Raw genomic sequence first — 819,278 nt, forward strand, 5'->3', positions numbered from 1 at the left:
CGAGTTGATGATGTTGCGATGGGGGGAGGATCGGGTGCCGCGAGACGGATCTCAAACGTGCACAAGGAGGTCGGGATAGTACTGGTGATGGACGATTAAACCGCCAGCTTGAGTAGTAGCAATCGTCAGGCTTTGCTGACGAAGGCAAGGGGCGATTGCGGGGGTTGCAAGGAGAGGACGAGTTGGGGCGGAGGCGAGCGACGAGATGGTGAAGGCTGTCGGACGCGGTGGTAGCTTGTCACAGACGAACTGGTGAAGAGGAGAGGCGGGTAGAGTAGAGGTGGAGCGGTTGGGGAGAGTGCTGGACTGGGTCGCGAGCACTGTTGTTTTGAATGGTTTCAGACATGACGAGATTGCGACAGCGATAAAGAAAACTTTGTTAGCGACAAGCTCACTCCGAGGATCGACATGACGAGGAGGAGGCAGCTCTATCCCTCCGACAACGGCGGAATGGAATTCGGCGAGTGGCAAGAATGGGTGCGAAGGTCACCGAAACAGTGAGAAGCGGCGGGTAGATGGTAGAGGTGGGTACGACGCCGCAGCGAGGTCAAATGGAGTGGAGCAGGCAGACAGGCAGGCAGGCAGCCAAGTTGGCTTGCCGACGGCTGCCAGACGACTGTGGACAATCTCGGAGGATGTCGTCGGTGCTCTGGCCACAGACTACGACTCCAGGTCTGGCCCCACTCTGTAGAGTTGGGCATACCTATCTCGGCCGTCCACCCTAGGGGAGCGCCCGCGTACGGAGTGCATGCCACCTGGCAGGCGCCGTACTCCTGTCGCAATGTCGCTATGCACGACAGCTCCATCCGCGGATGAGAGCATGACGTTGCAGAGATGACAGAGAGATGGAGTGCGATGGAGTGCCACTGGCGGCCGGCGGGGCGGTGCAGTGGTGGGTTGGGTTGGGTGGGGAGATTGGGTTGGGTGATTGTGGGAAGGCTGGCTGGGCTGGCTGGTTGGGTGGTTGGTTGGGTGGTGGGCCGCCTGCCTCCGTCGCAAGCGGCCGAGCGGCACCTTCTCGATCACGCGACTTGCACTCCGCCGCCTCGGGGAGCGGCCGCAGTACATGGCCCGCCTGCATACGGGCGGACGCTGTACGCTGCCGTCGGCCGTCGCCATGCAGGTTTTTGACGACTTGGGAGCTTATCGCGCCGACGAAGAGCAGCGAGATAGTACTTGGTCGCAGTGCTGGAAGCACTGCTCCCTAAGCCCCCGGCCTTTTCGCCCATTTGTCACGGTCCCTCCCCCCTTCCTTCCCCCATCGCACTTCCATAATCGCCGCGCCCGCCTTGCCTCGTCGCCGTCGCCGACACTCTGTCGAGTCAACACTTACGAGCAAGCGGGATCCGGGGTACCAGCTAGGAGGTCGGGCGTAGAGAGTAGTGCGGGGAGTGGGGGCCAGTGAGCTGGACAGAGAGATGTTGTGAAGAGGCAAGAACGAAAAAGGGCTTGCGCTCGATGGGTAGTGGGTGGGTGAGGGGGGTGAGGGTGGGTGTGTGTGCGTGCACTGGCGGGCGGGCGGGCGGGGGCGGGGAGGGCAGCGAGCGGGGGGGAAGGTATCTGCCAGCCAAGCACCTTACCTCCTTGGCTGGGCTGGCTGGGGCTGGGCTGGGCTGGCGGCTCACTAGTGAGCGAGCAGCAGAGCGCGATGCGTCGACCTGCAGGGGGCTGCCGAACGAGCGCCGAGCAATACCGCGAGAGCGTCGAGGGGGGGAAGGAAGCGCAAAAGCCAGGCGGAGTTGCGGCGGCGGCGCTGGGGTGGGGGGAAGGCGCGGCGACCAAGCGTCCCTCTCGGTGCGCCAGCGAGTGAAGATCGTGCCAGACTGCGGCGGCGGGCGGCGGCGCGGGCCAGGCTGCAGGCACCAGGAGCGCCGCACAGAGATGCTCCCTGGCGTAGGGGCTTTGGCTGACGCGGCGACCCTTCCGAGACGGGGGTGGCCTCTGCTCTTCCGCCTCGGGCCTCGTCATTCGAAATTCCTATTTTTACAACACTAACGCCCGAGAAGCCACTGCCCCTCAACTTTCTGGGGAGATGCGGCACGAGAGCAGCGGAGGCAGAGAGGGGTGGGGGGGGAGCCAAGGGGGAAGTGGCAGAGGAACAGGTGCCTGCCACCCCTTTGGCCCCTGATCAAGGCCCCTAATGTCAGGGCTTGGGGGGAGAGGAACGGAGGTAAATTCCACCCATGACGAGCGCCAGCTCATCCGCTTTCTTCGGACATGGGCGGGCCAACAGAGGAGGAGCAAGTAGCTGGCTTGGTGACTGCCATGACAAGACCCGGGCAGGCACAATGCACGCTCGCAAGCTTGTCATTGCCAGGTCAGATGACTCGACGTCGTGCTCTTGGCTGACTGCCGCGCCCACTCGGCATGCCTTTCTGCCACAACTCTGCCCTTGGCCACGTAGCTCAGCACTGCCACTTTGGGCAAAGAATACCCCTCGGGTCAAGCAATGTCGGGCCCAAGTGTACGGCACCACTGCGTACTCTCTCCCTCCTCATCTCTTGCTTTCCCGCCCTTCCCCGCGTAAAGCATGGGGTAAACCAGTGGCATGACGCAACCCACAGCCTCCTAGGCCCTCCCTTTGTAGCTAACGTGCACACGAAACCTGGGGAAAGGTGTGGTAAACAACCAGTAAACACAACTCTATTGTCACTGGCTGCATCGGAGAGACCTCGGCCTTGGCTCTCGCCGTCCATTTCCGCTCTCCCCGCCCTATCGGATTCTCCACGTTCATGCATGTCACTGCCGCCGCACTTTTGTGGGGAAAGGGGGGTGTTGCCGCCGGAAGTTCTCCAAGGAACAACCCGCGCTACTGCGCGCGTCGCCTGCCCACATCACATCAAGGCCCCCATCTTGACGTTCTTCCGCACCGCAGCAGACGAGCCCTCGTTGAACTTGTAGACGACCCGGAATTTCTTGACGGGGGGCTGCTTTAGTGTGGCTGCGGGGGAGGCGTTGGTTATCAGCTACACACACCCCAATTTGATATCCGAGGCCCACTCACGCTCTTCGCCAGCTGGCGCGTCCACTATCTTTGGGGGCGCCTTGATACGCCCAAAGAAATCGGTGGCCTGTGCTGCAGGCGCCTCGTCCTTCTTGGCTGGCTGGCCCGTCTTGGCCGCGGTATACTGCTCGGCCAGGAACTGTGCCGTGCTCACCCCCTTGCCATCCTCCCCTGCGCTACCCTGCCCACGTCGACGCGCAATCTCTGCGTCCATCTGACGCGTTGTTGTCAGTTTCGGCGCTATCGTCCGACCACGACGGCGTTCCGGCGACTTACTGCCTGTGATACAAGCTGCCGCACAGCGAATCGTGACGCTGCAATGTCGCCGGCGCGTTTTCCGTCATAGTGCACGAATACGTCGATTGCGCTAGTACGAATTAGCAATGTGAACCCGTGAATTTACAGTTATGAATAGGAACGGGATAGGACAGGCACACGACTTCACTCACGGCTCCAGGCGCATCATGGGCTGCCCATCCTCCTGCTTTTCCTGCCAGAAACGCAAGCCTAGCGGGATCATAAGCTCGACAAGACGCGCGAGGATGGCGCGTTCGGCCGGCTTCACGATGTTCGCATTCACCTGTGGCACGTCATGTTAGTGGCTCATTCGCAACCCGCGTGCTTGTCACGGCATACCGGCTTGAGTGGGGGCGAAATGATACGCATGAGCAGCGGAATTAGCTCAGTGAGCGTCGTCGTCGACGAGAACAACGACCTGAGCACGGGTGGAATCGCGGATTTGAGACTGAGCGTAACCTCCTCATTGGCCAATCGAGCCTGATAAGACTGAACGTGGGTCAGATTGCTCTGATACCGCGATAAAGCCCTCACCTCATAATCCGCCTTTGGCCATTCCGTCGGCCGAGAGGCATTGCCAGGCGCCGCAAAGTGAGAGTGCCACGGTACTATCGCGTAGGGGAGATACGCCATGAGCTCAAACTCCATGTTCTCTGCGACTTTGCCCGAGAGCCGGTCATAGTATGCAACCCAGTCGTGCAGACGGCAGATGTTGCGGAAGCTCGGGTCCAGGGGCTTGAGATTGGGGTAGTGCTCAAAGCAGCCCTGGACGAGCCTGTCGTACTCGCCACATGCCTGGACCATGAATGCCAGGCGGTCTGCATAGCGGCCGTCGTCGATCGCACCGATGACTTTGCGGCGCTGTTTGGCGGCCAGCGGAATGAAGAGGCTATTCCAAGCCGTGTTCAACGTTGTACCAGAGTCCTTGGTCCCCACAGACGACGCCTTGATTGCCTCTGTTGTGACCACTGAGGAGCGCGATTTGATAAACTGGACGCGTCAGGTTACTACCCGCATTTGCGTTTCACAAACCTGTAGCGTGTTCAGACAGCTTCGTACGTCGCCGGCCGTGAGCTCCACGAGCGAGTTCAGGACCTGGAGATCCGCGGACAAGCGCTCCCGGCCACAAATGTCCTGCAGGCGAGCAACTAGTACCTGCGCCTGAGGTTTGCGGAATCGCACAACCCGCGCAAACGGACGCAGGGGCCGCAGGGAAGGCGCGTACAGGTCGTTACAGATGCAGATGATGGGACGCCGGAGGGGCTTGGCCGGAATGTTGGCTAGCACGCGTTAGCTTGTTTGGTGTGGCGGCGTAATCCCTATCTAGGCTACTTGCCTTTGGGTCGTGCGGGCACATCCTGGATCAACTTGATAAGGCTGCGCACAAAGCTCTGAGGAGGTGTTAGCACGCCACAGCCACCGGGTCGGATCTTGCATCCACTAGTGGGAAGTACGCACGGCGTCACCACCACCACTGGCGCCATCAATCTCGTCAATCACCACACAGGTAGGACGACCTTCGGCGCCCAATCCTGTGCCCGCATCAATGGCGTTCTTGATACGCGTTGTCACGGTTGCAGCGTTGCGGTCGTCTGAGGCGTTGATTTCCAATGTCCTGTACCCAGCATGGCGTGCAACAATGTGCGCCAAGGTAGTCTTGCCGTATCCTGGGGGCCCAGACAGCAACAGGATCTGTAAACAAGTCAGATGTGTTGACTTTTCTGAACATATCACTTACCCGGTCCCGCGGACGTCCTAGGGGGTCGACCTAGCGCAGAGTTAGCCGGCGGAGCCAGTGCACCTTCGGCACACTCACTGCATAGCCGTCCTCATCCTCGGCTTTGCGCTTCTTCGGCGGCACACGCTTGAACACACACTTGTCCCACTCTTTGAGCCAGATCATGACCTCACGGTGGACACGCTGCGCGTCAGCTTACGGCCGTTTTGCTCACTACCCACCTCCTCGCCCAGTAGGTCTGCAAACTTTGTCGGGCGATATTTGTCGACCCACATCGTCGTCGCAGGCGCCTTGCCCTTGGTGCCTGGAGCTGATCGGTCTTGTTCGGTCTGGAAAGATCGCTCGAGTCTCCTGTCAGCTCGCCGTCTTGACGGTAAAGCTCACTGAATGGCAGCCTTCCTCGACTTGATCTCGTCCACTTCCTTCATGAGATGGTGCAGCGGCGTAGTGAGGAGGTCAAACGACTGCTTGGCTCGGGCGTGGGCCTGAGTAGGTGTCAGACGCGCATGGGAGCTTCACCTACCATGTCAACGGGGGCTCGCGGCCGGTTCCTCCTGCGGAACTGCACCATCCTTCCAGAGGCCGTCTCAGCCTCCAGTGGGCGGAGCAGCCTTCCAGTACTGTCGTACACGAGCTCGGGGACGTCGATGACCGGAGGTGGGGGCGTGAGCTCGACACGGGAGGCTGGAGTCAGCAAGGACAAAGGTCTCACAACTTACTGGACGCCAGGGGTTCGAATCCAAAGATACCCGACGGCTCGAACATGCGCGAGCTTGACGTGCTGCTCTCCTGTGTCTCCTCATCGGCCTGGGTCGCAGCGAGGATGGCCGCACGCCGGCGCTTTGCCGCTTCGTCGCGCAGGCGCTTCTCATCGGCGTCGGCCGCGATCTTGAGCACGTCGCGTCGCACCCTCTCCTCATCGTCCACCTCCATCATTGCCTGCACCTCATCCTCGAAGTCAGAGGGCTCCTCGTCGAGGTCGGGCGGGGGCGAGTACGCGATGGGCGACGGCGGTGCGCGCCCGAGCGGAGAGCGCTGAGCTGGCGCCGGCGGGGGCGGGGATGACGGACCCGCCTCGAACCCGAACAGCAGGTCGGTGGGCTCAAAGAGAGGCCCTGCTGCGTCGGCCATGGTGCTTGATTGTTGTGCTTTGTGCAGAGGAGGTCGAAGAGAACACGCCACCCAACAAATGTCGAAACGCGTCGCGTCGGATTTTGGTCCCGCTCGACGCGTGGTGGACCCTGGTGGAGGTCGTCCAGTGGCGGTGATGAAGAGCCTGTTGTTCGACAGACGGAAAGGCTGTGGGCTCGTGAATGAATGCATTGAGCGCGATGAAGAGGAGGAGGAGGCTAGATCATAGGATGGGGAAAGAGGCTGAGCATGTACTTTGCAAGTTGAAGGGTGTGCAAGGATGCAGCCAGACAGTCGAGTCGCCCCGTGTCGCCGATCATTGTGGCCGATGGTCAAACCCCAACCTCCTCGCCTTCCTCGTCTTCCTCGACACTCTCCCGCCTTCTCCCTTCTGTCTCCTCCCGCTCCCCCACGACCCAAACTTAAGCTCTTGCCTCCTGCATCCACCGCACCAGCCACCGATGCCGCGTAGGTGTCGCGAACGCTGTAGAGCCTAACCTACCCAGCCCGCGCAAAGGCCTCGGCGCCGAAACGCAGCACCAAGCGTGCGGCCGACTCGTCCCCCACTTCCAAGAAGAAGAACCGCGCCCCTTCCCTCTCCCTGGGCAGCGTGTACGGTGACTACACCCTAGCGGCGGAAAGCGCTCCACGCTCCAAGGGTGCAGAGGAGGAGGAACACCTGTCTGACACGGAGGTGGACGACGACGCGTCCGCCGATGATCTGTAGGTGGGCAATTCTTTCCGGTCTTACCTGCGCAGGATTCCCCAGTCGCTCGACTTTGCGCCCAAGCCTCGGGCAAAGGCGAAGCCGAAGAAGGGTAAGTGGGATCAGTCTCCGGTGCTGACGGCAGCGCCCAAGAAGAAGGCCAATGCCGTACCATCCGACGTTCCCTCTGACCCGCGCGACCACGCCCACAAGACAATCAAGGGCCTGTGTGGCACCATCAGGTCTGACATGAAGAAGGTCGACGCGACGCAGAAGTCTTAGTAAGGTGCTTGCTCTTGTCACTGGCTTACCTTGCGCAGCCTAGCTAAGATCGATACAATCCTCAAGGGCATCACGTCCGACCCGCTGCCGACCGATGGGCTGATCAAGCTGTTCGAGACGCGTGCCGTGGGTCTTCATGAATGTCAGTTTCTCACCCACCAGGTCATGTTCCAGCAGCTCAACGGCATCCTCAACAATGAGGAGGCGGCGGAGCGCTCCGCTGCTGTCGAGACGGCTCTCTCCAACGCATACACCTACTGTGAGTCTAAGCGGAAGCACGTCTAACTGCCACAAGTCACCGTCGACCGCCCGGCAGCCACCCAGAGGGCGCGTGCGGACCTGCAACATGCCGTGGACGCAGCCATACGGGACGCCGGCAACAAGGCTGAGGTGGGTCCGCTTCGAAGTAAACGGCTTACCCGTCAGGTGCGCAGGGACGCTTTCAACATGATCGCGAGTCTCTCCTCTGCCATCGACTGTGCCATACCCCGCCCTGCTTGAATCACGCCGGCAGGGCAGCTGACCTGCTGCGCGTGCCGCGGCGCCGGCGGGCGTCGAAAGGACAGGGTGTGGTGGCGCGGTGTCTCGGCGCACGCCTTGTGCCTGCCCAGCCGCGCAGCACCCCCTGTGATTGTGACAAGACAATGCGCATATGGCGATACGATGGGTGATGATGCATAGTGTACAATGATGCGTGCACGTGCGAGTGCGCGGCTAGAACTCGTACAGGTCTGGGCGGTCGTGCCGGATCTCGACACGCGGCGCGCCGTGGCTGTGACCATGGGCACCGTGGGCGTGGGCGTGCCCATGGGCGTGCCCATGCGCATGTCCATGAGACGGTGGCGCCTCCTCAGGCTCCTCACCGAATCGCACCTTGGCGCGCACCTTCTTCGGTTTTGCCGGTGCAGCCTGTGCAGGCTGTGGCTCGGAGACAACCGAGAGCGGCTCGGGCTCCGGCGCGGCCTCGACCTCGACGCCGACCTTTGCCTGTGCCCGCTCCGGCCTGACGACCCCGCTAACCGGCTCGGTGCGGCGCTCGCTCGACCCGCCCTCAATGCCCAAGTGCACAGTCTCCACGACGAAGCGCTTGCGCTTGAGCCTGAATCCCAGATTATTCTCGCCCGCCCCGCCCGAGCCAGCGCCGCCGCCGACGCCGAGCAGCGTCGAGTGGCGCGTCGTCGGCGCGAGGAGGTGGTGCGTCGTCGGGAACGAGTGGAGCGTGAGCAGGCCGTGCGCGGGCGCGAAGACCGGCGCGAGGGTCGGGTCGGTGCCGAAGCCCGCGAGGGTGAGGCAGGCGTCCGACGCCCACGCCAGGCTCGTCACCCACTCGCTTGACGAGCCACCGTCTGGCGGCACCGCGCTGAGCCGAGGGGGGAGGGTCACGACGGCGGCGGCCGCTCGGGGCCGCAGCAGCGCGCGCAGGGAGACGAGGAAGCGCGTGATGTCTACGCCGGTGACCCGGCCCCACTCGATCCCGCCGAGGTCGGGCACAGCGACGCGGGTCACGCCGTCGAACGGCGTGTCGAGCGTCTTTGCGAGGGCGACGATCGACGCGGTGACATCCGCCCCGAGGTCGACGTACACGATCTGCCCCTTTGCCTCGAGGTGGGCCCTCACGTCCGCGGGGATGGTGGTATTCGCCGCGAGGTTGCTGCTTCCTGCCCGTTAGCCCAAGCCCGCGCAAGCCACGCACCAACAGTCGTCTGGAACTTGGCCATGCGGTCGTAGCGCCACGCGATGCGCGTGCGCCCGTCGTCGGCCCCGCCCTCCGTCTCCGACTCGGACCCGGCGTCGTCCCGCCCCTCGACCCAGGGGAGGCCGTCGACGAACGCGCGCGCGTCCCCGCGCTCGGCGAGCACGACGAGCCGCTGCCGCGAGACGGCGCCCTGCGCGCCCACGTGCCGCGCCACGAGGCGCGCCCACGCCGTGTGCGGGTCCGGCGAGAGGAGGGTGAGCACGTTGCCGAGTGGCAGGCCGCCGCCGAGCAGGTCGTCGAGGCTGCCGATGCCGGTTGGGAGGAGGCGCAGCCCGGGGGCGGAGGGGCTCGGCCGCGTGCCTTCAAGGTTGGGCGCGGCTGCTGTCGGGGCAGCGGCGCTGCTGCCTGCTGCTGGCGCGCGTTGCGCCGGGACGCGGCGCGTGAAGGACGGCATGGTGGTGTGGGTGGATGCAGTGGTCGATGCGATGGTCAACTTTCGATGCACGTGATTTCAGTGACGACGGCCCGACGGTGGTGGTGGGCTGCCGGCGGACCAATCTGGTTCCGTGACTGGCGGAGATGGAGGCAACTCCGGGCTGTTGTGCAAGATTTCTGTGCGACGGAGGCTCGGGTGGGAGGAAGATGACCTTGACGTCGACTGCCGTTGCTTCAACCCACCACCCCACCGCCGCAATGGGTAAAGCTCAGTACAAGAAAAAGGCCACGGCGCGCCGCCACAACCCGATCCGCGTGCCCGACTCGCACCTCGGCGGCGGCAAGGCCGACGGCAAGGCCAACCCCGAGAAGGAGAAGCAGATGTTGCCCGTGCTGCAGAAGGTGAGGCGAGGGTGCGGCGAGCGGCGGTAGTCGGGCTAGCCCAGCTGCTCGCTGCCAGAGCCCTAGTCGACACTGCTGACACCCGCAGCTCCGCTCGCCAGAGTACGCGGACCGCACGTGGGCGTGCGCGGCCATCTGCAACCTCGTCGCCGGGGACGCGGCGACGCGCCGCCTCTTCCAGGGGCGCAACGTTGTGGGCGAGCTGATCGAGCGCCTGTCCGACTCGGTCGACGAGGTGGTCGTCGAGGCGTCGGGCGCGCTGCGCAACCTCGCCATTGACGGCGGGCACGAGCTCGTGTCCGAGATGTACAACAAGGGCATCATGCCCCATCTCACCGTGCTCATGGGCAAGATTGGCGGCACGGTGGACGAGGTGCTCGCAGCCGACGTGCAGGCCGAGGACCTGTCGGACGAGGACATTCAGCGGAGGAAGCACATCCTCGCGCTGGCTGAGAACGTCACGATCCTCGTGTGGCTCCTCGCCGAGGCCAACCACAAGACGCTGGCTGCGATCAACGCCGTTGCCGGCGGCGTCGCCGAGCTGCTCGTCAAGATCCTGCGCGGCCGTGAGAAGCTCAGCCTTGGCGTGGCGCTCGCTGCTGGTGGGTTTTACTAGTTCGATGGGTTGTAGCTGACTCGCCCAGCCCAGGCGCTCTACTCCCTGACACAGGACAACAGGCCGTTCACAAACGCGCTCCTCCACACGCCCGACGCGCTGCCTACGCTCGTCGCTCTCGCCAAGGCGGACCACGCCGCGCTCGAGGCCGAGCTCAAGGCCAAGGCCGCCAAGGCGAAGGGCAAGAAGAAGGCCGCGCCCGAGGCCGAGGACGAGGAGGTCGGTGACGGACGGCTGCTCCTCACCCGCGTGCTCGTCGCCGGCACGCTGAGGAACATTGTCGACGCCGGCTCGCGTACCGACGAGAGCGTGGGCATTGCCGCGCTCACCAACGAGGTCATCCTCCCCCTCGTCAACTCGCTGCTCGACGTCAACCTCGCCAACGTCGTCACGCGCGTCGGCGAGCTCGTCGCCGCCATGCCTGCCGAGGAGCTGCCTGTCGCCGGCAAGGACTTGCAGAACGACCACCGGTCACCCGCCGAGCTCAAGCTCGAGCGCCTGGAGCGCATGCTCACGACGGTCAGCGCCGCGCTCGAGGTGCTGACGGGTATCTGCGCGGGCTTGGAGGATGCCGCCGAGGAGGAGGAGATGGCTGAGGGTGGGTGTATGGTACTGGCTGTCGCTGACCCACCAGATGCTGGCGAGGAGGACCTCGAGATGGAGGATGCGGCCGAGGACGAGGCGCTTATCGCCATGGGCCGTGACGCACCCGGCGTGGCTGCTGCCGCTCCCACCGTCAAGACGAGCGCCACGCTGCCGACGTTACTCGGCGCGCTGCGCCTGCCCGAGCGCTTGAGCGCGCTCGCCCAGCTCACGCCCCTGTCCTTCCCCCCGACCGGCGCCGAGCCGTCCCTGCACCCCCCGACGACGGCCGCCCTCTCAACACTGCACCTGCGTGCGCTCGAGGCGCTCAACAACCTGCTGCTCACGGCCGCCGCCTCGCTTGCGGGCGGTGCCGACCCCGCTATCGCTGCTCTTGTCCCCGCCGCGGGCGTGTGGGGGACCGTGTTCGGCATCATCGCCTCGGCCGGCGAGGACGCCGCGGCGCTCACCGCCCGCGGACAAGAGATGCGCCTCGAGATCCTCGAGGCGGCGCTCGGCTGCGCGTGGGGCGTGTCCAAGGTCTCTGCGGCCCAGCTGTCTCCCCAGGCTGTGCAGGTCCAGATGCTCATGGACGTTCTTCCCGCACTGCGGTCCGACGCCGCGCGCACGCGCACGCTCGACACGCTCGCCGCGCTCGCCTCGCGCCCCGGTGTTACGGTCGACGAGAACCGCGCCATCGGCCAGTGGGTGCTCGGCCTCCTCCCCTCTGCGAGTGACGAGATCCTCGTCGCCGTACTCAACGCCATCATCGACATCTACGCCGACGAGGGCCGCGACTACGACCGGCCAGTGTTTGTCGCTGGCGGCTTCCTCGACGTGCTCGCGTCGTCGGTCGCGCGTGTGCGCTCCGACGTGCGCAAGATTGACCGCCGCAAGCAGCCCGAGCTGCGCTCGCGCGCAGAGGAGGCGTACGAGAACCTCACGGCGTTTGTAAAGTACCGCCGGAGCCTGCGCCTGTGAGTGGAGTGAGGAGAGATCATAGATTTGGGCTTGTGTCTATACCATGCATGTGATGATAGTGATGGATGAGGGGTAGGGGTAGTGTCCGGTTTTACTTTTTCTTTCCGCCCTTGCGCTTGCGCGTCTTGGGCGTCTCCTCGCTGCTCTCCATCCAGCTGTCGTCGACGGGCGCCTCAGGCTTTGCCTCGTCCTCGGTGGCCTCGGCCTCGGCGGCGGCGGCAGCGGCTGCGGCCGTCTTCTCGCGGCGGGCGAGCATGGCGACCTCGGAGGGCGCCTCGATCGTCTCGTCGCGCTCGTCGTCGTCGCGCTCCTCCTCGCGCCACGACCACAGGAGGCCGATCTCGCCGCGGACGAGCGCGAGCAGCGCCGGGCCGAGGGTGCACGCCGGCGAGAGGTACAGGAGCGCGGGCTGGGCCTTTCCGCTGACGCTCATGGCGTAGATTGTGGCGACGAGGCCCGCGATCCAGCTGAGGAGCGCGGTGAAGAAGTAGGGCTTGGGGAACGACGAGTGGCGCGTCACGTCCTTGTCCTTGTGCTTGGCTGCGTAGCGCGCCAGGTCGAAGCGCAGGCAGAGGGCGATGAGCAGGCCGGGGATGACGACGTCGCCGAGGCCGAGCATGGCGAAGCTTGTGCCGCTCGCGTCCTTTGGCGCGACGAGCTTGATGGGGCCCTCGATGCCCTTTGCGACCGTCACCATGACGGGGGTGTAGAAGACCTGTTGTGTGAGTTGGGAGAGGAGAGGGCTAACTCACCCAGAACACGTCGTAGGCTAGCAGGACGCCGAGGAGGAGGAAGGCCGTCGGGAACCCGTCGAGCTTGAGCAGCGCGAGCGCCGCCGTCGCGAGGCACAGCGCCAGCGCGTTGCTCAGCACCCAGGGCCGGCCGAGCGGCACGTACGCGACGGGCACGGTGAGGCTGATGGGCGCGATGAGGGCCGAGTGGGCGCGGACGGGGAGGTGGAAGATTTCTGGCCGTCAGCACGCCGCCAGCGCTGCAAACTCACGCTTGATGCCGTTCGAGATGCGCACATGGTACACGGGGACGGAGCGCTTGAACGCGCGCAGGAACCAGCCGACGATGGACGTGAGCGTCGTGTGGACGGCAAAGATGCCCGTGAGTGAGACTGCGGCGGGGTCAGCGGCCGGCGATGACGGCTCACTCACAGTAGACGCCAAATGCCAGGTCGATCCACTTCTTGTCGACATACTTGAGGATGAAGAAGAGGCCGAGGAGCGCCGCGCTCCCGAGGATGGGGAAGAGGAGCGAGTCGCCGAGCCCGAGCGTCTCGTCGTCCTCGTCGTCATCGTCGTCGTCCTCCTCGTCGAGGCCGAGCAGGCGGTCGCGTGACGCGCGGGCCTTCTTGTTCCTGCGGCGCGTGGCGAGCGGCGTCTGGGTGCGTTAGCACGCGATCGCGCCGGCAGCCAGAGCGGCGACCGCTGGCCACTGGCGTGAGCCGGAAGCTGGCGCCAACCCACCCGCAGGCTCTTGAAGCTGCCCAGGACGATGGGCACGAGCGCCTGGGTCCCGATAAGGACAAAGGCGGAAATCTGGTCTCCCATGGTTTGGATGTGGTGTCTAGGCTGTGGAAGTTGGATTGTGGAGGGGCAGAGCCAAGAGCGACGCCGAGCGCGGGCGGAGAGTGCCGACGTGGCCGCTTGTGGCGCTTTGACACTGCGCGGCTGACTTTTTCGCCGTCGCCGTCTCTGGCCGTCTCGCCATCCGCCATCCGCGACGCTACTATCCAACTTTCGAACTAGCGACTGGGGTGCTGGGGATAATACCCGCCCATGCCGTCACCGTCGTCACCGCCGAGTCATGTGCCCATGCTTAACGGGCGACGGCAGCGTCCATCCTGGGCTGGTGCATGCCAGTCGATGGACCAGCCGCACGCCAAAGCCGCCCCGCGCTATGTGGTAAACTATCTATTGTCTTGTCGGGGTGTCACGCCCCGCAGCGTCGGTCCACTCGGCTGCTCCCGAACAGCCTAAGCAACCTGCGACACGCACTTCCCCAACGAAGAAACCCACGCCGCGTCCAAGACACGGCGCACGGCCCGTCGCCCTTAGATGCGCAGATGCTAGCGGCGGGTTTTGGTATTGCTGCGCCGCCGGCGGTGTGGGCAGCTGACCTGGTGTGCACGCTACTGCGGCTACTGTGGACTGGTTGGTTGCGGGGCCAGCTGTTGTCAAAGGAGACGGACGAGCGAGTGGATCAGTGTGCAGCTGGCTGCTGGGTCCGATCAGTGAGGCCACCTCGTCATCCGACTCTGTCCGAGACAAGGCAAGGCGAGGGGGTGTGGGCGAGTCCGAGACAGCGAGCGCGGTGGTGGTGGTGCATACGCCGAGGCGCAGGTACATGCCACAGGCACGCCGGCGCGCGCGGCTACGTGCCGGTGTTTGTTCCTCAGCCACGGTGTGGCGAGCGGCACGTAGCGCAACAGGTAGCACGGTATCAGCGACGACGACAAGAGCCAAAAAAGGTGGTACGATTGATTGATGGGGTGAGTAGCGTGACGCTGGGCTGCGTACGGCATTCCTTTGGTCGCGGCACGCAGCCAGTGGACGGGCCGGCGGCGATGATGCCTGCTAAGAGGTCATGATCGCCTGCAGCTCGACGGTCGTGAGGGAATCTGTTGGCTCGCTCGCTCGCATTGTTCCCCACGAGGAGGGCGTGGGCGGGCGCGAGGGTGAGCGAGTGCGAGGTGCTTGCGTGAGAACGGCCAGGCCTGGACAATAGATGTGCTTCGGGGGGAGGGAGGCGAGGCGAGGCGCACGGGGGCGAGTGGGCGAGTGCAGTGCAGATGTGCCACGACGACGGCGACTGACGACGAGGTGGGCCAGCAAGCAAACAGCCAGAGATAACGCTCGGTCCGGCCGATCGCCACGGCACGATGCTCAGCTGACCTCGCCGCTGTACCGCTCGCTGTCAGAGTCCCGCTCGCTCGCTCGCTCGCTCGCTCGCTGCTAGCCCGTCGACTGTACGCCCGACTAGGGTCCCCGAATCCGACTAAGGCTCCCCAACGAATCGGGCCATGGGGACAATGGGTAACGGCAGCGGCGGCAGCGGCAGCGAGCAGCGAGCAGTGACGAGCAAGACGACCAAGTACAAAAGGTGACTCGGCACGAGTCATCACTCCCCCCCAAGGCCGCCGGGCCAACAGTGCAAGACGTCGAAATCCCGCAGAACAGAGCACGAGCGACGCACGACCCGTCGACCTCAGCTCGACCAGCGAGCCCGTGCTCACCGCCCCCGTCCGCCCGCCTGCCATCGCGCCCAACACGCCAAACACACGCAACTGCACATCATCCATCGCACGCATTATATATCCTACTCTACCCTCCCCCACGCTCGTTAAAACGCGCCGCCCGCCGCCGCGCCACACAATCGCTAGACATGGGCTGGCTCGATTGCCTCTGCGGCCTGTGGCGTCGTGACGACGTGAGTGTGTGGGGCGGTGAGGGCGGGTAGCGCCGAGGGGTGGGGCGGGGTGGGGCGTGGTGGCGCCGGCGCCGGCGGCGAGATGGCGATGTGCGTCGGGCGGCGCCGAGGCCGAAGCCGAAGCCGAGGCCGCCACCTGCCCGCCGGTGGCCATCGCCGTCGCCACCGCTGGCGCACCCATCACCTGCCGAGATAAGCAAATCTTCGCCGGCCAGCCCCGGCCCGCTCGCCCCCAGCCCACCCACCCCCTTCTGTGCCTCTCCCCCCTGCTCGCCGCTCGCCGCTAACCCGCGCAGCCAGAAACCGCCCCCCTTTTCCCCCCACCAACGACGGTGCTGACCGCGCCGCCGCGCGCACACCCGCGCCCCATCGCCACCCTCTTCTCCCTGTTCCCCTCCTCCCCCCGGGCGCCGCAGGAGCCGCCCACAACCGAGCTGAGCACGACGGCGACCGCGCCCCCGCTGCTCGCGTACACCTTCCCCTCGGCCACTCTCCGAGACTCGACCCACGAGGCCAAGCACGAGGCCGACGAGCGGCGGGGGACCATCTCGCGCGCGTACGGGAGCCGCATGTGCCTCATCGGCGCGCCGAGCCCGCCCGCCACCCCGACTGTGCTCGAACTCCCGAGGGAGGAGGGGCCGCACCCGTGGTTCCACGCCGCGCCGACCTCGCATAGGCGCAACAGGAGCCTCGAGCTGCCGGCCCAGCTGGCGATGAGCGTCGCGGAGCACGGGCTGCCCGGCACGCTGGCGCCGATCGTGGCTGCTGCCAAAGCGCGGAGGGGGAGCTACGAGGACGTCGTGGGGATCGTGATTACGCCCGAGACGCCGCTCACGCCCCGCCGCCGGCCGCCGCCCCTCCCGCTCCGCCCGCACGCGAGCACCGTCGGCCTGTGCGACTCGCCGACTGAGTCGGCCGCGAGCGGGACGCCGACGCCGAGCCTCGCTGACTCTGGGTCTATGCGGCGCGGGCGCGCGGCAAAGCGCCACAGCAGCGGCGACGACGCGCTCGGCGTCGTGTACAAGGACCTCGGGCTCAAGGGCCTGCCCTCGCCGCTTGGGGCGCGCCAGCCGCGCCGCGCTACGTCCAAGAGCCGCCTCCGTAAGCGCGCCAGGGCAGACACCGTGTCGTAGTCGGCTCGAGTCGTATCGCGGCTACCTCGCCCGCGCTGGCCGGCCGCCCCCCTCCCCCCCTGTCTCCTCAACCCAAGTGGCACCCCTGTTGATTGTACCACCACGCTCTGGCATCGGCACCACGCACCACGCCGCCACGACCCACCCCTCTGTCACGCCACTCACGCCCCGCCCATGCCGCCCACGCCACGCCCACCCAGCCCCAGCAGCAATGTTGTTGATAGATCTAGATCCCAAAACACCCATCATCACAGCTGGGAGAACCTGTGCACTGATAGAGTGCCATTGTCGTATCGCTGGACGAACTTCATGACTGTAGACGCTCCAAGACGTAACTGTATTGATGCATGCTCTCGCTGTGAGACGGAGGGGTGCGCGTGGGACACGGCGTGGTGTACAATGGTATTATCAGGGCTCGAGGCCAGTGCGCCGTGGCTGACCAAATGGTTTCAGAGTTTCCGACGCGGCGAGTTGCGCCAGGTGCGCCAGGCGTCGTATCGAGTCACGTCGAGCACATGGTGTCGAGGCACATGGCGTCGAGGCACGTCGAGCACATGACGCATCATCGACTCGCGACTATCGCCGACGAGGGCGACGAACAGGCTGCGAGTCCTCTTCATCCTCCTCGTCCTCCTCGTCCACTCCAATCGAGTCCGGAATGATGGTTTCCGTCCCCTGCATGTCAGCTTCTCTCCCGCAGTCGCGCACCTACCCCCTCAGGCTGCGTCTCAGGCACCCTGCTCCTGCGCTGTGACCGGTGCTGTACGTCAGCCTCATCGGACCATACCACCCACATTGGACTCCTCCTCCTCCGACTCGTCGTCCCTGCCCCTGCGCTGCCCTCGCCCCCGCGCCTGCGTCTGTGTCGGCTCCTCAGACTCTTCGCCGAGCCCGTCCTCCTCCTCCGACTCGAGCTCGTCCTCCTCCTCTTCGTCCTCGTCGTGCCGGTGGCCATTTCCGTTGGCAGACTGCCGTGGGCGCTTCTTCTTCCGCCGCCCAACGTTGACATAGTCGTCCTCGACACGCGACACGCCCTTCTCGCCCACATACGACGGCGGATACCGCGTAAACGGCTTCTGGCACGAGCGGCATGCACCGCGGTCGCCGCGATTCAGCTGGTTGTAGCAGTACTCGTGGTAGTGTGCTTGGCCTGAGCGTGTCAGTGGCTGCTTCCCGGTGCTGCCCGCAGCTACTCACACTCATCATAGCCGCAGACCATGCCCTGGGCGTCAGCTCCGCTCACACCACAAACCTACCGCCAAGATGATCTTCTCGCACATGGCGCACGTCTGGATGAATTCCTCGATCTCGGCCTCACTCTTGAGGTACGAGTCGAGCTCGAGAATGCCACGCGTGGCGATCGAGTAGCGGCCCCGCCTGACGTCAGCTAACCCTCCAACACTGACCCACTTTGACTTGGCCAGCCACCCGCGGCTGGTCAACGCGCCGAGCAGCTCCTGCGCCTGCGAGTTGGTAATCGTCGCCGTCTTGAGCTCGCGGACAAGCCTGACCGCCGCGGCCGAGCCGATACTGTTGTGTGGGTACGACTGGACGATGGCCTTGACCACGAGGCGGAAGAAGGCCACCTCTAGCGTCGTGAGGTCGGTCGCGTGGGTGCCGACGGCGTCGGGTGCGGTGTTGCACTGGCGGGTCAGAATGCCAGCAAACAGGCCCGGGAACCCACAAGAACGATCCACCACCGGCCCTGGGGCGTCTCGTCGCGCCCGCGCTTGACCACCATATCGACGTCCTCGAGGAGCGTGCTCACCTCCGCGAGGAAGCTCTTCAAGCCTTCCGCGTTCGCGCGGTGAGCTGGACGGAAGTCGCGGTCGTTGACTGGAAGGTCAGCTGGAATCATACGGGCGTTCGGCAGCGGACTCACGAACGACGGCGCCGACGGCGCGCTTGTACATCTCGAGCGCGACGTCTTCAGTCATTGCGCGCCGCGAGAGCAGCGACTGGATGTAGACCCTATGCAGGTCGGTTGGTACCGGACGCTCTCGTCCTACCATCTTGTGTAGTCTGGCGAGGTTGAAGAGGGAGAGGAAAGTGTTGGACAAACAACAACAATAACAATGTTGGGTCGTTGAACGCGTCAGATTCAAGTCGCGCCGCTCCTGCCTTCCCTCGCCACGTGGTTTCAGGCACCAGCCCTCCACTTGCGGAACCAAACCTGTCCTCGAGATTTCTGCATCACCGACGAGCTCGAAGTGCAGCGAGCAGCTACCCACTTGTACACAAACCGATACATCTCGCTGCAGACCACTTGCTACAGCTCGCTCACGACGACATGAGCGCAGACGCGGTTACTCGCCGCCTGCACATCGGCGGTCTCACGCCGTCCATCACCCCAGACCACCTCCGCGACCGCTTCAGGTCGTTCGGCACCGTCACCGACGTCGAGCAGCTCGGGCTGGACGCGCTTGGTGGGTGGCACGCAGCCTCGATCGATCCAAAGTATGCTGATTGTCCAGGCCAACCCCGACCATTCGCGTTCCTCACCATCGAGACGACACCGGCTCAGCTCCGGAAATGTGAGCTGAAGGAGCCTTGTCGGGAAGCTGACAACCAGGTCTCAACATCATGTCGGGAGCCACTTGGCGCGGGACACAGCTGCGCCTGGCCGAGGCCAAGCCCAAGTGGGATGCAAAGTGGGTCCTTCTTTTTATGGGAGGATAACATAGCTGATATAACCAGACTCGCGAACGAGCGCAAGCCCAACCCCGACCTCGAGGCCAAGCGCCAGGCCAAGCGCCTCCGCCGCTCGGCCGCGACAGTGGGCGCCAAGCTGGCGCAGGACATGCGTCTGGTCACCGAGTCGTCCAAGACCAAGTCGCAGTTCTGGGTCACCGACAGCGCGGGCCACCTGGTCCGGCCGATCGCAACACGGCCTTCGCACCCTCTCCCGTCCGTCCCGGGCTCCAAGCCGCGCGACGTGAGGGTTGGGCCTGCGCGCGCGCCGAGGCGCGTGATCGACCCGCGGCGATGGGGTCCTGTTCATGTCTCCGGTGCGGAGCTCGATGGCGAGGTCGTCCCTGGTGCCCTTGCTGCCGAGTGGGAGTTCGAGGAGGCCGACGACGCCGAAGCGGACGAGGACGGTCGCGTTCTCCTCGGCTCTTGGAGGAGCGGGGAGCAGGCTCTCGACGTGAGGGTCAAGCGACCGCTCGAGGATGACGACGTGTGGACCGAAGATGAAGACGGCAGCGAGCTGTTCCCTCTTCGCGAGGAGTTCGCTCGGGACGACAGCCCCCTCTTCCCAAGCCATGAGGAGAGGGAGGACTCGCCGCTCTTCCCTCAGCGCGAGGACGGATCGCAGTCGCCAATGTTCCCTGCCCGCGAGCGCTCAAGCTCGCCTCTGTTCCCCAAGCGCGATGGCACTGGAGACGAGGAGGAGTCTGTGGCCGCCGCCTCCTCGCCCCTGTTCCCAGCTCGCACCGTCGACGACGAATCGGCCTCAACATCTTCGCGCTCATCTCGCTCCACTACCCCTTCGCTCTCCCCTCTTCGTGCGGCTGAAGAAGTCGTCCTGGAAGCCCGCGCCCGGGTAGAAGAAGAAGCCGAGGCGGTTGACGCGGAAACCCGCGCCTCACGATCCCCTACACCGCCTCTCTCGCCCCTCCGCGCAGCCGAGGAGGTCGTCGAGGAAGCTCGCGCTCAAGTCAAGGCCCAGGCGGTCGTGGTCCCAGACCAGGTCCGTGCTGCTGCTGCGGCAGAACGCCAGGGCGCGCTATCGGTACTCACGTCGCTTGTGGGTGACGCGGAAGAGCCTGCAGCTCGCGGGCAGAACGAGTGGGGCGGATACGCGGAATCCGACTCGGACGACGGCGATTACTCGACGCTCAAGAAGCGCGAGTTCGAGGACGACGAGGACGAGCCGATCGAGGTTGCCCGCGCCGCTGGTGCCCCATCGCCTGAGACGCCGGCGTTTGCGCGGTTCACCGAGGGCCCGGGGTTCGACATGGAGGTGGACGACGTGGAGGAGGCGCCGGTGGCCGCTGTCGAGCTCGCGCCGGTCGACGCGGAGGAGGTCGAGGGGCCGAGTGAGAGCTCTGGATCAGAGTCCTCGTCCGACTCGAGCTCGGATAGCGGCAGCGACTCGAGCAGCGAGGGTGGTAGCAAGGGCGGCAAGGAGGACGAGAGTGGGTCGTCTAGCTCGGAGAGCTCGGACGAGTCGTCATCAGATTCGAGCGAGGAGTCGTCTGACTCCGAGTCCGGCGGCGAGGGAGACGGCAAGGACGACGACGAGAAGGACAAGAAGGGCGCGAAGGAAGAGGGGAAGAAGGCCGAGGAGAGCTCGAGCGACGATGACGACGACGACGACAGCTCGGACTCGTCGGACTCTGACTCGGAGTCTGACTCGGACTCGAGCTCGGACTCGGACTCTAGCTCGGATTCTTCGGATGACTCGTCTGATGAGTCTGACTCCGACTCCGACTCTGAGGATGAGAACACCCCTGCTGCCCCGGCCCAAGCCACGGCGCTCAAGAGCATGTTCGCGCCGGCGGCCAAGACGTCGTCATTCTCGCTCCTCGGCGCGCTCGGCGCCGACATCGACATCGACGAGACGGTCGAGGTGCAGCAGCACAGCCGGTCGACACAGGCCAACGAGCTCGAGTTCCTGACGACGGCGCCAAAGTCGACCTTCGACGCCGACCCCGAGATCCCGCTGTTCTTCCCGGTGACGGGGCGGCACGCGCCCGCGCGCAAGGGTGAGGCGCGAAGTGTGCTGGACCCGGAGCCGGAGGAGGAGGCTGAGGAGGAGGCCGAGGAAGAGCAGGAGGGGTACGGCGGCTACGGCAGCTATGGCCGTGCGGCGCCCGCCGCGCCCGCGCCTGCCAAGAAGGCCGCCACGAAGCGCGGGTTCTGGGCCGGCGAGACGGACGCGGACATGAAGAAGCGGTGGGAGGCGCGGCGGCTCGAGCTGACGCGCGGGTGGAAGCGCAAGCACCGCGAGGCGATCAAGCATCGGCGGAGGAGGGGGGAGACGACGCGGAGTAGTAGCCAGCATATGCATGTACATCATCCACGGGTAGCAGACGGCCAAGCGGCTGCGGCTTTGAATTTCGCGTGAACCTCCACTCCACCAGAACGACCATTTCAGCGCTCCTCGACAACATTTGTTCGACATCTTGTCAACCCACCAACCCACCATGACGCTCCTCTCACCGCACCTCGACTTTTCCAGCGCCTCAAAGCACGACGCGCCGAGCGCGCTCCCGCCCCCCGGATCACACCTAGTGCTCAGCGACACGCTGACCGCGCCCTCGACTTTCGCGGTGCACCACCTGGCCGGCGCCGCTGCCGCCTCCAACATCCCCGTACGTCCCGCCCGTGGGGCACGCTGACAGAAGGTGCTCTGGGTCGACCTGCGGCTCGAGGGCAAGTCATCGTGGGACGCGATCTCGCGCAAGCTCGGTGCCGGCCCTCCCATCGCCCATATCCAGCCGAGCCCGCTTCCCCCTGCGCTCGGAAGCCCCTCGCTCTTCCCCTCCGGCCCGTCCCTCCGGCCGACCTACGACGCCATCGCCGCCGCGCTAGCGCCCGGAGCGCTCGTCCTGCTAGACGGGCTAAGCCACCTCCTCTACGCGGGCTTCACCCCGCCCCAGGTCGACGGCCTCGTGCGCGCCGTCCTCGCCCTCGCAAGGGGCCGGGGCGCGCGCCTCGTGAGCACGCTCCACGCCGACCAGCTGCCGCGCACCGATTCCGAGAGCTCGGGCGGGGGCGCGAGCGACGAGCTGCTGGCCCGCGTGTTGAGGGGCGCGGGCGGGTGGTGGCGCGTTGCCGGGCTCGCTACGGGCCGCTCGGGCGACGTCAGTGGTGAGATTAGCGCGTGTGCGCTGCAGGAGGGCGGGTGGCCCAGCGTGCCGAGGGCGAGGTGTCTCCAGTACCGCCTTGAGGCGGGGGGCGTCAAGGTGTTTGCAAAGGGCACTGGGCGGGGCTTCCTGTAGCGGGCTACGAGCATGCTTCACAAGACTTCGTGCCCGCCCACGCTCGCCCGCCCACGCCCCCGCGACACCGCGACACCGCGACACCTCGCTGCGCTCGGCGCCGCCGCACCACTGTACATTACATACACATCGCATGGCATATCTATAACCCAAAGGATAGTGCTGGCTGTAACAGCCGTAAGAAGAGTAGATACATCGCTGTCGCACCTCCGCCCCTACGCCGCTGGGCCCCAGATCAACTGCGACACGGCCGCCGACACGGGCAGCTGCGCATCCGGCGCAGCGCACGAGTAGTCCCACCGCAGGTTGTACGCGTGGAAAATCGCCCGGTAGTGCAGCCCAATGGCAATAACGATCCCAAAGTGCCAGATCTGGTGGCTCGCCCCCCACCGGTCAAACTTGCCCGGCCAGATGCACTCGGGCCAGTGGAACGCGTACGCCAGCAGGCCCAGGACGTAGGCCAGCACCGACGTGCCAAACGGTGATGTAAACGCCGCAGCGCGCTCAAAGCCCTCGTAGTAGAAGAGCTGGGCCAGTGGCGTGAACATGGACACGGCGAGCGTGAGGAAGAAGGTGATGCGCCACGGCTTGTTCTTGCGCTGGTTGAACCACTTCTGGAACGGCAGGTACGACCCCAGCGCGCCAAAGCCAATGTTGACAAGCGTGTAGGCCACCACCGTCTTGGGGTAGCAGTAGTAGGCGTTGTAGACCACCGTGTTGAAGCTCATGGCAATGAGCCACGAAATGCCAATGTAGTCGACGCAGGCGCCCCACTCGAACCACCGCTTGGAAGCACACCCGCTCAGCATGTGCCAGCCGGCCGACGACGACATGCACGACGTCGCCGCGAGCAGGTACGTGATGAGCATGGTCGTGTCGAGCCACTGCGCGTCAGGCAGCGGTGAGCGCCACAGGATGAGCGGAATCGCAATCGACATGATGAACACGGTCGGGATCGAGTGCGAGTGGATGTTGACCGTCTCGTTGTGGATCTGGAACGCCGACTTGAGCAGCGGGATGGGACCCGACTTGCCCAGGGGAATGAAGCGGCTGGAGCGGTTAGTCATGCCGCGACACCAGCCTGCCTCGACTCGACTCACTATCCCGTGTGGATGTACTGATTATTTCTCCACCAGAAGGGCAAATCATCAAAAGTGATAAGCTTCTTTCCGTCGTGACTCCGCACAAGCGCCTCGGCAACGGTCGGGCCCTCGTCGTGGAACGAAAGCACGCTCGCAAGCTCGTCCTTCTCGTCCTCGTCCTGAGACTCCAAGCTCGACTCGACGACCTGTGCGCCGGCGTCGCCCTCGTCGTCGACCACCTTGGACACCTCGTCGGCGACTGGCCGCATCCAGTCCTGGATAAACGAGGGCAGTGGTGGCAGGTCCATGGCGCCCAGGCTGCGTGCGCGGATGGCGCGCGTGCGCCGGGCAATGGCCTGCGCGGGGCCCGGCGTCCTGTTCGGGAATAAGTACGCTGGCTCGACAAACTCGTCCTCGTCATCCGAGTGGAGTGCTCTCTCGTCGAACGAGAACGTCTTTGCGTGAGCGCGGCGCGGGTACGCATGTGGCTGCTGCTGTCGGGGGCGCTGGGGCGTCGTGTCGGTCGCCCCGGCGTCGGCGTCATCTCCACCTTCTTCCCATCCGAGCGTCTCCCATCCTGCCCAGTCGTCTGGAGGCAGGAGGGTGTGAACGAGGTCGATAACGCGCTTGCGCGCTCCCTGCACCGCGCGCGAGCCGGCACGGCTCGACGCACTGAGCGGATCAGGCCACGCGCCTGGCTCGCCAAGGCCCAAGTCGACGGTCCTCAAACGGCCTGGCAGACCCCGGATCCATTCGCGTTGCGAGGAAAGCGACGAGCCGAGGGCAAAGCCCGGGGCCGAGTTGGCGTACGAGGCAATCTCGGCGCGCAGGCTGGACAGGTAGTCGAGCATGCGGACGTTGGCGTCGTCCTCTCCATTGCTGCTGCCGCTTAGCGCCGGCGAACGTGCGTGGTACTGTCGGCGTCGGAGTTCAAACTCGCTGTGCCTTGGAGTGCGCAATGCTGTACTTTCACCATAGGTGAAGTAGTCGTCTGGGCTGCTGGTAGCATGGTCGTGCTCGTGCTCGTCGGTTTCATCTTCAGACGACGGGGGAGGTGATCCGGCGCTGCCAGAGTCGGGGCCGGCGCTGTACTCGCCAGCCAGCTTGTCACGCAGGGCGTTCTCCACTTCGCCAAGATATGTCAAAACGGCGCTGCGGAGGCCGGAAACAGACGGGAGGGACAGCGAAGGGAGGTAGGATGATGGGTCGCCAATGTCGGGGTGCGACAGCCTGCGGCGCCACGACGACGGCGATGCCTGGGCTGGGGATGTGGTCGACATTGGAGCCGGGGGAAGGTGTGGGTGGAGCTGGCCGAGCAGTTGGTCGGTGGGCTAGTGATGGTCGTGAATTATAAGAAAGTGCTGGTGCCTGGGTGTTTTTGAATGCCGTGAGGGGGAAGGTCCGAGGGAGCGAGCGGCGGTGATGAGGTCGTGCAAGAGAGAGGGTAAGAGGGTGAGAGAGGAGCGTAGAGGAGTAGTTGAGAGAGAGAGAGAGAGTCGGTCGGAGCAAGAGACGGCGAGTTCAAGTAAGGTAATCGGGGGACCGAGAGCCCAAAGAGACTTGGGCCATGGCTAGGCCACAAGCCGCCGCCGCCGCCGTCGCGCCCGCCGTCCGCCCGCCCAGGAGCCAGCCAGCCAAGATTTCAGGGGGTCGACCCTTGGCAAGTTTGTGGAATGAGCCGAGCCGTCACAAGTTGCAACTAGCCGTAACAGTGCGTCACTTCCTACAACCAGCATAGCGTTGGATCGCGCTGCATCGCGCAACAATGGCATTTGCACGTGTGCATGAGAAAAGAGCAACAGCACATACTCTGCACGCTGCACGCCCTAGTGATGGGAAAGAGACGGTAGACGGCGACGAGCAGAGAGCCGTCGCCGCCCCCACCCCACAGCAGCAGCTACTCGCCGAAATGCCCCGCCCCGGTCGGTATCAACAAATCTGCTCCGCCCCGCCCGCACGTGCCTGCTCGACTTTGGGGGGCACAATCAGGCCCATCGCGCCCGTCGTCGTCGCACGCGCAGGCCACGCCGCGGCTTGCGGTAATCGCAGTATGCGCACATGCACACGTCGCCGTCGTCACAAGGTCTGCATGACGCGGCGCGGCGCGCGTCGGGACATCGGCAAAATCAATGTTGCATGCATGAGAGAGGCCACATGACCAGGCGGCGCAAGGCCGCGACGCGATGCATGTATGTCGGCAGCACCAGTGGCGCGCGCCTGGGGCGCGGGCTGGCGGGCGGCGGTCCGTGTGTCAATCAATCAGTCTCGTCCCATCCATCAACTCGTGTAATAATTGGCACGCACCAAGGCTGGCACAACGATCGCGCACTCGGAAAAGCGGAACTGCATGCAGCACAAGGCAAGGGCTGTGACGGTGACCGATCTGTGCGCGTCTTGGTCTCATGCAGATCGGGCGCGGAGGCCATCTCGACGTCGGCGCGACGGCGGCGATGGCCGGATCGGCGCCGACAGTCCTCTCACTCTCTGTTGAAATTGTACCTGATTGCCCGGGAAATGTGAAAATCGCGACGCCTTCTTAGTTCAGTGGCTAGAATTTTCCACTAGTATGGACATGCTATGGAAAGGTCACCCGTTCGATTCGGGTAGAAGGCAATGGTTGACACACCTTTTGGCTCCGAAAGGTGCCTCTGGCGGCGAGACTAGGCACCCGCCGCCGTGCAGATCAGCTTTGAGGAGGGGGAAAGAGGCGGAGGATGCATGGCACCGGGTTGCTGTCCTCGTCGTGTACCCTGCACTCTGGCTACCCGCCATGTACCAAGACGGGCCTGCACGTTGGAGACCCATGGTCGGTGGCACTCCACGGCCATACGCCCTCGATCTCCTTCCTGTCCCCCAGCTCCTCCCACCACTCCTCGATCGTGAGCATTCGCAGTGCAGACCGAATCTCCCTGCTGTAGTTCAGGTAGGGTGGCAGGCAAATGGCCGTGGTAAGCGCGCAGTACACGGTGTCGATCGTGGGCGGGTCAGCGGCACGTTCGAGGCCGACAATCGTGACCGACAGCCGGGTGGTGTCGTGCCACCTCGTAACGGCCCGTCCCGCCGCCTTGTACACCAACCACTGGTTCATCATCTCGCCCCGTGGAAGCCAGAAGACGAACACGACTTCGCGGAGGCTGTCCCAGTCGAGGTTGTACGCTTCGACCTCACGGTAACTTGGGATCGGGTCTGCGGCCCACGTGTCGTCGAGGTCGATGTGGAGCACGTACCGTGTCGCGCCCGACGTCACATAGGTGCGGATCACGTCCCGGAGATCCAAGGACGGGGTGCAGGGTGGGTGGCCGGGCACGCGCACAAAGTCGACGAGTGTGTGTGCCTCGGGCAGCTGTCCTACGAAGTCGGTGTATGCGCCGTTCATGCGCCGGACGGTGGGGGTAGAGTAGAGGCGGTTCCTGCACTCGGTGCGCTTGGTGAACGGTAAGGTGCCTGGCGTGATGATGTCGACGACGCGGACGCCCTCGAGGTATGCGTCGTCGGGGAGCTGGGCCCCCGAGGGGTCGGTGAGGAAGAAGGGCGAGTGCTTGCTCTGCGACTCCTTGAGCTCGAGCTGGGCGTGCAAGGGCAGCCGGGCGCGGAACGCGCGCGACGTCGAGCGGAGCGCCACCAGCGCCCCGACCGGCGCGTACTCGATGATCAGGTCGATGATGGAGGGGTACGCCGTGCGGTCGATGGTCGCGGGCATGGTGGCGAGTGATGGGAATGGTCAAGAGTCAAGATGGATGCGGTGCGGGCAGCCGTTTCAAGATGCCCGCGCGCCGCGTTCACGGGTGGTCTCGTGGATGACGTACATGATGTCGGCGCGCTTGGCAATGTGCCGCGCGAGGTCATGGGGCGGGGGTTACTTGACGAGATGGGTCGCCGGGCTAAGCGCTGAGCGCGGTGCGCAGGCGAGGCGATCTGCGGAAGAAAGAGGGTCGGCCAAGGATGTGGTGCACCGATACAATCAATGGATCGGCGAGTGCCAACTGCCACCAAAATCACGTCCACCCAGCACCACCCAGCACCCACCCCCTCCGACCGCCATTCTCCACCACCACACCCTCCCATGCACCCCGCGCGGGCCAAAAGAGAGCTGACCACTGACAGGATCGAACTGCCGACCTTTGCATCACTGATAACCAATCGAGTTATTAGTACAATGCTCTAACCAGCTGAGCTAAGCGGCCTGTTGCTGATTGGTGTCTGCCGTCGGGTGGCGGCGGGTTTGAGGGCAAGCCGGAGGCCAGCCCTGGATCCGCCACTTTGCAGCTCGGCCGAGCACGATGCAGACAGAGTGCAGGTATGCATATGCGAGTGTAGAGTCTGTCTGTCGCTACGAGGCCGCGGCCGTCGCGCCGCGCCACCTGCCGAGGGCGCGGGTTGAGAGCTTGCGGAGCAGGCCGGCGGGCCTGAGCTTTTGCACTTCGGCCGGGGGGGCTGGCTCCCAGTCGTCGCGCTCGACGGCTGCGGGCTCGGGCTTGGGCTCGGAGCCGCGCCGCGCCAGCTCGCGCCGTTCCAGCTCGACGAGGAAGTGCCGCGCTCTCCGTGCCGCTGCGGGGTCTACGCCCTGCCGCACCCTCCCTAAGCCTTCATGCTGGGCCCAGCGCGCCTCCGCTTCTTTGAGCCACGCGCGCAGGGTGCCCGGGGGGCGGCGGGCCTCCCCAAACGCATCTTGCACGAGCCACACGCGCGCGCCGTCGAGCTCGTGCACCCCTGCCCCGAGGAGCAGGTTGAGGCGGAGGTACTTCCTCCCCCTTGGTATGGCCTCTGCGAGCTCGGGGTGCCCGCGGGCCGCTAGGGCGGCGCAGAGCGCCTCCTCGAGCGGAGAGAGCGCGTTGGACGACGCGAGCAGGAAGCGCGGGGAGACCGCCTCGGCCAGGGGGGCAGTGTACGCCAGCTCCCAGTCGATCACGCCGGCGATCGAGCCGTCCCCCCGCACGAGGATATGGTCGCCCCGGTCGTCGCCGTGCGTGAGGAACGTTGGGCCCTCCTCGCCCATCTCGGCGCAGCGCTCCACCAGCCCCCTCAGCTCCAGGTGGAGGACGTACGTCCCCACTGCGTCTGGGGAGGCCCAGCCGCGCTCTATCGCTTGCAGGACGTGGTCAATCTGGGCGAGGTACCGCTCCCGCGCGGTGCGGAACGGGCCGCGCGGCGCGTCGAAGAAGACGGGGCGCACCGTCGTCCCCGCTGGCCCGGAGAGCGGGCCCACCCCACCAGCGGGAGAGAGGAGGCTCCCGATGCGCGTGAAGCGGCGGCCCGCGAGCCGGACGTACACGCCCGCGAGGTCGTGTATCAGGCGGGCGAACTGCGCCGGCGTAAACGCCGCGGGGTGGTCGTGCACTGGCCTCCCTTCGACGGGCTGCACGAAGAAGAGGAGCTCGGTGCCTCCCGTCAGCGGGGGGGAGGGGGCCGGCGCACCTATCTGCTCTGGGACGAGGGCGCGCGGCGCGAGCCCCGGCGCGAGGGAGGAAAGCAACCCAAGCGTGGCCACCTCGTTGGCCATGAGCCGCTCGTGCAGGCCGCGCGGGCCGAACGACTGGAGCTTGACGCGCGCGTACCACCGCGTATTGGAGAGAGATACCGGCACGAGGAGGTTGAAGCCGCCCCTCCAGCGCGGGGCGGGGAGCACGCGCGCCGCCGGGGAAAGCGAGCGTGCGGCGAGGGAGACGGCGTCGGACGCGACGATGCGTGCCGCTGCCTGGGGTCAGCCGAGTCGCGGGTCCACCCACCTCGTCGCGCGCGGCCGAGCGCTCCGCCCTGCTCGGCGGCTCGTGCCCCGCCCAGCCGGAGCAGTCGGCAGCCCCAGAGCCCCGGTCGGCCGCACCGCGCTGGCTGCACGGCGCTGTCATGGTGATGTTGCAGTGACGAGCTAATCCGAGCTGCTCGCCGATCGGGTCAGCACCCGGCCGGGGTGGGGTGCGGGGTAGCTGCTCGCTACTTATTGTGACGAGTGCGAGTGGCGTGTGGCGCCAGCCACTGGCTTCTCGCCCGATCTGGCCACGGCGGCGGCGGTGGCGGCGTCGTCGGGGCCGAGGTCCGACGGCGAGTGACGAGTGACGGGCGGCGAGGTGCGGCGCTCGCCGACTGGTGTTGGGATTGCGTGTGTGGCGCTCGTGTGGTGCAACAAGTGCGAACGTAGTGGGCGTAGTGGGGGTAGTGCCAATAGTGCTATCCGTGTGCGGCAGTCGGTGTCAACAGAGGCGCATGGCCTGCCCCGGTCAGCACAGGCCACCAGTTTCCGACTGATAGGCGCGGTGCTGGTGGCTCCACCGTGTAGGTCGCCAAGGTCCTAGTGTATTTAAAGCTGAGACATCACCGGGTGTGGAGCCCATTGAGTGTGGTCGATGTCTGACACATCGGAACTGCGGTTGGGCGCGGCATACCCGTCGGCGTAGCCTTGCTCGCCACATTTATCGGCCTTGGCTCGCAACCCTCGTTTGCTCATGTTCCCGCCTCATCTGCTGCAGCCCGCAGCGTTGCTTGTTCAGCTGTGAGCCCACCGGGGACAGACCTAGCCTCCAGCCACACACACCGCGCCACCTCGCGCCGCCTACACCACCACCACACGACAATACCTTGCATACAAACCTTCATCCTACTACACCATCTTAAAGCTTGGCAGTGGCGCCCAGGAGCTGGCCACCGTCGACAACAACGGCAGTGCCCGTGCAGTGAGCACCGGCACGGCTCGAGAGGAAGACGGCCAGGCCGCCAATGTCCTCGGGGGTACCAACACGGCCGGTAGGCTGGTTCCTGAGGAGCTCGTCGCCAGCGTTCTCGATACCAAAGCTCGTCATGCGCGAGGGGAAGACACCGGGGAGGATGGCGTTGACGTTGACGTGGCGCTTGGTGAAGCTCGAGGCGAGGACCTTGGTCAGGTGGAGCGAGGCGGCCTTGGAAGGCTGGTACGAGTACGTGCCCTCGCCGTTGGCCGAGAGCGCACCCTCAGCCGAGGGTGACAGCGCGGCGATCGACGCAACGTTGATGACGACGGCGGGGTTGATGTTGGTCTTGCTCTTCTCGAGCAGGGGGAGGAGCGCGACCGTGAGGTAGAACTGCGACTTGACGTTGAGGGCAAACGTCTTGTCCCATCCGTTGGCCTCGGGGAAGTCGACGAGGGGCGCGCCCCACGAGAGACCCGAGTTGTTGACGAGGATGTCGAGGTTGGACTCGCGCGCCTTGATGGCGTCGGCGAGCGCGTCGCAGCCGGCCTTGGAGCCAACGTCGGCCTGGACGGCGATGGCCTTGCCGCCCGTCTTGGCTCCGGCCTTGGTGAGCTGCGCAGCGACACGCTCCAGGTCGGCGAGCTTGCGCGAGGCAATGTACACCTTTGCGCCGTTCTGGACGTAGGCCGCGGCAATCATCTTGCCGATGCCGGTCGCGCCGCCGGTGACGAGGGCGATCTTGCCCTTGAGGCTGAAGAGGGCCTCGAGGCCGAGCTCGGGCATAATCTCGGGGGCGGCGTCCTTGGGCATTGTGGTGTGCTGCGTTGGTTTTGTGGTTGGGGAAGGGGTATGGGAGTGGAGAGGTTGAGCCTTTTAAAGTGGGATCAAGTGCGGACTTGTGGGGCTCGTCGACGAGATGGTGCGTGCCGGGCCGGCTATGCGCCTGGACCAGCGGCACCGACGGGGTACCGCCGGTAATAGACGAGTCACCGGCCGCCGCGGGCGCAAGTCCGCATCGTAATCTATTCTAATGGACCACGTGGTTGTTTGATTACAACTGATCAGTCGCCGGATTACAACTTGCTGGCAGTGACGTTTGTCAGACAAGATGACTACAGGACATCTCCATCGGTTGCTCCTCAGCTGTGCGATAACCATCCACCTCGGCCAACCTCGCCTCACCCGACTCTGACTCATCTGACAGCATCGGCAAATAAGGCTCACAATGTTCATCAAGTCGTCATCAAGTCGGAAGCAGTATCAAGTCTATGTACGGCGGCTGGGTCGCAACGGTGGTCCAGCCACCTGTCACTCCGAGCGCACTCTATCCGAGTCTCTATGGTCCACAACGGTCATCTATTAACAGATCTCTTGGTTTACTTTGGGGTCGGCGTTTACTGATCAGCTGATCACGTTGGTACCGGATACGCGCAGCGCTCGAGGCTGCCGCTGAAGCCGCCACCACCGCCGCCCTTGTGGTCGTCGTCGCACTTCGGTCCCGGCTTCTTCACGTCGGGTCCCTTGGGCTTAGGCAGGGCTTTCGTCTTCCGCTTGGCCTTCTTCGAAGGGCCGGGGCCGTCCTCGTCCTCGCTATCGGGCTCGGCGCTGCGCTTGCGGGTGCGGGCACTGCTGGGGCCAGGCGCGGCGTGGCCAGGAGCGTTGTTGTCGGCGACGGCGGTGGCCTCGGTCTGGGACGTGCCAGCGGCGGGAGCAGCTGTGGAGGCAGCCTCTGTCTCGGTAGGGGCAGAGTCGACCGTCGCAGTGCCAGAGGGCCCGGCCTCAGCGTTGGCTCCTGTGTCGGCGTCGGCGTCAGTGTCGACTGCCGCAGTACCAGAGGGCCCGGCCTCAGCGTTGGCTCCTGCGCCGGCGTCGTCGTCGGTATCGTCGTCGGCTGTCGCCTTCGCCTTGCCCTTGCCCTTGCCCTTGCCCTTACCGTTCGGCGCGGCCTTCTTCTTGGTGGCGGCCTTCTTGGTCGCCTTCTTGGCAGCCTCCTCGACCTTGCCCTCGTCGGCGTCGGTCGACGCCTTGGCCTTGCCCTTGCCCTTGGGGTCGGTCTTGGGCTTGGGCTTGGGCTTCGCGGCGGTGGAGGGGCCAGCGGCAGTCGAGGGGCCGGCGGTGGAGGGGCCAGCCTCGGGGTCGGCAGGCGCAGCCGAGGGCTGTCGACCGCGAAGGCGGGCGGAGGTGCGCTGCGTGACGCCTTGTGCAGCTTGGGCCGGCTCAGTCGCGGGCGGCGCTGCGGGCTCGGCCGGTGCCGCCGAGGCGGAGCGCGAACGAGTCACGCGGCTGGTGGGGGCAGGCGTAGCGGTGCCGCGACCACGACCGCGGCCACGGCCTCGGCCACCGCGAGCACCACGGGCTGCCGGCGCGGGTAGCGCAGCGACAGTGTCCTGCGCTTCGGCGGCGTCAGAGGCGGTGTGCGGCTCGGGCTCGGGCTCGGGCTGCGGCTCGGGCTTGAGGTCGTCGCCGTCGTCCTCGGCCGCTGGCGCCGTCGTGGTGCCGGGTCCGCCCGATGGGTCGGGCGCGCTGCCAGCAACGGCCTTGCCCTTGCCCTTACCCTTACCCTTGCCCTTGAGGTCGAGCGTAGCGGCGGAGGTGCTGGCGGTGGTGCTGGGGCTGGCCACGGCGCTGGGCGGCGCGCCGTTGGGCTCGGTGGCGTACGCATCTGGGACGCGGCGCTCCTCCGCAGGCGCAGGCGGGACGGCGCTCTGGGCGAGGCGCGACGGGCCGGTTCGCTGGCGGGTCGGGCGTGACGGGCCGGCGACGGGCTGGGGAGCAGGCTGGGTCGGCTGAGTGCGCGTGCGGACCGCGCTGCGGAGCTGGCGCGGCGCCGGCTCAGCGACCGGCGTCGCGGAGCGCGAGCGCGAGGCCTCGCGGTCAAAGCCGGTGCTGTTCGTCCGGTGGCCGGGGCGGGAGAAGAACGAGCGCGGGGCCGGGCTGTCGGGTGGCGGCGTGCTCACCGGCGGCGTCGGCGTGCCGACGCGCGCGGCGCTCGTCGCCGTCGCCGGGGGCCGCCTGCCGAACGGCGGCGCGGGCTGGAACACGGGCTGCGTGCGCACGGCGTAGCCCGTGTCGAGGCGCGCTGGGCCGGCCGTGTACTGTGGGTTCGTTGGGGCCGCTGGGGCCGCTGGCTGGCTAGAGCCGGCGTTGCGGTTGGAGGGCACATAGGCACCCCAGTACGACCCGCGGCGCGCCGGGGCGGGGGGAGCGGCTGCGGGGGTGGACGGCACAGCTGGGACTGGGGTCTGCGGCGCGGGCGTGGGGCGAGGCGCGACTGGCGGCTGCTGAGCTGGCATGGAGCGGGGCGCGACTGATGGCTGCTGAGGCGGCGAAGGGCGAGGTGCGAGTGGCGTCTGCTGAGCTGGCACGGGGGGAGGCGCGACTGGCGGCTGCGGAGTTGGCGCGGGAGGTGCGACCGGCGGCGGCTGAGCTGGCGTGGGGCCAGGTGCGACTGGCGCCTGCTGAGATGTCGCGGGAGGTGCGGCCGGCGGCGGACGCGCTGGTGTGGCTGCCGGCTGCACGGCGCGAATCACCGTCGGCTGGCGAGCGGCGACAGGCAGTGGCGCGGGCGCCGTGGCGCGAGCGACCGCCTCGGCGGGGGGAGCGGGCTGAGCGGGAGAGGATGGCGGGCTCGTGAGCGGGGTCGGGCCGGGCGCGGGGTGGTCGACCGGCGGCGTGAGCGGAATCGGGAAGCCGACCGGCGCGTCGTCGTCGCCCGCCTCGCTCTCGCTGCTGTCGGGCGTGGGCTCGTCGCCACCGTGGCCGCCGTCGCCGCCGTCACCGCGGTCGTCATCGCCGTCAGGGTCGTCGCCGCCGGGGGCGCCAGTGTGGTCTCCGGCGCCGTCGTTACCCTCGTCCTCGTCGGCGTGGTCGCCGCCGCCAGCGTTGCCATCAGCGTCTCTGTCATGCTCGTGGTCGTCGGCCTCGTCGTCGTGCCCACGGCCGTCGCCATCCTCCTCCTTGTTCTCATCCTCGGGCGCCTCCTCGGCCTCCTCCATGATAACGTCCCCATCGGCGTCGACAGGGCCAGGAGGAGCGGATGAATGCCGAGGACCACGCCGGCGATGACCGCGAAGGCTGGGGTGGTGGTCGGGGTTCTGGTGGAAGAAGGGGTGGAAGACGTGTTGAACACCCGTGGCAGGCACTTGCGATCGTGCTGACGTCCGCTCGCGCGAGGGCTCGGGGTACGGCGCGACTACTGCCGGCGCCGAGCCGGCGCGGGTCGAGCGACGCACAGCAGAACTGCCACCGCGGGTTGGGCCTTCGCGCTCTGACTGGCCAGGCTGGACCACCGTCGCCGAGGGCACGCGGCGGCCGGGCGCGGGGCGCGCGCCGGGCTCGCGCACGTCGCGCCCGGTGAGGCGCGTGCCGCTGAGCATGTTCATGCTGCCGGCCGTGACGGTGCGCGGGGGCGCGCGCTCCTGCTCGCGGTGCAGGCGCTCGAGGTTTCCTCGCGTGAGGGCGTTCTCGGGGGGTCGGTAGCTCCCGTCCTCCTGGCGGAGACGCAGCGTCTCGTTCCAGAACGAGCGGCGGGGAGTGGGTGGCGCGCCCTCAGGCTGGACGTAGTACCTCGTGGCGGAGGCGCGGCCGCGCGTGGCCTCGGGGTTGCCCTGCTGGATGCCGTCGTTGCGGGCGGCGGCGGCGCGGTCGATGCCCTCGACGGTGGCGATGCGGCGCTGCTCGCCCTCAGAGCGGTCGGTCACTGGTGAGCCAGCCTGGTCGGTCCATGTGATCGACACGTTGTATTCGGGCGCGCGGTCCTCGATGCCGGGGTACAGCGCCTCGTCACGATGGGTGTGCAGCTCGTGCGGGACCATGAACTGGTTGGTGGCCTCGCGCGGGAGGGAGGGGCCGGCGCGAGGCTCCTCGTTGGGCCGCTCGCCGGCGGCGCGGCCCTTGCCCTTGTCGCGAACAACGGCGATGGCGCCTCCGCCGCGGCTGGGGCCGTCGTCACCGTCCTCATCGTCATCGTCGCTGCCGGTGCCGTCGTCGAAGGCGGGAGGAGGCGGCGCGCCGCCCCCGCTCGGTGGCAAACCCGTGGGTGGAGGGGCCGGTTCGTCATCCTCATCGGCGTCCCAGGCGGGGGGAAGGGGGACGTTATCGTGCGAAGACTCGCGCAGAGGAGATCTCGAGGCGGGGGGCTCGTCGTCGTCCTCCTCGGCCTCCTGCGCGGTGGCGCCGCCGTTGTTGTCGCCGTTGCCATTGTCGCTGCTTTCACCGCTGCCCTCGCTCCCGCTAGGGTTGGGTACGACAGGCGGCTGGGGTGGTTGTGAGGCAGGGCGGGGAGGCACGGGGCGGAAGGGTGACGGAGCGAAGCCAGGCAGGCTAAGCAGCGCCTTGTCGAAGTCGCTGGCGCCGGGTAGTGGGACGTTGGGGGCTGGCGGCTCGGGGCTCAGCGCACGGCCTGGCCTGCCCTCGGCTTTAGCTTTAAGGTGGGAGAGCAGATCGTCGCGCTGGAAGTCGTTGGCCAGGAGAACCTCCAGCGCCTTGGTCCTCTCCTCGGCATAGTTCTCGGACTTGAAAAGCTCAGCAAGGCGATTATCGTGTGACCGGTGTGGCTCCGCGAGCTCGTCAAACCAGTCGCCAAGATTCGTCGGCAGCTCGTCATCGATGTCGAAGGCGCGCATGAGGCCGCAAATGTCCTCAACGCATAGTGTGCTGAAGCAACGGCCGATCACGTCGTTGAGCCGCTGGAACTTGCGGGCGTCGGACCTCACGGCGTCGGCGATGTCATGTCGGTTTCTGGCCTTGAACTTGTCAAGGAGCGCCTCCTCTGCCTCGGACAGTTCGTTGCGGCCTTGAAGGTACCTTCGCTCATCACGAAGAACGAGTGGCGCACACGCCTGTCCCAGAGGAGCGGTGAAAGCGCTGGAGTTGGTTAGCTGGGTGCCACTCTAAGCGGGAGAACACTCACTACTGCCACTCAGCCACCCCCTTCAGGCTGTTGCCCTCGACGAGGAACTGGTTGTCCGTAGCCATGACGAAAAACTCCCCCGAGGCTTCCATCGACTTGTCGTCCTCAATCCACTCGCCTATCTTCAGGTTCATGAGATAGTTGGCGGCCTGGAAGAAGGAGAACTGCTCGTTTTTCTCGGGGCCCTCGATACTCCGGTTAAGGTCCCCGAGGAGGCGGAGGTAGAATTCCTTGGGGGACTTGGCGGCGCTGGTCAGATCGTGCTCGAAAGAGCCCCAGAGTAGAGGCTTTTGGAGGATGTGGATGGCCGGGCCGAGGTTAGGGTCCAACTTGAATGGGATAGAGTCGGAGGGAGGAGCGCTTGGGGAGGAAGCCGCAGTGCCAACCGGAGGGCTGGGGACGAAACTGCCGATGCCATTGTACGACACGCTGACCAGGTCGATAAAGTACTGGGCCAGTGCGGGGACAACACCCATCGTCCGGGGGTCGTCGGGAACCAGGGGCGTCCCCTCCTTGCGCTCCAGGAAGAAGAAGAAGTTTGTGTCTATCGGTCAGCGGGGTCAAGCGGGGCGGGGTGTCACTCACCAAACTTCTCCGGGACCTGGGTCACGCGCGGAACGAGGGCGCCCACCCCCGTTCCGCACAGCTGGCCGAGGACCGCCACCTCGTTCATGGCGATGAGGGCACCCATCTCCTTGGGGTGCCTCATGCTCTTCTGGAGGCGGGCCACATAGTGGCGGTCGATACCAACCCACTCAACATCGATGTCGATGTTGTCGCCGTCCTGGCGCCACTCCTGGAACGCGGTTTCGCCGAAACCGGACGGGTTGGGGGGGAGGGACACACGGAACTGGAGGGTGTTCGGCCCCGGGATCGGCGAGATGGCGGCGCCGGCTGCCACGATGAACGGGACCGCCTTCCTGACAATGCTAAGGTGCTGGAGTGATAGTTAGGTGGCTGAATATCAAAACTGCTTTCAACTTACTTTGTCAACACCCGCGAAGCCGGCCATATGGCGGAGGTGCTCCACATTCTGTGGCAACGTGTCAGAGCGTGAAACGCAGTGGAGAGCGTGCAACTCACAGCGGCTAGTGAAGCACAAGGGTGGACGTGTGAGCGGCTGTGGCCGACACACAGGCACTTGTCGCAAAGCGGGCACTGTGCGACGAGGTTGTCGCCCTCCCAGAGGGGCTCGTCGCAAGTCTCGGGGTCGATGCTGTCGCCGGTGTGCTGACACGTTCCGAAGGCGAGAGTGTCCGGGAGGCGAAGGGGGCGCAGTCTGACACCCGTAGGTGGGGACTGGGAGTTGGGTGGGGTCGGGGCTTGGGGGTTCATGGTCGGGTCGGTGGGCTACTAACCCGACCAAGGTGGTAGTTGGGAAGAGATTTTGGAAGGGGGTTGGGCCAAAGGCTGGGGTGAGCGGTCTGTCAAGGAATAGAAAGGCCTCGTGGTGAGTCCCACTCTAGCGTTAAGTACTCCTGGTCGCCTGCCCATGCTGATTGTGGGAGTTGGTCGCAACAATGAGTGGTGACTCGTGTGCAGGTGGGAGAAGTCGAGTTGATAGTTGTTGTTTGGCTCGCACCGCTGGGTGAGTGCCATTGTCTCAACAATGAGGTCAGTGGTGGTGCGCCGTACAGCGTGCACAGACAAAGCCTGCCGCCACGAGGCGCCACCAGGTTGCGGTGGCTTGAGTCGCGCTGCAGCAAGCCCTGGTGCGGGTGAGAATCCGATCCGCATGGTGTGTTCTTCGTAGCTCGCTGCACTCTGCATCATGGAATGTGTTCGGGGTGAGGATTACAAGGCTGAGATGTGTACAAAGGAGCCAGTGGAAGTGTAGACAACGGAGGCCGAGGAGCAGTAAAGGATGGAGAGAAAAGAAGCATGTCAGGGATTACAGTTTGGAACCAAACAACGACCAGCGTCGAAGCTGTACACAATCAGCTCATTCGGCTTGCGTACTCGCACCCGCTCCCTCGCACTCACGCTCGAGCAAAAGCACCGCCACATTCTCTGATGCGTCTGTGCATGGCTCTGGCATTGGCTGCCGTCGCTCCCCAGCCTAGTGGTCGCCTGCATAGCCCGAGGTGCTGCTGGCGGACGACTCCGACGTGATGTCAGAGGGCGAGTAGCTGCTGCTCCCGTCGTCGGTGTAGTCGTACGGGTTGCGGTCGGTATGGTATCCGTACCCGTACTCCTCGTTGGCCCAGTCGGCGGCGCTGGTAGCGTGGAGCGGATCCTCGCGCTCGGCAGTCGGTGTGAGCTCGCCTGCGCTGTCCACATCGGCGTCGTAGGTCGTCGTGGTGGGGGAATGCTCGCCCGAGCTGGGCGCGTCCTGGTCGCTGTCGTCCTCAGGTAAGTTGGCGGTGGGCTCGCGGTGCTCCTCTGGTAGTAGGACCCAGGCGCCGTATGGGGTCACCAGTGCTTCGTCCTCAGTCGCCGAGGTGGTGAAGGCGCTGTCGTACTGATCGGACTCAGTGTCGTCCGTCGACTCATCCGACATGGGGGAGCCAGGAGCTGGGCCTGCCCACTGGTAGTCCACCCAGCCGGGGGCGGCACCCTGGTGGTACTGGGTGGTGGTTCTGCGAGTCAGCACGGCACTGCTGTTGAACGCACTCCTCGTGGCTGTGGTTGTTGTAGCTCATTGGTGCTGGTGCTGCAAGCAAGTGTACTTTTCCAAGACAGTGTTAAGTGTCCCAGAGGGCTAGGTGCACGGTAGCTCTCCTCCCCGTACTCTTGGGAGGATGCCCCAGGGGCGGCGGGCGACAAGTCTTCATTCAACCTGTGCACCCAATCCTACACATGGACCCCTACAGTTCTGTCCTCCCTCCCAATCCGTGTGTTTACCGCCAACGCCAACAGGTACGGCGTCTCCCTGTGCGTGTGTGTTTGTGGTGTGTGCGCATCCTGGTGCCCGAGGACGACTACACGTTGTGGCGCAGCCACCGGCATCCACCCTGGTTTATGGCGCTTGCACCAACTCTACACAGCAATCGTCCACTTGTGAGGTGTTCTCCACTTCCAGACGGCAACACTCACGTTGCCTTGAGGGGATATAGATGGTAATACCGACCCCCAGTCCCTTAGCCTCATTTTGCGGATTTTTTCAATTGTGGCGTTGTCGTAGGCCACACCCCACTCCTCTCCGTCCCATCGAGCCGTAACAATCGGGGCATATGAAATCAAAGCGACTACTAAAGGTCACCGGCAAAACAGCGAAAGACATAGGGCCAGCATCTATCACGATCTCTACAAATGTCATCTACTCTACAAGATGCTGGAAGCTGGAAATACATATGGATCAAATTGGTTCTCTAAGCGCCTTGCTGGAGGAGATTAGTCCCACTCTGAACTTCTAAAGTAAGCGCGGCGTGCTTCGCCATCCACTGCTCTAAGGTCCAGGCGGACGTGTCTACACGCGAGAAGTGTGGCGCTGCTGCAGCCTCACCAGTCGTGTCGCTGATTGAGTCGTCGACAACCGCGGTGCCTGGAACACCAGCAGGGCGCCTCTGGAAGACGTTCAAGACGAATTGTTCGGCCGAAAGGGGTGACACCCCGTCATCGTCGTCATCGATCCACGCAATATGTTCAGGTCGGACAGGTAAGGGCTCCAGCAAAGCACCAGCTTCTGTCCCGATAACTGCAGGCGGGGGTGGGGCGTTAACGTCGTCGGCGGAGAAGTCGGCGGAGAACGCGATGAAGTCCTTGAGGTCGAAGCTCTGCTCGTCCTGAGCGACCGCCCCTTCAGCCTCTGCCTCGACGACCGGGGCCGGGACAGAGGCTGGCGGTGCAGGTTCTTGATTAGAGAACTCCAAGCCTGCGATGTCGAAAACCTCCCCGTTCTGAGCGAACGAGTTTTCAGCCTCAGAATCGACGGCCGGTGGATGGGCTGGACCTTCAGCTTCTTGGCGGAGGTACTCCTCAAATTCCGCCCAGTTGAGGTTTAAGTCAAAGCTCTCCATGAGCATCTGCTCTTCCTGAACAAGCGGCAGACCGTGCTGCGAGGGGGAAGCTGCGATTGCTGAAGGCTCCAAAGTAACGCTGACCTGGTTGACCTCCGGCTGTGGCGGGGTTTGGTACGCCGAAGTGCCCGGAGTTGGAGCTGTCGATGTCTGTGGGGTAGGTGAGGCGTTGTAGCGGCGGGGTGAAGGAGCGTGGACATGATAGACCTGTGGTGCAGGCGCCAGTTGGTGGTGAGGGAAAGGCTGAGGCCGCTGGACAGTGACTTGAGCGGCAGGGATGTATTGTGGCGGCGAAGAGGCTTGGGGCGCTGGGGCTCGAGGGGCTAATGTGGGAATCGGATAGGGCGAAGATGGGTGAGGTAGTCTGACTTGAGGTGGGTGAGGTGTGGACACTTGAGGTGTGCCGGCCTGAGGTGAATATGAAAGTTGAGGCATGCTGGCCTGGGGTGCGTATGAAACTCGCGGCTGGGTCGCCTGATGCGTGTGCGCTTGAGGACCGTACAAGTGATTTGGGTACCCGTTCTGTGGAAGCCCTTGCGGCGGGTATCCTTGCTGCGGGTATCCTTGCGGCGAGTATCCTTGCGGCCGGATGGTGTTCGGGATCGGAGGGGTCGCCACCGGTGTGGCAACCGCTCGGGGGGTCGGGGGAATGACCTGCTGAGCGTGTCGAGGCTGAGAGTGAGAGGTTCCCGGGGCCACGGGTACTGCCGATGGAGCATGGGGCACAGAGGACCCTGGGGTGCTCGACTCGGGCCTCTCATAAGGCTTCGAAGTCCGGCTCGCTTGCTTTGTCGGCTTGGCTGGGGCGCGAGTGGCAGCCTTCGGTTGCGGCTTGGGCTTGGGCGGCTGCGCGGGTCGTCGGGAGACGTTTTTGCTTGCTGCCTCCACGCGTCCCAGCTGCTCTTGCATGCGCTTCCTCAAAGCGCCCATCTCTAAGGCCTCATCTTCAGGCTTCCGCCTCATAGCCTGGTTCCACTGGGCAGCAGTGTACCCTCGAGCAGTAAAGTTCGGGACCGGTGGGAGTTCAAACCAGTTCACTTCATCTTCGCTATCCTCGCTGTCAGGCTCCTCGGCAGGCACATTTGAGGCGGGCCGCGGGATTTCACGCTGCAAAGCCACACTGGGGTAGTCTTGAGCACCAGAAGTCGAGGGTGGAGGAGTGCTGGCTGCGGGGGAAGAACGCACTCCCATTGCCTGCTCCAACTCAGCACGGCTGTTAAACCTTCGTGGGTCTGACAGAGGGGGAAGCACTTCCCTAGCTGTCCCCCTGTGTTGGATGTTGGGAGGTTGCTGAACTGCAGGACGAGGAACCCCAGCTCCCATCGGAGGCCCTGTGTGTCCTCGAGCGGACGGCATGGGGAGCGGTTGCGACTGTTGTGTTGCCTGAGCGACGGGTGGTTGAACGGCCTGAGGGCGTGGCTGTGGGCCAGCATAGCTCGCTTGTGGTGATGGAGTGGAGGCGAGGATGTGATGCGGCTGGGCAATCGATGCACGGCCCAGGGATTGATGCTGCCGCTTTATTTGCTCGCGCTTCCGCGCTGCCTGTTCACGGTTCCACTCCTCCTGTTGACGCTTCCCCGCCTCCAGATTTTGCATGAGGAGCGCAGCTTCGGAGGTCTTACCCATTGGGGTCAACTGGTAGGCTGGTGTATGCTGAGGGTGCACCACTTTCTGTTGCTGGACATGGTTCAACACTGCAGTCTGCTTCAGCTGAGGTTGCGCTGGAGGGTGCCGCTGTTGACCGCTTGGCCCGACGATCTGCTGCGGCCAGGCTGGGGGCGGAGGCTGGTACGCCTGGGTTGGGGGCATCTGGGGTTGGGCATGGGTTCCTTGCCCCCATGAGGAAGGTGCGGCCATCACCTGTTGCGAGTGGAGCCCGTGGCCCTGCTGGGCTAGGTTCCCAGGCTGAAGGTTGGGAGACGGCTGCATCCGAGTCTTGGGGTCGAGCGACTGAATCGGCGTGGGTGGCTGAAGGCGAACCGTCGGGTACGCTTGAGGGGTCGACTGCCCCGCATGCGCCTGGTGAACAGGGATAGGGGAGATGCCTTGCTGGACCTGCCCAACGGCGGGGTTGGAGGGATATGCTGGTTGGCGAGCGAGGGGGTGAATGGTGTTGCCCATTCGCGGCGTCGACACTTGTGGTGGGGTGGAAACCGCCGGAGGTCGTGTTCCCCACAATCGTTCTTCCGCCATCGTCATTGCAGCAGCGTAGTCGACTGCAGGTGGATGAACTTGACGCTGCGATATGTTAGCTAGTGAGGCTTTAAACCGACATACCACTTGGGGAGTGAGAGAAGGAGTTTGTGTAGGAGCGTGGGGCCCAGGTTGGGTGATGGCCGCGGATGTGTCGAGACGCGCAACCTTTGAAGCGGGCTCGGGGAGCTCTGCCTCCCTTGAAGTCCTCTTACTCAGTTCAACTGTTTCCTTGCCCTCAGTTGGCAATGGGACTGGGAGAGCTGCAGGAGAGAGGGAAAGAGGCGTCGAAGGGCCGGGTGATGGAATCGACGCCGATGTTGATGGGGACTTCCAACCGCCCAGGCGCGAGCCCACACCTAACGATCCAGCCCACCAATTTTTGGGAGAGCCAGGTGTTTCTGCTTCGGGTTGAACGACAGGGACTTGGGGCGAGGTTGAGAGATCGGCTGGTGTAACGGCGGGGGCGGCAGTCGACGAGGTCGGGGCCGATGAGAAGTCGTTCGGGGTAGGTGTCGCACTCTGTGTCACAGGCAGTGACTGTGTGCTGCCGAATGGGTGGACGGGCGGTCCTTGTGGCTGTTGGAGAAGGGCTTCTGGGGCTTCCGGGTAGGTTGGAAGTTGAGATGGTTGAGCGGACAAGGTCTGAGTTGATGCAGGTGATTGAACCCCAATGGTGTTTGGAGCAAGTGGCAAAGATATGTTTGGTTCAAATCCCATATCGAGTGGACTGGTGGCAAGTGATGAAGCTTGAGGATCCGGGGGCAAGGTCATCCCAGCCTGCTCAAATGCCTCGCCCATCTGGAGAAGGAAGAGATCGTAATCCTCACTGGTGACAGGTTCCTTGAGCGTCTCCACCTGCTGCTCGCGGGTGTGGGGGGCATGTTGAGTAGATGGAGTTGAGGTGCTCAATGGGGGTAAGCCGGTTAACCCCAGTTGGCCGGGGAATGGCGAAGGACTGCTCATGGCTGAGGGAGTGTGAGGTAGTAGGCGATACAGGTGGATGGGTCGAAGAGGAGAGGAGAAGGACTGTTGAGGCCGTATGTAAGACCACAAGATGGTGAAGTGCGCTGATAGTATTGCAAGAGACGAAGTTGTGTTGAGGAAGAGAGTTGAGGTGTGGGCCTCACAACAATGATGACCCGTTGTGAAACGCCATCAATGTGCCACTCTATTATGTCCCTGGTGATGCACTCTTCACCGCTTCTCTGGTCGGCAGCAAAGGATGCCAAACGTTTCAAAGGACAAGACGCGGAGAATAAGTGTACGGCAGCAGTGCTGACACAATGCATTCAGGCCCCAAAACGTATCCTTGTCCTTCTGAAATCACTACGAGCAAAGCCGCCGTCTACTTAGGGTACGGCAGGGTGACGTCGAGAGGCTTGTTGAGGTACCACGACAGGTCTTCACCGCGAACCTCGCGCATGGTGACCCCGTTACCGAGGTATGAGTACCGGTTGCCGTCGTACTCGATCTCCATGTCCTCGTAGCGTGGCTCTGAGACCATCTGGATGAAATGGATGCGCGATCCGGGGTGGAGCGCGATAAGGTCGCCGTCAATCGTGCCGCCCTTGAACCACGAGGAGCACTTGGAGCTCCAGACGGTTGTCTTGAGCTGCTCGTTGCGGTGGATGTTGAACTCCTTGACGGCCGCGACAGTCGGCGCGATGGACCGGATGGGCTCGACCTGCATCTTGTTCATGACCTTGAGCATGTACTGGGACATGACCTCGATGATGGGGAGAACTGATCCATGAGCCACCGGAGCAGATGGGCCGAGGTAGGCTGGCGTGTCAGCTTGGGTTGGGGGCTCGGTGACTTACTGAAGTAGTTGGGGTGGTTGTCGACCATGATGGACATGTACGACTCTGCCGGGCCCTTGGACCAGCGCTCTGCGAGATCGGCGCCATTGCGGCCAACGAAGGGGAAGCGTGGCTTGAGGGAGACGTCGAAGCCAGTCGCGCAGACAATGGCGTCGACGGCGTGCTCGACGCCATCGGCAGTCACGATGCCGTTGGCGGTGACTCGCTCGATGCGCGTCGACACAACGTCGACGTTGTCGGACACGAGCGCCTCGAGGAATCCGTTGCCGGGGGTAGGACGGCGGCACCCGACTGCAAAATCTGGGATGAGAAGCTCTCGAAGCTCGGGCTTGGACGCAAGCTTGGTCGCCATCTCGGCGGTGCAGACCTCCCTTGCTGCGGCCTGCTCGGCCGACCCCTTCTGCATCTGGAACAGCGTGAGCACTGATGCGTTCAAACTGCAAACACCTACTATCTTGAAGCGCGAGTTCAGGCTGTCCTCGATACCCTTCCGGTAGGAGAGGTACTCCTCCGGGTCCTCCTCGAACTTGGCCTGGGATTGTCAGCTGCCGCGCAAAGTCACCACCAACCTTCTGCTCGTCGGTGTAGTTGAAGTTGGACCCGTTAGGCCCCGCAAACTGGGCGCCGTACGACGGCGTGATCCACGCTGGGGATCGGATGAAGCACTTCATCTGCCCGACGATGGGCTGCAGGCTCGGAATGATCTGCACGGCGGTTGATCCGACGCCAATGACAGCGATGGTCTTTCCCTTAAAGTCGTACGTCTGGTCCCACTTGGCCGAGTGGACAAGGTGGCCCTTGAAGTCGTGCAGGCCGTCGATAGACGGCCACTTCCACTTGCTGGAGAGGTCAGCATGTGGGCAGCATCGTCCAACTCACTTGAGCACGCCGTTGCCGTTGACGAGGAAGTCGGCGCGGTCGTCGAACTCGACTCCGTCGGGCCCGCGCACGCTGACGACCCACTCCGCCGCGTCCTGGTCCCATCTGGCCGCAACCACCTCGTGCCCAACCTTGAAGTCGCCCCGCAGGTCGTGCTGGTCAACACACCAGTTCATGTAGTCGTAGATGTCCTCCGACTTGGAGTAGAAGCTCGGCCACCGGGAGTACGGCGCCCAGCTGTACTGGTACGAGTGGGACGGGATGTCGCACGCGCAGCCGGGGTACCTGTTCTCGAGCCAGGTGCCACCCAGCTCCGTGTTGCGCTCGTACGCGACGTGTGTGTAGTCGCTCATGTGAGTCTTGAGCTGGAACGCCATGTTGATACCAGACGCGCCGCCGCCGATGGTGATGATCTTGATGTGCCGCTTTGTCCCGAGCGGAACGTCGCGGTAGGCGTAGCTCGCGTCGCCATTGCTGCGGTTACCGTTCGTTGGGATCGTCATGCTGGATATCGGTGTGAGTGGTGCCGGGCTCGGCGGGCAACATCGTCCCAGGTTATATATGCAGCCATGAGTGTCGGTAATGCAACGGTTATGGAGACCCCGATGTGGGGTTAGTGGGTCACAAGGAGCAAGTGGGCTTGGCAAAGTCGACCGTCGGGCACGCAGGATGCGGGGTTCGGTGTCGTGCCGCCGGCTCGTTTGACATCAGCGCCATCGACATCAGCAGCCACCCAATACCGTTGCTTATCTAACACTGGCAGTCAGGCAAACGCGTCTCCGCAGGCACTCCGGCGCACTGGAACGATACGTGTACTGCTCTGAACGCCGGGATCTCGGGCTCGGGATGCCTATCTCTCTCGGAACATTGACACTATCTCTTTGTGGGATCCCTTGATGCCCACCAGGTGGTGCGGTTATGTAAAAGCCGATGTAAGGTGCAGCGCATCATGATCTGTGAGTGACGGCAGTGCAGGCGACGACGAGGACGTGAGCGAGTCAGCAGAACGGGGTTGAGACGCGAACGCGCTCGGTGTTGATCTTTGTCTTGGTTGCCAGCCTCATGTCATACCCAGCCTCCTCAATTGATCACATGCTGTCTCCCATTGTGCCCCCAAGCCGTAACGCGTGCATGCAGAAGCGTTGCCATTGGCAGTGCGCGTTTCATTCACCTTTAAAATTTTCCACCGATCCGAACCAACAACAAAAGGGTCGACCGTCTGGTCAACCTCGTTACTTCTCCGCCAGGGAGTCGAACCCTGCTCTACCGCGATGCTATCTCTCAATGAGAGGCGGTTATACTAACCGATATACTAGCGAAGAGGACGTCTCTTGCGGCGCAGACTCGTTGGAGAGCGTTCGTGCGGCGCAGAGGCCTCCTTGGGAAGGAGGCGCTTCCTCCCTGACGAGGGCAGGGCCAAGGCGGCGGCTCCTTCTTCTTGCCTTTTGTCCTGTCGCCAACACTCACGTGAACGCGCCAGCTTGACGCTCACCGAGCTCTCAAACGAGTCGCCGGTACGCTGATCGGCTCACCGGCGTACGTGCTCATGGCCGCCTTCCTCGTCCACTCGACGGGTGGCGAGAGAACGACGGTTCCCCATTGCTCTTCAACAGCCCTTCCTCCTCGCCGCGGCTTCCCGCTTCACTACCAACAAATATACATGGCTGTGCAGCCATGCGCAGCCAACACGTGCATGTCACTCCCTACTCGAGCTAGGAGACGGACAGCCTGTGCGCAGCGGGATGAAAGCGCAGGTCTTCCTCCCCCCTGGTCCTCGGGTTGCTGCAATCCACTTGCTCGTCCGACAACCCGCTCACATGGGCGGCATTTGGGCCTCTCCGAGGCTAATTTAAGCTTGCCTGAGAGGCTCCCTGACACCCAACGCCGACCCATACGCTCGCCGGGTTACTCCCCCACCCCGTCCTGTGCGAGCTGGCATCGGCTCATGAGGGTTAGAGGGTCAGCCGAGCAAAAAATAGCAGCCTCAGGAACGCGTGATAACATCCGCCTGAAAATGACCCGGTCCTCGCACTCAAGTTTAGAACTTTTGCAGAAACGTGCGCGCTTCGAGAGCATCGTCGAGCGATACACAGCACTTGTAGGTCCGAGGTGCACCGACATCGGACATGGCGCTTATGCACAGTCGGTGTTCAACGTCGTGTCGGGCTCCACAGCAGCGTGGGGGTCGGTCGTCCGACCAGGCACATGTCTTACTTAGGCGCCGGCGAGCCGCCGTGATCCACCCGCAGCCATCGTATCGTCAGCTAACCTCCTAGCATGGCAGTGGAGGTCTCGTCTACCGCGGAGACACACGTTTGATCTCATGACCGGCCAGGCGGGTTCTGCACGCTATCGGGGACCGCGGTGGGCATCGCTTGACTCCCGGGGCGGTGACTGCGCCTGGTTACCGCTCGTCGCCGTTGCTACGCGTCGAACGTGGTTGACGCGGGACAATGTCTCATGTGAGCAGTTGTGCGAAAAACGCGCTGGGTCCAGCACCACGACAAGATATAAGGCCTTGGACGATGAGTGTTGATGAGCCCAAAAAAAACCACTTTGTGGACCACCGGCCATGACCGCCACCACCGTGCCCGAGTACTCGCCCGACACCGAGAAGGACGTCACCTTCGCCCAGGGCTCCGCCGGCAGTGATGTCGCCGCCGAGCCCGAGCTGCACTCCGAGGAGCTGGAGTACAAGGGTGAGCTGCGGGTCACGTGGCCAAGCTGACAGCCAGCCAAGGCGTCCGACTACTTCACCCTCATGGCGTCGGGCTTCGCGCTCGTCTCGGACGGATACCAGAACAACCTGGCTACCGTCTTCAACGCCGTCTTCAAGATCCTCTACCCGGCCATCTACACGTCGGTCGTCTCGACGCGCGTGTCCAACTCGCTGCTCGTCGGCGAGGTCCTCGGCCAGGTGGTCGTCGGCCTCATCTGCGACCGCATCGGCCGCAAGACCGCCATGGTCGGCACCACGCTCCTCATCGTCCTCGGCGGAATCCTCTCCACTGCGGCCACTGCGCCCACGCCCGAGGGCATGTTCTGGATGCTGACCGTCGCCCGCGGAACCGTCGGTGTCGGTGTCGGCGGCGAGTACCCCGCCTGCTCGACCTCGGCGTCCGAGGCGGCCAACGAGAAGTTTGGCCGCGACCGCGGAAAGGTCTTCATCCTCGTTACCAAGTGAGTGGGCGTGCCTGGTCAGGAAAACTTACGCCGCAGCCTCATGCTGTCGATCGGCGGCCCCATTGTCATCTCGCTTTTCCTCCTCATCATCAACGCCGCGGGCTACAAGGGCACAAAATCCGCCAGCGACATCCACAAGCTCCAGTACACCTGGCGCATCCTCATGGGCCTAGGCATTCTGATTCCTCTCAGCGTCTTCTGGTTTAGGTACGCATGGAGCTGCAGCTGCTGCTTGGAGGTGCTTGGAGGTCGCTGATCGTCAGACTCCGCATGATGAACCCCAAGATCTACCGCCGCAACGCTATCCGCCGCAACCCTCCCTACGGCCTCATCGTCAAGCGCTACTGGAAGACGCTCCTAGGTACCGCGGGCACCTGGTTCCTGTACGACTTTGTCACTTTCCCGAACGGCATCTTCTCGTCGACCATCATCGCCTCGGTCATCCCCGGAGCCGGCCTCATCCGCACCATGGAGTGGACGCTCCTCCTCTCGGTTCTCTCGCTCCCGGGCGTGTTCCTCGGCGCCTGGGTCGTCAAGTACACGGGCCGCCGCAACCTCCTCATGATGGGCTTCTCCGGCTACATTGTCTTTGGTCTCATCGTCGGCCTCTCGTACGACAAGATCACCAAGGTGGTCCCCGCCTTCATCATCATGTACGCGCTCATGCAGAGCTCGGGCAACTTTGGCCCCGGCAACATGGAGGGCACTATCAGCGCCGAGTCGTACCCTACTTCGATCCGCGGCACCTGCTACGGCTTCTCGGCTGCCATTGGCAAGACTGGCGCGGCCATCGGAACCCAGGTCTTCACGCCTATCCAGAGCAAGCTCGGCAAGCGCTACACCTTCATCATCGCGGCCTGCTGCGGTGTTGCTGGTGTGCTCCTCGCCTTCTTCTTCGTCGAGGATAAGGGCAAGGACAAGCTCGAGAAGGAGGACGAGCTCTGGCGCCAGTACCTCGTCGACAACGGCTACGGTGATATCCAGATGGGTGACGGCTCGGAGGAGCACTCGGCCAAGGCGAACGCCGATGTCGAGAAGCTCGAGTTTGAGAAGTAGATGGCTTTTGGGGGCTTAGGGGCCTAGGGGTCGATGCATTGGTTTATTCTTTGGCAGGGAAGGCTGGCGCGCGGTCAACCAGAAGTGCCACTTGCTTCTGCCACACAATGGCAGAAAGGCGAAGGAGTGTCAGCGTGGCGCCTGGGCGTGGCTCTACGGCACCCTGCCTTCCCTCCGAAATGGACGAGACAACGGAGAGGTACGCCGGACATGGACGAGGGGACGGATAAGTACGCCCTCCCACAACCAGCTCGTCCTCGGGGGCGACGGCCCTCCAAGCCACCAGGACGCGGCAACTCGCCATCCGCCACACGCTCCCCGCCACCACACCTGCACCCCAACCCCCCATGCATCCCACCCACTGCATGTGCACAGCACCCCACTCTGCCGGCGGGCCACGTGCATGCACAGCCGCCCGCTGCCCCGCGACCACCCGCCCCGTGCAGTGCGCGAGCCCCCGGCCCGAGCGCACGCGCGACCACTACTCGATATCTCAGCACCCCAAACTCGCTCCACCACAATGTGCATCCCCCTATCGCACATCCTCAGGCGCATCCTGTGTCTTGGGGCGGGTGGCGACCGCGACGACAACGACAACGAAGACGCCGCCCCGCCGCCACCGCCACTCGCCGCCACGCTGCCGCCCGAAGCGCTCGTGCGCTCGCTGCTCGCCGAGCGCGCGACCGTCGCGGCCGCGCTGCCGCCCGAAGCGCTGGTCCTGTCCCTTCTGGCCGAGCGGCGGGGGATGCGCCTCCCGCCCGAGGCGCTCGTCGCCTCCCTCCTCAGCCAGCCACGTGCCGACGACCGCCAGCCGATGCCGATCCGTCCCCCGCCCCACTCGGTGCAGAGCCAGCGCGCGCCCGCCGCCTTCCGCCTCCTCTGGGTCCGGTACGGCGAGGCGACGCCGGCGTGGACGGGGCGCTAGGAGGCGCTGCTCTACGCCGGCCCCGTGCGGTCGGAATCACCGAAGCACCTCGCATGTGACGGAAGGAGCTCCACAAGAATGCTGTCGCTCTGTGTGCTCTTCGGCGTCCAAACACCCGGAGGGAGCGACTGTCGGCCGCCCCATGCAGAAGGAAGCTACTCACCCCCACTGTAGGGGGACAATCTGGGGAAGAAGGCAAGCTACATAAGCCGTCGGTGTTGGGTCGGCACCCTCCCCAGCTCAACAACAATGGCCAACTGCAACGCCCGCTCTCCCACCGCCAGCAAGCACACCCAGTGAGTGGTGCCCACGGCGGCATGCTCACGCCCAGCACCGCCCCTGCCAACTTCAACGACCCGGCCTGCAACTGGCCCAACTGCGCCTCGCCGGGCACCAAGGAGGAGAACATCCCCGGCACGTGGTGCGACGGGCGTGAGTGAGGCCGCTGGGGTAGCTCACAGCAGACATGGAGCTCATCAAGGACGACATCTTCCCCTGGGCGTTCCCCTAATCTTGTCTTTGTTGTCGGCGCCACGCCCCGGCTGTATCTCGTGGGCGCATGTATTATCGTGACAGCTTGGTCAGAGCGGGCGAAGGAGGCTGAGCGAAGCGCACCCTACGTGCCGTACCGGCAGCTGCTCCTGCTCCTCCCGACTGCCGCGCGGACTGCTGTTATTATCGGACCTCATGTCGTCAGTTTGCCCCGTTGTTGTGATCACCGCTCGCCACCATGACAATCCGCGGGGCCGTCCGCGGCGCCAAGCTCAAGTTCCAAGCGCTCCTCCTCGGCCTGTTCGGGCGGCGTGTCGACATCGACCCCCCGCCAACACCGCTGTGCGTTGCGCAACTCGCTGCGGCTGACACCAGCCTCCTCGAAGAACGCGAATGGGACACTGGACAGGTGGTCGTCACGTGTGCCGAGTCGCGCTGCACGGCGCGCGTGCACCCCTGGCAGCAGTACTGCCCTGCTCGTGGGTGCTGCTATGGTTGGTGTGTGCTGACAACAGACGCGGATTGGGCCCACACATGACCTGTGTGGGGAGGGGCGCCTGCGTCGTCGGTGTTGTACACTTTCCATGTACCATTCCCCATTGTGATTCAGACTTGCGTCAGACTCGAGTGCACACTCCGGTCGACATCCGAGCTTGCTTCTCGCGCACCGACTGACGGCCGGGTACTGCCACAGCTTATGCCGACAACACCTTGACATATGTCTTTTGAATACAACCACGTCTAAATCTGGTACCTAAAGTCCTCGGCGTGCTCGAGCACGACGGTGCCACGGTCTGCGCGCCTGTTCTGGAACTTGAACCACAGGACGAGGCCGGCGCAGAAGGCGATGACGACAATGTGCATCGCGACGGTGAGCCACACGCCGGTGGGGTAGCCGGGGGCGTCCTTCTCGTAGAAGGCGACCGAGGAGATGATGCCACCGACACCGCCCCAGGCGACGATGAGGGCCGAGGTGAAGCCGCGCTTGCTCTGGGCGCGGATGGACGCCTGCGCCCAACCGATGGACAGGGACACGTTGGTGTTGACGCCGCCGTTGGCGAGGAAGACGCCGACGTAGCGCGCCGCCTTCTGGCTGGTGGGCAGCTGCGAGTACATGAGGGTGCCGGTGATGACGCAGAGGCAGTTGGCGACGATCATGATGGCGCGCATGTTCTTGACGCGGTCCGAGATCCACGCCGAGGTGAAGGACGGCACAATGAGCCAGAGGTAGGGCGGCGCCATGAGCAGCTGTGAGAGGACGTTGCTGAAGCCGATTGACGCGAGGATGCGCGGGAGGAAGTAGGCGAGCGAGTACATGCCCATGGCGGATGTGCAGAACATGAAGGCGAAGATCCAGAGCTTGAGATCCATCATGTACTGGGCAAACTTGTGCAGCGTCATGTTGTCGGCCACGGCGTCGCCACGGTCACGGTTGATGCGGGTGTGGATAAAGTCCTTCTGCTCCTCGTTGAGGAACGTCGCACGGTCCGGGAAGTCGACGAGGAACAGGACGGCCACGACTCCGACGGCGACAGTGATGATCTGGGCGCGTGAGCTTGGGCAGGGTCGGTCGCGGCGGCGTACTCACGCCATACATGATGAAGATCCAGCGCCAGCCCGACTTGCCGTGCATGCCGTGCATCTGGGAGATGCCGAACGAGAGGGTCGCACCGAGGCCAGAGAAGACCATGGACGACGTGTAGAAGAAGGCGAGGCGCGTCGCGATCTGCTTGCGGGGGTACCATGTCGACTGTGGCGTGAGTGATGCGCCGCCAAGGGCCACTTACGATGAGGTACGCGGCACCGGGGTAGAGACAGGCCTCAAAGGCGCCGAGCATGACGCGCAGGCCCATGAGCTCCTTCCAGTTGTTGACAAAGCCCATGCCGAGCTCGACGAGGCCCCAGGCGATGCAAGCAAAACCGAGCCACCAGCGCGCGCCGAACCTGCGCAGGCCGAGCTGCGAGGGAATCTCGAGCAGGATGTACGGGATGAAGAACATGAGCGTGATCATGCCGTAGCGGTTGTTGCCCTCCTTGAGCTTGAGGTCGGTCTGCATCGCCTCCTTGTTGGCCGCGCGCGCCTGGCCCAGGTTGGACCGGTCGCACAGGGACACAAAGTACATTGCGCTCAGAATGGGGATGAGGCGCAGGTCGACCTTGCGGATCGTCTTCTTGACAAACACGGGGTCGTAGCCCTCGTCAATGTCGTCATACTTGCCGATCACGTCGACGTCGGACCCCTTCTTCTTGATGTCGTTGTACCCGTCGTCGCTGCGCCCCGAGGTGGTGGGGTAGACACCGGCCGACTCGATCTGGCGCTCTTCGTTCTTCTCGGCCATGTTGCTGTCTGTGGAGAGGGGTGCGGGCGTTGCGGGGCCGAGAGGGTCCAGCAAGCAGCGTCTTATACGTTCCCTCAACGCTTGTGGGGTTCCGTCTCCCAACATGTGGGGGCGGACGCACAGCTGCCTGGTTACCAGCCGCCACGTTTGCGAGCCACATTGGTGCCAAGCGCTCGGCACTTCCCTCGCCTCGACCATCCAGCGGATCTTGACCGTGGCATCACGCGGAGGCCCCACAATTGGCCCGAGTCGCTTCGGGGTACGTGAATTGCAACCGGGCCGACATGTGGAGGCGGGGGTGTCGCGCAAGTAGAACGACGCCCGTGTCGCGCCGCGCTCCCGCTACTCCCACACCATATCCGCGGATGTACACTTGAAAGCCGAATGCGGCGCCGCGCCGCTTGGCACCGACCGCTGTTTCGCCAGCCAACGCCGCCCTCCGCACCCGCCGCAGCCCAATAGCCTTCCGATCCGGCCGTCGGCGCCTGCGAGCGCCCTGGGCATGTGCCTCGGATTGGTGTCCACGTTCTGGGCAGGTGGGCGGGAGTGTTGGGCCTCGCGAATCTCGGCGCCGCCGCGCCCGCCCGCGGCTCGGCTACACGCCGTTCGATATCCGAGCCTCTCACAGCGCGGGGTGCAGGCAGGGCTTGGCGAGGACGTGTGGGGTTGGAGTCAGCGAGCGTCAGTGGAGGCCTGCCGACCGGCTGTGGGGGTTCGAGGTCCCCACACATCAGCTAGCGCCGTGAGTAGTGTGGTGGAGGGATCTGCATACCCCGCAACCCACTCTGAAATCAGCGCCAAATCAGCGGTCCGTCCCCGTGTCATCGGGGTGTGGAGCAGATACTGGCGCATGGTTGATGGAGTTTGAGGTGGATGAAACGCGAAAGCCGTGGATGCCAAGCGTTGAGGGGGTTAGAGCGGAAGTTTCGGAAGTTGGGCGGTGGGCAGGGCGGGGGTCGCGCGAGGCGGTTACCATGATGGCGCCGTTGCTTCTCATTCGTGTAGCGAGCTTGTGCCGTGCTTGTGGACAACACAAGAAAGACCGAGGATTCGGCTCAAGAAAGTGGGCCCCACAGCTCGGCGCAACTCACCTCGCTCGCCAGTGTCCACGCCGCCGCTCTGCCACATTGTCGCTCCCACCGCGCGCCCACACCCCCCACAACCCTCAAGAAAACACCAAGGCCACTTAGCTCAGCTGGTTAGAGCGCATGCTTAACACTCGAAAAGCGTTACGCATGAGGTCGGCGGTTCGATCCCGCCAGAGGTCAGTGTCATCAACACGTTTGCGCGTTTAGCTCAGTGGCAGAGCGTTGGCCTTCGGTTAGTCCTGGAGAACCAACGGTCGTAGGTTCGACCCCTGCAACGCGCTGTTTTTGGGCCGGGGGACGTGGGTGGGGGTGATATGCGGGCCGCGAGGAGGGCGTCGAAGGTGTGGACGCGTTGACGCGTTGATCGGCCCGTGATTGGCGCCGCTCCCTTGGCTGGCCAGTTGAGCCAGGCATGCCCTCGACTGGGCTCCTTGCGATCTGCATCGCCAGGCAGTCCATCGAATCCTTGCTAGCTATCTGACGCGCCGCACAATGTGAGACGCGCTGTGCAGTGCTGTGGCAAGGCAGCGTGTAGTTCCGCCCAGCCACCCATCACCGTCACCGCCACGCCCACAGATCGACAGCCCACGTGGAAATACTCCCGCCCACACACCCGCAATTGTCGACGCGCGACTTTGTGCGGAACCCAACAAGCGCGATGTCGTTTCGCCCCATCTCTAGACGACCAACATGACCCGTGCGTGTGTGCCGTGACGCGGCTGACGGCAGGCGGCGACCAGCGCGAGCGCGACCGCGCCAAGAACATGGCCAAGCTGTGCGTTTTTGTGCTTGGTGGAGCTGACGGCAGCAACGCGGGCAAGAAGAAGCAGTCTGGCGACCCGAACGCGAGGCGCGAGGCGTGAGTCGCCGCTTGGGATGGGGTGGGGCGAAGCTGACGAGGTAGCGACGCCAAGGCGCTGCAGGAGAAGTGAGTAACCGCTTTGCTCTGGGAGGAAGTGCTGACCCCGCAGGATTGCTGTGAGTTGCCCAACAGCGACCGGACACGCCAGCTCACTCTACAGGCCAAGAAGGCGGCCGCTGAGGGCGGCGGAGACGCCGCTACAAAGGGCGGAGCGAAGAAGAAGTAGACGGCGGCCCTTGCCGGCCTTGCCGGCCTTGCCGCCCGCCGACGCGCCGTTTAGCATCAGCACGCGCCGGCTAGCCCCGCCCACGTTGCGGCATCACGCGTGGACGCCCCGCACCCACGCCACCATGCCGCCACGCCCCGCGACAACAATGTAATGCATAGATGCCATGACATGATAACGGGGAAGGAAGAGTGTGTGTGAGGCAAGGTACTGTAAAGTGGCTCGGTAGCGAGCCCCGTGGCACCAAATGAGTGTGCGCCACGGCTTTTCGGCGCCGCGCCGTCAAGTCGTCGTCGTCGTCGTCGCCGCGTCGTCGTGTTGTACAAAGATCGCCCCGCCTAAGCGTCGCCGCCGAGCGCCTGGATCTCGGACCGCACGCTCGCCTCGGTCTCAATCTTCTGCAGCTGCGTCTTCTCCAGAACCTCGCCCTTGGCAACACGGGCCTTGAGATCGTCAATGGCCTTGAGCTGGGGGTGTGAGCTAGAGCCATCGTGGTTGTAGCTCACCTTCTTGGTCAGGTTGCGGATCTTCTTCGTGTTGGCGTCGTCGTCGCCAGCAGCCGCCTCAGCAGTCACCTCGAGCTTGGCAATGGCAGCGGCAGGCACATCCTCGGCAGCAGCATCCTGGCCCTTCTTGTTCTTGCTCCTGGTGCGCTTCTTCTTCTCGCCCTTGTCGGCGGCCGCTCCGGGAGGAGCACCGGGGATGCCACCGCCGGGAACGTAGCGCTGCGAAGGCTTGCCGCCCTTGAACATGGGCGTTGACGCGCCAGACGAGGGGGCAGAGTCGTCGTCGCGGCGGAGGTAGGCGTCCGAGGCCGCGTTTCCGCGAGCACCAGGAGGGCGGTAGGCACCGGCGGGCCGGGCAGCGACTGCAAGGTAAGCTTTTGCCCACTCCGACGTCCTCGTGCACTCACCACCGTTCTCCTCCTTGTCCGACTTGAACTGCGCGACGCTAGCGTTCGCCTCGGGGGCCTTGGGCACGACAGCGGGGAAGACCGGCGTGTCCTCGACCTTGCCGGGGCGGAAGCTGGCCTGGTACAGGTCGTCCTGGGGATGGATGTGCAGGAGCTGGCCACCGGCCCACCAGATCTTGACACCGTTGTCCACACGCAGACGGGGAGAGAGCGTGGCCGTGAGGATGTAGCGACCACATGGCGACCACTCGCAGTGCGACGAGTTGGACGCCGTGAACTCGGCCACCTTTTTCCGCGTGCTGACCTCCCAGATGTCGATACCGCCCGCGAGGTTGCCGAAGCCTGCCGAGAGGAGCAGGCGGCCCTGGGGCTGGTAGAGGACAAAGTTGCGGGGGTTGCTGCCCCACAGGTGAATCGGCTTGGCCTTGAGGTCGTACGTCTGCGTCCTGGCGGGCATGTCTGGAGAGTTAGCTGTTGCGAGTGTGACGCTTGCCAACTCACAGCCGTAGCAGACGGTAAACTCGCGCGAGTTGGGGTTCCAGTTGAAGTCGTAGATGGGGCCCTCCTTGTCGAGGTCGACGAGGCCGTCAAACTTGCCGTCCAGACCGACGAGGTAGAGGTTGGTCTCGCCGTAGTACGACTTGCCAGTGTTGTCGACGTCGGTGTGGGTGAGGAACAAGGCCTGGCGGGTAAGCGCGATCCACCCTGCCACAACTACCCACCATAGTACCGGCGTTGTTCCACTTGACGTTGAGCTTGTCGGCCTTGTAGAACGCCTTCCTCGACATGGTCACGGGGAAGTCGCGGTTCTCGGTCTGGGTAGCCTCGCCGTTGGCGGCCTGAGCCTTGCCGAGGAGCGCCGAGAGGGGGTAGAGCGCGAGGCTAGCCGGCGCGCCCTTCTTCTCGCCAAACCACACGGCGACAGCCGGCTCCTGGTACGGCCGGATCGGCTTGCTGCTCGTCGTTCCCTCGGGCAGGGCAGAGGGGTCCGAGATGAACACGTTCTTGATCTGGCCGTCACCCTTGATGCGCGTCACGGGGCGGGCCGCGAGCGGCGGGGTGAAGACGAGCAGGTCCGACGCCGTCGGGCGGAGCAGGTGGGCCTCGTCGGCGGTAATGGTCGGCACCCTGGTCGATTAGCGACACTTTATCGATCGGCGAGCACCGCCGCGCCGCCCAGACCATCCCATCTCGCCCTTTGACTCACCAGTCGTCACCCGTCTTCCAGTACCAGCCGCCGACGTTCTCTCCAGTCGCAACGTCCCACGCCTTGACATTCTTGTGCACGTCCGTGTCGCTCTTGACGGGGCGCTCGAACGTGAACAGCCAGCTCGACTTGGGCGAGAAGCTGACATAGACGACGCCTGCCTGCTCGATGGTGCGGGGAGCCGTGGTCGCCTCGTCGGCGGCCGACAAGAGCTGGACCCTGCGGGGTGAGTTGGGCGCCATTCAGAAGCATGCAGCAACTCACGACTCGGCAGAGGCATAGGCAAACCACTGTCCGTCGGGCGAGTAGGCGAATGCCCTGGTCGCGGCCGTGTCGCTGTTGATGTTAGCTCTGGCTCGAGCTGTGCTCCTCTCCACTCGGTTCCACTCACGCAGGGATGCGGCCCGTCACGTCCCAGCTCGGGCTGTCGGCGATGCCGGTTACTTTTTGCGCGCGGACTGGGGTGTTTGTGAGTCCTTTGCTCGTTCTGCTGCTGTGCGGCACGACGCGGGCCCGAGTCTACTCACAGGCGTACTGAGCAGAAGCCATTTTGGTGGTCGTGGGTGTGTGGCTCGGCGTTTAAAAGGTAGCTCGAGTGTTGCGCTGTGCTTGCAGAAAGTTTGTGCAAAGAAGTCTCGTCTGTGCACCGAGTTAACGGTTCGAGAGCGAGGGGGTAGAGAGGATGATGCCGACTGGCGTGAAGGAGGAGGAGGAAGGAAGGTGATGGCAGTTGTCGATCTCGATCACTTGGAGTGCAGCGGAGGGCTGGGCTGCAGGTCTGGCGCGCGACAGCGACGCCACGCCACGCGCCGCCAACCCAACATTTACTGATACCAACAAAGTCCACATCATTCGTGCTGACTTTTTCATCAATCCTCGATGACGCAGTACAACGCCGTGGCACTGAAAATTTCGACGCGTCTGGGCCAACTGCCAGTGACGACGAACACTCGACTTTCAAATTGAAATTAGAAATACGTGACGGCGATTTTGTAATTGACAGTGACGGTCGTCATTTGTCGGCTCGCTACTGCGTCTGACGGAAATGAGGCCGACGATTATTTGGGAGACCCCGCATAGACTCGGGCACCCGGCAGAGCCACAGCCAGCTCCGCCCAGCCCAGCGACGCCGCCGCCTGCACCACCACCACTGGAATTCTTTTCTACAAACCCCTCTCCACTTTCACCCACACCAAACCACCCCACTCTCTATCAGGCGACGCCGACCACCTCGGTGTGTGATCATCACCCACTTGCGCTTGCGCATCACCCCCTACTACCCACAACCACCACTCATCAACCGGCGAATCCGCGTGTCACGAGCTCGCTCCCAGCCCATCGCACACCTACCTACGCCCCGAACCGGACCCAATCACCACTGCCGAAATGCACCAGAAGGGCAACTCGATCCGTCTCCTCACGGGTGCGCATGACAGCCCAAGAACAAGAACTGGTTTCTGACCACGAGCGCAGGCAACGCCCACCCCAAGCTCGCCGAGGCCGTCGCTGCACGGTGAGTCGTCGTGCAACCCACCCACCACGGCCAAGACGGGCGATGGGAGGCAAGCCAGGCAGAATCGCGTCGAAACGGCGCTAGGAGCCGTCTTGACCGCGTTCCCCGATGGCGAGATGCCAAGTCGAGTGCACAAACGTGTGCTCGACGCGCTCGTCGCTGTCGTGCTCTTGTTCCCAGCCGCCGTCGTGGATGCTGGATGCAAACCTGGCAAAAGCATCAGTCGCTGACGCTCGGTTCCCCTCACGCGATGTGCATCCCGACATTACATTGGCTCGCTTGATCGCGTCTCAAAATAATCCATCCGCACGTCAAACTCCCACTCGACACTCACAGCCTCGGCATCCCGCTCACGCCGTGCCATGTGTCCAAGTTCTTGTCGCTCGAGACGAGCGTCCAGATCCACCAGTCGGTCCGTGACGAGGATGTCTTCATTCTCCAGAGCCCCTCGCCCCCCGATATCAACGACCACATCATGGAGCTGTTGATTCTCATCTCGGGTGAGTGTGATGGATTTGGGGGCGCAGAGCATAGCAAATCCAGCCGCCGGAGGTATGCACTGGCAGCTCCGACCAGCCTTATCGCACTGGGAAGGCCCGGCAACCGCCCACCCTTGGGTGTTGGAGCTACCGCTGGCAGGCCCATCCCAGCCTGCAACAATTACCTGGCCACCGCTAACTCGCGCAGCGTGCAAGACTGCCTCGGCCAAGCGTATCACCGCCGTGATCCCCTGCTACCCCTATGCCCGCCAGGACAAGAAGGACAAGTCGCGCGCTCCCATCACCGCCAAGTGAGCTGATCAGTACCAATCGGCTGAGGCCCAGCTAACCGCCCAGGCTCGTCGCCAACCTCCTTGCTGTCGCTGGCGCCGACCACGTTATCACGATGGACCTCCACGCCTCGCAGATCCAGGGCTTCTTCGACATCCCCGTCGACAACCTCTTCTCCGAGCCCAGCATGGTGCGCTACATCAAGCAGGAGATTCCCGACTGGCGCAACGCCATCATCGTCTCGCCCGATGCCGGTGGTGCCAAGCGCGCCACGGCCCTCGCCGACCAGCTCAACCTCGACTTTGCGCTGATCAACCGTAAGCGCAAGCGCGACGTGGCAAACACGTCGGTCCCCACTGTCCCTCCCACCCCCACGGGTTCGGACAATGGCAGCCACAACGGCGACGTTGAGGACGAGCACGACCACCAGCACGACGTGATGGAGCTGCTTGTCGGTGACGTCAAGGGCCGTGTTGCCATTCTCATCGACGACATGATCGACACTGGCCACACTGTCCGCCTCGCGTCGCAGGTCCTCACGCAGCACGGCGCTACCTCCGTCTACGCCGTCGTCTGCCACGGCCTCTTGTCCGAGACGACAATGGAGCAGATGAGGCAAGTGCCCCTCAAGAAGCTCATTGTCACAAACTCGATCGACCAGACCGACAGGCTAGCTGTCTCTGACGGTCTCATGGACATTGTCGACATTGCGCCCGTCATTGCAGAGTCGATCCGCAGGACTCACAACGGCGAGTCCATCTCGGCCCTCTTCAAGCCCGACTTCAACTAGGGCAAGACAATGGGCTTGTACCACCGAACCAACAAAACACAACATTCAACAAGAAGCGGTGGCCCCGCTGTGTACCATTTGTAAAGCCTGTTCTTTTGACGCTAAACCAATGCATTGCAATGGAGGAAGCTGGGTGTGTGCGAGATGATGTACATGGGATGGGGAGGATACAGTCTGATCGTAGTGAGGAGGGTGTGCTTGGCGCGACGTCGCTCACTTGCTGATGTCGAGGTCGTCCCAGTTCTCGGCTGTGTGGGTTAGATACAACTGGGAGACAGAAACCCACGAACGCCCAGCTGAGTCCGAAGTTCAGACTCGCTCTCGCCGCTCATTGAGCGCAGGTAGGACACGAGGAGCGAAACATTGTCTGAGTGGGTTAGCCACGAGTTTGGTTCGTCACCCACCAGTCCAGCGCTGCGAGGCAGCCTTGGCGACGTCGATGGCCTTCTTCTTGCGCTCGTACATGATGGGATCGGCGGCGCCGAACGCAGCGAGCTCGACCTTGAGGGAAGCCGACGTGGCCTGCACCTCGGCGAGAGAGGCGAGGAGCTTGCGGCGCTCGGCCTGGCGGGTCAGTACTGCGAGGGGGAAGCGACCCACAGTGTCCTCACGGCCCTTCTCGGCCGCCTTGAGCGCGACCTTGGCTTCCTTGATCTTGGCCTTGAGCGCCTCGGACTCGCTGGCGGCCTTGTCGAGCTGTGCTTGTTTCTCCTTGGTCAGGAGGGCTGGGTCAGTTACCCACCGCTGCACCAGCCGCGCTGGGGAAGGACCAGTAGTCTGGGGTGAGCTTGGGAACTTGAACCATGAGCAAGCTCACAGTTACTCGTGCCACTGGAGTACGTCAGCTCAGTCCTGGGTACCCAAGGGAGCTCACATCTTGTCAAAGATCACGAGGCTGTCGGAGACGAGCTCGTCGAGGATCTCCTTGACGCTCTGCTGGACTGGATGTGAGCTGGCACCCTTTGCTTCGGAAGCTCACCAATGCCCTTCTGCTCTGGGTGGGTTAGCTCCTTCGCGCCTTAGGGACCCACTCGGCGCATTCTTCTCGAGCTCCTTGAGGGTGTAGAACTCGGCCTGAGGTCAGCGTGCGCCGCCGGCCGTCGACCTGCAGATTCGTGGAAGAGCTCGAGCACTGCGTGGGTGAGCGCGCCCCACCACAGCGGACACCCACTCTTGGTCTTCTTCTCCTCGCGGCTGAGGCCTCGCTTGGACATGGTGGTGAGGGTGTGAGGGTGAGTGGGTCAGAGGGAGTCAATGGAGAGAGTAGGTGCGGGCAGAGTTAGATGGCAGGCGGATGGTGATGTGATGATGAGAGAGAGAGAGAGAGAGAGAGAGAGAGAGAGAGAGTGAGTGAGGGAAGGTGGTGCAGGCAGAGTTGAATGAGACGGAGGTGGGAGGGGGGAAGAGAAGTCGCGTCAACCATTCCACTGGGAGGGAAGACGGGGAAGACGAGGAAGACAAGGAAGGCGAGGAAGACGAGGAAGGTGGTCCGTGCGCGGCAACTCGAGATGGCGGCTCGCGGTCTTGGCAGCAGCGGTGAACATGCGCCGCCGGGCGTGCATGCGCGGCTGTGATTCTCATGGAGCATTACAGGTCGACGAGAGTCATGCTCCATCGTGCAGTGGGAGCGACGGGCGACCTCGTCGACTTGGACGACACGACCGAGCAACAAGTCATACGCGACAATGTTGACAAAGACGGGCTCCTCGGTTGTAGCCCGACCCAAATGACGCCAGGCACGGGTGATTATCCAGCACGTATTGCTTGCTCATCCCCGCGGCGCGCGGCGGCCAAAAGCCCTAAGAGAAAGAGTTGCATCATCGCGGCCATCACCCTCCCTCCACTTTTGCCTTTCTCCAACTCTCTTCCACCCACCACACCACCATGTCGCTCCCCGCCTGGCCGCCCAAGACGAGCGACGCGCAGCTCGCGTCGCTGCTCAACGAAGCATCAACCTACGCCCTCGCCCACGGCTTCACGCTCCTCCCGCCGCACCCCGCGTCCGGGGCGCCGCCTGCCCCGACGCACGCCATCGCCGCGCCGCTCTCGCTCTTCCCTACGCCGTTCCCGCGCGCCGAGTACACGCGCGCACGGGGGATCCAGCGCCTGTACAATGCGCTGTATGCGCGCATCGCGCTCGACTGGGCGTTCCTCGACGGCATCTTTGAGGAGGTGGCCAAGGTCGACGAGTTCCAGAAGGAGCTGTGGACGCGCTGGCGTGCTGTGAGGGAGGAGCTGCAGCGTGTGCAGGTGGGTACTCTGCAACTCAAAAGCTGACCCGCCAGCCTCTCCAGCTTGGCATCTTCCGCTCCGACTACCTGCTCCACGCGACGGGCAAGGAGACGGCGATCAAGCAGGTCGAGTTCAACACGATCGCGTCGTCGTTCGGCGCCCTGTCGCAGAAGGCGGGCGAGCTACACCGCTACCTCGCTGCGTCTGGCTCGTTCTTCGACGCTGCGCCGGAGCTCGCCGACGCGACCGCGTACCCCGACAACAAGAGCCTGGGGAACATTGCCGCTGGTCTTGCCGACGCATGGAAGGCGTACGGCAACCCGAACGCCATTGTGCTCGTCGTGACGCAGGACGGCGAGCGCAACATCTTTGACCAGCGGGCACTGCAGTACGAGCTCCAGGCGACGCACGGCATCAAGTCGATCAGGCACACGTTTGCCGAGCTCGACGTGCTGGCCAAGCACGGCGGCGACAAGCAGGCCCTGCTCGTCCCCAACCCGCTCACACCTAACGAGGCGCCCGCCGAGGTGGCGGTCATCTACTACCGTGCGGCTTACACCCCCAACGACTACACGACCGGCAAGGAGTGGGACACGCGCGTGTTCCTCGAGCGCTCGGCGGCGATTAAGTGCCCTTCGCTTGCGCTGCAGCTGGCGGGTGCCAAGAAGGTGCAGCAGATCCTCGCCGCGCCCGGGCAGCTCGAGGAGTTCCTGTTGAACCCTTCGCGACCTGATGTCGGCTTCGGCACCGGCGCAGGGACTCTGAAGCAGGCCGACATCGACGCACTGCGCGAGACGTTCACCGGGCTGTGGCCGCTCGACGACAGCGAGCTGGGCAAGGAGGCGCAGCAGCTGGCCAAGTCGCACCCCGAGCGCTTTGTGCTCAAGCCACAGCGCGAGGGCGGCGGCAACAACATCTACCGCGGCGACATCCCGCCGTACCTCGCCAATCTGGACGCCGAGAGCCGGCCAGGAGAGGCGCCCAAGCGCGAGGGCTACATCCTGATGGAGCTGATCACGCCGCCCGAGGATGTACACAACTGGCTGGTGCGCGGAGGCGAGGGCAAGCCGCGCCTGGCGGATGTCGTGTCCGAGCTGGGCGTGTACGGTGTGGCGCTGTTCGGCGACGCCAAGACCGTGGTGAACAAGGAGGCGGGGACGCTGCTGCGGACCAAGGGGCGCGAGAGTGACGAGGGTGGCGTGGCGATTGGTGGGTGCCGGAACGAGGTCGACACTAACCCACGCAGGAATCAGCTCGATCGACTCGCCGCTGCTGGTGTGATAGACATAGACAAGGGCATGGCATGCATGGGTGAAGTGAGCGTGTGGGTCGTCTACTGGTCTATAGTCTATGTGGGGGCTGCGGAGCGGTGGGCGCCAAGGCGGATCTTGCTAATGTCGTTCGGCATGTCGTGTCGAGCCATCAAGGCTTCGTCGCCACCACGCGCTTCATGAACACGCTCCCCACGCCGTCCTTGTAGCTCCCAAACGCAGGGCAGAACTCGTACCCCTCCGACGCGTAAAGCCTGCGCGCAGGCGTGAAAGCGTCCTCGACCCCCGTCTCGAGCCAGAGCGCGCGCGCGCCGCGTTCCCTCGCGGCAACCTCAAGAGAGCGCACGAGCGCGCGTCCTACCCCCCGGCCGCGCGCAGCAAGGGTCGTGCGCAAGCTCTTGACCTCGCAATCGCCCCCCGGGAGCCCCTTGAGCGCGACCATGCCGAGCAGGTCCTCGCCGTCCCACGCCGTGTAGAGGGCCACTCCGTCGCTGGCGAGCGCGGCCGCGTCGAACGCGTGCACGTTGGCCGGGTCGTCGGTGACCGCGTGCATGTCGGCCAGGTGCTCGCGGATGAGGGCGAGGACGCGCGGGTCGGTTAGGGGGTCGCGCTGGATTCGGAGGGGGGCCGCGGGGGCGGGGGAGGAGGCGTGCGAGGGGGCCGGGTCGAGCGTCATTGTGTCGTGGGGAGGGCTCGAGGGGGAGGGGGTGGGGGAAGAGAGGAGGAGGGGGGAGGGAGAAGAGAGGAGAGGGGGAGAGGAGCTGGGATGGTGGAGCCGAGTCGTGAGTCGAGCCGAGTCGACAAATATCGACGCCGCGGCGCAAATACTCGACATCGCAGATTCAGGCGCACGCCAATGCCGATCTCGCGGAGCTCCGGTGTTACGTAACGGTGCCGACCTCGTGGCGAGCGCGGGCATGATGATGGGGAGCGGGAGCGGGGCGCGCCGCAGCGCGTGCGAGATGCATGCAGCATGCGAGGATGGATGCTGTGGGCCGCGGTCTGTCCTGTGGGTGATGCTCTGAGATGGACACCACAGCACAGGCCCCAGCCTGGAGCCAAACAGTGGCGACTGGCCAGACGAGGCAGCGGCGCAGGCCGCAGTGGCGGGCATGTGCGCTCTGCATCTGCCTCTACAGCCAGATCCCAGCTATCCCAGAGGCCAGAGACACTTGGTCGTGTGAGGTATGCCTGGGCGATCAGTTCCCACTCGTCGACCTGCGAGCCACTGTTAGGCCGCCCTGCTCACCTCGTGTGGATCTGTGGGCGGCTCGTGGGACAGGTGCTGTTCGTGGTGGGCGCGAGCCGTGCTAGCCGTGCTTGTTTGCACGCGTATCGTGGTTCCAGCTAGAGCCAAGTGGGCAGCACGAGTGATCGAGAGCCCAGAGTGCTCTGTCTCGGCATATCTCGTGTCTTGATGTCTCACAGGTCGCACCTGCCTCAAGCAGCGACCCGTTCCCCAATGGAGTGCTTGGCGGATTGACACACTCAGATCCAGTCTGTTGGCTACACGTCTGCAAGAAGCGACCCCGTGCCCGCCACACTTCCCCCCCTCGCCCCGTACCAAGTAACTGTCCTTGCATAACACAAATTACGGTACCGTGACACTAGAGTACCCAAACATGAATGACGACCTCAGTGTTTCTAGAGGCACGCGGTGGCGCGAATATAGAGCGCAGTTGCGGCGTGAGCGCGATGGAGGGAAGAATGCGAGGAAGAGGAGGGGCATGAAGCAGCATTAGGGGGGTCGGGAGGGAGAGATCTACGCCTCGATCGACAGCGTGCGGTAGCAAGCGCCGTTCTCGAGCGTGTAGCCACTCATGCAGCGCAGCACGGCGCATTCGCCGCGGAAGCATCCCACAGCGTGGCGGTCGACACCCTCAATCGCGGTGCAGCTGAGGCGGGTTAGTCAATCCAGAGTGCCAAAGGCGCATTCAACTCACTCAATGCCAATGGTTCCAGTGCCGTTGATACGGTAGTGGCCGTACTTGCATCCGCCGCACGACTCGAGCTCGTGGGCGACGTTGAGGCACTCGTAGCCGTCGGTGATATCAGGCGAGACGTTGCAGGCGGCACGTCCAGGAGGGCAGTAGGGGTTGGCGGCCATGAGCTGCTGGTGGTTCCTCCTGTCCTGGATCACACGACGACGGGCCTGGCCGGTAGCCGACAGCGGGTGGCTGAAGAGGTAGGGGTTGCTAGAAGTGCAAGTGGCTCCCTGGCTCATGGTCGGGAGGTTGTTGAGACACTTGCACGTCCAGATGCCAAGAAGACCAGTGAGCAGAGTGCCCGGAGTGGCCAGAACGTGGAGGTAGTTGGCACAGAAGGAGAAGCAATCCTGCAAGCTGCCCGACAGGGTCTGCGGGTTGGAAACGTCGGCGGGGTTGAGGGTCACAGTTCCGCCGTTGTTGCAGCCGGCGTTGACAAACGTCGTCTGAAGGTCGTACATCTGCAAGGTCAGTACACCAAGCAGCGCCAGAGAGGTCAAGGCGATTGAGGGGACATGAGGGGGAGGAAACAGGAGACTGGGTGTAGGGAAGACCCGAGACGGCGGCGAGGGAAGACAAGCCGGAGGCGACCACGAAGACTTACGTGGAATTGACCCAGTCCAGAGCAAGTAGTCTGACTGCCGACGGTTGGGCTCAAGCCGAGGGACGTAATATGAAGGGCGGAACAGAAGCAGTTTGGCTGAAGAGGGAAGGGGGTGGTAGAGTAGAAGGCGTAGAGATTGTTTTGGCCAAAGCAGTAGTTCTGGAGAACGGTCAGTGCCGAGCACGGGGTAGAGCAAGAGTCAACGCACCCGACAAAGCCCAGCGTTGGCGACATTGGTGAAGAGGCTGAACGAGAGCGAAGCACTGAGGAGGTAGCAACCAACAAAGGTCGAACTCTGGGCCAGGGCGATGCTGGCGGCAGAGAGTGCCGCGGTGATGAATAGGAGGGGGCTTCTCATGGCGAGCGGGTGATGCCAGGTGACTGGAGTAGGGGGACGACGGAGAGAAGGAGAGGAGAAGGGTGGGTACTAGTGCACAGGTGAAGAGAGGATGGGTGAAAGGAATGGACAGGTAAAGGTGATGAAGAGAAGACAAGGTCGAGATGAGATGGCCTACTTATGGGGGAAGAGGGTACATAGAGGACGGGTGAGTAAGACGAGTAGAGGCGGGAGCATAAGGAAGGCGAGGAAGACACAACAAGGCAACAAACACACAGCGAGCGAGTGGGCGCGGGCGGTGGGCACGGCGCGGCGGCGGCGCCGGCGGATAAGCAGAGGAAGACGAGACGAGGCAAGACGAGGAAGGAAGACAGAGGGGCGCAACAGACCAAGGCCGCGGCCGGCGGGGTGGAGGTCTGTGCGTCAGTGTCAGTCGCCAACAACAACCCTGGACTGCAAGCTCGACGCATTTGCTCTTGGGTGTTTACACGATTGACCTGATTGTGTCCATGTGCCTCGCCTTGTATCAGTCTGTTCACAAGGTACGCAGGTAGGTAGGCAGGCAGCAAGACCGAGGCATGCATCGTTCGGAGGTCCACCGACAGCCTGGTGCAGCGCTGCATCACAAGCGCCACATCCAGCAGCTCGACTCTTGAACACGCGCCGCACACTGCCCCCGCGCGGCCCCAGATCCAATCAGTTTGATTTTGCGTCAGTCATTCAAGGAGCGCCCGACATGGCACCGCGTACCGCAGGGTCCCGGAACACTGGTACGCTCGGCGCAGTGAACCCAAAACCGGCGTCAGGGACCACATGTCCATTCCGACTCTGGACGACCCAGCCGGATTCATGGTGATACAAATAGAAGGGGAACGAGAACGACTTGTCCGTGCCTGCCCTGGCCGCCCGGGGACGTGCATCCAGAGATAAGCAGACCGGGCATTAGGCTAGTCCGGATCAATTGGGTGGCGGCGCCACCGCGAGTGCGTCATACCTCGACGTCGATTATCGAGTATGGGCGAGGCGCCTGGACCACACCCTCGGATCTATACATGACAAGGAACGCAAGGCCGCGGGGGTGGGCAGATGCGGCTGGCTTGGGTCGAGGGACTGACCCTCGCTCACGCGTGTCACTCACTGCCTGGCCCATGTGCCCCAGCCCCAGACCTGGAACAGCCATTCACTCTCGTTACGGTGATTGCAACCCCGTTGTATTCAGAGACATACGTATGTGCCCAACCCAGTGCCTATAGATGCATCACGGATCTACACAGCAGCATGCACGCATTCAGCCCAGCCAATTCAGTTGGACGGGTGACGGGTTGTCGTCGAGAGGCCCAGCTATTCGCCCCTCCTCTAGCTCGGGGATTTGGGTTGTTTGTAGAACACGACGTTGTCGCGGACAGACCTGCTGTCGATCTTTCCTGGCCGCATCTGCCTCACCCAATGAGTGAGCGGCTTGGGTGTGTCAGCGCGCCCATGACCCACCGGGTCGCGGGGTGGCATAGCTTTCGGAGCAAGCCTGTGCCTCGGCTGCACGCCTCGGCAAGCCATATCCGACAAGACTAAGAACATTCCAAACACTTTCAAATTCGGTAGTATCGCGCATACAGTAGCTCGAGCGGATGCGCCACAGGCGTCCCATTCCGCCGCAGGAAGCCAGGATGTTGGCGTTCGTCCACATAGTAGACACCGCAAGCCTTACGCTCCTGGCTGTGTATCCATATTGCTGGGCGAGCCCGCGCAGTAGAGGGCCGGGTCTGCAATCCCGCACGCGGCGGAAGTTCCCACCCAAGCCTTTGCTTTTCAGGGCATTTCCCCGCCACATGCGCAGCATGCCTTGGAGATCAATGTTGGCTTGCTCGTAGGATGGGTGCCCCCCGCGAGGCGCATTCCGGCAGCTCATCGGGGATCGGTCGCCGCAGCGTGTATACTGTCCGTCGGTATTCCGTTGCGCGATCAGCATACACTGGTTAGCACTGAGCTGCATGCAGGCTGCAGGCTACCAACGCCACGCGGGACACCCTGCACACCCAATCAACAAGCATCGGGGTATGGTTTCTTATTCTATGGCCAAGGCACGATTCGGCGCAAAGCCTTGTGCAGGAACGATACCAGCAGACGGCTGGATTCGCGTGCTGAATCTCGCAACCCGACGTGGGCGAGTTGGACTTGTGCAGACCCGAAGCAGTTTGTGGTTGTTGTGGCGTGAGGAACCGCACCTAGAGTTGAACCCAGAATCACAGGGCCGACTCGCCACAGGCATCTCAAACACCGATACCGCCGGTGACTCACATCTATTGAGTCGCCTCGAAACTGAGTTGGTCGTGCATCAGGCCGCTCGACAAGACACACATATGTATCGGTGTTTGTGAGACGCCAAGCCGTACTGGCCTTTAATTGTCCTCACATCATCGTGTGTACAACACAACACAACGAGCATGAACACAATCGCCGAGCCGAACAGTGCAACAATAAAGACGGGCAAACCCAAACAAAGAGGGCCACGCCCCCGCGCAACTGTGAAGCGCATAGGCTCGTGGCCCTCAAAACAGACCTTGGCACAACAACGCGCTCAGGACTTCCCAGCGCCGCCGACATAACCAGTTACGCCCCGCAGCACCCATACACCAAGGGCTTCGCAGTGATCTCCTGTGTGGCGACGACCCAACAGCCGCCGCGGCCCGAAGTAAAACATATCGAGCTGTCTCAGGTACCAACCACTGGCATGGCCACAGACTCGGCAGGTAGGCGCGAATGCCAGGCGGCCCTGCGCCGTCCCTCCGAAGTGGTCGGAGACGCAGTCGGGTGGGCACGCCGAAGTGCCACTGCCCGTGCCCACGGCGCCGCGGTGGTTCACTGTCTGCTCGCGTGGTAGCTGCCGGAGAAACTTCGGACCTGGGCACTCATTGTGGGGCGTCTCGTGGCGAGGTTGCTAGCGGCGGTGGGAGGAGTGGCTTGCCGGTCGCCACGTCAGCGGCAGAGGTGGAAGGACAAATGCAAGCGGTGATGGCGCGCGATTGAGACCGACCTGAAGGGGCTGACAGGAGATAGCGAACAGCTGCCAGGTGTTTCGAGGGAGGCCCGGAGGAGCGAACATCTCCGTGTGAGCTCCTCTGGACCCACAACCACCTGACTCCCATTCCCTGAGAGAGAGCTAGCACCCATCGACTACTCCCTCGCGCTCTCCTCACTCTCGCGCTCACCCTCACGTTCTCCTCACAGGCCACAATGAAACTCCTGCTCATGAGGTGTATTGTAGCATCATACATAGTTGCGTCGGCTCATATCTGAATTTGATTTGGCGAGATCTGAGCGATAGACGAAGTCATCATATCTAGCTCCAGCACTGCGGACCTTATGGGTGGATTGGGATCTGGGATCTGGCTCGGCGTTCTCCGCTACTTCAGCGCTCGACTCCCGCGGCTCCGGGAACCAGCAGATCACGTGGTGCATACCATTGTGCAGCGGGCCGCTCTGGACTGGGGGATGGTGGTATGTATCATGCTCTCGACTACAGCGTAAATGCCTCCGGGGGCCAATGGGCTCGTTCGGACGCCGGCCTGGCTGTGGGTTGGCTCTGGCTCGTGTCCACCTCCTGTTGGGATGGGGGAGCGTAGGACATCTCGAAAAGGAAGAGAGGTTTATGAATTAGAAGATCGCCCTACTTCGTTTGTTCTGCGCCGCTCCTGGGGCGGCAATGCTCCGACAATCTTGTCGGGGAGACGAGCGATGGTAACAATCCTGTCGATTTCGTCGGAAACCCCTGTCGTCCAGGAGCGAGACAGTATCTCTGCCACAGAGGGCCTCAGGTCTGTTGTAGGTAGGTAGTTGTGCTTGGGCCGGCCAAAGTGGTGGAGCTGGAATCTGCCCGGGACACCGCCACCACACCGCGTCACAGCATGCCTCAATCCCCCACCCTTCACGACGTCAGTACTGTACATATGCCTCGTGATTGCATATTCTAGACTGGTAGGGGGATGTATGATAGATGTACAGATGGCTGCGGGTGTCAGTGGGAGGGTCTCCAAAAGCAATGCAGTGGGTGCAGTCGGCTCACATAGATACGTGCTCAGTTCTCTCCACAACTGGAGGTTGGGGCCGTGCGGGCGTGGATGTGCGTGGCGCACGGCGGTTCTCAGCCAGCTGTGACAGCGTCAGCAGAGGCACCCTCTCAAGCACACACCTGTCGGGAACCTCCGGAGCTGCACCCGCCCCCTCAGCCGTCACTTCTTCCCCTTCCTATTCTTCCCCTGCACGACATTCCAACGGCCAGTCGCGCCGACCCATGGCTCGTGTTCCGTGTCGTCGTGGGTTTCCGGCTCGATTCTGCAAGCCAAGCCCTGTTGCGCATGTCATGGAGCTCGGCCTTGGAATAGACCCAGGAGGTGCGGGCGTCGCCGACCTTGCAGAGGGCTTCGTGGAACTGGCAGGCTCGGCGGGCGCGGGAGATGGTCATGTTGTCTGACAGGCGTTGATTCCGAGTGGTGGGGTTGGGGGTGATTTCTTGTGCGTGGCGGCTGTGAGCGCGGTTGAGGGTGTTGCGGCTGAGAGAGAAGCCGACGAGCGAGGGGTGGCAGTTATCCACACGCAGCGGCACCCCGGGGCTAGAAGATGATGAGCGCGAAGAGGGGAAAAGGGACGGCGGGCGTGACAGAATCCAATAAGACCGCCACATCTGCCTGTCAGTCCCACGGCCTTCCGTATCCTTGTACCACGCGAGTGCATGCACTGGTGAACCGGAGCGCTCTGGACTGGTAGAGGGACAATGAAATACATCAGGTAGATACAAATGTCTGCGGGCTCCAGAGTGGCCCAAGCGTGGTCGGGAGAGGTCCACCTAATGGCGTCCTTCAAACCTGCACACGAGGATTGGTCACAGTCACTCGCCGGCGCACTGAGAAAGGTCAGCGAAAGAGTACTGCGAAGTACATACCATAGGCTGCCCGCTCCAGCTGCCCCCACTCCCTCGGCCCTCACTTCTTGTTCTTGCCCCTGACGACCTGCGCCCATGACTTGGTCGCCACAAGAGTGTTATGCTGGGCCGAGGTGGTGGTTCCAGGATGAGCCGTCTTCAACCACTCCTTGACGCGCATGATAGATAGCTCAGCCTTGGTGTACTCCCAAGACTTCGTGGCGTCCTCGACCTGACGGAGCTTCTCGTAGAACTGCTCGGCGGGAGAGAGAAACATGGTTGGGTGGTACAGGTGTGGCTTGGGTTCGTCGTGCTGTGGTTGAAAGTCGGAGTAGTCGCCTGCGAGGGCGAGGTTGGAGAGTTGGTGGTTGGAAGAGACGACGAGCGAGGGGGAAATATGTGCATGTTTATTCAGCGAAGGGGTCGCCCAAGGGACAAAACAGAATCTGACGAGGTGATGAAGGCAACGGCGGGGGCGACAAAATCCATCACCCAGACGACAAAAGGGACTGGGTATGTGATCGCCATCTACCGTGCTGAGGTTGGGGACAGTGGTTGATAGGTATGCAGCGGTGGCGTCGTGGACCTGCCCTCGACGGGCCCACCACGGCGCGGCACAACTGTGTCAGTACCTCTCGCCGCCGGCGTCAGTGTGTATGTGCGGGTGGTTCGAGTGGTCTAGGCTAGGTGAAGCTCTAATGATACATGAATTATATGCAGTACTGAGGACAATGCTTAAATGCCTGCGGGTGTCAGCGTTACGGATGAGTGGGTGGAACGGCTCCACATGCTCAGCCTACTCTTCTTCACACTTGGGGGCGTGCAGCAGCTCGCGGGCAGGCTGTGGAAATGTTAGTGAAAGGCCCACTCTGACGAGACTGTGTACGTACCTGGGCTGGTGACCAGCTCCTGGGGCTACACTCGCTCCCTCAACTCTCACTCCTCCCACATCACAGACGCTGGAGCCTCCCACGGCCTGTGCTCGTTGTCTTCCGGCGGCACCTTGCTCCGCCAGTCACAGATCCCGTTTATGAACTGTTCGGTGTCTGTGACAAACCAGGATTGAGGCGTGCGGCCGTCCGGGACCTGGTCCAGGAGCGCCTTGAACTCGGCGGTATTGAGAGGAGGCTGAGAGACATTCGAGGTTGAGGGGGACATTTTGGGAAGTGGTGCTGTTTGGGAAGGATTCGTGGTTGGGAGTTGTGTTGTTGGAATTGAGGATGGTTGGGCGGGTGAGGTGAGAAGTTGCAGTTGAGAGAAGCGACGAACGAAGGGGGCGGTATTTATCCACACGCAGTGTCACCCCTGGGGCGAGAGTTTGACAAAGTGAAAGGAGACCGGGTGGGCGTGACAGAATCAGTCCAGCCAGGAGATGAAAGGGACTGTGGGCGGGGTTGTGGCTGTCCTCAATGCCGCCACCACACACACACCAAACTGACTGCCGCCTAGTCCCGCGGCCTCAGCCGCGTCAGTCGAGTGCAGATACAGGCGGATGATAGTGCTCCGAAGTGAGGAAGGAACTCTGATGCATGGTTGAGCTATGGACAACTTCCTACAGGTGCCAACGTTGGCAGTGCCGACGGAGCAGCTCCACGTACTCCGTGCGTCTACTGTACGGCGGGGCCAGGTGGGGGAGCAGAGAAGCTCGCGGGCAAGCTGTGGAAACGTCAACGATTGTCCACTCCGAAGCACCCCAGGCTGGTGAAATCCCGGAGCTTCACTCACCAGTGCTATCGTCCCTTACTGCTTGGCCTTCCCCTTCGGCGTCTTCCACCACCCCTTCGGGACCACCCAGGGTGTGTGCTCGGCGTTGCCCGGCTCCACCCTCTTGAGCCACTTCGTGACGCGGATGGTTCGCAGTTCGTCGTCGGTATGTGTCCAGGACTTGCGAGTGTCGTACTTCTGTCGGAGGACCTCGTAGAAGTCGTATGGGGTGGATGCGTAGGTGACGTTGTCTGCGGTAGTGGGGAACATTTTGGTGTCGGATAGGTGACTTGGTTGAAGTGTTGGGTAGAGGCTGTGGGGTTGACTTGAGGTGAGGCCGAGGAACTGGAGTTGAGAGAAATGGCCAGTGAGGGGGGAAGTATTTGTTCGTCAACTGAGCGGCACCACTGGAGTCAGAATCGGACGAGGTGTCGAAGGCGAGGACGGGCGTGACAGAAGCCAACGAGGCGGTGAAGGGGACTGATTGTTTGCTCACGTCCGCCCCGCGGGCGTCGTCGTCGCTGCCTCACCAACCCATTCTCGCATCCAAACAAGCCACCACACTAACAACACACACGTACTCTCCTCTGTGGCTTGCTGACATTTTGACGAGACAGCGAAGGCAAGCACTTCCACCCGTTGCCATCACTGGGGGGAGTATATGTATCCTGGCCTCCTCCCATTCTATCTTCTCTTTCCCATCCCTCCTCACCAGCACAACACACCCCTACCGACTCCTCTTCCAACATGCAGTTCCTCCACCAGTACGAGGACGAGGACTGGGTAGTCCTCGAGGAGGACTGGATCGTTCTCGACCCCAAGGTAAGTGGCGCCACAATCGCCACTTCTCGTGCTGACACTTGCAGGTGACCCCCGCTGGAACGACCCGTCTCAACAGCGGCAAGGCCTCCGCCAACAGTGGCCGCAGTGCTGGCAGCGGTGGGTCTGTACCCTCGACCAACCTCGCCCCCACCCAGTTCGAGCAGGTCCACATGGCCATGGTCGAGGCCATGGAGGACGAGATTCACACCGGGTCCTCGACCGGCCAGACCCTCGCCACTCGCCGTGGCATCACTATCAACCCTTTCCAGTACAAGACCAGCAACAACAACGGTCACAACGGTGCGATCACTGCACACAAGGCCTCCATCAATGTGGTCGACGCGGTGGTCGCCGGTCCCGTCAACAAGTCGCACCCCGTTGTCGCCCGCGGCATGTCGAGCATCGACTCAGCCCACCCCAAGCCTCACAAGGCGACGCCGCCTCGCTTCCTCAAGCTAGTCAACTCAATCAAGCACCTTCACCAGGTGTCTACCTCGACTCCTGCCCAGCTTGCCACTACTCCCACCCAGACGCCGACTCCAGTCCACGACCACACTCACCCCGACTTCGCGCTTCCCTCCTGGATTGACGGCCCGCCCACCACCCCCAGTGGCTGTGGTTGCCCTCAGTGCCACCTCCTGCCTCCCGGGATGTCTCCTACCCAGCAGGTCCACGACTACACCCAAGTCGAAAAGAAGGGTCCGTCTTGTTTCGGCGACCTGCCGCCTCATCCCGTCACCAAGGACTGCCATTGCATGGACTGCGTGCTCGTATGGCCACCTCCCGTTTTCATCTCCCGCTCCGCCTCTACCCATCGTCCTGGGGCAGACTTCACGATCAACATGTCCGGGTTCCATGCCCCCTCCTCGTCTGCCCAGTCTCCGCACAACTGCACCAACAGCTGCATCGCAGCCGGCTGTATGAGCAAGGCCGGTTCACCGATCCAAGCGACCGTGGAGGCGACCCACTCCTCCCTCGACGAGGTGTTCCAGGCCATCGGCATCTACTCGGCTTCGGACACCGCTTTTGGTGAGACGACGACCGCAGCCGCGCCGTCGACTGCCGCCAAGGAGAGCTACAAGGTTTTGTCCGAGACCCCAGAGTCTCGCAGCCTCCTCAAGTTCCTCTCGTCGCTTCTGTCAGGCAACCTGGATGAGGACTTGGTCGGCATGGGTGCCGGCCGCCATGGCCAGCCTGTCTCCTCGGTGTACCAGCTGTTCTCCAGCAAGGGCAAGACTGAGGCTGAGGACCAGTCGAAGGCCGGCAGCTCCACCAAGCAGACGACGAACGCCGCGCCCCAGTCTGTCGCTGTGATGAACGGCGACCAGTTGGTGTCCGAGACTGCCGAGTCTCACGGCCTCCCGACGTTTGCCTCGGGTGGATCGTTCGCGGACGCCGTCGAGGACTTCCTCAGCGGGTGCCGTGGCCTCCACGGCGAGCACATCACCTTTATGCACAAGAAGATCCTCCTCGCCCAGGGAAAGACGAGCGCCAAGCTCTAGTCCAAAGTGGCCGACCGCGACCAGCAGTGAAGTAAAGTGAGTGCCGAGCTTGGAGTTGAGTTGACCGCCACAGCCAAGTCAATGTGAGGGCAGCTTTGGTGGCGATGGGGCCGTGTAATCCGATTGCGTTGTGGTGCCTCGTGAATCGTCCGTTGTTTTGTCTCCAAGCTTTCGATACCGTGATGACTTGTACATATGCATTCTAGTTGTTTTCTGATTGATCGGGTTGACAAGAAGGGTCTGGCATTCGCGCAGTGGTCGGCGACTGAGGCGGACGAAGCGCGTGTCAGAGCCGTATGGGGAGTGTCTAAAGCGATCAGCAATGGGCTAGAAAGGTATTGTCTGCTTGTAGCAGCAATACAGTGGGTGAGTGGCAATTGAGACCTCGTATCGCAGTCAAGTACCGGTAGGTATGTAGCAGTGGTGCAGAGACGAGCCAACATGGCAGCCGCTGTCAAAACTGCCCCCGCGGTGCGAGGCCAACCTGGCACCACGACCCATCCATGCATCCCCTTGCCATCCAGCCTACCCAGAAGCGCTCCCCATATTTTTGGTGACGTTTTGGGGCGTCTACCCTTCATGGGAGTGTGCGGATTGTCGGTGGAGGAGGGGATGGCAGGCGCATTTTGTGTGCAACGAGGTCTTGGCACATCATCACCTGCCCCATCTGCGCGAATCCTCGCCGCACTGGCCTCGCGCACACTGCAGTGCTTGATACGCACGGAGGCACCAAACGAGTGAGAAGCGCTGGGAGTGGGCCCTGTGGAGGCCCAATACCAGCGAGTGGTCGCCCAACCTCTCGTTGACTCTTCACCCATCCCACCTGCCATTACCACCGCCCCTTCCACCCATCCCTTCACACTCCTCTCTCAACCAGTTCCACCACCCCGACCATACTAACCAGCATGGTCAACCTCAAGGAACTGTTCGGCGTCAAGAACACCCTCCGCCGCAAGGCGAAGGGTGGCGAGTCTCCTGCGGTTGAGGTCGTGGTGAGTGGGTGCGCGTCGACAGCGCTGACAGGATAGGCGAGCTCCAGCACTGCTGTCCAGCCTCGGTGGACGCACCTGGACCCGCTCAAGATGACCAGATCACCGAGCTCCTCACCCCGCCCACTCTCACTCCTCGTCACCTCCCACGCCTCGTGCACACCGCGCGCATGATCGAAGGTTCCAAGGACACAAGCACCGCCCCAGAGCCCGTCGTGAGTCCAACATTCCCACCCCTGTCACCCCCAGCTCTTCAACACCCCACCCTACCCGCACACACGCCACTTGAACCATCCCTGACCACACGACAGTACCTCCGAGCGGTCAAAATCACCTGGGACGCCTCCCCCAGCAGTGACGACCGCGCTCTCACCCCCAACACCCTGGGCGAGCTGAAGAACCTCGACCGCCCCTTCGTCGGCCCCCTCCATGCCGCTCTCACCGCCAACGCCTCGACTTACGAGGACATGGGGCTCCTCGCTGGTCCTGCCGAGCCCGCGATGACTGTCTTCGTCAGCGACGTCGTCCTGGGCAAGTTTCTCGCGCAAGGCCGCATCTGGTCGGCTTTCCAGGCGACTGGGAAGGTCCGAGACCACCGAGGTCGACGGGTTCGGCGCTCCCTTATCGCCAAGTTTGCCCTAGGCGAGAGCATCTTCTCGGGGCATGAACTGGCGCAGGAGGCAGGCGTATACCTCGGCGCGGCGCACGGTCTCCAGGGGTCGTTGGTACCGAGGCACCACGGAGTTTACTCCGCCGAGCAGGCGCACGTCTCCGGCGGTACATCCCGCATCTTCTGCGTCCTCATTGACGACGCGGGAGTCGACATGGGAGACAGGAAGGGTAAGGGGAGGGCAGACGGCTCGCGCGGTCCGGGAAGTCTTGCCTCGCGACTGTTCTTCCCAGGCGGCGAGAACTTCTCGCCGTCCGAGACACGTGGCATTCTGCACACTCGAGGCAGCCAACAGTATGAGGGACATGAAGGCGACCGAAACGCAAGCCAGACTGCCAAAGTGAGTGGACAGTGTTGCGGAAGGAGCTAGTCACTGACAAGGAACAGGGTCATGATCCTCAAGCGCTACCGGGCACTGCACGCGGCGGGCATCGTCCACAACGCCCCCAGCCCGAAGCACTGGCTGATGCCTCCTGGAGGCCCTGACCGCCTCCGGCTCATCGGCTTTGGGCGGGCTGACGTCCGACCGGACAGCGTGAGTGGGAGCGAGCACGCCGTCCAGGAATGGACGTACCATGCCATGCAGGAGCGGGCAACGGTCTGCGAGCTGGTCGGGCTTCCCTACGTCAAGAGTAAGCGTTGGCCAGATGTCTGTATCTTGCTAACGCTTCCAGCCTACGCGTGGGGCGGTGAGCTCGAGGAACTTGTGACCACCGCGCGGCGCTGGGTCCGACAGCATTCGGACCGGTGGAACACCAACCTCCCAGAGGCGTGGGACATGGCGCCGGCGCCCAAGCTGCCGGACCTGGACAAGCTCGGTGCCGACGGCGCGGCCGAGTGGGAGCGAGTGGTGCAGGCGCCACTTTTGCTCGGGCAGCTGTTCCGCACGTGGAAGAGCGGGGGCGAGGACGGCGCGCCGTGCTCGCAGCAGTGAAACCCGTACGCGGAGAGTGAGTCGAGTGAGCGAGGTCCCAGCTGACGTCAGACTTCTGCAAACGTCCCGCCGCGGCCGTCGAGGAGTACCGCGAGGTCCTCAGGGACTGCCCCGAGTGGCGCCGGCTCGACTTTGAGGACTGGTTGGTCGGGCCCGCGCTGGAGGGCGGTGACGAGGAGTAGTGGGCTGTGTCGGTGGGGGAAAATTTTGACATGACGGGCTGTTGTATGTACTACTGTATTTTGTATCATTAGTTCGTGTTGTCTCATCTATGTATGTACAGTACAATAGTGGTGTTGGTCTCGTACCATTGACGGGAGTGGCGGTGCTTGGAGAAAATGGCAAAAATTGTCAACGACAGGCCGAGCCTGCATGGGCCCAGCGGGCATGTCACGACCGTCTTCCCCCACGCATCATCCAAAACGCATCAACGACGCGTCGGTGGAGGCAGAGTCAGGCGACGCGCGCCGCGCGGAAATGGCGACACACCCCGCGGCGCGTCGCGACGCGGACGCGTCGCGTCGAGGAAGCAATCACTCGCCACTCGCACGAGGCGTCACGGGGCCTCGAGGCCGCATCCACACCGCCCCCATCACCTCTCGAGCACAAAAAAGATGAGCGAGAGACTCTGCCGACAGGACTCGAACCTGTACTCCTTTCGGACATGCATTAGAAGTGCATCGCGTCTACCGATTTCGCCACGGCAGATGTTTTTCGCTTGGTGTCTGGGGCGTGCGCCCGGCGGTCATGCCCTGCCCGCGCGTGTGGTCGCGCACATACACGCCTATGCATGCGTGAAAAATGGCAACGTGCATGGTGGGTAGGCGTGCGTCGTTGGGACTGTTTGAAGGGTGCATGGCGCTTGTGGGCGGCGGTTGACGAGGTTGGTGGGCGGCATGCACCTCGACCTCTGGGCCGACGGGCTGCACCTCTCACCACCCACTACCAGCGGCCATGCAGCTCATGAGCTCGATGCATAGACCGCATAAATTGTACTGCAAGAGGGTTGACTGTGCACCATCGTGTCGACTCATGTGTGAGCTGCAGCACGTTGAGTGACGACCGACCCCACCCGATTCTCGTCCCACACCACATCTCACCCCCGCTGCTACGTCTTCCCCCCTCGTCGCCGCAACTCTACATATTTTATTAGTCCTAATCGCGTGCATAATATGCATTGCAGTCATTGCAGCACTGGAACGAATGTAACCGACAGCAACGACCGGCACCAGACCCCGCTCGCCAGGCACTCCACGTCGCTGCTCGACCACGTCGACGCGTGCGTGGTGCGCCGCCGGCGAGTAGAGAACTGCTGCAGCGGGTATCAGTGCAGAGGGAGAGAAAATGAGGTGGTATTGGCCGGAGGACGGTGCGAGACCGCGTCATGGCCGCCGCCGCGCGCCCCCTCCCATGGGCGAGCAAAGAAATCTACTGTGGCGGAATCGGTAGACGCGATGCACTTCTAATGCATGTCCGAAAGGAGTACAGGTTCGAGTCCTGTCAGTAGAGTATCGAGCCCATCTTTTTCCTGTTCTCAGAGGTGATGGGGGGCCGTGTGGTGTGGGATGAGGCTTCGAGGCCCCGTGACGCCTCGTTGCGAGCAAGAAGCCATCCACACGCCGGTGGTGGGGGTCCGTTTCCCTTGCGCCGGCGCTGTCGGCCGTCACACGCGGCTGTCACATGCGGCCGGCGTGCTCCGCTGTCTTGCGGCATGGGGTGCATTAGGCGTGCAAGACCCCAAATGGGACGAAGCTCAGTGCTGCCGAACCCGCGACGCCGACAGCGAGCTCAGCGACAGTTTCCGCCTCCCACCCCGCGTCCAAACAAACTACAATACGATTCATGCAATGCTACAACAGGCAAGGACAAGCACAATCCACCTCACTTGGCGGTGCTCCAGCGCGCCGGCAGCGCCTTGACGACAGTAGGGCGCGTCGGCGCGAGCGGCTTGGCGACGGTAGTGCGTGCCGGCGCGAGCGCGGCCTTGAGCCCGGTGGCGACCGGGGCCTTGGCGACCACGACGGCCGGGGCGACCTTGGGCGGCGTCGCCACGGGGGTCGCCACCTCGTCCTCGTCGTCCTCGGTGTCGACGTCCATCAGCTCGTCGCCGGTGGGGTTGTCTGCCGTCAGCTGGGTTTGGGGGCGCACGCACGCTCCGCGCAGAAGCCGGTGCCAAAGTGCCAGCGGCAGGGGCAGGGCTTGGGCTTGGTCGTCGGCTTAGTGGTGGGGCCGGGCTTGGTGAGGCCGGGCTTGGTGGTGGCGGCGGGCTTGGACATGGTGGTTTGGGGATGCTGGTGATGGTTCTGGTCGCCGGGCTGATATGGACGCTGGCGGGGCGAGGGGGTGCCGTCGTGCGGTGGCGCTGTGCGTCGTTGGACAATGGTGGTGGGGTGAGTGTTGTGGCTGTTGTGCAGGTGGCACTCGGTGCATTGTCCTCCTGTGGCACAATCCACATCAGCCATATTGTTCCACCGCACGATAGTGAACCGCACAATGCGCCGACGTATGTGCGCGCCTAAGCGGTGGTATGACAATCTGCGAGGCGCACTCCTGGCGAGGGCATGCCAGTGGGAATCACATGGCGCCGTGGCAGCACTTGCGACACGCGTCCTACCCTCGCGGCTGTCATTGCGCTGGCTTCCACCCTTCACCCTTCACAAGCACTCACTCCCCAGCAAGTAGATCCCACAGACACACACAAGCGAGGTATCCACCACCCCTTTCACCCTCTGGAACGAGCACGCGCCACCACCCCTGCGCCACAGAAGCGCGCCCCCGTCGATCCGGCGTCACCTCACGTTCCTCGCTCCAGCGCGGCAGGTTACTCAAAAGCACTCACCTCGACCGACTGACGCGTCTGACCCCACCCACTCACCCAGCCCACACCACACCATGTCCTGGGACCCTCGCGACCGCCCGCACACGGTCGTCCTCGCCGCCACGCGCGCCTCGCCTCCGCCTTACCCCTCCCTCCTGGCCGAGGGCGGCGCCGCGCCCGCTGACCAGAGCAACACCGCGGCCATCGCTGCTCCCGCGGCTGCTGCCCACACCAAGCAGGCTCAGGCTGCCGAGGGAAGCCCGGACCCGCGCGCCGAGGTCAAGCCGTACCCATATCCCGGGCTCCTGCCGCCGCGCGCGGTACGTCGCCCGCCGCCTCGCTGCTAACCACCCCAGGTGTAGCCTCGCAGCTGAGACCCCGCTCCCACCGCTCTAGCCCACCCTACCCCGTACCAATGCACATCCACATGCAACCTGAACCAGTGCTACAGCTCCTCTAGCTCCTCTACGCCTCCTCCCTCAGCGCCTTGCGCAGCGCCTCAATCTTGGAGAACATGGCGCCGCAGCACCCGCCCACCACGACCCCGCCCCACGTCTTGCCGTCTCCCGCCTGCTCCGCCGCGCGCGCGATACGCAGCAGGCGCGCGGCCCACTCTGGCGGGCTCTGCCCGGGCTGGCGGATCCACTTGCGGTTCTCAAAGTCGAGGATGTCGCCCCCGTCGGGGTAGATGACGAGCCACGGCGCCGGGCCGGCGTGCTGTGCCACCGCCGCCGTGTATTCCGGCACGAGGGTCTCGAGCTCGGCCGGCGCGGTGCAGTTGATGCCGAGGGCGTCGGGGCGCGCGCCGTCGCCCTCCAGCGCGGCGGCGACCAGCTCGGCGACGCTCACCCGGCCCCCGTCGCCGTTCTGCTGCGGGTGCTGGCGGTTGGGGAAGGCGCTGGCGATCCAGAAGCGCGGGCGGCGCGCCGAAACCGGCAGCTCGGCGTACAGCGCGGCCACGGCCCGCCGGATGCCGCGATACTCTGAGATGGTGGGCACCGTCTCGAAGGCGAGGTCCTCGATCGAGTCCCACGTCCTGTCGGCAGCGTACAACCTCAGTCTGTCGAGGTGCCACTGGGCGAGCGCCGCGACGTGCCCCTCGAGCTCGGCGCCCGAAGAATAGTTGGTGTTGTCCCCGCCCTCGGTGTAGGCGCGCGGCCCAAACGGAGGCGGGTAGAAGCCGCGGTACTCCTCCCCGCCGGGCAGCGTCGCGCCGTACGCGCCGAGGCTGAGCGCGACGGCCGACTTGCCCCTCGCCTCGGTGGCTGCCAGCTGCACCGCCGTGCCCAGCAGGGCGGGGTGCGACTCGGGCGCGTAGCCCGCGCGCGTGAGCGACTCGGTTGACAGCTGGTAGCTTGTTGTCAGCTGGGCCGGGGGGGTGCACTCACGTGGCCGTAGAGATGATGTCGGCGCCCGCCTCGACAAAGCCCTTGTGCGCGGCCGCGATCGCGCTCGGGTCGCGCGTGATCAGCTCGCTGCCCCACATCGGGCCTGAGCAGTCGTGGCCCAGCTCCTCGAGCGTCGCGCCCTTTCGTCAGCCCGCCGCCCTGCCCCGTACACGCACCATGCCTCCGTCGAGCACTAGAATGGTCATTGTGAAGAGTGTTGGCAAAGACAAGCGAGTGGGCAGGGTCGGTCAGCTGCTGTTTCCACTTATAACACCCTCGGCTCGGCAATGAACTGGCTGTAACAACAAATCTCATCGGCTCAACTTTTGGCCCCGCCGTTTTCTGCGTCATCCGCTTACGGCGACTGCTTGACTCAAACCAAAGACAGCTCGCGAGAAGTCGACTCGACAGCTCGCGCCTGCGCCAGAATACCAGATGCATCAGTCAGCAGTCCAGGCCATGCAAGCCATCTACATCTCAAACACCTCGACCCAGCTCGTCTTCTGCGTCTCGGTGCCCTGCAGCCGCAGGTCGAGGATCCGTCGCGCCTCCGTCTCCCAATCCGCCTCCATCCAGTTCCGCATACGCTCGTCAAACGCCGGCTGCAGCATGCGCTCGTACACGTACGGCTCGATGGGCGTGACCATGGCCTTCTTGATGGCCTCGACCATGCCAGTGTAGTTGAACTCGAGGACGTTGTAGACGAGTCTGCCGTCAGTGGCGTTCGTGGCAACTGAACTCACGGTGGCTGCTCAGTCCGGAGCGTGTCGTGCTGCGAGTCGGACCACGTATTTGGGTCGTCCTCGGTGCCAGGTGGGGTCATCATGAGCTTGAACTGTGTGGCGTCAGAGTCGGCGACTGAGCAAGCGCGGGACCAAACGTACAGGACTCAGGAATGGCACACCTCTAGCGAGTGCACGATACGGGCTTGGGCTCGCTGTCGGGTGCCCGATGCCAAGCAGCAGACGCGCCTGTCGCAGTTCGTGGTCAAACTCCTTGGGGCCGAGCTTGGGCAGGTTCCTAATGCCCTCGGGGATGGGCAGCGGGCCCTCCTTCTTCTGATCCTCCTCATTTCTCTCGTCAAAGAACGAGCCGACCATCTCAAACTTGGGGATGGTCTTGCGGATCTCGTCCAGAGCCCGCTTGTAGTAGTCGAGGCCCCATGCCTGGTGCGCGCGAGGGTAGAAGAACGTCTGGTGCTTCCCGAGAACGTAGGCGCGCATCGGGCGGTCCTCGAAAGGAATGTAGTCCTTGTCCTTTTCGATCGAGTAGCCGAGGTACGTGAAGTCTGGGCGAGTCAGCACCAGCCGTCGATGGAACCCGGTCTCGTCTCACTCCTGAAGTTGTGCTCCTTGTCCCTCCACTCTGGCTCGCAAGTGACCACCCAAGGGTTACCGACGACAGTGCCGCCGTCAGTCTGGTAGTAGTGGAACCGGAAGTGCTGCAGGTCAGCGCACGCGCCCAGGTGCGGTAGCTCACCTTCCAGTGCGGGATGCCCCATGGCCTGTCCTTGGTCTTGGCCCAGTCCTTGAACTTCTGCTCGTGTTCCTCCTCCATAGACACGACATGCCTGATGAGGTCGGGGAACTGGCGGTAGATGTGGTAGGTGTATTCTGCGGGCGTCAGCTGCTGGGCACGAGGGAATGCAGAAGACAGCTCACCCCAGTCGTCGTCTGCGAAGAGCACAGTGTACCCCTGTCTCTCGAGCGACTGCGTCTGTTTACATTAGTCTAAGTCGCCGAGCACAGACGCGATCGGCGTACCATTCCAACACACCTGCACTGTCAGCCATGTTGACACCACAGCGCAACAGCGCGCAGCTCACCAAGTGCCTTCTCCGCCCTTGTAGTTGCCGAACATAGCCATCTTGCAGTACCACACATTGAAGATGACAATCTGGGCGTGTGAGTATGGGAGCGGGGCGTGGTAGCGGCTGTGATCGACGGCGACCGTCGCCAGCGACTCACCTTTGCAGCGTTGGGATGGCAGTCTCCGCGGGCCATGCAGGCGGTGATCGAGCGGAGCTTGGCGTCATTGTACCACATCCAGCCCTTCTTGTCCTCGGTGATCTCGTCGTGCGGGTGGGGGACGTAGGCGAGGTCGTGGTACGCGCCCGACGCGGGGAGGAGCGAGTTTGACGAGACGCGCGAGCCGGGGTCGGGCAGGTTGCGGAGGCCGCTGCCGCCAGTGATGCTGACGCCCGACTGGTGGGCGATGAAGAGGAGACCCGAGAGGAAGACGAAGACGGCGAGCAATGGCGGGACGTAGCGTCGCAAGCCGACTTGCTTGCCGAGCGGCGTGTAGTGGTAGGCCATGGCGTGCAGGAGACGCGTCGCGCGCACGAGGTGGAATGGAAGGAAGAGGATGAATATGAGCTGCAAGTCGGGTGTCAGTGTGCCATCGACTTGGAGCTGCTTGCTGCTTGCTCACTGTTGCCCGGATGGGCGGGACGACCCTGTGCCGTATCCACGCCACAATGATCAACCGCTATGCTGCCTGCCGAGGTAAGAGGGCCGCGACGACGAGGGATGGGAGGGTGAGAGACGGCTGTCGCTCCCCTGGCTTGCAGAGGGCCTGAACAATGAGAATGGGAACTCGACAGTGGGCAAGAGGTAGAGGATCGAGATGAGCAGCACAGCGGCGTGAGTGGGCCTAAAAGGGCAAACAAGCGCGACTCCCTTAGCAAAAGTTGTAATGCGGCCAGTCGAGAAAGCTAATCGAATTAGGATTTTCTGGGCAGTTTGATTACAAGCCACCCACCCAAAGTCTAAATGGATTACTATTTCAAGTTCCTGAGATCCTGAACGCGGGAAGGAAAAAAGTCTCGGCGCACAAAGGCACGGCGGCCGCGGCGACGCGAAGCGGCACTAGCGCCGCTGACGTAACAGGCGCAGCCTGGCTGTAATTCTTTCCCATTGTCTCTGTGCCCGCCAAGAATGCAATCAGTCTTAGAGGGGGAAGTGCGGGGTACACAGTGGACGCGCCGAGCTGAGGAATGGATGAGGGGAGAACAACTGCAGTTGGCAGAGGCACAAGTGCTCAGTGGACACGGCTGCTTGTTCTGTGTGCAGCAGCGTCGGCGCTCGGTGACAGCCTGTCGGCCAAACCCGACGCGCTGATCATCTCGGCGCGTGCGGGGCGCACCGCACGCGCCTCGGGGAGGTCCGAACGCGTCGCGGCGGGGGCTGGTGACGAGTGGCGAGGTCGAATGGCAATGGGCCAAGGAGGTGGTAGGACGGACTCGGTGATGGTGAGTGCAGGCAAGTATGCACCGGTATCTGGCCTACGCCTTTTCCGCAGCCACGCCACTCGCTGCATCACCGGCGCGCGGGGTCGGCTGGCCGGTCGAGTCGGGCGCCACGGACGCACCGTCACGACTCTGGAACGGTGAGCAAGCGTATCGCGACTTCTGCGCGACATGGGGAAGAACGCTGTCGACAGCAACAGCACGCCCGTTATAGAATCGCTCGACCCACCTCTAACGGCGCACTGTGCCCGCAGGTGGTGTCGACACTAACGACGATATCCTCGTCTACGAAGCGTGCAGCAGCCCACGCGCTCGAGAAGCCGAGACCACCGCTCCGCCCTCTTGGCCCAGTGCGAAGCGAGCCTCGGCGCCGGCGAGGCAATCACATGCAGCGCCAAGTCGCTGGCACGGCTCTGGCCGAGGCAGTTTGTAAGCCAGCACGCAGGGCCAAGGCGCCACTCGGGTGTATTTGGCATTTGCTCGCATAACTCCAGGCGCGATATCCGCGCTGCTCCTGGCCCGTGGCGCGTTGAGCTGCTGGGTGGGCCAGACTGGCCGGGGGGGAAGAGAATCGACGTCGCCCAAGGCAGGTGCTTATAGAATGAAATCTGCCAGCGCCTCGGTTCGCTCGCCAATCGCCCAGTCGGTCGCCGACGCCGAGGTGACCGCGCCCTGTGCAATCAATGGCGTCAGAGCGAGAGATAACGCGTGTGCGTGATGGCGACGCCTCGGCTTGTCTCGGCTGCGAATGGCAATGGTGGGGTCGGGCATGCAGGCGGCAGTACGATGGCGTGTGGCACATGGGGCGGGGCGAGGCGAGTGGCCTTGGCCACAACCACTGCCTCAGAGTCAGCTCCTCGCACAGACACGAGCGCGAGGTACAAGAACGCTGTGTCATCTTTGGTGTGTCTGTACCTCCCACCATGACCACCAGGCTAGACGGCAAGATCGCACTAGTACGTCCGCGACTCAAGTCAAGCTGACGCCAGGTCACCGGGGGCAGCAACGGCATGTAAGCTGGCTCTGGGGGACGAGGCTGACGCCAAGCGGGCGCGCGACCGTCGACACGCTGGCGCGGTACGGCGCGCGCGTGCTCTCCATCGACATGGACAGCCCGACCAAAGCGGACCCCCTGCCAGACGGCGTGCTCTTCGTGCGCGGGAGCGTGACCGAGCCGAGCGTGTGGACGCGCGCCTTCTCCACCGCCAAGCTGACGTGGGGCGCGCACCCGAGTATCCTGGTAAACGCGGCTAGCGTGCACCGCGGCGCGGCGCTTGCCGAGGTCGCAAGGCGGGACTGGGACGTTGTCTTCGCCGTGAACGTGCACGCCGTGTTCCATGGTGCGTGGGCCCCAAGGGCGGGCTGACGCGCAGGCATGCAAGTGTTTATCAAGTACCTCCTCAGCGAGAACCGCCACGGGACCATCATCAACATCTCGGACGTGGGTGTGCTAGTGGAGCAGGCTGACAGCAGATCGCCGGGTCACAGCCCATGCTCCAGGGCGTCGCGTACGAGGTGTCCAAGGCAGCCGTGTCGCAGCTCACGCGGTCCGCGGCGCTCGAGTACGCGCATCGCGGGGTGCGCGTGAATGCCATTGCGCCGGGGGGTGTCATTGCCGGTGGGTGGCGCGTGAGCCTCTCTCTCTCTCCCAGCTGAGCTCTCCCTCTTCCCAGTCTCGCCCAAGTCGTCCGCCTTCGACCCGCTCGAGCCAGACGCAGCACAAGACGTCCTCTCCATCCTCGACCAGACGACGTTCAACCGCTGGGGCTCGCCAGACGAGGTCGCCCACGCAGTTCTGTACCTCGTCGTAAGTGGCCCCTTGGGCAAAAGCTCACGCCCAGTCGGACGAGGCAGCGGGCATCACGGGCCAGGTGCTGTGCCACGGGGGGCAGCAGCAGCCCCTGGGGCTCGTGTAGATTTGGTTTTGGGTTATTGTATGTGACGGGTCTACCAATCACGGCGACTGTGTGGCGGGCTGTGCGTGGGGTGTGGCGCCAGTCGTCTTGGCTGTATCGTGCTTGCTGCGCGCGGCTCCCCCGATGCCCGAGGCGTGGCACGGTTCTGGCAAGGGCTTGGGAGGAAATCTCTCGACGGAGGAGTGGAGAGGAGTGGTGAGGAGTGGCGAGGAGCGGCAGTCGACCAGTGCCGCGCGTGAGGTTTATGACTAACACAGTCCGCTCTCCTTCTGCAGCGTACACCTGCCGCGCCGCACCCACGCTTGCTGCAAACTCCCCAAACCAACAATTCATCTATACTACACGACCAGCGGGCAGTTGTCTGAGTGCGATTCGCAGCAGTGGCGAGTCAGTCAGCCGTCGTGACTAAGGCCAGGAGTGGCAGTCGAGTGGCTGTTTTGCTTTGTTGTTTTACAAATTCCGCGACACCCTCGCACCAGTGTACGCTGGGACCGTCAGCTGACTGTCTCATCCCAAGCCAAGACGTACCATACGAGTATCTCCCCGGAACAGGCGGCGCGACGTCGAACCCGAACCCCAGCCTCCCCGTGCCCTCAGCAGAAGGCTCGACCACCATCCCCCACTTATCGCCCGGGCCAGCGACACCGATCCCACTGAGAATCCAAGGCCGGCGGTCGCCGAACGAGCGCACGCCGTCGGCGCTCCAGCTCCCGAGCGCGTGCAGCGCCACCGCGGTGCCGGCCACACGCGCGAGGAGCAGCGTGCCGGCCGCCACGGCGAACCCCGGCGCGATGCTCAGCGAGGCCCCGGCCGCGCCGAAAGCGTTGGCCACGACCCACGCCTCGAGCGCGGCCAGAGCCGCGAGGTAGGCCTGGTGCGGGCGCACCCTCGGCCCCTCGACCACCGTGTGCGCCGCCACCTCGCCGCCGAAGCGCCGCGCCCACAGGTTCTCCCACCACGAGCGCATGAGCAGCACCTCGAGCGTCTGCTGCGCCGCCTCGAGGAGGAGGAAGACGCCGGTGAGCGCTGCGAGCCAGGACAGCGTCCCGGGCGCAGGGGGGAGCGGGAGGCGGAGGGCCTTGCCGGGGGCTTGGGCGCAGTCGAACGCGCCGTGCCAGCACAGCCCGAGCGCCGCGGCCGTCGCGAAGAGCCCGACGGCGCCGAGCGAGAGGACGGCGGCGGCGGCGACGAGCCAGGAGTTGGCGCGTGCGACGCCCCACCGCTGCCCCTCGGGGACGGGGTACGCGAACGTCGCGACCAGTGCCTGCTGGCGCACGCGCTGGACGGGGTGCGTGCCGAGCTGGTCGAGCAGCGTGGTCCAGCTGACGCGGCGCAGCGCGGCGACCGTGAGCGCGAGGGACGTGGCGAGCGCGCCGAGCGAGGCGGCGTGGAACGCCATCGCGAGGGGCACGTACTCCGGGCGCGGGGCGGCACCGCTGCTCGGAGCGAGCGCCATGCTGCCAGAGGCGAGGGCGAGCGCGGAGAGGAGAGCGAGCGCGGCCGAGGCCCCGCCGATCGCGAGGGTGCACTGCTCGAGGTTGTCCCTCGCCGTCGCGGCGCGGCGGGCTCGAAGCGCGTACCCGCGCTTCGCGGCCCACGCGAGCGCTGCGGTCGGGAGGACGAACACGGCCGAGTAGGGCACGCGGTGTGGTGCGGCCGGCGCGCCACGCACGAGGAGGAGCACGCTGGCGCCGAGGTACCCGGCGCTGAGGGCGACGGCGGCCCACGCGGCTGCGAGGGCGGCGGCGCCCTTGCCTTTACGCCGGCCTAGGCTTGTGGCCGCCGGCGGCGGTGACTCGCGGTAAGGCTCGAGAAGAGCGCGGCTGCTGGCCGCGGCGCTCTGAAAGGAATTGCGCGAGAGAAACGACCCGGCCGGGCTGCCGCGCCGCCGCGAGCCCGGCATCGCGCCGAGGTCGTACGACTTGCGCTTGAACCCCGCGGCGGTGAAGTCTGCGTCGGGCTCGGCGGCGAGGAGCGGCGAGGGTGGTGTCGGGAGGGGCGTGAGCTCGGAGAGCTCGTATCCCTCCGTTGGGGGGTGCGCGGGCGGGAGGGGGATGTACTGCTGCATCGGGGCGGTGGGAGCGGTGGAGTACGGGGGCAGCGGGGGGAGAGGGGAGGGGGGGTAGGTTGGGGTGTAGGTTGGAGTCACAGGGTGGGAAGCCGAGGGGTATGCCGGGGAGGAGGGGTAGGCTGGAGACGAGGGGTAGGATGGCGACGAGGGGTAAGACGGCGACGAGGGGTAGGACGGCGACGTGGAGTACGTCGAGGACGACGGGGCGCTAGACCGCGGCGTGGAGAAGTAGTCAGATGCCTGGGCCGAGTACGCCGACGAGTACGCCGAGGGCGAGTGCCACGGCGGGAAGGTGGAGCACGGCGACGAGGGGTAGGAGCCCGTGGCGTAGCTCTCTGCGTAGTCGCTCGGCGTCGACGGGGGGGACCAGCACTCGTCGTCGTACCCCGGGGGCGGGACCTCGTCGATGCGCTCGAGCTCGGGGCAGAACTTGAGGGAGGCGGCGCGTCGCTTGCGCCGGGGCTTGGGGGCGTGGTAGGCGGGCACGTCGGGGGCCGAGTAGGACGGCGGGGGGACGCAGTGCGCGCAGGGGCACGTGGGGTGGTACGACGGGGCGGTGACGAGCTCGCGCTTGAGGTCGGCGAGGGTCATGGTGCGGCTTGTTGCCTTGGGTGTTGCCTTGGGTGAGGGGTCAGTCCGGGAGGGGGTCAGTCACCGCGTCCTTATATCTCTGTCAGTTTACACATGCCCGCCTGGCACCACACCGGGGAGAACGGAGGCTGGTCATCGTCGATCAGTGCAGAGCGGGCGCGAGGGCTGCCGACGGCGCGGGAATGGCGGCGGCTCATCGACTCGTCTTGCCTCCGAAAGATCTGGGATCTAATGATCTGCGAGGCATGGACAGCGGCGCTACGGGCACTAGTTTGGAGCGTTGCTGCGAGCTTGCCAGCGCTGAGACAGGCCAGCGCGAGGAACGCGAGGAACCCGGTGACGGCGCGGCGGGGTGGGCTATTGGCGTCGACGGCAGCGGGCATGAGCTGCCGCGCAGCTGGCGGGCCGTCGGCGGGCCGTCGTGCCCATCCCAAGCATGCTCTAGTGGAGACAAGTGTGAAACAACCTACCGCTGTGATGGGCATGCAGGAGACCAGCTGACCGCGGTCACCAAGGAATGGCCGGTAATCTCGCGTTGTCGTTTGGCCCCTCGCCTTGCCCCTGTGGCGCCGTGTTTCCCGGAAGCGACGCTCCGCCGCACCTACGGTATTTACGGAGCGACAAGGCCAGCGTTCCCACCCCCGCTCCGCTGGTACTTAAGCCGCCCGTTGCCCTGCCCGTCGTGGCATGAGTCTATCGACAGGATGCATGACGCTTGTCGACGAGCTGGTCGTGTGCGTGCATGCACGGTGGCGGGCTTGGCGGCGTTGGGTTGTACCACTGCCGTGGAGCCGTCCGATTATCTTGGACTTGTTTGCCCACACTGCCAACATCACGGCACGACGAGCAGGTATGCCCCCGTCCGCGTTACCAGGCAGGCATGCTTCACAGCAGTGCGCGGTATGGCCATTGGCTCTGCGTACGGCGCTCTCGACTCGGTCGGCGCGTTCCCGAACCAGATCCAGCTGGCGGAACCTCCGTTCAGCCAAATACCAGGCTGCCGGCTGCCTCGGTAGACGCAGCCAGTGGCAGCCGCAACACTCGGCAAGCCGGCGCTACAACACAAGACGCATCGGCACAAGCGCGCGATGCGCCGGCTCGCGCCCGCCTACCCGCCGTCTTGCTTTCAAAGCACTGGCAGCAACGCACGCGGGGCGTCACCTGATAACGATTTAGGCAGCCGGCGCAGGACGGACTGATGCCGAGTTCTGGCAGAACTGTCCAGTGCTATTTGAGTGCGAGGGTGCCACTGAGTGAGTAGCAAGCCCCCGCGCAAACCGTCGACGAGCACTCCCAGCAAGCATAGACGTCTAGCATAACCCAGCGACGATGCCCACGGCCTCGACACCTACAGCGACAGCACCAGCGAGCCCCGCCGCCCAAGCAAAGCGCAAGCGCCACACGCGCACCGCGACAGGCTGCCGCGCCTGCCGCCTCGCGCGCGTCAAGTGCCCCGAGGGCGCGGTGACTCGTTCTGGCGCCAAAGCAGCGTGCCGGCGCTGCACGGAGAACGGCGCCGCGTGCCTCTACCCCGCGCGCGAGCTCGGCGGGCGCACGCCGCGCAAGGGCATGCGCGAGCGCGACGCGGCGTGGGAGGCGGCCGCCGGTGTGGCGGATGGCGACGGCGCGCCGGTGCCCAAGCGCGTGCGGCTGGACGAGCGGGGTACGACCGCACCGCGAGCGCCCCTCGCGAAAGACACCGACGCCGACGTGTACGCGCTGCCCCTCGTCGAAAGAGGCTGCGTCGATAGCCTGTGCGCCCCGGAGCGGCACAACCCGATCTGGACGCTCTTCGCCCTCTTCGCCCTCTTCGCCCGCGCCGTGCCTATGGCAGACGAGCGCGCACGACGCCTGCACCACGGCCTCCGTCAGCTCGCGTACGCCGCGAACGTTGACGCCGACGAGTTGCGGTGCGAAGAGGCAGCCCGGGCCCGCCGACGCGCGGACGCCGAGCTTGCGCGGGCTAGCCTGGCGAAGGCGACCGAGGACCAGGACCTGTGCGTTGTGTCGTCTGTTCTGCTCTGACACGCAGGACGGAGCTGTTGGTGCGATTCATGGCCGACCGGGTTCCGGGCGGCGCACTCGACCCGGGGGACACGCCGCCGGCCCTCAGCGCCATGCTGCGCTACGCAACACTGCAGAGTGCGATCGCGCGCCGCGCGTCCCCGGCAGACCACGATGCGCCCTGTGCTGAGCGCTTCCCCTTCCTGCCCGTCCTTGCCGCCCTCCTCGCCCGCGCCGACGCGCTGGCGGCGGACAAGGCGGCGCATGTCCCGCAAACACGCGCGTGCTCGCTCGTTGATGAGCTGAGCGAGGCGCCGGACGCGCACGCGGCCGGCCAGCGCGCCGAGTAGTCTGCTTCGTTGCAAAGCTCGCCGTCGGCCCTGCACCGCCGTCGCCCTCCTCTCCGAAGTGCTCAAGACGCACCTCTCCAACCAGCACAACAACAAGAGCTAAAAGCGTAGGGCCACGTCGTGGCTCATGGCAGCGGCGAGCGTCGGCCGCAAGTAGCCACGGTTGCTAGCAGCTGGCACGTTCGTCCCACTCCCACCGCCACTTCAAACCCGCCGCCTCGTGCTCGGTGGATTTCTGCCCCGCGCGCGGAAAAGCAGCGCGCTGGACTCCACGAACTCCACTGCGCTGCGTGCGCGCCTCCGCTCTTCCTCCGTGGCATGTGTCCCGGGGCCCGGCGGGATGGGCCCATTCGGCGCCCGCTAGGCGCTTCCCACCGGCTCCGCAGCTAGCTCACCTCGGTCGCTGCCACTGTCGTGCTTCTTATCGGCGCTGGCGTATGCGTATGCGTCGTTGACGACGTGGCGAGTGGCGAGGGCTTTGCGTTATCGAGGACGTGGCGGCATGGTGGAAGGAGCATGGTGAGACACTGCTTGTCCCCCCGTCTCGCCACTCGTTCCTCCGCGGCGAGTGGCGACTTCTCCTGCACGCTCCAGACTCCCGCGCCACTCCACACGTTCCCACCCCATCCCTCCTGGTATACACCATTGCATGAACAAATTACTACGATGAACAACTACAGATGCGGGCGGTGGCGCGGCCAGGCGTCGACACCAGATGCTAGTCGGTTTTGCTTTACTTCTTCCTGCTTGCTCGCTCGCTCGCACGCCTAGTGGTCGATCCTCCTGACGACCAGGGGCATCTTGTACGAGTTCTCGCCCTTCATGCCGACGACGTGTGGCCGGGTGACGGCGATGGGGAGGTGGGCGGCAATCTCGGGCGATGATGGCAGCTCCTCGAACTCGTAGTGGCGGAGGACTGAGAAGATGGTGTGCTTGAACTCGGCCATGGAGAAGCGGAAGCCGATGCAGTTGCGCAGGCCGCCGATGAACGAGAGAATGTTGCCGTACGAGCTGACAATCTTCTCGGCGGGCAGGCCGTTGACGTCGTAGCGGTCGGGGTTGAACTCGTGCGCGTCCTCGCCCCAGATGCGCTTGTCGCGGTTGACAGTCTGGATGGGAATGAGGATCATGGTGCCCTTGGACACGAGGATGCTGTCGAGCTTGGTGCCGTCGGTACCCTCGATCGGGCGGGACACGGGCATGACGAGGTCCTCGAGCGGCTCGCGCACGACGAGGGGGACGGGGGCAGCGAGGCGCATGAGCTCGTGGGTAAACTTCTCTAGGTAGGGCAGGGCGTGGAGCGAGTCCGAGTCGGGCTCGTCGGTACCGAGCGAGTTGAGCTCGTCGCGGAGCTTCTGCTGCACCTTGGGGTTCTTTGCGAGGTGGTACCAGGCCCAGCTGAGGGCGCCGCCGGTCGTGCCAGTGCCAGCGAGGAAGGCGGTCGAGAACTGGTTGAGCGCCTCGGTCGAGGTCAGCTTGAGGTCCTCACGCAGCTGGGGGTCGTTGCCGGCCGAGTGGGCGAGGAGCGAGATGACATCCTTGCCCTCAAAGTCGCCGATCTCGCTCTGCTCCTTCTGCTTCTTCTCGACGAGCTCCTTGCCGTACTTCCAGGTGGCGAGCTTGGCCGCGTTTCCAGTCCTCCATCCGGGGGTGTGGATCTTGTCCATCCAAGGCAGCGTCTCCCACAGCTCGGCGAGGGCGCGGTCCAGGTCGTTGATGGCGACGTACGACGCATTGCGGAGGGCAGGAATGATGGGCTGGTCGGGGTTGTTGACAAAGTCAAACTCGAAACCAAACATGGCCGACGCCACAGTGTCGGCGGCGGAGCGCTCAGACAGGGCGAGCATGTCAAGTCCAATGCCGTTCTTCTCGTCCCTGAACTTGAGGTTGTCCTCAAGAAGGATGCACTCGTCGTTGACGGTGCCGTCCAAGATGCCGTCCAGCCTGCTCTTGAAGTTTTCGGCATGGCGGTGGAAGACGGGGCCGAGCTCGCGAATGTGGCCGGGGGAGAAGGCAGGGTTGAGGGCGCGGCGCTGGCGGCGGTGGTCGGCACCGTCGTTGGTCACGAGGCCGTCGCCGACAAAGCGCTTGAGCGCGAGCATCTGGCCCTTGGGCTTTGTGAAGAGCTTGACGTTCTGGAGGATAAAGTTGATGGCTCCAGGGTCGACCGTGGTGAGGCGCTCCACACCCATGATGCCGGCCCACTTGTGGGTCGAGCCGTACTCCTGCACCCACTGCTCGAACATGATCAGACTCTTCTGGAAGATGAGGTCGAGGAGGTTGCCAGCGATCCACGTCTTGGGGCGGGGGCCGGGAATGTTCTTGTAGACCGACTTGTGCTTGCGGTAAACGGCGAGGATGACGAAGGGCGAGATGAGCGCAAAGATGCCCAGCGCGACGAGCGACACGAGGACATTGGTCGTGTAGGCCGAGTAGCCAGTGTATGGGAACTCGATGATGCGCGGGACAGACACCGTCCCCAGGATGGGGAGGGCGAGGGTGACGAGCGAGTTGGTCATTGGTGTGTTGGTGGGCGCGGGCTACTTGGTGAGTGGGGCTTGCGCTGGGGGGCCATAGATCTTGGGTTGCAGGCTTTATAACCTGGAGCTTGGAGCTCGGTGGCGCCAGAGGTTGTCGGCCGGGGGGCCTCACTGTCGACGCGAGGGGCGAGGGGCGGGCCTCGTACGTGGCCTCGGTCTGGTCTGCTCTACAGGCCAGAGGGGGGGAGGGCGCGGCGCAACACGCCAGCGTTGGCTCGGTCGGTTAGAATGCGTTAGGTGTTAGCTTTGGAGACGTAGAGAGAGACGAGTGCAGCAGGCCGCCGTAGCATTCAAGGTGGTTGGCTGTGAGTCGCATTAGTGTCAAACATTGGTCGTCGTCGTTGGCCGGGCTCCGGGCTTGGGCCTGGTTCCCTCTGCCCTCGCCACCCACCAGCCCAGCCGCCACCACGACTTAGCCGGGCATGCCCTGCTCGGTCGGTGGGATTCTCGGTCTCACGTCAAGGCGGGCGGGTTCCCGCGTCATGATGCAGCATGCTGCAGCAGCTGCAAATGGCAACATGCCAGCCTTGCCCAGCTGCCCCGCGACGCCACCCCCGTGGGCATGCACCACCCCGCCTGGGCGCCCTCGCGACCAACCAGCGGGGCGTGTCTCGCGCTATCTGTCAGTTGGGGTGGGCACTGGCCGAGGAGCGCAGCGCAGCACAGGCCAGATCAGAGACGAGACAGCTGACGACGCGTCTGGCGAGACGTGCTGGCAGGTGGCGTGTTGTGTACGAGCACGGAATGCAGCTGCGGCCCCCGGGGGGGTGGATGCATGCATGCGATTGCGATGACGAGGAGGCTGAGGTCGTAGAGTGGTGGTTGTTGGTTGTTGGAACCTCGGCCGTGGTTCCCACCCTCCCTTCCACCCCCTTCCGCTTCGATCCCTGCCGTCATGCCACGGGCATGTGCCTCTCGTTTCGTGTTCTGTGCCCGGCCGCGCAGAGCTTGACCCGCCGGCCTTGGCTTGACTTGGCTCCACTCGGGCAGGCAGGCACGACCACTACCACTCTCAAACGATAAACGATGGCGGGACTGCAACTATTCTACTGCCAGCAACAAACACGACGACTTGGCCTTGCCCTGCGCTACAGACCAACACCGAGGACATGACCAAGCGAGAGCGAGCCCCCGGCCCCGCTCGGGTTCCGCCGCGAGGTAGCGCCGCGGGGGACGCGACGCGCAACCGAGTGGTGAGACATCTGTCCATGTCCATGCGTGCGCATGCGTGCGCTTCTAGTAAGACAACTGGGGCTATATAGTGGGTGTATGTGCAGTGCGATGTAATGTATGAGATGAGACATTGTGTTTACAGGCCGGGGGTCATGGGAGGGGGTGGGCGGCTGGTTACCGGGGTGACCGAGGGAGCGGTCAATACAACTCGAGACAAATCTGGCTTCGACCTGGGCTGCAGTCAGTATCTGCACCGCACCGCGGCCACGAGCTCGCCGCATAGAAGCAACTCACAAGACGCGGGGTGGATTGGTGCTAGCCCGACGCGGCATCTGGCCGCCGGCTCTGGGCCACCGAGGCCCCTGAGGCAGGTGGCACGCTCGCCGGTCCGGCGACATAGACCTTGCCGACGCCCGGGCGCTGGCTGATGCGGACGCGCTGCGGGCGGTGGCGCGCCTCGTGCCGCGACGCGACGGCGATGGCGACTATGGCCATGAAGACGAGGAACAGGAGGCGCATGGCGGGTGGGGAGGGGTGGGGTGGTGCGGCGACGCGGCGACTTTGTGCGTGATTTTTTTTGGGCCACTGGGACTAGCCGCGGTGGATGCAGTTGGTGCAGTTGGTGCTGGTTGGTGCAAGGCTCCTGTCTGATGTCGACCTCGCTGCAGCTTGGCTGCTGCTGTACTTGATGCTGTGCTCGAGCTGGGGGCTGCCCCACCCCCACCCCTTGCATTCCATCTTATACCGCAGTACCGGCCGACGCTCGCTCATCGCATCACTCACTGCTCACCATCCCCGCGCGGCCCTCACCCCCTCCCCCCTCTCCGCGCGCAATCAATGACGCACACGCGCTGGAATAGCACCCCACCCCCGCGCATTGCGCTCATTGCATGCTCCCGCGCCGCGCGCTACATTTCGCCAAGACGAAGAACCGCACGATGACGAGCGTGCATCATGCGGCAGCGACGTGGGCCCGGCATTCTGCGTCGGGCGGTGGGGTGCGGTCTTGTGGTGCCGAGCACACGTCGCCCCTGCCACATTCTGCCACTGCCCCGCGTTGCTGCCACTGATAGCCGCCCACTGCCTCTGCCTCCTCGGATCTATCTTCGGCGCACCACCTCGGATGCAGCCTAACTGCGGCGCGCATGCGTAGCCTCGAACCACGAGGGCATGCCGGCGCGTGGGGCGGCCAGCAAGATCTCTCGGCGCGACGCAATGTCGGCACCATGACCGTCATCTGCCCTCTTTCGCGCTCGCTACTCCAATCACAGCTGATTCCAGCCGCGTCGGCAGTGCTCGATCCCTCTTGGGTCGGGCCCTCCCCTCGTTCCTGCCCCACCCACCCATTTGCGAGCGAGCCAAGGCACTTGCCGTATCAGTTCGGATGCAACACTTCCGCTAGACGACGGCTCCCACGATGTTAGGATACCCAACGCTGCGACAAGGTACAAATGACCTATGGGGCGTTACATGCACATGAAACGATATGCTATAAGCAGACTGTTCTAGTTTCGTCCTTGAGGCTGCTTGCCGCGCCTTGCGGATGGGGATAAAGTTGGCTGGGCAGTTCTCACGGTAAACGTAAAAATGACCGACTTCACCATCCACCTGCGGCTCTTCCGACCGACATCCAGCGCAGCGCGGAGAACTGGAACCATGCCCCAAGCAGGACAAAGCAGTGGAAGATTTGGTGCGATGATCCCACGTAGTCAAACTTGCCGGGAGCGAGCCGCTCTGGAATGCGGCCAGCGCTGGGAAAGTCAGTGGGTGATGACGCTCGAGTTGAACCAAGAAAAGCTCACTACAGGAGCGCGCCAAGAATGTAGCTGGCCCCGCCGGCAACAATGTAGCTGACGCCCATCTTCTCGCGGGCGTAGTCGAGGCCCTTGGTAATCAAGACGTGGGCGACAGGGAAGACTGCCGAGAGGCCGAGGGCGATGAAGGTGAGGGTGCGGTGCCAGCGGTGACCCTTGTGGTGAGGGGAGAGGACAATCTGGTTCTGGTAAGCTACAGCCGCCGGAATCGGTGCCTCGCCCCCAACTCACGTAGCCCGAGGTTATGCCGGCCGTGAGGATGGCAGCTAATGCAATTAGTCAAGCTCGGCAGCACAACTGGAATGCCCTGGACCACGTACACATGTAGAATACCTGGAGTCCAAGACTGCCATGGAACCCGTAGTACATTCCAGGAAGAATGGACCCGACGATGAGGACGGCTATGCCAATCTCGACCTACGTCAGTCGTGTTCCTCGCGGGTTTCGGGCTACACCGAGCCGTGTTTGTGTTTGGAGCGCCTTGATTAACACTCACGTAGTCGCCCGAATGGGCAAGAGCGCATACTTCGCGGTTGCAGCACTGGACCGTGTGGAACCAGCTGCTGAGGCCAAGACAAGTGACCGCGCACACACAGTAGCAAGCGATGCCGAGCTTGTCAGCCACCGTTGCCACAGGGGCGCCACCAGCGACGGTCGGGAAGGCCCCAAGCGAGGGGAAATGCGTCGAGAGGAGATGGTACGGGAGAAGGAATGCGAAGAACGCCGCGCCAATCGAGTGGGTGTGGATGTTGACCGTCTCGTTGTGAACGTCTGCGTTTGATGTCAGCTCTGCCCACATCACACCACTTACACCCAATCGCGCTCCACAGACACGAGCGAATGCTCCTCAGCTGAGGGCGGTATCCCCTCGTGACCCACTCATTGTCCGTCTGCCACGGGACGAGGCGCAGGCTCTCGGCATAGGTGAGGAGCTTGGGCTTCCTGTGCCACGGGTGTGAGAGGGCGTGCGCTGGCGTGCGGTCGTGCTTGGGCACGAGCGGCTTGGTCTCTCCGTCGGGCATGGCGGGCGAGGGCGAGGCGGTGGAGAAGGCGGTGCTCGAGGTCCAAGCGGTCGACGAGGAGCGGGACGTGAGCTGGCTGCTGCTTTCCGGCGATGTCCTGGACGAGGTGACGGTGACGACAATGTCTTCCTCCGAGTCGGTGTCGCTGTCGTCGGAGCGCAGACGGGCGACGGCACGGGCAGTGATCCTGGTAACGGTGTGGGACTGGGACGAGCGCGAATGGGAAGAGGTGGTGGGGGACGTGGGGGAGAGGGAACGGTCGCCAGCCATCGCTTTAAGGCCTGGGTGTCGTCGCGGACTATCGGGCGAGTAACCGTGTTTTGTTTTGGTTCAAGGCTCCACGTCAGTGCGTGGATGGCGTGGGGGGTGGGGCGTTGCCGCTATCTAAGGTGGGGCTTGGGCGTGGGCGTGGGCGTGCTGCTCCTGTCGCTGTAGCCGAGCCGAGAGTGGGGAGAGAAAAGACGGACGAGTCGAGTCGAGAGAGGTGCAAAAGTCGCGTCGTCGTCTGTGGTGGACACGAATCGGGCAGACGCATGGATCGAGGATGGGTGGGAAGGTGGAGGGGAGGGGCCCCGGCGGCCGGACGCCACGTGAAGCTGACGCAACCGTTTACGTAACTCGCACCACTCAAAGGGAAGGGAAAATTTCTGAAAATGTGAAAAATCAGCTCGTATAGTGTAGGTGGTTATCACTGGTCGTTGTGGTTCACTGGATGTGATTCACACTGCTTCCGACCCGACCGCTGTTCGACTCAGCGTGCGAGCACGAATTTTTGGCTTCTGCGGGCGTGCAGTGAGGATGCAGACGAGGTGGTTGGTTGCTGGGCTTTCCTCCTGTCCACCAAGTCTTGCCATCTGACCCGAACGACTGAAGGCGACCTCACCGGCACCACCGCCTTCCAAGCCTCCCTGTGGCCTCCTCTAGCCGATAGATGTAGCGAGCATATGATGCATGCGCTCCATCTGCACCACTGCAACCGTCACCGCCGGCACCCACACCCAGGGCCTCCGTCTAGCACTGACACCCGGACACTTCCGTGTTGCACTGACCGTACCCGCCCGTGCGGTCGCGAACAGCACGGCCGCAATGTCCGCCGAGTCCACACCCCCGAAAGGCCCTCCCAGCGGCCGCTCGTCCGGCCCGGTTGCAGCTCACCCGGACGCCACACGCCACCGCCACCAGCGCCCCTCAGCCAGCTCGAGCTGAAGAAGCCGCTCAAGATGGACCGGGCATCGTCGTCCCCCCTTGTTCTCCACTCACGATGACTGCGCGGCTCGCGGGAAAGATTGCGCTCGTGCGTGCCTCCCGCCTCTGAGCTGACCCCAGATCACAGGCAGCAGCAGCGGCATCGGGCGGGCGACGGTCGCCGCCTTCCTCGAGAACGGCGCGCGCGTGCTCGCCGTCGACGTCAACGCGCCGAAAGACGGCGCGGGCTACCCCCGCTCGGACGACATCGAGTTTGTGCAGGGCAGCGTGACGTGAGTGCTTTGGGGGGCTAGCTGACGACAGCGACCAGCATACCTGGACGCGGGCGTTCTCGACCGCCAAAGCCAACTGGGGCGCGCACCCGAACGTGCTCGTCAACAACGCGGGGATCGCACGCAGCACGCCGCTGATCGACATTACGCCGGAAGAGCTCGACCTCGTGCTTGGCATCAACCTCCGCGCGCCGCTGCAGGGTGGGTCGTGTGCCCAGAGCGTCACTCACACGCAGGCATGCAGCTGTTCATCAAGACGCTGCTCGCTGAGAAGAGGGCCGGCTCCATCGTCAACGTCGCGAGCGTGGCTGGCCTCCGCGCGTTCCCAGGGCTCGGGACGTATGGCCTCTCCAAGGCCGCCATCGCGCAGCTCACGCGCACCGCCGCGACGGAGTACGGGCCCCACGGTATCCGCGTCAACGCGATCGCGCCGGGCGCGACGCACACCGCCATGACGAAGGGCACGGTCGACCAGCGCGACGCGCCGCTGCTCGCGCACACGAGCCTCAAGCGCTGGGCCGAGCCAAAGGAGATGGCCAGCAGCATCGTGTACCTTGCTGTGAGTGGGGGAGCGGGCGGCGCTGACGGTGCCGCAGTCCGACGAGGCATCGTACGTTACCGGCCATGTGCTGGTCAACGACGGCGGCCTGATGATCAACTAGGATATGTAGGGACGATGCAGTTGGCGTCTTGCTCCGACCGTGGTGGTCTTGGCTTGTGGCGTTTGGCGGGCTGGCTGGTTGCCGGGCCGAGCCGGGTCGCGTGCGCGTGCCGGGCTGCATGTGCCGGCCTTTATGTATGCCGCGGGGGGCATGGGAGGCGGCATGCTCTGTTGCTACTCGCTGCAAACTATCCCACCATGCCCCGCCTCGAAGGAAAGATCGCGCTCGTCACCGGCGCCGCGAGCGGCATGTGCGTCCCCCCCTGGCCGAGCTCACACCCAGCGGCCGCGCCGTTGTCGCCGCGTTCCTCAAGCACGGCGCCAAGGTCGTCACGATCGACCTGCACACGCCCGAGGTGCCGGAGGATGCGTTTCCTCTCACCACGGATCTGGAGCATGTCGAGGGCGATGTGAGGTGGGTGGGAGAGAGGGGAGGGTCGGGTGCGCCGCTGAGCTGCCACCCAGAGACCCGCACACCTGGGCCATAGCCTTCTCGACCGCCAAGGCCAACTACGGCGCGCACCCCAACATCCTAGTCAACAACGCCGGCGTGCTCCGGAACCACAGCCTGGCCGACATGAGCGAGGACGACTGGGACGTCGTGTTCGGCACCAACTTTGTGTCGGCGCTCAAGGGTGCGTAGGGTGGTTGCGAGGGCTGACGCGTAGGCTCGCAGCAGTTCATCAGATACCTGCTCGACGAGGGGCGGCCTGGCGCGATCGTGAACGTGTCGAGTGTGAGGATGGCCAACAACAAAGCTGACGCCAGATCGCGGGCGAGCGCGTGTTCCCAAACGCCACGGCGTACAACATCTCCAAGGCGGCGCTGTCGCACCTCACCCGCGTCGCCGCGGCCGAGTACGCCGACAAGGGTATCCGCGTCAACGCTGTCGCGCCGGGCAACACTGTCACGGGTGGGTTTGGCGTGTTGCTCCGCTGATAAAAGGCATGACCCGCACCACGACGTACGCCAACGCCGAGGCCGCGTCAAAGCTCATGGCGCACACGCCCATCAAGCGCTGGGCGACGGCGGACGAGGTGGCGAGCAGCATCGTGTACCTCGCGTCTGATGATGCGTCGTATGTCACGGGCGCGGTGTTGCCGGTCGACGGGGGGTATGTGGACGTGTAGGGATGTGTGGGTAGAGGGTGCAGCGTTGGTTCGGCGCCGCCAGGATTGCTGGCCAGAGACGGACATGCCACTTACCGCATGCCGCGTCCGCATGCGATCTGCAGCAATGACCTCAGATGCGAGGACTCTGTGGCCGAGCAGAGACATACAAGTACGGAGCACGGCCTGGCATGCATCTGTCAACTAGATCTCCACCACCCCTCACATCGGCACCACCACCGTTGAGGATGGCAGAGGTAGTAGCACCACGAGCCAGCCTTGAAGGCAGGTTGCCATCGTGGGTGTGTCACAGCCACGGCAGCTGACCTCAGGTCTCGAGACGTGTGCGTGGCTGGAGCGGCAGGCTCGCAGCAGCGATAAGCGACGACCAGCACCCCGCGCTCGAGGGGCTCGTCCCGCTCTCCGCGGTCAAGCGGCGGGTCCTCCCGCAGGAGGTCGCGCAGGCCGCCGTGTTCCTCGCACTGAGTCGCAGCACTGGCAGCCCCGACGCCACAGTCGGACGACGCATCGTACATTACCGGCCAGATCCTCTTCGTCGACGGCGGCGTCAGCTAGCAATGCGGGGCTCGGCACTCGGCATGACGGGCGTGGGGTGACGAGCGGGGCAGGGAGTGGCGGTATGCAGCCGGTATGCCCAGCCGCTGTAGATGCTGCCCGTCGGGCTTTGCCACTCGCTTCGACGTCCAGGTGACAGGTGACTGCTGACGCCGCGATGATATCGTACATGCCGGCGGCTCGGTCTTGGCACCGCCGGCTCGTCCACCAACCCCACACCCCCACCCCTCTCCCAGCCGTTATAAGCGGCGCGGTGCCCCCCTTCGCCCGGCAACGCACAATGGCACCCCGGCTCAAGGACAAGATCGCCATCGTCACCGGCGCCACGTCGGGCATGTGAGCGGGCAGCGAGGGCAGCAAGCAGCTGACGCCAGCGGCAAGGCCACGGTCGAGCTCTTCGTGGAGGAGGGCGCGCGCGTCGTCGCGCTCGACGTCAACGGGCCGGTGGAGCCGCTCCCCACGGGCGTGCACTTCATCCAAGGTTCCGTCGCGTGCGTCCCGCGTCAAGCCCAGCTGACCGCAGCGACGGCGCGCTCTGGACCCAGGCGATAGCCGACGCCCAGCGCCTCTGGGGCACTTGCCCCGACGTCCTCGTCAACGCGGCGGGCGTGTCGACCGGCGCGCTGCTCCACGAGCTGACAGACGACGACTTCGACTACGTCTTCGGCATCAACTTTCGCGCTCCGATGCGCGGCATGCAGGCGGTCATCCGCGCGCTCCTGGCCGAGGGGCGGTCCGGCGCCATCGTCAACGTCTCGAGCGTGGGTACTCGGGGGGAGGCACGCTGACCCCAGGTACTGGGCCACGTCGCGCTTCCCACTAAGACAGCTTACGGCGTGGCCAAGGGCGCGCTGTCGCACCTCACGGCGATCGCGGCCAAGGAGTACGGCGCGAGTGGGATCCGGGTCAACGCCGTGGCGCCGGCCATGGTCCGCACTGGTGGGTTGGGGGCTGGGCCGGCTGACACCAGGCATGACGGCGCCGCCGGATGTGACGGCGCGCCTCGACACGCTCGTCGAGCGCACGAGCCTCAAGCGGTGGGGCGAGCCGCGTGAGATTGCCCAGAGCATCCTCTTCCTCGCGGTGGGTTGCGGCTGTGGCGGCGCTGACGGCAGTCGGACGACGCGAGCCTCGTCACGGGTACCGTGCTCATGGCCGACGCGGGGTACACTACGTAGGCGGGCAGGTGTTGGGGAGAAGATGTCGGGGGAAGAAGCGGTATGCATGCGCGAGCTGGCGTTTATCCTTGTGAAGGGACGGGGCGCGGGCCGGGTGCCCGGTACCAGCCCGACGGGCACGGCCGTGGCTGTGGAGGTGTGGTGTGGCTCACGTCCTGCATTTAAGACGGCAGGCCGGTCGCAGGCCAGAAGACACCCACCCGCACACTCTCACCCCCACAATGGCAGGCAGGCTCGCAGGCAAGATCGCACTCGTGAGCCGCCCCCTCCCGGGCCCACTGACGGCAGATCACGGGCGGCAGCAGCGGCATGTGAGCCCCGTCTTGGGCGGCACTGACCACAGCGGGCGCGCCACGGTCGACCTGTTCGCCAAGCACGGCGCGCGCGTCGTCTCGCTCGACGTAGCCGCGCCGGCTGCGCCACCCCCCGGCCCCTTCGTACAAGGCAGCGTGGCGTACGTACCCCTCCGCCCCCTCCCGCTGCACGGCTGACGCCGACGGCAGCACCGACGACGCCTGGGCGCGGGCGTTCGCCGCCGCGAAGGACGCGTACGGCGCCAGCCCCGACCTGCTCGTCAACGTCGCGGCCGTGCTGCAGAACGAGCCGCTGCTCGAGGTCTCAGAGGCCGAGTTTGCGCGCGTCATGGCCGTCAACGTCGGCGGCCCGTTGAAGGGTGCGTGCCGCGTCGGGACACGCTAATGGCAGGCATGCAGGCCTTCGCGCGGGCTCTTATCCGCGAGAAGCGGCCCGGCGCCGTCGTAAACGTCTCGAGCGTGCGTCTTGCCATGGGGCTCGCTGACCCCAGGTGGCCGCACACCGCGTGGTGCGCGACTCGCCCATCTACTGCGCGTCTAAGGCGGCCCTGTCGCACCTCTCGCGCCTCGCCGCGGCCGAGTTCGGGCCGCACGGCATCCGCGTCAACGTCGTGGCGCCGGGCGCGACGCTCACTGGTAGGCTGCCGGGGGGAGGCGAGCTGACGCCCAGGCATGACGAAAGACGCGAGCATCACGGCCGACACGGCGCCCCTCATCGCCGCGCAGATTGCGCTCGGGCGCATCGCACTCCCCGAGGACGTGGCGGAGTCGATCGTGTACCTCGCTGTGAGTGGCCCGCGGGGCGGGGGGCGCGCTGACGCCAGAGCGACGAGGCGGGGTACGTCACCGGCTCGGTGCTGGTCAACGACGGAGGGTTCACGCTCAACTAGGGGGCGGGGCAGGCCCTCGAGGGCATCCACGAGCAGGGGGGGGAGGCGCGGAGGCGTGGCGGCGCCACGCGCCCCGTCGATGATGCAGTGCCCGTTGACGTCGAGGCATGCCGAAGCATGGCTGATACGTTGATGCGTGATGAATCGATGAATGCAGTTGCAGTTGCAATGTTGACCTGCGACCGGCGGGCTCGCGTCATGCCGTCTCTGGTCTCTCCGCACGGCCCCGCGCAGTCGGAACCTACTTAACCGACGACCCGACACCCGACGTCACTTCCGACCCTCCATCCCATCAACAACACGCATCACATCAACCACCAACAAGATGGCAGCGGCAGGCAGACTGGCGGGCAAGATCGCCGTGGTAAGCCCCCCGCCCCCTTGCACCGCTGACCCCAGATCACGGGCAGCAGCAGCGGAATGTAAGCCCCTATCCCCGCCAAGCTCACACCCAGCGGCCGCGCGACGGTCGACGCGTTCGTCAAGCACGGCGCCAAGGTCGTCGCCGTCGACGTCAACCCACCCTCCGGGCCCGGCGCGGCCCCGTTCCCCGAGCACAGTGTCGAGTTTCTGCGCGGCAGCGTGACGTGAGCGCCCTCCCAGCCGAGCTGACCCCAGCTCGGACGATATCTGGCGCCGCGCCTTCTCTACCGCCAAGGCAAACTACGGGTCCAACCCCAACGTGCTGATCAACGCCGCCGGCGTCCTCCCGACCGGCAGCGTGCTCGACCTCTCCGACGAGGACCTGGACCGCGTCCTGGCCGTCAACCTCAAGGCGCCGCTGCACGGTGGGTGTGGCCGGGGGCCAGCTGACAAGAAGGCATGCAAAAGTTCATCCGGGCGCTCCTGGACGAGAAGCGCACGGGCGCAATCGTCAACGTCACGAGTGTAAGCCCGAGCTCGGAGCACGCTGACGCCATCCAGATCGCGGGCGAGCGCGTCTTCCCGCACACGCCGGCGTACGACGTGTCCAAGGCCGCGCTGTCGCACCTCACGCGCGCGACGGCCGCCGAGGTCGGCGACAAGGGCATCCGCGTCAACGCCGTCGCGCCGGGCGTGACGCGCACGGGTGGGTGGAGCTGGGGAAGAGGTAGGCTGACGGCCGAGGCATGACCCGCGACTCGCTCAACGCCGAGGCGCTGGCCCGCCTCGCGCCGCACACGGCGCTCAAGCGCGTCGGCGAGCCCGACGAGATCGCAAACGCCATCGTGTACCTCGCCGTGAGTGCCGTGTCGGGCCTGCTGACCCGCAACAGTCGGACGAAGCGTCGTACGTCACCGGCCATGTGCTGGTCAACGACGGCGGGTACATCATTCAGTAGGAAGCATGCATGGGCACGGGTGGTGCAAGGCCAGGCGGACGAGAACGGGGACGGCCCATTACGAACTGCCGCCGAAATCGTAATCTGGGTATACTATGAGGTAGTTGTGCCGACCCCGGGGGGTATATCACCCATTATACTAACCCAGGTCCGTGGGGTCTGGGACTTGGGTCTCACCCACCAAAACGGACACCAAGCTGCCATTTCTCCTGTTTTTCTATACGAGGATGCCGTTAGAGGGCGCAAGGAGGAGGAGGCAGCCCTGTGGGTCTTGACCAGAGTGCATTTCGGCCTCTAACGCTTCCTTTTCGTCGTCCTCCGCCTGCTCACTGCTCGCAGGACTGCCGCATGTTCATAAGGAACGAACCCGGTTGCATTGACATCTCTTCGCTAGTATATCGGTTAGTATAACCGCCTCTCATTAGAGAGTTTCAATCGCGGTAGAGCAGGGTTCGACTCCCTGGCGGAGAAAATTCTTTTGCAGTGGCTCGTCCTCTTTTTGCAGTGTCGATCACCGTCTGATGGCTGCAGATGGTGTGGTTTCTGGACTAAACTCTCCGCAGCTCGACACTTCTCCTGCCCAACCATAAACCTAGAAGACGAGCCCGCGTCGCGCCGCCGCTGCCCGGGCACCGCATTTGCAGTGCGTGCAAGTGAGTCGCGGACTTTACGCCTGAGACCTGAGGGAGCGTCCAGACATCATGTGCACAACACTGTACCTTAAACCTTGCAGCACGACCTTCTGCCAACACGCTAATCTCGACGCCACGCAGATCGGCTGCCGCGTTCTGGCGCCAAGCATCCCCTCAAACTCGCCTTGCCTTGAGCCTTGAAGAGTCTTGCTCCAGGCGATGCAGAGAGGGATACAGGGCGACTCGTTGATGCAGCACGCGGTGACCCGCAGACCGCGGCCCGCCGGCGTCGACGTGCCTGCGTTTCATCCTCTTCCCGTTTGACCGTTTGACCGTCTGCTTGTCGCCACACCGCCGCACGCGCGCTGCACCCACTCCGAGGGCCGGTTCCTCGAGGGCGAGGCGACCATCGGCCCCTCCCCTTCGCTCCAGGCCATGCGGAGACGCCAGGGGGCAAACCTCCCTCGCCGCCGAGATGAACGCGCGGGGACGAGCGGCGTCGGTGGTATCTGAACGCGCCGCATCTCACCTCCATCACATCGCCGACTCACCCACCCCGGCATGATCCTCGACGCGTTCCCCCTCGCGCTCGTCGCACTCGCCGCGCCCCTCGCGAGCGCCGGCACGCTCGCGCTCGCCAACAGGGGACCAGTGCCGCCCGGGAACACGACAACCGGCAAGCCCTTCACCGAGAACGGGCTGGGAACACCGGGCGTGCTGTTCAACTGGACCTTCCCCTCGTACAGTCCTCAAGTATGGTTCCAAAGAGGCCCACTGCCAATCTACGAGACCACCTACGCGTGGCTCGACTACGACGCATCGCTGATCGCGCTCAACATCACTGCGGATCAAATATCCCGCGTCTGGGTCACGATGGAAATTCCGGGCACCCACATGTGGGCATTCGGCTCGGTCACACAGAGCACTGCACCAGGGGCGCTGGCGCCAGGCGTTGGGATGGGACCCGAGTTTAAGATACCCACCCCGCGTATCGACCTGGCTGGCCCCACGCTGGTGGAGATGGAGTGGCCCGACTTCGGTTCGAGGCACATCAATCTGGTCCTGGTCCCGGGAGGGGCGCTCAACTTGACGAGCTTTGTGTGGACGATGGGGGCCCTGACAGACGACAGCGTGTGGGTTAGGAAACGGGGGCAGCGCACTGACAGACAGCAAGACGATCGACGATGTGCCCAAAACGACGGTCCCGTTTGTGCGCGACGGCGCGGCCAACAAAGACATTGGGTTTCGCCTCAGCAGGGGCACGACGAGCCCGAGGACGACGGTCCCGGGCCTAGCCGACACGCCACACCTCTTCCTCTCCACCTCAGCGGAAATGTACATCCCGTTGCCGGCCAATTCGACGTTTGTGGTGCTGAACGGCTCGATCGGCCCCGACACGGACGAGGTGATTATGGCGTTCACCCCTCCCGCGATGGCCTTTCCAAGATGGACCGATCCAGGCAACTGGCGCCGGTACAACTGCACCCGACCGTTTACGGCCAACGTCGACCTCATCGTGTGGCCGCTTGACCCGACGATCAAGTACGAGTTTTACCTGAAGCTTTCCGAGCAGAGCGCGGGCTTGCGGCTGTACAGTTTGACGACGTGGGGCATGTCCAAGTGAGTGTTGATGAGCGGGCATCGGCGAGCTGGTGGTCGGGCTAACCGGCAGGAATGGGACAGAGGGGGAGGGCGGTGTCTCTGGCGGCGACAATGGCGGCAGTAGCAGCGACGCTGGTAGCGGCAGCCCTAGCAGCAGTCCTAGCGTCAGCAGCCCCAAAACATCGAATGCTGGGTCAATCGCAGGCGGTGTTGTGAGTACTGCCCGTGACCCAACCCGTGGCCCAACTGACAACAACAGGTTGGCGGTGTCGTCGGTGTTGCCCTCCTCGGTGCGCTCTTCTGGTGGCTCTGGCGGAGGAAGTCAAAGGCGCAAGGAAAGCCGTCGAAGCGCGCCGACCTCGTTGAGCTCGCAAGCAAGCCGAGCAGCACCGTGAGCCTGAGCGAGGCGTCGCATGCAACGCACCGCGTCGGACAACCCCTCCCGGCGGCAGACCGGCCCACCCTCACGCCCTTCACCGACTTTGCTCTGTCGCCCTTGCGGTACGACGGCGCGAGTGCCGCCCGCCCTGGTCCGCACGAGGAGGACACGGCGTCCTCGTTCAGCGCGACTCTCCCCGCCTCCACGCCAAGAGGGCGTTTCGGGCTGAGCCTCCGCACGGACGACATTGCCGAGCGGCCGCAATCGCTCGGCTCGGCCGTGCCAAAGTCGGCGCTCACGTCGGCGCCCCACACACCCTTCGGCGACGACGCCGCCGGCCAGCCCGAGGTCGACGCCGGCCCGCTCCCCGCCCGCCCGCCTCCGACTTACAACCCGAACTGGACGAGCTCGAATCAGTCGCCGTCGACTCGGACGACGCCCACAGACTCCACAGGCAACACGTTGGCGTATGACAGCATGAAGCTGGCCATCTTACTCGAGAGGCAGGAGGAGGAGGAGCGCAGGAGCCGCGACGGACGTGACAGATAGTCGATGTTGATCCGCTGGGATGATGGATATTGTTGCTGTTTTGATCCTGCCAAGCGATCTGGAGACGGGCAGTTTGCCCTTGCTGCGCTGCACGTGTGCGAGGCAACGCCGCCGAGTCGCTGAATGTCCTGCACAGGAATCATGTTAATGGCCGTTAGGCGTGGCGTAGTGGGCGCCACCTTGCTTATTTGGACAAGAGCAATTGAGCACTGGCGGTGAGAAGCGATGCCACCCTGTGTGATGCCTGATGCCTGCCGTCGTCCAACTCGGATTCACCGCCGACACGGACGTTCCAAGATCTTGGGCTTGGGCTATTGCTGTCTCAACCGCCGCCTCGATGCTGTCGCGCCCTGACGCGCCGACGCGTCCTGAAACCTTGTAGACATTGTGCTCGATGTTGGTCCACTGGAACCCTGCCTGGCGGCGTCGTGAATGAATGCAGACCCCACTCAGGCGAGCACTGATGCTTGTCTTGGATCTGGGGCTACTTGCCATTCGCGTCGTCTCGTGAGCTGCTGGGGCGAGCTGGTCGCGATCGTCGCAAGCTTGTGGAGCGAGACGAAGGGCATTCCGCCCCACCCTTAGCTAGGTTGCCTGTTGTTTGCCCACTGCATGGCGCAGGCTGGCGTCGACGAGCGCAGGGAGCAGGTGTGGGGGATGCAGGCGAGTGAGGGATGCTGAGGATGCAAGAAGCGCCAGGTGGCGTCAAGGACGGCGACTGTTGTTTGTGTCGGGGGTGAATGCGGAGAGCCAGCGAGAGAAGAGGGCGACGCGAGGGAAGGCAGATCATGCACTCGACTTGCTTGGTGGATCCGACACGTCCATCACCTCACCGTCACTCTTCTCGTCGCTGTCGCCGCTGTCGTTGTCGACGCCGTCGTGTGCACCCAGCCCACTCTCCCCTCGTCAAGGTTAACCTCTGCCCGCGTCGCCCCTCACGGCCGCCGCCGCCGCCTCCATCACCACCTGGCCATCGACCCCTCTCGTGTCACCCTCTCAACGTTGAGGTCGGCTCTGCCCTGCTCCTCCTCTTTGTCGACGTCACGCTCGGCACGACAAGAGAGAGTGCATACTCCTCGAGATCTCGACGCGCAAGGGGAAGCGAGGAGCAACAGTTGCAAGCTCCACAAGGCGCAGTAGCCAACGGTCTCAACAAGCTCTCGAGGCCGCACCACCGCAAGCTCATCCCGAGCCATTCACTTAAGCAAGTACAGGCAACGCGACGCGCTGCTCATCATCGCCACCGCTCTTGACGTTGTCACCAAACTCGATCTCGACGCGTGCGTGCACAGTTGTGCAGTGACGGCACGGCAACACTCGGACATTACCTTCCTCCACCCACCCCACGGCCGATTTCGACGCGCCCCGCGCCCCCTGCCGCTGTAATGTCGACACCGTATGGCGTGCGCGCCCAAGCAGTACGCACCACCTCGTCTTCGACAACCTCGACCGCCTACTCTGGCACTTACGCGTCGTCGCGCGCGAGCTCCACGACTGTGCCCTCGACGGTGCCTTCCAGTCGGACGTCACCGAGGCGTGCACAGCCCGAGGCCCTGCCCCCGAGAAAGAGCAGTGCAACTTCGTCTGCGGCGGCGGGCCTCGCGTCGGCCTCGCGCTCCAACAACAATGACCAGCAAGATGATCTCGACAAGTGGGGCTATCTTTACTCGTTGCGCGTAGCGTGAGTGACTTGTGACTGGGTTGCGTATCCCTCTATTCGATTATATCCGGCATTCGGTAGAGTAGCCCGCAAGTGGGGGGCCTCTCACCGACTGGAGCGACGACGACGACACCGACGACATCAACAACGCACTCCTCCTCCCCCGCGCACCTCATGCCTCGCACCCCATGACCAAAATTGCTGACCCCCCTTAACAGTGCGCTGATGCAACGGCTCGCATCGCCTCCCCCATCTCCCCACATCGCACCATCGCCACAGTCACCGGATCACAGACTCAGCAGCGCGCCTGCAGGCTCCCGCATGACGTTCAACTCTGTCCGCTCCGCCGCCTCGGTCGGCGACGACCAATCCATCATGAGCAAGGAGGCGACACTCAAGAAGCGCAAGTCGCTCGGCCTGCGCCTGGGCAAGAGAGATGCCGACCTCAAGTTCCCCAAGGAGTTCCTCATGGAGTTCTGGGGTGTCCTCGCTGCCGAGGGTGGCGACACTGGATGGATTCAGGCAGTCCGTGGCTTCCTCGCGCTTGTCAAGAAGCATGGCTACAAGACTGGTGCCGGAGCCAACATGCGCGAAGTTGGCACGTTCCTTGACAGTGCGTGGTGACGAGGGTCTCGAGCGCGCCGCTGACTTGTGCAGCCTTCTCCACCTGCCTTCCGCCACCGGGCCCACACTCGGCCCCTTTCCACTCGCACGAGCTGCACCTCCTGACGCTGCTCTACAACTCGCTCCCGACGTCTCAGTACTTCAGCGGCAACCTCTCGGAGAAGGAGCGCGACCTCCTGTTCAGGCTCCGATCCGAGATCCAGAGCCAAATGAAAGACCCCGAGCCAGTCGACCCCTCGAGCTTCACGCCGACTCTCATGAAGAATGGTCTGAATGCGAAGACAAACGGTCTGGGATTGGCCGGGTTGGGCACCCCAGGTGTGGGGACACCGGGCGACGGCTCTGCTTCGATCAAGCGCAAGCCAAGCCCAGCGTGGCCGGGCGGCACGCCAGCCGGCACACCAGGTGCCCCTCCCCCGCTCGGGTCCATGGTCGAGACAGTTGGCTCAATCTGGGGTATTCACCGCGAAGTGCTCGAGCGCGACACGGCGGAAACCAAGGGCGATGGCAAGCTCGAAAAGGCAAGTCATTCGTGCACGGACGTGGCTGACAATAGCTCTACCTCACCGACCTCAAGGCCCGGCTCACCGCCCTCTCGCGCATGCCTCATCTCACTCCTGCCCAAAAGGCGCGGCACATCTCACTCTCGTCCAACTTGAGTGGCCTCCTCGCGTCGTTCCCCGAGCTCGCCGCCCCGGCGTCCCCTGGCGCCATGGGCAAGCAGGAGCCTGGTGCCGACTACTTCACGCCTCCGCGCAAGAATGCCGTGTTTGCACGCATGTCGCGCCGTGCGTCTGAAGCAACGTCAGAATCGTCAAGCCGAAAATCAAACGAGCTCCTTGTCCACTGCATGGAGGTGTGGGACGTCGATAACCCGGCGGAGAAGGAGCGCGAGGTGGAGAATCTCGTGGCGCTCTGGACTCGGAGCCTGGCTACACCAGCCGAGCTTGAGCACGGTCAAGCTCTCATCTCTGTTGTTGCCGACTACTGCGACACTGTGCCATCGGACCCCCTCACGGGGGTGCTCGCCAAGCTCCACACGACCCTGCTCGCTGAGCTGTCTTCCGCTCTCGGTGGCATCTTCCCGACGACATCGATGCCTCCTCCGGCACCACTCCCCTCGATTCTTCCTCTCCTGGCGTCCGCGCCCGAGCACTTCATCCGCGCCCCCAAGTCACACGAGGCGCTCGAGAACGCCAGCAACGAGCTCATCGGCGCAGCTGTTGGCGAGTATGTCGCTGCTGCGTCGGAGATGATGGGTGGTGTGCATGCTGCCCAGGTCGGACAGTGCACCGGCGCCAGCGGCAAGGATGCCGTCGTCGAGGGCTTCGAGCGCGTTGCTCTGTGGATCGAGAAGGAGATCAAGAACGTGCTCAAGGTCTGGGGCAAGGGCCTCGACCCGTACTTCAACCCTGCTGGCCTCATTCTCAGCAAACAGCTCCCCCTGTTCCTGGCTGAGCTCCAAGTGTTGGAGACGGCCGGTCGCGCGGCTTCGGACGTGTTCGTCTTGTACGAGGTCACCGACCGTCTGCTGCGCCTCTGGGATGATCTCTGCCCTGGGTGAGTCTGCCGCTCCTGGGCTTCAACTGACGGACAGTGCCGATCACCACTTCGACATCGACCATTTCTTCGAGCCCCACGTACTTACGTGGCTGCGCGAGACCGAAGTCAACGAGACGCACCAGTGGGTCTCGCGCGCGGTCGGGATGGACCAGTGGATCCCGGAGGGCGAAGGGCGTTACTCGCAGAGCGTTACAGACTTGTTCGAGCTCATCCGAGGCTCGTCTGGCGTCATTCTGAACGATCTCCCTCTGAGCGACTACAAGCGTGCCGTGTACCTTATCGACTTGTCCAAGGTAGGCTGCGTATGCCATACGTAACTGACGCACCAGACTGCCGGCGCCGCGCTTACCGAGTATGCGGCAGCTGTCCAGGCGCTCTTCTCTGTCGAGGTTGCTCCACCGAACCCTGTATCCAAGGAATCAAGCGTGCCCCAGACACAATCTGCAAGTAAAGCGAGCACCTGGCTTGCCAAGGGAAGGCATGCCGTGCAGAAGCTTGACCGCCAGATTGACCGCGGTCTGGACCGCAAGAAGGCAGACGCGTACATCATTCCAGGCTCGGTGGGTTGTGGCAGTTTAGACCCTGAAACACGACATGCTCATACCACCCAGGCTTGTGTCAAACTCACCGACATCAAGGCGGCACGTGCCCTCCTCGAGGATCTTGCATTCACTTTGGAGGCGGACGAGACCTCGCGTATCGTCAAGGAGAAGGGTCTCAAGGGCGTCAACGCGCCCCCTGTGCGACACCGGTTCGTCATTACCGTCATCCGCGGCCAGAACCTCCTCACAAAGTCGTCTGCCAAGGCTGCCGATGCGTTTGTGTGCATCGTGGACAAGGACAGCGGCGAGCGCCTGTTCAAGTCACGCACTGTGCTCGAGGCCGAGGACCCCAAATGGGAGCAGAGCTTTGAGCTGTCTGTTGGCGCTCGCAAGAATCTAGAGCTCGTCGCCTACGACCGCCAGTTTGTCGGCAAGCACGACGCCATTGGTAGCAGGGTGTTCAAGCTCGACCCAGAGGTGTTTTCCGACCTCCCCGAGCGCGATGTTGTCCTGCCGCTTTCCCCCCGTGGTGTGGTGCGGCTGCGCATCAGTATGGACGCGGGCGAGAAGCACGACGTCAACTACCACCTTTCGTCTGCTGCGCGTGCTCTGGACCGCACCGCCGACGACATGACACACGAGATTGTGGATCGCATGGGCGCCTTCCTTTCCGAGCAGCTGTCGGTCACCACTCTCAGGTGTGTCACTGCACCGCTGAGGGACAAGCGGGCGCGCAAGTATGCGCTCGACGAGAGCGACATTACCCAGTCGCTCGCTCCAGTGTACGACTACCTCGACGAGAACTTTACCGTCTTTACGCGCAACTTTACCAAGGAGACGCGCCTGCAGGTCATGCTGTCGATCTGGCGGCGCATCATTGATATCCTCGTCTCGCTGCTCATCCCTCCGCTTGCGTCCAAGGAGTCGACTCGCACACCGCTTGGCCCGTCCGAGGTCGACATTGTGTTCAAGTGGCTCACCGAGCTCAAGGCTTTCTTCAACGCGGACGAGGGTGGCGTCGAGCATGGCATCCCGCTGTCCAAGCTCCAATCCGAGTCGTACAAGGACATTGTCATGGTGGGGCAGTACCTCGACCTGCCTACGCCGCAGCTGAAGGAGCGTGCTGCCACTGCCGTCAAGGCGGCGTCGTCGATCGTGGGCAGCCCCGTGACGACGATGCGCAACCTCAACCTGAGCACCAACGGGCCGTCATATTCGTCGGCCCGCAGCCGCATCGACGACGACAACCATCGCATGGCCGAGGGCCTGCTTCGTATCGTGCGGATGCGCCCCGACACGGGCGTCTTCCTCGAGCAGCAGGTGGCAACGCTCATCAAGGGACGGGTGGAGCGCCAGGCCGGGGTTCTGTAAATGGACACTACACGGATACGACGACACACGCGATAGAGGGGTAGGGGAAGAAGAAGAGGAAGAGGAAGCAGCAGCAGTCACCATCTTGTAATAGTATCCATGTGACGTTATGGACGCTGCGTATGGGGCATGTCGCGTCAATCTCTGCCATTCTTTGACCGGTGGCCGCGATCCCTCTCGTCGCGATCGCGCTCGCGGCCACGGCGATCCCGATCGCGGTCGCGGTCGCGGTGATCCCTCGCGTAATCTCTGCCGCTGCCGTCGCGCTCACGCCCACGCGCCAGCGCTTCGCGCTCCACGCGCCGATCCGCCGTCCGGGCCGGCGCGAATGCTATCTCTCGCCGTCCGCCCTTCCCGCGGTCCTGGCGCGCGCGCACCGCGTCGGCCATGGCGTTCTGCTGGGCCAGCAGCGCCTGCGGCCCGTGCAGGGGTATCTCGTCGGCGATGTGCCGGCGCGTGAGCCACCCGGCTGCGGGGAACGCCGTCGCGGTTTCGTCGAGCTCGACAAACTCTACCTGGCGAGCGTCAGCGAGCCATCCCATCCCAGCTTCGAGCACCACGCACCAGCTTGGCATAGATGTGCGGGTTGGCAAAGCTGCTCGACTGGAGCAGGCTGGTGTTGATGTGCTGCCCCCCGCGCTTGAGCTGGAGGAACTGGGCGACTTTGGCCTGGGCGTCAGCGGCGTCGGCGGGGAGCCAACCCACGCTGAGCGCGGAGCTCGGGGGACCAGCAGGCGGCGGGATGCCCCAGTCCTCGCCGTGGGCTGCGGGGCGGGTCGCGAGCCGGAACGCATCGGCGTCGCTCAGGTGCTCGAGCTCGCGTCGCCGAGGGGCCGGGGACGCCGGCCGCGACGTGGGCGGCGGCGAGCCGCGCGACGGCGCGCGCGAGGGTGCCTCTGAGCGCGGGTGGCTTGAGACGTAGGGCACTGGCGCGTGAGCTGGAGTCCATAGAGGGCAGCTCACCGGTCTTGCGCGGGCGCTGGGGCGTTGCAGGCGGGGCGAGGAAGGCGGCGGCGACGGCGGCGGCGGGCAGAGCCAGAGACAGCGATTCCAGGATGCTCGCGCGCGCACAGCGGCTAACTCACGGATGGGCCCGCGGAGGGCGTGGCCGGCGGGGAGGGGGAGTCGTCGGCGTAGTGCGCGAGGCCTGGTCGGGGTCAGCGGTGTGCGCGTCGGCTCGGCGCACCTTGCATTGTCGTGGTGGATGTCAACAGTGTCGAGATGAGATGAGATAAATGCAGTCAGTCCTAATCACCATTAGGCCGGCGCTGCGAATTACCCCCGCGCCTAAGCGGCGGCTAGAGCCGCCAGCCGCGCCGAGCCGACAGTGGAGGTGCCTGTTTTGCCTGAAACTCCTGACGTGCTCGAGTGCAAAGTCGGAATTCCAGAGGCGGGGGGCAGCGGCGGCGGCGAGAGCAGCGATAACGACGACAATCGCGACACTTGCCATCGCCCACCCCCCCGCACCATGGCAGACGAGTTCCCCCTCCCCATCCCGCCGAGCAAGAACCGCAACGACCTCGCGATCGAGCTGCTGTCCGGCTCGGTCGGCGGCGCGGCGCAGGTGATCGTCGGGCAGCCGCTCGACACGCTCAAGACGCGCGCGCAGACGGCGCCCAAGGGCCAGTTTAAGAACACGCTCGACATCTTCAAGGTGACGGTGCGGAATGAGGGCTTTTTGGCGCTCTACAAGGGTGGGTAGCCCCCCTGGCTCTTATTCTTGCTTGTGCTGACCGCCCGCTCCCCAGGCATGGCATCCCCCCTCCTCGGCGTGGCCGCCGTCAACTCGCTCCTCTTCAGCGCGTACGGCGCCGCGCGCCGCCTCGTCAGCCCGTACCCCGACCTCACGGTCGCCCAGACCGCGCTGGCAGGCAGCATGGCGGGGGCGGCGAATGCCATCCTCGCGAGCCCGGTGAGTTGGGCGGGACTCACCTCGCAGCTCGCGAGCTGACACGCCGCGCGCTCGCGCTCACGCAGGTCGAAATGTTCAAGATCCGCATGCAGGGCCAGTACGGCGGCGCCGGAGACAAGAAGCTCAGCGCTGTCGTGCGCGACATGTGGCGCGAGTACGGGCTGCGCGATGGTATTATGCGCGGGTACTGGGTGAGTCGTGGTTGGGGAGGACGTCGGCACGCGACCCCTCACCCCTCGGCGGCAGGCCCCTCGCCGCTGCGCGGCGCGCTCGCTGACGCTCGCGTGCCCGCCAGATCACATTCGTCCGCGAGATCCCAGCCTACGCAGGCTTCTACACCGGCTACGAGACGACCAAGCGCTTCTGGATCAAGCAGCAGGGCACGACCGACCTGCCCATCTGGGCCCTCCTGTCCTCTGGCGCCGTCGGCGGTCTCGGCTACTGGCTCGCATGCTACCCTCTCGACATTGCCAAGAGCCGCGTGCAGCTCGCGGCCGCCCCGCCCAGCCGTGGCGGCTGGCTGACGGGCGGGTACATTACGCGCGAGATCGGCGCCATCGTGCGCGAGGGCGGGACAAAGGCGCTCTTCCGCGGCCTCGGGCCCTCGCTCGTCCGTGCCGTCCCCGCTGCGGCGTCGACCTTTGTCGCGTTCGAGCTTACCCGCGGTACGTTGGCCCTCGCGCGCCCCGCTGACAGCAGACTACATCCACGAGCACGACCTCCTCTAGCGCGACGCGCTGCCACCCTAGATTGCATAGTAGAATGCAGACTAATGATCATGCCGGCGGCTAGAGCGGCCACGACCTGGGGTGTCAGCTGAAACCCGTGGCAATCGGCTCAACTCACACTGTCTGCGTCAGGTTCTGGTGCACAGCCTTGACCTGGGTGTACGCCTCGAGGCCGTACGTGCCGAGCTCACGCCCGATGCCCGACTGCTTGAAGCCGCCGAACGGCACGCCCGCGTGGATGTAGTTGTACTGGTTGATCCAGACGGTGCCGGCGTCGAGCGCGCGCGCGACGCGCGTCGCCTGCCGCCCGTCGTTGGTGAACACGGCCGCCGCGAGACCAAACGTCGTGTCGTTGGCCAGGGCGAGCGCGTGTGCCTCGTCCGTAAACTTGGACACGACGACGACGGGCCCGAAGATCTCCTCCTTGACGACCTTCATGCCCTCGTGCGTGTCGGCGAGAATCGTCGGCTCGACCCAGAACCCGCCGTTCGAGTGTGGCCACTTGCGGCCACCTGTGACCACGCTCGCACCCTCGTCACGCCCAGACTGGATGTAGGACAGCACCTTATCGCGCTGACCAGCAGAGATGAGCGGGCCGAAGGATGTGTCCTCGGCCGACGGCTGCCCAATCGCACATGCCTCGGCACGCTTCTTCAGCGCGGCAATGTATGCGTTGTAGACACCCTCTTGCACATAGACCTGGGTGGTTAGTGGGCTGGTCGCGACCACATAGGCACCCACCCTCGAGCTCGCGCAGCAGTCCTGGCCAGAGTTGAACCAGATGCCCACGGCTGTCCAGTCTGCCGCCTCCTCCACGTCCGCGCTGTCAAACACCAGCAGCGGGGATTTACCGCCAAGCTCCAGCGTCACCTTCTTGAGGTTGGACTCGGCCGCAGCGATGGAGATGCGTCGGCCCGTGGCCACCGAGCCCGTGAACGCGACCTGGAGTGTGAGCAGGCTGACTCGCTCGCATTATTGCTGCAGCCCACCTTGTCAATGTCTGGGTGCCGCGCGATCGCCTCGCCCGTCGTCGCGCCGAGCCCAGGGACCGTGTTCAGCACACCCGCCGGCAGGCCGGCCTCCTTCGCGAGGTCCGACATCGCCAGGGCAGTCAACGGCGTCAGCTCGGACGGCTTCATGACGACGGTGCACCCTGCCGCGAGCGCCGGCGCGACCTTCCACGCCCACATGAGCAGCGGGTAGTTCCATGGAATGCTGGTGGGTCAGCTAAGCGACAGCGGCAGCAACCCACATCTGGCCGCACACGCCGATGGGCTGGTGAAGTGTGTAGCACAACTTCTCGCCGCCAAAGCTGTCGATCGTCTGCCCGTGGATCTTGTCGGCCAGGCCAGCGTAGTACCGGAGGCATGCGACAGCGTCGGCGACATCGGTCGTGCTGCTGTCAGTGATGCACGGTGGCCTTCCTCACCGAGCCATGCGGATTCCCTTGCCCGAGTTGAGACTGGCGGGTCAGCGACGGCATGATTCGGAGACCCACCTCTCGAGGGCGGCAATGAGCTCGGCGTCACGTTCGAGCAGGTCGGCCAGCTTTGAGATGACTGAATGGATGAGCTCAGGACCCGTCAGGCCACCCACCGCCAGCACGCTCGACTCCCGAGACATTCGTGCCCCACGTCGAGCGGAACGACGCCCGAGCCGCCCGCACGGCGGCGTCGACATCAGCGGCACTCGCGTGCGCGACGTTGACGAGGTGCTCGCCTGTTGCGGGGTTGACCGTCGCGAATGCCTCTGCTGCTGACGGGGCGACCCACTCGTTGTTGCTGCGGTGTGAGCTGAGAGGGAGCTGGAGGCAGCTCACATGAAGAGGCCCGTGGGCACGGTGGTCTCGCCGAGGGAAGGCAGGTTCAGCTTTGCGTGCGTCGCGGCTGGGGCCGTGGCCAGCCCTCGGCGGAGCAGCGCCTGCCCGAGGGGCAGTCGTCTTGGCCAGCGCATTTGCTGTCGAGGGATAGGAAAGTTGATGAGGTCGGGAGGGAGGGAGGACAAGGAGGAAGTCGATTAGAGCTCACTGGGGACCCCGCGACGCGCGACCGACGGACGGACAATCGACCACGAGCCTGCCTGACTCTGGATTGGACGATTTCTGCCTAAACAGTGTCTTGTCTCGCCCAGCTTGTTGATAATGGGCGAGCCAAGAGGTGCACGAGCACGAGGTTGCTCGCTATCACCTCTCTAGGCCCCACATCTTGTTACCCGCAAGCCGGTCGGGATAGGGAATATACCGTGTGGAGTTGTGGAGCGATCCGAGAGGATGGTCATGATCGAGGAACAAGCCTACCTCGTCATCACTGTCGTCGTTGTCATCACCACCCGTCGATCTCGCCAAGACAATGTCCCAAGTCCAAACAACCTCGGCAGTGTAATGTGTGCATGGTCATTGCAGAAGGAATAAAAAAGTAGAGACCATGTTGCTCTTGTTGCTGCTGTTGCTGTTGCATGCACAGTTTTGCGGCTTGCCGACGTTTGCAAGCCACAGACTGGATTTTGTAGATTCGACCAGAGCCTTGTCGACCATCCAAGGCCGCCTTTGCCGCCTTCGCCTTCCCCCCGCCATTTGACCGTTCGTCACTCATCCTTCTCCTTCCACCGAAAAAAAAACACACATCCTCGCTCTTCACTCCGTTTCATCTCCTCTACACTCTCCGCATCCACCACACAGCCTCGCAGAGGGCACCATGCGCCTCTAACCCCCGCCTCCGGTGCACGACTACAGCCCGTCACGGTGCTTGGCAAGCCAGGCAACCCCCGACGACTCTCGGCAAACTAGCTCCCCTCATTCCTCGGAGCGACGCCGCGGCTCGCCGCCCTTGTCTCAAATTAGGCCTCGAGTCAGCATCCAGCCAGGCATCTAACACAATGTCGGCGATGCTCTCGCGCAAACGCTCGTCGCGCGCATGTGATGTGAGTGTGGTGCCCATGCAGGTCATGCTTGAAGCCGGTGTGCGATGCAGAGCTGACGAGATGCGCAGGGCTGCAAGCTGTGGGTCGTCGTAAACCACCTTCCCCCGCCCTCTACTGACCAGATCCCAGTCGGCGCATGAAGTGCGAAGACATCACAGTGTCGCCGACGTCGGGTGCCCCGACATGCAAGCTCTGCAGAGACAATCGCGTCGAGTGCACGTTTGAGACGCCGGTGCGCAAGCGGTGAGTCATTGCTCTGGGGGATTGGTGATCAATTGCCAGCCTCCGTCTACGCCAGTGTCACAGCCCCACAAACTGACCCACACCAGCGGCCCAGCGCCAGGCTTCCGACGACGTGCGGGATCCACATCCAACGACTCGCCGGACGAGTCCAAGGCCGGCAGCACCCCGGCGCCGACCTCCGGCGGGCACCACCAGCTCCGATCCGACCAGCCGGAGAGCTCTCGGATGGCAGCTAACCGGGCCACCCCGCCCGTCTCACAGCATCACAACCCACGGCCAAAGGCCAACCCGGAGACGGGGCCCGTCATGCGAGTGCGCCTCCTGGGCCTCCCTCCCATCTTGATCGACGAGCTGCTTGCCATCTACTTCACCCACGTTCATGTAAGCCACCGACGCCGCGTATGGAGGGAAGTCAGCTGACTCTTGCAGAATGTGTGGCCACTCATTTACAAGCCCATGTTCAACCCGCACACGGCATCGGCCCCGCTCCTCCTCGCCATGCTCGCCATCTCGGCGTGTGTTGCCACTCCGCCCCTCGGCCCGAAGGACGGCGTCGATGCAAACAAGCTGTTCAAAATGGCCGAAACGGCACTCCCGGCAAACGAGTCGCGCCTGGATCTCATCCAAGCGCTGCTGCTCCTATCGCTCCGCCAGACTGGCTGCGGCGACAAGCGGTCAGCATTTGCGTATGCTGGAAGGGCGAGCTGCATGTGCCTCAACCTCGGCCTCAACCTCGCACCCAACAAGAACACCGACAAGTCGGAAGTGGAGCTGAGGTCGAGGGTGTACTGGTCGACATACCTGCTCGACAAGGTTTCCGCCGAGGAGACGGGCCGAACGTACCTCCTGCCTTACCGCCGCTCGTCAATGCCACTACCAGCAGTGAGCGAAGTCGACGAGTTTGAAGCCTGGCCGCCACAACCTCTCTCGTCAGCACCTCTGCCCCGCTCGGTCCGCCATGTCCTGCCAAGACGCGGACACATCATGTCGTATTTTGTGTGGACGTGTCGACTGGCCATGGTGGTCGAGGACATTCTCGACTTGGACATTGCGGGACCGCCGGTTTCAAACGCTTGGGACGAGCAGTTTGCCACCAAGATGGGTGCTGGCCCGCCGACTGACCTGTTCACCCGGGCAGAACAGATCGCAGAGCAACTTGACCAGTGGCGACGCCACATGCCAGCGATTCTGGAAGTCGACCTCGCCCCAAATGTATCTCCTCTCCCACATCATGTGGTTGGCTTGGCGGTGAGTGCAACCAGTGGGGATACAGCTAACCCTCTCAGTGGTTCAACACGACCCAGATCCTTCTCTACTCGCGGTTCATACAGCGCCGGAACGCCGGGACCCCTCCCCAAGGACCTCGGCCGCCAGAATCTCTTGTCGCCCGTGCGCATGCCATCTGCTCGCAGGCAGCCGAGGCGACTGTCGACTTGCTGGCGCATTTGGACCAGCACAAGCTGCTCGGCCAGGTCAGCGCTGACATCATCCATTTGCTTAGCTTGATCACATTGTTTGAAGGTATGTCGGAACCGCGTATTAGTAGCGTGTGCTGACCATCAGCCTATGACGCGACCGATCCCGATGAGGCACTGGCACACCGCGCCAAAGTCAACTTTGCCCAGTGCTGCATTTGGCTCCGAGACATTTCCTCGTCATGGTCGGCGGCTTCCGCACACAAGGTCTTTTTCGAAGGGCGTGAGTACCGCGGGCGAGCTGGGAGAGTGGCTCCTGACAGCCTCAGTGATCCAAGGAGGACTGAAGCTGCTTTCGCACGACTCGAGTGCTGGAAAGCACGCGTCCACGCCGCAGGAGGACGAGCCGGTGGCCGACTCGCCATCCATCCCCGACGGACTCCGCGCGATCGGTGGGCGGCTGGCATCGTCCTCGGACGCTGCGATGCCGCTTGCGCCCCCAGCACCGTTCGGGATGGGAGCCCCGATGCCGGGCCCGAGTGGTCCGAGTGCTCTGTTCCAGCTTCCCCAGTTTTACTGGAACCAGTTGTCAACGAGCCAACTCCCGCTCGCCGGCGACGCCAACACCGGGTTCAGCACATCCGGCAGCGACGTTACGGGTGGATGGGATTTTGGGACCGGTCGCGCGGGCGAGGGCACGCCATCCGGTGGAGGCGGTACGGCCGACCTCGAGTTTGCGCCTCATAGCGTCGAGTGGGGCAGTCTTCCGCCGGACAACGGTTTCATCGGTCCTGCAACGGAGCAGCAGTGGGGCGCCGGGGTTGACCAGAGCGGGGTCATGGGTGCGGGCATGGTGAACCCGACGTACATGGGCGTGGGGCCAACGACTCAGCCCCCGAACCAGGCGGACATTTACCAGCAGCTGATGACCTACATGGTGGAGGCGGCCAAGGGCAATTAATAGGGCTGGCTCGGGTCGGAGCGGCGCGGTGCCCCAGCGGGGTGCTTGTCTCCGTGGAGCTGGCCCAGGCATAGGCGTGTACTAGTAGTGCTGGAGATGCATAATACGAGCGCGGCGGCGTGGACCTAGGGCGGTGGGTGGGCTGGTGGGGAATGGATTGTCATTGACGGCGCGCTATGTCCGGACGGGCGGCGGACGCAAATGATGCACCCACCCCAGCGCTCGGCGCCGGGTGCTGCTCTCGTCGGCGCCGCCACAACGCCTGTGCACGTCCACTTGAGAAACACAATATCGCGACGTCGGGGCGATCCGGAGAGGGTATACTGCGTTCGCGGTCCCGGTCGGCCCGCGGGCGTGACGAGCGCGGGCGGGAGGGTGGTGAAACGGGCTGTGGCGGCGGGTTGGTGGGGGTCAAGTGAGACATGGCGGGTGGATCCGGCGGCGCGCATCTCCTTGATCAGGTTTGCATCGGTACAACTACTACATGCCAAATGCGTGGATCGCGTCGGCTGAGCACGGCGGTTAGCCCCCCGCCCCGGCGTGCAACCTACCGTGCGTGCGCAGCGCTGCCATCTCGCCCGGCGGGCGGCGGCTCCCGTCCTCGCGCCAGCCGGCGAGGCCCTCATACCGCAGCGGCGGGGGCGGCGGCGCCGCACACCGGGGCTGGGCGACTGCCTCGTGCGCGCGCCACGTCCCCCCCTCGTTGGCGAGGAGCACCGAGTTGCGCGACCTGTGCTTGTTAGCGTGGCCACGCGCCGACCCACTCCATCGCCACGTCGTGGTCGTGAAAGTTCCACGGGCTGAGGAGGAGGTAGCTCGTCGCGACGTTGGTCAGCGTGTTGGGCGCGTCCTCGGCCCGCGGGATGTGGTGCGTGCCGAGGTTGGCCCAGACGACCAGGTCTGCCTGGTGCAGCGACTCGTTGTTGAAGAACTGGCGTTAGCTGGCAGAGTGGGGTTGGCGCACCTTGTAGAAGTTGACGGGCGGCGCGCCGGGCAGGTTGCCGTTCCACATGCTGCTGCTGCTCGGCTCGTCGTCGCTCTGCCTGCTGACGGCGAGGTGGTGCTTTGCCCAATTCACGCTGTGCTCCGTGCGCTTAGCGTGCACGTTCGCGAGGCGGCAGAGCGGGCCGGGATGGAGCTGGTATCCCCGCGGGTTGCCCCACGCGTTGTGCGCGTCCTCGTTGGTGACGACGTACGCGCCCTCCATGTTGGGAGGGAACTCGAGCACGCTCTCCTCGGCGACGCGCTGCCGCACGAGCTTGCTCTGCACCACCGGCCCCCAGCCGTCGACGCCGAACCACGCGTCGTCGCGCTCCTCGCTCTCGAGGCGCACCCGCATAAAGCTGTTGTTCACCCCCGCGACGTCAAAGTCAATCTTGTAGTTGATGACATGGTCGTGCAGGCTGCCCATGTTGCCCTCGCGTATCTGGTGCCCGTACGCTCCCTGCGCCGCGTCCCAGCTCCCGCTCTGTAAGTATCCCGACGCGCTGACCCGGATCTCGAGGCTGCCGTCCAGCTGGAACGTGTAGTCGAAGATGTAGTCGTAGTTCCCCACCGTCGAGATGGAGCGCACGACCAGCTCGTAGCCCTTGACGGCGCCGAACTCGGCCTCGCCCCGCCCCGTGTGGCGCGAGAGGGGCCGCTCAGCAACCCGCTCGTACACGCATATCGCGTTGCGCCGCAGCGTCGACCCGCCCTCGTGCACCGTCGCGTTGAGCAACGTCGCGTGCTCGGGGCAGTCGTACCCCGCCATCACTTCGCGCACGTTGCCGCCCATGCCGAAGGCGCGGTCGAGCCACACCGTCGACGCCTGGTGCGGGTCGCTGCCAGAGTACTGCGCCATGGCCTCCTGCGGCGCCAGCTCGTAGATGACGCGCTCGCCCCGGAAGCGCAGGTCCCACAGGTGCAGGCCCATGTCGCGCTCGAAGCCGAGGTAGAACGCCCAGCCCATCCACGTGATGTAGTCCTGCGCTGTGTCGACGCGGTACCGCCGCCCGTCGGGGAGCACTTGCCTCGGGCCGGCCCGGTCGTCGAGGTCGCGCGGCTTGCCCCGCACGCGGCGCGAAGCCCAGTCGGACGCGTCCCACTCGCCGCGGCGGAGCTCGCCGGCGTCGTACGCGGCCCGCAGGGCCCCGTAGCTCCGGTACAGCTTGCCGGCCGTGACGAACGCCATGGCGTGGTACAGGCTCGCGTCGGTACCGCTCATGTCGACGAGGGCGTAGAAGTCGACGCTGCGGATCCAGCTGCCGGGCGCGTTGTGCTTGAGCTGTATCCACGTGCGGCGCCAGGCCCCGTCGTAAGACAGCGGCATCTGCGCCGAGATGGTCAGCGAGCCGTCAAACGCGCTCATGTTGAAGAGGGTGCGCGTGATGTCGTCGATCGGGCTCATGATGCGGGTTATCATCTCGGTCAGCACGGGGAACTTGAAGGTCGAGCGCGCGTTGAGCGGCACGCCGGCGTGGTATATCGCGCTGGGGTGAGCGAGGCGCGCACACGACTCACGTGTTCGGCACGATCCTCGTGTGGGGGGACAGGGGCAGCGGACCAACGAGGTAGTCGACGACCTTCTCCGCCGGCCCGTGGTTGATCACGGCCTGGCGTCAGCGCCGGCGTCCCCGCGGCCAACGTACCCTGGCGTACCGCGCCGGCAGCTCCCCTCCAGCGAGGTAGGCCAGCGCGTCGGCCTTGCGCGGGTGGTAGGCCTCGACGAGGTGGATGAAGTTGTCCGAGTCGGCGGCGGCGTCGGCGTCGGTGAGGTTGAGGCCGCGCGCCGGGTCGTGCAGCCACGCGCGGAGGGCGACGGCGTCGCCGAGGTCGAGGTTACGCCAGATGTCTAGGCTCAGCGCCGTCCCGCGCGCGACTTACTCTTGCGCGGCGCGGTGATGCTCGGCTCGTCCCACGCGGCGCAGATGGGCGGCTGGGGCGCGTCGGGCGCCGAGGAGGACCGGTAGGCCCACCCCGCGAGCGCGAGGATCGCGAGCGCGCCGGCGGCGAGCGCCGTGGCCCAGCGCCTGCGGGCTGGCGGGTGGGGCGAGCGGGCATAGCCCTCCCCCTTGAGCAGCGGCTCTTCGGCCTCGTTCATGCTGTGAGTGAGATGGTTGCAGAAGCGTGGAAAGGGGGGGTCGATATCGCGCATCTCGCTCGGCCGATGACGTCTTGGGGCGTCGGCCATTGCCGAGTGGGTGCCGAGGCACAACCTCGGCTCGGCGTGCCCCTCTCTACATCCCCAGTCTTCGATGTAGCGGCGCAAACCGAGGCATGCACGCGACCGCAGACCCGCCCGCCTCTCAGCGATAGGCATGCCCCGCGCGCGATAAGGCCTATCGCACCGCCTATCGCCCAGTCTCGCCCAGTAGCCCGGCGCTAGATCAAGACCCCGAGACGACCTCATACCCCGCCAGCGAGCGTCGCACTGCCCCCCAAAGTCGTGGGCAGCTAGAACAACTCTGCTCGGCCTCAGCTGTGCGGACTGGGCCGTGGCTGCGGGCTGGTTTGCCGGCCCATTCCCCGCCGCCGAAGCTCTTAAGCTCGCGGGGGGCATCTATCCCGGGCAGCCCCCCCCCCCCACCGCAGTAGCAGGCTACGCGCACCCCCAATCGTCTGGCACGAACGAACGCCCACCCGCGACATCGCAATGAAGCTCCTCCTCCTCGCTCTCGCCCTCGCCGGCGCCACGCAGGCCGCTGGCGCCCCGATCGGACGGCGCGCCGACGCCCCCGCCACCCCCGCCCCCATCATGTGGCCCGCCTTCGTGGGCCCGGTGCACTTCGTCCCGGCGCAGGACGGCCTCTCTGCCCCGGAGGCCGGGAAGGCCATCGACAAGAACGGCGGGCACGGGCGACACGGGCACAAGGGCAAGCACCACCGCCGCGACTGAGCGGACTGCCCGACGACCGTCCACTTGTAGCTGCTGGCAGCATGCACGTCGGAGAATCTCTGAGCACGGGCTCCACCCCCCCCCCCCCCTCGCGCATCAGCTCGGGCCGGGGAGTAACTTGCTGGCTCGGTGGCGGCCCGGGCCAGATGTGGCGGCGCACAGCCCGCACCACTGACCTCTTTGAGTGCAGCCGTCAACGAGCAAGGATGATGGGGCAGCGAGCTCACCATCTCACTCACTACGCTCTGTCCACCACGCTCACCCCCCCACCACGCTCGTTACCCACCCTCCTTAGCATGCGGCTGTACCTCCTCGCGCTCGCGCTCGCCCTCCTCGCGACCGTCCTCGCCGCGCCCGCACAGGCGCGCTTCTCCCCCCCACTCCCCGCCTTTTCCCGTCGCCCCCTCCCGGTAGAAGCGTACGAGCCCGACCTCGTGTCGGCGACATGGGCGCCGAACACGCGCTTCGGGCCACACGCCGTCGTGTGGCACGGCGCCCGGCAGTACGTCGCGCGGCGCGAGCATATCAGCGATCTCGAGGTTAGTGTCGCGCAGGGAGCCGCTGACGCCAGTTCGACCTCCGCCTGTGGGCCGAGAAGCCGAGCGACGAGGTGGAGGAGGAGGCGTTCGTCCGCCCGCTGAGGGGTGTTGCTGCCCCTCGCCAGCTCGTGATGGCCGATGATCGCGAAGAGGAGCTCCTCGCCGACCCAGCCGCCGCGCGTGACGCCAAGCACGCTGCCCCGCCCCGCGCCGGCTGGGCCGACTGGCACACGCTGCGCCGGTGGTTCGTGTACCGTCGCGGTGTGGTCTCGGGGTAGCGCCGAGAGACAAGATGCCACACCAGCACTTATAATACGGCGGCTATGCACTGGACAATTTGGCGGGAGCGGCGCCGTGCTGGCGCCAGTGACCGACGGAAGGCGGCCGGGCCGGCGTGCGACGCATTCCGTAGGCGACGACGCGAGCGAGCAGTGGCACTAGTCACTTTGAGACATATCCCAGGCCGCTCGCCGCTCGCTTGCCAAGTCCTGCCACACGCGATGCACGCTGCCCATCGCGAAACTGGCGTCTTGGCATCTTGGCACAAAGTGTCCAAACACCGCGCCGAGCACGTTGCAGCAAACGTTGCGCATTTGCGTCGCACGGACAAACCGCCGCCGCAGCCCGCACAGAGACTGTACCAGGCTGGTGGGACACTCCCCGCGTTCCGCGGGCCTGCTTCCTTCTGCCGGCGCGCTGGCAGCACGCTGAGCGTGATAAGGCTGCGTCACACAGACCCACATTCCGCCAGTGCAGTGGGCCGGCTGACAAGCGCACTGGTGGCACTTGGCACGTTTGTCCCGCCCGCCTCGCGACGACGAGCTCGCGACAACGAGCACGCACTCGCGATCATGATATGTAGCTGCCGCGTCGCCCAACTCACCCCGTAGCACAATGTTCCTCTTACCTCTCCTCGTCGTCGCGGCGCAGGCGGCGGCAGCGCCAGCCCGGCGCGCATACACCGACCTCAAGCCGCTGCCCTCTACCACGGCCGAGCCGGAGCCGACCCACTCGGACGCGCACGCCCTGTCCGACAAGAACATCGAGACGTACACCATCATCGCGTGCAGCGTCGTGAGTGGCCCCGTGAGGGCTCAGCTAACGCCCAGGCCGGCGGCCTGCTCATCGTCCTCGCAATCGCGCTGTGCTTCGTCTACCGCTACTACCACCCGCAGCACCTGCGCGCGCGGGCGCCCTACGCCTCCCACCAGCCGCGGGAGAGCGACGCCGACAAGGCGAGCGTCAAGAGCGGCGTCACCGAGCCGCTGTCGGCGCCTGTCGCTCGTGAGTCGGCCGGGGGGAGGACAAGGGGGCAGGGGGCTGGGGGGAGCGGCAGCGCCAGCGCAAACGCACACGCTTACCCGCCCCGAGACGACAACACCGACTACAGCGCCTACCACACCGACTATGCCGGGTACTATGCCCACGTCGACGGCCCCGGGCACGACAGCGTCACCCCGCCGCCCAAGGTCCGCCGCGTGCTCGGCATCGAGCCGTGGAAGCCGTAGCTGGGTATTGTGGGTAGGGAGGGATATGGAGGGGTTAGGAAGGGCGCGGCGACCAGTTGGTTATGCCATCGCTGTGGGTTAGATTGCGCTAGCTTCTGGCTAGTAGAGTTGTATAAAGAGTCACGTAGCATCAGTGCTGGGACGATGGAGAGGGTGCCGAGATCTCATGGAACGAGTGGCGTCGAGATCGAGATTGCGAGTCCCGCCGCCACCGCCGCCACCGGCCACACTGTCGCCCTGAGCACCGGCGCCCTGGCCCCGCGCTCGCACCCTCGCACCCTCGCATCTCCTCTCTCCGAGGGCAAAAAGCTACGATCTCGCGCTCGCTTGCTGCTTCAGGTCCGACTGGGAATCGAACCCAGATTACAAGAATCAGAATCTTGTGTACTAACCGTTATACGATCAGACCGTGTCCCCGGGGTGACTCGATTGGATATGAGCCGAGACGCAGGGGCCGCGGCCGGGCCGAGCGACTGATACGGCAGGGCACGCTCGCCGCTGTATGCTCTACGCCGCGTTGCACCTGTTCCGACGATAAACCCATGCGCGTCGCGTCTCCTGGCGACGAAGAGGGGCAGGTGGATGACGATGACGTCGAAGCCGACGAGGCATCGCCACTTTAGTGAGACATTGAGACATTGTTTCAGTTGATCCTCGTTCATGTGCGTTTGAACACGTCCACGTGATGGATATGCAGCGGCGAGGTGTGGAGCGGCAGCCGGAGCTGTGAGCTGCAGCTGCGAGCTACTGCGAGGTGGCCATGCCAATGGTGCGCCGACGCGACACCGACCCCGGCGACGACACAGCATGACGCCGACGCCGCCGCCGTCACGGTGGAGCGAGGGGAGTGAGCCGTCACGCCGAAGCCGTTCTGCGCCGCACGCACACTGATCCACACCGATCAGCAGGAGCGTGCGTGTGTTCTTGCGCCGGCGCCGCCACGCCGCTTCTGCCAACAAAACATCCTTTGAACCCCAGCACGATCGCTCAACGTTTGCTGCGCTCGTGGTGCGACGCACATCGAGCAAGCACAACATGCTGCGCTGCTCGCACCCTCCTCGTCCTCGTCTGACGCGCCCAACGACGAGGGCGAGCATGCACCGCCCCGCACCCCGCTGGACAATACTTAACCCCCCGCCGCCGCCGCGTCGCTATCTCATCACCTCTCCACCTCCCTCAGTCACTTCTCCTCAGCAGTACTGGCTACTGTCCCCTTCCCACCGCTACACTCCTTAGTTTCCTATCAAGTTTACACCATGACCCCCGCGCACACCCTCGCCCTCCTCGCCGCGCTCGCGCTCTCGGCGGCCGCCCCGCACCACCTCGAGGCGCGTCAGGACGCGTCTGTCACGCAGGCGATCACTGCCGCGCCGTACGCCAGCGACGACGCGTGGGCGCAGTACGAGGCCGCGGCCGCCAACAGCACCAGCGCTGGCGCTGGCTATGAGGGTTCGGTCAACTCGACCTCGGCTGGCGACTACGGCACCCTCCCGTGGTGCGACGACGACGACGAGGGGAGCGCCGGCTCGAACTCGACCGACGACGACTGCGACGACGACGAGCCCGAGTACGAGGACTGCGAGGAGGACGCCGGCGGCAACTACACGGCTCCCCTTCTCCCCAGCCCCACCCCCAACGCCACGGTCAAGACGCCCGACTACGCCAACGTCAACTGGACTGCGTTTGCCGCGCTCGACTTTGCCTCGATCGACTGGGCCACGTTCGACTGGGCCAGCGTGTACAACACTGGCACTCTCGGCACCCGCAGCGTCCACATTAAGAAGCACAACGGCGGCGCCCATGGCAGCGACTACGGCAACGTGACTGCCCCGGCGTACGGCAATGCCACGGGTGCTCCCGGCGGTCATGGCCACGGCAAGGGCAAGGGCAAGAGCCGCACCGGCCGCAAGGGCAACAAGACCAGCAAGGGCAACAAGACCAGCAAGGGCGACAAGTGTAAGTGAGACCCACCGACCCCGCTGACATCACAGCCAAGCACCCGAAGCAGAACTCGCACTGCGCCGGCCAGAACGCCACGTCCCCGCTCCCAGTCAGCGCTGGTGCCGCTTCGGCCGCCGCGTCGGGCTCGTCGGCGCCCTCGTCGCAGCCAGCTCTTGGCATCGCGTCGTCGAGCGAGCCAGCCGCCTCCGGTGCCTCTGCCCCCGCCTCGGCCTCGGTCTCAGAGTCCGCCGCGGCCGCCCCCAGCGCCAGCCCCACCCCCGGTGCCTACTATGCGTGAGAGCGGGCCCAGGCTGCGCTCCCAGCTGCGCACTGCACTGCGCACCGTCTCCAGGCGGGGTGAGCTTGTCCCCCGCACGACTCTGCAACCTTCGTAACTCGTTCCCGTCTGGCACGGAAGCGCCATGCATCAGTCTTCTGTTCATTATACCGTGCCTGCCGAGCGAATCCCGTTTACGACATACACGACTGGGGCTGGACAATGACGCAGGCGACGAGCTCAACTTACGCGATAATCTGCGGTTTCAAGCTCCCGCCCGCGTGGCTGATTATGAAACTGGCTCAATCTGGCTCGAACAGGCTCGAAACGGCTGCGCGGGGGGTGCTGCGATGTGCTCCTCATTCCAGTGGTAAGGTCATCCGCCGTTCCCGCTCGCTCCAGCCGTCGTGCACGTTTCTCACTGACGGCCGGCTGCGGCTGCGCTGCTCGTAAGTTACGCTGTGACCGACAATCACCTACTCGATATGTCAAGTGCGGCCGTCGCCCCGTCGCCCCGCCGCCCCGCAGCCGCCGACATGGTCGTTTAGAGCCCGCTGCCGAGAGGCCTGCGCACGGGAGGGTGGTGTGGCTAACGGAGATCTTGGCCCAGTCATCATCGACGACTGCGGCATGCTCGTGGCGACCTCTGGGCACGGTATAAAAGCTGGCCTTGTTCTCACGTCTCTGACCCAGCCCAAGCCCAAGCCACAATGAAGCTGCAGACCACGCTCGCGCTCGTCACCCTCCTGGCCGTCAACGCCGCCCCCCTCCCGCAAGAGGGCGAGGGCGACGCCGCCGCCGCCGGCGGCAGTGCCCCTCCTCCCCCCGTCGTCAAGACCGTAACCTACACTTACACCCGCCCGACGTGGGTGCGCCCGTCCTTCAGCCCCCCTCCGCCGCCCGTGACCTCGGTCTACACGACCACGTTCCGCGAGTGCAACTGGGCGCAAAACAAGGTCGACGACAAGACGACCGAGCACAAGTGGGTGTGCAAGGACGTCGTGCGGCCGCACACTGTCGTCGTCGGCGGGTGGGGGTGGGGCGGGTGGGGCGGGTGGTGGCCGTGGTCGTGGCACACGAAGAGTAGCGCGCCTAAGCCCGCCCCGACCCCCGCCGCCGACGCGCCGAAGGACGCCCCGCCCGCCGCTGTGACTAGCAGCGCCCCGGCGGACGTCGGCGGTGAGGGCAACAGCGGCGAGGACGGCGCCGACGGGGCCGACGCGGCGCAGGAGCCCGCCGCGGCTGAGGCGAGCCCGTCGCCCGCTGAGGCGTCGTCCACCGCGGCGGCGGAAGCGTCGTCCACGCCCGCTGCTGAGCCAGCTGCCGACCCGGCCGCGGACCCCAGCAACGCCGGTGACAACAACGGCAACAGCGGCGACAACAGCGGCGACAACAGCGCCGACAACAGCGCCGACAACAGCGCCGACAACAGCGCCGACAACAGCGCCGACAACAGCAGCTCGGGCAGCGACTCCGCCCCCGACCCGGCCGCCGACCCCAGCAGCAGCGGTGACAACGCCGCGTCCTCCGACTCGTCGTCGTCGGGCGACGCTCCCGACCCGGCGGCCGACCCGTCCGCCTAAGCGCCGAAACAATAGAAGGACAGTCCGTAGCCCCCGTAGTCGATGTACACGCTCGTTGTTGCCCAAAGTACATGCTTACAAGTCCTCCCTGTCGCCTAGCCCCCGACCCAGAACCCGCCGTTTCCCAGCCACTCGGCCCACGCGCTCGCCTGCGCGCGCACCCCGCCGTCCCGCCGCGCGGTACTCATAACCCGCGCGACGGCCGCGAAGCGCGCCCCGTCGGCGGCGTGCTCGAGCGCGCGGGCCGCCTGCGCGCGCGGCAGCCCAGCCGAGAGATGCAGGATGTGCAGCTGGAGCTCGCGGGGGAGGCGGGTGATGTGCGCTGGCGCCGCGGCGCCTCCCGGCCTGCCCCTCAATACGACACGCGCCGCGACGAGCAGGCGGAGCACCTCGCGCCGCAGCGCCTCGGTGCCCTCGGCATTGTCCTCGAGGTAGCGCACAAAGTTTGTGCGCGTTATGCGTGCGCCGAGCCGGCTCCCGACGTGGCACAGGCACGGCCCGGGCCAGAGGAAGCGCGGGACGTGCCGGTCCTCATGGCACACGCGGCGGAGCGCGCCGTTGGCCTCGCGCAGGCCCCGCACATCGTGCTGCAGGAGCGAGCTGAACGCGTACCCCTCGAGCGCGAGGTACTCTATGCTCTGTGCGGGTGGGGTCATGAGGAACGAGTGCAGCCCGAACACGGCCGCGAGGGAGAGGTTGACGTGCAGCTGGAGCACGCGCGTATCGAGGGGCAGGTGGGCGAGCAGGGCCGAGAGCAGCGCGTCGGCCGGCTCGGGAGGGGCCTGGCTGTACACCTTGAGGCTGGCGACGCGGCAGCTACGCAGGGCGGCGAGGACGGGTGTGAGTTCGCCTGGCTGGGCTGTCAGCGGCCGCCAGTAGCGGGGCTCACGCTCGTCCAGTCGATGGCCGCCTCGACGCTCGCCCGCGCCGGCACCCAGTTCGACGATCGGTCCCAAATGTGCCCTGTGTCGCCGAGCGCGTCCCACAGCGGCGCGAGGTCGTCGTCCTCGCCTGCTGGGGGGAGCCCGCGCCCCGCCCACTCGAGCCCGCGGATCGGCGCCGTCACCGAGAGGTAGAGGTGGTACACTGGGGCGTGAGCGCCTGCTCCAGCCCGCTGGGCGCGGCCGCGGCCATGGTCACGGCCGCGCCACCACACCTACCGTGCGTGGACGACGCGCTGTCCCCGTCGCTGTCGCTGTCGTCGGCGCTGGCCATTGTGTCATTCTCTGCGAGATGGTTGACGAGTTGAGGGTTTGCGTGCCGCCGCGATCAATCCCCATCCAAAGGAAAGCCAAGGTCTCGCTTAGCTGGCTGGCTGGCCAACCTCCACTTTGCCCACCAACCCACTCGCCTTGGCAGATACAATACATATAGCACAACATGCACAACAATACACACTCTAGGCCTACTTTGGCGCGCCTCCCTCCCACCAGAACCCGCCGTTCGCAAGCCACTCGTCGCGTGCAGATTCCAGCTTGCGCGGGCCCTCGGCCGCCGCCTCGGTGAAAATCCGCGCCATCGTGCCCAGCGAGTCGCGGTCGCTCGCGTGCTTGTTGATCTTGAAGAACTGCGCCTCGGAGAGCGTAGGCTCGGGGCTGTGCGACGCAAACCATGCAATGTTCTGCAGCACCTCGACCGGGAGGTCCATGATCGGGCAGTGGGACGATGCCGGCCGCGCGTGGTACAGGATGCGCGCGGTCACGAGCGACGACAGCGCGCCGCGGCGCACCTTTTCTGTCAGGTGCTTGTTGCGGTCGAGCACCTCGTTGAAAGCCCGCGTCTGCCGCGCGACCATGCAGTGCTCCTGCTTGCGGAAGAGGCGCTGCGCACACGTGCAGTTGACGGGCGGGTAGTCTTCGAAGCCGCACGAGCGGTCGCACACCACCTTGAGTGTCACGTTGCCTTCGCGCAGCGCCTGGATAATGGCGCTGCCGTGCGCTAGTGGCGAGCGGTTGGCCGTCGGCACGATGAGGTACTCGAGCCCGTGGGAGCGTGGCGAGCGCAGAAAGTCGACCAGGTGGGGGACCACCTCGTATGGGATGTAGTGGCCCGTGAAGTCGAGCACGCGGAGTTGTGGCACTGCAAGCCGGTCGAACAGCGACTCGAGGGCCCGTCTGGACGGGTTGATAAGGATGCGGTCGATGCGCGATGCGTTGAGCCGCTCCATGATAACTTCAAAGTCATCGACCTGGGGGTTAGCGACGCTCGCAAGCTAGCCACTCACGCTGCTCCATCCCGCCGTGAAGATGCGGATGGGCGGGCCGGGGTGCCAGAACTCCTTCTCGCCCTCGTCGGCGAGCAGGCGTGCAGACTCGAGCGCGAGCAGCTTGAGCGGCGCGACGGGGTCGGGGTCGCGTTGTGGCTCCTTGCCTACGCCGCGCTTGCTCCACTGAAATTTGTCGGTCTGGCGCGTTAGGCACAGGTTGAAACAGTCCTCTGGTGGCATTAGCCTTGGTGATGATCTGATCACTCACGCTGACACCGGACTGGGATCGGGCCTCTTGTGGCAGCCATGGTCGTGTGCGGGGGTTGGGTCGGTCTAGAATGGATCAGGTTGGGGGGTGTTCTGTGTATGCGCTTGACGTCTGCCTCGCATTCTTGACTTTATTGCTTGCTCCAACCCACCTTAATTGAACCCCCGGAGTCGTTGCGACCGAGCGACGTCACACCGAGAGGAGCGCGCACGATAAGGTGCCAACAGGCGCCATTCACGGCCAACGCGCGGAACGGCCCGAGTCGCGCGAATCGGCGTCTGGATACCCCGATCACACGTATCCCTCGCACTGCATACTCTGCCTACTCTCCCTCCTCGTGCGCATGCCATGCACGATTGTGCTGCCTTGCGTATCGTGTCGACTCGATGCACTGACCTCGACTCGACGACCGGCCGCAGCGGTCAGTCCGACGGCATTGCAATGCGAGGGGGGACACGTTTGGAAAGTGAGTGGAGCACGCGCCACAGGGCCCAAGCGAAGTCGCAGCTCCACCAAGCCCACCAAGATAAGCCGTCAGCACCGCGCAGGACCTAGACCGGCCGAGCACGCGACGCAGGTCAGCTGCCAGCCGCGAGATTGTCCGTCAGAAAACAGTGCTGGGTGACGTCAGGGTAATCGCCGGCGGCGGCCGGAGGGACCAAACAAAGGTGGATGGTGATCGTCCGTCGCGCCCGGTCGCGCCTGGCGCGCCTGGTCACCCCCCCAGGCTCACACGTGGAGGGCGTTGGGAGGCGCCGTGGACTTTGAACGGGCGATGCATGCTACTACTTCACAATGCGAACTAAGCAGTGTCAATCAACGTGCACCACTCGAACGGAGCAACTCACTGGTTGTTTGGCCGTGTTTCGTGCGACTTCTCCTTGAATGCCTCCACATTTGTCTCTTGTCCCTACTGTGAGTCGCCGCCGGCAAGCTTGCGCCTCTTGGCCTGGTGAGTCTCGGCCGGGGGAACACCGCGGTCCCACCAGAGCTTGCCGTTGTGCATCCACTCGTCCATGGTCACCGCGAATTCCGGACTGTGGCCATCATACCCCGGGGTCGCCCGCGACTGGGACCGGAACGCGTCGCGGTCACGGACACAGTTGAGGAGACCGCGCCACTGCTCGGGCGTGAGGTCATCGGGCGCGGCCGTGGTGAGCTCAAGGATGCGCTCGATGATTTCGGCGGGGAGTTTGGTCAGGAGGCTGTCGGATGGCTGTGCGACCTTGGGTGGCGCTCGGGTCGCCACCCACTGTCGATCATCCCACAGCCCGGCGGACCAACGCCAGTTCCACTTCCACTGCATCGCCACCTTCTTGTTGGTAGCGTAAAGGAGAACACGCGCCGGAACCAGGACGTCGGCCACCACCTTCTGGACGCGACCGTGGAGCTTCTTGTTCCTCTCCAAGACCTGATCGAGGCGACGAACAATCCGAGTGCGGCCCTGCGAGTGGTTGATCGTCTTCCAACAGCGGCAGTTGTCGCCGTGCGCCGGAATCGTTTTGTGGCTCCGCGGCCATGAGTAGACAGTGCGGTCGATGGGGTGCTTGTCATCGAGGAACTCGCAAAAGACGGTGAGCGAGGTGTTTGAGGCTTCAAGCGCCTCGACGACCTCTTGGAGGTAGTGCCCGGGGATGTACGAGGCACGGCCATTGCCTCCGTCCGTCTGGATCACATGGAGGCCGTTGGAGCGCTGGCTGCGGAGGAAGTCCACCAGCGCCCACTTGTCGAGATCACCGCGCACACGAATGGTGTGCGCGCCTGGAGGGTGGCCCCCAACGGTGAACTCTTCAAGCCAGTACCGGAGTAGAGCTGTGTTGCGGTCGGACAGGTGCGACCGGTATCGAGGAACGTGGCGCGAGACTTGGATTGTGAATGCCTTGATCAGCTGCCGGTCGAGGAAGTCTGGAAAAGTGTTGATGAAGTCTCTCTATGGACGTCAGTCGAATCAAGGCAGAGATCACGTACCTCCTTCAAGTTGTGGGACACCTCGAATACCTCGCGGCCATGCACAGACTTGGCCTCCTCGAGTCCAAACGTACTGCCATCGGAGAACGACACAATGTTGTCTTCCTCCTTGACGAATTCCTGGGGTGGCCAGAGCAGCTTGACGTTGGAGTACTCTATGGTGAGCTTGACGGCGACTGGGGCGTGAGCGTCATGTACACCAGCGGTGCTCACTCTTGCCGAGTATCGACGTGTCCTGCCGCAGCATGGTGAAAGGAATGCTTGTGTCTAGCTGGCGCTGGGTGGAGGGAGCGCGATGTACGTGGGTGAGGTGAGGGAAGGTGGATGACCTGAGGCAAGGTGATGAGGTGAGTAGCGGTGAGTGGAGGACTCGAGTGAGCCACAGAGAGAGCAGAGAGGACGACGATCTTGATGATGACGAGAAAGAGAGTCGAGGAGGTATGTAGAAGACGTTGTCACTCTGGAACGGTGGTGGCGACGACGAGCTTGATCGTGATGGTGAATGGAGAGGAAGAGGAAGAGGGAGGCGAAGGGAAGGCGAGATGATGCCTGCCTGCCTGCCCTCGCGCCAGTCTGGCCGTGGTCAAAGACGGCGCAGGAGAGCTGCCCGCGGGAGCATAAGGAAGACGAGGAAGGTGGAGGAAGACGAGGAAGACGACGAAGACAGGACGACGGCGCGTCGCGTCAACTCGCCAAATGACATCACACTGATCACCGACAAAAACAAATCACTCGCCCCGCTTGCTCTTTCCCCCATTCCTCTTCTTCACTTGCCCCTCACCAACCTCGTCGAGCGGCACACTCCTCTCCCACCAGGATCCCCCATTCCCAAGCCAACCCTCCATGGCGCTCGAAACGCTCGTCCCCGCAAGCTCTTCATCGACGACGCCCGCGCGTTGAAACTCGTACGGCACCCAGCGTGTTTCTCCAGCTTGCCCCATTGCCACTGGGTCAGAATGTCGGCGCGAGCAGACACCCAAGGTCGACGACAGCAGCTCGAGCGGGAGATCCACAATGGTCACTAATTATGTGAGACCGGCAAGCTTGGCGTTCATCAGCACCCGTACCGCGGGCAGCACGTCCCAGCACAAGCCATCGCGCGAGCCCCCGCCCTATACAGCACAATAACTGCACACTTCACATCCGATGCTTTGCTAATGACAACTTGCAACCCAAACCCACGCGCTAAACTAGGCCGCATCACGCTCGACGCGGGAAGCGACGCGCGAGGGGGCAGCCGACGCCCTGCGCGACTCAGCGTCCTCCTCCCTACGCACGATGGACACGAGTGGACCGGCGTAGTGCTTGCGCGCGTTGGCGAAGTACCACCCCGCGGCGATGACGGCAAATGCGACGAACACGACCGAGGCATAGTTTGTCGTCTCGGCCGTGACGGGGATGGCCGTGGCTGGGGTGAGCGGGACCCTTGGGCTACAACTTACGCATGCTGAAGAGGACGATGGAGAACGTGATCCACACCACAGCGATGATGTTGACCGTGTACCCGAGGGTATTGCCGAGCGGGTATGCCGCGCGCTTCATGTGCTCGCGGCGGGTGAGGAGCGAGCAGAGGATGGGGAAAGCGTACGAGCAGCCGAGGCAGATGGTCGCCACGCCCGTGAAGGCGTTGAAGGCGGCCGACGAGCCTAAGTACAGCAATCCGAGGAGACCGCACACGACGGTCGAGAGCGCCAGTGACCAGACAGGGACGCCACGGCGCGTGTTGACACGCTTCCACCACTGGGAGCCGGGGATGCCGCCGTCGCGGGAGAAAGCCCATGTCGCGCGCGAGGCAGTCGTCAGCGAGCCGACTGACGCGAACGCCCAGATGCCGAGCACGAGTGACAGCAGGCCCATGGCGGCCGGGGCGGAGTGAGTCACCATCTTGAAGAGGAGGGGCATGGGCTGGCCGGAAGGTACGGCGAGGAGGGCCTCAATGTCGAGGGGGAGAACGACGGCGATGGGGATCTCGGGTAAGCGGGGCCACTAGGCGGGGGGCTCACGAGCAAGACGATGCCAGTGACGAAGGCCGCGGCGACCGACAGCACCATGGCGCGCGGCACCTCGCGCTCGGGGTTGTGCACCTCCTCGCACAGGGCCGAGACTGTTCCGTACCCCGTGAGGACGTAGGCTGCGGAAAGGAGGCCGACGAAGAAGGACCATCCGTCTGGCCAGCCCGAGTTGTTTGCAAACTCGGAGAAGACAAACTTGCCCGAGTGGTAGTGGTCTGACTTTGCGAGCAGGGTGACGATGATGCTGGGGTGAGTGGGGACCCGGCTTGCAGCTCACATGATGGTCGACGTGCCAGTCCAGTAGAGCACGAACGTGTTAAGGCGGTCAATGTAGCTGTGGTCAGCGGTGCGCGAGGCCTGACCCACTCATTGCCGTAGAGGTTGATAACGAACTCGACGGCCAGTGCCGCCCAGTACACGAGCAGCGTCTGCCACGCAGTCGGGACGTAGTCCTCGTGGAAGAGGGTCACGGCGGCGAGCACGAGCTGGCTGCCGCCGAACGCGATCGAGCCGGCCAGCCTGGGATCAGCGCCGCGCGGCTGGGCACTCACGTCCAGTTGGACACGACTGCAAACCACCCGGTGAGGTAGGACGCGAAGCGGGAGAACTTGGGGGGCGAGAGCATGGCCGACCAGTCTGGGGTGAGCGGCGGCCGGGGCCATCACTCACAGTACACGCCGCCCGAGGTCGGGTAGACTGAGCAGCTGGCGGTCAGGTCAGCCGGTTGGTCGTGCGTTGGTCGTGCGCCACACCGCCACTCACATCTCTGCCAGGCTGCTGGCCATGCACATGGACACGCCGGAGACGAATGTCCACTGTGCGTGTGAGCGGGCATTCCGATCGCATCTGAAACAAACGGCGGCCGGCCGATAGCGCACAGAGGCTAGCCATCACACCATCCGCAGCTCATATCTTGACAAACTCACGCCATACACCATGGTCACGGGCCCGCCGCAGGTGAGGAACGTGCCGAGCATGAGGCTCACGCCGAGCGGCACGGCCATGATGGCAAAGCTGAGGCCCAGCACGCCAATCATGGTCATGTTGCGCTTCACCTCCTGCTGGTATCCCAGCTCTGCGAGCTTTGCCGCCTCGCCCTGGTCCTGGTACTGCTCGGTGATCTCGCGCACATGGGCGGTGTAGGCCGCCTTCTCGGTATTGCTGGGGGTAAAGCTGCCACCGTACGGCACGGCGGCGGGCTCGACGTTCGTGACGCTCGGTTGCTTGTCGGACATGGTGGTGGGGGGGGGGGAAGGGATGTGTCGAAGGGTCGAGAGTGGGGGTCCACTCGTCTCCCTTTTATCATCTTCCCTCGTCCTGTTCGCAGGGGCCAGGGCAGCCGGCGTTCAGACAGCAGTGCAGAGGGCAGGGGTCGAAGTGCCTCCCCAGCGCCTCTGTTTGGCTGGCTGCCTGACCTGGCTATCACGCTGCGCGCTGTTCGCGCGCTCGGGATACGGATACTGCCAGCCCCAGCGCAGCAGCTGACTCAGAGGAACGCGGGCAGGTTAGTGCCCGTCGCGCGCGGTGCGGTGCGGTCGGTCGCTCGTGCCGGTCGCGACGGTCGCGCCATTTGCGACACCTTGGCAAGACCCAAGAGCCTTGATTAGACGCCCCAGCCAGCTATCGGTCGGCACCGATTCCGGTCTCCGCTCCCTCCGCTCCCTCCCCCACCCACTCGCGACGCCACGCCGCAGGCAGCAGCCACGCTCGCCTGTGGCCTCGCTTGCCTGGGTCCGAGACAGAGGCCGAGAGAGGCCGAGGTATAGACGATGGCGGGGTGGCGGCCTAGCCGAGCTTGGCGACGTTTTATCCGTCCTTGCGAGCTGAGCGATTACACCAGGCACGGGCTGGTCGAAACATGTCGTTTATCGCGGCGAGCAGCTTGTTGCCGGCGGCGAGTGACGTCGTGTTGGTATGCGCGCGCGTGCCGTGGGGTTGGCGGAATGCGTGAGATATGCCGTGGCCGACACTGCGTGGGATGTGCCCTGGCCGGCAGTGCGCCGCCGGCAGCTAACGGGTAGATCTCGCTCTCGTCGCCTTGCTGCTCGCTTGTCGGGCCTACTGCTTGCCATCTGGCGACGTTATCACGGGTGTATGCTCGTGGCAGTGCCAGCCTCGTCGATCGACGCAGGCCGCCGTGCGGAATCCGGGGGCAACATTCCACCCGAGGACGCGCCACGCGCCACGGCTGGCCGTCGTCTGTTCCGGTGCCCCATGGGTGGTGAGCGTCTCTCCATTGTTCTCCCCGCCCCTCGACGCCCGCTCCACATGCAATGCAGTGCCCTAGTCAGTGTACAACAGTATTATGCCAGTCCCCCGCCCTACCCCACAGTGAGCTCGAACACCTCGCTGCCAATCTCGTCCTCGTACTGCCCCGGAGACCAGATGCGCAAGTGCTCGAGCGGGAGGTTGTGGTGCTCTCTCAGTTTTGCGTCCCGCCGCGCCGTGTCGAGCTCGTGCTCTAGCTCGAGCCAGAACGGCGGTTCGCCCCGCTCGCAGGTGTCAATGGCGTCGAGGTATGATTCTTGGCACTGCCGTCAGCCCTCCCCCGTCCCAGCTACCCACCAGCTCGGTCACCTGGTCCACGAGCTCGGTCTCGATCGTGCGCGTCGGGTCGAGCCGCGCCAGCCCGAGCACGGTCACGACCGTCTCGGCACACAGGCGCGTCACGATGCCGTCGTACAGCCAGTGCGCGAGCACCCGCCGCCACGCGCGGTAGTACTCGCCCTGCACCGTCGTCAGCCCGCCCGGCGCGTACCCCGGGCGGAGGTTGAGCACGAGGTGGCCGAGCGCGGCGTCGACGTGCGGCGCGACCTGCGCGGCGAGCATGCGCGCGAGCCACGGCGCGTCGTGCGAGTAGGCCAGGTTGAGCGCCAGCCCCGTCGTGCCGGCCGGCACGTTATAGCTCGCCACGTTGGCCGCGCGCTCGTACACTACTCTCTCGGACGAAGGGAACACGGCGACGGGGACATGCCGCTGCCGCATGGAGGGGAACGCGACGTGGTCGTCTCCCGGGTCGATGCAGAAGTGGAGCACCTGCGAGACGACTGCGGCCGTCAGCTATGCGCCAAGGCCGGCGCCGGGCAGAAGCGGCCTGGGCAATCGTGGCAGCCGACAGCTGCCCCGAGACGCGCCGCCCCCCACTCACTCGGCGTAACCGTCACCCGCGCCGCCTGCCCCCACTCTGCGTCGTCGAGCTCGGGCGCGCGCGCGACGTCGACCCGCGCCCACCGCTGCGTGTACGTGTCGACCAGGTCGTCGTCGGTGAAGCGGTACGTGCGTGCGGGCGGCGGCGGCGCCGAGCTCGTGAATGTCCGCGGCGCGGTGGCCGAAAACGCTCGTGAGGGCGCCGTCGTTGGCCTGGCCGAAATCTTTGGGGGGTAGCGGCAGCACAGCGCGCCCGAGCGCAGCGATGCCGCCGGCCGTGGGGCCGTCCTCGTGCGAGCGGACACGAGCCTGGCGGCAGCGGGGGTGGGGAGCCGCATGTCGTCGTCGGTCGTCGTCGTCGCTGGCGCTAGCGCTGGCTGTCGTCTGGCGCACTCTGGCCGGAGGGAGAGAGCAAAAGCAACAGCAACAGCAAAAGCAAGACCAAGACTGCTCGCGACGTGTCGGGATGCATAGCATAGCTCGTGGTGCAAAGAGTGCTGTAGTAGAGCCGACTTTCGGCTTTGTTGTGGCCCTTGTTCCGCCCCGCGCAAGATTCCCCGTGGGCAGCAAGGGCAAGGCGTGGGGGCCGGCCCGGTGGCGGCTTGGCTTGTTGGCGAATGACGGGCGGGTTTGACATAAGCAGGCTGCGCTACGCGGCGCCAAAAGGATAATTGTATTCGACATTGACATGATTCGAACATGCGCTCCCGAAGGAAGTTGATTTCGAGTCAACCGCGTTAACCACTCCGCCACAATGCCTTGTACAAACGTTACCAAGCCTGGCTCGTCATGAGCGTGCGCTCCCCGGCAACAACCGCAGCCATTGCCGCCAGTCGGAGACGCCCGAGCCGCATGACGAGATCGAGCCGAGCCGAGTCCCCTGGGGGCTCTCGACGTTGCTCTTCCATGACAACTCGCGCGCCGCGGGTCCTCGGTCTCCTCCTCAACCCCCGCCGCAACATGTCCAAGTCAGCCGCAGCGCGCTCCTTCCTCCCCGTGCTGGACGAGGACCGGCCGTTCCTGCGCAAGCCGGTTGCCGACCCGCCAGTCCCCCGCCCCTCGTCGAGGCAAGTGCCTCCCCCCTGCCCCGCTCACGCCCAGCGTCATGCTTCTCTCACCCAGCAACCAGCTGCTGCTCCTGCACCGGGTGAACACGTCGTCGGCCTTTGCGTCGGCGCACGTCTTTCCCGGCGGCACGCTGTCCGAGTTCCACGAGAGCGTGCCGGGGGTAAACGACGCAGACAGGCACACGGACAGCAGGGCGTACCGCCTGGCCGCGGTGCGCGAGACTTTCGAGGAGAGCGGCATCCTGCTCGCCAAGCGGCGGGGCGAGGCCGCGCTCGTCGAGCTGACCCCCGCCGAGCGGACGGCAGGGAGAAAGGCGATCCATGGGGACAAGGTTAAGTTCCTCGACTTTCTCGCCGGCATCGGTGCCGAGCCCGACCTCGGTGCGTCGGCCCTGCTATCGCACCCTGGCTGACCGCCCCCAGACAACCTCATCCCCCTCACGCGCTGGATAACCCCGCCCAACGCGCCAAAGCGCTTCTCGGCCCAGATGTACCTGTACCTCCTCTCTGCCGACGCCGACGCGGCGCACGACGGCGGCCTCGAGCACACGGACGCCGAGTGGGCCCCAGTCGGGGAGTGGTACGAGCGGGCGAAGCGCGGCGACATTATAGTGTACGAGCCGCAGGCGTTCCTCCTCGCGCTGCTGGCCGACTTCTTCCCCGGGCCAGGCGTGCTCGCCACGACGAGCGAGAGCGGGGGGAGCGCCGAGGCGCAACGGCGACGCCTGCTCGACTTTATCCGCGCCGTCCCGACCGGGCCCGGCGACGACGCCACCAGCAAAATCCCCTGGGCAGACAAGGTCATCTGCTCGTACGTCCTCCCCGTGCGCAGGGAGGACGGGTACCTCGTCATCGGGCTCGAGGAGGCCGGCCCCGAGTTGGAGGGGCAGGGCCGGGGCGGGGACGGCGCAAGGGTGGTGCTGGTCAAGTCTGAGGCCGGGGGGCCGCGCGGCGCAGAGGTGAGGCTGCGGCGCGATGTCGTCGGCGAGCCGTCCAAGCTGTAGCGGGTGGCCAGTGCAAGCTGTAGAGTCGTGGGCTACCTCCAAGCTGGCGTCATTATGCATACAACGGTGATGGTACAGGTGTGCCTCCTACTTCTCCTGGATCTCAAGCGCAAACTGCTCCGGCCCAACCCTGCTGCAGTACTCCTCGCTGCTAAGGAACGCGAGGTTGTTCCACGGCGCGAAGGCCGCCTCGTGCGCGCTGCGCTCTTCCGCCGTGTCGGGCCCCGCTGCGCCGCCCTCGCGCATACGCGCCGCGCGCGTCGGCAGGTCCTGGCACTCGTACGCTTCCGAGCACTACCGTCAGCGTCGTCCCCCAGGCCAACGCACCCAGCGCCACACTTCGCGCCTGATACTCTCGCACACGCTCGCCTCGCCAGCCGCGCCCAGCTCGGCGTCGACGAGCGTGTACCGCACCGTCCTGAGGTGCGCCGCCATGCCGCTCGTGAGCGCGCGCACCAGGTCCCACTGCCACTCGGCCGCATCTCTCTCCCTCCGTGGCGCGGCGCCGTCCAAAGAGAAGAGGAGCACGAGCTCCTCCACGGTGGAGGGGAGGCGGAAGTTGGCGAGGTACGCCATCCAGCTGCGCGCGGGGTCGAAGCGCAGGTTCAAGACCACCTTCGCCACGCCCTCGGGGAGCGGGTACTCCATCGGCGTGTGCCGCGCGCTCTGGTCCCCCGCGGGGGTGTAGGCCAGCATCTTGGTCGGGCGGAGCGTGGCCAGCGGGGCGGCGTACGCTGGCCCGGCGGGGCGGGTCACGACTAGAGTCAGCGGCGCCAGTAGCGCACACGTACACGGCGTCATGGTGATCTTGGCGGCGTGCGCTTCGGGCCGGTGGTACTTCTTCGGCGCGGTCTCGACGACGATGCGCGTCACGAGCGACTGGTACGCGAGCACCGTGCCGGCCGCGTGGGATGCGGGGCGGTGCGGGGTCGTGCGGGGTAGCTGGAGGTGGGTGGGGAGCGCGGCGCGGCGCGGCGCGGCGCCGAGGAGCGCGAGGAGCGGGGTGCGAGCGAGTGCTGGCCTTGGTGTCATTGTCGTGCTGGTCGAGAGAGCAGAGGGAGTGGCCAAGAGGGAGTGGCCAGAGTCGAGTGGGAAGGACGCGCCGTCGCGTGCGTGCAGCATTGTTGTGACGGACCTGTCGGGTAAAGCGTGCCGGACTCGGATCGGTCGGTCGCGGGTGGCGGGTGGCGGGTGGCGCGCAGCGCGCGGTCGGAACTGGGACGTGACGACACGGACACCTCTTGGCAGCGTCAGTGCGACGAGTGGGGCGACATCATGCTCCAGCATCGGGGGTGAGGTGCTCCGTTGTGCTCCGGCGGGGAAGTGGGGCGGCAGCTGGGGCGACGGCTCTGGATGGTCCGCGGCGGCGGCTCTGACTCTGGCGCTCTGCTCATCGGTGGGCCAGATGCAATCCAAGTACAGTCTACGGCGTATAGACCGTACAAAGCCGCTACACGGTGCTCTGAGGTTCGTCCAACAACGCGCCCGCCCGCCCCGGCGACAGGTCCTACCTAGTCCTCGCCCCCCTCGATGGCCCACTGCCGGGGCCCAACCGCCCGCCGGTACACGTCCCGCTCGACAAACACCATGTCCGATACAGCCTGGAACAGCACATCGGGGTCCACATCGTAATCCTCGGCCCACGCCCACGAGGTCTCAAGGAAGTAGCGGCGCACTTTCTCGTGCACCGCGGCACGGAATGCTGCCTCCACACCCTCACCGCTTGTCGGCACGCGGCCCCACTCGGCGTCGACGCTCTCGAGCCCGACGATCGTGAGCTTGATTGCTGCGGGATCGGGCTGAAGAGTTTCGAGCCACCACCCCCGGTCCCACCATTTCCTCCACCACGCCTCCAGTATCCACGCGGCCATGCCCGCCAGCCAAGCGGGCTCCGGGACGAACACCTCGTCGTCCTCCCGGTCGATGGGAGGGGGCTCGGCCCAAGCCCCCGCCCGGGAGAGGATGACGGTGAAGTCCTCGAGTGATTCCAGGAGGTCCCCGTACGTGTAGGACTCATCTCGCCAGTCTAGTGCGTCGTTGAAACGGACGTGCAGGACTATCCGGCGGAGGCCGGGCGGCACGATCTCGTCGAGCTGGATCCTGCCCATGCGCGGCGTGCAGACCGGAAGGAAGGGGGCTAGTGTGTTGACGTCGGTCAGGGCTATGAGCGTGTCTGTCGGGGGGAGGTAGGGGGAATGGTAATTGTTCAGTTCGCTTGCGTCGCAGGAAAGGAGACGGATCGTGTCGAGTCTGGTCGTGGTCTCGGCGAATTCGAGGACCATATAGTTGTCCAACGGCAGTTGGGCAGTGAGCGTGCGCGTGTGTCGCATGAGCGCCTTCATCCGTTCGATGACGGCGCCCTTGACATTGATGCTGCGCCGCGTGTAGGCCGCCAGCACGACCATGTCATCATACACGTAGTGCTCCATGTAACGAACGTCCACCTCGAGGTGGGAGAAGAGCAGCGCTGAGATGTATGTGTTTGCGCGTCTGCAGATGAGGCGAAGCGTTAAGAGGGTCGCATGATCGGTGTACGAGGCGACGGCCTCGAAGATGTGGGGGTATGCGTCATAGTCGAGAATTGTTGTTGATGTTGTTGGTGTTGTGGTTGTGGTGGTGGGAGAGTCATTGTCGAGACGTTGAAAGACCAGGGCAAGGTGGAGGGAACGCCGCTCGGCGTGCCGTGGCCGCTGCCCTCGTTTCGTCAGCTCGGCGCGGCGCGGCAGGCCTTACCCTCTGCTCTATCGCAACGTAGACACAGCGTACGGCGTAGTGGCCATGCAATGATTCTACTGGTACAAGCCGCGACACACTGCCCCGAGGCTCATCGGACGCCGCGCCAGGTCGAGTGGAGCGACGCACCGTTGCCCACCGCCCGGTCCTACTCCCCCATCTCGAGGGCCCACTGCCGCGGCCCAACTGATCTCCGATACACGTCCCGCTTGACGAGTTTGATATGCGCCACGGACTGGAGCACCACGAGGCGATGTTTCTCCCACTGCTCAGTCGACTCGCTCGTCCCCGACCACACGTCCCCGAGGGCCACCCGCCCTTCCATCAACGCCTGCGTCATCCGCCGCCCCCCCTCCGACTCATTAGCCTGCTCCTGCTCCTGGAGAAGCCACTTGTACACGCGCTCCGCCACGTCGGCGCGTAGCGCGGTCGCTAGGCTCGTCCCCTTGGGCGCCACACCGCACCACGCGGCATGGGCGTCCTCGAACCCGACGATCGTGAGCTTGCGTGGGCCCTTAGACGCCAGGCCTTCGGCCCACAGCAACTCGACCAGCTTCGAGACCATGTCCGGTAGCCAGTCGGCGGCGCGGCGGTCCGTAGGCCTTTGGTGCGGCTGGGGCTGGGGCTGGCCGTCGGGGGCAGTGGGCGGGGGTTCCATCCGCTCTGCGCGGGAGAGGATGACGGTGACGTCCTGGACCCCGTCTACCTTGGGGGCAGACATGTAAGAATTGTCTCGCCACTGAAACTCCTCGTTGAATCGGACGTGGAGGACGAACCGGCGCACGCCAGTGGGAAGGCGGAGGCCAGTGTTGAAGTTCATGACTAGGGGCGCCACGGAACGCAGTCCTGGTTCGAGGTAGGGGGCGAGGGTATTGACATCGGTGAACCCGATGAACGTGCTGGCTCCGGGAAGAGTTGTGGGCGCGCGCTGGTCGACAGAGCCCGGGCCGAGTTCCGGGGCGAGGAGAATAGTGTCCAGCGTCGACGTGGTGACGGAGAAGTCGAAGCTCTTGAGGGGGGATGCGATGGTGAGCGTGCGCGCGTACCGCAGCAGCGCGTTCATCCGCTCGACGACGGCCCCCCTGACGCCGATGAATCCCTTGGTGTACGCTGAGCGAACGGCGAGGCGGTGGCCTGCGGCGTCGGCGTCGAACACGTATAGGTGGGAGAAGAGCAGCGATGAGATGTCCGCATGCGCGCGTCGACACGTCAGCCGGAGCTGCAAGAGCGTCGCGTGCTCGGCGTACGAGGCGACAGTCTCGAAGATGTGCGGGTAGGCGTCATAGTCGAGCGCCGTGGTGGTTGAGGGAGAAGGCATTGTGAAAGTGCGCGCGATGGGTTGCGCGAAGTTGAAAGTGGTGAGTGGTGCCAGTGGTGACGGGAGAGGCGCGTTTCGGCGGGGTAGGGTGGCTACGGTTGGCCTCGTCAGCGAGGCACGGCCTCTCTCACCCTCTGCTCTGTCACACCCGCGCACCAGACGCGATACATACATGGCGTTCGCACAACAAGACGATGCTTCTACGTTGCGACACGGCGCGCTCGCTCTGGGGCCAAGGGACGACCCATTACCCCGCCGCCTGATCCTACTCGCCGGCCTCGAGGGCCCACTGCCGAGGCGCAACTTCCCTCCGGTACGCATCCCGCCTGACAAAGGTAATGTCCCACACGGCCTGCAGCACAGCGTTGCGATACTCCTTCCACGGCTCGTACGAGTCGACCCACTGCCTCTCCTCGACGACGAACTGCTGCAACCGCCGCTCCTCGACGAGCCAGTCGTTCACGCGCTTCATGACAGCGGTGCGCAGCGCCGTCTCTACACTTGCCCCGTTCAGTACCACGCCACACCGCTTGGCATTGACGCCTTCGAGCCCAACGATCGTAAACTTGCGTGGGGTCTCGGACGGCGGCACGTCCTCGGGCCACAGCCACCGGATGAGCACCGACACCATGTCTGGTAGCCAGGCGGGACTCTCTCGGAACGGCAGCTCACTCGCTGGGGTGTTGGCGACCGCTCCTGACGGCGATGGGTCGCTGCGTGTTCACCGAGAAAACGACGAGGTACGAGCCTAAGGACACATCGCGATCGCCGCCCGGGTCCAGGTAGAGCCCCCATGAGTCGTAGCGGAGCTCAGCTTTACCGTCGTGGAGCTCTATGTGGCCGTAGAGCAGCGACGTGATGTACGCATCTGCGCGCCTGCCCAGCAGTCGGAGCTTCAAGCGCGTCGCATGGTCGGCGTGCGAAACGACAGCCTCGAAGAGTTGGGGGTACGCATTGTAGTCGAGCGTTGTGCTGGGCGAAGGCATTGTTGTGATGCCAAGAACCACGCGCTTTGGAAGGAAGGCTTGGATGACGCACTGGTGCTGGCGGCCCGAAGGAAGGTCGAGGTACGGCTGCCGCCGGCGGCCTCGGGCGCGCGGGACCGCCGTTGTGTTGCTCTGCCATGTCGCGCTGATGGCGACGGCACCCCCGTCGCCGTCGCCGTCGCTGTCACCATCAACAGAGTGGGCTGGGTGCAATGCCGAGCCCCCGGCGCCTTGCTGATCATTGCAGGGTGACGCCATTTGGGTTGCCCGTCAATCTCCGCCCCGTCTCGGCGACCTTCCCTGGCTGCGTGCGGCGTCAGCGGCGTCGGCGGCGTCGGCCTCGCCCTGCACCTTCCCTGCGCAATTCATCGCCGGTGCGCCGTCGTCGTCGAGGACAATAAACTGTGGGCACGCACACGAGTGTTTGCAGCTCGGCGCGTCGATGCCGGCAGGGCCAGTCACTGGGCGTCCAACCGGGCAGTCTCCATGACCCGGTGTGTTTGCTCGCGTTTTCCTCCTCGTTGGATGCAGGGATGCTCAGGATGCGCCGCCCCGAGAACAATGCCGAGAGGTGCGCCGCGCGCGTCGCCGTCGTCGCCGCCGTGTCCCGTGTCCGCTCCGCTGTGCCTCTTGTGCTTGTAGGGGTTTATGGAGATCCCGCCTGGCTGTCGCGGGACGCGTCAAATTCACGACCGGCCGCCTTCCCTTGCGGCATTCTACTCTGTCTGAGTTGGGTTGACTCCAGGCACCTCACCCACCCCACGCAGTCTGCCGGTTTTTCTATCCCTTGGCGTCGTGCGTCGCGCGGATGTGGGTGGCCTCAAAGCCGCCTAAGCCAGATCTCGTCGACCTAGCTAGCAAGCAATCTCCATCGTCAACTGTACAATCCCCAACTCACTCATCTCGTTCCCAGTCACTGCTGGCTCACGCACAATGCTGCCCTCGGCGCGGTCCCACCAGCGGCTCGGCGTCGCGGCCCTCGTCTTCGCATCGCTCATCTTCCTCTACACGTACCGCGCAAACCTCGACCCCTACGTGCCCGACGCGTTCCGAGAGCCAGGCAACTACCGGCCCCAGTCGAGCTGGAAGCCCGGCGCCGTCAACCGCACCGCGCCTAGCAGATACGCATGGCGTGAGGGCTGGTTCAAGACAAAGCTCCCCGAGTCGCAGCTCGCCCTCCTCGACCGCCTTGCCTACCACCCTCAGGAGAGCTGGCGCGACGACACGACAGACTACAAATGGGTCGTGAACGCGCGGTTGACCCAGCTCGCCGCCTGTCTCGCGAGCGGGAGGTGTCACAAGAACGCTGACAAGGTGGGTAAGGTGTGGGGGGAGGCAGAGCGGTGGAGCAGGGCGTGCACCGGCTCTTGGCAGCGAGTGGGACCACGCCAAGCGTGCTGCGCGAGGGCTGTGACGAGGTGATGGAGTCTCCTAGCCTCGGCGTCTTGCCGCCCTCGCTCACGATCTCTGACCACCGCTAACACACCCAGATCATCGTATTCAACCACAACTATTGCTACTGGGGGTTCGGGAACAAGGACCCGATCCCTGGCGGCGAGGAGGTGTACTGCAAGGCCATGCGCGAGTCGTTTGAGCGGAGCGGGTTTACGGTGTTGAACGCAGGGCCGGAGGACTTTTGTGAGTGGATTGGGTGGTTGTCCCTGGTGCAAGTGCTGAGCCTCCAGACTTCCTGCAAGAGATCTACGACCGTGTCGGCGAGAACATCGTGCTCATCCTCACGGGCAACCCGGACAACCCGCAGCCCAAGTTTGGCAAGCTCGACAACGTGATCAAGACGGCTCAGAGGCCACGGGGCATCCCCGCATGGAAGGTGAGCGCGGTGGGAGCGGGTCCTCGTTCGTAAGCTGACACGTCCAGCTGTTCTACTTCACGTTCTGGGCAGATGGCGTCGAGACGCCCACCGGCCCATTCTCGTGGTGTATGCTCGCAGAGTCTGGTGTACCGAGGAACGTCACGGTGTCATTGTCGCGCGGCAAGGCGATCGTGCACACCGAGTTCGACGACCTGAAAGTGTGGACCACGGACGGGGACATGCCTGGTGAGTGCGACGTGCGGCCAGCCCGGATTCCGCTGACGGCTCAGGCGCCCCTGCGCGCGTCGGATGGCCGGCGGCCCGCGAGGGCACGTACGTCGGCTTCGGCGACGGTGTGCCGACCGACTGGGAGGTTGTGCCGTGGGAGAAGCGCCCGAACCGGGTGTACATCCTCGCCAAGACGGCGCGATACTTCAAGGACTCGTGGTTCCCGCTCGAGTACTTTGAGCGCGCGTACGCCGAGCTCAAGGGCGAGTTCCCCGGGCTCGAGTTTGTCGGCGGCTGGTTGACGACTGGAGCGGACGCGTACGACAAGGTGCCCAAGTTCTTCAAGAACCTCGGCCCGTTGAAGCCGGATGCGTTTGACGAGCAGCTCAAGCTCGCCAAGGTGCTGGTGGGGATTGGAAACCCCAAGACGAGCCCGACGCCGTACCGCTCGCTCGCGATGGCCGTGCCGTTCTTGAATCCTGTAAGTGTAGCGCGAGGGGCATATCCCTTCCTGTACCTCCACCCTTGACTCCCTTGCTAACCAGCCGCAGCACCAGATCCACCAGCACAACGCCGCCCTGTGGGTCCCGCAGCACGACACGATGCAGGCCGTGCCCCCGCCCTACGTCTACAACGTCGACGTCAAGGTCTACGCCGAGTTTGTCAACGCCCTCCGCAAGGCTCTGAAAACGCCGATCGAGGAAACCCGCTTCGCGCGCAACCAGCCAGATGTCTACGACAAGCGCCTGAGCGACTTTGCGCTGCGCGACTGGGGTGCCGAGGCCAAGCACGCGCAGAAGCACGGGCTCGGAGTGAAGAAGACGTTTGTCTACTAGGGACGGGACAATGGCCTGCATGATACGCGGCACCAGGCGCCGCAGAGAAGTCTAGATCTGTATTCTGATAATGTTACATTAGAGTGGGTGGTTCCAGGCCGGGCTGTCCGGGCGGGCTATCGCTCGAGCGGGCCAGTGTACCACAGTCGCCCGCTGCGCAGCCAGTCGTCACGGAGGGTGCGCGCCTCTGCGGCGTCCTCTGCGCGGCCAATCACTCCCGCGACGTGCGCCCACTCGTCTTTGCGCCCCGCGTGCTGGAGGAGCAGGTCAAACTGGTCAGCGGCGAGCACGTCGTCGTCGGCGCAGAAGCTCAGGATGCGGCGGAGCACCGGCTCCGGCAGGCGCAGCAGCGTGCTGGGGTGGCAGCGCGTGCAAGTGCGGCACGGGCAGGGCGCCTCCCCGCGGAAGACGATGCGCGCGGGCACGAGCACGCGGAACACGGCGCGGCGGACGCGGCGCGCTAGCGCGTCATTCCGGCGCAGGCTCTCGATGATGGAGCGGTGCGACGTGTTGCCTGGCGTCAGCCCACCCTTGCTCCCCACGCACCGAGGTCCAACTCGCCCACGTGGCTGAGGGTGCGGTGCGCGCGCACCGCGCCCGCGACGCAGAGGTACAGGTACTCCCTGTCCCCTGGCAGGACGCGGGGCAGCGCGACGCTCTGCAGGCCAGGGGTGCGGGTGCGCAGCCAGCGCGCAAAGTGCGGTATGCTGTCGCGCGGGAGGTCGAGGTCGAGGTCGATGGCCGAGCTGGGGGTGCAGAGCGAGGCGAAGAGGTGCTCGAGGGTCAGGGGGTCGCCGGCGCGCAGGGAGAGCTTGAGGCGGGGCGTGTGGCATGTGTTCAGGCGGACCATGATGGCGTCGACGTCTTCGACCTGGCGGGTTAGCGAGCGCAGCGAGCGGCGGGGAGCCGAAGCGGGGTGGAAGGGCCGGGGGACAAGCCACGTACCGCCCGCAGCCGCGCGCTGAACTGATACCCCGTGTTGTAGTAATTCCGCTCGGTGACAAACCCGTCGAGCAGGCTGCGCGCGAGGGGACGCAGCGGCGCGAGAGGGTTGGTGTCGGCCCCCTCAGGCGCGCCGAGCCACGGCAGGCGCGCGCCCCCTGCCGGCGTCTTGATGCCCAGTATCGGGTCTGGGTTGTCAGCGCTACAGCGGGCCAGGACCTACGGGCACTGGGGAGGACCATGTCTTTTGCTCCGCAGAGGGAGGATGGGCGGTTGAGCAAAGTCCTTGGCGGCATGTGCAACGACGCTCGGTGGCGTCGTCTTGGGCTGGGTGGGTGGAGGCGGGGCCCCTGGTGCTGGGTGGCGAGCGGGGGCGGCGGCGTGGTGAGCCGGCGAGCTGGCGCCGTCGGCGTGCGCGGTGTCGGGGGTAGCGTGCATGTGGGGAGGAGGCCGGGGTAGGACACGATGCATGCACCGCGGGGTGGAGTCTCGGGGTGCCGCGGCGCGGCGCCTAAAGGACGGCGGCGGCGGTGCACGCGCCAGACAACACCGCTGCTCACCGCCACCGCCATTGCCATTGTCCTCGGCCTGGCCTACGCGCAGTCGGCGGCGACGACAACGACGGGGACGGCATTGATCTTCCTCCTCGTCTTCCTCTTCCGCCCATATCCCTCGCGCCGCTCTCCAGCTGAGCGCGGCTCGCCGACACCCCCACCCCACCACACCCGCGCACACACGCGCGTCTCTGTGCGTCCTCGTCCTCCGCATCCAGCGGCTTCTCTCCCTTCCTCGTCACTCTTCCTCGCCCCCAGCCCACCTACTACCCCTCCCACGACACCCCACCATACCGTTCACCTACGTCTCCGCCCTCGCCGTCGCCAAGCGCACCAGCGCCAGCACCAGCACCAGCATGGACAAGCCGCGCATCCCGCCGCCGTGTGAGTTGCGCCGCGCGGGCGCCGTGCGTGCCGCTCGCGGCGCTGACTCCGACTCTCACTGCGCCCTCCGGCCCCCGTCGCCCTCGTCGCCCCCGCCCCCGCCTACGACTCCGACCTCGCCCGCCCCGCCGCCGCGCGTAGACCGCGATCTCCGTATCGCCGCGTTCGGGCGCGTGCCCGCCCTCGAGTGGCCGCCGGTGCGTACGCCGCCGCCGACGCGCAGCCCGCTGCTTCCCCTCGTCCCCCTTGCCGCCCGCCTCGGGGGGCTCGTCAGCGCCGTGCCCGAAGACCAGGGCTTCTTCAGCTTTAATGCCGCGCTGCAGGGCGTGAGTGGCCTGGAGGGCTCGGCTCGTGCTGACCGCCCAGCTCGCTGATATCCCCGCCATACTGCACGCGCTCGCCACCTGCCCCGTCGTCCAGGTCAGCCTGACCTTCATCGCACAGGACGTGCCCGCGACACAGCTGCTCTTTGACGAGCTAGAGCTTCCCGTCGGTCTCAGCTACCTCGACCTGAGTGCGCTCAACCTCCCGCGCGCCGCCATCCCCAACTTTGCCGCCTTCCTCCGCCGCTCGTACGCGTCGGGCGTCGAGCACATCATGATCCCCAAGACGGCGTTTGTGGACCGCGCGGCGCTGTTCGCAGCAATCTCGTCCGTCGTCGAATCCCACCCCACGCTCCACCACATCAGTAGGTGGCCAACGTGGAGGGTTACTAACGCCAGACCTCCCGGGCCTGGTTGTGCCATCCCAGCGTAACCGGGCCGCAAAGGCCGCGGTGCGCGCCGAGTTCCGGGGGCTCCTCAACGCCGCGCGCGTCCTCAGTCACATCCGCTGCGACTGCACGATCTGCGCGCGTTCGCATGCGCTCGAGTTTGGCCGCCCCCACGCCAAGCGCCTTCCCCCGCGCGCCGTGCGCCGCATCCTCGAGTTTGCAGCCGACGACTTCACCCCTGCGATGGTGGGCAAGATCTGCGACCTTGTGGAGAAGAAGACCGACTTGGCGCTCGTGTCGGCCACACTGGGGTCATATCGCGATATCGGATACCGCACGCGCGCAGATGCCACCGACGAGTGGATACGCAACGGGGGGTTCTATGTGGCCGGGGTGCGGAGGGAGGCGGCGTGAGCGGCGTGAGCAGGAGGAGGGAGTAGTGAACAACGTCATGGGGCCGTGGTCACAGCATGCAGTGGTTTGTAGCGTGCTGCGGGGTGTGTAGAGTCAGTCTCCTGGCCACTCTGCGAGTCGGTCATGCAGAGGTGAGCGACATTAAGCAACTGACAAGCATCGAGTAGTGTTGTGGTGAGCCCGCCCACCCCACGCGCCGAGATCCGAACACCGAGTATCAGTTGACCCGGCCGGGGCCCGCATTCGGCAAACACCTTAAGACACAGCCGACCATCACCCGCGCCTGATGACCACTAGCCCTCTCGACTGCTCATGCTCCAGCTCGTCGCGCGCAGGCTAGGCCAGCCGAGCTTGTCGTCTTCGTCGCCTCTCTACCTCTTCTCAGCACGCAGCATGTCGTCCAAGCCAGCAAAGCCAGCAGGGGCCAGGAAGCCGCCGCCCGAGGCGCGGCCCTCGTCGTCGTGAGTCGCTGCCCCAGCTGCCCCATCGGCCATGCCCGTCTTAAGCGCGCTAACAACGCCAGCATCATGCTCGTCTCGCCGACCAACCAGCTCCTCCTCCTGCAGCGGGTGCGCACGTCCTCTTCCTTCGCGTCGGCGCACGTCTTCCCCGGCGGCAACCTGTCCGAGTTCCACGAGGGCGTGCCGGCCGTCGGCACGCCCGGGCGGCACGTCGACGGCGAGGCGTACCGCCTCGGCGCGATCCGCGAGACGTTTGAGGAGAGCGGCATCCTGCTCGCCCACGGCAAAGGCGGCGCCAAGGGCCAGCTCCTGTCCATCACTGAGGCGCAGCGCGACGAGGGACGCGGGCTGGTGCACGGCGACAAGAAGCGGTTCACCGACTGGCTCGACACGGTCGGCGGCGTGGCCGACGTCGGTGAGTGGGCCTCAGGCGACGCCGCGGACCCCAGCCGTCGCAGCGGGCCCCAGCCGACGCAGCTCACACCACAGACGGCCTCATCCCCTTCACGCGCTGGATCACGCCGGTGCAGGTGCCCAAGCGCTTCACGACGCAGATGTACGTCTACTTCCTGCCGCTCTCGACCTCGGTGGCTTCCAAGGAGATTGTGCACACGCCGACGCACGACGGCGGGCAGGAGCACACCGAGGCCATCTTCGCCGACGCCGGGACGTGGATCGCCGCCGCGCAAAAGGGCGAGGTCATCCTCTTCCCGCCGCAGCTCTACCTCCTCCAACTGCTGTCCGACCACCTCGGCCCGAACCACGGGAGCGACTACGCCGCGCAGCGCGCCGCCCTCGTCGCCTTCCTCAACAAGGTGCCCACCGGCCCGTCAGGGCACGCGCTCGGCCGCATCCCCTGGGCCGACAAGTGCATCTCGCCGGTCGGCCTGCCCATCACGCGCGCAGACGGCCGCGCGACCCTCAACCTCGAGCAGCCGGGCCTCGAGCTCAAGGGCACCGACCGCGGCGGGGACCACGACCGCGTCGTGCTCGTCAGCCGGCTCACGGGCGGGCCGGGCACGCCGGGCCCGACGAACGTCGAGGTGCGGTGGAGGGACGAGGCGCTCAAGGAGGGCGTGAGGGCCGAGGGCAAGCTGTAGCGGCGTGCATTAGGCTCGGTAGACAAGCGTGCGAGCATGCACCAGGTAGTGTTGGCAGCGAGAGCATGTATGCGTTGTAGGTGGATGGCCGGGCGGCCGCGTCTTATCACGTCAGTGAGCCGGGCGAGTGGTGCAAATCGGCCGTCGATCGCCAAGCCCCACCGTCACCCGATATCTTGGTGATTACTCGAGCTTTCCAACCTCGCAACCACCCACTCCGCCATCCACCCCCCTCCCCACACCCACATGACCACGTTCAACATCCGCGAGCTCTCATCCCACACATCACCATGAGGCCCGACGAGATTGCGCGCCGCAAGGCGGTCCAGGCTGAGCTGGACAAGCAGCGTGGGTGCAGGCCTCGTGACCGTTGTTGACAGCAGCCCACGGCCTCTTCATATCCGTCGTGCCCCGCGCCCCGAGGCTCGAGTGGCTCGGCGGCGCCGACGCGCAGGGCAAGCAGTCCCTCGCACCCCTGCTGGAGCATTGGACGCTCCACCCCGACCCCCCGGCGACCGTCACGCCGGACTGGGCGCCCGCGCTGGCGCCGGTTAAGCTTATCGGGCAGTGGCATACAGTGAGTTGGCGCGGCGTCGCGCCTTGTTTTCCCGGGCTGGGACTAGCTGGGAGTGAGACTCCGCCTGCCCCTCCCCACCCCGCTCGCTCGCTGACGCTCGCTCCCTCGCGCCCAGCTCGCCGACCTCGAAGCCCTCCTCGCGGCCATCCCCCTCGCCCCCCTCACCTCGCTCAAGATCCAGTACTGCGACCAGCCGCACGTCGTCCTCCCGCGCTTCCTCTCCCTCCTCCAGCCCAACACGCTCCGCCTCCTCGAGCTCGAGCTCCACCTCCCGCCCAAGGCCGTCCCCGCGCTCCTGACCTACCTCTCGTCCCCGCGCTCCGCCGGGCTCGAGTACCTCCTGCTCACCAGCATGGAGTACATGTACGTGCTCGACGCCGGCGTCGGCAAGGATCCCGACGTGTGCAAGCAGGACGCGTGGGCCGCCGGGTGGGTCAAGTCGTCTGGCGCGCCGGGCATCAAGGCCCTGCTCGCGGCCAACACTTCGCTCCGGGCCATCTGCCGCAACCAGTGCGGCAAGCCAAAGCACCCGTTCCCGCCGGCGTGTACCTGCGCCGCACAGCGCTACTTTGGCCCCCGGCCCGACCCGGGGAGGTGGCACGCGCACGACGAGCTCTGGGCCGGCCTGGAGAGGAACGCCGAGTACGGGCGGCGAGCGCGGAGCGCGGCCCTGCGAGCGCTCGGCGTCGCGAGGGTGCTGGTTTCGGCCGTGAGGGAGGAGGAAAACCAAGCCGATGGCGACGGTGCAGCCCCGCGGGGAACCAAACATCTCCTCGACCTCCCCCGCGAAGTCCTGTGCCACATTGTGCGCTTTGCGTCGGGCGACCCCGTGGCGCTGAGCTCGGGCCAGGTGAACCGGCTGATGAAATACGCCGAGGACCGCGGCGCGTTGCGGCGCGTGGCCGAGGTCGTGGGCGAGGCGGAAGAGGGGAGCGACGGCGTGGAGGGGAGAGTGCGAGATGCGTGGCTGTCCGCTGGTGGCTTCTTGTGGGACGGCCCGCCAGAGCCACCCACCGCCACCGTGAGCACGCCAGGACAGTGACTGACTGAGACGGCTTCGCACCCGGCACACTCGCCGCTTGTACTCGTAGCTCGTGGATGGATTGTCACGCTCGCTCACGACCGCCTCGGTGCTAGCTAGCGGCGCGAGGTCGCCGTGACAAGGTGGCGCCAAGCTCACTCACTCACCGCCGCGCAGCACACCGCTCACAACATACGTCACAACAAGCTCGGCCTCGCTCACCGGCTACTGGCAGCTCACCACGCACGAGCCTTGCCCCACGCCACTCCAGCCCCAGTGGCCCCAGCCCCGCTGCTGTCCCCTGTCCCCAAATCGTGCGATCCATCGCCCAGCACTCCTCAACTTTGGCGATGCGGCGAGCTCGAGGAGGTGTGCGCGGCCTCTCGGCGTCAGCGTCACCGCTAACAACGACGTCGGTGCGCGCGACGGCCGGCTCGAGCGCGAGCCCGCGCTCCCCGCGCTCTCCTCGCAGCCTGCCTCCCCCGTCAACACACTCGACCCCGCACGACGACCACCCGGCGGGATACCTCCAGCTCTCGTTCGCCACAGCCCGCCCTGGACTGGGGTGGGACGACGACGACGACGAGAACGAGAACCTGCTGGCCCCGCTCATCGCCTTCGCCCAGGTGTACCGGCACGCGCTGCGCGAGGTCGACGTCGGCGGCGTGCTCGGCCACGAGGGCCAGCGCGTGCCGTGCTTCACTGTGACGTGGTATGATGTGAGTCGTCGGCCAGGGCGGGCTCACCCCAGCCAGTAGAGTTCCACAACCTCGTCGCGGCCATCAAGGCGGCGCGGATCACGGGCCTGACTGTGCGGCAGGCGGACACGCCCGCGTCGGTGGCGCAGCTCGTCGACCACCTCGATACGCCGCTCATGGCGCTCGACATCCAGGACGTCGGCGACGACGGCGGTGGCCTCGAGGCGCTGTATACCTCGCTCGCGCGGTTCCTCTCCACGCCGCGCTCGGCGGCGCTGCACACGCTCGCCTTCTGCCCCCGCCCCCACTTCCCCGTCAGCGACCTGCTGCACGCGCTCACGCCGGCCGTCGACGCGCGCAATGGCGCGCTCCGCGTCATCTGCCTGCGCGGGTGTCTGGCCACAGCAGCGCGGTGTACCTGCCTCGCCCTCCTGGCCGCCGAGAGCCCGGTCGGCGAAGTGGCCGAGGACTACGACCGCCTCGAGGGGCTGCTGCGCCGCAACGAGCGGCGCACGGCACGCGTCCACCGCGCCGCGCTGCAGGTCCTCCTCGCGGCGCGCGTCGTGCTCACCGCGCGCGCGGCGCCCGACGCACCCCCACCACTGCCGGGAATGACCCCGCTCATGTGCCTGCCCGAACGGGTCGCGAGCCACATCCTCATGCACGTCATGGTGCCGGCGCTGCTCGACGCGCTGTGGTGGTACCAGATTGACGCGGGCGTGCGCGCGTCCCCGTTCCGCGTCCTCTCGCTGCCTCCGGAGGTGCTGTGCCGCGTCCTCGCGCTCGTGGCTGACGAGCCGGCACTCCTCTCGCCAGAGCAGGTGCGCCGCATCTGCCGGTACGTGCTGAATGCGCGCGCTACGGCGGGGGTGGCCGCCGCGCTCGCTGAGGGCCCGGAGGAGAGAGTGCGCGCAGAGTGGCTGGTGCGTGGCGGCATGTGGTGGGGCGCGGGGTGTGAGTAGGCGGCTGCGGCTGGGCGGGTGGCCCTCTGTTGTATGTACCATGTGATGCCATGTACCATGTGTGAGTGACCGGTGAGTGCAGCGAGCTGCGTCAGTGTCAGTGTTTGGGTCAATGTCGAGTGTTGTGGTGCGACCAAGCCGCACTGTGCGCATTGTGTGCGACAACAACAACCAACTCTGCGCCCTTGGCCACTGCCGCATCATTCTCCCTCTTCCTCATTCTCTCTCTTCCTCACTCTCTCCTCATCCTCCTCCCACTCGCACCACCCGCCCAACCATGCCCTACCTCACCCTCGTCCTCTCGACCGTCATCGGCGGGCTCGAGTGGTCGCCACCACCAGCACCGGCACCGGCACCGGAGCCGCCGACCCCGCCTCCACCTTCCTCGCCCGGCACGAGCTCCTCGCTCTCGCGCGTCTTCTTCGACCCGGCGACCGAGGACAACCCGCTCGCGCCGGTCCTCTCACTCCCAGAGCACAACGAGGACATCTCGGTGGTCGTCCACCGCCCAGAGAGGGTGCGCGGGCTCGGGGGGCTCGCGCACCCCTTCGTCACTATCGAGTGGGACAAGGTGAGCCGTACCCACCCGCCCACGCTGATGGCAGCCAGACGACCGGCGCCAGGTCTACGCTGCCCTCAACGCCTCGCTCATCGCCGGCATGGTCCTCGCCGACTTTGACGCCGCCGAGACCCTCTTCGACTTGCTCGACGCGCTGGCCATCCCCACCCTCCAGTACTTGGACGCGCAGATCCGGACCGACGAGCTCGCGCTCATTCTGCCGGACGAGGAAGACGGCGCGTTCACCTTTGCGTGCAAGCTCCTCAGGTATCTCTGCTCGGGGCGCGCGACGCTGCGCACGCTCGTCGTCGGGCCGTGCCCTCAGCTTAGAGTAGAGCGCGTCGTTCATGGCAGCATGCAACAAAAGTGTCGCTGTCGATCATTGCTTCGCGTGGCATGACGTCACGCCGCTCATCCCCGTCCCCGTGACCTTTGTTATGATTCGGAAATCCGGCTCGACCGGTGCCGGAATGCATCGAGGTGGTTATCTGGAATTTTTGTCCGCGCGACGAGGTCACTTCAGTCACGAGGGCGACCTCGCATTCTGATGTTGCTCACTCACCGACAATGGCCGAGACAGGTGAGTATGGCGAGGAGGCAGGGCAGCGCTGACTGCAGAATCCATCACACTCGCGCTCGTGCCCGCGCTCCCCGGCCTCGAGTGGCACGACGGCGCGCTTGCCACCGACCCGCTCGGCGCGGTGCGGGCCCTCCCGGACGCGCTCGCCGCCGAGCAGAAGCCGGCGCGCGTCGCAGGCCACGGCGCGGCGCTGTTCCCGGCCTTCACCCTCTCGTGGGCCACTGTGCGTCGTCACCTCGGAACACGACTAACCCCGCAGCCTGACGACCTCGCCACCGTCGCCGCGGCGCTGAACACCACCCGCGCCTCAGCGCTGGCCATCACCTCCGCCTCGCCGGCCGCCCTCGCAGCCCTCCTCCCCCACATCCACCTCGCCCACCTCCAGACCCTCGAGTTCCGCACCCTCGCGGCCCCGAGCGCGGCCTACGTCGACTTCCCGTACCCCGCCCTCCTGGCCCCCAAGGACGCGGGGATCCCGATCGCGCCGCTCGCCGCGCTGCTGGGGTCGTCGCGCGCGCGCGCGCTCGCCCACGTCGTCCTCCGGCCCACAGTGCCTAACATGCTCGCGAGCCAGAAGCGCGTCGCGGCCGAGTTCCGCGCGCAGCTGCTCGCGGCGCTGCCGGAGGGGCACGGCGTCGACGGGGTGTGTGTGGGCGTGTGTGCGCTCCGCTCAGCCGACGCATGGGACGACCTCTCGGCGTGCAAGTGCCACGATGGGGCGGGCGGCGGTCTGCGGAAGAGAAGGCACGCGTCGGCGGCCAGAGTGCACGCCGCGTCGGCCGCGCTCCTCCACGCAGAACGGGACGACCCGGCCCGGGCGTGCCCGCTCCTCGAGGTCCCGTACGAGGTGCTCGAGATGGTCCTGGGGTTCGCCGCGCAGGACGACGTGCTCGACTGCAGGCAGGTGCGCAGTGTGACGAGGCAGGCTGCGTGTCGAGATACGCTGCGGCGCACGCTCGCTGCGTTTGCGCAGCACGCCGACGCCGGCTTGGGGCGGGCGCGGGTGATGAACGAGTGGTGCGTCAACGGCGGGTTGTAGGTTGTTTCGTTCGTTGTTCAGTTGTACCGTCTGATTGTATGCCATGTTGCGGTCGTGGGGCTGTCTGTTGCATGCTGTTCGCTGCGGCGTTCTGGTGCATGCATAGCGCAGCATGCGCAAGAGAACACCTCCTGCCCGCTCAAGACCTCGCCACGTGCCGCTCGGGTATTTGGTTCCGACGCCCCGCCCCGCTCGACGTCACATCTCGCACAGCGTCTCTCCTCGCTCAACCACACCAACCATGGACGAGGCTGAGAGTGAGTCCCCGCGCGTACGCCGCTGACGGTAGCCACCAAGACGCTCTTCCTCGGCGTCGTGCCCCAGGCGCCAGAGGTGCAGTGGGGAGGCGACTACGCCGGCCTCGCGCCGCTCACGCCCCTGCTCACGCCCCTCCCCTCCATCTTCGTAGAGGACACGGACGCCGCCTCGCCCCTCGCCCAGCCGTTCATCACGCTCTCTGGCGACTGGAAGACCGTATGTCCCCCCGCAAGCCTCCACTGACGCCAGGCGGACGACCTCGACGCGCTCGCCCGCGCTCTCTCGCAAACCCCGCTCGCCGGGCTCCGCTTCCAGGCCTGCAGCGGCGTGCACGCCGTCCTCGCGTACCTCTTCACCAGCGAGCACTTTGCCCCGCCGCCCGGCCTGCTGCTGCTAGAGCTCGACCTCCACCTCCCGCAGTACGTGCTCGACGCGCTCTTCACCTTCGTCGCGTCCCCACGCTGCGCGCTCGAGCACCTCATCCTCAACATCGGCGCGCTCGACATGCCGCGCCTCGCCGCCGCCATCGAGGGGGGCAACACTTCCATCCGGACCGTGTGCGCGCACGGCGGGCTGCTGGGCGACGTCGACGTCAGTGGGGGCTCCCGGCCCAAGTGCACCTGCGCGACGGATTGGTTCGAGAGGAAGATCGAGAACGAGATGGCCGGGCCCAGCCACCTCGTAGGCATGACGCGCCTCGAGCGCGTGCTCGCGCGCAACGCGTACCTCTCGCTGCGGGTGGTCCGGCCCGCCGCGCTAGCGACCCTCGTCGCGGCCCGTGTCCTCCTCCACGCCGGGCCGGCGCACGACGGCAAGGGGAAAGCGAAGGCCGGCCCCACGTCGCTGCTCGACCTGCCGCGCGAGCTCGTGACCGAGATCGCGGGGCTCGTCCCGCCGCCGGACGCGTTGAGCGACGCCCAGCTCAGGCGCCTCCTCCACGCGGCAGAGGGGCGGGGCGGCGCGCTCGCGGGCTACGGGAGCTCGCGCGCAAAGCACGAGTACCTCGCCGCCGGGGGGATGCGGTGGGACCGCGGCGTGCCCGCGGCCAACGCGCTCGCGCGCGCCGTCGACCTCGGGCCGCGCGACCGCCGCGCCATTGCGATCGGGCTGCGCGCCGCTGACTTGGCGTCAGTCGCCGGCGGGTTCGCGGGCGTCGGCGCGCCCGCGTACGATCCGTACGTCGCCCTGCTGGAGGACTATGCTGGTGGCGCGGGCGACAGCTGGGACGACCTCCCGCTCGAGGCGCAGCTCGGCGCGGTTATCGACCAGTTTGTCGAGCCGCCCGCGGGCGACTGGGGCGACGACTGGAATACTGGTGCTGGTGCTGGTGCCGGCGCCGGTGCCGTGGGCGTGTGAGATGCATGGATTGCTGGCGGCGGCGTGGGCGACACTACCCCTGACTCTGCGTACTCACTGCCGCGTCTCGGCAACACCTCTCAACGCCATCCCCACGCACCACGCCACACCTCGCAAGAAATGGTACTCGTCCCGAAAGAGCTACAAGCTGCGGTACGGAAGAACGTGAACGAATGGTGGTGGTAAAGAACGGCGCTGCGTGCCTGCACGCAGATAGAATGATGAGATTGATCTACATCTACGGGTGGCGGCTGCGGCGGAGCTGCCTCTTGGGGCGGCACCTGCCGGGCACGGCCTTGGTCGGCACGACAGAGGGCGTGCCGGCGGCGGTGGGTGTGCCCGAGCCGGCCGAGGCCGTGCCAGAGACGACAGCCGTGCCAGAGCCCGACGAGGTGGTGCCAGAGACGACGGCGGTGCCAGAGCCCGACGACGAGGGGGCGTCAGTGCCGACGGCAGTGCCCGAGCCCGACGACGAGGGGGCGTCGGTGGCCACGGCCGTGCCAGAGCCCGACGACGACGGCGAGCCAGTGGCCGGAGTGCCCGAGTTCTCGACCGAGCCGGTGGCCGACGACGAAGACGATCCAGCCGCCGCGGGAGTACCAGAGTACTCGACCGAGCCGGTAGCGGAAGACGAGCCGGTGTCGCCGGCAGCGGCGCCCGAGCCAGAAGCAGACGACGAGCCGCCGACGGCCTCGGGCGTGCCGACGACCGAAGGCGCGGTCGTGGGCTGTCCAGTAGAAGCACCCGAGGTCGACGAGGCGGCGTCGACAGACGTAGTAGGCGTGGCAGTGGCAGTCACCGACGACGAGTGCTCGACCAGGAGGTTGTTGGTCGGCAGCCCGGCGCCCGACGAGCTGGCGTCGGTAGGCTTGACCGGCTTGGCGGCAACACCTCCGGCAGGCGGCGTCTCCATGTACTGCCACTTGGTCCAGGTGCCAACCTCCTGGGTGGTGGCCCACTTGTCCTGGCCGACGGGCGCAGTCGACGGGAGGATGTCGTTGAAGGCCGAGTCATCCTCCATGTCGATGACCTTGGGCTGCTTGTTGACCGCAGTGTCCAGCACGCGGTTGGCGTCAATGTCGGCCTGGGTGCCGTTCCACCAGCGGTTGTACCACGGGCCGTCGTCAAACTCGTGCCTCACATCGGTGATGGGCTGGAAGGTGTAGAGGTCCTTGTCCTGAGTGTACTCGAGGAGCGACTCGCGGGTAAGGTTAGTGACGCCGGGAAGGTCAAGCACGGTGGGCTTCTGCTGGCCCGAAATCTTGACGACGGCGTTGGCCGGCGTCCATCCCGGCTCGTGCGTGAACCACGGGCAGTCCCTCGGCTTGTCCTCGCCGTCCTTGAGGTCCCAGCGGGGGTTGCAGCCTGGGAGCTGGTCGAGGGGCTTGAGGTAACCCAAGTCCTCGTCGGGAAGCATACCCTCGAAGCGGCAGTTCTGCGTGTACTTGCCGTCCTTGAATTCGTTGGCAGCGCAGTTTTGGTCCGAGCACCCCTTGGACATCTTGGCAAACAGGTCCTGCGGCCAGCCAAACACAAAGTCGGCGTGCAGCGACGTGCCGTGCGTGTCGCCGTTGGCCCAGATGAAGTTGATCGCGTCCTTGCCACCACGCCACTGCGACTGCTGCTTCTTTGTGAGCTGCCAGTACACCTCCAGGTTGATGGTCGGGTACTTGATCGGGTGGGTCGAAGGGCAGCTCGAGCCCGCGAAGGGGTCGTAGTACATGAGACCGTCGCCCGTGGGGCCGTTGAGCGGGAACGTCATGTGAGACGAGTGGTCCCACGAGTCAAGCGACTGGTTGGCCCAGCCGCACGACGGGAACGTGACGCGCGTCACCATGTCCTCGCAGCCGATATCCGTGAGAGTGCCGTTGGGGAGGTACGTGCTGAACTTCTCGTCGGTGGGAGTGCCGGGTTCCTTCTTGAGGTGCTCGCGGCAGTGGTAACCGATGCCGGCCTTCTTCACGTCGGTCACAGCACGGTTCATGGCGTCGCCGGCAATCATGCGGAAACCGTCGGGGAAGGGGACGTTCTTGTCTCCGCGGATGATGTAGTACGCGCGGCCACCGCGCGCCTGGACAATCTCGTACTTGCCCTCGCTGTTGATAAAGTACAGGGTCGGGATCCAGTAGTTGGACATGTCGACCGTGACGTCGGTCGCAGAGCACCCGGCCTTGAGCTGCTCGGCGGGCGTGTTGAGCACGTTGCGGAAGTTGCTCGAGCCAAAGATGGTGTGGGCGTGACCCGCAAACGACCCGGGGTTGACAATGGGGTCCATGCGGCCCTGCGCGGTGAAGCCGAGGTTGACATGGAACAGGCCGTCCTCTTCGGCGCGCGCGTGGCGGCCTCCGAACGCGAGGGCCGACAGGAAGAAGAACAAGGTCGAGCCAGCGACCATGGTGAGAGAGACTTGAAGGATGGGGAAAAGGCGACACGGTGTTGTGCATTCTTTTAAAGCCGCTACCTGTTCTCTGTGACGTGAGCAAACACGAGACGGCGAGGGGTACAGGTACATACGCACCTCCTCCTCTTTACGGCCGACCCCAGGGAGGTCACCCGTTGCTGCCTGGGGCCGAAACGCAGCTCAAACTGTCTCGACCGAAGGCCTGGAAACGTCGGTTCTAGACCCCAGAGCTAAAGTGCCGCAACACCTGGAGTAGGATCGCGCTGCCCACCCACTCACTCTTGGCAGTGTGCGCCGAGATGGAAGAGTGACGCGTCCGACAGGACAAAGTGGCAGGGCGGGGTGAAAGGGTCGGGGTCGATTACCAGGGGTCGAGTGAAACGCGTCGGAGTCGCACGCGTACGACTCGGGGGGAAAATGTTTCGAGACGACCCAGGAGGGACTTTGACCGAGGGCCCTCAACCCAGAGCAGGTGCCCTTGTCGCCCCTCGTCTCGTCACTCTCGTCATCGTCTGGATCTTGACGACCGGCAGTCACCAGTTTGGGTCAGTCAAGGTGAAGGGGAGAGTGTGGCGCCGTGACCTTGAGCCAAAAGGGGGTGGGGGAGGGGTGGGTGAGAGTCAGGCACGGTGAGCAGAGAGCTTGTGATCAGGTCGTTAGCAACGCGACCTCGCGGCTGGTTTTACTTGTTTATACTCTTGCTGGTTCACGTTACGCGCACGACGCGCACGACGCACCGGATGGGTTGGGCGTCGCAAGGCGCTCAAGACGGAGGCCGGCCGGCGCTTGGCCGCGGCGACCTCCGGCAGCATACCCTCTCGGCACTGGGCGCCGGGCACGCTGGCGTGCGCTCACATCCTTGACAGCGTGTGTTGTGGTGACTGCCTGTGCTTGCTCTGGCGTGCCTGTCGTGTGGGTGCATGGGCTGGCCTGGCTCGTCGTCAGAAGCTTATGTGTGCGTGTGGAGCGGGTGAAAGCAAAGTGGGAAAGTGACGAAGTCAAGGTGGTGGAGAGAATGGTCAAGGCGTCGAGATCGACACGAGGCGCGTCATGTTCCTCCCTCTCGACCTCATCATCACCAAGCAACACTTTGCATTCACCTCGACGTCGTGCACAACCATCGCACTCACCAATGCAACTGACGAGGCCCAGAGCAGCCCAGACCAGCTCCTCGCTGCGCAACGTGCGCACCGCAGCGGGCCCCCGAACCCCCCACATCGCACAGTTGCCCGCCCGCGCTCGCGCCCCCAGCTCCACATGCTTCGTCGTCGTCGTCGTCGCCAGCTGACCACCCACCTACACCACCTCATCTCACCTCGCCGTCCTCTGTGCAAATAGATTTGGCAACTGGCCACCAGAATTTTCGAATGCGGATGGTGGGCGCCGTCGAGTCGCCCCCGTCGCCTCGTCGCCGTTGATAATCGGCGGTGGCGAGCTGCTCGTCGCCCACACCACCAACAACTCACACAGCAACTGACTCACTCACACTCACCGCGCAGAGCGACGGCCCCACCTCACAGCCTCACTCTCGTTCCTATTAAATGGGCCTCACTCCCCCGTGCTCGTCCCCCAACCTCGGCGTCCTCAGATCCAGCGCTTCCCTCCTCGCCTCAACAGCAGTGCGCGGCAGCTGGCTGCCGACCGTCGCTGCGTCCCTCCTCCCCCTCCCCCGCGCCACCCCGTGCCCGAAACCCCGCCTCCTTCGTCCCACGGCACCACGCTCGCCATTGCTCCCCCAGCTCCCCCACCCCGCCCTCGTACGCTCGAGCGCTGAAACGCTCGGGCTCGGCATTGCGGCAACCCGTGGTCTGTCGTCCCTCCCATTCACCCCGGCCCCCGCTCCACCGCGGCTACCTCCAGTACCGGTGGCCATTCCCAAGCCTCCTCAAGTGGCTCCAGCGACCGTGTCGCTTCCTATCTACCGCCCAGCCATCCCGCACATCGGCCTTCCGCCCAGCATGCGCCCCGCGACTTTCCTCGCCGCTCTCGCCGGCACCGCCGCCATCCCGCTCAACCTTTTGCCCCTCCCGCGCATGATTCTCGAGCGCGGAGAGGTCGCGCCGGCGTATGAGGCGCGTGCTATCGCTCGCGCGGCCTATAGCGACGCCGCGGGCTCAAAGCACAGCTCCGCGGTCGTAGGCAAGGCTGGCGGCTCAGCTGCCACCCCAGACTACACTGCAGCGAGTGGCAGCGGCGCATACTCCGGATCTGGCGGCCCGGGCAAGGCCCATAAGGCGGGCGCCAACTCCGAGAGCGGTAGCGGCGGCGCTGTGCCGACCTGTTCGGCCGTCGTCAACGCGACGGGAGTCACGAACTCGACTTTCGCTTCCAACTCGTCGGTTGTCCCCGCGCCCGTCTTCGCGGCGGGAGGCGGCAGTACCGACTCGTCCTCTGGCTCGGGCGAGGACGCTGGCTCCGACCTAAGCTCTGGCACGGACTCGACCTCTGCCTCCGGCTCGGGCTCTGGCTCAGACTCGAGCTCTGGCTCCGACTCGACCTCTGCCTCGGACTCGAGCTCTGGCTTGGACTCGGGATCTGGTTCGGACTCGAGCTCTGCCTCCGACTCGAGCTCAGGCTCAAGCTATGACTCGAGCTCAGGCGCCGACTCCGGCGGGGACACCGCCAGCGCCGGCTCCGACTTCGCCTCTGGCGTCGCGACGGGCGTCGCGAGCGGCATGGCGGCGATTGGCACGTCTGCGGCCGTGGGCGCAGCGACGGGCTGCGGCGCCGACGCGGCGGCTGCGGGGGCCTTCTCGGCCACCACCGCGGCGACGGCGGCGACGGCTGCCGCGGCCGACGCGAGCGGCGGAGGCGAGAGTGGAGGCGGCGGCGACGCAACCGGCGGCGGGGAGAGTGCCGGCGGCGACGACGCGACCGATGCCACAGGCGCCGAAGCCACCGGCTCAGAGTAGCATGCCCCACGCACCCGCGCTGGCCGCGAATGTACCCCGCTGGACGGGAAAGTAGCCGCATGCATTGATTGCGTGCAGCGTGCGATGCTGATCGCCACGTTGCCCGGTGCCCCGCGCCTGATGTCTGATCCTCGGCTCGGCTGGCCACGTCGCGCGTGTCGCGGTGGCACCCGCACCCGTTCGGCAGATACGAGTGCGCGACGGGCCGTCTCGCCGAGCGCTCGACCCACCAGCCTCGTACGCGCGCTCTCATCAGCACGCCAGCGGTGCACGCTGCCTCTCCGGCTGACCGGCTCACGCGCGCGCCGAAGGTCCGAGCGGCGTGTCAATGGCGGCCGCGTGTCGCTGCGCGCGCGCCGCCACGTCTGCACCGCATCGTCGTCTCGCCTCCTCGGCACTTATCAACCCCCTCGCTCACCTCACACTCGCTCACATCTGACCTCCCCATGGCCTCGCCCACCGCCCAACTCACCGACCCTCCTTCCCTCCCCCTCCCCCTCCCCCTCTCCCTCTCCCCCCTGCTCACGGCGCTCGGCCTGCGCGCGCGCGCCGCGCCAGAGCACATCGCCGCGCGCGCGCTCCTCCTCGCCGGCGGGCTGTACGCGCTGCGCTGGGCGCTCGGCGGCGTCGTGACTGCGCTCGCGGCCGTCGCGCTGGCGAATCTCTTCCTCGCCGCGCGGGCCGACACGAGTGGTGGGTGCGCCGATTTGCCTGCCTGACTCCGCTAGACGGGGACACTGTCGACATCGGGACACCGCTCACGGCCTTCTCCCGCCCCTTTACGCCTTGTAAGCCCCCGCCCCACCCCCGCCCCGCCGCCGCCTCGCTGACGCGCAGACGCCCTCGTCCTCACCACCGCCGCCGACTGGAGGCTGCCCAACCCCCTCTCGGCGCTCGCCGCCGCCTCCTCTCCCCTCGTGACCCGCGCCACGCCCGCGCGCCACCGCCTCTGGACCAGAGACGTCGCGCACGAAACAGCCCCGTACAGCGCCCACGGGCGCGCGACGTTCCTCGTCGATGGGGACTTTTCCATCACACCAGGCTACCCCGACAGCGAGGAGGTGATGCGCGCGCTCAACGCGTCGCCCGTCTCGTCCATGGCCGTGCTCACCACGTCGGCGGTGCCTGCCTTCTTCTCCCAGCTCTGCTTGCCGAGCCTGCGCACGCTCGACCTGTCCGAGTGCGGCAACCGCCTCGGCGGGGCCAGCGCCCAGGTCGAGGCGTACCTCGCCTCGCCCCGCTCCCATGGCTTGGAAACGCTCATTCTCTCCCCGATCCTCCGCCCCGCAGACAACGAGGCCGTGCTCCGCGGCGTGGGGGCCAACACGACGCTCACGCGCGTCTGCTTCCTCATGTGTGGGCGGGCGACGTGCTCGCCCTGCCCGTTCGGCATGGGCGAGCAGTACCGCGCCGCATTGGAGCGCAACGCGGCGCTGACGCGCCGGGTAAGGCGCTCTGCCATCCAGATGCTCGCGCCCGCCCGTGTGCTGCTTAACGCGCATGCCCTCACGCCCGCTTCCGTCCCCTTCGCCCGGCTCCCGGCCGAGATCGTGCTCGACATTGTCAGGGCGTGCGCTGACGAGCCAGGCGCCCTCACGGGTGCCCAGTTTGCCCGGCTCCGCACCCTCGCCACCGACAGGCAGGAGCAGATGCGCGTCCGCGGCGGCGGCGCGACAGAGTACGAGTACCGCTCCGGCGTCCTAGGCTTCTACTGGGACTGGGGCCTCGACGGCCTGTAGCATAGCACATAGACGGACATTGCATAGATGGACCTTGCGTAGTTATTTTTATCCCGGCACGGGCACCTCCCACACGAACCCGCCGCTGTCGAGCCAGCGGTCCATGAGCTTGGCGAACGGGCGGCCCTCGCGCGCGGCGGTAAACCCGCGGAGGTGGGCCATGGCCTCGCGGTCGGCAGCGTGCCCGAACAGGCGGGCCCACTGAGCGGGGCTGAGGGCACCGGGGTCGGCCGACACGAAGCGCAGGATGAGGTGGAGTACCTCGGCTGGCAGCGAGAGCATGGTCGTGCGGCTGGGGCGGCGGGGCGCCAGGTGGGGTGTCGCTGTGCCATGGGTTGCGCCACATGCCGTGCGTCTTCTCACGCGACTGGGGCTGCGGCTGCGGGAGTCAAGTCGCGGTCCAGTCAAGCGCACGACCTCGCGGCGTCGCTGTGTCTCGGGGACAGGGCTGGCCTCGGCGTGGAGAAGCACGCGTGCGGGGGTGAGTGCGTGGGCGGCGGCGGAGCGGCTGCGCACCGTGAGCCAGTGGTTGCGGTCCAGAACAGCGCTGAGGGCGTTCATCCCTTCTTCGCCCGGATCGGGACCCAGTCGGAGCAGGCAGCCGCAGAAGACCCAGCTGAAACAGTGGCATTCATCTCCGCACCCCGGGTCAACGCAGAACCTCGTGACGGACGGGGGGAGACGAGCAGCCGCGTGCGCGTAGTCGCGGTCGGTGAATCCGGACAGCGAGGTGAGTACCTTCGAGACGTGGCCGCGATGGAGCACGTCCCAAGCCGAGGGCATCTCGAGAATGTTCTGGACCTGGAGGGTGTGCAGGGCGTCGGTGCGGAGGCCGGCGAGGCTTGGCGGGCGGAAGAGGTGCGGCGCGCGTAGGTTGTGAGTGGGGAACGACAGGGCGAAGGACGCAGGCGGGGCAAGGATGCCGAGGAAGGCGGCGAACGCGGAGTCGGCGGCGGCGGGGTCCTTCTAGTTCCGTGTCAGCGTGGAAGATGACGCTGCAAGTCACCTTGCCCCACTCGAGGTACACGCGCACCTCGCCGCGGCCGGCCACGACGCGCACCCCCTCGTGCTCGCGCGCGAAGGCGCGGATCACGGCGAGAGGCCTGGGGATGGACGCCGGTGTCCAGGTCGGACCCGAGGGAAAGGCGAGGCGGACCTCGATGTCCATTTTGGTTGCTGGAGTGAGTGAGTGTGAGATAGTGTGAGGTGAGTCGAGGTAGAGTCAGTCAGGACGGCTCGAGCTGGGTGCCCGGTGCGGAGGGCGTGTGCCGATCCGAGTGAAGAAGCGCCGTCAGCCAGTCAACCCATCGGCGCCGTCATCGGAAGCGAGGAGCCCGGGGCGTGGCGAGGGCGGTCGTGTGCAAGTCGTGTGTAGTATGCCCATCCGCGAGGTACGAGGGCATCGGGGCTCCATCCGGTCCACTATCCGCAGCGGGGCGAGGTTGGGGGGCGACCTCGCCGGCCTCGCCTTGTGAGCGCATCGGCTCTGTTATTGAAGACGACGCCATGCGGGGCGTGCGTGAGCGTGCTGAGAGAAGAGACTTGGGCGGCGAAGAAGCATAGCGAGGAAGTTCCGCCTGCAGCATCCTGTGGGCGGGCGCTGGCTGACGTATATGGCCTCGACGACGGCCGTGCTGGCGTTGACGAGGGACGAGCGCAGCGCGCGTCCGCGTCTGTGATGAGCAAGAGTCGAGGCGCAGAAGAAAGAGAAGGCGGCGAGGAAGAAAGAGAAGGTGGCCGCTGTCAAAGGCGTCGGCGGCGTCGCGAGTCGAAGCCGGCCGGCGTGTTGCGGCTGACGGCGGCGACTGTCCGCGGGCACGAGTCAGAGGCCGGCGGCGGCGGGGAATGCACTCTGCAGAGCCAGCAGTCGCCGACGAGTGCACGGCCAGTCTGCTCTGTGCACGTCGAGCAAACGGAGAGAGAGTGAGAGAGTGGATTGGAGGAAATCGATGATTGTTGTTGTCGTGACTTTACGGACGAGAATTGCGGGCGACCGGAGTCGACGACTAAGGCCCCACCTCCACTCTGGCATATCTCACCCCCTCCCCATCTCACTTTCCTCTTCCCCCATCTCCCCACACTCCCCGGCCACACACAATGCCCAAGGCCACCGACACGATCGTGCCCGAGGCCGTCCTCGACCCCGAGGGCGAGAGCGTCTTCCCCGAAAAGCCAGAGAAGGGGCACTCACCGTTCATCGGCTTCGCGGCGGGTATTCTTTCCGGGTAGGTCGGGTGGGCGTGCGCTGGGTTAGGCTGACGGGCAGCTGGACAAAAGTGCGTCGAGGGACGCGTTGCGATTGACGAGCTGACACTCGCTCTGCGCAGTTGGTAGTCGGTATGTCTGCTAGCGTGTACCTCTTAAGTCGTAGCTGACACACCCAGGCCATCCGTTCGATACGATCAAAGTGAGCTCTCAATCACTCGTCCTCGAGCTCACGCCAGACCCGCCTGCAATGCGCGCCAAAGGGCACGTTCAACGGCGCCTGGCACTGCTTCACAAAGACTGTGAGCAAGGAGGGCCCGCTCGCGCTGTACAAGGGCGCGTCGGTGCCCGCCATCTCGTGGGGCATCACCGACTCGATCTTGATGGGCAGGTGGGTGAAGCTCTCCCGGGTAGTACTCACCCACCAGTCTGCACAACTACCGCGCGTTCTTGAAAGACCACGGGTTCGCCGAGCGTATCCCCGGGACCGTGGGCGACGGGCCGGAGGACGAGCGTCTGTCATTGCTGGGACACAGTATCGCGGGCCTGTTTGCCGGGTGGACAAAGTGAGTCGGCTACGCCTCGCCTGGTTCTGGAGCCGGAACCACGCTCACGTCCCCAGTGCCTCCGTTGCCCACCCCACAGAAACGATCAAGGCCAAACTCCAGCTCCAGCTCGTGCAGCCCGAGGGCACGCCGCGGCAGTTCACCGGCCCGATTGACGTCGTCAAGCAGACGGTGCAGGCGCAGGGAATAACGGGCATGTGGCGCGGCCTGGGGTCGAGCTTCATGTACCGGTCTAGTTTTGCGGCCATGTTTGGAGGTGAGCTCTCCACCACCAAATGATAGAGCTCACGTCCAGGCTTCGAGATCTTCAACAGATGGTTCGCGACGTGGAAGGGGACGACGTGGGAGCTGTCACCCGGCGCCGCCAACTTCTTTGCCGGCGGCATGGCGTCCAACATGTACTGGATCATGGCTCTGCGTGAGTGGACAGAGAGGACGTCGCTCACACCGCAGCCATGGATAACATTAAAAACCGCATCATGGCGGATAACATCAAGACGCCGAGATACAACGGCGTGTTCGACGCGTACCGACAGGTCTGGCGGGAAAACTACGACCCATCACGGGGTCTGGGATGGAACACTGGTGCACGGATACAGAACTTTTACAAGGTTAGTCGCGGGTCGTGTGGGCGCCCAGAGCACAGAGCTGACGGCCCAGGGCTTTGTCCCCGTGGCACTGCGCGCGTTCCCCACCAACGCCGCGGCGCTGGCAGTTTGGGAGGGTGTGATGCGGTACACGGGCGCCAAGTAGATTAGAAGGGACAGCTATAGACATCTTGCATTGCATTACATCTTGCATGGGGAGGAGGAACCGACCGTGAGTCGGCTGGGGCTCATGGTGGAGGCGTGCGAGCGGCCGCCTCCCGTGATTTGCACTGCTGCGGCATCTCCTCGGATACAACCCCTCTGCTCTCTGCCGACGGGCCAAAGTCCAAACGCATCTGGTCATCTGCTGCGCTGCGTGTGGCTGAAGAGTGTCGGCAATGGCAATGACGACAGGGTGGCCAGCCGTACCTCCCGCACCTCCACCACGCCGACCTCGGGCCCGGCCCGCACCCGAGCTGCACTCGTCCTCCACCCCAGCGCCAACCCACCTTGGCCGCCCGCACTGAAGCGACACAATGCGGAGGCCATGCATACCCGGATCACCCCCGCACTCAGCATGCATGCATCGCGGCGTCGCGAGGCGTATAACTTGCCAACGGAGCCAGCACGTGACTGTACGCGGTGTACGCTGTGGCCACTGACCTCCACCCCCTCCACTTTCAGTTTTGCAAAGCAACTTGGGCGTTATCCGTCCTGGATAGATTTGGCCTGCCTCGTGACGTTGCATCGTCCTCGACGCCTCTCGCAGCAGCTCACGGCTCGCAGCTCGCTTCAGCTCCCAGCAGAGGGAGCAGCTCCACCGGCGCCTCCACCCGCAGCCGCAGGGTGCAAGCGAAAACCAACGCCGCCGGGCTGGCCCCGCTGACACCGACGCCGCCGGCGGCTACCGACCGGTCGGTGGGGTGGGCGGACCAACCTCCACCTCGCGTGCCTCGGCTGCTGACTGACAGGCCTGGTACTGGCACTGGCCGGCACCTCGCATCGCGCCATTGTCACTTGTCCTCTCCTCCACTCCACTTCATTCAGCACTCGACACCCCCTCTCCACCCCCTTGGCATTGCTCTCAGCCTCATTTCACACCCCGAGCCGTGGCCGGGAGACATTGCAGCTTGGTCGGCACCGTCGCTGCTCTCACGACCACTGGCCTCCTACCTCCACTCCACAGACACACTTTAAGCCACGGCCCCGCCCACGACTGATGGCGCACTACCCATAACCCCGTCATGACAAAACGCGCGCACGACGGCGTGTGCGACGCCGGCCGCGCATCCAAGGCGCGCCGCGATGGCGATGCCGACGGCGACTGCTGCGCTGGGCCGTGTGAAACGGAGTCTACCTCGGCGGCGGAGCCCGGCCCGGTGCCGCCGTCCACCGGCACCTTGCTCGACCACGCAGCCTTCCCCCACCTCATGGATGCGATCCTCTTCCACGCGCCGTACGCCAGTCTCACCGCGCTCCGGGGCACGAGCCGCGCGCTCCGCGCCCGCGTCGACGCGTACCTCCACCTCGTCGTCTCCGACACAAACCCCGGCACCGACATCGTCGTCTCGTACCCCGCCACGCGGCTCGGCCTCGCCATGCCCAAGTGGTCGCGCATATGCCGGGATCCCAACGCGGCGCACGCCATGTCGCGCGCGCAGGTCGTCGACTTCCACCTGCCCCTCCGCGCCAGTGTGAAGCAGTACGCCTCGAGCCTCGCCGAGCATGTGCACACTGCGCGCTTTATGCCGGGCGGGAAGAAGCGCGGGATCGTCGCGCTCGCCATGCCGCCTGGGCTTCCGCCGCCGACCCAGGTCGTGAGCTTTACGCCGGTCGAGGGCTGCCTGCGGTGCTGTGGTGGGGAGGAGATACCGAACACTTTCGCGCTGGGCGTGCAGGAGGGCGTGAGGCGCTTCGCGCTCAACGTGCGGTACAACCCCGACCACCCGTGGCTCGACCACCAGACGCTGTTGCGGTTCTTCGTCGTCAACAGCCTGCAAGAGGTTGTTGTGTTGTTCACCGCAGAGAAGGGCTCGTGCGGGGCGACACATCGGCCCGACAGCGATATCGGCCCGCCCGGGTGGCTGCTCGAGTTGCTGGCGACACTCACGCTCCATGCGCTGGCAGCGCCGACATTGCAGATCACAATCGTCGGGGCGGGGGACCACCAGAGGCTGTGGCTGCCTTACAGCGCGGAGCAGGGCGCTGCGCTCGAGGACAGCATCCGCGGCGGCGTGGTCGACAAGGTCGCTCACCTGCTCGAAGAGGAGGCGGGGTACCCATGCCAATGTATCAAGGCGCCGCCCCAGGTGGCCGACGAAGCCGTGTGCGACTATGTCCAAGGCATGCGGTTTGTCTCTTGCGCCGACTACAGGCAAGAGGTCCGCGAGATGCAGTACCGCTTCGAGACGGCGGTGTAGGCTCTGCATTCGGCGTGCAACCAACCGCCCACCCCATGGCAGAGCGGACGATTCGGACGACTGCGGCGGCGCCGGCAGAGGCCTGGACCGCCTGGGATGTTGAAGCCCATCCGCCTGAGAGCTTCGACCTGGACCGTGCCACCGTCTCTCGACCCGCCAAGCGGCAGTCCAACCTTCTGTGCTGCTCGCAGACACCCCCGCGATGAGCAGGAACATCGAACCTGCTTCCTGATATTCTTTACCGAGCTCGTCCTGGCTGGAGGGCGAAACGTCATCCTCGGTCAGGCCAATCGCCATTCAGGTCCATCCATTACGAAACCACCTCAAATTTACTTGCCCTTGACTGTGTAACTCTATCTTGTCAACACTGCCCTTCACGTTGTTTAGTATCGCCCCGACGGCGAGTAATGGTGTGCACGACGCACCAAGGCCACCCGAAAATGAGTGTCCGCTGCCTGCGCGGCCACCAAAACTCTATGCATGTTGTTTTTTGTGCTTGCGGGGCGCGGAGTCCACCATACGCTGAAGAAGGTACCGAAGGTGCACGGGCGACACGCCAGCTGCGTCCCGACCGTGGCCCCGCCTCACTGGCTGACGAATACACGACTACCTCACGCATCACGACATGAGCGGAGAGCGCAAGTGAGGCGGCGGCTGCGGCATGTCCGGTGCGTATCAGCGGGCGCGGATTCCGGTTTCCGGCCCGCCAGCGGCGGTCGGGAGGAATGGCGCAGCAATTGGCCGACATCTCCGACCTGCGGCCGGCAGGTAGTCAATCTCGCCCACCCGTGCCTTTGCCCGCGTGTCGAGCAGCCGCCCGCGTGCTCACCGCGGCCTATGGGACGCGCTGGAATGGAATCTCGCGTACAGAATCCGAGGTGGCACAGAATACAGAATCCGAGGGCGCGATCAGCGGCCGACATGTGGTTGACCGATCGGGTTTGTAGGGTTTGTGTGGACGTCTGTCGCGCCGCGACGTGCAGCGCCGTGCCGTGCTGCTGGGGGCACCATACGGCGCAGGTCTCATCGCCGTACAGCCGTACGAGCGGTGGGTTGGGGGTTGCGGACCTCGGTCGACGGTAGGGCTCGGTCTTGCGGACGGTGTGCTCGCCTCGGTCTTGCGGACGTGGTGCTCGCCTCGGTCTCGCGGACTTGGTGAGCTCGCCTCGGTCTCCTCCAGCCGTGGCGGCTCGAGGATGGTTACTCCCCCAGCTACACCCCCACCCTCCAGCAGGCCCGTGTCGGAGAGTCGGCGTGGCGAAGACGACGCGACGAAGCGCCGGAGGGCGAGCGCCGCGCGCGGCGGCGGCATGACCCCCGAGTGGGTACGCGCGCCACGGGACCCACTCTGATCGTTGTTCCCAGCGCCTTTGTCCCTTTGCCGCCGCCAGCCAGCCGGCCCCAGATTAGCCAGCCAAGCCCTGCTGACACCGGTCATGGGCGATCGGGTATGCGCTGCGCCGCTGCCGGCGGGTCGGCGGGTTGGCGGGTCGGCGGGTCGGCGGGTCGGCGGGTTGGCGGGCGAGTGGACGCGACCAGGCACGCCTCGCCGGCCGTCGAGTGGCGCCGCCGCTGTCGGAAACTGGAATGTCTTCGTCGTTTTCGCCAGCCGTCACCACTTGCGGGCACCCACCCCCTGGGGGAGGGGTACATAACCCCCCGCTCTGGGGCCGAGGGCCCCCGCCAGATCTTCAGCGACGACGACCATGACCAAGGCCCACGCTCTCCCTGCAGACGCGCCCGTCGAGACCGTCAAGGTCGAGGTCGAGCACAAGGACTACCTCGACAAGCTGAACGACGACCTCGACGGCGACGCGCCGTTCGAGATCGACCCGGCCAAGGAGCGCGCGCTGGTGCGCAAGGTCGACTTGCACATGATGCCCATGCTGTGGCTCATGCTGCTGTGGGTGGCGGGTATCGACGCGTGCTGACCCCGCAGGATGAACTACATCGACCGTACGAACATCGGCAATGCCAAGGTGGGTGCGACATCATGTCTCGCTAACCCCCCAGGTCGGCGGCATGGCGGCCGAGCTGCACATGAAGTCCGCAGACTACTCGCTCGTCCTGTCCATCTTCTACGCCGGATACCTCGCGTTCGAAGTCCCGTCCAACATGATCCTCGCGCGCACCAACCCGCGCTACTACCTCCCCCTGCTCATGCTGGCGTGGGTGAGTAGCCTCCCCCGGTGCCATCTAACGCGGCAGGGCGCAATGTCGTGCGCCGTCAAGGGCATCCACTCGGTCGCCGGCATGGCCGTCTTCCGCGTCGCGCTCGGTCTCGTCGAGGCCGGCTTCTACCCCGGCGTCATGCTCCTCATGAGCTGCTGGTACAAGGTGAGCGGGGGCGGCGGCGGGCGGCGGGGACGGCGTCGGAGATTCATTCCGCCGAGGCTCCGCTGCGACTGCCACGCGGAGCAGCTTGGCTCCGCAGTGGCTTGTGGCGGACACGGGTCAGCAGCTCACAGCCCAGCCTAACGAGCTCTCCCGCCGCATGACACTCTTCTACTCTGCCACTCTGGTGGCCGGCGCGTTCGGCGGCCTCCTCGCCGGCGGCATCATCGAGGGCATGGAAGGCGTGGGCGGCACGCCGGGCTGGAAGTGGCTCTTCATCATTGAGGGGTGCGCGACGGTCGCCGTCGCCGGGTTTGCCATCCTCGTGCTTCCTAGTGAGTGTTCCAGACGGTGGGCCCACATCACACCGTGCTTACGCCCCAGACTACCCCGCAACCACCTCCTGGCTCACCGATGAGGAGCGCTCCATCGCCGTCCGCCGCCTGCTCTCCGAGGACGCAGAGACCGACGCCGAGCAGCACGTAGGCCACCTCAAGGCCATGGGGCAGGCGTTCAAGGACCCGATCATGTGGTGCATGCTCATCACGTACAACATCATCAACTGCTCGGGCACGATTTCCTACTTTATCCCGACGCTGACCGCCGCGCTGGGGTACCACGGCCGCATGAGCCAGTTCATGACGGTGCCGATCTACGCCGTGTCCCTCGTGCTCTCGATCGCTGGGGGCTTCATCGCCGACAGGACGGGCCACAAGGCGCTCACCATCGCCGGGGCGGGCGCGCTCGCGTGCGCGTCCTACGTCGTGTGCACGGTCGTGTCCAACCCCAAGGTCAAGTACGCGTTCATCTGTTTCGGCGCCGGCGGGGTCTGGACGTGCATCCCCGTGTTTCTGTCCTGGGTCGTCATCATGTTCGACGGGCGCGAGAAGCGCGCCATCTCGATCGCCATGATCAATGGTTTTGGCAACCTCTCGTCGATTTACGGCTCCTTCTTCTGGCCCTCGAGCGACGCGCCGCGGTATATCAAGGGCTTTGCGATCACGACCTCGCTCTGCGGCTTCCTCGTCGTCATGGTGCTGTTTACCAAGTGGCGCTTCGGGGACAAGGGCGTCAGGAGGACGGCGTAGGCGGTGGCAGCAGAGCTGGGTTTGTACTGTGCATTATGTGAATGTCGGATGTACTTGGCCTTGGGCCCTTGTGGGACAGAGGCATGGTTGTGATGTAGTTGATGGGTGCAGTCCCAGCTGTGGGGTAAACAAAGCCGGCCGTCCGAGTGATTACATACGCAATGTGTCGGAAGATTGCTTATGAGGCGCGGAGCGAGCCGTAACCCAACGCGCTTCACTAGCGCGGGGCGGGTGGCTCAGTCGGTAGTTGAAAGCTACGATTGTTTCACCAGGTCCGGGGTCACGATTAGGACGGCGGTTCGAGCCCGACTGTGACCTGACATCCAAGCGGGGATACAACAAGGAGGCGAATTATTTATTTTGTTGCTTTTGGTCCTCAATGATCCCAGTGAGGGCGTGCTGCGACACCTCTTTTGTCCACGAGCGTGTCGTTGTCATCGTCGTCAACCGCCCAAGCTCTTGCTCGCATGGTACTTTGCACTGAGGACAACCTGCGTGTCGCCGCCGCCGCAACCCAGCCCTCTCCTCATCTCCTCAAGAGTAGGACACATGGAGGGCAAGACAGATGCTTCGAGACGCGTTGAGTCACCGTGAGTGAGGGTGGGTTCAGTGCCGTCACACTCCCGCCCTCGCCACCCACGTCGCCATCATCACCTCACCTGCACCCTGCTGTGGCGATAGCATGGCGATCCCAGCGACAGCATCAGCAGTCGGCATGGCCTGGACTGGGACAAGAGAACCTATGCTGGCGTCGGTGCGAGCGAGTGACGCGCGCACAACGTGACGAGAGTTCAGACCGCTCTCCATGGCCGTTTGAGTGTCGCGCGCCTCGTCAATGCACGACGCCGCTGCGCGTCTACTCGCTTTCACTCTCCAGTCACGCCGCCGCCGCCGCCGCCGCCGCCCACTCCGACGCCATGGCAATGTTTGTTCGCCACCCACACGCGCCTCCACACAAATCGACGACACACACGCCCAGCGCGGCTGTCTCACAATTTGCCTTCGCCCACCACTCAACTCGTCGTCCTCACTCCCACTCCCCCTCGGCGGCTCCCACACACGCGCTCGCACCCTGGCCGTCCGGTCAGCGGCTTAAAGCGCAGCGTGCGTGCCCGCCCGCCGTCTCGTCGTCTCTCACCCTCTCGCCACCCAAATGTCCACCTTCCCCTCGTACGCTCCGGGCCTCCCCTTCCCCCCGTACGCCTTTGGCGGGCCGCCGCTCGGCGAGATCAACAGCGTTATCGAGAACACTGCCTTCCCGCACATCATCGACGCCATAGTCGCGTTCGCCGACCGCCGCTCGCTCCTCGCCCTCCGGGCCACGTCGAAAGAGTTCCGCGACCGCTGCGACAGGCGCCTCTTCTCCACCGCGCTCATCCGCCAGACGACCTGCCGACACCAGCAGCCCAAGTATCAGGTGTACTCGGGCGACGGGTGGAAGCTGCCGTGCATCGCCACCCTCTACTGCCCGTACTACCCGTGGCAGCAGGGCTCGGACCTCGTTAAGTACTCGGCCCAGACGCGCCTGTTCAGGAATCTCGCCTCGACCAGAGTCCTCGAGTTCGACACGGCCGCGACGCCCGCCAGCGCCATGGCCAAGTTCTTCCCCAACCTCAAGATTGTCCGCATCCAGTGTTACAGCTCGCCGAACATGGGAACCTGGCGCACCCAGCCGGCCGTGCCACCGATCTACGAGTTCTCGGCCCCGACCGTGGTGGTCATGGGCAACATCTGCCCGCCCGTCCTGCGCGACCCGTCCAACCCCGAGCTGTTTGAGCCGTCGCACATTGTACCGCCGCACGTTACCACGGTGGTGTTTCACCCCACAGTCGACACGTACTGGGCGCTGCCGGCCCGCCCATTTGTGTGGAGCAACGTCAACAAGGTCGTCATCGTCTTCACGTCCCTGGCGACCCTCACCCTCCCCTGGCAGAGCATGTTGGACGGCGTGGCGAGGAACATTGCCAACGCGCTGTCCATCCTCGAATCGTCGCGCCGTGGCGCTCGCAACGTGGACATTACGGTCGTCGACCTCGAGCAGGCGGTGAGGCGTCTTCTTGCCATCGGTTACTCCGTCGGGTCCAAACGCGAGCTCGACTTCGGCTTGGCCTTGACCGACCACCTCACCATGGCCCAAATCATCGACCCAGCCAACTGGGGCGCGACGGCCGCCTACCTCTTGTCCGCTCTGTACCATATCCACGCACTGATTCGTGAGCGCGAGGTCACGTTTATGACCTCGGATGAGTATGCTGCGTCGCTGTCTCCCCGCGAGGCCGAGCAGCACCTGCAGTGGACGTGGGCGCCGAGCCGCAACTGCCAGTGCGAGCAGATGCAGTCGTGAGGAGGGGGGGGGGGGGGGGTCATCGGGGGTCATAAGTCGGTTAGCATCGGTCAGGAGCATTGGGCATGAAACAAGTTTAGTCTAGTTGTAGTAGTCGTTGCTGCTGTGTCGTGGACCGAAGGACAGAGTGAGCAATGTCAGTCGCCGATTCCAGAAACGCCGCGCCGCGCCCGACGAGTACCCGACCGACTGCCGGTCATGGCGATAACTGCAACAGTGCCGAGGTGAGCGAGGTGAGCGAGGCTGCTCGCCATCGCGTTGCACATGATTTGTCGCCGAGCGCCGAGCACATTCGCCGAGGTCGCACATGACCGAAAGATGTGGAGCCCCGCGTCACCATTGGAAATGTCACACGCGGTACCATGACGTCTCGAAGGATCCGGCCGGGTCGCGCGCCGCGTGCAGCGTGGTGCAGTCCTCTATTTTCTGACCATCTCGCTCCGAGTCGCCTCGCTCTCGTCCTTTACATTGCTGCTTGCCCACTCGATGCTCACCGCCCGCCGCGCCAGTCGAACCCTCCTTCGAAAGACGCCCCTCCTCACCGCCGCGACTACAAAGCCTCTCCTGCGCGCCCGCCCCGCTCTTTTCACCCCCTCGCCCCCCTCGCCCCGCCTCTACTTCTCCACCATGCCCGTCCTCCCCGCCGACGTCTCGGGCCGCCCCGAGCTCCCGACGCACGCCGGCCTCAAGCTGTCCGCCGCGCCCAAGCCGTCCGCTGACGTGCTCGTCGTCGGCGCCGCGGCTGACGGCGAGACCGTCAAGCTCCTCGGCGCCGACGCCGCCGGCGTCTCCCCCGCCGCGGCCGACAGCCTCAACACCCTCGGCTTCAAGGGCAAGCAGGACGCGACCCTCGCCCTGCCCATCGACGGCAAGGTCGTCATCTTCGCCGGGCTCGGCAAGGTCCCCGAGGAGGGCGCGAAGCTCGAGTCGCTCCGCCGCGCCGCTGGCTCGGCTGTGCGCGCCGCCGCCGGCCTCGCCAACGTCAAGTCGGTCTCGATCGCCCTCCCCGCCGCGTCGGCCGAGGCCGTCCAGGCCATCGCTGAGGGAGCGTCGCTCGGTGCGTACACCTGGACCGCGTTCAAGTCCAAGGACTCGGGCAAGCCCCTCGAGGCCGTCGAGGTCGTCACCTCGGCCGCTGGCGCCGAGGACGCTATCAAGCGCGCCGACATTGTCGCGCGCCACGTCAAGCACGCCCGTGACCTCGTCAACACGCCCCCTAACGACCTCTTCCCCGCGACCTTTGCCGACGTTGCCGTCGCCGCTGGCAAGAAGCTCGACGGTGTCGACGTCGAGGTCTGGGACGTTGAGCGCCTCAAGGAGGAGAACATGGGCGGCATCCTCGGCGTCGGCAAGGGATCCGAGAAGGACCCTCGCTTCGTCATTGTCTCGTACACCCCCGCTGGTGGCGAGAACGCCAAGCGCGTCGCGATCGTCGGCAAGGGTGAGTAGAGTGGCTTGGGGCCTGGCCTTGGGGCCTCAGCCCCGTCGCTCCCGACCTTGGCTAACTCCCCCAGGCGTCACCTTCGACTCTGGAGGACTGTCTCTCAAGCCCAGCGCCAAGATGCACGAGATGAAGAGCGACATGGGCGGCGCCGCCGCTACCCTCCACGCCGTCCTCGCCGCCGCCGAGCTCAAGCTCCCCGTCCGCGTCACCGGCTACCTCTGTCTCGCCGAGAACATGCCCAGCGGCTCAGCCCTCAAGAACGCCGATGTCATCCGCCAGCGTAACGGCCTCACCACCGAGATCCACAACACGGACGCCGAGGGCCGCCTCGTCCTCGCCGACGGCCTCTCGGTCGCGGTCGAGTCCAACCCCGACCTCCTCTTCAACATCGCCACCCTCACCGGCGCCCAGCTCGTCGCCCTCGGCATGCGCACCGCCGCCGTCATGGGCGACGACCCCGCCGTCGAGGCCATCAAGAAGGCGTCGGCCGAGGCCGGCGAGAACTTCTGGGCCATGCCCCTGCCCGAGGAGATGCTCGAGGACCTCAAGTCGACGACTGCCGACTTTAAGAACATTGGCTCCATCCCATGGGGCGGCATGTGCAAGGCCGGTGTCTTCGTGAGTATCATGGTAGCTGAGCAGTGCTGACGCTTGCAGCTCCAGCAGTTCGCTGGCGACAAGAACAACTGGGCCCACCTCGACATCGCGGGCCCCTCGGCCAACTTCGGCGCGCCCTACGGCTACACCACCGCCGAGGGTACCGGCTTCGGCGTCCGCACTCTTGTCAAGGCGGCTGAGCACCTCGGTGCGCAGTAGGTGCGAGGGTGTTGGGTATGAGCAGCAGTAACAGCAGCATTGGATGAAGTCATAGCACAAGGGCATGGGCGGAGCGGTTTGTCGAAGGAAGGAAGGGCGCAGGGGGGAGCAGAAGCAATGGGCACATACTTACAGTAACCTGGCGTCTTACTGTTGACATTCTTCCTTTGTCCACTCACTCTCACTCTTCACTCTTCACACTCTCTCTCATCCAACAAACAATGTCTGCTGACTCCCCCTCGATACACCTACCTCACCCCGACTCGCCTGCCCAGCGCAAGATTGTCATCGATGGCAACGGTCACGCCGAGGTCATGCACAACATCCTCAGCTTTTGCGACCGTCGCACCCTCTTCGTCTGGCGTCGAGTCAACCACCGTTTCCAGTACGAGGCCGACTCCATCCTGGCGCGCCACGTCATCTTCACGTATCTCAAGCCAGCGGACGGCGACCCACCCAATGCATCAATGTACGGCTTCGTCGATTCACTGGGTCGTTTCCTCCCCGGGTCAGCAGATGCGGTGATCATCATCCCCGATAACAGAAGGCCACCATCCCCACAATCTTTCCAGGAGAAAGGGTTTGGTCAGCTCACCCATTTCGGCCGACACGTCCAAGTCCTCGATTTCGAGCTCTCTGATGAGGAGTTCCACGGGAACCACCGGCCAAGCACACCCTTTCCACGACTACAAGCCGTTCGTGCGATCCGCGACCGCTTTCCTCTAAAGAGCCAATGCTTCACTGAGGCCCAATTCAGCTACCGGTACAACCAGGGTTCGATCGAGTGTCCAACGGCTGTCGTCTTTGGTTACATTGGCCCCTACGATCCCTTCAGCTACCTTTCCCTTGGCGGCAAGGCAGCGGGCCCGCCCAACCGTGACAAACCCGGCAAGCTCGTAATCCACCTTCTTCCCCACAGTCTCCTTGAGCATGTATTCGCCTACACGGAGAACACCTGGCAAGGTTGGGGAGCGCAGAAATCGCTTGTCATTGTGCTCAACGCTCTAAACCACGCCGAGAGCGGCTTACGGATAAGGCTCATATACAACACGTCAATATTCATCCACATTTACTTCCTACTTCAATGGGCGAGAACGGGCGGCTTCTTTCCGACAAGCATTACCCTCGTTGGCCTCGAAGAAATCTTATCAGGGTATCTTCCCTCCGACAAAGCGCCACCAGGCATCATAAGCAAGATGATGGCAGACGACTGGGATCCCGGGCGCGTGCGATATCGAGGTTACGACCCGGCCGCCGTCTTTGCGCCCGCGGTTTCGTATCTCGCCAACCTGATGGAGACGGGTCAACTCACCTACATCTCTCTCAGGGACTATGCCGCCACCTTAACTGATCACCAAAGGTTCATCGAGCTGGTGCCCAGCGTGGTGCACAAGCGCAACACCAGCTTCAGGTTCTCGAAATATGGGGAGAGCGAGAGCGATGATGATGGATACGAGTAGTATCAGCAGGCGTTCAGTGGGCACTGTCCATAGGTACCTATGTACCTGCCACCCAAGCATGAACTTGTGCATTCGTTCTTCATCAGTTCAGTCACGCCCGGAGGCCTCTACGTCGCCTTCGACCAGGACCTTGGCCCCTCCCGGTCGATGACATGGCTAGCACCCAAACCGGTATAGTCATGTACTGTAGCTTGGCGGCCACAGCGGAAGCGAAATCGGTAAAACAGCACTAACTGGTGGCTTGTTGACATTTCAATCTTCCTTTTGTCCACTCACTCTCACTTTCAACAAACAATGTCTGCACCACCACCATCCGCAATACACGAGCCCAAGGTCATCATCGACGGCAACGGCAACACTGAGGTCATGAACAACATCCTCGGATTCTGCGACCGCCGGACGCTATTCGCATGGCGCAGAGTCAATCACCGCTTCCAGTACGAAGCTGACTCCCTTCTGGCACACCATGTTGTCTTCACGTTCCTCATGGAGGGCGAGCCCGTGGAGGGCAAGCCCAATGGTTCAATGTTTGGCCTGGTCGATCCACTGGGACGCTTCCTCCCTGGGTCCCCAGATACGGTGGTCATCGTCGGCAAGGGCGAAACGCTACCTTCCCTCATATCTGTGCGGAGAGACGGGTTTCATCAGCTGGCTCATTTTGGACGACACGTTCAAGTCCTCGATATCGGTAATCAGTGGGAATTGCAGCTGTATCCGGACGGCTACTTGAATCCACCCACATTTCCTCGCTTGCAAGCTGTCCGTATCTGGTACACAGGCTTCCCCCGAGACGGCCAGTACTTCGACCAATCGCGATTTCGCTACCACCGGGCTTCTGTCGAGTGTCAGACAGCTGTCATATTCGGCGACCACTGTGTCTCCGAACCCTTTGGCAGCCTGGGATTTGACATCACGTCCGGTGAGACGGATGTGGACAGGCCGAGGAAGCTCGTCCATCACATCCTGCCCGACACACTCGATGCAGACGTGTTCGCACACGCCAAGCCATACTTAGACTCAGCCAATAGCGTTCATTTCGGAACACGGACATCCCTTGCCATCATCTTCAACGCTCTAAAAGACGCCGGTGACGAATCTCGGATGTTCGACGTGCGAAACTCGACGGTCTTCGTCAATGTTTATCTCCTTCTTGAAAGGACTAAAACGACAGGCTGCTTCCCGACAAGCATAGTGTTCGTTGGCCTCGAGGAGTTCCTAGCTGGCTACGGTCCCTCCGACGAAGCACCTCCAGGCATTATAAACAAGATGAGGGGAATCGATGATTTGGATCCAACTGCGTATGTCGACGGTGGCCATGGCGACCCCTCAGCGCTCTTCGAACTGGCGCTTTCCTCCTTTGCCGACCTGATGAAGACAGGCCAACTCACCTACATGTCACTCAACGACTATGCTGCCACTTTGACGGAGCACCAGAAGTTCATCGAGCTAGTCCCGAGTGACCCGAACATCGCCCGCTTTGCGTACTAGAGTACAACGCGACTGCTGCCTATGGAGGCGAGTAGTGTATGACTGTAGTATCCTCTGCGCATAGCGCATTGCATGTAAGGCGTGAGTATGAAGGTGTATGTACATAGATGCAGTGACACTCCGAAGTGGTTTGACCAGCAGGGTGGGCTGAGCATAGCTTGAGCGTGTACCCCTGCACTGCATGGGCGACGCGTCCGCATGCCTCAAGTCCGCATCTCGACACAGTGCAGTCTCCCGCGTCGACTCTCCGCCCCAACAGATGCCATTGTCTGTAGACGATTGACTGTCGAGGGCCAAGCGCGGCGAGCATTGTGCCCCCTGGCAGGGGGAGGCTGCCATCGCGGCGACGGTGCGCGATCGGCCGTCCAGAGCACCGACCGAGGCGAGTAAGCCGCCCGGGCCCACCCTGTCCTCCTGCTCGTGGCAAGCTGCAGAGGCCATGCCGCCGTGCTCATTACGCTGTGTGCGAGGAGAAGGGGCGCATGCAGCGTGCGTGAGGTGAGCGTGTTGGGTGACGTGAGGACTGACGCATTGCGCACGGACCGCCTCGCCCTCATCGACTGGCCTGGGCGGTCACACCCACCGCCACCCCCATCAATCATCTTCCCTTCTCTCTTCTCTCCACTCTTCACTCAACCCACTCACTCACAACACCTTCCCCCTCACCCAACATGTCCGACACCGACACGCACCCCGACGACAGCATACCCTCTCAACCGGGTGCTGCACGCTCGACGCTGCCCTCTCCTCGCCGCGCCGCGGACCTGAATGACACGAGAGCGCCCGCCACCGCCGATACGCCCGCCGACTCCGACCCGTCAGCCGACGACGCTCACGCCGTTTGGTTCGACTACACCGCCTTCCCCACCATCGTTGACAACATTGTGGCATCATGCTCCGACTTCAAGACCTTGCTCAGCATTCGCGCCTGCAGCCACAAGATGAGCATCCTCGCCGATCAAGCCCTCTCCGACCACGTCTTCATCATGAGCTCCTGGTGCGGGGAAGGTGACGACATTGCTACCTACCAGGCCTTTGACATGTTTGGGCTACCCAACCTCTCTATCCGCCAACGATTTTGGGGGAACAAGAAGAAATTAGCCAAGCTACGGATCGACGGCCTTGAGACGGCCGAGGTGTTCGAAGAGGAGGAGGAGAGGTGGGTTCCTCCCATCAAAGCTGTCCGTGTTCTCGACCACACTGTAGCTTCCGATGGCGTCTGGAGACGACAAAAGACCTATGCTTTTGCCCCAGATGTGGTGCGTGTTTACACCAAGGACCATCGAGAGTTTCGCCCAACACCGGAGGAGTTTGAAGATATCTTTGACCTCTGTTTCCCCAATTGCCTCATCACCGCCCCAACTATCGTCGTCTTCGGATCCATTCAACCTCCACTGCCATACGGGCCTTACGAATTCGACGAAGATGGGAATTTACGTTGGCTTCACGATGACACCCCGAAGGGGTTCAAAGTCCCCCAACGTTCGGGAAAAGTAGTACTGCACTATCTGGTCGAATCCAGCTACGAGTTCGACTCATGGCCAAAGTACAAATACTGTTGGGCAACAGACACCGTTCTTGTTGTTGTCCTCTCGGACCTTGCCTCTTCCGACGAAATGGTCGATGAAGAAGCATGGGATGATGTTGTTCGAGGCCTCGCCCACCTCTTCAAGGCCGCCCAATCCTCCGAGTACCCCCCTTCAAGCATTATCTGTGTCGATCTAGAAGCTGCTCTCCTCAACAAGTACACCAAGTTCCCCACTTCTTCTTCAGTGATCAAGACCCCGACTCTCGTCGACCTTCTTAGTCCCATTACTTGGAACCTCCTCACATGCCAAGAGGGGGTGTGCCAGAACTCGGTGTGCGACGATGAGTCCCACGACAGTCCCCTGGCCAACATACGCAACCTTGTCGAGAGCAACATGATCTCGTGGCCCACACGTGAAGCCTACAAGGCGACACTCACCGAGGAGGAGATCCGCATCGAGCTGCAGCCCTCGCGTATGATGCTCCAGCACCTAGAGAGGGCCTAGTCACCAGAGCCGACGACCTGTAGACCTCAGCAGTTGATCGTGTCTGACATTGCTCTGTAGTCCTGATGATGCATTCAGAGTCATGTAGTCGCTAACAAGAGCGTGAAGGTGCCGGGCACCAAAAGTGGAGGAGAATCTGTGCAGAGAAGCCTTCACGGCAACCACAACCACCTTGCCTTCGCTCTAATTCTTGTCTTCATCTCAATCACCCACGAAAACCGTCACTCACAAGACGTTTGTTCATCAACTCTCTCGTCCGACCCTGTCTCTAACGTGGCCCTCAAAGACGGGACGGCACCCTCAAGCGTGCTCCTCGACATCACGAATGGCCGTGGCTACATAACCCATCGGTATTGAATCCGCGGTTTCGGACTTGGAGCCACGCACAGACCACCTCTCTCAACGCGTCGCCCAACGCGCGTCGCGCACCGCCCGCCACCTCCACGACCACCGCCCCTCATTTCACCTTCTCTCTTCTCTTCACTCTTCACTCAACCGCAAACTCACTCGCAACATCCGCCCTCCTCGCTCGACATGTACGACCCCCAAGCTGGCGACTTTGTGGTCGCCCGGCTGCCGGCTTCTCAGCCTTCGACGACCACCCAGCAGCATCTCGTCGCTAGTCGCGTCGCCCGCACTCGCGCCACCGGCAAACCGGACGAGTCGGCCATTTGGCTCGACTACACCGCTTTCCCCAGCCTCGTTGACACCATAGTGTCATCGTGCGCCGACGTCAAGACCCTGCTCAGCATTCGCGCGTGTAGCCGTCGAATGCGCACGGTTGCCGACCGAGCCCTCCCCAACCACGTCTGCATCGACCACACCTGGGTCGTCGGAGAACACGTGGTCACCTACAAGGCCGCCACCTACAAGGCCTACGACATACTGGGACGCCGCGTTGAATCAATTCCCCAATACTTTGGTGGATACAAGGCAGAGGTGGACAAGCTGCGAATCAACACCTGCCCGCTCCTCATGATGACTCCAGCCGAGTTGGAACAGAACTCTGGGCCCCTCAAAGCCGTTCGCATTCTCGATCACACGCCAGCTGCCGACTTCGTATGGGGTGATAAAGGCGCATATGTCTTCGCCCCGGATGTGGTGCGCATCTACATCAACCGCAGTCAGCGCTTGCAAAACGGACTAGATTACCTGTATTCCAGCTATCCCGCCTGCCAAGTCGTCGCCCCTACTGTTGTTGTGTTCGGTTCTCTTATACCTCCAGTGCCAGTTGGGCCTCATCGAATCGACAAGGACGGTCACAGCCGTTCCGCTTTTGAAGAGCATCCCATAGGCCCTAAGGAACTCCAGCGTTCGGGCAAAGTAGTGCTCCACTATCTCGGCTACGCCCTCGAATACTCGGATTGTTTGCAAGACTGCAAATACTGCTGGGCCACAGACACCATTCTGGTGGTTGTTCTCTCCGACCTCACCTCCGACAAAGAGAAGTACAGGCATTGGTATGAAGAGGACTTGCAGGAGGTCATCCTCATGCTCCACCGCCTTTTCAAGGCCGCCCAGTCGGCAGAATACCCCCCTTCAAGCATCATCTGCGTCGATCTCGAAGCTGGCCTTCGCAAAAAGTGCAAACAGCTTCTTTCTGCCGAGATTCCGAGTCTCATCGACCTTCTCAGCCCTCGTGCTTGGGATCTAATCGACCAAGAGGAGTATCTAGACGAATACTCGGTCACTTTTGCTCTCAACAGCCTCCGCAACCTTGTCGAGAGCAATGCGATTGCGTGTCCTTCACTTCAAGAATATAAAGCCACGCTCACCGATGAGGAGATCCGCGTTGAACTGCAGCCTTCGCGTATGATGCTCGAGCAATTGGAGGACGACTAGACTACAAAGCCCTGCCTCATGTCCTCCCACTAGATTTGATAGTTCATGAGGATGTATTCAGAGTTATAAAAGCAGTCCAATTGACCTCGAGTGTGCCGGACATCAAGTAGGTGAGAATCCTGAAGGAGAGGCCCTCCTGGACCTGGATGTCTTGGCGCCACTGCCACCATGCCGCCGCGGGGCGTTTCCATGACGCAGATAGATCCAGTAATGGCCAGAACTGGCCACAGTTCAACTTGGGGCGCATAGATTGGTCATGTGAAGCCGGAGACCGGATGTGAGACGACTTACGATGCAAAGGAAGGAATGTCCAAGGGGTTTAAAACTGCAGAGATCCGTCGTGTTTGATTGTCCCACCGTCCATTGTCTCATTCTCACAATGCCCGCCTCCTCAACCACCCGTGAACAGCACCTTGACAGCAGTGACGCCGTGCTCGACCACTCGTCATACCCCTACATCGTGTCCAAGATCGTCGACTACTCCGACCGCGGCACACTCCTCGCCTGGCGCCGCACCTCGCACGTCTTCCTTCCCCAGGCTGAGAAGCATTTCTACCACCACCTCACCATACTCAAGCTCGACCACCAGCCCGCCCATCCGGCCATTCATGTGTTCGAGTACCGAGACGGGTCCGCCAGCCGTCTCCCCATCCTTGACAGCACCGTCGCCTTGGTGGACCGCGATGACGAAGATGTCAAGAAGGGCAGTGTAAAGCTGCCCCGGGTCAACGACCACGAGGATCAGCTCCGCAGCGCACTCCGTCACTGCCGCGTTGTCGACTACCACAGCAAGTGGCAGGGCGTCGACTCGCTCGCCGCCCAGTTCGACAACCTCCACGTCGTCCGCATTCATCACCTCCAGACGGATTGTCCCGGCGTCTCCCCGGGGTCTGGGTTCCCCCTCTGCTCGTTCAACGCCCCGACAGCTATCGTCTTCGGTGCTGTCTCGCACCCGCTTGCCTCCACCTTCAAGCGCGAGAACCCATTTAGGGCGGGCAAGGTCGTCCTCCACCCAGGACCGTATTCGTTTGAAATCTGCACCGGCGGCCACGAGGAGAGGACGCCCTACTACTGGAATGGCAAGAACGACCTTGTCCTCGTCCTGAGCTCCTTCTGCCAGTTCGCCGACGTAGAAGACTGGATGGAGAGTTGGGGTTGCTTTCTCAACTCAATGTTCGCCACCCTCTGCTCTGCCGGAGTGGGCCCCCACCGTCCACGCAAGGTTATCTTCGTGGACTTCGTCCGCGCTCTGCAGATTCGCCACTCTGTTGAGTTCGGCGTTTGTCTGAACACCGCCGCCAGCGGCGGCCTCAAGATCCTCAACCCCGCGTACTGGTATGCTAGCCAGTGGGCGGCGGCGCGTCCACCGGGCCAAACCGCGACGGGCGAGGATGCAACGGGCGCACTTCAGCAAGTCAACGGTAACGGCAACACGAGATCGGACGGCAGTCAGCCGGTGAACGACTGTGACAGCTTTGCGCACATCCCGGAGGGCGTCGATGTCCACATCCGAGACGAGGAGGATGATTCCGAGCCGGGCGGTACAATCCGTTACGCCCTTCGCATGCTCACCAATTTCCGGAAGAGCAACCAAACCGAGTTTGTCACCCGCGCCGAGTACGTCCGCACCCTCACTAAGGAGGAGGCTGGGTTGGAGTTTGAGCCCAACCCCGAGCTTGCGAGCATGGGCTGCTGCTGAGTCCTTGACATGGCCAGTCACCGAATTTGATACTTCGCTACGAGTTGTACATACTGCCTCGAGATGAACCTCCTGTGCTCTACCCTCACCCTCTTTTGGCTTCTTAACGCCCCGTGGGAGCTTGATGAGCGGCATGTGGACGAGGCGGGGCTGGACGGAGGTATTATTCTCTGCATTTTGGGACTTTTTCACCATTCCGGCCTCCGTGCCACACTGCCACTTTGCACCCTTGTCCCAGAAGGGAGCGTGTTTGTCTTAGAGATGCACTTCACAACAGACTACATGCTGGGTCGAGGAGAGAAGGTCAGTTTCAGCACAGACCGCAGGATGCTCGGTGTAGGTGCCTGTGGGCGCCCCCATCCACACCGCAGCGTGTGGACATGGAGGCTGCGGTCGGGATTGGGCGTGCCTTGGGCTTGGTGGTCGGGGGCGAGGTGTGCCCACTAGTGACACGCCCAAGCAACGCCGCAACATGCCTGGGCTGCACGCCATTCACTGGCGCACGGGCGTCTCGGCGTGTGTCGGCGTGTGCTGGTCTCGAATGGGTGGCAAATGGTGGCGCAGAGTTGGGCGTGAGCGACTGACGGCGGAATCAAATTGGTGGTCGTTGAGCAAGACGGGCGACTGACTGTAATTGCATTCGCCGTCAACAAAGTCGCGTCTTCTCTCCACTCTCTCACCTTCTCTCACTTCCACTCCAATGCTCAACATTCTCCGCAAGATGACCTGCACCCACCACGACGACATCGCGGGCCCATCCACCGCCCCCGACACGTCGACCACGCAGCCTGCCGTGTTTATCTCGGCAGAGTACTACCCGTGAGTCATTATCGGTGGTGGAGGTGGAGGTGGAGGTTGAGTGACACCTTGCCTTGTGCCCTCGCCACCGCGTCTTCCCCACCCCGACGCTCACACCCACAGCACCATCATGAAGTCCATCCTCGACGAGTGCGACCGCCCGACGCTCATCCAGCTCCGCCTGCTCAACAGGAAGATGAAGAGCGTTAGCGAAGCCTACCTCTTCCGCCATGTCATGATCACCGACGTGACCAAGGACCAAAAGAAGGGGCTCGAGTCGCACACCAAGGTCTTTGAGATTCTCGACGGCGAGGAGCGCCGTCTCCCCGTCCTCGCCAACTGTCGCGTCCAGATCGGCTCGAGCAGCGTCATCAGCATTGGCGACACGTTCGCGAAGCAGGCTGCAATCGCCGACGCCCTCGCCCACGTCCGAATTCTCGACGTCAACACCTCGACCTACCAGGTCGACAAGCTCGCCAAGTACTTTACCAACCTCGACATCGTGCGCATCCACCACGCCAACACGTGCCACAACCTGAACGCGTACCCGACCACTCATTTCTACGCACCCACGGCCATCATTTATGGCTCACTCCTCGCCCCCGTCCCGTTCGTCCCTGTCCTGTCTGGTGAGAACACTTGTCCCACCAAGCCAGGCAAGGTTATCCTTACGCCGCTCCCCGACCGCTTCGCGTGCGAGGGGCACGACATCGACACCTTCACCCCATTCGAGTGGAGTGACAAGGCACACCTCGTCGTCAATCTGACAGCACTGGCCCCACACTACAGCATCATTATGTCGCCACCCGTCACCTGCGGTAGCACCTTCAAGTGTTTCCTCGATACCCTTCGCGTCTCCCTCCGCAGCGCCATCAACTCGAAGTGCCCACCCCTCTCGATTACGGTCGTCGGGCTCCAGAACCTTCTCTTTATGCGCTACAGAATCTGTCGGCTCGCTGGTAGTCTGATTCCTCAGAACCTTGAGCTTCGTCAGCTCCTCAAGTCGGCCCTATACTGGCCTCCATTCTCGACCGACGAGCTGGACAACGCGTACCACCACGAGATGTTTGGCGAGCTCGAGCACTTTATCAACGACGGCAAGATCAAGGAGATGTCGCAGCAGGAGTATGAGAAGACGCTCACCCCTGATGAGCTGCCTCTCGAAATGTTCTACAACCTCGAGCTCATGAAGGACGTCTGCTCTTGTCGCGATGGTGTTCCTGTCTCGTACTCATTCTGAGCTGCGAACTGCCGCCCCAAGACAATGCTACATCTCTAGTAGAATCTAGTTCGACCAGAGTGTCCCTCGATGCACCATGTAGATAGTGTGATACTCGTTGGTGCTGGCACAATCACGTGAATGGGTGTCATGTTGGACGGGTCCTGATCCGCCCCCAGTCCTTATAGCTGCACGCGACCGGTTCTCGTGCGTCACCTCTCAGTATGGTGCATGGTCTTGCACCGTGCAGTGGAAGAGCACGCCACTCCGGTGTGCACAAAACGAGCCCGTCTCCCCCAATGCTAACGCGGTATCTCGGACGAGGCGGATGACTGGACGGCAGTGTTGCCCGCCTCGAGATTCGCCACCCTCCACCCTCCAGCACCTATAAAAGCCAATCCGCTTCTCTTCCCTCATCATCAACCACTTTATCACTCTTCACACTTCACAACCAACCATGCAGCATCCACCTCAGCACCCCCAAGCCCCGTGCACGGGCACCCCGCCCACCCTCGCCACGGCCACCACGGCCACCACGCCCACCAGGGCCCCGGCCGGCGCGTCGCCGAAACCCAACCCAACGCCTTCCCCCCTGCCGCGTGAGATCATCGACATGATTGTCGGCTTCGCCCCACACGACTCGCTGCTCGCCCTACGACCCGTGTGTCGCGAGCTCCACCGAATGGCCAACAAGCGCTTGTTCCACCACGTCACAGTCAAACTACAGAGCAAGACCTTGGGTTACGAGAGCAAGGACCTCACGACAGAGGTGTACCAGTTGACCAACACGCACGGCAAACGCCTCCCGTTCTCAGGTTTTGGAACCAAAGAACTTGATTTCTTCTGGGCCAACAGCGAACCCACATCTAGGCAGAGGCGAGCTGAGATCCTCGGATCTACCCGTGTGATCGACTTCGACGTTGCCTTCCCCCCGCAAGACGACGTTTTGTCACTCCTGCCAGGGCTCCTAGCCGCGCGCAGCTTCTTCAATCTCAAGGCTCTCACCAACATGGCGAACCCCCTTTGTTTCTGTGAGGCCAACACGAGTCTCGTCATCAGTCACTTCCGCCTGCGTAACCTCCCCGAGCTCGTTTACCGGTGGGACCAACAAACCCCGACAGTCGTGTTTAACCTTGCTCCCTCTGCCGAACCCAACATTTGCGAGGACCCGATAGACTTTTCCGACAAACAGGTCTCCTTTCACCTTGTTGTTATCCTCTCCTTTGCGTCGACCAGCATCTCAATGTGCACCTGTTTCACCAACCAGTTCGAGAAGCTTGTCACGGCCGCTCGCCAAATGGGACGCCCCAACTCTATCACTCTCGTCGGCCTCCACGATTTCCTGTGGAGCGCCTACGGCTCAGCAGGGCACTCCTCCACGACGAAGGTTGCCCTTCGCGACCTCCTCTGTGAGCGGTTTTGGCGAACCGATGACCTCGAGGAAAACGCCCTGGGGACGGAACTCGAGGGGCTGGGCCTCGCTATCTCGGCACATGGCATCGTCTGCAAGACTGTCGAGGAGTACAAGCAGGGCCTCACCCCAGAGCAGGCGTTCATCCAGTTTTCCGGTAACGAGACTCTCCGTCCGACCTGAACATCCAAGTTCGTGCCTCATCAAGTTTTCCACCTTCCAGCCGTCGCTCCTGTTGGTGACTGACCTGCACTATGTACAGCCCGATGAACCATGAATTCGATTACCTCGGTGCGGCCAAGATTCAGAGGCAATGCAACGACATACATTTCACTGAGCAACAGACCGGTTTCCACTCCTTGTGAAGTCACGCTTCGACCTCGCCGAGGAGGCGTGGGTCGATGGGCGAGGTGGAGTGCGAGTGCGTCTCGACGCGAGGATGATCAGGGCGCGACATTAAGAATGACGCGCGCCGCCTGTCACTTTCATCTTGCTCCATCCCACCCGCTCTGACCATTGTGTACACCCCCACACCATGCAGCATCCCGAAGTGCACCCAAAACGCCGTCTGCCATACCGCCCGCTACAACTCCGACTAGACGGACGACGGATGGCGGTGCGACGTTCGCCCCGCCGCCCACTCGCAACTATAAAGCCACCCACCCGTCCTCTCCCACCCATCATCACTCACTCCTCCCACTCACTCCACTGACCAACAATGGAGCATACACTCGACAACCACTCCCCCTCCCGCCCGACCGTCTCAGACCCCCCCTCCCCACCAACTTCCACCGCCATGACACCCTCCACGCCACTGCCCTCCAACTACGACGCCGCCTGCCCGCGTGTCCCGCCACCCTCGCCCAAGCACCACACGCCCCGCCCACTCCCGCTCGAGCTGATCGACCTCATCGTCGACTTCGCGCCGCGCGAGTCGCTCCTCGCCCTGCGCCCAGTGTGCCGTCACACCTGCATGCGCGCCACCGCGCGCCTCTTCCACCACGTCACGATCCGCGCCTGCCCGCGCGTCCCCACCCCCACCGGCTGGACGCAGGCGTATGTCCTCACCGACACCTACGGGCCCCGCCTCCCGTTCCCCTCCTTCACTGCGAGCGACGAGACGGCCGCCATCCCGGCGGTCTCCTGGTCCCCCGAGGAGCCGATGGGAGCGGTGACCCGCGCCTACGTCCTCAGCCTGGTGCGCATCGTCGACTGCGACATCAACTTTCCCCGCTTCTCGAGCAGCAGCCTCCACCTGCCTGAACTGCGCGCCGCCCGCATCTTCTTCAGCTACACTAGTCTGCACATATCGATCCCAAACCCGTACCGGCCCGCGGCCGAGACGATCGTGCTCACCGGCCACACGCTGCTGCGCGCCCCTCCCGAGGTGCACGGGGGCGTCGCCCCGCGCACCGCCGTGCTCAGGTACGTCACGAACGAGAACCCCGGGTGTATCGGCCACTACGCGCCCTTCTCGGGCGAGTGGGGCGCGTTCAGCCTCGTCGTCATCCTCTCGCCTGCGACGATCACGTCGACGAGCGTGTGGGCCGGCGTGTGCTTCGCGTGCCAGTTCGCCGCGCTCGTCACTGCCGCCCGCGAGGCGCACAGCAACCCCATCACCATTGTCGGGCTGCACAAGTTCCTCCGGAGCACGTACTACGTGATGGGGCGCGGGTCCGACGAGCTCGAGCTCGAGACGCTGCTTAACGGCGCGGTGTGGCGCAAGCGCTCCGACGGTTCCGACGATGACTGCCCTGTCCTCGACGCCTTTCTCGTCCAGCTCGAGGCGATGCGCGCTGCAATCGAGAAGCACGGCGTCGTGTGCAAGACGCTGCACGAGTACAAGCGCAGCCTGAGCAAGGAGCAGTTCCTTATCCAGTTCTCGGGTAACCCTATTCTTGGGTCGCGCTGAGCAGCCCAGCTGCGGGGCTCACCAGGTCTCGGCGTGCAACTGCGCTGGATTTGTCGGCTACGCGAAGCTTTGTACATAGTAACACAGAACCATGAACTGTCAATTAGCCAACTGGGCCAATGGCGCCGATGCGACAAGGTGACTCTCACTGACGGCGGCGTTAGGGGATTGAGCGATAGGGCGTATCCCGGGAGGCCTGTTGGTGCGAGAAGACATACATAGCTGACATAGACTCATGGTTATCACTCGATGCTACTTATACTTATGGGAAACGGGCACCCGCCCCGGCAGTTCCTCCCGCTCCGGCCGACTCCGCGGGCACGGCCGAAATGTCAACCTTGGTCTCGAGGTCGTACACCGTGAAGCCCACGCTGGCGCGGTAGATGCGGCGCGAGACGAACTTGATCTTTGCAACCTCGTCCGTGACGGCCGCAGCGTTGAGAGCGGGAGCGCGCGGTGGAGGCGGCGGCGGCGGAGGGCGGAAGGCGGCCGGAACGCCTCGTCTCGCCCCACCGCTGTTGGACTCTTGCATCATGGTACCGTTCTGGGCTAGCCAGCGGTAGTTCGCGTCGGCGACAGCGCTCCGGTGAACCTCGAGCATGGAGTGCTTGCGGTCCGTGGGCGCTCCCCAGATCTCCTCGGCCCTCACAAGGTCACGGGGAGGCGACTTGGAGTTGACCTTGATCAGCTCGGCCTCGACGGCCTCGACCATCCAGCCTGGCACGTCGGCCCTGCTAACTGACCACAGTGCGTCGTTGGCCCAATCCATCCCAACGACGGTGCACACGACTGGATGAGGGCGGGTCAGGTTGTGGCGCACCACCGTGGCGAGAAGCTTGACGACGAACTGGGGCCAGCGGAGCAGTTCACCTGTGTGCGGGTCGCCGGTGGGTTGAGTAAGCGCTGCCGCCGAGAAAGGGTTGAGAGGGGGGTCGTGTGGCGGCTCGCGGGGCTTGGAGAGCCGGTAGTCGAGCGGCGAGAAGAGGACAACGAGCTCGCGGAGCGAGTCCGGGAGGAAGATCGTGTCCTTGTCCTTGGCCACCGGGCGGCGCTGCCACGGCTTTTCCATGAAGTAGCGCATGTTGATCGTAAGGCGAGACACGCCGGGGGGCGGGACGATGCTCGGGATGGTGAGCGCGGGCATGTCGGGGTCATCGACCATGGCTGTCGGCGTGAAGATGATGAGGCGCGCTGGCGTGCGGATGTACAGGGGCACCGTAAGGACAGGATACGCCGCGTCGATGACAAGGCGCAAGACGTTGACCTTGGGCAAGTGATCCTTGTAGAGCGACATGTCGAGGTGGTCGAGAGTCTCGAACGGGAACGTGGCGCGGTACTTGTGTATGTCGGCGTGGAAACGGGATTCGTCGTCGTCGCCCACCATCCATCCGGGATACAGGTTCCTCAGCGTCAGTGGCTTACTGCAAGTCCTAAACAGGAATTGCTCGACCTCTTCGACTGGGCGGTGAATGTCCAGAAGACGGCAGTTTGCCATTGAGCGCGCGGCGACCGCGTCAAAGCCGTAGAGGTAGTTCTTGCTCAGGCCGCACGGGTCGCCCATCAGGCCGAACGGGCGAGCCGTGTACCCCGAGATGACGATGTCGCCGTACTTGTTGTCCTCCGAGAGCACGAGGTGGCTAGTGAGCATGTCGTTGGCGAGGGTGCAGAAGTTGCGCGACACGCGGCGCATGCCCAGGAGGTCGTGGTGGGGGAGGTACGACAGGATGGTCTGGCAGATGAGCGGGAAGCCACTCCACGGGTCGCGGACGGCGGGCGTAGCGGCCTTGGGGGGCCCGGCGTCTATACCGGGCGAGGTGGGGGCGGTGGAGGGGGCCATGTCGATATCAGTTGGGGGGTGGTCGCTGTCGTCGGCGGCGACTGATGGATTGTTGTGAGACAATGAACGAGACAATGGACAGAAGCAGTCTTTTATCGACTCACAGCAGTCAACATCCATCAACTCGCCCCTTTCACATCCTGGGCCATCCAGCACGGTGCCCATTGTCCCCCGTGCGTTCGATGCAGCGCCTCGAGGCCGTTGGCACACACCAGCCCTATGCGAGTGTGTGCGAGGGCGTTCGCTTCGGCGTCGGCGTCGGCGCACGGTGGATGGGCACCGCAGGAGTCACGGAGTGCGTGCTGCTGCCGCAAGGCGGTTTCTGCGAGGTCGAGCGCGGAGGTGGACGGGGTATCGAGCATGGACGAGATGAGAAGGAGAGCAATCCGCAAGTGTGAGACTTGGGCGTTGCCCAACTACGTCATTGTGTTTTGACCGCCAGTCGCGCCAAAATTCCTGCCTGCCTGCCTGGCACCCTTCACGATCCAGTCCCGTCATGCTTGTTATCTACCACGAGCTCAAGACGCCGATATGCATCGAGCTGTCAGGCGAGGTACGTACAGTGCACTTAGCCGGGCCCACGTCACCCATCGCCGCAGCGCGTCGCACTCGGTGGTCTGGACTGATATCAATGACGCAGGCGCGGCCAACCCAGAGCCGGCGCGACACGTTGCAGCGCGCGCGCGCTGCTCCGCGGCTGTCATTACTTCCTGTGCATATCATTACTTCTTGTGGATACACAAGACTATACAGAATAAGGCAATGTGGAACGCAGACCATGCCAAGCAGATACCAACTCCTAGCACGCATCCGGTCCCCTCGTGGAAGATGACTGCGCTGTCGTACCAGCCGCGCCTAAACGGCTGGGACGCAGCGAGCTCCCTCACTCGCCCAAATTCCTATTCACAGGTTTCGAGCTCATACTCGCCGGGCGCCAGCGCCGCGGCGTAGTCTGAGCGCGAGACAATCTCAAACGTGTTGGCCACTGGCCCGGTCGCGAGGTCGTGCCCCTCGCAGTACTCGGTCACCTCGGCGAGGATGCGGCGGTTGACCTCTGCGCGGGCCGTCGACGCCGGCCAGCCGAGCCGCTCGGGCCTGATCTCGTCGACGCCGACGAGCGTCACCTTGGCGTTGCGCGCCAGGTCGGCCATGTGCCGGATCGTCTCGAGCTGCAGCGTCGCGTTGCGCTCGGTGACCCAGTCGACGACGGGGCCCGGGAAGCGCGGCCTCGTCGTGATCTTGACGGCGGAAGGAACATAGATGACGACAATGTCGCGGGTGGTAGGACGCACAGCGGGGTGCTCGTCGTACCAGTCGCCCCAGACCTGAGTCGGGTCGTACTTGACGTTGATGACTACCTTCTCAATGTTGACGGGGCGCGAGCTGCCAGAGTGGTCGAAGAAGACAAGCCGGTCAACACGCTTGTAGACCCCACGCCAGGCAATATCGTCGAGGAAGACAAGCTTGCGCGGGCGACCGGGGACGCTGTAGTGTCGCTGGAGGGTCAGGGCCTTTGTGCCGACGTGCTTGAGGTGGTCGGGGAGCAGCCTGACCGTTCCGAGCTTGGAGAAGCTCTGATCGAACGGGTTGGGCGGCCCGCCACGGATAAAGTGGTTCATGATGCTGCTTGTGCTCCCGACGTCGGCGACCCGGACGTGGGAGAGCAGCGCAGCGCGCCGGTCGCGCTCGGCCTGCGCCATGTCGGACACGGCGGGCCGGCGCCACTCGGCGTAGTCTTGGGCAGGGAATCCAGGTAGTTTGCCGCCGGGCGACGTGACGTCGAACGAAAGCGCGACACCGACGACGGCGAACGGGCCGGCCTCGGACGCGTTGGCGACCAGGACGTGGTCAAACATCTGTCGGTCGACCTTGTCGCGCCACGAGGCGCAGGCGGTACGGAGGGCGAGTAGTGAGCGATGGTCCGCGAGTTGGAACACTCGGTCCACAATGTGCGGGTATGCCATGCAGTCGATGGTGGCCGGCGCCGGGCCGTTCGGCCCTGCGCTGGACGCTGCGGTGTGAGCTGCGGCTGAGCCAGCCCGCCACTCACCATGACTGCAGTGGCGGACCGCGACGGGGCGCGTATCCGGCGCTGTGCTAGGCATAGTGTTGGTATCTGCTTGGCATGGGGTGGCGAGGTACCAGTGCACGGCGCGTTTTATGCAGCGGGTGCGTTCCGATGTCGGTAGGGTGCGGCAGGAGCGCGGTGGATTGAGCGATGGGCTGGACGGGGCTGGATGCGTCGTCGATGCGGAAAAGTGACCGATCATATAGGGTGGGTGCGGTCTGGATGGCTTCGTACTTTTCTTCGCTCCTTTCCTAGTCGCCATCCTTTTTTTTGCTCCTTGCATTGGCACGTTTGACGTCAGCTCAATCAGCGGGCTTGTTGGGTGCTCGCTTGCGACGCTGGCGAGATAAGCTGGCTTCAGTGCTCGGCGAGGAGTCAGTAGTGGAGTTGCGGCGTGAAGGACGGGGAGGAGGAGAGGGGGTGGCAATTGACGGCCATGATGTAATCGGCATTGATAAACACGGTTTGGCGAGCAAGTAGCCACCTCGCCTGTCGGCCGCCAGTCTCCACCCTCGGCGCATGGATCCAACCTCCAAATGGCTAAGACGCGGGGATATCGGTGCTCCTGCAGGTGCTGGCAGCGGCCAAAGATCGAGAGTGCATAGAGTTGGAGTGTGTACATGGCCGCGGGTGATCGCGACGGGTGGAAGCGCGTTCTGGCCATGACGCAGTGCGGGGCCCCATCCAACATGCCCCCTGCGTCGAGTCCGGCGGGCCCCTGCACTGCAGACTGCACCCATCACCTTGCATCAACAACTGCAACCTTCAACCACCATGGCGGCGGGCGCGACCCGCAACGCGCGAGGTAAGCGGACCACCCCGCACCGCTGAGCACCGCTGACCCGATCCCAGGTGCCCCCTCCTCCCGCCTGCACCACGTCCTCGTCGACATTGAGCTGGACGACGACCCCGCCCTCGACGACTTTGACGGCAGCCGCGCGACCTCGACCTTCACCATCACGCTGCCGACCAGCGTTCCGTTGAGTAAGCGCGCTCTCCCAGAGCTAGGCACGTTCGACTACGTGTCGTGGTCCCCGGAGCAGGGCGACGCCCGCGCCGCGCTCCTCGCGAACGTGCGCGTCGTCGACCTTGTCAACCGCCCCGAGATTGTCAACTTCTTCACGCCGGCTGCGGACCCCGCGCTCGACCCGTACGTTCCCGGCCCGGCCCACCCGTTCATCGCGGCCTTCGCGAACGCCCACACCGTCCGCGTCGTGCCCGACCCCGGCGGCACCGTCACGCTCGCGTACAGCGCCGAGACGGGCGGGCCAGAGTACACGCCCACGCTTGGCCGGCCGAGACGCGTCGTCTACTTCGACCCGCTGGCCTCGCACATCGCCATGCGCCACGTCTGGGGGCACGTGTACGGCGAGCCTGGGGCCGCGCTCGGCGGGCGCGTGGACAAGGTCGTCTGGGTCGTGCGGTACGACGCTGCTGGCGTCTGGGCGAGCAAGAGCACGGGCCACCCGTACGTGCCGGCCAGTGCGCGCGAGGTCGTCGTGGTCTACACTGCGGTCGAGTACGAACCCGAGTATCCCTCGCCCCTGGAGCCAGGCGACGCCGCTGGCGTGACGCTGCGGCTGGAGGCGCTCCGCGATCTCGTGGGTCGCGTCGGCGCGGCCATCACCCTCGTCGGCGCTGAGGCGATCTCGCCGGCCCTGCTCGGGTACGGGGAGGGGCTGGGGGCTGCAGAGGTGCTGGAGAAGGTGCTCGAGACGGTGCGCGCCGCCGTGGCTCTTGGGAGGGAGCCGAGCGCCGAGCTCGACGCGTCCCTCGCGAGGATATCGGCCGTCACCCTGGAGGCCTACACCGCGCGGGTTGGCCCGGACGAGGCCAAGCTAGAGACTGTAGAGTTTGAGCGGTAGGGTATGTGACGCATTTTCCAAGACGGTGTCGCTAATCGGAGCGCCCACCGTACCAATGGCAACTCGCCGCCCTCGGCGTGTGTGATCGCCACTCGTCGTCGCTCGCCGTCGTCACTCGCCGTCGTCGCTCGCCGCCACAGCTCCCGAGTAGCTTAGTGGTTATGGCACTTTGCTTGTACGCGCCACGGTGCTGCATGACAAAGGGGTCGGCAGTTCGATTCTGTCCTCGGGAAGCGCGGCGCGCTCGTTTTTACCTACTCGAGCGGGGAGGAGGGGGGCGGCGGTGGCGACTCGCCGTCAGCGGCGGTGCGAAAGGATGTGTAATGGGCCGAGGACAAAGGTGTACGTTGTGCGGGGTGTCTGCTTCTCACAGCGTCCCTTGCCACTCCCAGTCGGCAACGACCTCGCACTGGCCCGCCTACCACACGCTCTTATCTACTGCCCTCGGGGACCACGCCGGGCCCCACGCACACCCCGCTCCCATCGACAGCGGATTACACAACACCCCCGCGCGTGTGTCCAATCTCGAGGCATGCGAACGGGAATTCTGATTGCGCTAGCCTGGTCGAGGCCGTGCCGAACGGGAATTTTCTTCGGCACCAGGTGGCCAGGTGGTCGCCGCTAGTCTGCCGCACATGGTGGGCACGAGGTGGCACGCCCGTCCTGAGCTGGACCTGTATGTTCCGTGCTAGCGTCTGTTCATCTCGCTCAACACGCCGCAACGCGCCTCAACGCGGGTGAGATATCCAATCGCGCCAAAGATTCCCGTTCAGTGCATGTGGATGACATGGATGACAGGGCGATGATGCCGAGGATATAAACAAGACACCTGGTGGGCTGGTCGGGCCACCCCAACTCGGAGGACACCCCAACCTCAGCCACCATGTCCCACCTCGCTCAAGTCGAGTCACGCGACCCCGAGAAGGTGCACGACGACCAGGTCGAGGTCGTCGAGCGCAAGAACATCAACAACGAGTTTGCGCACGCCCTCGCCAACTCGCACTACGACAAGTGGAGCCGCGACTCGTGGACGCTGTACTGTGCGTGTCTGGCCTGGGCTCGCTGACCCCCAGTGGCGGTCTTCGTCGCCTTCTGCAGCTCTTACGCGAGCGGCTACGACGGCTCGCTCATGACGGCGCTGATTGCGGTGAGTGGCAGCCCTCGCGGCACTGACCCCCCACCTCCAACTCACACTGCCCAGATGAAACCCTTCCAGGACCGCTTCAAGACCGGCGACACGGGCTCCAAGGTCGGCGGCATCTTCGGCACCTTCAACGCCGGGTGCATGGTCGGCGGGCCGTGCAACTCGTACGTCATGGACAAGTGGGGCCGGCGCGCGGCTCAGGCGGCCGGCGCGCTGGCCATTGTCGTCGGCACGATCCTCACGACGACGTCGCATGGCCTCGCGCAGCTCATCGTCGGCCGCTTCGTCCTCGGCTGGGGCTCGGCGTTCGCCCAGTCGGCGCCGGCGTACGCCATGGAGGTGGCGCGGCCGCAGTGGCGCGGGCGGTGCGCCGCGATCTGTAAGTGGCTACGCAATCCCGGACAAGCTGATTTAGGACAACTGTGGCTGGTACGCCGGCGCGATTCCGGCCGCCGCGATAACCTGTGAGCATGTACCCGCAGCGGCGCGCTGACCCCAGTCGGGACAAACTACCTCGACTCGCACCTGTCCTGGCAGCTGCCGCTCATCTTCCAGTGCGTCACCTCGGTCATCATCTGCGCGCTCGTCTTCTTCATCCCCGAGTCGCCGCGCTTCCTCATGTCCGTCGGGCGCGAGGACGAGGCGCTCGCCTTCCTGGCGCGGTACCACGGCGGCGGGGACGTCAACTCGCCCATCGTGCGCCTGCAGATCGACGAGATGAAGCAGTCGTTCGCGCTGCAGAAGATGGAGCGCTGGTGGGACTACCGCACGCTCTTCAAGGACCACTCGGCCCGCTGGCGCATGGTTCAGGGTGAGTTCTCCCCCGAAGCGCAGCTAACCCCAGTCATCATGATGGGCATCTTCGGCCAGTTCAGCGGCAACGGCCTGGCCTACTACATCACCGTCATCTTCAAGCAGATTGGCGTGACGACGGTGCCCGCGCAGCTGGGGTACAACATTCTCTACTCGTGCACGTGTGCGATCGGCGCGCTGGCCGGCGCGCTGCTGACCGACACGATGCCGCGGCGGCGCGTGCTGGTCATCGGCCCGGCGGTGATGAGCGCCCTGCTCGCGATCTTCGTCGGGCTCAACAGCATGATCAGTAAGCAGGTCGGCGCGGACGGCGCCGGCGCGCTCGACCCGCCGCTCGCGCGCGCCGCGCTCGCAGTGTACATCCTCTTCGGGGTCGTCATCTCGTTCGTGTACACGCCGCTCCAGAGCGTCCTGCCGGTCGAAGCGCTCTCCACGCAGATGCGCGGCAAGGGCCTCGCGGTCTACACGTTCACCATGATGTCGATGGGGCTCATCAACATGTTTGCCGGGGCGCAGGGGCTGGCCAACATTGGATACCGGTACATCATCATCTTTGTCGTGTTCGACGCGTTCGAGAGCGTCGCGTGGTACTTCCTCGGCGTGGAGTCGTGCGGGCGCACGCTCGAGGAGCTCGACGAGATCTACCAGCAGGCGTACCCGCCCGGCGCGTCAAAGAAGTTCCACTAGGGGGCGGGGGGTTCGGGAAGTGGAGGTATCGGGGTGTGACTTTGTAGCGGAGATGAATGAGGTGCTGCAGTTGCTTCGGCGATCGGCACAAAGTGCCACACAGTCGCCGCCACACACCCTTCCTCCTTGCTGCTTTCCTCTGCAACCCTTCGACCGCAGCACCCGCAACAGGACTCGTGTGCAAATGACGAGCCCAGGGCTCTACAGACCGCGACCACCTCGCCCCGACAGAGAACCGGGGCGAGCCGTGCGCCACTACCCCACACCCACCCCGTCACCCCGCCACCCCCGCCACCCCCTCAACGCCTCCTCGCCCCCCCCGCTCGCACGACCACTCCCCCCTCCCCCCGCTCCCCTCCTCCGCAACAAAAGCAAAGCCGACGTTGACATGATTCGAACATGCGCTCCTTCCGGAAATTGATCGCTCCAACCGGATTCGAGTCAATCGCGTTAACCACTCCGCCACAACGCCTTGCAGACCGAGATCTGTGTGTTTCCGCAGCGGCGAGCGCACACGAGCGTGTGTCGGTGCGGGGCCCACTGTCTGGGTGATCACCTCCTCCATCACATCGCACGTTTCTACAGCTTGTGGCTGGGCACGACGTCCTGCTCGGCCGCCACTACTACGAGTCGTGCGCAGCCGCCGCCACCTTCGGCCCGTGGCTTATCGCCCGCCCGGGCTAGCGCGCTCCACAGCCGCAGTTGTGGGGACTGGGGACTTTGCGGTGACGACACGTGCCCCCCTCCCTCCGCCTATGCACCCCCGCCGCGCTCCAACTCATGCACAATGTCGCGGAATGTCGCCGAGTCAAGTGGAGCGCGCAGCGCGTCGAGCTGCACGTGCCGACGTGTGGTGGGGCAAAAGTCGATCACGGGGCCACCATACCAGCGTCACTCTTGGCTCCTGGCCCTAACTATTCTCGTGCCTGTCGTCGCTCTTGGCCACGCCACCGCCGCCGCCTCCAATTTGCCACCCAACACCCACGAATGCAGTGGAGATACATGATAAATGCCTACAGGCTACTGGTTTGTCACTCGTGTACTAGCTAATGGTAAACATAAGACCGGAACGTACGTAAACGGACGGGTCGCGTCGCGCCTCCTCTCAGCTCGTCCTCTCGTCTCACTCTATAGCTCCGACGCAGTCTTGCTAAAGTGTTTGAAGAGCCACCATGTCAGACCAGCCACGCCACCGAGCGCCGCAAGGGCGCGGACAATGATGGAAACGACGAGAGCGTGACGGACTGCCGTGTAGAAGGTCGACAGGGCTGCACCTGACCAGTTGGTTCTGCGCATGTCAGTACTGCGCCGACCCATTCCCCCGCGCTACTCACCGTCGGTCAGCCGCCTTGTCTGGCCCGCGGACAGAGTCCTCCCAGCCCTTTACAACCTGACGATATCGCCGTCCAAACACCCAGATCCAAAAGTTGACGTCGGGGTATGAGAACCGGGGGAACACAGCGCTGGGGGGTGAGTCAGTTGTGGGGCAAGCACGAGCCGGCGCAGACACTCACGTCACTCCCGGTCCGACGCCACGTCTGCGCGTGTCCACAATTTGGATGCTGTGCTTGCGCTTCGTCTTGGGCTCCTGAACCACAGTAGCGACATTGCCACCGGCCGTCGACTTCGGTGATGAACCAAGGTCCGACTTCTCAGTGGGGAACCAGTGTTGGTCGAATGATGACTGAACAGTAACGGGCGTCTTGGGACCGAAGATGGTCGTCGAACGGTCGGGCGATCCTCCGTTTGTTGACCGCGACCCGCTACGGGCGCGGGGAACAATCAGGCTCGAGTCGGTGCCGCCGGGACTGTGGGCAACGAGATCACTGCAGGGTTAGCCGTGCCCACAACCTTCACATCCGCCTTGCAACTCACAGAGTCATGCCCAAGCTCAGTCCCCACAGACGCAACATGCGCTTGCCCGACGCGTCCACCCAGCTGCCACTGCCACCCTCCGGTGGCTCTTCAAAGTCCATGTTGAGGTCAAAGCCCTCAGCGACGTGGTCAGGCTGGTCGGGGAGCATGATGCAGCCAAATCTGTGCCAAGGCGTCAGGTTTGTCACTTCCCCAAAATTCCATTCGGATGCGCCCAAAGCGGCGCCGTTCCGACCACTTACTGCATCTTGCCGACAAGGCCGCGGAGTGCCCAGCGAATGAGCTGATTGCGCGGACTAAGGCGCGTGCTGATGTCAATCTCGATGTGGGTCCACTGCTCCTGCTCGAAGGGAGGGGTAAGGGAGGCGAGCGGAATCCAGTGGACTGTGGATACCTCGGACTGGGCAGTCAGCTTCTGCTTATCACTCGCCACCGGACAGCAACTTACAGCCTGCAGCTCCGGGGTGGGACTGATAGGCGACGTCTGGAGGAAGACTGGTATCGGTCAGCAGCCATCCAGCGGGTAGCACGTACCAAAGGGGCTCAGAATCATCAGAAGTCGCTTGCCCAGGCTCGTAGTAATTTCCCTCTCATCGAGACGGCCGACCTGCACGTAGTCCGACTCGGCCAGATCGACGCCGATTTCCTCCCACGTCTCACGCAGAGCTGTGTAGAGCGCAGACTCGTCGGCAGGTTCCTGGCGGCCGCCGGGGAAGGCGACATGAGAAGACCACTTGTGGTGGCCACCGTTGGTCGGGGCCGCGCTCGGCGCTCTGCGGATGAACAGGAGCTCGGGCGTCGTGTTGGGATGGTTGACCCAGTCTGTGTTTATCGCGATCAGCGAAGGTCTCGATGTTTCATCCGGTAACCGGCTTACCGAGGCGGAGGAAATCGTCGTAGGAGAGCCCAACACCAAACTCATCGGCGGGGATGACGGGCCCAGTGTAGCCCTCTGGCTCGTGACCCTCGAACACGAGCTCGGGCGCGGGCTTCATACGCAGGATGAGGGCGACCGACGCGCGACGGGGCTGCGAGGGCGGGGAGAGGATCAGACGCGGCGGGGTGAGCCGCAGCGACTGGAAGAGCGCGAGGACATTCTGGGCGGGGGTGGCTTCGCCTATGGGGAGCGTCAGCTCAGTGGCCCTCGTGACGTGTGGGTTGGCACTTACGAGTCATGATGGACTGTGTGGTGTGTGAAGATGGAGATGAGGTTCTGCTTTACACGGGGCCACTACTCCAATGGCCGCGTAAGAGTTTGGGCGGGCAGATAACGCGATGTGGCGAGTAGTGTTTAATGGGAAAATCGGCCTAGTGCTCAAGTCCAGGCTTGCTTTGGCTCCTGGCTCACTGGCTGGCTGGGCTGGCTGGGCTGGCGAGGACGACGAGTGGTGCTGTGGTGGTGGCGGCGTGGGGTGAGGGAAGGTAGCAAGCAAGTGGAGGCGAGCAAAGGTAGACTGGCAGGGTACGACGCGTTCTGTTTACCGGGGGGGCTTGAACAGAAAAGGCCGATTGTTGGTGTTGGGGAGAGGGCGTTGGCGCGCACGGGCAGATTGACAGCGACGAGCGAGAGTGATTGAGTGGGTGAGGAAGAGAGCAATGTCAAACGAGTCGAGTGGTGTCGCGCGGGGAGGGGGTTGTAGAGTGAGTGTGAAAGAGGGTGCGAGGTGCTGGCTGGGTTGCAAGTGAATGAGAGAGGCTGACGAAAGTGGTCTGGTCAGAGTGGGCACGGTGTGACTGTGGTGGCTCGCTCGGAGTGCACCAGCCCAGCCCAGCCCATGCTTGCCCTTCCTCCTTCCCCCCCGCGTCCAAATCTTTGGGGATGTCGTTTTGGCTTTCAATAGTAACCGGCGAGCGGCGCGTCACACTTGCGTCATGCTCTTGATAATGTTGCCTTCCTCACGTGGCAATTAACACGCAATTATTTTGACACGTGGTGACCACGGGCTCGGACCCCTTGGGTCTGTTTTGACGTTTGACCGGCAACTCTCTTGGCTCTCACCACACGACTCAGTCTCACTCTTGTCACGTATTCAGCGCATCCTCATCTACACGTATCTTAACATACCCAAGCGATCGACCTCGGTGACCACAGCATTGATGTACGACTCTTTCGATCGGCCAGAGGCATCGACTCTTTGATAGTCTGCCACCACCTCCCTCGGACCCTTCGTCACCTGGCTGCCTTCCCACCATGGATTCGGCGCCGGGTGTCAGCCCACCACCCGATCCACCCCCTGCAGACGTATCGGCAGAGGCTGCAGATGGAACAATGGGTTCTCCTGCTACTCCTGCCCCTGCTGTCCCCGATCCAGCTCCAATAGAGGATACCGAGGAACCCGTCGCAGGACCGTCGTGGCCGAGGACCCGATCCAGGTCACATACCCCCAACCCTTCCCACCACTCGGCCCCTCACAGCGCAGCGCACTCGGAGCGCTCTGGAAGTGATGCCTCGGAGACGGATTCCTCGGGCGAGGAGGAGGAGAATGACTGTAGGGCGCCCATTGTTGTTGCCAGCTGACGTCATCTAGATGAACTCGTTCGGCAGCGCAATATAACCATGAACATGGGCCTGCTGTCCCAGCTCGGTCTGGGAGAAAGTGGCGATAGCCTGTTTGAAAAGGAGGCCTCGGGGTCGCAGCCTCCGACGGCGGGGAAGAAACGGAAGCGAGAACGTCCCGAAGTCCGAGATCGGTCTGGACATATCATCAGTCTCCCCCGCCCCGGTCAGCGCCACCGGATAGCGTGTGTGGAAGTATCGACAAAACGACAAGTTGGGAGGGACATCGATGACGGAAAGTACGTCGACTGTGAGGACTGGGCCGAAGGCGAGGCCCGACGGTGGCGATTCGGACACGGTACAGGTGGCGATCTTGAGGAAGGCGAAGAGGCGGTGGTTGGCGGAGTCGGCGCCGACTTCAAATGGCGGCCATGGCTTGGTATCCAGCATGAGCTTCGTCGTGAGAGGCACCTCCGGCTTGGCATTCCGTACGACCCCGCCGCCGACGACGCGGTCGAAGTCATCTCGCGATCTGCCAGCCCAGACGACTTTCAACTCATCGGGACGAAAACGGCGAAAGCTATGTGGAGGAGTTCAGGCCCTGCTGTTCCTTACAAAGTAAGGGGAGTGAGATGCTTCTTTTCTGACGAGACCAGATGCTCGCGGGCCAAGTTTGTCACCAGTGCAAGCGCAAGTCTGACAAGCCGAAAATGACTTGCCGCAATGTCGACCCTCTCTGCGAAAGGGAGTTCTGCATCAGTTGCTGCCGGCGTTACGACTACTTTGAATTCGACTCGGAATCGCGGTCGTGGATCTGCCCATGGTGTCTGGACATGTGCAACTGCGCGAGGTGCCTTCGCCAGCGTGGCCTCGGCGACCTGGTCGCCGACATTTCTGGGCACTACTTCGGCCGCGGGAAGGACAAGGCTTCATCAGCTAAGCGCGTAGACGAGTCGGTCGAAGAGTTTGTTGCGCGCTCTACGAAGAAAATTCCGGCTTTCGATCGCGTGCGGATCGTCGTCCAGGCTGAGGATATCGTCTCCCCGCCGCTGTCGGACGAATGGAAGGAGTATCTCAGGCTCCAGAACGCTCCGCCCAAGGCCCGACAGATGGCTGTGCGGGGGCGTGTGGGGAGTCGAGGTGGCCGTGGTCGTGGTCGTGGTCGAGGTCGCGGTCGGGGAGGCAAGGAGGCGGGACCTGGTCGATGGAAAGGCAAGGGAAAGCAGTTGGAAGCGTCAGGGGAGCCCTCGTCGAGGGCAGAGTCCAGCATCGCGACAACAGACGCCGCAACGAGTGCTGGCAACACCGACCCCAACGCGATCGCTGGCAACGCTGAGGCGAGCACCACCCCTCACCCTATTGCCCTGCGGATCCCTATGCCCCGGGAAGCTGTGCCCCGGGAAAAAGAGAAAGTGGTCGACAGCGACGGAGACACGGTGGACGGATACTCGACCACATCGTCTGTGCCACCGATCACGGGTGCGAATGACGACCGCGACCGCGAGTGGTTCTCTGCAGAGATGCGCCCACAAATGGGCACGCGCTCCCGCTCCTCCTCGACGTCGACCAACCCCCACACATATGTGATCAACGCCGGTGCCACGCCCGTCGTGATCAACGACTACCTCGCGAGTCTGGCTGCTGTGTCGTCCCCAGCCTCTGCGTTTACCCCGCTCGCCTCCGACGCCATGGAGGAGGACATCGTCCCAGAAGCCGTGGACTCACCAGCGCCCCCCGTCCTCGACGTAACATTGACGCCCGCGGACATGGCAACCGAGGAGTCTGCCGCCCTCGCCCTCACGCCAATCCGCACGCCAACCCATGCCGACACCCGGATTCCACTGCAGACGCCAACGATGTCGCCGTCTCTCGCGAACGGGGTGCCACCGCCGTTGGCGGCCGTTCTGGCGCCAGATTTCCAGGTGTCGCCGCTCAAGGCCGTCTTCCCGCCATACGCCCCCGAATTTGATCTTGCCCGAGGTTTGAGCACGGCATGGGTAGCGCCTCGTGCGGCTTCGACTAACGGCTTGCCGCCGATAGTGGGGACGGTTGCGATCGCAACGACTGTCGAGACTCAGCCCTTGGACCAAGACAACGGATTGCCGCCAGTAGTGGGAACGGTACCGGTTTCAACGACTGTCGAGGTGGTTCAGACCGTGGACCAGGTACTTGACACCGGGCTGCCACCCATCGTGGGGACCGTTCGAGTTGCAACGACTGTCGAGACGATTCGGCCCGCAGATCACCACCTTGATGACGGCTTGCCTCCAGTTGTGGGCGCAGTTCCCATCGAACAGCAAGTGGAGAGAACGCCACCTGCGGAGGAGCAGACGGCGGCAGATTTCGAGCCTGGCGTGGACGACGGAGACGTCGCCATGGCTGACGCGGAGGACGATGGCCCCGCCGAGCGCCTGGCGATGGCGGAATCGCTCGTGGAGGAGCAAGCAGGACCAGAACCGGGCGAGTCGCCTTTTGCTCCTGTGGTGGAGGCTCTGGTCGAGGCTCTATCTGCCGGGCCCATCGCTGCCGACGAGCCCATGGCTCTTCAAGAGTCGGGCGACGAGCCGCCGGCGGAAGAAGCACCGCCAGCGGCCGACCCTGCAGCCGACGAGCTGCCGCCCGGCCCTCCTCCCCCGAACGAGGGTGCCGGCAAGGCCCCTTCCCCAGCCCGCGAAGACTCGCCACTCTCCGACCTGACATCACTTCCAGACTCGGAGCCGCCAGACCCCGCGGACGTCGAGGAGCCGCCGGCGCCTGAGCCGAGCGGTGTAGCGAGTCAGCCCCTTCCGCACCCTGCAGCCCCTAGCACGAACGGGCACCACAAGGGAGCCCACTGGCTGCGGCATGGGCTGCGGCATGCTGGCAAGGAGGCGGCGCCCCCGCCTGTGGACGCGCCGCCAGCGGCATCGAACAACGACGCCGAGCCGGCCCCACCGCCCTCCCCAAAGCGCAAGCGCAGACCCCCACCGCCCGCAGCGCACATTGTCCGCGCGCCAAAGTACAAGGGCGCAAACTTCCCCCAGGCTGAGCCCGTCAAGCCAGTCACGGCACCATCAAAGGAGGAGACGCGCGCATAGAAGACAATGTGAATGTAGCAGCAGCGCTGCAATGTTGTAGCATGATGTAAATGTATAAACTGCTGTCCTCACCTCCTCACCACCCGCCGTACGGGTCCTCGCCGTCGGCAGTGATGGGCTGGGGCGCGGAGTGGACGGTGGTCCACGCCGGCGTGCCGGGGACGCGGGCGTCGTGCGGCTGACGCGCAACGCCGCGCCCACCGCGAGCAGCAGCACCACGGCCACGGCCGCGGGCGCTCTGTCCGCTGCTCGAGCTGCCCACGCTCGGCGCCTTGCCTCTGGTGTTGGGCGCCGACTCGAGCGTGGTCCACTCGTCGAATATGGGCTGGAGGGGCGCCGCACCGCGGCCCTTCTTGCCGCCGCGCTTCTTGCCCCCGCCACGGCCACCGCGCTCGTCGTGACCGCCGTGACCGCCGTGGCCGCTGTAGCTGCCGCCGCGGCCGTACAGACCCGACGGAGGGTCAGCGTACGTCGGCACACTGGCCCACTCGCGCTCCTCGAGCGGGACCGGCGGCGGGGGCAGCGCCGACTGCTGCTGCTCCTTGCGTGGCGGTCTGTCGGGGCGCTCGAGCGGCTTGCGCAGGCGCCACTCGGCCGCCTGCCACGGCGCGTCTTTGCCCGCCAGGCGACCATACGGGTTCGGCGGGGGCGGGGGCGACTCGGGCTGCGCGAACGACGTGACGAACCCGGGCTTGTACGCGTTTGCGGGCGGCCCCCAGATCGACGACGACGAGAGGACGGACGACGCCGACGTGGTGCGCGTGAGCGCGTTGGTCGGCGACGTCGGGGAGAGCGGGAGCGGATCGTCGGCCCACGATGTAGTTGGGGGCGTCGCGGGCGGAAGGGGGGTGGCCTGTGTCGCTTGGGACGGAGTGCCGGGTCTCGTGGCACCCTCTGGCGTGTGCGTGGGCGAGGTACTAGCCGGTGTCGACGAGTCGCGCGACGCGGCGCCACGCGACCAGCTGAACTTGTGCGGCGTGGGCGTGAAGCTGAACGACGGCGAGTTGGGGTCGGCGTCGTTCGCGGCCGCGACGGGCGTGAACGACGCCGCGGTCAGGTGTGCCATGGCGCGCGCGGCGGGGGCGGGCGTCTTGCTCTCGTTCGCGGGGAGCTTGGCCGGGGTCGTGGCGAGGGGTGGGACCAGATGTGTGGTGGTCGCGGGTGGGCTGTGCTCGGGGGTCGTGGCGGCCTTCTCCTCGATGAGCGGGCTCGCCTCAGCCGTGTCGTTGGACGCCGACTTGGGGAAGTCTTCCGAGTCGGGCGTAGCGGGTGGCGCGTCACCTTCCTCAGTCGCGGTCGCCGTTGTGGGCGTCATGATGGTCGCGGACGTGGGTGACGCGCCTTCGTCGTCGCTCGCGTCGGCGTACTGTGGCTCCGCCTCGTCCGCACCGTCGCCTGCCTCACCCTCCTCCACCTGCTCGTCCTTCTCCTCCTGCTCCTCCTCCTGCTCCTCCTCCTGCTCCTCCTCCTGCTCCTCCTCCTGCTCCTCCTCCTGCTCCTCCTGCTCTTCCTCCTGCTCCTCCCTCTCCTCCACCTTGCTCACCGGCCACCCGTCCTCGCCCACCTCGACCTCCACCACAGGCTCCTCGACGGCCGGCCACACAACCGACGCCGGGCGCTCCTTCTGCGCCGCCAAGCTCGGCCAGTGCGGGCTGTCGGTCAGGCTGTGCGCAAACGCGTCCTGGGCGTGCTCCTCAAGGGCCTCCTCGGTCCCAAACGAGGCCGGGCACTTGTTGCACGCGAATGCGCCGCCAGGCGTCTCGGGCCACTCCGCAGAGTCGTACACCATCAGGCCCTTCACGTGCTCCGGGTGCGCGGTGCCCGAGTGGGCCGCGAGCTCGGCGTACGAAGGGAAGCCCTCGCGGCAGTACCTGCACCCGAAGGGGCGCTTGGGCTTGTCCTTTGCGCTGCGGGGGTGCGCGTCCGTCTTGTGCTGCGTTGTCAGCAGCTGTAGCCGCGGCCCACTCACGTTCTTGAGCGCGAACGGCGCGACAAAGGACCGCGGCGGCGTGCACTCGTCGCACACCCACTTGCCGGCGGGCCCCTTCTTCCCCTTGGCCGAGGGCACGAGGTGCGGGAGGGGGTCGCGGGCGAAGCGGGGCGCGTGGGTGTGGCCGCGGTCGTGGTCGTGGTCGTCCTGTGGTGTCAGCAACGCGCGGGGGAGGGTCACAGTGGGCTACGTACACTGCCTGGCTCGGGCTCGGGCTCGCCCCACTGGTGCCAGCCGTCCTCAGCGGTTAAGGCCTCGGCGCTGGGCTCGGGCGAAGCGTCGGCGGGCGGCACGCGCTCCGACGCAGAATGGCTACTCCCAGTCGGAGGGGAAGTCGGGCCGCTGGCAGCCGGCCCGCCGCGCTTGATAGGCGACGCGGCGGGCGACGCCGCGCCCGACACTGAGGCCGACGCCGCCCCGTGCCGCAGGTGCGTGCACTCGTGGCAGTGGCACACGGGCGCGTGCGCTGCGCTCCCGGCGGCCGGGAGGCGGTAGTACAGGAGCACGAGGAGCGCTCCGAGGAGGAGCGCTACGAGTGTCTCCATTGTAGGTTGTGTGAGACGTCGAGTGGGCGGTCGCGGGAAAGTTGACACTCGTCAGGACGCACAGGACGCGCCGTCAAACGACCTCCACCTTGCCCGATTTTGACGCGACGGGCGATTAGGGGGCGGTGCTAATGGGCCGCTTGGGCGATTTGAAACCGTTTCCTAATAGACTTCCAATCACTCCAATGTCCCATCCCCACCCCACCTTGCTTCCATGTATGCATGATGTATCTACATTGCCCACACCTTGGCACACCCCTCGCGCCCACCACTGACGAGATACTTGTCGATGAAGCGCATCCTCTCGGCCGGCTTGGTGTGCCCGTTGACAACCAGGCGCGTGTGCGCGTTCGTCGTGCGGTTGTACACCTCGACGCCGTTCTCGCCAACACAGGCGACAACCTTGCGGCTGTCAAACTGCAGCGCCGTGACGGGGTACTCGTACCGGTGAAGCTCGGCAACCTGGCCCATGCGCAGATCCCATATCCGAATCGTCTTGTCGAGCGAGCCCGACACGAGGTTGGTCTCGTCGAACTGGAGGCAAGTGACGGGGCTTGTGTGGCCCAGCAGCGTGCGGTGCGCCTGACCAGTTCGCATGTCCCACATGCGCACGGCGCCGTCGCCGCTGCCGCTCGCGAGCGCGTAGCCCCAGAACTGCAGGCCACCGACAAAGTCCTGGTACATGTCCCAGGTGCCGTCGGCGAAGGGCGGCGTGGCGACGGCAAAGTTGGCCGAGGTCGCGGCGCTGAGGAGCGAGTTGGGCGGAGAAGTCGATAGTCCTCCCCCTGGCGAGGGGAGGAGGTCGTCGTACTGGACCGAGCCAAAGGACATGGACGCGCGGTGCGACAGCCGCGACTTGGGCTTGGACGCTGTGGGCTGTGCCGGAGGGTTCGAGATGGCCCAGAGAATGTCCATGGTCTGGACGCACTGGCCGGTGGTCACGTCCCACTGGCGGATGGTCTTGTCGGCCGAGCCGGTAACGAGCGTCGTGTCCTCGTAGTAGAGCGAGGTCACGCTCTTGCTGTGGCCCTCGAGTACGCGGCGGCAGGGGCTACCCTCGTCCGACGCCTCGCGCGCTGCGCCGTTGGCTGCGTCTTCGTAGTCGTCCTCCTCCTGGCGCTCGGCAATGCGATCCAGGGGGTTCTTGCCAGCCTCTTGCTCACTCGCGCGAGCGATCCGCTCCTCGTAGTCCTCGACCAGCCGCAGGTCCCACAGACGAACGGCGCCGTCAGCGCCTCCAGTGAAGCACAGCGTGTCCTCGACCTGAACAGCCTTGACCAAGCCTGCTGGTCAGCTCCGCCCGCCGCACCCAACTCACCCTTGTGACCACGCAGCTGGCCGATCTCCTCACCGTCGCACAGATCCCAGACCTTGACGACATCGTCGTTGCCTGCCGTCACGAGCATGCCATACGGCTCGTCAAAGTCAAGCGCCGTGATGCCTCCGGCATGCGCGTTGATCGTCATGAACGCGACACCCGACGGCAGCTCGTCGTGCTCCGACGGCAAGAACGCTGGGCCCTTGCGACGGCGCGACGACTTTTGCGGCTGAGCGACAGTCGACGGCAGCGCCTTGGTTCCGCTGCGCGACGTGACATTCGGCGAGGTCATGAGCTCCTGCACACCCTCGAGCTCGTCGTCGAGCTCCAGCCCCTCCTCCTGCAGCTTGAGCAGGGACGCCTCGAGCCTTCGGCGGATCTCGGCCAGCGCGTCAATCTTGGCAGCGACCTCAAAGATCTCGGCGTGGATAATCGACTGGCGGATGCGTAAATTCTCCTTGTCCTGCGCAATCTCGTCGGCATGCTTGACCAAGTCCTCGAGGTGCAGCTTGGACTCGTGGTGTATGTCGTGACGGCGGCTCTCGCGCTTCTTTCGCCGTCTTCGGGATTTACGGCCCGCGTCCTGGCCTTCGTCCTCTGGCTCGCCGCCTTCAGTGAGCAGCCCTCGTGCGCGGTCGCCGAGCTTCTTGAGACCGAGCTTCTCGCTCCCAATGTCCTCGTCGACAATCTCGCCGCGCACCATTCGTCGCCGCTGCTTTGGGAGCTCGGACGACGGGATGGTCGCGCGGAAGCCCTGTATCAGGCTCACGGCCGGCTCCTCGCCAACGTACACCGCCGGCGTGTCGAGCGACAACCGCGAGAGTGCGTCGGCGCGCTCGAGGATCTGGAGGGCAGTCGAAGACGGCTTGGCTGACGACAGCGCCGCCGCGCCCGGCACCGTCGTCGGCAGCCGGAGCAGCGGGTAGCGCGACGAGCTGGCCGATGGGCGGCCCAAGCCTACGGGCGGCGTCGGCGACACTGGGCGCGAGTACTTTGACTGCATGAGGGTGGGGGCCACTGGAAGTGTCAGCCAGCGTGTTCGCGCCTCCTTCTCCCTCTTGCCTCCCCTCCATCGGCGCCCCACTCACAGTCGCTGAGGATACGGATGCTCTCGGAGCGGCGGTGGTCCGAGGAAAACGGCGTCATCACGACCTCCTTAGCGATGGAGAGCGTTCCGTTCGCCGCCGACGTCAAGGACGACAAGGTCGACGGCTGGGGTGCATAGAGCGAGTTGTCGTTTCTCGACATGGTGGTGGTGGTGCCGAGATGGGCTAGGCGGCGGCGTCCGGCTAGGCTAGGGGAAGCGCGCCGGGACCCGTTCGGAGGGGGAGTGGGAAGAGTCGATGCGTGTGATGGGCGACTATGCGATGTGCATGGAGTGGTTGTGCGATGCAATGCAAGAGGGAGAGAAAGATGGGGTGAAAGTCAAGAACTGAGTCGTTTGTCGATGTGCTCCGTCGCCAAAGTCAAAGTGCGAAGTCCAACTCGTCGGCTGCTCGTCACTGGCTGGCGACCTCAGGCCGGACCAAGTTTCCTCCCTCCACCTGCACCCGCCAGCCCCAAACAACAACAACAACACCCATGGCGCTCGTCACAATATCCGGCTTCCCATGCTCGGGCAAGACGACGCGCGCGCGCGAGCTCAAGGCCGACTTTGAGCGGCGGCTCACCGAGGAGGGGTACGCCGGGCCGAAATTCGACGTCGTGCTCGTCGACGACGCCGGGAGCCATGTCACGCGCGCTGCCTACGACTGTGCGCTTACCCCCCTTGTTGGTACTGACGCCGCAGCCTCGGCAGCAGAGAAGCCGTCCCGCGCGGCCCTCTTCACGGCCGCGACGCGCGCCCTCAGCCCCAGCACGATCACGATCGTCGACTCGGCAAACTACATCAAGGGCTTCCGCTACCAGCTGTACTGCGCCGCGCGTGAGGCGCACGTCCGCGTCGCGACGGTGCGCGTCGCCGCGCCGCCCGACCAGTGCCGCGCGTGGCACGCCCAGAGGGCAGAGGACGAGCAGTACAAGGAGGCGACGTGAGTGCAGCCGAACCGGGCCGAGCTCATGGCCCTAGCTTCGACAACCTGATCATGCGGTACGAGGAGCCCAACTCGATGCAGCGGTGGGACGCGCCGCTGTTCACCGTGCCGTGGGACGAGGCGCTGCCGGCCGACGACATCTGGGCCGCCGTGACCAAGGGCGAGAAGAAGCCGCCGACTGGCGCCGTCGTTGTGGTGGGTTGGGGTGTGGTGTGTTGTGCTGACGGAAGCGCGGAAAACCGCCGCCTGGCACGCTCCAGACGCTGACGAGCACGACGACGGCGCTCGTACAGGCGCTGCTCGCGCACCTGACGGCCGCGCCGGGCTCGCCGACGTTCCCCGTACCCTCGCCCCCGGCTGCGGGACGGCTCGTCCTCCACCTGCCGCACGCGCGCAAGCCCACGCTCGCAGAGCTGCAGCGCCTCAAGCGCCAGTTTGAGGCCCAGCAGATCCAGGCGCAGAAGAGCAACGCGCGCTCGGCGGGTAACTGGACCGAACCAGAGGTGGCGTCTGGGTTTGTCGCCTTCCTCGAGGCGACGTGGGAGACGACGCCATAGAAGCGTATCATAGATGTGTATAGATGCGTGGTGCTGCATGCAGTGTACAATACAATGTGATTGGCCTATGCGGTCTAGCGGCGGTGTGCGTTGTGGTACTTGACTCTGTCCTCGCCTGCGTGTCAGTGTTGCCCCGCGCCACGACCTACAGGTCTCTAGGTGGTCGAATGCGACGTTGATCTCTGCAGCGCGCTTAGTTCTGCGCTCCTCCTCTACAGCGCTCAACGAGTAGTCGGGGTGGTTGGCGATGATCATCTGGTTACGCTGGTCCTTCAAACGTTTGTTGATGGCGACTTCCATGGTGTAGTCGATGAAGTCGTTTGTGACGGCGAGACCGAGCACTTTATAGTATCCCAGCCTGTCCGCCAGCGGGCGCTCTTGCGGGAGCATGCGGCCCTTCGCAGCGCGGGTCTGCTGCTCGCGCTTGGCCGCCTCCGCTGCCGCCTTGGCTTTCTGCTCGGTCACTGCCTGCCACCCGCGCTGCCGATCGACCTGGCCGCCGACGCGGCGCATAAGTGACTGCCGGGCGGCGTCACTGTGTCGGCTTTGAAGCAGATGCGATGGTATCTGCCGTGCCGGAGGCTTCTGAGCTGTGTGGCGGCCATGCCCGAGTCTAGTTTGAGGCGACGCACTTGCTGCTGGCCTCGGCGGTGGAGTCGGAGCCGCTGCCTTCTTCTTCTGCAGGTGCGGAGAAAGAGTCGCGCTGGTGGAAACCTTGAAGTATGTGGGTGCTAGTGGGCTGCTTGCCCCAAGCATGCAGTTGACCATAGCATAGTCTCTAATCCTCGTCAACGCCCACCAGCGCGGAGTGAACCTACCGCACAGCCGCCATGTCCTTTATTCCCGGCTGCTCCTTGCTCTTACAGGGCAGCAATAATGGATTTTCCCACGTCGTCGCCGACACCGGATTTCGCAGCATGCTCTCCAGGACGATGTTGTAGAGGGCGTCGGTCCTGACATCGTCAAGAACGATACCGGCGAAGGGTCGGGAGTCCATGAAATTATCCCTCCAGAAGCGCGATATCTCGCCGAAGGCCGTAGACCGATCCTTCCGGTCAGCACTGCAGTCGCCAAGTCACCACCCACAGGGCTGTAGCTGTGCCGAAGGGAAAGGGACGACGGAGTAAACGGATCAAGCCTCCACATCCGCTTGTCGTCCGAGTCCGAGGCATCGGCAATCACGACGCCTCCGTCTTTGAGCTCGGCCTTGTACACGAGGCCTCAACGGGTCAGCAAGGGCACACAATGTCACTTACGATACTGGGGGAATGCGTACACCTCCTGCAGTGTCAGCGCAGCTCCGTCGCTGCCTCCCGTACCATGTCCTGCTCGAGCTGCCGGGCCTCCACCATGTCATCGTCTGACTCGCGGAAGTGGTTCTGGCGGTTTACGATAGCCTCCTGCTCAATACGCGTGAACTGCGGCGGGCCATACGCAAACAGGGGTGCCGTATTCGGATCGTGATTGCCCCTTGGGTCGAACGGCGCCAGCGATTGTACTGCCCTTGGCACGTCGTTCCAGTACGGCGAGACACTGTTCGAGATGGTTTCGTACCCACGAAACCCTCGGTGCCGCGGTGCGTTGGAAAATGGTTCGGGCATGACAGAGGCAGATGGCGAACCGGCAATCTGCACCACATCGTCGTTGAAGGCGACGCCGCTGGCCGTCAGCATGCTGCCACGGCCGACTCTCACAATGCCCAGTGGTCGCGCGGGACTGCAGCGACGGTACACCCCTCGAGCGACGTGTACGAGGTGCGAGTAGCCAGTTGGTTGCTTCCGTGCGGCCGGCGGCCGGTCGCTGCGTTGTAGCCGAACCAGCGGAGGTGGGAGATCATGGCAATGTTGTAGAAGGGGAGAAGGTGCGCCGTCACCCTTACGGCCTTGAGCTGGACGTCAGTATACACGCGCCACAGGTGACTCACATCAAGCACCCTGAGGGTCATCATGCCGCCGAAGGCCGCAAAGCGCATCGGCGGCTCGAACATGATGCGGTCGTGTGGGTCCTGCGTTCGCAGCGCGCGCTCGAGTTCGGAGGTGTAGCTCTTTGCCGTTGACATGTGCCGGGCGGCGGCGGCACGGGCTGGGGCAGGGGCATGGGTAGCGCCTGCCCGCAGCACCACTGCTAGACGCCGCGTATGGACGACGACCATGCGAGTGAGCTGTAGAGTGGCTAGAGTGGTCAGTCAGAGTGGTCGAGGAAAGGGGGCCACAAGAAAGTCGGCAAAAGACGCGCAGAACCGCGCCTCGGCGGTGGAGGCCACGTGGTGAAATCAATTGGATTAGCTCGGCGAGGCCTTTTCTAATGAGGATTGTAATTCGCCACTTGAATGCGCGTCTTCCGCGGTGAACAGCCAGGGGCCAGACATAAATGACGTGAGGCGACAACAACCCATCGCGCTTGTCCTTCCTCCCATCGACCACCACATCACTCAAACACAATGGACCACGGCGGACACGGCGGACACGGCGGCGGCGGTGGCGGCTCGACCGCGCCAAAGTGCTCTGTAAGCCCTTGCCCCGGGCGGCGCTGACGGCAGATGAACATGCTCTGGAACAACCAGGTGGCCGACACCTGCGTCGTCTTCCGCTCGTGGCATATCGCCGGGTGGGCGGGCATGGCTGTGTCCTGCCTCGCCATCGTCGCCATCTCGGTCGGCTACGCCGCGCTGCTCGCCCACACGCGCGCGTACGAGCGCAGCGTCGCCGCCGCGCTCGCCAACGCCGGGGCCGGCACGCCGCCGGCCTCGTCGTCGCGCTACGCTGCCGTCGACACGGCGCCGCGCGGCGACCAGGTCTTCAAGCTGCCCAAGTATGCGCGCGTGCGCCGCGCCGCGCTGTACGCGGTGTCCGTCGCCATCGCTTACTGGGTATGTTCTACCCGCGGCCCCGCTCACCCGCCAGCTCATGCTCGTCGCTATGACGTACAACACGTACCTCTTCTCCGCTATCGTCGTCGGCGCCGGCATTGGGCACTACATCTACGAGGACGAGATTGACCTTGGGTGGGTCGCTTCCTTTTTTGACGGCGCTGACCCGCCAGCTCGCTCCTCGGCGGCAAGGGCCTCGCTTGCCACTAGGGCAGATTCATTCAATGCGAGTATGCATATCCGACCAGTCTGTATTATCCCTGTCTAGCGTTGCTGCTCCTGCTGCTCGTCGTTCATCTCAAACCGGTACGCGTCGTCCGGCCGGGGCGACGTCCCGTTGTATTGACGCACGCGCTGCAACGCCGTGTTGACAGCACCGACGCCATGGGTGCGAGCCCATGTGAAACCGTCTTCCAGCAGGCCCTCGAGTGCCGGAGTGCGCTCTGGGCCGCCAGGTCCGCCACCCCAGCCCCCGTCCCAGCTGCCTTGCCGGGATCGGGACGTCTCGGCCGTCTCGACGCGGTGCTTCTCGCTCGCCTCGTGTCGAAGAACATCCTTGACCGTCACAAGGCCGACCAGTGTGCCTTCGTGCGTTACTAAAATGACGCGCGGGCCCATCCGTCGGAACAGCTGGAGGACAATCTCCAGCGGCATCTTGGGCGAGACGGTGAGGGGGGTCTGGTAGGGTCAGCTCGGGTCCACTGGCGGTTCACAGCTGGTACCCACCTCGTCGAGGTACTGGCCAAAATCGACGCGGTTGGCACCCTCGCCAGACCCATAGGGGTTGCCGCCAGTCGCACCCTGCTCCGGAAAGACGACGTCCCGATGAGACAGGTGCTCCAGGCTGGCATTGGTCTCCTGGAAGGTACACAACGCATCGGCAGACACATTGTGCGTCCTGCGCGCGCGGTCGAGCGCATAGCGCAGTTCATTCTTGCGCATAAAGCCGACGATCGACCTGTCCTCGTCGCTCTTGACAACTGGGAAGCCCTGGTAGCTGGACGACTGGACAAGGTCGCTGACTTGTTCAAGAGGGATGCCAGTGGCCGGGATGACAACGAGATCCTTGCGCATGATGTGGCCAACTGTAGGCGTCAGCTGAGCCCTTTCGCGGACGACTGTCCAGTCCACTCACTCGGCTCGAAGAACGCCTTGTCGCCCGCCTCGGCATCCTCCTTCTCCAAGAAGGGGTAACCGTTGAAACGGATCATCTGCTCGGCGATCCCACCCTTCCCGATCTGGTCGCTGACAGCCTTGGTGACAAGAATGACAATCATCGTGGGGAGGACATAGGTGAGCGCACCAGTGAGCTCGAACATGATGACGACAACGGTGACGGTGAGGTTGGTGATACCGCCGAGGGCAGCACCGGCACCGAGGAAGGCGTACGTTCCGGGCGTGATGCATGGTGCATCTGGCGCACAGGCTGACGCAAACCATGGAGCGTTCGGGAACGACCTGTGTGGGTGAGCAATGAGCGTGAACACTTTACCCACTGTTGCAGAGCCTTGACGAGGATGCCAATCATACGACCAAAGGTCGCACCGACAGCCATTGACGGCACGAAGATACCGGCCGGAACCTTGCTTCCGTAGGATACAATGATAAAGCCGATGCGGATGATCGTTGCCAGGAGGAGCGAGTAGACCATGCGCCACTGCGAAGAAGCCTGGCACAGGCCGTCCTTGTCTCCACCGCCCTCACACTCTCGGAAGAGAATCGACATGCTCTCGGTCATGTCGATTCTCAGGAAGCGGTTCATGTAGCCGATCATGCCGGTGCCGACGGCGAGAACCACGGCCTCAGCCACACCGTGCTTGGCCAGATGCTTGCGGCGGAAGGCGGCAACCTGGAGGTTGTACTTGGAAACAAAGGCGCCGTAGCAGCCACCAAAGACCCCGATGAGAATGTAGGCAGGGATCTCGAAGTAGTGCCAGTCACGGTCGTACGAGACTGTGAACAGAACGAGCTTGCCAGTCCGGAAGGGGTCCATGGACTGGAGTGTCAGCTGATACTCGAAGCACCATCAGCTTACAGAGAGAGTAAACGTTGCCACCAAGGCGCAGAAGAAGCTCCTCCACATGGTGCGAGTGGAAAACGCTTGGTTCATTTCCTCGATCGAGAAGAGCACACCACCGATAGGCGAGCCGAAGGCGACGGCTACACCGGCCGCACTCGCAGCAGTCAGAATCTCGCGCATCTTGACTGTTGAAAAGTCAGCAACGCCCAAACCTTGACACACGGAACTCACGCTGGCTATCGCGGAACCGGGGGAAGAGGCCACCAACAACGTTGCCGACGGCGCAGGCGACGTGGACGGAGGGACCTTCCTTGCCGACCGACAGACCCGAGCCAATGGAGAGGGGCTGGTGGGTTAGCAGAGTGTGAGCGATCTGTACCCACCATTGTCAACGCCTTGATCACCAGCGTCTCGAAACTGAGATAACCGTTGATAATAAAGCCGCCAAGGATACACTTGATCTCCGAGATACCCGAGCCAGCGGCGTACGGCGCAAAGCTGCGCACGAGATACGCGGCGGTTCCGCAAAAGACACCCTGCGTTGTCAGTGGCTGTCATCAGACGTACACAGAACACCCACGGCATAGGTGATGTACACAAGCCACGGAAACGGCGGGATCGAGCCCCAGTCGTGCCATTCGTCACAGCCGCCGTCCTCGGAAATCTCGATACAGCAGAACTTGCGGCCAAGCCACCAGCCTGTCGAGCAGTGGCCGAGCTTGATATCTGACAGCCAACCGGTGATGATGGCCATGAGGGCGGCACTGAAGCCGATACCGATTCCTGTCGATCAGCCCCGTCCAGCGCCTCCCAACTCACCGACTAGCGTAATGACCACATAGCTCTCGCCCTCCTGGTACGCCCTTGACAGCGCACGCCAGAGGTACCCCAACACTCCGTCGAGGCTGTTCAGGCGGTCGAGGAGGGAGCCGGGCCGAGGCAAGCTCCTGCTCTTCGGGTTACCTTCTCGCAGCGAGTCCTGGATCCAGTCTGTGGATGTTAGCACCGCGCCGATAGGGGCAACAGCCGACTCACCGACTGTGCTGAAGTCCTCATAGCGCCTTGGTACGTGTCAGCAACTTGGCCGCGGCATCGCTGGCTCACTTGATCTGCTGCAGCTCGACCTCGGCATCAAAGGCCGGCGGTGGCCGCGATGAAGGCCCACCACCATTCGAGTCGAGCGCTTCTGCTGTCGGTGGGTACGCCATTGTGCGTTGCTCGTAGCTTGGGCGGCCCGAGTGTCGTGGTTTGGCGCGTTCGACTCTGGCAGCAGGTTGTGCAATGACAGTCGCGCGGTGGAAACGACGCACGCCGTACTTCGCAGACAGGCGTCCGTAATGACGAGGCAGTCAAGGGACTGCACGTGATCTGCACGTGGGAGGCCCTGACGAGACATTGACCCGGTGGCAAATAGCCACGCAGGCGGGGATCTGCTAATGCCGAAGACCCTGAGCCAGCACTGTTCTGTTCCCACTGCTGGTGCTGGCTCGCTCTTGACCGTCGACTGACTCATTCAACCCACCCACCCATCCTCTCTTCATCCCACCACCTCCCATCCCAACTGTATTCAGTCTCAACTCGTTAGCATTGCATGTGTCGGAGGGGAGAAGTACGCAGAGATACCGTAGAGATCTAGGAGTACTTTCTTCTTGAGAAATCCATCATCTGGTGAAACCCCCAGTGTCGTCCGCGTCTTTGTGACGGTCTTTGTGTGTAAGGCGCCCGTTCGTCGTCCCCAACACCCATCGGCCATCCACCCATCCCTCGGGCAGGCAGTGGCTTTACAACCCCCCCATCATCCGATGGACGCTTGGGTTACGCTGCAGCAGTACGCGTACGCACCTCTTTCCTTGTAACCCACTGTTCTCGGGCTCACGAGACAACCCTTCCCTTCACGCACGCACGCACGCACACCCACCGCGCCGCCGCCGCCCCCCACACCAATCCAACCTACATCAATCTGCTTCCGGCACACCACGCTCCTTCACCTCGAACCACCGTGTGGCACCACGGCCTTGCCCATCCTGGACTTCCGACCTTACAGTACGAGCCCCGACCAGCTCGCCTGGCTCCAACGCGAGTTCATCGCCCACCCGCCGCTTCCGCAACAAACGGTAGACGACTGGCTTCTGTGGAGATCACGTGTTGCTGAGGGCTTGACAGAGCTCGAGGCACTGTCGACGGTTCTCAATCAGACCCAGCACCCGGCCAGCTTCCCCGCCAGCCTTGCGATCGGCCAACCGGAGCCGCTACCACTCATTCACTCGGTGCCCTTCATTCACCCGCCCCAGCCCCAGCAGCATCTGGTACCACCACCTGTGCAGTTTGACCCGGCCCAGCAGTTCCTCCAGTTCGGTGAGTACCATTCTGACGCATCATTTTAGAGAGGCCCGGAGGCAATGGACGCCTATCATATGAACCCCACATGTCTTGCCACTTTGCCTGTTGATTGAAGGCGCAAGCCGTGGGGCTGAAGGCCGTGGGTGGCCTCCTCGGTGGGCATGACCCCCGAGGCAACGCAGGCTGCCGTTACGCCACCGCTTATGGAAGTTGAACGACGACCACAAGTGCGGCTCCGGCTCCTAGGCGCCACGCCACAGAGGCGATTACGCGGAATCAAAATTCCTCGCTCGCCAACGCAGGCCTGGCCTGTTGTGGGCCTAAAATGAACAAGACACAAGGAGACATCATGGAGAAATTTTGCGCGCCTACCGAGGGAAACGCATGCCTTTTTTTTTTCGGCGGATCACGTGATCCACGTCAAATTGGTGTGCCTCGGTTGTTCCTCGCAGGCCAGTCCCATGAAGTTTGATTTTGCCTCCGTCGCCGCCTCCACCCTTTCCCTCCCCTTCTCAATCACGAGTGTGGCACTTTGCTGACCGGAATGCAGACCCATCGTCGTTTGGCACTGCTGGCCTGCCTCAACCTCCGCACCAGCAGGTCCACCACGCGTATACCGACATGAACCAGGTCTCGGCTATCAACTTTCAGCAGCACCCCGGACCATCAGTACACGCATACGCCCAACAGCCACAGACCTTTGTTGCGCCTGGCTTTGTTCAGCAGGCGCAACAGCCACCAGTGTTGGCATCCTCATCGCACACGATACCCAACACCACACCCATGGCAAGCCCGGTTCCTCCATCTGCCATCCCCCCCCCAACCCAGCCTTCCTCCCAGGCCCCTTCGTTCATCGCCCCTCCGGCCCACCTTCAGAAACCACCCCCACCATCGCTTGGGCCTCCTCAGCCCCTCGCCCGTGAAACTCAACCAGCTCCTTCAACCCTATCCGGAACCAAGCGGCAACGCCCAGCTCTATCGCGCAGACGCATCATGCACTCTCCCCTACCGCCCTTCAAGGACACGTGGATCGTCCCCGTCGGCTATGACATGGCCAAGGGTGCGTCCGTGGCGGCCCGCAAGCCCGACTCGTCCAAGTTCGACGACGAACCCATTCAAGTGGACAGGCCTGCGGCATCGTCAAGCTCCGCTTCTGCAGCTCCGGCTCAACCCCGGCCAAGCGGGACATTTATCGAGGTCCTCAAGGCGGTTCGCCCCGAGCTTTTGAAGCTTAACAAGCCCGGCCAGCTGTTCAAGTTCCTTAGATACAGGCGAGACGCAGATGGATCCGAACTGAAACCGCTGCTTATCCCCAATTCGACAGAGCTTGCGGAAATCATGACCAAGCTCGACGCGGCGTCACAGTCGTACCTTCGTGTCATGGCCGACGACTACAGACATTCCGAAATGTTCGAAATTTGGATGAAGAAGATGGCCAAGAATCCAAAAGAGTGGGAGCCCGCCATTGGGCCTCTGCTCCGCGTCCTGAATCGCACCGACATGCCCGTCAACTTCATCAAGAAATTGAAGATCGGGAAACTCGCCTTGGCGATTCGGGAACGGAGCCGAATGGCCAACCTCGCAAGCGCCGCGAAGATTCAGTTGCAGGTCGACAAGTACGAAAGGTACTGCAAAGAATCGCTCTTACCGAAGAACCGCGAGGTCCCCCTGTCGGACTCGGACTCGGACTCGGACTCTGATGGGCCGGCGGCCAAGAAGCGCAAGACTGGGGATGTCAAGCCAACTATCAAGTCGGCGCCTAGCTCGTCGTCTGCAAGGCCCGCAGCTGCATCTAGCAAGCCCTCTGCCAAGCCGGCACCCAAGCCGGCGTCGGCAAAAGCCGACATGTCGTTCTTTGGTGGTGGCGCATCTGCGTCGTCGAGCAACGTCGTCAAGCCCAAGCCCAAGCTTCCGGACTTTAAGCGGAACTCGGTGCCACCCCCTGCGCCTGTGGCTAGCAGCAGCGGCTCAAGCCTGCTCGCGTCCACGATGAGGATGCTCAAGAAGGAAGAGTCTCCGCCCACACGTGTGGAGAGCAGGCCCAGCCCGGCGCCCCAGCCCGTTGTGCCTCGCGCCGACCCCAGCAAGCCCAAGCTCAACAAGAAGGGCCACCTGGTCCGCTGGGTCGACCTCGTCCCGTCACCTCCCCCCGGCCGCGAGTTGAACGCCATTCGCCTCTTCAAGCAGGAGCCTCACGAACTCGAACCCGCACCGTGGCAGGAGGAGGGCGACGTGCACGGCATGTCCGCCCACGACTTGGACAAGCAGGAGGGACGGGCCATGCGCGTGCACGACGGAATCGAAGAGGTGGTCGACTGGTTCGAGCCGTCGCCGTACCTCGACCCTGAGACTCTGAACGGCCCACTCTTCACCGATGAGGTTAGAGAACAGGACGAGCGCGAGCGCCCCATCATGGCCGTATCGTACCCGGCCGGCGCGACCCCGCCGACGCCGGACGAGGCTGGCGTCCGCCACATCGCGACGGGCGACGGCACCGCCTCGCACGTCCTCGACAAGACTCTGTACGGCGGGGCTCCCGCACCCGCCGTTGCTCCGGCCGCCCCGGCAGTCAGCAGCAACGTGCAGGACTTACTGCGCAGCCTCAGCGGCGCGATCCCACAGGTCGCGCAGCCCGCGGCGCCCGCGTCGTACGGGTATGACCAGTACGGCGCGCACCAGGGCTACGGTGCGGGCTCGTCGGCGACGCACGAGCAGCGCTGGCAGCAGCAACAGCACCAGCCTGTCGCGGCGCCACCTACTGCCAACCGCTGGAACAACAACGGCAACAGCGGCTACAACAATGGCGCCGGCAGCGGCTACAACGCCCCGGCCGGCGGCAACAACTACGGCAGCACCGGCGCCAGCAACTACGGCAATAACAGCTACGGCGACAACCGCGGCGGCTACGGACGCGGCGGGTTCAACGGCGGCAACCGTGCCGCGCCTGGCGCGCACAACTATCGCAAGCGGCCTTGTAAGTATTACCAGGACGGCAACTGCAGGCAGGGCAACTCGTGCACATTTTTGCACTAGGCCTGAGGCGGGCGACAGACGACTGGCGGCACGGAGCGGCGGGCGGCAGGCAGCATTCGCATTCGGCAGAACGAACACTCACATTCGCCAGACGACCACGGACCGGCCGCTGTAACGACCGCTGCGCCGAGGCAGAGCCGCTGGGGCGTGCCCCGCCGCCTTTAGACGACCACGACGGACGCGACGAACAATTCAAGAAGACGACGAAGCGAGAGTCAAAGCACAAAACACATTCCATTCCATTCCATTCACACAGCAAACACCAATCCAAGCACCCGCATTGTTCCGTAGTGTACATGTACCTTTTGCATTGTGCGAGTCGAGTCGACGCCGAGCCAAGGCTGGCGCGTAAAGCACACTGCAGGCGTAGACTGTTACGCCGAGCCTCTGGCCATTCCGTAAAACCGCCATGATAATATGATTCCTGTTCCTTGTCTCGGCTCGCTGCTACAATTCATGCGTGATCTACAGATGTTTACTAATGTGTTGGAGATGGACAAGGATGCCAGGCGCCTCGACGCCCACCTCGCACCTAGTGGGCCTTCTTGGCGCCCTCACGCTTGGCGCGGTTCATAGCGACGATGCGCTTGCTCGCGAGGTTGGTGATGCGCTTGTGGAGCTGGGGGTTCCAGTGGAAGATGCCGAACAGGGTCTCGATGTGCACAAAGAACGGGGCGGTCACGAGCGCCTGGGTGAGGTTGTCGAACACGGCGGGCGCGCGGCCCTCAAAGGCAAAGTGGCCGACAAACTGCCAGAACCAGCCGTTGAAGAAGACGAACGTGCCGAACGCGAGCGCCGACGGCGTGGGGCCGAACGCCGTGAGGAAGGGCAGCCAGCTGGGCGGGTGCGCGACGAGGTACGCCGAGGTCAGGTACTCGAGCAGCATGACGGGGAGGTAGGTGATCTGGGGGATGGGGTACGGGTGAGTGTCAGCGTGCGGAGCGGAGCGAGCGCGGGGGGGAGCGCGGGGGAGAAGCGAGAGACGGCAGTGCGCAGAAGCGCGCGCGCGCTCACGCCGCCACGCCCGGCAATTGAGTCCCGGACGCCACCGTACTCACTCCGACAAAGTCGCTCAGGAAGAAGTAGTAGAGCTGGAAGACGACGGCGAAGAGCATGGCGAGCGACGGCTGGTAGCTCAGCCCGGGCGCGAGGTCGACCGTCGTGGTGCCCGGCAGGCGGAGGTGGCCCGCGATGATGAGCCATGACCTGGGGGTGGTGAGCGAGCTGGCGAGCGCGGGCCGCAGCGAGGGGCAAGCAGCCCCCGAGCGGGGGGCAGAGCGGGGGGCAGCACTGCCCAGAACGCACTCACCACCAGATCTGCGGGATGAAGACAAAGTGGATGGCGACGTTGATCTTGTTCGAGTGGTACGAGGCGTAGAACGCGAGCTGCGGCGGTCAGCGGTGGCGGCGGCGGCGGCGGCGGCGGCGGAGGGGCCCACGCACCTCGTTCTCGAGGTGCTCGTTGCTGTCGGCGGGCTTGACCTCGCCCTGCGGGGCTGCTACTGTCGCCATTGTGGATTGGTGGAGAGTGAGATGGAGAGTGAGAACGCAGAATGAATGATGACGACGCGGCCAATGGTTGCCGCCCGAAGCCAACGTCGCCGGCTGTGGCGTCAAGGTCTAGCCCGGCGAACGAGGCACCGTGAGGCAAGGCGGCGACTACTCGGCCATCGACCGCCGGTTGGCATCGTAATCGCGCACCCCACAGCACAAATCCCACACTGCAGCGCGCTACTGTTGCTCTCAGTGCCCAACGCTCGGTCTCTGCTACCACCGGGTGCTTCGTGAACATGCACCCGCGGCGGCGGGAACCTTGTTCGCTCAACTCGTGCCCAACTATCCCGCACTCTGCCCAAAGCCAATCACATACGCATACAGCTACAGCACAGCACAGCAAGCAAGCACTCTATCACAGGTTACCAAGATCTATCTACTCGAGCCAAGCCCAGCTCGTTCACTCCCGCTCACGCCGAACCCACAAAGTAGTTGTAGTTGTACGTCACAGGATTCTCGGTGTACTGGAATGCCGAGCCCGACGAGTACTGGACGACCGTGTTGCCGTTTCGGGAGACACTGCCGCCGATGCCGCCGGGTGCGCTAGCCAACTTGAGCTTTGAGAGACCGGCGCCGACCTCGAAGGTCTGGGTCGTGGCACCTGACGTGAGTGTGACCGTGGCTGGTGCCGTGGTAAGAACGACGGCGTAGAGGTTGTCGTTTGTCCAGCCCCAGTTGGTGGGACGGCCGACAGCGTCGTTCGAGGCAGTAGCTGCCGCGGGGTGCGGGCGCGACCACAGCGTGATCGAGTCCTTGGTGATGGCGGGGTACGCGCCCGTCTTGTACGCCGTGGCGTAGTAGGATGTGAGCGCTGCCAGGCCTGTGTGGTCGAAACCGTCGACCCAGGTGTTGGACGTGACGGGAAGGACGCCCTTGATGGGGCCGATGTAGCTCGACTCGCCAAAGTCGTTCCAGGTCAGGATCTCGGTCATGGTCGACGTGCCACGCAGAGCGATAATCTCCTCCCAGCGCGTGCAGTACAGCCAGTCGTCGGAGCGGTACAGCCAGTTCTTGTTGTACGTGTTGGGGCCGAAGTGAGTGTAGAAGAAGGGCGACACGGCCGTCATGTACGCCTTGGAGCCGAGGCCGGCGAGGTACTTGGCGTCGGTCGACCCGGTGGCGATGTCGTTGTTGCCCATGGGCCACGCCGAGTTCCAGTTGAGCTCGCCGTCCATCCAGGTGTACGAGGAGAAGGACGAGGGGTCGGAGAAGATGCTGGGCACGAAGAAGATGTTGATGCCCTGGGCCTTGAGCGCGTCGACGAATTGGGTCTGGGGAGTCAGCTTGATTCGGAATGAGGAAGCTGTACTCACCTGCCACCCATTGACGCTGCCAGAACCAAAGGTACAGCTCGAACCAGCGAACGTCGAGACGAGGACCTTGCCGTTGACAAGTGCCTGGGCCGAGCTCGAGGCGTGCGCCTTGACGAGGTTGACGAGCGTCGTGGCGTCGGCACTCGAGCCACACGACATGGAGGTCATGTCGAACGAGAGGAAGAGCTTGAAGCCACCCTGCGCCTCAGCCGCCGCGTAAGCCGAGTCGACCTGCGCGGGACCCCAGTAGTCGCTGCCCATGTTGAGCGCGAAGCCGTCGATACCGTACGCCTTGGCGGCCGACACGTCGCCCGACCAGTCGGACGGCGAGTAGTTGTACGTCAGGCCGACCATGTGGTGCGCCCAGACATAGTGGGCCGAGTTGGAGCGGGGGACCTCGGTGGGGGTGGTAGGGATGGGGGTAGTCGTCGGGGCAGTCTGGGTCGTGGTGGTGGTGGTGGTGGGCACGGCGTCCGTCGTCGTCGTCGTACCGGCCGTAGTCGTGGTAGTAGCCCCCGTCGTTGTCGTCGTCGTCGTTGTCGGCTCGACAGTGGTAGTGGTTGTCGTCGGGGCCACCGTCGTCGTCGTACCCGTCGCCGTGGAGGAAGGACCAGCGGGCACCGTCGAGCAGTACACGCTATCACTCGTCGAGTTGTACGAGTAGAACGAGAGGTACCACGCATCACCGCACATCTCGCTGCCATCACCAGCGCAAGGCTTCTGGCAGTAGCTGTCTGGGATGACGTTTCCGCCGCCCCCAGTGAACTCGTTTGCGCAGTAACACTCGTCGCCAAACTCTGTCCCCGCGAGGCGGAAGCCTCGCTTCGCGCAGTTCGTGATGCAAAGGAGCGGGCTGTTGGCCTGGGACGAGAATGAAAATCCGCTGAGCACGCGCACGCCCCACGACTCGGTAATGCAGCCCTCGTAAGACCATCCCGCCGGGAGGGCCGCGCGCCGCTCAACCAGCGGCGGGGGCTTGGTCAGGCCGCCCGAGTCGCCGTAGTAGCGGCGCACGGCGTCGACCGCGCGGCGGGGGAGCGAGAGGATCGAGTCAACGGGGGCCGCGGCGGCGGGCGAGGCGGCGAGCGCAAGGAGGAGGAGGTTGGCGACCGGCGCCATGGTGAGAATATGCCCGTCGAGGGAGTGAGTGTACCGTCCAGCGGTGCGAGCTCCAGGCTCGGTGTGATGGGGTGGGGTGGGGAGAGTGGGAGAGGGGGAGAAAAGAAGATTGTCCAGCGCCGAGCAGAGTATTTGGGGTGGGCGGGGCGGGGGGCACGCACGCAATGTTGCTGCGTTGCTGGGTGCCCACTGTGCCCACTCGCCGTCAGTGGCGGTGGCGTCAGTGGCGTCCCAAGCGGCTGGAACCAATTGAGTAGAGCGGTGGGCTGGGTTAGCTTTCGGTGGGGGGCGAAAGAAATCAGGCGCGGCGGCGCGAGCCGGCGCGAGCCCTCGATCCCTTGGAATTGCATGTCCACAGGTCGCCAGAGGTCGCCTGCACCTGCCGCTAGGGAACGCTTGCCCAGCTGCCAAGCTAGAGCGGCAATTGACACTTGGCGCCATTCCCCGTCAGTGGTGCGCCGGCCAGTGAGCTGACGGTAAGCAATAGCTGCGGTGACGGACCCTGAGGTGAGTCCCTCGACGTCCCTCGTTCTGTCATCTCTACCCAACGCGGCAGGCAGGCGGCAGCTTGCTGGCCTTAGCTGGCGCCGACTGCCGACGCCGACGCTGCACGAGTACCGGAGCCTGGCGCGGCGCTTTCTAGCGTCGCTGGGCGATCGTGCTGCCCGAGCGGGCTGAGGCGGCCGTAGGCACTAACGAGCTGGACCTGTCCCGCGATCGACGGCGGGCCGTAGCGGCGACCTCGACGGCCGTAATCCTCGGCCCGGCCTCGCTGCACGCAATATACACACATACATGTCTAAACTACCCCCTACGCGACCGTCTCGAGGCGGAAGGCGTCCTCGCCCACGCGCTCGCGCCAAGCGCCGAGCGGCACGAACTCGACGTTCCCCCGCGCCAGCTCCATCTGCTCGGCCGTCCACCCGCGGCTGCCGCCATAGCTAGCCACTTGGGCCTTGATGCCCGCCGCGACGCGGCGCTGCGCGCTGTTCTTGCCCTCGTCCGCGCCGTGGACCCACGCGCTGTCCCACCCCTCGGCCCCGACGAGCGTGTAGCGCACGGTGCGGAGCTTGGGGACGAGCGCGGAGACGAGGTAGTCGAGCACGCGCTGCGGCGTGGGCGGGGCGACTTCCTCGACCGCCTCGCCGGCCCCCGAGAGGAGGACGACGACCTCGCCCACGCTCGGGGGGAGCACGAGCGTGTCGACGCGGCCCGCGCCACAGCCGGGCGGCACCGCGACGTTGAGCACGACGCGCTCAGTGCCCGCCTGGATGGGCGGCACGCCGGCGCGCACGCGCGGCGGCTTCTGGAACCCAGCTTCCAGCTGGGCAAACACGACGAGCGTGCGCGGCACGACGTTGTACCGCGCCGCGCCGTGGCAGCGCACCGTGTGCACGCGGGGGCACTCCGCGCGAGCAGGCATCCGGCCAGAGGGGAAGATGCCCAGGCCGGTCATGTGCGTGTCGAGGGCTGCGGCGTGCGCAATGGCGGCGGCGTAGCGCGCGCGGCGGCCCGCGTCGAGCGCCGGCGCCTCGCCGCGCAGCGGTGGCCTCGACACGGGCAGCCGCCGCAGCCCGCCTGCCGGGCCCGCGCCCTCGTCCTCCGGAGCGAGGGGCTCCGGCGCGAGGGGGTGCACGACGACGTCCCAGTGCCCGCCGGTCCCAGCCGCGAGGATGTTGAGCAGCGAGCGCGCGGCCTCGGCGGACACCTTGACGCGCTTGGCCGGGCGCCCGGGCGCCGCGAGCAGCTCGAGCTCGTACTCTGCCTCTGGGCGGGGGCGGGGGTGGGTGAGCTGGCGGGGGCTGGCGCGCGCCGGCTCGCTGCCGAGCACGGCGAAGCACCCTTGCGCAGTGTAGGCGAGGTGCGCGGCCAGCGCGCGGTCGACCTGCGCGCAGACGGCGCTGCAGGTGGGCCGGAGGGCGAGGAGCGCGTCCCACTCGGCGTGGGCGACGACGGCGTCAAAGATGTGCGGGTAGGCGAGGGCGTCGAGCATGGTGGCGAACGAGCGAGCGCAGCGAGCGAGTGAGCCGTGCAGTTCGCTGGGCGGGCCAGCGAGCGAGTGGCCAACGGGCGAGTGTTTTGCCAGCGGTTGGCGAGTGGGTGGGCCTTGTCTGGACCAGCGACGACGACGCGCTGTTTAAGACCTTTGCCAGCGCTCGCGCTCGGGCAGAAAAAGTCGAAGCAACGGGTGCGCTGTGCGGCTGGTGCCAGTGCCCAATGACACGTCCAAGCCAGCTGATCGATGGCGAGCGCTCGCGCTCGCTCTCGCGCGCAATTTGTTGACAGCGCCATGTCGGCAGCTTCGCCAGTGCGTCGGCAGCCAGGGCAAGTGTGCGCGAAGGGGGGAGCGTGCATGCCGGCGTCCCCATGTTGTCTCACGCACTGCCTAGCCCCCAGCCATGGTAAATCGCTCGCTCGCCGCCGTCGTCGTCGTCGCCTCATCGTCGTCGCCTTGCCGCCGTCGTCGCTGTTGTTGTCGTCGACGGCGTCTGCGCGACTTGTTGAGTTATTTTTCACTGATTAGATTTTAGCGCCCCGGAGCAGAGTGGCTCCGGCGACAACAATGTCTCACCCCAAATCCCTCACCCCTCACCCAACTCGCTCACTCTCCCTCACTCCCTCACACCCTCGCCCGCGACGCCCGCACAAGCAGCGCCGCTCTTCGGGGGCGAGGAAGAGAAGCGGGAGGGGGGCTCGCCCCGCCGCGTGGGCCACGTGGGTGCAGAGACAGCGGGAGCGGGCACTGCACCACCACGCTGCGACGCTGCGACCTCCTCGGCAATCAGCTCGGCGAGTGCGCGCTGACACCTCGCACCCCGGGTCGTCGTACCCGGCAGCCAGCGCCAGCGTGCCCCACTCGCACGGCATCCCCATCGCGACAGGCGCCTGCCTCTTCCAGACGACCCGCGACGCCTGCTCTTCCTCACCTCCCTCAGTGGTCAGTTCAAGCTCCCCCAACTGCTCGTCGCCTGACGATTGCTACTCGATTCATGGTATTACACTATGGTATGTGGTCCCTATAACTCTACAATGCTGTTTTCTTCGCCCTTCTCTACTCCTCGTCCGTCTGCGTCGTCGAGCCGTGCTCGTCCTCGTCGTCCGACTCGCCGCGCTCGCGGCGCTCGCGGACATCCTGCCAGCGAGCGTCACGCTTGTGCTCGAGTGCCTCGAGGGCACCCTCGACACGGCGGACCAGGTCCTTCCTGCGGCGGCGGACGAGCTTGTCGCCGTTCGACTGGATGCCGTCGGCGGCCAGCAGGAGCTGGAGCAGGTTGTGCGCCTGGGCGTGGTAGGCTGTGTTGTTGCGGTTGAACAGGAGCGGGGGCTGCGTCGCGTCGGGCGTGGACGCCGCGAACGCGAGGTGCGCAGGGAACTTGAAGTGCGACTCGAGCTGCGTGAGCTGCGTGTCGATGCTCAGGATCTTGGCCAGAGCCGCGTCGCGCTCGGGGCTGGGCTCCGAGGCCTCGTCGGCGGGAGAGTCGGCCGGAGCGGCGGGCGCGGCGGGGATCTCCTGGGTCGCAGCGGCAAAGTGGACGTGCTCGGGAGCAGCCGGCGCGGCGGGCGCAGCGGGGGCAGCAGCAGGAGCAGCGGCCTTGGGGGCGGCAGCGGGCTCGGCCCTGGCCTTGCCCTTGGTCTTCTTGCGCTGCTGACGGCGGGGCTTGTTCGCCGCGGCGTCCTCGTCAGCCGAGTCCTCGTGGAAGCCGGCCTCGATGTCACCAAGGAGGGCGCGGAGGAAAGGCGGGAGGTCGGCGTTGTTGTTAAGCACCGAAGTGAACGGCGCGTAGTAGGGGTAGTTGTGGAGGTCGTCGTCGGCGGGCGCGGCGCGGGCAGCGGGGGGAACCGCGGCCTTGGCCTTGGGCTTGTCGTCGGTCGAGGGGTAGTCCTCGACAGCCTTGTCGGTGACAGGAGCAAGCTTGCCCTCGGCAGGCTTCACAACGTCATTGGTGGAGGGGTAGTCGATCTCCTTGTCGGCGACCGGCGCGAGCTTGCCCTCGGCGGGCTGGACAGAGTCAGTGGTCGAGGGCCAGTCGACGGCCTTCTTGTCCGTCACAGGCGAGAGCTGCTCGGGCGCGGCGTCCTCGGGGTGGTCGTCGGGGACAAACTCGAGGCCGTACTGGCCGAGCAGCTCGTTGAGGCCCTGCACGGCGCCGCCGACGAGCTGGGGCGCGACACACGGGGCACACGTCTCGCCGTCGGCAGGCTGGACCTGGAGACCGAGGAACTGGTTGATGAGCGCATTAAGCTCGGCGGGGAGCGCGGCCTCATTGGCAGCCGGCTTGGAGGGCTGGAACGGTGTGGCGGTGGCGCTGAGGCTTGAGGCAGGGGCGGCAGCCGGAGTGGCAGCCTTGTTCACCTCGGACGATTTCGGGGCCTCAGACTCGGTGGGGACCGCCTTGACATCGGCGCCCTCGGACGCAATGTTGAAGCCGAAGAGCGAGCCGAGAAGCGAGTTGATGCCCTCGAGGCCAATGTCGTCGTCGTCGCGGTGCGGGTGGAGGCCGTGGCCAGGGTCGCGGGCCTTGATGGCCGCGGCGCGGGCAGCCTTGACGGTGTCGACGGTCGTGTCGCGGTCCTTGCCGGGAGCGTGGAGCCCGTGGTCAAACGTCTGCGCCTGGCGGGCGGCAGCGATGGCGGCCTTTCCAGCCTCAGTGCTCCTGGGGTTGACCGGGCCGGCAGAGTGCAGTCCGTGGTCGGCCTTCAGCGCCTGGCCAGCGGCCGCAGCCGCGACCTGGGCAGTCCCAACAGTCGTCGCGCGGTCCTTGCCGGGGGCGTGGAGGCCGTGGTCAAACTGCTGAGCCTTGAGGGCGGCCGCGTCGGCGACCTTGCCTGCGTCGACAGGGGCGTGCAGCCCGTGGTCGGCCTGCTGGGCCTTGAGCGCCGCGGCGTGGGCCGCGCGCGCGTTCTCAAACGTCGTCTGGGCGTCGCTGCCGGGGTGGGCGAGGCCGTGGTCAAACTGCTGGGCCTTGAAGGCGGCAGCGTGGGCCGCCTGCGCGTGCTCGTACTGGGCGCGGTGCTGCGCCACGGCGCGGGCGTACGCCTTGGCGGCGTGCTCCTGGCGCCTGCGCTCCGATGCAATGGCCTGGGCGATCGCCTCGCGGCGCTGCTGCTCGAGCGCGCGCGCGAGCGCCTCCTCGCGGTTACGCTCGCGCTGGAGGGCTTCACGGATGGCCTTCTCGCGGCGGGCAGAGGCGACGGCGGCGGCGTGCTGCTCCTGCGCGGCGCGGAGGGCCGCCTCGCGCTGGCGCACGGCGAGCTCGCGCTGCTGCTTCTCGAGGGCGGCGGCAGCCTCGGCCGCCTCGCGCCGGCGCTGCACGGAGCGGAGGTAGGCGAGGGCCGTCGCCTCCTCGTTTTGCAGGTCGGCGATGGAGGGCGAGGCGTTGCGCTGCGCCGCGGCGTGCTGCGCGCGGTGCTGCTCGGCGTGGATGGTCTGGGGCGAGGGCGAGCCGATCTGCTTTGGCTGGGTTTGCTGCGCCTGCTGGTGGGCGGCGGCGTGCTGCTGCTGGGCTTGCTGGTGCTGCTGCTGGTGCTGGGCGGCGTGCTGGCGGGCGGCGCGCTCGGCGCGGAGGCGCTGCAGCTGGACCTGCTTGGCCTGCATTGTCGCGGGGTCCTGCTCGAGGACGAAGAAGGGGTGACCGTAGTAGCTCATTGTTGGGATGCTATGGTCGGTCGGGGTAGAGGAGGACGGATGAGTCGGTCAGAGGATGATGGGAAAGAGGAGGGAGGTGGTCGGCAAGGTGCTTTATACAAGGCAACCGCGGGTAGAACAGAGCGACGGCCAGCCGGCTGGGCTGACTGAGAGGCTGACTGAGTGCTGAGTGTGGCAGGTCGCGCTGACGACATCCTCCCCGCACTGGCAGCGAAGATCGGCGAACACTCTGGCGTCATGGCGCATGATTGCCACGTGGCGAGTCGTGCCTGGAACCATCCAGCTTTCGCTCGCACCTTCCACCACCCAGCCAGATAAGAAATGCCACCACGCAGCACGCAGGGCAATGGCGAATGCATAGGGTCAATGGCTATCCCTTACTTACAAACCTAGCTGCTGCCGACACCGAGCGGGTCGCTGACACGGCCAGAACTGCCCGAGCTCGGCGCCGAGGCCGTGCCCGTCGGCGACTGGCTCGCCCCTCCAGGGCGCAGAGACCTTCTACGCTCGTCTCGAGCAATCACGCCGACGCCGATCCCTGCCAGCGGGTCCATGGGCGACGACGACGACGACGACGCGTCGCTGACGACGCCGATGGACGAGACGCGCGGCTTGGGCAGGATGACGACGGGTGCAGGTGGTGAGCGGGGTGACTGTGGCGACTTGGGCGACTGGGGAGTCGCCCGCGCCGGCGGGGTCGATACTGGCGCCCGCGAGATTGGCATGCGCGGCAGCGTGGGCGACGGTCTGTCGTCGCGGTGAGATAGGAAGATTGCGGGGCGTGCGGTCGTGGGCACGGGCACGGGCGACGCGAGCGGCGGGTTAGTTGCCGACGACGACCCTGAGGTCGATACTGGTGCTGGCGCAGGTGCCCGGGCCGGGGCCTTTGGCGTTATCTGTACGCTGTTTCGTGGTGGTGATGCCGCGCCCGAGCGCATGGGAGTCACTGGCGTTTGTGGAGGCTCTGCCATGGACGGGGTGACAGGTGTCGCTCCACGGCTCCGCGAGCTGTCGAGCCCGTCATTCCACGCCCACGCTTGGACCAGGTCCTCGACGTCGTTGCCCGCGGCATCGAGCAGGCCGTCTCTTACTCTGTCGAGCCCGCGCCACGCCTCGGCCGTCTCGGCCGAGCTGCTGTCTCCCTCGCGGATGACCTCCAGCCACTCGCCCATCGCCTTGCCCATGGCCACCATTGCCAGGCGCAACTCTGCCATTTGGCGCTCGGCGTCGAGCAGTGACTTTGTCGACGCAAGGCTGTCGACTGATGGTGTGGGCTGGAGTGCCGGCCTGGGTGGCAGCGCCGCTGTAGTGGACGGAATGGTGGAAATAGGCGACGACTCGCGGCTCGGCGCCTGCGGCGCAAAGCTCGGGAGGAACGAGTAGGCTGTCGCCGAGTCAGGCAGGCTGCTCTGCGGCGTGTGAGCTCGCCGCTTCCTCTCGGCCCGACACCCCGACGTACTCTTAAATCTGCAAACGCCTTGTCAAGGCCTGCCTTCTGCGCGCGCTCAAACAAGCCCGCCGCAAGGCCCTTGGGCTTGCCGGCGCGCGACGACGACGACGGGCGCGAGGGCGGGGTCCCACTGACGCGGTACGAATCCGCCATGCCGTCGTCGTCCAAGCTGCGTCTTGTGTCGTGGCCGCTGGCCTTGATGCCGAGGTGCTCCTGGTTCTGTAAGACGACTTCTACGCCGCCCGCGGGAGAGATGTTGTTGCTGAGGAACTTTGCTTGCGAGAGGATGAGTGATGGGTTGAAGGGGTACGTTGGCGACGGGGAGGGGTAGTGGAGCAGGTGTGTGAGGATTGTCGGGTAGTCTGCGTCCATGACTTGTCGTCAGTGGAGCAAAACATCGCCACTTACGCTCATTGCGTATCAGCAGCAGCATGGCCACGCAGACAAAGTCGAGGATGCCGAGGCCCGGGTCGTCGGCAAACATGCCGTCCCAGAGGCGCAGGGCCTGTCCGAAGGGCAGCTCGCGCGTGAGGAGGAGGCGTATCCAGCGGCTGCCGTCAGCTGCGTACACGGCACCGACTCACATGAGCCAGATCTGCGCCTCGATGCCCTCGGTGTCGAGGCGCTCCCAGAGCTGCGGGTCGATGCGGCGGACGAGCTGCGAGTGGATGCGGTTACACCGGACGATGATGGGCGCCTGGGGGCCGTTAGGGAGGCGTGGCTTCCGTCAGCGCCGTCACGGCCGGTTCCACCCACCGGGCCCTCTTCCACTCTCCACTCGTAGAAGCTCTTTGCGGGCTTCATGAGCTCCTGGAAGAGGTGGAACGCGTCGTGCTCGACGTATGCGCGGTCGAGCGTCGCCCCGAGCGCAGCGTACATCGCGTCTGGCATGCCGCCTTGTTCCGGCAGCGCGGCGCGCTCGATCGAGTCGCGGTCGGCCACGACCATGCACACGGCGAGGAGCTCGTGCATGCCCTGTCGGGTGAGCGGCGGTCGACAACAAGCCGTCACCACCTACCTGCCTGTACCCCACGTCTGGGTTGAGCACCGAGAACAGAAACAGCATGGTCGTGAGGCTGCGGCGCACGCGCTCGGCGGCAAAGTACGGGATGTCGGGAAACGTGCGGTCGACGTCCTGGCGGATCGTGGCCCGGAGGTCGAGGTGGGCGAACCACGTCTTCCACGGCGAGCTGCTCTCCAGGCTGAGCGGGTCGGACCAGGCGTCGCCCGTGCTCGTGCTCGTGCTGGCGGCGTACCCCTCCCCCCCAGAGCAATCTGCGGCCCAGCGGCCGTCCGGCGCGACGAGGAAGCGCGCGCGCAGCTCGTCGTATGCGCGCCTTTGCGTCTCCAGGGCAGGCGGGAAGAGGTCCAGGCTGCCCGGAGGCGGCAGGAGACCGAGGTAGAAGCGCCAGTAGACGGAGCGCAGGGCCACGCCCCCGTCGTCGCCTGCCGGCCCGAGCCCGGCCGTCACCGCCGTGGCCTTGAGGTTGGACAGCGAGAGCAGCGGGTCGGCGAAGAGCATGTGCCATGCGGCGCTTGGGTGAGCGGGGAAGCGCGAGGGGCAGGGCTTACGAGAGCTCGCCGGGCGGCGGGCGCGGGAACGTGCTCGCCTCGCCCATGGTCGTCGGCGTCGGTGGTGGTGGACAAACAAACATCCGTAGTACGCGTTTCGTCGTCCGGCGTCATGGTCGTCGTCGTCCGGCGCGACCGCGGCGGGCGGGCGGCGGGGAGCGCACAGGTTCCGAGTGCGCGATGCGCGAGTGCTAGGCACGTCATGTCGCGTGGCGGGTGCGTGGGGTCACGTGATGTGGCGGATATGGTGGCAGTGAGGCGGGCTGGGAGGTCGTCTCGGCGTCGCTCTCGAGGCCCACTGGCCTCAGTTTCGCGTCCTAGTCGCTATGCAGGTCGTGTCTGGGCGGGGGGTGCGATGGCACCTGCGAGCGACATGGCACCTGTCACCTGGCACCACACCCTGCCAACCGCCATCTCATCGACGCCCCTTTGGCCCATCATGCCCATCAACGGCCACTATCTCACCTGCGCCCTCATTGCGCAGTGCGATGCAATATGAGTCGACCCCACCTCATCTCAGTGTCAGCGATCGAAAGGACGGAAACAAGCAGCTGCGAGCACCTCCTCGTCGCGCAGAGCGAGACATTGCACATCAGGCAGCATTGCAACTTGAAACCTGGCGGCTCGGCAGCGGAGCTCGCGGGTGCCCGTCGCCGACTGCCTCGGCGCCATCATCTCGCCAGACTCGATACTGCCTCAACTCGCTTGTGCATGCCGCGAAGAAGGTCACTCGATGGCACATTGGAGTGTCGTGGCGCACTCGTTACAATGGGGCAGGCGCGCAGGCGGCGATCACAAGTGCAAGAACTGGCATGATCACAATAGGCCGGCCATGCAAACCCCACGCGCGGAGGCAGCCATGCGACGGTCGCGCGGTCGCGAGGGCGAGGTCGAGAAGGATCCAAAGAGCCAAATATCGAGGGATGCCATCTGCCACGCGAGGAGGCTGCCATGCGACGCGAAGCTGGAAGCCATGCGCAAGGCATGCGAGGAGGCGGCCATGCGACATTCGCGAGGGCGAGGAAGAGAACGAGGCGGCCATGCGACCCTCGCGAGGGCGAGGACGAGAAGGATGACATCTGCCATCTGTGCCATGCGAGGAGGCTGCCACGCGAAGAGGCCGCCACGCGAAGAGGCTGCCACGCGAAGAGGCCGCCACGCGAAGAGGCTGCCACGCGAAGAGGCCGCCACGCGAAGAGGCCGCCACGCGAAGAGGCTGCCACGCGAAGAGGCTGCCACGCGAAGAGGCTGCCACGCGATGCACGATCGCCGCTCGACGCTCTTGGGGCGGCCACGCGACCCTCGCGAGCGCTTCGCGCGAGGTGGCGGCCACGCGAGAGCGAGCAGCAGCCGAGTGGGGGTGGACGAGTGCGTCTTTGTCGGCTGGTGGGGCCGTGTCAAAAGTGAGTGTCATGCCGCCGCCGGGTGCGCCGCTGTCCTGATTTTTTACTGTGGGCGCGTGGGCCCTGGGTATGCTCGTGCGGGATGGGTGGGGGAGAAGCAGCGACGACTGCAGCCGCATGCAATCCCACTCCATCGCACCGCTCTCGCTGTTCGGTTCACAGAGTGGGTCGGGTCGGTCGTCGCGCCCATCGCTTGCTGCGCCCATCTCGCTCCATCTCATCGCGCAAAGGCCAAAGGCACCGACAGAGACACACAATCAGCCAGGGGGGGCGACGACGACGACATCCACGCGCTCGGCCGTGGGCCCCGGCCTGGCTGGCGGGCTGGAGGGCCAAGAGATCCCATTGTGTGTCGCCCGGGAATAAACGCTGGCGCGGGCCGTGCGCGGCGGGTGGGCGGGTGGGCGGGTGGGCGGGCGGCCGTGCCGGCGGTGACACCTGGGTGAGGGGACGGCGACGGAGCGGCACGCACCCACCCCGAGCCCCGAGCCCCGTTGTTCTCTACAAGCTGCATGCACATTTCTCATACGCTTCTTCTTCCCCCCCCCCCGCGCCGCGCCTTCCGCCTCCCCCTGCACATGCAGCATGCACAAAAGAAGACTGGCGACATGCCCCTGCGCGACGATCATGACACGCGTTTGGGGCACGCTGTCGCCGACCCTGAAGTGGCGCGCGTCGCCGGCGCGTGTGGCGGTCTGTGCGTGGGTGCTGTTTGCCAGACGCCTCTGCCGCCCCGCGGAGAAAAGACACCCACCGCGGTCATGTGGGCTGCGGCGTGCGGCGTGGTCGTCTCGTCGAGGCTTCGAGTCGCGGGAGAAGGGGGGGCAGAAGCTGGTGCATGGTGTGGAAGCTTGCAGTCGACGCCGCAAGCCACGCCTCCCCCCCCCCCCCCGCGGCTGTTTTGTCGCTCGTTGTCTTCCCCCCGCGCAGGCCTCGTTATGATCCGCGGCGGCGTCGGCCTCGCGCCGTCCGTCATCCTGTGACGCACAAGAACAATCTGCGCCCCTCATTTGTTGCGACGGACAGGCGCACACTGGTACCGTGCGCAGAAAGACGACGACGAGACTGAGCCCGGGGGAAGGGGGGGAAGACAGGCAGGCAAGCAGCAGAGCAGAGGGGGGGGGGGGGGCAGACCAAAGGAAGGGGAAAGAGTGCTGGCCGTGCAGCCTTGCGCCTGTCGCAGAGTGACTCCACGGGCTGGGCTGGGCGAGGATAAAACGCTCCTTGTTCATCGCACCAAACACCTTCCTCATCTTCATCACCCGACTTTGCCAGGGTTCTCGCCATCATCCTCGTCGTATTGACCTATCGCAGCCCCCCGTCCATCGCGCGTTGACCCACTCTTGGACAAGAGCATCGTTCAACCATCAGGGAGAAGTGTGTGCGATCAGTCCAGCAGCGGGCAGCCTCACCCCCCTCACGCACGCCATCGCCAGAACTGGTGCTCCCCCCGGCAGCGCTCGAAAAGAGATATAAACCCCCCTCGTCTCATCCCCCCTCTCCTCATCGCAACTCTCCTCAACTTGCAACACACAACAACCACTCAACCCCTCCCCTCCCCCCCCCCCTCACACTACGAACATCCAACCCGACCTCACCTCTTCACACACACACGACAATGTCTTCGACTACCACCGCCCCCCGCCAGCGCAAGAAGCGCACCGTTCGTCCCGGCAACTGTGCCAACTGCGGCTGTGACGAGGTACCGTGTCATCACTCCATCGCGCCACCCCACTGACACACACATAGAAGCACACCCAGCTCTGGCGTTCGAACCCCGACGACCCTAACAACCAGAACAAGATGCTCTGCAACGCATGTGGCCTCTGGGTAAGTGTTGTCGAGGGTCGGAAGTAGAACGAGTCGTATCAACCGGAGCAGCACAAGCAGAAGGGCTTCCACAAGCCCATCACGCATCGCCGCCTGAGCAGCTTTGAGCGCAAGTGGCTTCTCATCCGCCAGCACCAGCTCCGCCTTATGCGTCAGCATGGCAAGCTTTGAGCTGCTGCAGCAGTAGCTGCTCTTCAGCAGTAACAGTTCTCGATCAGTAGCAGCTCTTCAACAGTAGCCGCCTGATGTCATAGTTTCACAAAAAATAAACAAGGAGCCGCGCTGATCCTCATAGATCAAGGAGAAGGGCCTCCCCCGCCCGGTGGATTACCCGCAGCGCGCCTCGTCGCGTCGCACTCCGCCTCGCACGCCATCGGACACGCCGTCTCCCGCACCCTCGGTGACCACTGAGTCTGAGAAGGACGAGCTCGAGAATGATGACGACCTGGAGGTGTCCCCCCGCCCCGCGAAGAAGTCGCGCGGCGCGGACAAGGCCACCCCGCCCAAGGCCAAGACTGCCGCCGCCAAGCCGGCGACTCGCGCCACCCGTCAGAAGCGCCGCCGTCCCGCGGCCCGCGCCTCGTCCCCCGTCACTGACTACGCGACCGACACCCAGTCGGTCGTGTCGGTCGGGTCGGTCGCGTCGGACACCTCGGCCCAGTCGGTCGACTCTGCGGACGACCTCGCCGCCGCCGACGTCCTTGTGTCGCTCGGCCTCAGTCGCACGGTGAGTGGATGAGTGACTCGACGATTCGAGGCTGACACCACAGACCCCGACCAAGTGCTCGACGTGCGACTCGTTGATCAATGGCGGGCACCACTGCGGCGGGTTCCTCAACAGCCAGTTTCACGCCGTCAACTTTTCGTACTACTCCAACGGGTACACCCCGGCGTGGATGAGCCCCACTCCACCCCGCGCGGGCTCTTCGTCGCGCACGTACACCACCCCGCACCAGGCGCACTACCAGGCGACGCAGTCCGCCCCGCCGGCCTATGACACTGGCGCGTCCTCGTACGCTACCCCGCAGTCTATTCTGTCGACGCCCGACCTCACCACCCGCGTGCTCCCCTCGCCCCCCATGCAGCCGGCCGACTGGTACTTTGGCGCCGGGCTCGCGGCGGGTCCCCCGCCTCTCGCGCGTCCTCAGACCGCCACCCACTACCCAGTGCACTCGTCGTCGTCGTCGCACTCGTCGGCCCACTCGTCGGCCCACTCGTCGTCGGGCTGCTTCGGCAGTCGCTACCCCAACTGCTGCGGGCCCAAGGAGGGCTCGCGCCTCTAGTCGGGCGCAGCCGCGTCGGTTGACACCGACACCACCAAGGTTTGGCGACCCGGCCAAGGACAGTCTTGAATCGCACAGGACGATTGACGAGACTGTGAAGTCATACCCGTTTGTTCTGCTTCTCTCTGCATCCGACTCGATCCACCCTGCACATCCACCCTGCACACATCCACCCTGCACCCTGCCCCATCCAACCGTCCCATCTCCACTGCGCCCGTCTGCGCCCGCTCCCGATCTCTCCCCCGCTCTCCGTTGTCTCAGTATACCAGTGTTGTTAGTTGTATTTGTGAGTAGTGAGTGTCCCGGGCCGCGCGCGGGCGTGAGCTGCGCCGCGCAGCTCCGGTGCCTGCGCGCGTGAATGAAAGAAATGCATACCATGTGAATAGGTGTCGGTGCAGCTAACCCGTCATGTCGCGCTTGCGCCCGCGCAGGCGCACGTCCTTGAGCTTGGTTTCGATGGGCTTCCACTTCTTCTCCCCGAGGCCTGCGGCATAGGCGTCGAGCACCTGGGCGTGGCGTCAGCGCTGCCCTCCCCGCGCAAATGCCACTTACACCAGCGTACAGCCCCTCGCTCGCAGGGTGCGTCGACGCGAACGCGCGCTCAAGGACGTACAGGTCGACGGCGTAGTGCTCGGGCATAGCAGCGGTGGACGCGAGCCCAAAGTCGATCAGCACGACCTCGTAAGCGGCAGAAGCGGAGGGCGTGAGGCGGACCATCATGTTGCTGGTAGTCAAGTCGCCATGGATGATGGCGGTCGCGTGGAGGCGGGCGAGCGCGCTGCCGATGGCCCCCATCAGATCCGGCACAGAGACCCCAGCAGCACGCAGCGCCGCCAGCCCCTCCGACTCGGCCTCCTCCTCCCCTTCCCCCCCTCCTCCGCCGGCACGCCAGCGTCCCGCTCCACCTCGTCCCCCGCGCCCACCTCGACTTCCCCCTCAGCCCCGCCCCCGAGGATCTCGCGCACGCTCCACCCCTCGACCCGCTCCATGGCGAGCACGCCGGCCGGCTCGTCGACCCACAGCACGCGCGGCGCGGTCACGCCCGCGCGGGCGCAGCGCGCGAGCGCGCGCGCTTCGAACTGGAGGCGCGTGCGGGTTAGCTGCGTGTCGAGGGTGGGGTGCCGGTAGGTTTTGGGGAAGCGGTGCTTGAGGATCACGGGGGTAGGTGGGGTGGGGGAGGGGGCGGGGGCGGAAGAGGAGCGGTTGGTTGAGGACGAGGCGGGGGACGAGGGGGGGTAGTAGACCTCTGGGGTTGGGAGCAGGGACCCCAGGGCGAAGACTTTCTGCAGGCGTCAGCTCGGCGGGTGGGGCTGGGGAGGCGGGACGCACCGCCTCGGCGCCTTGCTTTAGGAGCTCGGCGTGCTCGAGCAGGCCGAGGGACGGCGCGGCGTACGTGTATGTCATGGTGTTGTGGTGTGGGCGATGGAGGCGGCTTGGGCGGCTTGGGCACCGAAATGTCAGTCGAGTTGCAAGGCGGGGGCGGACACTGCGCCATGTCCGCGGCGGCCTCCACCTCCACCGCCGCGTCCACCGTGCTGGCTGTTGATGCACCAGCCGTGACCGAGCCGTGCGCGCCGTGCGCGATGCGTGCGGGCCTTTGCCTCGAGCCTCCCAGCACACCGCTCCCATGATATCTTTGCCATCCCGCTATGTACTACACATGCACCTCGGCGCAACAGCCGACCCCACGTCCAATAGTATGCCGCACCCCGACACTCCCTACCTCCCCACCATGGCCATGTGCGCCTCGCCGTAGCGGTTCCCCACCGGCTTGGCCGTCTCAATCAGCACGCGCAGCTCCTTCAGCTCCTCCTCGCTCAGCTCGACGCCCCGCGCGCCAAAGTTCTCATCCAGCCGCGCCGCCGTCCTCGTGCCGGGAATCGGAATGGCGCCCTGCGCAACCACCCACGCCAGCGCGAGCTGGCTCGGCGTGCACCCCTTCTTCTCTGCGAGCCGGCCAAACTCGTCGACAATCCGCATGTTCTTCGCAAAGTTCTCTCCCTGGAACCGCGGGATCGTGCGCCGGATGTCGCCCTCGGGAAAGTCGTCGACGGAGCGGTACTGCCCCGACAGGATGCCCTTGCCGAGCGGGCTGTACGCGATGATGCTGACGCCCAGCTCGCGCGCAGCGTCGATCAGCCCGTTCTCCTCGTGGTCCGTGTGCCAGGGCGAGTACTCGATCTGCAGCGCGTCGATGTGCGCGACTGGAGCGTCAGCTGGGCACGGCTCACAATCGCCAGCAGACCCACTCGAACACGCCTTGCGCAGCGTCGCGGCACTGCACTCGCTCAGGCCAATGTACTTGACCTTGCCGTCCGTCTTGAGCTTCTGCAGCGCGGGGATGCTCTCCTCGAGCGGCGTGGTCGGGTCGATACGGTGGAGGTAGTACAGGTCGGGGTAGAACCCGAGGCGCTGCTTCGTGCCCTCGATGTACTCGGCGATGTGCGCCGGCTTGTTGGTGACGGTGCCGAGGCCTTCACCCCCGCCGAAGCACTGCGGAGCGTCAGACCCGCGCACAGGGCTCCCCAGCGCACTCACCTCGAAGCCGCACTTGGACGCGACAAAGACCTTGTCGCGCGCCTTCAAGTCGCGCAGCGTCTCGCCGATGAGCGTCTCATTGTGGCCCTTGCCATACACCACTGCCGTGTCCCAGAACGTGCAGCCAATGTCGATCGCGTGCGCGAGCGTCTTCTTGGACACGGCGTCGTCGGCCGGGCCGTAGCTCTGCGAGAAGCCCATCGCGCCAAAGCCCGGCACGGGGACGGTGATGTCTTGGAACTTGAGAGTCGCGGGCATGGTAGCGGGTGTGAGTGTGGATGTGAGTGTGGGGGTTGTGACGGTCGCTGCAGGCTCGTCGCGGTCTTATACACTCGGGAGTGGGTGGAGGGCGGTGGAGGTCACGAGTGGACGCCGAGCTTCGGTTTCTTTTGTTCATTGTCACAATCCCACGCCCCGACCACCTCCCACGCCCTCGGCAACTCGCCTCGGATCCGGTACGGCGATATGCACGGCGCTGAGAGCGTCACGAGATGTACTTATGCACGTCTGCGCGCGCGGGACGGTCTTGTTGTGACTTGGACGGGGGGGCAAGAGCGGCGAGGTTGGGCGGCAGCTTGTGGCCAAGCGAATGACGTCAAATAATGCGACGTTTTGCCGCGCGGGTTTGTGCGAGGATTCGCCGCTGCAGCTGGCTTATGCATGGGGTTGGGCGTGGAGGGAGCAAGCGAGGCGAGAGGGAGGGAGTGTGAGATGCAGAGTGAGACTGCGAGAGAGGGAGAGTGAAGGAGACGAAGGTGGAGGGACAAGGTGGACAAGAGGGGAGGGCAGGCGGGAGTGGAGGCTGGTGGACGACGAGTGGTGGAGGAGTTGTCGGAGTCGCCCGACACTGCACACTGTGACCTGGCAGCAGGTCACTGCACTGCTGAAGGGCTGGAGGGTGCATGTCAGGAGCGTGGTGACACGAGGATACAAGGAAGCTGGCTGCCTGATGCAGTTGTACGAGGAAGCAGAGGGAGGGAAGGGAAGAGAGGTGGGGTGAAGAGAGAAGGCGAACAAGGTCGTCTGCTCTCAACACCCTCGCGTCGGTCATCTCTCTCCGAGACTTTGCAACTCGGACCGCAACTCCGAGCGACATTTGCTAACAGAGCAGAGCTGCACCCCGCCTGCCTCGTCTTGTCACCAGCCCCCGGGGGCCCATGTCAAACGACGACCGGCTCGCGACCCGACGAGCCGGACCCCGCAACTCTAAACTTGGCAGCGCGCCGCCCATCTCAAGAGCCTCGCGAGCGACGCGCCGCCTTCACCACTTCCTCGCGCCGCACAATCTCGCCGCCTCTGCCTCTACTTCCCTCCTAAATCCTGCATTTGCACACCCGCGGCCTCGTCTCAAGCGCGTGCCGGTGCTGCTCGGCGCGGAGAGAAGGAGCGGAGCGGCATTCCCTCAGGTGACCGACCTGTTTTGGACGCGCGCGGCGGGCCGCCGGACCGCCCGGTTTTGAGCCCCACCACCCCCGCCCACATTCCCCGTCGAGGCCCCGTGAAAAAGTCATTCCCCCCCTTGGCATCCACCTCGAGTATTCTCTCGACACACTCTCTCGTCACATGGCCATGCGCGGAACACCAACCTTCAATCGCACCCCCACCCGCGCCGCCCGCCCCGGCCGCCCCGGAGAGGGCTCTTGAACCTTGTGCCTCCACACGAACGAGGCACAGAAGCCCAACTCGACGCGACTGTGCAGCCCGGACCGCGCGGGCCGCCCACAATCACCGCTGAGGGTCGACCTGTCTGAAACGGCGATGTCGGAGATGGCAATGGATCGAGGAGGGCGCATTGTGTGCTGCATCTGCCAGACACGGGCCTCCTCGAGAGCGCGAGAGTTTGGGAGTGACTACACAGCTGCACAGGCTTGGACAGCTTGACGCGAGTATATCAACCCCCGGCTGACCGCTCTCGTCTCACCACCCACTCACAATGGTCTCGCTCACCCGCCTGGCCGCCGCCTTCCTCGCCGTCGCGAGCGTCGCTGACGCCCGCCCGAACCCCACGACCCGCGCAAATGACGAGCTCGCGCTCATCACCCAGCGCCGTCGTGTCGACATGGCCGGCTTCGCTACCGGCCCGTTGTTCGCCCAGATCGACACCTGGCTCGGGTCGCAGACTGCCAACGGCACGTGGCCCGACGTCAACTATGCGTCGGGGTGCGCTGCGCGTGAGTTGGCGGATCCACATCCATGCGCCGCTAACTCGTCTCCCAGAGCGCGCGAACTGGCCGGCTCAGCAGCACTGGGTCCGTGTGATCACCTTCGCGGCAGCCTGGTCGGGCCTTAACCCCGCCGCGCCCGCAAACTACGCCAACGACCCGAACCTCCTCGCCGCTGCGCTCAAGGGCATGGACTGGTGGTTCGCCAATGACTTCACCGAGTTTGACTGTCTGGGCTCGGGCGGGAATGCCGCGAAGAACTGCCCATGCGGCACACCCGGCATGTGGAACACCAACTGGTTTGGCCAGGTCATCCTCATCCCCCAGCTTGCGTCGACTGCCTGCCTGATCGTCTCGACGACCAACCTCACCGAGTCCCAGAAGTTCGGCTGCTTCAATATCCCCAACAGGCCGTATGTCATCAGAGATACCGCCATCCCTGGCGTTGGCTACCTCACCGGCGCGAACGTGAGTTGCGAATGTGGTACCTCTGCTCACACCCCAGATGATCAACGTGATGCAGAACTCGCTCTCCTTGGGCCTATACACTAACAACGCCACGATCGTGGCCGACACTCTGAAGCGTGCCATGAGTGCCGTGACGTTCGCCGACGAGCCCGTCGAGGACGGTATCCACCGCGACGGCGGCTTCCTCCAGCACGACGGCATCCTCTACAACGGCAATTACGGCAAGGACTTGGTGAGCTAGTAAACTCTGGTATTATAGCTAATGCCCAGCTCAACGCATTCATCCAGCTCGAGGGCGAGGTCATTGGCACTTCGTTCGCTGCCCCCGACAACGTCCGCGAAGCGTTCGCTGCCCAGGTCAAGGGTAGCGAGTGGATGATCTTTGTCGACAAGGAGACCAAGCAACAGCGCTGGGACTTCAACGTCATCGGCCGCTTTGTGGCCTTCCCCACCGTCGACCTCCAGGCGAGCGCCGACATCAACTTCAACGTGACCAAGCTCGCTGCTGCCACGGCCGACTTTACTGGCGCAAACTCGCTCACCGACACGGTCAAGCGCCTCAGCAGCAATGGATCGATCCCGCTTGTGGGCAACAAGGGCTTCTGGTCGTCGGACTACATGGTCCACCGCCGCGACAGCTACATCCTCGCCAACAAGATGATCTCGAACCGCTCCCATAACAGCGAGTACACCAACTCGGCCAACCCGCTTGGCTACCACCTGGGCCAGGGCACGCTCTTCTCCTACGTCACGGGCAACGAGTACAAGGACATCCAGGCCCAGTGGGACTGGTATCTCATCCCTGGCACAACCGACCTGCTCCACGTCCCCAAGCTTGAGAGCAGCTGGGTGGGAGTGACCGGCAAGAGGCACTTTGTCGGCACTGTCAGCGACGGCTCTGTTGGTGCGTCGGCCATGGACTACCTCGACCCGCACGACGGTAGTCTTGCGTTCCGCAAGGCGTGGTTCTACTTTGAGGACAGTGTGCTCGTGACCACGACCGCCGTTGTTGTCAACCGCACTGTGCCGGGTATCGGCGACGCGCCAGTCATTTCAGTCCTCGACAACAGGCGGAAGGCGGACGGCGGCATCGCCGTCGACGGCAAGGCGGTTAGCAGCGGTACCAGCACGGGCAAGACGCTCTACTACGGCGGAAACGGCTACCTGTCCCACCGCGTGCCCTTCAACCTTACGCTCGACGAGAGCACACGCAGCGGCAACTGGTCGGCCATCTCGACGTCCAATGCCGGCGTCCAGTCGGCCGACATCTTCTCTGCGTACACGACCATCCCGGACACTACCTACTCGTACCAGTTCTTCCCGGCGACATCGAAGCAGAATCTCGCGAAGGAGGCCAAGGCACCGTCCATCACGCCCATCGACATGGGCGGCACCCTCGGCGCCGCGGGCAACGGCCGCCTCGCGCTCGTCTTCTGGCCCGGCACACCGTCAACTGTGGCTGTCGACCGCCGGACGATTGGCTGGGGTAACGGCGGCCAGATCACGATCAAGTCGCCGCAGCCTGCTGCCTTCCTCTTCGGCCTCAAGGGCGATCAGCTGGCCATCACGGTCTCGGACCCTTCCCAGACTCTGACCAGCGTGTCGTTCACCATCACTGCGACCGGGGGCAACTTCAAGTGCCCGGGGGGCAATGGTGGCAACGGAGGCAACGGAGGGAACGGCGGCAACGGGGGTAACGGGGGTAGCGGCGGAAACGGCGGCAATGGCGGCGACGGGGGCAGCGGCGGCAGCGGTGGGAATGGCGGCTACGGGGGCAACGGTGGGAACGGCGGTAATGGCGGTAGCGGCGGTGCTGGGGGCAATGGGGGCAACGGCGGCGCCGGCGGCTCGTCGTCGGCGTCGAGCACCTGCACGCGCCACGGCAACGAGCTCACCTTCACCGTTGCGCTGCCGACCGGCGGCTTCACCGGCTCGTCGGTGACGGTCAAGACGGCGTAGTGTCGTGAGTAGTTCAGAAGGGCTCCAGCCCATCGAGTAGTTCAGAAGCATTCAATTCCATTGTACATTTATGAAGATGACAGATATTTTTATGGTCTCCCACCGCCCAGAACCCTGCCCTGCCAGCCCTAATACCCAAATGCATGACAACTGTATATCTCTAGAGATTGCGAGCCCGCCTAAGCAGCCACCGCAACGGCCGCGAGCTGCTCGGTGACCTTCTCCACCTCGACAGGCTTGGCCACCTTGGCGGCCTTCTCCAGCTCGTCCCTCTCGCGCGCGGCCCACACCTCCTGGACATTGTACGCGTAGATCTGGTCGCCCTGGTCGCCGGGCTTGCGGCCCTCGCCGGCCCAGTTACGCCTGATGACCTCCTTGACGTGCGCGTCCGGCTCGAGCTTCTCGTCGCGCACGGCCTTGAGGTTGGCTCCGCCGTGGTTGAGCACGCTGTAGAGGTACTCGAAGCGGGGCTGGCGGATGTCGTCGAAGAGGTCGAGCGCGAACGCCTGCGTCTTGCCCTGGGCGCGGGCAAACTCGACCACTTTGGCCAGCACAAACGCGTCCTCGAACGCAAAGGCCGCGCCCGAGCCAAACGCGCCCGAGAGCGGGTGGCTCGCGTCCCCGATGAGCACGATGCGCCCCCCGCGCGTAACGTTGGGGAGGAGCGGCCCGCCGAAGAGCGCAAACTCCTGCCACTCGCCGTCCTGCACCGTGTCGATGATGTCGCGAATCAGCTTGGTGTACCCCGTGTAGTGGGCCTTGACGCGGGAGCTGTCCTGCACAATCTGGCCCCACGACACCTTTTGCCCGTGCGCCTCGTCCTCGATGGCCCGCGTCGCAATCTCAAACTGCCCGTTGTCGAGCGGGAGCGTGTACACGTGCGTGTCGGGCGTGTGCCACCACGTCGCGGCCTGGGGAATGCCCTCGAGGTGCGCGACGCGCTCCTGCGGGATGAGCACGCGGAACGCCACCTTGCCAGTGTAGCTCAGCTGGTGGTCGGGGTACGCCTGGTGCCGGACGGCCGAGCGGATGCCGTCTGCGCCGATGACGAGGTCGAACGGGCCGGCCGTGGTGCCGTCCTTGAAGGTGAGGGTGACTCCGGCGTCCGTCTCGGTGTAGTGGTCGAGCTTTTTCGACAGCTGCACAAGGTCCTTGGGGAGCCGGTTGAGCAGCGCCCGCTGGAGCACGGTGCGCTCGATGCGCACGGCCGGCGGCTGGTCCGGGTTGCCAGACACCTTGCGCTGGTAGATGAGCTCGCCGGTGCGGCCGATGCTGCGGGGTCAGTTGCAGCGAGGGGGAGGGCGACGCACCGCTGCTCGACCGACACCTTGTCCTCGGTCTGGCGCGTGTGGTACTGCGAGATGTCCTCTGCTGCGCCGAGCTCGCGCAGCTGGCGCCAAGAGTTCTGGTTGAGCGCGATGCCCTGGGAGGTGTCAGTCATGTGCCGTGACTCATGAGCGGGGCGAGCGGCGCAGCCTCCGCGCAGCCACTCTAGCCACTCACGGCGCCGACCTCGCGCAGCTCGCGCGCCTGGTCGTACACGCTCAGCTCGACGTCGGGCAGACGGCGGAACTGGATGGCGGCCGCGAGCCCGCCGGGCCCGGCGCCGACGATGGCGACCTTGAGTGGCGCGGGCTTGGTGGTGGATGTGGGCGCTGGCATTGTGGGTTGGTGGTGGTGGTGGACCGTCGTCCGACTCGTCGACTATATGGAGTGCAGCGCGCCGAGCGTGCCGAGGCGCATGTCGACAGGCGTCACAGACCGGCCGAGGGACGCTTGCCTGCTTGGCCGCCGTCGTCGCTGCTCTGTCAGCGTTGAGAGAGAACGACGCGAGCGACGATAACGATGAGGTGATTTCCAGGGCTCGGCCATGCCCGACAAGCGGGGACCCCGCACTGCAGTCTGTCGCCATCGGTACGCAATCCTCTGCCGCCGGCACGACTTTGCAACTTGCTTTTCTGCTGCTCTCTCCCATGCATTGGGCGACCGCCGCGTCGGTAATATGGCGACAGCACGACCGCGCGAAAGTGCCCGCTGGCCCCCCTGGGTACGAGTGGGTAGCCGATTCGGTCCGAGTCTCCAGTCAGCCAGCAGGTGTAAGCCGACGGCCGTGACGCAGCAAGGTGTGATGCGTGTGATGGACGGTTGATGGGTCGACAACAAAAAGTCGGTCTGGCCTGGACCCTCCGTCGCTATCACCCACACACACACACAATGACAGTCGACATCCCAGAGTACTTCCAGTACGACGGCCCGATCCGCACCGTCGCCCTCATTGGCGCCGGCGTGTCCGGCGTCCCCGCGACGCGGCACCTGCGCGAGGCCGGGCTCGAGGTCACGGTTTTCGAGCGCCAGTCCAAGGCCGGAGGCATCTGGAACTGGTCGCCCGAGATCACCAAGCCGCTGTCGGTGCCCACGCCCGCGCCGTCCAACGGCGCCTTCTTCCCCGCCCTGCCTGAGGCCGCGCCCGGCCCCGAGCCCGTGACCAAGACGCTCGACGACGCCGACCACGAGCATCGCCTGCGCTTCTCGCCCCCGAACCCCGTGTACTGGTCGCTGTCGAACAATGTCCCCATCCCCACCATGGCTGTGAGTCGCGGAGCCGGTGGCTGTGGCGTGGCACTGACCCAGCCAGTTCAAGGACTGGGAGTACCCCGAGGGCACGGCCGACAACATCCGCCACGACCTCATCTCGGCCTACGTCCACTCGTACGTCAAGCACTTTGGCATCGACGAGAACGTGCAGTACAACACGCGGGTTGAGAAGGCCGTCAAGATCCCCAAGACGGGCAGCGAGGGCGCCAAGTGGCGCCTCACGCTGCGCAGGGTGGTGCCCGACGGCGACGACAAGGTGACCGAGACGTTCTGGACGCAGGACTTTGACGCGGTGATCATCGCGACGGGCCACTACAACGCGCCGTACATCCCCGACTTTGAGGGCTCGGCCGCGTGGGCCGCCGCCTGGCCCCAGCAGGTCCTCCACTCGAACGGATACCGCGTTCCCGAGCCCTTCGCTGGCAAGGACGTGCTCATCGTCGGCTGCGGCACGAGCGGCATCGACATGGCGCGCGACCTCGAGGCCCACGCCAACAAGGTGTACATGGTCGGCCGCAAGCAGGAGGACGCGCCCGAGGCGTACACTGCCATGCGCAAGTTCCAGCGCACGCTGCTGCCCAAGAACGGCGAGCTGCTCGGCGAGATCAAGCGCTTCATCCCCCCAGCGCCGGGCGCGCCCATCGAGTCGGGCGAGATCGAGCTCGCCGACGGCCGCATTATCTCAGGCGTCTCCCTCATCATCTTCGCAACGGGCTACCAGTACTCGTACCCGTTCCTGCCGCAGCTCCACCGCGACCCGGCCCTCGGCGCCCCCACGCCAGAGGAGAAGGCCAGCCTCCTGGTCACCGACGGCGCGAGCGTGCACAACCTCTACCGGGACATCTTCTACATCCCCGACCCGACGCTGGCGTTCCTCGGCCTGAGCGTCAACACGAGTGCCTTCAGCTTCTTCGAGTACCAGGCGCAGGCGGTCGCGCGCGTGCTCTCCGGGAGGGCGCGCCTCCCCTCAGCTGCCGGCCTGCACGAGTTCTACGACGCGCTGATCGCGCGCACCGGCGACGGCAAGTTCAAGCACTTCCTCGGCCGGGAAGGCGAGCGCGCGTACGTGCGCCACGTGGTCGAGTGGGTCAACCGCGACGCCGAGTGGAGCGGCGCGCCAAAGATCACGGGCCACTCGCCAGAGTGGATCAAGGCGAGCGACAACATCCTCGCGTCGATCGCGGCGAAGTACGGCACCAACCCCGAGATGGCGCGGTGGCTCCGTCAGAACGGCACGGGCGGCACCGAGCCCGAGATCGAGCCCAAGGCGGAGGGCAAGGGCGACGAGGGGGACAAGGTCGACCCCAAGCCCGAGGCGGCGCAGCAGCCGGTCGCGGCGGCCGCATGATCGTGGTGCGTGGTGGCATTCTAGACAGCGGTAGATTGTGCAGGCATGTATCCTTGGGTTATTAGTCAACTGCCTGGACGCGCTTGCTTCGAGCTCGCGCGATGGCGCCACGCGCCGGCCTCGGCCTCGGCTTTGGCCGGTGCACACGCTGGCCGGATGACCAAAGCAGCCCCTGCTGGCGCGATGGCGCGTGCCGACGCCACGAAGGTTGCCTGGCTCTTGGTGAGGGCGCGTGCGGGCCCATCCCCGCACGCTCGGCGTCTTCGGGCTGTGGCCTCGGCGCCTGGCGGTCTGTGGCACTCCTCGGCAACTTACACCAGGCTCTGTCGATCCCGAACAGTGACAGTGCCCTGCCGCGCTGCAACGCGCAACCCACAACAAGACAAGACCGGATACATGCCAAGCCAGCATCTACCAAATTACCACTGCCAATATCTCCCGCCCCGCCCGCCGCCGTGCCGCCTACTTCTCGTAGACAAGCTTGTCGTCGCCGATCACCTCGGCGTCGGTGGCGGGAAGGTCCTCAGTCCCATCACGCACCCCCTTGGCCCTGTCCCGGCGGAGCAGGAACAGAATCAGCGTCGTCCACACAGCCAGGGGGGCCTGGTAGACGATGACCGCCGTCCAACCCTTGCGCGCGGCGGGGAAATCCGTCGTCTTCCAGTAGAACAGCGGGCCGACAGCCTGGACGACGTACGCGAGGTCGTTTCCCATCGCCACCAGCAGCGAGCGCTTCTCCGAGTCGTGGCTGTTGATCTCGTTGATCCACGTCATGATGAGCGGGCCGGCGCCCTGGCCCACGCTCTGGACCCAGTACAGGCCGAAGTGGGCCTTGATGTTGTCGTAGAGCGGGAGGACGCGGAGCGCGATGGCGATGGGCGTGGTGATGATGACGCCGGCGTAGATGAACGGCCAGCGGCGGCCCCGGAACGGTCCGTCCGAGAGCCACGCGTACCCGAGTGACGCGACGATGAAGAATGCCGTCGCCGGCAGCGGGAGGTTGTTGATCTGCTGTACACTGTAGTGGCGGCCTGGGACCGGCGGCTTCTTGGCATTAAAGCTCTTGAGGTAGAAGCCCATCGTGGGCTGGGGGTAGCCGTTGTTCCAGATGACGTAGAGCAGGGGCAGGACGTAGATGTGCCAGCTGGAGAAGAGGGCCTTGATGCGCTCCCGCGTCCAGGGCGTGCGGCCCTTGCGGCCGATGTGCTTGAGCCGGTCGATGGCGAGCTGGTTCTCCTCCTCGGTGAGCCACCACTCCTTCTTGTCTTGCAGCGGCAGGCCGGGGAGGAAGAAGAAGCCGAAGAGCGCGATCGGAATCGTGATGATCGCGTCGATGATGAACAGCCAGCGCCAGCCCGCGAGCCCGTGCCGCCCGTTCAGGTTGGTGTAGGCCGCCGCTTGGAGGAAACCGCTGAACATTTGCCCGATGGACCCGGCGAGCCAGAAGATCATGGCGCGCTTGCCGATCTCGCGCGGCGTGTACCAGCCTGCGTATGGTGTCAGCTGCGATCGCTTGGGCCGTCGTGGCGCGGCACGCACCGCCAAGAAGATAGTGAATACCGGGGTAGAAGCCTGACTCGAACAGGCCGACAAAGAACCGAATGGCGTACAGCGCCTTGTAGCTCTTGACAGAGTAGGACGCCAGTGTGAAGATGCCCCAGCCGAGCTCGAGCGCGGGGATGACAAAGCGCGGCGAGACGCGTGTCAGGAGCAGGTTGGACGGGATCTGGCCGATCACGTAGCCGACCGTCCAGATGGACGTGGCGGTCACGAGCTCGTTGCCGTACATGTTGAGCTCCTCCTTCATGCCCGAGACTGCGAAGTTAGAGCTCGCGCAGCTTCCAACTAACGAAAGGCGTTGTTGATGTTGGTCTGGTCCAGGTTCTTGAGGAAGTAGCCCAGCGCGGCAAAGGTGAGGACGAGCGCGTCGACCTTGAAGAGGAGCTTGCGCTCCTTCGGAGGGAGGTCGAACGTGTCCCAGATCCGTCCCTTCCAGGTCACCTTGATCTCCTTGTGCAGGTCGACGGTTGAGTCGGAGGCGCTGTCATTCTCGCCGTGGCGCGTGTGCGCATCAGCGTAGCCCAGCGTGGTCGTTGCCATGGTGTGTGGGTTGATGGTCGTCATCGTTAGTGCCACACTAGGCTTTTATCTTTCGCGCTTGTCCCCACTCGCGATGCTTAGCGATACCTGAGAAACCGCATGGGTCAGTGATGGGGCCATTGTACCTGCCGATGGCAACATTGATTGGTGCCCTGTGCTTCATGACAGAGTATTGTTGTTGTTTTGGTGCTAGAGTCGCAGCTTCGCTAAATAAAGCGATCCATGCAACAGCCCATATCGGTGGATCGGCGGATTATGTTGGCCGAGCCACACGGTCCACGCGGTCTGATAGCGAGCACCAGTCGAAGGTTATTTCCGTCCCTGCTCTCATAGCCGATGGCTGCTGCTCGTCGCAAGACCGACGACTTGGCACGTCGGCGACGAGGCCGGCACGCCGGAGCTTGGCGGAGGGAGGGCCGCTGCTTGGCAGCGGAGACAGGCCGGGCAGAGGGTCACGGTCCACGCCGATAGCGTGCGTGTTGCGCGCCATGGGTGATTTGGCAACGTTGTGAGTGCGCAGCACGAGCGTCGGGGGGGGGATTGGTAGTGGGGGTTGTAAGTTGGCCACGGCGGTCCAGAGTGCCTGGGGTGGCTGCTGCGCTGCTGTTGAAGACTTGTGGCGTCATTGGTGCAACCGCTTTCGTGATTGCCACCAACCATGTGAGCCCCGCAACTTGAACTTGGAACCCCAGCCGACCCACAGCTCCCCGAGGCATGCACGAGTCGCCCCCGAGCCAGACACCGAGAGCGAGCTGTGCGGGCAGTGCATGGCCGGCCTGGCTGCAGACGCGACGCAGCAGCCAAAGGTAAGCCTGCCCGACGTCAGCCAGACACGCCCACGGCCAAAGCCGTCTCTGAGCAGTCAGTCACGTCATAGCACAACCAATGTCGCTGCACGCAACCGTCATCTGGCGGAGATCGTGTCGGCTGCGACGCCATTGATTTGGCTGCAATGACAAAGCACTTGGAGGCTGTGGACCGCCCGCGATGGGGCTGGGGTGAGTCCGGGGCGGTATATAGCGGCAGCGCGTCGACGAGCATGCCCAACAACAAGACCCAGCACAACATCCCACAATGGCTCCCGTTGCTATCAGCACCCCCGCGCCCGCCGACGACATTGCCGAGCTCAAGGCAAAGCTCAACGCCGTCGACCTCAACAAGGTCAACCTCCAGCTCCCTCCCGACAACACGCTCCGCCGCTACCAGAAGGCCGGCATCGACCTGTCCGAGGGCTACCCCTTCTACCCGCCCAAGCCCGACCTCGTCCAGGACGTGACCAAGCTCCGCGAGGACGTGCGCGAGGGCAAGACCTACGTCGACCCCGGAACCCGCGCCGACAAGGAGAAGAAGGCGCTCTTCGGCGCCGCCAAGGAAGTCAACGACCTCACGACCCACATCGGCACCGAGATTGTCGGCCTCCAGCTCAAGGACCTGACCGACCAGCAGCGCGACGAGCTCGCGCTCCTCGTCGCCGAGCGCCACATTGTCTTCTTCCGCGACCAGGACCTCTCGCCCCAGAAGCAGAAGGAGATCGGCGTCTACCTCGGCGACGGCGCCATCGAGATCCACCCCCAGGCTGCGCAGGTCCCCGGCGTCGGCGGCGGCGTCACCCTCATCTGGGAGGCCGGCCGCAAGGACAACATCGCCAAGGGCCGCTCCTTCCGTGTCCCGTACGGCGGCAACTCGTACGGCTGGCACACCGACCTCGTCCACGAGCCCTACCCGCCCGGATACACCCACCTCCACCAGGACACGGTGCCCAAGGTCGGCGGCGACACGCTCTGGGCCTCGGGCTACGCCGCGTACGACAAGCTCTCGCCCGCGTTCAAGAAGCTCATCGACGGCCTCAACGGCCTCTACCGCTCCGCCCACTCGTACAAGGACGAGAGCAACCCCGACGCGCCTCCCAAGCCCGTTATCCGCGCCCACCCCCTCGTCCGCACCCACCCCGTCACCGGCTGGAAGTCGCTCTGGGTCAACCGCTCCATGACGGTCGGTATTGAGGGCTTTGACCAGACCGAGGCCGACCTCCTCCTCAACTACCTCCACAACATCTACGAGCGCTCGACCGACATCCAGCTCCGCTGGCACTGGACCCCTGGAACCAGCGCCATCTGGGACAACCGCAGCACCATCCACACGGTCTCGTACGACTACGACGGAGAGCGCCACGGCACCCGTGTCTCGTCGCTCGCCGAGAAGCCCTACTACGACGCCAACTCCAAGTCCAAGGCCGAGGACCTCCAGCTCAAGGGCTGGATTGACGCCCCCGACTTTGCCGGCCGCTACTAGGCGTTGCGCAGGAGCGCAGGCGCGACGTGGGCGCCGAGTTGTAGGGTTGAAGCAGTAGCCAAAAGCAGGGTTGTTCAGTAGCATCATTGATGAAGGGGTATCTTGAGTGGGTGTGGGGGGGTGTGCTGAAGAGGTTGCCGAAGGGGCCGAGGTGTTCGGTGGGGGAGGATGTGAGTGAGGGGTGCGGGGCAACTCGTCGGCATCGGTTTGAGGCGTCAGCCAGGCTTTGACGACGCGATTCACAGTGCGGAGTCCTTGCCAGTGCATCGGCGAGTACCAGCACGGCGTTATGCACAGCGCATGCACGGCGCTGGGTGAAGCAACAGTGCCGATGAAGCCCGCTTGATGGCCCAACGCCGGTCGACACGGTGTTTACATCATCGGTCTTGGCCGGCTCGGCGCCGCAGTCGGCGACTGGCGGGGCTGGAACTGGCCAACTCCAGCCTACATCCACCCCCTCCCATCTCCTTACATGCCATCGCCGCCGCAATGCTCTCGCGCATCCGCCCACTGCTCCTCATCGCGCTCATGACGGCCACCATCACCGCCCAGTCGACGCCCAAGGTGCTCGTGTACACCGCGACCAGGGGGTACCGGCACGACTCGATCCCGACTGCCATCGACGTGCTGGGCCGCGAGGCCGCGTCGCACGGCGTGCGCTTCGAGTTCTCCGAGTGGGTTTGTGCGCTGGGCCCCGCTGACGACAGGGACCCGGGCTTGTTCACCGACTCGACGCTCGCAGGCTTCGACGGCGTCTTGTTCGTGTCCAACTCGGAGGAGGTGCTCGACCACGCCGGGCAGGCCGCGCTCCAGCGCTTCTTCCAGGGCGGCGGCGTGTACGCCGGCGTGCACTCGGCCTCGGCGTGTCTCTACAACGACACGACTTACCTCCAGGCCGTCGGAGGTGAGCTTCACTGTCCTCGTAGTTCCAAGCTCACGGCCAGCCCTGTTCGACTACCACCCGTCGCTGCAAGAAGCCGTACGTGGGCCCTCTAGCCGCCGCTGACGCCCAGACCTTCCTCCCGCTGGACAAGACGCACCCCGCGACCGCGCACCTCCCCGACCAGTGGCGCTATGTGAGTTGTCCTCCTCTTCCTCAGCTCACGCCCAGACCGAGGAGGTGTACTACTTCCGCTCGGACCCGCGCAGCGTCGGCGCGACCGTCCTCCTGACCGTCGACGAGGCGAGCTACAAGAGTGCGTAGCCCCCTCCCCCGTTCAAGCTGACGCCAGACAACGCCGGCAGCGTCGGCAACTACCCACCCATGGGCACACCCCACCCGATCGGTACGTGGTCAGGCGGTCACCGCTAACAGCAGCGTGGTACATCGAGAGCCCCGAGTCGGCGCAGCCGCTGCGCGAGGGCGCGGCCAAGGCCGGCCGCTCGTTCTACACGTCGCTAGGGCACCTCAACTCGACGTGGGAGAACAGCACGTTCATCCAGCACATCTTCGGCGGGCTGACCTGGGCGCTGGAGGGCGCCTCGACGCGCGCGTACGGCCAAGGCCTCGTCGGGGTGACGGACAACGTCACGGTGTCGGCTTCGGCGTCGGCCTCGGGCACAGCGTCGGGAACAGCGGCGTCGGGATCGCACGCAGCGTCGCCCGGCGCGTCGGCGGCACCGAGCGCGTCGGGGTCCGCCAAGCCGTCGTCGGCCGCCGTCCCCGCCGCCGGCGTCGCTGCGCTGGCCGTGGGCGCTGCCGTCGCCGGCGCTGCTGTCGTGCTGTAGAGACTGTAATGAACAATGTATGCATGCGTGTAGAGTTGTGTCGCATTGCTTCAGCTGATCTCGGCCGGTCGCGCCGCCCAGCGCGGTGGGATTGCGCCAGTGGTTGTGACGGCACGCACGCGTTAGCATGATCCTAGCCCAAGTGGCAGTGTGGCATTCCGCCGTGACTCCAACAATATCAGTAGCACCCCCCACCTGCACCTCGGTTCTGAAAAACAATGCATTGCCACCGGGGCACGCTCCCGCGCAAGCACAAGGAGCGGCGAAAGGCATACCTAACTCAATAGGACACCTGAATGGAGTGTATCAAAATGCGAAGTGTGGATGCGGCCACCGGCTCGAGCGCTTAGAGGCGGCGCTTGAGGACACCGCGCTTCGTCTTGCGCCTGCAGCGGCCAGGGGCGGGCTTAACGGTAGGCTGGGTACCGTTGCCAGCGAGGGTGGTGGCAGAGAACGCCGACACCGGGGTGCCCGACGACGAGGCGGCGCCAGCGGGGCTGTTGGTGCCGGACGGGGTGGCGGTGGCAGCAATGGTGCCCGAGCCAGACGAGCTGGAGGCAGCGCCAGCGGGGTCGGCTGCGCCGTACTCGCCAGCCCCCGAGCCAGTGCCGTAGTCGTTGCCGCCCGTCGAGTTGGAGGCAGCGGTAGGCGAGGCAGTAGGCGACGAGGCGCCCTCGATGACAACCGAGGCCTTCTCAGCACCCGAGATCGAAGTAGGCGCATGCTCGCCTCCCTCGGCGTTGAGCAGGTTGACGTTCTTGACGGGGACAGCAGCCGTGCCGCTGAAGGTGGGAGTGGCAGCCGAGCCCGAGCCCGAGGACGACGGAGCGTCGGTGGGCTTGCCGTCCGAGGTCGAGCTGGCGTCGGAAGCGGGCTTCTTGGGGGTGGCGGCGCCGGCCTTGTGCTCGGTGCCGTCGGGGAGGATGTAGTCGTACTGGTCGTTCTCGGATCCGTCAGTGGGACGCGGGAGGTCGTCCTGGAAGTTGAGGTAGACGTTCTTTGTCTCGTGGGCAACGTTCTTGAGCCAGGTGAACGTCTTGGGGAGGTTCTCGAGAACGGACCACTTGTCCTTGCCGACGATGGTGGGGGGCGTCAAGCCGCTCCAGGCGGACGAGTCCTTGAGGCCGGCGGCCTCGCAAACCTTGTTGGGTGCGGTGGCGGCGTCGGCGTTCTTCTGGAAGTCCTCAAAGGTGCCCTTCATGACAACGTCGGTGGTGTGCTGGTTGGGCCAAGCCGCAAGAGAACCGCTGTTGTACATGCCGTTGTAGGTGACGACCTGGGGCTGTTCGTGTGTGTTAATCTTGGTGGGGAGGACGACCGAGCTGTTCAGGTCCATGGCAAGGGCCATCGTGCGCCAGTTGTCTGCGTAAGATCCCTGGGGAGCAGTCCATCCGGGGTCGCCGTTGAACCAAGGGCAGTCCGTGGGCTTGTCGTCCCTCTCGATGCCCCAGACAGGGTTGCAGCCAGGCAGGTTCTTGAGGGGCTTGTTGTAACCGACCTCCTCGGCAGGCAGCATGCTCTGCAAAGCGCAGGCCCTGGCCTTGTCACTGTCGATGGAGGGCTTGAAGGGAGGGCAGTCACCAATCCTGTCGCCAACCGAGTCGCATGTGTCAATGGCGGCCTGGAGCACACCCTCGTCCCAGCCCGAGACAAAGTCAACGTGGAAAGTGTTGCCGGCAGTGTCACCGTTGGCGAAGATGAAGTTGGGACGGCCGTCGGTCTTCCACATCTTCCTCTGGCGTTCCGACGTCCAGAAGTTGAACTGGATCATGAGGGCGGGGTACTTGATAGGGTGGGTCTCGGGGCACTTGGGGTCCGCGACGTTCTCCCAGATCTGACCACCGCCAGAGTTGATGGGCCAAGTAAGGTGCGAGAAGTGGTCCCACGAGTCGAGAGACTGGTTGGCCCAGCCGCACGAAGGCATGAAAGCGTTGGTGTGGACAGCGTGGCAGGGCTCCCTGTAGGTGGTTCCGTTCGGCAGCCAGATGCTGCCACCGGGGCGCTCGTCGCAGTCGATGGCGACACCCTGCGACCTGAGGGCATCGGGCTTCCGCTCGTTGGCGACACCAGAGATCATGCGCATGCCCTTGGGGAAGGCGACCGAGTTGCGGGGAGCGTGATAGTAGACACGGCTGCCAGTGGCCATGTGTTCGTACTCGCCATCGTCGTTGACGAAGAAGACCTGAGGGGCCCAGTAGTTGGACTTGTCGGCCTGGATGGGGGCGGTCGAGCACACGGCGTTCTGCTGCTCCTCAGGAGTGTTGAGAACCGAGCGGAAGTTGGAGGCACCCGTGATGGCGTGCGAGTGGGGTGCCACCCTGCCGGGCGAGGCAATGGGGTCGACACGGCCGACCGTCAGAATCTCGATGTTGGGGATGACCCAGAAGGCGTCGGCGTTGACCATCGAGACACCAGCCAAGGCCCACAGGGCCTGGAAGGCGACAATCGTCTTGATCATTATGCGGGGAGGGGGCGGGGTCGTGGGGTGAGACGTTAATGCAGGTCGACCGGCGACAAGCAGGAGATGAGGAAGAGGGGAGGAGTGGAGGAGGGATCCAAACGAGTGTGGAGCGGATGGAGGTTCTTGAAGGATGAAGAAACACACTTCAGTGACCGCCAGTTACCTATGTACCTATGAGTCGAAGAAAGAGTGTGGAGTTGACGAACTGACAGACATAAACGTTAGTGTTGGGAGGGTGTTTCGCTTTCTCTTCCACTCTCACGACGGGGGTCGACGAGGAACGCGATGCCCAGGGCAGGGGGAGTAAACCTTGTCAAACGTACGAAGAGTACGACGTATTGCCCAGACAGCAGGAGTCAGAGGGGGGAGGGAGCGGGGGAAGGGAGTGGACCGCAGGGCTGGAGCGGGTCTGGCGTGGTCATCACTCTGCTGTGAGCCCTGCGCACCTGTCTGCCACCGACGCTCGCAGATCGCAAATGGCGCAAAGTGGTATGTGACAAGGAGGGAGAGGGAATTGAGACGCGCGCGCGCGTTGTGCGGGAAAGCGCCACAGGTGTCGTGGTGAAAAATCCCTGAAACTCGAAACACAGTCGCGTCGTCATCGTAGTGGCACGACGTTCGTTGACCGTGCAAAACTGCCCTGTACAAGTCCCTCGCAACTCCTTGCACCTCGAGCCCCGCCGAGCCCGCATCAAACATCCGGCATTGGTAACGAGCAGGGGAACCAAACTCGGGGGCTCCGGATCTCGTGCGTCTGTCCTCTCCGCTGAGGTCGCCTCCCGTCTTACCCGTATCCGCGGAGCCGTGCAATTACGGCAAGATCGACCCTCCCTGTCGGGACCAACCTGTCACTCTCGTCACTGAACGCGTCGGATGGAGTAGCAGAGTGCGTCTGCTGCTGGCAGTACCAGACAACGATGTGTGTCGCTGCCGTACTGGTCTGGGGCATTCCTCGGCCCCTCGGCGACTCGCCTGTTGGCAGGTTGACACCGGCTCGTCGTTGAGGGCCCAAAGCCATAGGCACAAGGTAAAGAGGCCACAGACGCAACCTATAGCCTCTCCTGCAAGGTCTGGCCACTCATGCTGAGGTCGCAGCCGACGGTCAGCAAGGGTTGGAGCCTGCCAGGGTGTGTTTTATGTCGTCGCCACTTGGCCGCAGTGAAGAGTGTGTGGGTGCACGGTGCGACGCCGCGACCCCAAACACAAAAGACAAGCCTCAAACACAAACATCAGACACAAGCGAGCCAGTTGTTTGCTTGCTGCCGACATAAGCGCAAACCTTGTGCTCGTGGCCAGACCATTGCCGACGTCGTCGCCGTCATGGTGGCCGCGTCGCACGCTGCTCTGCAGGGCGGCGTGGAGCTAAGAGAACAAAAGCACATGTAACAGAGTTGGTCGTTGCCGCTCCACATGCTGCCACCTCCGACGCCAACGGAGTCGCTGGCGGAGCTTCCGGCGCAAGCGCTCCTGCTTCCGGCGCAATCCGGAAACTATGCAGCGGCGTACGCGTACGCTGCGCCGCTCAACACCCCGCCTGTCGACGCGGTGCTATTCCTGCAGCTGGGACACAAACAAGCTCGTGCAACCGCGCAGCAGACCACCCCGAAAGTCTACATCGCGCGGAGTTGCAAAACCCGAAACGCCCAAGTCTGATACCTACGGCCCGCACTACCCCCGTTCCTCGTAACCTAACACTTGATCATGACGCCAGCATACGGCCCGGAGTGCACCTCCTTGTCGGCGTACTTGATGAAGCTCGAGATGAGGGCGAAGCCAAAGTTGAGCGAGTCGGAGCACTTTACATTCTCCTGCCCCGAGCAGAGGCGGAGCTCTGGTCCGCCAAGCTTGGGGATCCACACCTCGTTCGAGCTGTGGCGCCATCCCCAGTCCTTCGGCGGCAGGTGCGGCACCACGTCGTTGAAGTTGACCATGTGCTGGGCCCTATCGCCGAGCGTCGCGTCGACGTAGTTGGCCCACGCGGGGTTGCCGACGCGGAACGACGCGAAGGGGCGCGCGATCACGACCACCTCGGGGAGCAGCCGCTGGAGGTAGACGGCGACGAGGTGCCCGATCGCGCCGCCCAGCGAGTGGCCCAGCACCGTCACGCGCCTGGGTGGGCCGGGCAGCGCGAGCCCCTTGCGCACCGCGGCCGTCAGGCCCGGCGCCATGCGCCGGAACGCATCCTGCACCCCGGCGTGCACCAGCACGCCCTTCGAGTCGGGGAACAGCCCCCTGTCGGCCGGGACGAGCAGGATGTTGAGGTCGATGGCGATCGACTTGGCCGACTTGGTGTTTGTCCCCGCGATGGCGATGACGAGCGTGTCGCCGCGGTCCGCGACGTACCCTACTGTTAGAGCAGCAGCAAGCAGACTCACACCACGGGTTGGCCTCGTTGTCGCCACCGTAGCCGATGACGGCGGTCGGCCCGACGGCGTCGCAGTTCTCGCCGCACTGCCAGTGGTCGAACCTCGCCGGGCCGCAGTACACGGCGCTAGAGTCAGCCCGCGCCACAAAGCCACACGCACGCCTGGTAGTGCGCCCACGTCGCCCACTGGGGGCTGTCGGCCGTCACGTCGAGCGCCGGGCCGTCGGTGTACTTGTTGTTGAAGAGGCCGTCGAGCCAGCCGCGCTCAGCCTGCTGCGCGATGGCCGCCGACGTGTTGGCGTCGATGGGCAGGTCGCGCACCTCGAGGAGCGCGGCAGCGCCAATGTCCGCGGCGCGGGCATCGAGCGCCCTCGGCGCGGCTGAGACGCACGCCGCGAGGAGCAGGCCTGCGGGGATGATCATGGCCGTGGGTGTAGAGAAACGGCTTGCATGCCTGCTGTTGATGTATTGCTCGCCATCGCCGCCATCGCCGCACTGTTTGCTCGTGCCAAGTCCCGCCCTCTCTCGCATTACCCTTCCCCGCCCGTCAGTCATGCACGAAAACTCAAAACGATGACGCTCCGTCCCGCCGCATGCACGCCCAAGCGAACGCCGACAGTGTCTCCGTGCCGTAACCGGGGCTGCGGTGACAGCGACGGCGTCAACCGATGGGACGCCGCAGGGCTCGAAACTCGGCCCGCGGCGGAATAGCATGGTGACTGCCACCAATGGTACTCGGAGCATAGACGTTCCTGGACATTGCGTGCGGAGAACAAGGAGATGAGATGCGGAGGGTCCAGATGAGCTGGTGCGGTGGTGCAATGCGACCGGAAACTGCCACAGATGTCGCTGTGGCATGGGCTGGCTGCCTCTCTCTCGGGATGCCCAGGCTCAAGCAGCGTGCGCCAAACTGATTTGGACAGGATCCGTTCAGGTGGCCCACTGTGACCGGCGTCTCGGTGCGTCCCAGCATGCCCTCGGCGCGGCATCATCTTCTCCGCTCTTCATCGTAGTGGAGCCATGCAGCCGCCCATGAAGCCGACAGAGCCGGCCGGAGACAGGCCTTGTAACCGAGTCGGCATGTCGCCTCAGCACCCCACTGCCTCGGCTTCTCCACGCATTACATTCCACAGCTAGATCCAGATTAAGCGAACACCTCGATCGACTTGGTGACGGCGACGTAGAGCGTTCCGAAGAGGAGGGCTGGAGTCAGCGGGGGCCAACGACGGGCAACATACTGAGCACGCCAATATAGTGCGTCCTGGCAAGGCCGCCGTTGCGGTTGTTGGGGTTGCCCGCGGCGTACTGGAGCTGGCGGGGTGTTAGCGCGCTGTGTGTAGCGGCGGGCTTGGCTTCCACTCACAGTGTAGAAGACGCGGCCGAAAGCCCAGATGACGACGGCAGAGGTAGCGACGATGGGGTGGAAGACGGAGAGGAAGCCGAACAACGCAAGGATTGAGGGAACGTTCTCGAGCGTGTTGCCGTGCGCACGCTGGGCACAGTTGAACTTCTGCGCCGTGTCAGTGCTGTCAAGGAAGGCGACGCTTCATCCCCGCGCCGCAAGCTCAGCCCCGAGCACCCCAGTGCCGGCTGCCCCGCTCCTCGCCCACGACACGCACAAGTTTGAGCTTGTCCGCCTTGGCCTCGGCGTCCGAGACGTATAAGTTGGGGTAGGGCACCTTGGCCGCCTTGCGCGCCGCGCCGACCACACCCATCTGGAAGATCTGGAGGAAGGCGATGGCCGCGGCTCCGAGGCCGACGACGGGGAAGGCGGGGGGGAGGGTGATGGCGAGGGACATTTTGCTGCTGGTGCTGAGGCGCTGAGGCTGCTGGATGCACGTGTGGACAAGAGAGATGGCTAGAGGTGTCGCTTGTCCCGCGTTTGACTTTTTATGTATAGCCGGGCCGCGGGCCGTTTGCGCCGTGTCGTCACTGATTCGAGGCCACGCGTCGCCGCGCTCCATGCCGCCGAGCGAGACTTTGTAGCCGACGGCCCCCACTCTTTACCCTCCGTCCCCGCACCCCACTCTGCCCAATCCCGAATACGAGAGAACAAAGTGGTGGCCGGGGTGGTGGATGCATGGGCAACACTGACCGCTTCGGCCTGCTGGCTGAGCAAGATGGTCGGACTTCCAACGGAAAGACAGGACTGGGACCGCCGCGCCGAGGTCATCGAGGCGGCATCATGCTCAACATAAGTGGACGGCGGCTCAACTTGACCTCGCTGCCTTCGACCATCCCGAGCTGCGCGAACTGGCTGGCGTGTCTATCTCGCTGCCTCGGGACCGAGTCGAACGCGTAGAGGAGGGTTGCACCATGTGACGCGTGGCCTTGTGGTTGCTGCCCATGCTGCCGGCGACTGCCGGCCTCGAGCCTGCCCAAGTGCCATCATGCCATGCATGGCGCGTCGCATACGAGGCAAACGATGCACGATGCGCATCACAATGTCGCAAGACGGTCATTGCAGAGGTTTGTCGAGTTGCTTCAGTGTTAGGGTCATATCACGTGGATCTCACATGGCGCTCATGTCAGTCTCACCCTCGGACCGGCCAGGTCGAGATGACGTCCGTCGTTGCCCAAGCCAGCCAGACTGAGCCGGACAACACAACGACCACCGGCGCTCATTGCAATCACAAACCACATCGCACATCGCATCGCCGCAACCCCCCAGCGCCAATGTCACTCAAGCTCCGGCAGACCATCCCCGGTCGACCGAGGCGAGAGTCGCCCGCCGCGCTCGCGGCGCTGTCCACACCCAACGGCGCATACTTTGTGCGTCCTCCTCCGGCGCCAAGCCACTAACAACAGGCATACCCCTCGTCCACAAACGTGGTCATTGTGCACCCCGATGGCGAACTGCACGACACACTCGCGTTCTGGGAGGCGCTGCCGTACCGCGCTGGCCCATCCGGCGTCGGCTCGCGCGACGTAGACGGTGTCGTTGTGCGCGGCGATACGGTGAGTCCTGTGCGATGGCGTCGGGAGAGCGCGCACAACTAACCGGCTCGCCAGATTGTCGCTTGGAGTGGCGTCTACGTCGTTCTGTGGCAGCTCAACGCGGCAGACTACTCACCCGAGTGGATCGTGCACTCGACCATCGTTGCGTCGGCGAGCATCTCGTCGGTCGACTACCAGACGGGTGGGTACCTGCACTGGGCTGTGCTGATAGGCAGGGACTGCCGCGCTGGGAACAGCGTCCGGTGTCGAGCTGTGGCAAGTCGAGCCTGACGCTGAGGTCGTCGTGTGGGACCGCGTTTGGAAGTCGTGAGTGCTAGCTCATCGTCAGAGCTGACATTCAGTGCTACGGCCGCGCCGCCGCTCGTCGCCGTGCCGCCTGCCCGCACCCACGTCGCATGGTACCACAAGGTGGGGATGCGAGATGCTGCAGTTACTGACACGCAGGGATCGAGAATAGTGACTGTCCAGACGCTGGGACCTCGGGGCCAGGCGTCCGGCGAGCCACAGGACATTCGTCAGCCACGCGAAATCGAGTGGATCGGCTGGCGTTACTCACCATCGTGAGCACCATTGAGAGGCATTGCTGACCTACAGTGGCGATGCCCAGCTCTACGTCATCTCCACCAACGCCATCTTGCGCATCTTCGCGACGGTGCTCGACGACCCGTCGTGGTTCCAGCTCCTGTACTCTGTCGACCACCGTGTGTTCTCGCAGCTTGGCGGAGCGGACAAGGGCAAATCAACGGACTTTGGGTCCATCTGGGTTCCCGAGTCGCAGGTGCTCCAGCACGGCGCTGCCGACGCGCTCGCCACGGCGAAGAACAAGGGTCTGAGGCTGTCGCCAAAGGTTGAGAACGTGCTCGAGCTGGTCAAGACTGGCGAACTCGACGTGGCTGTGTGGTTTGGACCCAATGGGACTATTGCGCTACGGTCAATTCTCGTGAGTTGGGCCCTGGACTCGTCACTGACCGCAGAACCTCGACCGCAAGCCCCCGACGCTCATTCAGTCCGAGCCCCTCGGCGCGGTGACAGTCGACGTTGACGCGAACTGGTCTACCCGAGGCCAGCTCGCCCGCCATGAGATTGCCGGAACCCTCTTTGTGGGGTTCCCGCCGTCCGACTCCAACGCCGATGCCTCCTTCCTCGCCCTCTCGCTGATCGACCTCTTTGGCCTCGACGAGTCTGCCCTCGCCGTGTCGACGCCAGAGCCCGACTTTGAAACCATGTCGGTGCTCCTGACGCAGGACATCAAGCAGTTTGTCCGTACTCCAAATGGCCGCGGCCTCATGGCCATAGGCGAAGGTGGAGAGGTCGGCATCTGGGAGGAGCGGCGGCGTGGCAAGTCGACAACCGACGCACGCGCAAAACCTCCAGTGGCCCTGGTCGGCAAGGGCCAGTGGCAGGCGCCAGTAACCCCGATTCTCTACTCCATCTACGCCAAGGGCCGTGGTGTCGCCTCATATTTTATCGACCCCGAACATGGGCCCCGCGTTGTCCTCCAACATCTCGATCCTGGAGACGGCACACCGACCGAGCAAGTTGTTCTCCCCCATTTCCAGCCCAAGGAAGGCGACGAGATCAAGATGCTGCTAGCCGTGTCGGATATTGACGACGGGTACAGTTCACGTCGTCGCCGCACTCGGCGTGCAGTCATCATGGCTGTGGCAGCCAGTGGCGAAGCATGGGTGTGGAGGATCGACCCGGCACCAACCTCTCCCCGCCAGGAGCTGTCGCAGAACCCGCTCGAGACTCCACGACGATCCAACAGGCGGTTGTCCAGCGACTCGCCCTCCAATAGCCCGGTTCGCGGCGCTTCATAGTGGGTTGACCCGTCGTCACCTTTCTAACCCCAACAGCACGGCCCCCAGCACCATCTATCGCAGCGATAAGCCCATCACGACTCTCATCTCTCACTCCGTCCTCCCGATCGAAGGCGGGGGCAAGCCGAGATTCATCCTTCCTGTCGATCCCATGGGCTGGCATACCACCACTGTGGACTGGGAAACGGACACTCCACTGCAGGACATGGTCGTCACTGTATCGGAAAACGGTGTGCTCGAATTCTGGAAGCCCAGGCTCGGCCAGCATATGCCAGGTGGCAGACGACCTACCGTCCAAGGCGACTGGCACTGTCTCGATGCGGTCGACAGCCATGTTGCTTGGTTCCGCAGCAGCGTCGTGCACACGGATAAGAAGAATGTCGCGCTCGCCCGCTGCAGCTCCAGAAAGAAGACGGTGCTAGGTGAGCTACGCTTGCCTGGTGTTTTTGCTGACCCCCAGTCTGTGAACTTCCCAATGGCCAGTACGAAATGACTATCTGGGACTCGAACGTCAGCGAGTTCTCCACAGGTCTGGAGCTGACCTTCACTTTCGAGTGAGTAGGAATCTGGGGCTACCACTGACCAACAGTCATGGGGACACTGTCCAGGACCTCGACTGGACGACGACATCTGACCTCCAGTCGGTCCTCGCTGTCGGGTTCCCCCACCACGTCGTCCTCGTCTGCGAGCAGCGCATGAGTTACGTCGAAGTAACCCCCGGTTGGGCGCCATTCGTCAACATCGATATGAAGAAGTTTACGTCGGTGCCCATCAGCGACTCGATCTGGATTGCGGGAGGATCGTTTGCCGTCGGCGTAGGCAACCAGATCTACGTGTTTAGTGGCTTCCTGGAAAAGCCGACACCGCTGCCGTCTCCCGGCCAGTCGGTCCACCATGCGGACGTGGACGATGACGAGCCGGAGGACATCTTTGAGCTCATCGCGCATCAGAATGGCCCACTGTTCGACTTCCACCCCACCATGATCATGCAGTGTCTTCTATGGGGTGGGTAATACTGCACGAGATATGAGCTAACCTCTGCAGACAAGATCGACTTGGTCAAGCGCATCCTCTGCACTCTCGTCAAAGACATTCGGGAAGACGAAATCGATGGCAAGCGGCGGCTGGTGTTCCAGCGCCTCGACCCACTCGACTTCCACACCACGTCGTCAAAGCCCAAGAAGGTCAAGGCGGCTACAGACTACTCGAATTTGTTCTCCTTCAACCCTACAGTTGCCAGCGACGACGATGACCCGTTCAACGCCGACCTAGTGCAAGAGCTCGTGGACAAAATTGATGGACCTGTCAAGATCCCGCTGAGCCAGGTTGAGAAGTCGCTACTCGCTGCCCTGGCACAGGCGACCCTCGAAGTCGAGCAGTCTCGCCGATCGCTGGACCTATGTGGCCTGCGCTACCTCATCTCCATCAGGACGTTTGTCAACCGCGACAGACGCGCGGCTGGCCAGCAGTCAGGTTCTGTCACTCCACGCCGGGGTGTCCCTGGGCTGCCGCCGCCTCCTATCCCCCACGCGCGTATTTCCTTCCGAAACATTGTCTGGGCGACTCACAGCGAGAGCCAGGAAGTCCTACTGCAGGCCGCGGGCCAGGCATGCGACAACAACAAGATGATGTGGGAGGACGCCAAGCGGCTCGGTGTCTTCCTCTGGCTCAAATCCACCGACGCCATTCGAAGCCAGATGGAGATTGTGGCCCGTAACCGCTTCATGGCTGGCGAGGACCGCGACCCCATCGCCTGCTCCCTCATCTTCTTTGCACTGGGCAAGAAGCAGATCGTGCACGGTCTCTGGCGCCAGGCTCCGGGCCACAGGGAGCAGAGCATGATGTTGAAGTTCTTAGCCAACGACTTTAGCCTCGACCGTTGGAAGACGGCTGCGGCGAAGAACGCATACGCGTTGCTGAGCAAGCAGCGTTATGGTGGGTGTTGGACTTGGATGTAACTCACCCTCGCAGAGTACGCCGCCGCCTTCTTCATGCTCGCTGGCAAGCCCAAGGACGCGATCACCGTATGCCTTCGGCAGCTCAACGACTGGCAGCTGGCAGTGGCGCTTGCCCGCTGTATCGAAGGCGCGCAGGGAGGCGAGCTCGTTCGCTGGGTGCTCCTAGACACTGTCCTCCCTATTGCGTACAAGGGCGGACATCGCTGGCTTGCGTCGTGGGCACTGTGGATGCTCAACCGCCGTGACCTGGCGGTCCGTGTGCTGATCGTGAGTGTTGTTGAGAGGACTGGGGCTGACGGAAGACACCCATGGACGACGTTGCAGAAGCCTGGAGTGAAACCGCCAAGCTGCCTGTGGGACAGCCCGACAACGACGACCCGTCGCTCCTGCTCCTTTTCCAGCACCTCAAGGGCAAGACGCTGCAGACGGCAAAGGGAACCAGCGAGATCTCGGAGAAGCTCGAGTTTGACTTTGTACTCCACAATGCGGTGGTGTTCTGCCGCATGGGCTGCCACCCCCTCGGCCTGGATCTCCTCCGCTCGTGGTCGTTCGAACGACCATTCTTCCCTCCACCGAAGCGCCGGGAGGCTCCGTCGCCCGTGCAGGTCACCTCGCCTTTGGACCGCAACGGCATCGTCGCCACTAGCCCCACGCGTGCCAAGCAACCACTACCGCCCCGACGCCGCGCCTCGTTCATGCTGTCCAACCCCCATGGCCGCGAGAGCATGGTCATGGATATGGATGTGCTGTCCGAGGGCGGAACCGAGCCGCCTACCAGAGAAGCATCGCCTCCTACCGACAAGACGACGCCAGCGAAGCCAGCAGCGGACCTCTTCGCAGGGCTGCCGGGCTGGGGCACCCCTGCGCCCGCTCCGGGATTCCACAAGCAGTCGGAGACGCACCTGCCCACTCTGTCCGAGGAGCCCGCGTCGAACGGCGTTGCAGAACCGTCGCCGCAGAAGGCCGAGTCGGTCAACCCCATAAAGTATCAGCGCCACGGCGTCCGCCAGGGCTCCATGGCATTCGACATCGACTCGTTCTTTGGCAACAACAAGGACCGGTTGTTGGGACCTCGTGCAGTATCCCCACTGCCTGGCTCCGTGTTTGAAGACAGTGGCCCAACATCCCGATCATCCACCCCGTCTGCTAATCTAATGAAGGATCTGGCGCGGAACGAAGGTCAGGGTGCGACCGAGTTCAATCTGGACACATTTGGCTTTGGCGGTCCCGCGCCTCCACATGTGCCTACACGAACACCGTCGCCAAGACATATTGCGTCAAACCATTCCACCAACACCAACTCGACAACTGCTACACCCGCCTCTACGACACCACCAAAGAAGATTGGGCTCATGTCGCCTGCGCGCAAGGCCGACCCCGCCCAAGGCGGCGCCGAGTTCAGCTTTGACGGCTTTGACGAGGTCCCTAGCGCCAAGACCAAGGCCCCCATTGGATCGGCAACCCCCGCTAAGCCGCCCGCCGCGTCAGGTTCCACATCTACAGCCAGCGCGACCAAGGACGCAGCAGCACCAGCAACCACCTCCAAGGGCGGCAACTTGATGAAGGATGTCAAGTCGGATGCATCGCAGGGAGCGGCCGAGTTTGACTTTGGTAGCTTTGGCCTGGCTGATAAGCCCAAGGTTCCCACGCGCGCCGACCCTGCTGCGGATGACGGGACTCCTGCGCGCGGGGCGACGACATTCGGCAAGGTTGGCGACAAGAACGACCCGGCTGCCAAGGCGAAAGAGCCCGAGGTCGCGTCCAAGGTCGTGTCCAAGGCTGCCGCGCCGGATGCCGCGCCTGCGGACGTGGTCGACGAGGCCGACGTGAAGACTGCGCGCATTCCGACACGCGCCGAGCCGCCGACAAGCACCGGCCCTACCATCACCGCGACGACGTTTGGCAAGGTGGGCGACGAGAACGACCCGAACGCAAAGGCCAAGCCCGCGGCGGCCACGAGTCGTGCGGCAGTGGGCGCTCAGGCCGCGCCCGCGACTGCCTTCGATGACGTCGAGCTGGGCGGCAAGCCTCACATCCCCGTGCGCCGCGATCCGCCTACCGACATCGGCGCGGTGTCCCTCGCTGCGACAACGTCGACCACTTTTGGCAAGGTTGGGGACGCAAACGACCCACAGGCCAAGCCTGCGGCTACGAGCTCCAAGGCCGCGGCGACGCCTGCGCCAGCGACTGCTGTCGACGACGTGGAGCTCGGTGGCAAGCCGCGCATTCCTAAGCGGGCTGATCCGACCGCTGGCGACGACGGTATTCCCGCCCTCACTGCATCGCAGTTTGGCAAGGACGCTGGGGGCGAGGGCAAGAGCACGGCCGGCTCTGCGTTGTTCGCCAAGGATGTCAAGGCGGCCTCGCCGGCTGCAGCCGAGTCCAAGGTCGCGGCGTCCGAGCCTGCCAAGCCAGCTGCCAAACCCGCTGGCAATCTCATGAAAGACAACAAGTCGCAGGCGGCACAGGGCGGCGCAGACTTCAACATGGACGACTTTTTCTAGGGGGACGAATGATGCACACAATGTATTGCTTAGTCGTGTATCGGTGCATTACTTTACGGAGCTACAGGGGATCGAGGCTTAGAACGTGTCGTCGTTGTCGGTCCTGCGGCCCTGGCCACCGCCGCCGCCGTAGTTGCCGCCGCCGCTGCTGCCAAAGTTGCCGCCACCGCCGCCGCCGCCGAGGAGGTCGGACAGGCCACCGCCGCCGCCGCCAAAGCCGCCGTCATTGCGGCCGTAGTTTCCGCTCGAGCCACCGCCGTAGCCGCCGCTGCTGCCCCCGTATCCGCCCCCACCGCCGCCCATGAGCGCCTCGAACAGGCCGCCGCCGCCGCCCCCGCCGCCCATACCGCCGCCCATCAGGCCGCCGCCGAACGGGCTGCTCCCGCCGCCGGGGTACCCGCCGCCCGAGAGGCCGCCGAACGCCGAGCTGCCGCCGAACCCACCGCCGCCGTAGCCCCCGCCGCCCATCCCGCCGCCCATGCCGCCGCCCATCAGCGCGGAGAGGAGCGCGCCGGAGCCTCCGCCACCCATGCCGCCCATGCCGCCGCCGCCGAACGACGAGAACTGCGAGGGAGGGGGGCCCATCTGGTGCGAGTAGCCGCTCTGGGTGCGGCCCTGTGTCGCGTCAGCGCGGGAAGAGAAAGAGAGAAGAGAACGTACGCTAGACATGAGCTGCTGGAGGAGCATGCCGGCGATGGCCGCGCCCCCGCCGCCGCCACCACCTCCGCCCATGAGCCCGCCCATCCCGCCGCCCATCCCGCCGCCGCCGCCGCCGCCCATCGCGGCGCCGAGGAGCGAGCCGAGGCCGGCGCGGTTCGTCGTGTTGGGGTCAAAGTCGCCCTGCTCGTCGGGGTTGAAGGCGCGGTTCTTGACCGGCTCTGGGCCGTCGCCGTCGCCGTCGCCGCCGGCCTTGGCGGGCGCCGCGCCGCCCTCGTTGACGGCCGCGATGACGGGGACAGCGACGAGCTGCTCGGGGTGGACCTCGCCCTCGGCGTTGCCGGGGTGGTTCTGGGGGGGTTAGCGGGGGGGTGGGAGGAGTGGCAAGGAGCAGCCGCGCCGCTCGCTGCGCTCGCGGCCCACTCACCCACTGCGTCGTCGGCGGGTTCGTCTCCGGGTTGATGTAGAAGAAGCAGTTGTACCGGTCGTCCCATTGGCGCACCCACGGCTGCGGGAGGTCCTTGTCTGCGGTGGCGGCTGCCTTCTTTACGTCTGCCATGTTGATGGGGGTGGATGGGTGATGTGGAGGAGGGGGGTGGGTGGTTGCCCAACTCGATACAAGTACTAGGCCTTCACGTCGGTCACGACGCGGCAGCCCAGTGACGCGGGGTGCCTCCTCGTGCGCCGTCGCTCAGTGTGCCGTTGTTAGTGTCTCATTTCGATCGCTCTTTGCTGCCGGCCAACCAGATTGCTGAAACGGGACACGCTGGGCGGGACGGGCTTGGCACCGCGTCAGCGTGCCATATTAGCTACATAGCATTTGGAACACGCGAGATGGGTGCAAGCGAGCGAGGGATACGAGCTCGCCTAGCGACAACCATGCAGTGCTCATGACATGCATGCACCCGCTGTGGTTCCGAAGAGCTGGAAACATCATGACGACTGGCAAGCCGTTTGAGCAGCTCTGCGGAGCCCCGGCCCTGACGATCGCAGCGTACCTGTGCACGCCTGCTCTGGCTGATGAAACGGCCGGCGTTTGAGAGCGCGCAAGGCTCACAGTCAGAGCGGGGTTCCACGCGTCTCGCTGCAGTGAGACGTACGCGGGCTGGCCTGTCCCGCGGTCGAGTGGCCTCGTCCCGAGCTGCAATACGAGACTTGGGCAAGCTCGCCGCCCACAAGCTCGCCGCCCCAAGACCTCGGTGACACCTCCCCCTCGACAAAGCGCCGGGCCCTTGGTCGCGCGGGCTGGCCAGAGCAGCCTCGGTGTGCGCCCTGGGCCTGCCAGAGCTGCCGAGGAGGCGAGGTGCGCTGGGCTTAACGCCGCCGCGTGGCTCTGGCAGCGCCGGCATCCGAGGACGGCGTGGCATATCCGCTGCCCATACCTGTATGGTCTCGGCCACCGTACTGCTCCGTCTCACTGAGCGGTCCATGCACCTCGCGCCAGGCAAGACTGTGCCGTCGGCTTTAGGCTGCCATCTCGGACATCCCGCGGGGACCGGACATGGCCTGCCACCTGCCAGCAGCCGCGGGTATTGAGACGCGGCTGCCCCGACGCCCGCTGGCTCTCTTCACACAACTTGAGGTACACACACCGCGACCATCTCCCACCACGTCTGGAGGCAGTGGACAGCTGACCGAACTTTTTCCAGATCTCGACACCGACGCCACGGCCTCGCCACACCCGCCTCACTCCTCTCGGCACGGCGGGGCCCCCAGTCTAGTTTAGCACCGCCTTGGGTGTCACCAGATCCCCCAACCCCCGCCCAGCCCACTTCGAACGTGTCCAACTCGTCTGGGTCATGACTGCACACCAGCAGCGTGTATATGCATGGCGTGTACGGAATGAGGCGAGGGTATACGAGATAAACCTTAGGGCCACTTACGCCGCGGTCGCACCACGGCGTGCCCTTGGACACGAGGTCATGAGACAACAGAGAACAGGCGTCACGAGTCTAGGATGGGGGCGTTTCGAGGGGGATGGTCGTGTCGGTCGGAAGCGAGTAGCGATTACCACTTGTTGTAGCCGCCGCCGTGGCCACCGCCACCAAAGCCCATGAACGGAGGGGGGCCGGTAGGGGGGCGCGACTGCTTGCGCTTGCCGAGCAGGTGCGAAAGGAGGAGGGCGCCGCCGGCGCCGATACCACCCGCGAGCATGGTACCGCCAAAGCCCATGCCGCCGCCGCCACCGCCGTGCGAGTTGTAGCCGCCGCCCGAGGGCTTGCCGGCAAACATCTTGTGGCCGAGGCCGCCGGCGGCCGCGCCGACGAGGAACGAGCCGATACCGCGCTCGCCGTTGGCACCGCCCTCGCCAAACTGGACCTCGGAGCCGGGGGGACCGCCGCCGGGCGCGGCACCGCCGTCAAACGCAGCGCGCGTCTGCACCTGCTCGTCCGAGGGCTGGCCGGGCGCCGAGCCGGGCTTCTGCCAGGTGACCTCGCCGGTCGACGAGTTGGTGTAGTAGATGCACTTGTAGGTCTCGTCAAAGTCGCGCTCCCTGTGTGTGTAAGCGGGGGGCCTAGGTGGAGCACAACTGAACTCACCATCCGGGGGGGAGGTCGTCGGTCGCGCCACGTGCGAGGTGGTCGCCGCCGGCGGGCGCGCCGCCGTACTGGTTCGAGCCGGCGTTGTAGCCGGGCTGCTGGTCGGCGCCGTAGAACGACGAGGCGGCGCCGCCGGCCTGCTGGCCGCCGTAGCCGCCGACCTGCTGCTGGCCGTACTGCTGCTGGCCACCCCACTGCGAGTTCTGCTGGCCGTACTGGTCCTGGCCGCCCCAGGCGCCCTGCTGCTGGGCCTGGCCGTTGCCCCAGGCGTCGTGGCCCTGCTGCTGGCCGCCCCAGCCGCCCTGCTGGTTGTTGTAGCCGCCGCCGTACTGGTCGTTGCCGCCGTAGTTGTAGGACATGTTGTGGGTGGTGGTGTTTGGGGGGTGTTGAGAGTGAGTGAGAGGAGATGGGAGGGGGGGTCAAGCGGCCCGACCTTATAGTGCGGGTTGAGGCGGTGGGGGGTGCGGTTCCAGGGGTACGTGTCGTGACCGCCTCGGTGAGCGGTGCAGTGCAGCCGCAACCGCAACCGGTGCGTTCCTCGACGAGCCGCCGAGCCTACGACGCGCGTTTTGCTGCCGCCGCGCCGCGCCGCGCGCTGCCAAGGTGGGCGGCCAAGGCGGTGACTGCACGACGTCATTTGATTCCGCTAATACGCTCAGCTCATTGTGGCGATGGCTAATCTGCACCGCATTAGCAACGACCGCGGCGGGCTGGCCGCCGGCAAAGACGGACGGCGCGGCGTGTGGTCGAGGCTAGGCGGCGATGGCCAAAGCAGTGCGAGTCCGATCTACACGATGATCTGCAATGGCGAGACATGGATGGCGAGGGGGAGGGAGGGAGGCTGGCAGGCGGCGATGTGCTGGCGGGCGGGCTGAAACGGCGAGTGCGGGAATTGGACAACAGCCGTGGCAGAGGCCCAACGCCGCGCAACAGTGCACCTGGGGGTGGCACTGGCGTCCTTGAACAGTGCTGCTCTGCGGTGCATGTCGAGTGACAGCAGCGCGGACGACAGCGCTCGACGTGTCGGGCACCCACCACGCCGGCGGGTGGACGCGTCCACGCCCACGTCGTCGCCGCCGCAGCCGCGTCGCGCGCCAGGCCTTATCCGCATTAAGCATGACTGCACCGCCACACACATTATGTTGCCACCCCTCCGGAGTCGTCGGACACCTGCAAGCACACACCCATGATCGTGTTTGCATACCCCAGACGAGAGAATAGACTAGACAAGACGGTACAACATGAACCCAAGAGGAGAAGGCTGGCGCTAGTGGTGGTGCTTGCCGTGCTTGCCGTGCTTGCCGCCGTGGTGGCCGTGGTGGCCGTCGTGGCCGCCGTGGCCGCCGTGCGAGTTGTTCTTGCCGTCAGCATAGCCCTCCCCAACCACTCACGTTGAGAAGCTTGCCAAGCAGCAGCCCGCCCGCGGCCGCAGCACCGCCAAGCGCGAAGCCCGTGCCGACGCCCATACCGCCAGGCTTAGACGGGTGCCCCTGCTGCTGGGGGTAGCCGTGCTGGGGGTATCCGTAGCCTTGCTGCTGGTAGTGCTGCTGCTGCTGGGGCTTGCCAGCGAAGAGCTTGTGCCCGAGGGTGCCCGCGCCCGCGCCGAGGAGGAGCGTGCCGAAGCGGCGCTCGCCGTCGCCGGCGCCGCCTAGTGCCCCGTGCTGCTGCTGGCTGCCCGCCGTCGTACCCGTGGGTCTTCTGGTCGCCGTAGAACGCGCCGGCGCTCCCGCTGCCGCCGTCGTATGCGGGCGGGGCGGCGTGCACCGCCGGGGGATCCCACTGCGTCACCCCCCTCTCGGGGTTGACGTAGTAGTACGCGTTGTAGTTTGCGTCCCACTGCGCGAGCCTGGGTGTGAGTGGGGGCGGGGGGTGGCGCGACGTACCAGAGGTGGGGGACGGAGGGGGCGGACATGGTGGGTGTGGGGTGGGAGAGTGTCAAGTCAAGGATGAGACGGTGCGTGCGTGCGTCGCGGCTTAAGTACTGCCCGGCGCCTCAAGCGTCCATCGTCGTCGATGCCACAATCCGCGCCGCCGCCAGGATCTCTTGCGCGTGTTTCAGCATCGCCCGCCACCTCCACCAGCCAGCGAGCGTCATGAAGTGAAATTGCCCCCGGGTGTAATCAGCACCGCCCATCGCACCTCCTCCTCCTCCACAACCATGACCACGCCCCGATTGCTGGGCACCGCCCGCGCCGTCGCGCGCTCGCGCCCGCCGCCGCCAGCACTACGCGCGTACGCGACCACGACCAACCCCACCGTCGAGCTCGCGTACGACCTCACCCCCCCGCCCAAGCCGCGCCCAGAGGCCGAGGGGCAGAGCCTGCTCATCGCCCATGGGCTGTTTGGGTCCAAGCAGAACTGGCGGAGCTTGGCGAAAGCGTTTGCGGCGCGGCTCGGGATGCCGGTGTATACTGTTGTGAGTGGGCGAGCGGCGAGCGGAGCGAGCCGTGAGCCGCTGCCAGCCTCTGGGTGACGAGCAGTGCTCCCGAGGAGTGCCGAGCCTCTGCCGGTGACGCCCAGTGACTCACCGCGCCCGCTTGCTGACCCGCCGACCCCAGGACCTCCGCAACCACGGCGCGTCGCCGCACGCCACGCCGCACACGTACGCCGCGATGGCCGACGACCTCGCCGCCTTCATGGCGCGGCACGGCCTGGCGCGCGTCAACCTCATGGGGCACAGCATGGGCGGGAAAGCGAGCATGGTGGTGGCGCTCAACGCGGCCTTGAACAAGCCGGTGCGCAGCTTGATTTCCGTAGACATGAGCGCGGCGGCGACAAAGCTGAGCCCGGAGTGAGTGCGGCGTGGCTGGCTCTTGCAGCTCGCGCTTGGCCCTCCCCCGCGCGCGGCTCGCTGACGCTCGCCGCCAGCTTCGTGTCCTACATCGACGGCATGCTCGAGATCCAGGACGCGCGCGCGCCCTCCCGCAGCGCGGCCGACGCCATTCTGGCCAAGTACGAACCCGCCCTCTCCATCCGCCAGTTCCTCCTCACCAACGCGGTCGCCACGAGCGACGGGCACATCGACTTCCGCATCCCGCTCCGCCTGCTCAAGCTCCAGGTCGACAACCTCGGCCGCTTTCCGTACACGCCGCCGCCGCCGGTGGGGCCCACCTCGCCGCAGTGGGAGGGCCCGGCGCTGTTCATCAAGGGCGGGGAGAGCAAGTACCTCAACAAGTACAACATCCCCGTTTGTGAGGCATACTTTCCCAACATGCGCCTCGAGACCCTCGAGGGCGCGGGGCACTGGGTGCATGCTGAGAAGCCGAGGGAGGTCGTCGACTTGGTGTACGACTTTGTCAACTCGGTCAAGGAGTAGAGCGCGGCCGGCCGCCAGCACTAGACATATGTATCCATAGCGGAGACCGCTTTTACTATATTACACGGAGCGAAGTCGAAGTCGAAGTATACACACGGAGCGGGCCACCTCACGCCCCAGCGTTGCAGGTAAAGTCCCAGGCGTCGGCACCGCCGTCACACTCGCCCAGCCCGAGCCCCCACCAGCGCTCGACGACGCGGGCCACCGCCTCGCGCGCCGACAGCGTCTGCGTCTCCATCCTGCGCGTCAGTCGCACCCCCAGCTGTCACTCACGTCGAGACCCATGGCTCAAGTGACGCGAGGTAGTGCAGCCCCTTGATCGGCTCGACGGGCGCGTACGCCGCTATTGGCCGCAGCACGGGGTAGCTCTCCCACACCTTGCGAAGCACCCACGACGGCTTGTGGCCAAAGATGCGCTCGAGGTGCTCGTCGTCAATGTGCCCGAGCGAGAAGATTTTCACGACGCGCTCGTCGCCAATGTGGCGCTGGTACGAGATGGACTGGAAGCCCGGGTCGGGCGTGCCCTCCTCGCGCGCGGTCCAGCCCGTCGTGAAGACATGCGACGGGATCCTGCTGTCGTTCGTGAGGCCAAAGTATGCCGGGTCCGGGTGGCTCGTCTTGGTCGTCGCAAACGTCGTGTGCAGGCGCACATACTCCTGCGGGGGGATGGCCTCGTCAAAGTGCTTTTCGAGCTTGCGCGAGATGGGCGACGAGGCCCACGGCGCAGCGAAGAAGACCTGGTCGTAGACGTCGGCCGTGTCGGCCGTCACTACGCGGAACTGGTCGCCCTCGAGCTCGATGTCGGTGACGACCGTGTCGAGGCGCACGTCGGCCTTTGCGTCCTTGAGGAAGGCGTCAAAGATGCGCCAGTTGCCGCCCTCGACGGCGACGGCGCCGTCGGTCGCGAGGGACACGGACGCGCCGAGCGCGTGGATGACGTCGAGGTCGGACGCGTAGTTTACCCGCGTGCTCGGCTCGATCATCTCGGCGATCCAGCGGTCGGTGAGCTTGATCCCGCGTGCCCAGTCGACACCCTTCTCGCTCGTGAGCTCGGTTCCCAGCTCGACCGTGCGGGCAAACTCCTCGATCGAGCCGAGTGCGCCGCGCGCGCCAAGCCACGACGGCTCGTACAGGCGCTTAAACTTGCGCAGCAGGGCGGTCGTCGCGCGTCCTTGGCGGAACGGCGACAGCGCGCCGTAGCGGCGCAAGGCCGCGACGCCCGTCCACACCTTGCCCCACCAGCCCTTTGTGCCGTCGGTTTTGAAGAGGAACTCGCGCCCGTCCCAGATGCCGACGCCGCCGCCAAAGTCGACCTCGTAGGTGGTGAGGTTGAAGAGCTAGCGAGCGTCAGCGGGCGTGTGGGCGTGCGCCAACCCAAGCGAGCGCGCGCGTGAGCCAAAGCCGCCCCGCCAAACCCACCTTGGCCGCATTAACGAGGTTGCGGTTCGCGCCCACGAAGATCGCGGCGCCCAGCTCGCTCGCGTCGACCGAGCTGTCGTTGTGCGCGAACACGACCGTGCTCCGCCCTCCGACGTAGCTCTCCTTGTCGTACACCACAACTGGTGCGAGGAGGGAGAATGGCTCCTTGCCTGCGCGCGCCTCGGCGATGCGCGCCGCGCGCGAGAGGAACCACGCTGCGGCGGACCCGCTCGCGCCCGCGCCGACGATAGCGACCCGCTTGGGGGAGGGTTGGGCAAAGACGACCTGGTGCGCCTCGTAGCCCCCCGCTGCGGGGTGGGCGGCGTGCGTCGCGCGCTGGGGGGGCGCGGGCGTGAGCACGGGGAAGTAGAGGACGCCGAAGAGGGCGAGGAAGAGCGCGAGCAGGAGCGCTGTCCGCCCGCTGGGCCAGGGCATTGTGGGGTGGGTGGGTGAGAAGTGGAGAAGTAGGAGGCGATGGCGGTGGCGAGGGCGCCTTTTGTACTGGGAGCCGCGGTGGGATCCGGCGCGACTTGTTGCAATGACGACATTGGCGAGGCGCGATGGCGAAAGTGGGACGCCTATTGTTGTTGTTACTGCTGCTGCTGCTGCGCGTCCTCGCTGCTCCTCCCTCCTCCCTCGTCTTCTCACAGGCCGGTGCGACCTGCTCGACTCGTCCGTCGTGGCGCTGCTGTTTCGCGCGCTCGCTTCACGCGCTCCGGCGCGGCGCGGCGCTGCTTGGCCGCAGGCACGCACCGCTCACCACTCACTCACCACTCGCACTCGCTCTCGCTCTCACCCTCACCCACCCCCACGCTCCCACAACGATGTGTCTGTATGAATACTGTGCATTAAACTGATGAGGCCTTGCGGCAATGGTACTACTATACTGGCTCGTCGAGCCCATGATGATGCGCGCAGCGCGCACAAGTCCGACTATAACAACGCTCGCCTCTCCCGCCACTGTCCAGCACAACGTCCGGCACAATGTCCCGACAAAGTCCCCGGCACATCCTTCCTCCTCGGCCCCCGGCCGCCCCCCGGCTCGATACCTACGACAGGAAGAACGTCTCGGCGACCCGCACCTCCTCCTTGTCGCGCACCTCGCTGATCTTGGCCTGCAGGCTCGCATTGTCGTGCACCGTCGCGTTGCAGCTGCGGCGGCGCGTCGCAATCTCGCGCTGCTTGGCCTCGTACGCGTCGTAGCTCGTAGGCGGCTCCTTGGGCCTCGTGCTCAGCTTGCGGCTCAGGCTAGCCGTCCTCAGGCTCGTCGACGAAGTCTTGGTGCTCAAGCGTCTCGAGAGCGACTGCGCCGACTTGCGCCACTTGGACGACGGCGTCTCGGGCTCCTCGTCCTGCGATTCGGGCGGCGTACGCGGCGTCATGGGCGACGGCGGCGCCGAGTCGAGAAACGAGTTGTGAGTCATGCTCGTGCCGTGTCCGAGGCTCGAGCCGTGGCCCAGAAGCGAGGGGACGGCGTGCGTCGCCGTCGACCCGTTGCGCTCCGGCGTCCCGCCGTGCCCGTAGCCGAGCAGCGAGCCATACCGCCTAACGGCAGCTGAGCGGTGGTCAACTGTCGACCCACAACCGACGCTCGACGCATGGCCGTTCTCAGACACCGAGTGCTCGAACGAGCTCGGCGTCGCCGGCTCGTTGAGGTTGGAGCAAGGACCAAACGTCGCCGAGCGTGGGGCGATGCGGATCTCGAGCGGGCGGACAACGTCGTGAGTCTCGTCCGACGTCGCGTCGGCCGAGCGGTCAAAGGGCGCCTTGTGCAGGTTCCTCAGCGACGGCTTGGTGCGGCGCAGCGTCGGGCCCGTGGCAGAGCGAGGAAACGTGTTGAAGGTACGCTGGGCCGACACCGAGCTGGGAAGGAGGGGCTCTGCGCCCTCCATCTCGTCGGGCTCGGTCGTCCACAGCCCGCGCGTGATAGGCGAGGCGCCAGCAGGCAATGCAGCCGTGTGCTTGGGGCGCACAATGTCGCTCAGGTCGGGCACCTGTGTCGCCGGCTCGGTGCGGTCCATGATCGGCGAGCGCGGCAGGGGAATGGCAGCGGCGTTGACGCTCAGAATGTCGACCGTGTCGATCTTGCGCAGCGACTGCTTGGTGCGGAGCGGTGCAGTGTCCCTCGTCTCGACCTTCTCGCTGATGGACTGCAGGGAGGGCATGGCGCGCAGCAAATGCCCGTCATTGCTTCGGGGGCCGAGGTTGGACACAAGGATGTGCTCATGCTCGTCCTCCGAGACGGGGGTACGCTGGGCCGGCTTGCCCTCGAGGCGGGCGAGCGCGGCGGCTCTGGCTGCAGCCGCCGCCTCGGGTGACACCTCGAGATCCATCGGAGCGGGGCGGTCGCCAGGCATGGGCATGGGCTCGCTCTCATCGGGCTCGAAGGACGGCACTGGCACTCTGCGCGATCTGCGCGCCGCAGGCGCCGTGGGAGCCGCGACACTGTGCCCCGTCTTGGACGACACATAGCTGGCGTGCTTATTGTCCAACTGGAGGCTCTGGCGGCGGATGGTCGCGCGGCGTTCGATGATGGCCGACGAGCGCTGCATGTCGAGCAGGACGCCACGCACCGACGGCGGCGCGTTGACCTTCTCGACCTTGAGCTGGTCGGTGTCGAGGCTCTTGTCCAGTGCCATGGCAGCTCTCTGCGACGTCGTCATGTACGTCGTCGCGTAGACCTGCGCCGCCGACTGCGACTGTCTCTTGGCGGCCTTGACGGCCGCCTTACTTCTTCTCTTCTCGGCCTTCTCCTCGGCCTTGATCTCGGCCTTGGTCTTGGGCAGCTCGCCAGACGACTCGTCACGGAAGGCAGGGGCAGGCGCTGGCGTAGGGAGTGCTGGCTCGGGCTTGGCCTTCTTACCCTTGAACCTGCTGAAGAGCGCCTTGAAACCCTTGGCCTCAGGCTTGAGCTCCACTGGCGGCGGCGTGACGGTGGTCGATGCCGGCGCTGCGAGGAACTCCCTGGGAATCGAGGGGACAGGTGGCATTGGTGGAGGCTGGGATCGGGGTGGTGGTCGTCTACAAAGTCAGCGATGGCCTCTGGCCCAGGACGCACCTCTCCGAGATTGTGCTGGCGCGTTTTCTTGCCTTGTCCGCCTGGGCTTTAGCCATGGACCTCAAGCTCTGCATGGAGCGGGAGAGCGACATGCGCTTCGAGCGCTTGTCGTTAAAAGCAGCGTCCGGGGCGTCTAGCCTCTGGTATGCTCTTGCCCCCTCTGCCTGTGTCAACTCCTTTAGTGACAGCGGGGGCGTCATTGGCGTGGACAGGTTTGGGCTCCCTCCCGGTGTGCGCTCGTCAGAGTTGTCTGTCGTGGTGGTGTGGGACAGGGAGGGCGGGTTGCTGGGCCATCGGTCCAGATCGACTGGCCGTGGCAGCGAGTAGTCGATGCCGACCGTCGCCATGGTGAGTGCCGCGCCGTTGGGCTCGTCGAGCTGGTATAGGTGTTAGCAAGTGTTGGCATCGCATCGAGCTGGGGATGAAGTCGAGCGGTGCCAAGGAGCGGAGCATTGAGCGACCATGACATGCAAAGGGCGATCAATGCCGCCACCGCAGTGTCCACCCTGATGGGCGCCCGGCGCCGACATTCGGCGCCACCGGCGTGCCCTATTGAGCCACTGCCGCCCAGCGAGCGCGCCCAGGCCTGGAACGGAAAAGAGGCGACAGAGTAGCATGTCAATACGCACTGGCAGAGTCGGGCGAAGGAAGGTCGGCGCAGGCGGGCGCGAGGGGCGGGGGGAGGGGGCGGGGGCGAGTTCGGCCGGAGGTCGTTGGGCGCGTCGAGCCGGCCGTGCAGAGTCGAGGGGAAGAGTCGCTGTCGGCGTCGGTGGTGTCGAGTCGTAACAAGAGTCGCAGCGAGGAGCAAGTGTGTTGTGAGGATTGTGGAGAGTGCAAAGCGAGCGAGCGCAATGTTGTGGCGAGGCAATGTCGGTCGACTGGCGACGACGGGCGGACAGGCGAGGCGGTGTCTCCTCCGTGTCTCCTTCAGGCGTCCGGGCCTTGTTACCGTGGGATGGCAGAGCGTCGACGATCGTCCACAGGAGCAGCAGCCGCAGCAGGGAGGGCGACGAGCGCAGCGTTGCGTTGGGCAGAGCGACAAATTGACGAGGCACGCAGACGAGTGCTGCGGCGAGCGCGAGGGCGAGCAACAAGATTCTGGGGTGGAGCTGGGCCTGTGCCAGGAACTCTACTGTCGAATGTAGCAGGTGTGTTGTCGCTGCTGTCGTCGGTGCCTCCACGGACGAGGGTCACACGATGGGCCTGCCGCCTGCAGCCTGCACCGCGAGACATCAGGTGGCCACCGACCGACCTCAGACGGCTGGGCGAGGAACGCAAACATCCCTGGGCCGGCACAACAACCAGCTGCCGGCATGGCTCTGGCGAGCATTCCTCCTGACGACGGAGGAGCAGAGCAGCGAGCGCGAGCAGCTCTACGCCCGCATGGTGCACCCCCGCCCACCGTCGCCTCCCTGTCTCTGGTCTGGCCCAGCGCCAGCCTTCAAGCCCAGATCGCGCGCAGAGTTATCACGCGCCGGGGGGGAACCCAATCGCCGCTGCGCTGCTTAGCTGGCGGCGCGCGGCGTCCTGCCCACCGCCCCCACGTTTCGTCGGGAGTGCCTGCCTTCCGGCTTCCGCTTCCAGCAACGCTTAGTCGCCTCTCGGAACGCTGCCTAGCGCCTCGGGCCTACTCTGTTCACGGGGCTGATGTTTGCGGGTGCGGGGTTGGCGTTTGCGGAGCAGTTTCGGCGCCAGGAGGCGGAGTAGGTCACGCAGCTCCTGCTGCTGCTGCTGCATGCACACCCTCCCCTAAACCTAGCACCACCACCGCAGTAATGCAACCCTGCGGCTGCTCATCCCCGACGGATCCTACTCAGAGCCCCCGGTGCCAACCCGACTCGCCTCGCCGGCCTGGACCACGCCGGCCCAGTGCCTGCACGTTTCACATCCACCCACCCTAACTCGTCCAAGTACCAAAACAACAGGCACTTACACCACCCACCGCACGCACTGCCCACAGCCCTGCTGCATCCCGTCGGCCCAACAGCACACAGCGACCACCCTCGCACCACCCATTGAGATCACTTCGGTTGCATCCTGTTGCACCCGACAAACATATACAGTTACATTACAATATTACTGGTCCAATCCCCAACCCGACTAGGTCAACGCAAGCCACTCGTCCGACACATTTTGCACTAGCTCCCACGACGCAGACGAGCTGTAGATGAGCACGAGGTTGTGCGCCGCCTCCCGTCCCAGAGAGCTGTCACGCAGACGCTTAGCCTCCTCGGCGTCCTCCTCGTCGGCAACTCGGGACCGCACTGATTCAAGCACCGTTTCGTAGTGTTTCACTGCGAGGTGCGAGATGCCTGTGGAGTCGTGTCAGTTTCAACTCCACCCATCGTCGTCATTTCCCAGTCCCGTTGTCGGCATCTAGCGGCATGCTCACCCAATCCGTGAAAGGCACGGCCATAGTTGTATTCAACCTCTTCTTGCGACCCAACGTCTTGCGGGCTCAGCTTACGGTACCGTGCTAGGAACGCGAGGCCCTGGGAATGGATTATCAGAAATGGCGGTCGTTCCCAAGTTGCCAGATTGACAACCAGCAACCTTACCTGCGCGATCTGGTAGTTTCGGTTGTCAGATTGGCGCACCAAGGCTCGCCCAAAGAAGGCTTGAGCAATCAGCAAGCACAATAGCGGGTCGTATTCGTTGACTTCGTATGCTCGGAGAAAATAGACTGTGGCGATCAGTTGGGAACAGAGCGGGCTGGTATGGTGGGAACTCACACAAGGCGCTCTGATAGCTCTTGGCAGTGAGCATATTCTGTCCATACAGCGCGTTGAAGACGGGCGAGTGCTTGGTTGGCTTGGGGATTTCAGTCTCGTCGACCACCCCAGATGCATCGGCGGGAGCGTCGTCCACGTCGGCGTCCTCGTCGGCCTCGTCGTCCTCATCCACTTCCTGCGTGGCCGGCCTCCATGGTTGCGAGTTGCCAGCCGCCTCATCGACCTCTTCGTCGATGTCGACAAAGTCGCCCAGTCGCCGTGACTGTCCCGTAGTTTGGATCTGCGCCCAGCGCTTCACGCGTCCGTTGTAACGAAGCTTGACGCCACATACCGCCTCGTCATAAATTCGCAATTCACGGTGAAGGTACTTTTGCAGGGCCAGGTTCTGCCAGCTCGATTGCTGCTTGTAACCTCCGCCCATCGCAGACAGCATCAACAGCAAGGGCTCGGGCCTGAATTGGTGCAACTGAGACAACCGCTTGCAGTTGTCGACAATAGCGTCGTACGCCCCAAGCCTCATTGCGCAGGCTGGTTGTCAACACGGGGCACTCATCGGGGCACTCACCAATGATGGTCAGCCTCAGCGCAACCTCGCAGCGGCGGCTGTTGAAGGGACCAGACCATACGACGTGATCCAGAATGCCCATGGCGTACACCGTGCTCTTTCGGTCCTTGCTCATGAGCACACAGCAGTACTGACCGTCAGCCTCGATGCCGTTGCAAGAGACATACCTTGACCGTGATGGCGAGCCAGTCCTCCGACTTGATGCCGTAGAAGTCCTCCTGACGGCGGATGGCATACTCGAGCTTGCCTTCAATGGGCTTGTCGTGCTCTTCGTTGAAGCCAAGCGTGCGCTCCAATCGATCCTGCATATCCATGACCTCGGAGTCGATGTTGCTCTTCGACCCCTTCTTACGGTTCGTGATGACTCGGGTAACACCCTGGTAATGAGCATGCGAACGGCGCAAAGTCCACTCACCCTATTCTTCGAGAAGTTGCTCTTGGCCAGGCGGAAGGTCTCGATCATCCTATCGGCAGCCTCAGTGAAGGCCTCCAAGGCCCATGGTTCGCCTTCGTTCAATTGCTGTTCAGCGAGCTCCGCGTCCTGGAACAAGCGCTTCATCGTGTCCGCCATCTGCTGCTGTAGCGAGATCTTGGTCGCCTTGCGTTCTGCCGGCGGACGGTCACCCTTGGGACCTCCGCGGGTCTCGCGCATACGAGTGACTACTCGTTAGCTGGGCCTGCTCCTCGCAACTCACGTTCAGTGACAATCTCGTAGGCCTCGTCTTTCTGTCCCATGTCTTCGAGGACCCTGGCAAGCGCCATGCGGGCCTCCGTGTTGGACTTGTCCATCTCGACGACTGGAGTGGTGAGCTTTATCCTCAGAAGCCGAACACCTACCCCATCGGAGACTCTCCAAGGCAGCATCATAGCGTTGCAGGTTGTGTTGACAGAGACCCAGCTTGAAGATGACGGCCGGCTCGTCGTCCACCTGGTTGTTAGAGCTTGTAGTCTGCACGGACCTACCCCGACACGGTCATGCAATGATGCCCAGAACTCAATGGCCGACTCCCACAGCTCGCGCTTCATCAGGGCGTCACCAAGCTCCTTGAACATCGTAGAGTGGATCAGGGCATCCAGCTCCAAGATCTCGTTGATATGCACCTGGCGGGTAAGCGCAAGAACATGCGAACTCCACCTACCATCGCGTCAGTGTCCTGACCAAGGCGGAGACGAGACAGGGCAAGGCGGTACCGGAGCTGCGTGTCCAGGTGATAGCCTCCGCTGGGCCCCTCGACGCCGTCAACGTCCTCTTCGTCGGCCTCCTTGGGCGGCTCGTACTCGCTGTCGTCGTCGATCGCGTCCCAGCCCTTCTGGTTCTTGCGGCCCTGGATCCATCGCTGGCCGCGGTGGATAGTGCTGACTGCACTTTCGACGTCGCCAGAGAGCAAGAGGTAGTCGACATACACGACAATGTGCTCGAGCTGCATCGTGTTCTGATCTGAGCCGGGACGTTGGTCCTCTGGTGAGCTGAAGGCGGCAAAGTGGAACAAGAAGGCGTCGCCAAACACGTTGCTGCCGAACACAAACTGCTTGGCCTCGTGGATGAGCGGATGAATGTCCATGAGCATGTTGAAGTCGCGCAAGAACGCCGGCTCGATGCGGTGGATCTTCTTGTAGACATCGATGGCCTTCTTGTCCTTATTGAGCTGGCGGTAGACAGTGGCCAGTTGCCACAGAATATCCAAGCTCGACGGATCGATCTTGAGCGCCTTTCGGAGACAGTAGAGTGACTGGTTCTCGTTCCCATCGACCCTGCCGTGGGTCAGGTGCCTTCAACAAAGCGCGACCCACCTGAACTCCTCTGCCAGCTCCCTCCATTGGCCAATGTCCTCCTCGATGTGGGCAGCACAGAAGCGCATCTGTCTGCTCATCTCGTGTTCTCCCATCTCTTCGTATATCGATGCAAGAGTCGTCCATGCGGCTTGTACCTGCGAGTCGTGACGGATGACTTCGAGGAATAGGTCCACCGCCTCGCCCCGCTGCTCCATAATGTATGCCATGTTGGCGCGACCGAGCATCTGCTGGACCTCGTACGTTGGTCGGTGGGCGCGGTGCACCTGTATGGGTCAGCTCGAATCTTGCAGCGTTCACCCACCCTCCGACGCGGTTTCTTCGACGTCTGAGGCAGCTCCTCCTCATCGAGCGCGGCCAGGTCATTCTGGAACGAGGTGCCCCCGACACCACCTTGGCCCTCGGTCCCTTCGGTTGGTGGGGGCGCCGAAACATAGCCCGCGATACGCCTGAATGTAAGCACAAGCCCATGCTCAGCACCTACTGGAAGAGAACGTCGTCCACCTGGGGAGGAGCAGGCTCAGGATCTGGCTCGGCGGCCGCGGCGGCACCCTCATCTCTGTCGGCGTCGTCGTCTGGCTCGTCGACATACTCGTCGTCACTGCCGTCGTCTCCATTGTCGCTCGACATGGCGCCGTTGTCGCTGTAGTCGTCGCCATCCTCATCTTGGTCCAAGCTGTGGTCCTGGATCTGATTGTCCAAGTCGACGTCCATGTACGCCTCGGCCTGCGAGCCTGAAGCCTCGGCGTCGATGAATCCCGACATGGCCACGGTCGCCGGGTGAGATGGATAGAATTAAAGGGAAGAGCTGATGAGCTGAGCCTCCCAAGCCCCGACTTGTGAGGGTAGGGAGCTCGTTGGGATCCGTCAAGGTGTGTGGCCCAAAGCTGAGAGCGCGAGATGGATGTTGCGGATTGAAAGAAGTGGAGGAAGGAAGTGGAGGTCCTGACATCAGTCGCAGTTCCAAGGCGACCTCTGGTCCACAACGCGCATTCTCTCAGGTCCCAAAGACGCACTCTCCATTCTCCTTTCCCTCTGGTCTCTGCATGGAACCCAAGTGTCTCGTCGCTCATGCACACGTCCTATGCATGAAGCTTACCCCCACAGCCCCCTGTTCAATGCCTCCTCCACTCAACTGGCTTTGTTGACATTGCTGCCTCGGGAAATGACTTCATCGCTTACGTCAGCACCAAACTTCGCACCAATTCGCACCCAGCATCACACCTGCAACCGGCCGTTGACTTTTGCTCGCACTTCTTGTTCATTCTCCATCTCTCAACCCGCGACGATAGTATAGCAAGCAGTGAGTGCAGCTCCGACACCAGCCACGACCCAGCAGCCACGCCGCCGTTCCAAAGACGAAAATTTATCCCATTATACCCAGCCGGGGGAGCAAAGCTCCTAGGCGGCTGCAACCTTCCCGCACGACCGTCTTGGTCGGCGCGGACATGGGGGGGGCGCCGTCGTTTCCGAGCCAAGAGGGACCTTTTCATAGTTACCCTGAGGAACTCGACCGCGGCGTGGCTGTTGCGATGGCGGCGACGAGAGCAGACGCTGATGAACCACAGTTGTAACGGACGCGCGCTTGGACTGATCATGTCGAGTAGTGAGGGTATGAATGTCATTTCTGGAGCAGTGGCCAGGGCAGGCTCGGTGCAAGGTTCAGAGGGGCCGGGAGGCGGGCGCTGGCATGATGGTGGTAGCTGGCATGTGGCTGTGATGGTGGACGAGCACCGAACGAGTGGCAGATGTGAAGCGCGGGCAACAGCCAGATGTGCAGGCTGCAGGCCCATGCTGTCTATGAATGTAACGTCTCCCGTCGCCCATGTACATACACCGTCGTCGCGCCAGAACGGATACTTGCTCCAGGCGGAGAATTGGAGAACCCGGTGTTGCGAGTGCAGCGCGTGCTCGCTCGTCTGTCTCGAGATGCTATGCAGGCCTATCTCCAAGCTGGACAAATTCACACAAATAAGGGCCAGCACGACTAATTCTGAAAGGCGTCTACCCTCTCAAGTCGAAACTGTCGGCCCATATTTTATCTCCGACAGCGTCCGAGGCAGGGTCCATTTGCTCCCGTTCTGATCCCGCTCGCACCAAAGAAGTCTGGTTGGCTGTGGTTGACTGGTAGAGAAGTCGAGTATGACCCTGGCTGGGTGCGAGGGGATGCTGCAGGATTGCTCGCCCGCCAGCCAGTCCAGCGCCCGCCTCCTGCTGCTGCTGCTGCCGCCTCCGCTCGCTCGCTCGCTCGCTCGTTACCATTGCACTTCTCGACGTCGAGTGTGTTCTCCATCCTTCAAAACTTCAAAAAAGATGTCTCACCGCAAGGTGCGTAGCAGGCTCACTCCAGCGCTCGTGCACACCGGTCCCTCCGCGCTCGCTCTCGCCGTCTCGCTCGACTCGCTCAACGCTGCTCGCCCTCTCGAAGATTTTGGGAGGCCTAGACATGGCAAGGGGAGGAGCCTGGCGATGGAGGTGTGACCTTGGATCGACTCAGAGCGACCCTTCTCTGTGCGCTTCAGGCCGTTCCATCGACGGCGACGACTCTGGCGGCAGATTTGAGCGCAGATTTGAGCGAGCATACGACCAGCGAGCGGACAAGGAGGGATCGATGGCGCACGAGACACGGACCACAGCTGCAACCTGCTAACACTTGCCCAGTACGAGGAGCCTCGTTCGGGTTCGCTTGCCTTCCTTCCCCGCAAGCGTGCCGCCAAGCACCGCGGTTACATCAAGTCGTTCCCCAAGGATGACCCCAAGAAGCCGGTCCACCTCACTGCCACCCTTGGCTACAAGGCCGGCATGACCCACGTTGTCCGTGACCTCGACCGCCCCGGCTCGAAGATGCACAAGCGTGAGGTCGTTGAGGCCGCCACCGTCGTCGAGACTCCCCCCGTCGTCGTTGTCGGTGTTGTCGGCTACGTCGAGACCCCCCGCGGTCTCCGTTCGCTCACCACCGTCTGGGCCGAGCACCTCTCCGACGAGGTCAAGCGTCGCTTCTACAAGAACTGGTACAAGTCCAAGAAGAAGGCCTTCACCCGTTACGCCAAGAAGCACGCCGAGAACAACGGCGCTTCGGTTGCCCGCGAGCTCGAGCGCATCAAGAAGTACGCTTCGGTTGTCCGCGTCCTCGTCCACACCCAGCTCTCCCTCACCGGCCTCAAGCAGAAGAAGGCCCACCTCGCCGAGGTCCAGGTCAACGGTGGCTCGATTGCCGACAAGGTCGAGTTCGCCAAGTCTCACTTCGAGAAGACCGTCTCGGTCGACCAGATCTTCGAGCAGGACGAGTGCATCGACGTTATCGGTGTTACCAAGGGTAAGGGTTACGCCGGTGTCATCTCCCGTTGGGGCGTGACCCGTCTTCCCCGCAAGACCCACCGTGGTCTCCGCAAGGTCGCCTGTATCGGTGCTTGGCACCCTTCGAAGGTCATGTTCTCGGTTGCTCGCTCGGGTCAGGACGGTTACCACCGCCGTACCACGATCAACCACAAGATCTACCGCATCTCGAACGGCTCGGACCCCAAGTCGGGCTCGACCGAGTTCGACCTCACCGAGAAGACCATCAACCCTCTCGGCGGCTGGTCGCACTACCCCGACGTCAAGAACGACTTCCTTCTCGTCAAGGGCGCCCTCCCCGGTACCAAGAAGCGTGTCCTCACCCTCCGCAAGGCCCTCCGTGTCCACACCTCGCGTGCCCACCTTGAGAAGATCCAGCTCAAGTTCATCGACACCTCGTCCATCCTCGGCCACGGCAAGTACCAGACCCCCGAGGAGAAGGCCCAGTTCCTTGGCCAGCTCAAGATCAAGGCTTAAGTGTCTGCGTCTTGTTAGGGAGAGTCGGCGGTTACCTGTACATTCTTACACCGATGCAACATGGGTGCATAGCATTGTTGGGGCAGGCGCTGGGGGCGTGGTCTAGGCGACATTGTCACTGACCAGAGTCTGGCTGGTTGTGGACGCCAAGACGTTTGCATGCTGCACGTGACGGACTCGCCATTCTAGAAGTGTACGTATTACGTCGCCGGCCAAGCTGGCCTTCTGTCGCGTCTCGAATGCGAGCGCTTCGACAGGCGCTTCGACACACGTTCAAGACACGACCTTTGGCGGCCAAACGGGCCGTGGCGTCACGTCCCGCGGCCAGTCTGACCTTGCCGCGCTTGCCGTCGTCTAATTACCGCTCTTGTCTTGCCGTCTCTTGGCGCTTTCGCAACAACGCCCACTTCACCTCGACGCCAACACCACCACCACCGCCACCAGCACCACCACTACACCACCATGTCAGTAGACACAGCGCCCATCGTGCGGCCCTCGGCGGACTGGCGCACGGGACGGGACGAGGAGGCGGCCGACGTCGCGGCTGGCCGCACGCCGGCCGACGAGGCGTTCCTGGCGAACCTCTTCCCCGACGCGTTCCTCGACCCGCTCGAGCCGATCGAGGCGGCCTACGAGGCCGAGGTCGCCGCCGCGTCCGCGTCGGGCTCGGGGCCGGCTTCCTACGCCGCCATCTACGCCGCCGTCGAGAAGGCCGTCACCGCGCTCAACGACCTCAACGAGCAGGGCGAGGGCGCGTACATCGAGACCGGGGAGCGCGAGCGGCTGTGCGAGTACCTCGAGCAGGTTATCGAGGCGCGCGGCGTCAAGGTCGACGACATGGGCCGCGAGCTGGGCTTTGGGTCGGGCGAGCTCACCGACGAGTGGCGCGACTGGTAGACGCGGGTCGTAGAGGATGTATCTGGGTGACTGGACCGGGGGTCCACCAGCATAAACAACGGGGGCAAATGCGTGTGGCAGTTGGTTGTGGGTGGCAGCCGGCACTCAGTTGGTCGTCGCAACTCGAGACGAGGGAAGACGAGGAAGACGAGGAAGGTGGCAAGCGGGTTACAGTAGCCTGCGTCGTACATTTAAAGCAGGTACGAGTCGCACCTCGCTCTCCTCGCTCTCCATCCTCCTCACTCTCTCCATCTTCTTCACTCGCTACCCCACCTTCCCTCGACCTCATCCCCCCGTCACACAGTCTCACGAGCTCTCCTCGCCCACCCCACCTAGCCACTGTCAACCCACACCGTTCGTCATCCACACCGTTACCATGCCCCCCGCCCGCACCACCAAGGCCAAGACCTACGAGTCGAAGACCACCCGCGCCCGCAAGTCTGCCACCCCCAAGAAGCCTACCCCTAAGAAGCCTACCCCCCACAAGCCTACCGCCAAGAAGACTACCCCGAGCCCCGCCCCCTCAGAGCAGGACGCCACCGAGGCCGAAGACGAGGCCCTCCTGGAGGTGGAGGGTGAGGCTGAGACTGAGGAAGAGGAGGTGAAGGAGGAAGACGAGGTGGAGGACGAGGAGGAGAAGAAGAAGAAGATCGTGGAGGTGGTGATCCCGGTGCTGGGGTGGCCGGACCCTCCGGATTCGGATGATGACGACGACGACGAGGCGATCGCTGCCGCCGAGAAGTACCGCAAGAAGGCGCTCAAGCACTCCCGCCCGTCCACCCGCTGGCTCATGTTGCGCAGCGACGAGGACGAGGGCATCAGGAAGAAGAGGATCAACCCGAAGGACGCCCAGCTCGACAAACTCTTTCCCCACTGGTTCCTCGCACTCCTCGACCTGGACCTGCGCACCTACGAGCGCGAGGTCACAGCTGCGGCGAAGATCGTCTACGCTCTCAAGTCCAAGGCGTCCGTCCGGAGGGCCATCAAGAAGGTCGTGCTCGCGATCAATAGGCTCCGCAACCCCAAGTTCCCCTGCGGTTCGAGGGAGATGAGGAGCATCCGCGACTATCTCGAGCAAGTCGTTTCCAACGCCGGCGTCGACGCCGAGGAGGTGGACTTCGCGGCGGTCGTGGACAAGTGGCGCGAGTGGTAGGGTACGCGCGGGGATCGGCACATGAGACGTCGCTGACTCAACCAAAGCCCTTCCTCCAGCGTCGTTGCAAGATTCCACCTAAGTCGCCCACTTAAATGTGCAGCATTCAACAAACTCTCGGCCACGAACCCGCCGATACGGAACGACAGCTCGACAGGAAGGACAATAGGATGTTGTAGGAGACAATTCCTGTATGCATATTCGGAACCATGGCCATGTCGTGCCGCGGCGCAGCTCCTTGTCGTGGGCGCGAGGGAAAGTACATACTGCGGCAGAGGTGTCAAAGACGAGACAGGGCGGGGTCGACCGAGGAAGACACATCACGCTCGCGTCGTCGTATGCCCCGCCGATCTCCCCTCGTCCCCGTCTTGCTCACCAATCAACAGAACGGATCCCACTTCAACTCCTCCCACTCGCTCTCGCTCGCCCCGCTTCTCTCGCTGCCTTTCACCCAACTACCATCAAACAAATCACCCCAGACACCCCTCTCCACCGCCCCTCCTTTCCTCCAAGTCGTCCCGCTCTACCCACCATGCCCCGCACCAAGCAGACGGCTCGCAAGTCCACGGGTGGCAAGGCTCCGAGGAAGCAGCTCGGGGTGCAGCCAAAGCTCGAGCCCCAGCCCCCAAGCAAGCCCACCCGCCCTTCGACGCACTGGCGCGAGTGCCGAGACGGTCCACACGACGACCTCAAGCCCGACGAGTTCCTCGACCCGCTTGACACCCTTCTCGGCCAGTTTGAGGCCCGCATCGTGTCGGCGACCGAGGAGACGACCGACGAGCGCTGCTTCGAAGAGATCCGTTACGCGGTCAAGAAGCTCGTCCTCGCGCTGAACAAGCTCAATGAGCTCGAGATCTGGATCGAGACCGGCGAGCGCGAAGACCTTCTCGAGTTTATCGACAACTATATCAAGTACGCCGGTGTCGATATCAACCGCCTCAACGCCGAGTTCGAGTGCGACTGCCTTGCCGACCACTGGCGCAACTGGTAGCCCGTATGTACATAGGACGCGCCGCGCTTCGCCACCCCTCTAGCATTTCATACCATTCCGCCACTCGGACGGCCACACCATCAATCGGACATTGAGGACATTGCGTTGTAGATACAGAGAAGAATCCCCCGGTAGTCAATGCAGTCGCAAAGGATAGCACTGTCAGGGTCGGCAGAAGAGAAGGGCGATCATGCTGATCCGTCAACAAGCAACGCGAGGAAGACAAACGCGTCGGTCCCCCCCACTAACCCACGTCCTCTCCACACTTTCGTATCGTCACACTCTTCTCCGTCAAAACTCACCAACAGCTGTGCTCCAACCTCATCACCACCCTACTTTTACTTGACCGTCTTCCCCACCTCCCACTGCCTCCATATCGTCACCACACCATGCCCCGCTGGGAGACGCAGCCGAAGGAGAGGAAGGCTGCGAGCAGCGCGTACAAGAAGCCGCCTTCCCGCAAGGTTCCAGAGACTCCAATCGAGATCAGTGAACCTGCAGCCCCCACCATCGCGCCCGACGACACGACGCCGATCGCCCTCAGAGAGCACGCGACCCCTAGCACGCCGAGCACTCACAGAGAGCACGCGACCTCCAACGAGCCCACGACCCCTAGCACCGACACCCAGCCCACGGCATCGAGCACCGCGAGCGAGCACACACCGTCGAGCACGTCTAGTGAGCACCCCACGTCGATGTCGCCAAACGAGCACGCCACGCCAAACAACTACAGCGAGCATGCGGCAGCCCCCTCTCCGCGCCGCCCCACGATCCAATGGCGCGCCCGCCGCGCCAAGGAAGCCGAGAAGATGGTGGCCGGCAAGCTCGACGCGAGTCTCGGGTACGCCACGAGGTGCTGGCCTGACGCATTCCTTGACCCCCTGGACGACATCTGTACCGAGTTCGAGTCTGACGTCGCGGCGGCGATGAGTACCCACGAAGGCCTGCAGGTTCTCTGCCTCTGCGTCGTCGTCAAGAAGGTCGTCCTCTCTATCAACGACCTCAAGAAGTACGTCAGGGCCAGGGAGAGCGACCTCCTCCTCAAGTACATTGACGAGGTGATCGAGGATGCGGGAGTGCACGTCGGTGACCTGGAGAAGGAGCTTGGGGCCCCGGCGGCGTCTGTGATGGAGAAGTGGCGGGAGTGGTGAGGCGGATGGTGAGTGAACGGGGTGGCGCGGGCTGACGGAGCAAGATGCAGGTAGACACAAAAGCAAGGCGATTCGAAACATGCACGAGAACAACACGACGAACACTCAACACGCCGACAATGATTGGTCCGGACATATGTACATCTGCACTTGTAGAATAGAACCAACATGAGACTCGATGGAGTATTGCAAGGTGCCACACTCGTAGGCGAACGGGCTACACACCTCAAAAGAGTCGCGCCCACGACCGACTTCTCGAACACTCAGCGCGTGCCGACACCTCTGTCATTTCATCCCACTCACACATGTAGCTATGAAACTGTTACCATGTATACTGGTACATTCTGTTAGCAGTGGAGCTCCTCTGGTGACGATTCCAGAGACCCTAACACACGTTGCAGTGAGGAAGACGAGGGAAGGCGAGGAAGACAAGGACGGGCGACGGTCGGGTCACCGACGATCCTCCTTGCCTGGCACACCCGCGTACTTAAGATTGCAACTCATCCAACTCACTCTCGTCGTCGTCCTCATTGACCTCTCCCTCTTTCTTCTACCCTCAGCTCTCATCTCACCTTCACATCCCACTGCCGCACCCACCAGCCCACCCATCACCTTGGTCTCTATCATCCGCTGCTACCCACAACCGAACCCCAACGTCCACCATACCAACTCACACCCTTGGCGAAGGCTCCGATCCTGCTCAACCGGCCCACCAGCCGGCCCACCAAGAGGACGCCCCGCAGCCCAAGAAGTTCAAGTGGACGGCCCGCAAGAGCACCGGGGCGCGGGCGCCTCGGCGGTCGGGGATGAAGCGGTCTGAGACGACCGAGCCGAAGGACACGAAGCCGAAGCGCCCCACACTGCGCTTTCGCGCTTGGCGCGACGAGCAGGTGGCCCAGGTGGAGGCCGGTACACTCGACCTGAAGAAGGCTTGGTACATCAGAGGCTACCCTGAGGAGGTCCTCAATCCTCTGGACGATCTCCTCGATATATTTGAGGCGGAGGTCACCATCGCCGTGTCCACGGGCAAGGAGCTCGAGATCTTCGGCGTCTTCGCCGCTGTCAAGCGCTTCATCCTCGGGACAAACAAGCTCACTCTCGATATCGATTCCACCGAGAGGGAGCACCTCCTGACGTACATCGATGACTTCGTCAAGTACAAGGGCTTCAACCTCAAGGAGTCGGGCAAGGATCTTAGGTTCGACTCCGACGACAACTTCGACTATATTACCGAGCCTTGGCGCAAGTGGTAGCGGTGATGGCCATGTAAGTGAATAGGCGGCGTATGTTGCTGACTGAATCAGGACTGCTCGAGTTCAAAGCCCCCTGTCCCATCAATCAACTTCCGCCAAGCAAGTAGCTCCACTCCTCGCCCATTCCAAGTTTCCAAAGACGGCCGCCTCAAGACGGGCGGTCACGAACGACTCCTCGAACATCCAAGTGCCCACAATGGCCTCTCCCCTTCGTCAATGTAGCTATATACTGTGCCCATGTATACTGGTGCACCATCTCAGCCCTGCCACAGCCATGCTGTCCGTGGTGACGCCTGAACAACCTCAGGGCGACGCGACTGACTTGTCTCAGATCTCAAAACCACCCCCGTGCACCACCTCCTGACTGGCCCTCGGCAGGACGGGACGTGTCTTTTGGTGGTTTGAGAGGTGAGTACCGTGTGTGTTTGCCCATGAGGCCGACAGACCTGCCCTCAATCGTGTGCTGCATGGCGCATCGTTCGGGGGCGTCACCATAGAACGCGACGCATCGCCATTCATGCACGTAACACCAGTACAACAGCACCACAACACAGTCTACATCTACTCCACGACACCGACCGCCACAGGGTCGTCGCTGGGAATGTCGCCGCCCTCCCAAAACTCTGGCGGCAGGTCGCCCAGGTCGTCATACACCTCCACCTCGTCAGCGACGTCTTCCGCGACCGGCTGGGTTTGCACGGGCGCCGCGGGCTCCGCCTCGTCCGGTTGTTCTCCGAGCTTGGCGAGAAGTCTCATGTCGCGCCGCCGCAGCGCTGGACCCAGGGTCATGGGCTTGAACGTGCCGGGTAACGAGTGGATCCCAGACGGCATGATCACGTAGTCGAGCGTCCCGGGCGAGGAGAACGGCGAAAAGACGACGTGCAGGCGGCGTACAAGCGCCGGCTTGTCGTCAAACTCGAGGCCAAGTGGCACGGTTGCCCCCGCGTCCGTCTTGCGCTTCTTGCCGTGCAGGATGTCGTCTGCGGCCAGTTTTCGCCGCCGGCCCGTTCGCGCAAGCATCACGCGCACGTTGACGGCGTTGGCCCACACGATGCCGAGGCTTGCTTCCTTCGCCACGCCGGGGCTCTGGCCAGAGAACAGGCGCGCCTGCGTCGCATACAGCATGGGTGGGAGGGGCTGGTCGGGACCTTCGTCTACCGCCGAGGCCTGCGACGAGGCCGAGTGCGACGGCGGCAGCGGCCGGTCGAGGCGGTCGAAGAAGACGTCCGAAACCTGGTTGACGACGACAACCGCGAGCTCGTACTCCACCGCGAGGGCCTTGAGCCGGTCCGCGACGGTGCAGAGGTGACGCGAGCGCTGCACTAACCCCGCGCCTGACGTGGCCGTCTCGCCGCGGAGGAGCGCTGTGATGCTGTCAATGACAAGGACGCGTATTGGTTTTTGCCCAGGCGCTCTGGCCTGGGGCCTCTCGTCTGTCGCAATCTCGCCCTTGAGCGGTGAGTGCGTCCCCCAACGCCGGCTCTCGAGCATGTGCGGGATGATGAACTGCAGCGTGTGCTCGAGCGAGTCGATGTCCCCGATCCGGCTGGTGTGGATGTTGTCGAGGAGCTCGGACACGGGCGTGTCGGCGCCGGCGCGCGCCAGCAGCGCGGGGGCGAGCTCGACGAGCCGGTCGGTGGAAAGCACGCGCTCTGAGGTGAGGACGATCGCGCCGCCCGGGTTCGAGCTGAGGCCCGGGACGCCGGCCGCGAGCGCGAAGGTGGACGTGAGGTGCGACTTGCCCGCAGCGCTGGGGTCAGCGTCGCCCTCTCCGGCGCTCACCTCTCGCCCACGAGCTCGGTCAGCACGCCGGTATGTATCCCGCCGCCGAGCGCCTCGTCAAGGTCTGGGTCGCCCGTGCGGATCCAGCCGTCGTCCTCCACCTGCTCCAGGTCGTCGGCCAGCAGTTCGGTGAGCCGGTGGGACGCGGGCGTGAGCGCCGTCGCGACGTCGTGGATGACCTCTTGTGCGAGCTTGTTGCTCGTGGCTATGCTGACCCCGCCGGCGCGGAGCTTGCGCGAGACATCTGAGTGCGGGAGGAGGAGGACGTCGGCGGCGGTAGCGAAACCGGCTGGGCGTGTTAGCTGGTCAGAGCTCCGGACAGCTACCCACCTCGCTTTGCTGCTGCAGATTGGGCTGGCTTGAGGGGGAGTGTGTCGAGTGGGAACGAGGCAAAGGACATTTGGTTTGGCACTACATGCTCAGAGGGGGCTGAGCAAGAGTGGTCGAGTGGGTGGTGCGTCGTCTGGTCGATGAGGAGGAAGGTGGACGAAATCAAAACAGTGCGAGGTGGGTGACGCGACTGACGCGACCGATTTCAGTCAGACCTCCACTTTTGCGCACGGACTGGCTTGGGCAAAAAGTTGGCGAGTGGAGGGAAGGAGTGGGGTCAGTGCCAGTGCCGTGTTCTCGCTCGTCTCCACGGGCTCGTTGAGCGGCGTGCACCTTGCTGCGTTGGGCGGATAGACGAGAGAAAGCGTGTTTTGTTCTCACTGCTCCAGCGGTAGGGCCTACAAGGGCACAAGGGGGCACTTTCCGCTCCTCGTTGCCGGCGAGGAAGCCACAGTGCTCCGACCGTCCAGCGGTCAGCTGGGAGTGCTGGCGCCTGCTGTGCCCATCTCGAGGCCTGCCCAGCCCTGCATCAGCCTAGTGACCCAGTGTACGCCAGTCTGCATGTCGTCACGAGACGTGGCAGTAGTGCACAGCGGGAGGTGGTGCCGCGAGGGTCCTCACCCCTCCCCGCTATATCTTATCGTCATGGCTCTCGTCGGTCTCTCCCCCTCGTCTCTCTGCTCACAAGGCAAGAAAGAGCTTGCTCGGTCCACCGACAGAACCCAGTGCTCAGACGTGGCCCTCCATCACCGTCTCCCACGCCCTTCACGCGCCCAGACGGCTCTGTTCACCATCGCCGACGGGGCACACAAACCCACTCCTCGGCAATTGCCAAAGCAGTCAGCGGCCATTATCGTGAGCACGACATAGCCGACAGTGTGCAAGGGCTGGCTCGACTCGATCAGCCGCCTCGCACCAAGGGCCGAGGATGATGGTCACGACAGCGACGGCTTCTCGCACCAGGGCTCGGGACGGCGTTCACAGACGCTCACTGGGCGAGCGGGCGAGCCGTCGGGGCCACGCAGCGCGCCGCTCGGTGAATGGGGTCTCCATCGGCATGGCATGGCAGGCTCGGGCCGTCGCGCGTCGCGCCTCGACCTCGGATGTGCCCGTCCTCGACGAGTCTGTGAGGCCGCTCAGTGGTCGCCGTGCAGGTCTTAGCCACAACTGAAAGCCGACGCGCCTAACGATCGATCCACTGACGTGCCCGCCTCTGTGTTTGGAATTGACGCGCCCGCGGCCGGTGGTGCCGAGCCTACGTGCCCACTCAAGGCCCTAGGATCAAACTGAGCACGTTTGAGCGCCGAAATCCAGATGGCAGTTATCGTGCCATCGGCTACGCTGCGTGATGGCGCAGGTGCTAACCCTGGCTGGCTGCTCTTGTCCGTGATGGCCCGTGAGCTGTGATTGCACGTGTAGGGCCAAGGTTCTATGACGCTCCACGGCTTGCCAAAGCAGGCGGGCAGCCTAGAGTTAGAATACAAGCTCGTGATGAGGGCCACCCCAGCGAGCGAGCGAGTGAGCACTGGCCATATTTCCAACTTGATGTTCGGTGAGCCGGGCTCATTCGTCGATTTTTGAGGGTCACGACCCTGAAAGTAAGGCGTGATGCAATCCTCTTTCCGAAGAGTCGCCAGGCGCGACTCGACCGCCAGGCGCGGCTGGCGCGACTGGCTGGGCTGGGCTGGCTGGCTGGGCGGCTCGCTGCCTGGCGCCTGGCACGACTCGACTTGGGCACCAAGCGCAAGGGCGCGCGAAAAGTGGCCCCCCCCCTAGCGACAAGACGTGCCATCCCACCCAACCCACCGTGACACGTTCACCCCCCCCCCTCCCCCATTTATTTCCACGCCCTCCCATTCTCATCTTTCTTTTCTCATCTCTCTCTCACCCCCCCATCCTCCCCCTCTACCACTAAAAATGGTTCAGTCTACCGTTCTCGGTTACCCCCGCGTCGGCACCAACCGTGCCGCCAAGAAGGTGAGCTTTGACCCCGGCACCTCCACCTCCCACCCAGCGAGCTCGCTACCGCTTGTGGCGGTCGGCCCTCCTTCCGTCCCTCGTCCTCAGCTCGTGGTCCGAGCTGTCTTTCATGGCACTAACGCATGACACAGGCCACTGAAGGCTACTGGGCCGGCAAGGTCACTGAGCAGGAGCTCCAGGACGCCTACAAGGCCATCCGCAAGGAGCGCTGGGAGACCCTCAAGGAGGCCGGCGTCGACTTCATCCCCTCGGGGTAAGTAACTCTCTGTGACCTTTCGAGATGCCTGGGCTCAACAAGCAGCGAGTTCACAGCGTACGACTCCCTGCTCGACCACTCCTTCAACTTTGGCGTCATCCCCCAGCGTTTCGTCGACCAGAAGCTCTCGGATGTCGACACTTACTTCGCCATGGGCCGTGGCCACCAGGACCGCGCCAAGGGCATTGACGTTGCCGCCAACGAGATGGGCAAGTTCTTCGACTCGAACTACCACATTGTCAAGGTCGACCACACCGCCGACCAGGAGTTCACCCTGAAGCGCAACCAGGCCCTCGAGGAGTACGAGGAGGCCAAGGCCCTCGGCATCGAGACCCGCCCCGTCCTCTTCGGCCCCGTCACCTACCTTTCGCTTGTCCGCAAGTCCCGTGACGCCCCCGCCGACTTCCAGCCCATTGCTCTCCTTGACAAGCTCCTCCCCATCTACGTTGAGGTCCTCGAGTCGCTCAAGAAGGCTGGCGCCAAGGAGGTTCAGCTTGACGAGCAGATCCTCGTCACCGACAAGGGAGAGGCCCTCGAGGCCGAGTTCAAGAAGGCTTACGCCGAGCTCGCCAAGGTTGGCCTCCCCATCACCCTCACCACTGCCTACGGCCGTGTTGGCAAGTCGATCGACTTCATCAAGGACCTCCCCATCTCCACCCTCCACATCGACCTTGACCGTGAGCCCAAGCAGCTCGACGCCGTCATTGCCGCCATCAAGCCCACCAAGATCAACCTCGAGCTTGGTCTCATCTCGGGCCGTAACATCTGGAAGAACGACCTTAACGCCTCCAAGAAGGCCGCCGAGAAGGCCGTCGCCGAGCTCGGCTCGGACCGCGTCCGTGTCGGCACCTCGTCGTCGCTCCTCCACACCCCCCTCACCATCAAGGTCGAGAACAAGCTCACCCCCGAGCAGCTCTCGTGGCTCTCGTTCGCCCAGGAGAAGGCCGATGAGGTCACCGCCCTCGCCGCTGCCCTCAACGGCAAGGAGTCGGCTGCCTTTGAGCAGAACGCCAAGGACATTGCTGCCCGTCGCGAGTTCGAGCGCACCTCGGACTCGGCCGTCCGTGACCGCGTCGCCGCCATCACCCCTGAGCAGCTCAAGCGCAAGGACGCTTTCCCCGTCCGTCGCGAGGCCCAGAAGGCCAAGCTCAACCTCCCCAAGTTCCCCACCACCACCATCGGCTCGTTCCCCCAGACCAAGGAGATCCGTGTCGCTCGTGCCAAGTTCGGCAAGGGTGAGCTCACCAAGGAGCAGTACGAGACTGCCATGGAGGACGAGATCAAGTCGGTTGTCGAGATCCAGAACCGTCTCGGCCTCGACCTCCTTGTCCACGGCGAGCCCGAGCGTAACGACATGGTCCAGTACTTCGGCGAGCAGCTCACCGGCTTCATCTTCACCCAGCTTGGTTGGGTCCAGTCGTACGGCACCCGTTACGTCCGTCCCCCCATTGTTGTCTCGGACGTCTCGCGCCCTGCCCCCATGACCGTCCGCTGGTCGGCCTACGCCCAGTCGGTCTCGGAGAAGCCCATGAAGGGTATGCTTACCGGCCCCGTCACGATCCTCAACTGGTCGTTCCCCCGTGCCGACGTCTCCAAGGAGGTCCAGTCCAAGCAGCTCGCCCTTGCCCTCCGTGACGAGGTTGTCGACCTCGCCAACGCCGGCATCCGCGCCATCCAGGTCGACGAGCCCGCTATCCGTGAGGGTCTCCCCCTCCGCCGCGAGGACTGGGACGCCTACCTCACCTGGGCCGTTGACTCGTTCCGCCTCTCCACCTCGGGTGTCGAGAACGACGTCCAGGTCCACTCGCACTTCTGCTACTCGGACTTCGGAGACATCTTCCCCCACATCCAGCGTCTTGACGCCGACGTGATCTCGATCGAGGCCTCCAAGGCCGACCTCAAGCTCCTTGACATCTTCAAGCAGCACGGCTACTCGAACGAGATCGGCCCCGGTGTCTACGACATCCACTCGCCCCGTGTCCCCTCCGAGCAGGAGATCAAGGACCGCCTCAAGGCCTTTGCCGAGGTTATCCCCGCCGACCTCCTCATTGTCAACCCCGACTGTGGTCTCAAGACCCGTGCTTGGAAGGAGACTGAGGAGTCGCTCACCAACCTTGTCAACGCTGCCAAGTGGGCCCGCGAGAACCTCCTCTAAATGTTTTCCTCTCCCTCTCTCACCCATTGTCACCACCACCGCATCCACATTAGCATGTAGGGTTTCAACAGCCTCAACCCTCCCCCAAATTTCCCTCACTTTGATACCCCCAGTTGTGTCCTTACAGCCGAGTTGTTGAAAAAGTGGCTATGCTTGCCAGACGGGCAACGCACCAAGTGTTTAGGTAGAAACGTAGTAGTCAGCAGTTATAAAATGAAAGCCTGTTCAACCGGCACCAACACGCGACGCAGAGTGGGGCGACAGGGCGAGCAGGGAAGATGGCAACGAGGAGGCCTTCCATGAGGACCCATGCCGGTGCACGATATACCAATGACGTAGGGCTGGCCTGCGTGATGCCGCCGAGATAAACACGCGCCTGTGACCGCCGGGCATTCCGTGCTGATGCAGACGTGCAGCACGGAGCGAACACACTGTGTCAGCAAAGCAGGCTCGCCAGGTAAGTGCCACTCTTGTGGCTTTGCTCTGCGTGTGATGCCTTAGCAATCCTCGTTGCGGGGTCTCCATTCCTCGTATTACCCGATTGGGCTACAATGTCCCACCCATGAGGTCATTCCTGACCAACATTGGCTCTGCGCTCGCTCGTCGCCGTTGGAGTGAGCAGAGCAGCAACAGCCAACGATACAGCGACGGCAATAACCCATGCATTGGAATAAAAAGGGGGCCAGGTCGGCTTGCTCGCTTCCTCTCCATCCACCACGTTTCTCTAAAACCTCGCATCCACCTCCCCCAAGTGGATGGCAGCCATCGCACACACTCGCCTCCTCGCCTCCAGACTCTCAAGACACACCCCCACCCTCCGACGCTCCATCGCTCCCATCGCCCCATCACCCATCCGCCCCATCCGCACCTTCTCTTCCACACCATCCACCATGGGTCTCACCGACTGGGCTGCCAAGGACGGCGAGTTCAAGCGCCAGGTCTCGTCGTTCCGCGAGCACATTACCGAGGGCGGCAAGCACCCCCCGGAGAAGGGTACGTCTGTCGCCATCGGCGCGGCTCCATCCATCCACATGCTGACACTACAGGCCGCTACCACCTCTACGTCTCGTACGCGTGCCCGTGGGCGCACCGCACCCTCATCCTCCGCGCTCTCAAGGGCCTCGAGGACATTATTGGTAGGTTGCGATACTGGAACGGGAGCGGGCTAACCCCGCAGACGTATCCGTCGTCCACCCCCACCTCCTCGAGGGCGGCTGGCACTTTGTCCCCTACGACCTCAAGGACGCCCCGGTGGCCCCTGCGTCTGCGCACGACAACAAGACGTTCCCCGCCGCGACGATCGACCACCTCCACCACAAGGGCCACCTGCGCGAGCTGTACGCGCTCGCCGAGCCCGACTACAGCGCGCGCTGGACGGTGCCCGTGCTGTGGGACAAGAAGCTCAACACGATCGTGTCCAACGAGTCGTCCGAGATCATCCGTGACCTGACGTTTGCGTTCGACTCGCTCCTCCCCGACGGGCCGGGCAAGGACCTCGACACGTTCCCCGAGGAGCTGCGCAAGGAGATTGAGGAGTTTGAGGAGTGGTCGTACAACGACATCAACAACGGCGTGTACAAGTCGGGCTTTGCGACGACCCAGGACGCGTACAACAAGGCCGCTGAGGCCCTCGCCAAGGCGCTCGACCGCGTCGAGGGTATTCTGTCCGACGGCCGCGAGTACCTCATCGGCGGGCGCCTGACCGAGGCCGACGTGCGTCTCTTCACCACGATTGTGCGCTACGACCCGGTGTACTACGTCCACTTCAAGACCAACTGGGGATCGAGTGAGTGAGAGTGTGGTGAGCTGCGCTGACAGAGTAGTCCGCCACGACTACCCCAGCATCAACCGCTGGCTCAAGAACCTGTACTGGAACAACCCGGCCTTCAAGGAGACGACCAACTTTGAGCGTGAGTACAGCTCGAGGCTGTAAACCCCTCCGAGCGCGCTGACACCTTTGTAGACATCAAGGAGCACTACTTCTACTCTCATACCCAGATCAACCCCTTCCGGATCGTGCCGTACGGGCCCAACGTGGACATTGAGCCGCTCGACGACTCGAAGCGCAAGGCGGACGGTGCCGAGGGCGCGCGCAAGGCTGCGAAGGTTTAAGTAGCGGTGGTGACTAGGCAACCGAAGTGATGTAGTATGAGCTGCAATGCAGTGTGTGTGATTGTGACGAGTCTGACTGCGACGAGAAGAAGTGGTGAGAGGAGGGCGGCGGGGGTGGAGTGCCACTGGTAGCAGAGTGCCCCTCGCGATGTAACCTCCATCGCCTTGATCAAAGCCCAGTGCCAGTGCGCAAGTTGCTGCCAACGTCGCTCCCACTGAACCTAGCGGCCACATGTTACAGCCTGCCAGCGCGCCAGCGCCGAGACGCAGCCGGACATGGCCGAGACAGCTCCAGTGGCAGCGAGGCTGGAGGCCTGGTAGCTGGTAGGCAGCGGGCGCCGCCGCAGTCGCAGCAGCCCCAGCAAGCGTCAAGTCGAGGCCACGCCGTCAGCCTGCTGACGACACGCAGGCCGAGGATGGTGCAGCAGACGAGGGTGTGTCGGAGTACACCGAATGCCGCGGTGAGGCCCGACGACCCGTTTACCCGCGGGCACATGTTAGGCATACGACCGCGCCCCGCGGGGGAGCGCTAGAGATCGACCACCCATCCCGGCGACATCAAGTGACCACCAAAGCATAGCTCGAGACGGACGCCAGGCGATAAGAACCCGGCGCGCGGGCCACGACATCACCAGAATCACCATGCCCCCCCTCAGCGTGGCCGAGACCAACGCGCTCATCACCGCGCAGCCGCAGTTCGCGCTCGAGGCCGTGCGGATCAACGGCGTCGAGCACCAGTGCTGGGCGCACAATCCCGCCAGCTACCGCGCCTTCCTCGTGCCCCGCATGGAGAAGTGGCGCGACCGGACGTTCATCGACGCGCCCGTGCCCGGCGCAGCGGACGCGCGCGAGAGCATAACGTACGGCGAGGCGCTGCGCCAGGCCTGGAGCGTGGCCGGCTGGCTGAGGACGCGCGGCGCCGTCGTCGGGAGCAAGGTCGCGATCGTCGGCTTCAACTCGATCAGCTGGGCCGTCGCGTGGGTTGCGATCCACCTCGCCGGCGGCGTGCCAGTCATGGTCAACGCCGCGCTGACCCCCGACGCGCTGGCCCACTGCCTCGCGCTGACGCGCCCGCTCGTCGTCCTCGCCGACGCTGGGAGCGCCGACACGCTCGCCGCGGCCGCTGACGGCCTGCGCGCGGCGGGCGTGGGCCAGCTGTTTAGCTACCACCCGACGCGCGCGGCCGTCCCCCGCCTCGACTTTGCGCGCCTCGACGTGCCGCCCGGAACCGTGGCCGCGGTCAAGGCCGGCGCGGGGCTCGACACCCTCGGGCCGGACTCAGACGGCACGGTGTTCTTTACCTCCGGGACGACGGGATACCCCAAGGCCGTGCTCTCTTCCCAGAGGGCGGGGCTGCACAACTACCTCGCGTCGTACGTCGCGCCGCTGCGCGCCGCGCTGCGGCTGGGCGCGCCGATCGACCTCGCCATGTCGCTCGTGCTCGCGCAGGACGCGCAGCCCGTCACCCTCCTCGCTATCCCCCTCTTCCACGCGACGGGGTGCTATGGCCAGCTCGTGCGCGGCGTGCACGACGGGGGCAAGGTCGTCCTCCTGCGCAGGTGGGACGTGGACGACGCCGTGCGCCTCATCGTCGCGCACGGCGTCGACATTGTCGGAGGGGTGCCCTCCATCCCCTCGGCCATACTGCAGAGCGGCAAGCTGCCGCCCGACTACCAGCTGCGCGGGCTCGGCTACGGCGGGGCGAGTCCGCCCGCCCGCCTGGCGGCGGACATCAAGGAGCGCTTTCCGAACGCTGGGGCGTGAGTCGGCGCTGGTACAACGCTGACACTAGCGCCACGGGATGGGGCATGACCGAGACCAACGCCATCCACTGCATGCACGGCGGGCCAGACTACGTCGACCGCCCGACGTCGTGCGGCCCGCCCGTGCCGACGGCGCTCGTGCGCATCGTCGACCCCGAGACGCGCCGCGACGTCCCTGCCGGGACCGCCGGGCTCGTCCTCGCAAAGGGGCCCAACATCATGACAGAGTACTACGGCAACCCTGAGGCGACGGCCGCCGCGCTCGACAAGGACGGGTGGCTGGATACCGGCGACGGGGGGTACCTCGACGCCGAGGGCTGGCTCTTCATCACTGACCGGAGTGGGTTGCCCGCAGGAGCGGCGCTGACGCCCAGTCAAGGACATCATCATCCGCGGCGGCGAGAACATACCCAGCACAGAGGTCGAGAACGCCCTGTTCGCCGACTCGCGCGTCGCCGAGGCCGCGGCGGTGCCCATCCCGCACGACACGCTGGGCGAGGTCGTCGGCGTGGCCGTGTCGCTGCGCCCCGGGGCCAGGGCCACGGGCGACGAGCTCGCCGCCATCGCCCGCGCCACACTCCGCTTCCCGGCCCGCCCGGCGTTCGTCTGGGTGTCAGACACGCCGCTCGACCGCAACGCCAACGGCAAGCTCGTGAAGAAGGACATCAAGGCGAGGGTGCTGGCCGCGTACAACCGCAGCAGGGCGAAGTTGTAGGTGGCGTCGAGCAGCCGGGCCAAGCTGTAGGCAGCGTCCAAGTCAGAAGGATATGCAGTGTATGCCACTGGCAGGGACATGCGTGTGGCCCCGCCCTGCAGCGTGCCAGTAACGCATCGTGGGGCTAAAGGTAGCATGCGGCTAGTCTACAAGGTGTCAACAAGTATGGTGTCATGGTGTGAAGTGGAACTCAAGGGGATGGCTCTGCGACGACAGCGCCTAGCTCTCGTCCATGGCAGACGGGTCGGCGTTGGAATGGTACTGAGGCTGCAGGCCGGCATGTCCGAACTGCTGGTCGACCGGCGACGGCGGCGGCGCCTGGTACCGCCGCATGCGCTGCACATTGAGCTCGGCCAGTAGGCGGTTCGTCTCCTCATAGTTGGCCCTCGCGCCAGCGTCCATCTGCGGCGGTGGCGCGATGCCGCTGTGCCCCGTCATGGTGCTCTGCGACGCAAAGGGCGATACGAGTTCTGGTGATGACGAGTACGGCGACGAGACGTCGAGGCTTGGAGTCTCGAGTAACCCGTGGCCGTCCCTCGCGTACCGGTACGGCGTGGGGATCGCAGAGTATGGCGTGTGGCTCATGTCCATTGTGTGCGACGAGTAAGGCGTATGGTTGGTCGACGAGTGGCCGCCATGGTGCGACGAGGACGCGTGTCGTGCTTGGTGCTGATATGGTCAGCATGACCACTCCGCCACTCCGCCACCTCGCTTACCAAAGAAAACAATAGCGAATTCTGGGTCGCATACTCGTCTCCCCACTCGCGCACACGCTCCTCTGCCGTCCACTCGTCGCCCCGGAACGGCGTACTGGACGGCGGGCTGTGGCGCACCGGCGACGACGACATGCCGACGTGTGGGTGTCTCGACGGGGTGTGTTGAGGGTGGTGGTTGTGCGGCATCGGCTGGCTGTTTGCCCGGGCGCGGACATAGGCACGGGCCGCGGGGGATGACGACGAGGGTTCCACATGTTGTGGCGGCGCTGGCTGCGATACTGGGAGCGAGTGCGAGAGAGACGAGGACGAAGGTGCCTGCAGGCGCTCCCAAGCTCTAGCGCGGCGGCGCTCGACACCCCCGGTCCGCATCCAGGCCGTGCTGCTCTCCGGCTCGTCATCGTCCACGTCCGTCGCTGAGCCGTAGCCCGACCGCCGGTGCGGCGAGCTCGAGCGGAGCACCTCCATGTCGCCGTGATGGTCATCACTGCTGCTGTTGACGAGGAGCGTGGCCGACGCCTCGCCGGTGCTGAGCTCGGGACGCCACACGGGCGCAGGGGGCGGAGGAAGGGCAAAGCCGCCGCTCCCGCTCGCCTGCTTCCACTCGGCGCGGCGGCGGCGCTTGAGCAGCACCTCTAACGGCGAGGCGAGCGTGTCGGCGTAGCTCGAGGGTGAGGGCGAGCGGCCGCGCTTGGCCCGTGTCGGGGCCACCATGTCACCCATGGCTGGTCGGTGTTGGCGGGCGGCCTCGGTCAGCCCAGTGGCGGGTTGGACCCAAACACTGGGGGCTGGGCTAGCTGCTGAGTGTACTGCCGTGGAGTGGGAGAGGCGAGCGAGTGGTGGTGGGAGTGCTGTCGACTGGGAGGTGGGGAGTGTGCAAGGTGTCTCGTCTGCTGTAGTGGTGCAGTGTTGTTGTGCGCGGAACGGAAATGAGGTCGAAAGGGGATATGGGATATGGAAGGATGAGGGATCAAATGATCATGTAGTCGTCTCGTCAGTTGGGCAAGTCGTAAGGGACAAGGCAAGGCTCGGCGGGCGGGGCGGGGGTAATTACAACGGCGTCATTTTACAGCTTGTAATCGGGTGAATAGAAAATCACAACGGTGGGCGATTACACTTTGCAAGGCTTTATTGCCGCGAGTTGCCACTCAATATGTAGCAAAAGGTCAATCTCAACCCTCCTCCACCCACTCGCCATGACCGACAGCAAGATATCATTCTCGTTTGGCGGCAACGCAGGGGGTTCAAAACCCAAAGCTGCCGCGGCGCCGGCCGCTCCCATGTCCAACATGGAGCTGCTCATGGCCAAGGCAAAGGGCAAGCCAGCTGCGCCGGCCAAGAAGCCCGTCTCGGCCATGTTTGGCGACGACGACGACGATGGACCATCACGCGCTCCGCCAAACCTCCTCGGCGGGCCATCACGCAAGGGAGGACAGGCGCAGGCACCACGACCACCGGCCAACCTCCTCTCGCGAGCCGAACGAAGAGCGCAGGAAGAGGCCAAGAAGATCGACCAGACCGTGTTCGACTACGACGGCGTCTACGAGGACATGAAGGCCGCCGAGAGGAAACTGGACGATGCTCGCAAGGCCGAGGACGCGGAGAAGAAGCCGCGCTTCATCGAGAGCGCGATCGCCGCGGCCCAGACCCGAAAACTCGACCGCCTGCGAGCCGAGGAGAAGATGCTCGCAAGGGAGCGCGAATCCGAGGGCGACGAGTTTGCCGACAAGGAGACATTCGTCACCGAGGCGTACAAGAAGCAGATGGAAGAGGTCCGCAAGGCTGAGGAGGAGGAGGCGGAGCGTGAAGGTGGGTGTGGTAGTGGCCGTGGGCAACGACACGACGCTGACAGCTTCAGATGCTCTGAAACGGAGCAACAAGGGCCCAGGCCTCACCTCGCTCTACAAGTCGATGCTGGACGAGCAGTCAGCCAAGCACGAGGCAGCCGTGTCGGCGACACAAGCCAAGCCGGCCATCGGGCCATCGCTCGCCATCCGCCCGCCGACAAAGGACGAGACGTTTGACGACGAGGAGGAGTTTGACCCGCTGCTGGCGCGCGAGGCCAAGAGCGCGGGCTATAAGGTCGGCAGCTCGAGCATCAACAGCGCGACGGGCAAGGAGATTGAGATCAACGACGAGGGCGAGGTGGTGGACAAGCGGTCACTCCTCAAGGCCGGGCTGAACATTGTCAAGAAGCCGCAGGCGGCGATCCCGAACTCGCTGCTCACTGGCCAGCGGTCAGAGAAGAAAGACGAGCCGTACGTGTCGCGCGCGGTCGGCGCGGCGGCAGGGTACCGCGACCGGATGGAGCGCGAGCGGCGGCGCCTGGCCGACCAGGTGCGGGAGCAGGAGGAGAAGAAGCGCGCAGCGGCCGAGGCGCGCGCGAGGGAGGAGGAGGAGGCTGCGCGGCGGCGCAAGGAGGGCGACGACGGCGAGGCGGAGCGGCGGCGAGCCGAGGCGCGCGAGCGGTTCCTTGCGCGCAAGCGGCAGCGCGAGGACGAGGGGGATGCGAGGAAGAAGCAGAAGGAGTAGAGTGGAGCGGGCGTAGAGTAGAGCAAGGCGTTACAATGCATAGGTTGTGGGCATAGGTGGTGGCAAGGTGTGGTGTGTGGTGGCCGTGGCCATGGCCCGCGTTTCAGAGGTCGCGCGGGCTCAGCCACGCACGTCATCGCAACGCGTCTCTCCGTCACCACATTGCTCACAACATGGCCGAGAAACCAGACCACAGAGGTACGCCGCGCCGCGGGCCGCGCTGACCCCAGTGATCCTAGTGACGGGGGGCACCGGGCTGGTCGGGCGGGCGATCCAGCACGCCGTCGAGTCGACAGGCCCGTTCGGCCGGCAGCCGGGCGACGAGTGGGTGTTCGTCTCGAGCGGCGACTGCGACCTGCGGTACGTTACCCCTCACGCAGGCTGACAGCAGCGACTTTGGCGTGACGCGCGCGCTGTTCGAGCGTGTGCGCCCCACGCACGTCGTGCACCTCGCCGCGCGGGTCGGCGGGCTCTTCGCCAACATGGCGGCACAGGCCGACTTTCTGCGCGACAACGTGCTCATCACCGACGCGGTGCTGCAGAATGCGCATGAGGCAGGCGTGGGCAAGGTCGTATCCTGCCTGTCCACCTGTGTCTTTCCTGACCAGGTCACCTACCCCCTCACCGAGGCCAAGATCCACGCCGGCCCGCCGCACGCCAGCAACTTTGGCTACTCGCACGCCAAGCGCCTGGTCGACGTCCAGAACCGCGCGTACGCGGCGCAGCATGGGCGGCTGTACACTGCCGTGATTCCGACCAACGTCTTCGGCCCGGGCGACAACTACGCGCTCGAGGCGGCGCATGTCCTCCCGGCCCTCATGCACAAGTGCCTCCTCGCCAAGCGCGGGGGCACGCCCTTCGTCGTCGGCGGGACCGGCCGCCCGCTCCGCCAGTTCATCTACAGCCGTGATCTGGCGCGGCTTATCGTCTGGGCGCTGAACGCGTACCACGACGTCGAGCCCCTCATCCTCTCGCCGGCCGAGGACGACGAGGTGTCGATCGCTGATGCGGCGGCGGCTGTCGTCCGCGCGCTCGGCTTCGAGGGCGAGTACGTCCAGGACGCGAGCAGGCCCGACGGGCAGTACCGCAAGCCTGCGAGCAACGCCAAGCTTGTCGGCCTGCTCGAGGACCAGGGGCTCGTGTTCGAGTTTACCCCGTTCGAGCAGGGTGCGTTGCGGGTGCTGGCAGAGCTGACGCCCAGCGCTGCAGGAGTCGGTCGACTGGTTCGTCGAGCACTACGCCACCGACGCGAGGATATAGAGGGGCAGCGCGTCCTCAGAAGAGTTAGTTTGCAACGAGCCACATACGCCCAACTCGCTCCACCTCCTTACTCGCCCACACACTACACATGCATATCACTCGTACACTGCTAGATCTTTACGATGCTCATTTCAAAGGTACAGCACAGGTCTTATCACGAGCGCACGACCGCACATCGCCGTCAGCGCCGTCTATCACGACGTCTTGGTCTTTTGCCAAAGTAAGGTTTCGTCTCCTCTGGCGCCTCAAAACTCAAAGCCCGCCTTGCGGAACACGTTGAGGTCGGTGCCAGGGCGCGCCTGCTCGGCGAGCTCGGGCATGTCGAGCGCAATGAGCGCGCGGCGCAGCGTAGCCCACAGGCTGTACGCCTCGGGCGCAGCGACGCCCATCGGGTCGGTGGGCTGCATGGCAAGAGCCGCGAGGACTAGGGGGTCAGCTTTCAGCCTGGGCGGCGCCACTCACAGTGCTCGGCAGCCTCGCGGTGCACGCCAATGTTGAGGCACGCGACACCGAGGTTGGCAATCGCACGCGTAAACGTCGGCTTGATCTCGAGCGCACGGCGGTACGCGTCGACGGCCTGCTCGGGCTCGCCGCCGTTGGCCAGAGTCGCGCCGAGGCGGTTCCAGAGGAGGTAGTCCTGCATTATTAGCCCCTGCAGGATTTGGGTGTCGGCGGCGGCGGTGGAAGCAGGATCTCGGTCGTAGTCTAGGGAAGGCGGTTCTGATCGCGAGGGCGTGGCTCGTACACCCCGGCCGAGTCCAGCAGGCTCGGACTCCAAGACCCGCACCTGCTGCAGCAGCCCGCGCATCGACCGGCCTCTTTCCTCCCCATCCCCAACTTTGACCTCGCTCCGACCGCCACCGCTGCCCGCGCTACTCACGTCTGGACGCTCGCCAAGGGCCGCGACCCAGCACGATCGCGCCTCGCCAAACTCTCCCATCATGTAGTAGAGGGTGCCGAGGCCGACCTGGACGTCGGGGTCGACGTGGCCGGCGTTGGCGTACTGCTCGCGCGCAAGTGCCAGGAACTGGTCAGTCATGCGCTGGTGCAGTGCCCAAGGGTTGTCGCTGGCCACAAACTCGGCGCGCGAGGGAGCCGCGCCGGCGTGAGTTGGGTGCAGCGTCGCGAGCAGCTGGTGCAGGGTTGTAAGCGCGGCGAGGTCGAGCGACTCGTTAACGTAGGAGATGGCGAGGTTCTGGGTTGTCAGATATTGTCCCTTGTCAAGCTAGCTGCTCACAGTCAGGAGCTCGGCCGCGGCCTTCTGGGACGCCGGGTCGTCGTTGATCTCCTTGCGGCCCTGCTCGAACGCGGCGAGGGCCTTGTCCTCCATCTCGTTCTCGGCCTGGGTGCGGCCAAGGATCGCCCACGCCTGGGCGCGCGAGATACCGAGGAGGTCGATGTCCGCCTGGGTCGCGCGCTCGAGGAAGGTCTCGAGCAAAAGCGCGCCGTCGGACAGCGAGCCGCCACTCGCAAGCGTGCGCGTGGCCTCGAGCCAGGCGGCAACGGGCTGGTGCGTCGTCTCAAACTTGTTCGGGTGCGTGAAGTGGTAGTCGACCGGCGCGGGGAGCCCGTTCTCAGCCTCACCGCCGTCCAGCCAGCGACCAGTGCCAAACTCAAGCTGCTCATCGAGGCCAGTGTGGCCAATGTCGCTGCGCGCGAGGTCGGCATTGAGAATGTCGAGGGTGTCGTCCTCGCCATCGACAAACTAATGCCCGTCAGCCGTGCCCCTTCCCACGCCCCCGCCACGCCCTCGCCACTCACCTGCGAGAACTCCTTCTCCCACTCAGCGAGCTTGTTCAAGCGCTCAGCCTCGGGCTTGAGGCTCTCCCAGACAGCGTCGAGGTCGCCCTTGAACTCGTCGGCGTCCTCGATACCGTCACCCTCGTCCTCGACCTGCGGCGGGGGGTGCACAGCCTCCTGCTCGACCTCCTTCTCGGCCTCGCGCGCGGCGTCGGCCTGCGCCTGCGCATCGGCGAGTGCAGCCTCGAACGCCGCGTCCATCTCTGGGCCATGGTGAATCTGCGCCGCGGGGCCCGCGACCGGGCCCTGCTGCATCTGCTGGCCGTACATGGGCTGTTGCAGCCCGCCCGCGTACATACCCATGCCCATGCCGCCGCCCATGCCACCGTACATGGGGGCGTACGACTGCTGGGGCTCGTACGCCTGCTGCTGCTGCATCGGGGGTGGCGCCGCGCGTCCCTTGCCCTTGCCCGTGTGGAAGTCGTTGGCCCACCCGTTCGACATCTGCGCTTGGGGCGGCTGGGCAAACTGTTGCGGGCCGGGGCTGGGCGACGCCGACTGGTGGCGGTCCCACACGCCGCGGAAGTCGGGCTGTGCCTGCTGCTGCGGGGGCTGGGCTAGCGCCGAGGCGAGGTTGGACAGGTTGAACGGCTGGGCTGGGCGCTGGGCGAGGCCAGCGTGCGCCTGCGAGGGGCCTGCGCCGGCCGAGCGGAACGCCTGAGAGCTCGGGCCCGCCGAGGGGCCGGCCATACGGTCCTGCGAATGTCAGCGGGGGTTATTGGGGCCGTTGGGGTGGTGAGAAGCTGTGGGGGAGCGGCGGTGCCGGCCCGCCAGTAGCGGCGAGCTGGCTGACGGTGCTGCCGCTGCCGCCGGCGTGGTGGGTGGGGCTAGGCGACGTACGCGAAACAAAGAGTTGTCGACGCCCTCGCGCTTGAGGACATTGTTGAGAGGGTTTGCTGGTGCAGCGCAGTCTGCGCCGTTGAGGAGCCCGTTCATGGTGGTGACGGGGTTGGTGGGTCGGTTGGGTGATGAGTAAAAGGTCAAGTGAGCGCGCGGGGTTGGATGAGTGAGTGAGGTGAGTGCAGGGGGAGTGAGCAGAGTCGAGACTTGCCGGTAACTTGCCGCCGCCGAACTGCGCGCCCGCGCTGCGTGGCTTGTGGGGTAAAAGGGCGGGCGTCGCCATAACGGAAGCAAAAATCCCCGTGCGGTGCGGTGCGTGAGCCATAGTAGGCGCCCAAGACGCTCTCTCGCTCTCGGCCGCATGCATTGCCGCCGTGTGCCGGCCGGTTAGAAAAGTGTCCGACACTTTCGTCAGTGCTTGTGGCACAACGGCCCCCGCATTACCCGTGATAACAACCATCGTCATCACAACCTCGGCCTTTGACAAAACACTTCTTGGCATTTGGATGAAGTATAGAATGAATGAATACACAGTCGAGTATTGTACACCGGTCGGGTTGGGATCCGCCATCTTCTGATAACTATAAATTACGTCGGCTGCGAGTGGCACGCGCAGGTGCAGCCACAGCAGCTAACTTGGCATCGGCCTTGACAGCAGCAGCTCGGCGTCGCGTAGGCGCCGATACAGGCTCGGCATCATCCGCAGAGTTCTCCTTGTCGGCAACGGCAGGAGCAGCAGGGGCGCTCTTGCGTGTGGGAGCGCTCGTGGTCTCTTTCGTCTCAACTGGCTTGCGACGGGATCGAACAGCGGGGGGTGGGATCTTGGACTGAGGCTGCTCGGCATCGCCTAAGATCTTGCGGGAGCGCGACTTGGTCGCAGTGGCCTTGGGCACCTCGGCCTTGGGAGCCTCGGACTCAGCCTCGGGGCTCGTAGCGGCTCGGGTGGAGCGAGCCGACACCGAGCGACGAGTCGGTGCCTTGAGTGCAGGGGCGGGCACAGCAACGTCCGCCTCTTCTGTTGCGGCAGTTGTGGCATCCTGGTTTCCGTCACCTGCCTCAGAGAGAGCAGCAGACTTGGCGCGGGTCGTGCGGGTGAGGCGCGCTGGGGCCGACGCGGGCTCCGTCTCCTTGCGCGTGGCCGTGCGCGTACGCGTGCTGCGAGACTTGGGCTCGGCGGTGGCAGGCGGGGCGATTTCGGGCGATGCAGGCTTATCGGCCGCCTTGGTGCCACGGGCAGATCGTGTGGGGAGTCTTGATCGTGCTGGAGGGGCGGCCTTTGCAGGCTCGGGGACCACAGCGGCGGGCTGGACCTGGGGAGCCTCTTCAGGCTCGAACTCGCGCTCCTCCTCGATCTGCTCCTCTGCCTCGGGCTCGGCGTCCTCGGCATCGGCGTACATGTCCGCGTACATGTCGGCCACACCGTCGAGCATGGGGGTAGGGGGCGCGTTGCGCTCGGCGAACATCTCGCGCACGCCCTTGAACGAGGGCGTGGGTGGGGCGGGTGCCGAGGGACGGAAGACCTCGCGAACTCCAGTGAGGTCAGGCGTCTGCTCAGCGTTGGTGTTGTTCAAGAGGTGACGAAGGCTGCCGAGGGCGGCTGGGGTCTTGAGAGGCTTGGGTTGCTGCAACATCTCGCGCACACCGGCGTAAGAGGGCGTGGCTTCAACCTTTGGAGTCTTCAGCAGCTGGCGCAGGCCGTCAAATGCTGGAGTCTTGGGAACAGGGGGCTGGTTGAGCATATCGCGCAATCCGACATAGGACGGTGTCGCTGGGTTGGCAACAGCCTCGGTCTCGAAAGCCTCCTCCTCTTCGCTTTCTTCAGCTGGAGCCAGCATGGCGCTCTCTGGCACGACCTCGGCACCGGCTGTTGGCGTCGGGGGGAGGGACTCGGACTCGCCCTCCTCGATGACGGCGACTCGAGGAGTAACAGGGGCTACACCACGCGTGCGGTACGTGCGGTCGCCCGCGCTCGCTGACATGGAGACGGACGGTGAAGGCGCGGTTGCGCGGGATGGCGTATCGGGAAGCACAAAGCCGACTGTCGCGCGGCGAGGCGCGGGGTGTGCTCCCACAGTCGCCGGTGCGGCGGCGGCCTTCTTGGCGCTGGCTGTCTGTAGGCGCAGCGCACCAAGGCGTCGCTTGATGTCGTCCATAGGTGTGCGAGGAACGACGGGTCCAGGGTCTGGGCTACCGGCCAAAGCCCGGTGAGACGGCGTTGAAAACAAGTTGGTGAGAGGGTGCGGGTCTTGACGTTCCTCCTGCACGGGCGAGCGGAAACCAGACTGCGGGGGCGCGGGGAGAGCCCTGGGTGTCGCAAGGAGCTCTCGCTGCTTCTTGACGTCGACGGACGCTGAGCGCCTGCTTGGGGTAGCCGCCACCTTCGGTGTACGGGGCGGGACGGCAACTTCAGGCTCGACATCCTCGGCCTCCTGTGCTGGTGTCCGAGGAGAACGGCTCGGCTTGCCCATGTTGCCAGGGGTGGGGACAAACCGTTCAGGATGAGCCTGCTGAGGAGTCCCAATCGGCGCGAAACGGACAGGGGGTCCGCCAATGCCGGCCAATGACATTCTAGGCCCCGCGGCTTGCTGCCGCTGGATCTGCGGTGTGTAGAAGCGGGAGGGAAGTTGACGAGGGGGAGTGGCCTCGGTGACGAGCTCATCGCGGTCAACCTCGACGTCGACGTCGGCCGAGATATCCGCTTCGTCTTCTTCACTGTCGTCGCCTTCGACCTCCTCCTCGCGGTCGTCCTCGTCCTCGTCCTCGTCCTCGTCGACTTCACCACTCTCTTGCTCCTCGTCGTATTCGGCGTCCTCGGGCACCTCGTGCACAAAGGTCTGGAACCCGCGTGTGGCATGGAGGATCAGTGGTGGCCCCTGGTCGTCATCCGAGTAATCAGCAGAGTCTTCCGACTCCTCGTCCTCGACTTCCTCGGCGTTTGAGATGATGCTTGGGTTGACGAAAGCGATGGGAGCGAGGGCAGCGGGGGAGGGCTCGGGATCCGATTCGTACTCTTCGCTGTCCTCGTCGTAGTCCTCCTCGTCATCACCGTCCTCCTCCTCGCTGTCACTGACGTGGTCGGGGTGCGCGTTGAAGACAAACTGCCCAGGCTACAGAAGTCAGTTGCGAGCACACTCCAAGAGCACTCACCAGCGACACATCAGCCTCCACGGAGTCTCTGTCCGAGTCTGAGTCGTCGAAGGAGACCTCCACCTGGCCATCCTCGTAGATCCACTGGAGGGGGAGATTCTCCTTGTCGTCGGCGTCCTCGAAGCTGTCGTCCGATGAGGATGAAGATTCGGCTTCGTCTGGAACAACTGGCGCTGGCGAAGAGCTCTTGCGACGAGAAGAAATGGAACCAGGACTAGAAGACTTGCGGCGGCGAGTCTCGATACGACCAGTGCCGAGCTCGGACTCGACAGCAAACTGCCTTGTTGTCTCGAAGACCTTGCGAGCGGATCGCAGCAGCAAGGCCTTGCGGAGGGAATCGGAGCCGCGGGGCGTCGAATAGGCCAGATGCGCGGTGACGGGCGGCGTGGGCGAAGCAGGCGCCTTGGCTGGCGACTGGTATGGAGTTTCCCCGCCCAGCGGCAGAGGAACCGACTTGGGTGTGTTGGGCATAGCCAATGGCGCCGGCTGTTCCTCGGCATCCTCGAGCGCTTCTGGTGCTGGCAGTGGCGGCACTGGTTTTCTTGTTCGCGGAGCCACTGACGTGTTTCGAGGCTCCATCTTCTTCTTGGGCTGAGGGGTAAGGAAGGGGTTGGGGTTGAACGCTGCCTTTGGCTCCTCTGCTTCTTCTTCCTTCCTCTCGAGGTAGAGCTTGTCGCCCTCGTCGCCCTCAGTAACGTCGACCAGCTCTTCGAACTCGATCTCGTCGGTGGGCTCCACTTCGTTAGAGAGTGATGATGATGCCGGGGTCGGTGTTCCGAGTAATCCAAGAGTGCTCGGCCTCCGCTTCATCGGCGAGGGCTTGAAACGCCTTCCCTCTGGGACAATCGAGAGACGGTGCGAGGTGCGACGCCTGAGCGGCGAGGATGTTGAGTCGGCGGAGAGCGCCACCTTGACAGGCGACGCCGGCGTAATCCTCACAGGGCCAGGCGACGAGTATCCGAGTGTTGTGTCGCCGTCGCCGTACGTAAACTTGAACATCTTCTTGCGGATGACGAAGGTGTCCCCGTCGGCGAGCACAATAACATCTGGCGGGATGTAGTTTGTTTGTTGACCTCCAGCAGGTGTGTGAACCACACCGTTGGAGCCGTGCACAATGAGGCACGCCTAAAATGTCAGTTCAATGGGTCAACATGCCAACGCACAGATCCAGAGTCGAGGTCAAACTGCAGCTCGGCGTGGAGTTTGGACACGTCGGGGAGGTAGAGGCGGACCTGGTCGTGTCAGCTAGTGGGTCACGTAGAGATGTATCCACCCACATCACAGTCGTAGTCGCGTCCGATGGTGACGCGCTCGGCGTCGACAGGGAACGCCGAGATGACCTTGCCCGTCTTGCGGGCGACGAGCTCGAGCGTGCCCAAGACGGTGCGCGTCTGGACCTCTGGCGATGCCTCTCTCATGCCTGCGGACATGATTCTGGTATCCTGATTGCCAGGTGACGATACGAGCCGTGTACAGGAGACGATGGGGTGTTAGTAGTCGCTGTGGGTTGCTCGTTCAAGATGATGGTTGTGAGTAGACCAGGCACTCGGATGTTGCATTTGTTTGTGTCCTTTGGAAAGACAGTCACGCTGCTGGATGGTCGTTTACGTAAGTTGATTTGTTTGCTTCCGTTAGAGGCAACATGAGCTAGTTTTTCTTTCTCCGTTTACCAGGTTTATTAATCCCAAAATGGGGTATGGCGTCAAGCAACTGCGGGCGTGTGGGATTTAGTAATGTGAGTAAGCAGCTAGGGCTATTCGGGTTTGACCGTGAGACCAAGGCTTGTAATTCGACGAACGTGTGCATTGTGGGGTTGGGAGTGGGGTGGGTTGCACGCGTCAGTGGCAACATTTAGAGTGATCATGAGTGACGACGGGTGACAAAGGGCGGGCAGCCCGAGGGGGAGGAGGGAGGGGGAGGAGGGAAGCGAAGCACCGAGGAAGGGGTGGGATGGGGGTGACGCCATATGCACCCACGAGCACCACCGGCCAGCACGCGGCACCACCACTGCACCCACTGCACTTCACTGTACTCGCTCTGCACCACTCGCCGACCGACCTAAACGCGTATCCCCCCTTCCCTTCCCTTCCTCGAACGGACGACCGACCCAATCGGGCCCACCCCACCTCCACAATGCAGCAGGCGCCATCCTCGGCCCCAGAAGACGATTGACTTTGTGTCGCACACAATCTCGTCTCGTCTTCATATACATTGGCCACTTCTGCTGCATCGACTTTTACTGCATTGTAAAAGTACCTTCTCCAGTCTCCCTACGGCGCCAAGTCGCAGCTGCCAAGCCTTTTGCTACCAGCCAGCTCGGACGACGACGACGAAGAGGAAGCTCCCGCTGCAGGCCGGCCAGCCATCCCACACCCGCCCCTCTCGCCGCCGCCGCCACCCCCTGCCACCGGTCAAGTCGCATCTCTCACTCTCATCCTCATCATGACAACACCCCCAACGTATGGTTCCACTCAGTCGACCCCTCCATCAGGCATGACACCCACTCCACGCCGTCGCAAGCGGCGACAGGCACACGCGCCCGGCGCGTCAGTGCTCTCGTCCTTTTCAAACCTCGCCAACACGATCATTGGATCAGGCGCGCTCGCCTTCCCCGCCGCCTTTGCAAGCATGGGCATGATTCCGGGCATCGTCTCGTGTCTCGTCTCGGCCACTACAGCAGCCTTTGGCCTGTGGCTTCTGAGTCGCTGCGCGACCCTCGTAGGCGTCCGTCCGGGAGACGAGGGCCGCAAGGCTAGCTTCAACGAAGTGGCGCGTCTGGCGTTTGGAAAGGGATGGGTCACACGCGTGTTTGACGTGAGTACAGGCTGCCTCAATGCATGGACTGCGCTGACGCCGCTGCAGCTCGCGATCGCGATCAAGTGCTTTGGCGTGTCTGTCTCTTATCTCATTATCTGCAAGGTGTGTGGCTAGCGTCGTGTGGGGAAGCGGGCGCCCCGTTGTTTATGCCGATGAACGCGGGCGGTGGGGCACGCGTTCCGTCACGCTCCCTTGTTGCCACCACACGGCGGACAGCTCCCCAGCTTGTGTCGCTGACATCTCCAGACCCTGCTTCCTCAGGTTTCCGTGACATTTGCGCACCTCTTGAAGACGACGATCCCCGCCGATTCGTTCCTGCTCTCGCAGACGTTCTGGCTGTTGGCGACAGCGCCAGTCGTCGTCCCACTCTCGTTTATGCGCACCCTCGACAGCCTCCGCTTCACGAGCCAGATTGCCCTGCTGTCGGTGGCATAGTGAGTACGCGCGAGCGTGCCGCACTGACGTCCCCCAGCATGGTTCTCGTTGTTATCGGATGGTACTTTATCAAGGGACCTGATCCCAACCGCGGCGAGGTTGTCCTCGCACGCTTTGGCCCCAACACACTCGCTTCCTTCCCCGTCCAGGTGTTCGCGTTCACCTGCGCGCAGAACGTGGGTGATGGACGCGGTAACTGGCGGCTGACGATCCACAGCTCTTCCCAATCTACAATGAACTCAAGGACCGCACACAGGCGAAGATGAACCTTGTCATCGGCTCGTCGATCTTTGGCGCGGCGGGCGTGTACGAAGTGGTACGTCATGGGCGCGATGAGTGGCCGCTGACCGGTAGCTTGGCATTGTCGGCTACCTTACGTTCGGCTCCAAGGTCAGCTCGAACGTCATTTCCATGTACCCGGCCGAGTCGTTCACCGTGGCTATCGGCCGCCTCGGCATCGTCTTCCTCGTCGGCCTGTCGTACCCTCTGCAAGCGCTGCCGTGCCGCTCGTGCATCTACCTTCTTACCTCGGGTATCATCAAGGGCAAGAAGCACAAGCCAGTGCCCGTTCCTGTGGATTACGAGAGCGAGGAGGACTCTGACGAGTCGTCGCTGCTTGGGAACGAGAACGACATGCTCGTGCCCAAGGTCGGTGACGCCGCCCATGGTCCGTCTGCGACCGAGATGCCCAAGAAGAAGTTTATCGGCTTTACCATCGGCATTGTGCTTGCCGGATACACGATTGCCTGGCTCGTTGACGAGCTTGATGTCGGTGAGTTGCGCCAATGCCCGTAGGCTGCCCGTTTATTAACACTACCAGTGCTTGGTTTCGTTGGCTCGACTGGATCCACGATCATCAGCTTTATCCTGCCAGGCTTTGTGAGTGACCCTGTTGCTGCGAAGGCTAGCGCCCTGGGCTATACTTGATGCTGCGGCGCCATCAGGCAACTTGCTGCGACCGTTTGACTCGAACTGACACGGCGTTTCACAGTTCTATTTCCGTCTGTTCCGCAACGAACCTGGCCACACCAAGTGGCTGGCACTTGCGCTCGGCGTCTATGGCTGCATTGTCATGACGTTCTGTCTCACGTTCAACATTGTCAACCTCAAGAATGGACCTGGCAAGAAGGACGTCGCGGTGTAGGTGGGCACCGGCGACGACACTGCCGAGACATTGGACACTTCCTACCACATACCCCGAGAGCTAGAATACAGCGACTGTAATGTACGATGGCAAGGGGCGTAGAATGCATGAGTTGAATAGGCCGAACGAGGTAAGCGACAAGCGCGACGCGACGGGACGGGCGACAGCAGGATGAGGGGAGGCACGGTGAGGGTCCCGGCGGCAGTGTGCGCATGTGCCCGCCCGGCCCTCAATTAACTTGACGACGGCGAGTTCGAGACCGGGCCATGAGGGTGGTGGTGGGGGGGAGTAGCTGCGGTGTGGCAGTGGCATCGAGGCGGATGCCGCAGCACAAGTGCGCACATGGGCAGGCTGACGACTCTCGGCTGGGTTGCTCGGAACGCACCAATGAGCCGAACGGAAACCCCGTGCGCTCGCTTCTGCAGCTGCTGTCGGGGCTGGGGCTGAGGCTGGGGCTGGGGCTCGGGGCTGGCTGGCTCGGTTACGGACCTCGGTGCGCGTTCGGATCATCACATGGCGTCGTGGGCGCTCAGGGGGTGAGGTCGGCAGGGGTCGGCGCAGCCGACTGGCGCGACTGGCCCGACTTGCGCCGCGAGGTGTCACTGACGACCAGTGCTGCGCGAGGGTGGCAGGCAGCTGCATCTCGACGCGGGGCGGGCGACACTCAGCCGACACCAGCTGACTGATCACCACTCGTCACCACCGCTGTCGCCATGCAATTCGGAAAGCGCGCCACGATAAGCTGCGCTAGGTGGTGTGGCGCGGCTACCGTGCCAGGCCCAGGTGGCGGCATCGTGCCCTCGCGGTGCCGATGCATGCCGGGGGCGAGGGGGAGGGAGGGGGGAGGGGGCCGGGGAAAGGGGCGGGCCTTGCAGCGGCGCACTCAGCGGCAGCCGCTGCACGATAACAGTGTTCTTTTTGTCTGAAATTTCTGCGCCTCACCAGCCCCGTTCTGCCCTTTCCACCCAATCAGTCTCGCCGGTCGGGCTGCGGGCCGGCAGCAGCCTACGCCCGCGGCCTGACCCACGCGGCTACGCGCCAAGAGCGCGCCTTGTGCGATGCGATGCGCTGCGCGTGCATGCGCGCGATGCGAGCGACGCCGCCGCATGGTCGCGCGGAGAATCGGCTGCAGCTATCTACCAAGCGAAAAAGCTACCACACGAGGTAGCCGCCGGCGCTTGCTTGGCACGCTGGCAGCCCCGCGCGCACCTCGTGGTACCTAGTGGGTCCGCGCTATACTCGGCACACACCAGCAGTGGGGCAGCTACGTCAGCTGGGCGTCAGCTGGGCGTCGGCTGCCTCCCCAAGGTTTGGTAGGTTGGGTGGCGAGGGTGTGCGTGGTGTGGTGCGTGCGGCGCGTCTGGGTTGGGAGTGGGTCGAATGCGGGGATGCGAGAGGAGCATGCTCGAGGCTCGAGGAGCCGTGTTTGGTTGCAGCTGGTGAGCCAGCCGAGGCCGCTCGGCGCTGCCAGCGCCCCTCCGCCCCGCCCCACGCCCGGCGCTGCGCCGTCCCGAGGAGCTGGTGCAGCGCTGGTGCAGCCCCGGCGCACCGGCGTCCGGGGGAGCAGTCGGGTCAGTCGCTGCGCAGTCCAGTCAACGGCTCTGCTCAGGGGTCATCGGCTGGAAACACGGGTTGCACGCGGTGTCATTTACTAGTCGCGGGCAAGTTGTAGGGTGGGTAGGGTAGGCAAGGGTGCGAGGGGGAGCAGCAGGCAGGCAGGAGGCAGCAGCACGACGAGCTGCACGATGGAGGCTGCAATCTTGCAGTCTAGGACAAGCATGACGCTTGAGTGGCGAGTTGGCTGCCGTCGAATTATTCGACTCGGGATCTAGGCGGGCCAAATTGTATTCCACGACAAGGTAGCGACTAGCTAGGCAGGAACAAACCCGACGACCTGCAGCGACCGACCGACGCAATCCAATCACACCCACATACTCAACCTTCCCTCGGCTCACCTCCCCCTTCCCCCACCTTCCCTCCCCCTCCTCCCCCTTCCCCCCCTCGGCCTGCCTCGTCGACGCGCCGCAGCTCGCTCGCTCCCCTCCCCGGTTGGCTGAGCTGCCTGTTGCTGTTGCTACTGCAACCTCGACAAGCCCGAACGCACATTCATTCCCGCCCGCCGCCGCCGCCGCCGCCTCCGACGCCGCAATCACAACTGTACTATAGCATTTTTAGTTCCCCCCACAACGGCGACAATCGACTCGACGCCGACGCCGACCCACACCCCACCCCCACCACATCGACTCCTCGCAGTCCAGCTCCACCACCGCCGCCGCCGCCATCGCCGACCGACGCCAGCCAGCACTGCACGCATTTCGCACTATCCCCGCACTCGCTGCTGGGTGAACACTTTTGGCCCGCCCACGCCTTGGCACAATACAACACACGACTGCATACAGCCTGGTCGCTGGCCGTTGCATCCCCCTCCCCCCTCCCCCCTCACTCCCCCCTCCCCCCTCACTCCCCCCTCTCGCCTCTACACATCTGCACGTGTCGACCTCTGACCCGACATACACACGCATACTCGGTCTTGACTGGCACTCTTAACGCCCCCTCGACGCTAGGTAGGTTGGAGTGCATGCCATCGTGGCCCATGTCGCAATCGTTGGCATTGCTGTATCACTCGCTTACGCCGTCACCAGACTGCTCTCGCACTCGCGCGTTCTCACCCACCTGACCGGACGAGGACCCGCGTGGCGGCACACTTTTGGTGTGCTCGCTCGCTCTAGCACTATTGCACCCCATCGATAACCCATCTCGCTCCGAGTCGACCTCGGCCGCCGCCCGTCCGACAGACCATTGTAGCCGAGCGCTCCACTGCTCGTGCGCCAGACACTACGCGCACCAAACGCCCGACATTTTGTCAAGACAAGCGCGCTCTCCCGCCAACACCCGCTGCGCAGCAACGCACAACGACCGTGCATACGGGTTTGGCCGGCATCACGCGCTACCCCTCGCCATTAGACATCTAGGCCCACACCACAGACCCCCAATCGGGTCGACCGCGCGCCCAGACGACGCCTCACCCCCGCTGCCCTCGTTGGCGCACGGTGACTCTTGACGGGTGACGACCCCATCCCGGACACCTCGACTCCCCCACGAATCCCCACATTAACAACACCCTCAACCACTGGCACACCATTCTCGTCACCCCCTCGACACCTCCGCCGCCTTGACGGCTCCCCTCTCACACCCCCGTCTCCTCCCCGTCCGCAATCTCAATGAGTGGACATGACTCGGCGCCCCGCAGCCCGGCCGCCGTCTCACCACCGCACATCTTCGGCGCCTTGGATCGCTCCCCATCGCCCCGGGCCCGTGTCTCGACTCCGAGTCGCCTGCCCAGCATCACGCACAACCAGCCGCTCGAGTTTGACGACATGGGCGGCCCAAGTCGCGTGACGCCAAAGGCTGCAGTGTTCGGGTTCTCGCCCCCAAAGGTTGGAGGAACACTGCCTCCACCTGGCTTAGGGACGTCACCAGTCGCAGCGTCGATCCTCTTGACAAAGGCAGGCGCAGCACGGCCAATCCTCAACCCCCAGCTCGTCTCGTCGCCCACTGCAGACAGCCACTTCCCATTCTTCCCCGATCCTTCGGCGGGCAGCCCACGGCCCTCGGCAGTCCTTCCTTCTTCACCCCGCGGTCCAGCAGGCGAGTTCCCCCCGCGCTCTCGTCGCAACTCGGCGGCCATTGTCAGCATTTCCCTGTCGTCACGCAGCCGTTCGAGAACACCGCGTGGAAGCGCGTCGGTCCTCCCTGCGCGCTCTGGCTCGGGCACACCAAGCAAAGCCCCAACGCCAAGGGCTGAAGTCCCCCCTTCCCTCTTAACCGCAGGCAGCGGCGACGCGTGGGCCCCCGGTGCCCCCGGTGTGGAAGACATGGACGAATGGAACCCGGCCGGTGGGGTTCTCCTCGACAACGATGACAACGATGACCAGCCAGAATCCCTGTCCTTTGACGATGACGAGTACCCCAACGGCCGCAGCTGGACACAAGAGTCGGAGGCCTCCCATGCCGCCGATGTCCTCTCGCCGGGCATGATCTTCGGCGAAGGCCTGCAGTTCGAGGGCGACGTGATTGAAGCCGCAGTCGGTCGCGTGCAGGTGGGCGACTCGACTATCGAACACGGCCTTCCATTGCGTCGCGACGGCAGCTCAATGGGCGCGCCCCGCGCCGCCGGCCCTGGCACCACCACCCCGCGCGTCAAGAAGACTTATGAGGTTATCAGGCAGCTCGGCTCAGGCTCGTACGCCGTTGTTTACCTCGTGCGAGAGCGTGGCGGCCGCAAGCGCGAGTACGCCCTCAAGTGCCTGAGCAAGCATGACCTCGAAGAGGAGCAGTTGGAAACCCAGCTCTTTGAGGCTACAATCCACCTCTCGCTCCCCATCCACAAGAACCTTGTGACTCTTCACGACACGCTGCAGACGCGCAACTGGCTCTTCCTCCTCCTCGAGCTGTGCCCCGGTGAAGATTTGTGAGTGGTCGTGTGACATTCATGTTCTAACCCCCTCAGGTTCTACTGGTTGGAGCGCTCGCGTGATGCCTCGCCTCCGACCACCACGACCAAGCTGCCAAACAACATACGCGGTGCCATGGACATCACTTCGTCGTCGCTGCTGTCGTCGTCGTCGATCCCGTTCTCCTCCTCCCAGCTCTTCTCAAATTTCCCTTCGTCCTTCACCAACTCGCCAAGCACGTTCTCTGGGAATGGATTTGGCTCGGGAAGCTTCAACGCTTCTCCTGCTTCTCTCCTCTTTGCGCACCACAACGGATCGTCGCACTTGCAGTCGTCTTCGGTCAGTTCACACGCCGCGACGCCCCCAACCCCGTCACTCCTTTCGGCGTTCTCGGCCAACACGCTCCTTACCCCACGTCGTCTGCGTCTCATCGCGTCAATGTTCTCGCAAATGTGCGAAGCTGTCGCTGTGTGCCACGAGGCAGGTGTGGCGCACCGGGATATCAAGCCCGAGAACTTTATCTGCTGCGACTCTGTCGAGCTCGAGGTCGAAGACGAGAACCGTAGCGCCGGATCACCAGACTTTGGGCCCCAAGCCAAGCGCAAGGTCGTTGTCAAGCTCACCGACTTTGGTCTTGCAACGACCGAGGAGGAGTCGGGCGACGTCGAGTGCGGCTCCAAGCCGTACATGTCGTACGAGTGCAGGAACAACCTTGGCCCCGTGTACCGCCCTGCTCCTGCCGACGTCTGGTCGCTTGGAATCGTCCTCATCAACATGCTGTTCCACCGCAACCCATGGAAGGACCCGACAGAAGGCGACCCGAACTTTGACACCTTCCTTGTGAACCCCACGCTCTTTTTCACTAGCAAGTTCACCGGTATCGGCAAGGAGGTCGCGACGTACATCGCCGAGCACGTCCTTTGTGTGGAAGTCGAGGACCGCGTTAGCGCTCGCGAGCTTGGCCAGTGGATCAAGTCGCTGCCCGAGATGATTGCGGGCAGGCGCGCCCTCCATGCCCTCAAGATGGCTCGCCTCGACACGCGCGCCAAGCAGACGGCTGCGGACAAGGGATTGTTCGTCAAGTCGCCCGTTGCCCAGGCCAACAACGTTGTCCCCAAGAGTGGTTTGGCGTCCGCGCTTTCCTCAGCTCCAGTGCAATTACCCAACTCCACGCCGACCCCGCCCGCCGCGGAGCAGCTCCCGTCTTTGTCGTCACTCCCCCCTCCCTCCGAGCTCGCCCAAACGGTCAGCGGCCTCTCGCAGCCAGCTCCCACGCCAGACCTCGACCGTGACGAGATTCGATCGGCCACGACGATCGACGACCATCCCACACCGACGGACATGAGCACGCTCGTGTCTCCAGAGCCGACAGAAAGCGGAGAGAACGACGACAGCGAGCACAGAGGCGACAGCGACGGCCGTGAGGCGGAGGCAGACAAGACGGGTGAGGGCGACGAGCGTTCCCTCTCTACCCACAAGCGCCGCAAGCGCGGTGTTCGGAAGGGCAAGGCTGCGCAAGCCGCACTCGCCGCTCAAGCCAGCGGACAATCGCAGGACGAGCGCGACGCCTTCCTTCATGAACTCGTCGCTGCCTCTGAGGAGCTGGCCCGCGACTTGTCCAAGAAGACTTCCGGAGGCTTCATGCAGGAGGAGTTCCCTCCGCTTGGCACGTCCCCTGCCCAGGCAGCTGCCGCGCGCAAGTCCAAGTGGAAGGACTTCTTAGCCATGTCCAAGGGTAACCCTCAGCTCGAAGCACTCGCCCGCCGGGTCGCCGAACGCGACGTTGGCGGGTGGTCTGCTCCTGCCAAGTTACAGCAGGGTGTGAACCCACAGCTCTCGCGAGTCATCTACAACAAGCAGACGGCCACCTCGTCTGGATTATCAAGCCAGCTGTCGTCCGTGGCGACGGCTTCGTCGAGCCAAACTAGCTCGTCGAACGCCGGCCCCGAGGATGACGACTGGCGTCGCCGCCCGGCCCGCATCCGCGAGGACCCCGAGCAGGAGGCCAGGGCCGAGAAGGCTCAGACCCGCTCTGTCGGCTCTCGTCGCATGACCGAAGACTCGTCCCGCTCGCGCCAGGCCGCGCTTGCCGCTGCTGCAATCGCCGGTGGGATGGAGGGCCCCATGGGGTCATTCGGCAAGCCGTCGCAGCTTGGCGCTCGCCCTGCCAACGTTCCGGCTCAGCTCGGCGCCCGTCCTGCCAACATTCCGGCTCGCCCCAACCGCCCGCCCCACGCCCGCAAGCTCAGCTCGCAGCGCGACCACTCTGATGAGCGCTGGGCACCACCGACGTCGTCGGTACCGGTTTCGATCGGCGTCACGATTGCGAAAGAGCCCAAGCCCATCCTTCGCGAGGTGCCAACCCACGCTGCATCCAAGCTGTCCCCCTCCTTGAAGACCCCGACCATGTCCAACCCCGTTCCGATCCCATCCACCTCGTCGCCTCACGGCTCGCCGTCTCCCAACGCCGGGGGAAAGAGCACACTCCCTCAGACGTCGTCTGTCGCGAGCCTCGACACCATCACCGCCTCGAGCCCCGTCACTGCCAGCCACCCGTCCGACGGGCCAAACAAGCCCAAGCTCAAGGGCCAGATCCAGAGTCTGGCCAAGATGCTGGGCGGCCTCAAGACTGGCAAGGGCAAGGACTAGGGCGCCACATCCGCCTGTAACATCGTCAACCGCGACTACACCCGGCCCCCCATTTTGTTTGTGTCTCGTATTCATTGCATAGGCCCAGGGCCGACCCTGGGTTGTTGAGTGTAGTTAGCATGAAGGAGGGGAGGGTGAGGGTGGATTGAGGAGGAGGCTGGACCCAACGACTGACCACCAACAATCACACACTGCTTGCATTATCGTATAAGTATCCTGGATTGAAGCAATCAGGTTGATGTATGAGTATAGAAGTTATGGGGTGGGAGGTGAGAGGTGGGCGGAAGCCGAGGAATGCCGGGCAATCGTCTGTTGAGAGGGGCTGGCTTAGTCCAAAGCTGATACAACAAGTGCGGGTACCTCTCTGCTCTATTTATTGCAACAACACCAAAGCTGCTGCCACAGTGCCGACCACGGTGCAACCTTGGCCTCCGAGTCCACCGGCATGCTCACAGTCGCGTGCTCGGCGCCGACCAATGCGGCGCACCGGATGACCCGCGCCCCACAGCGCAAACATGCTCTGTACTCGACGGGGTCCAACAAAAGCGCAGGCCGCGATTTGCGGCCGGACGACAGCGGCGCCGGGGCGGAATGGGGCCGTGCCTGATATGCTGCGTACTATCTCACTCATCTCGGCCCCGTCTCTCTGCTCGCTATTTAAGGCGGGGTGGTGGTTCCCACGTCGATGCACCACACACCATGCCAGCACTCACATCCGGCCTCATCCTCGTCACTGGCGCCTCTGGCTTTATCGGGACGTGAGTGGCCTGGGCTCGCGGGGTTGAGCTGAGCGGTGCTGACGCTGACGCTCGCCAGCCACGCCGTCTCTGCGCTCCTCGACGCCGGCTTCCGCGTGCGCGTGACCGCGCGCTCAGAGGACAAGGTGGCCCACGTGCGCTCCCTGTTCCCGCAGCACGCTGCCAAGATCGAGCACGCGCTCGTGCCCGACATTGACGAGCCGAGCGCGTACGACGCGGCCGTCGTCGGCGTCGACGGCGTGCTCAACTTGGCATCGCCAGTCACAATGTCGCATGTGGGCGACCCGAACGAGGTCATCGGGCCGGCCGTGCGCGGCCTCACCAACCTCCTCAACAGCGTGCAGAGACACAACAGGACCCTCAAGCGCTTTGTGCAGATGAGCTCGGGCGCGGCCATGGGCGACTTTACCGCCGCCCCTGGGACGGTGTGGACCGAGGCTGGTGGGTTTGGCGAAGGGGAGGGGGGAGGACGCGCTGACGCACGCAGACTGGAACGACCCGGCAATCAAGCGCTGCGAGGAGCTCGGCGACAAGGTGCCCGGGCCTGACAAGTACTCTGCGTCCAAGGCCAGGGCTGAGCGCGTGCTGTGGAAAGTCGTGAGCGACAGCAAGCCCTCGTGGGACGCGGTCGCGCTGCACCCCGTGTTCGTGAGTGGAGATTGGGGCCGCTCGTGTGGCACTGACAGCCCTAGTGCTTCGGCGCACCGCTGCAGTACACGCCCAAGAAGCGCCCGAGCTCGCTGTGTGAGTTCGCTTTGGCCCAGCCGCACCGCTGACCCCAGTCCTGCTCAACAGCTTCCTCAAGCCCGGCGCACCGCAGCAGCTGCTCGCGTACCCCTTCGGCAGCATGGTCGACGTGCAGGACGTGGCAAAGGTCGCCGTCAAGGCGTTCACGACCCCCGAGGCCTCGGGCGAGCGCTTCATCCTCGCCGCCGACACGCTGTGGGGCAACGACCTCGCGCTCGGCGTCGAGGCAGCCACCACTGAGCCCGGGTACCTCAAGGCGTCGAGCGACGCGGCGTACCGCAAGTCGCTTGACGAGGGTATCGTCAAGTTTGACGGCCGCAAGGCCGAGAAGACATTTGGGTTCAAGTACACGCCCAAGGACGAGTCGCTCCGCAGCACGGTCGAGGCCATCTTCAAGGCGCGCGAGGGGGGTGTAGACTAGAGTTCAGGTGTAGTGAGAATGGTTGTATGAAGCAATCTTGTGGCGGTCAGCGTTGGCTCGTAAGCAATCAGAAGGTGTAAGAGGGAGCCCAGGAGGGCCTGCAGTCCGCACACATCCATCTGTCCTTTCATGCATGGGAAGAAGGCAGATGCTCCATCAGTGAACCCAGACACCCCTCCCCCGGCCTCAGGGCCACTCACCCCGCCACTCACGCGAGTGATTTTGACGGAACCAAAAATCAACCCAGCGCCCGCCTGACACAACACTGGCCTGAATGGTGCTCAGTAAACACAGCTGCCTGCCTGCCTGCCTGCCTGCCTGCCTTGGATCCCGCCGCTCGCTGCCTTCAACCACAACATACAGTAGCCCTTGTTCCCTCATCTCACCCCCTCCTTCCCCCCAGCGGACAGTACCATATCCACCATGGGCGCCGCCGACGTCCCACCACCGCACGCTCCCGCCGACCCGGCCGCCGCCGCACGGCCCCGCTCACCGCCGCCGCCGCGCAAGGACAAGCCCGTGCCGCCTACGCCGCCGCTGCGCATCTTAGACCGCGGCCGCGGCGTCACGTACTCGCGCACTGGCTTCCTCGGCGAGGGCGGCTTCGCCCGCGTGTACGAGGTGTTTGATGAGGAGGCTACCCGCAAGGCCGTCAAGGTCGTCCACAAGGCCTCGATCAAGACGAAGAAGAACAAGACCAAGGTGGGTGCCGTTGGCGGGGTAGGGCTGACCCCCAGCTCTGGGCAGAGATCAAGCTCCACCAGATGCTCGTCCACCCCGACGTCGTCCGCTTCCACGACTGCTTTGAGGACGACGAGAACGTCTACATGGTGCTTGAGCTGTGCGAGAACGGGTCCTTGATGGACCTGCTCCGCCGCAGGAGGCGCTACTCGGAGCCCGAGGCCCGCTACTTCCTCGTCCAGATCATCGGCGCCTGTCTCTACATGCACGATATGAACGTCATCCACCGCGACCTCAAGCTCGGCAACCTCTTCCTTGACGGCGACATGAACGTCAAGGTTGGCGACTTTGGCCTTGCGGCCTTGATTGAGAACCCTGGCGAGCGCAAGAAGTGAGTTGTTGTGCTGGACACGGCTGACGACCAGGACCATTTGCGGTACGCCAAACTACATCGCGCCAGAGGTGCTGTTCGACACAGCGAACGGCCACTCGTTCGAGGTTGACGTGTGGTCTGTCGGCGTCATTCTGTGAGCTAGCGGTTGTTCGCGCAAAGCTGACCCCAGTTACACCCTCCTCATTGGCAAGCCGCCGTTCCAGACCAAGGACGTCAAGGCCATCTACCGCCGTATCCGCGAGAACCGCTACGAGTTCCCGGCTGACAAGGAGATCTCGTCCTCGGCCATGGACCTCATTAGTAGCATTCTCAACTCCAACCCTGACAAGCGTCCATCACTCCAAGCCATCCTCCAGCACCGCTGGTTCACCGACGGCCCATTCCCTTCCCACATCCCGCACTCGGCCAACGATGGCACCCCCGACTTCTCCAACCTCTCGAGCTCTCAAAGCAGGCGCAACTTTGAGGCCGTCAAGCGCAAGGCGGCTGGACCGGCGCAGACAACGACGCCACCACCAGCGGACAGGGCATCACAGCTTGGCAGTTCCATCATGGCTCAGGAGCGTGACTTCAACAACGCCGTTCAGCCCGATAGCCCCATCTCTGCCCTGCTCAACTCGGCTCGCCAGCCACTGGTCCAAGCCGCCGCACCCATCAAGGAGCCTTCGCTTCTCCGCAAGCTCAGCGCCGCCGGCGCGCAAAGCACCCTCAGCCCAGCTCGTCGCCAAGCCGCTGCCGCTACTTTATCACGGCGACCACCACCTGGCCCTGCGACCAAGGCTCCTATCATGGACGACGTGGCTGAAGAGGATGAGGGACAGGACGGTGGAGATGAGGCTGAGCAGGTCAACCCAGTCAATCGCGACCGCGAGCTCGCCACTCAGAAGGCGCGCATCGTCTCCCAGATGGCTGCCATGCGTCTGTCGGACACCGAGGAGACTCGCCCTCGCGAGGTGCGCGAGCCAACACGTGAGATCAGACGCGACGAGTCCAGACGTGAGCGGACATCATCGTCCGTCGCAACCACCAGCAAAGCCCCGCTCGGCGAGACGACTGCCCAGCCGCAGCGCAGGTCGAAGGAACCAGTACAGGTCAAGCCCGTCAAGACCTCTGACCCATTGTCTCTCTACGAGCTCTGTGAGCGCAACCTCGAGACCGGTATGGCTCTGGCGAACACCGAAGCTGGCTTCAGCACGCCAGGTGAGCAGTTTGTGCGATTATCGCTGACACGCCCAGACATTGAACTCTCTCCTGCGGGGCCCAAGAAGTTTGTTGTCTCGTGGCTCGACTACACTGCCAAGTACGGCATGGGTGTCGTCCTCAGCGACGGCACCGTCAGCGTACACTTCAACGACTCGAGCTCAGTATCCCTCTCGCCGAGCAAGCAGCACGTCGAGTATCTCGGCCCTCCCTCCGAAGGACGGGTCCAGGAGCGCCGCAACTTTGAGGTCGAGTCGTACCCCTCCGAGGTCAAGACCAAGGTCTTCCTCCTCCACCACTTTGAAAACTACATGCTCGGCAAGCTGTTAAGCGAGCAGCCCTACACCTATGTCGACAGCAAGCTCAACAAGGGAATGGTCTACATCGAGCGCTACCTGCGCATGAAGCATGTGATCCTCTTCCGCCTGAGCAATCGCATCCTCCAGGTAAGCTAATGAGAGGATGATAGCTCACACCCCAGTTCAACTTTTACGACCACACGAAGCTCATTCTCTCCGAGAACGGCCTGGTTGTCTCCATCATTGACAAGCACCAGACTCTGCGCAGCTGGAGCCTCGAGGCGCTTCTCCGCCCCGCATCCGAAGACGAGTCGGCCAAAGAGAGACGCAGGATTGAGACGGTCGTGCACAAGGTGCAGTACGCCAAGGACATTCTCACCAAGATTCGTCTGCACGGCACCTCCAAGACCAAGGAGGAACGCAAGGAGGACCGCCACGAGGTGGTTGAGCCTGAAGCGCCTCGCGAGCGTCGCGTTGACCGTGAGCGCGAGCGTGAGCGTGTCGACCGCAACCTTGCCGAGCGTGAGCGTGCTGCGCCCCGTACCCTCCGCACCTAGTGCCGTCCGCCGTCTCCTTTCCTTGTCCCATGGCCCTGCCTGTGTGCTCATAGCTGCCCCCGCCGGTCCCCCCGGCCTCGTCTTCCTCTCCGCGCTTGCATTGCACGTTGTACAACACCGTAATATATCCAGCAGGACTATGCATGGTTTCACACTCGTTGCAGCGACGCGCACTAGAACGGGACAGTGCACAACATGTCACATGCAGGATACCAAATGCAAGAATGCGCTACAAACATGAACCCCCTAGTCGCTGAGCACGATGTAGTCGTCCTCCTCCTCATCGACAGTCTGACCAGCCTTGGCGGCCCAGAACGCCTTGCGCTCGGTCGACTTGACCTTGCGCGACGCGCCAGGCGAAGCAGGAACCGCGGGCGTGGCAGACCCAGCCCGCGAGCCGGCCCGCGACGGCGCCTTGGAGCCAGGCTTGGAGCCCGCCACCGAGGGCGGCTTAGACCCAGCCTTGGAACCCGCCACCGACGGCGCCTTGGACGCGGGTGCCTTGGACCCCGCGCGCGAGGCCGCCTTCGACCCCGCCTTCGAACCCTTCCCATTCGCCTTGCCCAGGTCATACCTGCTCTCCTCGGGCGAGTCGCCGCGCGACGCCGCAAGCGCCTCAAAGTCCACCTCGTCCTCGCTCACGCTCTGATGGCGCGCCGCGATGCCCTTGATCTGCAGGCCGGTGCTGACCTTGGACCCAGCCTCGCGGATCTCGCCATCCTCGCTCGCAGACCCCGACACCTTGCGTCCCTTGGCCTTGCGCGGCGCAGCACGCTCGCTCCCCGACGACTCGCTCTCCCAAACCGCTCCGGGCTCGGGGTCACTGTCGTCGTCCACGAGGATGGCGTTGAACTCGTCCTTGCCAGCCGGAGATGGCGTGCGGGCCTTGCGGGCGCGCTTGGGCTCGGCGGGAGCCGACGTGGATGCTGAAGCCGACTTGGTCTTTGACCCCGTGTCGTTCCGGCTCGTCGGGGCAGGAGGGTGCACATCTGGCAGGTCATCAGGTAACCGGCCCAGGTCCTTTGAGATGAGTCGCTGAACCCTCTTGTCGTCGAACATGCCCTTCAGGTGTGCACGGAACTTGACAGCCTGAGGGGGCTCGCCGAGGATGCTTCCAAGGATACTTAGTTCGCTCGCCCGAAGGTGAGGGATCTGGCCGTCATCGAGCTGTTTCTTCCGCTCTGACAGGACACCCTGGAGGATGTCGTAGGCGCCAGCCAAGACGAGCTTGACGTCGCGGATACCAAAAGACGTCTTGGAGATGTCGTTCTCCACGTCCTGCGGGTCCTCGATCGACAACAGCCACGGCTGGCCGTTAAAGTTGGCCCATCCACGCTTGCGCTTCGAGTAGTACTCGCCACCTCGACGGAGCGAAATGCCGACGTCGTTGTAGTTGAAGCTCCTGCCGTACAGCTCAAAGAATTCCATGAGCAGGACGCCGAGGTTGTTGAGTGGATTAATCTCTGATCTTCTGATCTTGGGGTGGAGCTGGAGGAACGACAGGACGAGGCAGATGACCGAGTAGCTGCCAAGTCCGCCTGAGAACACCTCGTTCATCGACCGCTGCTGAAGGAACGCCTTGACGACCAGGATGAGCTCGCGCGATCCAGGATACGAGTCGAGGTAGTGACGCATGATCTTGCCGGCCGAGATACCGTTGGTCTGGTTGACCGAAATATCAATGTTGATCGCACCTGGAGATCAGCAAGGACTTGTACAGCGCGACTCACCATCGTTGGTCTCGAACTTGACAATTGGCACCTTGGCTCTGGCAATGACGACGACCTGGTTGGCGAGTCTCCTCTTCATGAGCCCGGCGAGGGCGTGCAAGAATTTGACGATCTTGGGCTTCTCTGCGTTGACCAGTTGGGGGTTGAATACGACAAGGTCGATATCGCCGGTCGGAAGGTACAGCTGTGTCTGCCAACTGCCAAAGGGAGTAACCTCTGCGCCAGGAAAGTGTGACCTGATCAACGCGGAGAGGTAGTCGATCAAGTCTCGCCGAACAGTGTACTCCTCGAGCGACGGTGACATGTGGTCGTAGAATGCACGAACCTCGTCATTCAACCTGGGTTTCGAGTCAGCCTGGTAGTCAAACAATGTGTCTGGCCGCGCACATTTCTGCAGTGTCGGCACACCGCTCCCAGTCGACATTGACAGCCCATGGCGCGTGTCGATTGTTGGCCATTTCCTCCTCCTTCTTGTTCCTCGGTCCGGTGATCGGTCCATTCTCTCCCTTTGCCTTCTTGGGCGGGGGGGCCGACTTGCCCTTGCCCTTGCGCTTCTTTCCCGTCTTGGACTCGGCCGCACTGCTGTCGTCGTACCGGTCCGTGTCCGTCTCATGCGCCCTTCCCTTGCCCTTTGCTGAGCTCGATGCTGGTGGACTTGGTGGGCTTTGGCTGCGCGACGGGCCAGCCTCGGAGACGAGGTCGTCAAAGCCGATGAACTCGTCGCCGACGCTGAACTCTGTGTCTATTGCTGCTGTCATGTGGTGTGAGAATGAGAGAGAAGAAGAAGCAAGGTCGAGTTGTTGCTCTGACCCACTGCAGTCGCTCGCTGCACTGCGCGTCGTCCAATTCCAACTTTTGGCATTGAAACGTGATAACAGCGGCGGCGGCGAGTTGCATCCATCACAACACAGTGTATAACTCCACGTCATTTTTGGTGTGCCTGTAATTGAATCGACGACGTCAGGGGAGGTCTCGCCCCGGCGTGCCGCCGTCGACACGCCCAGCCAGCCACCCAGCCAGGATCACAATCGTCGCGACCCGGTCAAATACATCACCAGACTGGCCGCAACCTCGTCGCAATCCCACTCTTCCCTCTTCCTCTCTCTCTTGCCCCACAACTCGCACTTCACGACCATGTCTGCCTTGATCACAATCAAGAACGCCACGGCACTTCACCTCCCCGCGCCGGGCGCCACCCCCGTCCCCTTGGCCCACGGCGACCTCCACCTCAACCTCTTGCCGGCGGCACCTCCCGAGCGCCCGACCGACGCGCTCATCATCACCGTCGGCGCCAACAGCTTCCCCCTCGCCCCCAACTCGCCCGTTCAGCGCACCCGGAGCAAGAACGAGCACCCGAGCTTCATCTTCACGCCTGCGCCGCCAGCCGGCGGCCAGAGCATTGGCCAGGTCCGGATCGACATGGCTGATAGGTGGGTAACGCGCAGGGGTTGGGAGGGGAGGCGCGAAGCAGGGGTTGGATGGCAGTCATTGCTCGCTGCGTGAGCATAAGGGTTGGTGGCCGGGCGATTCCATCTCGGAGTGCACTGAGCAGGAGGGAGGGAGGAGGGAGGGTAGTGGCGAGGCCCTAGCCGTGACGCAGTGACAGGTGACACGGGCACCGCTTGTGTCTATCTACAGACTGGCATACTCATACTCACACACCACAGCAAGAGCCCAGAAGCGTGGGACGCCACCGAGGAGGCGTGCAAGGCCCTCCAGGCCGAGCTCAAGGCCCACAACCAGTGGGAGGACAAGGTCCTCTTCGTCGACGACGAGTACGAGACTGGTGGACCCATCACCGGCCCCAAGGCCGGCTGGGGCGAGACGATTGCTTCGTCAATCTGGGGCTTTGGCTCGGCCATCTCGTCGCGCATCACCGGCGGTCCGGAGCCGACGCTGCCTACTACGGCGCCGGGGCCCTCCGCCGGGTCGCCTTCGTCGCCGGTCGGCTCGCAGTTTGGCCAGGGCAACTTCCGCTCCTTTGCGGCCGACTCATGGAACCAGGCTACCATTGCCGCTCAGGGCTTTGGTCATGCCGCTGTTGCTGTTGGCGGTGCGATCGGCCAGCAGGCCAAGCACGCCGTCGAGGGCCTCCAGGCGCCGCCTGTTCCCCCCAAGGCCGACGGCACCGAGGGGCCTGCCGGCGCCGCACCTCCCGCACCGCCCAAGGACGCCACTCCTGCCACGACCTCGACTTCCGCATCGCCGCCCGCGAGCTCGTTCTCGGTCGGTGGCGACGACGATGTGTCGACAAAGTCGATCAAGGACGAGTCTGTCAAGGACGACGAGTCGGTCAAGGAGGCCGTCAAGGAGACCGTCACCAAGGACTCCAAGTAGAGCAACCGCAGGGACGTGTGATGAGCACACCGGATTGATGGCAGTGGCTTGATAGGACCGTTCATTCTGTCCGTACGACGGCCTGTAACTAGTATGAATTGGTACCAACCCTGTGACAGTGTGGGGGTGTGTTTGGGCGCCGCGGAGTGGGGGGGGGGGGGGGTTGAGGTGGGAGGTGCAGCTTCATTCGCAGGCAGGGCATGAGGGAGGGGGGAGGGGGCACCACTCCCGGCGACGCAATGTTCGGGCTTGAAGACTGGAAAGTCGTCTTTTCTTGTTCTATTACAGATGGGCAGGTAGAAGTTCAGCGTTCTACTCGCTGTATGCCTCGTAAACGAGGTGCTGGCAGAAGCATGTTCAACTTGTTTGGGACAGGCTGACCAATGTCGCGGAATGGGAGTGGCAGTTTTGAGGCAACTGCACCACGCTCAGCACACACTGATGCGTCCCATCGAGTCAACACCCTCCCAAGGAAGAAGTAATCAGTTTGGTAGAGTGTACCTCTCGAGCTGGGGGGTTCTTGAATGACTACAAGCTACGGACGGGCACAGAGACGTCCGAGTTGAGGTTGTTCGCGCGACGAGGGGCAACCTTAGCAGTGCGACTCGCTCCCGACGGCTTCAGCGGCCGTCTGAAGCTCCCAGAAGATGTATTTATACCATCCCGTCAGTGATTTCATGAGTCAAATGCGCGGGCGAGTGCATCGGGGGCATAATGGGGAGCGGATGGTTTGCCATGAGAAGGGAGACGAGTGGTGAGAGATAAGCCCTTCGCGGGCAAGTACGAGTGCGATGGGGTTGGAATCTTTCACCGATGCATTCCACACCCCCAATCTACCTACCACAAACCTTGTCTGCTCGCTGCCCTCTTCAACTGGAGAGCAATGCGGGATTGCAATGCTGACAGCGCGAGCGTGGCGGAGATGATTCGCCACCACTCGGATCACGTGAGGCACTTGCGGGCAACCATCGTCATGGGCCGGAGCCGATAGTCTTGCCGACTTGTTCAACGACTCGGCTTCGCAGCAACCTTGGACACTACAAATTGTCGACACCACACGAGTGGTGCGTCGGTCGCTATCATCCCCACAGACAACTACTCTGCGGCATCTCGACTCTCTGGCCCATCGGCGATCCCCGCGTCATCGGCATCGGCACCTCCGGCAGGTGACAACCTCCACTGTCTGAAACATCAAGTGACTCACAAGGTATGCCCACGCCAAGCTCCCCACCTGACACCAGTCATGTCGGCCCCAATCATCGTCTCGCACGGCGCGATCCACCCGCGCGTAGCCGCCACGCCGAGCACGCTGGCACTGTCGATCGCCGACTCGTCGGTCGCCAACCTCGCACCGACGGGCGGGACGTGGTTCTTCCAGCAGCCTGAGGAGGGCGCGCACATCCACGCGTCGAGCCTCACGCTCGCGCTGCAGCACACGCTCGGCGCGTACTCGCACTTCGGGGGCAGCCTGTCGCTCCGCGCGCCGGCGCACGGCGTCACCCACGCCCACTCGGCGCGGTACGGCCGCGTGTGGGTGCGCTTCGGGCACGACGACGACCCGGGGGTCGGGCTGACGGTCGCGTCCTGGGACCGGCCGATGCGTGACGTGCTCCCGCTCGAGCTGGACGGCGCGGTGGACTCTGCGCCGGCGTCGGCGGCGGGGCTGATCGACGCGAGCGGCATGGCGAGCTTGCGCGAGGGTCGCGCCGGGTACGGGGTCGTGGTGCAGATCACGAGCTTTAGCGATGGCGGACTGGCGGTGTCCGTGCTCGCGCATCACTGCTTGATGGACGCGCACGCGCTCGCCGTGTTCGTCGGCGACTGGGCAAAGGTTCATACTGAGCAGAACCGGCTTCGCGCCGACGGGTTCCCGACCGACTCGTTCCCGCGGAGGTTGTTCAGCCCCGAGCTGCTGGATAAGCATGCGGTGGGGGATATCGACCACGAGGCGGCGGATGAGTTGATCGTGGCTGTCGCCGACCGGCTACCGCAGCTCAAATTGGACTTTTGGGCTCGGCGGCCTGGGCACCCCGAGGACCTCGGGCCTGTGTGGTTCAAAGCCCCGCGGGATCCGCCGCCGGCGGTGCGGGCGCTTGACGAGGCAGCGGGGCACAGACGAGGGCCGCGGGTGCCGTGGGAGGAGTGGGACACGGCGGCGCCGGTGCTTGACCGCACGATTGTCTTCTCGCCGCAGCAGATCGAGCGGCTGTACGCTGCCGCGCATGAGAGCGGGACGCCGAGCCGGGAGAACAGCAGCCAGGGGACGAACGGCCACGCCAGCGGGCACCACCACCGCGTGAGCCGCCTCGACGCTGTGCTCGCATCCGTCTGGGCTGCGATCGTGCGTGCGCGCAACTTGCCCCCAGAGACGGACGTGTACCTCGAGACCACGCTCGGCCTGCGCTCGCGCGTCCTCCCGCCGTTGGGCGACGCGTTCGTCGGGTCCCCCATCATAAACTGCAGCTCGGCTCTCCCCGCCGGCGCGTTGACCGCAGCGACTGGCGCGCGCGCGATCCGCAATACGATCACAGAGTTCTCCCCGCCGGCCGTGGGCGCAATGCTGCACCGCATGGCCTTCGTCCTCGACCCGGCGCGCGAGTGGAACTGCTTCCTCGGCGAGCGGCACGTGCTCACGACGTCGTGGCTCGGCATCGGCGTGTACGACACCGACTTTGGCATCGGCCGCCCGCTCTACGTGCACGCCAACATGCCGCCGTGTGACGGACTGCTGGTGGCCATGGACCTGGCCGACACGCGCAAGGGCGCCAAGTGGCATGAGAGCGGCCTGAGCGTGCGGCTCATGCTGCGCGCCGGCGTGATGGAGCAGGTGCTCGTCGACCACGAGCTACGCGGCGTCGACCTCAGCCGGGGGTATAGATAGCATAAGTGTAGACGCATTAGATGGCATCGTGAGTGTATCTGTTGCATGCATGAGGGTGATGGGTGGCGGCGCTGGCGGTGGCTGCGTGACGCGCTTGATTTTGACTTTCGTGACGCAAGACGGGAGCAAACACAAGACACTAAACACAGTTGTTGTGTTGTTGTCGACATCACAATCCGCTCTTGTCCACCCACACAAGCTGTATCATACCCGTACACTGTACCCTGGCGGCCACCATCCGCCCTCCCCCCCGTCGCCTGTGATCCGACGCGCGCGAGCTCAGCGCGACACCACAACCATGGCATCACAAGAGCCCCGGCCACCGCTGTCCGCGCCGCTCGCGGCGCGCACCACGCGATCAATGGCGCGGAGAGCATCCGAGCTGGGCCTGCCGCCGCCCTCGGCGCCCCGGATTCCATCGTCATCCGCCGGCCCGAGCCGCATCCCCACCGCCTCGAGACCGACCCGCACATCTGCACGGGTGCGCGGACCGGCTGCGGCACCAGCGCTCGTGCCCTCGCTCCAGGTCGGGTCGAAGAGAAAGGCCGACGACAGCGCCGCGAGGGCCAAGAGACCCCGCGTGAATGACACCGCCATGCTGCTGATCCCCGAGGAGGCAGATGTGCAGCCACCCGCAAAGCATCCAGATCCACATCCAGCCCCGGGGCATGTGCCACCGAGCGCGATCCCTCCGGTACCTGCTACGCCATCGCGCGCGCCCGCGCCCACGTCGACAACACAGGTCCACACGCCCCCCTCGCAGCTCTCGGCCCCCGTCGCTGCACCGACGCCGGCCCGCGAGATCCTGGGACGCAGCCTGGACGACGCGGCCGCCGCCGAGATCCAGGCGCGCCCGCCTACACCGCCACGCATCGCCGAGCGGACCCCGCGCAACGGCTACCCGATGCTCACGCCCAAGCGGCCGCGGTCGCCGCAGGCGTCGGATACCGGCCGGCTGACGGTCCGCCGCCTGGATGGTGCCATGGCCACGGCGTCGCCAGGCGTGAGGAGACCTATCGCGGGGTTGAGAGGCCCGGCCCCGCTCCCTGGCGTGCTGTTCGGCGTACCGGCGACGCCGGCTGCGCAGACCGCCGCAACGCCACGGGCGATCGCCACGATGCCGAGACCCAGAGTCGCGCCCTCGCCGTTCCGTGTCCCCGGGGCCGGCGTCACCGTGCCTGTGCCATTTGGTGGAAGGGTCGGAGACAGCACCAGAGCTTCGGAGAACAAGGCGGCTGGGAACGAGGCGAAGTCCCTGGCGAAGAGCACGAGCAGACCCGACCTGCGCCAGCTGGAGCAGCCGCGCTTGATGGCACCAGTGCTCGAGCAGCCACCACAAGCTGAGCAGTCTGCACCGTTGCGCATGCTCGCGCCCGTGCTCGAAGTGCCACAGGTGCCCGAACAGCAGCCCGCTCCTCCATCCATCCAGGTCACGACGGTGGACGAGCCGATGAACGAGGCAACGGCAGATGTCACCATGTCGGAGCCTGCGGTGCCCGAACCAGAAGTTGCAGCGCCCAAAAGACCTCCGTCGGCATTGCCCACGCGCCGCCCGTCGACCCGTCCGTCCAATGCTCCGGCTGCTCCAGCGGCCACGACCGAAGCGCCGTCTGTCCGCCGCGTGCCGTCGTACCCATCGTCGCTTGGATCGGGACCACTGGCACGACCCACCGCCCGTGTTGTGTCCAACCCCCTGGCCGGCCGCTCCGTGTCCAACCCGCCCGTCATCAACGTCATGATGGATGTGGACCAGGCCGCGCCTCGCGCCGTCTCGGACCCCACGAACCGGCGTTCGGTCAGTGGCCCTGTTGTCGGTCCGGGTGCGCCGAGACCACGGGCGAGCCTCAGCATGTCGACCCGCCGCGAGGGCTGGGACGACACGTCGCGCAACCTCACGGGGTTAAGTGACGCGCTGGCCAAGCTCAAGGTGCGGCTGCCTGCTCCTGGCACAGACACTGTCCGCCCAGGCGTGAGACGTGTTTCCAACACGTCGTCTTCGTCGTCGTCGAACAGCAACACGCCGACACTGCCAGACGGCAAGCCGAAAAACCTCGCCCACAGACCCTCGCTCGCAACGTTATCCGCGAGACCAGTCAACCCAACGGCACACAACCGCGAGCCAGGGGACGAGAGCTTCTCGGTCGGGGACCACTCGCTCGCCTCGCTCTGCGCGTCGACGTCGGTCGGCACGTTCCTCAAGGGGGTTGTGGCGTTTGTCGACGTCAAGACAGCCGAGGGCGACGACGCAAGCGGTGTGTTTGTCAACATGCTGAAAACGTGTGGCGCAAGGGTGAGTCTGGTTGCTGCTCACCGCTAACGTGCAGGTCCTCACGCGCCCCACCGAGTCGTGCACCCACATCGTCTACAAGGGCGGCAAGCAGTCGACGGCCGTGTTCTACCGCAGACTGCCAGAGGATAAGCGGCCGTTCGTCGTCGGCATCCGCTGGGTCGTGCGGAGCAAGGAGACGGGCCGCCGTGCGCCAGAGGACGAGCATGTTGTCAACCTCGATGAGGAGGACATCTTCCAGATTGTGAGTTGTGGCAGAGTGGCGGAGCTAACTGGCGCAGAGGCGCAAGTCGATGCAGCCGAAATCGCTCGGCGCCGAGCAGCCCGTGAGCAACGGCCTGTCTTCGAGAATGAGCTTGAACATCCCCGAGCTGTCGGCGACGCGCCACCGCAGCCTGCTGTATGCGCGTGAGTTGATGTCGGCGCCCCGGCCACTAACTCCCCAGCCAAGATCAGCTCGCCGCTGAAGAGTGGCAGATTCTTGCCGCTGGAAGAGTAGCGTAGACCTGTGTTCTTAGTTGTTTGGGATAAACTGTCATGATTGTGAATGAAGCGCTGTCGCTCTAGTGTATGAGTGATGCATATGATATCCAGCGTCTACATGAGCAGCTCGCCCATGGCAATGTCGGGCGTATCGGCCTTTGCCTTCTTCTCTTCTGCCACGAACGCATCGTGCTTCTCCGCGTCGGTGGGCTTGGCCTCAGCGGCAGGCTTGAGGCCGTACTCGAGGAGGACGGACGGGGCAGCGGGCGAGGGCGAGCGGAAGACGGGGTCGGCGCCAGTCGTGCCCGTCTTGGGGAAGGCGATGACGTCGCGGATCGACTTTGCGTCGCAGAGAATCGCGACGAGGCGGTCGAACCCGAGCGCGATGCCCGCGTGGGGCGGCGCGCCGGAGCGCAGCGCCTGGAGGAGGTGGCCGAAGCGGCTGACCTCGTCGTCGTCGAGTTCGAGCACGTCGCGGAACACGTGCTCCTGGAGCGCGGCGTCGTGGATGCGCACCGAGCCGCCGCCAATCTCCTGGCCGTTGAGCACGAGGTCGTAGTGCTGGCCCTTGACGGCTGCGACGTCGCCCTTCTCCAGCAGCGGCAGGTCGTCGGCGACCGGCGCCGTGAAGGGGTGGTGGGTCGCGGCCCAGCGCCCGCGCGAGAGCGCGGCCTTGTCCTCGTCGGCCTTTGTGAAGAGCGGGAACTGGGTCACCCACAGGAAGTGGGGGTTGGCGGGGAGGGCGAGCAGACCCTTTGCGACGGCAGCGTCGGCAATCTGCGTGCGCAGCCGGCCGAGCGGTGTCCAGCCGCCCTCGGCGATCTTGGGCCGCTGCGAGAGCCACACGACGTCGCCGGGCTGCGCGCCGCCCGGCAGCGTGGGGTCAAACGCGAACCCGTACGGGCGGGTGAGGACGCTGTCCTCGGCCCACGAGAACTGGTTCTCGGGCGTGATGCGGACGTAGTCGATCTGGGGTCAGCGGGGAACAGTACGCCACTCACCTGCTGCGACGTCTCAGCGAAAGAGGGGATGTCGAGCCCCGAGGCGATGGCCGCGGGCGTGATCATCCACTCGATGGTCGACGGGCGCTCGTCCACGAGGATCTTGTCGAGCGACTCATCCGACAGCGTGGGGTAGTAGCCGATCGGGAGGGTCTGGCGTCAGCCCACCGCCGCGGCATAGCACACTCACATACATCTCGTACCGCGTGTCGGGCTTGTCGGACCCGTATACGTCCATGGCGACGTCGTACGGCACGACGCGGAACCAGCCCTCGAGCTCCTCGCCCTTGACGTCGCGCCAGATCTTCTTGACGAGCCCCTCGACGACGTCGCGCACCTGGCCGCCGCCAATGGCCCAGGTACTCCGCATCGCATCCGGCCCAGTGGGCTGGGGCGCGCCGTCGACAAACGCCATCTCAATGTCGATCTGCGTAAACTCTGGCTGGCGGTCCTTCCTGCCGTCCTCGTCGCGGAAGCACTTTGCGATCTGGAAGTACTTTGGCACGGCGCCAGAGGCCACGAGCAGCTGCTTGGGCTGCTGCGGGCTCTGCGGGAGCGCGTAGAAGCTCGGCTGGGCGCCGGCCCCAACCCGCGACGGCACGAGGAACTCGCGCGCGCCCTCCGGGCTCGAGTTGAGCAGGATGGGCGTCTCGACCTCTGTGAAGCCCTGGTCGTGGAGGTAGTTCCTGACAATGTGCGCGACGCGGCTCCGCGTGCGCAGGTTGTCTGCGAGCTCCTGCCGCCGGAGGTCGAGGTATCGGTGCTGGGCGCGGAGGTCGTCGTTCGCCAGCGGCGGGCGGTTGGGGTAGAATGGCAGCTGCGCCGCCGCAGGGTTAACAAGCAGCGCAGATGCCACTTCCACCTCGACCTCGTCGGTGGCCTTGCTCGCCGTCTTGGCCTTGGCCTTGCGCGCGATGACGCTCCCGTCGACCTGGACGACCGAGTCGAGGGGCCACGACTCGAGCTGGGCGCCCAGCGCGGGGTCGCGCACGACGAGCTGTACGAGGCCGAGGGGCGAGCGCAGGCCGAAGAAGTAGAGCCCCTCGCCGATCCGCTTGGCCGAGTGCAGCCACCCGGCGAGGGTGACGCGCTGGCCGACGTTGCCGGGCCCGAGGTCGGCGATGTCGTGCGTCGCGCGCTCGCGGGGCCCATGGTGCGCGCGGAGTGCGCCGGGCGCGTACGCCAGCGGCTTGGTCGCGCACGCGGCGCTGCTGCTGAGGCTCCGGGCGGTGGGGGCGAGCGTGCGCGGCGCGCGCGGCGTGCGCACGGCGCGGAGAGCGCGCAGAAGGGCGGGGCCGCGGGTCATGGTGGATGGGTAAAATCGAGTGGAGGCTGCCGATCGTGCCGACTTTTGACGGCGCGGCGACGTCCGGCAAGACAAAGTCGAAGTCGTTTACTCCGCAACCACCTTGCACCCACACCCACCATGTCGCTCCGCTCCGCAGTGCTAGCGCACGCGCTCCCGCACCTCCCCCGCACGTCGTTCACGCGCGCGGCGCTGTCGACGGCGCTCGCGTCCCTGCCCCCCTCGGACGCGCAGCACCGGCCCCCGCTCTCCCACGACGTGGTGGACACGCTCTTCGGGCCCGGCGCCGCTGGTCCGCGCGCGCTCGTCCGCGCGTGGGAGGACGCCGGGCTGGAGGGGATGCGCGGGGCCAAAGGCAGCGTCAAGGACGTGCTCGGCGCGCGGCTGGCCTACTCTGCGAGCGTGGGCGAGCACCTCGTCGAGGCGAGTCGATCCCCACTCCCCCCAAGGCCTAGCTGACCTCTTCAGGCCCACGCGCTCCTCGCGACGCCGACGACGACCCCCTCGATCCCCGTCCCGACCGACGTGCTGGCCCGCCTCCGGCCGCTGGCGCGCTTCTCCACGCCGCCCCTGTACCGGCCGTTCGCGGCCGGCGCCGCGCGCGCCGCCGAGGGGCCGGTGTCCCGCGTCCTCGAGGCGACGGGCGGCCGGCTGCCCCTCGTCGCGGTGGACCCGCTCGCGCCGCTCGCGTACGCGTGGCGCGTGGCCGACGCCGCTGTGCGCGCGGCCAACCCGCACGCCGGGGCCAAGGGGCCCGTCGGGGAGCCGGCGGGCGCCGGCGTAGAGTGGTACACGTCGCGCGCGGCGCTCGCGCTCGCGTACCTCACTGCTGGTGCGTTGTGGACTTGGTAGCCCGCTGACACGGCAGAGGCGCAGCTCCTCCAGCTGTACCCCGCCCCGCTTGAGGGCACCCCTGCCCCGCTTGTGGACAGCGCTGCGACCAACCCCCACTTCGCCGCCGCAAAGGACCAGCTCGCGCGCGCGCTCCGCCGCTACGACGACGCAAAGACCATCTTGGCCGCCGGCGAGAACTCGGCCGACTCGCTCATCAGCTTTGTCGAGCTCGCGACGAGGAGTGTCGCGGGGATTATCAGGAGCCGGGGGTTCTAGGGCCGGCGTAGGACGCAGTGTACATGTATTGGTTTGGCTCGGCGTGCTCGGCGTGGGCGGCGATGTCTCGGGCGCTTGCTTCGCTCAAGATAACAGGCACTCTGCTCGACCAACTGCCGCCAACGTCACACAAACTGCTACTGCTGCATCACGTCTACTACAACCCCACCCCCGCCTAGTCGGCAAGCGCAAACTGCGCCTTGTCGTTGTACTTGGGGTCGTTCTCCTGGTAGATGTCGTAGTAGGGCTCGTACAGGGTCGACTGGTCGCACACGCGGTTGTGGGGCGTCTGCTTGGCGAGCTCCTCGACCTGGTTGAACTCGTCGTCGGTGAGGTCGACGACTGGGGCGTCAGCTCTGGCAAACTCTAGCCGCACTCACGCTTCAGGTTGGCCTCGATGCGCGCAGGGGTGACCGACTTGGGCAGGGGGTTGATGCCGCGCTTGACGAGCCACGACAGCAGGACGTTGGAGCCGGCGACGCCGTGCTTCTTGCCAATCTCGGCCACGACGGGGCTGTTGCGGATGGCAGCGCCGTCAGTGCCACCGAGGGGCGAGTAGCCCTGGGGCAGGATGTCGTGCTTCTGGAGCCAGGTGACCAGCTCGGGCTGGGCGCACTGGATCGAGAGCTCGACCTGGTTGGCGACGGGCTTGATGCGCGCCTCCTTGAGGATCTGGCGCGTGCGGTGGATGTTGAGGTTGGACACGCCGATCGACTTGACGAGGCCCTGGTCGACGAGCTTCTCGAGCTCGCGCCAGGTGGGGATGACGTTGTCAGACAGCGGCACGTCGAGCAGGTTCTTGCCCTCGGCCGACTTCTTGACGTGGTCAAACGTGGGGAGGACGCCGGCGGGCGCGTCGACCTGCCAGTTGATGTTCCAGTGCAGGAGGTACAGGTCGAGGTAGCCGACGCCGAGGTTCTTGAGCGTGTCGGCGATGGCGAGCGGCACGTGCTCCGGGTGGTGGTGGAGCTCGAAGAGCTTGGACGTGATCCACAGCTCCTCGCGGGGCACGCCGCCGTTGCGGATGCCCTCGCCGACCTCGGCCTCGTTGCCGTACGCCCACGCGCAGTCGATGTGGCGGTATCCCGCCTTGATGGCGACCTCGACGGCCTTTGCGACCTCGCCCTTGCTGGGGGTTGTCAGTTGGTGGCTCAGTGCGGTGTGCAGCATCCAACTCACGGAGACTGCCACTGTTGTGTCGAGCCAGAGGAGGGAGCAGGGCAGATGTCAGCTCCAGATGACCAGACGACGTCCACGCCACGCCATACGCACCGTGCCGAGGCCGATCGAGGGGATCTTGCGGCCGTCGCTGAGGGTGAAGTGGGTGGGGACGGGCATTTTGGTGGTTGTAGCTGTTGTAGTGGAGTAGAGGCGGCGGCCGATGGCTCTGACGCGCAGCAGGTTGGGCGGGTGAGTGAGTGGGTGAGTGGAGGAGGGAGAATGGTCTGTACGGCGTTGCGGCTGCGGCTCTTTAATACGTATGGGGCAAGGAGAGGCGAGTCAGAGAGGCGGGTCAAACGGCCGTCACCGCCGGTCGGTACAATGACACGGCGCCGCAGCTGCCGGGGCGTGGGAGCAGAGGCCCACCGGTCAGAGAGGTACAGGTAGGCGAGTCAACTCGGAGGGATGGCGAGGGTGGGTCGGGGTGGGGTGAAGGGGGGCGGGTCAAACTGGGGCTATGACGCCGACAGCGACACCGCGTGCAACAGCCGCGGCCTCCACCCAATCCCTCCGAGAATCCACCGGCCGCGCTCTCGGTCCGCGTCCATCACCTTCGCTCGGCACATTTCCACTGCCGCGCCGCACTTCGGTGCTGGTTCGAGGCGAGCCCCGCAACTCGTCCTGCCTGTTCCTGCTCGTCGCAATGTACAAAACATGACTGCTCTGTTCTTCTCGCGCAAGTCTTGTCATTCTCTATAGATGCTCAACCATGTCGACGCCCACAGCTCACCGCCGACGCCTCAACTCCGCGCCGTGCCAAGCTGATACGGCGTTACCACAGCCCCTATCCCATCGCCGCGCCGTACGCCGCCCGGCTGTGCTGGGGACTGCTGGGACCACGAAACAGTGGTGGTGCATAATGTGTCACCGAGCGACTTGTCTACACACTCGGCGAAATACCACGAGACGAGCCATGGCCATGCTGGCCATGGCTGTACAGCCCTAATGTTACCTCCATCCCATGCCCCTAAATCTGCACAGGAAGGACCATCTCTCAACTCGCAGCCCTCTCCATCTACTCCTCATCGCTCGACTCCTCCTCAGAGCTCGACTCTTCGTCATAGCCAGCGTGCGCCGCGCTGCTGCGACCCTCAAACGACTGGAGCTGGGCCTCCATTTTGGCGATGCGGTCCGCCTCCTCCTGCTCGTTGAGGTGCTTGCGGCCGGGCGCTCCGCCAAAGCCAGACTTGCGAGGCTGCACCTTGTTCTTCTTGCCACGGCCCTTGCGGCCACGGCAGACAAGGTTGTACAGCTTGAGCACAGTCGCGTTGGGAAGCGAGTCGATGTCGAGCTCAATCTCCTGGTCCTGCTCGTGTCAGTCAGTTTGTTCAATGCACTGAAACAGCACACTCACTCCGGAGATCTGGGTCGACGCCTGGATGATCTGGACAGCCTGGCTGAGAATGTCGGCCTCGGCGACCTGGATCTTCTCGGCCAGCTCCTGCTTTTGCTGAATGGTGATGCTCTGCAACTCCTCCTCGCTGTCGGCGTCTTCACGGTACGCAGGCACCTCCTTCTGCTTGCGGGGCTTCTTGGGCGCGCTGTGGCCGTTGGCACCGGGTGAGGCCTTGGAGGTCGTCGAGTACTTGCGCTGGGCCTTGACAGGCTTCTGCGGCTTAGGCTTGCGCTTGGGCGGGCGGCGAGCAATCTTGGCCTCCAGGTCGGCAATCTCGCGGTCGAGGATAGCACGCTCGGCCTTGGCCTCCTTTAGACGGATCGTGTCCTTGTCCTCGGTGTCCGACTCGTCCTCTTCGACAATGACCTCCTCGCTGGGCTCGCGGGGCTCCTGCTTGGGAGGCATGGTGCGGTACCTCTCCTCCCAAAGCTGGAGCAGCGCGTTGGCACCGTTGTGCACAGCGTCACCCGGTGGGTTGAAGGTGGTCGCGTTCGAGACGAGCAGGCGAATGTCCGCGTCGACCTGGGTGACATCCTCGTAAATGTTGTCCTCGAGGCGGGCCTTGATGAGCAACAAGTCGATGGGCTTCTTGATAATCTCCTTGTAGACGGGGATGGCGGTAATGATCTCGCTGACGGGGTAGAGGAATGGCGACACAATCTCAAAGTACTTTTGAGACTTTTCGAAGCCGGTGATCGTGCGCTGAGCCCACTGCAACTGGGGATCGTTGCGACGCTTCGGCTTGCGCTGCGAGCCAGGCTCGTAACCCAGGTCCTTGGAGGGAGGAGGGTGGATTTCGCGCTTCGGACGAGCCGAGTCGGCGTCGCGGCGGATGGTCGGCGTCTGCGAGATGGATTGCCGGCGGCTGGGGGTGGTAGAGGGCCCAGCAGGAGAAGCCGATGCCGCGGGAGGAGGGGGCTGGGGTACCGTCAGCAATCTCGCACCGTGTGTGGGTCGGGAGCAAGGCACACTCACAATGTCGGCGGGAAGCGTCCTCAGCGCCTTCTCCCACTGGTCGTCGAGCTTGCCAGCCGCCTGCGAGACGACATGGTCACGGCCGTTGAACTTGCGCGTGTTCTCCCAGATCTGGCGGACGTCCTTTGAGACTTGAGAGACCGACGTATAAGTGCCCTTTGAGGGGTCCCACTTTGCCGCCTTGCTCTTGTCCTTGGGAGGACCACGAGGATCCGAAGCGATGAGCTTGGTCTCGATGGTGCCGAGGTCCATGGGGTAGTCGATGATCTGGTGGTAGTGGGGAATGTTGAAACGGACAGTGTCGACTGGCTCGCGGAAGTTGAACGAGTTGTTCGACTTGAGAAGAGAGCGGACAGTTGACAGCAGGTGCTTGTGCTGACCTTGTGTGAGGGGCGTCGTGGGCCCTGGGTTGCGAGGAGCAGGCTCCACATAGGTCGTCCACGGATAGACGACTGGAGGGGCATTAGGGTCGACGGGCGCACCGTCAACGCCTGGCGCTTGGGCAGAGGGCGTCGAGTCTCCAAGGTTGACACGTTTTGCGTCACCTCCAACGAGGTCGTCACCTGCACGCTTCACACCAGCACCGTTCGGTCCTCCATCCTCCTCTCCATCCGCGTCAACGTCCATGGCGTTGGGGTTGACTGGGGCAATCGTGGCCGGCGCTGCAGCTGTGGGTGCAGCAGTCGTCGTCGGCTCGGTAGCGGGGATGGGGTCAAAGGTGGTGCCGGCGGGGGTGGGGTAAGCGCCGTCCAAGGGGGGTGTGGTGACCGCGGGCTGCTGGTTGTCCACGGGGGCAGGGGCAGCAGCAGGAGCCTCGACTGCTTCGGCGACAACAGGAGCTGTTGCCGTTGCCAAAGGCTCTGCTGGTGGTGCAGGCGACACCGGCGCCGGTTGGTCGGCGTTGGTGGTGTCGGTGACGGAGGCGGTGTTTGTGGTGGCAGGAGGGGAGGTAACAGAAGCGGAAACTTCTGTGACGCCGTTTGCACCGTTTGGTGTGTTTACGACGACTGGTGGTGCGGCGGCGGCAGCGGGCGTAGGCGTGTGTGACGAGGAAGATTCGGGTTGAGTGGTGGTGGTGACCTGAGCTTTGTCGTCGGCGGCGTCGGCGGCCGGAGGATTGAGGGCGTTTGCGTTTGGCGAACGTGGAGGTTCAACAACGGTGGAAGAAGGTGGAGGAGGGGGGAGGGGGAATTGCGCCCTCTGCCGTTTCCTCTGCGCTTAAGAGAGCTTTCTCGGGGGCAATAGAAGTTGAAGTCTCAGGGCCAGGCGCGACGGGTTCTCCCGGCGGATTGGTCAACGCTGGTTCGGTAGACATGTTTGGGCGCGGCTATTGAGGGAGAGGGAGAGGGAGGGGGAGGGGGACGGGGGGCGTGGGCGGGCCTACAGGCGTCTGTGCGTGCGTGTACAGTCAAGGCAAGGCGTAAGGCGTGCAAGAGGCGCACAGGGCGACAACGGCGGCGGCGGCGTCGGTGGGTGTAAAGGGTTTAGGAACGGGTCCAATAGTATGATGCCAAGGGACAGCGGTGAGTGGCAAAAAAAAGTTGGCAGGGAATTCCAATGACGTTTATATCGTGGATCCGAGGCGACCAGGGCGAACGACAACAACAAGCCAAACGTTGGTGACGTGAAAGAGGATGAGACGAGGCGCGAGACGCGAGGCGCGAGGTGCGTATGGGCGCGCGAGGACGAGGTGGCAAGTGACGGGTGAAGGGGAAGACACAATGAGTCAGCTCCACTTTTCGTAGTATGCATGGGTTCACACGAGGCGCGAGGCAGCAGCCGCGGCACTCCTCTCGCGTCTATAACAATAACCCACCTGGACGAGGTGTCTCGCTGGTGACCAGATGCGTGGGAGGTGCGAGGCTCAGGTCACTTGCGGCGTGGTGTGCCAGGGGTAATGGTGCAAAAGGGAGGGTGTGGGTTGCTGGTAGTGAGCGACTGCAATGCGATGGCGAAGGCAACTAGTACGCCAACGACCGTGTGCTAAATGCTAATGGGGGATTTCTAATGTTTAGGGGGGTATCTACGAGACGCTGATGTAATGGTTTGTTGTTGTTATTGTTGTTGTTGTGACAATGTGGAGGTTGTGCCGAGGGGAGGGGAGGTGGAGGTCGTTCGGTCGGTCGCCCAGTGTCACCGTCGTCACAGAGTGACAAAAAAAATGAAGGTGACGGCGGGGGAGGGGGAAATGGGATTTTTCGAGCCCGGCCCCAATCGGCCCACTCGACTCTTTATAAAGTCAGAGGCCACAAGCGCGGCAGCCTCGACGCCACGACGCAAAAGGCACTGGCAACAGGCACCATACACCAACATTAGGGGAAATTTGACTCCGCGGGCATACGTAATCCTGACTCTCGGCCAATCGGCATTCCCGTCAGTGGCACAAGACAAAAAGGGGCAAGGGGGCGTGCGCGGAACAGCTCGACTTGGGGCACAATGCGGGTCGGGAGATGTAGGGCAGAGAGAGAGAGGGAGAAGGCAGGCAGGCTGTGACAGCCGTCGACGGCGCAATGTGCGGTGCGGTGCCGTGTGCGTGGTGCACACAGCAAGCGTCAAGAGAAACACATTGGGGAGATTCCAGCCTCGAACCGGAAGGAGTTCGTCGGCTTGGAACAGCGCTGCTGGATCTTGCGTGGGCACAACTGAGATGGTCGCCGAACACGACTGCCGGCAGCATGCGGTAGCGAGCTGGGTGGCCGCCCCCAGCCTCTTGTCTTGCTGCTAGGCGTGAAACCGACCTAAAAGGAAGACACGAAGTGCAGATGGGGAGTATGTAGGGTGGTGGTGTCAGTCTAGACTGGGTGTGGACAAGAGTGAGGTGGCTGGGTGGTAGGTGAGACGATGGGTGATGGGGAGGTTGTGAGATTGGTAGTGGATCTTGGCCACCAATGAGTGGGTGGGTGATGGTGGTGCAGAGAGTGAGAGGGGTGGACGGATGAGTGGGTTGCAGGCGGGCGTCATTGTCGCAACCACAAGCACCGTTGTGCTGCGACGACCTCGTCACACGTCACCTTGGGCGGGATCAAATGTATCACGCCTCGGCCATCAGTGGCACTCACTATCCGACCACGACGTCAATGCACCGCGACGCGACGACGGCCAGCCAGCCAACACCAACACCACCACAACCTCGTGCATCATAACCCAAAGCCACAACCACAGCTCGACAACGCTCGAGCACCGCGACGGCGTACTACCATGGCGACCTACTCGGCCTCGGTGGCGGTCGGCGAGGTGCTCCGCCAGCCAGACGACCTCGTAAAGCTCACCGCCTACCGCAACAAGCTCCTCAAGGAGAAGTCGACACTGGATGCAAAGCTCACAGAGGGCATGCGCGCCCAGCTCAACTCGACCCGCGACGCGCTCCTCAAGCTCCAGGAGAGCAGGTCGGCCTCGTCCATGGTCCGCGAGGAGATGATCGAGATTGAAAAGCTCAAGAACAACAAGGACGAGGGCGAGGCATTCGACAAGATCACGCGTGTCTCGACCGTCCACCGCAACTTTGCACAGACGGCCAAGATGGTGTCGCAGCTCCAGTCCATGGCCGACAAGGTCGACCGTCTCACGTACATGCTGCACCAGGACCGGCAGCAGGAGGGCGGACCGATCGGCCCTAGCGTCAACCTGCTGCCCATCCACTTCCAGCTGCACCAGCTCGAGAACTTCATGGCCGAGACGCTGCACGCTGCCAAGCGCGGAGACTCGGCCGACATGCAGGTGCTCAAGATGTGGTTCCAGCCGCTCGAGCAGCTCGGGCACGACTTTGACGAGTGGCTGTGGGAGCTTGGCGGCAGCATCGTCGACCTCTCGCGCGCCGGGTACGGCGGCACGGTCGTGCGCCTGCTCAAGATTGTCGAGTTTGAGGGCAAGGAGGACCAGAAGGCCGTGGCGATGAAGCTCATGCGCAAGGTCGCGCAGCCCGACGCCCAGTCAAACTTCCGCAACATGCAGGCTGCGGCTCGGCACATCAAGAACTACCGGCACAAGCTGCTCGATGCGATGGAGTCGTCGATCAAGCACGCGTACGACGAGCGGTATGACGCGCATCGCGACGACCTGCTCGGGTTCATCGACAGCCTCCAGTTCATCTACAAGGACATTATCCGCATCCAGCACGACATTGAGCCGCTCTTCCCGCCCGACTACGAGGTCGTGCAGTGGCTCGTCAAGCGGTACCACGGCGGGCTGAACGTTGTGCTGCGCAAGGCGGTAGCCTCGGACCCGCCTGCCGAGGTGCTTCTCGAGCTGCACAGCTGGACCAAGGAGTACCGCAAGAACATGAAGGAGCTCGAGGTGCCGTCGGCGTGGCTCCAGCCGCCGCTCCTCGACGGCAAGTCCCAGGACCTGATCGAGGACTATGTCCGCCTGATCGTGACCAAGCTCGACGAGTGGACCGTCAACCTGCAGCGTGAAGAAACACAGAATTTCCGGCTGCGCACCACGGCGCCGTCAATGGTTGACGAGCTGTACGGCATGGACGGCGTCGTCGACTTTTTCCAGCTCGTCAACCAGCAGATCGACCTGGCGCTGGACTCCAACCAAGGCGCCGTGCTCAGCCGCGTCGTGACCGAGTCGGCCAAGGTCATGCGCCGCACGCAAGCCGAGTGGGTGCAGCTCGTCGGGAGCGAGGCGCGCGCGCAGGCCGAGAAGAAGCCCGAGGAGATCCCCGAAGGCCTGGTCGAGTACGTCATGGCGCTCGCCAACGACCAGCTCCGCGCAGCAGACTACACCGAGGCGCTGCAGGCGCGCCTCGAGCCCCTCGTCTCGGACAAGTACAAGGGCGCGATTGTCGAGCGCCTCAACGAGGCGATCGACGGGTATCTCGACGTGGCGAAGCAGTGCAACGCGGCGCTGGTGAGCTTCGTCTTCAATGACCTGCGCCCGGCGACGCGCCAGCTCCTCCAGCCAGCATGGTACCAGGACGGGCTGCTGCAGCAGATTATCGAGACGATGCGCGACTACCTCGCCGACTACCAGGCGCACCTCAACCCGTCCATCTACGACATTCTGCTCGAGGACATGCTCGACGCCTTCCTGATCACGTACCTCACGAGCATACGGCGCGCGTCGGCCAACTCGCTGCGTATGCCCGCCGCCGCGCAGCGGTTCCAGAACGACGTGGCGACCGCGTTCGACTTCTTCGCAAAGCACAAGGCGCCGGCCGAGCTCGAGGCCAATTTCCAGGTCATGGACCAGGTCGCGTCCATGCTCTCGGCGAGCGAGGAGATGGTCTTTATGGACTACTACTCGTTTGCGCAGGTCCACGGGCCGCAGTTTGCGTTTGTCGAGGCGCTCCTCCGCGCCCGCGACGACCTCGACCGCTCGGGCGTGTCGGATATCATGGACACGATCAGGCGGCGGGTCGCAGACGACAACATTACAGACCCCCCAGAACCGACCATCATGGTGAGTTGTGGGCCGGGGCGAGCGCGCGCTGACAGGTCAGGTCAAGGTGCTGGGCAACAAGGGCGGCCTCGCGGCAAACCTCGCAAACTTTGGCAACCTCGTCGTCAACGCCGCCGACCGCGCCGGCAGCGTGGCCAACCGTGTCGGCAGGTCGGCAGGGCGTATCTAGAGAGAGGGTAGGCCACCCAGCATTCTTGGTCACAGACAGCCACTGTATATCACAATTGTCATGCCGCACGAGAGCGCTTCTAATGCACATTGTATGTATAAATCCGGTGCGACCTAGTCGACCTTGGCCTTGTCCGAGCCGGGCTGGGTCGCGCGGTTGGGCAGCGCGGCGGCCAGCGCGTCAATCTTGGCAAACTGGTGGTCAAAGCGAGACGGGTAGAGGAAGGGGCGCATGTCGAAGCGGTTGTCCTCGGGACTGTACGACTCCTGTGGGGTGTGAGCAGGTGGTCATCGATGCGGGGAGTACACCTACCATGTGAACCGAAGGCGTGAGTGTTGTCCTGTGGACGTGAGCATGATGAGATTGGGCGCGACTCACATCTTGTGGCGGTTGATCGCGTGCGTGAACCAGAAGTGCTTGACCTTGTCGGCGATCTGGGCAGAGTTAGCAAGAGCTGCAGAACATAACTCACCTCTGTTGGGGAGAGGAACGTGCCCCACTCCTGGACGAGCTTTCCGAACATGCTGAACGGCCCGCACTTCTCGACCTTGCGCAGGCGGCCAAACACCGAGAGCTCGTCGTACGTCATGCCCATCTCGACCTCGTCCGACTGCACAGTGGTGCCCTCGCCGAGGGGGATGAGCTCGGCAGAGGGCACAGCGTCGAGGAAGCTGCCGAGAATAGGAAGGTCAAACTCCTTCTGCGCGTATGCGATGAAGCGCTTCAGGTCCGTCTTGGAGATACCGCCGATAGGGTTGACGTCGGCGCTCGAGCAGCTGGAGGAGTTAGGACTCGCGACCTACTAGCCAACTCACTCGTATTTCGTCAGGTAGCCGCGCAAGCTCTCGTCGACATTGGCACTGCCGAGAACGAGCAGGCCGCCGACCTTGCCGCGCGCCCAGGGGAGCAGCTGGGCAAAGGTGTAGCCAATGACCATGCGCAGGCGGGCCTGGATGTTCTGGAGCGCGAGGTTCTCGGCATTCGAGCCGCCGTGGACCTTGAACTGGGGGGTCTTGCCAGTGAACATGGTGAAGATGCCCGTGATGGCCGACACGGCAGTGTCCATGTTGAGATCGACGTGGTAGCTGGTGGTCAGAGTTGATCTCCTGCAATCGACAACTCACGCGCCAATGGCCTCGGCGAGATCCTTGGCCCTCTTGCGCGTCTCGGCGCTCGAGTTCTGGGTTCCCATGTAGCATGTGTGGAAGATGCGGTTGCAGAATTCCTTGGCATCGGTGGGAAGGTAGGCCGAGTCCTCTGGCTCGCCAGTCATGCGCCTGGCGTCGGCAATGACCTGCTTGTCTTGTGTTGTCAGCGGCGCAGATATCGCTGTACTCACTGCCCTCGGCCGCGGCCTTGGCGACAAGACGACACATCGAGTGGACGATAACGGCGGTCGCGCACGAGTCGATACCGCCACTCAGCGGGACAAAGTATCCCTGCGTCTTCGAGCGGCGGAGGTAGTCCCACAGCCAGCACGCGGGGCCAAGCCTGATCATCAGCTGGGTGCGCTATCATATCGACACCCACGCAATCTCCTCCTCGGGCGTGTGGTAGACAATGTCCACCTTGCCAGGAGCCTTGGTCTCCTCCTCGCCGATACGCAGGCCCTGGCCGCCGTCAAGACGCGTGTCGATGTAGTACCGCTCAAAGGGCTCAGTCTGAGCCGCCTGCATACGCCTGCTCGAGCCGGTGCGGTGGGCGCGGACGGCCTCGAGGTCGATAGTGGCAGTGACGACCTCGACCTCGTTGAGCGAGAACTGGGAACCGCGGGCGAGAATCTGGCCATTGAGCGCGATGAGGGACGCGCCGTCGTAGTACAGCCTGTCGCCGTCGCATCCCTGCTGGTTGGCATAGAGGTAGATGCCGCCGAGCTGAATTATTAGCGGCAATTCCATGACCAGCCAACAAACCTTCATGGTCGCCTCCTTGATCAGCTCGACACGGCGGTTAAGCTTGCGCAGCTCGTGGTGGCTCGCCGACGAGTTGGTGAAGATCTCAACGCCGTCCAAGCCCATGGCGATGTGGGGTCTGGGGTCAGCTGAGAACGACGATTCCTAGCTCACGAGTTTGGTGTGAAGAGCTCCTCGCAGGTCTCGACGCCGACGACCGTGTCCTCGGTCGTCACGACGGCGTCGCCGAAGGGGACGTGGGTCTGGCGTGTTAGCTCGTGAGGTTTGAGGTTAGCTACCCACCTGCCCAGTGATCTTGCGGATGATGCCAGGAAGCGAGTGCTTCTCGGTCTGGCGGTGCTTGTCCCACGGCGTGAAGTGGCGAAGCTCACGCTGTGCCGAGTCAGCTCAGCAGCCACGGCCCCACGTACATAGTTTCCGTCGTTGGCCATCCACATCTTGGGGCGGATGAGGATGATCTTGCCATTGTGGATGATGACCCGGCAGTTGTAGTTGCTGTTCTTGTGGGTAATCGGCCTGCACGTCAGCCTTTGCCACTGGGAGCAACGCACATGCCAATGTCACAGACGATGTCCTGGGCGTCGGGGCTCTGCAGGATCTGGCCGAGCACCTCCCACGAGTGGAGGATGATGTCGCCTACCCCCGGGTCAGTCCTCCCTTTCCCCCATCACACCACCCACCCTCGAGGAAGTGGTCGAGGCAGCCATAGCCTGGGACCTCGAGCTCTGGGCCGACGCGGAGCGTCGCGCCGCGCGACTTGGCGATCGCGATCGACGCGAGGATGCGCTCGCAGTTGCCCGTAAAGTCGAGGGCCCACTGGCGGAGCTGGCACGTAGCGACCGTGACGAGGTGCATGGTGGAGTGGGTGGAAGAGGCCGCCTGGGGAATGTGCGATGGCTTATGGCAGGCCAAGCAGCAGACCCGAGAGCAGGTCGACAAGTCGAGTTACGCGCCGAGTGGAGGCGGGGTATCACACGTCATTGAATTGATAACACATGACCGCCTCGCTGCGACGACGGCGGCACGCGTTCAGGCCTCGTACAAGTCCATCGCGACGATGTTGTTGCGTTCAAACACTACACGGCACCATGGGCGAGCAGCAGATCCAGATTACAGACCTCGACCCCAACCAGCTCCAGGAGGTCAAGAAGCAGCTCGACGAGGTAGGTGGCTGAGCGCCTGTCGCCTGCAGCCGCTAACACGCACCAGGAGCTCGACCACCTGACCAACTCGTTCGGCCAGCTCAAGCAGGCCCAGTCCAAGTTCCGCTCGTGTGTCGCCGACGTCGACGAGCTCACGCCTGCGTCTGAGAGTGCGTGCTGGCGAATGGTTGGGGAGCAGCACTGACACACGCAGACAAGGAGGTGCTCATCCCCCTCACTTCCTCGCTCTACGTCCCCGGCAAGCTCAAGGACGTGAGCAAGGTCGTCGTCGACGTCGGAACGGGCTACTACGTCAAGAAGGTGGGTTCTCTTGGTACACCCTGTTTCGACCCGCTGACGCGCACAGACCCGGGCAGAGGCCTCGGCGCACTACTCCGCCAAGGCCGAGTTCGTCGGCAAGAACCTCGAGACGCTGCAGAAGACGATCGAGCGCAAGCAGGAGAACGTCCAGAGCGTTGTCCAGGTCCTCCAGATGAAGCTCCAGCAGCAGCAGGGCGGCCCGGCCAAGGCATGAGCAATGAGCAGCGGCCAGAGGAGAACAACGAGCATTGACACATTGTACCCTGCATGTATACCCATCTACATTTTGCACGCTCACGCAGGAACTCCGACGCCGATGCGGCGGCGCATGTGCCACTGGAGCTCGAGGTAATGGGTCTCGTTTTCTGGGGTCACGAGGCCGTGGCGGACGAGGAAGTCGATGAGGATGAGCCCGCAGTTGGGCTTGAACTCGCCGGCGCGGAGGGCCTTGATGACATCGGGGACGGTCCAGAGCTGGGTGTCAGCGTGGCCTTCTGGTAACTTACGGAGAACGACTCGACCTCGTCGTCGTGCGGACGGGGAAGGACATAGTCGGGCGAGTCGCGCGCCGGGAGCTCCAGGTCGTAGAGGTATCTGGGGTTAGCTGGAGCGCGGCTGTAGGCTCACTCGATCTCTGTGAACGTCAGTTGAGTTCACTACACGAGAAGGCCAACTAACCTGGTTGAAGGAACCCTGCCGACGTGATGTAGAAGTAGGTTGCGGCGCCGACGTTCCGTAACCTGGAGCGCACGAGGCTCTCCGGGAGGGAAGCCTCCTCGTCGCACTCCTTGACCATTGTCTCGATCGGGCTGAGCCCGTCGGTGATGCCGCCAGCAACGGTCTGCGAGGTTAGCTCGACCTCAATCTACCACGAGCTACACACGTTGTCCAGCATGCTGGGCCAAGTGGCCTTTGTGGGGCTGCGGCGCGGGACCCAGATCTTCATGTCGGCTCCTTGGCCCTCGTACGCTGCGGGTTAGGTTACGAACGTCGAGCATAACCTACCCGTCATGTGGACGCCGAATGTCGCAAAGCCAAAGAGAGCGCACGCGGCGCGCTCACATGCGAACGCGGCGTTGCTGAACGCCCCGGTCGGCTTGGACAGCACGCTCGACTTGGGAGACGCGTAGATGGTGTACAGCTCGTTGCGCCATCCTGAGGGTCAGAAAGCCCCATGGCCACCACCACTCACCATCCAGAGCCTCGGGGAACTTGCCAGCGGCCTTCCACTTTGCCGCGACGGCTGCGATGGCCGCGCTCATCGCCTCGCGGCCCTTTGCGCGGACGGCGGGCGAGAAGGCGACGCACACGATCTCGCTACTCTCATGGTGGGGATCGGCGCGAAAGAAGACCCAGGGGGATTCTGATCCGGCAGCGGCATGCTCCTCGAGGAGGGCGGCGAGGATGAGCGGGCGCAGCAGGCCCACGGGCGGGAGATCGAGGGCGTGATCGGCGGGGCTGAGGTGGAACGGGATGTACTGCTCGTTTGTGAGCGGGTTGCGGACCGGGTAAGGATGGTACGGGTGCAGGGGAAAGTTGTCGGCCGCGAGCACGACGGGGAGGAGCGAGTCGGCCGTGGACATTGCGGCTGGGTTGTCGGACGCGACGCGTGAACAATAGGAGAGGGTTGAGGATGCAAGTAGTTCCGAGCATTGGCTGGCTGGGGTGGACGAGTGGTGATGCATGTGGGGACCCCGCCGGCTTGATGGCTGGTGCGTGCCTGGCGACGCGTGTGGCACTTTTTGACATGGCTTCGGGGGTATGTCGCCGCCTGTCTGGGTGAGTGGAGGGGCTTGTGGGGGGGAGTGTGAGTGAGTGGTGGTCGCCGGTGTCACTATGTCACTGTCCACACAATGAATTTGATCGAACCCGAGAGGACGTCACGACGAGGCGCATTGGTGGCGGCGGCATGGCGCATTGGGGGGCGGTGAGGGGGGCGGTTTGTTGCGGGCCGCAGCCGTTGTCGGCATGGTACGCATGGCACGCATGGCGGCGGACAGATGTATTGGACAATGACCCCGCCAGCCAAACCAACCGAGATTTGGATCTGACGAGTAGAGCAAGAGTTGAGCCCTGAAAGCGACTCTGAGCGTATTAAGGGTCTGTGCGGTAGTAGTGGCGCGACGCACGGCGGCATCAGCCTACGACGACACGGCACGGCGGCGGGCGGGCGGCTGTAGTCTGGCTGCCTGGCCCGTTGCGGCCTGCCGCCTGCCGCCCCTTGGCCCCCTTGCCCCCGCCGCCCCCACGCCCACCTGTTCCGGGTTCCAGAAACTGTTGCCGCATAGTGCTAATACAAGTTATGCACGGACCTGGACCATGGTTGTCTGGAGCATGTCGGGCCCTAGGTGTAGGTGTTTGCATGTGAGAGTGTGAGGGAAGCCATGTTTTACCATTACATTCCACGCTACATGCATGCAAGCCGCCCGCTGCGCCCCTTGGGGATCCGTGGAATGCAAGCGTGCGATGCATCGACGTGGTTGATTGTGCAAAAGACCAAGTTGGCCTACGCCCGGTGACGGTGACGGGTGATTGAATATGCACAGGTGTGGCGTTGCTAAAGTGTGGTGGTGGGCCGTGGTGGGCGGAGATGGTGTGTGAGACTAGCGTGGGGCGTGGGTGCATGGGTGTGGGTACTTTTGGTCTGTGTCGGGCGAGTCGAGTCGGGCTGCGGCGTGGCGACTTTGGCCCGTTGTCGTCGATCTCTGTTTGGGCACGCGCCCAGCCAGGAAGGGGGAGGCATGATGGAATGGGCATGGTCGACTGGTGTGCCCTGCCCTGAACAAAGGTCAAGGGGCCGAGGGGCCGAGGGGCCGAGGGGGGCCGGCCGGGTGGAGCGGAGAGAGCGGGGCTCTTGGACTCTGACAAACGACAACAGACTGCGCGTCGGAGATTTAAATTCCCTCTCGGCCCACCAAAGTACAAACGACAAGGGGGAAGCCACCGTTCTATGGCGAATGCCGGGTGGGCAGCGCCGCGGGCGGCGGGGGGCGACCGCAGCATTTGCACACCTGACTCGCCTTGGCTCGGTGCCTCGCTCGACCACCGACCACGACCGGCTGGACGTGCGTAAGCCCACGCGCTCACAACCAACGCAACACAGCCGCCCGTCGTTTGTTTTCAAGGGACAAGAGACTCGTCACACCCAACAACGTACCTTGCACCACACGGTCGGTTCTGCGCTGGTATTGTATTCCCGGTTTCTAATAAGCAGGGGGGAAGGCCAAGTCGTTGTTGTCAACAAGTGGTGGTGGATGCATGCCAATGCATGATGCGATTTGGGGTTGTCGCTTACGGACGAGCACCGCCCAGTGGCCATCTTGCATGCATGCAGGCCAAATGGTGCTTGTGCCGCTATCGCCGCCCAAAACATTCCCCCCCGATCCCCCGATCCCCCCACCCGCGCGCGTCTATATACCAGTGCTTGCTTGGTTTGTTGCAATAATACTCGGGAACAAGGCCCAGTCGACTTTTGTTTTGCCTGGCTGCCCCTGTTGCGTAACCGACCGACTGATGACCTTTACGTTTCAGGGCCAAACGTCATGGCACGCCTGGGCTCAGGATCGGGCTCGTCTCTAACTAAACCATCCCAAGGCGAGGGAAGGCAAAGAGAGGCAAGAGAAGGGGGGGGGGGGGAATGCCGACCTTTTCTTTTGGCTGTATTGCCCTGGGACCCGCCAAACCGCCGCCGCCGCCGCCGCCGCTCGCTCGTCGCATCCCCCCCTCTTCCCTCCCCCCTCTCTCCCCCCCTTGCCCCCCCCCCCCCCCCAACGACCACTGTCCACGACGATTCCGCCTTTGTGACCACCTACCACACTACACAACCAACCCGCTCCTCTCCATCTCTCCATCTCTCGATTCCCATCACACATCTCCTCACCTCTTCTTCCCCCCACCCCATCCATCACTCTCCATCAACAACTCGCATCGGCTGCGATATACCCCGCACAGCCAAAGCCGATCCGATTTCACAACCTCCACTTTTTCCCGCCCCTTGGCTGCACGCACGCACGACTCACCCAGGTCGTCGCTCGCTCCCTGTGCCTAAGTGGAGAAAGAGAGACGACAGAGATCACGAGTGCAGTGCACACAACACAAACCATTGGGCGTTGTGGTTTGCATTCCACATCGACTTGTGATTGCATCCAACTTGCAAGTCACCACCCACAGGTCCGTCACTGGTGCACACACGAGTGATCGGCCTGCCTGCCTGCCTGCCTCGCCCGCCCGTCCGCCAGCCAGCTCGCTCGGCTCCTCCTCACCCCCAAGGAAGGCGCATTCCCTTGCCGCCGCCGCCGCCTCCGCCTCGCGCCTCGTTGCCTGGCGCCGCCGCATCTTTTCTTCCGCCAACGCCATTGCATCGTTGCGCACGAGCCATCGGGCCGAGCCCAGCCACACGCTTGTCGCCCCCCCCGTCTGCCTGCCCCACGCGCCGCGCCGAGCCGCGCCACGCCACGCCCGTCCGCTCCGCCCCGCTCGCGCTCGGTTGACACCCACACACCTTCTCCGCCATTGAAGGCCCGTGTACTTAGCACAACAAAAACCAGAGGCGATTCGCGGTCTGTTCGTTACACACGGACCTCGGCGAACACTCTACACGCCGACGACGACCAAGGTCCAGTCCGCCCACGCCACGTTTGAGCACGGCAAATCGGTGTGCACCGACCTCACGCCCCGCCGACACCCCTCAGCCTCAGCCTCGTCCCTGACGACGTTGGTGCTCGCTCGCTCGCTCTGGCTTGTCGTTGCGCTCATCGCTCGTCGTCGTTCGCGCCCGTTCCTTTTGACGCACGACGCACAACGCACAACCCACGACCACCACCTCGTACTCACACACCCACCCCTCGCCCGACGTCGCTGCACGGATCTTCCTCAAAGAGTCCAACATCCACGATCCCATCCCCCCCCCCCCCCCCAAAGACTCTTTAGTCTCAGTCTCCTTCTTCCCCCATCCCATCAAGCGTCTTTTGCTCGACACTCGATTGTCGACACTTGAAGGCATCAGCCAACCCACGGGTCCATCGACAAGTCGGCAAAGACACTACGCATCGTAGAGTGTCGATTCGGCCTGTCAACCCACTCGCAAGGAGGTTGGCTTCTGGTGAGTGTTCCATCCCTTTTGTTATGACAGCGTCGAGTGGCGCACTCGATTCTCTCCCGCATCACCCATTCCCATGCATGGTACACTCGCCGTCTTCTTTGACGAAGAGGCGAGTGCGAAGACTGGGCAAGTTTGTGTGTGCCAAGCGCCCGCTTGTCGGGGTGCGATGGCAGTCACTGCCGCCGCGGCCGTCCTCCGTGCTGCGCGGTAGGGCCATGCTGTACCCCTCGTCGTCGCCGATTCTCAAACGTCTGTGTGGTACTTGCGCTGACATATATCAGTCTAAAAGGTGTGACCAGCTCTACCCATACTCGCCCCCCCAAACCTCCCACCCCAACCCGCAGCAAAAGCGATGCCGCCTCCTCCTCCCGACGCGCGTCTGCAGCACCACATGCCCGTGCACCCGTCGTACCCCCCACCGGGGCCTGGCTACCCTCAGCCATCACATCCATTGCACCACCATCACTCGGCTCGGCACGCCTCCAACGGCCCGCCTCCGCCCATGCCGGTTGGCGGTCCTCCTCCTCCGCCCTTAGCCGTTGGTGGTCCGCCGCCTCCACAAGCGATGCCCATGCCGGGACCCCCTCCTCCCGAAGCTGGTGGACCTCCCCCCGCACCAGTTTCCAACGGGCACCGCCACGGGACGCCTGGCCCAGGTCTGAGCCCCGCCACTCGTGCCGGCAAAGAGAAGCAAGACGGTGTTCTTTCGCAACTGGCGCTTGCCAACGAGAACACGTGGATGCTTATTGGTGAGTGAACATTTTGTTCGTGCGCAAGGTCTAACCCTCGCACAGGTGCCGTCTCCGAGCAGATGAACGACCAACCCCGTGCGCTACAGGCGTTTGAGAACGCCTTGCGTCACAACCCCAACTCGATCCTGGGCTTGAATGCCGTGGCCTCTCTGGCCCGCAATCGCGACGACTTTGACAAGGCGATCGAGTACTTCCAGCGCATCCTCAACATCAAGCAGGACAATGGCGAAGTGTGGGGTTCAATGGGCCACTGCTTGTTGATGAAGGACGACCTGCCAAAAGCCTACACTGCTTATCAGCAGGCTCTGCACTACCTCCCCAACCCCAAGGTGAGTAGAACAATCTCGTTACCGGCTGACACGCGCCCAGGAGCCCAAGCTTTGGTACGGCATTGGCATCCTGTACGATCGCTACGGCTCATTCGAGCATGCCGAGGAAGCCTTCTCCAGTGTGCTGAAAATGGATCCTAGTACGTTTGTCATTCCACACGCCGACTGTGCTAACCATTCTCAGACTTTGAGAAGGCCAATGAGATTTACTTCCGGCTGGGCATCATCTACAAGCACCAGCGCAAGTACTCGCATTCTCTCGAGGTAGGTTTGGAGGAACCCAGCCGTGCCGTAATTAACGGCCTAGTGCTTCCGTTACATCATCAACAACCCGCCTCGACCCCTGACGTCGTGGGATATTTGGTTCCAGCTCGGCCACGTCTATGAACTCGACCACGACGTGAGCACTTGGTGCAAGCATGGTATGCTAACAAACGCAGTACTCGGCTGCCCGTGATGCCTACATGCGCGTGCTGGGCCACCAGTCTGATCACGCAAAGGTCTTGCAGCAGCTTGGTTGGCTCTACCACCAGCCCGGTGCTTCATTTGCCAACCAAGAGCAGGCAGTGCAGTACCTCACCAAGAGTCTAGAGACTGGTGAGTTGAAGTGTGCGTGACAATGGCTGACGCCCACCAGATGGTACCGACGCTCAGAGCTGGTACCTCTTGGGACGTGCGTTCATGGCCGGCTCACGGTACAACAAGGCGTACGAGGCGTACCAGCAGGCCGTGTACCGCGACGGCCGGAACCCCACATTCTGGTGTTCGATTGGTGTTCTCTACTTCCAGATCAACCAGTACCGCGACGCCCTGGACGCCTACTCGCGTGCCATCCGCCTCAATCCCTACATCTGGGAGGTCTGGTACAACCTGGGAAGCCTCTACGAGTCGTGCAACAACCAGATTACGGACGCCATTGACGCCTACTCGCGTGCGGCCGAGTTGGACGTGTCAAACAATGCCATCAAGCATCGCCTCCAGCTCTTGCAGAATGCTGGCTCAAGCAACGCGCCGCTTCCGCCTGCGCCGGCGCCGGTTGACGTTCACCCGTCGCAGTATGCCGCGCCTCCTGGCGGTGGTTACGGCTCCAACTCTAGCCCTTCGGCGTCACCGCACCTCCCCCAGGCCCAGGTGCCTCCTCAAGGCGATGCGCGTGACGGCCAGCCCAAGGTCCGTGACCTGCCTGCTCCTCCAGGCGACTATGGCCGTGGTTCCCCCGGTCCCTTCCGCGGCGGAGGCCCTCCCCCGCTCAACCACGTCGACGAGTCGCGTGGTTCAATGGCCCTCCACGCTCCGCTGGGCCCCATCGACACGGACAGGCCAGAGCCCCGTGACCTTCGTGAGAGATACGAGGGAACTGGGCCGTATGGCGAGCGCGGCCACCCCGGTGAACCGCCCCACTTCCCTCAGGATCGTCGCCACGAAGGAGGCCGGTATGACCCTACCGCCGACTCGCGCAGGCACGCGCCGTCGCCCGGCTCGCCTCGTCACCGCGGTGAGCCTGGACCGCCCCATGGATACCCTCCTCATGCTGGAGGACCCCCGCCTCCTGGCTACCGCGACCGCGAGAGGGAGGAATGGGAGCGACGGGAGCGCGAGCAGGCGCAGGCGCAGGCGCAGGCACAGCATCAGCACCAGCAGCAGCAACAACAGCAGCAGCAACAGCAGCAGCACCGCGGCATGCCCCCTCAGCAGCACGACCCCCGCCAGCCTTCGCCCCGCTTGGCGGAGCGCGGCCACCCTGTTGACCCGCGTGACCCGCGTGGGCTGCCTGCCCGCGGGCCTGGTGACCCACGAGAATACGGCCGTCCGCCGCCGCCCGAGGGCTACCCGCCGTATGGCTACGAGCGTGGTCCCGGCGGTCCCGGTGGCCCGGGCGGTGGTTACCACCCGGCTTACGACGCTAGACGAGACGAGCGGCGCTTTGACGAGCGTGAAGGGCCGCCCAACGGACCTCCCCTTCGTCACCCGTCTGCGACCCGTGACGTGGGCTACCAGCAGGACATTCGCGCCCCAAGCCCTGCTGCGTCCACGAGCAGCAAGGCCAGCACGCGCCGCAAGGTGTCGGACAACAATGACCGCGGCACGCCGCTGTCGGCGAACCGCAAGCCGCCTCCGCCGAGAAAGCCTGAGCCTCTGAAGAAGGAGCGCCGCCAGAATGGCGACAACACGCCCGCCGGCAGCCCCGGCCCGAGCCCGGCCGCGTCTGTGTCGTCGTCTGCAGCGCGCCAGCCGCCCCCTCCCCCTAGCCGAGCCGTCGACGAGGGTGAGTCTTTGCGTCACGCTGCCGCTAACGTTTCAGACTATGACGAGGGAGCTGCCGATGCGCTCATGTTCCTGTCGTCTGACAGGCGTGCGTCTGTTTCTGCCACGTCGGCTGGGGCGACGGAGAAGATTTCGAGCCCGCCGTCTGTTGTCGGGACCAAGCGCACGACCCCGCCCTCGCCCGGGTCTGCTCGACCTGGCACGGGCAACAAGAAGGTCAGAGGGTCACCTGGTCCGCCCCCCTCTGCACAGAGCCCGACGCGGCGCACGGTCATTGAGGTGTTGAATGCGCCGCGCCTTGAGCCTGGGTCGCGGCCCGAGCCGCCGGCCAAGTCGCCGTTTGACCGGGACACGCCCAAGGCTCCGGTGTCGTCGTCGTCTGACAAGACTGCGCCCAAGTCTGAGGGTGTGGCGTCGCCTGCGGCGGTGCCTAGTGAGCGGACCAAGTCGCCTGTCAAGCTGTCGGCAAGCGAGCCTTCGCCGGGCTCGCTTGCGCCGCGGACGCCGTCTGTGTCTGCGGGGTCCAAGCCTGCGTCTGATGCGGGCTCTGCTGCTGCCAAGCGGGACGCGACGCCCGAGCCTGCAAACTCGAACGAAGATGTGGAGATGGCAGATGGCGAGAAGGAGCGCGAGGGGGAGAAGGACAAGGGGGAGTAGGGCGTAGGCGGTACGGTTTTTTATGGAATGCAGTGTGTGGTGTGGTGTAGGTGGGGTGGCAAGTGTGGAGGTCGCGGGGTTGCTCGGCGGATGCAAACGGCTTCGGCCGAGGGTGGTTGGAGTGGACATGACATAGTCGCGCGACGACGCCGAGTCATGTCCACCACTACCACGTCGAACAAAACAACAATGGCGGGCCGAGCAGCGGCCGCAGTGGCGTCGAGCGCAGCGCAAGCGTGGGGGTGTGCGCGGGGCGGGCTGCAAGCGCCATCACGATGGCCGCTGCACGCCTCATCGCGGCCAGCGCTCGCCTCGTCGTCGGCATCGACCCCCGCCGCGTCCAGCTCCCGCCTCACCCCACCCCGGCCCTTCTCCACCTCTCAGGCCCAGCAATCGCGCAAGCAAGACCACTACGCCGTCTTCGCACTCCCGCGCAACGCCTCCAAAGCGCAGATAAAGGCGCGCTTCTACGAGGTGCGCCGCGCCGGGGGGCAGCACTAACACCAGCTGAGCAAAAAGCACCACCCCGACGCGCCGGGCGGCTCAGCGGAGCGCTTCCACAAAATAAACGACGCGTACGCCGTCCTGGGGGAGGACTCTGCGCGCGCCGCGTACGACGCCTCGACGGCGCCGGCGCACTCGGCTCACGGAGGCAGCACGGGCGGGGGATTCCACCCGCACTCGCCGGAGCGGAGGAGGGGGGCAGGCCCCCACCGCGCGTGGGGGGGCAAGGCGCCGCCGCCGCCCCAGTGGGCGGGGAAGCGGCGCGTGGCGCCGGATTTGGGGTGGGGGAGTGGGATGGGCGGGAGCATGCCGGGGTACTCTGCGCCTGGAGGGCAGGGGCGGTGGGGCCGGAAGGAGGCGAAACGGAGGGAAGGGGAGCGCCGGAACGACGAGGGGGAGGCGGGCGAGAGCGCGGGCGTGCGCTTCGTTATCGTCGTGCTGGTGCTCATTGTGGTTTGGGGGCTTGGGAGTGGGGTGGCGAAGGCTGAGGGCTGGGGCGAGGAGGGGGAGGAGGGGGCGGGGGATGGCGACGACGAGGGGGCGGGGGCTCGCGCCGACGCCGACGCACCGTGGCCGAGTCGACCGAGAACAGACGCGACGCTGGCGTCGACACCGACACCGGCACCGACACCCACACCCACACCACGACCACCAGTCCCATAGCCCCCCATAGACACTAGACGCGATACATTGCTACCCAATCACCACTATCCGCTAAATCGCCACAGTCTCGCGCTTGAGCCACGCCAGCGCGCGCTCGTCGCCGTACGCCTCGAGCTCGGGCGCAACCTTGAGCAGCACCTCGTCGTGGTACGCGTTGATCCACGTGCGCTCGTCGGGCGAGATGAGCGACTGGTCGATGAGCTTGGTCTGGATGGGCACCTGGGGGGGTTAGTGGGCGGTGGGGGGAGGGGGTGGAAGCGAGCTGCGGGAGGGCAGCGGCAGGCAACGGGGGATCCACTGCCGTTGTCGCCTGCCAGTCGCCTCACCCACACCCTCGCGTGGCTGGCGCCACGCTCGCGCACTTACCACCGTAAAGTTCTCAAACTCCAAGAACCCCTTGTTGCCAAAGTTGTTGGGCGTCTGCGCATTCCGCACCGCCACCACGCTCTCAATCCTGATACCATACTTGCCGTCCTCATAGTACCCCGGCTCGTTGGACACCACCATGCCCTCGGCAAGCGGCACGTCGTTGTACGCCGCGCGGGGTCCAATGCCCTGCGGGCCCTCGTGCACGTTGAGGAAGTGGCCCACGCCGTGGCCCGTGCCGTGGCGGTAGTCGAGCCCGTCCGACCACAGCGGGCGGCGCGCAGCCGTGTCGAGCGTAAAGCCCGTCGTGCCGTTCGGGAACACGATCGAGTCGAGCGCAATGTGGCCCTGGAGCTGGGGGTCAGCAAAGCCCGCACCGCTCCACCTACCACACGCGTAAAGCTGCGCTTCTCCTCGGCGCTCGGCGTGCCAAAGTGCAGCGTGCGCGTCGTGTCGGTCGTGCCGTCGAGGTACTGTCCTCCCGAGTCGCACAGGTAGATCTGGTTGATGTCGACGACCGCGCTGTTCGTCTCGGACGGGCTGTAGTGGATGACCGCGGCGTTGGCGCCCGTCGACGAGATCGTGTCAAACGAAAGGCCCTTGAAGTTCTTGCCCTCCTTCCTAAAGTTCTCGAGCTGCGTCGCCGCGTCAAACTCGGTCCACTGCTCGCCCTTGTTGAGCACATCCTCGAGCCACGCAAAGTAGCGGACGAGCGCAGCGCCGTCGCGGATGTGCGCCCGGCGGAAGCCCTCGATCTCGGTCGCGTTCTTGCGCGCCTTGGCGTCGGTGACGTACGAGCGGCGCACCTCAAACTCGTTGCCGAGCGCGTTGGCGACGGCCCAGCTGGCATTGGTGCCGACCAGCACCTTGTCCGTCTTGGCCACCTTCTCCTTGGGCGCCTCGGGCTTGTCCTCGGCCTTGGGCTCGGCCGGCGCGACCTTCTTGGACGGCTCGGTGCCGTTCTCCTGGCTCGCCTCGGCGGCAGCCTTCTCCGCGTCCGCCTTGGCGCGGTTGGCCGTCAGCAGCTCGCGCCAGCTGTCGAGCGACGGCCACACCTGGCCGTACTCGAGCACGACGACGTTGTTGGCGTGCAGGTAGTCGCGCACCTCCTGGGGCACGGACGCAGGGTTGGCGAACAGGGTGGCGTCGTGCTGCGTCACGATGGCGTAGGCAAAGAAGACGGGGTTGTAGGGAATGTCGCTGCCGCGCAGGTTGAACAGCCACGCGACCTCGTCGAGCGCCGTGACAACAATGCCGGGCGACCCAGCGCGCGTGAGCTTGTCACGCAGGTTGTTGAGCTTGTGCGCGACCGAGTCGCCGGCGTACTCGTCGTGCAGCTGGAAGATTGGCTGAGCGGGGCGCTCGGGGCGGTCCGTCCAGATAAGGTCGACGAGGTTCTCCTTGATCGGCACGAGCTCGCGGGCCTTGACCTCGGCGAGCGCCTTGCCGAGCGGGCCGGCAACGTCCTGCGACACGACACTCGGGTCAACGCCGATGCGCGTCGTGGGGCCCAGCTCCTGCTTGCGTCAGTTGTGACATGTCGAGCTCGTTACCTTGAGCCACGCCTGCCAGGTCGGCGTCTCGGGGAGGCCGCCCTTCATGAGTGTCCAGCTGGTGGTGTGAGCACGGAGCGGGCACTCGCCGCGCTTCGGCCGACTCACTCCTCGGACAGCTCCTTTCCAGCCTGGAGAAAGTAGCGGCCGTCAGTCCAGCACAGCGCCTCGGTCTGGGTGACCACAGCGGTGCCGGCCGAGCCGGTGAAGCCGGTGAGCCATGCGCGGCGGGCGTCGCAGGGAGCGAGGTACTCGGATGCGTCTGGGGTCAGCTGTGCCGCCGGGCGGCACACTCACGAGCGTCCTCGGTGGGCACGACGCTGGGGTCAGCGAGGTCAACAGCGAGCAAGACCCACTAGACGCCAATGTTGCGCTCGCGCATGAGCTCGCGAAGGGCCCCCAGCCGTGCGCGAGAGTCGAGAGAAGCAGCCATTGTGAAGAGGAGTCTGGTTGGGCGGAGTATGGCTGCGAAAGGGGGGCCTGCTAGACGTGTAGCAGGATGAGTTAAGAGCAAAGGTTAGCGTCCGACTGATTGTTGTCAGGCCAGTCGGTCTGTCGGCAGGAGCATGCGCAGGCAGCCAGAGGGTGGGTGAGCCAAGAATGGATGCGGCCCACATTGCAGCATGCGGTCACGGCTCGCAGTCTCGTGACCCGCCGACAACTCGGAGCGAGTGTGATGCTGGCTTCACGTGGTGCACTCTGCAATGACGCTCAAAGCCGACTGGCGCCCAGGAATTTCTAATGGCGTCTGGTGCCAAAACCTAATGAGCGTCCTATTCGGTGACTTGAGATAACCCTGCTCGTCGGTATCCTTCGGTACGGGCACATGGGCTTCGGACAAAGGCGATTGATAGCCCTGTCGGTGCTCCTGTATGGCTGTCCAGGCCGGCTTGCGGGCCGAGAGAAGAGAGCACGCAGCATGGCTCGTTGCTGCGCTCGCCGAGGGAGCGCGGCGCGGGGGCCGGCGTGCTAGCCGCCGAGGCCACTCCGAGCCCACCTATGCCCTCCTGAGCCAACTCTCGGCGCCCCCTCTGACTGGCTACGGTTTGCAGGGCTGCAGCAACTCGGTGCGAACAAACACTTCCACGTCCTTCGGCTACAGAGCTTCTACGGCTACAAAATGATGGTGCGAGGAGTACACGGTTAGACGAACTGCGCCGGTTAGCAACTGCCACGGCCTTTGTCCGTCGTGATATCGTAGAGGATGAAGAGACTCAGGTAGACAGAGAGATGTAATCATTACCCGCCATGTTGCAGACGAGGTTCATGATTTTCAGTGTGTTTGGTTGTTCATCATTGAAACAGAGGGGAATGGGGATGATGGAGATGGTGGGTGGGTGAAGGGGGTGGGTGGAGCGGAAGTGTGGAGCGGGGAGTGACCGGTGCATGACGGACGCGACGCACGACGGCGTGACCATGTCACCACGCACGTGTGTGCAAGCTATCGCCGTTGTTGACGAGGAGCGCTACTCACCAGAGAATCAGCTGCGGACCGTCATATTGTCGTCATGCGTTGTGATGTGATCAGAGTAGTTGAAAGGATTGACAGCAAGAGTTAATTTTTCAGCCGCGGCGTGTCCGAGTCGGAGTCGTGGCGTCGCGGCCGGTGCGAGCGTTTTGTCGAGACTGTGCGCGCCACGCGCCGCCTCGTGCCGGCGGCCAAACAAGGACGACTGACGCGCCGGCTTTTGTTCTGCTGCTCTTGTGCAGTAGTCTTCGAGGTGCGGCGCCCCGTCCTACAATGACAAATTGGCGCATTGGGGCTTCAGATCGCGACTCGCTTCAACGCCGCCGCCTCCGCCTCCGCCTCCTCCGCCCGCCCGTGGCTGGCCTGCCGAGCCGATCTTGGGCAGAGCAAGCTTCAAACACAAATCCCAATGGTAGAAACAAGCCGGGTCCTGCAGGGGGGCAGCAAGGCGAAGCGACGAGCCAGGGCCCGACGCCGAGACTGGATGGTACCATGTTGCGTGCGTGCGTGCGGCGTGGGGCGGAGGGAGGGAAGGCGGAGGGCGGGAGCCAAGTCCGCGCTGCTGCCGTCAGGCGTCAGGCCGCGTGTCCGCCGCCGTTGTCGGGGCCGGGTGTGTGTGAGGCGGGGACGTGCCATGCCCACCTTGTTTGGCGAGTTGGGTGGCTATTGTTTGGCCGGCCGGTTGACGCCTGGCCCAACCCAGCTCGGAGTCATGTGAAGGCAGGGAGGGAGGGAGGCGGGTGGGCTGGCTGAGTGAGAGTGAGTGGGAGTGGATCATACGGGGGGTGACTAGCGCCTGTGTCGGAACAAGTGCTACTGGACGGCCGGGCTGGGCTGAGGGGGCCAGAGGCACTCTCTTGTTCTGGGTAAAGCTCTCTACTGCGCAGTCGGCTGGCTGCAGGCAGTCGCCTTGAACTGCGGGATTGAGTGAAAGAGTTTGTCCAAGTTAGGGTGCATACACGTGTCGGGTCCCAGGTACTTTTTCCATCTACGGCTCATACACTGTCGCTTTTTCCAGCCTGGGCCCCTGCCTTCCCTTGCCTTGCCTCTCCCTGCCTTCCCCCCCCCCCTCCCCCCTCGTGCCCTTTGAGCTTTGACCTCGGCTTTCCCCTCTTACCTCGCCTCTACGTCTGTCCCTTTGCCTTCCCCCACCTTGACCTTGCTCACTGCGCTGCGCTGCGCTGTTCTGCTGCGTCGAAAACGGGCCTCGCCTCGTCTCGCCTGGGTGCATCTTGATCATCATCCGACACTTTGTAGTTGATTACTAGTTATCACTTTACAACACTCTTCTCTTACCAAATTCCTCCGTCGCTCGACTCTACTTTGCCTATCTTTGGAGCATTGACCACTCCAACTCCGTTGGCTCCTCCCAAACTTTGTCACACACATACTCCACTCCAACGCGACGACTACCCACTCCCCCCCATCGCACTACAAGTGCTTGCTCGCGACTCTCAACATTGCTACTCGACAGGACGGCAACATTGACCCAACAACACATTACCCATTGCAACTACTACCCCAGGCTCAGATTCACCCCCCCTTGCCCGCATCTCCAGCCGCGGCTCGGTCACTGCCATTCCCGCCCCAGCCACCACAACCCGCTTCCACATGAACACCATCACCGTGTGAACGCAAGTCCCCCCTCCGAGTCCCCCTCCCCCGCCAAATCGACATGACCGACCAGAGCGGCGGGGCTGCAGCGGCCAGCGGCAGCACAGGACAGGCAGCTGCTCCGGCAGCAGCAGCAACGGCTTCCACTTCGACAACACTGCCGCCACCCTCGCAGGCCACTGCATCCACCGATCTTCAAACACCCAGCAAGCCCGAGGTTCCATGGGCCTTTATCGAGTGCCCCACAGATACGCTCGTCATCCTCATCGCCCACATGCTCGACCTCTTGTGCCAGCACAATGACCAGGTCGTTTTGACCCCAGACGTTCTCACACGTTTCCACTCTCGGGCTTCCCCAGGTATTAGCGTCGTCGAGTACCTGCGGCGTATCGTAAAGTACACAAACCTCGAGGTAGGTCTGGCATTACCGCGCCTGACGCCGGGACACTACTGACTCTTGCAAAGAAAATCCCCCTCCTCTCCCTTCTCGCCTACATCGACCTCACCTGCCAGAACCTGCCCACGTTTACGCTGTCGTCGCTCACCGTCCATCGATTCCTCATCGCTGGGGTCACGGCAGGCTCCAAAGCCCAGTGCGACGTCTTTTGCACAAACTCGCACTATGCCAAGGTCGGCGGTATCAAGGTCGGCGAGCTCAACGCCTTGGAACGCGAGTTTCTGCGAGTTACTGGCTGGGCCCTCTGTGTAAGTCTGTTCCGAAAACGTGCATGGCGTCTTTGCAACCAGCTGACACGGACCCCCCTTGTGGCTTTTCCAGTGTAATGCCGACCTCCTGCAGCGATATTACTCGTCTCTGATTCGGTCCCATGGCGGCTACACTCAGGCCTCAGAACCAGAAGTATCGCCATTCCTCCCCTTCCCAAACTCGATCGACAAGCTGGCCGAGGCCGCAGAATCGGCGCCAGATACGCCGGTGGACAACGACGACACGCTGATCGAACAAGACGAGGGACAGGAAGAACAAGACGGCTCGGCAGGACTCAACGCCGACGGGGGCGAGGCCGCCGTCGGTGACGACGTCAACCACGGCATCCCTGGAGGGGGCGGAGGTGGCAACCCTGGCGCAACCACCAGCACCAATGTCATGGTCCTTGATTCACCTGCACAGCCAGCAGCACAGCAGCCAGGTGATACAATGGAAGTCGACTCGCCCACAGTCAGGCCCGCGTCTTCGTCGGCCCCGCCACCAGAGCCGAGACGATCTCACAGCCCCGATCCCCACGCTGCCGATCATCACCACGATCACCACAGAAACTTCAAATCCTTTGTTGGAGGCATCTTTCGACGGCGCGAGGACAGCTCGAGCGGCTCGGCGTCGGGACATTCGAGTGACAAGCAGTCGGCCCACTCGATCACTCGCTCTCGCCCATTGTCGACAGCGCCAGAAGCACAGCGACCACCAGCGTCCACGGCATTGGCTGTCCCGGTGCCCTCGGACCTGCCAAAACCGGTGACGCCCAGGGTCAGGACACGTGATGAGCGGAGTGTAGAAAGCCTTCGGACGAGGGTTGGTGCGGCGGCGTTGACATCACCGCGGATAAGTGTTGACGACGGGAAGCGACGAGCGCGAGTCGAGTGAAGGGCTGGGATCTGTGGAGAGTGGCAAGCACGCATTGGCATGCGCGCCGCTCGCGAGGCACAGTTGTATCAGGTAGCAGCTAGCAGACATATGCCATCCACTGGTAATCGTAATGTGGCCTGTGGCTGGGAACTGCACGCGTCGGGCGCGATCGGGCACGCGTCTTGGTGGCGCGCGTCACTCGAGGCGCGTCACGCGTCATTGAGCCGTCCGACTCGAGCACACCTGTTTATCTCATATTGGGTTGCATGATGCCCCTCACGCCGTGGCGGAGGGGGTGGAGACAACAGAGCTACCTGGAAAATCTATGAAGCGATACAAATTAAACAAGGCCAATGGGGGCCCTTTTGCCCAGAGGACGCTGTAGTGACGCGGCATGCAAGATGTGGCGGCAGCCCGACGACTGCGCTTGGTCGGTCGGTGGTACGTGTGCGCGCGGGTGGGGGGGGAACAGAGGTCGAGGTGCGCTTAGAAGTCCTCGTCCAGAGAGAAACCGCGCTTGGCGGCGGCCTCCTCGGTCGACTGGCCAACAGCCTGGTTGACACCCGACTTGGAGTAGGCCGAGACACGCGACTCGAAGAAGTTGGCCTTGCCCTGGAGCGAGATCATCTCCATGAAGTCGAAGGGGTTGGTCGAGTTGTAGAGCTTGTCGTTGCCGAGGGCGACGAGCAGGCGGTCGGCAACAAACTCAATGTACTGGCACATGAGCTTCGAGTTCATGCCAATGAGCGAGACGGGCAGCGCCTCGGTGAGGAACTCCTGCTCGATAGCGACGGCCTCCTTGATGATCTTGGCAATGGTGTCGGGGTGGGGGCGGCGGCGGAGGTGGGTGAAGAGAAGGCAGGCAAAGTCGGTGTGGAGACCCTCGTCGCGCGAGATGAGCTCGTTGGAGAAGGTGAGGCCGGGCATGAGACCGCGCTTCTTGAGCCAGAAGATCGAGGCGAACGAGCCCGAGAAGAAGATGCCCTCGACGGCGGCAAAGGCAATCAGACGCTCAGCAAACGACGAGCGCTTGTCCGAGATCCAGTGGAGGGCCCAGTCGGCCTTCTTCTTGATGCAGGGGATCGTGTCAATGGCCTGGAAGAGGTACTCGCGGCGAGCGTTGTCGCGGATGTACGTGTCGATGAGGAGCGAGTAGGTCTCCGAGTGGATGTTCTCCATCATGATCTGGAAGCCGTAGAAGGTCTTGGCCTCCATGCACTGGACCTCGCCGCAGAAGCGCTCGACAAGGTTCTCGTTGACAATGCCGTCCGACTGGTGGCATGTCAGCTTGTGCTATGCATTGGCCACATCATACTCACAGCAGCGAAGAAGGCAAGGACGTGCTCAATGAAGTATCGCTCGTTGTCGTTGAGCTTGTTGTCCCAGTCGTGAAGGTCGGGGGCGAGGTTGATCTCCTCGGCCGTCCAGAACGAGGCCTGCGCCTTCTTGTACATCTGCCAGATCTGATGCCGTCGTTAGGGCCGAGGTCGCGTGCAGGGCGGTTCAAACTCACCTCACGGAACTTGATGGGGAAGAGGACGAAACGCGAGGTCGTCTCCTTGAGGAGGGGCTCGTCGGCCTCGGTGCAGTGGATGTCACCAACGTAGCGCTGGCGGAGGGCGTCCTCGTCCAGCTCCTCGGTCTCCTCGACGTTCTCCTGGATGACGACCTTGTCCTTGCCAGCGGGCGCGACGTCCTTGACGCCAGCCTCGGCAGCAGCAGCGGCCTTGAGCTTGCTCAGGAGGTCGGGCTGCGCGTTCTTGACGGGCGTGGTGAGGGTGAACTCGGAGAGGGCGGCGGCCGCGACCTTGGATGGGGTGACAGTGGACATTGTGATGGGGTGGGGTGGTGCAAGAAAGGGGGAAGGTGGTGGTAGTAGTGATGGGGGAAATGTCAAGACTAGCACGAGCAGGGACTAGACTCTGGTAGAGTAGTAGTGGTCGAGTGATGCGGTGGAAGTTGATGAAGAAGTGGAAGATGGGGGTCGGGGGGGCAATGGTTTTATAGCGCGCCGGGGGGGAATGATGCTGGGTAGGGTGGGGTGGTGCTGGGCGGGCGAGAGTGGGCGCGTCGGCCGGGGGTGCGGGTGCGGCGGCGCGGCGTCGCCAGTCGCGTCGCCTGTGGGCACAAAATGAGCAGTGGCTGGTGCGCTTTTCTCGCGTCCAGGGTCTGTGCGTGTTTGGCGACCCAAACAATGGAGCCGCACGTGACTTTTACAGGACATTTACGACGCCACGGATCCTGAAAAGGACAGTCGCGTCGGGTCGCGTCAATGTTCCCACGGTAGACTGTCGCGTAGCGGTCACTGCCCGTTCGCACCCAGGCCCAGGTAGGCCGGCAAGCGGACATGGTCCTTGCTCGCCCCTTGTTCCAAAGTCAGTCAGTAGTCAGTCGCGTCTCCTGGCCGCTCCTCGTCTACGCGCGCACCGCGCGTCCAACTCTTGTCGGCCGACATTGATCACTTGGCACTCTTCGTTGCTCTTTCGTATTCACACACATCCACGTCATGGCCAAAGCGAAGTCCGATCCGCCCGCAAAGGGGTGAGTAGACCAGACGCGTCTTGTCACGCTGCGCGTGCACGCGTCGAGATCACGCAGTCGCGTTCATGTCGCGCCGCGCGCTGGTGATCATCTCGCCACGACGCGACACCTCGTATCCCCACTGACGCACCATGCCCAGCACGCAGACCACCCTCCGAGCCTTCTTCGGAGCGCCGAAGACGGGCCTCGCGTCCCAGGCCGCGCCGCGCGCTACGCCGAAGGAGCCGACGAAGAAGGTGTCTGCTCCCCAGCTCCCACCTTCCTCCTCGCCAGCGTCGACCTTGCGCACGCCGCCTTCGGACCCAGTCGACTCACCCGTCGCCAATGCTAGCAAGCGCGCGAGGCGCGCTTCGCCTGTCATCGTCAATGATGACGACGAACCCCTCACCCCTCCGCCAGTCGAGACCAAGGCCCCATCCAAGCGACCTTCCCTCCCACCTTCCTCGCCCCTAAAGCAACAGCAACCTCTCAGTGAGGCGACTGAAGACGCAATGGATGTCGACGACGCCTCGCCGTTCATGCCGCAGTCGCGCCGGACGAAGCGCAAGATCATTTACGCCGAGTCTGACTCTGACAGCGATGGCGCTAGTCCCGCTCCAAAGGCCAAAGGTAAGCCACGCCAGCCTTGGTAAGCTCACACCACAGGCCGCCCGCGCAAGAGCTTGAAGGTGGAGTCTGATGACGACGAGTTTGTCTTTGATGAGGCCGACGAAGCTGCAATGGGTAGGTGGCCCTTCTGTTTTTCCGCTGACATCAGCGGCCGCAGTGGACGACTACGAGGCTGGGGTCGTGTCCGAGGCGCCATCACCATCACCTTCGGTTGCCTCCACTGCTTCTCCTGTCCGCAAGCCGAGTAAGAAATTTGTCGCACCAAAGGCTGCCCCGAAGAAGCCGACGACATCGTGGAACACGTCTCCCCCTGCTGGGCCATCACGGCCGTCGCGAGAGAACTCTGGTGGTGCCTCATCCGGCCGCAACGACTCATCAAACTTCCTCCTCACTGCTGCTGAGCGCAAGAAGATCGAGGCCAAGGAAGACAAGCAAGCGAAGGAAACATGCTTCAGCTTCCTTGTGGACATCAAGGACAAGGAAGGCCGCCGACCGGACCACCCCGACTATGACCCCCGAACGATCCATATCCCACGCTCGGCGTGGGACCAGTTTACCCCGTTTGAGAAGCAGTTCTGGGAGATTAAGCAGAACCACTACGATACTGTCCTGTTCTTCCAGAAGGGCAAGTTCTACGAACTGTACGAGAACGACGCGGCGATCGGTCATCAGGAGTTTGACCTCAAGCTGACGGACCGTGTCAAGATGAAGATGGTAGGCTGGAGGCCAAGGACGGAGCTGACACACAGGTCGGCGTTCCAGAGCAGTCGTTTGAGTTCTGGGCTGCCAAGTTCTTGGGCGCTGGCTACAAGGTCGGCAAGGTCGAGCAGACCGAGACAGCCATCGGGTATGTCATCGTGTTGCGCTTGGTCACGCTGACATCTGCAGAATGGAGATGCGCTCGAAAACAGACGCGAAATCCAAAGCCTCCAAGCCCGCTGGGCGTGAGATTGTTCGCCGCGAGCTGGCACAGGTGTTCACCAACGGCACCATCGTCGACGGCACGTACCTCAATTCGGACGAGGCAAACCACTGCGTTTCCATCAAGGAGTGGACCGAGGGCCCCAATGCGACGTCTTCGTTCGGCATCTGCATCATGGACGCTTCGACTGGCGAGTTCAACCTGTCTGCGTTTGACGACGATGTGTGCCGCACCCGCCTCGAGACCATGTTCCGGCAGATCCGGCCCAAGGAGCTGGTGTACTGCCAAGGCAACCTGTCGGTCAACACGACGCGCTTGCTGCGCTCCATCCTGCCACCGAGCACCGCATGGCAGTCGTTCAAGGAAGCTCAAACAGGCAATGCCGACGACACCCTCGCGTCTCTGGACACGATCTTCGACGCCGATGGGACTGGCGAAACTGTACTCCCAGAGGCCATCTCCAGCATGACTGACAAGCCATTGGCGATGGAGTCCTTGGGCATCATGGTCTACTACCTGCAAACACTCAACCTCGACAAGGACCTTATCTCGCAGAGGAACTTCAACGTCTATGACCCTATCAAGAACGGCAAGTGTCTCGTCCTGGACGGCCAAACCCTCAGCCACATGGAGGTTCTTGTGAATGGCGAGGGCGGACATGAAGGAACACTGCTGCAGCTTCTGCAGCGCTGCCTGACGCCGTTCGGCAAGCGTCTATTTAGGATCTGGCTCACTTCGCCGCTCAAGGACGCTGTGGCGATCAATGACAGGTTGGTGGCTCACAAAAGGTCTTTCCTAAACACACAGGCTCAACGCTGTCGATGATCTCATGTCCGCACCCACCTTTTCTGGGCAGTTTACAAACCTCTGCAAGGGCCTCCCTGATCTCGAGGTAAGCAAACCACGGCGATTCGATCTGACTCGACCAGCGTCTCCTCTCCCGCATCCATTCCGGGTCGATACGCGTCAGTGACTTCCTCAAGGTTGTCGAGGTGAGTCAGCAAGCTGGGGCCGGAGCTGATCGTGCCAGAACTTTGACAAGATTCATGGGGCAATGGACGGCCTCAACCGCGTGGCGGACCAGTTTGAGTCTCCTAGCGTTCGTGGATTATTGCGTTCGGCACCCGACCTTGGCCCACTGCTGGCCCACATCCACGAGATGTTCACTGTCGACCATGGCGGTGAGTAAGGCAGGGAAGATGGCGTCTGACGACCGTAGAAAAGACCATTGACCTCAACCCCACGCGTGGGGCCAACCAAGAATGCGACGACGCCGATGACGAGATTGCTAGGATCGAGGGAGAACTCGACGGCATACTGCGTGACATCAAACGCAAGTACAAAGTGGCGAACGCCAAGTTCTGGCACAGCGCACAGGGCAACAAGGAGATCTACCAGATTGAAGTGCCTGCCAGCTTCAAGCCTCCCTCGCAGTGGACAAAGTGCTCCAATACAAAGAGCTACTCGCGATGGTACACGCCCGAGACGCTGCCTGCGATCCGCGAAATCCAGGAGGCGCGCGAGACACAGTCCGTGACCAGGAGGATGTTCTTCAAGAGTCTTCTGGCAGAGTTTGACAAGGATCGTCTGATTTGGCTCAAGATGATCCGTATCATTGCCGAGCTCGACTGCCTCGTTTCCTTGGCCAAGGCTTCCAACGACATGGACGAGCCAAAGTGCCGACCCGAATTTGTCGAGTCGGAGGAAGCGTTTGTCGACTTTGAGTCTCTCCGCCACCCGTCAATGTGCCTTCAGCGCGACTTTATCGCCAACGATGTGCAGCTTGGCGGCGATGTGGCTCGCACGACGCTGCTCACCGGTCCAAACATGGCCGGTAAGAGTACCCTTCTGCGTATGACTGCGGCTGGTGTCATCCTGGCTCAGCTTGGCTGCTACGTGCCTGCTGCCAGGGCCCGCCTCAGTCCCATCGACCGGATTCAGACGCGTATGGGGGCGTATGACAGTGAGTTGGAAGTAGGGGGCTTTGGCTCACTCTCAGACATGTTCGCGAGCGCGAGTACATTCAAGGTCGAGCTCGACGAGTGTTCCAAGATTCTGCGCGAGGCTGGTCCGAGATCGCTTGTCATTCTCGACGAGCTTGGCCGCGGCACGTCCACATTCGACGGCATGGCCATCGCCGGTGCGGTGCTGCACCACCTGTCGACCCACACGCTTCCCCTGGGCTTCTTCGCCGTGAGTAGCGCTGCGTTGAGCATCTCTGACTCTTCCAGACCCACTACGGCTCCCTTACCGACGACTTTGCGTACCACCCCAACGTGCGCAACATGCACATGCAGGTGCACGTCGACGACGACGAGGGAGTCGTGTTCCTCTACAAGCTCATCAAGGGCCATGCCGAGTCGTCTCACGGCACGCACGTCGCCAAGCTGGCTGGCGTGCCACAGAACGTGATTGCGCGCGCCGACGAGGTGTCTGCGCAGTTCTTTGAGGCTTTCAAGGACAAGCTGGCATCGCGGCGCCAGAGCTCGCTGTCGGTGATGGCGCAGTCGGATGTGGCGTGGCTGCTCAAGCTGGCTACGACGGGGACGGTCGACGAGACGACGGCGTCGGTGTCGCAGCAGCTGGACGTGATCCGGCGTGCGGCGGCCGCGTACGCGGCGTGAGGCGTGGGTGGGGCAGAGTACAGTGTTGTATCAGGACGTAGTTCACGGCCACAAGGCCCATGCAAAGTTTAGACAATGTGCATCAAACCCAAACCCAACGCCATCTAGTGTGCTCGTGCGCTCTCCTCTGGAACGTCGAAGCCGGCCCACCTGCGCATGGTCTGCACGTCGATGACGCCCTGCTGCTCCTCAGCAATAGCCTTGACAATGGCGTCGGCGACATGGTCGACGTGGATAGGGTGGGTGCGGAGCGACTCTGCCGTGCCGCCGAGGAGCGTCTCCGGCCCGCCAAAGTCAAACGGCAGGCGGAAGCGGTCGTGCAGCCCAGCGGTGAGGGAGAGGGCGAAGGCCGGGAGGGTGGACACGGGGCGCGTGTGGGGGTGGTACATGAGGCCTGGGCGGACGATGATGGGGTCGACGGTGGTGCCGGCCGTCCGGGAGAGGATCGAGGCCTCTGCCTCGCGCTTGGAGGAGAGGTAGCGGGGCGGGACGACGGGGCGGAAGGAGTGCGCGGCGGAGACGTAGACGAAGGCGCGGTGGGCCTGGCTTGGGGAGGCGAGCATCGTGTCGAGGACGGTGAGCGCTGCGAGCGTCAGCGAGCAGCGCGAACAGCGGAGCAGAGGAGGCCAGGTCAGTCACCCACCCGAATCCCGGTTCATCACGTCGTAGCCCTTCCCCCTCTCCTCGGCCGTCTTGAGCGGGTTGCTCGCCTCACCCGAGCCCGTAGCGTTGCGCAGCATGGCGCCCGCGAGCCCGAGGACGTCGCCGCGCGCCACAGAGTCCTTGTACCCCCCCTCGAGGAGGATGCCGAGCGTGTGCACGACGGCGGTCGAGGCGCCCACGAGGGCAGCGTACGACGGCGGGTCGAACGCGCTCGCCTTGTGCCATGCCACGCGGGACGCCCACTTGGGCGCGTGCCCCGCCGGCGAGGTGTACGGCTTGCCCGAGGACCTGGGGGTTAGCTTTGGCGGGGGAGGGGGCTTACGACATGGACGACACGTCCCAGCCCTTGCTGACGGCCGCTTTGCACACGGCCGAGCCTGGCGTCAGCTTGTTCTCCGCCCCGACGCACCGAGGTATCCGTTCCCTCCGACCACGAGCAGGCGCGGGACTGCTGCTGCCATTTTGTGGGTTAGTTTGTTGTTGCGAAAGGCGACGCCGACGTCGCGAACATTGCCGGTTGGGCTCGCTCGGCATCTCCACCTTCCCACGGTCGCCCGGCCTCGCGCTGCCTTCACACCGCCCTCTCAGCCCTCAGCCATGCATTCTGTACAAGGTATCATTACTATGGTTTCTACTCGGGCGGCGTGTACGGCGTGATGAGGAGCTGCGGGGTGGCATTAGCTGCGTGCTGGGAGGAAACTGCGCGCCGTCGACGCCTGCGGCGCCGACACCGCCGACACCGCCGACGCCCACCCACCTTGCTAAACTCCTTCAACTTGTCCACACCGCGCACCTCCTCGGTCAACAGCGGCAGCTTGACAATGTGGAACGTGTCCTCGTACAGGTCGTACGCCTCCTTGAGGTACTTTTGCTGCATCTTGTGGCGCACGTCGCACTGCTGGCAGTTGTCGCCCTTCTTGGGGAACAGGAGCTGGTTGACGACAATGTTGTGCGTGTCAATCTCGTACTTTGTGAGCTCCTGGATCAGGCGCTCGGTTTCGTAGAGCGACAGGAACTCGGAGATGCACACGCAGACGAAAGTCGTGAGGTCGGGGTCCTTGAACTGCGTGTTGACCTCGGTGATGACCTCGCGCATCTGCTCGAGCTTTGCAAACATGTCCTCCTGGGGCGCGCCGCCGCCGAACATGGACGACATCTGGGGTCAGCTGAGTACGACGCCACAGCGCACCTGCTGCAGCATGGGCCCGAAGCGGCCCGACAGCTGGCTGAGCTTGCCCAGCGCCTTCTCAAGCACCGAGGGGAACGAGAGGAAGCGGAGCGTGTGGCCCGTCGGCGCAGTGTCGAACACGATGACCGAGAACTCCATCGACTTGACGTGCCTAGTGTGAGCGGCGCACGGCGGCTACACCCACTTCATGACCTCTGCAAAGCCCATGGCCTCGTCGACACCGGGGATGGCAAACGCCAGGTCCTGCATCATGCCGCCCATGCCGCCGCCCGACGCGTCGGCTGTTGTGCGGGTCAGCGCGCGCACTTTGTGCTCAGCAGCCACACGCACATGCCTCGACCATCTCCTGGATACTGCTGTTGGGGTCGATCTCCATCGCGTACAGGTTGTCAAAGCCGTTGACCTTTGTCGCGTCCTTGCCGAACTTTTGCGAGAAGGCGTCCGACAGGTTGTGCGCCGGGTCAGTGGACTGGGGTCAGCAGGAGTAAGGGGGCAGCCTTACGATCAGGAGGACCGACTCGCGCACGGCCGCGAGCTGGATCGCGAGCGAGCACGACGTGGTCGTCTTGCCCACGCCGCCCTTGCCGCCTGCGACGTCAGTACGTCACAACAACAAGCTCGCAGCAGCACGCACCGCAGAAGATCCACTTGAGCGACTTTTGGTCGAGGATGTTCTGCAGGGTCGGGTCGAGGGCGTCAAAGTCGTCTGCCATTGTGAGGTTGTGTGTGGGTTAGAGGTGAAGAGAGCGACGAGTGTTGTGACGACGACGTGGAGATGGGTAGTGGAGGCCGTGGAGGGTGTCGAGGCCGGACAAGAGTGAGAAGGCACTGGCAATATCGCCACGTGGTTTGTTCCCCACACCCCGCATTCCACTAAGGGTTGTTGACGTCCACGGAGCGTCCACCGGCCGCGCCGCATCCAGCAGGCTCCAGCTAGCATCCATTGCATATATATGGCTAGTGGGGTGGGGGGAGGGGAGGAGGGGGGTTGGATGTAGAATAGAGAGTGGATCGCAGCTATCGTAGATAACAAGGATCGGCACAGGTGGCATCGGGAGATGGACCGAGATCCGGAATGGCCCGCCACAGCCACTACTCGTCCTTCTCCGTCGTCGTCTTGCGCGGGCGCCCGCGTCCACGCTTGACGGGCGTCGCCGCGGCCTGCTTGTCCTCGGCCTCGCCGTCCGAGGGCACGTATCGCGCGATGCCGAAGAGCCACGCGGTGCTGATGTCAGCACGAGTCCCCGCGTTCTGCACCCACCGGAAGAGAATCAGCACGGTCGTCACGTCGACGTTGCCGTGGATCAGACCCGTCCACTCAAGGGGCGACCAGCGGATTTCGCTGGGGAGGGGAACGAGCGTGAGGATGATGCTGAGAGGTTAGTACAGTTGACGCGACAGCGGCAGTTCAACTGACTGGACGTACTGCGACGTTAGCTCCGTCATCAAGCACACGCACATCACCGATGAGCAGCGGCACGAGCAGCCCGCGCACGAGCTTCTCCTGCAGGGCTGGCTGCGTGCCGAGCGTCCACTTGAAGAGGGGGAAGAGCGAGAAGGAGATCATGGCGAGGATGCCGAACACTGGGGTCAGTGGTGCCGGGGGCACAACTCACGGCTGCCGAGCTGGCCAAAGACCATCTGCCCGCGCACGGTCCGGCCGACAATGTTGGTGATGCGCTCCGTCGTGCTGGGGAGCAGGTCGAGGGCGTACTCCTCTGGCCAGATGATTGCGTAGAGCGCGCCGGCGACCGAGAGGCCCTAGGCGTCAGCGGGGCCACGGGCTCCGACCTACCGGCTCGACCAGCCAGAAGAAGTAGAAGTAGTGCGGAGGGAGCGTGTCGGACATTGCGTGGGTGGTGTTGGGTTGATGTTGTTGTCGTTGTCAAGCTGCGCGATTGCGCGCGATGGACGCGCCTGATGTGACGACAGCGACAGTCGAGGCGAAGTAGTAGCGAGGCCACGTGGTCCACGTGGCGTCACGTGGTGTCTCGAAGTTCAGAACACCGGTTCAAGATTGTTGTCGCGCACTCGCGCATTCGTGCACTCCAACACCACACCATGGCCTCGCGCACGCCAACCCCCTCGACCTCGCGCGCGGCCAGCGCCGCGCCCTCAGCCGCAGCAGACACCACGACGGACGTGTACCGGCCTATCGCGGCCCAGATCCAGGTGGGTCACCCGCGCAACTCCCCTCTAACCGCAGAAACCGCTCGCGCCCCTGCTCCCCTCGGCCGCTGGCGCGGGCGCGCCGCCCAACCTCCCGACGCTGATGGACGTCGACGGCGCGACCTACTCCTCCCGCGTGTCGGGCAAGACGCTGATGCTCACCGACCTGCCGAGCGCGGGGCCAAGCTCGCTCGTGAGCGGGCGCAAGGCGCACGCCGGCGACCCAAAGGCCAAGGCGGCGGCGCGCGCCGCGGCTGAGGGAAGGGCGAGGGCGCGGCGCGACGCCGGAGTCGTCGGGCCCCGGGGCCGGCCGCCTGTCGCCGTCATCTCACGCACCTCGCGCATGGAGTAGGTCGGGCGGGGGGAGGGGGGGTTGGGGGGGGGGGGGGGGGATAGCGGCTAACGACGCAGGTACGCCGCGCTCCTCCCGCTGCACCACCTCCACTGCGCGTACCTCGCGCAGACGCTCGCGCTCCCGGTGTACGACGGCGCGGCGCCGCGCATCCCCGCCCCAGACGCGCTGCAGGGCAAGCTCGCGAAGACAGACTTCACGGGCGCGCGCCTGCGCGTGCGCGCGAGCCGTAACCCCTCGCTGGTCGGGCTGGCGGGCATCGTGGTCGAGGAGACGGCCGGCAGCTTCCGCCTGCTCGGGGAGGACGGGCGCGCGCGCGTCGTGCCCAAGGCCGGCGCGCAGTTCACCATCGCGTTTCCCGCCTGCGCGATCCCGGAGGGCGAGGACGTCGAGGCGTTCGTCGCGCGCTGCCCGCAGATCGAGGTCGACATCCTCGGTGGCAGCTTTGCGTTCCGCTCCGGCGATCGCGCGGGCCGCAAGTTCCGACCGGCGCAGGGAGGCGGAGGGGGGAGCGGGTGGGCTGAGGAGTGGGTCGAGGGAGAGTGGAGCACCCTCCTCCGCGGGCTTGAGGGCGAGGCGCAGAAGAAGATCCCATCCGGCAGGAGAAAGAAGGGCAAGAGCAGGCGAAAGGACCCCCTCGCACACGGCTCGGTCCAGGTCTTCTCGTAGGCTGAGGCTGCACGCCCCGGTCCAGGCCTTCTCGTAGGCAACCCGACCTTCTCAGCACGCTGGTACCAGTTTCAAGTGTATGCATGGTGTACATTAGGTTACACGTGACAGTCGTTGCTCATTCGCCTGCCACTGGCTGCTACTTCTCAGTCGTCTCGGCAGTCGACGACGTAGAGTTGCGCGACCGCGCCCCGTCGCTCGCAATCCGCGTGCCGCCCGTCAGCTGCGGCGTCAAGGCACTCAGCGGCGGGCTCTCCACATCCCCCTCGGCCGTCAACATGCGCTTGAGCGTCTTCTCGGATCTGCGCGCCCGCACACGCTCAGTCTCCTCGGTGCCGCCCGTCTTGCGCAGCTTCTTGCCTGCCACAAAGCCGCTCAGCTCGTTTGTAAACTCGTCCGTCTTGTTGGCCAGCTCGCGCTCTCGCACTCGCTGCTGCTCCTCAATCGCCTTGAGGCGCGCATTCGGGTTCGTCTCCTTGGTGCGGATCTCCAATAAAAGGTTGCCGATGCCGCCCGAAGGGTTGGTCGTCTCGGGCGACGGCGGGCGGAACTTGCGACCGCCGCTCGTCTGCTTGTTGACGACAAACGCCTGCACATTGTCCAGCATCTCGGTCGCGTCCTTGATGTCGTTCTTCAGGTCGGCCGCCAGCTTGTTCTGGTATGCGAGCAGGCGCTGTTCTTCGGTAACACGCTGCAGCTCGGACAGCCACGTCGCACGCCACGTCGGCTCGGCCAGCGTGACGTCGTGGGCGAACGTGTCGACGAGCTTGGCGGCGCTCTCCAGGTCGGCCCGAACCTTCTCCATCTTGGACGAGCTGGGGATAATACCACGGCGCAGCGCATCCTCACGCGAACCGTCGATGATGTCAGACACCTCCTCCACAGACTGGATCGTGTCCTGGCACTGCTGTTCAAGCTTCGACTTGCTGTTGTCCAGCAGAGCACGGTTGCCCCCCATCTTGGTCTTGACCACCTCGCGCATGGCAAGGTTCTGAGCACGCAGCTGTCCAAACGACTCCTTGGTTTGCGACAAGAAGTCGAGGTGCAGCTGGCGCATGACAGCGAGGTCGCGACGAAGATCCTGCACCTCTTGGTAGTGAGTCTGCAGGTCAGGGTGCGGTGGTCCAAATGTCGCCGTTGGTGGAGCACGGGGTGTCACTTGAGGCGGGAGCTCGGGGCTCTTCTCAATCGTCCGTGCGGGCTGGGGAGACGAAACAGTGAGGAGCGAGGGGTGCGAAGGGATCTGTGTGGACACTCTCTTTGACTGGTTGAGCGACTGCTTGAGCTCCTTGATGTCCTGAGCAAGCGAGGCAAACGTGATGTCAAAGTGCTGCTTGACCTGGTCAAGGGCTAGGATCGTAAGCGCACGCCACTTTCGCACACTCACGCTCAATGTCCAATGTCAACACACAGCCCTCCTTGACGTCATCCATGTCCTCGAGCTCGTACTGGACGCCAGTTCGGGGATCCCGGATGTACACGTCTGGGAAGTCCTCCATGCCTGGGTCGTACTCGAATCGCTCCATGAAGAGGAGGCGCAACGCCGACATTGTGAGTGGCAACTCGACCGGAGTCTTCTTGACCTGGCGGCCAAGCTGGAGGTAGATCTTGAGGGTCGTGACTGCTCCCGCCTGGAGCTGCTGAAGAGCGGCAGCCTGTGCACCCTTTAGTGTGTCGCCACCCGACACCTCTGCGGCCATGGCGTCAGCAACTGGCTGGCCACCCTGCTCGTTGCTGGCCGTGCGTGCGAGGTCGAGGGAAGGTGGGGAGAGATCCGGCTCAGACCGGCTGCCAGGAATCGTCACAGGAAGCGTCTCGGTAGCTGCCGAGGAGCCAGGCGTCGGTGATCCGATGTTGACATGCGTCTCGGGGCTGACCGCGACGCCGTTCGCATCCTCCAAGAGGGCAGGCATAGGAGGGAACCTGTCAGATCGCCGTGCTGGTCGCTGAGGGCTACCGTTCTGGGCCACCTTCTTCGACGTCGGCGAGCTTGGGAGCATCTTGTTGAACGTGTACGACGAGAAGCGCTTGGAGGCTCGGCGTTCCAAGGCATCAGAGCGCTGGAGTGCAGCAAACGACGAGCGAGCTGCGGTGTTAGGTCGTGCCCTGTGAAGCTACCTACCAGATGCACCTCCCTCATCCAGATTGATGTTGGTCGGAAGGTTCAGAGTCGGCAACATTGGCGGACCGGTGCTCGCAGTCGACTCTTTCGACATGGTTGACGGCGACTTGGCAAGAGACGCGCCGTCTGATGTGGTCCTCGTCAAGACGGACATGTCAGAGTCAGCTGAGAAGCGTGACCGTAATTGGCTCTCATGGCTGAAGCGGTCGGGGTGAGGGTGCGTCCGTGGAGGGGGGTGAGGCGGTGCCTGCAGAGTAGGGGAGGGGGCGGAGGTCGATTGAAGGGAAGGTTGGGAGGGGAGGGGGCGTTTGTCGCTCGACGCTGAACCAGGGGGCTGAAGAGTGGACAGGTCTGGCCTGTTGCCCGATGACGAGCCGTTGTCCGTCCTCGAGCGCGGAGGGCGGAACGCGTCGGGAGGTGCTGGCCTGCTGGCCGGCGCTCGCTGCTGGTTTCGTTCTGCGAGCGCCGAAGCTGTGGGCTGGGAGCGAGACGGACCGATGGGGAGGTGCGACGAGCTCGAGGCGGGGCTCGCGGGCCCGTCAGACGTAATGGACCGTGCGGAGTCGGCGGCAGATTCCGAGCCGCGCGGTGGCCTGCTCGGCGTGCCGACCAGCGGCGCGTACGGCGTCTCGGGCGTCTGGCGCTCGGTGAGCAAGCGCTTGTACGCAATCTGCTTGTTCTTGAGCCCGGACAGGAGGCTGAAGATGATGGCGCGGATGTCGGGCAAGTACAGGTTGAGCGTCTCCTGCGAGGGGTCCTCGGCCAGAGCGCGCTCGAGGATCTCACGCAGGTCGCGCGGCACAGAGTCGAGGTCCCTGCGGGAGTCAGCCGCGCACACGACTCGCCCACTCACGAGGTCGAGATGCCAGCTTTCCTAAAGGCCGTGACGCAGAGCTCAAAGCCATTGCCCAGGCGGACGTAGATGTCGCTCACCTGCCAAGGGGTCAGCACAATGGAGCGGTGCCGCGGCGCGGCTGCTTCTGATTCGCGCCGACTCACGTCTTCCTCGGACAGAGTCCCTTGGCACCACTGCTCCAGCCCCTGTAAGAGCTGCTTGGTGACGACGAGCAGGCGCGTGATGTACGAGTCGAGCGCCGAGGCCTGAGTGATGGTGAGCATTGTTTGGGATGTGATGAGGGCGAGCTCACCGGACCACGGGCGTGCCCGCTCGCATTGCGCGGTGCCGAGCTGGCAGCCTCGCGCGGGAACGCGCTCGGTTCCAGCTGGGGACGGATCGAGGCCGTGTCGTCGTACTCGGAGGTGCGCGACTGGATCGGGTATGATATTGGTGGGCGCGACATGACTTGTGGCTGCGCGATGCCGGCGTCTGGCGTCGGTGTTGGATGTGGTGCGAGGTTGCGGGAGTGGGTGCCAGCTGGCTGGCTGGGGCAATGACGCGCGGGAAGGAGCCCAACTACCGGCGGCCTCTACCTTTTGGAGCGAGTTTGAGGGATGCTTTGTACAAGTATGACTTTGGTATTGTGGGGCAATGATGCGAGTTGTCGGATTGTGAGGTTGTGGGTGTTTATTACGAGTTGTTGCAAGAGGGGACAAGGTCGATGTGCGTCGCGCCGTCGTCGTCGAGCGGCGAGGACGAGGCGACTCCAAACGGGACGCGCACCAGCCAAGCAGGCGGCAGAGGCGACGAGAGGCGAGCCGTCAGCCAGCAGCCAGCGCGCGGAGCGCGGTAAATCACGTGACTCGCCACGCGTGAAACCCTAAACATTAACTTGACGCCATTGCGCGCGTTTGATGGCACCCAAGGCATTCGGGTCACACACACCACTGCTCACACGACGACGACAAACGCGCTCAACTCTCCCCCTCACAACACATGCATCGTGATCGATTGACTAGCATAATGCAGAGGGAGTCGAGATGGAGACAGATGGAGGAGCCGTGCAGCTGTAACGACCGACGTGAAAAGGGGGAAAAGGTGGGGGAAAAGGGGAAAGTTGATGAAGAGAGAGCGAGTATGGGCAAGACGAGTAAAGTAAGACAACATGTGATTGAAGTTGAGATGAATTGGGTGGGGGAGAGATGGAAGCGACAGACACCATGGCCACACAGGCCCATTGTCCAACTACGTCGGCTGTGGAGATTAGCCCTGAGCTTCAACGCTCTGCAGCGCCTTCTCGACTTCGCGAAGGGCCTTTTCAGCACTAACACTCTCGCGCCTGCTCTTGTTGACGTTGGAACGGCCACCGAGCGAGACGCTTGTGCTCTTGAGCTGGGCACTCGAGTCTAGCACAACAATGGGGTCGTTGTGCGAGCCAGACGACGACGTGGAGCGGGATGGAGGGCCGGCCGACGATCCCTCCGAGTGCGTAGGAAGCCTTGCGGCGCCGAGGGATGGGGGGTTGACGGGGCCTCCAAAGCTCAGTGCGCCGTTCATCGACTGCCTCGACCACGAGGACGAAGCCGAGCCTGCGCGCTGGTGGCTGAGTGATCCAAGGCGACTGCCGTGTGAAGGACCGGCGCCGCGGCCGTTGCCACCAGCACCTGCTGAGCCGCCAAAGGAGAAGGATGGGTTGAGGGGCATCTTGAAACCGTTCAGACCGCCCGGGCCAGAGATGGAAGCCGAGCGACCAGCGTCGTCGCGCACCAGGTTTGCAAAGTTGCCAGACGTCAGGGCCGACGACATGGAAGCACGGTGGCCCATGGCGCGAGCGGCAAGCGACTGAATGATCTGAGCTGCGTCCGGTCGGTCATAGGGGCGGATAGTCGCGGGCGCTGGCAGGGTGGGCGGAGGGTTGAGCAGGAGGTTGAGGTATGCGCGCTTGGCTGTCGCGACGGGTCAGTGAGGACGATCGCGGCTGGTTGCTGTCGGGGTTACCCACCAACATTGGCATCGGCAAAGACGACCATTGCGTTGACATCGTCAAGCCACTTGATCCTGAAACCGCCCTTTTCCGACTCCCATTCCTTGAAGATTGTCTGAATGTCGCGCGTCTTGATCCTGGAGCGAGGGGGTTAGATGAGATCTGGCACATGAGCAATGGGTAGATGACGTACTCTGGAGAGAAGTTTGCGAGGTGGAGGATGCGAGTGACGGCAGCGGACACTTGGGGCTGCGAGGATGAAGGGGCAGCAAGCATTGTGCCGTTGGGAAGTGAGATGGACATGATCGAGTTGACTGAGTGATGGGGGGGGGGGGGTCGTGCGATGTGAGAGTCGAAAGGGGTAATGCGGCCTGTTGTTGGTGAATGTGTCTGTGATGCGGGTCTAAGTGTGCCAGAGGGTTTGTGGGGACACTATGATGGTGTGTGTCGTGTTGGTGCGTTGTGTGCGCGTGTTGTAGTAGTAGCGTGAGTTGAATGAGGACTGATGGGACGAGGCAAGGCTGGAATGAGACTAGGTTGTTGACGTCGGGGTGTGCGTAGACTCGAACGAGGCGTGATGAGAGGCGAGCGAGGTGCGAGGGGGAATGGTTTAGGCGTCGAGAGAAGAGAATAGATGCGACAATGACAATGAGTGAATGTTGATGAATCGGAGGAGTGCGAGTCAGAGGAAGGGGAGTGTGGGTGGGTCAAGGTGGGTGGTTGGTTGCAGGGTGGTTGGTGGTGAAGGTGAACCGTGACCTACTGAACCGCTCAACGCGGTAGGACCAGAGGCGAGCCCGGCCGGTTGCAGCTGGGTGGTGATCCGTGCACACACAAATACGCATCCGTCCTGGCAGGGCAAGGCAAGGCCCAGTGCGGCGACTGCCTCAGGCCTTCTTCAGGCACGACGGGACGTGACTTGCAATGTGCCAATGCCACACAAGCGGGATCAATTCATCGCGTGGTTTGCACGTGAGCGACACGCGAGTCCCATGCATGAGTGGAGGTCCGTGGGTCAGGGCATGGGGCGTTGATGGGTGGGCGTTGCCGCCGTCAATGACCGCATTGCGTCATATCCAACTCGGTTGCAGGCGGATGAGCGGTCGGTCGGCTCCGCAAAGGCGGGATGGCTGGCCGAGTGGGTGACTCGGCTGCCTGGGTGCGGTTGGGTGGCAAAGGCCCAGCGCCCATTGTCAGGGTAAACGTGACTTGGAGATTGCCCGTCTCGTATCCGGGGCCGCAAGCCAGCCGCACCCAGCGTCGTATGCGTCGTGCTTATCCACCCACCTCACTTCTCCCATTGTCACACGCCGCACCGCACACCGCACTCCGCTCCGCCCGCTGTCACTCCTCGCTTGCTTGCTCATTCCCCATCAACCCACTCGCAATTCTTCACCTTTCTCTTTCCTACTTCAACTCATCCAACTCGGATTCCTCTCTCAACCCAATCCATCTCATCCAACAACGTGAGTACTGCACCACCACCACCTCCCACTCCCTCGCCACCCACCCACAACCAAACAAACGTGGGAAGCGGCCCGCGGTCACTTGCCACCACCCCAGAATGGCAACGGCCTGGTGACAACGCACCGCCCCACCGCTGTTTCCATCCCCTTCCCCAGCCTTCCTCGCCGCCGCACACAACGCATCCATCGTGCAGTCTCGCGTCCTCGGGAACATGCACATGAGCCCGCAGACGTCCTGCACAGGATGCACAGCGGCACAGCGGATGCGGCGAGGTCGAGCGCGACTCAAATACCTCCCACGCCCCCCGGTGATTGATCACTCTTCCTCCCTCTCCTGCCCCATCAATTCATCCACCCACATCCACTCACACCTCACAGCCCTCATCAGAGCAACCTCCTAAGCGAATCGCCTTGCAATCATGCAGATCTTCGTGAGTACAAAGCAATCTCGAGTGATCACAAGACACTGACACGTGTATTAGGTTAAGACGTGCGTAGGCCCCGAGTGCCAGAGGCACATGCGACGTGTACCCGTGCTGACGACTTCACAGCCTCACCGGCAAGACCATCACCCTCGAGGTCGAGTCCTCGGACACCATTGACAACGTCAAGTCCAAGATTCAGGACAAGGAGGGCATCCCTCCCGACCAGCAGCGTCTCATCTTCGCTGGCAAGCAGCTCGAGGACGGCCGCACTCTTTCGGACTACAGTGAGTCGCGTAATCTCGCGTCATCCAACCCAAACTCACACATCCTCAGACATCCAGAAGGAGTCGACCCTTCACCTCGTCCTCCGTCTCCGCGGTGGTATGCAGATCTTCGTCAAGACCCTCACTGGCAAGACCATCACGCTTGAGGTCGAGTCGTCGGACACGATCGACAACGTCAAGTCCAAGATCCAGGACAAGGAGGGCATTCCCCCCGACCAGCAGCGCCTGATCTTTGCCGGCAAGCAGCTCGAGGATGGCCGCACCCTTTCGGACTACAACATCCAGAAGGAGTCCACCCTTCACCTGGTCCTCCGCCTCCGTGGTGGTATGCAGATCTTCGTCAAGACCCTCACGGGCAAGACGATCACGCTCGAGGTCGAGTCTTCGGACACGATTGACAACGTGAAGAGCAAGATCCAGGACAAGGAGGGCATTCCCCCCGACCAGCAGCGTCTTATCTTCGCCGGCAAGCAGCTCGAGGACGGCCGTACCCTTTCCGACTACAACATCCAGAAGGAGTCCACGCTCCACCTTGTCCTTCGTCTCCGCGGTGGTATGCAGATCTTCGTCAAGACCTTGACGGGTAAGACGATTACCCTCGAGGTCGAGTCGAGCGACACCATCGACAACGTCAAGAGCAAGATTCAGGACAAGGAGGGTATCCCCCCCGACCAGCAGCGCCTCATCTTCGCCGGCAAGCAGCTCGAGGACGGCCGTACCCTTTCCGACTACAACATTCAGAAGGAGTCGACTCTCCACCTCGTTCTCCGCCTGCGTGGTGGTATGCAGATCTTCGTCAAGACGTTGACCGGCAAGACCATCACGCTCGAGGTTGAGTCGTCCGACACCATCGACAACGTCAAGTCGAAGATTCAGGACAAGGAGGGCATCCCCCCTGACCAGCAGCGCCTCATCTTCGCCGGCAAGCAGCTCGAGGATGGTCGCACGCTCTCGGACTACAACATCCAGAAGGAGTCGACCCTCCACCTGGTTCTCCGTCTCCGTGGAGGCCAGTAAGCGGCGCCGCGTCGTCTGAGTTGTTTGTAGTTCTCTTTATAGGTAGCCATTCCTGATGAAATTGGCATCATGTTCACGACGCGCTCTGTTGCATCTGATAAGAAACGACTGACGTCGATAACAGCTGCATGCAGGGTTGAGATATTGCGATCGGGTGCGAGAAGATGGTGCCCCAGCAACGCCAACCTTAATCAGGGAGGACAAAGGGCACCAATGAGGACAAGCCGTCGTCGCACTTGCAAAGCATTTGACATGCAATTGTTGGTACATTGTACAAACGAGCCGTGCTACTACGTGCGTGCCAGAGTGTCCATGGTGATGGTAGTGTTGGTGATGTCGAGTGCGGTAGCAGTACAGAGTTACAAATGTACACAAGGCCCTGAAAACTGACAAAAGGAAAGAAAGTGCGTACAGACTGGCCGCAAGGGTCAGAAAGTCGGAGAGTCCATGAGATGGTGCGGTCATGGCGTCGACTCGCGGTGGAGCGAGCTCGTGCTCAGTGGCGTAGAGACGTGGCTCGACCGCGTGCGCTGCCTGTTTTGTTCCCTGTCCTCTAGAGTGGGGACGGGGAGCATGGAAAAGTACTCGTAGTCGCCAGACGAGCCCTGCATGCTCGTCGGCCTGGTGGGGAACGGGCCCGACATGGACAGTGTCATTGTCGAGCGCTGTGATGGCGACTTGGGCATGTTGACAAACGAAGGTCGGGGTGAGGTGTGGGATGCTGGCGGGGAGCTGGGGAGGTCGACCAGCCGGGCGGTGGCAGCCGGCGATAGCTGAACGCTTTGGCGTCGGGGCGTGTCAAGACCAGGGGTCATGTCTGATGCCGGCGAGGCAAGAGGCGGTCCGTGGTCCGCCATGATCAGACTCTGGTGGATGCTCGAGCCACGTGTGTGGTTTGAGAGCCCGTCGGCAAGGTGCCTGTCGCCAAACTCTTCGGTTACACGGGGCATCGACAGCCCGATCGAGTCCTCGGCGCTGTTGGTGGTCGAGCGCCAGCTCTCCATGTCATAGTCAGAGTAGCCCTCGACCATGCTCTTCTGGCGACTGGTCGCCTCGTGCTTTCGGCTCCGGACTGTGGTCATTCCCGGTTCCGATGGGCTTCTGCGGCCGCCGTTCAAGTTGGCCATCTTGTATTCGACGACTCCGGTCGCGCCGAGCTTGCGTCGCAGCCAGAACCACCAGGCGCAGAATGCAGCAGCGGCCAGGACGAAGAATCCAATGACGGAGCAGGCGGCGATGATGGCGGTGGATACGACACGGTGCTGGGCGGCGGGGCTGCCCGCGCCAGGGCTGGGAGGTGCGTTGCCACCGTTTCCAGCGGACACGTCGGTCAGCGACTGGCGCATGTTGCGGACGGCGTAGAAGTCTCGGGCAGCGACGCTTGGGTTGGTGAGAGGGACAAAGCCGACGGTTGGCTGCCACGCGCCTTTGCTGGCGTCGGGGTACTTGAAGACCGAGTACACATTCTTCAAAAACGACGAGCCGAGGACAAAGTCGGCATTGTTGGCCAGCGGCGCGACCTGTACCGCGCCAATGCAGGTCGATTGGGTGGGATCGTTTGGGTCCACGTATGACATGTCGAGAGGGTGAATCGGGTAGTCGTATCCGCCAATAGTAACGGTCAAGGTGATTGGCGTGTTGCACGACATGCGGTACAGTCCGTCCTCGCTGGCCTTGACGCCGAATGGCGCATAGATGTTGTCCGCAAACGCCTTGTTGCCGACCAGGGTCGCGAGGCCGCCCGAGTCAACGATGGCGAGGGGGGTACGCCGTGTCGAGTCGACCTGGGACGCGCCGAGGGTGATGTTTGTGTTTGTCGGACCGGTACCAGCCTTCTCGTCGGTGAACTTGGTTGCCGTCATGCGGTCGACGAGGACGCGCCAGTGCAGGAACCCTGTCCGACCGAGGTTGGGGGCCGGGATGACCTGGACATAGTTTGGCGCGCATTGCCCGGGACATGCGGTCGTTGACAGCGCACCGATGCCAAACGTCGACTGGGTGCGGACGTCCTCTCTTCGCTCCAATGACAACGAGAAGAAGCGCTGCGATGGGGCCGAGGCACCCGAGCCAAAGAGGTTGTCGAGAAACGTCGCGCCGTCGGGCTGCGAAGACGTTCCAGCGGGAATCTTTGACAGGATGATCGAGTTCTGCGGGAAGGCCAGGCCGATGAGGCCCTCAAAGTTGCCTCCACCGAGGTCCTCGTTGTAGACGGTTGAGGCGGCGACAAATGCCTGCCATCCGATGGAGAATGAGCCAAAGGTGACCTGCTCCCAAAAGACGTTGCCGGCGACAGACCCCGTCTGGTAGTTGAGCCCGATTTGCGTCTCGGTATCCATCGACTGGGTCGTGTTATAGAGCACTGACGCAGATTTGCAGTTGACCGTGTTGCAGGTGTCGGCTGCGACCCACTGAATGCGTCAGATCTGCACGACACGCCAACCTACCATATCCGACGAGCCCAGGTCGATCTGCATGTTGATGACTTGTGGGGAAACGCCGTCCCAATCGGGCCCGCGTTTGCGCGACGACCCAATGCTGTGGCCAAACGACATGGGGAGCGAGTAGACGGCGCTCGAGTCGGTGCTGCCGCCGAGGGTGAGGTTGAAGACCTGGCCGGGGACAAAGGTGGTCTGCGATGCGCCCTTGCCAGACGTTGTCTTGGTCGGGGGTGACGGCGAGTAGGTCCACGGCATTGTTCTCGTCCACGACGAGGTTGACGAGTTTGAGGCCGTGAACACGCCCGAGCCGCTGACTCCTCCCGAGGGCATGCTCGCAGAGTTGGACGCGGCGCCCCCAGCGCCGCCATCAGAGACACTAGAAGCGCTTGACGCGCCGCTCTCACCGGCGCCATTACTTGGCACGGCGTCGGCGCTGGGGCCGTCCGCCGACGGCGATGCGCCGGGCGGGAGCGGCGTGTTGGCGCCCTCGACCGTCAAGGTGAACGGTCCGGCAGCGCCGGGGGCGTTGCCCTGTGGTGAGGGAGCGGGCTGCTGGAGGCCATGGAGTTTCTTTGTGGATGATTCCGCGGCGGGAGCCTCAGCCGGCGTCGGTGCAGGCGGTGGTGGGGGCGGGGAGGGATGTGCCTGTTGTTCGTTCTGTTCTTGCCGCCCGTCGATGCGAGTTGCGCGGGGTGCGGGCGGGGCCCGTGCGCCGTCTGGCCTGCGGCGGCGGCGAGGATTTGTCGCGGCCTCGGCCTCGGCGTCGGGGGCGGGGACGGGGGCGGCGCGCGCCGGCGGTCTCCGTCGTGGGACGAGCATGGCCGGCCAGCGACCAGTGTGAGAGTGCAAGTGTCCGGCGCCGGCGCCTTCACTCTGTGTGGGGTGCGCGCGGGCGGCCAGTCGGGCGGGGGTTGTGGGTCGGTCCGGGGCGCTCAGAGGGGGTAGAGCGGGCTGCGTTTCGCTGGCGGGGTCATGCGTGGGCGGTTTGGGGGGGAGGGTCAGTGGGTTGACTCGACTGTGATGGGTGCTGCTGGGCCGGCGATTGTTCTTCGTCTGTGTTTCGGCGGCTGGGGCTGAGAGCGGGGCGTCGGTGCGGGGGCGTGTGCTGGCGTGCCAGCTGCTGGCAGGGTCGTGATGGCCGAGAAAAGAGAATGAGTCGAGAGAGATGAATGAAATGCGCGATGGCCAGAGTTGTCGATGTTTGGCGTGGGGGGGAATGCGAATGCGAATGCGGGGCGGGCCGTTGCGGTTGCGCGGGGCGATGCGACGCACGAAAGTGGGCCAAGAAAACGGCACAACGGCAGAGGGGAAGGCGAAGGGGTGGCTTGCGATTTTGGGTGGGCCAGTCGCTGTCACCGTCGTCGTCGATGCTACTGTCGAGACAAAATTGACACGGCGTGAGCAAGCAACTCGTCGTGCGCAGCTTGCATGCACTCGGCAGAAACAGGAGCTTGAGTTGCGCGCAGCGGCGTCGCCGGGGCGGGCGGCGGCGAGCGGCGAGCGGCGAACAGCGGTGGAGGCGGCGGCGACGGCAGCGGCCACGGCCACGGCCCAGCCAGCCCGACGCATGCATCAGCATCTCGTCGCTACTCGAGCCTGTCGATACATGCATGCATCGGCCTCCCCGTGGTCTAGGCTACTAGCCTAGCGCAGCAGTCAAAGCATGAGCCAAGTCTCCGCACTCGCCGGTTGCCCGCCCGCCGCTTGGCTCTTGGCCCTCCCCTCCCCCGTCTCCCACACTGCAGCGGCCACGCTCGTCCGTCATGAAACGGATACGGCCACGGCAACCGCAACGGCAACGCAACGGCCACTCGCACACCGCCTCACGTGGGCACCGCCTCATCAAACCCGAGACATGGCGCCGGCAACTGCCGGTGCGGCCGTCGAGAACAATGCGTCGGTCCAAGCTTGCAAGCGAGCGCGGCCTCGGCGCGTCGTACCCCGACGCGGAACGCGCTGGCCCACGTCCACCCACGCGCGCTGCCCGACGGAGCGAGCTGCGGAGCGAGTGAGGGACTGCGGCCCCGGTGATGACGCAAGGGCGCGAGCGCGGCGCCGACGTTGCCCGCCGTCCCTTTCGTGGCGCTCGCTGCCTATTCCTGGGGCTTGGCAAGCATGTTTCGACGAGCTCGAGCAACGCAGGTCGGGGCTGGTCCGCTGCAGTGCAGCGCAGTTACTTACCCTCGGGCACCCCAATCGATCGTGCCGAGGTATGGTGGGCCGAGCCGCCCTCGGCTAGGCGATCGACGGGCGACGCAGCCGCCCTACCCGACCGCCCGAGGTGGCACTCGCTCAAACTACCACCACGGCTCGACCACGACCACCACGCCGCACCCCGCGATAATACGTCTGCATATGGTACAAACGGAGAGTCCGTAGTGTTCAAGTAGTGTCCAATTAGATGTTTATGATTTTCGAACTGGCCGCATGATGCTCTGGGACGCGGTCCCACGCCCGCCGGCCACGCAGCTACAACCACTTGATGGCGGGCGGCGGCTGGCCCGGACACAGCTCCTGCAGGACGTACTTCTTCGAGTTGAGGTCGGCGGGGATGATGCCGTCCTTGAAGCGCAGGTCCTTGAAGCTCCAGCCTCCGCCGCCGTCAATCTTCCAGGTCCAGTACGTCCACCCGACGCCGTACTGCTCAAACAGTTGCGTCTGCGCGTCCCACAGCATGCGCATGCCGTCGTACCAGTCGCTGTGGTGTGAGCGACCGCAACAAGGTGCCACTTACATGTCCTTGAAGGGGTAGTTGCGCGGGGTGACGAGCGTAAACTCGCCCGTGACGACGGGGAGCTTCCACTCGTCGTTGCGGTTCTTCATGCTGCCGCAGATCGGCGAGATGATGTCCTTGATCGTCCGGTTGGCCCACAGCGGGTTGCCGTCAAACACGTGAGGGTAGAAGTGCGTGTCGCCCATGAGCTTGGTGTGGGTGCCGTCCAGCCAGCGGTTGCAGCAGATCTCCTTGCCGGTCCAGCTGTCGTGCAGGACGAGCCAGGCGTCGCTGTGCGCCTCGTTGCGCAGCGCATTGTACGTCGCGCCCGTCATGTTGAACAGGGCGTCGGCGAACGCGGCCTTTTCGGCCACTTGTTCCTTCTTGAGCGAGTTGTACTCGGGCTCGTTGAGCATGAAGAAGTGGGTCACGACGTTGGCGTCTGGGTGTGTTAGCGGGGTGACAGAAGCGGGGCTCGGGGCTCGTGCGGGCTGGCAACAGTCATGGGCTGGAAACTGTCCTCGGCGAGGCACACCACGGCCTAGGGCAAGGGCCGACGCGCAAACCTTGGCCCGCCGCGGCGTGTCAAGCTCGGCCCGGTGGCGCCAACCACAACCCAAAACTCCCGGTGGGGAAACCTGGCGGAACCCAAACACCTCCGCCACACTGGCACTCCAACACTGCTCGACTCACTCTCCGGCGTGTAGTACGTGCGCACGATCTCAGCCGCGACCTTGTTGCCCAGCGCAATGTTTGACGGCGTGTCGTACCACGTAAAGTCATTCAGCTTGCCCGAGTGGTCCCAGTGGTTCTGGCCCCCGGGCACGCCGTGCAGGTCGATCATGACCTTGAGGCCGTGGGTGCGGGCCCAGCCGACCGCCTTGTCGAGGTACTCTTTCGCGCCGACGATGTGGGGGTCGCCCGGCCGCTTCTCAAAGGACCAGTAGCCGATCGGGATGCGGACGTGCGTGAGCCCCGCCTCGGCCATGAGGCGGAAGTCGTCCTCGGTGATAAACGTGTCCCAGTGCTCGCGCATCCAGCGCTCGGCGTCGGCGCGCGGCTCGATCAGCCCAAAGTTCCACTCGTCGCGGATGTACGTCTTGTCGCCTTCCTTCTCCTTCTCTCCTGGGAGCAGGTTGGCCCAGTGCTCGCGCCGGATCCAGCGCTCGAAGACCAGCCAGCCGCCGAGGTTGACGCCGCGGATGAGTTCGGGCGTGGGGGATGTCTGGACGACGACCGGGGCCGAGGTCGTGCTCGAGGGGGGGAGGGAGGACGTGCTGTTGAGCGAGGAGGTCGAGCTGAGCGAGGACGTCGTGGACGAGGCGGACGTCGAGTTGGTGGCGGACGACGACGAGCTCGACACGGTGGTCGTCGAGACGACGGTCGACGTGATGCTCGACGACGGGGTCGACGACGTGCTCGACGACGGCGTGATCCCCGGGGGCGTGGTGCACGACGTCGGCGTGACCGTCACGGTGGTCGTGACGGTGACGGGCGGCGACACGGTCGCGGGGGGAGGGACGGCGACGTCGGTGGCGGGGACGTCGGTGGGAGGAACGCCAGCGCCGCCGTCTCCGCCCTTGCCGCCGTCGCCGCCCTTGCCCGCGTCGCCGCCCTTGCCGCCTTTACCGCCTTGCCCTCCCTTGCCCCCAGCCCCGCCCTTGCCACCAGAGCCGCCCGCCCCGCCAGCACCACCAGCCCCTCCGTTCGCGCCCGAGCCGCCGGCGCCGCCCTCCCCGCCAGCCCCGCCCGCGCCGTCAGCGGCGGGCGGCGCCGCAGCGAGGTTGACGGCGTTCGCGACGGGCGGCTCAGTCGGCGGCGCGTCGGGCGCGCTCGCGGCGGACGGCGGCCGCGCAGCAAGGTGCACGGCGTACGCCTCGGCGCCGGCGTCGGCCCCGTCCTGGCCGGGCACGCCGGGTGGCCCGTCGCCGTAGAGGTAGGCCTCGTCGATGTCGATGGGGTTGTGCAGCTGGCCGTCGTAGGTTGCGTCCTGGCGCGGGCGGGGCAGGCGGCGGCCGGCGTGGCGCTCGGCGTGGGGCGCGGCGCTGGCGCCCGCCGTGAGCGCGAGGAGCGCGAGGAGGGGGAGGAGGGGGGAGCGCATTGCGCCTTGGAGAGGAGGGGAGAGGGGGGGAGGCTCTCAACGAGTTTCGGGGGAGAGTGGCCTGGGCCGAGTACTTCTGCGAGAGTTAGCTGGTGTTGGGGGGTTGGCATGCTTGCGTGCGGCTTTTACATGCTTCTGGCATGGCTGCTCGTCGCACCGTCGCCGTTGTCGTCGCCTCTCGCTCCTGGTTGCCATGCAAAGTGCCGTCGCCGGCGTCGCACACTGCCCGACATGAGGGGTGCAGGGGGAGGCGAGGGCAGGCCCGGTGCCGTGGCGCGCGCAAGGGAGTGTTTGAGTTCTGGCGAAGGATAAACAGCAACGGGGGGTGGGGGGTGCGAGGGCTGGGCTGGGCCACGCCGAGTGAGTGTCGGCACGCTCGCTCGGGTCACTAGCCACGGTATGCATCTGCCACAGTGCACATAAGCTGCTACAACCGCCCCTTGCCCTCTAGGACTGGGGGGGATCGGCGACCAAACCGCGGGATGGGGCCAGGGGCGAAGAGGGGGCAATGTACCAGGTGGGCCGTGTGTTTGTGCAGCCTTGTGCTCTTCTCGACGACGGCGGGGGCTAGGACGAGCAGGATGAGCAGCGTACTCCTCTGCCAAGGGCAGCATGCGTAGCAGCATGCTGTCATGATGAGTGATCGTGGATACATTGCAGCGAGGAGAGGAGCGAGTTGGCATGTTGCAACAAGTGGCATTGTTGACACCCGCGACAAGGTTTGATCGGCGCGTCGACAAGCTCTGGGCCTGGCCCGGCGCGCAGACGCGTGCAGCGAGCGACGCGACGACGCGTTGACCGGCACACAACAGCACCCCCAAACACGCACCCCCCCCGACTCAATGTGCATGCATACGGGACGAGGGATGGGGCGTGCCAGGGGGTGCGTGAGGGGGTGTGTCGCCGACTCATGCAGGCGACACGACTAGGCGTCGCACACCAGCCAGCCCGGTACCTTGTCGTTCCTCGCTTGGCCGGCAATCCCTCGAGCCCTCGATCCATTTCTCCTCGCTACTACCATACCACTTGCACGCCGGCGCCATCGAGTGCGCACTCAAAACGCCGCGCCCTGTCCCGGCTGCCCAAGGGGGACTTTGGGCGCGATAGAGTTGTCGGGGCGAGGGCTGCCGGTGGACGCGTTGCCGCTGGAAGCAGCGCGCAATGTCAACGAGGCCAGGTCCATTCGGGACGATGGAGTGCGTGTGCAGGACAGGGGGTGGCGTGGTGGGAGTGGCAGTGGCTGGTGGCTGGTGGGATCGGCGTCGTGCGTGGAATGCGTGGCGAGGGGGGGGTAGCCACGGAGGGGCCGACCGAGGCGACGGAGGACGCCGACGTCGGGCGGCCGCCGAGCTGCGGTGGTATGATGGAGTGCAGCGAGTGCAGCGAGTGCCGCTCGCTGTGTGCGCGTGTTTCAGCTGCAGGTGGGTGTGCGAGGTGCCGCTGAGCGGTGGGGTGGGCGGCCAGCAGGTGCCTCTCCTTGGCGTAGGCCGCTTCGTCCTCGGGGAAGCGGGAGTGGAAGCGTCTCGCTCAGAAGCAAAAGTCGCAGAAGCGGCCGCCCAACGCATCGCTCGCTTCTCCGCCACTCTGAGCACAAGTCGAGCGAGCCTCGGCGCGCGCCACGGACCGGGCACAAGTCGCAGTGCACGAACCACGCTGCACAAGCGCCACCCCAGCGACGCCGCCCAGCAAGCAGCGAGCAGCCAACACCGTCGGAGGCAACCCCCACATGCCTACCTGCCCACCGCGGTCAATTAATCCCCGATAATGTCTGACGTCGACAAGTAAACAACACCGTCGATGTCGTCTGCCAAGCCGTGCTCCACCCCCCTCCGGGCAAGTTCCGCGCCGCCACGTGGGCGGCGGACATGGCCGGCCGGGCGCGGCTTTGCGTGGAGCCGGGCGGTGTGGGGCCCTCTGGAGAGCGGGAGCAAATTTGTGGAAATCAGGCGGGCGTTCGAAATACCCCTCGTAGGACTGGCGAGTCGGAAAAGCTGCCTGCTGCCGGCGCTCGTCGACAACTACATCGACTCCATCGTCTTCACAACTCACCACTCACCACCACTCTCGCATCCACGATGCTCGCCCGCACCCTCTCGAGCGCGACCCGCGCAGCCCGCACCCGCACGACCATCACGACGCCCACCCCCACCCGCACGCTCTGCTCGTTCCCCCCCGGCCCCCTGTGCCGCCCCAACGCCGACACGACGCCCGCCCCCTCCGCCGAGCAGGAGGCCTTCGAGCGGACCCTCCGCACCCCCAAGGCGCCGGGCGAGCCCGAGGGCCTCACGCCCGAGGCCGCGCTCAACGAGCTCGTGCGCCAGGCCAAGGCTGAGGGCGTGTTCGCGACGGAAGACGTCAACCCCATCACGGGGCAGTGGCAGAACACTGCGCTGCGCGGCCGGCTGCGCAGCCTCTTCCGCTCCAAGGCTGGCAGCCCGGCGCCGGCCAAGGAGGAGTAGAGGGAAAGGAGAAGGTGAGTGCCGCTGTCGCTGTCGTGTGAGTTGGCCAGTCGCTCACGCGAGCAGAGCAGAGCATTGCCCCACACGCCCCGGCCCCGCGCATAACGACCCACGCTGCAGCACTGCACGACACACCCACATTGTACACTGCATCGCTCGGACGGCGACGACGCACGCCACCGACGAGCACACCCCACGCCCCACGACACCCTCTACCCCGACCACCCGTTGTACCCTTGTCCCCCCTTGTCCTCATTGCACCACCACGCCACGAGCACCACCGAAAAGAGCGCGCGCGCCGCTCAGTATCATTGTCATGTAGGCCGCCCAGGCCCATGTATAGTCATTCATTGTGCGTGGGGTCGGCGATGGCGCCTTGCGTCGCGGGGGTCCAGCGCCGCCGCCGCGCGGCCGCAGCCGCTTCTCTCTCGAGCCCCGCAACGCCGCTTCCTTCTCGAGCCCCACGCGGGGCTACTGACCCCCTAGCCCGCCTTTGCTGCACTGACGCTGCGCTCCTCACCGCACTGACACCGCTCGCACCACTGCCCGCCGCCTCGAGCCTCGCGCTGCTCGGCTTCTTTGATGGATCGGTGGAGCAAAAAAAAGACGTCACACGACCAGTGACCTCACCACTCTCGAGCATGCTTAACCCCGCTTCGTGCTCCGACGTGCGCACTCCAACACACGCCAGCACGCATGCTTCGGTGTTCTCGCTGTCACTCGAGCAGCACCGAGCGTCGCGTCGCCGCCACACGGCTCCGGCTTCCAATTCCCCACACCACCAACTGGTTCGCCACCGGGTCGGTCAACTCCGCCACGCTTCCGACCCGCCGTCCCGACCGCCTCGCTCGCCAACCCCCCCCCACACCCCACCCCCGCACAAGGTATTATACTCCATGCTGTACAACTATGCTACTCTACGCGTCGCCCTTGACGACGTATGGCTCGAGGTGGGCGTTGCGCACCGTCGCCCACCAGAATGCGCGCCAGTGCAGGATCGAGCCCTGCGGTGTCAGCGGGGAACAACCAGCCAACGCACCTTTTCACGCTTCATGCGCACCAGCGTCTGGCCGTCTGGCGCGTGTGCGTCGCTCGCGCGCAGGTTGAACGTGCCCGTGACGCTCTTTTGTCCGGCAGGCTTGTGCACGCGGATGACGAGGCGCTCGGCGTCGGCCTGGACGTGCTCCTCGCCGAGGGACGCGGCGAGGAACTGCTGCAGCAGGAGAAAGGCGTCGGGCGGGGTGAGGTTGAGCCAGAAACGCGTCGTGTTGTTGTCGTAGTCGCCTCCTTGGGTCTGCGGCGTGAGCTGGGTTCACTGGCCACCACAACTCACAAGGTTACCCGTCCCGCGCATGAACTGCGACTCTTGCGGGCTCCACTGGCTGCCCCACTGGCTCTCGCCAAACACACGCTGCGAGCGGCTGAGGCGTCAGCTGTCGTCTAGTCTCCTCGCAGCTAACTCACGACACGGCGTACGCCTGCGCTGACGGGTCGGCAAACGTCGGGTCGGCGATCGCCATCATGCCCTCCTGGCGCATGCCCTGCGTGAGCGCCTCTGGGATCTGCTCGCGCGTGAGCTGCGACGGGCTGGGGAGTCAGCTGGGCCACCATCAAATTCCAGCCACACCCACGTCATGCACCACGGGTGCGCCTTGACGGCGTGCAGCGAGATGCGGCGGTTGGGGTCGACGAGCATGAGCTGCTGGAGGATGCTCTTTGCCTGGCCGTGTATCCTGTTCCACGGGGCCATCTGCCATATCTCGCCCGAGAGGTAGGCGGTAAACTCTGGGCTGTTGCGCGACGGCTCGTCCCACGGCGTGTCTGGCGTCAGCGGGGTCGCGTCGTCGGCGGGCACTCACTTCCGACCAGCATGGTGAAGAGCACGACGCCCATGCCCCAGATATCCACCGGCTCGGCATCGTACCCGCCGGGCGCGCCAAGCTGGCGTCAGCAGTGCAGCGAAGCCGCGACTCACCTCGGGCGCGACGTACGGCAGCGAGCCGCACCGCCCGCTCAGCTTGCGCTCCTTGCCCTTGTACCGGAAGACGGCGCACAGGCCAAAGTCGGTGACCTTGAGGTTGCCGTTGGCCGCGAGCAGCAGGTTCTCGGGCTTGATGTCGCGGTGGGCGATGCCGCGCGAGTGGATAAACTCGATGCCCTCGGCCAGCTGGGCAAAGTAGAACTTTGCCAGGTCCTCGGGGATGCCGACGTCGGGCGCGATCTTGTCAAACAGGTCGCCTCCCACGGCCAGCTCGAGAATCATGTACAGGCCCGGCACATAGCCCTCTGCCTCCTTCTCCCGCTCGACAATCTCGTGGTGGACAAACTCGAGGATGTACGGGTTCCGCAGCGACTTGTGCACCTGCACCTCCTTCTGCAGCTCCTTGACGTTGGGCGTGCCGTACCCGAGCGAGGGCGAGATGAAGAGGTTGACGACTTTGCACGCGGCGACGCGGCCCTCGGCGTCGTCGATCGCGCGGAAGACTCTGCGGGCGTCAGCGAGATCGCGGGCGTGTTGCGCACTTGGAAAACCCGCCGCCGCCAATCTCCTCGCCGATGCGATAGCCCGCGACGAGCGGGTACCGGAGCCCGGCGGTCGATTCCATTGTGCTTGAGTTGACGAGGACGAGGAGGACGACGACAACAACAAAAGCGCGAAGGGGGGAAAGAACGCGCGTGAGGGGGGGTCACGTGACGCGATCGATCGACGCGTCGGTGGCTGGGCGGTCCAGTCAGCTTCGCCGCGCGGAGATGGCTGGCGGCGGGCTTCTGGGCAGCATGCACTGCGAGCTCGGAGCACGCCGAGCGGGGTACGAGCCGGCGCCGACGTGCGCGACGTGACTGCGCGAGCGACGACAGCGGCGATAACGATCACGCCGCACAAGCCGCCTCGTAACGAGCTCGGAGCTTTCCGACGCGCAAGATTACCGACTCACGTTGCTCGTCTTCAAAAGCAACCCACCCCCTACCTCTGGCCTACAAAACACGCAGAGGGGATAGAACAAGTGCACCGCGCCCACACCATGGCCCCCAGCGTCGACATCAGGCCCATCCCGCCCGCCGCGACAGCCGCGATCCGGCATGCCGTGCTCTGGCCCGCGCTCCCGCCCGAGGCCCAGCTCTACGACTACGACTACGCCGAGGGGACGGTGCACCTCGGCGCGTTTGTCGCGGCCTCGAGCGAGCCCGTCGCCGTGGCCACGCTGGTGCGCGCGCCGTTTGCCCGGCCGGCTAGCCTCGCCGAGAAGGAGCGCGCGCTCGACGCCTGCCAGCTGCGCAAGCTCGCCGTTCAGACCGATCTACAGGGCAAGGGCATCGGCACCGCCATGCTCGCCCACGTCGTGGCCCTCCTCACGCCTCCGGCTGGCCACCCGCCCCGCCTCCTCCACTTTGACGCGCGCGCGGCCCAGGCGCCGTTCTATGAGAAACTCGGATACCGCGTCCTCGATCCCGAGGGCTTCACCAAGGCGTATGGCGGCGCAGAGCCGGTAGAGTACATCCGCATGGGGACAGTCCTGCGATAGAGTGATAGAGTACATGTAGTGTCTATATTGCGAGCGGCACGCGACTACATCTGCCACACCTCGACCATCTCCTCCTCCGTCTGGGTGGCGCTGTCGTGCGTCATGGTCAGGATCCGCTCGCTGTCGATCAGCGCGACGTTCGAGTCGCTCGCTGGCTTGCGCACGAGCAGGTACGGCAGGCTGCCGCCTGCGCGGATGTCGTGCCGGATCCGCTCGGGCTCCGTGATGACAGTCTCGGTGAGCACGAGCTCGACGCCGTCGCGGTCGCCCTCCAGCTCGTCATCGGTCGCGTTGGGGAACTCGCGCAGGCGGTCGAGCCGCTCCTTGCGCACGTTGACCGGGTCAAAGTCGTAGACGAGCAGCTGCGCCACGTCCTCGTCGTCCTCGTCCTGCCAGATCGTCACGTATTTGTTCTGGTACACGTAGCACACCCAAGCTGTGGGGTGAGCTCGGCTCGCGTCGCTGGCACTTACAAACTTCCTCGACGTCGGGCCCAAACACGCGCACGCTGGGCGCGATAGACTCCCACGGCACGACCGGCACCGGCGCGTCCTTGGCCGGCAGTCGCTCGGGCACGTGCTGCTGCAGCGCGGCCTTGTGCAGGATCATGACATAGTGCGCGTCGGTCCCCGTGTGCACCTCGACCACGGCGATGCCGCTCTCCGGGTCTGGGCGGAACGGCGGCGGCGCATGCAGCGGGTGGGTCGCGTATTGGTGGCGCGGCGGCGGGTCGGTGCGGATCGTCGTCATGGGCGGCGGGATGCCGCGGTTCAGGTCGTAGCTGAAGTCTGGCAGCTGGACGACCGACACGGGCACGGGGGTGTACGCGGTGGCCGGGAGCTCCTCGAGCGGCACGCCGGAGAACGAGGGGAAGGAGTACACATTGAGGCTGTAGGCGAATGTGATGTCGGACAGGTCGGTGATGTCGGCGATGCGGCCCAGGGTGGCGTCGATGCGCTGGACGACGGTCGGGATGACAAACGACGTGGGGGACAGGAGCACGAACGACGTGAACGACTGGGTGCTCGCGGCCTCGAGGGCGACTACCACTCGCCCGCTCGTCCACTGGTACCCGATGAGCGTGTCGCGCATACCTCTGTTGCGGCGGTACATGACGAACAGGGCATCGTCGCAGATCTGGAAGTCGAGGTGAATCGACTGCGCGTACAGGTCGAAAGGGAACTCGAGGACCGGCTGCGCCGCGAGCGGGTGCGGCTCAAACGTCGTGAGCGAGAACAGGTGCAGGTACATTGTGAAGATTGGTCGGCCGCTCGTGTTGGCGTACGGGTGGTCGACTGGCGGCACGACGCGGCCAGAGTTCCTGCGAGTCAGCGGCTATCACAGGCTCAAACTCACTGGACCTCGACGAGGATGAGCAGGTCCTGGCCCGGGTCGACAGCGACCTCGTAGATCGGGAAGCGAAAGCGGTGCTCGCGCCTCACGTCGAGCTCGTTTGCCGCGACGCTCTCGACGTCTGTCCAGCCGTCTGCGTCTGCGAGCGCCTCGTCGTGGTCGACGATCTCGCACTCCTCCTCTTCCTCTTCCGCTGGCTTCTTCTCCTCCGTCTGGTCCGCCTCGCCGCGCCCGGCCTTCTGCGCCATACTCGTGTCTGCCGCGCGCAGGTCGTACACGGCCAGCTCGTTGCTCTTGCGCCCGCGCCCATCCTTGGTGCGGAGGAGCACGCCCTCGAGGTACTCGTACAGGCTGCCCTCGCCCTCCTTGAGGCGGACGACGGACCAGCTGGCCGGGGAGACTGTGCGGAAGCGCTCGAGGCGGTCGCGCAGCGTCGCGAGCATCTCGGCCGAGGTGAGCGGGCGCTGGGCGAGCAGGTCGGGCCGCGCGCGCGTCGCATTCGGGTTGATCGACAGCTTGTTGGCCAGCAGCGTCACCTGCAGCGAGACGGCCGCCGAGTCGGCGAGCACCTCGTGGATCCGCTTGCACAGCTGGCGAGTCAGCGGGGCTACCGGCGGGCGCGTACTCTAAAGCTCTGGGTCAGGCCGGCGAGGGGCAGCTTGGAGAAGACCTGCACAAGCACTTCGTCGGGAAGCTCAAGCAGCGCGCACCGCCCGTCGGCGAGCGGCGTGTCGTACGGCGCTGGCACCTTGCTTGGGGACATGCGGGGCGGCGGAGTCTTGGAGGGAGGCGGGGGGTCGACGGGGTCCATTGACGCACGGCGCTTGCGAAAGATGCCGACGCCGAGGATGTTCGGGTCCATTGCTGTCTCTCGCTAGGGAGCTGCCTGTTTTATGATGTTGTGAGAGTTGTGGATTGCAGCGAGGTGCAATTGAGAGCAGTTGAGTGAACAGACCGACCAAGAACGCCCCCGGAAACAATTTGTAACCGTTTCCTGTGACGTCGATGTTGGCAGATGGTGGCGTAGGGAGAATCAAAGACGTCCAGGGTGCTGATACAAAGTGGTCAAGAGTCCTTATGCCTACAAGATACAATGTGAATGCGGATACAACAGGCGTCACCACTGCGTGGGTCAGATGTTGACTCATGGTCTTGTACCCACATAGGTCTCGTCTCGGTAGTCGACAACAGCGCTCAGTCCGCGCTCTTTCCGCTTCGCCTTCTCGGCTGCCCACTTCTCGATCCTGCACAGGGGTCAGTTGGTTTCCAACGACTCGATTCCACTCCACACCCACCACTTCTTCATCTTTAACCGGCTGTGACAAGTCAACAACATGCGCACCGGATCCGACCAACCTCTTCTCGTTGTGCACGTTGACTGTGGCAATGACGCGAAGGTCTGGCCCAGGCAGGGACAGCGCGAAGCACGTCAGTTCGAAGAAGCTCGAGTGCTCCGAGTATGGCACGCCTGCGTGGGTAAGCTACGTCGGTCAGGCTACCCACCGAACATCATGAACTGGCGCGAGCTGCCCCGGATGGGCTTGAGTGACACGTCGCTGAACCCGCGCCCCTGGTCGCGCTTGATAACAAAGTTGATGTCTGGGAGCGTGTCGGCTCCTGCTGGTGGCGTGTATGTCCATCCAGTTGGGCGGAAAGCCAAAACGCGGTCAAAGTGGGGCTTGAGCGCTTGCAGATAGGGCTGTAATCGCTCCAGCGAGATGTTCATGAGGGGCACCAGGTGGACTTGGCACTGGTGGGTTAGCACGTCAAAAGCCACCAAGTAACCCACCTTGGTGGGGTCGGTGTCGAGCATGGCGTGGAGCTCAGAATCAGCCTCGCAGTCGAGGATAGAGCGCTTGCGCTGGTCGCAGTAGATCTTGGATCCCAGGGCCTGAGCAATGCCTGGCCGTATGAGCTGATTGGCGACAGCGGCGACAGCTCACCTTTGACAATGCGCTCCTTGCCGATCGAGTACGTGCCAATCAAAACCAGCGTCCTGCCCTTCCTCTCAGAAGCAGGTTTGACATCGCCATTGGCCTCCTTCTTGACCAGCCACCCCTCCATCATGGCCACCGAGCGCTCCTGCAGCTCGAAGGCTTGGGCTGCGGGGTGATCCTTGACGTCAGGCTTTGTATCTGGTTTGATGTCGTCGATGTCGGGCTTGACGTCTGCGGCATCGGCGTTTGGATCGTCCTCAATACCGTCGATGGTATCTCCGAGATCAGGCTTGATGTCTTCATCGCTATCGACGTCGGGCTTGACATCCACGTTCTCGCCGAACACCACTTTCTTAGCCAGCGCGGCGCAAGCTTCAATAACCAGCGGCTGTGGAGGGAAGCAGTACTGTGGGTTGAGGTAGGTAGTGTCAAGGTAGACCGTGTCGACTTTGTCCCTGGCCACAGCAGGATGCAAGACATGTTTTGGGCATCTGGTTTGTGAGTTGGGGCGGCCATCAACTGAACAACTCACGCCCGAAAGTCACCGCAATGGAGATACCGGAACGTCCTCTTGCTGCCCACGTACGGGCTCTTGAACGACGAGTCGCCCGAGTGGATCGTCTGCGGGCCTTCGAAGAGGAACACGGAGGATCCGGGGCCTGAGAGTCAGTTGGGACTCGGAAAGGTGGACTGCAACTGACAGTGGTTCGCCTCGATATTTGTGACCTTGACGCCGCCAGTATTTGGAATCTCATACTCCTCATCATCGGGCAATGCGTGCTAGAGTGAGCGGGGAAGCCAGCGCGCACTCACCACCCACTGCCGCTCGACGCCAAGCATGTGGACAATGAGGTTGGCCGTCGTCTGGGAGCAGTAGATAGGGCCGTGCCGCCACCGCCCCGTGAGGTTGGTGTAGTGGTCCGAATGAGCGTGGCTGGGGTGAGCTTGCCTCCAACGCAGAAAGCTCTCACGTAAGGAAGTAGGCCGTGACGCCGGGAATGGCACCGTAGCAGAATGCGTCGACGGCAATCGGCATGCCCGTGAGGACCTGGCGTCAGCTCAATCCGCACGGCTAGCTAACCTTGTAGAACGGCGCCTTCCTCGGGCCGTTGCGCCGCCCATTCGCGTCGCGTAGCTCGGCGCTCTCGCCCTCCTTCCACTGCTCCTTCTCCTTGTGGCTGCTCATGAGCACTGAGAACGCGTTGGGCTTATCTGGCGCGGGGGAGGGGGAGGGCCGCGGCTCGAGGGTGAGCGAGTGGCTCATCGACGAGATGGGGCGGGGCGTGCGTTCCTTCTGGGCCGGGGGCTTGGGCGAGGGCCTGGGGGAGTCGAGGCACGCGTTGACGTGCTGCTCGGCGATCTGGCGTCAGCTCATATCCATTGTAAAATAAGCTCACATCGGTGGACATTGAGCGCAGCGACGCCCCGCACAGCGGGCACGCGTCGAGCCCGCCCATCGTCTCGAGCTCGACGACGTCCTCGTCCGTCTCCATGCCCATGCCCTCGGTCCCGTCCTCCTCCCAAACATCCGGCTTTATCGATGGAGGCGAGGCAGAGGTCGTCCGGGGGCGCTTGGACGGCCCGGCGCGCTGCGAGGCGTCGGCGCTCGGCCACGCGTCGAGGACCTGGATGTCGTCGTCCGACTCGGGGGTGCCGCGCGCCGCGGGGGCCTTGGAGGGCGTCGTCCTCCAGTTCCATGTTGAGAGTTTTGGGCGCTCTGCCACCTTTGGGCGCTTCTTTGGGCCCATGGTCGAATGTGTGCGCGATGTGGTGGTCGCAAAGACGCGGCAGAGGGAGAAGGTCGACATTGCGAGGTGACGGTGTTTATGGAGACCCCACCTCCACACTCACTCACGGAAGCAATGCCATGTGATAGACACGTGGAGAGAGTGGCTGTGAGGCTTGTTCGCTTGCGGAGCATGCAGGGAGCTTGTGGGCTTGGGGGCTTGCGCCGCGATCTTGCGCATTAAGCTCCAAATCCCGCTCCAAGGTTGCGGGACGACGGACGACGCCAAGGTTTGCCTAAGTCCCCAGTTTAACCCGACTGCGCACACTTGTGCACTTATCGTTAGCCATGATAGTCGTGTTAGCTCGATTCCCCAAATACTTCATCGATCCCACGCCACATTAGTCGCCGACGCGCTCGACGTGCACACCGCACGTTGTTAGTGCAGGACGTCGCAGGTTGGAGCGTTCAAGACCCTCCCCTAACCACTGGTCTTTGTCTGGCACGACCACAAAGGTGTGCGGCCGAGGCACCAGAGCAGCAGGCAAGCGGATCACAGCCCGAATCGTTGCCGCACGGCGCCGTCACCGGCGAGCACGCTGCATGAATTCGCGAGGCACAAGCCGCTTCACACGCACGTTGCACAATAGCAACTGTAGGGCGCAGCACCTGCGGATAACAGATGGGTCTGGACAGTGTGAACAGGGATGGACCGCGGCAGTAGCAGCGGCGGAACCTTGCTTGCGGCGATGGAAATGGCGTGGGGGCCGCGCCAGTACATGCTTAAGTGGTTTCGACAGGTTTCGACTTTAGCCTCCGACCGTCGTTTCCCCCTAGCCGCCATTCACAACCGCGGCACGAGGCGGATCAGCCCAGGACTCCAGCTGAATATGGGGCAGGCCGTGCGCCGGAGTGGCATTTTAGGAGTTTGCGTTTGCGCGCATCACGTCACCCGGCCTGGAGCAGAAGCTGCGCAACACGCTGCTGTGCGCGCTGTCGCGCCTCTACGCACACCAAAGTAGCACGCCGAACGCAGGAACCGGGGGGCAGGAGGCACGAGGGTGCGGCTGCAAGTGGCGGCCCTGGCCCGCACGCATGGCGCTTCTCATAGTGGTGTTTGGGTTTCGCCTTCGTGCTCACCGTCGTCGTAGTCAACGACGAGTGTACGGGGGATGCCCCCCCGGCGGTGTCTGCGTCCCTCGCAACCAGAGCAGCGATCCCTCGAGACGACGCGTAGAACGAGCACCAAGAATCCTCTCTAATCTACATTACTCACCACTGCCGCGATCTCAAGTCGTGGGCAGCCAAGTCCGCCACGTTCGACAAACCGGCCCCCCCGCGCGCGCCAGCACCATGATCCGCGGCCTATCGGTCGCCCAGTTCATCTCGCGCCCGCGCCTGGCGCACATCCTCGCCGTGGGCGCGGTGCTCGCCGTCCTCTCGGTCGTCCACCTCGGCTTGCTGGCCGAGGTGCAGTCGCCCTCGCCGGTCGACGGCGCAAGGCCGACCGGGTGGTGGAGCAAGGTCAACCTCCCCGGGCTGCGGCCGTCGAGCCACGGCAAGTTCCAGGGGCACGGGCAGGAGTGGCAGTGGGACGGGGCCGCGACCGACATGTACGACGGGTACAATGGCGACGGGCACGGCTTCATCTACCGCAACAAGCACAACGATGGCCCTTGTGCCGGCTGGGACCGGCACGGGCTCAAGGAGGACGACCCGCCCGGGTGTCTGCGCGCGCGGCAGTGGCGCGAGCTGCAGCACTTCCGCGCTTTGGAGGGGAGCGGGGCGTTTGAGAAGAAGTGAGTGCTTGGAGGGGACGATGCTGAGCGCCAAGACTGCAGGACCACAACCAGCTGGCGCTGGACCGCGTCGAGCGCTGCGTCCTGGGCTTTCTCGACTGCCCGGACCGCCCGCTCATCGTCTCGACCTACGGGTACATGAACATGCGGCTCGACACGTCTGGCGAGGCCATCTGGCTGTACCCGGTGGTGAGTGGCGCGGCGCGGCGCGTTGGCTGGCTGGCTGGCGCGGCGCACGAGCTGACGGCCGGCAGATGAAAGCCGCAGAGGAGATGCGCTTCAACTTTATCACGTTGCACATGGAGGAGGGGTGGAACGTGACGCAGTTGCTCCCCTCGGTCGTGTAGGTTGCCGGTCGGGGCCCGGGGCCGCGCTGACCCCCAGCCACTCGCTGTGGCAGAACTCGGTCGACACGTTCAAGTGCCAGACCAACCCGCTCTGCATCCGCCCAGAGGACTACGTGCCGGCCGAGGACGAGCGGTTCCGGCACGACCTGTCGCTCGTGCCCAAGTCGCGGATGGGCAACCTGCCGCCGTGGCGCATGTTCACCGTCGACTTTGTGAGTGCCATGCCACGGACGCAGCTGACAGGCAGTGGGGCGCGAGGGCGAGCGGGTACGGCGCGCCGGGCATCAATGTCGAGGGGCAGTGGGGCATCACAAAGGACGTGAAGGACTGGAGCCCCCACCTCCTGGGCAACAAGTTCCAGTTTGTGTGCGTCGGCCCGTTACCGGCCCAAAAGCTAGCTGACGTACCCAGGCCCTACCCGTACCCGGGGCACACGCACATCCCGATTTCGATCGAGCAGCGCTGCCTGCACGCAGAGTACGTGCCGTACGAGCGGCGCAACCAGTCGGCGCTGGTGCTCGCCAAGCGGAATCGCCTCTTCCACGACGACCACAACAAGCCGATAGAGGACAAGTGGCCACAGATCGCCGGCGGCCTAAAGGACATTGGCTACGACCTGCTCGCCGTCGCCACAATGGAGGACAAGGACGAGGAAAACAAGAAAAAGTACCCCATCCCCCCAGAGCTCAACAACCTCGGCAGGCTCACGAGCGACGGCTACTCGCGCCTCGTGTCCAACCAGCGCGCGCTGCTCGGCATCGGCAAGCCCGAGATCAGCCCGAGCCCATACGTTGCTGTGTGAGTGCGCTCGACATCTATGGCCGCTGACCAGCAGCTGCCTCGGCGTCCCAGTCGTCATGCCGTACTACACTGCGCTCGGGCCGGTCCCAGACGGGCCAGACAAGTGGGAGCTCTTCGACGCCGGGCACGCCCAGCACGGGCCGTTCAACACGCTCGGAGAGCCCTACGTCTACACGTACAACATGAGCGACCCGGCCGACCTGGTGGCCAAGCTGCGCAAGGCCGTCCAGACCCCCATCAAGCCCTACATCCCTGACAATATGCGCATGGAGAACCTCAGGCGCAGGGTGCACCACGAGCTCTTTGAGACCGACTGGCAGGCAGAGTACGAGGCAAAGGTCAGGGAGAACGGCGGCGTCGTCCCAAAGTTCCCAGCGTACATGACAGAGCGTTGCTACCTCCACGGCTTTTGCAAGGATTCGCCCGTCATCGGCAAGTCGAAGGAGGTCGCCTTCAACCTGTACGGCGAGGGCTTGGACGAGTAGACGGTGAACGAGTAGACGGCTGGACGAGTAGACGGCTGGACGAGTAGACGGCTGGACGAGTAGACGGTTGGACGAGGAGACGACTGGGCTGGGCTGGGATGGATTGGGTAACTTCGTACAGGCTGGGTTGGGTAGCTTCGGAAGGGACGCTCTTGTTAGAGAATTAGAGAGATGTATGCTTGTGCCAAAGAGTGAGGAGCCGACTTCCACTCCTGCTGCCCAACGTGCCATCGTGTTCTACCCACAGCGTATGCCCACTACCCCGGCTATGCGTACAAAATAGTCTTCCCTATCTCCGGCGCTTGCTCGCCCGGTCGTCGTCGACCCGCCTCGCACCGTTTCCGTTACTCGCTCCACCCGTACCGTTCTCGGGCGGCGCGTTGGCGCGCCCCAGGATGGCCAGGCTCCCGGGCACCGCCTTGTCGTCGTGTTGCCTGCGCTCGCCGCCGCGGTCCCCGCCGCGTTGGTGCCCCTCGCCGCGCCCGTCGCGCCCGTCACCACCACGCCGATCCCCACGGCCGTCGCGCTCGCGATCCCGATTATCCCTCGTGCCCCCATGCTCCGGCCGGTACCTGTCGTCCCGGCCCCCTCCTCCCCCTCCCCCTCCACCTCCCCCGCCGCCGCCATTCCGCCGCCTGTCGTTCCGCGGTTGATTCCCCCGGTCGCGGTTATCCCGCGCCTTGTCCTGCGACTGTGGGGACGGCGCAGGCTTGGGCGCGTCGACAGTCCCGAACCGCGACTTGTACGACTCGAGCTCGGAGCGGAGCGCGTCAATCACCGTGAGGTTGTGCTGCAGGTCCGAGCTGGGGTGTTAGTTTGGGCCGCGGGTTTGTAGTCTTACTCGAGCGACGCGATGACCTGCTTCGAGTCTGGAGTGTCAGCGACGATCATACGCTCCACTACTCACCATCCAAGGTCTTGAGCCACTCGCCCGCGTCTGCGCGCCCAGCCTCAGCGACCATCTCTCCCAGCTCCTCGTTCTCGAGCGTGAGCGCCCTGACGCGGTCGACGACCGCCGCGAGATCGACGCCGGGCGCAGCGGGCCCCGCTTCCGTGATCTCAATAGTCGGCGCAGGTGGGGATGCGATCGCGGCCAAGGGCATGGGCGACATGCCCGCGACGCTAGGCAGGGGCGAGGTGGCCGGGAGCGGGGTCGTCGCCATCGAGCTGGCGGGGGACACGACGTCGGGCCGCGAGCTCGACGGCCCGAGGAACGTGTACCGCAGCGCCATGTTATCGCGTGTCAGCTCGGCAATGTGTTGCCGGAGCAGGGAGAGCACGGGGATCAGGTCCGGCGGGATCACGATGGGCGGTGGTGGAGCTTGCGAGTCGGGTTCGGGTGCCGCTGTGGGGACTGGTATCCTTGTGCTGTGGGCCGGATATCTCGCGCGCAGCGTCTTGACCTCGGCCTGGGGTGTGAGTTTGGGCCAAGACAAGGAACTCACCGCCAGGGCATCGCGTTCGCGCTCGAGATCGAGCACCCGACGCGTCAGGCGCAGCTCGGCGTCGGTTGGGAGCGAGTCGGGTGCGGGCACTGACGCGCGCGACTCGTCGGCGTTGACCTCTTCCGCCTTCCCGCTAACGCTCGCCTGGATGTCAGCGGAACCCAAGCTGCTCAGCTCACCATCTCGTGGTCTGGCACCTCGTCGTCTGCGGGTGTGAGCAAGTGCTTGTTGCAAGATGGGGGGACACGGTTGCAGCGTTCACACGCCCGTGAGTGAGCGCGCCGCGACAACACGCCCTGGCGGAATGGGCGGGCGGGACAAGAGGGGGGGAAGACGCACCAATGCCATAGTCTACCAAGTCGTCGTCGTGTTCGTTGCTCATGGCCGTGGTGGTGGTGGGGGCATGGGGTATGGGTAGGTTGCTGCTGCCGTTGTGGGTGTTGACTGCAACCGATGTCGTTGTCGTTGTCGTCGTTGTCGTCGTTGTTGCTATCAGACGGACGTGTCTTATGCTCTTGGTGGTTGCAGTGCCGAGAGAGTGAGAGTGCGCATATCGGCGGAACCAAATCTCAGGTGTGAGTTGTCTCAGCCTGGCCCAGCCCAGCCGCCCAGCCTTCCCCCGGCCGGTTCGTCGCTTACAGCCTCGTTTCAGACTGATCCTAACAACACGGCAGGCAGGCGACAATGCCGACGACCACTTTCAAGCCGCCCGGCAACGGCGACAACAAGCGATAATGCAGCCTCAACAGCTACAACAATATCTAGACGCGGGTATCAACTGGTGGCCTTGAAGTGTACGAGCATATGCGCCTCCTTGCATGGGCCGTCGCCCCGTCGTCCATTGCCAGATCTGGATGCCGCCGAGCGCGCACCCCGTGACAACGAGGATTGTGCAAGTTGACGACGGCGGCATGACGAAGAGGGAAGGCACAACGGCAGGTTCATGGCTGTGGTGGTGGCCGCAGTGGCGAGTGAGAGGACTCGTCCTGGTGTCATCTCTGCTACCATAAGCCTTTGCTCTTTGTCCTCTCCTCCGTTCTGCACAAGCATGCATGCATCGAGGTGTCCGTCTGTCGCCGCAGTCCTGCCCTAATCCCATTTGTTGATTTTCCTAATGCGCCATTGTCGATCACTTTGTAATGTCTCTTGACCTTTTTACTTGACGTCATTGGCTCCCCCCACTCACTCCCATCCAACTCATCCCGGTTCTTAGCCGTCCTGGGCGCGTCACTGTTTCCCCCTCCCGCGGCTTGTCGATCACTACAAGCCCGTCTTCCTCCTCCTCTCGACCCACTTGAACACTTCCCATCGCCCACTCTCCTTTTCATCCACCTAACCACCCCCATCCCCTACCCACCACCATGGCCACCTCGTCAAACCCAGCTTTCGCAAAGCTCGACCCCTTCACCCAGATTGTCCTGCACTCGGCCCTCAAGGTGGCCCAGGCGGGCAGCATGGTCATCCCGCCCGCATGGATCGTGTGGACCGCCGCCCGCCGCAACCCCTTCAGCGTTCGCCGCCTCATGCGCGTGTCGACCGGCTCGGTCGTCCTCGGCGGCGCGGCGGGAGGAGGGATCGCGTACATGCGCCTGCAGATTGAGCCGCGCGACAAGATCGAGGACAGGTGCTACCGTCTGGTGGGTGCGACTCTCTTGCCCCGAGCTCACGACCCCAGGCGCGCAACCGCGGACAGGTGCGCACCGACGACTACTCGGTCATCGGGTCCGTCCTGGGCGCGATCGTCACGCCCACCATCTTCCTCAACCGCGCCCCGCTGCCCATGCTCGTGCTCGGCGGCGCGAGTCTGGGCCTCGGCGCCGGTGTGTGGACCCACATCATTCAGTCGCTCACCAAGGGCGAAGATGTGTCCCCGGATGCCATGGTGAGCAGCTAGATACACCCCTGGATCCAGCTGACACGAGCCCAGGTGCCAGAGGTTGTCGAGGTTACCAACATTATCGTGCCCGACGGCAAGGCGGACGGCAAGAAGGCGTAGTGTGTGGATTATGGTCATGTATCGCAACCAGATGTGTATCGCATTAATGGGCAGAGCTATGGACGGGTCGTCACCCTTGCTGGTGGCGGGTTGGAAGGAGGCGAACGCGACGAGGCTTGACGGCCTAGCCTTGCTTCTGGCCCTGCGAAGTCAGACGGCGTCGAGACTAATAGGCGTGCTTACCACGAGGATGCCGGCGCCGGTGAGGACCTGCCAGCGAGGCCCGCCGCGCCGATGGACTGCGCGACGGCGAACAGGCCGCCCGTGGTACCGCCATACACGGCCGACTGGACGCCCGCGGCGACCGAGCCTGCCGTCAGCGACCGCTCTGGGACAAGACTCACCGGCCACGACCCCGCCGGCGCCGAAGCCGACCGTAGCGAGGGCGACGGGGAGCGCGAGGGTGGCCGCGCCGAGACCGATTAGCGTGGCGCAAGCAGCAGTGGTGTGGTTCATGTTGTTGTTGAGCTGGCTGAGCGAATGGGTAAGTGGGTGGTGGGGATGAGGAGCGAGTGGTGGCGATGAGGGAGCGAGTGGTGGTTAAGCGTCCAGGCGAGGGGCTGGGGGCGAGGGTGCGACACCGCGCCATGGCTGATGGGATCGACTGGGCTCGTGAGCTCACCCCACGGTGTGATCAGCCCAGCCCCGCATCATCGGCTCTCGACTCCTTTCGCGTGCGGCTGTGGCGAGCGGTGCAGCTACCTCAGCCTAGGTGGTGCGCGGGTGGGGGGAGAGGGTGTGGCATGAGTTGAGGGAGCAGTTGGCACCTCAGCCGCGGTCACAAGCGCCAGCCCCTCCCCCCTGTCCACCCTCCCCCCGCACCCTCTTGACCGATATTCGCCACCCCAAAACGTCGATCTGCCCTATGGCTCAGTTGGCTAGCGCGTGGAGCTGTTATCCCAATGACAACTCCGAGGTCCACGGTTCGAGCCCGTGTGGGGCAGGCACTTCGACACCCCCTCTCCGCCTTCTTAGTTCAGTGGCTAGAATTTTCCACTAGTACGGTGTGCTATGGAAAGGTCACCCGTTCGATTCGGGTAGAAGGCAGATGTGTTTTGCGTGTGGGGGTGGGTGTGTGCGTTTTGCATGTAGAGGAAGGCGACGATCGCCATGGTCGCGACGATGGGGAGATCGGTGGGGAGGTGTGTGGCACTTGGCGATGTGATTGGGCAGCGGTGGTGGCGCAAGGTTTTTGTGGTAGCCACACAATGCATATCCCATCTACTTGTCCTTGGACCTCTCCGACCGCTTCTCAGTCCGCTGCTCCTCGCGCCGCTCCTCGGGCTTCTCGCAGCTGCTAGCCCCCTCGTGCCCGATACACTCGCGGCCGTCCTTGGCCTGCGTGAGCTTCTCGTCGTCCTCCTTTTTGCGCTTGTGCCTGGCGACAAAGTACATGATGATCTGGGGTCAGCGGCGGCTGCAGGGTAGCACCTACCGGCGTCTTGAGAGTGAGGATGGTGTACACGACGAAGATGACGACGAGGGCGAGGCGGCTGTCGACGAGGCGGTACAGCGCGTTGTGGTACACTGGCTCGAGCGAGTCGCCGTCCACATCCACGTTGAGCGTGACTGTCTTTGAGCCGCGGTCGAGCAGGCCAAGCAGCGCGAGCCCGATGCCGACGACGACGAGCACGTAGTGCAGCAGCACCTCGGCCAGCCCTGCAAACTGGTACCTGAGCATGCTGCGGAACGCGCAGAAGATGAGCACGAGCCCAGCGGCGGGGAAGAGCCACAGCGTCGACGCGAGCGCGTCGCTAAACACGCCCTCGAGCGCGCTCTCTGCCATCTTGCGCACGGCGTCATCCGAGGCCGTCGCGTTGATGGGGTTGAGCTCGAGGATGTCGTCGAGATGCCCGTTGGTCGCGCTGCTCAGCGCCACGTCGGACGAGAGGCTCGCCTCGCGCAGAACCCGCGCAAAGTACTGGTACGTGAGGACGGTGCTCCTCCCTACGTCGGTGACGTTGGCGGCCGCGAGCATCTGGTACTGGACCTCGAACTCGTCCTGCAGGTCGAGCTTGGTGAGGCTGTACGTGAGGGCGCGGCGCACGTCCGGCGGGACGGGCATCTCCTGGAACATCTTGTCGAAGACGCCGAGGAGGGAGAGGGCGGTCTCGCGCAGGCCGTGGATGAACGAGTTTGTCACGACCACGTTGGCCAGGCAGAAGAGGAGGAGCAGCATGACAAAGTGGAGCGGGATGTGGATCACCTCCCACGCCCAGATGCCCTTGCTGTCCACGGCGTCGTCGACGGCAAAGTGCGCGAAGAGGAACACCCAGATGGTGTACATGATCCCGATGCCTGGTGTCAGCTGGGAGCGGTGGGGGAGCTTACAGAGGAAGACGAGGGCGTAGGTGGACGACGACTCTGCGAGCCCGCCGAGGGCCGTCTGGAAACTGGTGGCGAGGTTGGTGAAGCCGGCGCCGAGGATGATGAGGGTGAGCGAGCCGTACTCTGAGGCGAGGGCCGAGCCAGAGGCGGGCACGAGGATGGCGTAGACGATCTGCGTGCCGAACGCGACGAGCTCGACGAATGTGCCAGTAAACAGCAGCACGATCTTGGCGATGCCCTGGCCGCGCGTGTAGGCCGGGATGGCGGCGGCCGCGATGCCGAGCCCGCAGGAGAGGGCCGAGACGACGCTGCTGATGATCGGGCTGCTGACGCAGCGCTTGGCCTTTTTGCCGAGGTACGAGACAATCAAGTACTGGATGGCCATGAGGCCGCGGTGCACAGCGACCGTGATGGCCACCGAGAGGAAGGAGCGCGCTGCCTCGTCGTGCCCTACCTCGTCTTCGATCGACGGGCCGCGGTCGCTGGCAAGCACGCTCAGGTCCCAGCCCCCGCTCGTGGCGCCGACGTAGACGTAGAGCAGGATCTGGCCGGCCTTGACGACGCGGTGCAGGTCGTCGTTGGCCTCGAAGCGCAGCGCGTAGTGCAGCTGCATTACCCACATGGTTGAGATGAGGATAAAGTAGGCGAGGTAGTCTGGGATCTCGCCCGGCGCCTTGATGCCGCTGCCTGAGAACGAGGCGAGCGCCGCACCGACCGAGAGGTCTGGGGTCAGCGTTGCGGCGGTGTAGACGCACTGTACAACAGCCCGAGGTACTTTGTCGACTTGTCGCTGTTGTGCAGCCACGGCCCGTCGCCCTCCTCTGCCGGCCGCTTGACGAGCGGCTGCCGGCAGTACTTTTTGCGCCGGCGCAGCGGCTGGTCCTCGATCTCGTCGTCCGAGTCCTGGTTGCTGGGCGTTAGCGGGAAAGGGGGCGAGACGCACTAGACGCAGTCCTCCATCTCCTCCTCCTCCTCCTCGGCCGTGACGGACGCCGGGGCGCTGTTCCCGTCCTCGCTGTTCTGCGTCTCGACCGAGCCGTTGGACGCGCTGGTGTCAGCGGGGTTGCGAGGGGGCTCACTTGGACCCGCGGCGCTCCTTTTTCTTCTCCTTCGCCCTATCGCGCTCGCTCTCGTCGTCGTGTGCCGCCGTGTGGCTGCTCGCCGACGACGGCCGGTGCTGCCGCTGTCGGTCGGGCGAGCGCGTCGACGCCGCGCTGTGCGCCGACGCCGCGTCGTCACGCTGCTGCGCGCTGCTGCGCTTGTCGACCATGGTGTAGTGAGTAGTGGGTGCGTGTCACGCTCACGAGACAGCTCGAGAGGCTGGCATCCTGGCCCACCCGCAGCACCAGCCATATATGATGCCTCGGGCGACCAGTTGTGGAGCCACTCCAGGGTGGTGGGTGGTGTGGGTAATCTGCCTCGTGAGTAGCCACTACGTCATGCCCGCCAACCGCCAACCCGCCCGCGCGCCAAGAGACCCCACCGCCGAGCCGCGCCCACGAGCAGCCCGCTCACCTCATCCTTCAGGATCTCGACGATCATCGCTCCGCATGGCAATGTGCTGCGGAAAAGAGGGTGCGAGCTGGAATGGAATGATGGAGCTGGCTGGCTGATCCAGCCCCGCTCCACCAGTCGCGTGGCCACATCGCACGCGTCGCCACTACTATACAATGCAATGCAATCTAGACAACGTGATATGCCGAATGCCGCTCGCTCCTTCCCATCTACAGCCCGCCGAGGAAGACGCACTCGTCCCCCGCGAGCTCCCACCCGTCGGCGCAGCCCAGCGCGCGGCACTGCCCGGCGACGCACTCGGCCCCCGTTACCCCGTCGAGCCGGGTACAGTCGACGCCGTCGACGTCGGGGCAGCCGCCGCACGCGGCCGCGTCCGACGCCGTGTCGATACAGCCGAGGTCGAGCGAGCGCAGGGCGCACACCTTGTGCCCTCGGGGACAGTCGAGCCCGCTGCTGCGCCCCCGCCGGGGGACGGGCACGAGCATGTCGGCCTCGGCCTCGCAGCTCGTCACTGCTGGGTCTATGCAGAGACCGCCGCACGCTTCCAGGCCGGGCTCACACGCGCGGTGCCGCTTTGGCGGTGGGGCGGGGGCCGACGCACACTCGTCGAGGTTGCTCGGCTGGAGGAATCAGTTGTGTCAAGGGGTTGTGCCTTGGGTGATTTGTGCCTTGTCTGACCGGCAGGGGTTGCTGCTGCGACGCAGCAACCGGAACAGCCACCCGCAGCGCAGCTACTCACGTTCCCAGTCAACAGAGCCAGCAGCACGCTGCCTGCACATGCGCGCGCGCGACCCCATGGCCTGCGCTCGCTGTCGCCGGAGGTGCTTGCGCCGTGTGGTGGAGCCGCCGTGGGGAGTGGGGCGCGGCGCCGCGTCGGCGTCGGCTGTTGGTCAGCGGTGAACAGCGCCAGAGCAAGCGAGCTCACATAGCGGAAGCCGAGGGCATAGCCCGCATCGTCGTCCCACCGCCCGAGGCCGGCAGCAGCGGGGTCGCGCAGCTGGGCGTGCCGCGCGGGGGCGGGGTACGCGTTGTCGGCGTAGGCGTCGTGGGCTGACACGCTCGCGACCAGCGCGAGGATGAAGGTGGCTTTGAGCATTGCGATGGGCGAGCAAGTGGGCGAGTGAGTGAGTGTGCAGTATTGTGATGCTCGTCGTGCATCATGTGCGCTGTTACTGCGAGCTGCTCGACGACGGACGAGCCGGCGGACAAAGTTGCCCCAGGGCCGAGCGGGCGCCAAAGTGCCACGCAGGGAAAACAATGCTGCGAACTGCGCAATTGCAGTCTTGGCACTTTGAGTTGACCCCGACCTAACTGTAGCTTGTGGACGGACGACCCGATTCCCGCTCGCTCGCTTCGAGACTCTTACAGCGATAAACAAGGCTGCGGGCGATCAGACAACGAGGAACCGGGAAGGCAAGAGCCAAGCCCACCGGAATCAAGGTGGGCACAAAGCCACGAGCCGCTCCACTCTCTGAGACAACGGTAATGTCCACAGGCGCCTCCCGCAGTCCCGTCGCCCTGCAGTCGTCGACTCCACTCTTCTGGAACCTCGTTCTTGCTTGACCCCCGCTAGTTTCGTGCCCTTTGCCTACGCGTACACTTTGAATAGGCCTTGGACTAGAGTTCAAGCTCGACCCGACACCAATCCTGGCCTTGCGGTGGTGCTGGTGCTGCTACCTCGACGCGCCAAGCGCGACGCCCAATTCATTCTACCTCTACCCTTAGCTCTCCGCTCCAACTGGGTTTAGTGACTGACATCACCTGACCCGAGACAAACAGAACGAGCAGGCATCGCGCCAGACGAACAGAACGAGCAGTGATCACGAGCAGTGCATCCCGCCAAACTATCAACGATACAAAGTTAAAAAGGCTCTGCAATCCTCCGACGTCACTCATAACCCGCCGTGCCGTGCGTGCGTTGCTAATGCTTCTCGTGTGACGAAGGGAAGGCGCCGGGCGGCAGCGATCCCGAGCCAGACGACAGCTCGCGGACGACATGGCCGCCGTGCTCCTCGGCCGCACCGGCGACTGAGCTGCTTCCCGCGATCTCCTCGGGCTCGGCGGTGAGCTGCGCCGAAGCGGCGGCAGCAGTGGCCGGCTGTGCCCAGCTGGGGTCGTACGTCGGGGGCAGGGTCTCGATGACGGACGCGGGCGGGGGCACGGGCGCGGCGCCGGCGTCGCGCTCGACGACGACCTGCGACTGCGGGAGCTCGGGCAGGCGGCGGCTCTTGCCGCTGGCAGCCGCGGCGCTCGACGAGCCGCCGATGGACATGACGTCGTCGTCGCTGAAGACGGAGCCGCCGGACTGCGAGCGCGCGGGGTTGGACGGGTCCGGCGTGAGGTAGTGGGGCGTGCTGCCGATGCCCGAGCCGACGCCTGAGAGCGTGCTCTGGCGGCGCTCGTCCGACGTGAGCGAGTAGCCGGCCTGGGACGACGGGTAGCCTGGCTGCGAGGACGCGTAGCCGGCCTGGGACGACGACGACGAGAACTGGCGCTCGTACCCGGCGTGCGCGAGCAGCGGCGTCGCGACGTCGCGGTCCGACGAGAAGCCCGAGCCGCTGCCCAGCCGCTGCTTCTCGCTCAGGATGGGCGCGCCCGAGCCGCCCGTGTCGGGCGGGTACGGCGTCGCCGTGTGGCTCCCGTACGTGTCGTAGGTGGGGTGTGAGCCCGACTCGGAGATGCGTCCGGGGTGCGGCTGCTGCTGCTGCTGCTGCTGCTGCTGCTGGTGGTGGTTGTGGTGGAAGGCGGCGGCGGCTCCGGCACCCGCGGCGGCCGCGCCGACGGCGGCACCCGAGGCGACGAGGCTCGGGCTGCCGAGCAGGCTGGGGTTGGGGTGGTTGGGGTGGTTGGGGTGGGTGCCACTGCCCGAGGGGCCTGCCGAGCCTGGCGCGATGAAGGGCGTGGCAGTGACGGCCTGGCCGTCCTCGATCTCAAACTTGTCGTTGTCAAACTCGTTGGTGTGGCGCTTCGTCTTGCGGCGGCGCAGGAAGAAGATGGCGGCGAGAATGGCAGCGATAACGACCACGCCGCCGACGACACCGCCGGCAATGGCACCGACGGGGGTCTTGGACTTGCCCGAGCCCGAGCCCGAGCCGTCGGCGTTCGAGTTGCCGTTGCCGTTACCGTTACCGTTGCCATTGCCGTTACCGTTGCCGCCGTTGGGGTAGTCGTTGCTGGTTCCGCCGCCGTCGGCACCATCGGCACTGATGGCGGACCAGAACGAGGTCGACGAGAGGGCAATCTTGTTGACAGGCGCGGTGCCGTCGGCGTCTGCTGAGATGGTGACGCGGTACGAGACTTCGGGGTCAAGCGCGCCCATGTACAGGACCGAGGGCGCCTGCCACGAGTTCTGCGTCAGGGCCAGGTTGAAGTTTACGTCCTGGTACGGCGGGGGCGGCGACCAGGTAATGTGCGCCACGCCCTGGTCGGGGCCAGTCGTGCCGTTGATCATGATGAACGACGTGTTGGCCGGCACCGAGAACTGCAGCCCCGCGCCGTTGCTGCCCTGGAGGGTGGGGTACGTCGCTGGCACCTGGGTGCCGCCGCCGCCGAGGGTCTGCGAGACGTTCCATCGGGCCCGGGTCGTGTCCTGGCTGTAGAACGTGTTGCGGAGCCCGCTGGCCGAGACGAACGGCTCGTTGCGGACATTGACGTTTGCGATCGTCTTGCTGCGCCGTGTCAGCAATGTCCGAGGGAGGTAGGTCCCCAGCCCAGACTCACGCCTGCGAGTAGAAGCCGTACTGGACCGTCAGGCCCGTGACGGAAATGGACGGGAGCTGGTCGGGCTGGTTGCCCGTGTTGACGAGCGCCACCTGCACCTTGTGGAGGCGGTAGTCTCCAGTGCCGGACGCGAGGACCGTGTTGGAGACGGGGTTGGCCGAGTTCTGCGCGCCGTTCTGCGTGACGGCGAGGGCTGCGTTGTTGGCCAGGCCAACGGCGCCGAGCAGGGTCCAGGCAGTGCCGACAAAGTTGAAGGCCACGCCGGGGTTGTTGCCGTTCTGCACGACGGCAGAGTGCTGGCTGACGCCGTAGCCCATCATGCCGGGGCTGTACGACGACCACGGCGTGGCGTCAAACGACGTGTTCCACATCGGGCTCCCCGTCCCCGCATTGTCAGGCGTGTAGGTCAGCACGGCGTCCATGTCGTCGAAGGTCCAGTTGAAGAACAGGTTGGGCTGGGGCATGGCGGCGGCTGGGTGCGCGAGCGCGAGGGCCAGCGCGGCCGAGAGCAGAGGGAGCGCCATCGTCGCGCAGAGGCTCGGTGATGGCGGCGGCGGGGGCGTGGGTAGCGAGCAGGTGGGGGGGAAGAAACCAACGTGCTCCGGGTGATATTGAACGAGCGGCAAGCAGCCCAGAACCACTGGCCCACTGGAATGTCGCGGGCGATGCAGCCCGAACACCTTGTCTCGAGGCCTCTCAACAACCGCTGCCGCCTCCTGCCCAGAATCCCAGCCGATTCCTGCCGGCCGCAGGGGGCTGTGGGCAGTGGGCTCGGCAGCACAGCCTGGAACAGCGAGCGGGCTGTTTGAAAGTCGACAGAGGAGAACGAGCTCGGCTCAGAGGCCCCGCGGTCAAGCAGCAAGTGACCGCCGCTCAGGGCACGCCACACCTCGCCGCCCGCGGCTCTGGTTCCCGGCACGCTGGTGCCGCGCCTGGCTGTCCGCTTTGAGAGCAAAGGTCTTGGCCAAGCTAGTTTCAGATAGGCTGTGGTTAATTGCCCCGCCGTGGGTTCCTGCAGGAGCGGCGGGCATGCATGGCCGCGACAGGGGGAGTGGGTTGATTCATTGGGACGTTGTCGTCGAGTCTTGGCGTGGGCACATGGGCAGCTCAGTCATGTAAGTGCTCGATTCGTCAGACGTCTGCTCGACAGACATGACGCCCGCTGGCTGCTGCTCGAGTCGCCGGCGCCGGGTCGGCGGCGCCGCTCGCTGCGCCGGCACCCCGCACCGCTACCACTGCGGATGTGGGGAACGGTGGGACGGAGTACGACGCTAACCGAGGCACGCGTTACGGCATTCCTAGACCGAGGTAGGCAGCTGCCGCCCAGCCTCACCCTCCGTCCGGTGTTGAAGGCGCTCGCATGGCTGGCACGGCGGTGCGCGTCATCCTGCACAGCGCGGCTGACCTTGCAGCCTTGAGGAAATCAACCCCGCGTCGCTGTGCCTCGGCGCGAGGAACGATTGTCTGACTGTCTGCTCGTGTCGATCTAGTTGCTGGTCATGGAGCAGCGCGTGTGAGAGCATTCGGCACGGCGGTCGTTCTCGCCGGCCGAGACAACCGCCTGAAAGACCCACTCGCGGGCCAGTTCTAAAAGTACCTCGGCTCTCAGATCCTCGCCGTCTACTGCCGTTACTCACTTCAGAACATGCCGCAGCGTTGGTTAGACCTGCCAAGCCGCCAACGGCCGCCACCAGAGTGGGAGTCGGGTGTCACCGGATGACGTCTTGTCACATAGCAATCACCTGCATACTTCATAACTCTCAATGTGGCGCACTGGATATGGCTCTGTTCAGACCCTCGCACGTCGACCGTGCGTCACCAAAGAGCATCTTGGTGTTGGGGTAATAGAACAGCGGATTGGGTACCTCGGCATAGCCTGCGCTCATGCCGCGCTTCATCACCACGACGTTCTTCGCGTTCCACACCGACAGGACGGGCATGCCCGCGATGGGTGAGCCGGGCTCGAGTGCGATTGGGTTGACAGTGTCGTTGGCACCGATAACGAGGACGACGTCCGTGTTCTTGAAGTCGTCGTTGATCTCGTCCATCTCGAGGACGACTGGGAACGTGAGCAGGGAGGTAGATGGGCTTGACTCACGGTCGTAGGGCACGCCGGCTTCGGCGAGGAGCACGTTGCACTGACCTGGCATACGGCCAGCCACGGGATGGATACCAAAGCGTACCTGCACGCCCTTGGCTCTCAACGCGGCGACAATCTCGCCGATAGAGTACTGCGCTTTGGCGACGGCCATGCCGTAGCCCGGGACAATGACCACCGTCTCGGCGTTTTGCAGCATGTCGACCACCTCGTCGACGCTCGTCTTGGTTACTTCAAGGCCCTTGGTCGAGTCTGCGTCATGTCAGCCTCTCTCAGCTATCCCAACTCACCACCTGTCGTCGTCGACGTTGGCGCGATGCCTCCAAAGATGACGTTTGCTAGTGACCGGTTCATGGCTTTGCACTGATCATCAGCTTGGCCACGCCTGCACACTCACCATGATGTAGCTGAGGATACTGCCACTGGCGCCGATCAAGCTGCCAACACTGGTGAGCAGCATGTTGTCCAGCATGAATCCTTCCGCGACGAGAGCAAAGCCCGAGTACGCATTCAGCACCGTCACAAGCACAGGCATGTCGGCGCCGCCGATGGCTGCACTGGTCGTGTATCCCCCGATGAAGGACATGATTGTGTTGCCAGCAAGGCAGGCAGCTGCTATGGCCGGTGAGGCAGGGCCGAGGGTGAGGAATGCACCGAATGTCGCCGTGTTAGCGGCGAGGAGCGAGCTGTTGATAAGATGCCGGCCTGGGAGGCGGAGTGGCTTCGACGACATCTTGCCCGCGAGCTTTCCAAAGGCGACGAGCGAGCCTGGACGTCAGCGGCTGAACACCGCACCGCACCCACCAGTGAAGGTGACCCCTCCGATGAGGACACCGAGGAAGGCCGTGCTCAGGTACAGCGTGTTCACCTCGCCATGGGCGTGGGGGTCGAGCACACACGCAATCGAGGTGAGGACAGCGGCTAGGCCCACGACACTATGCAGTGCAGCCACGGTCTGTGGCAGTGCCATGGGAGACACACGCCTGCCGATCAGCAGGCCCGCACCGCCGCCAATTACCGTCAGTGCCGCAAGCTGGCCCAGCTGCTCCTGCGTGAAGTGCACCGAGAGCACTGCGGTGAGCAGGCCGATGAAGACGCCGAGAATACCGAGAGTGTTGCCGAAGCGCGCAGTGGTCTGGGGTGAGCAAGAGCCCAAGGAACGCACGTACCTGTGAGCTCAGGCCAGTCAGGGCGCCGATGCTGAGGAACGTCGCGACCGTGTAACCGGCCGTCGTCAGGCCTGCTTCGCCCGTCGAGTACGCCCACACCAGCCCAGCCGCGAACAGAGCGGCAGGCGCAGCCCACAGCCATCCGTAGTCGGGCGGATCGCCGGGGCGGCGGAAGAGGTCGAGCATGCGCTTGGTGATCAAGAAGCCGCCGAACACGTCTGGAGGTGTCAGCGCTTCCCTTCGGCAGAACGTACTGAGATTGGCGAGAAGCACACTCGCGGCGCCAAGCCACTGTGGCAGCGTCTCGGGCATGAACCCGCCGCCGATGGCGAACAGGCCACCGACGCCAACGAGGCCAGAAAGCGCGTTGGTCACAGCTGGAGGGGTGAGTGAGGAGCGCGTCGACGGGGCACGTACACATCAGAGGACTGTGGAGGGCGGGGGTGACGCGCCAAACGGCCGTGAAGCCTGCGAGACCCGCGAGACCCATCGTGCTGATGAGGGACATGAAGGCCGGGCTGGTGGCCTTGCCGAGGGCGAGAGTCGAACCAATGCCGATGGAGGTTCCGGTCACCTGGCGCAATGCCTTCTGCCAAGGCGTGATGGCGGCGATCTCCTCGGGCTTCGGGAGGGCTTTCTGTACTGTCAGCGGACGTGTGGCCTGGGCAACGTACGGGAGGAGTGGGCTTGGCGGGGGTGAGGGCCGGCTGGCGCACGATCGGCGGCGCTGGCCACATCAGCTTGCCCTGGTACGTGACGATGGCATGGCGGACGACTTCGTCCTCCAGGTCGATCTTGTACTGGCCATTGCCGCCGATCGAGAGGAAGAACTGGTGTCAGTCGGGGCGGAGCGGGGACCTCACTTTGGTGATGTTGTTCGAATAGAGCGTGGTGCTTTGCGCCGGCAGACGGGAAGGAAGGTCCTGTGGTGGTTAGGAGGGCTTGGACAACGCCGGCTACCCACAGTGTATCCCAGGATGGTGACACCGTTCGGCGTTACAATCTTCTCGCCGGGCTTGGTCAGCTCGCAGTTGCCGCCCGCCTCGCCAGCGAGGTCGACGACGACGGATCCAGCTGGGCGGGTTAGGAACGACCTGGAAACGCAACCCACGCTTCATGGCTGCAATGTGCTCCTTGGTGATTAGCTTCGGGGCAGGCTTTCCAGCTACAGGTCAGCCGTGCTTCTCCGCTTGACTCACGGATCAAGGCGGTAGTGACGATGATGTCGACGTCGGCAGCCTGTTCGGCGAACAGTGCCATCTCGGCGTCGAGGAAAGCCTGGCGTCAGCCCGCACCATCACCCAACACCCACCTTGCTCATCTCCTTGGCATACCCGCCCTGTCCGCTGCCGTCCTCGACAATGTCGACGGTCAGGAACTCGGCGCCGAGACTCTCAATCTGCTCCTTGACCACTGGACGCGTGTCGAAACCGCGTACAATGGCGCCCATACGCTTAGCGGTGGTGATAGCCGAGAGACCAGCAACACCAGCTCCGATAACCTCGGCATCAGCTCTGCGCTAACAGGCAACTCACCAGAACCTTTGCCGGCGGGATACGCCCCGCGGCAGTGGTTTGACCTGTGAAGAATCGACCGAACTCGTTGGCAGCCTCGAGAACAGCCTTGTAACCCGCCGTGTTGGCCATGCTACTCAGAGCGTCAAACATCTGAGCACGCGAGATACGCGGCACGGCGTCCATGGCAAAGCTGGTGACATTGTGGTAGCGGAGTTCCTCGGTCAGGCTGGTGTTGACGCCAGGGTGGAGAAACGAGATGAGAGTCTGGCCAGAATGCATCGCCTGCACTTGCGCCGACGTTGGGGGTCTGACCTTGAGGATGACATCGGCCTCGAACGCCGAGCCCTTGCCTAAGCCCGCCTGTGCCAGTGTCGCCCCGGCATCAACGTACGCGGCGTCGGGAAAGTTGGCGGCGGCGCCGGTGCCGGGCTCGATGAGCACACGCTTGAAGCCGTGTTTGATGAGCGTCGCCACGCCGGCGGGGGTGAGGGCTGCGCGTGCTTCCTTGTCCGATGTCTCGCGGGGGACACCGACAGTGAGCGTGTCATACGGGACGCCTGGTCCGGGTGTTGGGAGTTGAGGAGCGGGCTGGGTCGGGGGGTCGACTATCGACGAGTTGCACCGAGCAATGACGTAACGGCGCGCTCGACTGGCGAGGAGGCCATGATGGCGACCACTGCACGCCACGAGAGCGTTCAGCGACAGACGTAGCGACATGACCGAGGACGCGCGCTACTCCATCAGCTAGCTGGTGGATGTTTGGGAGATTGGTAAAGGACAAAGGGGAGGCCAAGGTTGAATGACGATGAGGCCGCCGTCGCGGTCGTTGTGGGGGACGCGGTGGGGGAACTTTGCGGCGCCCCAAGAGGCACCCCACTCTCGCCGTTATCGGCACAAGAGCCGACTCGACAAGGTCAGATGATCACATGCGCGACTTTGTCCTCAACTAACGCCCAACCCCCCCACAGCGCTGACATACCGCTGGCATATGTCGACAGGGCCAAGACGGCCAAGACCGGCCCATGCCGCAGCATGCGGTGCTTGGAGCCGCGTGCAACACGGCCGAAGTAAGTCGCGCACTCCATGGAGCGGGGCCCGCTGGCGTCCTCCCTAATGTCTACCGATTGACCGAGCGTCGGTGTGTGTGCGTGTGTGCGTGCTGCGAGTGATGGAAGGAATGCCAGCGCCATCACGAAGTGCGTGCACATTGACAGCGTCCGTTCTCCCGGAGTGGCGCTCCCTCATTGCTAACATCGCACGAGCACTCCGGTTCACCAAGCCCCGACCGCGATAACGGCGAACATCTTGCTCACGCACACTGTCGACCGCAAACACGGTGAACACGAAGGAAAGACGTTGTCCCGCAACTGGCTGCGGACAGCGTTGTACTCCTCCGTCGCGGACTGATATCCGGAAGCACGGGCTCGGCGCCGAGCGATCGGACTCGTCGTGCGCTCAGTGGGCCCCGGATCGAGCCCGGGCCCTGACCACTCGTCGAGCTCGGGCGTGCGGTGAAGCCTGGGTCACGGATGGGGCCCACTGCCTTGAGCCTGGCGCGCCGTGAACACGCGCCCGCGGCTGAAGTCCTGAAGATGTTGGACGAGGAGGCTCGGGTGCACGAACAGCGGCGTCGGTTCTGTGAAGCCTTGGGTGTGACGAGGCCGTTCTGAAGCGTGGCTTGCTCCCAGAGCCGGCCGGCATCGTGAGCAAGGGCTCAGCTTGATTCAGAGCTACCTTGGTCCCCAGCATCGTGCACGGTTGGATAAACCACCCCCAGACTGGTCTGGCGAATGTCCGATAGGCACAGTCGCACCACACCCGAGGTCTCGGAGGAGGTTGAGCGTGCAATGGAGCTTGGAGTTGAAGGCTGATGTTGCAACGCACGAGCATATGTACTGCGGTGGACTGCCTTGCTAGACGCGTCCTTTTGGACCCACTATTCAGAACAAGTGAGGCATGTCGAGCCAACAGGGCTCGCTCATGTCCGACACTGCTACCCCTCGCATTACCAAACATCCCTGGTTGAAATGCCCGTCTCGTTCCAGACTTCCTACGACGCCCAGGAATTGTCCGCGACGTGAAACCTTGTCCCCCGGTGAGCTACGCTTGGCGGCTGCATACAACACTGTCATCATCGTATATTGCAGCCTGCTATCTCTCCGACGCTCCAGGCGGCAACCGCGATCGCGGACCTGAGCTCGTCGAGGCGGTTTCCAAGTCCCGGCTCGGTCCGCCGCTGGAGCTTGGTCCAGACGACGAGCCAACAATATCGAGGTACCCATCCTGTTCCTGTTGTTGCACACTCTGGTACGGTTGCCGAAGGGCCGCCTTCTCCTGGGCGGCCGACTCGAAGGCGGTCGTGGTGCCGTGGCTAGCTGGCGCGGCGATGAATGGCGTGGCCTGCATCTCGTCTGCACGCTCGAAGCGGAGCGGGGCGATGTGCCTCCTTGTCGCCGTCAGCGCCATCACTAAGACTGGGTTGGCCCGGCAGACCAACTTACCTGCGGTACTTGCGGACGGCCCAGAAGCCCAGGATGGCCAGGAGGATCGCGCCGAGCACGCCGCCGACGACGCCGCCAATGATGGCACCCTTGTTGACCGGCTTCTTCAGCGGGGTATGCTGGACACCCAGCTGGTCGGTGGTGCCCAAGCCTCCGAAGGCCTGGGGCGAGTTACTGCCGACCCCGACACCAGAGTACAGGGTCAGGCTGTGGAGCGACACCGAGCTGTTGTCTCCGGGGGCGAGGGTGAGAGTGTAGTTGAACGTGGGGTCCAGAGGCGTGAAGTACAGGAGTGATTTCGAGACCCACTTGTCCTTTGTCATTAGGTACGTGTATGACTTGGGGGTGAGAGGTGGAGGAGGTTGGAGGTTGAGGTAGAGCTTGTCGTAGTCGGGCCCGGTTGTCCCGTTTAGGACGAGGAACGAGGTGCCGGGTGGAAGCTTGGTCTTGAGGACGGCGTCTGCGCTGCCACTGACAGCGTGATCGTATGCGATTTGGTCCTGCCCTCCTACGCCGCCTATGTGGTTCTCCACTTTCCATTCACCCGTCTTCTCAAACATGGGGTTGATGTTGCCGTTGGACACCACTGGCTCAACGCGGAGTGGCACCTGGTCGAACGTCGAGCTTGCGGGTCAGCGTCTCCGTGAAACCATGGGTAACCTACGCCTCGGCAACCATTCCAGTCATCACAGTCGTACTGGTCAGTGCCAGCATTCCTTCTCGTACTCTGAAGATGATCGAGTTGAAGGCGAATGTCATATTGGTCGTGCGGAAGAGCGTGTCGTCGGAAGACTGTGACACTGGAGCGACTTCATAGTTGATCAAGTGCTGGACTGGGGTCCTGGCTGTTGGGTCGCTGACGTCGAAACCTGGAGAGACCGACGTCCACGACCCGTTCTGTTTTCCTCTGACTGTGTACCCTCGACCGACAAAGCTGAGTGAGGCGTCCGGAACACGCATGCCATCAGCGACATAGTAGTGGGCGGCCCTGCCCTGCCCAACCATGCCAGGAACATAGTCGTCGGGATTGTCCTCAAACGTGGACTGCCACCACGAATCGCCTGGCTGGGGATTCGGCCTCCAGTTATCTGGAAAGTATGTGAACATCGTTGAGGTGTCGCCTAGTTCGAGGTCGAAGAGGACGTTGGGCCGATAAGGTCTCGCCATGCCGGTGTGGGCCGACAACAAAAGCGCCAGGCAGACAAGAAACCGGTGCGACATGTTGTGTTGTAGGTTCGCTGCGCTGCTCTGTGCGTGTGTATGTGCTGAGTGATGAAGAAAGTGGACAGGAGGAGAAGCGAAGTCGAGAGGAGTGTGTTGTCGGCAGCTGGCTGAAGTCTGAAGCATCAAGGAGAGACCATTCTAGCCGCGGCTCACCCGATTGACTTGCGACGCGCGACGCCAACTCGTAATGCCAAGCCCGCCTGATGGGCCGCGAGTCACAAAAGGTACCCGTCTCGGTCACGCTAAAGCATAAGGGGGGTACTCACTATCCGAACAGAATCCTACCGATTGACTATGTATGCAGACGCGATGCATCCTTTGTTGCTCCCTTGCGAACACCAACAGCTCGACACCTTGATAGAATCCAAGCCATATCATCCGGCAACACGCTTTCATTCACCTCCAACATCCCCCGAACACCGATCATTCACCGCCACTCTTGCGAGGATGTTGGTCGCCTTTCTCGCCATCACAGGCGCATTCATGGGTGGAGCAACGGCGCAGATGATCCCCAGCGTGTTCTTCAACTTGACGTTGCCGGCCGACTCCCCACTCATTGTCTACAAGTCGGGCACTTTTATGGCCCGAGATGACTCCAGGGCAAACACCTCTGGGTGGCGTCTCGAGTACTCTGACACCCCGATGAGCAGCTATGTGAGGGGCCTCGCCGGCTTAGGCCAACCACGCATGACGGCATACTACAACGACTCGACCTTTTCGCCAGGACTCAATTCGTCTTCGGATAGACCACAAGTGACCATCGATTATCCTGGGTATGGCTTCTATGTCCATGGGTCGTTCGACGGTGACCAAGAGGGAGGGATGTTGAACTCCGAGCTTCCAGCCCTGGGCTCGCGATTGACACTCGGGAGTTTCCTCCGTGAGCCAGACCCGTTGTCAGGAGACGTGGTCGCTGGCACTGGTGTGTCGGGCTATTACAGCCAACAGTCGGTTGGGCTTGGTCTGGCCAACGGAACACTCGTCTTGACTGGCATCAGTTTGACACTAGGAATGATGACAGACGCGTGAGTGATGCTCCGTTTTGTAGGCTGAGGCTGACTCGCATCTTTAGACCAACCTTTGAGGATGTCGAGGTCTCGGTCCTCCCCTTCCTCTTGGAGAACAACTCGCGCAACCCTGCATTCACGTACAAAGAACCAATCTTTCGCTGGGCCATTTCGGAAACCATCGGCGGAGTCGGTGAGTAGGCTGTAAAACTCGCCCAACCAACGGCTCTGACCTGGACGTGTAGATGGTCAACCATCCATCCCTTACAAGACACTCGAGTCCGGCACATTCCCAGCCAACACCAGCTTCTTGGACTTTCCCTCCGTCGAAATCCACGTTCCTGCGAACACGTCGTTTATGATGGTGAACGGTACCATTGGTCCCGACCTGGGAGGACTCGACGCTACGCTGAAGACTGGGCCCGGTGGATGGAACTCGACGATTGTCCGCTCTGGCCCATCCCGCGTCAACCTCAGCTCGCCTTATGTGGCCCCGGCAATGATCTGGTACACTGCGCTTGATCCAGCACTCCGATACAACCTGACCTTGGCCCCCTATAACATAAGGAACAGCTCGATCTCACTCCATAGCGTCACCTTCTACTCTGGTCTCTGGTGAGCAGCTCTCTCTGTGTTTGCATCGATATCATCTGGACTGACACCCCGGTAGGAATGGTACCTCCAAGTCATCAGGCAACGGAATCACCTCCGACCAAACCATCCCCCAATCGAACAAGGTGGGGGCTGGAGCCATCGCCGGTGGTGTTGTGGGTGGAGTGGTTGGCCTGCTCCTCCTGGGCGGCCTGGCATTTTGGTTGTTCAGAACAAGGTCAGTCGCAGTCATTTCGTATGTCACTGACATCGTCACAGGTCTACGGAGAGCAAGGAGGACAAACAATGGGCGGTTGACCCGAATCTTGAAGAGTATCAAAAGCCGACACCCGGCCCAGTTGCTCCGATAATCCTCGGTAAGTCCTCTCACTTGGGCGAGCCGTTTCACCAATCGTTGACTGGAAACAGGCCACTCGGATACTCGTGAAGGAACTGTGGGTCGCCAAGATCGTCTCACGGATGATACACTGTCCCAAACGGACGGGGAAACAGCAGTAGCGTCCAGGTCAGTATCCTACTTGATCAACCGTTTAGTCCTAACACCTCGCACAGTCAGCCGGCAACAAGCGCAGGCAAGGCTCCACGACAATTACCACCAGTCCCCCAAAACGCAGTCGCATCAGACAACGCAGTTGAGCTCCTCCCACCAACGTACAAGCCTGAGTGGAGTGGGGGTCGACGCGAGGGCGATTGACGGGAGAGGCAGTCGAAACGTAGTAGTATGCATTGCGGAGGGAACTAGTTCCAGGGGTCAAGCCTTCCGGCCTTCCAAGGCCGCATCCGAGGTGCCAAGCAGGTCCAGCTGACTTGGGACCCTGATCGAAGTGCCCGTGTTTTGCGTCATCCCGCAAACAATGTCAACAAATGTGCCTTTAACCGTTGCCGCGTGACAGGTCTCGTATCCGATGGAAAGTACCACTGCAGGTATGTACGCACCCTTGTAAATAGTGGGGTTTGACGGAGTGTGACTGACGGCTCTATCTACATGGTTACTTTTACACCGACCACTATCTTGCACGACACTGAAACGCGACATGACTCTCCTCGTGCTCATGCTCCAGCTGGTGATAGCCCTGGGCACGTTGCGCGTCGCTGCCGCTGTGGCGGTACCCTTTACGCCGACGCTCTTCTTCAACTTCAGCCTCTCGCCCCTATCGCCAAGTCTGACATTCGTCCCCGACATGCAGACGAACAGGGTTGGCAAGGATCAGTTCCCACCGCCGTGGAATACGACATTCTCGGACGCGCTTTGGTCGAGCTACGTCTCTGGTCAAGTTGGCGTGGGCAAACCACGAACCTTCATCCACGGCCCCGCCCGTTTATATGGGCCGCTCCGCATCGACTACACGGGCACAGGCTTGTATATTGAAGGAGAATACGACCTCTCCAATCGAACGGACGAGTCTTCTGATTGGAATCGAACGGGCCCACCCCAACCCAACGACCCTCTGCGGAGCATTAACTTTGCGAGTGGCCAAAGCACGACGTCCTATTTCGGCTCGCGAAACCGGTCGACCTTCAAGGTCCTGGCGCAGGACACGGATTCCTTCAGCGAGTCGGCCAAACCGAATTTCATCAGTGCGCAAGGGTCCATTAAAATCTCAGAAGAAGGCGAGAGTAGCATCTATTTTGCGCTCGATACGTTCGTGGTGGAAACGGGTATGCGGACGAACGCGTGAGTGGGGTTTTTGTCCTCGTCCACGGCTCACTTCATACAGCACGACGCTCGGAGATGTCAGTACGCGCGTCGAGTATGCCGTTGTCGATGGCGGTCCTGAGCCTGGTTTGAACCGCAACCTCTTGTGGCAGAAGGGCCCCGAGGCGCCAAGCCATTGGCAGGTTTCGACTGAGCTAAATGGCAGTGCGTGTATGAGATTGTCACCGTGGAAGCTTGAAGCTGACATTGGCTAGTTGCCCAGTCTTCCACTCCATACTCGGGGCAGCGTACGGCGGTGACAACGACGCTCACGGACGAGTTCGGCATGGCCATTCCCCGCGGCACCGCGTTCATCGTTGTCAACGGAACGACTGGTCCTACGAAAGGTTGGGCTCGCATTTCCTTGAAACATGAAGGCCTCGGGACGACAGTACGGGAGCCGGTGCTCACTAACCCGTGGATCTCGGTCGAGACCATCTTCTGGGCCCCTCTGGACCCATCGCTACAACACAACCTGACTATTGTTCCCATCACTGGGCCGGCGAACGTCACAAAGGGCAGATACTCGAATGGAATCGGTCTCCACAGCGTCACCCTCTACGCTGCCGGGTGCGTGAAGCCATTATTGGGTGTTCTGACATCCCAGAGATGTTCCTGATGAGAGGCCAACTGATCCCAACGCTGCTGGGGCCCAGGGGGGAAGCGCAAATCCAACACGGGCGCCATTGTCGGAGGGGTTGTGGGCGGCATTGTCGTCCTGGCCGTTGTCGCGGCCCTTGTCTGGTTCGTACGCAGAAAGAAGCAGAGCGAAAGCAAGAGCAAGTTCCAGATTGAAGACGAGCCACCCGAGTATAAGAATGGTTAGTGACTGAATCAGTGGTATGCTGATCGGACAGTGGATGATGGAGGCTACACCAACGCGGCTCTCTCGACCTCCGCACCGTCGACTGTGCCACTGCTAGCAGCGACCGACAGTGCAGGTTCCCCAACCCCACTTCCCCCCACCACACCGGTCACACATGCCGTCAGCGGCCAGAATGCTCCATTCCAGCAGGCAGTTATGCACGCCCTTGACAGCGAGGACGCCCCGTTCCAGCCACAATCCATGCACGCCTTGGACAGCGAGGACGCCCCATTCCAGCCACAAGCCATGCACGCCTTGGACAGCGACGACGTTCCGGCCAGCCATGCTCTGGACAGCGACGTGCTGCCGGCACATGGACGACCGCTTCCGGCCATTCCCGGGTCCTCGAGCGGCGGTGGCGGCCCCTCCGGTGGTGTGTCGATGCCGCAATACAAGCTCGACGCGCTTCTCGGCATTCGACCCGGAGATCGAAGTGGGAAGGCGGCAAGCAGCATGGTGCGAGTCCCACAAGAGAAACTCGACCTGTTGGCCAATATTCGCGCGCCAGAGCCTGGGCCTGCGGACCGTGTGGTCTCCATGCCACAACATGAGCTTGAGGCTCTGCTGGGGATGACACCGTCGGCCAACGAGGGCGACACAGTGCTCTCTCTGCCTCAGTACAAGATTGACGCTTTGCTGTCAACTCTTCCGGCAGAGAGGCCGCCACCAAGTTACTATGGGTGATGGGTTGTAAACGGAGGGCCAATGGAGTCTTGTGGCCTCTGGTATGTGTTGTACAGCTAGGATGTCCGTAGGGATACAACCACTGAACGAAGTGCGGGCATCTCTGTCTGCGTGGCTCGCGGTGGCAGTCCATTCGACGAGGATTGGGCTGAGGGATGAGTGATCGTCGTTCCCTTATTCCTGCATGTGTGGTGGCTGTCCAAGAGCCCATAGTCACAGTCACAGACCGCCACGACTTAGCGAGTGGAAGGCGTCAATGATGCCTAATGACTTGCAGAATGCTCGCACAGGTATACGCAATACACTTACGCGCGGCCGTTGCTATGAACGGGCTAATCTGCCCGCTGACCGTGCCGCGGCCTCTTGGCATGTTGCTAACGGTGAACCCACTATGCCAAGAAACCATAACAGACGCGGGCATTGTGACCCTGCAACTTGGAACATGACCTGACCGGTACCACCAACCGATCAGGAGGTCGATTGAATGAATGCACTGAACGAACGACCAGAAGTCGAGTTGTTGCGTTCTTATCCACGTCTGGCAGCACCACCATGGGCCTGTCCTCCATGCTTGCGCTCCAGTTCCTTGTCGGACTCGCCGTCTACGAGCTCGTGGGCGCTGCCTTATCCTTCACCTTCACGCCGAACATCATCTTCAACTACACCATCTCGCCGCTCTCCCCACAGTTCACGTTCGAGGCGCCCTTCAAGCTTTCGGTGGTGAATGAACGTCTGGGCCAATTCAAGTACCAGCCGAGGTGGAATACGACCTTCTCCGAGACGCCATGGTCGAGCTACGTGCCAGGACAAGTGGGCGTGGGCACTGCCAGGTCGTTTGTGACAGGCCACCTTGATCGCCCATTAAGCTTCTACACCATCGGCTACGGGGCGTGGATCTCTGGCACCTTTGACTGGCGCGGTACCACGCCACCTCCAGAGGGCGACGTGTCTCGAACCCCTTGGTTCGACACCAACTATGGAGTACCAGCTCTTGCCGGAGAGAAGGGGCCTCAGCTGTTCGATGTGTCGCCGGGGAGAAATGCCTTTCCGATGTTTGGCTCCAATGGCACGACCTTGACCTCGCGTGACAACGTGCTCGTCATGCCGAACGCAACCGAGGTTGCTCTTGAATTGGACGGCGCCGTCGTGCAGAGTGGTTTACTGGCCAACGTGTGAGTTTTGGGTGGTTGCTGTAAGAGGTTGACTGATCCAGACAGCTCGTCGCTCGACCAGGTCCAAACCCGCATAGAGTACATGGTGACCAAAGACTCGACCTTGAATCCGGCATTCTACTTCCTCGGCCCAGGCATGAACAATAGCTTTCTCAACACAGTCGACTGGCAGGTGTCCTCCGAGCTAGATGGGATAGGTCAGTAATCCGCAACGGCGATGTGTGTTGACTCTGTGCCAGAGGGCCAACCCCGTTCGCCGTGGCACGGCCAGAAGACAGCCATTGCGAGGATTTATCGTGCCAAGATCGGTTACCAAGTACCGCTTGGAACCTCCTACCTTATTCTCAACGCCACTACGGGGCCAGACAAGTGGTGGGTGCTCGTCACCCTCGCCCCCGAGCCTCCTGGGACCAAGGTGCAAGTCGAAGTGCAGATGTACAACCCCTGGGTATCCCTCGAGAACATCTTTAGGGCCCCCCTGGATCCCACCCTCAACTACAACCTCACCATCATCCCCCGCACCGAAGCTGGAAACCGTACATATATTGGGGAGGGAATACAGCCAGAAACTCCGGGCGTTGGGGCGCACAGCGTCGAGCTCTTCTTCGCAGGGTGAGGAGGGCCGGGTGGGCCCAGCTGACGGGACCAGCGACCTGCCCAAGAAGACCAACACGACCAGCGGCGCCGACGGGCCTGGGTCTGGCTCCAAGGAGGCTTCTCACGTCGGTGCCATCGCCGGCGGCGTCGTTGGCGGCGTCGTCGTCCTGGGACTTGTCGCTCTTGGGCTCTGGTGGTTCCTTCGCAAGCGCAGAAAGTGCGTGTCGTGTGGTAGAGAAGCAGCGCTGACGAAAGTGCCGCGGCCGCCGAAGAGGATCCGTCGCCATCCGCGGACACGCCGCCAGAGTACAAGGATGGTGAGTTGTGCCCTTGTGCAAGGCTGATACAGAAACAGACCCTGTTGACCAAGGCGGATACACGAGCAGCGCGCTGGCAGGTGCCGCGCTCACGGCCCCAATCCTGAACGCTAGCACTGGAGCGACCACATCCCGAGGTGCGACGAGTACGACTGCGACCTCGGACACGATGTCGCCCACGGACACGGTGGGCGCGTACGCGCCTGCCGTGAAGCGACCGCTGCCGGTCGTGCCCTCTGCAGGTGCCGCCGTGCCCTCTGCAGGTGCCGCCGTGCCCTCTGCAGGTGCCGCCGTGCCCTCCAAGGGCGCGGCGTACTCGCCTTCACCGGCCGGCCCGGGGCCCAGCGCCAGCGCTGCCATGGTCGACATCCCGCAGTACAAGCTCGACGCGCTGCTCGGCGTGCTGCCGGGCGACCGGAGCGGCCAGGCGAGCAGCTCAATCGTGCGCGTCCCGCAGGCCAAGGTCGACCTGCTGGCCGGCGCGTCCAACGCGCCGACCGGACGCCCGGACAGGGTCGTCTCCATGCCGCAGCACAAGCTCGAGATGCTCCTCGGCATGCTGCCGAGCGCGCCCGGGCCCGAGGGGTCCGATACGGTGCTGTCAATGTCGCAGTTCAAGCTCGACCTGCTGCTTGCGGCGGATGCGGCTGGGACGGCGCCGCCCATCTATCGCGCGTAGAGGAGTCGGCCTCTTCCATCCTCTGTCTAGGGGCATGGCGCACGTCTATAGTCTGTGCTGCTGGCAGTGCCCACAACGTCAATATCATCGGGTTGGGCAGTCTGTCAGCTAGTTGTATGCATGATTCGGTAGCGAACGGCAGAGGAACGACACGCAGTGCGGCTCGCAGAAAGGACGCCTGGCACACACTGTCCCGTCCAAGCTCACGACATGACAGACAAGCGCAAGGTGCGCTCATCACAGGGTGCTCGGGGGAGGCCTCCCTCGGCGCGCAGCCCCGTGGAGGCGGTACGCGCCTGCGCCGGGCGGCAGCTGCTCCTGACGTCGGCGCTCGACCGCGACCTCGCGTCCGCGCCATGTTCGAGGTCAGCGTCTTGGCCCGTGGCCATGGGATTCTCAATACTGGGAGTGTGTTCCGCGGACTTGCGGCACGGCGCGAGCTGGCGGGCCGGTACATCCACGTCGTCAGCCGAGCTGAGTGCGTGCAGGTGGGAGCCCGTAGTGTTCGTCTGCACCGCCTGGGCGCGGCCGAGGGGCCGTTGGCCATCCACTCGGGCACCGTCGGGACTGTACGACTGGGCACCCATCGAGGCGTTCATGGAGCCCGCTGCGGTGAGGGGCAGAAGAACACGGCCCTCTCGGCGGCAGACATGGAGACGCAACTCGCCAGCGCCATCATGGCGCGCACGTCCCCGGCAAGCTGTTGGCTGGCGGCGCGATGCTCTTCCCGCGGCGGGTCATGCCGCTCCTGCCTGTCTCGTGGCTTGGCTACATGCTCGCCAAGGTGTTTGGCAAGGGCAGTAGAGTAGAGCGTCGCTCGACGTTAGACTTGGTGGCATGAGAGCCTCGCTCGACGTTAAACTTGGCGGCCATGCCACCTTCGTCCTTTAGCTCGAGCGGCTGCCACCTTGCTCCTTGTGCTCGAGCACACGGCTCTCGTCACACCCAAGTACTGCACAGACACACGCGTTAGTCACGTCAATCGCCACGCGGGCACAAGGGACAAACGTCGCGTTCATCATGACCATTCACTTCTCACTACCCTGCAGCCACTCGCCGCCATTAACCCTAGTTTAGTAGTCCGAGTTGTCGTTGCCGAACGACGAGTTGTTGTTGTTGCTGTTGCCGCCGAAGCCGCCAGACTGCTGCTGCTGGTTGCCACCGAAGCCCGACTGCTGGTTGCCCGACGACTGGTTGCCGCCAAAGCCGGACGACGACTCGTTGTTGAGGCGGCCCGAGGTCTGCGACGAGCTGTTGTTGCCGCCGAAGCCCGAGGACTGGTTCGAGTTGGAGTTCGAGTTGCCGCCGAAGCCGGACGACTGGTTCGAGTTCGAGTTCGAGTTGTTGTTGCCGAAGCTCGACGAGTTGTCGTTGCCGCCGAAGCCCGACGACTGGTTGGACGACTGGTTCGAGTCGAGGCGGCTCGAGTTCTGCGACTGGTTGTTGCTGTTGCCGAACGACGACTCGTTGGAGCTCGACTGGTTGTTGTTACCGCCGAACGACGACTCGTTGGACTGGTTGGACTGCTGCTGCTGGCCCTGGTTCTGGCCCTGCTGCTGCTGGTTCGAGTCCTGCTGCTGCTGGCCCTGCTGGTCGCCGCCAGCGGGGGCCTTGGCGCCGGGGAGGTACGACGTGTACTGGTCGACGTTGATGCCAGTCTGGGTGGGTAAGCAGTGCTCCGCCCATCACAACCACGCCCCACTCACCCTGTCGGCAAACTGCTTGGTGTACTTGTGGCCCGACTCGGAGTCGAGGAAGGCCTTTGCCTGGCCCGACTGGACAAACTGCTCGGCCTTGTTGAAGAGCTGGGGGAGTTAGTGGGGCCGGGGGTGGGGGCGGTGAGGAAGGCGAGGAAGGTGGGGGGTGAGGGAGGGAGGGAGGGAGGGGGGCAGGCGACTCACGTCCATTGTGATTGATGGGTGGTGGGTTGATCGACGAGAAGAGGAGAAGAGGAGAAGCGGTGAGTGGAGAAGAGAGAAGACAAAGTCAGCCCAGCCCGGGTTATTATGGCGCGCGGGTCGACGGGGGCCGCTGCCCTCGACCCATGACCCGGGCCAAGATGTGACAGCCTGGCAGCGCGTGGTGAGCGCTCGCTCGTTTGCTGGCGTCGGTCGGCGGCGCCACTGCGTCGAGCGAATCGCAGTTGTCCACCGTCCGGCATTAATAACTTTCAGGGCGCCGCGGCACAAATCAACAATAAGAAACGCGACGTCACTGTCAGCGCGTCACGCCGGCAGGCCAGCGGTGCCTCCAGACGTCATGTCGAGAGGTCATGGAGCTGTTGCATGCCCGTGGCCATCTCGGCGGTCGTGCAGGACGGGCTTGCGCTTTGCTCACTCACTCACCGCCTCGTCCTCGCCGCCGCCGACGCCGACGCCGACGCCGCCCCAGCCGGCGTCCGTAACGCTGAAACCAGATCGCACATCCCAATTTAGCCTCGTGCCCCGCGTGACCCTCAGCGACGAGCCGCAGCTGCGTCGGTGCGTCGGTCGGAGGTCGCCAGCGCGCTGCTCGCCTTGCTCCAGCACCACCGTCAGCATGCATCGGACGAGCTCGAGACGAGGGCTGCATCCTTGCCAGCTGGGCCGACTCGACTCGACTGGGCAGGACGCGCGTCGAGCCTCGCCTCGCTTCGCTCAGGGCGCCCCGTCGTGATCGGCAGGGCGGGTGACGAGCGCGACCCTTTGGCCGGCGGACGGTGATTGGGTCGCGGGTGATGGCGGCGGCTGCGCAGTCGGTGGCGACGGCGACGGCAATGGGCGGCGTTGTGGGGTGGTCGTGATGGCGTGGTGGTCGAGCAGCAGTGGCGGTGGGAGGAGAGTGGGCAACGACAGCGAGCAGCGGCGTCGCGATGGCAACGCCGACGCTTCGCCGACATGCTTGTCTTCCTTCCCTAGGCTGCAGCCTCGCCGTCGCCGCGAGTTCCAGGCCCGCGCATCGCCGAAGCCGACGAGGAGGAAGCAGAAGCAGAAGCAGAAGCAGCAGCACCGAGCCCGTCAATCCGCCGCTGCCGCCGCGCCGCACATTGTCGGATGACGCCGCGCCGACACACACGTGCCTCGATGCGTCCATCGCGCCATCCGTCGACCGAGCCTCGCCTCGCCACTCACGCCGCCGCCGCTTCGTGCCCATCACTCGGCGTCAGCAATGCATTCGACCTCGGCCCACATCTGTACATAACGGCTGAGCCGCCCCCACCCCCCACCTTGCCAGCTCTCAACAGCTCGCGCACAATGGCCCTGTCCGCCGCCCGGTCCGCCGCGCGCCTCCCCTCGCTCCCCTCGCTCTCCTCGCTCCCCCCGCCCCTCCTGCCCCGCTTCGCCGCCCTGCACCCAGCGATAGGCCCGGCGCCGCTCGCGTCCTCCGCGCTCCCGCTCCTGCCCTTCTCCCCGACCCCGACCGAGCCTCTACTCCTCACCTCTCCCCCGCCCGCCGCGCGGCCGCCGCTCGTGCTGACCGACCACGTCGCCATCCTCGACGGGCCCCTCTTCCGCACCCTGCGCCGCGGGGTGCGCCGCTCGGCCCTGCACTTTGGCGCCAACCCCGCGGCCGCGGGCCTGCTCGACGCGCTGGCGGCCGACCCGACGCGCGCAGACTGCGTGTGTACCTGGATCGCGGGGTTCCATCTGCGCAAGCTCGTCGAGGTGCAGGCGCGCGTCGGGGGGGTCGCGGACCGGCTCCCGGAGTGGAAGGTGAGTCGCGGCTTGGGTGAGCTGACGCGCTCGTAGGCGGCCCAGAGCCAGTTCAACAGCACGTACCCCCTCCACCTGGCGGGCTCGGAGCTCGCCTCGGCCTTCCCCTCCGACGAGGGCCCGGCAGCGCAGCTCTACCTCGCGGCCACGGAGGCCATCGTGCGCGCCGCAAGGGTGGAGGCGCACGCCGTCGTGGCGGTGTGCGGCAGCGCGGCCGTGTCCTCCCGGCTGGAGGGCGCGTTCGCCAACGACGACGGGGTGCGCGTCGTGCGTGCGGGCGAGGGGGTGGCGGGGGTGTTGGGGGTGTAGCCGGCGTCGCGTCGTGGGGGGTGAGCGTCGCGTTTGTGTCGAGGACGGCGCGTGTACATAGATTCCATTGGCAGTAGCCCAGACAACCAGCTCGAGGAGCACAAAACAGATTGTATGCATGTGACGAGTGTGTGAGCGGTCGATGCCGGACAGTGTCGGGCTCGCGGAACACCTCCACCACGCCTCGCCTCCACCCTGCCGTGCAAAAACAGTCTCGACGACCTCGACGACATCGACGACCTCCCACTCACAACCCACCATGGCCGCGCTCCGCCCCACTGCCGCCCGGCTCGCAACCTTCATCGGCCGCCCGCCGCCCGCGCACGCGCTGAAAGCACTGGCACATGTCCACGGGCCGGGGTGCGACCACGGCCACGACCACGGGCACGCGCACGGCGTGGTGCACACGTACGACCACCACCCCGGCCACCCGGCGCCTTCCTCTGCCCCCTCGGCAGCTGCCGCCCCCGCCGACCCGCAGCTCCAGCTCGGCCCGTTCCCACCCTCCCCCGCCCTGCTGGCCGACCACATCGCGCTCGCGGGCGCCGGGGCGCAGATCCTCGCGGCCGTCAAGGAGAAGGGGTGGGCGTGGGCCCCGGTCCCGGCCAACGGGTGGGTCGTGCGCGGGTTCATCGAGGCGGCCGGGCAGGCGGGGCGCGAGCAGGCCGTCGTGTCGGCCTACTCTGCCGCCGGGGTGATGGAGGAGATCGCGGCGGTGGACGGCGAGGGCGGGGAGGCGTGGGCGGTGAGTCCGGCTTGGGAGTCGCTGAGGCTGACGGGAAGGACTGGTCCGCGCTCTACTCCTCCTCCTCGCTCGAATTCACCGAGGCCGAGACGTTCGCCGCGTTCCCCACCCCGGCCGACACGCTCACGCCCGCCGGGCTGGCCTACCTCCAAAACTTTGCAGAGACGGTCAACATTGCGCGCGGGGTCGGGGGCGTGCGCGTGCGCGTGCTCTGCGGGTCTTGGGTGGTGGCGAGCCACTTGCGCGCTGGGTTTGATGGGGACGACGGGGTCGAGGTGGTGTTTTTGGGCCAGAGGGCCGCGAGCGGGGCGGCGCCGGCGGGCGAGGGGAAGGGCGCGGGGGGGAAGGAAGGCGCGTAGGTTGGAGGAGGGAGGGGGCAGGCTGGAGGAAGACGCGTCTACGTTCATGCATGTTGCATTGGTTATCGGGGCAGAGACGGCCAACGCGAGATGGGTCATGAGCGCCGAGGACGAGGACCCGGCCGGTACCAGCTGCACGCGGCGCCGTCCCCCGCGCCGTGTGATGCCACTCATCTCGTGCCAGCCGCCAAGCCGCCGCCAGCCGGCCAGCCAAGCGAGCGTAGATGCGGCGCGCCGACGCGGATCTGCATCGGGCTGGACGCACGTTTCACCCCCCGCGTGCCTCGGCGGGCCGACCTTCCCCGCCTCGCCGCGGCGTTGGGCGCAGCATCCCATCCCCATCCCCATCGCCGTCGCTCCGTGCGTCGTGGGATCGGCGTGGGCATGTGCTGCAGGCATGTGCTGCAGTCGCCGCGCAGCTCGCAGCACGCCTACTCGCGTCGGTGCTGGGGTGGATGACGTCAAGTGCTGGCGGCGGCGGCGGATCAAGGGCTGTCGGGTGGGGATTGCCGGGGGTCAATGGGCCGGCCAGTGCCTTGCAGCCTGCCTAGCGCGTAGTCCACCCAGGCGGCAGCAGCGCAGGCAGCATTCCTCCGCCCCGTCGTCAAGCTAACACACACACACACCTGGGCGGCAGTGGCCAGTCACGCGCGTCCAGTCCACCCTTCCTTGGCCTTCCCCCGCTTCCTCCCCCCAGGCTATATGACCCCCCGCGCCATCCGACTCCCTCATCCACCCACTACCCCACCACCACACATCAACAACAACAATGTCTAACGTGAGTTGGGTCGGCCGTCGCGCCGTCGCGCAACGCACTCACTCACACACACAGCTCTTCAGCCAGGCGCAGGACGCGGCCACCAAGGGCCAGGACTTCCTCAAGTCGGAGCAGGGCCAGAAGCTCGCCGGCCAGTACGGCGACCAGATTAGTGAGTGTCTCTTGCGAGCGTAGCGAGCACGGGGGTGTTGCGAGCGTAGCAAGCACCGAGTGGGTGGGCGGGTGCATGGTGCTCTCACAGCGAAGTTGAGCTGGCGGTGGTGGGCGAGACACAAGCCCATCTCCCGGCGCGTCGCAGCGAGCCGCAGCCCCCCCTCCCCCCCCCCCCCGCGCGTGGCCATCTCCCTTCCTCACGCGCTAACACACCACCCCAGAGTCCGCCACCGGCATCGACATCAACAAGTTCACCGGCAGCGCCCAGGCCGGCGCCGGCAACGCGCTCAACGGCGCCCAGCAGGCCGGCGGCAACGCCGTCAACACTGCCCAGCAGACTGGCACCAACGCCCTCAACGGCGCCCAGCAGGCTGGCGGCAACGCGCTCAACTCGGCCCAGGGCGGCCTCTCTGGCCTCCAGAACCAGGCCCAGTCGGCCTACGAGGGCTTTGGCGGCAACGACAGTGCGTCGAAGCAGTAAGCGCGTCGCGGCTGCGGGCACGCCCGCACGCACGCACGCCTTGGAAGCAGAAAGAAGAAATCCCTACATAGACTGCGCGCCTCGAAGCGCCGTGGGCTGGGCTCGCCCACTTCCCCCGCGGCGCTGAGGACAGGCGCGCACCGGCACACTTTGGAGCGGGGCTGGAGGCGTATGAATTGAAACCTTCCTTGTGGGCAGGCCGCCTGCCTCACACCTACCTACCTACCTACCTACCATCTCGCTTCTGCTTCTGCGCAGAACAAGCGCAGCCGTAAGCGCGTACACACCCTGACACGACGTAGGCACCACGACGGGCGGGTTCGGGCGCAACGCCGGCGGCTCGGCATTCTCGCGTGCTGTGAGTGTCGTGTTGCGTCGCGTCGACGTCGATGTCGTCGATCGATCGACTATCGCAATCTATCGCCATTGGCATTCCGGGGTGGTGGCCATGGCCGCGTCGCTTGGCGTCACATTGGCGTCGTTGGCACAATTGTGCTGCGCTGCGCGTGCCCACTGCCACTGCCCTGAGCTGCCGCGGCAATGAAACGCACATGAACTGACGCACACCCTCAGAACCAGCTCGGCGCCGACGCCAACAACAATGGCGGCGACACGCACTACGGCAACGACGACGACGACCAGAGCGACGGCTACAAGACGGGCACGAGCACCCCGGGCTACCGCCAGGAGGGTGGTGAGTGGCCGCGCGGTGGTGGGCGCTGCGCAATGTCGACGGACCGCGCTAGGCCGCGCTACTACTGACCAGAGCTGACGCCACGCCCAGACGAGGATGGAAAAGCCGCCGAGGCGCGCATCCGCCAGTGAGTCGCGAGTCGTCGCTTCTGCGTCTGTGCCTGCTAACAACCGCTTCAGGGGCTTTGGGTTCACGGTGAGTGCACGACGCGCGTTGACGCGGCGGCGAGGTGAAACAGCTCGGTTGAGATGTGCCATCAAAGAGCACATATTGCGCCGGTGTTCGCCTTGGGCCGTCACTTGCCACAAGTGGCGATTTAATTTGGGGTGGGGTGGTGTGGTGGATCACGTAGATCGCGTGGATCACGGCAGAGGCGCGAGCGAGACGCGACGGCGTGCACCCAAGACGCTGACACGCGCCCAGTCGCTCCAGAAGAACAACGACGACGAGCCCAACATCTAAGTGGGCGATGCACGCGGCGGTGCACACTTGCGCCTCGCACGACCCAGACTCGGCACTCATCCCGGCCCCGTTGTAGCAGCACTGAACGCGAGACCATAATGCATGGAAAGTGACTTGTGCGGGGTGGGGGGGGGGGGGGGGAAGCGGATGGGCGAGAGGCTTGTCGAGGGAGTCATGTCAGCATGGAAGAATGGATGGTGAAGCAGCTGGGCTGACGGCGAGGCGGACGCCATTGCCTCGGCCACCGCCACGCCGCCGGCCACGATGCCGGCCGTGCACGTGCACGTGCAGCGGGTAGCGGTGCGGCGCGCGGCAGCGCCAGCGCGACGACGCGACGCGGCCGTGCGCTCCGCCCGTCCAGAGATCTACAGCGTACAGTGCAGCGTACAGTGCAGCGCACAACGGCCCCGTCAGCACCCCTCGACGCGCCGAGGACGCGCCGGCCACTCGCCGGCCGCCAACGGCATGACGTAAGCCGACCCTCCCCTGGTGGGAGCGGAGCGGAGCGGCGCGTGGTGCCGAGCCTGCCGGGCATAGCCCACGGTCCATGGGCTCGCTGGACGAGCATGCCGAGAGAGGAGACGGGGCCGCTCGTCGTCGAACACGGACAAGGTACCATCAGCATCAAGACAATCTTATCACGTGGTCGTAACCTAATTTCAGACTTGGAATTTAGTCGCCAGTCGATAGCCCGAAGCTACAAACGCCACACGCGTTGTGCGTTGTGCACTGCTCTCTCGACGCGACGATAACGACAGCAACGACAGCGACGATGCGCGCGTCCCTCGAGATGGAGTCGTACCCGCCAGCCCAAGACGAATCAGCCCACCCCCTCCTCCACCCCCCCTCCTCCCCCTCGCCCCAGCCAAGAAGACACCACCGGCGCGCGCGATACCTCCGCCCCCTGCTCCTCCTCGGCACCCCGCTCCTCCTCCTCGCGCTCTACGCGGCCCTGCACCCCCTCGTGCCGGCCCTGCCCCCGCTCCCAAAGGTCCACCTGGACAGCGGAGCCAGCACAGACTGTAGCTGCGGCGCGACGCCCGAGGGCGCGCGCCTATGCGAGACGTACCACCCCGAGGGGCTGCGCGCGTCGCGCCTCGTCGAGGGGAGCGGGGCGCGCGTGCGCCGGCTGCTTGACCGCGCGAGGAAGGGCGACGACGTCAAGATTGGCGTGTTGGGCGGAAGTGGTGAGTCCCGCGCCAGAGGGGCGAGCTGACCCCAGTATCCGCGTGCCGCGGGGTCCACCCGAGCCCAGAGTACCCCGAGGGCGATCCGAACGGGCCGGGGTGCTACCCCCAGCTGTTGCGCGACTGGTTCGCCGGCGCGTTCCCCAAGTCGTCCGTCGAGGTGATGAACGGCGCCATCGGGGGCATGGACTCGAGCTACTATGCCTTCTGTGGGACGCACCACATCGACCCGGACGTCGACCTCATCGTGCTCGAGTTTGACGTCAACGACCAGCCGTGAGTAGCCAGGGCTGTGCTTGCCTGCCGGCGCGCTGACGCGCGCCCAGCGACGCCGTGTTCCAGACCTTCTTTGACCAGCTCCTCCGCGTCCTCCTCGAGTTCCGCTCCCAGCCCGCCATCGTCATCCTCGGCGCGTGGGCGCCCCAGGTAGCCCAGGACGTGGGCTACGGCGACCCGCAGATTGTGCACCTCCCCCTCGCGCACTACTACGACATTCCGTACATCTCGCTCAAGCGGCTCATCTTCAACCACTACACGCGCTTTCCAGAGAGCACGGCCCAGACGTTCTGGCTCCCAGACTACCTGCACCCGAACGCGCGCGGCCACCGCCTGCTCAGCGACCTGCTCGCAGCGTACTTTGAGACCCAGCTCTGTCTGCTGGACAAGCACGGGCTCCCGCCTGCCCCCGAGAAGGCCGACACGATCGCGACGGGCGGCGACGCGCGCTCGCTCGTCGATGTGACCTTTGAGTTCCCGGGCCCGAGCCACACGGCGCCGGACGGAGCCATCGACCCGGACAAGCCGCCCGAGGGGTGGGAGGAGTCGTTTGACAGGGACAAGCTGGCCGCGATTGGAAAGGAACGGCGCCACTTCGCCCTCCCGACCACGCCGTACGCGCTCCCCCCGGTCGGCATGTTCACGCCCATGGAGCTCGTGATTGACCCGCACCGCCCGGACCCGACCGACGCCGACCACATCCTCGAGCTCGTGCAGCCGAGCCTGTTCTGCGCAGATGCCAACGACCGCAAGCACCCCATGGCGCCGACGGTGCACGACGGCTGGGAGAAGTTTGTGTGGAACGGCGAGAAGCACTACTGGGTGTCGTCGACGGTCGGGGCGCGCATCCGCGTCGAGATAAAGGTCAACGCGGGGCGGTGAGTACAACTTCGGGGCCATGTGCTGACCCACGCAGCGTCGCAGTCTACTACTTCCGCAGCCAGCACTACGACCTCGGCGACGCGCAGTGCTGGGTCGACGACAACGAAGCAGGCGCAGTCAGCCTCGCGGGCTACTGGACAAAGCAGTACAACACGGCCGTCGTCGCCTACATCGACCGCAACGTGACCGTCGGCGACCACTACGTCACGTGCGAGGTGGCCAACACGACGTCGCACCCGCACAACCCCGACGCGCACCACTTCCGCATCGTCGCCGTCATGGCGACCTAGCACACTGTACACTAGCGAACATTACACATAGACACCCATGCACTACTGCACGACGCTGGCGAGCGCGTCGACCTCGTCCTTGCTCGCGACGTCGTGCGCCGCGCGCTCGGCCGCGTCGATCCGGTCCCCGATCGGCGCCTCAGCCGACGCAGAGGACAGCGCCTTGCCGAGCGCCCACGAGAGGTATGCCTGCCGCCCGGCCTCCCACGCCGTCGTGCCGTCCGCCAGCTCGGGGGCCCTACTCCGCTGCGGTACCTCGAGCGGCTGCAGCCTGTCGTGCAGCGCCTTGAGCGCGGCGGAGATGTCGGCCGCCTTATCGGGCAAAGGGGCGAGCCCGGCCTCCCTCACGCTGTCGGCAACAAAGCCGACCTGCGCGCGGCGGTGCGCGGCGATCTCCAGCCGCCGGTCGAGCGCGGCCTCGGCGAGCGCGAGGCGGTGGTCGACGAGGCGCGCGTGCTCGACCTGCGCGCGGAGGTCGGTGAGCCGGGCCACGAGCGCGCCCTCGCCCTCCGGAAGGGCCGCGACGTGCGCCGCGCGCGCAAAGTCGATGCCCTTGTGCCACGGCTGGGCGAGTCAGCGAGCCTCTAGCGGCGCCACCCAGCTTACCATGACCACCTCGACCCCGTCCGGCACGCGGAACGCGTTGCGCAGTGCATACGCGGTGAACGTGTCGAACGCGCGGTCGACGTGCGTCTCGAGCAGCGTCTCGAGCGCGTGAGAACCGACCTCGACCTCGCGCTCGTGCGCGTCGACGGCGCCGCCGCGGTCCCCGACGCCGGCGGCCTCGGCCTCGGCGTCGCGCAGGCGCGCTTCTCGGGCAGCCCACGCGTCGACGCCCTCGACCGTGTTATGTGCCGTCTGGTGCGCGTGCTCTGCGATGTCGTAGAGCAGGGAGACGGGCGAGAACTGCATCAGCTGGGGGGGTTAGCGCGGCCGGGGGCGGGGCGCACCTCGTGCACTAGCCGCTCCTTGTCCTCGTCGGTGTAGGCCTGCGGCGCGCGCACGGGCGGAGCGTAGTCCCACGTTATCGACTCGGGCACTAGCGGCGGGTCGTCGAGCGTGTGGCGGGACGACGAGGCGAGGGGGGAGGGGGCGGGTGCCGGCCTCGGCGCTGGTTCGGCGGGCGGCGCGCTCGGGGCGGGAGCGGGCGCCGAGCCCGACGCCGCCGACTCCGCGGCCGACTGTCTCCGTCCTGTCGACTTTCGTGGTGGCATTGTGGTGGATGATGCGTGATGTTGTCGCTGCTGGCCGCTTTGTTTTGATTTCAGAGACGAGCGCGGGGTGGGTGGGTTGCGTGATAGATTTGATTCCGGGAATGACGTGTGGGCGACGCGTCGCCGGGCCGGCATTGTTGTGGAGGCGCGTTGGACCGACTGTGAGAGCGACAGCGACGACGACAACATCGAGCATCGAGCATCCTTCCTTCTCATTCACACTTATACCCACCTACACCCTCCTCCCCGCCGCCCAACGCGCAGCGCAGACAGGCGCCATGAAGGTCGTCAAGCCCAACTGGGTCATCCACTCGACCGGTGGGTAGCGGACTCGTGCAAGACTAACCCGCCAGACGAGAAGCAGTCGCGCACACCAATCTACTCCATCTCGGTGCATCCCGACGGCACGCGTCTGGCAACGGGCGGGCAGGGTGAGTGGTGAAGGAATCGACGCTGTTCACCACACGCGCTAACGGCCCAGACAACAAGGTCAAGATCTGGTCCACCCTCCCGATCCTCGACTCGGAGGCGGCCGAGAATGAGCTCAACCACAAACTGCTGTGCACCATGGCCTCGCACACTGGTGAGCTGCCTTGCTTAGCCCTAGCTGACCCCAGGCCCCGTGCTCGCCGTCCGCTGGGCGCACCACGGCCGCTACCTCGCGAGCGGGAGCGACGACTCGGTCGTGCTCATCTGGGACATTGACCCGTGCGTTAGAGTCCTCGTCTTGACTAACGCCGCAGGGCGGGCGGCGGCCGCGTGTTCGGCTCGGAAGAGTTCAATGTCGAGAACTGGAAGGCGCTCCGCCGTCTCGTTGGCCACGTGGCCGACGTGGTGGACTGCGCGTGGAGCCGCGACGACAGCATGCTCGCGTCGGTCGGGCTCGACTCCAAGATCTTCATCTGGGACGGCTACTCGTTTGGTGGGTGTTCACCTCTTGGCTTCTCCCTACACCCGCTGACTTGTGTTACAGAGAAGCTCCGTACCATCGACGCGCACCAGGGCTTCGTCAAGGGAGTCACTTGGGACCCCGTGGGCAACTACCTCGCGACTCAGTCCGACGACAAGACCGTCCGTATCTGGAACACGGACGACTGGAAGGAGGTGCAGGTCGTTCGCAAGCCGTTCGAGATGTCTCCCCAGTCGACCTTCTTCCGCCGTTTGAGGTGAGCTTGCGTGGAACTCATCGAGCTGACGACCAGTTGGTCACCCGACGGTGCATTCATCGCCGCGTCCAACGCCATGAACGGCCCGGTCTTCGTCGCCGCTGTCATTGAACGCGAGGGCTGGGCGTCAGACATCTCGTTCGTCGGCCACCAGAACACCATTCAGGTCGCGGCCTTCAACCCCCGCCTCTTCTTCCGACCCGGTGAGGACCACTCAAGAGTCACCGCCTCGTGTATGGTCGCGCTCGGGGCCGACGACTACACAATCTCAATCTGGCGTAACACACTCCACAAGCCCCTGGCCGTCATTCGTGACATCTTTGGTCGTCAGCTCCTCGACCTCTGCTGGGCTAACGACGGCCTGACTCTCTACGGCTGCTCCGCCGACGGCACCATTTGCGCCATCCAGTTCGAAACAAAAGAGTTCCCAGAATTGTCAGGGCCAGAAGAAACATCAAAGATTCTTAAGGAGTACGAGTTCAAACCCAAGCACCACCGCCCAGTTCGCGTTCTCCAGTCACCCGCCGACTTCACAAGCGCACCAACGAACGCGGTCGAGCACGTCAACGTCCTCAAGCCAAGGAAGGGCAAGCCTGCAGCAAGGCGCATCAACCTGTCCGGCACGATGACTGGCGGCGCTGGTGCCAACGGATCGGCGGCCCAGCCTTCCGGTAGTCTGGGTCGTGCTCCGCTTCAGCGTCCCACCTTGCAGCCGCCTTCACCCCAGGTCTCGCGCCGCGGCGCTGCCGATGCCTTTTCCTTCGCCAACGACCAGCCGTTCAGCAGCCGGGCTGGCGGCGACGCGACCGCGCGCATGTTTGACGACGTTGATGCTTTCCGCGCTGGCGAGAAACGCCGGACGTACGAGGACGACTTCCGCGCCGTCAAGCACCGGTCGCTCGGCTCGGCTCGCACCGTTGGACCCGTCTCGGAGATTCGCGCCCCCAGGGTTATCTTGAGTGGTGGTTCTGGAGGCGGAGGCGGCCACCTCCTGCCCCTGCCCTCGATCCAGACCGTTGTCCGTGTTCAACAGGACGAGGGTGGCGGTGTTATCACTGCTGAGAACGATGCCAGTGACAGCAGCCGCAGCTCGGTCTCATTCTCGGCCAACGGCAAGGATATCATCTGGATCGACTATGTTCCCAGCCCCATTCTGGCTGTCGTTGCGACATCTGCGTTCTGCGCAGCCGCTGCCGAGGACGGCACGGTCAGGGTGTACTCGGTTTCTGGGCGACAGTGAGTGCTAGGCGGTGAGCGTGAGAGTTAGCACTAACAACTCAGCTTGGCTTCTCTCAAGCTCCCTGCTCCGGTGTCCGAGCTGGCAGGCAGCAAGGACATGCTCCTCGTCGCCACGGTCGACTGTAATGTTCGCGTCATCGACACGCGCCACGGCAAGACCGTCCTCCAGCCCAGCTCCATTTCGCACCTCCTCAACCCGCCGTCGTCGTCATCCAACCCCGCGGCCACGAGCACTGTCAACTCGGTGCTCGTGCGCCCCAACGGCTGCCCCGTTGTCGTGACATCGGAACCAGCGGCATGGGCCTATGACGCAGAGTTTGGCGGCTGGACCCAGATCGCCGCCCCGTGGTGGAGCTCGTCGCCGCTCAACGAGACGCGCACGCGCCATGGCAAGCCGACGCTGAACGGCCCCCTCTCGGAGATTGAGCAGACCGTGGTTGCTGGTGCCCAGGTTGAGCCGCCCGACCCCAAGCCCGAGCACTGGGACCTCGCGCTGTCGACGGGCCACTATGAGACGCGGCTGCGCGCGGCGCGTCTGCTTGACTCGAAGGACGAGTACAAGCACTGGCTGCGCGAGTACTCCAAGTTCCTGGGCCAGGAGTCGTTCCGCGAGCAGGCTGAGGAGCTCATTACCGAGCTCATGGGGCCAGTGTACAAGTAAGCTGACTTCCGTTTGAGCACGCAGCTGACACGTCAGTATTCCGGCCAAGCCTCAGTGGGAGCCCAATCTCTTTGGCACGCCGAAGCGCGATCTCGCCAAGGACGCACTGCACGTCATGAAGGCGTATCCTTCTCTGCAGCAGTGGGCGCAGGAGCAGATTCACGTGCTGAAGAGAATCGGGCAGGAGGAGACGAGATGGACGTGAGGGGCGGGCGAGGAGTTGAGCCGTGGACTTGGACTTGGGGTCGACCCGTGTGGATATACCCCGTGCATTACATAGAACATACAACAGTGTATGGCAGTAGCCGTGAGATGCGATGGACTGTATCAGTTGAGCTGGCCGCGGAAGACGGCGTCTTGGGGGGGCGGGCGCGCAGGCGCGACGTGGATGGCTTCGAGGATGGCCAATGGCGGGTGTGCACAGCCGTGGGGGATAGCGACCTGGCGTGAGCGGAGTCGAGACGAACACTCACGCTGGGCAGCGACTCGGCGGCCTCAAGCCAGCCAACGACGGCGATCCACTCCCCGAAAGCAAGGTAGAGCCGCTCGCGGGCGTCCTGGGCCAGCTCCTGCCCTCCCCAAGCAGGCGGGCGCACAGAGCGCGCGGCAGGCGACTGGCCGAGCAGTGCCGCCGACAGCGCGACCATGAGCGTCGGCCGCGTCCCCGATGCCGGGGTGCTCACGAGCGCGTGCGCGCCGCTCGCGTCGACGGCGAGCACCTGGACCACGAGGCGGAGCTTGCGCCCGACGTGTGCTGCGCCGACCGAGGCGAGGGGGAGCAGGAGCGCGCCGGAGGGCGCGAGGTCTGGCGCCGGGGGCGGGGGGACAGCGAGCAGCTGTGTCCTCGGCGGGGTCGGCGTCGGCGTCGGCGTCGTCGAGCGCGCGCGGGGGGGCATGGGCGGGCGTGGTGGGAGCGGAGCTGACGTCAACTCGACTTTGTTCTTGTCCACTGGTGGACCTGAACCAAACATCTCGGCCACGTGCGCGGCTTATTGCGTCCCCCCCTCCCTCCGGCGACTTTGGCGACTTGGGCAAAAGTCGCCAGCGTTAGCGAACTCTCTCGTCGTTCGTTCCTGCCCCTCTCGCCGCGCCGACGACAACGACGAGGCCAAGAGATCCGCTGCGCCGCGCGGCTCCACGGGGTCGTCTGCGATGGGGCCAGGCTTGGCTTGGCCCGCGCGGACCGGACTGGACGTTTGCTTCGACTCTCGGCGTTGGGAGGAGGTGACGGTCATGACGCCTGCCTCATCCCCCCTCCCCCCAGGCCCTGCGCGCCCTGCGCAGACACCCTGCGGCGCTACGCGCCCCTGCGGGCCCTCGGCCTCACGTGCACGCGTGCCTCCCAGCTCCCGAGATAAGAGCGTACGCGGGCTCGCTTGGCCGCCCCTGCTCTCCCTCCCCCTCTGTCAGGCTGCAGATCGCTAGCGCGGCCGTCCCTGGCTGACACACTCTCGCACGCTCGCCTCGCACGCCGCGGCTCGCTTGCGCTCATGCTCGCGCGCGCACTCCACCCCGATGTCGTCGGGGTCGGTGTGGGGCAAGACATGGTTGCATGTGGTGTCGCCCGGGAGCAAATGCGGCTAAAATTGTAGACGCGAGTGGCAGGAGGCGGGGGGGGGAGGTGGGGTGGCTAGCCTGCCCATTGATATGGTCTGACGAGCAGCTGGGAATGACTCTAGCAACTCACACCCAACCCCTCACTATGGGCCGCCTGGCTTTCTGGAAACGCGACTGGGCGCTGCCGAAGGAGGAGAGCTGTATCGCGCCCGACAATGTGTGGAGTAACAAGGGTGGGTAGGCAGCGTTGGCGGCGTCGGCGAATCGGCCACTAACGACGCAGATATGGACCCCAGCCCGCCAGAGCACCGCACCTGGACGACATGGACCTTCTTCAGCTGTGCGTAGTGGGCTGGGATGGGAGAGACAGCACAGCAGCTGACAGCCAGACTGGGTGTGCGACCTCTTCCAGCCCGGTGGCTGGGCCACGACCGCTGCCTTCGTCGCAATGGGCCTGACATGGTGGGAGAGCTGTCTCGCCGTCCTCACGGGCTCGGTGCTCGCCGCGATCGTCATCTCGGCCAACGGTGTCGTCGGCGGAACGGTGCACACGCCGTTTGCGGTGACGTGCCGCACGACGTACGGGTACTGGGGGAGCAAGTTTGTCGTGTTTGTAAGTCTGCGGTCGCAGGCAGGAAGGCTGACCGCCCAGTCGCGCTGTGCCATCGCGTGCTTCTGGCTCTCGGTCAACACGTTCGCCGCGGGCCAGTTCTGCTCGTACGCGATCCAGGCCATCTGGCCGTCGTATGCGCGTCTGCCGAACCACGTCCCGGCGTCGCAGGGCGCCACGACAAAGGACTTTGTCTCGTTCCTCATCCTGTGGATCATCCAGTTCCCCTTCATCCTCATCCACCCGTCCAAGCTCAAGTGGGTCTTCAACATCAAGGCGGTGATTGTGCCCATCGTCGCGCTGGGCACCATGATCTGGGCCGTGAAGCGTGCTGGGCCCCTCGCTGGCCCGGCGCTCCGCACGCCGGCCAACCGCGTCCCGGCCGGCACGGCGCGCTTCATCGCCTTCATGTACTCTGTCACGTCGGTGCAGGGGACGTGGGCGACGATGAGTGTCAACGTTGCCGACTTCTCGCGATACACGCGCACCCCCGCCGCGTCGTACGCCCAGCTCTGGGCCTTCCCCATCGTCAACACCATGGTGTCGGTCGTGGCCGCCATCACGGCCGCCTGCCTCCTCCCAGTGTACGGCGACGTGCTGTACCAGCCCTACCTCATCGTCGCCAAGTGGGACGGCTCGGCCGGCGGCCGCGCCGCCATGTTCCTCGGCTCGCTCGCCTGGGCGCTCGCAAACGTCACGACCAACATCACGGCCAACTCGATCTCGGCCGCGAATGACATGGTGTCCCTCGCACCAAAGTACATCAACATCCAGCGCGGCCAGCTCATTGCCGTCACGATCGGCGTGTGGGGCTTCGCGCCGTGGAAGGTGCTCGAGAGCGCGCAGAACTTTTTGACGTTTATGGCGAGCTACTCGATCGTGCTGGCGCCCATCGCCGCGCTCATGGCCATCGACTTCTTTGTCGTAAAACACCGCCGCTACGACATCTACGAGTTCTACAAGCCCGACGGCATCTACCGGTACAGCAAGGGCTGGAACTGGCGCGCGTACGTCGCGCTCCTGTGCGGCATCGCGCCCAACATGCCCGGCATGGTCGCCGCCATCAACACGACCATCAACATCGGCAACATCAAGTACGTGTACATGGTGTCCAACATTGTCGCCGACGTGGTCGCGATCGTCATCTACCTCCTTTTGAACAAGTTCTTCCCTGCGAGGGAGAGCATCGTCGACGTCGCGGTGCACGACGTCAAGGAGGTCGACTCGGCGAGCCAGGGGAGCGTCGAGCGCATCGACGTCGACGAGGAGAAGTACTAGGAAAAAATCTTGTAGATTAGGATATGGAGCCCGATTAGGAAAACCTGCAGCCGAGATAGGGCTGAGATGGCCGCGCTGCGCGGGCATTCTGACCGCCGCAGCGTTCTTGCCCTGACGCCGCCGAAGGGCGAAGGCAGACGTCGTCTGACCTTGTTTGCTCCCCACCGCCGACGGAGCTCGCTCGCTTCTGCTCGCTCCTGCTCCTCCGATTCGCTGCATGCCCCCATGCAGGCTGGCAAAAGGATAAGCCTAGTATGGGGCTCGAACCCATGACATTTTGATGTCTTAGTAGTAAGAGTCAAACTATCTACCGACTGATATAACCAGGCATCTGGAAATTTTCATGTCCTCGGGTCCGCGCGGGCGCTTATCAGCGGTGGCAATCGTCGATCCTTGAGGCCCAGAGGCATGAGCATGGGCATGTTGTCGCAGAGCATAGACGCAAGGCGCCGCAGACGGCGGCATACCACAACGACACCTGCACACGCTGCATTCTCGCTCAACTACGAATCACTCGATAGTACGTGCCCTGCGAGGTGCACCGACGCCGCACCGGCCCTCCTGTGCCAGCCGCTTAGGTCCAGCGCAGGTCGCCGACAAGGCCGAGCTGGTAGAGCGCGCGCAGGGCGCCCTCCTCGCCCATCTCCTCGACAATCTTGCCACCCTCGAGGCGGAACACGGTCGTGCCCGTGAAGCGCATCTTCTTGCCCGTGCCCGCGGTGTCGAGGGAGCCGAGGGCAAGGTCGGCAAAGGGCGCGCCGGTGTGCGTGCCGCCTCCGTCCCAGCTGGCGGTGTTAGCCTCCCTTCCTCCCAACCCCCCGCCACTCACCGGCCAACGACAAAGTCGCCCTCGCGCGTGTTCTCGGCGATGAGCGGCCCGACGCCCCAGAACGTCAGGTCGGGGAACGAGGCGCGGAAGTCGCGCAGCATCTTCTTGGAAGCCTCGCGCCCGCGCTGCCGTCAGCTAGAGATCGCAGGCAGCACCCACGACCGGCCCGTGCATCGGGTAGTGGATGAGGTAGTCGGGCGCGCAGAGCTCGTCGACAATGTCGACGTTGCCCTTGCCCCAGTACTCGGCGAAGTAGCGCGCGATGACGGCGCGGTTCTGGTCGGGGGTGAACTTTGTGGCGGACATTGTGGGTGTGGGTCGTGGGCTTGGTCGTAAGGCTGGGTAGTTTGCTGGGTGGGTTGCTGGGGGTAGGATATGCCCTGTGCTTGCATGTCGATGGCTTGCTTTATGTGCATGCCCGTGTGGTTCCTGGGCGCACGATACCCGGCAGACGTGCGTGCGGTTGACGATATCCAGTTTGAAAGCATCGACTCTGAGAGCAACGGGTGTGTGGGTTGCTGGCAATGTCGACGCCCAGCGCTCTTCGCTTTCCGTCAAGCTTTGGCCTGTCGTTCGGACACACGAGTACGTTGGCAACAGCACCTCGACGAAGAGCAGCACAACTCAGGTTGCCAGCAATGCATCTAATGGACGGCGCACGGCACGTCTCCCCCCAGCCGTACTGGCGGGATCGTCACAGTCGGCGGGCAGAGCCACTCGACATCCTCGCCAAAGAAGACGCCGAGCCCCGTCCGCCGGATGTCGGCCGCCACGAGCTCGGGGTCAAAGTGCACGAGCTTTGTCATGGCCTCGGGCGAGTGGTGCACCGACGCGACGAGCACGAAGGCGGTAAGGGCGGCAATGTGGCCCGTGAGCGCCTTGGGCACCGGCCGCGCCTTCTCCTTCGGCGGCTCGTGCCTCAGCTTGCCGAGCTCGCGCCGTAGCCCGCCGAGGTGGAGAGAGTGGCGCTTGCGGTGCGTGCTGTCCATGTCCTGCCCGCCGTCGATGCGCCACAGCACCGCGACGTCGCTCGTGAGGAGGTACGGCGCGAGCTTGCCGAACCACGGCTGCAGGACGAGCGCGGGCGTGATGGCCTCGAGCGCGAGCGGGACGCGTCCGGACGGCTTGCTCCCGTCGAACACGGCCTCGCGCTGACCCATGGCCGCGAGGAGCGCCATGATCTCAGCGGGAGCGAGGCGCGCCCCCGCCGGGCCGTACAGCAGCGGCGGGGGCGTGCTGAACCACACTACGCGGTGGGCGTCGACGAGCGCGTGCGCCGGCGCGCTCCGGCTGCTGCCCTCGGAGGAGACTCTTCGTAGGGGGTTCCTTCGGGTCATGGTGTGGGTGTTGGTGAGGTGTTGCAGCGGGTTGGGCGGCAAAAATACTGACTACGCGTCGAGGAGGCGACGTCATCGTCGACGACGGCGACGTTGCTGTTATCGGACCCACGGGTTTTGGCGTCTGCGGAATGCTGGGCCGCTGGCGTATGTCGGCGTGATCGGCTGGGGTAGCAGTGCGTCTGGGGTGCTTGTGAAGCGGGGGTAAGTGAGGTAGTGCAGCTCGCTGGAGGCAGCACGTCCGTGGTCATCGTTCTGGTGCCGCAGAGTGCCACTTGTCCTCCATCCGGAGATCGCGGACAGATCGTCCCACCACAACACCTAGCGCCAGACGTATCTATCACCTGACTACCTCTCGGCCATTCCATCGCGCCTCGTCACGCGCGTGCATGTCAGCTCAAGATCTCCTCGGGAAATGGCGGTAACGAGGAGTGGGTCCGGCCCGGCGAGCCTCGGCGCGGGGCAGCGGGGGGACCACTGGCGACGAGCGAGGTTGAACAGATACGAAACGCGACCTATCATGTGATCAGCAGGCGGGACTCCATACCTCCAGACTCTACCCCCACGCCCCCACGTCCCTAGCTCCATATCGGCGGGTGTAGCTCGCATCAGGGCGGAAATCTTCGGGTGGGACGCCAGAGCCCGCCAGTGGGATGGCCGGGCCCTGCTATCTGGCATCGGTGCGGTCTCTGCCTAGCGCCTGGGGAATGGGTGCGGGTCGCCCTTGGCAACCCGCCTCAGGTGCAGGCGCGACAAGACAAATGACACTGTGGCGGCGCGCCGGGCAAATCAATCAGGTGACGCTCCTACACCCGACAGATCCAGCCCACTATTCCCTATCTGGGTGCTGCCCGCGCGAGCTATCATTCCCCGTTGTTTTGTTATTCTTAGCTCGGTCTTAGCGGCTAAGCCTTGGCATGAGACGAGACGCGCAGTGGGTGTAGATGTGCGTGGCGGTATGGGCTTGCGCGAAGAAGCAGGCGAGACACGGCGAGCGGCAGGGCCAGCGACACGCAGTGGCACCGCTGGCGGCCAAGTTCGGACCGGCAGTCACATCGCTTGCGACCAGGCGATAAGTACAGCCCCCCAACCCTCCCCCCCGCACAACAGATCCCCACATCGCCATGTCCAAGCTACACCCGAACGACAGCGACGAGAAGGACATTTACGAGGCCAAGGTCGAGCCGCTCGACGGCGACGCCCAGGTGTTCCGCACCGCCGGCGACGCCGAGCACCAGCTCGCCGAGACGAAGGGCCTCAAGCGCCAGCTCAAGTCGCGCCACATGGCCATGATCTCCATCGGTGGGGTTATGTGAGTTGCGTGTGCGGTGCTGTCAGAGCGAGGATAGACAAGATGGAGGCGTGGCGGTCTCGTACATAATTGTAGCAGTGTGGCACCGCGCCGTCGCCAGACGCCCGACCCAGCTCACACACACAGCGGCACAGGCCTGTTCCTCGGTACCGGCTCAGCGCTCAACAAGGGCGGCCCGCTCGGCCTGTTCCTCGGGTACGCGCTCATGGGGTCCATCTGCTACGCGACCATGGTGTCCGCCGGTGAAGTCATCTCGTACCTCCCCATCGCGGGCGGGCACATCACGCTCTCGGCGCGCTTCGTCGACCGCGGCCTAGCCTTTGCCATGGGCTGGAACTACTGGTACAAGTTCGTGGTTTAAAGCTATACTCCAGCCCATAGACAACGGCTGACCGACCTACAGCTGGACGATCATCCTGCCCGCCGAGCTCGCGGCCGCCGCCGTCCTCATCAACCTGTGGGACAAGACGACCAACAACGCGGCCTGGATCACCATGTGCCTCGTCGTCGTGATCATCATAAACCTCTTCGGCGCCGGCGTGTACGGCGAGTGCGAGTTCTGGTTCGCGTCCATCAAGGTCCTCACCATCATCGGGCTGCTCATCGTCGGCCTCGTCATCACGTGTGGCGGCGGGCCGGACCACACGTCCATCGGCTTCCGGTACTGGCGCAACCCCGGGGCCTTCGTAAGTGCCACCCCTGGCCCAACTCACACCCCCGCAGGTGCAGTTCAACGGCATCCCTGGAGTCAAGGGCCGCTTCCTCGGCTTCTGGGCCGTCCTGAACCAGGCAGCGTTCAGCTACATCGGGACCGAGATCCTCGCGATCGCCGCGGCCGAGGCCAAGAACCCGCGCCGCAACCTCCCGCGCGCCATTAAGCGCGTCTACATCCGCATCCTCATCTTCTACCTCGGCGGCACGTTCATGATCGGCCTGCTCGTGCCCTCGAACGACAAGGGACTCGCGCTGAACAGCGGGAATGCGCTCGCGTCCCCCTTCGTCATCGCCATCCGCCGCTCCGGCATCAAGGTTCTCCCGAGCTTTATCAACGCGTGTCTCCTGACCTCGGCGTGGTCTGCCGCCTCGTCGGACCTCTTCACGTCGTCCCGCGCGCTGTACGGGCTGGCGCAGGCGGGGCAGGCACCAAAGTTCTTCCTGTACACCACTAAACGCGGCCTCCCGCTCATCTGCGTCGCCTTCTCGGCGGCCTTCGGGGCCCTCGCGTACATGAGTCTCGGGGAGACGGCCGGTATCGCGTTTGGATACCTCGCCAACATGACTGCTGCCGCCGGTCTGATCTCGTGGTGGGGTATCAACCTGCTCTACATCCGGTTTGCAGCTGGTTTGCGCGCCCAGGGAATCGACCGCAAGACGCTTCCGTACTGGTCGTACGCCAACACCAACTGTATCGCAGCCTACTACGCGATTACGATGATCAGCATCATCCTCTTCTTCTCTGGGTTCCAGGTGTTCCTCAAGGGCAGGTGGAAGGTCGGCGACTTTATCACGACATACCTTCCCCTGTGGCTCTTCCCACTCCTGTGGATTGGATACAAGCTCATCACGAAGACAAAGTTTCTGCGCGCCGACGAGATGGACTTCCACACTGGTATCGCTGAGGTTGAGGCTGAGTGCTATGACGAGCCCCCGCCCCGTAACTTTATCGAGAGGTTCTGGGGGTGGCTCATGTGAAGTGTGGCCTGTAGCAATGCAATGCAGATGCTGTCCAGCGGATTATGCAGCGCCACAGCTTCAGATCACATATCTCACCCACCCCGTCCTCTCTTCCTATACCTGACAATACTGGGGCATTCCACAGCCCACTCTTCACCACACGCTCAGCCCCACAACGATGTCCCACGAATTCCTTGGCGTTTCGCCCACCTCGCCCCACTCTAGTGCTCCTCCTCCTCGCCGATGACAGTCTCCTTGAACTTGCGAGCAGGAACGCGGCGCTCAAAGAGGATATCGAGTTCGCGGTACGAACGGTTCTTGCACTCGGGGAGGCGGAAGTAGGACCAGAGAAGGACGAGGAAGCATGAGCCGCCCCAGAAGAAACCCGCCTTGCCGCGCCAGTTCTGAGTCGTGTCAGAGAAAATGTGCCACACCGCCGCAGCCTCCGCCCGAGAACTCACCCATGCAGTCGGGTTGATCATGTAAGTGCAGAGAATGCCCGCGACAACGCCGGTAATGTTGTAAACATTGCGTGCCAGACCGACAGTCTTGCCGCGGAGGCGGGTGGATGAAACCTCGCCGACAACACCTGAAATATCAGCCACCTTGCCCTCGTAGTCCCCGCAACCTGTCAGACTCACAGTAAGCCATCGGGCCCACGGACATGTCGTACACAAGGACCCAGAGCATGACGAGGGATGCCTGGCCCCAGCGAGCGCCGCTCTGGGTCTCAGCGGGGAAAGAAGTTCCGCCGATAAGGAAGAGGAGCACACAAAGGACGCTCAGGCCGACGAGGTAGATTGTGCGGCGGCCAAAGTACGTCAACGTGATCCAGGAGCTGCAGGTTCCGACAAACGCCATGGCCATGGTACCGAGACCCATCTGGAAGGCGTGCTCGGTCGACAGGCCAGCCTGCTCAAAGTAGTACGTTGGCATGTTTGCGAACGAGGAGCCAGAGAGAACCTGCGCCGCCCAGCCGATACACGCAATCTCGGTGCGGCGGAGGTCGACACCCTTGAAGCAGTCGGCGTATGACCCTCCGACCTCGTTTTCGATCTCGAGCTGGTTGGTGCGCACCATCATGGCGACGGTCTTGGCCGGGTCGGTCTTCTCCGTCTTGCTCATGAGGCGCTTGACCGACGCCTCGGCTTCGGGGAGCATGCCCTTGCGGACGTAGAACCAGGGCGACTCGGGCGCAAAGGTGACGAGGAGGAAGAGGGGGACGGGCCAGATCCACTGAATCGCCCAGGGGATCTTGTAAGACCACTGGTCGGTGCGGTGGGACACGCCTGGGTCGTGTCAGGAGGGGCTGGAGCGGGGAGGGACTCACCAACGAGGACACCGGCCGAGATGAACTGGCCGATTACCCAACACAGGTTAATGTAGGTCGTGAGGTAACCACGCAGGCTGACGGGGGTGACTTCGGTGGCGTAGGAGACGGCAGACTGGTGGGTTAGTGGGTGTGGCGGTTGACGCCCGGCCACTTACCGAAGAGAAGGCGCCCCAGGGGATACCGCAGAGCAGTTCACCAACGAACAGAACCTCGATAGATGGCGACTGAAATTGTTAGCTGAGGCGCGGGATACCCCTCCCCTCGAGACTTACGAAGAAGACGATAAAAATGAACGCAGCCATGAGCACCAGGTTGATCTGGATCGTGCGGCGGTAGCCCCAGCGGTCCTGCGCATAGCTGGCGATGAAGATACCACTTGAGGTCAGACATGCTCAAGTCGGCGCCCTCACAAGAAGTTTCCGATGGTCGGCGCCTGGCCAACGGCCGTCTGCCACGCGGCCGTGAGCTGCCACCCGTGCTCCTCTCCCGAGTAGAAGCCAAACTTCTGGCGGTATGGCGGCAGCGCGAGGATGTTACCGAGGACTGGGGTGAGCGACGCCCCTCTCTCTGAACTCACGCGCCGTGTCGTACCCCTCCATGATGATGACGAGCGAGATGGCGAACGACCAGAACACGGCGGTGGGGTACGTGCGCAGCGACTCGAACAGGCCCATGTTCACCTCGGCCTCCTCGGCCTGCATCGCGTCGGCGCGCAGCTGGGCCCAGTCGTCGGCGTGCTTGAGCTGTGGCATCTGCTCGACGTGCACGCTCTCGGTGAAGGGCTTTGCGTCTTCGTGGGCCATCGCGGCCTTCTCGTTGTCGGTCGCCATTGTTGCGGGGCGTGTGGGGGGTACGGGGCCCAGGATCACTCCTTTTAAGCATGGCGTGCGGGCTAGACTAGCGGGTGGGGGAGGGGGATGTTAACGCCTCGTAGGGCTACTCGGGATCTCCTCGGCCTCGAACACGGCGGGCCCCAGCATCCACAGGGCGAGATGGAGACATCTGCACTCCGAAGTCCAGCAACCTAGAATCGCGCCTATCTCTCCTCAATGGGGGAATTTCGGGCGCGCGAGCGTCAGCTGAGCATGCACAACCGGCGGGGGGATGTCAAGCGGATATTGGCCGCCGCTCGGGGCCATGTGGGGCCGCTGTTCCGCTGTCGGCCTCGGCGCGGAGTGAAGCACGCGGTGTTTGCGTTGGTCGAGGAACGCCTCGTGCCACAGTCGGGATTCGGCCCGTCCCCCTCCGGCCAATTCTTCTAGCCGGGCGTGGGGCAACCTCGTGACCCACCGAAGACTGGCCGAAGACGGCCGACCCAACCGTCAACATCTTTCCATTCTTCATCTCTTCACAAGGCAACAACATGCCCCGACAGGACAGGTCACGCTCGGCGACACCGCGCACGGGAACGAGCACCGCCGGCGCAGCGGGCACGCCCGTGAAAAAGATCCCCTCGTGCGACTTGTGCAGAGTGCGCAAGGTCAAGTGTGTGAAGGAGCCCGGGGCGGAGCGGTGCGATGCCTGCGTCGCGTTCAAGCAGCTCTGTGTCTACACGCGCAAACTGCGCAAGCCGGGGCCCACGAGCCGGTGAGTCCCTCCGCTTTGACGGGCCAACATCGGCTGACCCGCCAGGTACGAGCGCGAGACGACGCCGACGCAGCAGAACATTGATGATCGGGGAGCAACTTCGGCGTCCGCGTCGGCTTCTGTCCCACCGGCGGCACTGCTGAGCAACAGTGTCCTCGGGCCCCCAGCGACGGCTGCAGCCGGCCCAGGACACTGGCCGTCACACTCGGCCACGCCGGACGGTCTCGCCCGCTTCGCTGCGCCGACGCCGGGCGAGGCCTTGTTCCTCGACAGCGATGTTGACTGGTCCTGGCTCCCGATCGGCCGGATGGGCGACGAGGGGCCTAGCGGGGACACTGCGCCGCCACCCCTGTTCGCGCCGCCCTCGGTTGAGACGGTGCAGACGACGCCTGGCGGGCCGACAGAGTACACTGTGGTGCGTGCGGCATTTTGCACGTAGCTGATGGCAGCGCGCGCGGAGAGCAAGCAAGACGACCCGGCTCGAGGAGGTCATGCCCTGGTCAACAGCCATCCGCATCCTCCAGGCGTACCACGCCTACCTGTAGTAGGTGGCCGCGCGCACAGTCCGCCCGCCCCGCTCACCGGCCAGCCCCCTCATGCCGATCATGCATTGGCCGACGTTCCTCCAGCAGCTCATGGCCCGCGAGGACGAGCGCAACCTCACTTGGCGCTCGTACCTCTTCGCTCTGCGTGAGCAGCTAGTGTCCCCACAGTGCCTGGCTGACCGGTGTCAGTGGCGTACTCGATCATCCAGTTGCCGCGGAGCGCGCTCCCATTTCTGCCAGTGAGCGAGCTGCGCGTGCTCCACCAGCGGTGCTTCTCCATCTCGTGCGCGCAGCAGAACCGCTCGCTCAACAATGCCGAGTCGATTGATGTGGCGTAAGTGCCCAGTCTTGGAGCGTGCTGACATCCCCAGGACGCTCTAGTAAGCCGCCGGAACCCCACAACACTGACCCCCAGCTGCCACCACATCTACCTGGCGTCCCGGGAGGACATGAACGCGGCCAACATGGTGCTCGCGAGCGCCATCCGGCTAGCGCAGGCGCTGAGCATGGACAATGACAAGGCCATGGACGTGGACTGCATCGAGCGGCAGGTCCGCAGCCGGATCTGGTGGCTCCTGTGTACGCCATTCGCCGCTGCCCTCACTAACTCCCCCAGACGGGTCAGACCGCACGGCCGGCGCACTAAACTACGCGCCGCTGCAGATATCCGAATGGGACGTACGCGTGCCGATGCCGCTCGCTGTCGACGACGAGCTCATCACGCGCGCCGGGGCCTTCTCGCAGCCGCCGCACACGACGTCCGTCCTCAGCGGGTTCCACTACGTCACGCGGCTCTTCAGCCTCCTCGGGGCCGTGCTGACGGCGTACCGCACCCTCACGGCCATCAAGTCGCCCGACGAGCTGACGCCCAGCGCGCCGCTGCTCGCGCCGCAGGCGTTCGCGCCGTCCTCCCACTTCCAGGACATGCTCGAGCACATCCTCGAGAGCATGCCCGAGCCGCTGCAGGTCGGCGTGGGCGAGCGCGAGCGCGAGCGGCGAGAGAGTACGGGCGCACGGCTGGGAGGGGACGGGCGCGCAGGCTCGGACGCGTTCGCCATCTGCCGCGCCAACCTGCTCGTCACGCAGGCGCTCGCGCGCGTCGCGATCCAGCAGTACGCCGTCGCCCGTGGCGAGGACGAGAGCGCGTACGACTCGGTGTCGACGCAGAAACACCTCGTGGACATGCTCGACTCGTGAGTGGCAAGAGTGGGCGCGCTGACGGAAGAATGTCGGGCGACAGCCTCGCGGCAAACGGAGACTCGATGCGCAAAAAGGTCCTGTACTTTGTCTCGTGCGGCATCCTCGACCAGTGCAGGAACAACAACGACGTCGGCACGCCGACTTATGCGTCAGACTTTCTCACAATGTACATGCGCCTCAGGGAAGAGCAGCAGACAAACATCTTGCTCGAGGCGGGCGACCCTGACAGTGATGGCGCGGATGGCCCACCCCACCCCGCCACGGCTCTGTCGCCTACGTGAATGGTTGTATCTAGTAGATCATGTTGATATGGATTACATGGAACGGATGCCGCGGACGTGTTCATCCAGTGGCATCACATTTTGTTATTCAAGTTATGAGACTCGTCCTTTGGGCATTGTGCTTTTCCTCGCTTTGCTCAACTTTTCGCCCTCGCCCTCAGGTTATTCGGAACTCAGTCACGGGTGTAATATCCTCTGTACGGTAAAGTCTTAAGGTTGTAACTCGCGTAGTCCGACCGATCTTTGAGCATGGCGTTTGTGATCTTGTGGGCCTCTTCAAGACTGTACGGGCAACCCACATCCTCGTACACTGTGGTGCTGAGCTCAGGGGGGAGCTTGCAGTCCACAACATTGAGAGCATTGTTCTGGGGGGCCCAGTGTAGCTGCTGCGGCGGAACATTGGCTGTCGAAATGATTGGCGTCTTGGGGTCGACGAGGAAGATGCCGACAACCTTGCGATGACCTGGGCGATGCTGATCCTTGAGTTCGAAGGGGTCCACGCGGTGTGCAAAGACGTTCGGGAAGACAACAAGACGGCCAGGACGGCTCTCGACGGATCCAACCTCAACGGATGGCGGGGAGGCACAGCCTCCTGGTGCGCAGCGCAAGCCGTAGAGGTTTAGGCATTGGCCCTCGTCCATGCCCTCCCGAAAGACGCTGGAATCCGCAGCAGCCTTGAATGAGAGGCGGCTGTCCGTGATGTTCTGGCTGTCATAGTAGTAGATGGCTGATGCACAGATGCGCTCGTTGACGATTCCTTCCACATGGTACGCGCCAGTCTCGTACTTGGGCTTGTCCGGTGTGAGGAGGATGTTGCCAACAGTGACGAAGATTTGGAGCCTGCCTGTCCTGGTTTCATCTTCGACTGTTGCCCACGGCGCGGGGTTCGTAAAGTAGTCGGCACCGACATACGTTGACTTTTGGGATTGGACAATGGGCACAGGTTCGGGTTGCTCAGACCGGTGGGTGGACGCATACCACTCCGTGGAGTCGGCCTGGCCTCGGAAAGGACTGTCCGGGGTGCCTCCACTGTGTCCATGAATCCAGTTTTGAATCCAGTTTCTAGGCTTGCAGCCGCCCTGACTGGCGCAAAGACTGGGCGTTTTGCAGGCGCGACTGAGGGTTTTGAAGTCCTTTTCGGAGAATCGCACATGGTCACCTGGTGACCTCTGCACACTATTGTACGTCGCCGAGAACATAGGCAGGGCTTGGTCCAGGATGTGCTCGACCGTGCGATAAACATCGGCGTGTTCAACAGGGTGCAGGTTGTTGATGTAGCTGGCGATATGGGCCTTGCCCTCGGCGTCAACAACGACTTCGGTGGGCAGCCACTGGTTCTCGCGCGATAGCTCGGACGAGTATTCATCGTCGCCACGGCGTCCAATGAAGCCTGGTCCGCTGTCGTCACTGGCGGTTGCCGCCTTCAGATCGATCACATGACCGCTACCCACGGCGTCGAGACAGTCTGCCAGGCCAAGCACGCGGTCCGTCAGCACCCGTGTGCGGTCGGAAACAATAGGATAAAGCATCGGCTGGACGACCTTGAGGAGGGTCTCGTTGTGGTCGGGTTGCCAGTTCTTGAGCCTCTGGGCCAGTGCCTCGTCCTCCACACCTTTGAGTGACTCGGCGATCGAGCTTCGAAATTCCTCGGGCGTGTCCTTCTTGAGGATGGCGGCGTTGACGTCGAGGACGCCAACGATGCCCGTGGATTTGAAATCACGGGCCTTGTGCTGGAGCTCTGCGATGCACCCTTGAAACATGGCCGCCGAGAAACCGCAACCGGGGTCCTCGTCTTCCTCGTCTTCCTCGTCCTCCTCTGTCTTCCTTTTATGGTGCCTCGGGCTGGACTCGGGCTGGGGCAGGCCGGCGAGCTTAAATTGTTCGAGCTCCAGCTTGCGGACACCTTGGTCGTTGAGGACTTTGTCGTCCCAGCCGGGCATGTCGGTGACGCTGTTCATGAAGGTCAACATGGCGCGTTCGCGGAGGGTCGGCGCGGGGCTGAGGCGCCAGTCGCCTAGAAGGGCGAGCGGGAAGATGGCATTGCGCTGGTCCTCCTCGGTATATACCATGATGTCGAGTCCCAAGCCTGGACGCGGGCCTCCAGCGACGGTAACCATGGCGGCGAAGGTCAAACTCGGTGAGATCAGAGCGGGTTACAGTTTGGTGAGGCGAGAAGGGGCGGCGGGCTCGGTGTGCGAGTTAGAGAGTGAATGGGCAAAAGCAACGTCTGTCGCCACCTAACAGCACAGCTTACATACCGTTCGAGGCCATGCCATGGGTCGTCGATTTCACTTATTGCCCCAGGCACGCCAAGTCCCGCTTGCCGAACACGACGGCGCCGTAAGCCACGTGACCCCCCCGAGGTGGCCGTCGGATTCGCGTCAGAACGGGACGTGTCGGTGGCCACGGGACCTGGGCCCCACCCAGGACGGGTCAGTGAAATGAGTGTGCCTTGCGCTGCTGGGGCTGGTAGATTGTTGAGAGTCATTGGGGGAAATGAAGTTCGATGGGAAAGAAGTGAGAACGCGAGCAAGTGAAGTGGTTGACGCGCAATGCTTGGCGGAATCACGTGACTGGCCATTTGACTGTTACATAAGCTGTCAGGGCATGACGTCATGCATCTGCCCAAAGACCAAGGCCATTGTGTCCATCTGCCGAGTCTTTCGTCGTCTCTTCCACTCTCTTGGCCAACAACATTGACAGTTCTTGACACCAGGACATGCGAAGATCATGAATGGAACCTATAGCAACGCTAGTAACGCATCTCACCTCGCAGACCGATCGCTTGGCCCTTGCCCCTCCCTCGGAACCTGCGAAGAGCATTGTCCACCTCAAGGCGTTCACCTCGCGCGAAGCCGAAGCCATCTCTCTACCTGCGCGACCCATTGTGTCTTCGCACCCAACTGGTTGATTGACATGATTTAAGTCGCTCAACTCTGACGCCCACGCCTTCAGCAGACACGTCTCACCGCTCGCTATTTCGAGACCACTCCTTCACCCGACCCCGCCTCCTGCACGACCTCAACCTCTAGCTCCGCAGCACTATGTCAACAAACATCTCCTGGGCCGACGTCAGCGACAATGTCCCGACCCTCCACTACCCCTCGGACTTTGAGGCGTGGAGCATCAAGCTGCGCGAGTACTGCTTCGCCAAGGGTGTCCTCCCGCACCTGGACGGCGTCGTGCCCGAGCCCTTTCGCTCCCCGACGATGGAGAGGAAGGGATGGGCGGGCACGCAGGAGCCTATCCACCAGGAGATCGATCACAGGATGTTTGAGCATCTGTTGGAGAGGCGTGCCAAGTATTCGGGCATGACCCTCGAAGCGCTCCAGAGGAAGGGCATCGTCATCGTCCTGCCTCTGAAGCAGCTCCAGATGTGGGACCGCTGGGCCGAGAAGGAGCGCCTGGCGCGTATGGCCATTCTCAAGTCGATCGCCCCGTTCCATGTCGACGGGTTGGGCGACCTGCCCACGGCGCACGAGATGTACAAGAAGCTCGCGGCTGCAGCCCGTGCTGAATAGAGCGTTCATAGAGTCATGCACATGGGCAGCTGAGCCCCAGGTGCCCACTCACGATCACATGCGCCGCTGTTTGTGGGCAAGCGGGGGCGTCCTGCTCGGCTCTCACTGGCGCCACAGCTGTTCTGGTAACCCCATCCATTCACTACACAACTGTACATTCTACTTGCCGACCTTGAGCACATCCCTGAGGAAGTGGGTCGCCTGCGCAATAGCCGCCTTGGACGCGTTGGTCTCGTGCATCGAGTTGACCATGACAAAGTCGTGGATGATGCCGCCGTACCGCGTCGCCGTGACCTGCACGCCCGCGCGGCGGAGCTTTGCGGCAAACTGCTCGCCGTGGTCGCGCAGCACGTCGCACTCGGCCGTGATGAGCAGCGTCGGCGGGAAGAACTTGACCTGGTCCTCTGTCGCGCGGAGGGGCGACGCCGTGATCTCGGCGCGCTCCTTCTCGCTGGTAGTGTACTGGTCCCAGAACCACTTCATGCCGTCCCTGTAGAGGAAGTATCCCTCCGCAAACTCCTTGTAGCTCGCGCTGTCGAAGCTCGCATCGCACACAGGGTAGAAGAGGACAGCGCCGGCGAAGCTGAACTCGCCCCGCTCCCGCGCCATGAGGTTGAGCGCGATGGCCATGTTGCCGCCTACCGAGTCGCCCGCGATTGCGACGCGGGCCGTGTCGAGCCCCTCCGAGGCACCGCTCTCGAACAACCACTTGGCGGCGGCGTAGCTCTGCTCATTCTGCACGGGGTAGTGCGCGTCCGGCGCGCGCGTGTACTCTGGAAACACGACCGCCGCGCCCGTCTGCACGGCGAGGTCGCGCACGAGCACGTCGTGCGTGTGCGCGTCGCCAAAGACCCAGCCCGCGCCGTGCGTGTACAGGATGACCGGGAGCGGGGACTTGCTGCCCCTGGGCTTGAGGATGCGGACGGGGACCTTGTTGCCGCCATTGGGGCCGGGGATGTCGATCCACTTGTCGTCGACGTCGGGCTTGGCCACGGGCGAGTTCTGCACGTCGTCGACGGCTTTGCGCCCGTCGGCGGGCGGGATCTGGAAGAGGAACGGCGGGTTGGCAGTCGCCTCGACGAACGCCTGCGCGGCGGGCTCGAGCGCGTAGTTGTGGGGGTTGGCGCCTGGCATTGTGGTGGCGGTGGTGGTGGTGCCAGGGGGCTGGTCGTGGTGGTGCGAGGGGGAGTCCGCTCGCTTTATACTGCTCGTCATGCCCCCCCATCGCCGATGAGCTGCGGCCATCTCGCGGCTTGCGGGCCGTGTGAGTTCTGGCGCCGGGACGTCATCAGCGTCATGTGCCGTAACGTTTCACCTCCGCCCGCTCCAGGCCACCCCCGGCTCGGTTAAGCTTTCGGGCGGCACTGGCGCCCCGAGGCCGTGCCGCGTGCATGCATCGGCGAGGGAGTGTGCGAGAATGTGTCGAGCGCTCGGCTAGCCGCCGTCGGCGTGAGTTTGTCCGAGAGCACGGCGATCGACGCCGCGCCGAGCTCGGCGTCATGGCCTCAACTGCCCGCGCTGGCGCGTCGTGGTTACACCCGACGCTGAGGCCCGACCGCCCGGCGCCGCTGCTGCTACGGCCGTGTTGCGGACAGCGGCTCGGCTACAGCGCCGAAAGTACTCGGCCTTGTGACGACGGCGCGGGCCACCAAGCTCGGGGCAGGGCCGATGTCGCTCAAGATGATACAACTGCATTAGACAACTACTGGTACCGCCACTGCCTCCAGTCCCCTCCCGTCGCGTTGGGGTCGCTCCCCTGGTCCCACTTGTGGAACATGAAGTTCTGGTACATGAGCTCGGCGTGCCCTGCGTCGATGGGCTTGACGCGTTCCCACACCCGCGTCGTGTCGACGCCCGTAAAGTCGTACCTGACCGGCTTGCGGGGCTCGGTACCGGGCCCAAACCGCCTCTGGTAGTACTTGAGCAGCTTGCGCGTGGGGTTCTTCTCGAGGTCGGTCTCGGACTCGGCGAGGATCGCGAGCCAGCGCTCGGGGCTGACGCGGAGGAACGGCACGCCCGTCGCCTCGAGGCCGTCGAGCACGTCGGACCAGGCCCCAGCGTGCGGGTTGACAATGTTGAACACGCGCGCTGCCGCCTTGCCGCCCTGTCGCTGCTGGTAGTCTGCCGAGATCTCGGCGATCATGTCGGCCGCCTCGTCGACCGGGAGCCACTGCGGCTGCTCGTCGAGCTCCGGGAGGGCGCGCAGTGTCTCTGCCGAGCGCCAGAGCAACGGCCAGGCCTCGGACACGTTCCAGAACCCGTGGACAACGTCGCCCGTGAGCTGGCCGACGCGCATCACGGCCGCGGGCAGGACCTTGCCTGCCGCGCGCACAATGTTCTCGGCGGCCCACTTGCTGCGGCCGTAGCCCATCGGCGCAGCCGTGTCTGGTGAGGCGGAGAAATCGGCGGGAACGACCTCGTCGGCGGGCAGGCGCGCCACCGTGCTGATGCTCGAGACGTAGACGAAGGCCGGGGGCGGCTCGTCGCGGTTGCCAAGCGTGTGGAGGTTGATGAGGTTGACGAGGGTCGCAAACTGCTGCTCGTAGCTTGGGAGCGACATGGAGAAGTTGACGGGCCACGCGCAGTGGACAATCAGGTCACACGACTCGGCGTAGTACTCCAGGTCCGACTTGGACAGGCCAAAGTCGGGCTTGGCGTAGTTGACCACGGGGCAATCGGCTTGTCTGATGTCGTCGCTCCGGCGGCCTCGTTGGTGGAGAGACCGCTCCAGCTCCTTCTCCCCCGCCAGCTCGTTCACCGCGCGCATGAAGCACACGATGCGATGGGAGGGGTACCGCTTCGACAGCTGCAGGAACATGTGGCAGCCGAGCGCGCCGCTCGCCCCGGTGAGAATGATTGTCCGCTCCCGCGTGGTGGATCCCGGTGCTTGGCCCTTCTTTGGCGCGACGTAGGCCTTGGGCTTCTTGATCATGGTCGACCAGTACTCGACCATGGCGAGCATCATCTTGTTTGCGGCCTCGGCCGCCTCGGGCGTCTCCTCGTCGTCGAGCTGGCGCGCCTGGCCCGTGGCGAGGGCGACGATGTGCGCCGCGAGCTGCTTGATAGTCGGGAGCTCGTAGATGATGTTGGTGCCCAGCGTCACGCCCTCGAGGTCGTACTCCTTGAGAATCTCGTTGCGCAGCTGCGCGCCCTGCAGCGAGGTGATGCCCATCTCGTGCAGGTCGCTGGCCTCCGTGATGGGGGAGAGCCTCCGCCTCGTGGACGGCTGGTATCGCCCAGCCCGTTCAATGAGGAACTGCTCAATCTCCCGCTGCGAAGTGTACGTCACCTTGCGCTTCGTCTTGTTGCTCGCGCCCTTCTCAAACGTCTCGTACACGTAGTCGATGTGCTTCGCAAACTTGGCGTAGCACGCCGGCCGGAGGATGCTCATCTTTGTCGCGACGGGGATCTCGGTGCCGTACTTAAGGAGCGCGACCATGTCCTTGAGGATGCGCGAGTGAGTGGGCGCGTGTGAGTTGGCCTCCTCAATGACGGGCCAGATGGCGTCGAGGAACTTGCGCGCGCTCTCGGCCGCGAGCGGCGCGCCCTCGTCGGACGGGAGGATGAGGCAGCCGGTATGCGGCCGGCCGTCGCCGAACACGATGCACTCTTGGATCAGGCGCGAGTTGCCGCGGATCGCGAGTTCGAGCGGTACGGGGTTGGTCTTCTCGCCCAGCGTGTGCGTGAGCGTGTCGTCCAGCCGGCCGATGTACTTGAACCACGAGGGGTGGTCCGGATGCTGCTGGAACAGGTCCTTGGTGGCGTATGCGCCGTCCTTGCGGTTGGACACAATCTTTGCCGGCCAGCCGTCGAGCACGACAATCTCGAACGTGTCGTTGCCGTGCGGCACGAGCTCGATGTACTTCGCCACAAGGCCCTCGGCACGCACCCAGTTCCACGCCTTGTCGGTCGCGTAGTCGCGCTTGGACGACATGAGCGCGCCGGTTTCTGCTGTCAGCTTGCCGAGCTCGTCCACTCACCCGTCGTTCCGAACACAGACATGAGGGGCACGCCGGCGGCGACGAGGCGGTCGCCTAGGTCGTCGGGCACTGCCGCGCCGGCGTACGAGACAGTCTCCATTGACGCGAGGCTCCTCGTCCCCGCCTCGGACTCGGAGAGCAGCTTGAGCACGTAGGGCACGGCGAAGTGCTGCACCGGGGGCGTGGGGGACATTGCTATCGTCCGCACAATGTTGTCGGCCGTGATGGGCAGGTGGGGCGGGAGCAGGGTGAACGCCTTGCCGTGGTAGATGCACCGGAAGCTGCCGTCAGCATCGCCCCTGACGCGCACTCACATGCTGAAGTGGCCGAAGCCGTGGAAGAGGGGCAGCGCGCTGAAGCCCGTCTTCGGGACGCTGTTGGCCGCGTTGGCGATCATGCCATAGTGGGTGATGTACACTGGCTTTGGGAAGCCCGTGCTGCCCGAAGAGTGCAGGATGACGCAGGTACGTTTGCTCTCGACCTCTGGCGGGAGGCGCGCGGGGAACGGCTCGATCGCGGCGTCGCGCACTCCGCCCTTTCCCCAGAGGGGGAATCGCTTGTCCTCCGTAATGTCGACTCTAACCCCCTCTTGCGCGAGCAGGCGCTGCGCCTCGTGCGCCGTCTCGATAAACTTGGGCCCGTAGATCAGGTGCGTCGCCCGCGTAATCTTGCACAGGTGCGCGATGGCGGACACCGAGTTGTTCACCGAGAGGAGGAGCGGCGCGAGGCCGAGCTTGGCCAGCGCGATCTCGAGGAGCGACTCGTCGACGGCCGTCGAGACGAGCACGGCAACGACTTGCTCGGGCGGCGTCTGGCCCTCTACCGCGGGAGGCGCGAGCGGAGCATAGTACGCCGCGAGGCGGTCCACGGCGCGCTGGATATCGCCGTACCTGGTATCAGCAACGTCCGCAGCAGTACCCACGTCAGAGTCTGCAGCTGGCTCGCGTCCTCGGGAATGCCGGTGTGCACGGCCGGGTCGTCGGGCTGCGTCTCTACGGGGTTAGTCACGCTCCTGCGGCCCACTCACTGGCCCGGAGGGCGATGAGCTCGGTCAAGCTCTGCGCGTGGAAGTGCGGTGCGGCCATGCTGAGGGTGTTGGGGTGTGCGAGGCATGGCCTGCACGACGACGGGTATTATACCTCGGTGACAGCTCTGTCCGACTGCGAGTGGCAAAGGGTGCCGGCAGCGGGCCGACGGAGAGCGGTCCGTACCATGTGGCACCACGTGCGCGGACCGGTCCGTGGTCCGGCCATCTGCGCAGGACCGCGGTCCGACGCCGCGCCGCCCGGTGTCACCGGAGAAGACCGTGAGTGGGGGAGCGGCTGGAGCACGTCGCGGACTCGGCCTTGCCTCTTCCTGCACCGTCCTCGACAGTTTCCTCGCCACCCTGCGCCCTCGAGCCCTCCGAGCGCAGTCCACAATGCACTTGCACCCCTCCGAAACCGTAAAGGTTTGATCGTATAACGGTTAGTACACAAGATTCTGATTCTTGTAATCTGGGTTCGATTCCCAGTCGGACCTGAGCGAGTGACGACCTGGTTGGTCGGTTGCTTTTTGGCGGCGGGGGGGGGGGGGGGGATGAGTGCAATGCCGCTGGCGTCCGACACGCGGGAGAGGTGGCGACGAGCATGCATGACGGGCGCAGGTGTTGGGTCGAGCCGGCGAGGCGGGCAGGGATGCGAGTATGCGTTGTATCGGGGCGGGCTGTGGGGTGCTGAGACGGCGGAGTTGTGGCCAGACGGGCGGGGAGTCAGGCAGTGGGGAGCGAACAGAGCAAAGAGAATGTCACAACTCAAGGGCGACCACGTCGCGGTGACGGGCAGCGAGTCGCTTGCTGAGGATCTCATGCATGTCCCCGCTGCAGCGCCCGTTCTGGGGCCCGCCAGTCGAATACACCCCGTCGTGCTGCTGGTCGTCTGGCGAGCCGGCGCCTGGCGTACGGCCTCGCCACGTTCGTAGCCGACCCCGGCCAGACCCACTGCCCATGCCGAGCCATGTAAGCCAGCACAGGCAGGAGCACAGTGGTGATCCGAGTCCAGGCCACGCAGCACCCAGCCCCTCAGCCTCACAGCCAGCTCCTCCAACCGGACGTCGCCAGCCGCCCCCTGCCCTCCCCGCACCCGTCAAGCCGAGACAATCTGCATACCTCACACCTCACTACTTCTTCAGCGCCTTGAGCTCGGCATCAGCCTTGGCGATCCACTCATGCGCGTCCGCGATCGCCTTGTCCTTCTCCTCCTGCGCAACAGGGCCCCTCCCAGCCGAGGGCACGCTCAGGCCCGCCTGAACCGCCGGGCGCGCCGCAATGCGGTCGACCCACGCCGCGAGCTTGGGGAACTGGCGGATGTCGACGCCGGCCCAGTAGCTGCTCCGCACCCAGGGGTAGACGTTGATGTCGGCGATGGAGAACTTGTCGCCGACGAGCCAGTCGCCCGCGCCGAGGGCGAGGCCGTCCTCGAGGACGGAGTAGAGGCGCTCGACTTCCTGGACGTAGCGCTTGATGGCGAAGGGGATCTTGATGGGGGCGTAGCGGCTGGGCACGGGCGTTAGCGAGTGTGCGCTGCGCTGAAGGGGGCTGGGGGGGGGATACACCGGGGAAGGCCTTGCGTCGTACCGCCGGCCATGTCCCCCCCCCCCCTCGCCCTCGCCTCCGGCTCGGGCTCGGCGGGCTCGACTCACAAGAACACATGCGCCTGCCCCTGCATGGGCCCGACGCCGCCGTGCGCAAAGAAGATCCAGCTCAGCGCCTTGGAGCGCAGCTTTGCGTCCTTGAACGTAAACTTGAACTCTGGGTCGTAGTTCTCCGAGAGCCAGAGCAGGATTGACGCCGTCTCGAACACGTTGTGCGCGTCAAAGTTGTCGTCGACAATGGCGGGGATGCGGCCGTTGGGGTTGATTGCGAGGAAGGAGGGGTGCTGCGGCGAGCGTCAGCGAGCCGTATGTAGCGAGCGGCCAAGTCAGCCCACCTTCTGCGCGTTGGTCGAGATGTCAATCGCCGACACGTCGTAGGCCAGCTTGGTCCTAGCGAGCTCGGGATACGCGGCCCTCAGCTCCTCGAGGTGGATCGACACCTTGTGCCCGTTCGGCGTGGGGCCAGTGTACAGGTGGATCTTGGGCGCGCCCTGCCCGTCGACCTGGCCGGCCTGGGAGGGGCCGAGGGCCGGCGGTGCGGGAGGAGGGATGTCGACCGTGCCGAGGGGGACTGCCATTATGCGCTTGAGTGTAGTGAGGCGGGTGATGGGCGAGGGGGAGGGGGGCATTTGGGAGACGTGAGAGAGCGAGTTGCGCTTAAGAGCGCGACGAAGGCAACGGACGCATCACGTCATACACGCTCGGTGGGGTGCCGCTGGATGACAAACCCTAATCGCGACACAGTCACTACGAGCACGACGGCGCAGGCCGAGCTGCACTCCGGCTGGCGGGCAAGCGCGCGCACCCCGCATGCGCGCATGCGTGCGCGCAGCGAGCAAGCGAGCAAGCACGCCCGTGGGGGGGTTGCTGGCACTGCGTGGCCGGGTCGGGGACGGCGCCGGCCTACGCCGATGTTGCGCCGATGGCCGTTGCGCCGATGGCCGGGGTTGCTCGACTGTATCTGCATTCCGGGGTATCAAACTACATGCGGCGCGTCTGTCGTAGCAACGAGACCGGAGTAGGCCGAGTTGTGAGGCAAGCGCGCCAGCGGACCCCCTCTCGTCTAGCCAGCCTCCTACACAAGCACCAGCCTGCCTCCTCGCGCCTACGGCGCTCGGCTCACCGTGCCCCACCCGCGGGCACCGCAAAGTTCCTCCTATTAAGCAGCAGCCCCTTGATCGCGCGCACCTCGCGCCGCACGCTATCCCACTCCTGGCTCTTGGCCGCAGGCAGACCAAGCACGCTCTCGCCCTCTGGCTTGCCGCTCCCGCTCGCCTGGGCCAAGTTTGCGCTGAGCGTGCCGAGGCCAACACGGCCGGTGGACCCGTACGCCGAGCCCCCGCCCCAGGTCGAGTTTGCCAGCCCGCGCGCGACAAACAGCTCGCGGTGCAGGCCCGAAGTGTAGCTCTCGAGCGTGCTGATCAGGCTCGTGCGCGTCGTGTTGGTCGCGTCGAGCGAGGCCGCGAGGTCGCGCAGCGACGCGCTGAGCGCGCTCGGGTCGGCGTGCAGCGACGGCGGGGGGCGCGTGTCCTCGTCCTCCGAGGTGACGGTCACGGCCGTGACTGAGGGGGGTGCGGCCTTCTCCTTGTCCTTTGCCGAGGCGTCGGACCGGGACGAGCGGGTGCGGACGAGCGCGAGCTCGTTGCCCTGGGGCGTTGGCTCGGCCTCGGCCTCCCTCGCGCGGCGGTAGATGCCGAGCGCGCGGATCCTCCCCAGGCCCTCGAGGAGCGAGCGCCACCGCTCCTTCTGGGGGATGCTGAGCGCCGTGCGCGCGGAATACGTCGCGTGCAAGAGGGGGAGGAGGAAGGTCGACCACAGCCCTGCGACGAGGGCGCCGCCGCCGAGCACAATGCCGACGAGGTACGCGAGGCGGCGGAGCAGCGCCGGCAGGGACGAGGGCGCGCGCGCCGCCGCCGGCGCGGCGGGCAGGTGCTTGACCTTTGGCGCCATGCCGTAGCGCGCGGCCTTTTCGTGCGCCGTCGTGTAGATCTGGGACGCGGCGCCAGCGGCGGACGCGGACGCCGTCGCGCCGGATACGAGCGTGGACGAGGACGAGGTGTCGGGCGCGTCGTTGGTGGACGAGCCGGCGTCGGCGCCGGTCGAGGACGCGGGGGCCTCGGGCTCGCCTGTCGACGGCGGTGGTGGTGGTGGGTCGTTGTTGTCCGACATGGTGATGGAGAGGACGAGCAGACGCAAAGGCAGAAGCTGAAGGTTGCTCGCTCTCGCCGCTCGGGCTGGCGACTAGCCGGCCGCGGAGTCAGGCGCCCAGTGTCAGCGCCACGTGGTCCACGTGGCGTCGTGCGCATGACGCTCGGGTGGCCAACACACGATTGCGCGACCCGACTCGTTGTCGTCAACAACAACAGCAACAGCGAGCACAATGTCGCAGCTAGAAGGTGGGTAGGGAAGAGCGGCAGCAGCGGTGCGGGGACCTCCCCCACCGTCCGCCGCTCACTCGCCGCTCGCGGACGCGCTCACGCACCAGCGACCCCCGCAGCCGTGCCCCCCGCCGCGGCGGCCGCGCTCGAGAGCTACAAGGCGAAGGATGCAGCGAAGGGTGAGTCGGCGCGGGGGCCTAGCCCGTCATACAATGCCTGATGGCTGACGCTCCGTCCCCGGCGCACTCGACCCCTCCCACGATCCGGCCCGTACCCTCCCCTCTCTGACCACTCGACCCCCCGACCACGACCCCGCGCACGCTCCCCCCCGCCAACCCCCAGTCGTCGTCCGCTTCAAGTCGATCGGCGCCGCGCCCATCATGAAGAACAACGTGTTCAAAGTGACGGCGGGTAACAAGTTCCAGGCGGTCATCGTCTTCCTGAGGGGGCAGCTCGGCGTCAAGGCCGGCGACAGCTTGGTGAGTTGCTTCGGGCGGCGGGTGGGCTTGGGGCTCGCTCGGGGTTGGCTTGGGGCCCGCTCGGCGCGACGACTGGCGTTGCTGGTGTTGTGCCGGGTCCGAGCCGCGCCTTCACGTACATCGCTCGCTCGCTCCGCTCCCTTGCCCCGCTCGCTCACACCCCAGTTCACGTACATCAACGGCGCGTTCGCGCCCACGCCAGACGACACCGTCGGCAACCTCTACAAGTGCTTCGGGACCGACGGGCACTTGATCGTAAACTACTCGTGAGTGTGGGCACGCGCGGACGCTGACCCGCAGCAATACCCAGGCGTGGGGATAGCCGCCGCCTCTTGACTCGTGATACCCCGCATCCTATTGTATTCGCATGTATGGCACTTTGCATCCAGACGGGGTAGGGTGGCTGGGTCGAGCGGCGAGGGAGAGGGGGGACCCGAAAGCCGTGGAACGACCCTGGTGTTCACTCTTCGCAACGACAGCTCCTCTACGCTGCTACACCACGCCCCCCACCCCGCCCGCATAACAACCAGTCTTCATTGCAACCCCCAGCGCGGGGCAAGCTACAACACTTTACTTTGTCGACACACCGTCTCCACATACGCCACGCCACTCTTGCAAGCTCCTAGCTCCTGCCCCCTCACCGACCGTTTTGCAAGACCAGCCAACGGCCGTCGGGGTCGCGTCAAGGCAGGGGCTCGCGGCTCGACGACAGCTTGTTGAGGGAAATGTACACATCTGGGGTTGTTAGCAAGGTGAACAGTACGGCTCGCTCCACTCACCCGTTCCGTAACCGTCCATCGAGATCAGACGGAGGTCACCGCCAAAGTAGCGCGCGTACAGTCGCGACAGGGGCAGACCGTAGCCGAAGCCAGCCATTGGCGCCTTGAAGTCCGACGACTCGATGGTCGCCTCCAAGCCCTCGTCGCTCATCGTCGTGTAGAGGTAGGTCCAGATGACAGGCAGGGCAGAACGGGGGATGCCGCCGCCCTCGTCCGAGATCTTGATCGTGATATCTTCAGAGCCCTCGACGACAATAACCTTGACCGGTGGGAAAGAGTCCTCGTTCTCCTCGCCGTAGCGTTCAACAACAGCGCGGAGCGAGTTTTTCAGCAGTTCAAAGCAGATGTGCGAGCTGCAGCGTCAGTCGCGGCTCGCCATTTTTATCGGCGTGCTCACAGATGTCCGGGGATGTAAGGGAATGTGAGGTCCTTGGGACAGAGGAGTTGGATGGGCGGTCCCTTGAAGAGGCCGTAGTGCTCCTCGCAGACAAAACGTGCGTTCTCAATAGCCTCGTGGCAGATGTCGTGCACGTTGGCCCGTGTGCAGATGATACCGACATAGTCGGAGTGGGGCTGGAGCGTGTTGAGCGCAACGTCTGGGACGGTTAGTGGGTCTGGCGTGGGGTGGGGATCGTGACAGGCACCCGCGAAGCCGGGCCCTCTGGCCACCAACTCGCGTGCCCCCGTCACGACCACAACGCGCAGCTGCGCTGCTCTACTCACGCTGCCCAATGAGTGCGCGGATACCGATACGCGAGAGATAGAACCTGTCGAGCCACTCCTGGATAGTCTGTCCTATCCTGCCCGTCTTCTCCTTGCGCTTCCACTCGAGCACACCCTGGGCGACCGACGTCACGGTCGGGTCGTGGCGCTTCTTGATGTTCTGGAGGAGGCGTGTAAACTGCTCATTGTACTCGTGCACCTCGGGCGGGTAGACGACGTTGACGGGCGGCGGGGAGAAGTACATGCGCTCGATGGGCACGCGCATCCGCACGCCCCCAGACTTGAAAGAGTGGTGCCGGCTATACCGGTCGTTGATGTTGCGGCCTGATCCCACCGGGCCCTCGTTCATCACCGGGTCGAGCGATGGATTGGGGACGGCGCGCGGGAAGTTGATGTGTCTGGGCGGTTAGCTCGGCTGCTGCTGGCTGCCATGGTGCTGCGTGCGCGAGCGCGGGACTCACTCGGCCGGAGGCATGCGCAGAATGTCCTCGAGCTCGGTCGACAGCTTGGGTCTTGGGAACGTGACGAGCTCCTCGAAACTCTGGGCGTACCACTCCTTGACGCGGTTGATGGACGGCATCTTGCTCAGGCCATCGGGGAGCGACTCGAGCTCGACGACGCGATGCGACAGGCGGATCGGCAGCTCCTCGGAGAGGAACTGGGACGCCTTGAGCAGCGTGCCCTGCGATGGGTCCTGTCCGAACAGGATCATTTGCTGGAGCGACACTGTCGTCTCATCAGCTTGGGAATTCGCGGGAATCGGGAGGGCAGGCGCGAGCTCGGCCCCTCACTCACCGCCCGTGGGAGGGAACGACGCAAAGTGGTGGATCTTGTCCCAGAGGGCCGGGGTGATCTTGAACCTTGACATGATGGTGGTTTGTGGTAGTGAAGCAAGGTGTTTCGAGAGTGTGATGGGAGAGAGTGTGATGGGCGGCGGGCGCCGGAAGTGGTCAAGTGACGTGGAGTGGAGTGGGTGTGATGCCGAGTGTGCTGGCTATTGATGGGATGAGTGTGGCCGATTGATGAGGAGGGAGTGATACACTTTGCTGGGGCTATAGTCTTGACAAGGGAGAGGAGGAGGCTGCTGTGTTGCCGTTGCTGTCGACAGTGTGATGTGGTTGAAGGACGAGTGCGGAAAGACGAGCGATGGGATGTGAGTCGTCGCCCGTCCGTGCCGGTTGTCGGAACGTTCTCAGTCTCACCCGGCCGGCTACCACCAAACGACCACCCAAATTTGATCCCGCTTTTCTGTCGTTGGCTGGGCTTAATGGTCCGCCATTTTCTTACCGACTCGAATTTCAATGACAACAAGAAACCCCTTCAAGCAGCATTCATTCCCCCTTCCCTACCTACCTCGCAGCTCATCTCGCAGCAGCAACACTGACAGCCCTCGCTCCGCCATCTCTCACCCGCAGCGTCGAAAACATCGCCATGCATGGCGAGTAGCCAGTCGTTGCTGCCTCGCCGGCTATCAACCCCGCGCCCGCGCTTAGCTCGCCGCCTACAAAAGTCATGCCGGCGAAATAAGCGGCGACAAGATGGATTTTGATCCCGCTAATGACCTTTTTCGACTGGTAATCGGACAAACTGGGCATAATACAATCACCCGCCGAGCCCGTCCGCGACCGACAAAGAGCGACATCACGTCCTGCACTCACCGACAGCAGGGCGACATGGTCCGGCGCAGCAGTGACGTTCGGCGGTGACGCAGCGCGCAGTGCGCAGCGGCGACGGTGAGCGACACATGCCGGCGCGAGCAAGCATGACGCTGCCAGAGCACCGACATTGTCAGCGCTCATGTTGAGTGGCCATGACGTCCGTGCAGCCAAAGGGCCATTACGTCATAGCTGGTCGCTCGCGCTCATTCCGTCCCTAAAGTCAACCTTGCACCAAACGTCTTTTGTTGTCGTCTCGTCCTCGGCACGTCGTAGAGCCGCCCGCTCGGCATCGGAGGGCACGTGGGCGTCGTCGCGTGGGCCAGACGGACCGTTCGGCGCCACCGCCGAGGCCTCGCTTCGCTACGCCCGCCCGCTCTCTCGCCCCCGCAGCTCGATACGACAGCTTACCCGAGCCGCACGAGTCTCGGGGTCAGCTGCACGGCTGTTCGTATCGACCTCGCTATGCGTTTCTCGCTGGGCACAAGAACGCATTGTCAGGCTCGGATATGGATGCGCAGCGCCGTAGTGCGTTTTGCGTGCATGCAGCTATCTTGGGCTATGCAGATGGGGCAACCTCGCTAAGCGGGGAGAAGAGGAGGTTGAGCGGCCTCGCTAAGCGTAAACACTTGGCCCCGCGGGACAAGGCAACGGGTTGACGTCGCTGCTCGATGGTATTAATGGCTCTCCGAGTTCAAGGAACCGCTGAAGTTGGACCGCCAAGCGCTTCGCTGACGACGCATCGGCGGCGTCGTCCCGAGGTCCGACATCGCGCAACGTACGCAGCGTCGTGAAAGGCCGTTGTTGAGGCGGGGCAAGATATGCCTGGCAGAGTTTCGACCACGGCGAGCGTAAGGGGACGGCGGTCGCTCTGGCCGTTGCCTTGCTCGCATGCCTCCGTGTCCTACCAATCCAAGGCCGGCTATCGCGCCAGGAGTGATGGAGTATGGCGGGCTTCGCAGCGGAAACGATCACTGACCGCCTCGACTCTGCACGGAGGGGCGGGATCTGTGGCAAGCCAGGCTCCTATCCCTCCTCCCTGCTCAAGTCGGCAACGTCCGTGATCGTTTCAGCCGCGATGCCTGCGGTTCCGTCGTCCCCTCGACTTCGAGCGTGGGTCCGCCGACGATTCGACCATCACGAGGTCCCGCTACGCGCCCGCGGCGATCCTGCGGGGTCAGAAAGTCCGTGTCAGGACCAACCGACTGACAGTCCAGATGAAGAAGGCCTCTTGAAGACCTTCTCGCTCACACCTAGACTACCGAGAACCTCCCCACTCGGTCGTCAGATCCTTGAAGTCGACGTTTCCGCCAAGCAGGTTGCTGGACGAGGGATGCCCGTTGCACTGCCACGAGATGCAGCGCGGACAACATTGACGCTGGCCCATGAGTAGGGAGACCCTCGCCGTGATGCTCCGCTGGCTCACGCTCAGCAGCGCAACCAGCATGCAAGCTGGTCTCAGCCCGTCTGGCTGCCCGACCGCCGGGGTCGACGTGCGGGGTTTCCATGGATATCCCCGCTATCTCGGTGCGTGACGAGGTGCGGGACCGAACAAGGGCCGATGCGGCGTCACTGTTCCGCGCGATACGCGTTCTTAGAACAAGTCGCAACGTTCCATCCCGAACCAGGGATGAGGTAGCGTCGGAGACATTCGCGTCTTGCCGTAACCCTCGCCCACGGGTGTGGAGACTGCGAGCCTCCGAGCGACCTGCGGCGAGCCACACGTCCAGCGCTGCCGTGCCTCCATTCCCAGTGCGTGGCAGTCGGCGACAAGCCTCCGCGCACATCGCCGTGCGTTTCGTCCATAGATGTGGCTCGCCAGTGCCCTCATGAGCAGCACGCATGAGACAGCACGGCCGCGAGCGAGCAAGCCCGTACGAAGGGCTGGCCTCCCACTACCCCTCTCGAGGAAGGCCTTTCAAACCGAGATACTCGCCCACTGTAACGATCGACAGGCTCCTGTGTGCAAGTGGTTCGTGGATGAGGAGGCTGGTTTCGCTTTCCCCGAGGCCGAGAAAGTGCGGATGGGGAGCCTGATCTGGAGTGATGTCAGCAAGTAACGAGGGGGTCGGAAGCAGGCTCACGCTTCGGATTCGGTGTGTGTGCCGTGGGAGTGGCTTGGGCAGTATGAGCAGTGGAGGGTTGTTGACGCAGGTGCCTGTTACAATGTGCATGGGATCGCGGAAGGCTTCTTTCATCAAGAAGAGGTCCAGCGTGGCGAGGCTCGAGATGATGATTGATGATTCCGAGGCCCCTGCAGCCAGTGTATGACTGCCGAAGCGGCTACCCCTCGACTTGTGATCATTCTCAGTGCCTGCTTCAGCGGAGTTGCGACGCTGACGTCCGGGACCATGACCAGCGGTGACAAGGCTGAGGGGCCTGTGGGGACAGGAGCGCGACTGAGGCTGACGGGTTGGCCAACGTGCCCCCCCCCCCCCAGTGCCCTAGAACACCACCGTCAAGGATCAGGCAGCCACGGTAGCACCTAATGGGCACGTCTCGATGCTGTTGAGGTAGATTAGGGCTATGAGTTAAATGAGCACTCCTTGTCAGACGGTTTGGGCCTCGGCTTACAGGCCAGCCACAAGTTACGGTGAATGAGGTGCAAACGCCATCCTTCGCTCCTCGAGACGCACAAGGATGTCCATCTGACGTCCAGCATGCGGATTAGTAGTCGAATGGCTCGCTGGGGACGATTTTTGAGCAACAGTCGCTGGTCAGGGTGACAAGACGGAGGCTGGTGTTGACGACCCTGGTGGGCGGCTGGTCGAAGGTGGGCAGAACCTGCCGTGTATGCCGAATCTGCACAGAACACACAAGGGCACTACCCCTTAGTATGGCGCATGGGTGGAGTCATTTCTCCAGATGGTATCGCTAGGCAGTGTGGACAGATGTGAAAGATCAAAGAGGGCGAGGAGGCGTCGTGACGCAGGGTCTGAGGTGGGCAGAATCTGGGGTTCGTGGGGAACACAAACATACCTCCACCACAAGAAACTGCACATACCCTCCATAGAAACTTGGAGCTGCAATGTCTACTCACTGCATTGTCGGCTCACGCGCACCGATACTTCTTCGAGCGAGAGGACAGACAGAGGTGTTCCCCAACATTGCGCGGATGAACGTCGGGCCATTTTTTCCGAAGTGATCTCCGTCGGTTCTGGGATTTGGGGCACCAGTGTCAGTCTGGCGCCCAGACGACCACCCCCAGTGGGCACGCGCGTGAATACGACAACGACATGCCCATCCGCCCGGGGGGGGGGGGGGGGTAGTGGGGTGGGGGGGCCTGACGGCAGCTTGTTCGGCTCAGCCGTTTCGATCGTCGGACCCCTCCCAGTGGCGAGCTCTTCGAGGAATGCAAGTGGGAGGCGAAGGGGCGGCCGTCTGCCTTGGTGAAGGCCAGCCGTATGTGTCAGTGCACGGGCATCAAGGCCTCCTGGTACGCCAGCATGCCTCTCTCTACCCTCTACATGGGAGGGCAAGGGCGGAACGGGTCGTGACGGAGAGAGAGCCTCAGTTGGAATGTGGACGACGTGGTTGGAAGCGCCATGGCGTTGGTGTTCGAGGGCCAGCCAGATTGAAGTGGGTCCAAGTTGGATACTGCGACGACTTAACCCCGCCTGCTGTCTCACTTCCGTGAACCATTGGAAGTCGTCTGACTGTCAGCTCCCTCCGTCGGTACTCACTTCTCACCGCTGTTTCCTTCGGAAAGACTCGAGGTCGTTGGCCGCCCAGGAATCGATTCCGCAGGCTCGACCCGCTCCAAGATGTCAATCCTCCGACGTAACAAGCAGATCTGCTTTAAGGGGTCGTCCCCATCGACTCGTTGGTGTTGACTGGCACGAAGTGCTCGTTCACAATGGCTGTGGCTGGCTCAATTGTTGCGCCATCCTGAGACCTTGGTCGCCGCCATCCGCCGGAAGACGTGTCGCTCAGCCGAGATATACCACGTACGAAGGGCGATTAAAACATTCTGTGGGCATTCTGTGGGCTATCGCGTCCGTCGTCCCCCAGAGCCTAGAATACACGGATGATCGCCCTGTGGCTTCATTTCACGCCATTCTGTCAGCAAAGAATGGGCCGCTCTGACGGGTTGAAAGGGACTTCAGCCTCAGTCGAGGTCGACCTGCAGCCGGTTGCCCGTCACATGGCAGGCTCCATACGCACCGAACTGAGCTCCTCGGCCATTGATAGCTTCAGGAATGGGATGTCGGTCACTGACACTGTGCTCACCGGACTACCAGGTGCAGGACAGAATGGCAAGGCGATCGCAGAAACACGGGCGGTGCCCGATGTGTTGCGGCCTCCCCGCACGATCCCTTGCTACAGTCCCCCAGATTGCCTCTCCACGATTAGAGCAGCTGTGCTGCGTCCCGGGCATCGGTGAGGAAGTCTCCGAGGCTGCCGCCAAGAGGTTTAGGCCTTAGCGCGTCGTCTCGCGAGCACCCTCGATCCGAAGAACTTCTTGATCCCCGCCCATTGCTCAGTTCAAGCACCGCTGCGAGTTGCGGTTTGGTTCGTTGTACCCAACTACGGGAAGCTTCAAGAGTGCTATTCTGTCAGTACAATGTCCCACGCATGAATTGTCACTTCCCGGATCCCGCATGTGGGCGTCACGGATATGTAGATGCCTTTCACGAGCATACCAATCTGACTGAAGCCCAAACATCGCCAGCCAATCGGCAGCTCCCCGCACGCCGGTGCAAGAACCAACGGTGTTACCAAGCCGGGCCGACGCTAGCGACCGCGCGCTATCAATGCTTCCTCCGAGGTCACATGGAGCTTGCTTTTGCTGTGTGTGACATGAACTGATCGCGTATATGTAGATGGTGTTGAGTATCGATGCTCCAGATGATGGGTGTGAGTGGAGATGTACCCAGGAATCCCGCTGTAACCGGGTTATGCTTAGAGCGCGCGCCTGTTGGGAGGCGGGTGCTCGGACTGGGCTACCTCTCCGCCACTGTTCACGCCTTGGAGTCGTACACACATTCCAAGGGCACCAAGGGCCGCGGGAGTACCATCAAGGGACGGAGCTACCAGCTCTCCGCCGCCGCGTTGTCGTTTCGCCGGTGGACCTGGTAGTGGTCGCAGTTGGTGCTTGCTGATGCCCAAGTGATCGAGTTACTGCGTGAGTGTTCAAGCCCATTGTGGAGCGTAGGCCGGCCGTAGAGCTCGTAAGGCAGGATGACGCAACAATGTGACATGCTGCCGTCGCTCCGGTCGGCCGGCTGCGCCTCATCACCAAATCTCGTCCACATCCGTCCGACTGCCTCGCATCGACCAATAGCACACCATCGGAAGGAGCGAGATGTACGTACTGGAACCAAGGAACCGTCGATGGCTGCAGGTGACACACTGGCAAGGACAGGACTGCAGCTGACCAACAGACGACTGTGTCCAAAATTCCCCCCGATTGGCGATCACACATCAGCCGATCAGCCAAGGAGGCCGGACGGTGCTGGCATGATCAGGGGGTGGCGCTTCTCTCTGGGGCACTATGCCGACCCAAGGCAACTTGGATTGAGGGTTGTTGGTTGTGCCTAAAGGCGGGATGGTGGCGCGTTTCAGTCAACACGGCAGTCCATCGGCCTGGGTAACCTGCCTGTGCAAAGGTGTGCAAGCGCGAGGGACGCGGCCTTGGGTTCAAAAGGGGCGGCGACCTCCGCAGCAGACGGCCTCGACAACATATGTTGAGCCACAGACTGCGGCGGCGACTTGTTACATGCCCCTCTTGCGGACATCACAGGCCCCAGGGTGTTGCCGGCACCAGGATCCAGCGGAAGAGGATGGTGACGAGATACCAGGGTCGCGAGTAAGCTTTCCTGGATACCCACCCTGCCGAGTCATGCCGGGTACCAGGGTGCCCCGTAGAGTTAAACGCATGCGCTTTGCGCTTTGCCACACGAGTGCATAAGGCGAGTCGACGCTTGTAGGAGAAATGGGAGCATGTGGTACGTAGTCGTGACTTGCTGGGCTAAAAGACGCGGAGCTATACAGCAGACAGGGCATCAAACTCCCCGACCTGATGTCACCCCTCGCTCCTGATCGAAAGGGGCGTTCCTTTAATCATCCAACTCTGACTCTCTTCACATTCGAAACCGACAAGCGATCATGTGGCGGCAACGCGGTCGGTACGCGTATTGTCGGTGGCATCTGTGGCGGTGAAAGACTTGCAGAATGGTCGCCCCAAGTCACGACGATACGCAGCCTGGGTGGGGGAGGAGAGGGTTGACTTTTCGCCGCTCGCCGCCGCGCGTCACACGAACAAGTCTCCTGCGACTAGCCAGTGGCTTGCAAGCCACAACGCCTCCCGACGACGATCAACCACCCCTTCAATCGCGATGAAGGCGAGGGGCGTCCATCGTTCCCCGCAGTCCCAAAGCAGGCCCTTTGGCGTCGCGTTCATGCGCGTCGGCGATATCCACCCGAGGCGACCAGCTCACAGTCGATGTTCTAACGGTCAGCGCGTACTCGACCCGGAGAGCATACCGTCTGGGAAGTCGACGTAGCCCGCTAGGAAGGGCCCGTTCATCTCATTCATATCTGCCTTCGGGGAGGGTGCGTCCGGACCGTCGAAGCACGGATTGCTGCGGGTTTCCGTCGTTCAAGCCTTGTCGGCTCGATCGTCGCTGCGCCATCCAAACCGGCACTGCATGCCCGTCAGCAAAATCTCGAGGGGCAAGCCTTAACCCTTGGCACTCACTTGTGTGTTTTTGAAGCACCGGAATCGGTGTGGTTGGTGCAACGTCCGCCCCCTATTCCGACGCAGCGACCGCTCACCTCTTCACCTCCACCACATGTCAACATCCGTCCCTTCAACTCCTAAAAACAAATTCTGATCATCACTCACCACGCGAGACGAAGATGTTGATCCCGATGTCTGCTGGTGTTGCCGCTGAGATGTAGCAGGAGTCGGTTGGGGCTTTCGCACCCCACGGCCACCTCGGCGCATACGCAGGCGGTGGTCGCCATCGACACCGACGCTCTCAACGACCGCTTCTCAAGCCGGGTTCCCACATCACCCCTATGCCGCCGGATGCTGATGATTCTGATCTCGACGGCCCGATGTCACGGTAGTCGCGCTTGACGGCATACGGGTGGCTGACGATCGACTAACCTTCAACCACGGCTGTCGGTCTCCGCCGCCCGGCTAACGGCCAAACCATGGACTTCGTCGCCTGTCCCTTTCCAGTGTCGTGCCGGCTGCGAGAAGCTGGACTGCGTATTAGGGTCGGCGAGTGCGCCGATGCAGTGTGGACCGGAAACGCGTGTCGACTGCGCGCCGCGGAGACGAGCTGAGCTCTCGGGACTCATAGTCTTGCCGAACAGCGACGAGTTTGGTCGGCTCAATGATGATGTGTGCCACCCCTTCGCTCCTCTAAAAACATGCAGGCATGCATGAGAAATCGGAGAGTTGTCGATCCCGTCCGTCTTTAGGAAGCTGCAATATGGGCGCGCGGCAGGTGGGCGCGGGCGACTCTCGAGGTCGCTCCTCTGGGACAACCACTGAGGGCCTGCGCACCGGCTCTTGAGAGAATAGGCCGAACGAAAGCGCCAATCGAGCGGGTGGTCTGTCCGAGTGAAACGCAGGCCTACGTTGCAGGATCGCTTGATGAGTCGACGGCGTTAATGACGGCCACTCCAGTCGGCGATCCCTTACGCGAGGACGCCTGCGCGTTACTTGCGACGTCGCGCCGCCCGCAGAGGCTGCAAAGGATCTCAACAACCAGCAAAAGCCTGCGAAGAATATCCGGTGACTGGAAATGATTAAACACCCCACCTTGCTGAAGGACATTGGCATTCATGGGCGGTCCGCCGGCCGCCCCTTCTGAGAAGTCGGCCCCGACGCCTTCGTCGCCCTCAAGGAGCACCAGGGAGACAGAATCAACCCAACAATCGGATGAGAAACAGGCATCACTGCCGGTGTTGAATGGCGTGGACGAAATCTGGGGAGGAGTGGGTATAGGTTGCGCAGTCTCTTAAGAACAAACTGATGGTCACAAGGGATTCGACCATGGCAGCCTCAGCCCGCAGTCACTCAAAAGGACGTCCTCGATCCACCAGGAGCTGGAAGCGCTTGAGCCCAACCAAAGCAGCTGTGTATCTTCGGTGAACAGCCAAGTGATTGAATGGATGCGTTGTGGCGACCAGCGGTCCGATCAGCGGTCCGATCCGAACGAGAAGGATTGGTGGCACAGACGACCTGATCGAACACGAGTCCCACACTCGTTGTTCTCCGTCCACAATTTCTTGAGGTCATCGAAAACATCGAAATGGCGATCTTGAGGACTCAGAGTAGGCGAAATCTATTCTGTTGACTGCATAGCTGGACAAGTGGCGGGAGGGACACAGTGTTGACACTGTGGGAGAGCTGCTCTCCATCGACAGACTTGGACGAAGTCAAACTCCGACCGGTGTTCCGTATACGGTGCCAAACAATAGCCTAGGTATGGCCATCATATGCGGTCGTGAAATGTAGCTCGAGCTGTCTTGTCGTTGCGTTGTGGCGAACGAGGCGGTGATTGAGCTGAGAGGGGAGACGTCAGTGATGTACTCGGCACAATGCAGTTTCAAGCGGTTCTCCGCCTCGGAACACGGCGTCCACATCTCCTCGCCTGCTGGCAGTGTATCGAGGGCGCCATTATGCACTCTGTAGTTCGAGCTCACCACCACTCCGGCGCTGCTTGCCACCACGATACTCCGACCACTGTTGACACGGCCGCCCATAGAACTCCAGCCACTCACAGTTCGTGGCGCCCCAAGCTTCCAGCAGTCACCTGCCCCCAAGCTCCCGTCCAATCACCCGAAGCACTAGGTTTCGTACACCAAGGGCATTGTGTCCCGTGTCCCTCTAGGGCATAAAAGAGGCTTTCGTGATGTAGTACGCAACCCGGCTTCTTTCCATTTGCCTCTCCAGTGCGGAGAATAGAGCTCAGGAGGTGCGGCGACTTACGTCCTGTCGGTTCCGAGCGCCAGTTGGCGGGCGGTAGGCTCCAGACGTTGAGCGGTCGGGGTTCTGTTTGTGGCAGCTGGTCGAGGCAAGGTCCAGTTACGAGGCGAGGCGTACGTGAGCGACGGCTGGCCAAGGTCGGGCCACCGTCGTAGGGCCAAGGAGAGAGAGGCAAAGGTCACGCGGCATCCATTGGCTGTCGCGGTGCCGTTCCTTCGGTGTACCGTCCGCCGATCGGAGCCTCTGGGTGTGGCGTTCTTCCTCCTCCCTTGAATGCTAGCGGGTGAAGGAGCGCAGGGCGCCGTGGCCTTAGAATGCAGCGACGGCAAGGGTCGCCATCGACTGGGCGACACTGAGTGCATCAGTTGGAACTCCTCAATCGATCCCCTTTTTGTGAACTGAACGCAAAACGCTCGCCCCCAAAACAGCAAAGGCGCTGTTTCCAGTTCTCGACGAACGTGTTGAGGACGGGCGGGTGTCGGACAACTGCCCCAGCCCGCCCCAGCTCTCGCCCTTCCACGTTGTACGGACAAGCCGACGCAGCGGAACAGCGTGTGGGAGAGGTTTTTTTTTTCTCAACCGAGCCGAAGTTTGCCATGCTTACTGACCATGTATCGCGGGTTCACTCCATTCTCAAACGGAGGTGCGGCTTAGCGGGCCGCCAACGCAGCTCCGTTTGCCGACGAGGATTGGTCTTCGGCACGAGCGCTGCGCATTCTGATTGGTGCCGGTTTGATGGCCGTCGGATGAAACGCGTTGCTTTTGGCGGGTGGGGTTGGTTTGGACTGGAACCAAGTTAGTCCCGTGTCATTTTCCGTCTCTTAACCCACCGTGCTGTTCTTCGCTCTGTTTTGTCCTCCAGCGAGTGATTCGCGCTCTGTTTTGTCCTCCAGCGAGTTCTTCCCTCTCTTCAAAAAGTCACCGCTCGGCAGCAGTGCGGTCCAAAAAGTTGTTGGACACACGTATCGTGATGAAAAAGGTCGTCAGGCCAACTGGCTTCCGGCGTCAGCGAGTTGCAGCCTTTGGGCATCTCTGGTGGTGTCACCAAATGCACACGGCACGCCGTATTCTCCGGAAGCATGGCCGCACAGAGACAGCGCATGAACTGCAATCACTTGAACGCGACAGCCGTGCGGCAACCCGGGGGCACCGGTGGTAGTCTTACAACCGGTATCCGCGCATCCCTGGCTCACGAATGTAGGGCTGTCCTCGCCAAGTGCTTGGAAAGGGAGCGCGGCCTTTAAGAGAGCCAAGCCATGCGCTGGGACGCGGTCTAGATCATCCGGGTGCTTCTGTGATGACTTTGTGTCATCTTCGATGGTGACTCTCAATGAAGCCATTGTGACCGGACAACATGCTGATGATGCAGGCGGGTCCAGAACAACAACCTGCCAAGAGAACACGAGACACGGGGGCGGGGTCAGGTCAGGGCATCAACAATGAGACGCGGGGGAGGGTGGGCGGTGGGGACTTTTTTGTCCTTTTGAGCTCAGGACAAGTTTCAGGCACCACCCGACAAACTTTGTGTGCACTGGAACAGCCGGCAGCAACAACAACACAATCGAGCGCGGTTTCAGGTGCGCTGCACTCACTTGTCACTTGTGTGCACTTCACATCACGTCGAGGTTTGTAGAGGCGGAAACACGTGTGGAGCGATAGCTTGACTTGACCAGGGGGTTCCTGTCGATCATATTACTCGAGCCAAGTAAGACGGTGACCTCAGTGGGAGTTGCCAAGTGGTGCGCAGCGCGTACGGCGCGCGATCGGTCTGCCTTTCGTCTTTCGCTCTTCAACATGTCCTGGCTCTGCAAAACGTCAGTCAAGTATATTGGAACCACGTAGACTCTTGTCCCTATTACCAAGCCCTCCATGGCGCTCTCCGACTCGGGACCGTCCGTCGGGGCCCGAACGATCCCGGCGGCCCCCATTTTGGCCCGGAAGTCTGGAGCGACGACGACGACAGAGTAGATAGTAGGTACGGGAAGCATCGGCGGCGGTGGCCGCTTCAAGTGTGCGGCGTCTTGAGCTCGAAACAAGCGGTCGGCTCGTGTGTGTAGGCTGATCTGGGCAGGAACAGGGCTGGAATGATCGTCGTGATCGCCGCGACCATTATGAACTCGCGCCATCGCTGCCCACCCGGATGCCGAGGATGCCGATCCGTCGGGGACCCGGGGATGACAACTGTAAAAGTATTACCACGGCTGCATCTACAGAGGCCATCCGCAATGCTGGCCCGCTAGAAGTGGTTCTGGCTGAACCGCCTCAAGAGATAATTCAGTGATCGGCGTGCTCGGTCTGATCGGTCTCCATGAAAGGATCACCCGATCCACCGCGGGCCCAACGCTGGCGGGGCCCTCGCGGCTCCTGCAACGGCCCCGAACGGGCCACGGCGGCGTAGTATCGGTCGCGAAAAAAGCCCGACGATAAAGTAACCTTGGCATGACGCAGGGCTCCACACCGTCTTTCGCCGGCGGTAGTCGCTCACATCCCTGGCCACGCAGCCGGGTGTCGCCTCTTTGGGTGGTTATCGCCGTCCCGGATGCTGCGTGTGCGTGCTAAAATCTGACAGTAACAATGAACCCCGACGATGCCGAGGTGCTGGATGTGCCGCGGGACAGCGACTCGGCCGCGGCGAGTGGAGCTCAAGTGAGGGCGGCGATCGCCGCAGGAATGGATCAACGTCATTGTGACCAAGAAACGACTACCCCCTCCGTGCCTTTGCCGAGGACCGAACAACTGATCGTCGGGGTGCTGTGTCGATGAATTTTCATCGTCTGTGAGACGCAGGAGCATGAGAAAGGCAAGTGTAAGAGCTGAAAGTGTGACCCAGCAGGATGCAAACCAAAAGCGTCTTCGGTCGTTCAACGTGACGACATTGGTCACGGAGGAATGTGACCCAGCTCGGCTAACGCCCTCTTAATGCCCCCCGGCGGCAACGTTGGTAGAGTGACGGCATGCCTTGAACCCAACTCTCGTAATTCGTCACGATAGGTACAGGATTCCCCAAGGTTGGTACCCGTGGGATGGAGGGAACGTATGTAAGGTAACCGTGGGCCCGGACGGCATGTTGTGCGGGTCGAGACGCTCACATGTCATCTTTTGGATGTGGCGGGTGGGGGATAAGGGGTCGCCGACGCAGTGTACGTACAAATTCCGGCCCCGCAGGTATCAACATGAGACAGCGCTCGGTCGAGAAGGCATGCAGAGGGTTGGTCGTCGACCCTCGGCCAGCCGCGCATCGGCTATAGCAAGAGGGTCTGCCTGAGGTGTATGTACCACGTCTGGAGTCCCGTTGCTCGGAGCCCTGACTTCCCGTAACTTGCTGTCATCAGCATGCATCCCAAGAAACGCCAGCCGTGACAAACACAGCCGCGTCGCGCAGCACCTGCAGGGAGACATACAGGTACCTGGTTGCATCGTCCGCAGAGGCAACAAGGCCTCCCATTCCGGCGGAACGTTTCCTCGTGTCGTTGTACGGGCATGTCATCTCCACGCAAACCAAGGTAGTGGAGTCTGTTTTGCCTGCCAATTGCTCCGCAGGCGTGACTTGGCCCCTCGAAACATCTCGGCAATATCATGTGAGCTCACTACGATCTCGGCCCGCCATCATCATTACCTCATCAGCGTTGTACATGTGTTTGAGGGGCCTCTGTGAGCGGCACTGAGTAGCCCGCAAATATGTCAGGTACTGTCCGTGACGGCACTAACCCATGCTGGAGGCCAGCAAGCATGGCCGCGCCCCATTGGCGTGGATGGGTGTGCTTTGCGGCATGGGCACCCCAGCGTCTATACTGGGTGCTGTAGCCTTGCGTGTTCCCTCATTTCCGCGTCATTGGAGGCGACCAATGCTGGTTGCTGGTTTGGACAAACAAGCGCTGCTTAGTCTTTGGTCGTATGCCCCTTCAAGGATACCCACAAACCTCACTTTGGGACTAAGCGGCCAAGTTGCAAGCGATTCAACGGCTGGTGGCCCTTTCCGAGTAAGCGTCCGAAAAACAGGGCATTGCAACAGCCTAGAAATCGATAAATGTTGTATGGTGTTAGCATCTTTGCAAGCAACGCGCTGCACACCAGCTCGTCGAATTGCAAGAGTCACGTTGAAACACGAGAATCAGAACCGCCAACCTCAGCACAAGCACACATGAAGAACTTCTCCTACATGGGGTGAGGCCCCGGGCCATTTCCGCGGCATGGGTTGTGTCGGGATGGAGTATGGCCAAGAGGTACGTGGCCGAGCCAACGAGACAAGTCAAGGGCGGGCGCGGTCCGGTCAGTTAGCCTCATACCGCCCTTTACCGGACCCAACTCGGCGTCGAGCTCGTCGCGTCCCAAGGTCCACTCTCGTGTGCGACTCCGACGACACACTAGCGGATCGAAGCTCGCAGCCGCTACGGTAACGGGACTGGTATTGTTCGCGCTGCGCCTCGGACATGGCATCCTCGCTGTCTCGGGACACCTCCGTTCCGCCTCAACAGCCAACAACCGTCACAGCCCTTACTTCAGGCAACTGTCTTAAGGTGCGACGGCCGAGCCGTAGAACGACGCGATCACTTTTGTGGCGCGCTCTGGGCACGCCATGCCAACATCCTCACACGAGGCTGTCTGCCGCACTCCCTCACAGCCCGTCCGAGAGTCGGCTACAGCAGGGCACCATAAACAAATGAAGCCCTCCCGACCACCGGGCACTTGGCATCGACGCGGTACTTGGCATCGACGCGGCACTTGTCCGCCGGCCTGCTGCCGAGGCCGGCACGATACTTGGCCCCCGGCGGTGGCGCAGGCACTAACAGCCGTGTCTTTGCCGTACGGGCCACCGATTCTGGCAAACATTTCCCATCCATGCCACGCGGAGGGATGGGGACGGACGAAAGGATTCCGTAAATCCCTAGGCAAATGCATGGAATCTCGATGTTTGGCCGCGTGCGAGCTCGAGGGTAAGCATGATGAGAAGCGTCGGACACGTCGGACCCTCGTGAGCACGCGGTTCGCGCCATCCCGTACTTGGTCTGCAGCCCACAAAAGATACCGCGGATCAAACATGTCAGAGATCTGGAGACGATGAGGCGACTGTGGAGAGCGGGGGAGGCGCAAGGGGTCAAGAGGCGTTTGCGGCGTCGAGGGCGGCGGCGGGTGTGGAGGCGCTGTGGTGGTGCGAGCGGGCGTCGGTGGCGATCCGGAACATTCTGCCACTGTGCCTGGTGCGCGCTGGCTGGCCGTGCAGTCTATATTGCCGTGCGCCGCGCGTCTTTGGTCCTCTGGATCGCAGCCTGCACTAGCGCCCACACTCGGAGGTCGTGGAGTCTTAGTGCGTTCTGGCAGGATGGCAGGATCGACGGTGGGCACGAGCAGAGAGGCTCTACTGGTCCTGTACGTAGTAACGCCGATGAGCGTGGAGTGTGGTTAGGGGATTGACGCGGGCAGCACGTGATGGGTAGGGACTATGATTGGATAGCGGTCGAATGATTTTGGGTGTCGCGGCCTCCGACACTGTCTGTTTGGTCTGCCGTTCGTGTGTGGCCATTTCGGAGGATGGACCTGCAAAGTGGCATGCACCGGTGACACATAGTTACGGAACCTTGGGGTTGTTGGGTTTCGGTAGCCCCTTGCCATAATCCTCCTGGAGCCCTGTGAGTTTCTGCCAGGAGATGGCTGCCCTGACGGCGCACAACCCAGGCTGCCCTGAGTGAGTCCAGTTCTAGGCTTGCCAAAGGCCAAGAGGCGGGGGAACCACAGCCGCAGCATCGCCCTGTGGAATCCTGGGTTGGCATGCAATGCTACAAGTCAGGCTGCAAAAACGCCGCCAGTGATCCAGCAGGAACAGGCCGGGCGCCTGGCGGGATCGACCTGCATTCAGTCACCGACCCAGATGACTGTATAGAAGGGAAGCACGACTACACGCCCCTGTTAGCGCGGGTAGACTGCGCCTTGTGTTGGCCGCCTGTTGGTCGTGCATTGTCTGGAGGGCAGTGCTGCCGAAGAATCCCCGTGCATCATCCATCTGCGGCGACGGCCGGCCACGGCTGCGCTGCACCTGTTGTACGGCAGTGACGCTGACCGCCCCGGGTGGGGCGGCTGCCTCTTTTTGCTCGGTGGCCGCCGCCGGGCGTCGGGGTCGCTGGTGTTACTGCAGGCGCCGGTCTCCGCACCCGGCTGTCTGGCATCGTGTCCAAGGATGATGCCATCGTGCCCGGATCTCGGTGACTGAATGCTCTGGTGCTCCTCACACCCACGCGCAACCGTACACACATGCACACACGCACGCGGCGGGCCTAGCGGTTTGCATCATGGTCGGTACCTTTAACTGGCGGCGTCCTTGGGCCGCCGCCACGTCAGGCGATCGGCGCGCGATTGTCGCAGCGAGGACCGCTGATCCGTCTCACTGTTTGTATCTAGATGCAGCCAGCAATGCCAGTCCCAGGTCAGTCACTAGGACCATTCGAGAATAAAAGGAAGCGGTACTCGGGGGGCGGCGTGCATGGTTTGGGATCTGGGTGCAATTGTCTTACCTTGCTTTCAAGCGCCAGTGCTGGAGTACCTTCTAAGAGATAAGACCCTCACCGTCAACGGCTGGCTGACTGACTGCTCGCTCCCCTTGCGGGTTGCCTTGGCTTTGTAGTGTTCCCGTGGCTTGGGGTGTGATGCCTGAAGTTTACCCCTCTCTGCCCCGCCCCGCCTCGTCCCAATTACTTTTTTACCCTTGCACCTGCTGCCTGCCTCAAGCCACTTTTGCCCTTACACACTCGCTGCTGCGGTACTCGTGCTCCTGCTCCAGCTCTGGTCCATCTACTCTACATATCCACTGTACAACATCAACTTCAACCTTCTTCCCCCCCACCTCGTCTCACATTTCCCCCTTTCCCCCATTCTCAAATACACCGTAGCTCGCAGAAGTGGGCGCTTTAGGCACCCACAGGTGGGAGCGGCTTGTATACCACGCCCACCGTCGTCATCTTGTTAATTGGCGAGTATCGACGCGAGATTATACTCAACTCTCCCACCACCACACAACGGCATACCACAACAACCCTCCCTACCACACAGCTCTCGGCCTCGCCTGCACCATACATATCAACTCGACATCACCCCTTCCTCTTCCACTCATCCCCCCCTTCAAGACCAACTCCTTCTAGCACGGCGACACCCAAACAACGCAGCGCACGCCCTCCACCCCCGGCTGATCGACCCCCCGCCCTTGCTACTCCCGCCTCTACAGTCGGTGCCGCCCCCGTCATCACCACCGCCAACAACACCACCACCACGACCACCGACCAACCACCATCACCGCGTAGAAGTCGCCGCACGCTCACCCATACATAACCGCCAGCGGTGTCTGGGCTTCCAACCCTAATTCACTACACTAGGTAATATCATCAAGATACGCGTCGACACAACCGAAGGACACATCTTGCCAGCCATATCCCGCCAACGCGTCAACCACAACATGCCCCCCGGGCCATCGCCAAAGGATGACGATGAGCGCATCTACGCTTGTCCACACTGCCCAAAGCGATACGTACGCAAAGACTATCTCGAACGGCACGAGCTCAACCGTAAGTGTATGGAGGTGTGCATGGCGTTCGCCGTCGCGTTGAGGGGGAGGAGGTCCGCATCTGGCTGGTAGCGTCGCGTCGCGGGCGGCGTGTTGTCAACACCAGTGTTCAGTCTCCCGCACACAACACGCAGCGCCTGATTGCATGCGGGATTGGGTCCATTGGCTCCAAACCTGCATGCGTGCATTCGTCGCGGCTGCATGCACTGCACTCGCGACGAATGGCACACAGGAGACCCTGCAATCACCACGCCTTGATCCGTCTCACCTGGCTGGACCTGAGACATGTTTTGCTTGACACCGTAATTAGACTGGGCTAACTCCGCCCTCTCTTCAGACACTCGACCCAGCTCCGTTTGCCCCGCATGCGGAAAGGGATTCGCGCGCCCTGATGTCCTCCGCAAGCACCTGTTTACGTCGTGCAAGTCACGGAGGACTGGTGACGGGGACCCACCACCGCCGCTCACGACCGCCGAGGAGGACGCGCTCGTACCGCGCAAGCGTCGGCGACCGCAGCGCAGACTCACCATCCCCGGCGTCAACGACACGGTGCCTCTCCTTCGGATGGCAGGCCACGGCCACGCAGCAATGACCAATGGCCACCGCCCCGTCTCTGCCCATGCGCGAACCCACAGCCACCCGTATCCTGCTGCCAACCCAGCCCTCGGAGAGGGTATCGACGACATGCCGCGCGGGCATGGCTACAACAATCATCACTATGGTAGCCAGAGCCACAGTCAAAGCCCTCTCGCTTTCCACCACCACCATCACCAGGCCCCCCAGATGCACCCTCCGCCAGACCACCAGGGGTTCTCAGTGTCGCCCACTCCAAGCGACGTAACCACGGAGAGCGGCGCACCTGGCTCCAGTTCTGGGCTCCCTGGACAGAACTCGGCATACGGAGGGCACCAGTCGTACGGAAACGGCAGTAGGTTGGACCACTACCGTGTCGTTCAGCGATTTTCCGGCCCCCCGACCTCGGCACCGCTCGACCACCATGACCACCAGCAGTCTGGCATGCACCTTCTCTCACCCCAGCAGTCACAGCCGCGGTATCCTCAACACGTTCAGCACCACCAGCCCCCGCCGCAATCCCAGCTTCCGCGTGGGCATGGTCACCCCCACCCGCACCAATCGCCCAACCACCGACTCGGTCCAGCCCGTGCTGGCGGCAGCCTCGAAGTCCTTTTGGCACCTGCCTTTTCAGCAACCCCCGAGACGACGTTTGGGTTTGGATTCGAAGCACCAAAGGATAACGGCGATTGGCAAAACGCGAACCCACCTCCGCACGGGCTTCCTCCCCCATCTCTTCCACCACCGCATGGTGCTGCAGGCAACGGCGTCTCGTTCGAGCAGCAGCAGCGCAGCTGGCCCCAACCTGCAGCCATCGACAACGATGGCCTCGAGACCTCTGCCAATGTGGCTGTCCAGCAGGGTTTTGGGGTGGCTGGCCTCTCACCCGACCTCCCGGTGCCAACAACTACGGGTGATGCCAGCTCAAAAACATACTTTAGCACTGGGAACCGCAGCGGTGGTGCGCGAGGACTTGGCGACAGCCTCACAGCCAGATACCATGCCGCTGCGCCTCAGCCATACTCTCCGCCCGGCTTTCATGGTCGCAGGGTGGAGTATCTACCAACTTTAGGAAAGGATACGGCAGCAGACAGCACTATCAGCAGCTATGATTGCGGCCCGGACATCCCTCCCCTCGCCGACATTGGACTTGGAGACTCGGCCTGGGACCCAGCCACGGGAGCCACCAACAATAGAGACCAATGGGTCTTTGACGGGGCCTCCAACACTTGGACGACGCGCTGGTCTCCTGACAACTCGACAGCCAACCGTCTCCCAGTTAGAGGGACCAGCGACAGCAGCGTTACGACCGTGTGAGGTGCGGCGTTTTCTCACCCGCTCGGCGATCCCTCGGCCAATGGCACCTTGGTGGCGCCGGACGTGAAACTACGCCCACTTCCACACCATCCGCACACGCTGCGTTCTGCAACCCCACCCTTTCCGCCACACCCTGACTATGGTTCATGCCCACTCCAGGTCACTTGCTGACCACTTGGTTCGTGAGGACTTTGCGCCATTCTACGCGGGGATCGCGCGCTGGGAACTCCTATGACCTGGATTGAGTAACGGCCGGCTGAGGTCTACCTCGCAGCCCACCGGCCTGTAGTGTGTGTATCAATTAGTTTTCGTCATGTACGAGGATGCCAGGAAGCACTGCGGTGTTCTATGCTCGTGTGTGCGTGCTGGTGGTGGGGATCTGGAAAAGGGGGGCGTGTAAACGACGACCGCGCGGAAACCGAGGCCGTGAAGTAGGGAAGTGATTCGCGGCTATTGTGAAGCAAGGTTCCAAGCTCCAGGGCCGTTTCGGTCTCGGCACCACCGACATCAGCCTCTCTGCTCTCATGCTGCATGCCATCGCCGCTCTCTGTGCTCGCTCCGCGTATTCCGCTCCGACATGGTGATCCCGCCGCCGGTCCAGGCCGTATCCGATGCCGGACCATTACGTCCGGAGTGTTATGGCACGTCGGCTCGGCGTGGCACCAACCGCTTCCCATTCCCTCTGACTCATATGTAGGCACTTTCGCGAGGCAGAGGCACTTTTCGGTCCTCTTCCCAACCATCCACGCCTTGTTCCTTGGATACCACCACGCGGTATTGAGCCAACAGTGTGGAAAGGCGTGCCCCAGGCACTCGGGCCGGAAGCGCACGTGGCAAGCCGTATTCTACATACCAGCGGATGGCCGGTGCAATCGGGCGAGTTGGAAGGGGAGTGAGTGGTGGTGCCACGGTCGCCGCGACATTTTTCCTCGCGTGCATCCACCCACCCCAACCATTCACCACGACTGGTCCGTGTCAAAAAATGGGCAAACATGACGCCCCACCAGCACACGCACGTCTTGATCTTGCCCACCTCGGTGGGTCCCTACGGAATGCGGTGTTGCTTGTGCGCGTTTTCGCTGTGCGTCATTGTTTTGGGGGAGGCTGGTCCTGGTTGCCGAGTTCGCTTCCCCTCCTCGTCACCTCTATACATTCCCATTTTACCGCCCCACCCAAACCGAGCGCTATTGATGGTTCTGACTTTGCATTCATCTTTACCGGGGCGTACTTGTTCTCACTGTTATTGATCCCAACAACACGCATCAGTTGACGATCATCAGCACGGGTCCGAGAAGAATGCGCGGGTACGACCACTCTCGGGGACTGGAGGGCAATCCAGAACTCATCATCTATCGCGGCGCTGCGAGTGACAAGAGCCTTCTAGGCCGCTCGATTTATCGTCTTGTTGAGGCTGATGAACGAACTCGGCAGTGAAGGATCCTCCTGTTTATGCCCACCACGACTGGGCAACCCGAGGGGCGTAAGGGGTGGGGAAACAATTGCCAGCCCATGTCCACCCATCGCCGCACCCCAGACAGTCATTTCGACAAATCCAGAAATAGAACGCACAGGTCGATGTGTTGAACGAGGCCCCGGTCCGTACCCCACCAGTCGGAAATCGTCACAGCCAAGTGTGGTCGGTAGGAGGCGGCAGCCCGGGGCTGGCAGCGACACTCGCAGTTTACGATCCTGTGCTTGGCTACCCGGCCGTGGAACAAGCTACAAAAGCACCACTGATACTTGTTTAATCTGACCCGTTATCCTCGGTGTCGCTTCTGGCCGTGTTGGAACTTGCGGTCGTCGCCCAGCATCAGTGGCGAGGAAGGGCGCGGCACTTGGGCAGTGGCTCCTACGACACACGCGCTGCGCCTGCCTCGTTTTCTGATGAGTAACGGACTGTCTGCCTCTACGCCTGTAAACTCCGACGCGGTCGGCTCGCGAACTTGCCATGGGAGGTTTAGCGCTTCCCAGCCCCTCCGTGAGCGGACTTTCAGGCGCGGTGAGTCTTCTTCAATTGCTCACACCCTCACAGCTAGGCTATTTCTCCCACCGTACACGGAGCTGGTGCAGGCAATTGCAGGCGAGGGTAGGAAGGCAGCGCGGCGCGGCGAGGGCTGCAGTAGGTTTCCGCGCCACCGTCTGGCCTCTTTCTCCATCTCGCGGCTCCACCCTCTGGTCTGTTTCTCCGCCTCGGGGCTCCGACGGTTTCACTTACCAGCTCACACTGATGGCCGCATGAGCGACGTCGCTCCTGCTTATGAAGAATGGACGATCGAGTGAAGAGGAGGCACGCGCGACGTGGCTTTAACCTGTCGCGCGATGGCCCGAGCGACGGCGCTCGAGTTTCCAACAACAGCTCCTCCGTCGATCGGCGGAAATGTACAGAACGAGAAGCTCGCGCTCGCCCTCCACCCCGAAGAAGTCGTCGGATCCAGTGCGCGATCGTGGCCTGGGCCACTGCGCACCCATCACCCGCGACAACGGTGGGCATGGCTGCCAGTACGCGGCCAAGCGGGCCAGAGAGAAACCGGGAGGCATTACAACAATCGGCCAAGCTGCGTTCGAAACACAACTCGGGCGTCAGACGCGCTCGAGTGTCGGTCATGCTCACGGAAATCGTACCGTCCTTCCAGTGGGTCGTCACTTTGGCGGACGCTTCTCTACTGTGCGGTTTGGGCTCGACCCGACCTACATGGCTGAGGTGGTTCGTCCCCGAGCAGCTCGAGCCTTGAGTCGTGCGTCCTCCCTACTCTCCGCCGCCCGCCGCACCTCGCCCGTGTCTGTTTTGGCGCCAAAACGACTGTGACGGCGTCAAAGCGCCGTCTCGACACCGTTCCGACGATACGAACGAACGGGGAACGTCTTTCGGGGTCTAGTAGACGCGCCGCTCGTCCCAACCTCGATACGCCTACCAAGCTCACCAGAATCCTGTCGCCTTGGCCTTTCGTCCTCGCTGCGACTTGGAGGCAGCCCGAGAGGTAGGTACGCCCCGACGAGCGCAGTGCTCTACTTCCTCGTGCCATCCTCGCGAGCGTGGCTCCCGGACCGTCCGCGGCGGAGCAGATGCGCACTCGACCGCAAAGGACGCGAAGAACACGTGCAGACCAGCGCCACGCGTTGTCGCTGGCCCTACTGTAGGCTCTGACCGATTGACTGCTGGTGCGGCTGATCGAAGCGCTTCCACGCCTGGCGCTCCGGATGCAGCCAAGTGTCTCAGCTACCGGGCCTAAACCGACGCCGGCTGCTGCGAGGAACGCTAGGTGCGCGTAGCCTGTCGATCTCGACAGCGGACAGTACAAAGAGGCAAACTATCCTTGCCACCGCAACGCCGTCGCCAAAAAACAGCAATCATTCATTTCAACATGCTAGAATACAGTTCTGGGTCGTTCGACTACCACTACATGTACGGTGGGGCGGGTACAGCGAGTTTGTTTCTCGTAAGAACGGGCGAGGGGGTGTGGAGGGCTGACAGAACCGCCCGTCCCGCAGTGTCCCTTCGATGCGGCACTAAAGCGGCACTGACATGCCGCTTGTGCCGCTGGCGTGGGCTATCATGTGGGCTGGCGCAGGGTGGTGCCGGAGGCTTGAAGTCTCAGCCGACCAGCCGTTTGCAAGGAATGTCGCTGGCAGCGAGCCAGAGGTTTCGAAAGTGGCGGGCTTGGTGGCAACCGGGCCGCTGATCGGCTTCCTAAACATCCGCCTGGAGGAGGTGCGGCTCGTACACTGTGTCAAACCACGTCGGGAGAGAGTAATCGAACATGAACGGCAGCTCGGGGAGCGTAACGCGCGTGGCGGCAGGAGGGGCGACGGGTACGGACAGACCTAGCGGGAGCGTGAGCACGGAACGAGGCGCATGCACGATACGGCATCAAGGCGCCGCGGTACTCACCAACAAAGGCGCCGACAGCCTCGAATGCGGCAATGTACTCGGGGATGAAGTCAAACTTGCCGACGTGTTCCCTGAGGAGAGCGAGGAAGACGGCAAAGAGCTCCTCAGCCTCGGAGCGGCCAAGCTCGCGTGCAGTTGTGCACAGGATGAGCAGTTGGCCGCAGGTCACGATACGTCGTAGCTGTGCCCAGCACGGGTGAAACAGGTTTGTCGCGGCCAACGAGGCGTATGTGTGCAGGATACGGGAGAGGGAGCGAGCAACGATCGGGGTCGATGAGGCGCCGAGGGTAGGGTGCGACATGCAACCAGCACGAAGGAGCAAACGAATCCTGGGCCGCGGTCAGCAACCGGCCAAGCTGAGTGACGGATAGTGAGCTGCTGCGCAGGCGACTAGCCTCCACACCTGCTGCGGTCGGCGCTAGCGTGGGAGGGACACACACGCCGTGCTTTGCAGGTGAGACCGTGAATGCCTTTGGGGGCGGCCAACAAGACAAGATGTCTCAGATCACCACCCGATTAGACGCGAATAGACGGAGGTGGCCTCCACCCAAGCGTCATTACGGCATACACCGCGCTAACCGCAACGATTTCAGGACAAATGCCTTTTGCCCTTTCAAATGAGGTTTGCTGGAATGACTGCCGAGGCCGACCTTGTGCCACACCACATCCACACCACACTCACCAGTTGAAGCGGATGTCCGCGTACGGGTGGATGAGGGCGAGCATCCCGTCGTCGCGCTCATCACCACACTCGCGCATGAGCGGCCACCAGCGGCTCTCGGTCGCGAGCACAAACTCGGGCGACGTAGTATCGACACGGCCCGAGTGGATCTGGGACAGGAGCTCGCTCTCAAGCACGGCGAGGCGAGAGAGGATGCCCGGGCGGTTGGGCTCGGGCGACCCCGCGTGGGCCGGGTCATAGTCGTACTCGCCCCAGCGAGTAAACGGGACGGCATCGACGAGAGTCGAGAACCACCTTGAGCGTCAGGTCGGCTACTGAGTGGGTGACTTACGTGTCCTTGTACAGGGTCGAGAAGAAGAGCTGTCCGACACGGTCCAGAGCAGGGTACGCGGCCGCCGTCTCGCGGCGGTGGATGCCGAGTTCGCGGGCATGCCATGCCATTGCGCTGAGGATCTCGCGCGTGTCTTCGGGTCCGCCGAGGATCTGCGCATACAGTTGAAGGCAGTGGAGCGCACAGAGGGCGGTGCAGCTCGCCGCACCCCAGTGATCGAGGTGCGCGAGTGCGAGGCGGAAGTAGGTGATGTCCTCGCGCGTCTCATCCGTGGGGCAAGGCCGCATGCGGTGGCCGGCGGCGGAACCGGGGCCCTCGGCCTGGGTGACGGGGACAGGCTCGAACGCGAGCTCGCTCAGGCGGCCGAGGCATAGGACGGCGGCGACGAGCGCGCGCTGGTCCGGAAGGAGAGACTCGGGAAGGGTACGGTGGCGCGTGTACAGGTCGTTGACACGCCCTGGCGGCAGGAACTCGAAGTGCTGGACGGCACGGTAGGCCATGAGGAGGCGGTCCTCGAGGTCGGCGAGCTCATTGACATCGGAGGGCAGCGGTGTGCCGGAGAGGGAGGCGAGGCGGGACGGTCCGGGGAGGGAAAGGCGTGCCGTGTGGCCTGGGAGGTTAGCACGTGAGGCGGGTGTGTGGCCAACAGCGGGAGAGCAGGGTGCCACGACGACCAACGTCCACTCCGTCCACCGGCCACCCGACATCCTGTGGCTACAACGTGTGGCTGCAAGGCCATGGGCTACGCCGCGGCCGACGCCCAGGCAGCGCCAAGCCCACCTCATCATCCCCACGTCCCCGATTCACGACCATGCAAACATCACGCCCGTGCTGAGTAAGCACAAAACACCGACGCTCACGGCGGCAATCGCGGCAGCGCGGCCGCATGTGCGGGACGGTGCGAACGTTGTTGTCGAACCGAGCGCTCGGGCCCGGAACGAGGGGTAGCAAGCGATTGCCCGCTGGTGCTGCAAGTTCCGGCGCGCATTGCGTGCTGGGGCTTGCTGGCAGCGATGCTCGGTGGGAACGCACGACGCGTGATACAGCGTCGTGCGGAACGTTGCTAGCAACACAAAAGTGCGCGATTCGAAATGTGACCGAGGGGCTCACCGAGTGGCCCAGTGGGCCACCGAGCCCAAGCGCCGGGAACCCGGCACCGGGCCACCGATGTACATGCTCTCCCGCCCACGAGCACGCAGCGACGGTGGCATAGTTGCCGAAGAGGCTGCGCGCTCTGCGTAGACACCGACGCATGGACGCGGCTCGGGTGAAGTGGTCGGTGGAGGCGGGTGCCAAGTGACAACCGACCCCTCCCCCACTCCCCCACCCGGAGGCCGTAACTCGGCCGCATATCCGCCCCGGAAGAACGAGTCGACTCACCCTCACTCTCGAGCCAGCTGTCGATGGCCATCTCTACGTCACGCACGAAATGTGCGTGTGCCTCGCCGTACCGCGGCGGCGTGTGCGTGCTTGCCGAGTCGGGGGAAGACGTCTTTTTGCGGCGCTTGGAGGCGGCCGGCGCACTGGGGCGTTAGCGGCTGGCAAGGCATGCGGTGGATGGTGTTTGCCGGCGGGTAGAGGGAATGGGCGAGTGTCGGGACCGAGTGGAGGACCCGGTCGGCTCAGCGTCGGGGCCAGGCCGACGGGGTCCAGTCAACGGCGCGGCGCCGCTCCCACGCACGTCGCACGCACGCACGCGTGATGCATGCTGTGCTGGGTGGCGACGGGCAGCTCGCTAACAGCTGCGAGGCCGAGGCGCAGGAGATCCGGAGCCCGGAGCCCGGAGGTGGATCCGCCCTGGACACTACTTCCGCCGCAGCATGACCAACGCCGGCGGCGCGGCGGGACGGGGGAGCGCGGCCCGCGGGCCGCGATGAGTCGCGGACGACTGTAACCCGGCGGCGTCGGCGCATGCATAGCTGGCCAGCGGCGTGGGGACGCCGCCCGCCAGCCGCCGCCTTCCTCGCTTTCGCCCTCCCGGCCAACCTCACCCCGCTCTCCACGCCGCTCGTACTCACCGTCGGGGGCGCGCCTTGTCGCGCACGTAGCACACATCGCCCAGGCCGAGGGCGATACAAGCGTCGCACGGCGACGAGCCGGTACACCGCGTGCGTTTGGCGCGGCAGTGCTCGCACGCCTTGGACGTGCGGCGCTTGTACGGGTCCGTGTTGGGCGGGGACATTGTCATGGTGTGGGTGTGTCGACTGCCAGGCGTTGGTCCGTCGAGCAATGTGCAGAGGAGAGGCAAGACAGGACGTGTTGTCAAAGGAAAGGAGAAGTGGACGGTACGAGGGAGGGCCGGCCGGCGGTGATTGTCGGCGAGGTAAGCGAGCTGAATCGGCGCGCGGTCGGCGCCGTGTCCGGTGGGCGAGCGTGCGTCGAGGGGGGTGGTAGCGGCGGGGGTGATGGCGGCGACGGCGAGGGCGACGACAGTGGTGAGTAGGAGTAGTAGTACAGATGCAAGCAAGCAAGCCGCAGCGACCCAAGTATGTAGAGGTCGCAAGCCACCGCCAACCTGCGTCAACATACGCGGGTATCGGCAACGCGGTCGCGCGGGTGTTGCGTCTTGCACCTACTTTGCTCGCAACAGCGGGCTGATGCCGACAAGCGAGCTTAGCAGCAGCAAGCAGCTGACCCACCCAGCCGTGCTTGCGTATCGGATTTCCCCCGGCCTCTGTCGTCGCTCCTGTTGGGTACGAACGAGTCGAGAGCAACGCGGGCAAGAACTCTGCCTCGTTACGAGGCAGCCCGGAGTCTCCGCTCGGCCGTGTCCCAGCCAGTGGTCACGTTGCCGGACCATGCCTCGCATGCATGCACGCCGCTCGCACTGTAAACGACGAGCACGAGCGTCGTGGTACCGAGGGTGGTGGTACATGCATACCCACCGTGCTCGCCACTCGCCGCATGTCTACGTGCGCTGGTCGCTGGCCGCGGGCAAGAGCCGACGCTTGTTGCCCGCGCGGCGCAGGGAAATCGGGTGCAGTGGGGAAATCCGAGACACGAGCGAGGTGAGGTTCATCCATTCATCCTGGTGGGACAGTGTCGAGCCTCTAGTGTCTATGCTCTATGCTGGCTATATACTCTACTATGCCCCATCACTCACATGCCCGCACCTCGTCCATGCTCACTCCAAACTCACCTGTGTAGAGTCACAAAACCTTGCGCCGCCGCCGCCCCCGCGCCGCGGACAGCGCCGACCTCAACGCCGTCGGCCTCCCCCCGACACACCCGCGTATACGAATCAAATCGCGGCCCGGTGCCAGCCCGAACCCGAACTCGCTCGGCTTGCTCGCCCAGTTTGGTCACTGGCCCCCGGCCCGCCTGACGCCGCCCGCTGGCCCCCACCCCACCTACTCCCCCACTCCGGCGTGTGGAGGGCTCGGCGACCCGGCGACTGAGGTGTTGACTGGCTGACAGCTGGCAGGCGACTGTCTTTGCTATCCTTGGGCTGGATGTGGGGACTCGACAAACTAATTTCGGCTCACCTGTCACTGTGGACGGCACCGCCCTCGTCACCCGCTCACCCGCCGCTCCCTGCTCACGCCGAGCTCGCTCCAGCTCCATCGTCATGTTCACTCACCGTTGACAGCTTAAAACGCGGCAGCGCTCTTCGCCGCTCGCTCGTCTTGACTCCCTCACTCCTTCACCACCGTCACGTTCCCCCTCAGCCACACCCTCCGCCGTCACCACGCCCCTCCGCCTCACTCCTCCGTCACAACTCATCCCTCACTCCCGCTCACCTCTCCGCCTTCCACATCGCTCCCACTGGTGCCGCCCCCTGCTGCTCACTCCCGCACCCGCCCCAGCTCACTCCCGCACCCGCCCCAGCTCACTCCCGCACCCGCCCCCACCCACCCCACTCACCACCCGCTACTCTAACACGTTCATATTCACTTTCTTTCCAAGGCCTGCCCGGCACGAGGCCGGGTAGACGGAGACAACGGGAGGATTTGTTACAAGGGGAGGGGGAGGTAACCGGCTGGCTGTTGAACACGCGTGGTGTCGTGACGACATTGAACAATCATGGCGAATGAAAACATGCAGTGCTGGTGTGGCGTGATAATGTGTTGTGCAAGTCCGAGACAATAGCGGTGAGGATATCGTGGCGGCTGGATGTAATGGTGGTTTTTTGTTGGAGGCAGAGTTGCCGATGGGTTGGTTATCAATGCCATGAGTGTAGATGCGAAGAGACGCGCGATAACAATATAGCCGGTAGGGGGTGACAGTGTCGACGAGTTTAGTTTTGATGAGGCGCAAAGATTCCAGGATGGGTTTTTACGCAGTAGTCTCGCGCAGCCATGCGACGTAGGTCGCGAGGAACTGAACCTGCTCATACGTCTCAATCGCCTTGAGACCACGGCGCGAGCGGATCATGGCAATGACACGCTCGACGACCGACATGACGACGCAGTGCTCCTCCTCAGTGGTGGGGCCCGAGGGGGTCTGCGGCACAAGCTTGGACGACTTGCGGCCGCTCTTCGAGCCGCTGCGGGCGGCAGCCGCAGCAGCAGAGACGGCAGTCGCCTGCTCGGCGGCAGCAGCGAGCGTAGGGTGGGGCTGAACAAAGCCCATTTTGATCGCCCAGGCACATGCAGTAAGGCCAGCACGACCGATACCGCCTGAATCGTCAATATTGAAAGCAGTGGCCAAAGTAGATAAGACTGACCGCGACAGTGGACGAGGACATTGATGCCCTTGAGCGTGTAGTTGGTGGCAATGAGCGACACCTGCGCATCAAAGAGCTGGAGGGAGACGGGGGTAAATCCGTCAGGCATGGGCAAGCTGGAGCGGCTGGTAAGCATTGATAACGAGGACGCGTCGTCGAGGATAATCACCGGATGACGTCAAGCCCAATGTCGGACGCGAGTTCGCGGTACGTGTCCCAAGGCACGCCAAGAAGCTCGAGTTCCTCGTTATCCAAGCAGCTGCGTGGGTCAGCGATGACGCGGCAACAAGGGCGACATACCAGACGATGGCGCCCACACCCGTGCCCTTGATGCGACGGAGGTCGGTGGCAAGGTCACGACAGACCGGACCGCGGCCCTTGACAGGTCCATCCATTCTGAGCCTCTTGCCGGGGCACGAGGAGAGAAGGAGGTTGCCAAGCTGAGTAGGCTGGCGCACCGAGCCGCGGGGGCGACTCGACGAGGAGATCAAGGTCCTTGGTCCAGTAGGTGACACTCGGCCGCTGGTAACAGGGCCGGCCTCACTGGCGCATTGGTTGGGCGGGGGGCAGGAGAGGAGGAGCGAAGGCACGTCCAGCTCGGAGCCCAGCAGAAGGGGCGTGGTCGCCTCGCGGTTAGGGTTGGCAAGGAGGTAGTTGCCAAGCGTGGCCATGATCTCGTTGGGGATGAACGGCGAGATGACAATGGGATGCGAAGCCGAGGTCTTGACAGCGTGACCAAAGAGCATGGGAGCGCCGTTGATAGGGTGCACGAGCAGGTTGGGGACAGAGCTAGCCATGAGCGAATGGGCGGGAGGGAGCGCTGCAGGCTCCTCCGTGAGCGTGGGGGTGTCAACCACCATTGGCTCGTCGACCTTTCGCCTCTTGTCCTCGTCGTCGTCGCCGACAAACGTGAGGGGCCGCTTCGCAGGACACGAAGCTGACCGCGCTGGACGAGACATGGCAGGCGCCGGGGGCGTGCTCAACGACTCGGGGTGCGATCCGGCCACAGACGGGATCGAGGCCAGAGGCTCGGGCTCGTCCACGTCCATGCGATCAGTCGTGGCGAGATTGGCCATCTGGTCAAGCTCGCTCAGAGACTTGGTCGAGTTGGCGAGAGAGCCCCACTTGCTGTCGTCCTTGTCCTCGGCCGCCGACGTGGCGATCGAGGTGGCAACCGACGCCATCGAGCTGACCGAGATGATGGAAGCCTCGGCGCGCCAGCCCTCGACACCGTCAACAATAGGCGACGACATGGCGACACGAATGTCTTCGGCAGTCTGCTGCTCGGCAGTGGTCGAGACCTTGAACGAGGCGTCAGTCGAGACATGGGAGCGACGCTCAACCCTGTACTCGGCCTTGCTGCTCGTGGCCTGCCAAACTGCTGCGCAGAGAGCTGCACCATTGTCTTGCTGCTCGTTGATCGTGCCGGCAGAAACCGACGTGGCAAGCGAGGTCTGCGAAGCGGAGACGAACGAATACGCGCTGGGGACAGACTCGTCGGTCGACGAGCTGCGCGTCGAGGTCGGAGCCGATGCAAAGAACGTGTCGTTGTCATCACAGATCTTGCGCTCGAGTTCGGCCTGGCGCTGCATGGTGCGCACGACCTGCTTGGGGTTGGCCCACGACTGCGGGACGTAGTTGCTTGGGCATCCGTTGGGGCCCCACTTGCCCAAGTTGTAGCCAGACTGGGGCCACTGCGAGCAGAGACGGGCAAATTCCGTCACACGCTTCTGCTGAAGCTCGGCCCACTCGGCACGACGCAAAGCCTCCACGGGGTTGTCGATCTCGGGAGATCCGGGGGTAATGGCCGGTGGCATGTTGCTAGGCACCGCAACGGCTGGTGGCAGGGCATGGAGCGGCAGGGGCGTCGACTCCCCCATTTGAGCCACCTCTGGCGCAGGGGTGATCGTAAACGCCATCGGCGAGGCCGGGGTAGAAATGGGCGAGAACGATTGGGGGGAGGGAGCAATGTACGGCGACATTCCAACGAGACCCGGCGAGGGCGAGACGGGCTGAGCCGGGGACGAGGGCAGCCTGGGGCTCTCGCCCTCACGGCGACGGCTAAACGGGCTGATGGCTGCACGGGCCATCTTGCCAAACCCATTGACCCAGGATCTGGGCGAAGGTGTGGCAATAGGCACGCTGGGAAAACTTGACGTGCTGCCTGAAACAATTTCGGCATGATCACCGTAAATGGAAGACGAGGGCGTCGTCTCTGGCGTGGTCAAGGTCGCCGAGCACGAGTCACTGCTGGCCGACGAGCTTGTCGACATTGAGGGGACCGAAGCCGCGATGGATCTGGCATCCGAGTCGTCAAACGACCAGCTAATCGAGCCCGTGCGCGACATGGCCATTGGGTCGGGCGAGCGCTGACGGGGAGTGCCCATGCCGAGCATGTCACTGGCCGACATGGGCACCTTGCCACCAGCGGGCCCCGCGGTGGTCGCGGTGCTCACTGGCGGAGGGTCCATGGGACTGGCGCTGTTCGACGATGATGGAGGCACGGCCGAGTGCGACAGCTTGGACTGCTTCTTGAAGTGGCGCTGGAAGCCAGGAACTGGCAGCTGCGAGCCATTGCCCTTGGACACATGACGAACCGACGGAGTGGCGTTCTTTTGATGGAACAGAGGCGGCGGCGGGGTGGCCGTCGCCGTGCGAGACATGGTATGGAGGGGTCGGGTGGAAGGGGAGGTCGGCGAAGAAGTGCGGTCGTCGGTATGACTATGATTGAGATGACGACCGTTTTCTTGGCTCCTTGATTCGTTCTCACTTGGACGGAATGATCACCAGGTTGAGTGATTCGAATGGGTGGGTGTGTGCGGTGGGTGGCGGCGGTGGCAATGCGTGTCGACACTTGATGCACAAAGATACGAAGGCTAGCAGCGTGGTCCGTGTGGGTGGCAAACCGAGGATGCTTTGGCGGCGATGACGACGAGAGGCGGGGTGCGTGTGTGTCGTGGTTGGTGATACGACGGTCGACGACGAGTAAGAATCGAGAGAGGGGGAGGCGTGGGTGGAGGCGTGGGTTGGTTGGGTTGGTGGTGGCTGATGGATGGATGGGTAAGCCCAGATGCTATTTGCCTCTTTGCCTTGGTGGGTGGCGAAAACCTAAATGGATTAATCCGACTGGTCAAGGTTCCTGGCTGGTGGCGTAGGCGTAGACGAATCCGACCCAAATTGATGGCGACAGACAAACCCGGTGTCTAAACAATGATGAGCTAGGCGGGAAATGCACACGACCAGTAGTAGTGGTGGTATCAATGATTGTTCACAGCGAGTTGTCGGGCCGTAATCAATAGTGATATGCAGGTGGTGTTTGACGACTGGCTGGTGGTGCAAACAAGGTTTGGCTGGAAGGGCGCGGAAACCGACGGGCGGAGGCGAGGGAAGACGAGTTTGGGGGGGCGGTGGTGTGCGGGAAAGTAGCGGCAGAGGTGGCTACGCCGACGATTTGACCGATAGCGAGGAAGCAGGAAAACCAAAGACGAGTGACGAGCCCGAAGAACTGAAGGCCGAGTGTGCGTTTACAGTGTCCGTTGCAAGCAAAGAGCCACGAGAGAGACAGGAGCGATGTCAATGCTGGGTGGCGGCTATACGTGGACAGTGATGGTAGACTTCAGGTTGGATTTCGGGGGTGACAGAGACAGACAGGAGGACCGAGGTGAGAGGGGGGATGTAGTCGCCCGGCGTCGAGAGAGAGCGGTGATAGAGTCGAGTGTGTGTGGGCAATCTTCACTGCTGCTGACCGACGGCGGGGACGGCAAGGATGGAGAACGACATGGCTGTAGTATAAGGTGGCGTAATAGTAGTTTGTAGTCGAATCAATGCAGTGGCGGGTGGAGAGTCGTGGGCGAGAGAGTGGTGCGTTAAGACGAATCGCTTGCGAGCTGCCCGTCGAGTTGGGCGAGCTGTCTGCGAGACGAATGTTTGGTGGCCAATATAGAGGTGCGATAAGACGAGGGTGTGTGTTGAGTGGTAGGTAGGTAGCCAGGGGCGGAGAGGAGCGATGGGAGGCGAGGGGGTCGAGTTTGAAAGCTGGCTGTTTTGAAATCGAGTGTTTTGCTTGTGTTGAAAGAGCTGGTGGTGGGGAGAAGAAGAGAAGAGAAGGGGGGAGGGGGAGGTTGTCGAATGGGGAGGAGGTGAGGAGGAGGGCAAGAGTCAGCGCTTTGTCCTAGAGTGGGTGGGTGGGATGGGGATGGTAGTAGTCGATGGAAAATCGTGGTGTGGTATGGGGTTGCGTCGTGCTGGTGGTGGTGTGGTCGTCGCTGCAGTGGGCGGCGGCGGCGGCGGCGGCGGCTGGGGTGGGGTGGGGTGGGTGGGCGGCAGAAGAGGGAAGGCAGGGAAGGCGGACGCAGGCTGGGGTGGGGGGGGGGGCCGCCTGAGCAGCGCGGGCGAGGGCGGCGGCAAAGGGCGAGGCGGGTAGGCGGCTCGAGCCTGCCAGCCAACTTCGACCTCACCACTCCTACCCATTGGCAGCAGTTTTGGCCCCGCTCCCCCGTTTCAAGCATGCAAGAAGCTCACCTTTTGATACCGAGAGAGAAGCAGAGTGGTGTTTGGACCAGGCAGCGGCAGCGGCAGTGGCAACGACGACAGCGAGGAGCAGTAGCAATGGACAGACACTGTGAGGAGCTGAAGCTAGACGGCAGCTCAGACCAACGGATCAGTGACGTGGTGGCGAGGGCACAAGGTAATGTAGAGGCGGCACATGCAGGCAGTAGCGAGAAAGCCACCCGGTTGGCTGACTGACTGGTTGGCTGGCTGACCTGGCCACGACACGGGCCAAGCTAACCCAGGAGAGGCGAGCGTACGAGGTCAGAGGGAGTAGCGACGACGAACGATTTCATTTGGGTGGAGGAGGCGCGGCGCGCGGCGCGAGGCCCGAGGGCAGCAGGAGCACGAACGAGCACAGCGCGGGTTGATTGATTGACACGGCCTGACGTGGGTGGGTTCGATTGGGCGCGGCGCAGAAGCTGCCTGCTGGCTTGCTGAGCGCTGGCTGAGAACTGCTGACGTCTGCTGGGTCGGCTCGCCTTGCTTCCTCTGTCCTTGTGCCACCGACCGACGCCGGCTCGCTCGCTAGCAAGTCCAGGCTGGACGCTGGTTGGCTGCCTCGCAGGTGATTGACCGTGGACAGGTCAGCTGCCTGCCGCGAGCGAGCCCAGCGATCAGCGCGGCGGCGCGGCGGGGAAGCGGCACGAGTGGCAATGAGTCGGCCCGAGAGCGAATTGTCTCCGCTGGCCGGCTCTGGGCCGCTGGCTGGCTTCGCTGGGTGGCAGACTGTTTGCACTGTAGACTGACGTCGACGTACGTACGTCGTCTACAGAGCACGAGTTTGCGCTGGCCGAGCCGTGGTTGGCTGGGCTGGGTGGCAAACTGGCCGGTGGGTGGCAAGGCTTCCGACCAGAGGTTTGGCCCGTTTTGCTTGGCTCGCGCAGATCCATCTGGGTGGGAGAGAGTCTGGCCCAGGCCGGCCGGCCGTACACGGGCAGGTTGGGTGGCGGCGCTGACCGACGCAGCGCCTCAAATTTGATCCCGCGACATGAGCCTTGTTTAGTCCCCCTACAAGACCGTTATTATTCCACCCCCTGCTTTTACCCAAATTCCCCGCCAAACTCCGGGGCGTGGCTGAAATTGCCCGTGCCTGAGTTTGGACACGGAGAGGGTTTGCTCGTCCGCTCGCCAGCGGTGTGGGCGTGCTCGCTGCTGCTGGGTGGGCCCGCTCGTCGTCCAACTCGCGCTTCACCTCCTTCTCGACCTCTAAACACAAAATAGTTTGCCGTTGACTTGCCAGCAAACAGGAACGTTCTTGGTGAGTTGCGCATGGGCGGCGGCGACAGCGGCGACGGCGACGCGCAAAACGACAGCGCCGCGTCGAAACGACCCTGCACGCTCGCACCCGTCGCCAACTTTTACGGCCAGCCTCTAACCACCTCGCAGACTTGATTCTATCGTCGAGATCTTTGATTCCAAGTACGCAAGCCCCTCCCGCCTTCACCTAAAACACCCCCACCACCACCAACCCCAACCCAACAGCCACCATGTCCAAGGTCCCCGCTGCCCTCAACGCCACTGAGGAGGACGTCCAGCTCCTCCTCTCCGCCCAGGCTCACCTCGGCACCAAGAACTGCGACAAGTCGATGGAGCAGTACGTCTGGAAGCGCCGCGCCGACGGCATCCACGTCCTCAACGTTGGCAAGACCTGGGAGAAGCTCGTGCTCGCCGCCCGTGTCATTGCCTCGATCGAGAACCCCGCCGACATCTGTGTCATCTCGGCCCGCCCCTACGGCCACCGTGCCGTCCTCAAGTACGCCAAGTTCACTGGCTCGCAGGCGATTGCCGGCCGCTTCACCCCCGGTTCGTTCACCAACTACATCACTCGCTCGTTCAAGGAGCCCCGCCTCATCATTGTGACCGACCCCCGTGTCGACCACCAGGCCATCCGCGAGGCCGCCTACGTCAACATCCCCGTCATTGCCTTTGCCGACACCGACGCCTCGCTCAAGTTTGTCGACATTGCCATCCCCACCAACAACAAGTCGCGCCACTCGATTGGTCTTCTTTGGTACCTCCTCTGCCGTGAGGTCCTCCGCCTCAAGGGCGAGGTCCCCCGCGGCCCCACCGGCCCCTCGGGCTGGGACGTCCTCCCCGACCTCTTCTTCTACCGCGACCCCGAGGAGATTGAGCGTGAGGCCCAGGAGAAGGCCGCCGCCGCCGAGGAGGAGGCCGCTGCCGCCGCCGAGACCGCCGCCCCCGCCGCCGCTGACGACTGGGCCGCCGGTGCCTCGAACGACGCCGCCTTTGCCGCCCAGCCCACCGACCAGGCCCTCGACTGGTCGGCTGAGCCCCAGTCGGGTGACTGGGCCGCTGAGCCCGCCGCCACCCAGGAGGCCGCCACCGAGTGGTAAAAACACTCTGCCCTGCATTTCGCTAGGATCCATGGGTTTGATATCGTTTCTGTAGCACACAGATGTGATCAAGCGTATCATTGAAATGAGCGGGGCGAGAGGGGCAGAACGAGGTGCTGGGCGGGGGAGCGTGGCCGTAATCTTATCAGCAGATGGGGCATCTCCAGGCCATCAAAATGATGGTGATGGGGTGTGCTGAGGGCGCGTCGATCCACACACAGAGTTTCCGGCGTGGCGCCACGAACTCGCCGCTCGCCGCAGCCCCCGCCTCGACTCGTCTCCTCCCTCCGTCTCCTCCCTCGTGCATGCTGCCCCTCGCCGCCGCCGCCGCCGCGCGGAGCAAAACGTCAGGCCCTCGCCGGGATTTGAACCCAGGACCACTCCCAATGCTTAAGATGCGTTCAGCGCCCTAAGAGAGTATGATAGCCACTACACCACGAGAGCCGATCGGTGGTTCTTTCGAACCGTGGTGCTGGGAGCTTGGGCGGGGATGGGTCTTAAGCTGTTCGGGAGGGGGTGGGGTGTGTGTGTGTGCCTGCATAGGGGCACGGCGGGCGGGGGATGGGAGGCAAGTTGCCAGGCCGGCTGCCTCGGCCAACCGCCACTATGCCGCGTGCAGCGCCGCTCCAGCCCGCGCTCTAACGCGTCCCACCGTTGAACGCATCCCTTGGTCGTGAGGTGACAGGGCCCCCCATGCCCCGTTGGCGTCGCCGCAGGCAGATGCACGCCAACGCGCTTCGGGACGCGACCGCATCGGCGAGCATACCGCCGGCGCAGGTGGACGTGCCGGGCACGCGGCGCTGGCTGGCTGACTGACTGGCCGGCTGGTCCCCACCGCAGCCTCCGATGGAGCTGGCGTTTGCTCACGCCCCGCCCCGCGCAGGGATTAGGAATGCTCTGCGGCTGCCTCAGCCTCGGTGCAGTCTGCGTGCAGCGTTATCAAGACCGAGGCGTGGACGGTGTATCGGGATAGCCAGGGCCGGGGGCGGATGACCAAGCCGTGGAAGCGAGCATGCCAACACTGATTCCATGACGTAGTGTCGCCCACCGTGCACCACTACTTAAGCACGGCCAGCAGCAAGCGACCCCCACACAATGCTCCTGTCCCGCCTAGCCCCGTGGCTCACCCCCCTCCCCTTCTTCCGCACAGCAGCAATGAGCACCCTCGCCTCGCCTGAACGGCCGGCCAGCTTCGTGGCCAGCCTCGGCGCGCCCCCGCTGCACCTCTTCACGGCGAACACGCCGAACGGGCAGAAGACCAACATCCTGCTCGAGGAGCTGCGGCTCGCGTACCCCGACAAAAAGGAGGTCGGGTACGACTACGTGCGCGTCAACCTGGCCAAGAATGAGCAGAAGACGCCCGATTTCCTCAAGGTCAACCCGAATGGCCGGATCCCCGCACTGCTCGACACCAACGTCAACCCGCCCAAGGGGCACCGCGTGTTCGAGAGCGCTAGCATTCTGCTGTGGCTCGTCGAGAACTACGATACCGAGTTCAAGCTTAGCTTTAGCGACCCGCTGCTCAGGAGCGAGGCGCTGAGCTGGATCTTCTTCACGCACGGGGGCGTGGGGCCCATGTTCGGGTGAGTAGCCCTCTCGACTTGCCGGCGCCGTCTGCTAGTCGGTTCTGCTGGGCCCGCTCGCTGACGCTCGCTCCTAGGCAAGCAGGCCACTTCCTGCACGCGCCCGAGAAAATCCCCTACGCGATCAAGCGCTACACCGACGAGATGCGCCGCCTGCTCTCAGTCTTCGAGGACCACCTCGCCCCGGGCCGCACGTACCTCGTCGACGACCGCTTCTCCGTCGCCGACATCAACGCGATTACGTGGGTCAAGGGCGCGTCGCGCGCCGGCATTGAGCTGGACAAGGAGTTCCCCGCGGTCAACGGGTGGATCGAGCGCTCGTTCGCTAGGAAGGGCGTGCAGAATGGCGTCGGGCTGCTTGCTGAGCCCGCGCACGCGCTGTGAGGATGTAGCTGTAGTATAGGCGTGGGATGCAGAGGCAGTGTACTTTCGCGCGAGCGCCGAGCGCTGAGGATGGCGTGGCCGGTGTGGCCTTGGGCATGGCAGGACGCGCGGATGAGCGCGTGTGCTGCGTGTGGTGCACTCGCTGGAATGGGCGCGGCGAGTTGGAGAGAGTGGCCCCCCTCCCTCGTACCGGCCATGCCTTGAACGCCCACACGGCGCACTAGACACAGACGCCGTCGCTCTGCCCTTGACCCGCTCCGAGCTTCCGAATGCTGCAGCCAAACTCTGACAGCTATCCCAGTGACAGGGCCAATCCGCCTGCCGCCACCAAAATGACAGTTGCAATGTCCAAGCCTCGTCGACCAATTACAGCGCCGCAACCCAAAAATCAGAACTTGGCTAATCGTCCCACCCCTGCCCGACTTGAACGGACGACCTTGAGGAATCACATTCCGGAATTGGAATCTCACGCTCTGCCAACTGAGCTAAGGGGTGATTCAAGATTTTGGGGCGCAGGGGCGTATGTGAGCGGCGGGGGGTGCGGCGTGCTGCACTTGCGGCTGATGGCTGATGCTGGTGCGGGCGGTGGGGTCGAGGCTGTGGTGTAGTTGGTGGGGAAGCAGGGGAGCGCTGCTGCGTGGGAGGGGGGAGTCGCGTCTGTCGGCGGGTAGGTCGGCTGGGGGAAGGAACGTGGCGGGCTGACGAGGCGAGCTGCCTCGTCGGCTTGCACGAACGAGCGAGCACACCCAGATCGAAGCCGCGACAGCTCTTCTCCACCAAAAGCTGGAGGTGCAAGCGGCCTCTCGGTTTCCCTTGGAAAGGTTGTGGGTTTTACGAGTGCGTCACAAACCAGCAGGAGATACGTGCCCATAGTGCCCACGACTGACTTGTCCAGATGCTCATAGGGCACCCGCGCCCCACCCCACACCTCGCTCCTTTGTCTCGAGTGCTTGTCCAGTGGAAACCCAGTGGAAACCCAGTGGGAAAGCACCCCTCGCCCCTCCAACACCAAGAGACACAGCGTTCGACACCCCGCATCGGCGCCACTCATCGACCTGAGTCACACATGGCTGCACACACGGCGTGGGTGGCCGCCCGGCTGGATAACCTGGGCACTGGCGGCGGGGGTGGAGGCGCTTTGGGAGGCCCTCCCTGCAAGAGGGGGGCGGGGGACGCGGGGCCCTCTATTGTGGTACGCGTTGTGTTAGTGAGGTCTCGTCGTTTGACTTTGCAGCGTGTCGGGAGCGTGCTGGGAGCTTCGGGCGGCTGCTGCAACAGGTTCACTGCGGCGCTTTGTGGACTGTTGCGGGCTGTTAATTTGGGACATGAAGAGAGGGGAGACGCTTCTTTTGTGGTTGACTGTTGATGATCGGTCGTTGGGCGATGGGCGTGGTTACTCGACATGCCGGCGGGCAACGAATGCAACTTGTTGGCAGCCGGCTCACACTCTGCTGCCTACCTTTCTGACGACGAGCTCTCATGGCAATGATGCTCGAAGACGATCCCGCATCAACAGCCTGCATCTCCCAGCCAGCGAGAGACAGGGCTGAGTGATATGTATTGATCCTGGGCCTATGTCGCCCAGCTCCATCCACGCCCATCCCCTCTCATCTCTCCCCATTCGAGCCCCCCTGCAATCAAGCAATGCATGCCACTGATGGTCTTGGTCTACTTCTGACAATCACTCGTCGCCAAGGCTCTCCTCGAGCATCTTGGCAAACTCATCCTCGCCGTCCGTCTCCCCGCCCGTCTCGTCTCCGTCCCCCTCGACAACCTCCTTGCCCTTGTACTCAAACTTGTTTTCCTCGGGCACGTCGATCTCGGGTCGCGGCGACTCCAACATGAACAGCTTGCGCTTCTTTTTCGGCGGGTACGACGACTCGGCGAGGTTGTGGTACACCTTCAGTGGTAAGTTCTCCTCGTCGGCGAACCGCATGTGTTTGAGGCCCGGGGTCGAGGCACGCGACGAAGCCGGAGAGTTGCGCATGGATGACCGGCGTGGTGAGGGCGGAGCACTCTCATCGCCACTGCCGACGCTCGAGGCACGACTCTCTGCCTCGTCCTCGCGCTCGTCGTCGCCGGCATCGGTGCCCATCTCGCTGTCCGTCCCGTCGTTTAAAAACGCTTCAAACTCGGCCTGCGCGTCGTCGTCCCACGCGGCGTCAAGCTCCGCCGCGTCCTCGATCAACTCGGCGTCGCTGACACCAACGCCGTGGTCGCCGTGGGGGCGGGTGTCCTTGGCGTCACTACCGTCTGCCTCTCCTCCAGCAGGCTTGCGCACAGTCGGGGTCTCGGGTCGGGAGGGTGCAGCAGACGTGGAGGCGCTCGTAGGGTGGAATGCAATGTAGTCGGTCTCGTCCAAGCGCTTCCACAACGCGATGCAGGTTTGGAGCCAGGCCAGCCACACGGTCTTGAGCTTGGGGAATCGCGCCGCGCGGTGCATCTTCTCCGTGCCCAGCGACGCAGTGACGAGATGAGTAACCTTGTCGTTGAGGTCGTGCGTGCACACGGCCCCAAAGGATTCGGCAGCTTGCCAGATCTCGCTCCGCTCCGGTTGGACGTGGCGGGGAATAACACCAGTAAAGGCAATAACACAGCCCTCGAGGACCTTGTCTTTGATTTCCTGGATGAGGAGTGGCGTGTCGCACTGCAGGGGCATGGCCGAGGATGAGGGATCGCGTTCTGCGTACGCTTCGTAGAAGCCCGTGTGGATTTGGCGGAGGATCTTCTCAATGCGACCAAGCTCGTAGTCATTGTTGTTGAAGAGTGCCTTGCGGTGGTGCAGATGGGTGCGGTTGGGAGGGGTGGGTGCGGCTGATGGCTCAGACGAGGGCTCTGCGGGGGCTTCCGTCGAGTCCTCAGGTTTCACGTCACCTGATACCGCATCCTCGGAAGCATCACCCCCCGCCTCGCTCTCCGCCTTCTCGCCCTCTTCCTCCAGCTTGGCCAGCGGGCGCTCCTTGGCCAAATCGTCCAAGATCTTGGATTGCGCAAGCAGACCTTCTTCAGTGCTGGGTATTTCTGGTGGCGTCTCGGGCGGTGGTGATGATGCAACAGTGCTGGATGGGCTGGCGGGGGCCTTGGATGATGGGATGGGGGTGATGCTGGGCTGGGTAGGGGGTAGAAACGCCCCGTTGATGTCGCCGATGCCGACGAAGAAGTCGTATGGGACGACCTTGACGACGTTCGGGCAGCCGTCCCAGACGTCCTCGCGGTCATCGATGACGACGACCATGCTCTGGTCTGTGGGGAAAAGTCGTGTGAGGTTCTTGGAACTCATGCCTGCGTGGGTCAGCTTTGCATCCCGTCAAGATACCCACTTCCACTCTCGTCGCGGGATAACACCCTCCCGCCAAAAATCTTGCCGTCGGGGTCGACGACCTTGCAGATGGCGTCGGCGTATGTCCGTGTCCCCATCGTGTAGACGTGCATTTCGTAGAGCTTTGACATCTTGTCGAGAAAGGGCTTCAGTCCCGGTCTGCGGCATGTCAGCGGCAAGGTGCCAGTACGCGCTCACCTTGGCTTGGTGTAGTACCACCGAACGGGCTCTGGTCCTCGCTGCCTGCTCCTCATCCCAGGAGGCAGGTCATCTGCCAGCTGAAACCGTGCAACGTCGCTGAGTGCCTCGGCGTTCGGGTTCACCGGGCGGGGCAGCTCCTTTGCCGCGGCAGGTGGGGAGTTTGGTGGCGTAGTCGACTCGGCGGCCTCCTCGTCGGGCTTCGAAGCCTCCTTGGCCTGTCGCTCGTCCTCCTCGATCTCGTTCATCCACTCGCCGACAGTCGGGTCGACGGTTGTGTGGATGATGGTCTGGTCGAGATCGACAATGAGTGTGAGGCGCCGCGCCGCGAGTAAGGTATCGCGCGTCAGGGTCTCGAGGCGCTTTGCCTCCTGCATGTCGTCAGCTGAAGTCGCACCACAAACCAGCGGGACGCACCTTGGTCGAGACGGTGACGCCTAGCGAGTCGTGCGCGAGCTCAAAGCTGCCGGGGTACCGGGACGGTCCCGGGTTGTTGCTGGGCGGAGGTCTGGACATGTAGTCGTCGCTGCAGCGAGTCAGCGGCTGCAGAGACGCCCACGCTCCACCAACTACGCACTTTGTCAAGTCTTTACCACAGACACCGCACATCCCGTGGATCTGGACGGGGTGGGTACAGGGTTGCTCCACATGCAAAAGCGGTTTGCTGGCAGCGTCAGCAAGAACGACGGGCGGGGAACGAGCGGCAACTTACCGAGCCTGCCTCTGGTCGATCCTCAAGCCGACCTTGACGCCTGCTTCCCACGCCGTCACCTCGCCGTCTATTGGGCTCTCCCAGCTGCCGACCATGTCGTCCTCGCGCTCCTTGGCGGTGACGGGCTTTCCGGCCCGCTCCTTGGCGTCATTCTCCTTGCGCCGTGTCGCCGAGAGAAACTTGTACTCTGCGAGTCGGGAGCCTCTGGACACGGAGACGCCGGGTGTGACGAGCAGCCGGGTAAGCGTGATGGGGTAGGGCAGGTCGGGCGGCAGGGAGAGGGGCGTCGAGTCGCCCATGTCGTGTGGGCGTCCGGAAGCCGGGTGTTGCAGGGGGGTTGAGCCTGAGCAGTGTAGTTATACCAGGGCCGCGTTTGGGAACCCCCTGCTCTGCTCTGTGATGCTGAAAGAGACGCTGAGAGTTGATTGTTGGGAGGACAATGATCAAAGTTGACGAGACAAAGGACAAACAAAGTCGGAGCAAGTGTGTCATCGCCGCCGCCCAAAGTGGGCCACTGGCGGTTGGACGGAATCAAATTTCCCGAACAGCCAACACAGTCGACGTCGGTCTCCATTGTTGCCTTCTCTCTCTCTCTCTCTGTCTCTCTACCCCTCTACCTTTGCTCTCAACTCCCCCTATCAAAGCAAGCGACGTGGAGCGTGTTCATACGCATTTCGATGCTCGCAGCGGTCTCAGCGACAAAACCTTGAGTTACCGCGGGGATGTGGCAGTGGCGCCGTGTCCCGAGAGCCCAGCGCTCCATGCCGCCGAGTCAAGCACGGTGCGAGTGACCTCGCTGTAGGTGGCGGGACCGGCTCAAGAGTATGACACCTAAGAGTGTGGTAGGTGTGGACAATTGTTCTCTCTCTCCTCAATGGGAGGAGACGGGTCCATGACTCGCGGCGGGGAGAAGAATCGCATCTTGGGTGGGACGAGATCTGGGGGGTCTGGCAACGGCTGTTCCGCGCGGGGGGGGGGGGGGGGGTGTTGGGGTGGGTTGGTCTACCTCGTCATACCCGTCTTGGAGGGGCTTATCTACTTCTGGGCGTGTCATGAGTCTGGGTGCGGCTGTGTGCGGGCTGAGCAATGGAGGAGCCGACCACACATCAAGTCGGCCACGCACGCCAGCGGCCATCACGCGTGCGCGCATCGTCGCGCTTAGAGCTGTCCCGCATCTCGAGCCCAGAGCCCAGAGCTTCCTCTAACCTCTGTCTCCTACGAGCAGGTCCACCAGGCCGAGTACACTGGGCGTGTGATGGCCGCCGCTCGATATCCGCGACGACGACCACCTCGGCGAGCCCCCTCGCCCGAGCAACGGCCGCCATGTCCGCCGCATGCATCGACACGCATGCCCCCGCCCCCCTCACCTTCCCCCCTCCACTCCCCCTCCCCCCTCTAGTCAGCGTGCAGGCCGCATTCCCCGCCCAGGACGGCGAGATAACCGTGTCGCGTCTGGAGCCCCAGAACCGGGCCACTACCCGCCGGCCCGCGGCCCGGCCGGGCGGCAAGAGACGGCAGTGGCCAGTGGCCACATTTAGTCGACATGGTCGACGCCCAGCTCGCTCTCTTACCCACTTCCCCTCGCAGCACCACGCCATGTCCCAGCCAGACCCCGCCGCGCTCCCCCGCCCAAGCGCCGCCATCGACCCCCCGCTGCCAAAGGGCAGCGTCGACACGCACTTCCACATCTTCCCCGCCTACCCCCTGGCCAGCCCGCGGCCATTCACGCCCGCGCCGTTCCCGAACGAGACGGCTGCGTCGTTCCACGCCAGCATAGGCGTCGAGCGCGCCGTGCTCGTCCACTCTATGGCGTACGGCTTCGACCTGTCCTCCCTCACCGACTATGTCGCCGAGGCTGGGGTGGCTGGTGTCGGCGCGCTCAAGCCGTCCGACACGGCGGAGGAGATCAGGAAGCTCGACGCCGCGGGCGTGCGCGGCGTGCGTGCCGTGTTCGGGCCGGAGGTTACTACCCCCGCCCGCGCGAGGGGTATTCTGCACCTCGCGGCCAGGCTCGAGGCCGCCGGCGTGGTCTGGAGCGTGCTCGTGCAGGAGTGGGACGCGGCCATCTTCGATGAGATCCTCGCGCTCGCCGACGACATCCCCGCGTCCCAGGCGCTCGTGGTAGACCACCTCGGATACCTCCAGGGACCTTGGAGCAGCTTCCCCTCCAGCCCGGGCGCGACGATCACCCTCTCGGCGCCGCACCTCGCCCCGCTGCCCGCCGACACGCCGGGCCTGCAGTCGCTGCTCGCGTTGCTGAAGAGCTACAACGTCTACGTCAAGCTGTCGGCGCCGTACCGCGTCACGGAGAAGCCTGAGACGCTGGAACACTTGGTCAAGGCGTACGCTGCGACGCCGGACAAGCTCATCTGGGGCTCAGACTGGCCGTACGTCCCCCTCGCGCACGATATCGCGCGCTGGAAGGCGCAGGGCAAGGGCGATGTGCCGACTGGCTTTAGGAGCGAGGACCTCGGCGAATGGGTCGGCCTCCTTCGCTCGTGGCTAGGCGAGGACGTCTTCACCCAGGCCCTCGTCACCAACGCGCAAAAGCTGTACGGATAATGCCATGCATCCAATGCAGTGTTCCAGGGGACGTCTTGATGTATGTTGTCTACAGATACAAGCTTGCAGCGAACACGACTGGCGAGTTAGCCACTGAAGCACGACGCCCAACTCACTGTCTCGCTTGATGAGGGCCTGCGCGGCCTCCATCTTCTCAAACAGGTCCGCGTCGCCAATGACTCGTGCAGCATCGCGCACCTCGCGACACGTCTCGTCGAGGCGCGTGATGACACGGACAATCGTGCCCTCCGGCACGTCCGTGAGCGTCGTGATCTCGCTAAAGGGCTGCGTGGGTCAGCTGTTGTCCGCTTGCTCTACCCACCATGCCGCGCGCCCACTCGTACACCACCTCCACCAGGCCGGGCTTGAACTTCTCCCTAAAGTCGTCGAACGTGACGTTCCTCCGGAGCTGGCAGTTCTCCACCTCGTCGGCGATGCGGTAGATCGTCTCCAGACCCTGCAGCAGCTTCGGGGCGATCTTGGGCTCTGAGTCGGTCTTCTCCTGGAAGACAAAGACGGACAGCAGCGCGACAGCCTCCTCGGCCGTGTAGCTCGCCAGCACGTTCTCCAGGATAAGCTCGGTGAGAATGAGTTCGTGCGCCGAGTTGATCTCGCACGCCACGCGGCCCTTGAGCAGAACCGTCGAGTTCTGGTCCACAAACTGCAGCTCCTTGAGCACCTCGACGCGCGACTCGTAGTCGGGTAGCAGTTCGAGGTTCTGGTCCGACAGGCTGAGCTTGAGCGCAATGAGGTTGGCCTCCACCAGCTTGCGCTCGTGCACAGTGTCGTAGTGCTCCTCAAAGTCCTTGCAGAGCTGGCACCCGAGCTTGGAGATACGGTCGGTAAGACCGATACGCTGGCGTAGCAGCTCCTGGAACTCGAGCTTGCTCAACCTCGACCAGTCAAACTCGACCAGATCGCCTGATGCCACCTCTTCGTGGATACGGACGAGGTCCTTGAGCGCAGCCTGCGCAGGCTCCTTGGCCTTCTTGTCCAGGATGCTTGTGACGTCGAGCTTGAGGATGCGGTCCGTGACGAAGGCCACGCTGGGCGCCTCGACCCGAGTGATCTCGTACTGCGGGTCCTTGAACGCTCCCTTGGACAGGTGCGGAGGCCACTGGGGTACGACATCGGACTCCTTGACGTCCTCCTTGCCAGACTTCTGGCCCTTGGTGACAAGGGCGAGGACCCAGAACGCGCGCTCACTGCCCTTGATGCCATCGCGAGCAATCGATGGGGCATGGCGCAGGATGACGGCGACGTTGCCAGGGAAGTGCTGCAGGAGTCAGATGAGATTCAAGGAACCGCGTCCATCTACTCACGCCGTCACGGACAAGAACAATGCGGCCCTGGTTGAGCTGCTTGCCCGGCGTGAACGCGGCCTGGGAGATCATAGCTGCGTTGAGACGGACAACCTCGGCAGACAGGTCGTAGTAAGCGTCGATGTCGACGCTGCAGATGGGGCACTCGACCTTGGGAAGCTTGGCGAGGAGCTTCTCGGCCTGGGTGTGTCAGTTGGCGATGAACGTCCGTGCGTGCTAACTGACCTGCTCAACCTGGCGCTGTTGCTCCGGGGCAAGCTTCTGTGCCGCGTTCTCAGAGAACGACCGCTTGATCATCTCCTCGACGCGCAGGGCCTCGACACGAAGGAGGTTGAGGATCATGTTGTACGTTAGGCGGAACTGCGACGTGAGGCGGTTTGGCGTGCCGAGCATCATCTCGTGAAGTTCCTTGACCTGAAGGTTGTTAGAGCTGATGAACTGAAGCAGGGACGTCCAACTCACGGGAGGGAGCTCCTCACCAGGCAGTAGAATAACAGTACCCGTCGTGTCGAGACCACGACGACCGGCACGACCAGCCATCTGGGTGTACTCTCCGGGCAGGAGGTTGCGGAAGGAGACGCCGTCGTGCTTGCGGATCCCGGCGAAGACCACACTCTTGGCCGGCATGTTCACGCCCTGCGGTGTGAGCTTCGAGAGTAACATCAAAGCTCACCATGGCGAACGTCTCAGTAGCAAAGAGAACCTTGACGAGACCGCGAGCGAATAGAATTTCGACAACCTCTGGAAAGCGTCAGCACATTATCGCAGCATTGAAACTTGCCCTTGACAAGCGGCAACAGACCGCCGTGGTGGACACCAATGCCACGGCTGAGCAGATCGCGCATCCTCGAGATCTGGGGAAGGGTCCTATCAGAGCCTGGATGGGTCAGCCTTCGTTCAAGCAAGCAGGGCCCACCCTTGAGCCGATTCAACGCCTTCTCCCAAACGATGTGCACCTCGCTCTTCTCCTTGGCGTCACACAGATCGGTGGTAGATAATGTGGCAGCGTACTCCTCGCAGCGCTTCTTGCTGAACACGAAGTTGACGACGGGCAGCAAGCCGTTCTTCCGTAAGTAGGCAATGAGGTGGGTCCAGACGTTCTGGTCGAGCTGGAAACCGCGGCGGGGTCCACCACCACCGCCATACCCTCCACGGCCCCCACCGCGAGCAACAGTCCCTGCCGGGGCACCTTGGCCGCCACCGCGGTTCGAGTGGTTTCGGCCGCCACCGACTCGAGAGAACGGAGCGGACCGTCCAGTGGGCAGGTCCTTGGCCTTGGTTTGTACGGGTGCACCACCACGGCCGCCGGTACGCTGAACTGGAGGGAGACCTGCCGCCTCGCGCTCCTTGTCCTGCTTGCGGCGTAGAGCCTCGCCCGCTTCCTTGTAACCAGCCTCGAGGAACTGGCCCTTGGAGTTGACAATCTTGTGCAGATCTTTGCCCGCCCAGAGGAAGTGCTCGAGCGGAACAGGACGCATGGGAGTCGAGATGACATAAATGTTCTTCTTCTTTGTGCGGCTGTTGTGCGTTAGAGGGTAGTGAGGCGGGCGACTTACCCAACCCAGTCGGCGAACTCCCTCGTGTTTGGCACTGTGGCGGAGAGTAGAATGATGCTGACGTGCTCGGGCAGCATGATAATGACTTCTTCCCAGACAACACCACGCTGCGTAGGTCAGTCGATTCCGTGCAGAAGGGACCTACCTCGGCGTCGTTGACGTAGTGCACCTCGTCGAAGATGACGAACTCGATGTCACGAATCAGGTCGGCACCCTTGTAGAGCATGCTCCTGAGAATCTCGGTCGTCATCTGGCAGTGTGAGCTAATCGCGGTTTTTTTGTAGCTCACGATAAGACAGCTGCCCTCTGGGTTGATCTGCACGTCGCCAGTGAGAATGCCCACAGTCGAGGGATCGAACACCTGCTTAAAGTCGCGGAACTTTTGGTTTGATAGGGCCTTGATGGGCGATGTGTAGATGGCCCTGAGTGGTTAGTGCCACTACAAAGATGAGCAACCCACTTGGTCATGTGCTTTGCAGCAAGTGCAATCGCGTACTCTGCCACCACCGTCTTACCGGCCGAGGTATGAGCCGCAACGAAGACACTGTCTCCCATTTCGAGATGGTAGACGGCTTCCTTCTGGAAGTTGTCGAGTTCGAAGGGGTACTCCTTCGCCATCTCGGGCACGAGTTCACGGAACTGATTCTGTCAGCTACTGCACGGTCTTTATAGCTCACGTTGACGAGTTCCTGGTTGACATCCACGACGTGAGCCCATTCCTTCTTGGTCGCGGCGGCCTTGATGAGGTTGTTCCTGATGGGCGGGGGAGCGGGCAGGCGCTGCTATTGTCAGCTATGCTCTTCAGGGGTGGATGATAGCTCACGCCAACGGGGAGGAGGTCGTCAACGTTCTTGCCGTTTGGCTGCGCCCTTGGGCGCTCGGTACCGTCTGCAGGAAGCTCATCACCAAGACGCGACACCTGGGCAGGTTAGACATCGCATCGATCCACGAACCTACCTCGAGGGTAGGGGACTCCTCTCCGCCACGCCTCCTGCGCTTTGCCTTCGTCGTCATAGCCTGCTGTCCAAGCATCTCCGCCAAGAAGGCATCGGCTGCCGTCAGCACACGTCCTTTCGCGGCACCCACCTCCGTCGAGCTTGACGCCGCGTCTCAGGCCAGGTGCTCTCGTCTTCCACCCGTCCTCATCCTCCTCAACCGCCTCCTCGATCTCGTGCTCCGCCTCCTCGTAGGTGACGGCAGGCTCGAGGCCGCCCGGCAAGAACGGCGCGTTGGTGCTCTTCCCTCGCACCAGGTTCTGGAGGGGCGCCGCCGAGCGCTGCATGCTGCTACTCAGGCTCGGGTGGGCCGGTGGCTTTGGCGCGAGCGCCTCGCGCCAGTGCGTAAAGTTGCCGTCGATGCCGCGGAACGTCGGAGTGACAGTGTGTGTGGGCGGCAGGGCCTCGAGCTTGAGCTTTGGTGCCGGGAGAGGCGTCGGAAGGGGCACCTGCCATTGCCACAGGTCTGGTCCGGCGAGGTCGCGCGGGGGCGAGAGGACGGTCTTCTCGAGGAGGGTGAGTGCCTCGGCTGGCGTGGGGAGCGACGCGATACCGAGCGCTGTTGCGAGGTCCTCGGAGGGGAGAGCCGAGGAGGCAGGGTCGGCTGCGGCACGGACGAGCTCGTCGATTGGCACGGCTGCCGAGCCATTTGTCTCTGTTGCCATAGCGAGCTGTTCGTCTGTGCTATCGGCGATGCTTTGGGCGTAAGAATGGAGTTGAGAAAGTCAGTCTCGTTGGTCGTTTGTGGTGCACTCGGCATCGAGTGGATCGTCATTGCGGAAAATACGATTACGTAAACACACCACGTGGCGACTTTGAGCGGCAACAAGAGGTGGATCAAAAGACAACTTCGAACTCGTCTGAGACTGCACTCTTACTCATCAAACGACAATGTCCGACGCAGTAGAGGCACCAAAGCGCAAGCTCAAGCCGGCGAGGAAGCAGGTCAAGCCGGGAGATGTCGACACGAGCGAGAAGGTCCAGCCGGGCAAGGAGTACAGTGAGTTGGGCCTCTCTGACTGCCAACTGACAATCAGACATCTGGTACAACAAGTGGGCCGGCGGCGACAAGGAGGATGCGCTGGCAATGTAAGTTGACAGGTCTTGCAATCAACTGACTCCAGGCAAACGCTCTCGCAGACGCGATGTGTCATCGCCCGTGATGCGGGCTACACGCGCGCCGACGCGACCGGCAACCGCTTCTGCTGCCTCTTCTTCGCGCGCGGCCGCTGTCCCTACGGGTGGGTTGAGTTTTACGCCTCATGAGGTCTCTGCTAACTCCCCCAGCGCCGAGTGCAACTTCCTCCACCGCCTGCCGCTGCCGCACCAGGTGATCGACCACTCGCGCGACTGCTTCGGCCGCGAGAAGCACGCCGACTACCGCGACGACATGGGCGGCGTGGGCAGCTTCAACCGCTCCAACAGGACACTGTACATTGGCAAGATCCACGAGAGCCCCGACAAGGAGCAGAGCAAGGAGACGCTGTTGCGGCACTTTGGCGAGTGGGGCAAGATCGACAAGTGTGAGTGCGGCTGAGTCTTCCCCTTTCAATCAGCCAGACACTGACCCCGCAGGGAACATTCTCTACAACCGTGGCATCGCATTCGTCGCGTACCGCAACGAGGTGAATGCCCAGTTTGCCAAGGAGGCGATGCAAAACCAAAGCATGGACATGGACGAGATTCTCAACGTCAGGTGGGTAGTTTGTGGTACCAAGAAGCTAACCCGCCAGGTGGGCCACCGAGGACCCCAACCCGGGAGAGAAGAATGCCGAGGAGAAGCGGATAGCCAAGGAGGGCCAGAAGGTCATTGCGTCCAAGCTCGACGCCAACCTCATCGAGGCGGCGCAGACGCTGCGCGCGCTGGAAGACGGCGACGTCGACGACCTGTACCACATCGAGGAGAGCGCCCCCGAGCCCGAGGAGGAGGAGGAGGAGGCGGCCGAGCGGCCAGCAAAGCGCGCGCGCGCCGACGGACCAGGGTCGGGCCTGTTTGGCAACGACGCGCTGGACAACATCCGGTACTATGCCGACCTGGCGCGGAAACAGGCCGAGGAGGAGAGGGAACGCGCGAGGAAGACGCCGGCTGCCAAGCCGTCCGGCGTGGCATTGCTCGGCGGGTACAGCAGCGGCGACGAGAGCGACTAGAGAAGGCACAGTATGTCATGGCACTTGAGCCTATATGCAAATTAAACCCCAATGTAGCTGCTACTCGTCGTCTCCGACCGTCACCTCGATGCCCTGAGCGCGCCACAACCTCACAATACTGCGTGTCAGCCACTGCCAACCCACAAACCCACCTCGCGTCGTCGTCGGCGCCCCAGCCGTTGGCCTTGCCGAGGATGAACTGCTGGTGGGCGTGGCTCGCCATCGGGGCCGCGCTCCCGCGCTTCCTCGCCTCGTCGACGACGATGCCGAGGTCCTTGGGCCAGATGGAGATCATGGCCGTCGGGGGCTGGAGGAGCCCGTTGAGCATGTTCGCGCCGCGATGGTGCATGATAAAGCTCCACGCCGGGCCCGAGAGGAGCAGGTCGCGCGTGAGCAGGAGCGGGAGGCCGAGCCTCCGCGCGAGGGCCAAGTACTCTGCCGACGCGGTGATGCACGGGCCGGCCAGGTGCTGGTTGAGCACCTTGAGCGCGGCGCCCTTCCCAGCCTCGCCGGGCACGAAGACGAGGTTGTCCGTGTTGCCCTGGGCCGAGCTGAGGGCGGAGAGCACGGCGACCGCTGGGCCCCCGTGCTCCTCCTTGCCCTCGAACGCGTCGATGCCGGCGCAGAGGATGGTCAGGTCGCCGTCGGCTGCGCGGGTGGACCCGCCAGACACTGGCGCGTCGAGCAGCCTTGCGTCGGGGCGGACGCGTGCAAGTGTTTCCGCTAGCCCGGCGACTGAAGAAGGCGACGCGGTGATCATGAGGAGGACACTGGCGTTAGGTGCGAGTGCTGGGGCATGAGTTGAGACCAGGGCCATCTATGCTCAACTCACCAGCGGCTGCCTGCTGAATGAAGAGAATCTCGTGCGCCTGCTCAGCGCTCATGACCATGAGGACGAGCACTTCGGCATCCTCGGCGCAGAGCACGGCGTTGGGCGCGACCTCGCCGCCCTGCGCGGCAAACTTCTCCATCGAGGGCGGGTACACGTCGTGCCCGACCGTCTTAATCCCAGCGTTTCTCAAGACTTCCGTCAGCGCGCCCTTCGCAGTGCTCACCATTCGCCATTCCGAGTCCCATGGCACCGAGGCCAATGAAGCCGACCTTGGACACGGGCCCAGGCGCGACAACGACGCTGACGTCTTCGACGCCGGTCCCGCGCGGCTGGTTCCACAGGAGGGCGACCTGTGCCGAGGTCTCGTGCGGCGCGACAACCTTCGACGCCGCAACGTACGTCTGCAGGGCGAGCGCCGACTGCGGCGCATACACACCCGTGTCCCGCGCGACGTCGAGCACGTCGTTCAGCGCCTGCACGGCCTCGTCGAACGCCTGGCCCTTTGGCCCGTCGTCCGACACGCTGAGCATGCGCGGGCCGAGGGCCTTGAACGACCTGAGGCGTTAGCTCGCGCAGGCGGCCAGCGAACTCACCATGACGAGCCGGCCGCGCCGCCAATGGCGCGGAGGAAGAGCTCGGGCGGCACGTCCATCGTGCTGCCGAGCGCGACGGCCTCGGCGGCGATCGCCGTCTGCGTCGCGACCAGACCGTTCTCCACGAGCCGATACTTGGCCGCAGCCATGGGCTCTGGGCCGAGGTAGACGACGCCGCCACCGACAATGTCGACGAGGAGCTCCTTCGCGGCGGGGTGCAGCACGCCCGAGCACACGGCGCGCGAGCCCGTCACGGTGCCGTCCTCGGCCGAACCGAGGGGCACGACGAGGAGCACCTCGCGCCCGCCGCCGAGGTTGGAGAGGCAGCCGACGGCCTGCTGGATCAGATCGTACGACGCAGAGTGGTCGCCCAGGAGGAGGACGGGGCGGTGGGACATGGCCAGCTCGAGCAGCTCTGCGCGCCGCGCCTCCGAGGCCTCGACGATGTCGTGGGTCGCGGCGAGGGCGGGGATGTTGTCCATTGCGGAGTGGTGGACGCCGGGGGAGAGGTGCAGGGGTTGCAGTACTATGTGCCAGATATGCTGTGGAGTGGAGATGCGCAGGGATCTGGTGGCGAGGGAATGCTTCGGTGAATGCAATGACACGATGAATGGGCGAGATATATCTTGGAGCAGGGTGGAATGCTCGGCGTCTTTTGGCCCGGCGCCAGTGGTGCCTGATGATCCAGTGCCGTCACTCTGCGCGGATCGCCGCTGTGATTGCAGCCCGTTCTTGGCAGCAGCACGCGGCCCAGACGGCCCGCCGGCATCTGTGCGAGTGCCGCCGACGACATTGTGCGAGCGCGCGCGGCAGGAGAGGCGGGGTGCGAGCGACGGCGCAGGGAGGCGACCCATGACGCGGTTGGATCCGACGACAGGTGGCGGTTATTCCCGGAAGCTGTTCCAGCAGCCCCTGGCAGCGAGTGGTGGGATGTCATCCTCCCAGCCACGCCGTGGAGGCATGCACTGGTTTTGACAGCGCATACAGTGCTGCCGGACGCCCCGCACCACCTCGTGATCCATACATGGGGGACCGGACCCGGTCAGCCGGCCCCGGCACTTGCCCCAGAACAGCAGTCGTGTTGAAGCTTCAGCTGCCGCTAGACGCCCTGCACACAGCGCCGATCGTCCGTAGGCAGCCACACGAGACGCTGTTGTTCCAACGAAGGTGGCGTGCTGAAGGGCGCGCCGTCTCCCACTGTCAGCGACACTCTGCCACTCGGGCCATGCCACGACCACGGCTGAGGACCGAGCGGCGTGCGAGAACCCGGGCGATGCAGAAACTTTGCTCCACCTTGTCCACATCACTTCCACACACGATGGCGCTCGACCTGTCCGAGTTTGACGCGGCGACGCGGCCGCAGGTTCAGGCCGAGCTCGAGGCGGGGTACGCTGAGATTGAGCGCAAGTGAGTCTGGCGGCGGGCGCCACTGACGCAAGGCATGCGGTCGTGACGACAGCGAACGTCGACCACGTCGTGGTCGTTGACGGGCTGCCTATGGTCGACTTGGCCAAGCGCGACCGCTTCCTCCTCATGTTCACCAAGCTCCTCGCAAAGCATGGCGCCGGGGTCGATGAGTCGCGGATCACGATGCCGTGGGACGAAAAGCGCGGGACGAACAAGGGGTGGGTTGGCCGTAGAAGCGTGTCTGACGCCCAGCGGCGCGGCGTCGTTCTTGTTCGTCGCATACGCCGATGGCAAGGAGGCGGAGCACGCGATCCGCGTGCTGAACGGCGTCAAGTTTGGCTCGAAGAACACGCTCGCCGTCAACCACTTTGCCGACATTGAGCGGTACGCACGCCTCTCTGCGACCCAGAGCGACGTGCCGCCGGGGTGGAAGGACAAGCCGTTCGTCCCGCGGGTGAGTAAGGTGGTGCAGGCGGCCCGGGCGAGCAGCCGCTGACGAAACGAAAATCACAGGAGTACACCCGCAGCTGGCTCACCGACAAGGACGGGCGCGACCAGTACCTCGCGTACCGGGACAACGCCGTCGCGCTGTGGTGGCACGGACGGGGCGGCAAGGCCGAGACGGTCAAGAACGCGACGTCGGGCTTCCCCATCGGCGACCCCATCACGCTCAGGGGACACAAGAGCGTCCACTGGTCACCGCAGGGCACGCACCTCGTCTCGGTGCACGAGGGCGGCGTGGCGCTGTGGTCCGGCGCGCGCTTTGACGCGCGCCAGCTCTTCGCGCACCCGCACGTCGTGGCGTTCCGCTTCTCCCCAGGCGAGAAGTACCTCGTCACGTACTCGCAGCTACCGATCAGCGTCGTTAACCCCGAGAACGAGAGCGTCACCGGGACCTTTGGGGCCGAGGACGACGGGGCTGTCGCGGCTGTGTGGGACGTCAAGAGCTCGCGCCTGCTGCGTACGTTCCAGCCTGAGGGCGAGGAAAAGCGCGCATCGGTGTTCAAGTGGAGCTACGACGACGCGTTCATTGCCCGTGTCGTGCCGGGCGCGATCCAGGTGTACGAGCTCCCGTCGATGGGACTGCTCGAGAAGAAGAGCGTGCGGGTCGACGGCGTGCGCGACTTTGAGTGGGGTCCTGTCAGTGAGAAGAGGGAGAGCGCGTTCGCATATTGGACTGCCGAGGCACAAAATACGCCGGCGAGGGTAGGCCTCATGGCCATCCCGAGCCGCAAGATCCTGCGCACCAAGAACCTCATCAACGTCACTGATGTAAGTCGGCCCCGGAACGCCCCTGACATTTCAGTGCAAGTTTTTCTTCCAGAACCAGGGCGACTACCTCTGTGTCAAGGTCGACCGCCACGCGCGCAAGGCCAAGCAGAAGCGCGCGACGTTTTGCAACCTCGAGGTGTTCCGGCTGCGGGAGAAGAACTACCCGGTGGAGAGTATCGAGCACAAGGGTGAGTGGGAGCGGGGGCTGGCCTGACGCGCAGAGTACATCTCGTCGGTGGACTGGGAGCCGTCGGCTGCGCGCTTCGTGATCCGCTCGGCCCCCGACGCAGCGGCACCGGCCCACCCGCACGCCGCGCCAAAGTTCAACGTGTCCTTCCTCGCGCCCGACGCCAAGAAGAACATCTTCACGACGTACAAGACGCTCGAGGGCAAAACGAGCACGCAGGTGTCGTGGGCGCCGCGCGGGCGGCACCTCATTCTCGCCAGCCTTGGCGCCGGTGCCAAGTTCGACCTCGAGTTCTGGGACGCCGACTACTCGGCTGACGATAAGGAGCGGAGCGCGGCCCCGCGCCTCCTCGCCACGGCAGAGCACTATGGCATGACCGAGCTCGCGTGGGACCCGTCGGGGCAGTACATTGCCACCTCGGCGAGTGTGTGGGCGTCTAGTGTGAGTTGATCCAGTTCCTGCTCAGCTGATACCCAGCCCGAGCCTGGCTTCAACATCTGGGACTTTAGGGGCCAGCAGCTGCTTCACGCCAACCAGGACAAGTTCAAGGCGTTTGCGTGGCGCCCGCGCCCGCCCTCGCTCCTCTCGGTAGCGGACCGCAACCGCATCTCGCGCGGGCTCAAGGCCTTCTCGCAGGCGTTTGACGAGGAGGACGCGGCTGAGGAGAACCGCGGCCGCGGCGAGAAGCTCGCCGAGCGCCAGCGCGCCGTCGTTGAGTGGGACGCTTGGCGCAGGAAGAACAATGTGCGCCTTACGCTCGCTCGCCGCGCGCGAGGCCAGGTGGCGAGCGTGCGCGCTGGCGTCAAGTTTGAGGAGCGGATTGAGGAGTGGGTCGAGGAGCTGGTGGATGAGGTCGAGGAGGTGGTGCTGTAGAGTTCATGCCACTTGGTGATTAGGCTCGCGAGGATTGGTAGGCGTTGCAGAGGATAAATATTGTTAATGAGTTTAGGCACGCCAGGGGCCTGCCTGGTTGACGCGACTTTTGAGACGCGTCTTTGTAATGTTGATCGTCATTTCATCCGGCGCGTCATTGTTGTCTTCCTTCCTTCTTCGACTCTGCCCTCTACTCTACAAAACATCTTGAATCATGAAGCACGAGACAGAATAGTGAGCTAACGCGCGCCTCAGCAGTCAGCTGACACCCAGCGAACTCGAGCGCCAAAAGATCATCGCCGAGAACCAGGCGCTGCTCACGTCCCTCGGCCTGGAAGCCGACGGCGAAGCCAAGCTCAACCTTCCCGCAAAGTCGGTGGCCCCCAAGCCCAAGAAGGCGCCGGCGTCGAGAAAACGCAAGGCTGAGCCGGCCGAGCACGTGCCATCGCGCCGGAGCGGCCGCATCGCGGGCCTCGAGGCGGACGGGCAGGAGATTGCCAAGCGGAATGAGGCCGAGGAGGTGGCGCGCGAGGTGGCGCGCGTGGTCAACCGGAAGGAGAGGCTGCAGGTCATGCCGGTGGTTGATATGGTTGAGGAGACGCCGGGCAAGCTCGTGCCCGAGCTGGTGGGTTCGAAACGGCTGGAGCTTCACTAACCCGCCCAGGAAGCGTACCTTCCCTCCGTTGCCGAGTCTGCGACCGCGCGCACCTTCCCCTCGACATCGGCGACAGCAAAGGAAGCATATGCCGACAAGAGCCGCACGAAGGCCGAGGTTGAGCGCCTCAAGTCGGCGTTCCAGAACATGACGCTGCGCGCCAACTCGAAAGTCACGACCGAGAGAGTGTTCAGCATGGTGGTGCACCCGGAGCCTACCAAGACGCTGGTGCTCGTGGGCGACAAGTACGGGCAACTTGGGATGTGAGTGGGCTGAGCAATGATATGGCAGTGGCTGACGCGGTGTCTTTAGCTGGGACGCCCTCGGCCCTGGACCCGCGGTCACCGACGACGAGATCGAGGACGACGGCACAGGCCGGATCTGGCGCGTGCAGGCCCATGCGCGGAACAGTATCACCGCCATGAAGGTGGACCCCATCAACGGGTCTAGCGTGAGTTGAATGGTGTATGACTCGGTCTAACAACTCGCCCCCAGCTTTACACCTCGTCCTACGACTGCACGCTTCGAAAGCTCGACTTTGCTACCCTCACCTCGACCGAGCTGTTCGCGTTCGATGACGAGGACATGCTGATCACCCACTTTGACCTCACCCCGTCGGGCCAGGACGCGTGGATGACGGACAAGAACGGCGGCATCAGCCACTGCGACTTCCGCGAGGGAGGCGAGCGGCGGCGATGGGTCGTCCAGGACGAGGGCCGGGGGGGCAAGCTTGGCGGAATCAGCGTAAACCGTGAGCAGCTACCGTGTTAAGAGATAGCTGACTCCGCAGCCCTGATGCCGCACCTCATCTGTACGGCTGGCAACGATCAGCATGTCAGAATCTGGGATGTGCGCCACTTCTCCAAGCTCAACCCTCTGGCCGCCGAGGTCCTCAAGCCTCCACCTCAGCCTGAGGGCCAGGACGTCAAACCGCGCATCGACACTTATCCCACCAGCAGTGTCGAACATGAGCGCGTGCAGAAGTACATGCAGACGCCGAAGGGCAAGGGACTCCAGCGGGCGGCGTACCAGCATGGGAAGAGTTGTTCAGCTGCTTACTGGGACCCATGGGGCCGCCGGATCGTCACCACAAGTTATGATGACAAGCTGCGCGTCTGGGAGCTCAACCCGCAATCGTTTGTGATCGACCAGCCGCTCGCTGGGGCGTTTAACCCTTCCACGGTCATCAAGCACGACTGCCAGACTGGCCGGTGGCTTACGATTCTCCGAGCGCAGTGGTCTCTCAACACCGACTACATGCCGCACTTCACTGTCGGCAACATGAAGCGCACGTTGGATGTCTTCACGGCGACCGGCGAGCGCGTTGCGGCGCTCTGGACGGACGGGTGGGTCCCGAATGCCGGAGCGAGCTGACCCGCGCAGTGTAACCGCCGTTCCCGCGGTCACCGCGTCCCATCCCAACCGTGTCGACCATGTTGTCGGCGGCAACACGTCGGGACGGATCCAGCTGTGGACATCTGGCGCGGAGTAGGATGATGTGCACCGGCTATCGTGGAGATCGTGTCGGAGTTGAAGCAAGGTGTGCGCCGCTCAAAGCCCTCATCGGCTATCGCGAGCACCTCGCGCCTGTTCGTTGCATAGAAGCCCGTGAACGGAGTTTGTATCAGTAGTGTACTCAGGAGTGGAGATTGTCGAGATTAAAAAGGGTCGGGTTGGATCAACGGCCTGGCCGGCCCGGCCAAGCCGCTCGCTTCTGGACCAGTGACCGACCTAATCCCGCGCGTCGCCAATGCGCCAAGTAGCACTGCCAAGCTGCGCGGCGTCGACGAGCACGTCGGTGCACATCGCCTGGTCGCCCACCAGAGGCTGCGGGGTGTCGGTACGCTGGTACGGCGCCCGAGACTCACAGTCGGTTGTTGTCACACGGTTTCCCCGGTGGCCGCCACGACGGCCCGCTCCCGAACGCGCATGGAACCTCTTCACGTGCCACCTGTTCGCGTACATACGCGCGGACCTAGCCCGAGTGTTGATCATAGGCACTGTGGGGGATGCTTGCCGCCGGCCAAGATGTGCAAGGGGGCGTGCAGACAGACGATATCGGTTACCCGGGTTGTGCCGCCCGATACCGACGAACCGACCACGACAATTCAGCCTGAAGCTGAAGGCTGGCATCGGTTGTCGAGCAGCAGCACCGAGGCTCTGTACCGAGGCCAGCACGCGAGGAGCCTAGGCTATGCATGCGTGTGCGCACGTACATTCATGCGCGCAGCGGCCCTCTCTCCGCTCGGGGGCTGGTGTAGGTCATGTGAGGTAAGCGTGTCTCACTTTCGCAGCCACCGTTGCTCACGCCGCCTCGAGCGCCTCTGGACATGTGGGCGAGCAGCTGTGCGGCGTCGACGTCGGAGCATCTGTGGGGTGTAGTCATCGCGTCCGTGTCAACGATCCGAAGCAGCGTACCGGTGTTCCGAACGAGCCAAGCCCTGGCTCAGGGCGGCGGCGCAGCGCGCGATCTGTCGCTTGTCGTCAGTGGGATCAGACAGAGCATGCACGACGAGCACCAAGTTCCCCTCCAAGCCTTGGACACGTGTCGCGTCTTGGCCTTGTGCTCCTGGCAAGGTGGCCGTCGGGCGTTTTGAGCAGCGCGGCCGAGCGTCGGACCTGGCCGTGCCGAAGAATCGCCACACTGGCGCGGGATCCCGGAGCCACCCCCGACCGACCCCGCGATGGCGGTAGCACTGCCGGGCCAGTCTTAGGGCTCTGGCCGTCGTCGTGCTGGGGGAGCAGCGGGGCAACAATGCAAACGGCAGGGGGGGCAGGGAGCCCAGGCCTGGGAGCCTTGCTTGGCCTGCACAAGCTTGCGGGGTTGGGTTGGCAAACCCGACCAACCACGTCGACTATATCGACGAGGATGCAAGGCTGGGTATAATCCTTCTCCACTCTCATCCATCCACAACGGACCCGGCCTATTGCTTGTTTCCCAGCTCCATCGGCCCACCCACACATCGCCCGGAAAATGGCACTGGTGCTGCTCCCCGTCCCCGTCAGCTCGCCCGTCCCCCTCGCGCCCATCGTCATCGGCAGCCTCAAAGGCGCAAACAAGCGCACCTGGATGGACTTTGTGGCCAGCGGCGCCGCCCACGAGCTGTACGACGCTGCGTCGCCCGCGGGCGCAGACAAGAAGTACCGCCCCCTGCGGCCGACGCCGCCCGGCTCGGCGGCCTCGCGCAGCCCGTCGCGCGAGCGCGCGCCTGCTTCCGGCGCCGAGTCCAAGCCGCGCCGCAGGCGCCAGACGTCGCGCAAGCGCGCGCGCACCGCGTGCATCCCGGTAAGTGCTGGGCCGTGTTGTGCCGCTGTGTACTGCGCCGGATGGGTGCACCCCGGGCGGCGTTGTAGTTCCCAAGCATGAGCGGCGCCGTGTCCGCCTCGGGGCGGCCGGGCCGAGGCGCCCTTGGCGCCGAAAAGCGTCACGTGCAGGTGGTGACATTCACACCAGCGTGCAAACGTCAGACGGTGTGCTATTCTGGGTGGAGAGCATCACGGGGCATGGGTTGTGGAGATGAGAGCGGGGCTACTGGCGCCCCACAGCGAGACATCTGCTGACGCACCAGTGCCGCGAGCGCAAAGTAAAGTGCGAGGGCGCGCAGCCCGGCACGAGCTGCACGCAGTGCGGCGTCGGAGGGGCGTCGTGCCACTGGCCCGAGGAGGACGGGCGCTCGACCGAGGCGCGCCGCGCGCAGCTGCGTGAGCCGCGCAAGCGCCGCCGCAGCGACGGCACGACCCCGGCGGGCGACAACGCGACGCCCGCGTCGTCGGTCGTCTCGTCGACCCCGACGGCCGACAGCGTGACCCCCAGCAGCGTGGGCGACGCGCTCGCGTGGATGGACGACGAGTTTGTCTCCCCGACGGCCGACCTCACCCCGCTTTGGGACTACGCGCCGGCCCAGCCATTTGACTTTGACCTCGCCCTGGCCGGCATGCCCGAGCCGCAGCCGCTCTCGTTCGACCTGCCCGGCTTCGACCTCGCCCACTTCATGGGCCTCGACCCGCTCGCGGCGGCCACGCTGCTCGACAGCGGCGGTGGCGGCCTCATGCCCCCGCCCCACGCCTATCCCCAGCCCGACAATCCGAACGGCCGCCCAGACTGGCCGCCGGTGGCGGAGACCGGGCTGTCGCCAGAGCACGACGAGGAGATCGAGCTGCCCGACTGCCACCGCGGCCCCAGATGAGCACGCCCAGGACTCCTGGGCATTTTAAACTACTCCGATACACCGTCAACCCGCCGCGTGAGCGCGCCCGACGTATCGCCCATACCCCGCCCGCAGTGGCAGCCCACCCGGGCCGCAGGCGTGCCGATCCGCACGCGCGGCCCAACCTTGTTCGGTTTGGATGGCAAAGAGAAGAGAAAAGCACAAAAACAGCGCCGTGGAGCGGGGGAGAAGGTCCGAGGCTTGATACACGAATGCAGTGGTTCGAGACGAGGGTCGAGCGTGCCGTGAGGGTCGAGCGTGCCGAGGCGGGCCGGGGGTGTGGATATCGAGCGGACCCAAGATAGCACGCGACGCCAGGCTTATCAACGGTACTAACCAGGCCGTAGGCCTCGTCAGCGCGATCAGCGTCCGGGCCAGCGCCCGATCTCGCCGGAGTATAGCCGTCGATAGCCATGCCGGGCGGAGCTGCAGGCACACGATATCAGGCCGAGCCGGCTCGCCGGGTGAGGAACAAGCACGATGGCGGCCGCCTCGCTATTCCTGGCCGACGAGGCGACGAGGCCGCCGATATTCCGCGGCCGTGGCAGCTGGGAAACACTCTGGACCGTGTCATGCCGGCGACCGTCGCGGGCGCATGCAGCGCGGCCCGGCGAGCCGCGCTCGGTCAAGGCGACGGCGACAGAAGCAAGAGCGAGGCAATTGCGTTGAGTGGGCCGAAGCAACACCGCCCGCAGTGGGTTGTGCGACGAGCCCTGTGCGGGCCGGCCGGCCCCCCGGGGCCAGCGTCTATATTTGGCCGCCAAGCGACGTCGCACCCCACCTCCAGTTGTTTGCGTCGCAGCAGCGGCACAACGCGGCGCCGGCAGCCAGCGGGCGTGCGCATCGTTCCGGCGACTGCGCAGGGGCTCAGATCCGGGGTGGCGGGGCACATGGGGGGGTGGGGGGCAGCTGAGCGGCGGCAGTGCAGCTACCTCGGCCAGGTGCCGCGGCCGTCTCATGCCGCCTCGTGCGGGGTTCATAAAGCGGCGGAGGGAGCGGCGAGACATTTTCCCCAGACACGACCATGGGACACGACATTGTGCGTATGGCGCTGGGCCTCGCTGACGGGCGGCAGGAGACCAAGGGCTCCACGACGCACCTCGAGTCGGCGGTGCTCGACAAGCAGGCGGCGCTGCTGGCCAAGAAGCATGACCAGGCGCTCGACGCGCTCGGCGCAACAGGCCGCGTCGACATGACCGACGAGCAGAGCCGCCTCGTGTGCCGCAAGATCGACTGGCACATCCTCCCGCCCCTCATGTGGGTGTACTTTCTCCAGATCCTCGACAGTGAGTGTGGCTGTCGCCGGGGACTCGACTAATGTTAGAATCCTGCGTGGGCTACGGCGCGGCGTTCGGCCTCAAGACCGAGGCCCACCTCAAGGGAAACGAGTACAGCCTCATCTCGTCGTCGGGCTACTGGGCCCAGCTGGCGCTCTGCTGCGGCCCGACGGCGTGGCTCATCGTCAAGTTCCCGACCAACAAGCTCATGTCGGTGTGTATCCTCTGCTGGGGGATAAGCATGATCGGGCTCGCCTTCTCGCGCTCCTATGGCCCTCTCCTCGCCAACCGCTTCCTCCTCGGCCTCTTCGAGGCAGTCAACATCCCCCTCTTCACAGTCATCACGACGACGTGGTACCGCCGCCGCGAGCAGCCGCTGCGCGTCGCGGCGTGGTACGGCACCAACGGGATCGCCAGCATGCTCGGCTCGCTCCTCACCTTCGGGCTGAGCTTTATCAAGAGCCCCCACCTGTTCGTGTACCAGATCCTGTTTTTGACCGTCGGCCTCGCGACGGTCATCACCGCGCCCCTCATCTACCTGTACCTCGACAACAATCCGGCCCAGGCGCGCTTCCTCACGGCCGAGGAGAGGGGGTGGGCCATCGAGCGCCTGCGCGACAACAACACGGGCGTCGAGACAAAGGAGCTCAAGTGGGGCCATGTGCTCGAGACGTTCACCTCGCCCGCGATATACCTGTACTTTATCATCACGTTCTGCGTCAACACGGGCGCGAGCGTCACCAACACCTTCGGCCCTCGTAAGTGTCGTCGACGGGCCCCACTCACGCCCCAGTGATTATCCAGAACCTCGGCGGCTTTGACTCGCGCCAGACCATCCTCCTCAACATCCCCTTCGGCTTCGTGCAGAGCGCCGTCTGCGTCGCCGGCTGCGTGATCGCCGCGAGGTTCGGATACAAGGGCTTCGTGCTCATCGCCTTCATGCTGCCGTGTATCCTCGGCTCGGGGTTGCTCTACGGCCTCGGGCGCCAGAAGAAGTTCATGGGCCCCCTGCTCTTCGGGTACTACTGCATCGGGTTCCTCTTCGGTGGGAACCCGCTCATCTTCTCCTGGCTCGCGGCCAACACGGGCGGGCACACCAAGAAGTCGCTCGCGATCAGCATGTGCAACGCCGGGAGCGCGGTCGGGAATATCGTCGGCCCCCTCCTCTTCCAGAGCAAAGACGCGCCAGTGTACCACCCCGGCCTGGGTGCCGTGCTCGGCATCTTTGTGGCCTGCGCGTGTATCTCCGCGGTCTTGATGGGGCTCTTCACCCTCCTCAACCGCCAGAAGGAGAGGACGCGCGTCGCCCACGGCAAGCCGGCAAAGCTGGCCAACGCGTCCATGGACAAGCATTACAAGGCTGCGGCGGAAGACCAGGTCGACGCGGACGGCAACCCGCTGGGCCAGCAGGCGTTTGCAGACATGACGGACAGGGAGAACGACGAGTTTGTGTACACGTATTGAGCGGGGTGTGGGTGGTGCCGTGTAGTAGTGAGCGAATGCAGTGCAGTCAAGTGTCGTCAGCGAGGATGTGTGAGTGAGGAGGTGTCAGCCAGGAGGTGTCATTCAGGACGTGTCAGTGTGTAGAGACGAATCACAAAAACCATGCATTGAACGTTGCGGCCACCGCTCCCTACGCCCGGACCTTGTCCATGACGTCGGCAAACTCGCGCATCGACTCGTACCTCCACGCGGGCTCGACACCCGTGAAGGCCGACACGCCCATGACGCCGCCCGCGCGGTCGATCCACGCGCCCTTAAGGCCGACCTTGGACCCGGGCTGGATGTCGTGGAGCTTGGAGTTTGCGACAATAAGAATCTCGTCCTTGGAGATGCCGTGGTCCTTCTGGAGGTGCTGGATCGCGTACTCAAAGTTGCCGAGGGAGGGCTTGTAGCTGCCGATATTCTGGGCCGTGTAGACCTCGTCGAAGCGGGCGCCCTCCTTCTCCAGCTTGGTGCGGCTGTGCGCGAAGGAGTCGTTGTTGATGTTGCTGAGGATGATGAGCTTGAGGCCGCTGTCCTGGAGGCGCTTGAGCGCCTTGGCAGAGTCGGGGAAGGCCGGCCACTCGGGCACAGAGTTGCCAAAGTCGACGGCCTCGTCCTCGTTGTACGCGAGCTTGAAGTGGTCCGCGACTTGGCGGTACGTCTCGCTCAGGACGTCGGGGTAGAGCTTTGTCGGCTCGTTGGCCTGGATCGCGTTCTCGATGCGCCCGAGCTCCTTGAAGAAGTCGTCGCGGCTAAGGCCGATCTTGCGGATCTGCACGAGGAGAGGCTGCAGCGCGTTCTGCATGCCGCCCTCCCAGTTGATGAGGGTGCCGTAGCAGTCGAAGAGGAGCGCCTTGTAGTCCTTGGAGGGGGTCGACATGGTGGTGGTGGTGTTGGTGTGGTGGGGTGGAGCGGGGGGGTTGGGAAGCTGGGTCGGAGCTGTTGTTGTTGTCCGAAGCGATGGCAGTGCTCGGTTTATATATCGTCTTGATGCTCTTGACGCTGCCGTGCTGAACAGAGTAGAACAGGCTGGAAAAGATGTGGAATGCAGCAGTGCATCGAGCCGAGGCGAGGATCGGCCAACATCGCCCAAGTGCATGTGGTCATTGTCGTCGTGGTTATCGCCCAGAGATCTTCGCGGAAGTGAGGCGGAAGTGGTTCGTTACGGGAGAGCATGTGCGGTGGTCAGAGGAGTCAGTCGTCTATCCGCTGGCTAGATACGAGCCAGGGCAGAGCCGAGCGGAAGTTGGTCGGAGCAGACCCCTCTCGGTCCACCAAACTTCACCGTGTTGCGAACATCTCCACGCCAAGCTTCTTTTCGCCTCGTTTCGACGACGGCAGCGGCCAGCAGCGGCCACGTGGAGCACGCACGTCGGGCCGCCGCCGACGCAATAATACCACATGCAAGCGGCAACACTATGGCTACAGAATCTGCTGGGGCGGCTGTAAGAGGGCCATCAGGTCCACCTCGCCCCCCAACGGCAAGACGTATTGCGTCAGTAGGCTCTGCACAAAGTCGTCGAGCGATCCATCCGCCCCGACCCAGTTCGTGTCGAGGCCGGAGACGGCGGACGGCGGTTCTGGGGCGAGCGGCAGGGTCGACTCGTCGCTGGGCGCGTCAGCTGGAAATCGCGCGGACCGTAGCCGTAGCCGAGCCCAGCCGGACTCACACTTGAACTTCCTGCGACAGACCCAACAGTGTGTCCTGATAGCATGTCAGCTTTACATCCCCCAGTTGTAAGCCGACGCACCTGAGGAGCAGCGTTCTCATCCACCGGGTTGCCCAAGCCGTCAAACGCAGTGGCCGCCTTCTCCTCCAGCTCGGCAATGATCTCGGACAAGATCGACTCCTTCTGCCGTCCGGCGCCCCACGTCAGGCCAATCTCCTTGAGGTAGAACAGAGCCCGGCGTGCACGTTCGAGATCGTCGGCAGCCTGAGCTGGGCTGCGTGCCTGCGCGGCAGCGAGCACGAACGATGTGCCTGCCGTGTACTGCATCTGCGCCATGGTCGGGGGCGTGAACCGCATGCCGTGAGTCGCGTGGTAGAGCTGGCCGAGCTCGTCGATCTTCAGTGCTGACTGGTGGCAGCGCTGCAGGTGAGCTTCTCGTCGCGATGGAAAACGCTCACAGTCATGGCAATGTTGGCAATCGCGAGGTCTTGCGCGGCGCCACGGGCAGACACCTGGCTGAACGGCTGGAAGAGGAGGACGTTGACCCACTCAAGGCCGATGTGGAGCAACAGGATGTGTGGTAGCGGCGGGGTGGATTGTGCGAGGTCAAGGGCAGGCTCAGAGCGCAGCTTGCGACCCCACTCGTCAAGAGCTTGGCTGTGGGAGTCAGATGGGACCTGTAAAGCGCATCTCACCTGAGGCGGTCCACAGTTCCATTCTGCACCAGGAGCGACCTGTTGACACCACTGCTGTAGCTGTGATCGTCAGTTACCCGCATAGGTCGACAGCCCGTGCCACTCACACAGTATGCGTGACCTCTGTCGCAATCTTGAAGAGGCCTGTCGTGTGTACAAAGCACGTGCTGAGCCACGACTTTTGAGGGGGAAGGTGGCCGTATGGTCCTGGTGGCCATGTCCAAGGCGTGTCGTCGGTCGCGGCATCAGCTTCTGGCGGCCCAACGCTGAGCAGGTTAGCAGTTCCAATGGCGATTAAACCAACGTGTAATCCGCGAGCATGAGCGGCATGCGCCCAATGTACACGGCCCACATCTCCTCCTGGCAGAACGTGGACCAGTAGGTGACGTTGCGCTGGACAAATGTCTCCTGGTTGAGCTTTCCCTGTGCGACGAGCTTGGACGTGTCGATATGAAGGCCAACTGGGCGGGTTAGACGTCTGGAAGGAGAGGGGAACCCACGGGCATAGACCAGGCGCGAAGCGAGACCAAAGTAGACCCATCCGATACTGTAGTCGCCAACGGTACTCGAGAAACTCGAGCGCAAGGCCAATGCCGCGACCGTCGCGAGGGAAGGCGACGCCGCCTCGCGCTCCAGAAGCTTTGTGGCCTCCGAGTAGAAGATGCGACGGGTCTGCGCGGCGTGGAGGTGTTCCTCGTCGGCGTACGCGAGGCCTATACTGATAATGACGTTGTGCAGGAGCGGCGAGTAGTTTGGCGTCAGGAGCGGCAGGTCTTCGATGTTGTCAAGCGAGAGAGCGATCTCCATGTCGCGATAGAACAGGTGTGGGGTGGCGCGCTGGCCTGCGGTGCGTTAGCTACGACTCCCATAGGGTAGCTACCCACCAAACGACGTGAAGTACCGGAAACAGTGGTCCACCGCGCGGTCGTGCTGCGCCTTTGTGAGGTAGACATTCGGGAGGAAGCGCGCGAAGCGATTGGGGTCGTCGTGGTTGTTGATCCTCGGTGCGGTTTCCAGAGTGCTGGCGATGGGCGAGGCGGACGGCGGGGCGTCAGGCAAGGGGTTGCGGAGCGCGTGCCGGAAAGCTGAGGTGGGGTTGTGGAACCTGACCTGGCCTCGGGGGTCTTCAATCTGCGAGTGAGCTGACTACACGTGGAAACAACTCACCACCATGCCGTCGACGTCCTCCTGCGGGTTGTGCAGCGTCGCCTTGGCGCTGTGTCTCCGCTGCCGGCCGTCGGTGCCGACCGAGGGCGGGTCGCTCGCCGTCGCCGCGCCGATGCCAGTCACGCCCGAGTGGACAGACTGGAACGCCGCGCCGCTCGGCGGTCCAGATGAAGACGCCTGCCCGTCCCGCCGGTGCGAGTGCACCTGCGCCTGCAGCGACTCGATCTGCTCGCGGTAGTGCTTTGCGAGCTCCTCGAGCTGGTCGACCTTTGCGCGCAGCCCGTTCGTCTCGGCGCGCGATAGCGGTTTCCGCCAGTCGTCGCGCTCGCCCCAGACACACTCGTCCTGGTCTTGTCAGCGATGCTGGCGGAGAATGGCGCAGAGTGTGGAGACCGAGTCTGCCGTCGCTCGCGACTTATGGTCGCCGATTTGGGCTGGGGTTCCTGGGGAGCCCAACAATCTCATCGCTGGCTCGCGGCTCGCTCAATCCCCCATGGCCATGCCTCGTCCCCACACCTACCTTGAGCGCGGCACACGTTCCACACGTCGGCGTCACTGCATCGCACTTCTTCTTGCTGGGATGGGTCAGTACGCGAGTCGACATCGGCTCTGTTCGGCCAAGGTCCGACATACCGCTGCCTACAGTTGTAACAGGCCTGCGTAACGTTGTGTCTCCGGCGATGCTTTGCGGCATTGCTACTGCTGCTACTTGGGCTTGGGTCTGGCGGCATGGGGGTCGAGTATGAGATGAGATGACGAGGGATGGAGTGGAAGAGGGAAGAGGAAAGGTTGTTGTCTTGGATGTTGTCTAAGTAGTAGTTGTGGCCAGTGACTGTTTGGTGATCGGCCCCTTGGCAGTCACTACCGAACACCGACCCTTGCCTTGCATCGGCCAGTTCTCCCACCCACAACATCTCACTCGTCGTCTACGCGCGCGCTTCTAACTTTCTGACTTTCTCTCTCCCCGCGCCAAGCGAGGCGCGTGCAAATCAAACACGGTGCATGCGAAGCTGTCGTCACCTGGCTGATACCCCGCGCTGCCCCACCCTCCCCCACAAATTAGGCTATCCTCGGGATAGTGCGCCTCCTCGTCGTCGTCGTCGACCCAGCCAGCCTCATCGGAACGCGAGCTCAGTTGCTGTTACGCTGCGGATTCTAGGCGGAACCGTGCCCGCGTCTCTTGACGAGGATCCACTCGTGCTCTCGCTCCCCAAACGGGTTGCTGTACTCGATCGTCCGGCAATGCGTCATGCCGAGTCGCTCATAGAAGGGCAGCTGGGGTTGTTAGCACGAGCTCTGGCTCGCTTGGCAATGCTCACCCGAGGCTTGTACGTCGTGTAGACCCAGACGCCGTGGCCGTGTCCCTCTGCGACTTCAAACGCCAGACCGACGAGTTTCGAGCCAAGTCCGTGTCCGGCCGCGCGCGGATGCGTGCCTATCAAGGCAATGTTCCAGCACTCATCCCTGACGGCCACCCAGTCTCCCCCACCCAGGCCCCAAGCCACCGTCTCGGGCCGGGCCGGCGCGGCGTCGGCGCCCAGCGCAGCGACGAACGCTGCATAGTCTTCAGCAGCGGTGGGTCTGGCATCAGCTGCGTCTCGTTGCTAGCACTCACGCATCGGCGAGGGAGACGCCGGGCGGCACAATGGCCAGCACGCTCGCGAGCGCGCCGCCAACGTCGAGGCCCCAGACTTGGCCCACGGCGCCGGTCGCGCGCAGGTAGTACCGCACGAGAGCGCGCGCCCGCGTGTCGTCGCCGTCGAGGTAGTAGCGAGTCCAGGTTGGCACTGCGGGTCCGTTCAGTCGGAGTCGAGCCGACACCACACCACCAGGGCAAGCCGACTCACTTCCGGCAAAGCCGGCCACCATGACACGGATGGCCTCGTCCAAGTCTTCGGCTTGCCGGAGTCAGTCGTCGTCGTCGATCCGTCATTGACCGCGGCGATCACTCACACTTCCCCATGTCGAGGCGCCTCGCAGCTGTGCCTTTGTTGTTGTCCAGCGTCATGATCACGTTCAGTCGTCGTACGGACGCGGCAATCAACGCCGGGTGCCGCGCTATATCAATGTGCTCCGCTCAACTTGCGCTCGATATCTCTCCGCTTTTCTTCCACATCCCGCCCCACTTCCGCCATGATGTTGGCCTACGTTTTCTTCATATCTCTCAACCGAACTTTGCCTAGGCCCACACATCGGCCACTTGGCCTGCGGCGAGGTAACGTGAAATGCGAGAGTACTTGCGCGTCGCTCCTAGCCGCTGGTACACTACAGCAGCCGAGGCCAAGACTCATTTCACCTTTATCTGGCCGATTTGACCTTTTGAACTCGATATCAAGGGCGGCTAACCGGGTTGCAGAGGCACAGGCGGCTATGCCCACCGTAGCCGTCGGCTGCATGTGTGGGGCTGATTCAACGACGGCCTCAAGCCGACGACCTCTACTCATCTCTACGCGGTTGCCTAGCGCTGCCCAGAAGAATAAAGAGCAATGGCGAGCGAACGCAAGCCAACAACATCCCGAAAACCTCCAACATGACCATCACACAGAGCACCACCGCCCTCGCAGCCCCCACGACCGGCACGGCCGAGCTGCAGCTCCTCGCCGACCAGCACATCACCAAGGGCCTCGGCCGCCTCCGCAACCATGTGTTCGCCAAGGGCCGCGGCGTGCGCGTGACGACGACGGACGGGCGCGAACTGCTCGACTTTACCGCCGGCATCGGCGTCACCTCGCTCGGGCACGCGCACCCGGACGTCACCGCCGCCATTGTCGAGCAGGCGTCGTCCATCATCCACGTGCAGTGCGCCATCGCCCTTTCGGCGCCTTACGTCCAGCTCGTCGAGTCGCTCCTCGCCATGATGCCCTCGCCGACGCTCGACAGCTTCTTCTTCTGGAACTCGGGCTCCGAGGCCATCGAGGCGGCCATCAAGGTCGCGCGCTCTCACACCAAGCGCAACAACATTGTCGTCATGCAGGGCGGGTACCACGGCCGCACGGCCGGCGCCGCCGGCCTGACCCGCAGCAAGACAAACTTCTTCGCCGGCACCGGACCCCTCATGCCCTGCGTGTACACCACGCCCTTCCCCTACTGGCACGCGATGGGACTGGACAAGAACACGCCCGAGGACGTGCTCGTCGAGCAGGCCATCACGCAGCTCGACAACCTGCTCCTGCAGCAGACGGCGCCAGAGGACACGGCCGCCATCTTCCTCGAGCCAGTCATCGGCGAGGGCGGCTACGTCCAGGCGCCGACCAAGTATGTGCAGCACCTCCGCAAGGTGTGCGACAAGCACGGTATCATGCTTGTTGTCGACGAGATCCAGACCGGCTTCTGGCGCACGGGCAAGGCCTTTGCCATCGAGTACACGGGCGTCACGCCCGACATCATGGTCTTCGCAAAGGGCTTTGCCAACGGCATGCCCATCAGCGGTATCGTCAGCCGCAAGGACGTGCTCGACGGAATGCCCGCCGGATCATTGGTACGTGGTGCCGCCACGTGGTGCCGAATAAGGCTGACAGTTACAGGGAGGAACGTACTCTGGCAACGTTGTGGCCTGCGCCGCGGCGCTGGCGACGACGCGCTACATGCGCAGCCACGACATGGGCGCCGCGGTGCTCGCCCGCGCTGAGCAGGTGCGCAAGGGCCTGCAGGAGCTCAAGGCGTCCAAGGCCGGCTGGATCATCGAGGACATCCGTGTGACTGGCGTGAGTGGCCGAAGGCAGGCGCGCGCTGACCTCGCAGCTCATGATCGCGCTCGAGTTCAAGGACCCCCGCTCCCGCCTGACCAGCGGGCACCACCTGCGCGAGGGCTACACCCTCCCGGCATACATCAACCGCGCGGTGCAGGACGCGTGCCTCGACCGCGGACTGCTGACCCTCACAACGAGCATTTACCCCGTGCTCCGCATGATCCCTTCGCTGCTCATCACGGAGGAGGAGGTCGACGAGATGCTGGCAACCTTGCGCGAGGCTGTCACGTCGGTCGCGCAGAGCATTGAGCAGGCGGCGGGCAAGGCGTAGTGTCGTGGAGCATATGCATTTGTTAATCTGTACGGTGTGGGCGTGGAGGAGAGGAGGGGCGGTGTGGCGGTCGACCCAAGTCGGCGTCGTCGCGTAGGAGCTCGACATCAGCTGCACGAACGCCAGCCGTCAGAGTTCACGCGTCACTCCGTCCACGACCCACCCCGTCGACGACCGACGCGCAGCGACCTCGCACTCGCCCCCCGCCGACCCCACCCGCTCGAGGGCGAGCCTGCACCCCGGAGAACATCAAAAATGGAGACATAGCTCAGCTGGGAGAGCGAGCGACTGAAGTTCAGTCATCACATCGCTAGGTCGGGTGTTCGATCCACCCTGGCTCCATCTACATCTACTTCTTCGCTAGTATATCGGTTAGTATAACCGCCTCTCATTGGAGAGTCTCATCGCGGTAGAGCAGGGTTCGACTCCCTGGCGGAGAAGACGAGTGCGAGCTCCTTCACGGCCGCTTAGCTCAGCTGGTTAGAGCGTTGTACTAATAACTCGATGGTTATCAGTAATGCAAAGGTCGGCAGTTCGATCCTGTCAGTGGTCAGCAGCACTTGCTTTTTGGGCCGTGGGTGCAGAGGGGAGATGGAGGAGTGAGTGGGATGAAGAGGATGGAGAACGATGGCGGTGGTGGTGGTTTTGATCATCAGAGCCACTTCCACGGAAACTCCCGTCGGTTGCTGATACTTTCGCGTGTTCCCCGACTCACTCTCTCGGGGATCGCGGGTGGGTCGGGTTGATTGATGAGTGGGTTGGACCGTCGGAAACCCGGATAGGAAGAGACTTTCCGAGGCGGCGGGAGGCGGTCAGAGGCGCGGGTGGCTGTGGGCTGTGGGCTGTGGGCTGTGGCTCCGGCCCTCTGGCTCTGGCTCCGGCCTCAATCTCGTACATGTCGTCCTCTGTCGTCCCCCGCTGACTTCCAGGCCCAGAACGCCAACAAGCGCACGATGCACTGACGAGGCAGCGCCTGGACAACGGCCTGAGAACATTCGACGCACGCCGCCTGCCTGCCTGCTTGTCTGCTGATGGGGACCCGACTCTCACCACTGCCAAGCAAACGGCCCACAGCCAGGAAAATCTCCTCTGACCAGCCAGGCAGAGTTTAACCCTTGGCAGGCAGGCGACCCTTGCCCAGGCGGCAGGTTTTCACCGCGCTCGGCTTCCCCGCCTCCCCTCCCCCCTGCTACCAGCTGCACCCACCCACTCTTGCACAGTCGACGACGAGTGACAGACCGGCAGCGCACCTGCACGTCGCAGCGGCCGAACGCACTCCCCCTCCCACTCCCCCTGCTCCCCCTGAGGGCTCCTCGTCCTCCCCGAACGCCTCCCCCTTGGACTAAGGGCCAGGAGACTCCCTACATACCCACGCGACACGCGATATAGAGTCATGGAATGTGGGGACATGTCGTACCCTGCACGTGATATGCAAAGCTTGCGACGGCAGAGGAGGGACAAGAGGGCCAAGAGCGAGGAGAGCAGAGCCAGTTCAGGACGACGAGACGGACGACCAAAGTGGTCACTGCTGCGGGCTGCCGTGAACCGTGAACCCTTCTCTCGCCATTCTCCTCCATCTCACGCTCGACGTTGCTCATACTCCATTCCCTACCCCGACAACACGCCAGGCCGCCATGGCAGACTCGAGGGTGAGCCTCCCAAGGCGGCCGTACCCTGGGCCGCTCCAGCCCCCAACCGGCCAGCCCCCGCCGCCTCCAGTAACCTCTGCCGCCGCCGCCGCCGTCGCCGGCCCCAACCCACTATCATTCATCTTTGACCACCCCCCACCGCCCGCTCACCACCGCTCGGCCTCGTCGCTTTCGTCCGCCTCCCCCGCCGGCCCGTCCTCCGCCTCGGGGTCGCATGCGTCTAGCGGCGCCTCGGTCCTCTCTGCATCTACCGCCGCAACGACTATTTCCACGGCCTCGTACGCCGAGAGCATGTCGTCGTCGTCGGCCGTCGCTCCCGGAGTGGGAGTGGGCGCGCGCCGCCGACGGCGGTGGACACAGGAGGAAGACGACGCCCTCATCACCGCCGTCGGCAAGTATGGCTGTGCGCGCGGGCCCGGGTCGCAGTGGTCCAAGATATCAGAAGGCCTCCCGGGCCGCACAAACAAGGTGAGTCTGTCGATGGGGCCGTCTGTCGGCGCTAGAGCGAAAACCCGGGCCTTGGTCGTCGGTCCGATATCCCGGCGGCAACTCGCATTCCACACCACACCATCACGTCGCTGACATGTGTATAGGACTGCAGGAAGCGCTGGTTCCACTCGCTCGACCCTGCCGTGCGCAAGGGCAAGTGGTCGGCAGAGGAGGACGACTCTCTGCGCCGCCTCTACGCCGAGATGGGACCTCAGTGGAAGGAAATAGGTCAGTCTTGTGCCGTGTTGCCATCCATCGGGTGCTGCGCCCACCATACTCGCACATGGCTCGAGTAATCGAGCCAAGGGGGAAAGCGTGCGTCCCCGCCGCGCGGCCTTACCTTGCCTTGCCTTTCCCCATCCAGCCAACCCACCCGTCGAGTGGCGAATTTTCGCCTTGTCGGACGTGACCGGCGGTGTTGGTGGGTGGTGGGAAGCGGCAACGGCGGCGGTCGCCGTCATATTTTTAACGCAACGAGCTCAAACAGGACTGTTGCTGACTCAAAACAGCGCTCCGTATCCCAGGACGCAAGGACGACCAGGTTTCAAAGCGGTGGCGCGACGTGCTCGCGCCAGAGTTGACCGCCAAGAAGCCGTGGTCTGGCGAGGAGGACCAGCTCCTGCTCGAGCTTCTCGAGCAGCTCGGCCCGCGCTGGACAGCCATCGCCGACAAGCTGCCCGGGCGCAGCCCCATCGCGTGCCGCAATCGCAGCAGAAAGTACCGCTCCGTCAAGACGGACGGCGACAGTGCGCGTCTCGACGGCGAGGACATCAAGCTCGAGGATCCAGATACGTACCAGCCACACGGGCACCTTGCGTCTGCCTACTCGACATCCAACCACGACCCGATCGTCGGGCCGGCGAGCGCGTCGACGCACGCCGGATCGGTGCGCTCGACGACCGAGGGCCCCGGGTCGGTGCACGAGTTCGAGTTCGAGTTCGACTTCAGCGCCGGCGGCATCCAGGCCACTCCGCAGCCCGGGCCGACGCAGCACCCGCCGCCGCCGCCGCCGCCGTACGGCACGAGCGAGCACGAGGAGTGGCGCCTGCCTAACCTCGGGCTTGAGAGCAGCATGCCGGGGCTCGCGTTCGACTTTGGGGATGCCGCCCGCACGGGCCACACTCCGCTGCACCCGCCGGGGAGTACACCCAGCAACACGGACGACGCGATGGGCGAGACGTCGAGCCTGCTGCGTAGCTTTGCGCACGCTCAGCACCAGCACAACGTGCCTCCACTGCCGTCGCTGCATACCCCTGCGGCCGAGAGCCGCCTGCTCGAAGGCTGGCTCGCGAACGTCGGCGGCGGCGAGCGGGCCGCCGCTGCGGCTGCCGCCAACTCTCTTCTCGTGTCCCCCGACACGCCGGGAACGAGGGGACAGGGCATGTACGACAGCCCGCGGCCCATCCCGCCCCCACCAGCCAGCGATACTGGCAGCGTGGCGGGCGCGGCGCCAGTGTCCAACCTGTGGTCTCTCCTGCTCGCGCTCGACAGGGGCGACCACAGTGTCAACGTCAGCTCTGCATTCCTGCGCCAGCTGCTGCATGACGGCGGCACGGCAGCCAATGGGCCGTCGCCGTCTACGCTGCACAAGGGGTGAGGTGCGTGGGCGACGGTTGGGTTTGTGTTTGTGTGGGGGGGTGTTGCTCTCTCCCCTCCCCAGTTGCAGCCCCAGCATGCTGTTGGCCTGGCCAGGGTGGCCAGCCCTTTTTTCCACGGCTTCGCGCCGCCTCGATGATGTGCATTCACACGCCAGTAGTTGTAAAGTAGTGTACGGGGTATAGGGACTAGAATGTACCAACCATGGTTAGTTTAGCGTCATGTGCTGGGAGGATGTGCGAGGAATGCTCGGGACGGGGATCGACAGGCCTTGTCGGGTGAGTGACGACTGGTGGCGGTGGGCGTGCGACGAACGTTTGCGCCATTGGATTTGACCCGGCCCAGACCGGGGACTTGACGGTTGTCGCAGGCAGCGGAGCAGGGGCAGCAAAGGTCAGCTGATACCACATGTGACGATGTGCGTGCGCATGCGTGCGCTTGTTTGCAGGCCACGGCTTTTCCGTGGCGGCGGCTGGCCGTGGCCGTGTTTGGTCGTGTGACCAGCGCCAAGACGGACGTCCGAGCATCCATACCCGGAGCGACCGGCCGACTCGATACACGCGTGCGTCCGAGAGGACGGAGAGGACAAATTCTCGACACAATGCATCCAAAGCACCAATGTGGCGGCTACGGGGCGTACCCCCTCGCCGTGAGCGTCTCGCGCCCGCGCGCGGCCCAGGCCTTGAGCGTCTCGACCTCCTCCGCGTTCCCAGCCTCCCCCTCAGCCGCGGCGCCGACCGCGCCCGCCGAGGCGCGCAGGCCGGCGGCGACGCGCTCGAAGACCCGCGCGAGGCCGAGGTGCGCCGCTGCCGGCGTGTTTGTGTCGGCCGGATCGAGCCCGAGGGACGAGGTGACGAACGAGCTGATCTCCTCCATCTCGGCTACCCACTGCGTGTCAGCTTGAACGGGGCCACAACGTACGCGGTACGCCTTGGGTATCATGTCGGGCAGGCTCCCGCCCAGCCGCCACACCTGGTCGGGCTTGGTGTCGGCCAGCTGCTCGAGCAGCGCGGCGGCCGTGTCGGGCGAGTGCGCGTGCGCCGCGAGCACGAGCAGCGCCGCGAGGCCCGTCGCGCCCTTCTGCGTGCCCCCGTGGCACATTTTCAGCGCGGACGCCCCGCCTGCCCCGCCCTTGTGCAGCACGCGCACCGTCCAGCCCTGGGAGAGGAGCGCGGCGACGTGCGCGAGCTGCGGGCCCCACTCGGGCGCAGAGGAGAGGTACACGCGGGGATCGTAGCCCTCTTTCGGGGGCAGGCCAATCACGCTCCCGTCGACCAGCGGCGTCTCGGGGCCTAGGGCCGCCGCGATGTCCCCCATCGTGGCCGGGCTGACGGCGTTGAGCTCGACGTAGATTGGCCTTTTGGGGCGGCCCGACGCCGCCAGCAGCGCGGCGACCTCGCGCGCCAGGGGCAGGGCCGAGGCAGGCGGGAGGATGGACACGAGGATGTCGGCCTCGGCGACGACTTGGGCCAGGGGCAGGTCCTCCAGCCCCGCGGCGGCAGCGCGCTCGCGCGTCTCGGGAGAGCGGGCCCCGACGGCCGTGAGGAGGCGCAGGGCCGGCGCGCGGGCGTGCAGCGTTCGCGCGAGGCCGGCGCCCATGGCGCCGGGGTAGAGGATGCCGATCGTGGGGGGCGTGGTCGTCGGCGTGAGCGTGTTGGTCATGGCTGTGGTGAGGGTGACGTGGATGAGTGAAGAGTGCAGCATAGCTGTATGCCAGCAGCGCCGACTAGTCGTGCTCGCTGCCGCTGCCGCTGCCGCCGCCGCCGCCGCCGACGCCGTCGCTATTGTCGGCTCGGCGCCGTGGCGACTGATAACGACATCGCGGGCGTCGCGGGGATCTCCGGCGGACCTCTCCTAGCCTCGTCTGCGAGCCACCCAGCTGAGTCGGAGTCGGCGGCGGCGGGGGGCATGGCTGTCGAGGGAGGGGCAGGGGGCTGTGGGAGTGATGAGGGCGTCGAGGTCCGCTCGAGCGTTGCGAGCGTCGCGAGCGTTGCCCGACACCCCAGGCCCGACGCCACCTCGGCGCTCACCGAGCGCCGTACATTGCCTCCTGTCGCAGCGCACTCCCATCGCTCTCCACTCCTGCCTGCACTCTTCCGATCACCCGACGATGTCGGAGTGGTGGGTCCTCTGAGGCACCACGGGACAGGATACCTCCTCCGCAGCGGGCGGTCTGACCACCGCTGTCCACCTATCCACGGCTCGCCATTCCTCGACCGTCCTCCCCCCGATCCTGACCCATCCACCCATACTGACCCATCCTCCCATCCAACCCCTCACCCTCCCCCTCGCCAAGGAAATCCCGGGGTTAGGGCCTACCGGGAAGCTTCACTCGGCACCGAGCTGCCGCTGGCTAGATCCATCAGCCTCTGCTCGCCTTCGTGGCGCTGCTCACTTCCCGTTGTTGTTCGCGGAAACCGGAATCGCCAGGCGTGGTATCAGTCGGAAAGAAGCAGCGACAACCTGCCGGCTCTCAGCGTGCCCGCGGGATACCGGCTGGACGCATCACCGGCCCTTCTCCAGCCGCAGCCAGCGATATCCGTGCGCGCCGGGGCCACGCGGAGCCACGAGCCACATCAGCCTACCACTACGGCCGTACAGCCAGCTGAAACAGGGCAGACTAACTCCCCCCATGCCGTCTGAGCATTCCGCGACAGCACGCGCCACCACATCGGTTAGTCTGCACTGTTCTCTGCCCCACGCGTGTGTGTTGCCCCCCGCGCCTCCGCACAGCTGCCCGCTCCCCCCTCGGCATCTCTGATTCCAGCGGCCCGTGCGAGGTGGGGCCGGGGGGAGTGGGGCATGCGAGAATAGACTTGAGGCGAGACTACTTAACGCTCGCTGGCGCGGGGCTCAGCACCCCCACAGAGGAGGCCCTCACCAGCGACTCACACCATGGCCGAACGCAAATCGCTCGACGAGCTCGACGGCAAGGCGCTCGACGTGACCATTGAGAATGCCGCCACTCCGGCCGAGGTCTACATCGACCCCGTCAAGGAGCGCGCGCTGATCCGCAAGATCGACATCCGCCTCTTTCCCATGATCTGGGTGTGCTACCTCATGTCGTACATTGACCGGACCAACATTGGCAACGCCAAAGTGGGCGAGTGTTGACGATGGGGGAGGAGGACACGCGGCTGACCCACGCCAGGTGGCATGGCCAAAGACCTGCACATGAGCTCGAGCGACTACTCGCTCGTCCTGTCCATCTTCTTCATCGGCTACCTGCTCTTCGAGCCGCCGAGCAACATGCTCCTCTCACACGCCCGGCCGAGCATCTACATCCCGTCGATCATGGTCATCTGGGTGGGTGCGCCAGGGGCCGGTGGCTGACGGCAGGGCGCCATCTCTGTCGCGCCAAAGGGCATCAACACGACGGCCGGCATGGCCGTCTTCCGCCTCTTCCTCGGCCTCGTCGAGGCCGGCTTCTGGCCCGGGTGCATGCTCGTCATGTCGTGCTGGTACAAGGTGGGCGGGGTGGCCGCCTCGGCGCTGACGGGCAGCCCGACGAAATGTCCAAGCGCACGGCCTTCTTCTACTCTGCCTCCATGGTCGCTGGTGCCTTTGGCGGCCTGCTCGCCGGCGCCATCATCTCCGGCATGGACGGCATGGCCAACACGGCCGGCTGGCGCTGGCTCTTCATCATCGTGCGTGCTGGCCCAGGGCGCCGTTGACAGGCAGGAGGGCCTCATGACCGTCGCGGTCGCGCTCGCCGCGTTCACCGTGCTCCCCGACTTTCCCGCGACGACCAAGTGGATCAGCGAGGACGAGCGCGACCTCGCGCTCAACCGCCTGCTCGTGGGCGGCGCACAGCCCGGCGCGGGCGAGGACAACGCCGGCCACTGGGCGTCGTTCAAGGCCGCGTGCAAGGACCCCCGGACCTGGGTGAGCCTGCTGTCCGTACACGGCTGACATGCAGGTCTTCTCTCTCACCTACACGTTCGTCCAGGGCGCCGGAACCATCTCGTACTTTATCCCGACGCTCATGACGGTGCAGGGGTGGGTCAGGCCGGCGGGCTGCGCTGACGAGCCAGGTACAAGGGCTCTCAGGCGCAGTACATGACTGTTCCGATCTATGTCGTGTCGCTCGTCTTCTCGCTGTTCGGCGGCTGGCTAGCGGACCGGACGCGCCAGAAGGCCTATGTCATCCTCGGCGCGGCGACAATGTCGACGCTCAGCTTCATCATCTGCGGCTGGGCACCGGGCCACAAGGTCAAGTACGCGTTCCTGTGCTTTGGGTGCGCTGGGATCTGGACGACCGTGCCCATCTTCCTGTCGTGGAGTGTCATCATGTTCGACGGGCGAGAGAAGCGCGGCATCTCGTTTGCGTTCGTCAACGGGATCGGCAACCTCGCGAGCGTGTACGGCTCGTGGCTGTGGCCGTCGTGGAACGGGCCAAAGTACCCCATCGGCTTTGGCGTGACGACGGCGCTGTGCTTCTGCATCATTCTCATGGTGTCGTTTGCAAAGTGGAGGTACGGCGACACGGGCGTGCTCAAGACGTCGTAGATGTAGTGCAATGTATGCAGTGTCGAGCCGCGAGTGGCCTGGCTGGCTCCACAACTAGTTACGCAGGCCGCGCCGCTGCCGTAATGTGCGCCGTGTGGCGTCGTGGGCCGACGCTTGCGATCGCGGCGTACCTCACTCACTAGAGCGTCACCTCTGAGATCCCGGTCAGCGGACCGCGGCCAAGAAACTACTTTCCCTAGACGAATCGTGGGGCCGCGTTGACCAGATGCGAGGGGAAGGGTATATGAATGCAACACAAGTCATCCGCGCTCCTCGTTCCTCCCCCTCATCCCTCGCAACACCATGTCGCTCCAGCTCAAGATCTACGCCCTCTTCTACGCGCTGCAGATCAAGGCTGGGCTGCTCAACCTCTTCTTCTACACGGCCTACCACAACAACCTGACGCTGTTCGCCGCGCTCCTCATCGTCGACGGCCTGCTCATCGACTATGGCATGTCGTGCGCCGAGAGCTGGATCCTAGAGGCGCGGCAAGAGGTCGACGGGGACGCCGGGTCGGACGCGACGTCGCCTTCCCCGCTCGCACCGCCAGAGAAGGCGGCAGTGTGAACGCGTGCGTGGGCCGGGACGACTGGTCATGAGACCTTGCTGACCCCACCCCAGTGGCCGTTCCCATCGCCATCTGACGCCCTTCACCCCACGACCTCGCTGTTGTACCACCACCACCACTGCATCCACCCCGTCGTCGTCACGGACGCGTGCGCAAACGCGTGCCCCAGCGACCTTGGACCACTGCATTCCATTCACGTCCGTCGCCGAGTTGCTCGTGCCTCGGGACACCCACACCATTCACATTTCACGCACACTATTATTTTGTTCCAGTATGAATAGCCACATCGGGCGAACTCGTCTTGACGACCGGCCACGCGGCCGTCAGTCACGAGGCAGGCTAGGCAGGACGCCGTGCCGCCGTGCCTGTAGCGCGGATGCGCCGTCCTGCACGACGCACCGTGCCGCCGGCGCTGCAGCCATGTGCTCGGGCATGTCTAGGCTGCGCGCGCTACGCGGCCAGTCGCCAAGATCCCCATCACATGCCGCCGGCCGTCAACCGCGCATGAGGTGTGCACGGCCCCCTCGCACCCGCCACGCTCTCTCCACAGGACGCAGCGTCGCGGCCCGTACAACAGTCCACATTCCTCCCGTTTGGTGCAGAGGTCTCAGCATAACTGCCTTTCAGCTCGCCTGTCTCGCAGTCGACCCGGGTTCGAATCCCGGAGCGGGAAGCGCGACGTCTCGTGTTTTTAATTAAGGCTGATGGCGTCGACGAGCAGAGGACAGGGGGCTCGAGATGCGCTCGAGATGCTGATGGATTCCGAGGGATCGGCGCTCGCCTCCCATATCGGTTCCCGCGGCGAGTGGCCGCCCTCCACTCATCGGCCGACGCGACGCGGCGACACGACCCCGCGCGTAACGGGCGACGCCATCCGGCGCCGCCGCACCGCACTCCGCAGCGACGCCGTAACCGAGTCCTGCGGCTTGTCCGAAAGTGTCGGAGTTTGAGGGCGCTCGGCACAGGCGACAGGCGCGACAGGGCGCCCGCAGCGGACCATTCGCCGGCTCCTTACTGGCCGCCACGCGGCGTGGGCTATATTGGGAGCTTGGGGCTAGAAAAGTCTATCTGATAAACTCGGCAGCGCGTCATTCTCGCATGCGCCGGGTACTTTCGCTACTGCGTGCTGCGTCTTCGGGGCCGATTGCGGGGTGGGGTGGGTGGGGAACAGGAAATTTGCGAGGTGGCCGGCGGGGTCGGAGGTGGTGGTGAGGCATTAAATGCTGAGGGTGGGGTGTGGCGTGGCGAGGCTCCCAGAGCACACACACCACAATGTACGCCGCTAAAGCGCTCGCCGAGCGCGCCCCGCCGACCGACGAGAAGCGGCCCGACGATGCCGACATCAACGCCTACGCCAACGCCGACGCCGACGCCGACGAGAAGGGCGACACGGACGAGAAGGAGCGCGCCGACGGCCCTGCCCTCGAGCCCATGCCGACCCGCACGAGGATCACGGCCGTGTGCCTCATCATCCTCTTCTTCACGGGCGTGCAGTTTGCCGAGAGCGTCATCCTGCCGCTCAAGACGCTGCTCAAGAAGGAGCTACACATCAACAGTGGGTTGCTGTTGGGGCTAGCTGACAAAAGACGCGCAGTACGGCGTCGTCGCGAGCGCCAACAGCGTCGTAAACACCATCCTCCCGATCGTGGGCGGCGGGCTCATGGACCGCTGGGGCGGCATGCGCGTCGCCATCGTATCCTCCTTCATCGTCCTCCTCGGCTCGGTGCTGGCCGCCGTCTCGTCCATACACAACAACTACGGCCTGCTCGTCGGCGGCGAGATCCTCCTCGGCTTTGGGTCTACCGTGTCCCAGGTGTGCCAGTACAAGCTGTACCCGAACTACGTGGAGGGGCGGCACATGGCGCTCGTGTTCGGCCTCACGCTGGCTTGGAACAGGCTCATGTCGGTGATTGCAAAGGTGGCGGCTGTGCCGATGACAAAGCTCGACCACAACTGGGGCTGGGCGCTGTGGTGGGTACCGGAGCGCTTAGACGCAGCTCACGCCCAGGATCTCGGCCATGCTCTGCGCCTTCTCATTTGCGAGCGTGCTCGCATACGCAGCCTACGAGCGCTCCCTGCCCCCTCACCACCGGCCCCCAGTCCCGACGAGGGAGGAGCGCAAGCGCAGCTGGGTGCAGCTCACGGGCGTGCCCCTCGTCCTCCGACTGTGCGTGCATGCCACTAGCAGCGCTGACGCCCAGGCCCAAGTTCTACTGGATCCTCAACGCGACTCAAATGTTCCAGCACGGCGTGTGGGCAGTGTACAACGCCAACGTGGCCGACATGCAGGTCAAGACGCGCGGCACGAGCACCCAGGCGGCGGGGTACAACTCGTCGCTGCAGTCGGTTATCCCCGTCGTGCTCACCCCCGTTGCGGGCTTCTTCTTCGACCGCTACGGGCACCGCATGACCTTTGGTACGTGGCAGCCGTGGCGTGGCTGACGCTAGTTTCCATCACGGCGGCCCTCTACATCGTCGTGTTCGTCCTCATCGGCCTGACAAAGGTCAACGCGCTCGCGCCCATCATCATCTCGTCGTTCGCCTACGTCACCAACCTGCTCCCGTACTTTGCCTCGCTCCCCATCCTGATTGATGGTGACGAACTGCTCGGCACCGCGTTCGGCGTGTTCCAGTCGTTTGCGAACAGCGGCAGCCTGATCATGAACGTGGCGGCCGGCTCGATCGTAAGTAGCTAGTTGCCTGAGAGGCACCCATGAGGCGTGCTGACCCCCGCAGCAAGACAACACCCCGCACCAGAAGTACAACCGCGTCATCTACCTCCTCGTCGCGCTCAAGGCCGTCGACGTCGCCCTCGGCCCGGTCTACATCTGGCTCGACCGCCGCTGGCTGCGCGGCAGTCTCCAGCTGCCCGAGAAGACGCGCGTCGCCATCCTCGCAGAGGTGCACAAGGCGGGCGGCACGCTCGAGGGGCTCAAGAAGAGCAAGTGGACCACGGCGATCTGCGGCGGCATCCTCATCGCCATGACCGTGACCGGCATTGTGGTGCGTCGCGACTCGCCCTTCCCCACTGATCTTTGCACAGATCTACGTCATCTACTCGCTCGGCGCGAGCGACTGATAGCTGCATGCATACTAGTACCCGCGCTCAAAGTGCACGCGGTTGATCACGTCCCTCCCCTCGGCCACGCGCGCGCAGTTGCGTAGGAAGACGTCGGCCGCAATGTCCATCTCGCCCTCGGTGTCGCCCGAGAGGTGCGGCGTGACGATGACGCGCGGGTGCGAGTACAGCGGGTGGCCGTCCGGCAGCGGCTCGGGGTCGGTCACGTCGACCGCGGCGCCGAACAGGCCGTCGGGGCGGTCGAGCGCGGCCAGGAGGTGTTCTGGGGTCAGCGGTGTCGGGTTGCACACTCACCAGACTTGACGAGCGTTCCGCGCCCGACGTTGAGGAAGACGGCGTTCGGGGGGAGGTAGCCTGCTGTTAGCTTTTGCACGCTGGAGCATTGGCTCACTGAGTTTCTCGGCGTCGAGCCACCCCGCCGTCTGCGGCGTGTTGGGCAGGCTCGCGACGAGCACGTCGCACCGGCTCAGGAACTCGCGCGTCTGCGCCGCGTCCTTGGTCGAGTAGTACGCCTCGGGCAGCGACCCGTCTTCGTCGCCCGTGCCGGGGATCACGTACTGGTGGTCAGTGGCTGGGAGCAGGACACTCGACTCACTCCCTCCTGCGGCGTCGCCTTGCCCGACGTGTTGGCCGCGATGATCCGCATGCCCATCGCCTTGAGGAGGCGCGCCGATTCGCGGCCCAGCTGCCCGTAGCCCAGCAGGCCGGCCGTCCGGCCGTGCGTCACGCGCGCGTAGTACTGGCCCCCGCCGGCGTCGATCTCGGGACGCAGAGCCCAGCGCTTCTCCGTCTGCCAGTGTCAGCTCGGCCTCGCCCACGACCCACCCTCGCAATCATGATCTGCCGCGGGACCTGGTGGTACACGTTCACGAGCATGCCGACGACCCAGTTGGGAATGGTGAGCACATGCGTCCCGGAGGCGTTGGCCAGCGTCACCTGGCGCTCTTTGCCCTCTACGCGCCCGCCGTCCTTGAGCAGCTTCTGGAACGGCGCGCTCGCCATCGCCTTGTCCGCGCCCGACGAGCACAGCTGGACGTGCTTGAGCCGCGGGGTCTGCGCAAAGTCGGTCACGACGGCCGGTGGCCCAGTCCAAGTGTTGAACATGACGTCGATGGTGGGCAGGATCTCGGCGGGGATGGGCTCGCCCTCGGCATAGTAGTGGAACGTGCCGAACGCGTCGCGCAGCCGCTCCTCGCACTGCGCCGACACGCCGACGGTGCACAGGACCGTTAGCGGCTTGGTGAGCGCCTTGTCCGGCGGTGGGGGGAGCAGGCCTGGCGGGGCTGGCGCGAGCGAGCGCGGCGGCGGCCGGATCATGTTGGGGTCGACTGCGGGAGGCATGGCGGCGGCGTGAAGGTGAGTGAGGTGTGAGTGAGTCAGAGAGAGGTTGCAAGAGAGAGATGGGTGGTCGCGGGGTGCTGGGGTGGGGGGCATCGCTTGGCTCGATACGATACCCCGCTCGGCCCGGCGGCGCGGGTGAGGTGCCGCCGGTCAACGCCGTGTCCGGCGGAAGCGCGCGCTTACTAGGCATAGTAGATTACAACTACAAAGACTATGGGGGGTTCGTAGAGTTGACAACAGAATCGGGATGCCTGAGCAAGGCATGGGCATGGACATAGTCGTGAGGGGCGTGAGGTGAATACAGGCAACGCAACGTTGCACTTTGCGCTCGTTCTATCGCCGCGGCGAGCCTACGACGCCGCCGCCTTGACCTGATACAGTGCGGCCCACGCCCGTTCAGCGCGCTTGCACCCTCCGCACCAGTGCTTGTCGCAGAACCCGGCGTTGGAGCACGCCGAGTCGCGGCGCTCAATGCCCGGCGGGGGCGGGGTGCACTCGGTGCTCGGGTGGGCCGGGGCGACCGGTGCGCGGGGGCACGGGATGAGCTCGAACGCCGCGTCGCCAGCCGGCGGGCCGTCGGCGTACGGGGGCGGCGCGTCGGGCGCGTAGGACACATACTGTGACGCGAGGATGAACCCGCGGCAGCCGGGGCGGCGCGCGGCCCCGGGCTTGGGGCTCTTGGCTGGCGCGACGGGCTCCCTCACGCCCCCAAGGTTGTGCTGCTGGCTGTCCCGGAGCGGGCTGGGGCTGCGCGAGCGCTGCTGGGGCGCGCGGCGCGGCGTGCGCGCCATCGGCAGGGTGGCGACCGTCACGGGCATGCTGCACATCGGCGTCAGCACCGGCGTGAGCGGGCGCGAGCGGAGCGGGCTGTGCGGCGCTATTGGGCTGGCGGTGATGATCATGGCGAGTGGGTGGGGATGCTATCGACTCACGGTGCTGTGGTTATATGGTTTGCCGGAGTGGCGAGGAGGACGGCAAGTGTGATGATGACGCTGGGTGTACGTCAGTGAGCCTGGACAACGCTGCCGCTGGGCGACTTTGACTGACCGACTCGAGGCGATGCTGGTGCTGCCGTCGTGCGTACAGGCAGTAGATGACAAGGTACAAGCGAGGTGCGGCGTTGACTAGATGATCGTGTGCGTTGGTGTGCGATCGAGCTTGCCGGGGAGGGGGGTGGGTGGCGACGGCGGAAACGACGACGACGGCGACGAGGTGGGCCAGAGCGTGGGGTGAGGATCTCGCGGATCGCGGCGTCTTCAGCGCGTCCTTGTTATGCGTGTGTCACGGGTGTCGAGCCGTTGTCGTGGAGAACAAGTACATGGTCCAAACGACGATATGCATGGGCGCGATGAGCGGTGGACATGGAGGAGAGAGCGGAGGAGCGTGCATCGAAGGAGAGTGAGCGTCGGCGGCGTCATTGATTCTTGTTCAACGCCCCGCAAGCCGCCTTCCTTTCTTCCTTTTCCCCATTGTCCATTGTCTCATTCTCTTCATCTCACGCCCCCATCACCCACCTCGTCTGACATCTGCTCTGACCTCCCCTGTCCTCCTCTGACACTACTGCCACACAACATGGACTGACGTACTGACTCTCAGCAGCATCATGCGCGAATGACTGTCGGTATCAGCGCGGTTAATCGTGTGCCTGCCGTGTCCTTCCGTAGCAACCCACCTTCAAAACGAGTTCACATTCGCCGCATATGTCTGACTCTTAACACATGCTCATTGACAAGAAGCAGCACATACCCATTGGCGAGAAGCAACCAAGCAACCACTCTTCCTTCTCCTCTACCACAACTGCGATATCGCGCCGCTTTCAGCAACTGCCAGCAGATGTCGCGCTGGATACGGAGGGGAAGGCACACGTCACAAGCTGTATCCATAACATCCATACCGACGAGGGACTGGCGAACGAGCGCATCAGCGCCCTCGCAGTCTACTGCTACGACAGTGACAATGTGACCAAGAGCAGGCTCTCCTTCGAAGCACCGATAAACTACGGTCGCAAGGGAGACCCAGAAAACGTGGCATTCCTGTACGGGCTGGCCGAGCCCAAATGGTACGATCCCCCCGCGTGGATCCCATGGGCTCTGCCCAGGTCCGGCGGGGGCGTGTTGTTGCATCCTCGAATGTTCTTACGCATCGCAAATAGCCGTTCGAGCTGCTGGAGAGGACGCGCCCTGGCTGTCGCAAGACCGTGACCATCTGCCTCGTCGACCCGCTCACCCCCGTCCTCTCGACTGCCAACGTCCCGCCGCAGCAACAACTGTAGGCCCGCGAGGCTCCGGACATCGCGGATGACCTGGTCGGACCGGAGAGGGCGCATGCCGTCTCCAAGGAGCTCTTGGAAGAGTGGAGCACAGCGAGAGCCAGAGTGCTGGTCAAGAGCTTGGCCGATGCGGAAGTGCAGCGCGAGGATGCTGCGACGCGAGGAAAAAGCCTGCAAGGGCCAGTAGAAGAGTACATTGTGCGCGCCACTGCACTAGATACAACGCCTGCATACCAGCGTCTCAGCTCATGATTGTGTCGATCTGCCCGGTGAGATAGCGCACGACACCCTCGGGCCCCTCCTTGACCTGCAGGCCGGTGGGGATGCCGTGTGTCTTGATTCCCGGGATGGTGTCGCGCGCGATCTGCTGGATCTGCTCTTGCTCCTCCGGTGTCCACTGCGGTGTCAGTAGCGATCCTCACGAAGGACACACCATGGAGGCGCAGAACTGGGCGTGTGAGCAGATGAACCCAGGCATGCCCACGTACCAAGATCCCAGGCGGGGGCTGGATCGACAGCAACAGCGGCCGGACGCCCTCAATCGCTACCTGTCAGCCGTACCCAAACCCACACCCACTATCAGAGTTGCCGGCATGCACGATCGTGTACCGGTCCTTGACGGCGTCAATCACCTTGCCGATGACCAGCTTTGCGCGCTCGGGCACCGTGTTGACCGACACGAGGTTGACGGGGTCTGTGGGTGCCATGGTCGACTTGTACGTTCTGCAGTGCGGGGGAGAGACGCAAAGCCGCACTGTTTCTCTGCTCGTTATGAGGTGCGGTGGAGATTGAACGAGTCGGACAAGTCCGAGCAATGTTGCTATTGCTGTCGGCTCTTCCGGCCGACCGGCCCGCGACAACTAACGGACATTGCAATGCCGACAATGCGACGCAATCACGTCTTGAGCATTTCTCTCTGACTCACGCCCAGCCGCTTCGTGTTATATCAAGCGCAGCCGTCCCCTTCAGCGACTCCAACCCCCCCATGCTCCCCACCCTCCGCGCAATGTCCTCCTACGCCCGCCTGATCCGCTTCCTCCCCACCGGCGCCAGCAAGCCCGTCATCGGCGAGCCCGTCGACGCCGGCCTCGACGTCGGCATTGCGACGTACGAGGGCAAGCCGGTCGAGGTCAACGTGCTGTCTGGGAACAGCGTGCTCTCCCCCGGCGAGCGGACCGGCTCGACGGCGACCGTCGGCAAGCTCCTCTCCCCCCTGGCCGCCGAGGAGGTCGGCACGATCCGCTGCATCGGCTTGAACGTAGGTCCCACCCCCGAGCCCAGCTGACGCCAGTACGTCGACCACGCGAAGGAGGCCAAGCTGCCCATCCCGTCCGTCCCGACCGTGTTTTACAAGCCCGCGACGGCGCTCGCCGACCCGTTCCCCGCGCCGACAGTGATCCCCAAGTCGTTCGTGGCCGACAACGCGGCCGACTACGAGGCCGAGTTCGTCGTGGTCATCGGCAAGACGGCCAAGAACGTGCCCGAGGACAAGGCGTGGGAGTACGTCGCGGGCTACACGGCAGCCAACGACGTGTCGTCGCGCGAAGCCCAGTTTGCGACATCCCAGTGGTCCTACTCCAAGTCGTTTGACGGCGCGTGTCCCCTCGGCCCGGCGTTCGTCCCCGCCAACCAGGTGAAGGACGTCGCGCAGCTCGAGATCCGCGGAGAGCTCAACGGCAAGGTCGTGCAGAAGAGCAAGCTTGAGTGAGTGCGCGGGTACGAGGGACGGAGTCGCCGAAGCTTGGGCGGCTATACGGTGGGCGGCTCGCAACCCTGATTGCGCGTTGCCGCCCGGCGTGTTTGCGGCTTGACGCGGTTTGCGTTCGACTCGGAGTCGAGCGCGCCTCGCAACCGCGACGTGTAGCAGTGTGCTGTACACGCACTGACACCCCAGCGACCTCATCTTTGGCGTCCCCCGCATCGTGTCCCACCTGTCCCAGGGCACCACCCTGCTGCCCGGCACCATCATCGTCACGGGGTAAGTTCTCGGACGCACGCCGCGACATGCCCGCTGACACGCGCAGCACGCCCGCCGGCGTTGGATGGGCTGCCGAGCCGCGCACCCTCCTGCACGATGGCGACGAGTTCCGCGTCTTCCTGTCTGGCGGTGTGGGCACGCTCATCAACAAGATTGTCGAGGAGAAGTAGGCTGTCCATTGCAGGGGCCGGCCCGGGGCCGAAGATAGAGGTAGCAGGGTGTACGCGATGCATGGCCGGTTTCTTTTGTGCGTCCGAGCCTGCTCGACCAGCCCGCGCGCCTTGAGCACTCCTGGCTGCACCCGGCTCAGTGTACAAGGAGGATGCAACCCGAATCCGAACCCAGCCAGCCCCTCTGCCGGCCATCCGCGGGGGAATGACGACATGGCGACTTGAAACGCTTCACGTTCCAGTGCCTCGTCGCTAACAACCCCAGCAGTTCTCACGATCTGGCACACGCTCGCGCTCGATTGCGTCACCAGCCAGCGGGCCGCAAGCAAGCCGGGGTACTTAACGGGACGGGCGAGCCGCTCTCTCCCCAAGCATCCCCCAACCCATCCACCATGCCCCTCCCCCCGCGCGCCATCATCGCCCTCTCGTCGCAGCACACGCCGCTTTACAAGCCCGACGGCAACGAGACGGGGGCGTTCATCAGCGAGGCACTGGACGCGTACAAGGTCTTCACTGCCGCCGGGTTCGAGGTCGTCTTCGCGTCCGAGACGGGCGACTACACGCCCGACTGGCTCTCCATCCAGCCCCAAGTGCTCTCCGAGGACGACAGGGCGACGTACGACGACACGTCGAGCCCCTTCCGCTCGGCCCTCGACAACCTGTACGCCGCGGCCGACCTCTCGGCGCCGGACGGCTTCGGCGTGCTCTTCGCGTCTGGGGGCCACGCCGCGCTCACCGACTACCCCGACGCCAAGGGGCTCCAGGCGCTCGCGGGCGGGATTTACGCAGCCGGCGGCGTGCTGGCCGCTGTGAGCCACGGCGCCGTCCTCTTCGCCGGCGTCGAGTCCCACGGCCGCCCGCTGCTGGACGAGAAAAGGGTCACGACCTTCACCGATGTCGGAGAGGTCGAGGAGGGCGTGCTCGACGTCATCAAGACGTGGGACAGGCCCACGGCGGAGCAGAGCGTCTTGGCACAGGGCGCCGAGTTTGTCACCCCGCCCACGGGACGCAAGACCGACTCGTTTGAGGTCACCGACGGCCGCATCGTGACCGGCGCCAACTATGCGTCTGCTCGTCCTGTTGCCGAGGCTGCGATCAAAGTGTTCCAGGGGCTGTAGCTTTGGTATGCTGTTTGCTATGTACAGTGCGACAAATGAAGCCGAACTACAAGGGTATATTGACAGTCCAGTGCGGTTCACCTTCTCCATAGTGAGATGACACATATTGATGCTTCTGTGCCCCGAACGAAGCTTGCCTCTAGTCTTGAAACTCGTTCCCAAACTGCTCGGTGGCGAGTCCTGTTCGATTCGCTAGAAGCGCATCACTCCGCTGCTTGGCGGTCTCTGGCCCAATGATTGCCCCACTGAGCATCTCGGGTGAGTTGGGATCGCGCTGCTCGCGCGTCGCCCAGTGGCTCTGCTGTGGTGGGACGTTGGCGGTCGAAATGATCGGAGTGCCGGGATCCACAAGAAATATGGCGATCATCTTGCGGTACCCCGGGCGGGTTTTGTCGACGAGCTCGAACGGCTCGACACGGTGCCCATAGACGTTGGGGAATACGACGAGACGCCCCGGAAGTGTTTGAACTGAGCCGAGCTTCATCCATGGGGAAGGGCCGCAACCGTAGTCGCCAGTGGTTACGCCATACAGCTCCCTGGCCAAAGGGCGATCTACGTGCCGGCGGTCGGGGTTGGAGTAGTCGTTCTGATAGATCGCGGTGTTCAATCCGGGAGCTTGGAACCCCAGACGGCTCTCGGTGATGTTGTCGCTGTCATAGTAGTAGATTGCTGATGCACATATCCGTTCGTTGAGTAGGCCTTCGACATGGAATGACCCTGTTGTGTACTCTGGTTTGTCGGGGGTGAGGAGTATGTTGCCGACAGAGACGATAATTTGGAGACTCCTGCCCACCCAGGGCAGCCTGGTGGGCAGAGGTCGCCGGCTTGAAGAAAACGCCTCCAGGTTTGCGGGGTCGGAGAGTGGCTCGGGTTGAGGAAGCGGGTGTGTCTTCAGAAACCAGTCGTCCTGCTCCCACACCGTGGCGTCGTCCTTCTCTAGCAAATAGTTCGCGGCCTTGCAGCCATAGGACCTTGGATGACGGTTCACGCGCGCCCTTGGGCTTGCGCACAACTGTGGGGTGGTGCACCGCCAGAAGTCTGTCTTGAACCTCGCGCCCATTTTGCGGAACTTCGATGCGTGCACGCCGTGCTCGGTTGTGACACTGTCGTAGGCGGCGGCGAAGAGCGGAAGCGCCTTGTCCAGCAGTTGCTCGACCATTCGGTACACGTCGGCATGCTTGACCGGGTGGATGTTGTTAATGTATCCAGTGAGGTGGGAGTTGCCGTCAGCATCGAGTGCGACATCGGTGGGGAGCCATTGGAACCGAGCTGACATGCCATTTATCGTTGCCATGTATGTATCTTGCTCTCTTTGCTTTCCGATGGGCTGGCCGCAACCGATTGAGTCGAAACAGTTGTCCAGCGTGACTACGCGGTCACGGACGACATGGGTCCGCGCAAAGTCCAGCGCGTAGAGCGACGGCTGGACAATCTTGAGGTTGGTCTCGTTGTGAAGGGGCTGCCAATGATTGGCCTTGTCAGCCGAAGCTTCATGCTCCAGCGGTGCGAGAGCTTCAGCCACTGTGATCCGGAAGGCCTCTGGAAGAGTCTGTTTGAAGACAGCGGCACTGATGTCGAACATGGAGACAATGCCGTGGTTCGCTCGAGAGAATTGAGCCTTCATACCCAGCTCCCAGATACACCAGTGGAACATTTCGTCTGAGAAGCCGACCTCAGTCGTGTAACTCTCGGCGCCAGCGTAGGCAGACCTGAGAGCCTCGAGGCTGCACGTGAAGTCGAAGCTACGTTCGACTGCCAGAAAGTGGCGATAGTAGCTGTATTGTAAGACCTTGTCCTCGTCAAAGACGGCTGTCTCCCATCCTGGCTGATCAGTGACGTTGGCCATGAACTGGAGCATCGCTCGCTCTCGGAGGGTTGGCGGTGGGTCCATACGCCAATCTGCGGCAATGCTCATCGGGAAGTGGGATTGGCGATGGCGCCAGTCGGTAAACATCTTGAGGCTGCAGTCGAGGCCGGGTCGGTCGTCGGCGCGAGATGTGGCTTGGGGTGTAGCTTCGGGGCTAGGGTAGCTCCTCCTCCAAGGGACGGAATCTTCCATCGTGCCGTCTGGAGCAACGACGAAAAACATGGTGAGCAAGTGTGGTACGACGGACAACTCTGCAGTGTAGTGAATAGCTGTCAAGTCGCGATGCCGAGCCCGGTGCTGGCTGATAGTGTGATTCCAAAGTTGTCGCCATTGTCGTTGTCAAGGTGACGACAAGTCAACCCCCTTCAAGTCACACAGTCAGGCACCAGCCCCGCGGCGAGGGCGGGACACGCGATGCCAAACGTCAAGTTCAATGTTCGCATGCCGAAGTCGTCACATCCATCCATCCACCTCGAACCTTGGAAGGCTTGCGCACCTCACTGGTCGAGGGTATTAAGGATAAGCACACTTAACTATGAACGGTCTACGTTCATCCAAAAGACACACTTCTAGGGGCACGTGCACGGGATGTAACCCGAATCACCGAATCAGTCCTTATCGAGGCCGAAATGGAGACCAGTGGAATCCATGTCAGAGAGGCCACATAGTGGGTGGTACATACGGTGCAGTTGGTAAAGTGTTGCTCTGTCAAGGATGGTTTGTATGTACTGCACACCAGGCTAGCCACCACCTTGCTAGTTTCACGGCCGCCTGGAGTTGTCCACTTGTGCATTCAGGTATGGAGAGTAGGTGTAGCATGGTGGTCAGAAGGAGAATACTTAGACGATGGTCAAGCGGCGGCGGCCTCGACGGCGCAGACAGCTACCTTTAGGTGTCTGTGTGGGCGTGCCGGCCCCATCAGATACGCCTTGCGCACCGCTGCCAGCACTCCCTTTAGGGGCGATCGCGCTTGTGCTGGCGACCCAGCTCGGAGTTGCGATAGTAGTAGCTGTGGTGCTACCGGAATCGCTGCCGAGTTCACTGGTAGTGGCGTTGGGCCGAGCGGCAATGATCATAAACTGTGCGTCCGCAGGTGGGGTGGGCAAAACGGACTGCGAGCTGTTGGCGGAGACGATCGACGCGCTTTCGGAGGTTGAAGTGGATGTGAAGGACTCGGTTGACTGCCACCATTCCGTAGTGCTGTCCATCCATGAGTCCTCGGTGGTGCTCGCGGATTCTGAGTCCCATTCGGAGGAAACACTGCTCATGCCATCGTCCCCATCAACGCCGGTGCTCCACGTTGGACTGGCTTGTTCGGACGTCGAGGTACTGGCGGAATTCTCATTCGCATGTGATCCGGTGGAGGTCGGGTCAGCGCTCTGGTCCCAAGACTCTTGCGTGCTGAGTTCGGTCGAGGTTGGCTCGGCGCTCTGGTCCCAGGTTTCTTGAGTGTCCCAGTCGGTTGAAGTCGGCTCTGCGCTCTGGCTCCAAGATTCTTGCGCGCCGAATTGCCCATCGGAAGTGGATGTCTCAAGCCCTGTCGAGGTTGGCTCGAAGGTGGCCCAGCTTGTCGTCGACGTCTGCTCGGCCCAGTCTTCAGTAGCGGGCGGCTCGTCAAGTGCCGTGCCAGTCGCTGTTGATGAGATGTCCTGTTGTGTGCCACTAGGGGATGGGGCGGAACCGTCGACTTCGACTGTCGTGGAGACAACAGAGGCCGTCAACTTCGATTCGAGTGTACCGTCGGTCACATTGAAGGGCGTGTTCGTTCCCGAGGGCTGTCCGTCACCGGAGTCGAAGCCAGTCGGGTGGCCACTGCCTTGCGATTCCGGCTCGCCTAGGTCAGCGCTCGTGCTCGAGGCTGTCGGAGTGGCGGAGACCACATCTGACCATGTCTGTGAAACCTGGGTATCCAGAGTGAACGACTGCGTTCCGTTTGAAGGCGGTTGTACACCGACTGGGCCGGTTAGGCTGGAGACTGTAGTCGCTGAACCCGGGTCCCTCGTTGACGGGGTGGCTTCATCACCTGTCGATCCACCTGTGGACGGTGCAGTCACAGTCGCGTTTGGCTCAAGGTTCGCTGTGGTATGCGTGGACTGGGACAGTGGCGACCTCGATCCAGTGCTCTCCCCAGACGGACTATCCGTCCCAACAGGAGGTGGGACAACAGTCAAGCCCGATTCCGTCGGCGGCTGGTCTTCACCAGTCGGCTCCACACTGCCACTTCCACTATCCGTGATCGACGCAGGCGCTGCAGAATCAGCCGTAGCGTTGGTGGGGATGACGGGTGCTTCTGTTGCAGAGACCTCAGTTGTGATGTTGCCACTGGCGGGGGATATCTCGCTTGCAGGTGGTGCGACTGTTGCGTTGGCGGCAAGCGTCGTAACATTGGAGAGTGGCGTGCCTGTAGCCGTTGCGCTCCCAATAGTTGGTGTCTGGCTGGCAGACCCGGCGGCCGAGTCGCTGGGCAGAGAGGAAGTCAAGACTGTCTCAGAGGACGTAGTTCTCAACACTGAGGAAGTAGGTCCCGGAGCAGGGGTTGCGCGGCCATCGTCAGGGGTGGAGCCTGCATTCGTCGTGGCCGGCGTTGAATCTTGCGTAGGACCTAGCGCTATAGTATCGGTGCCAGTTGGCGTGGGCCCGGTGTAGGTGAAATCGAATCCCTGGGGTCGGACGTAGTCCTGGTCTGCGATGACGGCGATGACGGCCGCCGCACAGAGAGCAGGGTTACTGGTGCAGACGGCTAATGGAACCACGACGGCTCCACCCGCGACCACAATTGGAGTGCAAGCCGGGGGAACACACAGGCCGGGGAAACACGAAGGCGGTACGCACTCGCTCCCGTCGGGTCGTGCGGTTGGCATGGAGGACGAAATAGGTGAAGTAGGTGATTCCGTAGAAGATGTAGTCGATGAATCGCTGGTCGACGAGACAGGGCAGCTCGTGTCCTCCGCCCGTCGCCGTCCAGAGGGATCCTGGCAACGAAGGGAGTCGGGTTCTTGGGTGATCTTAGAAACGATCCATCGCAAGCGATAGATTTCCACCGAGACACCTTTATCCAACCCGTCCTCGTGCGGGTTGTGGACGATTACTCTGAGGTGGAGGTCAGTACTGTTCTTGCAGTGACCAGTGACCTGAAGAATTCACCTGGGGTTCGTATCGGTACTTCGCCCATCCCTCTCAATCCAGTACGCATGGTTCATAGTATTCGTAATAGTCGTGTCTCCGAAGACATGTTGCAACGCCGGTTCCGAGACGTCGCCCAAAACTGTAATGGTAGTGAAGAGGTCGTCTGGGCCGATTCCCGCCCTTTTAAGCATTGGGCTGAACCTATCGAGTTTGCTGCTCTCTTCCTCTGCCGACCCGGTGGGCCACCACACCCGATGAAAGTACTCTTCTTGAACGCCAATGTCAAAGAACATTCTCAGAAACTGTGGGTGGTGGTGTTAAGCACAGAGCAGGGCAAAGTACTTACATCTGCACTCGTCCTGTCGCCCGGAGCTTGTGTTCTGCGGCTGACATAGTCCTGGAACGCTCCTACCCACCTTGATTAGGCATTAGGGATGGTTGGGTTTGCGACAGGAAAACACTCACCAGCCTGCTCCAGGGGTGGCCTCGTATGTCCCCTTCACATCCTCGTACCTGACCCTGTCGCGGCCCCCGACACGCAGTTTGAAGTAGACAGTGTCTGGTCGAGCACTTGGAATGTACTGGAAGACGCTCTTAATCAATTCTTTACCCCTGACAGACTTGGCCAGCATCTGCGTTGGGGCCACGTGCCAGCAGTTCGGACAGTTCTCCTGGATTAGATCTTCAGGTCGAGGCTCCCCATTGATACCGTCTCGCCAGAATAGAGGGATTGCCTCATTCGCAGTTGTAGCAGCAGGCGCAGACGAACTGGTTGTCGATGATGGCGCTTCGCTGGTGATAGGTGAAGGACTGCTGCTTGCAACCTCTGGCTTGTCCTCGGGGCACGTTCCTGTGGGGGTATCGTTCTCATCGCAGCGCTCGCATGTCCAGCGACCGGTTACGGTGCCCCGTTCACTGTCGTACTTCGGCTGGTAGGTGGTCACAAGGTATGTCGGAACGTCGCCCCACTTGTAGCCGGGGAATCTGCTATAGACGACCCAGTGATTCATCCTGATGTAGGCCACGAATTTGCGTCGGGTGCAAGAGATCGGGCTTCCCCCAGAGCCCAGAATGGGCAAGTACTGCCTGGTTGGGCATTTTTCGCCGTCTCCTTCAGCCTTGCTCAGCACTGTTTCAATGCCGTAGCCGATCCCTTGCCACTCAGGCGTCTGGCGGATCAGGCCCGCGACCAGGTTCTCTTCATCTGGAGCGCCACTTGACATCTTGAACGAGGGTTGGTCGGTCCATTCCACCGAGGATGCAGGGGTGCAATCTTGTCCTTTGCAGCATTGGGTCGGGGGGGTCCAGATCGCTTCCGCATTTTCGTCGCGACCATAGTCCCACTTGACGATGTACTCTCTGTCCCTGAGAATGCCCATGGGGAGGGCGTCCTCACTTGGGGCCTTGACTCTCACAACGCCAGTCATCTGGGCTAGGGTTCAGCAGTACTTCCACGACGGGTGAGCGTGAGCACATACGGATGAGTTGCGACTGGGCAAGTCTAGTGTGCTGAACTCAGTGCTCCCAGGAGCGCCGACGTCGGCGCTCGCAGAGGCATTGATCTCAGCAGTCACCTGCTGGGTGGGCAGGATCGCTGCCAGCAAGGGCAGCCATCGAAGTAGGATCATGTGGGTGGTGGGCGATTGTGCGTTTGGGAGGGGACCGCAAGGTGCTGCTGGACGATTCTAAGAGTAGAAGAGCCGGTCGGAGGACTCTGTTAGTTGCGACCAATTGACTGGGCGGTTGAGCACCCCCTTTATACGATGACGTCCACCGACGCGATTGTAGGCTACGACGCGTCGTCACGATGTCAACATGCATCCCAAGAGCCTTCGAAACTCGACGACCAGGAAAGCGACGTCACGTCTCCGCCAGCATCGCGGTGAGCGGGGCCGTCGTGCCTTCGTCAGCGCTGTTGGCTGCCCAGACGCCTTTGAGCGTGTCGGCCCATGACGACCAGGAGACAAGGGGTAGCAGTCCCACCAGAAACCTTCCTAATGGCTTCCATTCAACCCCGCCTGCAGCTGTCACCTACGGACAAGTCCTCCTCTCCTAGTCAGTGCCTGTATCGGTAAGACATAGAAGCCTCGGGTGGATGAGCTCGAGTGGGTGCAACTGCAACGCGTCTTGGTTCCAACCGACCTCAGCCTTGACGTACAAAGCCTGTCCATCGAGTCGCGAAGGCACCGTTGCGACTTGGACTGATACTTGGGGGTCCAGAGTTCCCGGTATGCCAAGCGCGTCAGTGACGGCGCCGGTCTGCTCATAGTGGTATGTCGGTATCATGGTCAGTGTCCTTAAGGGTCGACTGTTTGTGGGGCAAGGAGTAGTGATGCAAGAGTTTCGTGTCAAGTTGACCCCATCCAGGTTAGTACGGGGACGCGTATCGACGCGTTGTTGGTGCGAGAGAGCGGAATCAGGTGAGCGGTGAAGTTGAGGACTTGGGGCAAGCAGGACGTGTCGGCTGGACTTGGTTGGTGCAGTTTGGACCTGGGTTGATTTAGGCAAGCAAGTTGATGTATCGTAGACGAGGGGAGTCATGAGTTGGGGTGGTGAACGGGGGCAAGGAAAGGTCGGCGGCCTGTCGTTCGACATCATCGACGCGTCCCAATGCGATCTGGGTTCCGGTGCCTGTGCCAGCAGCTTGTTGCAAGATCGTTGGGCGAGATCTGCCGCTGACGCAGAGGGAGCCCAGATCTCCACACATGCCCCTTTTACCCCCTTTTTACCCCGGGAACGCCAACCCCGGTGTGCGTCTCACCTGGGCGAGGCACGAGTGCGGACGGTTCGAGCTGTTGTTGCCCTTGTCACCATTGCGCGCCCAAAGTCGACACAAGATTTAGGTTTTCCCCAAACCGGATGGGCAGCGACAACGTCCTGATGCGAGGGGTCAAGGAGGGGAAGTTGTAGCCATGATGATGCAGGGGTGAAGGATGTTTACAAGAGGAGAGACGAGAGAGGAGAGAGGAGAGAGGAGAGAGGAGAGAGGGAAGGACCTTGTCACCATGACAACCAGCCCGTTGTTTGTCACATCGGGGTTTATGTGGGTGGTCGATATAAAAGCGACGAGCCCAAAGTGTATGCACGTGTATGTGGTATATGTGGTATATGTGGAATACATATGTGGTATATGTGGTATAGTGGTCTGTTGTCGCCAACCCGAAGAACGCGCGACAGCGGACAAGGCTTCAGACATGCCGCGTGCCAGACGGTCAAACGCGTGACCCCACTCGAACCCTTCACGCGTGCGAAAGGTACAAGGGGGATGCCCTGCGGCCGACACCGCCGCTGGGTCTCGCGAACGGCGCTGAGCAGGAGTGAGGGACGGAGGAGGTGCGGGGAGGGAGACTGTAGCAGCACAGTAGAATGGGAAAAAGGAGAGCGGGGACACTGCAAGAGAGGGGGGGGGGGGGATCGGGCATCCGAACCAATCGTCGAAGTCACCCTCGTCCAACGAGAAGATTGAGAATCAGGAATTTGGACTTGGAGGTTCTTGCCGCTCTTGTTGCCTGGCCTTAGAGGTAGACCTACGTAAAGAGGACTTGTGCAAGATATATGGGTTTGGGCATTTCCTGGAAGAAGAGGTTGTTGCCGCGGAGTGGTTTGACCATCGCGGAGTGCATTCTTGGCACACTCTGCTGCATTGCGTAGTGACGTCATGAGGATCATATGTAAACAATGGCCGAACTCAATGTCAACACTGTCTCTTTTGACCATAACCCACCTCCCACCGTCATGGACAATGCGGCGGTCAACACTCAACGCCCAGGCCTCGACTGTGCGGTCGACCGCTACCTTAGGCATTTGACACGGCCTGCCAGCTGCTTCCCAATGGCGCTCCTCCTGGATTGGTCTATGAACCGACCGCCAACGCTGAGAGAACGGGTGATGCTCCGGTTCATGGACAGCGTCACCGATGCAACCGGCTGGGAGGACGCCGTCTTTGATCAAGAGCAAATCGATTCGTACTGGCACGGCCGATTCAAGCTTGCCGCCATAGCCGATATCAAGCCGACCCGAGACGAGGAGAAAACCCCCGAGTTCGACACAACGACCAGCCGGGGACATGTCGGCTTCTCGCGAAGCATGTTTGACTGGTGTATCTGGGAGCTGCAAGCCAAGGTACCCGAATACCGGTCAACAGGTGCCGTCAGCGTATACTACATGAATGCTGCCGTTTTCAAGAAGGACCTCCTTACGCTCCGCGAGTCGGTCGCCGAATCTCTAAGTCCTCTTGAAGAAGAGGCTTTTAAATACCAGTCGGTGCATTGGCAACCAGGGCACAACGAGACGAATCTCAAGGTTGTTCAACCGGCACTCTACGCGCTCGAGTACGACCGGACTCGGGTCATTCGGGACGGCATTGTCACGAAAGAGAATTGCCTTCACCTCATCGGCCGAGGCGAAGTACTTCGTGGTCCCTCATCTGAACAGACGTGGTCTCTGTATGCCGCCGAGCTGTCACGACGGTTTCAACTTCTGCCCTCCGAGGTTCAACTGGACTCCAATGGTAACTCGCATATCACGGGCTACATCAACAATGTGCACCCAGTTAAGCACGCTGGGGTGTATCAAATCATTGAGCAGATCATCGACGAGGCATTGCCTTTGCTCAAAGCGGCTTGCAACAGCGTCCGACCATTTCCAGACCCAGATGGCCCGAGATTCCCGGACCCTAACCAACGCTGCCTGGATCCTAACTTTTGCCAGAATGCGGGCGAGAAATCCGAATGGGGATTTATCGAGAATCAGGGCTGCAAGCCAGAGAACTACCGCTACGTTGATGGTGCGCCAGCGTCTCCCACGACCGAAGAGATGGCGGAATGGTTCTCGAGGACACATCCTGTTGTTCAGCCTGAGCCGTTCGATTCAACCGCGGCTCGAGACGCATTCCTGGGTGTCCACAAGTATGACGCCCCAGCTCCCTGGGGCAGAACCTGGTGGGACGTTCCAAGTTATTGTCTCAGTCGGCAACATTCTCCTCACGCCGGAGAAGCCCAGGTATACCAGCGGGGCTTTCCATATCGAGGGTCTCCTGAACGAGCGCATCTGCGCCTCAGCCCTCTACTACTACGACAGCGACAACATCACCGACACCCGACTGGCCTTTGAGGGCGAGGGGCACATCAACAATCTATGGATATACCCCGACAGCGTCCAGGACCCCTACAGCATCGATCGGGAGTGGTCCAAGGAGCTCTTTGGCGGGACACTAGGTGCGACAGCCTGCTCAGGCCATCAGTTCATCAAGCTGGGGGCGGTTCAAACTCGGCCTGGCCGCCTAGTCGTCTTCCCCAATGTCCTAGCCCATCGAGTGGAGCCGTTCGAACTTGCCGACAAAACGCGTCCCGGCCATCGCAAGGTGGTCGCCATCTTCCTCGTCGATCCGGTGACCCCGATCATATCCACGGCCAATGTGCCGCCTCAGCAGAGGTCCTGGGCGAAGGACCAGTCGCAGATGTTTGGAGCGGCAGTCACAGGTCTCGAGACGGCGCACGACATTGCCGAAGAGCTGATCAAAGAGAGGTCAAACATGGCCACCGGGCAGATTGGGTGGGGAACGGTGGATTGAGGGTACGGGAGGTTGCAGAGTATACGTGCCCATGAACGGTTGACGAGACTCATGACGGGGTCGCAGCAGCATTGGGACGCCCAAACGCCCTATCAACACTCACCAACGTCGTGGAGCTGAATTGGCACTACTGCAACTCAGTTGCGAGCAGCTCTTGGAAGCAAGATCGGGCACAAACAGGCATCCGAAGTCGAGTGTCCGGCTGCGTGGGCCGGAGGCGACATATGTAGGTACATATGAGCTGATAGCAAACCCGATTAGTGAGCGATGAGGACTTGCATGAGAACAGCCTCCGTGGGGACGGACACCTCGAACCCGGTGCGCAGGAGTCGGGCGCAAGAGTCGGGCAACGCAATGCCGATTCCCCCACCAGAGAGGCTGGGGCATGGTGCCCGTGGGGGGCGCAAGGCGATCACCATCGACTCCGTGGACGGGCTCATCCCTGTCCCTCACTGACAGTATGCCGGTGCGCTGCTGGGTCCGGGAGATTCCGGCTCGTAAGGAACTGGCCCATTTCTGGAGCGGCAGCTTTGTGGCGTTTGAACGTCGTTGCGTGTGGCGGATTGGTGTGGCGGATTTCTGTGGCGAACAATTCAAGCCCCCGACGCCTCTGATGCCTCTGCAAGCCGGGCATGAGTCGGGTGAGGACACTTCACCCCGTTTCAGGAGGAGCTGGGGCTAGGAGCAACCCTCATCTCCAATGCGCCGCCCCTCGCCACCGCCGTGTGAATGCGTCAAAATAAAAACGAGTTGGTGCACAGGTCGAGGGGAGGACAGGCGTTGCTGCGAGAACGGGGCACCTTCGTCATTGCCTGGAACGGGGTTGTGCCAATGGACGCGTCGCCTAGGCTCCCTTTCTTGGTGGGGTTGATATCCACGGAGATGAAACGCGCAAACACTAACGCACCTTCGGGACGGCACAGAAGTGGTGTGGGGAGTCAAGACGAAACTGTCGCACCATGCCACTGGTAGGGTGCCACAGGCACTACCACTAGCCTGTACGACACTGCCTATCCCGTCCCCTCCTCTACATTCGGTGTAACTAGCATCACCATCCTCAGTTAGATCCCTATCGAATGTATCGTCTTGAACTCTCTACGTCTCTAGCCACGGAGGCACCGTTTGAGTCACCACAGGTCGTCGATCTCAAGCACAGCACCATCCGCGCCGTCACAGGCCACGACAGAAACACAAGTCGACTGGCTGCTGTCGGTGGCCTTGCTTCGCTGGGTGAGGCCTTGTTTCCATGGACGGCAGTTCTGAATGCTCCGTCGCCCAATGTATCTTCTGGGCTCTGCAGAATTGAGAACTGGACGCGCTCCAACATCCGCGTGAGTGGACGCATCCCTGAAGGGTGGCGCCGGCGGCTTCGGGAGAGCCGGTATGCATGACGCGTTTCCAGAAATGTGCAGTTGCGCCGGGAGGGCAAAAGGCGGAAGCGAGCGCACCGTGCCATGCTTTCGCGGCTGTTGTCAGGGGGCGAGGTGTGCTCATGTCCGCGCCGAGAGGAGCGCGTTTCATGGAGCCTCTGGGGGAAGCATAAACCTGCCGAGCTGCACAACCGACGTGACACGAGGTACATACACGCGCCGCGTATAGTGAGGTTAATCGTAAATCGGTTGAGGTTGTTCGACGCCCCGGTGCAGGGGCAGCAGCAGCAGTGCACGCCCAACATATCCCCGACGAGTGTTACAGCAGCACAGCTTGATGCCAGGAACGCTCCACGGCGCAAGCACAACGCGTGTGGTGCGCGCCGGCGGCGTCTTCATGCTCGTCGTAGCCGGTGGAAAGGCCGTCGCGGACCGCGGTCCGTCGTGCTCTCGGCCCTCAGGCGCAACATCACGCCCGCGAGGCAGCTCATATCATGCGCAGAGAGAGAGCGTGTGTGTATGTTCGGGAGGGGGGGGGGGGAGCGCCGAGGAGTGAGGTGGGCGCTCGGGCAAGACGCCTGCGACGACCGCCAGGCCATCTTGACCGACGCTCAACAGAGTCCCAGGCGGCAACCTCCCTGCGCGTCCATGCCGTACAGACTTGGAGAGGCAAGTCGCGTCTCGGCCCGTCGTGGGCAGGAGCCTGTTTGAGAAGCAGTCTTGGCGCACGTCGTTGCGGCGCGGAGGGGGCTAACTTCGGAGGCAAGGGAGCGTCGTCGCGTGGGGCAGTCTTGATAGCTACGTGAAAGCAAGAAGTTAACAATGACGAGACGCTCCGTGTGGTCGACATCCTGACTGGCGAGATGGCGATCACCAAAGTCACGTGCCGGCAATCATCTCCCGTCAAGACAGCGCTCTCACACTCCTCCCAACCTCCCCCAGCACACTCTAAGAGTAATGAGTGATGCATATGTCTAGCCGGCATCCCACCAGCCGTCTATTTTAGTAGCGCCGCAGCGCCTACTCGAGCCCCGCGCCCTTGTTGCCGCCCGCAGCCTCCCACTTGCCGATCGCCTCGAGCGTCTTGGTCCTGACCTCGTCGGCGGTCGTGTTCTTGCCGAACGCGTCGACAAACTGGCCGAGCGGGTCCATGAGGTAGAAGAAGATGGAGTGGTCGACGAGGTAGTCGTCTGTCGCCTTTGCGTCTGGCGGCGTGGAAAAGTAGACGCGGTAGCTCTTGCACACGCGCTTGACGGCGTCATAGTCGCCCGTGAGGCCGACGAGGCGCGGGTGGAACTCGGAGACGTAGTGCTTGACCGCTTCGACCGAGTCGCGTGCCGGGTCGACCGAGACGAAGACGGGCGTCACGATCGGCCCCTTGATCTTGTCGACTGCGCTCACGACCTCGGACATCTTGTCCAGCTCCTCGGGGCAGATGTCGGGGCAGTTGGTGAAGCCAAAGTAGATCAGCGTCCACTTGCCCCGCAGGTCCTGCTCGCTGAAGGGCTGGCCGTCGTGCGAGGTGAGCTGGAAGGGACCGCCGATCTGCGGGCGGCCGACCGACTTGTTGGCAAGCTCCTCCTCTGTTGCTTGTCAGCTAGGCTCGGGAAGGAGGTGGAGCCACTCACGCCGTCTCTTCTGGACCTTCTCCTTCTCGTTGGTAAAGTAGACATAGAGGCCGACGCCGGTGACGATGAAGAGGGCCGCGGCCTTGAACGTGAAGGGCTGGGAGGGTTAGCGAGGTCTGCAGCTCAGAGAACCCGCTCGACTCACGCCGACGGCCTCAGCGTTCTTGGTCCTCGCAGACGCCTTGACATCCTCGTCCATCTGTCCGCTGGGGCCAGCCGGCGTGGGGGCCGCAGGCTTCTTCTCGTCCGAGTACATGCGGAGGCCGAGACGCGACGACGACGCGACGGGCGCGGCGGCGCGGGCGGCGTAGGCCGGGCGGGCGACGCCGCGGGCCATAAGGGGCGCCTCGATGGCCCTCGAGGCGCGGAGGAGCGACGTGCGGAGGGACATTGTGGGTTTGAGTGGTTGTTGAGAGTGACAGAGTCGATGTGAAGGAGCAGGTCGGACAAACGAGATGACGGAGCAGGGCTCGGCGAACATTTTGCTCCCGTCGGCTTGAGCCATTCGGACTCATGCCGCACAACCCACGACCGACAGCGACAACGACAACGACGGCCACGACAATTGCCTCAACGCAGCGATACATATTGCCTCGGGTCAGGAAACGCTGCATTCGGCCGCCCAGGGCCCCAGATTTACTTCCTACACTGTCCCCGCGCTAACCGGTACGGAGAATGACGTGCACGCCAGAGTCGGACACGATGATGGGCGAGAGCTCGCCGACCTCGAGCGCGTAGGTGCCGTCCTGTGGGTCAAAGTAGACGCAGGTACGCGGCAGGGGAGGGAGCTTGTCAGTAACACACCTTGGATAAACAGCAGACTCAACCCACCTCGAAGCTCTTCTGCATCTGGCCGCGGCCGAACCAGCCGAGGTCGCCGCCCTTGCGCGCCGACGAGCAGTCCGACTCGGTGCTCGCGATGCGCGCGAACTCGGCGTGGCGCTGCTCGGGGCTCAGAGGGCCGAGGGTGGCGATGTGGCCCTCGATGATCTCGCGCGCGTCGTCGAGCGAGCGGGTAACGTTGGCCTGGGTTGTTAGCTGTGATCGTGGAAGCAGCACAGGAAGTCGCGGCGCAGGGGCCAAGGTCGCAGCTGGAATGCGAGACATGAGGCTTGACAGCAGCAGATACACAGCTGTCTCGTCCAGGTGCAGCACACCCCCGTCGACCCCACTCGGTCCCGCGCTTCCCTCGCTCGCTCACTCACCTGCTTCCACGAGCTGGGCCTTCTCGAGCCCGAGTGCTTGGCCAGAATGTGGCTAGCCCTAACCTGCCCTTCAGGCTTGGAGCCGCCGCCAGCGAGGTACTTGGCAGCGCCGGGGAGCGCCTGGACCTGCGAGTCGGAGAGGCCCTCGGGGGCCTCCCATGTCGACTGCGAGGTCTGCGCGTTGTAGAAGTAGGGCAGCTGGCGCGAGTTTGAGAAACGGACTTCCCAGCCGGACGACATTGTGTGTGATCTGCGTGTGGGGGATGAGGTTGGCGAGGAGAGATGAGATGGAGAGGAATGGACCAAAGGATCGAAGAGATGTGCGTGCTGCTCATGTCATTGTCGTCATGGCAACTTGCAGCCACGTGCTCGATTAGCGGAATCAAATGCCCTAATTAACTCTTCACCGCCTTAATCTCCGAGTTGTAATCAACCTGGCGAGTTTTGAAATTGGCCGGCACGCGCCTCGCCTTGACTTCGGTCGTAACGTAACCGTCTCCGTCATCGCATCTCTCTACCCTCTCTCTCCCATCTCACTCTTCACTCGCGGGCGCCGACCGAGCACGACAATGTCACTGCTCGAGATAGCGCTCCCGCTCCTTCTCCTCGCGCTCCTTGTCGTCCTACTCCGCTCGGCCCCGGCAGTCGTCGCATCGTCAAATCCAAAGGCGCGGTACAAGCTTCCCTCGCCGGCCGCGGCGTATCGGCTGTCCCGGCGCGCGGATTGGGTCGTCGAGCGGCACGGGATCACGCTCTCGGCGAGCACGGGCGGACTCAACTCGCTCCCGAAACGCGTGCTGGCCAGCATCGGAGCGCGCAGCAGGGACAAGGTGCTGTGGTTCTACGACGCCGGTGTCGTCGTCTCTGTCGCCGGAATCGCGGTCGGCATCCTCGGCGCGATCTGGGCGCTCGGGCGCGTGTGGTGGGCCGTGTGGGCCGAAGCGGAGGCGCATGCGCGCGTCCAGCACGCCGCGGGGGCCGGCCTGAAACCCCGAGCTGGGGAGGGGCTGGACGCGGCGGCCGAGGGCGCCGCAAGGATCATCAAGCGCGCGGTCGTCGATGCGGTGGCCAAGCATGCCTCGGGGATCGGGAAGAGAGATGCGCCCCCACCGCAGCTGCATTCGGCTGATGGCGGGCTGCAGCCTTTGGTGGGTCGGGTTGCGGGGGACGGCGCTGACTGCAGATCCCCGGCATCACGACACCGCTGTCGCACCTCCCGACGTTGGTCCTCGCGCTCGTTGTCGCCGAGTTGATACACGAAGCGGGCCACGCGCTCGCCGCGGCCCTCGATGACGTTTCGCCAGCCAAATTCGCGCTCAACCTCCACCTCGTGCTGCCGAGCGCCAGCGTCATCTTCCCCGCCAATGCGGTCGACTACCTTCCTTTCAAGGCGCACGCACGGCTGGCAACCGCTGGGCCGTGGCACAACCTTGTCCTATGGTTGGCATTGTTTGCACTCGGTGGGCTTAGCCCCCTGGCGTGGGGCAACAGTCTCGCCGAAGGAAGGGCGGTCGTGGCCGTGGCACAGGTGCGTGGCAGCTGGGCTACGCCGGAGGGAAGCTGACCACCTCGCAGGATTCCGAACTACGAGCACATCTCCGACCAGGCGACATCCTCACCCACGTCGACGACATCTTCCTCGGCGGCAAGGAGGACATTTGGACCAAGTACCTCACTGGCCAGCCAATTCCTCTCGGCACCCCAGCCCCGGCAGAGCCAAACGGGTGGTGTGTGTCAAAGTACGAGTTTGACGACGCCCCGCGTGCGCCCTGCGCTGCCCACCACCTCGTCGGTTTCGTCCGTGCAGAACACGGCGGCGGATCAGAAACGCACTGTCTAGCAGCACACAACATCATCTCGATGCCGTCAACCGAGTGCCACTGCCCCCTGTCACACATCTGCGTCAATCTCTCCCCACTAGAACACATCCTGCGCATCAGGACAAAACGCGGGAGCAAGCGCGACGTTGTGCTGTGGTCTGGCGATAAGGAGGCGGTGCTGCAGCAGGTTGAAGTGGGGACCAAGGTCCCCCGGTTCTGGGGAGCAGGGACGCGCTGGGCCGACCTATTCCTTGCGTGAGTCTAACTGTGCGAGCTGCGCTGACGCTCAGGTACCTCAAGATGGTGACGCTATCGCTGTTTGTTTTCAACCTCCTACCACTGCCATCAACAGACGGCATTCATCTCCTCAACGCGGTCCTCCAGTCACGGGGACACCAGCTTTCGAGGCCGGCGCGGCAGCTTGTCACCAACTCGTCCAGCCGGCATCCCACCATCAACCTGTACCGGTATGATGAGGGGTCCGACTCGGACGACAGCGCTGGTGGGCCAGGTACCGGCGGTGGCGGGGAGCCGGCGTGGGCGACTGGCCGCGGCCGTCGCGAAGAGGTGTGGGCGCGTCGCCTGCGACGCGTGGTCGAGGGCTCGATGAGTGCGCTCCTCGCGGCATGGGCGCTGGGCTGGGCGATGCTAGCATTGCTGCGGTCGAGTTAGTAGAGGAGTAGTATGTGTATGCATCTTGCTGCGAGCGGCAGCGGATGAGACGTAGCGAAGAGGCTTGCTGTGGCGTGCTGTGAGATAGTCTGCTTAAAGTCGTGCGACGAGTCCCGGAGACACGTGATTTCCTCTCAACACCACCTCTTGATAGCTCAGTTGGTAGAGCGTCGGACTGTAATAGGTTACACTTCAATCCGCAGGTCCTGTGTTCGAATCACAGTCAGGAGAACGGATAGGATTCTATCTTTTGGCTGCGTGATGCCGTGGAAGAGCGCCGAGACGCTGAAGACGAGCCAGTGAAAAGTCACATGTTACACATTGCGCCGATCGAAAAGTGCCACTTGCGCCGATCTGCCCATGTCTCACAATGGTGGCACAACACAATCGCTTTCAGCTGTCTCACTAACTAACAAGCGACCATTGCAAGACACCGATGAGTGGAATGACTGCGGGCGGACGCGGCCGAAGTATTGGCCGGAGGGGGCCCGCGCTGCAAGCCCTCGCACAGGGTCAGCCTCGCTTGGCGCGCCTCGCACCACCTCTCGCCCCTCGCAACCCTCAAACCTGCACCCAAGGCAACGTGGCGGAGTGGTTAACGCGGTTGACTCGAAATCAACTTCCTTCGGGAGCGCATGTTCGAATCATGTCGTTGTCGGGTAGCTCTGCGGAGCGTATCTGTTTTGCGATGCGTGCACGCAGTGTTTTATTGGACAGTGCGGTGGCGTTGACGAGCGCTCGCCCTCTCACGGCCACAGGCCTCTTTCGAAAAGTTCATGGACAACGACTACGTGATACCGACTTGTACAACGTAGAGAACTGGCTTGCGCCGTTGACTTATACTTTTCTACCCAAACAACCCGGGACACGAGGTCCGCACACAGCTCGTTCCTCTTAACGGAAGTGGCCCTTCTCGGGGCCAAAGTAGCCCTTCTCCGGGATGGGACGGAGGACACAGGCGGCCGTCTCGCAGCCCTTGTCGTAGTCCGAGTTGCCCCACCAGTCGAGGGTGATGTCGCTGATCTGGAGGGCGAAGAAGATGACGATGGCGCAGATGGCGATGCCGGCCGACAGGGCCGAGCAGAGGACGTAGTTGTACTTTGCCCAGAAGGCGAGGTAGCGGGGCTTGACGAGCTTCCAGCTGATGAAGGTGAAGACGAGGGCGGGCCAGATCCACGAGATGTTGTAGGGTGCCCAGATGAGGGCGCCGAAGCACATCATGACGGGGTGGATCTGGCGCAGCCAGTGCTGGCGGGGGAAGGCCTTCTGCAGCCCGTAAATCGCGATGGGGAGGACAAAGCCGAGGCCAAAGCCCGAGAGGAGCGAGGTGAAGCGGCCGCCCTTGCCGAAGATCTTGATGGGGCCGATGGTGCCCCAGAAGACGGCGGCGTTGAAGAAGGTGTAGTCTCCGGGGCAGGTGAACTTGAAGGCGGCGTTGGGGAGACAGACGTTCTTGAAGCTCATCTGGAAGTTGAAGAGGGCCGTGCAGACAAACGACGAGATGAGGGTGGCGATCATCTGCGCCCAGAAGGTGTAGCGTGGCGCAATCTTGGTGTAGTGGGCGAGCTTGAGGTCGTTGGCGAACGACAGGGCGTGCGCCGTGACAATATAGCCGTACATCTTGAAGTAGTTCATGGCGAGGGCGTCACCGGGGACAATGACACCGCCGATGAACTCGGCCAACACGTTGAGGGTCACGGTCGAGCCGGTGACGGCCTTGATGATGCCGAGGGGGACGGCGAAGAAGATGGCGAGGAGCACACCGTAGATGACGACGGCCATGGTGGTGTTGGTCGGGTACGCGCCGACGCCAGCCATGCCGATGGCGAGGGCGCCGCACAGGACGAGGAAGTACCACCACTCGGGGACCTCCTTGTATCGCTTCATGAGGCGGTAGTGGATGTCCTCTGCGAACTCGTCGTCGTCCTCCTCGGCCGCTTGGCCGCGGCGCGCGCGGATCTTGTTCTTGAGGTCGCGCCACACCGACTTGAAGCCGCGGTTGAGCTCGTGGCGGTGGTAGAGGAAGGTGTAGGACAGCGTGGCAGAGTAGGCGGCGAAGAACCAGAAGTAGAGGGTGATGTTGCCGGCCGACATGTAGGGCTCCGAGTACTGCTGGTACTTTTCGTTGTCGAACATGCCCTTGTCGTCGAGGATGCGCGTGACGTTGTAGCGGCCGCCCTCGCGGTTGAACGTCTTGTTGCTGTTGATGGGGAGGTAGGCCGTGTTGAACGCGTTTGTCCAGTAGATGCCGACAATCATGAAGCCGGAAATGATGACGCCGGCAAAGTAGTTTGTGATCGAGAACATGGGGAGGACCATGGCGGGCCAGACGCCGCTGACCATGTTCCAGTCGAACGTCGGGAGCGGGTTGAGGCCGAGGCCGTTCTTGAAGCCGACGATCATGTTGAACGTCTTGTGGTGGGGCGCGATCCACGACAGCCAGTTGAAGTAGGACAGCGCCTCGAAGAGGTAGCCGGGAATCCACCAGTACACGAAAGTGACGATGAGCGCGACGGTGAAGAGGCGGAGACGGGACCAAGAGTAGAGCTTGCCGAAGGGGCCAGGGACGGCCTGAGAGTCGTCCGAGTGGAACGCCTTGTTGAGCGCGAGGGTGGCGAGCGAGCCAGGCCAGACACAGTACGAAGGGTAGACGATGAAGCGGCGGGTGAGCCCGGCCAGGCCGTAGCCCACAAAGTTGGAACCGAGCGTGTTGAGCAGCTGGTAGCCAAAGTCGTAGCCGTACGAGTTGTTGAAGAACATGGGCAGCGCCTGCGTGAAGACAATGTAGCCGGTGTAGGGCGTCGAGAAGGCGACGGCCGCCATGATGGTGATGAGCATGTGCTCCTTGCGGTTAAAGGGGCCGGGGTTGAAGTTGTGGGTGCGGCCGAAGAGGCGGAACTCCTTGTCGGGGAAGATGCGCTGGAGGAGCTTGCCGAACGGGAAGGCGAGGAGCTGGGCAACCTCAGTGCCGACAGTGATGGAGGGCATGCGGATCGAGAAGAGCTGGTTGATGAATGCGCCCGCAGCCGAGAAGAGCACGCCGATGATCCACACGCGGATCGTGAACGTCGGCATGTCAAAGTCGTCGGTCGGGTCCACGACACCGCGTACCTCGGCATACGGCGAGTTCTCAGTCACCATGACCGCCTCGAGCTTCATCTCGTGCACGAGCTCGGGGTGGTTGTCGGGGTTGGCGAGGACGTCGGGGTTGTCGAGGAACTCGTTCATCTTGATGAGGATGTCGGTGGGAAAGTTTTGGTCGTGCTTGTGCATTGTGCGGACTTCGGTGATGATCTGGGCGAGGCGGGCGAGGCGTCAGCCGAGCGGAGCAAGGTGGCGGTGACGAACTGCCACATCACAACCACCGCCACACCCCACTCACCTTGACACACCGCTCAAGGCTCATGCCCTCGACCTTCTCCTCGGCCGCGAGCACATCCTCGCGCGTCGCGCCCAAGTCCTTGGCATCGACGCTGTCCGCCTCGTCCGGGCTGAGCACTTGCGTGGTCGTGAAGTCGCGCTGCGGTCAGTCCCGCCCCTGCACCCACACCCACCTCCTTGACGTCCTTCTCGTCCTCGAGGCTGTCGATCTTCTCAATATGGTTGCTGGTATACGTCGCCATGGTGCTGTGCGTGCGCTGGGTCCGCGCCTGGGGAGAGCTGTGGGCCACGCACGGGCTTTAAGTCGCACGGACGGGCTGTATCGCACACTGCCGGTCGTCACAAGACTCAGCCCACCCCCCTAACCCCAAACGCTGCCCCCTTCTTCCCCCCCCCCCCCACCACCCCAGCTATCGCCCTTCCTCCCACTAGCACGGTCACACGATGGCGAGGCGGAGCGATCCACGGCGGGCCGGCCCGCCCCGCGCTCGCCGGCGCCGCCACGCCACGCCACGGGGCACGCATGGGCCCATCTCTGTCTTGGCAGGCTAGTGAATGGCGCGGGCGGGCGTGCTCGCGCGTGCAGCGCACCCCGCCCCGCGTGCTCTCGTGCCAAGAGATAACTGTGGGGCTAGTGGCCGAGGTGGGGGGGGGGGGAGGGGTGGGTTGGCCAAACTAGTGGACTGCTCGCACAGCGTTGCACCGACAACTCCGAGCCGGACTATGCGGCAAGCACGCCGGCTGCGGATAGCGTACGTGCGCAGCACATGCCACCCAGGTGCGCTGTATCAGCTGATCGGAGCGCGCGGGGCGGAGCATCAAGCCCCCCAGCAGGCTGTACCTTATCTCTCGGCCCCGCACTTTTGTGCCTGAGCCAGAGCCTGAGGCACAAACATGTGGCGCCACGCGGTCCCCAAGCGAGCAGGACAGATAATACACGCCGGAGATAGCGTCAATCGGCGCGACGCACCACGCGGTGCATGCGCCGCTAGTCGTCTCGGCGCCCCCGCTCACTGGCTGCGGCCACGGCGGTGGTGATACATGTTGCGCTTGACGTGCGCTTGACGTGCTCGCTTGGGCAGTGCCTGTAGAGTATAGCGGCTTGGCGTGGCGTGCTCTGCCCGTGCTCGTGCCGTGGCTCGGTCTTCACGTCAACTCGGTGCATGTGCGCGTCAATCCCGGCGGCGCGGCGCGGCGCCACGCCGCACGTCCAGCTCAGCCCCCCCGCGCAGGCCCACGCGGTGCTGACGCTCCCCCTCCCGCCCATTCGCCAGCTCAGCTCCCTTGGATTATCCGGAGCCGGCGACACACAGACATGTGGGCGGGGTCGCAGCTAGCCATCCCCTCGCTGCCGCCCACCCACCCCGCCGCGGTCGGCGACCCAAACCCCACTCGTACCTGCCAAGAGCGTCCAAGCGTCCGCAATTGGCCTAAGCCCCCAGCTCCGCAGAGCACGCCGCTGCACGCCTGCACGCGATAGACTCGCGCGATAGAGTCTAGCGCGTGGCCAGCCGAAGCATGCCGCATGTCTCCGTGTGCTCTTCGTCGTCCCTCCAATCCCCTTCCCCACCTCCCCCTCCCCATGCGGGGCCTGTCTTAGCCCCCGCCGTCAGCTGATATCTTGTGGAGCCGCGCTCGCCTGTAGCTCGCTGCCACGCGGTGCTCGAAATACACCCCGGCTGCGATTGGACGCCCGGCGCGTTGCTCGGGGCTAGGAGACGCGGAAGCGCGCTCCGTCGGCGTCGGCGCTCAACTTGGGATCTGCTATCGAAGGGTGCAGCGCAGACTAGCTGGGCCTCGACCGTTCCAACAATCATACATCCACACGCTACACCACCTCGGTTCCCTCAAACACGCCAGTCTCCAGCCCCCGCCTCGTCCACTCGCGCTGCAGCTCGAAGAAGGCGACCGGGCCGCCCGGGTATCCGGAGCTCAGGCCCGACGGGCTCGGCTTGTCGGCCTTTAGCGTGCCCTCGTTGTTGTAGTAGCCGGGGGTGCACTCGTCGCGCGCGCCGCGAGCCGCGGCAGACATGATGAGGTCGAACCACGCGTCCTGCGCGTCCTTGGCCACGTCGATGGTCGACTTGCCCTCCGCCTCCATGTACTTGACCACGCCGGCGATGGCGCGCGCCGACTCGAGAAAGTTGGCGGGCACGTTGGCGGCGAAGCGGGCCGCCTGGCTCAGCTGGCACAGGAAGAGGTTGGGGAAGCCGCGCGTCTGGCGCCCGTGCAGCGTGCGCATGCCGTCGGCCCAGGCGTCGGTGAGCGTCCCCTCCGGCCCGGTGATCTCGAACCCGAGGCGGCTCGTGAAGCTCGTGTTCTGGAACTCGAACCCGCTCGCGTAGACGATCAGGTCGACGTCGTAGTCCTTGCCGAGGGCGTGCACGCCCATCGGCGTGATGGCGTCGACGCCCTGCCCGTCCGTATCGACCAGCGTCACGTTCGGCCGGTTAAACGCCTGCAGGTACTCGTCGTGGAAGGTCGGCCGCTTGCACAGCTGGCGGTACCATGCCTTCAGCCCCTCTGCCGCTCCCGGGTCGGACGTCACCACCTCGTCGACGCGCGCGCGGATCCGGCTCGTCGTCTCGTCGTCGCTCTTCTCCATGGCGAGCATCACGCCTTCGGGGTTCATCTGCTCGGGCTTGAGGGACAGGAACACGCTCTGCACCCGCAGCGCGAGCTCCGACCACCCGTCCTGCACGAGATCCTCGTACTGCTTCTTGATCTCGTCCGGCCGCCCTCCAATCAGCCCCCAGATGGTCGTAAAGTTGTCGAGCCAGCGCTGCTGCCACCCCGGCTCAGCCGACGCCGCCTTGAACCACTCGGCGTCGATCTTGTGGTTGCCGCGCACGTCCACCGCCGACGGCGTGCGCTGGAACACAAGCAGCTCCTTGGCGTATTTCGCCAGCTCGGGCACACACTGGATCGAGGTAGCCCCCGTCCCAATGATCGCGACGCGCTTGTCCGCCAGTCCGGTGAGCGGGGCGCCGTGCCGATCGCCACCAGTGTACTCGTACTCCCAGCGCGAGGTGTGGAACGCCTTGCCCCCGAAGCTCTCGACGCCGGGGATGTCGGGCAGCTGCGCGACCGTGAGCGGGCCGGTCCCGACCGCGAGGTACTTTGTCGTAAAGTCGTCCCCCCTGTTCGTCTGCACGCGCCAGCGGCTCGTCTCAGCGTCCCAAGAGACCGCCGTAACCGCCGTGTGGAACAGCGCGTGCTTGTACAGGTCGTAGTGCCGCCCAATCCGGCGCGTGTGCTCGTGGATCTCAGGCCCCATCACATACTTCTGGCTCGGCATGTGCCCCGTCTCCTCGAGCAGGGGCATGTACACCATCGCCGCCGTGTCGCACATCGCTCCGGGGTAGCGGTTCCAGTACCACACGCCCCCAAAGTCGCCCGCCTGGTCGAGGATGCGGATGCTCGCGGTCGGCACGGCCTCCTTGACGCGCGCGCTCGTGATGAGCCCAGAGAACCCGCCGCCGACGAAGGTAAAGTCGACGCCGTCGGACACGGGGTCGCGCGCCTGCACCGGCAAGTGCGGGTCGACGACGTGCCCCGGCTGCTCGAGCCGCTTGAACTTGCGCCCGGCGGGCGCGTTCAGCCGCTTGTCCCGCTCCTCGGCGTACTTCTGGCGCAGCTGCTCGCCGTCGAGGTTGTCGATTGTCATGGTGGCGTGGGGTGGGCGGGGTGAGATGGCGGCGGGGGATGTGACCGGTGGAGATGCGAGTGCCGGCTGTTATGACTGTTGCCGTCGAGCCCTGCGAATATCGTGTATCGTGTAGCCGGATCTGTGCAAGAGTTAACCCGCGGTGCTGGGTACGTTGCCCAACTCGGCCACGGCCATTGATGAGCGCTTTATGGGCAGTTAGTCGTCGTTGGTGCGAAGGCCGAGTCGATGCCGAGCCGAGCAGCCGCTATTGTTACCCCACGTCTTGCCGTCCGGGGCCCGATAACCGCACGTGATCACACGCGTTCGTCATCACACACATCAACATCTAGTACGCGACGCGGACATGCATGGCACGTGAGCTGTGGCACTTGAGCGTGGCTTCTCGCTGCATGCATTGGCAGCTGTAGACGACGGGAATCGGCGACGCGCGACGGACCGCACCAAAGGTCTGGGGACATCCATCATGACGCGGACATCCGTCCGATGCTCGCACCGTTCTGAGTCAGGCGCTGGCAGTCGCCGGCGTCACGCGATCGATCGCCAAGCCGCCGCTCTCGACCCTCCAACCCCGCCCCAACCGTAGCTCTCTGACTCGGCCCGCTGACTCAACTTCTAGCTGCATCTCCGAATACAAGCCCCCGGCCTAGAGCAAGCCCTTGCGCTCCATCTCGCGGCCCTCCTCCCACATTGTCCGCCCAGAGCACGCGCACACCGTCTTGTCGTTGCCCCACGCGCCTGAACTCCTCGCGACGACGCCGGCGAAGATCGAGCCGATCGACTTGGACTCGGCAGGCACGTCCTTGGCCTCGACGACGGTCGCGCGGCCGATCCACTCCCAGATCTCGCCGTCGACCTCCTTGAACAGGTCGCCGTAGCCGTCCTTGTCGAGCGTGATGGCCCCGAGGTCGACGTACGCCCCGCCCGTGGTGCTCGGCGGGTCGACGAGGTTGCCCGTCTTGCTCACGTACGCGTGGTACACTGATGCCGGGGTAGTGTGCTCGTCCTTGGGGATGCGGACCGTCAGGTCGAGCAGCACCGACTTGGGCGCGACCTGCACGTAGCGCGCGATGCCGAAGACCTTTTGGCTGAACTCGGCCTCGTTCATGCCCGGGATATCGCGCAGGGGCGTGGCGCTGCACGCAGCGTCGGTTGGCACATCGACCGGCGACTCGAGGATGCTGACGGCGGCTTGGGAAGGCACCGACGAGTCGGCCGCCGAGGCGCCGCGGACGAGCACCTGGCGATGGGTCGACTTGAGCGCAGACAGGAGCTGCGAGGGTGGTGCTGGCGGGTTAGTTGTTGTATACGCGCAGAACCCACTCTTTCCAGTGATCGTCACGCGCTTGTTCTCGAGCTCAATGTCGTACCGCTCAATGCCTGGTTTGTCAGCACGAGGAAGGTGGAGGTGGCAGGGTAGCACTCACCTGGGACATCACGGAGCGCGTCGTTGACAGCCGTCACGCACTGGTGGGTTAGAACATAACTAGGAGAAGAATACCCACGTTCTGGCAGGTCATGTCGACCGCAAACTCGGTCTGGGGGGTGTGAGCGCCGCGCGCGGAGGAAGCCCGGGGTCGGTCTCACCTTGAAAGCGGCACTTGCGAGGACCATGGTGATTGCTAGTGCTGTGGTGGGTGGGTCTGGTCTAGTCCGAGACAGTTGTTCGTCGTCGCTGTCCGTCGTCGGTCTCGGTCGTCGTCGTCGTTGTCGTCGTCGTGTCGGCGTTGTTTGTAACAGCAAGTTGTCGTCTCGGCCGTCGGATTTCTAAGCTCCTTCCTTGGTGATGTCGCCGCTCGGGGCCTCCACCTGACGACATCGCGACATCGGTGCGGCATTGACCCGATGGGCATTTACACGTCATTGCTGATAGCGGGATCAAACCTATCACGCGAGGCATATCTCTCGACGCGCCATTTGGCGCGCGTTGTTTTTGTATGAGACGCGAGGAGAAGTGGTACATTACGAGGAACTGGACGTGCACATGGGATGGACTCGAGACATTACTCCTCTGACGACGTTGCCTAGGCGTCAAGGTAAACATCAACAGCGAATGCAGATGAAGATGTAGGAGAGGGGTTGAACCCCAAGTCAGGTAGACGGCCCAAGCGGTCGGTTGGCCCGTCGGCTCGTCGGCTGGAAATCCAGTCACGTGACTCTACCAATGACATCGAGTCGGATCGCAGTTCGAAAGATAAAGAAGACGACCCAACGAGTCCATCTCACGCTCCATCACACCCACTACCATGCTCCGATTGTCCACCAGCGCCGCCCGCGTCCACCCAGCACTCGCCCGCGGGTTCGCATCGGCGCGGCCCGCCCTCGCGCCCAGCAAGGACCACCACATCATCAACTACCCGGCCGAAGCCTTCCCCAAGGGCTACCTCGTCTCTGCGACCCACTGCGGTATCAAGAAGAGCGGCGCGCTCGACATTGGCATCCTCGCGTCGTCGACCGAGCGCCCCACCGCCGCCGCGGCGTCCATGACGCGCAACGTGTTCAAGGCGGCCCCCGTCACGGTCACCACCGAGCTGCTCTCGCGCGGTAAGGGCCGCGCCGCGGGCTTTGTCGTCAACTCGGGCTGCGCCAACGCCGTGACGGGCAAGCAGGGGCTCGAGAACGCGTGGGCCACGAGCAACACGCTCACCAACCTGCTGCCCAAGCACGCGGACGCGCCGGGCACCGGCTCGCTCGTCATGTCGACGGGCGTCATCGGCCAGAACCTCCCGATCAACAAGCTCACCGACGCGATCCCGGGCCTCGTTGAGAGCCTCGACGCCGCGCCCAGCGCGTGGATGGACCTCGCGCGCGCGTTCATGACGACCGACACGTTCCCCAAGCTCCGCGCGCGCACGTTCGCCCTCGGCGGCCGCGAGGTGCGCATGGTCGGCATCGACAAGGGCGCCGGCATGATCGCACCCAAGATGGGCCCGCCGCAGCCGCCCCACGCGACGCTTCTCGGCGTGATTGCGACTGACGCGGCTATCGAGCCCGCCGCGCTGCAGAAGGCGCTCAACTATGCCGTTGACAGAAGCTTCAACTCGATCACGGTCGACGGCGACATGAGCACCAACGACACGGTGCTGGTGCTGGCCAACGGCGCGGCGGTGCCGGACCTCCCCGAGATCAGCGAGGCCAACACGACCGAGTTTGACACGTTCAAGGAGGAGCTCGCGAGCTTTGCGGCCGAGCTCGCCCAGCTCGTGGTTCGCGACGGCGAGGGCGCGACCAAGTTTGTCGAGGTCAAGGTGACCAACGCGCCGAGCTTTGACATTGCCAACAAGGTGGCCAAGAGCGTGGCCAACTCGGCGCTGTTCAAGACGGCGATGTACGGGCAGGACGCCAACTGGGGCAGAATTCTGTGTGCTGTGTGAGTGCGACGTGTGGCTCAAGTGGTGCTCCGCTAACCCGTGCAGCGGCTACACCGACATCCCAGAGGGCACGGTCGACCCGACAAAGGTCTCGGTGCAGTTCATCCCGGCCGGCAAGCTCAAGGGTGAGGCGCCGCTCAAGCTTCTGAAGAATGGCGAGCCCGAGCCCGAGATTGACGAGGCGCGCGCGTCGGTCATCCTGGCCGAGGAGGACCTCGAGGTGCTCATCGACCTCGGCGCAGGGTCGGCAGAGTCCAAGGTGTGGACCTGCGACTTTTCTCACGAATACGTGACGATCAACGGTGATGTGGGTGTTGGGTGGGGTGGCAGCGCTGACGTCGCAGTACCGTTCGTAAAACACACTGGGGATAGAGGGAGCAGTAACATGGCATATGCAGCATTGACACGGCCTGGGGCCAGGGCTGGGGCCTGGGCTGGCAGCGGCCTCGAGGTGTGCCGGTATGCCGCGATGCCGGCAGGAAAGCGTCGAGGGCCGACGCGCCGGCGGCGCCGCCACGCCTTCTAGAACACGACCCATGGGCCAACGGACGCGTGCTGCCGAGAACGCACAGCTGATCACTCAGTCACCAGCTGACCCATAGGGACAGCCCCGCTCGGCAGGTTTCGCGTTTCGCTTTGCGCGCAGCACGCCGCCGGCGCACGGCCCGCTTGTCGCCATCACTCGCCACCCCGTCGCTTGCGGATCTCGCAGCTCGCATATCCGGCGACGCGACGCGACGGCGCCGAGCGCATCGTGTGCAGCCGACATGCGCCGACGAAACGGGTTTGATAGCCGGCGAGCGTGGGGCCAAGGCAGGTGGTGTTTCAAGAGCCAGCACGCCATCCGCGCTAGTGGCACTTTTGTCCAGTGGCACAAACGCAGTAACGCACTGACCACCCCGCACTCGCCATCACCCCGAGAAATGATGCGCGATAGCAGGCACCACATGCCTAGGCACAGCCACGGATCTGTGCTCTATTCCCATGCTTCTGGATATCCTGCGGTCCCGGCTCTCCCGGCGCGTTTGCGCGGGGTGGCGGCCTGGCAGCTGGCAAGCAACCTAGCGCGACTTGGCGCGTGGGTGCGCCGGCGTGGGCAGCCGTGTGTCATTGAGGAAACACGCAAGATGTAGCCATCACGCGTGCTGCGCTCGTGAGCGGCTCGCTCGTCGATTGCACTCACTCTTGGCAGCGAGCCGAAAGCCGGCGAGGTATTTGTGTCGAGAGGAGGGGGCTGCCCAACGCCGCTCTCCCACCAAACACACCATGTCCCGCCGCGCATCAGACGACCTGGCCCAAGTGCCCCACCTCGCCGGCGACCTCGGCACCAACCAGCGCCAGTTTGTCATCAAGGGCGACCTAGCGTACGTCGGCGAGAAGGGCGAGAACGGCGCCGAGGCGACGTACCAGCACGCCGATGGCGCGCCCGTCGAGACGACGAGCCCGCTCGGCTACAACGTCGGCTACTGGTCGAGCTTCTTCCTCAACGTGTCCATGATCATCGGCACGGGTATCTGTGAGTCGGCGCTATCGCGGGCAGGGCTAAGCGGCAGTTTCGACGCCCAGCTCCATCCTCCACGGCGTGGGCAGCGTCGGCCTCTCGCTCGTCTACTGGGTCATCGGCGCCGCCATCGCCTTCAGCGGTACGAGCGTGCTCATCGAGCTCGCGTCCTACTTTCCCTCTCGCTCCGGCTCCAACGTCGTCTACCTCGAGCAGGCGTTCCCGCGCCCCCAGTACTTCTGGCCTTTGGTCTTCGCGTTCCAGGTCATCGTGGTCCGTTTCAACTCTGGCAACGCGTTCGGTATGTCCCCTCTGGCGCGCCCTCGCCCCCGGCTCACACACCCCAGTCGTCGCGTCCTATCTCTTCCGTTTGAGTACGCATAGTCCAAAGGACTGGGAGATCAAGGGCGTGGCAATCGCTGTGGTGACGCTCGTCTCGGCGCTCGTAATCGTCCACCAGCGCCTCTCGCTGCACGTGATCAACGTCCTCGGCGTGGTCAAGATCCTCACCCTTCTTTTGTGGGTCGCGGCGCTGGCTGGCGTACTCACACCCCCAGCATCACTATCACCGGCTGGGCCGTCCTCGGCGGCGGGTTCAAGCACAAGGTCGCCGACCCCAAGGCCAACTTCCGGCACGGGTTCAAGGACACGAGCAACGACGCGTACGGCATCTCGAACGCGCTCGTGTCCATCATCTACTCGTACACCGGGTACGAGAACAGCGTGCGCTTCGCCAACGAGGTCAAGGACCCGATCCGCACGATCAAGAACTCGACGTTCGCGTCGGTCGGTATCGTCTTCTTCCTGTACTTTTTCGTCAACATTGCCTACTTTGCGGCTAGTGAGTGCCACAGGGCCGAGTGCCACACCTGCGCCAAGCTCACCCCCCAGTCCCCGCCGCGGCCGTGCTCGACTCCAAGCTCACGACGGCCTCGCTCTTCTTCGAGACCCTGTTCGGCGCCAAGGCCGCCCGCGGCCTCACCATCCTCCCCATCCTCTCGGCCGTCGGCAACATCACGGCGGTTATCACCGGCCAGGCGCGTCTCATCCGCGAGATCGGCCGCCAGGGCGTCGTGCCGTACCCGCGTATCTGGGTGCAGACCAAGCCGTTCGGCACGCCCATCTTCCCCGTCTTCATCATGGTGAGTTTGGGAGGCGGCACGAGCTCACGGCCCAGTGGTTCTTCGCTACCTTCTTTATCATTGTGCCCCCCGCCGGCTCGGCCTTCAACTTCAGTGAGTCGGCCAGCGGTAGCCCCACTAACGCCCAGTCAACGCGCTCCAGAACTACCCCTCGTCCTTCTTCCTCGCGCTCATGACCGTCGGTCTCTACTTTATCCGCCGCCAGCGCGCAAAGGTCGGCCTCCCCCGCTCGTCGTACCGCTCGTGGGATGTCGTCAACATCTTCTTCTTCCTCACCAACGCCTTCCTCCTCGTCATGCCCTGGGTCCCGCCCAAGAAGGGCCTCAACGACTCGAGCTTTGGCTTCTTCTACGCCACGGCCGCACTCGTCGGTCTCGGCTTGTGAGTCGCACGTCCCTTCTTCAGTTACACCACTGACCCTTCCTCCCCCCAGCATCGTCCTCTGCGGTCTCTACTACGTCCTCTGGGTCAAGATCCTGCCCAAGCTCGGCCACTACCAGATCCGCAAGATTGTCGTCGCCCACGACGACGGCTCGGTCGGCCACCAGCTCATCAACGTGCCCAACGACCAGGTCGACGAGTGGGACCGCAAGCACGACCCGGCCGGCCACTCGATCACGTCGGCCGACGACAACAATGTCGAGTATGTCAATGTGGACGAGACCAAGGAGAAGGTGTAGGCGTGTGTGTGGTTGGTTGGTATTTATAATGCGAGCGTTGGCTTTGGTCGGATGACACGGCGGCCGGGCTGCGGCGACGGCGGGCGGGGGGAGCACATGGTGGGGTCGCGGGGTTGTCCGCGAGCACGTCATGTCGCTGCGGCGTCCGCTCCGAAACGGCGCAGACTGGTCCGCCGCAGCGCCTCAGCGGCGAGGGTGATTCGGGAAGCTTGGACACGTCCGCGGCTGGCCGACGGTGAGAGCACGCCATCTCGGCGAGTGCAACAGTGGACCATGTGCCTCTCCTCAAGATCTCTGGGACGAGGTTAAGCAGCGCTGCGGCGGTGCGGCGACGCGCCGCGGCGCTACGCGGTGACGAGGGCGGGGTGACATAACTCGCGCCGGTCGGAACATGACACAGGCAGCACTAGTCGCAGTATGCTTATTCTGCGACTGGCCCAGCTCGCGTCGTGGCCAAGGCGTGCTGGACGCGACAGGTGCAGCGCATAATCAGACGGCATGGCGTGCCGCCGGATGTGTGCGGCCCACGTGTGCTTGGCGCGTCGTATTCCGGGCGCGATCCTGTCGCCGTGGACTGTCGGCGGGGAGGTGGGTCGGACGAAAATTTCCGCACCAACGACGGCGTCCACTGCGACGCGCTCTGATTAAAACGCCGAGGGAGCATGGGAGCACATGCTGCACCACGCGCACCGCGTGCCCCGCGCACGCCATATCCCGGTGCGATGAGGCCGCCATCCGCGATAGCGGTGATGTGGCTCAGGTGCTCAGGGCGGGCCGGGCGCCTGCCGGTGCCGATGGCTATCGGCGGCCCTCGCCTGCGTCACTGCTGCGGACCTCGTCCACTGTGGCAGGTGGCTAGCTGCGTGCTGCGCTAGCTGAATTCATTTGGCAGCGGCGAGTGAGGTCGGGTCGCAAGGAACATTGGGCAGAGCACACCACTGTTGCGCCATCAAGAGGTGTGTCTCGGCGGGCCCGGCGAGATGGGCGCTTGCGAGCTGGGTAATGTCGCAAAAAATAGTTGCGGCGGAGATGTATATCTTGGCCCGGGGAGGGTCAGTGCCGCCCCCAAGCACCATGTCCGAGCTGCACCACCGGCACGCAGCGCACACGCACCCCGAGCCGGCCGTCGAGGAGCGGGGCGCGGCCCCGTTCCCCGATGTGCCGGAGCCCCCAGCGCTGGGCTACGACGAGAAGCCCAAGGCGAGCGAGTACGCCGAGGCCGAGATCCACGACCCCAGCGCCGTGAGCAGCAAGGAGAAGCTGCCGCACGGGGAGGAGGCCAGCGGCTCAGAGGAGCACATTATCCGGACGGGCGCCGACGCGGCGCGCTACCTCCTCAGCACGCGCGACGACGGCGACGACGCGCTGACCGTGCGCTCGATGGTGCTCGGGACGGCCGTCGCCGCGTTCCAGGCGACCATGAACCAGATCTACCTTGTGCGTTGGGCAGCCGTGGACGCCGCTGACGCCCGCAGTTCAAACCCACCAACGTGACCATCTCGGGCACGTTCATCGTGCTCATCATCTGGTTCCTGGGCCGGCTGTGGGCGCTCGCCCTGCCGCGTGGCGACCGCCTCCTGGCGCGCTGGAGCGAGCGCGGCGGCGCAGGCAAGAAGCCGCTCTGGCTGTCCGCCGCGCTGCTCCTCAACCCCGGGCCGTTCACGCTCAAGGAGCACGCGGTGGCGGCCATCACGGCGTCGTCGGCGTCCAATGGCGCGGCCTCGGTCAGCGTCTTCACCGTCCAGAAGCTCTTCTACAACACCGGCCTGAACGCGGCCACCGTCATCCTCTCGACGCTCTCGATCGGTCTGTTCGGGTACGGGCTGACGGGCATCCTGCGGCCCATGACCGTGTGGCACGTCGAGAGCGTGTACTGGACCAACATTCCCCTCGTCAAGATCCTCCAGGCGCTCCACTGGGAAGAGGTGAAGGGCTCCAAGCCGCTCCGCTGGTTCTGGTACTGCTTCGGAGGGATGACGGTCTACGAGTTCTTCCCGGCCTACATCATCCCCTGGCTCAACTCGGTCAGCGTGCCCTGCCTCGCGTCGATGCACGCCACGGGCAGCCGCGGCGCGATTCTCAACAACGTCTTTGGCGGGTCCCTCAACAACCAGGGGCTGGGCATCCTCAACTTCTCCTTCGACTGGCAGTACCTCACTAGCACTGCGGCCTCGATGCCGCTCAAGCTGCAGGCCAACTTTGCCGCCGGCATCGTCATCTGCTACATCGCCATGCTGGCCGTGTACTACGGCAACGCGTGGGGCGCCAAGTCGCAGCCGTTCATGTCGACGTCGCTCCGCACCGCCGAGGGAGGGCGCTACAACTCGTCGGCAGTCTTCATCAACGGCATTCTGGACGAGGCCAAGCTCGAGCAGGTCGGTCTCCCCCAGCTGAGCGGGACCTACACCTGGGCCCTTCTCATCGGCAACGCGGCGATCGGCGCACTCATCGGGCACATCATCCTCTTCTGGGGCCCGGACATTGTCGACACGGTCCGCAAGCTCCGCCGCAACGAGATCGACGACCCGCACCACAGTATCATGGCAGAGCGGTACAAGGAGGCCCCGTGGTGGTGGTACATTGGCATCCTGATCGGCGCCTTCGTCCTCGGCATCATCGTCGTCACCGTCGAGCACCTCACCCTCCCGGTGTGGGGATACATCGTGGCGCTGCTGCTCGGCGCCTTCATCTCCCCCTTCAGCACCATCCTCTACGCGCGCTTCGGCAACGGCATCGCCACCAACGCGCTCATGAAGATGGTCGCCGGTGTCGCGCACCCCGGCCGCCCGATCGCAAACCTCTACTTCTCGGCCTGGTCGCACAGCGTCATCTCCCAGAGCCTCAACCTCGCCTCAGACCTCAAGATGGGAGAGTACCTCAAGATCCCGCCGCGCGTCATGTTCCTCACCCAGGTCTGGGGCACCATCTTCGGCGCCTTCATCAACTACGTCGTCATGGTCAGCGTCGTCAACCAGCACCGCGACCTGCTCGTCAACTCGAACGGCAACTCTGCCTGGTCCGGCCAGTACTTCCAGAGCTTGGACAACCAGGCCACGACCTGGGCGCTGGCAAAGTACCTGTACTCGGCTGGCAAGCCGTACGTGTTGGTGCCAGCGGGCCTTGGCATCGGCTTCCTCATCTGCGTCCTCCACTGGGTCATCGTCAAGATCCGCCCCGCCATCGGCCGCTTCGACCTGCGCGAGCTCAACACGCCCCAGCTCCTCGTCTACTCGGGATACCTCGGCTACAACCAGACCCAGACCTGCGTCATCTGGTCGACACTGTCGATCGGCTTCTTCTTCCAGTACTACCTCCGCAACTACCGCCCCCGCTTCTTCAAGGACTACTCGTACCTCGTCATGGCCGGGTTCGACGGCGGCTCGCTCATGGTGCTGTTCATCCTGTCGTTTGCCGTCTTTGGCGCTGGCGGCCCCCAGAAGCCGTTCCCCAGCTGGTGGGGTAACCCGGCGACTGGCTTCCCCGACCACTGTCCCGACGTGTCGTCGTAGAGTACTATAGAACTAGAACTTCCCTGGGTTAATGCAACATCTTGATACAATGAGGCGGACACGCAGCCGCTGCCATCGCTAGGCCCACACCTCAGTTGCCAACGGGCCTCGCTGCCACGCGGTCGCACCGCCGACTGTCCATCAGTCATGCAGTCATCATAGTTCGCGATTAGCAGCGCATTGAAGCGCACACACGGGACAGCTGACCTGCCGGGGACTCATGCGTCCGGTTCGAGCGCCCGACATACCGGATTGGCGTCCGCCCGGGAGGCATGTGGTCGTGTTTGGTTCGTTCATGGAATGCCGCGGACCGAGGGGGGCCGATATCAGTGCCAGCCAGAGGGTGCTCTGGCACTCGAGCACAAAGGACTTAAGAGCGGTCCAGAGAGGAGGGCTTGTTCCCAACTCGTCGTCTTGAAGAAGTGTTGATGTCAACAGCGCCGCCGCCTACACCGACGACCGCACCCCGGAAGGGACTCCATACCCCGTCGCCGTCCCCGCACGTCCCACTGCGCACCTACACCCCCCACTCCTACGCCGATCACCCCGCCCCCATCGAGCGCAGATTGCCCCCGAGGCCCCGATACGAGAAGAGCGGCCACCCCCAACCCGCCGAAACTCGTCACCAAGACCTCCGCGGCATGCACCGCACCGCAGCATGCACCGCACCGCACACACGACCGCATCCCCAACCAACTCGCCGTCCACACCACTCGGAACAGTGCACACACTGACACGGCGTGGACGATCGAGTTGGACGCGTGCTGGCCCAACTGTGTTTCGGATCGCGTCGTCGCGAATTGGACGAAGCGATCTCGTCGGCATGTGATCTTCCGAGGATGGCATCTTGCCCACTGTTAGGCCAACGCCGTCACACGTTTCCGCGGCATTCGCATTACGCGAGCTGAGTGGGCGGGGAAGCCGCCGGCCCTGTCGTCTTGGTCATGGGGCCGCCAGCCAAGACCTGAGCGGGGCCGCTGCCGGTCAACGAGCCCCCGGTAAAGGCACGGTCGCTCCCAGCCGGAGGTCGCCCTTCCGGCCCTGCGCCGCATCGTCGGCACGCGGGCTCGGCACGCGGGCTCCACCCACTCACAGGGGTCAATTTCCACCGGCCTGATATCCGCCTGGCACCTGGCCAGGTGGCACTTGGCAGGGAACGGCAGCGGCAGGTACCTCTGTCACATGTGCTAAAGTCGGCGCGCCGAGCGACCGCCGAGCCGACTCACCACTGCAGAGTACCGACTCCACTGTTTACCCGTTTCACCAGGTCAAGCCCCTGGGGCAGGAGGCGTGGTCAGGCGGGTCGAGTACCGCCGGGACATGGCCGCGGCCGCCTGTTCGGATCGTGCGAAGCCCTTCGTGACGAGAGCAAGGGATGGTTTGCCCCTCGTCGCCCGCTGGGGATGGTCGGACGAGCACGACCCGCAATCAACTCGCACTGACGGGGGCCGAGTGGGTCTCCAAGTCTCCAAACTGGAGCAAGTGGCGGGCCAGCCACTGGACATATAAAGGCGCGCAGCTGCCCCGTGGGCCACAACACTACCCCACCACCTCCGCCAAATGTCCTACGACGACAAGACCGACCCCAAGCACCTCGAGGCGGCGCGCACGCGCTCGCGCCGCGAGGACGAGCTCGTCAACAACATGAACATGAACATGTCGGCCAAGATCCAGAACCCGCTCTTCGGCATCCCCAAGGAAGAGCTGTTCGAGGACGTCGAGGTCTTCTGCCGCGACAAGGGCTTCACCGAAAACGTCGCCGTCTTCAAGAAGGGCGCCCTCATCGGCCAGAACCCCCACGCGTTCGAGACGTACCCCGAGCTCGACGAGGACGACAAGTACTGGCTGCGCCGCGAGACGACGCACAAGTGGAGCCAGCCGCGCGCGCTCGTCATGACCGTCGTGCTGGCCAGTATCGGTGCGGCCGTGCAGGGCTGGGACCAGACTGGCTCGAACGGCGCCAACCTCTCGTTCCCGCACGAGTTCGGTATCCCCGAGGGCGAGACCGGCAGCGACCGCAACTCGTGGATCGTCGGCCTCGTCAACGCTGGCCCGTACATCGGCTGTTCGTTCATTGGCTGCTGGCTCAACGACCCCGTCAACAACTGGCTCGGACGCCGCGGCACAATTTTCCTCTCGGCCATCTTCTGCATGCTCACTCCTATCGGCTCGGCCTTGACTCAGAACTGGCAGCAGCTCCTCGCCTGCCGTCTCCTCATGGGCATCGGCATGGGTCTCAAGGCTGCCACCGTGCCCGTGTTTAATGCCGAGAACGTCCCCGCCTCGGTTCGTGGCGGCCTCGTCATGTCATGGCAGCTCTGGACTGCATTCGGTATCCTGCTCGGATTCAGCGCCAATCTCGCCGTGTACAATGTTGGCAAGATCGCCTGGCGTCTCCAGCTCGGCTCGGCCTTCATCCCCGCCGTGCCCCTCCTCCTTGGCGTCTACTTCTGCCCCGAGTCGCCCCGTTGGCTCATGAAGAAGGGCAAGTACCAGGCGGCCTACAAGTCCCTGCTGCGTCTCCGCAACTCGCCCATCCAGGCCGCGCGTGACCTGTACTACGTCCACCGCCAGCTCGTCGAGGAGTACAACGCCGTCGGCAACTCCAACGTCTTCACCCGCTTCGGCCAGCTCTTCACCATCCCCCGTGTCCGCCGCGCCACTGGTGCCTCGTTCGTCGTGATGCTTGCCCAGCAGATGTGCGGCATCAACATCATTGGTGAGCTGGGTCGTGTGCAACTTCGCTTCACCCACTAACCCCCCAGCCTTCTACTCGTCGTCCGTCTTCAAAGAGGCCAACTTTGGCACCCTCCAGTGTCTCCTCGCCTCGTGGGGCTTCGGACTGGTCAACTTCCTCTTCGCCATCCCCGCCATCTTCACCATCGACACGTTCGGCCGCCGAAACCTCCTGCTCTCGACCTTCCCCAACATGGCCTGGACCCTGCTCGCTGCTGGTCTCTGCTTCCTCATCAAGGAGCCCAAGGTCAAGCTCGGCCTGGTCGCGCTCTTCATCTACATCTTCGCCATGTTCTACTCGGTCGGCGAGGGCCCCGTTCCGTTCGCCTACTCGGCCGAAGTCTTCCCCATCACCCACCGTGAGGTCGGCATGGGCTGGGCCGTCGCCACCTGCTTCTTCTGGGCCTCGGTCCTCGCCATGACCTGGCCGCCTATGAAGCACGCCATGGGGCCTACGGGCGCGTTCTGCTTCTACGCCGGACTCAACATGGTCGCCTTTGTCTTGATCTTCTTCTTCCTCCCGGAAACCAAGCAGTTGACACTCGAGGAGCTCGACTACGTCTTCGGCGTCCCCATGTCCCGCCACGCCAAGTACCAGGGCACCGAGTGGCTCCCGTGGTTCATCAAGCGCTACATCCTCCGTCAGAAGGACGCGCACCTCGAGCCGCTGTACAACCTCGAGGAGATTGGCGGTATCGAGAAGGAGGAGGGCTACGCCGCGATGACGGCTGGTGCCGCTCACTAGGGAGGGGGTGCGAGTGTAGTGTGTGTCCGAAGCAAGCTAGTTGACAAGGATTGGTTCAAGTTTGACAGTCGGTGGGGTGGTGGCAGTAGGCAGTATGCAGTCAAGTGACCTATTCTTTCGCTGTCGGGCGTGCTGAGGGTGGTGCTAACGTCGGGCTGCTCGGGCTGCTGCTCGGTGCCACTTGCCACACCGACCGTCTGAGCCCATCGCGCAAGCCCACCAACGCGACTCTAGGCATCCAGAAAGTGCAAGCACCCCGCCGACCCTCTACTACGCGCGGAAGCAACCCAGACTAAAGCAGCAATTCAGCCTCCCAAGGAACGCGAAGTCGGGCAAGTGGTGGCAGCCACCAAGGAAACCCACGGCGCCACCCCACCAACTCAGCATCCACCCGCCGACCGATCAAGCACCGCAACACTGTTGGTGAAACGGTATCATGCGTCGTTGCCATCGACGCGGCAGGGGTTCGACTCCCTTACAGTGTAGAGCGAGGAGCTGCGAGGAGCAGTTCCGTTTTGGCGGCCGCGCCGCCTTATTCGCTCGCACCGCTCGGACCAGCCCCCTGCCGCAACGCTCTGCGTCGCGCATCCGCAAGAGACAAGTCGCAACTCCCAACCACGCATGCCACACAGCACGCTCGCGTCGGCCCGTTCCCTAAGGTACAAGGAGAGGAGCCCACCTGCCTCGCTTAGACCGGATGGGAGTGTGGCGCGACGAGCACGCGAGCGGCCGGGTGCCCCGCTCGACACGGCGACGACGTTGCCCCGAGTCACGGCAATGCACGTTGCCGTGCCCCCCCTCCGCGAGGCCGAGGCCACTCGCCATTAGCTGCTGCGCTGGAGGCGGCCCCGTGACCGTCAAGGGGAGGGTTGGTCGGGCGCCGGGCCTCCGCCCGGTCTTGGCGCTGTCCCCGGCGGGGGGGCGGGGCCACGTCCGATCGACCGCGCGGCCCCCGACGTACACGTCTTCCCCTCCTAAATACTGTGCGATGATCTCCGTCTCCGGCGACTGATGCCCGCGGGTCTCCAACTCGCGACCCCTGGACTGGTAGCACTGTCCATGCGTTCTTCCCTTCTGGCCTTCGAGCCACCTCTGTCTCGTACCATGACCGTCAAGTAGTGTACATCTATGCGTTATGTGCCGCACCCCTCCCTCTACAGCTGGAACCTGAACCCAGCCTCTATCTGTACCCGGGTCGGCCCGTTCGGCCCCAGGTCCTCGCCTCGGTCGAGCTTGCGGTTCTGCTGGACGAGATACCGCCGCTTGGCGAGCACGACGACGATGAGCGCGACCGACGCGACGAGGTTGACGATAAACGCGACCGTGTAGCGCGGCGGGTCGAAGTAGAGGTACGGTGTCCACACATTGGGCGAGTTGTCGATCGAGTTGATGAGCGCGATGGCGATGGCGCGCTTGACTGACGGGCCGACGATGCTCGACGACATCCACGAGAGCATGACGATCGACGCCGAGTAGAAGGACGACGGCATGATCATCATGGCGAGATAGCGCGGGGCGAACGACGTGGTCGCGAGCGCTAGGCTCATCGCTGCGATGCACACGACGAACGAGACGACGACGTGCATCGTCCGCTCTTGCACCTTGTCCGAGTGCCAGCCGACGACGGATATGACGACCGCGCAGAGGAGGTACGGCGGCGACGTGAGCCACAGCGTGACCGTGTCGCTGCAGCCTAGCCCCTTGACCACCATCGGGAAGAAGTTGACCACGCCCGACGCGATGTAGTTGCACGTCAGGGCCGCGGCGACGAACCAGACCTTGGCCTGCGGGTCAGCGTTGTCCCAGTAGCGGCGCTCACGTCCGTCACGGCGAGCTTGAATGCGTCCCAGGCTCCAATCTCGTCCCCCGCGTCCTTGGTGTAGCGGTCCTTCTCGAGGACATACTGGAGGCGGTCGCGCTCGACTTCGGTGAGCCAGCCGAACGATTCGGGGCGGTTGGGGATGATCAGCGCGAAGACGAACGCCGCGGCGACGGTGAGGAGGCCTGTGGGTTAGCAAGGGGGGGGGGGGGGGCGATCTCATGCTCGGGGCTACTGCAAGCGAGGGAGCTGCCTTGGAAGGATGCGGACGACGGTACTCACCCTCGACAATAAAGAGCCAGCGCCAGCCACGCAGCCCCCGGTATCCCTCCAGCTGCATGCACGCGAGGGCGAAGAGCCCTCCGAATGCATTACCAAACTGCGAGCCGGTGTAAAGAATGGCCGCGCGCAGTGCCATCTGCTTCTTGGTGTAGAAGAGCGTGAGGAGGAACATTGCGCCTGGGGGTCAGGGGGGCGTTCCGGGTGAGTACCTCGACATACCTGGGAAGAACGCGGCCTCGGTGACCCCGAGCAGGAGGCGACACACCACGAGACCGCGGAAGCTCCGCACAGCGCCCGTGCACGCCGACACGGCGCCCCACAGCGCGCACATGATGCAGATGTAGATCCCGGGGCGGGACGTCCGTGCCGCGATGATGTTGGACGGGACCTGGAACGAGACTGGCGTCAGCGGGTACGAGTCTGCACGCACTGTAGCTGATGAAGAGGACGGCCACGGCCGTCGAGAAGTCGGTCGAGCTCATGCCGAGGTCGAGTGTCATGCCCCCAATGTTGGCCGTCGCGACATCTGGAGGGGTCAGCGACGCCGGAGCAGCAAACCCACTGTTGCGGTCGATAAAGTTGAGGATGTACAGCACGATGAGGATCGGCAGGAGGAGGGTGTCGACCTTGCGCGTGACGCTGCGATCCATGCGCTCGAGGGCGGCATCGTCGAACCCGACAAGCGAGGGCGGGAGCTGGATGGCCAGGTGCCGGTCGACCGGGGTGCCGGGCTTGAGGGGCGTGCCGGCGAGCAGGGGCGTGCGCTCGCTCGAGGATCCCGGTGTGGGGGGATCAAGATCCCGAGTCATGTTAGTAGATGGCGCCCTCTGAGTTGCGAGGTTGGAAGAGCGGATGAGAGATGCGAGCTCCGCGATTGAATGGTTCTTCGGGCCGGCGGACAAGGCCGATGGGTCATTCGTGATCGAGCTCCACCCACAATCCCCACTTTATCGGGGTTTGCTGGCTTCTTGCACAGTAATCAGCGCGAGTGATTGTCCTCAGCTGGAGTCGTGCCCGCCGTGCATGCGTGAGGCTGAGCGCGATGACGAGAACGGCGGGGTGAAGTTGAGTGATCTTTACTGCTGCACACCAATGACTGTGTGGTGGTCGGCGCCTAGCGCCACACAGGCTGCCTCCAACTCCGCGGCCACACCATCGCAAACCACCCCATCACCGCCTCGGCACCCTCGGTGAGCGTCCTCGGTCCTGGGCGGTCTGTTTCCTCACCGAGCTGCCCTTGCTTACCCCGCCGGTCCCGGATCAATGGTGCTCTCGGGCCTACGCTACTCACCCCCGCCGACCCGGTGCTTCTGCTCAAGCCCAGCGGGATGTCGGCGACACGATGTTGACGACCAGACTGGCACAGAGTTGAGTAGCGGCGAAGCAGTCCATCTAGCTGTGATGGTAGACTCGTGGGCAGGAAACCAGGACAGCAAGACAGACTCGTTCAGATGGGGCTTCCTCACCCCGACACCTGCCACCACCGGCATATCCCACATGCGATCCTCTCCTCGCACCACAACAAGGCGGCACCGACCTCCGACCGCGTATGCATGCACCATGCGATCCCGCTGTCCAAGCGCCGAGTCAGGCACACACGACGCCGATCTCGCACCCAAGCTGTTCGGAATACAGACTCGCGCGATCAGCAACGCGTCGCGGAGTCACGACAGGTCGCGTCAACAACTCCCGACGTGACTGGCTGCTCGGAACGTGCCGAGTGTGCTAATCTGTTATCTGCAATGAGGCAGTATGCCCGTTTGAAACCGCCGCAATGTCCAACATCGACAGGGATATTGGATACGGGGTATAGGAGCGAGGCGGCAGGGCTCGTGGTGGATGCTACCGGCGGCATGGCGTCGAGACGTCCCCTCGCTTGCGGCGTTTGAGCAGGTCGACGTGGTGGGCTCTTCGGATGGTGTCGACCCGGTTTCATCCTTTGCATGAGCGTGGCAGGTGTAGCCACAACTCGTAGGCGGGTGTCGAGCCTGGCAGCAATAGGCGTGGCAGCTTCCCATGCCTATTCAGCATCGTGGAGCAACCACCAGTGCCTACTTCCCACGCTCCCGACATCTACCATCTTGCCTTCTCCCATTCATTCACTCTCCTGGGCCGTTGTTGCGACTGCTAGAGCCTCGGCGTGGGCGATACTAACCAGTTTCGGAGGGGTGGTGGGCGTTGTAATTGCATAGCACCGCCGCGGCGGTGGCTGGCGACATGGCTTTGGCGAGCGGCACAGACATTGCCCCGCCGAGTTGCCGAGGCTGGCTGGCTGCGTGATGGCCAGTCCATACGGCGACCGCGGCCGAGCCTGCCCCGCGTCAATGTCGACAGCAGTCGACACTGGCTGCGACTCCGAATTCTGATGCACGCGACCCGCACCGGACGCGCGCATGCCTCGCAGGTCATTGTAGATCGCCAGCGGGGCCCAGTGCAAACCCGCCACGACGTCGGTGGCGTGAGCGGTGCTTATCCAATATCCCCCCTCCGCGTTCATCCAAGCGAGGCTACATAGCAAACTTTAGGACCGATCTACGGCCTGCCTGGCTTGGCCTGGCTGGCCTTGTCTGCGGGCATGTCGGAGCGGGCGACGCCCCGACTGCGGCGTGCATACCGTCGGACCGACTAGGAGATGGGGGGGCTTGCCTCACTTGCATGGCCTTCGGTCTGGTTGACGCGACATGACGATGCTGCTCTGGCTGCCTTGGCCAAGACAACAACCAGGACAAGGTAGGGACACCCGACGACTACCAGGACTCTAGTCTGCGGCTTGCGAGCCGCACCTCGCGAGCTGCCCTCTGCTCCTGCTCCTCTCGAGCTAGATCCTGGAATCCGGTGCTACTTCGGCTCTGCAGCCACGTCGTGCGCGCACTTTCCCAGCTTCACCACACTGTCGGCGACCCGACCTATGGGCGGACCGATTTCTGAAACGCTGACGTCTTTGGTTTACAGATTTGGCATTGAGAAACGAGGACCGAGTCGCACCACATGGCGGCATGGGAGCAGAGGAATGAGCGCTTTCAGGTGTCACCACGTGAGTCGAACCCAACCCTGCACCTTTCATGTCAACAATGCCTCGGTGCTGATGGCTCGTCGAGAGCGCTGACGGTGCAGGAGCCCAAGCTAATCTTGACGCTGGAGCAGGCACAGACGGCTGACCTGGCGCATCACACGCATCACAACAGCGCAGCTTACGTCTGACACTGGTGCTCACTTATCGCCCCTTCTGTCACCTCCGCCGGCCTTCAAGTGCATCGGAGAGCAGACGGCGCACGCCCGTGTGCATGCTTCCGGCAACCATGCCGCCCGCAGTACGACGAGCGCTGCTGCGGTGCCGACAAACAGCCCGAACCCAAGAGGGGCAGGCAACCAGCGCCAGCGCCAGCACCGACGACCGACCCTTGAACCTGAACGCACCTGCCGGCTCTGCTGCTCGCTCCAGCTCTCGATGACGCTATCTCGTTTGGCTACAGCCCTCAAGCCTGGGATATCACACCATCCAACGCCAACTCGCAACAGCACGCCATTCTTATACAGCATCACACCACATCGACGAAGGGCCGCCCCCCGCCTCCGCCAACACGCCCCACTTTGATATCCCCCCTCGTGCAACCCGTGCACGCGCGCAATCCGAAGCACACGCCGCCGCCGGCACACGCCCTCTGATCCCGACGACCTGCCGTAGACACCCAGGGTAGCCAACACGCCGATTATCTAGGACCGTCGCCAGCCCAGCCCAGGCCGCCACGACCACCGACCTCTGGTATCCAGCAGACCCAGCAAAGAGCTGCAAACTTGAGCCCAGTGCGCTAAATTGGTTTATATTGCGACCAGCCGCACATTCCTGTTCGCATCCCCCAACAACCACTGCAGCCTCGCAGCCATGTCGACCACACCGGAGAAGCACGACCACCTTGAGCCCGGCGCCCCCGCCGCCGAGCAGGAGAAGAAGCGCGACAGCCTGGGCTACGCGACCGACGACGATGCGACCGTCGTCGTTGTCGACGACGGAAAGACGACCATCCCCAAGGGCACCTACGACCCCGTGTACGAGGCCAAGGCTCGTGTGCTCAACGATGCGGTATGTGCCCGACTGGCGTGTGCGCCCAGTCCCCGCACTAACACACTGCGCAGATCCAGGACATTGGCATGGGCTGGTACCAATGGCAGCTGTTCATCGTGAGTGCTGTGTGCAGTGGCCAGGGGCCAGTTGTATCCGTGGCTCACACGCACAGGTTGTCGGCTTCGGCTGGGCATCGGACAACATGTGGCCCATCACGACGTGAGTCGAGCGGACATGAACCGAGGTGGCGCAGGCGCTGACCACTCCCTCTAGCTCGCTCATCCTCCCCGCCATCGCAAAGGAGTTCAGCCCCAAGTACCCTCCTATGCTTACCCTCGCCCAAAACATCGGTCTTCTGGCCGGCGCCCTCTTCTGGGGCTTTGGGTGCGACATCTTCGGTCGTCGCCAGGCCTTCAACCTTACGCTCGGTGTCACTGCTGTCTGGGGCCTCATCGCCGCGGGCTCGCCAAACTTTGCCGCCGCTGGTGTCTTCGCTGCCTTCTGGTCGTTCGGCGTGGGTGGTAACCTTCCCGTCGACTCTGCCGTCTTCCTCGAGTTCCTCCCCGGATCGCACCAGTACCTCCTGACCGTCCTCTCACTCGACTGGGCCGTCGCCCAGGTCGTTGCCAACCTCATCGCGTGGCCTCTGCTTGGTCACAAGACCTGCACGAAAGCCGACGCCGACGAGGGCACCTGCACCCGCTCAAAGAACATGGGCTGGCGCTACTTTGTTATCGCTATGGGTGGCATCACTCTCCTCATGTTCGTCACCCGCTTCATCTTCTTCACCATCTACGAGTCGCCCAAGTACCTCATGGGCAAGGGCAAGGACGAGGAGGCCGTCCAGATCGTCCACGAGGTCGCTCGCCGTAACGGCAAGGAGTCGACCCTCACGCTCGACGACCTCAAGGCCTGCGAGCCCCCCAACTACGTTCCCCCTACTTCGGCTGCCGACACGCTCAAGCGTGAACTCCAGAACGTCAACCTTGACAACGTCAGGCAGGTGTTCAAGACCAAGAAGATGGCCTACTCGACCACCCTCATCATCGCTGTCTGGGCCTTCATCGGCCTCGGCTACCCCCTCTACAATGCCTTCCTGCCCTCGATCATCGGCAGCCGCGAGTTCAACAATGTGCCTACTTCGGTCGCCCGCAACTACCGCGACACGCTCATCATCGCCGTCCTGGGTATTCCCGGTGCCATTGTCGGCGCCATCTTCTCCGAGGTCCCCGGTGTTGGCCGCAAGGGTATCCTTGCCGCGTCGGCCATCCTCACTGGCGTCTTCCTCTATGTCAGCACCACGGCCAAGACGGCCGACGCGTTCCTCGGCTACAACTGCGCCTACAACTTCTTCTCGAGCGTCATGTACGCCGTCCTCTACGCCTACACGCCCGAGCTCTTCTCGACTGCCAACCGCGGCACGGGCAACGCGCTCACCGCGTCGGCCAACCGTATCTTTGGTATCATGGCGCCTCTGATCATGGCGTTCGCGCCCAAGAACACGCCGGCACCAGTCTACGTCTCGGGCGCCCTCTTCATCCTCGGTGGTGTCCTCGTCCTCCTCATGCCATTCGAGTCGCGCGGAAAGGCCGCCCTCTAGGCTGCTCTATATGCCAACTGTAACCATAGTCTTGACCGCCGCCAGGCGCAGTTATAGTGTGCTGCCCAGTGCAGAGTTATGCGACTGGACGAGCCGGTCGGCTCGTCACCGCGAGAAAACGGTCGTGCGCTACTCACCGTCACACACAACTCACTGTCGGCACTACCCGTTCTTATCCGTCCCGACGGCCCGCGGATCTTTAAGCTCAGTCCGTGCGCAGCGCCCAAGACGCCGAGGGAAATGTCGTGCTCAGAATGCTCGGGACTGATGCGCACAGGGCTCACAGGGCCGGCAGGGTTGCTCGGTGTGGTCGTCGGTCAAAGGCCGTCGGGGGTGGGGGAGGGTGGGGGCGGCCCATTGGTGGCGCCGAGCCGCCGGTCGGAGCCTGGCCGCGGCTGCCCCCCCCCCGCCGAGCTCGGATCGGTGTCTGAGAGATGGGTGAGGTGTGGTGAGGTCATGGCGGGGCGAGTCGTTGCTCAATTGCTCAACGTTCATTGTACGATGTGCCACGTAACAGAGCGACGAGCCACATCCGACGCCGAGCACCTTGGCCGTGCGGCTTGGGCGTTGGACGTGAGTGGACGGAGGTAGGGTGCGAGTGGACGGCGCGTCCACCAACTTCGGGGCATGCTCGCGCGTCGACTGCGGCGTGCTGGGGCCTCTCCAATTGCCTCCTCACTGGCCCCGAGGACTCCGCGCACCGTGATTGCTAATCTGGTTGCGTCCCACGAGCTCGGATGCTCTAGAATGTTGTGTGGCTGCGCTCGCTAAGTCTCGCGACGCGGAGACCCCGAAATATCGACTCGGCGATTAAGCTCACCCGCGGCGACTCCAACGAGATAAACCCCCTCCGACTTTGTGACGTCTCTCCATCCAACCTGGCAATGGCAGGCACGACGACGGCGCTCGACCTAGCGGGGCTCACGTCGCCCGAGGAGCGGGGGCCAAAGGCGGACGCCGTCGTCCCCCCAGCCCCGCGAGCGACGAGCGACGAGCTCATCCTGCCCCCGACCCCGTCCCTCGTCATCATCCTCCTCGCCGGCACGCTGATGCAGATCTCGTCGTTCATCGTCGTGCCCTCGGCCAACGAGTACGCCCAGCTCCTGGGGGGCACGGCGACGTTCGGCGGCCTCGTGCTCGGCATTCCCGTCGTCGCGAGCCTGCTCTCCGTGCTGCCTATGATGGCCTTTGACCAGGGTGTGTTGCCTCCTCCGCTGCCTCCTCCGCGCTGCTTAAGCTCACATCACAGGCGCCTACACCCGCCCGCTGCACATCGCGTGCGGGTGCACCGTTCTCGGCATGGCGCTGTACGGCCTCGCCTACGCCGCCAACTGGCTCTACCTCATCCTCATCGGCCGCCTCGTCTGCGGCGTGGGCTGGACGTTCTTCATGTACGTCAAGCGCTACTGCTCTGACCCGCGGATCGTGGGCGTGCGCCGGCGCACCACGCTCGCGGGGTGGCAGGTGCTCGGGCAGGCCGTGGGCTTCTCGTTTGGCCCGTTCGTCGGCGGGCTGCTGTCCAAGATCAACCACGAGAGCAAAGTGTTCAACGGGTTCACGGCGCCGGGGTGGGTCATGGCTGCTGTGTGGGCCGGGTTCTGGGTCGCCGTGCGGGTGTGGTTTATCGACGTGCCGAGGGCGACTGAGGCGCCTATCGAGCTGGCCCAAGTCCCCGCCGACGTCGAGCACGACGCCTCGGCCACGCCCTCCGCCACGGCCTCGGCCTCCGCCCTCGTCCCCCCGCCCCCGGCGCACCGCCTCACGCCGCAGCAGGCCGGCGTCACATTCACAATGTGCTGGTTCGCCATGGTGTGCTTCTTCATCCTCGGCGCGTGGGAGGCCAACATCCCGGTGTTTACGGCGTCCGACGCGCCAGCCAACCCGTTCCACTTCAGCCCGTTCGCCGCGGGCAACATGATCGCGCTGGGCGGCGCGTGTGCGCTCCCGTTCCTCCTCCTGAATCTGTACTACGCGCGGCGGGTGCAGGACCGGCACACGCTCGTGCTCGGCACGGGTATCGGCCTGATAGGGCTGCTCATCGCCATGGCCATCATCGCGACGAAGAAGGTCAACTACGGCTCGTTCTTCATCGCGTGGTTCCTCGTCGCGCTCGGGTTCAACCTCGCCACCACGGTCACGATCGCGCTGCTCTCCAAGCAGCTGCCGGGCGAGTGGAACGGGCGGATCAGCCTCATGATCCAGGCGAGCATCTACGTCGGCCGTGTGGCCGGCGCCGTGTGGGGCGGATCGGGCGTCAAGATCGGCATGCTGGGCTACATCGGCTGCCAGATTGCCTTTGTCGGCGTCGGCGTCGTGCTCTCCCTCACGCTGTGGAAGAACATGAAGGCCAAGACAGGGTAGAGGGTGAAAGCGAACATGATGTCTCAGAGCAAAAAGAGCTCGCCTCCCAGTTGTATCCCCGCTTGGATGTCAGGCCACAGTCAGGCTCGAACCGCCGTTCTATCTGTGGCCCCGGACCTGGTCGAAACAATCGTAGCTTTCAACTACCGACTGAGCCACCCGCCCCGGGGTAGAAACCCCGTTGGGTTTTGGGCCGCGCGCTGCCTTACGAGCTGTAGCACACCCATGCAACTTGATACCCACGTGCGCCGCGGGAGATGCTCGATACTCAGCTCATGCTGCTCGCCGCATGGTCGGCTGACATTTCCGCGTCCGAGTCGAACCCATCCTGTGGCACATCGGCCGTCCGAGTCGAGTCAGGCGCTCGAATCGGACAGTGGCGTGGTCGAGTCGAGGGGGCTGCACCAACAAGACTACATAAGCACGCCGTGCCGACACGACAAAGCACGCATGCACCTCTTGCTCTTGAAAGCCGACCGAGGCGTCGACGGCGCTGACCGAACGTCTCAGGGACGGCGCAACCGATACCCTCGCCAGTGAGCTCGCCGCGCCGACTGACGCGACGCGTCCAGGTATCAACGCGCAGATCACGGCCTCACGGTCCTGGTGATTGTGTGGGTCCTCGGTTGACTGGACTATCGCTAAATTTGCCGCCGACGCCGTCTTGAGCGAGGTATAAGTTGGGCCAGATTGGTATGAGGCACAACCTGGGACGCGGCGCCGCCCGCTGCCTGGTACGCTGCTCCAGTTTGCTCACCCGCCACGGGGCGCGTGAGCAAACTGTAGCTTCGTATCAGGAGCGGGTGGGAGTATAGGGGCGGGTAGTGCCAGATGGTGTGGGACACGGGCGGCGCCCACGCCAACCGGGCACGCGGCGGCGCGTGCCCGGCTCTTGCCCCGGCTCTATCGACGTCCTATGCACTAGCTATGCACTTGGGCTATAGTGAGAGTATACGGTTGATAAAGGTTGACGACACCCACAGCCCCTGAACCGTGTTCGCCGCGGGTGGCGATAACCTCGGTGTGGACCGAGCCAGGCGATGGCGCGAGATGCCGCGAGCTGCTGCGACATGATGCGATGGGGACCCGACGATCTTTTCCACCTCGGTTGACTGGATGCAGGCAGGTGAGGGTGGTATAAGAAGCGCTCGTGTGGGCACTACGCTGTCGCGCTCACCTACCTCACTGCCACGCCGCCCTCACCTAGCTCACTGCCACCGCTGCTCACCGCCCTCACGGCCACCTTTGCTCACACCTCGCTCACACACCCAAGCCTATAAACAACCTGCATACACGCAAGCCTAACAAACTGAAGCGCCGCAGCTACCCACCCAACCCCTACACCTTGTGCTCCTCGTCCTCGTCGGGGATGCGGAACTCGGCGACCGAGCCCGAGTCGACCGAGTGGCCGGCCGGGTCGTGCTTCCTGTCCCACTCGTCAATCTTGTCGTTGGGGATGTTGAGGAGCTTGTGGGTGATGGAGCCGTCGTCGAGCGTGACCACCGCCTGGCGGATCTGGTACTTGCCGATCTTGGGGAGGATCTGCGTCCAGACGAGGTAGTAGAGGAAGCAGAGGAAGATGAAGCCGAGGCCGGTGAGCGACGAGGCGGCGTAGAAGAAGTTGAACGACGACGCGTTGATGCCGGCCTTGGGCGGGACCCAGGGCATGATGATGAGGAAGATGTTGGCCGCGAGGTAGAACAGGGCGACAAACGTCCACGAGCGGTACTCTGTCTTGGGGAGGCCGAGGCGCTTGCGGTTGCGGCGCACGAGGAAGAGGCCGAACGTCATGAGCGCGAGGAAGAAGGACGAGGGGTAGTTCTGGAGTGCGGTGACTACGTGGTGAGCTCCTGCCACTGACAGTCGACTTACTAAAGTTGAAGGCGTTGCCCGCGGGGGGGATGATGATCATGATGATGGACACAAACCAGGTGATGAAGACTGCGCCGCCGGGGGTGCCGAAGGGCTTGGTGGTGATGAAGAATGCGGGCCAGGGGAGGACGCCTTGGCGACCGATCTCGCGCACGACGCGCGAGTGGCCGATGATGACGGCGAGGATGTTGCCAAACGCCGAGAGGATGGGCAGGATGGTGAGGCCCTTTGCGGCCTTGGCGCCGAACAGGGTCTGGAAGTAGAGGGTCGCCGTGATCTGGTTCGAGTGGAGGATCGTGTCCTTGGGGACTGGGTGTGTGAGTTGGGCCTGGGCAAACAGGGGACGACTTACGGGCCGCAAAGTAGGCAATGTTGACGAGGAAGTAGAGCACGAACACGACCGTCACGGCCGTGTTGGCGGTCCGCTTGATCGTCTGGATCGGGTTCTTGACCTCGTTTGCGAGGTTGAACGAGTTGTTGAAGCCACCGTACGAGAAGATGATGGACACGAGCGCGTTCGACAGGTTGTACCCGTCCTTGGAGGTGCCCTCGAAGCCGTTACGGAAGTTGTGCTTGGGGTCCTTGACCTTGTTGGGGAAGGCGCCGCCGAGGACGGCAAAGCCCGAGAAGGAGATGAAGAGGAGCGTGGCGACCTTGACGACGCCGAGGACGTTGATGAGGTGCATCGACACACGGTTGGACAGGAGGATGATGACGCACACGAGCGTCAGGCTTGCGATTGCCACGCCCTTCACCTCCCAGTCCCGGCCAGCGCGGTTTGTCAAGCGGAAGATGTACTGGGCCACGACTGGGCGGGTCAGCTGCCACAAACAACTCGCGACTCACCAAAGCCGTTGGACGAAGAGAAGGACAGCACGACCGTCTGGAACGCAAACGCGATGGGGAAAAAGTACTTGGGCCTGGGGTACGCCTGCTCGAGGTAGACGACCTCGGCGCCGGAGCGCGACGGGAAGTAGGACGCGAACTCGAGGTAGACCGAGATGCCGGCCAGCGAGATGAGCAGCCCGATGACCCAGTAGATGAGGGCGAGGCCGACGGACCCGGTTCCCTTGAGGATGTTTGCGGCTGCGTCGTCAGCCGGCAGTCGGCAGCCCCCAGCCCCATGGCCGACTCACGAGTGCTGAAAATACCCGTGCCGATCAGCATCGAGATGTTGAGGAACAGGGTCGTCCACCACCCGACGTTGTAGCCCAGCGGGTTCTCCTTCTCGACCGGCGCGCCATGCGCCTCCTGGTACGTCGCCTGGGCGCCGTTGCCTCCCTGCTCGCCGACGTAGGTACGGCCGCCCTTCTCGACAAACTCGCGGGGCCCGGCAATGCTCGTGGCGAGGACGGGGACGGAGGCGAGCTCGTCGGCGGCGCCGCCGGCGCTGTAGCCGGACTTTTCACTGGATGCGCGGCCCATGGTCGTGGTGGTCGTGTGGTCGTGTGCTTGCGTGTTTGGTGGGGTCTAGAGGAAGGCCCCCGAGGTCTTATAGCGCGCAGAGAGGCAGCCCAGCGAGCCACACAGGCCGGTGGCTCTGCCGTGGTCGCTCCAACCGGACCAGCCCCCCCCCCCCCCCCACCACGCCAATTGCCCATGCCGCCATGCCGCCGTAGCGCGAGATGGGATAGCGAGCACGCCAAGCCCGCAGCGCTATTCTGGGGGCCGGTGGTAAGCGAAACAGCCAGCGCCGGACGTTGGACGCATGTCGAGCTGATGGCGACAGCGTGTGTGATGGCGGAGGTGGGGTGGGTTGGCCAGCGCCGGGCCCGGCACCGCATTAGGACAGGCCTATGCTCCATTGCGTTTTGCTCTGCGCCGCCCTAATGCTCATTACGACGGGGGTTGATGGACGACGACGCGGCAAGAGCAAGAATCGTGAAGAGCAAGAATCACGGAAACATAGGGGCAATGGCGTGACGTTGACGCGATGAACGCCGCGACGCCGCAGACCCAGGCACATTCGTCCGACTTGGTATCGCGGACCCGGTGTCTCCCATCTTGAGTGGGCTTTGGTGCATGGCGTCGAGGATAGTGCTGGTCGCAAGCATGCACCGGCGACTGCGTGAGCATGGCGAGCAGCACAGCACATCTGGCGACGGCTGCCGCACATCTCGCGATCGTCATCTGCTCCTGCTTGATCACCGCACCTGGCGGCATTGTTCGGCAGACGTCCCCATTCCGCGCACCACGCTGGAACGGCCAACCAACATCAGCTCCAGCGGCCAGGCAACAAATCGCGACACGTGCACGGGGCCGCACCTCGGCGAGCGTCCGGCGTGCGTGCGTGCGTGTGTGTGTGCGTGCAAAACGCGACGCGACGCAGGCCATGTCGCAACCCCCCGCGCCGGCGTCGCAATCGTCGCAATCGCCGAGCGAGGCGTGTCGACGTCGGCAGAGGCACGAGGCAGTCACCCAATCTCGCCCACTCGGCCTTGTCCGACCCCTGCGCATTTGTATTGGTTGGCAAGCGAGATGAGGCCGGATAGCGTGGACTTCGGGGCGCATGAGGTGACTTGCACAGGCTGCGGCGTGGCGTCCGCTACGAGGCTGGGAGGACGAGTCGCTGGGAGGCCGAGACCGGCGCATCAGGAGCTGTGAGTCATGCGCGGGTAAGACTAGAACCAGGTGTCACCACCGCTCTGTCACCCCTGCTGCGCTTGTGGCGTGCCTGCCATGTCGGACGTGTTGTTCGAATCGCTCTTGTCCTCGAACAACGGTGGCCCGTCTGCGCAGCACGTGTTGTGCGACGCCAGACTAGCGCCCCGCGTTGCCGCCGGTTCGGCAACCTCAGCTAGCGGCGCGGCGCAGCACATGGCGGGGCATGACGCCACGCCAGTCACCGAGCACGCCGTCTCGGCTGCACGGACAGCTTGCACCGAAGAGGCCTCGGGCCGCTACAACAAACATGAGTAGTGTACAATACGGGCCGGAGGTGTCGCCGGCCAGCTTACCCGACCGGCGGCGCGCCGCGCGGCTCAGGGCTCGGCAGCCGGCTCTCGAGCACAGACGAGAGGTTCTGCGGAATGAGCTGGACAAAGTTGATCTGCGAGAACTGGCGTGAGCTGGGCCGGCGGCGGCGGCTTACCAAGGTCCACCAGTCCTGGATCGTGCTGATCCACTCCAGCCCCATATCCGGTATACGCAGCAGCGCGACCACGATGCGCGTCAGCTTGCCGCGGATGCTCTCGCCGTTTGCGGCCAAATCGTCGAGCGGGATGCCGGCGAGCATGTCGTACATCTGCCTTGCGAGGTCGGTGCGCGCCGTCGTCTCCTGCTCGCTGATCGGGCCGAGCATGCCGTCGTAGTCGAACTGGCTGGCGTCAGCGGGCCCGGGCGGTGGCTTACCAATGCAAACCGGACCGACGCCTCGGTGATGATGAAGTTGGCGCGCTGCATGCCCCAGACCGCGCGCGCGGTCTCATCCTCCCATTCGTACCCCCCGTCCAAGAGCATAGCCGGCACGCTCGCGCGGATAACGTCGACGTCTGCGCGTGCGCCGCGCACCCACTCCCTCTCGGCGTCCACCTCGGCCGGCGCCAGCACCCGCCCGCACCGCTGGCTCAGCGTCAGGCGCCGGTGGCGCACGATGCACTGGGAGAGTATCGGCCAGAGCTGGACGACGGCCACAAACCCCGTGAGGTAGCTCATCTTGCCCTCGGGCTGGGGGAACGACCCGGCGGCAGTGATGAGCTCGTCGTCGACCGTCAGCGGGAGCGGCGGCAGGCCCTCGACGTCGGCGTTGATGTGGATCGCGTCGCCCGCCGCGGCCTCGGTAATGTCGACGGCGTACACGTGCCAGAACACCCGCCTGCGCTGCTCGCGCTCGATCGCGTCGGCGCACTCGCCCTCGTCCTGAAGCCGCATGATGTGCGTGAGCTGGCACGCCTCGGCGAGCAGCGCGGCGGCGCGGTGCACCTGCCCGACCGACTGGGCGCAGAAGTAGCCCGTGATAAGGGTACCGACGGCGTACAGCCCGACGGTGCGGTAGCTGCGGTCCAACAGGGCCATGCTCGCGCGGTGGCACCGGCGCTGGAGGCGCTCGAGCTCGTCGCGCGTGTAGTGGGGTTCCATGCGGCTGAGGGGCGACTGGCCGATGGTGTACGAGACGACGCCGAGGATGAAGGCGCGGAGGTTGCGGTCGCGCCGGTCGTCGCGCATGGTGATCGCCTGGCTGAACGACGGGCGGTGGACGAGCGGGCAGAGGGAGTGCGAGTAGCGCAGCCAGAGGGAGACGAAGAAGTTGACCGTGGCCCAGGGCGCGACGTCTTCGATCTGGGTTGTGGAGGAGAACGCGGCGGGGGTGGGGGCGGTGGGGGCGGTCGACCGCGCGAGGGGCGACGTCGCGACGCTTCCGCGCCCGCCGAGGACGTCGATGAGCTCGGTGAGCGAGTCGGGCGTGGGGGCGGGAGGTGGGGCGGGGGCGGGGCCGAGGAAGACGGGCGGCGCGGGGGCGGGCGGCGCGGGGTCGAGCCACGGTGCGGGCAGCGCGAACGCCGGGGACCAGGGCGGGGGTGTGGCCTGCCTGCCGGCGTCGGCGTCACGCCCAGGCGAAGCCGACGCCGACGCCGACGCCGACGCCGACGCGGCCGGCTTACTCCGCCGCCCGGCCTTCTTGTACCCCCTGAGGAAGGTACACTCTGCGCCTGCGCGGGCGCACGCCGCACAGCGGGGCGAGGGCGGCAGGGGGATGCAGCGGGTCTGGTATCAGCTCGCTCGGCGCAGCACGCACCTTCTTGCCGCGGCACCGGTCGCAGGTGTTGTATGGCATGGCGAGTGCGATGGGGCGGAGCGAATCGACCGACAGTCGAGAGGTTGGCAGGCGCAAGCCACGACGCGGCGCTTGTCGAGCGCGGGGCTGTGCCGTCTCTGGGCTGTCGACCGAGTCGACTCTACGCGCCCTTGTCAGTGTCGAGGATGTCGTAATGTTCAGAGCTGGGCAAAGTGGGTAGAGTGGGTGGGTGGACGCCGTTGAAAACATCCGAGGCGGGACACAAAGGTCCGAGGCGGCGGCGCGGCCGACTCGACGCCGAGTTGCGACAGTGTCGCCGACGGCGTGCACCTGACCACACCCGCCAACCCAGCAGCGACGAACAGACGCCGGCCGGCACCAGCGAGCGAGCCCAGCGACAACAGCATACATACAGCTTGCGGCCCTACACAAACTCGACCTCGCCCGCGTCCACGACGGCAGCCTTGCGCCCCGGCGCCCTCTGCCCCGCCCAATACATGTTCGTGTGCTTCACCACACGGTTGGGCGTCGGCGCGCCGTACCCGCTCAGATCGTCGGTGGTGTGCGCGTCGCCGAGGAGCGTGACGCTAAAGCCCCTCGTCAAGCCCGAGTGGATGGTCGAGCGCACACAAAAGTCGGTCTGCGCGCCGCACACGACGAGCGTGCGCACGCCCGCGGCGTCGAGCTGGGCCTCGAGGTCCGTGTCCTCGAACGCGTCGCCGTAGGCCTTGTGTACGCGCAGCTCGCTGTCGAGCGGGACGAGCTCGGGCACGATGGCTCAGCCCTCTGAGCCGCGCTCTAGCCCCTCCTCAGAGTGCTGGATCCAGACGACGGGCGCGCCGGCCGCGCGCGCGCGCGCCAGCGCCGTGTTGATGTTCGCGATGGTGGCGTCCCGCTCGTACGCCTCGGCCACGACGTTGACCTGCACGTCGATTATTAGCAGCGCCGCGCTCGGCGGGTGGATGGCGGTCGGCATCGCGCGGACGGTGATGGTGGGTCGGGGTCGCGCTTGCGGGGTGGGCTCGCACGACATGTGGAGACCCGGGGGGTATATATCGATCAGAGGGGCACCAGGGCTAGCGTCCCGACACGTCGTCGCGAGTGCAGTCAGTAGCCGGCGTTGTGGTCGCTTGCGATGCGCGAGGCCGAGTCGGGGGAGAGAGTACGATGCGTCCTCGGCGATGGGTGGTGCCCCGATTTATAGCGCCGGTCAGGGCGCCACTGAAACTGCGACTGTGTGGCTACTGGCTGCTGCCGTGAAGATGCAAGTGGCGACGCGCGACGCGAGCATGCTCGACGAGGCTGCTCGACGACGCCAACGGCGCGTCGAGCACTGATACCCACGCCCCGCCCAAGACAATGCTCTGCATGCAGCTACAACACGCCCTCCCGCACCAGCTCCCGGGCCAGACTCTCCACCTCGTCGACGTCGCGAAATACCACCAGCCGCACCCCCTCCGGCACAGCAGCCTGCGCCTTGGCCACGCGCGCCTCCCAGTCCTGCGCGAGGCGCGCAATCTTGGCCTGCTCCTTGCTCAGGCCCTGCAGCTCGGCCACCGTCTTGCGCATCTCCTCGGCGGTGCGGCCCGACGTCGAGGCGATGGACGGCGCGTAGTCGGGCGTGTCGGTGGTGGCGGAGTCAGGCTTGTCGGTGGCGGCGGAGTCGGGCTTGTCGGTGGCGGGCGGGGGCGTGGCGGGCTGTGCGGCCGCCGGCGTGGGTGGGGGTGGAGACGCCGGCGTCGGTGGCTGGGGTGCTACTGGCGCCGACGTGCTTCCAGCGCGTGCCGCCCGCCCGGCTGGCGCCGTGCCCTTCTCGAGCGGGTCATCATCGTCGTCGTCGGACTCGGCGTCGCCAAACGCACCCGGCATGCGGTCCGTCACCTCATCCCCGTCCTCGCTGGCCACTTCCCCCTCCCCCTCACCCTCGCCCGCCACCGACGCCACCCGCCCCGTCGTCACGTCGCGGATGAAGATCCCCGCGACCTGGTGTGGCCGCTCAACCGCGACCCGCACGTACGTCTCCATGTCCTGCTCGCCGCTGTCGCCGAACAGCAGATACCGCGTGTCCTTGAATGCATCCATGACGCGGAGGATGCCCGGGCGCTTGCGCTGGCCCGGCCCTTCAAACAACGACGAGACGATTGAGCGGCCATCGTAGAGTTTGAGCTGGTCGGCGTCAGCGGCGCCGAGGAGGACGACGCACAGTGAGGGTGTAGTACTCTGGAAAGCTGTTCATCGCGAGGAAGTCTTTGATGACTGGCCCGAGCTCGAACGGCGAGTTGGACTGGGAGTCGGCGTCAGCTTGACTATACTCGATAGAGTGAGCCACCCACCACAATGTCCAGGCCGCTCGCGCCCGCCGCCTCGAGCTCGTTGTACAGCCCCGCCGTGCCGGGCACCGCCAGCTCGTCGTTCGGCCGGCAGAACACGTTGCGGAACACCTCGCGCACGCCGCCGAGGATGTCACTGTGCTTGATCGTGTCGTCCTGGCGTCAGTGTGCCCAGTGTCAATCAGCACCCACCAGATCCGTCAATATCCGCACGCCTCTGGCCGGCGCGATGCGCATCACGCTCGTCGCCTCGATCGGCGACAGGCTCGCGTGCTCGGCATGCACGCGGGGCACGAGCGCGGCGCGCACTCCCACGCCATAGCCCAACCCCACACCCGGCGCGGCCGCGCGCAGCTCGTCCCACCCAACCTCGAACGTGTGTGCAAACAGCCCGCCGTCGTCCCTCTCGCTCGTCCACTGCGTGACCGGCTCGCCCCAGTCGCCGCTCGCCAGCGGGAACACGTGCAGGCTGAGCGTGAGGGGCCGGTGCGCGACGATGCCCGCGAAGAACGGGCGCAGCCGCGCGTCGAGGAGCGCGTGCGCGAGCCGCAGGTGCTCCGGGTCGGCGAGGACCTCGTCCGTGCTCGCCTGTCCTGGTTCCGGTGCGGACGCCGCCGCCGCAGTCTCGGGATGCCCGGCGGCAGCGAGCACCTTGTCGACGGTACCGCTTGTGCTGCGCTTCGGCGGGGCCGGCGGGGCGGAGAGCGGCGTCGGGAGCGGGGAAACGCCTGGCCGGGGGGTGCTCGCGCCCGACTTGGGCGTCGCCGAGCCGCTCTTTGTGCGCGGGAGGTCTGCGAAGCCTGCCGCCGTCAGCGCGGTCCTCCGTCTCACTCACGCTTGGCAATCCCCACTAGCGCGCGCTGAGTGTGCGTCGCGCGCTCTGGCAGCCCGAACTCCGCCGCGACGCCCAGCACGCTGACGCTCAAGTCGAACCCGCCGCCTTCCTTCTCCGAGGCCACAGCCCAGCCGGGGACGAGGTGCACCTTGTCCTCGCCCTCGGGCACCGGCTCGTTTGCGCGCCACTCGTTCCACACGGCCGCACGCTCCTCGGCCGTGCCCGTCGCTGCTATGAGCGCGCCGACGGCGACCGTCTCTGCTGCCGACGCGACGTACGAGGTCGCTGTGGTGAGAAAGTTGCCCGACGTCGCTTTGGGCGAGCGCTTGCGCTTTGAGGAGGAGGCGGTGCGCTCGCCGTCGGATGACGAGCTGCTGTCGTGGTCGCGTGATTCCATTGTGAAGGATAGGAGCGTCGCGATTGTCAAGATTGTGACTTGTAGGCGGGAGAGCATGAGCATGGGCGGTGGGTTATGTAGAGTGACGTCGCGTTGCGTCACAAGTCGCCAAGGTTGCTGCCGGGGGAAGGTGCTGCCTGCCTGCCTGCCTTGGTTAGGGGTGAGTATCGCACGACCAACAAGACTGCAAGAGATTCAACATGCACAAGCATCCACAGTATGTCTATCACCTCGCCGCCGCCGCCGTCGTCGCCGTCGTGATGATCACCGGCTAAGGGCTCGCCGACGCCGGCCGGCGTGCTCGGCCTGGCTGGCTGGCTGGCTGGCGGTGGCGTCGAAGGGTCGATCGACACGGAGATTGACGGCGCGTCCGTGCACACCCTCGGCCGGCGACACTGCCGAGGCACCGCCCGCCCACCAGTGCGCTCCACGGCACGGCGAGCGTATGACGCCGAGCTTGTTACTCGCGAGCGAACAAGAGGAGCAGGCTGCTCCAGCTCTGGACTGTGAATATTTAAAGCACTGGTCGTACTCTGAGCACATGCACACCCAGGAGGGGATGCACCTTGCCCTGTCGTCATAATCCTGTTGCAGCAGTTGCCTGTCTGTTTGCTGCGGCGGCCAAGGGCCAAAATGACCAAATGACCTTGGCAGGTCGCACAAGGCCAGGGGTGTTAAGGTTTGCTTCCCTGGGGCGTGGATTAGGACGGCGGCTAAAGGCATTAGGATTAGATGCAAGAATCCTAATGACGATTACAATGTGATGCCCGCCGAGCCCTTTGTTTACGTCGCTTCCAACGGCTTGCGGCAGGCGGCCAGAGGAAGAGGGAGTAGGACCAGGGACGTCCTTGCCTTGTGGGAAGGAGGAACAAGGGAGCGAGGCGAGCTGCTGCTGCTGCTTAGGGCAGACGACGGACGGCCGACTGTCTGTCTCGACCTCGTCGTACGTACTGGGTGCACATGAAACAAGTGCAAAAGAGGGCAAAGAGGGCGATAGAGCGAGGAGGAGAAGTGAGGACGAGGAGAGAGGGCGGGCGCCGTCTATTACCTTGGCACCCACCCCACCCCACCTGCACTTGTTAGGATCCGTGACCCATTGTAACACCCTGCTGGACTCTTTGTCGATCCACTCACACTCAACTCTCTTTCCTTCCTCCCTCCCACTCTTCATCACTGCATACACGCCACGCTCGCCGGACATGCGCAACCGGGCGACAACATCAGCATCGGCTCTCGCTACGACCCTCCTGCTGGCTTCCCTCGCCACGGCTCAGTCGGTCCGCAATGGCTGTCTCGCCCTCGACGGTTCAGAGGCCTGCCCAGGGTGTGAGTGGATTTGGGGGAAGGCGGGCTGTGGTGGGGGCGGACGATGGCATACACCTTCTCCTCGGCGTGGGTGGGCGGTCGACGGCTTGCTCGCGAACATGGAGGGGGAGGGGGGGGAAGGACCATCTGCGAGCGGAGCGGCGGGCAAGGTCGGTGGGCGCCGAGGTTACGACGTTCCCTCGTTCCCTGGCACCAGCCGGCCACCCACCCCCTTTTCAACCTGCGCAGCGGCGACAACGGCGGTGGTAGCGGCGACGAGGGCGGCGGTGGGGCCATGCGATGCAGCGGCGGCGACCTCGCCCCGCCCGCTGGATGCATACACCCACCGCCCCACCATCACCGCCCCCGCCCCCACCCCCGCCTCACCCACCCCCACCAGCCTTCCCGTGACTAGCCCGCCTTCACGACCGTGCACCCCGGGTCGATCACACACTCCCATGTGATCCCATGTGGCTAACACCCAACAGTCAAGTTTGCCTTCGTCTCGCCAGAGAACATTGCCTCGACGGTAGACGCATTCTCGTTCCTGTCAAACGTCCGCTCGCTGTCCGCCTTTGACCGCGCCGTCAACAACTATCTCAAAAACACCTGGCCGTCGGAGAAGCTCCAGAGCGAGCTTGGCTGCTCGAACGCCGACGATGCTGTGATCCGGTACCAGCGCACCTGGGTGTGCGGCCAGCTTACGTCGGACGCCTCGGCGCAGCAGTGCTGGGCTACCGTCCGTGAGTTTTGGTTGCTGCAAGCGAGGCATGGGCTTGGCATTGGCTGACCGACTGCGCAGACGGCGACCCGTCCACCTACCCCAAGGTGTGTACCGACACCTGCAACTCGTTCTCGACGTCGCAGCAGCAGCTGGTTGCCAACACGACATTGTGCGAGGCCCTCAGCGCTTCGGGCCAGGCCAACCGCCAGGCTCAGCTCTCGGCCGATTTGAACGCATGTGCCCTGGTTTCGACGTCGCATGAAACGTGCATCTCGGGCGACTCGAACGAGCCCAACTGCGGTTTTGGCGACTACACCGCCGGCCTCTGCCAGCAGTGCTCGGTGTCACCCGCTGCATGCTGCTACAATGGTGAGTGCGGCGTGCAGTGTGCGGGTGCCAAGGGGGCGTGCGACGAGCAAGGCTGACGACGCCCAGCGGGCATCACTGAGGCGGTGTGCGGCTACAAGCTTGACGGGTCCAGTGCGACCGGCTCTTCGTCTCCTACGGGCACCTCGACGTCCGGCGCGTCCACGGGCGGCGGATCAAAGGGCATCGGCGGCGGCGCGATCGCCGGTATCGTCATTGGTGTGCTTGCTGCGCTTGCCGTGAGTTGAAATTGTCCGCGTGGTGCGTGAACTCACACCACAGATCATCGGCGCGCTCATCTGGTTCCTCATGCGTCGCCGCCGCAACCAGGGTGCTGGTGCGAGCAGGCAGAACAACAACGCTGGTCGCCAGCTGATCGGGTCGCCGAGCGAGAAGGACCTCGGCGCTGGCTCGACGGCCAACTTCTCGTCGTCCAACGACACGCACCCCGAGGTGGTCTCTTCGTCGCCGCCCCGTGGCGCGTCGATCGGTGCGGGTGCGGGCGCGCCTGTTGCGGCCGGTGCGGCCGGTGCCGCCGCTGCTGCCGGTGCCGCGGCTGTCGCCCACAACCGTTCGGCTGCCACCCCTCCTCGGACGCCCACGACCTACAACAACTACGCTACGCCGTCGCCTCCTCAGCAGGCTGGTGGTGCGCCAGCGGCCGCGGTGAACCCAGGCCCCACGTCCCCGACCCAGCCCCGCCCGCTGCCGTCAACCCCTACCACTGGCGGCACCGCCGGCACCGCCGCCGGTGCTGCTGCTGCCGCCGCTGTCGCCGCCGGCATCGGTGCCCACGCGGTTTCATCAAAGCAGTCGCCCCCACCCCCGCCGCAGCAGACTCGCGCAGCCGCGCCACCTGCGCCGGTCGCCGCGCCCCGTGCCCCAGCGCCGCCTGCCGCCGCGCCCCGTGCCCCGGCGCCGCCTGTTCCAGCCGCCGCCCCTGCGCAGCCCGCGTATGCCAAGCCGCCACCTCCTGCTCCTGCGCCTGCGCCAGCCAAGCCTCCGGCCGTTGCACCTGCTGCCGCCGCCGCCGCCGCGGCTGGCATTGCGGGCGTCGGCGCAGCGTCGCTCGCCCCGAGCCAGTCGAACGCTTCCTCTGCGCCCCTGTCTACGCCCGGCGGCGCCGTGCTGGTCGACAGCGTCAAGGACCAGGCGGGGGCCGACATTGTGCGCGGCACGCGTGTCAACGTCATCCACCCGTACACTGCGGGCCTCGAGGACGAGATTACGCTGCAGCCTGGCATGAAGCTGGTTGTGCACGAGCTGTACGACGACGGCTGGGCGTCTGGCACTGTGCTCACTGCGCCGGACCGGTTCAGCAAGGGACAGATTGGGCAGGTGGGCAAGTTCCCCACGGTGAGTGGTGTCGGGGATGTGTTGTGGGGTTTCACTAACGGTCGCAGGTGTGCGTTGTCGCATTGAGCCACTAGGACAATGGAGTTGCCGTTTCTTGACATATACTGAGATGTATCACTAATACACGTCGGAGAGGGTGGCGTGGAGGGGCTTGGTGCGAGCGCACTGGCCCGACGCCGAGTGGGGGGGTCGTACAACAGTGGTGTGTGCGGCGCTGGGCGTGCGTGATGGGAATAAGTCTGAGTGATGCGACGGCGACATGACACGACACGATACATTACACAGACACACACACACACTCGTTAGAATGCACAGCGCAGGCAGCTGGCCACGAGCGGGGGCGGTGACGGCGAGCGGGCGCGCCACACGGCGGCTGCCGTCCAAGGTGAGCGGGGGGTAAGGCCTCGCTGACGGCAGTCGCGACCAAAGCTAGGCTCGCCGTTCATGTTGGCGTCGGCGCCGCTCAGCCCAGAGTGGGGGCCGAGCTGCGCGTCGACGGCGGCAAGGGTGGTGCCGAGGAGGGGGGAGCGGGCGTCGACGCCGACGGGGGGCGGGGGGGCCGACACGCCGATCGCGGCGCTGCGGCATGCGGCGAGCGAGCCGGCGTTGCGGGGGGACGAGCCTATGCTCTCGCCGTCGTCTCCTCCGTCCCGGCCCGCAACGCCAGCGACACCAGAAACACCAGCACCACCACCAGCACCAGCAACACCAGCCCCAGCGACGCCAGCAACACCCCCAGCAGCCTCCCACCCCCCATCACCCCCCGCGACGCCGCGCACGCCCGCCCGCGCGGCCCCCGCCCGCACCCCGCCCCCAGCACCCCGCGGCGCGAGGACGTACCGCTTCGTCACGGTGCGCCGCGTCCCCCCCGACAGCGAGATGGACACGCTCTGCGCCGCGACCGCCCGCGTGCTCTCCTTCAGCCCGGACGGGGACGACGCGCGCGTGCGTCTCGGCGTGAGGAGGGGGTGGTATCCCCCGCTCGCGGCGACTGCGTGACGGACCCACCTTGTGGCGACTGTTTGACCCGCCTGCGGGGTTAGGAGGGCCGGCGGTGCCAAGCGCAGTAGTTGGACGACGCATTGTATGCATCTCAGATGGCTCGACTTGGCAGGCGCCGGTGCGACTTGGCGCTGGCGGGACGGACGCGGAAGGGAGCGTAGGCCTGGCGCGGCGGGCGCGGCGCGATTTCCTGAGGCGCGAGTGGTTTTTCTTTTTCGGGCGTGGGCGGCGGGGTGGGAGGCCGGCGTCGCGTCGTCGTCGGGCGACGACATGCATGCTGCTTGCTGCTTGCGCGCAGCGGTGCGAGCGACGCGTCGGGCGTGTGCAGCGTAGCCTGTCGCCGGCAGTGTAGCGGCGCGAGGACTCGACGCAGTCTCCTATGGCTCCTTTGCCCCAGGGATCTCGTGGCGTGTGGTCCGGGAGTGGTGGTGCAGGGAGTGGGCCAGGTGGGTGCAGGGCGGGCAGGCGGGCCAACGTCGAACGGGCAGGTGGGTGGGATCGAGGCAGGCGCGAGGCGCGACCATGCTGCGTGCAGGGGGGTGTAGGTGTAGACGCCGACGAGCAGGTGGGTGGGTGAGACATGCACCACGACACCCGTGTGGTCTCGGCGCGGCCTGTGCGACTTGCAGCAGCAGCACGCCGCACGCACCGCCGTCAACATCCTCGTCGTCTCTCTTTCTCAGTCTCACTGTCTCGTTTCCTCGTCCTCCTCGTCGCCCTCCCCCCACTAGTCTTGCCCCCCTCGCCCGCACGCATCGACTCTCATTACCTTATACCACCTCCTCAACCTTCACCCCTCACCACAACCCCCTACCTCCTCCCCCCCGCCCACAATGCTCCTCCGCACCCTCCTCGCCGCGACGCTGGCCTGCACCGCCGCCCACGCCCAGGTCATCCCCTCCGAGCCTGACGGCGCCACCGTCGTCCGCGCCGGCTCCAACATCACCACGTCCTGGGCCATCGACAAGAGCGGCACGTGGAACAACCTCACGATCCAGCTCATGACGGGCTCCAACCTCCAGATGGTGCCCCTCGAGACTGTCGTCACGGGCCTCGACGGTACCAAGGAGACGACGTTTAGCTTTGTCGCGCCCGAGGTCGAGCCCTACTCCAAGGTCTACTTCCTCCAGTTGTGAGTAGGCGTGGAGGTCGCGTGCCAATAGCGCCGGGCAACTGTAGCTGACACCCCCAGCACCAACGGCCTCAACCCCACCAACGTGCAGTGGACGACGCGCTTCACCATCGCCTCGGCCGACGGCGCGACCGTTCCCCCGCCGCAGAACGAGACGATCGCCGACGGCTCCATCGTCGGGTGGGGCATCGGCTCCATCGTCGGCGCGCCGGCGCCCGTCGTCCCCTCCGGTGTGCCGTCCGGCATCCTCGCCGCGAGCAGCGCCGCGCCGTCCTCCGCCGGCCCCTCCGCCCCCCTCTCCGTCTCGCTCTCGCCCAGCGCCGCCCCCTCCGCCTCGGGCTCGGGCAGCGCGCGCGCGTCCGTCTCGGCCTCGGCGTCGGCGTCGGCCTCCGCCTCCCCCAAGCCCACCAGCGCCGCGTCGCGCGCCGCGCCGGCCCTCGCCGCGCTCGCGCTCGCCGCCGCCGCCGCCGCCGTCCTGGCGTAAAACCTTCTCCCCCATGTTGCCCCCTACCCCATAATGGCCTGTATATGCACTGCATGGTGAGCGGTGCGTTTGTTGTTGCGGCCGCTCGCGGCGGTCGCGTGTCGCGTGTCGGTGACTGCGGCGCAGGGCGCGGCGGCGGCGTGGCGTGGCGTTGTTGGCGCATTCACCGTGGCGCAGAAGGAGAATTGACAGACAAGAGTGGGGGAGACGAACAGCGGCGAGTCCTCGGACAAGTTGCTCGGCGACGCGCTCGGCGTGCGGGGTGCATAGACGCTCGTGGAAGCGGACACGGCGAGCGCTGGCCGTCCTGACGCTGACGGTATCACGCGGCGCCGCCGGCATGCCGGCATGGGCAGGCGCGGGGGGCGGACCAACTGCCGCCGGCGGCCGGGAGATAACCACGGCCAGCCAGCGGGCCTCGTTTACACCTCGACGTCATACCCACCCCGGGCCCGCCGCAGCAACGTGCAAACGTGCACCGCTGCAGCTGCAGCTCTCGCTACCGACGCCGAGCTTGGCCTTCGGGCGGGGACGCGCGCCCGGCGCCGAAGCACGCCCGATCCGCCGTGGCAACGGGGAAAAGTCGGAGAGAGCGCAGCTATATATCAGCTGCGAGCTCGCCGTGGCCAATCCACACGCCTCTATTCAGCATAAGCTTTCCGCCGCCCTGCGCCACCGACGCGGCGCTGCTCCTCTCGCTCTCTCTTGGCGGCGTCTGACCTGCCCCGCCCTGGAGACCTCATCGGGGTGTCTTGATCCGTGGGTCTTGGGCTGGGTCGTGGGCTGGGCTGGGTATGGCAGCTGACCCCCCGCAGCACGTTTATAACCCCCCTACTGGCGATCTCTTCCCAGTCCTCTCCATCCCCCCTTGCTGCCATGCCCGAGCCCACGCCCATCCCGCAGCCAAAGGAGACGCTGCTCCTCGGCAACATCCTCGATGTCGACCGGCACGACAGCGTCGGCTCGCTGCAGCGCCTCGCGGCGCTCTACGGCGGCATCTACCAGCTCAAGCTCAAGGACAAGATCGTGTTCGTGAGCTCGCCATCGCTCGTCACCGAGCTGTGTGACGAGGCCCGGTTTGAGAAATACATCTCCAACCCGCTCAAGGAGGTGCGCAACTTTGCCGGCGACGGCCTGTTCACGTCCTGGGGCGAGGAGCCCAACTGGACGCTCGCGCACCGGATCCTCGTGCCCGCCTTCTCGCCCGTCGCGATCAAGAAGATGCAGGGCATGATGATGGACATTATCACGCAGATGCTCATGAGCTGGGAGCACCATGCGGGGCAGCCATTCGAGGCGGCCAACTCGTACACGAGGTTGACTTTTGTAAGTACAAGTGGCGGCAGGAAGCCAGGTGGCACGGCGAGCTCGCTGACGCTCGCTCGCTAGGACACGATCGGCTGGTGCGCCTTCCGATACCGCTTCAACTCGTTCCACACGTCCGAGATGCACCCGTTCATCAACATCATGGTCAAGCTCCTGCTCGAGTCGCAGAACCGCGCGCGCCGCCCCGGCCTCCTCAACCAGGTCTTCTACAACACGGACGCGGCGTACCGCGAGAACATTGACGAGCTGTGGCGCCAGTGCGACGAGATTGTCGCCGAGCGCCGCAAGTTCCCCGACCCCGAGGCGCACGACCTCCTCAACAACATGATCCTCGACAAGGACCCCAAGACGGGCGAGCACCTGAGCGACGAGAACATCCGGTACCAGATGGTGACCTTCCTCATCGCCGGGCACGAGACGACGTCGGGCATGCTCACCTTTGCGACCTACTACATGCTCAAGAACCCGGCCGTGCTCGTCAAGGCGCGCGAGGAGGCCGACCGCGTCATCGCCGAGGCGGGCGGCAACCTGCTCAAGATGAACCACGCGAAGCTGACGTACATCGAGGCCATCCTCAAGGAGGCGCTGCGCCTCCAGCCGCCCGCCCCAGCCTTCACCGTCACGCCCAAGAAGGAGGAGGGCGAGACCCTCGCGGGCGGGTACCACATCGCCAAGGGGCAGGCGGCTGCCGTGCTCCTGCACTCGCTCCACCGTGACCCGGGAGCGTGGGGGCCCGACGCGGACGAGTTCAACCCCGAGCGCTGGCTCGACGGGCGCGAGATCCACCCCAACAGCTGGAAGCCGTTCGGCTCTGGCGCGCGCGCGTGCATCGGCCGCATCTTTGCGCTGCAGGAGGCGCAGCTCGCGCTCGCGCTCATCGTCGCGCGCTTCGACCTCGAGATGGCAGACCCGGGCTACGACCTCGCCATCAAGCAGACGCTCACCATCAAGCCGGACCACTTCAAGATCGTCGCCCGGCCCCGCTTCAGGAATCAGAGCATCCTCTCCGAGCTCATGGCGGGCGGCGCGGCGGCCGGCCCCAAGGCCGACGCCGACGAGATCCCGGCCACGGCGCAGACGGCCGGCACCGGCGCCGCGGGCAAGCTCTACGTCTTCTACGGGTCCAACTCGGGCTCGTGTGACGGCCTCGCGCACGAGATCAAGGCCGAGGGCACGGCGCGCGGCTTCGACGTCGAGGTCGGCGAGCTCGACTCCAAGGTCGGCAATGCAAAGCTCCCCACCGACGCGCCCGTCATCATCGTCACGGCGTCGTACGAGGGCAAGCCGACCGACAACGCGCGCATGTTCGTCCAGAGCCTGTCGGGCCTGCCTGCGGGCGCGGCCGCGGGCGTCAAGTACCTCGTCATGGGCGCCGGGCACCACGACTGGGCGTCGACGTTCCACAAGATCCCCAAGTACATTGACCAGCGGCTGGCCGACCTCGGCGGCGAGCGCCTGCTGCCGCTGCACACGGCCGACGCGGGTGGCGACATCGTCGGCGACTTTGAGCAGTTCAAGGCCGACCTCTGGGCCCACTTCAAGTCGGACGCGCCGACCCTCCAGGCGGCCGAGTCCAACCTCAAGGCCGCGGCGCCGGGCAAGGGCGCCGACGGCAAGTCACTCCCGCTGCTCAAGGTGCTCCCGCCGACGGCGAACCCGGCCAACGAGAGCGTCTCGGCTGGCCTCAGCGGCGTCGGCACCATCGTGTCCCAGGAGGTGCTGACCACGGCCACGCCCGAGTCCCCCGAGACAAACTTTATCAAGATCAAGATCCCCGACGGCCAGACGTACCGCGCCGGCGACTACCTCGCCGTGCTGCCCAAGAACCCCGAGCCGGCGGTGGACCGCGCGCTCGCCCGCTTCGGCCTCACGCCCGACGACCAGATCGTGCTCAACCTCGGCACGTCGTTCCTTCCCGCCAACACGCCGATCCGGGCCGGCGACCTGCTCGCGTCCTACGTCGAGCTCGGCCAGCCCGTGACCAAGCGCCTCATCGCCCCGCTGGCAGAGTACACCTCCAACGCGGTGGAGAAGCAGCGGATCCTCGCCCTCGCAGACGACTACGCGGCCAGCGTGACGGCCAAGCGGCTGAGCCTGCTCGACGTGCTCGAGCTCCACCCGTCGTGCGACGCGCCGTTCGAGTTCTTCCTCTCGCAGCTACCCAAGATGAAGATCCGCCAGTACTCGATCTCGTCGACGCCCCTCCTCAACCCGGACGAGGTGAGCCTCACGTTCACGGTACACACTGCGTCCTCTGCCGCGGGGGGCAAGGCGCTCGGCGTCGCGAGCAACTACCTCGCCTTCCTGAGGCCGGGCGACAAGGTGTTCTGCAGCATCAAGTCGAGCGCCGAGTTCCACCCGCCCAACGACCCGGCGCTCCCCATCGTCATGTTCGCCGCGGGGTCGGGACTGGCCCCGTTCCGCGGCTTCATCGAGGAGCGTGCGCTGCAGCACGAGGCCGGCAGGAAGATTGGCAAGACGGTCCTCTTCTTCGGCACGCGCACGGCGCACGACATCTTGCACGCCGACGAGCTCGCAAAGTGGGTGCGCGACGGCGTGCTCGACTTCCGGCCAGTGCTCTCGCGCGACGACGGCACGCCGCTGCCAGCCGCGTTTGAGGGCACAAACGTCCACCTCGTCAAGGGGACTCGGTATGCCCAGGACCGCGTGTGGGAGGAGCGCGCAGAGCTCAAGGACTGGTTCATGGCCGGCGCAGAGTTCTACACTTGCGGCTCGGGCGCCCGCCTCGGCGCGAGTCTCAAGAAGACGCTCATTGATATCGTAAAGGACGTGGCGCGGTGCGACGGGCTCAAGAGCGACCCCGAGGCGCTGTACGAGAAGATTAGCAGGGATAGGTACCGCACCGATGTGTTCTTGTAGACGTGGTGGCCGTGGTGGCCGTGGTGGAAATGCAGTCTTGAATCGCGACGCGACGCCTTCCCTCATATTGACGCCCCCACACCTATATCAACCCGCCAATCTCTAACTCTCTCTTTCTCTCTCTCTCTCTTTCATTCTCTCCCTCTCCCACCCGTCCGCCATTGGCCTTCTTGCCTCTCCTCGGCAGCCCTCACCACCTCGCCGACTCGCGTTCCAACCTCACAACCGCGGGCGCCACTCTAACTCGCGAGGCTGACGCAACCCGCACCTACCTATATCAACCCACAAGTCTCTATCTCCCTCTCATTCTTCTCTCTACCATTCTCTCCATCTTCCACTGGCTCGACGTTGGCCTTCCTCACCCCTCTCTCCTCGTCAGCCCTCACCCCCACACCGACCGACCGCGCGCTCCAGCCCTACAACCGCCGGCGGCACGCCCCAGCTCGCGGCTGACGCGACCCACCTCGCAATGCCTTCCCCCGTCTCACTCAACCACACGTCCTTCCCCGCAATCTTCGACGACATCTTCAACTCCCTCGACCATGGCGGCCTCGTAGCCATGCGCGCCACCTCGTGCGCCAACCGCGACCGCGCAGACGCCAGGCTGTTCGCACACGTCGTCGTGAGGCGCGTGCTGGAGGATGAGTACCCTGCTGCGCTTGACCCGCACTTCTTCGAACTCTACGATCGTAACGAGAACCGCCTCCCGATCCCCCTGCTCGAGGTCAGCGGCGAGGCGAGCGTCGACCGCCCGAAGTGGCACGGTGGCCTCAGGGTGGCGCGCGTGCGCGACATGTTCAAGCACACCCGTACGGTCGACTGCACGACCAAGCTCCCGGGACACCACGCCTTCCGCCTTCCGATTATCAAGTGTGTCCGCGCGCACCTTGTCTGCAAGGACGATGCGGGGGCGGCGAACCACTACGACGCGGTCCCACTGGCAGAGACTGTCGTCATTTTCGGCTCGCGGATCCCGACCTATGTACCCCCCAACCCGATCACACAGCCACGATTTCAATGGAGGCATCGCGGGAAACAACAACAAGGCCGTTATCAACCTGTGTCGGGCTTGGAGGACCCCACACGCAATCTCATTCGACAGGGACTGGGGATACCTCACCAACCTTGTTGTCATCATATCGTCCGACTTGTTCTCCAACCCCAACCTGCGGTGGACAAAGGTATGGTGCCTCGTCGCCAAGCACTTCGAGACGTTTTGCCACGAGACACACAAGGCAACCACCAGCCGGTCAATAACTCTCGTCGGGCTCCAGGAGGCCTTGCAGGAAGCGTTCAACCGCTATGGCAATGGGGGCCGTTACAGTTCACCACCCACGCTTCCCCTCCACTTTCTGCTTGACCGACAGTCCTGGTACCCCCAGTCGTATCGTCTGATTGAGGTCCTCGGGACGTTCTATGAGACCATCAATCGCTTCAAGATTCAATGCATGTCTCTCCAGGAATACACCGCGGAGATGACTGCAGAGGAACGAACCAACGAGCTCGACCCCACCATCTCGCTCTTTCAAAGCTGTAATGTGTGCGACCCCCTCTAAACTCGACAGCCGCCACAGCCACAAGGACCCCCTTCTAGGTATCACCACATGTACATACCACCAATGCATCTCCCTCGAGTGTGATCCAGTCTCTCATTCCACGGTTCCAGTACTCGTCAAAACGAGTTGGTTGCCTCGAAGCGACGGCTGACGGAGATCGACAAGAGAGGCCTGTGCGCACACGCCCAAGCCAGCGTGTTGTGGGGTCGAGTCTTCCTCCTTTGTACAATATCATCCGGCAACTCTGCTCTCCTCGTCATCCAACATCCTCATCCCCTTCCTCCCAACTCACACTCGCCACCCTTCAGCACCTCGCATCGATACTGTGAACCGCACAGCTTCAGGTAGTCACTCGCAGCCTCGCTCGTTACTCGCACCCAGTCCCAGGCCGACGCCATGACACCCTCACTCGACCACACCGCCTTCCCCCAGCTCTTCGACAGCATCTTCGCCGCGCTCGACCACGCCGGGTTGCTCGCCATGCGCGGCACGTCGCGGGACAACTGCCGCCGCGCCGACGCCGAGCTGTTCAAGCACGTTGTCGCGGAGCGCGTGCTCGAGCGCGAGTTCGCCGCCGACTTCGACCCGCTCTTCTTCAAGTTCTCTGATCCCGACGGAATGCCGCTCCCCCTTCCTCTCCTGCAAGTCTATGACCTGGCCAACATCGAGAAACCGAAGTGGCGCCCCAAGATTAGGAAGCGGCGCGTGGCCGAGCTGCTCGGGCGCACGCGCGTTCTCGATGCCGACCTTCGCTCGTTCTCGCGCATGCCTGCCCTCCGTCTGCCGAACCTCGAGTATGTGCGCGTTCTTGGACTCTCCCCGAAGCGAATCTCCCGAGAGTATGAGGTGCCGCCAGCCGACACGATCGTGATTTTCAGCCCCTACATCCCCGCCCATGCCCCAACGTTTCGCACTACCTACCACCCTGGCGCTCCCACGAGTGCCACCAAGGTGATTGTCCACTTCTGCGAGTCCCAGACTTGGTTGCACGCAACCCTAAATCGCAATGGCTTTTCGGAGAGCTGGTTCGAGATATCCAACATTGTCATCACAGTGTCGTCGCTCTTCTCCTCGACCCAGTACCGGTATGCTGCCGATTTCCGTCGCACCATGTACTGGGCCTGGGTGTTAGACCGGTTTGCGAAGCACCTTGAAGCCTTCGTTTCCCGGGTGTGTTCGGGCAGCAACAACTTGAAGTCTTTTACGATTGTTGGCCTGCGAGCCAGTTTGCAAGCAACGTTCAACCGACACGGCCACCACAACGACCTGAGACAGCCTCCCGCGCTCTCCCTCAATGATCTGGTAGACCACCGCTTCTGGCCCCGCTGTCCTGATGGCCTTCCCGGCACATTGTCGATTCTCTCCCTTGTTGTCAACAACGAACGCGTCAAGTGCCTCTCTCTGGACGAGTACATGGCCGATCTGAGTCCACAAGAACGCCTGCACGAGCTCGTTCCTCCAACGCGTCGCTCTGTCCGCCGCACTCCCTCGATAGCCTCCGATTCGAGCGACGAGGAGTGACAGTTGACAGTGCAGTCCTCATAGGGCGATGATACACACGAATGCAAATCGTAGGCGTCCCTATACTTTGTAGTAAACGTTGCCTTCAAACAACTTCCTCGCTGTGCGGAAGACGCGGGCTTTTGGCACCACCCACTCCCCGCTGTCCAGCTGGACGACATCGGCGCCGACCTCGATAGTCCCACTGGCATGGCCGATGACGATACCAGCGTTGCTCACTCTCGGGCCAGACACGAGCCCGTGAACAAGCGTGCCGGGCACCTGCGCCGCGGCGGCCGTGCAGAGCGACGCCGTGATCGGGAGCGCGCGGTGCGGGTCGTCGGCCGAGATGCACCGCGTCACCACGTCGACCGAGTCGGGGCCGAGCGTCGCGCCAGACAAGACTGTGTGCGTGCTCGGCGCGGACATTATGCACACCTTCGGCACGGACTTCATGCCCGCCGCCGCCTCGACGTTCGGGACGAGCCCCATGCGGACGGAGGCGGCGGCGCGGATCGCCGCCAGCTTCTCGAGCATCGCCCTGTCGTTCTCGAGGTCCGGCGGCAGGATGGTGGGGTCCAGCCCCAGGTCCGAGGCAAGCACGTACACGCAGGGATTGCCGCAGTCCATCAGCGTGGCGGGTATCGAGCCCCCCGGGAGCCTCAGCTCGTCGACCACCCGGCCAGTGGGGAACAGCTTGCCCGTGCGCGATCCGGACGGGTCGACAAAGTCGAGCGTGATGCGCGCGTGCGTCCCCGCCACGCCGTCGATAGCGAACTCCCCGGAGAGGTCAGGCTCGGCCGGCGCGTCAGCGTGCACCGGGAACGAGGCGTGGACAATCTTGTTCGTGTTCGTGTTGAGGATGCGCACGAGGGTCTCGCCCCCCGGCAGGGGGTGGGGCGCGACGAGGCCGTGCTCGAGCGCGAAGGGCCCGACAGCAGAGAGCATGTTGCCGCAGTTGCTCCCGTAGTCTGCGACCGGCGCCCTCACGTGCACCTGGACAAAGGTATAGTCCACGTCGGCGTGTGGGTGGGACGACCGGTCGAGCACGACGACCTTGGAGAGCGACGAGAGCCCGCCGCCCATGCCGTCCAGCTGCCGCCCGTTGGGGTCGGGGCTGCCGATGGCCGAGAGGAAGATGGGGTCCCACTGCGTCTGGTCGGGGGGGAGGTGGGCCCGCTGGAAAATGACGGCCTTGGACGTGCCGCCGCGGTAGAACGAGGCGGGGAGGGCACGCTCGCGCCGCGCTGGCGTGGTGGTGGACATGGAGCGGGGATTGCTGAGGGTGTGAAGGAGCGATGTGGCGCGGGCTGTTGATATAGGGCGCATCGTGGTGCTGGAGCAAGGTGAAGAGGTCGAGAGGGAGATGGCGCGGGGCGAGTCGTTGGGCGTCGCGTCGCGTCGGAAAGAGCCGAAGGCCGGTGGTGTCGTTTACCGGTGAAATCCGGCGCAGTGGTGGTCGCCACCTGGGTCTCTCCTCTTGTAAGTCGTCTCGCGGCACTCGCGGCGTTCGCTTTGCATCTCAGTGGTGCTGCACAGACCAGGATGGAGATACTGCGGTCGGTGAGGGCCGGGTTGGATGCAGCAAGAGGTTGGGCGAGAGTAGCGCGGGGGGGACCGGTTGCGGCGAACAGTGACGCGTGCACCTCGCCACCCACTGCGGACGACCACGCCGCCGTGTGCGCTGCCGGCCGAGCCTGCATCGAGCACACAAGTACACAAGGCTCTCGCACCTTGTTTGTACTGCATGGTGTATGTGACGACGACGAGTGACGCCTCAGTCACGGCGATTCGAGAAACGCCGGCGAGGTCGAGTGCCGGTCGACTTGGCCGGTGCGAGAGGGACAAGACAATGTGGACTACATAAACAACAATCCTGGCACGGCAACTCCATCCTGCCATTCTCCATTCTCTCTCATCTTCACTCACACCAACCCATCCACACAACCTTTGATCCACGTCAACGGCATCCACCCACAGCGCCAATCGACCTCTCGACCTCTCGCCCTCTCGCCCCTCGCCCTCAACAACTCACGCATACACGTCTCCACGAGGTAGGTTTGGTCTCCGTTTGTTTGAGGGAGGGCAAAGCTGGCGTGGGTCCTGCGATCGCCTGCGTGGGCCCCGTCTGTCCCTTTGAGGCTTCGGTTTGCCCCGCGCTTTTATCGACAAATCCCTTCCACCGTTCGCCATATCGCCATTCTCGCTTCCGTAGTTCCCCTTCCCTTTTTAAAGCTGGGACGCTACCCCTTTGCCCGTGCTGGTCTCTGACCAGATGTACCTCTCCTGACACTCTGATCTGGCGGGGAGGTTGTTGTCGGTGTTGTCGAGCCCGCCGAGTGGGACGGTAACTCGGTGGTTGCCTGGCGGCCGGCGTGCACCAGGGGCCATCGAGTCACCGTCCATGATGATGGCGCGTTACTGCCTGCCTGGGGACCTCTCGAACCCTCCTAGGGGAGCGGAACCTCTCTTCGACCGTCTGGGCCTAGCTCTTCAGCTCTTGTTGCGTCTCATGGTTGAGGACTGGTTATAATTGAAGTCCGTGGTCTGGTGGGAGTCGTATACACCCAACACACGCCGTCGGATCAGACGAGACCGCCGCCGTTGCGCAAGCAAAGGCTGACCTACAGTGCGCACCCACAGGCTTCACAGCAAGCCCCATACTTGATGGCTCGCGAATACCCAGCTTTACCAGGTAGGTCTGGTTTTGTGTCCGGTTGAGTGAGGGCAGTGTCTGGGGGACCGTTTGGCGGGTTTCTCTGGGACTACCCGATGACATGCGTGGCTTCGGCTCTTTTCCCTCGTCTCCTTGCTGGATGGAACGCCGCCTGTTCGGTGATCTCTTCTGGATGCCTCTCTCTGGCGGGGTGGTTGGCGCGAGTGTAGTTGAGCTTGGTCTAGTGGCACCGCGAGCTCGGTGGCCCCCTTGCATCTACCCGTTGACATGCGTGGCTACGGCTCTTCTTGCTTGGCCCGTCCCATTGAGTGACCGCTGCCATGATGATGACCTTGTGATCTCGCCCCCGACGTCTCGACACATCTTTGAAGGGAGGACCCCTGATGAGTCGGGTCAAGGGTGGCGTGACTCGATTGCGCGCGTGTCACCCCCCGTTGGATAGAGACAGTGGCCGTGGCGTGAGCGCCGGCTGGCTACAGCTTGATGCAGAGTCGACCTCTCGCCTTCAACACGACTCGCGAATCGCCAGCTGACCTGGTTTCAAAGCGCATTCGGCGCGAGCTTGCAAGGTGAGCTCCAGGCAATAGCTGACGGACGCGATGATTTTCCAAGCGACTGTGTATGCATAATGTATCGTGTTTGTTGCTATCTCCAGAGGTACTTGCCTTCTGGTGCAGTCTACAGGCCACAGACATCCATCATGACCGAGCAGTGCCCTCACCTCTTCTCCTTCACCTCTTCTCCTTAGGGAACCCAATCATGTGGCCCGATCGATACTTGCCACGGTCGGTGAATGTAGCGCGGGTGTGAAGCCGGCGATCGCGCACCTCGCGAGCTGGAAACTGTCAGAGCAACCAAGACGTACTAGAGCACAACACCTACCGAGGACTGCGGCAACGTAGCCGGCGACGTCGGGCCGCGACACCGCCGCGAAGAGTATACGAGGGCATAGCGCAATGCCGCGGCTTTGGTGACGGCGGTGTGGGCGCAGGGGGTGCTGGAGCAATATCTTTACCATGTGGACGTGGCTCCTCGTGATCGCTGTGACGACGTGCCGGACCGACACCTTCACACCCGTGTGGAAGAGCAGGGCGGCGAGCTCGGTGTCGTTGCACAGTACCGCAGCTTCGAGAAGACCCTGGAGCGGCTGGGCCATCTTGTAGTTCTCAAGGACAAAGAAGAGCATCTTGCGCTCAGCGCCCTTGATCTTGCAGTCAGATGGGATCAGGCGTGGGGGGAGCGAGACGGGGCCCAGTGCAGTCGAACCCGCGCGTGCGGCAATAATCTGCGCCACGCGCTTTTTCACGACCGGATACTTGAGTGCCAGCGAGAGGGCGCGGTTGGGCTTGAGGTCACGGTAGCGGTTGAGGAAGAAGGCGGCGACCAGCATGGGGTGGAGGTTGGACAAGGAGGCGCAGAGCGCCGGCGACACGGCGGCAAGTCGCGTGTTGTCAGCTAGGATGTGGATACGGGCCAGCACCTGGTGTGAGTGGTGTGTTGCGGGGGAGTTAGGCTTACGTCGGGCGGGAGGGTCTCCAGCTTCGAGAGGACGCGAAGCCTGCGAGGGGGGCCGTTGGTCTGTAGCTCCACGGCGAGGGCCCTGGCCATGCGTCTGTTCCCCTTGTTGAGCTGTGTCAGTTCAGATCGGGTCAGAGGTGCGTCCTGGTTGCCGTCAGCGCGGCCTTCTCTACGGGAAGCTCTCACGACCTTGGACTTGGGGGCAACCTCTGCCCTGTTCTCACTCTGCGCTGTGTCAGAGACGGCGACAATGAAATGTAACTCACCTCCGGCGCCGCGTACATGTCAAACATGTGCTTGGCCGATGCGGCCCACATGTTCAGCGGCTTCACCCATGAGTTCGGCGTCGCTACCAGCTCCTCCTGAAGGTGCATGTCGGCGTCGGCGTCCTCGTCCTCGCCCGTGGCCATGGTGCCGGGTTCGGCCTGCGGGGTTGGCGGTGCAGCCTTGAGGCGCTTGTCGGTGTGCGAGTCCTCCTCTTCCTCTTCACCTGCGGAGCCCTTCATCCCGACAGTCATGCTGGGCGTTGCTGCCTGCGCGTCTGCCGGGGCAATCTTGAGACGCTTTGCGGCGGGCGACTCGGCGTGGCTACTGCCCGTGCCCTCGATGCCCGAGCCGGAGCTGCTGCTACTCGAGTCGCGGCGGTGCTTTGTCATGACGACGTGGATGCCGCTGAGGGTGGCTGCGACGCGAGTCCAGTCCGCGTTGTATGGCGGCGAGGGGCGTGAGGAGGGGAGGTGTGGGAGTGGTGGAAGGTGAGGCAGAGGGGTGTCGGTGGCAAGAAGAGGAGAGCGAGAGAGGGACTGTGAGGTTCTTGAGAGAGTGATGGAGGGTGTGGCAGGTGACAGGTGAAGTGGAAAGAGCGCGTTTATGTCAAGGAGTGTGTAGGCGTGATGAGGAAGACGAAGTGTGTGAGTGCGGGTGGCAAACGGCAACGACCACAGAAGACAAGTCAGTCGCGTTGAACCACGCGCGGAATCAAACCCATTCAGCTTGTGCCACACTCAACGGCGGCGTGCGTCGCGTCGGGCCACATTCGAGCCCAACAGTGTGGATCCAAGATAGATACAGTACGTGCTGCACCTTTGCTTCTACTGAGCATTGCGAGGGTCGCAAACCAACGAGTCGTGGCAACCCCGCCACTTGCACCTGGAAATCAAATATCATAACCTGCCTGCCATACGGCCCAACACAACAACACTCTGCAACACATCCCAAGACTCCAAGCTCCCCTCAGCTACACACCTCACCTCAGCTGCACACCTAGACCGATTCGCGCTGCTCGATCTTGGGCTTGTCGTCGTGCACAGTGTGCGAGGTGGCGGCAAACGTGGTCGAGGGCTTCCAGCCGACCGAGCGGCGGGCAGTGCCACACTCCTCCATCATCTGGTCGACCTGCTCGAGCGTGAGGCCCTTGGTCTCCCAGATGAGAGTGTAGGCAAAGATGATGCACAGGAAGCAGGTGCCGCCCCAGAGGAAGAAGACCTTGGAGCCGAGGTTGCCGCGGCTGGGCGTCAGCGGAGACCTGGCGACTCGACTTACTCCTTGTCGACGAGGTACGGGGTGATGACGGCGATGATGCAGTTCCAGAGCCAGTTGGAGGCCGTCGAGAGGCCGACGCCGCGCGAGCGGATCGAGATGGGGAAGATCTCGCCGATGATGACCCACGCACCCGGACCCCAGGTCGACGCGAAGAAGAAGATGTAGATGCAGATGAAGCTGGGATCAGAGGTGAACGGCGGGGGGCGACCTACGCAATCTGAGCCGAGGCGACGGTCGGGTCGTTGGGCTTGACGGTGCCGGCAATGCCGACGATCAGCTCGCACAGGAACATGCCAATGGCGCCATAGATGAGGAGCGGGCGGCGGCCGAAGCGCTCAATGAGCCAGAAGGAGATGGGCGTGGAGCACACGTTGACGAGGGTGGTGATGAGGCCGATGAGGAACGGGTTGGAGATGGTGCCAAGCGACTGGAAGAAGACGGTGCCCTGGGTTGTCAGTGGGGCTCGCTTGCGCAACTTACAAAGTAGAAGATAAAGTTGATGCCGGTGAGCTGCTGCATCATCTGAAGCGACGTCCCGAGGATGGTGAGGCGGAGGTTGGAGTTGGGGCGGCGCAGGCCGCCAGAGAAGCACGCGGCCCACGACGACCAGTAGCTGTCGGTGGGGACGAGGCTGGCCTCGTACTCGGCGTTGGCGACAATCTCCTTGAGCTCGTCCTTGATGTACTGCGAGTCCTCGGGCTGGCCGCGGATGCGGGCGAGCGAGTTGACGGCGCGGTCGAGGCGGCCGCGCTTGACGAAGAAGCGCGGCGACTCGGGGAGGAAGAAGAGGCCGCCGCCGAGGATGATGGCCCAGAAGAACTGGATGGCGATGGGGATGCGGTACGAGCCCGTGTCCATGCGGTTCTGGGTGCCGTAGTTTACGCACGAGGCGATGAGGAGGCCGATGGTGATGCAGAACTGGTAGCCCGAGACGAGGGCGCCGCGGACCTTGCGGGGCGCGATTTCCGACAGGTAGAGAATGACAATGGCGGATTCAAAGCCCACGCCGAAGCCTGCGATGAGGCGACCGGCGACGAGCAGCTTCCACCCGTGCGACGCGGTCTGGAGGACGACACCGACGATGAAGATGAGGCACCCGCCGATGATGGTCGTCCGGCGGCCAAAGTAGTCGGCGAGGTCGCCAGCAATGACGGCGCCTGGGAGGTGAGCAGGGGCCGAGGCGGCGCCAACGACGCAGACTCACCGAAGAAGGTGCCGGCCGAGAGAATACCAGTGATGAGCGACTTCATGTCCGAGGGCAGCACAAACGCGTCCTTCTCGGCCTGGCTTGCGTTGGGGCCGGGGACAGGCTTGCCAGTGTACAGCTGGATCACGTAGGTCATGCCCATGACACCGGACATGTAGCCGCTGGGCAGGCGTCAGCTAGGCCGTGGGGGAACGCAGCGTGTGGAGCAGCTCACATGTCGTAGCCGAAGAAGAGGCCGCCGAACGCGCCGAACGCGCATGTGAGGTACGCCTTGAGCGTGACGGGCGCCTCGACATGCTCGAGCTGGTACGCGTCGTCGTGGTTGTCGGTAGGGGAGCCCATGGTGCGTGGGTGGTGAAGGTGTGCTGTAGAGCTTGAGCGGGGCTCTGCGGGGTCACCACGCTCCTTATATCCCTCGGAGATGCTACGTTGCTTGGCATGACCTCCTCGGCATCAGCGATAGCAACCACCAGGTTCCCGTTCGCTATCAGCGCTACTTGGCAATCAGCTGGGATTCTTCCCGTTCGACGCGTCGTCGAATTGGTCAAGGCACCCTCGGTGTCCAATGCAGGCTTATTCTTCCCGTTCGCGCGCGGGGGCCATGTGCAAACCCGCTGGCTCGGCATCTATCTGGGTCGGCACGGGGGCAGCACGCAGGGGGGAGCCGGGCGAGCGGGGCCTCGGAGCGGGGTGGGGGAGTTGGCGAGAGCCGGTGGGTGGGGTGGCGACATTCCCGTTCGAGCGCAGCGGCAGAGCGAGTGCACGAGCCGCATTCCCGTTCAGCTGGTACTCATGACGATCTCTTGCACCAGGGGTAGTCGCCTCCCTCTCGTGTTGCGCGCCAGCCGATATGTCGGTGGCGCTCGCGGTATCGCGGTGACTCGGTGCTTGCTTGAGGTGACTGGTGCGCGACCCGTGTAACGAGGCAGCTGAGGTGCGTTGCTTGATGTTTGCCACAAGGGGATGACGTTACGTGGGAAGTGCCGCCTCGCCTCCCGCCTGCCGCCACCTTCGGACGGGCGGTATTGCTCCGCCAACCCGCCGTGAATGCCCCTGCCCCTGACCCAAACCCACTCTTTGGGGGTTGGGCAGGCAGTCACTGCGAAGCTCGCAGCATCTTGGGCATGCGTATTGTGGTCTTGAGGTGTAGTGCTCAGCACAAGCTCGCTTCAGGACGAGGGCTGCACGAGTAGCCCGCGTCAGGTCGGTAGGCAGTGCTGTCAGAACCCGCTCCCCAACGACTCCTCGTTGAAACCGCCGTGCCCAGCGTGCCGAGAGTGCCCAGCTCGACAGGATGCCCGTTGCCGTTGGAACAGTTCCGCTCCGCCCGCACTTGGCACGCCGCAGGCCAACAGAGCCGGGCTTAGCTCCGGCTTTCGTGAACGCTTTGCCGGGTGGGGGTGTCAAGGGTATGCACGGACAGAGTGCGTGCGTGCAGCAGCTCTGTCTCGGTGTCGACTCGGTCAGTGGTGATTGGTGAGTAGCCAAGTGGGGGGGGGGGCGCTTCACCATTCACGCGGGGAGCGCCAGCCAGGCTGATGGGTGGCCTGGGTGGGCAGTGCTGGAGGATGTCAGGCCGGGCGTTCCGACTCGGACAACTGTTATCACTCACCATTGCTGTACGCCGTCGCCTCCTCCGCAGCATGAGCGATGCAGTGTGGAGACACACAAGAGCATCGTTTGCCAGCAGAGGGCGACTGATGGCGAAGAAGAGGCGCATGGGCGCTCTGGGCGATACATATATCGCCAGGGGCCAGGCAGCCCCGGACCGAACTGCCGAACGGACTTGGGCCGACTCTGCGGAGGCTAGGGATCATCCACTCGGCATCTCAACCATCCTCGCTGCATCCCCGGCGGCCACATGGGCGACCACATGCACCGGTATCGGACATGCACTGCCGCGGCTAACAAGTGTCTGGACAGATGCTTGGCTGCCAACGCCGTGTGACTCCTTCGACAACGCCGCGCGGCAGGGTCACATCACTCATACGGACTAGAACTCGCCAACTCCCCTGCCAAAGTGGCCGCCCTTCGGCACAGTGAACGCCGGGGTCCCCTTCGCGTCCATCGTGTTCTTGCCGACGCTGTTGCCCCACCAGTTGAGATGCGTGTTGGTGTAGGAGAGGGCGAAGAAAATGATGATGGTCGCGAGGGCCACGCCCGAGTCGAGCGCGGCCTGCATGAGGTAGTTGTAGCGCTTCCACCAGGCAAAGGCGCGCTTGCGCATGAGGAAGTTGAACAGGAAGCCGACGATGAACCAGAGGCTGTACTGCGTCGTGTTGGCAGGGGGGATGTTGCCCGCCGCGTTGAAGAAGATGGGCGGGTTGACGTACTTGAGCCACGAGTTGGGGTAGCGGCGGTACAGGAGGTAGACGATGACCGTGACGACGGGGCCGATGAGCTGGAGGTCAGCCACGCCACGTATGAGGCACGCACGAAGAAGTAGAGCAGGTTGTGGTACGTCTGTCCGGGCTGGAACATGCGCTGCGGGCCGATGGTGCCCCAGATCAGTGAGGCGTTGTACACGACCTTGGAGCCGGCACAGGTGAACCGGTCGGGGTTTGTAGGAGAGCACAAGTTCTTGATGTTGCCAAACATCCAGCGGAGCACGCCGACTTGGGTGGCGGTTGCGAGGAGCGAGGCATAGATCTGCGCCCAGAAGAGGAGGCGTGGCGGGATCTTCATGTACTGTCCCAGCTTCAAGTCTGCGGCAAAGTCAAGCCCGTGCTTGACGCTGTTGTGAGCGTATGTCTTGACCATGAGGCTGAGTGAGGCGACGTCGGAGGAGTGTGGCAGGGAGGGTAAAGGTTGTTGGTGAGTTCCCTCGGTCAGCTTATCCTGTTGCTCCCCACATCATACAACTCACTTTGCGATTGGCTTTCCAGGCCATAGATACCCGGCAATGAGCTCTGCTACGATGTTGAGGAAGACGCGCTGGTTGGTGGTGCCCTCGAGGAGGCCCTCCGGGACGATGAGGAGAAGGCACATGCCGAAGCAGAAAACGAGGAAGCCCCACACGGGCAGTTCGGTAGGCCAGTAGCGGATCGTCAAGATACCCAGGCCGAGGATGATAGCGGTGAAGATGCCGTACCACCAGTCGGGGACCTCCTTGTACTCGTTCATGAGGCGCTTGTGGATGTCCTCGCCGCCGGCGCGCGAGTTCTTGAGCCTCGCCCAAATGTCCTTGCCGTTCCAGAGGAATGTGTAGACGATAACCGAGGTCACGGCGGCGAATGAGAGCGCGTAGGAGAGCGAGTACGACATGCTGATGTACATGGGGGAGTACTCCTCGTATGCTGTGGCGTTAAAGTCGATGCCGCCGTGCACGAGCACGCGCGAGACGTTGTACGCCTTGCCCGTGTTGTCAAACGTCGTCGATGACAGGAGCGGGAGGTAGCCGGAGAACCACACGTTCTTGTAGTAGAGGATGGGTGACAGGAAGAGGTAGAAGATGACAACGACGGCAAAGCAGTTTGCCGTGATGTAGAAGGGGGTGGTGAGCGGCTGGCCGGCATACGTTATGACTGTCCAGTCGAACGAGATGGGCAGGAGCCCTAGGCCCGAGTTCATCCCGAAGATGGCGTTGACCTTCTGGTTGTTGGGCATGATCCACGTGAGGAAGGCAAAGCTCGAGAGCGCCGTGAAGAGGTAGTCTGGCAGCCAGAACCACGCGAAGGACAGGGCGGTCCCGTACGCGAAGAAGCGGTATCTGCTAATCGTCCAGCCGTTTGCGCTCCCCGTGTCCTTCTCCTCATGCAGGGCCCGAAAGAGCACACAGGACGAGAGCACCTGCGGCCAGATAAGCGCGGCGGGGTACACGATCCAGCGGCGCGCCAGCCCGACGAGCCCAAAGCCCAGCATCTGCGAGGTGAGGAGGAAGAGGAAGCCGAACCAGGTCGACCAGTGCCCCTGGTTCCAGAACACGGGCGACCAGATGGACACGAGCGCGCCCATGCCGTACGCGGTGGACGCGGTGAGCGACACGCAGATGACGATGGTCGCGTGCTCCTTGACTGTGAACTTGCCCGGGTTGAGGTTGAAGCTCGCGCGCCCGAGACCGATGCGCCACGAGGGGAGCCACAGGCCCCACGCCTTGCCGATGGGGAAGACGAGCAGCTGGGCGACGACGTAGCCGATCGTGAGGGACGGGTAGCGGAGGCTGAAGAACTGGTTGACGCCGGCGAAGAGGATGACGAAGACGGTGAGGAGGAACCACATGCGGAACGTGTTGACCAGTGTCGTCGGGTCGTCGGTGACGGGCACGCAGGCCGCCACTTCGGGGAACGGGCTCTGGTCCCCGTCGACATTGTACTTGAACGCCTGGTCGGGCGTGACCTCGAGGATCTCGTCGATGACCGTTTCCTTGGGGTCCCTGTCGAGGTCAGGCGAGCCGGCGACGCGGTCCGCTTTGTCCGGGTCGACGTCCTTGTCCGAGTCGGTGTCGGACTGCTGGCGCGGCTTATCGGTGAGGATGTTGACCGGGTGGTCCAGCTCGGTGTGGTACGCCGCCGCGTAGACGTTCGTCCCGGCCGCGCGGTTGGTGAGCGTGTCGCCCCCGGACGTCTGGTCGTTGAACGACATGGCCGTGTGTGTTTGTGCGGCCGTCTCTCCTCATGGCCGGTATCTTAAGGCCTCGTCTCTCGACTTTTCTCGACGACACAGCTGCCACCGATCTCATCGACACAGCTGCCCGCAATGGTGCAATGTGCCTAGGACTAGCGACACGAGCACGATGTCGAGCGGTGCTCAGCACGCAATGTCCTACTGCTACAGCTCTGGACGAGTGGACGACTGCTCGGCGACAGGAATAGATGCGAGCGGCGCCACGAGCTGGACAATGTCAACTCGGCCCGTGGTCGCACGCCATGCCGACTGCGATGTGGGTGCGGCTGCGGCTGCGGCTGTGGCTGGTCGGTTCTGTGCCCATGTGTGTGCATGCTGAGGGTCTTGCCGGGGTGCAGCCGGGGTGCAGACGGGGTGCAGACGGGGTGCAGACGGGGTCGGCTACCCCCGGACACATGCCCACGAAGGAGCCGCCGGCAAGTCAGGTTCAGCGGGTCAGGTGTCCTCGCCAGGTCAGCCCAGCGCCAGCGACGGGCAGGTCAGTGCCTGGCTCATTTACTCGTGGTGGCCGTTCGTTGACTGGACAAAGTGAAACAGGTTGCAGGAAACGACGTGTTGTTGGTGGCGGCGGCGGCGGCGAGGTACGAGCACGCAATCTCCCCCTCCGCCTCTGATACGCTTTTAGCAGCGCATCCTCTCGGCGCAGGACAGACCGAGCATCATTGGACGACAAGCCGAGGGCAGCGGCCTCGGCGATCTCCCGCTGTGCGTGCTCCTGCGTTTCTGGCTGCGCAACGACGTCACCTCTGGGCATGGGTGTCGCCATCGGCAGGCTGGTGCGAGGCTGCAGAGTCGGCGTCTTGGCAAAGTCGCCGTGCCGTTGAGCGGTGGTCGGTGGTCACCCGTGCTGCCGATGCGTCGGCAGAGGCGTATCACGACAGCGTCTCGTGGACGTTTTCCAATCGTGCGGGTCAGAGTCAGTCGCCATTGTGCACTCCAACCCGCGCCCAACCAAACTACATGCAAATGTCCGCTACCTCAACCCTCTAGTCCTGGATCTGCACCTTGATAGCGCCCTGTGTTGGGTCGGCAGCCACCTGGAACGCCTCGACGGCCTTGTTGAGCGGGAAGCGGTGCGTGACGAGCGGCTTGAGGTCGACGAGGCCCTCAGACACGAGGCGGATGGCCTTGGGGTACTGCTCGGCATAGCGGTACTGGTACTGGAGGTCGATTTCGCGGGCGCCGACCAGGCCGAAGGGGTAGCTCTGCTCGTCACCGCCGACGCCGATGACGAAGACCTTGCCGCCGAAGCGCATGCTGTGGATGGCGGTGCGGATCGAGCTCTCGACGCCGGTGCACTCGAGCGCGAGGCGGAGGCCGCCCTCGTTGACGCCAGCGCCGCCGGGGCTCGCGGCCGCCGCCTTGATCTTCTCGGCCGTCTCCTCGGGCGTCCAGCCGCGCTCGATCTTGACGGTGCGCACGTTGGGCACGAGCTTCTTGGCAAAGTCGAGGCGGGACTGGAAGAGGTCGGTGATGACGATGGGCGCGGCGCCGGCCGCGCGCGCAGCCAGCAGCGAGACGAGGCCGATCGGGCCAGCGCCGCAGATGAGCACCTCGTCGCCAAGCTTGAGGCCGGCGCGGTCGATGCCGGCCAGCGCGACGGCCAGCGGCTCGCACACGCTGCCCTCCTCGTAGCTGACGTTGTCGGGCAGCTTGTGCAGCCACGCGGCAGGGTGCGCGTGGTAGCGCGTCAGCGTGCCGTGGTAGGGCGGCGTGCTGAAGAAGACGACGCGAGGGCACGCGTTGTACCGCCCCACGCGGCAGTAGTAGCAGTCTGCCTGGCCGCAGGGGACGCCGGCCTCGATCGCGACGCGGTCGCCGACGGCGACGTTGGTAACGCCCTCGCCGACGGCGATGACCTCGCCGGCAGACTCGTGGCCGGCGCCGTTGACGTCGGTCACCACCATGGGGCCGATGTGGCCGTGCTTCCAGAAGTGGACGTCGGAGCTGGGGCGGGTGTCAGCGAGGGCGACGAGAGAGGAGTAGGCGTGGGGGCCGCGGCCTTTCATGCAGCTTGCTCGCGGGCCGACATCTACCGCTTCGTACCGTGGGCGCGTCTTGAGCTCCGCAACGGTGGTGAGCCACATGCAAGCCCTGGGCCTCGGGCCCGGTTGCGCCGCGGGCAGGTTAAGCTGCCGAGCACCACTCTGCCAGGTTGCACTGCCGAGCACAGCGTGGGATCCAACTCGGGGCCTCACTACCCCGCATCCACCCCACCCAACCCAAACTCACCCACAAATACCCGTAGCCTTGACGTGCACGATCGCCTCGCCCTTGCGCGCGACCGGCACGGGCTTGTTGATCATAAGAACCTCATGCTCGGGCGTGTACGCGCTCGCGATGTTGGCCTTGGGGTCGTCGAGCGCGGCGTCGCCCTGCTGGAGGACCTTGAACTCGGCGTGCTTGAGGATCTTGGTGGGGTCGTACTGCTCCTCGTAGAACGTGGGGGCCGCGGCGCCGTTGGCCGTGCCGTTCGCCGCGCCGTTGGGGGTTCCGTGGTTCTGGCACATTGTGGGCTTTTGGTTGAGGAGCTAGGAGGGGAGAGCGTCCAGTCCTTAAGTACCCCGCGGCTGCAGCTGCATCGGCCAACACCAGCGGCCGTGGCCCCCGCTCGCTCGTAGTCGGCCCGGTGTAGGCGGGCCACGCCCGGTCGGATGTTTAGGAGGTTTGCAGGGTGCTGGGCCTCGGAAGGGGCTGAGCCGACCGAGGCTCGCAGCTGCCAAATGTCCGAGGTATGGAGAGCGGGGCAGGCCCCGCTCGGCCAAGGCTCGCTGTCTTTGTGGATTCCCCGTCCACCGTTGGTCCGCCTGGGGAATGCTTATAGCCTCTCTCACCCCAACCGCAGCATTAGCCTTGAATACGGCTGGGGTCAGTGAAAGCGTCAGGTGTAAGGACAGAGTCAGCGAAAAGCGTCAGAAGGAAGGATGTCCTCGGCGAAAGCGTCAACACAACGACGGGAGTCAGTGGAAAGCGGCCAAGTCAGCGGAAAACGTCAGACGTGAGGTCGGAGTCAGCAGCCTTCGTGAGAAGGTCCTTGTTGATGGTGGTCTTCTTCATACCTTCCTTGCGGACGTCGAGGTTGGCACCGGCTGTGATGAGGGCGTTTGACAATGTGTTGAGATATCAGCGAATGTCACATGTGGCGAGGTTCAAGCTGCAGGAGGACTTACTTGGCTGAACGATGTTGCTCGCGACTGTCCTTCCCAACAGCTAGCGTACTTGCCTACTGAAGAGAGAAGGAGAACGAGGCGAGGACGAGGAGGGGGGTGGACATTACCGGTGGAGGTCATTCGTCACGTGGTCATTACAATGGTGCATTACAAAATCCGTAGCCCGTTTGAGCCGAGATTAGGATCTGTGTCAGTTTCTAAATCTCTTCTCAATCTCCAGCCTGATGCGCCCATCGCTGTTGTGTCTACCACCCACCTCCTTAAGCCCCCCTCACCACCTCCCAAGCCGCAGTTGGGGCTCCAGTCTCGCTCACAGTCGGCATGAAGACACGCCGACCCGCATGGGACGCGTCGAGTGGAGCTTGGGCGGGTCGGATGAGGTACCGCCGGGGCCCTAACAAACCGCCGAGGCAGCCGGAGCGGGGAGCGCTCCGCTCGCCTTCCGGCCGGCGCATGCGACGTCTCAGCCCCCCTATAAGACGCACCGGCTCGGCATGCCGTCTACCCACTACCCCCACCATGCCCATCACGCTCGACTACTCGGCCAAGCTCATACTCATCACCGGCGGCGGCCGCGGGATCGGGTACGCGATCGCGCGGGCGCTGGCCGAGGCCGGCGCGACGCTCGCGCTGACGTACACGTCCAAGGACTGCTCCGACGTCGCAAAGGCGCTGGAAGACGAGTTCGGCATCACGGCCAAGGCCTTCAAGTCGGAGGCGAGCGACTCGAAGGACGTGGACCGGCTCGTGGGCGATGTCGAGGCCGCGTTCGGGCGCAAGGTCGACATTGCGGTCGCGAACGCTGGCGTCGCGCTGTGGAAGGACGCGCACGCCATGACTGATGGTGAGTGCTGGCGCGGTGGCCACGCTGACGACTAGACGACTTCAAGCGCCTCTTCGAGGTCAACACGTACGGGCCCTACTACCTCTCGCGGGCGCTGGCCCGCTCCTGGCTCGACTTGCCTATCGGCGTCGAGCCCGACGCGTCGCAGGTCGACATCAAGAGCATTAACAAGAAGCTCGGCAAGCAGATCCTCATCGTCTCGTCCATCTCTGGCCTGGTCGCCATGAGCCCGCAGCGGCAGGTGGCCTACAACGCGTCCAAGGCGGCCGTGACGATGCTCGCCAAGAGCCTGGCAGAGGAGTGGGCCCACCTCGGTATTACGGTCAACACCATCAGCCCGGGCTACGTCGCGACCGACATGGTCAGCTCGGGCGACCCCAAGCTCGCAGAGTGGTCCAAGGAGTGGACGTACCGCACCCCGGTCGGCAAGTTTGCCAGCGCGGCGGATCTCGGCAAGTTTGTTGCGCTCCTCGTGAGCGACCAGCAGGGCGGGTGGGGATTCATGACCGGCAGCGACGTGGTCGTGGACGGCGGGTACACTACGTTGTAGGCATATGCATTGGTAGCGGCAGTGAGAGCGGCGGGGTAGTAGGCGGGGGTGGACCGCGGGGAGCGGGGGAGGCGGGGGTGTGCCGACGCGGCTACGGTCGGCTCCATGCGCGTGCCCTGTATGCTCGTGCTTGCAACCCCGATATCGGCGCCGTCTCCGCCTCGGCGAGCTCAGCCGCAGTCGCACCAGCAGGCAGCTCACGCACCGGCAGTGCCAACTTTTCTCGCCAAGGAGGGCCCCACGCCGACTTTTCTCCCCCCCGCAGCCTTTCGGCTCAGGACCGAATCCGCACCCCTGGTCGACGTGCTTTCTGTCTCTCCCCCCGCCACTCCCCCCTCTGGCCATGCACCTGCTCGTGCTCCTCGCAGCCGCCGGAACCCTCACCACCACGTGCATGTTTTGCACTCTTTGCCTGGGCGGACGGGAATGTGGCCAGCCACGAACGGGAATTTCCTGTCGGGAACGCCAATCGGGCCAAGTTCGGTCCGGCCACTCCGGTTAACTAAGTAGCACCGACATCTCGTGTCTCACTCGACTCCTCCCCTCTTTAAATGCAGCGACACATCCCAACGCTCAACCTAAACCTCGTATTCAGCCCCCCGCCCCCGCCGCAGCACCGCACCATGGTGTCCTTCCACCCAGGCGAGCACGAGAACCCCGTCCCCCAGATCAACGCGGCGGCCCCGAGGTCGTGGGTGCCCAAGTCGACCGCCCAGCGCCTGTCGCTCAACGCCGACTGGAAGTTCCGCTGGAGCCCGAGCCCGCTCACCCACGACGAGGGATTCGCCGCCGACAAGAGCAGCGAGGCCGACTTTGACACGCTCCCCGTGCCGTCGCACTGGGTCCTCCACGGCGACGGCAAGTACGGCCGCCAGGCGTACGTCAACATCCGCTACCCCCTCCCCATCGACCCGCCGCGCGTGCCCGACGAGAACCCGACCGGCGACTACCGCTACACGTTCGAGCTGCCGAGCGACTGGAAGATTGAGGACGGCAAGACGCTCCTCCGCTTCGACGGCGTCGACTCGTGGGCCAAGGTCTGGCTCAACGGCAAGTACCTCGGCACGTCGACCGGCTCGCGCCTCCCCGTCGAGTTTGACGCGACCGCCGCGCTCCGCGCCGGCGCCAACACGGTCGCGGTCCGCGTCGTGCAGTGGTCGGCTGCGACCTACCTCGAGGACCAGGACCAGTGGTGGATGCCGGGCATCTTCCGCGACGTGACCCTCCTCCACCGCCCCAAGGCGAGCGTCGACGACTACTTTGTCCACGCCAACTACGACCACAAGAGCGGCAAGGGCACGCTCAAGGTCGAGTCGAGCCCCGCCGGCCGTGTTGTCGTCCCCGCGCTCGGCATCGACGTGGCCACCGGCGAGGAGGTCACTACCCCCGTGTCTCCGTGGACGGCCGAGACGCCGACTCTCTACGACGCCGAGCTGCGCACCGACGGCGAGACCATCCCCCTGCGTATCGGCTTCCGCACCGTCACCTACAGCGACGGCCTGATCAAGGTCAACGGCCGCCGCGTCCTCTTCCGCGGTGTCAACCGGCACGAGTTCCACCCCGACCACGGCCGCGCCGTCACGCCCGAGATCATGCTCCAGGACGTGCTCCTCATGAAGCAGCACAACGTCAACGCCGTCCGCACGAGCCACTACCCGCCGCACCCGCACTTCCTCTCCCTGTGCGACGAGTACGGCCTGTGGGTCGTCGACGAGTGCGACTACGAGACGCACGGGTTCGAGTGGAACCAGTGGGTCGACAACCCGTCCGGCTCGCCAATGTACACGGACGCGCTGCTCAACCGCGCCGAGCGCATGGTTGAGCGCGACAAGAACCACCCGTCGATTGTCATCTGGTCGCTCGGCAACGAGGCCGGTAAGGGCGACAACCTGCGCCTCATGTCCGAGTGGATCCGGAAGCGCGACCCCTCGCGCGCGATCCACTACGAGGGCGACCGCGCCAGCTCCTACACCGACATGTACTCGCGCATGTACGCGACGCACGCCGAGGTCGACGAGATTGGCCGGTACGCCGAGCCGCCGCTCGAGGACGCGGCGCTCGACGCGCGCCGCCGCAACCTGCCGTTCGTGCTGTGCGAGTACGTGCACTCGATGGGCAACGGCCCCGGCGGTATCAAGGAGTACCAGGACCTGTTTGAGAAGTACCCGCGCTGCCAGGGCGGCTTCATCTGGGAGTGGATCGACCACTGCTTCAAGAAGACTGCGGCCAACGGGCGCGAGTACTGGGCCTACGGCGGCGACTTTGGCGAGGAGATCCACGACGGCAACTTTATTGCCGACGGCATGCTCTTCCCCGACCGCAAGCCGAGCCCCGGCCTCATCGAGTTCAAGAAGGTCATCTCGCCGATCAAGGTGGTCGTCAGCAAGGACGAGGTGACGATTACCAACACGCTCGACTTTGGCGACACTGCGCACCTCGAGTGGACGGCCGAGCGCAAGGTGTTCGGCGAGTCGGTCGAGGCGACGGCCGTCGCCCTCGACGTGCCGGTCCTCAAGGCGGGCGAGAGCGTGACGCTCAAGCTGGCCACCCCGGCCTCGGCGCACGAGACGGCCACGACCGTGACGGCGAGCGCGCGCGACGACGTGGCGTGGGCGCAGGCCATCCAGCCGGGCGCGGACCGCGTCGTCGCCTGGGGCCAGTTCGTCGCGCCGGCCCAGGCCAAGCCCAAGGCGGCCGGCACCGTCGCGCCCGAGGTGGCGGGCGACAAGATCCACCTCGGCCCCGCCGTCTTCGACAAGCGCGGCGCCCTCCTCAGCATCGGCAGCGTGTCGGTCGTCTCGCCGCGCCTCGACATCTGGCGCGCCACGACGGACAACGACCGCGGGCCAGACGAGGTGACCAAGCGCATCCTCGCCAACGAGTGGAAGGAGGCCAACTTTGACAAGCTCAAGCACCGCGTCGACGCGGTTGAGGCGACGTCCTCGTCGCTCGTGGTCCGCACGCGCGCCGCGGCGTGGGTCTACAACCGCGCCCTGGAGACGGTGTACACGTACACTTCGGACGGGGAGGCACTCTCCCTCAGCGTGAGCGTCAAGCCCACGGGCGAGTGGGGCGACCTCTTCCTCCCGCGCCTGGGCGTGCGCCTCGGCCTGCCGAAGAGCACGGACAAGGTGCAGTACGTCGGCTACGGCCCGGGCGAGGCGTACCCCGACTCGCGGGAGGCCGCGCGCCTCGACGCGTTCGAGGCGTCGGTCGACGACCTGCAGACGCCCTACGTCTTCCCGCAGGAGAACGGGCACCGCACCGACGTCCGCTGGGCGCGTGTTGGCGCCTTGGAGATCGAGAACGCCGCCAAGCCTTTCGGCCTCACCGTCCGCCGCTGGACGAGCGAGGCGCTCGAGGCCGCGACCCACAGCTCGGACCTCGAGGTCGACGACCACGTCTGGGTCAACATCGACCACGCGCACCACGGCATCGGCACCGCGTCGTGCGGAGAGGGACCTCTGCCCCAGTACCGCCTCAAGCCTGAGCCCACCGAGTTTGGCGTCACCTTCCGGGTGTAGCGAGAGAGAAGCGCGATAGAAAAATGTAACTGTACGAACACAATGCCACACCGTACCAGACTCTGCACCATGCTGCATGCGATACTGCTTTCCTTTGACTTGGCCCCCGCTCACAGCTTGGCCGTCTCGGCGCCGCTCAGCAGCTGCTTGAGGAACGCCTTGTTGTTCGGCTCGCGCCCGAGGAACTTGCGCAGCGACTCGGCCTCGTCGCGGCTGCCGCCGGGGCCCAGGATCTCGGCGCGGTACTTGAGCCCGTTGGCCGGGTTCATCGGGTCGGCGCTGAACACCGACTCGAACATGTCGGCCGCGAAGACGAGCGAGTAGAGGTAGCCGTAGTAGCCGGCGGCGTAGCCGCCGACAATGTGCGCAAAGCCGCTCTGGCCGCCGACGTACTCGCCGTCGGTCGACACGAGCGACGTCTTCTCGCGCAGGTCGCACCACAGCTTGGTGAGGTCGAGGTTGTCGTCCTTGGACGTGTGGAGCGTCACTGGGGCGTGAGCGGAAACCAGGACGTGTCACTCACTGTCGTAGAGGCCGAAGAAGAGCTGGCGCAGGTTGAACAGGCCCTGGTTGAGGTTCTTGCTCTTGACAATGCTGGCGATCAGGTCGTCGGGCAGGTGCTCTCTCGTCTCGTAGTGCTCGGACATGGTCTTGAGCTGCTCGGGCAGCCAGCACCAGTTCTCGAGCATCTGCGAGGGCGCCTCGACAAAGTCGCGCGAGACGTGCGTGCCGTGGAAGCGCGAGAACTGGGTCGCCGAGCAGAGCCCGTGGAATGCGTGGCCCATCTCGTGGAAGAAGGTGACCACGTCGTCGTGCTTCATCAGCGCGGGGCGCGTCGGCGTCGGCTTGGCCAGGTTGGCGACCATGCACACGGTGGGGTACGCGCGCGAGCCGTCGGCCTTGGTGTAGCCGGGGATGAGACCCCAGACGGCGGCGTGGCCGTACTTGTTCTCGCGGGGGAACAGGTCGAGGTACATGTAGCCGAGGAACGTCTCCTTGCCGTCCTTGGGCGCGTCCCAGACGGCGTACGCCTCGGCATCTGGTGGGTTAGCGACACCGCGAGCGACACCCACCCTTGTGCCATGTCTTGCCGCCGTGCTCATCGTCGCGGGGCACGGGGTAGAACTGGACAGAAAGGAGCTGGCGGTAGATGTCGAGGATGGTAGGAACGACCTTGTCGACGGGGAAGTACTCCTTGACCTTGTTGTCGTCTGCTGTCAGCTTGCTCCAACTGTCACACTCACCAAGAGCCAGGTCGCGCTCAGTCGTCAGACGGTCGTAGTAGCGGTAGTCCCAGAGGTACAGCTCGTTCTCGACGGGCCAGCCGCGCTTCTCGTGCTCGGCCTTCTTGACCTTGATGAACTTTTGCTTCTCGGCCTCGCCGAGCGGCGTGAGCTTCTCCTGCAGGTCGTTGAGGAAGTTGAGCACGTTCTTCGAGTCCTTGGCCATCTTGATCTGGCGGGTTAGCTGGGTAATCTCCGACAACCCACGTCAAGGATGTAGTCCGCAAAGTTGTCGAAGCCGAGCAGGTCGGCGACCTTGCGGCGGAGCTTGACGACCTCGTCGAGGACCGGCGCGTTCTTGATCGTCTTGCCCTCGTACCCGAGCTGCGCCTTGCGGCGGGTGGCGGGGACGTCGGCGTACTGGCTGTGGTGTGTGAGCGTGGCTACGATGGAGCAAGACATAGCCTCCTCACAAGATGGGGACAATATCGGGGGTCTTGAACGTAACCTTGTACTTGTCGCCCTCCTTGGCGTAGCCCTCGAGCACAGTCTCGGGCACGCCCTCGAGCTCCTCCTTTGTGAACAGCAGGCTGCCCTTCTCCTCGTTGCACGCGCGCTGGAAGTCGACCTCGAGGCCCATGATCTTGGTCTGGAGGGCGAGCAGCTCGTCGCGCTTGTCCTTGGGCAGGCCGAGGCCGTTGCGCTTGCGGTCGCGGATCATGCGGTCGAGGAGGCGCTGCTCCTCGTCGTTGAGCTTGCCGCCGTGCGCCTCGACATCGAGGAGCGCCTGGTAGATGTCCTCGCGGGCGACGGCTTTGAGGCCGAATTCCTGGGGCGTGAGCACATGGTATGGGCGATGGGAGAGAGGGAGAGGGACAAGGGGCAGAGGTGGTGGGGGTGTCCGAGTTTACCTCCCCCCTCTGGATCGCTGGGTCCACGGTCCAATTCCCCACCCTACCCGGCAGCGCGAGAGACACCCCTCCGCCTTCCCCCCGCCTCGCACGCACCTGGATAGCCTTGTCACCGTCGACCGACGCGTTGCGCACCGCCTCATCCTCGTGCACGTACTGCAGGAAGAGGGCAGGCTCGGTCTCGCGGTCGGCGACGGCGTCCTCGAGCGCGAGGCGGCGGACCACCGAGTCAAAGGTACGCTGCTCCTTGGGCAGGGCGGCGACGTCGTCGAGCAGCGTCTGCGTGTTGGAGATGTACTTGTCAACGGCGGCCTTGACGCTCTCGGGCGTGTACGACCAGCTGGGCGGGGCGATGGGCGGCTTGGGGTCTGCGTCGGGGGTGAGCTGCGTCAAAGGACCGTCACTCACAGGCCTTGGTTGACATTGTGAAGAGGGTGCGGGTTGCTGGGCGGACGATGAGAGAGATGGAGCGCAGCATCAACAATGCTATCGGCAGGAGGGCGACCGTGTAGAATGCCCGCGTTGGTGTGATGCGCATGGAACGGGCGAGGGAGAGACGCTGACGTCGAGCGGGTCGGGCAGCGCGTGGTGACGCCGGCGCCGCGAGGCGACCTCCACCGGCTGGCAGGCGACCACGCGACTCGCGCCGCACTTGGCCGACCGACCGACGCCACGGCCATTGGCTCGACGCCTCCGACACACGCACAGCACAAGTACAGCGACCTCGCGGTCCAATGCATAGGGCATACTTAGTACAGGGCGGGGCGAGCGGCTGCGACGGGCGCCGAGCCGACCGCCGACGCCATCTCGCTCCGAGTTGAGCTTCGGAGCGAAACACCTCCGGCACCACCTCCGCGTCTACGGACACGACAGTAGTCTACACCAACTGGTCTCCTCCGCCAACAATGCCCACACGGCTGCCGATCGCCATGCGCTCGACGACGTTCTTGGTCCGCGCCTTGACCGTCGCCTCCATCTCGGCCTTGAGCACGGTGCACGCGTCCACGCCGAGCTTGAGCATGTCCTCGAAGCGGTCGACGTGCAGCCGTGTCTCCATTTGCGCGAGCGTCACCTTTCCGCTGGTGGGCAGCGCGCCGACAACGAGCGTAGGCAGGTCTGACTCCTCGGGCGCCGAGAGGTCGAGCAGCGCCTGGGTGAGGTGCAGGCCGACCGAGACGGCCGCGACGTAGTCGAGCATGGCGATGCCGGCGTCGATGAGCGCGAGGGTCACGGCGTTGACGGCGGTGGGGAGAATGCCTGAGGGGTTAGCTGATACAATAGATGCGAGCAACACAGCCAGACCCACCTCCGTCGGCGGTGAGCACCTGCACCTGCACGGCAATCTCGGAGCGCGGGTACAGGTGAGAGAGGATGACGGGTTCGAAGGTTTGCCGGATGGCCGCGCCGATTTCCATCAGACGCCTGGGGAGGTCAGCGGTGCCACAGCGGAGTAGAGGAAGGAATGCCACGATGGTGGAGGGGCCGAGCGGTTAGACGGCCATGTCGGGGCGAGGAAGGCGGCGAGAGACGAAGTCCCTCTCCTGTCCCCCGTCCAGCTGCGTGCGCGAGCAGGACGTCACCCACCCGAAGCTGCACTCGCTCGTCGAGACACCCCGCCACGCCCCACCCCTCCACATCGCCTCCCGCACACCCAGCACTCACTTATCCCCCCGACTCCGCCTGCTGCCCTGCCCCACGCCCTGCGCCCACGGCACGACGCCGACCTCGACCACCAAGCTCGCCTTGTCGTGCGCCGCGCCCGCCTTCTGCCGGGGCTCGCGGGGGCCGGACACGCTCGCCTGGACCGAGGTGAGGCCCTGCGTGACAGTCGCGCTGCCGTCGGCGGCGGGGTGCGTCGAGAGCGTAGACGCGAACGAGCGGAGCTCGTACGGCCGGCGGTTGTCGTGTCGCAGGCCTGGGGTCAGCTCTGAGGAGAGGCCGGCAGCTCACCTGCGAGGTTGAGGATCTCTATCCTTGACATTGTTGTCGTCGCTGGTGTGGTTGTTGACGGCGGAGTCGGAGTCGGCGTCGGCAACGAGGAAGGCGACTTGGACGAGTGAAGTCATCTCTGGGCAACTTTTAAGCGGGAGGCTTGGATAAGCGATGGAGGGGGGTTTGCTTCCGCTATTCCACTGGGAAATACAAATCGAGTTGGACTCATTTGTGATTTTCATTAGAACTTGCCACGTGCAAGCCACGCTTTTCATTAGAAATATTAAATTGTGTGCAATTTTTCCCATTTAATCCTGCCCAGCCCGCCCGCCAGCCAGCACCCCCGCCAGCGTACACTCCCCCCGCCAATCGCCTGCTTGCTCTTTCCGAGTGGGTGTTACTGCTGCTCCGTCTTGTTCCTACGACATCTCTACTCACCACTCAGACCCTCTTTTGCACCCCCAAAAGCAGCCATCACAATGCTCTCTGCCCGCCTCGCCCTCCGCGCCGCCGCCCGCCCCGCCCTCCGCGCCACCGTCGCCCGCCCCGCCGCTCTCTCGGGTGCGTAGCACCTGCGCGCAGGGCAAGATTGCGATGGGCCGAGCCGTCCGTCCCCTGCCGATGCCCATCGCAACTCGCCCGCGCCAGGCCAATGTTGCCCAGCTAACACCCCCCAGCCGTCCGCTACTCGTCCCACGCCGCCGAGGAGTCGTACGAGGCCTTCAACGCCCGCTACGCCTCGTTCTTCGGCTCGGTCACCGACCTGTTCGAGCTCCAGCGCGGCCTCAACAACGCCTTCGCCTACGACCTCGTCCCCTCGGTCGAGGTCATCGAGAACGCCCTCCGCGCCGCCCGCAAGGTCAACGACTACGCCACGGCCGTCCGTATCCTCGAGGGTGTCAAGGAGAAGGTCGAGAACAAGGGCCAGTACGAGCAGTACCTCGCCGCGCTCAAGCCCGTCATCGACGAGCTGGGTAAGTCCTACGGCTTCGGGAGTTGGCCGCAGCCCACTCACACCCCCAGGCATCCAGACCAAGGAGCAGCTCTACAACCTCTAAGAGGATCAACTAGATGGAAATGTCACTCGCGTGGCCGCAACGACCCCGCGCAAAGAGGTGGATAAAAAAATCTCTTCTAGGGCTGTATATCGCACCTGCATAAACAATCAAGCCAACGCGCGCGGCGCCGTGTCGGCGCCAGCACTCCCCGTGTGCGCGCCGCCGCCGTCGCCGACATCGACAGGACTGACAAGGCCGGTTAACGCAGCGGGCAAGGCCGGAGCACGTGGTCGGGGGGAATCGCGTCGCACGGTGGGACGAAACGCCGAGCGCCGAGCGCCACCGCCATCTGCGTTTACGGGTTGGTGTGCGCGACGCTGCATGGCGCGTTCTGCGCGGGTAGCTCGGCGCGGAGCACCCACGAAGTTGCGAGTTGCAGCGGTGGTGGTGGAATGACGACACTAACAGCGGACATGGCTCGAATCTGCGCGCGCTCACTACTCATCCTAATCAACAGCGCAGAACGACCCGCACCCCACTCCAGCATCGACCGGCGTCGACAGCAGCGCTGGACACCGAAGGCTGCGCCGAAACGGACACTGCGGAGCATGTCCGCGCGTATCGGCCACTCGCCGCCTGCAGGGTTGAAGGGGCGCGAGTGATTTCTGATAAGCCCGATCGACAGGCGACTGGGTCCGACAACACAAGGGACAGCCAGAGTGCACGACACACTAGATGCATTAATTCCACCAGAGCAAAGCAGGAGGCATATGGCCAGGATCGGCGGCGAACGCTGGCAGTCCTACAGGTTGGCAGCTTGCGCCGGGCAGTTTCCTCTCATCCGACGGCGTGTGTGGCACGTGTAGGCAACTCCCACCACGACGAGCGACTTGGCTCCTAACAAGTATGAAGTATGCGACCGTCGAGCGTATGAACCAAGACGGGCAGACCGCTCGACGCGGCAGTTCAAGGCCTTCATCACGCCGACGCCGACGCAAGGTCCGAAGAGCCGACGCCGACGCTAGGCCAAGCTCGCCCGTACACCCACCACGCATGGTGCACTGCGACAGCCTCCCCGCCAGACGCGAGTTCCCGTGCGGGGGTACTTCGGTTCGACTGCGCGGACAGCGACGCTTCCAAACAGCTGACAGCGGCACAGGCGACGACAGAATCGTATAGGCGGCAAGCCGGCCCGCTGAGAGGCCCCGCCGCTGCCCTCCCCCCGACACAGGAGCGAAACCAACCTACCTTGAAGCCGAGAGTGATGGACGGTGAGGAGCGGGCGTTCTATCTGAACCACAATGTTTAGTCTCCTCTGTTTCGACGGCGAGCGACTGAGATCTTCATGCATGCACCACTCAACGGTCTGGCGTTGGAGAGGTAGAATGGCTACGACCTGCTACGACCAAGCCCACATGTGTTTCAACTTACTCACGGTTACCTGCCACCTCGCCCCACACAAACGGGTGCGCCTAGGGTGGTGCTTGTTGACCGTACTGCCGACGCTGTAGGTTGTTAGACTTGAACCACAATGCGTGAATCCTCCAACCCGAACGGGGTGTACCGCACGCGCAGCCAATTCCCACCACGACGAGCGACTTGAACTCCTAACCGAGCCTGTGGCCGTCACAAGACGGCCAGACACTGGTTCCTTGCCTGAGGAAGGGCTCGAAGGTCGCTTGACGAGGCAGTTCAAGGCCTTCATCACGCCGACGCGGGCTCAACGGGTGGTTCCAAGTGAAAAGTGATGGAATCAACCATATAGACCAAGGGGTCCGAGGAGCGGACGCCGACGCTAGGCCAAGCTCGGCTGCACACCCACCACTCATGATGCACTACGACAACCTACCCGCCAGACATGAGGACCCGTGAAGAGGCTTTGGGCAACGACGCTTCCAAGCAGCAAAGCGGAACATAGGAAAAGGGACGACAGGATCGTATAGACGGTATGACGGCCCGCTGAGAGGTCCATCGATGCCCCCCTCAACACAGTAGCGACACACGTGAAGCCATACAACCTACCTGTGGGCTAAGGGATCTGTGAGCGGTGGGCAGAGTAAACGGACTGGCGAGGTGTGTAGGAAGAATGAATGTGAGTTGAGTGATGAGGGAAGGTGGAATGTAAACAAAAGCAAGATTATATAGGCGCCGTTTGAGTGACGAATTTCGGCGGGCGGCACTCAACGCGTCATAGTCGCCTCGACCTGCTCTGCTCTTGCCATTGCCCACACCACCACCATGCTCCCATTCGCGACGCTCCTCCTCAGGAGCTACTACGAGGCCATAGGATGGAACGAGGACAACCTGTACTCGAACATCACGAGATCGAGCTCTGGTGCGTCGCGGCTGAGAGCGATCTACTGACCACTCAGCCTTGATGTGAGCTGACCGCCGTCTCGAGACTCGTACAAGCTCACCCTTGCAGCGACTTCCCCGTGCCCGACTCGCTCATCCTGCAGCTCGCCAACGCGCCCACTCCCATCTTTTTCACCTCGTATGCCCTCGATGCCCTCCCACAGCTCAACGGCTCGCTGTCCTACCTCACGACCTCGGAGCCGCTGTCCAACATCGGGCCGTCGGCGAGCATGCCCTTCGCGTCCGTCGTCGAGCGGTTCCGCGTCCCGGCGCCGCCCCTCCGCCCGCAGCCAAAGGACGAGATCTGGCTCGGCGGCAGGCAGATCCAGGGGCGCGACTACCTCCTCTACTCGCGCCTCCACCTGCCGACGATGCACCTCTCCGGCCTGGCGACGACGCGGCTGACGCCCACGCTGGCGGCTACCTGCGCGTTCGTCCACCAGCCGGCTACGGAGCGCCCGGTGAGCCCAACAGCCGGGGCCGCGCGTACCCCTGGTGAGGCGGCGCCTGTTCCGACGCGGGCCAAGCAGCCGGGTAACGTCCTGCTCAGCCTGCAGCACGACACGGGGCGGTACTCTGGCGAGTACACCTACTCTGCGGCCGACGGCATGTTCGGCATCCGCCAGCTGTACAACTTTGGCTGGGTTGGAGATCGGGGCGAGGCGCCGGTTGCGGAGGGCGAGGCCAGCGCGAGCCGGAGGATTGACGAGGAGGAGATGATGGACGGCGGGCTGCGCGGGCGGTTCAGCCTCGGCGGAGAGGTCTACCTCTCTGTCAAGCAGCGCAGTGCGGGGTGTAAGTGACATCAAAAAGTGCAGCGCTGACCCCAGTGTCCACAGGAGTGCGGTTCACGACGCTCCCGGCGTCGTCGTCGTCACCCAACACACCGCCGTCGCCCCCCACGACCATCACGGTGCTGTACAACCCGCTGATCGGGTTCCTGTCGACGGCGTACGCCGCGCAGATCGCGCCGACCGTGTCGGTGGCGACGCGCTTCGGCGTCAACGTGTACAGCTACGAGTCGGACTTTGCCATCGGCGGCGAGTGGTGGATCGGGCGGCGGCGGGGCAAGCGCGTCGAGGCGGATGTCGAGCTGAGCGACGAGTTCAAGGCCGAGCTGGCGAAGAGGCGCCTCATCGGCGGCGTGCTGCGTGCCGACGAGCCCGAGGTCGTCGATGCTGCAAAGGCAGAGGTCTCTCCGCTTGCGTCGCACAAGGCCCCGCCCCTCGCGCCGGGCGACAAGGACCGCGACGGCGTGCTCAAGGCGCGGCTGAGCGGCAACTGGTCCATCGCGATGCTGTACGAGTCGAGAATACGCAACTGTCTCGTGAGCGTCGGGCTCATCTCGGACATTCTCAACGGGAACAGCAGGAAGGTGGTCAGGAGCGTGGGGTTGGAGGTGCAGTACTACTCGTAGAGGCATGCATGCCGCGTAGAATCCTAGCGGCATTACAATTTGCGGCCCACTTGTAATGCGATTACAAACCTGATTAGGATCGGCCCAAATCGGCAGCTTCTCGTCCGCAACTTTCCGTCGCCGCCGTCGGAATGACGTCGAACAGCTCGTTGGACGCGTTCTCCATCGCCCACACCACCAAAATGCCCGCACTACGCCTCCTCCCCCGTCTCACCAGGCCGCTGAGCACCGCAGCTCCCCGCCTCACGTCCTTCAAGACGGGCCCCCGCCCCCCTCCCCTCCCGCCAGCCGAGCAGGCCGAGTTCGAGCGGCTCGTCAAGGCCGCCGAGACCGGCCAGTCGGGCGACGCGCCCAACCTCGAGCAGCTTGAGACTGCCACCACGCATCCCGACGCAAGGAAGGGCCCCAAGCCAGAGTTTGAGGGCGAGGTCAACCCCAAGACGGGGGAGATTGGCGGGCCGAAGCAGGACCCGTTTATTGCTGGCGACGCCGACTGGCAGTTTGGCGGGAGGGTGACGGTGAGCTTGGGGAGTGTATCGTATGCTGACGTTGCAGGACTTCTAGACGCGAGGTGTTTGGCTCTGTCGCGGCTGACTAGGTGCATCATGTAACGTGTGTGGGGTGGCGGGGCACCCACTGGTCGGCGCGCACCCACCGGTGGGCGGCGCAACACAAGTATATAACACACAAACACTGATTGTTGTCGTTTGACATTGTCTCTCCCACCTCATCCCATCATCCATCGACCCTACTCCTTCTTGCCATCGCACACCTCATCACACCGTCAACTCTACGTCGCTCAACAAGCACTCCCACTCCTCCCGGATTCAACAGGTAGGTTGTATGGCTTCTCGTGGGCTCGCTTTCTTGTTGGGGGATGGCAACGATTGGGACCTCTCAGCAGGCCGCCTTGCGTCTATACTGCCGTCACTTTTCGCCGGTGCCGTCTGGCTGCTTGGAAACGTCGTTTGTTAGCGCGGCCGAGGCCGGGGTACTCAGTACCGAAGCACCTCAGCACGGGAGCTCGAATCTGGCGGGGTGGTTGTCGTAGTGCACGGCATTGCGGTGCGGCCTGCGCGGGTGAGCTTGGCAGAGTATTGGTTGTGAGCCTCTGGCGCCCCTTGCGACTATATGGTACATTTCCATCCCTTTTCCATGCGGATAACCCCAGTTGGCGAGCGCCGGTACGACGACGCCTTGAACTGCCTCGTCGAGCGACTTCCAACTAGCGTCCGGCCGTCTTGGATCTTATCCTTGGGGGTCGCAGGCTAGGTGGAAGTCAAGTCGCTCGTCGGGGGAGGAATCGCCTGCGTGCGCGACATACGCCGTCGGATTGGAGGACACTGTACACAGTGCATTGTACACTGCGGTTCAAGTCTAACAACCTACAGATGCGGTCGTCGGTAGTACAATCCAGTGCGGTCATTGCATCTTGCGTCGTACTTAGGGCGGCGGGGCACCAGCCAGCGCAACTAACTACCTCTCACTGGAACTACCTCACCACACTCCCTGCCGCCGTAAAGCACTCGTGGATAAAGCCCTCCGGCTCGCCGTCCTCATCTGGCGTGCCCTCCCACACGAGCCTGTGCTCGTACTCCGATGCCAGGAGACCAAACACGTCGCCGGGGGACAGGCGTATGCTCCGCCCGACAGCCTTGAGATAGATGATGGCCGCTCGCCCCGTCACGGTGATGACAGAGTAGGGGTCGAAGTGTGCGTCGCACATGGTGTTGAGACGCCACTCGGTCCACTCCTCGCAACGCCTTGTGAGAAGTACCGAGGTCAACTCGCCCTTGGGCATTGTCGACGACGCCCATGACCGGTCGAGCGAGGCCTCGGCCGGGACCGGTACCGAGCGTGAAGGCTCGGGCGTTACCAGCTTGATGGGGCGCGAGCCCACTTCGCAGTTGAGCGTGGCCTGCTCCTCTGTGAGGGGCTCGAGCTCGACTATCGGGTTCTGCTCTTCGTTATGGATGGCCTGTTTGCTAGCCATCCTGGCAAGGAGCTCGAGAGCGACGGGAGCTCCAAGGGAGTCTAGCAGGTCCTGACGATTTGCGCTGGGCACAAACTTGTTGAGGACAACAGCGCCTGGTTCAATCTCGGCGAGCCAGCGCACTGGGTGATGGCCCATGGCCGCATAGTACGCGGTCGCGGAGTAGGCCCATGTCTCCCTTCTTGTCGCTGGGTTGAGCTGAAGGGTGACGGCTTCATCCGGTGGCGGCAGCCCGTCAGACTCTTTGCGGATCTGCTCGACCTCGGCCTCCTCTATCGCGCCGCGCAAGTACCAGAAGATGAAGCGCGCGACGGAATGCGCCTCACCAGTGTCGGCACGGTACGCAGGGTTGCGCACCCCAAACGAGCGCCCAACGGAGTACGGGCGGAAAATGCCGGTGTGGGGGTTGGGCGGCGAGTCTGGGGGGTCGAGGTAGACAAATTGGTAGTCGGGCGATTGTTCACGGCGGCGTCGCTTGCGGCTGGCCTCGACGACGCCGCTGTCACTGCGGAGGCGGAGGTCCTCAAGGAGTCGCGCCAACGACGCCATGGATGCGGAGCTGTCGCTGCGGAGGCGGAGCTCCTCGAGGAGTCGCGCCAACGACACCGTGGGGTCGGTGCTCATGGCTAGTGGGAGTGCGTGCCGAGAGGAGGCTTGGGACAGGTGGGAATGATGGCGATGCAGAGTGGGGTCAATGTCCAGTGAGGAAGTGGAGATCATCTGGCTTGTGGCGCAATACTCTGTGCACGACTTCCGTGAGACGCTCCAGCCTTCAACGAGGGGTGATGGCTCGTGCATGGGCCTACTCTAACAAGTTCCAAGTCTATCTACTGAAGGTAGTCGGCTCTACACTACGGCCCACAGCTGCTTGTTGATGCGCAGCCGTGCTGCAAGGAGCAGCCCCGCGCCGGCAATGACCACGACGCCAGAGAAGACCCCAGCGTACTGGTATCCGCGCCTTCCGCCACCACCAGCGCTCAGGAGCGCGCCGTTGATGGGCGGCCCAGAGAGGGTGAAGAAAGCGAGAATGGCATAGGTCAAGCCCACGCGCGCGCCAATCTCGTGCGGCTCCGACATCTGCGCCACCGAGGGGGGCACGAGGCTGATAATGCTGCCCGCGACGAAGCCGAAGAGCACACCGAACACAATGAGCGCGGGGACCGAGTCGAGCGGGATCCAAAAGACGAGCAGGAGCACGCCGGTGAGCAAGCTGCCCCCCACGATGGTGTTGAGCCGGCCGAGGCGGTCGCCAACGCCCGCGAAGAGGCGGCCGAGCGTCGACCCGGCGTTCAGTATGGCGAGCGTGTAGAACGCCATGTTGGACGACGCGCCGAGCGCAGCCGCGTGCGTCGTAATAAAGAAGAAGGGCATGAACATGCCCCACGAGGCGAGGGATATGCCGAGGGCGAGGAGCGCGAAGTGGGCCTCCTTGAGCGGGCGCAGGAGGCCGGTGTAGGGCTGCGCCTTGCGCCGCGGGAGGCGGGTGCGGATGCACGCTGCGCCGAGGGACAGGAGCGCGAGGGCGATGAAGCCGGCCGTGCGGAGTGCCCACGCGAAGCCTGGGAAGTGAGAATGGGACGAGGGGGGAGGGGGCGGCGGGGGACTGACCAATCTCGTCGATGAGCCGCTTGAGCGCGATGGGCCACAGCGTCCCGCCCAGCCCCGAGCCGGCGACGACGATGCTCGTGGCGAGCGCGCGCCGCCGCAGAAACCACTGGGACGGCACCGCGACGACGGGGTGAAAGACCATGGCGCTGCCGAGCCCGAAGAGGAGGCCCTGGGCCAGCATGAACTGGTAGTACTCTGTGCAGACTAGGCGTCAGTGGGCGTGCCGGCCCGGACTCACGACTCGTCATCATGAGGGAGAGCACGAAGAGCACCGAACCGGGGATGAGCAGCGCCTGCGCGCCGTACGCGTCGAACAGGCGGCCAGTGAACAGGCCCTGGGGTCAGCTCTGTCCATTGTGGCGACGTACCCCGAAGAAGAGGATAAACTGCTGCACGGCGCCGATCCAGCTGATGGTCGAGGGCGAGTACGCGGCGAGCTGGTGCGTCTCGTAGTAGCCCTGGAAGACGCCGAACGCGTTGGCTGGGGTAAGTTGCTGTGGGTGAGGGGGGGACGTACCCAGGCCGAACTGGACGAACGCGGCGCAGAAGCCGCCAAAGACGGTGAGCCAGGCCGCGCGCCCGCCCTCTGGGGGTGGGGGGAGCGGCGGCGGCGTGAGCGGCGTGCTGGGGGTACTGGCGCCGCTGTCCGGCGCTGACGCTACACTCTTCTCGATGTCTTGTGTCGTGCTCATGCTTGCTGGGTTGTGCGTGCAGATGTGCTCACCCGCCGCTCGCGTCTTATAACTTCGCCACACGCCGCCACGCCCGGCTTATCCCCGTGCTATCCCCGTGCCCCGCCCGTCCGAGGTTACCGAGTCGACATCCACATGCATGCATTTCTCTTCATCCTCCATTGCTCTCTACGTCGCGATATCCGCTCCTGACTGCGCAGACGAACCTCTCAGGACGCCGCTCGACATTGCAGCCCAGCACCCCACCCGACCGCCCGACGCCGCCCCGGCCGACTAAACAGCGCCGAGACCTCCCTGTCAACAACAACATGGCCGACCCCTCCGCCGCCGCAAAGCGCCGCGCCGTCAACACGTGCAGCCGCTGCCAGCGCCTCAAGCTCAAGTGCGACCATGCGCACCCGTGCGGCGCCTGCAGCCGCGCGCACGGCGCCGTGTGCAGCTACGGCGAGGCGTCGGCCGACAGCTCGACCCCCCAGCCGCCGCGCAAGCGCCATCGCGCAGTGCTCGTCTGCACGCGCTGCAAGCGGCTGCGCGTCAAGTGCGACCAGGCGCGGCCGTGCGGCGCGTGTGTGTCGGCCAAGAGGGGGCACGCGTGCGTGTTCGTGCCGTGGCCCGACGAGGTGGAGCCGCCAGCAGCGGCGTCGGCGGCGTCGGCCTCGACGGCGACACCACACAGAGGGCTGGAGCACGACCACACGGCGCTGCACGCGCACGCGCGCGCCATGGGGCTGGAAGGCGACACGCCGGGCGACTACCACGGCATGCGGGGGCGCATCGCCGAGCTCGAGGCGCGGCTCGACGACATGGCGCGCGGGCTGAGTGCCGGCCCGACGCCGGCCGCGACGCCGGCATCGCTGCCGACGTACTCGCCCTTCGCGAGCGGCCAGCTCCGCGAGCTCGCGGCGCGCTTCCCGCCGGCCGAGGAGGCGCGCAGGCTGCTCCGCGACTTTCTCAACTTTGACACAATGTTCCGCGTGGTGCACGCCGCGAGCTTTACGCGGCGGTGCGAGGCTGCGCTGGCCCAGAGCAGCTGGGAGGATGCCGACGCCCCGTTCTTGGCCATGTTTGCCGGCGCGCTGCTGGTGGCGGCGGCGAGCACGACCTTCCGCACGCTGGGAAGTTCAGCGCGCACGGCGGCAGAGGAGCGCGAGACGCGGCTCCGCGCGCTGATGGACGCTCTCCTCGACTTCTGCGAGGACCGGGCGGCTCTGGGGCTAGACTACGTGCACGCGCGGCTGATCGCCGTGCTCACGCACACCACGGGCGAAAGCTCGTCTCCGGCAAAGATGTGGCTCGCGCTCGGCAAGGCCGGGTCCGCGGCGCTCCTGGCGGGCCTGCACCGCGACCGCGCTGGCGAGGGCATGTTCGACAAGGAGATGCGCCGGCGTGTTTGGTGGCAGATTGTTTTTCTCACCAAGTAGGTTGTTGGGGTGGGCTCGCTGACGCCAGCTTGACGGCCGAGCGCATGAACATTGGCTTCCGGCCCACGTTCCCCGATGTCGCCCGGCCAGCGGTCGTGGCTGACGGCGTGCTCGACTCGCTGTGTGCGGCCGATGCCAGCGCGGCAGACGCGACGCCGCAGTGGAGCGGCATCCCAGAGTGGGGGTACGTCGACGCCAAGCTCCTCTGGGTCGAGTTCTTCGACCAGCGCGACGCGCTGCTCGCCGACGAGGCCGTGCCGCTGCTCGACCGGCTGGCCGCCGCCGCTGCGCTCGTCGACAAGCTCGGCACAGCCATGCCGGGATACCTGACCATCGACAACCACCCGTACCACTCGCCGCCGTGGGTGCACATGCAGGCCGTGATCATGACTATCGCCCTCGATGAGGCGCACGTGCACCTCTACAGACCGCACTTTGGCTCGGCCGACCCGGAAGTGGCGCGCACGGCGCTCGCCCATGCCGTCGACGCGGCGCACCGGCTCGTCGAAGACATCCGCATGATGACCAGCTACATGCTCTTCTCGTGGATCGACGCGCCGACCACTGCGCTGTGGACGTACGGCATGAAGAGCTTCACCGGCGGCATGGTCATGGCGTATGCGCTGCTCAGCGGGGGCGAGGAGGACAACACTGCGCGGCACCAGGCCGACCTCGACCTCGTCATCGGCGTGCTCAAGTCGAATCTCAACATGGCTGGGAGTAGCCGCAGCAACGCGCAGGCGCTGCGCACGCTCGAGGGGCTGCGCGCCACCATCCTCGCGCGCAGCGGGGTCGACGCCGGCGCAGAGAGCACGGCCGACGCCGACCCGCACGACGTGACAGACCCGTACACGGGCCGCACGGTGGCGCTTCCCCGCGCCGCGCCCGACGTCGATCTCCCAGGCGAGTGGATCGAGTGGGACGTGCTGTTCCGCGACCTATTCGGCGCTGGGACGCTGGCGACGTAGGCGGCGGTGCGGGCCAGGGCAAGGCGATCTATGCATGGCAGTACACTTATGGCTACAGCGCGGCCAGGCGGCGCGGATACAACGGTTGAACGATTAGTGGCGCCCGAACGCAAACGACGGGGATTTGAGCGGCGGCGCGGGCGGCGCGCCCTCGGTCTCGGCCTTGCGCCGGAGCGCGCCGTAGATCGGCGACGCGCGGTCGCGTTCCGGCGGCGTGGCGGCGTAGGCATCGCGCTCGCTCTCCGGGCTGCGGGGGCCGACGCTCGCGCCCGACGAGACCGACCGGCCCGAGCTGAGCGTCGGCGCGGCGGTGGGCGCCGGGCTCCCGAGGGCCGAGAGCGCCGCGTCCTCCAGCAGGCCCATGACGAGGGCGTGGTCCGCGGCCGGGAGCACCGGCGGGGCCGGCGGCGGCCGCTTCACGGCCCACCGCTTGGCAAAGTTCGTGCGCCTGGGCGTCAGAAAATCCATCACGACCACTCACCGAACGCCCGCAGCGCGCACACGCCGGATCTCGCCGAGCGCCTTCTCGTCCGCCGTCTCCTTGAGCACGCCGAACGCTGCGGTCGCCGCGCGCGCGAGCACGGGGTGCAGGATGGCCTCGTCGAGGAGGCGCGTGCCGGCGTCGACCGCGTCCGTCGGGGTCGGGAGCGCGCGGCACCGCGCCACGACGTCGGCGCACACGCGGAAAGCGTACGTGTCGGGCTTTGCGGGCGCGGGGTGGCGCGCGGCGCCAGGACGCAGGACGTAGTCGCCCAGCACGGCGGGGCCGCGCGCCCACGAGGCGGGGATGGCGCCGGTCACCTCGGCGCGGGAGAGGACGTCGAGGTGGGCCGCGAGGTGCTCTGCGGCGTCAGTGGGGAAGGGAGGCGCGCGCACCGATCGACCAGAAGGCCTGCTCGACGACGCCGGCGACCCACGCCACGACGGCGAGGTGCCGCGCCTGCGTATCGGCGGACGGGAGGCGCCCGGCCCGCTTGTTGGCGGCGGCGGTCGCCTGCACGTCGTGCAGGGCGAGCAGGACGCGCTCCCAGTCGCCGACGAGCTTGGAGAAGGCGTAGGCCATGTCTTGGCGTGTGATCTGGTGTGTGAGCCGGTTGCGTGGTGGCGGCGTGGGAGTTGGCGGGGCCGTGTCAGGCGTGTCGCGGGGCAACGGTTGCACGCCGATTGCTTGACGACGGAGGCACGGAGGTCGGCGTCATCGTCCCCGCCTCCACCTCGGCCCCCGCGCCTGCTCGGCGCTCGGCGCCGCGTATCTCGCTCCACTCGCGCGTTCGCCACTGAGATGGCTACTCACGCAGTAGTCCCTCCCCCCCTCGCTCCAGCGAAAGAGCGTAAAGAACACCTTGCTCGCCTTGCCGCCGCCATACGCCCCCTTGTACTTGTACGCGACGGCGGCCGTCTCGTCGGCGGCGCCGACCTCGTGCACGACGTACGCCGGGGGAGAGGCGACGGGCGCGCGCGTCGCGCCAAACTCGTAGTCGGCCGGCCACTCGGGGTGCTCGGCCCAGGGCCATGAGAGGCCTTGCCACGGCGTCGGGGTCATGGTGGGTGTGTGGGTGAGTGGTGTGAGGGGTTAGTAGGGTCCAGCTGGCAGCTGCATAAGTATCTGCGCGCCGTGGGACGCGTCGCATGAGACCATGACGTTGTTGCGCCCGCCCAGCGCCTCTTGGACGTTCTTGGCTGCTGCGCCTGGGGGCAGTGAGAGCTTGAGAGTCTGGCTGCGCGGCTGCGTTGCCGTCTGCGTAGAGACGATGAATAGAGGTGGGCTGGCAGGGGGGTCCAAGAAAGTTTGGCGGCGCAGTGAGCGGTGCGCGCAGTACGCTAGCGCGGCGGAAGAGGCCGGGGGTGGTCATGGGTCGCGTTGTCTGTCGGTCGGTCGAGCAAAACAAACAACAAGGAGGGATGAATTCAGTCGCGTCGCAGTACTCGGCCTCCGAGCAAGTCGCCGGTGCACTGGTGTACGGGTGGGTGGGCGCACGTGGTCAACGTGGCTGCCATGTGGTTGCCACGCTGTCGCCACGCGCGAGAACCCCGTCAGTCGGAAGTCCGGACCGGCGGGCCTCGTGACTCCGGCCGGCGCAAAATGACGGCAACAGGCGGAGGAGACATCCCCACCCCCAACAACGTCCACGGCCGAGACTCGACTGTGCCTCTTTTAACCACCTCTCTCGCACGCATATCCCCCTCAAGCATCGCATACACCCCCGCACACAATGACAGCAGCATCATCATACGAGGACGCGAAGCCTCTTCTCATCGTGGTCATGGTGAGTGTGGCGTCGGCAGGAGGCTCGGGGACTGCCTCGCCCCCTCCCCATCGCATCTCCCAGGTCGCGTGCTGACCCCCCAGGGCCCGGCGTCATGGTAAGCAGCGAACCTGACACCGGGAGCGACGGCTGACCTGCCCAGCGGCAAGTCGACCATCGGCGAGGAGCTCGCAGCCGCCCTCCACATCCCCTTCGCCGACGGCGACGACCTGCACCCCAAGGCCAACGTCGACAAGATGAGCGCCGGCCACCCCCTGACCGACGAGGACCGCCTCCCGTGGCTCAAGGTGATCCGCGCGCACGGCGAGCGCGACGCCCGCGCCGCGTGGGAGCGCGGAGACGGGCGCGACCCCGAGGCTGAGCGCGCCGCCGGCAAGCTCGGCCGCCCGGCCGTGGTCATTACGTGCTCGGCGCTCAAGAAGTACTACCGGGATATTCTGAGGGGTGATGCTGAGGTGGAGGGGGAGCAGGCCAAGGTGAGTGCGAGTGGTTCGAGCGGCCGGAGGCCGCGAGCGAGGCGACGGGTATGGTTTAGTGTCGTCCTCCTATCGGGAAGAGAGCGACCAACGCCGCCCCGCCGCAGCGGCAACGATGTCATCTTTCAGAATCGCTCCGACCAGACCATCTGGCAGGAGGACAACTCGATTACTGAGCCGCTGCGGCGGTGGCGCTGGCGTCGCCACGTCCATCTCCCCTCGCCCCATCTCTCCCGGGGCCTCGCTAACGCCGGCCAGCCCAAACTCCGTACCATCTTCGTCTACTGCAAGGGCTCGGAGGAGCTGCTCAAGTCGCGCATCGCCGCGCGCGTCGGCCACTTTATGAAGCCCAACATGCTGGCGTCGCAGCTCGCGACGCTCGAGGACCCGTCGGACGAGCCGGGCGTCGTGGTCGTCGACATTGCGGCCAGCAAGGAGGAGGTGGCGGAGCGCGCGCTGAGCGGGACGCGGGCTGTGGTCAAGCAGCTCGACGCCGAGGGGCTTTAGGGGGCGGCTGGGAGTAGGGGTTGTTGTCACTGCATGCACTGGGTTCTAGGATGTCATGGGCTGAATGGGTCGACTCGCCCACGCCGCCTCCACCGCCGAGGTGCCGCCTCCACCCGAAAGTTCAAGTTCGGCTGACTGTCCCTCTCAACAACACCATCCACCACGCCAGCGCAATGACAATACCCCGCGCCCCGGCCCGCATCGCAGTCCTCGGCGCAGGCCTCTCAGGCCTGACAGCAGCGTACCGCCTCTCCTCGGCCCTGCCCGGCGCGCGCATCCACCTGCTCGACGGCGCGCGCCAGGGCGGGTGGGTCAAGTCGGACAAGCACCGTGTCTCGTTCGTCAGCTCTGGCGGCGAGCGGCTCGAAGGCGAAATAACATGCGAAGCTGGGCCGAGGAGCATACGACCGCGTGGGGGGCCAGGCGCGCCGGCCATGCTCAAGCTGGTGTGTACGACCTCGGGGCCAGCGCTGACGCTGGGCAGATCCGAGACGCCGGGCTGGAGCCCGCCATCGTCCCCATCCCGACCTCGCACCCCGCCGCGCGCAACCGCTACCTCCTCACGCCTGGCGGGCTCGAACGCGTCGCCCCCACCCCGATAGCACTGCTAAAGCCCTCCTCCGCCTCGGCTGCCCTCTTCCGCGCCGTCGCGGCCGAGCCGTTCCGCCGCCCTCCGGCCCCGTACCCCGCCGACGAGAGCGTCGCCTCGTTCTTCACGCGGCGGTTCGGCGCGCGCGTCGCGCACATCGCTAGCGCGTTTGTGCACGGCATCTACGCGGCCGACCCGGCCCAGCTGTCCCTCCGTAGTGCATTCGGCATCCTGCACGACGCCGAGAAGCGGTACGGGTCCGTCGTGCTCGGCATGCTGAGGGGCGTGGCGACGCCGGAGGCCAAGGCCGCCGAGCGCGCAGCCTGGGCCGAGCTCGGGGGGCTGGGGAAGAAGAGGGAGGGGTGGAGCATGTACGCGCTCCGCGGGGGCATGGGCGCGCTCACTGCGCGGCTGGGCGCCGCGGCCGCCGCTAACGGCGTCGACGTGCGCTGTGGCCCCGAGGGCCGCGTGACCGCCCTTCAGAGGACAGGCGACGGCGTCGAGGTGAGACCCTGCTGCAGCTGCGCTGACTTAGATCTCGCTCCCCTCCGGCCCGCTGGAGGTCGACCACGTCGTCTCGGCGCTCCCCCCGCGCCGGCTGGCCCAGCTCGCGCCGCTGCCGAATCTCACAGCCAACCCGAGCACGACGGTCGGCGTCGTCAACGTCGTCTACCCGCTGCCGCCGGGCGCGATCCACCCCGACGGGTTCGGGTACCTCATTCCCCGCGACGACGCCAGCCGGGACGCGGCCCTCGGCGTCGTGTTCGACAGCACCGCGCTCCCCGGGACGGGGGACGGCTTGCTCGAGGGCAAGCTCACAAAGCTGACGGTGATGATGGGCGGGCCGTACTGGGGCGCGTATGGCGGCACCGCACCGAGCAGCCCCGACGCGCTCGTCGCCCCGGCGCTGGCTCATCTCCAGCGCACGTTCCCCGCCTTGCGCGACACCGAGCCCCTGCTCGTCACGCCGCACCTCAATGCCGAGTGCATCCCGACCTATGCTCCGGGGCACGGCGCGCGCCTGCGCGAGACGCACGAGGCGATCGCAAGAGACTGGGCCGGGCGGCTGAGCGTCGTCGGCGCGGGGTACGGCGGCGTGAGTGTCAACGACTGTGTGCTGGGCGCCGAGCTCGTCGCGGCGGGGCTGGGGCGCGGCGAGGCCGTGACTGGCCTCGAGCGCTGGAGCACTTGGGAGTAGGGGGGTAAGGATCGTAGGGACCATTAGTAGCATCACACTCGCATTCACGCCACACCACGCCCATCACATGCATGCTGTGCTTTTGTCTATTGCAGCGACTTGACGAAGGCCTGGGGGTGTCAGTTGGTCCCAGAGCATAGCTGCCCAACTCACCGACTCGAGCTTGGACACCTCGGCCTTGAACGCCTCGACCTCCTTCCAGCAGTCGAGCGGGCGGTCGGGGTTGGCGCTGGGGTGTGAGCGCCGAACGGAGCGCGGAGCGCGGAGTGAGGCCAGGCTGTGGGGTGAGGAGGGACAGGCAGAGACGAGGGCAAGGCCACCCGTATCGCTGAGACGAGAAGCGTCGCTCCCTCTCTTCCGGCGGTCCCATCTCCCGCCTCTCCCCTCCCATACGCCATCAACTCCCACCTCGCTCGGCCGCTGCGCGGCCTCGCGGCACTCACAGATAACAAGCCACGACCCCCTCCTTGGCGGCCACAACGCCGGCGCCCTGGCGGTTCTTCCGGTCCTCGACAATGCGCTCGACCTTCTCGCGCACCTCCTCGATATCGCGGCCGAGCACCTCGGACGAGAGCCCCTTCTCGCGGTCGAGGTTCTCCTTCTCGAGCGCAGACGAAATGCTCGACAGGATCTCGGCCTCCTTGCTCCGCAGCGCGGCGCTCTCGGCCGCCAGCTTCTGGCGCACCAGCTCGTCCGTGCTCTGGGCGGTCGCGGGCGCGGGGTAGGCGCCGGGGTTGGCGAGCCGCTGGATCAGGGTGGGGGAGAACTGTTGTCACGGGCGAGCGTTAGCGAGCCCTCGGGGTACGGCCGGGGCCATGGAGGGAGGGAGACGCCAGCCCGACACCCACCTCGACGGACGTGCCGCTTGCCTCTGGGGCGTTGACGACGTGGTCGGCGGCTCCGTTCTGCGACGACTGCGCTGCGCCCATTGTGATGATTGAGTGGTGGGTTGGAGAATCGACGTCGAAGTCGACGCCGATGTCGTCGATGGCGGAGTCGCGAGGGCCGTTCCGACCTGTCCGAGGGATTTGATCCCGCTAAAAGTCGATCGCGACAAAAAGCCAAAAGGATAAGCCTAGTATGGGGCTCGAACCCATGACATTTTGATATCTTAGTAGTAAGAGTCAAACTATCTACCGACTGATATAACCAGGCGTTGTGGATTTGATGGTAGCTGGATTGGGCGGTCGCATATGAGTGGGGGCGGGAGGGCGAAAGAGTGGAAACCGCACTGTGTTTCCGGCCTTCAATAGCTACGATGCATGCAGTCGTCAAAAGTGCTGTCCTTGTTGTGCGTGATGAGCCTCTTGAGTCGACAGCATGCGTGCGAGGGCCTTGCGTCGTGTGAGAGGGACGCCGCTGGGCCACACAAAGTGGAGGTGGAAATCGCGTCGCCCTGACCAACGAACACGAACAGACCGCCAACGCGCATCCACCTTCCCCCATCTCCCCATTCTCCAACACACAATGAGCTTGGTAAGAGCTGATTTTGACACCCTTACGTCGGCCAGCTCACGCCCCAGCTACGACCAGAGGACGAGGGCGACGGAATCGAGGTCGCGTGGGGTGGGTTTGCTGTGTACCTTGTCCGTCTAACCCGCCAGAGGACCAGCAGCGTATCAACACCTTCTCCAAGCTCAACAACCGTCTCCAGGACATCCGGGACCAGCTCAAGGTCAAGCAGGTGGGTGGGATTCGGGCTGGTGGCGGGCCCGTGCTCGGCGAGGATGGAGCGGTGTCGCCGCGCGCAACAGACACTCGCGCACAGCTCGCCGCCGACGCTGGCACCGCCCAAGCTGGCCGTCACTCACGCCGGCCCGCTCGCTGACGCTCGGTCGCGCAGGAGGAGAAGGAGTACTACGACGACCTGTCGATGGAGCTCGAGCTCGCAGACGACGACAAGCCAGTGCTCTACAAGCTCGGCGAGTCGTTCTTCTCCCTGTCCCTCCCTGCGGCTAAGAAGCAGCTGCGCGGGGACACGAAGCGCGCCGACGCCGACATTGGCGAGCTCGAGAAGAAGGCCGACGAGTGCCAGTCGGGCATGAACGAGCTGAAGGTGCACCTGTGAGTTGTCCATTGCCCCAACCCAGCTCACACCCAGGTACGCAAAGTTTGGCAAGCAGATCAACCTCGAGACGTAGATGCATGTTATAGTCGCTGCGCGCTGCGGCGTGACCTAACGGTTGCCCCCTGGACTTCTAGCTACCCTCCTCCCCCTCGCCGTCCGCGGCCTCCTTCCCCCGCCCCTCCCTCCGCTTGACCTTCTTCGCGCGGTTAAGCTTGCGCCGGCGCTCCTTCTCCCACCTCAGCTCAGCCTTGGAGCTGGTGCGCGCCTCGGCGGCCAGTTTCTCCTTCCTGCTCGCGTCGGGCGGGAGTGCGCCTTGCCCCTCCCCCGCCCCGCCGCCGGCCGACGCAGTGTCCACGCCGTCCAGCTCGCCCCGGCGCCGCATGAGGTCGAGGCGCTCCTTGAGAATCTTGCGCGCCACCGCGCGGTTCTCCTCGCGCGAGCGCGTGGGCTGCGCCTGCACCCGCAGCCCGGTGGGGAGGTGTGTCAGGCAGACGGACGAGTTTGTCTTGTTGATCGCCTGGCCTCCGGGGCCTCGGCCTGTAGTCGGTCAGCAGAGCGGTTGCTGGCAGGCTGAGCGAGACGTACCTCGCACAAACTTCTCCTCGAGCTCCGACTCGAGCAGGTCGGGCACCTCGTGCCGCCCGAGCAAGCGGTTCAGGTGCTTGATCGAGCGGGGCGCGGCCTTGCGGGCTGCTGCCGTCTCGGGCGGGGCCTGGGACGTGAGCTCAATGGCACTAGCAAAGCTCGACGCACCACAACAGACACAAACACGCCCTCCTCGACCTCGTCGCCGAGGTTGAGCGCCTCATCCACCCCCTCGTCCACCTCGACCTCGGCGAAAAAGTCGGCAGACTCCTGGCTCGGCGGGCTGGCAAAGGCGCGCGCGGGCACGCGCCAGTAGCTGCACCCGACGGCTGGGGCTAGTGCGGGGCGGGGGACGGCGGCTGCGCGCACACTCCGCGCGAGGGTGGCGAGCGGGCGGAGCGGTCGGAGCGACATTGTGAAGCGAGGTTGAGCGAGTCGAGCGAGATGTGGGTGAAGCGAAGTCGACGATGCGGTCATGTCCGGCAATGGTGTCGGTGGTAGCGCCGCCAGTGCTCGAGTCGGGCTGCTACGACGACACCCGTCGCCCTTCTACTCGTGTGACGCTGCTGCTTGTCGTGCATGCTGCATGAGCAGAATCGCAGTCGAGATACATGACTGGGCTCATTACAGATGGTCATCGCATTAGCAACCTTACCTCCGCCGGTTATCGCCGATTAGGGGGCCTTTCTTAGCGGAATCAAATAATCCTATTCGATCGCCGCGGCTAATCGGCCCGATTCGGTCGAGTCGAAAGTTGGTCGAACCGAGTCGCGCAGCGGCTCCTCCCCATCGCCCTTATCTATCGTCCAGCAACGACAGCGATCTCGACACGACTACACCCCTCCCTCGCCAGACCAGACCCCGCCCAGCCACGCCCGTCATGCCCATCCTCGGCCTCAAGTCCCAGGGCCCCTCAGCCCCCGCCCACTTCGCCCTCGAGCCGCTCATCCGGCCCAACATCCTCTCGCTGGTGCCGTACCGCGCCGCGCGCGACGACTACAGCGACGGCGTGCTCCTCGACGCCAACGAGAACGCTTACGGCCCGTCCCTCAGCGCCAACTTTGCGCAGCTGGCCTCGTCAGACGCCGGCGCCGCGACCCTCAGCCTGCTGAGCGAGGCCGAGCGCGCCGTGCTCAACCGCTACCCCTCGCCCACGCACGACGACCTCAAGCGCCGCATCGCGGCCCTGCGCAACCTCCCCAACGAGGACTGGGTCTTCCTCGGCGTCGGGTCGGACGAGGTCATCGACATGCTGTACCGCGTGCTCTGTGTCCCTGGCAAGGACGTGGCTATTACGACCCCGCCCACGTACGGCATGTACGCGGTGTCCGCGCAGATCAACGATGTGGGCGTTGTCAAGGTCCCGCTTGTGCTTGAGGGCGGCGCGTTCCAGCTCGAGGAGGAGAAGGTGAGTGCGGTGTGGCGGGCTCGTCGCTGCGCTCCTCGTGCTAACACGCCCAGCTCGACGCCGCGTTCAAGGCCAACCCCAACGCCAAGCTCCTCTTCATCTGCTCGCCTGGAAACCCCACCGGCACGCTCATCCCCCTCGACGCCATCAAGCGTATCGCCTCCAACCCCAACTTCAAGGGTGTCATCGTCGTCGACGAGGCGTACATCGACTTTGCGCCTGAGGGCACGTCGGCGGCCGCGCTGGTCAAGGAGTTTGCCAACATTGCCGTGTCCCAGACCCTCTCCAAGTCGTTTGGCCTGGCCGCCATCCGCCTCGGCTACCTCCTCGCGTCGCCCGAGCTCATCCAGATCCTCACCAACGCCAAGGCGCCGTACAACGTCTCGCTGCCGACGGCGTCGCTCGCCCTCGCCTCGGTCTCCCCCTCAGGCCTCGAGGTCATGCAGAAGAACACGGCGACGCTGATCGCCAACCGCAACAACCTTGTCGAGGAGCTGCTCAAGATCCCCTCGATCGGCGCCGTTCCCGGCGGCAACCACGCCAACTTTGTCCTCGCGCAGGTGCTCGACAAGCCCGGCGGAAAGCCCGACAACAAGCGCGCAAACGCAGTGTACAAGGAGATGGCCGAGAACCGCGGCGTCGTCGTCAGGTTTAGGGGCAACGAGCCCGGGTGCGAGGCCTGCCTGCGTATCACTGTCGGCACCGAGGAGGAGAACGCCACGGCGTTGGCGAGGTTGTCCGAGTTGCTCCAGTAGGCGCCAGCGGGGCCAGCGAGGGCGTGAGCCCGAGCGGTGGCGGTGGCAGAGAGGTGCAAACACCACGGCCGGCGTCTCTGCTCTCTCCCCTCCCCACCTCCCCCTCGATCGTAGACAATGATAAAATGGGCAGCAGCAGCCCGTAGCCTCGCCATGCATGTATGAGACTGTGTAGGACGGCCCCGACGGGCTTGAATTGAGTCGTTGATTCCGTTTACGTAAGGCTCCGAGATGGCTGCACAAACACGCGCCTGCTTTTCATCAGATTCCCTGGCTTGTTCACTTCCTCCCCATCCTCTCCATCACTCACTCCCCCTCGACAACCCGTAAGTTCGACAACCGCCGCCATGTCCAACGTCTTCAAGGAGTCTAACGGTGGGTACGGGGCTGGGTGGGGCGGGCGCCGGGGGAGGGTTTGCCTGCCGCGCCCGTCGTGGACGCCGATGCCTGGTGGAGCCGCCTTGTTGTGTTGTGCTCACACCCCACAGCCCAGTCGACAGTCAACCAGGAGGGCGGCCCGCAGCCCTCGTTCCTCAAGAAGAAGGGACTCCTCGGCGCTGCCGGAGCCAAAGGCCTTGGGTGAGTGGATGTGTGCGGCTGGGGACGGGGGGACGAGCGCAGCGGGAGAAGCAAACAATGGGGCGGCGGAACTGGCGTCGTCGTGGCCAGTGTTGCGTCTGTCACTAGCATCTGCTCCCCACCGGCCGAGCTTTTGCATGCTCGTCCCCTGCAGTGCCCGCGCCGCAGCCTCGCCCAAACAACGCACCCCGCTCACACGCCCAGCGGCGGCATCTCGTCGCCCACCGACAACGTCATGTCGCCCATCTCGGCCAAGCTCAACGGCGCCAAGCAGCGTCACTTCTCCAAGTGAGTTGAAATGCACAGTCCACAGCTCACACCCAGGGGCAAGCCGGTGCACCTCGCCTCGCAGCTGAGCTCGCTCGCGGCCCAGGCGTCGCCCGCCAACTCGCCCGCGCCCGCCGAGAAGAAGGCGCCCCGCGCCGAGTTCTAAAAGCGCTGTTGTATCTAGACCCATATCAGACTGCGCGGCTGCGCGATGCCCGCAGCTCGACCGACTCGCAAAGCATTCCTACCCCGTCCACCAGTGCTCGATGACCCGACTCCGACCACCTTCAGCCCGCCCACGCCGCCGACGGCACGCCTGTCCACACCGATGCTAGCGTGATGTATTGCGTGGGCGATGCGGGATCGATGGGACTGCGGACGAACAATACTGACGTGCGTTCTGGGCTGCTGATTCACTGACTGCAGATACGGCGCGCAACATTGTGACCCTCTCACTGGCAACATTGTTTTCCATCTGCGGGCGTAGAGCGGGCGAACGGTCCAGCGTCTGCACCAGCGGAACTTCCTTACACGGCCCTTTCGCAAGGCTGTATGCACATGGCTCGTCCGTTATTAGCGCTTAAGGGTGCTCCTTCGGCTTGTGGGGACGCTGAGTCGTTGGCGGTGAGCGGAGGAGAGCCAGCAGCCGGAGTCAGACTCAAAGCAAGAACAGTCAGACGTACGTTCCCAACGGCCCGCCCCGACTACCGCCACGCCACACCAAGCCATGCAATGCAAATGTCCACAACCTACTCCCCTACCGGTCAAGCGACAGCTTCCTCGCCGGCGCCATATCCCGCAGCTCACACGCCCCGGGCATCTCATACCCCCACTGGACGAGCTGCACGAGGCTGCGGCGCCACCCGCCGCGGAACCGGCGAGAGACGTACACGAGCTCCCAAATCCCCCAGGCAGCAGTGAGCGCCCACGCGGCCCAGGACGCCACGAGGGCGGCGTACGACGTGGCGGGGGTGCGCATGTCGTCGAGCACGAGGAACGCGGTGCTGGTCGCCATGGCGGCCGTGCCGAGCAGCCAGAATGTGCCGAGGAGGCACAGGTCGGCGAGGACGGCGACGAGGGGGGAGGCGGGCGCGCGGGCGCGCGTCACGAGGCTGGCGGTCAGTTTGGGAAAGGTCGAGGCACTCACAAGGCGGCGAGGTAGAGGACCAGCGGGGAGAGCCAGCCGAGAGCGACAGCCGCGCCGATGCTCGCGTCCGAGAGCGGGGGGTGGGGCTCGGGCTCCCACTGGGGCGCTGCAGGAGGCGCCGTCGGCCCAGGGGACATTGGTAGGGACGCTGGTATTGTCGCCGTCGGCCTAGCTTCCGCTCTCAGCACCGGCGCCACGGTGAGCGTCATGGTCCTCGTGCGCGCCGGCGCGCCGCCGCCGTCGTACCCCTGCGCGCGGAGCGTGCTCGTGACGGTGTAGACGTAGGGCGTGTGGGCCCTGTCGTACTCGGCTGGGGTTAGTTCTGTAACTCGCCAAAAACAACGCACACTTGGTCGTGGCAAACGTGTAGCCCATGAGCGCGAGGGCCAGCGCCGCGAGCGTGAGGAGCGACGCACAGAGGCCGGTCTGGACGTGGATCGCGCCGCGCATCGTGGGGCGTGGGGGAGCATCGAGTTGGCCGAGTAGGCAGCTGGTGTGTCCTCCCTTTGTATGCATACAATGCCGGGGAGCGAGCCAAGCGCTGCAAGCTACAAAGCAAGAGGCCGGTCAGCTGGCTCTCTGGCTCCCGGAACGGGCAGTGGGGCATTGAACACTGCCACCCCCTGGTGCTTTCGACAAGGACACTGCCACCCCCTGCCCTGGTGCCGCGGGCTCCGTCCCCGTTGACCGCTCAGCTGTCCTGCCCACGCCGGCCGACAGCTCCACCTGCGCGCCGTGCCTATGCATGTATGCGGCCCGCATCTCGGGATCACAGAACAAGCGCCCCCGAGGGCTGGCAAGCAATTATTTATGCATGTGGGCGGGCGCGGGCGATCGGCGCCGTGTCGGCAGGCTGTCAGCCACCTTGGCCGCCGACGCCGTTCTGCACTCCGAGTCTCCCACCCCGCCGGCCATGCTCCAGAGGGAGGATTGATAACATGCCATCGTGCTTGCGGGCAAGGTCGTGCTCACTGTGCGCGTCGACGCTCGCCATCCTCGCCGCAGAGGACGTCGGACCACCCCCGTGCGCTGCCAAAGCCCGCCGGCCAGCTGCGCCGAGCGCTGCGCAGGTCCGAGGTGGTGCTACGGCTGCTGTGCTCGTTGCGACTGTCTCGACGACAGCGGGCAAGTGCATCTGCATGACTGTCGCTGCGGGCGGAGCCGACGACGGGTCCGCTCGAATCGCGCGGCACGTTCGGCACGGCATGACGTCGCATCGCGTCGTCGGGTCGACTACTTAACAGCTAGACCGAGGTGCCAACTGACACGCCAACTGACGCGCCAACTGACTCCTCCCACTCTTCTCACTCATACTCCCTCAACATGCCCGGCACCCGCGTCGCCCTCGTCACGGGCTGCTCCGAGCCCGACTCGCTCGGCGCGCAGCTCGCGCTCTCGCTGGCCAAGACGCACGGCTTCCGCGTCTTCGCGACGGCCCGAAACGCCAAGTCGCTGGCCGGCCTCGCTGCCGAGGGGCTCGACGTGGGTACCTTCTGGATTTGCGCGCTGACGCCAGACCCTCGCACTCGACGTCACCAAGCCCGACGAGATTGCGGCGGCGGCTACTGCCGTCAAGGAGGCTGCGGGCCGCCTCGACGTGCTGGTCAACAACGCGGGCGTGGCTGCGCGCTCGCCCCTCCTCGACACTGACCTCGACGCGTTCCGCCGCCTCATCGAGGTCAACGTCGTCGCGCCCCTCGCCATCACACAGGCCTTCGCCCCGCTCCTCGTTGCTGGCGCCGCCGCCGCCGGCAGGGACGCCGTCATCCTCAACGTCGGCAGCGCGAGCGCGTGGGGCACGCCGTTCGTGTCGGCCTACGGCGCGACCAAGGTGAGTTGGTGTACTGCCCAGCTCACGCCCAGGCGGCGCTCCACTCGCTCAGCGACGCGCTCCGCCGCGAGACGGCCAACCTTCACATCAAGGTCATCACCGTCGAGCTGTCGACGACGCAGACGCCCATGGGCTCGGGCCAGAAGGAGGTCAACATACTGTCGGACACGCCGTCGGGCCTGTACCCCAACTGGGAGGAGATTGACCAGGCTGTCCTCGTGGCCATGGGCGACAGCTACGGCAGCGCGCCGACGGCCGGCGCGGTCGCGCGTCGCTGGGCCGCGGCGCTCGCGTCGCCGAAGCCGCCCCGCCGCATCTGGGACGGATACCTCGCCTGGGCGTTCCGCTGGGTGTTCCCCCTGCTCCCTGTCGCGAGCGTCGACCGCGCCATGGGTAAGGCGATGCGGACGGACCTCGTGCGCGACCCGCTCGCAAAGGAGGCGTAGGACTCTCGCGCCATAGATGTTCTTGTGCACGCCATAGATGTTATTGCGCTCGCTATAGATAGCCTTGTTGTCGGCACGCGCCGACAGCGGCTGGGACGCTTATGAATAAGATGCTACGACCGGACGCGCCGTCCACCGTCCACATCTCGGCGATCTACTGCGCAAGTTGCCCGCAGGCGCGTTGCGATGTACACGGGCGCGATTGCCACCTCCGAGGCCGAGGATCGTCGGCCTGTGTGCTGAACAGCGTTGCCCGCATGGGTGCGAACGTGTATGGCACCCTCGCCGCGATAGCAACGATGCCGAGCTGCGGCGTATGTACACAGGGCACTTCAGATGCATCCCTCCCTCGGTCAGGATGACCGAGGGGGGCAGCGAAAGTGCGGGGGACGCGGGGGATAACCGTGATCAGCCTGTGGGTGGCACTGGCCTGGCGCAAGCAGGATGATACCCGAGTGCTGTCATGCATGCTGACCTGATAGATATGCGCACGCAAAGGCTGGCTTGCCGGCTTGGCGATGTTTCATTTTCCGCGGGGCGGACATGGCCGCTCCGAGCGGGGGCGAGGGCTCGGCAAGCTCGGTGACGGCGACGACGTCGGCAGCGACGGCGGCGGCGGCGGCGGAGATGGTGGCGAAGAGGGCAGGCACGCTATCCCCGTCGCCGACAAGCGGCGGTGCATAGGCCGCTCGCACCAATCTGAGTTGGACAGCAAGACCAGCACGGCCAAACAAACCCGCGGGCAAGCCGTGCGGGCGGGAGAGAGCCACTTGGCCGAGTCGGGTGATGTCCCCACGCGCCTCCTCGCTACATCCTCGGCATCCCCGCCCTGCTGCGCGTTTGTTACTGCAGATATCGCACATGACCCGACACTGTGCCTGCTGCATGACCAAGCCGAGCTGATTTCTCGAAATACTAAAGGTAGCCGGGCCGGCAACACGTCGTCTCCCACAGCCCGCCTGCCCACAAACAATGTCGGGCATCGAGCGCGACCTCCCCAGCACGCCGACGACCGCGACGGCCGCGACGCTCGAGGACAAGGAGAGGGACGCGGACAACGAGAAGGACTATGTGCGCGCGAGCACTGAGGATGCCGCCGAGCCCGCGCTGGCCGCCCTCGCTCCCGGGCCCCAGCCGTACGGCCCCGCACCGGACGGCGGGGCCGCGGCGTGGCGCGCCGTCTTGGGCGCCTTCTTCGCGTCGTTTGTCCAGTTTGGCATCGCCAACTCGTACGCCGTCTTCCAGGCGTACTATGAGACCGGGCCGTTGAAGCACTACAACTCGGACACGATTAGCTGGATTGGCGCGACGCAGCAGTTTATCCTCTTCTTTGCGGTGGGTCGTGTCGGCGGAGCGGGGCTGACCCCAGTCCATGTTCGCCGGGCGCGCGTTCGACGCGTACGGCGCCCACGCCATCCTCCTCCCCGGCAGCGTGTGCCTCTGCCTCTCGCTCTTCATGATCAGCTGTGGGTTGTGTGCTCTGCTGGCCGCTGACATGCCACGCAGTGTGTAAGGAGTACTACCAGTTCATGCTTGCGCAGGGCATCCTGTTCGGTATCGGCTCGAGCATGATCTTCACGACCGTCATCTCGACCCCGCAGCAGTGGTTCGACAAGCGCCGCGCGCTGGCCGGCAGCGTGGCTATCTGCGGTAGCGGTTTCGGAGGCGTCGTGTGGCCCATTGCCCTGCAGCGGCTGTTCAAGCAGATTGGTGAGTGTGACGCGCCGCCGAGCGAAGCGAGGCGGGGGAGGTGGCAGCGACATCGACCTGCCTCGCCCCCTCAGACTGCTCGTCCTCGTCTCCGTACGGCGCTGATGCCCCAGGCTTTGGCTGGACGCTCCGCGCCGTCGGCTTCATCGCCATCGCGCTCCTCGCCGTGTCCAACGCGCTCGTCCGCACCCGCCTGCCGCGCCGCAAGCCCACCCCCCTGCGCGGCTTCCACAAGCCCCTCATCTCCGAGCTCCCCTTCTTCCTCTTCACGTGCTCGACGTCGCTGTGCTGCTGGGGCATGTTCACGCCCTTCTTCTACATCTCGGTGTATGCGAGCCACCTCGGCGCATCAGCAACCCTCGCGTTCTACTGCGTGTCGTTTATGAACGCCGGCTCGACCGTCGGCCGGCTGTTCGCCTTCATCGGCGACCGCTTCGGGCGCTACAACGTGCTCATCATCAACTCGTACCTCACCGGCATCTTGCTGCTTGGCTTCTGGGCCGGCCTACCGGCACCAAGCGCCGAAGTCGCGCAGCAGGCTGCCGCCGAGGCCGCGGCCGGGCTCGTCGGCGGCGGGTCAATAGGCAAGATCAACAGCAGCGTCGGCGCGCTCATCGCGTTCGGCGTCCTCTTCGGCTTCACAGTCGGCATGATCATCAGCATGATCCCGCCGTGCATCGCGCACATCTCCAAGCCGCACGAGATCGGCACCCGCATCGGCGTCATGTACACGGTCATGTCGGCCTTCACGCTGTCCGGGCCCCCGATCAACGGCGTCCTCATGGTAAAGTATCCCGGCACGCCGGGCTTCCGCGCCGTCGGCCTGTTTAGCGGGTTCAGCATCTTCGTCGGGGCCATGTTCGCGACGGCGGCGAGGTTCTCCATCAACCGCAAGCTGCGGGCGATACTGTAGGCATACCAGCATTCTAGATAGATAGAGTCATGCATTTCTGGGCTTGGGCCGGGGCGGAGCACGTACCCGCGCGGCGCCGGTGCTCGTGCGCTGGACCCAGTCGAGCAGCGCAACAGGGAGGAGGGGTACGACGAAGCGAGCTGGCCACAGCTACGGCATGCATGCTAGCGCCGGCGCTACTCGCCCCGGACGACGGGCTTGCGCACCATCTCGCGCACCTTCATGATGCGGCGGAACACAAAGTCGAGGAACCACGTTGCGAGGAGGGGAATGATCCAGCGCGACATGAAGCTCGGGACACCGGCCCAGATCTTGCGCGGCGGGCTGGTGGCGAGCGCGGCCGCCACGCGGCGGGTCACGGTCGTAGCCTGGGGGGCCAGCCCGTGGCTGCGGAGCATCTGGCCCTTCACGGTCGCCTCGACCACATCCCAGTCCTTGTACAGGCCTGAGGCGGGCCGGTCGGCGATGAGGTCGAACACCTTGTCGCCGGAGGACATCTGCGTCTTGATGGTGCCAAACTCGAGCGTGACGACCTTGATGCCGAGGTCGGCGACCTCGCGCCTCAGCACGTCGGACAGCGTCGTGGCCGCGGACTGGGGTCAGCTTGTCCACCCCGGCGCCGCGACCCACCTTGGAGATACCGTATGCGCCGATGAAGGGCAGCCCGTCCTTGGCCGTGCTGCACACGTTGGCGATGACGGCGTCGCGGCCCGCCGCCTCACTCCCGCGCACGAGCAGCGGCGTGAACGCCTGCACGAGGGCCAGCGGCGCGATCGTGTTGATCTCGATCATGGCGCGCAGCGCGTCGATGCTCGTGTCGAGCAGCGGCGACATGCCGGCGACGCCGGCCTACAGGCATCAGCTGGGTCAGGATCCCCGCCGGGCCATACTCACATTGTTGACGAGGAGGTCGAGCCGGCCGGCTGCGCGCCGGATCGTCTTGGTCGCCTGCTCGATCGAGTCGGCCTTGGTGACGTCGAGCTCGAGGATCTGATGTTGGTCAGCACTGCATCTAGAGCCGTCACTCACGTCGAGTCCCTCCGCCGCGAGCCCCTTGAGCGTCTCGACGCGCCGCGCGCTCGCGAACACGCGGTAGCCGTGCACCTTTGCCAGCTCGAGCGCGAGCAGCGCGCCGAGCGACGTCGGCTCAGAGCACCCCGTGATGAGCGCGACGCGCTTGTCTGTCGCCTGGGTCTGGGTCATGATGAGTGCGGAGGAGGATGCTGCATGTCGTGGTTAGAGTAGTTGTTGATAGCGTCCAGTGTTGCTCGGCCTTGGGCCGACCGAAATGGCCATGTTCCCTCGGGTGCCGGTGGCCGGAGACGTCAGTCAGCGCGGGTATGCGCAATCAGCTGCTGATAAGTAGAGGCAAGTAGCGGCCTCGGGCTCACACCGAGGCCGAGCGTGTGGGACGTGCTGTTGCTTGTTTCAGCTGATGGATGCATGTGGCAAAAGTGACTGGCGATTGTCAGCCAACTGGCATCCGCCCCACTAACAACCTTGCATCCCCTTTCAAGCGACGCCCCGGCACTCGCCAGAGGTAGCAAGCAGAGGTTCCAAACATCTGAGAAGTGTCAGCCTACACCTTCCGGCTCCGGATTCCCTTTCGTGCAAGGCAGTCCTCGGGTGTCCGCTCCACTGGTCGAGGACGAGCAATGCTGATTGCCGTGGACGAACCGGTAGGCTAGTACCCGCCTCCCAGGCCATAGGAGATACACGGAGCTACACGCATGAGCCAGTGGGGAGGGAGAACCTGCTTTGCGCCCTTGCGAGCATCCCAAAAATGTACACGCACCCCTCCCGGACAGCCCTGCAACCGGCCGGATTGTGGCAATCTCTCTCGCTTTCCAACAAGGCATCCGAACACGGTCCAGTCGCGGGCCTCCACGATCCCCGACCATGGCACCGCTCCAAGCGCCTACCGGTCCAGTGCTGCAGCATGTGTGGTGTGTACCCCGCGCCAAGAGTCGCTAGCCGCTGGCTTCTGGCCCCCAGTGTGGCGCTGGGACGTGGCGGCGGTGATGCCGCCTCGAGGTCGGATTGCGCGTCCCCGCGTGGCCCCTGGAAGGCCCGCACCCCTCCTCGCGACCATAAAATCCCCCCCAGACCCGAACACTTCCCCCAGCAAGCAACATGTCTGACTCCAAGCAAGGCGGGAGCGTCTTCATCACCGAGGCGAAGGGCGAAGACGTCGTGGCGGTCTACGTGCCCAAGGGGGTCGAGGACGAATCCCAGGCCGTCGACGCTGTGTTCGGCGCGCTAGACGGGTCGACCCAGTCGTACCGCTCTGTAAGTGGCCCCATGGGACTCGCTGACCCCAGGTGACGACGCTCGGCGCGTTCGCGCTCATCTCCAAGGCCAACATCGGCCTCGGCGTCCTCTCCATTCCCTTTGTGTTCCAGGTGCTCGGCATCGTGCCGGGAATCATCTGCATCCTCGTCATCCAGACCATGATTGGGTGTGAGTGCTGCGTGTGGCGCCTCTGACGCCAGACGCGGCGACCACGATCGGGCCGTTCAAGCTCAACCACCCCGAGGTGTACGGCGTCGCGGACGCGGGCTTCGTCTTCGGCGGGCGCTGGACAAAGGAAGTGCTCTACGGCTTCTTCTACATGATCTGCGTTATCGCGTCTTCCGGCGCAATGGTCTCCCTCTCGGCCGCGCTCAACGCCATGTCCTCCCACGCGGCCTGCACGGCCATCTTCATTGCGGCCATGGCGGCCGTCGGCCTGGTCCTCGGCGCCATCCCCACCCTCTCGCGCATCACGTGGATCGGCTGGGTCGGCCTCGCGTCCCTCATGGCCGCGCTGCTCACCCTCACCGTCAGCGTCGGCATCCAGGACCGCCCGGCCGACGCGCCCCAGCCGCCCGCGAGCTGGATACGCGAAATCAAGGTGTGGGGCGACCCGACGTTTGAGGAGGCCATGGCGGCTGTCAGCTCGGTGCGTGGCGTGCTGAGGCGGGACTGACGCCTAGGTTTTGTTTGCGTACTCTGCCACTCCTACTTAGTAGGTGGAGTTGGCTTGTCGCTCGTTAGCTCGCCACTAACCCCCCAGCTTCAACATTGTCGCCGAGATGCGCGACCCCCGCGGATACAACCGCGCCATGCTCACGTCCATCGCCCTGATCACGATCATTTACCTCGTGCTCGGCGGCGTCGTCTACGCATTTTGCGGGCAGTACGTGTCGACGCCAGCGCTGGGGTCTGCCGGCCCCCTCATGAAGAAGGTGTGCTACGGCATCGCGACGCCGGCGCTGCTCGGGTCACTCACCATCTACCTCCACGTGAGTTGCTCCCCCGTCCGCCACTGACCGCAGCTCGGCGCCAAGCACATCTTTGTGCGCGCACTCCACGGCTCGCACCACCTCACCCACCCCACGCGCACGCACTACATCGCGTGGTTCTCGACCGTCTTCGGCACCACCGCCATCGCCTACCTCTTTGCCTCGGCCCTCCCCAACTTTGGTTCGATTATCGGCTTCTTCGGCGCCCTTACTGTCCCCCCGAACGCGCTCTTCCCGTACCCGTTCATGTGGTGGCACGACAATTGGCGTTTTGCGACGCCCGAGGAGCGTACCCCCAGGAAGCGAGTGCTCCTCTGCATCAACATCTTCATCGTCGTGTCTGGTGCGTTCATGACAATCGCGGGGCTGTATGGCGCCGGCGTGGAGTTGGTCAAGGCCAGCGCCGAACGGGGGCCATGGAGCTGCGCCGACAACTCTGGAAATTAAAACCAAAGGGGTTTGGTGGGGGTGAAGGAGGATGATGGTCGTGAGGGGCTATGGAGTAAAGCACAGTTGTCGTTCAAGTACAGGAGGAGAGTGGCAGAGAGATGAATGTCGTTGAAGACTCACCGCGGCCTGCGTTCCCCTCCATCCTTCAGGTATCAATAAACTCCAAGAGAGGGTCCAAACAGTCCATTCCTGTTTTCTAGGACTCGATGGGAGCCGCCCGGATGGCAGAAAAGCGCATTGACCAGGTCGGATATCTCGGCTGTGGCTGACGACCAACACCTCCACCATGACTCGTATCCAATCTCCGACTAACGCCGGTGAGATGCTCGACTCGTGTTGACATTGTTTTCCAACTTCGACTCGGCATCCATCACATTCAATCGCTGCATAGCGACAACGGCGACGACCAAGACTCTGGGGATATCATCTACTTACATCGCCTGTGGCCTTACCCCCGATCCCGTACTCGGAGCCTCAATGGACCCACCAGCGGCGCAGCGCAAGCGCCGGCGCATCCCCTCGTCCTGCCAGCGGTGCCATGCCCGCAAGCTCAAGTGCGACCGCGCGCGCCCATGCGGCGGGTGCACCAAGGCCGACGCCGACTGCGTGTACGACGGCGGCGCTGCGTCGGGGTCGGGCTCGGGATCCGAGGACGACGCCGAGGCCGCTCCGAAACGCACTCGGATGCGCGCGGTGCGCGTCTGCGCGCGCTGCAAGCGCCTCAAGCTGCGGTGCGACCAGTCCAAGCCGTGCGGGTCGTGCGTCCGCGGCGCGGTCGGCGATGCGTGCGTCTACGTCAAGTTTCCGTACGAGTAGGTCGTTCGCGGGGCGGCACTGACGCCAGAACCGAGCAGGGGAATGCGCCGCCAGAGGCCTCGTCGACGGCAGCGGCACACACCGCCGCGCTACAGGCGCGCGTCGCGGAGCTCGAGGCACGGCTGGATACCCTGTCGCGCAAGCCGGCGGGCTCGACCCCCCGCACCGAGACGCCGCGCGCAACGCCCGCGTCGTTCTGGAACTCGGGATCCAACTCGAGCAGTGTTGTCCAGTCCACGCCGAACATCGCGCCGGCGCTCGCGATCCGGACACGCGCGCACGCTGCGCTGTCTCTCGCCTCGATCGTCGCCATGTTTCCCCCGCCAGAGCACTGCCGGCGGCTCGTGACCGACTTTCTCACGTTCGACCTCATGTTCCGCTTGGTGCACCACCCGAGCTTTACGCGCCGGTGCGAGGGGCTGATTGCGCGGCTTGAGACGGCCGACGGGTTCGAGGATGCCGATGCACCGGGCCTGGCAGTCATGGCCGCGGCGTTTGTGAACGTTGCGACGGTAGCGCCGGCGACCAGTGCGCCGGATGCGCCGGTCGACCCGGAGGCGCCGGCGTCCGAGGCGCGCATGCGCGCACTGCTCGACGCATTGCTGACGTACTCTGAGGAGCGTGTGTTCCTCGGCTTGGAGTACGTACACGCGCACTTGCTCGTGATTACGAGCTACATTGCTGGCACGGGTGCATCCCCCGCCAAGATGTGGCTTGCGAGCGCGCGCGCGTACCACGCCGCGCTCATGGTCGGGATCCACCGCGACGACCGCCCGATGCGGCGCGGCCGAGGGCGCGAGGGGATCAAGGAGAGCGTGCTGGAGCGCGAGGTGCGCCGCAGGGTATGGTGGCTTATCGTCTTCTACCGCAAGTGAGTGTGCCTCTCTCGACCCCGCTGACCCCAGCCTCACCGGCGACCGGCTCCACATCGACACGTACACGGACAACCACACGGTTGCGCGGCCGGCGCTGATATCCGACGCGGCGTTGGACGCACTGCCACCGAACACGCGCGATATCCCACCCCCGCCGCCCATCTACACGACGCCAACGTCGGGCATCATCAACTGGGACGCGATCCCCGAGTGGAGCTACTTTGACGCGCAGATCAACTTTGATGGCTACCTGCGCCAGCGTAACATCATCATGTCGATCCCCAACATGTCGATCTACGACCGGCTGGCGCGCGCACACGCGCTGATCGACGAGCTGGCCGACAGTGTGCCGCCCTACCTCCGCATGGACAATGAGAGCCTCGGCTCCCCCCCGTGGGTGCACATGCAGGCGTGCATCCTCGGAATTGCGATCGACGATGCCGCGATCCAGCTGTACCGCCCGTTCTTCTTCTCGACCGAGATTGTGCCGGACGGCGTGGCGGATGCGGCCGGCGCGACGCTCGGCACGTTGGCGACGGCGCGCGCGGTGGAAGCGGCGCACCGACTCATCGTCGACATCCAGGCCATGACGACGTTCCTGCTCTTCCGGTGGATCGACGGGCCGGCGACGTTCCAATGGACGCTGGGCGAGGAGGCGTTCACGGGCGGCATGGTCATGGCGTATGCGCTGCTGTCGGACCCGGGCAACGCCGGGCGCCACGAGCAAACGGCGGCGCTCGACACGTGTATCGGCCTGCTCAAGACGACGGCGACGCAGCCGGGGAGCAGCAGCGCGAATGCACAGGCGCTGCGCACGCTCGACAGCCTGCGCACGACGATCAAGGCCAAGGCGGACCGGTCTCTCGGCGGCACGGCTGACCCCCTGCCAGAGATCCGCGACCCGTACACGGGGCACAGTGTGGCCATGCCGTCGAGCGTGGCGGATATCGACCTGCCGGGCGAGTGGGTCGAGTGGGAGAGTCTGTTCTTGGACCTATTCCAGGCGGGGGTTGTGTAGAGGCTGCTGCATTACTGCGCAGCGGGCATGTGGCATGGACGCTTGGTTCCAGGCACGAACAGTGGAGTTTGGGTGTGCCAAGCGAACCGTGTTTGCCACTGGAATGCACTGCTCGTCTCAGAATGCCCGCTCGGCGACGGCAGAGCGCTAGCATGTCCGTGTCCGGCGCCGCTGCTTCACCGCCTCGACAAGTACAAGTACGCGCGGGCATGCAAGAGTCTTCTCGCCACTCACACCATGACCCGCCGCGACATCCATATCCAGACCGGCCTCGCCGTCGCGCTGCTCCTCTGCGCCGCGATCGCGCTCGGCACAACAGGGGGAACGTACCACCGCGTCGAGGAGCAGTGGCGGCCCAAGCCGCCGAGCACGACGACGCGCCTCCAAACAGACTGGGGGGTGAGTACGGCCACGGGGGCGAACTGGACGTCGACCCTCCCGGTCCCGGTGGCGACGTACACGACCACCGCGCTCGTCAACCAACACCGGCGGCAGAATACGCAGCCCGTCGCCGTATCAGTGCCGCCGACTCCGCTGTCCACAGCCCCTCCCACGAGGGCTACGAGCACCCGCGCCCGCCCGACCCCCTCCGCCGTGGTAATCAGCCCCCCGCGCGACCGGTACTCCGGGGCCATGGTCGGCGCGATCATCAACATGCCGTGGCTTGCCCTGTTGATCGTGTATCTGATTGCCTTGTGAGTGTGCCGCTGGGAGGAGCTGACCCCAGCCTCTGGGTGCGCGCCGTGCGCCCCGCGGCGTGGTTCGTCACCGTCGCCGCTGACCTGTCCTTCCTCGGCGTCTTCTGGCTCTGCGGTATCGTGTGCGGTGTCATCTCGACAGTGCAGGTCGCTTATGAGGGCTGGGAGGTGCCGGGCACGGCGCCGGGGTTTGTGTTTACGTTTGTCTCGTGGGCGATTGTGAGTGGTGCCGCTGGGCGCTGGACGCGCTGACGCCGACGCCAGATCACGGCGTGGTGGATCTGGGAGATTGTCGCGGCGAAGCGATACCGCGCCGGCCTGCGGACCAGCCTCGTGCGCCTCGTCGAGGCGGAGGAGCGCGGCGAGGGTGCGCGCCCCGCGACCGAGCACGTCGACCTCGATGAGGCGGCCAAGAACTACCTCGTCAAACATGCCGCGTGATGCCAGCCCATACTAGTACATTATAATACAATGCTAATTTGTCGACCCCAAGAAGTCGAGGTTGAAGCCAAAGCCGGCGTCGGCGCCGCCGGCCCGCGCCAGGTCCTCGTTGTTGAGAAAGTCCTGCGAGAGGAAGCTCCCGAACCCGCTCTGGTCGAGGCTCGCGTCACCCCAGATCTCGGACCAGTACCGCTGCAGGTCGACGGCTGTCACGGCTGAGAGGTTGGGCGCGGGGTTGGTGCTGTCCGGGACCTGGTCTGACGACGGCGTGAAGCCGAGCGACGGGCCGGCCGCCGAGGACGGGACCGACTCCCGCGCAATGTCGGCCAGCTCGAGAATGCGGTCGATGATAGACGCGTACGAGTTGCCGAGCTGTTGTCAGCGGTGTATGCGGGGCGTCGACTCACCCGGCCCAACGTGTGCAGCTCGCGGAACCACCCGGCCGTGCTCAGAACTGTACGCCGCCAGAGGTCGGCCGACGGGTGCGTCGGCTCCCAGATGACGCTCAGGAGGAGAGAGAGGACGCTCTGGAACGCGAAGAAGACGGCGTACCACTCTGCTGCGCGCGTGTGCTCGGCGTCGCTGGCGACGAACGCCCCGATTTCCGTCAGGTTCTCCATCGCCAGGCTTCTGCACGCCGAGATGGCCAGCTGCTCGTCATGGCTGAGCTCGGAGAACGCCTTCGAGTCCCACGCCGCGCCGAGGAGCAGCGGGCGGAAGAGGAGCGCGCGAAAGTCGCGCGAGCGCCACACCTGCGAGGCACGCTGGTACTGGAACGGCCCAGTCGTCCAGTCGCGCAGGGTGGGGAGGAGCGCGTCAAAATCGTTTGCAATCAGCTGCTCGAGGCTGCGCAGCTCGGCGGCGCTGGGCGGCTCCTGCGCGGGGCACGACCCGACGTGGTCCCACACGGCGATGCACGAGCGCGCGAGGCGGGCCTGCATGATGAGCGCCGTGTTTTGCGTGACATAGGGCATGTCCTCTGGCGCCTGCGTGTGCGATACGGTCAGGTCGTCGTCGTCGCAGTTGATCGGGAGCGGCATGGACGCGAAGGTGGCGGCTGAGAAGGCGTGTGGCCGGCCAAAGGTCACACTGACGCCCGACTCGATCGAGATGACACTCCACCACGTGCGGATGCGCATCTCCTTCTCGAGCGGCGTGAGCTTGGACGATGTCGGCTCAATGTGCAGCCCGAGGGCCACGGCCATGCGCAGCGCCCACCCGAGACACATGTACCCGTCCTCTGGGCGGTTGCCGTGCTGGAGGTAGTTTGACATGAGGGCGAGGCCTTGGACGAGCGGGAGGGTACCCTTGCCAAACATGTCGCGCTGGAGGGCGTTCTTCGCCACGAGGAAGTACTTGTACCCTACGTTCTTGTCCTCATTGTTGGACGAGCTGAACGCGCCGAGCGCGATAATCATGTTGACGAGGGTGATGCTGCCGGGTTTGGTGGGGAAGGGGACCGCGCCGGTGAGCTGCGCGCGGATCGTCGGCTCGTGGCAGAGTGGCAGGGAGCGGTCTGGCGTCAGCACGGGGAACACGACGTCTACTCACGGAAGAAGCGGAAGAAGTCGTCGACGTACTGCCGGATCGCGCTCCACTTGGGCAGCTGGTAATCGTCGGCCGAGGTGACGGCGCTCCCAGGCGTGCCCTCGGACGGCAGCGGGGGCGCATGCACATTCGCATCGTACGCTAGCAGCAGCTCGTCGTTGCCCTTGGCTGCCAGGTGGCGGACCGCGCGCATAAACGTCGCGCTTGAGGACAGGCCGAGGTATGAGGCCGTATGGTTCGGGTGGCTGCCGGCGTGCTCGGTGGCCGGGTGCACGTGCGGGTTGTCGGCCTCGCCCTGGTCCTCGCTCCATTCGTACGTGTCGGGCGCGTAGTCGTCGAGCTGGGCGTGGTGCTTGGCCGTGTAGTATGGTGGAGGGGGCGGGCGGTGCGGCAGCGGCGTGGGGAGATTTGTGGTTGGCAGAGCGGTGCGCGTGTTGAGCCGCGACGAGGGGGACTGGGCCGAGGAGGTGTACGACTGGGGGGTTAGTGCGTGCTTGCGCTGGATAGGGAGAGCGGAGCAACCGGCTGTGCGGCGCAGATGAACAAATGTCGGCGTTGGTCCCAGCCTGCAACCAGCCGTCCGGTATATCGGCGCGGTGCGGTGGGGCAACCTTGGCGGCGCCGAGGTGAGCATTGCCGGGAGCCAAGGCCGGCAGCGGCCCATCCCGCCCGTAGGCACACCGACACCACGGGGATCACCACCCCCGCTGTCACCACCACCACCCACCCCCGACTCACCGTCTCACGCCCCTTCAACACCCGCTTGGCCTGGAGGACGGCCTCGTGCAGCCCCGCCGTCGCCGCGACGCCCTGGGCCACGCTCATCGGATAGTCGGGCAGGACTGCGTCCCACAGCTGGCCCTGGAGGCGGATGACATCCTCTAGCTCCTGCACGCGCGCCTTGGAGAGGATCTCGCGCGGCCGGCGCTCGACGTACTCGCACGCGCGCTTGTCGTTCTCGCAGCGCGCGCAGGGCTGGCGCGCGTCGCAGGCTAGTTTGCGCAGGCCTGGGGTCAGCGAAGCAAGAGCGAGAGCACGTACGACACGCCTCGCAGGCCGCTGCTACTCTGCGCTTCTTCTTGCCGGCGTCGGAGGGCTCGCCGTTCGGCGGCGGGCTCGGCGACATGGTGCAGGTCGGGGCTCGGCGTCGGGCCGGAGTCGTCGGGCCAGTGGATTCTTTTCGGCGTCGGTTTTCCGGTAACGGCGCTGTACGTCGCTGGTATGATCGCTCACTGACCGATGCGGTGGCGGATGGCGCTCGCGAATATTGTTGATTGCGGATGGGGATGTCGCGAGGTGGATGGGCGGGGGTGAGCGAGTTGGAGTCGGGTGGGAGGTAGCGGAGGAAGGTCGGGCTGGGGGAGAGAGGGAAGGCTGCTGGTTCGGATGTGGCACATCCGACCGACCACCGGGTAAGTACAACCTTTCATCGGGATGCGGGCCGGGAACAATACAATGCATGGGCGACTCTACAACAACGGGAACCGCTTCTCCAGCGCGTCGACAAGCAGCAGGAGCATGTTCAGCGCCATTGCCCACGGCCAGTACGTGACAAAATCCAGCGCGCGGTACACCCCCCACCACCCATTCGTCCCCTGCACGTCGTAGTCCGCCAGCGTGGTCGTCACCAGCATGCGGCGGTACGCCATGCCGCTGCCGGGAAAGTTGGTGCTGTTGTGCCCCCACTTGTTGAGGTACCAGTTTGCGCAGCCGCTCGACCAGACCATGCTGCTGAGGCGGTGGCGGATGTCCGCAGTCCAGCGCACGTCGGCCTCGCGCCGCACGTCGATGACCCGCGCCGACTGCTCGACCAGCAACGGGCGGAAGAGGACGCGCTCGATGAACTCGACGCCGCACTCAGCCTTGAAGATGCACGAGTTGTTACTCGGCAGCGAGTTGGGCCCGAACACGAGCGCAAAGTTTGGGAACCCCGCCACGCTGGTAGTGGCGTAGGCGTGGGCCCCCTCGTCGGCGGCCCACACCTCCCGGAGCGACTTGCCGCCCACTCCCCGGATCTCCATCGGGACGAGGTACTCGGTCGGCGTGTACCCCGTGCAGAAGACGACCGCGTCGGCGTCGGCGCGGCTCCCGTCGGCCGCGACGACCCCGGTCGCGTCGGCACGCACGGCGCGCGAGGGCACGAGCCGCAGCCGCGGGTTGGAGAGCGCGGCGAGGTAGCTCCCCTTGTTGGTGCCGTCCATCACGCGGCGCTTGCACCCGACCACCGAGTCGGGGATGAGCGAGTCGGCGAGGTGGGGAGGCGCGGTCGCCTTGATGTGCGCGATGCCCTTTGCCGCGAGCTTCTCGACCCAGGGGCGCGCGCGCGCGCTCGTCTCGAGCGTGATGCTCTCCGCGTCGACCTTGTAGTAGTGCCAGAAGCGAGTGAGGGTGAGGTAGAGCGGGACGTGGGCGTACGCCCACTGCTGCCACTTGGGGATCGGGGGGTCCTCGCGCGGCATGTACCACTGCGTGCTGCGGCCAAACTGCGTGATGGAGCCGACGCCGTCGGCGAGCATGTCGGGGATGATCTGGGTCGCCGAGCACCCATTGCCCACGACGGCGACGCGCTTCCCGCGCCAGTCGTAGGACGTGTCCCACGCTGCCGAGTGCCAGTACCGCCCTTGGAAGGAGTCCAGCCCGTCCAGGGCCACCTCCTTCGGCGTCGAGAGGATGCCGACGGCCGACACGACAATGTCGGCGTCGAGGGTGTGCGTGCCGGCGCTGTCGCGGACGACGACCCGCCAAAAGCCAGGGTGTGGCCCCGCCGCCGTCTTGGTCGTCCATGCGGCGGAGACGACCTCGGTGCCGAGACGGATGTGGCCACGCAAACCAAACTTGTCCACGGTCGCGTTCATGTACGCCGCCAGCTCGTCGTGCCGGCAGTACGTGTGCGACCACGCCGGGTTGGGGTTGAAGCTGAACGAGTAGAAGTGGGACGGGATGTCGACGCCGCAGCCTGGGTGGGAGCGTCAGCGAGCGAGTCGGGGTGGGGCAGCGCGGGGCGGCCTCGACCCCAAGGTGGCGGACCTTGCCACAACTTCGGGGGAGCCCCACCGCACTCACCAGGATAGTTGTTAATCTCCTCGCTCCACGTCCCGCCCACCGACCCCGTCTTCTCGACGACGACAAAGTCATCCACCCCGAGCCGGACCTTGAGGCTGTGGGCCGCGATGATGCCGCTGGCCCCGGCGCCAATGACGAGGACCTTTGTGTGTTCTGCCATGCTGCTTGCCTGCATGCACCAGCTCTCCCCTCCCCCGCTTATATCACGATGCATCGGGCCACAGGCAGCCGCTATGTCCGCCCGGAGACCGGAGGCCCGGGGAGCCCCCTCGCCGACGGCGACGACGGGTTCGGATGAGGTCCTTCCGAGGGGGTTTGTCGGCTACTCTCTCGCGCGGCCGCCTGGGTGCCGACGCCGATAAAATAGCGACGCGGGGTCGTTGAGGGCCGACTCCCCTCCTAACACGTCGAGCTCCCCACCCACACCATGGCCGCGCTCCGCCCCATCTCCAGCCTGTCGTCCCTCGCCGGCCGCACCGCCGTCGTGACCGGCGCCTCGTCGGGCCTAGGCCGCTCCATCGCGCTCCGTCTCGCCCGTCTCGGCGCGTACGTCGTCTGCGCCGACCTCTCCCCGGTGTCCCGCGACGCCTCCCTCGTCCCAACCCACGAGCTCATCGTGTCCAACGGCGGGAGCGGCGCGTTCGCCGAGGTCAACGTCACTGACCTGGCGTCCATCGAGGCGGCGATCGCCCTCGCCGTCGCCGCGTCGCCCAGGGCCCGCCTGGACATCATGGTCAACAACGCCGGCACGATCGGGCACCAGGCCGACGCGCCCAACCTCGGCATCCACACCGAGCAGCCGGCGTTCGCGCAGAACGTGTTCAACGTCAACCTCATGGGCGTGTGGAACGGCACACACGCGGCGGTTAGGCAGATGCTCACTCAGGAGCCTGAGAAGCTCCCGGCCGACGAGGACGTCGATGTGCGTCTGGGTGACCCCGAGGTCGAGGGGCAGGACGGGCCAAGGGGGAGCAGGGGGAGCATTGTGAACATGGGGAGTATTCATGGCATGGTGGGCGGGCCGAGCGAGGGTGAGTACAAGCTGCGAGCTGCGCAGCAGCGAGCAGGGAGGCTACCAGGGAGGCTACGAGCAGGGAGGCAACGAACAGCGAGACAACGACGCAGCAATGTCTCTCCTCTCTGGGCCGCTGCGGCGCCGATACCGCAGGGCGACCGGGACGCCGCTGACCCACACCCAGCCGCCTACTCGGCCTCCAAGGCCGGAGTCATCAACCTCACCCGCACCGTAGCTATAGACTACGCCAAGGACCGGATCGCTGCCAACGTCGTCTGCCCGGGCTGTAAGTTTGCTCCGCTTGCCCCGCTGACTCCAGACTGCGCCATCAACATGGGCTCCAAGCCGACCGACCCCGAGATCGCCGCGCGCCGCCTCACGCCGTGGCCGCACCGCGGGGCCGCGCGCGACGTCGCCAACGCCGTCATCTATCTCGTGCGCGACGCGCCGTGGGTCACGGGCTCGGTGCTCGCCGTCGATGGGGGCACGACGGCCGACTAGGCGGCGCGGAGAAGTGGGGAAGGAGCTGGCGGCGTTCCGCCGGCTTCGGCGGGCCGGATCTCGCCGCCCCCGGTCCTGCCTGATGGAGACGAAGCTGGGCTCGGCGGTAGAGTTTAGTGCCGTCTCGGGGATGCTGGCGGGACTGGTAGCTGCGCATGCATGATGGATGTGATGGATGGGTCGGGGGGTGGGTGCAGGATGGATGGATGGATCCAAGTCGGTCATGACGGCGGCGGCCGAAACATTGAGTTTGCTCCATGGCTCGCTTGTTTGTTGTGCCGTCACTTGTTCCTCTTGCCACCATCGCCCTTCTTGTCATTCTTGATATCGGTCTCGCCACGACGCTGCCGCTCGCATAGATAGACGACGACGGCGTGCACGATACCCCGACGCCGATGCCGAGCCGCCCGCCCGCCCCACCGGCCCCATCGCACGACCTCCACTTCTCCATCGCACCACCCCCTGTCCCCCCCCCCCCCCCCGCCATGCCGGCCATCGCCTTTCTCTACCCCGGCGCGATGGGCGCGTCCCTCGCCTCGGTGCTGCACCGTACGCAGCCATCCTACCGGCTGCTCACGTCCATCGCCTCGCGGTCGCGCGTGACGACAGAGCGCTCCGACGCGAGCGGGCTCAACAACCTGCCGCTCCCCGACGTCGTGACTCAGGCCGACATCATCATCTCCATCCTCCCCCCGGCCGCGGCGCTCGACCTGGCGCATATCGTCCGCGCGCTGCTGGACGAGAACCCGCGCACCACGCCGCCCGTCTACGTCGACGCCAACGCCGTCAACCCGGCCACGATGGCCGAGATGGCCGCGGCCCTCGGCGACGTCCCGCTCCTCGACGGCGCAATCATCGGCTTCCCAGCAAAGGACGAGTACCTGCCCAAGCTGTACCTCTCTGCCGCGCCAGAGTGGGCCGCGGACCTCGAGCACGTCGCGCGCACACTCAGCGGCGGCGGTCCGGGCAAGGGGCTCGACGTGCGGGTCATGCAGGATGGTGGGGCGGGCGCGGCGAGCGCGCTCAAGATGAGCTACTCGGGACTGGCGAAGGGGTACATTGGGCTGGGGGCGATTCTGGCCATTGGTGAGTCTGGGCCGCGCGGCGGCAAGGGGTGAGGAGAGGCGCGGGGATCCATTGCTCAGCGAGCAACTCGTCCTCCAGGCTTACTCCGCGCTTCCCGCTCCGTTTGGCACCCGCTCACACCTCAGCTGCCAACGCCCACTCGCCTGGAACGGCCCGCGCATTCATGGAGGAGATGGCCGAGTCGCAGCCCGACCGGCTGTGGAACCTCGGTGGGACGATCCACCACATGATCCCCAACGCGTACAGAGTGAGTTGCCCCGCCGCTCCCCGGCTGACGCCAGTTCTCGGGCGAGATGGACCAAGTCAGCGAGTTCATCTCCACCGCGCTCGACCTGCCGCCCGACGGCGAGCCGTCCCCGGCTACAGTGTACACTGGCCTCGCGACGGTCTTTGAGCGCGTGGCCGCCGACCTGCGCTCGACGGGCCGTGCCGTCGGCTCGGCGTCGCATGGGCCAGAGGGTGACGCCGAGGAGGTCGAGGCGCTCCTCACCTGGGTCAAGGACTCGCGGCACCTGCTCGAGGCGAAGGGGTACCAGGGTAATGGGAACGGCCACTAGGACAGCATGGGAGGGCGAGCACATGTTGTACACTATATGCACTAGACCGAGCCCACCGGGGAGCATGTCGTCTTGAGGGTGATGCTCGGCACATAGGAGCAAGAGCGAGCAAGAGCGAGCGACGGCGACGGCGAGTATATGGTCAGACTGACGTCACGTCCGAGACATCAACATGGACCTTCCTTCCATCATCCTCATCTTGCACTTCCATCATCCATCAACTCGCAGCAGACGACGACGACAATGTCCGAGCCCGACGCCGCCCGTCCTACCCCGCTCGCCGTCGAAATCCGCCGCGAAACGCCAGCCGATGCCGACGCCATCGCGACACTCCTCGCCGCCGCCTTCCCCGCACCAGCGCCAGAAGTGGGCCTCGTCGCCGCCCTCCGGCAAAGCGAAGCCTACATCCCGTCGCTCGCCCTCGTAGCGGTCCATCGTAGCGTCGTCGTCGGCTACGTGCTGCTCACGCGCGCACGTATCGGGGACACACCGGCGCTCGGGCTCGCCCCGCTCGCCGTCGCGCCTCCCCTCCAGCGGCGCGGGGTCGGCGCGGCGCTCGTCCGTGCCGCGCTTGCTGCGACCGGGGACGAGGCGGTCGGCGTACTGGGCAGCCCGGGCTACTACGGCCGCTTCGGGTTCCGCTTGGCGCACGAAGTGGGCGTCGCCACGCCGGTCGAGGGGTGGAGCGAGCACTTTATGGTGCTTGGCCCGGCGGCGCGCGGCGTGTTTCGATACCACGCAGCGTTTGATGCGCTCTAGCTGGTAGCCTGCGCGCACGCCGGTGGAGCCGCTGCTCTTGCCAAGCCTCTTGTGTGGTCGAGGAACGAGGGGAGGGAGGGGCAAGGGATCGCGTCTAAGCCGATGGTGGCATCGACGCCCGGCACCTCCGCGACGCGTCAACTGCGACTCGGCGTACCTCGGGTCCCGCTGCGACAGCGTTTGGTACCGCAGCCCACCTTCGGCAGCCCACCTTCGGCAACAGGAGGCCATGGGCGATCTCGTTGGCTCGTCGACGATCAAGTGCGGTTGGACTCCCCCTCTCCAGAGGGTCCGCAGCTCTGCCACTAGTGCCGCGCCCACGCGCGCTCGACGTACATGCCGCAGGTGCGCGACCCAGTGGCAGGGCAAGTCCGAGTCAAACCCGTGCCCTCCAAACCCGACACGCATCATGCTCGGCCGAGGACGCCTTTGAAACGCGCCTGGCAGGTGCCTCTGTGCCTCGGCCCGACGTCACGTAAATGGGCAGCTCAGATCCCGGGCCAGATCGTGTGCATAGAGTTCTGCATGACGACGGAGCAACCGTCTTGGCACCACACTCTACATACGAACGCGTCTTGCTCGACCTGTTTCAGACTGCTGGCAGGTTGGGACGTTGTCAAGTGTGTGCGAGGGGACTGGTGTCACCCTGGGCAGAGTGTCCCCTCACGCTTCACTGTTGTTGACATTGGCGACGGCGCGCTCGACGCGTAGATAAATAGCCAGCCGGGATGCTGTCCCCGGAGCCGCATCGAGCACAATGCGCGCACTCACGACCCTCTCGCTCCTCCTCTTCCTCTCGGGCGCGACGACGCGGCCAGTCAAGCGGTGGGTGTTGATCTCGGGCGTGCTGACCCCAAGGCAAGATGACATCGGCCTCGGCGACATGTCCGGCGTCGGACAGCTGGGCGGCGCGTCGCAGGACGGCGACGGAGCCGACACCACGCCTAGCGACGCTGCCGATGACTTCACGCCCAGCGACGCTCCCACGGATGGCACACCGACCGACGCAGCACAGCCCAGCCCCGACGAAAACCGCGCAGCCGCACCGGACACCACCTCCTGGGTGACCTTCCCGAGTTCGGTGCAGCAGGGCAACGGGCCGTTTGCCGTGACTGTCGTCGGCGGCGGGTCGGGCTACTTTGGCGGCACGGCGACGTACGTGCCTCCGCCGGGCGCGCGGACGAGCAGCGAGCCAGAGGGGTCCACCGATGCCAGTGAAGGAGAGGGCGTGCCGTCCCCGGCGTCCGAGCCCTCTGACGCGCCTGCGACGAACAGCGAGTCCGCCACCGAGTCCGCCACCCAAGAACCGAACGCCGCCGAGACCCACACCGGCGAGGCCGGCGTCGGCGTCGGCGCGCCAGGCGACGGACAGGCGGCGCGGGGCCAACACCCACCACGCCTCAGTCCCTCTCGCCCACAACGTCCTACTCGGCACCGTCGCTCGTCCCGACGACGCAGACCGAGCCGATCATCACGACGGACCCCGAAGGGCTGAGCTTCACGCTTCCCTGGCAGTCGATCTATGTGACCAACCGATGCGTCAACATTCTCGGCGGGCCTGCCGGCAACGACGTGGAGCCCTTGTGCGAGGAATACACAACGACCGAGTTCCACAACGAGCAGTTCCCGCAGGACCCGGCGGGATCGTCGGAGAGCGAGCGCACAAAGCCCTGTCCGTACACAGACTACCGGAGCCCGCTGTGCCCGTGGTTCGAGTACACGCGCGCCGAGCACTTCACCCCGCCGGCATCGGTGCCCGTGGGCGAGGTGAGTCCTCACTTCGCGCCGTTACGGAATTGGAGAGGGCCCCTTCCCCCAGAGATCCGGGGTGTACCAGCTCGGCGTGGTCAATGGCCTCATGTACATCATGGCGTGCGCCGGAGCGACAGTCACCGAGGAGGGGTCAGGCAACTCTCCGCTCGCGGCGAACCCCGTGTCGACGCCGGCCATGACGCATCTCGGCGCGCCGACCGGGGTGGCGGCCGCGGCGGTGGTAACGGCGTCGACGGCCACGGCGTCGTCGAGCGATGCACCCGCGTCCTCTGCCAAGCCCGCTACGCCCATCACCCCGGCCTCTGCTCCCAGCGACGACGCGACCAAGCCCGCGCCCAAGACCAAGTGCCCGCCGCGGAAGCGCTCCAGGCCCACCACCGTGCTGTAGCGCGCGGCCGTATCCACGATGCATTACTTCAAGTGTTGCCCCACAAACGCAGCGATGGCGCGCACCGTCTCGTCCGGCTGGTCGGCGTGCACCCAGTGCCCAGCGTCGAGGGGCACGGCGCGCATGTTGGGGAAGAATGCCCTCGCCGCGGGCAAGTTGTCCTCGCGCACGTAGTCGGCATTCCGGCCGTAAAGCAGCAGCGTCGGGCCGTCCCATGTTGGGTGTGCCGGGTCCTCCGCGTCGAACATGAACTCCCCGAGCGTGTCGATCGCGTCCCGCAGCACAGGGAGGTTCACGCGGAAGTCCAGCACGCTCTTGCCATCGCGCTTCACGCTGACCGCGTTGGTGAGGAGGAACTGGCGCGTCGACGCCTCGGGCTCATACGGCGCGAGCAGCGCGTCCGCCTCGGCGCGCTTCGCGACCCCAGCCGCCGCGATGGCCATCATGCCCTCCGCGTACCCCTTGTACTGGGGCTCGATGGGCTCGGACGTCGGCGCCATGTCGACGGCGGTGAGGGTCGCGAGCTTTCCATTCAGCTCGGGGTTGAGCGCGAGCGCCATGGCGGCTTTCGCGCCCATGCTGTGCCCGACCAGATGGACGCGGGGCGCGCTCTGCTGCTGCAGGAACGCGCCGATATCTGCGGCCAGCGCCTGAGAAGTGTGCGGCGAGGCGTGCGGCGACCGCCCGTGGTTGCGCAGGTCGAGCGTGTGCACCGGGATGCCGAGGGCGTCGGCGAGGCGCGTCGCCAGCCCGCGCCAGTTGGCTTTTGAGCCGCTATCGTCAGCGTCGGAGGGAGCGGGGGACTCACAAGAGGCCGTGGGCGATCACCATGGCGTTGCCCGCCGCCCGCGGGTCGCGCGGCACTGCCGTGTCGTAGCTCAGCGGGACGGGCTCCACGCTGGGTCCCCAGGCGCGGGCGGGCGCGGAGGACGCGAGCGCGCGGACTGTGCCGGGCGCGCGGGCGCTGCTGAGCTGGCGGAGGGGCGAGCGCGGTATTCTTAATGTGCTGGACATGTCGGATGGAGCAGAGTCGAGGAGGTGTTGTCGCCGAGATGCCGACTTCGGCGACGGGAGCAGATGCCGGGTGCGTCGGCGTCGTCATCGGAGGCGACGCGCATGATTTGTGCAATGCCGCACCTCTCTGCGGGCCTCTTCCTGCGGGGGGATGCATGCGGCACCCGTGGCCAGAGAGATGCAGTGACGCAGTTATACAGTGACGCAAGACGCAAATGTTCCGCTTGCGCAGCTGGCTCCTCGGCGACTTGCAAGTTGCCCGCCTGGGCTGTCTAGCCAGCATGAACCTCGCCTGAACTTGCAATGTCGAAGCAATGTCGCAGGTGGGCGAGGGTGCAGGTGGGCACACGCTCAATTCATTCCGAACGCCGCCTTGCCGGATGGTGCCAAGCGTGCTCATGCATGTGCAGTGAGTGACTGCCTGTGCCGAGACTGGGTACATGTGATGCGGCTGACGGCTGACACTAGCGCCGCCGCCACAATTCTGGGCGACCCGAGGCCGAGGAGCGAGCGGCGAGCCTTGCAGCCGCCAGCCTATGTGGCCTGTGGAACAGCAGTGGGGACCCCCACCCCACCCCACCCGCCGCACTCGGCTACGATGGGTGGGCCCCGGGCATGGTCGCGGCGGCCGCAGCCACCGCAAGCGTCTACTCGAGCCTGGCCTCCTGGCCTACCTCGACCTCGTCGTCTTCATAAGCCGCGCAGGGGGCAGTGCTGCGAGCAGCACCACCCCCACCATGAAGGCGAGCAGTATCCTCCTCCTCCTGGCCGCGCTCGCGGCCGGCGCGGCGGCGCAAGAAGCGCCAGAGTACCCCGCCGACTGGGCGTGCGAGGACAAGACACCCGCCACGACGTACCTGCACATCAAGACGAGCGACCAGTGCCGCAAGGTCAAGGTGACGGGCTGGGCGCAGGGCGGCGTCGAGACGTTTCAGGGGATCCCGTTTGCGAAGCCGCGTGAGTTGCGGTGGTGGCGGACGGCGTTGCCACGGCCACTGACGCCCCAGTGCTGGGCTATGACCGCTTCAACCGCCCCGAGCCGGCAGAGTACGGCGCGGCGATCGACGCGACGCAGCCCGTCAAGTCGTGCATGCAGTCCGGGGACGCCGACGTCGACGAGGACTGCCTCACGCTGACTGTCGTCGCGCCCAAGGGCGCCGCGGGGAGCAAGGCGCGCCTGCCCGTCATGGTGTGGATGTGAGTGGAGGTCGGTGGCACCACTGACGCCAGCTACGGCGGGGGCTTTGTCGAAGGCTCGCAGACGTACTACAGCCGCGCACCGCTCGTGCCCTACGCCGCGCTGTCTGACCAGCCCGTCATCCTCGTGACGATCAACTACCGCGTCGGCATCTGGGGCTTCGGGTACGGCAAGGAGATTGCCGACGCCGGCGCGGCCAACCTCGGGCACCGAGACCAGATCCTCGCGCTCCAGTGGGTGCAGCGGCACATCCGCCGCTTCGGGGGCTGCAAGAAGAAGGTGATGGTGTTCGGGCAGAGCGCGGGGGCTATCTCCATCGCCAACCTGCTGCTCGATACGAGGACCAAGCTGTTCCGCGGCGCGATTATGCAGAGTGGCGCGGCGAGCACGGCGCCCATCGGCCCGACGGGGAGCACGTGGCAGGCCTCGTATGACGCGCTGGCGAAGCACGCCAACTGCTCGGGCGAGGGCAGCCTCGACTGCCTGCGCTGCCTCGACGCCGACGACCTGCTCGACGCGCAGGAGAAGATGAAGAGCGAGTTTGAGTATTCCCTCGGGTTTACGTTCGCGCCCAGTATCGACGGGGACATTATCCCCGACTCGCCGGCGGCGTTGCTGCACGCTGGCAAGATTGCAAAGATCCCCTTCATCACCGGCAGCACCAAAGACGAGTGAGTACCCCGGTGGACGTGGCACTCACACACCAGGGGGACGGCCTTCATCCCGCAGTCCAAGCTGCTCGACACGCCGGGCGCGGCGAGCATCGCGCTGGGCCTGCTCTACCCCGCCCCGCCGCCCAAGCCCATCGCCGACGGCATCTTCCAGCGCTGGCCGGCCGTCGCGTCCGAGGGAGCGTGAGTGGTGTACATGAGTAGGCGCGCTGACCCCAGCCCCTTCGGCACCGGCGAGGCGACGTTCGGCCTGCCCGTCGTCTTCAAGCAGCTGGCCGCGGCCATCACCGACATTGCCTTCAACTCGCGCCGCCGCTGGCTCATCCGCAACGCCAACCTCGCGGGCAACGCAAAGACGTGGACGTACCTGTTCAACGCGACGCGGCCGGGTGCAGGCCCGCAACTGGGCAGTGCGTCTGACTCGAGTGCGACCGCTGACGCCAGGTACTCACTCGGACGACATCGCGTATGTGCTCGGCGACGTGTGGCGCAAGGGCACGGAGGGCAACTACACTGCCGCGCAGGTCGAGCTCTCGACCCAGCTCATGGACTACTGGTGAGTGAAGGGGGTGAGCCAGCTGACGCCCAGGATCGCGTTCGCGTACTTTGCCGACCCGAACAACGGTTGCCTGCCCGACTGGCCTGCGCACGCCTTCCCGGGAAACAAGAACAGCCTGCGCATCCAGCCCGGGGCGCTCGGCGTCATCCAGGACGACTTTAGGGAGGACAAGATGGACTGGATGAACGACAGCGTCGTGAGCAAGGAGCTGTGGCAGCGCGATGCGGCGGGGGCGGGCGTCGTCGCCGAGTTGCGCCGCATGTCGGCGTGAGTGAGTCCGGCGCGTCGGCGCGTCATTCTCCGTGCCGGCCTCAGGGCGGCGCGCGCCGAGTCGATCCGGCGATCCGGGGGGACCCGGCGCCGAAAGAGGGGGCGAGGGCGACGGGGCGAGGGACTTTGAGCCCGACCGCGATCAGTCGCGATCAGTGTCATTGAGCACGGTCGATGGTGGCCTCTTTTGCGGGCTCAGGCCTGCTGGACAGTTCGCACGTACCATGCCTTGGTTAATTTTATCGTATGCACAAATCATCGCAGTGGCAATGGCCTCGGACTGATTTGGGTGCAATGTGCCAGGGCAGGCAGTCTCGGCTGATGCCCAGGGCCTGTTCCAAAAGCGGGCACCTGAAGGGATCAACGCCGGTGGCGCCTGGCGCAGCGGCGGTGGCCACACCACACTTCAACACCCCCTCGCACCCCCTCGCACCATCACCTCCCCCTTCCCCTCACGTCACCTGATCCATCGCCCCAGGCCGGGGACCGTCGTGTATAGAATGTGTAATCATCTACAGTGTCATTAGAGGAGGAACGCCGAGAGCGACGCGCCGACGAAGAGAATCCATGAGAAGCCGACCTTGACACCGGCAGAGGTCATGGCAGCGAGCGACGCCGACGGGTTGGCGCCCTTCTTGGCAGTGCCGCCAGTGGGGCTGGCGCCAGCCGACAGGGTGTTGGTGCCACCAGGGCCGGCAAAGGTGATGTAGCTGCCCTTTGCGTGGCCATTGTCCGACAGCGGCTGGTTCCAGAGGAAGGACGCGTCGGCGACGTACTTGCCCTGCGACTGCTGGTCGAGCCAGTTGGCGTACTTGCCCTCGGGGTCGCCGTAGATGGACGCGATCGCCCCGATGATGGGGAACAGCTCGTCGGCCTTGTCCACGCCGGGCGGGTACGCCATGGCAAACTCGGCCGCCTTCTCAATGCTCGCGCCCGACGCCGCGGTCGAGTTCCAGAAGCTCACACCGGCGTACTCGGCGATGCGGCCCGTCGTTACGATCGCGGCGAGGTTGTACGCGAGGTAGTGGTAGGGGCGGGTACGCGCCGACTCGAGGGGCTGGTCACCGTTCTCGAGAATCTGCGTCTTGAACTTGCCCTCAAAGTACTCCCTGGCGGTTTCGACGGCGGCGTTCTTGTCGCCGGCGATGAGGTGGAGGGCGGCGAGCTGAGTGTAGTAGAACGAGCCGTGGTTGTTGGGTGCGTCCTTCTCCTCGAGGGCAATCTTCTCGGTCGTGATCCACGAGACGTACTCCTTGACCCAGTCCTGGAGCTGGCCGTCAAAGGTCGAGTTCCAGCCCTCGGCGTTGCCCTCGCGGAGCAGGATGACGGCCGACGCAATCTTGGCCATGGGCTTGAAGTCGAGGATGCCCGTGTGCGAGCCGACCTGGCCGTTCTTGCCACCCGTCATCTGCGCATAGTTGAGGTTGGGGTTCATCTTGGTGTCGGGGTCGAGGAACCAAGTGTCGAGGTAGCGGATGGCTCTGTTCGAGTAGGTCGCCGAGCGCGAGATGCCCCAGGTGAGCGCGTTGAACCACACGGCGTTGGCCAGGTCGTCAAAGTCGCCAATGTTGTTGATCAGACGCGCGTTGGGGTTGAGGTGGCCGTCGTCGTTGACAAAGTCGCAGACCTTGACCACTGGGAGGGTTAGTGGTGCGAGGCGCGCTCGAGGCGGGCCGGGCCGCGTCGCGTCAACTCACTCTCGTCGTAGCTGAGCTCGGTCGTGTTGCCAGCGTTGGCACAGTTGGGCCAGAAGCTGGGCCGTTAGGATGCTGCGTGCATGGATGGCTGACGCGACTCGACTCACTAAGGCCTCCAAGACATGTAGTCGTGCTTGTCGCCCGTCGGCGCGAGGTAGTTCTTGTTCACCACGGCTGCAATGTCAGCGACGTCGGCATCGACGCGGTCCACGCACACCACGACCCGTTGGCCGACTTGACAGCCTTGCTGTTGAGGTTGTTGGCCCACTGGACAATCGTCTGCTGGGCGAGGATTGTCGACTTGTCAAAGCCGGCCTTGAGGATGCGCTCGGGCTCGACAAAGTCGTTGGCGTAGTTGGTCACGCCGAGCGCGGCCGGGGCGAGGGCCAGCGCGGCGGCAGCGACGAGGTGCGCGGCGAGCATGGTGAGTTGTCGGCGTGGACGAGGGGGAGGAAGGTTTTCCGAGGTCGAGTGCGCTCAGCGTCCGACGACCGGGAGAAGGAAAGAGTGTGGGTTGCCGTTGAGCTCGGCGACGGCGGCTGCGGCGGTCGTTGTCGAGGCGAGTTGTCGGGCGGAATGCAGCAAAGCTGAAGAGGAAGAAGTGAGAAGAGTGAGACGAGGTGAAAGAGTGAGGAAGAGGTGAAGGTGTGAGCGTCAACCCGGGTGCAGCAGCGAGAGGAGTCAGTGCACCGTCGCTCCTCCTCGATCAGCGCAGCGCGCCCATCCTCCTCGTCCTCCTCCTTCCCCTCCATTGCTAGCTTTTACCCAAACAGTCACCTCTGAAACCAACTGACCTGTCCCGCACCTGCGCTTGCTGACGTTTGACTGACTGCGCAGAACGACAAGCGAGCGAGCGAGGGCAAGAGCACTGAGGCGCTCAAGCTTGCTGCTCGGTGCCTTCACACTTATCCTTACCGACGCGAAGGGGGTGGCAAGGAGGAGCGCCAGAGGGGAATGCAGCGCGCTCCTCTGCCGTCATGCCGCGGGGGGGTGAGCGGTGAGCATGCACGACGTGCCCACCTCCCTCGCGTCCTGGACTGGACCTAGGACGTGTAGCCGAGTGACGTGCACACCAGGCTCGCAAGGCTTGGCAGCCGAGCTCGATGTCTGCTTATAAAGTTGAGGGACCTTGGCACTGACGAGACGAGCACTCACAAGCAGAGCAAGGCACAAGCCCCGAGGACGACTGCGGCCTTCAACTTTGCCAAACAATCCAACTCCAAACATATCCCCCTGCAACTTTTACAAAGTGCCCGATCGACAGGACCGCGGGGAGCAGGGGGGGGAGACCAGAGGGCCGCGAGCTCTAGACGACCTCGGGAGCAAGCACTAGGCGCAAGTAATCATCAAACAAGCATGCAAAGGCGCCGACTAGTGACGCGACAGACAGGGCGTACCAGCCAGCTGGACCCACTCTGCCCAACCCTACCTCCCCCGCCGCTCCCTCGACCCCTCGGCACCAATGCCACGCGAGACACGCCCACAGTCGCGCCTTCAGGCCGTCGGAACCTTCGGCCCCTCGATGCCGACCGGCTTGTCGATCTCTGAACCACTACCACCACGAGCTCGACGTCGGACCATACCGCGCCACCATCGGCTGCCAACGGCGACTCTTGACGCCATCAGCCTCTCCAACCTGTACGCCATCAAGCCAAGGCGGCAGCGGGCGCCGTGGCTTCTGCAGCCTGCCTAGCGAGACAAATCCTCTAGCATGCTCCAGAGCCTCGACAGCATGCGCGGCAAGAGCTTGGCGCGCCCCGGCTGGACGTGCATAAAGGCCGTGCGACGGCATGGCGTTTTCTCCCCACCATCCCATCGCATCGCATACAGCATCTAGCACAATCAAAATGGCCCCCATCCACGGTGAGTGGTGCCGTGTGGGCTGTCTCGTGCCCGTTGTAGCCGCTCGCTCGACGCGCTGACGCTCGCCCCAGCCACCGCCCACTTCACCGGCACGCTCCAGCAGCCCGAGGCGCTCAAGACGTCGCAGCCCTTCAACGACGAGATCAAGGTGTCCGTCCTGCACGCCGAGCGCCAGTTCAAGGGCGACGTCGAGGGCTTCTCGGTCGCCGAGTACATCTCGTGAGTGCATCGGGCCGGTGATCGTCGCATCGGAGTCGGACAGTGACGTGGGCTTGGCGGGCCTCGCCGGCCGGTCGGCTTCGGCCTCTTGGCGCCGCCGTGCCGTCCGACCTCCGATCCCATCCGTGCACGCGACCCCGCCTCACACTCGAGCAAAGCCGCTGACACCCGCTCGCAGCACGCACCACGCCGACAACCCGTTCGACTCGTCGTTCGCCGGCCAGACCATATTTGACGGCGCCGTCTTCGGCAAGAAGGGCTCGTTCGCTGCCCAGGCCACGGGCAAGACGGTCGAGGGCCACATCCACGTCGAGTGGAAGATTATCCCCGAGACCTCGACCGGCGAGCTCCGCGGTATCCGCGGCCACGGCGGCTACACCTGGAACTATGCTGCCCACGTCTACCCCGACGGCCTGGCCAACACGTCCGACCTTGACGCGCTCGCCAACGCCGCCAAGCCCCACGTCGTCGAGACCAAGTGGACGTTCGAGCTCCCCTTCGAGGTGTAGGATGTAGCGTAGCAGTCATGGATACATATAGCCTAGCCAACAGCCAGCACTACTCGTCGTCGCCCTTGTCCTCGACGCCGAAGAGGGACCACATGAGCTTGGCGTGAATGTCCGCCGGCCCGTCGTCGTGGCTGGTCGCGCCGTCGGCCGTGCCCACCACATACTCGTTGATCCCAAGCGACACCTTGATGCGCGCCGGGCCAGCCTTGTACTCCTCGAGCGGGGTCGCCTCGCGGCCCTCGCGCGTCTCGATGAGCCGGAGGACGTTGCGCGCGGCGCACGAGCCCTGCGCGTAGCTCTCGTGGCCGGCGAAGATGCCTTCACTGTCGGCCGAGTCGCCGATCGCGAACCAGTGCCGCCGGCCGGCGACCTGCAGCGTCGGCTCGACGTGGATCAGGCCGTTTGGGAGGATGGCACCGGCGTCGACCCCCTCAAACAGGGCCGTGTTCGGCTTGGAGCCAGTGCACACGAGCACCAGGTCGGCGGTGAGCGTCGTGCCCTTGTCGGTAGTGACAGTCTTGTCGCTCCCGTCGACGTCGAGCGGGCGCTCAGGCCACTGCAGGACGCGCTCGCCGAGCACAGTCCGCACCCCGAGCTCGGCCAGGCGCTTCACGACGGCGGCGTGCAGCTCCTCGTGGTACAGCGGGAGGAGGCGCGCTCGCGAGTGCAGGAGCGTGACCTCCTTCTCAGGGTTCGCAGCCTTGATGTCGCTCGCGAACTGGATGCCGAGGGCGCCGCCGCCGACGACGAGGACGCGGCGCGCGGCCGCAATCTTGTCGTGGATGGCGCGGATGAAGCCGACCGCGCCGGGCTTGCTCCCGCGCCCGGGGACGACGTCGCGGCCCGGGCCGCCGCCCCACGCGTCGCTCGGCGCCGAGAGCACCCCGCCGAGCGCGTACACGGCGTACTCGAACTCGACGGTGCGCTTCTCCGCGCCGCTGAGGTCGGCCGGGAACTCGCCGTCGATGGGCAGTGCGAAGGTCACGCTCGTGGGCGTGAGGGCGGTGACGACGCCGCGGACGAGCTCGTGCTCTGTGCCGGGGGACGCGTCGGCGGCTCCCTTGCCCGGCTTGATGTCGGGCCCGGGGGTCACGCGGCCGCCGTACACTGCGTTCACGAGCGGGACGAGGCCGCGCGGCGCGTGCTCCGGCAGCACGGAGAAGCGCGGGAAGACGTACACGTCTGGGGGTTAGCGGTGTCTACTGCGGCACCTACGGTGCGCGTGCGTGCTGCGTTCGATGCCGAGCACGCGCCAGCCGGCGGGGAGCAGCTTTGCCAGGGTGGCGAGCGCGCCGATGCCGCCATACGCTACGCCGAGGACGACGACGGTTTTCGGCGGTGGCGTGGCCTGCAGAGTCATTGTGATTCACGTAAGTTGGAGCTGGGTGTGCATCCGCCTCGCCCGCCTCGTGCGCGGTCTATATCGCGCAAACGCAGATGCACGGGTCCTCACATGGGTCGATGTTAACGCGACATGGAATAAATGTAGTGAGACAGCATTCGGCGCCAAGAGCCCGCGATTGCCCGCTTCGGCCGACGATCTTATCTGATAATCCCGCGTCAAGTCTCGAGCGCTGCCTCTCGCCCGGTCGGCCGACCGCCGCCTTGCCGCGGCTGCGGCTGCCAAGGACGTGCGTGCCGTGGAAACAGTGGCACGAGGTGCTATCGTAGTGCCGTTTTTCCGCTGCGCAGCACCCTCGTCCAGCTCGAGGCGGGGGAGGCGAGGCCAGCTCGGAGCACCCCCGCGCCCCGTGACATCTACCCCTACGACTCGTCGGCACCCCGGCTCCGTCGCTTCTCGCCAGAGCAGTTGCCACCGCTTCCCCAGTTGCCGCGGCTTCCTCGTGGCCCCTTGGCGTCCGCGATGGTGCCTGCTCCTCGAACCAGGTCACGACCCAGCTCGCGACCCAGCTCTCGCTGGAATGCGCATGGCTCTTGGCACCGGGCGACCCGAGTCGACGACCCAAGTGGAGCCAAGTTGGCGCCAATGTCGTCGCGCGCATCGGCCGTCAACCTAGCCGTGGTCTAGCTCTTTTCTCGTCCCTTTTCCGAAGGCCCCCGAGGAGCAGGTGCATAAAGAACATGGGCAGATGATCAGCCGCCTGCCCGCGTATCACTGACCCCAAGCAAAATGGCAACGACCGCCAAGACCGACAAGACGCCCGCGGCGGCATTCGACGCTGCCGGCGACGGCGAGCTCGCGCCCGCGGCCCACCGCGACGCAACGGCGCCGGGTGTGGCGCGTATCGAGGCCGTGGCCGCCGTGTGGCGCACGTGGGAGCGCTGGTTCTTCTGGATTGCGCTCTTCCTCTTCTGCTACTACCGCGGGTGAGGCAGTCCCGTAGGCGCCACTGACCCCAGCCTCGACGGCATGACCCGCCCAACGTTCCAGGCGTTCGCCGTGTCCGAGTGGAACGTTGCCGGCCAGACGGCGACCCTCGCCGTCATCCGCGCGTGCATCGGCTCGGCCAGCCAGCCGGTCTACGCCAAGCTGTGTGACTACGTCGGCCGCCCATTCGTGCTCTTCATCTCGACCTTCTTCTTCCTCCTCGGCACGATCGTGTGCGCGGCGGCCCAGAACTTTGGCTCGTACATTGCCGGTTTTGTGATTTATACCTTCGGCTTCGGCGGCCAGAACAGTGAGGACGAAGCGCGGCGCAGCGCCGCTGACCCCAGTGCTCATCTTTGCCGTCGCGTCCGACTTTTCGTCGATGCGCTCGCGCCTCATCTTCCTCCACGCGCCGTCGGTCCCCTTCCTCATCAACACGTGGGTGTCGGGCAACGTCGCCCAGGGCCTGCTCAACAACACGACCTGGCGCTGGGGCTTTGGTATCCCCGCCATCGTCGACCCCTTCACCACGGCGCTCGTGTTCGTGCCGCTTCTCCTCGGCCTCCTCCGCGCCAAGAAGCAGGGCCGCCTCGACGGCATCAAGTCGACGCCGCAGCTGCTTGCGAGCCCCTCCAACTGGCTCGACCTCCTCATCAAGGTCGACATCGTCGGCCTGTTCCTCATCGCCAGCAGCCTCGCCCTCATCCTCGTCCCCCTCACCCTCGGTGGAGGCAACGCCGCCAAGTGGCGCACCGCCCCCGTTCTTGCCCCCCTCATCATCGGCCTCACAGTCACCCTCCCGTCCTTCATCGTCTGGGAGGTCAAGTATGCAAAGTACCCAATGCTGCCCAAGAAGCTCCTCCGCAGCCGCCACATCCTCTGTGGTCTCGCCATTGCCCTCTTCTCCATCGCGTCAAGCAGCACCCAGGGCTCGTATCTCTACTTCACCCTCGTCGTCGCCTTTGGCAAGTCGGTCGAGGCCGCGACCCGTGTCCGCAACATTACGTCGTTTGTCAGCACCATTGTCGGCATCCTCATCGGCTTTGCCGTCCGCCACTTCCGCCAGCTCAAGCCCTTCATCATCGCCGGCGGCATCCTCTACATGGTGGCGTTCGGCCTCCTCATCCGCTACCGTGGCGGGCACTCGGTGTCCGACTTTGCCGGTCTCGTCGGCGGTGAGGTCGTTCTCGGTGTCGCCAACGCCCTCATCCAGTACCCGACCACTACGGCGCTCCAGGCCGTCGTGTCGCACGACAACATGGCGATCGTTACGGCCATGTACAATGCCTGCTTCCAGGTCGGAGCTGCCATCGGTGCCGCCATGGCCGGCGGTATTTGGACCAACCTGATGCCCCGCAAGCTACAGGCCGGCCTCGAGCGTGCCAACATCCCCGGTGCGGAGAAGCTCGCGCTCAGCGTGTACGGCAACCCGATCAAGTTCATCGCCCAGTACAAGGTTGGCTCGCCCGAGCGCGCTGCCGTCGACGGCGCGTACCGCGACGTGCAGAGGATCATCTGCATTGCCGGCATCTGTGTGGCCGTCGTGCTGTTTGGCTTCACCTTTGGGCTGGACAACCCCCGCCTCAGTGACGACCAGTCCAACAAGGACGCCGAGAAGAGCGACAGCGACGAGGCGAGTGTCCACGAGAAGCCCAAGGACATCAAGTAGTGGTTTCGGGATAAGAGGTCGCTTGGATATCCCTCGGCTGTAGAAACAAGATGATATCCATTCAGACAACTGCGTACAACTTGGCCTCAGTCCCAGTTCATTCCCAACCCCTAGCCCCTTGCTGCCCTACTCCACTACAGAGTTTGAGTTGTCGGCACACCCCCACGGCTTGGACTTGGACGAGTTGGCCTTGATGTCGAGCACGGCAGCGTACGTCCCCGCGACGAGGATGAAGCAGCCGATGGTGGTGACGGCCATTGCCCAGGCGAGCTTGAGGCGGCGGAGAGGGGTCCGCCGGTCGGCAGGCACTGTCCTCCAGTTGTCCCAGTACCACATGACGCCGAAGGGGATGATGCCGACGATGGGGCAGAAGAGGGCGCCGATGAGGGACACGAGGCTGCCGAAGATGGGGATGGCCGAGGCGATGATGTACTCTGCGATCGTGAGGCCGAGCGTGCAGCCGAGCCACGTGAACCAGTGCGTCGGCGTGTTGGTGTTGAGGTGGTGCGAGCCGTGGAGGATGCGCACGAAGAGCGACTTGGCGGCGAGGTGCGAGTAGATGGCCAGCGTGACAATCATGCCGGGCATGCCGAGCCCGTAGCACACGCGCTTCATGAGCATGCCTGCGCTCCCGAGCGCCGGGATGGCGACGTACTGCCCGCAGTAGACGTAGACGACGGTCCCGATCGTCATGTACGTGCACCACACGAAGATCTGCGTCGTGTACATTGCGCGGTCGTACAGTCGGAAGTCGCGCATCTCGGACACGAACCCGAAGAATGTCGGCGGGTTGTTGGTCGCGAAGATGAAGGCCGCGATCGCCGACATGGTCTGCGTGAAGGTCGCGTGGCGGGTAATGTGGAAGTCCTTGTCCCAAGGCCCGGTCTGCGGCGCGGCGCTCGGGCGACTCTGCACCGTCACTGCGATGGTGAGGGTGAGGACTGGGGTCAGCGCGGCCGGCAGGGGGACCCACTCGCAGCCATGATTGTGACCATGCCGACCCAGCCGAGCCAGGCCATCTTGCCGAGCGTGCGGACGCTGCTGGCGAGGAACCCGACGACGGAGGCGACGGCGATGAAGACGGACGTGCACGCGCCGTGGAGGGACACGGCGTTGAGGGCGGTCGCGATCGTCACGATGCTGCTACCGCAGCAGAAGACCATGTAGATGAGGAAGGCGGCAAAGAAAAACTCGTACCCCGCCCGGCCGCCAATCACGCGGCCGGCATCGGCGATCGAGTACACCTCGGGGTGGTTGCGCTTAAACTGGCCGAGCACGGCGTTGCTCCACGTGATGATGGTCATCACGGCCGTGAGGTAGATGAGGCCGGGGATCAGGCCGACGACCTGCAGCGAGAAGGGGATGCCGAGGACGCCGATGCCGATCGTCGCTTTGGACATGAGGACGGTGGTGCCGAGCCACCCGACCTGGAGTCAGCGGGCACAGGAAGGGCACTCACGTTGCGGTAGTTGGGGCCACCCTTGTCGTGGATCTCGCCGAAGACGGCGTCGACGACCTCGACGTCCTTTTCGGCGTGCACCACCTTGACGTAGGCGTCGGCCTTGTCCATCTTCTCGGGGTTGTAGCTCATGGTGCGTGGGGGGTGGAGAAGCAGCGCGGCACCGCCTTATATCTGGGCAACACCTGACCCCGTGTATGCGGGTCAAGAGATAGTGTTGATCCAAGGCAGGAGTGGTATTCCGAGGAGATGGACAACACACCCCACACCCGGCATTGTCCTTCGGCTTCGGGATTGTCGAGTAAGCCGCCAAGCCTGCCGATACGCGGTGCGCGCCGCCACGGCAGAGACGTGCACGGCGCGGCGCCGAGGGCGGTAAGCGTTGGGATCAGGTGAGTACGGCAGCTGGTTCAGGCTGTTCAGGGGGGACGAGGTGGAGAAGACATGCAGCAGCAGCTTGTGACACTCTGGTCCACGGCGATTGGAAGCGGCCACCACCCAGGGTGTCGACATGCCCACGATAAGCTCCCTGCCCTCTTGCACACCTGCATCACATCTACAACCTGTGCTATCTCTTGCCCTAGCCTCTCCTATCACTTGCCCCAGCTGCTCGTGTTGATAAGGAGCACAGTTGCCCCCTGTGGCGCGGTCAGCACCCTCCCTCCAAGCAGAGCCCACCTCCGGCCCAGCCTCCATCGGGCCGTGAACCTGCCCCGGAGGGCGACACGCGTACTCGCCCGGCTCGACCCAGCGGTTGAGCGTCTCGTCGAAGATGCGGCCCTTGAGTACGAGGACTTCCTCCCTGCGGGGTCAGCCCCGCCGCTGCCAACACGCACCAGTAGTCGTGCGAGTGCGCACCCGCCTTCCAGCCCGGCGCGTACGTCTGCATGCGGGTCACGTTGGCCGTGTCCTTGCTGCGGGTTAGTTGGCCCAGGTCGGAGCTCACTCAAAGTTGAGCACGCTGGGGTCAGCGCCGCGGACGAGTTCGACTCACCGGTCCGTGATCAGCCCGTCGATCAGCTCCCCCGCCACCTCCTCGGAGGGGTGGAAGTTGGTCATTGTCTTGGGCATGGCGGTGGGGGCGAGTAGGTGTGCAGTCGTGCTGTTGTGTCCGACGCCGAGGAGACTGGTGTTAGTTATGTGCAGTGAACGCTGCGTGAGACCACTTCGGCATTGCGAGGTCAGCTGAGGCGAGACAATGCCGACGTGCCGTTGTGGTCGGGTCAACAATCCCGGAGTCCCGAATGGTCTCACGACTGTCTTTGCCGTTTCCTACCCAGGCGCAGTGTTATCCACCGTCAGCAGACCATGGCTGGGCTCGGGTCAAGAGATAGGCGCTTGACGTTGGGAATGCCGATGCCGACGTCGATGGGCGCGACGCCGACCGGCGCTCGCTCCCAGCTGCAGCCAGCACGGCGCCCCAGTCACCACGCCGATACATAACCTCCCCGTCGCCCTCCTCCTTCGCCAGCATAGCCCACCACCATGGCAGCAACGCAAGGCATCTCCATCACCGTCGCCAACGGGTCGTACAAGAAGCCGTAAGCCCCCCGCACCCTGCCCGCTCACCCCAGCGCGCACATGGACTTCTCCTGGGCGCCAGAGCTGTACGAGCACCCGATCCGCGAGGCGCGCCACGTCAAGATCATCTGCATCGGGGCGGGGTTCAGTGGCCTCTGCGCCGCCATCCACTTCCAGGAAAATCTCGAAAACTACGACCTGACAATCTACGAGCGGCAGGACGACGTTGGCGGCGTCTGGCACCAGAACACGTACCCGGGCGTGGCGTGCGACGTGCCCGCGCACGCGTACCAGTTCAGCTTTGCCGAGAAGACGGACTGGTCGGCGTACTATGCGCCCGGGGCCGAGATCTCGGGCTACCTGCGCGACGTGGCCGAGCGCTACGGGCTGCGGCGGTACATCCGCCTCTCGCACTCGGTGCAGTGGGCGCGGTGGGACGCCGCACGGGACAAGTGGGTCGTGTGCGTGCGCGACGATGCGACGGGGGCCGTGGTGGAGGACGAGGCCGACTTTGTCGTGTTCGCCACGGGCCTGCTCTCCAAGCCGCTGTGGCCGAGCAATATCCACGGGCGGGAGGATTACGCCGGCAAGCTGGTCCACTCTGGCGACTGGAAGGCGGCGGGTTTGGACAACGACCCGCACTGGAGCTGGGAGGACAAGCGCGTCGGGGTCATTGGCATGGGCGCGAGCGGCGTGCAGCTCGTGCCGGCGCTGCAGCGCAAGGCGAAGAGCGTCGTCAACTTTGGCCGGAGCAAGTGTACGTCGAGGTGCGGGCGGCGCTCACGCCAGTGTGGCTCTCGGCCGGGTGGGGGTCCAAGATGCTCCAGCAGCTCCAGCCGCGAGACAAGCCGATGCAGAGCAACTACCACTTTACCGACGGCGACCTGGCCCAGTTCCGCAACCCCGAGGTGTACCGCCTGTTCCGCACCGCGATCGAGGAGGACCTGGGGTCCACGCACGAGCTGACGTTGCGGGTGAGCCTGGGCTGAGCTGGGGTGCGTCTGACGCCAGAACCACCCGCTCCAGGACGTCTTTGCGGCCAAGTTTACCCAGATCCTGCGGCACAAGACGGCCGCCAAGCCAGAGGTCGGCGACGCCATCCTGCCGGACTTTCCCGTCGGGTGCAAGCGGCTCACCCCGGGGCCGGGGTACCTCGAGGCGCTGTGTCAGGACAATGTGAGTGGGGTCGGGTGCGCGCTGACCGCAGTGCTCGCTCGTGACCGACCGCATCGAATGCTTCACACCCACGGGCATCCGAACCGCCGACGGCACCGAGCACGGGCTCGACGTGATTGTCTGTGCGACGGGCTTCGACGTGTCCTTCCGGCCCGCGTTCCCGATCTACGGGCTCAATGGCAACATGCAGGACGTGTGGGCCAAGGAGGCGCGGACGTACCTCGGCCTCTTTGCCGCCGAGCTGCCAAACTCTTTCAACCTCCTCACGACGCAGTCGGCCGTCGGGAGCGGCTCGCTGCTTGTCGTCGCAGAGCAGCAGTGCGCGTACATGACCAAGGCGATCGCCAAGTGCCAGCGCGACGGGTACGCCTCGTTCGTGGCCAAGCGCCGCGCCGTCGACGACTTTATCGCCTTCACAGACGACTACTTTGCGCGCACGGTGCTCACGACCAACTGCAAGTCGTGGTACAAGCACGCCGATACCGGCATCATCCGCGCCATCTGGCCCGGGTCGGGCTCGCACTCGTTTGTCGCGCTCCAGGATCCCCGGTGGGAGGACTTTGAGTGGGAGCGGGTCAAGGCCCGAGGCATGAAGCATAGCATGAGCTGGCTGGGGAACGGGACGGCGCCGCAGCTGGATGGCGGCGCGGTGCACCTTGCCATGCGGGATTTCTACAAGGTAGGGAGGGGGTTGGTCACTACTGACAACGACCCAGACGCACGTCATGTTCTGAGAGGGGTCATAGTTGTACTTGTCATGCAGATGCAGTCGTAGTCAGTGCCGAGCAGTTCCCCAAGACCCGCTCTCGCCGCCGTCATACCTTGCAGCTCCCCCTGGCTATCGCGTTGCCGGCATTTGCCAGCCATGTCAGCTGATAACGGCGGTTCCTAGCCGCCCGACTCGGGATTGTGCCCTCCCCACAATTCCGACGCCCATGCCTCTTGAGCACGCCGCCAACGTCCTCGGCACCACCTACACCCCATCATGCCGCCAGAGCCGAAGCGCCGGCGCGTCACACAAGCCTGCAAGGCGTGCCGCGACTCCAAGCTGCGGTGCGACCTCGGCGACTCGGCCGCGCCCAAGGACCCGCCGTGCGAGCGCTGCCTGCGGACCGGGCGGACGTGCGACTTTGTCGGGAGCCACCTGCGGTGCAAGCCGCGCAAGATGACGCGGCGGGGGTCGGCGGCCGGGCCTAGTATCGGCGTCGCGGCACTCCAGGACGTCGCCTCGGCCCAGTGAGTCGCGCCTCGGCCCTGCTGACCCCAGGACGTCACCGACGGCCCCCGTGCCCCTCCGCGTGCCGTTCGCCGCGCCGCAAGAGTTCCTCGAGACGCCCGCCGACGCGCTGCGCATCCTCGTCGCCGCTGTCGAGGAGCAGGACCAACGCGCGTCCTCGCCGTCGCCGTCGACCCCGCCGCGGCGCGACAGCCCGACGCGCGTGTGGAGCCGCTGGGGCCCAGTGCGGGACGGGCTGCTGACGACCGACGAGGCGAATGTGCTGCTTGCTTTGTGGGTTCGGAGCTGGGCCCCGCTGACGCCAGCTACAACGACCACCTTGCGCCCGTATACCCCGTCGTCCCGCTGCGTCTCTTCGAGCCCGAGCACTTCCCGCTGCTGCTGCAGGAGCCGATCCTGCTCGCGGCGATATGCCTCGTCGCGAGCCGGTTCCATGACCTCGGGCCAAGCTTTGACGTGAGCGAGCCGAGCCGCGCCCGCGTGGTGCACGGCAAGCTCGTGGCGTGGGTCATCACTCGGCTGGGATACCTCACCATGGGGGAGTGAGTGCGGGTATCGGCGGAGCTGACGCAGCCCGACGTTTACGACCATCGGCACGGTCGAGGGCCTGCTCGTGCTCTCCGAGTGGCCGCCGCGCGCGCCCGTGCTCCGCGACCCGGCCAGCACGAGCTCGTCGACGCGCTCCCCACCCAGCGCGACCAAGCAGTTTGACGACCTGTCCTGGAAGCTGACCGGCTTGGTGGGTGCGGCGCGGCGCTGGGCTCGCTTACACCAGGCGGTGCGTATCGCCCAAGAGCTCAGCCTTCACGACGAGACGACGTACAAGGACTCGGTGCCGCCGTGGGCTGGGCGGCGGCGGCTGGATGCGTGGTTGTGTGAGTGGCACCCGCGGGGCCGTGCTGATCGCCGCCAGACTGCCTCTCTGCTGATCGACAGTGCGTGTGCGCCGTGACGTGTACTGACGCCCCAGCGTGTCGGTCCGCCTGGGCAGAGTGTCTCTGATCCAAGGTGTGTTCCAGCCGGTGCCAGGGCTGACGTCTAGCGAGTGAGTCCACGACCTCAAGCCCCAACTGACGCCAGAAATGTCGACGGCCTGGTGGGAGGGCGTCAACGGCCTGATGTACCCCGCCGCGCCGCAGTCCACCGACAACGTCTTCATGACCGACACGTCGTGGAAGGAGACACAGGGCATCTCCGAGATCACTCATGTAGGTTCTCACCTCGGCGCGCCCACTCATACCCCCAGCTTATCGGCTTCCTCCAAGAGCTGCTCTACTACTCGCCCAACCTGACGACCGACCTGATCCGCACGCGCCGCTTCGAGCCCATCCTCCACCGACTCAAGCCCGAGCTCGACAGCCTATCCCAGCTGCTGACCGGCATGGCCGACTACGACGTGCTCGACGAGTCACAGCCGGGGATGGAGGCCGAGGAGCTCCGCGAGATCCGCATGCGCATCGAGGTGGACTACGTGCGGTGGGTGGCGAGGGTGGAGCACGAACTGACCTGGCCAGGCTGTACGCCAACGCCATTGGCATGCGCGCGGCACACGCCCGCCTGTCGCACCGGTTCAATGTGGGTATCGCCTGGTATCACGCCGCTCACACCAGCACCCCGAGCGCAACCCCCTCTTCGCGACCAGCATCCTCCGCTGGGCCGAGGGCCCGTTCATCCTCGAGGCCGTGACGGCCGCCATCTCGCTCCTCCGCTGCGGCGTCGCCCTCCACAGGCGCCACGTGCTGCGGTACTGCCCCGGACGCACCTTCCTCCGCATGGTGGGTGGCAGCTGAGCGTGGGGTGTCTAACACCGGCCAGATGTTCGCGTCCGTCTTCCTCATGAAGGCCATGTCGTTCGGCGCCATGCTGCAGGAGGTCGTCGACGTCGTCGAGCTGCAGTGGTCGCTGATCGCCGCGTTCCGCTCGGCCGCCGTCGACGACGACCACCTCGTCGCGCAGCTCGCGTCTCTCCTCTCCCGGCTGCTGGCGCAGACGCGGCCCACCGACCGGGACGAGGGCGCCGCCGCACAGGACGACGACGCACCGCCCCCGCTCGACCCGCTCGCGTTCCTCGACTTTGACCTCACCACCATTGGCGGACTGGACATGAGCGCGGCGTTCGGCGACACGGGCAGCGGCGGCGGCGACGCGTTCCACAATATCATCGGGTGTAACCCCAACGGCCTGGTCTCTGTCATCGAGGGGGTGCTGGCCGGCGGCCTGTTCAGTAGCGGTTCGTAAACCATGCCGATGTCACGCGGCGACTCGGCCTCTCTGGCGAGGGTGTCGCCTCCATTCCATGGCGCGGCGTGATCTGAACCTCGTAGGGGTGGGCGTGAGCAAGAGATATATAGATCAACAACGTGGTTTGGGACCTCGGGGATCGGGAGGCTGGTCCCAACCTTGTTTACTCTCATCCTGGTTTAGAAGCGTGCCTCGATAATGAATGCCGGCAGGCACCTGAGCATTCGGAACGGAAATGTTCGTAAAACAACAGCAAGACGTCATGGGAGCCGCGCCAGTTACAGTGACCGCCGCCGTCGCTTCACCTGCTCACTTACCCACTCACTCTCACAATGTGCCATCGAACAAGATGCCCCAACGACGGCAAGCCGACGTGGTGGGGGTGCGGTGGGTGCTGCCTGTCGCCGTAAGCTGACCCCAGGACATCACATTGAATCGGTGCGGCGGCTGTCGGCCGGTGAGCTGACCCCAGGCGCTCAAGGACGTGCCCGAGCAAGATCGCTGCAAGTGCGAGCACGAGCCGATCCCCTACCTGCCCTTCATGAAGCGCGTCAAGACCAAGACCAAGGCCGAGGCTGACGGTGGCAAGCCCGCAGAGGCTACGTGATGTCTTACCACCGGCTCGGTGGGATGCAGAGCCTGTCTACTATGCCTACAGTTGTTGTTTACACGATGTGGATACTACACAATGAGGCGGGCGCTGCTGCGCTCGCGATGCAAGTTAGGTGGTGGGGGGAGCCTTTGGGAACGTGAGGTCCTCCTTGATGCTCCTTGGTGTTAGCTGCTGCTAAGCACTCGGAGACTCACTTGCAGCCCAGGACGTCGCCGACCATGCTCAGGATCTGCATCTGCAGCCCCAGGTACATGGCGTTTACCGCCGACATGGTGCTGGAGCTGCCCGCCGCCTGCGCACGGTAGGCGGGGTAGCGCACCACGATCTGGGCTCGGCCTCGGCGGACGCTCTTGATCTCGTACTCGGCCGGCGAGCACGCCCACCCAGGCAGCCGGCTCGCGGGCTCGAGGATGGCCTCGAGGCGCCGCGACAGCGTCTGCGTTTCCTCCTCTGTCAGGTCCCACTGCTCGTCGTCGCGCATGGGCGTGATAGTGTACTGGCTGTCAGCGGCCTCCGACCGGGGCGGCCTACCTGTACGCAGGGGTAGCCTATCGGCGGCTTGGGAGCCGGCAGCGGGGCGGGAGGCATGGGCGGGGTGTCGAGCCTGACGGTACCGGGTCCAGAGACGGCTTCAGACGGTGTTCCCAGGTCCTCGTCGTCGACTGGGGCTGGCGAGTTGAGGTGCACGAGCTCTGGGGTGTCATCTTGCTCGGCGCTGTCGAGACTGTTCGCGACAGCTTTGCTCGCGGCCGCGTTCTTCTTGCTCCGCGTGGTCGTCATGTCGCCGAAGTCAAGTGCAAGGGCATCCCCCTCTCGTGTAGTTGCTGTGGGCTTGTCGGGGAGCTCGACTTGAGGCGACGAGGTGGTACAAGAGACTCCAGAGTCCCGTGAAGACGTTGACGCTACCGCTGGCGACTGGGCAGGTACTGGTGAGGACCGGCGAGCGGGCGAGGTGGAGCGACGTCGAAGGGGGGAGGATGAACGTCTGCGCCTGCGCAAAGAACCAGCCCCATGGCTATCACGGGGGGATAGAACGGCGGCGACTTGTTGTGAAGGAGAAGCAGCATGTTCGATCTCTGCGGGAGGAGGGGTCGAAGCACGCTGGACTTTGGTGGGACCAGCGGGAGAGCCGATTCCTGGTGGCGTCTCGAGGCGTTCTCGGTTCCCTGTTCCCATTGTTTCAATGCCCTCGGGCGCGGCGCTTGCTTCGGCCTCGCTGCCCTGCTCGCGGTCATTCCTTAGCTCGGAGCACATAATTGGGTGCGCGCGACTCACCTTGCTGCTGCTTTCCGGATCTTCCTCAGGGCCAGAGATCGAGTACTCCCAGTCTTTGAGGTCGCAGGTGTTCTCGAGCCCCTGCTCCCGACATTGGTAACATACCCCCCATCTGCCTTTTCTCCTGGCCAGGTTCCTGCCGTCGTGCGTCATGTCCACCGAGAGGTTGCACTTGCTCCTGCGCTTGCGGCAAGAGCCGCATCCAGGCTTGCTCCTGCCAGGGTCAGCACTAGCCCCGGCACGACCGACCCACTCAAAGACGTTCTGAAACTGGCCCACGGGCGTGTGGTGCACGCCCAGTGTGCCCACATCATCCACGACACGTGTACTCGGAGTCAAACATGTGCGGCGCCGGGCCTTTCGGAGGGCCGGGGTGATGTCGATGCGGCGGGGCATGGTGGGGTGAGGGATGAGAAGGACGAGAAGGACGAAGAGTTGAGAGTGCTGGGTGATGTTATGAACACGGCCGCGGGCGGCCTATGCGCATGGCGACGCGTCGAGGCTCCAGGCGCGGGCGTCATCGGAGTCGATCTCGCACCCAGGAAGCGAGCATCAGTCTGATGCAGTCGGCCACAACACACGGTCGAGGTGGATGCGCGAGGGTTGGTCGCCGTGCTGGGGATCAAGATGGGCCGGGTGGGAGGATGCCGTAAGTGGGGTGCATCAGATAGTGGAGCGCGTTACTCATGACCTCCCCTGTGTCATGAAGACAACCACCACGCACAGACAGAGGAGACTCGGAGCACAACTCACACGCTTCCGGGGGTGAGCAGGAGTCTCCTTCCAGCACTGGTGGGCCTTTGTGTGAAGGTGAGCTCGGGCCTCGGGTCTCGGCCCCGCGCCGCTCCACCTGTCTGACGCGTCGTCTCCAGCAGGACCCAACTAGGACAGCCAAAGGATGCCGTCGGGGCACGGGCCTGCTGAAGACTCGCGTCGACACTCCCTGCCCAGGGCGAGAAGATCGGTGCTGTCGACTTGGCGAGCGGCGAGCCGCCCGTGGCCAACCGCGCACCCGCCCGCCGAGGACGCGCACTTTCAAAGCTGCATGCGCGGCGTTCCAGACCCGCGTGTACTTGGCGCCCAGTGTGGGCGGTGTGAGTAACCCTGGGGGACGCAGCTGACGCCCAGTGCTCACCAAACTCGCCGACCTCGACGAGCGAGCGCAGTGCCGCCACCATCGCGGGGCTCGAGCCGCTGGACACCGGCAAGGGCATCCCCGAGGCTACGAACGGCGCTGTGGCCGGCCCCGTCTCGTGGGCAGTCAGTCTCACCAACCACATGAGCTACGCCCTCGCTGGCGCCGTCTTCTGCGACACGAGGATGGTCGCGCGCGTCCCGGCCACGATCGACGTCAACGCAATCTGGTGTTTTGTCAAGCGGAGGATCCCCACACTTGCCGGTTGCCTGTCGCTCTGTTCTTGTTGTTGCACCGCTCTGCACCTCTGTCACTGAGAGACGTGCGGCTGATGGGGGACAGAGCGGTGGGCTCTTGGATGCTGGATGGACTCCACGCCACCCACACGGATCAGCGCCCTCGGGCACTCGCACCCAGACGTATTGTTGACGACAATGCGACGGGTTGATGGCCACGCCTCCAGCCCCTCATCCTGACGCTGGATTGAGCACCGGCCACTCTTCGCCATCTCTCGTGGGGGCATCATCTGCGCTCATCCCACCATCACTCCTACTGACCGCCTTTGTCCAGCCCGTCTTTCCAGCTCCTTCGGAGAGAATCAGGCCGCCCTCTTGTGATACTTAAGACTTCATCGTCCCGCTTTTCCTCACATCCCCCAACTCACCCAGCAAGCACTCCCTGCCCAGCCGCGGCACACTCCAGCCATCCACGCCCCCACCGCGCAACTACCACACACAGATCATGGAGCAGATCCTCGACCGAGTACTCGTTCACTGCGACTACGACACCCTCGTCACCTTTGGCCAGGTGTCCAAGGCTGCCCGTAAGAAGGTCGACGACCAGCTACTCCGCCACGCAGCATTCCTCCCGTCGCCAGGGAGTGCATGGGGCCACTGGCACTTGGTTCCTCCAGCTTCCCGCCAGTCTTCCCCTCCGTGGGCAGGGTCTCTCCCCCGGGCTCCGAGCTCCGTCTTCGTTCTCGACCTTCCCGGAACGTTTGCTCTCTCCACTGTGCAAATGTTCACCTCGGTTCACACAATCCGACGCTGGGGAGGAACCCAGAACTTCGTCATCCAGTTCCCCGCGACCATCCCCATGCTGGTCGACTATGTCGACCTGACTCTGAACGAGAAGCCGATGCACGCCACTTACATTCCAACCGGAACCCGCCTCAGTATCACCCACGTCAAGTATCCACACGCGAGCCCCCAGCCATGCATTCAAATTGGGGGTCGGCTGGCGCAGGGAGACAGTGTTATCGTGTTGTGGCCTTGTGGGCCTCCCCCGCACCCGAGGGTGTCAACACTCCACACCAAGCTGTTGCTTCACCTCTTTGCCGCCATTGCCCAACAGCATTTGAACCCACTGCACCGGATAACCATTGTCGGCCTCGAGAAGGTCCATCCGTTTAATCTGGGACCGATTCGGCCAACCTCCACCACTCCGGAGGCTATCTTCAGCTTTTTCGCAGCGACAATCAAGGCAATCTACCGCGCCCACGTCTGGAACGAAGTGGTTGTTGCCGGCCTGATTCAGAGGACGCGGTTGGTAACCCACGAACGATGGGCCGCGGAATTGGGAAATGTGATCGGTACGGAGTGGGAGGACGACGAGTTGTACAAGGTGGGGTTAGGGGTAGAGCCGTGCGCTGACTTTGCAGGCCTCATTCATGAGGAACTAGACAGGGTGACGATACTGGACTGCAGGAGGAGCAGTATTTATCAAGAAGGGAAGCACGGGGCTGCATAGACTCGAGTGGCCCGGTGCCGTCTGTTGCAAAAGGCCTCGAGACTGCAGCGGCCGTCAGAAGAAGTAGACTTTCCGCTGTATCTCATTCAATGTATCGTTAAATCTCTCTTAATGCCGTCTATTTGCATCACTACGTCTTTACCGACCGTACCCATCTGTTTACAGACTGGATGACCAAATGACGGGAAACTTGCAGACCGCCGCCAACAGCGCTTACAGCCTTGTGACAGGAAGTGGCACCGACGACGTGTGATACGATCTAAACACGCCGCCATCACCAACCAAACGCCATCCCCCTTCCGCCCAGCTCCATCACCGTCTCTCCTTGCTCCCGATCTCTCAGAGAGTTCACATGAGGCGTCTCGGCACACTTTCATCTTCACTTTCATCTTCACTTTCATCTTCACTTCCAACTACAAACCCCAACCCCTAACCCTCCGAACCCGCCCTCAAGCCTCCGCAATCATGTCTTCTTACATCGAGGATATCCATAACTGGCTTGTCAGTAACCGAATTCGTGACAGGGAGGAAATGTGCCAAGACTGCATTGACGCCGACAAGGCGGCGTGCTTCGATGGTACGTTGTACCACCTTCACACTCGAGCTGACCGTCGCAGCCTACGATCTCACAGACATCACCGACTTGGAGTACCACCAGTTCCTCCGCTCCTCTGGCTTCGACGGTCTGAAGACTCTCGACTACGTCACCTACATGGCCTGGATTCGCGCCCGTCAGTTGGCGCCCAACCGCCAGGCGAGTGATGACACTGACGCTTGGGTGTACCGTGACAACAACAACAACTGCAACTGGGGCTCGATCTCGATGGGTGACCCCAGGGAGACCTGGGACACCTGGAATCCTTGAAGACGGCACAAACACGGCGCGTCCGAAATGTTCAAAGCCCGCAGAGAAGATAGAAAGGCCACCACCCATGAAGTACCACGATCCTACATGCTTCTGGGGTCCAGGTATACCAGTGTTTGTCAACGTAGCATTGGTTGTCTCGTTCGTCCGCAGGTAGCAACCAGTGAGCGAGATCGTGGCAAAAACATGCATTGTTGATGGCTACATACCGGTACAACGAGGTGTGGCACTCGAGTGTGGTACAAATTCGCACAAGCTGATTGTCACCCGTCACGCGCTCTCTGGTTGAGGAACTGGGTCATTCAGGCGTCGCTCACCCGCACGGTGACAAACAGTACGAAGTTCTTATGATTCGTTACGATACGAGAATTAGGAAGCGCTGGGCGGACTATGGAAAGGGTAAAAGGACTGGGTTAGGTGTCCGAACCCTCTTGCCGTAATCACATCTCATTGCGGCGCATGATCTGCTGAATGTAGGACTCGTAGTTGCCCAGCTCCTGGAAGCGGATGAAGGCATTCTCAGCCTCCTGCCACTCGCGAATCCTCTTGAAGATGGCTACCAGGTCGTTGGTGGACTCCTGTGGCTCGCCGGCGCGCAGAAGATGCCTGGCAAACTCGTCGTCGGTGAAGTCGGTAACCTTCATCCCTGCGGTCAGCTCTGTGGCAGCCAAAGCGACTCACACTCCCAGCAGAAGATCTTCCTGTCGCACCAGCACTTGATGCACATGTACTGCACTTGCGGGGTATCCGCCCAGATGCTCTGAATCCAGTCGGCGATGCTGGGAAGGTAGCCGTAGTTGTGGGCGTAGGGGGGCATTGTGAGGTGTGGTTGTTGGGTTGTCGAGTGTTGGATTGTGCAGTGATTGGTGTCGCATCGACCCAAATTTATCTGTACTATGCGTTACCGCCATGTTCAGAATGGGCAGTGATGGTTGAGCGACGTTTGCGACCGAGTGCAATGATGGAAACACTGTTGACGAGGGAGCGAAGGCAGCGCGACGACGCGTTGTGCCACAACAAGAGCTGACGAGGCGGTGGTGGCCCGCGCGCCAGGTCGTTTTTCACATTCCAGTCGGCTCCCCTGATGGATGTAAGACGCGTGTAGGGAGCCACGCTCTCTGAAAACGTGTAGCGCGTCGCAAGTGCGCGCCATGACGGGATGTGGCGTCTCGGTGTGCGTCACCTTGCCTTCGCGACCTCGTCAACAGGTCCTTTGCCTTCGCCACCTCGTCAAACTCTCCCGCCGCTCCGCAAACACTCGTCCCCCCCCTCCCCATCAACTGACAGCTGGAGATGAGTATAAACCAGTGCCCTTGGCCTCCCACTTTCTCAAACAAACTTCCCTCACAACTCTCAACGACACCGCCAACAACCCACAACCAACACCCCACAACCAACCGACAGAACAATGAACATCCCCCGCACCTACGTTAGCCCGTTCCCGGAGCTCACTCAAGTCTTCCACTGGCTCACCGCTTACTCGGGCCGCATGTTCCAGCCCGAGTACATGTGTGCGAACTGCGTCAACGGCACCATGACCGCCTGCCCGCACTGTGAGCACCTCCTGGAGACGCGCCTGACCCCAGGGATGAACATCATCGGCTACACCGAGGCGCAGTATTTCGCCCACCTCGTCTACATTGGCCGCACCCGTGCGGCCGCCGAGGCCGACTGTGAGACCTTTCGTACCGTCCGTAGCTGGCAGGTGGTCCACATGGCCCCGGCCTAGGACTGGGCGAGTCCGGGGAACGCTAGGGGAAGCTCGAGTCCCCCGGCGATTCAGTAGCTTTGAGTGATGCAGAGTGTATAGGTGATTGTGGGACTGAGGTGGCGATGACTTCCTCACGTATGCACACACAGAGGAGGGTGCTCTTCGACCTGGGCATGTCTGTAACCATCCCCGTCTCCCGGGCGCCTCAGCACTTCGTCGACCAGTTCTCCAGCTCTCTCGATTTCGCGGACCCAGACAGCTTCGTTGGTTTTCTGGTCTGATGGCCTCGCTCCAAAGGGTTTCCTCCTGCCCCAGAGAAAAGCGACCAACGGGGTGGTCTCGTGGTTCAACCGGAGCCTGCACCAGTCGTCTACATTTTCTGCATCTAACTCTCCCACCCCAAAACTACTTGGAACACTTGAAACTTCGAGTTCTTGATCACTTTCAACGCCCCATCGAGCACAAGGCGGCCCAGTAACATCTTAGTACCCCTCGAACGGCACGTCGAGGTAGAGCATCTGCCACTCGCGGATGTGGTTGAAGAACCAGACGTGCTCGTGGTGGTCGGCCTGCGGGTACGGCGTGACAATGGTGAGCAGGTGGGAATAGTACTGCGCGTCCGTGATCTCGGTAAGGTCAAAGACTGGGTGTCAGCGCAGCTGGGCGGGAGACTCACGGTGGTAGCAGCAGTCGCCGTCGGCGTAGAGGATGCAGTCGTTACAGATCTGGGTGTTGTCGATCGTCTGGTTGCGGAGGTTCTCGATCCAGAGAGTGATCTGGATGAGGTGCGTGTCAACACGGAAGGGCATCTTGCGGTTTCTGAGAAGTTGATGGATGGAGTGGTCAGGTGTTGGTAGGAGTGGTTGAGGGAAGGTGGTGTGGTTGTTATGGTTCCAGTTGGGATGGAGGGAAAGTCGCCATCGGGGCATGGATTTTATTCACCTCTGAGACCACTCCCCACCAGCATTGGAGTGATGGAGGGACCGCAAGTTGTGTTTGACGAGGTCGCGAAGGCAGCCTTTGGCACAACGAGTGGAGTGCGACTCGGGCAGGCGCCACGGCGTCGCAGTGGCCGGCGGCGCTCGCCCCCCCCCCCCCGTGGGGTGAGTTTGCCACTTACTCGAGTTCGGCATAGCTGCTGGTGACGGCTTTGATGCTGCACGAGTGCATCTCTTTGCAGATATACAGCTGGCTGGGCACCGGGGTCACTGCCGTCGGCGGAAGCAGGCGCCCGGGTGGCAGCAAAAGCCGCCGAGTGCGAGTGACGAGCTGATTTTCCTTGCACAGTCACAGAATCTGTGGGCTTTGTAGACTCGGCTGGGTGAATGAATAGACTCTCTCTACTCGTTAAAATTGCTCGGGAGCATGCCAGGTAGCATCGGTACGGTGAAAAATGGGTGCGTCGCAGTGCCAGGGTTGTGTGTGCGATCCATCGGCGACAGGCTGGAGCTTAAACGCCCTGCACCGATGCGCTCTCCGGCGATTCTCGAGATTGCTAGTCCCGAAGGTACTGAGGCCCTTTGGCCGATGTACACGGCCAGTCGGCCCGATCGTGTGTGGCACCCGTTGTGCCAAGCCAATCCTCCATCTCACTCATCCGCAGATTGTGCCTCCACACAACTCCAGACACACCATCTTCCTCCTACACGTCCATCTGATATACGCCCTTGGTATGCTCTCACTCACAGCCGACGACATGTGTGCCATCCGTTCCTCGGCGCCGACGAGCTCGTGGGAACGGCGGCGGGCAAGTGCACTGGCACGGCGCTCATAAGGTCGCGCACGGCGTCCACTGACAGCCCCCACTGCTCTCAGCTCCTGTTCAACGTACCAACCCATCACCTCACACCTTCATTCACTCTGTCTGACCTCTACAATGGGCAACATCCTCTCGTGTTTTCCCGTGAGCTACAGAACCGCGCCGCAGCTGCAGGACTTACCAGTGCAGACCTTCACCCCTATCCCCAAACCGTCCTTCCGCGAGCTCGTGGCCAGCCCCGAGACCTGCCCCGGCGTGCACGCGATCAACCACGCGCACATCCACGCCGGGGACGACTACTCGCTCAGCAGCCTCAAGTGCTGCTGTCAGGTATGGTGTCTTGCTGGGCGTTGCTGACTCTGCAGGACCTGCCAGCGTCCCTCGACTTTGAGGAGCCGCCCGCCGGCGCTGGGGTCGTCTGGGAGTTTGTCCTCCGCCGCTCCTCGAGCTTCCTCGGCCGCGGTATGTTCGAGTACCGGGCATCGCGCTACGACCCGAGCGAGGAGAAGGACGACGACGTGGCCGAGGCGGAGGAGCACTACCGCGACCTCTTTGACGACCATCGCTCGGCACTGTACGGCCACCTCCTCGAGCACCGACGGCACTGCTCTGCGCACCGCGTGAGCGAGGACCAGTGGAACGAGGATGTGGAAGTTGAGCCGGGGGCCCGAGAGCACGAGCCGGAGTACTGGGACACGTACTTCGTCAGTGCTGGCGGCCTCCGCCGTCGAGTCGCCCTCGTACGAACTCCTCCTGGAGGAGTCCTTCCTCCGCACAACGCTCGCTTCTGGTAGGCATGGGAGTGGAACGGAAGGACGGTAGAGAATGATGGGTGTGGTGAGGATGGACACTGGAAGTCAGTGTGGACACTTGGAGTATACACATGCATGTAAAATCTATCTGCGGTGGTACTCGAAGTTGAGTACGTGGAGGAACCGTGGTACGACTCAATCGTCATCTCTCATGCCGCTCTCCTCGTCTCGGGTTCGGTCTCGACGGCGCTGAGCCACTTGAGAATGCGCTCGTCCGGGAGCTCTTCCTCAGAGTGGACCCAGGACCGGCGAACATCCTCGACCTTGATAAGGGCCTTGTGGAAGCGCTCGGCACGGGACATGCGGTTGGCGTGAGGGGGGTGCATGGCGTATAGGTAGTTGGTGCTTTGGGGGGTGTGCGGATGTTGAACGTGAACTGTATGTGCGGTGTTGTGGTGGTGGGTGAAGATTTGAGTAGTTGCCTTGAGGTGGAGAGTTGCAGTTGAGAGCGGGGAGGACAGATGGGGCGCTATTTATCCCACACATCGGCACCCCAGGGGCGACATGATGAAGACTCCCAGTCTGTGCCAGACACAGGCTCGGGAGTGTAGAGGACGGCGAGTGTGTTGTCCACTCGCATCAATCCCAGTGAAGGGATCGAGTGTGTGCCACCATTACCTACCCCTTACCATTGTCGCTCTCCCCATCAAGATGGCACGCCGACACATTGTCGGCATGATCGCGTGTTGAGATGGCGGCCGAGCCACCATTGTGGACTTGCGTAGCTCGCTCGCACGCTCGCACCGACGACCGCCGCGTACTTAAGCCGCTTGCCAACACTTCCTCACTCAACACTCCCCTTTCGACATGTTGCCGCCTACCCCTCCAGCTCAAGCTCAGCACCCAGCCTCCCCCAACAGTTCAAACTCAACCCCGAACAACCAAAACCCACCCGCTGAGCAGATATGTAGAGGCACTCCCACGTCTCGAGACAACGAGATCGTACCCTCGGACCAGGACACGAGGACCGACCCAGCGGTCGTCCAGGAGGGCCGCGTCCCGGGAGTAGATTCGTTGTTGGGGCCAGGGAGGACAAACTTTCCCCTCAACCAAAGGCCGTTCCGCCCGCCATACCACTCGACCGTCATGTTCGAGATCACCGACCTCTTTGCGGGCGATTACGAGGTAGGTGGTTTCCTGGGGACGGAGCTGACGAACAGGCGCCCGGCGTCTACCCCGCTGTCAACGCCACTCTTACCCCAAATTCAAAAGCTCAAGCTAATCCGGGCCCGGGGCCGGGATATGTGACGGTCGCGCCTGGGGGAGAGGACATGGAGTCGGATTGGGAGGAGGAGGACGCCGAGTGGGAGGTTATCAAGCCCGAGCCCCAGTCGGAGGTCGAGGAGGACATACTGGCGTCCTCGCATCTCTAGTTTGCGTCCTCGGGCCAATGTAGCTCGTGAGAGTCTTTGGCATTTCCTCTCGGACGGCAGCAAAGTCGCAGGAATGACTGAGGAGCCCGGGTGGGAAAGGTCATGACATGGAACCGCGATCATTCACTCAACACGAGGCCCGAGGAGTTCGGTGGCGTGACAGGTCCGACAGCTTCAACCCCGTGCACCGATCCACGCTCGCGCTGGTGCTTCCCAACCCCTCCATGCAACCCCTGAACGATTCTTCTCGACTCGGGGGCGTGTGTGGTGTGTGTGTGGCGGTGTGCAACCCCACGCCTCGTGGGGACCTCATTCTGCCCCCGCTGTTGACATCAACACGAGGCTGCTCTCCTCCTCATTGATGGAGCGGGCGTGCGACCAGCTTGCGGTCACAACAACTCACTCTCTCTTCTCTATCCATCTGTCCCCACAATGCCCAAGAACCCCAGCACCTGGTGCAAGCTCAAGGCGCAGGCGAGCCTGCTCACGGACGCCAACGAGGTGAGCTGCTCGCTGATCTCATGACCCAGCTCAACCCCCCAGTACAAGATCCCCCGATCCATTCGCAAGGTCCAGTACCAGCGGATGTTCCACCACCTCCACACCATTCGGGACGTCCTCAAGCCCCTCGCCCCCGAATACCGCGCGGCCCTCGTCTACCGCGTCAAGGACTTTTGCCTCTCCCCTGACATGGCGCACATTGTCGCCACCGGATCAGAGGGAGAGTACCAGGTACTCGCACGCATCATTGCCGAGTACACGGCGCAGCAGACTTGGGTGACCAAGTTTCCCGGTTATGCGTCGCTCTCGTCGTCGAGGAGCAGCTGGGACTGAGGGGGAGCCACGTGGGAGTGACGCCGGGCGAGAAGGTGTAGGCAGCAGTGTAGACAGGTCGCCACCCATTATCTCTTCTTGGGAGCTCGTTTGAACAATGCATGTATGTAGGTAGATGTACGCGACTGTGGGAGTGCACTCGGCGCGCCGGCATAAACCGCCACAAACTCCCACGGTGGTCTGTTGCTGCGCCCTCCTTCTTCAATCCATGCTACCACTGTCCTCGCTTACGCTTAGGTAGTGCTTCCACCGTTTTATGTCTGCTCTCAGCGACTCCTGCGGCTGATCACACGGGGGCGTGGATTGTCGCCTCGCCCCGCGCCCCCTCGCCACCGGCCACGCTCCGAGCCTCCTGCACGTGATCACGGCGCGGCGAGTGATTCGCGTGGATGGGCTCATCCCTTGCCTCTTCTCGACACAGCTCGGAGTACCTGAGTGTCGCCCTCTCGCGTGGGGAGGAGAGTGTGCAGGGAAGCCGCGCCGAGGGCGAGGAGTGTGGGATCCGTTGCCCGGATGGGCAAGGCGTCGGCATGGTCGCACCTCGTCGCGCACCTTGCAAGCTCGTCAACGCTTGGCCCGTCTCGAGGTCACTGCGTACTCGCTGCCTCGCGACCCGCGGCTTATGCACTGTGCCACTTTGCCTCGTGTCCAAAGGAGGACGCGTGGTGGCTGGTGGCTGCATGGCTGAGCGGCGCGTGCGCCCCGCGTCGGTGGTTGAAATTCCAGACACCATCCAGCGCCCATCTTCCCTCCACCCTCCACACTCGATCCACCCCACCCACTGACTGCCAATCCTCCCACTCGTCACATCTCTCTTCCCCTCTTCCTCCCACTCACTCACATCATCACCATGCCCCGCCGTCGCAAGACGTTGGCCATGACGACAGGCCAGCGCGCACCAAAGCTGCCAACGGCGCCCTCCCCACCGCCGAGGAAGCCAGGCCCCCCACCGCGCCGCCGCCGCTCCTCGCCTTCCTCCCCATGTTCACAACCAGACTCGCCGCCGCCCGGCGGCTGGGAGTCACCACCAACTCTGCACCCTTTCCTCGCCGGTGAGCACTTTGTCGGCCGTCGCTCGGCGCTCGGTAATCGCTCATGTCGCACGTTGCAGACCCTCTGGGTTGGGTCTACAAACTCGAGGCAAAGTATGGGCCCAAAGCACTACTGCGGGACATTTCCTGCTCGCCCGCCCAGCATTCTTCTTCGACTTCTCCCTCCACTGCTGAGCGGCTGCAACAGGACCCCGGTCCATCGAAGATCCACAAGTGGCAAAGATCGCTGCCCCATCAAGATGACGATTGGACGTGGGCAGACCCGCTCGAGGCGGCCTTTCGCGAGCCCTCACCTGGCTACGCCGGTGCAGACGAGTCGGAGGAAGACGCCCGCCCACGACAGACGCACCCCCAAAAAGGCCATATCAACTCGCCAGCAACCCCATCGTCCATCGCCTCCAGCTTGACTCCTGCGCCGCCTTCCTCGGCGGGGTCAACACCACGATCGGGCCCAGCGGCTGACGGCAGCGAGTCAGAAGACGACGTTCCTTTGGCGTTGTCTCGCAAGCGAGCGCTGGCAGCCTCATCAAATGGCAACGGCAACGACCGCGAGGTCACTCTGGCCAACAAGCGAATCAAACTTCAGCCCGACCCTCTTCCGAGTGGCGACTCTTCAAGCTCTCGCCACCAAGCCAGTGACGGTCCTTCCACTCAGCGTGCTGTCGACGAGGAAGACTCCTCAATACCGCGTCCAGCCACTGCGTTCACAGCCGCCGAGACTTGTGTAACCCTGGCGTCCAGCACATCCCTTGACAACAACAAGCAGCTTGAGCAGCTCGAACCACTCAAGTCTGACAAGGGGAAGGAGAGAGCGTCCTCCGAGTCGATAGGAGATCACGTCGTCGGCGTGGCGAGTGTCTCCGTCGATAAACACGAGTCCAAAAGCGATCCAACCACCCATGACGCCTCCAGTCCGATCGAGCACGCGGTCTCTGCAAACAACAAACCAAGAGGCCAACTTTTAGAACCAGAGAAGCCTGACAGGTGGGACGCTCCCGAGGCCAAGCATGCGGAGACTCCTTCCGGCGAATCGGTTGACTCCGCCTCGGCGTCTCCGAAGGCTGATCCGCTAGACAGTCCACCTCTCGTCACCCGCGACCTCGATGAGGCATCCCCACAGATAACGGAGGCCGATGCTTTGGCCTTACAAGACACGTCATCCCTGGAGAACCACCCGACACTCCCTGTGGACGTGGTGGAAGTGCAGAAACAGCCCAAGAGAGAGCGACAGGTCAAGACAGGCGACGACACCAACACCGACGACGACAGCATCGAGTCGGGCCTCCACAGGACCGTCGACGACCTTCTCCAGCACGTCATCGACCTCAGGGGGCTGGGAATATCAAAGGAGGCAGTAGACAGCGTCCTCCGGCGAGCCGAAGCCAACCTCAACCAAGCTTTTCGCGACGCCTTCGACTGGACCGACCACCCGGATAGTCAGGCGAGCGCCGTCGCGGCGGTGGCCAAGAGGGTGGAGATGGGCATTTCAAGCCTTCGCCTCTTTGCCTCAGACCTAAAGGTCACCGATGCCCTCTTCACCCAGGAGGCGAAAACCGTGGGAGAGGAGATAAAGAAGGCCATGTGCCAACTGTAGTGTGGTGAGCCTGCGCAGTAGTATGTAGTAGGGGTCCAAGGCTCCACTGTGTTTATGTAGATCGAGGGTGGTTTAAAGCGTGCTCACTCGCAGCCGGCCCGCCCTGGGTTGTGTCGCCACCCTGGACGTCACTTGGCCGACAATGGCCGCGGCCAAGTCGGTGTCAACAACATAGACGCCGGAACAATGCCCATGCCCATGCCCATGCTCGGCACGTCCAGGTCGCAATACGCATACACTGTCACCCCGTGTCACCCCCTTAACCCCCCACAGCACCCTTCGCGGCCCTGCCGCCACCCGAGTGCACAATCACATAAGGTCCGCACTACAATGTCCAATCACCACGACGCATGGTCACGGCGTGAGATTATAACCGGCACGAACCACCCCTTAGATGGCAATGGGAGGGTTGAAGGTGAGGGTCACGGGGGAGCCGCTGAGCGTCACCCACTGGATGGGCGGCTCGGAGCCGACGTGGTCAACGGTGACCGAGCCACCCGACGCCGAGGCGCTGCCCGAGGGGATGGTAACGGGGACGGGGACGCTGCAGGTGTTGCCGTTGGCAGTGACAACAATCTGGCTGATGCCCTTGCCGTCGGCGGTGAGGGTGTAGCTCGCACCGGGGTCGCAGTTGTCGAGGGCCATGCGGTCGACAAAGTACTCGGCGCTCTGGTCGTGGGTGAGCGAGATGATGGGCCAGTTGGTCAGGCGGGCGAGCTCCTGGGCAATGGTCTCAACCCAGAGCTGGACAAGCGACATGCGACCAGTCTTGGGGCCGACAGTGTAGGTGGCGGCGTCGATGAGACGCAGGTTGGCCTGGTGGAACATGTACGGGTCGGCCTGGAGGTTGAAGAGGTACCTCGTGTTCTCGACCTTGCTGATGGTGAGCATGTCCTGGTACGTGCCGGTGGCGCCGGTGAGGGCGTGCCACTCGGCGACGTCGCAGTCGAAGGTGTCACAGTTGTAGTAGATGAACGTCGCGTAGCGAGGGGTGATGACGAGGCCGTCGTAGCCGTTGATGGCGGTGGTGGAGATGGCGGGCCAGTAGACCGAGTTGGGGTTGCGGAGGATGGGGCGCGTGTTGTCGCCAACGACGTGAGTGATGCCGTTGTCGAGCCAAGCCTTGATGACGTCGCCGTTGTGGAGGCCGGTGATGGCAGGGGGGATGAGGCCGTGGGGCGAGAAGTGGCCGGCAGCGATGCCAGTCTGGGCAAGCCACGCCTGGTTGAACTGGATCTCGCGCGCGGCGTCGTGGTACGTCGCGTTGTTGAGCTCGAGGTGGGTGAACGTGTGCGAGACGTGGGCGAACGCGTCGCGGTTAGCCGTGTTCTGGTACCACGCCGTCAGGGGGTCGAGGAGGGCGCAGCTCTTGGTCCAGCCGTAGGTGGTGTACGAGGACGGCCAGGCGTCGACGCCCGAGCCAATCGGCTTGACCCACTCGAGGGGCGGGTCAGCGACGTCGTTGGTGAAGACGGGCTCGCGCGGGATGCAGACGCCTTGGCCCCCGGTGGGGTTGGTGACGGCGTCAATGTCGCCGTTACCGTTGTGGGCGAGCTCAAGGCGGACGGCCGAGCCGTCGGGCAAGCGCGAGTTGAGGTCGACCTGCCACGCGACGTGGCCGTCAAGGTCGGCAGGGCGGACGCGGAACGTGCTCCCGGCGGGCGAGTAGATGTCAGTCGCGAGCTCGAGGTCGTCGATCTGGGGCGAGAGATGCGTCTTGCGCTTGCCGACGAAGACACCGCGGGTGAGCCAGTGGATGTGCGCGTGCTGGAGGAAGGCGCAGCCGGCCGACCACTGGGGCGCCCAGCTCGAGAACCAGACCCAGGTCTCGCGGTTGCCGACCTTGTTGACGACGGCCGCGACAGTGTTGGTGGTGAACGCGCCGGCGGCGTCAGGCCCGTACAGGGCCACAGCCTTTGTCGTGGCCGAGTCGGTGATGACGGCGGGGTAGTGCCACAGGCCCTGGGACGAGACCTCGACGCCGGACTTGATGTTGGCAGAAGGGTACTCGCTCGTGTCGACGAGGGTGACGGGCTGCTCGATGCCAGCGCCGCAGCACCCGCCGACGACGGACACGCCGAACGCGGGCTGGGGGTACTCGTTGATGCGGACCATGCGGACGTTGAACGCGACCTGGTAGTTCCACAGCGCGTTCCACTGCTCGACCGTCACGGCCGAGTTCCAGCCGGTCGCGTACTCGTACGCGAGGGCGTCGACGATGATGATGCCCGAGTAGCGGCCGTGCGTCGGCGTGTCGTTGAGCACGGGAAGTGTGATGCCCGCCTGCGGCACCTCGATGCCTTCGTACGGGATGCCGTAGCCCTGGAGACCGTTGTTGCCGGAGAGGATGCCGTTGGCGTCGCGCGCGAGGATGAGGATGCGCTGGTCGACGGTGGCGCCGGGGATGGCGGCGGTGGCACTGGGCGCAGGGGCGGACGAGGTGGCCGAGGCGGAGGACGACGCGGAGGTGGAGACCGACTCGGAGGCGGAGGCCGAGGCCGACGATGACGACGCTGACTCGGTGGCCGAGGCCGAGGCCGACACCGACTCGGTAGACGAAGCAGAGGCGGAGACCGACTCGGTGGACGAGGCAGAGGCGGAGGCCGACTCTGTGGACGAAGCAGAGGCCGACGCCGACGCCGAGTCGCTCGCAGACGCCGAGGCAGATGCGGACTCGGTGGAGGAAGCCGAGGCCGACTCGGAGGCGGAAGCGGAAGCAGAGGCGGAGGCAGAGGCCGACTCGGAGGCGGACGCAGAAGCCGACTCAGAGGCGGAGGCAGAGGCAGAAGCGGACTCGGTGACGGAGGCGGAGGCAGACGCCGAAGCAGAGTCGGAGGCGGAGGCGGAGGCGGTAACCGACGCCGACTCGGAGGCAGACGCGGACGCAGACGCGGACTCAGACGCGGAAGCCGAGGCAGAGGCGGACTCCGAGGCTGAGGCAGACACAGACTCCGAGGCCGAAGCCGACGCCGACTCCGAAGCGGAAGCTGACGCCGACTCCGAGACCGACGCAGTGGGAGTAGCAGAGGCAGACTCAGACGCCGAAGCGGAAGCGGACTCCGAGGCCGAGGCCGAAGCAGACTCCGAGGCGGTCACCGAAGCCGAAGCGGACTCGGAGGCCGAGGAGGAGGGAGCATCAGACGACGAGGGGGCGGCGGAGGAGGAAACCACGTCGGAGGACGAGGCCTCAGCCGAAGAGGTGGGGACGACCGACGACGAAGGCGCTTCAGAGGAGGAGGCGGCCTCGGACGACGAGGGAGCAGCGGTGGACGACGCAGCGTCGGACGAGGAGACGGCCGACGAGGAGGCAGCGTCGGAGGTGGGGACGGCCGACGACGAAGCGGGCTCGGAAGAGGATGGGACCTCGGACGACGAGGCGGCCTCGGAGGAAGAGGCAGCCGAAGTGGGCTCGGCCGAGGACGAGGGCGCGGAGGTGGGCTCCGCAGACGACGAGGGAGCCTCCGACGAAGAGGGAACCTCAGACGACGAGGGGGCGACCGACGACGAAGCGGCGTCGGAGGTGGGCACGGCGGAGGAAGAGGGGGCCTCGGACGAAGATGCGACCTCAGAGGACGAGGCGACCTCGGACGAAGACGGGACCTCGGACGACGACGGGGCGGCGGAGGATGAGGCGGCCTCCGACGACGAGGGCACCTCCGACGACGAGGGCACCTCCAACGACGAGGGCACCTCCGACGACGAGGGCACCTCCGACGATGAGGCAGCGACGGAGGACGACTCGACGGCCGACGACGAGACGACGGCCGACGACGACTCAACAGCCGATGACGACTCAACAGCCGAGGACGAAGGCGCGACCGAGGCAGTCGGGGAAGCCGAGGCAGAAGTCGGTGTGGCACTGGACGGGGTGGCGCTCGAAGCGGGGGACGCCGAGGCCGAGGACGTCACAGCGCTGCTGCTGGCAGGCCTCGACGACGAAGAGGCCCTGGACGACGACGACGACTTGGAGACCGACGACGACTTGGAAGTCGACGACGACCTGGACGACGACCTGGTCGAGGACGACCGAGTCGAGGACGACTTGGGCGCCTTGGTGGTCTTGGGAGCACCAAGCCTCGAGAGCAAGCTGCCAATGTCGTCGAGGAACCCGCGGTCCTCGTGCACCGATACCGGGTGCGGGTGCGGGTTGTGGTCGTGCTTGTGGCAGGCACCGGGGTGCGCGATGGCGGCGCCACCAAGCACCGCGAGCACGGCAAAGAAGTGCACGCGCATCTTTGGCTCGTGAGTGAGCTAGACTAGTGGGTACTGTTGTTTTTGTCCCGAGAAGAAAGAGAGACCAGCCGGTGATGTCTCACCGACGTTGCCCGGGAGGGGGAGAGAGGGGAGGGGGGGTGAGGGGATAGGGGGAGGGAGAGTGATGGGGGGGCGAGGGTGGAAAACATCTCGCTGAGTATATGTGATGCTGCGAGGGCGAGGGAAGCGATCCGGGTGGAAAACGATAAGGAGCGAGCCTGGTGCCGACCCGTGCTGGAGGCTTGTCATCATCACTTTCTCCCTTCTCGCACCGACCTCACCCAGAAGCGTGACGCGAGCAGCAGTGGCTTGGGCGCGATCGTGAATGACTCGCGGCGCGACCGAGCGTCTCGTCACCGGCGCATGTCGTAAAGGGATGCGGTGGGTTAGAGCAGCATGAGCGGGTGACTGCCAAAAATCCTCAGAGGGGGGAGAGAGTTGCAGAGCGCCACACGGCGCGATGTGGCGCAAAGCCAGTGGCACGAGCCACCGCGTTCAGTTCCCGTTCCGACGCCCACGGCGCGTCGCAGTTCGGAGCGGCCCATGCGCGTCGCTCGCACCAGATCTGCCGCCTACTCGGACCGCGAGCGCGTTCGGACCTCGTGTCGCTCGCGTCGCTCGGTCCCAGACGATCTGCGCGGCGCGTGTTGGTTTGCACGACGTGCGTGCTTGCACGATGCGCGTCGTTGCGCAACGTGCGTGTTGTTTGCTTGCACACTCAAGGCACGTTGCGTGTCGACTCCTACTCCTTCGAGTGACATGGGCTCGGCACTTCTCCAAGTCACCCCAATAGCACCGGCCGGCGGCGGTGCCCGGCACAGCACATACTATGGCGAGCACCCTCCTTTGACGCACCAGCACGGCGTCGGCGACCACCCAAATAGTCGTAAGTGCCATGGCCCTCGACCCCTGTTCCTGCTACACACAACATGGAGCACGAACACAATGCCAAGAGCACGACACCAGGGCTTGAGCGGGTGGATGGTGGTCAACTCAATAACGCTGACCGACGACTTTCTTCATCCTCCAACCCCTCCTCCTCCCTCTCCTCCTCCTCCTCCTCCTCCCAAAACGACCCGGTCGAACCCTCTCCAGCACCTCGTCGCTCCCTAGCCTTGTGGAAAATCATGGTGCTCGTCGGTATCTTCCTCCTTTTTCTCATCCCGCTCGCTGTGGGTCTCGGTGTGGGGCTGGACCCCCGCCGTGAGCGCTACACCCGCACGAGGACGTCGTCGACCATTGCCCCGAAGTCGACCACGAGGTCGAGCCTCAAGCCGAGCGCGACGCCGAGCGTGAAGCCCAGCGCCCCCGCGCCGGTTACGACTCCCGGTAGCCTCTGGCAGCCCCAGGTGGGCGCCAGCTGGCAGATTATGCTTGGTGAGTCGTGCCGCTGAGCCCACTGACGCGCCCAGGCCAGACCCTTATCGTCGGCAAGGGGCAGACCGTTACCCCCAACGTCGACATCTACGACGTTGACCTCTTCGACACGTCTGCCGAGACCATTGCTGCCCTCCACGACCTCGGCAAGCACGTCATCTGCTACTTCTCGGCTGGTTCATACGAGGCCTGGCGCCCGGATGCCGCCAAGTTTGCCAAGACCGACCTCGGCAGCGGCGTGGACGGCTGGGCCGGCGAGAACTGGGTCAAGACTGGCAGCTCGACCGTCCGCGCAGCCATGACCAGCCGTATTGCCCTCGCGGCGAGCAAGGGCTGCGACGCCATCGACCCGGACAATGTTGACGCCTACGTGGGTGGCGAGTGAGGCCAAGCTGACGACGACAGAACAATGGCAACGGTCTCGGGCTCACTACCGCCGATGCCGTCGACTTCGTCAAGTTCCTGGCGGCCACTGCGGCCAAGTACAACATGTCGACGGGGCTCAAGAATGCCGGCGACATTATCCCCAGTGTCGTGTCGTCCGTTGCCTTTTCTGTCAACGAGCAATGCGCCGAGTACCGCGAGTGCGACAAGTACTCTGCCTTTGTCAACGCCGGCAAGCCCGTCTTCCACATCGAGTACCCTGGCGACGCCCCCAACCCGACCGCTGCCGAGCTCACCGCTTCGTGCACTGCCTCCGGCGCCAAGGGCTTCAGCACCGTCCTCAAGAACATGAGCCTCGACAAGTGGGTCAAGTACTGCAACGGGCAGACGGCGTAGTGTAGTTTTCTCCGCTGCGGTCCTGGCGGCCGCGTCCCATCCTTTGCTTTTGTCGCTGGCCGACACCTAGTATAAATGCATGAGTTTTATTGTGCTACTATGCTGCGGCTACCACCTGTGCTACGATGCTGCGGCTACCACCTCGTCCCACGCCTCGGGCCACTCGTTGTAGCCCCCGCCGAGCTGGTGTGTGATGTAGATGCCGCCGAGCCGCAGCTTGCGGACTTTGTCGGCGACATCATGGGCGCCCGGGACGCCTCCGCCCACCGAGTGCACCATGGCGACACACTTGTGGCGGAGTGACGCAGGGATCTGGCCGATGCCGTGCTCGAGAAACCACTCTGAAAACTTGTCCGCCGACTGCTCAAACACGACGACGAGGTCTGCGTCCTCGATGTAGCCCCGGGCGACGACGGTTCCAGGGTTGTAGATTACGAGCGGGGCTTTGCGGGGTGGCGCCGCAGCCAGGGTGGCGGGTGTCGGTGGCGGCGGCGGCGGCGGGGTGACGCCCAGTCGGAGCGGGGCCGACCGGATACGGTGGGCATAGACGGCCAGGTGACCGCGCAGGCTCGGATCCCAGGGGGCCTCGTCGATGAAGATGCCCTGGGTGCGGAGCACGCCATGCGATGCGCGCTCCCAACCAGCGTAGCGGTCGATATCTGCGTTGACGGTCGCGGGGTCGCGCGCACCGTACGAACAGTGCACGTAGCCCACGACGATAATGTTGGGGACGGTGAGCAGCGAAGCAATGGCTGATTGGTAGCTGGTGTCGGGCAAGGCCTCGGGGCCCGGCCCGCTGCCGGGGTTGACAATGGCGACGAACTGGGCGCTGGGGTTGGCTTTGGCGGCGAGAACCAACGGGTCCCATGCCCCAGGCAGCGGGTAGATGTAGAGTGGGACGACGACGGTCGGCATGGTGGTCTTGAACAGGCAGGAAGGTTTGGGACGAAGAACAGAGTTGTTGTGACGAACAAAAGGGGACACATCTCGCGCACGTACCACCATCTCGACCCAAAATGTGCATGACTATAAAATATAAAACGTCCGTGCTCAAAGCACAATCGCAAAGGTCCAATCAACCCGATTCGTACTATATACAATGTAGCCCAGGCCAGTAGCTTGGGCCGGCAGCTCGGGCTCGGGGAGCTCAGGCCACGGTGGTCGTGCCCACAGACTTGGACACAAAGTTCCACAGGTCCGAGGCGCACTGGCCGAGGCTCTCGGTCGCCGTCCAGTTCAGCTCGGTGAGCGCGCGGTTGTTACGCGCCACACAGGAGCCGACGTCGCCCTCGCGACGGGGTGCGAGGCGCGAAGGAACTTTGCGGCCAGACGCCTGCTCCAGTGCATGCACAGCCTCGGCGACAGTGGTGCCGTTGCCCGTGCCGAGGTTGAAGGTGCGGAAGGGGGCATCGATCTTGGTGTCGAGTGCGGCGATGTGACCGCGGGCAAGGTCGGACACGTGGATAAAGTCGCGGATGGCGGTACCGTCGCGCGTGTCCCAGTCGCTTCCGAAGACGTCGAGGCGGGGGCGGCGGCCAGTAAGCACCTGCGTGATGACAGGGAAGAGGTTGGTCGGCACGCCGCGGGGGTCCTCGCCAAGCAGGCCGGACGCGTCGCACCCGATGGGGTTGAAGTAGCGCAGAGCCACAATGCTCCACTTTGGGTTCGAGTAGGCTACGTCGGCGAGAATCGCCTCGCCAAAGTACTTTGTGCGCCCGTATGGGGAAGTGAGGCCGGAGACGCCCGGTGTGGCATGCGTGACGTTGCCGTCGCTGTCGGTGTACGTCTCGGGGTGGTGCACGACGTCGTGCTCGCTCAGCGGCAGCCCGAGGTCGGCCTTGGTGCCGTAGACGGTGGCCGAGGACGAGAAGACAAACTTGTAGATGCCGTAGGTCTCGAGGAGGGCGACGAGGTCAACGAGGCCGCAGACATTGTTACGGTAGTAGTCAATGGGCTGCGAGATGGACTCGGAGACGGACTTGAATGCGGCAAAGTGGATCACGCCCGAGATGCGCGAGCGGGGAGAGGGGCTGCCACGAACGGCATATTCGTCGAGCAGGGAGGCGAGCGCAGGGCTACGGTAGTCAAGATTTTCAAACCTGAGCTGGGGGACGCGCTTGCCGTTGGCCTTGCACCAGATTTGCGCGGCCAGGGCGATCTTGTCGACAACGTCGGAAAAGCTGTTGCTGAGGTCGTCGACGATGATGACGTTCTTGCCGGCCTTGAGCAGCTCGAGGGTGGTGTGGGAGCCGATGAAGCCGGCTCCACCGAGCACGAGGACGTGGGAGGCAGAGTTGGGCTCGAGCTCGAGGAAGGGGACGTCGAGCGCGTCGAGCTCGTCCAAGGCAGCGCGCTGCAACGGGGTGACCGCGCGCGACTCGACCGGGGTGACGAGGGGAGAGTCTGAGGGCGTCTCGTCGCTGGGAGCGAGAGGAGAAGAGGGAGAGGGGGAGGAGGGAGTAGAAGGGGAGGAGTATGCGGAAAGAGCTGTCCACAGGGAGGAGAAAGAGAACGTGGGACGCATTGTGGCCTGTCACCGGGGCTTTTGGTATCTTCTGGGAGTGAATGAGGGTGGGCAGCAAGTTGCTCGCCTTTTGAGTGTCACGAGGACGTCTGGAGACAGTGGTCTTGACGCTGAGACTGGTCCTGGAGCGATCGACTCTGTCAAAAAGAGTTACTCATCGACACGAGGTCGTTTGGCGACGGGCGAGCGTGCTCTGCGCGCTGCTGATCACGACAAAGGGCAGGCAGGGGGTGGCGCGGTCGAGCGAGCACGGCGAGTGCGCCAATCCAGCACTACTCTTGCGTGGTAGGTCAATCCCCCGGCCCTCTTGCGCTGCTGGCGAGCGCGAAGAGGCGACGCGACGTGCTCGTACTCGGGCAGCCACGACCTGTGCGAGATCGACTAGAGGACCAGGCCACGATCGCAGCCGCCCCAAGCGTGTGCGCCGGCCTCGTGCGAGTGTCTGTCCAGTCGCAAGCTTTCTGCGCCGGGTGCGATGCACCAACCGGGCAAGTTGTAGAGTTTTGCTCTGCGATGGGCGCTTTGTCGCCAAACGCGAAACCACAGTCGCGAGATCCACGGCGCGCCACAGACCGCCTCGCGCCGACTCACCCGGACCACCCGGACCCTCGCGCACCGTGAACTGAATCTGCGCCAGCGTTACGCACCGTCCGCGTCGCGCACCCGGGGGCGAGATTCCAGCACGCGCACCCTCCCGCTGTAAGGGCGACGCGAGATCGGCAGGACGCGGGGGGCCGTGGCCGTGGCGCGGTGGCGCCGGCGCCGGTGGCGTTGGGGCATGCTAAGTGATGGTTAGTTGGACGCGACGGCGGATCTCACGCCCGCCGGCGTGTGATGGTGAGCCAAGGTTAGCTCGGTCAGGAGGCGACGAGGCGACGAGGCTGCTCTGCCCCTGTTGCGATGAGCAAGAGACCACCTTGACCCCCAGGTCGATCGCACGCTTCGACCTCGAGGTGCGAGAGCGGTGGCATCCCTTTGCGTCCCTTCACCACACTCGCCCGAGCCCCTCCCTCGCCTGTGCCCACCTCGACGTTGCGAGCCAAACAACTCGACCTTGAGCTTGGTATCGCCCCCTACTCCTCACCTCGACACCTCCCCCACCCTCTCCTTGGCGGCGAGCCGCCACCACCGCTGCCGCACCCACAATCGTTTAAACAACCCCCAAGACCGCTCTCGGCGGACTCGCGGTCATCGCGGCGGCGCACCTCTTCCCTCTCTCTCCTCTCCCATGTCGTCGTTCTTCCCGCCGGGCTTCGGTACTGCCGCGGCGGCGGAGTGCGGCCCAGAGCAGCGCCGCTACCTCATCTTTTGTAGTTCTGCTCTCTCCCCGCGCGAGCTCTTCGCCCACTGGTACCAGTCTGTCAACCTGGCCATCGGAGCGAGCGCAATCATCGTCCCTCTGCTCATCTTCCTCGCATACCAGTGGCTGTTCAGGCCAAAGGAGAACGCAGGAGGACTTGGGCCAAGACCAAAGGCCAAGTCCGAGGCGCCGACGTGAGTTGTGCCCAGGCGGTCCCTGCCATAGTGCCGCCGCCGCGCACAGGCCCACGCCCGCCACGCCTATGCTCACCTCATGCAGCAGCAGGCGCTCCCGGAGCAAGGGCCTCGACGGCGCCGCCTCCGACAAGACACTCGTGGGCGACCGCAGCAACGTGTCGCTCCGCCAGACCCGCTCTTTCCGTGTCGTGTCCAACCTGTTCGAGACTGACAGCGAGGCCGACGACTCGGCGGCCGCGAATGCCGACCTTGTCGTGTTCCCGCTGCAGATGACGGCGTCGCGCGATGTCGACTCGCTGTCGGTGATGAACGTGCCGCGGACCGGGTCCCGAACCTCACTCGCCCTGCCCCGCAACGACTCACGTGTGTCTCTCGCACTGTCGGTCGCGTCGTCGACAACCAAGGGCGCGCAGATGCGTCTCGGCGGCATCGACATTGACTCGATCGCGCCCGAGGATGTCGCACCGGATACTGTCAGTTTGACGATTGCGGGTTTGGTTGAGCGATACCTCGAGCTTGATCTCACTGGATTCGCGCTCCGATGCTCGCCGACGACGAATGAGGTCACGGCCGACTTGCTCCTTTCCGCCTTCGACTCGCGCGGCATTTCTTGCATCCTCCTCATCCACCACGATGCAAACATTCTCGACACCATCAACCTCGCATCGGCATCCGGCCTCATCATCGAGAACGCATGCATCCTGCCCAATGGCCACAGACGCGGCTACTTTCAGAGCACGCGCTTGCGCCGCGCCATGACGCGCTGCGCTCGCAACCGTGACCACCGTCCAGAGTTCTTTGTCGGCTACCTCGACCAATGGCTTCACCGTCCACACCCCTCGGTCGTCAAGCGCGCCGTCGCCATCGCCGAGCACTTTGGCGCCGTCTTTGAGCATGGCCCCTACGACGGCATGCCAGGCATGGGCAAGGCGAGGAAGCACGCCGCCGCCGGCGGCGCACGGACCATCGGCGGCTTCGAGTACCTCCGCCGCGCCGAGATCATTGACCTGCAGCGCTCGTGGATGGATGTGGGCCGCGGCGTGAGCTTTGGCGGCGGCAAGGACGCCGCGCTCAACCTCGACGATATCGAGGCCGTCGTGCCCGGCGCGTCGGCGTGCCTGGCCGCCAACCCCCTCCCCGAGCTCCTCGCCCGCGGCCAGACAACCGTCTCGCCCGTCGTTGACCCGCCGTCCTACCTCCCGCTGTTCCCCGCCTCGTGGACCGACTTCTGGAATGCCGACCAGGACGGCAACACACTGTCGCCGTACGGATGCTTCCCGGTCGGCTGTGAGCCCCTCGTTGCGCACTACGACGCGATCGTCGAGTCGCAGGCGCATCTCCTGCAACTGTCGATGCTGGAGCCCGTCACTGGCGTCGAGGAGCAGAATGTTCTCATCGCGCTGAGGCAGCTGGTAGAAGACGGGTGCGACGTCCGCGTGCACGACCTCATTGCCGGCCTCGAATCTCGTCATATCCTCGCCTTCAAGGGCCTGCACACTGGCTTCCGCACGCCGGACGGCAATGCAGAGTTCTGGGGCGTGTATCGCGTTCGCCATGCCTCTGACCCCGACGGCGTCGACATCTTCATCTCGCGCCAGAGCCCCAACGACGCGGCGGTTATCCTGCACACCTGGCTTGCGCACTCGGGCATCCCCCGCGTCGAGCGCTTCGAGCACGAGGTCGTCCTCGAGGGGGTCGCCGGACAGGGGCAGCCTCACCGCTCTGGCCTCCCGCCGACGATCCGTGTCGCGCTCGAGGACGCCTCGCCGTCAGAGCTCCTGCTCCTGCTTCAAAAGCTCGCCCTGTCGCGTAACAAGCACTTCCTTGCCCAGAGCATCCGCGCCCATGTCCACCGCCTGCTGACCCACGACACGACGCACCACAACTGGACCCACCTCGCGGCCCGCAAGGCCCTCGACCGCTCGCTGTCCGTCGGCCACCTCCTCGCCCTCCGCCTCCAGCACCTTGCCAGCCAGGGTGCGACGGAGCTGCCGACGCTCGACAACCTCCTCTACCTCCACGACCTCGTTGAGGATGTCGTCCTGGACGCGCTCTTCTACGGCGACCACAAGGCGATGAGCCGGCTCACCAAGGCTCTCCTCGCGTGCTACGGCCGCGAGGCCACGACCACGCCCGTAGACGTCTCGGCTGACCTCTTCGCCGTCGTCTTCTTCACTGTCCTCCGCCGCGCCGCCTTTGAAGACGTCTACCTTGAGACCACCGACCGCTGCCCGCTGTTCCTCTCGCAGCCCGACCAGGCTGCCGTCTTCTCTGAACTGTGGACCCTTGGGTCCCAGTGCGAAAACTACTTTGGCCTCGTCCCCCGTGACATTGGCGACATCATCTACCACCGGTACAACAAGGAGCTCGACGACCTTGGTGCGCCGACCGCCGCCGAGCGCGTCGCCAACGAGATCATGACGGTGTACGCGTCCACCGACGCCACTCCCGACGAGCACGGCGACGCCATCATGCTGGCCATGGCCGCGTCGTCGTCCGTCAAGCTCACCTGGCGCGAGTGGATGCAGGTCTGGCGCATCCGCTTTGCCTCGGCGTCCGCAATGTCCATCTTTTGCGTGCCCGCCGTTCTCGACGTGCTGTTGCTCACGTTCACCGGTCGCGGCCTGTTCATGACCGCGTTCATGGAGCCTCAGCACGTCCAGGTGGCAACCTACGCCCTGCTCGTGTCCCTGCTGCTCACCGCGGGCGTCACCGGCTGGGTTGGCTCGGCCGCGAGCCACTACCTCCCGCACTACGCGTACGACAACATGATCTACTTCCACGTCCAGCGCTTGTCCGGTGGCTTTGTCATCGCTGTTGTCATCTCCATCGGTGGCATCGTTGCCTTTGGCACCACCGTGTCCCCGGCCGCTGGGTTCGTCTTCGCCGCCTACCTCATCGGTGTGTCGACCTACCTCAACGTCCTCGGCGTCATGAGCACGATGCACCAGCACGGCAGCCCGCTGCCCTCCGGTCGCAACGTCTTCCTGTCGTCCTTCCTGCTCATCCTCATCAACCCCCTCGTGTCGTCCTTTGTCAACGGCCATGACCTCGAGATCTACATGTCCATGACGTACCTGTTCCTCGCCGTTGTGCTGTACCGCTACCGCCGGCTGTGCCACGCCTGGTCGACCTGGCTGGACAACATTCCGTCGTTCAAGGCCGCCGACATTGCCGAGTGGAACACGACGCGGCAGTCCGAAAAGTCCAACCTGGGGTCGGAAGCCGACGAGCAGCGCGGGCTGCTCGGCAAGGGCAACGACGCCCCCGATGCGCCGACCGCCTTCCGCGCCGCCTTAGCCACCCACATGCGCTTGCGCACGTACCGCAACTCGCCAGCCGACCCCCTCCTCGACAAGGCCGCCCGTGGCATGCCGTACATCGACTGGCTGTTCAAGCAGGGCGGCGGCAAGGACATGCCCGATGCCTTTACCACTGCGTGGTTTACAAAGCTCGGCGAGTCGGTCTCGCAGCAGCGGTCCCTGTCGCGCGGCCTCAAGGACCACAACGTGCTCACCCTCTTCCGCCTCGCCCGCTGGGACATTGGCCAGAACCTGGGCCTCTTCCTCGTCGCCCTGCTCGACCGCTGGATCATGCTCGCCATGGGCGCACGCAAGCCCTACCCGTCCATCTACACCGACGAGCGCGCCCGCTACGGCTTTTGCTTCTGCATCATCTACTTCTGTCTCGGGTCCCTCATCCTCGACACGACCCTGTTCAAGTACTGGTCCATCCGTGACGCCCTCTCCGAGGACAAGCTCGCCAACCTTGACCACGCCAAGCAGGTCGCGGCCGAGGCCGAGCGCAAGCGCAAGGCCGCCAACATCAAGGCATTGGTCGACGTCTTCGCCAAGTGCGGCATCATCTTCGGCGGCATGACATTGCTCATGTGGGCGTTTATCCAGTCCTACCCCACGACCATCATGTACTACTCGTACTCGTTTGGCTACACCTGCTGCCTGATCTTCCAGTTCAACCGCTGCTTCACCACCAACACGCCGGTGCACGTCAAGATTATCCTCTACTCGGCGTCGGTTGGCTTTGTCCTTGGCTGTGTGCTCCATGCGCTGCCATGGACCGCGGGCTTCCTGTACAACGACCTCATCGCGCAGAATCTGGCTGCGGGGGCGGCCGCCATCGGAACGACCCTGTTCACGTACAAGGACTGGTCGTCCAAGGTGTCGCCACTGGCCGCGGCTGCGGCGTCGGCGACCCCAGCGGATGACGACCCCACGGTGTACGTCCAGCCCAAGCTCATGTCGGGGCATGCCATTGAGGCGACGCTGCGCCGCCGCGACCTACCCAAGACGTTCCTCGTTCCTTCGATCTGGAGCTCGGACAATACGCACACGTCGGGCGATGTGGCTGCGCTGCTCCGTGCAGCGGCAGGCGCATCGCCGTCGACCGCGCACGCCATCCAGACCACCCTCGAGATGTGGACGTCTGGTCGTCTCGTCGCGGCCGTACTCTCACGCGAACACTTCACCCAGGCCGGCCTGTCGCACCTCAACTCGCTCAGCTTCAACGACGGCTTTGCGCTCCACGTTGCGCTCAACTATTCCGCGACCACCATGCAGAGCCTTGACCCTCCCAGCCCCGCCCCTTCTCACCCCCTTGCGCACCTCGTCGCCGAGGCTCTCGTCTTCCACGTCGCCCATGTGCAGTTTGGCATGTCGCACACCGAGGCCATCCACCTGGAACACCAGCTGCACGGCAGCGGTGCTGTCAGCAACCGACTCGAGGCCGAGCTGTCGCTGTCTGACAACGCCGCTCTGCTCTGTCGCCGTTCCTGGATGGAGTTGATGCACCAGCTCTGCCTCGGCGTCGACGTCGACACGCAGTGGCACAAGCTGCCGCCGGCAACACGCGACGCCATCATCGCGAGAATCGGCGGCAAGCCCGTGCGTCTGACGGACGAGTTTTCCGCCTGGGCATCGGACACGCGTGTCGACATGGCTACCGCCGACTTCCACGTCAACCTCGCGCTCGAGCTCTACTCGCGCAGCACGGAGAGGCGTCACGACTACTCGCCCGACGCATTGTCTGACCCGGCGCCGCTCGCGGCCCTGCTCAAACCCGTGGCCATCCCACGAGGACGACAGCGCCGCACCATCCTGCAGTCCATCCTCCACTCGGTCACCAAGGTCCCCTTCGTCGTCGTCAAGTGGATTGCCATCCTGTCCGGCGGCGGGTCCAACATTGAGCGCGAGCTGGTGTACCTTCTTGAGAACGTCCCGGGCCGCGCCGTCATCCTCGGCTTCACCCTCCTCGTGTGGAAGATCTGCGCGCTGATCAGCACCTTCTGGGTCTACTGGATCCTGATCTACCACCGCCCGGCGGTAGTTCAGATCGAGCGCCTGGCGTCAAAGGGCGCGCGCCGCAAGACGCACAAGAACCGGGTCGTTGTCGAGCTGACTCGCTCGGCGATCACTGGATTTGCCTCCATCGCCGAAACCGGCAACTTGTCACTGCGTGTGTTCAACGGCACGCTCGTCACCGAGCCCGACGTCGGCGACCCGGTGTTTGTGGCCACGTATGATTCAAAGTACCGCCTTACCAGCCGTGTCGATAAGGACGGTCGCACGTCGACGTTCCAGTACGCCGAGGGCAAGTCGTCTCGCCGGCCAGTCAGCAGACATGTCGAGCACAAGGGCACCACGAGCTTTGGCGTGTACGACAAGCGCGGACGCATCATCAAGGGCTCGGTGACTGTCGGCGGGAGCAAGCTTGGATTCCAGTATCACTACAACAAGTCGACGCAGAAGGACGCGTCGGTGCTCAGAGCCGACTTTGCGCTGGTGGGCAGCAACGACACGCTATCCGTCTTCTGGGGCAAGCCGGTCGACACGGACGACTACACATGGGTTCCATCCAAGAATGTCGGGCTCATCGTGCGCCGCATCGGCACAAGGATCTACACGACGACGTACGACTGGTCGCACAGGCGTGACCCGGTGATCACGACGAGGGTGGACGACGGGCAAGGCAAGCTGACTGCGGTCGCCGAGGCGCCCCCGCTGTGTGACAGTGAGGGGCTGCTGATCAAGCTGCCTGCCGACCCTTCCTTTGATGCCGACGACCTGTTGATCTACCACTCGCCGCTGCGCATCGCCCAGATGCGGCGCTTTGCCGCGGGCAAGACGTCGGTGCTGTCGCGCTGGATCAACCCGGCTGCCTTGTTCACGAGCTCCAAGCACTACACCGCGGTCCCCACCTGGCGCATCCGCACTGAGCTGTGGTCCAAGTGGCTCAAGTCTAACGGCATTGATGCGGTGACGGCATGCACAGTCGACGAGCTCGTACTTCGGCAGGAGCCGCTGCTGCGCGACTACTGGCGCGCGCGCGACCGCGGCCTACTGGACAGGGCGCGCAATGCCCTCGACGCCAACCTGTCCCAGATCGTCGCCGCTATAGACATTGACACCGACGTCTCCGAGGTCACTCTGCTTGCCATCCGCACGTCGGACCTCTACGCCATGGGCCTGGGCAAGGACGCGCCGCCGATGACGACGCGCCCGCAGGACTGCTACAACGACACGACGGAACGCATCTCGGTCATCTTCAACGATGTGGGCTGCTGGCCGATTGCGCCCGGCGGCGTGTCCAACTGCCGCCGCGACCTTGTCAACGGCCACTCGACGATCCGCAACCACGTGCTGGCCGAGTGCGCCAACGATTATGGCAACCCGCGCTTCCAGATCGAGAAGAGCGTCCAGAGTTTGAAGCTACTCCCGCTGTGGGGCCTGGACGGAGGCACGGCAAACCACGGCCTGATCGACAACCTCCTCGAGTCGCAGGTGGACGAGAAGGTCGACGACACGGACCTGGATCGGGACATTGTTGGCGTGTTCATCCCCCTGCTGCAGCAGTTTGTCAAGGGCTGCCGCACCAAGCGGTACTCGTACGCGGACATTGTGCACCTCTCCAACGTGTTCCTGTCCATGGCCAAGTACTACCAGTACAAGGACTACACGCGGACGTGGCGCTCAGTGGCTGTCGAGGAGGCGTGGGTCGCGGCCTGGCTCGAGCCGCACGACGACAGCAACATTGTGTCGCCGGCCGACTGCTTTGACATCTCGCGGCCTAGCATGTTTGACTTTAAGCAGGCGCTCAACATCTACCTCGCATACTTCTTCATCTTTGCGGTGGGCGTGCCGGACCGCTGCCCGCGCGTCTTCCAGTCGACGCACCACGGTATCTCGAGTCTGTTCGGCATGGTTCTCAAGTACCGCCGCGGTGTCACCTTTGGCATCTGGGACCACGCCATCCTTTGGCGCGAGTGCTGCCTCAACTTTTCCGTCGCGCAGTGCGAGCTCCCGGTCGCCGTTCAGTCGATGCTGCTGGCCGGCATCGGCGTCGCGACGCGCCTGGCCTACACCCACGCCGACGTTATCCTCCCGTGTGCAAGCCTGTTCAACCCGATGTGGGAGGTCGAGCTTGGCACCGACGGCGCGCGTGTCTACTCGCGCAGCCAGTTCCGCCGCAAGATCGACCCGATCGTCAACGGGATCAGCGACATGGACGGGTACAAGCCGGTTGACAAGATCCGCACGGAGAAGCCCACCGTCGTCATGCTGTCCAACGTCCAGTTCATCAAGGGCGTCAAGGCGGCGATCCAGTCGGCCGACATCATTGTCAACCGCTACGGCTTCACCGACTACAAGCTGGTCGTGTACGGCGCCAAGGACCGGCAGCCGGCGTACGCGCTCGAGATGGAGAAGCTCATTGTGGAGCGCAACCTGTCGGAGCACGTCGTGCTGGCTGGATTCGGCAACTCGAAGGAGGTGCTCAAGGACGCGTGGCTGTTCATGAACTCGTCCATCTCCGAGGGCCTGCCCCTGGCCATTGGCGAAGCCGCGCTCGCCGGCGTGCCCATCGTCGCCACCGAGGTCGGCGCGACGGCGCTGGTGCTCACCGACCCCGAGAGCACGCAGCGGTACGGCGAGGTTGTCCCGCCCAACGACCCTGTCGGACTGGCCCGCGCGCAGATCAGCATCCTCTCCATGGTTGGCCCGTGGGCCAAGTTTACCGAGGCCAAGGCCGAGGCCGCGCTGCCCGAGGACATTACGCCCGACGATGTCAAGTGGCTCACCGAGCGCTTCTACAGGCACGCCGAGGACCGCCGCGCGCTCGGCCTGCTCAGTCGCAAGGTCGTCCTCCACTCGTTCCACGGCAGCCGCTACATCCGCGAGCACGAGCAGATGTACTGGATCCAGTGGCACCTTGCGCGCATGCGCGCGGACCCGGCCCTCAAGGCGCTGCCGTTCAAGTTTGGCGCGCCCGAGCCGCTGAGCTATATGGAGGGCGAGTAGCGCGGAGCCGGTTGGGTGAGTTGAGACCCTCGCGCCGGTGGAGGTCTCACTTTGTATAGACGGACATTTGATGCATTGGACACTGGTGCGGCGTGGGGCAGACGAGAATGGCTCACGCGGGGCGAAGGGCAGCCGAGAATAGCTCGCGGAAGGGCCCGTCCGGGGAGGAGTCGGGGGTGCGAGCGGGGAGGTGGCGCTAGCAACGCGGTATGGTGAGACATGTGCAGAGATGCACACGGCGTCGACGCGTCGTAAGTGTGCGTGGGGCTGCGTGCATGGCGCAGCGAGCAGTGAGCAGGCCGAGCACGAGAAAACCTGTCGCCTGCCCTCGGGTTTGCGTCGGCCTGCACCCGGTCCGACACGGAGATGCCCCCCGTCTCCGCTCTCTATTCCTGGAGGCGATGCGCCGCGCGAGCGAGGACGGAGCCGAGGACCGAGGGCCGTGGGCCGACTGAATGGAGCGGGAGTGCACACATGCATGCTCGGAGGAGCGCCGCTGCACCGCAGGCAGGAGTCGCGCAGGAGTCTGGCAGGAGTCGCGCACCGCCTGCTTATCCATCCGCAGAGGCGTCCAAGGCGTGCTGTTGCGGAATGCCGGCGCTCAGCCTGGGCCACTTGGGCCCGTCTATTTTGGAACAGGTGAGTCGCCGGGCAAACCGAGCGGCGCCGGGAGGCGAGCGAGCAGAAGCCCGAGCGAGCGCCGCTGCACTGCTGTGCGTGTCGGCGCTGCACAGCTCGGCAGCGGCCGCAGGGTGGGCGGGACCGAGGCGAGTATGTACATAGACGGCCGACGGCCGGCGGGCAAGACATGTCTTTTATCGACACTCCGGCCGGCCCACTCGGGTCGGTCGGCGGGGACAAGGCGGCCCAGTGTGTCGCATGTACCGCGCCAAGAGACACAGACTGCTATGCACTGCTCCTGCTCTCGCTTGTGTCGGGGACGAGTCGGCTGTCTCACAAAAGGAGCGCGCGTCAAAAGGAGGCTGGCCGCTGTCGTTGTAGCTCGCTCGGCCTTTGGTTTCTAGCAACAAGCAACACGGGTCGACCCATCACTCGCCCAACGTCCCAACTCATCGCACACTCTCTCCTTCTATCCACCCCCCTCGCATCGCGGAACGCGTCGCACGGCGCCTCACTCGTCGCGCTCCCCTCGCCGCTCGGCACTTGCACAAAAGGCGACGGTTCCACCACTGTCGTGGTACCCTTGTCCCGGTCCACTCCATTCGACTGCACCACACCACGCTCTGCATCGACCCGACGTCAACAACGACTCGCACAGCACCGCGCCCATTGCCTCGCACCGACCCGACCCGCGCCCGTTCGGTCCCTACGTCGCGTCGTAGTCGCCTGCGTCACCCCGCGCGTGCGGCCCTGGAGCGGCGATAATTTCAGTGAGCGGCGGCTAGCGGGCCGACGGCGAGCAGGCGTGCGGCGACGATGCGGAGCAACGACGCGCCGCTCCGCTGCATGCTCGGCGCTGCGCAGAGTAGAGTCTTACTAACCCACCTCAGCGGCGCAATTCTTCTCGTCGAGTCGAGTCGCCATCGTCTGATTCAAAGTTGTCGCGTTGCAACTCCTTCCGATCGTCTGATAGTCGCGATTGGCGTGTTCGCGGCCGCCACTCGTTAACTCACCCTCACCCCCCTCTAGTATCGCGCAGCCACTTGCCATGTTCGGCCGCGCCCGCGCGTGCTGGGAGCGCATCGTCGTCGCCCAGCGCGCGCACATCACCGACCCAAAGTTTGTCAACCTCAACATCTCGCGCTTCGCCATCGCCGTGTCCTTTGGCATCCTCTGCCTCGTCTTCAACATTGTCGCCCTCGTGCTCCACAAGACGCACTCGCACTCGAACAGGATGGACAACTATGCCCCGTTCATCACGGCGATTGTCGTGTCCGCCATGATCATGGTCAACAACGTCGTTGGCATCATCGTCATCGGGTCGTACCGCAACAAGCTCCCCCGGCCAAGGTTCCACTTTACCATCTACCACATCATCAACGCGGTATGCTGCCTCGCGGCGCTCGGCGGCGCGATCCAGACGCTACACTTTACGTCGACGCAGCAGTCGCGCGTGGCTCCAGGAAAGACGTACCGCATGTTCCTGACCCTCGACGTGTTCAGCCTCGTCGTGCAGATCATCATGATCGCGTCGATCGTGTTCGTGTCGTACGGCTCGTCGTTCCTGTCGGGCGCAAAGACGTCAAAGCTCGTCATCCTCTTCCTGGCCGTGGCGCAGATCCTCATGGGCATCTTGCTCGTCACGCACAACTGGGCACCGTGGCTCAACACTGACGCCGGCTCGCGCACCATCCTCCCGCTGTTCCAACAGCTCGACGGCATGATCATCATCTGCCAGTCGCTCATCGCCTTCACCCTCACCCTCGCCGTCAAGCAGCGATTCGGCATCAACCACCTCGTGTCCCGCCTGATCAACGTGCACTACTTCTACGTCATCGTGTTTGAGATCTACGGCGTGTGCATCTTCGCTATTAGCCTCTTCCGCCAGAGCCAGCAGAAGGGCGCCTCGGCCATGAACATTGTCATCATTGGCATCTGTCTGTTCACAATGGCCATCTGCTGTGCCTTTGTCGGTCGCCTGCAAAAGGTGCCAAAATCGGGCCTCAAGGTGGCCAAGATCAACCTGTTTGATCTGTCGACCAAGCAGCGCAAGGAGATTGCCGAGCGCATCTCGGCCAACAACCGTATCGGCGAGCCCGACGGGCTGCACGCCCTCGGCCTGTTGACCGGCTTTTCGCGCTGGAAGACGGGCGACAACATCTCGTGCACCGTGGTCCGCGTGTACCACGAGGAACACAAGGAGGAGCCCGTGCAATCGCTCATGCCGTTCGGCTCGACTGTCGACCTCAACTCGTACGACAAGGTCAAGGCGTGGCAGGGGCTCGACGAGGAGAACTGGATCTTCTCCGACGGCAAGGCCATCCCGCTGCCGACACTCGACGCCAAACCGCAGGAGGCGCCCAAGCCCCCGCCAATCACCAAGTCGAAGCGCAAGCGGCTCGAGAAGAAGTACAAGGCGCAGGGGCTGAGCAAGGAGGAGATTGAGGCAGCCATTCAGGCAGAGATTGACGCCGAGGCGCCCGACGACAAGACGGCCGTCGAGGAGGAGGAGCCCGGACTCCCAGCCGACGAGTTCAAGGCCATCATCGAGCGCACCGAGGCGCTCGTCCTCCTCACAGTGATTGAAAAATTTGACCTCACGACGGAAATCGGCGGCAAGTTTGGCGCCTTTATCACCAAGTACTTTGGCAAGGGGTCCAAGACGGAATGGCTCGTCGTCCGCCTCGGCCTCGTCGGCACGCACTGGCCGTTCCGCCCAGCCATCTTCCGTCTGTCCAAGACCAAGCGCCCAGTGGCGCGCAACGCCGCCATCCTCCGCTCGCTGACAGAGTGGAACGAGAGACTGCCATCGACCCAGCGCTTTGGGTTCATTCTCGCGCCCCACTACAAGGACGACAGCCACTCGCGCTCCATTGCCCCCGGCGGCTGGCAGCAGATGGCCCTCCCGCCCACCCACATTGCCGACCTCCGCCCGTACACTGGCCTCGATATCAAGGGCTACCTCAAGGCCATCAAGTACCGCGACCAGTCAAAGAACTTTGAGCGCGAGGGCGGCCAGGTCGTGCTGTCCGACCAGTTCCTGCCCGACGAGGTTGACCGCGCGTACAACCTGTGGAAGTCGGTCGCGCACAAGCGGTCCAACGACGGCCACACGGCCACGCTAGCCGAGCCCGACGTCGAGCTGTTCAGAGGCTTTGCCGACCCCGTCGTCGCCGAGAGCAAGACGTGGCAGCTCATGTTCCTCATGGTCAAGGACGTGTGTGTCGCGTCGTGCGTGCTGGTGCGCCTCGGCGACACGATCACGTCCGACATCCAGGGCCTCGACTATGACGAGGGCCACCGGCTCAAGGCGTACTTTGTCATGATGCAGAGTACGATCGACATTGCGCTCAAGGAGAAGATTAGCTTTGTCGAGTTTGGCCCGTCGACGGCCAAGCCCAAGATGGACATTGGGTGCACGCCGTTCCCCATGACGGGCGCGCTGTATGTCCGCAGCCCGTTCCTGTCGGTCATGGTCAAGCTGGCCGCGAAGAATGTCGATATTTAGGGGGCGTCGATGCGGCGCCGCCTCGTTTGGTACGAGCCCCGCACGCAGCGGGGCCGTACGCTGTATTTAACATAGACGGGATGTATCTAGTAGAGATTGGCTGTGGTGGGGACGTGAGGAGCAGACACCCCGACGCCGGAACTCGACCAGCGGGGACGTGCATCTCAAGAGACGCCGCTTGGATCGGACGAGTCCAGCAAACAACGAGGAACGACTCGAACAACTGCGGCGTGTTGTGACGACGCAGCAGGGGTGCTGCCGAGAGCTGCTGGCTGGTCCTTGTAACCAGGGCATCCCCATCCCCTGTCGCGTGCCCACGTAAGGCAACCCGCGGTCATTACGCTTCCCCCACTCTGCCCGACAAATGCCTACTGTGGAAGGAGTATGGGCGAGGCCCTCGGCACTGGCGTCGAGCTGCATTCGGATGCTACTGGCGGTGCCGCCGAGCAGTGGAGCAGAGCAGGTCGGCTCCGTCGCGTGCCTCAAACCCAACCCCGCCCACTGATCGATCTGCCCTGCAAGCGTGCCGCAACAAGCTTTGCGCCGTTGCCTGTTCTAGCGCGGCGCAGGGCTGATGGGCTGACGTCGCGTCTGGGGTCAACGACGCGTACCGAGCCCCTTGCAGGTCCTGTCGAGATGTCGGTGGCCCACGGTCGAGACCGACCCGTCCACAGGCGTTTCCCCTGCGCGCACAGTAACGACCGCGACACTGTGACCCAGTTGTGAGGGCGGATGTCGTGAGGTGCCGTTCACTGTGGCCAGAGCGTCGCGTGGGTTGAGTCACCGGAGGGTTCGCTGGTAGGTGTGCCGAGGTATGTGTGGGGGGCAACCCTACGGGGAAACCCTACCGGGCCGTTTCAACCTCCCCTCCCTGCGTCTTCCGCCCTCTGCGACTCCAGGATTGTCTCCGATATCATGCATGCCTCGGAAGACCCGCGACTCAAAAGCCTGCTGCGCACCCAGCAACTCTGTGCCCCGTGCCTCGGCCCCAGGAGGTCGTGCAGACCCTCCTCGGCGGCGTCCCCAGCTTGCATTCCAGGCCAGTGTGGTGCTGAAACGGTCGCTTGGCGGCCTAGTGGCCTGAAACGCCCGTGACGTGGTGACTGACCTTTGTGCCCGACTGGTGCGCATGGTTGCCCGACTTGGGCTTATGGCACCGACGCGCTTCCCCTCGTTACCGGCATGCACCCCTCGATGTCAGCATGCGTGCGTGCAGGAAACAACGCACACAACGCACACTTGGACGCGCCGCTCCAGGCAACGACGACGAGGTTGCAAACACTTGTCGTGCAAACACTCACCCTCACTCACCCACTTCGAGTACATAAGGCTGCTGGCTGCCTCGTGTCTCTCGTTTCTCCTAGTACAGCTTGACGCTTGTTCACCCCCGCTCCCCCTTTCCCCCTCCCCCCTCACCCTCCTCGCCGGCGAGGAGTCTCACTCTCGTTACCATGGTGGCTATCCTCCCCCTCCTCCTGCTCTCGCTCGCGGCGCCGGCCACGCTGGCGGCTGCGGTCCATGAGACCGAGCATCACCACTGGACGCGTGCAGACCGTGGCGAGCCCCTGTGGGTCCTTGGTAGCGACCCCATTGCCATCACACGCATCGACCCCATCGTCGACCCCGGCAAGGTCGGAGGGCACGTCCACACAATCTTTGGCGCGTCCAACTTTAGGAGTGAGTAGGGCTGCCGGCCATTCGCGGTGGATCACTCGCTCATGCCCACAGGCACCCTCCTTGACCCCACCGAACAGCAGAAGGGGTCGGCCTGCACAAAGGTCAAGGTCCACGCCGACAGGTCCAACTACTGGTTCCCGCTCCTGTACTTTCACAACGCCAATGGCACCTACTCGGCCGTCAACCATGGCGCGCGCATCTACTACCTGGGCACAAAGACCGGCGCCAAGATTCACGCGTTCCCGCCCGGCCTGCGCATGATTGCCGGCCTCGCAAAGGAGCGCAAGCCGTGGGACATTCGCGCCCAGGGCCACATGCACGACGTCTACTTTGACCGCGGCTCAGACGTCCCCGGCATTGTCAGACAGTTCCTGCCCAACTCGACGACCCACAGGGACCCGCCCAAGACGATCAACACCCAGATCGTCTTCCCTTCGTGCGGCTGGGCCAACCAGTCGCTCGATTCCCATGACCACTTCTCGCACATGGCGTGGCCCATTCGTGTCGAGAGCGACGGGACTGTCTCGACCTTCAACCGCCACGACCGCTGTCCCGACACACACCCGATCCAGTACCCCACGATCCTCGTCGAGGTGCTGTACCAGACCGACAAGAGCATGCGCGACCAGTGGGGCAAGACGGGCAGGAGCGAGTTTATCTTTTCCAACGGCGACGTGACCGGCCTCACATACCACGGCGACTTTGTGTCGGGCTGGGACGTCGACGTCATGACCGACGCCATCGACAACTGCAATGTCGGTGATGATATCCACCTCTGCCCCGCGTTTGCAAAGTATGACCAGGTCGGCAAGGACAACTGTACCCTCGAGGGCGAGATTGTCGCCGAGGATATCGGCCTGTTCCGTCCCCTCGACAAGCTCCCCGGCTGCAACCCGTATTGGGGCTGGGACGGACCCGACACCAAGCCCGAGGACTGTGGCGACATCAAGACCCCAGGCTTTGTCGCCGCTAACCTTCAGTATGAGCGCAACTGGTTGTGGACCGGTAACAAGATTCCCTACGTTGTTCCCGGCCTTGATCTTAACAACTTCAACTGGTCGGTCAGGGCGGCCGGTCTCGCCACCTCGACTGGCCCCTTCAAGGAAGACCAAGAGTTCCCCGGCGCGCTCAGGAGGCGCCCCACCAACATTACCTACTTTGGTACTACGACCGACGTCCTGGTTGGCACGCAGGAGGAAGTGGACGCCGCAGCCAGTGAGTAGGACGTCGAGCGCTGGTATAGTGCATGGCGTACTGCTTGATCACTGACACGACACCCCAGACACGCCCAACTCGCAGCGCCTCCCGCCCAATGCCAACGCCGCGCTCTACGCCTTCGAAGGCACGCAGGGCACCCCGACCGCTGCCGGCGACGCCAAGGGCGTCATCGGCACCGCCTACCCGTTCGACTGGGTCTGCAATGATGTCAAGTACTGGAACGGCGCTACGTGCGAGAAGCCGCCGCAGACCAAGGGCTCCAACCTCAATCCCGCCGTCGATCCCGCCAAGCTCAAGGCGGACCCCAACATTCACGTGCAGGCACCGCAGCCCGCCGCGACGGCGTCGCCGACGGCTATCGGTGGCAACCTCGCCGTCAAGGTCGGCAACGATACGTCGAGCTCGGCCTCGGGCACGTTGTCGGGTTCCGGCGCCGCGGCGGCCGGCAGCGGCTCGTCCACCCCGATCTACTCGGGCACGGCCTGGTCCAACGCCACGGCGTCGATGTCTGCCGCCCTTGCCTCGGGCTCCGCCGCTAACGGTACGACCCCGAGCAGCGAGTTGGCCTCGTCAGCCAAGTCCACCGCCGAGGTCACGGGCACCCCCTCGACTCCGGTCAACGGTACCGAGGTCTCCGGCAGCAGTGCCTACGCCTCCGTGTCCCACTCTGTCGTCCCTACTGCCGGCGGCACCACCACGGCTGCTGCGACGAACAGCGGCAAGCCCGCCCCCGGCCGCTGTCGCCCCAAGCGCCGCCGCAGCTTTGGCTCGCGCCTTTAATACCTTAAACCTTTCTACTTTCAGTCCTAGAGACTAGACTGTGCTGTGCACGCTTCGTTTACCTTCCCAAATGCACTTTTCGTTTGAGCCGGTGGCGAGGAGGGGAATTGGGCGTGATATGGGGTGCGTTGCTGTAGTCGGAACCATCTTGCCGGTGGATGCTCGCGGCGTCGTCGTGCCTTGTTTACCGAGCCTATTGTACGAGTCGAGGGCGAGGCAGGGGGCGGAAGCGGAGGCGCTGGGAGGCGCTAGGAGGCGCTCGGGACCCCTGCCAGCATTGGCCAATGCCCCCGGAGGCATGTCAGATGAGCTCGGTCACGCGCGCGTATGCCTTCGCGCCTGCCGGGCCGTGCACGTCCTCGAGACCGATCTGCAGTGGCGCTGCACTGTTGACCCCCCCGTGCACCATTGCGTGCTGCGCGGTGCGGATGTCATCATCCGCCAGGGCCAGTTGAGATATCCGACGACGCCCGGCGATCAGTGGCGAAGTACGCGACAATGACGCGAGCAACACGATATCGCGACCTCCACCCCGGCCTGTTCGTCATGTCGCGCGTGTGGTCGTGCTCGAGTGGCTGACGGCTGGCGTTTGCATCTGGCGCAGCTGGCGCTGAGCACGGGGCGTGGTATGTACATATACACGGCCGCGGTCAAGCTCTTCGCCTTATCACACACCGCACCATGGGCCACGTCCTCGAGTCCGTCCACCGGCTCCTGCACCCGCACTCGCCGCCCTCGACGCCGGGCGAGACGTCACCGGTGAAGACGGCGGTGTCTGTCCCCGACGACGACCCGGACCACCTCGTCTTCATCGCGCTCTCCGACTTTTCCGCGCGCACCAAGGGCCGCGCGGTGCGCGCTGGCGACTTTGACGCCGACACGACCATCGGCTGGATCCCCGCCATCCTCGGCGTCGCGGCCGACGGGCACTGCCTCGACACGATCCCGTACGGCGCCATCGGCGACCTGCGCGTGCGCCCCGACCTGTCGGCGCGGTACCGGTTCAATCCGATCGGCGACCGGCCCGGGCTCGACATTGTGTTTGGCAACGTCGTCAACACGGACGGCACGGCGTGGGAGAGCTGTACGCGGAGCTTCCTGCGCGACGCGGTCGACACGCTGCGCGACGAGTTTGGAATCAAGGCGATCGCGGCGTTTGAGCACGAGTTTATCGAGCTCGGGACGCCCAAACACGCGTTCCCCCAGACGCTCGAGGCGTTCCGCAATGCCGAGCCCATCGGCACCGAGCTCGTAAAGCTGTTGTCGGACGCGGGGTTCCGCCCGGAGAACTGGCTCCCGGAGTACGGCCCGTCGCAGTACGAGATCACTGTCGCGCCGGTCGACCCCGTGGCCGCTGGCGACCGCGCGCTGCTGGTCCGCGACGTCGTGCGCGACGTGTACGAGGCTCACGGGCGGAGAATCACGTTTGCGCCGATTCTCGCGCCAGACGAGACGGGCAGCGGCGCCCACGTCCACTTTGGCTTCAGTGACCTGCAAGGCAACCCCGTGCTGTACGACGCGTCGCGGCCCGGTCGGCTCTCGGCGCTCGGCGGCAGCTTTGCCGCGGGTATCATCCGGCACGCACCGGCACTCGCGGCCTTCTTCGCCCCGCTCGTCTCGAGCTACTTCCGCCTCAAGCCCAAGCACTGGAGCTCGGCGCGCACGTTCCTCGGCGCGCAGAACCGTGAGGCGCTGCTGCGCATCCCGCCGACAAACGAGCTCGGTGGCAAGGACCCGTCCAAGCAGGTGCACCTCGAGTTCCGCGGCGGCGACGCCGGTGCCAACCCGTGGCTGCTGCTCGGTGTGCTCTTCCGCGCAGGCATCGAGGGTATCCGGGAGAACTTGCCCGCGCCGGAGGTGGTCAACTCGGAGCAGGAGACGCTCAGTGAAGAGGAGGCGGCGGGTACCGAGCTGCCGACGTCGCTCGCCGAGGCCCTCGACAAGCTCGAGGCCGACAAAGTGGTGTCGGGCTGGTTCCACCCCAAGTACCTCGAGTCGTACATCAAGGTCAAGCGGTACGAGATTGAGAAGATTAGTGCGCTGTCCGACGAGGAGCAGTGCAAGTTTTATACCAACGTGTATTAGGGCGGGTTCGAGTCGGCGTCGGAGTCGGCGTCGGAGTAGTTGTCTCGGGATACCGAGTTAGAGTAGTTAGCCAGTCTGGACCAATGTAATGGGGGTTGAGGTTAGCATGGCGTGCGTATGCGTCTCGGCGGCAACCGGGAGTGAGCAAGTCGCGCTCTGCCTGCTCGAGTTGGTGTGAACTGGGCGATGCGCCGCAGCTGCCTATCGCATCCACGCAGTTCGTCGGTATGCGGGAAACGGATCTCGCAGTCCCAAAGCATTCATAGCGCAGTCGCATCCTCAGTCCTAACGCAGATAGCATGTGCGACGTGTCTATCCGCTCTATCGGGTCGTCCCCCATAGCCGACCGAGCAAACGCCGGTCCGCTTCGGCTCGTGTCGGCGTCGCCAAGCTTCCGGCCACTCGGTCATGGCCGCCGATGACTCCGAACCCCACAGCCGCCGATACGAACAAAGTACAACAACCAACTCTTGTGTGCGCGCCCGCGCCGCAACTACCCGACTGCATAGACCACAATGGCCACCCCCGCAAGGCGAGCACCCACCCCGCGAGCGGCGGCCCCGCACCACCGCTTGTATCGCGCCTGCACGGCTTGCCGAAAGTCCAAGCTCCGATGCGACCTCGGCAGCGTTGACGCGCCCGGCCCGCCGCCCTGCAAGCGGTGTCGGAGGACGGGCCGCGACTGCGTGTTCGGCGACGACCCGTACCAGCACCGGCGCAAGAGTGTGCGTCCTCAGCAAGAGTCGTCCCCGCTGCCGCTGCCGCTGCCGTCGCCACAGCCTTTCCCGAGGTGAGAGCCGTGCGGGGCCCGCGCTGATACCAGGCCGACGCCGGCCGAGGCCTTCCTTCGCGCCGAGTACGCCGCGCTCGACACCAGCCCGTCCAACCAGACCGAGGGCTCGTCCAACCTTGAGCTCGTGCAGGACGGCAGCCTCGAGACGCCTGCCGACGCCCTCCGCCTGCTCTGCTCCGTTGCCGACGAGGGCGGGAGCGTTGGCCCCGACCTGACGTCCGAGTCGGATGGGTCGGCAGAGCGCGGGCACGATCGCGGGCTATGGAACCGGTGGATGCCGGTGCGCGACGGCCTGCTGACGTCTGACGAGGCCGAGACGCTGCTCAACTGGTGAGTGTGGGCGCTGCCGGCCGCGCTGACGTCGGCGCCAGCTTCTCCGCCAAGATCAACCCGTGCTATCCCATCGTCCCGAACGAGCTGCTGCAGCCGCAAAACTTTGGCGAGCTGCAGCGCGAGCCCATCCTCCTCGCGGCGATTGCGTGCGTGGCCGTCCGCTATGTCAACCTCGGCCACTCGTACGACCCGTACGAGCCGAGCCGTTCGCGCCTGGTGCAGGGCAAGCTCGTGTCCTGGCTTATGCAGCGCATCGGGTACATCACCATGGGCGCGTGAGTAGGGTATGGGGCGGCGGTTGCTGATACCGCGCAGTGCGACACTCCGCACCATTGGCACCGTCGAAGCCCTGCTCGTACTGAGCGAGTACCCCCCGCGGCCGATGCTCATCGAGGACCCGGCGGCCACGGCTCAGGGCGGCAAGCGGCAGGAGACCAACATGGCGTGCAAGTCGCAGGACAATCTGTCGTGGACGCTGATCGGGCTGGTGGGTGGAGTGTGGTGTCTCGCTGACGCCAGGCGGTCAGGATTGCCCAGGAGCTGTCGCTCCCCGACGAGTCGACGTATATTATCCCGCCCGGCGCCGAGTCGTGGAAGGCGTTGAGACGGGTCAACGCGTGGTTCTGTGGGTATGGCTCACTGGGCGCCGCTGACCGCTCCAGACTGCCTCTCGGCTGATCGACAGTGGGTGGCGAGTTGGAGCGAGTACTCATTACAGCGTCTCCGTCCGTTTGGGCCGCGCGTCCCTAGTGCAAGGTAAGAACGCCGTAGGTTCCATCGCTGACAATTCCAGCCAGTATGTCGCGCAGTACCACCCACCCCTGACCCCGCAGAGATGTCGTCGTGCTGGTGGGAGACGGTGGGCACGCTCAGCCAGCTCCGCGGCGACTCGGCCATGCCGCGGCGCGTCCAGCTCTCCTGGCGCCATAGCCGTGCCGTTGGCGAGCACACTCATGTGAGTGTTCGCCGCTACCACGCTGACCGCAGATGATTGGCATTCTGCAGGAGCTGCTCTACTCCAAGCCGAGCGTAACGGAGGAGCACATGCGTACCGGGCGGTACGAGCCGATTCTCCACCGCATCAAGCCTGAGCTCGACTCGCTGTGGGTGTGGATCGCGGGCGACCTACCGCCAAGCTGGCCCCCGCAGTCCACCGGCGACACTCTCACACCAGACGAGCTGCGTGAGATCCTGTGGCGCATCGAGCACGACTATGTCAAGTGGGTGGGGTTTTCTGTTCCGTGCTGATGCCAGGCTCTACGCCAATGCCATCTCGCTCCGCGCAACACAGGCGCGCATCCGGCGTCTCCACCTGGTTCGTGTGGTCTCGCTGCGCTGCTCACACCGCAGGACAAGCAGACTGAACGCGTGATGCACGGCGCGGTGCTCCAGTACGCCGAGGGGCCGTTCCTGCTGGAAGCTGTCGACGCCGCGACACACCTCCTGCGGTACGGCATCACGCTGCACAAGCGCAAGGCCCTGCGCTACTGCCCCGGTCGCATCTTCTTGCGCATCGTGAGTCGCTGTAGGGATCACACTGACCTCAGATGTACGCTAGCGTCTTCCTCATGAAGGTGAGCTCGGATGCAGGCGGTGCTAACCCCAGTCCATCTCGTTTGGCGTCATCCTGCCGCCGGGGCAAGAGGTCGTTGACATGCAGTACGAGATGATCCGCGCGTTCCGCGAGGCGAGCATCGACGAAGAGCATGTGGCGTGCGAGCTCGCGACGCTGCTCAGCCGCATCTTCCCGTCAATCCCGAGCCCCGGAGCCACGGCCGAGGCGCGGCACGAAGGTGCTGACAACGCGGCGCTCGTGGACCCCCTGCAGATTGCGTTTGACGCGGCGACGGGCGGCGACGGGTCTCTGGCGCCCAACCTCGAGCACACCGACCTGTTTGCGAGTCTCGGCTTTGACCCGATCGCCTTTCTGTGGGGCAAGGAGGCTGGGGGCGAGTTGACCCCGGGGTATGGGTTTGATGCCGACGTGCAGTTGTAGGTGCGGGCGTGCAGTTGTAGGTGCGGATGTGCAGTTGTAGGTGCGGATGTACCGTTTCATGGCCACGGAGCGGGTCGGGGACGCGGCGGCGACATGGAGCGATGCGAATGAGGGTCTCTGTCTCCTGAACAGGAGGCTCGAGCCCAATCGCTCAGGCGCCAACGACGCGCCATCGAAATAGAGGGCTCGATCGAATGCGGAAGGGATCCCCCACGACGACTGACCAGAGGCTCGAGCCACCCCCCCTTCGGCGAGCAAGACGCCACGCCCGCCACTCCATCCTCCCATGACCTTTGCTGCATTCTTTGTTCTCCAGTTACAACCCTTACTACTCCCTAGATGATCTTGTCCAGCGCCTTGCCCCACCACGTCGTCGGCTCGGGGTCATCCTGCACGTCCGCGGGGTCGAGGCGGCCTGATACAACATCTGCCTCGGACGCGCGAACAAACTGCTGTCAGCGCTGCGCACCGCACCGGACCCACCTTTGTGCGTTTAATGATCTTGTACCCGATGCAGGGGACGACGAAGATTACCAAGCCTGGCGTCAGCAACGCTCGCACGCTGAACCCACTGATGTAGCTGGCAACAAACGTCGCTCCGTTCCAGCCGCCCTTGACAAAGACGGGGAAGCCCTGCACGAAAACGACGAGCCAGCAAAAGCACATGCCGTAATAAGCGGCGTAGGGCTGGGCCCACGACTTCCACGGGATGTCGGCGGGGGAGACGGCCTGCGCGATACGGGCGGCACGGAAGCGGATGTAAGTGAGGCAGAGCACGCCCCAGTTGATGAGGATGAAGAGCGTGTTCATGCTCAGGAGCCAGCCGAATGCCTGGGAGGCGCCGCCGGCGCCGAGGGCTGGGGTCAGCGGCGTCAACACGGGTCACTCACAGAGGTAGGCGAAGCAGGACACGACAGCGGACAGGATGACGGCGGGGATGGGCACGCCGTTGGCGGTCGTCTTGGCGAGGATCTTGGGCGCCTGGCCGTCGAGTGCGAGGCCGACGAGCGAGCGCGCGGCAATGTAAAGGTACGTGTTGCCGGCTGACCACGCGCTGGTGAGGATGGCGGCGTTGACGACGGACGGGAGGCCCTTGATGCCGGCTGCCTTGATGGCGATGACCCAGGGGGACGAGTTGGCGTTGCCCGCGCCGCTGACGAGTCCGGGGTCGTTGAAAGGGACGATGAGGCCGATGATGAAGACGCCGGCGACGTCTGGACGTAAGCAACAGCCTACTAGCAGCACGTACAGAAGAAGAGGAGGCGCACGACGAACATGCGGATGCTGCGTGGCACCTGCCTGTGTGGGTTGGTGGCCTCGGCGGCGGTCATGACGATGACCTCGCTGCCGCCGTACGCGAACGCCGCCTGCGCCGTGCAGCTGGGGTTGTTAGGCGTGCAAGACAGCCTCACTCACAGGAAGAAGGACAGGAAGCGGCCCCACGACCCGCCGATGCCGGGGAAGTTGTTCATGGCGCCAGGGTCCTTCCAGTAGCGGAAGCCGAGGCGGTCCTTGGATGGCGCGCCGCCGAGGTCGATGACGAGGCCGAGGATGATGAGGCTGGGGTGAGCGGGGCGCGGAGCGACGATGACCTACCCAGCCAGTGTGATGACCTTGATCGACGCCGTGATGACTTCGGCCTCGCCGAAGAAGCGGACGGGGAGGAAGTTGATGACCCACATAACGGCGAGCAGCGCCGTGATCAATGCGCCGGCCGGGATCCGGTCGGTCCAGTACTGGATGAGCACGACCGAGGCGACGGCCTCGGTGGCGACGGCCAGCGCCTTGCTGAACGTCAGCCACGCCTTACGGCATTACTCACTCAAACCAGTAGGTCCAGCCGAGCGCAAAGCCAAAGGCCGGGTCGAGGAAGCGGTTGACGTAATGGGGGAACGTGCCGGCCACTGGGAACATTGTCGCCATCTCTCCGCACGATTGGATCTGCGGTCAGAAAAGTCACCAGGCACACTCACAATGCACCAGACGTTGAGGGCCGTGAAGCAGTACGCGAGCCACACGCCGAGGGGACCGGCGCGGGCGAGCGACGCGCCGACACCGACAAAGATTCCTGGGTGTGAGGGGGGGCCCAGCTTCAAAACTCACCGACACCGATACCGCCGCCGAAACCGACAAAGGCAATGTGTCGCTTGTGCAGGCCGCGGCGCAGCGGCCTCGTAGGCCCGGCTGGGGTCAGCGTACGTCCCAGCAACACACATACCGTCTCCGCCCTCGACGTCGGTCACGACGGCCGTGTGGACGTATCCCTCCGTCTTGTCAATGTCGTCCTTGGTGGGAGTTGATGCCATGGTGTGGGTGGCGTGGTCTTGTGCCCATCAGCTGCGACCTGGGGCAGGTGATATATGTGTTCAACACCGGGTATGTGCGCATGATAGCGATGGGAGTGCTGCAGCGGGGGAGTGGGGGTTGTCAAGGGATGGGTGCCGGCTCGTGTCGGCGCTGGGTCGGCACCTGTCGGCGTCGGTGCCAAGGGACCGATAACCAGGGTGCGATAGGCTGGGCCCGGGGGTAGGGGGTAGAGCGGCGAGAGGAATAGCCGGCGGGTACGTCCGCGCAGGCATGCGATCTGGCCGCGGCGTTTGCGCGATTTCGTGTTTGGCCAAAGGCCAGCTGGGCAGGCAGAACAAAGGAGACGAGGCAGCAGAAGGGAGGCTCGGAAGGTTAGGTGCTTTGTGATAGGCAATTGGATGCGGCCGCCCTGACAGCTGCATCCGAAGAGTGGCGCTGGGGCACCAGCCTCGACACCAGCGCCGGAGGCCACGTCAACCGCAGCTTCGGGACTCGACCTCTGGGAGCTCGGACTCGACTGGACCGCCTTGGTTTGTGGCCCCGGACACGTTGTTGAGGCCCCAGCAATGCTGCGGGGTGCGGGAACTGCGTGGACGCCAGATACCGAGCACGCGAGGTGTTATCAATCACATGGCCCGAAGCTATGCGATGTTGGCCGTGAGGAGGCGACTGGAGACATCCGCGAGTCCAGCTACCGTAACCTGCCGGATAACACTGCAGATTCATTTCCATTCCACGATTACAACGTCCAATAAGCCCCCACACCCTAGTCCCTCTTCTTGGACGCCTTGACAGGGTTGGGCTGGTCGTAAATCCAGTCGAGCTCCTCGATGGTGCGGCCCTGTGCCTCGACACCAAAGAAGTGCCAGCATCCCGCCTGCACGAGGTCGAGCACAACGAACACGATTGCGTACTTCCACGCGCCAATGGTACCGAGCGCGATCGGGCCGGCAAAGGTGTTGATCATACCCATACCCGTCATCAGGCCATTGAACACTGCAAAGGCCTTGGCACGCATGTCGGTGGTCGCTGCCTCGCCGGCGACGACAAACTGCAGTGGCGTGTAGACAAAGCCAAAGGTGAAACCGTAGATCATCCTGCATGTCAGCGGGGGTCGCAGACGGGGCACTCACCAGAAGGCAATAGCTGCCTTGCCCGCCGACGCGTTGAGGCCCAGCCCGCGGTTCTCGTCCCTGACGATGATGGCATTGGCGGCCGCAAAGCACGCCAGCTGGACGGCCATGCAGATGGAACCGATAGTGAGGGCAGTGCGGCGGCGCAGATGGTCGCTGACTCCGGCACCGATCGTGGATCCGACGGCGCAGAGACCCGAGAAGAGGAGACCGTAGCCAAGCTGCTCGACGACAGTGTTGACGCCGGCATTCTTGAACATGACCGTAGTAAAGTACGCGAGGCCGATACCGCAGTACTGGCTGAAGCAGCCAATCATCATGACTGGGGCGTCAGGACGGCAGAGGCAAGCACGACTCACCTTGGATAGTGCGCCAGCGGCGGGCCTTGGTCTTCCAGAGAATGCTGTAGTCCCACCAGGCCGAGTGGTCATCCGCGGCAATCGACGCCTTCATCTCGCTAAACTCGAGCTTGACAAGCGGTGCGTTCGGGTCTCCTCCACCGTCTGGTTGTCAGACGTCGCCTTGGCGCAGCAGCACTCACGGTACTTGGCCAAGAAGTTGAGCGCCTCATCCTCGCGGCCTGCGCGCATGAGGAAACGGGGTGACTCGGGGCAGAAGGGGCAGATGATGACGACGAGGAGCGCGCAGAAGCATTGGAGGATGAGGGGGATCTGCCAGGACAGGTGCGACTGGATGTAGTTGCAACCGAACGAGGCGGCGGCGGCGAAGATGGAGCCGACCCAGTATCCGCCGTTGAAGAGGCTGAGAAGTTAGGGTTGCCTCGGCGACCGTGCTCACCCAGTGCAGCGGCCGCGCCAATGGGGCAGCGAAATCTCCATGCAGTAGGCGCCGGCGGCGAGAGACCACGAGATGCCAAAGCCGAGCACGAAGCGGGCGACAACCAGCTGGGCAAGCGTTTTTGCCGTCGTGGCGATCACGGCCCCGATAATGACCATGATGGAACCCGCGATCATGGATGGCCGGCGGCCATACTTGTCCATGACGATGGCAGCGATCGGAGTCGAGATGAAGTTTGCCCTGAGTATCAGTCCCCCGGCCTCGGATGCCCACTCACGCGACGTAACTGCCAAACACGGCGCTGACCTTGCCGCCAGTGAAGCCCATGTGGAAACGGTCCTGGAAGAAGTCCATCACAATGAGCGACGACATGACTGAGCCGTCAAAGCCGTTGGCATACGAGCAGCAGAGGGACACGAAGAGCGACACTGGCGGTTAGCAGTGGCCATCGCGTCGCCTTACGGTACAGCCTGCGCGCCTCGGCCGACCAGCGCGGGATGTTGGTCGCGGCAATGGCCTCCTCGAGAACATTCTACAGGTCAGCGCGCTCGCCACTGGCACCCACATTGTTGAGGCCATAGTGGACGTGGGCCTTGTGGTGGGACGTGGTCCGGTTCAGCGTTGCGGCTGTGTCCTCGACGTGCACCGCGTGCACCTTTTCATCGTCGCTGGGAGTGGATGGCTTGCGTTGGAGGTCGGACATGGTGCGTTGTGGGGTACAGCAAGCTCACACCACTGCGTCTTAAACAGTCGGGAGGGTAGATAGCCGCCCGACGACGAGCTTGACGCGTGCGTCTGCTGAAACGGCTTGCCGTTGCAGCGTGTTGTCACCATCCCGTGCCTGCAGTCACATGTTCGGATGGGATTGCCCAACTCCCCGCGGCTGCGGCAAAGGCGGCGCCACCCGTGCGGATCTGCGGTTGCGCTCGCATGTTGTTGAGTGGAGGACGGCGAATAGACGCGTCTGACGGCATGGCGGCGTATAGATGCAGCATGCTTCGGGTTGGGCCGAAGGTACGCGCGGCAGCCGCGGGTCGTGCAGGTGGATCCGAACGCCTCCTCCGTGATCCCGCGGGGCACCTGACACTCCCGGCGGCTGAAGGCACGCCCCTCGCTGCCCCACTCTGTCATCGGCGGCAATCAGACCAGTCGCGTCGTTGCTATTGGGGACGGGGAGGGTGGAGGATTGGGAAGAGGGGTTGTGAGATCCCCTCTCAGGCTCACATTGGGGCTGGGGTGCGACAGGATCTTGGAAATACACAAAGCATACCCAGTCCGCAGCTCAAGGCATGCACGGTAGTACCAAGTTGCAAAGTGCGTAAACAAGAGACCCTCGGAGCCCCGCAGGAGCATCCACGGCAATGTAGCTCGGCACCTGCGCCGTCTTTCGGTGTTTCACGACGTCGGTGTCGACACGGTAGCGAGCGGCGTATGGTGGAGAGGCTGGAGCAAGCTCGGCTCGGCAGGATCAGCTGACATGTGTAGTGGTTCATGCGGCGTCTCGCTCCGCAATCTATCGCATAGTGTGTCTCGGTCGCGCCGGAGCCTATGCAGCTGCGCCGAACCCCCACATCCAACCCTACAGCGCGTACCTCGCATTCAGCCTCTTGCTGATTGGCTCATTCGACGTCTCTGCGTCATACGCATCCTGCTCCTCCTTGCTTAGCTGGGCCCACTTCTTCTCCTTGGCGCGGTTGGACAGCTCATACTGGACGATCTGGACTGCCGTGAACACGGTCCAGATGACGCCAAGAGAGAGGACCGCGGCCCACGCGCGTCGGTACCTGAGATCAGCACGGTATGGCGACGACCCACTCACAGTGGCTTGTCGTTCTGGCGGAAGACCTGGTTGCCGTAGACACCGCCGAGGTTGGAGCAGCCGACTGGGTGTGAGTGGGTGGGGCGGGGGTGTGGGGACCTACTGTATACGGCGTAGGTGATGGAGCGCTCGGCTGGGGAACGCGCGTTGAGGGCGACCCATGTGACGTTGTATGACTGCCAGACGCTGAGTGTGAGTTGGGCCGAGTCGTGCCACTCACGGAGCAGCCGCAGTGACGACCATGGCGGCGTAGAAGCCCCAGTTGCCACCGGAGAGGATGGGGAGTTTCTGCCATCAGCGCTGATCCAGACGCCACGTACATAGAGCGCGATCAGCCCCGCAAGAGTCCAGAGGGCGACAAACAGGATAGGGTAGCCGCGACGGTCCCACTTGTCGGCAAAGTGGGCCAGGGCGATGGACGAGAGGCCAGAGAAGATGGGTCCCGGGACGAGGAGGAGGTTGGCATCTGGCGTGAGTGCCGCGGCTGCGGGGGGACGTACTGATTGCGGTGAACCCCAGGCTCTGCAGGATGGTGCCGGACCACGCCCCAGCTCCCTGTCCTGCTTGCAGGCCCGACAGGCACATGATGAGATGCGGCCACAGCCTCCAGTTGCCGAGGACGTTGAAGATGTCCGTCCAGGTGATGGCAAGGTGGGCAGATTTCGACTTGAGCGGGTCGTCGTTGTTGAGTCGGGCGAGGTAGATGTCTGCTTCGCGCTCGGTGAACCAGCCCTTGCCGCGGATGCCGCCGGCGGTGTGGCGGGGCGACTTGGGAAGGAGCAGGAGGAGGATGAACCCGGTGGCGATCGTCGCCGCGCCGTCAATGATGAAGATCCTGGGGTGAGCGGGGCTCGGCGGGGGGCTCACCATTGCCATCCGGACAGCCCGCCCCGGCCATGCAGCTTGATGCACCCGGCAGAGATGAGCGAGCCGAAGGCCGCCGACAGGATGTTGCCAAAGAAGAATATCGACGTCCGCTTGGTCAGCTCGTCGCGCGTGTACCACGCGTTGAGCGTGTACAGGCTGCCGGGGATAAAGCCCGACTCGAGCATGCCGAGGAACAGGCGCGCGGTCCACCAGCCGGCGCGGTTCTTTACCAGGTAGGTAAGCACCTCGGCCAGGCCCCAGACGATGATCTGGAGCGGGATCCAGCGGTGCGGGCCGACGCGCTGCAGCACGACGTTGGATGGAATCTCGAGGAGCACAACCCCGAGCCAGAGGAGCGACGAGCCGACTGGGCGTCAGTGGAGTCGCGACCGAACGCACTGTTGATCTCATTCTGGGTGATGCCCGTGTCCTTGATGATGGTGGAGGTGAGTACGCCAGACACGTTGCTCCGGTCGAGCGACATCCAGAAGAAGCCGAGCTGGCGTCAGCGGCCGGACTGTTCCCACTTACTGAGAAGAGCGGGAGGAGGAAGAAGTCGGCCTTCCGGACGACGCGGCGCTGCTCGTCGAGCGTCCACGACACGTCCTTCCACTCGCCATCGACGAGCGTGCGCCCGTGGATCAGACCGTCCTTGAGCGACGGTGCGTGGAGCGAGGGCGACGACGCGGCCTTTTCACCTAGATAGTCCTCCTCGTCCTTGCCGTCGCCGACACCGGGGAGCTTGGTGTTCTCGAACACGACGAGGTCGCCGATGGGATTCTGCTGCGACATGGCGGTGCATGCATGCCAGAGGGGTGGGCTCCTACGCTTAAGAGCTTGGTGGGAGTTCGGTATACGCAGTCCAAGCCACCGAGACTGGGCTCGATACCGCACATAACACTCGATGGCGCGTTCAGGCTGAGCGATGAGCAACATGCCACCGCCATGGTTGCGAGCTTGCTCACGGTCTGGTGCTAGCTCTAATACCAATGCTCGCGCCACACTACTGCGGACTTTAGCGGCCGGTCGGCGCGGAGAACTTGCAGCAGCTTTGAGAGCAGCAGACGCAGCTAACCCCCGTGATAACGCTCCGAGCGAAGCCCGAGCGATGCTGAGGCGTTGTGCCGCTTGGACGCCACGCAAACGTGATTGGGGGGATTCCGAATCCTCCCACTGATAGCACTTATCTCGTCAACCCGTGGCATGATGGCGAAATCACGGCCTCGCTCATCGCCGGCACCGTGCTACTGAAATACCAGCGCCGCGCCGTGCCGAGCATTCGTAGCCAGGACACCATGCCTACCCCAATCAAGAGCAGCGAGACCATCCGCGTCGCCATCTCGGGCGGCGGACCCGCTGGCCTCGCCGCCGCCATCGCGCTCCGAGAGGTCCCCGGCATCGAGGTCACCATCTACGAGCAGGCCACCGAGCTGCGCGAGGTCGGAGCAGGCATCCGCATCGGGTTCAACTCGTGGAAGGTGCTCGAGCTGCTGGGCGTCGCCGACAAGGTGCATGGGCACAAGAAGGTCGTGCACGAGCATCGCGACGGGACCACGGGCGAGCTCCAGTACCGCTACCCCGCGCACTACGGCGAGGAGAAGTACCACGACATTCGCGCGCGGCGCACCGTGCTGCAGGCAGCGCTGCTGAGCAAGGTTCCCAAGGAGGTCATCCAGCTGAGGAAGCGTCTGGTGACGACCAAGCAGCTGCCAGGTGGCCAAGTCCGGCTCAACTTTGAGGACGGGACGAGCGCCGACGCCGACTTGTTGATCGGGGCGGACGGAATCCGATCGGTGGGTGCGTGCAACGAGCGCCGCTGACTCCAGGCGGTGCGCGACGCCGCGTTCCCGGGTCACGAGATCAAGTTCAATAGTGAGGCCGGCTGCATCCCCGCTGACCGCAGGCACGACCATCTGGCGCTGCCTCATCCCCCTCGACCTCGTCAAGCACTCGGTGCTGCTCAAGTCGACAGCGTTCCACCACGGACCGGGCACCAACTTCAAGTGCTCCATCGTGTCCACGCCCGAGGAGATTGCCGCGGGCAAGGGGCAGTGGGAGATGACGCTGCGGTACAGGGAGGACCCGGCCAAGGCGACGGGCAAGAAGTTTTCCTGGGGAGTGCCAGTGTCGAACGAGCGGGTCGCGAGTCACTTCACTGTGGGTGGCGGCGGGGGTGTCGCTGACCCCAGGCTTTCACCCCCGCGATCCAGGAGGCGATTAGTCTGGCGCCAGAGGGCGTGTGGAAGGAGTTTGCCGCGTTCTCCGGCCCGCGCCTCGAGCACATCATCGCGAACGGCAACACGACGATTATCGGGGACGCCTCGCACCCACTCCTCGGCGCGTTTGGATCCGGCGCGGCGTTTGCGATGCAGGACGGCTGGCTCATCGCCCAGATCCTGCGGTACTACCTCGGCCGCGAGCTGCCCAAGGCCGACGCACTCGCCCGCACGCTCGAGCTCTTTGACAGCATCCGCTCGCCGTACTACCACCGCATGTACGACTACCTCGACAGCCCCGGCGCCGAGGGGTCGGCCAAAGGGAGCACGTTGACTGCAGACCCCAAGGCGCCGCTGTATTGGATCTTTGGGTCTGATATTGGCGCGCAGTGGGACGAGATTCGCGCGGGCTTGCCGTAGAGTGGCTTCGGTGTTGTTAGAGACAGACGGGGCGTAGTCCTCAGTGGTGTATTGGACGAGAGTAGATGCACGTCGCGATACCAGATATGCGTCGCTCTGGGCTTGAGTCTCGGGCAAGGGCCTGCTTGGGACGGCACTTTGACCTTGATGTTGTTCGCAAGTTACTCAACGATAGTTGCGCCGAGTCGTCGGATCTCGGTGCGAGTCGGTGGACCTGGCCACGTGACATTTCTCGATCGCCGCCGATGACGGTCCACCTTCCTCCACCTGAACCGCCGACTCCGACATCGCATCCCTCTTGACACCGTTCTCTAGACCCACTCACGCACAATGGACTACACGACGCCTCTGCCCACGCCGCCGCCAGTCATACACGTCCCGCCAATAAAGGCCAGGCCGCCGTTCATCTCGGCCCAGCACAGGCCAACCGAGGACGACGGTCTGTTCCATGTCGTTGTCTTGTCGTCTGGCGCACGCGCCAGCGCCCATGTGCCAGATATCGTTGGTGCCCTGTCCAAGGTGGGTCCGGAGGCACGTCGCTGCTGACTCCAGGATCCACAAATCGCCGTGCAGATCGTCGCGACGGAGAGATCACTCCGGTACTACAACCAGGCGTCTGTGGACGCGGCCGTGCGGAACGCTTGGAACCTCGCCCCGGAGGCGTCCACCGAGTTTGGTGTGAGAATATGGACCGATAGCGATGATGGGGTGTGGGTGAGTGCGCATAGCGAGTCGCACTGGCGCCAGCCGACCGACTCCATCCTCCACGTCGAGCTGCACAAGTGGGCCGACCTTGTCGTTGTCGCGCCGTGCTCGGCCGACATGCTCGCGAAGATTGTCCAGGGCCTCAGCGGGACTCTTGCGGTGGGTGGGGGGCTTGGGGCTGTACTAACGCCAGCTCGAGGTTATCCGGTCGCTGCCTCCCAGCGCTCCGCTCGTCCTCTGTCCGTCGCTCTCTACCCCAATGTTCCGCAACCGCTTTACCAAGAAGCACCTTGCAGCTGCGACCGAGGAGCTCGGCGCTGTGGTCCTCGGCCCCCAGGCGCGTGGCCGGCTAGACTGCGGCGATGAAGGTGAGCCGCCCGCACGACCCCGCTGACCCCAGGCGAGGGCGTCATGACCGACTGGCGCGACATTGTCATTGCGATCCAGGACTTTGCGTCCATGTACCGCATGCGCATGCTGCAGAAGGAGGCGGAAGCAGCGGAGAAGAAGCCGGCGGTGACAGCATTTGAACGGCTTCAGGCCGATTTTGACGTCGAGTCCGTGTTCAACCAGCCAGGCGTGACCAAGTCGGCCACACCACAGGCCAACGGCGTGTCTCTCAACTGGGTGGACCAGGGGGTACCGGCCAAGGACGTCATGAAGCAAATGTTCCACCAGCCAGGCCTCCCGTCCATGCGCGAGCCGGGATCGCGGTTGACTGGGGCGCGTCTCATGGACATTTCCGATGTCCTGGCTGAGCAAATTGGCAAGCCGCCTCGACCCCGTGATGAGACGGACAATCTCGACTGGCCCAAGATCAAGCCATTCCACGGAACGGTTTTCCCTCCACCGGCGACGCCAAAGACTGCCCCGTCGACACCAGCCGGGGCAAGCACCGAGCCGAGGGATCGAACTACCGACGCCCCAAGCCAGCTCACGAGCGACGACCCAACGGAAGCAAGTGGCGAGCACGTGAAGGAGATCTTCCACGATCGCGGGCTGGCGGCACCGCGGCAAGGGACGGCTGAGCGTGGCCCGGAATCGGAGCCGATCAGCATGGAGCCGCTGCGCCTCGGCCCCACGGAGCATTGGAAGGCGATGGGCCAGGGGTCGTACTGGCAGACGCGGTGGTGGGCTGGGTAGGCGGGCAGCGAGGGGAGAACGCCAGTGGTGCTTCGGATGCAATCCACTGGTGCTAGCTCCAGGAACAGCAGAGGCGGAGAGCGGTGGGAGTACGTCATCTTGGCAGCGCCTGGGCGTTTCATATCGCCGTCCATCGTCATGATCCATCGTGATCCGTTCACGGCCAACTCTAACTCTGCATTGCACTCTTTCCCATGGCTGTGAGCGTTGACGACATTACCGACGACGTGCTGCTGGCAGTGCTGTCCACATGCGACCTCGGCGATCGCCAGCGGCTACGCGCGGTGAGTTTGTCCGCCGACACCACTGACCCCAGACGTGTCGTCGGCTCAAAGCCCTGCACGACGATTCGGACACGCTTCGGTATGAGCTAGAGCTCGTCGCCGCCGGGCTCAAAGAGTCTCCGCCGCTTGTCCCCGAGGCCGTCTTCCGCCCAGATCCCAAGACGTCACGCACCGGCGACGTCATGGTCTGCCACGCCGGCGCGCCACACACCTATGTCTACTACCCCAAGAAGCCCGCCGAGTCGATGGCAGCTGTGTGGGCGCCGTGGCAGGAGCACCGTGGGGACATTACCGTCCCTGCCATGCCGATTGCAGGCCGCGCGACGCTGTCGGTCAAGGAGAAGCGCGAGCGGCTCAAGGCTCTCCAGGAGCGGTGGATGATGCTCATGCCGGCCGTGACGCGCACCATCCGCTATGACGGCGTCTTCAACCCAAACTGGATGGTGTTCAACGCTGCGGTGATGCTCCAGACGACGGGGTTTCAGGTGAGGTGCCTGCGCAGCCGGAGCTGACGCCAGGGCCACCCCGACCGCCCCAACACCATGTTCCCGGGCATGCTGATGCCCTTCCCATCCGCGACCAACCCAGACCTCCACACGCCGTATCTCTCTGGGAAGCGTTACCAGGTGTTTGCCGACTCGATGGGGTCCCCGGTCAACTCGCGGGGTCGGTGCGCCATGGACCCGGCGCAGAACCTGCTGGTATTCCCGATGTACGAGTGGGTATACGGGCGTAACTTGCGCTGACCCTAGTCCGGGATCGAGGACGGTCCAGAACGGAGTATCGGCCTGGCGGCCCGCCTCGTACAAGCTAGCCCTGTTTTCCATGTTGTCGCCGTCGCCCCATCCCCGTGCTGCCAAAGACCACCTAACATGGCCGTTGCTGCCGAGGTGGCTCATGAAGATTGACGGCCTCTACGGTGTCATCGACGGCTCAGAGGCGCCACTTGCATGCGAGCTCGGCGACGTGAGGATCTTTGGGACGACCGTCGCGGCCAGCATCAAGCTCTCCAGGCCGCAAGGTGGATACTACACGCCCGTGCTGTGTATGTGGAACTGGGTCACTGGCGAGCTGCTCGCGGTAGGTCGGCGTTGGCGACACTGCTGACCCCAGGAAATCGTGGGGCATCACTCACAAACCTCCGCCGAATCCTTCGAGCTGCTGGGGGAGCGCACTGTGCTCATCGTTAGCTCCAACCTTTTTGACGGACATGCCGCGGCCGCGGAATCGGTTCCCATGTGCTTTACCATCTGGACGATCCCCGAGAACGAGCCGCTGGGCAAGGACCCGCACCCTGGTGTGTGTCTCGTCCAGCTCGAGATGCCGCGGCTGAAGGAGGTGTGCTACGAGACCTGGATCACGCCGCTGCGCCAGGGTGCGGCGACGCGGGCGGTCGGCGGCAGTCCATTCGCGCCCGACGACGCCCGCGGCCTGATCCGTGTGTCGTTCAGGGCCCGCAACCAGTACAACTGCTACATCCTGAGGGAGACACTGCTCGCCATGGCCCGCGAGGGCGAGGAGCGGGTCCGCGGGCCATTCCGTGTGGCGTTGACCGCCGAAGCGCTGAGTTCGCACTCCAACCCCGACTGCAAGGTGCCAGCATGTACCTGCACTGGAACGAGTGGCGGGTTCCGATGCGGCGCGCCGGTAGACCCGTGGGAGGCCGAGGACGAACACGGGCGGACGTACTCGGCGACCGACGACAACCTGGTTCTCAGGCGATACGCATGGGCCGAGTGGGGGCCGACCTGCTCGCGGATGACATACACCGATGAGGGGCCGAACAGTGGCCCCGGGCGAATCCTGCGCAAGTATGCGACGGCGGGGTACCGCGACGTCCTCATTGGCAGCGCCGGCGGGAATCCGTCGATCGAGGTGCGCGACTTTTCTCCGGCCCTCGTGGCTCGGGTCACGGCGGGCAAGGTGGACCTCCCGCCTGGCGTGACTGCCGAGGTGTCGGCCTTTGGGGAGCTGTCAGCCGACCACGTGTGGGTCGACGACGTCTTCACCTCGCTGCCGTATGTGAGCATCAAGCGTGATCTGCCAGTGTTCCCGTTCATGGCTCTGGAAGGGGGGCCCGTTCTGGTGCAAGTTGTGGCTGACGAGCAGCGGCTCTGCTACGGGGTGAGTGGGCAGCAGCGCCGGGCGCTGACGGCAGGCGCACCAGAAGCTCGAGGGCGTGGACGGAGCCGGTGCGGCGGTGTACAAGACCGAGTTGATGGTGCTGTGTATGTAGCGTGCATGCAGTGGGTACAAGCCCTGGGTCGCACTACCCCTCGACGGCATCGACACTCGGGTCGACCACCTCGCGGTTCTTGTCAAACGTCAGCACCAGCGCCTGACGCTCCGGCAGCCCCTCGCCAAACACCTCGTACACGGGCATGTAGCGGTCGACGAACGCGCGGACGGCGTCGTCGGACATGCCCTTGCCGCCGTTCTTGGCCTTCATGTTGTGTTCAGCCTGCAGCCGCCAGTCGTAGACGTAGTCGTAGGAGATGGGTCGGATGGCGATATGGCAGTCAAACTTGTCGCCTGTGGCCCGCTCCGTTTCGGCAAGGTTGGCGTCGAGCGTCTGCAGGCTTTCGACGGGGTGGCGCGAGGCGACACGCCCGTCTGTCCATCGCTCGCACAGCGTCTCTGCGTCGACAGGCGCAAAGCCCAGGCTCCAGCCTTCTAGCACAAACACGTCGATCGGCGCGGTAATGTCGTCGGTGGCCGCCGAGCGCTCGCCGTAGCCCTCGTTCTGCGACTTGTCAAACGTCGGGATGGGAACGGGGTCGGACGGGGACGGTGCCGGGCCGTCGCGCAGGCGGGCGAGAGTGGCGGAGAGCAGTGGCAGGTCGTGCGTACCGGGCGGGCCGCGGCCGGACAGCAGCGCGTTGGAAGGGTTGGCCGCGGCGACGGCCTTGAGGCCGGCGTACGTGAGGTAGAAGTCTGGAGGCGTCAGAGGGGCACGGCTGGCCCGCTGCACTCACCGTCCATCGACGCCACGGCGCACTTGAGGCCATGCTCGTCGGCCAGCACCTTGACCATCTCGGCCGCGAGCGTGCTCTTGCCTGCGGCGTCAGCCTAGCACCCTCACCCAACTCACCGCTTCCCTGGGGCCCCTGCATCGACACGAGGAGCGGCCGCTTGCCGGCCTTGACGCCGAGCCCGGCCGCGCCGACCTGCTTGCTCACAAACGTCGAGAGCAGCTCTGCCTTGAACCTGATAGCGCTCGATGCCATGGCGAGGAGATGGGAGGAGGTGGATTGGGTGGAAGCATGGATGGAAAGCATGGCTGGGGAGGAATGGGTGTATCGGGCCGATGACGCGGGGAGTCTGGGGAAGCCAAGTTGCATAATGTCAGGCTCAGATTCCGGCTTCTACACCTATGTCAGGCTCATGGTCCGATCACCTCGAAATGTCAACAAAACCTCTCGCCCGCGACAGCAATGTTCAGTCTGTACACTCCACGACGGTCCACGGCGCTGACTCGCTCACCGCTCCTCCGACGCACTCCGCCCGGTACCAGACGACACCCCCTCGCTCCCATGTCCTCTCTCGAGCTCTCCGAGTCCTCCCAGCGCTGTCCAAGCCCCGGCTCCGGCCCTTACTCCCACCGCCTTGCCCCAGAGACGCGTTGAATGGCACGCGCAGCAGATGGGCAACCGCCGCCCAGGCTCATGTCTGGGTGGCCTCTAACCCTAAGGTAGGTGCTGGGCGCGGACGCTGCTGACTCCCCAGTTGCTAAACTCTTCACACTGCTGCTTCAGCCACCCCCGGTGTCCGACATTGAGCAGGACCCATGCCGATGGTCGCCGTCGCGGCGCAAGTCGCTCCGGCGGACCATAAAGGCGTCGACAGGCGCCAGGGCTCAGCCGCCCACGTCCGCTGCAAGTGTCGCTGAGGGGCAAGGGGGGTCTGGAAAGGTCCGGCGGCGGGCAGTGCTGGCGCATACACAGAGGCATGCGAGCGGTCAAGGTCTCGGGAACAGTGCAGGAGGGGTGGAGGCTTGTCGGCGCCGTAAACCCCCGTCCGGTGAGTCGCACCAGTGTACACCCGGCCTGTGACGACCCGCTTTGGCCTCGCTCGAGCCGCAGCCAGCCGCTGGCCAAGTTGGTCGCTCCAAACCATGCCGACACACCCTGGCGTCCCTTGCAGAGAACCGCCCAGCGACCCAGGCTCGGCCGCGCGTTGCGGGCCCGTCGTGCCGCTGTGCCTCCGGAGAAGAGGACAACGTCCTAGAGCTATGTGCTCGCGCCTTCACACCGGGGCGGCCGGCGGTGTCCGATGATGCGCGCGGTCGACAACGGCGAGGGTCATCCTGCGGAGAGTGGGGAGTAGCGCCAGGGCCGGTAGTGGAGCAGCGGCGTGCTGGCCGATGCAGCGCCTCGCCCTGCAGCCTGGTTGGAGTGGTCAGAGCGGAGCGTCCCGGGGGAGGGTGGCGACGCCCAGAGATCCCGTGCCGGGTGCATGCATCGGCGTCGGCTCTGGTACAACTGTGATGTGGTTCTGATCTCGTCCAAATCTCCGCCCGTCTAATCTCGGCTCGGTGCGACCCTCAGTGGTCGATAAAGTTGAGCGCGACAAGCAGCTCGGCAATGCTCGCGCTGCCGTCGCCGGCCTGGTGGTAAAAGTCGGTCAGCAGGGTGGCGCGCGGCCGCTTGCCCGCCGCGGCCTGCTCGAGCAACCACTTTGTCACCCTCGCGTTCACGCCGTCGACACCCAGGCCCCACGTCGGGAAACCCACGCCCTTGGCCATCCACTGCGGCGGCGCCATGGGAAAGTTGGACGCCGAGGCGAACGAGATGGTCCACGGCGAGCCAGGGTTCGGGCTGAGCGTGGGCTCGAGCGAGTGGATGACCACCTCGGTCTTTTCAGGGATCTCGATAAACGAGTCGACGCGGTACCAGTCCTGCGTCTTGACCGTTGTGCCCTTGCAGTCCCACTCAAAGCCCTCGCGCCGCGAGTCGGGCCACGTCGTGGGGTGGATGCCCATGCCCTCTGGCCACTGGCTGTCGTTTGCTCGGTCGAAGCGGGTGAAGATGATGCCCTTGCCGCGGACCTCGCCGAGGGTTGGGACTGTTTCGGCAAACCGCCAGCGGTCGCCGTAGGACTTGAACTCGTCGTAGACCATTTGCGAGAAGTCGGGGTGCCACGGGGGTGTCTCCTCCTTGATGGACACGATGACCGTTTCGCGGGGGTGCTGCTGGAAGAAGGCTTCGATGGCGTCGAGCTCGGCTTTGAGCGTGGAGCGTTCCGGCCGGATGCCGTGGTACGCTGGTGTTAGCGGGGTTCCCAGGCTTACTCACTCTCCAGCCTCCCGTTCTCGACCTTTAAGCGCACGTCGAGGAATCTGACGCCGTCCACGAGCTGCTGGGCCACTGGCGTCGCCGTCTGCTGGCACTGCGAGATGAAGACTGGGGTCAGCGTTGCCAGTACGCTCGCTCACATCCATAGAGGGCGCAGGACTCGTGGGTGCCCGGGAGCGTGAGGTCACCGATCGGCGTGCTGTCGTTGAGCTGGGCGAGAAAGTCGCGTGTGCCGGGGTTGCGGAAGAGGATGACGGTGCCGGGGGATTCCGGGTCGAGGAGGTAGTAGGCGAGGACGCCATCGATCGACGGCTGGAGCGACAGCCATCCGCGACGCCGGACGTGCGGGAGCTGGTTGATCTGCACCGACACCGAGCCGTCGACCTTGTCCCCCGAGTCTGTGGGCAGGACGAATGCGACGACAACGACGGGATCGCCGCCGCGCAGCGCAATGTTGTTGACGTTGATTTCGACGCCCCGATCGGTCGTGCGCGTCTCAAGCTCGGCCCCTGGCCCATCCGGCGCGACTGATTTCGTGACGTGCACGCCGTAGGCGACAACTTTTAACGACATGGTGTGGGTGTGGGTAGATGCTTGCAGCGAGAGACGGCGAGATGCGTGAGATGGGTGCGCACCGCTGACGTCTTCCCACGTGTCGTGGCGGGGACACGGCGTCGTGGGGCCGCGGGGCCGCGATCGATGCCTGACGTACACAGTGCTGACAGCCAAGAGGCCGGGCCAACACCGAGGCCGGGTAACACACCGAGGTTGTCACTAACCGGACACCCCCAAGTCTCGACTTTGCGTCGACTTTGACTTTGTATCCACCCACTCACTACCGCCGCCGCCATGTCCGCCCCAGGAAGGATGATCCCCGCGACCGAGGAGGACACGCTGTTCCTGCGCAAGATTATGAACCGTATGCCGTTCGCCGGCGGCATCTTTGCGCCGCACTTCCGCGCCGTCGAGGCCGAGGAGATCCCCGCGGTGAACGCCAAGGGCGGGAGAGACACGGACGGCTGGACCGCGGTGTACGAGGCGATCGTGCAGCCTGGTGAGTGGGGGTGTGGGATGGGAGCGGTGCTGCGGCTGCGCTGTGGCTGCGCTGACACCGCCAGACTGGATCAACGGAGGTGGCGGCCTGCACGGTGCGGCGGCGGCGTGGATCGTCGACATGACGACGGGCACGACCTTCCGGAGGCTGTTCACAAACGACTGGAATATTGCCGGGCCCAGCATCAACATTGACATGACATACTACCACCCTGCGCCACCGTGAGTAGCGGCTGGCGGGGAGGGCGGCATGGGCTGGTGCGGCTCGACTGACACCGGCAGCGGCACGAGGATCCGGGTCGAGTGCACCATCGACCGCATGGGCGGCCTGCTGGCGACCGCCCGGTGCCTCATCATCAACGCCGAGAATGGCAAGCGCATCGCGTCGGGCATGCACACGACGATCAAGCCCAGCAAGGGCGGGTGGGGGAGGGGCGACAAGGCGCCAGCGCAGGCCAAGCTATAGGCGCGTATAGACGGGGATAGAGGGATGCAGGCGTCCAGGTAGATGAGCTGGGCGTATGGGACTGACAAGGAGACTGAGGCCCGACCCCCACGCCGTCGCGATTCACTGCATTGTCCTTGTACTTATAAGTCATTGTCCTTGGAGGCCTGTTCGACGACTGCTACGACGCAATCTCCCACTGCTGGTTTCTGTTACCGCCGTAGCAGTGCCAGGTCTGAACGATGCCGGGGTTAAAGCTGCCGTCGCGAACGTCGAGGCAGAGCCCATAGCCCACGAGCTCGATGACGCCGTCGTGCACATACCACTGCTGCTGGGGGACGTCGAGGCACTCCCACACTTTGAGGTGCACACCGTCGTGCGGGTCTGTGTGTCAGACGAGTCTTGGGGTGGGCTCACTTAGTCCGGCATCGAGGCAGAACCGTTTGCTTGGCGCGCTGGTGACTGCAATCTGCCCTCTCCACCCGTCACGGACGCTGAAGCCACTGTAGAGGCGCCTGCCGGTAGTGTCAAGGTAGATCTGGTCACCGTTCTCGAGAGGCAATCCCTGGCGCGGTACGACCATGATGCGCGAGCCGCCGTTCGCATCGCGAAGGGCAGAGCGTAGGCCGACTCGTGGGGGCTCAGCGCGAGGGCCAAGGACGGCGACGTCGCGGTTGTCGAGCTCGTTGACAGCTTCACGCGCCTCGAGCATGGGCACGTCGCGGGCGTTCCGTTCGTTGCCGCCCGCAATTGCATCACGCTTGGCGACAGGCTGCAGACGCTCCCCGTTCTTGTAAACCTCAAACTGTTGGTTCTTGTTGCCATGGAAGCACTGCCATGTCTGGACTACGCCGCCTTCGCGCAGGTTGCCGTCACGGACATCGAGGCAAAGGTTGTAGCCCACAAGCTCAATTACACCGTCGTGCACGTGCCACTGTTGCTGCGGAACGTCAAGGCACTCCCATACCTTGAGCAAGACACCGTTCTGCGGCCCTAGGATGTCAGCAGCAGGCATCACCCATACCCACATGAACCGGCGTCGAGGCAGTACCGCTTGCCTGGGTTACTGTCCTTGACCTGGATTTGACCTTTCCACCCATCGGGGAACTCCCAGTAGTTGTAGAGACTGCGGCCGCTGAAATGAAGGATGGTCCGATTACCGTTCTGCAGGGGCAGGCGGTATGATTGCTGGATGACAAACCAGCGCCCATGGCCGTTGGCATCTTTAAGGGCAGGCTTAATCCTGATGTAGTCCTCGGGGGGCTCGTCGCGCGCCTCGACGTCGCGCGCCTCGAGCGTGGGCACCTCGTCACGAGCGTCGTGGCCTTCATCAATCGCGTCGCGTACCCAGGGTGTTGGGACAACCACCCACTGCTGGTTGGTGTTGCCTGGGTAGCACTGCCAGGTCTGAATGACGCTCTCCCAGTTGAGTTTGCCGTCGCGAACGTCGAGACAGAGGCCGTAACCGACGAGCTCGATCACGCCGTCGTGTACATGCCACTGCTGCTGGGGGACATCCAGACACTCCCATACCTTGAGCTCGATGCCGTTCTGGGGCCCTTGGGCGTTAGCAGCAGGCATCACCCATACCCACATGAACCCGCGTCGAGACAGTAGCGCTTCCAGGGGGTAGCCGTGTCGTGGACTTGAATTTGGCCCTTCCAGCCGTCACGGACAATCCAGTGGGGGTGGGAACGGCGGCCGGTTTCGGAGATGTAGGCCTTGTCGCCGTTCTGGAGAGCATGCGTCAGGTCACGGGCCACGGTGAAAAGGAGCGAGCCGTTCTTCCAGTTCCTAAGTTTAGGCTGCAGGTAGGCGGTGTTTGCTGCACGGCCATAGAGCTCCGCGCGCGTGTCGAGCTCGTCGACAGCGTCGCGGGTTTCGAGCATGGGCGTGTCGTCGCGGGCGTGCGCGTGGTTGTCTTCGATGGTTGCCTCTCGCGCGGCCAGGCCGTTGTCTTCATCACGCGCAGAGTTGACAGGCTCCCACTGCTCGTTGCTGTAGTTGAAGTTGACAAGCTCCCACTGCTGGTTCCTGTTGCCCTTGTAGCACTGCCAGGTCTGAACTTTGCCATCCAGGTTGCCGTCACGGACGTCGAGGCAGAGGCCATGGCCTACGAGCTCGATCACGCCGTCATGCACATGCCACTGCTGTTGCGGAACATTCAGACACTCCCAGATCTTGATCTCGACACCGTTTTGTGGCCCTGGGCTGTGAGCTATAGGTCCGACCCGGACACCCACATGAACCAGCGTCCAGGCAGTAACGCGTGCCTTGCTTGGAGTCTCCGACCTGGATTTGTCCTTTCCAGCCGTTAGGCAATACCCAGCCACCGTAGAGACGCCTCGCTGAGCGGGCTAGGCTGGCGGGGAGGCCGTTTTCCGGAGAAAACGCGTTGTTGCGTCCTACGATCAACAATCGCCAGTCGCCATTGGTATCCCGAAGGGCAGGGCGCAGGGTGCCGCCAAGTTGGGCGCGAGGGTCGACCTCCGCCCGGGCGTCGGGTTGGACGATGGGCGACGCCAAGGCCGCGGTGGCGACGAGGATGGATGTGAGGATGGACACGAACATGGTCGCAACAGTGTCCGTGGGGCCAGAGTGTCGCGCAGCACCCGCCCTCTTAAGCACACCACGAGTAGTGGGTCCGCACCGCCTACGTCGACTGCTGCGAACGGAACGCCCGTGAGTGTGTTTCAATGTGCCCGCTGAGGATGAGGCTGTGACGACGCTGTGACGGCAGTGATAAGGTTGGAGGCCGTCTCAGGCTCCCCGTCGACGATTAAAATGGCCGTTTCGGCCGCTGGAATGGCCGTCGGTGGGCTTGGCGTGTCACATGGTCGTGGAGTCGTCAATTGAGTGGGTCAGTGAAGATTCGGGGCTGTGCAGGGGTACGTGAGCGAGTGCAGGGGTACGTGAGGGATCAGAGGGGAGGATGGAAGAGTAAGTTTAAGAGGAGACGGCCAGGGGAGGAACATTGAGAAGAGTGCGACTGGAACAGGGTTTGGGGTTCGGGGTGGAATGGAATGTTTGGGGTTGTTTGGGGCTCCAAGACGTCACCGGGGCAAATTGGCGTTGGAGTTGACTGGGTTGACCTGGCTCGAGTCGTCTCTGGTCATCCCAGTCGCAATGGTCCGTCGCCACCGTCATCCTCAGTCAGCATTACCCCCGGCATGCGGACGGATGCCGCCTAGTCGCCACTGCCGAGTGTTGCTTCACTGGCGACGCCGATACGCGGCGGATGCGCACCTTCGCGGGAGCCGAGATGTCGTCGCCGAGCGTGCAGCGTAGGCCATGTCGCTGCCGAGGAATGCGCGATGCTTATAAGCACTGGCCATGAGCTCTAAACACCCCAGCACGTTCTTGAGCTTTGCAGCCCCCCAGCACCATCACCATGGCCCCCATGGCCGTCGAAACTCTCGGCCTCGCGCGGCCGCTCAAGCCGGAGAGTTCGCGCACCAAGCCAATCATGTACCGGTGGGTGCGGCGTGGATGGCACAGCTGACCTCAGCACCACCTCCCCGTCCCCTGTCGCTGTCAAGACTGACAACATCTACGTCACGTTCGAGGACGGCAGCGTCGTCATCGACGCCGTGGGCGGCGCGGGCGTCTCCATCCTCGGCTTTGGCAACCAGACCGTCATCCAGGCAGTCAAGGACGAGATGGACCGCTGCGGGTACGTCTACGCCGGGCTGTACTCGAACGCAGCGTCGGAGAAGTTGGTGTGTTGGTGTTGCCGACGCGGCTGACCCCCAGGCGGCCTATCTCATCGACCACAGCGAGGGCGACTTTGCCGGCGTCAACTTTGTCGGCGGCGGGTCCGAGTGCATCGAGTCGTGCCTCAAGCTCGCCAAGCAGTACTGGTGGGAGAGGGGGAACACGATCAAGCGCCGCTTCATCGGCCGTAAGATGAGCTACCACGGGAACACCATAGCCGCGTTGTCCCTCGGCTGGCACCCGGTCAGGCGGGTCCCGTTTGCCTCGTTCGTGAACGAGGATATGTTTTCGTGGGTCTCGCCGGCGTTCTACGGCCATGGCGCCCGGCCCGGGGAGTCGGAGGAGGACTACGCCACGAGGCTCGCCGACGAGCTGGACGCGGAGATCACCCGCCTCGGCCCCGAGACCGTCGCCGCGTTCGTCATCGAGCCCATGGTCGCCACGTCGATTGGCGCAGCGCTCCCGCCCAAGACCTACTTCACCAAGATCAAGGCGGTATGCGATGAGCACGACGTGCTGTTGATCTTTGACGAGATGTGAGCGGCGTCTGGTTCGCAGCTGACCTCAGCATGTGCGGCATGTGGCGCACCGGCAGGATGTTTACCTACTGGCGCATCGGCGAGGGCGTCAAGCCCGACCTCGTGGCCACGGGGGGGGGTTAGGGGGTTAGGGGGTTAGGGGGTTAGGGGGTTAGGGGGTTAGGGGGTTAGGGGGTTAGGGGGTTAGGGGGTTAGGGGGTTAGGGGGTTAGGGGGTTAGGGGGTTAGGGGGTTAGGGGGTTAGGGGGTTAGGGGGTTAGGGGGTTAGGGGGTTAGGGGGTTAGGGGGTTAGGGGGTTAGGGGGTTAGGGGGTTAG

The 819,278-nt window shown here is 64.2% G+C and overlaps 342 protein-coding genes and 25 non-coding genes across 367 annotated transcripts; 191 read left to right on the top strand and 176 right to left on the bottom strand.

Moving 5' to 3' along the window:
- Positions 1 to 2,834: 2,834 nt before the first annotated feature.
- ctf18 (Chromosome transmission fidelity protein 18) lies at positions 2,835 to 6,170 on the bottom strand (the record flags this gene model as incomplete). The annotated part of the gene is made up of 15 exons (XM_069351474.1): positions 2,835 to 2,941; positions 3,005 to 3,218; positions 3,281 to 3,371; positions 3,454 to 3,584; positions 3,641 to 3,790; positions 3,836 to 4,291; positions 4,334 to 4,581; positions 4,638 to 4,692; positions 4,760 to 4,993; positions 5,040 to 5,069; positions 5,118 to 5,222; positions 5,261 to 5,387; positions 5,424 to 5,524; positions 5,563 to 5,723; positions 5,759 to 6,170. The coding sequence occupies 15 exons, from the start codon at positions 6,168 to 6,170 to the stop codon at positions 2,835 to 2,837; spliced, it is 2,622 nt and encodes an 873-aa protein (XP_069211860.1).
- A 461-nt stretch (positions 6,171 to 6,631) lies between these two features.
- Q8F55_002903 (uncharacterized protein) lies at positions 6,632 to 7,659 on the top strand (the record flags this gene model as incomplete). Its single annotated transcript, XM_069351475.1, has 8 exons — positions 6,632 to 6,638; positions 6,677 to 6,893; positions 6,930 to 6,988; positions 7,022 to 7,157; positions 7,197 to 7,284; positions 7,321 to 7,417; positions 7,454 to 7,548; positions 7,585 to 7,659. The coding sequence occupies 8 exons, from the start codon at positions 6,632 to 6,634 to the stop codon at positions 7,657 to 7,659; spliced, it is 774 nt and encodes a 257-aa protein (XP_069211861.1).
- A 213-nt stretch (positions 7,660 to 7,872) lies between these two features.
- On the bottom strand, positions 7,873 to 9,308 carry ELP4 (Elongator subunit elp4; the record flags this gene model as incomplete). The annotated part of the gene is made up of 2 exons (XM_069351476.1): positions 7,873 to 8,816; positions 8,852 to 9,308. The coding sequence occupies 2 exons, from the start codon at positions 9,306 to 9,308 to the stop codon at positions 7,873 to 7,875; spliced, it is 1,401 nt and encodes a 466-aa protein (XP_069211862.1).
- A 239-nt stretch (positions 9,309 to 9,547) lies between these two features.
- On the top strand, positions 9,548 to 11,870 carry Q8F55_002905 (uncharacterized protein; the record flags this gene model as incomplete). Its single annotated transcript, XM_069351477.1, has 4 exons — positions 9,548 to 9,691; positions 9,780 to 10,293; positions 10,336 to 10,905; positions 10,942 to 11,870. The coding sequence occupies 4 exons, from the start codon at positions 9,548 to 9,550 to the stop codon at positions 11,868 to 11,870; spliced, it is 2,157 nt and encodes a 718-aa protein (XP_069211863.1).
- Positions 11,871 to 11,945: 75 nt separating this feature from the next.
- Q8F55_002906 (uncharacterized protein) lies at positions 11,946 to 13,429 on the bottom strand (the record flags this gene model as incomplete). Its single annotated transcript, XM_069351478.1, has 5 exons — positions 11,946 to 12,585; positions 12,623 to 12,837; positions 12,874 to 12,993; positions 13,034 to 13,259; positions 13,346 to 13,429. 5 exons carry the CDS (start codon positions 13,427 to 13,429, stop codon positions 11,962 to 11,964), a joined length of 1,269 nt encoding a protein of 422 aa, XP_069211864.1. The 3' UTR covers positions 11,946 to 11,961.
- Positions 13,430 to 15,263: 1,834 nt separating this feature from the next.
- On the top strand, positions 15,264 to 16,441 carry Q8F55_002907 (uncharacterized protein; the record flags this gene model as incomplete). Its single annotated transcript, XM_069351479.1, has 2 exons — positions 15,264 to 15,308; positions 15,605 to 16,441. 2 exons carry the CDS (start codon positions 15,264 to 15,266, stop codon positions 16,439 to 16,441), a joined length of 882 nt encoding a protein of 293 aa, XP_069211865.1.
- Positions 16,442 to 17,169: 728 nt separating this feature from the next.
- Positions 17,170 to 18,453, bottom strand: Q8F55_002908 (uncharacterized protein; the record flags this gene model as incomplete). Its single annotated transcript, XM_069351480.1, has 7 exons — positions 17,170 to 17,184; positions 17,236 to 17,591; positions 17,639 to 17,663; positions 17,698 to 17,818; positions 17,852 to 18,084; positions 18,126 to 18,277; positions 18,324 to 18,453. The coding sequence occupies 7 exons, from the start codon at positions 18,451 to 18,453 to the stop codon at positions 17,170 to 17,172; spliced, it is 1,032 nt and encodes a 343-aa protein (XP_069211866.1).
- Positions 18,454 to 18,731: 278 nt separating this feature from the next.
- Positions 18,732 to 22,389, top strand: Q8F55_002909 (uncharacterized protein; the record flags this gene model as incomplete). The annotated part of the gene is made up of 5 exons (XM_069351481.1): positions 18,732 to 18,867; positions 18,916 to 18,975; positions 19,014 to 19,092; positions 19,139 to 21,455; positions 21,790 to 22,389. The coding sequence occupies 5 exons, from the start codon at positions 18,732 to 18,734 to the stop codon at positions 22,387 to 22,389; spliced, it is 3,192 nt and encodes a 1,063-aa protein (XP_069211867.1).
- A 215-nt stretch (positions 22,390 to 22,604) lies between these two features.
- Positions 22,605 to 24,751, bottom strand: IZH3 (inc metabolism membrane protein; the record flags this gene model as incomplete). The annotated part of the gene is made up of 2 exons (XM_069351482.1): positions 22,605 to 23,439; positions 23,490 to 24,751. The coding sequence occupies 2 exons, from the start codon at positions 24,749 to 24,751 to the stop codon at positions 22,605 to 22,607; spliced, it is 2,097 nt and encodes a 698-aa protein (XP_069211868.1).
- A 1,250-nt stretch (positions 24,752 to 26,001) lies between these two features.
- Q8F55_002911 lies at positions 26,002 to 26,084 on the top strand. Its single transcript has one exon. It is a non-coding gene; the product is annotated as a tRNA-Thr (tRNA).
- Positions 26,085 to 26,232: 148 nt separating this feature from the next.
- On the bottom strand, positions 26,233 to 27,171 carry Q8F55_002912 (uncharacterized protein; the record flags this gene model as incomplete). The annotated part of the gene is made up of 1 exon (XM_069351483.1): positions 26,233 to 27,171. One exon carries the CDS (start codon positions 27,169 to 27,171, stop codon positions 26,233 to 26,235), a length of 939 nt encoding a protein of 312 aa, XP_069211869.1.
- Positions 27,172 to 27,562: 391 nt separating this feature from the next.
- Positions 27,563 to 27,655, bottom strand: Q8F55_002913. The gene has a single exon. It is a non-coding gene; the product is annotated as a tRNA-Ile (tRNA).
- Positions 27,656 to 27,801: 146 nt separating this feature from the next.
- On the bottom strand, positions 27,802 to 29,317 carry Q8F55_002914 (uncharacterized protein; the record flags this gene model as incomplete). Its single annotated transcript, XM_069351484.1, has 2 exons — positions 27,802 to 29,162; positions 29,293 to 29,317. The coding sequence occupies 2 exons, from the start codon at positions 29,315 to 29,317 to the stop codon at positions 27,802 to 27,804; spliced, it is 1,386 nt and encodes a 461-aa protein (XP_069211870.1).
- Positions 29,318 to 30,076: 759 nt separating this feature from the next.
- Q8F55_002915 (uncharacterized protein) lies at positions 30,077 to 30,943 on the bottom strand (the record flags this gene model as incomplete). Its single annotated transcript, XM_069351485.1, has 1 exon — positions 30,077 to 30,943. The coding sequence occupies one exon, from the start codon at positions 30,941 to 30,943 to the stop codon at positions 30,077 to 30,079; it is 867 nt and encodes a 288-aa protein (XP_069211871.1).
- Positions 30,944 to 31,542: 599 nt separating this feature from the next.
- Positions 31,543 to 37,379, bottom strand: Q8F55_002916 (uncharacterized protein; the record flags this gene model as incomplete). The annotated part of the gene is made up of 5 exons (XM_069351486.1): positions 31,543 to 35,998; positions 36,045 to 36,588; positions 36,630 to 36,981; positions 37,030 to 37,077; positions 37,128 to 37,379. 5 exons carry the CDS (start codon positions 37,377 to 37,379, stop codon positions 31,543 to 31,545), a joined length of 5,652 nt encoding a protein of 1,883 aa, XP_069211872.1.
- A 724-nt stretch (positions 37,380 to 38,103) lies between these two features.
- On the bottom strand, positions 38,104 to 38,686 carry Q8F55_002917 (uncharacterized protein; the record flags this gene model as incomplete). Its single annotated transcript, XM_069351487.1, has 2 exons — positions 38,104 to 38,623; positions 38,658 to 38,686. 2 exons carry the CDS (start codon positions 38,684 to 38,686, stop codon positions 38,104 to 38,106), a joined length of 549 nt encoding a protein of 182 aa, XP_069211873.1.
- A 669-nt stretch (positions 38,687 to 39,355) lies between these two features.
- Positions 39,356 to 40,009, bottom strand: Q8F55_002918 (uncharacterized protein; the record flags this gene model as incomplete). Its single annotated transcript, XM_069351488.1, has 1 exon — positions 39,356 to 40,009. One exon carries the CDS (start codon positions 40,007 to 40,009, stop codon positions 39,356 to 39,358), a length of 654 nt encoding a protein of 217 aa, XP_069211874.1.
- A 3,535-nt stretch (positions 40,010 to 43,544) lies between these two features.
- On the bottom strand, positions 43,545 to 45,401 carry Q8F55_002919 (uncharacterized protein; the record flags this gene model as incomplete). Its single annotated transcript, XM_069351489.1, has 5 exons — positions 43,545 to 43,981; positions 44,020 to 44,425; positions 44,471 to 44,551; positions 44,589 to 44,859; positions 44,899 to 45,401. The coding sequence occupies 5 exons, from the start codon at positions 45,399 to 45,401 to the stop codon at positions 43,545 to 43,547; spliced, it is 1,698 nt and encodes a 565-aa protein (XP_069211875.1).
- Positions 45,402 to 46,134: 733 nt separating this feature from the next.
- Q8F55_002920 lies at positions 46,135 to 46,220 on the bottom strand. Its single transcript has one exon. It is a non-coding gene; the product is annotated as a tRNA-Glu (tRNA).
- A 1,250-nt stretch (positions 46,221 to 47,470) lies between these two features.
- GIT1 (Plasma membrane permease, mediates uptake of glycerophosphoinositol and glycerophosphocholine) lies at positions 47,471 to 49,137 on the top strand (the record flags this gene model as incomplete). Its single annotated transcript, XM_069351490.1, has 4 exons — positions 47,471 to 47,597; positions 47,634 to 48,078; positions 48,118 to 48,288; positions 48,345 to 49,137. The coding sequence occupies 4 exons, from the start codon at positions 47,471 to 47,473 to the stop codon at positions 49,135 to 49,137; spliced, it is 1,536 nt and encodes a 511-aa protein (XP_069211876.1).
- Positions 49,138 to 49,657: 520 nt separating this feature from the next.
- Positions 49,658 to 50,062, top strand: Q8F55_002922 (uncharacterized protein; the record flags this gene model as incomplete). The annotated part of the gene is made up of 1 exon (XM_069351491.1): positions 49,658 to 50,062. One exon carries the CDS (start codon positions 49,658 to 49,660, stop codon positions 50,060 to 50,062), a length of 405 nt encoding a protein of 134 aa, XP_069211877.1.
- Positions 50,063 to 51,295: 1,233 nt separating this feature from the next.
- On the bottom strand, positions 51,296 to 52,893 carry Q8F55_002923 (uncharacterized protein; the record flags this gene model as incomplete). Its single annotated transcript, XM_069351492.1, has 3 exons — positions 51,296 to 52,096; positions 52,143 to 52,304; positions 52,342 to 52,893. The coding sequence occupies 3 exons, from the start codon at positions 52,891 to 52,893 to the stop codon at positions 51,296 to 51,298; spliced, it is 1,515 nt and encodes a 504-aa protein (XP_069211878.1).
- Positions 52,894 to 54,073: 1,180 nt separating this feature from the next.
- On the top strand, positions 54,074 to 54,161 carry Q8F55_002924. Its single transcript has one exon. It is a non-coding gene; the product is annotated as a tRNA-Val (tRNA).
- A 17-nt stretch (positions 54,162 to 54,178) lies between these two features.
- On the top strand, positions 54,179 to 54,262 carry Q8F55_002925. Its single transcript has one exon. It is a non-coding gene; the product is annotated as a tRNA-Arg (tRNA).
- A 409-nt stretch (positions 54,263 to 54,671) lies between these two features.
- Positions 54,672 to 55,069, top strand: Q8F55_002926 (uncharacterized protein; the record flags this gene model as incomplete). Its single annotated transcript, XM_069351493.1, has 6 exons — positions 54,672 to 54,678; positions 54,711 to 54,756; positions 54,790 to 54,840; positions 54,886 to 54,909; positions 54,953 to 54,959; positions 55,004 to 55,069. The coding sequence occupies 6 exons, from the start codon at positions 54,672 to 54,674 to the stop codon at positions 55,067 to 55,069; spliced, it is 201 nt and encodes a 66-aa protein (XP_069211879.1).
- Positions 55,070 to 55,407: 338 nt separating this feature from the next.
- Q8F55_002927 (uncharacterized protein) lies at positions 55,408 to 57,738 on the bottom strand (the record flags this gene model as incomplete). Its single annotated transcript, XM_069351494.1, has 9 exons — positions 55,408 to 55,536; positions 55,576 to 55,937; positions 55,983 to 56,441; positions 56,484 to 56,664; positions 56,705 to 57,110; positions 57,190 to 57,408; positions 57,454 to 57,525; positions 57,581 to 57,647; positions 57,717 to 57,738. 9 exons carry the CDS (start codon positions 57,736 to 57,738, stop codon positions 55,408 to 55,410), a joined length of 1,917 nt encoding a protein of 638 aa, XP_069211880.1.
- An 837-nt stretch (positions 57,739 to 58,575) lies between these two features.
- Positions 58,576 to 60,262, top strand: PRS4 (ribose phosphate diphosphokinase subunit prs4; the record flags this gene model as incomplete). Its single annotated transcript, XM_069351495.1, has 5 exons — positions 58,576 to 58,612; positions 58,663 to 58,702; positions 59,039 to 59,202; positions 59,390 to 59,492; positions 59,539 to 60,262. The coding sequence occupies 5 exons, from the start codon at positions 58,576 to 58,578 to the stop codon at positions 60,260 to 60,262; spliced, it is 1,068 nt and encodes a 355-aa protein (XP_069211881.1).
- Positions 60,263 to 60,475: 213 nt separating this feature from the next.
- Positions 60,476 to 61,476, bottom strand: Q8F55_002929 (uncharacterized protein; the record flags this gene model as incomplete). The annotated part of the gene is made up of 8 exons (XM_069351496.1): positions 60,476 to 60,510; positions 60,549 to 60,629; positions 60,667 to 60,826; positions 60,863 to 61,020; positions 61,080 to 61,093; positions 61,137 to 61,203; positions 61,242 to 61,256; positions 61,434 to 61,476. 8 exons carry the CDS (start codon positions 61,474 to 61,476, stop codon positions 60,476 to 60,478), a joined length of 573 nt encoding a protein of 190 aa, XP_069211882.1.
- A 670-nt stretch (positions 61,477 to 62,146) lies between these two features.
- On the top strand, positions 62,147 to 63,775 carry GSH2 (Glutathione synthetase; the record flags this gene model as incomplete). The annotated part of the gene is made up of 3 exons (XM_069351497.1): positions 62,147 to 62,512; positions 62,548 to 63,703; positions 63,741 to 63,775. The coding sequence occupies 3 exons, from the start codon at positions 62,147 to 62,149 to the stop codon at positions 63,773 to 63,775; spliced, it is 1,557 nt and encodes a 518-aa protein (XP_069211883.1).
- A 141-nt stretch (positions 63,776 to 63,916) lies between these two features.
- Positions 63,917 to 64,441, bottom strand: Q8F55_002931 (uncharacterized protein; the record flags this gene model as incomplete). Its single annotated transcript, XM_069351498.1, has 1 exon — positions 63,917 to 64,441. The coding sequence occupies one exon, from the start codon at positions 64,439 to 64,441 to the stop codon at positions 63,917 to 63,919; it is 525 nt and encodes a 174-aa protein (XP_069211884.1).
- Positions 64,442 to 65,527: 1,086 nt separating this feature from the next.
- On the bottom strand, positions 65,528 to 66,712 carry Q8F55_002932 (uncharacterized protein; the record flags this gene model as incomplete). The annotated part of the gene is made up of 4 exons (XM_069351499.1): positions 65,528 to 65,660; positions 65,709 to 66,211; positions 66,355 to 66,513; positions 66,563 to 66,712. The coding sequence occupies 4 exons, from the start codon at positions 66,710 to 66,712 to the stop codon at positions 65,528 to 65,530; spliced, it is 945 nt and encodes a 314-aa protein (XP_069211885.1).
- Positions 66,713 to 71,667: 4,955 nt separating this feature from the next.
- Positions 71,668 to 71,883, bottom strand: Q8F55_002933 (uncharacterized protein; the record flags this gene model as incomplete). Its single annotated transcript, XM_069351500.1, has 1 exon — positions 71,668 to 71,883. The coding sequence occupies one exon, from the start codon at positions 71,881 to 71,883 to the stop codon at positions 71,668 to 71,670; it is 216 nt and encodes a 71-aa protein (XP_069211886.1).
- Positions 71,884 to 73,346: 1,463 nt separating this feature from the next.
- Positions 73,347 to 73,580, bottom strand: Q8F55_002934 (uncharacterized protein; the record flags this gene model as incomplete). Its single annotated transcript, XM_069351501.1, has 1 exon — positions 73,347 to 73,580. One exon carries the CDS (start codon positions 73,578 to 73,580, stop codon positions 73,347 to 73,349), a length of 234 nt encoding a protein of 77 aa, XP_069211887.1.
- A 477-nt stretch (positions 73,581 to 74,057) lies between these two features.
- On the top strand, positions 74,058 to 75,634 carry Q8F55_002935 (uncharacterized protein; the record flags this gene model as incomplete). Its single annotated transcript, XM_069351502.1, has 2 exons — positions 74,058 to 74,132; positions 74,177 to 75,634. 2 exons carry the CDS (start codon positions 74,058 to 74,060, stop codon positions 75,632 to 75,634), a joined length of 1,533 nt encoding a protein of 510 aa, XP_069211888.1.
- A 905-nt stretch (positions 75,635 to 76,539) lies between these two features.
- On the top strand, positions 76,540 to 78,227 carry Q8F55_002936 (uncharacterized protein; the record flags this gene model as incomplete). The annotated part of the gene is made up of 6 exons (XM_069351503.1): positions 76,540 to 76,630; positions 76,663 to 76,838; positions 76,935 to 77,463; positions 77,582 to 77,633; positions 77,681 to 77,925; positions 77,968 to 78,227. 6 exons carry the CDS (start codon positions 76,540 to 76,542, stop codon positions 78,225 to 78,227), a joined length of 1,353 nt encoding a protein of 450 aa, XP_069211889.1.
- Positions 78,228 to 78,853: 626 nt separating this feature from the next.
- Positions 78,854 to 78,935, bottom strand: Q8F55_002937. Its single transcript has one exon. It is a non-coding gene; the product is annotated as a tRNA-Arg (tRNA).
- Positions 78,936 to 79,654: 719 nt separating this feature from the next.
- On the top strand, positions 79,655 to 79,736 carry Q8F55_002938. The gene has a single exon. It is a non-coding gene; the product is annotated as a tRNA-Arg (tRNA).
- A 372-nt stretch (positions 79,737 to 80,108) lies between these two features.
- On the bottom strand, positions 80,109 to 80,503 carry Q8F55_002939 (uncharacterized protein; the record flags this gene model as incomplete). The annotated part of the gene is made up of 2 exons (XM_069351504.1): positions 80,109 to 80,347; positions 80,380 to 80,503. 2 exons carry the CDS (start codon positions 80,501 to 80,503, stop codon positions 80,109 to 80,111), a joined length of 363 nt encoding a protein of 120 aa, XP_069211890.1.
- Positions 80,504 to 81,119: 616 nt separating this feature from the next.
- Q8F55_002940 (uncharacterized protein) lies at positions 81,120 to 81,407 on the top strand (the record flags this gene model as incomplete). The annotated part of the gene is made up of 2 exons (XM_069351505.1): positions 81,120 to 81,365; positions 81,402 to 81,407. The coding sequence occupies 2 exons, from the start codon at positions 81,120 to 81,122 to the stop codon at positions 81,405 to 81,407; spliced, it is 252 nt and encodes an 83-aa protein (XP_069211891.1).
- Positions 81,408 to 81,510: 103 nt separating this feature from the next.
- Positions 81,511 to 82,639, bottom strand: Q8F55_002941 (uncharacterized protein; the record flags this gene model as incomplete). Its single annotated transcript, XM_069351506.1, has 3 exons — positions 81,511 to 82,399; positions 82,434 to 82,573; positions 82,610 to 82,639. 3 exons carry the CDS (start codon positions 82,637 to 82,639, stop codon positions 81,511 to 81,513), a joined length of 1,059 nt encoding a protein of 352 aa, XP_069211892.1.
- A 264-nt stretch (positions 82,640 to 82,903) lies between these two features.
- Q8F55_002942 (uncharacterized protein) lies at positions 82,904 to 85,349 on the bottom strand (the record flags this gene model as incomplete). The annotated part of the gene is made up of 11 exons (XM_069351507.1): positions 82,904 to 83,141; positions 83,177 to 83,268; positions 83,318 to 83,721; positions 83,769 to 83,874; positions 83,913 to 84,046; positions 84,095 to 84,149; positions 84,197 to 84,209; positions 84,259 to 84,329; positions 84,401 to 84,808; positions 84,864 to 84,888; positions 85,267 to 85,349. The coding sequence occupies 11 exons, from the start codon at positions 85,347 to 85,349 to the stop codon at positions 82,904 to 82,906; spliced, it is 1,629 nt and encodes a 542-aa protein (XP_069211893.1).
- A 1,254-nt stretch (positions 85,350 to 86,603) lies between these two features.
- Positions 86,604 to 87,596, top strand: Q8F55_002943 (uncharacterized protein; the record flags this gene model as incomplete). The annotated part of the gene is made up of 7 exons (XM_069351508.1): positions 86,604 to 86,636; positions 86,670 to 86,692; positions 86,728 to 87,020; positions 87,063 to 87,121; positions 87,169 to 87,298; positions 87,354 to 87,487; positions 87,522 to 87,596. 7 exons carry the CDS (start codon positions 86,604 to 86,606, stop codon positions 87,594 to 87,596), a joined length of 747 nt encoding a protein of 248 aa, XP_069211894.1.
- Positions 87,597 to 88,046: 450 nt separating this feature from the next.
- Q8F55_002944 (uncharacterized protein) lies at positions 88,047 to 90,258 on the bottom strand (the record flags this gene model as incomplete). The annotated part of the gene is made up of 2 exons (XM_069351509.1): positions 88,047 to 88,081; positions 88,125 to 90,258. 2 exons carry the CDS (start codon positions 90,256 to 90,258, stop codon positions 88,047 to 88,049), a joined length of 2,169 nt encoding a protein of 722 aa, XP_069211895.1.
- A 1,329-nt stretch (positions 90,259 to 91,587) lies between these two features.
- Q8F55_002945 (uncharacterized protein) lies at positions 91,588 to 92,612 on the top strand (the record flags this gene model as incomplete). Its single annotated transcript, XM_069351510.1, has 2 exons — positions 91,588 to 92,255; positions 92,291 to 92,612. The coding sequence occupies 2 exons, from the start codon at positions 91,588 to 91,590 to the stop codon at positions 92,610 to 92,612; spliced, it is 990 nt and encodes a 329-aa protein (XP_069211896.1).
- A 767-nt stretch (positions 92,613 to 93,379) lies between these two features.
- Q8F55_002946 (uncharacterized protein) lies at positions 93,380 to 95,131 on the bottom strand (the record flags this gene model as incomplete). The annotated part of the gene is made up of 1 exon (XM_069351511.1): positions 93,380 to 95,131. One exon carries the CDS (start codon positions 95,129 to 95,131, stop codon positions 93,380 to 93,382), a length of 1,752 nt encoding a protein of 583 aa, XP_069211897.1.
- A 1,509-nt stretch (positions 95,132 to 96,640) lies between these two features.
- On the bottom strand, positions 96,641 to 96,844 carry Q8F55_002947 (uncharacterized protein; the record flags this gene model as incomplete). The annotated part of the gene is made up of 1 exon (XM_069351512.1): positions 96,641 to 96,844. One exon carries the CDS (start codon positions 96,842 to 96,844, stop codon positions 96,641 to 96,643), a length of 204 nt encoding a protein of 67 aa, XP_069211898.1.
- A 1,078-nt stretch (positions 96,845 to 97,922) lies between these two features.
- Q8F55_002948 (uncharacterized protein) lies at positions 97,923 to 99,431 on the bottom strand (the record flags this gene model as incomplete). Its single annotated transcript, XM_069351513.1, has 6 exons — positions 97,923 to 98,076; positions 98,128 to 98,318; positions 98,371 to 98,405; positions 98,460 to 98,550; positions 98,636 to 98,910; positions 98,951 to 99,431. 6 exons carry the CDS (start codon positions 99,429 to 99,431, stop codon positions 97,923 to 97,925), a joined length of 1,227 nt encoding a protein of 408 aa, XP_069211899.1.
- Positions 99,432 to 100,422: 991 nt separating this feature from the next.
- On the top strand, positions 100,423 to 101,301 carry Q8F55_002949 (uncharacterized protein; the record flags this gene model as incomplete). The annotated part of the gene is made up of 5 exons (XM_069351514.1): positions 100,423 to 100,455; positions 100,488 to 100,639; positions 100,671 to 100,840; positions 100,876 to 101,198; positions 101,236 to 101,301. The coding sequence occupies 5 exons, from the start codon at positions 100,423 to 100,425 to the stop codon at positions 101,299 to 101,301; spliced, it is 744 nt and encodes a 247-aa protein (XP_069211900.1).
- Positions 101,302 to 101,498: 197 nt separating this feature from the next.
- Positions 101,499 to 102,430, top strand: Q8F55_002950 (uncharacterized protein; the record flags this gene model as incomplete). Its single annotated transcript, XM_069351515.1, has 6 exons — positions 101,499 to 101,551; positions 101,584 to 101,715; positions 101,766 to 101,935; positions 101,969 to 102,036; positions 102,069 to 102,213; positions 102,246 to 102,430. 6 exons carry the CDS (start codon positions 101,499 to 101,501, stop codon positions 102,428 to 102,430), a joined length of 753 nt encoding a protein of 250 aa, XP_069211901.1.
- An 835-nt stretch (positions 102,431 to 103,265) lies between these two features.
- Positions 103,266 to 105,367, top strand: Q8F55_002951 (uncharacterized protein; the record flags this gene model as incomplete). Its single annotated transcript, XM_069351516.1, has 12 exons — positions 103,266 to 103,321; positions 103,360 to 103,476; positions 103,509 to 103,746; positions 103,780 to 103,924; positions 103,956 to 104,068; positions 104,101 to 104,159; positions 104,507 to 104,617; positions 104,667 to 104,836; positions 104,869 to 104,936; positions 104,969 to 105,113; positions 105,148 to 105,263; positions 105,302 to 105,367. 12 exons carry the CDS (start codon positions 103,266 to 103,268, stop codon positions 105,365 to 105,367), a joined length of 1,404 nt encoding a protein of 467 aa, XP_069211902.1.
- A 325-nt stretch (positions 105,368 to 105,692) lies between these two features.
- Q8F55_002952 (uncharacterized protein) lies at positions 105,693 to 106,688 on the top strand (the record flags this gene model as incomplete). Its single annotated transcript, XM_069351517.1, has 8 exons — positions 105,693 to 105,731; positions 105,767 to 105,789; positions 105,823 to 105,954; positions 105,986 to 106,155; positions 106,188 to 106,255; positions 106,292 to 106,436; positions 106,475 to 106,587; positions 106,623 to 106,688. The coding sequence occupies 8 exons, from the start codon at positions 105,693 to 105,695 to the stop codon at positions 106,686 to 106,688; spliced, it is 756 nt and encodes a 251-aa protein (XP_069211903.1).
- A 1,193-nt stretch (positions 106,689 to 107,881) lies between these two features.
- Q8F55_002953 (uncharacterized protein) lies at positions 107,882 to 109,850 on the top strand (the record flags this gene model as incomplete). Its single annotated transcript, XM_069351518.1, has 4 exons — positions 107,882 to 108,453; positions 108,491 to 108,940; positions 108,993 to 109,134; positions 109,182 to 109,850. 4 exons carry the CDS (start codon positions 107,882 to 107,884, stop codon positions 109,848 to 109,850), a joined length of 1,833 nt encoding a protein of 610 aa, XP_069211904.1.
- A 1,385-nt stretch (positions 109,851 to 111,235) lies between these two features.
- Positions 111,236 to 115,610, top strand: Q8F55_002954 (uncharacterized protein; the record flags this gene model as incomplete). Its single annotated transcript, XM_069351519.1, has 7 exons — positions 111,236 to 111,531; positions 111,729 to 112,123; positions 112,168 to 112,604; positions 112,691 to 113,694; positions 113,732 to 113,990; positions 114,027 to 114,257; positions 114,309 to 115,610. 7 exons carry the CDS (start codon positions 111,236 to 111,238, stop codon positions 115,608 to 115,610), a joined length of 3,924 nt encoding a protein of 1,307 aa, XP_069211905.1.
- Positions 115,611 to 115,747: 137 nt separating this feature from the next.
- Q8F55_002955 (uncharacterized protein) lies at positions 115,748 to 116,803 on the bottom strand (the record flags this gene model as incomplete). The annotated part of the gene is made up of 4 exons (XM_069351520.1): positions 115,748 to 116,125; positions 116,175 to 116,279; positions 116,316 to 116,536; positions 116,797 to 116,803. 4 exons carry the CDS (start codon positions 116,801 to 116,803, stop codon positions 115,748 to 115,750), a joined length of 711 nt encoding a protein of 236 aa, XP_069211906.1.
- A 275-nt stretch (positions 116,804 to 117,078) lies between these two features.
- On the top strand, positions 117,079 to 118,250 carry Q8F55_002956 (uncharacterized protein; the record flags this gene model as incomplete). The annotated part of the gene is made up of 5 exons (XM_069351521.1): positions 117,079 to 117,304; positions 117,359 to 117,522; positions 117,588 to 117,713; positions 117,818 to 118,187; positions 118,222 to 118,250. The coding sequence occupies 5 exons, from the start codon at positions 117,079 to 117,081 to the stop codon at positions 118,248 to 118,250; spliced, it is 915 nt and encodes a 304-aa protein (XP_069211907.1).
- A 60-nt stretch (positions 118,251 to 118,310) lies between these two features.
- On the bottom strand, positions 118,311 to 120,203 carry Q8F55_002957 (uncharacterized protein; the record flags this gene model as incomplete). The annotated part of the gene is made up of 8 exons (XM_069351522.1): positions 118,311 to 118,326; positions 118,369 to 118,949; positions 118,992 to 119,192; positions 119,240 to 119,465; positions 119,503 to 119,646; positions 119,749 to 119,809; positions 119,847 to 120,031; positions 120,070 to 120,203. The coding sequence occupies 8 exons, from the start codon at positions 120,201 to 120,203 to the stop codon at positions 118,311 to 118,313; spliced, it is 1,548 nt and encodes a 515-aa protein (XP_069211908.1).
- A 1,102-nt stretch (positions 120,204 to 121,305) lies between these two features.
- Positions 121,306 to 123,788, top strand: Q8F55_002958 (uncharacterized protein; the record flags this gene model as incomplete). The annotated part of the gene is made up of 6 exons (XM_069351523.1): positions 121,306 to 121,412; positions 121,499 to 121,793; positions 121,842 to 122,660; positions 122,699 to 122,933; positions 122,976 to 123,110; positions 123,157 to 123,788. 6 exons carry the CDS (start codon positions 121,306 to 121,308, stop codon positions 123,786 to 123,788), a joined length of 2,223 nt encoding a protein of 740 aa, XP_069211909.1.
- Positions 123,789 to 124,268: 480 nt separating this feature from the next.
- Positions 124,269 to 126,870, bottom strand: Q8F55_002959 (uncharacterized protein; the record flags this gene model as incomplete). Its single annotated transcript, XM_069351524.1, has 7 exons — positions 124,269 to 124,297; positions 124,340 to 124,518; positions 124,553 to 124,719; positions 124,753 to 126,259; positions 126,291 to 126,382; positions 126,419 to 126,621; positions 126,654 to 126,870. The coding sequence occupies 7 exons, from the start codon at positions 126,868 to 126,870 to the stop codon at positions 124,269 to 124,271; spliced, it is 2,394 nt and encodes a 797-aa protein (XP_069211910.1).
- A 552-nt stretch (positions 126,871 to 127,422) lies between these two features.
- Positions 127,423 to 127,665, top strand: Q8F55_002960 (uncharacterized protein; the record flags this gene model as incomplete). Its single annotated transcript, XM_069351525.1, has 1 exon — positions 127,423 to 127,665. The coding sequence occupies one exon, from the start codon at positions 127,423 to 127,425 to the stop codon at positions 127,663 to 127,665; it is 243 nt and encodes an 80-aa protein (XP_069211911.1).
- Positions 127,666 to 127,961: 296 nt separating this feature from the next.
- Positions 127,962 to 128,482, top strand: Q8F55_002961 (uncharacterized protein; the record flags this gene model as incomplete). Its single annotated transcript, XM_069351526.1, has 2 exons — positions 127,962 to 128,204; positions 128,237 to 128,482. 2 exons carry the CDS (start codon positions 127,962 to 127,964, stop codon positions 128,480 to 128,482), a joined length of 489 nt encoding a protein of 162 aa, XP_069211912.1.
- A 616-nt stretch (positions 128,483 to 129,098) lies between these two features.
- Positions 129,099 to 129,712, top strand: Q8F55_002962 (uncharacterized protein; the record flags this gene model as incomplete). Its single annotated transcript, XM_069351527.1, has 3 exons — positions 129,099 to 129,278; positions 129,314 to 129,488; positions 129,576 to 129,712. The coding sequence occupies 3 exons, from the start codon at positions 129,099 to 129,101 to the stop codon at positions 129,710 to 129,712; spliced, it is 492 nt and encodes a 163-aa protein (XP_069211913.1).
- Positions 129,713 to 130,049: 337 nt separating this feature from the next.
- On the bottom strand, positions 130,050 to 130,121 carry Q8F55_002963. Its single transcript has one exon. It is a non-coding gene; the product is annotated as a tRNA-Gln (tRNA).
- An 847-nt stretch (positions 130,122 to 130,968) lies between these two features.
- Positions 130,969 to 131,951, top strand: Q8F55_002964 (uncharacterized protein; the record flags this gene model as incomplete). Its single annotated transcript, XM_069351528.1, has 2 exons — positions 130,969 to 131,668; positions 131,704 to 131,951. 2 exons carry the CDS (start codon positions 130,969 to 130,971, stop codon positions 131,949 to 131,951), a joined length of 948 nt encoding a protein of 315 aa, XP_069211914.1.
- A 689-nt stretch (positions 131,952 to 132,640) lies between these two features.
- Q8F55_002965 (uncharacterized protein) lies at positions 132,641 to 133,513 on the top strand (the record flags this gene model as incomplete). The annotated part of the gene is made up of 1 exon (XM_069351529.1): positions 132,641 to 133,513. One exon carries the CDS (start codon positions 132,641 to 132,643, stop codon positions 133,511 to 133,513), a length of 873 nt encoding a protein of 290 aa, XP_069211915.1.
- A 95-nt stretch (positions 133,514 to 133,608) lies between these two features.
- On the bottom strand, positions 133,609 to 134,728 carry Q8F55_002966 (uncharacterized protein; the record flags this gene model as incomplete). The annotated part of the gene is made up of 3 exons (XM_069351530.1): positions 133,609 to 134,367; positions 134,403 to 134,599; positions 134,674 to 134,728. 3 exons carry the CDS (start codon positions 134,726 to 134,728, stop codon positions 133,609 to 133,611), a joined length of 1,011 nt encoding a protein of 336 aa, XP_069211916.1.
- A 190-nt stretch (positions 134,729 to 134,918) lies between these two features.
- On the bottom strand, positions 134,919 to 136,027 carry Q8F55_002967 (uncharacterized protein; the record flags this gene model as incomplete). The annotated part of the gene is made up of 3 exons (XM_069351531.1): positions 134,919 to 135,701; positions 135,738 to 135,949; positions 135,988 to 136,027. 3 exons carry the CDS (start codon positions 136,025 to 136,027, stop codon positions 134,919 to 134,921), a joined length of 1,035 nt encoding a protein of 344 aa, XP_069211917.1.
- An 870-nt stretch (positions 136,028 to 136,897) lies between these two features.
- On the bottom strand, positions 136,898 to 138,202 carry Q8F55_002968 (uncharacterized protein; the record flags this gene model as incomplete). Its single annotated transcript, XM_069351532.1, has 3 exons — positions 136,898 to 137,917; positions 137,956 to 138,131; positions 138,169 to 138,202. 3 exons carry the CDS (start codon positions 138,200 to 138,202, stop codon positions 136,898 to 136,900), a joined length of 1,230 nt encoding a protein of 409 aa, XP_069211918.1.
- Positions 138,203 to 139,145: 943 nt separating this feature from the next.
- On the bottom strand, positions 139,146 to 141,202 carry Q8F55_002969 (uncharacterized protein; the record flags this gene model as incomplete). The annotated part of the gene is made up of 9 exons (XM_069351533.1): positions 139,146 to 139,363; positions 139,398 to 139,923; positions 139,959 to 140,211; positions 140,245 to 140,301; positions 140,334 to 140,486; positions 140,519 to 140,603; positions 140,637 to 140,671; positions 140,730 to 140,782; positions 140,894 to 141,202. The coding sequence occupies 9 exons, from the start codon at positions 141,200 to 141,202 to the stop codon at positions 139,146 to 139,148; spliced, it is 1,689 nt and encodes a 562-aa protein (XP_069211919.1).
- Positions 141,203 to 142,288: 1,086 nt separating this feature from the next.
- Positions 142,289 to 143,452, bottom strand: Q8F55_002970 (uncharacterized protein; the record flags this gene model as incomplete). Its single annotated transcript, XM_069351534.1, has 3 exons — positions 142,289 to 142,498; positions 142,533 to 143,014; positions 143,116 to 143,452. The coding sequence occupies 3 exons, from the start codon at positions 143,450 to 143,452 to the stop codon at positions 142,289 to 142,291; spliced, it is 1,029 nt and encodes a 342-aa protein (XP_069211920.1).
- A 340-nt stretch (positions 143,453 to 143,792) lies between these two features.
- On the bottom strand, positions 143,793 to 143,873 carry Q8F55_002971. Its single transcript has one exon. It is a non-coding gene; the product is annotated as a tRNA-Ser (tRNA).
- A 201-nt stretch (positions 143,874 to 144,074) lies between these two features.
- On the top strand, positions 144,075 to 145,185 carry Q8F55_002972 (uncharacterized protein; the record flags this gene model as incomplete). The annotated part of the gene is made up of 3 exons (XM_069351535.1): positions 144,075 to 144,175; positions 144,216 to 144,562; positions 144,605 to 145,185. 3 exons carry the CDS (start codon positions 144,075 to 144,077, stop codon positions 145,183 to 145,185), a joined length of 1,029 nt encoding a protein of 342 aa, XP_069211921.1.
- Positions 145,186 to 145,272: 87 nt separating this feature from the next.
- On the bottom strand, positions 145,273 to 146,217 carry Q8F55_002973 (uncharacterized protein; the record flags this gene model as incomplete). Its single annotated transcript, XM_069351536.1, has 3 exons — positions 145,273 to 145,479; positions 145,513 to 145,943; positions 145,977 to 146,217. The coding sequence occupies 3 exons, from the start codon at positions 146,215 to 146,217 to the stop codon at positions 145,273 to 145,275; spliced, it is 879 nt and encodes a 292-aa protein (XP_069211922.1).
- Positions 146,218 to 146,696: 479 nt separating this feature from the next.
- On the bottom strand, positions 146,697 to 147,614 carry Q8F55_002974 (uncharacterized protein; the record flags this gene model as incomplete). The annotated part of the gene is made up of 1 exon (XM_069351537.1): positions 146,697 to 147,614. One exon carries the CDS (start codon positions 147,612 to 147,614, stop codon positions 146,697 to 146,699), a length of 918 nt encoding a protein of 305 aa, XP_069211923.1.
- Positions 147,615 to 148,066: 452 nt separating this feature from the next.
- Positions 148,067 to 149,236, bottom strand: Q8F55_002975 (uncharacterized protein; the record flags this gene model as incomplete). The annotated part of the gene is made up of 1 exon (XM_069351538.1): positions 148,067 to 149,236. One exon carries the CDS (start codon positions 149,234 to 149,236, stop codon positions 148,067 to 148,069), a length of 1,170 nt encoding a protein of 389 aa, XP_069211924.1.
- Positions 149,237 to 149,501: 265 nt separating this feature from the next.
- Q8F55_002976 (uncharacterized protein) lies at positions 149,502 to 149,867 on the bottom strand (the record flags this gene model as incomplete). Its single annotated transcript, XM_069351539.1, has 1 exon — positions 149,502 to 149,867. The coding sequence occupies one exon, from the start codon at positions 149,865 to 149,867 to the stop codon at positions 149,502 to 149,504; it is 366 nt and encodes a 121-aa protein (XP_069211925.1).
- A 37-nt stretch (positions 149,868 to 149,904) lies between these two features.
- On the bottom strand, positions 149,905 to 150,222 carry Q8F55_002977 (uncharacterized protein; the record flags this gene model as incomplete). Its single annotated transcript, XM_069351540.1, has 1 exon — positions 149,905 to 150,222. One exon carries the CDS (start codon positions 150,220 to 150,222, stop codon positions 149,905 to 149,907), a length of 318 nt encoding a protein of 105 aa, XP_069211926.1.
- Positions 150,223 to 151,155: 933 nt separating this feature from the next.
- Q8F55_002978 (uncharacterized protein) lies at positions 151,156 to 153,099 on the top strand (the record flags this gene model as incomplete). The annotated part of the gene is made up of 6 exons (XM_069351541.1): positions 151,156 to 151,536; positions 151,713 to 151,860; positions 151,908 to 152,053; positions 152,101 to 152,281; positions 152,326 to 152,744; positions 152,815 to 153,099. 6 exons carry the CDS (start codon positions 151,156 to 151,158, stop codon positions 153,097 to 153,099), a joined length of 1,560 nt encoding a protein of 519 aa, XP_069211927.1.
- A 116-nt stretch (positions 153,100 to 153,215) lies between these two features.
- Q8F55_002979 (uncharacterized protein) lies at positions 153,216 to 154,283 on the bottom strand (the record flags this gene model as incomplete). Its single annotated transcript, XM_069351542.1, has 4 exons — positions 153,216 to 153,613; positions 153,646 to 153,970; positions 154,045 to 154,229; positions 154,265 to 154,283. 4 exons carry the CDS (start codon positions 154,281 to 154,283, stop codon positions 153,216 to 153,218), a joined length of 927 nt encoding a protein of 308 aa, XP_069211928.1.
- A 668-nt stretch (positions 154,284 to 154,951) lies between these two features.
- Q8F55_002980 (uncharacterized protein) lies at positions 154,952 to 156,105 on the top strand (the record flags this gene model as incomplete). Its single annotated transcript, XM_069351543.1, has 4 exons — positions 154,952 to 154,979; positions 155,121 to 155,305; positions 155,346 to 155,667; positions 155,702 to 156,105. The coding sequence occupies 4 exons, from the start codon at positions 154,952 to 154,954 to the stop codon at positions 156,103 to 156,105; spliced, it is 939 nt and encodes a 312-aa protein (XP_069211929.1).
- A 312-nt stretch (positions 156,106 to 156,417) lies between these two features.
- On the top strand, positions 156,418 to 157,666 carry Q8F55_002981 (uncharacterized protein; the record flags this gene model as incomplete). The annotated part of the gene is made up of 3 exons (XM_069351544.1): positions 156,418 to 156,566; positions 156,629 to 156,981; positions 157,056 to 157,666. 3 exons carry the CDS (start codon positions 156,418 to 156,420, stop codon positions 157,664 to 157,666), a joined length of 1,113 nt encoding a protein of 370 aa, XP_069211930.1.
- Positions 157,667 to 157,956: 290 nt separating this feature from the next.
- Q8F55_002982 (uncharacterized protein) lies at positions 157,957 to 160,924 on the top strand (the record flags this gene model as incomplete). The annotated part of the gene is made up of 5 exons (XM_069351545.1): positions 157,957 to 158,014; positions 158,050 to 158,243; positions 158,359 to 159,281; positions 159,737 to 159,983; positions 160,016 to 160,924. 5 exons carry the CDS (start codon positions 157,957 to 157,959, stop codon positions 160,922 to 160,924), a joined length of 2,331 nt encoding a protein of 776 aa, XP_069211931.1.
- Positions 160,925 to 161,201: 277 nt separating this feature from the next.
- Q8F55_002983 (uncharacterized protein) lies at positions 161,202 to 163,102 on the top strand (the record flags this gene model as incomplete). The annotated part of the gene is made up of 5 exons (XM_069351546.1): positions 161,202 to 161,495; positions 161,530 to 161,750; positions 161,851 to 161,945; positions 162,102 to 162,286; positions 162,323 to 163,102. 5 exons carry the CDS (start codon positions 161,202 to 161,204, stop codon positions 163,100 to 163,102), a joined length of 1,575 nt encoding a protein of 524 aa, XP_069211932.1.
- Positions 163,103 to 163,343: 241 nt separating this feature from the next.
- On the top strand, positions 163,344 to 164,716 carry Q8F55_002984 (uncharacterized protein; the record flags this gene model as incomplete). The annotated part of the gene is made up of 3 exons (XM_069351547.1): positions 163,344 to 163,359; positions 163,392 to 163,576; positions 163,610 to 164,716. 3 exons carry the CDS (start codon positions 163,344 to 163,346, stop codon positions 164,714 to 164,716), a joined length of 1,308 nt encoding a protein of 435 aa, XP_069211933.1.
- A 238-nt stretch (positions 164,717 to 164,954) lies between these two features.
- On the bottom strand, positions 164,955 to 167,111 carry Q8F55_002985 (uncharacterized protein; the record flags this gene model as incomplete). The annotated part of the gene is made up of 1 exon (XM_069351548.1): positions 164,955 to 167,111. The coding sequence occupies one exon, from the start codon at positions 167,109 to 167,111 to the stop codon at positions 164,955 to 164,957; it is 2,157 nt and encodes a 718-aa protein (XP_069211934.1).
- Positions 167,112 to 169,075: 1,964 nt separating this feature from the next.
- Positions 169,076 to 170,029, top strand: Q8F55_002986 (uncharacterized protein; the record flags this gene model as incomplete). The annotated part of the gene is made up of 1 exon (XM_069351549.1): positions 169,076 to 170,029. One exon carries the CDS (start codon positions 169,076 to 169,078, stop codon positions 170,027 to 170,029), a length of 954 nt encoding a protein of 317 aa, XP_069211935.1.
- Positions 170,030 to 170,475: 446 nt separating this feature from the next.
- On the top strand, positions 170,476 to 171,768 carry Q8F55_002987 (uncharacterized protein; the record flags this gene model as incomplete). Its single annotated transcript, XM_069351550.1, has 3 exons — positions 170,476 to 170,722; positions 170,758 to 170,817; positions 170,867 to 171,768. The coding sequence occupies 3 exons, from the start codon at positions 170,476 to 170,478 to the stop codon at positions 171,766 to 171,768; spliced, it is 1,209 nt and encodes a 402-aa protein (XP_069211936.1).
- A 48-nt stretch (positions 171,769 to 171,816) lies between these two features.
- Positions 171,817 to 172,936, bottom strand: Q8F55_002988 (uncharacterized protein; the record flags this gene model as incomplete). Its single annotated transcript, XM_069351551.1, has 2 exons — positions 171,817 to 172,734; positions 172,775 to 172,936. 2 exons carry the CDS (start codon positions 172,934 to 172,936, stop codon positions 171,817 to 171,819), a joined length of 1,080 nt encoding a protein of 359 aa, XP_069211937.1.
- A 929-nt stretch (positions 172,937 to 173,865) lies between these two features.
- On the top strand, positions 173,866 to 175,292 carry Q8F55_002989 (uncharacterized protein; the record flags this gene model as incomplete). Its single annotated transcript, XM_069351552.1, has 10 exons — positions 173,866 to 173,993; positions 174,035 to 174,044; positions 174,096 to 174,105; positions 174,153 to 174,175; positions 174,213 to 174,364; positions 174,402 to 174,539; positions 174,596 to 174,795; positions 174,835 to 174,957; positions 174,993 to 175,150; positions 175,200 to 175,292. The coding sequence occupies 10 exons, from the start codon at positions 173,866 to 173,868 to the stop codon at positions 175,290 to 175,292; spliced, it is 1,035 nt and encodes a 344-aa protein (XP_069211938.1).
- Positions 175,293 to 176,370: 1,078 nt separating this feature from the next.
- Positions 176,371 to 177,546, top strand: Q8F55_002990 (uncharacterized protein; the record flags this gene model as incomplete). The annotated part of the gene is made up of 1 exon (XM_069351553.1): positions 176,371 to 177,546. The coding sequence occupies one exon, from the start codon at positions 176,371 to 176,373 to the stop codon at positions 177,544 to 177,546; it is 1,176 nt and encodes a 391-aa protein (XP_069211939.1).
- Positions 177,547 to 179,252: 1,706 nt separating this feature from the next.
- On the top strand, positions 179,253 to 180,968 carry Q8F55_002991 (uncharacterized protein; the record flags this gene model as incomplete). Its single annotated transcript, XM_069351554.1, has 6 exons — positions 179,253 to 179,449; positions 179,486 to 179,525; positions 179,560 to 179,718; positions 179,755 to 179,883; positions 180,020 to 180,215; positions 180,265 to 180,968. 6 exons carry the CDS (start codon positions 179,253 to 179,255, stop codon positions 180,966 to 180,968), a joined length of 1,425 nt encoding a protein of 474 aa, XP_069211940.1.
- A 1,153-nt stretch (positions 180,969 to 182,121) lies between these two features.
- Q8F55_002992 (uncharacterized protein) lies at positions 182,122 to 183,312 on the top strand (the record flags this gene model as incomplete). The annotated part of the gene is made up of 1 exon (XM_069351555.1): positions 182,122 to 183,312. One exon carries the CDS (start codon positions 182,122 to 182,124, stop codon positions 183,310 to 183,312), a length of 1,191 nt encoding a protein of 396 aa, XP_069211941.1.
- Positions 183,313 to 183,939: 627 nt separating this feature from the next.
- On the top strand, positions 183,940 to 185,572 carry Q8F55_002993 (uncharacterized protein; the record flags this gene model as incomplete). The annotated part of the gene is made up of 3 exons (XM_069351556.1): positions 183,940 to 184,753; positions 184,827 to 185,374; positions 185,414 to 185,572. The coding sequence occupies 3 exons, from the start codon at positions 183,940 to 183,942 to the stop codon at positions 185,570 to 185,572; spliced, it is 1,521 nt and encodes a 506-aa protein (XP_069211942.1).
- Positions 185,573 to 185,793: 221 nt separating this feature from the next.
- Q8F55_002994 (uncharacterized protein) lies at positions 185,794 to 187,032 on the top strand (the record flags this gene model as incomplete). Its single annotated transcript, XM_069351557.1, has 1 exon — positions 185,794 to 187,032. The coding sequence occupies one exon, from the start codon at positions 185,794 to 185,796 to the stop codon at positions 187,030 to 187,032; it is 1,239 nt and encodes a 412-aa protein (XP_069211943.1).
- A 294-nt stretch (positions 187,033 to 187,326) lies between these two features.
- On the top strand, positions 187,327 to 188,520 carry Q8F55_002995 (uncharacterized protein; the record flags this gene model as incomplete). The annotated part of the gene is made up of 2 exons (XM_069351558.1): positions 187,327 to 187,656; positions 188,467 to 188,520. The coding sequence occupies 2 exons, from the start codon at positions 187,327 to 187,329 to the stop codon at positions 188,518 to 188,520; spliced, it is 384 nt and encodes a 127-aa protein (XP_069211944.1).
- Positions 188,521 to 189,191: 671 nt separating this feature from the next.
- On the top strand, positions 189,192 to 190,553 carry Q8F55_002996 (uncharacterized protein; the record flags this gene model as incomplete). The annotated part of the gene is made up of 2 exons (XM_069351559.1): positions 189,192 to 189,679; positions 190,043 to 190,553. 2 exons carry the CDS (start codon positions 189,192 to 189,194, stop codon positions 190,551 to 190,553), a joined length of 999 nt encoding a protein of 332 aa, XP_069211945.1.
- Positions 190,554 to 191,087: 534 nt separating this feature from the next.
- On the top strand, positions 191,088 to 192,395 carry Q8F55_002997 (uncharacterized protein; the record flags this gene model as incomplete). Its single annotated transcript, XM_069351560.1, has 2 exons — positions 191,088 to 191,654; positions 191,865 to 192,395. 2 exons carry the CDS (start codon positions 191,088 to 191,090, stop codon positions 192,393 to 192,395), a joined length of 1,098 nt encoding a protein of 365 aa, XP_069211946.1.
- A 379-nt stretch (positions 192,396 to 192,774) lies between these two features.
- Positions 192,775 to 194,094, top strand: Q8F55_002998 (uncharacterized protein; the record flags this gene model as incomplete). The annotated part of the gene is made up of 1 exon (XM_069351561.1): positions 192,775 to 194,094. One exon carries the CDS (start codon positions 192,775 to 192,777, stop codon positions 194,092 to 194,094), a length of 1,320 nt encoding a protein of 439 aa, XP_069211947.1.
- A 700-nt stretch (positions 194,095 to 194,794) lies between these two features.
- On the top strand, positions 194,795 to 196,132 carry Q8F55_002999 (uncharacterized protein; the record flags this gene model as incomplete). Its single annotated transcript, XM_069351562.1, has 2 exons — positions 194,795 to 194,913; positions 195,016 to 196,132. 2 exons carry the CDS (start codon positions 194,795 to 194,797, stop codon positions 196,130 to 196,132), a joined length of 1,236 nt encoding a protein of 411 aa, XP_069211948.1.
- A 592-nt stretch (positions 196,133 to 196,724) lies between these two features.
- Q8F55_003000 (uncharacterized protein) lies at positions 196,725 to 197,705 on the top strand (the record flags this gene model as incomplete). The annotated part of the gene is made up of 1 exon (XM_069351563.1): positions 196,725 to 197,705. The coding sequence occupies one exon, from the start codon at positions 196,725 to 196,727 to the stop codon at positions 197,703 to 197,705; it is 981 nt and encodes a 326-aa protein (XP_069211949.1).
- A 613-nt stretch (positions 197,706 to 198,318) lies between these two features.
- Positions 198,319 to 199,434, top strand: Q8F55_003001 (uncharacterized protein; the record flags this gene model as incomplete). The annotated part of the gene is made up of 1 exon (XM_069351564.1): positions 198,319 to 199,434. One exon carries the CDS (start codon positions 198,319 to 198,321, stop codon positions 199,432 to 199,434), a length of 1,116 nt encoding a protein of 371 aa, XP_069211950.1.
- Positions 199,435 to 199,696: 262 nt separating this feature from the next.
- Q8F55_003002 (uncharacterized protein) lies at positions 199,697 to 201,436 on the bottom strand (the record flags this gene model as incomplete). The annotated part of the gene is made up of 2 exons (XM_069351565.1): positions 199,697 to 201,312; positions 201,376 to 201,436. 2 exons carry the CDS (start codon positions 201,434 to 201,436, stop codon positions 199,697 to 199,699), a joined length of 1,677 nt encoding a protein of 558 aa, XP_069211951.1.
- A 734-nt stretch (positions 201,437 to 202,170) lies between these two features.
- Positions 202,171 to 203,376, bottom strand: Q8F55_003003 (uncharacterized protein; the record flags this gene model as incomplete). The annotated part of the gene is made up of 2 exons (XM_069351566.1): positions 202,171 to 203,282; positions 203,322 to 203,376. 2 exons carry the CDS (start codon positions 203,374 to 203,376, stop codon positions 202,171 to 202,173), a joined length of 1,167 nt encoding a protein of 388 aa, XP_069211952.1.
- Positions 203,377 to 204,113: 737 nt separating this feature from the next.
- Positions 204,114 to 205,204, top strand: Q8F55_003004 (uncharacterized protein; the record flags this gene model as incomplete). The annotated part of the gene is made up of 2 exons (XM_069351567.1): positions 204,114 to 204,144; positions 204,192 to 205,204. The coding sequence occupies 2 exons, from the start codon at positions 204,114 to 204,116 to the stop codon at positions 205,202 to 205,204; spliced, it is 1,044 nt and encodes a 347-aa protein (XP_069211953.1).
- A 141-nt stretch (positions 205,205 to 205,345) lies between these two features.
- Positions 205,346 to 205,437, top strand: Q8F55_003005. Its single transcript has one exon. It is a non-coding gene; the product is annotated as a tRNA-Thr (tRNA).
- Positions 205,438 to 206,087: 650 nt separating this feature from the next.
- On the top strand, positions 206,088 to 207,848 carry Q8F55_003006 (uncharacterized protein; the record flags this gene model as incomplete). The annotated part of the gene is made up of 4 exons (XM_069351568.1): positions 206,088 to 206,239; positions 206,303 to 206,351; positions 206,406 to 206,727; positions 206,848 to 207,848. The coding sequence occupies 4 exons, from the start codon at positions 206,088 to 206,090 to the stop codon at positions 207,846 to 207,848; spliced, it is 1,524 nt and encodes a 507-aa protein (XP_069211954.1).
- Positions 207,849 to 208,226: 378 nt separating this feature from the next.
- Q8F55_003007 lies at positions 208,227 to 208,320 on the bottom strand. The gene has a single exon. It is a non-coding gene; the product is annotated as a tRNA-Ser (tRNA).
- Positions 208,321 to 208,976: 656 nt separating this feature from the next.
- On the bottom strand, positions 208,977 to 210,899 carry Q8F55_003008 (uncharacterized protein; the record flags this gene model as incomplete). The annotated part of the gene is made up of 9 exons (XM_069351569.1): positions 208,977 to 209,136; positions 209,183 to 209,311; positions 209,363 to 209,674; positions 209,724 to 209,885; positions 209,966 to 210,123; positions 210,172 to 210,218; positions 210,258 to 210,545; positions 210,601 to 210,840; positions 210,893 to 210,899. 9 exons carry the CDS (start codon positions 210,897 to 210,899, stop codon positions 208,977 to 208,979), a joined length of 1,503 nt encoding a protein of 500 aa, XP_069211955.1.
- Positions 210,900 to 212,280: 1,381 nt separating this feature from the next.
- Q8F55_003009 (uncharacterized protein) lies at positions 212,281 to 215,297 on the top strand (the record flags this gene model as incomplete). The annotated part of the gene is made up of 2 exons (XM_069351570.1): positions 212,281 to 212,838; positions 212,877 to 215,297. The coding sequence occupies 2 exons, from the start codon at positions 212,281 to 212,283 to the stop codon at positions 215,295 to 215,297; spliced, it is 2,979 nt and encodes a 992-aa protein (XP_069211956.1).
- Positions 215,298 to 215,373: 76 nt separating this feature from the next.
- On the bottom strand, positions 215,374 to 217,832 carry Q8F55_003010 (uncharacterized protein; the record flags this gene model as incomplete). Its single annotated transcript, XM_069351571.1, has 3 exons — positions 215,374 to 217,230; positions 217,267 to 217,434; positions 217,482 to 217,832. The coding sequence occupies 3 exons, from the start codon at positions 217,830 to 217,832 to the stop codon at positions 215,374 to 215,376; spliced, it is 2,376 nt and encodes a 791-aa protein (XP_069211957.1).
- Positions 217,833 to 218,063: 231 nt separating this feature from the next.
- On the bottom strand, positions 218,064 to 220,398 carry MDV1 (Mitochondrial fission protein; the record flags this gene model as incomplete). The annotated part of the gene is made up of 3 exons (XM_069351572.1): positions 218,064 to 219,115; positions 219,151 to 220,167; positions 220,239 to 220,398. 3 exons carry the CDS (start codon positions 220,396 to 220,398, stop codon positions 218,064 to 218,066), a joined length of 2,229 nt encoding a protein of 742 aa, XP_069211958.1.
- Positions 220,399 to 220,731: 333 nt separating this feature from the next.
- On the top strand, positions 220,732 to 221,740 carry KTI12 (kti12, chromatin associated; the record flags this gene model as incomplete). Its single annotated transcript, XM_069351573.1, has 4 exons — positions 220,732 to 220,903; positions 220,940 to 221,180; positions 221,219 to 221,378; positions 221,414 to 221,740. 4 exons carry the CDS (start codon positions 220,732 to 220,734, stop codon positions 221,738 to 221,740), a joined length of 900 nt encoding a protein of 299 aa, XP_069211959.1.
- A 74-nt stretch (positions 221,741 to 221,814) lies between these two features.
- Q8F55_003013 (uncharacterized protein) lies at positions 221,815 to 223,413 on the bottom strand (the record flags this gene model as incomplete). The annotated part of the gene is made up of 6 exons (XM_069351574.1): positions 221,815 to 221,855; positions 221,890 to 222,518; positions 222,559 to 222,788; positions 222,827 to 222,960; positions 222,997 to 223,021; positions 223,060 to 223,413. The coding sequence occupies 6 exons, from the start codon at positions 223,411 to 223,413 to the stop codon at positions 221,815 to 221,817; spliced, it is 1,413 nt and encodes a 470-aa protein (XP_069211960.1).
- Positions 223,414 to 223,430: 17 nt separating this feature from the next.
- Q8F55_003014 (uncharacterized protein) lies at positions 223,431 to 223,799 on the bottom strand (the record flags this gene model as incomplete). Its single annotated transcript, XM_069351575.1, has 1 exon — positions 223,431 to 223,799. The coding sequence occupies one exon, from the start codon at positions 223,797 to 223,799 to the stop codon at positions 223,431 to 223,433; it is 369 nt and encodes a 122-aa protein (XP_069211961.1).
- Positions 223,800 to 224,180: 381 nt separating this feature from the next.
- Positions 224,181 to 224,819, top strand: CTR2 (copper transpport protein; the record flags this gene model as incomplete). Its single annotated transcript, XM_069351576.1, has 4 exons — positions 224,181 to 224,246; positions 224,280 to 224,609; positions 224,644 to 224,744; positions 224,783 to 224,819. The coding sequence occupies 4 exons, from the start codon at positions 224,181 to 224,183 to the stop codon at positions 224,817 to 224,819; spliced, it is 534 nt and encodes a 177-aa protein (XP_069211962.1).
- A 54-nt stretch (positions 224,820 to 224,873) lies between these two features.
- On the bottom strand, positions 224,874 to 227,837 carry GEF1 (glycerol ethanol, ferric requiring protein; the record flags this gene model as incomplete). The annotated part of the gene is made up of 11 exons (XM_069351577.1): positions 224,874 to 225,287; positions 225,336 to 225,694; positions 225,745 to 226,067; positions 226,106 to 226,605; positions 226,645 to 226,814; positions 226,861 to 226,975; positions 227,013 to 227,165; positions 227,210 to 227,412; positions 227,449 to 227,619; positions 227,665 to 227,690; positions 227,734 to 227,837. The coding sequence occupies 11 exons, from the start codon at positions 227,835 to 227,837 to the stop codon at positions 224,874 to 224,876; spliced, it is 2,538 nt and encodes an 845-aa protein (XP_069211963.1).
- A 594-nt stretch (positions 227,838 to 228,431) lies between these two features.
- Positions 228,432 to 232,167, top strand: Q8F55_003017 (uncharacterized protein; the record flags this gene model as incomplete). Its single annotated transcript, XM_069351578.1, has 4 exons — positions 228,432 to 228,463; positions 228,674 to 228,984; positions 229,520 to 231,943; positions 232,094 to 232,167. 4 exons carry the CDS (start codon positions 228,432 to 228,434, stop codon positions 232,165 to 232,167), a joined length of 2,841 nt encoding a protein of 946 aa, XP_069211964.1.
- Positions 232,168 to 232,534: 367 nt separating this feature from the next.
- Q8F55_003018 (uncharacterized protein) lies at positions 232,535 to 233,514 on the bottom strand (the record flags this gene model as incomplete). Its single annotated transcript, XM_069351579.1, has 4 exons — positions 232,535 to 232,906; positions 233,061 to 233,208; positions 233,312 to 233,388; positions 233,446 to 233,514. 4 exons carry the CDS (start codon positions 233,512 to 233,514, stop codon positions 232,535 to 232,537), a joined length of 666 nt encoding a protein of 221 aa, XP_069211965.1.
- Positions 233,515 to 233,966: 452 nt separating this feature from the next.
- Positions 233,967 to 235,988, bottom strand: Q8F55_003019 (uncharacterized protein; the record flags this gene model as incomplete). Its single annotated transcript, XM_069351580.1, has 2 exons — positions 233,967 to 234,827; positions 234,870 to 235,988. The coding sequence occupies 2 exons, from the start codon at positions 235,986 to 235,988 to the stop codon at positions 233,967 to 233,969; spliced, it is 1,980 nt and encodes a 659-aa protein (XP_069211966.1).
- Positions 235,989 to 236,799: 811 nt separating this feature from the next.
- On the bottom strand, positions 236,800 to 237,981 carry Q8F55_003020 (uncharacterized protein; the record flags this gene model as incomplete). The annotated part of the gene is made up of 1 exon (XM_069351581.1): positions 236,800 to 237,981. The coding sequence occupies one exon, from the start codon at positions 237,979 to 237,981 to the stop codon at positions 236,800 to 236,802; it is 1,182 nt and encodes a 393-aa protein (XP_069211967.1).
- Positions 237,982 to 239,019: 1,038 nt separating this feature from the next.
- Positions 239,020 to 241,635, bottom strand: Q8F55_003021 (uncharacterized protein; the record flags this gene model as incomplete). Its single annotated transcript, XM_069351582.1, has 1 exon — positions 239,020 to 241,635. One exon carries the CDS (start codon positions 241,633 to 241,635, stop codon positions 239,041 to 239,043), a length of 2,595 nt encoding a protein of 864 aa, XP_069211968.1. The 3' UTR covers positions 239,020 to 239,040.
- A 389-nt stretch (positions 241,636 to 242,024) lies between these two features.
- On the bottom strand, positions 242,025 to 244,607 carry Q8F55_003022 (uncharacterized protein; the record flags this gene model as incomplete). Its single annotated transcript, XM_069351583.1, has 6 exons — positions 242,025 to 243,044; positions 243,095 to 243,459; positions 243,494 to 243,636; positions 243,670 to 243,782; positions 243,842 to 244,060; positions 244,104 to 244,607. 6 exons carry the CDS (start codon positions 244,605 to 244,607, stop codon positions 242,025 to 242,027), a joined length of 2,364 nt encoding a protein of 787 aa, XP_069211969.1.
- Positions 244,608 to 247,678: 3,071 nt separating this feature from the next.
- Positions 247,679 to 249,173, top strand: Q8F55_003023 (uncharacterized protein; the record flags this gene model as incomplete). Its single annotated transcript, XM_069351584.1, has 4 exons — positions 247,679 to 247,723; positions 247,810 to 247,890; positions 248,186 to 248,617; positions 248,661 to 249,173. The coding sequence occupies 4 exons, from the start codon at positions 247,679 to 247,681 to the stop codon at positions 249,171 to 249,173; spliced, it is 1,071 nt and encodes a 356-aa protein (XP_069211970.1).
- A 398-nt stretch (positions 249,174 to 249,571) lies between these two features.
- BUD32 (serine/threonine-protein kinase bud32) lies at positions 249,572 to 250,577 on the bottom strand (the record flags this gene model as incomplete). The annotated part of the gene is made up of 4 exons (XM_069351585.1): positions 249,572 to 249,679; positions 249,726 to 249,897; positions 250,194 to 250,456; positions 250,503 to 250,577. The coding sequence occupies 4 exons, from the start codon at positions 250,575 to 250,577 to the stop codon at positions 249,572 to 249,574; spliced, it is 618 nt and encodes a 205-aa protein (XP_069211971.1).
- A 315-nt stretch (positions 250,578 to 250,892) lies between these two features.
- On the bottom strand, positions 250,893 to 251,969 carry Q8F55_003025 (uncharacterized protein; the record flags this gene model as incomplete). The annotated part of the gene is made up of 3 exons (XM_069351586.1): positions 250,893 to 251,377; positions 251,423 to 251,666; positions 251,712 to 251,969. 3 exons carry the CDS (start codon positions 251,967 to 251,969, stop codon positions 250,893 to 250,895), a joined length of 987 nt encoding a protein of 328 aa, XP_069211972.1.
- A 1,675-nt stretch (positions 251,970 to 253,644) lies between these two features.
- Q8F55_003026 (uncharacterized protein) lies at positions 253,645 to 256,300 on the top strand (the record flags this gene model as incomplete). Its single annotated transcript, XM_069351587.1, has 4 exons — positions 253,645 to 253,882; positions 253,929 to 254,341; positions 254,379 to 254,573; positions 254,612 to 256,300. 4 exons carry the CDS (start codon positions 253,645 to 253,647, stop codon positions 256,298 to 256,300), a joined length of 2,535 nt encoding a protein of 844 aa, XP_069211973.1.
- A 179-nt stretch (positions 256,301 to 256,479) lies between these two features.
- Q8F55_003027 (uncharacterized protein) lies at positions 256,480 to 257,962 on the bottom strand (the record flags this gene model as incomplete). Its single annotated transcript, XM_069351588.1, has 3 exons — positions 256,480 to 257,572; positions 257,611 to 257,723; positions 257,804 to 257,962. 3 exons carry the CDS (start codon positions 257,960 to 257,962, stop codon positions 256,480 to 256,482), a joined length of 1,365 nt encoding a protein of 454 aa, XP_069211974.1.
- Positions 257,963 to 258,514: 552 nt separating this feature from the next.
- Q8F55_003028 (uncharacterized protein) lies at positions 258,515 to 260,243 on the top strand (the record flags this gene model as incomplete). The annotated part of the gene is made up of 2 exons (XM_069351589.1): positions 258,515 to 258,889; positions 258,936 to 260,243. 2 exons carry the CDS (start codon positions 258,515 to 258,517, stop codon positions 260,241 to 260,243), a joined length of 1,683 nt encoding a protein of 560 aa, XP_069211975.1.
- A 462-nt stretch (positions 260,244 to 260,705) lies between these two features.
- Q8F55_003029 (uncharacterized protein) lies at positions 260,706 to 262,343 on the bottom strand (the record flags this gene model as incomplete). Its single annotated transcript, XM_069351590.1, has 3 exons — positions 260,706 to 261,730; positions 261,783 to 262,058; positions 262,094 to 262,343. 3 exons carry the CDS (start codon positions 262,341 to 262,343, stop codon positions 260,706 to 260,708), a joined length of 1,551 nt encoding a protein of 516 aa, XP_069211976.1.
- A 1,074-nt stretch (positions 262,344 to 263,417) lies between these two features.
- Positions 263,418 to 264,635, top strand: Q8F55_003030 (uncharacterized protein; the record flags this gene model as incomplete). The annotated part of the gene is made up of 1 exon (XM_069351591.1): positions 263,418 to 264,635. One exon carries the CDS (start codon positions 263,418 to 263,420, stop codon positions 264,633 to 264,635), a length of 1,218 nt encoding a protein of 405 aa, XP_069211977.1.
- A 489-nt stretch (positions 264,636 to 265,124) lies between these two features.
- Positions 265,125 to 266,363, top strand: Q8F55_003031 (uncharacterized protein; the record flags this gene model as incomplete). The annotated part of the gene is made up of 6 exons (XM_069351592.1): positions 265,125 to 265,309; positions 265,343 to 265,539; positions 265,580 to 265,614; positions 265,649 to 265,711; positions 265,747 to 265,831; positions 265,954 to 266,363. 6 exons carry the CDS (start codon positions 265,125 to 265,127, stop codon positions 266,361 to 266,363), a joined length of 975 nt encoding a protein of 324 aa, XP_069211978.1.
- A 346-nt stretch (positions 266,364 to 266,709) lies between these two features.
- Positions 266,710 to 268,821, bottom strand: Q8F55_003032 (uncharacterized protein; the record flags this gene model as incomplete). Its single annotated transcript, XM_069351593.1, has 1 exon — positions 266,710 to 268,821. One exon carries the CDS (start codon positions 268,819 to 268,821, stop codon positions 266,710 to 266,712), a length of 2,112 nt encoding a protein of 703 aa, XP_069211979.1.
- Positions 268,822 to 270,512: 1,691 nt separating this feature from the next.
- Positions 270,513 to 271,612, bottom strand: Q8F55_003033 (uncharacterized protein; the record flags this gene model as incomplete). The annotated part of the gene is made up of 3 exons (XM_069351594.1): positions 270,513 to 271,168; positions 271,200 to 271,315; positions 271,350 to 271,612. The coding sequence occupies 3 exons, from the start codon at positions 271,610 to 271,612 to the stop codon at positions 270,513 to 270,515; spliced, it is 1,035 nt and encodes a 344-aa protein (XP_069211980.1).
- Positions 271,613 to 272,333: 721 nt separating this feature from the next.
- Q8F55_003034 (uncharacterized protein) lies at positions 272,334 to 272,988 on the bottom strand (the record flags this gene model as incomplete). Its single annotated transcript, XM_069351595.1, has 4 exons — positions 272,334 to 272,392; positions 272,428 to 272,500; positions 272,553 to 272,699; positions 272,809 to 272,988. 4 exons carry the CDS (start codon positions 272,986 to 272,988, stop codon positions 272,334 to 272,336), a joined length of 459 nt encoding a protein of 152 aa, XP_069211981.1.
- Positions 272,989 to 273,865: 877 nt separating this feature from the next.
- On the top strand, positions 273,866 to 280,429 carry RAV1 (regulator of (H+)-ATPase in vacuolar membrane; the record flags this gene model as incomplete). Its single annotated transcript, XM_069351596.1, has 12 exons — positions 273,866 to 273,961; positions 274,073 to 274,147; positions 274,202 to 274,328; positions 274,384 to 274,453; positions 274,742 to 275,087; positions 275,122 to 275,966; positions 276,004 to 276,389; positions 276,428 to 276,521; positions 276,557 to 276,972; positions 277,012 to 277,902; positions 277,939 to 278,192; positions 278,228 to 280,429. 12 exons carry the CDS (start codon positions 273,866 to 273,868, stop codon positions 280,427 to 280,429), a joined length of 5,802 nt encoding a protein of 1,933 aa, XP_069211982.1.
- Positions 280,430 to 280,507: 78 nt separating this feature from the next.
- Q8F55_003036 (uncharacterized protein) lies at positions 280,508 to 281,645 on the bottom strand (the record flags this gene model as incomplete). The annotated part of the gene is made up of 3 exons (XM_069351597.1): positions 280,508 to 281,044; positions 281,090 to 281,437; positions 281,514 to 281,645. 3 exons carry the CDS (start codon positions 281,643 to 281,645, stop codon positions 280,508 to 280,510), a joined length of 1,017 nt encoding a protein of 338 aa, XP_069211983.1.
- Positions 281,646 to 283,093: 1,448 nt separating this feature from the next.
- On the bottom strand, positions 283,094 to 283,985 carry Q8F55_003037 (uncharacterized protein; the record flags this gene model as incomplete). The annotated part of the gene is made up of 2 exons (XM_069351598.1): positions 283,094 to 283,580; positions 283,627 to 283,985. 2 exons carry the CDS (start codon positions 283,983 to 283,985, stop codon positions 283,094 to 283,096), a joined length of 846 nt encoding a protein of 281 aa, XP_069211984.1.
- Positions 283,986 to 284,893: 908 nt separating this feature from the next.
- On the bottom strand, positions 284,894 to 285,538 carry Q8F55_003038 (uncharacterized protein; the record flags this gene model as incomplete). The annotated part of the gene is made up of 4 exons (XM_069351599.1): positions 284,894 to 284,983; positions 285,018 to 285,297; positions 285,341 to 285,472; positions 285,510 to 285,538. The coding sequence occupies 4 exons, from the start codon at positions 285,536 to 285,538 to the stop codon at positions 284,894 to 284,896; spliced, it is 531 nt and encodes a 176-aa protein (XP_069211985.1).
- Positions 285,539 to 285,784: 246 nt separating this feature from the next.
- On the top strand, positions 285,785 to 286,942 carry Q8F55_003039 (uncharacterized protein; the record flags this gene model as incomplete). The annotated part of the gene is made up of 3 exons (XM_069351600.1): positions 285,785 to 286,042; positions 286,185 to 286,417; positions 286,495 to 286,942. 3 exons carry the CDS (start codon positions 285,785 to 285,787, stop codon positions 286,940 to 286,942), a joined length of 939 nt encoding a protein of 312 aa, XP_069211986.1.
- Positions 286,943 to 287,211: 269 nt separating this feature from the next.
- On the bottom strand, positions 287,212 to 288,796 carry Q8F55_003040 (uncharacterized protein; the record flags this gene model as incomplete). The annotated part of the gene is made up of 2 exons (XM_069351601.1): positions 287,212 to 288,279; positions 288,362 to 288,796. The coding sequence occupies 2 exons, from the start codon at positions 288,794 to 288,796 to the stop codon at positions 287,212 to 287,214; spliced, it is 1,503 nt and encodes a 500-aa protein (XP_069211987.1).
- Positions 288,797 to 289,410: 614 nt separating this feature from the next.
- Q8F55_003041 (uncharacterized protein) lies at positions 289,411 to 291,766 on the bottom strand (the record flags this gene model as incomplete). The annotated part of the gene is made up of 2 exons (XM_069351602.1): positions 289,411 to 291,325; positions 291,420 to 291,766. 2 exons carry the CDS (start codon positions 291,764 to 291,766, stop codon positions 289,411 to 289,413), a joined length of 2,262 nt encoding a protein of 753 aa, XP_069211988.1.
- Positions 291,767 to 293,519: 1,753 nt separating this feature from the next.
- On the bottom strand, positions 293,520 to 297,272 carry TFC4 (transcription factor TFIIIC subunit tfc4; the record flags this gene model as incomplete). Its single annotated transcript, XM_069351603.1, has 14 exons — positions 293,520 to 293,731; positions 293,812 to 293,911; positions 293,978 to 294,102; positions 294,152 to 294,679; positions 294,717 to 294,846; positions 294,884 to 295,093; positions 295,132 to 295,376; positions 295,412 to 295,513; positions 295,554 to 295,644; positions 295,680 to 295,817; positions 295,856 to 296,468; positions 296,508 to 296,773; positions 296,812 to 296,956; positions 296,992 to 297,272. 14 exons carry the CDS (start codon positions 297,270 to 297,272, stop codon positions 293,520 to 293,522), a joined length of 3,186 nt encoding a protein of 1,061 aa, XP_069211989.1.
- Positions 297,273 to 298,820: 1,548 nt separating this feature from the next.
- RPL3 (60S ribosomal protein uL3) lies at positions 298,821 to 300,320 on the top strand (the record flags this gene model as incomplete). The annotated part of the gene is made up of 2 exons (XM_069351604.1): positions 298,821 to 298,835; positions 299,169 to 300,320. The coding sequence occupies 2 exons, from the start codon at positions 298,821 to 298,823 to the stop codon at positions 300,318 to 300,320; spliced, it is 1,167 nt and encodes a 388-aa protein (XP_069211990.1).
- A 462-nt stretch (positions 300,321 to 300,782) lies between these two features.
- Q8F55_003044 (uncharacterized protein) lies at positions 300,783 to 301,217 on the top strand (the record flags this gene model as incomplete). Its single annotated transcript, XM_069351605.1, has 1 exon — positions 300,783 to 301,217. The coding sequence occupies one exon, from the start codon at positions 300,783 to 300,785 to the stop codon at positions 301,215 to 301,217; it is 435 nt and encodes a 144-aa protein (XP_069211991.1).
- Positions 301,218 to 301,593: 376 nt separating this feature from the next.
- Q8F55_003045 (uncharacterized protein) lies at positions 301,594 to 302,370 on the top strand (the record flags this gene model as incomplete). Its single annotated transcript, XM_069351606.1, has 1 exon — positions 301,594 to 302,370. One exon carries the CDS (start codon positions 301,594 to 301,596, stop codon positions 302,368 to 302,370), a length of 777 nt encoding a protein of 258 aa, XP_069211992.1.
- Positions 302,371 to 302,902: 532 nt separating this feature from the next.
- On the top strand, positions 302,903 to 303,361 carry Q8F55_003046 (uncharacterized protein; the record flags this gene model as incomplete). The annotated part of the gene is made up of 1 exon (XM_069351607.1): positions 302,903 to 303,361. The coding sequence occupies one exon, from the start codon at positions 302,903 to 302,905 to the stop codon at positions 303,359 to 303,361; it is 459 nt and encodes a 152-aa protein (XP_069211993.1).
- A 389-nt stretch (positions 303,362 to 303,750) lies between these two features.
- Positions 303,751 to 304,512, top strand: Q8F55_003047 (uncharacterized protein; the record flags this gene model as incomplete). Its single annotated transcript, XM_069351608.1, has 1 exon — positions 303,751 to 304,512. One exon carries the CDS (start codon positions 303,751 to 303,753, stop codon positions 304,510 to 304,512), a length of 762 nt encoding a protein of 253 aa, XP_069211994.1.
- An 806-nt stretch (positions 304,513 to 305,318) lies between these two features.
- Positions 305,319 to 305,765, top strand: Q8F55_003048 (uncharacterized protein; the record flags this gene model as incomplete). The annotated part of the gene is made up of 1 exon (XM_069351609.1): positions 305,319 to 305,765. The coding sequence occupies one exon, from the start codon at positions 305,319 to 305,321 to the stop codon at positions 305,763 to 305,765; it is 447 nt and encodes a 148-aa protein (XP_069211995.1).
- A 561-nt stretch (positions 305,766 to 306,326) lies between these two features.
- Positions 306,327 to 307,947, bottom strand: rhp57 (DNA repair protein rhp57; the record flags this gene model as incomplete). Its single annotated transcript, XM_069351610.1, has 3 exons — positions 306,327 to 307,515; positions 307,548 to 307,836; positions 307,878 to 307,947. The coding sequence occupies 3 exons, from the start codon at positions 307,945 to 307,947 to the stop codon at positions 306,327 to 306,329; spliced, it is 1,548 nt and encodes a 515-aa protein (XP_069211996.1).
- A 1,847-nt stretch (positions 307,948 to 309,794) lies between these two features.
- On the top strand, positions 309,795 to 312,268 carry MET6 (methionine-synthesizing 5-methyltetrahydropteroyltriglutamate--homocysteine methyltransferase; the record flags this gene model as incomplete). The annotated part of the gene is made up of 3 exons (XM_069351611.1): positions 309,795 to 309,854; positions 309,989 to 310,110; positions 310,159 to 312,268. The coding sequence occupies 3 exons, from the start codon at positions 309,795 to 309,797 to the stop codon at positions 312,266 to 312,268; spliced, it is 2,292 nt and encodes a 763-aa protein (XP_069211997.1).
- An 890-nt stretch (positions 312,269 to 313,158) lies between these two features.
- Positions 313,159 to 314,380, top strand: ECM4 (S-glutathionyl-(chloro)hydroquinone reductase; the record flags this gene model as incomplete). The annotated part of the gene is made up of 5 exons (XM_069351612.1): positions 313,159 to 313,261; positions 313,315 to 313,404; positions 313,446 to 314,054; positions 314,092 to 314,178; positions 314,232 to 314,380. The coding sequence occupies 5 exons, from the start codon at positions 313,159 to 313,161 to the stop codon at positions 314,378 to 314,380; spliced, it is 1,038 nt and encodes a 345-aa protein (XP_069211998.1).
- A 642-nt stretch (positions 314,381 to 315,022) lies between these two features.
- Q8F55_003052 (uncharacterized protein) lies at positions 315,023 to 316,858 on the top strand (the record flags this gene model as incomplete). Its single annotated transcript, XM_069351613.1, has 3 exons — positions 315,023 to 316,140; positions 316,173 to 316,483; positions 316,518 to 316,858. The coding sequence occupies 3 exons, from the start codon at positions 315,023 to 315,025 to the stop codon at positions 316,856 to 316,858; spliced, it is 1,770 nt and encodes a 589-aa protein (XP_069211999.1).
- A 219-nt stretch (positions 316,859 to 317,077) lies between these two features.
- Q8F55_003053 (uncharacterized protein) lies at positions 317,078 to 318,294 on the bottom strand (the record flags this gene model as incomplete). The annotated part of the gene is made up of 2 exons (XM_069351614.1): positions 317,078 to 317,527; positions 317,575 to 318,294. The coding sequence occupies 2 exons, from the start codon at positions 318,292 to 318,294 to the stop codon at positions 317,078 to 317,080; spliced, it is 1,170 nt and encodes a 389-aa protein (XP_069212000.1).
- Positions 318,295 to 318,767: 473 nt separating this feature from the next.
- Positions 318,768 to 320,103, top strand: Q8F55_003054 (uncharacterized protein; the record flags this gene model as incomplete). Its single annotated transcript, XM_069351615.1, has 2 exons — positions 318,768 to 319,380; positions 319,430 to 320,103. 2 exons carry the CDS (start codon positions 318,768 to 318,770, stop codon positions 320,101 to 320,103), a joined length of 1,287 nt encoding a protein of 428 aa, XP_069212001.1.
- A 173-nt stretch (positions 320,104 to 320,276) lies between these two features.
- Q8F55_003055 (uncharacterized protein) lies at positions 320,277 to 321,363 on the top strand (the record flags this gene model as incomplete). The annotated part of the gene is made up of 4 exons (XM_069351616.1): positions 320,277 to 320,301; positions 320,334 to 320,463; positions 320,495 to 321,270; positions 321,305 to 321,363. 4 exons carry the CDS (start codon positions 320,277 to 320,279, stop codon positions 321,361 to 321,363), a joined length of 990 nt encoding a protein of 329 aa, XP_069212002.1.
- Positions 321,364 to 321,608: 245 nt separating this feature from the next.
- On the bottom strand, positions 321,609 to 324,099 carry PEX5 (Peroxisomal membrane signal receptor PTS1; the record flags this gene model as incomplete). Its single annotated transcript, XM_069351617.1, has 6 exons — positions 321,609 to 321,787; positions 321,826 to 322,000; positions 322,244 to 322,558; positions 322,601 to 323,068; positions 323,125 to 323,859; positions 324,004 to 324,099. The coding sequence occupies 6 exons, from the start codon at positions 324,097 to 324,099 to the stop codon at positions 321,609 to 321,611; spliced, it is 1,968 nt and encodes a 655-aa protein (XP_069212003.1).
- Positions 324,100 to 324,584: 485 nt separating this feature from the next.
- Positions 324,585 to 328,956, bottom strand: Q8F55_003057 (uncharacterized protein; the record flags this gene model as incomplete). Its single annotated transcript, XM_069351618.1, has 5 exons — positions 324,585 to 327,110; positions 327,151 to 328,275; positions 328,314 to 328,382; positions 328,428 to 328,584; positions 328,949 to 328,956. The coding sequence occupies 5 exons, from the start codon at positions 328,954 to 328,956 to the stop codon at positions 324,585 to 324,587; spliced, it is 3,885 nt and encodes a 1,294-aa protein (XP_069212004.1).
- Positions 328,957 to 329,592: 636 nt separating this feature from the next.
- Positions 329,593 to 331,546, top strand: Q8F55_003058 (uncharacterized protein; the record flags this gene model as incomplete). The annotated part of the gene is made up of 8 exons (XM_069351619.1): positions 329,593 to 329,964; positions 330,013 to 330,069; positions 330,214 to 330,401; positions 330,440 to 330,578; positions 330,620 to 330,718; positions 330,757 to 331,174; positions 331,223 to 331,281; positions 331,394 to 331,546. 8 exons carry the CDS (start codon positions 329,593 to 329,595, stop codon positions 331,544 to 331,546), a joined length of 1,485 nt encoding a protein of 494 aa, XP_069212005.1.
- A 3,221-nt stretch (positions 331,547 to 334,767) lies between these two features.
- Q8F55_003059 (uncharacterized protein) lies at positions 334,768 to 338,649 on the top strand (the record flags this gene model as incomplete). Its single annotated transcript, XM_069351620.1, has 2 exons — positions 334,768 to 336,017; positions 336,057 to 338,649. The coding sequence occupies 2 exons, from the start codon at positions 334,768 to 334,770 to the stop codon at positions 338,647 to 338,649; spliced, it is 3,843 nt and encodes a 1,280-aa protein (XP_069212006.1).
- A 699-nt stretch (positions 338,650 to 339,348) lies between these two features.
- On the top strand, positions 339,349 to 340,575 carry Q8F55_003060 (uncharacterized protein; the record flags this gene model as incomplete). The annotated part of the gene is made up of 5 exons (XM_069351621.1): positions 339,349 to 339,407; positions 339,466 to 339,848; positions 339,895 to 340,055; positions 340,100 to 340,151; positions 340,190 to 340,575. The coding sequence occupies 5 exons, from the start codon at positions 339,349 to 339,351 to the stop codon at positions 340,573 to 340,575; spliced, it is 1,041 nt and encodes a 346-aa protein (XP_069212007.1).
- A 423-nt stretch (positions 340,576 to 340,998) lies between these two features.
- CDC5 (Cell cycle serine/threonine-protein kinase cdc5/MSD2) lies at positions 340,999 to 343,706 on the top strand (the record flags this gene model as incomplete). Its single annotated transcript, XM_069351622.1, has 6 exons — positions 340,999 to 341,277; positions 341,313 to 341,647; positions 341,682 to 341,783; positions 341,820 to 342,850; positions 342,887 to 343,296; positions 343,332 to 343,706. The coding sequence occupies 6 exons, from the start codon at positions 340,999 to 341,001 to the stop codon at positions 343,704 to 343,706; spliced, it is 2,532 nt and encodes an 843-aa protein (XP_069212008.1).
- A 246-nt stretch (positions 343,707 to 343,952) lies between these two features.
- Positions 343,953 to 346,194, bottom strand: Q8F55_003062 (uncharacterized protein; the record flags this gene model as incomplete). The annotated part of the gene is made up of 3 exons (XM_069351623.1): positions 343,953 to 345,400; positions 345,437 to 345,774; positions 345,824 to 346,194. 3 exons carry the CDS (start codon positions 346,192 to 346,194, stop codon positions 343,953 to 343,955), a joined length of 2,157 nt encoding a protein of 718 aa, XP_069212009.1.
- A 376-nt stretch (positions 346,195 to 346,570) lies between these two features.
- Q8F55_003063 (uncharacterized protein) lies at positions 346,571 to 347,773 on the top strand (the record flags this gene model as incomplete). Its single annotated transcript, XM_069351624.1, has 2 exons — positions 346,571 to 346,866; positions 347,104 to 347,773. 2 exons carry the CDS (start codon positions 346,571 to 346,573, stop codon positions 347,771 to 347,773), a joined length of 966 nt encoding a protein of 321 aa, XP_069212010.1.
- Positions 347,774 to 349,016: 1,243 nt separating this feature from the next.
- Q8F55_003064 (uncharacterized protein) lies at positions 349,017 to 350,654 on the top strand (the record flags this gene model as incomplete). The annotated part of the gene is made up of 1 exon (XM_069351625.1): positions 349,017 to 350,654. The coding sequence occupies one exon, from the start codon at positions 349,017 to 349,019 to the stop codon at positions 350,652 to 350,654; it is 1,638 nt and encodes a 545-aa protein (XP_069212011.1).
- Positions 350,655 to 350,952: 298 nt separating this feature from the next.
- Positions 350,953 to 353,440, top strand: Q8F55_003065 (uncharacterized protein; the record flags this gene model as incomplete). Its single annotated transcript, XM_069351626.1, has 4 exons — positions 350,953 to 352,944; positions 352,979 to 353,185; positions 353,223 to 353,349; positions 353,388 to 353,440. The coding sequence occupies 4 exons, from the start codon at positions 350,953 to 350,955 to the stop codon at positions 353,438 to 353,440; spliced, it is 2,379 nt and encodes a 792-aa protein (XP_069212012.1).
- Positions 353,441 to 353,538: 98 nt separating this feature from the next.
- On the bottom strand, positions 353,539 to 355,731 carry MSD1 (aspartate--tRNA ligase msd1; the record flags this gene model as incomplete). Its single annotated transcript, XM_069351627.1, has 3 exons — positions 353,539 to 354,393; positions 354,426 to 354,578; positions 354,616 to 355,731. 3 exons carry the CDS (start codon positions 355,729 to 355,731, stop codon positions 353,539 to 353,541), a joined length of 2,124 nt encoding a protein of 707 aa, XP_069212013.1.
- A 120-nt stretch (positions 355,732 to 355,851) lies between these two features.
- Q8F55_003067 (uncharacterized protein) lies at positions 355,852 to 356,841 on the top strand (the record flags this gene model as incomplete). The annotated part of the gene is made up of 3 exons (XM_069351628.1): positions 355,852 to 356,154; positions 356,200 to 356,563; positions 356,600 to 356,841. The coding sequence occupies 3 exons, from the start codon at positions 355,852 to 355,854 to the stop codon at positions 356,839 to 356,841; spliced, it is 909 nt and encodes a 302-aa protein (XP_069212014.1).
- Positions 356,842 to 357,016: 175 nt separating this feature from the next.
- On the bottom strand, positions 357,017 to 358,179 carry Q8F55_003068 (uncharacterized protein; the record flags this gene model as incomplete). Its single annotated transcript, XM_069351629.1, has 3 exons — positions 357,017 to 357,183; positions 357,222 to 357,970; positions 358,103 to 358,179. The coding sequence occupies 3 exons, from the start codon at positions 358,177 to 358,179 to the stop codon at positions 357,017 to 357,019; spliced, it is 993 nt and encodes a 330-aa protein (XP_069212015.1).
- An 898-nt stretch (positions 358,180 to 359,077) lies between these two features.
- BDF1 (transcription initiation at TATA-containing promoter protein) lies at positions 359,078 to 361,060 on the bottom strand (the record flags this gene model as incomplete). Its single annotated transcript, XM_069351630.1, has 3 exons — positions 359,078 to 359,368; positions 359,417 to 360,376; positions 360,434 to 361,060. 3 exons carry the CDS (start codon positions 361,058 to 361,060, stop codon positions 359,078 to 359,080), a joined length of 1,878 nt encoding a protein of 625 aa, XP_069212016.1.
- A 2,571-nt stretch (positions 361,061 to 363,631) lies between these two features.
- SEC6 (SNARE-binding exocyst subunit S6) lies at positions 363,632 to 366,008 on the top strand (the record flags this gene model as incomplete). Its single annotated transcript, XM_069351631.1, has 2 exons — positions 363,632 to 365,839; positions 365,880 to 366,008. 2 exons carry the CDS (start codon positions 363,632 to 363,634, stop codon positions 366,006 to 366,008), a joined length of 2,337 nt encoding a protein of 778 aa, XP_069212017.1.
- A 113-nt stretch (positions 366,009 to 366,121) lies between these two features.
- On the bottom strand, positions 366,122 to 368,776 carry QNS1 (glutamine-dependent NAD(+) synthetase; the record flags this gene model as incomplete). The annotated part of the gene is made up of 14 exons (XM_069351632.1): positions 366,122 to 366,274; positions 366,321 to 366,348; positions 366,387 to 366,442; positions 366,481 to 366,784; positions 366,824 to 367,093; positions 367,133 to 367,310; positions 367,348 to 367,499; positions 367,539 to 367,882; positions 367,922 to 368,039; positions 368,075 to 368,163; positions 368,204 to 368,293; positions 368,332 to 368,437; positions 368,473 to 368,557; positions 368,602 to 368,776. 14 exons carry the CDS (start codon positions 368,774 to 368,776, stop codon positions 366,122 to 366,124), a joined length of 2,148 nt encoding a protein of 715 aa, XP_069212018.1.
- A 233-nt stretch (positions 368,777 to 369,009) lies between these two features.
- On the top strand, positions 369,010 to 369,598 carry GIM5 (subunit of tubulin prefoldin; the record flags this gene model as incomplete). The annotated part of the gene is made up of 4 exons (XM_069351633.1): positions 369,010 to 369,084; positions 369,131 to 369,233; positions 369,278 to 369,384; positions 369,431 to 369,598. 4 exons carry the CDS (start codon positions 369,010 to 369,012, stop codon positions 369,596 to 369,598), a joined length of 453 nt encoding a protein of 150 aa, XP_069212019.1.
- Positions 369,599 to 369,678: 80 nt separating this feature from the next.
- On the bottom strand, positions 369,679 to 370,967 carry Q8F55_003073 (uncharacterized protein; the record flags this gene model as incomplete). The annotated part of the gene is made up of 7 exons (XM_069351634.1): positions 369,679 to 369,858; positions 369,891 to 369,978; positions 370,012 to 370,018; positions 370,063 to 370,225; positions 370,268 to 370,353; positions 370,390 to 370,539; positions 370,577 to 370,967. 7 exons carry the CDS (start codon positions 370,965 to 370,967, stop codon positions 369,679 to 369,681), a joined length of 1,065 nt encoding a protein of 354 aa, XP_069212020.1.
- A 4,083-nt stretch (positions 370,968 to 375,050) lies between these two features.
- Positions 375,051 to 378,488, top strand: SSN6 (glucose repression mediator protein; the record flags this gene model as incomplete). The annotated part of the gene is made up of 8 exons (XM_069351635.1): positions 375,051 to 375,234; positions 375,280 to 375,566; positions 375,607 to 375,706; positions 375,751 to 375,830; positions 375,874 to 375,966; positions 376,007 to 376,163; positions 376,204 to 377,832; positions 377,869 to 378,488. The coding sequence occupies 8 exons, from the start codon at positions 375,051 to 375,053 to the stop codon at positions 378,486 to 378,488; spliced, it is 3,150 nt and encodes a 1,049-aa protein (XP_069212021.1).
- Positions 378,489 to 379,706: 1,218 nt separating this feature from the next.
- Positions 379,707 to 382,007, bottom strand: Q8F55_003075 (uncharacterized protein; the record flags this gene model as incomplete). The annotated part of the gene is made up of 7 exons (XM_069351636.1): positions 379,707 to 379,874; positions 380,022 to 380,375; positions 380,411 to 381,538; positions 381,575 to 381,632; positions 381,683 to 381,836; positions 381,872 to 381,894; positions 381,931 to 382,007. The coding sequence occupies 7 exons, from the start codon at positions 382,005 to 382,007 to the stop codon at positions 379,707 to 379,709; spliced, it is 1,962 nt and encodes a 653-aa protein (XP_069212022.1).
- A 2,710-nt stretch (positions 382,008 to 384,717) lies between these two features.
- On the top strand, positions 384,718 to 386,153 carry PHO80 (Pho80p cyclin; the record flags this gene model as incomplete). The annotated part of the gene is made up of 4 exons (XM_069351637.1): positions 384,718 to 385,068; positions 385,122 to 385,361; positions 385,435 to 385,764; positions 386,139 to 386,153. 4 exons carry the CDS (start codon positions 384,718 to 384,720, stop codon positions 386,151 to 386,153), a joined length of 936 nt encoding a protein of 311 aa, XP_069212023.1.
- Positions 386,154 to 386,724: 571 nt separating this feature from the next.
- RNR2_1 (Ribonucleotide-diphosphate reductase (RNR), small subunit) lies at positions 386,725 to 388,069 on the bottom strand (the record flags this gene model as incomplete). Its single annotated transcript, XM_069351638.1, has 3 exons — positions 386,725 to 387,510; positions 387,558 to 387,701; positions 387,752 to 388,069. 3 exons carry the CDS (start codon positions 388,067 to 388,069, stop codon positions 386,725 to 386,727), a joined length of 1,248 nt encoding a protein of 415 aa, XP_069212024.1.
- Positions 388,070 to 388,910: 841 nt separating this feature from the next.
- MSH6 (DNA mismatch repair protein msh6) lies at positions 388,911 to 392,934 on the top strand (the record flags this gene model as incomplete). Its single annotated transcript, XM_069351639.1, has 11 exons — positions 388,911 to 389,388; positions 389,425 to 389,502; positions 389,537 to 390,102; positions 390,138 to 390,235; positions 390,277 to 391,080; positions 391,118 to 391,202; positions 391,240 to 391,302; positions 391,341 to 391,491; positions 391,530 to 392,273; positions 392,310 to 392,503; positions 392,542 to 392,934. 11 exons carry the CDS (start codon positions 388,911 to 388,913, stop codon positions 392,932 to 392,934), a joined length of 3,654 nt encoding a protein of 1,217 aa, XP_069212025.1.
- A 104-nt stretch (positions 392,935 to 393,038) lies between these two features.
- Positions 393,039 to 394,058, bottom strand: Q8F55_003079 (uncharacterized protein; the record flags this gene model as incomplete). The annotated part of the gene is made up of 4 exons (XM_069351640.1): positions 393,039 to 393,517; positions 393,578 to 393,885; positions 393,920 to 393,974; positions 394,007 to 394,058. 4 exons carry the CDS (start codon positions 394,056 to 394,058, stop codon positions 393,039 to 393,041), a joined length of 894 nt encoding a protein of 297 aa, XP_069212026.1.
- A 170-nt stretch (positions 394,059 to 394,228) lies between these two features.
- On the bottom strand, positions 394,229 to 395,499 carry GET3 (Golgi to ER traffic-related protein; the record flags this gene model as incomplete). Its single annotated transcript, XM_069351641.1, has 7 exons — positions 394,229 to 394,261; positions 394,355 to 394,753; positions 394,787 to 394,937; positions 394,971 to 395,067; positions 395,117 to 395,255; positions 395,289 to 395,374; positions 395,421 to 395,499. 7 exons carry the CDS (start codon positions 395,497 to 395,499, stop codon positions 394,229 to 394,231), a joined length of 984 nt encoding a protein of 327 aa, XP_069212027.1.
- A 379-nt stretch (positions 395,500 to 395,878) lies between these two features.
- Positions 395,879 to 396,635, bottom strand: Q8F55_003081 (uncharacterized protein; the record flags this gene model as incomplete). The annotated part of the gene is made up of 6 exons (XM_069351642.1): positions 395,879 to 396,011; positions 396,048 to 396,158; positions 396,204 to 396,211; positions 396,246 to 396,370; positions 396,403 to 396,547; positions 396,582 to 396,635. The coding sequence occupies 6 exons, from the start codon at positions 396,633 to 396,635 to the stop codon at positions 395,879 to 395,881; spliced, it is 576 nt and encodes a 191-aa protein (XP_069212028.1).
- Positions 396,636 to 396,847: 212 nt separating this feature from the next.
- On the top strand, positions 396,848 to 397,976 carry Q8F55_003082 (uncharacterized protein; the record flags this gene model as incomplete). The annotated part of the gene is made up of 3 exons (XM_069351643.1): positions 396,848 to 396,958; positions 396,993 to 397,303; positions 397,367 to 397,976. The coding sequence occupies 3 exons, from the start codon at positions 396,848 to 396,850 to the stop codon at positions 397,974 to 397,976; spliced, it is 1,032 nt and encodes a 343-aa protein (XP_069212029.1).
- Positions 397,977 to 398,115: 139 nt separating this feature from the next.
- On the bottom strand, positions 398,116 to 401,399 carry BUD6 (Bud site selection protein 6; the record flags this gene model as incomplete). The annotated part of the gene is made up of 6 exons (XM_069351644.1): positions 398,116 to 399,326; positions 399,364 to 400,062; positions 400,099 to 400,913; positions 400,952 to 401,031; positions 401,098 to 401,199; positions 401,247 to 401,399. The coding sequence occupies 6 exons, from the start codon at positions 401,397 to 401,399 to the stop codon at positions 398,116 to 398,118; spliced, it is 3,060 nt and encodes a 1,019-aa protein (XP_069212030.1).
- Positions 401,400 to 402,199: 800 nt separating this feature from the next.
- Q8F55_003084 (uncharacterized protein) lies at positions 402,200 to 403,196 on the bottom strand (the record flags this gene model as incomplete). Its single annotated transcript, XM_069351645.1, has 3 exons — positions 402,200 to 402,882; positions 402,939 to 403,057; positions 403,114 to 403,196. The coding sequence occupies 3 exons, from the start codon at positions 403,194 to 403,196 to the stop codon at positions 402,200 to 402,202; spliced, it is 885 nt and encodes a 294-aa protein (XP_069212031.1).
- A 3,377-nt stretch (positions 403,197 to 406,573) lies between these two features.
- Q8F55_003085 (uncharacterized protein) lies at positions 406,574 to 409,369 on the bottom strand (the record flags this gene model as incomplete). The annotated part of the gene is made up of 2 exons (XM_069351646.1): positions 406,574 to 408,520; positions 408,557 to 409,369. 2 exons carry the CDS (start codon positions 409,367 to 409,369, stop codon positions 406,574 to 406,576), a joined length of 2,760 nt encoding a protein of 919 aa, XP_069212032.1.
- Positions 409,370 to 411,019: 1,650 nt separating this feature from the next.
- Q8F55_003086 (uncharacterized protein) lies at positions 411,020 to 413,364 on the bottom strand (the record flags this gene model as incomplete). Its single annotated transcript, XM_069351647.1, has 3 exons — positions 411,020 to 411,248; positions 411,285 to 411,705; positions 411,957 to 413,364. The coding sequence occupies 3 exons, from the start codon at positions 413,362 to 413,364 to the stop codon at positions 411,020 to 411,022; spliced, it is 2,058 nt and encodes a 685-aa protein (XP_069212033.1).
- A 2,075-nt stretch (positions 413,365 to 415,439) lies between these two features.
- On the top strand, positions 415,440 to 415,823 carry Q8F55_003087 (uncharacterized protein; the record flags this gene model as incomplete). Its single annotated transcript, XM_069351648.1, has 1 exon — positions 415,440 to 415,823. The coding sequence occupies one exon, from the start codon at positions 415,440 to 415,442 to the stop codon at positions 415,821 to 415,823; it is 384 nt and encodes a 127-aa protein (XP_069212034.1).
- Positions 415,824 to 416,740: 917 nt separating this feature from the next.
- chk1 (Chk1 protein kinase) lies at positions 416,741 to 418,429 on the bottom strand (the record flags this gene model as incomplete). Its single annotated transcript, XM_069351649.1, has 8 exons — positions 416,741 to 416,827; positions 416,863 to 417,117; positions 417,157 to 417,244; positions 417,288 to 417,410; positions 417,455 to 417,644; positions 417,683 to 417,764; positions 417,799 to 418,309; positions 418,347 to 418,429. 8 exons carry the CDS (start codon positions 418,427 to 418,429, stop codon positions 416,741 to 416,743), a joined length of 1,419 nt encoding a protein of 472 aa, XP_069212035.1.
- Positions 418,430 to 418,846: 417 nt separating this feature from the next.
- Q8F55_003089 (uncharacterized protein) lies at positions 418,847 to 419,347 on the top strand (the record flags this gene model as incomplete). Its single annotated transcript, XM_069351650.1, has 1 exon — positions 418,847 to 419,347. One exon carries the CDS (start codon positions 418,847 to 418,849, stop codon positions 419,345 to 419,347), a length of 501 nt encoding a protein of 166 aa, XP_069212036.1.
- A 44-nt stretch (positions 419,348 to 419,391) lies between these two features.
- On the bottom strand, positions 419,392 to 421,562 carry Q8F55_003090 (uncharacterized protein; the record flags this gene model as incomplete). Its single annotated transcript, XM_069351651.1, has 4 exons — positions 419,392 to 419,783; positions 419,821 to 420,668; positions 420,704 to 421,290; positions 421,326 to 421,562. The coding sequence occupies 4 exons, from the start codon at positions 421,560 to 421,562 to the stop codon at positions 419,392 to 419,394; spliced, it is 2,064 nt and encodes a 687-aa protein (XP_069212037.1).
- Positions 421,563 to 421,817: 255 nt separating this feature from the next.
- On the bottom strand, positions 421,818 to 424,385 carry pso2 (DNA cross-link repair protein PSO2/SNM1; the record flags this gene model as incomplete). The annotated part of the gene is made up of 13 exons (XM_069351652.1): positions 421,818 to 421,823; positions 421,863 to 421,944; positions 421,996 to 422,016; positions 422,057 to 422,168; positions 422,204 to 422,450; positions 422,490 to 422,602; positions 422,644 to 423,128; positions 423,170 to 423,296; positions 423,339 to 423,417; positions 423,451 to 423,571; positions 423,609 to 423,685; positions 423,719 to 423,997; positions 424,035 to 424,385. 13 exons carry the CDS (start codon positions 424,383 to 424,385, stop codon positions 421,818 to 421,820), a joined length of 2,100 nt encoding a protein of 699 aa, XP_069212038.1.
- A 1,331-nt stretch (positions 424,386 to 425,716) lies between these two features.
- Q8F55_003092 (uncharacterized protein) lies at positions 425,717 to 427,311 on the top strand (the record flags this gene model as incomplete). Its single annotated transcript, XM_069351653.1, has 6 exons — positions 425,717 to 426,162; positions 426,198 to 426,351; positions 426,417 to 426,505; positions 426,547 to 426,721; positions 426,757 to 426,875; positions 426,921 to 427,311. The coding sequence occupies 6 exons, from the start codon at positions 425,717 to 425,719 to the stop codon at positions 427,309 to 427,311; spliced, it is 1,374 nt and encodes a 457-aa protein (XP_069212039.1).
- Positions 427,312 to 427,366: 55 nt separating this feature from the next.
- Positions 427,367 to 427,795, top strand: Q8F55_003093 (uncharacterized protein; the record flags this gene model as incomplete). Its single annotated transcript, XM_069351654.1, has 1 exon — positions 427,367 to 427,795. The coding sequence occupies one exon, from the start codon at positions 427,367 to 427,369 to the stop codon at positions 427,793 to 427,795; it is 429 nt and encodes a 142-aa protein (XP_069212040.1).
- A 289-nt stretch (positions 427,796 to 428,084) lies between these two features.
- On the bottom strand, positions 428,085 to 429,622 carry Q8F55_003094 (uncharacterized protein; the record flags this gene model as incomplete). Its single annotated transcript, XM_069351655.1, has 6 exons — positions 428,085 to 428,598; positions 428,637 to 428,664; positions 428,703 to 429,204; positions 429,241 to 429,384; positions 429,420 to 429,445; positions 429,580 to 429,622. The coding sequence occupies 6 exons, from the start codon at positions 429,620 to 429,622 to the stop codon at positions 428,085 to 428,087; spliced, it is 1,257 nt and encodes a 418-aa protein (XP_069212041.1).
- A 979-nt stretch (positions 429,623 to 430,601) lies between these two features.
- On the top strand, positions 430,602 to 431,236 carry Q8F55_003095 (uncharacterized protein; the record flags this gene model as incomplete). Its single annotated transcript, XM_069351656.1, has 3 exons — positions 430,602 to 430,877; positions 430,916 to 431,122; positions 431,168 to 431,236. 3 exons carry the CDS (start codon positions 430,602 to 430,604, stop codon positions 431,234 to 431,236), a joined length of 552 nt encoding a protein of 183 aa, XP_069212042.1.
- Positions 431,237 to 431,415: 179 nt separating this feature from the next.
- On the bottom strand, positions 431,416 to 431,692 carry Q8F55_003096 (uncharacterized protein; the record flags this gene model as incomplete). The annotated part of the gene is made up of 2 exons (XM_069351657.1): positions 431,416 to 431,546; positions 431,581 to 431,692. The coding sequence occupies 2 exons, from the start codon at positions 431,690 to 431,692 to the stop codon at positions 431,416 to 431,418; spliced, it is 243 nt and encodes an 80-aa protein (XP_069212043.1).
- A 403-nt stretch (positions 431,693 to 432,095) lies between these two features.
- Q8F55_003097 lies at positions 432,096 to 432,180 on the top strand. Its single transcript has one exon. It is a non-coding gene; the product is annotated as a tRNA-Asn (tRNA).
- Positions 432,181 to 432,201: 21 nt separating this feature from the next.
- Positions 432,202 to 432,283, top strand: Q8F55_003098. The gene has a single exon. It is a non-coding gene; the product is annotated as a tRNA-Thr (tRNA).
- Positions 432,284 to 432,457: 174 nt separating this feature from the next.
- Positions 432,458 to 434,834, bottom strand: Q8F55_003099 (uncharacterized protein; the record flags this gene model as incomplete). The annotated part of the gene is made up of 6 exons (XM_069351658.1): positions 432,458 to 432,637; positions 432,672 to 433,534; positions 433,568 to 434,287; positions 434,320 to 434,474; positions 434,508 to 434,612; positions 434,644 to 434,834. The coding sequence occupies 6 exons, from the start codon at positions 434,832 to 434,834 to the stop codon at positions 432,458 to 432,460; spliced, it is 2,214 nt and encodes a 737-aa protein (XP_069212044.1).
- A 454-nt stretch (positions 434,835 to 435,288) lies between these two features.
- Positions 435,289 to 436,175, bottom strand: Q8F55_003100 (uncharacterized protein; the record flags this gene model as incomplete). The annotated part of the gene is made up of 3 exons (XM_069351659.1): positions 435,289 to 435,699; positions 435,819 to 435,962; positions 436,005 to 436,175. The coding sequence occupies 3 exons, from the start codon at positions 436,173 to 436,175 to the stop codon at positions 435,289 to 435,291; spliced, it is 726 nt and encodes a 241-aa protein (XP_069212045.1).
- An 825-nt stretch (positions 436,176 to 437,000) lies between these two features.
- On the bottom strand, positions 437,001 to 439,323 carry Q8F55_003101 (uncharacterized protein; the record flags this gene model as incomplete). Its single annotated transcript, XM_069351660.1, has 2 exons — positions 437,001 to 438,747; positions 438,800 to 439,323. The coding sequence occupies 2 exons, from the start codon at positions 439,321 to 439,323 to the stop codon at positions 437,001 to 437,003; spliced, it is 2,271 nt and encodes a 756-aa protein (XP_069212046.1).
- A 1,236-nt stretch (positions 439,324 to 440,559) lies between these two features.
- Q8F55_003102 (uncharacterized protein) lies at positions 440,560 to 444,668 on the bottom strand (the record flags this gene model as incomplete). Its single annotated transcript, XM_069351661.1, has 16 exons — positions 440,560 to 440,858; positions 440,898 to 441,149; positions 441,188 to 441,260; positions 441,295 to 441,665; positions 441,702 to 442,032; positions 442,067 to 442,284; positions 442,321 to 442,443; positions 442,484 to 442,703; positions 442,741 to 442,896; positions 442,930 to 442,989; positions 443,031 to 443,140; positions 443,178 to 443,231; positions 443,266 to 443,344; positions 443,379 to 443,567; positions 443,602 to 444,140; positions 444,563 to 444,668. The coding sequence occupies 16 exons, from the start codon at positions 444,666 to 444,668 to the stop codon at positions 440,560 to 440,562; spliced, it is 3,180 nt and encodes a 1,059-aa protein (XP_069212047.1).
- A 1,066-nt stretch (positions 444,669 to 445,734) lies between these two features.
- Positions 445,735 to 447,251, bottom strand: Q8F55_003103 (uncharacterized protein; the record flags this gene model as incomplete). Its single annotated transcript, XM_069351662.1, has 3 exons — positions 445,735 to 446,029; positions 446,085 to 446,708; positions 446,749 to 447,251. The coding sequence occupies 3 exons, from the start codon at positions 447,249 to 447,251 to the stop codon at positions 445,735 to 445,737; spliced, it is 1,422 nt and encodes a 473-aa protein (XP_069212048.1).
- Positions 447,252 to 448,319: 1,068 nt separating this feature from the next.
- Positions 448,320 to 448,934, top strand: Q8F55_003104 (uncharacterized protein; the record flags this gene model as incomplete). The annotated part of the gene is made up of 3 exons (XM_069351663.1): positions 448,320 to 448,333; positions 448,381 to 448,508; positions 448,561 to 448,934. The coding sequence occupies 3 exons, from the start codon at positions 448,320 to 448,322 to the stop codon at positions 448,932 to 448,934; spliced, it is 516 nt and encodes a 171-aa protein (XP_069212049.1).
- A 1,027-nt stretch (positions 448,935 to 449,961) lies between these two features.
- Positions 449,962 to 451,449, top strand: Q8F55_003105 (uncharacterized protein; the record flags this gene model as incomplete). Its single annotated transcript, XM_069351664.1, has 4 exons — positions 449,962 to 450,602; positions 450,646 to 450,788; positions 450,839 to 451,193; positions 451,380 to 451,449. 4 exons carry the CDS (start codon positions 449,962 to 449,964, stop codon positions 451,447 to 451,449), a joined length of 1,209 nt encoding a protein of 402 aa, XP_069212050.1.
- Positions 451,450 to 452,724: 1,275 nt separating this feature from the next.
- On the top strand, positions 452,725 to 454,937 carry Q8F55_003106 (uncharacterized protein; the record flags this gene model as incomplete). Its single annotated transcript, XM_069351665.1, has 6 exons — positions 452,725 to 453,344; positions 453,390 to 453,541; positions 453,584 to 453,956; positions 453,994 to 454,158; positions 454,197 to 454,258; positions 454,297 to 454,937. The coding sequence occupies 6 exons, from the start codon at positions 452,725 to 452,727 to the stop codon at positions 454,935 to 454,937; spliced, it is 2,013 nt and encodes a 670-aa protein (XP_069212051.1).
- A 1,073-nt stretch (positions 454,938 to 456,010) lies between these two features.
- On the bottom strand, positions 456,011 to 456,844 carry Q8F55_003107 (uncharacterized protein; the record flags this gene model as incomplete). Its single annotated transcript, XM_069351666.1, has 3 exons — positions 456,011 to 456,595; positions 456,644 to 456,742; positions 456,839 to 456,844. 3 exons carry the CDS (start codon positions 456,842 to 456,844, stop codon positions 456,011 to 456,013), a joined length of 690 nt encoding a protein of 229 aa, XP_069212052.1.
- A 1,326-nt stretch (positions 456,845 to 458,170) lies between these two features.
- Q8F55_003108 (uncharacterized protein) lies at positions 458,171 to 458,938 on the top strand (the record flags this gene model as incomplete). Its single annotated transcript, XM_069351667.1, has 2 exons — positions 458,171 to 458,629; positions 458,666 to 458,938. 2 exons carry the CDS (start codon positions 458,171 to 458,173, stop codon positions 458,936 to 458,938), a joined length of 732 nt encoding a protein of 243 aa, XP_069212053.1.
- Positions 458,939 to 459,197: 259 nt separating this feature from the next.
- On the top strand, positions 459,198 to 462,610 carry Q8F55_003109 (uncharacterized protein; the record flags this gene model as incomplete). Its single annotated transcript, XM_069351668.1, has 9 exons — positions 459,198 to 459,683; positions 459,722 to 459,883; positions 460,875 to 460,971; positions 461,195 to 461,437; positions 461,757 to 461,812; positions 462,028 to 462,148; positions 462,239 to 462,275; positions 462,328 to 462,343; positions 462,572 to 462,610. 9 exons carry the CDS (start codon positions 459,198 to 459,200, stop codon positions 462,608 to 462,610), a joined length of 1,257 nt encoding a protein of 418 aa, XP_069212054.1.
- Positions 462,611 to 463,382: 772 nt separating this feature from the next.
- On the top strand, positions 463,383 to 465,245 carry Q8F55_003110 (uncharacterized protein; the record flags this gene model as incomplete). Its single annotated transcript, XM_069351669.1, has 4 exons — positions 463,383 to 463,797; positions 463,833 to 464,073; positions 464,124 to 464,951; positions 464,990 to 465,245. 4 exons carry the CDS (start codon positions 463,383 to 463,385, stop codon positions 465,243 to 465,245), a joined length of 1,740 nt encoding a protein of 579 aa, XP_069212055.1.
- Positions 465,246 to 465,287: 42 nt separating this feature from the next.
- Q8F55_003111 (uncharacterized protein) lies at positions 465,288 to 466,459 on the bottom strand (the record flags this gene model as incomplete). The annotated part of the gene is made up of 3 exons (XM_069351670.1): positions 465,288 to 465,809; positions 465,852 to 466,160; positions 466,196 to 466,459. 3 exons carry the CDS (start codon positions 466,457 to 466,459, stop codon positions 465,288 to 465,290), a joined length of 1,095 nt encoding a protein of 364 aa, XP_069212056.1.
- Positions 466,460 to 466,737: 278 nt separating this feature from the next.
- HIR1 (HIR complex subunit) lies at positions 466,738 to 469,730 on the top strand (the record flags this gene model as incomplete). The annotated part of the gene is made up of 9 exons (XM_069351671.1): positions 466,738 to 466,777; positions 466,813 to 466,890; positions 466,941 to 467,042; positions 467,077 to 467,167; positions 467,203 to 467,381; positions 467,433 to 467,625; positions 467,662 to 468,861; positions 468,907 to 469,521; positions 469,562 to 469,730. The coding sequence occupies 9 exons, from the start codon at positions 466,738 to 466,740 to the stop codon at positions 469,728 to 469,730; spliced, it is 2,667 nt and encodes an 888-aa protein (XP_069212057.1).
- Positions 469,731 to 469,852: 122 nt separating this feature from the next.
- On the bottom strand, positions 469,853 to 470,421 carry Q8F55_003113 (uncharacterized protein; the record flags this gene model as incomplete). The annotated part of the gene is made up of 2 exons (XM_069351672.1): positions 469,853 to 469,966; positions 469,999 to 470,421. The coding sequence occupies 2 exons, from the start codon at positions 470,419 to 470,421 to the stop codon at positions 469,853 to 469,855; spliced, it is 537 nt and encodes a 178-aa protein (XP_069212058.1).
- Positions 470,422 to 471,227: 806 nt separating this feature from the next.
- On the top strand, positions 471,228 to 472,970 carry Q8F55_003114 (uncharacterized protein; the record flags this gene model as incomplete). Its single annotated transcript, XM_069351673.1, has 4 exons — positions 471,228 to 471,315; positions 471,366 to 471,422; positions 471,472 to 471,695; positions 471,735 to 472,970. 4 exons carry the CDS (start codon positions 471,228 to 471,230, stop codon positions 472,968 to 472,970), a joined length of 1,605 nt encoding a protein of 534 aa, XP_069212059.1.
- A 246-nt stretch (positions 472,971 to 473,216) lies between these two features.
- Positions 473,217 to 473,299, bottom strand: Q8F55_003115. The gene has a single exon. It is a non-coding gene; the product is annotated as a tRNA-Lys (tRNA).
- A 245-nt stretch (positions 473,300 to 473,544) lies between these two features.
- Positions 473,545 to 474,105, bottom strand: Q8F55_003116 (uncharacterized protein; the record flags this gene model as incomplete). Its single annotated transcript, XM_069351674.1, has 3 exons — positions 473,545 to 473,755; positions 473,800 to 473,924; positions 473,959 to 474,105. The coding sequence occupies 3 exons, from the start codon at positions 474,103 to 474,105 to the stop codon at positions 473,545 to 473,547; spliced, it is 483 nt and encodes a 160-aa protein (XP_069212060.1).
- Positions 474,106 to 474,443: 338 nt separating this feature from the next.
- Positions 474,444 to 475,136, bottom strand: Q8F55_003117 (uncharacterized protein; the record flags this gene model as incomplete). Its single annotated transcript, XM_069351675.1, has 1 exon — positions 474,444 to 475,136. One exon carries the CDS (start codon positions 475,134 to 475,136, stop codon positions 474,444 to 474,446), a length of 693 nt encoding a protein of 230 aa, XP_069212061.1.
- Positions 475,137 to 476,260: 1,124 nt separating this feature from the next.
- On the top strand, positions 476,261 to 478,140 carry Q8F55_003118 (uncharacterized protein; the record flags this gene model as incomplete). Its single annotated transcript, XM_069351676.1, has 4 exons — positions 476,261 to 476,448; positions 476,575 to 476,796; positions 476,852 to 477,134; positions 477,172 to 478,140. 4 exons carry the CDS (start codon positions 476,261 to 476,263, stop codon positions 478,138 to 478,140), a joined length of 1,662 nt encoding a protein of 553 aa, XP_069212062.1.
- Positions 478,141 to 478,343: 203 nt separating this feature from the next.
- Positions 478,344 to 480,285, bottom strand: Q8F55_003119 (uncharacterized protein; the record flags this gene model as incomplete). Its single annotated transcript, XM_069351677.1, has 8 exons — positions 478,344 to 478,526; positions 478,584 to 478,711; positions 478,764 to 479,411; positions 479,453 to 479,567; positions 479,611 to 479,679; positions 479,728 to 479,830; positions 479,866 to 479,998; positions 480,033 to 480,285. The coding sequence occupies 8 exons, from the start codon at positions 480,283 to 480,285 to the stop codon at positions 478,344 to 478,346; spliced, it is 1,632 nt and encodes a 543-aa protein (XP_069212063.1).
- A 533-nt stretch (positions 480,286 to 480,818) lies between these two features.
- Positions 480,819 to 482,784, top strand: Q8F55_003120 (uncharacterized protein; the record flags this gene model as incomplete). Its single annotated transcript, XM_069351678.1, has 8 exons — positions 480,819 to 481,042; positions 481,088 to 481,457; positions 481,492 to 481,586; positions 481,632 to 481,732; positions 481,777 to 481,921; positions 481,959 to 481,967; positions 482,003 to 482,166; positions 482,204 to 482,784. 8 exons carry the CDS (start codon positions 480,819 to 480,821, stop codon positions 482,782 to 482,784), a joined length of 1,689 nt encoding a protein of 562 aa, XP_069212064.1.
- Positions 482,785 to 482,813: 29 nt separating this feature from the next.
- Q8F55_003121 (uncharacterized protein) lies at positions 482,814 to 483,068 on the top strand (the record flags this gene model as incomplete). The annotated part of the gene is made up of 1 exon (XM_069351679.1): positions 482,814 to 483,068. One exon carries the CDS (start codon positions 482,814 to 482,816, stop codon positions 483,066 to 483,068), a length of 255 nt encoding a protein of 84 aa, XP_069212065.1.
- A 173-nt stretch (positions 483,069 to 483,241) lies between these two features.
- Positions 483,242 to 485,185, bottom strand: Q8F55_003122 (uncharacterized protein; the record flags this gene model as incomplete). Its single annotated transcript, XM_069351680.1, has 1 exon — positions 483,242 to 485,185. The coding sequence occupies one exon, from the start codon at positions 485,183 to 485,185 to the stop codon at positions 483,242 to 483,244; it is 1,944 nt and encodes a 647-aa protein (XP_069212066.1).
- A 927-nt stretch (positions 485,186 to 486,112) lies between these two features.
- Positions 486,113 to 486,589, top strand: Q8F55_003123 (uncharacterized protein; the record flags this gene model as incomplete). Its single annotated transcript, XM_069351681.1, has 1 exon — positions 486,113 to 486,589. One exon carries the CDS (start codon positions 486,113 to 486,115, stop codon positions 486,587 to 486,589), a length of 477 nt encoding a protein of 158 aa, XP_069212067.1.
- Positions 486,590 to 486,748: 159 nt separating this feature from the next.
- Q8F55_003124 (uncharacterized protein) lies at positions 486,749 to 487,723 on the bottom strand (the record flags this gene model as incomplete). Its single annotated transcript, XM_069351682.1, has 1 exon — positions 486,749 to 487,723. One exon carries the CDS (start codon positions 487,721 to 487,723, stop codon positions 486,749 to 486,751), a length of 975 nt encoding a protein of 324 aa, XP_069212068.1.
- A 568-nt stretch (positions 487,724 to 488,291) lies between these two features.
- On the bottom strand, positions 488,292 to 491,654 carry Q8F55_003125 (uncharacterized protein; the record flags this gene model as incomplete). The annotated part of the gene is made up of 5 exons (XM_069351683.1): positions 488,292 to 490,537; positions 490,570 to 490,850; positions 490,884 to 491,459; positions 491,492 to 491,561; positions 491,597 to 491,654. The coding sequence occupies 5 exons, from the start codon at positions 491,652 to 491,654 to the stop codon at positions 488,292 to 488,294; spliced, it is 3,231 nt and encodes a 1,076-aa protein (XP_069212069.1).
- A 364-nt stretch (positions 491,655 to 492,018) lies between these two features.
- Q8F55_003126 lies at positions 492,019 to 492,090 on the top strand. Its single transcript has one exon. It is a non-coding gene; the product is annotated as a tRNA-Gln (tRNA).
- Positions 492,091 to 492,726: 636 nt separating this feature from the next.
- GST2 (Glutathione S-transferase 2) lies at positions 492,727 to 493,778 on the bottom strand (the record flags this gene model as incomplete). Its single annotated transcript, XM_069351684.1, has 3 exons — positions 492,727 to 493,102; positions 493,249 to 493,484; positions 493,536 to 493,778. 3 exons carry the CDS (start codon positions 493,776 to 493,778, stop codon positions 492,727 to 492,729), a joined length of 855 nt encoding a protein of 284 aa, XP_069212070.1.
- A 541-nt stretch (positions 493,779 to 494,319) lies between these two features.
- Positions 494,320 to 495,369, bottom strand: Q8F55_003128 (uncharacterized protein; the record flags this gene model as incomplete). Its single annotated transcript, XM_069351685.1, has 1 exon — positions 494,320 to 495,369. One exon carries the CDS (start codon positions 495,367 to 495,369, stop codon positions 494,320 to 494,322), a length of 1,050 nt encoding a protein of 349 aa, XP_069212071.1.
- A 211-nt stretch (positions 495,370 to 495,580) lies between these two features.
- Positions 495,581 to 496,327, top strand: atg12 (Ubiquitin-like protein; the record flags this gene model as incomplete). Its single annotated transcript, XM_069351686.1, has 4 exons — positions 495,581 to 495,596; positions 495,686 to 495,757; positions 495,921 to 496,057; positions 496,223 to 496,327. 4 exons carry the CDS (start codon positions 495,581 to 495,583, stop codon positions 496,325 to 496,327), a joined length of 330 nt encoding a protein of 109 aa, XP_069212072.1.
- Positions 496,328 to 496,739: 412 nt separating this feature from the next.
- Positions 496,740 to 498,427, bottom strand: PDK2 ([Pyruvate dehydrogenase (acetyl-transferring)] kinase isozyme 2; the record flags this gene model as incomplete). The annotated part of the gene is made up of 6 exons (XM_069351687.1): positions 496,740 to 496,792; positions 496,837 to 497,189; positions 497,234 to 497,432; positions 497,560 to 497,957; positions 498,021 to 498,285; positions 498,355 to 498,427. The coding sequence occupies 6 exons, from the start codon at positions 498,425 to 498,427 to the stop codon at positions 496,740 to 496,742; spliced, it is 1,341 nt and encodes a 446-aa protein (XP_069212073.1).
- Positions 498,428 to 521,288: 22,861 nt separating this feature from the next.
- On the bottom strand, positions 521,289 to 523,209 carry Q8F55_003131 (uncharacterized protein; the record flags this gene model as incomplete). The annotated part of the gene is made up of 4 exons (XM_069351688.1): positions 521,289 to 521,422; positions 521,490 to 521,818; positions 522,172 to 522,465; positions 522,503 to 523,209. 4 exons carry the CDS (start codon positions 523,207 to 523,209, stop codon positions 521,289 to 521,291), a joined length of 1,464 nt encoding a protein of 487 aa, XP_069212074.1.
- A 3,568-nt stretch (positions 523,210 to 526,777) lies between these two features.
- Q8F55_003132 (uncharacterized protein) lies at positions 526,778 to 529,831 on the bottom strand (the record flags this gene model as incomplete). The annotated part of the gene is made up of 4 exons (XM_069351689.1): positions 526,778 to 527,121; positions 527,169 to 527,284; positions 527,338 to 527,427; positions 527,469 to 529,831. The coding sequence occupies 4 exons, from the start codon at positions 529,829 to 529,831 to the stop codon at positions 526,778 to 526,780; spliced, it is 2,913 nt and encodes a 970-aa protein (XP_069212075.1).
- Positions 529,832 to 532,707: 2,876 nt separating this feature from the next.
- On the top strand, positions 532,708 to 534,073 carry RPS0 (40S ribosomal protein uS2; the record flags this gene model as incomplete). The annotated part of the gene is made up of 4 exons (XM_069351690.1): positions 532,708 to 532,716; positions 532,941 to 532,977; positions 533,106 to 533,138; positions 533,202 to 534,073. 4 exons carry the CDS (start codon positions 532,708 to 532,710, stop codon positions 534,071 to 534,073), a joined length of 951 nt encoding a protein of 316 aa, XP_069212076.1.
- A 350-nt stretch (positions 534,074 to 534,423) lies between these two features.
- On the bottom strand, positions 534,424 to 534,517 carry Q8F55_003134. Its single transcript has one exon. It is a non-coding gene; the product is annotated as a tRNA-Pro (tRNA).
- A 651-nt stretch (positions 534,518 to 535,168) lies between these two features.
- Positions 535,169 to 536,040, top strand: gst7 (PFAM Glutathione S-transferase domain; the record flags this gene model as incomplete). The annotated part of the gene is made up of 2 exons (XM_069351691.1): positions 535,169 to 535,656; positions 535,734 to 536,040. The coding sequence occupies 2 exons, from the start codon at positions 535,169 to 535,171 to the stop codon at positions 536,038 to 536,040; spliced, it is 795 nt and encodes a 264-aa protein (XP_069212077.1).
- Positions 536,041 to 536,448: 408 nt separating this feature from the next.
- Q8F55_003136 lies at positions 536,449 to 536,535 on the bottom strand. Its single transcript has one exon. It is a non-coding gene; the product is annotated as a tRNA-Trp (tRNA).
- Positions 536,536 to 537,721: 1,186 nt separating this feature from the next.
- On the bottom strand, positions 537,722 to 540,568 carry fcp1 (CTD phosphatase Fcp1; the record flags this gene model as incomplete). The annotated part of the gene is made up of 6 exons (XM_069351692.1): positions 537,722 to 539,322; positions 539,361 to 539,518; positions 539,558 to 539,928; positions 539,975 to 540,083; positions 540,135 to 540,221; positions 540,270 to 540,568. 6 exons carry the CDS (start codon positions 540,566 to 540,568, stop codon positions 537,722 to 537,724), a joined length of 2,625 nt encoding a protein of 874 aa, XP_069212078.1.
- Positions 540,569 to 541,865: 1,297 nt separating this feature from the next.
- Q8F55_003138 (uncharacterized protein) lies at positions 541,866 to 542,831 on the top strand (the record flags this gene model as incomplete). The annotated part of the gene is made up of 1 exon (XM_069351693.1): positions 541,866 to 542,831. One exon carries the CDS (start codon positions 541,866 to 541,868, stop codon positions 542,829 to 542,831), a length of 966 nt encoding a protein of 321 aa, XP_069212079.1.
- A 49-nt stretch (positions 542,832 to 542,880) lies between these two features.
- Positions 542,881 to 547,369, bottom strand: SKI2 (Antiviral helicase ski2; the record flags this gene model as incomplete). Its single annotated transcript, XM_069351694.1, has 16 exons — positions 542,881 to 542,909; positions 542,948 to 543,116; positions 543,154 to 544,107; positions 544,154 to 544,333; positions 544,379 to 544,567; positions 544,616 to 544,789; positions 544,827 to 544,894; positions 545,070 to 545,671; positions 545,710 to 545,816; positions 545,855 to 545,959; positions 545,999 to 546,131; positions 546,170 to 546,348; positions 546,387 to 546,488; positions 546,533 to 546,628; positions 546,667 to 546,761; positions 546,796 to 547,369. 16 exons carry the CDS (start codon positions 547,367 to 547,369, stop codon positions 542,881 to 542,883), a joined length of 3,756 nt encoding a protein of 1,251 aa, XP_069212080.1.
- A 226-nt stretch (positions 547,370 to 547,595) lies between these two features.
- On the top strand, positions 547,596 to 548,852 carry CWC2 (Pre-mRNA-splicing factor; the record flags this gene model as incomplete). Its single annotated transcript, XM_069351695.1, has 6 exons — positions 547,596 to 547,704; positions 547,742 to 547,793; positions 547,829 to 547,945; positions 547,992 to 548,227; positions 548,280 to 548,400; positions 548,438 to 548,852. 6 exons carry the CDS (start codon positions 547,596 to 547,598, stop codon positions 548,850 to 548,852), a joined length of 1,050 nt encoding a protein of 349 aa, XP_069212081.1.
- A 60-nt stretch (positions 548,853 to 548,912) lies between these two features.
- On the bottom strand, positions 548,913 to 550,759 carry Q8F55_003141 (uncharacterized protein; the record flags this gene model as incomplete). The annotated part of the gene is made up of 5 exons (XM_069351696.1): positions 548,913 to 548,970; positions 549,005 to 549,641; positions 549,685 to 549,876; positions 549,908 to 550,239; positions 550,278 to 550,759. The coding sequence occupies 5 exons, from the start codon at positions 550,757 to 550,759 to the stop codon at positions 548,913 to 548,915; spliced, it is 1,701 nt and encodes a 566-aa protein (XP_069212082.1).
- An 836-nt stretch (positions 550,760 to 551,595) lies between these two features.
- PRT1_1 (Translation initiation factor 3 subunit b) lies at positions 551,596 to 554,016 on the top strand (the record flags this gene model as incomplete). Its single annotated transcript, XM_069351697.1, has 7 exons — positions 551,596 to 551,684; positions 551,717 to 551,902; positions 551,937 to 552,138; positions 552,198 to 552,956; positions 552,991 to 553,144; positions 553,178 to 553,584; positions 553,621 to 554,016. The coding sequence occupies 7 exons, from the start codon at positions 551,596 to 551,598 to the stop codon at positions 554,014 to 554,016; spliced, it is 2,193 nt and encodes a 730-aa protein (XP_069212083.1).
- A 214-nt stretch (positions 554,017 to 554,230) lies between these two features.
- Q8F55_003143 (uncharacterized protein) lies at positions 554,231 to 556,163 on the top strand (the record flags this gene model as incomplete). Its single annotated transcript, XM_069351698.1, has 7 exons — positions 554,231 to 554,250; positions 554,290 to 554,641; positions 554,681 to 554,934; positions 554,984 to 555,122; positions 555,167 to 555,422; positions 555,462 to 556,017; positions 556,055 to 556,163. 7 exons carry the CDS (start codon positions 554,231 to 554,233, stop codon positions 556,161 to 556,163), a joined length of 1,686 nt encoding a protein of 561 aa, XP_069212084.1.
- Positions 556,164 to 557,645: 1,482 nt separating this feature from the next.
- Positions 557,646 to 558,858, top strand: Q8F55_003144 (uncharacterized protein; the record flags this gene model as incomplete). Its single annotated transcript, XM_069351699.1, has 2 exons — positions 557,646 to 557,957; positions 558,241 to 558,858. The coding sequence occupies 2 exons, from the start codon at positions 557,646 to 557,648 to the stop codon at positions 558,856 to 558,858; spliced, it is 930 nt and encodes a 309-aa protein (XP_069212085.1).
- Positions 558,859 to 559,903: 1,045 nt separating this feature from the next.
- Positions 559,904 to 561,620, top strand: Q8F55_003145 (uncharacterized protein; the record flags this gene model as incomplete). Its single annotated transcript, XM_069351700.1, has 4 exons — positions 559,904 to 559,918; positions 559,955 to 560,140; positions 560,242 to 560,914; positions 560,950 to 561,620. The coding sequence occupies 4 exons, from the start codon at positions 559,904 to 559,906 to the stop codon at positions 561,618 to 561,620; spliced, it is 1,545 nt and encodes a 514-aa protein (XP_069212086.1).
- Positions 561,621 to 561,789: 169 nt separating this feature from the next.
- On the bottom strand, positions 561,790 to 562,521 carry Q8F55_003146 (uncharacterized protein; the record flags this gene model as incomplete). The annotated part of the gene is made up of 1 exon (XM_069351701.1): positions 561,790 to 562,521. The coding sequence occupies one exon, from the start codon at positions 562,519 to 562,521 to the stop codon at positions 561,790 to 561,792; it is 732 nt and encodes a 243-aa protein (XP_069212087.1).
- Positions 562,522 to 563,063: 542 nt separating this feature from the next.
- On the bottom strand, positions 563,064 to 565,904 carry Q8F55_003147 (uncharacterized protein; the record flags this gene model as incomplete). The annotated part of the gene is made up of 12 exons (XM_069351702.1): positions 563,064 to 563,250; positions 563,312 to 563,346; positions 563,393 to 563,731; positions 563,770 to 563,968; positions 564,007 to 564,066; positions 564,114 to 564,272; positions 564,311 to 564,467; positions 564,507 to 564,848; positions 564,891 to 565,137; positions 565,174 to 565,518; positions 565,694 to 565,748; positions 565,807 to 565,904. The coding sequence occupies 12 exons, from the start codon at positions 565,902 to 565,904 to the stop codon at positions 563,064 to 563,066; spliced, it is 2,223 nt and encodes a 740-aa protein (XP_069212088.1).
- Positions 565,905 to 566,784: 880 nt separating this feature from the next.
- Positions 566,785 to 567,136, bottom strand: Q8F55_003148 (uncharacterized protein; the record flags this gene model as incomplete). The annotated part of the gene is made up of 3 exons (XM_069351703.1): positions 566,785 to 566,960; positions 567,021 to 567,071; positions 567,127 to 567,136. 3 exons carry the CDS (start codon positions 567,134 to 567,136, stop codon positions 566,785 to 566,787), a joined length of 237 nt encoding a protein of 78 aa, XP_069212089.1.
- Positions 567,137 to 567,703: 567 nt separating this feature from the next.
- On the top strand, positions 567,704 to 569,193 carry Q8F55_003149 (uncharacterized protein; the record flags this gene model as incomplete). Its single annotated transcript, XM_069351704.1, has 3 exons — positions 567,704 to 568,651; positions 568,698 to 568,877; positions 568,915 to 569,193. The coding sequence occupies 3 exons, from the start codon at positions 567,704 to 567,706 to the stop codon at positions 569,191 to 569,193; spliced, it is 1,407 nt and encodes a 468-aa protein (XP_069212090.1).
- A 257-nt stretch (positions 569,194 to 569,450) lies between these two features.
- On the top strand, positions 569,451 to 569,535 carry Q8F55_003150. Its single transcript has one exon. It is a non-coding gene; the product is annotated as a tRNA-Phe (tRNA).
- A 12-nt stretch (positions 569,536 to 569,547) lies between these two features.
- Positions 569,548 to 569,633, top strand: Q8F55_003151. Its single transcript has one exon. It is a non-coding gene; the product is annotated as a tRNA-Glu (tRNA).
- Positions 569,634 to 569,654: 21 nt separating this feature from the next.
- Q8F55_003152 lies at positions 569,655 to 569,746 on the top strand. The gene has a single exon. It is a non-coding gene; the product is annotated as a tRNA-Ile (tRNA).
- A 1,081-nt stretch (positions 569,747 to 570,827) lies between these two features.
- Positions 570,828 to 572,928, top strand: BAS1 (myb-like DNA-binding protein bas1; the record flags this gene model as incomplete). Its single annotated transcript, XM_069351705.1, has 3 exons — positions 570,828 to 571,310; positions 571,436 to 571,559; positions 571,841 to 572,928. The coding sequence occupies 3 exons, from the start codon at positions 570,828 to 570,830 to the stop codon at positions 572,926 to 572,928; spliced, it is 1,695 nt and encodes a 564-aa protein (XP_069212091.1).
- A 626-nt stretch (positions 572,929 to 573,554) lies between these two features.
- Positions 573,555 to 574,589, bottom strand: Q8F55_003154 (uncharacterized protein; the record flags this gene model as incomplete). The annotated part of the gene is made up of 1 exon (XM_069351706.1): positions 573,555 to 574,589. The coding sequence occupies one exon, from the start codon at positions 574,587 to 574,589 to the stop codon at positions 573,555 to 573,557; it is 1,035 nt and encodes a 344-aa protein (XP_069212092.1).
- A 1,233-nt stretch (positions 574,590 to 575,822) lies between these two features.
- On the top strand, positions 575,823 to 577,436 carry Q8F55_003155 (uncharacterized protein; the record flags this gene model as incomplete). The annotated part of the gene is made up of 7 exons (XM_069351707.1): positions 575,823 to 576,036; positions 576,079 to 576,233; positions 576,267 to 576,395; positions 576,431 to 576,574; positions 576,609 to 576,812; positions 576,847 to 576,926; positions 576,962 to 577,436. The coding sequence occupies 7 exons, from the start codon at positions 575,823 to 575,825 to the stop codon at positions 577,434 to 577,436; spliced, it is 1,401 nt and encodes a 466-aa protein (XP_069212093.1).
- A 303-nt stretch (positions 577,437 to 577,739) lies between these two features.
- On the top strand, positions 577,740 to 578,003 carry Q8F55_003156 (uncharacterized protein; the record flags this gene model as incomplete). The annotated part of the gene is made up of 1 exon (XM_069351708.1): positions 577,740 to 578,003. The coding sequence occupies one exon, from the start codon at positions 577,740 to 577,742 to the stop codon at positions 578,001 to 578,003; it is 264 nt and encodes an 87-aa protein (XP_069212094.1).
- Positions 578,004 to 578,591: 588 nt separating this feature from the next.
- Q8F55_003157 lies at positions 578,592 to 578,677 on the top strand. Its single transcript has one exon. It is a non-coding gene; the product is annotated as a tRNA-Glu (tRNA).
- Positions 578,678 to 579,664: 987 nt separating this feature from the next.
- Q8F55_003158 (uncharacterized protein) lies at positions 579,665 to 581,083 on the top strand (the record flags this gene model as incomplete). The annotated part of the gene is made up of 6 exons (XM_069351709.1): positions 579,665 to 579,975; positions 580,013 to 580,171; positions 580,206 to 580,420; positions 580,453 to 580,688; positions 580,741 to 581,007; positions 581,048 to 581,083. 6 exons carry the CDS (start codon positions 579,665 to 579,667, stop codon positions 581,081 to 581,083), a joined length of 1,224 nt encoding a protein of 407 aa, XP_069212095.1.
- Positions 581,084 to 581,097: 14 nt separating this feature from the next.
- Q8F55_003159 (uncharacterized protein) lies at positions 581,098 to 582,424 on the bottom strand (the record flags this gene model as incomplete). Its single annotated transcript, XM_069351710.1, has 5 exons — positions 581,098 to 581,345; positions 581,378 to 581,437; positions 581,475 to 581,640; positions 581,679 to 581,873; positions 581,909 to 582,424. 5 exons carry the CDS (start codon positions 582,422 to 582,424, stop codon positions 581,098 to 581,100), a joined length of 1,185 nt encoding a protein of 394 aa, XP_069212096.1.
- Positions 582,425 to 582,774: 350 nt separating this feature from the next.
- Q8F55_003160 (uncharacterized protein) lies at positions 582,775 to 583,326 on the bottom strand (the record flags this gene model as incomplete). Its single annotated transcript, XM_069351711.1, has 1 exon — positions 582,775 to 583,326. One exon carries the CDS (start codon positions 583,324 to 583,326, stop codon positions 582,775 to 582,777), a length of 552 nt encoding a protein of 183 aa, XP_069212097.1.
- A 1,608-nt stretch (positions 583,327 to 584,934) lies between these two features.
- Q8F55_003161 (uncharacterized protein) lies at positions 584,935 to 585,400 on the bottom strand (the record flags this gene model as incomplete). Its single annotated transcript, XM_069351712.1, has 3 exons — positions 584,935 to 585,090; positions 585,182 to 585,237; positions 585,271 to 585,400. 3 exons carry the CDS (start codon positions 585,398 to 585,400, stop codon positions 584,935 to 584,937), a joined length of 342 nt encoding a protein of 113 aa, XP_069212098.1.
- Positions 585,401 to 585,678: 278 nt separating this feature from the next.
- On the top strand, positions 585,679 to 586,841 carry Q8F55_003162 (uncharacterized protein; the record flags this gene model as incomplete). Its single annotated transcript, XM_069351713.1, has 4 exons — positions 585,679 to 585,951; positions 585,985 to 586,397; positions 586,588 to 586,671; positions 586,718 to 586,841. 4 exons carry the CDS (start codon positions 585,679 to 585,681, stop codon positions 586,839 to 586,841), a joined length of 894 nt encoding a protein of 297 aa, XP_069212099.1.
- A 392-nt stretch (positions 586,842 to 587,233) lies between these two features.
- On the top strand, positions 587,234 to 587,959 carry Q8F55_003163 (uncharacterized protein; the record flags this gene model as incomplete). Its single annotated transcript, XM_069351714.1, has 1 exon — positions 587,234 to 587,959. One exon carries the CDS (start codon positions 587,234 to 587,236, stop codon positions 587,957 to 587,959), a length of 726 nt encoding a protein of 241 aa, XP_069212100.1.
- A 139-nt stretch (positions 587,960 to 588,098) lies between these two features.
- On the bottom strand, positions 588,099 to 590,048 carry Q8F55_003164 (uncharacterized protein; the record flags this gene model as incomplete). Its single annotated transcript, XM_069351715.1, has 1 exon — positions 588,099 to 590,048. One exon carries the CDS (start codon positions 590,046 to 590,048, stop codon positions 588,099 to 588,101), a length of 1,950 nt encoding a protein of 649 aa, XP_069212101.1.
- A 7,813-nt stretch (positions 590,049 to 597,861) lies between these two features.
- Positions 597,862 to 598,524, top strand: Q8F55_003165 (uncharacterized protein; the record flags this gene model as incomplete). Its single annotated transcript, XM_069351716.1, has 1 exon — positions 597,862 to 598,524. One exon carries the CDS (start codon positions 597,862 to 597,864, stop codon positions 598,522 to 598,524), a length of 663 nt encoding a protein of 220 aa, XP_069212102.1.
- Positions 598,525 to 600,914: 2,390 nt separating this feature from the next.
- Positions 600,915 to 601,913, bottom strand: SCO1 (Cu-binding protein; the record flags this gene model as incomplete). The annotated part of the gene is made up of 3 exons (XM_069351717.1): positions 600,915 to 601,477; positions 601,523 to 601,619; positions 601,668 to 601,913. 3 exons carry the CDS (start codon positions 601,911 to 601,913, stop codon positions 600,915 to 600,917), a joined length of 906 nt encoding a protein of 301 aa, XP_069212103.1.
- A 268-nt stretch (positions 601,914 to 602,181) lies between these two features.
- Positions 602,182 to 602,967, bottom strand: pin1 (peptidyl-prolyl cis-trans isomerase Pin1; the record flags this gene model as incomplete). Its single annotated transcript, XM_069351718.1, has 3 exons — positions 602,182 to 602,268; positions 602,354 to 602,548; positions 602,728 to 602,967. 3 exons carry the CDS (start codon positions 602,965 to 602,967, stop codon positions 602,182 to 602,184), a joined length of 522 nt encoding a protein of 173 aa, XP_069212104.1.
- A 329-nt stretch (positions 602,968 to 603,296) lies between these two features.
- Positions 603,297 to 605,219, top strand: Q8F55_003168 (uncharacterized protein; the record flags this gene model as incomplete). Its single annotated transcript, XM_069351719.1, has 4 exons — positions 603,297 to 603,875; positions 603,911 to 604,255; positions 604,303 to 604,802; positions 604,838 to 605,219. The coding sequence occupies 4 exons, from the start codon at positions 603,297 to 603,299 to the stop codon at positions 605,217 to 605,219; spliced, it is 1,806 nt and encodes a 601-aa protein (XP_069212105.1).
- Positions 605,220 to 605,363: 144 nt separating this feature from the next.
- On the top strand, positions 605,364 to 605,450 carry Q8F55_003169. The gene has a single exon. It is a non-coding gene; the product is annotated as a tRNA-Tyr (tRNA).
- A 346-nt stretch (positions 605,451 to 605,796) lies between these two features.
- Positions 605,797 to 605,877, top strand: Q8F55_003170. The gene has a single exon. It is a non-coding gene; the product is annotated as a tRNA-Ser (tRNA).
- Positions 605,878 to 606,113: 236 nt separating this feature from the next.
- Q8F55_003171 (uncharacterized protein) lies at positions 606,114 to 608,842 on the bottom strand (the record flags this gene model as incomplete). Its single annotated transcript, XM_069351720.1, has 3 exons — positions 606,114 to 608,513; positions 608,602 to 608,739; positions 608,774 to 608,842. 3 exons carry the CDS (start codon positions 608,840 to 608,842, stop codon positions 606,114 to 606,116), a joined length of 2,607 nt encoding a protein of 868 aa, XP_069212106.1.
- A 1,586-nt stretch (positions 608,843 to 610,428) lies between these two features.
- Positions 610,429 to 612,267, bottom strand: Q8F55_003172 (uncharacterized protein; the record flags this gene model as incomplete). Its single annotated transcript, XM_069351721.1, has 1 exon — positions 610,429 to 612,267. The coding sequence occupies one exon, from the start codon at positions 612,265 to 612,267 to the stop codon at positions 610,429 to 610,431; it is 1,839 nt and encodes a 612-aa protein (XP_069212107.1).
- Positions 612,268 to 612,913: 646 nt separating this feature from the next.
- Positions 612,914 to 613,881, bottom strand: CCS1 (copper chaperone; the record flags this gene model as incomplete). Its single annotated transcript, XM_069351722.1, has 5 exons — positions 612,914 to 613,554; positions 613,591 to 613,647; positions 613,695 to 613,734; positions 613,773 to 613,805; positions 613,855 to 613,881. 5 exons carry the CDS (start codon positions 613,879 to 613,881, stop codon positions 612,914 to 612,916), a joined length of 798 nt encoding a protein of 265 aa, XP_069212108.1.
- Positions 613,882 to 614,513: 632 nt separating this feature from the next.
- ECM42 (Arginine biosynthesis bifunctional protein ArgJ, mitochondrial) lies at positions 614,514 to 615,994 on the top strand (the record flags this gene model as incomplete). The annotated part of the gene is made up of 3 exons (XM_069351723.1): positions 614,514 to 615,637; positions 615,684 to 615,945; positions 615,983 to 615,994. 3 exons carry the CDS (start codon positions 614,514 to 614,516, stop codon positions 615,992 to 615,994), a joined length of 1,398 nt encoding a protein of 465 aa, XP_069212109.1.
- A 910-nt stretch (positions 615,995 to 616,904) lies between these two features.
- Positions 616,905 to 618,961, top strand: Q8F55_003175 (uncharacterized protein; the record flags this gene model as incomplete). Its single annotated transcript, XM_069351724.1, has 8 exons — positions 616,905 to 617,154; positions 617,192 to 617,440; positions 617,487 to 617,658; positions 617,697 to 617,980; positions 618,031 to 618,281; positions 618,317 to 618,374; positions 618,410 to 618,662; positions 618,715 to 618,961. 8 exons carry the CDS (start codon positions 616,905 to 616,907, stop codon positions 618,959 to 618,961), a joined length of 1,764 nt encoding a protein of 587 aa, XP_069212110.1.
- Positions 618,962 to 620,035: 1,074 nt separating this feature from the next.
- Positions 620,036 to 622,470, top strand: Q8F55_003176 (uncharacterized protein; the record flags this gene model as incomplete). The annotated part of the gene is made up of 2 exons (XM_069351725.1): positions 620,036 to 620,398; positions 620,437 to 622,470. 2 exons carry the CDS (start codon positions 620,036 to 620,038, stop codon positions 622,468 to 622,470), a joined length of 2,397 nt encoding a protein of 798 aa, XP_069212111.1.
- A 1,560-nt stretch (positions 622,471 to 624,030) lies between these two features.
- Positions 624,031 to 625,951, top strand: Q8F55_003177 (uncharacterized protein; the record flags this gene model as incomplete). The annotated part of the gene is made up of 2 exons (XM_069351726.1): positions 624,031 to 625,189; positions 625,236 to 625,951. The coding sequence occupies 2 exons, from the start codon at positions 624,031 to 624,033 to the stop codon at positions 625,949 to 625,951; spliced, it is 1,875 nt and encodes a 624-aa protein (XP_069212112.1).
- A 414-nt stretch (positions 625,952 to 626,365) lies between these two features.
- Positions 626,366 to 626,436, top strand: Q8F55_003178. Its single transcript has one exon. It is a non-coding gene; the product is annotated as a tRNA-Gly (tRNA).
- A 669-nt stretch (positions 626,437 to 627,105) lies between these two features.
- On the bottom strand, positions 627,106 to 628,861 carry Q8F55_003179 (uncharacterized protein; the record flags this gene model as incomplete). The annotated part of the gene is made up of 6 exons (XM_069351727.1): positions 627,106 to 627,735; positions 627,771 to 627,955; positions 628,053 to 628,229; positions 628,272 to 628,451; positions 628,483 to 628,578; positions 628,615 to 628,861. 6 exons carry the CDS (start codon positions 628,859 to 628,861, stop codon positions 627,106 to 627,108), a joined length of 1,515 nt encoding a protein of 504 aa, XP_069212113.1.
- Positions 628,862 to 631,935: 3,074 nt separating this feature from the next.
- Positions 631,936 to 633,715, top strand: Q8F55_003180 (uncharacterized protein; the record flags this gene model as incomplete). Its single annotated transcript, XM_069351728.1, has 4 exons — positions 631,936 to 632,133; positions 632,187 to 632,231; positions 632,288 to 632,334; positions 632,389 to 633,715. The coding sequence occupies 4 exons, from the start codon at positions 631,936 to 631,938 to the stop codon at positions 633,713 to 633,715; spliced, it is 1,617 nt and encodes a 538-aa protein (XP_069212114.1).
- An 884-nt stretch (positions 633,716 to 634,599) lies between these two features.
- On the top strand, positions 634,600 to 636,076 carry Q8F55_003181 (uncharacterized protein; the record flags this gene model as incomplete). Its single annotated transcript, XM_069351729.1, has 2 exons — positions 634,600 to 634,912; positions 634,965 to 636,076. The coding sequence occupies 2 exons, from the start codon at positions 634,600 to 634,602 to the stop codon at positions 636,074 to 636,076; spliced, it is 1,425 nt and encodes a 474-aa protein (XP_069212115.1).
- A 1,338-nt stretch (positions 636,077 to 637,414) lies between these two features.
- Q8F55_003182 (uncharacterized protein) lies at positions 637,415 to 639,373 on the bottom strand (the record flags this gene model as incomplete). The annotated part of the gene is made up of 5 exons (XM_069351730.1): positions 637,415 to 637,911; positions 637,949 to 638,257; positions 638,301 to 638,756; positions 638,795 to 639,034; positions 639,085 to 639,373. 5 exons carry the CDS (start codon positions 639,371 to 639,373, stop codon positions 637,415 to 637,417), a joined length of 1,791 nt encoding a protein of 596 aa, XP_069212116.1.
- A 1,528-nt stretch (positions 639,374 to 640,901) lies between these two features.
- Positions 640,902 to 642,722, bottom strand: Q8F55_003183 (uncharacterized protein; the record flags this gene model as incomplete). The annotated part of the gene is made up of 4 exons (XM_069351731.1): positions 640,902 to 641,006; positions 641,040 to 641,264; positions 641,300 to 642,652; positions 642,684 to 642,722. The coding sequence occupies 4 exons, from the start codon at positions 642,720 to 642,722 to the stop codon at positions 640,902 to 640,904; spliced, it is 1,722 nt and encodes a 573-aa protein (XP_069212117.1).
- Positions 642,723 to 643,107: 385 nt separating this feature from the next.
- On the bottom strand, positions 643,108 to 643,659 carry Q8F55_003184 (uncharacterized protein; the record flags this gene model as incomplete). Its single annotated transcript, XM_069351732.1, has 2 exons — positions 643,108 to 643,446; positions 643,513 to 643,659. The coding sequence occupies 2 exons, from the start codon at positions 643,657 to 643,659 to the stop codon at positions 643,108 to 643,110; spliced, it is 486 nt and encodes a 161-aa protein (XP_069212118.1).
- A 398-nt stretch (positions 643,660 to 644,057) lies between these two features.
- Positions 644,058 to 646,245, bottom strand: Q8F55_003185 (uncharacterized protein; the record flags this gene model as incomplete). The annotated part of the gene is made up of 5 exons (XM_069351733.1): positions 644,058 to 644,849; positions 644,887 to 644,967; positions 645,017 to 645,169; positions 645,206 to 645,813; positions 645,849 to 646,245. 5 exons carry the CDS (start codon positions 646,243 to 646,245, stop codon positions 644,058 to 644,060), a joined length of 2,031 nt encoding a protein of 676 aa, XP_069212119.1.
- A 1,199-nt stretch (positions 646,246 to 647,444) lies between these two features.
- Positions 647,445 to 650,070, top strand: Q8F55_003186 (uncharacterized protein; the record flags this gene model as incomplete). Its single annotated transcript, XM_069351734.1, has 6 exons — positions 647,445 to 647,571; positions 648,039 to 648,293; positions 648,353 to 648,643; positions 648,710 to 648,879; positions 648,923 to 649,996; positions 650,044 to 650,070. 6 exons carry the CDS (start codon positions 647,445 to 647,447, stop codon positions 650,068 to 650,070), a joined length of 1,944 nt encoding a protein of 647 aa, XP_069212120.1.
- Positions 650,071 to 651,831: 1,761 nt separating this feature from the next.
- Q8F55_003187 (uncharacterized protein) lies at positions 651,832 to 652,614 on the top strand (the record flags this gene model as incomplete). Its single annotated transcript, XM_069351735.1, has 2 exons — positions 651,832 to 652,130; positions 652,191 to 652,614. 2 exons carry the CDS (start codon positions 651,832 to 651,834, stop codon positions 652,612 to 652,614), a joined length of 723 nt encoding a protein of 240 aa, XP_069212121.1.
- An 876-nt stretch (positions 652,615 to 653,490) lies between these two features.
- On the top strand, positions 653,491 to 656,820 carry ISA1_2 (Iron-sulfur assembly protein 1; the record flags this gene model as incomplete). Its single annotated transcript, XM_069351736.1, has 2 exons — positions 653,491 to 653,940; positions 654,004 to 656,820. The coding sequence occupies 2 exons, from the start codon at positions 653,491 to 653,493 to the stop codon at positions 656,818 to 656,820; spliced, it is 3,267 nt and encodes a 1,088-aa protein (XP_069212122.1).
- Positions 656,821 to 657,289: 469 nt separating this feature from the next.
- Q8F55_003189 (uncharacterized protein) lies at positions 657,290 to 658,376 on the top strand (the record flags this gene model as incomplete). Its single annotated transcript, XM_069351737.1, has 2 exons — positions 657,290 to 657,690; positions 657,923 to 658,376. 2 exons carry the CDS (start codon positions 657,290 to 657,292, stop codon positions 658,374 to 658,376), a joined length of 855 nt encoding a protein of 284 aa, XP_069212123.1.
- Positions 658,377 to 658,772: 396 nt separating this feature from the next.
- On the top strand, positions 658,773 to 659,897 carry Q8F55_003190 (uncharacterized protein; the record flags this gene model as incomplete). The annotated part of the gene is made up of 1 exon (XM_069351738.1): positions 658,773 to 659,897. The coding sequence occupies one exon, from the start codon at positions 658,773 to 658,775 to the stop codon at positions 659,895 to 659,897; it is 1,125 nt and encodes a 374-aa protein (XP_069212124.1).
- A 60-nt stretch (positions 659,898 to 659,957) lies between these two features.
- Positions 659,958 to 661,205, bottom strand: SENP8 (SUMO1 sentrin specific peptidase 8; the record flags this gene model as incomplete). Its single annotated transcript, XM_069351739.1, has 1 exon — positions 659,958 to 661,205. One exon carries the CDS (start codon positions 661,203 to 661,205, stop codon positions 659,958 to 659,960), a length of 1,248 nt encoding a protein of 415 aa, XP_069212125.1.
- Positions 661,206 to 663,284: 2,079 nt separating this feature from the next.
- Q8F55_003192 (uncharacterized protein) lies at positions 663,285 to 664,727 on the bottom strand (the record flags this gene model as incomplete). The annotated part of the gene is made up of 5 exons (XM_069351740.1): positions 663,285 to 663,388; positions 663,436 to 664,033; positions 664,072 to 664,215; positions 664,258 to 664,296; positions 664,338 to 664,727. The coding sequence occupies 5 exons, from the start codon at positions 664,725 to 664,727 to the stop codon at positions 663,285 to 663,287; spliced, it is 1,275 nt and encodes a 424-aa protein (XP_069212126.1).
- Positions 664,728 to 665,334: 607 nt separating this feature from the next.
- Q8F55_003193 (uncharacterized protein) lies at positions 665,335 to 667,162 on the bottom strand (the record flags this gene model as incomplete). The annotated part of the gene is made up of 6 exons (XM_069351741.1): positions 665,335 to 665,578; positions 665,614 to 665,790; positions 665,826 to 666,058; positions 666,094 to 666,770; positions 666,818 to 666,981; positions 667,035 to 667,162. The coding sequence occupies 6 exons, from the start codon at positions 667,160 to 667,162 to the stop codon at positions 665,335 to 665,337; spliced, it is 1,623 nt and encodes a 540-aa protein (XP_069212127.1).
- A 1,651-nt stretch (positions 667,163 to 668,813) lies between these two features.
- Positions 668,814 to 671,401, bottom strand: Q8F55_003194 (uncharacterized protein; the record flags this gene model as incomplete). The annotated part of the gene is made up of 3 exons (XM_069351742.1): positions 668,814 to 669,221; positions 669,257 to 669,584; positions 669,687 to 671,401. The coding sequence occupies 3 exons, from the start codon at positions 671,399 to 671,401 to the stop codon at positions 668,814 to 668,816; spliced, it is 2,451 nt and encodes an 816-aa protein (XP_069212128.1).
- A 1,028-nt stretch (positions 671,402 to 672,429) lies between these two features.
- Q8F55_003195 (uncharacterized protein) lies at positions 672,430 to 673,953 on the bottom strand (the record flags this gene model as incomplete). The annotated part of the gene is made up of 2 exons (XM_069351743.1): positions 672,430 to 673,390; positions 673,676 to 673,953. The coding sequence occupies 2 exons, from the start codon at positions 673,951 to 673,953 to the stop codon at positions 672,430 to 672,432; spliced, it is 1,239 nt and encodes a 412-aa protein (XP_069212129.1).
- A 1,179-nt stretch (positions 673,954 to 675,132) lies between these two features.
- Q8F55_003196 (uncharacterized protein) lies at positions 675,133 to 676,007 on the top strand (the record flags this gene model as incomplete). The annotated part of the gene is made up of 2 exons (XM_069351744.1): positions 675,133 to 675,457; positions 675,493 to 676,007. 2 exons carry the CDS (start codon positions 675,133 to 675,135, stop codon positions 676,005 to 676,007), a joined length of 840 nt encoding a protein of 279 aa, XP_069212130.1.
- A 623-nt stretch (positions 676,008 to 676,630) lies between these two features.
- Q8F55_003197 (uncharacterized protein) lies at positions 676,631 to 679,531 on the top strand (the record flags this gene model as incomplete). The annotated part of the gene is made up of 1 exon (XM_069351745.1): positions 676,631 to 679,531. One exon carries the CDS (start codon positions 676,631 to 676,633, stop codon positions 679,529 to 679,531), a length of 2,901 nt encoding a protein of 966 aa, XP_069212131.1.
- Positions 679,532 to 679,641: 110 nt separating this feature from the next.
- Positions 679,642 to 682,089, bottom strand: Q8F55_003198 (uncharacterized protein; the record flags this gene model as incomplete). Its single annotated transcript, XM_069351746.1, has 8 exons — positions 679,642 to 680,018; positions 680,055 to 680,570; positions 680,605 to 680,742; positions 680,776 to 680,986; positions 681,022 to 681,178; positions 681,228 to 681,583; positions 681,762 to 682,033; positions 682,074 to 682,089. 8 exons carry the CDS (start codon positions 682,087 to 682,089, stop codon positions 679,642 to 679,644), a joined length of 2,043 nt encoding a protein of 680 aa, XP_069212132.1.
- Positions 682,090 to 682,542: 453 nt separating this feature from the next.
- On the bottom strand, positions 682,543 to 683,646 carry SKI6 (Exosome non-catalytic core component; the record flags this gene model as incomplete). Its single annotated transcript, XM_069351747.1, has 4 exons — positions 682,543 to 682,922; positions 682,972 to 683,087; positions 683,328 to 683,580; positions 683,616 to 683,646. The coding sequence occupies 4 exons, from the start codon at positions 683,644 to 683,646 to the stop codon at positions 682,543 to 682,545; spliced, it is 780 nt and encodes a 259-aa protein (XP_069212133.1).
- Positions 683,647 to 684,076: 430 nt separating this feature from the next.
- Positions 684,077 to 684,655, top strand: COX6 (Cytochrome c oxidase subunit 6; the record flags this gene model as incomplete). Its single annotated transcript, XM_069351748.1, has 3 exons — positions 684,077 to 684,158; positions 684,275 to 684,571; positions 684,621 to 684,655. The coding sequence occupies 3 exons, from the start codon at positions 684,077 to 684,079 to the stop codon at positions 684,653 to 684,655; spliced, it is 414 nt and encodes a 137-aa protein (XP_069212134.1).
- A 2,178-nt stretch (positions 684,656 to 686,833) lies between these two features.
- MDM10 (Mitochondrial distribution and morphology protein 10) lies at positions 686,834 to 688,367 on the top strand (the record flags this gene model as incomplete). The annotated part of the gene is made up of 4 exons (XM_069351749.1): positions 686,834 to 686,930; positions 686,968 to 686,974; positions 687,021 to 687,745; positions 687,781 to 688,367. 4 exons carry the CDS (start codon positions 686,834 to 686,836, stop codon positions 688,365 to 688,367), a joined length of 1,416 nt encoding a protein of 471 aa, XP_069212135.1.
- A 182-nt stretch (positions 688,368 to 688,549) lies between these two features.
- Positions 688,550 to 688,931, top strand: Q8F55_003202 (uncharacterized protein; the record flags this gene model as incomplete). The annotated part of the gene is made up of 2 exons (XM_069351750.1): positions 688,550 to 688,885; positions 688,923 to 688,931. The coding sequence occupies 2 exons, from the start codon at positions 688,550 to 688,552 to the stop codon at positions 688,929 to 688,931; spliced, it is 345 nt and encodes a 114-aa protein (XP_069212136.1).
- Positions 688,932 to 689,859: 928 nt separating this feature from the next.
- Q8F55_003203 (uncharacterized protein) lies at positions 689,860 to 690,984 on the bottom strand (the record flags this gene model as incomplete). The annotated part of the gene is made up of 1 exon (XM_069351751.1): positions 689,860 to 690,984. The coding sequence occupies one exon, from the start codon at positions 690,982 to 690,984 to the stop codon at positions 689,860 to 689,862; it is 1,125 nt and encodes a 374-aa protein (XP_069212137.1).
- Positions 690,985 to 691,206: 222 nt separating this feature from the next.
- On the bottom strand, positions 691,207 to 692,660 carry Q8F55_003204 (uncharacterized protein; the record flags this gene model as incomplete). The annotated part of the gene is made up of 5 exons (XM_069351752.1): positions 691,207 to 691,919; positions 691,969 to 692,163; positions 692,207 to 692,303; positions 692,337 to 692,449; positions 692,486 to 692,660. The coding sequence occupies 5 exons, from the start codon at positions 692,658 to 692,660 to the stop codon at positions 691,207 to 691,209; spliced, it is 1,293 nt and encodes a 430-aa protein (XP_069212138.1).
- Positions 692,661 to 692,968: 308 nt separating this feature from the next.
- On the top strand, positions 692,969 to 695,049 carry Q8F55_003205 (uncharacterized protein; the record flags this gene model as incomplete). Its single annotated transcript, XM_069351753.1, has 2 exons — positions 692,969 to 694,077; positions 694,110 to 695,049. 2 exons carry the CDS (start codon positions 692,969 to 692,971, stop codon positions 695,047 to 695,049), a joined length of 2,049 nt encoding a protein of 682 aa, XP_069212139.1.
- A 93-nt stretch (positions 695,050 to 695,142) lies between these two features.
- Positions 695,143 to 696,592, bottom strand: Q8F55_003206 (uncharacterized protein; the record flags this gene model as incomplete). Its single annotated transcript, XM_069351754.1, has 4 exons — positions 695,143 to 695,497; positions 695,531 to 695,891; positions 695,926 to 696,127; positions 696,344 to 696,592. The coding sequence occupies 4 exons, from the start codon at positions 696,590 to 696,592 to the stop codon at positions 695,143 to 695,145; spliced, it is 1,167 nt and encodes a 388-aa protein (XP_069212140.1).
- A 670-nt stretch (positions 696,593 to 697,262) lies between these two features.
- Positions 697,263 to 698,299, top strand: Q8F55_003207 (uncharacterized protein; the record flags this gene model as incomplete). The annotated part of the gene is made up of 4 exons (XM_069351755.1): positions 697,263 to 697,316; positions 697,400 to 697,413; positions 697,459 to 697,792; positions 698,051 to 698,299. 4 exons carry the CDS (start codon positions 697,263 to 697,265, stop codon positions 698,297 to 698,299), a joined length of 651 nt encoding a protein of 216 aa, XP_069212141.1.
- Positions 698,300 to 698,472: 173 nt separating this feature from the next.
- On the top strand, positions 698,473 to 700,086 carry HEM14 (oxygen-dependent protoporphyrinogen oxidase; the record flags this gene model as incomplete). Its single annotated transcript, XM_069351756.1, has 3 exons — positions 698,473 to 698,745; positions 698,784 to 699,392; positions 699,424 to 700,086. The coding sequence occupies 3 exons, from the start codon at positions 698,473 to 698,475 to the stop codon at positions 700,084 to 700,086; spliced, it is 1,545 nt and encodes a 514-aa protein (XP_069212142.1).
- An 86-nt stretch (positions 700,087 to 700,172) lies between these two features.
- Q8F55_003209 (uncharacterized protein) lies at positions 700,173 to 701,015 on the bottom strand (the record flags this gene model as incomplete). Its single annotated transcript, XM_069351757.1, has 4 exons — positions 700,173 to 700,196; positions 700,240 to 700,315; positions 700,530 to 700,852; positions 700,935 to 701,015. 4 exons carry the CDS (start codon positions 701,013 to 701,015, stop codon positions 700,173 to 700,175), a joined length of 504 nt encoding a protein of 167 aa, XP_069212143.1.
- Positions 701,016 to 701,158: 143 nt separating this feature from the next.
- Positions 701,159 to 701,241, bottom strand: Q8F55_003210. The gene has a single exon. It is a non-coding gene; the product is annotated as a tRNA-Lys (tRNA).
- Positions 701,242 to 701,553: 312 nt separating this feature from the next.
- On the top strand, positions 701,554 to 702,227 carry Q8F55_003211 (uncharacterized protein; the record flags this gene model as incomplete). Its single annotated transcript, XM_069351758.1, has 5 exons — positions 701,554 to 701,562; positions 701,610 to 701,652; positions 701,691 to 701,770; positions 701,930 to 702,150; positions 702,188 to 702,227. The coding sequence occupies 5 exons, from the start codon at positions 701,554 to 701,556 to the stop codon at positions 702,225 to 702,227; spliced, it is 393 nt and encodes a 130-aa protein (XP_069212144.1).
- Positions 702,228 to 702,284: 57 nt separating this feature from the next.
- Q8F55_003212 (uncharacterized protein) lies at positions 702,285 to 703,153 on the bottom strand (the record flags this gene model as incomplete). Its single annotated transcript, XM_069351759.1, has 3 exons — positions 702,285 to 702,691; positions 702,740 to 702,866; positions 702,908 to 703,153. 3 exons carry the CDS (start codon positions 703,151 to 703,153, stop codon positions 702,285 to 702,287), a joined length of 780 nt encoding a protein of 259 aa, XP_069212145.1.
- Positions 703,154 to 703,619: 466 nt separating this feature from the next.
- Positions 703,620 to 704,902, top strand: HIS5 (histidinol-phosphate transaminase; the record flags this gene model as incomplete). The annotated part of the gene is made up of 2 exons (XM_069351760.1): positions 703,620 to 704,147; positions 704,201 to 704,902. 2 exons carry the CDS (start codon positions 703,620 to 703,622, stop codon positions 704,900 to 704,902), a joined length of 1,230 nt encoding a protein of 409 aa, XP_069212146.1.
- A 347-nt stretch (positions 704,903 to 705,249) lies between these two features.
- Q8F55_003214 (uncharacterized protein) lies at positions 705,250 to 705,914 on the top strand (the record flags this gene model as incomplete). Its single annotated transcript, XM_069351761.1, has 4 exons — positions 705,250 to 705,277; positions 705,391 to 705,481; positions 705,686 to 705,769; positions 705,806 to 705,914. 4 exons carry the CDS (start codon positions 705,250 to 705,252, stop codon positions 705,912 to 705,914), a joined length of 312 nt encoding a protein of 103 aa, XP_069212147.1.
- Positions 705,915 to 706,505: 591 nt separating this feature from the next.
- Q8F55_003215 (uncharacterized protein) lies at positions 706,506 to 707,345 on the bottom strand (the record flags this gene model as incomplete). Its single annotated transcript, XM_069351762.1, has 3 exons — positions 706,506 to 706,860; positions 706,896 to 707,205; positions 707,243 to 707,345. The coding sequence occupies 3 exons, from the start codon at positions 707,343 to 707,345 to the stop codon at positions 706,506 to 706,508; spliced, it is 768 nt and encodes a 255-aa protein (XP_069212148.1).
- An 873-nt stretch (positions 707,346 to 708,218) lies between these two features.
- Positions 708,219 to 709,172, top strand: Q8F55_003216 (uncharacterized protein; the record flags this gene model as incomplete). Its single annotated transcript, XM_069351763.1, has 3 exons — positions 708,219 to 708,377; positions 708,412 to 708,726; positions 708,759 to 709,172. The coding sequence occupies 3 exons, from the start codon at positions 708,219 to 708,221 to the stop codon at positions 709,170 to 709,172; spliced, it is 888 nt and encodes a 295-aa protein (XP_069212149.1).
- Positions 709,173 to 710,144: 972 nt separating this feature from the next.
- Q8F55_003217 (uncharacterized protein) lies at positions 710,145 to 711,795 on the top strand (the record flags this gene model as incomplete). The annotated part of the gene is made up of 4 exons (XM_069351764.1): positions 710,145 to 710,507; positions 710,542 to 710,638; positions 710,679 to 710,882; positions 710,996 to 711,795. The coding sequence occupies 4 exons, from the start codon at positions 710,145 to 710,147 to the stop codon at positions 711,793 to 711,795; spliced, it is 1,464 nt and encodes a 487-aa protein (XP_069212150.1).
- A 176-nt stretch (positions 711,796 to 711,971) lies between these two features.
- On the bottom strand, positions 711,972 to 712,998 carry Q8F55_003218 (uncharacterized protein; the record flags this gene model as incomplete). The annotated part of the gene is made up of 4 exons (XM_069351765.1): positions 711,972 to 712,388; positions 712,426 to 712,644; positions 712,690 to 712,785; positions 712,825 to 712,998. 4 exons carry the CDS (start codon positions 712,996 to 712,998, stop codon positions 711,972 to 711,974), a joined length of 906 nt encoding a protein of 301 aa, XP_069212151.1.
- A 930-nt stretch (positions 712,999 to 713,928) lies between these two features.
- Q8F55_003219 (uncharacterized protein) lies at positions 713,929 to 715,526 on the top strand (the record flags this gene model as incomplete). Its single annotated transcript, XM_069351766.1, has 6 exons — positions 713,929 to 714,084; positions 714,117 to 714,255; positions 714,288 to 714,736; positions 714,771 to 714,802; positions 714,851 to 715,079; positions 715,113 to 715,526. The coding sequence occupies 6 exons, from the start codon at positions 713,929 to 713,931 to the stop codon at positions 715,524 to 715,526; spliced, it is 1,419 nt and encodes a 472-aa protein (XP_069212152.1).
- A 480-nt stretch (positions 715,527 to 716,006) lies between these two features.
- Positions 716,007 to 718,238, top strand: Q8F55_003220 (uncharacterized protein; the record flags this gene model as incomplete). Its single annotated transcript, XM_069351767.1, has 3 exons — positions 716,007 to 716,341; positions 716,374 to 717,216; positions 717,251 to 718,238. 3 exons carry the CDS (start codon positions 716,007 to 716,009, stop codon positions 718,236 to 718,238), a joined length of 2,166 nt encoding a protein of 721 aa, XP_069212153.1.
- A 237-nt stretch (positions 718,239 to 718,475) lies between these two features.
- Q8F55_003221 (uncharacterized protein) lies at positions 718,476 to 719,377 on the top strand (the record flags this gene model as incomplete). Its single annotated transcript, XM_069351768.1, has 3 exons — positions 718,476 to 718,933; positions 718,966 to 719,155; positions 719,201 to 719,377. 3 exons carry the CDS (start codon positions 718,476 to 718,478, stop codon positions 719,375 to 719,377), a joined length of 825 nt encoding a protein of 274 aa, XP_069212154.1.
- Positions 719,378 to 719,410: 33 nt separating this feature from the next.
- Positions 719,411 to 722,051, bottom strand: Q8F55_003222 (uncharacterized protein; the record flags this gene model as incomplete). Its single annotated transcript, XM_069351769.1, has 5 exons — positions 719,411 to 719,749; positions 719,785 to 720,893; positions 720,929 to 721,400; positions 721,664 to 721,932; positions 721,967 to 722,051. The coding sequence occupies 5 exons, from the start codon at positions 722,049 to 722,051 to the stop codon at positions 719,411 to 719,413; spliced, it is 2,274 nt and encodes a 757-aa protein (XP_069212155.1).
- Positions 722,052 to 722,394: 343 nt separating this feature from the next.
- Positions 722,395 to 724,148, bottom strand: Q8F55_003223 (uncharacterized protein; the record flags this gene model as incomplete). Its single annotated transcript, XM_069351770.1, has 2 exons — positions 722,395 to 723,881; positions 723,989 to 724,148. 2 exons carry the CDS (start codon positions 724,146 to 724,148, stop codon positions 722,395 to 722,397), a joined length of 1,647 nt encoding a protein of 548 aa, XP_069212156.1.
- A 267-nt stretch (positions 724,149 to 724,415) lies between these two features.
- Q8F55_003224 (uncharacterized protein) lies at positions 724,416 to 725,504 on the top strand (the record flags this gene model as incomplete). The annotated part of the gene is made up of 3 exons (XM_069351771.1): positions 724,416 to 725,019; positions 725,188 to 725,289; positions 725,323 to 725,504. 3 exons carry the CDS (start codon positions 724,416 to 724,418, stop codon positions 725,502 to 725,504), a joined length of 888 nt encoding a protein of 295 aa, XP_069212157.1.
- A 485-nt stretch (positions 725,505 to 725,989) lies between these two features.
- Q8F55_003225 (uncharacterized protein) lies at positions 725,990 to 727,147 on the top strand (the record flags this gene model as incomplete). Its single annotated transcript, XM_069351772.1, has 3 exons — positions 725,990 to 726,590; positions 726,716 to 726,837; positions 726,872 to 727,147. 3 exons carry the CDS (start codon positions 725,990 to 725,992, stop codon positions 727,145 to 727,147), a joined length of 999 nt encoding a protein of 332 aa, XP_069212158.1.
- Positions 727,148 to 727,390: 243 nt separating this feature from the next.
- On the top strand, positions 727,391 to 727,906 carry Q8F55_003226 (uncharacterized protein; the record flags this gene model as incomplete). Its single annotated transcript, XM_069351773.1, has 1 exon — positions 727,391 to 727,906. The coding sequence occupies one exon, from the start codon at positions 727,391 to 727,393 to the stop codon at positions 727,904 to 727,906; it is 516 nt and encodes a 171-aa protein (XP_069212159.1).
- A 757-nt stretch (positions 727,907 to 728,663) lies between these two features.
- Positions 728,664 to 730,067, top strand: Q8F55_003227 (uncharacterized protein; the record flags this gene model as incomplete). The annotated part of the gene is made up of 3 exons (XM_069351774.1): positions 728,664 to 729,248; positions 729,311 to 729,673; positions 729,711 to 730,067. The coding sequence occupies 3 exons, from the start codon at positions 728,664 to 728,666 to the stop codon at positions 730,065 to 730,067; spliced, it is 1,305 nt and encodes a 434-aa protein (XP_069212160.1).
- Positions 730,068 to 730,090: 23 nt separating this feature from the next.
- On the bottom strand, positions 730,091 to 731,081 carry Q8F55_003228 (uncharacterized protein; the record flags this gene model as incomplete). Its single annotated transcript, XM_069351775.1, has 2 exons — positions 730,091 to 730,841; positions 730,876 to 731,081. 2 exons carry the CDS (start codon positions 731,079 to 731,081, stop codon positions 730,091 to 730,093), a joined length of 957 nt encoding a protein of 318 aa, XP_069212161.1.
- Positions 731,082 to 731,818: 737 nt separating this feature from the next.
- Positions 731,819 to 733,780, top strand: Q8F55_003229 (uncharacterized protein; the record flags this gene model as incomplete). Its single annotated transcript, XM_069351776.1, has 7 exons — positions 731,819 to 732,038; positions 732,089 to 732,278; positions 732,312 to 732,950; positions 732,987 to 733,133; positions 733,170 to 733,360; positions 733,395 to 733,506; positions 733,540 to 733,780. The coding sequence occupies 7 exons, from the start codon at positions 731,819 to 731,821 to the stop codon at positions 733,778 to 733,780; spliced, it is 1,740 nt and encodes a 579-aa protein (XP_069212162.1).
- Positions 733,781 to 734,302: 522 nt separating this feature from the next.
- On the bottom strand, positions 734,303 to 735,899 carry Q8F55_003230 (uncharacterized protein; the record flags this gene model as incomplete). The annotated part of the gene is made up of 4 exons (XM_069351777.1): positions 734,303 to 735,414; positions 735,477 to 735,532; positions 735,584 to 735,650; positions 735,692 to 735,899. 4 exons carry the CDS (start codon positions 735,897 to 735,899, stop codon positions 734,303 to 734,305), a joined length of 1,443 nt encoding a protein of 480 aa, XP_069212163.1.
- A 1,424-nt stretch (positions 735,900 to 737,323) lies between these two features.
- Positions 737,324 to 738,067, top strand: Q8F55_003231 (uncharacterized protein; the record flags this gene model as incomplete). Its single annotated transcript, XM_069351778.1, has 3 exons — positions 737,324 to 737,339; positions 737,411 to 737,558; positions 737,737 to 738,067. 3 exons carry the CDS (start codon positions 737,324 to 737,326, stop codon positions 738,065 to 738,067), a joined length of 495 nt encoding a protein of 164 aa, XP_069212164.1.
- A 49-nt stretch (positions 738,068 to 738,116) lies between these two features.
- On the bottom strand, positions 738,117 to 739,427 carry Q8F55_003232 (uncharacterized protein; the record flags this gene model as incomplete). Its single annotated transcript, XM_069351779.1, has 2 exons — positions 738,117 to 739,249; positions 739,283 to 739,427. The coding sequence occupies 2 exons, from the start codon at positions 739,425 to 739,427 to the stop codon at positions 738,117 to 738,119; spliced, it is 1,278 nt and encodes a 425-aa protein (XP_069212165.1).
- A 771-nt stretch (positions 739,428 to 740,198) lies between these two features.
- On the top strand, positions 740,199 to 742,065 carry Q8F55_003233 (uncharacterized protein; the record flags this gene model as incomplete). Its single annotated transcript, XM_069351780.1, has 3 exons — positions 740,199 to 740,395; positions 740,429 to 740,706; positions 740,744 to 742,065. 3 exons carry the CDS (start codon positions 740,199 to 740,201, stop codon positions 742,063 to 742,065), a joined length of 1,797 nt encoding a protein of 598 aa, XP_069212166.1.
- Positions 742,066 to 742,191: 126 nt separating this feature from the next.
- Q8F55_003234 (uncharacterized protein) lies at positions 742,192 to 743,656 on the bottom strand (the record flags this gene model as incomplete). Its single annotated transcript, XM_069351781.1, has 3 exons — positions 742,192 to 743,006; positions 743,039 to 743,492; positions 743,525 to 743,656. The coding sequence occupies 3 exons, from the start codon at positions 743,654 to 743,656 to the stop codon at positions 742,192 to 742,194; spliced, it is 1,401 nt and encodes a 466-aa protein (XP_069212167.1).
- Positions 743,657 to 744,117: 461 nt separating this feature from the next.
- Q8F55_003235 (uncharacterized protein) lies at positions 744,118 to 744,595 on the bottom strand (the record flags this gene model as incomplete). Its single annotated transcript, XM_069351782.1, has 5 exons — positions 744,118 to 744,162; positions 744,203 to 744,326; positions 744,361 to 744,438; positions 744,471 to 744,485; positions 744,519 to 744,595. 5 exons carry the CDS (start codon positions 744,593 to 744,595, stop codon positions 744,118 to 744,120), a joined length of 339 nt encoding a protein of 112 aa, XP_069212168.1.
- Positions 744,596 to 745,009: 414 nt separating this feature from the next.
- Positions 745,010 to 746,955, top strand: Q8F55_003236 (uncharacterized protein; the record flags this gene model as incomplete). Its single annotated transcript, XM_069351783.1, has 6 exons — positions 745,010 to 745,065; positions 745,099 to 745,802; positions 745,835 to 746,019; positions 746,057 to 746,221; positions 746,253 to 746,900; positions 746,938 to 746,955. 6 exons carry the CDS (start codon positions 745,010 to 745,012, stop codon positions 746,953 to 746,955), a joined length of 1,776 nt encoding a protein of 591 aa, XP_069212169.1.
- Positions 746,956 to 747,206: 251 nt separating this feature from the next.
- On the top strand, positions 747,207 to 749,696 carry Q8F55_003237 (uncharacterized protein; the record flags this gene model as incomplete). Its single annotated transcript, XM_069351784.1, has 13 exons — positions 747,207 to 747,457; positions 747,489 to 747,731; positions 747,764 to 748,000; positions 748,032 to 748,197; positions 748,234 to 748,333; positions 748,372 to 748,393; positions 748,429 to 748,466; positions 748,501 to 748,503; positions 748,539 to 748,666; positions 748,705 to 748,934; positions 748,973 to 749,033; positions 749,069 to 749,233; positions 749,274 to 749,696. 13 exons carry the CDS (start codon positions 747,207 to 747,209, stop codon positions 749,694 to 749,696), a joined length of 2,067 nt encoding a protein of 688 aa, XP_069212170.1.
- Positions 749,697 to 750,048: 352 nt separating this feature from the next.
- On the top strand, positions 750,049 to 750,306 carry Q8F55_003238 (uncharacterized protein; the record flags this gene model as incomplete). The annotated part of the gene is made up of 2 exons (XM_069351785.1): positions 750,049 to 750,090; positions 750,172 to 750,306. 2 exons carry the CDS (start codon positions 750,049 to 750,051, stop codon positions 750,304 to 750,306), a joined length of 177 nt encoding a protein of 58 aa, XP_069212171.1.
- Positions 750,307 to 750,420: 114 nt separating this feature from the next.
- Positions 750,421 to 751,092, bottom strand: Q8F55_003239 (uncharacterized protein; the record flags this gene model as incomplete). Its single annotated transcript, XM_069351786.1, has 3 exons — positions 750,421 to 750,469; positions 750,507 to 750,808; positions 750,844 to 751,092. The coding sequence occupies 3 exons, from the start codon at positions 751,090 to 751,092 to the stop codon at positions 750,421 to 750,423; spliced, it is 600 nt and encodes a 199-aa protein (XP_069212172.1).
- A 2,371-nt stretch (positions 751,093 to 753,463) lies between these two features.
- Q8F55_003240 (uncharacterized protein) lies at positions 753,464 to 754,403 on the top strand (the record flags this gene model as incomplete). Its single annotated transcript, XM_069351787.1, has 2 exons — positions 753,464 to 754,345; positions 754,383 to 754,403. 2 exons carry the CDS (start codon positions 753,464 to 753,466, stop codon positions 754,401 to 754,403), a joined length of 903 nt encoding a protein of 300 aa, XP_069212173.1.
- Positions 754,404 to 755,002: 599 nt separating this feature from the next.
- On the top strand, positions 755,003 to 755,336 carry Q8F55_003241 (uncharacterized protein; the record flags this gene model as incomplete). The annotated part of the gene is made up of 2 exons (XM_069351788.1): positions 755,003 to 755,048; positions 755,089 to 755,336. 2 exons carry the CDS (start codon positions 755,003 to 755,005, stop codon positions 755,334 to 755,336), a joined length of 294 nt encoding a protein of 97 aa, XP_069212174.1.
- Positions 755,337 to 755,776: 440 nt separating this feature from the next.
- Positions 755,777 to 756,153, bottom strand: Q8F55_003242 (uncharacterized protein; the record flags this gene model as incomplete). Its single annotated transcript, XM_069351789.1, has 2 exons — positions 755,777 to 755,982; positions 756,018 to 756,153. 2 exons carry the CDS (start codon positions 756,151 to 756,153, stop codon positions 755,777 to 755,779), a joined length of 342 nt encoding a protein of 113 aa, XP_069212175.1.
- Positions 756,154 to 756,744: 591 nt separating this feature from the next.
- Positions 756,745 to 757,065, top strand: Q8F55_003243 (uncharacterized protein; the record flags this gene model as incomplete). The annotated part of the gene is made up of 2 exons (XM_069351790.1): positions 756,745 to 756,889; positions 756,923 to 757,065. 2 exons carry the CDS (start codon positions 756,745 to 756,747, stop codon positions 757,063 to 757,065), a joined length of 288 nt encoding a protein of 95 aa, XP_069212176.1.
- Positions 757,066 to 757,529: 464 nt separating this feature from the next.
- Positions 757,530 to 757,856, bottom strand: Q8F55_003244 (uncharacterized protein; the record flags this gene model as incomplete). Its single annotated transcript, XM_069351791.1, has 2 exons — positions 757,530 to 757,690; positions 757,724 to 757,856. 2 exons carry the CDS (start codon positions 757,854 to 757,856, stop codon positions 757,530 to 757,532), a joined length of 294 nt encoding a protein of 97 aa, XP_069212177.1.
- A 1,067-nt stretch (positions 757,857 to 758,923) lies between these two features.
- Positions 758,924 to 759,600, top strand: Q8F55_003245 (uncharacterized protein; the record flags this gene model as incomplete). The annotated part of the gene is made up of 2 exons (XM_069351792.1): positions 758,924 to 759,136; positions 759,172 to 759,600. The coding sequence occupies 2 exons, from the start codon at positions 758,924 to 758,926 to the stop codon at positions 759,598 to 759,600; spliced, it is 642 nt and encodes a 213-aa protein (XP_069212178.1).
- Positions 759,601 to 759,767: 167 nt separating this feature from the next.
- On the bottom strand, positions 759,768 to 759,944 carry Q8F55_003246 (uncharacterized protein; the record flags this gene model as incomplete). Its single annotated transcript, XM_069351793.1, has 1 exon — positions 759,768 to 759,944. One exon carries the CDS (start codon positions 759,942 to 759,944, stop codon positions 759,768 to 759,770), a length of 177 nt encoding a protein of 58 aa, XP_069212179.1.
- A 760-nt stretch (positions 759,945 to 760,704) lies between these two features.
- On the top strand, positions 760,705 to 760,991 carry Q8F55_003247 (uncharacterized protein; the record flags this gene model as incomplete). Its single annotated transcript, XM_069351794.1, has 2 exons — positions 760,705 to 760,743; positions 760,779 to 760,991. The coding sequence occupies 2 exons, from the start codon at positions 760,705 to 760,707 to the stop codon at positions 760,989 to 760,991; spliced, it is 252 nt and encodes an 83-aa protein (XP_069212180.1).
- A 432-nt stretch (positions 760,992 to 761,423) lies between these two features.
- Positions 761,424 to 761,825, top strand: Q8F55_003248 (uncharacterized protein; the record flags this gene model as incomplete). The annotated part of the gene is made up of 2 exons (XM_069351795.1): positions 761,424 to 761,492; positions 761,535 to 761,825. The coding sequence occupies 2 exons, from the start codon at positions 761,424 to 761,426 to the stop codon at positions 761,823 to 761,825; spliced, it is 360 nt and encodes a 119-aa protein (XP_069212181.1).
- A 3,036-nt stretch (positions 761,826 to 764,861) lies between these two features.
- Positions 764,862 to 768,704, bottom strand: Q8F55_003249 (uncharacterized protein; the record flags this gene model as incomplete). Its single annotated transcript, XM_069351796.1, has 1 exon — positions 764,862 to 768,704. One exon carries the CDS (start codon positions 768,702 to 768,704, stop codon positions 764,862 to 764,864), a length of 3,843 nt encoding a protein of 1,280 aa, XP_069212182.1.
- A 1,148-nt stretch (positions 768,705 to 769,852) lies between these two features.
- Q8F55_003250 (uncharacterized protein) lies at positions 769,853 to 770,882 on the top strand (the record flags this gene model as incomplete). Its single annotated transcript, XM_069351797.1, has 3 exons — positions 769,853 to 770,102; positions 770,138 to 770,472; positions 770,508 to 770,882. 3 exons carry the CDS (start codon positions 769,853 to 769,855, stop codon positions 770,880 to 770,882), a joined length of 960 nt encoding a protein of 319 aa, XP_069212183.1.
- Positions 770,883 to 771,002: 120 nt separating this feature from the next.
- Positions 771,003 to 771,797, bottom strand: Q8F55_003251 (uncharacterized protein; the record flags this gene model as incomplete). The annotated part of the gene is made up of 1 exon (XM_069351798.1): positions 771,003 to 771,797. The coding sequence occupies one exon, from the start codon at positions 771,795 to 771,797 to the stop codon at positions 771,003 to 771,005; it is 795 nt and encodes a 264-aa protein (XP_069212184.1).
- Positions 771,798 to 772,029: 232 nt separating this feature from the next.
- Positions 772,030 to 773,406, bottom strand: Q8F55_003252 (uncharacterized protein; the record flags this gene model as incomplete). Its single annotated transcript, XM_069351799.1, has 1 exon — positions 772,030 to 773,406. One exon carries the CDS (start codon positions 773,404 to 773,406, stop codon positions 772,030 to 772,032), a length of 1,377 nt encoding a protein of 458 aa, XP_069212185.1.
- A 1,228-nt stretch (positions 773,407 to 774,634) lies between these two features.
- On the top strand, positions 774,635 to 783,215 carry Q8F55_003253 (uncharacterized protein; the record flags this gene model as incomplete). Its single annotated transcript, XM_069351800.1, has 2 exons — positions 774,635 to 774,900; positions 774,986 to 783,215. 2 exons carry the CDS (start codon positions 774,635 to 774,637, stop codon positions 783,213 to 783,215), a joined length of 8,496 nt encoding a protein of 2,831 aa, XP_069212186.1.
- Positions 783,216 to 784,884: 1,669 nt separating this feature from the next.
- Q8F55_003254 (uncharacterized protein) lies at positions 784,885 to 787,344 on the top strand (the record flags this gene model as incomplete). The annotated part of the gene is made up of 1 exon (XM_069351801.1): positions 784,885 to 787,344. One exon carries the CDS (start codon positions 784,885 to 784,887, stop codon positions 787,342 to 787,344), a length of 2,460 nt encoding a protein of 819 aa, XP_069212187.1.
- A 1,451-nt stretch (positions 787,345 to 788,795) lies between these two features.
- Positions 788,796 to 791,019, top strand: Q8F55_003255 (uncharacterized protein; the record flags this gene model as incomplete). The annotated part of the gene is made up of 3 exons (XM_069351802.1): positions 788,796 to 789,021; positions 789,073 to 790,236; positions 790,304 to 791,019. 3 exons carry the CDS (start codon positions 788,796 to 788,798, stop codon positions 791,017 to 791,019), a joined length of 2,106 nt encoding a protein of 701 aa, XP_069212188.1.
- A 681-nt stretch (positions 791,020 to 791,700) lies between these two features.
- Positions 791,701 to 793,104, top strand: Q8F55_003256 (uncharacterized protein; the record flags this gene model as incomplete). The annotated part of the gene is made up of 1 exon (XM_069351803.1): positions 791,701 to 793,104. The coding sequence occupies one exon, from the start codon at positions 791,701 to 791,703 to the stop codon at positions 793,102 to 793,104; it is 1,404 nt and encodes a 467-aa protein (XP_069212189.1).
- Positions 793,105 to 793,619: 515 nt separating this feature from the next.
- ARO80 (zinc finger transcriptional activator) lies at positions 793,620 to 796,226 on the top strand (the record flags this gene model as incomplete). Its single annotated transcript, XM_069351804.1, has 13 exons — positions 793,620 to 793,894; positions 793,928 to 794,227; positions 794,269 to 794,505; positions 794,546 to 794,717; positions 794,750 to 794,855; positions 794,893 to 794,914; positions 794,949 to 794,986; positions 795,064 to 795,185; positions 795,218 to 795,450; positions 795,485 to 795,545; positions 795,581 to 795,745; positions 795,778 to 795,804; positions 795,837 to 796,226. The coding sequence occupies 13 exons, from the start codon at positions 793,620 to 793,622 to the stop codon at positions 796,224 to 796,226; spliced, it is 2,148 nt and encodes a 715-aa protein (XP_069212190.1).
- A 335-nt stretch (positions 796,227 to 796,561) lies between these two features.
- Q8F55_003258 (uncharacterized protein) lies at positions 796,562 to 798,532 on the bottom strand (the record flags this gene model as incomplete). Its single annotated transcript, XM_069351805.1, has 11 exons — positions 796,562 to 796,675; positions 796,710 to 796,765; positions 796,799 to 797,083; positions 797,117 to 797,440; positions 797,476 to 797,606; positions 797,643 to 797,786; positions 797,823 to 798,014; positions 798,049 to 798,167; positions 798,200 to 798,294; positions 798,330 to 798,410; positions 798,445 to 798,532. The coding sequence occupies 11 exons, from the start codon at positions 798,530 to 798,532 to the stop codon at positions 796,562 to 796,564; spliced, it is 1,629 nt and encodes a 542-aa protein (XP_069212191.1).
- Positions 798,533 to 799,299: 767 nt separating this feature from the next.
- Q8F55_003259 (uncharacterized protein) lies at positions 799,300 to 801,167 on the bottom strand (the record flags this gene model as incomplete). Its single annotated transcript, XM_069351806.1, has 8 exons — positions 799,300 to 799,630; positions 799,667 to 799,988; positions 800,026 to 800,169; positions 800,208 to 800,428; positions 800,465 to 800,704; positions 800,742 to 800,892; positions 800,927 to 800,996; positions 801,030 to 801,167. 8 exons carry the CDS (start codon positions 801,165 to 801,167, stop codon positions 799,300 to 799,302), a joined length of 1,617 nt encoding a protein of 538 aa, XP_069212192.1.
- An 876-nt stretch (positions 801,168 to 802,043) lies between these two features.
- Q8F55_003260 (uncharacterized protein) lies at positions 802,044 to 803,942 on the bottom strand (the record flags this gene model as incomplete). The annotated part of the gene is made up of 9 exons (XM_069351807.1): positions 802,044 to 802,248; positions 802,284 to 802,347; positions 802,387 to 802,469; positions 802,504 to 802,571; positions 802,604 to 802,749; positions 802,784 to 803,118; positions 803,196 to 803,517; positions 803,550 to 803,649; positions 803,682 to 803,942. 9 exons carry the CDS (start codon positions 803,940 to 803,942, stop codon positions 802,044 to 802,046), a joined length of 1,584 nt encoding a protein of 527 aa, XP_069212193.1.
- Positions 803,943 to 804,445: 503 nt separating this feature from the next.
- On the top strand, positions 804,446 to 805,786 carry Q8F55_003261 (uncharacterized protein; the record flags this gene model as incomplete). The annotated part of the gene is made up of 3 exons (XM_069351808.1): positions 804,446 to 804,947; positions 805,054 to 805,307; positions 805,340 to 805,786. 3 exons carry the CDS (start codon positions 804,446 to 804,448, stop codon positions 805,784 to 805,786), a joined length of 1,203 nt encoding a protein of 400 aa, XP_069212194.1.
- Positions 805,787 to 806,116: 330 nt separating this feature from the next.
- Q8F55_003262 (uncharacterized protein) lies at positions 806,117 to 807,634 on the top strand (the record flags this gene model as incomplete). Its single annotated transcript, XM_069351809.1, has 4 exons — positions 806,117 to 806,305; positions 806,339 to 806,650; positions 806,691 to 806,859; positions 806,892 to 807,634. 4 exons carry the CDS (start codon positions 806,117 to 806,119, stop codon positions 807,632 to 807,634), a joined length of 1,413 nt encoding a protein of 470 aa, XP_069212195.1.
- Positions 807,635 to 807,828: 194 nt separating this feature from the next.
- On the top strand, positions 807,829 to 810,154 carry Q8F55_003263 (uncharacterized protein; the record flags this gene model as incomplete). The annotated part of the gene is made up of 6 exons (XM_069351810.1): positions 807,829 to 807,918; positions 807,951 to 808,403; positions 808,437 to 808,636; positions 808,671 to 808,998; positions 809,032 to 810,042; positions 810,077 to 810,154. The coding sequence occupies 6 exons, from the start codon at positions 807,829 to 807,831 to the stop codon at positions 810,152 to 810,154; spliced, it is 2,160 nt and encodes a 719-aa protein (XP_069212196.1).
- Positions 810,155 to 810,187: 33 nt separating this feature from the next.
- On the bottom strand, positions 810,188 to 811,145 carry Q8F55_003264 (uncharacterized protein; the record flags this gene model as incomplete). The annotated part of the gene is made up of 3 exons (XM_069351811.1): positions 810,188 to 810,852; positions 810,894 to 810,974; positions 811,010 to 811,145. The coding sequence occupies 3 exons, from the start codon at positions 811,143 to 811,145 to the stop codon at positions 810,188 to 810,190; spliced, it is 882 nt and encodes a 293-aa protein (XP_069212197.1).
- A 1,316-nt stretch (positions 811,146 to 812,461) lies between these two features.
- On the bottom strand, positions 812,462 to 813,785 carry Q8F55_003265 (uncharacterized protein; the record flags this gene model as incomplete). The annotated part of the gene is made up of 3 exons (XM_069351812.1): positions 812,462 to 813,180; positions 813,213 to 813,320; positions 813,353 to 813,785. The coding sequence occupies 3 exons, from the start codon at positions 813,783 to 813,785 to the stop codon at positions 812,462 to 812,464; spliced, it is 1,260 nt and encodes a 419-aa protein (XP_069212198.1).
- A 276-nt stretch (positions 813,786 to 814,061) lies between these two features.
- Positions 814,062 to 814,731, top strand: Q8F55_003266 (uncharacterized protein; the record flags this gene model as incomplete). Its single annotated transcript, XM_069351813.1, has 3 exons — positions 814,062 to 814,266; positions 814,331 to 814,487; positions 814,548 to 814,731. 3 exons carry the CDS (start codon positions 814,062 to 814,064, stop codon positions 814,729 to 814,731), a joined length of 546 nt encoding a protein of 181 aa, XP_069212199.1.
- Positions 814,732 to 814,891: 160 nt separating this feature from the next.
- On the bottom strand, positions 814,892 to 817,281 carry Q8F55_003267 (uncharacterized protein; the record flags this gene model as incomplete). Its single annotated transcript, XM_069351814.1, has 5 exons — positions 814,892 to 815,094; positions 815,128 to 815,703; positions 815,739 to 816,269; positions 816,305 to 816,916; positions 816,954 to 817,281. 5 exons carry the CDS (start codon positions 817,279 to 817,281, stop codon positions 814,892 to 814,894), a joined length of 2,250 nt encoding a protein of 749 aa, XP_069212200.1.
- Positions 817,282 to 818,101: 820 nt separating this feature from the next.
- On the top strand, positions 818,102 to 819,086 carry Q8F55_003268 (uncharacterized protein; the record flags this gene model as incomplete). Its single annotated transcript, XM_069351815.1, has 4 exons — positions 818,102 to 818,184; positions 818,219 to 818,429; positions 818,464 to 818,960; positions 818,993 to 819,086. The coding sequence occupies 4 exons, from the start codon at positions 818,102 to 818,104 to the stop codon at positions 819,084 to 819,086; spliced, it is 885 nt and encodes a 294-aa protein (XP_069212201.1).
- Between the last annotated feature and the right edge of the window lie 192 nt (positions 819,087 to 819,278).

Source organism: Vanrija albida (assembly GCF_041260175.1).
Source record: "Vanrija albida strain AlHP1 chromosome Unknown contig_2, whole genome shotgun sequence".
NCBI classification, from domain to species: domain Eukaryota; kingdom Fungi; phylum Basidiomycota; class Tremellomycetes; order Trichosporonales; family Trichosporonaceae; genus Vanrija; species Vanrija albida.